At 39.2% G+C, this 1,153,433-nt stretch overlaps 9 protein-coding genes, 2 long non-coding RNA genes, 10 other non-coding genes and 1 pseudogene across 29 annotated transcripts; 8 read left to right on the top strand and 14 right to left on the bottom strand.

The window, feature by feature from the left end:
- Positions 1 to 23,493: 23,493 nt before the first annotated feature.
- On the top strand, positions 23,494 to 158,155 carry ncalda (neurocalcin delta a). The gene is made up of 5 exons (XM_057833852.1): positions 23,494 to 23,766; positions 115,443 to 115,852; positions 149,560 to 149,665; positions 150,820 to 150,939; positions 154,306 to 158,155. Exons 2-4 carry the CDS (start codon positions 115,475 to 115,477, stop codon positions 150,915 to 150,917), a joined length of 582 nt encoding a protein of 193 aa, XP_057689835.1. The 5' UTR covers positions 23,494 to 23,766; positions 115,443 to 115,474; the 3' UTR covers positions 150,918 to 150,939; positions 154,306 to 158,155.
- Positions 61,950 to 62,631, bottom strand: LOC130914562 (uncharacterized). The gene is made up of 3 exons (XR_009062962.1): positions 62,497 to 62,631; positions 62,381 to 62,431; positions 61,950 to 62,003 (listed from the first exon to the last, which is right to left on the bottom strand). It is a non-coding gene; the product is annotated as an uncharacterized LOC130914562 (long non-coding RNA).
- trnap-agg (transfer RNA proline (anticodon AGG)) lies at positions 94,806 to 94,877 on the bottom strand. The gene has a single exon. It is a non-coding gene; the product is annotated as a tRNA-Pro (tRNA).
- trnap-agg (transfer RNA proline (anticodon AGG)) lies at positions 95,210 to 95,281 on the bottom strand. Its single transcript has one exon. It is a non-coding gene; the product is annotated as a tRNA-Pro (tRNA).
- trnap-cgg (transfer RNA proline (anticodon CGG)) lies at positions 95,497 to 95,568 on the bottom strand. Its single transcript has one exon. It is a non-coding gene; the product is annotated as a tRNA-Pro (tRNA).
- On the bottom strand, positions 96,410 to 96,481 carry trnap-cgg (transfer RNA proline (anticodon CGG)). The gene has a single exon. It is a non-coding gene; the product is annotated as a tRNA-Pro (tRNA).
- On the bottom strand, positions 97,714 to 97,785 carry trnap-agg (transfer RNA proline (anticodon AGG)). Its single transcript has one exon. It is a non-coding gene; the product is annotated as a tRNA-Pro (tRNA).
- Positions 98,001 to 98,072, bottom strand: trnap-cgg (transfer RNA proline (anticodon CGG)). The gene has a single exon. It is a non-coding gene; the product is annotated as a tRNA-Pro (tRNA).
- On the bottom strand, positions 99,794 to 99,865 carry trnap-agg (transfer RNA proline (anticodon AGG)). Its single transcript has one exon. It is a non-coding gene; the product is annotated as a tRNA-Pro (tRNA).
- On the bottom strand, positions 100,443 to 100,514 carry trnap-agg (transfer RNA proline (anticodon AGG)). Its single transcript has one exon. It is a non-coding gene; the product is annotated as a tRNA-Pro (tRNA).
- On the bottom strand, positions 100,730 to 100,801 carry trnap-cgg (transfer RNA proline (anticodon CGG)). Its single transcript has one exon. It is a non-coding gene; the product is annotated as a tRNA-Pro (tRNA).
- Positions 102,070 to 102,141, bottom strand: trnap-agg (transfer RNA proline (anticodon AGG)). The gene has a single exon. It is a non-coding gene; the product is annotated as a tRNA-Pro (tRNA).
- A 22,386-nt stretch (positions 158,156 to 180,541) lies between the features above and the next one.
- LOC130914627 (14-3-3 protein zeta-like) lies at positions 180,542 to 225,505 on the top strand. The gene is made up of 6 exons (XM_057833998.1): positions 180,542 to 180,681; positions 195,336 to 195,644; positions 210,407 to 210,530; positions 218,910 to 219,070; positions 221,961 to 222,056; positions 224,553 to 225,505. Exons 2-6 carry the CDS (start codon positions 195,345 to 195,347, stop codon positions 224,586 to 224,588), a joined length of 717 nt encoding a protein of 238 aa, XP_057689981.1. The 5' UTR covers positions 180,542 to 180,681; positions 195,336 to 195,344; the 3' UTR covers positions 224,589 to 225,505.
- Positions 225,506 to 227,497: 1,992 nt separating this feature from the next.
- On the top strand, positions 227,498 to 234,257 carry LOC130914628 (uncharacterized). Its single transcript, XR_009062977.1, has 3 exons — positions 227,498 to 227,896; positions 229,435 to 229,550; positions 229,698 to 234,257. It is a non-coding gene; the product is annotated as an uncharacterized LOC130914628 (long non-coding RNA).
- A 3,821-nt stretch (positions 234,258 to 238,078) lies between these two features.
- LOC130914650 (polyadenylate-binding protein 1A) lies at positions 238,079 to 249,607 on the top strand. Its single transcript, XM_057834048.1, has 15 exons — positions 238,079 to 238,911; positions 239,060 to 239,253; positions 239,425 to 239,540; positions 243,124 to 243,263; positions 246,223 to 246,317; positions 246,409 to 246,546; positions 246,667 to 246,762; positions 246,873 to 247,145; positions 247,395 to 247,485; positions 247,544 to 247,666; positions 247,740 to 247,882; positions 248,039 to 248,123; positions 248,860 to 248,990; positions 249,074 to 249,164; positions 249,248 to 249,607. Exons 1-14 carry the CDS (start codon positions 238,719 to 238,721, stop codon positions 249,161 to 249,163), a joined length of 1,908 nt encoding a protein of 635 aa, XP_057690031.1. The 5' UTR covers positions 238,079 to 238,718; the 3' UTR covers position 249,164; positions 249,248 to 249,607.
- Positions 249,608 to 252,665: 3,058 nt separating this feature from the next.
- Positions 252,666 to 291,875, top strand: rnf19a (ring finger protein 19A, RBR E3 ubiquitin protein ligase). Of its 2 annotated transcripts, XM_057834045.1 has the most exons (10): positions 252,666 to 252,817; positions 267,568 to 268,549; positions 268,727 to 268,935; positions 275,909 to 276,053; positions 279,951 to 280,113; positions 280,360 to 280,474; positions 280,732 to 280,893; positions 286,370 to 286,583; positions 286,666 to 286,809; positions 288,688 to 291,872. In XM_057834045.1, the coding sequence occupies exons 2-10, from the start codon at positions 267,834 to 267,836 to the stop codon at positions 289,415 to 289,417; spliced, it is 2,598 nt and encodes an 865-aa protein (XP_057690028.1). In that variant the 5' UTR covers positions 252,666 to 252,817; positions 267,568 to 267,833; the 3' UTR covers positions 289,418 to 291,872. The 2 variants fall into 2 exon arrangements, with proteins under 2 accessions (XP_057690028.1, XP_057690029.1); XM_057834046.1 differs by lacking the exon at positions 252,666 to 252,817 and having other exon boundaries at positions 267,819 to 268,549; positions 288,688 to 291,875.
- An 8,962-nt stretch (positions 291,876 to 300,837) lies between these two features.
- On the bottom strand, positions 300,838 to 345,274 carry LOC130915304 (sperm-associated antigen 1-like). Of its 3 annotated transcripts, none has more exons than XM_057835251.1 (18): positions 344,956 to 345,274; positions 343,496 to 343,655; positions 338,681 to 338,803; positions 338,534 to 338,589; positions 337,183 to 337,286; positions 336,964 to 337,096; positions 336,750 to 336,880; positions 336,559 to 336,665; positions 335,088 to 335,214; positions 328,652 to 329,110; positions 324,752 to 324,851; positions 322,098 to 322,250; positions 318,458 to 318,615; positions 314,788 to 314,929; positions 310,511 to 310,637; positions 310,262 to 310,420; positions 309,747 to 310,067; positions 300,838 to 301,948 (listed from the first exon to the last, which is right to left on the bottom strand). In XM_057835251.1, the coding sequence occupies exons 1-18, from the start codon at positions 345,096 to 345,098 to the stop codon at positions 301,820 to 301,822; spliced, it is 2,832 nt and encodes a 943-aa protein (XP_057691234.1). In that variant the 5' UTR covers positions 345,099 to 345,274; the 3' UTR covers positions 300,838 to 301,819. The 3 variants fall into 3 exon arrangements, with proteins under 3 accessions (XP_057691234.1, XP_057691236.1, XP_057691237.1); XM_057835253.1 differs by having other exon boundaries at positions 300,841 to 301,948; positions 336,964 to 337,069; XM_057835254.1 differs by lacking the exon at positions 343,496 to 343,655 and having other exon boundaries at positions 300,842 to 301,948.
- Positions 345,275 to 346,149: 875 nt separating this feature from the next.
- fbxo43 (F-box protein 43) lies at positions 346,150 to 357,669 on the top strand. Of its 2 annotated transcripts, XM_057834532.1 has the most exons (7): positions 346,150 to 346,318; positions 351,342 to 351,981; positions 352,048 to 352,159; positions 352,299 to 353,024; positions 354,328 to 354,430; positions 356,323 to 356,508; positions 356,613 to 357,669. In XM_057834532.1, exons 2-7 carry the CDS (start codon positions 351,387 to 351,389, stop codon positions 356,859 to 356,861), a joined length of 1,971 nt encoding a protein of 656 aa, XP_057690515.1. In that variant the 5' UTR covers positions 346,150 to 346,318; positions 351,342 to 351,386; the 3' UTR covers positions 356,862 to 357,669. The 2 variants fall into 2 exon arrangements, with proteins under 2 accessions (XP_057690515.1, XP_057690514.1); XM_057834531.1 differs by having other exon boundaries at positions 351,342 to 352,159.
- A 74-nt stretch (positions 357,670 to 357,743) lies between these two features.
- LOC130914349 (regulator of G-protein signaling 22) lies at positions 357,744 to 406,291 on the top strand. Its single transcript, XM_057833449.1, has 21 exons — positions 357,744 to 357,912; positions 357,998 to 358,180; positions 358,291 to 358,376; positions 358,558 to 358,715; positions 366,071 to 366,635; positions 366,730 to 366,891; positions 366,974 to 367,139; positions 367,674 to 367,799; positions 367,941 to 368,042; positions 371,705 to 371,899; positions 372,064 to 372,156; positions 375,674 to 375,858; positions 377,605 to 377,767; positions 381,517 to 381,681; positions 390,444 to 390,482; positions 390,960 to 391,118; positions 394,421 to 394,600; positions 399,692 to 399,862; positions 399,936 to 400,076; positions 400,453 to 400,552; positions 404,260 to 406,291. The coding sequence occupies exons 1-21, from the start codon at positions 357,886 to 357,888 to the stop codon at positions 404,349 to 404,351; spliced, it is 3,258 nt and encodes a 1,085-aa protein (XP_057689432.1). The 5' UTR covers positions 357,744 to 357,885; the 3' UTR covers positions 404,352 to 406,291.
- On the bottom strand, positions 401,371 to 1,026,791 carry LOC130914348 (intermembrane lipid transfer protein VPS13B-like). 4 transcript variants are annotated; one of them, XM_057833447.1, is made up of 68 exons: positions 1,026,491 to 1,026,791; positions 1,025,914 to 1,026,072; positions 1,023,891 to 1,024,034; positions 1,003,283 to 1,003,400; positions 997,400 to 997,567; positions 995,289 to 995,470; positions 994,250 to 994,424; positions 977,738 to 978,009; positions 967,440 to 967,535; positions 966,562 to 966,684; positions 965,746 to 965,883; positions 959,608 to 959,695; positions 954,237 to 954,422; positions 951,520 to 951,689; positions 946,781 to 946,975; positions 932,648 to 932,772; positions 912,870 to 913,054; positions 890,299 to 890,433; positions 886,339 to 886,518; positions 816,585 to 816,694; positions 811,574 to 811,706; positions 790,775 to 790,908; positions 764,476 to 764,710; positions 761,219 to 761,436; positions 751,023 to 751,226; positions 730,199 to 730,367; positions 727,519 to 727,633; positions 722,200 to 722,266; positions 717,684 to 717,926; positions 717,434 to 717,590; positions 717,260 to 717,371; positions 660,997 to 661,200; positions 649,064 to 649,190; positions 648,397 to 648,540; positions 615,622 to 615,954; positions 613,774 to 614,182; positions 613,544 to 613,681; positions 596,567 to 596,926; positions 564,478 to 564,680; positions 561,060 to 561,276; positions 555,102 to 555,286; positions 530,943 to 531,139; positions 521,741 to 521,922; positions 521,429 to 521,649; positions 521,111 to 521,242; positions 509,451 to 509,612; positions 467,337 to 467,492; positions 462,808 to 463,074; positions 458,891 to 458,974; positions 454,768 to 454,943; positions 446,415 to 446,585; positions 440,304 to 440,511; positions 440,026 to 440,214; positions 439,757 to 439,903; positions 435,703 to 435,977; positions 429,934 to 430,061; positions 429,656 to 429,852; positions 427,224 to 427,342; positions 426,341 to 426,791; positions 426,022 to 426,183; positions 423,625 to 423,853; positions 417,884 to 418,060; positions 416,875 to 417,045; positions 413,292 to 413,468; positions 409,004 to 409,106; positions 407,639 to 407,807; positions 407,480 to 407,560; positions 401,371 to 405,101 (listed from the first exon to the last, which is right to left on the bottom strand). In XM_057833447.1, exons 2-68 carry the CDS (start codon positions 1,026,058 to 1,026,060, stop codon positions 404,853 to 404,855), a joined length of 12,024 nt encoding a protein of 4,007 aa, XP_057689430.1. In that variant the 5' UTR covers positions 1,026,061 to 1,026,072; positions 1,026,491 to 1,026,791; the 3' UTR covers positions 401,371 to 404,852. The 4 variants fall into 4 exon arrangements, 3 of the variants coding, with proteins under 3 accessions (XP_057689430.1, XP_057689429.1, XP_057689431.1); XM_057833446.1 differs by lacking the exon at positions 722,200 to 722,266 and adding an exon at positions 719,270 to 719,405; XR_009062893.1 differs by lacking the exons at positions 401,371 to 405,101; positions 407,480 to 407,560; positions 407,639 to 407,807; ... (34 more) ...; positions 717,260 to 717,371; positions 722,200 to 722,266 and having other exon boundaries at positions 717,444 to 717,590.
- Positions 1,026,792 to 1,030,221: 3,430 nt separating this feature from the next.
- Positions 1,030,222 to 1,033,544, bottom strand: osr2 (odd-skipped related transciption factor 2). 2 transcript variants are annotated; one of them, XM_057834564.1, is made up of 4 exons: positions 1,033,327 to 1,033,544; positions 1,031,186 to 1,031,873; positions 1,030,841 to 1,030,940; positions 1,030,222 to 1,030,631 (listed from the first exon to the last, which is right to left on the bottom strand). In XM_057834564.1, the coding sequence occupies exons 2-4, from the start codon at positions 1,031,833 to 1,031,835 to the stop codon at positions 1,030,449 to 1,030,451; spliced, it is 933 nt and encodes a 310-aa protein (XP_057690547.1). In that variant the 5' UTR covers positions 1,031,836 to 1,031,873; positions 1,033,327 to 1,033,544; the 3' UTR covers positions 1,030,222 to 1,030,448. The 2 variants fall into 2 exon arrangements, with proteins under 2 accessions (XP_057690547.1, XP_057690548.1); XM_057834565.1 differs by having other exon boundaries at positions 1,030,222 to 1,030,549.
- A 41,093-nt stretch (positions 1,033,545 to 1,074,637) lies between these two features.
- LOC130915349 (uncharacterized) lies at positions 1,074,638 to 1,147,731 on the top strand (annotated as a pseudogene).
- The last annotated feature ends 5,702 nt before the right edge of the window (positions 1,147,732 to 1,153,433 follow it).

The raw sequence follows: 1,153,433 nt of genomic DNA, 5'->3' as shown, positions 1-1,153,433 counted from the left end.
CGCCGATCGGTAACCCACCCGGCGGCGAGCAAGTTACAGCTCCTTCCCCTGCTACTACGACAGGAGAACTCACCGGGGAAGCAGCTGGAGAGTACAGCCGGACAAACCGGCCGACATCGGAGGAGCGCGTAGCTGCCACATTGTCAACACAAATATGGCGTAAAATAATGCTTTACTATCCGGCGAAGACGTAAACAGAGACCGGCGTGCAGTTGTTGTGCAGCTAACATGGCACATGTTCTTCCATGATCAAATGTAAGTAAATAGTCCTTTATTAAAAGAAAGTTTGTAGTGTTTACTTTGTAATCACTGTATTCGCAGCCATTCTTAACACAAGGTTGAAATTTCTGATGGGGTTATAAATTTGACAGAACACCGGGCACACGGAGAAGGCAATAAGCCAAGTATAGCGCTCTCCTGGCGGGGGGGTGTGCGACAAGCCGGCGGTCGTCAGCCGAGTGGACTTTTCGGTGGACAATCAGCCACAAAATGCAAGCCACCTCTGTATTAAAACGTGTGCCATGATCCCAGTATTTGACATAATACACAATACGATGTTTACTCACTTCCTCGTAAGTCCAATGGTCCCATAGTAGTAGGGTTTGTTTTGGCCAATATCCGCCGTGAACGGGAACATTTTGAAACCCAAAAAGGCTCACACGCCTCTCCCTGGTGCGGCAACAATCTTCTGCAGCTGTTTGGCTGGCGTGAAGTGAAACATAAACTAATTAATCCGCAAAATCAGCTGAATCCGCAGTCCATCCGCATGCTATAAATCAATGCTGTATTGTGAGATGCTGACCCGGGTGACGTCACATTCGCATTCATCCTAAACCCGAGACTGAAGCCGGAAGTCACTCATTTTTATGGCACGGGATTCAAAAATTGAATATATAAAATGATCGCTTCCATACGCATACACATCCAAGCGGTCCATTTGATTCAGGAGCATAAAACACCGCGTGAAATATGAAATAAAGATGCTTTTTGGTGTCATACGCTCTTTAAGCTATGTTTAGGAGTTTTTTTTTTAGTTTTTTAAGCTTCTGTGTACAGTGCAGTCATTTTTATTGAATGTTTTTTCCCATTCTGCACAGTTTTAAATAAAACTGAGAACACCTTTGCTTAAACCCTTGTAAATTTGAACGCAAGTAATTTGTACTTTTACTTGAATAATTTTTTCTTGGATACTTTCACTCTAAGTAATTTTTGCACCTGTATCTGTACTTTTATTTAAGTTAAAAAAAAAAAAAAAGTGAGTATTTCATCTACTACTGCAAAACAGACTCACTTTGGTGGACATGCTACCCTTTTGCCTGTTACTTCCACATCAATGAAAAATGAAATCTACAAAATACCACATTCAATATTAAACTTGCATAGTCACCTCAGCAGAAATGGGATAATAAATATTAAATAGATTTCTTTAGAGAGAGAAGTGGCAATGGATCATATCAAGTCAAGGTTATTTCTATAGCCTTAAATCATCAACAGATCCAAAAGGGCTTCAAAGACAACTAACAGCAGACAACAAGTAATATAAGCATACATATAATACATAATCTATCTAGTACCTTTGTTTTGTTTTCTCAAAATCCAGTGAAGTGACAAAAATTATAGCTTGTAAATTAAAAACACTACAGAATAAAGTATTTGAGTACATACGTGTGTATATATATATATATATATATATATATATATATATATATATTTATTTTTTTTTTTTTTATGTGATTAAACTCCCCTTCTATTTCGCAGATTTATCCCTTCCCCTAGATCAGGGGTCCCCATCTGCCGGGCTGCGGACCAGTACCGGTCCGTGGCGCATTTGCTACCGGGCCGCACAGAAATAATAATTTAATAATGACCGCATTCTGGCCGAATTAACCCTAAACACACCAATATCCCTGTCTACTCTAGATATAACACTACGGGATAGATTATAATGTCGTCATAGAAATCCATTGATTGGACAGCTAGCAGTACATCTTGTTTGTGTATATAATATATCTATGTGCGCTTGTCCTCGAGAATAACGTATTACTAGGCCGCGAGCGCAGCACGTTTGTTCCGGGAAATAATTAGCCCCCACACGAGCAAAGATGACAGGAAAACAGACGTCTTTGGAGATATTTTTACGGCGAAAAGGGCACCTGACGAGCCTACAACCTCAAAGACCCACGAACTGCGAAGGAGTGGATTCGTGACCCGTTTGTGAATAAACCGAGTGATTCGAGCATGTCTGTGCAACAGGAAGATCAACAGAGATCACAAATGACGGCAACCTTATTAAACGTACATTTGAGACAACAACTCTACCGAGGTTCTGGATAAAAGTCATTCCGGAATATCCTGACATTGCTACGAGAGCACTGAAAACTTTGCTACAATTTCCAACATCGTATCTTTCTGAAGCGGGCTTCTTAATTAATGCTTAACAACAACGCAAAGTCGTTAATGGTGAGAGAGCGCCAGCGTGTGCAGTTGCTGTGTGCAGCTTACATGGCAGGATGTATCTGAGGAGAACTTTTTTACCAGTCCTTCCATGATCAAACATAAGTTAATATTCCTTTCTTTCAAGAAAGTTTGTAGTGTTTACTTTGGAATCGCTGCATTTGCGCATTTTGCGGCTATGTTTAACGTTACGCGCATGCGCAGAACCGCATCGTTGCAATTTTTGATGGGTTGCAAAATTTGTCAACACCGGTCCGTGAAAAAAAAAACCCAAATAACACTGGTCCATGGTGCAAAAAAGGTTGGGGACCCCTGCCCTAGATGGTAGGTACCATGTCTTCCACTGCTTGGTCGTTGCCTAAAATCGGAAATAAGTCAAAATCAGAAATAAATATTCACACATATATTAACTAAAATAGGCATCCATAAGAAGAGTTACGTCCACATAAACTAATTCCTTAATTAACTCAACTATCAAATGAATAATTAATTTAATGTAAATTTCGGAGATGCTCCACAATTTCTTGTACAACTGTACGATGACAATAAAGGGCTATTCTATTCTATTCTATTCTATTCTATTCTATTCTATTCTATTCTATTCTATATGGTGGTGGAAGATGTATCTCCCACATGGGCAGAGGGGCTCGTCAAAAAGCCGTGGTGGGCAGATGTCGGCCCACGAGCCATATTTTGGGAACCCACCCTACAACGTATGATACACATGCCAATGCTAAAAATGCATGTTTCTGCGCTGCATTTTTGTAGACATTGACCGTATAGACATTTGTTCATCTCTGTTATGGAGGCAGATGGCTGGGGACCATGACCCTAATATTGAAGAAACTAATTGGTCTGAAGGAAATCAATATGGTGCTAGCAAACAACCTCTCCTCAATCCTCAGGGTCCATCAGTGTCGCTCTGCAATTACAACATTGATTGGCCAGTACTAAATGCAAGTCTGATTACTACAGGTTTCAACCAGTCATTACTACTCTAGATGAGTTCAGAGGCAATCAGTGAGGCTCTTGTTTATGAATATACAATAAATACAGACAATCTATTACCTGGGAAATAGTTAAATGTTCGTTTTTGTATAACAGTCTTTCATAATTATTTTTGATATCTTAAAATAAAAATCCTATCTAGTGCCCAATGCTGTACAGAAAAGAGAATATTGAGGTCACTTGTAAGTCTCAAAGCCAGCTCGTGTGATGGAATGACTTGTCATGGAATAAACCTAATTTCTTATCTCATTAGCCATATGTGGAATTAAAAATGAATAGAGATACATTGCAAATGCGAATCAGATTATTTCAGTTTTATGCAATGGAAAAAATAGCCATTGCAGTCATTGCATAAATAGAATATTCACTGTATATTGTAAAGTATCCTCTCTATGCATAAAATACCAGCTTTTCCAATTCACTGTCAAATGAGCAGTCACAGTGCATAGTGGAGGTATGATACACCATCTCAACACATCTAGACAGTAAAACTTATGTATTTCTAATTGCTTTTATTAGCACATAAAGTGCATCGAGGTAACGAATGTGTATAACCATGCACACACACACGTGATGCACTTGTCCTGTTTTCTCCCAAGGGTCTCTGTTAAAATTGACCTTCTCTGCCTTTCGTCACAAGAAAATATCACCCTCAAAGAATAATAAGGCCGCCAGACACATTAATTAGAGAGCGTCTATTTAGACAAATGTCTGAGAGAAAGAGCGCAAGAGAGAGAGAGAGAGAGAGAGAGAGAGAGAGAGAGAGAGAGAGAGAGAGAGAGAGAGAGAGAGAGAGAGAGAAATATGAAAAATGAATTTTCATTGCAATACACACATTATATTGAGCAGTATGTGGAAATTAAACAAATATTTGGAGGTTACACAAAAATAATTATATATATATATATATATATATATATATATATATATATATATATATATATATATATATATATATATATATATATTTATTTATTTATACAGTGGGGAGAACAAGTATTTGATACACTGCCAATGAATGGGAAAACCCATTGACAGTGTATCAAATACTTGTTCTCCCCACTGTATATGGTCCATTCCCCTATATATTAAAATCTTGTTCATCAAAATTAATATTTTTCATTTCAAATGGGATTTCAGTATGCAACATTTATATCCATGAACCATCACTTTCAATCCATCTAGCCATCCTTAATTGCGTCTCCTGCAAATCACAGGACGCTAAAAAGCATTCACACTCTAATTGTCACCTACACACATTTCAAAGAATTCCATTCACCTGCCTTGCATGTTTTCAGAATGTGGGAGGAAACCAGAGTACCTGAAAAAAAGCCACGCAGGCATGGTGAGAACAAGCAAACTCCACAAAGGAACGCCAGGACCCTTAACATATGACCTCTGAAGCAGCTGTCCTAAACAGTCATTTACTGTATTCCTTCCTTTAATTCTAAATTTAAACAAATTGTCACATTGTTTCTAGCTGAAGAAAGCACAAAATATTGAAATGAATACATATGTTTTGCGGTAAAAATCTGAATCACATCGAATTTCTACGCAACAATCAGCACACCATCTCGAGAAGTGCTAACAAAATGATCAAAAACCACAGATGCTAGCACAGCTCTCTTTTAGTTCTGACTTACATCTCTACTGTACACGACTTTTTGATGAGTGTGCCGTTTCTTTCCTGTTTCCAAATCTTTCCTTAATATTTCATGTTTGCATGCATGTAGAGAATGCAATAGCTCGGATACCTCAGTACTGTAAACACAGGATTTCTTTGGCAGCTCTTTTATTGGCTGTGCAAGTGATCATATCGTGTGCTTGAGGTGTGTCAAGGATCAGTAAAAATGTCAAGTATACTTAGATTTATGCACAAATGGGAATCACATTTGTGTCACTGCGTTAGCTAGTGGGGCAAGGTAAAGGAAGCCATCCAATTTATAAGAAGCAAGTGAGAAGGGAAGGAATTAAGAAGGGAATAAGAAGAGAAAATAGACAAACACTTTTAAAGGCAAGATTTTGGTATCTCACATAAGCACATTATAATATGGCACAACTGTGATTTTAAGCCATTGCATGACAAAATGTCAATTTGTACTGTAAATGTCAAATCAATTTGACAAAGTGAAAACCTGGATAGTAAATAGCTAATACATTCACTGCTGGCCAAAAGTATTGGCACCCTTGCAATTCTGTCTGATAATGCTCAGTTTCTCACAGAAAATAATTGCAATTACAAATGCATTGGTAGTAACATCTTCGTTTATTTTGCTTGCAATGAAAAAACACAAAAGACAATGAAAAAAAATTAAATCATTATCATTTTACACAAACCTCCAAATATGGGCCAGACAAAAGTATTGCCACCCTTTGAAAAATCATGTGATGCTTCTTTAATTTGTGTAATTAAAAACACCTGTGACTTACCTGTGGCACATAACAGGTGGTGGCAGTAACTAAATCACACTTGCAGCCAGTTAAAATGAATTTAAGTTGACTCAACCTCTGTCCTGTTTCCTTGTGTGTACTACATTGAGCATGGAAAAAAGAAAGAAGACCAAAGAACTGTCTGAGGACTTGAGAAGCAAAACTGTGAGGAGGCATAGGCAATCTCAAGGGTACAAGTCCATCTCCAAAGACCTGAATGTTCCTGTGTCTACTGTTCACAGTGTCATCAATAGGTGTAAAGCCCATGGTACTGTGTCTAATCTTCCTCAATGTGGACGGAAAAGAAAAATTGACGAGAGATTTCAATTAAAGATTGTGCGGATGGTGGATAAAGAACCTCAACTAACATCTAAACAAGTTCAAGCTGTCCTGCAGTACAAGGGTGCAACAGTGTCAACTTGTACTATCCATCGGCGTAAGAATGAAAAGGGACTCTATGGTAGGACACTCAGGAAGACCCCACTTCTTGACCCGGAGACATACAAAAGCCAGGCTGTAGTTTGCCAAAATTTACCTGTGAAAGCCAAAAACGTTTTGGAGGAATGTTCTCTGGTCAGATGAGACAAAAGTAGACCTTTTTTGGGAAAGGCATCAACATAGAGTTTACAGGAGAAAAGAAGCGAGGCCTTCAAAAAAAAGAACACGGTCCCCATAGTCAAACATGGCGGAGGTTCCCTGATGTTTTGGGGTTGCTTTGCTGCCGCTGGCACTTGACTGCTTGACCGTGTGCATGGCATTATTTAGTCTGAAGACTACCGGCAAATTTTGCCGCCAGTGTGAGAAAAGCTGGGTCTCCCTCAGAGGTCATGGGTCTTCCAGCAGGACAATGACCTAAAACACACTTCAAAAAGAACTAGAAAATGGTTTGAGAGAAAGCACTGGAGACTTCTGAACGGGTCAGCAATGAGTCCAGACCTGATTACCATAGAACACATGTGGAGAGATCTGAAAATGGCAGTTTGGAGAAGGCCCCCTTCAAATCTCAGAGACCTGGAGCAGTTTGCCATAGAAGAATGGTCTGAGATTCCAGCAGCGTATTGTAAGAAACTCATTGATGGACACCAGAAGCAGTTTTTCGCAGTTATTTGGTCTAAAGGTTGTGCTACCAAATATTAGGCTGTGGGTGGTGCCAATACTTTGCCCATTTTTGGAGTTTTGTGTAAAATTATAATGATTTTTTTTCCCATTATCTTTTCTGTTTTTTTCATTACAGGAAAAATAAATGAAGATATTACTACCAAAGCATTTATAATTGCAATCATTTTCTGGGAGAAATTGAGCATTATCTGACAGAATTGCAGGGGTGCCAATACTTTTGCCCAGCAGTGTATATGATTAGGTACCTTGGCTAAGGTTTATACGACAGTAATTAGACTGCTAGTTTTCGTGATCCATCAGAAATCTGTTGGTGCTCATAGACATTTTTCTTCCAACAATTGTTTTTTTTTCCTTTTGGGTGTAATTTGGTTGAGTGCAGTTTGTTGCCTTTTAGCTTATTAAGGACAATATAAACAGTAATTACGGTTGATCGCCTAATTAATTCATTTCTAAAAAGCTGCATGCAGTTGAAGCCTCCGGTAAATATTTTCAGCATTCACTGACGTAATTAATTAACATGTCCCAAAATAAATTACAGCTTAAGCAATAAATAGTTTTTGGTTTCTATAATGTATTTATTGTTCCAATTCTATCTCATTTCAATAAGCTTGCACTCTGTTAGTTATTCCTCTCTGATCATGTCATTGTCTGCGGCCTTGATAATTAATCCCCCCTGTGGACACATTCTTTTGTTTTTAGTCCATTCCCATGCTTTGCTTCACTTTGCAATAGAATTGTTTGCTTTTTCCGCTGTGTGTTGCGGAAGAAACTTATTTGGTTCTAAACACATGCATTTTATACATTTATTTATTACATTCTTGGTGATATAATTTTAGTTTTAAGTAATTAAGATGTCTGATAAGAATTAAGATGTTAATAATAATAATAATAATGAACCAAATTTGTGTTCATAACATTGGAGAAAGGATTGAGGTGCGGTTATTGTTATTGTTGTTGCTGAAATGCATGGCATAGATTTCTTCTATTTGTGAATATACACGTCCTGCACAGATTTTTGTTCATACGAGGAAATACATATTTATTATGTGAGTGTGTTTTACAGTACGGTGGTTGAGAGGTCTTCTTATATATGAAAGATTAGCAAAAATTGGATGGTGTCAGAGCACATTAAATCTGACCGTTGTATTCAAAAGCCCAGTTATTTTTTATGCAAAAATTATGTCTTACACCAGTTATTGGTGAAAGCTGGCACATTGACTGGTGCGTCATCTTTGGAATCATACGCTGGCCTTTATCGCCACCTAGTGTATTGTTTTCTTTCAGGTGTCTGCAATTAAACTCCGGCGTGATAGTTATTATTTTATAAGAGCTTGAGCCTACATAAATCTAGCACTAAGACCTTAAAAAAATATGAAAACACTTGCAACATTTTCTAATTACTCCAGCAATTTTATTTACTTACTTATTTATTTAGCTTTTTTTCCTCAAACCTTCAGCACCAACTTCACCTTCGAGTATATTTGACTGAAAAAATGAACTATTGAACTACAGTTCCTTTGTAGAGCCACATATTCTTGTAGGCTTATGTAAAAAATTAACACTGAAACTTTCTGTACTTTAAGCGGATTTAATTCCACAATTTCTTCTCGAATAAAGAGGGGGAGCCCACATGCCAACAACAAATTATTGGGGGGGGGCGGGGGGGGGGGCTGCTCAATTAAATCATTTTCATCAATGATTGAGACAAGTTATACAAAGCCTATGACTAAAAGACTACAGTTGGGCAAATAAGTATTTGCAAGTTCTCCTACTTGAAAATATTAGAGAGGCCTGTAATTGTCAACATGGGTAAACCTCAACCATGAGAGACAGGATGTGGGAAAAAAAAACAGAAAATCATATTGATTTTTAAAGAATTTATTTGGAAATCATGGTGGAAAATAAGTATTTGGTCAATACCAAAAGTTCATCTCAATACTTTGTTATGTACCCTTTGTTGGCAATAACGGAGGCCAAACGTTTTCTGTAACTCTTCACAAACTTTTCACACACTGTTGCTGGTATTTTGGCCCATTCCTCCATGCAGATCTCCTCTAAAGCAGTGATGTTTTGGTGCTGTCGTTGGGGAACACGGACTTTCAACTCCCTCCACAGATTTTCTATGGGGTTGAGATCTGGAGACTGGCTAGGCCACTCTAGGACTTTGAAATGCTTCATACGAAGCCAGTCCTTTGTTGCCCTGGCTGTGTGTTTGGGATCATTGTCATGCTGAAAGACCCGGCCACGTCTCATCTTCAATGCCCTTGCTGATGGAAGGAGATTTTCATTCAAAATCTCTCGATACATGGCCCCATTCATTGTTTCTTTTACACAGATCAGTCGTCCTGGTCCCTTTGCAGAAAAATGGCCCCATAGCATCATGTTTCCACCCCCATGCTTCACAGTGGGTATGGTGTTTTTCGGATGCAATTCAGTATTCTTTCTCCTCCAAACACGAGAACCTGTGTTTCTACCAAAAACTTCTATTTTGGTTTCATCTGACCATAACACATTCTCCCAGCCCTCTTCTGGATCATCCAAATGCTCTCTAACGAACCGCAGACGGGCCTGGACGTGTACTTTCTTCAGCAGGAGGACACGTCTAGCAGTGCAGGATTTGAGTCACTGGCGGCGCATTGTGTTACTGATAGTAGCCTTTCTTACCGTGGTCCCAGATCTCTTTTGGTCATTCACTAGGTCCCCCCCGTGTGGTTCTGGGATTTTTGCCCCCTGTTCTCGTTATCATTTTAACGCCACGGAGTGAGATCTTGCATGGATTCCCAGATCGAGGGAGATTATCAGTGGTCTTGTATGTCTTCCATTTTCTAACAATTGCTCCCACAGTTGATTTCTTTACACCAAGCGTTTCACCTATTCCAAATTCAGTCTTCCCAGCCTGGTGCGGGTCTACAATTTTGTCTCTGGTGTCCTTCGACAGCTCTTTGGCCTTGGCAATAGTGGAGTTTGGAGTGTGACTGACTGAGGTTGTGGACATGTATCTTTTATACCGATAATGAGTTAAAACAGATGCCATTAATACAGGTAACGAGTGGAGCCTCGTTGGACCTCGTTAGAAGAAGTTAGACCTCTTTGACAGCCAGAAATTTTGCTTGTTTGTAGGTGACCAAATACTTATTTTCCACTCTAATTTGGAAATAAATGCTTTAAAAATCAAACAATGTGATTTTCTTTTTTTTTCTTTTTTTCTTTCTCCACATTCTGTCTCTCATGGTTGAGGTTTACCCATGTTGACAATTACAGGCCTCTCTAATCTTTTCAAGTAGGAGAACTTGCACAATTGGTGGTTGACTAAATACTTATTTGCCCCACTGTTTAATAATCAGTTACCACTTAATAGTTACATAAATTGCTGAATTGGACAAGTAACTTGATTACTTTACCTCTCAGTTTCATCAACAAATCATTCATTTAAATCAGTGGTCTCCAAACTATTCCACATTCCAACTATTCCACTATTCCAAACAAGACCACACCTTTTCACCAATCTGGTGTTTTATAAGTGTAATCAGTTGATTGCAGTCAGGTGCTGCTTGTTTTAGTTGATTGATACATTGGTTAAAAGGTCTGTGCTTGATTGGTATAAACCAGGGGTGTCCAAACTTTTTGCAAAGGGGGCCAGATTTGGTGTGGTAAAATTGTGGGGGGCTGACCTTGGCTGACGTCCTGTACGTAGAGCAAAATATTTAAGCACATTTTAGTAAGCCATTCCGTGTGTCACATTTGCTTTATTATTTTTTTAATAATTTCAACAATCTCGCAACTAGCCTTTGTAGCGTACTCTTTTGACTTTCAGGCTCTTGTGAAATACTGCAGCTGTAAAATTAAACTAGCTTCAAGTTTCTTCAATTTCTCGCTGCGTATCTTCCCTGTAATCTTGTCGTACATGTCAGCATGTCTGGTTTGGTAATATCGCCTCATATTGAACTGTTTAAAAACAGCGACTGTCTTTTTGCAAATTAGGCAGACACAGTTGTTGCGTATTTGAGTGAAGAAATAGTTCAATTTCCACCTATCCTTGAAGCGTCGGCCGTCGCAGTCAACTTTCTTTTTTTTGTTGATTGTTACCATTTTAGAAAATTGGGAGCACAGGGTCACATAGGGTAATGTTGCTTAGAGTGCTGCTGCCTTTTAGGGGGTAAATGAGGAGCAGCATTTAGTGTGTAAGCTACTTCATATGCTGGTAGCAGTACAGCTGACCAATTTATTAAGTCTGTGTGCGGGCCAGACGTTATTGATTTTATGACAGAGGCTGGGGGCCGGATGAAATTTGACCAAGGGCCGCATTTGGCCCCTGGGCCGGACTTTGGACATGTCTGGTATAAACAAAAACCAGGACCCACAGCAGCCCTCGAGGACCGGTTTGGAGACCCCTGATTTAAATAAATGTTAACCTGACAATTTCTTTTCAATGTTCAATATGTTTCTGTTTCTTAATTCTAATTCACTTTAAAGCCGCAAATAAAATAGAAATTATATTAAGGAAAATAGCTTCACTCACGAACCAAAGCTGTTTTTTGTTTTTTTGTCTCATGAACATAAAGCTCTAATAGTAATGACTGCTCAGCAACTGTTTGACAGAGATACACAACAATTAAAGACAGTGCCTTGCCAAAAAATTACAAATGAACTATGACTGCCAGACTCGCTCCCTATGTCTCACCACACACAACCAACTATAGTGGTACCTCTTCATACGAATTTAATTTGTTCCAGGACCTGGATTGTAAGTCCAAATGGTTGTATGTCAAGCTGAATTTTCCAATAAAAATACATTATAATTCGATTACTGTAATTCATTTCACAGCCCAAAGCCTATCTAAAATCCTTAAAGGGACCCATAGCAAAGCAAAATTGAAGATGAGATTTTGTTCATGTCTCATTTACATCTCTGAGAAGTGAATCAGCAATAATCGAGACCAGAGTGGTTTTCTCAGTTTTCTCCAATTTGTCTCATGAGAAGTAAGTCTCATAGTGAGCATTACATGAGAAGGTCTTGAGAATAGTTCTACTGGAACAACTTTTCAAGAAAGTCTCACAGTTGTCTCCTTTTAAGATCTCACCAAGAGACAACTATGAGTACTTGTGTTGATCTCAAATGCGTCTCAATTTTATCTCCTTACGCCGGTAACACACTAGAAACGTCAACGTCGCGTCAACGATCCCGCCGCGATAACGCACCAGTGACGCTCGGCGTCAATTCCCATAGGACGCGTTTCACGAGCAGCGCGTCTGTGGAGCGGCTCGATCGGTTCACGCGAGGATTGCAAGATCGCGCGAGAATAGCGGGTATTTAAAGGTAATAAAACAACAACACTTTGCCTTTCAGACCCCGCGTATTGGCCAGCTTTCTTTTTGAAAGAAAGAAGAAAAAAGAAGTCATGTGCTAAAGCAAAAAGCGATCCCAATGACAAAGATTTTAACATGTATTTTACAAATTAAATGCCTCAATCATTTTTTTTTCTTATGAACATTTTTCTAAGCTTTATTGATGTTTTTTCTGAAGTTAAAGCACCACGCAGAAATTAATCAATTTAATTGTGTAGCAGGATTTGTGTATTATTTGTATTAATTAGAGTTTTTTTTTTTTTTTTTAGCTCATTTCAATTAATTTTATTTATATAATAAGTTACGATTGCATATTATTTTGAAAATCGACCGGATCCACCGTATTTTTACACGCGTGACCTCCGGCCTGCCCGATCCTACCTAGTAGTATTGACGCAGGGGGGCCGCGTCATGCGTCAAATAACAAACTCCGCTGTTCTTTTCGCGTGCGACGCGTTGAGAGCTTCTGGGACGCGTCCAACACGCGGCCGCACTGCGACTGGTGTGCATTGGCTGATTGACTTTAACGGCCGCGTTTCACTGCGTTATTGCGGCGGGATCGTTGACACGACGTTGACATTTCTAGTGTGTTACCGGCGTTACATGGAGTTACGGTCTCAGTAATGTCTCGGTAAAAGATATGGATGAGCAACGTTTTTATTTCTTAAACTTGCCTCAAAGCTGCCTCTTTGACTGATCTCGCCAAGCAACCCTATAGTGTGCCAGTCACAAATGTTTCTCAATTTGATCTCCTTCCAGTCTGCAATTGCTCATTTTGGGTTTTCAAGAATCTTTCATTGCAAGATTACTGTCTGCTCTGACATGACCAGTCACATCTGAATTCATCTCATGCCAAAATCTGAGAAAATATTATAATTGGTCAAATAATTAAATAACATCTGGTTCATTTGGTTCATCTTGTTCAATGTAAAAATTAGAGATGTGACCGAAAATTTGGCGCCGAAAACTATCTGCCGCTACAAATGCATTATCGGTTTTTGGTTTCGAAGACCAAAAGATTACCACAAAATAGTGTGAAGAACCTAAGTCCTCTTGTTTGATGACGTAATCAAAACAGGCAACACGCTGGCTGACGATGTCTCGCCAAAACTACTGGCTCACAGGCAAAATGTCTGCGATTTGGAAGTGTTTTTTGAAGTATCAAAGCTATATATAAATTATTAAATGAATCTAAATAAATTTGTTTCATCGCTGCTACACGCTCTTTCTGAAGTTGTTTTCCATTATGTGCCACATCTCAGTGGATACACTGCATCTGTACCCGTGCGTGGCTCAGTTGTATAGAACTTGGTCCCCAACCCAGAGGTTGTGAGTTCAACTCTCCGTCCTGATAAATTCTTCTAAGTATCCTTGAGCAAGACACTGGACCCCACATTGCTGCGTCACCAGCACGTGGATGAGAATATAGTGTCAAAGTGCTTTGAGTGCCTGAAAGGTGCTCTACAAGTATGAATCCATTTTCAATTAAGAGAATTTCTCTTCTCAAATATTGCTCAAATCTGGTTTTCTCAAATCAATCTCCTTTGTCTCAATGATATCTTTGCTCATTTTGACTCATCACTTGCTCCTAAGGGTACTCTTAAGAGCACAAACTCAGAAACAAATTAGCAGAGAATGAGATAAATTTGAGATGATCAAATTCGTCTCACGAGACGGGATTAAGCAATAGATGAGAAGCAAATTTTTGATATGGGGAACCACGGATAGAAAGACTGGTGGTTCTTAAAAGATAAACGTTATTATGAGTTAAAATAGTTTGATATTGTAAACCCTCTGGATGTTACGTTTTCATACAATTTGTAAAATTTGTTTAACTTGTAGCTCGCCATTGTTGGTGACAATGCAGGGCGTTGATGTCACATGGATATGTTGCCAGGCGTCCAGAGTATGACTCTGGCGACATAAACATGTGATATGTTTAGCCCTTTCAATCTGAACCGGAGAGGAACATTAATGAGCATGACAGCACTGTCGATATTTCACAAAACGAGCAGCAAAAGCAAAATGAACAGGAAAGACGGGATGAGACGAGACGAGAGTAGAAAAAAACGGTGTTCTGCCAAAATGTGCGCTTTCAGCTTGTTTTGTTTAGATGCATACAGACAGAACATACTAAAGATGCCTTAAGAAAATACTTAACCATAGTAATATCAAATAAGGGTGGTTTACAGTTTTTCTCAATTGCTTTGGTACGTTTGTCAGATCAGAATTGAAATTCTCAAAACTACTTGTTCAATCCTCACAAAATCATATCACAAGTGCACATCAAGAAAGCAGTTCCTCATTTCTTTGAGCAAGTTGCAGATGTTTTTGTGCATCCAAGCAAATGATTTTGTACAATTCTCTGCTGTTTCCTACATTATAATTTGCATCTGTCATGATGGTCAAAATGGAAGATCATGGGTCTTTTGAATAGTCTCAGCACCCACAATTACTCATTACTTCATTGCAAAAGTCTTTACATGTAAAATGGATGACATGTTGTCAGAATATGTCAACATGCGTGTGCTTATTTCTAATCATTTTCGTTACTTATTTTACGTAACTTATTTTAACCAGCCAAAATTAATGATAGTTTGTGACAATGTGGGTTTCCACCACGCCAACATAGTCAGGGAATGGTTTGCAACCCACAACAGAATGGTAATGGACTTCTTCCCAGCATACTCCCCATTCCTCAATCCCATAGAAGATTTTTTTCTCCACTTGGAGATGGCAAGTGTATCCTCGCCAGCTTCACACTCAGATGACTCTTTTGGATTCCATGAATGCAGCATGCAGTGACATCACAGCAGATACCTGCATAGGCTGGATAAGGCATTCAAGAAGATTCTTCCCACGCTGTTTAGCAAGCGAGGACATCCATTGTGGATGTAAATTTGTGGCCCAACACGAAGGAATGTCAAGATGTGTCGAAAGAATGGGGGGGGGAATCCTGAAATGTAGCACTCAAAGTTTAGTTGCGCAGATTGTCTTATGTTCACATTTCTAATGTTTTTTTCTTTGTGATACTCAGTGCTGTCTTCTGCATTGCAGTGACATGGTCTGTCAAGAAATTGTAAAAACAGTAAAAGTGTCAACTGAGTCTTGTCCAGTCTCTTGCAATCAATCTCTCTCTCACACACAAGGGTGGTACTTGCAATTTTCATCAATACCTACGTACACCATCGTCATCATCAGAGCCTGTTCAATTGAGAGCATGACTAAGAATTTGACTGTCTTGTCTGTACACAATGAATGAAACAAGGAATTATCATTCTGACAGCACTGACATGCTCATTGACACAGAAATTTTAATTTTGAGCGATAGACAGTGGCGGACTTGGCAAGTTTGAGGCCTAAGGCAAACATATGCAGGTGCCCTCTTCTTGGGTCAGGGGTTAAAAAGGTAAGAAGGGTGTGGAAGAAATATGTTCTGGTACACTAGGGCTGTCCTAAACGACAAATTTTCTCCTGATTAGTCAGCCAAAGAGTTTTACGATTAATTGACTAATCTAATAATTTTCTTTTTTTTTTTTACTAATTTAGCAATAAAATCTTTGTTGACGCTTATTAATTCACAAAACTATTTTGGAACACTTAAATTCTTTATTAAAGTTTAAAGTAAAATATACTCAACAGATTATAATATTAATTCTGAACTATGAGGGATTAACTCCAGAAATCATTATCTATATGGCGAACATGACGTGCTTTTGCTGTTAACCAGCTGTTGAGTGTTGTTGTATGACTGATTGGAACTGTACTACATTGTTTTGCTACAGGGTGTGCTGTCGTGGAGTTTATGTTCGGTGTGAAGAAGAAGAAGAAGAAAGTTAAAAGAGGCATTAGAGGCCTGTTTTCAACTTCTCCCTCACTGCACTTTGGCGCTCATGGAGACCACGGTCGCTCATGTGTTCGAAATAAACGATAGCCGACGTGCAAAGTAGCAAGTGAGCTGTAAAAATAGCGAGCTTTGTGGCGTGAAAGCCACGGGAGAGCTAAGTGAAGCTAACGAACATTAAGCGATGCTAAACGGCGCTAAATGAAGCTAAGCGACTGATACTCAGTCCGTCGTCGTGGAACAGTCCATTGTGTGTTGGGGGGAGATAATATAAATGCAGCATTCAAATGGCTTTCTTTTTTGTTTTGTTATTTGTTTGTTTGGTATGCTGACATAATTATACATGACGAATAGTTGGGGGTGCTGCTGGCTCCGGTGGCCCAAGCCGTTGCTCGTTGGGGCAAGGGCAGCTGGTTGGGGGCCCCCTACTGGTTGGGGGCCTTAGGCGATCGTCTACTTCGCCTGAATAGTAGATCCGCCTATGGCGATAGACGAAGTATTTTGCACAAAAAACTGGCTTTTGCAGGTAATCCATAGTGTTTTGCTACTTGTGCGACATGTTGTAAGGATTGAACATGTACTTTTGAAAATTTCAATTCTGATCTGAGAAATGTACCAAAGCAATTGAGAAAAACTGTAAATATACGACGTGACTATTATGGTGAACAGATCAAAAATCTTTAAAGCTACTACAAGAAAACACAATGCTTAAAAGTATGAGAAGGAAACACATGCAAAAAGTATTTTTTTGGCAATAAAAAGGTAACAAAAGAATAAAACACAAATAATAAGTACTCGCCGCTTTTAACCAATTTTTAAATCAATGGCAATATTTTATGTGTTTCTAATACCATAATTTAGTCAAAGAAAATAATTCTGGCTTATTAGAGCCTACAGGTCTTGAAGTCCGATGTTCCTTTTAAGATATCTTCCAGCCATGGCAGCAGCTTAAAAAGCATTCTTGGATACGGCTATTCATGGAATGCGAATCAACCGATGTAAGACTTCAAGTTTTATTTGATTCAATAGACTTTCGCGGTCTTGTGACGTAAAACGCCTTCGAACGCAGAGACCAAGTACGCAGACCCTGAATTAGTTATTGTGTATGGGAATGTCCCAATCTGGCATCCTTTGGAAAACTCTTGTCTGTACCCTGTGTTTGTGTGGTACAAAATGACGGAATTAAATGCTTAAGCAACATTTTTTAAATCCACTGCAGTGCAAATATCAAGCACAGTTCTTCTTATAACACAAAATATTCCTTTAATTTGACAGTCTGAATGGGAAAAGTTGCATAAAAGTGGACAATTTCAAATCCGATCTTGGTCACTTTCGTATGTGGTAAAAATGCGATTTGGGTCACATTTTTCCAGAATGTGGCTGCAGTCTGAGCTGTGAAGTCCCCCAAATCAGAATTCAAGCAGCAATAAAGTCGGCAAAGAGCAAGAGAGACAGGGCGCTACGGTCGCGTTACAGCTGTGCATTAACATTAGCGCCTAGCTTGAACGCAGCTTTTAGGGAAGACGCTGGCTTAAAAAAAAATAAAGTTGGGGGGAGGGAATGAGCAATATTTCAAGATTTTTTTACACGGCCGAGAGTCAGGGCAAACTGTCCGCATGTGTGTGCCTGCGCGTGCATGCTATCAATCCATAGAAACTTTAAATATAAGACTAAACAGTGATTATTTGTGTCCTCTTTTTGAAAATCAACATATAATCACCCTCGAGCCAGCATTTGTTTTGATGCTCCTGCGCATGCCTGTCAGTTTACTCAGCGCATTTCCAACTGCGAGTGCGAATACGTGATACTTGAACAGTCTCAATGGACAATGGCAGTCTGAACGGGCACGCTAAAAAAACAGATATGACAAAAAAATCAGAATTGTGCATTAAGATCTGCAGTATGAACCTACTGTAGCCTTAGTAATGTTTGTTCTGTGTTGAAATAAAAATCAATTTTTAAAAATATGGTTTATGGTTACCAGGCCACCAAAATAATGTTTTGGAAACTTTCATTGGCTATAGCAAGACGCCATACACTGATTTCACATGATTAAAAAAAATATTTCATACTCATGATCCGTCTTGATTTGATACTGCAGGTTTTAGTCTTACATAACATCCTCCCACACAGACACAATAATCGTTTCTTAATTCTCACAAGTTCCTTGTATTTCATGCCTAAGGAAGGTGAAATTAAAGTCAAGGTTTTACGCTTCCTGAACTTTTTTTACCATTAATTTTTTGTTTGTTTTGGGGGGGTTTGCACAGCCGATTTCAGTTGCGTGTGGATAATGTTGTTCCTTAGGCGTGTGTTTCTAAAAAGACACTGTGTGAGACTGCTTCCTTTTTCAAAGGAACTGCTGACTGATTTGCTTTGGAGAGAGTAGTTGTTTTCTCTTCCGCCTGGGCTGTTGCTTCCTGAATCTTCAGCAGGGTGGAATTCCCTCAAGTGCTTTTTGTCCACTTCCCTTCCAAATACTCACACATGCACATAGCCCAGCAGGGAGTAATAAGTTTATACTGTAGGGGCATTGGAGATGAACGATCATCGGAATATCAGCAAAGCTAAAAATAATAATTATTATAATAAATCTGAACTGAAAACTGAAAAATCTTAAGGATTGAGTATTGCTTTCGACAAATTTAAAATTTACCGGTAAAAACACTGTTTCAAAGAATTGCTTCACGTATTGAGTAGAACAACATGTTGCACTCAATGAACAGGAATCTTCTGCATTTCTTGGTTATGTTGTTACCAACAATATATTCAATGGTATGAAAAAGTATCTGAACCTTTTGGAATTTCTTACATTTCTGCATAAAATCACCATCAAATGTGATCTGATCTTTGTCAAAATTACACAGATGAAAATACAGTGTCTGCTTTAACTAAAACCACCCAATCAATAATAGGTTTTCATATTTTAATGAGGATAGAAAAATAAGTAAGTGAACCTTCTGCCTAAGGAGACTTAAAGAGCAATTGAAACCTATTTTTACCAAACATTTTAAGTCAGGAGTGTGCCCAATCACTGATGAGTGGTTGATTGCTCCACTGCCCACTATAAAACACACACCTGGTAGAAAAAATGTCTTCATGAGAAGCATTGTCTGATGTGATTCATGACTCGGTCAAAAGAGCTGTCTGAAGACCTGCGATCAAGGATTATTGATTTGTAAAAAGCTGGGAAAGGATACAAAACTATCTCTGAAAGTCCGAAAGTTCATCAATCGACAGTCAGAGAAGTTGTCTACAAATGGAGAGAGTTTGGCAGTGTTGCTTCTCTCCCAAGGAGTGGCCGTCCACCAAAGGTGACACCAAGAGTTCAGCGCAGAATAGTCAGAGAGGTAACAAAGAACCCTACAGTGTCTGCTAAAGACAGAAATCACTGGCACAGTCCAATAGCTCTGTGCACACATAAACTAGGGTACATGTAAAACTATAGCCAAGAATGGTGTTCATGGGAGGACTCCATGGAGGAAGCCACTTCTGTCTAAAAAAAACATTGTTGCTTGTTTTATGTTCGCAAAGAGGCCATGTGTGGAGGAAAAATGGAACAACTCATTAACATCAACACATCATCCACACCATGAACCACGGTGGAGGGAGCATCATGATTTGGGGCTGTTTTGCTGCCTCTGGGCCTGAACAACTTGCAATCATTAATGAAAGAATGAATTAAAAAGTTTATCAGGATGTTATGCTGGATAACCTGAGGCTGTCTGTCAAACAGTTGAAGCTAAAAAAGAGGATGGATGGTGCAACAAGACAGTGATCCAAAACACAGAAGTAAATCAACTTCAGAATGTATTCAGAAGAACAAAATACACGTTCTGGAGTGGCCAAGACAAAGTCCAGACTTGAACCCCATTGAGATGCTGTGGCATGACCTAAAGACAGCGATTCATGCCAGACATCCCAGGAATCTGACTGAACTACAGCAGTTTTGTAGTGAAGAATGGGCCAAGATTAGTCCTGATCGGTGTGCCAGACTGATCAAACCAAATCAGATTTAGTGTATGTAATGCCCTCAAGTTCTTAGTATGACATTGTTGTGTAAATTACCACTTCGGATGTTGTTACTGTGCATCAGATATCCCGGATTAATTATATGGTATCTTGGAGCGCTGTGTTATCAATTACTGATGCTCTTTCATGAATGATGTTTTCAATTAATCTGTGGAGTTAAAAGACTACCCCATAATTCGATGTAGAAAATGTTTGACAGTACTTGTATTGAATGACAGAAAATACCTTTATAGGGCACTCATGTATCTTTTTGGATGCCGTTGATGGCACTAGACGTCCAGTCCATTTTGACAGGGAGGGGCTGGCAGCGAATAATCACTGTCAACCTCTCCCAGTCAAAATGGATTGGCCGTCTGGCGGCATCATTGGCACTGAAACATGAACATTCACAGCCTTGTGGTCTACATGACCCAAAATGTGATGTCCACGTATGTGGACGTGTGCCTTAACCCCTTCAGACCCGCTTTTTTTTTGCTAGGCAAAAAAAAAAAAATCTGCGCTGATTTTTACTCTACTGAAACACCAGAACAAAGTGGAATTTTTGGGGGCGGGGATATTTCATGCTTTTATTGGTTATTTTTAAATTTAACGTTCATGCGTTTTTAATGAGGAATGAACACTTTACGTTATCCTTTTTTAAGTTGCGTTTGGTCAGCCATTTTCAAAGAGCCAAAAATAGCTAAGAGGGCGTGCCAAACCTCATGACTTGATCATCATGATTTCGATGGGTAAAGTTTCATCCAATCATCTCCCAGAAGTGGCAATAGCAACCAAATTCAGTGTATTTATTGGTTTATAGATATCATGTCCTTCAGCAGCATGCTTAGGTTTGAAGGGGTTAATGAGGTTTTTCTTTTTTCTTCTTCTTTTTTTTTTGCTAAAGGAAAAAAAAGTGTTGATACAGTAAATGAACATCATGTGAAATATGGTTGCTCAAAGAATCTAAATATGCAAATCACAAATTTATTTGAACTTGCCAGCACAGCCTTTGTATGGCAAATGGTACTTTCTGTACCTGTGAAATCTGTCTCTGTCTTTTTCTTTTCTCTGTCTGTTTCAAAGACGAAGCCTGCTTCATTTCCTTGGTCTATTTAGGCTTGTTTCTCCAATACCCGCGCTTGCTACAGTGAGTAGCCAGTACGTGATGCGTAGGCGGGACAATCTAAGGCTACGTTCATACTACAGGTCTTAATGCACGAATCCGATTTTTTGTCATATCCGTTTTTTTGGCGTGCCCGTTCAGACTGCTTTTATCCATTGAGACCGTTCAAGTATTACGCATGCGCACTAATTCGCAGTCCGACACGCGCTAAGCAAGAAGACCCGCATGCGCAGAAGCATCAAAACAAATGACACACGTCATCCGTCATTCCAGGGATATCATGTTTTGCTTTTCAAAAGGAGGACACAAATAACAGACATAAATAATCCCCGTTTAGGCTTATATTCAAAGTTTATATGGATCGATAGCATGCACGCACTGTCCGTGCACGTCACACACATATGGGCAGTTTGCCCTGACTCTCTCTCGGCCGTGTAAGCAATGTTGAAATATTGCTCACTTGTAACAGAGAAAACTGAGCATTCTCAGGCTTATCCTCAACCCATTTTTATTTTTTATGACTGTTGTGAAGCCCAGCCCTTCCCCGAAAGCCGTGTTTTACTGCAAGCTAGGCGCTAATAACGCACAGGTGCATCGCTACGGTAACGACTCTCTCGCTATTTGATGACGTAATTGCTGCATGAAATCCGATTTGCGGGACTGGACAGTACAGACCGCCGCGACAGTCTGGAAAAATGTGGCCCAGATCTGATTTAGACCACATACGAAAGTGACCCAGATCGGATTTGAAATGGTCCCGTTCTATGCGACTTGTCACGTTCAGACCGTCAAGTTAATGCCTCACTCGAGTCGGAAAAACACGAAAAAATCGGATTCGTGCATTAAGACCTGTAGTATGAACGTAGCCTAAGATACTCGCATTTTATTGGCTAAAACAGTACAGGCATTTAAATACTGTCTGAAAACAGCTTTTTGCCTACTTCTGGGAAATATTGGCTATTATATATATATATATATATATATATATATATATATATATATATATATATATATATATATATATATATATATATATATATATATATATATTTGTTTTTTTGTTTTTTTTTTTTTCCCCTCCACTATTACACATCGGGAAAAAGGAAACTCCGTTTTTGACAAATTGTTAAACAATATTATTTTGGCTTTGATGCACTGAAGGTTTTGTCTTTAACACTTTCATGCAAGAATTTTTTTTTTTTTTTTTGTAAATAATTTTTTTAACCTTTTAACCAAGGCACTTACTGGCTGACATTGACGGCATTAGACGTCCAATCCCTTTTGACTGCGAGGGGCGAACGAACGTCAAAATGGATTGGACCTTTAGTGCTGTCAGTGGCACTGCAACATGATCCTTTGCAGCCAGTCTTCCCGGTTTAAATAAATTGGATGACTATTGCCATCAATGGCATGCAATATGCTGTAATATCGTCCCTACCAATGTTGAGACCAAACGTATGCCCTTGCTGCATAGGTATTTTGAGCAATGATCTGCATTTTAAATTGATTTGACTATTTGAGATCTGTTAATATCGTTTTATATTGGCATGCTACGATTGTACCATTGACTCGCGCTAGCTTACCCACTCAGGTGCCCTGAAACTAACAAATATCTGACAAACTGCACAGAATTTGTTGAACTCAACTCCACCGACTAATGAAACCCCCGCTAACTCGAAGATTAAGCCTAATGTCAAAAATTCTGAACTTCCCCTTTAAGTGCCAACTTTTGAATAGCTGTCTACTATCATGGCCACGGTCCCTGTTAAAAAATAGTCACTTGCCCTTATAAAGGGCTAACTCTTCTGTTTGGCTAACTCTTCTGTTTAATATCTTATGAGGTGCATTTCATCATAACCTTGCATTTTGTTTTCCAATCTGAACACAGCAATGCTACTTTTAATACTATTCCTGCCTGATTTTTTCAGCCCTCTTTTTTCTGCACAGGTTCTGTAAAGCAGTCTGTCATTTACCAGTTCCACTTGGGGGTGCATGTGTGTATTGACCTATTGAAATCATTGCAGAGCAGTTTCTCTGTTGCCATGGCAATGCAGGCTTCTGTGTCTCTTTTCTCTCGGTGTTTCCCCTCCCATTGCATTTCCCCCTCCACTCCAGAGTGAGATCATGTGACTCATGACGTCAAGCTGGAGAGGCAAGCAAGGGAGAGAGTTAGCTTGTGTATGTGTGTGTGTGTTTTGAAACAAACCCTCTTGCACAAACGAGGAGTCTCTGGAAGTCTGTTCCTGCATTAGCTAGTCAGTCTTTCTTCCACCATACACATTTAATTCAGATTTTAGGGAGCTATCTTTTTGTTTTCCCGTTACTCTTCGCGCCTGTTGCTTCCTCTCTCTCCCCCCTCCTCAAACTTAGTCCTCTGCCAGAGTGTTGGGTGATGGACTGCTGAACAACTTGTGCGTCGCTACAAAGTGAGGTAAGATTCCTGTGTGTTTGTAGGATGCATTTTTTGCACCTAGGAGCGCAACAGACCACTGAAAGGGTTTCTGCTATTTGTTGCATTGCAAGCGGATTTCTACAATTGTTCAGGAGGATATATATTCCTTCGTATTAGACTGCGGTGAACTGTATTAATCTATAAACTGAAGGTGATGATCGAAGATTTTAGGACAATCCCTGATTAGATTGCTTTCTGTCCCAGCAAACGGAGCCTGATCTTTTTCAAAGCAAAGCCACTGCAGGAAGTGATGGGGGGTGCGGAGGCGAGTGTGATCATGATGGGGGCTGAGTGTCTTATGTGCTTTCTTGCCACGAGTGATGGGATGCACCACATGGCTTTTCCTCACAAAGCATTCTAATGTTAGTGGCAGTCGTGGGCCGGAGTTGCTGCTGCTCCTGCCTGCCTGCCAGAAGACTGGAGGGGGGCCGAGCAGCTGCCACCTGCCCCCCTTGGAGAGAATGGAAATGCATGAGTGGCATGCAGTGCATGTTTCATAGTCTTCATGTCGAGTTTTAATATTTTTTATTTCAAAGCATGCTATACATTTTCCTGATGAGAGTAAAGCCTTACAACCCCTTTTCCATCCTTTCAAGACCGTCATAGATAACCCAGCCCTGAACGCCGGGAAACAAAAGCATGGCATCGACAACAAGTGGTTGTATCAGTGTATCATTCGGTCATTCCATAGATATGTTTTAAAATGTTAAAATCGGAAAACAGATAGCAACTTTTCATTTATTTTTCATTTTCAAATTCATAATCGGAAAACGGCAGGGGTGCTGAAAGTCACTCACAGCAAAGGGTGCTGAGGATCATATTCCGTTTTACCCATCCAAAAACAGCTGTTTTAGTCCAAATTTGTCGTGCTCTGCCTTTTTCTCCACGCAAGGCGTACACAATGGCAGTACACACGCATGCTGAATAGTTTACGTACTACTACTAGGCTACTAAAAAGTAGGGCTGAACGATACTGGAAAAAACTGACATTGCAACTTTTTGGGGTTTTAGGATACCTTGTGATATTATGTATCCCAAACAACTAATTTCCTCCGATTAGTCAACAGGCTTTTGTACGATTAGGCGACTAATCTAATATACATATGGCAGAAAACACTCAGGTGACTTGAAGTTCCGCTCTGAGACCCCCAATTTGGCCAAATTTCTAAATAGTCCGATATGCATGTGTGATACATCATTGCAAAGTTTAAAATCTCAATTTTCTGGGGTAAGAAAAATTTTGAACAGGAGGACATTTTAAAAATATATTATGGCTGTCAAAATTATGCGTTAACGGGCGTTAATTAATTTTTTAAATTTATCACGTTATAATATTTGACGCAATTAACGCATGCAATGAATGACCCGCTCGCATATTGCCTCAAACAGATTACAATGAGGCCGTTTATGGACATTAAGAGTGAAGAGAATGCCACCGGCCGCTTGGGGGCAGCGCCGTTCCATACTCATGTTATTTCTTCTAAACGTGGGAGAATTAGTAGTGCAATGCATGCAAATTGCTATTTGTGCTCCACTCATATTTCGGTAAGTTTTCTTTCTTTTAGTGGCAATTATGTGTCTCTTGTTGTATTTTGGGTAAGATATGTACAGATACGTATATGTTATACAGTAAAGGCGAGTGGACACAGGCGTTCTTTGGACCGCGCTGTTTATTGGCATAAGCTTCGGCAACTCCTTCACAACAAACATATGTACCGTTTAGTGAAAGCACAACCAAAATAATATTCCTATCTCTCCAAAAAAAAATAATGTTCACAAAAAGAAAAGCACTTCAGTCTATAGTAACGAGGCTCTATTCTGACACACAGTTAAACAACAATGCAAAATGAACTGGCATTCCATATCAAAATAGCTATGCAAAATACACGTAAAACTTTTCACTCTATTTTTATTATTGTTATTTTTATTCTTCTTATTATTATATTAACTCTACTTTTGATTGAAAATTTTACAATTTTTTTTTTAAACGAAAACATGAAGAGGGGTTTTAATATAAAATTACTATAACTTTAACTATAACATTTATCGTTTAAGAACTACAAGTCTTTCTATCCGTGGATCACTTTAACAGAAAGAATGTTAATAATGCCATTTGTGGATTTATTGTTACAATAAGCAAATACAGTACTGATGTACAGTATGTTGTATGTATATATCCGTCGTGTGTCTTATCTTTCCATTCCAACAATAATTTACATAAAAATATGGCATATTTTAGAGATGGTTTGAATTGCGATTAATTGCGATTAATTAATTTTTAAGCTGTAATTAACTCGATTAAAATTTTTAATCGTTTGACAGCCCTAAAATAAATATATATATACAGTGGTACCTCTACATACGATCACTTCGACACACGATCTTTTCGACATCCGACGTAAAATTTGAGCCGCCATTTGTTTCTACATCCGACGAGTTGCTCGAAATACGACGACATGACAGCACTGCAAACGAACGCACGGTGGATTTTCTTGTGTGAGAAATCAACACAGTTTTCAAAAAAAGTTGATACAGTTGGAGAAACAAGGAAAAAAGTAATGCTTACCTTTGAAATGAAGATGCAAGTTATAGAAAAATATGAGCTTGGGGTGCACGTCCCTGAACTGGCTCAACAATACAGCTCCATGGTCCTCTTCCGACCACCGTTCGCCACTATTTATAAGTTAAGGTGACAATTATTATTGTGGTAACATTGCCAAGGAAATCGCCAGCTTCGTCACGTTTTTATCATTTATTTAAGAACTTATCCAACACAAAACGCCCATTGTCTTAAGCAGTTGACTGCTCTCAAGGAAACGAAAGTATTATCTCTACCGCACCGACCTATCTCACTATGACGTCACCTTCGCGGTGCGTTCAGGGACAGTAAAAAGTGTCCGCCATATTAGAATCCAATTCGTTACATTATTTACAGGAATAATTATTAATTATTCTTCTTATTATTATATTATTCTGACTTATTTATTTATAACTTATTTGTTTTTCTATGTTTAATTGCCATTTGTAACAGTGCCAGCAGTATTTATTAAGAATTTAGTGTATGTTTTTAGGCTTTGGAACGAATTAATGGAATTATAATGTATTCCTATGGGAAAATCCTGCTCGACATACGACCATTTCGACTTACAAACAAGGTCCTGGAACGAATTAAATTCGTATGTAGAGGTACCACTGTATATATATATATATATATTTTTTTTTTTTTTAAACAGCAAAACCCTATCTGGAGGTGAGAGCACGCGAGAGCAGAATTACAGACGCCATGACTTTAACGAGATATTATCGCATACTTACCTCTTTTCGATCCAAAAACTCCATGTAGCAGGTATCCCCGAGTGTCAAGACACAGCTGTGAATGGCCACAGCTGGATTTTGGGGGGATTTTATGGGTGAAAGGGTAATATAACAAGGGTCGCAATGCAGAAATCGCAGACATCAAGGAGTTGTCGAGATTTTCTTTTTCATATATTTACCCTTTAAAAAATTTTTTTCAATTTTTCTTTGTTTGGATCGATTATTTATCATCTAACATATCGGAGAAAATGCAACAGTAACAAAAAAATTTTTTTTAATTAAGCAATAGTTATGAGGTAGATATCCGTGACATTTTTAGAGACACCATTTTTTTCATTGTGACACCATTTGTTTAAAAGTTTAAAATATGCGAGTGAATCATTTTTATAAAAGTATTTGTTAGTTTTTTTTTAAACGAAATATTAGTATTATCAATTAATGATTCTAAGCTAAAAACGACAGACATTTTGAATAATAAATATAATTACCTTTGTTTTATGGCTGGGTTGAAACACAAGTGGTTGCGCTACGTCTGTAAACGGGGGTTTCCAGGGTAAAACGGACAAATTAAAAATAGTTCGGGGGCTTAATGCACCATGAATCTGCTATGGCCGCATATAGACATATTGTTCTATCAAACACAACAGTTCTTTTGGCTTAAAATACAGCAGTTTATTTTAAAGAGGCGTGCAAGAGCAGAAACTGCTTTTTCTGTCTTGTCTGTGTTTTCTGACATATATATTTGTTTGTTTCTTTCTTTATTTGTTTCATGAACACTTAAATTTCCCCAAGCAGGAACTTCCTTGATCCTAATAAATATAATCTGCATAACGTGCAGACGAGTGCAGTCAAGAGACTCAAGACCTCCAGCTTTCGGGAGCAGCAGCAGAGTAGATAAATACGTGAAGTATTTGGAAAAAAACTTCATGATGCACGGTGATTCGATGCACATAAAGGCAACTTCAATTAAATTTAAAAAAAAGTCGTTAGTTAGTTATATGGATATACGATCTGCCAGCTTGTTGTTTTTTGTCGTCGACACTTGGGATATGTTTTATTTATCGATTCATTTTTAACCATTAAAAAAAAAAAAAAGAATCTACCAAAACACAATTTCTCCCCAACACCAGGGGTGTGTTTCGTGTTTTTGTTTTTAATTTTGAAATTAAAAATAGGATATGAGAGATGGTATTTTTGTATCATTTTCAATGTGTTGTGACACGGACGTTGTTGGTATTTTTTCCAGTCTTTAACCACGCTTTAACCCTAACTGTGACATATTTCCCCACTTGAAAACCTTCCTGAGAAAAAAAAAAATCTCTTCTGGGTCACAACACATCTATGATACAAACTGAACAAAAATACCATGTTAATTGTATTAATTTCAAAACAAAATACAAACTGCAAAAAATAGGCGGTTATTTGTTTTCTGATTTTTTTTATTTGAAAACAAGAAACAAGATAACAAGTCGGTATCTGTTTTTCGATTTTGGATCTAAACTGAGAAATGAAAAACAAGTCGTTATCAGTTTTCTTATTTAGGATTCTAAAACAGATGGAATGAACAAATGATACACTGATATTTTTTATTTGAAAACAAGAAATGAAATAAGATGTTTTCCGATTTTTAATTTTAAAATGAGAAATGAAAAAACTAAATAAAATAAATAACTGAAATAATAATAAGTCGTCATCCGACTCAGATATGGAATGAACAAATGATTTACTGATATGGTTGCAATCTTTTATCTAACCTTTTATACAGTGAGTGACTGACCACAATATTAACATTTGGTGTGGCCTACATGACCCAAAAGTGTGTGCATTTTTATTTATTTTGTATTATTATTAGAGATGTCCGATCCGATATTTGGATCGGATCGGACGCCGATATGGGCAAAAAAATGCGCAGCGGTATCGGATCAGCCAACACGGAAAAATTCCGATCCAGACTTCCGATCCAGTTTTTTACATTTACATAATCCATTCCAGTTTTTGCTTCGGTTTCCCTAAAATCCAGTCTGCATTTTACGGCACACCTTCAACACACTACATTTACCTTACTGTCTCCCAATTTACCGAGAGACTTTTTCGGTAAAAATGTCAGCTGTGTGGGATCATTTCACCTTAAAGGACGAGAAAGACGAAAAGGCACAGTGCAACATATGCCACAATAAAGTCAAGCGTGGTGGTAAAGCTGTAAGAAGTTTTAATACAACCAACCTAATCAAGCATTTGGCGAAATACCACCACAAACAATATAAGAAGTATGTTAAGAAAACCGAAGACAAAAAGAAAGGTCCTACGCAACTAACACTATGCCTGTCGCGATAACAAATTTTAGTGGGCGATAAATTATCTCATAAATTATTGCGATATGCGATATTATTGCGCCCCCCCCCCCCCCCCCCCCAAAAAAAATAAAAAATTTGCGTTTATTTGTTTGTGTTTGTTGTCATCATCATCGATATCATTGACAGTTGCAAGATGTGATATGAGCAACCCGAAAAAAACGAAAATAAGACAAGGGCTGACGAGAGAAGCATATGCTTATCAAGTCACGTCCCCTTTTAACCGATTTACAATAACACAGTGAGAATACAGTATATATTAATAGATCAAGTACACCCATTTAAACGCAATAAATGTTTATTTTTAAATTTAAAAATACCTTTTTAAGAAATCACAACTAAAAACAATAGACCATGCCTCTTTCAAGTAAAAGACAACATTATTAATACCGCACAGAAACACATAATAAATGTCTTTTTTCAAGAAAAAAAAAAAAAAAATGCACTTAATAACTGAAGCATTTAGGCACATAGCCAGGGCCGGCCCAGGCCATTTGGGGGCCCTAAGCAAAATAATGCAAAGGGGTCCATATTTTTGGCCCATCATTTCGTCACAGTGTATTGTGAAACCCATACATGCAATCCAACCCATACATCCTTATTTTGTATATTAATCAGATATTGTTGCACTGCATACTTCAAACTTCAAAGAAGAACTTCAAAGAAGTTAAGGAATAACTTATTTTTTTTAAGCTTGTAATCAAGTATCAAAACTCGCAAAAGTCAAATAAAGCAAACTGTAGAAAACAAAATAGAAAATAAATTAAACAACTGCCAAATTGGGGGCCCCCTAGTGGTCAGGGGCCCTAAGCAGCTGCATAGTCTGCGTATAGGCTGCAACTTTGAAAGTTGCAGTAACAGTAATTGCACTTCAACAACAACAGAGAAAAACAGACTAATTAAGTAGCAGTAATAAAAATTTGGCTCCCAAAGGTATCAAATATCATTTAACAGAGGTAAAACTGTCTCATTTTTTCAGCAATGTAGCGGACTTCACTTTCCGTGAGGGAACGCTATTTTGCGCGGTGTCGTCTGTATTTCTCACATCAAGCGAATACCTCTAATTGTCAATTAACGTGACGAGGAGGCTCCGCTTGTTGCTATGCAGTTTTCTTACTAAGCAGTGAAAACTGGAGAGGTTAATAGTGTTTCAAATGAGCATGTAGATTTATTCTGTTGGCCATCTTTGTTGAAACAACCTCCAAAAACATTTTGCAGACTGGTTCGTCCTCTTCCTCATTCCACTCGCTCATTGCTGTGCGCCGACAGTGCACTCGGCCCTTCCTCAATCCATTAAATGACGGTCACTCAAACTCAAATGTATAAAACGAACATACCCAGAAGTCAATAAAAAAGAGTGGCACAAGGAAGCTGAACTTTAAACAGCGCCGTCAAGCACGTCTGCCACACATCTGCCGCAAGCGCGTGCGTCACGCGCGCACCTGCACGCGAAGCGATAAATCGCCGCAGGAAAATTACCGTCTTCATTTTTATATACCGCGCGATAAATGGAATTATTGCATATTGCGACAGGCTTAACTAACACTGGCAGAAACTTTTGCACCATTGCATTCTCATCCAACACTTAGAACCACGGTACAACATGCCCAGTCGTCATTACATCCTTGAGCGATTCGGCCGTGGAAGATTCAAGAACAATTCACAAACATCCAAATTCCGATTATTGAAATATGTCGAGTAAAGCGGAACTAATACACAGCACGATCTTCGGGACGCAATGAGAAACGGACCGCATTGCGTCCCGAGAGTAAAAATCATGCTTGTCATAGACCCGGGTAATGCCAATGCTCAACTCACGGCTTTAGCTCAACTCATGCCGCTGGATAAAAAACACAAGAATACCTGACTGCTGCTGACAGCCGCTACAAACTACGTCAACATCGTTTTACTGTAGATAATAGATATCATATGTATATAGAACTAGATGCAAGATGACAGACTCGACGGCGTTAGCAACATTGAAGTATTGAAAATTAGTTGCGTTAGTAAACAGCCGCCATCTTAAAGCAGGAGACTTCCTTAGTAGGCTGTTGTGAACCTTCCAAGCGAACCTAATTAACTTTTTATCTAAAATACTCCTAAATCGGCAAAATCATGACTTGAATCTATCTTCAAAACAGTTTTAAAACTTTTACATGTCGAAGGTAGACAGAAGGGAAATTATGGAATAACGGGAGCAATTTTAACAAGTTTAACAGTTGATTCGCAAAATTAAATGAATTGAATGTAGTTTAAAGCTGCTGATACAGAATGGGGACTTGAGTATTTTATTTACTGTTTTAAAATGTTAACTTGATACTGAAATAGTCGTTTATTTAAACCTGAGAGGCTTTTTATACAAAAGGGGGTTTGTGGGATTTTCCACTGAGGTTGTTTTGTGTGTTTTGCTTTTTTAAGACAGTTTACAATATTATTTGCACGTTTTACTGACTGACTATGCCATTTCTGTGTTATTTATAATGTTTTGTGTTTGTCACTGAATAAACAGGTCAGTTTCTTGTTACCAACCGTTGTGTGTTATTCAAACTCACCTAATTCAGCTGGCGAGTTGTTATCAAGAGTACTAAAACCTTTTTCAACATGAGTCTGACAACTAAGTAAGGAGGCTAAATAACTTTAAACTTTAACACATGCTCAGATAGGCCGGTATCGGTATCGGCTAGTATCGGTATCGGATCGGAAGTGCAAAACAATATCGGTATCGGATCGGAAGTGCAAAAACCTGGATCGGGACATCCGTAATTATTATTATTGCTGTCAATATTTATTTAAAAATATTTTTGGAATAAATGAAATTTGAAATGAATACAATTTTAATTAAAAACAAAAATATGTTTGTTTAATGTCTCTTGAAATATTGAGACCATTTAATGATTAATTGAAGTGAAATTCTTACATATGGCCCCTTTAAACGCCACATGCACTCTCACTCTTTGCTTTCCTTGTCTTAATCCTTCAAGCCATCCCCCAGTCTGATAGAGTAAGTTGATCTCGTGCAACAGGTGTCTTACGTGTCTGATTACCGTTTTATGTTTGTATTCTTAATCTCTAATTAGAGGAGATTTGTGTCTTGTAATTTACTGTGTTCCTCCCACAGTAGCCACTGGGTTGCAACTATTTTTAATGCCTCATTCCAGGGAGTAAGTGGTTCAGAAAAACTGATGATTCTTTTCAATTTTTTGACAATGACAGTGAACTGAGCTCATGCTTCCATTTTATATGCCAGTATATACTGCATAGTACTGTATATTGCAAAGTAATTTGCATGAAAAACAACATACAGTTCATTTTATTCAAAAATATTTCAAGATTATTAGTGCTCTTGAAAGAACCGCCATCGAAGACTGATACCATACGACAGTAGTAGTTTTATCAGACATCCTGCAGACTTCTCTGTGTTTATATGCATGTGCATGTGTGTGTGCACATGTGTGTTATTTGTGGTAACTAATGTGAATCCATTTTTTGTTATCACTTACAGTGGGGAGAACAAGTATTTGATACACTCACAATGGGAAAACCCATTCGCAGTGTATCAAATACTTGTTCTCCCCACTGTATGTGACTGCTGCTTTTTGTAGGTCACAAAAGTTTAACATGAGGTAGAAATGTTAAATATACAGTATTCTTCAGGCACATTAGTTTTTCTTGATGAAGATGTGAAATTATTTTCTTGCCTTCAATAATATAATAGAAAAAAAATTGGGGGGGGGGGGGTTGAAAGTATGGTTGAATCATTCATAGCTTTTTTTCTCCAGAATTTATTTTTCAATATACTGTTGATAATTTTTTTGACATTAAGGGTGTAAGTAAGCGAATTAACGATCTGATTATTCAGCCAAAAATCTGACATTAGTCATATATTAACCCTTGCCACAGTTACATTACAGTCATACAGTGGTATGAAAAAGTATCTGAACCTTTTGGAATTTCTCACATTTCTGCATGAAATCACAATCAAATGTGATCTGATCTTTGTCAAAATCACACAGATGTAAAAACAGTGTCTGCTTTAACTAAAACCACCCAAACATTTATAGGTTTTTGTATTTTAATGAGGATAGCATGCAAACAATGACAGAACGGGGATAATAAGTCTGTGAACCCTCTGCCTTAGGAGACTTAATGAGCAATTGAAAGCAATTTTTACCAAACAATATAAGTCAGGTGTGTGCCCAATGACTAATGAGTGGGTTAAAGCTGCCCTGCCTTTAAAACACACACCTGGTAAGAATTGTCTTGATGAGAAGCATTGACTGATGTGCATCATGGCTCGGTCAAAAGAGCTGTCTGAAGACTTGCGATTATGGATTGTTGATTTTTAAAAGCTGACAAAGGATACAAAACAATCTCTTTTGGAGAGAGTTAGGCACTGTTGCTTCTCTCCCAAGGAGTGGCCGTCCACCAAACATGACACCAAGAGTTGAGCGCAGAATATTCAGAGAGGTAAAAAGGAACCCTAGAGTGTCTGGTAAAGACTTACAGAGATCACTGGCACAGTCCAATATCTCGGTGCTCACATCAACTATGTGTAAAACTATAGCCTAAGCCTGTCGCAATATGCAATAATTCCATTTATCGCACGGTAAATAAAAATGAAGGCGGTAATTTTTCCACTGCGATTTATCGCCTCGCGTGCACGTGCGCGCGCGTGCGGCTGACGTGCTGTCAAAAGTTCGGCTTCCTTGTTACCAACTACGCAAAATGCATCTTCGTTCCGGGTCCGGCAAAAAATAGCGCTGGAGCTAATCTGTTCCCATTATATCCTATTGTTCAACGTATACCGGTCGCGTCAGTGCTCCGGATTGACTGCGGACCATCTCCTGCGGGATGGTTTAGGCTATTTTTTATTTTGCCGGAGACGCATCCGTCAAAAGGGGCAGAGCCGGGCCTGGAGTCAACAGCCCAGTTGCTTATTCACTGTTTATCCAGCGAACATGGACGAAGAACGCTCCATCATGAAGGTGGAAAGTCACAAAATGATTTATGATGCAGGAGATCACCATTACAAGGACAACATTAAAAAGGAAGCTTTATGGTGTCCTATTATGTGTGTTTTTCTGGCAATGATATCAAATACACGACGTGCTGACAACTTAAGTTTTTTATTAACACACAGCGCTAACAACACTTCCTCAACCTGTGGTTCTCGGCAGGCTGTGTAGAGACACTGCCTCTCTCGCTGCCGCATCACATGAACACAACAACGTCACCGTTGCGTGCACTTCATGGTGCCTCGGAAAACATCCAGTCACAATATTACACATGAGAGCAGAACTTATGAGGGGGAAAGGGTTCATTTGCCTAGATGCTTAAGTTATTAAGTGCAATTTTATTTTTTTCTTGAAAAAGACATTTATTCTGTGTTTCTGTGCGGTATTAATATTGTTTTTACATAAAAGAGGCATGGTCTAATGTTTTTAGTCGTGATTTCTTAAAAGTATTTTTGAATTCAAGAGTGAACATTTATCGCATTTAAAAGGGTGTACTTGATCTATTAATATATACTGTATTTTCACTGTCTTATTGTAAATTGGTTTAAAAAAAAAAATGGGGGGGGGGAGGTGGGGGCGCAATAATATGCCATATCGCAATAATTTATGAGATAAATTATCGCACACTAAAATTTGTTATCGCGACAGGCCTACTATAGCCAAGAATGGTGTTCATGGGAGGACTCTACGGAGGAAGCCACTGCTGTCTAAAAAAACATTGTTGCTTGTTTAATATTCGCAAAAAGGCACTTAGACACTCCATGGAAGTTTTGGCAAAATATTTTGTGGACTGATGAAACCAAAGTTGAATTGTTTGGGAGTAACACTCAACGTCATGTGTGAAGGTAAAATGGAGCAGCTCACCAACATCAACACCTCATTCCCACCGTGAAGCATGGTGGAGGGAGCATCAGGATTTGGGGCTGTTTTGCTACCTCGGGGCCTGGAAATTTTGCAATCATTAATGGAAGAATGAATTAAAAAGTTTATCAGGATGTTTTTCAGGAAAACCTGAGGCCATCTGTTAGACCAGGGGTGGGCAATTAATTCCACAAAGGGCCGCAGTGGGTGCGGGTTTTTGTTCATACCCATCATGAGGACAGCCTTTCACCAATCTGGTTTCTTACAAGTGCAATCAGTTGATTGCAGTCAGGTGCTCCTTGTTTCCACTGTAACCTCATTGGTTATACTGTGTGTGCTTAATCAGTTGGAACAAAGACCAGGACCCACTGCGGCCCTCGAGGACCGGTTTGCCCACCCCTGTGTTAGACAGTTGAAGCTAAAAAGAAGATGGATGCTGCAACAAGACAATGATCCAAAACACAGAAGTAAATCAACTTCAAAATGGTATCAGTAGAACAAAATACACATTCTGGAGTGGCCAGGTCAAAGTCCAGACTTGAACCCCATTGAGATGCTGTGGCATGACCTAATGACAGCGATTCATGCCAGACATCCCAGGAATTTGACTGAACAACAGCAGTTTTGTAGAGAAGAATGGGCCAAGATTAGTCCTGAAGGACGTGCCAGACTGATCTGCAGCTACAGGAAGGGTCTGGTCGAAGTTATTGCTGCCAAAGGGGGGAGGGGCACAATTTATTATTTGTGATGGTTCACTTACTTATTTTCCCCCTTCTGTCATTGTTTGCATACAATCCTCATTAACATATGAAAACCTATAATGCTTGGGTGGTTTTACTTAAAGCAGTTTTTCATCTGTGTGATTTTGACAAGGCTCAGATCACATTTGATGGTGATTTTATGCAGACATGTGAGAAATTCCAAAAGGTTCAGATACTTTTTCATACCACTGTAGGTTTTGATACCACATTTTCATCCAAAGCAGAAATTTTCAGAAACATATATTTTTAAGTATAGTAGTTCACACATGAAATTCTTATTGCAAATTTCCTTGAAATATCATGATAAAAATTTTAGGCTATATTTCCCCAACCCTTATATGCATGCATAATGCAGAGATGGAATAATTAGTTAAAATACGGGCTGGGTGCTACATTTAAACTCGGGTGGAGAGAGCTAGCTGTGGCGGCTAGCTTCAAATTGGCGTCGAGCACTGCGTTCAAGGTCTGCAAAGCCCTCCAGCCCGATTTGTCTGCCGTGTCCTACAACCAGCCAGTGGGAAGCCATAGCAGATTTCTGGCATCTATGGAACTTCCCAAACTGCGTTGGGAGTAGAGATGTCCCGATCCGATATTTGGATCGGATCAGACGCCGATATGGGCAAAAAAATGCGCATCGGTATCAGATCGGAACACGGGAAAAATTCCGATCCAGACTTCCGATCCAGTTTTTTTATATTGAAAATCCGGTCCGGGTTTTCCAGCGCACCGATATACATAATCCATTCCAGTTTTTGCTTCGGTTTCCCTAAAATCCGGTCCGCATTTTACGGCACTCCTTCAACACATTACATTACCGTCTCCCAATTTACCGAGAGACTTTATCGGTAAAAATGTCAGCTGTGTGGGATCATTTCACCTTAATGGACGACAAAGACGAAGAGGCAGAGTGCAACATATGCCACAATAAAGTCAAGCATGGTGGTAAAGCTGTAAGAAGTTTTAATACAACCAACCTAATCAAGCATTTAGCGACATGCCACCACAAACAATATAAGCAGTATGTTAAGAAAACCGAAGACAAAAAGAAAGGTCCTACGCAACTAACACTGGCAGAAACTTTAGCTATGCGTGACAAACTGGCACTTGACAGTCCCAAAGCCCAGGTAATAACAAGAGTCATTGCCGAAGAATTCATTCTGGATGACGAGCCATTATCTCTCGTGAGTAAAGACGCACCATCCAACACTTTTATGCTGCATTCCAGAGAAGTGGGAAGTCGGATTTATCCCACTCGGATGGTACCAGTTCCAACCTCAAAGCGTTCCAAGCAAATTTAAACAACAAAGATGGCTGATCGCGACGAGGTGTTTTCTTTATTTTGGCCATCCAAAGACATTTTGACCTCCAGCGAACCTGCCTTCCTATAAGCGATCAAATAGTAGAGGAAAAACAACGGCTGCGTTATTGCCCACACTGTAAACTGCCTTTTTTTAGTTACATCTTTTGCTGATCGTCAATATAAAAACATAGCACAACAAAGATATTTCACTGTATGAGAAAAAAATACATGGCGTCTCAAATAAACTTGATTTACTTCATTATTGTGTTATCATTCAATACGTTTTCTTGAGCGCCATTTTGTCCAGTGGCGTCAGATTGAAACAAATTGGAAGTCGGGGTAGTTATTTTTTCTCCAACTTCGCGACTTGGACCTCCCAGTTCGAGTGGCGCTCCAATGATATTTTCCTAGTCGGAGGCCGGAAAAGTCCGACATCATCTTTGTTGTGCTATGATTTTAGTTTGACGATCAGCAAAGGATGTAACTAAAAAAAAGGCAGTTTACAGTGTGGGCTATAACGCAGCCGTCGTTTTTCCTCTACTATTTGATCGCTTATAGGAAGGCAGGTTCACTGGAGGTCAAAATGTCTTTGGCTGGCCAAAATAAAAAAAACACGTCGCGATCAGCCATCATTGTTGTTTACATTTGCTTGGAACGCTTTGAGGTCGGAACTGGTACCATCCGAGTGGGATAAATCCGACTTCCCACTTGTCTGGAATGCAGCATAAATGCTTGTCTAATAGAGATCATATGTATATAGAACTAGATGCAAAATGACAGACTCGACGCCGTTGCCAACACATGCATTGAAAATTACGTGCGTTAGTAAACAGCCGCCATCTTAAAGCAGGAGACTTCCCTTGTAGGCTGTTGTAGTGAACCTTCCAAGCGAACCTAATTAACTTTTTATCTAAAATACTCCTAAATCGGCAAAATCTTGACTTGAATCTATCTTCAAAACAGTTTTAAAACTTTCACATGTCAAAAGTAGACAGAAGGGAAATTATGGAATAACGGGAGAAATTTTAAGAACCTTTACGGTTGATTGGCAAAATTAAATGAATTGAATGTAGTTTAAAGCTGCTGATACAGAATGGGGACTTGAGTATTTTATTTACTGTTTTAAAATGTTAACTTGATACTGAAATAGTCGTTTATTTAAACCTGAGAGGCTTTTTATACAATTTTTGTAACTAATGCACGGAACATTAAAAGAATCTAATAACTTGGGAAGTTTGTGGGATTTTCCACTGACAGTTTACAATATTATTTGCACATTTTACTGACTGACTATGCCATTTCTGTTTGTTATTTAGAATGTTTGTCACTGAATAAACTGGTCAGTTTCTTGTTACCAACCATTGTGTGTTATTCAAACTCACCTAATTCAGCTGGCTAGTTGTTATCAAGAGTACTAAAATCCTTTTCAACATGAGTCTGACAACTAAGTCAGGAGGCTAAATAACTTTAAACTTTAATACATGCTCAGATAGGCCGGTATCGGCCAGTATCGGTATCGGAACGGAAGTGCAAAACAATATCGGTATCGGATCGGAAGTGCAAAAACCTGGATCGGGACATCACCAGTTTGGAGCCTTGATTTTAACGTTATCATAAAAAGCACCGAGGCACTCTCAATCAGTGATGATGTATCGTGTGTGAACTGTCTGTTATTGAAAATTAAAGATCAAAACAACTCTTTTGACACCAAATCTGTGCTTTATTCTTCATATACTTGAAGTGTGACACGTAAATAAGTCACAGACTCACAACAAACATATGTACACAATAAATGATGAAGTGCACCAACCAAAAATACGACATAAAGTGATAAAAAGTTGGCAGTTTTTGGCCGACTGGGTCACCGCTTCGTGTAGCCACTCGATTCCGAACACACACGTCTCGGTGGTTCTTCCATTTTTATTTTTTTTTTTCAATTGCCGACCTTGCCATTTGGCAATCACAATAATGTCTTGACGAGACTTGCTCTTCGATGATACTCCCGTCGGCTTGGTCCATTTTTGCGTGTAGAAAATAATGTTTGATTCTATTCTACAATGGCGGTGATTTCGTGCTGAACCGGACACAACAGTCTGAGCGCACCAATCACAGTCCGTTTCTGCCACGTCATACGCGTCGACGTGATGCGAAGGTTAGAAAATTCGAGAGGAGCGCGTCAGGCTACGACGCAGGGTCACAACTCGGGTCTTCCTTGACGGCGCAGGTCTGACGCGGAAGTATAACTCGGCATTTACTGTTGTTGTATTTCAGATGTATATAACTAAAATACCACAAGTTAGGATGAACTTTGTAAGGTTCCTATAACATCCTGTTTTGCACTTAAGGGGGTTTCATGTAACACTAGTGGAAACTAACTTGAAGGCAGTTTATGTAACCACTAATTTATGACCACAGTCAGAAAGTAAGCAATGGAAAGAAAGTGTGTAAGGAGGAAGAAAGGAACTGAACAGATAAGAGAAAAGGCAAATACTCATGGGAGTGAGTTTTAATCGGATTCTTTTCTAAGACTGAATAACTGGTCAGACCTACATAATGTGTCTGACATGAGGAGGAAAAAAAGGTGGATTTAACAATAGAGTATATTCTTTTTAATGTGGAACTGCTGAGGCTAAACGAAATCCATTTCACGATGCTGCTCAATCTTGAATTTGTCAAGATTATATGAAATACTATTCCCTTTAGGAATTAATGGTAGTAGGAAGTTCATTTTTTCCTTGTCCTGTAAGTTTACAATTAAGTTAAACACTGTTAACATTATTTCAACAATACAATTACTCAAGAGTTTGAAGTTGTAATGTGAAAGTTGATTGAGTTCTTAAAAATAAAAAAAAGAAACGTATGGTATCAGTCATAAACATCCAGTACATTCCAGCATAGAAGTATGTTTATTTAAACAGTAACAAGAGTACATGTGGACTATATAACACAAGGGATTATAAGGCGCACCATAAATGAACAAATGTATTTTCATTAGGGGTGTGACAATATATCAAAATAGTGATATATCGCAATACTTTGCAGTCCAAAAAGTCATATCGATATGCTCTTACCATGTCTCGATACATCATTTTAAAAAGGTGTCACTGTTTAAAAAAAATTTTTTTTAAAAAGGAACCAACAGGTTGCTACCAAAATCTTCTATTAGATTCGTAGGAAGAATTGACGGAGAATAAGTTGTCTTGTAGCCAAAACTTGGCGTGTTTAATTTCCATCGACATGCGGATACATCCTCTCTCATTGCTGTCTTCACAGGCAATCCCAAAAATCAAAGTAATCAAAGTCAAACACAAAGAAGTAATAAAAGTAGCACTTTAGACAATTAAGTCCCATCCTGCCATCTTATGGCGAAAAGATAATATGTCAATAATAACAAGGAATAGGAACATTATTTCAACATCAACTGAGGACACATTTATGATTACAAAACATTTCTCTCAACACCCCCACTTGTTCTCATGTTGATGGCCTTTTTAACAAACAAATGAACTTTTACATTTCGAATTACAAAAATAACACTGTCAAACTTCTTCAATTTTAACTTTGTTACAGGTTTTGTCATGATATCAGCTATCATGTCATCCATTGGACAATACGTCAATGTGACTCTTCCCTGATTCACAGTAGATCTAATAAAATGATATTTTATGTCTACGTGCTTGCATCTCTGTCTGTTAACAGGATTTTTGGCAAGAGCGATTGTCCCTTGGTTGTCATCGTGTACAGTTGTTGGAGTGTACTGATAATGATCAATGCTACCAAGTAGTTGTTCTAAATATAGGCATTCTTGTATGGTTGAAGCCAGTGCCATATATTCAGCTAAACAGGTAGATAGTGCGGCTGTAGGTTGTTTCTTTGTTTTCCAAGAAATTGGAGAACTATTCTTGCTCAAGAAAATACAGTATCCTGAAGTACTGCGCCTGTCGCTAGTATCAGCTGCCCAGTCAGCATCACTATATGCCTGTATACCAAGTTTTGCATTGTCGTCTCTTTTGAAACTAAGGCTCTTTTCGGAAGTACCTTTTAGGTATCGTAAGACAAGTTTCAAAGTAGTCCACTGCTCCTCCGTGGGTTCATTAAAGTACTGCGATAACCTGCTTACCACATAGCTTAAGTCTGGTCTTGTGCAAACAGTTAGATGTATAAGGCTTCCGACTGCTTCCCTATACATCCTCACGTTGCTCATTTTTATTGCATCCTCGGAATAGTCAAGTTTTTGTTCACAGGGTGTTTCTCTGATTTTGCCCGTTCACTGGTTATTTCCTGTTGATTTTGAGTCACTTCCTGTTCATCCGGGGACATTCTTGCAACACTTCCTTTTCATTAACCTAAAATCAACAGGAAGTGACATGTAAATGCCCCAAAATCAACAGGAAGTGACCCGTAACTGCCCCAAAAGAAAAGGGAAGTGACCGAAAATCAACAGGAAATTACGCGAAATACTCCAAAACTCATTGCCTAGCATTAACTGCCTCTGACAGCCAGAGACGTCTCATCCGTTTGAAGTGGGAAGGATGTTCATTCGCTGCCACCCTCCCAGTTCAAATGGATTGGACGTCTACTAGTGATAAACTCATTTCCAATTCAGAGCAGAAGGATGAAAATGTTTTTCTGTTTCTTAGTTGTTTTGCAGAATATCCTAGAATGATTTCCTGACCCGTGCATCGATAATTGCTGTATCGCCGTATTGTGAGATCATCGTTGTCATGAGCCTTGTATCACAAATCGTATTGTGAAGTAACCAGAGGTTCCCACCCCTAATTTTCATACATAAGGTGCTCCTGAATATAAGGTGCATTTGTGCATTCATGTACTGCGGTTGTAATTTGTTCCGTATCTTTTAGCATTGTAATTATTTTTTTGTTCAATAATGTCTTTATTATTTGTTTTATTGTTTGATTTAAGGGTTTGATGAATGATGATTCTTTTTCTTAAACACATTACTGGAACAGAATAATACAGTTTATGCTGTCACAAAAGAGGTTTGAGATCATTAAGCACAACTAGAATTCTTACAGTATATATAAGGCACACTGTCATTTGGGGAAAAATAAAGGATAACTCTGGTTACCCTTTAACTATAGTCCGAAAAATATGGAATGTCAGGAAATTTCTTAAACAGCTGTTCTTCAAAAATTTCCATTATTCTTACTGATCAAATATTGATTAACAGTCTCTCAGAGTGAGGCAATTTTCTGTGTATTCTACAAATGTCAAAACTGGCTCGTCTGTAATTGTGTTAGGTACTTAGCCCTTTGTTAAACATGGATTTCAACACAATTCACTGACCTTTCATAGTTTCCTTCCTTTGTCCCCAAGGTCATCTTTTTTAAGCACTTTAAAGCTCCCTGAAGCTTCTGAGTCTTAAAGGGACCCTCTGACCAAGATTTTGAATTTTTCACTAACAAACTCGCCATGTTTTTTTTTTTTTTTTTCGCTCAGAGAATTGAACATTGCATTTATTTTCATTAACATCAATCAATTTTGGAGGAATCGAAAAATCACAACTTGTCCCAAAAATACCCAGTTTTCCTCAGAAAACTGGACACACCCATACATCTTTTGTCAACCAGTGTGTTGCAAGCATTGCACAATGCAGGGTTTCCCCCAGAAAACTTGCAAAGCCTGGTGTATAGGAAGCCTACCATAATGTTTTTAATATACCGGTAATCAAAAATAAAAATGTTAATACATACCTGTCAACCCGAAGCCGTTGGCAATCTTACAAATAGTGATGTATGCCCTTACAAATTAATGACTAATCTTACAATGTTGTATATAGCGTGCAATATGAAAAAAAAATAAAAGTCAATTTTTAAAATAATATAAATTTATTGGTAATATTGTAACATATAACTTGGTGCAATTAAAAAACAATATCTTCAGCTACATCATGATTACTAAAATTTAACAGTGACTTTTGTTATAATTGTATGTAGCACTTTTGGCAATTTCTGTCATGTCTTGATGGCTGCACATCATGGCCCTTCAGCTCGCAATTCAGTTTGACTTGAAGGTAGTTCATTAGTATGTCCAATTATAAATTAAAAAGGCCAATCGATAAAATTAACTTACCAATGCAATCTTTTAGTCAGGGAATATTTCTTTTGGTCATTTTGAGAACATTTCTTTTGCTCATTTTGAGAAGTGATCAACAATAGTTGCAGACAAATTGTGTTTGGCAACAAATTGGCAGAATAAAATCTCCGCTTTCGTCACTTTTCATTCTGCAGACTTCATCATTATGACCATTGTTGTTAAGCTTACTTTTAAAAAGTAATTAATTACAGTTACAAATTACTTCTCCCAAAAAGTAATGAGTTAGGAACTCAGTTACCTGAATGTAAGAGTAATTAGTTACTAGGCAAAGTAACTAAAAACAAAAAAAAACATAGAGCCTTAGCTATGTATGGAAATCGTTTAATGTTGTGAATCAACTGTTAAAGTTGTTAAAATTGCTACCGTTTTTGCATTAGTTCCCTTCTGTCTACTTTCGACATGTTAGTTTTAAAACTGTTTCATCATTTAAAGATAGATTCACGTCAAGATTTTGCCGATTTAGGAGTATTTTAGATAAAAAGTTACTTAGGTTTGCTAGGAAGGTTCATTACAACAGAGCCTTTCTGAGAAGTCTACTGCTTCAAAATGGTGGCTCTTTATTAACGTCGCCGTCTGTCATTTCGCATGTAGTTCTATAAGCATGTGATATCTAGGCGTAGATTGTTGGCTGTCGGCTACAGTCAGGAAATATTGGAGCCACCTAGCCTAGCATCGCATTTGCTACAGCGTCTCAACAACCACTCTTCTCTCTCAGTGTCTCTGACTTTTCTCGCGTCATTCAACCAACGTAGTAATGGATCGTAACGCACATTGTCTCGTTGCCGAAACGGTGACAAAATCCGGAGAAAAAAAAAAACGTAATGCACGTACGGCGTACACATTTAAAAATCAGTACTCACTTGTACAAATTACGCCGAAACCGTACAACTTGACAGGTATGTTAATACGAATTTAACAAAAAAACAAAAGTGAAATTAAATAATAGAAATTATTTCCCCTTAATTTAGCTTTAAAAAAAAAAGTACAAACATGACCAAGAGGCAAAACTAGGTAACACAGATGTTGTGGTATGTAAATGGTAAATGGTGTTATACTTATATAGCGCTTTTCCACCTTTCAAGGCGCTCAAAGCGCTTTACACTATCCCGCCATTCACCTACTGGTGACGCAGCACTTCAACTTTTTTTTTTTTTTTTTTGAATCAGTGCAGGTAATCTTATCACATAACTGACATTAAATAAATGTGAACCAACTTAAATTGTTAGTAGAATAATGAAAACAAAAACACCCACCCTGTTCACTGGTGAGAAATAAAATTGTTTTAATTATACACCACAAGCTTAAAATTTATGGTTGGTGGTCTAGTGGTGCATTTGCCTGTTTCTTAAACAAACCATTAAGCATCTGTCCCCACTTACTGCTTTAGCCCAGTATAATATTGGGCACTTAGATAAATTCAAGTCTGTCACATCGCATTGTGATGTTCGCAGTGAGACTCCTCAGCATTTGGCGCTCACATTCAGGTTAAGTAGTGATATGATTAATAATTGGTAAAGTAATGAAGATTATGACTATTGAATGGATTGAATGGTACCACCACTTGGCCATTGGTGGTACCACTATGTACGAAGCACTGGCATAGGTGAACCTGGCAGCGCTGAGAACCCGGAAGTGGTTGACTGTCCACAAACACATAGGGAAACACGCCAATATTTGCCTTGTTTTCAGCTTTTTACAAACAAAGGAGTGATAGTCCACATAATTTGCCTTGTTTTTTTAGTTTACAAATTTTCAACCTTAAGTGGCGAGCTGTTTGTTTAAAGCAGTTAATGCTACAACGATTAATCGAATAACTAGAGTAATCCGATTTCAAATAAAACTTCAAATTGTGCTGCTTCGAGGAGTCGTTTAATTAGAGTGCTGTTGTAATGGTTTGTTTTGAAAGTGTGTGCATTTAGTTTTATTGATTTGGCTGGACACAATGCCCTCTAGTGGCAACAGTGAACATGACATAACTCATCCCACATGGCTGGATCCAGCTGCACACTGTTAAGACCAACATAATGTTGTAAGTTTTTGTTTGAGCTAATGTTGTTGTTTATGCATTCGTAATTTAATTTACAAGTTTATTTTGAAGTTTTTTCTTTTTTTCTTCTTAGCAATTAATTCTTCAAAGTTTGAAAAAACACTCAGGAATTTTATTTTGTATTCTCCAAAAATGAGCCAGACAAAAGTATTGGCACCTGCAGCCTCATACTTGGTAGCACAACCTATAGACAAAATAACTGCAAACAACCGCTTCCGGTTGTTGGCTGGCTGAAGTGGCTGGGGAGAGGGAAAAATGAGCCAGACAAAAGTATTGGCACCTGCAGCCTCATACTTGGTAGCACAACCTATAGACAAAATAACTGCAAACAACCGCTTCCGGTTGTTGGCTGGCTGAAGTGGCTGGGGAGAGGGAAGTCTGGGCTTCCCTGCTAAAGCTGCTGCCTGTCAGGAAACGGGCAGGCAGGTGGTGTGTGGACCCAAATGCAGGGAAAGGAGGCGAGGCAGATTGACGGTGCAAAATGATTTACTTATGGCAAGCGAAAAACAAAGTACCAACAAATGATGACGAGATTCCAAAAAAAAACAGCGGCAAACAAAACTCAGGTTACTAACAAAAGGCTAGGTATCAAAACTTACTGAGGGGAACACGAGGGCTTGGAGAGACGCGAGAATGTTGATCAGAGCGTGGACATGGACGTAGACAGACTTTGACAATGACGCAACAAGGAGTGACAAGAAACTGGGTGCCTATATACACACACGCAGACAAGGGGTAACGAAACAACAAGGAACAGGTGAGCACAGGAGGATACACTAGGAGAAGGAACATCAGGTGAAATCAATGGGCAATCACAGGGACAAGTCACACTAGGAGAAAACAAACACAAAACCTAACACTGCCCCCGCGACCGACCCCGGACTAAGCGGAAGATAATGGATGGATGGATGGAACCGCTTCCGGTATCCATCAATAAGTTTCATACAATGCTCTGCTGGAAATTTAGACCATTCTTCTTTGGCGAACTGCTCCAGGTCTCTGAGATTTAAAGGGTGCCTTCTCCAAACTGCCATTTTCAGATTTCTCCACAGGTGTTCTACGGGATTCAGGTCTGGCCACTTTAGAAGTCTCCAGTGCTTTCTCTCAAACCATTTTCTAGTGCTTTTTGAAGTGTGTTTTGGGTCATTGTCCTACTGGAACACCCATGACCTCTGAGGGAGACCCAGCATTCTCACACTGGGCCCTACATTATGCGGCAAACTTTGTTGGTGCTCTTCAGACCTCATAATGCCATGAACATGGTCAAGCAGTCCAGTGCCAGAGGCTGCAAAGCAACCCCAAAACATCAGGGAACCTATGCCATGTTTGACTGTGGAGACCGTGTTCTTTTCTTTGAAGGCCTTGTTTTTTTTCCCTGTAAACTCTTATGTTGATGCCTTTTCCCCAAAAGCTCTACTTTTGTCTCATCTGACCAGAGAACATTCTTCCAAAACGTTTTTGGCTTTCTCAGGTAAGTTTTGGCAAACTCCAGCCTGGCTTTTTTATGTCTCTGGGTCAGAAGTGGGGTCTTCCTGGGTCTTCCTACCATAGAGTCCCTTTTTTCAGACGTCGACGGATAGTACGGGTTGACACTGTTGTACCCTTGGATTGCAGGACAGCATGAACTTGGATGTTAGATGTTAGCCAAGTATGTTTATCCACCATCCGCACAATCTTTCGTTGAAATCTTTCATCAATTTTCCTTTTCCGTCCAGATCTAGGGAGGTTAGCCACAGTGCTATGGGCTTTACACTTATTGACACAGGATCATTCAGGTCTTTGGAGATGGACTTGTAGCCTTGAGTTTGTCCATGTTTCCTCACAATTTTGCTTCTCAAGTCCTCAGACAGTTCTTTGGTCTTATTTCTGTTCTCCATGCTCAATGTGGTACACACAAGGACGTAGGACAGAGGTTGAGTCAACTTTAATCCATCTAAACTGGCTGCTAGTGTGATTTAGTTATTGCAACCACCTGTTATTTGCCACAGGTAAGTAACAGATGCTGCTAATTAAACAGATTAGAGAAGCTTCACGTGATTTTTCAAAAGGTGCCAATACTTTTGTCTGACCCATTTTGGGAGTTTTGTATAAAATGCTAATGATTTTTAGAAATTTTCATTCTCTTTTGTGTTTTTTCATTGCAAGCAAAATAAATGAAATTATTGTACTACCAAAGCATTTGCAATTGCAATCATTTTCTGGGAGAAATTGAGCATTATCTAACAGAATTGTAGGAGTTCCAATACTTTTGGCCAGCAATGTACCTATTCAATGTGGAGTCAGATCGATGTAGACTGCAAAATGGTTTTTAGTTCATGACAGTAATAACGGTAGCCAGGTCAAATGCCAATAGAATGTTTATTATCGTTTTCATACAGTACTATTATGTGGTAATGTTAAGAAATAAAGTAGTGGTGTAAGTCCCCAATATCTCATTGCAGGGCACTAGTTAGACAAGTTTTTTTTTTTTTTTAGCACAGTTACATGTCTTTGCGCTTATATCCTCTCTTTGAAGGCGTATTTTGTAATTAATGTGATTTAAAGTGTAACACGTTTATGGTGGATACAAAGAACAGCTGCCAGACCCTTTGTCATTTTGTAACTGGGTTTCTTTCTAGATGGGGTCACGGGTCACTTCACTGAAATCCTACGTCAAATGGGTGTAGATCACTCAAAAAGGGGTTGCCTGTAGCTGAAAGACTCCATGCAGGGTGTCACATGCTGACATGGTAGTGCATTTCTAAGGCTTAACTCTTTCGTCTCATGCGTTTGCGGGACCTATGGGAAACAGATGTTCTATTTTTATTCACAGAGTGGAATTCCCACACACTGAAATGTCATGCTGCGCTAAAGTTCTTTTCTACTCTGTAGTGCACTTACTAAGCTAATGGTGTTGTTCATATTCGTGGAAAGAATTGTTTATGGCATACGAAGGTGATAATGTCACCCAAAAAAAGTAAAACCTTACTCTTTGGAAAATATTTTGATGTCTTACTGTTACTCCTTTGACGAATATGTTTTATTGTTACTGAGAATTTCAAGCATAAAACGTTCGTTGTCAGATATAAATGTTGTAAAAGTCTTTATCAGTCCAAGAATGATTAATAAGTTTTCAAAATATACCAGTATATATTTTTTGTAGTTACACTGGTATGAAAAAGTATCTGAACCTTTTGGAATTTCTCACATTTCTGCATAAAACACCCTCATATGTGAGCTGATATTTGTCAAAATCACACAGATGAAAATACAGTGTCTGCTTTAAGTAAAACAACCCAAACATTTATAGGTTTTCATATTTTAATGAGGATAGCATGCAAACAGTGACAGAAGGGGGAAAAATAAGTAATTGGACCCTCTGCCTAAGGAGACTTACAGAGCAATCGAAACCATTTTTTACCAAACAATTTAAGTCAGGTGTGTGCCCAATCACTGATGAGTGGTTTAAAGCTCCCCTGCCCACTATAAAACACACACCTGGTAAGAAATGTCTTGATGAGAAGCATAGTCTGATCTGCATCATGGCTCAGTCAAAAGAGCTATCTGAAGACCTGCGATCTAGGAATATTGATTTGTATAAAGCTGGGAAAGGATACAAAACCATCTCTCAAAGTCTGGATGTTCATCAATAGACCGTCAGAGAAGTTGTCTACAAATGGGGAGAGTTTGGCACAGTTGTTTCTCTCCCAAGGAGTGGCTGTCCACTAAAGATGACACCAAGAGTTCAGCGCAGAACACTCAGAGAGAACCCTAGAATGTCTGCCCAAGACTTACACAAATCACTAACACAGTTCAATATCTCTGTGCTCACATCAACTATATGTAAAACTATGGCCAAGAATGGTGTTGATGGGAGGATTCCACGGAGGAAGCCAATGCTGTCCAAAAAAAAAACATTGTTGCTCATTTAATGTTCGCAAAAAGGCACTTGGACACTCCACAGAAGTTTTGGCAAAATATTTTGTGGACTGATGAAACCAAAGTTGAATTGTTTGGGAGTAACAAACAACGTCATGTGTGGAGGAAAAATGGAACAGCTCACCAAGATAAACACCTCATCCCCACTGTGAAGCATGGTGGAGAGAGCATCATGATTTGGGGCTGTTTTGCTGCCTTAGGAAAACCTAAGGCCGTCTGTCAGACAGTTGAAGCTAAAAAGAGGATGGATGCTGCAACACGACAATGATCCAAAACACAGAAGTAAATCAACTTCAGAATGGATTCAGAAGAACAAAATACATGTTCTGGAGTGGCCAAGTCAAAGTCCAGACTTCAACCCTATTGAGATGCTGTGGCATGACCTACTGGCAACGATTCATGACAGACATCCCAGGAATCTGACTGAACTACAGCAGTTTTGTGGAGAACAATGGGCCAAGATTAGTCCCGATCAATGTGCCAGACTGATCTGCAGCTACAGAAAGCGTCTAGTTGACGTTATTGTTACCATTGGGCGGGGGGGCACGAAATATTAAATGTGATGGTTCACTTCCTTATTTTTCCTCCTTCTGTCATTGTTTGCATACTATTATCATTAAAATATGAAAACATATAAATGTTTGGGTGGTTTTAGATAAAGCAGACACTGTCTTTTCATCTGTGTGATTTTGAAAAAGATTAGATCACATTTGATGGTGATATTAAGTAGAAATGTCAGAAATTCCAAAAGGTTCAGATACTTTTTCATACCACAGTAACTGGTTGCTTCCTGTTAGAACTGTGTGTTTCTCAAGGAGCAACAGAGCAGCTCTTGGCTAATACTGGAGATGAATGAGTCACCAAATAGGATTAGACTTTGTTGCCAAAAGAGCTATCAAAAATTAGTGGCTGTGACTTACTGAAATATTTGACAGACATTCAAACCTAAGATGAAAGAGAAAGGCTTTTTTGAGTCAAAAATCCCCTGATTTCTTCATTAGCTGGGGACACTGCTCTCTGACATGCCAAGAAACCCCACATTTTTATATGATAGAGATAGCCCGATAATTGGCGCTGATGTTTGGAAATTTGACGTAAATCGGTATCATCCCTTTTTTTTAATCCGACCGGCCTATATATGAAAATACCAATTTAAAAGTGGGTTATGCTTCCTCACCACAGGCCCCGCCATCTCTGCACCTTTTTTAAATGCACCACAGATCATACTCCACAAGAGAGCTCTGGCAAAGGGCGGTGGGACGGGCGGCTGGGCAGAAGCTCCATGCTGCGGTCCCACTGCCCCAAGCCAAGCTCTCCTATTTTAATGCATACATTGCACTACCCTCCCCTCACACCCCCATCACGGTGCTGGGTGATGGCTGCCAGTCGGGAACCTGGCAGCCACAGTAATAGGGTGGTAGGTGGGTCCCACACTTTTTTATATGGCGTGGCTCCTGGGGTGTGGCCTCCCCTCTGCCTCGGCTGCCGGCCGCGGGAGTAGGTTGGGGGGTCGGGTCTCCGATCTTGCATCGCCCCGTGGCAGTTACTGGGCGTTCTCCTGCCTCCGCCTTCCCCTCTCTTCTCTGGCTGGGCATCCGCCCTGCGCTCCGTCGCGGGTCGCTGACTGGGCGCCGGTGTATCAGCAGGGTGTCGCCTGCACCGGCGGGGGGCCCTGCCTTGCCTGGGGCTTGGTGGGCCGCTGGGGGTCCCGTGGCGTGCCGTGCCGGTTGGGGGGCTGCGGCTGTGGCTCATGGCCCGGGTGGGCGGGCGGGGGTGGGTGTAGGCGTGGGGTTGGTGATGCGTCCCCTCCTGCCATCCCTGAAGGCCGGTTGATGGGTGCGCGGGTGGCCCAGGGGACCACCCTAGGTCCCGGGGGGGGACGATGGCTCCTTTGCTGGGCTGCGGGAGGAGGGATGGGCTGCGCATGGCCCCCCGGCCCCGCGCCCGCCCTCCCTCCCCGGGCTGGCTGGGTGGGGGCCGTGGCCCTGGGTTGGCGCCCGCGCGGCTCCTCCGCCCGTCTGCGTGGCTGTCGCGCGCCCGGTGGGGCCTGCGTGCTGCTGGATGTGGTAGGGCATTCTCGGGTCGGGGGTCCCGGTGCCGGGATTGGCGATGCGGCGGCGTAGGATTGGTCGCCAACGGGCTTACTCATAAGAGATTCACACGATTACTGGGTTCTAGATCACAGAACTGATTTGTGTACACTCTACCCCTTTCAATCACTTAGCTTATAGGCTTATAGACCCCCACCCCCATTCTCCTCTTTCACTGGCCAATAGGCCCCCACATGGTGTAAACCGGAAATACATCTCGCTGACGATAGCACCAGCATATTAGTAACTAGTTTAGATGTTCAATGTATTTCTAGTTGTTGTTTGTGTGTTTCTTTTCCTTCTTCTCTTGTATTTCTTTTCTTCTGTCCCCCCATAATCCCTTCCTGTTTGCTGCTTTGTCATAATAAAAAGGTATTTTGAATGATCACAATGGGAGTATGTCAGACTCTCAATGTGAAACATTAAAACTGTTCAGAATCTGGGCACTTAGACTTCCATTCTCTGTGTCAAACAGCTGAACAGGACAGGTTTAAAAAAATAAATAAATAAATAAAAGTGGGTTATTTCGGCTCAGAGGCAGTTTCTCTCTCCTGCCTGCTGTCTCCTTCGCTATTATTCACCCCGTCCTCTGATTGGTTAAATGGTAATGGTAAATGGAGTTGTATTGTGCCTTTACACCTTTTTAGGGCCCTCAAAGCGCTTCACACTATATTCTCATCTACCTACTGGTGACGCAGCACCAGGAGCAACGTGGGGTAGTATCTTGCTCAAGCAGCACGGTGGTCGAGTGGTTAGTACATCTGCCTCACGTTTCTGAGATCAAGGGTTCAATCCCGGGCGCTGGCCTTCCTGTGTGGAGATTGCATGTTCTCCCCGTGCCTGCATGGGTAGGCTGATTGAACACTCTAAATTGAATGTGTGCGTGAATAGTTGTTCGTCTCCTTATGCCCTGCGATTGACTGGCAACCAGGGTGTACCCCACCTACTGCCCATAGTTTGCTTGGATAGGCTCCAGCATCCTCGTGACTCTCGTGAGGATAAGCGACTTGGAAAATGAATGAATGAATTAGTCCCGAGTAGTCCCGACGTCATCGATGACATAAATCCGTCGACGGACACAACATCCCGTCGACGGTTAATGAAGGGTTAAAAAAATGAATGCGTGGAAAGTTCAGAATGTCGGATGCTCAGTATGCAAGCGGGGAAAGCGGCACAAAGCCAAAAAAGCCCACCAGAGTGTCCAAAACATTGACTTATTTCAAAGAAACAAATCGGGTACACTGTTGTGTCCTGTCTCTTCAATGCCAAGCTTGGCTGCACGTCAGCCGTGAATAAACACCTACTGTACGCTGTCACCCAGTTGTAATTTTCGAATATGACAGGAGTAAGTTCATCTAACTAACTAACGACATGTTTTATTGAAGTTGCTAAGCCTGTCGCGATATGCAATGAGTCCATTTATCGCACGGCAAATAAAAATGAGGGCGGTAATTTTCACAGCTGTGTTTTATTGCTGCGCGCGTGCGTGCATGCATACATTGGTGCATGCGTGCTGATGGCATATGAGACTCCAGTTCCTTTCTCTTATCAACACGCTGTAGAATTAAAGTTCAGACATACAAAATAAGAAAACACATCAATATTAAACACTGTGACGTTAGCACTGCTACACTGAGGTGACTGGGGGGAAAAAAGGCAACCTACTTTAGCCAGCTATAAAACATTGGCAGTCGTCTCGTGAAAGCAAACTTGCGGTTAAAAGGTGACACTTCAAACATGAAAAATCGCTGGTTAACAGCATTTGCAAACGAAAAAATTAAAATAAAAAAAAAAACTATTACTGACACTACATGCAATGACAAAAAGTGCTTTTTTGGAGTGTAAAGCTTAAGTTAGCTGTTTAGCGAACGTACTTCCGGTGAACATTTCAAAATAAAAGCATGCCATGTTCATCATAAAAATAACGATTTCTGGAGTTAATCCCACATACTTCAGAATTTAGACTCTACACTAAGAATACCTTCAAAATGACACCCTTTATGAAAAATCTGATGGGCAATGAATAATTATAATTATTATAATACTATTATATATAGTACTATACTCTAATATTAATGCTAGGTGTTTTTTTTAGAAATGTTTTGAATCATGTTGGAAAGGCGAAGTCAGTGTGCTGAATCTGTTTACATTCCATTCTTTTGCACTAGTAAATATTATCCGCATTTGAACTCAGTTTTTTTTGTGATTTATTATTGTTATTTAGGTGTTCATTTGTACATTAATAAAGAATTTAAGTCAGGCATGTCCAAAGTCCGGCCCGGGGGCCAAATGTGGGGCCAAATTTCATCCGGCCCCCAGCCTCTGTCATAAAATCAATAACGTCTGGCCCGCACAAAGACTTAATAAATTGGTCAGCAGTACTGCTACCAGAATATGAAGTAGCTTACACACTAAATGCTGCTCCTCATTTACCCACTAAAAGGCAGCAGCACTCTAAGCAACATTACCACGTGTGATCCTTTACTTTCAATTTTCTAAAATGGCGATGATCAACAAAAAAAAAAAAGAAAGTTGACTGCGACTGCCGACGCTTCAAGGATAGGTGGAAATTGGACTATTTCTTCAATAAAATACGCAACAACTGTGTCTGCCTCATTTGCAAAGAGACAGTCGCTATTTTTAAAGAGTTCAATGTGAGGCGATATTACCAAACAAGACACGCTGACATGTACGACAAGATTACAGGGAAGATACGCAGCGAGAAATGTAAGCAACTTGAAGCTAGTATAATTTCACAGCAGCAGTATTTCGCAAGAGCCCGAGAGTCGAAAGAGAACGGCACAAAGGCTAGTTGCGAGATTGTTGAAATTATTAATTAAAAATAATAATAAAGCAAATGTGACACACAGAATGGCTTGCTAAAATTTGCTTAAATATATTGTTCTACGTAAAGGATGTCAGCCAAGGTCGGCCCCCCACATTTTTATCACACCAAATCTGGTCCCGTTTGCAAAAAGTTTGGACACCCCTGATTTAAGTGTTCAAAAATGTTTTTGTGAATTGATAAGCGTCAACAAAAATGTCATTGCTAAATTAGTAAAAAAAAATACATATTTTTTTAAATCATTAGATTAGACGACTAATCGTAAAAATAGTCGGCTGACTAATCGGGAGAAAATTTGTCGTTTCGGACAGCCCTAGAATGAAGCTCCAAAAATCGGTTAACTATTAATAATCGGTATCAGTTCTGAAAAACCCATATTGGTTGATCTCTAATATATTTTTCATTGGAATCTGCATGTCTGCATGAAACTGCATGTTGTCATGCAGCAAAAATTCTGAATCTCCTTTGTAGGTTGTTGCATTATTTATATTTGTGCTCAAAAGTTTACCTGTCTGTTCAACCCACAGTGATCACTGATATGTACACAGTCCCTACTGTCAAATATGGAAGAGGCCCGGTTATGCTCTTTGACTGCTTTGCTTCATCTAGCACATATTTTCTTGAAACATTGCACGGTGTAATGACCTTTCAATACTATTAAGAGAAATGTGTTGTCCAGTCTCAGATATCTTGGTGTCAGTTGTAGGTGGTAGGTCTTGCAATAAGACAGTGAACCATAATGCAGGTAAACATACCTAAATTGCTGAGAGCGAAACATTGGACTATTCTGAAATTCTGAAATGGCTTTCTCTGAGCCTGATTGAACATGTGTGGAAGCATTTGAAACTTCCCGTCTGGAGTATTCACGCTTAAAACCTGAGATAACGTCGGCAATGAGCTCATGCAAGGAAACTGTGAAAATCATTTGAGTGCAGTGATTGCTGAAAATGATTGTGTTACTAAATATCAAGGTCAAGGTTAGGGTGCTTTCATTTACTATTTTATCCAGGCCTGTTTCATAATTTTAAAATAAATATATAAATAATTGCTCTTTGGAACTGAAATGCAAGGTTGGTTAATTACTTTTAGTTAGTTAGTCAGTCAGTCAGTCAGTTAGGACTTGCCTGGCACGGCCAGACTGTTCTCCCTGTATTTTTCAAACACTGAGAGAAAAGTCTGGGACCCAGCCCATTAACGGCCTCTCGAGCAGGTACAAAATCAATCACAAATCAGATTCGTTTATTTGCGTGACGTGTTCTTAACGAGCAACGTCACTCTTGCGCGTCGGAAGTCGTCTCCACAACAACACAGATGGTGAACAGGAGAGCCGAGAATATGTTCCAATCCACGGTAAAATCAGTTATTTTACCAAAAACACATCGACACGAGTCATTGACAACAGTCTGTCTCGCGCTAGCCATGTTGAATAAACTCCGCTCTCTTCGTATGTTTCCTTTCGCGCGCAAGTCCCTCGTCCTGCTCTCGTCGTTTTACTAACGTCACGTCTGCCCGTCGCTGATTGGTCCACTCCGCTGTCTGTTTGCTGTGGCTTGCTCTGCCCTGGAAATTGTATCCGCTGAATGGTGGCCAGACTCAATAGCTGGAACAGCGGTGAGTCTGGTGTACCAGGCAAAGTTAGGACACTTTCACATTAGACCAAGAGGGCCAGGGTCCAGTTGGACAGCTACCTCGCAAAAACACTTGCAAATGATTTGTTGAAAATGTTCAGAATTCACACTGCGCTAACTGAACTATCTGCCCCACCAATCCCTGCCGGGTCAAGGGGGGAAAAAACAACCAAAAAATGGAGCCTCTGTCTCAGGCAATTGTTTCCTCAATACTGTAACAACAACAAGGAAGACGCCTGCTTCGTCAGGTGTTTAATCATTTATTTTAGAACTACTATCCGCCGTAGTTAACGCCATCAAAAACACAACATAGAAAGTGAAAATATACTACCCTTTTTCTGCATCTCACACGGTGCATTCAGGAACAGCATGCAAAACACAACCACTTTGGAAGCCAATTCTGTGTATCAAATGCAACCGCTTAGCGCAGCACAACAATATTTGGCCGTGGTTAACCGTCCGTTCTCTTGCCATTGTTGATTTCGAATAGCATGCGTGCTGTACCTCCGTGTCCAAAGATTCACTGTGTGTAGCGTCACAACCTGGAGAATCACAGTTCCTCGCTGTGATGCTGCACGTAAAGTAGCTTAAGTGCGCCCTGTTTCATTTGCATTCGCATGCCAGGGTGCGCTTAAAGCGGACAGAGACCCTCTATTATTGAGCGAACCAAAGTTCGTTTGTTTGGTCTAAACTACAGTTCGGATGAGTGTTCAAATTTGCAAAATGAAGCGCACTATCTGAGAAAAAGAACTGAGGTCCTTTTAAAAAGACCAAACAGTGCTAGTGTGAAAGAGCCCTTAGATAGTATGTATGTGATCTTTTTTTTTGTTTTGACCCAGTAGGTTTTTCTTACATTAAGAAACAACAATTTTGCCCATGTCAATGACTATGACTAGTTCTGTATACGTATATCATGTGTCTCACCTGAAGTTATGGAATATAGACTCCATATGGTGTCAACCGGAAATACAGCTAGCTAATGACAGCACTAACAACATATTCTTAGTTTGTTAGAGTAGGTGTTTAATGTATTTCTTGTTGTTGTTTGTGCTCTCTCTCTCTCTCTCTCTCTCTCTCTCTCTCTCTCTCTCTCTCTCTCTCTCTCTCTCTCTCTCTCTCTCTCTCTCTCTCTCTCTCTTTTCTGTTCCGTCATAACTCCTTCCTGTTCGCTGCTTTCTCTTAATAAACGAGGTATGTTGAATGATGATCACAATGGATGTATGTGTCAAGCAGCTTAACAGGACAGTTTAAAAGAAAACAAAAAAAGAATATAGACTCCAGTACCCCCGCAACCACTAAGAAGAATGCATGGATATATATTGACCACAAAGGCACAGTATTTCCTCCTTCCTCATTTAATTTAATTTATAATGGATTTCGGCAAATAATTTAACTCCTGCCTGCGTAATCATATTTATAAATCCCTGCCCGGGATTTTGGGCGCAATGAAAAGAGTTATGACTGGGACGCTGAATTGCCGACATTATGGCAGGCAAAAATTTTTCGTGTGGTGGACTTGTGTGGCAGTAGAAGATTCCATGTTATGTGAAAAGTAGATGGCACCAAAAAGTAATGGCGGACAATTCACTGGAAACGTACTTGACCAATGATGTTGCAATTTACGCAGGACCTTATGGATGTACGTCACGAAAATAGGGCCCTATACTGTAACTTTATTCTTAATTCGAAAAACCATGTTCACCTATAAGCAATGTTTTAGTTGGATTTTAAGGTTATATCCATCAGGCATGGACAGTGTATATATTAGATAATTACTAGAGATTTTCTTTTTTTCATTAAAAAAAAAAAAAAAAAAAAACATCATTTGATATGTGCTTAACAACAAAACTCAAAAGTCGTTTTTTTCTTGCTTTCTAAAGCTGTCTTGAAATGTTAATCGTGAAGTGGTTAGCACGCTTAAGCTTATGACACAAAGTCAAGCTGTTCAGCCTTTTGTATTTTCAGAAAAAAGAAAAAAAAATTCAAACTGTTCCTAATTCCATAGAGTCATCCAGTCTCTTGACCTCCCCTGATGTGACTTCCGTCCTATTGGTTATTTTCCGTGATGCTATATCCTGTTTCTATTTTTTTCTGCACAGGAAGCAAAGTGAGCTCTGGTCACTCCCTGAGGCATGCTTAATGAGAAACATTGCTAGGCTCTCTCTGACTTTGGCTTCAGATCGTCCTGTCTGTTCTGTGTGTGCACTATTAGTCATGATCAGCCTACACATCATCTCTGTGCAATTGCTTTGGTTTTTTTAGTTCCAAGTTGCACAGTAAAATGGCATATTTTGCACCATTTAATGCCATGGTTTTTAATTTATATGTATAGGCAGGCATTATTAGGGCAGACTCCAATACCAACCACGGTTGACATCGGAAGTTGTGTTCCTTTAACAAATGTGAGCACCTTCCTGTTTCCAACACATTTGGAGATGGCGCGCCCAACTACAGCACGATTTCTAATGCATGCATGAGACACCTAACCCATATGTGTTGTTGAATCAATGCAATAATTACTTCTGTCAATCAATGCTAACTGCATTTCACAATTGAAATAAAGATAAGATCTTAAAATAAGCCACCGCGCTACAGTTCTATCATGAAAATACGGATAATATGCCCACTGAAACATGGTCATAGCCACAATGCACCTGGATTGTTGTATTGTTGATTGGATTGTTGTAAGTGCTCCCTAAATTAGGTTTTAGTTGTCTCATCAAGTTTTCAATTTTATTAATATTTCAGTGAGATTTTTAAATGGCTCAAAATTACTAAAGATAAGGGAAGTTCAAGTAAGGTACATTGGTGGGGTGGTTCATTATCTTGAATTAAGCTCATGAACCACCAATAATTTACATACACTGTAAATTGAGCCTTAATTTACAGTATGTGTAGGTAGCACGGCTGTAGTAGTTCCAACTATGGAAAAGATTGTTATACGTTTATTGTTCTGTAAAACACACTTCTTTGATCACAAAGAGTATGGTTGGGTGACCAGTGTTGTTCAACTGGCTTTTGAAAAGTAAAGAGTTATCGTTACTTCTCTGAAAAAAGAATAGAAGAAAGAAAGCCCGCAAATGGTTTGCTGAAGACATGTCAACAAAGCACATGGATTACTGGAACCAAAATTTGACACGCCGTTTGTTTCTACATCCGATGACATGCTCGAAATACGACGACATGACAGCACCACGGACAGACGCACGGCAAATTTTCTTGTGAGAGAAATCAACTAAGGTTTCAAAAAGGTTTATACAGATGGTCAAACAAGGAAAAAGGTGACACTTGCCATTGAAATGAAGATGCAAATTATCGAAAAATGTGAGCGTGGGGTGCGCATCCGTGAACTGGCTCAACAATATATCTCCACGGTCCTCCTCTGACCACCATTCGCCAGTCTTTATAAGTTAAGATGACAATTATTATTGTGCCAACATCACCAAAGAAATTGCCATCTTTGTCAGGTTTTTATCATTTATTTCAGAACTTATCCAACATAAAATGCCTCCTGACCGCCAAAGTTGATGGTGTTCTCAAGAAAACATTGAAAGCGAAAGTAAACTCTCAGCCGCTCCACTCCCTCTGTGTCATGTCAGCCACGCTGTGCACTCAGGTACAGAAAATAACGTCCGCCACATTAGAACCCGATTCGTTACCCAATTACAGGAATTATTATTATTTTTATTATATTATAATTCCGATTTTTAATTATAATTTATTTGTTTTGCTACGTGTAATTGCCATTTGTAATAGTACCAGCAGTATTTATTAAGGATTTGGTGTAGGTTTTTGGGCTGTGGAACGAATTAATGGGATTATAATGCATTCTTGTGGGAAAATCCTGCTTGACATACGACCATTTCGACTTACAAACAAGGTCCTGGAAGGAATTAACCTCATATGTAGAGGTACCACTGTATATATGTACATATACATGTATATATGTATAATGTTAAGGGAGTTCCAAAAAATCGATTATTAGATGCATCGCGATTCGACACGTGACGATTCGATTACAATTCATAAAGGTTCAAAAACTATGACTTTCCTAATAACTTTATGACAGCCACTCGTAGTGGAACCGAGCCTTTAACGCATGCACGTTATGATGGACACTGCCGGTTACCGATCAAGAGATTTATTCCTTTTCAAAAGACTGGAGAATAAATTTGTGTATGAGACAGGCAGAGTGAGCAAGTTATCTGTGAGCAAGTTATTTTTAGAGCAAGAGGGGAAGAGAGATAGTTCGTTGCTCCTCGTCTTTCAGATGTCCAGCAGTAGTTTCAAGTCATGTCAATTGAAAAATGTCCTGACTGTGTTGCTAAGAACCGTCTGCGTCTATAAGAGGTGAGTACACGAACTCTCTTGTACTGTTTAGCCTTTATTGTTGTTGTTTTTGAGATGTTAACAGTTAGCGCCAAGCGCTATGCTAGTTAGGTAATTTGCTAACGTGTATTTCATATTCAGTGAAAATACGTGTAAAACCATGGTTAAAGGGCAACTGAAGACCTTTCCGGATTTTGGTGTAATTTTATGAATATAAACTTGGGACAAGTTCATCAAAACAACCATGACATTATCAACACGTAATTGTAAGGATAATTTGCGTTTTTTTTAGTTTTTTTGCACTCCGTTAATGGTCCCTTCGCAAACTCGGAAGTGTGACGTAGGCAACAGAAGACTACCCACAGCTAGTATAGCAGCAACAACGATGTCAGTGATATTTCCACCAAAGGTAACCATTCAGGACCGCTCTTTCGTGACGCTACCGATGGCAAAGGCTCCCAGGAAAGATGAACTACAATTAATCCCTACATGTTTGAACCTGAGGCGTCAGATGACGGCGATTTACTTGACACAGCAGATGGCGTCATGACGCCAATTGAAAGCTCGACACTTCACGAACGGGAGAGTGAGTGGTAAGTCCAGCATCGTGATTTTTTTATCAGAATGCGATTACATGGTTGTATATTTTTTCCATGCTCTACACATAGCTAAAACTGGATATTAGGTAATGGGACAGCTCCTACCGATCTAAATATGATAAAGCTAGCCCAAATGTGGCTAAATGAATGCGCTACACATAGCTAAAACTGGATATTAGGTAATGGGACAGCTCCTACCGATCTAAATATGATAAAGCTAGCCCAAATGTGGCTGAATGAATGCTCTACACATAGCTAAAACCGGATATTAGGTAATGGGACAGCTCCTACCGATCTAAATATGATAAAGCTAGCCCAAATGTGGCTAAATGAATGATATGTTATTGATATTTCAAAATAAATGACAAAACCATTTTATTTTGCAGGTGTTGCTGTAAACCGTCAAGTAATTACCCTTCCAAGAGTATGCCTGTGTCATCAGGAGATCCCAGACGTGAGAGCCAAACTTGAGGAGGCTGAAGCACTGACAGGGGCATGAATTACATTAAAAAAATAAAACTATAAATTGTTAACAACATTGACACATTTTGTTGACTGTTTAATGTATTCTATTGGTATATAATATATTGTAATTATATTACATTCTGAAAAAATATTTAATAGGCCACAATAATAAATGATACCAGATTTATGTATTTGAATTTACTCTTTTCTGTAGCATGAAGTGTTCTCTATACAAAGATAATGCATTATCATTAAAATATGAAGGTAACTTGATTTTTCTTTAAAAAAATGTGTACTGTATATATATGACTAGTTTATGATTTCATGTCATCAAAATTTGCTACATTTATTTCTCCTAAATCATCATCATCTGATGTCGCTGACGGAAGAAATTCAGCATCTGGCAGGCCTCATAGGATCTCTTCAGTCGTCATCGCTGGACACCGCATCACTTCGGTCATCATATGACTCGACCCACTCTCTCTTGATTTTGGGAAACTGGGTGGCGACTGACTTGCAACGCTTTTTTCATCGTGTTGAGGGTTTCCGCCACTTAATTTTTTATGTTTGGCTTCCTGGAGAAAAAAAAAATCACAGCAGCATGAAAATATTGGATGAATCCTAATTTTAATTTAATAATAATTTCTTGGTGATCAAATAATAATGCCCCAGTCATAGCAGCATCTATTTGATGCTATTGTTCCCTCTTCAAATAGGCAGACCTTGATGTTAAAGTATAAAAAACGAGCCAAGGACCTATTTGGTGCTGGGGACATTTGAATTTACATAACACCTATTGATATAGTAATAAAATCACACGAGTAGACAACATCAGCCAACCTATCTACTTATGACAGGCCAACAGCAAAAAAAAAAAAAATGTCGCACTTCAACAAACAGGCAGTAGGAGTCCCCCTCGTTTATCAAAAAAAGCCATTAATGTTCTACTTACGTCTTTGCAAAACCAAGGTTGCATTGTTGTAGGTTTTCAAAGCTGTCGTGGCTGAAATGATGAAAACAATGAGCCGATTGGGGACCTGTATGCATGCTAACAAAAACGGTCCACACCTTTGCAGGAGAAGTTTTTTTGGGACCACTCCTAGAGTCTCGAATCTTCCTGTGAGTAATTCATCGCTACACATCGAGATGGCATGACGAATCCCGCGAGTAAAACCCAGAAAATGTATGCAATATATGGCGAGGATAGCGTCGTGCTATATTTCCGCGTTCAGAGTGGTGGCGAGGCTTCCTGGAAGTTACGTCACGAGGTAGGGGTCGGCAGGACGGCGCGTCCCTCGTTGCTATGGTGTTGCTATGGCCATAACTCAAAAACTACGCGGTCAATTATTATGATTTTTTTTTTTTTTATGTGACTTTGAGAGAGCGAATGACGCATTTAATACAATTCAACTGAGTAAAACACTTAAGAGCGAAATCTGAAAAGCTCTTCAGTTGCCCTTTAAGTACAGCAGTAACATTACAAACATGCGAAATAGTACTGAAATCAGTGAAAACAAAATATATTGGTTAAAAGAAGTCTTATTTCTGAAGACTATTGTATTGTTGAGAGAAATAAGTACTGACTTTAAAATGGTTAATGTTTTTGCCCTTATAAATAAAACAAAAAAGCAGCTTTAGGGCAGCTTTTTTTGTATGGGCATGTTTCCATCGTTCCTGTTGAACCATTAGGATATTTTGAATAAATAATGGGCATTCATTTGTTCGGCTACTTTATTCATTAGTAATGTACGATGCAGCGATAATCGTGATTATCGTGATAACCGTGATCATAATCCAATCGTCAAATCATAGTGCCCTGAATCGTAATTGTATGAATCGTGGGGTGCCTAAGATGGCACACCCCTAATATATGTAAATATATAGTGTATGTATACAACGATTTTAAAAAGCGTTTTTGTTGTTCTGTCATACAATAAGGGATAAGACAACTCCCTCCCAACCAGTGTTGTTAATAACGGCGTTTCTAACGGCATTTTTTTTTTTTTTCATCAGTGAGTAATCTAATGAATTACTTTTCCCATCTATGCAAAACCGTTACCGTTACTGAGGATGTGAAGGGGCGCTTTACTACAAATTGGTTGAATGAAGCGCAAGTTGTCGACAGTTGATTATGTCATACATTAGCTGCCTCCTACCAGGAGAGAGCAGAGTGGGAGGGGGGAGGAGGGAAAGGTGTGCTGACAAGGGCTGAATGATATTGGAAAAAACTGATATTGCGACTTTTTGGGGATTTGCGGTATATTGCAGTATAAACTACGGATGTCCCGATCCAGGTTTTTGCACTTCCAATCCGATACCGATATTGTTTTGCACTTTCGATCCGATACCGATACTGGCCGATACCGATACCGGCCTATCTGAGCATGTATTAAAGTTTAAAGTTATTTAGCCTCCTTACTTAGTTGTCAGCCTCATGTTGAAAAGGGTTTTAGTACTCTTGATAACAACTAGCCAGCTGAATTAGGTGAGTTTGAATAACACAGTGGTTGGTAACAAGAAACTGACCTGTTTATTCAGTGACAAACACAAAAGATTATAAATTACAAACAGAAATGGCATAGTCAGTCAGTAAAACGTGCAAATAATATTGTAAACTGTCAGTGGAAAATCCCCCAAATCCCCCAAGCTATTAGATGCTTTTAATGTTTCGAGCATTAGTTACAAAAATTGTATAAAAAGCCTCTCAGGTTTAAATAAACGACTATTTCAGTTTCAAGTTAACATTTTAAAATAGTAAATAAACTACTCAAGTCCCCATTCTGTATCAGCAGCTTTAAACTACATTCAATTAATTTAATTTTGCGAATCAACTGTTAAAGTTGTTAAAATTGCTCCCGTTATTCCATAATTTCCCTTCTGTCTACTTTTGACATGTGAAAGTTTTAAAACTGTTTTGAAGATAGATTCAAGTCAAGATTTTGCCGATTTAGGAGTATTTTAGATAAAAAGTTAATTAGGTTCGCTTGGAAGGTTCACAACAGCCTACTAGGGAAGTCTCCTGCTTTAAGATGGCGGCTGTTTACTACCGCATCTAGTTTTCCATACTTCAATGTTGCTAAGTCTGTCATTTTGCATCTAGTTCTATATACATATGATATCTATTATCCACAGTAAAACGATGTTGATGTAGTTTGTAGCAGCTGTCAGCAGCCGTCAGGTATTCTTGTGTTTTTTATCCAGCGGCATGAGTTGAGCTAAAGCCGTGAGTCGAGCATTGGCATTACCCGGGTCTATGACAAGCATGATGTTTACTCTCGGGACGCAATGCGGTCCGTTTCTCATTGCGTCCCGAAGATCGTGCTGTGGATTAGTTCCGCTTTACTTTACATATTTCAATAATCGGAATTTGGATGTTTGTGAATCGTTCTCGAATCTTCCACAGCCGAATCGCTCAAGGATGTAATGACGGCTGGGCATGTTGTACCGTGGTAAAAGTTTACTTGTTCAAAAAATCAAAGTTTAAAATAAGCAGTCGTACGCCCTGCAATGGAACTGATGCGCATGTGCACATTGTGATGGCGATGTTCAAATGATATATTCTGCAGGCCTAGTGCTGACGCCATTGCAAACGCCATGATGATTGGCTTGGTGGGGAGATCATGGCCTGCTTCACTGCACGCTCTGGCAAACACAACAAGACAACGATGATATCGATGGGCTCAAGGAATTTCAAAGGTCGCATTCTCAAACTTGAATTATAATTCAATGTTTAATATTGTTACGTCACAGAATATTTAAGGATAGTGTTCTGCTTATTGTGCGGTAGGCCTAACATACAGTTTGCACTGTTTAATGGTCAGTTTACATTTCCGTTTTCTTAACAGACTAATATATTTGATCCAAATAAATACCAAATGTTCTAAAATACTGTATATAGCGTTCTTTTTCGTCAATTGGTTAATATAAACATCTTTGATGTGAAAGATGTTATAGAATGTAAAATGTAATAATGTTAGAACATGAAAAGTAACGTCAGTTACTATTCTGAGTAAATAATTACTCTTACACTGAGGTAACTGTGTTACTAACTCAATTACTTTTTGAGAGAGGTAATTTGTAACTCTCACGAATTGCTTTTTTAAAATAAGATTAACAAACTGGTCCAAACCCTATGAAATGTAATGGAACAATAAAGCATGCAGAAATTGTAATAGGCACCTTTATTTTTATAAACTTGACTTAAAAAAAAAGTTGATGTGCATTATGAAATAAATAATATCATAATAACAATAATAATCAACTGAAGTGTCACGTCTCGGAAGTCTTGTTAATGTGTTGTGTTGATTCATGTCAGATTCTTTTATTTTGGTAGTGGCGTGCCTCCTCGAGTTAACTTTACTTCCTGCCCTTGCCAATCAGGCTGATTGCGTCCACCTGTGACCCTCTGTATAAATAGCCTGTTTCTAACCTTGCCCAGTGTCGGTTTGTCTGCTTTCCTGCCACGTCCTACGCAACGTCCTTGTGTAAGCCCCTTTTTGAGAACGATTCATGTTTTTGAACCAATGCTTTTTTTGTTTCTAGTGAGATCTACTCAGTTGAGTGATGTCCAGCATTTGCTGTGAATTTTTGTTAACTTCTGTTTTTTTTAACTTTATGAACTGGAAAATAAATCTTTGTTTGGATTGAACTGTCGAGCATTTGGGTCATTTAGTGCATCCTTGTCACTGAAGATATCGTCAACAATACCCGGCTTACTCTGTCAGACTGTCTCTGATTGACTTACCCTATGTTAGCCAATCAATAACCTCTTCTGGGACGTGCTGTGTTCAAGTTAGAGTGAGAAGAGTCATGTGGACTCCGGGGCTAGTATGTGCATGAGAGCAAAAAGCTGTCAACAGAGAACACCACAGAGAGCAGCAGGGACGTCTGTGAAATGACAGATTGACATGAACGGCGTTAGTTCTAACGCTGGTGACATATTGCGTTCGCTAACCCAAAAAATGCTATTTCTGATTTTGAAGCGGTTTTGTTTACAATATTTTTCCTTTTACTAGGTTTGCGCAACAATTTGCATTGAAAGTGGATAGAATGTCATTTTTCAAGCTTTTCAGTTGGTCCTCTTAGCTTAAATTTTTGCAAAACTTCTGTTTGTATTTATATTAGTGATGCACGATAATACATTTTTCAACCGATACCGATAACCAATAATTTCCTCCTCATTCCAACCGATAACCGATAATGTCAAGCCGATAATTCTATTTAAAGATTTATGTAAAATTTTAAAGTATACACAAAAGAAAATATTACTGTGCAAAAATATAATTTATTGCTCTTTTTTTTCAACATAAAATATGAACAAGTCGTCAATTCCAACATCTAAATAATGACAGATTGTCTGACATTGTGTAATGGTAAACTTTTGGCAACAATTACTTACAGAGTAAATACCTAAATTGCACAAAAATGCCTTTAAAAGTATGCCATTCCTAACATATATAACATTAATACACTGCAAAACACACCTCCTTAAAACTATTCAGTTTTAAGTGTAAATCTATTGGAAATAAGTGAAATTATCTGCCAGCGCTTCAAGTGTATTTCTCTGATTTCTTGGAAGAAAAATAGCTAGCTGAAAAGAATCTTAACTGCCTTATTTTAAGCAATACATTATTATACTTAATCCTAAAAAAAAAAAAAAAAACTTGGAAGAAGAAAAGATTTTGAATAATATTTGTGGCTACAGAATATTATTGTTATTTCATTACAACAGGAATGTGCATATTTAAATTGATAAGTGTTAATAAGTGCCAATAAGTTTTGATTATCTACTGTGACTGCAATTGAGCAGACAAATAAATTAGATTAATTTGAAAAGTGATTACTAATGTTATATGCTTTGTTGCACACTGTGAAAATGATTAACTCAAAAGAGGGAGATGTCATGTACCCATTCTACAGCGCTTTGTTTACATTTGCGGCACTAACGACATGTGCTTTACAGCAGCTAAACTGATACACGGCAGTACTATTTGGATGGAGTTGGAGCTCGCATCTCCGTGCGTGTTGTTTTGTGCCTGAGTTTTGTTAAGCCGAAAATAAAGGCAGCGTTACAAAGTCATCTGACCGCTCGTCATTTTACATACTGAATGCATTATTGGCTGGCTGACTTCATTTTCTCCATGTTTAAATTATCATCTAACCACTGTGCCGTCATGATAAGGTTGCTTACTGGACATCACTTCTCCAAATGTACACGGTGAAAATGTGATTGGCATGTTTTTCATGAAGAATGGTGGTCGTATAAACTGCATTATTTTTTTATCCAGGACTTTGGCTCTCGGGTCATTTCGGTAAAAAAAAAAATCGTATCTCGTCTCGGCGGCTTGGAAGTCAAATCTTCAAAGCGCCGCATGTGTCAATCATCGTTTATCTTGTTGAACATTTGCTGTGGCAACTCATTGTGTGTCAGCGTGAGCGGATTTGAGTGGACTCACTCAGTGAAGCATTAAATAAAGACAAGCATTTTTCTACTTTATTCTTGTTTATTTTATTTTTTTTATTTTTTTTTTTTAACCTGTCCTGTTCAGCTGTTTGACACGGAGAATGGAAGTCTAAGGCTACGTTCATACTACAGGTCTTAACGCACGAATCCAATTTTTTCGTGTTTTTCCGACTCGAGTGAGGCTTTAACTTGACGGTCTGAACGTGACAAGTCGAATAGAACTGGACCATTTCAAATCCGATCTGGGTCACTTTCGTATGTGGTTCAAATCCGATCTGGGCCACATTTTTCCAGACTGTCACAGCGGTCTGTACTGTCCAGTCTCTCAAATCGGAATTCATGCAGCAATTACGTCATCAAAAACCGAGGGAGACGACACAGTAGCGGTGCAGCTGTGCGTTATTAGCGCCTAGCTTGCCTTGAACACGGCTTTTTAGGAAGGGTCGGACTTGACAACAGTCATAAAAAAAATTAAAATGGGTTGAGGATAAGCCTGAGAATGATCGGTTTTCTGTCTGCTCCATATAAGCAATATTTCAACATCACTTACACGGCCGAGAGTCGGGGCAAACTGCGCGTATGTGTGTGTGACATGCACGGGCAGTGCGTGCATGCTATCGATCCATATACTTTGAATATAAGCCTAAACTGAGATTATTTATGTCTGTTATTTGTGTCCTCTTTTTAAAAAGCAAAATATGATATCCCTGGAATGACGGATGACAGCCAGCATGTGTGGACATTTGTTTTGATGCTTCTGCGCATGCGGGTCGTCTTGCTCAGCGCTTGTCGGACTGCGAATTAGTGCGCATACGTAATACTTGAATGGTCTCAATGGACAAAGGCAGTCTGAACGGGCACGCCAAAAAAAACAGATATGACAAAAAATCGGATTTGTGCATAAAGACCTGTAGTATGAACGTAGCCTAAGTGCCCGGATAGTCTGAACAGTTTTAATGTTTCACATTGAGAGTCTGACATACTCCCTTTGTGATCATTCAACATACCTCATTTATTATGACAAAACAGTGAACAGGATGGGGTTATGGGGGAACAAAAGAAAAGAAACACAAGAGAAGAAAGAGGAAACACAACAAGAAATACATTGAACACCTAACTACCAATATGTTGGTGCTATCGTCAGCTAAATGTATTTCCGGTTGACACCATGTGGGGGGCCTGTTGACCAGGGAAAGAGGGGGAAGAAGGTGGAGTCTATAAGCTAAGTGATAGAAAGGGGTAGAGTGTACACAAATCATCTCTGTGATCTAGAACCCAGTAATCATGGGAATCCCTTGTGAGTATAAGCCCGTTGGCGACCAACCCTACGCCGCCCCATCGCCAATCCCGGCACCGGGACCCCCGCCCGAGCGCCCAATAACATCCAGCCGCACGCGAGCCCAGCCGGGCACGCAGCAGCCACGCAGATGAGCGGGGACGCCACGTGGGCGCCGACACAGGGCCACGGCCCCCACCCAGCCAGCCCGGGGGGCAGCACAGCCCATCCCTTCTCCCGCAGTCCAGCAAAGGAGCCAGAACCCCCCCCCCCCCCCAAAAAAAAAAAAAAAACATTTATCATTTCGGGGATGGCGTGGCTCAGTGGTTAGAGTAGTTGTACCCCAACCCAGAGGTTGTGGGTTCAATTCTCTGCCCTGATGAACTCGCCTAAGTATCCTTGAGCAAGGTACTGAACCCCACATTGCTCCTGGTGCTGCGTCACCAGTAGGTAGATGGCGATGTAGTGTAAAGCGCCTTGAAAGGTGGAAAAGCGCTATATAAGTATAACACCATTCACCATCAAAAATAAATATATATACATACAAAGGTTTATTTTTTTTAATTTTTAAAATTATACTTTGGGGAAAAAAAGTTTTAAAAATGTCTTATATGTTTCTCTTTCCAATGCTAAATCTGAATACCAATAGATAAACACACACACCAAAAAAAAAAAAATCTTTTTGAGGCGTTGGGGACAGGGGGGTCGGTGCTACTTCGTGGTTTTTAATTTGTGGTGGTGGGTTCTGGTCTCCATTAAGCGCGAAAAACGAGGGATCACTGTATTCCTTATTTCTGCTAAATTAAAGAATTCACTCACTTGACACCAACACACTCACATGGTGCATCAAAGCTGGGGGTTATCATCGTATTGCAGATGCCCAAAGGTGACGCACAGGAGTGAGGGAAAAAAAAGTCGATCCAGAACAAGGCTAGGAGGCCAACTTCTGGCAGCGAACAAGCCGACTAAAAAAAAATAGTGACAGACAGGAAGTGGTTGTGTGACAAAAGTATTATACTAAGCCACAGCAAATGCACATTTTACATTTAAATAATGCATTATTTTTATTACATGTGCTTGGTGTGGCTCAGTTTAAAACCAGAAAGTGGCCAACTCGACACGAACTTGCCTTCCTACTTAGCACTCCTAATTTCAATGAGCGTGGGGGAAGAAAAAACAAAGAGGGCAGGTGCTTGCACAATAAGGCATGGTGCAATATCGCACCATGACCTATTTCAAATCAAGAGAAATCACCTCCAAAGTGATTGCAATCAAATAAAAACTACATACATAACACACTTAAACCAGGGCACACTCCCAGTTTAATCTATCCTGTGCATTAAGCAGTGACAAATATTGGAAGAATAACTTTAATGCTTCTTTAGGCTAATAATAGTTACTGAATAAAAGATGCTGCTTACTGGCAAGATAACACATTCCGTGACGATTTACAAAAATGATAGTCGTGATTTTGCCTCATTTGATGCGTGTAAGACTGTTGCATAACTAACACTGACACATCTGTTTGTAGATGTTCTGGCTGATTTATTTATTTATTATTATTATCATATTCTGACAGAAATGTGCAGCATTGTTGATTCATAAACTTGTGTAAGAATGGCTTTTGATTTCCTGTCTGCAATTTTCTACAGCTACTGCTAGTGTTAGCCATGACAAGGTAGGAAATTGTAACATTTCAGACCACAATTGTATATAGGATTCTAAACTGATGAAAATTTAAAAAACTATATATAATGCTTTATGAAGGCCTCAAGGTGTAGTTGGTAATTAAGTTTTATTCCCATTTAAGCCTGACGCAATATGTGCAATAAGTCACATTATCACACGGTAAATAAAAATGAGGGCAGTTATTTTCCTGGCTGTGATTTATCGCTGCGCGCGTGCATGTGTTTGTGTCTGCTGCGTGCACTAGGCACACATGCGTGTTGACTGCATATGACACTCCAGTTCCTTTCACAGATGTTTAGTGGGCATCATCACGCGGTAGAATTAAAAGTTCAGACATACAAAATAAGGAAACACATATATATTAAACATTGTAAAATGTTAGCATTGCTACATTGAGGCTAATGGAAAAATACAATGTACAGTGGTGCCTCGACATAAGATCGCTTCGACATGCGATCTTTTTGACATCCGATGTAAAATTTTACTCGCCATTTGTTTCTACATCCGACAAAATGCTCGAAATACAACGATTTATGACAGCGCTGTGGATTTTCTTGAGAGAAATCAACACTGGTTCCAAGAAGCTTAGTGCAGGTGGGGGGAAAAAAAGAAAATGTGACACTTACCATTTAAATGCAGATGTAAATGATAGCAAAATATAAGCATGATGTGTGCATCCGTGAACTGGGTCGACAATACGGCCGTAGAATGTCGATCTCGACGGTCCTCCTCCGACCTCCGTTCGCCAGTCTTTATTAGTTAAGGTGACAATTCTTATCGTGGTAACATCGCCAAAGAAATCGCCAGCTTCGTCAGGTTTCTCATCATTTATTCCATCAACTTGTGCAACACAACACGCCTAATGTCTGCTACAGTTGACGCCAGCATCAAAACATTAAAAGAGAAAGTAAACTAGAACCGCACTCTATCTCACTTTTTATGTCAGCCCCGCGGTGCCTTCAGGTACAACAAAAAACGTCCGCCACATCAGAACCCGATTTGTTACATTATTACAGGTATTATTATTACTATTATTATATTATTATGTCAGATTTTAATTCATAATTTATGTGTTTTGCTCTTTGTAAATGCTATTTGCAATAGTAACAGCAGTAATTATTAAAGTGCGTACGACAGGAGAAAAAAAGTCTTATAGGATTATTATGTGAATTCATATTTCATATTCACATAATCATATTTTGAGACGATTCAACTATATACAACAATTTAGCAAAGCGCAGAGGACGAGAAATTAGTCTTTTAATTTGCCGGTTAGCCACGCCTACCATTATTGGGCTCTAGCGTCCCCAACAGGTGGATGACGTCAGCGGAATCTAGGTTTCAGCTGATTTAGTATGCAGCCCATTGAGGGGGAATTATTCACAATGAGGAAAACGCAACGAAGAGAGCCGCAAAATGTCATTGTTTCAGTTTCTCTACTCCAATATTTTTACAGGATATTCTTTTTATCCAAGTATTTTTTCCCCAATAGCTAAATAAATGGCTTGAGAAGGACCAGTCAGCCCGTTGAGGGGGAATTATTCAGAACCAGGAAAACGTGACGAAGTGAGCCACAAAATGTCATTGTTTCAGTCTCTACTCCAATATTTTTACAGGATATTATTTATATCCAAGTATTTTTCCCCAATAGCTAAATAAATGGCATGGTCATGACATATAACAGTCTTGTGCTAAATGGAATATGAAATAATAAAAATGCATTTATTCAAGACGACATGGCAAATTTACTCCATAATGGTCAAAACTGTCGACTTCACCTTTACTGTCGCACCTCCCGAACGATATTTTATGCCACTTAAATTGGGCTTATGTCATTTCCCTTCCCCGGCTTCGGAGAATGTAAACAAACCAAGAGGCGTGACAGCTAGCCGACATGCTAACCCGAACCGAGTGATGTTTCAAAGTCTTCGAAGCGGAAAATCACACATAACTAGCCTGGATCATTTCACATGACCACTGGTTTGTCAATTGTCTTTGCCGATCGGCAAACCGCCCGGCGGAGAGCAATTTACAGCTCGTTTCCCTGCTACTACAGTCAGGAGAGCTCGCCGGGGAAGCAGCAGGACAATGACCGCTGAACAAATCGGCCAATGTCGGAGGAGCGTGTAGCTGCCAAATGGTCAATACGAATATGGCAAAATAATGTTTTACTACACGGCGAAGTCGTAAACAGCCAGAGAGAGTCATAGGCGAGCGGCTGCAGTTGTTTTGCAGCTAACATGTGCACCTAATATGTAGGAGGAGAGCTTTTTACGTGTCCATCCATGATCAAACGTAAGTAGTCCTTTATTTAAAGAATATTTGTAATGTTTACTTTGTAATCGCTGTATTCGTGGCTATTTTTAATTCAAAGTTTTTGAAAATTTGACAGAACGCTGGGCACATGAAGAGGGGAAAAAGCCGAGTATAGTGCTCTCCCGGCGGGGGGCTGTGCGATAAGCCGCCGGTCATTGGCCGAGGGGGCAAGGAGCATGTCAGCCACAAAATGCAAGCCACCAACATATTAAAATGATCCCAGTATTTGACATAATACAAAACACGATGTTTACACACTTCCTGGTAAGTCCAATGGTCCCACAGTAGTAGGGCTTGTTTTGGCCAATATCCACCGGTGAATGGGAACCTTTTGAAACGCCAAAAAGGCGCACACGCCTGTCCCTCGTAAGGCAAGATTTTTCTGCAGCCGTTTGGCTGTCGTGATGCGAAAAATAAATGTATTAATCCGCAAAATCAGCTGAATCGTTAGTCATCCTTCTCATACAACAGTACGGTTGTATAGTGAAGAGGATTCCTTCCTCCGTACACGTCACAGCGCCCTCCTTCACAACTCGAGGCTGTTGCCGGAAGTCACTCATTTTAATGGCACGTGATTAAAAAAACTAAATAAATATAGCGATCGCTGCCACACACATCCAAGCGGTCCATTTCATTCAGGAGCATAAAATACCACATGTATTATGAGATAAGCATGCTTTTTCGTGTCACAGGCACTTTAAGGATTTAGTGTAGGTTTATGGGCTGGCGAACGAATTAATGGAATTGTAATGCATTCTTATGGGAAATTCCTGCTCCACATACGACCATTTCGACTTACAAACAAGGTCCTGGAACGAATTAACTTTGTATGTAGAGGTACCACTGTACTAACTACTTTAGCCTGCTATAAAACATTCGCAGCCTGCTCCACAATGCAAAATTGCGGTTAAAAGGTGACACTTCAAGCATGAAAACTCGCCGATTTACAGCATTTGGCAACAATGTGAACACAAGAAAATAATCTATTACTGATACAACATGCATGACGAAAACCGAAGTGCACTTTTTTTTTGTTTTGTTTTGTTTTGCTTTGTTTTACTGAGTTTAAAGCTAACGGTTAGTGGCTTAGAAAACGTACTTCCAGTGAACAATTCAAAAATAAAAGCACGTCATGTTCAGATACTTCAGATTCTACACTAAGAATAGATTTAAAATGACACCCATTATGAAAAATCTGATTGGCAATGATAATATGTTGTCCATCCATCCATAATATTATGTAATAAATGATAATAATTTGGCTTCAAATTTGTTAACATGCGCACTTTGCTGGACAGGATGACAGTCATTTTGGAGCAAATGAACACTTGTAATGGCCTCTAATTGGCAGACAACAAAAATGTCATTGGGTTTCTCACCTATTTCGTATTCTGCACTTAACTAGCTTTAAAATGACTCATGCATTGTGTGTGTGTGTGTGTGTGTGTGTGTTTTTTATTATTTATAATTTTTAATATACAGTGGTACCTCTACATACGAATTTAATTCGTTCCAGGACCTTGTTTGTAAGTCGAAATGGTCGTATGTCGAGCAGGATTTTCCCATAGGAATACATTATAATTCCATTAATTCGTTCCAAAGCCTAAAAACATACACTAAATTCTTAATAAATACTGCTGGCACTGTTACAAATGGCAATTAAACATAGAAAAACAAATAAGTTATAAATAAATAATTCAGAATAATATAATAATAAGAAGAATAATTAATAATTATTCCTGTAAATAATGTGACGAATCGGATTCTAATATGGCGGACACTTTTTACTGTCCCTGAACGCACCGCGAAGCTGACGTCTCAGTGAGATAGGTCGGTGCGGTAGAGATAATACTTTCGTTTTCTTGAGAGCAGTCAACTGCTTAAGACAATGGGCGTTTTGTGTTGGATAAGTTCTTAAATAAATGATAAAAACGTGACGAAGCTGGCGATTTCCTTGGCAATGTTACCACAATAATAATTGTCACCTTAACTTATAAATAGTGGCGAACGGTGGTCGGAAGAGGACCATGGAGCTGTATTGTTGAGCCAGTTCAGGGACGCGCACCCGAAGCTCATATTTTTCTATAACTTGCATCTTCATTTCAAAGGTAAGCATCACTTTTTTCCTTGTTTCTCCAACTGTATCAACTTTTTTTGAAAACTGTGTTGATTTCTCACACAAGAAAATCCACCGTGCGTTCGTTTGCAGTGCTGTCATGTCGTCGTATTTCGAGCAACTCGTCGGATGTAGAAACAAATGGCAGCTCAAATTTTACGTCGGATGTCGAAAAGATCGTGTGTCGAAGTGATCGTATGTAGAGGTACCACTGTAGTTATGTGTTTTATTTAAGAATAAAAAAAATACTAATATAGTTATGTGTTTTATTTAAGAATAAAAAAATATTGCAATTGAATAGGTGATTTATTAGGATGTAGCATTAGGATTTATGGTTGAATTGGTTTAAAAAAAAAAAAAAAAGACAAAAATATCGCACATCGGCAATAATTTATGAGATAATATATCGCTTACTAAAATTTGTTATCGAGACACGCCTATTCCCATTACCATAAAGAAAACCATGACACATTTTATGTGAAAAGAAAATGGATGGACGGCTGGCCGGATGAATGGATTGAGAAGCTCATGCTCACCCTCATCTTCACAGCCAATGTAATATACAGGCCAAGTGGTCTTTGCGGGCGGGAGTGTCATGTCACGCTGACCAGAGCCATAAAGACATGGAACTCAAACTCATTACTGTAAATATTGTGAGTCCAAACAAGCAAAGAAGCTGATCTGCTTCCTTTAACTTTCCAAAATAATTGCCTTTAGTCAGCGTGTGAATAAGTTGAGTAGAGCTGTCCCGACTAGTCGACATTGTCGATGTCATCGATGACGTAAATGCGTCGACGGGCAAAACATACCGTCGACGGTCAATGACAGGTTAAAAAAAATTACATGCGGATAAAGTTTAGAATGGCGGGCGCTCGTGATGCAAGTGGTTGTTACTGGCACCTCCAAGGGGGCCGCAGTTATTTCAATGTGACCGGCATTGTCAGATTGAGCAAAGTGGGCGAGCGAGGGAGCGAGATCGGTGAGTTGGAAAAGTTCGCGGGTAGCGTGGAGTTGAGTGGCTGCATCCCCCACGTTTTTGTTTTGGTCAATAAAAGTATCTATAAAGAGCCTTCCGACGCCTCTCGGTGTTTTTATGCACGCCGCCGCCTTCCTGAGGCAAGGCAAGGCAAGGCAAATTTATTTATATAGCACAATTCAACACAAGGCAATTCAAAGTGCTTTACATCACATGAAGACCATAAAAATCACATTTAAATCAACACAACGTAAAAACCAAGACAAAAGATCGCATTTAATCGCAGAATAAAAATAAAACAAAAATAAAAATAAAGCAAAAACTACTACTACTAATAATCATTGAAATCAGCAATGGAGATAAGCACAAGAGGAATAGAAGGCAGGTAGATTGAAATATATAGACAGTTATGGATATGCAGTGCTAAACAAAAGCGTTTTTAGCCCTGATTTAAAGGAGCTAACAGTTTGAGCATACTTCAGACGTTCGGGTAACTTGTTCCAGAGGTGAGGAACATAATAACTAAATGCTTCCTCACCCTGCTTGGTTCTTGTTCTTGGAACATGCAGAAGACCCGTTCCAGACGACCTTAGGGGTCTAGATGTCTCATAGGAATCTAACAAGTCAAGCATGTATTTTGGTCCAAGGCCATTAAGTGTTTTGTAGACGAGCAGTAGTATTTTATAGTCTGAGGAGGAAATCGGACGAACCGACGACAACGAGCCAAGTGTATGGCTGGTTCACCCATCACTACGGCGAGGAGTTGAAAACACCGCGAATTACCAAAAAGGGCAGAATTGGTAACACGTGAAAGTGGCATAAAGCCAAAAAAGCGGACCAGAATAACCAGAGCCTGGAATTATTTCAAGGAAAATATGGAGGGTGCCCCCGTGTGTACTCTTTGCTAAGCTGAGCTCGCATACCACGGTAGCACGTAGGCTATGAACAAACACTTGAAGCGCCGTCACCCAAGTGTAATTTTAAGAAACAACAAGCTAGCGGATTGTAAGTCCATGCAACTTTCTAACGATTTTTTTTAATGGAAGTTGCCTTTATGTGCGTCATATCAACGTGCATTTTTATTTAATAAAATAATTAATATATATATATATATATAATTGTATAATATTTTTTTTTAATTACAGTGATACCTCAGCTCACGAACATAATTGGTTCCCAGAAAGTGTGTGTAAGGCGAAAAGTTCGTCATTTATTTCCCATAAGAAACCATTAAAATGAGAATAATCCGTTCCCAGGTCCCCATAAAACATAATTTTCTACTAAATAAGCCTTAAAACTACACAAAAATATACCTTATTTTCTTTAATGTCTTCTTAGGCTTAACACTAGCCTGTGGTGGGGTCTTTTTCGGTCCCATAATACCAAAAGTACACTCAATATGGTCCAAAATGTCTATCAAACACAAACCACGTCCGCACTCAAAGAAAGGGAGGGGACGAACTGGGACGCCGTGAGCGTGCGTCAGCTTCTCGTGGCGCTGTTCGACCGCTTGGTTTGGTTCGTCCGCCGAAAACTAGTTCGTCAGCAGAGACTATATGCTCGCGAATTTAATGTTCTTGAGGCGAAAAGTTCGTGAGCTTAAGCGTTCATGAGCTGAGGTATCACTGTATTATAAATTTATTAGGATCAAAATATATACATATATCGTGTATATACATAATATAATGAAAATATATATGGAAACAGCACTGGCCTGCTTACTGTAATCCATGACTGCACTAATGTTAGTTACTTTATATTATAAAGTATTATTGTGTATATACATATAGTAGTCTACTATAAAATGAATACCATATATTTAATTTTTGTTACTGTGAGTATGTGTGCCTTTCATTCAAAATAATTGTGGTAATATTTCAGTGTGCCCTCTACTTTATCTATTTTCAGGTTAAAACAAACAAAAGTTTTTCCCCTCCCTTAAAAATGCGAAATGCACACCATAGAAAGCGTCGTAACTCACGCAAAGTATTCTGAAAATGGTTGTCCGGGACATTGCAAATCATTTTAACATTTGGAACAATATAGACAATGACATACCACAAAAACAGTAAGAATTCTTTTAACTCCTGTTAAAGAGGTGAAGTCACAGTGTTCCCGTTTGGTTTTTTTTGCACTAGTTAATGCCAGCAGCATTTGACCTCATTGTTTGTGATTTTTTATTGATATTTATGTTATGTATTTATACGTTAATGTAGGTGTTCCAAAATGTTTTATATGGATTAATAAGTGTCAACAAAAAATTAATTAATAAAGTAGTAAGAAAAAAAAATTATTAGATTAGTCGACTAATCGTAAAAATAGTCGGCTGACTAATCGGGAGGAAATTAAGCCATTTGGGACAGCCCTAAAGTTGAGTTGGTGCCAATCCATTGATACAATACCACTCTTTTTTTATTTTTTTATCTAAAAATTACATCATTTGTGTGAAAATAAATATAATACAGCCATCATAGTGTTGTATAATGTTTTTGTTTTTTGAAATAGCACAGTCCTTTTAGTGATGATGAAATTGAGTGCTTGTGCCAGTTTCCTCTGTTTTCCAAAATCAATGATGCTTGAAGCCTCCTCTTGGTTTTGTGAAGTGTGTTACTAAGGCAACCTAATGGAGGAGGGAGACCATTTAAAGGTATGTTCAACCTCCATTCAGCTTTTGGCTGGTCAACAGATTCTTTTCAAAATGTTTCAAGGAGATTGACCTAAATTGAACCTTTAGTGCACGTGTAATTGAAACGCTGAGACATTATTAGGTATAGGCGTTGTGGTACGGAATTATTAGCAAGAACTGTAGGTTTAAATGTTTTGAGTATGGTGGGCAAAATTTTATTTTCAATATAACCATGAAATATTCACTGTCACAATATGGCTGAATTTTTATTTGGTCCTCTTGTTGGATGCGTATCATCATTCACGAACATTTCTGAGTCCCTACCTTGGCTCGGCATTAACACGAAATTACATACTGTATGTGTATTTTAACAAAGCAAAAATAAATGATAAAATTTATAGTAATAAGACAGAATAGACCATATCGATGGACAGAAATAGTGATCAATTTTCATTGCTGACCTTTGACCTGTGCATTGCACTTGTCCAACCCAATGTGTCACAAAGGTGTGATTGATAGATTGCTTCATTGAATAGGTGTGTGAACCAAAAAAAAAAAAAAAAAAAAAGGACGGGATCTCTTAAAATTGTACAAGGTACTGGAACTCTCTCTGTATTGAAAATTGCCCAACAAATATTCAATCTTTACGCGCCAAAGTCGCAAAATTGCAACAAGCAACATTTGGTACGTTGACATGGAAACTTTAATTTGGATTAAAACTTGACCGGAATAAAAATGCTTCATGTACACCAGAGTTGTTTGTCTGTTGGACGATAATACTTATTAGTCTTAGTCATATTTTAGTCATCTCAAATGTGTTTGTCCTTGTCTTGTTTTTGTTGACGAAAACTCAATACTAATTTTGTCTAGTTTTAGTTGACGTTTACTAAAAATGTCTGTAAAATTAAATAAATGTACTCCAAAAATATACAGTATATATAAATAAATAATTTCTAACTATTTCTAATGAATATTGACAGGCGAGCACATATTGTACCGTCTACACGACGGTACAATATGTAAACATCGCTCTATCTATTTAGACATAAAATGTTAGCATTATTTTTTTCTATTTTTCCACCATCTTACAACAGTTATTTATCTTGTCTTGTACTGTCTAACAATAGTACATTATTTTCAATTAATTATATCCACCTGGACTCCATAAACTGTATGTTAAAAAAAAGTTGTCCGAGAGTTTACGAGGACGCTCGCCGTTAGCATTAGCCTAATGCTAATGCAAACACAAGTGTTATGCTAATGCTACAAGTTACATTTAGTATGTGATGATCACACTTCACAAACCTTTAAAGGCAAAGGTAACATTGCATATTGTCTCTGGCTAAAATAAGAAAACAAATCTTATCATGTATGCTGCCGTATACTGCCATTGTTAGCCGGAATAGCCTCCTGCACCCCACGACCCTTGTGAGGATAAGTGATTCAGAAGATAAATGAATGTTGTAAGACTTGATGGTGGAAAAATATGGGGAAAAAATAATGCTAACGTTTAATGTCTAAATTAGGGCTGTCAAAATTATCGCATTAACGGGCGGTAATTATTTTTTTAATTAATCACGTTAAAATATTTGGCGCATTTAACGCAAATGCCCCGCTCAAACAGATTAAAATGACAGCACAGTGTCATTTCCACTCGTTACTTGTGTTTTTTGGTGTTTTGTCGCCCTCTGCTGGCGCTTGGGTGCGACTGATTTTATTGTTCATTGTTATAATAAACAAATACAGTACTTATGTACAGTATGTTGAATGTATATATCCGTCTTGTGTCTTTCCATTCCAACATAATTTACAGAAAAATATGGCATATTTTATAGATGGTTTGAATTGCGATTAATTACGATTATTTAATTTTTAGGCTGTAATTAACTCAATTAAAAATTTAAATCGTTTGACAGTCCTAGTCTAAATAGATAGAGCGATGTTTTGTTTACACGGAAGTCAGCATGGCTTCGTCGTCTACTACTCTTTCCAATATAATTGTTATTGCTACCTTCACATGCTGTGGGAAAGATGAACCTTACCGCATTGGTAATTACATGTACATCCTGTTTATGTGCTTTTGTTGTTGTAGCAAAAAATGGACTGCTGCGTGGAAGAATCTATTTAAAACCTATGAAATTATTCTACAACAAAAAGAAGAGAATGCATCAAAATGCAACGGTAAATTCTTGTTCGTAATGGAACATTATTATTTAACATTTGGTTAAAAAATACGATTTTTATAAATGTGTTCACAACGTTATTTTAGTGACGTGGAAAAAAAAAACGTGCAAAAGATGAATCTTAGTTAAAAATTAGCTTCAAACCATATTTACAGTAATTGCGACGCCACATGAAGGTAGCATCAATCTGCGCACATCAAAATAATTTTTTTAGTGCCCATTTTAGTGTCCTTGAAAAGATAATTTTGGGGCTATATTTATTTCTTGGATGAGATTTTTGTATTCTAGACCTGTGGCTAAGGTTTTAACTAATAATGTGCTTTCAGAGCCATTTAATTTCTATCGTGGGACACGTCAAGGTTGCCCTTTAAGTGCTCTGCTTTTTGTTTTGGCCATTGAACCTCTTGCAGTAGCTATTAGATCTAACCGATATACAGTATAACAGGAATAAATAGAGGAGGCATAGAACATAAAGTCTCATTGTATGCTGACGACTTACTCCTCTACATATCTAATGCTCAAACTTCGATTCCACCTGTTCTTGACCTGCTACAACGATTTGGCAGATTCTCAGGTTACAAGCTCAATCTCCATAGACTGAATTGATGCCTTTAGATGTTGACAAATTTAAAATTGGTGATGTCAGTTTGCCTTTTAAAGTGAATACTAGTAGCTTTAATTACTTGGGAATATCGGTAACCAAGCAATATAAGGGGCTCCGTGAGCGTAATTTTGACAGGCTTTTTAGGACTTAGACTGACCCGGCTAATTGGTTACTACTGCCTAACTCACGAGCAGCACGCATTAATGCTGTCAAGATGACGGTATAGCCCAGATATTTATACCTGTTTCGATGTTTGCCTATTTTCATTCCTGCTTCATATTTTTTTTTAAAAACTGGATTCAATTATTTCTTCTTATACAGTATATGGATTAATAAACAGCCACATTTACGTAAAGAATTCCTGCAAGGGGCTAAAAGCGAATAGATAGCGGGTACATAATTCATCTATGTGCGCCCATCACGCTCTGATTCAATTTAATGTAGTACATCAGGTAAACTATTCTAGGGTAAGATTGTCCAGAATCTTTCCAGAAATCAGCCCTTTGTGTGATAGGCGTAAACTTGCGGATGCAACACTGATCCATATGTTTTGGTTATGTCCGAGTTTAGAAACATTTTGGAAGGGTATTTTTGAAGCCCTCTCCCTAGTGTTAGGGGTCAGAATAACTCCTGATCCTTTAATATCAAGAGTTTTACCGGAGGGTCTGTGGCTGCATACTTGGGGGTGTAGGGTTATTGTTTTTACCACCCTTTTGGCGCGACATTTGGTTCTTCTGAGGTGGAAGAAGGCTGCCCCACCCACAACTTCGCACTGGATAAGGGATATGCTGATGAACCTTAGGCTCGAGAAAATCAGATATATTCTTCGCGGTTCTGAAAAGAAATTTTATACTACAAAGGGACATTTTCTTTCATTCTTTGACAACACTGCCACACAAGTGCAGGAATGAAATATGTCATATTGTTAATTTAGCTATGGGGGATGGGCAATGGTAAGGTCGCTTTCCATGCTGCTCCTACTTGGTGGGACATCTGACTGTATTGTATTCTATTCTGATACTGTAACCTCTGCGACCCTCGTGAGGAAAAGTGGCATGGTAAATGAATGAATGAATGGATACTGTAACCATTATGTATTGGGAGTGATGGCACTGAAGAACTTTCTATGGCTCTATGGTCGTTTACGATTAGACTTAGACTTCATGGTTGGATGTTTTGGCTAGCTTAGAGTGAAACGTTTTTTTTTAGTTTTGGGAGGGGGGTTGTTCTGTATATTTGTGAAACCAGTAGAAAGAAATTTGAAAGAAAAGATAATTTTGCTCCGAATACTGATCGAATTAAGGAAATTATGAAATTATCCATGTAAATGTAGCCGTTACTGACTTTATCAAGCCAGAGCTGCAAATGCGGTAGTTCATGTAGTAACTACTTTATCCCAAAAGATGGCCCACATCTGCCACTTCAACCTGAGCATCATTTCCACTTAGCAGTAGTTGGAGTAGAATTCTACCGAGAAAACCAAGTAGATTTTTTTACCATTCACAAAGTATTTTGTCAAGTAATGGATGACTCAAATTTTGAAGAAAAAGAATCACCCTCTGACGAAGATGATCAGTCGTCCAGTGAGACAAAGTGACGCCATGTCGGTCCACAGCGGCATCGAGTCCATGCGGCATAACAGTCCACAAGCAGCACATAACAGAGCCAATGCTTGACCGTGTTTGGAGTGACAGGAGTGACACCATTTAAAAAAGTTATATCTAAACTGTTTTTTTTAACTGTGGCACCCAAAAGGTTAATATGTATACAGTATCCTCTGTTAGTCATTGCCGATTTCATTCCAGACCCATGATATGCAAAAATCCAAATCAGTGTAACAGCAAAAACATGCAAAAACTATGCTATGCACGGAGTGTAGGTTCTAGGCATTATGCAAATCCACAAATAATACTGTAATTTTTTTTTTACCCTTTAGAACATGTTTTCCCTTTTCTTTTCCATACAACACTTTGAGAATCACTAATGTAGCGCCTTCTTTCATTTAAGCTTGCACAAGGACTGCCATCAACACAATAGGCTGCCTGCTACTCACCTCACGTACCTTCACCCACACATCACCTACACACCCACACATGTAGACACTCAAGCAGTCGCAGCCTTTTTTTTTTTTATCTGGGAGTAAAGTGCGGACCCATGTATAAGTGGATGAACATGTCAGTGCATTCAGCCAGAAAGCTCATCAATGGTTATGTGATGTGTGTTGCTATGGCTACTGATGTAAAATATGATGGTGTAGGATGAAGGAAAAGGGATATGTATGGAAATAAGGTACAAGAGAAAAGATATTGGGAAATGCATGCTCAAGAGGCTTTATTACTAGTGGGTGCAGCTATCGATTAATGTGGTAGTCGATTAAACTAAGAACTATCTAGTTCGAATTATCGAGTAATCGGATAAGGAACATAAAAAAGTAAAATACCTGAGCTGAGCCTCAAACGGTATACAACAATAAATAAATGAGGATCTAAGTACAAAAAAAGCACAATTGACTGACTTACTTAGCAAAAGTCTGCTTGCTTAAATGCTAACGTTTCTTTTTTTTGTCTTTTTTTTTTTTTTTTTTTTTTTTTTTTTTACAATGCTCTTATCAAATAGTTTAAACACATTCCCTCAAAAATGGCTAGATATACCTATAAACTAAATTATGAATGCATTAAAAAACATGAGGTCAAACAAAAACTTTGCTCATGTTGGTCTTAACAGGGAGCAGCTGGATTCAGCCATGTGAAATGAGCTATGTCATATTCACTGTCGCTACTAGAGGGGAGTGTATCCACCCAAATCAATAAAGCTAAATACAAACACTTTCAAAGCAAACCATTACAACGCCACTTTAATTAAACGAATACTCAAAGCAGCAAAATTTAATCTGAATCTTTTTTCTAATTAAAGTACTCGAGTTAATCGATTAATCATTGCAGCAGTGCTTATTACACTTCTGTTGGTTTTATACTTCTATTTGTTTTCCTTGTTTTGGAAGTTTTATTTTAATCTACATTTTTGCCAATATATTAATTGGAAAAAAAATCAACATAAAAATAAATTTTAATATTTATTCATTTATTTCATCCAGCCCCATACTGTGGAATTACAGTACACCAATGGAGCTGTAAGTGTGTGATTTACGTAGGCCAATTACTGGAATCTTCTTTTGGATGACATTCAACCTTTGAAAAAAGAAAATCAGTGATGATTGTACCCTGAAATTGCAACGTTAGCAATCGACTGTCTGGACTTTAATCAGCCTTTACCAGTCTCGCCAGCATTTTTATATGTATTATTCTAACACTGGACTCTACCTCTGCCTTCGTCATGCATTAATTCTGCCTGAATTAGGCGGGTTGAACTGTTCAACTTCGATAATTCGGTGCATGTTATCTTTATTTGAATCCAGAAATTAAATTTTAAATTTTCAGCAATTTTATTGTAACTTTAATATCCCCAAGCCATTTTTTTCACACTACGAGAACAGCAACTTCCACCAAATTAATTAAAAGATTAATTTAATCTCTGACTGCGGAAATGTGAGCAGTAGATGTGCCATACTGTCGCTAGGGTTGCATGATATCCATTTTTTGAAACCGATGTCGATAACTTCCTGCTCCTCATGGCCGATATGGTTATGATAACTGATAATATATACATCATTTTAAAATGTATATTCACCTGAGTTTTTGAACACCTGCAGGTCAAAAATAGTAGTATTGGATTCAGCATAGATTTGCCTTTGACCTAACCAGATTTTTCATGATGACATGAACATTACGCTTATGAACAAAACAAACACCAGAACAGTTTTGACTTCAAATAAAGTGTCCATATTTATTTTTTCAAATCAATATAATTTGAGTCAATCACAATCAATCAGTTAATATCATTGACGATGAACAATGAGCACGGAACTAAAACAAAGATAAACCCAACACGTATTGTGCTTTGTCAGCAGATAAAACATTTGGTGGAACAGGAGAGGAGACTGTTGTGGTCACTGTAAAATGCAAACATTTGCTAATTGCCATAGTAAGGTTCATCACTCAGTGATGGAAAAATATGGCCTCTAGAACAGTAACAAAACTTAGCATACTGGCAAAACACGAGTGGAAAGAACGCACACATCCCAATCCACCAACACCGTGCCAAAAATATTATATATTATCGGGCCTATTAATAATGTTATCAGATTTATTGGGATGACGTCATAATTAGCGGACTGATAATTATCGGACCGATAATTGTCGTGCACCTGTAACTGTCGCCCATTTTACCATTGTATTTTTGGCATTTGGTTTTTGAAATATCGCTGTAGTTACTCTGCAGTGTTATGATGACATCGGACATTATAGAATATGTCAATCAATGCTAGAAACAAACACATTATATTCAACAATTTTGAAGGGGTGGGAGGAGCACAATGACATTGACTTTGCCATCAAATTAGTATTTATTAGGGATGCACTGAGAATCTTCAGCCAAGCGCTTATGATTGTTTCCAGGCTGCGGAGAATCAGTGTGGACTTGCCAATGACGTACGTGTTAAAAGCGTGGGGGGAAGTTTAGGTTTAAGTAAAAAGTGAAATGTCCGGACATAGTTCATCATCCTCCTCTTAAAGCTTTGCTCATGAAGTGTAAAATTCTTACTCTAAAAATTAAATGGCTAACTCAAATTAGCATGCTAGCTTCCTTTAGCTTGCTGTTTCTTGTGAACACAGGTATGTATACATAGTCACCTTGTTTAACTGGGCTACCAACGCACTAGGTTCCTATCTGAACCGAATGCATTATGCTGTAGACATTGTATAGACATCTATGGTGCCAAATCAAGGCCTAAAGTAATGTTATCTGAAAAAAAGAAAAGATTGGGGAAAAAAAAACAAATTGAAAATTAGAGCTGTCCCAAACGACTAATTTCCTCCCGATTAGTCAGCCGACTATTTTTACGATTAGTCGACTAATCTAATTTTTTTTTTTTTTTTTTTTTTTATACTACTTTGATAATGAAATTTTTGTTGAAGCTTATTATTTCACACAAAAAAAATTGGAACACCTAAATTCTTTATTAACGTATAAATAAATATCAATAATAAATCACAAACAATGAGATCAAATGCTGCTGGCATTAACTAGTGCGAAAAAAATGTAAACGGAAACACTAAGACTTCACCTCTTTAACAGGAGTCAAAACAATTCTTACTCTTTTTGTGGTATGTCATTGTCTATATTGTTCTAAATGTTAAAATGAATTGCAATGTCCAGGACAACCATTTTCAGAATACTTTGTGTGAGTTCAGATGCTTTTTCTGGTGTGCATTCCGCATTTTTAGGGGAGGGGAAAAACTGTTCAACTTTTGTTTGTTTTAACCTGAAAATAGGTAAAGTAGAGGGCACACTGAAATATTACCACAATTATTTTGAATGAGAGGCACACATACTCACAGTAACAAAAATTAAATATGTAGTATTAATTTATTTAAATATAGTATACTACTATATGTAATACAGCTGGGAATCTTTGGGCACCTAACGATTCGATTACGATTCGGAGGCTCTGATTCGATTATAAAACGATTATTGATGCACCCCCCCTCCTTTTTTTTTTTTTTTTTTTTTTTTTTTTTTTTTTTTATGTTTTGTACATTAGTTCCAAAATTGTTCAAAAATACTCTCAGGCTAAACCAAACTACTATTTCAGTATCAAGTTAACATATAGCAGTAAACAAATATACAAAAACAACATTAAATAAAAAAACTCCAGTCCCCATTCTGTATCAGCAGCTTTAAACTACATTCAATTAATTTAATGTTGTGAATCAACCGTTAAAGTTGTTAAAATTGCTCCCGTTATTCCATAATTTCCCTAAAGTTTTACAACTATTTTAAAGATAGATTCAAGTCAATATTTTACCGATTTAGGAGTGTTTTAGATAAAAAGTTAATTAGGTTTGCTTGGAAGGTTCGCTACAACAGCCTTGCAGGGAAGTGTACTGCTTTAAGATGGCGGCCGTTTACTAACGCCCGCATCTAGCTTTTTGTAGATGTGCTCTTAACACTACCGAATCTATAATGCATCTAGTCTTATATAAATGATATCTACCGTAACATTATGTGGCTGTACTTTGTAGCAGCTTTTCGGCAGCAGTCAGGTATGTTGTTGTGTTTTTTTTTATTTAGTTGAGCTAGAGCCGTGAGTTGAGCATTGGCATTACCCGAGGGGCCGGGTAATGAGAAGCATGATGTTTAGTTACTCTCGCTCCGTTCCGTCCTGAAGACCGCGCGGCGCGCTGAGTGTGTTGTACTTCCGCTTTACTTGGCATATTTCAATAATCGGAATTTGGATGTTTGTGAATCGTTCTCGAATCTTCCACAGCTGAATCGCGAATAATCTAAGAATCGGAAATTTTGCACACCTTTAATATGTAATACTTTATAATATTAAGTAACTAACATTAGTGCAGTCATGGATTACAGTAAGCAGGCCAGTGCTGTTTCCATATATATTTTTATTATATTATGTATATACAGGATATATGTATATATTTTCCCCAAGTGGGAGCTTCCATGACCCTAATAAATTTAATAATAATTTTTAAAAACTGATTATATAATTATATAAAATATATATTAATTATTTTATTAAATAAAAATGCACGTTGATACGACGCATATAAAGGTAACTTCCATTTTTAAAAAATCGTTAGAAAGTTGTATGGACTTACAATCCGCTAGCTTGTCGTTTCTTGTTGTCTTCGAAAATTATTCTTGGGTGACGCCGCTTCAAGTGTTCTTTCATAGCCGACGTGCTACTGTGGTATGCGAGCTCAGCTTAGCAAAGAGTACACACAGTGCAGTGTTTCCCCTAGGATTTTTTGAAGCTGTGGTGGTGGGCTGCATCGGAGTCGGACAGCCTCACCATGTCGTGCCACAGCGAATTTTTTTTTCTTCATTTTTTCCCCCAAGAAGAACCATAACAAAGATATATTTGAAATATTTCATTAGCCAGGCTAATGTTGTACCTCTCAGCTACAGTACATGTATGTAAAATGCGTAGCTGATTACAGCTACGTTACCCGATGTACTAATGCGACTTTTTTTCTCGTGGCAATAGTACGACTTACATCTCGTAGTGACTCAGGGTTGGCAACCCAAACTGATGAAAGAGCCATATTTGACCCCCAAAAAAAAAAAAAAAAAAAAAACTGATACAGTATGTCTGGAGCCACAAAAAAATAAAAGCCTTGTACAAGCCTTATAATTATCGATACTAGCTATATTAGCCTACTATAGAAATGACTAAGTTGGCTAGAAATACGTAATTAGCCTTCATGATTAAATGTTTATTTTCCCTGCAGTGGATCCTATAGAGAATGACGCACCACGTGACTACTCTGTTGTACTATGCCACCACAAGTTTAACTTCATTACAATATTAATGAATTGAAAGAATGTTTGTGTCATGTTTGTCCTCCTAGAAATCCTATTAAAACAAAAAAAAATATTTCCCTCCCCCATCTTTTTCCATTTAAAAAAAAAAAAAAAAAAAGCTCCGAAGCATTGCTAAAGAGCTGCATGCGGCCCGAGAGCCGCGGGTTGCAGACCACCGTCGTAGTCCTCCCTTTTCCTTTTATTTGACCCTCATAAGTACTACATTACCACAACAATAACAGTCCTTCTGTCAACTGACCCATTTAGAGCACTGGGGGAATTCTAATAGCCGTGTAAAGAGTTTTATTTGATTCGGTGAGAAGGTGAATAGTTTTTTCCCCGTTGTTCGTAAACTAAATTTCCACACAAAGGCACGTCGAGGTACCATTAACTTAGCAAGGAGAGGTATGAGAGTCATTTTTCGAGTGTCCCAGAGCTCGCGAAATTTGGGTGGGGGGGCGCATTTATCAAAGTTTCGTCAGCCGTAATTGTCTGAAGTTGGCGCGCCGGTGTTGTGCCGAAAAATAGCCACTCCACGTGAAATGTCCCCCCTGACGGGAGCGCCCACACGTCACTCGTACAAACAGCCTTTTCTTACCAATCGATGGAACCAGAAACGACGTTCTTGTACCGTGAATATGTATCATTTTACTCTGCTTGAACTGATAAATCGTTTACTGTGACCAACGCTCTGAAAATAGAGCAAGGCTTTATTTTGGGCCCCGCCTCTCCGCAGTCTCTCAGCGCAAGTTAGTCAAAGTTTGCTTTCCGTCCAAGACGGCCGTCCACCGCTCACTTTCGCCGAAAAGTCCGATCCAAATTATTGTAATGCCCCGGATATGGGCAAGAAGGAGAGAAGTCTGTATTTGCTTACCCACTTTATTGTGGTAACAATAATAAAGAAAAACAATAACAAAATAACAGCGGGCTGCTACGACATGCGACCGCTATCTCTCGCTATCTCGCTCGTTCTCCCATTCTTCCTACTCGTTCCCCTGCGTCTCTTAAGGGGGGGCCTGCATAGTTACGAACATTAGGCTACAATACACAATGAATAGGTGTCCGCTGAACTCCTCCCACTCGGCTGCCGCTAGTTTGAAGCGGCCTTAAAAATTTTTTTAAATTTAAATAAATAAATAAAATACATCTCATTTGCCAGGCGTGGCGGCTTTCATTTCAGTGTGGCGGTGCGCCACAATCTGTTGAATATAGGGGAATCCCTGCAGTGGCACCCTCCATATTTTCCTTGAAATAATTCCAGGCTCTGGCTATTCGGGTCCGCTTTTTTGGCTTTATGCAACTTTCACGTGTCACCAATTCTGCCCTTTTTGGTAATTGGCGGTGTTTTCAACTCCTTGCCGTAGTGAAGAGTGAACCGGCAATTCACTTGGCTCGTTGTCATTGGTTCGTCCGATTTCCTCCTCAGGAAGGCGGCGGCGTGCATAAAAACACCGAGAGGCGTCTGATGGCTCTTTATGGATACTTTTATTGACCAAAACAAAAACGTGGAGGATCCAGCCACTGAACTCCGCAGTACCCGCGCACTTTTCCAACTCGTCGATCTCGCTCCCTCTCTCTCGCTCACTCGCCCACTTTCTTCCTCTTTGCTCAATCTGACAACGCCGGTCACATTGAAATAACAGGGCCCCCCCTGGGGGTGCCAGTAACAACCGCTTGTATCGCGAGCGCCTGCCATTCAAAACTTTATCCGCATGTAATTTTTTTTTCAACCAGTCATTACCCGTCGACGGTATATTTTGCCCGTCGACGCATTTACGTCATCCATGACGTCAACAACATCGACTAGTCGGGACAGCTCTATTGAAAATGAATGTTTAAGTTTATTTTTCTTCTTTCAAAAACGAAAAAAAAAAAACCCCATCTAATTCTTTCAGTTACAAAGTTGATATTTTCAGGTTCAAAAATTGTTTTCACTTTCATACCTTATTTTTTCAGCTTAATTTTTTTTTTTTTACTTTTAGATCTTATTTTTTCCGTTTCAAAACTTAAGGTCGTGTTTTAATGCAGGGGGAGGGGGCTCGACGAGAGGCATGTTGGCTTGTGAGACAGCCTATCAAAGCAACCCCAAATGATGCTGCCTTCAGGAAACGTGGGTACTTAAGCCGCTTTCTGACTGTAGGAACTTGAGTACTTAATTCCTATAACTACCCCGCCCTCCATTAGTTATTGGAACTATCCTTCACTAGGCAGTCGTTTTCGCACATGGGTAGTACGCCCACTACTGTGCTAGTAAGAAACTCAATTAGTTACTTTTTTTCTTTCAAACAAAGCATGAGTACAGCTATGACATGATCCTTCCGGGCGACTAACCGTTGTACAACAGCAGGGATTTTGCATGAAGAGGTTTCTTACCTGATGCGGGTTGGCTGTTGTCATTCAGAGGGGGCATGGAATTTCTTGATAAAGCCATTGTTGTTTCTGGTGGTCAGAGAAATATTTAGGATTAAACGTTAATTCAGATGAATGATACGAATGCTGCACATCGTCTATTTACATTTGGCTAATGTAATTTAAAGAAAACTGATGAAAACAGGTGAACAGAACACAACATGAAAAACTGAAGTGTTACACCCTTAAATTACGTCTTATTCCACACCAACTTTCAAGCAGCTGGGAGGGTGGGTAGTTTTCTTTCTGTATCAACGACCCCAAAAGCTCAGGGGATGAGTCCTTTGCTGTGGCGTTGCCAGAATGCTGGTCTGTGGCCCAATATGAGGTCGAGCGTCTCATACCACTTCCCCAGGGGCGTAGCTGCATATTTCAGCTCTCGATTTCAACGAATCACCAAAGAGCTACGTAAAAGTTCCTGCGGCCCCACGGAAAGTCCCTACTTCAGAGTAGAGGCTAAAATGGTTCTCGGAAATAGAGTTCACCGTCCCTGGTTCCTACAGATCCGAACACGCAAAGTGACGTCATCCACCCCCAAAAGGTTCTATGAACTGTGGCTAGTTCCTACAGTGCGAAAGCACCTTTGATGTATTATCACTTCACTCTCTCTCCATTTTTACGAGAAGGGTTTGACTGCAGCCGGAGCCACGCTACAAACAACGCCGCTAACAAACTACGCCCCCAGTATCGAACAGATACAACAGCAAGAAACACACTACGAGAGTAATGAGCCGCTAACAGAGACATTGAGCCCCTATTCTGTTCTATTCTGTACAATACAGCAGACTCAATACTAGCTGGTTACCAAGGGGCTCGCCCGGGAGTCGGACCCGGGACCTCTCGCACCCTAAGGGAGAATCATACCACTAGACCAACGAGCCATCACCTGGTAAAATAAGCCCCTTATCTGTAGTCATATGTGTCATTATGTGTTATTATATAATGGGCTCAAAACTAACCATTGACTAAGGGGGGTCCTCCAGGAGTTGGACCCGGGACCTCTTGCACCCAAAGTAAAAAGCACACCACTAGACCAACGAGGGATTGGCACGATAATTTTCCCCATTATGTGCAGTCATATGTGAAACGATGTGACAGCACACAAGAGATCCAAAACTAACCCTTTACTGAGAAGCATAGCAAAAGACCACTGAGCCACTAACTGGTGCAATAGGTTCCTTATTTGCAGTAAAATGTGCAAAGTTTTGACAATATCCAATTGACCCCTTACCAACCCTTCTCCAAGGGGTTAGTCTGGGAGTCAGATCTGGGACCTCACATACCCAACACGTGAAACATACCACTAAGTAATGAGCCACTAACAGGGACAATTAGCCTGTTTTCTGCAGTTATATGGGTTATTATGTGTTATTATACAATGGACTCAAAAGTAACCATTTACTAAGGGGCTCATCTGGGAGTCAGACCCGAGACCTCGCGCACCCAAAGTGATAATCATATGACGAGAGCATCAGTTGGCCAAACCAGTCTTCAAGGGCTGCTGTGGGTCATGGTATTTGTTCCTACCAAACAAGCACAGACAGCTTAACCAATTAAGTTTCTGGTAAAACAAGCAGAACCTGACTACACTTGTAAGACACCAGATTGGTGAAAAGGTGTTATCTTATTTTGTTGGAATGAAATCCAGCACCCACTGCGGCACTATGTGGAATAGTTTGGACAGTGCTGCACGAGGGCAACGAGACACTAGCCACGTTTACATGCTGACTTTTTTTCATACCGATTCAAATCATTCCGAATGGAAATTTCACATCAGCTGGTTACTTGTCACTTCATCTATTCCGATCCAGCGTTTACATGTGTCTGCCTTCCGAAAGGACGTTTGACAACTGCCGTCTGACATGCGCAGATTAATCAAAACAAAGCGTCACGTTGCAAAACATGGAGATCGATCGTCAGATCAGCTGCTGTTCTAACTTTTCGAGTGGAAACAAAATTTCAGAATGACACGCCGTTCATTTAAAAAGTTGTGTGGGTGCGCTGTGCGTGTGCTTGGAAGCCATGTTGCATGTGACGTTACTTACGTCACCAAGTGACGTCACCACGTCAGTACGGAGCATGTGCAGAAAGAACGCAGCCAGACACCATTCCGCTTCCCTGTTTACATGATATAATTTTACTTCTAATCGGTTTGGGAAAAGGAATATTCCACCCCTGTGAATCGGAATGAAATTCCATTCGGTTTGGGCCTGTTCATTCCGAATGAGGTGTTTATATGGAACACATTTATTCGGTTTGAACAAATATTCCGATTGAAATTGGAATATTTGGCTCCATGTAAACGTGGCAATTGTTTCGACATTTGGGCCAGTCGCAAATGATCCAAAAGCAAGTCACTTCACATGTGCGACAATACGACAGCATCTAACAGATACACACACTATGAGAGTAATGATCCACTAACAGGGACATTGAGCCCCTATTCTGGAGTTGTATGTGTACAATACAGCGGACTCAATACTAGCTGGTTACCAATGGGCTCATCCGGGAGTCGGACCCGGGACCTCTCGTACCGTAAGCCAGAATCATTTCACTAGACCAACGAGCCACTAACACGTAAGTTGAGCCCCTTATCTGCAGTCATATGTGTTATAATACAATGGACTCAAAACTAAGCCTTTACTACCAAGCTCATCCGGGAGTCAGACCTGGGACCTCTTGCACCTGAAGCAACAATCATACTACTAGACCAACGAGCATCTATTGCAAGGGTTTTCCCCATTATCTACAGTCACGTGTGCGACAATATGACTATGTAACAGATACAACAGCAAGAAACACACTACGAGAGTAATGAGCCACTAACAGGGACTTTGAGCCCCTATTCTGGAGTTGTATGTGTACAATACACTCAATACTAGCTGGTTACCAAGGGGCTCGTCCGGGAGTCGGACCTGGGACCTCTCGCACCCTAAGCAAGAATCATACCGCTAGACCAACGAGCCACTAACATGTAAGTAAAACCCCTTATCTGCAGTCGTATGCGTTATAATACAATGGACTCAAAACTAACACATCACTACCGGGCGTCAGACCTGGGACCTCTCGCACCTGAAGCGAGAATCATACTACTAGACCAACCAGCATCTGTTGCAAGGGTTTTCCCTATTATCTACAGTCACATGTGCGACAATATGACAGTATGTAACAGATAGAAACACACTACGAGAGTAATGAGCCACTAACAGAGACATTGAGCCCCTATTCTGGAGTCGTATGTGTACAATACAGCGGACTCAATACTAGCTGGTTCCCAAGGGGCTCGTCCGGGAGTCGGACCCCGGACCTCTCGCACCCTAAGCGAGAATCATACCACTAGACCAACGAGCCACAAACAAGTAAGTTAAGCCCCTTATCTGCAGTCGTATGTGTTATAATACAATTTACTCTAAACTAAACCTTCACTACCGGGCTCGTCCGGGAGTCGGACCCGGGACCTCTCGCGCACGAAGCGAGAATCGCACTACTAGACCAACAAGCCACGAATGGAAGTGTTTTCCCCATTATCTACAGTCACATGTGCGACAATATGACAGCATCTAACAGATACAACAGCAAGGAACATACTGTGAGAGTAATGAGCCACTAACAGGGACATTGAGCCCCTATTCTGGAGTCGTATGTGTACAATACAGCAGACTCAATACTAGCCGGTTACCAAGGGGCTCGTCCGGGAATCGGACCCGGGACCTCTCGCACCCTAAGCGAGAATCATACCACTAGACCAACGAGCCACTAACAAGAAAGTTAAGCCCTTTATCTGCATTCGTCTAAGTTACAATACAATTTACTCAACACTAAACCTTCACTACCGGGCTCGTCCAGGAGTCGGACCCAGGACCTCTCGCACACGAGAATCATACCATAGACCAACAAGCCACTAGCCAGTGAGTTATCTGCAGTTGTATGTGTTATAATACAAAGGACTCAAAACTAACCCTTCCCTACTGGGCTCGTCCGGGAGTCGGACCCGGGACCTCTCGCACCCGAAGCGAGAATCATACCACTAGACCAACGAGCCACTAAGGCAAGTGTTTTACTCATTATCTACAGTCACATGTCCGACAAGATGAGAGTATCTAACATATACAATGGCAAGAATCACACCACGACAGTAATGAGCCACTTTATTCGAGTCATATGTGTACAATACAGTGGACTCAATTCTAGTTGATTACCAAAGGGCACGTCCGGGAGTGGGACCTGGGACCTCTCGCACCCGAAACAAGAATCATACCACTAGACCCACAAGCCACTAATGGAAGTGTTTTCCCCTTTATCTACAGTCACATGTGCGACAATATGACAGCATGTAACAGACACAACAGCAAGAAACACACTACGAGAGTAATGAGCCACTATCAGAGACAATGAGCCCCTATTCTGGAGTCATATGTGTACAATACAACAGACTCTATACTAGCTAGAGACCAAGGGGCTCGTCTGGGAGTCGGACCCGGTACCGCTCACACCCTAGGCGAGAATCATACCACTAGACCAAAGAGCCACGAACACGCAAGTTAAGCCCCTTATCTGCAGTCGTATGTGTTATAATACAATGGACTCAAAACTAACCCTTCACTAACGAGCTCGTCCGGGAATCAGACCCCGGACCTCTCGCACATGAAGCGAGAATCATACTACTAGACCAACAAGCAAGTTAAGCCCCTTATCTGCATTCGTCTAAGTTATAATACAATTTACTCAACACTAAACCTTCACTAACGGGCTCGTCCAGGAGTCGGACCCAGGACCTCTCGCACACGAGAATCATACCATAGACCAACGAGCCACTAGCCAGTGAGTTATCTGCAGTTGTATGTGTTATAATACAAAGGACTCAAAACTAACACTTCACTACTGGGCTCGTCCGGGAGTCGGACCCGGGACCTCTCGCACCCGAAGCGAGAATCATACCACTAGACCAACGAGCCACTAAGGTAAGTGTTTTACCCATTATCTACAGTCACATGTCCGACAATATGACAGTATCTAACATATACAACGGCAAGAATCACACCACGACAGTAATGAGCCACTGACAAGGACAATGAGCCCCTTTTTTCGAGTCATATGTGTACAATAAAATGGACTCAATTCTAGTTGATTACCAAAGGGCTCGTCTGGGAGTGGGACCCGGGACCTCTCGCACCCTAAGCGAGAATCATACCACTAGACCAACGAGCCACTAACACGTGAGTTAAGCCCCTTATCTGCAGTCGTATGTGTTATAATACAATGGACTCAAAACTAACCCATCACTAACGAGCTCGTACAGGAATCAGACCCAGGAACTCTCGCACCTGAAGCGAGAATCATACTACTAGACCAGGGGTTTTCAACCCAGTCCTCAAGGCACACTGTGGGTCCTGGTTTTTGTTCCAGCCGATCCAGCAGAGACAGTTGAACCAATGAGGCTTCTGCTAAAACAAGCCACACCTGACTGCAATCAACTGATTGCACTTGTAAAACACCAGATTGGGGAAAAAGTGTTGTCATCTTGTTTGGTAAGAATGAAATCCTGCACCCACAGTGTGCCTTAGTGGAATAGGTTGGGAACCCCTGTACTAGACCAACAAGCCACTAACGGAAGTGTTTTCCCCATTATGTACAGTCACATGTGCGACAATATGACAGCATCTAACAGATACAACAGCAAGAAACATACTATGAGAGTAATGAGCCACTAACAGGGACATTGAGCCCCTATTCTGGAGTCGTATGTGTACAATACAGCAGACTCAATACTAGCTGATTACCAAGGGGCTCGTCCGGGAGTCGGACCAAGGACCTCTCGCACCCTAAGCGAGAATCATACCACTAGACCAACGAGCCACGAAAAAGCAAGTTAAGCCCTTTATCTGCAGTCGTATGTGTTATAATACAATTTACTCTAAACTAAACCTTCACTACCGGGCTCGTCCAGGAGTCGGACCCAGGACCTCTCGCACACGAAGGGATAATCACACGACTCGACCAACAAGCCACTAATGGAAGCGGTTTCCCCATTATCTACAGTCACATGTGCGACAATATGACAGCATCTCACAGATACAACAGCAAGAAACATACTGTGAGAGTAATGAGCCACTAACAGGGACATTGAGCCCCTATTTTGGAGTGTATGGGTACCATACAGCAGACTCAATACTAGCTGGTTACCAAGGGGCTCGTCCGGGAGTCGGACCCGGGACCTCTCGCACCCTAAGCGAGAATCATACCACTAGACCAGCGAGCCACTCACAAGTAAGTTAAGCCCCTTATCTGCATTCGTCTAAGTTATAATACAATTTACTCAACACTAAACCTTCACTACCGGGCTCGTCCAGGAGTCGGACCCAGGACCTCTCGCACAAGAGAATCATACCATAGACCAACGAGCCACTAGCCAGTGAGTTATCTGCAGTTGTATGTGTTATAATACAAAGGACTCAAAACTAACCCTTCCCTACTGGGCTCGTCCGGGAGTCGGACCCGGGACGTCTCACACCCGAAGCGAGAATCATACCACTAGACCAACGAGCCACTAAGGCAAGTTTTTTACCCATTATCTACAGTCACATGTCCGACAATATGACAGTATCTAACATATACAACGGAAAGAATCACACCACAACAGTAACGAGCCACTGTCAAGGACAATGAGCCCCTTTTTTCGAGTCATATGTGTACAATACAATGGACTCAATTCTAGTTGATTACCAAAGGGCTCGTCCAGGAGTGGGACCTGGGACCTCTCGTACCCGAAACAAGAATCATACCACTAGACCCACAAGCCACTAATGCGAGTGTTTTCCCCATTATCTAAAGTCACATGTGCGACAATATGACAGCATCTAACAGATACAACAGCAAGAAACACACTACGAGAGTAAAGAGCCCCTATTCTGGAGTCATATGTGTACAATACAACAGACTCTATACTAGCTAGAGACCAAGGGGCTCGTCTGGGAGTCGGACCCGGGACCTCTCGCACCCTAAGCGAGAATCATACCACTAGACCAACAAGCATCTATTGCAAGGGTTTTCCCCATTATCTACAGTCACATGTGCGACAATATGACAGTATCTAACAGATACAACAGCAAGAAACACACTACGAGAGTAATGAGCCACTATCAGAGACAATGAGCCCCTATTTTGGAGTCATATGTGTACAATACAACAGACTCTATACTAGCTAGAGACCAAGGGGCACGTCAGGGAGTCGGACCCGGGACCTCTCGCACCCTAAGCAAGAATCATACCACTAGACCAACGAGCCACTAACACGCGAGTTAAGCCCCTTATCTGCAGTCGTATGTGTTATAATACAATGGACTCAAAACTAACCCTTCACTAACGAGCTCGTCCGGGAATCAGACCCGGGACCTCTCGCACCTGAAGCGAGAATCATACTACTAGACCAACAAGCATCAATTGCAAGGGTTTTCCCCATTATCTACAGTCACATGTGCGACAATATGACAGTATCTAACAGATACAACAGCAAGAAACACACTACGAGAGTAATGAGCCACTATCAGAGACAATGAGCCCCTATTCTGGAGTCATATGTGTACAATACAACAGACTCTATACTAGCTAGAGACCAAGGGACTCGTCGGGGAGTCAGACCCGGGACCTCTCGCACCCTAAGCAAAAATCATATCACTCGACCAACGAGCCACTAACACGCGAGTTAAGCCCCTTATCTGCAGTCGTATGTGTTATAATACAATGGACTCAAAACTAACCCTTCACTAACGAGCTCGTCCGGGAATCAGACCCGGGACCTCTCGCACCTGAAGCGAGAATCATACTACTAGACCAACAAGCATCAATTGCAAGGGTTTTACCCATTATCTACAGTCACATGTCCAACAATATGACAGTATCTAACATATACAATGGCAAGAATCACACCACGACAGTAATGAGCCACTGACAAGGACAATGAGCCCCTTTTTTCGAGTCATATGTGTACAATACAATGGACTCAATTCTAGTTGATTACCAAAGGGCTCGTCCAGGAGTGGGACCTGGGACCTCTCGCACCCGAAACAAGAATCATACCACTAGACCCACTAATGCAAGTGTTTTCCCCATTATCTACAGTCACATGTGCGACAATATGACAGCATCTAACAGATACAACAGCAAGAAACACACTACGAGAGTAATGAGCCACTATCAGAGACAATGAGCCCCTATTCTGGAGTCATATGTGTACAATACAACAGACTCTATGCTAGCTAGAGACCAAGGGGCTCGTCTGGGAGTCGGACCCAGGACCTCTCACACCCTAAGCGAGAATCATACCACTAGACCAACGAGCCACTAACACGCGAGTTAAGCCCCTTATCTGCACTCTTATGTGTTATAATACAATGGACTCAAAACTAACCCTTCACTAACGAGCTCGTCCAGGAATCAGACCCGGGACCTCTCGCACCTGAAGGGAGAATCATACTACTAGACCAACGAGCCACTAAGGCAAGTGTTTTACCCATTATCTACAGTCACATGTCCGACAATATGACAGTATCTAACATATACAATGGCAAGAATCACACCACGACAGTAATGAGCCACTGACAAGGACAATGAGCCCCTTTTTTCGAGTCATATGTGTACAATACAATGGACTCAATTCTAGTTGATTACCAAAGGGCTCGTCCAGGAGTGGGACCTGGGACCTCTCGCACCCGAAACAAGAATCATACCACTAGACCCACTAATGGAAGCGGTTTTCCCATTATCTACAGTCACATGTGCGACAATATGACAGCATCTAACAGATACAACAGCAAGAAACATACTGTGAGAGTAATGAGCCACTATAGGGACATTGAGCCCCTATTTTGGAGTCGTATGTGTACCATACAGCAGACTCAATACTAGCTGGTTACCAAGTGGCTCGTCCGGGAGTCGGACCCGGGACCTCTCGCACCCTAAGCGAGAATCATACCACTAGACCAACGAGCCACTAGCAAGTAAGTTAAGCCCCTTATCTGCATTCGTCTAAGTTATAATACAATTTACTCAACACTAAACCTTCACTACTGGGCTCGTCCAGGAGTCGGACCCAGGACCTCTCGCACACGAGAATCATACCATAGACCAACGAGCCACTAGCCAGTGAGTTATCTGCAGTTGTATGTGTTATAATACAAAGGACTCAAAACTAACCCTTCCCTACCGGGCTCATCCGGGAGTCGGACCCGGGACCTCTCGCACCCGAAGCGAGAATCATACCACTAGACCAACGAGCCACTAAGGCAAGTGTTTTACCCATTATCTACAGTCACATGTCCGACAATATGACAGTATCTAACATATACAACGGCAAGAATCACACCACGACAGTAATGAGCCACTGACAAGGACAATGAGCCCCTTTTTTCGAGTCAAATGTGTACAATACAATGGACTCAATTCTAGTTGATTACCAAAGGGCTCGTCCAGGAGTGGGACCTGGGACCTCTCGCACCCGAAACAAGAATCATACCACTAGACCCACAAGCCACTAATGCAAGTGTTTTCCCCATTATCTAAAGTCACATGTGCGACAATATGACAGCATCTAACAGATACAACAGCAAGAAACACACTACGAGAGTAATGAGCCCCTATTCTGGAGTCATATGTGTACATGACAACAGACTCTATACTAGCTAGAGACCAAGGGGCTCGTCTGGGAGTCAGACCCGGGATCTCTCGCACCCTAAGCGAGAATCATACCACTAGACCAACAAGCATCTATTGCAAGGGTTTTCCCCATTATCTACAGTCACATGTGCGACAATATGACAGTATCTAACAGATACAACAGCAAGAAACACACTACGAGAGTAATGAGCCACTATCAGAGACAATGAGCCCCTATTTTGGAGTCATATGTGTACAATACAACAGACTCTATACTAGCTAGAGACCAAGGGGCTCGTCGGGGAGTCCACTAGACCACTAGACCAACGAGCCACTAACACGCGAGTTAAGCCCCTTATCTGCAGTCGTATGTGTTATAATACAATGGACTCAAAACTAACCCTTCACTAACGAGCTCGTCGGGGAATCAGACCCGGGACCTCTCGCACCTGAAGCGAGAATCATACTACTAGACCAACAAGCATCAATTGCAAGGGTTTTCCCCATTATCTACAGTCACATGTGCGACAACATGACAGTATCTAACAGATACAACAGCAAGAAACACACTTCGAGAGTTAAGCCCCTTATCTGCAGTCGTATGTGTGATAATACAATGGACTCAAAACTAAACCTTTACTACCAGGCTCGTCCGGGAGTCGGCCCTGGGACCTCTCGCACCTGAAGCGAGAATCATCGTACTAGACCAACGAGCCACTAATGCAAGTGTTTTCCCCATTATCTACAGTCACATGTGTGACACTATAAGTTTCTCAGAATAACAGCAAGAAACACACTACCTGAGTAATGAGCCACTAAGAGAGACAATGAGCCCCTACTCTGGAGTCATATGTGTACAATATAATGGACTCAATTCTAGTTGATTACCAAAGGGCTCGTCCGGGAGTCGGACCCAGGACCTCTCGCACCCTAAGCGAGAATCATACCACTAGACCAACAAGCCACTGACAATTAAGTTAAACCCCTTATCTGCAGTCGTCTGTGTTATAATACAATGGACTCAAAGCTAAACCTTCCCTACCGGGCTCGTCCCGGGACCTCTCGCACCCGCAGCGAGAATCATACTACTAGACCAATGAGCCACTAAGGCGAGTGTTTTCCCCATTATCTACAGTCACATGTGCGACACTATGACATTTTCTAACAGATAGAACAGCAAGAATCACGCTACGAGAGTAATGAGCCACTAACAGAGACAATGAGCCCCTATTCTGGAGTCATATGTGTACAATACAACAGACTCAATACTAGCTAGTTAACAAGGGGCTCGTCCGGGAGTCGGACCCGGGACCTCTTGCACCCTAAGCGAGAATCATACTACTAGACCAACGAGCCATTTAAGCCCCTTGTCAGCAGTTGTATGTGTTGTAATACAATGGACTCAATACTGAACCTTCACTAACGGGCTCGTCCGGGAGTCAGACCCGGGACCTCTCGTACCCGAAGCAAGAATCATAACACTAGACCAACGAGCCACTAACCAGTAAGTTAAGCCCCTTTTCTGCTGTCGTATGTGTTACAATACAACTCAAAAGGAACACAAAACTAACCCTTCACGACCAGGAACCTCTCGCACCCGAAGCGAGAATCATACTACTAGACCAACGAGCCACTAATGCAAGTGTTTTCCCCATTATGTACAGTCACATGTGCGACAATATGACAGTATCTAACGGATAGAACCACACTACAAGAGTAATGAGCCACTTTTTTCGAGTCATATGTGTACAATACAATGGACTCAATTCTAGTTGGTTACGAAGGGGCTCGTCCAGGAGTCAGACCCAGGACCTCGCGCACCCGAAGCGAGAATCATATCACTACTGACCAACGCGCAATGACTGCAAGTGTCTTCCCCATTAACTACAGTCACATGTGCGACAATATGACAGAATCTAACAGATACAACAGCAAGAATCACACTGCGAGAGTAATGAGCCACTGACAGGGACAATGAGCCCCAATTTTGGAGTCATATGTGTACAATACAATGGACTCAATACTAGTTGGTTACCAAAGGGCTCGTCCGGGAGTCGGACCTCCTGCACCCAAAGCGAGAATCATACCACTACTGTAGACCAACGAGCCATCATCTGGTGGGATAGAGCCCTTTATCTGAAGTCATATGAGTGATTATGTGTTATCATACAACGGACTCAAAAGTGACCTTTTACCACCGGGCTCGTCTGGGAGTCAGACCCGGGACCACTCGCACCCGAAGCGAGAATCATACTACTAGACCAACGAGCCACTAAAGCAATTACTTTCCCAATTATCTACAGACACATGTGTGAAAATATGACAGTATCTAACAGCTACAACAGCTAGAATCACACTACGAGAGTAATGAACCATTAACAGGAACAAAGAGCCCCTATTCTAGAGTCATATGTGAACAATAATATGGACTCAATACTGATTGGTTACCAAGGGGCTCGTCTGGGAGTCGGACTCAAAGCGAGATTATAAGCCCTTATCTGCAGTCATATGAGTGATTATGTGTTATCATACAACGGACTCCAAAGTAAACCATACCACGAGACCAACGAGCCACTAACCAGTAAGTTAAACCCCTTATCTGCAGTCGAATGCGTTATAATACATTGGACTCAAAACTAACCCTTTACTACCGGGCTCGTCTGGGAGTCAGACCGAGGACCTCTCGCAGCTGAAACAAGAAGCATAGCACTAGACCAACAAGCCACAACCTCTAACAACTAACCCCATTATCTGCAGTCATATGTGCAACAATGTGACAGTATACAACAAATCCAAAACTAAACCTTAACTAAGGGGTTCGTCCAGTGGCCTATACTACGAAGCCAGTTTTCTGGCTTAGCAGGGTAACTTCGAGAGTAACTTCATCATGTGCGACCTAAGTTCGCAGCTAAGCGAGACTACGAAAGGTGGATATGTTGGAACCGAGAAATGTTGCCATGGCAACACACGCCACACGCCAAACCTGGTCTTCTCAGAGTTAGATCTTGCTTAACCTCAGAATTCTAATTAACCACGCTATAATTAAACAGCACTCCTCCGCAGACGTGTCCTCCTGACCATGACAGCGTACCTGGACGACCCATATGACATTGGCGCTCGGATTGTGAGGGGCTCTCTTCGGAGTGCACGGGTTTTTGGAGACTGCCAGAATCCGCTGGCGTACCCGGAAGATGTTCTCCATGAAAGATGTAGATTTTCAGCTGAGGGAATTCTTTACCTGTGCCAACTGATCGAGGCGGACGTCACTATAATGTAACCCGCCGAAGTCAGGCCCTCACAAACGGGCAGATTGTGTGCCTCTCCGTGCGCTCTTTCGCCAGGGACAATATATGCATTCCAATGGTGATGCTGAATATCTGCGTAAGAACACTGTATGCCGTGCGATTTGAAGTGGGGTATGGAAACGCTTCAAATTGATCGTTGAAATTGCTGAATGTAAACGAATGCGGAGCTTTGCTCTCATATACAAGAAATATATTTAACGGACTTTTCCAACGTTATTTTGTTGTGTAAATGAGTTAATAATAATCATAGAAATATGTAGACTATGTAAACATTGAGAAAACTTGCGTTTTTTTCTGCCAACTCGAAGAGATTAAATTAAATGTCAAATCCACTGATAGGACAGACGCACAAATATAAAAGATATAAATGTTTATTGAATACTCATCTTACAGTCTTGTTTAACTGTGAAAATTCATTACAAAAGACTGGCTTTAATTCACGTAACAACGCATGGCATCCCCGCATTTCCTTCTTCTCCTGAGTCCTCACAAAGATAACATAAAATTATGGAGGGGGGGGTCGGGTCGGGCTCGGGCCTGCAAATAAAGTTAATTGATCGGGCTCGGGTCGGGCTTGATTTTTTAGGCCCAAACTAAGGAAAAAAAAAAAAAAGGACATACGTATTCATACAGTCAATGGGACTAAACATACAATTATCCTGCTTCATGTGGTGATGCGCGATAAATTATTTCTTACTGTTAACGTACCAAATCTTATTTTATTGTCCTGACAGCAGGCTTTATTTATTTGCATGGATATAAGTAAACTGGCATATTGACGCATTCACAAATCACACGATCTGTAATTCGCTGTCAACAGACCCATCGCACTCTACTCGCTGAAACGATGTTCGATTTCGCGGTGAGGGTGGATTTTAATTCCTCATAACTCCGCATGATCATCGCGCATTCCTCCTCCGTGAAGTAAGGTGCCCGTGCCATCGTCACAAGTAGTGTTTGACTCTGGTCTCCGCCCCCTTTTATGTGAACGCGCAGTAACTCTGACTGGGTTGACACAGGTTCGACTAATCAACCTCATAATCAGCGTCGTAGCACCGACTGACCACAAACTAGACAACCAGGTTTTGTCAACTCTGGTTACCCGCTGGTAAACTGGATTACTTCTGGGGAGGTTGAACTCAGTTCGTAGTATAGGCCACTGGAGTCGTACCTGTGACCTCTCGTGCTCTCGGCGAAACTCATACCACCGGACTGGGGGTCAGCAAGCCGTGATTTGAGAGCCGCATGCGGCGCTTTTGCACTAACCATGTGGCTCCCTAGAGCATTTTCGAAAATGTTAGAAAATGTAAAGAGATGGTTGAAGGAAATATTTTTGTTTTGATATTGTTTCTGTAGGAGGACAAAAATAACACAAACATTCTTCATGTTTTCCAATGCTGTAAAAATGAGTAGAATAAATATTACATTTCAACATTTCTGTCAACGAAGATTTGGCACTGTTGTCGAGAAACTTCCTAGCAAACCTAAGTAACTTGAAATACTCCTAAATCGGCAAAATTTTGACTTGAATATATATCTTTAAATGATGAAACCATTTTAAAACTTTCACGTGTCGAAAGTAGACAGAACGGAACTCATGCAATAACGGGAGTGATTTTAACAACTTTAACGGTTCATTCACAACATTAAATAACTTCCAAACATAGCAAAGGTTACTATCTAGTTATCGCAATACCTCTGCATCTAGTTATGACTGAAAAATGAAAAACAAAAACAAAAAACATGAAAAGTAACACCAGTTACTTTGCCAAATAACTAATTACTCTTACATTTAGGTAACTGAGCTACTAACTCAATTACTTTTTGGGAGAAGTAATTTGTAACTGTATTTAATTCCTTTTTAAAGTAGGATTAACAACACTTATCAAAACTGATAAAATTGAGAGAGAATGGAGTGATAATACATCAACGTACCCATGTTTCCTGAAGGTAGCATTATTTGGGGTTGCTTTGATAGGCTGTCTCACAACACGTCTCTCGTTGAGACCCCCCCCCCCCCCCATTAAAACACGGCCAAAAGTTTTGAAACTGAAAAAAAAAAAGATCTAAAAGCAAAAAAAAAGATCTGATTGAAAAAAAAAAAAGAAATTGAAAAAAAAATTGAAACTATAAAAATAAGAATTGAAAGTGAAAGAGAAAATCTTTGAACCTGAAAATATCAACTTTGTAACTGAAAAAATAAAGCGTTTTTTTTTTTTTTTTTGCTTTTGAAAGATTCAAGAAAAAACTTCAACATTCAGTTTCAACATTTTTTTTTCAATTGTTTCTTTTTTTCTGAATACTCTTGGTCTTGATGTAGCACCATACACATCTCACTAATCTTTACGGCAGAAAACACAGACAAGCAGTTTCTGCTCTTGTACCCTTCTTTGAAATAAACTCCTGTATTTGAAGCCGAAAGAACTGTTGTGTTTGATAGAACACTATGTCTATATGCTGCCATAGCAGATTCATGGCGCATTAAGTCCTCGAACTATTTTTAATTTGTCCGTTTTACCCTGGAAACCCCCGTTTACAGACGTCGCGCAACCGCTTTTGTTTCAAGCTAGCCATAAAAAGAAGTTAATTATATTTATTATTCGAAATGTCTGTCATTTTTAACTTTGAATCATTAATTGGTGTCTATTATTTAGTTTTTAAAAATGACTTTAAAAAATTATTCACTCATTACACACACATTTTAAACTTTTAAAGGGCAACTGAAGAGGTTTTCGGATTTCGCTCTTAAGTGTTTTACTCAGTTGAATTGTATTAAATGCATCATTCGCTGACTCAAAAAGTCACATTAAAAAAAATAATAATAATTGACCGCGTAGTTTTTGAGTTATGGCCATAGCAACACCATAGCAACGAGGGACGCGCCGTCCTGCCGACCGCTACCTCATGACGTAACTTCCAGTAAGACTCGCCACCACTCTGAACACGGAAATATAGCACCACGCTATCCTCGCCATATATTGCAAACATTTTCTGGGTTTTACTCGCGGGATTCGTCATGCCATCTCGATGTGTAGCGATGAATTGCTCACAGGAAGACTCGAGACTCTAGGAGTGGTCCAAAAAAAACTTCTCCTGCGAAGGTGTGGACCGTTTTTGTGAGCATGCATACAGGTCCCCAATCGGCTCATTGTTTTCATCATTTCAGCCACGACAGCTTTGAAAACCTACAACAATGCAACCTTGGTTTTACAAAGAGTAAGTAGAACATTACTGGCTTTTTTTGATAAACGAGGGGGTCTCCTACTGCCTGTTTGTTGAAGTGCGACATTTTTTTTTGTTGCTGTTGGCCTGCCATAAGTAGATAGGTTGGCTGACATGTCGTCTACTCATGTGATTTTATTACTATATCAATAGGTATTATGTAAATTTAAATGTCCCCAGCACCAAATAGGTCCTTGGCTCGTTGTTTTTTGGCCTGTCACAGGGTAGATATAAAGCCTATAACAACAAAACAATCCACCTGTCAGGCCCTAATGTATCAAATACATGTCAATAAAACAATAACTTGTTATACTTCAACATCAAGGTCTGCCTATTTGAAGAGGGAACAATAGCATCAAATAGATGCAGCTTTGACTGGGGCATTATTATTTGATCACCATGAAATTATTATTAAATCAAAATTAGGATTCATCCAATATTTTAATGCTGCTGTGATTTTTTTTTTTTCTCCAGGAAGCCAAACATAAAAAAATTAAGTGGCGGAAACCCTCAACACGATGAAAAAAGTGTTACAAGTCAGTCGCCACCCAGTTTCCCAAAATCAAGAGAGAGTGGGTCGAGTGATGCGGTGTCCAGCGATGACGACTGAAGAGATCCTATGAGGCCTGCCAGATGCTGAATTTCTTCCGTCTGCGACATCAGATGACGATGACTTAGGAGAAATAAATGTAGCAAATTTTGATGACATGAAATCATAAACTAGTCACATATACAGTACTCATTTTTTTTCAAGAAAAATCTAGTTACCTTCATATATAATACATATTTATCATATAAATACATATTTCCCACTGCCATTATCATTTTTCAATGTTACGCTAGTCCGTTGCTATCCTAACTTTGTTTTGCTTACTAAATTTATGTTCTTTGATGTGTGCCATTGTGTGTTTGGTATAACTTAGCTCATATATTTTGTCACAATCTGACAGCGAAAGCTGATGCTGATTCAACATAAATCTGGTATCATTTATTATTGTGGCCTATTGAATATTTTTTCAGAATTTAATATAATTACAATATATACCAATAGAATACATTAAACAGTCAACAAAATGTGTCAATGTTGTTTACAATTTATGGTTTTATTTTTTAAATGTAATTCATGCCCCTGTCAGTGCTTCAGCCTCCTCAAGTTTGGCTCTCACGTCTGGGATCTCCTGACGACACAGGCAAACTCTTGGAAGGGTAATTACTTGACGGTTTACAGAAACACCTGGAAAATAAAATCGTTTTGTCATTTATTTTGAAAAATCAATAACATATCATTCATTTAGCCACATTTGGGCTAGCTTTACCATATTTAGATCGGTAGGAGTTGTCCCATTACCTAATATCCAGTTTTAGCTATGTGGAGAGCATGGAAAAATATACAACCATGTAATCGCATCTGCAGTGTCAAGTAAATCGCCGTCATCTGACGCCACAGGTTCAGGGATTAATTGTAGTTCATCTTTCCTGGGAGCCTTTGCCATCGGTAGCGTTACGAAAGAGCGATCCTGAATCGTTACCTTTGGTGGAAATATCACTGACATCGTTGTTGCTGCTATGCTAGCTGTGGATAGTCTTCTCTGTTGCATCGGGGAATCTACGTCACACTTCCGGGTTTGCGAAGGGACCATTAACGGAGTGCAAAAAAACTAAAAAAAATGCAAATTATCCTTACAATTACGTGTTGATAATGTCATGGTTGTTTTGACGAACTCGTCCAAAGTTTATATTCGTAAAATTACACCAAAATCCAGAAAGGTCTTCAGTTGCCCTTTAAACAAATTACATCACAACAAAAAAATTAGCATCTGTAAAAAAGTCACGGATATCTACCTCATAACTATCGCTTAATTGTATTTTTTTCGTTACTGTCGCATTTTCCCCATTATTTTAGATGATAAATAATCAATCCAAACAAAGAAAATTTGAAAGAAAAAAAAAACGTTTAAAATGGTAAATATTTGAAAATTAAAATCTCGACCACTCATTAATGTCTACGATTTCTGCATTGCTATATTACCATGTTTCACCCATAAACTCCCAAAAAATCCAGCTGTTGCCATTCACAGTTGTGTGTTGACACTCGGTGATACATGCTACAGAGCTTTTCCGGTAATAATTCTTGTGAATAAATGCTTAAATCCCTGAATTTCTTATAGATATGGACATAAAACAGTCTTGATTCTTGGTTAAAGCAAAAAAAAAAAAAAAAAAAACATGCAGTTAGCGTTTATTTTACGTAAATAAGTCGAAGTACAATGCTAGTCTGTTAGTGAATGTAGCTAGCAGCCACCCGGTGTAAACAGCTTTTCTGATGAAAATTCTTGTGAATAAATGCTTAAATCCACAAATTCTTTATAGATATGAATGCAAAACAGTCTCGATTCTTGGATAAAAGCAAAAAAACAAATCGTGCAGTTAGCGTTTATTTTATATAAATACTGTATGTCGAAGTACAATGCTAGTCTGTCAGTGAATGTATCTAGCAGCCACTTGATGTAAACAGAGTTTTTCCGGTGAAAATTCTTGTGAATAAATGCTTAAATCCCCGAATTCTGTATAGATATGGACGTAAAACAGTCTCGATGCTGCGTGCGTGTGTTTGTGATTAGCTCCTCTTGATGTGGGCGGCCCCCTACTTGAATGCGAGGCGCAGTGCATGACTGATATGAGCCGTCAATACATTATGAAGTCAGTGTTCTACCCCACCTCACAAGGGTTGCAGGTGTGCCAGAGCTATCGAAGCTTGATGATGGTTAGGAGGCGGGATACATCCTGAATTGATTGTCAGCCTGTCGATGAGCACAAATTGATGAAGAACCATGGACACTTAGATTCACATTTACAGACCATTTAGAGTGTTCATTCAACCTACCATGCATGTTTTTCAGGTATGGCAGGAAACCAAAGTACATGGGAGGAGAAAAAAAAACACTTAGGCACCAAGAGAAGAGGAAAGGTTCGAACTGCTGATTTTAAAACTGTGAGGTGGATATGCTTAGCAGTCATCTACTGAGCTGCATTCAAAGCAGTGTGGTTGATTTGGCAGGTTTTAAAAAGTATTTGTCAAAAATGTTGTCTTATTATTGTCTTGAGTGTCTTATTTTGATCTATTACCCATACTTTTTCAGAGATGCAATGACACTACATTTTCCCTTGCAACATTGGAAACTATGCTACCAACAGAAACATTACCATGTTTGGTTGCTTACTATGCACTTTGACAGACAGTAAAATTTTCCTTTTGAAGTTTCTTTCGAGAAGGACTAACAGATGTGTTTGGCGAATATGCAGCTATATTTGGGAACATTTTACGTGCAAGTGTTTCCAAATTAAGAGCACAATGAAGCTACATGCAAGTGTTTCAATGCAACATGTTTTTGTGAAAGCATTAGAGTCGCACTATAAAAGAAATATAACAGTGTTTATAAAAGTGGAAATCATGTATTTCTCAAGTGACGATAGATTTTTGCGATAAATTAAATCTGCAGTATCATATTTTTCTCTGGTTCATATCAAGGACATCTCTGATCCCATCAATGATCAGAAATCGGGCCTGATCCCATCATTTTCAGAGGATCGGAATTAGGTCAAATAGATTAGGTTATGCAAATCTATTTATTTATTTTTATTTTTAAGTATTAACTCATTAGCGTAGCTGCCATTGACCCCAGTCAAAATGGATTGGACATCGCGCGCCGTAAATGGTATTAAAACATCATCACTTTCAATGGCAATGAGTGAGTTAAGGGCTAAAAGCAACAAAACCAGAGGTATATTGTACAAAAAAAAAAATACGGGTAGTCCCCAAGTTACGAACAAGTTCCGTTCCTACGATGCCGACCTATCCCGGATTTCTGCCAGTATTAACCATTTAAGTACCCCTAAATCTCAAAATAACTAGTATCTAAAAACACGTATTATACGTCATTGCACAACGTTGGCGCTAAGTCCTAGCTAGACAGCAAGTTAAGCTGTAATCTTTCCCCTCTCTCTCATTCAGCTGCGCGACTTCTTCGTGGCAGCAAAAGAGTCAACCAAGTCAGCTTAATTTATTATTGATTCATTGAATTACAATGTGTGACCGAGTTTATTTGTTATAAGTTTATTTATGTAAAATAAAATATTTAAACGTAATTTTTGCAACCTAATTTTGTGTTGCACAACTGATTTGACAAAAGCAAGACACTCAGACTCACATGAAAACATACAGTATGTCGTCAGCACATCCCTAGTTCATATCATCCATTGCTGCTACTAAGAGAATCCTGTACATTGTGTTCTTCTGCTTCAAACTGCTGTAAACTTCTACTCAATAAATGGTATAGATATTTGAATGTTATGTGAAACTCTGTTTTGTTTTATTTTAATTCCTAGCATTCACTGTAAAGTTGTTCTGAATATTTGTGTTTTATTTTATTTATCATTATTATGTGTTATGACTAAAGCACTAAAAATTAGTATTTGTTTCAAAATGTTCGCATGCTTCTTGACTAGCCCACTATCCATAGTTACTGTTAATTTCTGCTAAAATGTGTGTGAGCACAAGCATCAAGATTATCCAGCACAGTTCATCACACAATCCAAAGTTCCACATCATAAAATGGGTGTCTATTTCTATGAGTCAACATAATGAAATGACGAGTAAATAGCTCAATTTCCAGGAATCTTCACTTTCCACATTAGTAACCAACGTAGTGGCCGATAATGTTAGTGAACATGTGTGAAACTATGCTACCAGACTGGAACATTCATACTGCTCCATCGTTTCCACAACACATTAACTACTTTGACATTATTTACCGAGGTGGGTAAAGTAGCCAAAAATTATCGTCTCAATTTACTAGAAGCTCAGTTAATATGTAGAACTACACAGTGAACGTAAATATTAGGCTCAGCGAGTGGAGATTATGAATATATACAGTATATTTGGGGGGGGGGGGCACGTTTTTCTGTCTTATCTAGTGGAGAAGTAAATGGCGACTTTTGCGTTCCGTGTAGAAATTACTGCAAATTTTTTTCTAGTCACTCACACCCTTTTGAAACAAATCCTCACCGTGGTCAGTTTAAAAATGGCGACAAGCAAAACAGGAGACGGCATTCTTTTTGACTGAATATTCTAGGCAGGAATATTAATAATAATACGTTGAAAATGAACTTTTTTTGTTTCCCATCTTTTTGGGGGGGGAATTCTTAATCAGGCTGCTTAGGACAGCTATGCTTTTGGCCAAGATCGGTGTCCATTGAATATGGTACGCCCAGTGGTGGTTCTGTTGTACAATTAGTGTCTTTAGTGGGGGGAAACTGAAATGCCTCTCACCATTTTGGCGGTGCTCTCCGGCATTTGATGGTCCACATCTTCAATCCTTGATTCTCACTCAGCAGTTGTTGTCGCTTTTGAAAGTTTAGGTTTCAAAAAATTATGGCATTATCCATCTTGCCTCTTCTGTCCTTAGGTAGTTTTGGCTAAGTAAAGCAAATGACTAGAGGCGTGCGAAATTTCCGATTCTTAGATTATTCGTGATTCGGCCGTGGAAGATTAGAGAACGATTCACAAATATCCAAATTCCGATTATTGAAAAGTAAAACACTGTCAGCGCGGTCTTTGGGACGCAATGAGGAACGGACCGAGAGTAAATATCATGTTCAACTCATGCCGCTAAATAAAAAAACAGTCATACCTGACTGCGGCTGACAGCCGCTACAAACAACGCCCAGTTGCTAGTTGCTACAAACATATGGCTACAGTAGATATCATATATATGTAGAACTAGATGCAAAATGACAGACTTTCCGGCGTAAGTAAACAACCGCCATCTTAAAGCAGTAGACCTCTCTAGAAGGCTCTGTTGTAGCGAACCTAATTAACTTTTTATCTAAAATACTCCTAAATCGGCAGAATCTTGTCTTGAATCTATCTTTAAATGATGAAATAGTTTTAAAACTTTGACAAAAGTAGACAGAAGGGAAATTACGGAATACCGGGAGCAATTTTAACAACTGTAACAGTTGATTCACAACATTAAATTAATTGAATGTAGTTTAAACCTGCTAATACAGAATGGGGACTAGAGTTTTTTATTTACTGTTATTTTTGTATATTTGTTTACTGTTATATGTTAACTTGATACTGAAATAGTAGTTTTGTTTAGCCTGAGAGGATTTTTGAACAATTTTGGAACTAATGTACAAAACGTAAAAAAAAATAATAATAAAATAAAATAAAAAAGGAGGGGGGTGCATCAATAATCGTTTTATAATCGAATCAGAGCCTCTGAATCGGAATCGAATCGTTAGGTGCCCAAAGATTCCCAGCTCTACAAATGACCGTCTCTAAGGTGCTAGTCACATGATCGATTTGAAAAAATATTTTGACCCATTATAATTTTTTTTTGTTCATTTCATTCATTGCTGTTGTTTCTGTTAATGCTTTACAACTTTTGAAGACAAAATTTTATCAGCAAAGTAAATTTTATATTCATACACACTGTAAAGGAAAGTCAATTGCCATATTTCGACCACCAGGGGGGCAATCGGCCTAATTTCCATGATCGGATTGGGGACATCCCGAGGAAAAAGATGCATGTTATTGTTACAGGTCTAGATTTTTCTACAAACGGTGCGCAAGTGAACTGAGCCAAACATGCAAAACCGAAACAGTTCAATGCATCCACGTGAACTGTTACACCCTTAATTTACAGTATATATAAGGATAAGTGGCTTGGAAGATGAATGAATGACTGAATGAATTTGACAAGATTCTCTTCATTCTTTGAGTTGCTAATGAAGCTCATGTTGGGCACATACCATACTTTTCGGACTATAAGGCGCACCTGACTATTAGCCACCACCCACCAAATTGGACACGAAAATGGCATTTGTTCATTGATAAGCGGCACTGGACTATAAGCCTCAGCTGTCCTCACTATTCAATGAGATATTTGCTCCAAAAGATATTAACCGGTAAAACTATTCGACAGCGGCATAGTAACACTGTCTTCGACCAAATGAACCACCATGAAACCAATGAAGCTTTGCAGCCAATTGATTCAAAGCTTCATTGCTTCAAGAAGCTTCATATGGCCTTACTGCTACCTTGGGGGAGATAGTCAACCTCTGCTGCCACCTGCTGTCAAAACTGTTGTCATCCAACATGCCTCCTAGGATGCATTGAAGCACTATAGATGTAAATAACAATCAAAATTCATGTTCTGAGCTAATTATTTCTTCAGTTACTGTTCGGGTTGTTTCATTAATTGCTAATTATCGTATTTGTTAACACTTTGACAGTTGTGCCATAAGACCGTCATTAGACAATCATATTTATGACATGACACTGTCAAGAGCATTAATGAATGCTTACAACAAATGTCATTTATTGTTATCCGGCAAATTCACTCACTTTTGAATGGATGTAAAAGATTCAAGCTGGACATACAGTAAATGGAGTAAGTGACATAATTTACCGAATGACACTTAATGACATCGGTCATAAACATTCAGTAATACCCATGATAGTGTCATGTCATAATTATTACGGTCTTATGACAGTCTTATGCCCTGTCAAATGAATTGCTTGGTATGCAAAAATACTTGTATTGTTGTATTGTTGTTATATGTTGTATTCCCATAAAACTCGTATCAAGGGTGTCAGTTCACTTTTCAAAAGCTATGCGTTGATATTCATTGGATCTGAAAATTAAAGCTCTTCATTTTCTGTGTCCTGTAGCTGTGTGCCTACCAATTTAAGGACTGCCTGACATGGGGAAGCAGAACAGCAAGCTCCGTCCTGAGGTGATGCAGGACCTGCTGGAGAGCACCGACTTCACTGAGCATGAGATTCAGGAGTGGTATAAAGGCTTCTTGCGGGATTGCCCCAGTGGAAATCTCTCCATGGAGGAGTTTAAGAAGATCTATGGCAACTTTTTCCCTTATGGAGATGCTTCAAAGTTTGCAGAGCACGTCTTTCGCACTTTTGATGCGAATGGTGACGGGACAATAGACTTTCGGGAGTTCATTATTGCTCTCAGTGTGACATCACGTGGCAAGCTGGAGCAGAAGCTGAAATGGGCCTTTAGTATGTATGACCTCGATGGAAATGGATACATCAGTAAATCGGAAATGCTGGAGATTGTCCAGGTCAGTAAAATAATTTTGATATTATACCCAGGGGCTAAAAAACAGAATTGATCATTTTTATTTAAGTTTCCAACTCCTATTTCATGATAGTCTCTGTCTAAGCGGTAGTTCACCCGTACACTAAAATCAGCAATATTCATGATTTTATTAATTGGAAACTGCAGTTTTTTTTTTCAATACTGACGATAAAAAAAATATTTCATAGACCAACAATTTTTTCATGTTGATGACGTGACGATGACGAGCTAAAAACGTATCTTGGGAGACTAAAACACAAAGAATCGAAGGTCAGTTTTCGTCTGAGGAGAAGAGAATTAGATGAAAATTTGCCATAGGTTCCGTCATAAGCTCACAATGTGTGACATTTTCTTATCGTATGTGTAGTTAGCACGCATCGTGGCAGTGTCCGGTCGTGTCACTCATGTGACGGGCTCCACCCCCTCCCCCTTACTCACTGGTGTCCTCAGTCTTTTGTGGAACATACTGTATATCAGATGCTGCTTGGGAAGTTTTGTTTTCTTATCTTGGCTAGATATGCCATGTTGCTTTAGGCTTTAAAGCAGCATTAGGTAACTTTTCAGTTTTGGTCAATTTCAACAACGCAGGTGGACACAAGCGCTAGTGTTTTGCCTTCAGGAAAACTGAGTTTCCCATGAGGACCAGCACACAGTGTCGTGAAATCCTAATCTCATGGTCGCCTGCTGGATTAAACAACACTTCTCTTTCCAGCGGCTGTGTGAAGGATGAATAGTAATGAGGTAATGAATCCAGTTGTGTCTACACCAGGGATGTCCAAACTTTTTGCAAAGGGGGCCGGATTCGGTGTGGTAAAAATGTAGGGGGCCGACCTTGGCTGACGTCCTTTACGAAGAACAATATACTTAAGCAAATTTTAGCAAGCCATTCTGTGTGTCACATTTGCTTTATTATTTTTTTAATTACCGGTAATAATTTTAACAATCTCGCAACTAGACTTTGTGGAGTTCTCTTTCGACTCTCGGGCTCTAGCAAAATACAGCTGCTCTGAAATTAAACTAGCTTCAAGTTGCTTCAATTTCTCGCTGCGTTTGTCGTACATGTCAGCGTGTCTTGTTTGGTAATATCACCTCACATAGAACTCTTTAAAAACAGCGACTGCAAATGAGGCAAACACAGTTGTTGCATATTTTAGTAAAAAAATAGTCCAATTTCCGCCTATCCTTGAAGCGTCTGCCATCGCAGTCAACTTTTTTTTGTTGATTGTCGCCATTTTAGAAAATTGCAAGTAAAGGGTCAAATGGAGTAATGTTGTTTAGAGTGCTGCTGCCTTTTAGTGGGTAAATGAGGAGCAGCATTTAGTGTGTAAGCTAAATCATATGCTGGTAGCAGTACTGCTGACCAATTTATTAAGTCTGTGTGCGGGCCAAAAGTTATTGATTTTATGACAGAGGCTGGGGGCCGGATAAAATTTGACCACGGGCCGCATTTGGCCCCTGGGCCGGACATGGACATGTCTGGTCTACACAATAGCATATGACAATGACAATGCCACCGGCCCTCCGTCAGTGCTGACGAGTTTGGTTGTCAGCACATTTGAGGTTTTTTTGTATGGCGTGGTTCCTGCCACCCTCCTCAAAGTTAATTAATGCCGCTAAAGGCGATACAGACCCCTCATGATATAAAGAAGTGTCACTGAAAAATTGTCAGTTGACCTACAGTATCACACCTAGTGATTAGGGTGACCATATTTTGATATCCTAAAATGAGGACACTTGACCCGGCCTCTAGATACTTGAATTTTACTCGAAGTTCACTCAAAGGTGCCTATATCATTTTAATATATTTAAAGTGTGCCTGCTCCGTCTGGATCAAAAAATTTCAGTTTTATAAAAAAATATATACAGTATATATATATATATATATATATATATATATATATATATATATATATATATATATATATATATATATATATACAGTGCCTTGCAAAAGTATTCGGCCCCCTTGAACCTTGCAACCTTTCGCCACATTTCAGGCTTCAAACATAAAGATATTAAATTTTAATTTTTTGTCAAGAATCAACAACAAGTGGGACACAATCGTGGAGTGGAACAAAATTTATTGGATAATTTAAACTTTTTTAACAAATAAAAAACTGAAAAGTGGGGCGTACAATATTATTCGGCCCCCTTGCGTTAATACTTTGTAGCGCCACCTTATGCTCCAATTACAGCTGCAAGTCGCTTGGGGTATGTTTCTATCAGTTTTGCACATTGAGAGACTGACATTCTTGCCCATTCTTGCTTGCATAACAGCTCGAGCTCAGTGAGGTTGGATGGAGAGTGTTTGTGAACAGCAGTCTTCAGCTCTTTCCACAGATTCTCGATTGGATTCAGGTCTGGACTTTGACTTGGGCATTCTAACACCTGGATACGTTTATTTTTGAACCATTCCATTGTAGATTTGGCTTTATGTTTTGGATCATTGTCCTGTTGGAAGATAAATCTCCGTCCCAGTCTCAGGTCTTGTGCAGATACCAACAGGTTTTCTTCTAGAATGTTCCTGTATTTGGCTGCATCCATCTTCCCGTCAATTTTAACCATGTTCCCTGTCCCTGCTGAAGAAAAGCAGGCCCAAACCATGATGCTGCCACCACCATGTTTGACAGTGGGGATGGTGTGTTCAGGGTGATGAGCTGTGTTGCTTTTACGCCAAACATATCGTTTTGCATTGTGGCCAAAAAGTTCAATTTTGGTTTCATCTGACCAGAGCACCTTCTTCCACATGTTTGGTGTGTCTCCCAGGTGGCTTGTGGCAAACTTTAAACGAGACTTTTTATGGATATCTTTGAGAAATGGCTTTCTTCTTGCCACTCTTCCATAAAGGCCAGATTTGTGCAGTGTACGACTGATTGTTGTCCTATGGACAGACTCTCCCACCTCAGCTGTAGATCTCTGCAGTTCATCCAGAGTGATCATGGGCCTCTTGGCTGCATCTCTGATCAGTTTTCTCCTTGTTTGAGAAGAAAGTTTGGAAGGACGGCCGGGTCTTGGTAGATTTGCAGTGGTCTGATGCTCCTTTCATTTCAATATGATGGCTTGCACAGTGCTCCTTGAGATGTTTAAAGCTTGGGAAATCTTGTATCCAAATCCGGCTTTAAACTTCTCCACAACAGTATCTCGGACCTGCCTGGTGTGTTCCTTGGTTTTCATAATGCTCTCTGCACTTTAAACAGAACCCTGAGACTATCACAGAGCAGGTGCATTTATACGGAGACTTCATTACACACAGGTGGATTCTATTTATCATCATCGGTCATTTAGGACAACCTTGGATCATTCAGAGATCCTCACTGTTCAGTTTTTTATTTGTTAAAAAAGTTTAAATTATCCAATAAATGTTGTTCCACTTCACGATTGTGTCCCACTTGTTGTTGATTCTTGACAAAAAAATTAAATTTCATATCTTTATGTTTGAAGCCTGAAATGTGGTGAAAGGTTGCAAGATTCAAGGGGGCCGAATACTTTTGCATGGCACTGTATATATATATATATATATATATATATATATATATATATATATATATATATATATATATATATATATATATATATTAGGGCTGTCAAAATTATCGCGTTAACGGGCGGTAATTAATTTTTAAAATTAATCACGTTAAAATATTTGACGCAATTAACGCACATGTCCCGCTCAGACAGTATTCTGCCTTTTGGTAAGTTTTACAACAAGCTTTTTGTGCTGTCTAACAGCGAACTCTTGTGGTCGCTTTGCGACATGGTTTATTGTTTTCTTGCCAGTTCAATATGGCTGCACGACGTCTCGGGCTGACGCCTACGTTGTAATTTTGTGCTTATATGATCCTTGGACAAGATTTGTCCGTAAGTATGGTTGTTGTAAAGAACGTACATATTATGTTAGTAAGCGAAATGTTATATTTTTTGTATGAGACGCTTTTTGTTTATGTTTAGTGAACCTTTATAGCGTGCTAAGCTAACGTTGTTGCTAATGCAATGCTTGTGTACTTTTTTTTTGTAGTTTTACGACGGTCTGAAGAGGACAATGGTTTCAGGCCATTTTATTAATAAATCAGATGAAAAAGGAAGAAGTCTGATTATTAAGGCGTCGTTCACTAGCTGTCTAGCTTTGGAAAAAGTAGACGCTTCGGAGTGAGGACAGCATAGACAGATTTAAATGACAGTAGAGTGAAATGCCCACTACAGTCCTTATTAGAGGTGTGCAAAATTTCCGATTCTTAGATTATTCGCGATTCGGCCGTGGAAGATTCGAGAACGATTCACAAACATCCAAATTCCGATTATTGAAATATGCCAAGTAAAGCGGAAGTACAACACACTCAGCGCGCCGCGCGGTCAATGAGCAACGGAGCGAGAGTAGCTAAACATCATGCTTCTCATTACCCGGCCCCTCGGGTAATGCCAATGCTCAACTCACGGCTCTAGCTCAACTCATGCCACGAGATAAAAAAACACAACAACATACCTGAAGCTGCTACAAAAGTACGTCATCCACATAATGTTACGGTAGATATCATTTATATAAGACTAGATGCACTACGGTAGCGGTAGCGTTTGCAGCACATCTACAAAAAGCTAGATGCAGATGTAGTAAACGGCCGCCATCTTAAAGCAGTACACTTCTCTGCAAGGCTGTTGTAGCGAACCTTCCAAGCAAACCTAATTAACTTTTTATCTAAAATACTCCTAAATCGGTAAAATATTGACTTGAATCTATCTTTAAAATAGTTTTAAAACTTTCACATGTCGAAAGTTGACAAAAGGGAAATTATGGATTAACGGGAGCAATTTTAACAACTTTAACGGTTGATTCACAACATTAAATTAATTGAATGTAGTTTAAAGCTGCTGATACAGAATGGGGACTGGAGTTTTTTATTTACTGTTATTTTTGTATATTTGTTTACTGCTATATGTTAACTTGATACTGAAATAGTAGTTTGGTTTAGCCTGAGAGTATTTTTGAACAATTTTGGAACAAATGTACAAAATATTTTTTTAAAAAAAAAAAAAAAAAAAGGGGGGGGTGCATCAATAATCGTTTTAGAATCGAATCGGACCATCTGAATCGTAATCGTAATCGAATCGTTAGGTGCCCAAAGATTCCCAGCTCTAGTCCTTATGTACCGTATGTTGAATGTATATATCCATCTTGTGTCTTATCTTTCCATTCCAACAATTTATTTTACAGAATATATATATAATTTACAGAAAAATATGGCATATTTTATAGATGGTTTGAATTGCGATTAATTACGATTAATTAATTTTTAAGCTGTAATTAACTTGATTAAAAATTTTAATCGTTTGACAGCCTTAGTATATATATATATATATATATATATATATATATATATATATATATATACATATATATATACACACACACACACACATATATATATATATATACATATATATATATATATATATACACATACATATATATTCATATATATATTGCCATATAGTATATATTATATGGCAATAATTTTTTACTCAACAGGTTACAGGTTATACAGGTTACTCAACAGGTTTTATTCTTCCTAAAAAAAAGAATCAAACAATAAAAATGCAAAATAAAAAATAAAAAACAATTAAATAATGATAAGAAAATAATAATATAATGGAGACCCATGGAAATGTATGTATGTATACAGTCTGTGACTGCGCACACATGCGCAAATTTTAATCTAAACTAAAATAAAGGTATTTTCAACGTAATTACTCTTTTGGGTACATGAGCATTTGACTATATACGTATTGATTGTAAAAAACTCTTAACAACTGGGCAGGCTCTCTGGGAAGAGATCGACAGGCGGATCGGTGCAGCGTCTGCACTAATGGGGACTCTGCACTGGTTCGTAGTGGTGAAGAAGGAGCTGAGCCGAACCAATCGATCTACGTTCTTACCCTCACCTACGAACACGAGCTGTCGGTCGTGATCGAAAGAACAAGATCCCGTATACAAGCGGCCGAAATGAGTTTCCTCCACAGGTTGTCCGGGCTCTCCCTTAGAGATAGGGTGAGAAGCTCGAAATGAGTTTCCTCCACTGGTTGTCCGGGCTCTCCCTTAGAGATAGGGTGAGAAGCTCGAAATGAGTTTCTTCCACTGGTTGTCCGGGCTCTCCCTTAGAGATAGGGTGAGAAGCTCGGTCATCCTGGAGAGGTGTTCCAGGCATGTCCCACCGGCGGGAGGCCCCGGGGACGACCCAGGACACACTGAAGAGACAATGTCTCTTGGCTGGCCTGACCTTGGGATCCAACAGAGGAGCTGGTTGAAGTGGCTGGGGAGAGGGAAGCCTGGGCTTCCCAGTTAAAGCTGCTGCCCCTGCGACCCGACCCCGGAGCAGGCGGAAGAAGGATGGATGGATGGATGGATGGATGGATGGATGGATGGATGGATGGATGGATGGATGGATGGATGGATGGATGGATGGATGGATGGATGGATGGATGGATGGATGGATGGATGGATGGATGGATGGATGGATGGATGGATGGATGGATGGATGGATGGATGGATGGATGGATGGATGGATGGACATTCAGCCAAATACACAAAACATAGAACAGTTAATAAAAGACTTATACAATATACTGTGTACTATATCTCTGTGTACACATATAACCCAATATACAACAGAAGACACATGATCTACATTAACAGGAGATAAACTTACAGAAAGGTGTATGGAGCATTATGAACACAATACAACAGCATAAACGTCTCTTAGAACTACTCCTTCTCCCCCTACTGGCAGGAGCCATGTCAGCACACACAGGCACCTGCCCCCCCAGCAGCCGGAGGGATTCTCTTCAAATTGGTCAGTAAAAAATCTTGAAAAGACAGGACGTGAAAAGTGGACTTGTCCGGCCAAAAGAGGACGTTACATACACACGCTTCAAATGTCTGTGCTGAGTGATCACACACTCAATGTAACTTGTAGCGTTAACATTTAGCATTGTGAGTGTCGTGTTAAACTCTTAAAAAACTTTTTACATATGACTCATGTTGTCCAGGTGAGTTTAATTAATTGAAAACAATGTACAGTTTTCCTGCTGAGTATGTATTATCATCACGAAGATAGTGATGTCCTTGTAGACAAATATGTGCTAGTCTGTCAGTGTTCATTCGAAATTGTTGAAAACCTTTTATTTATCTATTTTTCATGGCCTAAAACTTTTGAAGTTTACAGGCGAAAACATTTTGAGCAATATTGACTAAAACTAGACGAAGATGAACACATTTTCAAATGACTAAAATATGACTAAGACTGATCAGTATTTTCATCCAAAAGACTAAGACGAAAATTATAAGATCGATTCAAATGGAAAGACGGAGCGGGGGCGGAACTTGCAAGTTAGGGGCGTGGTTGTATTTAGGACAAAGTTCATCTTTAGGTCCATGTCATGTCCCTTTGCGTTATGTCCCCATCTTGCAGCCCGCAAACAAAACATACTCCTTTAGAGCTGCAGCTAACGAATATTTTAGTAATCGAGTAATCCACTGAAAATTCTATCGATAAATCGAGTAATCGGATAAAACATATTTTTATAGGTAAAGAGCAATTAAAAATATACATGAGAAAACAAGACATTTAATTTAATATTGAACCATTTTCAGTCAATCAATTCTTTATTTTTCATGTACATTGTTGATAACAGCCAACAATTGCATCTCAGATGTGAGTAGAATAAAAAAAGACCAATTCCCTGCTTTCACTCAAAAAACGTCTAGATCTTATAAAAAATATTAATATATTACTTACCTAAAAATGTTTTTATTTTACACTCTCATCACTCTACAGCGCTATGTTTTCACAGATTAAATAAAGTCTGTATGTAAGACACGTTAGCCATCAACAGGAGTCATAATTAATAGAAACCTCGCCCTCCGCAGGGCTAACGTTACGAGAGCAAGGGACGGTAATGCTAATCTTATTTATTAGCACTGCGAAGTCTACTGCTTTAAGATGGCGGCTGTTTACCAACGCCGCCGAGTCTATCATTTTGCATGTTGTTCTATATAAATGATATCTAAGAGACGCATCAGTCGCTACCTGCTACCACCATAGCATCAGACGCTACCTGCTACCACCAAAGCATCATGCGGGCGTAGTTTGTAGCAGCTGTCGGCTGCAGTCAGGTATTTATTGCTTCTTCCTCTACGCACGTAACGTCAGAGCGTCCCGCATTAAAAGTAGTCCGGGCAAAACATGATGCTTAGAGCCGGTAAAATTAAACCATTCCTCGAGGTAATAAAATTACCCGGATCAGTTTTTAAACTCGATTTACTCGAGTTGTTTGAGTATTCGTTTCAGCTCTATACCCCTTACTGCAGTAGGTTGTTACGATTTAGCACAGGGGTCGGCAACCTAAAATGTTAAAAGAGCCATATTGGACCTAAAAAACAAATATGTGTGGAGTCGCAAAACATTAAAAGCCTTACATAAGCCTTATATTAAACATATTACAAAATTAATGAATTAGAAGAATGTTTGTGTTATGTTTGTCCTCTTACCGAAACCATATTAAAACAAAAAATATGTTTTCTGCCCACATCTCTTTCCGTTTTCAAACATTTTTGAAAAAGCTCCAGGGAGCCACTCGGGCAGCGCTAAAGAGCCGCGGGTTGCTGACCCCTGGTTTAGCAGGACATATGGCCGGACTTTTGAAATTTTCATTTGAATTCCGGATGAGATTTTACTGGCGGCAACAGGGAGGTGGCAGGGGGTAGCATTAGCCTAATGCAAACGGGAATGCTATGCTAATGCTATGAGTTACATTAAGTGTGTGATCATCATTCAGCACAGACCTTTAAAGGCTAAAGCAACATTGCATATTCTCTCTTCCCAAGATAAGAAAACAAATCTTGCTCTAACAAGCAATGGGGAGATTACACTGGTGAAAAGGGGGGGGGGCGCAGCACGTCACATGAGTGACACAACCAGACACTGCTACGATGCAGGCTAACTACACAGAAAAATATCACACGTTGTGAACATATGACGAAAACTATGGCGCATTTTCATCTCGTTTTCGTCTCGTCAGACAAAAACTGGCATTCGTTTTGTTATGTCTTAATTTCCGAAGACACGTTTTTAGCTAGATATTGTCTCATCATCGTCATGAAAAAATTGTTCATCGACAATAAATTTTAGTTATAGTTATCAATGACGAAAACAACACCATCCGTGAGTGAATGATGGTCTCTAAACTTGGCGTAAAAGTTGAAAAATTGGCAACTATGAAGCGGGTTAAGGAGCAAACCTGCTAGGTCCCTCGGTGCGACCCATTAGAATCTTTTGATGCAAAGGCAACAGTAACTCAGCCACTCGTTACAACTGAAGTTTGCAAAAGAGCATCTCTGGGTAGACAACATGTCAAACCTTGAGGAAGATGGGTTAGAGCAGCACAAGACCACACCAGGGACCACTCCTGTCCTGTAATGGAACCAGCCTGGCCATTCTCCTCTGACCTCTGGCATCATCACTCCATTTTCACTCACAGAACTGCCGCTCACTGGATGTTTTCTATTTCCGGACAATTCCGGACCACCACCTCTGTAAACCCTAGAGATGGTTGTGCGTGAGAAACCCAGTAAATAAGCATTTTCTGAAATACTCTGAGCAGCCGTCTGGACCAACAGTCATGCCACCGTTATAGTCACTTAAATCACCTTTCTTCCACATTCAGCTGCTCACTTTGAACAGCAGCAGTCTTGTCTTGGACATGTCTAAATTTCTAATTGCACTGAGTCTTTTTTCATGTTATTGGTTGACTAACAATTTGTGTTCTAAAGTAGTTGGGCAGGTATGCCTGATAAAGAGGCCGGTGAATGTCAAAAAATATAAGTAATATATATCTGTGATTGGCTGGCAACCAGTTCAGGGTTTATCCCGCTTCCTGGCCATAATTAGTTGGGATAGGTTGTAGCACACCCGTGACCCTCGAGTGAAGAAGTGGTACCAAAAAATAATAATAATAATAATAAAATAAATAAATAAAAATTTAAAAAGTGAATGAATTTGAAACTTCACTGAGTGTACACGACAAAAATAAATGCCACCCTAAATTAATGCTAGTTGTTAAACTCATACCATTTGAGCCATCTGTGAGAAGTGTGAAAGGTTTCTCATCTTCATTACAAGTTCCTTTCTGAAATATGTTACCACTGCTTCATTTATGAGGCACGTAGTTTTAGTAATTGCGCTCGTAAAGCTCTGAGCCATGGGGGAGTCTCCAAAACAGTCTCTGAACACTGCAAATACCTCCTTAAAACTAGTTAAATTACCTTGTACCAGTGTAAATCTACTAGAAACAAGCACTTCAAGTAAATTTTACTCACTTAGACTTCTTAAAGGGATCCTCGATCTCAAAGACATGTAGGCTCTAATAAACCACAATTGTTCTCTTGTACTAAAATATGTTGTTAAAACCACATAAAATGTTAAATCAATGGCAATATTTTATCATTTTTAGCAAATATTTTGACTGATAGTTGACGCCATGTTTTGCTGGCTCGGAGTGATGACGTAAATGGGACGTTTCCAATTGTGTACAACAATTGTGTATTGCTGCCTGAACTCGCGAAGTAAAATGCCACGATGTGCTGCTTTTGGGTGCAATTTCCAGTCAAATGAAAACAAGGGGAGTGATGTGAGTCTCCACAGATTTCCTATTGACAAGAAGAGGAGAAAGGTTCGGGAAAATGCCTGTAGACTGACAAAACTTCCCAAAGACCCATGGCTTTGTTCTCGCCATTTTTTCCTACCGCATTTGAGGCTTTTAGTCGACGACAACTTTTGAAAGATCTCACTGGAGCGGATGGATATAAGCGGAGACTAAAATCAAATGCTGTTCCAACTATTTTCCCTCACAAGAAGCCTCAACGCGCTCAGATAGCGAGTGAAATGCGCGCAATAAAGCGCCAAAGACAAGAAACTCTGGCCGCTCTCTTAAGCAGGCAAGCCGCTCCTGTCACTACAGCAGTAGGCAAACCTTTGGGCGTACAGCTAGTCACAGAGGAAGCTAATAATTCACTTCTACTGTCAGTTCATCAGGCAGTAAGTGTATCTGTTCAGTATTCACCAAATATGAGTGATGCTGCCACTCAAGCTGATTCAGAGCACTTAATTTGGACCACCCTTATCTAGCTAAACGTGAGTTGGATGTATAAGACATGGTGGACTCTCAATCCCTGGATTTGTTCCCGTCAGATCACGAATTTAATGAGGGCAGTCAGCCACGACACAATTTCGATCCTGACTGTCACACGTGTGCATTCATAGTTTTATTACCTTCAGTGAGAGTTTATAATGTCAATAATCATGAAAATAAAAATGCAAAAATGACTAGGTGTGTTCAAACTTTTGGCCTGTACTGTATGTAAATCACATGACAGCACTGGATGCTAACAATCTACATAATTATATCGGAATAAATTGTCCGCAGGTGTGAGTGTGTGCGTGAATGGTTGTGTGTCTCCTTGTGCCCTGCGATTGGCTGGCAACCAATTCAGGGTGTACCCTGCCTACTGCCCGAAGTTAGCTGGGATAGGCTCCAGCACCTCCGCGACCCTCGTGAGGAATAAGCGGCATGGAAAATGAATGAATGAATAAGTATGATCACGCAATAGCTCACCTTGAAGATCTGCTAACAAAAACCGGAGTTCACGACAGCATACACTCTCTCGCTCCATTGTCATTGAGACGCACTTGCTGCAAGTACACCACCAGTTTTGCCCAACTCTTGTCTCATCAGGTATTTCCTGCTCTGCATTTTGCCTTTGATGCTCGTCTTGTGAACGACCGACAGTGCTGTCCTGCTCTTCACTTTTCCGCTCTGGTTTGAATTGGAAGGGCAGAACTGACATGTTGGGGTAGTTAACGAGTGACATGCATGAAGTTCAGCAGCGGGCCATGTGACGTCACCACACTGCGATGTCAACAAGAATGTCGACCTATCAGTTAAAATAATTTTTAAAATTTTATTAAAACTAAAACATTAAGATGGGTTTTAATATCAAATTATTATAACTCACACTAACATTTATCTTTTAAGAATGACATGTCTTTAAGATCGAGGATCCCTTTAATATAAGAAAAATAGCGAGCTCAAAATAAGATTAACAGATTCATTTTAAGCAATTATTATATTTAATCTTAAAAAAAATATATTGTTTGACAGAAATGTTCTGAATTCAAGAATAGATAGTGTTCAAAACATTATCTGAAAGCAAATTTGTCTTGATTTAGGTGAAAAATAAACAACTTTTTGATCTATTGGCTAAACAAATAGTCATATTTACTTAAAGTAAGTGGAATAATCTGACACATTAATCTGTTGACTAGTCTTTAACGCTTTAAAACAAAATAGAGAAAATTATTTGTCTAGATTTAAGAAAAATAATCTGATTAAGACGTTATAAATTTGCAGTGTACAAAGAGCTGAAACAGTCAGCAGCAGAAATTGGAATACTGTCCTAGACCATTCCACCAGCAACCTTCAACTCAGCGCTCTTTGTCAATCATAAAAACAACTGATTGATAACAATAAACATGACATATATTTATGAAAATACATTAATTTGAAGGACACTGCAATTAATCACATATCAGCCATCTGTTTTTCGTACGGTTTGTACCTCTTGGCCACTCATGCTTCCAACAGGTGTCTCAGGTGTGCAGAACTGTTTAACACTGCTGGCTGATTTTAAAGCTTGTTCTTTAGCACAATGGCCTCTACATGCTTACTTACCGTAATTTTCGGACTAAAAGCCGCTACCTTTTTCCTTCATTTTCAATCCTGCGGCTTATGGTCCAGTGCGACTTATTTGTTGATTTATTTGGGTTAACAGGTAACACTTTATCTGACAGCGGCATCATAATCATGACACTATTATGGGCATGACTGAAGGCTTATGACAGATGTCATGAAGTGCCAACCGGCAAATTATTATTATACTAATTCCATTTATGTCCAGCTCGGATCTTTTACATCCATTCAAAAGTGAGATAATTTGCCAGAAAACACTAAATGACATCTGTTATAAGAATACATTAATGCTCATGACAGTGTCATGTCATAATAATAATTGTCAAATGACAGTCTTATTGTGCCACTGTCAAATAAAGTGTTACCAAATACCGTAACTTGCAATTAATGAAACAACTGGAACAGCAACTGAAGAAATAGTTAGCACAGACATAAATTTTGATTGTTATTTATATCTGTAGAGCTGCAATGCATGCTAGGAGGCATGTTGGATGACAACAGTGTTGACAGCAGGTGGCAGCAGAGTTTGACTGTCTCCCCAGTAGGGGTGGGAACCTCTTGGTACCTCACGATACGATACGAGTTGTGATACAAAGCTCACGATAACGAGGATCTCACGATATGGCGAAACAACGATTATTGCTACATTGGTCAGGAAATCATTCTAGGATATTCTACAAAACAACTAATTAACAGAAAAACAAGCTATCTTCACCGTTCTGCTGTGAGTTTATCACTTGTAGATGTCCAGTCCTTTTGAACTGGGAGGGTGACAGTGAATAAACCCCTCCTTCTTCAAATGAGCCCATCCTACTTCTATGGCCGTCAGTGCCAGGCAATGAGGTAATTTTGGGTCATTACAGGTCTGTTGATTTGCAGTCACTTCCTATTGATTTTGTAGCATTTTATGTAAAGATACACGATAATATCGGTCACCGATAATTATCGGCCGATAATGGCAATTATGACGTCACACAGATAATCCAGATAATAAAAAAATTCAACCGATAATGCAATCCGATAATTATATACTTGATTTTTCCTCCAAATGTGCGCAACCAAAGAATTCAGCACACCGCCTCCTCAACCCCTCCCCTCTCTGAAGCCCCTGAGGGAGGAGGGGTTGAGGAGGCGGAGTTACAAGACAAGAAGTAGTTGAATATTATGGCGGCTGTTACTAAAAAAAAGACGCTCTCGCCATCTGCGAAACATGTACCGTATAAGTTCCACGAGGCAGAAAGAACGCGTCCTCATTCAAAACCACTAACCCAGCAGCCATTTAAAAATGCATCATAAAGAATTTTGGAACAAATACGAGGCTGCTGCTAGCAGGAATGCTAAAGCTATTGTAAACACCAAGTTAAACTACAGGGCTTGTGATGATACAGAGTCGGGCTGTTTGGGAATGCAGCCCAAGGCGGGTGGTAAATTCGCATCTAAGGCTAAACACCGGCACTACTGGAGACCGATATTCGGCAAGTAGCCGTCTTCCGACGGAGCCCGCCGCTCTGGCCAGTCCGGCAGGCCGCCGCCGCCTCGCCATAGGCGGGGCGGGCCGAGCCCGGTTCCCCGGCCTCTGGACCTCCGGCGAACACCCCGGTTTCCCCCACGGCGTGCGAGCAGAGCCAGGACCCGAATACGCCGCGGCGAACCGGCCGGGGCGGGCGGATTATCCGGTATGAATGTAGCTGCCGCCGCCGCCGAGACGAGACACGTGTTTTTTGTTTTTTTTTTACCTTAATGACCCGAGAACCAAAGCCCTGGATAAAAGAAATAATGCAGTTTATACGACCACCATTCTTCATGAAAAAGTGATGTCCGGTAAGCAAGCTTATCATGACGGCACAGTGGTTATAAGATCATTTAAACATGGAGAAAACGAAGTCAGCCAGTCAATAATGCATTCAGAATGTGAAATGACGAGCGGTCAGATGACTTTGTAACGCTGCCTTTATTTTCGGCTTAATAAAACTCAGGCACAAAACAACACGCACGCGGATGCGAGCTCCAACTCCGTCCAAATAGTACTGCCGTGTAGCAGTTTAGCTGCTGTAACGCAAATGTCGTGAAAGCCGCAAATGTAAACAAAGTGCTGCAGAATGGGTACATGACATCTCGCTCTTTTGAGGTAATCATTTTCACAGTGTGCAACAAAGCATATAACATTAGCAATCACTTTTCAAATTATTTAACTTATTTGTCTGCTCAATTACAGTCACAGTAGATAATCAAATTGTTAAATCAATATTCTGTAGCCACAAATATTATTCAAAATCTTTCCTTCAAGTTTTTTTTTTTTTTTTTAGGATTAAGTATAATAATGTATTGCTTAAAACAAGGCTGTTAAGATTATTTTCAGCGAGCTATTTTTCTTCCAAGAAATCTGAGAGAAATACACTTGAAGCGATCGTAGACAATTTCACTTATTGCCAATAGATTTACACTTAAAACTGACTAGTTTTAAAGAGGTGTGTTTTGCAGCGGATTGTTATATATGTTAGGAATGGCTTACTTTTAAACGCATTTTTGTGTAACTTAGGTATTTACTCTGTAATTGTTGCCAAAGGTTTACCATTACACAATGTCAGACAATCTGTCATTATTTAGATGTTTGAATTGACGACTTGTTCATACTTTATGTTGAAAAAAAGAGCAATAAATTATATTTTTGCACAGTAATATTTTCTTTTGTGTATACTTTAAAATTTTACATAAATCTTTTAATAGAATTATCGGCTTGACATTATTGGCTATCGGTTGGAATGAGGAGGAAATTATCGGTTATCGGTATCGGTTGAAAAATGCATTATCGTGCATCACTAATTTTATGGGACCTGGGAATGAATAGGCAGCGATTTCAAACGCAACAGGAAGTGACCTGTAAATGCCCTAAAATGAACAGAAAGTGATCTGTAAATGCCCCAAAAATCGGAAAGAGTGACTGTGCGTGCTCTGGTTTTGAATGAATTCATTTGCCCTTCCCAGTCTTAACGAATTGGGCATTGAGCGCTGTCAATGTCAGCCATAGAGTTAACTCAGACGCGGCGGAAGATTTTGGTAGCAACTTGTTGGTTCCTTATTTATTTATTTACTTTTAAAACATTGACACTTTTTTAAAAACAATATCTCGTTTCTTGGCCTTTGTGTATCGATAACCTGTTGGGATGCAAAGCATCACAATATATTACCATTTGGTTATTTTGTCAGACCCCTACTCCCCAGTGGAGCAGGCCTAAATGATAGTGATGGGTCCAGTGATACTAATGCGCCGGCGCGCGTCGAGCTCATGGAGCAACCCCTGCGTCGGTGCGCGTATCACTACAAGAAAATCACGTGACAGATGCATGAACTCATTGAACTGTGTCGACACAGTCATGACGCAGTCAAGTGGTTCAAAAGGAAGCGCGTCTGTCAACGCGATGGAGCTGCTGAAACAGTCCACATCTCACTGGTTACTCCCTCGTTGTCTACATGCTGTGGAAATGTACGTAACACAGGGAAACGCACTTGTCATCTTCCATTCAAAATAAAATTAATTTTAAGGTAGCTCTTTAGTTTATTAGTGTGATTGGTGCACGTGGGTCTGTCATTTGCGGTGCGTGGAAATATCCATTTTGATACCTTCAAGAAAACAGGATAGCCTGCTAGCATAGTGGCCAGAGCACTCGCGTTTCGTCCTCGGCCAGAGCACTCGCGTTTCGTCCTCGACACATCGTGCGCACAAGTATGAGTCCTGTTCTGAACATGTCGAAATGACCGCTTTGCGCGGCTCTAACAGCACTGGATGCTTTATTAACGTTTTTTTTGCAGGTGAAATGTCGCATTTGTACTTTCAACCTGTAATATACAAACAGTAGCCACCTCCTCAATCCTGAACCATTATTGGGCCAAGCATGCGAATGAAGTTTCTGATAATCCCAAGATAAACACAGGTATGGAGCCATTTCTTTACTTTCCCACAGTAGCTTTGGTAATTTATTAGAAATCGGTAATTAAGCTATAATTTATTTATCGTCCACTTCAATTTTTTTTTTTTCTGATGGGCTATGGTAGCACTTAGATGACGAAGTGGGGAGTCAAGGAGGCAATGCAACTGTAGATAAAATTGCAAAAGTGCAACGATGAATGGCTGAGCCGAACATGGCGCACAATGCAGATTTTCTTCAATACTGGAGGAGCCAATGGACATATTATCCAAACCTGTTTCAACTGGCTAAGAAATTCTTGTGCATGCTGGCATCGTTGGTTCCATGCGAGTGTGTTGTCCACAGCAGGTGAAATTGCTTGTTTTAAAAAAATAATGATAAATAAAAAGGAACCAACTAAAATTTAAACATAAAAAAACTTTGAATAAAATTTTATCAGAACAAAAAGTCCATAAACATCCTCATTCACCGATTCATCATTACTTACATTTTCACATTATAATATATGTTCACATAATATAAAGATATGGAATAATGCAATATGAATGCAAAGACTTAAATGATTGGATTTTACTATGTCGTCAATTCACTGTCAGTCTGTCAAGTGGGATGCCTATAGGGATTTTTTATGTCCAGCAGCTGTCAGTATTCAATGACACAGTATCCACACTGTGTCAACACAGTGTGTCACTGTGTGGACACGCTTCATGAGGTCTCACGGACCCATCACTACCAAATGAAGCTTCTTGAAGCAATTAAGCTTTGCAGCCAATAAGTTCAAAGTTTCATGGTGCTTCATTTGGTTTCATCACAGTTGTATGATGTCACTGTCAAATGAAGTGTTAACAGTTAATATCTTTTGGTGTGAATGTCCCATTAAACAGTGAGGACAGCTGCAGCTTATAGTCCAGTGTGGCTTATCTATGAACAAATATCGTTTTCATGTCAAATTTGGTGGGTGGCGTCTTATACTCAGGTGCACCTTATAGTGCGAAAATTACGGTATGTCCTTCACGCCTTGAGGGGCAGAGGAGTTTTCTTGTTTGCAAACTGAGCACCAGTAGATGAAGCTACTGGTTCCCATTTCGATAAATGGCCGACGGGTTTCTCAGAAGATAAACCTATAATTCTCTGTTCTTATTTCAGTGGCATTTCACTGTCTCATCCATGGTGCAGTTTCTTCCACTGACTCATTCTCTGGCACCGTAACTGTCTTCTTTACCGCTTCCTGTCTAGCCTCCTTAACAATGAATTAAATTTATTTATTTATCTTATTTTTTTTAGCAGCGGTGTCAAACTCATTTTGTTCTGAGAGCAACATTCACGGTAATTAGAACTCAAGAAGGACCAGAAAATATTTAGCCTAATAAGTAGAGTTAGGCATTGTTTGAATTTGAATGGTTCAGATTCTACGTTTCGATTCCGGTGCTAAACGATTCTCGATTCCGATTCTTTTAATAGGCAGGGTCAAAAAAATTGTATAGTTTATATTAATTTCTTAACTTCGATTTTTTTTTTTTTTTTATTATATGAACTTTTAATTAACTTTGCCATGAATTTCTCACAGGGCTATTTTTAACTTGGATATACAGTAAATATCAGTCTTTGAACTTGAATATAAAGAAGTTTCCACTTTCACAAAGATGTTTATTTTTCAAAAGCTCACGGAGAAGACATTTACACATTTACATTTACTTTTGCCTATGTTTTAGAGTGTCTTATGTTGAAGGCATTTTTACATGTTATTGAGCTCCCACTAATGGGCTAACCTGGTGCAGAATATAAAACAAACAAAAAAAGAACAGCTTGTAAAACCCAGTCCAGATTAGCAGCGGGTACGGTATAAAACCAGAAACGTTTTTGGTTGAGGAAAACGATCATATCTGCCTTCTCAGGCAGTAAGCGTGAGCGTTCTGGACAGATAGTGTCTCCTGCAGTGGAAAACACACGTTTATTGGGTGTAGCTGAAGCCTGAACGCATAACAGCTGGTAGCTAGTTCTCACAGCTGAGTAGATAAGTAAATGTATCACTAGTGAAGCATGTAAAAAAAAACTAATGATGCACATTGTTACGACAGAGTGTTAATAAATTTGAAAAAAAGGACTAGAAGATTAATCGTACTATTGCTACGAGAAAGCCGCAAATATTACGTAGGGGTAATGTAGCTGTGAGTCGCTACGCACTTTACATACGTACCTTAGCTGGGAGCTACGACGAAGTATTAGTATAAACACCTCTATTGATTATAATTTGATCTTTTAATACTTTTGATTTTATCGGAGGCGGCAACGCGCTACCTGATCATCAAAATACATAGTACAACGTACCGTCATGTAAAACAATTAGGACACCCCATTAAATATACAGTTCTTTACTGAGAAATGTTCACTTATCAATGTCTGAACTTGTTTTTTCTGTTACGGTCCGCGACTGCGGAATGCAAGACTGAACCCAAGAGCAGACAACAATAGAGGGGATGCGTACAAGGGTTTGTTAATACAAACAAAATAAACATGCGATCACGGGAAAAGGGGGAGTAACAAAAAGGGTCCGTGACAAGAGGTCAACGGGGATCGAATAACACTGAACTAAACAGTGGGCAGAGAGCCAGTAAGATAACAAAAGAACACACTCAATACCAGCACAAGGTAGAGGAATTGCAGAACAAAAAACAGCTGACGAACAAGCTAGCAAATAGTACAAATGGGCCTCGAAGGTACAAGTGTCGAATGGGGATCAGCAAGTAAAATATCTCAGCACCCTTGCTTGGGTTGCCTGCGTTTAAATGCGCAGCTGATGAGCATTGGAGCACCTGCATCCAGGGAAACACCGCCCACACTCTGAAATGACAGAATTGACAAGAAGCCAAATGTGACATTTTCATTATCTCTATCTTAATTGCAGGTAAACAACAAACATTAACATTGTTTTACTAATTAAACCAAATATATCAACAAAAAGCCATATTCTAACTGAGGATGTTAGGACACCCGACCACCTAATAGCTAGTGTTACCCCCCTTTTGCTGATATAACTTCAGTGAGAAGCTTTTTGTAGCCATCTACTAGTCTTTGACATCACTTTGAAGAAAGTTTGCCCCACTCCTCAATGCAGAATACTTTCAGCTGTGAGATGTTTAAGGGTTTTCTTGCATGTATAGCCTGTTTCAAGTCACCCCACAGCATCTCAATGGGATTAAGAGCTGGGCTTTGACTCAACCACTCCAGGACTCTCCATTTCTTCCATTTCAGCCAGTCCTTGGTGGATTTACTGGTATGTTTAGGGTCATTATCATGTTGCAGGGTCCAGTTTTGCTTGAGCATTATTTTTTTCACAGATTATCTCACATGTTCCTCAAGCACCCTCTGATACACAATAGACTTCATGGTGGATTCTATGATGGTGAGCTGGCCAGGTCCTGCTTGATCAAAGCTACCCAAACCATGACACGTCCACCTCCATGCTTCACAGTGGGTATGAGGTTCTTTTCCTGGAATGCTGTATTGGGTTTATGCCAAACATGTTCTGGTGTCCAAATCATTCAATTTCAGATTCATCTGTCCTAAGCACATGATTCCAGATGTCCTGGTATTTGTCTACATTCACTCTGGTAAACTGCAGTCTGACCTTCATGTTCTTCTTGGAGAGCAAAGGTTTCCTCCTTGCACACCTCACATGAAGGTTAAACTTGTAAAGTCTCTGATTGTAGAGGCACGCACTTTCAAATCAACAGGAGCAAGAGCCTGCTGTAGGTCCCGTAATGACATTTTAGGGTTTTTGGAGACTTCATTTAGCATCTTTCAGTCTGCTCTCAGGGTGAATTTGCTTGGACGGCCAGACCTGGGCATGTTGGCAGTTGTTTTGAATGTCCTCCACTTGTAGACTATTTGTGAAATGGCTGATTTTAAATTCTTTTGAGATCTTTTGAAATCCCTTAGCAGACTCATAAGTGTCTACAATCTTCTTTCTGAAGGCCTCAGACAGCTCCTTTGATCTCACCATGGTGTTCTCTCTCACTTCAACAGTCAGGGGCACACCAAACTATTTGTGAGTTTTAAATGAGGCAAGCCTCCTTCAAAACACTGGGTTATGATGTTCTAATCATTGGAGGTGGGAATTTTGGGCACCTAATGATTTGATTAAAATTATGATTCAGAGGCTCCGATTCGATTTTTAATCGATTATTGATGACACCCCCCCACCACCACCGCTTATAATGGGTTTGTACATTAGTTCCAAAATTGTTAAAAAAAGAATCCTCTCAGGCTAAACCAAACTACTATTTCAGTATCAAGTTAACAGTTAATTACAGTAAATAAAGGCTCCCCAGGCCTTTCACCCTTCACCTACTTGGACATGAACTGATCCTATATACTAAATTACTGTATGTGAAATCTCCATGGCAATAATGACTTTTGAACAAAATGTGTTAGACTGTCATTGGACTGATCCAGAGCATGTTGAGTGTGCGACCTTGGTGGCTAGGGGATGGGTCCCGATCAGCTTCTGCTTTTTTCCCGTCTCCTTTGTCATGTCTATTCTCGTCTTCTTTGGATAAACAACATACGCGATGATTTCCTTCTTTCTTTTCTCTTTCCTTTCTTGTGACATTGATTTTAATGTTGATGATGATGATGATGATGATGATGACAATGACAATAAATTCAATTCAATTCAAAATACTCAAGTCCCCATTCAGCAGCTTTAAACTACAGTGCCCTCCATAATTATTGGCACCCCTGAAAAAGATTTTTTTTTTTTTTTTTTTTTTTAAATAATAATAAGGGACCTTTGTACAACCCCCTTTTGCCAATAAAACAACGTCTGGGGACTGAGATGGCCATGGGAGGAGCTTGATTTTGTGTCTGGTGAACCAAAAACGAAACAGCCCCACAGCATCACTGACCCACCCCCATACTTCACAGTTGGTATGAGGTCCAAAGCACATGGTCCCAGTTGAAGCCCGGGACCGTGTGCTTTGGTCAGATGAGACCAAGATCCAGCTTTTTGGCAACAAACACTCTTAAGTGGGTCTGCCGTGCCACGAAAGATGCGCATGCTGAAAAGCACCGCATACCCACTGTGAAGTATGGGGGTGGGTCAGTGATGCTGTGGGGCTGTTTCGCTTCCAAAGGCCCTGGGGAACCTTGTTAGGGTGCATGGCATCATGAATGAAAAATACCAGGACATTTTAAATCAAAATCTGTTGTCCTCTGCCCGAAAGCTGAAGATGGGTCGTCACTGGGTCTTTCAGCAAGACAATGACCCTAAACATATGGCCAAATCTACACAGAAATGGTTCACCAGACACAAAATCAAGCTCCTCCCATGGCCATCTCAGTCCCCAGACCTTATTTTGTTGGCAAAAGGGGGTTGTACAAAGTATTAACACCAGAGGTGCTAATAATTGTGACACACATTATTTGATGTCAAATAATTTTTTCTTTATGTGGGATTTTTTCCCCACTGAATGAATGCACTTGTATTGAAGGTTGGAATTTTCTCTTTTTTTCCATTAAGGTCCCATATGATTTGAATTTTTAAAAAATTATTAGAAGCTAAACAAACACATCTTTTTCAGGGGTGCCAATAATTATGGAGGGCACTGTACATTCAATTAATTTAATGTTGTGAATCAACCGTTAAAGTTGTTAAAATTGGTCCTGTTATTTCATAATTTCCCTTCTGTCTACTTTCGACATGTCAAAGTTTTAAAACTGTTTCATCATTTAAAATGTGCACTTGTCGGCGTGCTTTGTAAATGTGTGCATCACAATGCATTAGAACAGTTAGAGGGACATGTAGAGTAGCTCAATATTCCCATTCGCAGAATTGTTTCATCAAGCATGCAACTTCAAATACAAATTTGTAACTATATGTAAAATTGCCTTACAAACAACAATATAATATAATATAATATAATATATACAAACATTGCTTCTGCGGGAGCACACTCACTTTGTTTATGCTAAAATTTTTGAACAATGCAAACGTTTACGCACAGAGGAACATGGAGGATGAACTACTGTTGCCAGACGTTTGTATGACTGCAGACACAAAAGTGACGACACAAGTCCAAACAATTCTGGCTTCACGATGCTCAGCGCATCAATGAGGTGGTCTCAAAAGTCACAACACTTCCATTTTTATGGTTAAACTGTCAGGCTTGTGTCTTCCATTTTCTCAAAAGTTTGTTACCAAAATATAGCCCAATTGTCCACGAGATGTTCACAATATGTAATTTCTTTCTAGGATGACTCAGGAGTTCGAAAGAGGAATGCTTGGTAAAGTACCAGCATTTTTTAATTGTTGGGAGGTGTTTCATGAAAATTAAAAATACATCAGTTAAGTTTAAAACATTTGGAAGCAGTGCTCTGCTCGCCTTTGAACAAGAAACTGAAGGAAAGGAGAGAGCTTGAATGGCATTTCCTGCACTTGAGCTCTAAATGTAAACATCACATGCTATACTCCTCCCCTAAAGCATGTTAAACTCACTGTAACAAAAGCTAAGTGGCCCACTTCGGCTTCACATTAAGTCAAGAGATACAATGTCTCTTCTCTATATGGGAGAAAGGAGAGGAGGAAAGTGAGAACTGCACATTAGGCTGACAAAATAAGTACTGTTTATGCAGAGTACACTTAAATACTGAGGATATTAAATATAGGGCTGCAGCTATCGATAATTTAAGTAATAAATAATCTATCGATTAGTAGATTCGATTAATCGAGTAATCAGATCAGGAACTAGTGCTGCAACGACTAATCGATTAACTCAAGTATTCGATTAGAAAAAAATAATTAAACTAAACTTTGCTGCTTCAAGTATTCGTTTAATTAAAGTGGCGTTGTAGTGGTTTGTTTTGAAAGTGTTTGCATTTAGTTTTATTGATTTGGGTGGATACACTGCCCTCTGGTCTGCCTCATTTCACGTGACTGAACCTGCTCCTTGTTAAGACCAACATAAGCTCATTTTTTATTTGAGGTAATGTTTTTTTTTATGCATTCGTAAAGTAGTTTATAGGTGTATTTAGCCGTTTTTGTTTTTTAATATGTGTCTGAACCATTTTTTAAGAGCATTGTAAAAAAAATAATAATAATAATAATAAGTTGGGATTTATAGCATTTAAGCAAGCGGCCTGTTGCTTTGTAAGTTGGCCGAATGTTCTTTTGTTGTACATAGATCCTCATTTTTTTTTTTTAAATGTATATACTGTTTGAGGTTCAGCTCAGGTATTTCATTTTTGTATGTTCTTTATCCGATTACTCGATTATTCGAACTAACTAGTTCATCGATTATTCGACTACTAAAATAATCGATAGTTGCAGCCCTATCAGGAACATTTAATAAGTTGCAGAATACATTTTAGAAGATGTAAAACAAAGGCTTGCTAAGATTTCAATTTCAAAAGAGCATTAAATGCAAATACAAAATAAAATTCCCGAGTGTTTTTTCAAACTGTGCAGGATTGCGCTTTCATTTCACAAGAGCAATAAATGCATTTAAAAATAAATTAAAATACCTGAGCTTAGCCTCAAACAGTACAAAAAAATGTAATAAATGAGGATCGAAGTACAACATAATAGCAATTGGCTGACTTGCATAGCAAAAGTCCGTTAGCTTAAATGCTGTAAAATGCTAACTTTGTGTACAATGCTCTGAAAAAATATTGTTCAAACATGTATTCCCACAAAAAAAACGCTAAGTATACCTCTAAATGACAAATGCATAAACAATCACATTAGCTCAAATAAAAACTTACAACCTTATGTTGGTCTTTACAGGTAGCTGGATCCAGGATCCATGTCATATTGACTGTTTCCACTAGAGGGCAGTTTATCCAGCCAAATCAATAAAACTAAATGCAAACACTTTGAAAAGAAACATTACATTACATTACAACGCCATTCTAATTAAAAAAATCCTCGAAGCAGCAAAATTTTATTCAAAGTTTTTTTTTTTTTGTTTTTTTTTTTTTTTTTTTTTTTTTTGTTTTGATTACTCGAGTAATTCAATGAATCATCAATAAAAATATCTAATAGGGGGTATCACAAAGTTTAACTATAAAAAACATTTTATATTAAAAACAAACATTCATTCAGTTTAACATACATAATTTCCTTTAAAATAAAAACTAGTGGGATAATCAATTTCCGGTTGAATCTTTTTTTTTTTTTTTTTTTATCGCAACTCTTATTTTTTATTTGTATCTGATTGCAGCCCCTTTCCTGCTGTTCACCAATAGATTAATATCATTGGTTACTAAAACATTCCAATAAACAGAACTAACCATCAGCAAAAATATTAACATTACCATTGATGATGCTCTTTTACTCATCCATCTTTGACTCCATTACCATCTGGTGAATTGCATACTGCCAAGATAAAGGGCACACAACGAATGGATCATTTTGGACAGAAGGGGATTGGCAACCATCCGCCCCTCTACAACACATGTGCGGTTTTGTGCGGCCAAGACTTTGGGTGAACTATCTCAACTTTGCAAACAAAATTTTAAAACTTTCACATGGTACGTTCAGCAACAACATGCAAAACACAATCGTCATAATAGAACCTGCTTCTCTGTATCAAATCCAACTGCTTAGTGCAGCACAACAATATTTGGCCATGACTAATCGTCTGTCATCTTGCCTTTGTTGATTTTGAATAGCGTCCACTCTGTACTTCCGCTTCCAAGGATGCCCTGCGTGTACCATCACAGCCGAGAGCATCACAGCTCCACGTTCTGACGCTGAACATAAAGTAGCAAACACTCACCCTGCTCCGGTTGCATTCACAAGCGAAGCAGGGTGCACTTGAAGCGGACCGAGACGACCTACGATTGTTGAGCGGACCGGAGTTTGTTTGTTTGATCCGAACTAGAGTTCGGATGCGCGTTCACATTTACAAAACAAAGAACCGACCAAACTGTGCTTGTGTGGAAGTGCCCTGAGTGAAATTTTTTCTTTGTTTTTTGTTGATTTTTTGTTTTAGACCTGTCCTGTATAGCTGCTTAGACATGGTGAATGGGAATCTTGAGTGTCCTTATTAGGGTTGTTCCGATCATGTTTTTTTGCTCCCGATCCGATCCCGATCGTTTTAGTTTGAGTATCTGCCAATCCTGATATTTCCCGATCTGATTGCTTTTTTTTTTTTTGCTCCCGATTGAATTCCAATCATTCCCGATCATTTTTCCCGATCATATACATTTTGGCAATGCATTAAGAAAAAAATGAATAAAACTCGGACAAATATATACATTCAACATACAGTACATAAGTACTGTATTTGTTTATTATGACAATAAATCCTCAAGATGGCATTTACATTATTAACATTCTTTCTGTGAGAGGGATCCACGGATAGAAAGACTTGTGACTTTATATATTGTGACTAAATATTGCCATCTAGTCTATTTGTTGAGCTTTCAGTAAATGATACTGCCGAAATGCATGATGGGAAGTGGAACCATCACTGTGCGTAGTGCAACCAATTGATATATCTTCTCTGCATTGGGAAATAACATAAGGTGTTAGGAAAAAGATCAATTGCCTCCTTGCTTCCCCCACATTGCATCCCATGATATTTCTAATCGCAGGGAGAGGGATTGTAAGATTTTAGCCAATTAAAAAAAAAAAGCTCCAAAGGCTGCCAAAATTCACTCTACTCATTTCACGCAGCTTTTTATCTCTCTATATAGGTAAAACAGTGCCATTACAGATTGAGCGTGACAATGCGTGAGTGGGCCGTGCAACACATGCATTAATTGCGTTAAATATTTTAACGTGATACATTTTTTAAAAAATTAATTACCGCCGTTATCGGGATAAATTTGATAACCCTACCTTAAGCCTAAACTAAAGACTCTGGATGAGTGTAACATATTATGTATGTAACGTTAGCTACAATAAGAAAACGATTTAATTAAAATATATATTAAAAATAGGCATGGCCGATATTTTTTTGCCGATTCCGATACTTTGAAAATGACGTGATCGGACCCGATCCTGGTCCGATCGGGATGCCGATCGATCGGGACATCTCTAGTCCTTATTGTCTGAACGGTTTTAATATGAGAGTTGGATATCCTCCCATTGTGGTTGTTCATTAGGTTTTATTTATTAACTCACCCATGACACAACTGGACCTTACCCAGGCCAAAGCAGGGCTTTCAGTTTCAGTTTATTCACACATCGTATCATGGTATACACAAGAACGTGGTCTATATAAAAGCAGTTCATCTGATAAGATGCATGAAAGGCACACTACGAATAAGCTATTTAAAGCTTTTAGTAGGGGCCCAGTCAAACAGTACACACATACACACACCCATACACATACATACAATTAACTATGGAAAATTTCAACATTCAGATTACATCAGATTGGACATGTGATACCTTAGTAATGTTATTCAAAGACTCAGCATATTAAGCATACATTGCAAGGAGGTACGTTTTCAGTTTTTTCTTAAAAATGGAGATGGAGTGTGACATTTTGTCACGGAACGCGGGCAGGCAGGTTGTGTGGACCCAAATGCAGTGAAACAAAAAATGCAGCAAGACAGGTGGCGGTGAACTAAAAAAACGTTTTAATAATAACTAACAAAAACACAAAGTACAACCAAAAGGACTGGGGATCAAAAAGGCAATGTTCAAACAAAACTTAGTTAATCGGAGAGACTGGTACACGAGGGCTTGGACAGGACTTGACATCGACATTGACAATGACGCAACAAGCAGTGAACAGAAACTTTTATAGAGTTTATATACACACAGAGACAAGTGGTAACGAGACAAGGAGGAACAGATGGGTGACACAGGAGGATACACAAGGACCAGGTACAACAGGTGAAAATCAATGGGAAATCATAGGGACACACTAGGAGGGAAGCAACACAAAACCTAACACATTTCAAGTGTTTAGCCCAGTTCATTCAAGATCGGTGGTCCTCTGCACACAATGCCAAAGATTGTAGACTTTAGCCTTCTGTTTTTCCCAGTGATGTGATCTTTTCTTCTGGTGGTATATGTGTGCTGATGAGTACAGGTACACAAGAAAGCCCGCCCGTCTCATCAAACCATAGGACATGGTTCCAGTAATTCATGTGATTTGTTGACATGTCTTCAACAAACTGTTTGCGGGCTTTCTTGTGTACCGTCTTCAGAAGAGGCTTCCTCCTGGGGTGACAGCTATGCACATGTACAGTGCGGCGTATGGTCTGAGCACTAAGAGGCTGACCCCCCACCCACCCACCTCTTCAATCTCTGCAGCAATGCTGACAGCACTCCTGTAACGAGTCACATGACATTTTGGAGGGAAAATGACAAGCAGTACTCAATTTGCACATTTAGGGACGTACATATTTACTAAGGGGTGTACTCACTTTTGTTGCCAGGGGTTTAGATATAAATGGCTATATTTTGAGTTATTTTGAGGGGAAAATAAATTAACTCTATTATATAAGCTGCACACAGATTACTTTTCATTGTGTCAAAGTGTAATTTTGTCAGTGTTGTCCCATGAAAAGATATACTTAAATATCTGCATAAATGCGAGGGGTGTACTCACTTTTGTGATGCACTGAATAACATACTACACATCTCATTAACAACATGATTTTTGTCTTTTTCATTTTAAGTGGGCCAAATAAATTATAAGTAAACAAATGAAATTGCTGCTGTAATCTCATTCTTTTAATAAGCAATGAAACTTGATCCAAGGTTTTGAACAGGCTTGATACTGGTGTTTGGCCACAGCGTACACATCTGATGTTGCTCACAGTGATCCTCAGTGCGGTCAGGGAGCTTGTGTCTGTGCTCAAAACACATGAAAAATTAGAAGATTGGTCACAAGGTTATGTCAAGTCCAGGAGAGTCGAGTCAAGATTCACGAGGTTAACAAATATCAAAGCCTTCCCCTTTTTAACAAGACAAACTGTGGTTGTGGCGTTTCACAGTATAAAATGCCATTTTGCATTTATAATATACACACATATATACACATAAAGAAAAAAACGAGGAAAGAGGACCTTTGGTCAGCCTATTATACACAATGTAACGTGAGCTGTTGGCCAACATGCAGGTTTAACTTAATAACGATGCGTCAAGCGGAAGACAAAGTTCGACGTGGTACCTTTTTTGGTTGCTGATCGTATTGTACGTGCTGCATTTGGCCTTTTTTGCTCTTTTTATCATTTGTAATGAAAGTTTTTAAAGGGAAAATGGATAACACTGGGAACTGCTGAAATCGCCATAATTGTGTATGTGACCCAAATCTGAGGAGCTCATAATGGCGGTCCTCAAGGGGCTGCCGCAGCCGGTGGGGATTACTACGTGCCAGAGTATTACTGTATGTCTGCTTTCGTCCGTGCAAGAATAGTTATCCGAATTGTGAAAACACAAATACCAGCTGTAATCAGTTGTGTTTTAATTGATTTTTAAGGCAATTATGCATTTGCATTATACTTGTGCTGTTACAGTACATGGCATAATCTGTGGGCAATGCAGTGCAAGGCTCTATCACCTTTACCTTTTAATATTATCTGTGGGTGACCACTTAAAAGAAAGTCAGCAAACAACAGTGACCTAACAAGATAATAAAATGACACCAAATCCATTAAGTAAGGACAAATGTGTCCATTCAAGGCTCTCTTAATGCTCTTTATAGGCTTTGCAAGGGCTGTTAAAATTCTGTTCTGAATCCTAAGGTAAACAGGGAGCCAGTGCAAGAATGATAAAATGATTGTGATAATGTTAACCTACGTTATGTTAGCCATATAGACAAAAATCTTAGCAGAGGTATCACCGGAAAGTGTGGTCATTTTATTTTGTTCATCAAAGACCCTCTGATGAACTGGATTTCATACCATTTTCATCATTAAATCATAAGTTTTATCACTTTTCACCATTGAGTCTCAAAACCTTTAACCAAAGGTGTACACGTAAAGTTTAAATCAAATTTATTCAACCTCCTTTACCATATAGTGTTGTAGTTTGGCGTTTATTTATCCTTCTTATTCCTAATCAGGTCAAATTAAAATTAAGTCTACTATTGCATTTTTTATATTACACTTTAGTCCTTATTTGACATGTTTATTCATGAGAGGAAAAAAATCCATACTGCTGTGGGGGTTAAATAATGTTAAAATACAACAATATCAACATTGATCTCTGCGTGTGTGTGTATATATAGTACATTTTGTAATTTGTGTGTGTTAATCAGTTTGTACTTTCCCCTTGTTGTTTTTTTTTTTTTTTTATGTTTGCTTCGTGTTTTGATTTGTTTTTGGGTTGATTTGCTTACTTTTGGTTTTATTTTTTGTGTTTTGGGTTGTGTTTTTGTCACTTTGTTGTGGTATTAATTTGTTATTTGTTTTTCTTTTTGTTTTTGTTTTTTGTTTTTGTTGATTTGCAGTGGTGTGAATTCAATCAGAGAGGGATTTTTACACATATGTTTCCATTTATTCATATAACCACATATTTAACCAGCCATATAAGCTTTTCCGACACTCTCATAGTAATGCTTTGCTCTGACAACAGTATAGTTTATCAACTGGGCGAACATCTGCTCATAGTACTTCTTTGTGCTGCTCAAGGTCGTGCAGGGAGGTTTCACCTTCCCAAGTTAAGCCTGATATGTCTGTTCGGTGTTCACTGTCTTATCTAGGAGGCAGCACTAGGCTGCCCATCTGCCCATTACTGTTTGTTACGCAAATATAAACGATTTGATATTGAAACTCCAGACGGTAGACTCTCCTGGCTAGCCAGCATCTTTCTTCAATAAATGTGCACTCGGTATTTTCTTTCGTACTCCAGAATTGTGTGTCGTCAGTTCTTGTCCATTCAAGAGAATAAAAGGACCTGAGAAACAGAAGTCGTCTTTGGTAGTTCTTCACACCACTCTTTTTCTTCTAATATGTATACTGTAGTTTTTAGACCGCCAATTAAATTTGGTATAGGTAAATTCTATGGATGTATATGCATCCATCCTCTTAGCCCAAGTTTTGATTTTTTTTCTTTTTTTTTTTTAATTTTATGTCCGTCACACAAGATTTCAATAGGGTGATCTACGCATAGTGATGTAACATTTCGCAGATGATGAATGCGGTCAGTTGAGCAGTCATTGTTAGTTCCTTTGAACTTAATTGTACTAATGCATATTGTATGTTATATTTAGCTATATGTAAACTCTATACAAATACTAGCAGTACTATATATAGTGGTAGTAATAGTTGTACAATACTAATCGAAAAAAATGTAGATCATAATTAGCTGAAACCAGTGGAGGTAGTGTTCAGGCAGTGGAAACTTTGTTGCTTTGTTAGCTACTTACACACACCCTCACTATGGCAAAGCTCCCCTCACATTATCATCAACATATGATAACTTGCTTTTGATCAGCTCTTGTGTAACCCTGAAGATGAACTGATGGTAAGCTTTTTAAGAGGACACATAACTATCACCTATTTCAAAGCCGTAATTGCAATGGACAATCACAATCAGCTATCTTCTGTTCACGTTAGCTAACAATCATCTCAAGACTCTACAACCACTTATTAGAGACAGCAAGCGTGGTATATGATTTCAGTGTTTACAACCCAGCAGCCTGAAAGAACTCAGAGAACGGCTGTGTGTGTTGGGGAGGGTACAGGTGTGTGGTTGTGTGTGTCCATGTGTGTGCGCGTCCCTATGCATTATCAGTAATAAGTGCCTCTGACAAAAAAATTACATTTATAAACAAATACTTTAAAATCACATCATTCATTTTACATAAGATATGCTGTTATATCAATTAGGTCTGTCACGATAACAAATTTTAGTGTGCGATAATTTATCTCATAAATTATTGCGATATGCGATATTATTGCACCCCCCCCCCCCCCAATTTTTTTTAAACCAATTTACAATAACACAGAATACAGTATATATTAATAGATCAAGTCCACCCATTTAAGCGCGATAAATATTTACTCTTAAATTCAAAAATACTTTTTAAGAAATCACAACTAAAAAAAATTGACCATGCCTCTTAAGTAAAAGACAACTATGTTAATACTGCACAGGAACACAGAATAAATAAAATGTGTTTTCCAAGAAAAAATAAATAAAATTGCACTTAATAACTTAAGCATTTAGGTAAATGAATGGTGTTCCATAGGGATGCAACGATACTGTTAAGTCACGGTTCGGTACGATTTTCGATACGGGGGACACGATTTTCGATCCGATTCAATACATTTAATGCTCTGAATTTTTTTTTTTTTTTTTTTTTTTTTTTTTTTTGCTAATGAGCAAAAATTAAATTGCCATCATATAAACATGCATTTTAGTGCATAATATTTATGTGCTTACTTCTTACTGATTTGAAAAAAAATTGTATAAAAGTGCTGAGAACAATCTTTACTGTTTGTAAAGTGACGCGGGGCACACTGTTGATTGCTACAGCTCTCTTAGCAGCTAGGTTTACTACATGAGCAAGACATCCTATTTGTGATCCGAATCCATCTGTGTCACGTACTGAATTAACAATATTTGCAACATTATCTATAGTCACTGGTATGGATTGATTTGGTCTTCTTAATTTCCATTCAGTCATGACAATTTAGAATTCATCGACGTCGTATATGGACTACGTGTCCCATAATCATTCTGGGCTCACGTAGCCAATGGCATGGGTCGTAGCACATCTAGTTTGCTATTTCATGATATCCAGTGTGTGCGTGCATTAAAAAAGTTAGCAAACGCCGCTGAAGTCACAACTGCTCATTACTGCACAACACCAGCATATGACAATCGACTTTCATAAACAGGACGAGTTTGAAGCACAGCGCTCTTAATTTGCCACTCAATGTTCATCATTCAGCTGTCCGTTGTCAAAGCAAGGTTGTTCGTAGCAGCCAAGTCGGTAACAATGTTTTGGCGGACTTCATTGTTAATATCCAGCATTGTGCCGAAAAATAGCCGCCCCGCGTGAAATGTCACTCCTGACGGGAGCGCCCACACGTCAACAACACCGGCGCGCCGGAGATGTTCTGCAGTCAATCCGGAGCACTGACGCGGCCGGTAAACGTTGAACAATAGGATATAATGGGAACGATTGGCTCCGGTGCTATTTTTTGCCTTGGAACGAAGATGCATTTTGCGCAGTTGGTAACAAGGAATCCGAACTTTTAAACACACGTGCACGCGAGGCGATAAATCGTAGCGCAAAAATTACCGCCTTCATTTTTATTTATCGTGCGATAAATGGAATTATTGCATATTGCGACAGGCTTAATATAAATGATTATTTGAACAACAAAGAAGACCGACACTTAAAGTATACTGTAGAGGTACAGCTCTAATCTGAATATCATGAAAAAGTTAATTTTTTTCAATAGTTCATTTAAAAGATTGAAGCTTGTGTATCATACAGAATCAAACAGATTAGAAAACACTTACGTGGGCGGCGACCGTGAGGTCAACCCCCCCCCCACAGGCCCTATTTTTCCCACAACCTCGTTGTGTGATGCATTAAAAACCATAGGGGAGCCGGCCCAGGACTGCATGGCCCCGTTCCGACTCTCCCGGGAGGCATGAATGAGTATGTAGGTGCCAGACTGATAGATGGTTTTGAAAATTGAAGGTACCAATTTGAACGTTTTTCACATCATTTTAACCAGAAAAGTCGGTTTCAGTTCAAAATCGATTAATCGAACAACCTTAATCCACACCAGTGCCTCTTTTATCCAGACAGAATGAACTGGCCCGAATGGAGACAGCTGGACAAAACAAATGTAATAATTTTAACGTTAAAGCTGAAGTTACTTATCATTTTGGTATTTTGTACCATGTGTTCCCTAAAGCTGAACCACATCTGAGAAAATATTTATTTCTGTTATGGGTAGATTGCATATTCAAGCTGTTATTTCCACCAAAGCGATTTGGAAAATTTCCTAACCGACCATTTATTTGTTTGCCTTCATTCAGGCTATTTATAAGATGGTGTCCTCTGTGATGAAGATGCCTGAGGATGAGTCAACGCCTGAGAAAAGAACAGAAAAGATCTTCAGGCAAATGGACACCAACAGAGACGGTAGACTCACTGAATCTTTTTTAATTATCATTATCGTGTTGTTTAAGTATGTTAGTATTGTCCATTTCCCACAATTCATTACTGAACATTATCCATATTCAGGCAAAATTTTTCTATTTACTCTTCAATGATTCATAGCTGTCCTGTGCAATAAAGAGAAAAAAAAGAGAATTGTTTCACTTGAGCCATGTAGTGTAAGTTAAAACTTAAGAATTTACATCAATTGAGATGTATTTTGAGATGCATGTGTCAAGACATGTCACTGCCAGCTGGGTTTCTGTCTGTCAGCTGGAGTCTTCTTATAAAGCTGCCTGCCTTTTCGAGCGATACTCCACTTTGAAGCATTGACATTTTAACTGACTCTGACTTAACACTGAACTGACCTATAAACACCTCAGTCTAGCATTTATGCGCTGTACTATTGAGGCCTTTACACTTGTCATCTTCGGTGGGATTTACACTACATGAGTCATGTGACATAATTGTGATTTATGTAAGACTAAAAAGAAATGAGGTATAAAATCCACAATGCTTAAATGGGCATCAGGTCTCTTCTAAATGTGGATAGAAATCAGATATTTATCTGATTTTTAGATTATTATATATCTGACATCTGCAAACAAGACCACACCCCAAAAAAAAATAATACAGACTAGACACACGCCTTCACCAGCGCCCCATATTGGTGATCTATGTCCCAAATTGTATACAGTGGTACCTCTACATACTTCTACATTTAATTCCTTCTAGGACTCTGTAAGTCGTAATGTTCGTATGGTGAGTGGGATTTTCCCATAAGAATACATTTTAATTCGATTAATTCGTTCCACAGCCCAAAAACCTACTTTATATCCTTCATACATACTGCAGGTACAATTACAAATAGCAATCACATATAGCAAAACAAATAGGGATGTCCGGATCCGATCACGTGATTGGAAGTCGGGCCGATCACGCCATTTTTCAGAGGATCGGAATCGGGTAAAAAGGTTTTTAATGGTGTGATCAGCCCCATTTCTGATCACATGATCGGATCGAGACGTTTCAAAACCAAACCATTTGAAAATCTTAAAATTAACATTTTAAAATGCTTTCATTCAAATTCAAGACAACCCTATATTTAAACTGACTGTTCTAACACGACTGTATTTTAGGAAAGCTGTCCTTGGAGGAGTTCATCAAGGGGGCGAAGAGTGACCCGTCCATCGTACGCCTGTTGCAATGTGACCCTAGCAGTGCTGGACAGTTTTAAAGCAAAGCCGTCCACTTGACCTGTAAGGCTCACATTAATAACTAACAAACGACATCGTCCTTTTTCTAGATTCCAGTACATAGTGAAATGCATGTGTCACCTTTTGTGTCTTTTGCTAGAAACCCACACCAAAATAAGAAAAAAATTAACCTTAGCAAAATGTTACAGTAGCATTTTTCATGGACTAAGGCTGCAACAACTAATCGATTACATTGATTCATAAATTATTTGCCAACAAATTTGATAATCGATTTTTGCCACAGCTATAAGCAGTCCCGTTTGGGTCCTTGTTTGTGTGTAATGTGAGGCTGCGCATGTGCCAGTGATTAGCAAGAGATCAGCAAGAGAGAGAGAGTTCACGGCTACACTCCGGTTGGCTACCTGAATCGATATTTTACGAAGTGTCGAGACTTAGATTGTCTTTTGTGTTGTTGGATCCCGTGTGCCTCCATCAGAGATTAGTAAATAAAGCCAATTGTATTGTTTGTATTCTTTGTTGATGAGATGTTACTACTTAGCACGGAGCGCTAAATTAGTGAGCGATTATGCTAATCAGTGTCTTAAGTGTCTATTTGTATTGTGCTTTGGAGAATCATATTAGCACTTGAGTTGTTGTTAGATAGAAAAGTTGTCTCATTTCTTTTTAGAAAGAAACCCCACACATAAACCCATTCATATAATAGCTTAGAGCAGGGGTGGGCAAACCGGTCCTCGAGGGCCGCAGTGGGTCCTGGTCTTTGTTCCAACTGACCACGCAGCGATAGTTGAACCAATGAGGTTTCAGCAGAAATGAGAAGCACCTGACTGCAATTGACTGATTGCACTTGTAAAACAGCAGATTGGTGAAAAGGTGTCCTCTTAATGGGTTGCAACAAAAACCCGCACCCACTGCGGCCCTTTGTGGAATAGTTTGCCCACCCCTGGCTTAGAAGCAGTTTACATGGCGACTCTGCGACACCAAGACGCAATGATTTTGTTGCGGAATGGCCTTGCCTTTATATGGTGTCGGCGAAAACGGAAAGCGCGGACACAAACCTTTGATTCCGGGCTCCAAAGTGGAAAAATTCGATTGTGGAGCTTTCTCCGCAACCATATCAATGGGAAGCTCTCGCACCAATGACGTCAGCACTCGCACACGTCACTTTGGGTGTGTGCAGCGCTGTTACTAATCATTAAAAACAGCCAACATGGCGGAAGATCGACTTTAATGTTTTTTATAATATTTTTAATTTAAATATGTTTATTGTTTCCATTTTTGTGCCTTTTGGAGCAAAACAAAAATGCCATTGCTTGGAGTAGGCAGGTATGTAGTCTTCCGGGCTGAGGAGGTTGTTGGTGTCAAAGTGCATCATTGGCTGTCGCCTTGTAAATCTGCACTGTCCCATAGGGCCTGGTGTGAATACTACATCGTTTTCACGTGGAATTCCGACATTGTTTGAATGGAGACAGAACCACATAAATGCAAATATGAAATTTATCTCATTCCTGGAGCGTCACCATGAAAACTGCTCCTTAGAGTCTCCTTTCAACACAAACTCCCATTCAAACTGAAAATTGTCATACAAAAGAGTGTGCTTTGGAAATTGGATTTGGATCATATTTGTGAAGCACTGTTAGATTTAAAAAAAAAAAACGGTACTCAAAGGCCCGCTGTTGGTCGTGGTTTTTGTTCCAACCGATCCAGCACAGATAGTAGAACCAATAAGGTTTCTGCTACAACAAGCAGCACCTGACTGCAATCAACTGATTGCACTTGAAAAACACCACATTGGTGAAAAAATGTAGTCGAATCCCGCGCCATGAAAATGAGTGATTTCCGGCTTCAGTCTTCGGTTTTGGACGAATGCGAATGTGACGTCACCCGGGACAGCAGCTCACAATGCACCATTGCTTTATAGCATGCAGATGGACTGCATATTCAGCTAATTATGCGGATTAATTTGTTTATTTTTCGCATCACGCCAGCCAAACGGCTGCATTAAATTGTTGCTGCACCAGGGAGAGGTGTGTGAGCCTTTTTGGGTTTCAAAAGATTCCTGTTCACCGCGGATATTGGCTAAACAAGCCGTACTACTGTGGGACCAGTGGACTTACGAGGAAGTGAGTAAACATCGTATTTTGTATTATGTCAAATACTGGGATTGTGGCACACATTTTAATACGGAGGTGGCTTGCATTTTGTGGCTGATTGTCCACTGAAAACGGCACTTGGCCGACGACCGGTGACTTGTCGCACACATCCCCGCCGGAAGAGCGCTGTACTCGGCTTATGGCCCTCTTAGTGTGTCCGGTGCTCTGTCAAATTTTCAACCCCATCAGATATTGCAACTTTGTGTTAAGAATGGCCACGAATACAGTGATTACAGAGTAAACATTACAAACTTTCTTTAAATAAAGGACTTACTTACTTACATTTGTTCATGGACAGACATGTAGAAAAGTTCTCCTCAGACACATCCTGCCATGTTAGCTGCACAACAACTGCACGCCGCCCTCTGTTTACGTCTTTGCCGTGTAGTAAAGCATTATTTTACGCCAATGTCGGCCGGTTTGTCCGGCGGTACTCTCCAGCTGCTTCCCCGTCGAGCTCTCCTGTCCATAGCAGGAGAACAAGCTGTAACTTGTTCGCCGCCGGGCGGGTTGCCGATCGGCGAAGACAATCAACAACCCCACTGCTGTGTGACATGATCCCGGGTATTTCTGAGTGATTTTTCGCTTCGAAAGCCGAGAATAGACTTTGAAACATCACTCGGTTGGGGTTAGCATGTCAGCTAGTTGTCACGCCTCTTGGTTTGTCTACATTCTCCGAAGCCGGGGCAGGGAAATGACAAAATCTGACTAACTATGGTGGCAGAAAATATCGTTCGGGAGGTGTGTCAGTAAAGGTGAAGTTGACAGTTTTGACCATAATGGATTTTGCCATATAATTTTGCCATGTCATACTGAATAAATGCATTTTTTAATTTCATATTCCATTTAGTACAAGACTGTTATTTATCATGACCATAAAATGTATTTAGCAATTGGGGAAAAATACTTCGATAAAATGAATATCCAATTTTCCAAATTGTTGTATATAGTTAAATCGTCTCAAAATATGTTTCTAATTCACATAATAATTCTATTTAAGACTTTTTTTATCCTGTCGTATGCACTTTAAGGCAAAACACTACCACGTTTGTCCACCGGCGTCGCCAAAACCAACCAAAACTGAAAAGCTACCAAATGTTGCTTTAATGTTAAATTGTGAAAGTAATTGAAAAAAGTGACATGTATCCAATCAATCATTTAATTAAATCGTCTGCTTAATCGATTAGTTGCAGCCCTAAAATGCAGGACATTTGTCTTTGACTGTCAATTGCTAAGCAGGTTCTTTTATCTCCTTTAGAATTTCCTTGAGTGAGCCCTTCAACCTCTACTATGGAGAAGACTGATGATGAAGAATGTCAAGCACATGATGAAGAAGACAACGGGCCTTAGGTTTTCACTGAAGACGTCAAAGATGTGCACAATTCCCGACCCACTAGCAGTTTTTCTAAATCCAGGTTTGCTCCAACTGCCGCAACTTCTATCGCTTTTGAAAGCCCAGTGATTGCCCTGAGCAGGTCCAGAGAGAAGATTTCATTTTGGTTATATGCACACTGATATTTGTGCATCAGTGTCTTGGTTTGATCTTTGTGGACCGCACACAGGCACTATTGTACATCATAAATGAGGATGTACAGTAATAAGAACTGGGTTGGCATTCTGACAAAAATGACTTATTGTAAGCAAGAGAATTTAATCTGCAGCGGAGACTTGAGAACAAGTATTATGTTTGGCTTCCTCTTTGCTACATTTGTGTGAGAATGTATATTGATGTATGTTGTGAATGCCAAAGTTTGTGTTTCCTTGCAAAATATAATGATATGCTCCTGTTTGCATTTACAGCACTTGCAAAGTCTCACAAACGTAATGATGGTTTGAATGTTATTATGTACCTTTTTAAGAGGAGTGGCAGCCAATTTCTGCCTTTTCAAATTTTTGAGCCCGTAACGATTTTACTATCATCTTTGTATTCGTTCTTTTGCGGGATTTCCAGCATAGAAAGTAATTTCTTCATCTGCGAGGAAGAAAGACACTTGACGTTTTTAAATGCTGCATGTCAGATGGGATCAATTCTACTCCAAAAACATATGCATGGAGCTTATACTTGTGTGTGTTTACGACTTTTCTGTGTAGACGAGTATGATGTTACAGTTGGGCCACAATTACATTGACGTAATGGGAAATACAAATCACAAGAAATATGGTTTGCACAAAAATTAGATTTTTTGTAAGACGTCACAAGTATATTTTATGTAGGATGTTATTTTCTTAATCATATTTTTTTGTATTAGAGCAGTCTGTTGCATGCATAGGAAAGGCGTAATTGTAAGCAATTGAGTGAGGAGAAGCGAGGACTGAAAATAACATTTTACACAAAATATAAATGAGTTCTGGGGGAAAAAACATGTATTCGTGCACAAAACACATTCTTATGCACATAGAACACATACTTGTGGGCTCTGAAAACGTTTTTGTGCTTGGTATGTCCAGAGGTGGGTAGAGTAGCCAAAAAATGTACACAAGTAAGAGCAGTGTTACTTCAAAATAATTTTACGGAAGTAAAAGTACAGTAGTCATCCAAAAGATGTACTCAAGTATAAGTAAAAAAAAAAAAAAACTATTCAGTGAAAAGCATACTAAAGTCATGAGTAACATTGAGAGTAACTGCTTACAATGTCAGATTTTTTTAAAGCAGTAGTATATTTTCTCAAGCACATCATCAAAATTAAATATTATTATACTGCTCTATAACCTTTTAAATGAATATGCTACTACTTTTACTATGACCACAAAAAAATTGGGGCTGTCCCTATCGCACGTGATTACACCCGAGTCACCTGATTTTGAGTCCCCGATCCAATACCGAGAAAAACATTTTTTTTTCTTTTTTTTTAATTTGAACAAAAGTTCGAAACTACTGTACTGCTTACACTACAATTGTTACTTTTTAGTCCTTAGATTTTTTTTTTTATTAAAATCCCGATCCTTTTCACCCATTTCCGATCCTCTGAAAAATGGACCAGTCAGCCCGATTTCAGATCACTTGATTGGATTGGGGACATCCCTAAAAAAATACACAAAAATCATCGAATTCTCACTAGAAAAATCAACAGAAATGAAATATCACCCATCCAAAGATTATGAGTGCCCTCTAATCGAGAAAACATAGTTCCTACCATGAAATTAAAAGCATCATATCTCCGTTTTTTCGTGGTCTGTCAGTGCCAAATTAAAACAAGAAGAGAGGCTGAAATCTGGGCTTTCGAGTAATGTTAAAATTAGGGCTGTCAAACGATTAAAATTTTTAATTGAGTTAATTACAGCTTAAAAATTAATTGATCGTAATTAATCGCAATTAATCGCAATTCAAACCATCTATAAAATATGCCATATTTTTCTGTAAATTATTGTTGGAATGGAAAGATAAGACACAAGATGGATATATACATTCAACATACGGTACATAAGGACTGTATTTCTTTATTATAACAATAAATCAACAAGATGGCATTAACATTATTAACATTCTGTTAAAGCGATCCATGGATAGAAAGACTTGTAGTTCTGAAAAGAAAAATGTTAGTACAAGTTATAGAAATGTTATATTAAAACCCCTCTTAATGTTTTCATTTGAATAAAATTTGTAAAATTTTCAATCAAAAAGTAAACTAGTAGCCCCCCATTGTTGATGTCAATAATTACTTACACAATGCTCATGGGTGCTGAAGCCTATAAAATCAGTCGCACCCAAGCGCCAGCAGAGGGCGGCAAAACTCCATAAAACACAACAAGTGAGCGTTTCACTGTACTGTCATTTAAAACTGTCTGAGCGGGGCATCTGCGTTAATTGCATCAAATATTTTAACATGAATAATTTTTTAAAAATTAATTACCGCCCGTTAACGTGATAATTTTGACAGCCCTAGTTAAAATATTTTACTCAAGTGAGAGTAGTGTCACTTCTAAATAATATTACTCAAATTAAAAGTAAAAGTAGTCACCCAAAAATGTACTCAAGTACAAGGAAAAGAAAGTATTTGTTGAAAAGAATACTCAAGTAATGAGTGTAACATTGAGACATTTTTTTGAAATAATGGGACATTTTTTTTCTCAACACTTGATCTATTTGACCTGTTGTTATTATACTGTCCTCTGATCTATTACATGCCCATATTACGCCAAAAGGATGACACAAAAATCATCATTTCAGACCAGAAAAACACTTTGAAACATCACCCGTACATCGAGCATGAGTGCCCTCTAGTGGAGAAAAAATATTGTTACGTCAGATTGGTATAATGGAGTAATGTGTTTATTAATATGACGTCTCATTGGTGAAACTAAGACAGCCACTCTCAGCATCTCTGGCAAAAAGTCAATATACAAATATACAAATGTAATGACTCTAATGTAGCCCAAAGTAGGGGAGTAAGAGTACTTTTTGTTCTTCACAAGTCTACTCAAGTAAAAGTAAAAAATATTGTGTGGTAAAACTACTCTAAGAAGTACAATTTTCTCAAAAAGTTCAAGTAAATGTAACAGAGTAAATGTAACGAATTACTACCCGCCTCTGCCCATTATATCCATGAAAATGTGGCACAAACTTGCAGTCACACAGGCAGCTCTGTGCTTGCTTCTCTTCCCAAGTATTGTTTTGTCAGGGTCGCTATTACCAGTAGTCAGTATTATTGAAACCACTGTTGAATTTCTCTTTGAAAATTTTGGACAAATGAGACCCTGAGCGGCGCCTTGCTCTTTCATCATTAAGTAGCTGTTTTATTAAGGCTTGGCTTTGGCTCTTATATTGAAGAACTGCTGTTTTTATGTCATGTCATGCAGCTAAAACATGAACACACAATTACTCCAAAACTACTGCAATGATATCCCAAATGGGTTGCTTTTATTGTGTTGTGGGAATTTACCTTTCAAGGACCTCGTCAAGTGTAACATTTCTGTAAAACACAAAAAAACGCATCTTGTGGTAAAGTGCCAAATAAGCAACAAAAGCAGTGTTGTATAAATGTATACTGTACATTTGTGATTTGTTCAAATGAATGTTTGTAGATGTTGCATTTTTGTAGGTTTTGTATGGTATCCTGTGTTAAATGGCTACAATTTGAGAAATGCAGGGAAAGCCTTAATAGTAAAGGAATAAATTTACAATTTAATGTACCGGTGGTGTCTTGTGTTGTGTGTTTCTACAGTATGTTTTTGTCTTAGTATCTTTCTTCTGGCAGGTTAAAAGAAAGAAAAAGGAATGTGAATGCTGAATCTAAATGTACTTACAATTTTAAGTGATCAATGTGAAATCTGCTGTTGTTTAAACGCAAAATTTTGGCAACTTCTGTAATGAGACATACAGTACATGCCAAATTTTTGGGAAATTTTGAAGTACTAAACAAAATGGGGTGAAAAAACAACTAGGCCTGTGGAGATTGTCATTAATCGACGTCATTCCATTCTCAAAACCTTGAATTAACCATAACCTGACTTTTCTGCTTGTTTCAACTCATTAGAAGGCTAGTGTTGTCCCTTCTACCCATTGTTGGATGAACTGATGAAGCCTGCTCCGATGAAAGTTTCCAAGGGCGCCGGTCTCAACATTGGTATGGTCGATATAACAGCATAACCTGCATGTACACTTTTTGCTGGGGACAGGACATTAATAAGACCAAACAGATTGGATCAAAGGGGGTCAGGGCTATATTTCTCACAAAACGAACCTAATTAATTGATAGGCTAAATCAGGGGTCCCCAAACTTTTTCCTGTGAGGGCCACATAACTTCTCCCTTCTCTAATAATGAGCCAGGGTCAGTTTGTAACAGAAAAAGTGTGACGATTGCAGGAGTGCCTAAATGTAAAAATGTATTGTTTTTCAGAAAGCCACAATAAAATAACCCTTTCTGGATTCTTCACGGAATAAAAGTAAATAAAATAAAAATAATAATATGATATAATATAATTATAATAAATAATAATAACACTATAAATTAAACAGATAATAACCAAATAACCCTCTCTGAGTTCTTCACAGAAAAAGGCCAGGAAATAAATAATACTATTGAGAAAAAAATAATAATAATCAAAATGCTCTCTGGTATTGTTCAGCGGGCCGGACCAAATGTGGAGGCGGGCCGTAGTTTGGGGACCCCTGGGCTGAATGATCAATGCAAAATTAATCTCTACTGACTTACACTAACTTTCATGTGTATTGGTTCAAGTGATACACCGTTCGATTCAAACCTTTGTTTTCAAAAACTGCTAAAGAAAGATTTTGAAAACTTCCAGAATAAATGTCTTGTGGATTTAACTTAACCTATACATATTAGCCTACATTGTCCTTCGCAACAAGACTAATACATTGCTTTATTTGGATGTCTCTTTTATCTTTCTCTTCTTTATTTTCATCTCAAAGTGCATCGGTGGGTTGAGCAATTATGGAAAAAATCTCAATCGGGAACTTTTTAACTAGATTCTGATCAGCGCCGGCTCTACGCAGGGGCAGGAGGGCACAGTGTTTCCTCACATAAATGTCTTGTCCCCTCAATTTAAAAAATAAAAAAATTACAGTGGTATGAAAAAGTATATGAATCTTTTGGAATTTTTCACATTTCTGCATGAAATAACAATCAAATGTGATCTACTTCTTTCTACTTTCTCTAAATCTTTGTCAAAATCACACAGATGAAAAAACTGTCTGCTTTAACTAAAACCACCCAAACATTTATAGGTGTTCATATTTTAATGAGGATAGTCTGCAAACAATGACAGAAGGGGGAAAATAAGTAAGTTAACCATAACATTTAATGTTTTGAGCCCCCCCCCCCGGCAGCAATAACTTCAACCAGACGCTTCCTGTAGCTGCAGATCGGTCTGGCACATCGATCAGGACTATTCTTCCCTACAAAATGGCATGAATCGCTGTCTATAGGTCATTCCACAGCATCTCAATGGAGTCAGGACTTTGACTCGGCCACTCCAGAACTGGTATTTTGTTCTGCTGAAACCATTCTGAAGTTGATTTACTTCTGTGTTTTAGATCATTGTCTTGTTGCAGCATCCATCCTCTTTTTCGCTTCAACTGTCTGACAGACGGCTTCAGGTTGTCCTGCAAAACATCCTGATAAACTTTTGAATTCATTCTTCAATTAACGATTGCAAGTTGTCCAGGCCCTGTGGTAGCAAAACAGGCCCAAATTATGAGGCTCCCTCCACCCTGCTTCTCGGTGGGGATGATGTTAGAGAGCTGTTCCATTTTTCTTCCACGCGACCTGTGTTACTCACAAACAATGAAACCATCATCAGTCCATAAAATATTTTGCCAAAACTTGATCCTTTTTGTAAACATTAAAAGAGCAATGTTTGTTTGTTTGTTTTTTAGACAGCAGTGGCATCCTCCGTGGAGTCCTCCCATGAACATCATTCTTGGCCATAGTTTTACACATAGTTGGTGTGTGCACAGAGATATTGGACTGTCCCAGTGATTTCTGTAAGTCTTTAGCAGACACTCTAGGGTTATTTTTTACCTCTCTGAGTATTATACGCTGAACTCTTGGCGTCATCTTTGGTGGACGGCCACTCCTTGGGAGCGAAGCAACAGTGCCAAACTCTCTCCATTTGTAGACAACTTCTCTGACTGTCGATTGATGAACATCCAGACTTTTAGAGATTGATTTTGTATCCTTTCCCAGCTTTATACAAATCAAGAATCCTTGATCGCAGGTCTTCAGACAGCTCTTTTCACTGAGCCATGATGCACATCAAACAATGAAAGGGTATGTGTGTGTTTTGCAGTGGGCAGCTTTACACCACTCATCAGTGACTGGGCATACACCTGACTTAAAATGTATGTTAAAACTTGTAGTCAATTACTCTTTAAGTCTCCTAGGCAGAGGGTTCACTTACTTATTTTCCCCCCTTTTGTCATTGTGTGCATGCTATCCTCATTAAAATATGAAAACCTATAAATGGTGGTTTTAGTTAAAGCAGACACTGTATTTTCATCGTCGCCAGACAATGTGGTGTCAGGTATCACCGCGGCCACGGAGCGGGAAGACTTGTACAAATGTAATGCCTTGCAATGCATCTGTTTTTCAGAGCTTTTAAAAAGTGTAGTCCTGCCTGTACTAACAGTAGTGGCAATGATGCCTCTGCTAGTACATCAGAAACAGCAGCTAACGTAACCACTGTAGCATCAGTAAGCACTGCTCCCCAGTAAGCTCCCCAGTGAATTAAATGGCAATGCGCCATCTCAGCCAACACCGGGTAGCTCCCCAAAGCCTGCATTTGGTTCAACATTATGATCCTTCAATCCTGCCTGGTACCGCACACGACTATGGGTAGTGGATTCTGTTGTACGAGATACCTGCTTCTGTTTCTCATTCAATAAAGAAAACGCTGTTACTATGAGGGTTGGGGGGGGGGGGGGGGGGGGGGTTGCTGGAGTACTATGTGTACATATGATGCCCCCTACACATTTCTGGCTGCCCCCTCGTACATGCCTGCTTACAACCAGCCTTGATTATGGTTAATGTATAATTATTTGAAAAAATATCTGCATTGGCCAGAAATCAAAATATTTCAAATAAATAATGTAGAAAATAAATCAATGCAATACAATAATTAATACATAAATGCAGTAATAGGTATTTGGTTTCAAATGTGTAAAGTCACAACATGCCTTAGCCTTGTTTCCTTCTAAATCAGGCCACTTTGAAGAAGAAAAGCAGCGGCATCTGTTTTTTTTTACCATCAACACTTTCCTGTGAAACACAGACTGGAACTTTAAGCAGCTTCTTTCTCACGTTTGTCTGGTTCTGTAGATTCCAGCAGAATTTACTATGTTTCTCACAGTTCAATTAACGTTAACAGTAGAAAACACATATTATCCTATTTGAGTTTTATAGGTTATCAGGTTCACACAGTTTGAAGAGCATACGACAGGAGAAAAAAAGTCTTAAATAGCATTATTATGTGAATTTGAATCATATTTTGAGACGATTCGACTATATACAACAATTTAGCAAAGCGCAGATGACGAGAAATTAGTCTTTTAATCTGCCGGTTAGCCACGCGTACCGTTATAGGGCTCGAACGTCCCCAACAGGTGGATGATGTAAGCAGGAGACTGGGCTCATCGGTTTTACTATTCAGCCCATTGAGGGGGAATTATTCAGAACGAGGAAAACGCAACGAAGAGAACCGCAAAATGTCATTGTTTCAGTCTCTCTACTCCAATATTTTTACAGGATGTTCTTTTTATCCAAGTATTTTTCCACAATAGCTAAATAAATGGCTCGAGAAGGACCAGTCAGCCCTTCGAGGGGGAAGTATTCACAACGAGGCAAACGCGACGAAGAGAGCTGCAAAATGTCATTGTTTCTGTGTCTTTACTTCAATATTTTTACAGGATATTCTTTTTATCCAATTATTTTCCCCAATTGCTAAATAAATGGCATGGTTATGACAAATAACAGTCTTGTGCTAAATGGAATATGAAATCATAAAAATGCACTTATTCAGGACGACATGGCAAAATTACTACATAATGGTCAAAACTGTCGACTTCACCTTTACTGTCGCACCTCCCGAACGATATTTTATGACACCTAAATCGGACATGTGTCATTTCCCTTCCCCGGCTTCGGAGAACGTAAACAAACCAAGAGGCGTGACAGCTAGCCGACATGCTAACCCGAACCGAGTGATATTTCAAAGTCTTCGAAATGGAAAATCACACATAACTAGCCCGGATTATTTGACATGACGACTGGGTTGTCGATTGTCTATGTGGACCGGCAAACCGCCCGGCGGAGAGCAATTTACAGCTCGTTCCCCGGAGGAGGGCGGCTGCAGTTGTTGAGCAGCTAACGTGCAGTTAATGTGCATGAGGAGAGCTTTTTACATGCCTATAAATGATCAAACATAAGTAGTCCTTTATTTAAAGAAAGTTTGTAGTGTTTACTTTGTAATCGCTGTATTCGTATTTGACATAATACAAAATAAGATGTTTACTCACTTCCTCGTAAGTCCAATGTTCCCACAGTAGTCGGGCTTGTTTTGGCCAATATCCACGGTGAATGGGAACCTTTTCAAATTCCAAAAAGGCGCACACGCCTCTCCCTCATAAAGCAAGATTTGTCTGCAGCGTTTGGCTGGCGTGATGCGAAAAATAAACGTATTAATCCGCAAAATCAGCTGAATCCTTAGTCCTCATACACAACAGTACGGCTGGAAAATGAAGAGGACGCCTTCAACCGTACACGTCACAGCGCCCTCCTCCTCAATGCAAGACCGAAGCCGGAAGTCACTCATTTTCATGGCGTGGGATTCAAAAAACTAAATAAATATAGCCATCGCTTCCACACACATCCAAGTAGGGATGGGAATTGATACGATTTTTACGATTCCGATTCCATTATCGATATTGCTTAACGATTCGATTCTTTATCGATTCTCTTATCGATTCTAATTTCGGAAAAAAGAAGAACAAACATTTTGATTGGCATCAAGTTTGTTTAATCAGAAGTCACAACCTTACAAACTCACAACGAGGTCAAAAGAGGCCCAAAGCCTCAATGTTAACTGTGGTAAACAGTGGCAAATGCACAAGAATGTGTAACATTTTAGGGAAACATTTTTCTAATAGAAATAAAAAATATTGGTATATTTTGGCATATAGGTCGGTGTTCTGCCTTTGGCAATGTCCCCAAACTTTTTCCTGTGAGGGCCAAATAACTTTTCCCTTCTCTGATGAGAGGCCGGGGTCAGTTTGTAACAGAAAAAGTGTGACGATTGCAGGAGTGTGAAATGTAAAAAAATTATTGTTTTTCAGAAAGCCACAATCAAATAACCCTCTGTGGATTCTTCACGGAACAAAAGTAAATAAAATAAAAATAATAATATAATATAATAATAATAAATAATAATAGCACTATTAATTAAATAGATAATAACCAAATAACCCTCTCTGAGTTATTCACTGAAAAAGGCCAGGAAATAAATAACACTACTGAGGGAGAAAAAAATTTTTAAAAATTCAAAATGCTCTCTGGAATTGTTCAGGGGGCCGGACCAAATATGGAGCTGCGGGCCGTAGTTTGGGGACCCCTGTTTTTATTTACCAGTATATTGAAATGCATGCCTTTTAGTTTTTATGGCGATTTCACGCTCAAGTGGTGGCGCCCTTGCGCTTCCTCACGCGAAGAAGAGCGCGAAGAAGAAGAAATGCCGCATCCAAGCCAGTGAGCGAGTTAGTGAGAAAGGGAAACACTGCCACGAGCCTACGTTCTTTGTTAATGTTTGTAAAATATCCACAGAGCCAACGCCTGTATGTATCATCTTCTGTGTTGTTATTGTGTGTTTCCACTCGCGATCGGACACTTAAATCCAGTTGTGTAGTGGTTTAAACGATGTGCTAATGCTACCGAACGCATGCTAACTGTTTGTTATGACTGTGTTAGCAGATAATCATCGCTGATTTATTTTGATGCGAACCTGTTTGCTATTGGGGACGAATTTGATTTGTTTCATTTCTATTTTTAGTTTCAAGTGATTGAATAAAGTCCGCAAATTATGCCAACGTCTTCTGCATCGTCATTTGGGAGTTTAGCTAGCTGTATAGCCAGGACTAAGCCTTAGCGTCTCGGTGAGGACAGTGCAGTCTATTCCCTCCCGATGCAGTTATTTCCATCTCGCAATGACTGCAAGTCGCTTTGTTGTAATTTTTCCTCGTGTAGTGAAGACACACTTTCGAGCGTTCGAACCTACGTCATTGTTATTTTTACGGCGGCAACGCTCGTGCTAAACTATCGTAACCTTTCATTTTCACCCTTTTCCTGGTGAAATGTAGTCAAACTTTGGAGCGAGTGGTTCTTGGCGCCATGCTAGTTTGATGCGTCTGGACAACAAGACACGTCACGACGCAATATGCGTCTTTAGGGATCGTTAAAGGGATCATTAAGGCTTTTTCATTGTGATGTCGAGGCCTCGAAACACTCGGAACCGGTTCTGAATTGGAATCGGATTTCGATTCCCATCCCTACATCCAAGCGGTCCATATCATTCAGGAGCATAAAATACCGCATGTATTATGAAATAAACATGCTTTTTCGTGTCACATGCACTTTAATGTTATGTTTACTCGCATGCAGGTCGGACTTTCAGTAGCAAAATTAGTGATGTGGTTCCTACCGCTACCGCCACACCATTGACGTCTTTTTACATTAAATAAAGTGGCTGCTGCTGGCAGAAAAAAAAAAAACCTCTTTGAAGGGGGCGGAGGAGGCAGCATGTCCTCAACATGTAATTCTGTCGGGGCTGTGTGAGTGTGTGTGTGTGTGTGTGGGGGGGGGGGGGGGGGGGGTCAAGTCATCATCCAATCAAACATGCGTTACGAGGGATAAAAAATGGACCGGCACACTCAGCAATTTAAAATGGTAAATGTAAGTCTGAACATAATGTAAATTATTCACTTAATATTGGTAGGGTCAATTTTATCCTTACAACATGGGAAGATAATCTAAATCACCTATAAAACTGAACTCCTTTTATAATGGAAATAAGGTTGTTTTAAAGGTGGTGGGGACAATTTGAGCATCCTGAAAAGTTGCTAGTGTTATGTCCCTACCGTCCCTACGCTAACCTATGCCCTTGGGTGAAATGTCTTCCAAGTTCCAAGACTATCAGAAATGTCTAGTTGCGATGTATTCAATGCCCTGAGAAGGAAAAAAAGTAATCAATCAGAGGCACCGTGCGAAATTACTTTATATGGCCTGCCACTGTGGAATGAATAACAATAACAGAAAAATACAGAATCTGCAATGTACACAATTCAAGAAAACACATAAGAGCATTTACAAATAACATGGTAAATCACAGATGTTGATAAATACAAGGATGAACAATTATATTGATGGCAAATAGTGACTAGCAATGGTTGTTTCTTCCATCCTTCCATATCTGCATTTAGCACTCAACTGACTGCCGTTGTCATCCGGTGTGCAAAGAAGGATCTGCCCACCCACACTCATCAAGGGGATTAAGAAAACAAAACAAAACAGCTCTAATGCCGAAAGACAATCCAAACCATGACTGTGTGGGGCGGCATAGCTCATTGCTGGAGTATTCATTCCCAAACCTAGAGGTAATTGGTTTGATTCCCCCAGCCTGGTGGCAATGTTTCCTTGAGCAAGATACTGAACCCCACGTTGTTCCTGATGCTGCGTCATCAGTAGGTAAATGAGGGTCAAAGCGCTATACAAGTGTAAGACCATTTAATACTATTTTTTTTTTTTTCAAAGCCCCTTTCACGACACTCAAGGATACTTTACAACCAAATATACAAGAGAAAAATAATAAAGTAATCAAAAACAAATTAAAAGCAAAGTCAGAGTCGATCAAAATAGCAGGAAAGAAATCGTAACACAAAACAACAGAGGATCAAGATGGATATGACCATTTAAACAGATACGTTTTGAGTCTGGATTTAAAATGTGAAAAAGAGGTTGTATTACGAAAATCAGAGGGTAGAGAGTTCCAGAGTCGGGGGGCAGAATGACTAAACGGTCTTTAACCGAAAGCAGTATTCAGTTTGACTGATATGAAAGCCAATCAATTCTATAATAGAACAGGTGGATACATAGGTTTTTTTGTACATTCTGCCATCCAGCTGAATGACCCAAATAGCAGGATCAATGTGTAGTTAGCTAATGGTGAAAGGTTCATCTGCAACCTAGATCATAATTTGTTGAAGTGGAAAACATAATATAGCTAATCAGATCCTTCATAATTAATATCCGCTATGGCTTTCACTCATCCACCATGCCGCCCTACTAAGATGTATATTTTCCATTTATATTTAGAAACAAAATTTGGTTTCATATTTAACATTTAGATACGTATTTAAACCCTTAGATTTAAAATTTTGATATGAAATTTAAGTGTAACATTTAAAATGTCACTAATTTGACTAATATTGTTAATGTGGGGGGATTGTGAGTCTCAAATATCCACACACTGAACTTTGAGGCTAAATGTGACAAAATGTTGCTGTTATACTGTATTCATCATGAGCCAATTTACAAACGGCACATTGTCTCAGTATGTGTGGTTACGAGAGGGACGATTAACTGTGCCTCCACTAGATGGCAGAAGGTACAAATATACCCACATGTTGCTATTCATACATGAACTCATTGACTGCAAATAATCATCGGTGGTGTATGAAACAATGACACAGGTGCAAAAATTTACCTAAGTGAAAGAGAAAAAATCACTCAAGTCAAAGTACAAAAGTACTTGCTGTAAAATTTACAAGTAAAAGGTAAAATTATTTTCTCCCAATGCGAAAATGTAATATACATACAGTGAAGAAAATAAGTATTTGAACATCTGAGAAGACGAATGTTAATATTTGGTACAGTAGCCTTAGTCGTACATGCTTGTCCACTGTGAGAGATAATCTAAAAAGAAAAATCCAGATATCCCAATGTATGATTTTTTAACGATTTATTTTTGTGACACAGCTGCAAATAAGTATTTGAACATCTGACAAAACGAATGTTAATATTTGGTACAGTAGCCTTTGTTTGCAATTACAGAGGTCAAACCTTTCCTGTAGTTTTCCACAAGGTTTACACATACTGCAGGAGGAATCTTGGCCCACTCCTCCACACAGATCTTCTCTAAATCAGTCAGGTTTCTGAGCTGTTACTGAGAAACAGAGTTTGAGCTCCCTCCAAAGGTTTTCTATTGGGTTTAGGTCTGTAGACTGGCTAGGCCATGTTAGAACCTTGATATGCTTCTTAAACAGCCATTCCTTGGTTTTCCTGGCTGTGTGCTTCGGGTCATTGTCATGTTGGAAAACCCAGCCACAACCCATCTTCAATGCTCTGACTGAGGGAAGGAGGTTGTTCCCCAAAATCTCACAATACAGGGCCCCAGTCATCCTCTCTTTAATACAGTGCACTCGTCTTTTCCTATGCAGAGAAAAACACCTCCAAAGCATGATGCTTCACCCCCATGCTTAACAGTAGGGATGGTGTTTTTGAGATACTACTCGTCATTCTTCTTCCTCCAAGCACGGTTAGTGGAATTACGATCAAAAAGTTCTGTTTTGATCTCATCTGACCACAAAATTGTCTCCCATGACTCTGCTATTTAAGCAGGGGAGTCTTCTGTGTCATGCATGATTTCAAACCATGACGTCTAGTGTATTACCAACAGTAACCTTTGAAACGATGGTTCCAGCTCTTTTCAGGTCATTGAGACCAACACCTGTCATGTAGTTCTGGGCTGATTATTCACCTTTTTTAAGACCCCAGGAGGTGATATCTTACATGGGGCTCCACTCCGATTGAGATTGACCGTCATGTTTAGCTTCTCCCATTTTCTTATGATTGCTAAAACAGTGGACCTTTTTTCACCAAGCTGCTTGGTAATTGCTCCGTAGCCCTTTCCAGCCTTGTGGAGGTGTACAATTTTGTCTCTGGTGTCTTCGGACAGCTCTTTGGTCTTGGCCATGATACAAGTTTGAGTCTTACTGATTGTATGGATGGACAGGTGTCTTTATGCAGATATCGACCTCAAGCAAGTGCATTTGATTCTGGATAATACATGGAGTGGAGGTGGACTTTCAGGTCTTTCAGGGTCTGAATTCTAGCTGGTAAAAGGTGTTCAAATACTTATTTGCAGCTGTGTCACACAAATAAATTGTTAAAAAATCATGCATTGTGATTTCCGATTTTTTCTTTTTGGATTTTCTCTCTCACCTACAATGAAAATTTCAGACTCCTCCATGATTTCTAGGTGGAAGAACTTGCAAAATTGCAGGGTGTTCAAATACTTATTTTCTTCACTGTACATATGATTTGATATATACATATATATATATATGGCGGAAAACACAGACACGACTGAAAAAGCAGTTTCTGCTCTTGCACCCCCCTTAAAAATAAACTGTTGTTCTGTAAGCCAAAAGGACTGTTGTGTTTGATAGAACAATATGTCTATATGCTGCCATAGAAGATTCATGGCGCATTAAGTCCCCGAACTATTTTTAATTTGTCCATTTTACCCTGGAAACCCCTGTTTACAGACATCGCGCAATTGCTTTTGTTTAAACCTAGCCATAAAAAGAAAGTAAGTAATCGTATTTATTGTTCGAAATGTCTGTCATTTTTAGCTTTGAATCATTAATTGATGTCTAATTTTTTTTTTTTTTAAAAACACTTTAAAAAATTATTCACTCGCATAATTTAAACTTTTAAACAAATTACGTCACAATGAAAAAATTGGCGTCCGTAAAAAAGTCACGGATATCTACCTCATAACTATTGCTTAATTGTATTTTTTTCGTCACTGTCGCATTTTCCCCAATATTATATATGATAAATAATAGATCCAAACAAAGAAAAATTGGGGGAAAAAAACGTTTAAAAGGGTAAATATATGAAAAAAACATCTCAACCACTCCTTGATGTCTGTGATTTCTGCATCGCGACCCTTGTTATATTACTATGTTTCACCCATAAAATATCCCCAAAATCCGGCTGTGGCATTCCATCTTTGTCTTGATACTACGTGATACATGCTACATGGAGTTTTTGCATCGAAACAAGCTAAATACGCGATAATATCTCATGGCGATAAAATCGTGGCGTCTTTAATTCTGCTCTCGCGTGCTCTCATCTCTAGTTAGGGTTTTGCTGTTTTACATATATATTTTTTTTAAATGCCCACCTGTTCAAAATTTTTCCTTCCCCCAGAAAATTGAGATTTTAAGCTTTCTAATGATGTATCACACATGCATATTCGGTAATTTTGAAATTTGGCCAAATTGGGGGTCTCAGAGTGGAACTTCAAGTCACCTGAGTGTTTTCCGCCATATACATACAGAAATTTGAGTCAATAATCAAAGAAAGAACCAGAAAATTCATTGACCGGTCAGTTTTATTTAAAACTGTGCAGAATGCAAAAAACAAGCAATAAAATGGATTGCACTGTAAACATATGCTTAACAAGCTCAAAATCTCCAAAACCTATTTTAATAGCGGATTGCAAGCAAGAGTATGGTGGTTTTTATTGGTCAATATCTTGTTTACCTGCCTAATCTTGCTTGTACTTGTGTTTCTGCCTCTAGTGCTCAGTTATTGTATAGTTACAGGGGCTTATCCATCGTGCCGGAGGCATGACAAAGAAGCTATCAATTTACAATGAGCAAAAAAGAAAACAAAGTAACGTGTAACACAGGCAACAATTCGAAAAGTAGTGGAGTAAAAAGTACAAATAACTGCTGAAAAATGGAGTGAAGTAAAAGCAAAAAGTACCACTTAATATTTGTACTCAAGTGAAGATCAAATACACAAAAATGTACGTAAGTACAGTTCGTTACATTCCACCACTGCAAATAAGCGCTGCCACTCAAAAAGGACTGGACATCTGGTGCCGTCAATGGCATTGAAAGATCTCCTCCCTTTTCAAATGAGAAGCCACATTTCAGGCTTCAAACATAAAGATATAAAATTTTAATTTTTTGTCAAGAATCAACAACAAGTGGGACACAATCGTGAAGTGGAACAAAATTTATTGGATAATTTAAACATTTTTAACAAATAAAAAACTGAAAAGTGGGGCGTGCAATATTATTCGGCCCCCTTGCGTTAATACTTTGTAGCGCCACCTTTTGCTCCAATTACAGCTGCAAGTCGCTTGGGGTATGTTTCTATCAGTTTTGCACATCGAGAGACTGACATTCTTGCCCATTCTTCCTTGCAAAACAGCTCGAGCTCAGTGAGGTTGGATGGAGAGTGTTTGTGAACAGCAGTCTTCAGCTCTTTCCACAGATTCTCGATTGGATTCAGGTCTGGACTTTGACTTGGCCATTCTAACACCTGGATACGTTTATTTTTTAACCATTCCATTGTAGATTTGGCTTTATGTTTTGGATCATTGTCCTGTTGGAAGATAAATCTCCGTCCCAGTCTCAGGTCTTGTGCAGATACCAACAGGTTTTCTTCCAGAATGTTCCTGTATTTGGCTGCATCCATCTTCCCGTCAATTTTAACCATCTTCCCTGTCCCTGCTGAAGAAAATCAGGCCCAAACCATGATGCTGCCACCACCATGTTTGACAGTGGGGATGGTGTGTTCAGGGTGATGAGCTGTGTTGCTTTTACGCCAAACATATCGTTTTGCATTGTGGCCAAAAAGTTCAATTTTGGTTTCATCTGACCAGAGCACCTTCTTCCACATGTTTGGCGTGTCTCCCAGGTGGCTTGTGGCAAACTTTAAACGAGACTTTTTATGGATATCTTTGAAAAATGGCTTTCTTCTTGCCACTCTTCCATAAAGGCCAGATTTGTGCAGTGTACGACTGATTGTTGTCCTATGGACAGACTCTCCCACCTCAGCTGTAGATCTCTGCAGTTCATCCAGAGTGATCATGGGCCTCTTGGCTGCATCTCTGATCAGTTTTCTCCTTGTTTGAGAAGAAAGTTTGAAAGGACGGCCGGGTCTTGGTAGATTTGCAGGGGTCTGATGCTCCTTCCATTTCAATATGATGGCTTGCACAGTGCTCCTTGAGATGTTTAAAGCTTGGGAAATCTTTTTGTATCCAAATCCGGCTTTAAACTTCTCCACAACAGTATCTCGGACCTGCCTGGTGTGTTCCTTGGTTTTCATAATGCTCTCTGCACTTTAAACAGAACCCTGAGACTATCACAGAGCAGGTGCATTTATACGGAGACTTCATTACACACAGGTGGATTCTATTTATCATCATCGGTCATTTAGGACAACATTGGATCATTCAGAGATCCTCACTGAACTTCTGGAGTGAGTTTGCTGCACTGAAAGTAAAGGGGCCGAATAATATTGCACGCCCCACTTTTCAGTTTTTCATTTGTTAAAAAAGTTTAAATTATCCAATAAATGTTGTTCCACTTCACGATTGTGTCCCACTTGTTGATTCTTGACAAAAAAATTAAATTTCATATCTTTATGTTTGAAGCTTGAAATGTGGCGAAAGGTTGCAAGATTCAAGTGGGCCGAATACTTTTGCAAGGCACTGTAAATGTACCATTTCCTTTTTTTTTTTTAATTGGTGTCTGTTGTGACAATTTGTAAATATTGTCTTTGCCTCAGTAAAGGTTAAGAAACCGAATAATGCTGTTCTGAATCAGTGACAAGCAGATAGAGACATTTGGTCATTGTGTTAGTCAAACATATTCGTTTACACTGACAGCAATAGACAAGCCAGAGTTGCTTTAACCCAGGGGTGCTAGAAGTCACTCACAGCAGGGGGTGCTGAGGATCCTTTTTAGTTTCCTCATCCAAAAGCAGCCATTTCGGTCCAAATTTGTCATGATCGCACGTTTTCTCCATACACGCGTGCACAATGGCAGTACACACGCAAGCTGAATGGTTTACGTACTACTACTAGGCTGCTACAAAGACAGTGTTCTATTTCACCTACAATGTGTGTTGGAGTTTTTGTATTGTAAATAAAAGCGCCCGTGTGTTATAACGCAAATTAGTGCAGTTAGACGGCTGGATGACACTCGAACACATTTGAAAACTAAAATGTCCAATAAGCCTCAGTTTAACGCCCCCTTTTCCCGACACTAAAATAAATTGCACACAAATATCCAACAGCGTGCTGCACGGTGGCAGCTCAACAGCAACAACAAACAATAATATGGCTACAATGCAATACAATTTTTTTGCGCCATTTTCACGCCTGCTCTGACAACAGTTACAGTGGTGTGAAAAAGTATCTAAACCCTATGGAATTTGTCACATTTCTGCATAAAATCACCACCAAATGTGATCTGATCTTTGTCAAAATCACACGGATGAAAAAACAGTGTCTGCTTTAGCTAAAACCACCCAAACATTTATGTTTTCATATTTTAATGATGATTGTATGCAAACAATGAATAAGGGGAAAATTAAGTAAGTAAACCATCACATTTAATATTTTTTGCCCCACCCTTTGGCAGCAATAACTTACTTAGTAACAACCAGACATTCCTGTAGCTGCAGAGCAGTCTGGCACATCGATCAGGACTAATCTTGGCCCATTCTTCTCTACAAAACTGCTGTAGTTCGGTCAGATTCCCGGGATGTCTGGCATGAATCGCTGTTTTAGGTCAAGCCACAGCATCTCAATGGGGTTCAAGTCTGGACTTTGACTTGGGCACTCTAGAATGTGCATTTTGTTCCGCTGACATCATTCTGAAGTTGATTTACTTCTGTGTTTTAGATCATTGTCCTGTTGCAGCATCCATCCTCTTTTTAGCTTAGACTGTCTGACAGAAGGCATCAGGTTTTCCTGCAAAACATCCTGATAAACTTTTGAATTCCTTCTTCCATTAATGATTGCAAGTTGTCTAGGCCCTGAGGCAGGAAAACAGCTCCAAATCATGATGCTCCCTCCACCATGCTTCATGTTGGGGATGAGGTGTTGATGTTGGTGAGCTGTTCCATTTTTCTTCCACACATGACATTGTGTGTTACTCCCAAACAATTCAACTTTGGTTTCATCAGTCCACAAAATATTTTGCCAAAACGTCTGTGGTGTGTCCAAGTGGCTTTTTGCGAACCTTAAACGGGCAACAATGTCTTTTTTAGACAGCAGTGGCTTCCTCCACTGTGCTGGTGATTTCTGTAAGTCTTTAGATGTTCCAGGGTTCCTTTTTAACCTCTCTGAGTATTCGGCGCTGAACTCTTGGCGACGTCTTTGGTGGACGGCCATTCCTTGGGAGAGAAGCAACAGTGCCAAAGTATTTCCATTTGTAGACTTCTCCGACTGTCAACTGATGAACAACCAGACTTTTAGAGATGGTCCTTTCCCATCCTTTCCCAGCTTTATACAAATCAACAATCCTTGATCGCAGGTTTTCAGACAGCTCTTTTGACCGAGCCATGCTGCACATCAGACAATGCTCCTCATCAAGTCAATTCTTACCAGGTGTGTGTTTTATAATGGGCAGGGCAGCTTTAAACCATTCATAAGTGATTGGGCACACACCTGACTTAAATTGTTTGGTAAAAATTGGTTTCAATTTAAGTCTTTAAGTCTCCTTTGGCAGAGGGTACACTTACTTATTTTCCCTCTTCTGTCAGTGTTTGCATGCTATCCTCATTGAAATATAAAACCCTATAAATGTTTGGGTGGTTTAGTTAAAGCAGACACTGTTTTTACATCTGTGTGATTTTGACAAAGATCAGCCCACATTTGATGGTGATTTTATGCAGAAATGTGAGAAATTCCAAAAAGTTTGGATACTTTTTCATACCACTGTAACTTTTCCGATAGCCTTATTCAACGTGACCCGGTAGCGAGCAAGGTGTCAGGTGGTGAGCATGTTATTAACAACAACAACAAAACTTTTCAGCATATATATTTAATCCCCAAAGTTAAATACTCTCTTGTTTAAATATGTTTTATCTATAATTCCACAAAAAATATATATATACCGCGGCACAGTGACTGAGTGGTTAGCCTCACAGTTCTGAGATCCAGGGTTCAATCCTGAGCTCTGGCATTCCTGTGTGGAATTTGTATGTTCTCCCCGTACCTGCGTGGGTTTTCTCTGGGGACTCTGTTTTCCTCCCACATCACAAAAACATGTGGTAGGCTGATTGAACACTCTAAATTGTCCATAGATATGGGTGTGTGCGTGAATGGTTGTATGTTTCATTGTGCCCTGCGATTGGCGGGCAACCTATTCAGGGTGTAACCTGCCTACTGCCCGTGGTGAGATGGGATAGGCTCCAGCACCTCTGTAACCCTCGTGAGGAAAAGCGGCATGGAAAATGAATGAATGAAAACAATCTACCTAAACACTTTCTTTCTTGCCCAACACTAGGGGGTGCTGCAGCACCCCACTTACCGCCCCACTGCTTTAACCCATTATAGGGCAGTCATTGGCTGCCACTGATGGCGTGAGACGTGCAATCCATTTTGACTCGTAGTCGAAATGTATACAACGTCTAGCTCCGTCAATGGTATCTAGGGAGTTAACTGATAAGAACAATCTTTCTGCTCATCTTGTGACTGTGGTATTGTAATTGCCGAGGTCAGTCTTCTTTGGAAACGTAAAACTGGACAAACGGGTTATGTGAACAAGTGCAATTTTCTGTTTCACCCTGAAGACAAATACCACTAACTCACACCTCTTACCACAGGAAACATACCACAGCTTGAAAAGTGCTGCACTACAAACTCAGTTGCTGTAGCCTGGAAAGTGCTGCATGCAATAATAAAATGGTGCCAGTTATTACATACTACATTACATATTACTGGACGTAATATCAAAATGGCTGTAGTAGAACTCTCTTTCCATCGTTTATGGCCAAAATGAGAAATATGAGGCATTCCATTACTACTTCGTTTCCAACGTATGAAGGATTATGTTACACAAGAGTTTTAACCTTTACCTATTTGTTGCTTGTCATGTCTTTGCTTTCCTGTTGTGACTCTCCAATAAATATGAGATATTAATACACTGCTGCATATCCTAGCATGTGAAGAACATCACACATGCACTTTGACTCTTTGCTCAGTTGAGCTTTTTCAAGATCAAGTCATGAACTGCGTTTAATACTCAAATGCATGAACATCATTGTATCACTATAGTCAAGTGGCGAATATAAATTCTCTGTGTGACTGTATGTGTGAGATGAAAGGAATTGTAACTGGTTTAGCTGGTTAAGCATCTCATTCTCTGACTTTAGCTCTTTTGTCTTTATCTGAAATTCCCTTCCTCTCGTGGAACCACACCTTCACAAGCAACACCTGAGGTTATTTTACCGGCAAAAAGATTTTACAGTATACAGTATGTTGCATTTAAATCTTTGCCCAAGCAGTGTGGGCATGTCTCATATGGCAAATATTTGCTTTTTAATAGTTTTAGAAGTCAAACAAAATGATAAAAATACCCATTTTACTTTCAGTTTTCTCCCGACTGCCATTTTTTCCAAATTTTCCTGAGTAGAGGACAGTTGTGAACACCTGCATGTCGCTCACCCATTGGATACATGTAAATTAACCCATTTTTTTCTACCGAGGACATTTATGGCTTTTTATTGATACCACAACAGGAAGATCTATGCATTTTCTGGAAAATTGGGTGGGGATGCTTTCCTCTCTCTCTGTCTGTGTGTCTCTCTCTCTTGCGTGCGCTCTCTCTCCCCCATGGGTCACTTCATGTAGACTTTTGGTCACTTCACATAAATTTGGAGGCATTTTCGGCTCACTTCCTTGTAAGCTTATCTCCTGCCATTGGCGGGGCTAGACGTCCTATCCATTTTGATTGGGAGGGGCAAATGAACGTTCACATGACGTAAGACTGTAGACTGCTCTTTCTTAACCTTTTCAGGGGTGGTGCTCAATACACTGCAAATGCTGATGTACAACTTAATTAAATATGATAAGTGAACTAAACTCAATTTGTATCAACCTGTTGTGAACACTAATTTACAATAAGTACACTGCTGGCCAAAAGTATTGGCACCCCTGCAATTCTGTCAGATAATGCTCAATTTCTCCCAGAAAAGGACTGCAATTACAAATGCTTTGGTAGTAATATCTTCATTTATTTTGCTTACAATGAAAAAACACAAAAGAGAATGGGGGAGGGAGGGTGCATAATCATCATTTTCACACAAAACTCCTAAATGGGCCGGACAAAAGTATTGGCACCCTCAGGCTAATACTTGGTAGCACAACCTTTAGGCAAAATAACTGTGAACAAGCGCTCCGGAATCCATCAATGAGATTCTTACAATGCTCTCCTGGAATTTTAGACCATTCTTCTTTGGCCAACTCCTCCAGGTCTCTGAGATTTGAAGGGTGCCTTCCCAAAACTGCCATTTTCAGATCTCACCACAGGTGTTCTATGGGATTCAGTTCTGGACTCATTGCTGGCCACTTTAGAGGTCTCCAGTGCTTTCTCTCAAACCATTTTCTAGTGCTTTTTGAAGTGTGTTTTGGGTCATTGTCCTGCTGAAAAACCCATGACCTCTGAGGGAGACCCAGCTTTCTCACACTGGGCCCTACATTATACTGCAAAATTTGTTGGTAGCCTTCAGACTTCATAATGCCATGCACACGGTCAAGCAGTCCACTGCCAGAGGAAGCAAAGCAACCCCAAAACATCAGGGAACCTCCGCCATGTTTGACTGTTGACACTGTGTTCTTTTCTTTGAAAGCCTCATTTTTACCTGTAAATGCTATGTTTATGCCTTTTCCCAAAAAGCTCTACTTTTGTCTCATCTGACCAGAGATTCAAAGAACAGAACATTCTTCCAAAACGTTTTTGGCTTTCTCAGGTAAGTTTTGGCTCCAGCCTGGCTTTTTTATGTCTCTGGGTCAGAAGTGCGGTCGTCCTGGGTATCCTACCATAGAGTCCCTTTTCATTCAGACGCCGACGGATAGTACGGGTTGACACTTTTTAAACCCTCGGACTGAAGGACAGCTTGAACTTGTTTGGATGTTAGTCGAGGTCCTTTTTTTGAATGAATGAATGAATTTATTGTCATTGTCATCATCATCAGTATCACTGACAGTTACAAAGTGTGGGATAGTTTGGCCAAGAAAGAGAAACATTGACACAGAATATGGCGTAGTTTGCCCGAAAAGACGATGACAGAAAAAGGAAGACGGGAAAAAAGCATATGCTTATCAATACCCGTCCCACAACAGCCAGGGACGCACAGTCTAGCATGTTAGTGTTGCATAGCCCATTTTTTTTACTCATATATCTTTCCAAAAGTCATTGATTGCCATGGCATTTCGCAATATTGTCAATTTGAGTAGGTTCATTGGATAGGTTGATTTCCAAGTTGGTGTATGGAGGGATGGCCGGGGGTATCATGGAGGCCCACGTCTGCTGTATCCGCTCCGGAAGATTAGTCATCATCCTCCCTTGCCCGGTTCCCGCGAGCGAGCCTTTCATGATCCCGGATCTCCGTGATGATTTTCGTGACCATTTGAGCGGTGGCATCACTTAACGCTGCTTGTTCCTTCGTCACCTGGGACAATTTGTCGCCGTTGTTACGAGCAGTCTCCATTGCTTCGTTGAGTTGACGCTTCATTCTCATCGAGAATCGGTGTACCCAGAGAGCACCAAGAAGCAGCCTTTATCCAGCAGTCTTTATCCACCATCCGCACAGTCTTTCGTTAAAATCTCTCATCAATTTTTGTTTTCCATTCCACATCTAGGGAGGTTAGCTACAGTGCTGTGGGCTTTACACTTATTGATGACACTGTGCACAGTAGACACAGGAACATTCAGGTCTCGGTAGACGGACTTGTAGCCTTGAGCTTGTCCATGCTTCCTCACAATTTTGCTTCTCAAGTCTTTAGACAGTTCTTTGGTCTTCTTTCTTTTCTGCATGCTCAATGTGGTACACACAAGGACACAGGATAGAGGTTGAGTCAACTTTAATCCAATTTAACTGGCTGCACGTGTGATTAGTTATTGCCACCACCTGTTATGTGCCACAGGTGATTAACAGGTGCTGTTAATTACACAAGGTAGAGAAGCATTAGATGATTTTTCAAAGGGTGCCAATAGTTTTGTCCGGCCCATTTTTGGAGTTTTGTGTAAAATGATAATGATTTTTTTTTTTTTAACTTTTTTTAATCCATTCTCTTTTGTGTTTTTTAATTGCAAGCAAAATAAATGAAGATATTATTACCAAAGCATTTGTAATTGCAATCATTTTCTGGGAGAAATTGAGCATTATCTGACAGAATCGCAGGGGTGCCAATACTTTTGGCCAGCAGTGTAAGTAGTAATTTTGGGCTGGCAAACATGCTTATCCTGATGTATGTCTATTAAGTCAAATGAGAAATAATTTTTTGTACCCAGTGTTCTTTGGGCGTTCTTTCACACATGCGCAGATTTTTTCTGACACCAAAACATTACCGCACACGTCCAAAGTGAACCGCTTCGTCACCCAGAGCTCTCTTCAGCACCTTCACTTACTTCACATCGATTTGTTGAGTAAATATTTTACTCTTGCAACAGTTTATAAAATAGTAAAATATTGTAGCGACTTTTATTTATCTGTTCCGCCGCAATGGATGATGGTTGTGGCAACCACGACTGAGAGTTGTGATTACTGTGTGTTCTGTTCAATAAAGTGTGTTGTTACCTTGAGTCGTGCGGTGTATAGGGCACAAGAACACCAAGTGATAAAAACAAAAGCCAATCTCTGTCATTGTTCTCCATGTCGCTCTCCAAAATGTTTACTTACCAAATCGATGTGAAGGTGTTGAAGAGAGCTCAGAATACACAATTGATTGTTAATTTCACACCAGAGCCAATGTCTCATGTGTCTTAAATGCATTGTTGAGCATTTTAAAATAGTTTACTTCCCCTGAGTTACTCCATTGAGTGTTCTCCCTTCTTTTATTTGGGGGTAGGCCCAATATTGTTTGAAAATGTGTTAATGATTAAACATTCGCATGTGCTGTTTGTATTGTAGAATTATTTCAGGTAAAAAAAAATAAAATAAGAATAAAAAAAACAAGTTCACCTGCACGAATGAATGAGCAGCACTGATGCTAACTAAGGTCACTTCAGTACTTGAATCTCACAACAAATAAGTTACAGTAATCTAATTTATTCAAGTTAATTTAAGTATGACAAACTCAAAATAAACAATTTACCATAATCCAATTACTTAGGTTAATTTGAGTCCATAAAAACCTGAAATAATCAAGTAAATGATATCTAATTAATGTAAGTTAAATAAACTACATTTTCTAAGACAGCAATTTTGCATTTTTTTTTTAAGTAAAGTTAACTTATCATATTTTACAGTGTAGCGTGGACATGGAGTATGTGTCGTGGTAGTTAATAAAAGAGCGAAATTTATACTGAAAAAATATGTACCGACGGCAATAAACGTCCAATCTACTTGAACTAGATGGGACTGGGAAAAAAATTGCTTCACAAAACAGCTTACAATAAAAAAATTGACACATACGGATGCAATCAACACGGATACATTACCCTTGCAAAATAAAAGACAGTAATAAAAACACATATATACAGTTTAACATGTAAAAATAATATAGACATTTTAAATAAAGGCTTCGGGGGGGGGGGGATCATATATTTTAATCTGTTTATTACTTTTTTAAATTACTAATCAGTTTTATTAATTTCAGAGTAGAATCTATTTCTGTTTGGAAAAATGCAAATATAGGTGGTTTCTTTGCAAACTTTAGTTTGTGAATTTAAAAAAACTTAAGCAAAAAGAATTAGAAAATGTATTAAATATTCAAAATTATTATCTCTCTAGTGTAAGTGTAAATAATGCCTTCTAAATTCAAATTATAGGGGCCAGTATGCTCATTAAAAAAAATCCAAAATTCGTGTTTTCACACAATAATAAAAGCATATTGTTTTACTCTCAAAAATGTGGCCCTCAGTTGGACGGTCGTGAATCGTAGTCATTCGGAGGTGTTGCCATCTAAACTACAACTCCCATGATGTCTACCGCGTAGTTGCCATGGTGATGTTTGACGTCATCCACACTTGCACGGGCAGCGCCTTCAAACTGACTACAACCCAGTCGACTGCTCACACCGACAACGCTAGTGGGAGAAACAGCTGGAAGTTGAAAGCCAAAGCCTCTACTATCTACTCTCACACAGGTAGGAAAATGCAGAAACCTATTGCAACTGCTTTAGAGCAGGCGACTGCTCGAATTTAACCGTTAAACAAGTCTTTGTCCTCGCTTTCTGTTATTGACCTTGGGTTTGCTGCCAAAGCGCCGACTAAACTAGGAACAATGACTTGCCTTACTACAGTTGAGACGTGTCTGTTAGCCGCTTTCGACAATTTAAGACCGAAGGAAGGCGTGTCATTTCGAAACTTGAAACTCGTTTTTCCTACATAGTTTGAGCCGATCAACCAGCTATAAACTTGTTGTGCTGCGTTTACTGCACAAAACTAAACCAAGTGGTAATTCACGTTTCTGCTGTTGTTGTGAAAAATGTTGTGCTCCGCCCAAAATTGAGATTATTGGGTTAATTTGATGACTACAACCTTTTAGCAAATATTATGGAGACATCAGCCTTTTGAGATTTTCACTCGTGTAGGGAGAAAAAAAACAGATCATTGACATGACACAAGTCATTTCAAATGGCAACACAAAATAAATGTATTAAATCGGGATGTCCCTAGTCCGAGTCACCTGATTTTGAGGCACATCAAATCCTTAAAATTTATTTATTTATTTTTACCAATTTCAACAAAGCTTTCCCAATATTAGAGCCATATTAAATGGTTATTTTTACAGTGGTTTTAGAGAAGCAAAATAATAATGATTACCCTCACTCATCCCTTTCTTTGGCAAATCAGTGGTGCAACAAAAAATAAGGTTCCAAACAAGTTACGTACATTTAGATATTTTGTTTTACATAAATAAACTTAGTAGGTCATCCAATGTGATACATTCCAGGTTGTGATTTTTCCTTTTTTTCTGTTGCTGGACAGTTTCTCTTTGTTCTGTGAAGTATTATTTCAGCAGTGTAAATATTATTTATATAGTATAAAATGTGCATAATATATACATTGTTTGTCTTTTGTTTTTGCAATGTCCTGATATTTCTGGATCATTATTTTGCCTGTAGACCTTAACTACCATTGACAATTATGGACCGTTATAGAATTCCATTTTGACTGGGAAGGCTAGCATTGAGTGATCATGGTTTACTGCCATTGACAGTCATAGACTTACAATCCATTTTGACTGGTAGGGCTGTCAGCGATGCAGTCAAAATGGATTGAACATGTATCTCCATCAATGGCAGCCAATGACAGAATACATTTTAAAAACCCAATCTTTTTACCCCCTTTTACCTCCCAAAATGACGTGATTGGGCCGGGTTTCCGATCTTGCATGAGATCTGGACACACCTCCGGGTTTCCCCTACATATAAGAGATTGTGGCGCACTGCCACACCAAAATAGAAGCTGCTACGCCTTGCAAATAAGGTGATTTATTTATTTGGTTTTTATTTTTTTAAGGCCATTTCAAACTGGCGGCAGCTGAGTGTGAAGGGTTCAGCAACAAACTATTCATTGTGTATTGCAACGTCTGTAACTCTGTGCGGCCCCCTTACCGCATTCACTTCCAGCCATTTTCACCAGAGCAAGGCCCTTCGCTCCCGGCCGTTATACTGGATTTTGACTGATTTTGCAAGGCCCACAGAAAATTCTGTTCTATTGCTATATAAACATGGAACGCACCAAAAGAAAGATTAGACTCTCTTCTTTCAGCTGGAAAAAAAGTAATTTCCTTTTCCATTCTTTAGAAATCAGCATTAGAAAATAGCTTAGTTTGAGCAATTTTCCAATTTCTGATGAAAAAACAGAGAAAATGAGCTTTTTTTAAATGCATACATTTGAAACATAATTTGACTTTAACACACCTATTTTTTGCTTTAGTTACATCCCAAACATCTGAATAATGTTTTCCTTTTACAAAATATCATAATGAACGAGACAAATAGAGCTTTTGATAGCAAAGTAACAATTTATTTACACTTGACTAACTTAGAGATGACGCTGTTGTTGCCAAGATGATGCTGTTGTCGCCGCGTCAGCCGGGTTAACTTTTCCCTCATCGTTGCCTGTCTCATAAAGATGGATTTTTTTGAGTCTCTGCGGGGTCTGCTCGGCAAGCCCGCTGCACTGGTGGTCCCAGTCGTTCTGCTCGGTCGTCCAGCACCTGGCATCCCGTGCGTCCTCTCGGTTGTTCTCTTCAGTCGTCTAGGATTATTCCGCCAGCGCTCCGACCGTGCTGCCCGGCCGTTTGTTGCTGTTGAATCGGGTTGCGGGTCTTACCAAATGCGCTACTGCCCTCCAGTGGCCAGTTTTATTGCTTTAAAATGTATTTTCAGCTTTGTGCTTTGATGCTCAGTTGAATCAGGACCCAGAGATGTCTTTTATGAAAAAAAAAACCCCGTAAAATACGTACAAATACATCTTTGGGACACTGAAACAATTAAAAATAGAATGTATTCATACGTTTTTTGGAGCAAATGAGTTAAGAGACGATCAGACTGGGGAGCTGTGACGCAGGGAGAACCGAGTAGGAAGAATGGGAGAACGGCCTTGAGATAGTGGTCGCATGTCGCGGCAGCTCGCTGTAATTTTGTTATCGTTTTTCTTGATTATTATTACCACAATAAAGTGGGTAAGCCAGTACCGACTCCTCTACTTCTTCCCCATATCTGGGGCATTACAGTAGTTTGAATCGGACTTTACGTCGAAAGTGAGCGGTGGACGGCCATCTTGGACGGAAGAACAAGTTTGAATGAATTTGCGCCGAGAGGCGCAGCCCAGAGCGCCACAGTGCTACCGTCAACAACTAGGTGCAGGCGTACTTATATCTGTGCTATCAGGCTGTTTCGGCAGACCGAAAACTTTGATAAATGTGCTTTTTTTCAATTTTCGCAAGCTCTGGGACACTCAAAAAATTACTCTAATACCTCTCCTTGCTAAGTTGATGGTACCTCGATGTGCGTTTGTGTGGAAAAGTAGTTCACGAACAACAAAAAACTATTTACCTTCTCACCGAAACTAGTAAAACTCTTTACACGGCTGTTAGAATTTTCCCCCTACTCCATGAAATGGGTCTGTTAGCAGAAGGACTATAGTTGTGGTAATGTTGTATGTATTAGGACCAAATAAAAGGAAAAAGAATGACGACGACGGGGGTCTGCAACCCGCGGCTCTTTAGCGCTGCCCTAATGGCTCCCTGGAGCTTTTTCAAAGGTTTTTGAAAATGGAAGAAGATGGGGGAGGGAAATATATTTTTTGTTTTAATATGGTTTCTGTAGGAGGACAAACATGACCACTACACGACCAAATGAACATTCTTTCAATTCATTAACATTGTAATGAAGTTTAACCTGAGGTGGCATCGTACAACAGAGTAGTCACATGGTGCGTCATTCTCTATAGGATCCACTGCAGGGAAAAAAAAAAATCTTTAAGGCTAATTATGTATTTGTAGCCAACTTAGTCATTTTGATAGTGGGCTACTATAGCTAATATCGTTACACACAGCCGGTGTTGCTTTCATTATAAGGCTTATACAAGGCTTTTAATTTTTTGCGGCTCCAGACATACTGTATCAGTTTGTTTTTTTTGGTCAAATATGGCTGTTTCAACATTCTGGGTTGCCGACCACTGGACTATGAGATGTAAGTCGCACTATTGCTACGAGAAAAAAAGTCGTGTTATTATGAAGGGTAACGTAGCTGTAATCAGCTACGCATTTTACGTACATGTAGCATAGCTGAGAGCTACGATATGAGCCTGGCTAATGAAATATTTAAAATATATCTTTGTTATGGTTCTTCTTGGGGGAAAAAAACGTGGGGAAAAAAAAATTTGCTGTGGCACGACATGGTGAGGCTGTCAGACTCCGATACAGCCCACCACCACAGCTTTAAAAAATCCTAGGGGAAACCCTCTACCTAGTATTAAAACAATCTTGGTTATTTCTAACGGTTGCGTTTTCAGACCAAGCATGGGAAAATGTTATAGAATCACTTAATTCTAAGGGGGAAAAAAGTATGTAATCACCCTGTATATTTAATTCTGAAACCGAATACCTGCATCAGATTTGATCAGCTCATTACACTGCAGTAAAAAATGAGTGATTGCACTTTGGTGAGCTGTTCCACCAAGTTGATTGACCTGAATAATGGCTTCAACACGAGAGATGCCAAGTGAAACAAAGGAGAGGATGATCAAAATTCTTTAAGGAGGTAAATCGTTACACTGTGTTGCAAAGTTTGCAGGGTGTGTGTTCACAGATAGCTGTGACTTAAAATCTGGACCAAGTACAAACTATATGGGAAGATTGTTTAAACCAAGCATACTGGACAGGCATCAAACGGTCAAGACAGAAATGTTAAAGCAATCAGTCTTGAAACCCGTTAACAACAGCACAAAATCAGGAACAAATGGGAGGAAAATGGGTTCAATATGTGACCAAACTGTGAGAAAACGCTTAAAGGAAATCTAATCTAAAATCAGAAAAGCCAAGCCAAAGTCACCATGAACACTGAAACAGAAATAAGAAGGTGCCACTGATTGATTCAATAATTTTCGGTACCACTTCTCACGATGGCCGAGGGGGAAGCCGTTAAAATATCTAAAAATAATGTTGAATCAGGGTTCCTGCGGGTGCTGAACAAGTCTTAAAATACCTTAAATTTAAAATACAGATCATTTGAGTCTTAAATTTTCTTAAATTTAATGGAAAACTGCAATAGTTATTAAATTTCCAGACGATGTGTTTGATGCCGGGGACACGTTAGGACCTGCGGTAAAACCTCTAGTGGTGTGTTAATGTTTTATTAATGGCCAATAAAATACGAGATTTTGGGATTAATATAGTCATGTGAAAAAATAAGGACACCCCATGAAATATTCAGTTCTCTATTAGGAAACGTTCACATATCAACCTCTGATCTTGTTTTTCTTTATCTCTGGAAAAAAGTGATTTTACACAACAAACAACAAAAATTAACATTGTTTTACACATTAAACCAAATATATAAACAAAATTCATATTCTAACTGAGAAAAAACTTAGGACACCCTACTACCTAATAGCTTTGGCTGAAATAACTTCAGTGAGACGCTTTTTGTAACCATCTACCAGTCTTTGACATCGGTCTGACGAAAATTTTCCCCACTCCTCAGCGCAGAATACTTTCAGCTGTGAGATGTTTGAGGGGTTTCTTGCATGTACAGCCCGTTTCAAATCCCTCCACAGCATCACAAAGGGAAGATCTGGGCTTTGACTCGGCCATTCCAGAACTCTCCATTTCTTCCTTTTCAGCCAGTCATTGGTGGATTTACTGGAATGTATTGGGTCATTGTCATGCTGCAGGGTCCAGTTTCGTATCAGCTTTAAATTTTTTCACAAGTGATCTCACATGTTCCTCGAGCACCCTCTGATACACAATAGAATTCATGGTGGATTCTATGACGGTGAGCTGGCCAGGTCCTGCAGCAGGAAAGCATCCCCAAACTCTTCCAACACTTCCACCTCCATGCTTCACAGTTGGTATGAGGTTCTTTTCCTGGAATGCTGTATTGGGTTTACGCCAGACATGTCCTCTCTTCTTGTGTCCAAATGATTCAATTTTAGATTCATCTGTCCAAAGAATATTATTCCAGAATTCCTGGTCTTTGTCTACGTTCACTCTGGCAAACTTTAGTCTGGCCTCCCTATTCTTCTTGGAGAGCAAAGATTTCCTTTTTGCACACCTCCCATTAAACTTGTGATGTCTCTTTCTGATTTTAGAGGCATGCACTCTCACATAGAGCCTGCTCTAGGTCCCGTGATGACATTTTAGGGTTTATGGAGACTTCTTTTAGCATCTCGGGGTGAACTTGCTTGGACAGCCAGACCTGGGCATGTTGGCAGTTGTTTTGAATGTCATCCTCCACTTTTAGACTATTTTCCGGACAGTGGAATGGCTGATTTTATATTCTTTTGAGATCTTTTGAAATCCCTTACCAAACTCTTAAGCGTCTACAATTCTTCTTTCTGAAGGCCTCAGACAGCTCCTTTGATCCCATCATGATGTTTTCTCTCACTTCAACAGTCAGGGGCACACCCAACTAAATGTGAGCTTGGACAGCCAGACCTGGGCATGTTGGCAGTTGTTTTGAATGTCGTCCTCCACTTTTAGACTATTTTCCGGACAGTGGAATGGCTGATTTTATATTCTTTTGAGATCTTTTGAAATCCCTTACCAAACTCATAAGCGTCTACAATTCTTCTTTCTGAAGGCCTCAGACAGCTCCTTTGATCCCATCATGATGTTTTCTCTCACTTCAACAGTCAGGGGCACACCCAACTAAATGTGAGGTTTAAATAAGGCAAGCCTCCTTCAAAACACTGGGTAATGATGGTCTAATCATGTGCACCTGATGTGATACCCCTGTGTGTGATTTTAGCCATTTTAAGTGGGATTGAATTAGGGCTGCAGCTATCGATTATTTTAGTAGTCGATTAATTAGTTAGTTAGTAATTAATTAGTCCGAATAATCACGTAATCGGATAAGGAAGATAAAAAATTTAAATACCTGACCTGAGCCTCAAACGGTATTTAAAAAAAAAAAAAAAAAAAAAAAAAAAAAAGAGGATATACATACAACAAAAAAACAATTGGCTAACTTACATAACAAATGTCCGCTAGCTTAAATGCTGTAAAATGCCAACGCTTTTTTTTTTTACAATGCTCTTAACGACTAGTTCAAACACATATTCCCACAAGACCAGCCAAATATACCTTTAAACAAAATTACGAATGCATAAAAAAAAAAAAAATTTGCTCAAACAAAAATTTTGCTTATGTTGGTCTTAACAGGGAGCAGCTGCATTAAGCCATGTGAAATGAGGCAGACTAGAGGGCAGTGTAGCCACCCAAATTAATAAAACTAAATGTAAACACTTTCAAAACAAACCATTACAACACCACTTTCAATTAAACGAATACTCGAAGCAGCAAAATTTAATTCGAATATTTTTCTTCTAATCGAATACTAGAGTTAATCGATTAATCGTTGCAGCACTAGATTGAATTAGCCTGGTACACCAGACTCACCGCTGTTCCAGCTATTGAGTCTGGCCACCATTCAGCGGATACAATTTCCAGGGCGGAGCAAGCCACAGCAAACAGACAGCGGAGTGGACCAATCAGCGACGGGCGGACGTGACGTTAGTAAAACGACGAGGGCAGGACGAGGGACTTGCGCGCGGAAGTAAACATACGAGGAGAGCCGAGTTTATTCAACATGGCTAGCGCGAGACAGACTGTTGTCAATGGCTTGTGTCGATGTGTTTTTGGTCATTTAAAACTGATTTTACCATGGATTGGAGCATATTCTCGGCTCTCCTGTTCGTCATGTGTGTTGTTGTGGAGACGACTTCAGACGCGGAAGAGTGACGTTACACGTTAAGAACACGTCACGCACATAAACGAATCTGATTGGAGGGTTGTTTGTCCGTGCTCGAGAGGCCGTTAATGGGCTGGGTCCCAGACTATTGTCACAGTGTTTGTAAAATACAGGGATAACAGTCTGGCCGTGCCAGGCAAGGATTGAATGTGGTGGTGTCCTAATTTATTCCTTAACAGAAATTGCATTTATTTATAATTACATTTTACAGAAAGTTAAAAAAAAAAAAAAAAATTTTATTGTTTAGTTCTATTACTTGAATCTCTCAAGACTGTTCAAATTGATATTAAATATCTATATGACGAAATATGTTAGAAAACAGACAGGCTTCCATTGGGTGTCCTAATTTTTTCACATGACTCTTATGTTATACGGACATTGTCCGTAATCTCGGCGTACGTCAGCGACTAGAGTTGTCCCCATTACACCATTTCCTGGTTATTCGCGGTTGTAGAGGTCAGTGGGAATATGTAGATATAGGGAAGTGTGATTTTAATCAAAAATGGTTGGAAGATGGTTTTATTTAACAGGTTGTTGGCCCCTGGTGAAAATAACAGTACTCGCTGCAAAGTAGGGATGTGACAATATATCGAAAAGGTGATGTATCGTGGTACTTTGAAGCCCAAAATGTTATTGATATGCTCGTGGGCATTTACAGGTCCCTTCCTGTTCATTGTAGGGCATTTAAAGGTTACTTCCTGTTGATTTTGAGTCACTTCCTAGTCATTTGGGAGACGTTCTTGAATCACTTCCTTTTCAGGAACCCAAAATCAACAGGAAGTGACTCGTAAATGCCTCAAGGAAAAGGAATTGACCGAAAATCAACAGGAAATGCCCCAAAATTAACTCATTGCCTGGCATTGACTGCCACTAACGGCCATAGAGGTCCAATCCGTTTGAAGTGGGAGGGATGGCCTTCCCACTGCAAATTGATTGGACGTTTACTACTGATAAACTCATTCCAATTCACTACAGAAAGGTGAAAATAGATCATTTATTAGTTGTTATGTAGTTTTTTTCGTCATCCGAAATTGTTGCGACATGTTTTGGTCTTAAATTGTTTTTTTAAGCTCTTAAAAATGTCTTTAAAAGCATTGAATTGGACTTTTAAAAGGCTGCAAGAACCCTGTAAATGGTTTTCTGGAGCTGATATTTCAAGAAATAGTAGGTGCCATGCTGTGATCTGGTCACTGATGTCCTTTTAAGAATTTGCTTTTTAACAGCAGGTAGTTTGGGTATGTGAAGAATCGTCGTTGACGCTTCTTCTTGCTGGTTAAAGCTCTGTTCTAAATGATTTCTCTTTGCAGCTTTCCTACAAATAGACTCCTGGGTGAGACACAGGTATGGGAAGGAATGGGTGTGGTGTAGTTTATATGTGGGAGAAGAATACCAGTGGTTGTGGGTGGTTCTGTGTTTGCAAGGCAGGTTTGTACGGATGGTAGATAAACTATATATTCAGCATCTTACAGTCATATGATACATCCCAGTCATATCCTTGAGTGTAGTTGTTCCCCGGCTAAATAAGGTGAGATGTTTTCAGACTGTTCCTAACTTTAGGTGCAGAGCATATAAAGTTGTTCAAATTATTCAATCGGAAAGCTTAGAAAAATTACTTAATATAGTGACAATGTTGCTGTTGGCAACACTGAATAGGCGTAATACACCACCCACGTTCAGGCGCATTAAAATAGGCGCTTTCAAAACAAAAGAGCCACATATTTTACTTTTCCTGATTACATAAATTCTGTGAGGGCCTGTCAAAAACAGTAGACAAGCCGGGTGCTGGAATACTTTGCCCAGGTCTACCATACACGATACCAAAGTTTTGTGGTATTGACTTAATAGTGAGTGACGTTACAAAACTGCAAGCTGCAACATGTTTGAGAGCAGCAGCATGGTGGCCAATGGTGAAAAATTTAACTGCTGTGTGAATGTGCATTGCTTTCGCTAGTGAGGTTTGGAAGGCAAACACAACTAAATCCTGTCTCTACTGTCATGTTGTGTGAAGCACAAATTTACCAGGAATGAGTAAAGATCTTAAGAAAAACTCGTGTTATGTAGGGTTGGGCGATATGGCCTTAAGTACTTATCAGGGTAAATTGAGCCGATTTACCTCGATAACAATAAATGACAATAAATTAACCCAAGCGGACTGTTATATAATTTGAAAAACTAATTAAATGCATGAAGTACAAATTGATCGTTTCTCGTTTATTTATTTACCAGCTTTCAATTCAACAAATTTTTAAAAATGTACATTCAGAGAAACATTAAATATATATAAAAAAATATATTGTGAACAATAAGCATTCAAGTATAAATATTAAAAACGGCTTGTATGACTTGAAGAATGTACCATGTTGTAATTATTGCTATGGCAACTGTGCAAAAATGTCATTGTAACACAAATGACTTACAGCAAGAGTGGCTCGAACAGTGCACTTCAAACAGAGGACTGCGTATCGGACAACTTATTGTTAATGGCTGTAGTGACATGAGTACTCAACACAAGTACCCCCCTCCCCCACACACACATTAAGCTGTACTGCTCTAATTATGATGCCAATGAAATATTTAACATTTTATAATGGCAGTAATGACTAGGGTTGGGCATCGTTCGAATTTGAACGGTTCCAGTTTCAATTCCGGTTCCAAACGATTCTCAATTCAGATTCTTTTATTAGGCAGGGTAAAAAAATTGCATAGTTCATATTAATTTAATAAGTTCTCGATTATTTTTTAAAGTATATGAACTTTCAGTTAACTATGAATTTCTTAAGGGGCTATTTTTAACTTGCATATACAGTAAATATCAGTCTTTGAACTTGAATATAATGACGCTTCTTTCCACACGAATGCACTTTCACAAAGAGGTTTATTTTTCAAAAGCTCATGAAGAAAACATTGACACATATTCTTTTGCCTATGTTTTAGATTGTCTTATGCTGCAGGCATTTTTACATGTCATTGAGTTCCTACTAATGGGCTAACCTGGTGCAGAATATGAAACAAATAAACAAACAAAAACAACTTGTAAAACCCAGTCTAGAGCAGCAGCGGGAGCAGTATAAAATCAGAAACGTTTTTTGTTGTGGAAAATGATCATATCTGCCTTCTCAGGCAGTAAGTGTCAGCGTTTTGGACAGATAGTGTCTCCTGCAGTGGAGAACACACATTCACTGGGTGTAGATGAAGCTTGAATGCATAAATATGAGAAAGCAAGAAAAAGTCGCAAATATTACGTAGGGGTAAGGTAGCTGTGAGCTGCTACGCACTTTAGATACATGTACCTTAGCTGGGAGCTACAATGAAGCATTAGTTTAATTTTTTTTAATTGATTATAATTTGATGTAGATGATGCAAAATAATAAGGATTTTCTTATTTGTAAAACCGATTCTAAAACAAAAAATCTTTTAATACTGTTGATTTTAACAGAGGCGGCAACACGCTACGTAAAATACGTAGCTGCTTATATAGCTACATTAGTCGATGTAATAATACGACTTATTCTCGTACTATTCCATCCATCCACCCATAATCTACAGTTTATTTTGGAGTCGGGTCGTGCGGGCAGCAGAAAACAGACATAATTTATTGTTTACCTGGTTCCGACTGGTTAGAGGACCGGCGCAGCGTGTCAAATACGTGGCACTCAGCTATGCACTACTCGGCACTTGTATTTCCTAAAGCCGGAGGTATTTAGTTACATTGGTCGTGCAGCCATCTTTGCATGTTATAGTTGTGTTGCAAATGTTGCACTGAGCTGAATGGTCATTTTTCTTTGTGAAGTTGAGCCAAACGTTTGAGCACCACCGCACCGTGTCCATGGTTAAAATGAAGTTGCAATGCACAAACACACGCTTCATGTGGCTTCTTCTTCATGGTGTTTAGCAGCTATTTTTTACCACTCTGCGGTCAGGGCACCGAAACAGGGAATTGAAATTTAAAAATTCGAACGGTTCCTGGAGCATAAGACTGTTAGTCCTGGATCCCATCAATGCTTGATGCCCAACCCTAGCATTGACACAAAATAAAGCAGGCACATACAGAAAAATAGCTGTTGCCATTAAACGGTCATATTATAGTCGCTACACTAGGGCTGAACAATATTGGAAAAAACTTTCATTGCGACTTTTGTTGTTTTGCGATATTTTGCAATATTAAAATTAGTTTTCAATAGATGAATTTTCAACAGATGACTTTAATAGCTCTGTTTGGGAAGACTTTGGTTAACTCACCATGTTTTTTTTTTTTATTGCGTTCAATTTATCCTTGTATTTTTTTTTTTCCTTTTATATTCTTTAAACAATGCATCTCCATTATAAAAAATGTTATTTTGGTTTCCTTATTTTTCTATTGTTGCATTATACCAGTGCTTCTCAATTATTTTCTGTTACGCCCCCCCCCCAAGGAAGAGGTAAATGTTTCGCGCCCCCCCAAACTCTGCCGCCACTGTAAAGAGTATCATTTGTTTATAATATTGCTATTATAAGTACGCCTCTGCCTCACATTGTCATTTTTTTCTATTATAGAAAATAACAGAGATCAACTTATAAAGTATAACTTTATCAACATTGTTTTGTTTGTAACTGAAAAGACTTAACGCGCATCAATTTGCCTGAATTTAAAAAAAAAATAAAAAAATAGTCATGTCCAAACTGTAAAAATACACTCAAGGTACATTTTTAACATTTGATACTGAAAAATAAAATCAGTAAATAATAACAAATTCAAATTTATTAGAAACATTAACTCATGAGGACAATATGCCAAAAAATTTGACCGAAAAAACAAAACTGAATAGAAGGGGTGGGAGGCAGTTTTTATTTTCGGTGCTCACAGTATCACCTCCAGTTTGCAATAGTATTTTCCACTGAGCATGCTAACAGTGCTCACTGGTTTACTTATATAACACTGACAAAGCGGGACGATTATTGGCAATATTCGGCACGTTTTCGCTGAAAAACAACCAAGCGGCTTATCAATGAGATTGGGGTCTAATGTCTTTAAGTGGCGTCTTAATTGATTTGGCTTCCGGCTGTCCGCTATAATCATTTTTAGACACAGTAAACAGTGGTCTTTCCTCACCTACCACTGTATTAAATGTCAAAGCCGAAAGGCAAACGGCCCGAAAAAAGCGCATTCTCGGCGGCCGATGGAGAACCGTAGGTGACGGCGGTCGTCGTGACGATCCCAAGCCGAAAATGGCACGTCTCGGGCGGACACGTGAGAACCGGAGAAGACAGTGGGTCGCTGCGTGAGTCCGGCCGGAAAACGGCTTTCAAAAACGGCGCACAGCTCTTCATATCTCTCGTCTGTGTGCTCTTGCTTACTTCAAAAATACTGCGCGCACTTTGAAAATGAGAGCGCCACTGCCACCCACTGAGTGGATGCGCAAGTACACTTTATTCTAGTATGGCAAAAAAAAGAAAAAAAAAAGCATGTTCCCCGAGGTCACATGCGCCACCCCTGGCATCGCTCTGCGCCCCCCTGGGGGGGCGCGCCCCACTATTTGAGAAGTACTGCATTATACATTTAAGGTGATTCAATTTATTTCAATGTATTTATTTATTTATTTATTTTTCATTTATCCAAGAACTGAAAGTGCAAAAAATTGCAGCACCGCAATATATGATTGTATTCCTATAATACCGTTTAATCTAGGCTAAGAGGGTTTATCTGTAAATGATGACGATTGCTGTATATGAAAGGGATTCAGGAAGTCATGTCTCGGCACACATGCTGCTTTAATGAGGCAAACCAAAAGTTTATGTGCTCAAAAAATATTCATAATTGCTATTAATAATTAATAAACTCTTCGTAGGGGTGTGCCATTTTAGGCACCCCGCGATTCGATTCCGGGTGCTACGATTCGATTATTGAACGATGAACACGGTATTGACGATGATCATGGTGTCACGATTATCACGATTATCGATGCATCGAACATTACTCATTAATAAAGTAGCCAAACATATTTATGTCCATTATTTATTTAAAATATCCTAATGATTGAACAGGAACGATGGAAACATGCCCATACAACAAAAAGCTGCCCTTAAGCTGCTTTTTTATTAATTATTTTTTACAAGAAAAGGCAAAAACTTTAACCATTTTAAAGGGAATACTTATTTCTCGCAACAATACAATAAAATTTACACAGGTGGGATGAATTCCACATTTTCTGGAAACAAAGTGTCTTTAGAAATAAGACTTCTTATAACCAATATACTTTTTCACAGATTTCTGTACTATTTCGCATGTTTGTAGTGTTACCGCTGTACTTAATCATGGTTTTACACCTTCCGCATACGAAATACACGTGAGCGAATTAGCTAATTAGTTTAGCGTTAGGCGCTAACTATTAACATCTCAAAAACGACAACAATAAAGGCTAAACAGTACAAGAGGGTTCATGTACTCACCTCATATAGATGCACACGGGTCTTAGCAACACACTCAGGATATTTTACTTTAAAAAAAAAAAAGTAATTAGTTACAGTTAAAAATCACTTCTCCCAAAAAGTAATTGAGTAACTAACTCAGTTACCTGAATGTAAGAGTAATTAGTTACTTGGAAAAGTAACTGGTGTTACCTTTCATGGTTTTTTATTTTTCATTTAAAAAAAAAACAGTAACCTTTGCTATGTTTGTGTGTCAATTAATGTTGTGAATCAACTGTTTAAGTTATTAAAATTGCTCCTGTTTTTGCATTAGTTCCCTTCTGTCTACTTTCGACATGTGAAAGTTTTAAAACGGTTTCATCATTTAAAGATAGATTCAAGTCAAGATTTTGCCGATTTAGGAATATTTTAGATAAAAAGCCTTGGTCTACTGCTTTAAATGGCGGCAGTTTACAAACGCCGCCGAGTCTGTCATTTCGCATCTATTTCTATATGCATATGATATCTAGTGTAGCATCAAGTGGGCGTAGATTGTAGGCTGTCGGCTACAGTCAGGAAATGTTTGAGCCGCCTAGCATCGCATTTGCTACAGCGTCACAACACTTCCCTCCTTCCCACTCCCGCTCTTCTCTCTCAGTGTCTCTTGACTTTTCTCAGGTCATTCAACCAACATCGTAACGAACATTGTCTAGTTGCCGAAACTGTGACTAAATTTGAACGGAGAAAAAACATGTAATGCACGAAAAACATACACATTTTGAACGTACGGCGTACACATTTAAAAATCATTGCTCACTTGTACAAATTACGCCGAAACCGTACAACTTGACAGGTATGTGCTTGTCCCGTTCAGTATCAACTCAAGTCACGTTTGTCTTCCTCTTTCCTTGTGCATTTGTTTTTTTCAGTGAGCAGGCATGACTGAGGATTCCAAGGAGCAGTTGATCATAAAGGCCAAACTGGCCGAGCAAGCAGAGCGATATGAAGACATGGCTGAACTGATGAAGGAGGTAGTTAACATGGGCACAGAACTGACCTGTGAGGAGCGCAACCTGCTTTCTGTCGCCTACAAAAATGTCGTTGGAGCCTGTCGTTCTTCGTGGCGTGTTCTGGCAAGCATCGAGGGAAAAGCTGAAGAGGGCAGGAAAAAGATAATGGCCAAAGAGTACCAAGAGAAAATTGAGACGCAGCTCAATGGAATCTGTACGGATGTTCTGGTGAGTGTTAATTTGTAAAGCGTTGCACAATAACATTTATGTGACGTTTAACTGAGGCGAAGTTCAAGCCATCTGTCTTAATGCATACATCCGATTTTTTGTTTGTTTGTTTGACCTAAGTGAATTTTTTTTGTCTGGTCGTTTATACCGCTGTTATCCATAGCGGCTCTAAAATGACACGTGTGTAAGATTGCAGTCTGCTTTGCGCTGAGCAAAATTGACTGACGTGCATGCGCAGAAGCATAAAACAAAGTGACGAGCAGCTTAAACATGCTTGCTTTATTGCTTAGCTGATTGGAGCCTTTGACCTCTTTAAATCTGGCTTTACCACTTTTATTTTTCTCTATTTTTTCGATTGCGGTCAGCCCAGCCTCTACTCAGAGTCAAGCCATCTGCTGTGGTTGATTCTCTCAAGTCACCTTTGAATTATTTCATCCCATCCATCCATCCGTTCTCCTGCTATTTCACATTGTTGCTAAGCAATATAAATTGACGTCATCCCCACATGAATTCTGGTTTCGGGTGACTGGACTGTTCAGACTGTAGTCACATTTTAGAAAATCTAACCCATGTCAGATTTAAACCATTTACAAAAGTGGCCTGGATCGGATTTGAAAATATCAGATTCAGTGTGACTTGGCCTGTTCAGATCGTCGTGAAAGAATATCAGTCGAGTCAAATGAAGGCAAAAACAGACGATTTATGGTACTTCAAAATGTGGTGGCCTAATTGTCGCTAATGCTTTTAAAACTAGAAAAAAATGCTATAATCCATTGGGGAAATGTGTTTATATGTAATGGAAGTAATTTTAAATTGTGCTATTCATATTTCTATTCAAGTGAATTTCTTCGACGTTTAGGCAGATTTTGGTCCCCCCGCAAAAAATAAATCTTGCCCCAAGAACTAAAAAAAAAAAAAAAAGTCAGCAATAGACAAAAAAAAAAGTGGACAATTCTATTTTACATTCGGCGTCCTTAGATTCCTTAATTCACAATATTACTAATATTAGGCAGGGGTGAAAGTGGCGAGAATTTCTTGCCGGAACTCCCTGACATAAAGGTCACCACTCAGCCAGATTTTTTTTTTTTTTTTTTTTTTGTGGGAGAAGGGGGGTGTCAAACATCATAAAACCACTGAAATGCAAAGAAAACTGCTTTTGGCGCAGTTATTCCTACAACACATAAAAAACTGATTTTAATTTTTCAAAGATTTGCAAAATAAAAGTTAACAAAAACAGCAGTAACCCCCATCTCCTAATTTTTATTTTCCCTAATTTCCTCAAATCTAAATGCAAAACTTTAATTTTAACTACTTAAGAACATAGGATGTACATTAAAATTAAAGTTAATGGAAACATTTACTTCTTGTTTTATAAATAATATAAGTAACATACATTCACAAAATAAGCACAGATGACTTATATTATGAAGATCGCGCAAGTTTTGACAATGACTTTTCTAAATTATTAGGAAATATATAAGTAGCCATAGACTTCATAATGATATTAACGGGACAAGGGGTGCAGGGCCGATTAATAGGGGGGCCTGCATTGTTGCCATGGCCGTCAAAGCTGACCGAGTGGAATGACAGACAAAGAGCTTTTTTCGTTGAAAATTCTTGTGAATAAATGCTTAAATCCCTGAATACTTTATAGATATGGACGTAAAGCAGTTTCGATTCTTGGGTAAAAGCAAAAAAAACGTGCAGTTAGCTTTTACTTTAAGTAAAAATGTCGAAGTACGATGCTAGTCTGTCAATCAATGTGGCTGCCACCATATGTAAACAGAGCTTTTCCGGTGAAAATTCTTGTGAATGAAGGCTTAAATCTATGAATTCTTTATAGATATGGACGTAAAACGGTCTACATTCTTGGTTAAAAGCAAAAAAAAACGTGCAGGTAGCATTTATTTTACGTAAATATTGCGAACTCTGAGGCTAGTCTGTAAGGAAATTGGCGGCCATCATATGTAAACAAAGAGCTTTTTTCCTTTGAAAATTCTTGTGAATGAATTAGAGCTGAAACGAATACTCGAGTAACTCGAGTTTAAAAACTGATCCAGTAATTTTATTCACCTCGAGGAATCGTTTAATTTTGCCAGCTCTAAGCATCACATTTTGCCCGGGCTACTTTTTATGCGGGACAGCGTGCTCATTTCACGTGCGTAGAGGAAGAAGCAATGGGGGGGGGGGGGGGGGGGGACCTTACTGCAGCCAACAGCCGCTACAAACTACGTCGACGTTGCTAAAAACTAGCCCGCATGATGCTACTGTGGTAGTAGCAGGTAGCGTCTGATGCGTCTCGTAGATATCACATGTATGTTGAACTAGATGCGAAATGAGTCAGCAGTGTTAATAAACAGCCGCCATCTTAAAGCACTCGCTCACGTAATGTTAGCCCTGCGGAGGGCTAGGTTTCACTACATTATGACCACTGTCGAGGCGTTGCTAACGTGTCTTACATACAGGCTTTATTTAATCTGTGAAAACATAGCGCTGTAGAGGGATGAGGGTGTAAAATAAAAACTTAAAAATGCTAACTGTCAATTTTAGCTCAGTCGTCATTGCTGGATAAAACACCAAGTAGCACTGGTCCCTAATGTGCTCCAATACAGCAGGTATCATACTGTAACGTTGACAAAGAGTCACCCACTTCGCTAGGTTTCAATTACCGGTATTTCTTTTTTGGGAACTTGTGGAACAACCAACACACGACTGCTGTCTGCCAAAGCTGAGACACGCACCCGCCAGAACCACAACAACAGGAAGGCACGTCGCTCGCTCTCCCGCACCTCCCTCACCCCCGCACGTCACGCGGTGCATTCAGGAACGCATGCAAATATCCCCGCCATATTATAACTTGATATGTTACAATACATCTATTTTGAACACTGCAAAAACTCAAAATCCTATCAGGACTTACAGTTTAGACTAACTTAAAACTTAACTAGAACTTAAAAATAGCTTGACACAAATGGAAATTTAATTGAAACACGTGGGAAAAAAACCTAACTTTTAAGTGATGTGTGTTATCAAGCGTAATGGCATTTTTAGGTAAGAATATATTTTTTATAAGATCTAAAAGTGTTTTTGAGTGAAAGCAATTAATGTCTTTTTTTTTTTATTCTAGTCACATCTGAGATGCAATTGTTGGCTGTTTTCAGCAATGTACATCGAAAATAAAGACACTGATTGACTGAAAATGGTTCAATATTAGATGAAAGGTCTTGTTTTCTCATGTATATTTATAATTGCTCTTTAGCTAGATAAATATTTGTTTTATCCGATTACTCGATTAATCGATAGAATTTTCAGTCGATTACTCGTTTACTAAAATATTCGATAGCTGCAGCCCTAGAATGAATGCTTAAATCCCTGATTTTTTTTCATAGATATGGACGTAAGAGTCTTGATTCTAGATTAAGAGCATAAAAACCGTGCAGGTAGCATTTATTTTGCGTAAATATTACGAAGTATAATGCCAATGCTGTAGCGGCTAATTTCTCCCATTGATATTTTTTCACGTTTCAAAATGCATGTATGGTACGAAAAATATAATAATTACCTTGAGTCCTCGAACAAATCACTCCTGAGACAATCCTTCAAGTTTGTATGTGGTACAGCTTTCGTACTGTGTCGCTGCGACCGATTGCGAATAACTGAAGCGGATCGTGGGATGGCCCCCTACTTGAAGACGTGGCGCACTGAAGGTCGAACCTGACCCGTCAATATCATTATGAAGTCTATGAACTAGCTTAACATAAATGAACAAAAATAAGTCCAAAATGCACATTGACAGGTAAGATGTTCTGAAGCTCCCCATCAGAGCAATTAAAATATATTAAATAAGCCCCTCATGTCAGTATGTCAGCCAAATGAACGGACAACTGAGTCCAGGGCGGTTTGCTTTGCTGCGTGCATGCGCATTTAAATGACCTGTCATCGTCAGACTCTGATAACTGCAGCAGCTGGGGAAACGTCCATGGAATAAATAAATAATAAATATCGGTGGAAACGAATGACGTAACAGAAGCACTTTATTATGCTTGTTAACACTTGTGTATGTAAATCTGATGTTGGTGGGTTGCTTTCTTCTTGGAGATGAGATGTGTGTGTGGCAGCCTTGCAGTTGTTCTTCCTGTCGTTTTTTTGTTTTTGTTTTTTTGAAAGCACCGTATACCGGAACGGGGGTCCGGCCCCGAATCTTATACAGGAATGGTCTGGCCCAACTACACCACTGATATTAGGGTATCTGCAGGGTCTTAAGAAGTCTAAATATATTTTAAATCCAATAATTTGAATTTAAGGTTACTTTTATTTAGAACACTCATAAACTTTAGCCATGCTTTTAAATGTTTCGATTTTTGAGGATGCACAAACCTAACTACAAAACTACATGTGCTACGCACTTATATTCCAGCAAGTTTTTTTTAACGTTTTTTTTGCCGGTATTGATATGAAATGGGTCTTCAACTTTATTCAATAGTCAAAAGTCTTAAATTTGGCCTGTTGAAACCTGCAGAGACCCTGAATATGCTTACAAACGTCGACCATTCATCACGAATGTTTGCCACATTTGGCAAAATGCACACAGGTCAAACCTTGCGAATCTGTTTTCCAGTAAACGCTATACAATGCCCCCCTGGCGTCGCTTAATTATTATTTTTTTCTCCTTACTGTGTTGCAGCTGTGGCCATTTCCCCGCATGTAATTAAGGACTTGTCACAGTAGAGCAAGCAACAGGCAGCGTGCCACTATGAAACCCATTTATTGTGTACAAGTATATGATGAGGGAGCAGAATTCACACAAAGAAACGTTGTCGGGCATTTTGCGTGGCATGGCGCGGCAAGAGTAAATTTGGGAGAAGAGGAGGGTACTCAAATAAAACATGTTCTGATCGAAACAGGCCAAAAAAATACACAAAAATCATCAAATTCTGACTAGAAAAATCTACAGAAATGAATCTTCACCTATCAATTAAAGAGCATCAGTGCCCTATAGTGGAGAAAACCTTAATTTCCTACCATGAAATTAAAACGATTACATCATGAAAAAGTGGGACAGAGTTTGGTGCTTTCGAGTAATGTTGACGGCATTGCTCTATGTTAAATAGGTTATTTTTCACGTAGCTTTAAAGACACCTCGTGATTGAACAGGCCGACGTGATCATTTGTGTCCATGTGACTGTATTGCTACATTAGATTTTTATAATAAAGTTTGTGATTATTGTTGCGGTATCTCAGTGGTGAAACTGGTAGAGCAACTCTGGGCATCTCTGGCAAAAATAAAGTCAAATCTAATACCTAGAATAAAGAGAAAAAATGTAACGACTCTATTGTAGCCCAAAGTAGCAGAGTAAGAGTAGCGATTCTTCTTCACAAATCTACAGTTTTAAAAAATTACGTGGATATCTATTGTTGTCAATGGCAGGCAATGAGTTCATTTCGGGTCAATTCCTTGTTACTTTAGGGTACTTATAGATCACTTCCTGTTGATTATGGGTGATTTCCTGCACATTTTGGGGCAGTCCAGGGTCACTTAAACATTTTCGATCATTTCCTGCTGATTTTAGTACAAGGACACTCCGTGAATGATTAGCTCATTGTTTCATTCTATTTGGTTTAAAAAAAAAAAAAATAGATTAGGTGGGAAACGTTAAAAAATTATAAGATTTTTGTACCTATTTGTACACTGTGCTATCCATCACTATGCGATATCACTGTTGTTTTATCAGTGCAGGATTTACAGTGTTATAAAACAGTTTGGTCACCCTTGACAATTTCCATTATTTTTGTTTATAAACCATTTGGCGTTTGGATCACCATCTTCATTTTGATTATCAAAAAGCTGATGGACAAACAGTTACATTTGCTCGGGTAACTTAAAAAAAAAAAAAAATGTACTTGTATGAGTAGTTTTATCACACCATACTTTTTTACTAACTTTTTAATGTTACCCACGTAATCTATTTTATTAACCCACATAGAATGAAACAATGAGGTAATCAGTCACGAACTGTCCCTGTACTAAAATCGGCGTGAAATGATTGAAAATGTATAAGTGATCCCGGAATGCCCCAAAATGTGCAGGAAGTCACCCATAATCAACGTGGAAGTGACCTATAGGTACCTTTTCAAGTAACAAGGAATCGACCCAAAATTAACTCATTGCCTGCCATTGACAACTATAAACATCTAATTCATTTAAACTGGGATGACTTGAACTGAATTCTCATGCTTCAGTGCCATTGGCGGTGCTAGATGTCATATCCATTTTCTCCTTCATTCACCCTTCCCAGTCAAAATGGATTGGATGTCAATGGCAGCCAATGAGTTAACAAGAAAGTGATCCGGAAATGCCCTAAAATTAATACGAAGTGATCCATGAGAGACAGAACAAAGCATCTCCATCTTCTAGTTTTACATGATCATTTCTCTGTGGCCACCAAACCCAGGAAACGTGAGGCTCGACGCTGATTGACGAATAACTTTGTAACTCGAGTCACTCAAACGCTAGAGTTGTAAAATTGAGAAATAAACATGTTTTTGCGTTTGATCATCACAGCTGTAAAAACCTCAATGTTATGGCGATGTAGGTTAGTCATTCTACTCTAGTATTTTAATGGAGAACATTGCAATGAGTACACTCCATCAGTGTTATTGTCTTTCAATGTCAACGATGTTTTAGTAGCGATCATGCGAGCAGCTGCCTATTAAAATGCATTTTGCTTGAAAATGGTCATTTAAAGCCGTTTGCTTTCCTAAAGAAATATTTCATGGCTGCTGTCAATTACAGTTATCTTGGTTTTATCTAAAGTCCCATTAGGATAATACACTGCTCAAAAAATTAGAGGAACACTTCGAAAACACATAAGCTCCAAACGGGGGGAAATTGTGTTGAATATTTCTCTTATAATTACTGTAATTTTCTATAAAACGCTACTTTTTTCCCTCATTTTGAATCTTGCAGTTTATAGTCCAGTGCGGCTTATTTGTTGATTTATTTGGGGTCACAGGTAAAGCTTTATTTGACAGTGGTGTCATAAGACCGTCATAATGTGAAAAGACACTATCATGGGCATTACTGAATGTTTATGACAGATGTCATTAAGTTTCATCCAGCAGATTATGTCACTAACTCCATTTATGTCCACCTCGAATCTTTTAATCCATTCAAAAGTGAGATCATTTGCCAGATGACACTTAATGACATCCGTCAAAAGCATTCACTGTCTAATAAAGTGTTACCAAATACCATAACCAGCAATTAATCAAACAACTGGAACAGTAACTGAAGAAATAATTAGCACAGAGCATGAATTTGGATTATTTACATCTGTAGTGCTGCAATGCATGCTAGGAGGCATGTTGGATGACAACATTGTTGGCAGCAGAGGTTGACTGTCTCACCCAAGGAAGCACTGATGGCCAAATGAAGCTTCTTGAAGCAATTCATGGTGGTTCATTTGGTCTTATGATGCCGGTGTCAAATAGTGTTACCGGTTAATATCTTTTGGTGTAAATATCCCATAATACAGTGAGGACAGCTGCGGCTTATAGTCCAGTGCGGCTTATCTATGAACAAATATTGTTTTCGTGTCAAATTTGGTGGATGGCGGCTTATAGTCAGGTGCGCCTTATAGTCCGAAAATTACAGTAGGTGATGTATTAATAACAAAATGATGCCACATAATTTAATCATCAACCTAAAGGGGGGGAATGAGAGACACCCCAAAATGAAAGTGAAAAAATAATGCTGCAGACTGGTCCATTTTAACAAAATGTCCCTGAAACAACTCAGTGATTCTCAGTAGTTTGTGTAGCACACATGTGCTTGTACGCATGCCTGACATAGTCGGGCCATGCTCCTAATGAGACGACGGATGGTGTCCTGGGGGATCTCCTTCTAAATCTGGACCAGGGCACAGTGGCGGTTCTAGGACTTTTCTGAAACGGGGGCCAAGAAGGGGTCACATGTAACCCTCAGCGACCAAGTGTCTCTGCCATCTTTGTTCAGTGTTTTTAGTGGTCAACAAGGCAATACACAGATGATCCTGCATGTGGCGGTAAAAACATCTTTGTTTGACACTGTCAAGCAAAGATAACTCAGTAAAGTTTGTAATAATTCGTATTTAATCATAAGTAAGGATACAATACATGGAAAATCATTTTAATCACTTTTTTGAAAAGCCATTTAACATGAAAAGTAGCATTAATATTTAACATGCTCTGAAAACATTATCTCACTCTCTGTCACTTCAGAAAAGGATTCACTGATTGCCATGCTTTGTACTAAAATGCCTGACAAATTCATTCAAATCCAATGACTTGCCTCGTCAAGATTCTATGTTTAGAACACTCAAGTGACTCAAACGTGCATCACCCATGGTTGTCCTTAAAGTGCGTACGACAGGATAAAAAGTCTTAAATAGCATTATTATGTGAATTAGAATCATATTTTGAGACGATTTGACTATATACAACAATTTTGCAAAGCGCAGATGACGAGAAATTAGTCTTTTAATCTGCCGTTTAGCCACGCATACCATTATTGGGCTCTAGCGTCGCCAATAGGAGGATGACGTCGGCAGGGTCATGGTTTAATCTGATTTAGAATTCGGCCCATTGAGGGGGAATTATTCAGAACAAGGAAAATGCGGCAAAGAGAACCACAGAATGTCATTGTTTCAGTCTCTCTACTCCAATATTTTTACAGGATATTCTTTTTAGCGAAGTATTTTTCCCCAATTGCTAAATAAATGGTATGTTGATGACAAATAAGTCTTGTGCTAAATACGACATGGCAAAATTACTCCATAATTGTCAAAACTGTCCACGTCTTGCACCTCCAAAACTATATTTTATGCCACCACAGTTAGTCCGGCTTTTGTCATTTCCCTGCCCCAGCTTCGGAGAGCGTAAACAAACCAGGAGGCGTGACAGCTAGCCAACATGCTAACCCGAACCGAGTGATGTTTCAAAGTCTTTCTTGGCTTTCGAAGCAAAAAATCACACAAAACTCCCCAGGATCATTTCACACGGCTGCGGGATTGTCGATTGTCTTTGGCGATCGGCAACTCGCCCGGCGGCGAGCAAGTTGCAGCTCGTCTGACTCATTACCCTGCTGCAGGCAGAAGAGCTAGTTTGCCGGGGAAGCAGCTGGACAAACCGGCCGACGTCGGAGGAGCGCGTAGCTGCCACATAGTCAACACGAATATGGGGTAAAATAATGCTTGACTAAACGGCGAAGACGTAAACCGTGAGAGAGTGGCGTGCAGTTGTTGTGCAGCTAACATGGCAGGTTGTGTCTGAGGAGAACTTTTCTACATGTCCGTGCATGATCAAACGTGAGTAAATATTGCTTTATTTAAAGTTTGTAATGTTTACTTTGTCATCGCTGTATTCGCTGCCATTTTTAACACAAAGCAATTTCTAATGGGGTGGAAAATTTAAACAATTTAAACACCGGGCAATAGGCAGGGCAATAAGCACAGTATAGACCCTACCCACGTGACGTCACAACTCCGGCCTCCTGACTGGTGCCGCCCAATTGTCCGTCAACACATCGTGTTTACCTGTTACGGCTACGTACATTCCTCCTATTTACGGCGTGTTTTTCTGCTCGTTAACATTAATAATCAAAATGGTGAAGGCGTGTGTGGCGGTCGGTTGCAATAACAGAGAAGATAGACGGAGAGACTTGTAGTTCTACCGGATTCCGAGAGACCCGGAAGGAGAGCGAGATGGGCTGCTGCAATTCGACGAGAAAACTGGGCTCCAAACGATTACCACAGATTATGTAGTAGTCATTTTATATCTGGTAAGATGCATTTAATATATATTTAGAGAGTTTGGGGCTGACAACCACAATTAAGATCATTGCTAGGCTAATCGCCGACAACATACACGTATGTATGTAGTGAGAATGCTATCGCTAAACCATATAAACATTAAAAGCCCTAGCTCCATTGACAAATGACATGAAATACATTAGACTTGACAGTGGATGTTAGCAAGAACAAAAGATTTTGAATTGAAAATTTCGTAACTCACCCTTCCAAGCACAAGATAGATTCCTGCCGAATTTTCGTGGACGAGGACATGTTTCACCCAACCAGCAACGAAGTAATTATAAGCCTCCAAGCTCTTAAAGTCTTTCAAACTTTCGTGAGAATAGGCTGATTTTGTGTGGACAAGATAGTTGTACATATCAGGGTAGCTAGCAGATGTCAGGCAAATACGGCGGAGACAGCGGGTCGAAAAACATCGATTTAGGCATCAAATATGGATCTGGCGAATGGATAAACTGAAGCTTTTCCACATAACGCCTTTTATGCAACGCATCAAGTGAGTTTACGGCATCGGAAAGCACCGGGTCTTCCATGAAATGCATTATAAATTGCTCGATCAATTGAGACCATTGATAATACAGACACAAAATGACGGACAAGGGGGCGGAACAATACAGCGAGCACGTGATTTTGTGACGTCGGTGGGTAGGGTCTATAGCGCTCTCCTGGCGCCGGGGGTGTGAGCCGCCGGTCGTCGGCCGAGTGGCATTCTCAGTGGCATTGTCAGCCACAAAATGCAAGCCACCTCCGTATTAAAACGTGTGCCATGATCCCAGTATTTGACATAATACAAAATACGATGTTTACTCACTTCCTCGAAGTCCAATGGTCCCACCGTAGTAGGGCTTGTTTTGGCCAATGTCCGCGGTGAAAAAGGCTCACACACCTCTCCCTGGTGCAGCAACAATTTTCTGCAGCACATTTGGCTGGCATGATGCGAAAAATCCGCAAAATCGGCTGAATCCGCAGTCCATCTGAATGCTATAAAACAATGCTGTGTTGTGAGATGCTGGCCCGGGTGACATCACATTTGCATTTGTCCTAAACCCGAGACTAGAGCCGGAAGTTAATTTTCATGGCGCGGGATTCAAAAATTGAATACATAAAACGATCACTTCAACGCAAACCCAAGCGGTCCATTTCATCCAGGAGGATATAACAACGCAAGGAATATGAAATAAACATGCTTTTTGGTTTCATACGCACTTTAAGTGGTTCCTCATAAGTGCTAAGACTGAATCACCTGTTTCACAAGATTCACTACTTATGGGTGTTACTACAGCAATTTTCCCTAGCCTGAAAGCTCTTGGAACACCTCTCTGAAAGGCTATAAAAAAGTAACAAACTCTGTGAGGCTGGTCAATTTTTTCAGTTCCATTCTGTTCTTTTCTATCCAGCACTCTCTTTATCTGATAGACCTCATTGGCCAAGTCCTCGAGATTCAAATCAGAGATCTTGGCAAAAACAAAAAATATCCCTTTTCTAAAAAAGGAAGCACTTTGGGGGTTTAGTGCTCGGATTCTCTGTCTCTATTGGGTAGTACACATGTCTCTTAAAGCTTTCCTTGTCATTTTTATGCACTCTATGCTCACCTGATGGTGCTGTTAAAATGAAATCACACAATCTGGTATCCATCTGTGGCTGTCTCTTCTCTGTTGTTTCCAAATTGAGGTCACATTTTAAAGCGGTTTCCTGAACATCTTTCCACATGTCCTCAAAATAAGCATCCCTCCTGTATTGCTGTAAAGTGCAATGCAGTGATTTCACAAGAGTGACAGCTGCTGCTAGATCCAAGGAGGGAGACTGCAACATGTCTGACAGAAATTTGGACTGTCCTAACACATTATAGAATGTTACCAAAATGCCAATGAAACGCACATCAAGTTGTGCGAATATACCATGAGCATCGGTTGCCCGATCACCCTCCATTTCCTCCCCAATCTGTTGTCTATCCAACATATTACGACAAACTGTGTACCTACAATCTTGCCTAAAATGAACCCATCTCATGGCGCTGGCCACCATACATCTCTTTTTGGACATCATGCTGTTTTTTATGCATGATCCTGATAAGAAATTGTGCGATTTTTGCGTGAGTGAAAAAGAAACAACCTGCCACAGTCACTCATTTTCATTCGTGTCAGATTTTCTTTTCACGAGAAAAAGCTGAATTCTCTGCATCTCTTTTCATGTCGTTTAATCTGCCAAACACGATAGTTAACACACAAAATCTTGAACTATCAATTGTCTATCACTATTTAATCAAAGAAATTTCAATTTCACATTGCAAACAACTGAACAAGCGTACATGTTTATCAGCTAGTTTTAATATAAGTTAAAGTTAAGTTAAAGTATAAAGTTTTAATATAATAACTACGGCTGCGGCTAGCGATTATTTTAGTAGTTGATTAGTCTATCAACTAGTTTAAATAATCGAGTAATCAAATTAGGAACACATTTTAGGACATGTAAAACAAATTCTTGCTTAGATTGCACTTTCATAAGAGCATTAAATGCAAATACAAAACAAAATTCCCAAGTGTTTCTTCAAACTATGCAGAATTGCACTTTCATTTAAAAATACATTTAAAAACCTGAGCTTAGCCTCAAACGAATGAGGTTTCAAGTACACCAAGAGAGCAATTGGCTAACTTGCATAGCAGAAGTCCACTATCTTAATCCACTTAACTTTTTTTTACACAAAGCTCTTCACAGATCGTTCAAACATATATTCCCCCCCAAAATGGTTAATATATCTATAAATTAAATCACGAATTCTTAAAAAAACATAAGCTTAACCAAAAACTTACCTTATGTTGGTCTTAACAGGGAGCAGCTGGGTTCAGCAATTTTGAATGAGGTATGTCATATTCACCGTTGCCACTAGATAGCAGTGTATCCACCAAAATCAATAAAACTAAATGCAAACACTTTCAAAACCATTATACGCCACTTTAATTAAACAAATACTTTAAGCAGAAAATTTGATTTGAAGCTTTTTCTAATCAAATTACTCGGGTTAATCAATTAATCGTTGCAGCACTAATACTAACAGGTTAGTTTAACACAAATGTAAACAGTCAACAAGATGATTTGATTCCTCCAAGAATGAGTTTGCCAAGGGTATGATCATCCCATCTCACCACTGCTCACACACATGAAAACAGAATGGTAAAAGCGCTGTGGTAATGAAATCCAATCCTCTGCCGGTCTGCTTCTTCTACCATTCACTTATTCATGGGACCACTTTGCCACCAACAGTTAAGCGGTAGAATTGCAAAAGTGATCATTTAATCTTCAGGTTGATCCTCTCGCCAGCTGATTGGCGGAACAGGGGCATTTCAGGGGTCATTCAAATTACAGGTGAGTCCAGTGCCCCTGTGGCCCCACACCTAAAACCGCCATTGCCAGAGCATCACTGAGGTCCTGGACAGTCTGAGGTGCAACCTGGCATGCCAACTGGACCTAAACATATTGTCCCAGATGTGTTCTGGTGGGTTTAGGTCAGGTGAACTTTGGGGTCAGTCAATGGTATAAATTTCTTCATCCTCCAGGAATTGAGCCACAGGAGGTCGGGCATTGTCGTGGACCAGGAGGAACCCAGGTCCCACTGCACAAGCTTAGGTTCTGAAAGTGGGTCCAAGGATTTCATCCAAATACCTAATAGCAGTCAGGGTGTCATTATCTAACCTGGTAAGGTCTGTGCGTCCTACCAGGGATATGCCTCCTCAGACCATCACTGACCTACCACGAAACCGGTCATGCTGAATGATTTTGCAGGCAGCATAAAGTTCTCCACGGCATCTCCAGACCCTTTCATGTGTGTCGCATGTACTCAGGTCGAACCTGCTTACATCGGCGAAGAGCGCAAGTGCCTTAGTTGCCAATACTGGTGGTCTATGGCAAATGCTAATCGAGCTCTACGGTTCTGGGTCATGAGCACAGGGTCCACTACAGGACGTCTGCCCCTCAGGCCATGCTCATGGAGCCCGTTTCTTGTTTGTTTGGTCAGAAACATTCACACCAGCATCTGCTGGACGTCATTTTGTAGGGCTCTGCCAATGCTCATCCTGTTTGTCCTTGCACAAAGGAGAAGATACCGATCCTGCTTAGGATTTAAGGACCTTCTGCGTCCCTGTCCAGCTCTCTGGAGGTACTACCTGTACCTATAATATTCTCCATGCTCTTGACACTGCTGGGAGACACAGCAAACCTTCTTGCAACTGCACATATTAACGTGCCATCCTGGGGGAGTTGGACTACTTGTTCAACCTCTGTCACGTCCAGGTACCGCACAATGCTATCAACAGAGATGTTAATACAAGCCAAATGAAAAACTACAGCAGTAGAAAGTCGGTCAGTAAAAAATCAGCCAAAAGATGAGTTGGGGAGAGGGGAGAAGTATCAGTAACCTCAACCTGAGAAACCATTCCTGAATTGGGGGTCGTCTAATTGTTGCCGCTCTGATGCACCTGTTCCTTTCATTAGCAACAAAGATGCTGAAACTGATTAACAACCCCCTCTGCTACTTACTACCACCTTACGAACAAATCAATATCCCAGATGTTTGACAGATATGTTACTATACCCTGATTAAAAAAAAAAGGGGTTCCTCTAACTTTTTTGAATTTTTTGGATGTTATTTTACTCCCACTTTTGCATGTGTATTGCCTGTGTCCGCCTATCCATTCTTATGCTTTCACTTGTTCAGCATATTCACAATATTCACATATATGACATTGAAGAAAGCTGTCTTATTTGGATATATTATTTAGCAATACTTTACCAAATTTGCGGACGATCATTTTGGGTAAAGCACCACAGCTTTCACTTTGTTAACACCTAACATTGAATGTGTACAGACACCTAAATGCCAGTTTAAAAATGTTTTTCTATTTTTTGTTTTCGTCTCAGGAACTCTTGACCACATATCTCATTCCAAAAGCAAGCGCGCCAGAGAGCAAAGTCTTCTATTGGAAAATGAAAGGCGACTACCACCGTTACCAAGCTGAAGTAGCAACGGGAGACAACAAGGACAGTATGTAGAGTTATTATTTTATATATCACCTTGTTTTTCCACTGGTCATATTTCAACATTTGATTCACAATGTGAAAGTTGGGTTGTGTGGAATGTTGCCTTGAATTAAAATGTTTAAGGCACACTCACAAAGAACAGGTCTGTTGTTCTACCTTTTTGAGCCTTGGCCTTAAGTTGAACAGGTAGGGTATGAGGCCCCACATATAAATCGTGCTTTTTTGGGGATAAATTGAGAAAATATTGACAGCTAAATTTGTTTTAATTTGTAATTTATTCAATACGCTGTCTTGACATTGTCGTCGTCGTGTCCAGCACATTAGAAGGCTTGCTTGCTACGGCATCTTTGATTGTGAAATGCATTTGTGTAATAAATCTAGAGTGATTAAACACTCTGGAACCGAAGGTGGTGAGACTGAAAAGTTGGAGGGTAGAAGAAGAGTGAAGTGGACGGTGGGGGAGTGTTAATACAAAGGAGGTTAGATATATAAGATGGGGCCAGGCTGGGAAGATCTTTAAATTGCCTGTGACACGAAAAAGCATGTTTATTTCATAATACACGTGATATTTTATGCCCCTGAATGATCTGGACCGCTTGGATGTGTGTGGAAGCGATCGTTATTTTTATTTAGTTTTTTGAATCCCGCGCCATGAAAATGAGTGACTTCCGGCTTCGGTCTTGCACTGAGGAGGAGGGCGCTGTGACGTGTACGGTAGAAGACGTCCTCTTCACGCTACAGTGTACTGTTGTGTATGAGGACGAAGGATTCAGCTGATTTTGCGGATTAATACATTTATTTTTCGCATCACGCCAGCCAAACGGCTGCAGAAAAATCATTCTGTATGAGGGAGAGGCGTATGCGCCTTTTGGGAGTTTCAAAAGGTTCCCATTCACCGTGGATATTTACTGTGGGACCATTGGACTTACGAGGAAGTGAGTAAACATCTTGTTTTGTATTATGTCAAATACGAATACAGCGATTACAAAGTAAACACTACAAACTTCCTTTGTATAAAGGACTACTTACGTTTGATCATTGATAGGCATGTAAAAAGCTCTCCTAATGCTCATTAGCAGCAGCACGTTAGTTGCACAACAACTCCAGCCACCCTCCTCCGGGAACGAACTGTAAATTGCTCTCCGCCGGGCAGTTCGCCGATCCGCAAAGACAATCGACAACCGGGTCGTCATGTCAAATAATCCAGGCTAGTTATGTGTGATTTTCCGCTTGGAAGACTTTGAAACATCACTCTGTTCGGGTTAGCATGTCGGCTAGCTGTCACGCCCTCTGGTTTGTTTACATTCTCCGAAGCCGGGGAAGGGAAATGACATATTTCCGGTTTAGGTGTCATAAAATATCGTTCGGGAGGTGCGACAGTAAAGGTGAAGTCGACAGTTTTGACCATTATGGAGTAATTTTGCCATGTCGTCCTGAATAAATACATTTTTATTATTTCATATTCCATTCAGCACAAGACTGTTATTTGTCATGACCATGCCATTTATTTAGCAATTGGGGAAAATACTTGGATAAAAAGAATATCCTGTAAAAATATTGAAGTAAAGAGACAGAAACACTGACATTTTGCCGCTCTCTTCGTCGCATTTTCCTCGTTGTGAATAGTTTCCCCTTGACGGGCTGACTGGTCCTTCTCAAGCCATTTATATAGCTATTGGGGAAAAGATACTTGAATAAAAAGAATATCCTGTAAAAATATTGGAGTAGAGAGACTGAAGCAATGACATTTTGCGGCTCTCTTCGTCGCGTTTTCCTCGTTCTGAATAATTCCCCCTCAATGGGCTGAATAGTAAAACCGATGAGTCCAGTCTACCGCTGACGTCTTCCACCTGTTGGGGACGCTAAAACCCTATAATGGTAGGCGTGGCTAACCGGCAGATTAAAAGACTAATTTCTCGTCATCTGCGCTTTGCTAAATTGTTGTATATAGTCGAATCGTCTCAAAATATGATTCTAATTCACATAATAATGCCATTTAAGACTTTTTTTTCTCGTGTCATATGCTCTTTAAAGGTAATGAGGAGGATCTTGTAATTCTGTTTTACCTGAAACCAGTGGAGTTGACGGTGGATGGGGATGATGTGGTGTAGAGGTCGACCAATATGGGATTTTCAAATGCCGATGCTTATACCAATATCTTGAAAAAAATGTTTACCCGATTGCCGATATCCAAAGCCGATTTTGTAAGCTAATATAATTTTTTTTAAACACAGATTTTAAAGGCTTTTTTTTTATTGCTCCAAATTTACATTGATGACCTAAGACTTAAAGTATTATTCGCGTTTCAAACTTCTCGCCCCCAGTCCATCACAGATTTTTTTATACAGATGAGCTGTCCCGAGCCGATCGCGTAGTCTCACTATCGCTCCCTCCCTCCCTCTCCCTGCTCTCTGTTGGTCAGGCAGTGAGTGCACTGGAGTTGCTTATTAAAATTAACGATGATTGACAAACTTTTGAACTTGCCAGTGAAGCGAACTTCAAAGCGCCGCATGCGTCAATCATCGTTTAACCTGTTAAACAGATGCTGTGGCAACTCATTGTGTGTGAGGAGATGAAGCTAATTTGACTGGAGTCACTCAATGAAGCATTTAATAAAGCCAAGCATTTTTCTCATTTATTCTGCTATAAAAATAATTCGGTGGGACATTAACATGTTTAAAACCTATTATAATTATTACATGTGAAGTTTATTAAAACATATATACAGCAGTACCTCAACATACAATCGCTTCGACACACAATCTTTTCGACATAAAATTTGACTCACCATTTGTTTCTACTGTACATCCAATAACATGCTCTAAATACGACGACTTATGAACGCGCCGCAGTTTCTTTGTTTTCTCGCAAGACGGACGCGCGGCGGATTTTGTTGAGAGAAATCAACATAGGTTCCAACAATGTTAGAGCAGGTGGTGGAAAAAGGTGAGGCTTACCATTGAAATGAAGATAGAAGATATGAGCATGCTGTGCGCGTCAGTCAACTGGCTCAACAATACTATGATCTCGGCGGTCCCCCTCCGTTCGCTAGTCTTTATAAGTTAAGGTGACTATTATTATTGTAATATCGCCAAAGAAATCGCCAGCTTCGTCAGGTTTTTAATCATTTATTTCAGAAATTGTGCAACACAACATGGCTACTATCTTCAGCAGCATTACCCGACAACAGAACATGAAAAGTGAAAGTAAAAAGTCCTCCCTCACTCTGACACATCAGCCACGCGGTGTGTTGTGGTACACCACGCAAAAATACATCTGCCACATTAGAACCCGATTCGTTACATTATTACAGTTATTATTGTTCTTATTACAATTAATACATTATTGTTACAATTTTTATCCATGACTTATTTGTTTTGCTCTGTTTAATTGCTATTTGTAATAATACCAGCAGTATTTACTAAGGATTTAGTGTAGGTTTTCGGGCTGTGGAACGAATTAATGGAATTATAATGTATTCTAATGGGAAAATGCTGCTCGACATACGACATACTGCTTGACATTTCGACTTACAAACAAGGTTCTGGAACGAATTAACTTCGTATGTAGAGGTACCACCGTATACATAAAGTCTTTTTTTAAATATTATTTTACTTTGTGGGGAAAAAAAGTGGAAAAAACATGTTGTTTGTATACTGCAGGGGTCGGCAACCTATGACACGCGTGTCAGCACTGGCACGCGAAGGGTTAACCAGTGACACGCGAGCGCATGGCAAAATAATAAAAAAAAAATATGTTATTTTTTTTTTAACCTGAAATTAGGACATTTTTAGTTGCACGCCCTGTTATTTAGGGCTTTACAGGAGCGCCCCTCCCGACCCCTCTGCCTATAGCGTTATTTGCGAACAATTATGGATTTTGAGCACACTTCCAGCTCTTCAATTTCTCGATTCCTGCGCTCGTCGTTTTTTTTTTTTCCTCTGCGCGCTCAATTCAGCACCCGCTACTAACGTGTCACGAAGCCAACCAGTCAGAGAGCTGATGGAAGTACATAGTGTTACCAATCTGCACTTTTTGGTACTGTTACTCCAAGCCCCAGCGTGGAGGCCGGCGGGCCAGTAAGCGAGTAGACAGCCGGCGAATCGCCGGCGTCCGCGCCGGGAGCCCCTTCGCTTTAACTTTGAATTGAGATCCCGATGTCACACCCTCGCCCCGGCGCGGAGGCCGGTCGCTAAAGATAAGGGGCTGTACACCCCTGTCCCGGCGCATCGCAACACTCCGGTTGGACCCCGATTGCCAGCCGTCAGGTCAGGGCAGCGGGTGAAGCGATGCTTGCACTGTAGTATGGAGTGGACCAGCGATTAACGTGGCTCGTTGCCGTCGATTCGTCCGGTGCTTACTTCGGAGAGGTGGCAATGTGTATAAAAACACTGTGACGCGTTGGATGGCGTTTTACTGGAGACTTTTATTAAACAAAACAAAAACCAGCGGGGGACACAGCCTCTTCTCTCCTTTTCACGGCGCTCTCCGCTCTCTCTCAACACCTTCCTTCGCTCCCTCTCTTTTTCTCGCCCAGACGCCCAATTCTTCTTCTACGCTTAACTGGCAAGCCGATCATATTGTAGGGGTCAGCGGCCCCTTGGGGATACCGGTAACAACTGGTTGCCTGGTTACTTCTGGTAGCTCTTTTTGTGCATTATGCCTCGAGAAAGTTGGGTGTCGCACAACAAGTGTCAAACGCCACTACGAGACAAAACATGAAAATTCATAGAAAGCAGGGCCAAGGAACACATTAAAGTAGGTATCTTTTATATTTGTAATATAAGATCTAAAATTGTGCATATAATTCACTGTTTAAGTTGCTAGTGAACAAGACAAAATGTAAGAGTCGGCTGTTCTGACTTTGAAGGCTCTCTGTACTGTGAGAGACCTGCACTGAGAATCACACCTGTTCCCCTTTGCGTGCTGGGGTGTGTGTGTGTGTGTGTGTGTGTGTGTGTGTGTGTGTGTGTGTGTGTGTGTGTGATATGTTTGCATAAAATGGTGCAGCTGTACAGCTGTTATTACTGTTGCACTTATTTTCAAGTTTTGATATTTTCGACAATATGCATTAGTTTTTAGTTAATTGATGAGGACGAATGGTAGTTATACAAATTAAATGTATGTCCATGTTTTTTTTATTTAGAGTAAAATTACAGCTCTGCTGAATATAAAAATTCGGATGTGCGTCATTAATCTTGGGGTGGCACACTGATTGACAAGAAAATTTGAAAGTGGCACTCCACACCAAAAAGGTTGCTGACCCCTGGTATACTGTATGTATACAAATCTTTCCAATGCTAAATCTGAATAAATACATTGAACACACACATTTTTTTTTTTCAAATAATTGAACCCACCAGAACGTCACGACGAAATGTAAACAAGTGAGAGTTTAAGAGGAAACTCGCCATGCTAACGCTACAAGTTACATTTAGAGTGAAGTGTAAGGATCACTCCATAAATACCTTACAGGGTTAAAGCAACATTGCATATTCTTTCATGCAAGATAAAAAATAATAATATTTACAAAACGGGCAAGCCTGAAGCTTCCTGTAGCAGCCTGCTTTGAAGCTGCACGGGGTCCTTCTAGGGTCCTACCGTTAGTCAGCGGTGGCCACAGTTGCCCACACAGATGACTAATCAAAATCCTTTTTTTTAATCATCTTATGTTTGTTAATCGTCCAACTTTTCGGCCAATGTTGGGAAAAAAAGTCTATACAGTGAAGAGCAGAAGTATTTGCACCCCTTGAAAATAGGTACAGATGTGAAATTTCAATCACAGATGCATTTCCACTCATAGACATAATCTTTAAAAAAAAATCTAGAAATCACATTGTATGATTTTTTAAAATAACTTATTTGTAATTTACTGGGGTTCATAATTATTTGTACCCCTGAGAATAAGCAATAATTATGACACTCAAAGAGTTGTCGATCTACCTTAAGAAAGGTCTACCATTACATCATGAGTAACCACCCACCCACCACCCGTTTGAGCTCAATATTGTCACCTGTGCACTCCAAAGTCAGTCATACACCAACTGTTACCATGGGCAAGAATAAGTTGTTGAGCTCTACAAAGCTGGAAAGGCTACGGGACAATTGGAAAGTAGCAGTAATTGTTAGAAAATGGAAAAGGCTAAATATGACTGATATTCTACCTCAGATTGGGGATCCTTATAAAATCTCTCCTCGTGGGGACTCACTCATGATGAAAAAAGTGAGGGCTCAGCCTAGAACTACACGGGAGGAGCTGGTCAATGACCTGAAGAGAGCTGGATGCACAGTTTCAAAGGCTGCTGTCCAAAAAACAGTAAGGTGCAATGATTTAAAATCACGCATTGCTCAGACGTTTAGGGCTGTAGCTATCGATTATTTTAGTGGTCGATTAATCGATGAACAATTTAGTTCGAATAATCGAGTAATCGGATAAGGAACATAAAAATTTTAAATACCTGAGCTGAGCCTCAAACGGTATAAAAAAAGAGCATCTATGTACAACAAAAGAACAATTGGCTAACTTACATTGCAAAATTCTGCTAGCTTAAATGCTATAAAATGCTAACATTTTTTACAATCCTCTTCACAAATGTTTCAGACACATATTCCCACAACAAATGGCTAATTATACCTATAAACTAAATTATGAATGCATTAAAAAACATTAGCTCAAACAAAAACTTACGTTGGTCTTAACAGGGAGCAGTTGGATTCAGCGATGTGAAATAAGGCAGACCAGAGGGCATGTGTATCCACCCTAATCAATAAAACTAAATTCAAACACTTTGAAAATAAACCATTACAACGCCACTTTAATTAAACGAATACTCGAAGCAATAAAATTTAATTTGAATATTTTTTTTCTAATCGAATACTCGAGTTAATCGATTAATCGTTGCAGCACTACAGACGTTGAAGCCAGTACATGTGAAGGCCCATCTGAAGTTTCCCAGGGACCATCTGAATGATGCAGAAGGGTCATGGGAAAGGTCATGGGGTCAGATGAGACCAAAGTAGAACTTTTTGGTTCAAACTTTACTTTTCGTGTGTGGAGGAAAAACAAGGATGAGTACAATCCCAAGAACACCGTCCCCACTGTGAAGTATGGGGGTTGAAAGCTAATGCTATGGGGCTGGTTTTCGTCAAAGGGGATAGGACAACTGTACTGTATAAAAAACAGAGGATGAACGGTGAAATGTATCATCAGATTTTGAGCCACAACCTCCTTCCCTCAGTCAGAGACTTGAAGATGAGTCGTGGCTGGATCTTCCAACATGAAAATGATCCGAAGCACACAGCCAAGCTGGCCTAGGAGTGGCTGTGTAAAAAGCATATCAAGATTCTAGAGTGGCCTAGCTCTCCAGACCTCAGTCCAATAGAAAATGTTTGGATGGGGCTGAAACTCAATGACAGCCCAGAAACCTGACCGAGCTAGAGAAGATTTGTGTTGAGGAATGGGCCAAAATCACGGTTTCCATACTTGAAAACCTGGTAAAAACCTGGTAAAGAAGTACAGAAAGTGTCTGACCTCTGTAATTGCAAACAAAGGCTTCTGCACTAAATACTAGCACTGATTTTCATCAGGGGTACAAATACTTATGAACCCCTGTAAATTACAAATAAATTCTTGAAAAATCCTACAATGCGAGTTCCGGATTTTTTTAAAAAGATTATGTCTCTATGAGTGTAAATGCATCTATGATTGAAATTTCAGACATCTACCTATTTTCTAATTGGGTTAACTTGCAAAATCACAAGGGGTGTAAATACTTCTGCTCCTCACTGTATATCAGCCATCCGATATATCGGTTGACTTCGAATGTGGTGTGTGGTGAGGGTTCGTGTTATGAAGAATGCTGCTGAGTTTTGGAGGAGCTGCAGTTTCTGGAGGGTTTTATTTGGGTGGCCAAAGAGCAGTGGATTACAATAGTTAATCCAGGAGGTGACTAGACTGCAAATGAGTGGCGGTGAGAAGGGCGAAGACAAAAAATATTTAGAAAATTGACATAGGATTATCTGGGGATGTCATTAATTGGGAGCAGAAGGAGAATGACATCCAGACTCTTAACTTGAGTAGAAGGAGAGATGGGAATTCTGACTTTAAGTGAAAATTCTGACTTTTTCATTTTAACTTTCTGACGTTAAAGTTAGAATTCATACTTTGAAGCCAGAATTCTTAAAAAAAAAAAAAAAAAAAAAATTGGATTTTCAGAGTAGTCAGAATTCTGACCAGTCGTTTTTTTGTTGTTTTGTTGTTTTTCTCCTTCAGTTGCCCTAATCGTTTTCCGTATGTTGATAAACATGATAAACTAAATATAGCAGGGAAGAATTTGGGGTCTTCAATGTTTTGTAATGTATGACATCTTTTATGTAACTTCAGAAATCATCAAAGACTCTGAAGAGGCCTACAAAGGGGCTCAGGAAGCCAGCAAAGCGATGAGCCCCACGAACCCAATCCGCCTTGGTCTTGCACTCAATTTCTCTGTTTTTTACTATGAGATCCAGAACTCACCCGAGAAGGCCTGCGAACTGGCAAAAGAGGTAATAAAAAATGTTTTGTTCCTGTTGATAATTCAGTTTTAGATAAATGTATTTTGAGTCACAGTATTTAAACCGACCCATCAATGTTTTAATGAGAGGACCTTGATTTCTGTATATTACTCTGTTTAAAACAACAACAACAAAAAGGTACTGTAGTTCATCAAACATAAAAGACAATTTTTTACTAAAACTATCATTTACCATTGGGAGCCGTCGCACAATTCATCGGTAGAAGCAAAATTAAAAGAATCTGATAATTTTATAGAAGTTTACCAATACAGGGAGTCTTCGAGTACGAATGAGTTCCAGTTCTACGCTGTCAGGGTAACTCGAATTTGCACGTAAGTCGGATCGCATTGTTAAAGTTGACATTTATGTCAGAATACTTTGTATAAAAAAAAAAACTAAATTACATTCAAATAATTTTAAAAAAAAGGAGGCTGTACTTACCATTAGTGCTTCGAGGTGGTTGGAGAAGGAGGAGGAGGAGCCTGTGAGAGCTATGTGCACAGACTTTGGGTGACATAAGGTCTGTGTGTACACAAAACTGCTTTGGCGTAATATTTGGAGATTGAAGTACCGTATTGGCCCAAATATAAAACCGTGTTTTTTTGCATTGAAATACGATTGAAAAAGAGGGGGTCGTCTTATATTCGCGGTTTAGACATTATACTCATTCACGACGCTAGATGGCGCCAGATATCATTGAAGCGATCTTCTGTCATGACAGATCTCAGCTACTCTAAAGTTTTACCAGTTTGCATGATTTTATTGCAATGTTTGTCCTTATTCAGATTTGGTTCAAGACTACAGTTAGTTAGACTTCACTTTCATGGCTAAAGCATTTATTGCAATTTTGTTGTTTTATCACAATAGATCGGTTTATTTACATTTCAAAAACCAGAAGCCATTCATTTATGAATGTGATTGCACTTTAGTTTACATATTTAAATGTTCAGATATTAGGAATGAGGCAAAATAACATGCTTTTTCTCTCAAATTTATTGTTATAATCATTTATTTCAGATATACTGTAATTATTTTCTGTATCAAAATTAATTTGGTGTTCAAATATGTCTTTTTTCAAACTTGAGTCTTGAAAAAGAGGGGGTCATCTTATAATCAGGGCCTTCTTATATTCGGGCCAATACGGTAATATTACGAGAAACAAGTCGTAAAATTACTATGTAGGACCAAATGGGACAGAATGAATTATAGAAATATATCTTCGAATAAATACTTAAATGTGCCATTAAACATGCACTCTTACTCGTGTGTGGAAGTACTACCTGCTCTCTGCTTCCAGCGCCAGAATAAAAGCCTGCATCGCAAAACAAAAGTCAACATTAATTAAAAGAGAAAAAAAAACAACTGTGCCATAAAGTCTAAATAATGTACAGTGGTATGAAAAGTATCTGAACCTTTTGGAATATCTCACATTTCTGCATAAAATCCCCATCAAATGTGATCTGATCTTTGTCAAGATCACATGGATGTGAAAACTGTCTGCTTTAACTAAAACCACCCAAACATTTATAGGTTTTCATATTTTAATGAGGAGAGCATACAAACAATGACCGAAGGGGGAAAAATAAATAAGTGAACCCTCTGCCTGGGGAGACTTAAGGAGCAATTAAAATCAATTTTTACCAAACATTTTAGTCAATTGTGTGCCCAATCACTTATGAATGGTTTAAAGCTGCTCTGCCCACTGTAAAACACACACCTGGTAAGAAATGTCTTGATGAGGGTTAAGGTTAGGGTTTAATGCTCGGTCAAAAGAGCTGTCTGAAGACCTGCGATCAAGGATTGTTGATTGTATAAAGCTGGGAAAGGATACAAAACCATCTCTAAAAGTCTGTATGCTCATCAATCGACAGTCAGAGAAGTTTTCTACAAATGGAGAGTTTGTCACTGTTGCTTCTCTCGCAAGGAGTGGCTTTCCACCAAAGATGACGCCAAGAGTTCAGCGCAGAATACTCAGAGGGGTAAAAAAGAACCCTAGAGTGTCTGCTAAAGACTTACAGAAATCACTGGCACTCCACAGAGGAAGCCACTGCTGTATAAAAAATGTTGCTCGTTTATTGTTGGCATCATGATTTTGGGCTGTTTTGCTACCTCAGGGCCTGGACAACTTGCAATCATTAATGGAATAATGAGTTCAAAAGTTTATCAGGATGTTTTGCAACCCCAGTGAGATGCTGTTGCATGACCTAAAGACAGCGATTCATGCCAGAAATCCCACAAATCTGACTGAACAACAGCAGTTTTGTCGAGAAGAATGGGCCAAGATTAGTCCGGATTGATGTGCCAGACTGATCTGCAGCTACAGGAAGTGTCTTGTTAAAGTTATTGCTACAAAAGGGGGGCACAAAATATTTGATGTGATGGTTCACTTACTTATTTTCCCGCTTCTCTCATTGTTTGCATACTATCCTCATTAAAGTATGAAAACCTATAAATGTGTTTTTTCATCTGTGTGATTTTGACAAAGATCAGATCACATTTGATGGTGATTTTATGCAGAAATGTGAGAAATTCAAAAAGGTTCAGATACTTGGTCATACCACTGTAAGTCGGGTACGTTGTAACCCCGAGAATACTTGTATAATTACATTTTTATTTTTTAATGACTGGTGAGGCTGTGCCCCCCCCCCCCCCCCCCCCCCCCATGCATGTCACTGGTTATGTTGAAATGGTAAAAGCTGTTCTTGTATTAATTGAGATGTTGATTAAAATCTTTCCAAAGAGTGTGTGGTCAATTATGATTTGCAATGTATTTTCATATTTTGCATACGGTGCTATCTTTACTGCCAGTATGTGCAAAAATCTGGCATCAAACTGACAGTGTCAGTTAAAACCATTCAAATTGTTGTTTTTATTCTTGCAGGCTTTTGATGAGGCGATTGCGGAGCTGGATCAGTTGAGTGATGACTCATACAAAGACAGTACACTTATTATGCAGCTACTCAGGGACAACTTGACAGTAAGTTTCTCAATTTCCAATGCAGAACAACAGATGTATTTATTTAAAATACCGAATTTTCCACACTATAATGCGCACCTTCAATGAATAGTTTAAAACTGTTGTCATATAAAGGCTGCACCGCATTATTAAGGGGCAGTAGTAGTAGTAGTGGTTGGGGTTGCATTATGCATCCACTTGATGGTGCTGTGCTAAAGGGAATGTCATGCCATGATTAGCCAATATTGATCTAAATAAAGGAGCGCCTTTTTTGCGGAAAATACGGTACAATGGCACGGACGTGTTACATTCTAATATTTGCTGTGGGCAATAGTGGGTATTGCACTTTAATTTTTTTCATGATATAAGACAATGCTTATGAAAAGGAGGTAACCATCTTTGAGTAGTTTTGAACGGTGTTGGAGGACCATTGCGGTAACTGAGGAGAAATCAAAAAGGTTCTGTTTAAACAAAGACACCTCAAGTGGCCTTTTAAGCCACTCCTGAATGACAGAGCTTCTCTCGCTGCCGCCCCATGGAAGAAACTAATTTCAGGCGCTAGTGATGGTGTGCTTCTTCCCTCGTCAAACTCCTCCCATGCATTAGTTTTACCATTGAAGACCAACTTAAAGGGGTAAAATGGACCGGGCCAAAGGGGTGGGGTGGGGGGGGGGCATGATGTCTACATAAGATGCCTCCTACACATTTCTGACTGCCCCCTCATACATGCCTGCCTACAACCGGCCCTGGTGTGACATCATTTTGTTTGATTTTTTTAGTGGGTGGGGTCAAGGCAACTGAGAAAGGAAGACTAATTAAGATCGAATTTCATTGTTAAACCTTTTCTGTCGCTTTTTTGGATGGATTTCTGTCCAAATATGGTCTGCTATCAATTTATAGTCATTTGCTTTAGTATTTGATAGCACCTGTAGCACATTTAATATGTACTTTGAGGCAGTGCTTAATTTGTAAATCATAAGGTGCCGGAACGCAAAGTACATATGACAGTGCAGGGATATGGTATATATATGGTATATGGCCTTATACTTGTATAGCGCTTTTCCACCTTTCATGGTGCTCAAAGCGCTTTACACTACATTGCCATCTACCTACTGGTGACGCAGCACCAGGAGCAATGTGGGGTTCAGTATCTTGCTCAAGGATACTTAGGCAAGTTCATCAGGGCAGATGACGAGATGGGCACAGGTCCTGGAACAGACGCAGAAAATGGTGCTGAAAAAAACATGCAAATGCCCACTTGCCATGCTACGGGACTTACAAGCCTCAATTTCAGATAATATCCATGGTATAAATGATATGACAACAATTTACAATTATTTAGGCTATACTCTGCACAGCACGGGCAATTGCCCACATAACCACTGGTGTGATTTATAGTACACAGTCAGCAATTAGTTTCTCAACAGGTCTAACTTGTAAAACATTAAAAAAAAAAATCTGAGAGTACAATAAATAACACAAACCCATGCTTTTGCTAGTTTCATCCCCCCGAATTTCCCATAAGGGTACTGGCCTGTTGCTCCGGCTGTTGGTGGTCCACCTGGCTGACTGCTGGCGCTGTAGCTGGCACCCTCTCAGGGTGGTGCTGAACCTAACCAGCTGCTGGCACAGTAGCAGCCTCCTGTCCAGCTTGGCTGGCTGTCCGTGAACCTGGCTAGCTGATGTGGCGCTAGCCTCCTGCTGCACCAGGTCCTTCCCATTAGCATGATCGCTGCCGCTGCCCTCATTGTTGCTTTTCTGACTCATTTTGAACCATCTTCCTTGTTTTTGAAAAAAAATACAGTAAATGCAACTGTCTTTTTGCCATGTTGAAATACAGTTTGATCCTGGCTGCTTGCTCCCCAGATGCCGCAAATTTCCAAAGTGTTTTTTTGTCAGGAGCTGTTGTTGGTCCAGCTTTACAGTGCATCAACAAATCTCCGACTCTTTCCAATGTGTTAAATGTGTTAAACGTTAAATTTTAATAAACAACATGCAATTCTTTGGATTTCTTCTGTAAATGAATTTGTTTATTATCATTTTATTTTATATATATATTTTTTTAAATATGTTTTTATATTATTATTATTTTCTATACACGAGAGGTGCCGGATCTGCCCAAATAAGTCCCGGAACACATGGAGGCCAAAATCAAGAGGTGCCGGATCTTGTTCCGGCAGGATCCGGCACAAATTAACCCCTACTTTGAGTTAATTACATCTGTCTATTTGGATCATCTCTACCTGGCACACCAGCTCTGGCACCTTCCCTGCCGGAGGGGTGACATTCCAGAGCGCTATAGTCAGCTTTTGTAGCTGGGGATAGGATTGCCTTTGCTCACGCCCAGTTTAACGTGAACTTGAACTCCTTGGCCCCTTCCAGTTAACATACCCTTAGAAAGGGGTGCGGCAAAATATGAAAAGAAGATAACTAGAAATGCTTTTGAATTAATGTTGTTTGTTCTCCCCCACCCCCTGCCTTTTTCCTCTCGTTCTTTCTCTGCACCTATTTTCGCAGTTGTGGAAATCTGAAGGCCAAGGTGAAGATGTGTAGAAACTCAGAGAGAGCAAATCCTGTTTGTCCTTTCTGCCTATCTGCAATCATCATGACTCATCTTCATCAAAACCAAGGGTGCTGAGGCCACCGTGTTGTAATAGTTGTCCGGCTCACTCCAAAATGACTTTTTTTGGGGGGTATTCAGCTCTGATTAAAAACTAACCTCACTTTTGAGTTTACTTTTATTATTAGTCTTTTTTTTTTTCTAGATATGGAAAATAGGGGTAGGTGGTACCTTTTTGGAATTTAATGGGTGTGAACTATTATGTAACTGGCTGTGAATCTGACTACTTTTTGCCTAAAGGATGTAACTTATCTGTTTATGGTGGTGGTCAAGTAGCAAGCTTTCAAACCGAAGTAAGAAAGCAGTTACTCTGTGTATCTTTATCATGTTCGTGGTTAGCGTTTGCTTATTGTTTTGTGGTTAAGTTAAATATTACAATTACGTATATCCTCGAAAGATGAGACCTCGTAAATTGATTAGAGGAATGAAAGCACACCATGAAACAATAGCTAGGTTGAAACTCTCAAGTTACATTCCATCGCTGTCAAAGCTTGAACTTTACACTATTTGAAATACTTGTTCCTTTTTGATGATTTACATTTTTATATTTCAATGTACAAGTTACAAAGTTCTGTACTGACACTGTTAAAGGATTTCTTTTTTGTTTTTGTTTTTTGTGTGGGGGGACGCACAGAAAGAAAATTACTTTTTTCTACTTTGCATTGTACTGCTTGTTATATTGTCTATCCAAATTAGATATGTTGTGAAAGACAATTTATGGAGATGAGAGAGCTGTTATTGTCAAGTTGGAAAGCTTTGTTCACTTGATTTGAATTTACACGAGTAATCCTGGTTTTATTTGGAGGGTTAATGAGTATGTTGAATAAAGATCATTTTAAAGTTTTTGTTTGTCCACTATAATGGCAATTTGGTATGCTGATAGGAGCGGAACTGTGTTTTTATTGCAAAGTATTATTTCTACAGGAGTCATTCTATTCGAAACGCAATTCAATCTATTATTTCTAGACTCTAAATAATGGCATGATTTAAATGCCGGGAACCACTGATAACTTGTACTATTGCTAATGTAAAATGTAAAATTTAATGTAAAATGTTGACGACTGTTTCACTGATTAATAGGTGTGGTTACATAAAATGCAGAAGGAACAAAAGGAAAGAATGAAGTTGTATATCAACTACACCTGTCCTGAACAAAGCATATGCCATTAGGTCCAGGGTTACAATGACAAGAATTTACAGTTGAAATATTTAGTGATCCATATAGTGGAATGAAAAAGTATCTGAACCTTTTGGAATTTCTCACATTTCTGCATAAAATCACCATCTCTGATATGATCTTTTTAAAAATCACACAGATGTAAAAACAGTGCTTTCGCTAAAACAACCCAAACATTTATAGGTTTTTATATTTTAATGAGGATTGCATGCAAACAATGACAGAAGAGGGAAAAATAAGTAAGTGAACCCTCTGCCTATAAGGAGACTTAAAGAGCAATGAAACCAATTTTTACCTAACAATTTAAGGCAGGTGTGTGCCCAATCACTGATAAGTGGTTTAAAGCTGCCCTGCCCACTATAAAACACTCAGCTGGTAAGAATTGTCTTGATCAGAAGCATTGTCTGATGTGCATCATGGCTCAGTGAAAAGAGCTGTCTGATGACCTGCGATCAAGGATTGTTGATTTGTATAAAGGTGGGAAAGGATACAAAACCATACCATCTCTAAAAGTCTGGATGTTCATCAATCGACAGTCAGAGAAGTTGTCTACAAATGGAGAGAGTTTGGCACTATTGCTTCTCTCCCATGGAGTGGCCGTCCACCAAAGATGATGCCATGAGTTCAGCGCAGAGTACCCAGAAAGGTAAAAAAGAACCCTAGAGTGCCTGCTAAGGACTAACAGAAATCACTGGCACAGTCCAATATCTCTGCACACATCAACTATATGTATAACTATGGCCAAGAATGGTGTTCATGGGAGGATACGATGGAGGAAGCCACTGCTGTCTGAAAAAAAAAACATTGTTGCTCATTTAATGTTCGCAAAAAGGCACTTGGACACTCAACAGAAGTTTTGACAAAATATTTTGTGGACTGATGATGGTTTCATTGTTCGTAAGTAACACACGTCATGTGTGGAGGAAAAATGGAACAGCTCACTAACATCAACACCTCAACCCCACCGTGAAACATGGTGGAGTACGTCTCAGAATTTGGGCCTGTTTCGCCGCCACAGGGCCTGGACAACTTGCAATCATTAATTGAAGAATGAATTCAAAAGTATTAGGTTGTTTTGCAGGAAACACTGAGGACGTCTGTCAGACAGTTGAAGCTAAAAAGAGGATGGATGCTGCAAAAAGACAATGATACAAAACACGGAAGTAACTTCAGAATGGTTTCAGAAGAACAAAATACAATTTCTGGAATGGCTTAGTCAAAGTCCAGACTTGAACCCCATTGAGATGCTGTGGCACGAACTAAGGACAGCCATTCATGCCAGACATCCCAGGAATCTGACTCAACTACAGCAGTTTTGTAGAGAAGAATGGGCCAAGATTAGTCCTGATCGATGTGCCAGACTGATCTGCGCTTGGTTGAAGTTATTACTGCCAAAGGGAGGGGGGGCACAAAATATTAAATGAGATGGTTCACTTACTTATTTTTCCCCCTTATGTCATTGTTTGCACACTATCTTCATTAAAATATGAAAACCTATAAATGATTGGGTTGTTTTGGTTAAACCAGAAATCATTTTCATCTGTGTGATTTTGTCAAAGGTCAGCTCATATTTGATGGGGATTTTATGCAGAAATGTGAGAGATTCCAAAAGGTTCAGATACTTTTTCATACCACTGTACTTTGTCAGGGTATCCGTTACTGGTGTCAACAATAATCGATGCGGCGATGCATCCCGATGCGGGCCATGGACGATGCGATTCGATGCGGGCAACAAGCCGAATCGATTCAGCACATATTAAAATATATAAGTCCGTTCAAAAATCTTCCAGTGATGCAATGGATTTGGTTTCACCATTTGTATTATTATTCTCATGTTTACCTGTAGAGGGAGCTATTGTACAAGCAATGCAGGGGGGATGAGGAACTAAAATTGGCTTCCTCACGGGAGTAACGTCACAGACATGCGCAATTGCGCAGTGGCACTTAAAGCAGAGATAAGACATAATAACAATGGCTAAAGCGGAGAAAGAGGAAGCGCGAAAGATTATTGACGCACCAAAGACATTGAAAGCAGGCATATGGAGACATTTTGGCTTCTATGAGGTTGGTGGGAAACTTGACCAAACTTATGCGGTGTTTAAAAAATGAAAGGCTGCTAGTGTGTGTAAAAAAAAAAAAGAAAGAAAGAAAAAGAAAGAAAGCCCTGGTCTCATTCAAAGCACTAATTAAATGCTGTGATGTTTTTTTATTATTTTTATATATACTGTATTACTATTTTCATTTGACTACAACCAAGAATGACACAAGAGCCTATAAAAAGGTGTTTAATGTCTGACCGCTTGTGTTGCCTCATGATTCACGAAAAATATGCTTTGTTTAGCATTTTAATGCATCCCAGGCTTTAATGCATCGTGATGCATTGCCGAATCGAACCGAATCGAATCGTGGCCCTCTTAATCGAATCGAATCGAATCGAATCGTGGCCCTCCGAATCGTAATCGAATCGAATCGTGAGGGCAGTGCCGATGCACACCTCTAGTATCCGTGGGGTCAAAAAAAAAAAAAAGTCTTCAATCCAATCATTTGAATTTAAAACCTTAAAATGTTTAACATTCTACTAAAATCTCATAAAAGGTCTTAAATACATCGTTAAAGCATAGGCAGAGATTGGGGGTGAGAATCACCGATAACCCATGCAATCAATAGTGTTGACTAACTTTTCAGGATTAAGTTATTAAAACTTTCCATTGCATGTCTATAATTGTAGTATGAACAGCAACATTTGTCATCCAGCAGCTCTGTACGAACAGGCTGTCTAGGCAAGCAGGGCGGAGTGATAACAAATTGGTTTTTCTCACAGCTGATTTTTTTTTTTTTTTTCTTATGAGAACAAAAGGGACTCTGCAGCAGACTGAGCACTCCTCTCTATTTTGGTCACATTCTGCATCTAAAAAAGTAGTGCTGCAAAATGAAATTAACTACGCAATTTGGTGTCACATTGTTTTGGCCACATGGGTATTTCAAACAATGATCTGCATTTTGATTTTTTTTTTTTTAACGTATGTTAGATCTGTTAATATTGTTTTTTTATTGGCATGCTAAACAGACACCATTGACTCGTGCTAGCTTAGTCACTCCAGAGCCCTAAAACTATCAAAAAACTGACAAACCCTATGGAATTTGCTGAAATTAACTCCACCGACTAATTAACACCTGCTAACTCGAAGATTAAGCCTAATATCAAAAATTCTGAACTTCCTCTTTAAAATAACAATCTAACCGTTGAAATCTTGTCTATAAAAGTCGTAAAGCAATAAAACAAACAACAAAAACGAATAAAAATCCTACGAAGTATTTCATAACGGGCCAAAATTATTTTTCAGACAGATCATGTGACTAGCATCTTCGAGACAGTGCTTTACTTTGCTCAGCCAAAACTGCGCCCTTTGGTCTTAATTCCCCTCACAGTGTTTGGAAGAATGATGATTACCATCTCAAGAACACCATCCCTACTGTGAAGCAAGGGGGGCGGTAGCATCATGCTTTGGGGGATTTTTTTCTGTATATGGGACTAGACGACTGCTCCTTCCTTCAGTTAGAGCATTGAAAATGGGTTGTGACTAGGTCTTTCATCATGACAGTGGCCCAGACCTAAACCCACTAGAAAATCTTTGGAGGAAGCTCAAGATCTGTTTGGAGCAGCGGTGTAAAATCCCTTCTGCAGTCTCTGCAAACCTGATGAAAAGTTACAGGAAAGGTTTGTCCTCTGTAATTGTAATCAGACACTACTGGACCAAATATTAACATTGATTTTCTGAGATGTTCAAATACTTATTTGTAGCAATATAATACATATAAATTGATTTTAAAAATCCTTACCTGTGATTTATTGATTTTTTTTTAGACTGTCTCTCACAGTGGACAAGCACCGACCATGAAGATTTCAAACCTGCACATCATTTCTAAGTGGGAGAACTTGCAAAATCACAAGTTGTTCAAATACATTTTGTCCTCACTTTAAAGCAACACTTGGTAACTTTTCAGTTTTGGTCGATTTTAGCGACAACTTGGGGAAAAAAGGTAGTGTTTTGCCTTAAGGAAGACTTCGTTTCCCATGAGGACCAGCGCTGCGTTTCCCATGAGGACCATCGCACACCCGCACAGTGTTGTAAAATCATAAATCAATCAAAAATCTCCCAGTCGCCTGCAGATGGATTAAACATTTCTGTTTCCAGCGGCTGTGTGAAGGATCAATAGTGTTACCAATTTGCCCTTATTGGTAATTGGCAGTGCTTTCAACTCCTCACCGTAGCGAAGAGTGGACCGGCGATTCACGTTGGCTTGTTATCGTCGGTTGGCTTAGTTCGTCCGATTTCCTCCTATGGATGGTGGCGGCATGCATATAAACACCGAGAGGCGTCGGATTGCTTTTTGTGGGTACTTTTATTAACAAAACGAAAACATGTGGGGGACAGCACTTGAGTCTGCGCTAACTGCGCACTTTCTCTACTCTCGACTCTCTCACTCCCTCTCGCTCAACCACTTTCTTCCTCACTGCTTTATACTGACAATGCCGGTAATAATAATAGTAATAGCGGCCCCTTGGGGGTGCCGGTAACAATAGTAATGAGGTAATGAATCCAGTTGTGGCTATACAATAGCATATGATGGTTAGCAACCGTGTGGCTTAGTGTGGCTAAACACCCCACTCAAATTCGTCAGCACTGACGAGTTCGATTGAGGGGGGAGTTGGGTGTCACACCACCGATTAAAAGCCGGGCCAATGTTTATTCTGCATATATGGTAGCTTCCCTTTTTTCCTCCACAGACAAACTTTTTGTCTCTTTTGTTGTTCTGCCACCTTTGCAGAATTTGCGTGAAAGTGTTCACATCGACTTCCGTCTTTATAATGAATGGGGAAGTGACGTATGCCGCAAAGCTGTCAGCACATTTGTAGTTTTTTTGTGAGGCAGGGTTCCTGCCATCCTCCTCAAAGTTAATTTGTGCCGGTGAAAGCGATACTGACACCCTCAAGATATAAAATAGGTGTCATTCAACAAGTCGTTAGTCGAAATATAATCACAAATGTTATGAAAATATTTTATAAAGGTTGAAAAGTTACCTCATGTTGCTTTAAGTAGTAGTAATGATATATTCCCTGTCAATAATTACGGGTTAGGTTACATATTTAATAATGCAAATAATTTTGGCATTTTTTGTCCTTCAACGTAATCCTGGTTTTCTACAATAGGAGGCGGTATACGCCTGCGCAGTAGGCTTGGCAGTTGTAGTTCATCCACAGAAATCATATAGAGAGTGAGATGCGTAATGCGCGCTATGAGTCAAACAGGGCGCCGTTAAGACTTATCGCCCATTTTTGACCATTCAGTGATAACAAACTAGCGGACCAGAATGATTTTTCCCCCCACTATGAACTTGGTGAAATCTGAAATGCATTTTCAAACGGTTTGGATTCTAACAAACCATATTAACTTTTTCTATGATTCACTCAGGACCTTTTTAAAAAAAAAAAAAAAAAAATTAAGTATGCTGTTAATTTACTGCAAAACTGCCGTTTGAAAATCGGTTGGAAATTGAGCAATTATTAGCTATTTCAAAGTACACGCTCCATTAACTGTAGTGTTGTGTTCGTCGAATGGTACTGACATAAAATGGCCGACAAGTGATAACGGCTGTCCCGATAGGCTCATAGCGCTCTATAACATCTAGCGTTCATGGTATATGATGTCTAAGGTTCAGTGCATTCCATACGCATTCTTTTTAAATTAAAAAAAAAATCCCTTCATGAGCGTTAAATTTGTAGGTCAATTCCAGCCATATTGGACGTGGAAAAGTGGCGCAATAACCCTGAGCAGTGATTTTGAAACTACAGTATTTGCCAATTTGGCCATAAATACCCTTACTGAGCCTCAAAGATTTTGACACTAGTGTGCCTTATCACCCAACCCTTTGCCTGGGACTCAGTCAAAATCTTTAAAAATAAGATAATAATAATAATTTTTTTAAAAAAACAAAAAAAATAGAAATAATACTACTTATATACAGCATTCCCAGATAGCAGACAGACGTTGAAATGATGTTGAATCAACATTCCGCTGTCAATCTCATACCATTGAATCAACGCTGACACCTGACATTGATTTGTCATCACTTTTGCACCCTCGGTTAATGTTGTTCCTCCAATGTTGAAATCCTTACAAAACCTACATTTTATTTCAATTATTAATAATATTGCAACAACGCTGAATCAATGTTATTTTTTCTTTCATTTTCAACCATGATGCTAATAATGCTTTCAAATATGACCAAATTTAGAGGTCATGCTTTATTTACAGACAGAAGAAACAGCTACGCTGACTAATAAAGTATTATGCATGAACGATGAATATGGCCAAATTTAGAGGTCGTGCTTTATTTACAGACAGAAGAAACAGCTACGCTGACTAATAAAGTATTATACATGAACGATTTAAAAAAAAAAAAGCGTTGTTCCAAACTTAAGCCTCCTCCTCAGTCTGATGAGCTTCGCAGCAAACTTTGCCACAGACGCGGGCCGGGGCATAGCATAGCCACTTCAGCACAACAACAGCAAACGCATATTGTGACACGTTCGTCCCTATCTGCCTCTTCAGTGAATCTGAAAAATACAAACAAAACAGCATTCACAGTTAATTCATATCAAGGAATTCAAGCAGGTATCATGGGTTAGTTTAAAAACTTACTTCGGTATTTTGTGGTGAAGCGAGTTTCTCAACCAATCTCAAACCAAATTAGGGCTACATATGGGAAAGGAGCTAGCTAGTTAGCTAGCTACGATGGAAAACTGACCACACTGTCTTGGTGTTCAATAAATTAATTTAGACAAGGCTCGACTGTGTCAAATCCAGTGATTTTGGCGCTTTAATCGGAAAAAGAATTACGTTTGCCTGAACTTGCTACTTAGCTAAGATCTACGCTAAGTAGGTCTTCGCTTGTATGCCAATCACAACAAATGCACCGTTTCTTACAATTTCGGCAACTTTGTCACATTGTGTAAGGCAAACCATTTTATATACAACTTTGATGACAAACGCGGTTTATTCTACCGTAAGATTGCTGATAAAGGCTCTGAAGAAGAGCAACAAGTTTACCTTTAGATATGTAGGGTGACCAAACGTCCTCTTTTGCCCGGACAAGTCCTACTTTCACGTAGTATCCTCGTTGTCCGGGCGGGTTTTATAAATTCATAAAAATGTCCGGTTTTTATGATTTTTCACGGGACCAATTTTAAGAGGATTCCTCCGGCCGCTGGGTGGCAGCGCCTGCATGCGATGACATGGCTCCTAGTAGTAGAGAGGGAAGAAGTAGTTCTTCTTGTTTTTGTTGGCAGTTTACCCCTATCATTAGGCATTACCGCCATCTACTGGGCTGACGATTTGGCCACAACGTCTGCCCAATTGTTCAGTTTTTTACGATAAATACATATATAATGGCAACTGTTGACTTCTGTCGAAGCTTTGACTGTAAAATCCCGTTTGGTGTCGCATCGTTGCGCTGCCGATGATTGTAAACCTTTATAGCAAAGTTTGATTTTTGCCTCAGGTGGCTATCAGTAAGCTAAACCACACTAGGCATTATGGGAAACGTAGTTTTGAACTGCTACATTTGGAAACATGCTGGTTGAATAGTTTGTCAGTTTATTTCGGTTATTGTTTGTGTGCAATCTAGAACATTGAATAAGAATATCAATTGAATGGGAATAAAAATTTGTCAAGGGCAATTGTCGTGATTGTAATTTATAAGCCTACTGTATGTATGTGTATTGACTGGACTACCTTTCCATGGGTCTGCATTATACTATACTATATTTATATATATATATGTATTATTTTTTTTGTCATTATTTTATTTTATTTTTTTCAAACTGCATTTTTCCATCCAGAGTGAGGGGGCACACTTTAAATATATTAAAGTGATATAGGCATCTTTGAGTGAACTTCGAGTAAAATTCAAGTATCTTGAGGCCGGGCTGAGTGTCCTCTTTTTTGGAAATCAAAATATGGTCACCCTAAGATATGGCTTTCCTTAAATGAGAAGTTTCCAGTGGAGTTCACTTGAGGTGATACGCGGTCTTCCCGCTCAACCACAATCACAACTATTTTTTTAACCATAACTCCCGCTCATCCGTAATTCGATGACTTTTCAATTATATTTCCCGGTCAATCAAAAATCAACTATTGTTCAACTTATTTCATCAACTATAAAACAATGTTAACCCAACCATCGCCTGACACACCAGAGAACAATGTTGTTTCAACGTCACTGTCAGGTGTCATCGGGATTTGCAATGTTGATTCAACATTGTTTGTTATCGAATATTTCAATGTCAACCATACTGATGATTTTGATGGAAAATCAACGTTTATTCAATGTCGGTCTGCTATCTGGGTTACTTCCATATATACAGAGGGGTAAATAAGTATTTAGTCAACCACTAATTGTGCAAGTTCTCCCACTTGAAAATATTAGAGAGGCCTGTAATTGTCAATATGGGTAAACCTCAACCATGAGAGACAGAATGTGGGAAAAAAAATCACATTGTTTGATTTTTAAAGAATTTATTTGCAAATCATGGTGGAAAATAAGTATTTGGTCAATACCAAAAGTTAATCTCAATACTTTGTTATGTACCCTTTGTTGGCAATAACGGAGGCCAAACGTTTTCTTTAACTCTTCACAAGCTTTTCACACACTGTTGCTGGTATTTTGGCCCATTCCTCCATGCAGATCTCCTCTAGAACAGTGATGTTTTGGGGCTGTCGTTGGGCAACACGGACTTTCAACTCCCTCCACAGATTTTCTATGGGGTTGAGATCTGGAGACTGGCTAGGCCACTCCAGGACCTTGAAATGCTTCTTACGAAGCCACACCTTTGTTGCCCTGGCTGTGTATTTGGGACCATTGTCATGCTGAAAGACCCAGCCACGTCTCATCTTCAATGCCCTTGCTGATGGAAGAAGATTTTCACTCAAAATCTCTCGATACATGGCCCCATTCATTCTTTCCTTTACACAGATCAGTCGTCCTGGTCCCTTTGTAGAAAAACAGCCCCTAAGCATGATGTTTCCACCCCCATGCTTCACAGTGGGTATGGTGTTCTTCAGATGCAATTCAGTATTCTTTCTCCTCCAAACACGAGAACCTGTGTTTCTACCAAAAAGTTCTATTTTGGTTTCATCTGACCATAACACATTCTCCCAGTCCTCTTCTGGATCATCCAAATGCTCTCTAGCGAACCGCAGACGGGCCTGGAAGTGTACTTTCTTCAGCAGGGGGACACGTCTGGCAGTGCAGGATTTGAGTCCCTGGCACTGCATTGTTACTGATAGTAGCCTTTGTTACTGTGGTCCCAGCTCTCTGTAGGTCATTCACTAGGTCCCCCCGTGTGGTTCTGGGATTTTTGCTCACCGTTCTTGTTATCATTTTGACGCCACGGGGTGAGATCTTGCATGGAGCCCCAGATCGAGGGAGATTATCAGTAGTCTTGTATGTCTTCCATTTTCTAATAATTGCTCCCACAGTTGAATTCTTTACACCAAGTGTTTTACCTATTGCAGATTCAGTCTACCCAGCCTAGTGGAGGTCTACAATTTTGTCTCTGGTGTCCTTCGACAGCTCTTTGGTCTTGGCCATAGTGGAGTTTGGAGTGTGACTGACTGACTGAGGTTGTGGACAGGTGTCTTTTATACCGATAATGAGTTAAAACAGGTGCCATTAATACAGGTAACGAGTGGAGCCTCGTTAGACCTCGTTAGACCTTGTTAGAAGAAGTTAGACCTCTTTGACAGCCAGAAATCTTGCTTGTTTGTAAGTGACCAAATACTTATTTTCAACTCTAATTTGGAAATAAAATTCTTTAAAAATCAAACAATGTGATTTTCTGGGTTTTTTTCCACATTCTGTCTCACATGGTTGAGGTTTACCCATGTTGAAAATTACAGGCCTCTCTAATCTTTTCAAGTAGGAGAACTTGCACAATTGGTGGTTGACTAAAAACTTATTTGCCCCACTGTAATTAATGATAAAACACATTTCATATACATTTCATATACAGTACTTTATTTATTGAAGCCACAAGTTTACTTGCACTGTGCAAAAACACAAATTTCATTTTTTTTCTCTCAATGTCTGAAGTAAAATCAGACTTCTGTTTCAGGTCAGTCAGGATTACCGAAATGTAATTTTGTTAAATGCCACAATAATGACAGAGAGAATTTCTTTGAGAGTTTTATATTATTTTCTTCGAGGTCAAAAGTTACACACATTTCCTTAATTTTGAGTAACATTTCATTTGAACTGCATGACCTGGATCAAAGGTTTTGGTTAACCTTCCACAAGTTTGTGACAGTATTCTGCTGGAGTCCTGGCCCATTCCTTCTGACGGAACTTTTAAGTTTGCAGGTCGCCATTTCAGATCGACTCACAATTTTATGATGATATTCAGATCTTCCACTCTAAGCCACTTTTTTAAAACCATTTTGACAGTATTTTGTGATGCATGTGTTAATTTTGGCCCAGGAAGCGTAGAGCAGGTAGTACTGCAGCATGTGAGTAAGAGCACATGTAAACACAAAGAGGAACGTATTTGCACACACGAAGAAATAATGCAGCCGAGGTAGTGAATGAGAGAGAGAGAGAGAGGGGGGAAAGATTACAGCTGCTAGCCTGCGCTCACATTTGTTGCTTGTGAAGCATCCAAAGAGGCAACACTTGTATAAAACACCTTTTGTACTGTTTATTGTGCATTTTCAATTGTGGTCGAATGCTTGGGGCGAGTTTATTTGATTGTTTTTGATGATGTGCGGACGCTAACTGATACATGCATACAACGTTTTGGAAGAATGTTCTCTGGTCAGATCAGCCAAAACTACAGCTTTTTGGGAAAGTACATCAACAAAGAGTTTGTAGGGGAAAAAATGAGGCCTTGAAAGAAAAGAACACCGTCCCCACAGTCAAACATGGCAGAGGTTCCCTGATGTTTTGGGGTTGTTTTGCTACTTCTGGCACTGGACTGCTTGACCGTGTGGATGGTATTATGAAGTCTGAAGACTACCAACAAATTTTGCAGCATAATCTGGGGCTCAGTGTGAGAAAGCTGGGTCTCCCTCAGAGGTCATGGGTCTTCCAGCAGGACAATGACCCAAAAAACACTTCCAAAAGCACGAGAAAACGGTTTGAGAGAAAGGACTGGAGATTTCTAAAGTGGCCCGCAATAAATCCAGACCTGAATCCCATAGAACACCTGTGGAGAGATCTGAAAATGGCAGTTTGGAGAAAGCACCCTTCAAATCTCAGGGACCTGGAGCAGTTGGCCAAAGAAGAATGGTCTATAATTCCAGCAGAGCAATGTAAGAAACTCATTGATGGATACCGGAAGCGGTTGTTCGCAGTTATTTTGTCTAAAGGTTGTGCTACCACGTATTGTGCTAAGAGTTTTGTGTAAAATGATAATGATTTAATTTTCTTTTTCATTCTCTTTTGTGTTTATTTCATTGCAAGCAAAATAAATGAACATATTACTACCAAAGCATTTGTAATTGTCATCATTTTGTGGGAGAAATGGTGCTCCATTTCTGACAGAATTGCAGGGGTGCCAAGACTTTTGGCCAGCAGCGTATTATTAAGTCTCAACTGTACCTTTGATGACAAGCGGATCTGTTATCTCATGTAAAAGTAATCGGGTGGGGCTCCGTCTAAAGTCAAGCACCAGCCATTGATATCACATACTGTATATTAGAGTTATGTGTCAAAAGGCGGACTCAGCGGCGTAAGTAATTGGCGACTATTTTACGTCAGGGGACCAGCCAATTATCTCCACTAAAATAAAATTAATTAGTTGAATTCTTGACGGATTTAACAAACGGTTGTCTTTAAAACATACTGTATTACAAATGCTATGATTCAGTCAAGATGTTAAAAAGAAAAAAAACATTTTCAGGTTTTATGTAGTTACTTCACTGCATCGCTAATGTCTATATAAATACAAGCCATTTAAAATTAGTTGAAAATTGAGCAGTTCTTTGCCATTTCAAAGTACACGCTTCTTTGACTATAATGTTATATTTATTGAACGGCTCCGTCGCAAAGTGGCCGAAAACTTGACAACGCTCGTCCCCGTTGACTCACAGTACGCACCACTCATCTATTTTTCTACATATGATATCTACGCAACCAGCTGCAAATGATGAAAGACAACATAAGATATCGCGAGGTCTGTGACGTCACACACATCGTTGGACTAGTATTGGGAAACAACCTCGACCGACCTTCCTTTCATTCCCGTAATCCGTCTGCGTCGGGTGTGCTCCGTAGCTAGCCACGGCACACATTTTATTATGAAACAAACCAAAAGCTAGAGCGCACACGCGGACATATTTTTATAAGAAAAAAAAATCGGTGAAGCAGGATTTCATTTGCCAACTAAAGCAACGCGAAGAGGGAGAAGAAGAACCATAGACGTAGTGAGACGGACGCTAAAGCTATAGAACCGCCATTACTGAAAGCGTGGGTGGCAATTCAAACGCTTTTTCGAGCAACGCTTTCAGCTCTACTTGTTCATTGTAACAAATTGCTTCGAAAGGTTACGAACCATTCGGTTGTACGCGTTAACGACGCCGAAGGAAATTAGTTCCACGAGTCTTTACCGGCTAGGCCGCGCTCCGATAGTCAGCTCCGCTAACCAGGCCGGCTAGCCCACGTTGCGCCGTAGGGAGGAAACGTTAAAGGAACAGCAAGTCGGGGCGCTCGGTCGTTTACGACAGGACAAAGAAGATAACAGCTTCACTTTGAAGACTGGCGTTTTTCGACTTACTTTAGAGCGTCTGTAACCATTAAGTGTGCTTGTGTCTGAGTACGCGTCGTCATCATGAACCCCAGCGCGCCTAGCTATCCCATGGCCTCCCTCTATGTGGGGGATCTGCATCCGGACGTGACCGAGGCCATGCTCTACGAGAAATTCAGCCCGGCTGGGCCTATCTTGTCGATCAGGGTCTGCAGAGACATGATCACCCGTCGTTCACTGGGTTACGCCTATGTGAACTTCCAGCAGCCCGCTGATGGTGAGTCTTAAATTTGGCCGGCTTGTCGACTCTTATGTTTAACTGCTGTATGTCGGTGCCGTGGTTGTCTCTTGTTAACCACGGCACAGTAAAACGAACCTGATTGCCTTTAATTTCCGCGTTTGTTGTATACTCACATGGTTTTCAGCTGAGCGAGCCCTGGACACCATGAATTTTGACGTGATCAAAGGCAGGCCACTTCGCATCATGTGGTCTCAGCGGGACCCTTCATTGAGGAAGAGCGGAGTGGGCAACATTTTCATCAAGAACCTAGACAAGTCCATTGATAATAAGGCCCTCTATGATACGTTTTCAGCATTCGGAAATATCCTGTCCTGCAAGGTAGGTGGAGCGCCGGTTGTCTTGACAGCATTTTGCCCTGTGTCTTGATTTTGCATACTCACCACTACTTTGCATGACATCAAATTCACAGCACAATGCAATTGTTGGTCAACTGTCTATTGCACGCTGTTTGTGATTGTTACTGAAGTGCTCAAATGTTCCCTCTCTAAGGTGGTTTGTGATGAAAATGGCTCAAAGGGTTACGGCTTTGTGCACTTTGAGACCCACGAGGCTGCCGAGCGGGCCATTGAGAAAATGAATGGCATGTTGCTCAATGACAGAAAAGTGTAAGTGTGATTACGATTGACACCTTGGATGATGTGCCTACTTATTATTTTTCCTAAAATCTAATGAAATGTATGACTTTGATATTAACAAGATGTGATTGAATGCATTTGATTGGTACGTGTTGTACGTTTTTTAAAGTTGTTCTCTGTATAATAAGTTTCAGCACACCACTTAAAACAGAATTAATAAACTTTTGTGTAAGAAATGCTAAAATAGGAAGTTCTTAATGGGGGTGCACGATATCCATTTTTTGAAACCGATATCTATAACTTCCTGCTCAAGACTGATACGATAACCGATAATAATACGTATATTTCCAAATGTATATTCACCTGAGTTTTTGAACACCTGTAGGTCAAAAATAGTGGTGGATTCAGCATAGATTTGCCTTTGTCCCAACCAAAACAAAGACAAGAGCAGTTTTGACTTAAAATAAAGTGCCCATATTTATTTTTTCAAATAAATATAATTTGAGTCAATCACAATCAGTCAATCTCATTGACGATGTGTCCCCCTGAACAATGAGCACTGAACTAAAACAAGAATAAACCCAACAGGTATTGTGCTTTGTCAGCAGGTAAAACATTTGGTGCTACAGAAGACTTTTGTGTTTTTGAACCATGAAACAACTTTCTTAACCTGGCAATTATATGACAGCAAGCCTATCAATAACCAAAGGCCTTTCAAGAACTTGTAAACATAACACTGCAAAATGCAAACATTTGCTAAAAATACGGCCTCTAGAACTGTAACAAAACTTTGCATACTGGCAATACAGGAGTGGAAACAAATGCACACATCCCAATCCACCGACACAAGCCAAGAATATATATTATCGGGCCTATTAATAATGATCTCGGATTTATTGGGATGGTGTCATAATTCCTATTATCATACCAATAATTAGTTAATTCTTTAACCACATAAAAGTTAAGGAATTTTGCAAATCTGTTGCTGAAAAAGAACACTTTACTAATTTACTATGTCACCTGGTCAAAGGTTTACATGAACTTATAAAGAACATAGCGTCATGGCTCTTAGTTTCCAGGTATTTGTTGAACTCTGCTTTTTCTCTGCTAGTATGATTGGAACACACGAGTCCTTGGCTGTTTTCACCTCAATTAGGTCAGGGGTCGGATACCCGTGGCTCAATTTCATATTACATTATTGAATATTTGATTAAAATTCTGGCACTTGGGAGATTTAAAGAAGTTAACTCCTTTAGTAGGCAGATCAGACTCAATTTTGAGCGATTAACAAAATACTCAGGTCATGAATTCACTTACGATTAGAGGTCGACCAAAATGGGATTTTCAAATGCCAATGCCGATATCTTAAAAAAATCATCCGATTGCAGATATCCTAAGCTGATATTTGAGGCAGATATATTTTCATTATTTTAAAGCACAAAGATAATGAAAGGCAATGTTTAAAAAAATTGAACAGCTTCAAATTTACAATGATGTGAGATTTAAAGGATTAGCTTAGTTCTACAAAACCAAAGGATGCAGCACTTTTTGAGATCATGCACACTCTGCAAGCAAGAACAGTACATTATTTTCAAATGATTAAACCCACCAGGACATCACGACGAGATGTAAACAAGTGAGAGTTTAAGAGGATGCTTGCCGTGCTGATGCTACGAGGTACATTCAGAGTGTACGGACTGTGCAGGAAGCAGCTTAAAAGGCTAAACCAACATTGGATATTCTCTTATGCAAGATAAAAAAAAAATCTTATGTTTACAAAACAGGCGAGCCTGAATCTTCCTGTAGCAGCCTGCCTTCAAGCCAATAATACCTGACTGCGGCCGACAGCCGCTACAAACAACGCCCAGTTGCAACAAACTACACCCACAAGATGCGACGGTAGATATCACGTATATAAAACTACATGCGAAATTGCACTCGCCGACGTTTGTAAACAGCCACCGTCTTAAAGCAGTAGACTTCTCAGAAAGGCTCTGTTGTAGCGACCCTAGCAAACCTAAAAAACATTTTATGTAAAATATTCCTAAATTGGCAAAATGTTGACTTGAAACTATCTTTTTATGATGAAACGGTTTTAAAACTTTCACATGTCGAAAGTAGACAAGGGAAATAATGCAATAACGGGAGCAATTTCAACAACTTTAACGGTTGATTCACAACAATAAATGACTTCCAAACAGCAAAGGTTACAACCTAGTTATCGCAATATCCGCAATACCTCTTTGTCTAGGTAAGGTTAGGGTAAAGAATTGGTTGGGGCCTATTGTCCCAAAAACCCTCTGAACTTCTTAGTACAGTAAATGAATTATTCGTACAACCGTACCAACATGTTTGGAGGGGCGTAGTTTGTAGTGTGGCTGCAGTTCGGCTGCGGCCACAGTTGCCCACACAGATTCCTGATCAAAATCTTTTTTTTTTTTTTTTTTTTTTTTTTTTTTTTTTAAATCGACTTATTTTTTGTGTTAATTGGTCGATTGCCAATTTTGGGAAAAAAAGTCCATATATCGTTCGACCTCTAGTTCGGATTTCCATTTGGAAGGAGAACTCGCAAGTGTGTGCTGGTACAGCTTCAGAGTACCAACCATGACTTTACATAGTTCACTCACGCAGGTCATAAATTCACCAACTATGTAACGTCAAGGTTTCTACTTGGAATGTATACCAACAAGTCTATGCTCCACAGAAGCAAAGGATTTAACTTTGTCCATGTAATCGCCAAACTTTAAGTCGAGATGTCATGTACTTTGTACTCAGTTGTTTGCCCTTGGCACATGCAGCTGCTTTGGCTCCCTAGTTGAGGTGGGTACCTCACGATAGGATACGATTTGCGATACAAGGCTCACGATATGACGACCTCATGATATGGTGATACAACAGTTATCGATACATGGGTCAGGAAATCTAAGATGTTTTACAAAACAACTAATAAACAGATAAGCTATTTTTATTCACCTGCGATGCGTTTATCACTAGTAGACGTCCAATTCGCTTGAACAGGAAATAACCTGTAAATGCCCACACGACATGTTCTGGTTTCAATGGCATTGATGCTAGACGTCCAATCCAGTCAAAATGAATTTGATGTCTAGCGCCGTCAATGGCAGTCTGTGAGCCAACGTAGATGCTACTCTAATGGAAGATATTGGTAGCAACAGTTTTTTTTTTTTTAAACGGTGACACCTCAAACAGTAAATCGATTCTTAGTGGGAGCATATCGATAACCTTTTGGATATGAAGTATCGCAATGTCATCTTTTCGATATATTGTTACACCCCTACTCTTATTTTCAGGTCTGTCCTGAGCTCCTTTGACTCTCCCATTGTGTCTTTTGTATTACATTTATATTTCCTCAGATCACTGGCTGTAGTCACTCATAATCACAAAAAGTAGGGCAGTCATACTATGAAACTCACATTTATTCTAATTTCTATGTTGCCAATTTTTTAAATGTTGCTGTATGTTCTATAGTTCGATCATGCTTTCATTTAACCGATAAAGTAATAAAAGAACCAAAGTTCATGATTTTTTGGGGGGGGTCAACCATGAATTAAATCTATATGATTAGCAAATTTTTTTCCCTTCTGTTCAACAGATTTGTTGGACGATTCAAGTCGCGTAAAGAGAGGGAAGCTGAACTTGGTGCCCGTGCAAGAGAATTCACCAATGTTTATATTAAGAACTTTGGAGAGGATATGGATGATGAAAAGCTCAAAGAATTATTTGGAAAATACGGTAAGTATTGAATTCAGGGTTCTAGGGTTTAAAATTATCCAATTAGCAGGCAGCGGTCTCTTCAGTGCACGTTAACGACTTCGGATGTACGTCTATTAAAAATGGAAATGCACCGATAAATTCCTCTGCATTCCGCCTCTCGTTGACGAAGGAAACACATTTTCTTATTTTTCAGTCAGAGGAACAATTTACAAGGAAAACATCTAGTTATTGTTGTAAAACATATATTTGAACTACAGTATTTTTTGGTCCTATTTTTTGATGGGGTTTGCAAAAACCTGAAAAATGTATTTTTAATAGGTATGTCGCGATCACGTTTTTGCGTCAGTCCAAGTCACCTGATTTTGAGAATCTGCCGATAGTCCCGATCAGACACGAAGAGTGTTGTTCAAAAAAAGTTTTAAAAATGTTACTGTCCCACTATGCAGCCTTTATAATGTGAATTAGGGGCAGTTTACATGGCGACTCTGCGACACACAGACGCAATGACTGAGTTGCGGACTCGCCTCGCGTGCATATGGTGCCGGCGAAGACTGAAGGCGAAAACGAAAAATTCTGAATCCTGCCTCCAAAGTGAAAGTATCTGATTGCGGGTGGTTGAGGGGGGCTTCCTCGTCATGCATATCAAAGGCTCCTGCTGCGCGAGACCGCGCTGTTAACGTCAGCACGACGTTGGGCGTGCGCAGCGCTGCTACTAAACATTAAAAACAGCAATTATGGCGGAATGTCAGCTTTAATTTACTGTTTTAATAATATTTTTAGGGCTGTCAAACGATTAAAGTTTTTAATCGAGTTAATTACAGCTTAAAAATTAATTGTAATTAATCGCAATTCAAACCATCTCTAAAATATGCCATATTTTTATGTAAATTATTGTTGGAATGGAAAGATGAGACACACAGCGGATATATACATACAACATACTGTACATCAGTACTATATTTGTTTATTGTAACAATAAATCCACAAATGGCATTATTAACATTCTTTCTGTTAGTGAACCACGGATAGAAAGACTTGTAGTTCTGAAACGATAAATGTTATAGTTACAAGTTATAGTAATTTTATATTAAAACCCCTCTCCATGTTTTCGTTTTAATAAAATTTGTAATATTTTCAATCAAAAGTAGAGTTAATATATTAAGAATAACAATAACAATAATAAAAATAGAGTGAAAAGTTTTACGTGTATTTTGCATAGCTATTTTGATATGGAATGCCAGTTCATTTTGCATTGTTGTTTAACTGTGAGAATAGGGCCTCGTTACTATAGACTGAAGTGCTTTTCTTTTTGTGAACATTATTTTGAGAGATAAGAATGTTATTTTTGTTGTGCTTTCACTAAACGATACTTATGTTTGTTGTGAAGGAGTTGCCGAAGCTTATGCCAATAAACGGCGCGGTCCAAAGAACGCCTGTGTCGACTCGTCTTTACTGTATAACATATAATGGGAAAACCCATTGGCAGTGTATCAAATACTTGTTCTCCCCACTGTATCTGTACATATCTTACCCAAAATACAACAAGAGACACATAATTGCCACTAAAAGAAAGAAAACTTACCGAAATATGTGTGGAGCACAAATAGCAATTTGCATTGCATTGTGAATACAGCATAAACGTCTCACAACTACTAATTCTCCCACGTTTAGAAGAAATAACATGAGTATGGAACGGCGCTGCCCCCAAGCGGCCGGTGGCATTCTCTTCACTCTTAATGTCCATAAACGGCCTCATTGTAATCTGTTTGAGGCAATATGCCAGCGGGTCATTCAGTGCATGCGTTAATTGCGTCAAATATTTTAACGTGATTAATTCAAAAAATTAATTACCGCCCGTTAACGCAATAATTTTGACAGCCCTAAATATTTTTAAATTAAATACGTTGAACGTTTCAATTTTTTTGCCTTTTTGAATAAAAAATGACATCGCTTCAACTGGACGGGCATATTTTTTTCCGGGCTGAGGGAGCTTGGCGGGGTCAAAGTGCATCATTCTCAGTCGCCCGGTAAATCTGCACTGCCCCCTAGGGCTTGGCATGAATACTACATCGTTTTCATGCGGAATTGCGACATTGTTCAAATGGAGACGCAAATGCAAATTTGAAATTGTTCGTATTCTCAGAGAGTCACCATGTAAACGGCCCCTTAGTTTTAAAGGAGAATGATGTAGAAAAATGCTTCTTTATTAATTTCTCCATTATGCGGGTTCACTCAAATCCCGTCACGCTGATAACAGCCTCTTACTTACACAATGGGTTGCAACAGCACACTACCGCTAGTGTTGAACCAACTAAACGATGATTGACACATTTGGCAATTTGATAGTAGAGCTACCAAGCTTATATCAAACCTTACAATGATCAATAACTTTAAATGGCTAACTCCTGGGCACCGCTGATAAAGAAAAGCAGCACGAGGGAGAGGGGCTGTACAGGTATGAAGCAGAAAAACAAATACATTATTAAAAACCCCATCCTTAGCACCCAATTCTGATCTTCTGAAAAATGGCGCAATCGGCCTGATTTTCCGATCACGTGATCGGATTGGAACAGCGACCTTTTGGTGGTTTGCGATATATATTGAGATATTAAAACTAGAAGAATTCTCACCAGATGACTTTAATAGCTCTGTTTGGGAAGACCTTGGTTGACTCGTCATGGCCACAGTGCATTATTATCATAATCCAGGCTAAGGAGTTCATCTTTGAATAATGAAGATTGTTGTGTATAAAATGGATCCAGGAGGCCATGATGCATATTTTCTGCTTTTATGACGCAAACAAACAAATCGTTGCGATGGGACCATTGCGCATGTGCACCTTGCAATGGTGATTAAACGATATATTTAACATGCCTAGTGTGGGATAGCCATAAGAATGAAACAGTCCAGTTGCGATTGAGACAACTAAATCACCTGGATGAAGGGAAATTATCTTTTTGTTTTTTTTTTTCTTTAGGACCAGCACTCAGTATCCGTGTTATGACTGATGAGAGTGGTAAATCAAAAGGATTTGGCTTTGTCAGCTTTGAGCGACATGAAGATGCACAGAAGGTAGGAACAAAGCACTCTTGTCAGTAGGTTAAATTTGCCACTATTGTAGAATGTGCAGGTGATAATTCTGTTTCCACATTTCTCTTTTTAGGCTGTGGATGATATGAATGGTAAAGAACTGAATGGCAGACAAGTTTATGTGGGCCGTGCACAGAAAAAGGGAGAACGCCAAAATGAGCTAAAGCGCAAATTTGAGCAAATGAAACAAGATCGCATGACCAGATACCAGGTGGGTTTCGAATGTAAATGTAATGGCTTTATTTTTTTCAAACTTGAACTGTCTTTTATTCTTAAATGGTATTTTTTTTATGCTGGTTGTATCTCAAAATTAAATTTTTTGGGGGGGTAGGGTGTCAACTTGTATGTGAAGAACTTGGACGATGGTCTTGATGATGAGCGGCTACGCAAGGAATTCTCTCCATTTGGAACAATAACAAGTGCTAAGGTGTGGTTTAAAGTGTCCATTTAAAAAAAAAAAAAATTTGAACAGCTAGCAGTTTATTGAAAGAGGATGTCCGTCCCCCCCCCCCCCCCACCACCACCACCCCTTCGCAGGTTATGATGGAGGGTGGCCGCAGCAAAGGGTTCGGTTTCGTGTGCTTTTCTTCTCCAGAAGAGGCCACCAAAGCCGTCACAGAAATGAACGGGCGAATCGTTGCAACTAAACCGTTATATGTGGCCCTGGCTCAACGCAAAGAAGAGCGTCAGGCCCATCTAACCAACCAGTACATGCAGAGGATGGCCACTGTCCGGGCTGTACCCAACCCTGTTCTCAACCCTTACCAAGCAGCTCCACCTTCTGGCTACTTTATGGCAGCTATACCTCAGGTGAGCCATGGAGAGAAATGAGTCTTTTTTTGGGGGGGGGGGGGGGGGGGGGGTCAAAACGATATACTCTCAAGATTTGTGCTGACTGAATATGACATCACTGTTGAAAAAAAAAAAATTAAAACCGAATCTGTTGCCTGTTAAGAAAATTGCTGTTAGTTGGCTAATTATGTTATATCCCTGTTTTCATTCTATTATTGTGGCTGACTGCCTCCTACTTGGGAATGACCTGTTACTGTTTACTCCTAGGCCCAAAACCGTGCTGCATATTACTCTGCCAACCAACTGGCTCAGCTGCGGCCCAGCCCTCGATGGGCCACACAGGCAGTTCGCCCGCAGCGTAAGTAAAAACATTGAGCCTTTTTGTTGATTAGCTCTAAAATGTCTTGCTCCTTCAGACTTTCAGAACATGCCCAGCGCCATGCGGCCTTCAGCTCCCAGGCCTCAGACATTTGGCGCCATCCGTCCCACCGCCACCACCAACACCCAGGTCCCACGCATGATGGCCTCTCAACGCATGCGTGAGTAGAACTGAAAGTAAAATGAAGAGGTTTTCTCTTTTCGTCCGTTTAATTTTATTTTTCCATGCAACAGCCACCCAGGCCCTCAGCCAACGCCCTGCCAGCGCTTCGGCCACCGCTGCTCCTGTGCGAGCGATGCCCCACTACAAATACGCCGCCGGTGTCCGCAACCCTCAGCAGCACATGGCCTCCCAGCCACAAGTCACCATGCAGCAGGTTCCTACTGTTTTGAAATTAGCACAAGATTTTTCTTCCCTCTCAGATTTATGTACTTTATCTCTTTCAGAAGTACATTTTTCTCTCAGATTAGTGAATGTACAATAATGTTTTAGAAGTACATGTTCAGAATACTGATGTATACAATTTTTTTAGCCTGCTGTCCACGTCCAAGGACAGGAGCCTCTGACTGCCTCCATGCTGGCTGCCGCTCCTCCCCAGGAACAGAAGCAGATGCTGGGTCAGTATATGCTCGTTTTGAATTAAAACAATGTTAATATGTAGGCATGTCCTGGTATGAGATTTTGACGATATGATAACCTTACGCAAAAAAAACGCGGTTCCATGATATTTCAATTATAGCTCTAAAATGAACTATTTTGAGATCTGGGTTTAAAAAAGATTCCATTGAACAGGATTTTTTTTTTTACTTTTTACAAATTGGCAGATGTTTACAATGGTGGAAGACTTTAGGAAAGTAGGCTAATGGTAGACAGGAAACTAGTTAGCCGTCATGGCATGCTAACTAGCCACGTTGTCTGCCTCATTAGCATGCTAACTTTATAGTATTGTTTTACTATCGCTAAACACGCTATACCAGCTTACCTGCACGCTATACCTGCACGCCGGCTGACCTTCCTCTAAGCTGCGGCAGTCTTTTCGGTAGCCGAAGTACTCCATACTAGCGACTTTTTGTCTATTTTTGTGGGGGGGGGTGGCTCAGGTGTAGTGTCACTGACAGAAACACTGAAAGGCAACAACTGGAAGTGGATGGGTGAGCACTGCCGCTCAAAGCCACCGATTTCTCGCTACATTTTTGGGATCTCAAAAATAGCTAATATCGTAACTACGTTATGACAGAAAATTAGTGGTTTTGAAACCGTGACGTTTTCATACCACGGTAAACCTTGAAACCACAAACTGGCTAATGCCTATTGATATGTCAATCTTGAGGTAACTTGTTGTTGTTCCTTCAGGTGAGCGACTGTTCCCCTTGATTCAAAACATGCACCCCAGCCTGGCAGGCAAGATCACTGGCATGCTGCTGGAGATCGACAATTCTGAGCTCCTACACATGCTTGAATCACCTGAATCCCTCCGCTCAAAGGTAAGTAAATGACTTGAAATGCCGTTGATTACAAAATACTGCGTACGTTTTGTGTGCTGTGGTTAAGCATTGTTTTGGTTTAGGTGGATGAGGCTGTTGCTGTGCTCCAGGCCCACCAGGCCAAAGAGGCTGCTCAGAAATCCACCACTCCTGCTGGTGTTCCCAGTGTATAAGGTGTGTACAAAGTCCTTTCTGATTTGACCACAGTCCCCAAATTCGAATATCAATTTATAACATTCCATTACTCCTCCCTACAGATTGAGCCGTTTGAAACCTGCTTCACCGATGGAAAAAGAGAAAAAAAATTAAACATTGAAAAACCTAAAACACTGAAAACATTGCAAAATGATAAATTTTTTCTTAAAAAAAAAAAAAAGAAAACCATTTACTCTGCCAGGTCTAGGGATGGTTTGACTAGACCTTGTTCATATACTAAAAAAAGTTGAAGAAAAAAAAATAGCAAAATGGTAAAAAGTTAAATTTGAATGCATTCCTCTGTTTTATGTCATTTTATTGTCAATGCTCAGAATATCAGCCATGGTAAGGGGTGGAGATACTGGAGCATTCTTGAAAGTTTATAGTTACTGCCGAATAAATTCTCATTCAAATTGTGTGAATTCTTATTGTCTTAATTTCAAACATTGTTTCGACCGTGTAAACCTCTAGAATGCCACTAATATTGGATACTTTTTTTTTGTACGTTGTCACCTTTTCAATATAGAATTGTGCTTCATAAATGCCGATATTCTCGAATGAATACCATTATACGGACTTGAGTGCCTCTTGGATAATGGTAAATTTATCAGGGTTCCCGCGGGTCCTTAAAAAATCTTAAAATCCGGATAATCAAGGTCTTACTTGAATTTAATGGAAAATTGCAGTAGGTATTAAATTTCCAGTCAATGTGTTCAAATCACTGCAGTCTGCCATAAAACTTGTAATGGTATGTATGTTTTATTCATTGCTGTGCACTAAATACGAGAGTTTGAAATGTTATACGGTACGTCGTCCGCAACCTCAGCCTACGTCGGCGACTCGTAGTCGTAGCCCAAAATATCGATATGTGCCAACCAAGAATCGATATATCATTTTAAAAAGGTGTCACCAAACTCTTCCATTAGAATCATGCCTACATTACCTCAATGGCTGCCATTGAAGGTGCTTGACAGCCAATGCAATGGCTGCCATTGAAGACTCTTCACCGCGAATGGCGTACCGCACGCAACACGTCAGTTTTGCTCATTAATATTCATGACGTTAGCAATTGTTGCTAGGCGGGTCAAGCTCACATTTGTCCCAACGCTAAATGCATGTAAATAGTGTGCGAACGAGATGTTTACTGAGCTAACCCTACCAATTCTGTCCAAAAATAATGTCCCTTGTGCCAAATTCCCTGGTAAAGATATGGAAGAACATACAAATGTTGAAGAGATGGCTTGAGTGTCGAGGGCTGAAAAAGAAAAAACCGCTGACCTTATCCAGAGGTAGCCTTTTTTATTGACACCTTTTTCTTGCCTTACGCCTCTGACAATGACATTTTCCCGTTTCAACAATCTATCGTTTACCACCATATGCCCTGTCTTTTATATTATATCCTCTGGTTTACATTGCTTATTTTAGCGATCGCAAATGCTACTCGGTGACAGCCAATGAACGCTTTGAATTTTTTCATTAATCTTCTATTATTTACATTTGCCCCTAAAGTTTTTTTTTTTTTTCATAATAACAGAAAAGGTAACAGTGGCAGTCGGATACCATTTTTTTTTTTTTTTATCAGAAGCAGCACGGCGAAACGCCATGCTAAATTAAAATATAAAAATGGCTCACCTCTTTATCCTCTGTGGGACCATGGCCCCCAACAAAATGGTTACTGACTGCATATGAATGTGAATGGCTTCACCTTGCTGGCATTAAACTGGTCTTTTGGATCAACTTGCATGGACATCAATTCTTCACATTTTTTTCCTCAGTTTTTGGTTTCAGGAAATGTTTGAAGAAAACATCTTTCAGAACTTGTAATGTCTAGTAGTTTCTACAAGTTCCATAGCCAGTGTTTGATTGGCATGTTCATTTTTTAAAGATTACCGTAGAAAACAAGTATCATGGATTGTATGCGAGGGCGTGTCTATAATGTCCGACTTCGGCGTTACAATGGCGGTTTCATGATGTAAAAATTGCATTCGTGCTGTACGCTATTGTTTTTCTGTTTATTAGCCGTTTTGTACACTATCCTAGAATGATTTCCGGACAAATGATCGATAACTGTTGTATTGCCATATTGTGAGATCGTTGTCGTTAGCCTTGTATCGTAAAACCGTATCGTGAGGTTCCCATCTCTAGTGCAAAGTCTGCAAAAAGACTTGTTCGGGACAATGGGGGTCAAAGCCATTGAGTCGCACATGAGAGGAGAAAAACAGTTAATGTTTTTTCTTCATCAGAATTTGTGACATGTTGGTCATATATTTTTGGGGTCTAAAAATGTATTTAAAAGCATTTGACTTTTAAAAGGGTGCAAGAACCCTGATTTATGAACAGATTTGCATCTTTAAAATCCCCCTCAACATATTATCCACTAATTTTATGGTTTTGAGTAGACCTTGCCAAGTCACTCATCTACCATGAACCATCACGGACGTCGGACTCATAATTGTTGAGGTCCTGCAATCCAATCCTCATAAACTCATCGGGCCCGCGAGGTAGTACACTGCTCCTGCTTTAGATATCGCGAGTTTTTGCGCAGGTTTGCAGGAAATCGCCGTTCTACATAATCGGGTACACATGTGCAAAACACGTGATTGTTCTAACATGTTCAAAAAATGTTTTGTACTTTACTGCTTTACAGTAACAACTGCATTAGACCATGTGCATTTTCTTTAAATCACAAAACTGCTTATCACAGCGCTGAATAGAGTGCGGGCAGAGATGCATGTAAGGATAATACGTACTGGCAGCCATCTTGTGTCGGGGCATTCCCATGGTGCGAACTATGGTAACTGTGTCCTGCCAAAATGTGCTACTTCGGCGAAACGTACGAAATTGACATAACACCTGTTAAGTATTTAGCAACTTATAATAGTACATATCTCAAGTACACGCTCCAGTTATAGTGTAACAATGTTATATTTAGCGAACGGCCCCGACGTGAAATGGCCGACCAATGACAACTCCCATTCTTATATGTTCACAGCGTGCATTATACATCTAGGTTTATACATATAAATGTGATTGATAGCTTTTGTTCGCTGTAGTCGGGGACTGGAGTCATCACTTATCGGCCATTTTGGTTCAGTGCCATTCGCTAACACATTACTTCAAAGGAGCGTATACTTTTAAATAGCTCTATAAATTGCTCAATTTTGGACAGAGTTTCAAACGGCTTGGTTTGTCACAAACATCAGGGACGCAGCAATAGTGATAAAAAATATATATAACATTTTATCAATATGCAGTCAGAATTATAGCCACGCTACTATGTTTTTTTTTTTTTTTTTTTAATCAATCGCACTGTTTGTAAATACTGTAAATACATCAACAATTCATTGAGTTAATACTAATTAAGTCCAGAAATAACTCACTTTATTTGAGCTGCAGTTAAACTCACTACAAAAGTATTCTGACGCAAGATGGCCGCCAGTCATTCACGCCGTTCAATAGCCCAGCAGCAGTGACGTCTGCCGAGACTGGATAACAGCGCAAGTGTAGTAGGAGGTACTTTGCGGTATTGCAACGGGATTACGCCTTCTTGTTTCTTTTCCCTTTTTTATGTTACGAAAACCGATTCCTTCCTTCGTCGTCAGTATCCAGAGGAAAACGAATGGCAGCAGACGGTATGTTCTCTCTTTTCGAAGCTAACCTTGTTAGCTTGATGCTAAGGCTAGTAGTGGTTGGCAACCTTAGCTGGCTCAAACTCGAGCTAATGTCTTTAGTGAGGGCAGAACGGACACACGTACTATTGTATTTAATGACCACAGTTTGGTGTCTTATTTAACGATGCACGCGTACTCTGTGTCGTAAGTCAAAGCAAAATCAAATTGACCAACTCTGAATTGTGCGGCTAGTTATCACACCATAAACATTCAGAAGAATCCAAAGCCCGTACAGTTAAGCACCATTGATGTTTGCTTACTATTGCGTCATAAATCATACCATTTACATTATAATAAGATTCAGTATTACTGTTAGGTAGTTTGCATGTATGAGTTAACATAGGCAAAATTGTATGAATGTGTTAAAACCTGCTCTGCAGTAGCAATGACTTCGCTTTTGTGCGTCAACTACGCCCAGATGAGAGAGACCGTGTAAATCGAGAGAAAACTTTTAGGTTCCTTGTTGTAATGTAGAACTGATATTTGTTCTCCGTGTTGGGATGTAATTCCATATTGTGTCCTTTTTCAACGACAATGATGTTTTTTTAAGACCAGAACAGCTGAAGCATGAATCACCTTAGCTCGACCTCCTCTACCATCTAAATGTGCCTACCGAAGTTAAATATTAAGCATTTAATTGATGAATACGACCCTGAAACGATCCTACAGACTTTGTGCTTAAAACGTTCCTAGAAAGTACATTCTGCACTTTGACAACTTTTCAATTCATTGTTAGGAATGGATGAATGTTGCTTCATGTTGTCCTGGCTGGTGTGTTCTTCCAAAGTTCATGAGCCTACCGTGATGATGTGTTCAATGGTGTGGGTGTCTGTGTTTATGAAGACATATCAATGTTCTCCCATCATCTGGCCCTTTGTAAATACAGCTGCATGGTTAGGCGGTGTTGACTTGGGTCAAAACAACGGTTCGTGATGATAGATGTTACCCTCAATGAATTTTGAAAGATGATTGCATTGACGTTAAGTGTGTTCTTTTGAAATGTTGTTACAAGTTATTTATTGTGTAAGCTAAAATATTTCAAATAAAATAAATAAAAGAATACAGTGGTACCTCATAGAGGTGTCCGAAATTTCGGATTCTTTGATTATTCGCGATTTGGCAGTGGAAGATTCGAGAACGATTCACAAATATCCAAATTCTGATTATTGAAGTATGCCATGTACAGCGGAACTAAAACACAGTCAGCGTGGTCTTCGGGACGGAATGAGGAACAGACCGAGAGTAAACATCATGCTCAACTCATGCCGCTAGATAAAAAAAACAATGATACCTGACTGCGACCGACAGCCGCTACAAACTCCGCCCACTTAATGCCACGGTAGATATCATATGTATATACAGTAGAACTAGATGCGAAATGAAAGACTCGGTGGCGTTATCACATGTATAGAAAACTAGAATGCAAATGACAGACTCGCCGGCGTTAGTAAACAGCCACCAGCTTAAAGCAGTAGACTTCTCTGGAAGGGTGTTGTAGCGAACCTTCCGAGCGAACCCAATTAACTTTATATCTAAAATACTCCTAAACCGGCAAAATCTTGACTTGAATCCATCTTTAAATGATGAAACAGTTTTAAAACTTTCACATGTCAAAAGTAGACAGAAGGGAAATTATGGAATAACGGGAGCAATTTTAACAACTTTGAACAGTTGATTCACAACATGAAATTAATTGAATGTAGTTTAAAGCTGCTGATGCAGAATGGGGACTTGAGTATTTTATTTACTGTTTTGAACTGTTAACTTGATACTGAAATAGTAGTTTATTTAAGCCTGAGAAGATTTTTGTACAATTTTTGCTGGGGGGGCATCAATAATCAATTTATAATCGAATCGTAGCCTCTGAATTGTAATCGAATCGTTAGGTACCCCAAGATTCCCACCTCTAGTACCTCTACTCATGAACGTTTCTACTAGAGATGTCCTGATCCAATCGTATGTCGATATGGGCAAAAAAATGCGCATCGGTATCGGATGGGCTGACACGGAAAAATTCCGATCCAGACTTCCGATCCAGTTTTTTTAAAAGTCCGGTCCGGGTTTTCCAGCGCACCGATTTACATAATCCATTCCAGTTTTTGCTTCGGTTTCCCTAAAATGCGGTCCGCATTTTACAGCACACCTTCAACACACTACATTACCGTCTCCCAATTTACTGAGAGACTTTATCGGTAAAAATGTCAGCTGTGTGGGATCATTTCATCTTAAAGGACGACAAAGACGAAGAGGCAGAGTGCAACATATGCCACAATAAAGTCAAGCGTGGTGGTAAAGCTGTAAGAAGTTTTAATACAACCAACCTAATCAAGCATTTAGTGAAATACCACCACTAACAATATGAGGAGTATGTTAAGAAAACAGAAGACAAAAAGAAAGGACCTACGCAACTAACACTGGCAGAAACTTTTGTTATGCGTGACAAACTGGCACTCGACAGTCCCAAAGCCCAGGGAATAACAAGAGTCATTGCCGAAGAATTAATTCTGGATGACGAGCCATTATCTCTCATGAGTAAAGACGCACCATCCAACACTTAGAACCACGGTACAACATGCCCAGCCGTCATTACATCCTTGAGCAATTGGCCGTGGAAAATTGGAGAAGGATTCACAAACATCCAAATTCCGATTATTGAAATATGTCAAGTAAAGCGGAACTAATACACAGCGCCGTCTTCAGGACGCAACGAGAAACGGACTGCATTGCGTCCCGAGAGTAAACATCATGCTTGTCATAGACCTGGGTAATGCCAATGCTCAACACACGGCTTTAGCTCAACTCATGCCGCTAGATAAAAAACACAACAATACCTGACTGCTGCTGACAGCCGCTACAAACTACGTCAACATCGTTTTACTGTAGATAATAGATATAATATGTATATAGAACTAGATGCAAGAAGACAGACTCAACGGCGTTAGCAACATTGAAAACTAGATGCGTTAGTGAACAGCCGCCATCTTAAAGCAGAAGACTTCCCTAGTAGGCTGTTGTAGTGAACCTTCCAAGCGAACCTAATTAACTTTTTATCTAAAATACTCCTAAATTGGCAAAATCTTGACTTGAATCTATCTTCAAAACAGTTTTAAAACTTTCACATGTCGAAAGTAGAAGGGAAATTATGGAATAACGGGCAATTTTAACAACTTTTAACAGTTGATTCGCAAAATTAAATTAATTGAATGTAGTTTAAAGCTGCTGATACAGAATGGGGACTTGAGGATTTTATTTACGGTTTTAAAATGTTAACTTGATGCTGAAATAGTCGTTTATTTAAACCTGAGAGGGTTTTTAAACATTTTTTGTAACTAATGTACGAAACATTAAAAGCATCTAACAGCTTGGGGGCTTTGTGGGATTTTCCACTGAGGTTGTTTGTGTGTTTTGCTTTTTTTAAGACTGTTTACAATATTATTTGCACGTTTTACTGACTGAGTATGCCATTTTTGTTTGTTATTTATAATGTTGTGTGTTTGTCACTGAATAAACAGGTGAGTTTCTTGTTACCAACTATTTTGTGTTATTCAAACTCACCTAATTCAGCTGGCTAGTTGTTATCAAGAGTACTAAAACCCTTTTCAACATGAGTCTGACAACTAAGTAAGGAAGCTAAATAACTTAAAACTTTAATACATGCTCAGATAGGCCGGTATCAGTATCGGCCAGTATCGGTATCGGATCGGAAGTGCAAAAAAATATCGGTATCGGATCAGAAGTGCAAAAACCTGGATCGGGACATCCCTAGTTTCTACATACAGAATTTTTCAGGTTAAGACATGCCTGAACGGGAAAATATTGCCTCCTGTTACGAAATAAATTTCAGGATATGAAAGGCAAAAATACAGTATGGCTGGTACTCACAGCTCTCAGAGTTTACTTAGCACAACATACTTATAGCTGCTCTGCCATTGTCTACTGACTAGCATCCAATCAGCAAAGAGTGACCGCTACTGTATGTGTGTATCGCAGTGTCCTCTTCATTCACCCCTTGTGTTCTGACAGCTTTACATGAGTGTATTAACTTTTATTCTTTACTGTAGGTTTTTTTGCATTATGCACAACTCTGATTCTATGTTTATTGGGCAATAATCTATTTGTAAAATGTATTCGTTACATTTTTTGATGCATTGTTATGCATTGTAAAAGATTTATGTCAGAATTTTAGTGGGCTGGGAAAGGATTAGGGCATTTACATTGAAAATGTTTACATTAGGGCTGTCAAACGATTAAAATTTTTAATCGAGTTAATTACAGCTTAAAAATTAATTAATCGTAATTAATCGCAATTAATCGCAATTCAAACCATCTATAAAATATGCCATATTTTTCTGTGAATTATATATATATTCTGTAAAATAAATTGTTGGAATGGAAAGATAAGACACAAGATGGATATATACATTCAACATACGGTACATAAGGACTGTAGTGGGCATTTCACTCTACTGTCATTTAATTCTGTCTATGCTGTCCTCACTCCGAAGCGTCTACTTTTTCCAAAGCTAGACAGCTATTGAACGACGCCTTAATAATCAGACTTCTTCCTTTTTCATCTGATTTATTAATAAAATGGCCTCAAACCATTGTCCTCTTTAGACCGTCGTAAAACTAAAAAAAAAAAAAAAGTACACAAGCATTGCATTAGCAACAACGTTAGCTTAGCACGCTATACAGGTTAACTAAACATAAACAAAAAGCGCCTCATACAAAAGATATAACATTTCGCTTATTAACATAATATGTACATTCTTTACAACAACCATACTTACGGACATCTCTTGTCCAAGGATCATATAAGCACAACAGAGACGTCGTGCAGCCATATTGAACTGGCAAGAAAACAAACCATATAAACCATGTCGCAAAGCGACCACAAGAGTTTGCTGTGAGACAGCACAAAAAGCCTTGCTGTAAAACTTACCAAAAGGCAGAATACTGTCTGAGCGGGACATGTGCGTTAATTGCGTCAAATATTTTAACGTGATTAATTAAAAAAATTAATTACCACCCGTTAATTTTGACAGCCCTAGTTTACATAATTGTCAAGTTATGAAACTACTTCCAGAACCAATTAATTTCGGAAGTAGAGGTACCACCGTAATACCAAAGCTAATCCTTTTTTACATCCCCCTTTCACATAACTTTAGCAATACTATGGCTACATCATCAGGGCTGTATATTTGTCTGATGCCTATAGTATTCCCAATTCATTTGTGAGGCTGCGGTTGTTCATCATGTGCTACCTGTTGTTTACTTGACTTTTAAACTCCACCCAAAGCAGTTTTGCCTGTTCTGTCAGATGATTGTATTTACTCAATTAAGTCTGTCAGCTGCCAATATAAGTTATAGTTAGATTAGTTTTGGCAAATTAGTCACTGTCAGCTGTCTGAACAGCTGAAGCAGTGTGACATCTTTGTAAACAAAAGTGTGTACTGCCAGCTTGGTTTGATTCAGTTTGAATTTCAGATCGACTTGTCTAGCACTTCTACATCACATCAAATGGTTATGTGTGTGAGAGAGCACGGTCAGCCTTGAGAAAACAGGGTACTTTTATTAATAATTACTAATTGCCTCTGTGCTTCGTTTGCGCTAGGGCTGCAACCAACGATTATTTTTATAATCGATTAATCAGACGATTAATTAAATGATTAATCAGATAAATGTCCCTTTTTTCAATTACCTTCACAATTTAACTTGAAGTTGTTTTAGGCATGTTGTAAGTAACAATGAAGAAAAATTAGAAGACTATTTCTTTGAAAAATAATATTTTATTACAGCTTCCTGACTTAACTGTAGTCTACTACTGTACTGTTTTAAGTACAGAAAAGTTGTTAAAGTTTTTAATAAAAGGTTTGAGTATAAAACATAGAAAAATGTTCTCATCCACAAATAAGAGAAAAGTCCTGTTACTTCCAATAAAAAAAAGGGCTGCTCATTTCCTTTTTTTATCTTGTGGGCAAAGTGCTGATATAAATTGTGTCAATGGCTCATTTATTTACTTTAAACCAGACATGTCCAAAGTCCGGCCCGGGGGCCGCCCCCCGGCCTCTGTCATATAACGTCTGGCCTGCACACAGACTTAATAATTTGGTCAGCAGTACTGCAACCAGCATATGAAGTAGCTTACACACGAAATGCTGCTCCTCATTTACCCACTAAAAGGCAGCAGCACTTTAACCCTTTATTGCCAAATGTATCATCACATTTGATACACCTAAAATTTATGATTTTGAGACTAATTTAGAATTTTGACATTTCTTTTTGAAAAAAAAAAAAAAAAGATGGATGCAAGTCAACACATGCATCTGTAGGTTCCATGAGAAAAAAACATGATTTAGCATGGGATATAGATATTAGAGCGCTTATTACACATATTCATTTTGACTTTTCTTTTTACAAATTTGAAAAATATGTTTCATTAGGACCTTATTTTTCAAATTTTGGGATTCTCTGATAATTGCTTCATGTTGCAAGAATTGAAGGGCTAAGCAACATTACTCCGTGTGACCCATTACTTCCATTTTCTAAAATGGCGACAATCAACAAAAAAAAGAAAGTTGACTGTGACTGTGCTTCAAGGATAGGTGGAAATTGGACTATTTCTTCACTAAAATACGCAACAACTGTGTCTTGCCTCATTTGTAAAGAGACAGTCGCTGTTTTTAAAGATTTCAATGTGAGGCGATATTACCAAGCAAAACACGCCAACATGTACGACAAGATTACAGGGAAAATACGCAGCGAGAAATTGAAGCAACTTGAAGCCAGTTTAATTTCACAGCAGTAGTATTTCGCAAGAGTCCGAGAGTCAAAAGAGAACGCCGCAAAGGCTAGTTGCGAGATTGTTGAAATTCATTCATTCATTCATTCATTCATTTCCTATGCCGCTTTTCCACACAAGGGTCGCGGAGGTGCTGGAGCCTATCCCAGCTAACGACGGGCTGTAGGCAGGGGACACCCTGAACTGGTTTTTATTTAAAAAAATAATAATAAAGCAAATGTAACACACTGAATGGCTTGCTAAATTTTGCTTAAATATATTAAATATATACGTAAAGGACGTCAGCCAAGGTCGGCCCCCCACATTTTTACCACGCCAAATATGGCCCCCTTTGCAAAAAGTTTGGACACCCCTGTACTAGATGGCAAAGGCTAGTTGCGAGATTGTTGAAATTATTCATAAAAAAAAAAATAATAAAGCAAATTTGACACACTGAATGGCTTGCTAAATTTTGCTTAAATATATTGTTCTACGTGAAGGACGTCAGCCAAGGTCGGCCCCCCACATTTTTACCACGCCAAATCTGACCCCTTTGCAAAAAGTTTGGACACCCCTGCTTTAAACAAACTAAACAACAAAATCGAATAAGTTTTCTTTATCATACAGTTGTTCATAAATAAAGAATATAAATACCCTAATTTTCAGACTATAATCCGCTACTTTTTTCCCTCATTTTGAATCCTGAGGCCTATAGTCAGTGAATTTTATTTATTGATTTATTTGGGTTAACATGTAACACTTTAATAGACAGCAGCATCAAAAGACTGTCAGAAAACAGTCATAATTAAGACATGACACTATCAAGGGCATTACTGAATCCTTATGACAGATGTGATTAAGTGTCATTCGGCAAACTATGTCACTAAATCCATTTATGTCCAGTTTGGATCTTTTACATCCATTCAAAAGTGATATAATTTCCTAGATGACACAAAATTATATCTGTTATAAGCATTCATTAATGCTCATGACAGTGTCATGTCATAATGGTGATTTTTTTGATGACAGTCTTATGGCACTGCTGTCAAATAAAGTGTTACCAAATACCATATATAGATATTAATGAAACAATTTGAACATTAACAAAAGAAATAAATAGCATAGAACATGAATTTTGATTGTTATTTACATCTGTAGCGGTGCAATGCATGCTAGGAGGCATGGTGGACAACAACAGTGTTGACAGCAGGTGCCACCAGAGGTTGACTGTCTCCCGCAAGGGACCAGTGATGGCCAAATGAAGATTCTTGAAGCAATGATGTGGTGGTGGTGGTCATTAGAGGTGGGAATCTTTGGGCACCTAACGATTCGATTACGATTCGATTATAAATCGATTATTGATGACCCCCCCCTCCCGCTATTAGCTGCTTTTAATGTTTGTACATTAGTTACAAAAACTGTAAAAAAAAAAAAAAAAAAAAAAGTAGTAATGTCTCATCAACAAATAATACAAACAATGCAATTGGCTTCATTTACTCACCTCTGACGGAGGCACACTAGATCTAACAACACAAAAGAATCTCACGCTTGACACATCGTAAAGTTATTGATTCAGCAACCCAACCTGAGTTTAGCAGTGAGCTGTCTCTCTCTTGCGCTAATCAATGGCGCGTGCGAACAGCCTCACATTACACAAAGTAAAGATCCAAACGGAACTGCTCATAGCCGGCGGCAAAAATCAATTATCAAATTCGTTGGCAACTAACTAATTAATTGATCAGTTGTTTCAGCCTTAGTGTGCGCCCTCGCGACAGCACAGATTTTTTTGTAATCATCTTTTTTATTGGATTTTAAAGATAACAATTGAAATACAAAAGGCTGTCAGATTAGTCATTGTGTTTAAACATCTCAATGCAGGGTAATCGAGATCAAGAAAAGGTGGAGAATACCACCTATTTGGCTTCGTCATTGTTTCCATAGCGGAGTACTGTATTTCTGAAAGATCCATGGTGCGAGGAACAAATTCTTTATTGGTGGGGGAAAACCATACTTGACATGCTACCTTTACCATTACCATTCTATTTCTCTATTTGACTGTCGGTGCTGTCAGTTCTGTTCGCTAAGAAGAAATACCAGGATGCTTACTTCATTTCCTCTCCTCTTGAGGAAAGTGAGGCAAAGCCTGAGATGGTTGGGGATTGGCTGCTAGTTATTCAGCTGGAGACTGAACAGGCATTGTTGTGTTTGGAAAATTTTCCTCTTCTTATCCCAGATAGTCTCTTGCATCTATTTGTACAGTTCAAAGTGACCTGCCTGTGCTTCCGTGGTTAGACTAATACTGTAAGTTAAAATACACATGTTACACAATAGTTGTGTAACATGCTGAGACTATAAGTTATAAGTGTGCAAGTATAACTGTAGGAAAGCCCAGTTGATGTGTGTGTACTTTATGATCGTGACTGGCCCTTTTAGATGAGAGAATTCAAGCGACCTTTCATCTCTCTGGCCCTGTGACTTTGTTCATTCTTCTCCCGGCATAACAGTGGGCTTGCTGACCACTAGCCACAGTTGTGTCTTACCTCTTACGGAAGCCGTGTGTAAATAAAAAGTGTAAGTAGATTTGCTGAAATGTGCATTACTGATATGCGGGTATGTTCGGAAAATGACCCAATTTTATGTAAATATAGCCCATCGACGTTGTTAGTCTAGATCCGGGGTGGGAAAAGTATTCTAGTGGGTGCGGGTATTCATTCCAACCCATTAAGAAGGTGTCTTACAAGTGTAGTCAGTTGATTGCACTCAGGTAATTCTTGTTTCTGCAGAAACCTCATTGGTTAAACTGTCTGCACTGGATCGATCCATAGTTATTTTTTTTAATTGTAACGTATTTTTCGGACTATAAGTCGCTGTATTTTTCATAGTTTGGCAGAGGGTGCGTCTTATGCTCTGGAGCGACTTATGGTAAATGGTAAATGGTGTTATATTTATATAGCGCTTTTCTTATGTGTGCTTATTTACGGTCGGGTCGGAGCGACTTCTCTCTCGCTAACTTTTTTTAAAAATTTATACTAAAATGATGTATGGATATTAAATAAAATAAATAATTTTGATAAAACAGAGAAGGCGGTGTGTGTGCCTGCGTGCGCACGTGATTGCAGTGGCCCCGATCTCTTGTCAATCTTCCCCTTTGATAGTATCCTGGTATTTCCTTTTTTATATGGGGCAGCTATAGGAGTAAAAAACAAACTAAAGACGGGAATTGAAAAGTAAACAACTGCGGTAGGAGTGGGATATGGAAAGGATTCAAATTGATTGTTAAAAATGCTATACGGAAACCTGTGTCGCTGAATGTAAACAAATAAGGTGCTTTGGCCTCATACGAGAAATATATTTAACAAACATTTCCAGCGTTATTTCGTTGTGTAAATGCATTTATAACGATCATAAAAATATGTAGACTATTTCAACATTGAGAAAACTTGCGTTTTTTTTTCTGCCAACTCGAGGAGATTAAAATAAATGTCAAATCCACTATCCGCCTGTTAGAACAGACACGCAAATATAAAAAATATAAATGTTTATTGAATATCAATCTTACAGTCTTGTTTAACTGGGAGAATTCGTTACAAAAGACAGGCTTTAATTTGTTACCATTATGCATATATACACCGACATCGTCACAAACGTGATCACACAAAACGCAACCACGCATCACATCCCCGCATTTCCTCCTTCTCCTGAGTCCTCACAAATAAAACATGATTTTTTTTTTTCGAGCTCGTGCCTACAAATAAAACATAAAATTTCTTTTTTTTTTTTTTTTTCGGGCTCGGACAAGCAAATCAAGTTAATTGATCGGGCTCGGGCCGCATCGGACTTTAATGCCCGCGGGCCGGTCAGGTCGGGCTGGATTTTTTAGGCCCAATCTAACTTCTAGCGTCATTTAATGTTAGCATACCGTACACCTATTCAGCCTGTTGTACTCTTATTGTATTTTAAATTGCCTTTCAAGATGACATGTCTGTTTTTGGTGCTGGATTCTATCAAATAAACTTCCCCCAAAAATGCGACTTATACTAAGGTGCGACTTATAGTCTGAAAAATACGGTAGTATACATATATATCCTATAAAAATAAAGTTGCTGATCCAAACACCCAATGATTTATAAATGAAAATAACTTTTTCATACCACTATACAGTATTCCTGTTGTCGGGCTGTTAAGTCAAAGAAAAGTCTTTTACCTACCCCCAAATCAAACATTTATTATTAATTAATGAGCCCTTGCTGATGTTTCCACCGTCCCCAGTCCCAAAGAAGCCACAGAATGTGCATGGAGGCAACATTACACAGAAGAAAGGCAGGCCAGGAATGCATCCAGTCATTCTGTCTGGCTAACTACATTGCATCAGCTGTTGTACATTTCACTGTTCATGTGTCTTCAAAGCTGCTGTCACTTTCTAGCCCCCCTGCCAAGTCTCCATACCTTACAGTGGTTATAAAAAAGTGTAAAGGCTTCTGTTTAAATGTTTTGTGCTATGTGAAAAGTGTGGCCTTATACTACAAGTTAATCGGGCTCTCAATGATGACATCCCTGATCTAAAACTGGAATGGAAAAACTAATGAAAAAATAAATAAATAAACCCAACCACAGAAAGAAAAAAAAACCTTGAGAAGGGACCACAAAAGGGAGAAACCCCCTTTCAGAATGACCAGGCCGCAATGGATGCCAACTAGGGCTGCAACTAACGATTATTTTTATAATCAATTAATTAGTTGATTCATTAAACGATTAATCGTCAATTTTTTCAATTACTTTCACAATTTAACTTGAACTTGTTTTAAGCATGTTATAAATAACAATGTAGACAAAATGGATGACTATTTCCATAAAAAATAATATTTTATGTCAGCTTCCTGACTTTACTGTAGTCTACAACTGTACGGTAGGCATGTGCCGGTATGAGATTTTCACGGTACGATAACCGTGAGCAAAAATACCGCGGTTTCACGGTATCACGGTATTGCAATTATAGCTCCAAAATTTTGAGATGTATGGGTTAAAAAAAATTTTTTTTTTTTAAACAATCCATTGAACAGGATTTTTTTCAAAACATATTTGCAAATTGGAACATGAATGTAATGTGAAAATAAATAAATTAACAAAAAATAACAAATATTATATAAAATTAAAATAAATAGAACCTAGACTATACCCACAGCCACAGCTCAAGTTGCTCAATTTTAGAGTAAGAACAAAATAATTGCTATAAAAAGTAAAAGCACTTCTAAATAAAATTAAAAATATATACTGTGTGACTTTTTTTTGAGGGGGGAAGCTCAAGTGAAGTTTCACCATTTTCAGCCACTGTGTCAACTCTAGTCTACATGATGCCATGCCTTTGTGTTAAAAAGAACAAAGAATTCATAAGTTAATAAGTTAGTTAAAAATGTATAAGTTAGTTTTATAAATTAGTTAAAATGTAAATATTGTTGAGGAAAGGTTTCATCTAAAAAAAAAAAAAAAAAAAGTGAGGAGTGAGACCTCCTCTCTCAATTAGCGATCTTTGACGCGTTTCTTTTTCTTCCCCCCTGCATTCAAGCTTTTCTCTCACTCAGCGGCTGTGAGACATAAAAGAAGCTGCTTTCCCAGTTTAGCCTAGGCTAACATTCGTCTTTGTAAGTGTTAGTTAGTTTGTATATTGAATTTGAAAGGAAAATGTGTGTTTTGTTTTTGGCGAACTTTTTAATGGAGCTACTGCTATCCTGTTGAACCTAATCACACGTGGAAAAATACAATTGTACAGCGTTTTAAATGTATTTATTTATGCCTACTGCCCGAAGTTAGCTGGGATAGGCTCCAGCACCTCCGCGACCCTCGTGAGGAATAAGCGGCATGGAAAATGAATGAATGAATGAATGTATATTTCACCACAATTTGAGAGCTCAATAAATTGAAGAAAAGTACGCCTTGTGTTTGGAGGATTTGTTTTTGGGTTTGCTGGCTGTTTAGTGACACTCACGGCAACAAACGGGAAGGGGTGAGCGGTGCTGCACCAAGCCACTTCGGCTGCATTTTGGCACATGAAAAATAGCGAATACCGTACTAAGGTATGACGGAAAATTTTAGTGGTTTTGAAACAGCGACGTTTTCACACCACGGTAAACCGTGAAACCGGTAACCGGCACATGTCTACTGTACGGTTTTAAGTACATAAAACTTGGTAAAAGATTTAAATAAAGGTTCTGAGTACAAAACATAAAAGTAATTTCTCAGTACGCAAATAAGACAAAAGTCTTGTTAATTCAAATAAAAATAAATGCTGTTTATTGACATTTTTTTTTCTTTTGGGCAAAGCGCTTATATAAATTGTGGCAATGGCTGATTTATTTTCTTTAAACAAACTAAACAAAATCGAATAAGGAGGAGGCAGTCTGGAATGAACCAGTTTTCTTTATCAAAAGGTTATTCATAAATACAATCCAAATCCAATTTCAAAGCACACTCTCTTGTAAGACAATTTACAGTTTGAGTTTGTGTTGAAAGGAGACGCTAAGTTGTTATATGAATTAAGTGGGTATGAGGTGCTTTTCAGCATGCGCATCTTTCGTGGCACGCCAGACCCACTTAGAGTGTTTGTTGCCAAAAAGCTCAATCTTGGTCTCATCTGACCAAAGCACACGGTCCCAGTTGAAGCCCCAATACCGCTTGGCGAACTCCAGACGTTTGCGTTTATGATTGTGAGTGAGGAAAGGTTTTCTCCGTGCATGCCTCCCAAACAGCTTGTTGGCGTGTAGACAGCACCTCATACCCACTGTGAAGTATGGGGGTGGGTCAGTGATGCTGTGGGGCTGTTTCGCTTCCAAAGGCCCTGGGAACCTTGTTAGGGTGCATGGCATCATGAAGGCTTTGAAATACCAGGACATTTTAAATCAAAATCTGTTGCCCTCTGCCCGAAAGCTTAAGATGTGTAGTCACTGGGTCTTTCAGCAAGACAATGACCCTAAACATATGGCCAAATCTACACAGAAATGGTTCACCAGACACAAAATCAAGCTCCTCCCATGGCCATCTCAGTCCCCAGACCTCAACCCCATTGAAAACCTGTGGGGTGAGCTGAAGAGGAGAGTACAGAGGAGAGGACCCAGGTCTCTGGATGATTTAGAGAGATTCTGCAAAGAGGAATTGCTGAAGATCCCTCTTTCTGTCTTTTCCCATCTTGTGAAACATTATAGGGGAAGATTAGGTGCTGTTTTGTTGGCAAAAGAGGGTTGTACAAAGTATTAACACCAGGGGTGCTAATAATTGTGACACACATTATTTGATGTCAAATAATTATTTCTTTATGTGGGATTTTTTTCCCCCACTGAATAAACGCATGGATTTTTCTCCTTTTTTTTCCATTAAGGTCCCATATTATTTAGAAAAAAAAAATATTAGACGCTAAAAAACACATAATTGTGTGTGTGTGTGTCGCAGGCTTTGACGCAAATCTTCGTTGACAGAAATGTTGAAATTTAATATTTATTCTACACATTTTTACATCATTGGAAAACGTTAAGAATGTTTGTGTCATTTTTGTCCTTCTACAGAAACCATATCAAAATAAAAAATATATTGGCCTCCCCCATCTTTTTCCATTTTCAAACATTTTTGAAAATTCTCCTTGGAGCCACTAGGGCAGCACTAAAGAGCCGCACGCAGCTCTTAAAACACTGGTTTCCGGCCCCCGTGCCAAGTCATTGTGAAAGGGTGGTGTCTAAAACTTTGTCTTGGCAGGCCAGTATCTCAGTTTTCTAACAAGTAAATAAAGTAACTGGGCCACGAATTGATAACATAAATGTAATAGGTGTCACATTTGCATGAACTATTAAGAAAAATCTGACAAAAATATAATTTGCATGATGATTTCGTTTGTATTTATTTCCACTTTTGTTTTTCATGCCTCTTTTCATTCCTTTCTCGCTAGGTTTTACTGCAGCTGTTTCTGATGAAGTGACGATTTTTCCACAATCATCTGACTTTTGGATGCAACCTTGAGGTTGATCAGGAGAAGCTGTCATGTCTTGACTACAGAAGGGCCCTCTGGAGCCCTTTGCCTCCACCCTGGACCACCTTACCCCTCCCCCATTTATCACCTTAGCGCTTCTCCTGCCCTGCGCTACCCCCTGAACTCCCTGCAAATGTGAGAAACAGGCTTCCCTACCCTGGCTGCTGACTGGCCAACACTGAGAGATGAGCCTACCTAAGCACCATCAGTTTGCCAATAGTAGCGGCAGGGTAATGGGCTCTGACAGGGATCTGCAATCCACTGCCTCCTCCATTTCCCTGTCCTCTGTGAAGAAGGCGCCTAAGAAAAGGCGCTTATCCCTGGCTTCGCTATTTCGATGGAGAGGACGGGAGGCCAAATCAGTGCGGAGAAAGTCTCGAGAGCTCCAAAGCCTCGGTCCAGGTGGGCTTTCAGGCGTGGATGGCATCGCTAGCATTGAGAGCATTCATTCCGAGATGTGCTACGATAAGAACTCTGCCTTCTTCACTGTGGTTGGGAACGGCGCTCCCTCGACTGCTTTTTTTGCTGCCTCCACCTCATCTGCCTCGGGACCTTGTGTATCTGCCTCCACCCCCTCTTCTTCAAAGCTGGGGAGTGGAGTGGGGTTGGAGCTTTTGGAGTGCCCCCTGTGCCTTCTGCACCACTCTAAGGAGAGTTTCCCTGACATCATGACCTGTCAGCACCGGTCTTGCATCGACTGCTTACGTCAGTACCTGCGCATTGAAATATCAGAGTCACGCGTCAACATCAGTTGCCCCGAGTGCTCGGAGCGTTTCAACCCACATGACATCTGCATGATTCTTGGTGACCGGGGTCTGATGGAGAAATATGAAGAGTTCATGCTTAGAAGGTGGTTGGTGGCTGACCCTGACTGCCGTTGGTGTCCGACGCCTGATTGCGGGTAAGATCTTTTTTTTTTTTTTTTTTTACGGATCTTTACTCCAGCACCCGAACACTTTTACAAAATACACATCTGAATTATTTACGCTAAAAAAAACTATAGTTGGAAGCACTCTAGCCAACAAGCTGCTGTATATAATTTAATTTTCATAAGTTCATGTGTTCTGTTTTTTGCTAGGTATGCAGTTATTGCCTTTGGTTGTGCTAGCTGCCCTAAAATCACATGTGGGAGGGAGAGTTGTGGTGCGGAGTTTTGTTATCTTTGTAAGCAGCTGTGGCACCCCAACCAAACCTGTGATGCAGCACGACAACAGAGAGCCCAAAGCCTTCGCCTGAGAACAATACGCTCGTCGTCTCTCAGCTCCAGCCAAGAGAGTGGAGCCACAGGTTGACTGACACAACACACACAAACATCTTTGTGGGCTGTCTGGCATAATGTCAATATAATATATGCTCTTAAAATTTATCCTATTTTCTTACACACTTCTGTCCTGGGTTGCTGGTCAGCCCTTGATTTGCAAAAGTCTTGCCAGATATCACACGTTTTTAGATTTGGACTTTTGAGCTATATTTTTCACTGAAATGTTTGGTACTTGGTAGTATCTTAGTTGACGAGGTAGCACCTTTCAGATACTCTGGTTTCCTCTCACATCGCAAAAACATACTGTACATTACAGATTGTTCAAACATCCAAAGTGTGCCTTAGTGCGCACACAAAGCTGGTTTGTCTATGCTTGGTGTGTTCAGGGTGTACCCCAGCTCCAGCAGACGCGCGATCCTCTTGATTTGTGTGTAATTTAATACATTTATTAATTCATTTTTTAAACTTGTTGTATCCAGCTGCTTAAGCACAGAAAATGGGAATCTGTGTGTCTTTTATAGTTTTATAACAAAGTTTATAATATGAACTGGGCAGAAAAGGGTTTTGGGGGGACAAAGAGAAGGGAAGAACAGAAGGAATAGTGATACAAAATAGGGCTGCAGCTATGGAATATTTGAGTAATCGACTGAAAATTCTATCAAGTAATCGGATAAAACATTTTTTTTTTTAGGTAAAGAGCAATTATGAATATACATGAGAAAACAAGACATTTCATCTAATATTGAACCATTTTCAGTCAATCAATGTCTTTATTTTCAATGTACATTGTTAAAAACAGCAAACAATTGCATCTCAGATGTGACTAGAATAAAAAAAGATTAATTCACTGCTTTCACTCAAAAAACTTCTAGATCTTATAAAAAAATTAGGTCTGTCAAAATTGTCGCGTTAACGGGCATTAATTATTTTTTTAAATTAATCACGTTAAAATATTTGACGCAATTAACGCAGATGTCCCGCTCACAGATTTAAATGACAGTACAGTGAAACGCTTACTTGTTGTTATGGAGTTTTGCCGCCCTCTGTTGGCGCTTGGGTGAATGACCATCTCGCATATTGCCCCAAACAGATTACAATGAGGCCGTTTATGGACATTAAGAGTGAAGAGAATGCCACCGGCCGCTTGGGGGCAGCGCCGTTCCATACTCATGTTATTTCTTCTAAACGTGGGAGAATTAGTAGTTGTGAGACGTTTATGCTGTATTCACAATGCAATGCAGATTGCTATTTGTGCTCCACACATATTTCGGTAAGTTTTCTTTCTTTTAGTGGCAATTATGTGTCTCTTGTTGTATTTTGGGTAAGATATGTACAGATATATGTTATACAGTAAAGGCGAGTGGACACAGGCGTTCTTGGGACCGCGCCGTTTATTGGCAACTCCTTCACAACAAACATACAGTGGGGAGAACAAGTATTTGATACACTGCCAATGGGTTTTCCCATTGGCAGTGTATCAAATACTTGTTCTCCTCACTGTAAGTATCGTTTAGTGAAAGCACAACAAAAATAATATTCCTATCTCTCCCCCAAAAAATAATGTTCACAAAAAGAAAAGCACTTCAGTCTATAGTAATGAGGCCCTATTCTGACATAGTTTAACAACAATGCAAAATGAACTGGCATTCCATATCAAAATAGCTATGCAAAATACACGTAAAACTTAGACTTTGGTCACTCTATTTTTATTATTGTTATTTTTATTCTTCTTATTATTATATTAACTCTACTTTTGATTGAAAATTTTATAAATTTTATTAAAACGAAAACATGAAGAGGGGTTTTAATATAAAATTACCATATGTCCCCCAAAACCAGAGGTTGTGGGTTCGATTCTCCGTCCTGATGAACTCGTCTAAGTGTCCTTGAGCAAGATACTGAATCCCATGTTGCTCCTGGTGCTGCGTCACCAGTAGGTAGATGGCGAGGTAGTGTAAAGCGCTTTGAGCGCCTTGAAAGGTGGAAAAGCGCTATATAAGTATAACACCATTTACCATTTAACTTGTAACTATAACATTTATCGTTTAAGAACTACAAGTCTTTCTATCCGTGGATCACTTTAACAAGAAAGAATGTTAATGCTATTTGTGGATTTATTGTTACAATAAACAAATACAGTACTTATGTACAGTATGTTGTATGTATATATCCGTCGTGTGTCTTATCTTTCCATTCCAACAATAATTTACAGAAAAATATGGCATATTTTAGAGATGGTTTGAATTGCGATTAATTGCGATTAATTACGATTAATTAATTTTTAAGCTGTAATTAACTCGATTAAAAATTTTAATCGTTTGACAGCCCTAAAAAAATATATATATTTCTTACCCAAAGATATCATTACGCTTGATAACACACATCACTTAAAAGTTAGGTGCTTTTCCCACGTGTTTCAATTGAATTTCCATTAATTGTTTCAAGCTATTTTTAAATTCTAGTTAAGTTTTAAGTTAGTCTAAACTGTAAATCCTGACAGGATTTGAAGTTTTGCAGTGTTCAAAATAAATGTATGATACCTGTTGTATTGGAGCACATTAGGGACCAGTGCTGGTGTTATATCCAGCAATTACTACTGAGCTAAAATTGAGAGTTAGCTGTATTAATTTTTCATTTTACACCCTAATCACGCTACAGAGCTATGTTTTCACAGATTAAATAAAGCCTGTATGTAAGACAACGTTAGCCATGCATCGACAGTGGTCATAAATAATAGAAACCCAGCCCTCCGCAGGGCTAACGTTACGTGAGCAAGTGACAGTAACGTTAATCTTTTAGTTTTTTTAAGTAACGTTAATCTTATTTATTAGCGCTGAGAAGTCTACTGCTTTAAGATGGAGGCTGTTTTCTAACGCCGCAGAGTCTGTTATTTCGCATCTAGTTCTGCATACGTGATATCTATGAGACTCATCAGATGCTACCTCCTACCACCGTAGCATTATGCGGACGTAGTTATGTTTTTTATTTATTTATTTTTTTATATATAGCTTCTTCCTCTATGCACGTGGCGTCAGCGCGTTGTCCCGCATTAAAAGTAGTCCGGGAAAAACATGATGCTTAGAGCTGGCAAAATTAAACGATTCCTTGATGTGAATAAAATTACTCTGATTACTTTTTCAACTTGAGTTACTTGAGTTGCTCGAGTATTCGTTTCAGCTCTAATACAAAATAACATTAATGAATATATGTACTACTAGGGATGTCTGGATCCGATCACATGATCGGAAATCGGTTCGATCGCGTCATTTTTCAGAGGATCTGAATCGGGTGAGGATCAGGCTTTTGATCAATAATATACTGGACTGTCTCAGAAAATTAGAATACACAATATTCTAATTTTCTGAGACAGTCCTGTACATTAATCCACCATTTAAAGCAGGGGTGTCCAAACTTTTTGCAAAGGGGACCAGATTTGGCGTGGTAAAAATGTGGGGGGCCGACCTTGGCTGACGTCCTTTACATAGAACAATATACAGGACTGTCTCAGAAAATTAGAATATTGTGTATTCTAATTTTCTGAGACAGTCCAGTATATTTGTTTTTCTGCTTCATGCTCATACAGCCTCTCACCCTGCCTCCTGCTGCTTTTGTTGTTCACCAGTGCAGCTGGAATTGGTACTTAAAGTTAACGATGATTGACAGGTTTGTAGCCTTGATCTTGCGAGTGAAGGCACGGTAGCTCTACGATCAAAGGCACAAATGTGTTAATCGTCGTTTAGTCAATCTTCGTTGTTGAGAGGCTGTTCTCGGTAGCGTGAGCGAATTTGAGTGGAATCACTCATATGAATTATATGAATGTTATTAAGAGTGATTAAAAGGCGTTAAATGTGATGTAATAAAAAATGTGGGTGCGTCTACATTTTGTGCTGGTGCACCTCAAGAAAAAAGTTTGGCGTGCCAGTGCAACCAAAACAAAAGTAAGTGTGGAGCTTTGGAAATATATATCGCATATATTTTTTACTCCACTACTTTTCTAATTGTCGCCTCCGTTAAACATTACTATTGTTTGTTTGTTTTTCTCAAATAGTGAATTAATAGTTTTGTTTTCATGCTCCAGTGCAATCAATAAGCCCCGTGCAACTATACCGTAATTGAGCACTAGAGGGAGCAACATGAGTACAAGCAAGATTAGGCAGGTGAACAAGATATTGACCAATAAAAAACAACTGTGAGAGCAGTGCGCCTTCAAATGGGTGTTGCACACTCTTAATAACAATAATATTTTTTATTTTATTTATAACACACTTTACATTTGAAAAACAAATCTCAAAGTGCACATTACCATGTAAAAAAAAAAAAAAGACTAAGAATAAAAGCGTAAAAGCAAAATAGACAGAAACACAGATAAAATCAGATAGAAATCAGGTAAAATAAAGTAATCAGATAAAATCTGGTACAGTAGGTGGGGGTATACACCTGATAGTTGCTTGCAATCCGCAATTAAGATATGTTTTGGAGTTTTTTGAGCTTGTTAAGCTTCTGTTTACATTGCAGTCAGATTTAGTACTTTTTTCCATTCTGCACGGTTATATATTTATATTTAAAGTACTGTATATACACTACCGTTCAAAAGTTTGGGGTCACTCAGACAATTTTGTGTTTTCCTTCAAAAGTCACACTTGAATCAATCAACAATTGAGTTGCAAAATGAAAATTTTGTCAAGACACTGACAAGGTTAGAAATATGGATTTTTATTTGAAATAACCATCTTTCATCAAAGAATGCTCGTTTAGCAACAATTACAGCTTTGCAGAACTATGGCATCCTAGCTGTTCATTTGTTGAAGGAATCTGGAGAAACTTCACTCCACAGATCCAGAAGCACATCCCTCAAGTTTGATTGGTTTGATCGGCACTTCTTAAGTACAATACGGTCAAGCTGCTCCCACAACAGCTCAATGGGTTTAAGATCTGTTGACTGTGTTGGCCACTCCATTACGGCTAGAATACCAACTGCCTGCTTCTTTCCTAATACAGTAGTTCTTGCATAATTTGAAGGTGTGCTTTGGGTTATTGTCATGTTGTATGATGAAATTGACTCCAATCAAGCATTTTCCACAGGGTATGGCATGGCGTTGCAAAATGGAGTGATAGCCTTCCTTATTTAAAATCCCATTAACCTTGTACAAATCTCCCACTTTACTAGCACCAAACCAACCCCAGATCATCACATTACTTTCAACATGGTTGACAGATGACATCAGGCACTCTTCCAGCATCTTTTCAGTTGTTCTGCATCTGACAAATGTTCTTCTCTTTGATTCAAAGTCCAAACACCTCAAACCATGATTCGTCTGTCCATAACACTTTTTTCCAATCTTCCTCTGTCCAATGTCTGTGTTCTTTTGCCCATATTAATTTTTCCTTTCATTAGACTGTCTCATGACCGTCTTTTCACTGTCGACATTGACACTGGCTTTTTACGGGTGCTCTTTAATGAAGCTGCTAGATGAGATCCTGCGAGGCATCTATTCCTCAAACTAGGGACTCTTATATACTTGTGTTCTTGCTTGGTTGTGCAGCGGGGCCTCCCGCTTCTCTTTCTACTCTGGTTAGATCTTGTTTGTGCTGCTCTCTGAAGGGAGTGGTACACGGTGTTATAGGAAATCTTCAATTTCCTGGCAATTTCTCTAATGGAATTTTTCTAAGAACAGATTGTCAAGTTTCATTTGAAAGTTGTCTTTTTCTGGCCATATTGAGAGTTTAATTAAACCCACAAAGGTGATGCTCCAGATACTCAACTAGCTCCAAGGAAGATCAGTTTTATAGCTTTTCTAACCACTAAAACTGTTTTGAGCTGTGCGAACATAATTGAACAAGGTTTTCTAATCATCTATTATCCTTCTAAGGCAATTAGCAAGCACAATGTGCCATAAGAGCACTGGAGTGATGTTTGCTGTAAATGGGCCTCTTTACAAAACTACGTAGATATTGCATTAAAACCAAAGTTTCCGGCTAGAATAGTCATTTACCACATAATGTATAGAATGTTTTTCTGATTAGTTTAATGTTATTTCCATTGAAAAAAAACTGCTTTTCTTTCAAAAAGGAGGACATTTCTAAGTGACCCCAAATTTTTGAACGGTAGTGTAAACTAGTATATATATCACATTTTTGCATCAGGGAGAAAATACTTTTACTCATAAATTTCAAAGCAAGTACTTTTACTTGAGTAAATTTTTTATTTGATATTTGCACTTAAGTAATTTTTTGCCCCTTTTACTTAAGTAATAACAAAGTGATTACTAAAAAGTAACAAAATAACCCAGAAATACAATGGCATTGCCAAAAGATCCCAAAATGCATACGTTTTATACTCGCAGAACACTCCCCCCAAAAAGCGGAAGAGGAAGTACTGAAAAAAGTACGGTACTTATAATGTTGACATGGAACTTTTGTTTAAAAAAATTAATAAAATAAAATAAAACCTTTTTCTCAAAATCAGGTGGCTCGGACTCAGGTGCAAAAATACACGATCGGGACATCCCTATGTATTACCTAACTTTAGACAAAGTGCTTTGCTGTCTGTTCTTACCAAGGGGACACCATGTTGTGGGGGGGGGGGGGGGGGGGCTATCTAGTACATGAAAGTGAATAAGAGGAAAGATAGGATAGATAGGAATGTGTGAACAAGTGAGTGCGAAAGCAGTGTAGTATGTAGTGGGGAGCCCAGTTTTAGGACAAATCACCTGTGAGTATTAATTGATCGACATCCTGCAAGATGTTCAGGGGTATCTATTGATGCATACGACCACTCTAATGTTTGCGTTAGTCATGTGGAGAATGTAAATACAGCGCGGGATCTTATGGGCAAGTCAGACGCTGCCCCCGCCTTGTGTGGTTAATTGGTATGGATAATGAATGAAAGAATGAATGTTTGGTCTGTTTCCAAAGTGTATAATCTTGATTTTCTCTCCAATTCTAGAAAAGAAAACTGTCTGATTACATCAATTTTCTTTTCCTCTGTGCTGCCCACAGCTGATGATATTAAGCCATGCCCACGCTGTGCTGCTTACATCATCAAAATGAATGATGGGAGCTGTAACCACATGACCTGCGCTGTCTGCGGTTGTGAGTTCTGCTGGCTTTGTATGAAAGAGATCTCAGACTTGCATTACTTGAGGTTAGTAACTGCATGCTAAGGACAACTTAGTATATACTGTATTTAAGAGGTTGTTTCTTTGTCAGTGAACATTATGGATATGTGTGATATTACAATATGTTAGTGCTGGGCAAGTTAACGAGTTACCTCTGAGTTAATTCACTAATTAATCAACACGGTTCATTATTTTAATTGCACATTAAGATCAGAGCCATCAAAGAAGTAGTTAAACGGTCTCCCAAATTCTAAAACCCACTTGTTGTTTTTTGAGTTATTGACAAAATCCGTATCAAATTTATAAATACATTTAAACGTTTTCCTGAGATATTGCTTTTTAAAGATTGCCCTCAGCCCTTAGATCAGTGCTTCTCAATTATTTTCTGTTACGCTCCCCCAAGGAAGACGTAAATGTTTCGCCCCCCCCCCAAACTCTGCCGCCACTGTAAATAGTATCATTTATCTATACTATTACTATTATAAGTACGCCTCTGCCTCACATTGTGTCCTTTTTTTCTATTTCAGAAAATAACAGAGATCAACTTATAAAGTATAACTTTATCAACATTGTTTTGTTTGTAACAGAAAAGACTTAACGCGCATCAATTTGCCTGAATTTAAAAAAAAAAGTCTGCCTGAATTTAAAAAAAAAAGTCACATCCAAACTGTAAAAATATACTCAAGGTACATTTTTGACCATTTGATACTGAAAAATAAAATCAGTAAATACTAACATTCAAATTGATTAGAAAAATTAACTCATGAGGACAATTAGGCTCGAGCGTATGACGTGGCACTCGCGAGGTTTCCGCCCCTATCGCCATGCTGGAAGCAGGAAGTTCGGTGTCAGAAGTCCAGGAAACATAAACAGTGAGGCATTTCGACTCAGGTCGCTCTTTAAAAATGATTGGAAATTATTGTTCGGTAAAGAATTGCAGCAACCGATCGAAGAGAAAGGAGAATGTACAGCTCGACGGAACCCCATTGAGTTTCTTCCGGATCCCTAACTGGAGAAAAGGCGAGGGAAAGCTCATATCTGAACTTACCAAACGTCGAAGAATGGCATGGGTGGCCTCGATCAGAAGGAAGGGCATAACGTTTGATTCTCCAGTTACACACATAGTTTGCTCTATGCACTTCCACTCCGATAAGTTAATTTCGTTTGTCTACGTAAATTTCGGTAACTTTATGCCCTAAGCCGGCCTGTTGTTAGCTATAGCTACAGTTAAACAACTAGCATGCATACATGTGCATTGTCTTCATAAGACATAATTCCCGTCGTTTTTAAATGAAAAAGCTGTAACATGTTGCCGTGAGATAGTGGCAAAGAATTTGTACACAGGCTACATTGTCTGCAACAAATCTGTTTTGTAAAACATAGCATTGATTTGTCATTTAACTATCACAGCTCAGCACATCTCAAATTCAGATGTTCATGACAATGAAAATGTAAACACACATTGCCTACCTTTGCAAGAACAATGGTGTTGCCTTTTGCTACGGTCATAATGTGCAGGTCCTGCACCGATCCGCAGGAAAACTGTTCGTAGCTTTGTAGTAGAGCAGGGCGGTAAACGGAAAATGTACCGTCACCGAAATTCTTCACGATGACCGACGTAATTTTGACCATGTCGGTAAATTCGGTAATTTAATAAAACAAGAAAATAGTCTTTTTATCCCGCTTTGACGCTGTGTTGTTCGGCTATGTTCATTCCCCTTTAAGAAAGCAGAGAGTGTGCTGACGTATGGAGTCACGTGGTTTTCAGGAAGCCAATCAAACAGAAGGCCGGTAGGCTAATGCTAATGCTAACGCTAAAAGTAAACGGGATGGAGTCGGGCTTAAGTTAGCTAAATTAGCTTCGCCAAACTTTCACCCGGCATTAAGTAAACTCTTGGCGGGTTCCAGACAGGCTTTCACCCGCTGTCCTCCCTGGTTCTCACGATATTAGGAGAGGATGCTTTCAGTGCGTTCTTCTGGTAGCCAAGCCACATGCTAACGCTAGTAGCTAACAACGGCTACAAATGAACGTGAAAGAGTCGGACAGCGGCTCTAACCTTGTCAAAACGGCTGAAATTAATGAGTGGACTGGGCACGGACTTCATGTAGAAATCATCATGTCGCGTTATTTGGCATCTCTGTGTGAAGCGTTCATGATGGTAAAGCACTCAGCATAAAGTAGCCTAATCCAACAGTCAAGCCTATATATAATATGACAGTTTAATGGCCACAGCTATTTTTCTGTATGTGTTTGCTTTATTCTGCCATCATAAAACCTTAAATGTTTCATTGGCATCAGAGCAATACAGCTTTAATCTGGTTGTGTATGTGTGGGGGGTGCATGTATTAAAAATGTTTCGGGGAAAACAAAAAAAAACTGAAACCTTGACGTAAACACTTGTGTTGAACAATTATGTCACAGCAGCCATGACCAATAAATTGTCTGAAGTGTACTGTTAAAGCTGCAAGTCATTTGTGTTAGAATGACATGTTTGCACAGTCATCATATTGATTTTTATAATGTTGTACATTTTCCAAGTCATACAAGCTGTTATAAATGTTCACACTAGAATTCTTATTGTTTACAAGATTTTTTTAAATACTTAATGTTTAGACTGCATGTGCAATTGTTAGATTGAAAGCTGGTTAAATAAATTTAATGAGAAATGGTTAATTTGTATTCCATGCATTGATTAAAATATTCAAATTTTATAACAGTGTGCTTGGGCGAATTTATCGTCATTTATCGTTATCGCGGTAAATCTGCTCAATTTATCGTGATACTTACTTAAGGCCATATCGCCCAGCCCTACTTTGTAGCGATTTGTAGTTTCGGAATTGCTGATGAGTGTAGTAACTTACACCAAACACTATCGACATCTTTATTCCATTTGTGTTCGGCTTGCTCGTAAGGGTCAACATTGTTCACATCCTTAGGTTTGCTCACATATCTGTCCTTCGCCGTGGTAACAAGTTTGTCTCTGTATCGAACTGGCAAGTTTTCCTTACTTTTTTCCATCTTTGGCACTCGTAGTTGAATTGTATTTGCCGTTAAGTTTAAATGTCCCGTGATGCAGACGTGCTTCCAATATGGCTGCGTTGTCGCAAATCTCGCATAATCCCGTGTTGCTGTGACGTAAACGCTCGAGCCTAATATGCCAAAAAATTTGACCGAAAAAACAAAACTGAATAGATGAAGAAGAAGAAAAAAAAGAGTCTTTGGACAGAAGGACAGTTTTTAATTTCGCTGCTCACAGTACCACCTCCAGTTTGCAATGGTGTGGGGTTATTTTCCACTGAGCATGCTAACAGTGCTCACTGGTTTACTTATATAACACTGACAAAGCGGGACGATTATTGGCAATATTCGGCACGTTTTTGCTGAATAACAACCAAGCGGCTTATCAATGAGATTGGGGTGTAATGTCTTTAAGTGGCGTCTTAATTGATTTGGCTTCCGGCTGTCCGCTATAATCATTTTTAGACACAGTAAACAGTGGTCTTTCCTCACCTACCACTGTATTTGATGTCAAAGCCAAAAGGCAAACGGCCCGAAAAAAGCGCATTCTCGGCGGCCGAGGGAGAACCGTAAGTGAGGGCGGTCGTCATGACGATCTCAAGCCGAAAATGGCACTTCTCGGGCGGACACGTGAGAACCGGAGAAGACAGTGGGTCGCTGCGTGAGTCCGGCCGGAAAACTGCTTTCGAAAACGGCGCACAGCTCTTCATATTGCTCTTCTGTGTGCTCTTGCTTACGTACTTCAAAAATACTGCGCACACTTTGAAAATGGTTTTTTCAACCTATAAAATTAAAAAGATGCTATTTTCAGTTAATGTTGACATTTCAAAAAAAATTCCTACTCCAAATAAGCTAAAACAAAACTAACTTTTTCCTCCCTCCTCATCTACCTTTTTCTTCGCAGCCCATCAGGCTGTACTTTTTGGGGGAAGAAGCCATGGAGCAGAAAGAAGAAGATTCTCTGGCAATTGGGAACACTTGTTGGTGCCCCTGTTGGCATTGCACTGATTGCTGGCATAGCTATCCCTGCCATGGTTATTGGCATCCCTGTCTATGTGGGAAGAAAAGTGAGATTGTAAACATATACATGAATTAATTTGGAAAATTGTTACTGTTAATTAGGTCAAAAATGATTAAGTCTTAATAAGCTTAAAAGTCGAAGCATCCTCTCAATTGTATACGATGACCCCTGCATACTGTATATATTGTAGTTTTCATGTTGTAACTTATTTGCAGAGCTGAAATTCATTCATGCACACAGCACCTTGCATTCCTTCTAAGAAATTAATGAGTATATTCTTAATTTTCCTCAGATTCACAATCGCTACGAAGGTAAAGATATAGGCAAGCACAAGCGGAATCTCGTGATTGCAGGTGGCGTAACACTTTCTGTCATTGTGTCTCCAGTGGTTGCAGCAGTCACTGTTGGTCAGTATACACTTCTGTTTCTTGCATTATTCTGTCACTCTTCCGTTTTTTGATTTTACTAAGTTGAGTCATTTTAGAGCCAAAATAATTTTGCTAAAAATAACTTTTCAAGCCCAAATGGCTCACTCATGTACTGCTTAAAACATGGAGGAAGATAAAGGAGATGTAAATAACTGATTTTGAAAACCTCTGAGGCCTATCTTTTTCATAAACTTTTAACACTGCATTGTGTGTGTTTTTCCGTTGTTGCATTTTAGGCATTGGAGTTCCCATTATGCTCGCGTATGTTTACGGTGTGGTGCCCATATCGTTGTGCCGGAGTGGGGGCTGTGGTGTATCCACAGGCAAGGGAAAAGGTGTTCGAATTGAATTCGATGATGAGAATGACATGAATGTCGCCACTGGAACAGCAGCCACTGGTAAACCCACAACATGATCACTATTCAGAATCACAACTAACTAGCAAACCAAAAATGGATTTGACATAAATCTGGATTATGTTCAAAAGGGAATCGCAGAAGGGCAATACAAAATATATAACCCATGCTGACATCATAGTAAATGTTGAACATTTTACAATTTTCCTTAAAATATTAACATAATGTCAAAAACAAGCCCTATGCAAAGTAGTTGGAACCTCTTGGTACCTCACGATAAGATACGATTTGCAATACAAAGCTCACGATAACGATGATCTTACGATATGGCAATGCAACGATTATCGATACAACGGTCATGAAATATTTCTCGGATAGTCTGTTACGTGCCGTACAGCACAATAACTACCGCCTTGTGCCGTAAAATCTAATGAACAGAAAAACAACCCATCTTTTCATTCTGCTGTAAATTTATTAATAGTAGATGCCCAATCCATTTGACCTGGAGGGTGGCAGCAAATGACCCCCTCCCACTTGAAATGGGCCACTCCCACTTCTATGGCTGTCAGTGGCAGCCAGTGTCAGGCAACGAGATAACTTCGGGCCATTTCAAGTCATTCATTACTTGTTGATTTTCAATCACCTTCTGTTGAGTTTGGGGCATTTTATGGGTCACATCGTATTGATTTTGTGTTACAGAACAGGAAGTGATCCAGAATCTCCCAAATGTATAGACACTGACTCCAACTCAACAGGAAATGACCTGTAAAGGCCCTAAATTGAACAGAAAGTGACCATTGAATGCTCTGGTTTTGAATGAATGAACGAACGCACATTCGCTCTTCCCAGTCTTAATGGATTGAGTGTCAAGCGCCGTCAATGGCAGCCATAGAGTTAATGGAGACACTATTATGGAGGAAGAGTTTACACCTTTTTTAAACGATATCTCGATTCCTGGCTTGAGCTTATCGATAACTTTTTGGGATGCAAAGTATCATGATATAACACCATTTTGATATTTTGTCAAACCCCTATTGCAAAGTTAAGATACAATAGATTGAAAGCAGAAGCTCTACTATGGGCATTGTTGTGAATATTACGTTTAAAAAAGTTTTTTAAAAAATAGTTACAAATTACTTCTCCCAATAAGTAATTGAGTTACTTAATCAGTTACCTCTATATAAGAGCAATAAGTTACTCAGCAAAGTAACTGATTTTACTTTTCATCTTCTACACGTTATTACCGTATACATTCTATAAGAGGTTTCACATCAGAGATGTTTATATTAACTGATTGAAGAATAAAAACACTATGTACAGTGTTTTAGAATATTCATTCATTCATTCATTCATTTTCCATGCCGCTTATCCTCACAAGGGTCGCAAAGGTGCTGGAGCCTATCCCAGCTAACTACGGGCAGTAGGCAGGGTGTACCCTGAATTGGTTGCCAGCCAGCCGCAGGGCACAATGAGACAAACAACCAAGCACGCGCACACTCATACCTATGGACAATTTAGAGTGTTCGATCAGCCTACAAACGCATGTTTTTGGGATGTGGGGAAAACCGGAGTACCCGAAGGAAACCCACACAGGCACGGGGAGAACATGCAAACTCCACACAGGAAGGCTGGAGCCCTGGGATTGAACCCTTGATTTCAAAACTGTGAGGCGGATGTGCTAACCACTCGGCCACCGTGCCTGTGTTTTAGAATATTTGGTATTTATTTGGATCAACTATATGAGTCTGTTAAGAAAACATAAATGTAAACTGACCATTAAACAGTGCAAATCTCTGAAACTGTATGTTAAGCCTACTGCACAATATGCAGAACACTAACCCCGGTAGTCAACGCAGTGGAACACGCCGTTAAAGTCAATCAGCCAGTGCATAGTGCGGCCGCGTTTTAGACGCGTCCTAGAAGCAGCTCAACGTGCCGCACGCGAAAAGAACAGCAGAGTTTATAGTTTGATGTGAGACGCGACCCTCTCACGTCAATAGGTAGGGTCGGGCAGACCGGAAGTCACTCGTGTAAAAATACAGTGCGTCCGGTCAATTTTCAAAATAATATGCAATCGTAACCCTCACTTTTCGAGTCCATCAGATCTCTTGAGGCTGTGGGTAGATCGGGTCACAGTTTACTTTTTACTGCTCTTTTCTGCTGTAGTAATAACCAACACGGCAGGACAGTATCAACTCTGCTTTTAATCTCAGCACGGTGCGCACCAGTACCCCCGTCTTCAATACAAAACCCTCCTACCGAAACAAAAGTAGTAGTATTCACATAGGAACTAAAATTATGCAACATAAAATATACTGGACTGTCTCAGAAAATTAGAATACACAATATTCTAATTTTCTGAGACAGTCCTGTATATTGTTCTATGTAAAGGACGTCAGCCAAGGTCGGCCCCCCACATTTTTACCACGCCAAATCTGGTCCCCTTTGCAAAAAGTTTGGACACCCCTGCTTTAAATGGTGGATTAATGTACAGGACTGTCTCAGAAAATTAGAATATTGTGTATTCTAATTTTCTGAGACAGTCCAGTAGAATATAAATGAATACTACATCACATTTGTAAAACATAAATAAAGAAAAATCTTTTGTCATTGGGATTGCTTTTCTCTGTAGCACAGGACTTCTTTTTTTCTTCTTTCTTTCAGACAGAAAGCAGACCAATGCGCAGGGACTGAAATGGTTGTTCTATTGTAATCTTTAAAACCCGCTACTCTCGCGTGATCTTGCAATCCTCGCGTGAACTGATCGAGCCGCTCCACAGACGCTCTGCTCATAAAACGCGTCCTATGGAAATTGTGGCGAGCGGGAGCGCCAAGCTATTTAGCGATTATGCTAATCAGTGTCTTTGTATTGTGTTTTGGAGAAGTATGTTCGCACTTGAGTTACTGTTAGATAGTGTCTCATTTCTTTTTATAAAGAAACCACACACATAAACACATTCATACAGTGGGGCAAATAAGTATTTCGTCAACCACTAATTTTGCAAGTTCTCCCAATTTAAAATATTAGAGAGGCCTGTAATTGTCAACATGGGTAAACCTCAACCATGAGAGACAGAATTTGGAAAAAAAGAAAATCACATTTTTTGATTTTTAAAGAATTTATTTGCAAATCATGGTGGAAAATAAGTATTTGGTCAATACCAAAAGTTCATCTCAATACTTGTTATGCACACTTTGTTGGCAATAACGGAGGCCAAACGTTTTCTGTAACTCTTTACAAGCTTTTCACACACTTTTGCTGGTATTTTGGCCCATTCCTCCATGCAGATCTCCTCTAGAGCAGTGATGTTTTGGGGCTGTCGTTGGGCACCACAGACTTTCAACTCTCTCCACAGATTTTCTATGGGGTTGAAATCTGGAGACTGGCTAGGCCACTCCAGGACCTTGAAATGCTTCTTACGAAGCCACTCCTTTGTTGCCCTGGCTGTGTGTTTGGGATCATTGTCATGCTGAAAGACCCTGCCACATTTCATCTTCAATGCGCTTGCTGATGGAAGGAGATTTTCACCAAAATCCCCCCCTTTGGTTCTGGGATTTTTGCACATTGTTCTTGTTATAATTTTGACGCCATGGGGTGAGATCTTGCATGGTGCCCCAGATCGAGGGAGATTATTAGTGGTCTTGTATGTCTTCCATTTTCTAATAATTGCTCCCACAGTTGATTTCATCAGTGGTCTTGTATGTCTTCCATTTTCTAATAATTGCTCCCACAGTTGATTTCTTTACACCAAGCGTTTTACCTATTGCAGATTCAGACTTCCCAGCCTGGTGCAGGTCTACAATTTTGTCTCTGGTGTCCTTCGACAGCTCTTTGGGCTTGGCCATAGTGGAGTTTGGAGTGTGACTGACTGAGGTTGTGGACAGGTGTCTTTCATACCGATAATGAGTTAAAACAGATGCCATTAATATAGGTAATAAGTGGAGCCTCGTTAGACCTCGTTAGAAGAAGTTAGACCTCTTTGACAGCCAGAAATCTTGCTTGTTTGTAGGTGACATAATACTTATTTTCCACTCTTATTTGGAAATAAATTCTTTAAAAATCAAACAATGTGATTTTTGTTTTTTTTTCCCCCACATTCTGTCTCTCATGGTTGAGGTTTACCCATTTTGACAATTACAGGCCTCTTTAATCTTTTCAAGTAGGAGAACTTGCACAATTGGTGGTTGACTAAATACTTATTTGCCCCACTGTATAACTGCTTAGTCTCCTTTCAACACAAACTCAATCTGTAAATATTCATACACGAGATTGTGCTTTGAAATTGGATTTGGATTGTATTTATGAACAACCGTTTCATAAAACATTCATTACACTCTGCCTCCTCCTGATTTGATTTTGTTGTCCAGTCTGTTTAGAGCAAATAAATGTCATTGACACAATTTATATCAGCGCTTTGCCCACAAGAAATAGTCAATCAGCAGTGCTTTTTTTATTCGAATAAACTGGACTTTCGTCTGATTTGTGTACTGAGAAATTCTTTCGAGGTTTTATACTCGGTTGTGCAGTTGAAGACTACAGTTAATTCAGGAAGCTGTAATAAAATCTTATTTTTGAAGGAAACAGTCATCCGTTTCGTCTTCATTGTTACTTACAGCGTGTTCATTTGATTAATCGTCTGATTACCAGAATTTTCAGACTATAAGCCGCTACCTTTTTCCATTTTGAATCCTGCGGCTTAGGGTCCAGTGTGGCTTATTTGTTGATTTATTTAGGTTAATAGGCAACACTTTATTAAGCTTTATTTAAAAGTAAGTTTTGTGTACTTGAAACAGTACAGTTGTATACTACAGTTAAGTCAGGAAGCTTTAATAAAAAAAATTAAATTATTATTTTTGAAAGAAGTAGTCATACATACAAGTCACTGAATAACATGACATTTATCCAATTAATCATTTATTTAATCGTCCGATTAATCGATTTTAAAAATAATCGTTAGATTCAGCCCTACATAAACCTATCCTTAAATATTCCGCAAAGTAACAATATTTAATATAATTCAGGTTTGAGAACTCTACCTTTGAAATTCCCTGGCCCATTGCCCACCTAGCCAATCATCATCGCATTTGCAACGATGTCACCAACCCTTTCCTTCCTCCCCTCTCCCTCTCTGCTCCCTCCAGGCAGGCAGCTAATGTGTGACACAATCGGACAACTCACACTTCATCCAACCAAATTGTAGTAACGCACCCCTTCACATCCTCAGTATTGGTAACGGTGTTGCAAAGATGGAAAAAGTAATTGATTAGATTATTTACTGCTGAAAAAATAACACTATTAATAAGAACATTGACTTTGGGTCCCTCCCGATCTTCTTAATCTAGAGGGAAAGCCTGGACACCCAGTGAAGACCAAATGAAAAGAATACTTATAATAATGATATTACTTATTTTCTTATTAGTATTCAAGGACAAATTTGTGGGCCTTTTTCCAGATCTTAAATTATAATTAGGATGCAATGTGTAGTCAAGTCTGATTGACACTTTCTTGAATCTGTAGATTCAACATCTGTAGCAGACACGAGAAACAATCCAAGTATCAGTGAAGGCAGTGTCGGGGGTCTGACGGGGAGTTTAAGTGCCAGCGGCAGCCAAATGGACAGACTTGGGGCAATCAGGGACAACCTCAGTGAGACAGCATCCACCATGGCCCTTGCTGGAGCCAGCATCACCGGCAGCCTTTCTGGCAGCGCCATGGTCCACTACTTAAGCAGGTACAGAGACATTCACACATGGCGTAGCTTTTCGATGTCACTAATACGGGTTTGTCAAAACGACTCTCCAACACAATGACAGGTTGGAAGTGCAAGCTGATGTGCAAAAGGATCTCTGCAGTCTTAGTGGTGAATCTGGTACTGTCAGCCTCGGAACAATCAGCGACAACGCAAGCACTAAAGCCATGGCTGGATCCATTCTGAATGCTCACATCCCCCTTGACAGGTAAGAAGTAGAGTAGTAGTAAAAAGTAAGAAGTAGTAAAAATATCGATTATTACATGCATCGCGATGCGACACGTGACGATTCGAATACGATTCACAAAGGTTCGAAAACAATGATTTTCCCTCATAACTTTATGGCAGCACTCTTAGCAGAACGAAATTCAAGACACGTCTGCCGCCGGGCACCGTTAACGGGCACACGCACGGTATGATGGATGCTGCCGGTTACTGAGAGAGATTTACTCCTTTTTAAAAGACTGGAAAATAAAGTAGTGGCAGGAACAAAAGCGCAACCGCCGGTGCGCAAGTTATTTTTTTAGAGCAAGATTGGAAGAGAGATAGTTCGTTGCTCCTTGTCTTTCAGATGTCCAGCATTAGTTTTAAGGCATTTCAATTGAAAAATGTCCTGAGTGTGTTGCTAAGACCCGTGTGCGTCTATAAGAGGTGAGTACACAAACCCTCTTGTACTGTATAGCCTTTATTGTTGTTGTTTTTGAAATGATAATAGTTAGCGCCGAGCGCTAAGCTAATTAGCTAATTTGCTAATGTGTATTTCATATCCAGAACGTTTAAAACCAGGATTAAGTACAGCGATAACACTACAAACATGCGAAATAGTACAGAAATCTGTGAAAACAAAGTATATTGGTTAAAAGAAGTCTTTCTAAAGACACTTTGTTTCCAGAAAATGTGGAATTCACTCCACCTGTGTAAATTTTATTGTATTGTTGAGAGAAATAAGTACTCCCTTTAAAATGGTTAATGTTTTTGCTAGGGCTGTCAAACTTATCGCGTTAACGGGCGGTAATTATTTTTTTTTAATTAATCACGTTAAAATATTTGACGCAATTAACGCACAAATGCCCCTCTCAAACAGATTAAAATGACAGGACAGTGCTTGGATCCAACTGATTTCATGGCTTTCAGCATGGTGTAATTATTGACATCAACAGTGGCGAGCTATTAGTTTTTTTTTTGATTGAAAATTTTACAAATTTTATTAAAACGAAAACATTAAGAGGGGTTTTAATATAAAATTTCTATAACTTGTACTAACATTTACCTTTTAAGAACTACAATGTTTTCTATCCATGGATCGCTTTAACAGAATGTTAATAATGGTAATGCCATCTTGTTGATTTATTGTTATAATAAACAAATACAGTACTTATGTACCGTATGTTGAATGTATATATCCATCTTGTGTCTTATCTTTCCATTCCAATATTAATTTACAGAAAAATATGGCATATTTTATAGATGGTTTGAATTGCGATTAATTACTATTAATTAATTTTTAAGCTGTAATTAACTCGATAAAAATTTTTAATCATTTGACACCCCTAGTTTTTGCACTTTCTTTTAAAAAAAATAATAAAATAAAATACATTAAAAAGCAGCTTATTGTTGTATGGGCATGTTTCCATTGTTCCTGTTGAATCATTAGGATATTTTAAATAAATAATGGACTAAATAATTTGTTTGGCTAATTTATTAATTAGTAATGTATGATTAATCGATAACCGCAATCATCGTCAATACCGTGATCATCGTTCAATAATCGGCTCGTAGCACCCTGAATCGTAATCGAATCGAATTGTGTGATGCCTAAAATGGCACACCCCTAAGAAGTACTAATTATATGGGGATTTCCATTCCTAATGTTGATATCTTTTGGTGTAAATATAATACAGTGAGGACAGCTGCGGCTTATAGTCCAGTGCGGCTTATCTATGAACAAATGTTGTTTTCGTGTCAAATTTAGTGGGTGGCAGCTTATAGTCCTTAATTTTCACGAGGTACCTTTTTTGGGAGAAATGGCACCAAATCCGTTGAATGATCGATACATATCTTTCTTGTGCTTCTTATCCGTCCTTAGGGATGGCAATAGTATGGAAGTTCAGGTGGACATTGAATCCAAACCCGCCAAACTACGGACTCACAGCGGAAGCAGCAGCGTGGATGATGGCAGTCACGTGGGTTGGACGTGCCCCTCGAATGATTGCGTGGCCTCGCAGGGTCGAACAACATCAGCCAAGTGTCCGTCCTCCACCAACTCTGGAGGCAAAAAGAGCAAAGGCAAACTGCACAAGAAGGCAGACAGAGGCACGAAAATCAACGACACGAGGGATGACATGGACGCTCAGCTTTTGGAGCAGCGTAGCGACAACTCTTTGGACTTTGACTCCCCTCTTAGCGGCAGCCTGCCATCCGTTTCGGACTCCCACTCCAGCCACGTCTCAGAGTTCAGCGGCTCAGATCTGGAGGGCGTGAAAACGTTGTACGGCTCCAGCGGAGGCGACTATCACTCACGCTTCGCCGCCGTCAGTCCCTTGCCCGAAGTGGAGAATGACCGGCTGGAGACCTGCCCCGCCTCACGGACCCCGTCCCGGGTTCCCCGCTCACCTACCTCCTCCCCAGCTCACGCCGCAGAGCTCTCCCCTCTCCGCTATGTCACAGAGGAGAATATCAACCTGGTCTGCCCCACTGAGCGGGACTGTCAGAGATGCACAGTGCACCTAATAAAAGAGACTAACAACAATCACCAGTCGCCACAACATACCACTCAAACCCAGCACAAGAACCCTTGTATACAGACTGACATATAAAATATCAATACCACAAGTGCTGCATAGATGCTCAGTTTTGTTTCCATCTTTTCATTCGTTCACATAACTGTCACATTGAAAGTGTAGTTCACGAGAAAGCACTTTTGATTTCAAAGAGTCAACTGACTGTATGCAAACTGCTTTGTTATCATTGGTTGAGATCAGTGAACTGCTTCTTTTTGGTCGAGGTTTGAGATGAAACCACTGTGCTAGTTCCGGTCCTATTTGTCTGTTATCCAAATGGATGGAAGCTTAATTTCATTGACAACAAAGGGAGTCAGTTTTTCCTGGATTGCTCATTTGTATGGAAAAACATTTATGAGTGCTTGGTCTTACCTCACGAGGTAAGAAGTGTGTGTGTTTGCTATCTTTTTTGTTCACTCATGGTGCCTTTAAAAGCAGTTCTGTGTCTCTCACTCTTCAGACTCCACCGTGTCTTAAAAACCTCCCCCTCAGACTTTGACACATTCTATACGACAGAATGTTGGGGGAGCAATTACTGAGGCACAGTCAACATGGTAAATCAACACAATTGCTTACCAAAGACAATGCTCAGGCTCTTGTTAATCTTTGACATGTTGCCGGTATACACACTCTGATGCATTTTTTTGTTTTTTTAAACAAAGGACTGTCCAGAAATACGACTATTTCATACACACTTTAATAATCGAGGACACAGCGGCCAAGGCACCTGCACTGTTACCTGGTTTTATATAAATTTGCGATACAAGCTGCATAGACATACTGCATACTGTAAAGAGTTGTCTTCCCAGATTTCCACATTACTGTTGTGTTGCATATCGGTGCTAATACAGATTTGGGGGAAAGAGGTGTTTTTGTACAGGGGAGCCTCTACTGTGGCTGCAATGAAATGGTTAACAGCAGTTTTATTTGTATTTAGACGCAGGATGAAGTATAAACCTATGCTGAAGCTTTTTTTTTTCACTGTTTATCACCAAAACTGGTTACGACTTAACACACTCGTGCCAGATGGAATTGTGGAGGCTATTTGTTTAGTCATTTGCTTTATTACATGCGTGTAAATGCATATCAAAATTTAAAAAATGGTTCTCATCTTTACTTATGAACTGTTTCGTCCAAAATTCTTTAAATTATTGTCATTTAATAATATTATTAATACATTTTATTTAGGGCTGTCAAAATTATCGCGTTAACGGGCGGTAATTTAAAAAAAAAAAAGAATTACGTTAAAATATTTGACGCAATTAACGCACATGCCCCGCTTAAACAGATTAAAATGACAGCAGAGTGTAATGTCCGCTTGTTACTTGTTTTTTGGTGTTCGGCGACTTCTGCTGGCGCTTGGGTCCAACTGATTTTACGGCTTTCAGCATGGTGTAATTATTGACATCAACAGTGGCGAGCTACTAGTTTATTTTTTGATTGAAAATTTTACAAATTTTAATAAAACGAAAACATTAAGAGGGGTTTTAATATAAAATTTCTATAACTTGTACTAACGTTTATCTTTTAAGAACTACAAGTCTTTCTATCCATGGATCGCTTTAAGAGAATGTTAATAATGTTAATGCCATCTTGTTGATTTATTGGTATAATAAACTAATTACAGTTCTTATGTACCGTATGTTGAATGTATATATCTGTCTTGTGTCTTATCTTTCCATTCCAACAATAATTTACAGAAAAATATGGCATATTTTAGAGATGGTTTGAATTGCGATTAATTACGATTAATTAATTTTTAAACTGTAATTAACCTGATTAAAAATTTCAATCGTTTGACAGCCCTAATTTTATTTCTAGAGCGCTTTTCAAGCCACACAAAGATGTTTCACAAGACAGATGGAATCACAATACCAACAAAACGATCATAAAAAGATTAAAAGCATGATAAAGAGTTATATGAATATATAACAGCTAGGGATCATGGTGGGTAACAAAGAGTGAACAGGTGTGTTTTCAGTCTGGATTTGAAGAGTGAAAGGGTAGATATATTGAGAAGATCAGTGGAAGGGAGTTCCAGAGCTGGGGGGCTAAGTGACTAAAAGCTCTAGAACCAAAGGTGGAGATACGGATACGGGGGACGGAAAGGTGGAGGATAATGGAAGAGCAAAGTGGACGGGGTGGATTGTTAAAACAGAGTAGATTACAAAGCAAGGGTGAAGGTCTGCATAGGGATGGTAGGGACATAACACTACCAACTTGTCAGGATGCTCAAATTGTCCCCACCAACTTTTAAGCAACCTTATTTGCAGCATATAAAGAGTTCAGTTATATAGGTAATTTAGATTGTCTTCCCATATATTGTAATGACAGAATAGACCCTTTGCCTGGCACCGCCAGACTATTCTCCCTGTATTTTTCCAAACACTGTGAGAAATAGTCTGGGACCCAGCCCATTAACGGCCTCTCGAACAAGTATAATCAACCGTCCAATCAGATTTGTTTATTTGCGTGACGTATTCTTAACGAGTAACGTCACTCTTGCGCGCCGAAAGTCGTCTCTACAACAACACAGATGGCGAACGGGAGAGCCGAGAATATGCTTGCTTGCTCCGTCCTCGGAATTTGATCCGCCGGACGGTCGCCAGACTCAATCGCTGGAACAGGGGTGAGTCTGGTATACCAGGCTAATAGACCCTACCATTATGAAGTGAATTATTTTCATTTTATTGAGACCTACATTTATCCCTTTTCACTTGTTGAATGTGCCCGTCCATTTTTTCCCCCTCAAACGCACATGTGGTTGGCTGATGAGTTGAAGCCCCCAGTCCCGTCACAAAGACACACAAACATACTCACACCGCACCAACAGATTCATGTCGACAACATACCGGCTCGTCCGCCCCCTTCAGAGAGGAGAGATATTAGAAGTTTTTTTCCAGCCAGCAGCAGCCACTGCAAGTCATGTAAAAAGACGTCAATGTTGGGGAAGAGGGGGAAACCGCACTAATTTTGCTACTGAAAGTCTGACCCGGATCATAGTTAGCATAACATTAAACTTGCTAATCTGCAAAACTACTGCGGTCAGTCCAGCCTCCACAAGATTGTCTTCCCATATGTTGTAATGATAGAATAGACTCTACCATTATTAAGTGAAATATTTTCATTATATTCAGACTTAAATTTGTCCCTTTTCACTTGCTGAATGTGCCGGTCCATTCCCCCAACCCCCCAGCCCCTCATACGAACGGCTGGTTGGCTGATGAGTTGACACCCCCCTCCCCCGCCCCACCACAACGCCACACACACATACTCACACAGCCCCAACAGATTCATTTCGACAACATGCCACCCCCCCTTCAGAGAGGAGAGAGATTAGAAGGGTTTTTTTCGGCCAGCAGCAGCCACTGTAAGTCTTGCAGTTTTGCTACTGTAAGTCCGACCTGTATCAGAATTAGCATAACATTAAACTTGCTAACCTGCAAAACTACTGCGGTCAGGCCAGCCTCCACAAGGAACAATGAAGTCAAGCTAGTCCCGTCCCTTATTTGGATCAATGTTTGCATTATGTGCATTACGGTAATATCGTCCCTACCAATGTAGGAACGAAAACCTCCGCCCTAGTTACAAAGGTGGGGAGGGGCCGAGCCATGGAGTGCTATGAAGGTGATGATGAGGATCTTGCAATTGATTCTTTGTTTGACTGCAAGCCAGTGAAGTTGACGGAGGATGGGGGTGATGTGGTGTGTGGCGGGGGTCTGAGTGTTGAGGCGTGCTGCTGAGTTCTGGAGGAGCTGCAGTTTTTGGAGGGAATTGTTTGGGATACCAAAGAGCAGTAAGTTATAGTAATCGAGCCAGGAGGTTATTAGACAACAGACCAGGGTGGAAGCGGTGTGGCGGGTGAGGGAAGAACTAGGAGGACTTCTAATTTTGAGCCGCTGAGTAGGAGGAAGTTAGAGGAGAACCAAGAGTTAATGCCATCTAAACAGAGGGTGAGGGAGGAAGGTGGAAGGGGAGGAGGTTGGTTTTGAGGAAATGTAGAGCTGGATGTCATCCGTGTAGCAGTGGAAGTGAATGTTGTGTTTGCGGAAGATGGAACCAAGGGGGAGAATGTAAATGATAAAGAGGCGCGGCCCCAGGACAGAACCCTGTGGCACGCCAGCGGAGACAGGGAAGGAATTCGAATAATGGGGGCCATATTTGACAAATTGTGTGCGGTCGGACAGGTAGGAAGTGAACCAGGAAAGGGGTGTGTGGGTGATCCCAAGGGAGGAGAGTCGGGATTGTGTGGGAAATGGTGCTGAAGGCGGCAGTGAGATCGAGGAGGACAAGGACTGATAATAGACCGGAGTCGGATGCTGTAATGAGGGTATTTGTAATTTTAAGTAAGGCTGTTTCAGTGCTATGGAGGGGGTGAAAACTGGATTGAAACTGCTTGTAAATGTCATTGGTAATTAGGTGGTTATGGAGTTGGAATGCAACAGTTTTTTCAAGAATTTTGGAAATGAAAGGTAAGTTGGAGATGGGGAGGAGGTTATTGAAATTGGCGGGATCCAGGTTGGGTTTCTTCATAATGGGTGTGATGGAAGCAGTTTTGAGAGATTACGTACACACGAGTAGGCATGTGCTGATATTCTGACAGTATGATAACCTTCAGCCAAAATATCACGGTATTGGAATTACAGCGCTAAAATTTGTTACTTTGAGGTATCTGGGTTTAAGGAAAAAAAAAAAAAAAAAAATCCATTTAACAGCATTTTTTTTTTCAATAAATATTTGGAAATTGGAACAAAACTAATTTTAAGTTGAAATACATTTTAAAAATTAACAAAATAACTGATATCTTCTAGATGAAATTAAGCCGAAAGTTTAGGTGTGCCTAAACCCACAGCCATAGCTCAACATAATTACCATCAGAACAAAAAGAATTACTTTCCATAAAAAGCACGTGGGTATGACTTGTATCATGTTTACATTATACACGCTCTCTCTCAACACAGACAGTTGCCAGACAGAAAAAAAACACGTTTTACCAATGCTAGACACACTAAACACGCATGAGTTAACTTTTCGTAGCTTGTGGGAAACGTTCCTGACAGCGTTTACTAACCTTTAAAAAGTGCGCATGACACAAAAAAGCATGTTTATTTCATATTTCACGAGGTATTTTATGCTCCTGAATGAAATGGACTGCTTGGATGTGTGCATAAGCGATTGTTTTATTTATTCAATTTTTTAATCACGCGCCATGAAAATGAGTGACTTCTGACTCCAGTCTCGAGTTGAGGACGAATGCGAATGTGACGTCACCCAGGTCAGCATCTCACAATATAGCATTGCTTTATAGCATGCAGATGGACTGCGAATTCAGCTAATTTTGCGGATGAATTCGTTTATTTTTTGCATCACGCCAGCCAAATGTGCTGCAGGGTTTTGTTGTTGCACCAGGGAGAGGCTTGTGAGCCTTTTTGGTTTTCAAAAAGTTCGCGTTCACCCTGAGACTGGCCAAAACAAGTCTAACAACTGTGGGAACATTGGACTTATGAGGAAGTGAGTAAACATCGTTTTTTGTATTATATCAAATACTGGGATCATGGCACACGTTTTAATACAGAGGTGGCTTGCATTTTGTGGCTGGCAATGCTTCTTGTCCACCGAGAATACCACTTGGTCGACGACTGGCAGGTTGTCGCACACCCCCCTCGGTCCTCTTCGCGTCCCCGCTGGGAGAGCGCAATACTTGGCTTATGCTCGTGCGGTTCTCTATATCGTCCAGACTTCCATCCCTATGCCCTCTTCATGTGCCCGGCAATAGATCACTATCCTCGGGTATGGCTCGGGTAGCTACGTGCGCCTCCGGCATTCGGAAGTTTGTCCAGCGGTCATTCTCCAGCTGCTTCCTCGGCAAACAAGCTCTCCAGCCCGCAGCAGGGGAACGAAAAGCTTTAACTTGCTCGCTGCCGGTGGAGTTGCCGATCTGTGTGACATGACCCGGGGTAGTTACCTGGTCTTTCCTTTGGAAAGATCAGGTAGTGAGATTCTACAACTTCCTCTCTATATGTTATTCTGTTTTTTTTTTTTGAATGGGAATCCTTCGGCGCGCTGCGTAGCCCGAACCGCTTGACCGATCGGCACCATTCAAGTATGGACACGTCCGGAATTTTTGCGCGACGATGGGAATTTTTCAAAAGTCCCCGAAAAATTTTCCGTTTGCGCGTAAACGGCAATTTTCCGGAAAAAAAAGCAATTTTCAAAATGTATCTAGTCCTACAATTTTTTACCAAATTACATAATTTAGGTATAAAAAATTCCGGGACGGTGAGGGGCATAAAAGTTGTATACAGAATTTGGACAAAAAATTACGGTTCCCCAGAAATTTGACAAAAACTTGCCCATTCATTTTTAATGAGAAAAAAAAAGTTTCAAAATGTATCTAGTCCTACAATTTTTCACCAAATCACACAATTTGGGCATCAAAAATTCCAGGACGGGGAGGGGAATAAAGGTTATTAACACAATTTGGAAAAAATATACGGTTCCCCGGAAATTTGCCAAAAACCTGCCCATTCATTTTTAATGGGAAAAAAAGACAATTTTCAAAGTGTATCTACTCCTTCAATTTTTGACCAAATCACACAATGTGGGCATCAAAAATTCCGGGACGGCGAGGGGAATAAAAAATACTAGAAATGTTTTTGATAAAATGTACGGTTTACCGGCAATTTGCCAAAAACTGGCCCATTCATTTTTAATGGGAAACAAAAGTTTCAAAATGTATCTAGTCCTTCAATTTTTGACCAAATCACACAATTTGGGCATCAAAAATTCCGTGACGGTGAGGGGCATAAAAGTTGTATACAGAATTTTGATAAAAATTACGGTCCCCCGGAAATTTGCCAAAAACATTCCCATTCATTTCTAATGAGAACATTTCCCATTAACTTACAATGGGATTTCCAATTGAATTTTTTACATTGCATTGATGCCATTGACGGCCATGCATGTCGAATCTATTGATGCCAATGTACTTGGATTCAATTGACTTTATGGATGTCGATGCCATTGACGGCCATGGACGTCCATGGACGTCCAAAATGTTTCCCATTCATTTTCAATGGGGAAAAACTAAATTTCCCCAAATCAACAGTTAATGACCAGATATCAATAGGACCTGTCCCCCAAACATCCCTGACTCCATTGACGCTTATAGGGGGTGCTGCCATTGACGTCCATGGACGTCCAAATTTTTTCCCATTCATTTTCAATGGGAAATGTTTTTTTTTCCCACAATCAACAGAAAATGACCAGATATCAATAGGACGTGTCCCCCAAACTTCTCCAATTCCATTGACGACTATGAAGGGTGCCGCCATTGACGGCCATGGACGTCCAAATTTCCCATTCATTTTCTAATGGCATTTCAGCATGTTTTTACACTTTATTGATGCCAATGTACTTGGATTCCATTGAAGCCTATGTAAGTTGATACCATTGACGTCCATGGACATCCAAATTTTTTCCCATTCATTTTCAATGGGAACCTTTTTTCCCCCCCAAATCAACAGAAAATGACTAGATATCAATAGGACGTGTCCCCCAAATGTCCGCGATTGCATTGCCACTTATGGAGGGTGATGCCATTGACGTCCATGGACGTCCAAACTTCCCATTCATTTCCAATGGCATTTCTTCATGTTTGTTCATTCTATTGATGCTAAAATGAACAGGAAAGGACCTGTGAATGCTCTAGTTTTAGTGACATTGACGGCACTAGATTTCCAATTCAATCAATGACATTAAACACATCTTCTGGAAATTTTATACCTACCGCAATTTTTCATTAAATTCGAGACCATTTAAGAGCTTGATTATATGGATTTTAAATTTAATACTTTCCAAGGACCCGCGGGAACCCTGTAATTGCAATTTCAATTTCCAGAACAAAACACAGCAGGGGAGTGTTCGACTCACTTGCTGCTTATCGTGAAAGATCTGTTAGAACTGTAACAGAATGGAAATAACATTCCATTTTTATGTGGCTTAACCAAGTGATGCAATGTTGTCTTTACAAAGCTACATACATTAAATGTAATTATTGTTTTAACTTTCCTGTATCTTTTTAAATCATCTGTTTAATCTAACCATTCAAATGCTGAAACATTTATGTTAAATCACTCTTCACACTGGGATAACGCTAGTGTGAAAAGGCCTTCATGCATGCATACAGTGGGGTAATAAGTATTTAGTCAACCACTAATTGTGCAAGTTCTCCCACTTGAAAATATTAGAGAGCCCAGTAATTGTCAACATGGGTAAACATTAACCATGAGAGACAGAATGTGGAAAAAAACCCAGAAAATCACATTGTTTGATTTTTAAAGAATTTATTTGCAAATCATGGTGGAAAATAAGTATTTGGTCTATACCAAAAGTTAATCTCAATACTTTGTTATGTACCCTTTGTTGGCAATAACGGAGGCCAAACGTTTTCTGTAACTCTTCACAAGCTTTTCACACACTGTTGCTGGTATTTTGGCCCATTCCTCCATGCAGATCTCCTCTAGAGCAGAGATGTTTTGGGGCTGTCGTTGGGCAACACGGACTTTCAACTCCCTCCTGACCCCGTGGTGTCAAAATGATAACAAGAACGGGGAGCAAAAATCCCAGAACCACACTGGGGGACCTAGTGAATGACCAACAGAGAGCTGGGACCACAGTAACAATGGCTACTATCAGTAAGACAATGCGCCGCCAGGGACTCAAATCCTGCACTGCCAGACGTGTCCCCCTGCTGAAGAAAGTACTCGTCCAGGCCTGTCTGCGGTTCGCTAGAGACCATTTGGATGATCCAGAAGAGGACTGGGAGAATGTGTTATGGTCAGATGAAACCAAAATAGATCTTTTATGTAGAAACACAGGTTCTCTTGTTTGGAGGAAAAAGAATACTGAATTGCACTGTACCCACCAAAACATCATGCTTTGGGGCTGTTTTTCTGCAAAGGGACCAGGACGACTGATCTGTGTAAAGGAAAGAATGAATGGGGCCATGTATCGAGAGATTTTGAGTGAAAATCTCCTTCCATCAGCAAGGGCATTGAAGATGAGACGTGGCTGGGTCTTTCAGCATGACAATGATCCCAAGAAAGGAGAGCCTTCGTAAGAAGCATTTCAAGGTCCTGGAGGGGCCTAGCCAGTCTCCTGGTCTCAACCCCATAGAAAATCTGCGGAGGGAGTTGAAAGTCCGTGTTGCCCAACGACAGTCCCAAAACATCACTGCTGTAGAGGAGATCCGCATGGAAGAATGGGCCAAAATACTAGCAACAGTGTGTAAAAAGCCTGTGAAGAGTTACAGAAAACGTTTGGCCTCCAATATTGCCAACAAAGGGTACATAACAAAGTATTGAGATGAACTTTTGGTATTGATCAAATACTTATTTTCCACCAATATTTGCAAATACATTCTTTAAAAATCAAACAATGTGATTTTCTGTTTTTTTTTTCACATTCTGTCTCTCATGGTTGAGGTTTAACCCTGTTGACAATTACAGGCCTCTTTAATATTTTGAAGTGGGAGAACTTGCACAATTAGTGGTTGACTACTTATTTGCCCCACTGTATGTTACTTTATTGGCATGCTAGCAAATCCCATTGACTTGCACTAGCTTAGCCACTCTGGAGCACTGAAACCAGTGGTGTTACCAGGATGCTAGGTGTTAGCCTGGTACTCCATAGTCACCGCTCTCAGTGTTTGAAAAACACAGCGAGAACAGTCTGGCCGTGCCAGGCAAGCCAGGTGTGGGTGGGCATTAGTCTCACCTGGGGGGGGGGGGGCAAATAAAAAAGCTACAATGCTCAGGTAGGTCGAAATCCAGCGTAGGGCTACTGCACCTTAAAACATGTTTTGCTTTCTCCTTGAGATAACTTGTTGTGATTTGGTCTAAACAAATAAAAGTTGATTTGATTTTATTTGACTTAGCAGATCCATAACTGAACAGTATGGACATGCAGGTGACAATGTTTTTTTAGGTAACCTACTGTGGTTCCTCGGTTTTATTATAATTATTATTTAGTTATTCTTTGTCCTGCAGCCCCTTTGAGCTCAAATTGATTCCCTTAGAATGCTTCAAAATGCACCAAAATCGGCAGGCAAGTCAAGACTGGTGCAATCTTTGATACCGTGTAAAGACAAATTCCAAATACACTATGTAGCGCCCCCTAGCAGTCATTCTTTGTCCCGCCGACGCTTTGAGCCCTACTTTGACCCCCTCAGAATGCTTCAAAACTCACCAAACTCAATAGCCAGATGACGACTGGTGAAAACTTAGATAAAATGTAAAAAAAAAAAAAAAAAAAAAATAGAAATGATAAAAATATGCGTAAATGTGCCAAACCAACATTTCATTTCATTTTTTTTTTTTTTTTTTTTTAAGGTGAAAGAGGTAACCACGCAAAGGTTAAAATTTAGAACACATCAGTACTATATGGATGGGATACCATACGCGGTGCCCAGATTGCCGTTAGAACTACATCTCATCTACATGTCTTTGGGTGGGCCAAGCGTAACCCGCCCCCTCCCCCCCCCTGGTAACGCACCTGACTGAAACTAACAAATAACAAACAAAATGCACAGAAATTGTTGAAACCAACTCCACTGACGAATTAAACCCCCACTAACTTGAAGATTAAGACTGATGTCAAAAATTCTGAACTTCCCCTTTAAATTCATTTATAGGAAAACCAATTACATACAATGACATTTTTCGGCCTCGGGAAGGGTACTGCCCCTTCTCAATCTCCGCCTATGCCTAAATCAAGATAAAATTGCTTTCAAATAATGTTTTGAACAATATTCTTGAATTAAGAGCATTTATGACATTTCAAAGCTTCTTAAAGATTAAATATACTAATGTATTGCTTAAAATAAGTCTGTTAAACTTAATTTCAGCTAGCTGTCTTATTTCAAGAAATCTGAGTAAAATTTGAAGCACTGGCAGGTAATATCACTAGTACCAGATTTACAGACTATAAACCGCCAACCACCTAATTTGACACGAATACGACATTTGTTCATAGATAAGCCGCACTGGACTATAAACCGCAGCTGTCCTCACTGTATTATAAGATATTTACACCAAAAGATATCAACCGTTTTTTTGACAGTGACATCATGAGACTGTCACAAGACCAAATGAACTACCATGAAGCGGTAGACGGAGGCGGAGACAGTCCGGAGGCGGAGACAGTCAACCTCTGCTGTCAACACTGTTGTCATCCAACATGCCTCTTAGCGTGCATTGCGGCGCTACAGATGTAAATACCAATCAAAATTCATGTTGAGTCATTTCTTCATTGACTGTTCCAGTTGTTTCATTAATAGCTATTGATGGTATTTACTTTTGACAGTGGCGCAATAAGACTTTCATAAGACAATCATAATTATGACATGATGATGTCATGAGCATTATTGAATGCTTATAGCAGATGTTATTTAATGTCATCCGGCAAATTATATCACTTTTGAATGGTTGTAAAATATCCGAGCTGGACATAAATGGAGTTAGTGCCATAATTTGCTGGATGACACCTAATGACATCTGTCATAAGTATTCCGTAATGCCCGTGACAGTGTTATGTCATAGTTATGACGCTGCTGTCAAATAAAGTGTTACCTATTAACCCATATAAATCGACAAATAAGCCGCGATGGACCATGAACCGCAGGATTCTGAGGGAAAAAAGTCGAAAATTACGGTAGTTTTAAGGAGGTGTGTCTTTGCAGTGTACTAAATGCCACGTAGGGGGAAAAAAAAAGACCACCAAAGTAAAGGCAATTCTAAGTTTCAAGTTGTATTTTCACCAAGTCAATACGTAGATACTGTTGCCCTTTACTGCGCTAAACAGTTCTAAGATGTCATGCCACTCTATGTCTTCAATAAATTATACAGTTGTTGAACTTTGTGATTATTTCCCCCAAAGCAAGGAAACTTTTAAATAGCTCAAAAATCCCTGAAATGAAAGTCATCATGCACTGAGTTTCAGCAGCTTAAACAGCAGCTCATTCATCAACATTCCGATGTGTAAGGACTGAAAGTGCAAGGACCACAAGTGCTGGGCGGCTGTACTAAAATGAGAACATTTGGCTCATCTTTGGCCAAAATGACCAGTACACTCAAGGTCCATAGTACTGTGCCCTTTCTGCATAAATGATTATACATGGTGATACAAAAGTAATTTTCCATAGCAAAATTGTCTTCAAAGAAAATATATATTCCTTATACACTCACTTTAAACATACTGTACAATTTCATCCCATTCCCAGCACACAACTGTGAATGTGTTTACTTTGTGACACATTCTTCAGCAACCCGCATTTTTTTTTGGAAGTTTTGCATAGATCTGAGAGTTGTGATGATGCAGCAGCAGCAGCAGCAGCAGCAGCTCATGCGGTACGGGCTGGGCAGGGAAGATGCTGACTAGTCAGATGTATTTGTTGGCCAGGTTCTGAACATCATTCTTGGTGAACTCAGTGCTCTCAACAGATGACAGGTGCTCAAACAGTTGGCTCACGTGGCGACGGTCATCTTTCTCTAACAGCATCAGAACCACCTGGCGAAAGAGAAGCACAAAACCTCATTTTGGATGAAAGTAATGATTTTAATAGTAATAATAAATGGGGTATTTGATATTATGACTTCATGGAATCACAAGTATGACAACTTGGCACACTCACCTTTGCCACTATTTTTATAATCGATTAATTAAACAATCTATTAATCGGATAAATGTCACTTTTTTCAATTAACTTCGCAATTTGACTTGTTAAAGTTTTAGGAATGTTGTAAGAAACAATAAAAACGGAATGGATGACTATTTCCTTCAAAAATAAGATTTTATTACAGCTTCCTGTCTTAACTGTAGTCTACAACTGCACTCTTCTAAGTACATAAGACTTGTTAAAGTTCTTAAAAAATGTTCTGAGTATAAAAGATAAAAACAATTTCTCAGTACAAATTTCACAAATTAGACAAAAGTCCTGTTCATTCAAATATAAGAAGTGCTGTTGATTTTGTTCTTATGAGCAAAGCTCTGCTATAAATTGTGTCAATGACACATTTATTTTCTTTAAAAAACAAAACTGAATATGGTGGAGGCAGACTCTAATGAATCAGTTCTCTTTATCAAACAGTTGTTCATGAATGCAGTCCAAATCCAATTTCAAAGCACACTCTCTTGTATGACAATGTACAGAATTGGAGTTTGTGTTGAAATGAGACTCTAAGCTGGGTTTATGTGTGTGGTTTCTCATTATAAAAAGAAATGAGACAAGTTTACTATCTAACAATAACTCATGCGCTAATATGCTCTTCCAAAACACAATACAAATAGACACTTAAGACAGTTATTAGCATAATCGCTAACTAGCTTAGTGCTAAGTAGTAACGTCTCATCAACAAAGAATACAAACATTACAATTGGGTTCATTTACTCACGTCTGATGGAGGCATACTGAATCTAACAGCTCAGGACAATCTAGCTCAAGACAATCTAACTCTCGCGTAAATATTATTGATAGCAGTGTAGCAGTGAACTGTCTCTGTGTTGCTCTAATCAATGCGTGCAGCCTCACATTACGCACAAACAAAGACCCAAACGGGACTGCTCATAGCTGCCTGAAAAAATCATAGTGTACCATATCATAGCAAGTCGCCGCTGTCGCTCTCTCCCCACTCAATGCCGAGCAAACTGGATTTAAAAAATTGCATAGGGGAAAATTAAACCACGAAAGGGACCCCAAGTCACACAGGCGCGATCAATCTCACGTTTGTGACTTTTTGGACTCTCAAATTTTCACCACATCACTCACAAAACACCCGCCCAGAGAGGCTCCGCCCATCTCGGACAGTCACTCTCACACGGTACGTTCAGCAACAGCAGCACGCAAAACACAATCGCTACATTAGAACCCGATTCTGTATATCAAATTCAGCTGCCTAGCGCAGCACAACAACATTTGGCCATAGCGGATCGTCTGTCAGTTTTGCCATTGTTGATTTTGAATGGCGTGCATGCTGTACTTCCGCTTCCAAGGATGCCTTGTGTGTACCGTCACAGCCTAGAGCATCACAGCTTCACCCGGTGAGGCTGCACATAAAGTAGCAAAAGCGCACCAAGCTCCGGTTGCATTCACAAGCGAAGCAGGGTGAGCTTAACGTGGACCGACACCCCACAATTTTTGAGCGGACCAGTGTTCGGTTCAAACTAGAGTTCGGATGCGCATTCAAATTAGCGGACTATCTGAGAAAAAGAACTTACCGAACTTCCTAAATTCCGGCTTGTCCTGCATAATCCGGGACTGTTTGCAACCCTACTCATACCTCACCTTCTAAGCTAAATTGTACCTCGATGTGCATTTTGTGTGAAAATGTAGGTCACGAACAAGTAAAAAAACTATTTACCTTCTCACTGAAACTAGTAAAACTCTTTACGCAACTATTATAATGCCCCCTATTCATTGAAATAGTAAAAGTCACTTTTTTCTAGTGCAACAATAACAAATAAACACCACATTGGTGCTTGGGACTACTATATTAAATTAGGGTGACAAAACGTCCTCTTTTGCGCGGACAAGTCCTACTTTCACGTCGTATCCTCGTCGTCCGGGCGGGTTTAATAAATTCATAAAAATGTCCGGTTTTTATGATTTTTCACGGGACCATTTTGAAGAGAATCCCTCCGGCCACTGGGTGGCAGCGCATGCCTGCGATGACATTTCTCCTAGTAGTATGGAGGGAAGGAGTAGTTCTTCTTGTTTTTGTTGGCAGTTAACCCCTATCATGAAGCATTACCGCCATCTATTGGGTTGACCATTTGGCCACAACCTGCCCAGTTAATTTTTTTTTACGATAAATACCTATATAATGGCAACTGTTGACTTCTGTCGGAGCTTTGACTGTAAAGTTAAACCACGCTAGGCATTATGGGAAACGTAGTTTTGAACTGCTACGTTTGGAAACATTCTGGTTGAATAGTTTGTCAGTTTATTTCGGTTATTGTTTGTGTGCAATCTAGAACATTGAATGAGAATATCAATTGAATGGGAATAACAATTCATCAAGGACAATTGTTGTGATAGTAATTTATAAAAATGTTTTGTTGGCTCATAGCTTACTGTGTGTGTGTGTATGTGTATTGACTGGACTACATTTCCACGGGTCTGCATTTTATATATATATATATATATATGTATATATATATATTTTTTTTTCAAACTGCATTTTTCCATCCAGAGTGAGGGGGCACACTTTAAATATATTAAAGTGATATAGGCATCTTTGAGTGAACTTCGAGTAAAATTCAAGTATCTTGAGGCCGGGCTGAGTGTCCTCTTTTTTGGAAATCAAAATATGGTCACCCTATATTAAATATGCTTGCTGCAGTTTGCTTCCTAACAGCATCTACGTCAGGCTACGTGGCTCCACCCATTTCGCGCTTGCCGTGGACCACTCCTCACACTGGGATGACGCTAGTGTGAAAAGGCCATCATATGTGCATATGTTGTTTTTTATTGGCATGCTAGCGAACCCCATTGACTTGTGTTAGCTTAGCCACTCCAAAGCACTGAAGCTAACAAATAACAAACAAACTGCACAGAATTTGTTGAAACCAACTCCACCGATTAATTAACCCCTCCCCAACCCCCGCTAACTTCTAGATTAAGCCTAATGTAAAAAAAAAAAAATGTCAACTTCCCCTTTAAAATTATAATCTTACTTGTACGGGTGGGAACCCCTAGGTAGCTCAAGATACAATACGATTTACGATACAAGGCTCACGATAACGATAATCTCACGAGATGGCGTACATTGTTTAGGAAATTGTTCTTCAGAAAAATAAGCCATTTTCATCATTCTGCTGTGTATTGGGCAGCTACTAGTTTATCACTATCAATGTTCATTCGCTGCCTCCTTCCCACTTCAAATGGATTGGGCTACAAAGTATCGCGACATATATACATTTTGATATATGGTCACCAGGGGTCGCGTTAACCGAATATTTTCCGTCGTTGACCGATTTTTTAAAACGGTGACGGAAAAAACTGAAGTCCATCCGTCATTTTGACCGGTTGCAATTCACACCCCAGACCACAGGGTGGCGAGTGAGCATATTAATTAGCTATTGTCTCTCTTGATGCATGACGTCGTTGGCCTTACTCTGAAAAATGTCAAGGCAACTGAGTGTCCGAAGTTTCTTCAAAAAGCCCCAAAACGACAATGGTGTTGATAAAAGAGGTGAAAAAACAGGTACTGCACAAGCGGGCACGCAATTCAAGTCCATGCGCACCAGGAGGAAAGTGTGAGACTACGTTCAGGCCACAGCAGGTGAACTGTTAATTTCATTGTTCCATATGCTACATATGGTAGGCTACCTAACTACTGGGGCCACAGTCCGCTGTTTTTGTCCTGCGGAGAAAAAGTTACATATTCATCTGCTTCATGTGTGATGGCACGGTGTGGATTCTGTTAAGCTTGTTCGGACAGAATATTAATTTAAAATGAATGAAAACTAAATACTATTGAATATGTTGAAGCGGTATGCAATGTTAAGAGTCTTGTTATCTGTAGGCGCACTATCCTAGACCCCTCACTATTCACTCGCAGGGGCCTGCGCTTGTCAGTGACGTTCCTTATTCTCGCTATATGATTATACAACTTTAACATTTGTTAATAATACGCTCTGTGTGTAGTATCATCCATCGCTTTTCCTTTTTAAATGGGCACTTATAAGCGAACGCAAGAAGTAACAACGGGAACATTTTTAAACAGGCATTTCACAGGAGAGCATTTCGACATGTCGAGCGAGTGGATAGTGAGGGGACCGCGCGCGGCTCTTAAGTGTCTCTGTCACGTGACTGTCGTAGCCGGTAACGCGCTCAGCCAAATGGACACACAAGTACGGAAGGGGAATTATGCCAAACAAAGGGTCACCACAATGTCATTATCATCATTTTAAAAATTTAAGTGACGGGTAAAAATAGATTATGACCGGATTTTTATGACCCTGTCAGTCAAAATGACAGACAACGAAAAAGTCTAGCGCAACCTCTGATTGTCACACCCATAGTTACATGCTTGCGAAGCCCTTTGGGATCTACAGAGGTATGAAAAAGTATCTGAACCTTTTGGAATTTTTCACATTTCTGCATAAAATCACCAGCAAATGTGATTTGATTTTTGTCAAAATCACACAAATGTAAAAACAGTGTCTGCTTTAGCTAAAACCACTGAAACATTTATAGGTTTTCCTATTTCAATGAGGATAGCATGCAAACAATGACAGCAGGGGCAAAAATAAGTAAGTGAACTCTGCCTAAGGAGACATAAAAAGCAATTGAAACCAATTTTTTACCAAACAATTTAAGTCAGGTGTGTGCCCAATCACTGATGAGTGATTTAAAGCTGCCCTGCCCACTATAGAACACACACCTGGTAAGAATTGTCTTGATGACAAGCATTGTCTGATGTGCATCATGGCTCGGTCAAAAGAGCTGTCTGAAGACCTGCGATCAAGGATTGTTGATTTGTATGAAACTGGGAAAGGATACAAAACCATCTCTAAAAGTCTGGATGTTCTTCAATTGACAGTCAGAAAAGTTAGCCACAAATGGAGAGAGTTTGGCACTGTTGCTTCTCTCCCAAGGAGTGGCCGTCCACCAAAGATGATGCCAAGAGTTCAGCGCAGAATACTTAGGTAAAACAGAACCCTAGAGTGTCTGCTAAAGACTTACGGAAATCACAATATCTCTGTGCATACATCAACTATATGTAAAACTATGGCCAAGCATGGTTTTCATGGGAGGACTCCACAAAGGAAGCCACTGTTGTCTAAAAAAACATTGTTGCTCGTTTAATGTTCGCAAAAAGGCACTTGGACACTCCGAAGTTTTGGCAAAGTATTTTGTGGATTGATGAAACCAAAATTGAATTGTTTGGAGTAACACACAACGTCATGTGTGGAGGAAAAATGGAACAGCTCACTAACATCAACACCTCATCCCCTCTGTGAAGCATGGTGGAGGGAGCATCATGATTTGGGGCTGTTTTGCACCTGGTCAACTTGCAATCATTTATGGAAGAATAAATTCAAAAGTTTATCAGGATGTTTTGCAGGAAAACCTGAGGCCATCTGTCAGACATCTAAAAAGAAGATGGATTCTGCAACAAGACAATGATTCAAAACACATAAGTAAATCAACTTCAGAATGGTTTCAGAAAACCAAAATACAGTGCCTTGCAAAAGTATTCGGCCCCCTTGAACCTTGCAACCTTTCGCCACATTTCAGGCTTCAAACATAAAGATATAAAATTTTAATTTTTTGTCAAGAATCAACAACAAGTGGGACACAATCGTGAAGTGGAATAAAATTCATTGGATAATTTAAGCTTTTTTAACAAATAAAAAACTGAAAAGTGGGGCGTGCAATATTATTCGGCCCCCTTGCGTTAATACTTTGTAGCGCCACCTTTTGCTCCAATTACAGCTGCAGGTCGCTTGGGGTATGTTTCTATCAGTTTTGCACAACGAGAGACTGACATTCTTGCCCATTCTTCCTTGCAAAACAGCTCGACCTCAGTGAGGTTGGATGGAGAGTGTTTGTGAACAGCAGTCTTCAGCTCTTTCCACAGATTCTCGATTGGATTCAGGTCTGGACTTCAACTTGGCCATTCTAACACCTGGATACATTTATTTTTTAACCATTCCATTGTAGATTTGGCTTTATGTTTTGGATCATTGTCCTGTTGGAAGATAAAGCTCCGTCCCAGTCTCAGGTCTTGTGCAGATACCAACAGGTTTTCTTCCAGAATGTTCCTGTATTTGGCTGCATCCATCTTCCCGTCAATTTTAACCATCTTCCCTCTCCCTGCTGAAGAAAAGCAGGCCCAAACCATGATGCTGCCACCACCATGTTTGACAGTGGGGATGGTGTGTTCAGGGTGATGAGCTGTGTTGCTTTTACGCCAAACATATCGTTTTGCATTGTGGCCAAAAAGTTCAATTTTGGTTTCATCTGACCAGAGCACCTTCTTTCACATGTTTGGTGTGTCTCCCAGGTGGCTTGTGGCAAACTTTAAACGAGACTTTTTATGGATATCTTTGAGAAATGGCTTTCTTCTTGCCACTCTTCCATAAAGGCCAGATTTGTGCAGTGTACGACTGATTGTTGTCCTATGGACAGACTCTCCCACCTCAGCTGTAGATCTCTGCAGTTCATCCAGAGTGATCATGGGCCTCTTGGCTGCATCTCTGATCAGTTTTCTCCTTGTTTGAGAAGAAAGTTTGGAAGGACGGCCGGGTCTTGGTAGATTTGCAGTGGTCTGATGCTCCTTCCATTTCAATATGATGGCTTGCACAGTGCTCCTTGAGATGTTTAAAACTTGGGAAATCGTTTTGTATCCAAATCCGGCTTTAAATTTCTCCACAACAGTATCTCGGACCTGCCTGGTGTGTTTCTTGGTTTTCATAATGCTCTCTGCACTTTAAACAGAACCCTGAGACTATCACAGAGCAGGTGCATTTATACGGAGACTTGATTACACACAGTTGGATTCTATTTATCATCATCGGTCATTTAGGACAACATTGGATCATTCAGAGATCCTCACTGAACTTCTGGAGTGAGTTTGCTGCACTGAAAGTAAAGGGGCCGAATAATATTGCACGCCCCACTTTTCAGTTTTTTATTTGTTAAAAAAGTTTAAATTATCCAATAAATGTTGTTCCACTTCACGATTGTGTCCCACTTGTTGTTGATTCTTGACAAAAAAATTAAATTTCCTATCTTTATGTTTGAAGCCTGAAATGTGGCGAAAGGTTGCAAGATTCAAGGGGGCCGAATACTTTTGCAAGGCACTGTACTTTTTGGAGTGGCCAAGTCAAAGTCCAGACCTGAATCCCATTGAGATGCTTTGTTATGACCTAAAGATGCATGACATCCCAGGAATCTGACTGAGCAACAGCAGTTTTGTAGAGAAGAATGGGCCAAGATTAATCCTGATCGATGTGCCAGACTGATCCCTGATGCCGATTTATTGGTGCCAAAGGTTGGGGACACAAAATATTAGATGGTTCACTTACTTATTTTTACCCCTTCTGTCATTGTTTGCATACGATCATTAAAATATGAAAACCTATAAATGTTTGGGTGGTTTTAGTTAAAGCAGACACTGTTTTTTCACTTGTGTGATTTTGACAAAGATCAGATTACATTTGATGGTTATTTTATGCAGAAATGTGAGAAATTCCAAAAGGTTCAGGTACTTTTTCATACCACTGTACTTTCGATTTAGGGCTACACTTGTACATGAATTCTCTTGGCGTGATCACTCATTTTACTCTTTACTCTTACCGAGAACCTGTCAGCATTATGAAGATGACAAAGGTGTTTGTAAACGAGGTTGGGGTCTTTCTCCAGCAGGTGCGTGTCCAGCACTTTCACAATGAAGCTGATAGTCTGCCCGTTGAGTTGAGTGCTCAAAAACTGCGGCAACAGCTCGGGAGCTGTCGACGCCAACATATCGGCGCAAGCCGCCATGTTGCCGCTGCTGCAGGCGTTGTTTAAAGCTTGGCCGAACTCGTATGCATTGTTTGGTTGGAAGTTGTTACCCAACTCCTCTTTCAAACAGCTGTCAGACTTTGCAACCGTTGGTGTTTTCTGATCACCTTCCACCTATGAAGGGAAACGAAGCAAAGATTTGTTAATATTAATCATGGTAATGTTAATATTTATTAGAATTTGATTAATGTTCACTGCTAGCCCCTCCCAATTTGAATGGATTGGATGTCAGTCGTTGTCAACAGGAGCGATGAGTTTATAACTTAATTGATTTATGACAGACCGAAAAATGAAATGCAAAAGTCTACCTCTGTAACGGGGATGATCTTCCTGGATTTAGCAGGTGATTCAGTGGCGAGACTTTGCTTGAGCAGAATTGTGACCTCCTCCAACTCCTTCTCTGCCTCCTGCACATTGGGATCCTGCTGCAGCACCTCCTGGAGGTCTGTGCTGCATGCTAGGTAATCCTGGCGCAAGGAACAATAAACCAAATTGTCGATCACTGACACAAGATTGGATGAAAAAGAAGCCCATCATATTTGACCATCCGACCTCACCTTAAGTCCTTTATTGGCTAAGGCTCGTCTGTAAAAGGCCTTCTTATTGCCAGGCTCCAGTTTGAGTGCTGCGTCACAGTCTTGCTTTGCCTCGGAAAACCTCTCCAGCTTCAAATAGCATAGGGCTCTGTCAATACACACATACACACACTTGTGATGTCTCTCATCAGAATCTAATTTATTAATGTAATCATACAACCATGAACATAACAAAAAAGGAAAAGGCTAGTATTCCTGGATATACAGTACAAACATGTCTTGTGTAATCATGTGTTGTATGTGTATTTGCTCAGGTGTGGCTTCAAAGTCTAAGTTGTTCAACTGCAGAGACCCATTCAAAAACAAACATAATAGGTAGTTATTCCTGTTAGTTGCATCAAAATTTCCCCAATGGCACAAGCTAACAAGTTTTCCCCTTAAGCAAAATCATTGTATGAATAAAAAAAAAGGGAGAAGTGACATTATATCGTGAATGCATACTAAATGTCGAAATTTTAAGTAGCACAGCTATAGCAAAAAGCTATCTCAACATTTTGGGTGAGGAGATATTCCATTTAAAATGCAAGACATCACCTTAATCATTTGCATCTCTGAAGAAAGAATCTCGTTTAATAAAGTAAAAAAAATAATAAAATAAAAAAATTCAATTTTCCGATGTGTAATTGTGGATAAAAATGAAAATAAACGGTGCACCATCAATGCATGAGTTTATTTTAATACATAAGACGGACCTGTTCGGGACGTGTGTGTGTGTGTGTGTGTGTGTGTGGGGGGGGGGGCCTGGAAGTCATTGAAAGACCTGCCCACTTCATGGACGGTGTTAGAAGCCATCCAGCCAGCAACACGGAGAGGTTCACTACTAATATTCACTAACCTTGGTCAGAACTTATTCAGAATTGTGGATTTACAGTACCACAAAACAGAGAACCCTAACCTGTAACCAGATCAAAGTCCACATTTAGGACATTTAATTAAAATGTTCTAAATATTGGTACAATAAAAATGCCTAGTTTTAAGTCTGGGAGTAGTCAGAGGTGCACTTCTAAAATTCACCATCCTTGTCCAGAACTTATTCATAATTGTGGACTTACAGTACCACAAAATTGAGAACGGTAACCTAATGAAAGTATGTATTTAGGACTTTTAATTCATTTTTTCTAAATATTGGTACAGTAAAACTGCAGTTTTGAGTATGGGAGTAGTCAGAGAGGTTTACTACTAATATTCTCCAACCTTGGCCAGAATTTATTCAAAATTGTGGATTTACAGTACCACATAAATGAGAAGTGTAACCTGATGAAGTTCACATGCAGGGCTTTTATTCATTTTTCCATAAATCGGTACAGTAAAAATTAGGGTTGTTCCGATCATGTTTTTTTGCTCCCGATCCGATCCCGATCGTTTTAGTTTGAGTATCTGCCGATCCCGATATTTCACGATACGATTGCTTTTTTTTGCTCCCGATTCAATTCCAATCATTCCTGATAATTTTTCCCGATCATATACATTTTGGCAATGCATTAAGAAAAAAATGAATAAAACTCGGACGAATATATACATTCAACATACAGTACATAAGTACTGTATTTGTTTATTATGACAATAAATCCTCAAGATGGCATTTACATTATTAATATTCTTTCTGTGAGAGGGATCCACGGATAGAAAGACGTGTGACTTTGTATATTGTGACTAAATATTGCCATCTAGTGTATTTGTTGAGCTTTCAGTAAATGATACTGTAGTCATGCCCAAATGCATGATGGAAAGTGGAACCATGACTGTGCGTAGTGCTACCAATTGATATATCTTCTCTGCGTTGGCAAGTAACATAAGGTGTTAAGATAAAGATCAATTGCTACCTTGCTTCCCCACATTGCTTGCCATGATATTTCTAATCGTAGGGAGAGGGATTGTAAGGTTTTAGCCAATTTAAAAATGGCTCCAAAGGCTGCCAAAATTCACTCTACTCATTTTACGCTGCCTTTTATCTCTTTATATAGGTAAAACGGCGCCATTACTGATTGAGCGCGACAATGCGTGAGTGAGTCGTGCAACGCATGCATTAATTGCGTTAAATATTTTAACGTGATACATTTTCTAAAAAATTAATTACCGCCGTTATTAGGATAAATTTGATAACCCTACCTTAAGCCTAAACTAAAGACTCTGGAAGAGTGAAACATATTATGTCTGTAACGTTAAATACAATTAGAGAACGATTTAATTAAAAAAAATAAATAAATAAAAATTTTAAAAAGGCATGGCCGATATTTTTTTGCCGATTCCGATACTTTGAAAATGACGTGATCGGACCCGATCGATCGGCATACTTTTGAGTATGGGAGCAGTCAGAGAGGTTTACTACTAATATTCACCAACCTTGGCCAGAACTTATTCAGAATTCTGCATTTACAGTACTACAAAACTGAGAACCGTAACCTGTAACCAGATCATACTCCACATTTAGGATATTTAATGATAAATTTCTAAATATTGGTACAACAAAAATGCCTAGATTTAAGTCTTTGAGTAGTCCGAGATGTCCACTTCTAAAATTGACCAACCTTAGCCTTGAGCTTTTCAGATTTATGGATTTACAGTACCACAAAACTGAGAACTGTAACCTAATCAAAGAATATATTTAGGACTTTTAATTCATTTTTCTAAATATTTGCACAGCAAAAAGGCCTATTTTTAAGTCTGGGAGTTGTTAGAGACGTCCACTTCCAATATTCACCATCCTTGTCCAGAACTTATTTAGAATTGTGGATTTACAGTACCACAAAAATGAGAACTGTAACCTGGAACCAGATCAAAGTCCACATGTAGGACTTAAAATTCAAATTTGTTATATATTTGTACAGTAAAAATGCATAGTTTTGAATGCGGGAGTAGTCAGAGAGGTCCACTTCTAAAATTTACCATCCTTGTCCAGAACTTATTCAGAATTGTGGATTTACAGTATCACAAAACTGAGAACTGTAAACTGATAAAGTTCACATGCAGGAGTTTTATTCATTTTTCCAAATATTTGTACAGTAACAATGCATACTTTTGAGTATGGGAGTAGTCAGAGAGGTCTACTATTAATATTCATCAACCTTAGCCATTACCTTTTCACATTTGTGGATTTACAGTGCCACAAAAATGAGAACTTTAACCTACCATCTACTAAAACGACCCGTTGCACAGGGAAATCGCATAAAATTGTAATGACGTGACAGCGCACATAATGCACATGTAGATGGAGCGGTTTTAAGATCAGGTGACTTTATTTCATTTTTAAATGATGACAATGGTGGCATTATATATTTTAGAGTGTTGAGACTAAAACTGCTCTTGCCACTTGCTACATTTACCGTAATGCGGGGATTACGCGGGTGCGCTAATTTTACGGCCCGCTCCTTTGACCACGGGCTCACCGGGGAAATTCCTGATATACCTGTATGTCAGTCCGCCCTTGCACCTGATTACAAGGCGCATTCGTGCATCACTGCACTGCATTTGTCATTTGTGCCTTATTTTTTAACATTGTAATTACTGCTTACTTTGATATTTTTTGTTTTATTTATGGGTTTGATGAATGATGAATATGTCTCGAGCACTTTACTGCAGTAGGGTAATACAGGCATGCTACAACCAAATAGGTTCGAGGTCATATAGCACAACCAGAATTCATATATAAGATGCACTGTCAAAAATTGTGTCAAAAGGATTTTAAGTGGGTCTTACAGTCCAAAACATGGTAGACCAAAGAGTCGTTCTTTGTCAGACAATTTCAAATGTCAGTACTATTTCAGCCAATCGAATGTATCTCAGATTGTACAGCTTCTCGTCACGCATTGGTGACCCACTGTAGGATATGTGCCAATGGACGATATACTCTCTAATGGACCTAAGACGTGAAGCGGGCTTTGTCTCTCTCAGATGACAAATGAAGAACCGCGACAGATTAAACAGGTACAGAAACTATGACAAGTATGCCAAAATTCTTAGCTATTTTTTTTAACCTGTTTCAAGTGTCCCAGTCTTGGTGTGACATGAGTGCTATCATTTTTTTGTGTCTTTAAAGATTATTTTCTCCACTGCCAGAGGTCTAAGAAATGCACAATTTGCAAACTTTAAGACTTTGAGCAACCATCTTTCACATGAAGGTCATTTATACTAGGTGATGTCTTGCACTTTAATGATTATTTGCAGGAAACAAATGAAACATCTGGCATTCATTCCAATTTAAAGAAAATACATGTCAAATAAATTGAAGTGTGTCTCACCTGTTAGTGTAGATAGCACATTCATCGGGCTTTATCTTAAGGCAGTCCGAATACTTTCCAAGTGCATCCTGATATTGGCCCTTTTTCACAAACTCGTTTCCATCTTGCTTGAAATCCGCAAAACGAGCTTCTGCTTTCCTTTCTAGACACAAAAAAAAAAACCAAACAAAAAAACCCATTGTACTCAAAACAACCTTGAGAAAAAAATCCACTCAATTTTAAAAAGTAATCTGTCCAAATAATAATAAGACTATATATAGCTAATTGACACTCTACGTCAGTCATGTCCAAAGTGCGGCCCGGGGGCCAAATGCGGCCCATGGTCAAATTTCATTGGCCCCCAGCCTCTGTCATAACATCAATAACGTCTGGCCCACACACAGACTTAATAAATTGGTCAGCAGTACTGCTACCAGCATATGAAATAGCTTACGCATTAAATGCTGCTCCTCATTTACCCACTAAAAGGCAGCAGCACTCTAAGCAATGTTACCCCGTGTGACGCTTGACTTCCAATTTTCTAAAATGGCAACAATCAACAACAACAAAAAAAGTTGACTGCGACAGCAGACGCTTCAAGGATAGGTGGAAATTGGACTATTTCTTCACTAAAATACCCACAACTGTGTCTGCCTCATTTACAAAGAGACAGTCGCTGTTTTTAAAGAGTTCAATGTGAGGCGATATTACCAAACAAGACACGCTGACATGTACGACAAGATTACAGGGAAGATACGCAGCGAGAAATTGAAGCAACTTGAAGCTAGTTTAATTTCACAGCAGCAAGATACCGAGAGTCGAACGCCACAAAGGCTAGTTGCGAGATTGTTGAAATTATTAATTAAAAAAAAAAATAATAAAGCAAATGTGACACACAGAATGGCTTGCTAAAATTTGCATAAATATATTGTTCTACGTGAAGGACGTCAGACAAGGTCGGCCCCCCACATTTTCACCACACCAAATCTGGCCCCCTTTGCAAAAAGTTTGGACACCCCTGCTCTACGTTCATACGCTGTCATCCCTCCCACTTCAAATGGATTGGAGGTCTATGGACGTCAGTACCAGTTATACCAGGCATTAAGTTAATTTTGGGGCATTTCACGTCATTCATTTCCTGTGGATTTTCGGTCACTTCCTTTTCCATTTGGGCAGTGTTGTTTTCGTCAGCGATGACGATAATGAAAATATTTCATTGACCAACAATTTTTTCAGTACCATGACGAGACGATAACGAGCTAAAAACGTGTCTTGAGAGACTAAAACATAACAAGACTCGTCTGACAAGAGAACGAGATGAAAATGTGCCATAGTTTCAGTCACATGTTCACAATGTGTAACATTTTTTGCGTAGTTAGCCTCATCTTAGCAGTGTCTGGTTGTGTCACTCATGTGACGTGCTGCGCCTCCCCAACTCAATGGTACACATGGTAAGGTTTTCTTATCTTGGCAAGAGAGAATATACAATATTGCTTTAAGGCCGAGTTATGCTTCTGCGGCAGACTTGCGGCGTCAAGCAGATCCGATTTAAGACCCTCCCCTGACTGAGCGTCACGTCAGCGCGTGGTGACGTGATGCAAATGGACAGTGATTGGTCTGCTCAGAGTGTTGTTTCTGGTTCAGCGCGAAACCACCGCCATTTTCAAACATTGTTGTGCTACACGCAAAAATGGACCAAGCCGACGAGAGTATCATCGAAGAGGTCCGCAAGTACGACAACCTCTACAATGTCTTATCAAGACATTATAAAGATTGCCAAATACCATTTGGCAAATGGGAATCAATTCACAGAAGGAGATTGCTGAAAATACGGGGCTAAAGGTCAGTGAATGCATAAAAAAAATGGAAGAACCTCCGAGACAAGTATGTGTGTGTTCGGAAGCGAATGGGTTCGTCCACATGTTTGCTGTGAGTCCTTGACTTATTTACATTTTACACTTCAAGTATATGAAGAATAAAGCACAGTTTGGTGGCAAAAGAGTTGTTTTGATGTTTAATTTTCAACAACAGACAGTTTACAAACTTGATACATCATTACTGATTGAGAGTGGCTCGGTTCTTTTATGATAACGTGTTTACCATCAAGGCTTCCAATGCAGTTTGGGAAGTTTCATTGCCGCCAGAAATCTGCTATGGCTTCCCAATGGATTGTTGTAGGACACGGCAAAATGCTGGACAACGCAGCTTGCTGGCTTCCAACCGATGCTAGAATTTGAAACTGCCAGTCTCTGTGGCATCAACAGTCGGACAGAGCACCTCCGCAACAGTCGCCTGTGCCTCAACATTTGTAAGATCAACATTTGTTGTTCAATGTTGATGAGCTGAAGATCCACATCCAAACATTCCATTTCCGTTGGCATTGTTGTGGACCGGAAGAAAACTAGAGGAAGTTGACAAGAGTCCCCCAAAACTGTACAAACACAACGCCACACCCCTCTAGTGGCTTGGTGGTGAACTACAGACGCATTCCCTTGCCCTAGAACTATCGAATGCTCATTGACGCCGTTGTTGCGATGCCGTCACTGCAACACAGAAGCTTAACTCAGGCTTTAGTCTTTGACGGTCTGGGCTGAGTTATCATCACACACGAAATGTAACTCTTAACTCTTAGCTAGCATAGAATTCACTTTTGCATTAGAGTTAGGCTAATGCTAACAGCGAGCGTCCTTTTATTACATATAGATCGTGGCATCCAGGTGGGTATAATTAATTGAAAATAATAGGATTGTTTTCCTGCTGAGTGTGTAATATTAAGGCGTTGTCCTTGTAGACACTACAATATGTGCTCGTCTATCAATGTTCATTCGAAATTGTTGAAAACATAAATTTGTTTATTTTTGCACTAAAACTTTAGAATTGTACACGCGAAAACATTTTGAGTCAAAGTCGATTAAAACTAGACGTAACTAGTCTGACTTTTCATCTACAAAAACTAGACGGAGACGAGCACATTTTGAAATGACTAAAATATGACTAAGACCGAGACAGAGCTGCCAAAAACAACACTGCTTTTGGAGCATTTACGGGTTACTTCCTATTGATTTGGGGGCATTTCCAGGTCACTTCCTGTTCATTTTGGGTTACTGAAAAGTATGTGATACAAAACGTCCCCAGATGAATAGGAAGTGACTCAAAATCAATAGGAAGTAACATGTAAATGCCCTAAATTGAACAGGAAGTGACCTGTAAATGTATCGCGATATATTGTCACAAATCTAGTACTGTCATCATGACTTTCCAGTGACTTGTTTGATCACCTGTTGTTTTAATCTACGTAACTATAAACAATACAGTTATTAATATAGTTCATAAATACCATTAATGTACTGATTTTAAATGTCATACTAACTACTGTAGTAATATTTATAGCAATATAATATACTTTTATAGTAACTTCTCTATTACTGGACTGCTTTATAGATTGCAGTATACTGTATAGAACTGTATAATGTTATAAACAAAGTCCTAAAGCTCATACATGCAAAGACAGTTAGTCAATGAATGAGCCAATCCCCGCTCAGAGATTTCACTTTCAGACCATAGCGACGTAATAGCAAAGAACATTTATAGCCTCCTTTACACTAATGCGTTTAATCCCGCAGCATGTCTGTGGGAATGCTAAGAACAGCAAGAGTACCAGTAAGTCGCCTTTTTCTTAATCACGAGTTACCTGCATCCTTGGCAGCTTTCTCGGCTCGAGCTTGGAGAACCTCGGTGCTGGGTGGCTCCTCTCTACGGTGCTGTTGGGCCGAAAGAGGAACCAAAGGGATATCTGGGAGTTTCTCTCTCCAGTCTGCACCATCCTGCTCAATCAGCAAGCGGGTGATCCTGAATGAGAGTGGGTATTCATTGACAGGCCATCCCCCCACAATTTTTTTTTTTTGGACAAAAAAAGTACTTGAATGTGTACAGTCGTTGGTAAAGTACAAACAAAATACATTACATTTATAATGACTAAAGGTCGACCGATATGGGATTTTCAAAGGCCTGTGTCGAAACCAATTAAAAAAAAAAAAAAAAAATTCACCTCATTGTCGATGTCTAAAGCCAATTTTGTAATCTGATATTTGAGGCCGACATGTTTTTTTTTTTTTAAGCAGGTTGATTATGAAACTAATCACTCTTATAAATGTCTGTACAAGACGTAAAATTTTTCATCCGCTATTTCCTTTTGTAACACTGGCCACATGGTGGTGTAAAATTAACAAAGATCATCACCCAAAAAGGGATCATAACAGCAATACCATTTTATTGGTCATAAATCAGCTGATATCAGCCGATCTTGGAAAAAAGTCCATCTATCGCCCAGATATATCGATCGACCTTTATATGAAAGATCACCACTCAAAGAGTTAACATAACAGTTATCATATTATATCGGTCCATCTTAAAAAAAGTCAATTTATTGGCCCGATATAGTAGCTAGCCAACTAATCGGTCCATCTTTATGAGAAAAATTAGCACCCAAGCAGCTAACAAAAGGTCTTCTATAATATCAGCTATATACTGGCTTATCTTGAAAAATGTCCATTTAAAATTAATTACAGTTGCAAATTACTTCTCCCAAAAAGTAACTGAGTTACTAACTCATTTACCTGAATGAAGTAATTAGTAAATTAAAAGAGTAATTAGTAACTGGTGTTACTTTCCATGTTTTTTTTCCATTAAAAAAAAACAAAGAAAAAAAAAAAAAAACAAGGTCACACTATCGAAGTTTAAAGGGTTTTGGGGACAATTCGCCCTAGCTCAATTCTTTATCCTAAACTTAAATAGACACAGGGATATTGGGTATATTGTGATAACTAGATAGTAACCTTTGCTATGTTTGGAAGTCATTTAAAGCTGTGAATCAACCGTTTAAGTTGTTAAAATTGCTCCTGTTATTGCACTACTTCCCTTCTGTGTACTTTCGACATGTGAAAGTTTTAAAACGGTTTCATCATTCAATGATAGACTCAAGTCAAGATTTTAAAAATTTAGGGGTGTTTTAGATAAAAAGTTACTTAGGTTCTCTACAACAGAGCCTTCCTGAGAAGTCTACTGCTTTAAGATGGCGGCTGTTTACTAACACCGGCGAGTGTATCTTTTGGCATCTAGTTCGCCGCCGAGTCTGTAATTTCGCATCTAGTTCTATATGCATGTGATATCTAGCGTAGCATCAAGTGGGCGTAGATTGTGGGCTGTCGGCTAGTCAGGAAATATTGGAGCCACCTAGGCTAGCATCGCGTTTGCAACGCCCTTCCAGCTCTTCTCTCACTCTGTCTCTGACTTTTCTCGCGTCATTCAACCAAAGTAGTAACGCATGCCTTTACATCCTCAGTCACGGTAACGGCATTGCAAAGATGAGAGAAGTAATTAATTAGATTACTCACTACTGAAAAAAAATAAAGCTGTTATACTTTAATGCCTTTATTAAGAACACTGGTTATTATATCGACCAATATCGTGCGACCTTGAAAAAAGTCCATGTATCGGCCCGATATAGTAGCTAGCCAACATATCAGTCTAGCATTATGAGAAGGATTAGCATCCAAGCAGCTAACATAAGTTCTTCTATTGTATCGGATATATATTTGCCGATGGCTGATCTTTAAAAATTCCATATATTGGACCTTTAATAACAAATGTAAAGTGGGGCAAATAAGTATTTAGTCCACCACCAATTGTGCAAGTTCTCCTACTTGAAAAGATGAAAGTCCTGTAATTTTCAACATGGATAAACCTCAACCATGAGGGACAGAATTTGGAAAAAAAAGCAAAAAATCACATTGTTTGATTTTTAAAGAATTTATTTCCAAATTAGACTGGAAAATAAGTATTTGGTCACCTACAAACAAGCAAGATTTCTGGCTGTCAAAGAGGTCTAACGTCTTCTAACGAAGTCTAACGAGGGTCCACTCGTTACCTTTATTAACGGCACCTGTTTTAACTCATTATCGGTATAAAAGACACCTGTCCACAAACTCAGTCAGTCACACTCCAAACTCCACTATGGCCAAGACCAAAGAGCTGCCGAAGGACACATGAGACAAAATTGTAGACCTGCACCAGGCTGGGAAGACTGAATCTGCAATAGGTAAAACGCTTGGGAGTAAAGAAATCAACTGTGGGAGCAATTAATAGAAAATGGAAGCCATAGAAGACCACTGATAATCTCCCTCGATCTGGGGCTCCATGCAAGATCTCACCCCGTGGCGTCAAAATGATAACAAGAACGGTGAGCAAAAATCCCAGAATCACACGTGGGACCTAGTAAATGACCTACAGAGAGCTGGGACCACAGTATCAAAGGTTACTATCGGTAACACAATGCGCCGCCAGGGACTCAAATCCTGCACTGCCAGACGTGTCCCCCTGCTGAAGAAAATACACGTACAGGCCCGTCTGCAGTTCGCTAGAGAGCATTTGGATGATGCAGATGAGGACTGGGAGAATGTGTTATGGTCAGATGAAACCAAAATAGAACTTTTTGGTAGAAACACAGGTTCTCGTGTTTGGAGGAGAAAGAATACTGAATTGCATCCGAAGAACACCATACCCACTGGGAAGCATGGGGGTGGAAACATCATGCTTAGGGGCTGTTTTTCTGCAAAGGGACCAGGACAACTGATCCGTGTAAAGGAAAGAATGAATGGGGCCATGTATCGAGAGATTTTGAGTGAAAATCTCCTTCCATCAGCAAGGGCATTGAAGATGAGATGTGGCTGGGTCTTTCAGCATGACAATGATCCCAAACACACATCCAGGGCAACACAAGAGTGGCTTCGTAAGAAGCATTTCAAGGTCCTGGAGTGGCCTAGCCAGTCTCCAGATCTCAACCCCATAGAAAATCTGTGGAGGGAGTTGAAAGTCCATGTTGCCCAACGACAGCCCCAAAACATCACTGCTCTAGAGGAGAGCTTCATGAAGGAATGGGCCAAAATACCAGCAACAGTGTGTGAAAAGCTTGTGAAGAGTTACAGAAAACGTTTGGCCTCCGTTATTTCCAACAAAGGGTACACAACAAAGTACTGAGATGAACTTTTGGTATTGACCAAATACTTATTTTCAACCATGATTAGCAAATAAATTCTTTAAAAATCAAACAATGTGATTTTCTGGGTTTTTTTCCACATTCTGTCTCTCATGGTTGAGGTTTACCCATGTTGACAATTACAGGCCTATCTAATATTTTCAAGTGGGAGAACTTGCACAATTAGTGGTTGACTAAATACTTATTTGCCTCACTGTAAATGACAAATGAAGATGAGTGAGAGAATGTTTCTGAGCAGTCAGGAAACAGGCCTCCCAGTGAGAAGGCTAATTAATACCTATTCACACTGTCGTGTGCTGCCTGCACGCTGACATCTATCTGCAGAACAGTCTTGTAATCCACGTAGGCCTTGCGGTAGCGCTCCAGAGACTCATAAGCCATGGCCCGGCGAAGGAGGGGCTTGAGGCAGAACGGCTGTAGCTCCAGGGCTCTGGTGAGTATAAATAGATGAGAGGACACAGGAGCAAAGGATCAAGAATTGCAGCGAATGCTGGTGTGAGAGATTTGTCCAGTGTGATGTACGTGCTTGGAATTAAAACAGTTTGACAAATACAGTGTATATGAAATGTTTCACCTCTTACGTAGGTATAGGGGAATAAAGAGTATTTGAAACACCTCTCAGTAGGAGACAAAACAGTTCCTCATTACAGTAAACTACAACTACAATGATAAACATACATAGTACAGCACTTGCGAACAATTGTGAAAAGGACAATACTTTCTTTCCAACAAACCCGCCGGCACCGTTTCAAAGGAGGACGACGAGGGGAATAAGTTGGACTAAGGGGTTGGACACACGGGAAGCGATGAGCGATGGCAAAATGCAAAAGTAATCACTGTTGCGATGCAACTGCAGCGGCACTCAACAGCGACACCCACTGCCCTCTGCCTTGCTCATCTCTCATTAGCTATAAATTTAGAGGGCATTTAAAATTTTCCGGTCTTTTCTGAGCACCAATGACTTCCCAAACTGCTGCTTTTTTATTTATGTCACGGAAGTCATGCCGAGAGGTATCATAAAGTATGTGCTGGTCGCACACTGCTAATATCATACGCTCCTCCATGTTGACAAATTGTGGCATGGACAGTCATGTGAAAAAATTAGGACACCCCATGAAATATTCAGCTCTTTATTCAGAAATGTTCACATATCAGTGCCTAATCTCTGGAAAAGAAATAAATTTAATTGTGGGTAAACAACAAAAATTAACATCGTTTTACTCATTAAACCTAATATATCAACAAAAATGCATATTCTAACTGGAGAAAAAGTTAGGACACCCTACCACCTAATAGCTAGTGTTACTCCCTTTGGCTGAAATAACTTCAGTGAGACGCTTTTTTTAGCCATCTACCAGTCTTTGACATCGGTCTGAAGAAAGTTAGCCCCACTACTCAATGCAGAATCCTTTCAACAGTGAGATGTTTGAAGGGTTTCTTCCATGTACAGCCCCTTTCAAGTCACCCCACAGCATCTCAATGGGATTAAGATCTGGGCTTTGACTCAGCCATTCCAGGACTCTCCATTTCTTCCTTTTCAGCCAATCCTTGGTGGATTTACTGTTATGTTTTGGGTCATTGTCGTCTTGTAGGGTCCAGTTTTGCTTCAGCTTGAATTTTTTTTACAGATGATTTCACATGTTCCTCTAGCAGCCTTTGAGGCACGATAGAATTCATGGTGGATTCTTTGATGGTGAGCTGGCCAGGTCCTGCTGTAGCAAAGCATCCCCAAACCATGACACTTCCGCTTCCATGCTTCACAGTTGGTATGAGGTCCTTTTCCTGGAATTCTGTATTGGGTTTATGCCAAAGATGTCCTCTGTTGTGGTGTCCAAATAATTCAATTTTAGATTAATCTGTCCAAATAACATTATTCCAGAAGTCCTAGTCTTTGTCTACATTCACTCTGGCAAATTTCAGTCTGGCCTTCATGTTCTTCTTGGAGAGCAAAGGTTTCCTAATCGCACACCTCCCATGAAGGTTAAAGTTGTGAAGTCTCTTTCTGATTGTAGAGACGTGCACTTTCACATAAACAGTGGCAAGAGCCTAATGTAGGACCCGTGATGACATTTTAGGGTTTTGGGAGACTTCTTTTAGCATCTTGCGGTCTGCTCTCGGGGTGAACTTGCTTGGACAGCCAGACCTGTTGGCAGCTGTTTTGAATGTCCTACACTTGAAGACTATTTTCCGGACGGTGGATTGGCTGATTTTATATTCTTTTGGAGACCTTTTGAAATCGCTTACCAGACTCATAAGCGTTTACAATCTTCTTTCTGAAGGCCTCAGACAGCTCCTTTGATCTCACAATGGTGTTTTCTCTCACTTCAACAGTCAAGGGCACACCAAACTAAATGTGAGGTTTAAGTACGGCAAGCCTCCTTCAAAACACTAGGTAATGATGTTCTCATGATGTGCACCTGATGCGATACCCTGTGTATGATTTAAGCCCTTTTAAGTGGGATTGAATGTGGGGTTGTCCTAATTTATTCAACAGAAATTGCATTTATTTAAAATTACATTTTACAGAAAGTTGTAAAAAATCTTTTTTTCAGTTTTAATTGTTTAGTTCTACTACTTGAATCTCTCAAGATTGTTAAAAATGATATTAACTATCCATATGAACAAATATGTTAGAAAACACACAAGCTTCCATAGGGTGTCCTAATTTTTTCATATGACAGTAGATGTCAGTTTCTGGGTTGGCCAGTGTCCTCGCAGGTGAATTGTCAATCAATAAATTCGTTGCTGACTGGTTGTGAGAGACAGCAACAGAAATAGAAGAAAATTCCCATGTTGACCTAATTTCTAAGCAGTATACTGGTTGATGTCAAAACTGATAGAAAATAAAATATACATTCATAAAGTTTGTAGTTTTATGCATTTATTATGAAAGTATTTATCAGCGCACAGACCAATCAAGGTATGACTCACTGTGTGCAGTCCTGTATGCAGTCTTGACTGTTGCCATCTTTCAGGTAGCAAGCTGCTCTGTTAGAGTACAAAATACACAGATCATCTGGACTATCAATACCTGCAAGAAAAACAAAAAACGATAACACATTTTTTTTAGTTAATTTAACAATGTAAATTTTTGTAACAATGTGCAATTGTCCACCTAATAAAGACATGACAAATAGCAAAGCAGTCTGTGTTTCATAAAGGTAAATAATCTTTGAGTGCCATTGAAAATGCTAGACGTCCAGTCATGTGGGTTTTTATCTTTCTGCTGAGAACTGAAATGAGTTTGTCATTAGTAGTTGTGCTAGCGAGCTGGCAGATGTCCACACTTCCATATTTAACCTCACCTTCAGCCAGAGCACTGTGCCCACCTGTCTAAACAAAATAGCATTGTTCCTCACTCCAAGAGGAGCCAACCCAGCTGTCTAAATGATTACAGGCCAGTAGTGCTCATTCCAATCATCACAAAGTGCTTCAAGAGAGTGGCACTGGCTCAGATTCAGAGCATCATTCCAAACAGACTGGACCCCCTGCAGTAAGCACACCAGCCCAACAAATGCACACCAGTATCTTTCCACACTCCATCTTTTCCTCTCACCAGGGAAAAAAAAAAAGACTCTTACAAGGAGAAGAGAGGATTTTGGCCCATTCCTCGACACAAATCTTCTCTAGATGCGTCAGGTTTCAGGGCTGTCGTTGAGAAACACGAAGTTTCAGCTCCATCCAAAGATTTTCTATTGGATTGAGGTCTGGAGACAAGGCCACTCCAGTACCTTGATATGCTTTTTACGCAGCCACTCCTTAGTCAGCTTGGCTTAGTGCCTCGGATCATTGTCATTTTGGAAGATCCAGCCACGACTCATCTTCAATTCTCTAAGGGAAGGAGGTTGTGGCTCAAAATCTGACGATACATTTCACCATTCATCCTCTGCTTTATACAGTACAGTCGTTCTGTCCCCTTTGCTGAAAAGGATGAGGTTAACACCCCCATACCTCACAGTGGGGATGGTGTTCTTGCGATTTTTACTTCTTTTTCCCTCCACACACGACTAGTAAAGTTTGCACCAAAAAGTTCTACTTGGTCTCATCTGACCACATGATTTTCTCACATGACCCCTCTGCATCATTCAGATGGTCCCTGGCAAACTTCAGACGGGCCTTCACATGTGCTGGCTTCAACAGGGGGAACATTCTGAGCAATGCATGGTTTTAAACCATTGCACCCTAGTGTTCTACTGACAGTAGCCTTTGAAACTGTGCATCCAGTTCTCTTCAGGTCATTGACCAGCTCCTGCCGTGTAGTTCTCGGCTGAGCCCTCATTTTCTCATCATGAGTGATACCCCAGGAGGAGAGATTTTACATGGAACCCCAGTCCGAGGTAGATTATTTAGTCTTTTCCATTTTCTAACAATTGCTGCAACTGTTGATTTATTCTCACCAAGCTGCTTTCCTTGTCCCATAGCATTTTCCAGCTTTATGGAGCTAAACAATTTTTTCTCTGGTGTCTTTCGAAAGCTCTCTGGTCTTGCCCTTGGTAGCAGTTGGATTATGACTGAATGTGGGCAATATTGAGCTGAAACGGGTGGTGAGTGGGTGGTTACTCATGGGGTAATGGCGGACTTTATTTAAGGTAGACCGACAACTCTTTTGAGTGTCATAATTATTGCTGATTCTCAGGGGTACAAATACTAACAGTGTATCACAAAAGTGAGTACACCCCTCGCATTTCTGAAGATATTTAAGTATATGTTTTCATGGGACAACACTGACAAAATGACACTTTGACACAATGAAAAGTAGTCTGTGTGCAGCTTATAAAATAGAGTTCTTTTATTTCTCCCTCAAAATAACTCAAATTATAGCCATTAATATCTAAACCCTGGTAACAAAAGTGAGTACACCCCTTAGAAACTATGTACATCCCTAAATGTCCAAATTGAGTACTGCTTGTCATTTTCCGTCCAAAATGTTATGTGACTCGTTACAGGAGTGCTGTCAGCATTACTGCAAGGATTGAAGAGGTGGGGGGGTCGGCCTGTTAGTGCTCAGACCATACGCCGCACTCCACATCAAATTGGTGTGCATGGCTGTCACCCCAGGAGGAAGCCTCTTCTGAAGAGGGTACACAAGAAAGCCCGCCCGTCTCATCAGAGCATAGGACATGGTTCCAGTAATCCATGTGCTTTGTTGACATGTCTTCAGCAAACTGTTTGCGAGCTTTCTTGTGTACCGTCTATATATACATATATTGCGATTTGCGTACCTAAATCTATGTATCTGCCTCATATTGAACAATTCAGTTTTCGCACATCTAATTTTAATGGCTTACTGTACTTTATATTGCTTTTTACCTATACATCGGCCAGTCGATATATCGGGCTGAAATATGGACTTTTTCCCAACATCGGCCATCGGCCAATTAACAAACAAAACAATAAGCCGATAAAAAAATGGATTTTGATCAGGCATCTGTGGCCGCCGCTGACTGACGGTAGGACCCCGCAGTAGGTTGAAGGCAGGATGCCACAGGAAGCTTCAGTCTTGCCTTTTTTGTACATATTGTAAGATTTTTTTAATCTAGCATGAGAGACTATGCAATGTTGCTTTAGCCTTTGAAGGTGTTTACAGAGTGATCCTTTCACTCTAAATGTAACTCGTAGCATTAGCATGGCGAGCATCCTCTTAAAGTCTAACCTGTTTACCTCTCATGGTGATGTCCTGGTGGGTTTAGTTATTTGAAAATAATGTACTGTTCTTGCTGAGTGTGTATAATCATAAAAGAAGTGCTGCGTTCGTTAGTTTGGTAGCACTAAACCTAATTAATGCTTTAAGTTTTATGTCATCATTGTACATCTGAAGCTGTTGAAGCATTTTCTTTTTAAAAAAAAATTACCTTTATAATCAACGCGCTTTAAAAAAAAAATCTGCCTCAAATATCAGCTTACAAAATCGGCTGAAATTTTTTTTTAGAAATCAGTATTGGCATTGGCATTTGAAACTCCCATATCGGTTGACTTCTATTCTTGACTCTTTTCAGAGAGGAGATAATTCTGCATCATCTAAACGTTATTATTCAATTGTCTCTCTAAGTTTGCTGTGTTTGCCTGCATCCATCTCATTAATGTGTGAAAATTCAATAAAAATATTTGGGGGGAAAAAAAACTGCAATGAACTGAGGGGCGCGAAAGTTGAGCCACAAAGTAGCTAAAGATCACTGTATTCTTTCTGTATTGCCAGAGCAGCACATAATGCTTAGGGGAATTTCCTGTCCAGTCAATTTCTGGGGTCAGTCATTACATGGTTAGTCCTGCACAAAAGTGTGAAATGATGAGGAAGCATCAGTTTCCCTTCATCCATCTACCATTCCTCCTTATACATTCTCTTGCTTCCTCTGTGAGATTTATAGCCGCAGTCCCATCCAATTTCACAGAGACTGACCGGCAGTCATGTGACCTGGAGAGACCTGAGCGAAGAGGCTTAGTGGCAGACTCAGGCTAAAACTGAAACACCGTCCATTTCGGGCAACCTCAAAGTGTTGCATCACTCTTGGGTGAGTGTCCCTCCTCGCATCCACTTGTGTGTATCGAGAGATTACTACTATTATTATGCTGAGTCACAAAAGAATTACTTTGCTTGTATTTAAAACAAAATTATAGAAATGTACTTTATGCAAGGTCATGCCCTCTGAAGTACAGCATCGATGATTAAAGCTATATTTATTTAGATGTAGACTAAGCATGAGAAGGTGATGGGACAGAGACCAGCATCTTCACTACACATTCACCAGCTAATCAGTACAGTAGTGATTTGAATGTCAATGTGACACAACTTTGCTAATACGCTATGTAGTGGAGTAAAAGCCTCAGCCTTACCTGCATCACTGTATCCTTGAATGGCTTGGGAGTATTTTTCCAGTGCATCACCAAACTGTCCATTCTTAAACAGCAGGTTTCCTTCATTCTTTAAGCGGGATAGCGACAACGGGAGAGCTCCACACGGTGCATCAAGATTGACAGGTTCTCCAATATTTGTACCTGGTGGAGTCTCCTTGCTGCTGCTACTAACTTGATCAGCCTGAGCTGAAACTGTTGAGCCCCTCTTGGCTATTCCGTTGGCGACCTTTTCCTTGGGTTCTTGCGGGAGTTTGTACTTGTCTGAGGTGCCACCTTTGCCCCTCCAGTGTCCATGATGGGAATTAGAGGACTCGTTGTGCGGGGCTCCGTCCCCTTTACCGTGGGGCCGCTTTTGCGCGTTACCCATGTCTCCCCTGTCCGCAGGAGCTGATGAGTACCAGTCCCCTCCCACAGGCTGGCTGGGTTCTACCGGACAATCTTGAAAGGAGAAAGAGAGAGAGGGAGAAAGAGCGTGTGAAGGGAGGCAGGATAAAAACACACCCACAGGAAGCAGTCAGTGGTTACATCACAGTTGGGGGAGGGTTGGGATTCACATGACACAGAGCCACATAAGAAGAGTTTCAGGAAGCGGCAGGAGGAATTAGAAGAGCACTGGTTGGGGGTAGGGCGGAAAGCACATGCGTGCGTACAGTACTGTCACGTGGCCCTGTGGGAGGGGATTTGTGGTCAAAATGACGGGCAGATATAAGGCCACAACCTAAGGGGAGCTCTAGCAACCCACAACTAAAAGATACATTGTATGTAGGCATGTGCCGGTATGACATTCTGACAGTATGGTAACCTTAAGCCAAAATATCACGATTTCACGGTATCACGGTATTGCAATTACAGCTCTAAAATGTGTTACTTTGGAATACAGTGGTATGAAAAAGTATCGGAACCATTTGGAATTTCTCACATTTCTGCATAAAATCACCATCAAATGTGATCTGACCTTTGTCAAAATCATATACATGAAAATACAGTGTCTGCTTTAACTAAAACCACCCAAACATTTATAGGTTTTCATATTTCAATGAGGATAGCATGCAAATAATGACAGAAGGGGGAAAAATAAGGAAGTGAACCCTCAGCGTAAGGCAGAGGTTGCGCTAGACTTTTTGTTGTCTGTCATTTTGACTGACAGGGTCATAAAAATCCGGTCATAATCTATTTTTACCCGTCACTTAAATTTTTAAAATGATAATAATGACATATTCAATAGTATTTAGTTTTCATTCATTTTTAATTAATATTCTGTCCGAACAAGCTTAACAGAGAAGCCACACCGTGCCATCACACATCAAGCAGATGAATATGTAACTTTTTCTCCGCAATGACAAAAACCGCTGACTGTGGCCCCAGTAGGTAGGCTACATATCGAACAATGAAATTAACAGTTCACCTGCTGTGGCCTGAACGCAGTCTCGCACTTTCCTCCTGGTGCGCATGGACTTGAATTGCGTGCCCGCTTGTGCATAATCAAATGTCTCAAGTGGGATTGCTGCAGAGGCTATTGTCATGAGGTTTTGGACTTTTGCCTCGGACATGGCCGTTTTGATGTTATTCTGGAGGCTGAATCGGACATTCAGTTGCCTTGACATTTTTCCGAGTAAGGCCAACGACGTCATGCATCAAGAGAGACAATAGCTAATTAATATGCTCACTTGCAACCTGTCAAAATGACAGATGTACTTCAGTTTTCTCCGTCACCGTTTTAAAAAACCGGTCAACGACGGAAAATATTCGGTTAACGCGACCCCTGGCGTAAGGAGACTTAAAGGGCAATTGAAACCAATTTTTACCCAAAATTTTAAGTCAGATGTGTGCCCAATCACTGATGAGTGGCTTAAAGCTGCCCTGCCCACTATAAAACACACACCTGGTAAGAAATGTCTTGATGAGAAGCATTGTCTGATGTGCATTATGGCTCAGTCAAAAGAGCTGTCTGAAGACCTGCGATCAAGGATTTTTGACTTGTACAAAGCTGGGAAAGGACACAAAACCACCTCTAAAAGTCTGGATATTAATCAATCGACAGTCAGAGAAGTTCTCTACAAATGGAGAGTTTGGCACTGTTGTTTCTCTCCCAAGGAATGGCCGTCCATCAAGGATTACGCCAAGAGTTCGGCACAGAATACTCAAAGGTCAAAAAGAACCCTAGAGTGTCTGCTAAAGTGTCTGCCTCAGGTCCTGGACAACTTGCAATCATTAATGGACGAATTAATTAAAAAGTTTATCAGGATGTTTTGCAGGAAAACCTGAGGCCGTCTGTCAGACAGTTGAAGCTAAAAAGAGGATTGATGCTGCAACAAAGACAATGATACAAAACACAGAAGTAAAAGTCAGAATGGTTTCAGAAGAACAAAATACCCTTTCTGGAGTGGCTAAGTCAAAATTCCAGACTTGAACCCCATTAAGATGCTGCGGCATGGCCTAAAGACATTGATTCATGCCAGACATCCCAGGAATTTGACTGAACTACAGTAGCTTTGTAGAGAACAATAGGCCAAGATTAGTCCTGATCGATGTGCCAGACTGATCTGCTGCTACAGGAAGCGTTTGGCTGAAGTTATTGCTGCCGGGGGGCGGGGGGGACGGGGGGGGGGGGGGCACAATATATGAAATGTGATGGTTCACGTACTTATTTTTCCCCCTTCTGTCATTGTTTGCACACTATCTGTCACATTCTGCTGCTGGTTGGATTGTGTTTTTGTTGCAGACCTGGTAGTGGTGGGCGTGTCCGACGTCTCACCTGAATCCAATGCAGGCTCATCAACATGGTATTTAAGCGCGGGTGATCTCAGAGAAAGCTGCCGAGATATTTTCCTTGCTGGTCGCCATTCCACATCCTTGTCATTCGAGTAACTTGCTATTTTGGTAATTTCGCCCCTTCTGTGGGTTTTGGTCGCCTGTCGCTTTAGTTTTGTATGCCTCTACCTTGTGGAGGTACGTGAGTGTATTTTAGTTGTTTTATTGGCTCTCTGCCTACCACCTTGGTTCACCTTCGCGTTTCTATATTGATCCCCGTCGACCTCCTGTCACGGACCCGTTTTGTTATTTCCCCTTTTTGCCACGATCGCGTTGTGTTTTTGTTTTGTATTTAATAAACCCTTGTACGCTTCCCTCAGTCGTTTGTGTCTGTTGTGAGGTCCAACCTTGTTTCCGCGTTCGCGGACCCTAACACTATCTTCATTAAAATATGAAAACTTGTAAATGTTTGGGTGGTTTTAGTTAAAGCAAATACTGTTTTTTTCATCTGTGTGATTTTGACAAAGATCAGATCACATTTGATGGTGATTTTATGCAGAAATGTGAGAAATTCCAAACGGTTCAGATACTTTTCATACCACTGTATATGGTTAAAAAAACAACAAAAAAAAACAACCTTTTTTCCATTGAATAAGATTTTTATTTCTCAAAACATATTAGCAAATTGGAACATGTATAATGTTAAGTTAAAATAAATTAAATATATAATTAAAATAAATACACTCCTTTAGGTTAGCCCACAGCCACAGCTCAACATTATTACCATACAAACAAAGTAATTGAATCATTTTCCATAAAAACCACGTGTGTATGACTCGTATCATGTTTACATGATACACACACTGTTTCTCAATACAAACAGTTGCCAGAGAAAAAAAAACCACATGTTTTACCACCGCTAGACACACTAAACATGCTGGAGTTAACTCTCGCAGCTGGTGGGAGACGTGCATGATAGTGTTAACCGGTACTAACTTTTAATTTTGTGTAAATGCGAAATTATATTGAAGGTATTGCCTCCTCGGCAGCCACCCTCCTTAACAATTTTTACATGTAGGTTGGCCCTCCTCCTCTAAGTCGCAGCCGTCTGTAACTTTTCTGTTGCCGAAGTATTCCCATGTCAGCCCATTTAGTTTTATGCTCAGGAGTTTCACCTCCTCCACCCGTCGTGTAGCACAGTTGACTCACTGACACTGAGCAACAACTGGTGGGGGAGGGTTGGGTCTAACAGTTACAAACGAAGGATTTCTCCATGCATTTTTGGGACATAAAAAAATAGCTAATACCTTAGGGACGGTATGACGGAAAATGTTTGCGGTTTTGAAACCTTGACGTTTTTATTCCGCGGTATACCTTGAAATCAGTAATCGGCACATGTCTAATTGTATGGCAATAACATTACAGATGGACAATCTATTTAGGTAATCCATTAATCTATGAATTAGTTCGAATAATAGACTAATCGGATTATCAACATCTAATGCGATGCAGAATACACTTTAAAATATGTAAAACAAATAAATGTGTTTAATCTTGCAATAATATTAATATAACAATAATATATTCAATAAATACAATAAATACCTGTATATACAAAAACTGTGAAATATACTTCTTAACTAAATAACAAATGCATAAACAAATATATTAGCTCAAATGTACCTTACATTGGTCTTAACAGGGAGCAGCAGGTTTCAGCCATATTAGACAAGTTATGGCATATTCACTGTTGCCATTTGAGGGCAGTGTATCCAACCAAATCAATATAACTAAAAGCAACACTTTTCAAAACAAAACATTACAACGTCACTCTAATCCAACGAATCCTTAAAGCAGCCAAATTTGATTTGAAGCTTTTTTGCCCTAATCATATTTCTCACGTATATCGATTAATCGTTGCAGCACTACAATTCACCCAAAGCAATGAAAATACAAAGCAATTTTGACTTTCAGACATTTGAATGAGAACCATTCATTTTAACAAAGCGGTATATCTATAAGATGATGTTGATCAATGTTTTGTTTTCGATCAATTTGATTCACCAATCGATGTATCGATCCTGGTCGATAAATCGTTACACCCCTTGTACTTACAAATGATGATGACATACAGTGGGGTGAAAAAGTATTTAGTCTGCCAACGATAAGTGCAAGCTCTCTTCCATAAAATGGTGGCAGAAGTGTGTATTTTTATCATACATACACGTCAATTGTGACTGACAGAATGTAAAAAAATATTAAGTGTTAAACGTATTATTTGTAAATCATGGTAGAAAATAAATATGTGGTCAATAGGAATTTTTCAGCTGAGTACTTTTGTAACATGAACTCTGTTGGCAAAAACAGACAAACATTTACTGTAGTTCTTTACCAGGGTTGCAAACACCGCAGATATCCTCTCAAGCACTTATATTTTGGGGCTGTTGATGGGCAACACAAACTTTCAACTCGCTCGACAGATTTTCTATGGAGATGAGGTCTGGAGGCTGGCTAAGCCACTACAGGACATTGAACTTTTTCTCCCAGAGTAATTCATTGATGCTGATCATAGCTTCCTCTGTCATCATTTTAAGAGGGAGAACTTGAACAATCAGTGCCTAACTAAATAATTTTCACCCTATTGTAAACAGTTGCAAATAAGCTGTGACGATGTATTCAAATAGTTATGATAAATCTATGGGAAGTACAATTCATATTCAGAAAAACGTTGACATGGGCAAGTTTGTCTCCATTTTAAAAAATTTAAATATCACGGAAAAGCACATTTGTTTCCTAATTCCATTCAAAACGTCAAACTTTAATAGATTAATATAGATTCATGGAGGCCCACATACAAGCAATTTCAATTTTGTTTACTCTCACATATTTTGGGCTTCCAGCTCATAAAACCCAAGAAAATGGGATTTTCAAAAATATACAATACTGTAAAAAAATCAATTCTCAGCGGAAAAAAATACTAAATAAAGACCATATAAAATAATCACAATATTGTAATTTCAAAACAATATGTTGATTGGAAATGCTTTCGCCTTAATAACAGAGTCGATGGACCGTGCCACTAAGGCAATAAGCTCATTGTTGCATTACGGAAATCAATCAACTTTTATTTAATATTCTATTTTTATCTATATAGCTCTGCATCATATTTCACGTATTTAGTAAAAGATATATACTTTATATATTTTAAATGTGCCAGTTTAAAGCTTCGATGACATCTTTGCGCTTAAGCTAATATTTCTCCACTAGCTAAAAATGACAACTTCTTCTGTATACATTGCATGCACACAAAAAATACTGAGAGAATATGCAACAATTAAACATACGCCTACCTCTCTGAAGGTGTCAAACATCAGCATTGGGTCTTATCATCTTAGGCAGAAGTTTTTATACAGGTCTAACAGAAAGTTATCATATGTAGACTGTGCATGTGCTGTACAAAATTTTGGCCACGTTTATAGCTATAGCATAAAATAATTAGCATATTGACACCTTGCAAAACACAGGATAAATAGTTGGTTTCACTAGCATACCCACCGTGCTATGCTCCTTCAAGTTATGAAATGGTCAAGTAGTTTTTACTGTGCGAGTGTAAATCATTGATAACTTTTTTTGGGGTCCTGTTTTTAAATTTAATATATCTCACCAGTTTGATCCGGTGCAGGCTGTTCGAAATTATCCTCCTCCTCCTCATGGATGATGATTTTTCTCCCTTTTTTCGCTTTTCCCTGTCGCGCTTCTGTCATCTTCTTTGTAGTTTCAGACAGAAGTTGCTACATCACAAATAATTCCACACATCAGAATTTGTCATGACTCATGACACATGAAGACAGGCTTTTACGTAATTAAAGAGGGCCTCAACCAATGACCACATTTAATATCTCCGGGTCGTTTAGACATTTTTGTCAACAATTTTTCGTTTGCTACAGGACAAGCAGCGACACATGGTGGACAAACACTGTAACTGTACTATGTAAAAGGAACTCTTTGCCCATGAATCCAAAACGGTACTTATACTATTACCGTACTATTATTTTGCATATGAGTTTTTCCCTTAATTGAAAATATATTTTTTTGAAGCAACTTTTTGGGGATCGAATGATTTAGACACAAATGTGCTACCCATAATATAACCCAAACAAAAAAGGATCATTTCATTTAAATAAAAACATTTTCAATTAAAAATTATGTGTTTATCTGCAAATTTTCCAGTCTCAAATATTTTTTTTGCATTCAACATTTTTTCTATGATTGAAAAAAAAAAACGTTATGATTGATTTTTTTTTAAATATTTTTTTTTGTTTGAGGCAACTTTTTTTAATTGAATTATAACGACACAAATGTCCTACCCAAAATTTGTCCCACACACAAAACAACATCGCTTGAATTAAAAAAGTTGTTTCAATTAAAAAAAAAAAAAAAAACTTAAATACCAAAAAAATGATAACCAAAGAAAAGTACTGTTCAGTACTGTTTTTTGTGACTCAATTTTTACATTCAAACTTTTTTTCTTTGATTTTTTTATGATTGGTGTGACTTTTTTATTGCAAATCTATATTTTGATAGAAGCATTTTTTTCCCGAATAAAAATAAAAGACACAAATCTAACTCAATACTTATGATATGTTTAGCAAAGACAAGTCACTGGCAGATGACTAATTTTGGTCATTTAAAAAAAACTTAAATATTATCAACTTATTAAGACAATTCTAATAAAAAGTAAATTAATAAAATTAAAATGAAAAGCGTTGTTTATTCGGCCCTCCCAGTTAAATTGGTTTGGATGCCTAGCTCAGTCAATGGCAGCCAATGGGTTAAATGAGTGCCCTGTAAGGGTTAAAAAAAAAAAAAAAATCATAATTCGTGTATGAAAGGCTTGAAAATAAATAAATAAAAACAAATAAATCAAAAACAGGACAGAGGTTCATTTTAACATGAAGTATGCAGTTTGATCATTAACACTGCACTTGAATGTGTTTCTAACATGCATTGCCAACTAATATGACTGTGAATCTGAATTACAGTAAAAAAAAAAAATTAAATCGGTTAAACTGAGCATAAATGTTAGCAATCATGCTTATATACATTCTTTAAAACCGTTCTTAAAAATGACTCACAGTGGCTGTAACATTCTGTGGCTCTTGCCTCATCACCAGTGTAAGGTCTTCAACAGCCTTTTCGAAGTCCCCCAATTCACTGTGTACAGAGGCCCGCCGTAGCAAAGCTGCAAAAAACAGTACATTAAAAAATTACTGTTTGTCTGTTGTTAAGGTTACAAATGCATGTTGTATCATTGAGACTCAAATACCTTTTACGTTGCAGGGTTCTAGCTCCAATACGCTGAGGCAGTCATCCATGGCCCTTTGCCATTGCTTGAGCTTGATCTCTGCCTGAGCTCTGTTATTGTATGCAACCACTGTGGGCATTATGGATATGCTCCTGTGATGATAGGATGAACTACATTATAGCTTTAGGCAGGCAGATAGCCAGCATATAGACCACGGAGGATTTTCAAACCTGACCTGGAGTAGTATGCAATTGCCTCCTCATAATCATTTGCTCTGAAAGCATCATTTCCTTTGTCTTTTTCACGCTCTGCTAGACGTTGTCTCACCTCTGTTGTCAGTGCTGGATGTATTGTTAAAATACAGTCATCTTAGAAGCACCAAAAAGGCTAAAATGTTATATATGTTGCAAAACAATGTATTTAGCGCTATGCAAATGGAATAGAATTGAATTACCTGAAGAGTCTAGTTTTGTCTTGAGATTTGAACTTTTAATGGCAGGCTTGTCATTTCTACTAACATCCCCATCAATTTTCTGACATTCTTTCTCCACATCAAACCTAGAGAAAAAAAAGTGTTAAAAGTGCTATGAAATTCTACAGAGTGACATTAAAATGATAGCAAATAAATGATACAGTGCAAAAAACACCTCTTTAAAACTAGTTGTTTTCAGTGTAAATTTACTAAAAATAAGGGAAATTATCTGCCCGAGCTAGATTAAGACGTTATAAATTTGAAGTGCAAAAAATTCTAAAAATGCTGAAAAGGCTTAATAATGAAAGTACATTGCCATTTTATAATGTTTTAATCACATTATTTTTCTTAACTCTAGTGAAATAATTTTCTCCATCTTGTTTTGAGTGTTATAGACGAGTTAACAGATTAATGTGCCAGATAATTCCACTTTCTTTAAGTAAATATTACTATTTGTTCTTATCAAATCAATACATCTAAAATATGGTCATTTTTCACCAAAATCAAGAAAAAATTGCTTTCAAATGATGTTTTGGCCAATATCTGTTCTTTGATTAAGAACATTTCTGACAAACAAAACTTTGTCAAGATTAAATATACTAATTTATTGCTGAAAATAAATCTGTTAAGATCATTTTCAGCTAGCAGTTTTTCTTATTTCAAGAACACAAAGTGAGTAAAATTTACTTCAAGCACTTCACTTATCTCTGATAAATTTACATTGAAAACAACTAGTTTAAAGGAGGTGTAACTAGTTTTAATAAGGTGTGTTTTTGCAGTGTAGATCCTAATTAGTCTTCCTTTTGCTGCTGCCTTTGCCCGCTCACAAAAAAAAATCTCCAAACTGAATTTGATGTCACAAACAGAATGAGTTGCAGATTTTTCAAGTATGTTAGCATGCTATCTATGGGCTTTCTATTCTGTTGCTGTGTCACCGTTCCAGCTAAAGCAGCACTAGAAAGCTAAGCATGATCAGCAATTCTGGTTGTGATGTCACAACCAGAATTGCTGAAAAACATTGTGCTTTCTCTGATGCATTGTTTTGGATGGAATAACTATAAAAGACAGCGGTATTTGAGTGCCAAATTTGTTTTCTACATGTAAAATGACGTTAGTGCGATCTTTTTCATTTTTTGACATTTCTTAGGACCTTTAAGACACTATGGTTTTCAAATTTCAATTCAATTCAATTTTATTTGTATAGCTCTATATCACAACAAGGTTGTCTCAAAGGGCTTTGCAGAGGCAATATGATACACAGTCAGAAACAGCAGATGAAATAAATAAAGTTCAAGTCCTGGGCATCCCCCAATTTGAGGATAGAACCACTCACTTGTCCCATTCTCGATAATCTCTTGGCTGGATACGCTTTTGTTGACGATCTGAATTCTGTGCAGAGAAAGAAAAAAATCCTATCATAATCATAATCATAAAAAAAAAAATATCAGTAAGAATTTTGTAGAACGAACGGCATAGCTACCCAGCTAAGTGGAACAGAGCAGTTGGACCCTCTTACTGGTGGCATGTTTTGATCCACAACATCCTCCATAATGAGCTGTCTTTTTAGGGAAGTCTCTGTCATTTTGGTTTCATTTTGCCAGTTCTAGAAAGTGCATCGTTTATGAATATTTTTTTCATGATAGACCCATATCAATAAGTACATTGCGAATTTAGAAAGTCTTATTAAGATTATTTTTTTCTTAAATCTAGTTAAATGATTTTCTCCATCTTGTTTTAGGTGTTGGACTAGTTCACAGATTAATGCTTCAGATTATTCCCTTTACTTTAAGTAAATATTACTATTTGTTTTTATTAAACCCACACATCGAAAAGTTGGTCAGTTTTCACCTAAATTAAGAAAATTATGCTTTCAAATAATGTTTAAACAGTATCCACTCTTTAATTAAGAACATTTCTGACAAAAAACATTTTTGTAAAGTTTAAATAGAGTCATGTCAAAAAATTAGGACACCCTATGGACGCCTGTGTTTTCTCACATATTTGGTCATATGGATATTTATTATCAATTTTAACAATCTTGAGAGATTCGAGTAATAGAACTAAACAATTAAAACTGAAAAAAAGTTGTTGTTTTTTATAACTTTCTGTAAAATGTAACTTTAAAGAAATGCAATTTCTGTTGAGAAATAAATCCGGACACCCCCACATTCAATCCCACTTTAAATGGCTAAAATCACACACAGATGTATCACATCAAGTGCACATGATTAGAACATCATTACCCAGTGTTCTGAAGGAGGCTTGCTTTATTTAAACCTGACATTTCGTTTGGTGTGCCCCTGACTGTTGAAGTGAAAGAAAACACCATGGTGTGATCAAAAGAGCTGTATGATGCCTTCAGAAACAAGATTGTTGACGCTTATGAGTCTGGTAAGGGATTTCAAAAGATCTCAAAAGAATATAATATCAGCAATTGCACTGTCCGGAAAATAGTCTACATGTAAAGGAGGACATTCAAAAAAAGTGCCAACATGCCCAGGTCTGGCCATCAAAGCAAGTTCACCCCGAGAGCAGACCGCAAGATGCTAAAAGAAGTCTCTAAAAACCCTAAAATGTCATCTCAGAAGGTACAGCAGGCTCTTGCTACTGTTGATGTGAAAGTGCATGCCTCTACAATCAGAAAGAGACTTCACAACTTTAACCTTCATAGGTGGTGTGGAAGGAGGAAACCTTTGCTCCCCAAGATAAACATGAAGGCCAGACTCAAGCTTGCCAGAGTGAATGTAGACAAAGACCAGGACTTCTGGAATAATGTTCTTTGGACAGATGAATCTAAAATTGAATTATCTGGACACCAGAACAGAGAATATGTTTGGTGTAAATCCAATACAGGATTCCAGGAAAAGAACCGCATACCAACTGTGAAACATGGAGGTGGAAGTGTCACGGTTTGGGGATGCTTTGCTACAGCAGGACCTGGCTAGCCCACCATCATAGAATCCACCATGAATCCTATCGTGTATCAGAGGGTGCTTGAGGAACATGTAAGATCATCTGTGAAAAAATAAAGCTGAAGCGAAACTGGACCCCACAACATGCCAAAGACCCAAAACATACCAGTAAATCCACCAAGGATTGGCTGAAAAGGAAGAAATGGAGAGTCCTGGAATGGCCGAGCCAAAGCCCAGATCTTAATCCCGTTGAGATGCTGTGGGGTAACTTGAAACGGGCTGCACATGCAAGAAACCCCTCAAACATCTCACAGTTGAAAGTATTCTGCGTTGAGGGGCAAACATTCTTCAAACCGATGGCAAAGAAAGGCAGATGGCTACAAAAGCATCTCACTGAAGTTATTCCAGCTAAAGAGGGTAACACTAGCTAGTAGGTGGTAGGGTGTCCAAACTTTTTTCTCAGTTAGAATATGCATTTTTAAAAATATATACAGTATTTTGTTTAATGAGTAAAACAATGTTATTTTTTGTTGTTTACCTGCATTTAAATCACTTTCTTTTCCAGAGATAAAGACAAACAAGATCAGACATTGATATGTGAACATTTCTTAAAAAAGAACTGAATATTTAATGGGGTGTCTTGTAAAATTATTAGGGCCCGAGCACTAAGCGTGCGAAGGCCCTATTGTTTTGCAAAGGATTATTATTATTTAAAAATTTTTTTTTTTTTTTTTTTTTCAGGGCAAATGAAAACGGCCAATTTGGAGGCCTGAACATGAACGAAAAGTCACCAAAATTTGCACATACGTGCGGAAAATTGTAAATTTCGATAATTTTGCAACGTTGCAAAAAAATGTAACAAAATGGCTCAGTGGCGCCCCCTTGAAATTTTAAAATTGGCCTATAACATTAGGGTCTGTCAGCGTAGAGCAATGAAATTTGGAGAGTCTATACCTTGTCCAAAACCGCTCCAAAAAAGCATTGGCACCCATATTCCAAACCCAACAGGAAATCGGTTATTTTGGATCGAATATGAAATTTTTATCGATTTACAGGGTGCACATTTGAGACCTTTTCGCCGAGGGAGTTAGTTGGATCATCTTCAAAATTAGTGAGACTGCTCAGGAGACATATGAGATCTTAAGTTTCTAAAATGGTGCGTTTTCATTCACGGGTCTGACCTGGGCGTGGTGCCAAAGTCGGCCATTTTTTCGGCAAAACACCGAATTCAGTAAATGACTAATAATTCCTTGACACAACTTTCAATCTTTTTCATATCTGCCATGTATGTGCGGTATCCCACCCTTAACACGAGTGCATTGAAATATTACCCATTAGGCCTAGCGCCCCCTAGTGAGAACAGGAAATGCCTTTTTTTACGAGACAGGTTCTTCCTCCAAGGGAAAAAAATCTGTTGACCTCAAACCTGCATCAGGGGAGCCTTAAGACCTGTGTTCAGGTGTCTGATGAAAAATATTGAGGTTTCGTTGAAGCGGAGGGGTCCAAACAGGAAAGTGAAAATGACCGTCAACAATTTGTCTCGCAAAAAACTTTGAACAGTCATAACTCAGCAGATATACAACATATCTGCGCCAAACTTCCCGTGCTTGTTGAGAGTCATACCCTGAAGGGTCTTGTAGGGGTCATTTGCATCAACTCTAAAGTGCCAACTAGTGGCGACAGAAAGGAGTTTTAAAAAAGGCCTTTCCTATTGGGTTTTTTCAACGTAGAGCACTGAAATTTGGGGAGTCCATACCTTATGCAAAACTGCTCCAAAAAGTCTCTTGCACCCATTTTCCAAATCCAGCAGAAAATCGGGTATTTTGGATCGAATATGAAATTTTTAGCCATTTGTAATATAGTTTACATTTGGAGGCCTGAACATGCACGAAAACCCACCAAATTTTGCACATACATGCGGCTTTGCGTGGATTTTGATAATCTTGCGACATTACAAAAAATGTAACAAAATGGCTCAGTGGCGCCCCCTTGAATTTTTTAAAAAGGCGTTTCCTATTAGATTTTTTTAACGTAGAGCAATGAAATTTGGGGAGTTGATACCTTGTGCAAAACTGCTCCAAAAAGTCTCTTGAACCCATATTCCAAACCCAACAGGAAATCGGGTATTTTGGATCGAATGTGAAATTTCTTTCAATTAACAGGGTGCACATTTGAGACCTTGTCACAGAAGGAGTTGGTTGGATCATCTTCAAAATTGGTGAGACTATTCAGGAGACGTAGGAGATCTAAAATTTTCAAAATGGTGTGTTTTCATTCATGGGTTTGACCTGGGCGTGGTGCCAAAGTCGGCCATTTTTTCGGCAAAATGACAAATTCAGTAAATGACTAATAGCTCCTTGACACAACTTTCAATCTTTTTCATATCTGGCATGTATGTGCGGGATCCCACCCTTACCACGAGTGCATTGAACTATTACCCATTAGGCCTAAAGCCCCCTAGTGGGAAAAGGAAATGCTTTTTTTTACGAAACAGGCTCCTCCTCCAAGGAAAACAAATCTATTCATCTGAAACCTTCATCGGGGGAGCCATAAGACATGTGTTCAGGTGCCTGATGAAAAATACTGAGGTTTGTTTGAAGCAGAAGGGTCCAACAGGAGAAGTGAACATGACTGAAGCCATTTCGTCTCACCACAAGTTTTGAACAGTCATAACTTGGAAGATCTACAACATATCTGCGCCAAACATCTCGTGCTTGTTGAATCATACTCTAAAGGGTACTGTAGGGGTCATTTGCATCAACCCTACAGCGCCAACTAGTGGCAATAGAAAGTCACTCGTTTTTCCAATACATGTCCAGTTCTTTTCAGGTTGTAGTTTCAAGACCTTTTGAAATACTTATTTACGGCCCATGTCCACGTCTCTGTCTGTTGCCGTGACGACCCTTTGTTCGCCATTAAAAGGAAATATTTTTTTTCAGAGACTCAGGCAGCTTATAGAGCCACAGAATTTGGCACACTTGGTCGAATTGGCCCAGTTAGAAGATTCATTTTGGTTTTGAATAAGGGCTTGGCTGCACAGCTCAGTAGTGGCGCCTTTTTTGTAGTACTCTTAGGTGTGTAAAGAGGCGACTTTCGAGCATGTTAGGTTCTAATGAGATGATTAGAGAGGAGGATCTGCCACCACCCTGACCTGCACACTGTCCGAGTTGCGTGACGTCCGAGTAGCGCTAGATTGCGAGGGCCCGTTCAGTCCTGCTTGCAGGACTAGTTTTCATCTCATTTTCTTATCATTATTGTTATTTTCAAGAAATCTTAAGTAAAATTTACTTGAAGCACTGGCGGATAATTTCACTTATTTCTAGAATCGAATGGAATTTAACTAGTTTTAAGGAAGTGTGTTGATGCAGTGTAAAACCGTATACCCTCAAATCATCTTCAATGTTGCTCCACTCATCTGCTGGAAGGCTAGCAGATGTGGCCACAGGAATTTCCTTCCTTAGAGCTCGGCTGTGAGGGTTCAGTTTCTCCAGTCGATTCTCGCAGAAATTGATCAAATGGGGATAGATTCCTTCCTTGCCAGACCTGTACATGATAACACTTATGATACAGTTTATTAGAGGCTACAGTTGGTTTGATTATATTTTAGAGACAATGAATACATGCACGTTTTATATTACTCTATAGTCTCTTCAGAAACACATGGTTGCTTTTTAAAAATAATATCATTCTGAACACAAATTGACGAAAAAATGTGCTGTATGCATATTCTCGAGAGTTGTATCTATCAGAATAATAATGCACTTTTTGTTTATCAACACTGCCAGACAAGGATTCATTTAGTAATATTTCTTACGATTGCATTCATACCTGCAATTCTGTGACGTATGAATATTAGAATCAGCAATAACGAAGAGCAATTCTACTACTGCAAACTACAACTGCTTTAATTGTACATCATTTCCTCAAAACTGCATCAGTGATAGCAGAATTATTGATGGCAGAATTATTGATAAAGAATACATACACTGCAAAAACACACTTCTTAAAACTACATAAATTCCCTTGTTTTCAGCATAAATCTACTAGAAAATATGCGAAACTATCTGCCAGTGCTTCAAGTAAATTATATTAGGATTTCTTGAAAAAAGAAAAATAGCCTAGCTGAAAATAAGCTGAACAGACTAATTTTAAGCAATAAATTAGTATATTTAACAGACTTATTTTAAGCAGTAAATTAGTATATTTAATCTTTTAAAGAATTTTTGTCATATATGCTCTTAATTCAAGAAAAAATATTGTTCAGAACGTTATTTAAAAACATTTTTTTCTTGATTTAGGTAAAAAAAATTACCAACTTTTAGATGTATGGGTTTAACAAGAACAAATAGTAATGTTAACTTAAAATAAGTGGAATAATCTGATGCATTAATCTGTTGACTAGTGTTTAACACTCAAAAAAAGATGAAGAAAATTATTTGACTAGATTTATGAAAAAGAATCTGATTATGACGTTATAAATTTGCAGTTTATAGGTTGTGCAGGTGCGCCTGAAATGCTCCATTAGCATTGATTGTAAAAGAAAGCACAACCCCAAACCGAAGTGTCAGAACCTGTAGTATTATAAACAAGACGGTTCAGAAATAATTATGTTGAAGTACTGTCATAACCACCTGCTAGGGAAATTCCTGACAGTTTAGCAAACACATGTACTTGAAAAATGTAAGGCACACCTTAATAAATTATTATAAAATAAATACCTTATTCAGTTTAATAAAATATTGTCAATTATCTTAGTAAATGTACAATTTGTACCCAAATCATTGCCTTGAACATGCATTTTCTTTTCTTTCTATTATGATGATGATGATTTTTTTTTTTTTACCTGAGAAGTAACAGGATTTTCTCCAAATACTTGGAATCCTTGCATTTTTCAATGTAATCATAATCCAAGTGCTCCACTGGGATCTTTGTCGACCCACAATCAGAAGAACTGAAATGACTTTGAAAATAGGATGCTGAACTCATTGCTATAAACCACCGGAATAAGCCCAACTTTTGGGGAAAAAAAAAATCTTATTAACCCCTTTATTGTCTAAAGATACGTCTCTCAGAGTAAACACAAAGGACCAACTCTAAAGACTCGTTCTTTCTCTCAGTCCTTGTTGTGAAGCACCAAACTTAGACCCCGAAATGGCGTTACAAAGAAGTGTTTGCGCTGTTGCCCTTGGAGATGGAAATTGGTGCTGACGTCATCAGCGAGCGTCAAAGTGAGACTGATCAAAGCGTGGTCAAATATTTCTTAAAACTGTATTGCGCAAACATTCCGTCATAAATTTAATAATTCAATTACAACTCTATAACTTGATCTTAATGCATTCATTAATGTATTTATAAAACGTCGTTTAATAATAATAATGATTATAAAAAGAAAATGATACAAGAAGTGAAAAATTAAAATACAGGCTAGCCAAACTAAACAAAAACAGCTGTATTCAGTAAAAATAAGACGCGTAAATATCACGTAAATATCGAGTCTTAATTGATCACATTGGTTTTAATAGATAAATAGATATCACATATATAAGGCAAGATGTCTAAAAGCGGGCGGCGTGAATGACTGGCGGCCATCTTTCGTCGGAAGACTTCTATGGCGGGCTAAACTGCAGCAGACGAAAGGTGAGTAAATTTCTTCACTAGAACACTCGCAACTCGCTGAATTCTTGACATATTTACAAACCAATTGGTTTATGACAACCTGTATTAACGTGGCTATGATTCAGGCTAGATTTTTTTTAAGCCTACAATTTTCTTGAATAAGCATAGTAAAATGACTATCTCTGACCTTTATGAGAAACCAAGCCGATTTAAAATCGTTGAAAATCTGGCAATCTATAGCTATTTTGATTTACATGAATGAATGACGCTGCAATGTTATGTTTGCCGAATACCTCCGACGCAAAACGGCCGACAAGTGATGCCGTATTTTTGTTTTGGCTCACAGCGCGCATCGGGTATCTAGTTAGCCTTATATGATATTCATAAATTTAAAGCCCACTTCAATGGCAGCGGTAGATCACCTGACCCTGACCCGGAGGCGGAATTACGTGACGTTAGGTTGGCTCCAAATTTGAAAACGTGGCAAGCTCCAGTTTCGGTCGCAATGTTTGCCAAAATGCAGCAGACTGTAACAAGGTCACACTGAGGTCCAGACGAGCCCGGCCGCGGCACCTCTGAAGTATTTTACAGTGAGTGTCTTTTGAAATTTTTACTGTCATAAATCTCCAGCCAGGTGATTGTTGGAGAACGCAAGTGTCTTTGGCCTAACTTAAATTTTCCTCGATAGGTTTAATTAACACGAAAATAATAGCGAAGTGGACATTTTATGTTGGGGTTGTACTTACTGTAATTGCATCTAACAAAACAGGTGATGTACTGTTTCAGGGACAGTGGTCACTACAGTGGACAGCTATTCAAAGTTGACCTTTAACCCTTTACTTTAACCCTGACTAAAACCAAATATTAACAATTAAATATATATTTGAAAATATATTGATTGCACTTGTATTTTTTTTTTAAATACTATGTTTTATATAATTGTAAAAATAATTATAATTTGATACTATGTTAACAAAAGCTACATTCATTCTATTAAAATGAATACTAGAATGGTTACGACCCCAAGTAACGCAGATTTTTTTCCCGTAGTGTTTAACTCCCTGCATGCCATTGATGGTGATAAATGCTTTGCATTGCCTTATTAGGCTCGTGCGTATGACGTGGCAGTCGCGAGGTTTCCGCCCCTATCGTCATTTTGGAAGCAGGACGTTCGGTGTCAGATCCCCGGAAAACAAACTGTGAAGCATTTCGACACAGGTCGTTCTTTAAAAATGGTTGGAAATTATTGTGCGGTAAAGAATTGCAAAAAACGATCGAACAGAAAAGAGAATGTACAGATCGACGGAACCCCATTGAGCTTCTTCCGGATCCCTACATGGAGAAAAGGCGAGGGAAAGCTCATATCTGAACTTACCAAACGTCGAAGAATGGCATGGGTGGCCTCGATCAGAAGAAAGGACATAACGTTTGATTGTACAGTTACACACAGAGTTTGCTCTATGCACTTCCACTCCGGTAAGTTAATTTAATTTGTCTTCGCTAATTTCGGTAATTTCATGCCCTAAATCGGCCTGTTGTCAACTATAGCTACAGCTAAACAACTAGCTTGCATACATGTGCATTGTGTTCAGAAATGCTTTATAAGACATAATTCCTGTTGTTTCTAAATGAAAAAGCTGTAATATGTTGACGTGAGAGTATGGCAAATAATTTGTACACTGGCTACGTTTTCTGCAACAAAAAAATTGTACATCTGTGGTCACAGACTGATGTTTTCTCTGTGTTGCTTGTTCTTGCATTTTTTACAGGTAAGCCATCTTATGAAATGCTAGAGACCAACCCAGATTGGAAACCGTCATTGCGGTTTTGTCATGTTGCCACACAGACAGACATGTACCAGCCACCCTCTCCTCCTGCAATGCATACAGGCATGGACCAGCCACTTTGCCATGTTGCCACACAGACAGACATGGACTAGCCACCAATCTGTGTGTAAACCAAGGCAAGACATGATAAACAACCTTTTGGAAGAAAACCGGCTGTTGAAAGAACAGTTGGATGATTATCAGTTTAAATAGTAACCGTTTGCTGTGCCTTAATAATATTTGTGAAAGTGTAGTTTGATGTGCACTTAATATTTGCCTTTAATAATGAATAAACACTTGAAAGTACAATCCAAATGACATGGTTTATTTTTATATATTCTGCAACAAAATGCAAGGTTACACAGAAACAAATGGTCCCAAAAACAAAAATAGGTACTTTAGTCAAAATTTTCAAAGTCCTTCAAGTGACGTCAGTGCTTGAACATGCAATATATTTTGTGTACTGTACACCATAGTCATCCCCAACTGTTAATGAGTGACATACGTTGGTAATATTTGAAGAATAATTAAAAACAGTAAAGAGGATAAGATGCACATAAACACACGCTTGTGCTGAGTGTTAACAATGTATAGTGTCAGGGCATGTTTATGTAGTTGTTTACAGTGCAATGTATAAGATCAGACAACGTACCCAAGTACATGGGGCCACAAACACAGTGTCTCTGAGCTGCAAACGATGCTAAAAATGTAAAAATGGTGGCGTATTGGAACATATGCTATATAACCACAGTTTATATTTGTAAATACAATAGTATGTTGCATACAGAAAGCATAATGTCAGTCATTTTTGCATGATGGGCAAAACCATACTGAATCAGCTGGAGGTGCGTCAACAATTATTACACACTGGAAGTGGACCCACTGGCAGAGCAGCTGGTGTCGTATGCAACCATCTCACCATGTTCACGTGCGCAGGACTCAGCCACACCTGCAATGCATGTGCAGTGTGCTGAAAGGACTTGCCCATCTGGGGCCAGGATAACCCATGGAGTTAATGGTGGCTGACTCGGACGCTGTGAGTGAAAAACTTGAGCACAAAAAAAGAGGAAATTTAACATTCAGGGTTAGTAGAGGGTCAAACAATGGACAATGCAAATCAAGACAAGAATGGAGTAACCTAAAGTTTTGCAATAAGTTTTTCTTTTCAAATACGTAAATTGCTTGCAATAGGCCAACTGAGAAACATTGAGCAAGGTAAATCTGTTTTCTAAAACACAGCATTGATTTGTCACCTAACAATCACAGCTCAGCACAGCATAAATTTAGAAGTTCATGACAATGAAAATAGTAAACACGTATAGCCTACCTTTGTAAGAATGATGGAGTTGCCGTTTGATACGGTCGTAATGTGCAGGTCCTGCACCCATCAGCAGCAAAATTGTTTGTAGCTTTGTAACGATTTGTAATTGCGGAATCGCTGATGAGTGTAGTAACTTACACTAAATACAGCAGAATGTCCATTTCGCGTAATGGTGGAAGCCTGTCGGCATCTTTACTCCATTTGTCTTCGGCTTGCTCGTAAGGGTCAACATTGTTCACATCATTAAGTTTCATTACATATGTCCTTCGCCTTAGTAACGAGTTTGTCTCTGTATCGATCTGGCAAGTTAAAGTTTAATGTCCCGCGTGCCAGAACTGCTTCCAATATGGCTGCGTTGTTGTCAAATCTCACGTGATCCCCCATTCTGTGACGTAAACACTCGAGCCTAATTGATGGTGGGAGGTAGATAACCATCATTGATACAAGTGAAAATTGGTTGTGAATGCTCATCGTTCAGTGCCATTGACGGTACTAGACTCTTACCCATTTTGACCTTCCCTCTCAAAATGGGTTGGACGTCTTGCGCCGTAAATGGCAGCCAATGAGTTAAATGAGAAAATCACAATGCAAGAAAGTGTTAAAAGTACTGAAGAAAAACAATGAAACTTCAATGTAGTAGGGTACGTCATAAAATTTTGTGACTCAATCTGCTTCCGAGTTGGTTAAATCCCCATGAAACGGGAATTAAAGTCTCGTTTGGCAGGTTTGGGGACTACATGGAGCCTAGCATCTGCACAATGGTCTAAATGATCGACATGGGTTTTCCTGGCGATATCATTGAAGCACCTGGGGGTGTTTGGCATTGAATCAGCTCAGTTGGTTTCATATTTTCCACTTACAGAAAGTACGATGTCACTATTAGATTGAAATTATTAGATGAACCTTGAATGGCCTTCACTAGTGAACTTATTGGCTGACATTGATGCTGATCTACATCAATCCATTTGAACTTGAAGGGGTGGCGAGCCCTCCCAGTTCAAATGATTGGACGTCAATCGCTGTCAATGGTAAGGGACGAGTTAATGTGACCTTCTCTAAAGTGTTGAATGTTTCAGGACTTTTTGCACAATGACAAGAAGTGAACAACATCCTTCTGGGATGGGTGTTTGACCCTTAAATTAATCAGTAAATTTCCTATTTTAATTAGAACAGCTCTTTAAAATAGTTTTCTTGCTGTTATTTTTTCATCCAGTTTCCAGTTACTTTTTGCACACTTAGCTGTTCTCTATTATGCAGTTAGTTTAAAAAAAAAAAAAAAAAGTAAAATTAGGTTGACCTGACTATATGGATTAAAATACTGTATATAGTGTGTGTGACTCGTTTCAATAGCTCAAACTACTGTGTCAACTATACTGGGCTTTAGAGGTCAAAGTTATTGTGGCACTGACGTCGTATCATTTCAGTGTCCAACAAAACATTGCTTCAGATTCTTCTGAACATAAATCACATTTGAGTTTTAAGAACACCTGACATCATTTCCAAGGATATATATTTTTCTCAGCCGAACAAATATAAGCACACATATTCCAAAGTGAGAAGTCTGAAAACTCTGACCATTTAAAAAAAAAATAATAATAATAAAATAAAGATTAAAAAAAAAAAAAAAAACTACAGTTCAGGACTGATACCTAACACGTAAAACTACACATTTCCCATTTGTTAGTCCACTTATCATATTACAACCTGTTCTGAATGAAAACTGGTGTTAAGATTTGTGTGAAATTTTAAGGTAGCAAGCTAGACTGCCTAAGAAGAGGTTTGTTGTGAGCGTCCCAACTATTGTTTTTATTTTTATTTTATTTTATTTTTTTCAGCTCTAAGCAGCTGTCAATATGAAATTGAGCCATGTTTTTTATATGATGAAACACTGAAGTGGGACCTGTGATGGAAATTTGTCTCAACTGTTTAACCACATCTGCTAATCTTACCATGACAACTTGTGCACTTCTTGTCCTTTAGATGAACTAACAAAAGTTGAAACAAAATGTGAATTACACACTTTAAAGATCACATTTCACACAAATGACTGTAGCAATACCATATTTATTCAACCAATAGCAACAAACACATTTTGATAATGGCCATATAAGGTCACATCTTGGTGTTAGACTCCTCTCACTCTCAGGAACTAGAAAGGTATAAAAGCAAGTACTGCTTCCCATCACGCTGTGTTAGAAATTACAATCTGTCACATTGTTTTCTCCGAAACTGCAGTTTGTAATAAAGAAATCTCATTATTGTAAAAAACCTTTCATTGTCTTGGTTTCCCTGGACAAGAGAGACCTCAATCTGAAATTCTTAAATCCCTTTCCAACACTGTAGAATTCAGCATACGAGTTCAGACCTTTTTGAGTTTAATCTTTCTCTTGATAGTCATGCTACAGTATGTATCATCACCAGGTGGAGTGTTTGGGGGAAAAAAAAAATCCTTTTTGTCATCTGCAGGTCTCTGGGAGCGTTACTGTTTGGGGAAAAAAAAGGAGGCGGAAAATGCAGTGCACACCTGAGTCCCATGACGGCGTCAAACACCAACCGTGTTATGAGTGTTTTGATAGTGGCTACTCTGGTTCATTCCAAAGTCCACAGAAAATCAATGGGTTTGACTTTGGTGGATCTTATCCTTCAGGGGATTGCAAGAACACGCCCAAAAAGAAACTCAGACTTTCTCTCACCCCTAAGGAAAGTAGCGGGGTCAGATTTTTGCACAACGATACCAAAGGGGTTCAGCGATCCTCCACTCTAAGCTGGTGTGAAACTCCCAAAATATGCAAAAGAGATGTCTCACTGCGACATAAACTTATTATGTGCAGTTCCACCAAATATGTCAAAAGTGACAGCACAATGTCCCCGTGTGACGGAAGGTTGGAATCCTCAATTAGGACTGACCACCAGCTCAGTGTGTCCTTTGACTCTGACACTGCGCCACAGACTCCGAGCACTTTAAAATTGGAGAAGGATTTAACGTTATCTGCTTGGAAACATCGCCTGCTCTTCTCTCAGGGAAGGACCTCCACTCTTGAGGATGGTACCTTAAGCTCGGGGGACAGCAACAGTTTGGAGAGACGGATTTCACTCTTAGATTTCAGTGAGCACCATCACGCCTCTGATCATTTACATTCAGAAGTGCTCTGCTTACGCAAATTCCTCCCAGTTTCATCCAAGGAAAACTTACACTCACCAGTGACCAACCTGTCAAGTGACCTGTATGACTCATCCAATGTTTTGTGCACACCATCATCAATACATACACCTAAATGCATCAGGTATGTGTTCTCTTGAACCTATTTACAAACAACAACACATCTTTTTCCATTATAGTAAAAATTCTTATGGCTTTCAGCATTGTTTTTGTGTCGCTTTCTCAGTCCGGTAACCTGAGAACATGTTTGAACCTCGTTGCAGGTTTCTGCGTGAGGACAGTGGCTTCAGCTCCCTCGATAAATCCCAAGACTCTTCTGTCGACCACAATGGTTCCTTCCAGGAGTTATTGCTTTCCGCTTCGAAAAGAAACTCCGAAACCCCCAATCTGACGGATACAAAGCGGCGCTCCCGTTTGCAACGTCAGAAAAGACTTTCCACTCTAGAGGAAGGAGGCTCGTTGTCTGATGAAGACCAGTCGGACAGAAAGCATCAGTACAGCCACACTTGTATCAATGAGGTTTTTAAGGAAACCCCTACCAAGGTTCTGTCTGTAAAATGCATCAAAACAACCTCTGATGGGCTGGAATCAACTAGTCAAAGTTATACAACACCTCTGCGTAAAACTACAGCCACGCCAGATAACCCGCATTCTAGAACCACATCTGTTAAATCCCATACGACCCCCAAGACACGAACAATAACAACCAACCTCTCCCTAACACCTGCTTTACAGCTGATACATAATATGTGTGAACAGAGGACTAAGATGTATCCCTGCAAAAGTCCTAGTCTCAAAGTCCATCTGAGGACCATAGCAGCCCTTGCTGAGGCCCCCACAATGTTTGGGACATCGATGCCGTTGGCGGGGCTGATTGGCCGGAAGATGGGCCTGGGAAAGGTGGACATATTAACAGAGCTGAGGAAGAGGAACCTCGGGCACATACTGGCTGTTGTTTTCGGTCACTTGTCTCCTGAGTGTGTATACAGGTCAGCACTAGATGTTCTTTTTGGTAAACTCTACAATTGGCGTTTGCGTTGTATTGCAGCTATATTTCAGAATTTAACCCTGAACTCTCAAATTCAGTTAAACAGTGCATTAGCGCCCCAATGCATCCATACACTCTTAAACGCAATCTTTTTCAGATGTCAGGGATTTGGATTTTGTGTCCCTGCAAGGATGTTATTAATTTTGAATTGGAAACACTTGGCTTAGAGCAGTTTTTTCTAAATTTTCATTAAAAAAAAAAAATTAAAAAAAACCCGAGGCACACGCCAGCAAAAAATGTAAAAATCAATTTCTGTAGACTATATTAACAATATGAAATCGTGTATTGAATAGGCATCAAACGAACACATACAAAAAAACCCGCCTTTTATAATTATATATTTACTCACTTAGTGTGAAACCTGGGCCCCTGCACTGGAGTATGTATCTCTGCCTCGTGCTGCTTTTCTTGGTCAGCAGTACTCTTGAGCTATTTCAAGTAAACGATGATTGACAGGTGTGTAGCTTTGATCTTGCCAGAGAAGCTTGGTAGCTCTACCATCAAAGGTGCACACGTGTCGGTCATCCTTTAGCTTGTTAAACATTAGTGGTAGTGTGCTGTGGCAACTCATTGTGTAAGTGAGAGGCTGTTCTCAGCAGCGTGAGTGTCAAAGCATGAGTGGACTCACTCAATGAAGCATTTAATAAAGGTAAGCATTTTTCTACGTTGTTCTTGTTTGAAAGTAATTTACATTATGAAGGTGGCACGGTGGGACTGTAACATGATGAAATAATTTTGAACACTTTTTCAATATCTGCAGATTCTCACAATCAGTTCACTCAGACAAAAATATGCGATCGGGACATCCCTTGTCCAGTTTTCAGCATCTGTCCTTTTAAAAACACATTTACCATCGCTGTCACCATTATAGTTTTGCTAGCTAGCCGCTACCGCTATCCCCAATACCACTCTTACCTCTTACACATCACCAAAGTAATTAGCTACCCATTGACACCTAATGATATGGAATACTATTCAATGATTACCGTCCATTTGACAGCACAGACACCAGATTTTGCGTATTTGTAGATTCATTTTCCAAAAACATTTTTACATCAATTAGGTGAAAGGCACACCAGACACTATGCCAAGGCACAGTGGTTGAAAAACACTGTCTTAGAGCAGTAGCTAAGGCGAAATTGGCATTTACAGTATGTTTAGATTTTAAATCGTTCGGTCCTTTGTTCAAAATATTGCCGTTTGGCGGGGGGAAAACTGCCTAATTCATGCATTTGTTTTTGCAGATGTGGTCAGGTCTGTAAAGACTGGAATGAAATAATCCAGCATGACAAGCAAGCTCACTTGAAGAGAGAAATTCACCGCAGTGCAGTAGAAGGTGCTTTGGAGGTATACACTAAAATTAAGTTCATCTCCATCAAGAATGTTATAATTTTTACGTTTTAACATTAAAATTTGTAGGGCAATTCACTATTTTTGGTCATTAAATACTTAAATAGCAATCATTATGATATACAGTGGTACGTCTACTTACGAATGCCTCTACATAAGGAAATCTTAGGTGAAGACGCGCCTAAACGGGAAAATGTTATGAAAAAAATTTCAGGATATGAAAAGCAAAAATACAGTATGGCTGGTACTCGCAGCTCCCAGAGTTTACTGAATGTAATATACTTATAGTCTGCTATTGCCTAGCATTCCTGGCATCTATTGGCTACCTCTGACCTCTATGTGTATGTGTGTATCCCCTTCATTCTCCCCTCGTGTTACGACAGCTTTAGTGTTGAGTGTTTATTCATTATTCTTCTTACATGATGCACAACTCTGATTTTATGTTGTGCAATATAATTGTAACATGTATTTGTTATATGTTTTGATGCATTATAAAAGATGTCTGAATTTTGGGGGTCTTGGAACGGGTTAAGACATTTACATGGAAAACGTGTCTCAGAATTTTCAGGTTACAAAACTACTTCTAAAACCAATTATTTGCGTAAGTAGAGGTACCACTGTATATTTTATTTCCAAATCATTATTTTTCTTTGTATTTTTATATAAGAAATACAGTGCTACCTCTAGTTATGAACGTCTCTGCATACAGAATTTTCAGGTTACGACGCGCCTCATGGGAAAATATTTCCTCTTGTTACAGAAATTTCAGGACACAAAAGGCAAAAATACAGTATGGCTGGTACTTGCAGCTCCCAGAGTTTACTGAAAGTAACATACTTATAGCTGCTCTGCCATTGGCTATTGCCTAGCATTCCTGGCATCCAATCGGCTAAGAGGGACCTTTACTGTATGTGTTTGTGTGTATCCCATTCGTCCCTCGTATTCCGACAGCTCTACATAATTGCATTAACTTCATTCTTGATTTTGTACATTATGCACAATTTAGATTTTATGTTTACTGTTCAATAATATAATTGTAACATGTAATTGTTACAGGTTTTGCTGCATTTTTATGCATTATAAAATATTTGTCTGAATTTTAGAGGGGCTAGGATTTGATTAGGGCATGTACATGGAAAACGTGTCTCTACTTAGAGAATTTTCAAGTTACAAAACTACTTCCAGAACAGATTAATTTTGTAAGTAGAGGTACCACTGTATTTGTTAGTCATTGGCTGTGTAGATCAGCAACCTCATTTTGAATGCTAATGGACAGAGTAGCATGTCAAAAGTGAAACTTGTGGTGTAACGGAAGATGTGCAAAATGCATCAAAACAAGAATTTTCAGGTTACGATACTACTTCCAGGACCAATTTCGTAAGTAGAGGTACCTCGGTACATTATTGAATTAATTCAATATTAGTCAAAGCGACATTAAAATGGATAAAAACAGAAATGCACTGGTTACGGCCCCAAGTAATACTCTTTAAAAAAAAAAAAAATAAATAAAATAAAATAAAAAATCCCTTATAGTGTTTAACTTATTGCATGTCATCGAAGGCAACAGACATAGAGTTAAACTAGGAGGACTGGGCGTGAATGCTCATCTTGTGTGCCAGTGGCAGCAATGAGTTAATAAATAAATAAATCGTGCATGCAAAGGTTAATGAAAAATACTTCACCAATGTGGGCATCTATGATGGTGTCAAAAGCCTATTTTCCCACTTGCTGCAAGTCTGTGCTTTACTACCATTCTTTAGTATATACTGTACATCAAATGAATGTGTATTTAGGACACCTCAATACAAGAATTTGCTGGCAACCTGTTTTTGGTAACTTTTTCCCTTTCATAAAGTCTCAAATTATTTTAAAATCTTTTTCATTTTCAGCTTGGTGGAACTGGTCATGTGACTAATGCTGAGAACAGATTGGCACGGCTTCAAAGGTCAGCCCTTAAGACTGTGCAGGTACAATCGAGTACCCCAACTTACTGCACCCCACAGTCTGGAAGCCGCACTTCACAATCCAGCTCTTTATCTTTGGGCAACAGCACCAAACGGGACAAGTTCATAGAAGTATGTTAATCTTGGTCATCACTGTTGTTATTGCAGGGCTTTTTAGTATTTTCTTCATTCATATAAAAATGTGTATCATGAGTCAAGAAACCTATGCCTTTCAGGTGGCCAAAACCCTCTTCAAGGATGAATGTCTCAAAGAATGTCCGCGATGCCAGCATCCTGCAAAGTGTCACTTGGTGAAAGGTGAAGGTGTGTGCACGAGAGCTGACTGTGCCTTCCAGTTTTGCACAGCGTGCTTGTGTACCTTCCACGGATCCAAAGAATGTAGGAGCCAATCTGCGGGCCGTCGCAGGAAAGATGTATTACTTCCAGGAAGTGCCCAAAGCAAACGAAATATTAGGAGATTATGATAGTCCAACTGAGTGTATCCCATTTCACTGTTTTGAGAGTATTTTCAAAATTTGTTTTTTCTTTTTTTTTTTTCTTTTTTTTTTTGTGGAGACTGGTTAGTGAACACTAGATTTAACCAAGTCCTGTGTGTTGTGCGTGTGTGTATCACTTTTCCCCCTTTCAGTATTTTTGGATTTTTAATCACAAATCTGGTAAAACTTTTTTTTACCTCACATAACATCTTTGAGGAACTTATCAATTTTATTATTGGTATGTTTTGATACTTTTCCAGTGTTATTCCAGATCATTTTAAAAACTTTTTGTTATTTTGGGGAGGGAGCGAACAAACGTCTTGTTTCTCTGTTAAGTATGATTAAACTTTAGTCCTACTTTTCCTGTAGTATGTTATATGTATTAGTTTGGTGACATCTAGTGGTCGTTTTTCACTAGCCTTTCTCTTCCTGTGCTTGTTAATTTTAAAACAATGTATTTTTGGGCAGGTGGGCTCGATTTACAAAAAAAAAAAAAAAAAAAAAATCCTTACAATTTGGCTTGCATAATTTTATAAGATATCCTACTAGAGGAAAACGTGTTATTTGACACTCCTCCATTCTTTCATTAAAACTTTTCTTATCAACCGATCACACTCATTCATGTTGTGGAAAGTGCGTTCACTGCCATAGCAACCTGCAGTGCGCAATTACAAAAAACTTGGTTACCCGTTAAGTATTGCGTAAGGAATTTAGTGTTTGGATACAAGGAGAAATGTATGGTGAAATTTCAACAGGTAAGAACCAAAATTTTATGTTTGAGAATAACGATAATAATACCCCCCCCCCCCCCCCCCTTTAAAAAAAAAAAAAAATTTTTGTATTTGTCTAGCTGAACTTCCCCAAATTACTGTTCACAATTTGGTGAGTACACAATTCCATATTGTCAACTTCCTTTGACTTGCTTCAAACAGTGTGGTTATACAATTTTATTTTAGTTTTTTTTACCTGCATACAGGAGAACTTCTTGATTTCTGATCCCCTGTTTGTTCACATGTTGAACAAATTTTTAAGTCTTCCGGTAATTTCTGATATTTAAATAAAATTAAAGGAAAATAACATTTTTAGACTGCTGCATATTTTAGTAAAGCCTTCATCTCTTACAGTGTTTCCCGCAGGCTTTATTGTACAATTGGGACACAGATCAGTTTGAGGTGCCGAGCAGGGCAGCAGAGTTCACCTTCAACAAAATCAGATCAGCACTAGAACATAGCAAATCACAGCTCCTTTGTAAGGATGTCAGCACACTAGCCAAAAGTGCTTTAGTGGACAACCATTACACTGTCTCTGTGAGTAATGTATGTTTCCTATTTGCATAGCAAACTAGAGTATAATAAACTGTCTTTGTTAATAGAAAAAAAAAAAAAAAAATTTTTTAATAAACTGCCAACATTTGTAGTGTTTGGAGCGACAACAGGGGATTCGGTGGATTGCAAAGGAAAGATTGACATTTTTCCTTCGAAGCAGATTCTTCCACGAGTACAGGTATTAAGATATGAGCCTGTTGCCATGAATGCATGTCTAAATAGTGCATCATATGCTTCACATAATACAAAATAATTTATACTATTGTTTTAAAAAGTAATTTTTACTTCTACATATTTCTTTACAACGTGAAACCTTTATGTGTGCAGTTGATTGTATCCCGTTTCACCATGTTTGGCAGATTATCAAAGCTGTTGTTTCAGTGGGCCGGTCATATAAATATCTCTAGAAAATACAGCTCTCATCTACCGTCGGCCACGTTTGGGGACAAGGAAAATGTCAACGCCTTGGATACACAAACAGGACTGTGTGCTTGCAACTGCAACACATCTAATCAAGGTTTACATTTGTTTGATGTTTGCCAAGAAATATACATTTAAAAATTGAAAAATTACTTCGAAGCTTGGAGAACACAATCATGTGCAGCCCAGGGGAAATTATCTTTAGTAAATTTGGGGAAAAAGAAATTTTCCTGATGTTTTAATCCCAGATTTCCTACTATTCCTTCCTCGCGACGTCATTAAAACTCATCATGTGCACCTGTGCCCAAGTCTATCAGTGGCTGGGTTCCAATCAGAGTTTGAGTTGCCCTCCCTCACTTGCCCTGAGTTCTGGCTATGACGTCACACTGAGGCCACTTGGAGGGTGGAGGGAAAGTGGGCGGAGGGGGAGCGAAAGATGTGAATGGAACACACCTGCCCTCGTTCACTCACAGGCAAGAAAATCATGGAACAACCACAAGGTGTTGGAGTAGCGCTATACTGCCTACTGGACTGTCTCAGGAAATTAGAATACACAATATTCTAATTTTTTGAGACAGTCCTGTGTATATATACAGGACTGTCTCAGGAAATTAGAATACACAATATTCTAATTTCCTGACTGTCTCAGGAAATTAGAATATTGTGTATTCTAATTTCCTGAGACAGTCCTGTATAGACCCCAATCACCAACGTCACACAATCACGTGATCGCTGTATTGTGCCGCCATATTGTCCGTCATTGTGTGTCCGTATTGTCATTGATCGTAGTTTCTAAAGGTGGATTCACTTGCAAATTATGGAAGCCCCGGTGCTTTCAGACGCTGTAAACTCATTGGATGAGTTGCATAAAAGCCGTTATTTGGAAAAGCTTTGGTCGATCCAGTCGCCAGATCCATATTTGATGCCCAAACCGATGTTTCCTCCCGTCCGGTCCCGTCCCATGTGTCAGAGCTCGTCCTGAGACCACAAAATTTCCAATCATACTCCAGTTTATGTCACAATGAGGAGCCGGGTACCCAAAATCTGCACCGGCCCGAATATAAACCGACATTTGGTCAGCTGAGCGTTACTGTTGTCACGATTGTAAAATGAAACTTGATCGACAACGGGCCAGTGTGTGCCGAAAAATAGCTGCCCCGCCTGAAATGTCCCCCCTGACGGGAGCGCTTATTTATAACGCTTTATTGACGTGAAAACATCAAATGTTTAATGGACGCATTACAGTAATGGATTTACGACTGTAAGATCAGTTTTAAATAATTAAATTACACAAAATATTAGTACTGTATTTTAGTAACAAATCGTGGACCGGGCCACATAACCATCTTTGAACAGAAATGTATTAAGTCTACAGGTTTTCACGACCATATCCCAATGACAATCACACAGATATGACATTTATTAGTTCAAGCAGAGTAAAATAATACATATTCACGGTACAAGAAAGTCGTTTCCGTGTGGGCGCTCCCGTCAGGGGGGACATTTCACGAGGGCGGCTATTTTTCGGCACAACACCTGTTGCGCTCACCTTCTTGCTGCGCGACCGTGGCGACGAACTTCATAGGCTCTGTCTGATGATGTCTGCGATCGTGTTGGCATCATATTGATGTTTTCGCCGCTGTCTAACGGCTGTCGAAACAAACGCATCATGGACCGAGATAAACAAACGTGCTGCTTTCTAGATTTGCCCTTTCAACAATGGGCACACAGCAACTACTAAAATGACCGTTTATCTTCCTCTGTTACTGCAACCAACCGCCACACATGCCTTCACCATTTTGATTAATCAATGTTAACGATTGTCAGGAAGGTTTTGGGGTTCGTTTACTATGCGGTGATTCCTTTGACAAGCAGAAAAACACGCAGTAATAGGAGAAATGTACGTAGCGGTAATATGTAAACACGATGAGCTGACGGACAATATGGCGGCACCAGTCAGGGGGGCGGAGTTGTGATGTCACGTGATTGGGGTATATTTCAAATCGGTGGCGCCTCCAGAAATTCTTCATAGTGGTGGCCAATTGGGGCCACTTAAAACCTTGGGGTGGCACACCAAAAAATAAAAGCCATAATTTCAGGTTTTTACTATGTTGTAGTATTAAACAGGCCAGTAGAAAATTGTCAGATTTCAAGACACACCTTCTGATATACTTTTGTTTACTGTGTTATATTGTATATTATATACCATTATATTGTGTTAATGTACATAGTCCAGTCAAAATTTTGAGTTCCGCAGCTACTACAGTCTGACATTATACTGGCGAGTAGGGTAGCCAACAAATTCATTGGGGGAGCCGTGGCCAGGCCTTGCCACCCCTTGGTGGCACCATTATTCCACATCGCACAAAATATACTGCGACTCATGTCAATAAGCCAGAGAAGTATTCCGCGGTTGATGGCAATACGTTGGTACCTGGGAATTATCAGAATTATCAGTTTTGTATCAAATTTTATTTGGGCATTTAATTATTTATTTATTTATTTATTTGTCTATACCTTACAATCTGTAAACAGATTTGATGTTCAAATACATTCAACCTATTTGAAGTTGAGTTTCCGTCCCTCCCAACGCCATTTGATTGACAGACCATTTCTTTCGTTAAAAGCAAAATAGAAAAGGCAAGCAAAATAGAAACATCAATGACAGAAATTGTCAGTTTTTTCTTTTCTTTACTGACAAAAGTGAGTGAATAAAATAACTTTACTATTTATTTATTTATTTATTTATTTATTTATTTCTCTTTATTTATTTTGTTTGGCACTCCTGTGATTCCATACGTCCTGCCATAACTGCCACATCTAGTCTATTTAAAAAAAAAAAAAAAAAATTCTATTAACAACGATAAATTTTACAATTCCAAAGGCAGTTTGGTATCACATTCAAACACCGTGCTGGCTCCTCCATTTTCTTCTTCTCTGGTGGTAAATAGACAGCAGCCAACGGTATTTGAGCTTCATTATCACCACCGCATGGACATAATTTCTGTGTACCAATGCATTGTAGGATACAGGGAGCTCCGGAGTGACCATTGTTCTTCACTCGATCACTGAGCCCTCTGAGGGTCCATCTCACCAAGTTCACTTCGCTGTTTTGGGGATTGGAACGGCCCTTAAGATGGCGGCGGGGATTCCCCCGGGGGGCGGTGACTAGGGCAAGTGAGCGAGGACTCATTTAAACCGCGATTGAAACTCAGCCAAGTGTGTATAGGTATACGGATGTCACAAATTAATGACCTCATTCGTAAGCAGTGTTAAGCAATTTACCTAAAAATTCAATAATTACTTTTTGATGTAATTTGTAATTGTAACTGAGAAACTATTACTCTTATGGAAGTAATTAATTTCTAGAAGTAATTATTTGCATTACAAAACTATATATGTCAAACCGGCATTTTCCTAGAGTAGAACAGCATAGACAGATATTTAACCTTGAATCAGGGGTGTCGCAGACCTCATTTTTGGCAGTTAGATCTCATGTGGGCAGGGCTAGTTTATTTTTGGCCAAATAATAGGCTCCAGCACATCCGCGACCCTCGTGAGGAAAAGCGGCATGGAAAATGAATGAATGAATGACTAACACTCTGGCATTCCTTCGCCCCCTGCCAGCAGTGGCGGTTCTAGGATTTTTCTGAAACTGGGGCAGAGAAGGGGCCTAATGTAACCCTCAGGGGCCCAGTGTCGCTGCCATCTTTGTTCAGTGTTTGTTTTGGTCAACAAGGCAATACGCAGATTATCCTGAATGTGGCGGTAAAAACGTTTGCTTGACACTGTCAACCAGAGATGAACCAGTAAGGTTTGTAAAAATTCGTATTTAATCATACCGTGTGAAAGTAAGAATGCAATACATGAAACAATAATTTTGATCACTTTTTTAAAAAAGCCATTTCAAACACGAAAAGCAGCGTTAATTTTAAAAATGCTCTAGAATAGGCCTGAACAATATTGGGAAAAAAGTATCATTACAATTTTTGTGGGGTTTGCGATACATTGTGATACTATATTGCGATATTAAAACTAGAATAACTTTCACCACATAACTTGAATAGCTCTGTTTGGGATAGGCCTGAAGGATATTGGAAAAAAATTAACATTGTGATAAACTGTATATTGCTAAGGCTCCACACTTTTTGCATTGGTTGCACTGGTGCGCCTAACTTTTTTCTTAAGGTGCACCAGCACAAAATGTGGGCGCACCTACATTTTTCATTGCATCACCTTTAATGTCATACTTTTGATCACTCTCCATAACATTGATGGTTCATTAATTTTCTCAACCGCTTATTCTCACGAGGGTCGCGGGGGTGCTGGAGCCCATCACAGCCAACTCCAGGCAGAAGGGCAGTATACCCTGAACTGGTTGCCAGCCAGTCGCAGGGCACACATAGATACACAATTATTCATGCACACACTCACACTTAAGGACAATTTGGAGTGTTCAATTGGCATACCATGCACATTTTTTGGGATGTGGCAGGAACCCGGAGAAAACCCATGCACGCCGCCTTTTATAATATGAATTACTTTTAAACAAGAATGTAGAAAAATGCTCGTCTTAATCAAATGCTTCATTGAGTGAGTACACTCAAATTCACCCAGGCTTTGATGCTCACGCTGCCGAGAACAGCCTGTCACGTTCACAATGAATGAGTTGCCACAGCACACTTCAGATTGTGCTACAGCTAGTTTGTAACAAGATTAACGATTAACACATTTGTGCCTTTGATCGTAGAGTTACTGAGTCTTCTCTGGCCAGATCAAAGTTACAAACCTGTCAATCACCCTTAACGTTAAGTACCAAACGCCAGCTGTACTGGTCACCCCAAAAAAAAAAACTTTTAGTCACACTCCTTAGCAGGAGGGAGGGTGAGAGGTTTTGGCGCTCTACGAGTATGAAACAAAACACTTACGTGTTCAAAAAAAAAAAAAAAAAATGCATGTCCTTGCGATGTTAGTATTACGCATCCACACAACATGATGATGATGATCAAAGGATATACAGTGCTGGCCAAAAGTGTTAGCACCCCTGCAATTTTGTCAGCTAATGCTCAATTTCTCCCATAAAATGATTGCAATTACAAATGCTTTGGTAGTGATACCTTCATTTATTTTGCTTGCAAAAAAAAAAAAAAAAAAAAACACAGAATGAAAAACATCATTTTATGCAAAACTCTTAAAAATTGGCTGGACAAAAGTACTGGCACCCTCAGCCTAATACTTGGTAGCACAACCTTTAGACAAAATAACTGTGAACAACTGCTTCCGGTATCCATCAATGAGATTCTTCTATGAGATTCAGGTCTGTACTCATTGCTGGCCACTTTAGAAGTCTCCAGTGCTTTCTCTTAAACCATTTTCTAGTGCTTTTTTGAAGTGTGTTTTGGGTCATTGTCCTGCTGGAAGACCCATGACCTGTGAGGGAGACCCAGCTTTCTCACACTGGGCCCTACATTATGCTGCAAAATTTGTTGGTAGTCATAATGCCATGCACATGGTCAAGCAGTCCAGTGCCAGAGGCAGCAAAGCAACCCCAAAACATCAGGGAACCTCTGCCATGTTTGAATGTGGGGACAGTGTTCTTTTTTTTTTTTTTTTTTTTTTTTTTTTTTTTTTTGAAGGCCTCGTTTTTTTCCCTCCCTGTAAACTCTATGTTGATGTCTTTCCCCATAAAGCTCTACTTTTGTCTCATCTGATCAGAGAACATTCTGTCAAAACGTTTTTGCCTTTCTCAGATAAGTTTTGGCAAACTACAGCATGGCTTTTTTTATGTCTTGGGGTCAGAAGTGGGGTCTTCCTGGGTATCCTACCACAGATTCCCTTTTCATTCAGACACCATCGGATAGTACGGGTTGACACTGTTGTACCCTTGGACTGCAGGACAGCTTGAACTTGTGTGGTTGTTAGTCAAGGTTCTTTATCAACCATCCGCACAATCTTTTGTTGAAATCCCTCGTCAATTTTACTTTTCTGTCCACATCTGGGGAGGTTAGCCACAGTGCCATGGGCTTCACACCTATTGATGACACTGCACAAGGTAGGCACAGGTACATTCAGGTTTTTGGAGATGAACACAATTTTGCTTCTCAGGTCCTCTGACAATTCTTTGGTCTTCTTCATGCTCAATTTGGTACACACAAGGACACAGGACAGAGGTTGATTCAACTTTAATCCATTTCAACTGGCTGCAGGTGTGATTGTTATTGCCACCACCTGTTACACCTGGTGCTGTTAATTACACTAATTAGGGAAGGATCACATGATTTTTCAAAGGGCGCCAATACTTTTATCTGGCCCATATTTCGGAGTTTTGTGTAAAATGATAATTATTTAATTTTTATTCCCCATTCTCTTCTGTGTTTTTTCATTGCAAGCAAAATAAATGAAGATAATACTACCAAAGCATTTGTAATTGCAATCATTTTCTGGGAGAAACTGAGCATTATCTGAAAGAGCTGCAAGGATGCCAATAGTTTTGGCCAGCGCTGTATCCATCAGGCCTACTTGTAGAAACGGCATAGTCTCATTTTCTCTCACTTCAGAAAAGAAGGATTGACAGATTGTCATGCTTTGTGCTAATATGGGAACAGGGGCCATTTAAATTAGAGGTGGGGCCAGTGCCCCTGTGGCCCCACCCCTAAAACCGCCCCTGCCTCCCAGTCAAAATGTATTGGACGTCAAGCACCTTGAATGGCACTGGAAGATTCACAACCGGTCCTTCCAATGGAAGTGAATTGGTCGTCTATTGTTGTTAATAGCAGGCAATGAGTCAATTTTGCGCCACTTCTATGTAATTTTAAGATACTTAAGAGTCACTTCCTGTAAATTCTGGATAATTTCCTGTTGATTTTTCAGGCATTCCCGTCCTGTTTCCTGTTTATTTTAGGGCACTTTTGGTCACTTCCTGTTGATTTGGTGTCTCATCCTTCTGTTAGTTTTGGGGTATTTTTTGGTCACTTCCTTGTTACCTCATTGGCTGCCATTGACGGTGCTGAATGTCCATTTTGAATGGGAATGAACGAATGTCACTACAGACATGAAAGTGAGCAGTAGTGCACGCACTTGATCACACAAATCTACAGTTTTACGGCGCCATTGTCAAAAGAGTGTGAATTTTTATGTACAGTATAAATGAGCTTCAACGTGTCTGACAGACAGCTAAACCCTATGGGCTGGCTCGGACCTCCTGGCGGACTGTAGATTTGACATCCCTGCCTTAAAAACCTTTTCCATGAGGGAGACATTAAACTTCAGTAACATGTTTTCAACGACATACCTGCCAATAATTCAGTTCAGTCGGTGTCACAAGTCTTTGTGGGGCAGTAAAATCTAGCTATTGCACTGTATATATTCGATTAGATTTTTCATGGCCAGTAAGTTTATATATATTTTTTTATTCTATGTTAATGATTCTAATTATATTTCATCACTGTAAAGGTTGTGCGAAAATACATGAGCCAACACATACATCACCTGGCTATAAAGGACATACCCACAGATATCTCAGTGAATCATCCAGATGTTTCAAGCCGTCTACCTCTTCCTCCAACCAGAACAGTGCCAATATCAACATAAAAAAGACAGCAGCTGCATCTCAAGTCAAGCAGCTACATGAAGAGGCCTCTGACCTGCATTTGGGCGACCTGGCTGTCCAAGTGGTTCAACAGGTGGTTGAGAATGCTATATTCATGTTGAAAGCACAGAAGCAGGGAAACAAAAGTGACCTTTTCAACATGGACACAAATTGCAAGTATACAGGCTGGCCATGTTCAGTTAATGAGAATACAAAAGCACCCTGTCAAGAATGCCAAAAATGGAGTCAAGCGAGTTGGAGCACAGACTTTGAAATGGAGATTTGCTACCATAATGGCGGTCACCTAGGAAACCAACCAGGCATGGATGATTTTAAGCTGTTTTTGCGTGGCACACAAGGAGGCAAGTTGTTAAATCTCTGGTTGGACATAGAGACACTGAAAGCTATCAACAGCGAGCGGAAAAAAAGGTGCACTACACCACCTCTTACTTTATGTGTGGGAAAACATGCAAGCGTGTCTTTCTTTAAATGTGATACTGTAAAGTATGTTGTGTTATTTCAGCTTTTTGGCTTTAATAAGGAGCCGTTATCTGTTGAGGAGCAGTCAGAACAGTCTGAATATGGACTTGCTGTGTAGATTGGGGCTGGCTACCTCCCCCTGCTGGACAAAAGAAAGATTGTGCTCAATACAGCCCAGCCTTATGGAGTCCATCTCCTCCTACTGGTGATATTTTTGTGATGCGGTCATTTTGGATGCGTCACTTCTGACTATTTAACTCTTATTTCTCCCTCTTCTGCCTCCACAGGATTCCTAGATACTGGACATCCCAGCACATGCAAATAAATCTTTATTATTATAACATCGAGCAGAGGAAAGAGTGCTGCATTAGCCCTCATTTTGCCTTGTTGACCTCTCAATCAATTTTCTCTGAATCCTGGTCGTCCAGATCTCTTCACAAAGGTTATACACAGGTACACTGCAAAAACAAACCTTAAAACTATTTAAATTTCCTTGTTTTCAGTGTAACTCTAAGTGAAATTATCTGCCATTGCATCAAGTAAATTTTACTCAGATTTCTTGAAATAAAGCTGAAAATATGCTTAACAGACTTATTTTAAGCAATAAATTAGCATATTTACTAGTAATCTTTTTTTTTTTTTTTTTTAACTTGTTTGTCAGAAATTTTCTTAATTCAAATAGATATTGTTCAAAACATGATTTGAAAGCCAATTTTTCTTCATTTAGGTAAAAAAAAAATATTCAGATGTACGTGCCTAATAAGAACAAATAGTAATATTTACTTCATATTTACCTAAGTAAGTGGTATAATCTGACACCTTAATCTGTTAACTGGTCTTGAACACTCAAAACAAGATGAGGAAAATTATTTGACTAGATTTAAGAAAAATAATCTGATTATGATGTTATAAATTTGCAGTGTAACAACTGCAATTTGATGTTCTGCAAACAGAAATGTTAACTTTTCATGTACTTACTTTTATAAGCGGTCCCGCCCAAGCAGAACTCAGTCATATGGCTGCACAAGACTGGAAGACATTTTACAGGCACTATTTGTCGACCCTGATGCTGGTTCATACTTCACTCACTTCTGTGAACAGTCTGGAAACCAGGTACCAATCTTCATGTGGATTTTCACCCCATTTAGTTGAACGCTGTACATTTACACATCAACACGCCAAGTGATTTATACATTTAATTCTCATCGAAAAGGTGTTTCTATTAAAATGATCTTCTCATTCTTTCACTCCAAGTTGTGGCAGAATGCAGTTTATTTTTGGAATGACCTCCAGCATTATCATGAGCTCTTCTACCAGGATGGGCTAGATCCCTACCGAGTGCAGAGAGTGGCTCAGGTACACAAACACACGCACAGTAAACACACGCAAGCGCGTCGAAAGGGGGGGAGGGGCAACCGGGAATGTTGTCCCGGGTCTCAGGACCACAGGCGGCCCCTGAATGACCCTTAATTTATTTTACTTCACATATTTCTTATTTCTTCTTATTATATTTATTTATTTAAATCATTGTCTGATTAAATATTATGTTCTACTTGATATATACTTTAAAACCTTATCACAATAAATATTTGAAATATAGCACTCTCACTTTTATTGTAATGTAGCCCACATGAGACAATAGATGGAAATTGTTTGTATTGTGTCACATCACATTACGGTTTGGTAAATTTAACTGTCCATCTCAAATTAAATAATTTGAAAATTTACACTGTCGTTGCTTGCAAAGCATTAAAAGTACTGCGTATGTCATGACAAGCCGGTGGCAGGGGTCGGGGGGCCCTGTAATGGTCTTTTGTCCCCGGGACCCAGCAAGTCTGTTGACAGCCCTGCACACACCTATGCATATGGTTGGAGAGTTGAGCTAAAGCTGGCCCACCAGACTACACGTACTGACAAAGAAATAAAAATGAATTGTGCCCTCTTCTCTCTTTGGACACATAAGGCATTGCTCCCCCCATATAATAACACAATTTATGACTTAATCAAGACCAAATGCTATTAGGTAATTTGGTGAATTTTAACAATGAAATTTTTGTTTATGACTAATGATTGAGTATCATTGAAACAATATGAAAAGTAAATTTTCTGTATATCAAATTGTGTGGTGGTATGGTTTTGGTCACAATGAGAGTCTAGTATTTGTCAAGCGTTGGACTCATTCGTATTATATGTACCGTATTTTCAGCACTATAAGGCGCACCTTAAATGAATGGCTTATTTTAAAACGCTTTTCATATAGAGGGCGCACCGCATAATAAGGCGCAAAAGTAGTAGTAGTAGTGATTGGGGTTGTGTTATACATCCACTAGATCAGGGGTGGGCAATTAATTCCACAAAGGGCCGCAGTGGGTGCGGGTTTTTGTTCATACCCATCATGAGGACAGCCTTTCACCAATCTGGTTTCTTACAAGTGCAATCAGTTGATTGCAGTCAGGTGCTCCTTGTTTCCACTGAAACCTCATTGGTTATACTGTCTGTGTTGAATCAGTTGGAACAAAGACCAGGATCCACTGCGGCCCTCGAGGACCGGTTTGCCCACCCCTGCACTAGATAGTGCTGCGCTAAAGGGGATAAACGCTAAAGAAATTTTTTGCTCGCTCGCCAGTGCCCCGATGTGCCTCATTATTGTAATAGGTCTTGTGACGCCCCTGCATCATTTCAGCATAATTTGTCATAGTAGCATATCCGTTTTAGCGCTTTTTCCACACATTAAATGTTGCTGAAAGTGCTTTATAGTTATTTTTGACGTGTTTGTCATATTGTTTGTTTAAAAACATAGCCTCCCATATTTACTGCACAAAAACAGCTGTTCTGTTGCGTGTATGCTCCTGACGTGTAGCTTGGATTAGGCTATCAAGGAGCTTAAGTTGGAAACCACTGCACCACATAAAATAACATACAGTAGCTTTGGCAGGAATTAATGTTGGACCGAGTCGGTTGTTTCCCAGGAGTTGTAATTGTGTGGGTTACTTATTGTTCTATCATTTGTACATTTGTTGAGGTTACTGTTCTCTTCTGATACAATCCTGTTTGTTTCCACTGTGTGTTAGTAGAAATGGGAAATTGTTTGTACTGAATCACTGAAATTAGATTGCCCATTATTTTCTTTCCCCAGCAATGCTATCTTATATGAACAGCCATAATGCACACGCCAGGAGCCGCCACTGAGTGTTAACCTTCAATTCGATTACTGACTCAATATGTGGGTCAAATGATTATATTCTTGGATGCTTGTAGGTAGTGAAAATTTACAGTTGTAAGAGGCACATCCGTAGATGGCTTCTTGTACTATTCTTTAATCAGATCATTGCCTCAACCTTCAGTGTTTTTGTACTGTTCAGTATTGTGAGACCTGTAGGTTATAGCAGGGGTCTCCTACCTGGTCTTCAAGGCCCGCTGTGATCCTGGTTTTTGTTCCAACCACAGACTGTTGAACCAATGCTAAAACAAGTAGCACCTGAATCAAATGATTGCACTTGTAAAACACATGATTGGTGAAAAGGTCTCATCTTGTTTGTTTGAAATGAAATCCTGCACCTACAATGCGCCTTTGTGGAACAAATTGGAGACCCCTGGGCATAGACTTCATAATGATATTGACGGGTTAGATTCGACCTTCACTGCGCCACGCCTTCAAGTAGGAAGCAATTTCATAATCCGCTTCAGTTATTCACAATCTGTCGCAGCGACACATGCAGCGATCCAATGTTGGATTTAGGTTGAAAAAGTATGAAAGCTGTATCTCATACAAACAAGAAGGATTGTCTCAGGAGTGATTTGTTCGACGATTCCAGGTAATTACTATATTTTTCGTTTATTCACAAGAATTTTCAACGTCAAAAGCTCTGTTATAAGGCTGCCATCACATTGTCTAACAGACTAGCATCATTCTTCGACATATATTTACGTAAAATAAATGCTAACTGCACCCTTTTTTTTTTTTTTTTTTTTTTTGCTTTTAACCAAGAAACGAGACTGCTTTACGTCCATATCTATAAAGAATTCAGGGATTTAAGCATTTATTCACAAAAAATTTCACCGGAAAAGTTCTGTTTACATAAGGCGGCTGCCGCATTGACTAACAGACTAGCATCGTACTTCGACATATTTATGTAAAATAAATGCTAACTGCATATTTTTTTGCTTTAAACCACGAATAGAGACTTGTCTTATGTCCACATCTATGAAGAATTCAGGGATTTAAGCATTTATTCACAAGAATTTTCACAGGAAAAGCTCTGTTTACATATGGCGGGCCGCATTGACTAACAGACTAGCATCGTACTTCGACATAGTTACGTAAAATAAATGCTAACTGCATTTTTTTTTTTTTTTTTGCATTTAACCTGGAATCGAGACTGTTTTATGTCCATATCTATAAAGAATTCAGGGATTTAATCATTTATTCACAAGAATTTTCAACGAAATAAGCTCTTTGTCTGCGATTTCACTCAGTCAGCTTTGACAGCCACACCAACAATGCAGACCCCCTATTAATCGGCCCCGCACCCTGTGTCTCGCCAATATCATTGTGAAGTGGGTTAAAGGACATGTAGTGGCGTGGGTTACAAACCACTGCTGTTGCCATCGCCGAAACCACCAACATGCCAATTGCTGCAACCAGCTCAACCTAAAGAACATGTGTATGCTAGTTGCATGCAGTCCCTCCCCACCTCAAAAAGCTATTTGCACCACTGACCCTAGCTGTAACAACATAATGAATACAACACAAGGACACATGTTAGAGGACCTGCTTGTCTTGGACTGGAATGATTTTTTTTCACTCACCCAATCACTCACTCACTGAAAAATATTGAAAAAAAGAACATTTCATGCAAAATAACATGCCACAAGCTAAATAAATGATAACATTATACATGAAATTCATTATGTAGTACTATTATGAAAGTATGTGCAATTCCCCCCAAGGTATTGCCAGTCCAAAAGCCCTGACAGTAAATTGTGATTTCAATATTTTCCCCTTTGTCAATTTTCAGGTCCTCTACTACACATACATCCACAGTTCTGCCAGCAGGAGCATTAGATTGAAGGAAGCGATCAGGAAGGAGGTTTCTGACCACTTGATACCTGCTTTTGAAGAGCTCTTTGATCAAGTTGAGGATCACATTTTGAGCATCCTCATGGAGGCTTGGACAGTGCTTGTTGGCTTGGACAAAAAGTCCTTCCTGCAGGTTAGCACGCTTTATGCTTTTACTAATTTATTAGTTTTAAATAAAAGTAGAATACAGTATTTCAAAAAGCAAATACGTTAGCTAAATAAAAGCACAGTATGATGCAATTGTAAATACTTTGTGATTATGTATAAGATGTATGTAATATTAGACACTATGTTTAGGTATGTGTATACGAAGATGTACGATATGTCGACACTTGGGAACACAGGGAGCTCCAGCGCTTGTACTCTGAGTCTATGCAAAACATCAACCAGGTCAGTCAAGAAACATGAGGGCCCAAATACACCAGATGCATGATCGTCGCGGTTCTGGTCCGACTCGGGTAAAAAATAGCGCCAGAGCCAATCCGTTCCCATTATATCCTATTGTTCAACGTATACCGGCCGCGTCAGTGCTCCAGATTGACTGCGGACCATCTCCGGCGTGCCGCAGCTCGCCAGATGGTTTGGGCTATTTTCTATTTTTGCCGGACACGCAGCCGACAAAATGGGCGGAGCCGAGCCTGGAGTCAACAGCCCAGTTGCTTATTCACGGTACAAACACCAGCGAACATGGACGAAGAACGTTTCATCATGGAGGTGGAAAGTCACAAAGTGATTTACGATGCAGCAGATCGGTATTATAAGGACAGCATTAAAAAGGAAGCTGCAAGGTGTCCCATTATGTTTGTTTTTCTGGCAATGATATCAAACACACGACGTGCTGACAACTTTGAGCGAGAAAAATGCAGCGTATCTGGAAGTGGTTCCACTGCACAAATTTTCGTGCCCGGCGCACACACAATGTCGGTTTGTACAGAGTCGAGGGGGAAAAGTACGAAAGAGAATAAAGAGACACCCACAAGTTTCGACCTGGTGGTCTATTTGAGACGTTTCTCTTTTTTCTCTCCTACATTTTACTTGACGTTTCATAGAAAAACCAACAGTTTGCGCTGGGCACAGAAATCTGCAGTGTTGAGACACCAATTCTAAGTACGCTGTTTTTTTTTTAAATGTAGTATATAATTCGCAATCCATTTTATAAATATTATAGATTATTTAACAGATGTTTATAACAGCTCTATGAGATGTTATGTGCCATATATTTTAAATGTGCACAAAGGTATTTATAAATATTATAGATTATTTAACAGATGTTTATAACAGCTCTATGAGATGTTATGTGCCATATATTTTAAATTTGCACAAAGGTATAAGGCCACCGACACAACCAGGGGCAAACAAGCCCCCCCCCCCCCCCCCAGCCCCTACACACGGAGCCCTGACCTCAACATGATGCAGTCAATCTGGAATTAAGAGACAGACACAACAAAAATATCTACTGGACTGTCTCAGAAAATTAGAATACACAATATTCTAATTTTCTGAGACAGTCCTGTATATTGTTCTATGTAAAGGACGTCAGCCAAGGTCGGCCCCCCACATTTTTACCACGCCAAATCTGGTCCCCTTTGCAAAAAGTTTGGACACCCCTGCTTTAAATGGTGGATTAATGTACAGGACTGTCTCAGAAAATTAGAATACACAATATTCTAATTTTCTGAGACAGTCCAGTATATGCAAAGAAACAATGTTCTCTCGCTCTGCTTCTCTGATGAGTACAGACTCCGTGTGTTTTTCGGTGTTTTAAATAGCACATTATAGCGCGCGATCACGCGAGAGCTCACGAGGAAATGGAGTTGGCGGACCGCAGCTGTGCGCAGCCGGTATGATTTGCCTGTTTTTGACGTATTGCGTGGCACGCACTCAACACTGAGCCGGACCGAAACCGGAACGATCATGCATCTGGTGTATTTGGGCCCTGAGCCAACAACGATAACGTGCTATGAATGTTTGTGTTTTGCAGCAGGCCAACATATATATGCCTGTTAAAAACTCGTATTACTCCTGTCATGAAGAAGAAGAATGTGAATTTTGCGCACAGTTGACAAAATGCAATGTGGAAAAGTGACATTTTTCTTTTTTCTTTGGCCATTTAGAAACCGTTTACTTAAAGCTCATCTTAGAGTTGCTGCCACTGTTTTAAAATTCAACTAGTAAATTACATATTTTGAGATATGTTTGTAATTACTATCCTTTCTAAATTGCATCAGTGTTTAAAATGAATTATCTTCCATGCGTGAAGGCGCTGACATGCAGTCAATATCAGCATTTAATTCATAAGCAGTGTTGTTAATCTTACTTTGAAAAAGTAAAAAGGCCTGTCACCATTATCGTAGTCTTTTTGTGGTTGCCAGAGCGTGCATAATCCCCCCACCTAGCCAATCATCTTTGTGTTTGCAACGGCGTCACCACCCCCTTACCCCGTCCCACACTGCGCACTCCAGGCAGGAGGCAGCTATGTGTCTCAAAATTAACTTATGAAAACTCGCGCTTCATTCTGACACATTCTGTTGCTAGTCAGATTTTGTATGCTGCAGAGCCAGCTGTGGGAGTGTTGCGACATCGCACCTGCAGCTCATCCTAGCTCATCAATAGTAGTATAATGTATAAACGCAGGCCATGCAAGAGAAGAGCGCCGAGATATTGTCTTGCTGATCGCCATTTGACATCTCGCACTATAGTCTCGTTACATTTGCTTGTTATGCCCCTGCCTTGGGTCTTTTTAATTTGTGTCCTACTCTCGTTTGTGAACCTCTACCTTGTGCAGGTATTTGAGTGTTTTTATTTTCATCTTTTTCTGCTGTCTGCCTATCGTCTTAGTTTGCCCTCCAGTTTGTATTATTAAGCCCCGTTGATCTACTGTCACGGACCCCTTTAGTTGTGTCTACTTTTCCGCGATCACGTGTTGTTTTTTGTTTGTATTTATTAAACCCTTGTACGCATCCCCTGCATGTTGTCTGATTCGAGGTCCAACATTGTTTCCGCATTTGCAGACGCTAGCACATTCAACCAAATTGTAGTTACGCGGCCCTGCACATCCTCAGTAACAGTAACAGCGTTGCAAAGATTGGGAAAGTAATTGACTACGTTACTCAATACTGACAAAAACGCCATTAGAAACGCTGTTATACTCTACTGCCATTATTAACAACACTGTTCATACGTAATTAGTTGAAAATATCTGTTAAATCTAGTAAAAACTCAAGCTGATGCAAAAGTTTGGACATTTAAACGTGAATTAATCTATATAAATCTAAGAAAACATTGTTACATCATTATTGTGCCACGTAATAATAAATAATAATAATTATTATAATAATAACAATGCACTGGATATATTTAGCACTTTTCAGGACACTCAAAAGACTCTTTACATTGCATTATTCTTTCACTCCACTTTAGAGTGTGGTAAGTAAATGGTGTTATACTTATATAGCGCTTTTCCACCTTTCAAGGCGCTCAAAGCACTTTACACTATATTGCCATCTACCTACTGGTGACGCAGCACCAGGAGCAATGTGGGGTACAGTATCTTGCTCAAGGATACTTAGGCAAGTTCATCAGGGCGGAGAATCGAACCTACAACCTCTGGGTTGGGGGACAACTACTCTACCACTGAGCCACACCATCCCCAAGTTAGTATTGTAGCCACAGCTGCCCTCAGGTACTCCGACAGAAGCGAGGCAGCCAATTTGTGCCATCGGCCCTTCTTACCACGATCAACCAATCCTTCTCACACTACTTTCATAACACAGTCTTGGTTTACCAAAATTACATATAATATAATTAGGTGACCCAGTGTCACTGCTCTTCTTAGGCTAAAATACTATTAAATAAATAAAATAATTCATTGTAATATCATAACACATTGTTGTTTGTGTTTTCTAAGTTGGTGCAGAAGAGTATGACATCGCCATCCAATAATTCATCCAGATTCTTTTCTCAAGGCCACCTGGACTTTGAGTCTTGGTCCAATGTGCCTTCACAGTACCAAGGCTATCGCTTAGGCTCCTTGCTTCGCCACCATCAAGAGATCTGGCACTTTATGTCTTTCCTTGAGAATGAAGATGCCAGGTGAGTAACGATATGCAACACACAGCCACACATTTTGGCTATACAGTACTGTACAAAGTTTGTACTACTTGTGTATGCCAGAAAATTATTTGTTAAATGGGTGAATTACACTCATCTACACTTATCAAGAGATATAATCAGGGGTGAAAGTCGGCCGGAACGAGCCGGAACTCTGTACCGAAATGAGTTTTCGAGCCCGAACACTGTTCCGGCAAAACCCTATGCGTGATGGTTTGTTTAAAGTATTGTATTTTGTCAAATGATGCCCTCTGGCAGCGGCGTTAGGTGTGTCTGAACTCTTGCCTTTTATGACTGAGAAACAGATGTGTCTGACATGGGTAAGAGACAGTTACGGTCTGGTTCGGCCCACGTAAGCTGTAAGTTGTTTCTGTTGATGTATGTTAGTGTTGCTGTTTGTGGTTAAGATTGGAAATACTGTTTGCTTGGTTATGTTTAGCTATTTGCTATGAGAGAAGTGTGAATACCTACGTTAGCATTCATAGCATCTAAGCTAGCTAGCTTGGACTGATTTGATTTACTAAATTTACATATTGATTGTATTGGAGGGACGTTTGATTACCAATTGTTTTGTGTAAAATGTTTATTGTTAATATGATTAATGAATAGAAATGTTTATTGTTAATATGCCTGTCATTTTGAACATTAGTGTATGTGTGCGTTGCAGCTTTGAGATTCGTCAAAGCGAAAAAGTAAAAGCTTCAAATTCAAATATCCACTATTGCCTCGTTTTGCTGTCTGTCAACCTAAACAAATTCATGTTTACTGAGGACAGAACACTATGTAAAACAAAAACAAACCAAAAAAAACGCTTAGTGAATGCAGGGAAAATTGATGGAACAGAAAATTGATCAGCTCTTTAAGAGAAAGGAAAGAGTTGAAGAGGCTTATTGATTTTATCTACTGTCCATTTATTTAGACTCGTCAAGTGTCATTGTAAATTCTCACTGAACGTAAGAGAAGAATTAACATGTCTGGAACTGTTTACTTAGCAAAAACAAGTTAAATAACTAAAAACCTGTATAATATTCTTGTATCTTCAAAGTAGCCTCCCTTTGCTATGATTACTTTTTTGTACACTCTTGCCATTCTCTTGATGAGCTTCAAGAGGGAGTCACCTAGAATGGTATTGGACTTCACAGGTATGCCTTTTCAGGGTTTATTAGTGGAATTTATTGCTTTATCAGTGGGGTTGGGACCTTCATTTGTGTTGCATTTAATGAGGCATGTACAAACTTTTAGCCTGTACTGTATGTTAGTTATACCTTTATTATTATTAAAAAAAAAAGTAAACGTTTACATTAGGTTCAATTTTAATGTACATCCAATGTTCTTAAATAGTTAAAATTGAGGATTTGCATTTAGGAAATGAGGAAAAAAATTAGGAGATGGAGGTTGGATTTAGGTGACATCTGTTTTTGTTTTATTTTTCAAATCATTGAAAATATACAATTTTGAATGAAAAACACTTTTTGTTTGTATGTGTTATAGGAATAACTATAGAATAATTATAGGAATAACAAAAGCAGTTTTATCTGCATCTCAGTGGGAGTTCCGGCAAGAAATTCTAACCACTTTCACCCCTGGATATAATGCTATATTTATTACAGTTAACTTACTGTAAATAATTGTTGGACAAATGAGTTGAAAATATATTTGTACAATGTGGCAATGCCCTTGAGTGTGTATCATGTCAAATGAAAGTCGGTTTGAAATGTTTGTTACCAGTATTCACCTGGAATGCTGGCTGGACATGGAGCAGTACAGGAGGATTCCTCAGACGAACAAGGCAGTGAGACAGGCCCGATCTTCTCACATCGCAAGGAAATATCTTAACGGAAACTACTTTTTTGGCTCCCAAAGTCCTGCCACAGAAGAGGAGCAGAATAATGTGTGTTTGAAAACTGAGTTTGAGTTATACAATTATGTGAATTATTAAATTTGAGAAAATGTACTATGGATCGAGGGGTAAGAACACGCTGCCTGTGATATGGCAATCCAGATTTGGCATGTAAGCTCCTGCTGAGACCTCAAATCACATCCAATAAACCGAGACCTTTGCAGCTCTCGCACAGTGTTCTACAGCTTCTCTTTTAGTCTTATGTAGAATGCTGCCGACAGTTCTGACATGGTTTCACTAGAAGATCTGAAGATCAAAGACATGGTTAAAATTAAAATGAGGTGGGTTAGAGGTTTGTGGTTTGGATCCACAAGACAAGAGCAGCCCTAGTAGGAGAAAGTCTCTTGTCTAAAGTTAGTTTTTTAGATTGAAGTATAACTGCAGGGGGGCATACTGTGAGAGGGCATTTGCCGCTTTGATTTTATAGATCAAGGGACGATACAGTATGTTATTATTTTAAGTCACTGGCTGAAACATTGACTGCAGCTTAATGCAATGCAGTACAAAAACTGCCCCAAGCAATAAACTTTAAAGCAGGGGTAACTAGAGGTGGGTAAAGTAGCCAAAATTCTACTTATTTTACTTAATTTTACTTATAAATTTAAGAGTACTGTTACTTCTTAATAAGATTACTGTTCTCAAGTAAAAGTAGCCATCCAAAATTTTACTCAAGTACAAGTAAAAAAGTATTCGTTGAAAAGAATAGTCAATTAATGAGTAACATTTTGAGTCACTGCTTACAATGTCTGATTTTTAAAATGTCATTATTTAAATTTTTTTTTTTTCTAAGCACAACCGTCCAAAGAACATGAGCGCCCTCTGGTGGAGAAAAACATTTTTACCTCTGATTGGTAAAAGTTATTGTTGCGACGTCTCACTGGTGAAAGAGGAGACAGCCACTGTCGGCATCTCCGATAGAAATAAAGTAGGGCTGTCAAAAGATTAAAACTTTTAATCGAGTTAATCACAGCTTAAAAATTATTTGATCGTAATTTAATTGCAATTCAAACCATCTCTAAGATATGCCATATTTTTCTGTAAAATATTGTTGGAATGGAAAGATAAGACACAAGACGGATATATACATTCAACATACTGTACATAAGTACTGTATTTGTTTATTATATCATAAATCCACAAGATGGCATTAACATTATTAAAATTCTGTTAAAGGGATCCACGGATAGAAAGATTTGTAGTTCCTAAAAGATAAATGTTAGTACAAATTAGAGTAATTTCATAATAAAACCCCTCTTAATGTTTTCGTTTTAATAGAATTTGTAAAATTTTCAATCAAAAAATAAATTAGTAGCTTGCCATTGTTGACGTTGCCGAGCGGTGACGTCACACGGGCTCCCTGCTGTTCTTCCACGTAAGGCAGTGATTGAAATACACCACAAGGTGTCAATGGTGAGTTTTAAATTACTTAGAAATCAAGACAATGAGTGTGTTTTGTCCCTCAACTGACGCCGTAGTTCCCCGTTTACTGGTCCATCCACGGTAATTTGAGTGCTGGCTTCACAACGTACGAGACCTCTGATAGTGTTTATATTGTGACTAAATATTGCCATCCAGTGTATTTGTTGAGCTAAACAAAATGTTTGAATAGAGTTTGACCAAAGTCTGAATTAGTTTTATGTGTATTTTACATAGCTATTTTGATTGGGAATGCCAGTTCTCGATGGGTCTTGTCTCCATTCCATGTCAGGTAGTCTAGGCACATTGTTTTGCATCCTGATTAGCGTCTGGCTAATACATGTTAGGTCCAACATAAAATTCCAACCTTTTACTTCACTTTCTATAATTTGTAAAGCTGGACCACACATAACAGTATGTAGACTTATGTTCAAAACGACATGCATTTTAACAATAAAACACTTGAAAAAATTGTTGTTCAAACGTCCATCTAGTCTGATCAATATGTAAATTTAGTAGAATAAATTTGCTTAATTGGCCTAACAAAAGTCTAATAGCTTAAATGCTACAAATGCTAACGTATTTACAATTCTTAACATAGCAACTCTATATTCTTAATATTCTTAATTCTCATAAAAAACATAAATCTACAAACTGTAGCTCTAAACTTAATTACAAATGCATACACAAACATATATTAGCTGAAACAACTTACAGCATGATGTGGGCCAAACCAGAGCGCAGCTATCCTTTATCCATGTCAGATGTCTGAGTCTGCTCCACAGTCATCCAAGGTGACAGTTCAGCCAGGCCCAACGCTGCCAACAGAAGGCAGTGTATCCTCCATCATTAAAAAAAAAATACAATACTTTTGGATTTTTTGGATCGTTATTTTGAGATTTATGGCTACTTAATTGGTTAATTCCAATTTACATGGAAATTCGGTTTATGTTGCCGGCGTAAGGAACGGAAGTCGTTAGTAACTAGAGGATTCCATGTATCAATAATAAGTTGAACTCTTTCAGTGCCAATGAAGAGAAAACAACCCGAATCCAATTGTTGAGTACCAACAATGACATTCTCATCAACTTTATTTAACTCATTTGCTGCCTTCATTTAGGTTGTAACACTGATCATGTCAATTCTCGCAATAATTCGGATATTGATAAATATGAATGTGCATCATTTCAGGGCACCATGATGGGGACCCCTGCTTTGAAGCTTGGCCAAGGGGCCTTTGCAGATGAGTTTGCATCCTGCTGTCTTTTCAGGCTGTGCTTGGCCAGTTGTTATACTGTATGTCTTATAGGCCAGAGCACTAGGCACTTTCCATTGTGGCCCTCCTCCAAGTTTGGCTCCAGAGGGGTCCCCGTTTTTGTGGTGTAATCAGACAGAGTCCTGAGTCATACTTTGATTAAGTTAATCCCTGATTTAGATTGTTTGTCCTGTGTTACTGAATCAGGGGGGCATGGGGCTTGCTAGAACTTTTTTTTTTTTTTTTAAATTATTGTTACTGGTTTTTTTACTCTGTGAAGCACCTTAAGCAGCATTTAGCTGTTTAAAGGTGCTTCGTATATAGAGATGTCTTGATTGATAGACTCATGGATCATTACGACTGACGTGACGACTTACTCAAGGAGTTTTTTGTACAATTTTTATCCATTTATTACTACAGTTTTTAGCATTTTAAATCTTGTTTGTCCATCAGAATGGACTTCCAGCCCAACTGCTTTGGCTCTCCATTAATTTATTTGGTCATACAGTCTCAGAAATGGCCTCCTTTCATCTACTGACTCCCAGTCCAGTTCCGTTCCTGGTTGTCATTACTAATGCTAGAGTTCTAGTCCAGATGCACATGAGTGTGTGTGTGGGTACGGGGTACACTCTGAACTGGTTAACAGCCAATCACAGGGTACATATAGACAAACAAACATTCAATCACAACTAAAAGCACAACATCAATCTGATACTTTTTGATCCTGGATGTTTTGGAGATGTGCTTTGTCTGTTTTTCTTATGACAAAATCTTTGCACCCACCCCCTCCTTTTTTTAAAGTTATGTGGAAATATTTTACAATTTGATAATAAACAGCCACTGACAAATGAGGACCAAAAGCAGACAAAGTGGATGACAAGAATGAGTGGATTTGGGGAATGATGTTGAACAGCATGAGACAGTCATTTTTAGTCTGCGTTCTAATAGTGGGAAATCAGACAAGACCACTCACCTTATGTTAATTCATTGATATACAATCATCCACCTATGATGTGACTTTCCTGTGTCTAACTGTGGCTTTTTTAATCATGTATATTTAACTGTGTAGATACTGCACTTGACTGGTGGACTGGAACTTCTGAAACGTGAGTGTCTCTCAAAGACTGTTACTGTGGAGATCCAGGACATCATTAGAGCTCACATTGAGAAAACATGGCTGCCTCAATTTCTGGCTACAAGGGAGTTCACAGAACGGCAGAAAGGCAAACCAAAGGTAGATAACAGAGCCAATCATAAAATGAGAATGTACTAAGATTTTATACCACTTCAATAGAGAAAACCGAAATACGGTGCTATTTTTGATGTTGTTCTAAATGAGTGTTTTTAGGTGAATTTGGGCTAGGTTCATACCGCATGTCTAAATGCAGAAATTCGAATTGTTTTTTCGTGTTTTTCTGACATGAGCAGGGGTGAAAAGTGGGCCAGAACAGTCAGGAACGCAGCTCCGGTATAAGATTCAGGGCCGGAATGCTGTTCCGGTACACTGTGCTTTGATTCCAAAAATATGACGGCAACTGTCAAAACGCTATGTAAAAGAAATTAATAAATGCTAAGCTGCCACACATGTATTTCATCTCCAAGAAGAAAACAATCTACCAACATCAGCTTTACGTACACAAGTGTTAACAACAAGCATAATAAAGTGTGTAGCGAAATCCGTTTCCACCAATATTTATTATTTATTTTATTCCACGGATGGCATGGAGGTTTCCCCTGCTGCTGCAGTTATCTGAGTCTGACGATGTCACGTCACGTCAATGTGCGAATGCACGCAGCAAAGCAAAACGCCTGGACTCATTTATCCGTTCAATTTGGCTGACGTACTGACATGTGATCAGCAGAGATAGTTAGCTCTGATTGGTTCAAATGTGCATGTTTTCTGGAACAGCAAAAAAAAAAAAAAGTTTGTTGAACCGATGCGACAAAAAAGGGCAATGCAACAGAAAATGGATCAAATCTTTAAGAGCAAGGAAAGAGTTGAGGAGGCTTATTTATTATATTTAGTTTTATTTGCTCTGATGGGAAGGTTCAGAACATCTTAGCTGTCAATGTGCACTTTGGACTTATATTTGTTCATTTATGTTAGGCTACTTATTCATTTCCTTATGATTTAAAAAAAAAAATCAATGTTTGCGCGATCTTCAAAATACAGGCATGCAAATCTCTCACCTTTTGGCGAAATTTGCCGTTTTGAAGTCAAAAAGGATGACCTACGTGAATCGTGTAGATCCGAGCAGAACATTTTTAAGGGGGGGGGGGTGTAGGCATGTGCCGGTTACCTTCACGGTTTACCATGCTATGAAAACGTCGCGGTTACAAAACCACTAACATTTTCCGTCATACAGTAGTACGTATTCGTTATTTTTCATGTGTCAAAAATGCAGCCAGAAGTGGCTTGGCGCGGCAGCGCTTACCCCTTCCCCTGTTTGATGCTGCGTGTGTCAGTCACGCTATTCCAGCAAACCCAAAAACAACACTCCAAACATAAGGCGTATTTTTCTTCAATTTATTGATGTCTCAAATTGTGGTAACTGAAATATACCAAATGAATACAGTTAAAACGTTGTACAATCGTATTTTTCCACGTGTGAGAAGCTTCAACAGTTTAGCTACATGAAAAAGTTCCTTTCAAATTCAATACACAAAGTTACTAAAAACTTACAAAGACGAATGATAGACAAGGCTTAGCTAGGAGAGCAACTTCATTGATGTTAATCACAGCCGCTGAGAGGGAAACAAGTTTAAATGCAGGGGAGGAAAAAAGAGAGCGTCAAAGATCGCTAATTGCGACAGATGATCTTGTCCTAAGCACAAATTCACGCTCGCTGGACGAGGAGAGGTCTCACTCCCAATTTTTTTTTTTTTTTAGATGAATGCATTTGCCAGCATATTGAATTTGGTGAGTAATTGTTTCAATCGTTTTCATATTTTGCGGTATGACAAAGTTACTGCCGTTCGTTGCAGTTTGCGTTGAACACTGCCAGAGCTAGCCAAATCTCCGGTGAAAAAAATAGCTCCCGTTAAGTTACCGTCAAGCTTGGGTATATAACGGTAATATAAAAGCAGTGTTGTCAGTAACGCGTTATGTGAGTAATGCATAACTGTTATCTGATTACTTTCTTTCAGTAAGGAGCAATCTAACGCGTTCATTTTTGTAAATCAGTCATTTGATTAAAGTTAATTTCCTTGATGCCTGTGTGTTACTATTTTGTTATTGCCCCATAATGTATGTAGAATGAAGAATACTGTAGTCATGGGAGTGACATCACATGTCACATTTTCTAATCGGGGATGGAAAAAAAAAACAGGTCACGTGTATTACCATGATGCGTGAGCCGTGAGCGCTGGGAGTTTGCAGCCAAAACAACATAGCCTTGCTACGTCGCCAGGATGCAATGAAATAGGCAGGAGATATACTACAAACGGCTGCATTTGCACACTGGAAACACAGCCATTACGTCACATTTTTGTCCAGTAAAGATGACAAAAATATCTTGCGCTGGCTCAAAAAGACTGTTGACCGCTAAAAGCATCCAATTCAAGCACCACTTGGAATTACAACACAACAGGTAACAAGACAGCCAGGACTGTTTGATACTGCTCGTGCTCAATCCTCGGTTCAAGCTCAGTTGTTTGTGAAGGTTTTGAAAGCTTAGGTTTAAAGAAATTCTAAATATCTATCTTGCCTCCTCAGCTGTAGTTTTGGCTAAGCAAAGCAAACAGCTGTCTCTAAGGTGCTATAGTCACATGATCTGTTCGAAAAATAATTTGGACCCATTATGAAATACTTTGAAGGATTCTTGTTTATTTCATTCATTTTTGTTGTTTGTTTTATTGCTCTAAAACTTTTATAGACAACATTTTAATGGCCATATTCAATGGTCTTTATTTTAAAGGGGAAGTTCAGAATTTTTTGCATTAGGCTTAATCTTTGAGTTAGCCGGGGTTTAATTAGTCGTTGGAGTTGATTTGAACAAATTCTGTGCAGTTTGCCAGTTATTTGTTAGTTTCAGGGCTCCTGAGTGGCTAAGCTAGCGCTGGTCATTGGTAGTTGAAATCAACTCCTTCAACGAATTAAACCCCTGCTAACTCGAATATTAAGCCTTATGTGAAAAATTAAAATTGTCAAATTCGCCTCATGTAGGATGTTTCGCCGACGGAGGACATTTTGGAAGAACACCGGAACATATTTCCTCCACACCCTTCTCACCTTTTTAACCCCTGACCCATTTTCATGCCTGAAAATAAGTCATTATTAAAAAAGTCATTTGGACTTATTTTTCTTAATGTATGTTACTTATATATTTATTATTTAAAAAAAAAAAAGGCAAAAGTAAATGTTTACATTAACTTCAATTTTAATATACATCCTATGTTCTTAAGTAGTTAAAATTGAGATTTGGCATTTAGTATGTGAGGAAATGAGGGAAAATAAAAATCAGTAGATGGAAGTTGGGGTTATTGCTCTTTTTGCTAACTTTTATTTTGCAAATCATTGAAAAAATACAATTTTGTATGTACAGTTTTTGTTTGTGTTATAGAAATAACTGTGCCAAAACAGTTTTCTTTGCATTTCAGTAGTTTTAGGAGGTTTGACCCCGCCTCTTACCCCCGCAAAAAATGAAAATAAATAAACAAAATTTCTGGCTCCGTGGCGACCTTCACGTCGGGGAGTTCTGGCAAGAAATTCTAGCCACTTTCACCCCTGGACATAAGTGAGGCATTAACTTGACAGCCTGAACGGGACAAGTCGCATAGAAGTGGACCATTTCAGACCCGATCTACTGTAGGTCACTTTAGTATGTGGTTTTAAATCTGTTTTGGGCCACATTTTTCAAAATGTGGCGGCGGTCAACTCTCAAGTCTTCCAAATCAAAATTCATGCAGCAATTACATCAGCAAAGAGTGAGAGAGGCAGGGAGGACGGCAGCGATGGAGCTGTGCATTAACTCTGCTTTTCAACAGCAGGCAGGCTTGACCACAATCATGAAAAAAATAAAATGAAGAAAAAAAAAAAGAAAAAAAAAAGGATAAGCCTGAGAATGCTCAGTTTTCTTTCTGTGCGCCAAATGAGCAATATTTCAAAATTGCTTACATGGCTTAGAGTCGAGGCAAACTGACCGTATGTGTGTACGTCTTGCACGTTCTATCCATACATATAAACTTGGAATTTAAGACTAAACTGGCATTTTTTCTGTCTTGTTATGTGTCCTCTTTTTGGAAAGCAAAATATTATTTAATAACATGGAGCCAGCATGTGTAGTCATTCATTTTGATGCTTCTGCGATGCGGGTCAGTTTGCTCAGTTTGTGTGTTGCCCGGTAAGAAAAGTAGCTATTGGCTGTCCTAAAAGTCGCTAGATGACGTTATCACCTAATTTGCATGATTGGCAATTTGCATGTAACGAGGAATAACAGAGTAACACTGTAGGAGAAGCAAAAAAGTGAGTTAAAAAAAACACAAGCAAAGGCTGTTGGATTTTTTAGCAAGTCGCTTTTTTGATCAAAAAAAAAAAGTCGCCAAGAGGCTTTGGAAAGTCCCTAGATCTAGCGAGAAAGTCACCAAGTTGGCAACAATGTGCTCAAAGCGTGTCAGACTGCGAGTTAGTGTGCATGCGTAATACTTGAACATGCTCAATGGAAAAAAGCAGCCTGAACGGGCACGCCAATGAAACGGACATGATGAAAAATTGGAATTGTGCATGAAGACCTGCGGTCTGAACCAAGCCATAGTGACATTATCAAAATAGATTGCACGTGTGGCAGCAGATACTGTACATTCAAACTGACATTTCAAATCCAAACTACACACTAGTTTTTACCAGATTGTAGTGTGCTCATGTTGGCAAGAGATGGATCATGGAGAAGGAAAAATAACGGAAATGCATAAAATCTACTCACTCCCTATGGGGTCCCCCGGTTAATATCTTTATATTAATTACTAACAATTTATGCCTTAAAAGTTCTAAACACAGTATATTCACATGTTACAATGTTTAAATTATTCACATGTTACCGTCTGCGAGTCTGCGACCTCAGCACCCTTTGTGTGTATGGGGGCTTTGTGAACTCCTGGCCCTGAGGCCCAGAATCCCCATAATCTGGCCCTGCTCAGATGCGCTTACCCATTCTATTCATGAAGGTTGTGAACTGAAATGTTGAGAAAAGGCAGCCTTAGTGGAGTCAAATCTTCACTGGAATGAAATTCTACGTGAACCTGAATCAAAACTGACAGTCGTCCGCCAGGGACTGAAGACTCTGGATTATGCGGTCTTGTACCTCATACCCCTTGGACACTACCCATCAGACCTCCCGAAGGAAATGATCTGTGAATCCACAAATGACCAGAGGTGGGTAGAGTAGCCCAAGATTTTACTCATGTAAGAGTATGGTTACTTCAAAATTATATGACTTAAGAGTAAAAGTAGTCATCCAAAAAATGTACTCAAGTACAAGTGAAAAAGTATTTGGTGAAAAGAATACTCAATAATGAGTAACGTTGTGAGTAACTGCTTATGTTGATTTATTTATTCTTAAACAATGGTATTTTTATTCTTAGCACAAAGTTATCTATATGAACTGTTATTATATTCGTCCAAAGAGCATGAGCGCCTCTAGTGGAGGAAATAGTTTCTAGTTTGAATATTTGAATAGTTCTTTTGTAGTTCTTATTATGAAATTAAAGTGCCTGTGACACCATAAAAAAAATCTTAATAGCAATATTATTGAAAGGAAAATCATATTTTGAGACGATTCGACTACTATATACAACGATTTGGCAAAGCACAGATGACGAGAAATGAGTCCTTTAATCTGCCGTTTAACCCCGCCTGTTATTATTGCGCTCTGGCGTCTAATCTGGGTGATGACATCGGAGGAGTAGTGAGTTCAGAATTCAGCCCAATGGAGGAGGAAGCGTTTTTCAGCGATTATGGTTCAAGTGTGGATCTTTCAAGTGATATTGTCGATCCAGAGGAAGCATAAAACCATATATGTTTGAGTCGTTTTTGGAAGTGGAGGAAGATTTAGAATCACAACAAACACTTGGCTGATGACTAGAGCATACTGTAAAATTTCAACAGTTTTTCTCTCTACTCCAATATTTTTACAGGATATTATTTGTATCTAAGTATTTTTCCCGATTGCTAAATAAATTGTATGGTCATGACAAATCACGGTCTTGTGCTAAATGAATATGAAATATTAGAAATGCATTTATTCAGTACGACAGGGCGAAATTACTGCATAATGGTCAAAACTGCAAACTTCTTAAACCTCCTGAACGGTATTTGATGCCACTGGAGTTAGTCTGGCTCTTTTCATTTCCCAGCGGGGACTCTGAGACAAAAAGTGTAAATAAAAGAGGAGTGTGAGCGCTATGCTACATGCTAACCTTCCAAGTCTCTCCCTCACCTTTCGAAAACGAAAAATCACACAAAACTACCCTTACTCATGTCACATACGTGCAGGAGTGATATGGCGTGCAAGTTTCGGCTCGTCATTCCCCTGCTGCGGCCCCGGCAGGAGTGCTCGTCGCCAGGTACGCACCTGGGGAATGAACGCCGAAAACGGCACATTCTCGGTAGACAAACCGGCCGACGTTGCAGCGCGTGGCTGCCCGAGCCCAAGCCGAGGATAGTGCTCTCTCGGCAGGCACACGGAGAGGGCCGAGAGGGCTGGAAGTCTCTACACCAGTGGTGTCAAACCGATTCCATAAAGGGCCGCAGTGGGTCCTGTTCTTTGTTCGAACAGATCCAGCACAGACAGTTCAACCAATGAGGTTTCTACTAAAATAAACAGCACCTGACTGCAATCAACTGATTACACTTGTAAGACACCAGATTGGTGAGAAGGTATTCATCTCGTTTGGTTGGAATGAAATCCAGTACCCACTGCGGCCCTTTGAGGACCGATTTGACATCTGTGCTCTACACAATCGAGAACCGCAGAGGAGAGCGCGTGGCTGGCCGAGCACGGGCGCTCATTAGCCGGCGACCATGGTGTGCGACAAGCCACCGGTCGTCGGCCGAGGGAGGCGGCCACTCCCGCCTTTTCGGTGGACAGGGACCATTGTCACCCACAAAATGCAAGACAACTCCTTATTAAAACGTGTGCCATGATCCCAGTATTTGACATAATATAAAACACGTAGCTTATTCACTTCCTCGTCTGTCCAAGGGTCCCACAGTTGTTGGACGTGTTTTGCCCATTCTTCGCGGTGAACAGGATCTTTTTGAAACCCGAAAAGGCTGACACGCCTCTCCTTGGTGGAGCACAAAAAGCCTAAAGCACATTGGGCTGGCGTAATGCAAAAAATAAACAAATTAATCCACAAAATCAGCAGAATACGCAGTCATTCTGCATACTATAGTAATAGCTGTATAGTGAAGATGATTAGTCTGCTGACGTCACACTCGCCTTCTTCCTCAGTCCAGACTATGGCTGGAAGTCACTTATTTCCGTGGCGTGGGATTAAAAAAATTGAATAAATATATCGATCGTTTCCGCACACATCCAAGTGGTCCATTTCATTCAGGAGCATAAAATACCACGTGAAATGTGAAATAAACATGCTTTTTGCTGTCATAGGCACTTTAAAAGGATCATATCTTCAGTTTTCCGTGGTCAATCGGTGCCAAATAAAAACTGGGAGAGAGGTTAAAATCCATGCTTTCGAGTCATGTTGAGGGCGGCACTCCATGTCAAATACTTAACTCTTGATGGTGCTTTAAAGATGCCACATGATTGAACAAGCCCGCATGTTCATAGAATGGCAAGCTTGCGTCTGATTGGTATAATGAAGTCATGTGATTATTGTTGCGACGTCTCATTGGTGAAACAGGTACAGCTGGTGTTGGCATTGCTGGCAAAAAAAAGTTAATATGTAGAATAAAGAGGAAAAATGTGACTAGCGTAGCCCAAAGAAGTGGGTAAGAGTAGCATTTCTTCTTCAAAAATCTACTCAAGTAAAAATAAAAAGTATGGCTTGGTGACATTTTTCTTAAAAAGGTTACCTGAGTAAATTTAACTCAATACTACCCACCTCTGCAAATTACATGTAGACTGGTGGGGCAAAAACTCACTGACACTTCAGTATCTTGTTAGAGGATATTTCAACCTGATCATTAGAACAGGGGATCGAACCCACAACCTTTGGGTTAGTAGATGATAATGATGTGCTTTTTTTCTCACTTGACAACCAACATTGGAAAATATGAATGTCTTAAATGACCTTTGCAGGATGTCATAAATGAGCGATGAGGGCTGTTAGGACTTTTCATTTCAAACCGGTAGATGAAAATCCAGATATCCCCAAGATGCTGAGATCAGAAGTTCCATATTTCTTTCATTATAATTTGGAAGAAAAATGATTGGCTTGCAAGTGCCAGCTTGTTTATTGGCCATACATATTGTTAATGTCTTTTAACTGACACGCATCTTTTTTTTGAGCAAGTTTGCAGGCATTTGCTGAATGGTTTGCAGTCTTGCCAACCTTAACTTCCTGTACAAAAAGCATGCAGCCTTTTCTTCCTGTTGCCTAATGGCCTTGAGATAAGACGTCAGGTTCACATTAGCAGCTCTGCTACATGTAAGAAACCACTAAATGCCGCCACTACTGTTGTCTCTCTCTCGGGTTACCTCATCAGGTATCACACGGGACACAGATTCTGCTGCTCTCACTCATTATGTTATCAAGTTAAATAGTTCGGCAACATGAATCCTCTCATTAGGTAGAAGGAGAAGTTGTTGTAGTTTAGCATTACGTGCCAGAGAAGAGTTGAGTAGAAGGGTACAAATGATAGCAATGGTGTGAAGGGGAGGTCAATGTTAGATTATCTCTACAAGATCATAGGAACAAAACACCTGACGGTAAAAAGACAATTCTAAAGAATACTGCTTATCTGTGTTTATGTTGATCATTTTTTGCTGTTTGTGTGTCTCTTGCCCTCTTCATTTTTCTTTCTCTGTTATTCAGGACAGCTCTCAAAGACAAAAGACAAGAAAAGGCTGGAAGGTGAGGCGACATCTACAGTGTTAGAATGCAGAGGCATAAAGCATTTCCAAACGTGTGATTTACTTCACTACTTGGCTTTCAGTGCTGGCTCTGTCAAACTCCATTTTGGAGTAGATGTTAATTTTCCCTTGTGGGATCCAGGATAAATAAGATTAAAGCATCAGCATAACTAAGCTTGCGTTGATGGTCTTTGGATTGTTTTCATGCAGCGGCATGTCACAGATAGAAAACATGAACATTTGAAGCAGCTTGATTACAAGACAGTTATCATACATGATTGGGACTTTGATCTTAATGAACATGATGTCATCACAAGACAAACTCAGCTCCATGAAGGGGGAGTATCATTATTTCAATTTTGTGTGAGCTCATAGCCTGCTTAACATTTTTCTATTTGATGTTCTACCACAAGAAGCTACAACACCTTTTCTGGGGACACTTTCAATGTCCTTAAAAGCTGCTCTCGATTCTCCGCAGAGTCAGGACTTGTGGATGAGTTCCTCTACGGAAATCCTTCTTTTTCGACGGTTTCTCCTCAACCCTACTTCCTGCTTGCAGTTCCAGCACTTTGTCTCTTGTAAGGGTGGTTTTCTGGAGAATGACTTGCTCTTTTGGTTGGAGGTGCAGAGGTACAAGGTACATAAATATACTGGGTATACTGAATACAGGCAGCCATGTCACCTTAATTAACTAAATAATTAGTCTAATTAATCAGACAGTAGGCAAAAAGTCTGAGGCCATCCATCGATTTATTTTAAAGGGATCCTCGATCTTAAAGACATGTAATTCTTAAATGTTAGTATGAGTCATAATAATTTGATATTAAAACCCCTCTTAACGTTTATGTTTTAAGAAAATTTGTAAAATGATTTTTACTGATAGGTTGCCATTCTTGTTGACAATGCAGTGCGGTGACGTCACATGGCCCGCTGCCAAACTGCCAGCGTGTTAAACGTTAGCTACCCCAACATGTCGTCGTTTCTGCCCTTCTAATTTGAACCAGGGTGGAAAAGTGAAGAAAAGGACAGCACTGTTGGTCGTTCACAAGACGAGCAGCAAAGGCAAAATGCAGAGCAGGAAATACCTGATGAGACAAGAGATGGGGAAAACTGGTGGTATACTTGCGGCAAGTGCGTCTCAATGACAACGGAGTGAGAGAGTGTATGCTGTCGAGAACTCCGTTTTTTGTTAGCAGATCTTCAAAGTGAGCTATTGCGTGATCAAAGTTATTCCAATATAATTATGTAGATTGTTAGCATCCAGAGCTGTTCTGTGCTTTACATGCAGTACAGGCCAAAGGTTTGAACACACCTTGTCATTCATGCATTTTTATTTTCATGACTATTGACATTATAAACTCTTACCGAAGGTAATAAAACTATGAATGCACAAGTGACATAGTCAGGATCGGATTTGAGCTGACTGTCCTCATTAAATTCGTCATCTGATGGGAACAAATCCTGGGATCGAGTGTCCTCCATGTCTTGTACATCCAACTCACGTTTAACTACATAAGGGTAGTCCATATTAAGTGCTCGGCGCGCATCAGCTGGCCACTGTACCGCTGCATCGGACGTGTCTGGATCAATTTGAGTGGCAGCATCATCAATATTAGGTGAATACTGAACAGACATACTTACTGCCTGATGAATTGACAGTAGAGGTGAATTATTAGCTTCCTCTGTGACTATCGGTACGCCCGAAGGTTTGCCTACCGCTGTAGCGACAGGAGCGGCTTGCCTGCTTAGGAGAGCGGTTTCTTGTCTAGTTTCTTGTCTTTGGCGCTTTATTGCGCGCATTTCACTCGCTATTAGAGTGCGTTGAGGTTTCTTGTGAGGGAAAATAATTGGAACAGTATTTCCGCTTCTATCCAGCCGCTCCGGTGAGCTAATATCATAAATTGTCGTCGACTAAAAGCCTCGAATGCGGTAGGAGAAAAATGGCGAGAACAAAGCCTTGGGTCTTTAGGAAGTTTTGTCAGTATACAGGCATTTTCCCAAACCTTTCTCCCCTTCTTGTCAATAGGAAATCTGTGGAGACTCACATCACTCCCCTTGTTTCCATTTGACTGGAAATTGCATCCAAAAGCAGCACATCGTTTTACTTAGCGAGTTTAAGCAGCAATACACGATTGTTGTACACATTGGAAACGTCCCATTTACGTCATCACTCCGAGCCTGCAAAACATGGCGCCAACTATCGGTCAAAATATGTACTAAATATTATAAATATTGCCATTGATTTAACATTTTATGGGTTTCTAACAACAATATTTTAGTACAAGAGAACAATTGTGGTTTATTAGACTATATGTCTTTAGGATCGAGGATCCCTTTAACGGATAACAGAAGCCATTGAGGCAAACTATAATGTTTAAGTAGTATAAGTCCTGATGGTAGCCAGAAAGGTTCCATCATTTTTTTTCCCTGAGGCACCTTCCTGCAAATTTATATACTATTGTACTGTAGGTACTAGAGGGCACCTCACGATTCGATTCCAATTACGATTCAAAGGCTACGATTTGATTATAAATCGATTATTGATGCCCCTCTTCAGCTATGAGCTGCTTTTAATGTTTCATACATTAATTCCGAAAATTGTACAAAAATCCTATCAGGCTTAAATAAACTACTATTTCAGTATCAAGTTAACGGTTCAAAACAGTAATTAAAATACTCTAGTCCCCATTCTGTATCAGCAGCTTTAAACTACATTCAATTAATTTAATGTTGTGAATTAACCGTTAAAGTTGTTAAAATTGCTCCCTTTATTCCATAATTTCCCTTCTGTCTACTTTCGACATGTGAAAGTTTTAAAACTTTTTCATCATTTAAAGATTCAAGTCAAGATTTTTCCTATTTAAGAGTATTTTAGATGAAAAGTTAATTAGGTTCGCTCGGAAGGTTCGCTACAACAGAGCCTTCCTGAGAAGTCTACTGCTTTAAGATGGCAGCTGTTTACTAATGCCACCGAGTCATTTCGCATCTAGTTCTATATATATGTGACATCTACCGTAGCATTATGTGGGCATAGTTTGTAGCAACGTGGGCGAAGTTTGTAGCAACTGGGTATTGTTTCTAGCGGCTGTCTGCGTTTTTTTTATCTACTGGCATGAGTTGCGGAATGTGGATGTTTACTCTTGGTCCGTTCCTCATTGTGTCTATGTGGCCCGGTAGCAAATACGCCACGGACTGGTGCTGATGGTTGGGGATCCCTACTGAGTTGCTTGTACGTAATAACATGACCATTTTATGCCAAAAAATGACACAAAATCATTAATTTTAGACCATAACACTATGACCCATTACCCGTCCAAAGAGCATGAGTGGAGAAAAAACATTGTTACCTCTGAATGGTATAATGGAGTTATGTGTTTATTGTTGCGGCGTCCTATTGGTGAAACAGGTAGCGCTACTGACGGCATCTCTGGGAAAAATAAAGTCGGTATATAGAATAAAGAGGAAAAATGTAACGGCTAGTGTAGCCCAAAATAGCAGAGTAAGAGTAATGTTTATACTTCAAAAATCTACTGAAATAAAAGTAAAAAGCATTGTTTGGTAAAACTACTGTAAGTCCATTTTTCTAAAAAATGTAACGGAGTAAATGTAATGCATTACTACCCATCTCTGGGTACATTTTTTTTCTTTCAATGTCTTTTTTGTTTGTGTCTGACTGCATTTTGATGAAGATACACAAAATAATTACATGTGCCTATAGTAATGGCCATACCATTGTTGGCGTTCAAAATCTGACTTTTCCACGGTTCATTGGATATTCTTGCCAGGAGACTTCCCCAACGTAGACTCCCTTATTAGTCCTGAAACAGCTCTTGAGGATTATAATCCACATTTATGTTTACACATGAATTAAATCACCAGTATCCATTAAAAAAAGGATCCTCTGGATTTTTGTCATGTTTTTTTTTCCCGTCCTTGTAGGACCTCTGCCATTCTCACAGTGACGAAGCCACTATTCAACAAAAGATCTCCACAATCATCAAGTGTTTCATCAATTCGTCCAGACCTCCAGCCTTGCAGATAGACATCCCTCTGGAGCAGGCACAAAGCATGAGAGAGAAACGGCATAAACTGGGCCCTTACATCTTCAGAGAGGCACAGGTAATGACAGAAAAAAAACAATGATTTGCAAATCCTTTCCAACCGATGTCTATTCATGGTGCTGGGTGACATGGGAATAAAAAATCTTCAATTTTATACCATGAAAACAATATGCAGTGCTTAATTTGTAAATCATAAAGTGCCGGAACAAGCACACAAGTAAATATGATAGCCGAGGGATGTCAGAGATTCAAACACAAGTCCCAGAACACAGGCAGATTGTGCCGAAATTCAACATGTAAAAGCGGGCTTGTCATGCTGAGGGACTTAAAAGCCTTTTTGATAATATTCATGGTAAATGTTGATGACAATAATTTACAGTTATTCAGGCTAATGTATATTTATTGATCACATTACCAAGGGTGGATCTAAAAAAAATGGAGTGGTGAGAGGGGGCCAAGAACCTTTTTGAGGGTGGCAAATATTTCATGATGGTATAATACAATGATCCCCAACTTTTTTGCACAACAGACCGGTCTGATGTAGGCCTTTTTTTCATGGACCCGCAATGTGTGGCAAAAAATTACAGTAAATATAAAATAACACGACTTGGCTAAAAATGAACATTAAGTGCAGGGAAAATGTAACTCATCATATGCTGAATTGACCTTGTTAACAGCGGCCTCTCCTAAAACGGCAAATATCCTTGATCGCAGGCATAATGAAGTCATCCCCAAACACAGTGGTATTTCTAGTCTATATGGTGCCTTGGGCGACAAGACGCTTTGAGAAAAAAATCTCAAAAAAACAATGGTTGACCCACAAAATACAGTGCATGAAATATAATTAGCACAACCCAACCTAAACACAGTACTTGCCAAGAATCTTACATTAACGCTATCAAACCAGTTGAAAGTGCACAGCAATAATTATGTGTAAATGAATATTAATCTAACATCACAAACATTTATATTGTAGAAATAATAAAGAAAATGTGGAAGATTCGACTTGTTACTAGATGGCTCAGATGTGTTGACCACTAACTACACGGGGTCTGGTTAGAGAGCACAGGAGATGAAATCAAATACTTTTTTGGGCTGATGTGCAGGTGTGCATGCATGTATGTAAGCTCATTTAGTATGTGGTGAATAACATACAGATAGAGTGCCTTGCAAAAGTATTCGGCCTCCTTGAATCTTGCAACCTTTCGCCACATTTCAGGCTTCAGACATAAAGATATGAAATTTAATTTTTTTGTCAAGAATCAACAACAAGTGGGACACAATCGTGAAGTGGAACAACATTTATTGGATAATTTAAACTTTTTTAACAAATAAAAAACTGAAAAGTGGGGCGTGCAATATTATTCGGCCCCTTTACTTTCAGTGCAGCAAACTCACTCCAGAAGTTCAGTGAGGATCTCTGAATGATCCAATGTTGTCCTAAATGACCGATGATGATAAATAGAATCCACCTGTGTGTAATCAAGTCTCCGTATAAATGCACCTGCTCTGTGATAGTCTCAGGGTTCTGTTTAAAGTGCAGAGAGCATTATGAAAACCAAGGAACACACCAGGCAGGTCCGAGATACTGTTGTGGAGAAGTTTAAAGCCGGATTTGGATACAAAAAGATTTCCCAAGCTTTAAACATCTCAAGGAGCACTGTGCAAGCCATCATATTGAAATGGAAGGAGCATCAGACCACTGCAAATCTACCAAGACCCGGCCGTCCTTCCAAACTTTCTTCTCAAACAAGGAGAAAACTGATCAGAGATGCAGCCAAGAGGCCCATGATCACTCTGGATGAAGTGCAGAGATCTACAGCTGAGGTGGGAGAGTCTGTCCATAGGACAACAATCAGTCGTACACTGCACAAATCTGGCCTTTATGGAAGAGTGGCAAGAAGAAAGCCATTTCTCAAAGATATCCATAAAAAGTCTCGTTTAAAGTTTGCCACAAGCCACCTGGGAGACACACCAAACATGTGGAAGAAGGTGCTCTGGTCAGATGAAACCAAAATTAAACTTTTTGGCCACAATGCAAAACGATATGTTTGGCGTAAAAGCAACACAGCTCATCACCCTGAACACACCATCCCCACTGTCAAACATGGTGGTGGCAGCATCATGGTTTGGGCCTGCTTTTCTTCAGCAGGGACAGGGAAGATGGTTAAAATTGACGGGAAGATGGATGCAGCCAAATACAGGAACATTCTGGAAGAAAACCTGTTGGTATGTGCATAAGACCTGAGACTGGGACGGAGATTTATCTTCCAACAGGACAATGATCCAAAACATAAAGCCAAATCTACAATGGAATGGTTCAAAAATAAACGTATCCAGGTGTTAGAATGGCCAAGTCAAAGTCCAGACCTGAATCCAATCGAGAATCTATGGAAAGAGCTGAAGACTGCTGTTCACAAACACTCTCCATCCAACCTCACTGAGCTCGAGCTGTTTTGCAAGGAAGAATGGACAAGAATGTCAGTCTCTCGATGTGCAAAACTGATAGAAACATACCCAAAGCGACTTGCAGCAGTAATTGGAGAAAAAGGTGGCGCTACAAAGTATTAACGCAAGGGGGCCAAATAATATTGCACGCCCCACTTTTCGCTTTTTTATTTGTTAAAAAAGTTTAAATTATCCAATAAATTTTTTTTCCACTTCACGATTGTGTCCCACTTGTTGTTGATTCTTGACAAAAAATTAAAATTTCATATCTTTGTTTGAAGCCTGAAATGTGGCGAAAGGTTGCAAGGTTCAAGGGGGCCGAATACTTTTGCAAGGCACTGTATATAGTGAATATTCACAGAACTCTTAATGTGTTTAGCTTATTAAACATTAAATCACATAATTTTAACTATAAACCAACTATAGTGAACATTTGCACGCTAGCTCCCTTCAAAGTACTACATTCACTGCTCCCATTAATTATTTTGATATGATGCTAACAGTCGTAGCCAATAAAAACAAACTACTGACTACGAAATTACGAGTGTGTACGATTAAAAAAAATGGACACAAAAACACATTTAACACAATCCTCCACCTAGCATTGTGAGGAATGTTCACGATCTATGTGCAGCGCCTTTAATTCACATAACAAGGCATACTCACATTATAGAGGGAGCAGACGCATGATTCGGGAAATGCTGAACTGGAAATAAAAGCACGAGCATTTTCCAAAATGAAAGTGCTACATTAAATAGAAAGTAAATTAATCAAAGGTTTAAACCAGTGGTCACCAAACTATTTCACATAGGGCCGCAGTGGGTGCAGGATTTTGTTCCAGCAAAATAACAGGACACCTTTGCACCAATCTGGTGTTTTACAAGTGCAGTCAGTTAATTTCAGCCCAGTGCTGCTTGTTTTAGCAGAAACCTCATTGGTTAAACTGTCTGTGCTCGATCGGTAGGAACAAAAACCAGGACCCTCAGCGGCCCTTGAGGACTTGTTTGGAGACCCCTGGTTTAAACTATTAAACGACCTTAAGAATTCTTAACAAAAAGAATAAATATACATTATACAAGTAGGTCAAATATTTAAGTAAAAAAACCAAATTCTTTGCACATTAACTCATTCACTCCCAGCCATTTTCTCCGGTGCAACCCCCTTCGCTCCCGGCCGTTTTACTGGATTTTGACTGATTTTGCAAGGCCCACTGAAAATTCTGTTCTATTGCTATATAAACATGGAACCCACCCAAAGAAAGATTAGACTCTCTTCTTTCAGCGGAAAAAAAGTTCATATCTTTTTCCATTCTGTAGAAATCAGCATTAGAAAATAGCTTAGTTTGAGCAATTTTCTAATTTCTGATGAAAAAACTGAGAAATTGAGCTTTTTGTAAAAACATACATTTCAAACATAACTTTGACTTTAACACAGCTATTTTTTGCTTTAGTTACATCCCAAACATCTGAATAATATTTTTCTTTTACAAAATAACATAAACAACAAGACCAATAGAGGTTTTGATAGCAAAGTAACAATTTGTTTACACATAACTAACAGAGATGACGCTGTTATGGCCGCGACAGCCGGGGTAAACTTTTCCCTCATCGCCGCCTGTCTCATAAAGATGGATTTTTTTGAGTCTCTTTTGTGGTGGAAGTCGACAAGAGTCCCCCAAAACCGTACAAACACACCACACTACTCTCTAGTGGCTTGGCGGTGAATTACAGAGCAACGTGTTCCCTTGCCGCAGAACTATTGAATGCTCATTGACGCCATAGTCGCTACGCCGTCACCGCAACGCAGAAGCATCACTCAGGCTTAACTGTGGTCTGCAGGGGACATCTTCGCAACGCTAGGGGCGGCAATTATAATAGTAGACAATCACTTGCATGCATGCACCCTTAGCAATTTGCCGCCCCGGGCGATCGCCCAACCCGGCATTGCCAGGAGCTGCCAGTACTGCTAAGTTATCTGGAAAACCTGGTAGAAATTAGGCTTGAGTGTAGCTTGTGGAATTTAGAGCAGCTTTTCAAAAACAGTGGCTAAAACTTGAGTTTTTTAAAGGTGCTATGAAATGGTGACCACGTCAAAAAATAAAAAATAACTGCACTCATGTAATTTTCCATGTAGGAAATGAATTTGGCACTCAAATCTAGCTGTATTATTTTTTTTTTTTACCTTTTTATGCCCCCCCCCTCCCCCATTAAAAAACAAAAACAATACATCTGGGATCAACCACGTTTTTTCAGCAATTCTGGTAGGAACATCGCTAGCTTTCTAGTGCTGCGCTAGCTAGCACATGTTGCCTCTACTAGTATTCTGGGTGTGACGTCATCTTCAGATTAGAGATTTTTTAGTGGGCAGAGCCAAGGCAGCTGAGAAGGGAAAACTAATTAGGATTTAATTGCATTATCAAGCCTTTTCTGTCACTTTTTGGAATGGATTCGTGTCCAAAATATGTCCTGCTATCATTTAATGTCACTTGCTGTAGCATCTCACAGTACCCTTAATAATGGGTAGGAGCAGACAGGTTTACATTACCCCATTCTTAGCAAATAAAAATAATCATTTAATATTGGTGAGGTATCCAAAAGGCTTTTTTAAGTGTGGGGAAAAAAGATAAGTCGGCAATCAAGAAAAGCGCAAATAATTCTTTACATTTTTTACACCATATGCCAGGCATTTCCTCTGTTCGCAGATGTCTGTGTTCAGTGAGCTGCTCAAGTTTTGGCCCGAGTTTCAGGAGCTCAGGAGCAGCGTACATGAAGATCAGCTATTGGAAAGGCTTCTGGACGAAAGACTCAAACACAAAGCCAGAGTGCGGCGACAAAGGAGGAAGGAGGAGGAAGACGAAGCAAGGAGAGCTAAGGTACGCTACACCATGATATATAATGATTGCGTGTCATTTTTATATGAGAGTGTTCTTCTTTCTCTTTTTACAGGAAGATGTGAAAAGTCTAGATTCCAGTTCTGGTGAGGATGCAGATGTCAGAAATGATGATGATGGGGGAGTAGAAAAAAGAAGAGGTGAAAGTAGAGATTCGAAGACACCAAGTGGCTTGATGCCATTTACCCAAGTACCGGTGAGATCATTTTGTCAAAGGATCGATCATTCAAGGGAAAAATTCAAATTCTGTTTGAACCAGAGCAGCGCTGTAGTCCACTAGTATGTCTGATAATATACATATATTTTCCCCCAAACTCTGAACATTAAAAAGTTCTTGATTTTATATGCTAACATTTAAACTATCATATTCATTGCTCATACATTTTTTCAATCAATTACTATTTCCATGGATTTTATGAGCTGATTATTAGCCTAAATTATGTAAAAAGAAATACTTGAAATAGAGGACCTTAATTCTGATCTATGAAAGTTTATTATGGAAAGGAAATTTCCATGATATTCAATGTTTTTCAAAACAGTCATTAATTGGATTGAATCGCATGTTTTCTCAGTTGTCGTGGTCTTACTCAAAATACATGGCAGCTCTTAAAAGGGAGGAAGTGCTACTAAGGCGACAGAGTCAGAAGGAAGCATCATTCTCTACATACTCAGGTACATTATACACAGACTATTTTTAGTAATAATACTAATATATATAATAATACTAATACTAATAGTTAGCATCAGGCCGATTAGATACATAAGACTAGATGCATGGGTTACGATTCAGTGCCAAAACAATATTTCCAAAGACAAAAGTTATTTTATGTTTATGATTTTAGTTTGGAAATGTTCAATTTGAAACAATCTAGAAAAAAAAGTACACCCACCCACCAGCCACATTTTAAGGCTCACCCGTCCAACTGCTGTTAACACAAATTTCTAATGAGCCCATCACATGGTAGCAACGCAATGCATTTAGGCATGGCCAAGACAATGTTCTAATGTTCAAAGCAACATAAAGGGGAAGAAAGGTGATTTAAGTGACTTGGAATATGGCATACTTGTTGGTCCCAGTAGCTCAGCAGCTGGCACAAAGTGCATTGAAAAACAGAGTGGCTATGTTGACAAATGATGTAAATCTAACTTTTGTATTGTTGTTGTATCAAATGATAGAAATGGAGTGCAGATACTTATTGACCTACCGAACGACCACCCAACCTAAATCTTTAATAGGAGTCCCAGGGAATTCAGGAGCATGGGCATTTGTCTCGGGAAAGGCCAAACGGACCTCTCCTGGGCATTCTAGTTGTATTAATGTAGAAATCAATCATAAACAATTACAGTATATAAATTGACATTCTTAGTGTATTTTCAAGCAGATAAAGGCTGTTTATTGTTGAGCATTGTTTAGAAAGAAATAAACTGAGGTAAAGGGATCACGATAAATGGAAAAACACACAGTAAAACTCGTGTTTTATTATGAATCCAATACCTATAACATGCACTTTACGTTGAAAAAAAAAAAGGGCATCTTGTGAATATGTTCTTCAGGCAGAAAAATCAACGTCCTTGACTTGCAATGTTTGTTCCAGGCAATCAGGTTATATAGCAGCAAAGTCCTCATGGACAAGGGTCCTCAGTCTTTGGTTCGTTTTATGTACAATCCAATATTTCCACCGACCATCGTAGCCACTGCATAACGTCACCAAAATGCTCGCCGCTTCAATCTTGGAAACACGTCGTCCAACATCACAATAAAAGCCCAACAAATGATGTATGCATGTCAAAGCAATACTTAGTTTGGCTTTAATTTTGAAGTCGAGCCCCTTTAAAGCAGAAATGTGAAGTAATTTCATAACATGTCAAATAGGGTCACAAGTAAAGTAATTAAACATTGTCCAACAAATAAAGCATGAAAAAAAAATTTATATGTTGTATATTTGACAAAATAATCGCGTTTCCGAAGTTCGAGCCTGAAAGGGGACGAACCCGGAAGTGATACATCACACCGAGAACAGCGATGGCAGCGCTCCATATGGCCGCCATACAAAGCCCTTCAAACAATGATTCAAACAGCGATATAAGCGATAGATCGAGCGCAAGGGAGGAGATCCAAGTTTTTGAAGGGTTGGAGGGAGAAGAGGAGGTTGGAATTTTATGTTGGACCTAAGATGTATTAGCCAGACGCTAATCAAGATGCAAACAATGTGCCTAGACTACCTGACATGGAATGGAGACAAGACCCATCGAGATTACAAGATTGGTAAGATATAGGCTGTTATTATTTTCATGATTTGAAGATGCAGGCATTTGCACATAATTTTATGTTTTTGTCTATCTGATGACATTGTTTAAAAAAATAATAATCAGACTGCATGTTCATTTTGGCAGATCCGGCAGCTCTCGTGCATATAAATTAATAATATAAAAACGTTGGGGGGAAAGAAGGAGATGAGTCCTTGATGGCTTTCTCCACTTTATTGTGGCAACAATAATAAAACAAAATAATAGCGGACTGCCGCCACATTCGTCCGCGAAGTTTTGCTTCTCGCTCATCTCCGCCTCGCCTCGTACTACCAGCTACTATTTCTTCCAGTCCCAGCGTCTCTTAAACGGATTGTGCATAGTGTCTTATTATGAGCTTTTTGTTGACAAATGTATCGAACACACGATGTGCTGACAACTTTGTTTCTTTATTAACACATGGAGCTAACAGTAGCTGGGGCTCTCGGCAGGAAGTGTCGTCTAATGGCGTGAGGAAATGTAGTTTTTTCACACAAGCGAACAGATTACAAAGCACCACTTCAGTGTTGTCCCGAGACTACATTTCCCATGATTCACTGCGTGACTTGAGCCGCTTGCTGATTCGCTGCGAGATTGACTCAATGCCAACACGCAAACAAACCTGCCGCTGTCAACGCTCTGGGAGGTCGCATTTGACAGGATTCTGCCGCGGTCCTCCTCGCCAGCTGTTTGCTCGCCATTCACGCTCATTTGCATTTGATCGCTAGTCTGATACACTCCCGCTTTTTCGATGAGGTCTTTTGTGTTTATTCGTTATTGGATTGTTTTTGTTCACCACTGTAAATAAGAGCACTGAAGCAAGTAGGGGTAAGTCGCCATTTCTGTTCAACCGATTTTCTCCTGTTTTGTTTAGCGTAAGAAGCTAGGTTAGTGGCTGTCTTTTCTTTGTTCTTTTTCATGTAGTGTAGATTCCTTTTGTTTGTTGTTTTGGCCTGGGTTTACCCTGAAGCCACGCTTCATCCACATTTTGTACATATTCATTGCGAGTTCGATTGTTGTGTAAATAAATTTGTGCCACTTGTGAAATTGTGTGGCTCGTTTTATGTTACACCCTTCGCGAGCCGTCCTTGGGACGTAACACTAGCGAACACAACAACAACTATGCCACGACTATTGCCACGAGTTGGCTTTCGGCTAACGTCGCTAGCTTCTACTGTACATTCCACAACAGTTGGCAGCTCTGCTTTGACAAAGTTATCAGTCATCTATCCAAAAATCACACTTTTTGGCAAATCCTTGATCATAAGCAGATTGGTTAAGGAAGCAGGCATCTTCGAAGTGTTTGCAGAAGAGAACACTACTCGATGATCGCGTGAAATTCATTCGCTTCGTGCGAACGAAAGATGTCCATTTACGTGCCCTGCTATCCTTTGGCCACTCATACAACTTTTCGTTTGAGTGAGAACAAAACATCGCCACACACCGCCATGGCATCTTACCAAGAAGCAATGCAACAAATACTGTTCTATGGCGGACTTCCCTCGCACTTCCCGGTGTGACGTAATTTCCGAAGATTGCCGAAGAAAAGCATTTTCGTTGTCAAGGGCGTTGCTATGGGTTAAACAAAGAATCTAGAAGGGTTGCGTAAGAAAAAAAAAAACAAAAACCGAAGATATGCTTATAACTGTTTAGCCATTGATATTATTCAAAAACATGGTTGGCCAACCTTACATCACATTACTGCTTTAAGGGCTGTGGGTGACTCCGATCCGGACTGTTACATTAACGCTTGCGATTCTTTCATCCTGAAAACGATTTGAATCCTTGGGCAACGACTTTTTAGTTTTGGTGCACAGTTTAACAATTGCTGTATATCAGGATTACGGGCAGATTATGTATGATTACTGATTACGAAGGGATATCAGGTCAAATCTGTCAACATATGTAACTCGTCTTTGTAACCGGACAAACAAAAGACACCCATTAAACTTGTAAAAACCAATTTGGTTTCCAAAAATCTTATTTAACCTGGCAGTTAAAGCCCAAGTGGCTCCCAAGCAAGCCTTTCTGCCTCAATGGGATGTCATGGTTTATACAGTAGAACTGGAACCAAAACTACTCTTTCATTTCAGCATCCTCCGACAGCAGTGTGAGGTCAACAGGAAGCAGACACAGCCACCGGTCGACCTCACAGCACTCCTCCCGATCACGACACGGGAAGTAAACACAAAAACGCAAATGAGGTGTTGCAGGGTTACTCAAACGCATTTGAAACCAAAGGAAACAGTTGTCTCTCCTCTTGGTGGGAGGCAAAAACATGTAAAAAGAACATACAAATGACCAAAATACACAAATCTGCCCAGTGATTTGTGATAAATACATTGTTTTTATTAGAAATTGTGTCCAAATATAATTTTAAAGGCATAGTAGCAAAACCTTACACAGAACCCAGGGGTACAATAATGTTTTAAAAGGCAAAAACACGAGGGCTTAGCGTCAGTGTACAGTGACAAACAGTGTTACTGTGAAACATTACATCATTTGGTTGGCAGCTGGTGTTTGTTGCTTAATTTACTCTCGCTTTTATGTCCTACATAGGGCTGCTGAGCACAAAATACAGATGTACAAAGGCATTTTTGAGAGGTGTATTAACACACAAGGTATACACTTATAAAGCATAGTTCTTATTGGGTCAGTTAAAAAGTGCAGAAGTTCTCACAACATATTAATGGAATCCAATCTGTAAGGCTTTATCCTTTACCATGGTGAACTTGCTGACGAAAACCTTGGCAAAAGCAGGTTCGACCAGGTAGCGGTAAGACTTGGCGACGGAGGTCGGCGGCTCAGCGAGCGTCACCGGAGGCTGCAGCTGTAGTGACGAAGCGGAGGGAGGAAAATAGTGGGAGGCTCGCTTGATGTATTCTACCAGACGCTGATACTGCAGCTCTGAAAGACGCTCTCGCACACCTTCGCCCTGAGAGAGGACAAAACAGCACGGCTATGTCAACGTTGGCCTTCTAGTAAAGGTGCAACAACTAATCGATTTTTTTCCCGGCAGCTATGAGCAGTCCCGTTTGGGTCCTTGTTTGTATGTAATGTGAGGCTGCACGCGTGCGCCAGTGATTAGAGCAAGAGAGAGTTCACTGCTACACTCAGGTTGCTGAATCAATAATACAGGTAGTCCCCGGTTACGACGTACCCGACTTACGTGATTTCGACTTTACAACGACAAAGTCTCGCCCGGCATTTTGTCTTCAGTCGGTTTGAAAAAATTCTAATGTAGACTTTTGTTTTGTGATGCATGTTTTTAATTTGGCGCCGATAGTACTTCTGCATGTGAGAAACAGCGCATGTACACACTAAGAAGTGAGAGAGAGGGGATAGTTTACAGCTGCCAGCCTGCGCGCACATTTGTTGCTTGTGAAAATTCCATGGAGGCAACGCCCGTATATAACACCTTTCATACTGTTTATTGTGCGTTTTCAATTGTGGTCGAATATTTGGGGTGAGTTTATGTGGATTGTTATAAAACTCATTTCATTTTGATTTTAGATACATTCTGCAACTGTTGATGCAATGAGCACCTGAATAAAGTCAGCAAACCACGCGGACATCTGACATTGTCATTTCGTAGCCTAGCTCAAACGTCTTGGCGAGGACAATACAATGATGCTGTACTGTATTACAAGGCGTCGAGAGTTAAATTGCCTTTTGTGTTGTTAGATCTAGTGTGCTAGTTAATGAAGCCAAATGTATTGTTTGTATTCTTTGTTGATGATACATTGCTAATCAGTGTCTTAAGTGTCCGTTTGTATTGTGTTTTGGAGAAGCGTAGTAGTAAGAGTTAGATAGTAAAGTTGTCTCATTTCTTTTTATGAAGAAACCACACAAATACTCCCATTAAACTGTAAATTGTCATACAAGAGTGTGCTTTGAAATTGGATTTGAACTGTATTTATGAACAACTGTTTCATTACAGTGTGCCTCCACCATATTCAATTTTGTTTAAGAAAATAAATGAATGAACAGGAATTGTTTTTGTTCTATACTCAGAACTTTTATTGAAAACTAACACGTTTTATGTACTTGAAACAGTACAGTTGTAGGCTACCTTTAAGAAAATGGAATAAAATATTAATTTTGAAGGAAATACTAATCCATTTTGTCTTCATTGTTACTTACTATATGCCGAAAGTAACTTAAAAAAGTGACATTTATTTGATTATTCGATAATAAAAATAATCCATAAACTTCACTATCAGTTGACAGGACAAGGAGCCTATTTTCAAAACCAAAGCCGCTAGCGACCTAAGACCAAAACAGTCACCTTGCTTAGGCATAAATGTGTCTTCATGTGCATGCACAAAAATCACCAAAAGCAGAGATTATCACCTATATTTTCAGGATCAATAGCAATATTTAACATAAGTTTTCAACAGCTAGTAAATCACAACATTTTTTACATCAGAAACTTAATGCTTGAGCAGAGCATGCAGAATCATCTTAATTCTACTGAACAAAAGCAACATTTGCATTTTTTTCTATATACAATCACAACTTATTTATGTTGAATTCTGATGTTACTATTGCCTCAGCACGTCTTCCTGGCTATCTGGCCCTCGTCGTTTTTAGATTGAAATGTTACATAAGACATAATCCCGAAAATCCGAATTTTTTTTTTTTTTTTTTTAAATATGAACGCATATATTACTACTTTTTTGGCCAAATTATCTGACCATTTGAATGTAAAGTTACGCTATTCTGTATGGACAGAACATACAACATGGCAGCCATCACACAAAAAAGGAGCTTTTTAAGTTGAAAATTCTTGTAAATCCCGCAATTTCTATAAATATGAACATAAAACATTTTGGTTAAGGCAAAAAAAAAAAAAAACAAACAAAAAAAAACGGGCAGTTATCATTCATTTTACATAAATATTTCAAGCTAGAGTTACGCAAATTTTTTCCCATTCATTTTTTTCCCGTTTCAAAGTGCATGCGCAGGGCTATTTTATATAATAATTACCTTAAATCCTTGACCAAATCACTCTTAAGACACTCATGTCTGCTTGTATGCAGTAAAACCTTTGTCCCTTTTCCACCTAAATCTGGCGTTTGAACGCAGCTTGTGTTTGAGTTTATCACAATGAAAGCCACCTCAACCCTCTGCCTGGGTCGGCCCCCCAGGGAAGGCGTGGTGCAATGTCTGTAAAGGAGCTGTCTAGTCAACTGATGGTGAAGTCTATGAATAATCGTGAGTTGCAGTTCTGAAATTCCTCAGATACATATGTTCACGAAACACCACTAATGATTAGCATGGTTCTTCTCTAAGATGTTCTGGTGGTCTCACCTCTGTCTCACTGGCTACTGTCTGCTGCTGCAATGTGAGAGTGAGCTGCCCTTGCTGTCCGGCTTCTTGATGACACTCCACCTGCACAGGACACAGCAGCAACATTCACTACACTCATACCAAAGACGGAAGTGTTCCTTCAGTCACGTGGGTCTTTACCTCTGTGATGGGGAAGGCCTGCTGCTGTGTGTCCTCGCTGAGGCTGACCACAAAGAGAACCTCCGAGGTAAGTAGCAGACACCCAGCGTGCTCCTGTCCAGACCCGCTGACAATAGTAACTTCCAGTGCCATGTGCAGCTCCGGTCGCCCTAATGACTGCAGCATTTTCCTGTGGCCACCGAGAACAGGCAACTAGTTAGTATCTGTCACTTCACACTTGATCACGATGTAACAAAAGATACAATTGTACGCACGTACTTCTGTTAAAGACCACACAAAGTGCCCCAATTGACTCCACACACATAAACAAGTGACAACATGTTTGGATACATCCTGTAATTGACATGTCTGCAGAACGTGTGGCTCCTATTACAGACGTGTTCAGCGGGGAAGGACGGCGAGGGAGTGTTTACTTTAGAGGCAGGTGCTCCAATTGCTTAGCAGATGTGAGAAGCAGCAAGGGACACTTTGTTCCTGTTCTGTGTAACTGGGCTCAAAACGCCTGACCCTTCAAGTGTATGGGCTACCTGCAGTAGTAAAAATAATTGATGGACACCTGATTGAAACCAGTTTCGGTGCAAATGCTAAAACAACAACGCCTTCGGGGAGAATTGTCTCAACATTCATGTATTTACTAACGCTACATACCGTAACCCCTCCTAGTGTCGACATCTGAGGCGGAACGTTCCAAAGGAAATGTCAAATGTAAGATTTGCAGTTTCCATCCGCGGCTGAAATTCAAACTACATTTTTCATTACTATGGGAACCAAACTACATTGTGGAAAAGCTCATTATAAAATGCAATCCAGTCTTCCACTCTGGAGACGGGCCTCTAATAATCTTTGTTAATATTATAAGCATTCCTCCGAGAGGAAATGGCGGAGCGAAGGCCAAAATGCGATTCGGCGCCGTGTCTCTGATCACGTTTCAATAACGCAGAAGCTGAAGGTAAGCACGCCTACTCGGTGATGGAGCGCCAACGCATCTGGCCCGAAGAGGAACATGTCCCCCCTCCACGTGAAGGCATCTCTCTGGATCCACTCACAGCTCGCGACTTTGAGCTGCAGGCTTTGGCAGTGCGCTTAAAAAAACCTTTTAACACGGCTTGATGAGAACAAGGAAGGGCAGGCTGGCTACCATGTGTGGAATCAAGGTCAAACAGACTTTTCGGGGAGTGGGGTGGTGTTAATGAACCCTTCAAGACAGCCAAAATGATGAGAGGTAAGTGGGAGAAAAAGAACACGGGATTCTGGAGAGAATCCAAGAAAAACAAAAGCCCACATGGTCTACTTTCAACACTCAGCTTTAAGACCGTCAAAAAGGTGTCTCTGCAAGAAAGAGGGGTGTTGTGGGGAGGATCATACCAAACATATTTAAGGTGACTGTTGGGGGCTTCGGCAGATTTCTCCTCCGTTGGCAGGTAAAGTTGTTTCGGAAGCTGCCACAGTCCTGCTCCATGGAGGATACCTGACAGGAGACAAAGAATGCTCCAAATCATTGAGGCCACTTAGAAGAACACAGCTTCTAATGTGTAGGTGTGTAGCTTAAAATGGCTCTCCAACCTTTTTCAAACTGGTTAATACTGGTTAATAAGAAGGGCTACCAGTTTGACACACACTTCTAAAATAAAACTTGCTCAAATGACTTGCAATTTGATGCAATAACAATATACAGACACTGATCAAGCTAACAATAATTATGGCAGGAACCAAACACAGTTTGAAGCCGCTTATTAATTTGCTAAACCAAAATATTGAACTGAGAAACAGGTAATGAAATGCCGGAATTTCAAAAACAACAATCAAATACAGTGGCAGGGATGGGATTTGATAGGATTTTTACAATTCCGATTCCATTATCGATATTGCTTAACGATTTGAGTCTTTATCGATTCTAATTTGGGGAAAAGGAAGAACAAATATTTTGATTGGCATCTAGTTTGTTTAATCAGAAGTCACAACCTTACAAACTCAAAACGAGGTCAAAAGAGGCCCAAAGCCTTGATGTTAACTGTGGCAATATGTACAGTGGGGCAAATAAGTATTTAGTCAACAACCAATTGTGCAAGTTCTCCTACTTGAAAAGATTAGTTGGTCTTGGCCATAGTGGAGTTTGGAGTGTGACTGACTGAAGTTGTGGACAGGTGTCTTTTATACCGATAATGAGTTGAAACAGGTGCCATTAATACAGGTAACGAGTGGAGCCTCGTTAGACCTCGTTAGAAGTTAGACCTCTTTGACAGCCAGAAATCTTGCTTGTTTGTCGGTGACCAAATACTTATTTTCCACCATGATTTGCAAATAAATTCTTTAAAAATCAAACAATGTGATTTTCTGTTTTTTTTTTCTACATTCTGTCCCTCATGGTTGAGGTTTACCTATGTTGACAATTACAGGCCTCTCTAATATTTTCAAGTGGGAGAACTTGCACAATTTGCCCCACTGTAACTGTGGCATATAGACCAGGACGTGTAACATTTTACTGAAACTTTTTTCTAATAGAAATAAAAAAATCCTCCTTTTTAAAAGGACATATGAGCTGATAGCACCGTCGAAAAGGCCGAAAGTTTAGCACCCAAAAGTGTGAAGGACATTAGCTTGTGATAATATAATCAAAACATGGCGAGCTAACATGACTGTCTCACAGCCAACATGTCTCCGGAGGTATTTTGAGGTATTAAAGAAATATATAAAGAAACTATATAAATAATTAAATGAAGGGAAAAAAATTGCTTCATCGCTTCTACACGCCACATCGAGTACAGTGCATTTGAGCCCGTGCGTGAGTAGTTTGGAGTTTAATCAAGCGAACAGTATACAAATAGAGTAGTATTTAAATGCATACATTTGCATTTGCCAAGGTTTAGTATATTATGTTTATAGCACGACTACTTCTTTTTGTCACTTTTATTCCGCGACATCCACACACCCAGTCGCCGTTTAGTCCGGCCGGGAATTTCTTCGCTCGGCTTCGTCGCTGCTAGAACTCAGCCCACTCGCCTGGCTCTCTGTGAACTACGCTTGTTGCACAAGAAAACGGCATCTTATTTTAAAGTGTAAGGGAGATTGTAATAGCCTTCTAAAGAGCTTTACTAGTTTCGGTGAAAACGGAATAGTTTTTTTGTTGTTGTGTTGAACTACAGTTCCACACAAACGTACGTCGAGATCTCATTTAGCTTAGCAATTGGAGGCGTGAGACCCATTTTTCGAGTGTCCCAAACCTGCCGTGAGTTGAAATTTCTGATGGGGTGCAAAATTTGACAAAACACCAAGAACGCACCCTCCCATGGGGTTTCAGAATCGGCACCTTTTAAACAATTTCTCGAGCTTCTGGGGTTGTAGAACTAATGCCAGAGGCAGAGGGCATTAATCCGAAAATAATGAACTAAATTAAATTTTTAAACAATGAATTATATGCATGTATTTTTCTGTCAAGTGTTTCCAATATTCGGTTTTCAGTTTCGATCGAGTTTTTACGCTTTCAGGAGGTTTTTTCAGACAGTTCAGTCTTAAAATGGATCACAAGAGCGCAACGGAAACACTTTTTTCCCCGAATTTATACGCCACAGGAAGTGAAATTAGGCCTTCTTTATATAGTCATGATCAGTACGTAAAGTATATAACAGTAGCTGACTTATTTTACATTTGTATGACAGTTTAAGATGCTGGCATGTTATTAAAACCTCTGTACAGTTAATAAAGGTTTTATTATGTCGACACTTTGACTCTGGTTCAGATGACTTCTCTTTCCATTACTTTCTAATGGAGAACATACTTGACGGTTCTTCGCTATTCACGTTCTCTTTCCCAGTCTGGTCAATACACAGGTTAGAAAACAAGACATGTTTGGCATGTGTATGTCTGAATGAGTTCATGTGCATGTGGTCGATTTCCCTTCATGCCCTTCTCTCTGTGAGCAAAGTGGCAGCAGTGAGCCAGTGAAGTCATCGAATGAAAAAGAGCTATAAAGAACACAGAGCGCTCCATTAATGATGTCACTGCAATGGTACTCTGCAGAGCCCGTGGGCGTTGATGCAAAGCACTGTTAATACGACATTATGCAGTGACACAAATCAATGGAGATGATCTCCAGCAAACAGCAGCATGGCGAAGGAAACCAAACAGAGGGGCCGTCCCTCTGATTGGGTGTGGTTCGCCACATAGGTCATGTGAAAACCCAATTACCTTTTGGCTATCAGCTTTGTCCTTCGACTAAACACAGCTTTATCAGACGGTCTACATTTCAATCCCTTTATGCAAATTAACACTAGAACTACCAAGGGTGGATCGGTTGATACAAATCACTTTTGTAACCAGAGAAGGATCATCCTACCCTAATCAGCATGTCTTTTGTGGTCCTATGGCCCTCATTAGTCGTTCCCATTCACACTCACAAAACCACAGGGTTGGATTGCTCCAATTAGTATCTTGAGTGTTTGCAGGGCAGGGTTGCCTTGGATGATGGGGGGAGGGTAAACTGGTGTTCTTATAGCTGACCTGTTGTCACTTTCAAGCCCAGAAGACAGACTGTGGTGAAGAAGCCACCATAAAACAGACCAAACTACTGACAGGATGTGACTTTTATTTTTAAGTGTTTACTTGTCCCTTCAACTCTTCCAGTTTTATCCTCTGTGTAAACCAAATGGAACATACCAGTCAGGTTTTTCTTTCTTTTTTTTTTTTTTTTTTAAACTTCATGCATGGAACCATACTGTGGTCAGACTTACAGTATGTTTCACATATACTGCATGCGTGTGTAAACTGTATGAAAGGTGCCACTGGATGGTTGTCTGAGGCAATGAACACCTTAAGAGGTCATTTTCTCTCCCCCTTCCGAATAGGCTTGTCCAGTTGGACAAAACAGTTGTTGCCTGTCGGAGAGTGGACTGCTTAGGCAGGCAATCGGGCGGACAAGCTTTTTAAATTTTCCAAAAGCTCCAGTTTGCTTACACTGCTGGCCAAAAGTATTGGCACCCCTGCAATTCTGTCAGATAATGCACATTTTCTCCCAGAAAATGATTGCCTTACAAATGCATATCTTCATTTATTGGACTTGTCAAGACAAAGTAAAGGTGCTTGATGGGATTTGTCGAGGATGTTCTAACACTCAATTTTCTAAAATGTAGACAGTCTGGTTCAGCTACAGTTCCGGATGCTAGTCGTAGTTTCATGTCACATGGCCCTCTCATCATTTTTACACTAACCCAGGAGTGAACAAGTCTGAATTTGCAAATATTCAAGATGCTAATTGCAGCTACCCAGAGTTAAACCCCCCCTCCCCCTTCATACCTAGGCTGCTTGATTGCTTGTTTGAATGGGCTATTGTTTGAAGAAGCCAAGTAGTCAGTTTGGTATCAGGGTCACTTGACGCCTTTCTGGTATTTCTTTATAGCCCCCCAAAACCCGGTAGTTCCAGTGTTAAGTCTCTTATCGTTTTGAACTAAATGCCGCAAAACAGCCTCAAGAGGTCTGCTTGCATGTATATTAGGCTAATTGTTTAATACTTGTTGAACTAAGTTTTTATACACTGACATTTCTTGTGATATCATCCATGACAAATCATGATGTGATTTGACGGTGGCCTTGACTTGTTAAGCAGCATGACAATAAACTCATTTTCTAAAACAATCAGCGAAATCAACTTTGAACGCACCATATCCAGTTTGGGAGACGAGTTCAGCTGCTCCTCCAATGGGTTTCGTGAAAACTCCCACAATTCCTTTCCCCATGCCAGAGATGACGCCTTTGGCTTTGCTACCAGCTGTGCTTTGCGTCTCCCAGTTCTTTTGGAAATTCTGCATGGGCTGGTCCACGATGCCGGCTATTGCTCCTGGAACGAACACAAACAGGCTTTGGTCTTCACATTCACCCATTTTCTATACAGCTTGTCCTCATTAGCGTGGGCTGGAGCTTAACCCTGCTGACTTTAGGCAAGAAGCGGGGTACACACTGAACTGGTCCCTCGCCAATCCCAGGGCATGTGCTTTTTGAAATATAGCGGCGTAAAAACAGGCCAATACATAATGTATTCATGTGCCTTTCATGAACATGTTATTTCACTCTGTCTTTGGCTGACTATGGTGTAAACATCCATGACTAGCCGATAGGGGGGACCCTTGGTTTGTGATTAAAAAGCTAGGAATTAGTAGCGCTCTTAGAGCTAATAACTATTATCGGTTGTGAGATTTTATGTATGTTTTCAACTTTTCATTAATTTTGCATGCCCGAAAACCGTTAAGTATCGGCATTGCTTACACCAAGTATTGCTCCATAAATCTGGACGGTCCTAAATTGTTTGTAGAGCAGCGCAAAAGAAGATATGATCATAGACTTTATAATGGTATTGATGGGTAAGATCGGTCATGCACTGCGCCTCGCCTTCAAGTAGGGGGCCGCCTACATCAAGAGCTTTTCACAAACACGCACGAAGCGATCTAACGCCGGATTTCTGTTGAAAAAGTACGAAAGCTGTACCGCATACAAACAGGAAGGATTGTCTCAAGAGTGATTTGTTCGAGGAATCAAGATAATTATTATATTTTTCGTACCATGCATTTTGAAACGTGAAAAAAATCAATGGGAGAAATTAGCCGCTACTGCATTGGCATCATAGTTCGCAATATTTACGTAAAATAAATGCCAATTGCACGTTTTTTTTTTTTTTGCTTTTAATCAAGAATCGAGACTGTTTTACCTCCATATCTATACCGAATTCGGGGATTTAAGCATTTATTCACAAGAATTTTCACTGGAAAAGCTCTGTTAACATAAGGAGGCCGCTAGCTACATTTACTAACAGACTAGCATTGTACTTTGACATATTTACGAAAAATAAATGCTAACTGCACGTTTTTTTGCTTTTAACCAAGAATCGAGACTGTTTTACGTCCAGACCTATAAAGAATTCGAGGATTTAAGCATTTACTCACAAAAATTTTCACCGGAAAAGCTCTGTTTACATAAGGCGGCCGCTTGCTACATTTACTAACAGGCCAGCATTGTACTTCGACAAATTTACGAAAAATAAATGCGAACTGCACGTTTTTTTTGCTTTTAACCAAGAATCAAGACTGTTTTACCTCCATATCGATAAAGAATTCAAAAAAGCTCTTTGTGATTCCACTCGGTCAGCTTTGACGGCCTCGCCAACAATGCAGGCCCCCTACTTATCGACCCCGCGCCCCGTCAATACATTATGAAGTCTATGATATGATGTCTGTGTGTAAAACGGCGAGGCAAGGTGGACGTAGGATGACCACCTGTCCGTTTTTAGGACGGACACTCAGCCTTTTCAGTGATGTGTTGTGCCAGATGCTATTTGTCCGGCTTTTAAATAAAATGAGCTGCGTTTCAGTTAATGTGGGGCTTTAGTTAAAAATGTCCTATGTCATCTGCTCAATAAATGTAAACAAAACTTCAGGTTTGGCTATCTGACGACATCACTTCCTCGGCAACGTTTTACAACAGTGCTAGCAAACATGCCAAAACGGCGGACATAACATCAGATTGACAAAAGACCACGATTTCCTCGCCAAAAGCACTTGAGACTCATTCCACGGTTTCTGCACGCTTTGCCAGTGTGACATGGACGTGAGCAGCAGGGCCAGGGCAACCGAACAACATCATGCAGAGAGTGCGCAACATAAAAGAATGAGGCGAGCAGCAGGCGCGTCGACATTGAAAAATTTTTTTTGAAGACCCTCATCCCCTTTTGGATAATAAAATGACTGTAGCTGAACTTTGTAAAGTTGATCCTCTTATAAATAAAGGGTTCACTTCTTTTGAGCAGTTCAATGGTCACATTGTTTTTACAGAAAAAAATATTGTTTTTAAGAATTTTGCTTGTTACAAATATTCCTTGTTAATACCTTTTCAAAATAAGTTATGTTCTGGGACACGTTGCAATTTAAAAACACTACTGTAAAACTAAATAAAATAAAGTGTCAAAAAAATTTACCTTTAATCGGTATTTTTTTGGGACTATTTACTTACATAAATATGACCTATAAACCATGCAAAACTTTATTATTGATGAAAATACACCACAAATCAGATATATTATTAAAAAAAAAAAAAAAAAAAGTCCTCCATTTTGACCTTACGGAAGTACTAGTAGTCTTCTGATTGCTTACTGCAACATTATCTGAAGCCGTTAGCTAGTGCATATCAGGCGAAACCACTACAGCTAATCTAATGGGACCATCAGTGGGTAAAAGGCTGTGTGTGCATGCTATGAAAGTTTAAGAAAGCTGATGGACTCGACGTTGTTGAGCTAAAGTGCTAAGTCGTTGTAGCTTCCTAAGCTAAACAGAGCTCACGCTAACACTATAGTAGTAGCACTTTGACGAGTGACTGCGTGTGTTTTTGGCAACTATTCCAGTCTTTTCAACTGCTCTTTTGTTGCTTGAGAAATACTAGTGACTGTGTTTTAGCTTTGTTGACAAATGGCGTACAGCAAACACTTCTCCTCCAAATATTTGACATATCACTGTTGGCGCGACGCAATAAACATTTGATTGGTTGTTATTAAGGTCAGAAAAAGCTCAAGTGAGCTGTCCTGAACTAACTTGGTGGACAGTAAATATATGCTCTGCCATTTTCTTGGGAAACCTGGCGTCTCTATATGGGGATAAATAGATGATTTGGCGTACCATTAAGGAGTTAGGTGGATTAAGTAGCTGTCGGGTGACGGGTGGACACGTGGTAGGAGAGGTGGGCTATATGCTAAGCTAAAGGCTATAACCCCATGACCATCGCTAATTAGTCTGTTGCTAGACAACTTTTGGTCTCTTGAGAACAAGATGGATGAATTGAGAGACAGAGTAGCAGCATACATTTAGAGCACAGGTGTCAAACAGATTCCAGAAAGGGCCAAGTGGGTGCAGGTTTGCTTCCCAACCAATGAAGAGGACACCTTTTCACCAATCAGATCTTTTACATGTGTAATCAGTTAAACTTTATCAGGTGCTGCTTGTTTCAGTAGGAAGTTTATTGGTTAAACTCGCTGCACGGTATCGGTTGGAACAAAATCCAGCACCTGCTTGGCACTTTCTGGAATCGGTTTGACACCTGTGATTTAGAGACTGCTAAAAATAATGTGAATATGCAAGGTCCCCCTATCCTTTGAGAAAGTGACATTCAGTATGTTACTGCTTAGATAAATGTCCAAACTACAACTTCACATACCTAACAAAGTAACGCCAAGTCCTGTGTGTACAAACTACATCTTCACATACCTAACAAACTAATACCAAGTCGCGAGAGTCCCTGCCTGAGTCCTTCCCCCAGACTCTCTGGAAGCTGCCGTCTCCACTCCTCTTGCCTGGTGTAGTGCTCCTCATCCAGAGAGAGACGGTCCATATTTCGGGCTAGGCTGGTCGCTAAGTTGGTAATGGATGTCAGGGTCCCTGGAAATGGATATATGCATCTCAATTAGGCAGTGGTGGAATGTAAAGAAGGACTTGTTAATGTACTTACGTACATTTTTTTGTGTATCTGTACTTTACTCTTAGTATTATTATTTATTAGCTTTACTCTTACTTTAAAAGTACTTTGTTACTGTACTTGAGTACAAAAATAAAGTGGTACTTTTTACTTTTACTTTACTACATTTTACAGCAAGTATCTTTTCACACCACTACTTTTCAAATTGTTGCCTGCGTTACATGTTACTTTTGTTTAATTTTCCTGATTGTGAATTGATAGTTTCATTTTCATGCTTCTGGCACAATCGATACACCCCGTGCAACTACACCGTTATTGAGCACTAGAGGCAGCAACATGAGTACAAGCAAGATTAAGCAGGTGAACAAGATATTAACCAATAAAAATCAACAATGAGAGCAGCGCACCTTCAGATGAGTGCTGCACACTTTTGTACAGTAGGTGGGGGTATGCACCTGATAGGTGGTTGCAATCCGCCATTAAGCATTTCATTAATCATTTTGCCAGGAGATATTATCCAGTTTAGAGTTTTTTGAGCTTGTTGCGCTTCTGCAGTCAATTTTATTGCTCGTTTTTTCTATTCAAATATTGGTTCAGACCTCATATAACATTTTTGCATCACGAGAAAATACTTTTACTTGTAAAGTAAATTTTAAAGCAACAACTTTTGTACATTTACTTGAGTATTTTTTTTCTCAGATACAGTACTAGTACTTTTAAAAAAGTGAGTACTTCATACACCACTGCAATTCGGAAAATATTCTATAGAGAAAAAGAAAGTCTCCTAAACATTCGTGTTACCTTTTGAGATGTGCTTTACGAAGGAAGTTGTCCCCCGAGAGACGCCACTGACAAAGGCACCAGGTCCACGAGTCAGACCCTCGTACGGCAAGCGGAAGAAATCGGACACGCCGTTACCGATGCTGCGCACCAGGCTAGCAGGACTGCCCAGAATCTCTAAAGACCCAACGACCCAGCCTAAAACACAGGGACAAACACAGAAATTGGGATACTGTGAACCCAGGCTGAGTAATGTGAATTGTGTCACAGGATGACGTAAACATCTTAAGTTTAGATATTATTTTTGATTTACGGGGAAAACAATGACTACGAATTGCATGCACAAACACACACTAAATACAGTAACTTTATTAGTAAGGCTCAAGGCTGAATTTACACTTCAGGTCCCAATTACTCAATTATAGCACGCAATTTAGGGATTGAAAACAAGGGTTCTTAAAAACTGACTGAAGTGAAGATGTTTTTTTCTTTTTTTAACATATTTTTTGATGTGCATTCAAGCACAGAGTGAATGACAAAAAGTAAAATGGTATAATGATCATTTGTCTGTTTAGACCTTGCCTTGTGAGATGTTCGTGAACTGTTAGCATGTTAGCATGGGTCACTATCGCGCACAGTCGCTTATGTGTTTATATATGTCTTCAATACATTCGCAATGTATATTTGATGTTTTAAGATTCTAAATCTTCTGCTAGCGTAAACGCAGTCCCTGAATGTAAACACGGGTCGCATATATGACGTTTGAACATTGTTTGTCGAGATAGAGAGAGAGAGAGAGAGAGAGAGAGAGAGAGAGAGAGAGAGAGAGAGGTGAGAATGAGAATAACGTTACACACATATGGGCAAGCAGGGGTTAATTTGTGCTGCATCATGCCAGAACAAGAACCGGCCTGACTTATTTGAGCAGATCCGGCACCTCTCGTGTATAGAAAATAATAATAATATAAAATGTTTTTAAAAAATGTATAAAATGAAATATTAATATGCATAAATTCATTTACAGAACAAACAAGCATTGCATGTTGTTTATAAAAATTGTACGTCATTTGAAAGAGTCGGAGATTTGTTGAAGCACTGAAAAGCTGGACCAACAAATCACGCCCCTGACATAAAAAAAAAAAAAAAAAGAAAAGAAAAGAAAAACAGGTGATTTGCGGCATCTGGGAGCAAGCTGCTGTGCAGAGTACAGGCTAAATAATTGTAAATTGTTGTCATAAGATTTATTCCATGGATATCTGAAATTGAGGCTTGTAAGTCCCACAGCTTGGCAAGTGGGCATTTGCGTGTTGTTTTCAGCACCATTTTCTGCATATGTTCCGGGACCAGTGCCCATCTTGTCATCCCTGCGCTGTCATATGTACGTTGCGTTCCGGCACCTTATGATTTACTAATTAGGCACTGTGGGCAAGTCATCAGGAATTAACTACCGTACTATAAGCCGCTACTTTTTTCCATCATTTTGAATCCTGCGGCTTATAGTCCAGTGTAGCTTATTTGTGGATTTTTATGGGTTAATATGTTTTTTGTAAATATCATAATACAATGAGGCCATCTGCGGCTTATAGTCTGTTGCTGCTTATCAATGAACAAATACCGTTTTCATGTCAAATTTGGTGGGTGGCGGCTTATAGTCAGGTGCACCTTATAGTCCGAAAATTACGGTATGTTACTTGTTCAATTATCACAACACTGTTTATGCACTAGACAAATCCATTCCATACAAATATAGTGTAGCTGTAATGGTTTAGTGTCCCAAAAATTAGTGTAAACTGATGTTCCATGAAGCCACTATGGTTTTATAATGGAACAAATAAAACCGTTTACCTGTCCACAAACAAGGCAACTGAACAGTTTCTTTGCCAAAAGAAATTCATAGAGTAAGGAGGCTCTTTCTATGAAAAATGGTTGACATTGTACAAATATATCATTACACACACCTGTGTGGAATGCTTAAGTATCCCAGCTGTATGTACTGTCTCGTAATGACTTCCCCAAGTGTTCAAGCAAGGACTTCTTTCCTGTATGTAATAGCTTACTGGCACTCATGCACTGTTTAATGTGTTGTAAAAATGTCTTGCCTGCTTTTATGTTCCTTTCAGGTGATCGTGTTCAGTAAGAGGCCTCAACGACTGTATTGTTTGACATCGTCTCCCACAGTGGTTTTAGTAAAGTCATAAAGTGGATATGAACAGTGTACAAAAACACACTGTTTAAAAGCAAAATAAAAATAAAAATATTTCTTTAAAAATGTCCACAATTATGAATGATAATTTGAACAGCTCAATTAAAAAAGGAGGTAAACATATTCTTAAATGTGATTCAGTTACGCAATGAAGGGTGTAAATCATCTCATTTGTTTATTTTTCCCTTTTAAATTGAGTTTTCAAGTTTAGAGGTCATATTGATGTTGGAAAAGGTTTTTTAATGAAATATCCAGGCCTGCAACCGCACTGCCTATATAGATATCCATATGCTTACATTGTGTGCGTGTTTAAATGTAGTATCATACATCCTGGGGCTAATCAGTACCAGAATGCAATGGTTGCCCAACCTATTGATGACTCAGGAAGTGGAGAACATGGCGAGGTGTTGAAATACAAGCAGAAACGAGGGCTGTGATGAAACACATCGGAAAAGGAAGAACCCAGCCAGAACAACAATTTCTGATGTGGAAATGGTGGGTTAAATCAGACCACATGTGGAGGGTTCGACGAGACAGGACGAGAGAACGGGCCAGAAGCTATATACAGTAAGGCCTGATATCCAGACTTCTCCGTGGTGAACGGACTGCTTAGATGAACCATCGTGTATCACAGTAATCTGTCAAACATTGGGAAGCCTTTGCCAGACATGAAGTGCTTCAGATTTTGTTTTCCTTTTCTTTTCCTCAAGACATGACATGTCAAACTCAAGGCCCACGCGTCACATCCTGCCTGACTTCCAATTACAGTATTTCTGGCCAGCAAGAGCATTTTAGATTTTTATAACAACGAGAAGTGATTTTTTTATGCAATCCCATCCATCTTCTATAATTTCCATACTGTCGAATTCAACAATACTCACAAATACACATTTTGCCTTCAATTAACCCAGTGATTTGCTATTATTTCCTGGCACGCCCCTCTTGGGAAGAGAAAATATTTCAAGTTTTGGTTGCGGCGGACTGTATTGCTGCTCACTGTGTGAAGTTGAAACGACTAACAAAATATGGCTATTTTAGCAAATGGGCTCCTCTGTTGCTCTTGCTCCCATAGCATCATTTTGCCGAACCTCCGTGAATTTGGCCCCCCATTAGACACAAATTTAAATATAAATCATGGCAATCGTTTGTGCTCTAAAAAGTTTTGTTTGCGCTGAGATGTTGAGATATTAATTTCGAATGATGACATCATGCAGCCCCCCCACCTACGGCGGAACGGAACCGCAATGTTGCCATTCGTTTATGCTAGGTTTGTGCAGTGAAATTTTTTGTTTGTGCTGCTATTGTTTGATAGATATTAATTTCGAGGGATGACATCTATCGCAGCCCCTCCGTCGCGGCTAATGGAGTGTACCAATCAATAACAGATGGGTGTCCCAACTACTAGCGCAAACGTGGCACAAATAAAAGGCACCCCTTCGGATCCATTTTGCAGTAAATGGGAGGCTGTGAGTCATATCGTCACTTGAAATTAATATCTCATTTGCTGCAAAATGGACCCAAAGGGGTGACGTTTGTTTGTGTTACGTTTGCGCTAGTTGTTGAAACACCCCTCTGTTATTGAGAAAGTCGGTAGTGAAGGGAATAGTATCTTTTCTAGTATTTACTGTTTGTATTACTCTCGCACACTTAGTATAATCAACCAGGGAATAGTATCTTTTCTCATATTTACTGTTTGACAGTTTCTATTACTGACACTAAAAATTTTAATTGTAGCAGATAAAAATTAACGAACCGTCTCAAATTGTGGGGGGAAATAAGATTAATAAAGGGCAGTAAGGAGTCCTAACTAGGAAACACTCCACTCCAACTCCACGAGGAACACTAGTGCTGAGAGGAGCCCTGAATCTTAAAAGTATATGGCAAACATGCTAACAACTTGGAAACTATGCTGCCACATAGCAAAATGATCAAAGTGTGGAATTTCTTCAGTCCATTCGGGGTGGGATATTGTGTCGAAAGGGTGATATATCGCGATACTTTGTAGCCCAACAGGTTATAGATATGCTCCCAGCAAGAATCGATCTATCGTTTTAAAAAGGTGTCACTGTTTAAGAAAATAAATAAATAAATAAATAAAAAGTGGAAGCAATAGGTTGCCACCAAAATCTTCCATTAGAATACTGTCTACGTTGGGACCATCAATGGCACTGACACCAGAGCATTCACAGCTTTTGTGAGCATTTACAGGTTACCTCCTGTTGATTTTGAGTCGCATATATACCGAACCCCACATTTCTCCTGTTGCTGCATCACCAGTAGGTAGATGGAAAGGTAGTGTAAAGCGCTTTGAGCGCCTTGAAAGGTGGAAATGTGCTATACAAGTATAGACCCTACCCACCGACGTCACAAAATCACGTGCTCGCTGTATGGTTCCGCCCACTTGTCCGTCATTTTGTGTCTGTATTATCAATGGTCTCAATTGATCGAGCAATTTATAATGCATTTCATGGAAGACCCGGTGCTTTCGGATGCCATAAACTCACTTGATGCGTTGCATAAAAGGCGTTATGTGGAAAAGCTTCAGTTTATCCATTCGCCAGATCCATATTTGATGCCTAAATCGATGTTTTTCGACCCGCTGTCTCCGCCGTATTTGCCTGACATCTGCTAGCTACCCTGAACTGTACAACTATCTTGTCCACACAAAATCAGCCTATTCTCACGAAAGTTTGAAAAACTTTAAGAGCTTGGAGGCTTATAAATACTTCGTTGCTGGTTGGGTGAAACAGGTCCTCGTCCACGAAAATTCGGCAGGAATCTATCTTGTGCTTGGAAAGGTGAGTTACGAAATTTTCAATTCAAAATCTTTTGTTATTGCTAACATCCACTGTCAAGTCTAATGTATTTCATGTCGTTTGTCAATGGAGTTAGGGCTTTTAATGTTTATATGGTTTAGCGATAGCACTCTCACTACATACATACGTGTATGTTGTCGGCGATAAGCCTAGCAATGATCTTAATTGTGGTTGTCAGCCCAAAACCCTCTAAATATATATTAAATGCATCTTACCAGATATAAAATGACTACTACATAATCTGTGGTAATCGTTTGGAGCCCAGTTTTCTCGTCGAATTGCAGCAGCCCATCTCGCTCTCTTCTCTCCGGGTCTCTCGGAATCCGGTAGAACTTCAAGTCTCTCCGTCTTCTCCGTCTATCTTCTCTGTTATTGCAACCGACCGCCACACACGCCTTCACCATTTTGATTATTAATGTTAACGAGCAGAAAAACACGTCGTAAATAGGAGGAATGTACGTAGCCGTAACAGGGAAACATGATGTGTTGACGGACAATTGGGCAGTACCAGTCAGGAGGAAGGAGTTGTGACGTCACGTGGGTAGGGTCTATAACACCATTTACCACCATTTACCATCTTATTCATTTGTCATCCTTTTCAGTAATCCAAAATCAACAGGAAGTGACCCCTAAATGCCCGTAGTTAGTCAAAATGGAAATTGTAATACAGCTCTAACGTCACCTTAGTCATCGTGAGTCCAGTTTAAATACTGCGTGCACAACACAAATATACAACAACATACCAGCTCTGAAGAGGGCCCCGGCAGCATAATGCATGGCCAGAGCGTGGACGAGCTGTCTGGCTGTCGTGCAGAGCGGTCCTCTCTCAAACAAGGAGAAGGCGAGGGGAGTGTGGTCGGAAGCAATGTAGAGCTTGAGGGACGCATGGATGCTGACAAGCAGGTTGATTGGCTGAATAGTAAGCCTTTGGAGACGCACGGGATGTACGAGAGCCTGTATTGACTGAAGTACCTGGAACACATTTGCACAGCACAACGTTACCAACCAACTATCGGCTTTACCAGAGGTAGGTAGTAACCCTTTACATTTACTCTGTTACATCTACTTGAGTAACTTTTGAGAAAAAAAATACTTCTAAGAGTAGTTTTAATATGCCATACTTTTTACTTAAGTAGATTTGTGAAGATGAAAGACAACTCTTCCTCTACTACTTTAGGCTAAACTACAGTCTTTACAGTTTTTCCTCTTTATTCTACAGATTAGATTTGACTATTTTTCCCAGATTCCCACAGTGGCTATACCAGTTTCACCAATGAGACGTTGCAACAATAATCACAATTTTCCATTATACCAATCAGACGTAACAACACAGTCATATGGCCACACACAAACTTGCAGTCGGAGGTCCTATGATCACGCCGGCCTGTTCAATCATCTTTAAGCACCGTAAAAAACACATAATTTCATGTAGAGTGCTACTGTCAAACACTACTCGAAAGCGCAGATTTCAGTCTCTCTCCCAGTTTTCATTTGGCACCGATAAATCACAGAATCCTGACTGTTTTAATTTCAAGGTAGGAAATGTGTTTTCTCCCTTAGAGGGCACCCATGCTCTTGGAACGGGTGATGTTTCATTTCTGTAGATTTTTTTCTAGTCGGACTTTTTGTGTATTGTTTTGGCCTAATGTGGTCATGTAATAGCTTATAGTACAGTATTATAACATTTTACATAAAGTGCTGAAAAAAAAAAACATTAAAAAAAAAATCTGAAATTGTCAGCAGTTGCTCATTACTTGAGTATTCTTCTCACCAAATACTTATTTCCGTGTACTAGAATAATATTATTTTGAAATAACGCTATTCATACTTGAGTAAAATGTATAGCTAGTCTACCAATGTTCCCTCTAAGCTGCGTGCGTGTGCAATCGCGCACTGCTTGCACATACTAAGCGCACAAGAAAATCTATGCAACGTACAAATAAAATTCAACAGAAATGTATTGTAGCGTCACTAGGTCTATTGTCGGTGCAGTGATGTGTCAGCACGATACTCCTATTGGTATGTTCGATACAGCAACGCAACGCTCCTATTGGTGCGTTCGATACGGCAACGCGACACTCCCATTGGTAGGTTACTACACCAGGATTGCACAAATATATAGTTGTGATGTGCATGACCTGGGTGGGTACAGAGAAAAATAAAGAGTGAAAAGTGAACGAAACTCCTGTGTTGATTCACTCCGCTTCCAATTTTTGCAAGCGCTACAGTATTAATTGATATCTTATTTTAGAACTGATATAATGTAGTTATCTAGATCAACAAATTTGTTTTCTGTACCATATTGAAACTTAACTCAGTAATCAACAGGTGTCTAGCCAATAATAAGATACAGTTGACTTCACTTACGCTACAGCCAATCATAGCATTGACAGTGTTGTGCATATGTGCCCTGCCTGTACACGGTATGCAAGTTAGCAATCTAACAACAGTGTAGTGGAGTTAAGAGACGCAAATGTTAACCCCTTAATAATAGCAAAAGGAAGCGTAAGTAAAGAAGAAATGCGGTTCTTTTAAGATGAAATGGCTGTCTGAGTATGTGCAAATAGAAGAACAATTGGTAAAACTGAGTTATATTTTTTTAAATTCTTTTTTTTTTTTTTTTTTAATTTTCTTAAACTTTTTTATTAACCTGTCCTGTATAGCTGCTTAGACACTGAGAATAGGAATCTTGAGTGTCCTTATTGTCTGAACAGTTTTAATGTGGGAGTTTTGTTCATCATGTTTTATTTATTAACTCACCCATGCCACAAATGGACCTTACCAAGGCCAAAGCAGGACTCTTCCTATGGTTAAAGCAGGACTCCTACATATAACGTAGTACACATCTCATGAACAACGAGATTTTTGTCTTTCTGAATGGGCCAAATCAATTATATTAAAAGTAGACAAATGAAAATATCTGCTGTAATTTCGTTCTTTTAAGAAGCAATGTAAGTTGCTATGATCCAAAGTTTTGAACAGGAGTGATACTGGTGTGTGCCATTTGATGTTGCTCACAGTGGTCCGCAGTGTGCCTAGGGAACTTATGTGTATGCTCAGACAAATGAAAAAATAGAGGGAACACTGTGCTCTACCCACCTCTGGGCTTAATTCTACATCTACTGTTAATAGTGAAGCACCTGCTCAGGGACAGCGGGGTCCAATCCCGACACTACATTAGGCTTCTGAGGCTTAACTGAGGAAATGGCAGCTTCAGGAATGAAGGTGTGGAACAGGGTTTTGACATAGTAAACAAATGTGTCTTCAAGGTATACTCGAGCAGGCTGGACTTGGAAGTTCACCTGTGGAGGCACAAGTAAAGATGTAGTTAGACTAATATGTAAAGGTGATTTTTACCACTGATGTTTAAAATGTGAGAGACCGAACATGAGAGAAAATTTGCCATGAAAAAACGTAAAAACACGTTTTAAGCAATGAGTGAGTTAAGAGGATTCCAACCTCTTCTAGAGTGCATCTGTCCGCAGCCAGGATCAGCCTCAGCTGGAGGAAACAGGACTTTTTAAACTCCTCCAGGAGTTCCGAAGTCTCCGTGGGAATGTCGTGGTTACGCCACTGATTTCCGAGCTCGGCTCCCCCCTTTTGCTCTTGGCATAGCAGCACGGGGAAGTGGAAACTTGCACGGTTGTACAGCTGGTTGTCCACTTGCAGGCACAAGCAGTAAACCTCGATCAGAGTGGAGTCGGGCATCAGCGGAAAAATGGACGCTGGAGCTGCTCTGGACTCGAGGGTCACTTCACGAGACAGGGTGGTGGTTGCTGGGGCCAGTCTTAGGAAAAGGTTGGTGAGTGTGAGTCTTAACAGCTCTACTGAACCTGAGGGGCTAGTGATGTCATCACTCAACACCACGCTTGCTTCACTCAGAAGGACAGTTAAGGACAGCTTAGTTGAGCTGAAAAAAAAAGAGTGACAAGAAAATTACATTCTCCATCTCCCACACAGATTGATTAAAGCATTCCAATAGTTTATAGAGCATAACATAAGTGAGTTTCCTACCAACAGAGCATAATAACAAACAGTGTGTGAGGTAATTTGCTTACATTAACCTGATATTTAATCACATCGATCTCCTGCGATTTAACATTTAATGATGTTTAGCGTTGATGTAATGGAATAAAGCAGTAAGAACCATGTTCTGAAACACAACGTCATGGTTACACAGCAGGTTTTTACCCCACTCCTTTGGTGGGAGAGACAGCAGTTTGCACGTCACATTATTTAATGATTTTTGCAGAAGAAGTGAAACTCGAGGTCCTCCGGGGTCAGGCAAAAACACGCGTTGCAAAAATCACCACAAAGCAAGTGTTTCTCCCTGTGCACATACCTTCTGTGTTGGTCGATTACAGAATCTACATCGCCCTCTGGTGATAGAGTCAGAACCAAGGTTCCTCTATCGTAGCCCACATCAATGTAGAGACAACCAAAACCTGGCAGGAAGACCACCTGAGTGACAGAAACATAAGACAGAAAAATGGTTAATAGCAAAACTAAGAAAATAAACAGATTTCCTGCAATACTATCAGATTCATTGCAGTCTTTACAGACGCGCTCAAACATGCATGTGTCAGATTTTAACCTCATCACTCCCAGTTCAACATGATCAACTCCTCATGTGACAAAACCAAGCAGAGCTCACTGAACACTTCACTCAGCAGCCATAACAAGCCTGAACTTTGAGCTCTCACCCATACTGCAGAGGTCAGATGAGGACCTCACAGTAACCAGAGATGCACGGCCTCGGCCTCAACCTCAACCTCAACCTGTGGCTTGCTAGACACAACACTAAACATTACACACCCTCTTAGTTACCCTAATTCCTGAGCATCCGATGAGGCCAACATTAAAAAAACATATCCATCTGATCATACTAGCATTAATATATATTCCTATTATAAATGCATCTTGCATTCTCATGTATCCATTTTAAGATTGTGTTTTAAAGTACCTTGTACCAGCCTCAAAGTGCCTATGACAGCAAAAAGCATATTTATTTCATATTTCACGCGGTATTTTATGCTCATGAATGAAATGGACCGCTTGGATGTGTGTGGAAGCGGTGGATATATTTATTCAAATTTTTGAATCCCGCGCCATGAAAATGAGTGACTTCCGGCCAGAGTCTGGATTGAGGAAGAATTCAAATGCGATGTCAGTGGACTAATCAACTTTACTATACAGCCATTACTCTAGTATGCAGAACAACTGTGGATTCAGCTGATTTTGCGGATGAATCCATTTATTTTTCGCATCACGCCAGCCCAATGTGCCGCAGGCTTTTGTTGCTGCACCAGTGAGAGGTGTGTCAGCCTTTTTGGGTTTCAAAAAGATCATGTTCACCGCAAAGAATGGGCAAAAGAAGTGCGACAACTGTGGGACCATTGGACGGACGAGGAAGTGAGTAAGCTACGTGTTTTAGTATCGTCAAATACTGGGATCATGACACATGTTTTAATATGGAGGTGGCTTGCATTTTGTGGGTGTCCACCTAAAAGGTGGGAGTGGCCGCCTCCCTTGGCTGATGACCGATGGCTTGTCGCACACCATGGTCGCCGGAAGATGAGCGCCCATGCTCGGGCAACCACGCGCTCTCGTCTGCGATTCTCGATTGTGTAGAGACTTTCGCCCCTCTCAGCCCTCTTTGTGTGCCCGCCGAGAGAGCACTATCCTCAGCTTGGGCTCAGGCAGCCACGCGCTCTGACGTCGGCCGGTTGTTTCACCAAGAATGCGCCATTTTCGGTGTTTATTCCCTAGCTGCGTCCGCGGCGACAAGCACTCCTGCTGGGGAACGACGAGCAGAAACTTGCTTGCCGCTGGGGACTGGCCAATCGGTGAAGGTTATTCCCCCCGCCACCGTGTGTGACATCAGTAGGGGTAGTTTTGTGTGATTTTTCGTTTTCGAAAGGCGAGGAAGAGACTTGGAAGAGCTGCTCGATTTGGGTTAGCATCTAGCATAGCTCTCACTTCGCACTTTTTCCTTGTCTCCGAGTCCGTGCTGGGAAGAGCCGGACTAACTCCGGTGGCATAAAATACAGTTCGGGAGGTTTAAGAAGTCGGCAGTTTTGACTATTATGCAGTAATTTAGTCCTGTCGTACTGAATAATTGAACTTTTACTATTTTATATACTATTTAGCACAAGACTGTTATATGTCATGACCATACAAAATATTTAGCAATCGGGGAAAAATACTTGGATAAAAAGAATATCCTGTTTTACAGTATGCTCTAGTCATCAGCCGAGTGTTTGTTGTTGTTCTGAATATTCCTCCTCCTCCTTCTCCTCCGAATACGAATACGACTCAAGCATATATGGCTGTATGCCACAGGCTTCCTCTGGATCGACAATATCACTTGAAAGATCCACACTTGAACCAGAATCGCTGAAAAACGCTTCCTCCTCCATTGGTCTGAATTCTGAAATCACTACTTCATCGACGTCATCACCCAGATGGAGGCGCCAGAGTGTGATAATGACAGGCGGGGCTAAACAGCAGATTAAAAGACTCATTTCTCATCATCTGCGCTTTGCCAAATTGTTGTATATAGTCGAATCGTCTCTAGATATGATTTTCCTTCCAATAAACAATGCTATTTTAGATTTTTTTTTTAATGGTGTCACAGGCACTTTAAAGAGTTCGTCAAAGTAAAAGAATTTAAGGAAGACTTATTACAACACAACTCTATAAATCGACCAGAAAATCTAAAGAATTTGTAATTTTGCATGTAATAAAACTTCTACATCCAAATTGACATTTTACCTGAGTACCAGGACTGTTGATATCAATAGGGTCAGTCCAGTCTTTGCTGCCCACATCTGCAGTGGTTTTTAGCAACAAAGTGGGCAGTGGTTCTTTCTGTCTGCAGTCAGGGAAAGTAGAAAAGTGATGGTAGAGCTCATAGTGCACAGAGCTATTTGCAGGAACAGGACAACAAAACACCTCGGTCCTGGGAGTATCTGCAAAATATTTAGTTAAAATGTTTAGTAACCGTTCAGCAATTCGAAGGTTAGGAGGGAAAATGTCAGACATATTCTCACCCTTGACATTCTCCTTAAGCAATATTTGGACAGGACATTTGTTGTGCACCAGCATGGGAGGGCAAGGATCCTCATTTAGAGTAATGTACGTCACGCCGAGGTGTTCCTGGTACGCCAAGACTATGGGTCTGGAAAACACCAATAAAAATACATAAATGTATGATAAATGTAATTGCAGTCTCTTATAGCCACACACAATTGTTCTGAGAAGCATTCCTGACAGAACTAAAACGATTGTGGGTTTGAATGTGACTCACATTTCTGCACCTAGCAAGACACTTCAACCAACATTTTTGTTTAAAAGTAGTGCAAGAATACAGTCATGTGAAAAAAATTAGGACACTCCATTAAATATTCAGTTCTTTATTAAGAAATGTTCACTGCTCATTTTTCTTTATCTCTGGAAAAGAAAGTGATTTAATTCCAGGTAAACAACAAAAATTAACATTGTTTTACTCATTAAACCAAATATATCAATGAACATTCGTTTTTCTAACTCAGGAAAAAGTTAGGAGACCTTACTACCTAATAGCTAGTGTTGGCCCCTTTGGCTGAAATAACTTCAGTGAGACGCTTTTTGTAGCCATCTACCAGTCTTCGACATCGGTCTGAAGAAAATTTGCCCCACTCCTCAATGCAGAATACTTTCAACAGTGACTGACTGTTGAAGTGAGAGAAAACATCATGGTGAGATTAGGGCTGTCAAAATTATCGCGTTAACGGGCGGTAATTAAGTTTTTAAAATTAATCACGTTAAAATATTTGACACAATTAACGCACATGTCCTGCTCAGACAGATTGAAATGACAGTAGAGTGAAATGCCCACTTGTCAATTGTTTTATGGAGTTTTGCCGCCCTCTGCTGGCGCTTGGGTGCGACTGATTTTATAGGCTTCAGCACCCATGAGCATTGTGTAAGTAATTATTGACATCAACAATGGCGGGCTACTAGTTTATTTTTTGATAGAAAATTTTACAAATTTTATTAAAACGAAAACATTAAGAGGGGTTTTAATATAAAATTTCTATAACTTGTACTAACATTTATCTTTTAAGAACTACAAGTCTTTCTATCCATGGACCACTTTAACAGAATGTTAATAATGTTAATGCCATCTTGTTGATTTATTGTTATAATAAACAAATACAGTCCTTATGTACCGTATGTTGAATGTATATATCCATCTTGTGTATTATCTTTCCATTCCAACAATTTATTTTACAGAATATATATATAATTTACAGAAAAATATGGCATATTTTATAGATGGTTTGAATTGCGATTAATTGCGATTAATTACGATGAATTAATTTTTAAGCTGTAATTAACTCGATTAAAAATTTTAATCGTTTGACAGCCCTAGGTGAGATCAAAGGAGCTGCCTGAGGCCTTCAGAAAGAAGATTGTAGATGCTTATGAGTCTGGTAAGGGATTTCAAAAGATCTCAAAAGAATATAAAATCAGCCATTCCACTGTCCGGAAGATAGTCTACAAGTGGAGGACAATAAAAACAACTGCCAACATGCCCAGACCTGGCCTCCACGCAAGTTCACCCCAAGAGCAGACCGAAAGATTTTAAAAGAAGTCTCCAAAAACCCCAAAATGTCATCAGGGGACCTACAGCAGGCTCTTGCTACTGTTGATAGCAAGGTGAATGCCTCTACAATCAGAAAGAGACCTCACAACTTCATGGGAGGTGTGCAAGGAGGAAAACTTTGCTCTCTAAGAGGAACATGAAGTCAGAATGAACGTAGACAAAGGACTTCTTGGGTAATGTTCTTTGGACAAATGAATCTAAAAATTGAATAATTTGGACACCAGAACAGAGGACATGTTTGGCGTAAACCCAATACAGCATTCCAGGAAAATAACCTCATACCAACTGTGACGCATGGAGGTGGAAGTGTCATGGTTTGGGGATGCTTTGCTACAGCGGGACCTGGCCTGTTCACCATCATAGAATCCACCATCAATTCTATCATGTATCAGAGGGTGCTTGAGGGACATGTGAGCTCATCTGTGAAAAAATCGAAACTGGACCCAGCAACATGACAATGACCCAAAACATACCAGTAAATCCACCAAGGACTGGCCCAAAAGGAGGAAATGGAGAGTCCTGGAATGGCCGAGTCAAAGCCCAGATCTGAATCACTTTGAGATGCTGTGGGGTGACTTGAAAGGCGCTGTACAAGCAAGAAACCCCTCACAGCTGAAAGTATTCTGCGTTGAGGAGTGGGGCAAACTTTCTTCAGACCGATGTCAAAGACTGATAGATGGCTACAAAAAGTGTCTCATTGAAGTTATTTCAGCCAAAGGGGTAACACTAGCACATAAGTGGTAGGGTGTCCTAACTTTTTCCTCAGTTAGAATATGCATTTTTGTTAAAATATTTGGTTTGATGAGTAAAACAATGTTAATTCTTGTACCTGCAATTAAATCACTTTTTTTTTCCAGTGATAAAAACAACATTAGACATTGATGTGTGAAAATTTCTTATAAAGAACTGAATATTTCATGGGGTGTCCTAATTTTTTCACATGACTGTAAGTGATTGGTAGTTGTCAGGAGGGGTGATGGCGCAAATTGGATGCCTCGCTTTTTTGAGTCAGCCCCTGTGCTACTGTTGCTCTAATGGTAGCTTATCACCACTAGTTTGAAATAGAATGAACAACGCAATGTAAGGTGTCTTTTGAGTTTCCTAAAAAGCATAATGTACAGTGGTACGAAAATGTTTGGCCACCCCTGACAATTTCCATTGTTTTTACAGTGGTACTACAACATACATAATTTTCAGGTTAAGACACGCCTCAACAGGAAAATATTGCCTTCTGTTACAAAAGATATTTCAGGATACAAAAGGCAAAAAATACAGTATGGCTGGTACTCGCAGCTCCCAGGGTTTACTGAAAATAACATACTTTTTAGCTGCTCTGCCATTGGCTATTGCCTAGCATTTCTGGCATCCAAATGGCTAAGAGGGACCACTACTGTATGTAGATGTGTGTATCCCAGCATCCTCTTCATTCGCCCCTTGAGTTCCGACAGCTTTACATGAGTGTATTAACTTTAATTCTTTACTCTATCCTTGATTTTTTTTACATTATACACAACTCAGATTTTATGTTTATTGTGCAATAATTTAATTGTAACATGTATTTGTTACATGTTTTGATGCTTTTTTTATGCATTATAAAAGATTTATGTCTGTATTTTGGAGGTTTTGGAACATATTAGGGCATTTACATGGAAAAAAACATCCCTACTTACAGAATTTTCAGGTTACAAAACTACTTCCAGAACCAATTAATTTCATAAGTAGAGGTACCACTGTATTTGTAAACCATTCGCTACTTAGATCGGCAACCTCATTTTGAATGCTAATGGACAGAGTAACATGTCAAAAGTGAAACTCACCGTCTAATCGAAGATGTGCAAAATGCAACAAAACAAAATTACAGAGGTGTAAAAAATGTGGTCACACTTGTCATTTCAACGATCGGAATTCTCGCACTGGTTAACCGGAAACCAAAATTGGCATGTGATCGTATCAATTCTTAAATTTTGACAGAAAGATGCATGCAATTATGAAAAAGGTGGCCAACTGCATGTTGTGTTTCTCTTTGAATCTCCAGCGATGATGAACAACATGCTCTCAACCTGAACAAAAGATAGTTCAACACCATGATTTTAAGTAAGGCTTCAAAAACCTATTGCACACACTTTAGCTGTCAGTTTCCACTGTGAGAAACCTAACGCGTAATGGAAGACCACAAACAAAATTCTTATTAAGAGCAGAAGTGACAGGTCAAGAAAAATATCAAAGAAAACCCACAGACCACCACCAAAAAATTACAATAACATTTTGGTGTCACTGTGGATCGTTCAACATTTCAGCACACTTTGCACAAGCAAGAAGCTGGATCGTAGAGGGATGCGTAAGAAGTTATTTCTGCTCACATGCTACAAAAGGACTCATTTGAGCTATGCAAAAACACATTTCGATAAGCCAGCTTCATTTTGGAACAAGGTACCGTAGACTGATGAAACATTAAGTTATTTGGTGATAACAAGGAGTGTTGTGTGTGGTGATGAAAAAACATTGCATTCCAAGAAAAGCTCTTGCTTCCCACAGAAAAACCTTCTCGCAGATCCATCATGTTGTGGGGCTGTGCGGTCAGTACTGGTACTGGAAATCTTATTCAAAATGAGAGTTGCTTGGACTCCATTCAATTTGATTCTTAATACGAAAGTATAGCACCACGCTATATATTGCAAACTTTTTGGGGGTTTTACTCGAGAGATTCATCATGCCATCTCCATGTGTAGCGATGAATTGCTCACACGAAGGCTCGAGACTCTATGAGTGGCCCAAAAAACCTTGTTCTGCAAGGATTTCGACATGTTTTGTTATGTCAAGCGGAAGAACTTCTACCAGGTGGAGGTTCAAACATATAGGGATTAATTGTAGATAATATTTCCTGGGAGCCTTTGCCATGGTTAGCGTCACGAAAGAGCGATCCTGAATGGTTAATTTCGGTGGAAATATCACTGATCTCGTTGCTGCTGCTTTGCTCGCTGTGGGTAGTCTTCTGTTGCGTTCAGGAATGTACGTCACGCTTCCAGATTTGGGAAGGGACTATTAATGGAGTGCAAAAAACTAAAAACAAAAAAGGCAAATTATGCTTGCTGTTACGTGTTAAAAATGACATGGTTGTTTTGATGAACTCATCCATAGTTTATATTTGTAAAATTACACCGAAATTTGAAAAGCTCTTCAGCTGCCCTTTAACTCTGTGGTTCTTAACCTTTCTAAAGGTACACAACCTAAAGAGTTTCACAGGTGCATTCACCGAACCCTTCGGAATTTCATAATAAAGCCATTTTTTTACAAATTTAAAAACTAAGTAAGCTAGCATCTAAGTGAATTCCTGTTAAAAAAATTTATTGATTTCAAATTTACTATAAATAATTTTGCCTTTTGCTGTTGAGTTTTCATGTTGGAAAATGAAATTAAATGCATTTAATTACACACTGTTCCTTTTTTTGTTTTCATGTCTACATTCTCATTTTATTACTTGTATCCTTGCATCACATACTGTTTTCATGGATTAAAGGACGCAAATGTTTTTTATTTTTTAATTACCTATTTAGTTCAAGTTGCGTGTAGGTCTGTTATACTTCCTCATACCCTGTGCCAGTCAACCTTCCACTGAGCAAACCGATATCTCCTCCCATTAGATAGAGGGCTAGCAGTTGAAAGAAATGGAATAAAGCCTGTAAATTCAGGGCAAACCAGTCCAAAACCTAGTCTAAAACACTACTATAGCGTTCTGTGTTTCTTAACTTTTACCTTGAGGATTACTCACCGAACCCCTGTTACGAACCACTGGTTTAACTGACAAAATATTACTCTGTCCAGTTTTGTTTTTTACCTAATAAATTGAAGTTTTTGAACCAAACACCCACTGGTTCATAAATTAAAAAAAAAAGAAGGAAATTGTGTGGGTTGACCAAACTTTTTTTTAAATAGTACTGTAAATCTATTATTAAAATGAAATGGTAGAAGTCATGAGAGACCTGGGACAGACTAAGATAAATCAAGACAAGCTCATGAAGTGAAAGTGGGAATGGTGAGAGATTTTCCTCTGTTTCATGACTGTTGCTTAGCAAGCTACACAGTGCTCAGCACCTCCTTTCTTTTTGTCCTGTGCCAAGCTTGGTCCAGCACCCGGCTTTAAATTGACTGTTGCGGCCACAGAGTCACCAACCTGCTGCAGAGGCCACCCCTGGAGTTTGTTTCACCAGGAACCGCCACACATTGCCTGAGGAAGTCTGGTCGGATGAGTGCGGGGAGGCTCCATGCCGTGGACCCATGTTTGGCATCGGGCCTTGATAATGAGCTGAAAAGTATGCATTTCACTGGCAAGGGGAATTCCACTTTTCCATGGTCGCTGGTTTGAAGAAGATCCCAGCATGGCAAAGAGAAGGGTTTGGTCTGAGACGGAGCCAGAGTGAATGCCGTAGTCTCCGGTACTTCACAAGCCTGTGCAAAGAATACACCAGAGAGTTCAAATCAGTGAAACAAAATTTTGTGAAACATGAAAGCTAAATGAGCACTGGGTGAGAATACTGAACAGAAAATACAGATGATGAAATACATTAGATGTGACCGAAAATGTTCAGCTGAAAATAGCTAAAATTGCCTTTTCGGTTTTTGGTTGAAAGGCAAGGTAAGGCAAGGCAAATTGATTTATATAGCACAATTCAAAACAAGGCAATTCAAAGTGCTTTACACCACATGAAGATCATAAAAATCAAATTAAATCAATAGAACGTAAAAACAAAGACAATCGAAAATTATACATAAAAATCGCATTTAATCACGAATAGAATAATAAAAAATAAAAATAAAAATTAGACTACCAATAATAATAAATGAAATCAGCAATGGAGATAAAGCACAAGAGGAATAGAAAGCAAATAAAAAGGCTGAAAGTTTATCACCGAAAAATGTGAAGAACCATAGTCCTCTAGTGATGACGTCATCAAAACACGGCGATCTAACACGACTGGCTCACAAACAACATGTCCTCAGTTTGGAAGTATTTTGAGATATCAAAGAAATATATAATATATATTTTTCCACGACTTTCACAACCCTTCTGCCAATCGCCTTTTAATCCGGCTGGGAGCGACTTCCCTCGGCTTCGTTGCCGGCAAAACTCTGCCCACTCGCCTGGCTCTCGATCGATTCCACAAGCACAAGAAAATGGCGAGTCTTATTTTAAGTAGAATGAGAGATTGTAATAGCCTTGGAAAGAGCTTTACTAGTTTTGGCGAAAACGAAATAGCTTTTTGTTGTGAACTACAGTTCCACACAAAGTACATCGAGATCTCCTTTAGCTTAGCAATTGCAGGCGTGACAAACATTTTTCGAGTGCTCCAAATTTGCTGTGTGTCTACCAGGGTTTTTAATAACGCCGGCGTTATTTTTGTCAGTACTGAGTAATCTAATTAATCAATTTTTCCCATCTTTACAACGCCATTACCTTTAGAGAGGATATTAAAAGGCGTGCGTTACTAAGCGTTACTAAGTTGATTGAATAACGCGAGAAATGTCTGAGAGACATGGAGAGACCAGAGCAGAAGAGGGTAAGGGGGTTGTGACGCCATTCAAACACGATGCTAGGTGGCTCGCAGCGTTAGCGTTCTCGCTAGCATTAGCATTTAGCGTGGCGAGCGTCATGTTAAACGCTGGGAAAACTTTTTACATATAGTTTGTGGTGTTCAGGTGGGTAAAATTAATTGAAAATAATGGACTGTTTTCCTGTTCAGTATGCATTATCATCACCATGTGGGCGTTGTACTTCGAGATGCTACAATATAATATTAACTTGTTGTTTTTTATTACCAAAAATAGTCACTCGCTCTGAACTTTTCTTGAATGACATATCCATATACCGTGTGTGATTTTTTAAAATAAAAAAAAAAACAAGAGCAAAGATAGATGAGGGAAGAGATTCAAGCCTCACCAAGGTTCCTAGGGCCTTTGGAAGTGAAACAGCCCCACAGCATCACTGACCCACCCCCATACTTCACAGTGGGTATGAGGTGCTTTTCAGCATGCGCATCTTTCGTGGCACGCCAGACCCACTTAGAGTGTTTCTTGCCAAATGCTCAATCTTGGTCTCATCTGACCAAAGCACACGGTCCCAGTTGAAGCCCCAATACCGCTTGGCGAACTCCAGACGTTTGCGCTTATGATTGTGAGTGAGAAAAGATTTTCTCCGTACATGCCTCCCAAACAGCTTGTTGGCGTGTAGACAGCACCTCATACCCACTGTGAAGTATGGGGGTGGGTCAGTGATGCTGTGGGGATGTTTCGCTTCCAAAGGCCCTGGGAACCTTGTTAGGGTGCATGGCATCATGAATGCTTTGAAATACCAGGACATTTTAAATGAAAATCTGTTGCCCTCTGCAACAGATTGGGTCGTCACTGGGTCTTTCAGCAAGACAATGACCCTAAATATATGGCCAAATCTACATAGAAATGGTTCACCAGACACAAAATCAAGCTCCTCCCATGGCCATCTCAGTCCCCAGACCTCAACCCCATTGAAAACCTGTGGGGTGAGCTGCAAAGGAGAGTACAGAGCAGAGGACCCAGGTCTCTGGATGATTTAGAGAGATTCTGCAAAGAGGAATGGCTGAAGATCCCTCTTTCTGTCTTTTCCCATCTTGTGAAACATTATAGGAGAAGATTAGGTGCTGTTTTGTTGGCAAAAGGGGGTTGTACAAAATATTAACACCAGGGGTGCTAATAATTGTGACACACATTATTTGATGTCAAATAATTATTTCTTTATGTGGGATTTTTTCTCCACTGAATAAATGCACTTGTATTGAAGGTTGGATTTTTCTCTTTTTTTTCCATTAAGGTCCCATATTATTTAGAAAAAAATATATATATTAGAAGCTAAAAAACTCACAATTATTATAAATCCAATAATTATGGAGGGCACTGTAGGTGAAAATTTTCAAAAATGTAAAAAAGGTGACCTATGCTTTTTTTTTTTTTTTTTGGAATGAAAAGAGTTCAATTCAATCAGTTACTATAAACATATTTGATGTGAAAGACGTTATAGAATGGATCATGTAATAACGTGTAGAACATGAAACATCTGTGATTGGCTGGCAACCAGTTCAGGGTGTCCCCTGCCTACTGCCCATAGTTCGCTGGGATAGGCTCCAGCACCTCCGCGACCCTCGTGAGGAAGAAGCGGCATGGAAAATGAATGAATGAATGAATGAACATGAAACATAACGTCAGTTACTTTGCCGAATAACTAATTACGTTATAATTGCCAAGGCAAAGGGGCAGTAATCAGAAAATAATGAAATAAAATATCTTAAAAAAAAAAAAATAAATAAATAAATAAATAAAATAAAATAAAATAAAATTAAAAAAAAAGGAAAAAAAGGATGATATGCTTGTGTATTTTTTTGGCCTTTTGATTTTCTTTTTTTTTTTTTCGGCCAAGTGATTACAAGATTCGATTTTTGGTTTTGGGTAAGAATTTTGCTTTCAGCACATCCATAAAATACAAGATTGTATTTGGTGGCTGAGCAGTGCCACTTTGGTTTAAAAGCCACTGAGATAGGGTCTTTAAGAGATAAGTACATAGAATAACAACTTTTTGGTAGCGTTTTTAAAAATTTGCCCACACTTTATTGTTATCTAAGGCATTTGGTTTTAGGATTTCAGTGGCAACTAGAAAGCTTTGATATTTTTTTCTTCATGCACATCTGAAAGCTGATAAAATGACATCACTACATCATTACATTGTTGCTCTCTCTAGGGACAAGCAGTAGATGAAAGCAAGTAGAGAAACCTGTATCCAATTGTGGATCTTTGTCTAATACCCCAACAAAGTGCCATTGACTCATGGCAAGAGCAGTGGAGAGAGAGTGGGGGTGCAAAATGATCTGATGGAAAATGCCTTGCTGTGTCCTTCTAATCCATTTGTGTGGTCGTTACTGGGTGTGGATATGAGTCATGTGCACATTGCATTTACTGTACGTGTGAAGCTGTAGTAGGACAGGACAGACATAATGCAGTGCCACAGACCGGCAAATACATTTTGGCCTTGTAGGAACTTTGCGCTTACATTGTAGTATTGCTGTGTGTGTTGAGTTGTCGGGGGAGTTTATTTTCTGTGTATTATACTGTTTCACAGTCTTCTCATTCAACATTTTCTACATTGGAAATGTAACTTACTGCACTGAGGTAAAGAAATAAACATAATCACTCAAGCTCATTACCTGGTTATCAATTCCCAGCCTGTGATCAGTCAGCAATGGTCTGTAGTATATCGTGTGAGGAGTGCTGTTGACAAGGATTGTTCTGTCCTCTATTTGGAGAATCTGGATGCCATGTTTTATCGTAGATGATACACAGAACTGGCAAAGCTATGGAAGAAATGACAGGCATTTATAGTATTTGCTTGAACTAGTTGCTAATGTATTAAACACAACATCTGAAGATTAAAAGAAAAAAAAAGTGTCAATAACGAGTGAACCATGTCCCTCACCTTCTGTCTACCAGGTAGGGCTCCAAGGGTGATGTTTGCCTCTACATAACCTTCCTCATCCAAGGTCACCAACTCTGAATCTTTGCCCTCCTTCCATCGAGGTGAGGTTAGATCATGAACAAGTTTCATTGCTGTAGACTTGTGGACCGTGTTTGTTTGAGCCCAATAGATGCCAATTTGGAAAGCTTCCTACATCAGAGGTACAAATGACAGTGTGTCGTGAAGAGCAATGATAATTAGTTTAGACTAAAAACTGTTCGCTATAGATGCCTCTATACCTTGAAGTTAGGAGGTACTATGACCTTGCCAGCTGGTATCTGCAGCACGATGGTCTCACCCTCAAAAAGCCACAGATCCCACTGGGAGTGATTAGCTAACAGGGCCCAGGGCAGCAACTCCACAAGCAGGGTGCTGAGGCCCAATTTCCAGCAGGATAACTTTACTTGCATGGGACTGTCCCACTGGGCAAGGTGCTCTGGCACTGACCTAGTAGCAGAAGCAGGAGTCAAAACACAACATTTGAATTCATTCCAGTCACATCCATTTCATTTTACTGCTGCAGCTAATGAGTGGTTATACATATAATTTAATGAGCAGTGATCTGGGAACAAAGGAACAAATGGGCATTAATTTTTTTTATACGTAGTAATAAATAGATATGCCTGGTTTGAGCATTATTGTATTTGAGGTAACCTGTGATCCTGGCAAAGTTAATGGCTTGTTCTGTAAAATGAATTTCGTCAGATGACACAAGCGTGTTTATATATGGGGCGCAGTTTGTAAAGCAGATCATGCTGAAAATTACGACAACATTTTCTCACATTTAGCGCCACATAGTGTTAAAAACGTGGTGTGAAATTTTTACAGTCACTTTTTTTTGCACATTTACAACATTGTTTAGCAACTTCAATATTTATTTTTAAATAATAAGTATTAGACTTGAATGTGTAAGTCCAGAACAAAATATTTATTTAAATCGTAAATGTTAATTGTATTTCCGAAATGTAAATCTGATATGTATATCGTAAATATTTATCTGAAATTTATATACGAAATATTTATTATAAATCTGTATATATCTGATATTTTATATTTATATCCTAAATCTTAAATCTAAATCTAAATACTAAATTTAGATGTTTTATCTGGAAACGGTTGCAACCATATATTTAGCGTAATATGCAAATTCACATGACTGGAGACCGGAAATAACAAAATAAAAGCTGGAGCAGCTCAGACTGTTTGTTTACGTTGCTTGAAAATGAATAAAACCTATTCAATGGTGGAAGTTGGCTCTTGGACATGAATCATTGTGATAATAACAATATCTAGGTAAAATACACATTTAGAAGAAACTATCCAAGGAGTATTTTGTGTTTCTAGTGTCATTTTTTACGCACGAGCCCAGTAAAGTTACTAATAGCCACGAGGGGTCTCTGTTGGACTGGACTGGAGAGCAAGGTTGACTTTTGTAACTTCAACTGCAGAAATCCCGCGTTTCTCACATACTTATACACTGGTGAACTTGGTACAAATAAAAACTATAACACTATTGACTTTTATGACTATAAACCTCTCCTGACAGTCACAAAACCAACAAGCGCATGCACATAGACAAACACACAGCTACCTGCAAAGCAGCTCTGATAAACAACGGTCACTTTGTTTGTTGACTAAACAATGTCACCTTCTGTAATTATCAAAACTGAGGGGAAAAGTTCTCCAGAGCTTTCACAATGTTTTTACACTTTTTAAATAAAGCGGTGGATGACCCAAAGCAGTAACACAGTGGTATCTCTACTTACAAATTCAATTCGTTCCAGGACCTGGTTTGTAAGTCGAAACTGTCGTATATCGAGCGGGATTTTCCTATAAGAATACATTATAATTCGATGTATTCTTTCCACAGCCCATAAAACCTACGCTAAATCCTTAATAAATACTGCTGGTACAATTACAAATAGCAATTACACATAGCAAAGCAAATAAATTATAGATAAAAATCAGGATAATAATAATAATTATAATCTAACGAATCGGGTTCTAATGTTGTGTTTTCCATGCTGTCCCTGAACTGACGACAGAGTGAGAGAGGCGCGGCAGAGTTTTTCGTTCTCTTTTCACGTTGTTGTTGGCATCGGCTAGCGTGGACGGTAGTGGTGTTGTGTTGCACAAGTTCTGAAATAAATTATTAAAAACCCAACGGAACTGGCGACTTCTTTAGCGATGTTACAATAATAATAGGTGTCACCTTAACTTATAAAGACTGGTGAACAGAGGTCGTCAGAGGACTGTCGAGATCGCAGACATAATCCGACCGTATTTTCGAGCTAGATCACTGATGAACACACCAAGCTCATATTTTTCTACCACATTCATTTTAATTTAAATGGCAAGCGTCACCTTTTTCCTTTTTACAAAACCTGAACTAACCTTCTTGGGACCCATGTTGATTTCTTCAACGAAATGGAGACGCTGTCATAAATCGTCATGTTTTGAGCATGTCGTCGTATGTCGAGACAAACAACGAGTCAAACTTTACGTCGGGTGGCGAAAAGATAGCACCACGGTATATCAGTGGTCTCCAACCACCGCGCCGCACAGAAATAATAAATTTATTAACGATCGCATTCTGGTCTGTGCCTCTTGACACAACAATCTGCATGCCTACTCTATTGACTAATCTGAGTAGAGATATGTGGACGTCGCCCTCTAGTGGTGACCGCCATTACTAGGATGTTTACACACCTCAGTAGCAGCCCAGCGTCAGTCAATGCGACAGGCACACCTCAGCAATGGCGGGCAGGGTATTTTCAGTCGTGTTGCTTGGATTAGTCAATAGATATAATATTAAAACTGGATAGTATGTCGTCAAAGAAATCATTTGGAGTTAGCACCTATTTTTTTTTTTTTTTTAATATCAATGTGCACTTGTCCTCAATAATGATGTATGACGTACTGTAGGTGCATCAGCTTTGTTACTGGAAATTATAAACCCACACCCTAGCGAAGATGACTCACAAACAGACGTCTTTGGACAGCTTTTTACAGGGAAAAGGCCACCTGACAAATCAGAAGAGGAGCCTACGCCAAGTCCACCCTACATAATATGTGTCCAAAAGTTAGCAAACGGAGAACTGAAGCCTTCAAAGATGCTTTGGCACATAGAGAATAAGCACTCTGGAATAATGGATAAATCTTTGGAATTTTTTTAATATAAAAAAGTACGAGCACGAAGAACAGAAACAATAAGCGAATACACTAACAGCATCATACCTCGTGCAAAACCGTAATGCTAAACCTAAGAAACTTTTCACAATTGGAGCAGAGCTTATTATGCCTGTGACCTAGGATATTTGCCGTCAAGTTTTAGGAGAGGCTGTTAAAAAAAGGTTTATTCAGCCTCTGTTGAGTTACAATTTCCCTGCACTTAATGTTTGATTTTAGCCCCATCGTGTTGTTTTATATTTATTGTATTTTTCTGCCACACTTTGCTGGTCCGTGAAAAAAGGCCTACATTACACTAGTCCGTGGTGCAAAAAAGGTTAGCACTACCACTATGACACATTGATCAAAATAGAGTTACTGAAGTTCTAAACAGTAAACACAAAGACAACCAGCATCCAGTAAAATACCAGTCTTACAGGAATGTGTGCAGTCATTTCACAGTATTCACAGTCTTGAGTCTTCAGACCAGCAGAAAGCCACCTCCATTCATGCTCAAGTTCAAACCGATTAGATGTGACCTAGTCACGACTCTAAAACCGCTGGTACTCCGCTTGAGCTACCAACTTCCACTGTGGTTAAACTTTATTACATACAGTGTTGGTGTTTTTGTATGCGCACGTTTAATTGCTTTACTGGCCATGTAGTGGGGGGGTCAGCCAAATGTGTGGCTCATGGATCACTTTGTAGGGCTCCATGACAAAAAAGAAAACAAATTTAATTTCCCAGAAACCTTACACCAAATTACTGTATAGCAAAATACAAACATAACCCCGACACTGAGTACTTTACCGACATAGCTAGTTAAAAATTTTGGCATAACGTGAGTGTCACTTTTTTTGCAGCATCAGCGCTGTTGGCGGAGTTTCATTTATGAGTCTGAAGCAGATGTGAACAAATATACCGGTAGTCAAATGAAAAATGCTTTAAATGCTTAGTACAATGGATTAGCTAAGTATAATGCAGCCTTTGTTCAAAGTCATCTTCAAAACAATCTTCATCAATGTTCATCCTGAACAGGAGAAATGCTTAATGAGGGTATGAAGACTGACCCAAAAGAGTTTAAATTTGGTGGGCGGTTGCGGTTAAGAACAACTTGTGTCTTAAGCTAAAACATGAAACTCCACATAACTCAATACGTATCAGATCCACCATAATGTGAGTCAGTGATCAGGTTCTTATTACAAACAAGTAGCTTTCTGCCCAACATCCACACTACCAGAGATTCCATGACTTGTCGAAGACCACCCAGACCACACCGACAACAAGACAAAACCAAGATTTTTGCTAATCAAAACCAAGAGTGAAAGTGGGCCGGAACGGTTCGGTACGCCATTTCCGGAAAAGTTGCTTTGATCCCAAAAATATGATAGCAACTTTCAAACCCCCATGTTAAAAAGAAAAACTGTCATGCTGTCACACACGCATCTCATCTCCAAGAAAAAAACAATGTACTAATGTCAGATTTACATACACAAGTGTTAACAAGCATAATAAAGTGCTTGCGTAGTGTAATCTGTTTCCACTGATATTTATTTCGGTTCTGCGGCCCAGCGTTTCCTTCTGAGTCTGGCGAGTCGTGTCGATGTGTGCATGCACGCAGCAAACCATCCGTGGACTCAGTAGTCCATTAAATTAGCCGACAAATTGACATGTGATCAGCATAGATAGTGATCTCTGATTAGTTCAAATGCACATGCGTTCTGGAACAAAAAAAAAAAAAACCTTTCATGTTGAATTAATGCAATAAAAAGAGGAAATGTAACTAAAAATTGATCAGATCTTTAACTCATTTGCTCCCAGAAAGGTGTAAATACGTTCTATTTTTAAATGCTTCATTGTCCCAAAAACGTATTTAGAGTAGTAAGAGAGTCTAATCTTTCTTTTGGTGGGTTCCATGTTTATATAGCAATAGAACAGAATCTTCCATGTTAATGTGCACTTTGTACTTATTTTTGTTGATCTATGTTAGGCTACTTATTTCCTTATGATTAAAAAAGTCAATGTTTGCATTATGTTCAAAATATATTGATTTCACAATGCATAATGTAAGTCATTTGTACTTGTTTTTGTCAAAGTATGTTATTTTCATCTTTATAATTAAATAAAAGTAAATGTTTACTTTAGCTTCAATTTTACTGTAAAGTGGCTAAAATTGAGGTTTTGTATTTTGCTGTGAGGAAATGAGCGAAAATAAAAACTAGGAGATGAAGGTTGGGGTTGCATGTGTTTTTGTTAATGTTATGTTGTAAATCATAGAAAAACAATCTAAGTATAATAGGTACAGTATAAGTATAATGACGCCAAAAGCAGTTTTCTTTAGGATGTTTGACATCATGCAGGCAAGACATCTACAAGCCCACGCCTTCACCACCAAATCCCGCAATTAGCTCTTCTGAACAGTCCAGAACAAATGGCGGGACATCTTGTCTTGCCACACGGAACATCTGATAATGAGGAACCCGCGACTGAGAGGTTGACAGCACTCACGTGGCGCTGAGGTGGCAAAATCTTCTACTCTTGTTGCCCTGACAACAGTAACGCCCGAAATCCTCCTGCCCAATCCACACAGAGAATAATCCTAAACAATGCCCAAACACACCCTTTTTCGGGACCACAGCCCGCCTAACCAGAGCCTTTAAAAGACTGAATGTTTAACTAATCAATGTCATTTTTCTCAGGAATCTTTTGTTGACTTGTGATATGTTGACCCTTGATCCAGTTTGCCTCCTCGCTTGGGTCTCTCTCTGCTGTATGATTGCTGCCGACTTGGAATAAATTGTGAACTTGTGTTTCGAAGGTTTTTTCTAGCGTTTAAAATGGAGTCAGTACAGGGGGTTAAAACTAAGTTGAATACGTAGAGTTTGGCCTTTTGGCCGGGTTATCGGTTTTCTGCCAGCCCGGGTCGTTGGAATCGCAGTTCGGCTGGCTTGATTCCGGCAATCTGGCTAAAAGGTCAGATTCCTTTAAAGTGCATTTGTGACTACTGCTTCGCTTCTCTTGAGTAGCGGTCCAGTGTATCTGCAGCTTGCTCTATACAAACCTTTTTGTCCGTAAAACAAACATAAGAGGTTGTTCCGAACGTGAAACACAAATTATGCAGCCATACTTTACTTGCTCAAATGGCCAAAAGACACTGAAAAGGACCTACTAAATTGGCATACCCGGTATTGTCTTTGGAGATGTACGGCCATTGTGGCCCAGTTGAGATCTTTTGACCATAGAAATCAGCCAGAATGTGTTCCGAGGGATCCTCAACGCCATTCTTGTCCATTATCTGTTTGATTACGCTTGTGGAGATGGGCACAGCACAGTGGGACGCGTCCTTATCTTCGCTGAAAAAAAAAAAAAAAAACAGGTCTAAATGCAAGCACACAGCCGTCGATTACGTCTGCTTGAAATGGAGCCTTACTTACACAACATTTTGCCCATAGAGTGTATATTTAATTTAGAATAAATTGTAAGCGAAAAAAGTTCAAAATCTTCATAGACAAATCTGAATCATTATGCATGATCAAAAAAGCCGAAAACAGGACACAATCACGGCCGTTAATTAATTGCATCCATTCTGCAAGAAAAAGGGAAGTCAGGGCTTAGAGTTTTCTTGATTCAGTATGAGAAAGATGAGATGGGCAAGGTGTTGACAGGTAGTTTTTCATTTAAAACACATCCTGGGGGGGGGGGGGTGGGGGGTGGGGGGGGGTTCAACTTAAAGAGACCTCTAATTGTAAGCCACGATTTTCTTTTGTGGTTGGCTAGATGACCTGATCAGGACATGGTGGTTGTATTTGAGACCTGTCTAACTTTCTTGTGTTGCACCCGCAGTTCTGTCCATTATAGCCCACAACTATGTGTAATTACAGGAAGGAAAGATGAGCTGTTGACCAGTGAACATTGAAAATTGAATCCATCCTTGAGGTTTACATGCTGTGTGTGTGTGTGTGTGTGTGGATGTACAAGTAAAGGTGCATTCCCACTTGTGGCTAAAGTCGAGTGTATTTGCAAGTATGAGAAGGGATGAGGCATGGATTGACTTGAAGTACCAGCAAATGGTGAATGGAAGTGTGTGGTAAGACATGGTTTATTCAAGGGACACTAAGTAAATACAAGGATCATTGTGGTTGCAACCCAGAAGGACAAGACACTGAAATGTTTGTCTGTTCAATCTTTTTGAATTTGAATGTTTTATCTGAAACATCAGGAGCTACATATGTATTCCAGTCCCTATTACTGTGTTTCTTTTAAGGCAGCTTTAATCTAAACAAACGTTTGAGCAGAAACACTGAACTTCAGTCAATTACACTCAATCAGTAGTCGCTACCAAAAGGACAAATTTCCCTCCGTTCATTCTCATAACACGACAGTTTATTCATGCGCAGATGACAAATACGGTAGGAGTAGCTACCATACACTGTATACATCTGGTTGTAATTTCCCAGGGGGCCACCCACACTGACGCATAAACACCAATGTTACTGAAAGTCAAAGCATCTGACATTTATACATGCGTGACATGACACATGAGGTATCAGGGTGATGTTATCCAGTTATTACACTAGCTTTCCTTCAGATGGATTACAGATGCATGACAATTATTTTAGGGCAAATGTTGACTCAAATGACATGACGGCTCTGAAGTACCTTCAATAATAAACAGTGAATGGTCTCTTACAGGATGTTTTGAGCAAGCGATGACTGCTGCACCATAACTCGCGGATACATAGCTAACCAACACAGAAAATGGATCTTCACTTAAACACGAGCGGATATATTACATGCTATCCTCACCGAACACACGCACAGCCAAGGTAGGAACGAAAACCTGCTCTCTGTTAGAGCCTCTATGTTAATTGGGTGTAATTACGGCTAGACCTGACATATTGGAATTGAGGTTGGGTTTCTCCTGCCAAGCTCACTTCCTGCTCCCCTGAAATGGTGCTTGGATCTCCCTGAATTGTGAGCTAATGTTGGCTAACAGAAACCAAAATGTGGTGGAACAGAATCTTAAATGTCTCTCCCACTTTATTGGATCGAAGAAGAACAAGGCAAAAAACAAATCAAACCATCTTTGTAACAACAGTTAAATCAAGACGAAAGTATTAATGGCATGTCGCAATGAGATTCGTAAAAAAGGAAGATAACAAAAATATTTCGTCAACGAACATTTTTTTTTCAGGAAAATGACGTCACGATGATGACCTAAAAACATGGCTTGGGATGCTAGAGCATAACGGGACGAATGCCATTTTTTGTCTGACGAGACGACAACGAGATGAAAATTTGTTTGTGTTAGAGGAGTTTCAAAAAATCAATTATTACATGCATCGCGATTCGAATACGTGACGATTTGATTACGATTATTAAAGGTTCAAAAACGATGATTTTCCCACAGAACTTTATGGCAGCCGCTCGTAGCAGAACGAAATTCAAGACACATCTGCCGCCCGGGCACCGTCAACGGGAGCACGCACGTTATAATGGATGCTGCCGGTTAATGAGAGAGAGCTTTTGTGCGCAAGTTATTTTTTAGAGCAAGAGGGGAAAATAGATAGTTCGTTGCTCCTTGTCTTTTGAGACAAGGCATTTCAATTGAAAAATGTCTTGAGTGTGTTGTAAGACCCGTGTGTATCTATAAGAAGTGAATACACGAACCCTCTTGTACTGTTTAACCTTTATTGTTGTTGTTTTTGAGATGTTGATAGTTAGCGCCGAGCGGTAAGCTAATTAGCTAATTCGCTAACGTGTATTTCATATGCAGAACATGTAAAACAATGATTAAGTACAGCGGTAACACTACAGACATGCCAAATAGTACAGAAATCTGTGAAAACAAAGTATATTGGTTAAGAGAAGTCTTTCTAAAGACACTTTGTTTCCAGAAAATGTGGAATTCATTCCACCTGTGTAAATTTTATTGTTTTGCTGAGATAAATAAGTACTCCCTTTAAAATGGTCAATGTTTTTGCACTTTCTTTTAAAAAAAAAAAAAAAAAAAAAAAAAAAAAAAAAACAGCTTAAGGGCAGCTTATTGTTGTATGGGCATGTTTCCATCGTTCCTGTTGAATCATTAGGACATTTTAAATAAATAATGGACATAAATTTGTTTGGCTACTGTATTAATTGGTAATGCACAATGCATCGATAATCCTGATAATCGCGATAACCGTGATCATCCTTCAATAATCGAATCGTAGCACCCTGAATCGTGACCGTGACTCGTGGGGTGCCTAAGATGGCACACTCCTAGTTTGTGCCATACGTAATTTTTATTTTGTACGTGGAATAAGTCAACTTGCGTCGTAGCAGTGTTTGAGTCATGTTACTCATGTGAGATGTGTTGCGCCTCTCCCTCACTCTCTTCACCGGAGTTTAGGATGTATCTCAAACTAGGCTGCGCCCAATCTTGCTTGTTTGGAAACACAGTAAGATTTGTTTTCTTACTTCAGCCTTTAAAGGTCTGTGCTGAGTGATCAGCAGATGCTAAATATAACTCTAAACATTAGCGTAGCATTCGGGTTAGCATTAGCTCCAGAATGACGAGCGTCCTCTTAAAACACTGGCCAGTCTAAAGCAGTGCCACTTCACTTTTTTTGTCAGTAAGTCTAGTGCAGGGGTCGGGAACCTATGGCTTGCGAGCCAGATCTGTCTCTTGTGACGGCTGCATTTGGCTTGCAGACAAATCTTTAATTATTTAAAAAACAACAAAAAAAAACCTGTTACTGGCATCCCCAAGGGGCCGCTGTCCCGTTTAAATATGACCGGCATTGCCAATTTAGTGCAGAAGAAGAAATGGGCGAGCGTAAGGGGAGAGAGGGACAGGTGTAGCGAAAGAGTTGCGCTGGAGTGCTGTGTTGAGTGGCTGGGTGTCCCCCAATGGTTTTTGTTTGTGTTAATAAAGTCTCCGATAAAAAGCCATCCGACACGTAGATGTGTTTTTGTCCACTACGCCACCTCCCCGAAGGAAGAACCGGACGTAGGCGTGATGACGAACGCGCCACGGAAATCGCTGGTCCACTCCAGACTACGGTTCAGAGTTGAGAGCATTACCAAACAGTGCAGATGATAACAGCGCATTGCGCGAAACGGCGACGGTCACCGGCGACTAGAAAGCCGGTTCGCAGTAATTTTAGTGGGAAAGTGGCAAAACATACATGTCGTTGTGTCCATCTATTTTAACTATCTATCAATCGCATAGGCAACGCAGATGAGGCAGAGACACTGTTCAAGTGGGGTTGCCGTATTTTGCTGTCGAAAATAACGGCCGATGTGTACATGTGCGTGAGATCAGGAAGTAAACTTATGGCAAAAAGAAAAAAGACTACGGGTATCGTACTTATTAGCAGGACATAAATGCGGCACCGTTTTTTTCTCTTGCTTTGGATGAGTCTAAAGACGTAAGCAACTACAAAGTCATCAGCAAAACCATGCAGCACCAGAAGTCGCATTAATGGTAAGAAATACTCACCAGTGATTAGCAACAGCTTAACAATGTTATCAAAAAGAATTCAGAGACGTATTGTATTTTAAAAGTGTTTTAAACATATTGTATGGCTCTCACGGAATTATATTTAAAAATATGTGGTCTTCATGGCTCTCTCAGCCAAAAAAGTTCCCGACCCCTGGATGTTAAACGCTGGTACAAGTTATTATTATTATTTTTTTAAAACAGAGTTCGTGGCTTCTAGGTAGGTTTAACTGAAAATAATGCACTGCTTTTCCTCCTGAGTGTATTATCATTACAAAGTTGGTGTTGTTCTTGTAGATGTTAAAATATGTGCTCGTCTGTCAATGTTCATTCGAAATTGTTGGAAACCAGTGTTGTTTTTGGCAGCCCTTTTAATTTTCGTCTTAGTCATATTTTAGTCATTTCAAAATGTGGTCGTCTTCGTCTAGTTTTAGTCTACAATTCTCAAAATATTTTCGTCTATAAACTTCAAAAGTTTTAATTCATGAATAAATCAATAAATACAAGGTTTGACATTGTCAGACGAGCGCACAATTGTAGTCTACAAGGACATCACCGTCTTCATGATGATAATACACGCTCAGCAGGAAAACAGCACATTATTTGCAATTATTTAAACTCACCTGGAAGCCATGAACTGTAAGTAAAACGTTTTCCAGGAATTTAAAGTGCCTGTGATACGAAAAAGCATGTTTATTTAATAATACACGCGATATTTCATGCTCCTGAAATGGACCGCTTGGATGTGTGTGGAAGCGATCGCTATATTTATTTAGTTTTTTGGATCCCGCGCCATTAAAATGAGTGACTTCCGGCAACAGTCTCAAGTTGAGAAAGAGGGCGCTGTGACGTGTACGGAGGAAGAAGTCCTCTTCACTATACAGCCATACTGTTGTATGAGAAGGACTAAGGATTCAGCTGATTTTGCGGATTAATACGTTTATTTTTCGCATCACGCCCGCCAAACAGCTGAAGAAAAATCTTGCTGTACGAGGGAGAGGCGTGTGTGCCTTTGTGGGGTTTTAAAAGGTTCCCATTCACCGGTAGATTTAGGCCAAAACAAGCCCTACTACTGTGGGACCATGGGACTTACGAGGAAGTGAGTAAACATCATGTTTTGTATTATGTCAAATACTGGGATCATTTTAATATGTAGGTGGCTTGCATTTTGTCGCTGACATGCTCCTTATCCCCTCGGCCGACGACCCGCGGCTTGTCGCACATACCCCCACCGGGAGAGCACTATATTCTGCTTATTCCCCTCTTTATGTGCCCTGTGTTTTGTCAAATTTTCCGACCGATCAGAAATTGCAACTTTGAGTTAAAAATAGCCACGAATACAGTGATTACAAAGTAAACATTACAAACTTTCTGTAAATAAAGGACTACTTACGTTTGATCATGGATGGGCATGTAAAAACCTCTCCCCATATACATTAGCTGCACAGCAACTGCAGCCGCCCTCCTCCACTGAGTCTCTCGCTGTTTACGACTTCGCCGTGTAGTAAAGCATTATTTTGCCATATTTGTTTTGACCATTTGGCAGCTACACGCTCCTCCGACGTCAACCAGTTTGTTCAGCGGTCAATGTCCAGCTGCTTCCACGGCGAGCTCTCCTATCCGTAGTAGCAGGGGAACGAGCTGTAAATTGCTCTCCGCCTGGCAGTTTGCTGATCGGCGAAGACAATCGACAACCCAGTTGTCATGTGAAATGATCCGGGCTAGTTATGTGTGATTTTCCGCTTCGAAGACTTTTAAATATCGTTCGGTTCGGGTCAGCATGTCAGCTAGCTGTCAGGCCTCTTGGTTTGTTTTCATTCTCCAAAGCCGGGGAAGGGAAATGACTTAAGCCCGATTTAGGTGGCATAAAATATCGTTCGGGAGGGAAGTCGACAGTTTTGACCATTATTGAGTAATTTTGCCATGTCGTCTTGAATAAATGCATTTTTATTATTTCATATTCCATTTAGAACAAGACTGTTATTTGTCATGAACATGCCATTTATTTAGCTATTGGGGAAAAAAAAAATAATAATAAATGTCCTGTAAAAATATTGAGTAGAGACTGAAACCAGGGGTCGCGTTAACCGAATATTTTCCGTCGTTGACCGGTTTTTTAAAATGGTGACGGAAAAAACTGAAGTCCATTTGTCATTTTGACAGGTTGCAATTCACACCCCAGACCACAGGGTGGCGAGTGAGCATATTCATTAGCTATTGTCTCTCTTAATGCATGTTGGCCTTACTCGGAAAAATGTCAAGGCAACTGAGTGTCCGAACTAAGTCGTCTGTCCGAGGCAAAAGTCCAAAACCTCATGACAATAGCCTCTGAAGAAATCCCACTTGAGACATTTGATTATGCACAAGCGGGCACGCAATTCAAGTCCATGCGCACCAGGAGGAAGACTGCGTTCAGGCCACAGCAGGTGAAATGTTAATTTCATTGTTCCAGATGTAGCCTACCTACTGGGGCCACAGTCAGCTGTTTTTGTCACTGCGGAGAAAAAGTTACATATTCATATGCTTGATGGCACGGTGTGGATTCTGTTAAGCTTGTTCGGACAGAATATTGTAGCGTCACCGGGGTCTGGCGGCGGCACCGTGATTGACACATCAACGCGAGGTTCTTATTGGTGTACCCGGTGTAAGGAGAGTAAAAAGAGGGAGAAAAATACCACTTCCGTGTCTAATTTTTCGCCGCCAAGCATGCATTACAATATTAATTAAAAATGAATGAAAACTAAATACTATTGAATATGTCATTATTATCATTTTAAAAATTTAAGTGACGGGTAAAAATAGATTATGACCGGATTTTTATGACCCTGTCAGTCAAAATGACAGACAACGAAAAAGTCTAGCGCAACCTCTGACTGAAACAATGACATTTTGCGGCTCTCTTCGTCACGTTTTCCTCGTTCTGAATAATTCCCCCTCAACGGGCTGACTGGTGCTTCTCAAGCCATTTATTTAGCTATTGGGGAAAAATACTTGGATAAAAAGAATATCCTGTTAAAATATTGGAGGGGAGAGACTGAAACAATGACATTTTGCGGCTCTCTTCATCCAGTTTTCCTTGTTGTGACTAATTCCTCCTCAATGAGCTGCATACCAAATCAGATGAAATTGTGACTCTGCTGATGTCATCCACATGTTGGGGACGCTAAACCCCTATAATGGTAGGCGTGGCTAACCGGCAGATTAAAAGACTAATTTCTCGTCATCTACGCATTGCTAAATTGTTGTATATAGTCGAATCGTCTCAAAATGTGATTCTAATTCACATAATAATCCTATGTAAGACTTTTTTTCCCCTGTCATACGCACTTTAGGAAGACACTCATCGCGCTAAATGCTGATGCGAACGCAAATGCTATGCTAATGCGAACACTATGCTAACGCTACAAGTTAGTTTAGTGTGTGATAATCACTTATCACAGACCTTTAAAGGCTAAAGAAACATGGCAGATCTAGTCAAGATAAGAAAGCAAAACTTACCAAGCAGTACCTGACACGTTTCACAACAGGAACCTGGAATGGGCACACGCTTACTTACCGGTGTGTGGGCTGGGGGACGTAGCACTACTAAAATGCGTGCTAATCACACATACGATACGAAAATGTCACACATTGTGAACTTATGACGGAAACTAAGGTGAATCTCGTTTTCGTCTTGTCAGACGACAACTGGCATCCATCTCGTCATGTTTTAGTCTCCCAAAGACACGTTTTTAGCGCATCATCGTGACGTTGTCGTCACGAAAAAATGTTCATGAAGAAATATTTTTGTTACTGTCATTGTTGACAAAAACAACACTGTTCGAAACCTTTAATTTATTTTTGGACTAAAACTTTTGAATTTTACAGACCAAAACATTTTGAGTAACTGTCGACAGTTACTTTGTATGAGATTTCATCAACAAAAACTAGACTAAATATGACTAAGACTATTAAGTGTTTTCGTTCAAAAGGCTAAGACAAAAATTAAAAGGGCTGTCAAAAACAACACTGGAATGAAGATAACAAATTTTTGGGTTTCAATGATTATTTACCTGGCCTGAAAAGTGAGGTGATGTGTGAGGTCTGCTTCAGTGTTGAATAGGGGCTCCTCATGGCCCTGTCCTGGAACCAGCTGGCTCTCTCTCAGTCCCAGGCTTCTCTTCTCAATGCAGATGATTATTGGGTCTGGCAAATGGCTCCTCATGACAAACAGTGGACTAAAAACAACCTGAATGAGGGAATTGAGATGGGCACAGTATTGCGCATCATTCATTGATTGCTTTTTATTCAACACAACGTCATCCAATCAGTACAAGGCTGACTGAAACAGATATCATGTCAATTCAGAAATTTTGTGATGATTTAAACATACCTGAACATTACTATTAATATTATTTGACTCAGGCAGGGAAGCTAAAACATTAGGTCACTGGTAATGCGTATCTAGCTTTAATCATCTGATTAAGCGCAAGGGAAACTGGATCATGCTTCTAAAAAGGAATTACGTACACCACAGTCTTAAGGGTGTGTCCACACAATATTAGCTAGATTGAAATGAAAAATGTGATTGTTCTAATGAAACGCCACATTTGATTATGTGGAAGGGAACGCTACACAAAATAAACACAGCCAATAAATGCCAGCATTACCCATACTGATACATTTTAGGTTCATGAGAGTTGTAAATCATTCGTTTCGCCCATCTTTCACATCTTTTTAAGCGGCAGAATATATATTTTTTTCCGTAGAGTCTTCCAGCAACGGAAATCCAGCGAGCATATGAAACCTCACAGATAAACAGACTGAATCTATCACAGGCTTTCTACAGGCAAATCTCATTTAATGCTTTTTAATGCCACTTTAAACTAATTTAATGCCCATACCCAACTGCATATAGTTTCACACACACAAATTGTAAGTAGAGTTGTCCGATAATTACTTTTTAAACTATAACCGATATGCCGATATTGTCCAACTCCAAAAATCTGATCCCGATATCAAACCAATACTGATATATGCGGTCATGGACTTCATAGATTATGACTATCTAACCGATTATGACTAATTGTATTGTGATGCCCCACTGGATACTTTAACCCTTTAACACCTAAGCCTATTTTGGCCGAATTTGCATGCATTTGATGTTGCCTTTATATTTCAAAGAAAAATTTGTTTACAATGACCAAGTTGGGTCCCTTTTTTCAGGACCCCTTGAACTTCATGTCCAAACTGTTGTTTTCTTCACTGACCAATTTTAATCCACATTTTGGACCCAAAAAAGACAAAAAAATCCCAAAATCTTTTTTCAAAATTTGTAATGTTGACGTCCCACTGACAACCAAACATGCTCGACCAACCGTTTTGAAGCTTGATAATATTTATTCAACTTGTTAGGATAAACATTCAATAGAAAAAATTAAGATTGAATAGTTTTATGTTTGCCAATTCAACACAAACAGCAGGTATGGTCATAGGCGTTTTTGGCCTTTACACATACTATGGTCAAAACAGGTTATATACAGTGCAAAATAGTGAGAAAAAAAATTATATATATCATCTAACACAAAAAGGGTTTGGAGGATATCTCTTTGTGAAGTTAGGTGTTGTACCCATCACCTTATCAAAGTATATACCTACATGCAATCAAGCTTCTCGAACACACATCTACATAAAAATTGAAAAGATTACAGTAAAGAAAAAATATATATAACATTGAAAAAAATTATTTAAAAAAATATTGACAAGTAGTTCAGTTCAATTCAAAATTTTCAGGCATGCAACCCAATAAAGTTTTTTTTTTTTTTTTTTTTGCGCACTCAATAAAGCTTGAACAGGTCACGGAGCTGCGTCACACACAACGTCACACAGCCTACTCTTTCGCTGTTTACGCGCTGCCGTCACTTCTATTCACCGAGACGCCGACTCATGCAAAGAAAAGGACAACAAATACGGCTCATCTTCTTCCTTGAGTTAATGAAATAATGCATTAGCTTGCTCTAAATGTAGTTTTATATTCATTCTGCACGTTTCAAAGTGGCTCGCTCAAACCAAGCGGCCGTTGCTTGCGTCGCAGGCCTCCCTTTCATTAGTTGGTGCCTCGTTCGGAAATTTATTAAAAATGATCACATTCGGTTCGTCCTTCTTGACATCAGAATGGTTCTTGGGATTTGTAGTCTTTTGTGCTGCTTTCAGTTTTGAAAAAGGACAAGAAATGATGGAAATATGGAGCTAGATACATGGTCCATGCAGCATTTGAATGCATATTTATGAGTGCAATAAAACTATAAAACTCAAATGACATTATCTCCCGTTTTTCTGGGTCGATTGACTTCAAATAAAAACTGGTGTGGACATCAACTTCCGCAATTTCAAATGAGACCAACCAGCGGCACGTGGATGACGTAATTACAGCGTGACGAAGCTTCAAAGACGATATGCGTAAATGCGTCGCTGCCGACACGTTCGGTGTTAAAGGGTTAATAATGATAAATGTAACAACTTCAAGGCTTTCTAATAAACCACATGTGAAAAATGAGAGAACAACTTCAATTGACTTGAACTTGAATTATATTGTACCACTATGTTGTTGAAATCAAAATATTGCAAACATCGGTTTTTGGATCAAGTGCAGGTGCAAAGTTCCAATAAGGCACTGCCATATCACATATGGCTCAGACAGTGATTTTGGCTTAGAATAACAAAGGCACACAGCTTCAGTACACTGAATAAGGTAATCATTTATTGTTCATTTAATTTTTTACCATTCTTGCAAATGGTGTGTTCACAAAACAAATCTTAGTTTGGAGACATCAAATGCTCACTAAGCATAACTGCTGTGCTAGGCTGTGACCAGGCCTGATACAAAGGCAGAAGGCTTCTACATTCACTAAACCCAGTGGTCTGCAACCCAAAATGTTGAAAGAGCCACACTTGACAAAAAAAACTAACTGATACGCCTGTCTGGAGCTGCAAAAAATTAAAAGCCTTATAATGAAAGCAACACCGGCTGTATGTATCGATATTAGCTATATTAGCCTACTATCAAAATGACTAAGAGAATGACGCACCACGAGACTAATCTGTTGTACGATGTCACCTCAAGTTTAACTTCATTCCAATATTAATGAATTGAAAGAATGTTTGGGTCATGTTTGTCCCTCTACAGAAACACTATTAAAACTAGTGCTGTCAAATTTATCGCATTACGGGTGGTGATTAATTTTTTTAATTAATCACGTTAAAATATTTAACGCAATTAACACATGCAGAGAATGACCCGTTCATGTCTTGCCTCAAACAGTTTACAATGACGCCGTTTTAGCACATTGAGAGCGAAAAGGCAGAGAAATGCGAGTGGCATTCATTGGACCGCGCCTTTTATTGGCTTAAACTTTGACAACTGTTTCATAACAAATATACTAGTAAGTACTATTGTGGCGAACGACGTGGGGAAGGATGACAGGAGACAATCTATTTCTTAACACGCTTAATTGAACACAACGCAGATCATACTGTATACCATTTGCAGCCACCACTGACAGTCATGGTTGGCCAACTTCCCATCAAGTATTTGGGCAGAACAGTCAAATCGCTAGAGATTCATTTAGTGAAAGCACAACAAATATTCCCATCTCTCACAGGAGACAATCTTTTACTTAACACGCTTAATTGTACATAACGCAGAACATACTCTATACCATTTGCAGTCACCAGAGACAGTCATGGTTGCCCAACTTCCCATCATGCAGTTGGGCAGAACAGTTAAGTCACTACAGTATCATTTAGTGAAAGCACAACAAAAATAATATTCCTAGTGCTCAAAAAAATTATGTTCACTAAAAGAAAAGCGCTCAGTGCAGAGAACTGGCATTCCCAATCAAAATAGGTTCATAAACTGTGAAATTTACATAATTTTTATTGCCTCTAACATTTAATTAAATGCTTTTAAAGGCATTCATTTCGACAAAATACATTTAATGACTAATTGCTTTTTATTGGCCCACGCAAACCCTGCATGATATCACTGAGTATACCATGGAAAAATAGTGTCCGAAAGTGTCAGAATATAACAACGAACAAACATGGTTCTCATAATCACAATAACAATAAAGTGAGATTGTGTCTCCGTTTTTCCATCATATGTTAAAAAAATCCGTATGAATCCAGGATACTCACCACTCTTTGCTGCATTTGGGACTCAGGCTCAATAGTAATGAGATTACACCACACAAAGAGCAAAGAACCAGCAGAACATGGCACCTGATGGAAGACAAAATTATTTTTAGCGGGTCAAATTTCATACATGACTTGACTGGATGGTGTGGTAGCTGTATTTAGTAAACAACAGCAAATTATATTTGAAAGGGTAAGAATATACATTTTAATTATTTTTTTTGTTCCATTCATTCAAAACATTGTGATGCCAATTCACATTTCAGGTGGTAGTCAATTACTGTAATTTTCAGACTGTAAGCCATTAATTTTTTCCCGCATTTTTAATCCTGCCGCCAAGAGTCCTTATTTGTCGATTTATTTGGGTTAATAGGTAACACATTATTTGACAGCGGTGTTATATAACTGTCATAAGACAGTCATAATTATGACATGACATTGCCATGGGCATTATTGAATGCCTATGACAGATGTCATTAAGTGTCATCCAGCAAATGTTGTCACTAACTCCATTTATGTCCAGATCAGATCTTTTACATGATTATGGTGGGTAGCAGCTTACAGTCAGGTGCGCCTTATAGACCGTAAATTACAGTAGCTGATTAGTCACTCATGTAAATGATTTAGCAAGAGTAACAAAATGCAAAGCAATCTTATTAAATTGAGGGCATTCAACCTCCTGAATGCATACTATCATAAAAACGAGGTAGAGACATGGAAAAAATGTGGTTAAAAGGATGGAAATGCAGGTTGTCGGAAAATAAAGTTAAAATTAAAAAGACTGGGGTAACAACATGATAGCCAAGGTAGCCAATGTGTGAGCAAGAGAGCAAAACAACCAGAAGGAACGAGTTACAGAAGACATCAGATCAAGCATTCATCGACAAAACAACTACACATTTTTAATGAATGAGCTCTGCATCACAAAAGAGATAACAGCAAAGGCTGTAAAAAGCTGTGGTTACCCAATGGAGAGAAGCTCAAAGTATTAAAACTAAAGAGATAGACAAGCTGAAGACAAGTCAACTCCAAAATAAAAGAAGCAACATCAATGAGAAAGATCATCTGGTGCTAATACATATAGTGGTGTGAAAGTGTCTTCAAAGCATCTGCTAGTGCCCACTTATCAGCAAGCATTTCCTTTTTATGCTTTGTGATGTTGCGAGTGAGCATAAACTGTATTCTCTGCTTCTCAACATCTTTGGGGAACAGACTACAAAAGTGAAACACATTTGTTTCGAGATAGTCATGGTTTGTTCTCAAGCGATGTGCCAATGCGGCCACCCGGGAGAAGATGTGATCCGGTTGGTGGTCCAGGCAAGGGATGAGGATGTGATTGCACAATAAGTGTGTTTATCTATTTGCCTGTCTTGCACATTCTACACTCATTGTGATTGGAGCATTAAACTATAAATGCACTCTGATTGTGTATATACTGTATACATGTCAGAAAGAAGGGTACAGTAGGAGTCTGTTTCTGTACCTCATGGTCCAATCAAACCTTGAATTAGTTATACGGGAAGTTGATACCTTCTCCAAGGCCAAAAGCATTTTGGTTTGTCTCCGAGCTATTAAGGCAAGATTTAAAGATATCAAAGCACCTTTGGGCAGACCACCTGCGGGATAAGCTATTTTAAAGTCAAATAAAAATGCCAGTCATGTGTGACTTGATACCTGACAGGCTTGACTTGTGTAAGTGTAAGAAGACAGAATGAGGGAAGGCTGGTTTTAACCTCCGCATTACATTTTTAAAAAACAAAAAACAAACAAACAAACAAAAAAATTACACTCAGTTTAGGCCTTCACATTGCATTTTTGCCCCTGTGGCTTTATTTATGGCATGTATTTATTTAAAAAAAAAAAAAAAAAAAACACTTTTGATAATTTTTAAAGAGAAAAATCATGCAAAAAAGGAGAATATACAGTGATTTACTTTCTAACTATATGGGTAAACGATGGCAACAATTGGACCCAGTCAAGGCCATAGGTTTGGTCTCAACATTAGCAGGGACGATTTAACAGTATAACCTGCATGTACACTTTTTGGTGGGAATGGGACATTACTAAGACCAAACAGATTGGTTGAACAGGGGACAGGGCTCCATTTGAATATGAACCTATTTAATCGGCAGGCTAAATGATCAATACAAAATAAATCTGTATTGACTTATGTATACTAACCTTCATGTGTATTGGTTAATGTGATACACCGTTTGATTTAAACCTTTGCTTTCAAAAACTACGAAAGAAACATTTTCAAAACTTCCAGAATAAATGTCTGGAATTTATTAGCAAGTTTAAATTGCAATATTTGAACTTCAATTGTATTACTATACACAATAAATACAAACTTGTTAATAATCTCTAACGATCCAGGAATGCAAAAACAAAATCACCATTTGTCTTAAGACCACTCAATATTATCTAAAAAAAAAAAAAAAAAAAAAAAAAAAAAAAAAAAAAAAAAATTAAATATATATGAAAATTTAAAAAAAATCACATTAAGGGATATATATGAAAAAAAAAAAAAAAAACATGTTAAGGGAACACATAAAAAATGGGGTAAAACACTACTGCTTTTGTCCACAAGCATTTCTAAAGTGCATCAGTGGGTTGAGCAATTATGGAAAAAAATCTTACCTTATCTTGACCTTATTGGAAAGAAGCTTACTTTGTGTTATCAAAACCTTATCTAGCATCAACTATCATTTATGTGTTTCTACCCTTGTTGTGTTTTGCCTGTACCGATCCCATTAATGTATGAAAATTCAATAAAAAAAGTTTTTAAAAAAGTAAAAAAAAAAAAAAAGAAAAAATCTAAATCGGGATTAATGAAACTTTTAAACCCGATTATGAGTATCGGTAATGCACGATTATCTGAAAAAACATGTCTGCATAGACTGAAAATAAAAATACTTTGAATAAATAATGTAGAAAATAAAAATTAATAAATGAAATGCACTAATTGGTATTTGGTTTCAAACGGGTTAAGTCAGAACATGCTCTAGCCTTCTTTCCTTCTAAACTAGGCTGTTTACGAGCAGAAAAGCATCAGCATATTTTTTTTTTTTTGGACTGTCAACACTTCCTGTGTAACACAGACTAGGACCTCTCTCTCTCTCTCCAAACAGCTTGATCAAGTTTTTTTCCTATAGTTTTCAGCAGAGTTCACTACATTTCTCACAGTTTAATTAGCTTTAACAGTAGAAAACACATGCAGGAGGACACGTCTCTTTAAGCAGCTTCTTACTCGAGTTTTGCAGGTTAGAAAGTTCACTCAGTTTAATGTTATGGTAACTGTGATGCAGGTCGAACTTTCAGTAGCAAAATTAGTGGCGTGTTTCCTACCTCCACAACATGGACGTCTTTTTACATTACTTGGAGTGGCTGCTGCGGGCCGAAAAAAAATTCTAATATCCCTCCTCTTCGAAGGAGGCGGCATGTTGTCCACATGTATTTCTGTCAGGGCTGTGTGAGTGTGAGCGTGCGTGTGAGTGGTGGGGCTGGGTCAAGTCATGAGCCAATCAAACGTGCGTTTGAGGGAAAAAAATGGACCGGCGCATTCAGCAGGTGAAAAGGGGTCAATTTAAGTGTGAACATAATGAAAATAATTCACTTATTAATGGTAGGGTCAATTCTATCATTACAATATATGGGAAGACAACCTAAAATACCTATATAACTGAACCCATTATATAGTGCAAATAACATTACTTAAAAGTTGGCGGGGACAATTTGCGCATCCTGAAAAGTTGGTAGTGTTATGTCCCTACCGTCCCTATGCAAACCTACGCCTTTGGACAAAGGAAATTACACGCTGCACTTTATGTTATTGCTATTTGTTTCAAAATCATAACAAATCAGAGGTGTGACTGGAGAGGTTTCATTCTTCTAAGATTGCAAGATTTTGTTTAGTGTACCTGTACAACCGAGCTGCTGGTGCTCTTGTCCTTCTTCTCCAGCTGCACATCCTTGGACCACTCGTCATCTCCTCTGGCCCTCACACACAACTCTGTCAGCTCGGCATCTTCCAGAATATAAGAAGGCAACTTGGTCCCGGCCACCAGGCAGTCACAGTGTTCTCTGACCACTGTCTGAGCATCGGGGCCAACATAGTGCTGCACCAACCGAAGCTCAATGTCTTCAGTCAGATAGCTGCACATGACCTGGCGCCCACAAATGATCACCTGCAGAGGGGAAAACAGATACAATGTAAATACTGAAAAGGCACTGGAAGACCACAGCCTCTCTCAACACTGAAAAATCCAAATTTGGATTAACACCAAATAGTCCACCTTCATTGAGCAAATACACTTCATTATGAAGATTTATGTATTCTTCACAAATGATGACTTGAAGCACTCTGACAATAAAAGCTATTTGAGTTGAGTTGAGTCGAGTCGAGTCTAGTGGACTAATTTGTGGACAATTTCAAACAGTTCCCTTGATATTATATCATGTTTAGAACATGTTTTTGTCAAAATACAGAGGATTAAGAACTACTGAACAATTTGCATTTTTTAAAAATACATAATTTAGCTTGTTTTAAGGTGGTGGTGCTGTCTAATGAAAATGAGCATCCGTTAACCCTAACATTCTACCTACCAAACAACCTTTTTTACTTTAATATGCAAGTGATTTATACCAGTTAAACATTATAAGTCATAAAAAAAAGTTAAAATGAAGCTCCCGAAATGTAGACTATCATTAGCTCATACACTTGATAGAAACCACATGCCCTCCACTGGCTAACTCAGGGCCTACAGGCAACGAGTCTTACATTGATTAATCAGTCCTAAGACAAAAATTCAAAACCAGGCCTCGAAGATTGATGCTTATAAAATAGTAGCCCTTTTAGTTGGTGTCCTTACCAAGAAGAACAACAAAGTGAGTAAGATCAGGAGCTCTCCCTTTGGGAGGTCTAAAGATATCTAGAGCAGCGATCCCCAACCACCGGGGCGGGTACCGGTACGTGACACATTTGCTACCGGGCCGCAGAGAAACGAATCATTTGTTAACGACCGCAATCTGGCCTGTGCCTCTTGACTAGTCTGAGTAGGGATTTGTGTACATCATTTAGGGGTTAGCCGCCATTACTGGAGTGTTTGTACACCTATAGCAGCCAGGCGTCAGTCAATGGAAATAGTAACATTAGCTGCTGTTGGATATGTAGACGTCTTAGGACAGCTTTTTTTAAAAGTGAAAAGGCCACCTGCTGAGCTAGAAGAGAGCCTACAACCAAGTCCATTCTGCATAATATCTGGCTAAAAGCTAGCAAATGAGGTAACAAAAGTGAATGCACTGACAGCATCATACCTGGTGGTGAACCGTGCTGCTAAATTCACGAAACCTTTCACGATTGGAGAAGAACTCATGCCTGCAACCTAGAATATTTGCTGTCAAGTTTTAAGAGAGGCCGCTGTTAAATAAAGGTTGATTCAGCGAATGGTGAGCTCTTTATATTTACTGTTATTTTCTGCCTCACATCAAAGGCCCACATTACACCAGTCGGTGATGCAAAAATGTTTGGGGACCACTGAACTAGAGTACAGTGTGCATGCATTTAAAATTTTTTTAGCTTGCTGACGGGCTTTCTACACAAAATTCTAACTCATATTAGCTATTCCTCAATGGGCCACCCAAATCTGTATCTGAACAAATACTCCTTTTCGCTCCAAATAACAATATATGAGGACAGTTTTCTCTTTATAGAACTACACTTGTTCACGATCGCTTGTATAACCTACACACATTTTCACATACTGTACATGAACATGTTTAATTTGACGTCTCAAAAAAGAATGTGTACAGGCCGGATGTAGCTTCTTCACTCTACTAATATTCAGCTCTGAACTATAGGTTTGAAAGTGCAGTGGGAATCTTCATTAATAACACTCAAAGTGGTGAGATTTATTGTGAAATAAGAGCTATGACAGCATTGTAATCCAATTTCTCAGCAGCCACCTACTGACCCCCGCTGAGTTGTATCTGTGAATTGGACTAGAGCGACATTCTTAGCCTATCATTTGAGCCAACGGGAAAAAGTTAGAAGCAACATATGGAATATTGGGAAAAGCCATAAAAGACTAAGTCTGTTCAGTATGGAGGAAAAGTGGGAAACATGACTCTTGTCAAGTACTTTATACCGTATGTGTCATCACTGTAATTTGATGGCGTTGTGCCGCTTTCAAAATTCTGTGACTGTTTTGTATTTGTGGATATTACAACATGAATGTTGGTGTAAAAATGCAAAAACAGATGGTTCAGGGTTTGTGACGGCTATGATGTGGACTAAATGTTTAACACTGTTTCATATTGCTTCTAGTGGTAGAAAGCAAAATAAAACATCAACTCAGGAGCACAGACGACAAAAAAAAGTGTTGAAACGCAAATACCATTCTTGACAGTGCTATTAAGAGTGATAAATGAAAATCATAAAACAAAATAAATAAAACTTCAGTCTGCAACAGCAATCCAAAGGTAGTTATGTAAAACAAACAATTCCCTTTTTTTGTTTTGTTCTGAAAACAGTAGTGTAGAATACATGAACAGATTTTGTTTTCAAACACAGATGCTTTTTAACTTTAACATACTTTACTGATTCCTCACTCAGCCGAGGGCATTACAATATATAGTTTAGTCTATTTTTCCTACCGATAATGGTTGTGTGCAGGTCGCCATGTTACATCTATTAATTGATTTATGGTGAGCGGCTAGCCTAGCTTGTTTAACAGGTGGCACCGGGCATTCATCTAATTTAGAAAGTTGCACAGAGACAAAGCCCACTTCACAAGACAAATTGTTGAGCAAGTGAGGTTTAGGAAGACACATCCACATTATTTGTTACCTCTGCGTAGGGGCTGCAAGCAGGGGTGTGTAGAGGAGGTGGATAGAAGCTATTGTACTGTGCTGCGGCGTCTTTCCAAGTTTAAAGGACAGAGGGCATAGTCACAGTAATTATGGCTGTGGCGCTTGGGGAGCACACGCATGGCTACATAATAATGATCTTGTCTTAATAACCTTGATAAAGGCACTTGCTCGGTTGGGAGGGCAAGGGCCTGTGTTTGAGCACCACCTGGCATCCAAGTGTGCACGCCAGTGTACAGCAACATACTGCAAATATTTAGGACATACTGTGGGACCTCTACATATGGGTTTAATTTGTTCCAGGACCTGGTTTGTAAGTCGAAACGGTTGTATGTCGAGCGTGATTTTCCCATAAGAATACATTATAATTCGATTCATTCGTTTCACAGCCAAAAACGTATGCTAAATCCTTAATAAATACTGCTGGTACAATTACAAATAGCAATTACACATAGCAAAACAAATAAATTATAAATACAAATCATAATATTAAAGTAACGAATCGCATTTTAATGTGCCGGTTGTGTTTTGCATGCTGTTCCTGAATACATCGTGTGACTGATGAGAGAGAGAGCGGTGTTAAAAAGACTTTTTGAACACCAAATTAATTTTTATACAGAAAATAAGTACAGTGCATCTGAAACAAATGATTATAACAATATATTTGAGGGGAAAAGCATTTTACTTTGCCTCATTCAAATCTTAATATCTGAACATTTAAATATGTAAACTAAAGTGCAATCACATTCGTAAATTAATGGCTTCTGGTTTTTGAAATGTAAATAAACCAATCTATTGATATAAAACAATAAAATTGCAATAACTGCATTAACCATCAAAGTGAAGTCTAAATGTAACTAGTCTTGAAACAAATCTGAATAAGGAAAAACATTGCAATAAAATAATGTAAACTGGTTAAACTTGAGAGTAGCTGAGATCTATCATGACAGAACATCGCTTCAATGATATCTGGCGCCATCTAGCGTTGTGAATGGGTATAAAGTCTAGACCGCGAATATAAGACGACCCCCACTTTTTCAGTCTTATTTCAAGGCAAAAAACACCGGCTTATATTCGGGCCAATACGGCACTTTTTTTCATGTTGTTGATGGCGTCGGCTACGGCGGACTGTTGTGTTGTACAGGTTCTGCAATAAATGATTAAAAATCTGACAAAGCTGGCGACTTCCTTGCCGATGTTACGATAATAATAATAAAAAAATCGGAAAACTATGAAATCGCGACGCTGTCATAAATCGTTGAATTTCGAGCATGGCGTCATATGTCGAAACAAATGACGTGTCAAATTTTTCGTCGGAAGTCGAAAGGATCGTATGTCGAGGTACCACTGGAAAGACCTGATTAAGTTTTTTAGACTCTTTCCTGAGTCTCTTTTATTTAAAAATACATATACATATGTATATATGTATAAATTATATATCTATATAACTGATTTTCTTCAAGCCAAATTTATCAATGTAGATCTGTTTTGAATACATGCCATCAATCAAGGGAACATTTTGAACAATAAAAAGTTAAAGATTGCTTCTTTTACTTTTTATTGTCACTGACTTGTAGCGTACCTGTTTCTGAACACCGTTAAGCTGCACCACCTTGATGATGAGTGAAGCTGTGCGGCCTTTGTACTCAATGGTCCTGAGCAGGGTCCCCACATTGTCCACACTAAAAGCCTCTGACCAGCGCCAGTTGCCCCAACCTTCGATGCAGATGTGGAGCAGCTGCAGCACAGAACCGAGATGAGAAGACACAAAAAACAAAGACAGAGGCACAGTTAACATCAGAGGGTAGTTGCTTCGCTCTTTATTTATTGCTAGGCAAAAAGCGCATAAACATCAGGATTCTTTGTTTAAACGATTTTGGTAGGGGGGACAAACACAAAGTTCCTGTTTACTGCTCTGCTGCTGTACAAAAATAGAAGGAGGCAAACATAATAAATTGGTTGGTGGAAAACAGCTGATGTGGAAGCTAATTGTGGCTGCTTGTGCGATGGATGTGGACGAATCTGTTCGGCACACATCTAAATAGGAGGCAGATAGTTTGGCCTGTAACCATTTTAGCTTCATATCCATCATTTCAATATGGAGCAAACCCGCCCGCGTGTGCCTGACAGTAAAGACACAGCGCCGGGACGACAATAAACAGATGGTGAACAAATTTACGTTGGATAACATTTTCCAACTGTGTTTTATATAATTCCTTGAACCATGGGTCACAATATGGCTATATTGATGAGGATGACAACTTAATTCTGTGTTTGCAGACTTTGAGTGAACCATTGAAAACCTTGTTGGATGGATGCAGTGCTGTTCTACACCACAACTTACACAGTTACAAAATACAAATATCCATCAATTTAGAGGATGATTTTCTATGTAAAAGCAGATTTTTTTATGCAAGCAAAGTGTTAAAATGTAGTTGTTGGTGATACCATGGGTCATTCCATGATTAAAAGACAATTTGGCTTCAAAATTCAGCTTAGGCTACATCCACTAACATACAGTACACTACATTCGCTAAACATACAGTGGACCCTCATGATACCAGCGCTTCACTTTACGAGTTTTTCACAATACGAGGATCATCATGAGAGAAAATGAGTCTCATTATGGCAGTAAATTTTCACAATATGAGCCGGAAAAGCCTCTCTCCCGCCAGGTCGCATGCAAGCTCTCTTTCGCTTTGACTCCTAAAGTGTCTCGGCGTCCCACTAAGGGGCATACAAGCATCTTGCATCAGCAGAACCCCCCACCCCCAGAATCTGCCCACTTGCCGCTCATCCTTGTTGTCTCCAGTGATAGAATTTTGTATCAAAGTGCATCCGAATCATTTGTGCTTACAAGTGAACATTAACCATGTCCATGTTTACTTACACCCAAAAGTTTTTTTATTACGTTATCGTTTTCTTTAATGTTAAGGTATAGCTGCTCGTTCTCTCTCCTCCTCCTGCTCGGCTGGCTCGCACTTTCATTACCTCGCTAGACTTCAGCCCTCATAGCAAGTGCTTCTATATAAATAACAATGACTTTATTTCTTTAATTTCTTTTCCAGAGTATTTATCCTTAAAAATACACCCTGAATTATTATTTAGAGGTAACATGGGGATCATAGGTGGTGTTGCACGCATTAACTGGAATTCAGTTATATCTTATGGAGAAAATACATTCATGAGCAGATTCACGTTAAAAGCTTGTTCGTGGAACGGATTGTGCTCGAATCATGAGTAGAGGCAGACAGATATATCGGCCGTCCGGTATATCGGGCTGATATATGGACTCTTCTTCAACATCTGCCATCGGCCGATTAACAAAAAGAATAAGCTGATAAAAAGCTTTTTTTAAAATTTAAGGTGAGTTACACTCTAAATGTAACTCGTAGCATTGGCTTAGCATTGGCGTTAGCTTTAGCCTTAGAACGGCAAGCATCCTCTTAAACTCACTTGTTTGCCTCTTGTTGTGACATCCTAGTGGGTTTAATTATTTAAAAATAATGTACTGTTCCTGCTGAGTGCGTATAATCATAAAGAAAGAAGAGCTGTGTTTGGTAGCACTACATCGCATTAATCCTTTAAGGCTCGGGTTATCAATGTAATTTTGAATCTTGAAGCAATTTTTTTTTTTTAATGGTCTTTTATATTCTATGTTCTTTAAAAAAAAGTACATCGGCCTCAAATATCGGTTTACAAAATCGGTTTTGGATGTTGGCAATCGCCTGAATTTTTTTTTTTTTTTAATAATATCGGTATCGTGATTTGAAAATCCCATATCGGTTGACCTCGAATCATGAGGGTCCACTAAAACGATGACATAGTCATAAAAATAATCACTTGCATACCAATGTGCATGCAGGGTAAGTGAATTATTTAATTTTTGAAGGGTGAAGCGTAAAATGACCTCCAATTCCGGAATGAACTGTCACTTTCCCAACAAAACCTTGCATTTTGGTCATTTTCACAGCTGTTAAAAACGTGTTACCTACTACCTTCAAAATGTTCCAAATGTTCCAGTCAAAAATGATCAGCAACTGGAGTGATGTGATTTTCATCAGATACTGATGTTTTGCATAGGCAAATACTGTATTAGCGCACTGACCAGTTCATGCATGCGGAGAGCACATCTGCGCTATAGCATTCAGTGACTGACCACATTTTTATTGTGAGCGTGACATGACGAGAGCTCATGTGTCAAACAATGCAGTGTTGTCACGAAATGATAGCCACAATACAGAAGCTGAACCATAAATACGCAGGCCAGATCAAAAGCCCTCTCCCCTCTGGAGGCAACAAGACTGACATTCCACCTGAGTGAACTCTTTCTGTTAGTGTTGCCGCCAACACAACTTGCGGCTTGCCTCCGTCACAGAACAAGAGGCAGAATGAGAATGTCAGAAAGGTAGAGTGTACGGGACTCAGAGAGCGGCTGGCTTCAATATGCTCCCAGAGGAGAACAAACCAGAATAAAACAGTGAGGAGTGGTTTTGAACTATTTTTAAAGATTTACACATCACTCTAATGTCCTGAACTTTTACGCAATCGTTGTGTGTGTGTTTCTTAAGGAAAACAAATTTCCCCCCGGGTCAGAGAGCATGGGGGAGCCCTGGTCAAGACCTTTTATGTTTCCCTCCACTGCAATCGTTCCTCAGTGTTTGAAGGCAGATTTCTTTACAATAACAATCTTAATCAAAGCCTGAATTCACTTTATTTGAGACGGTCTCTACTTCCTTTTGGTTGAGTTGAAGTGACATAATTTCAAGGATCTCCTTCCCCTGTGGGCTTGATCACAGGGAAAGTGGCAAAGTGGGGTAAACAACCAGGTGGTGGAAGTTATGGTTAAGCTTTGGGGTGAAGAAGTACTATATAATCCCCTAAAGCAGCACTAGCATTATAGTAAAGTACCTTCAAGTTTGAGCTGCTTTGTAAGCTGCCCAGTATGAAATGGAAACCTTTTAAGTTGCAGTCAACTTAAAAGCCTGTTTTTCATTCTTAGTATTAGTTTCAGTCTCAGTGAGTAGTTAAGAAGGACTGGACTGAAGTTAATTACGGCCCAAATCGTTTGGTAGTGAACTTACTGGAAGCCTGTGTTGTGCCTCAGCACCATCTGTGTGGACTGTTTTGCTATTTCAACACTTTTGTCTCCTTTAACCCCACCGTCCCTCCCTCTTCTCTGCACGTTATCGCGCCTGTGGCTCAACTTGACCTTAAAGACAGACGTCATAACAGTGTCTCTCCTCAAACTTCAAACGGCGACTACGTCTAAGTCATTTTGGCTCTGACTCAAGCGATGAAAAACAAGAAAACATCACTAACAAAAATTGAGCACGTAAGACAACAAGAATGAAAAATACAAAGCTGTTTTGCCTCTTTCGGACTTCTGCAACTTTGTGACAGAGGAAAAAAAAGCCACTCTGCCACATGTAGTGGCTTTTATCCCAGGAATTAAGCCAGATCTTGCACTCGCATGCAATAAAGAAAGAACCCTAAATGGAGAAATCCTTATTGTATGGAAGATATTTTTTTCTTTCTCAATTTTCAGAAGAAATACAAATGTCCACCAGTGTTGTTACTAACGGTGTTAAAGTATAACGGTGTTATTTTTTTCAGTAGTGAGTAATCTAATTAATTATTTTTCCCATCTTTGCAATGCCGTTACCGGTACTGAGGTTGTGATGGGTAGTGTTACGACAATTTGGTTGAATGAAGCGCGAGTTGTCGACAGCCTGGATAGAGCAGAGGTAGCGGGGCGTGGAACGAAGGAGGTGGTGACGCAGTTGCGAACGCGGTGATGATTGGCTAGGTGGACGGATCATGCCCGGGCTCTGTTGATTTCTAAATTCCCCATTGTTGACAGCAGCTTAACTCAATGGTGGGGGCTGTCGATGCAAGCTGTCTTATCGAACAAATCTACCTTACGTTTTGACATGTTTATATTAGATACTTCCACTGTTGAAACTCTAATAAATTTATGGGTAGCCATGGGGCAGTTTATCAGGCATATAATGTCTTGTAAATAATATTGCGGTAGCATAGGTGTAGTGTATTTCAACAGGGTTATAACGTCCTTAAAAGCAACAATAGGTAACTTTTCAGTTTTGGTTGATTTCAGCGTCGTCTTAAAGCGGAGGTTCAGGATTTGATAAAAATAAGTGGTGGAGTTGATTTCAACAAATTCATTTGCAAGTTATTTGTTAGTTTCAGGGCTCTGGAGTGGCTTAGTGGTCAAAAGCAGTGTTGTCATAGATTACTTAAAAAAGTAATTTGATTACTGATTACTGATTACACCTCAAAAAAGTAATCTGGTTACTTTACTGATTACTTTATTATCAAAGTAACTAAGTTACTTTAAAAGTAACTTATCAGTTACTTTTTACCAATTTTTCTCTTTTTGCTACCTCAACATAAAAATGACAACAACAAAATATCACATGTAATTTAATTTTTCACATAAGGCTTAATCTTAGCGGGGGTTTAATTAGTCGATGGAGTTGATTTCAACCACCATTGACTCGCGCTAGCTTAGCCACCCCGGAGCCCTGAAACTAACAGATAACTGACAAACTGCACAAAATTTGTTCAAATCAACTCCAATGACTAAATAAACCCCCGCTAACTCCAAGATAAAGACTAATGTCAAAAATTCTGAACTTCTCCTTTAAAATAAAGACCTAGCTGTTAAAATATTGTCTAAAGAAGTTGTAAAGCAATAAAACAAACAACAAAAATTAATGAAATGAAAAAGAATCCTACAACGTATTTCATAATGGGTCAAAATCATTTTTCGAGCAGATCATGTGACTACCACCTAACAGACTATCTTTTGCTTTGCTAAGCCAAAACTACACCTGTGGAGGCAGGATGGATATTTAGAATTTCTGTAAACCTAAGCTTTCAAAAACAACAACAACTGAGCTTGAACAGTTTTATATATGTATATGTACAGTATTGGCCAAAAGTTTGGCGACACCTCAAAGGTGGATACTTTGAAGAATGTAGAATATAAAAACTGTTTTCAGTTATTTCACTTTTTTTTTTGCCATTCCACATGTTCGTTCATAGTTTTGATGTATTCAGAGAGGATTTACAATAGTAGTGAAAATATATAAAACGTAAAAATGTTTAGATGTATCCAAACTTTTGACTTTTGTTTAAGTCATCAACATGCTTTGCCCCCAGCCCCACAAAAGTAAAACTCCGCCTATGGTTACAAACACTGACAATAAAATGCGCATAAAGGCTGGTTACAAACTGTAGAAGTGCAGCCTGTCTTGTTACCTGAAGGTTTCGAGTTTCGTCGCGTTGTGCTGTAATTCTAAGTGCTTCCTTGTTGAGTTGGATGTTTTTAGCGGCTGACAGTCTTTTTCAGCCAGCGTAAAGTTTGCAACGCACAGAGATATTTTTGTCATCTTTACTGGGAAGTAATGGCTGTATTTCCAGTGAGCAAAGGCATCCATTTGCGGTATATATCCTGCCTTTCACTGTTAGCCTCGCTGCCTCGTCAGAATGCTATGTTGTTGACGGCCGTGGGAGACAGCAATCATACAGCATCGTATTACACGTGACCCATTTCCCCCCCCCCCCCCGATGAGAGAAATGCTCTTCGTACATGACTACAGTAGTCTTCATTCTACATACATTATGAGGCAAAAACAAAATAGTAACACACAGGCACTAGGGAAACTAACTTTAATCAGATTACTGGCTTGGAAAAATGAATGCGTTAGATTACTCGTTACTGAAGAAAGTAATCAGATTACAGTAACGCGTAAAGGCACTATAAAATGAAAATACTTTAAAAACATTACTCGCAGCAACAACGTCGTAGTCAAAACGGTGGACTAACTCGATTAAAATTTGACCTGTGATAGCTCTTACGAGGTGTGGTTGCCATGTGCACGCTCAGTAGTGCTTTGGAAATTAATTCAACAGGGGAGACCAAATTGACAAAACACCAGCACTACTTTTCTCTCATTGGAAATTAAGGGCAAGAATCAGTCTTTTTATCCAAGTTTACATCTTTGGGTATTGTTTTCTGTACTTGAATTATTTTCAGTATTTAATATTGTGACTTTACGGAATATTTAAGGATAGTGTTTTGCACATTGTGCAGCAGGCCTAACATGCAGTTTGAGATTTGCACTGGTTAATTGTCAGTTTACATTTGTGTTTTCTTAGCAGATCAATATATTTGATCCACATAAATACCAAATGTTTTGGAATACTGTATATTGCGTTTTTATTCTTCAGCCAGGTAATATGAAATTCTTGTTATAAACTGTATAATATAATAATGGGTAGAACATGAAAAGTAACATTAGTTACTTTGCTGAGTAACTACTCTTACAATAAGGTAACTGAGTAACTAACTCAATTACCTTTTGGGAGAAGTAATTTGTAACTAACTAATTACTTTTTAAAAGCAAGATTAACAACACTGATGTCCACTATGTATGGGATGCTATTGATGAAAAGTTGATGCATTGTTTTATCGGCAACAATACCAAAATTAATGTAAAAGTAATGTTCAAGCCGGTGGGCATTGTGATTGACAGCTAAATGAAAAATCTAGTTAAAATTGCAGTTTTTGATACTCTTGCTAAATTTTAAGTTCCTCGGGAGACTCTCAAGCATGTATTCATGGAGAGATGTCAAGATCATTAGGTGAACAAATGGTGCTGCGTGCATCCATGAGCTGTCTTGAGTGTCTTTGATGCCTTTCTCAAGGACACCTCGACAGTAGTTGGAAAAGAGACAAAAAATTGAAGTTTAACAAGTTGAAGCTCTCATTCCTAACGAATGATCTACTGCCTCATCCAATAAACTCCAACACTTGCGCATAGCTGAGTCAAAATGTTTGCCAAAAACTAATCTTCAATATTAGAGTTTATTAGCGTTTCCAAAGTTGCATATTGAGTGAGAAATGAATGTGAAAATCAAATTTCAAACCATTCTTCTTTTTCGCAAATCCATGGGGAGATATTGTGATTATGGTTAAATAATGGTGGTTAGTTTCCAGCACATGACTGGAACCAACACAATGTATGTGTCACAATGATCTACTGAGGGATTATGAAACTAAATGGTTGGATGTAATCACACAAAGCATTTTCACTCTCTGCGTGCACTCGACTGCATACAGTCTGTCATTTGGACACTGAGTAAGGATGCAGATTGTCTCAAGTTTCCTGGCTTTGTAGCACTTTATTCCAAATTATTTGGTGATTATGAGTACAGCCCCTTTGAAGTACACGATTTTTTATAGATTTCTTAAAAAACAAAACAAAACAACAACAACCCTAATTTCAGGATTTTATAGCAATGATTTGACCCTGTACACACTGTCATCAGTGCACAGAGGAGCATGTCCAGTAACAGGTTGCGCCTTCGCAGGCGCAAAACCAACAGGCTGAGAGACTCCTTTGTCCCACGAGCTATCAAGCTCAACAACTCTCCTCTAGGGGGGAGGGATCATAATGAGTTATAGCACTTTAGCACCTCTGCTGCCATTTGTTACTTGGGTTCTCTTGCTATTATCTGCCTAGTGTGTATTATTTCTTGTATTGTATTTTTAAGCAATATCGTATTGTATTGTATTTTATTCCATTTTTAAAAAGGTTTTATTCTTTTAATTCTTATAAGGCTGTTTCAAACTAGCCACAGCTTAGTGTGAAGGGTTCAGCGGCGACCCATTCATTGTGTAAGTGGGAGGGGACTTCTCGGCAAAAGTGAGTGGCGGCGGCCTTTCTGGACGGAGCGGAAAGTCTTGACTTTCGCCGAGGGGCGGGGGCCAAAATAGAGACATGTTCCATTTTCACTGCATCGCCGCACTGATGTCAACAACGCATCCAATAGCAGAGGGGCAGGTGTACTGATATCTGTGCTATCAGGCTGTGTTGGCAGACGGATATACACAATTCACCGCCGCCGACACCTTTATAAACGCGCTTTTATAAAGTTTTGTGAGCTCTGGGACACTCGAAAAGTGACTCACCTCTTCTTGCTAAGCTAAAGGATACCTCGTGGTGCGTGCAAATGTTGTTCACAAATAACAAGAAAAAAAAAAAAAATCCATATTACCGAAATTAGTGAAATTCTTTACACGGCTAATGCCCCCTACTCCTTGCAAAAGGAAAACTTTCAGTTTTCATGTGCAACAATGAAAAATAAATGTATTGGTAATTGTATTGGGAATATAGTAAATATGCTTGCTGGAGTCCACCCGCTTTTCACTTCCTGAAAGGGTCTATGTCAGCCTATGTGGCTCCTCCTGTTTTGCACTTGCCGTGGGCCGCCTTTCACACTGGCCTGCCACTCGTGTGAAACAGCCTTTACTCAAGCACTTTTTTATTGCACTTTATATCTTTGCTGTTGTGGGCGCTGGAAAGCTAATTTTCATGAGGGAACCATCCCAAGGGATTACTAAAGTGTATTGAATTGAATATATTTGTGTGTACAGAATGACAAATATCAAATGTAGATGATGACCTGCATTTGTGGGAGGTTTTAATGAATTCAAAAGGAATCTCAAGTATTTTAATTTCTATTATATATCATATTGTATTTCTGTTGTACGCTATTGGTTTATATACTGATACCTTGTGTAATCTGTACAGTGTTTATTGCTGACCCAATACTCAACATTTGTTGGTCCAAAGCCCAGAAAAAACAGTACTACATTCTTTGGACTATAAAACTCACCGGAAGAAAAGGCAAATCATCAAATAAGCTTATTTTCATACATGAGGCGCATGCAATTATTAGGCGCACTCGATTATTAGAAGCAATAGTGAATCCATTGACTGGATTTGTCATTTGTTTGCTATGTTTTAAAAGTGTAATCATGTAATTTTTTATTATTTTATTTGTTTTGTTGTTTTATGATTTGATGAATGATGAATTTGAGCACTTTACTGTAGCAGTACAATACCGTTATGCTGCAACAAAATTGGTTCGAGGTCATTTTGCACAACCGGAATTAAATAATAAATCGCACTGGATTATAAGGTGCACCGTCAATTTTGGGGAAAAAATAAAGGATGTCATGTGTGATTTATACTCCGAAAAATACAGTATATTGAGTAAAAAAAAGTCTTTCATGGGACTATCTGTAGTGACCCTGAGGAGACAAGTAAAAAATTGCAGCCACAACCACAAAAAAACAACTCTATCCTTAAAATACCATTCAGTTCTTCTAAAAATGACAACACATCAACAAAAAGATGAGCATGCTTCACTATTATAAAGGTAAACCGTTGAGATTACGATGCTTTGTCATCTTGATGTTGTATTTTAGATCATCAGTGCGACTGATGACTTAGTAATTAATGAAATAAATAATGATCTTGTTCGTTACAAGACTTTTTAACTGGATGTATTTATCTGAACGTACTTGAACAAAAACATCTTACTACTTACATATTTATTTCAAGAATTTTTCTTTCAAATCAAATATGGAACGGTCATAAGGATGACACCAAGTCGAGCCTGATCCAGCGGAGATCACGTATAGCCTCATAAAATTGGTAACAAATGACAGAACTTTGTGGTTTCTAGGAAAATTATGTGTGCAAAAAACATGGGACTGACATATTCAGAAATGCTGCAAACATCTGGGAAGAACCCATCTTATGTCAAATGTAAATAATAACCAATGAATCAATAAAACAAGCAGGCGCTTGTCTAATGTCTACATTGTTTTACCCTGTCAGTGAGAAATTGATTAGTTTGCACTTTCTCACATATTCCGGGATACTGTTGGAGTCAGCACGGAGAGAAGAACATGCAAAACATAAGATAAATAGGACTTCTGTACGCACATTTTATTCCCATCTCCCACTCGGCAATTTAGTCACATTCACTCCCTTCAAAAATTAGAAAAAGAATGGGGTGATTTCCTTTTTTTCTCCTATAGTTCGAAAACTTTTGGTTTGTTATCAAAATATCAATATTCGACATAAGAAAACAATATTAAGCCTCTATTTCAGATGTTCACATCTGAATGTGCAAAGTAGCTGACATTTCAATAAATAGTATGAACCATGATGTTTGGGGTGAATCTCACACATTTAGAATAAATTAAAATGAATAAAATGAACTCATTTTTAACAAGTAACATGCATATTTGAAAGGATTGAAGCCTGGAAATTGCCTTGTACTCTATCGTCAAAATGTCTACTCCAGAGCTAAAACCTGTTAAAACCCTTTTCTTACAGGGAGGACAGTTTCATTTTCATGCTGCATAAAGGAAAATCTCACAATCATAGTTTGGTTGGCGTCTTTTCTTATATTGGCAGAAGAAATGGTCATGTAGGCTTCTGAGTTAGTTTTGCTGCTGCCATCATGTGTTAAATTAATAATGAAGATGAGTGATTCCATCCATGCAAAACCAAGCCAAGAATGACATTATTACTGCTGTGTATCACAGATGAGCTTTCTAGGATTGGGATAATATTTATTTATTTTTCAAAGCCTGTCCGGTTACTGCTTTGACACAAAGAATAGGTGTTGAATGTGTTTCATCCTGGAACCAGTGTTGTTTTCGGCATCCCTTTTAATTTTAGTCCTTTAGACGAAAATACTTATTAGTGTTACTCATATTTTAGTCATTTTAAAATGTGTTTGTCTAATTTTAGTCACCGAAAACAAACAAAAAAATTTGTTTGTAAACTTTAAAAGTTTTATTCCATAAATAGATATATAAATGGTTTCCAACAATTTCGAATGTACAATGACAGACGAGCACATAATTGTAGAGCCTTCAAGAACATCACCATATTCGTGATGATAATACACACTCGGCAGTAAAAAAGTACATTATTTTCAATTAATTTAACTCACTTGAATGCCACGAACAGGATGTAAATTTTTTTCCAAGAGTTTAAGACGACACTCACTATGCTAAATGCTAACGCAAATGCTTTGCTAATGCTACACGTTACATTTAGTGTGTGATCATCACTCAGCACAGACATTTAAAGGCTTAAGCAGCATGGTATATCTAGCCAAGATAAGAAAACCAGCACCCAACATGTGTATCACATAAGGCAAGACTGGAAGGAGGAGGACACTGGTGAGTAAGCATGTGTGTGGAGTGGGGGTTGGGGGAAAGCACGTCACATGAGTGACACAACCGAACACTGCTACGATGCGTGGTTACTACACATACGATAAGAAAATGTCACACATTGTGAACTTATGATGAAAACTCGTGACTTTTCATCTCATACTCGTCTTGTTAAACGAAAACTGGCATTCGTCTCGTTATGTTTTAGTCCCCCAAAACACGTTTTTAGCTCGTCATCGTCATGAAAAAAATTGTTCGGCTACGAAATATTTTAGTTATCATCATCTTTGAGGAAAACGACAGTGCATGGAACAGTGTTATCTCACGGGGAAATTTAAAATCCTTTGTTGTTGCTTGGACAGAAGGAATCGAAAAAGAAAAAGAAGGATAGCAATACAAAACCATGAATCAATATACAGTAGGGAGAACAAGTATTTGATACACTGCCAATGGGTTTTCCCATAGGCAGTGTATCAAATACTTGTTCTCCCCACTGTATGTATGCTACCTGACTACATGCTGTGTTACACAGTAGTCGTAATTGTACATCCATTGTTGCCTGTTCATCCTAGAGGGGATTTCCCCATCTGTGGCTCTTCCCAAGGTTTCCCGTTTTTCCCCTCTGTTGGGGATTTGGGGTTTTTCTCTCCTCCTTTGGGGGTTCAGATCAGTGGATGCTGTAATGATCTGTCAACTGTGAGCCTGTGAAGCCCTTTGAGACATTTATTGTGATTAAGTGCCATATAAATAAATGTGACTTGACTATTTACAGAGGGAACACAGATTGAGGAAGGAATACACCAGCCAATTGAGAGGATAGGAAAATGAAGGAAAATAAAGAACAGAGTAGGGACAGGGTAGAGCTAGCACGCAGGCAGTGATCTGAAGTAGGGAACCCATATTAAGTTTGTCATTTTCATATAGGCTGCTTTTGAGCCGTGGGTTCTTCTAGGTTAAGACTAACACCAATGAGAATTGGTGAGTTGACATCCTAATATTCACTGTCAGTATTACTCTCGACATAAGCAGCTAAATCCCAATATGTATCTATTAACGCCTATTTGTAGGTGTATTCAGTCCGACAAACATGTTAGTCATACAGTGTATGGAAATGCTGCAGAGGCAGCAGAGGAGGGAAAAGGCCCCACACCAGCCTCCCAAAAGCGGAGCTGAACCAGATCGCCCACCTGATGGGGAAACTAGCAAAGTAATAATTCAATTGTTGATGTCAACCCATGAGTTTTTATTCTACTGCGGGGGGAAAAATTAACTAAATTTCACAATATTGTTTGGGAGTGTACTGCATTAATAAATATAATAGATGAAAGCATTTTGGCAAAAAAATATTCTGAAATATTTTTACGTGTACAAAAAAATTCATCAATATTGTTGTAATTTAAAGGGTTATTTATGCAAATTACAAAAGTCATGATATTGTAAACGTGATTCTGTGGACAAAAAATTATTTTAACAGGAATAAAAACAGTGTTTTCAAAATTAGGATTTACGTTTATTATTATATTTCCAGTACACAGCGATCCATCACTACTTCGCGCCTTCAGGCCATCACAGATTTTTTTCAATAAAAAAAAAATTAAGACAGTATTTTTATTTAAAAATGTTAAGATATATGCATGTACACATGTACAAACCAGCATTTTCCTATATTTATCTATCTATATATCTATATATATACTGGACTGTCTCAGGAAATTAGAATACACAATATTCTAATTTTTTGAGACAGTCCTGTGTATATATACAGGACTGTCTCAGGAAATTAGAATACACAATATTCTAATTTCCTGACTGTCTCAGGAAATTAGAATATTGTGTATTCTAATTTCTGACTGTCTCAGGAAATTAGAATATTGTGTATTCTAATTTCCTGAGACAGTCCTGTATATTTACACAGGACTGTCTCAAAAAATTAGAATATTGTGTATTCTAATTTTCTGAGACAGTCCAGTATATATATATATATATATATATATATATATATATATATATATATATATATATATATATATATATATATATATATATATATATTAGGGCTGCAGCTATCGAATATTTTAGTAATCGAGTAATGGACTGAAAGTTCAATCGATTAATCTAGTAATCGGATATAACATTTTTTTTTTTAGGTAAAGAGCAATTATAAATATAGATGACAAAACAATACATTTCATCTAATATTGAACAATTTTCAGTCAATCAATGTCTATTTTCGATGTACATTGTTGAAAACAGACAACATTTGCATCTCAGATGGGACTAGGATAAAAAAAAGACTAATTCACTGCTTTCACTCAAAAAACTTCAAGATCTTATTAAAAAAAACAAACAAACAAACAAACAAAAAACACATATGTATATATTTCTTACCTAAAAATGTAATTACGCTCCATAACACACATCACTTAAAAGTTAGGTGTTTTCCCACGTGTTTCAATTGAATTTCTATTTATGACAAGCTATTTTTAAGTTGTAGTTAAGTTTTGAGTTAATCTAAACTGTCCGGATAAGATTTTGAGTTTTTGCAGTGTTGGAAATAAATGTATGATACCTGTTGTATTGGAGCACTTTAGGGACCAGTGCTACTTGTTTTTTTTATCCAGCAATGACTACTGAGCTAAAATTGACAGTTAGCTTTATTAAGTTTTTATTTTACACCCTCGTCACTCTACAGCGCCATGTTTTCACAGATTAAATAAAGCCTGTGTGTAAGACAAGTTAGCCACGCATCAAGAGTGGTCATAATAATAGAAACCTAGCCCTCCGCAGGTCTAACATTACGTGAACGAGTGACAGTAACGTTAATCTTATTTATAAGTGCTGAGAAGTCTACTACTTTAATATGGCTGCTGTTTACTAACGCCGCCGAGTCTGTCATCTAGTTCTAGGTACATGTGACATCCAAGAGACGCATCAGACGCTACCTGCTACCACCGTAGCATCATGCGGGCGTAGTTTTAAGCAACGTCGGCATAGTTTGTAGCGGCTGTTGGCTGCAGTCAGGTATTTCTATTTGCTTCTTTCTCTACGTACGTGATGTCAGCGCGTTGTCCCGCATTAAAAGTAGTCCAGGCAAAACGTGATGCTTAGAGCTGGCAAAATTAAACGATTCCTCGAGGTAAATAAAATTACTCGGATCAGTTTTAAAATCGAGTTACTCGAGTATTCCTTTCAGCTCTAATGTACATATACTGTATGTATATATATATATATATATATATATATATATATATATATATATATACACACACTAGTATAAATATATGTACATGTCATTTATATCATAATTATTAGATTTGCAGTGATTAAAAACGATTTACCAAAATACACATATACATAAATGGTTTTATTTATTTATTTTTTATTTATACTTTGATGAAAAAAAGGGTAAAACATGTCTTATATGTATCGATTTCCAATGCTGTTAAATCTAAATAAATACATTGAACACGCCAACAAAAATAAAAAAATTACGTAAATAAGCTACGCCTCTACTTTGCGGATTTTCAATTTTTGCGTGGGGAGGAGGGTGTGGAATTGGGGTGCTTCCCCATTAACCGCGAAAAACGAGGGATCACTGTATCACTGTGAGTTGTCCAAAAAGGAATCGAAAATGAAAAGAAGAAAAAGAAACAATACTCAGACCAGATCTGAATCACTAACTTCATCATAGAATACTAATTTGTGTATAACCTATAGTATACTGTATAATGTCAGCACTGGAATTCAAATTTGCCCTAAACACTAACACATTCTCTTCAGGTGCATTAGTATCTACTTCTAATACTTTTAGAGTGGATTCCTTCACAAAGCAGGCAGAAATTCTCTATTTAGAGTAAACCGCAATGTTTTACTATATGATAACAAATCATTTAAGGTAGTACAGATGAAAGCGATATTAACTTTTGGTAATAAATGTACACTTTGACAAATATAAAAAACAAGGATTGAAGCTACACTCACAAACTTGAGCAGACTATTCCTCATTATTATTATTTTTCACATATGTACAGTCTTTAATTTACTACAGTAAAACAAAAAATATGTCAATTCAATTCATATGGATTAATATTCTGTGCTATAAATGCTATATGAACCGTTTATAAAATGGGCATATGGAACAGTGGCATGTGTTTCCTGATGAAATGAATTTGAGACCACTTAGCTGGCCTAGCCACCTAACAAATTAGAAACAGGTTCACACGAACATGAAAGGAGCTGGATGATTGTGCTCTGGAAGAGAAACACAATGTTGAATGGCAGGAGGAGGGGAAAATACAGTAAATGAAAAGAGAGAGCCAGCACCGTCCCTGCCAGGGCAGTCAGAGCTCACCAGTGTAACACAAGGGAACTATCCTAACGTCAACATCTGCCTGCAATACTGCTTCTCTCCATGTCTTCTCTCTCTGACAAAAGAAGTGAGGCCGTGCACCATCAAAGACCAAACTTGCAAGTTTAAGAGGCATTAGTCGTAAGGGGTACAGAGTGGACACTTTGTGACTGGGTTTGACAGGAGCACATTAAGATGTGCGTGCCTAACTAATATGGTTACGTAGTTTTCCCCACTCATTTCAAGTATCACAAACCTCGTCTCACAGCTTCCAGCTTTCCAAGTGATGCAGACACAGAAGACGTTTGCACTGTATAAGGGCAATTTACATAAGTGAGGGACATGTTGGGAAAAATTGGGGGTCATTATATCGATCAAAGTCCAAATATGTGTAAATTCAGAGCTAAGCATTTCACCATCATTCTTAAAGATGTCATTGTACTGACAATGACATCGACAAACAACTTGACAGACCCATCAAACTAGTGAGATAACGACACCGTTAGGTAACACTGCAACCCCTCTAGATCGGTTTTCCAAGCGAAAGCAACAATTGGCTAGCCATAAAAAGAAGTAATCACATTTATTATTCAAAATGTCTGTAATTTTTTAGCTTAGAATCATTCATCTAATATTTAGTATATTATAGTAATTAATATAAATAAATAAATAAATAATTAAAAAACTATTCACTCGCATATTTTAAGCTTTTAAACAAATTACGTCACAATGAAAAAATTGGTGTTGTAAAAAAGTCACGGATATTTACCTCATAACTATCGCTTAACTGTACTTTTTTTTTGTTACTGTCACATTTCCCCCAGTATTTTAGATGATAAATAATCGATCCAAACAAAGAAAGAAAGAAAGAAAGAAAAAAAAGTTTATAAAGGTAAATATATGAAAGTTTGTAAAGGTAAATATATGAAAATGAAAATCTCTTTATCATTCCTTGGTGTCTGCGATTTCTGCATCTCAACCCTTGTTATATTACCATGTTTTACCCATAAAATCCCCCCAAAATCCGGCTGCGGCCATTTACAGCTGTGTCTTGACACTCGGTGATACACCCTACATGTAGTTTTCGGATCAAAACAAGGTAAGTACGCGATAATATCTTGTTAAAATCAATTTAAAAAAAAAAATGCCCTACTGTTCAAAAATTTTCTTCCCCCAGAAAATTGAGATTTTAAGCTTTCCAATGATGTATCAAACATGCATATAGGACAATTTTGTAATTTGGCCAAATTGGGGGTCCCAGAGCGGAACTTCAAGTCACCTGAGTGTTTTCCGCCATATGTATTATATGTGTGTGGATCAATATTGTTTAATAATGGCATTTTAGCCCCTTTTTTAGCCGCCCCTTCAACGCTGCACCATCTAGTGGATGTATAACACAACCCCAACCACTACTACTACTGCACCTTATGATGCCTTGCGCCCTATACAGTGGTACATCTACTTACGAAATTAATTGGTTCTGGAAGTAGTTTCGTAACTTGAAAAATCTTTAAGTAGAGATGCGTTTTCCATGTACATGTACTAATCTTTTCCAAGCCCTCAAAAATTCAGACATTTATCTTTTATAATGCATAAAAATGCATCAAAACTTGTAACAAATACATGTAACAATTAGATTGCACAATAAACAAAAAATCAGAGTTGTGCATAATATAAAAAAAACAAGAAAAGAGTAAAGGATAACAGTTAATACACTCATGTAAAGCTGTCGGAACACGAGGAGCGAATGAAGAGGACGCTGGGATACACACATACACATACAGTAGCGGTTCCACTTAGCCAACTGGATGCCAGGAATGGTAGGCAAGAGCCAATGGCAGAGCAGCTATAAATATGTTATGTTAAGTAAACTCTGCGAGTACCAGCCATATTGTATTTTTTGCCTTTCTTACCCTGAAATTTCTTTTGTAAGGAGAGGCAATATTTTCCCGTTGAGGCGTGTCTTTACCTGAAAATTCTGTATGTAGAGGCGTTCGTAAGTAGAGGTACCACTGTTTTAAAATAGGCCATTCATTAAGGGTGTGTCTTATACTCCGATCGATGCGCCTCATAGTACGGAAAACACGATAAATTTTCGTTGGTAGTAACAAGTTGCTTGAGTCATTTTCTGATCCTGCAACATTGGTGACCCTGTTGTCATCATTTAACGAAAAGGATTCTTATTCAGTTTTGTCGCCCCAACTTGCTCTCGTTGCCATGCTGGCAAGGCTACCAGAGTTCTGGCAGAGCGACCCGGTTTTGTGGTTTCAGCATATCGAGGCGCTGTTCCACCTGTAAGTAATACATGTGGACCAAAATACTATGCGTTCATTTCAGCAATTGCCTAAGGCTAGGTTCAGACCGCAGGTCTTAATGCACTATTCCGATTTTTTTGTCATATCTGATTTTTTTGGCGTGCCCGTTCAGACTACCTTTGTCCATTGAGCCCATTCAAGTCTTACACATGCACAGTAATTTGCAGTCAGGCATGCGCTGAAAAAACTGCCCCGCATGCACAGAAGCATCAAAGGAAATGACTCCACATGCTGGCTCTACGTCAATCTAGGGTTATCATATTTTGATTTTCAAAAAGCGGACACAGACAAAAGACACAAATAATACTCGTTTAGTCTCATATTCCAAGTTAATATGGATTGATAGAACACATGCACTGACCGTAAGTATTTGCGTTATGCATTCACGCACGCACTTTTTGTGCTTGCATGACGCTCACACATACGGTCAGTTTGCCCTGACTCTCGGCCATTTAAGCAATTTTGAAATATTGCTCATTTGGCACACAGAAAGAAAACCGAGCATTCTCAGGCTTATCCTTTTGTTTCATTTTATTCATTTATTATTTTATGACTGTGGTTAAGCCCGCCTACCGCGTGAAAGCTGAGTTCAAGCGAGGCGCTAACGCTAAAGCACAGCTCCATGCTACCCTAGCTCCCTGCCTCTCTTGTTCTTTGCTGACGTAATGGTGTACCGTAAGCAACACATCACTTCCGCTCATTAATATTCATGACGTTAGCTACTGTTGCTAAGGGAGGACACGCCACCGGTTGTTCCCAATAGGAAATCATGTACGAAGGAGATGTTTACAAAGCTAAACCTACCAATTCTCTCCGAAAATGATGTCCCTGGTGTCAAATTAACTTGCAAAGATGTGGAAGTACATGAAAATGTTCAGTTAAAGAGATGGCTTGAGTGTCGAGAGCTGAAAAAGACGAAAAAAACGAGTCGACCTTAGCATAGCCTTAGCTTTTTTAATCGACACCTTTCTTTTTACACTACTGACAATGATATTCTCCTGTTTCAACAAGCTATCCTTTACCACCAGCCCTGTCTTTCCTATATATTATATCCTCTGTTTGTCCTACGTCTCTGACCGTTCTTGGGGGTAATTTACATTGTTAGTTTTTGTAGCGATCACAAATGCTACTCAGTGACAGCCAATGAACGCTTTTAATTTTTTCATTGATAATAAATCTTAATACTATAATTTATTTAGACTTCCCCCTTACTAAAGTTTTTTTTTTTTTTTTTTTTTAACAACAGAAAAGGTAACAGTGGCAGTCAGATACCATTTTAATTCTTCTCAGGTCATTCATTGTCAGACAGAAGCAGCACGGCACAACGTCACGCTAAAAAATAAGGTGAAAATATCAAAATGGCTTACCTCTTTGTCCTCTGTAAGACCATGCCAACCCAACAAAATGTTTACTGCATATGAAATGTGAATGGCTTCACCGAGCTGGTGTTAAAAGTCCGCGCAAGTCGATTCATTCTTCACATTTTTTCCTCCCGAGTTTTTAGTTTCCGGAAACGTAAGAAGAAAACATCCTTCATGTGTCGTAATGTCTAGACTCGTTTTTACAAGTTCCAAAAAAAGCAATGTGTGATCGGCATGTTCGTTTTTGAAAGATTACCGGAGAAAAGTAGCAGAATTAACATGGTTTCTATGTGAGGGCGGGTCTATAATGTCCCACTACTGCTTTACTTTCGCTTTACTATGCGACGTCACGGTCTAAAAATAGCATGCGTGCGGTATGCCATTGCTGCATGAATTCAGATTTGGGAGACTTGAGAGTTCAGACCGCAGCCACATTCTGGAAAAATTCGGCCCAGATTTAATTTGAACCACATTGTGGTTACAAAGTGACCTAGATCGGATCTGAAATGGTCCACTTCTATGCGACTTGTCCCGTTCAGACTGTCAAGTTAATGCCTCACTCGAGTCGGAAAAACACGAAAAAATCCGATTTGTGCATTAAGACCTGCGGTATGAACCTTGCCTACTTGACGACGTGTCGCATTGCCATGCAACTACTGCGTGCGCCTTTTTATAGCAGGAACTATGACATACTCAAACAGTTTCTGCTCAGGGATACAGTCTGTACAACTTGTTAAGGGCGAATAGACTCCTTTCCATGCCCGTTTTGGGTGATGACAGAGTGGAGAAAATGCTGTTGTTGTTGTTTCATTTAAGCTGTGGAATGTAGAAAAAAAGGGATTTTTACAGCATTTTATTAAAAAATCATTAGATTATGATTATATAGAAATAAAATTAACTAAACACAATGGAGATAAAGAAATAGAGACCCAAATATTTTCAATCAAATTTCAAGAATATGCTTCCTTTAAAGAAACACAAGGTAACTTTTTAGTTTTTGTCGATTTTAGTGACGCCAGTGGAGGACCAGCACTCCCATGAGGACGAGCGTACACCCGCAAAGTGTCGTAAAGTCATCCGTAAATCAATCAAAAATCAATCTCCCGCTCGCCTGCGGATGGATTAAAAAACATTTCTGTTTCCAGCAGATGTGTTAAGGATGAATAGTAATAAGGTAATGAATTCATTCGTGGCTAAACAATAGCATATGACAGTTAGCAACCATGTGGTTTAGTGTGGCTAAACCCCCCACCGCACCTGAACTCATTAGCGTGGCTGTTTGCATCGACTTCTGTCTTTATAATGAATAGAGAAAGGGGGAAGTGACGTGTGCTGAAAAGCAGTCAGCACATTTGTAGGTTTTTTTGTGTGGCAGGGTTCCTGCCACCATCCTCAAATTTAATTACTGCTGGTAAAAGCGATACAGACCCCCTCAAGATATGAAAGAAGTGTCATTCAACTAGTTGTCAGTCGACGTATCACAAATGTTATGAGAATATTTTATAAAGGTTGAAAAGTTACATAGTGTTGCTTTAAAAACTAGTATTTATCATCTGATTTGTTGTATGGTCCGTTCATGCCACAATCAAACAGTGAGACCACTTTTTCTCGATAATTTCTCAATTTTACTTGACTTATTCCGTCATACATTTTATTAATAAGTCAGTTTGTTGCTCATAACAGACAGGATTGCTCTCAACTAAACTGAAAGTGTTCAAAATGCAATGACAAGGTTGTCAAAAAAAGATATGAGAAGAGTCAAAACAAAAGACTTCAGTCACAGTAGGAGACATTACTTTGTGGCTGACATCATAGCCCAATTGGATTTGGGGAACTTGTTGGAAGATGGATCTCAATTGCTTAAATCTGGAGTCACAATGCGGCAGAGTCATTAATGGGACTTTTGTCATGTGGAGTTTGACCAGAAATGGTTTTGCTGCCCAAACACAGTTACAGCCCTTTGTTGTAGATTCAAGGCCAGGGACTTGGCAGGGAAGAGCAAATATTTTCATCCTTTCATTTTAAAAATGCTAACAGATTGACATGTTTAAAAAATTACAAAGGCAAAAAGATTCTCAAAGTTCAACTCTCATCAACATGATAATTGAATTAATTCCCCATGTCAGAAAAAGAGCACTTCCTGTGGGACAAACTACACAGGGAGTTGAATTACTTCAATACATAAACATATACACACATCCGAGCGGTCATGACAGAACAATGGATCATCTGATACACACCATGGAGCCATAGCACAATCTCACAAGAAAATCAGAGAGAAAAACAACCCCCTTAAGTAAATACTGGGATGATCGAATTTAGAGTGATGAGAGGGATTTAAGAATACTAAGATAAAACAGTGGTGAAGGAGATTTACAATCCTGAATATTTCTCATGAAGTTTTGGGTGTAGTAGTTGTGGTAATGGAATGGATTGTTTAGTACAAGTTTGGATGGTGAACCAACAATGGGTTGTGAAAATGCAATTAGAATGTGAATCAATGATTACTTTATTTTGTTAGGAATCTTAAAATGACCAAGGCATCCCTCATAAGCTTTCATTAAGCACTGATGGGGAAAAATATTTCATTCCGCCACTGCAGCAAGGGAGTTGCAATGAAGCGAGGGCTATTACCAGCCACGACTGAAACGAAAAAAGAAAGCGCCATTGTATTTTCACTCATGGAGGCATTAACCAAATCACAAAACGTACTTGTCAATTAGAGTGGGAGATCCATGCAAGCGGCACACTGTCCTCACATTAGCCACTTCATTCACATCGGAATACAGTGGTACCTCTACATCCGAATTTAATTCGTTCTAGGACCTGGTTTGTACATAAGTTGAAATGGTCGGGTGTGGAGGGGGATTTTCCCATGAGAACACATTATAATTCGATTAATACATTCCACAGCGCAAAAACCTATGCTAAATCCTTCATAAATACTGCAAGTACAATCACAAATAGCAATTACCAATAGCAAAACAAATAAATTATAAATATAAATCAGTATAATAAAATAACTAACGAATCAGGTTCTAATGTGGCAGTTGTGTTTTGCATGCTGTTCCTGCAAGGGCATAGGTTTGCATAGGGATGGTAGGGACATAACACTACCAACTTTTCAGGATGCTCCCAACCAACTTTTAAGCAACCTTTTTTGCATTGTATAATGACTTCAGATATCTAAGTAATTTAGATAGTCTTCCCCAATGTTGTCAGGATAGAATTAACCCTACCATTATTAAGCAAATTATTTATATTATGTTCAGACTGACATTTACCCCTTGTCACTTACTGAATGTACCAGTCCATTTTTTCCCCCTCTCAAACACACGTTTGTTTGGTTGACGACTTAGCCACCCCACATCCACAAACTCACAGCCCTGACAGAAATACAATATGTCGACATTATGCCGCTTCCTCCGCCCCCTTCAATGACGAGGGATATTAGAAGTTTTTTTTTTTGACCAGCAGCAGCAGCTATGGAAAGTAATGTAAAAAGACGTCAATGTTGTGTGGAGGTGGTGAACACCCCACTAATTTTGCGACTGAAAGTCTGACCTGCATCAGAGTTAGAATAACATTAAACTGTGTGAATTTGCTAACCTGCAAAACTCGAATAGGAAGCTGTTTAGAGAGAAGTGTCTTCCTGTAGGTGTTACCTACTGTTAACGTTAAATAGTGAGAAATGTCGTGAACAGAGGTTTACCCCCTTCTCTCCAATTTTCATTTTTACACCACGATAAATAGTTTTAAATAAACTGGGGGTGTGACAAAATATTGAAATTGTGATACAGTATATCGTGATACTTTGTATCCCAAAAGGTTAACGATATGCTCCTGCCAAGAATTGAGATGTTTTAAAAAGGTGTCAATGTTTGAGAAAAACAAAAAAAACAAAAACAAAAACAAACAAAACAAAACCAACAAATCTTCCACCATAATAGTGTCTCAGTTAACTCTAAGGCTGCCATTGACGGTGCTCAACACCCAATCCATTTTGACTGGGAACATTCGTCCCTTAAAACCAGAGCATTCACAGTCATTCGGTCCGATTTTCGGAGCATTTACAGGTCATTTCCTGTTGAGTTTGAGTCACTGCCTATTCATTTGGGCGATTCCCACGTCACTTCCTGTTCTGTAACTCAAAATAAACCGGAAGGCACCTATAAAATACCCTAAAATCAACAAGAAGTAACTGAAAATCAACAGGTAAATGACCTTAAATGGCCCAAAATTACCTCATTGCCTGGCATTTGCTGTCACTGACTGCCATAGACGTTAAATTAGTTGGAAGTGGGAGGGATGGCAGCGAATGAACATTTGTTCATTCGCTGCCACCCTCCCACTTCAAATGGATTGGACGTCTACTAACTCATTCCAATTCACAGCAGAGGCTTGTTTTTCTGTTTATTAGTTGTTTGTAGAATATCCTCGAATGATTTCCTGATCGCCATATCGTCAGTCCATTGTTATCGTGAGCTATATTTCGCAAATTGTATCGTATCATGAGCCTTAGAACAGTAACAAAAACAGTGTTATTTACAATGTGTGCAAAGTGTGTGTAGTGTACACATAAATGTGGCCCTCTTCCCTACTCATCCTCTAGCCATTCGCTGAGGCAAACCAACTCATTTACATTTTCTGAGAGATGTTCCATCTATATTCTTTTTTAATTTTAATTCCCCACCCCTAGGGCCAACTGGATTTTCTACCATGTTTACACTTAACCGTTACCCACGCTGCTCACTGCACTTCTGAGTGGTGCGACAGCCCTGGCCATTTAATTGTTTTTTTTTTTTTTTAGACTGTCAGTCAGCTGATCGTCGCGTCCGCCAGCTGGCTGCCTCCCCTCCCAACGTGACTTACTCTGATTGACCCCGGACGGGCAGACGACGCCGTCGCCGTCGCTGATGGGCCACCCGAGGAAGGGTGCCAACTTCAAAAACTAGCCGCTGTCTGTCATGTATCTATCGTGCAGCGCTTTGTTTACATTTGCGGCAATAACGACACTTGCTTTACGGCAGCTAAGCCGATACAAGGTAGTTTGAGCTCGCATCCCCGCGTGTGTGTTGTATTGTGCCTGAGTCTTATTAACCAAATAAAGGCAGCCGTTAACTAAATTCATCTGACCGCTCGTCATTTTACAGTCAACACTCTGAGAGTTCGCAACTCCGCATTTGACAGCATACGTGCCGCGTACCTCCTCACCAGCTGTTTGCTTGCCATTCATTCACCTGTGCATTTGATCGCTATTTTGTTACACTCCCGCTTTTTCGGTGAGGTATTTTGTGTTCATTCGTTATTGCATCGTTTTTGTTCACCACTGTAAATAAGAGCACCGCAACAGTAGAGGTAAACTGCCGTTTTCATTCAACCCGTTTTGTTTAGTGTAGAAGCCAGGCTAGTGGCTGTCTTGTTATTTCCTTTTTACGATCAGGGTTTACTTAGCGGGTGGGGTTTAAGTGTAGTTTCATTTTGTATGTTGTTTTAGCCTGGGCTTACGCTGAAGCCAGCTTCCTCCGCATTTTGTATATTTTGTTCATTGCGAGTTCGACTTGAGTGAATAAATTTGTGTCCACTTGCAACTTGTGTGCGTGACTCGTTTTATGTTACGCCCTTAGCGAGCCGTCCGTGGGACGTAACAGTGGGATTATGGGATGCATGAGTGGGCATTCCGCGCTTGCGTTAAATGGGTCAAACATTTTAACATGATTAATTCAAAAAATTAATTACCGCCCGTTAACGCGCTAAATTTGACAGCACTTTACATTACGTCAGAAACTCGTTCGATACGCCTCCGTTCCGAACCGAGGACCACGCACCGAAACGGTTCAATACAAATACATGTACCGTTACACCCTTATTGGTTATGATCTTATTTCTAAAGACACTTTGTTTGTTTCCAGAAAATGTGGAATTCAGTCCACCAGTGTATATTTTATTGTATTGTTGAGAGAAATAAGTACTGCCTTTGAAACAGCTGATGTTTTTGTACCTTCTTGTGAAAAAGAGTATCTCAAGGTCAGCTGTGTGTTGTATGGGCATGTTGAGAACTAAGTACAGTGGTACCTCAACATACGAAGTTAATCCGTTCCAGGACCTTGTTTGTAAGTCGAAATGGTCGTATGTCGAGCAGGATTTTCCCATAGGAATACATTATAATTCCATTAATTCGTTCCACAGCCCAAAAACCTTCACTAAATCCTTAAAAAATACTGCTGGTACTATTACAAATGGCAATTACACATAGCAAAACAAATAAATTATAAATCAAAATCGGAATAATAATAATAATAATAATAATAATAATAATAATAATAATTCCTGTATTAATGTAACGAATCGGGTTCTAATGTGGCGGACGTTTTTTGCTGACTCTGAACGCACCGCGGGGCTGACATGCCAGAGACAGACCGGTGAGCTTGAGTTTCACTTTCACTTTGAATGTTTTCTTGAGAACACCGTCAATTGCGGCAGACAGAAGGTGTTTTTGTTTTGAATAAGTTGTGAAATAAATGATAAAAACGTGGCGAAGTTGGCGATTTCTCTGGAGATGTTACCACAATAAGAATTGTCAGCTTAACTTATAAAGACTGGCGAACGATGGTCGGAGGAGGACCGTGGAGATGTATTGTTGAGCCATTTCACGGATGCCCACCCTACGCTCATATTTTTCTGTCATTTGCATCTTCATTTTGAAGGTAAGCGTAAACTTTTTCCTTGTTTCACCACCTGTACCAACCTTTTCTGAAACCAGTGTTGATTTGTCACACAAGAAAATCCGCCGTGCATTCGTCTGCGGTGCTGCCATTGTCGTCGTATTTCGAGCATGTTGTCGGATGTAGAAACAAATGGCGAGTCAAATTTTACATCGGATGTCGAAAAGTTCGTGTGTCGAAGCGATCGTATGTAGAGGTACCACTGTACTGCCTTTAAAATGGTTAATGTTTTTGCACTTTCTTGTTAAAAAAAAAAAGCAGTTTTAAGGGCAGCTTTTTGTTGAACAGGCATGTTTTGTATCGTTCCTGTTGAATCATTAGAATATTTAAAATAAATAATGGAAATAAATTTGTTTGGCTAATTTATTAATTAGTAATGTACGATGCATCGATAATCGTGATAACCGTGATCATCATCAATACTGTGATCATCGTTCAATAATCGAATCGTAGCACCCTGAATAATAATCGAATCGAATCGTGGGGTCACTAAGATGGCACACCCCTACCCTGAACAGCAGGATTGTGATGTCAAGTTTTCCATAAATGACCAAAATAAGTTTATTTGTATGAAACAGTTGCTTAGGACATTTGAAAGGCAAACATGCCTCATGGCTTCTTCGGTCAATTTCTCATAATTTATGATCCTCAATCTATTCAACTTTGAAGGAGGAAAACTTACTGGTAATTTAATCGGATAGCACTCATCTTTTCAGTTTTAGAAAGCTCATCAAAAACATGGCAACGACAGCAGAATAACCAACTTTTTCAATGTTTAATCCAATACAAGTGTTTGCTTACGGTGGAATGACTCACAAATTTCTTGGTAAGTATAAAAAAATGAGCAGCATTGTCAATGACAATGGCTTGATCATGTTCACAATTAAACCCATCTGGAAGCTGCCCAGTACAACCGCAGTCTGATCTTAAGGCCAAGTAGCAGCTCCACTGAAGCAGTTTGTGATGAAGGACCTTTACCCAAAAAACCCACCAAGTACTCCAGGCCTTTTTCCGCCAGTGGTTTATAATGTCAGTCTGGGGATTGAACCGATGACCACTATTGTGCACACTCTATCTATTAGACGTCTGGGGAACAGCAATCACTACAAAGAGTCAACAATAGAAGCCTGCCGCTGGAGTAAATCACTATTTATTTGAATTCTGATAATTCCTTGTAGGCACTTAAAAGTCCAAAATCCTGGGGGCTTTTTATGCCCCTCTTGCAACTTTAACCACAAGTACCACAAGGATTTCCATCAGCCAGGCTGCTTCCTGTACTGAGTAGCCAGATATTTCAACTATCCACACCACACGCCAGAGTTCTGAAAAACAACAGGGTGGAGTGTGAGAGGAATAGATGTTACATGCTTCTAAATATAAAAGTCTGCGTAGCACGACCGAATGATGAGTTTTTAATGGATGTTGTTAATCACTAGATGGCTTTTAGTCTATGATACAGTATAAATATACATTTTGCTGGTTGGTAAATGCTGGGAGAGTGTGAAGGCATGCAAGGGTTTAACTAGAAAAACTACACTTGGAGCACTGACAATGTCCAGAACGTAGGATACATTTGTGTAGGTAGGTGTGCTTTGAATTCGATTCAGGGTCATGTAGCAGCTGACCTCAAGAACGTGACTGCCTCATTTATCCTTTTTAATGCAAGTTATGGTTATGATTGGCAGAAGAAAGAGGGGGTAAGATATAAAAACACTGGAGCACTGAGAGGAGTGTGACCCAAGTCAAGGTTCACGTTTCACTGAGAAAACACTCTGCTGGAGCGTTCCTTGGGAGAGAAGTGACAGATATCTAGAGGTATGTCAACATCATTGGAAGTGTTGTCTGGTTTGACGGCTCGGACTCATACACATTACACACTTCTCTTTTGAATGTTTACGCTACACACTCAACCTTAAAGGAGTTGTTGCATTTATTTCAAGAATTCCCTGTGCTTTTCACTCCTTATGTCTATTAGCTAACAAGTGAAGTATTAGGATGGTTTCAGATGGTGGTATTTTTTTTTTTTAGTTTCAAAACTGTGCTGCAGGAAAGGTAGTAATATATTAGTTTTATGTACTGGTCAGAATTAGAGGAGAAAGGAAGGGTCACCCATGCCATGCGTGTATTAGGTGTGGGACAAGATAAGGCAGGGCTCAGGACCCTCATTATGGTTCAACTGTACCTCTTTTGGAGCCAGGTTTCGATGGTTAATGCCAGGACGCCCATGGGCCACCTTGGCTGAGTACAAAAAGTATCCCTTTGCATGGGCTTACCACATGTGGGTGGGGCCAAGGAGGTCAGATGCAGAGCTGTGTGGCGACCAGTGTTGTTTTCGTCAACGATGGATGACAGCAGGGGTCGCGTTAACCAGAAATTTTCCGTCGTTGACCGTTTTTTTAAAACGGTGACGGAAAAAACTGAAGTCCGTCAGTCATTTTGACAGGTTGCAATTCACACCCCAGACCACAGGGTGGCACATTAATTAGCTATTGTCTCTCTTAATGCATGACGTCGTTGGCTATTCTGTCAGAATATTGTAGTGTAACCGGGGTCTGGCGGCGGCACCGTGATTGACACATCAACGCGAGGTTCTTATTGGTGCACCCGGTGTGCTAGCGCGTGATCCAATTGGTGGACTAGATTGCCGCCTGTGTATAGACAAGTTTTCGAGGTACCGGTTTACTTCCTTATGTCTTCCTTCCCCTTCCGTTTCCGCCTGTTTACCATTGAAGTCAATGGCGGTGGAATAGAAGTTGGAAGGTCTTTATACAAGATCCCGGGAATGTTATTTTGATGTAGGCGGGTGGAGAACCAAGCCAAGGCCTCCATGCTTTGTACCATGTCGATTTCCAAACCATGGGTGCTCGTACTCGTCATAAGGAGATGGACAAAGCTGACAGCTCCTGCAGTCATGCCCCCGCTGTTATGGAAGGTAATGTGCTCTAAAAATACGAAACCTAAAATCTGGCGCATGAAACGACTTGTTGCCTTTGCTATTGATATTACGATGATGATTGTAATTACGAAGTTTAATCATTTTTACAACAACTAGCTTCTGCTACTGCTGCTAGCCGCCTGTTGCTAATCGTGTTTGAATGCACCGCATATATCCAAGTGTTACAAGTTTTTATTCGTTTGTTTACAGCTGGGAAATGCTGTTATAAAAGAGAAGACAACTTGACTTGTACGTTGATGGACATATATCGAACATATATAGTTTGCGTTCCACAATGATGATGACAGCTCGACTCCCGGGAGAGGCCGAGAGAGGGAGGAATTGTGACAGACGGTGGTTCGCCGAGATCGCCGTGATCCAACTACGAACTTGTGAACGGTAGCATTTTTAAATATATGCTATTGGAGCTGGAATTACCGAAGAGGAGAGCGAGATGGACTGCTGTAATTCGACAAGAAATCGGGGCACCAAACGATCACCACAGACTATGTAGTAGTCATTTTATATCTGGTAAGATGCATTTAATATATATTTAGAAGATTTTGGGCTGACAACCACAATTAAGATCATTGTGTGACGTTGGTGATTGGGGTCTATATGGTTGCCTCTTTTTCTTTGGGAGTGGAGTTGTTTTGTTGGTGTTGTTGGCGGTAAGCAGAGTAAAAAGAGGGAGAAAAATACAACTTCAGTGTCTAATTTTTCGCCGCCAAGCAAGCGTTACAAAATTAAAAATGAATGAAAACTAAATACTATTGAATATGTCATCATTATCATTTTAAAAATTTCAGTGACTGGTAAAAATAGATTATGACCGGATTTTTATGACCCTGTCAGTCAAAATGACAGACAACGAAAATGTCTAGCGCAAGCTCTGGATGACAGTAACAAAAATATTTCATCAACACTTTTTTCTCGACGATGATGAGACGATAACGAGCTAACAACTCAACGAGAGCAATGCCAGTTTTCCTTTGACCGGACGAAAATACGCAATAGTTTCCGTCACATGTTCACAATGTGTGACATTTATGTGTAGTCAGCCTGCATCATATCAGTGTCTGGTTGTGTCACTCGTGACGTGCTGTGCCCCCTGCCCTCACCCTGACTCACCAGTGTCATCTCCAGTCACCCCAGCTTGCACACACGGTAAGATTTCTTTTCTTATCATGGCCAGTGAAAATATGCAATGTTGTTTTAGCCTTTAAAGCTCTGTGCTGAGTGATCATATTCATCACACATAGGCATGTGCCGGTTACCGGTTTTAAGGTTTACCATGGTATGAAAACCTCACGGTTTCAAAACCACTAAAATTTTCCATCATATCGTAGTACAGTATTCCCTATTTTCCATGCCCCAAAAATACAGCCAGAAGTGACTTGTTTACTTGCTTTTTTTTTTACCAAAATGAGTCCTTCCGTAACCATCGAATTTTGTCAAAAGTAGCTCAAATTTTATCAACCCACCCAATGTATTTGTCGACCCACCCTGAGTCTTTCAACACAGCCCAATGGGGCGGGAAACTGTCCAATCTGGGAGCTAAGGCTGCAACAACTAAACTGTCAATCTGGGAACTAAGGCTGCAACAACTAATCGATTAAAATCGATTAATAAATTATTTTCCAACGAATTTGACTATCGATTTTTGCTGGCAGCTTTGAGCAGTCCAGTTTGGTCTTTGTTTGTGTGTAATGTGAGTAGGGTTGGGCATCGATTCAAATTGAACGATTCCGGTTCCGATTACGATTCCACGTTTCAATTCCGGTTCCGAACGATTCTCGATTCCAATTCTTTAAAAAGGCAGGGTCAAAAAAAAGGCAGGGTCAACAAAATTTCATGGTTTATATTAAAGTCTTAACTTCTCGCTGATTTTTTAAAAATTATATGAACTTCTCACAGGGCTAATTTTAACTTGTATATCAATATCAGTCTTTGGACTTGAGCAGTTTTTGGAATCGAAATGGAATCGAAATTTAAAAATTCAAACGATTCGGGGAGCATCGTAGTGATAGAGCAGTTTCCCATCAATGCTCGATGCCCAATCCTAAATGTGAGGCTGCGCGCATGCTAGGCCTGTCGTGATAACAAATTTTAGTGTGCGATAATTTATCTCATAAATTATTGCGATATGCGATATTATTGCGCCCCCCCCCATTTTTTTAAACACCAGTTTATAATAACACAGTGAGAATACAGTATATATTAATAGATCAGGTACGCCCATTTAGACGCGATAAATATTTACTTTTAAATTCAAAAATACTTTTTAAGAAATCACAACTAAAAACAATAGACCATGTCTCTTAATTTAAAAAATTAACTTGTTTATTGTAAATATTTTTGAAAATACTTTTTTCCCCAATGTTATATATATATATTTTTTTCCCACAATCAGTCTTCTCAATTTGTGTATATAAATGTGTGTTCAAGAAGCTTGATTGTGTGTACATAGTTTTCATCAGGTGATGGGCCGCAATACCTAAACTCATAAAGAGATGGCCTCTAAACATTTTTTGTGTTAGATGGTATATATTTTTTCACTGTTCTTCACTGTTTGGTCTGCTGTATATAACCTGTTTTGACTAGAGCATGTATAAAGGCAAAAAACGCCTATGGCTATACCTGTTGTTTATGTTGAATTGTCAAATATAAGACTATTTATTCTAAATTTTTTTGGTTGAATGTTCATCCTAACATGTTGAATAAATATTACAAAGTTTCAAAACGGTTTGTTACGCATGTTTGGTTGTCAATTGGACATCAATATTAAAAATTTTGACAAAACGATTTTGGAATTTTTGGTCTTTTGGGGCCCAAAATAATGATTTATAATTGGTCAGTGAAGGAAACAACAGTTTGGACATGAAGTTCAAGGTGTCACAAAAAAGGGACCAAACCAGGCCATCGTAAACAATTCTTTCTATGAAATATAAAGGCAACTTCAAAGGCATGCAAAATCAGACAAAATAGGCCCAGACCTTAAAGGGTTAATACCGCACAGAAACACAGAATAGATACAATGTGTTTTTCAAGAAAAAAATGCACTTAATAACTTAAGCATTTAGGCAAATGAAAACATTTCCCCTCATAGCTTCTGCTATGGTGTTCCAAAGAGATGCAAAGATACAGTTAAGTCAGAGTTCGGTACGATTTTCGATACGGGGGACACGATTTTCAATCCGATTCAATACATTTAATGCTATATATATATATATATATATATATATATATATATATATATATATTTTTTTTTTTTCTTTTCTTTTTTTTTGCTCATGAGCAAAAATTAAATTGCCATCATATAAACATGCATTTTAGTGCATAATATTTATGTGCTTACTTCTTACTGATCTGAAGAAATTTTGTATAAAAGGGTGATAAAAGTTAATAATAAATTAATAATAAATTAATAAAAGTGATGCGGGGCACACTGTTGATTGCTACAGCTCTCTTAGCAGCTAGGGTTACTGCATGAGCAAGACATCCTATTTGTGGTCCAAACCCATCTGTGTCACGTACTGAATGAACGATATTTGCAGCATTATCTATAGTCACTGGTATGGATTGATTTGGCCTTCTTAACTTCCATTCAGTTTATAATTCATCGATGTAGTATATGGGCTACGTGTCCCATAATCACTCTGGGCTCACGTAGCCAATGGCATGGGACGTAGCACATCTAGCTTGCTATTTCATGATATCTAGTGTGTGCGCACTTATTAAAAAAGTAATCAAACGCCACAGTCATGTCTGCTCATTACTGCACAACACCAGCATATGACAATCGACTTTCCTAAACAGGACTAGTTTGAAGCACAGCGCTCTTAATTTGCCACTCATTGCTCATCATAGCCATTCAGCTGTCCGTTGTCAAAGCGAGGTTGTCCGTAGCAGCAAAATGTCACCCCTGACGGGAGCGCCCACAAATCAACAACACCGGCACGCCGGAGATGGTCCGCAGTCAATCCGGAGCACTGATGCGGCCAGTATATGTTGTCAATAGGATATAATGGGAACGATTGGCTCCGGCGCTATTTTTTGCCGGACCTGGTACGAAGATGCATTTTGCGTAGTTGGTAACAAGGAATCCGAACTTTTAACAGCACGTATGCCACACGCGCGCACGCGAAGCGATAAATCGCAGCAGAAAAATTACCGCCTTCATTTTTATTTATCGTGCGATAAATGGAATTATTGCATATTGCGACAGGCTTAGCGCATGCCAGTGATTACAGCAAGAGAGAGTGAGTTCACTGTTAAACTCAGGTTGGGTTGCAAAATCAATAATACTGTACTGTAGAGTTAGATTGTCTTTGGTGTTGTTTGATCCAGTGTATTCTGTGAGAGGTGTGTAAATGAAGCCAATTGTATTGTTTGTATTCTTTGTTGGTGAGATATTACTACTTAGCATGGAGCGCTAAGCTAGTTAGAAATTATGCTCATCAGTGTCTTAAGTGTCCGTTTGTCTTGTGCTTTGGAGAAGCATATTAACACTTGACTTATTGTTATAAAGTTTTGAAAGTTTTTTTGTAGATTTTTTGGTTGTCTTGTAGACGCTACAATATATGCTCGTCTGTCAATGTCCATTCGAAATAGTTGGAAACCTTTATGTATTTATTGTTGGCGTAAAATGTTTTAATTTTACAAAAAACATTTTTAATACGCTTCAAATAAAACTAGACAAAATTAGCCTTGAGTTTTTGTCAAGGCAAAAACTTGACTTAGATGAACACATTTTGAGATGACTAAAGTATGGCTAAGACTAATAAGTATTACAGTATCTTTCATAAGACTAAGATGAAAATTAAAAGGGCTGCCGAAAACAACACTGGTGGTGACTGAAGGTGGGGGTTTCGATTGGTAAATTCCTAGCTACAGATGCTGTCTATAAGGACGTAGAATGTACTTAAATTCAGACTCTTCTGTGCACGTACAGTAGCTGAGGCTTGTAAAAGCCCTCTTGACAAGGGATGGATTTTATTTCACTCCAAGGTTACCCACAATGAGAGGTGCCGAGCAGGTGTACAGTGGTATGAAAAAGTAACAACCTTTTTGAATTCCTCACATTTCTGATTATACTTTGTCAAAATTACACAGATGAAAAGCGTGTCTGCTTAAACTAAAACCACCCAAACATTTATAGGTTTTCATATTTTAATGAGGAAAGTATGCAAACAACGAAAGAAGGTTCAGATACTTTAACATACCACTGTATGCATACTTACTGGTGGGTTAGTGTTTGCAGCAGTAATTGAAGGGGATCATTTACTTAAACTTAGTCAAATGTGTTAAAACAGAAACTTCATACACATTTGAAACAGATTGTAATACAAACAAATTTCAAATACAGAATGTATGAAAAAACTGAACATGTAATATTAGAGTCTATGTGTACATGCATGCGGTTTATCCAGCTGGCTCCGGTGGGGTGCCGTGTGATGCCAGTGAGTACGCCTCTAGCTGTGATGACAGCAGCTTCTGCGGAAGAGTGCTCAACCACTGTCTTTTTACTGTTCTTAAAGGATTCAATAAACAGCTGAAGTGCATCAGCAACTGTGGTTCTTTTTTTAAACCACATCCAAAGGCATTCCAGTAAGTTCTATTATAAAAAGCCCATAAAAATGATCACTTCAAAAACGACGAACCACACTATACAAGTATGACACCCATATTTAACAAGTTATTGTTCTAATTGTAAGGATGTTTATCCTGAATTTGGCTTCTCTTTCTTCACCACATTCTGTAGAATGGTCAACATTATTTCTCTGCTTGCAATGTAGATCGACAGTATGCCCTCATTTCCCCAAAAACATTGAAATATTGTTTAACTATTATGCTTTTGAATATAACTATTTTAAATCTACATATTTCATACTGTCTTGTTTTTCTCCTGAGATATACAGGGTTTCTACATGTATCTGCAAATCTCATTTAATTATTGTTGACAAGACTTTTGAAAAATTTAATGCCAATGCCCAACTGCTCATAGTTACACACACAGAAATTATAAGTAGAGTTGTCCTATGATGACTTTTTAACCGATGAACAATATCGTCACAACTCTGAAAATCAGATATCAATATTAAACCGATATCGATATATGCGGTCGCGCACTTAACATTTTATGGCTAATTGTAAGGTGATGCCCCAGTGGATACTTTAATGATGATAAATGTAACAACTTCAATGTTTTCAAATAAAAGTTCTGTGGGAAAATAAGGGAACAACTTCAACTTAAGTTATGGGGAAAAGTGCTTATATTTCACAACTACATTTATTGCTGAAATCAAAATAGTGCAAACATCAGCTTTTTGGGGTCAAGTGTAAGTGCAAAGTGCCAACAAGCATTGCTATATCACATATGGCTCACACAGTGCTTCTGGCTCAAAATAACAACAAAGCCTCAGCTTCAGTACAGTGAATGAGTAAAGTACTGAAGTTATCATTTTTACACCATGAATGCAAATGGTATGCTCACATAAATCCCAAGCATCTGAGTTTGGAGACATCAAATGGTCAATAAGGATAACTGCTGTGCTATGCTGTAACCAGCTCTTGAACAAAGGTAGAAGGCTTCTACATTCACTTTGAAGGCAACATGCATATTGGCCCAAAACCAATAATGACAATAAAGGGCTTTTCCATTCTATTCTAATTAGGGCTGCAGCTATCGATTATTTTAATAGTCGAGTAATCGATGAATTAGTTAGTTCGAATAATCCAGTAATCGATTAAGGAACATAAAAAACTAAATTACCTGAGTTGAGCCTCGAAGGGTTTAAAAATATAAATAAATGAGGATCTATTTACAACAAAAGAACAATTGGCTAACTTAGATAGCAAAAGTCCGCTAGCTTAAAAGCTATAAAATGCCAATGTTTTAGGTTTTTTTTTTTTTTTTTTTTTTTTTACAATGCACTTAACATATGGTTCAGACACCTATTCCCACAAAAAAACTGTAAAAATATATCTTTAAATTAATTTAAATTACGACTGCAAAGAAGAAAAAAAAAATTCTCTCAAACATAAACTTAGCTTATGGTGGTCTTAGCAGTGAGCAGCTGGATTGAGTCATGTGAAATGAGGCAGACTAGAGGGCGGTATATCCACCCAAATCAATAAAACTAAATGAAAACATTTTCAAAACAAACCATTACAACGTCACTTTGATTAAACGAATAATCGAAGCAGCAAATTAATTCGAATCTTTGTTTCTAATCGAATACTTGAGTTAATCGATTAATCGTTGCAGCACTAATTCCAATAGTATCGGCTACCCGATAATACTATCGGTTAATCGATAATATCGGACAATTCTAACAAATCATGTAAAAAAAAGTTTCATTAACCATCAAGTTTACATAACTTTTAACGCCACAAATATTTAGTTTAATGCTTTTTAAGGCCTGAATGTTGACAAAATCCATTTAATTACTTTTAATGCTTTATAATGACCCGCGTAAACCCTGATATACAAAGCAAATATAAACCATATTGGGCATTACAGCATGGGTCCCAAAGGAAAAAAACATTTTCTGGCATTCTGATGGTGATAAAAGAAAAATGAGAAGATGAGTATTGGGAGGGAGACATACGAAGGCCATAAGCTATTAAAATGTATACATGAGTAAAAATTAACATTGTACTACACTACACAAGTAACTGCACTCTGATGACTAAGGGTATGTCTAGGGGGATTAATGGCTCATCATGTTTTAGAGACTCTGAATCAGCATGGGATGCAAGCAAAATAGCACAACCAATTAAGACTGTTGGCAAATGATTTGCAAAAGTAACAAAAACAGACCTCCAAGCAGACATTTAGGAAATACAACCCTTTCTTTTATCAGTTTGATTATTTGTATAACCCCGAAAAGTAATTAAGTGTGTGTCCTAAGGCGGACATATGGGCACACATTTATCATCAGGCTTAATAAGATAGCTGATTGTTTTGGCAGAGTTGGGCTTACTTATTTATCTACTTTCACAAATCATGCTCATCCCAAGAACACATATTTAATATGCTGTATCGCAAACACATGATAACATAACATATGACAAAAGCATCTCGGAATCGCATTATTTATCATTCTGAAAATATTTCTTTGGAGACATCTGGAGTTACAGAGGTCATTTTGACTCACTTCACAAGACAGGAGACGCGATACAGTATTTGCCGTGCCAATATGCCAAATAACAAGCTCCCAAGTGGGTGTTGGAACTGATGTAAGAGCACAGCTTAACCGTAGTGAATAATGAATACAACTTGACTTACTGACTTACTGTGAATAATTACAGCGATGTCTTTTCTCAAGGTTGACTTTCTCACACTTGTCGTATAGTACATGTGTTCGACAAGCCCACACATTTCTGCTCTGAACAGCCAAGCCCGCCCTCCACTCAACCTCAAAACCACAAAGGGTTAAATATCATCAATCATCTTTACCAACGCTGTCTGGGCATGGCCAGAAACGCTACGTCTAACACACAGTAAAATTATGCTCTGCATGAAAGAACAACATTTATGTTTTTCAGTTTGCATTATTGTAAGCTACGAGTGCTAAATTATAAGATCTAGATGACTTTTTTTTTTTTTTAAACACCTGGCCCAGTGAATAAAAAAAGCCTGGTCAGAAGTCTCACTTTAAAAGTCAAAATTCTGAAAATAAATTCAGAATTCTGACTTTATTCTCAAAAAGTCGCCCTAATCCTCTTTCGTAGTAACTACATGGATGTAAAAGTTGATCATACTGTCAAACAGTCAGCAGACAACAGTGGCTGTTTTAGGGGTGGGGCCACTGGCCCCACCTCTAATTTGAATGGCCCCTGAAGTGCCCGTTCCTATTTTAGCACAAAAGATGGCAATCAGTGAAGCCTTCGGTAACACTTTACAATAAGGGTCCCTTAATTAACATTAGTTAATGCATTTTTAGACAATAACTAATGTTTAAGTAACATTACAATAATTAATATAATTGCTTATCTAACATTTATAAATATATTCATTAACATGAGTTAATGCATTAGCTAATGCATAACCAGACAGTAACTAATGGTTTGATTTAAAAAAAAAAAATAAAATAAAAAAAAAAAATATATATATATATAGACATATATATATATATACATATATACTGTATATAGGCCTATATAGGATTAGGGTTAGAGTTTAGGGTTAGGGTTTGTTAACTTAGCATTTTTATAATTTCTTAGTTAAGGGACACATGTGCTACACTTTACATTAAGGGTCCAAAAAGCATTCAGTAATGCTTAATAAAGGTTAAAGGGGGGGGGGGGGGGGGGGGGGGGCGTCTTAAGCGTTTATAATTTCTTAGTTAAGGGACATGTGCTACACTTTACAATAAGGTCCAAAAAAACATTCAGTAATGGTTAATCAAAGTTAAGTAATACTTATGAGGTACGTTCACGTGAAATAATACCATACTTGAGGTTAGGTTAGCAGCACCCAAGGACTCACAGAGCAATGTTTCTCATTTTAAAATAACAATCACTTACTAGTATCAGTATACAGTAATAACTATTTATTAATGCTCTAATGTACGTATATGTGAATTATGTTAAGTAATGTATTACATATATTATATATTATAACCTAACCTTAAGTATGGTATTATTTCACGTGAACGTAGCTCAAAAGTATTACTTAACCTTAACTGGAATGTAGTGGTTTTTCATGCCCTTTGTCTAAATTCAACCAACATACATTACGCTCACCCGTGACCAAAATGAAAATAAAAGTCATAGAAAATAGATATAACGCTAGGGCTAGGGCTGGAAAGGAACATACAGTGTTCAATCGCAATGGTATGATTCATACCCCATGGAGGAAACGCAAAGCAGAAATCAGGATCATTCTTAACAAGTTTTCTTTCTTTTTTTTTTTATTTTTTATTTTATTTAAAAAAAAAAAAAAAAAAAAAAAAATTAAAAAAAAAAAAAACAAAAAAAAAACAAGTTTTCTTTCTGAAGATGATAATTGAACATATTTTGTTTCTGGGGAGAGTCCACTACATGTGCCACATGATAAGATTAGCACTCGAATTGTGAGTATTGTGGCAGATTGGGGCCCCAGTCCCATTAATATATTTAATTTTCGGACTATAAGCCACCACCCACCAAATTTGACATGAAAACAGCATTGGTTCATAGGTAAATTGCACCAATGTATAAGCCGCAGCTGTCCTCACTGTATTAGGGAATATTTACACCAAAAGATATGAACCGGTAACACTTTATTTGACAGCGGCATCATAAGACTGTCATAAGACCGTCATAATAGCGTATGGCACGTAACACGTCACCTTCGCTCATTAATATTCATGACGTTAGCAAATGTTGCTGGGGGGGGTCAAACTCGCGTTTGTCCCTCATGCGAGATGCATGTAAATAGTGTGCGAATGAGATGTTTACTGAGCTAAACCTACCAATTCTGTCCGAAAATGTTGCTGGTGCCAAATTCAATGGTAAAGATTTGGAAGAACATACAAATGTTCAGTTAAAGTGATGGCTTGAGTGTCGAGGGCTGAAAAAGATGGGAAAAATAGCCGAGCCAACCTGATCCAGAGGTAGCTTTATTATCGACACCTTTTTCTTGTGTGCATTGCCTTACGCCACTGACGATGTCATTCTCCTGTTTCAACAAGCTATCCTTTCCCACCATCTGCCCTGTCTTTCTTATCATCTGGGAAATTTATATTGGTATTTTTGTGTAGCGATCGCAAATGCTACTCAGTGACAGCCAACGAACACTTTTAATTTTTTGCATTAATAACATAACTTAATTCTATTAATTTATTGACACTTCCCCCTTACTAAGGTTGTTTCTTTACAACCAAAAAGGTAAAGCTGTTAAATCTAGAGCCTAACTGTAGGCATGAACAGGCTTACTACAAAAAGACCAAGGCCAAATATGGCTATTTAAATATCCGTATTTTAGAAAAATAAGCCTACATGACTGTTGTGATATATAAATGAAATGAATTTTTTTCCCAGGTCATTCATTGTCAGACAGAAGCAGCACGGCAAAAACGCCAAGCTAAACAATAAGTAAAAATATCAAAATGGCTTACGTCTTTCGGGCAGGCTATGGAACAAGATTGTCATCTGTAGGACCATGACCCCCAACAAAATATTTACAACATATGAAGGTGAATGGCTTCATTTTGCTGGTGTTAAACTGGTCTTTTGGACGTCCGCACAAGTTGATCCATTGTTCACATTTTTTCCCCCTGAGGTTTTGACTTCGGGAAATGTATGAAAAAAAAAAAAACATCCTTCATATGTGGCCGGTCGTAATGTCTAGAGTCATTTTCACAAGTTCCGTAGCAGCAGTGTTTACACTGCATGTTCTTTTTTGAAAGACTACTGGCAGAAAACAAGCAGTACTCGCATTGGTTGCATTCAAGCGCTCTTCTACAGTATGTTGACCCCCTTCTGGTTTACGATGGTGACGTCACGCAGCCTTGCGGTCTAAAAATAGCATTTGTGCGGTACGCTATTATGACATGACACTGTCATGAGCATTAATGAATGCTTATGACAGATGTCATTTAGTGTCATCTGGCAAATTATCTCACTTTTGAATGGATGTGAAACATCCAAGCTGGACATAAATGGAGTTAGTGACAAAATTTGCCGGATGACACTTAATGACATGTCATAAGCATTAAATAATGCCCATGATAGTGTCATGTCATCATTACGGCGGTCTTATGACGCCGCTGTCAAATAAAGTGTTTCCTATTAACCTAAATAAATAAACAAATAAGCTGCACTGGACTATAAACCGCAGGATTAACACTTGCATCGTTTACATGGAGCCAAATATTCCAATTACAATCGGAATATTTGTTCAAAACGAATAAATGTGTTCCATATAAATACCTCATTCGGGATGAACAGGCCCAAACCGAATGGAATTTCATTCCGATTCACAGGGGTGGAATATTCCTTTTCCCAAACCGATTAGAAGTAAAATTATATCATGTAAACAGGGAAGCGGAATGGTGTCTGGTTGCGTTCTTTCCGCACATGCTCCGTATTGACGTGGTGACGTCACTTTGTGACGTAAGTAACGTCACTTGCAACATGGCTTCCAAGCACAGCGCACCTAATTGGAGTCCGGCGGAAAGATTATATTTAATTCAAACTTTAAAAGAATTGAATATAATTGCTCGCTTAGACGGGCGTAAAACGGGGAACAGTGAACTATTTAAAAAAGTTCACGAGAGGTTACACGAAGCCGGAATAGACCGGAGCGTTGGCCAGATTAGAAACCGGTGGAAAACCGGCTACTACAAGGCAAAAGAGCAAAACAGCAGAAGCGGATACGACCCACAAACACAACAAGTGGGTTAAAGTTAAAACAGCAGCACTCCGACGATCGATCTCCATGTTTTGCAACGTGACGCTTTGTTTTGATTAATCTGCGCATGTCAGACGGCAGTTGTCAAACGTCCTTTCGGAATAAAGGCAGTCACATGTAAACGCTGGATTGGAATAGATGAAGTGACATGTAAACAGCTGATCTGAAATTTCCATTCGGAATGATTTGAATCGGTATGAATAAAAGTCAGCATGTAAACGTTGCTAATGAGGGAAAAAAGTAGCGGCTTGTAGTCCGAAAATTACGGTACATTAAAAATAAAAGAAAAACTGAGTCACAATAGTCAAGTTACTCAAATACCTACCCCCCGTCTGGGTGCATCCTTAATACAACTAAATCATAATGACAGCTTTTGTTTATTACCATATCGTCTCCCTGCTATGCAATGATGTAAGAAACTTTTTTTGTTTTAACGTTCCTTTGTGTGTTGTAAGAGCATACATGAACTGAAATAACAGCAAAACCACAAAGATCTGGGCTGTCAGGTACTTCCCAACCTTTGTATGTTTGCGTTACCTGGGGAGATTTGTGGGATCTCCAGCTGTACTGGTGGCTGTGGAGGCTTGCCAGCAGCACGTTCTCGTCTGTGTCAACCTGGCCAAAGCGCAGAGTCTCATGGGTATCGTTGCAGATGACATAGTGGCTGTAAACTAGTTCCTCAGCCTCTGGGTTTCCATTCTGTCAATGACAAGCACAATGGTAGTTGGACTGAGGAGCTCATAAGATGATAGAAGATAGAAGCTTTTAGGTCTCCAATAATGTATTGTGGCTTGGTTACGAGTGCATTTACAACAACATCAAGATTAAGTTAGGAGGTTATGGATTCTTAAACTTTAAAAATGATGAAAAAAACAAAACAAAAACAAAAATCAGATCTTTCCAGGTCAGCTGTGAGTCAGTAGGAGATTGTGGTGATTCATCTGTGGGAGCAACACAACCTCAACAGGGGAGTACAAATCACACGATGACAGCTAACCAGGATACTGCCTGGAATGAAGATGAGAGGCAAATCTACATCTTGGTTTCTCTGCTTCAGAAACACTTGACTTTCTCACATCCGACTGCTTTTCCCAAAGTAGCAAAAAGAAACAATTGTTAAAACTAATTTAATACATTTCATGTTTATTTGGTAAATTAATGAATGCATTTTTGTTGTATTTTATGATTAAACTACTGCACTAAGCATTCATGTGGTAAGCATACAGCATGTGCACAAGTCTTAGGCTGTCATCTCATTTATTGTTTCAGCAATTCTATAATGACTGTCGTATATAATTATCGCTGAGTTCTTATTAGGACAGAACAAAAAGTTGGGTAATTGCTAACAGCAGTGCTATTATGTGATCATTACTATATTGATTTGAGTATGGGGGAGGGGGGGGGGAGATTAACAAAGAGGGCACTCCGGTTGGAGAGTCATTTGTGATACTGTGTTCCTAGTCTGATCTAAATCCTTAGATCAATGAGAAAACCAATAGGTCTCATGCATGCCTGTCTTCATGTGTAATTTTGACAGAATCAAACAGAATATATGGGGAAAAACAATACACAGTGGTATGAATAAGTATCTGAAGCTTTTGGAATTTCTTACATTCCTGCATAAAATCACCATCAAATGTGATCTGCTCTTGGTCAAAATCACACAGATGAAAATACAGTGTCTGATTTGACTAAAACCGTCCAGACATTTATAGGTTTTCATATTTTAATGAGGATGGCATGCAAACAATGACCTAAGGGGGAAAAATAAGTAAGTGAACCCTCTGCCTAAGGAGACAAAGAGCAATTGAAACCAATTTTTACCAAACATGTTAAGTCAGGTGTGTGCCCAATCACTGAGGAGTGGTTTAAATCTGCCCTGCCCACTATAAAACACACATCTCGTACAAAATGTAATCAAGGATTGTTGATTTGTATAAAGCTAGGAAAGAATACAAAACCATCGATAAAAGTCTGGATGTTCATCAATCGACAGTCAGAGAAGTTGTCTACAAATGGAGAGTTTGGCGCTGTTGCTTCTCTCCCAGGGAGTGGCCGGCCACCAAAGATGATGCTAAGGGAGGTGTTCAAGGGAGGACTCCACGGAGGAAGCCACAGCTGTCTTAAAAAAAAAAACAAAAACAAAAAAAACATTGTTGCTCATTTAATTTTTGCAAAAAGGCTTTTGGACAATCCACAGAGGTTTTGGCAAAATATTTTGTGGACTGATGAAACCAAAGCTGAATTGTTTGGGAGTAACACACAACGTCATGTGTGGAGGAAAAATGGAACAGCTCACTAACATCACCTCATCCCCACCGTGAAAGCATGGTGGAGGGAGCAACATGATTTGGGGCTGTTTGCTGCCTCAGGGCCTCGACAACCTGCAATGATTAATGGAAGAATGAATTCGAAAGTTTATCAGGATGTTTGGCAGGAAAACCTGAGGCCTTCTGTTAGACAGTTGAAGCTAAAAAGAGGATGGATGCTGCAACAAGACAATGATCCAAAACACAGAAGTAAATCCACTTCAGAATGGTTTCAGAAGAATAAATATGTTCTGGAGTGGCCAAGTCAAAGTCCAGACTTGAACCCCATTGAGATGCTGTGGCATGACCTAAAGACAGCGATTCATGCCAGACATCCCAGGAATCTGACTGAACTACAGCAGTTTTGTAGAGAAGAATGGACCAAGATAAGTCCTGATTGATGTGCCAGACTGATCTGCAGCTACAGGAAGCATCTGGTTGAAGTTATTGCTGCCAAAGGGGGGGGGGGGCACAAAATATTAAATGAGATGGTTCACTTACTTATTTTTCACCCTTCTATCATTGATTGCATACTATCTTCATTAAAGTATGAAAACCTATAAATGTTTGGGTAGTTTGTTACAGCAGACACCGTTTCTTCATCTGTGTGATTTTGCCAAAGTTCAGATCACATTTGATGGGGATTTTATGCAGAAATGTGAGAAATTCCAAAGGGTTCAGATACTTTTTCATACCACTGCAGACATTTTATAATTGTGTTTGGGCTTCATTGAAATCGTGTCGACCCTAAGGGAATCCTTCTCTCCAAGAGTATAGTTCAGAAAGCCTATTTATTACAACTACTCCTAAAAATGACAGACTTTCAAATGGCAGAAGGGTTGGTGGTTATAACAGGCTGGCAGTAAAAGCTTACAGTTTGATTGCCAAGCACGTTTAAGGTTGTGAGGTTGCTGAGGCGATTGAAAACGGATGGGAAAGTTTAAATAATTGTAATAGAACTTAATGATGAAAATGACGGCAAGTCATACAGAACACTAAAGTGAGAGTGTGAGAGAGCAAATGAGAGTTGGGAGAGAGACAGAGAGAGAGAAGGAATGATATTGACAGAAGGACTAGTGGAAGGAGGTAAGGGTGAGTAAAATATAAATGTGACAGCTGCACTGGTTTCATAACCACGTCCAGTTATACAGTGGAACATTATCTGCGTTCCCTATCAAATCTGAGACTGCATATTTACAAACTTCCTGGTGCTATCTTGCTAAGCCAGCTCTTTGATGGTATAGTATTTCTACTCCAATCCACAAGCCAGTATGATAGGCATGGCACAAAACATTCCTTCTATGATAGCAATCGCCACTTTTCAATCCATTTTGATTGACAAATATGAAGGAAAACATACATTTTAAAAGAAAACAATTCTTGTTCACTAAAACAGGACGAAATGTCAACTTCTGTCAGCTTCTGCATCAGGATTCAAAGTATAAATTTCATTCATCAAACCAGATACTATTACTTTAGTATTCAGAGTCCAAGCAAGTGACAAATACACAGATGCCCATAAAATGTCTGGAATACAAATGGTAAATAATGATACCCACTCAAAATAAGACCATATAAAATATGAAACTCCAGACTGAAGCCTGTAAAATATTTAGGAGTGGACAACCAGATGAGAATAAAGAGTCAAAGACAGCCACTCTGTTTCAAAGAGCCACTCAAGAATGGGTGACCACTGCCATTTAATAGGAAAACACTGTTTGAAGTATTTTGTAGCATCCACCAAGAGTGACACTCCTTTCAATTTTCATTTTATGGATATCTCAAATAATTCCTTTTGTCTTGTCAAAAAACATTCAAACTAAGTAACTTTTTACTAGTTTTGGTGCAGATGAAATCCATTATCCTTTTGATGGCAAAACTATGTTAAATTGACATCTCACGCTACCGTATCTAAACCTCAATAACCTACCACCATTTCAATGTTTAGGTGAAACCATTCCAGATCCGTTACATATGAATGAGAGCATGACTCAGTGATTTGATGCGTGTTTGTTTGGTTAATAAAAATATTTTTGATCAATCAGATATTTCAATGTAACATCTCCCATATCCAATATTACGATAGGTCGTGTCGGATGTAAATATGGACTTTTCCTTAAATTTTGTGAAATTGGGGCAGTGCGGCTTACAGTCAGGTGGGCTTTCTAGTCATTTTATGGTAATCTGTTCTTGCCTTTAAACTTATTGGTCATGAAGTATATGTGTATAAAATGTTTAGGAATTGAATTTATGGAGGATATTGTCCACTATGTATCATTTCTAGTTTTTCTATTGGTAGTGTTTGTTATGCTGCTGGATGCATTTTACTGTTTATTTACTGTTCTTTCTTCAGTTTGGGTTTTTTTTTCTTTTTCTGGAGGGCGGGCAGTAAAGCTGAAACAACTAATTGATTACATCGAATAATGAATTAGTTGTAAACGAATTTGATAATCACTTTTTGCCAGCAGCCATGAGCAGTTCCGTTTGGGTCCTTGTTTGTGTGTATTGTGAGGCTGTGCGTGCGTGCCAGTGATTACAGCAAGAGAGAGAAAGAGTTCACTGCTACACGTTTAGTTGCTGAATCAATAATATTTACGCGAGAGTTAGATCCAGCGTGCCTCTGTCAGAGGTAAGTAAATGAAGCCAATTGTATGTTTGTATTCTTTGTTGATGAGACGTTAGTACTTAGCATGCAGCGCTAAGCTAGTTAGTGATTATGCTATGTCGTACAAGTCAGCGTGTCTTGTTTGGTATTATTGCCTCACATTGAACTCTTTAAAAACAGCGACTGTCTCTGCAAATGAGGTACAGTTGTTGCATATTTTAGTGAACAAATAGTCCAATTTCCACCTATCCTTGAAGCGTCTGCCGTCGCAATCAACTTTTTTTGTTGTTGATTGTCGCCATTTTAGAAAATTGGAAGTAAAGGGTCACACAGGGTAATGTTTCTTAGAGTGCTGCTGCCTTTTAGTGGGTAAATTTAGTGTGTAAGCTACTTCGTATGCTGGTAGCAGTACTGCTGACCAATTTATTAAGTCTGTGTGCGGGCCAGACATTATTGATTTTATGACAGAGGCTAGGGACCGGATGAAATTTGACCACGGGCTGCATTTGGCCCCCGGGCCGGACTTTGGACATGCCTGGCTTAGAGTCTCCTTCAAACACAAACTTCCATTCGAACTGTAAATTGTCATACAAGATAGTGTGCTTTGAAATTGGATTTGGAATGTATTTTTGAACAACTGTTTGATAAAGAAAACTGATTCCTTGCTGTCTGCCTCTCCTTTATTCGATTTTGTTGTTTAGTCGGTTTAAAGAAAATAAATGAGTCATTGACACAATTTATCACAGCGCTTTGCCCATAAGAAGAATAAAATGTCAATCAGGAGCACTTTTTTTAAAAATTTGAATGAACAGGACTTTTTTTTTATTTGTGTACTGAGAAATTATTTTTATGTTTTAGACTCAAAACCTTTATTAACAACTTTAACTAGTTTTGAGTACTTAAAACAGTACAGTTGTAGACTACAGTGAAGTCAGGAAGCTGTAATAAAATATTTTTGAAGGAAACAGACCTCCAGTTTATCTTCATTTTTACTTACAACATGCCTAAAACAACTAGGTAATTGAAAAAAGTGACATTTATCTAATTAATCACTCAATTAATTGTCCTATTAATCAATTATAAAAAATAATCTTTAGTTGCAGCCCTAGCAGGCGGGCTTTTGTTTTGATGTTTGTAAAATATGGGACCCCCTTGAGTGACGATGATAGATCTCAGGAGTTCTATCCTGATAAAAAAATAAAAAAGTACATCTGTGAGCCGCACCGTGGCAGCCGAGAAGCACCTCTGATCTCAATGTTCTTCGAAAGATGACCCGCATACCCATACATCTGCTACTACCGGGAAAACTATCTTTTAACATATTGTTTCACTTTGCACAAGGAGACAAAATGTGTGAACACAGAATTAGTGTGAGTGCGTGTCTCTGTCTGTGAAGGCATGCGTGTATGGAATTGACAAAGGAGAAGACGTTTGCAGTCTTACTAGAATACTGTATATGAAGGACTGTGAAGATTTTGTGAAAAAACACATCGTGCAAGGCTTTTGTGTGGCTTCTTACCCCAAAGCCACTTTCCTGAGGTTTCGGAGCTGAGAGGCAGCAAAGATGGGGATGGGGAATTGAAAACTGAGGCATGACGTTAAAATGCAAGAGCTGAGGTGAGGCTTGTATGGGACAACGTAATTCAAGGACCTGATATGATTCCAAAAAGATACATCTGATTCATTTAATACTAATATGTTCTTGAAAATAACAGTAAAACAAAAACTCAACCACAATCCTTACTTGTGATGAGATTGGCTTAATAATACATGAGTGTTTAACTGCTGGATCGTGCCAACAGAAAGCCTTGAATAGATGGAAGACACAGGTGAGGATATTTACCATTGAAATGCCATTTGGCTTTTATATTTCTGACAACAGAAAATCTATTGGTGCTATTATGAATAGAACAGCAACTCATGTCACCATGACTACAACAATGTGTATGTCTATAAACACATAAATCATTATGCGCTATGTCCATACATGGACTAATAGCATTAACTTGTGTAGTAGTTGAGAAATATTTTCAATGGGGCAACCCATAAGGCCACGTAACAACAGCCGTGCCTTTCAGTCTTGAAACCAGGAACTGTACTGAACTGAATCACATCATTTTGCAAGTGAAGATACTGTATATCATTCTGTTATGCCAGGACAAAGGCTGGTTTTCAATTTGGATCACATTTCATGAAAGGCACGCGTCCACACTTTAGTCACAAATAAAGTGCCTGTGACACAAAAAAGCATGTTTATTTCATATTACGCCCGATATTTTATGGTCCTGAATGAAATTGACTGCTTGGATGTGTGTGGAAGCGATCAATGTATTTATTCAATTTTTTTGATCCCCGCGCTACGGAAATGAAAGACTTCTGGTCACGGACTCGGACCGAAGAAGAAGGCGAATGTGACGTCAACAGACTAATTATCTCACAATACAGCCATTACTTTCGTATGCAAAAGGACTGCGGATTCAGCTGATTTTGCGGATTAATTAGTTTATTTTTTTGCATCACCCCAGCCCAATGTGCTGTAGGCTTTTGTTGCTACACCAGGGAGAGTGGTGTGAGGATTTTCGGATTTCCAAAAGATCCTTGTTCACCACAAAGAATGGGCAAAACAAGTCCAAGAATCAAAACCATTGGACGGATGACTAAGTGAGTAAGCTACTTGGTTTTATGTTATGTGAAATACTGGGATCATGGCAAACTTAATACAAACTTTAATAAGGTGGCTTGAATTTTGTGGGTGACAATGGTCCCTGTCCACCGAGAAGGCCACTCGGCCGACGACCGGCGGCTTGTCGCACACCATGGTCGCTGGCCGATGAGCGTCCGTGCTCGGGCAGCCACGCGCTCTCGTCTGCGGTTCTCGATTGTGTAGAGACTTCCACCCCAATCTACCCTCTTCGTATGCCCGCCGAGAGAACACTATCCTCGTCTTGTGCTCGGGGAGCGCCCCGCTCTCGTCTCCGGTTCTTCATTGTGGCCAGACTTCCTCCCCCCTCGGTCCTCTTCGCGTGCCCGCCGAGGGAGCACTATTCTCGGCTTGGGCCCGGGCAGCCACAGGCTCCGATGTCGGACGGTTTGTCCAACGCGACCCCTCTGCGTCCCAGCAACAAGCACTGCCTGCCTGCCCTGGCTGCAGCAGAACAGCGAAACTTTCTCGCCGCCGGGGGCTGGCCCATCGGTGAAGACAACCCTGCTGCCGTGTGTGACACGAGTCGGGGGAGTTTTGTGTGATTTTTCGTTTTTGAAAGGCAAGGAAAAGACTTGGAAGAGCCGCCCGGTTCAGGTAAGCATGTTGCTCTCACGCCTCCTGTTTTGTTTACGCTCTTTCCTCCGTCTCCGAAGCCGGGACAGGTGAATGACAAAAGCCGGACTAACTCCGGTGGCTTAAAATACCGTTCGGGAGGTTTAAGAAGTCGGCAGTTTTTACTATTATCCAGTAGTTTAGCCCTGTCGTACTGAATAAATGCATTTTTAATATTTCATATTGCATTTAGAACATGACTGTTATTTGTCATGACCATACAATTTATTTAGCAATTAGGGAAAAATACTTAGATAAAAAGAATATCGTGTAAAAATATTGGAGTAGAGGGATTAAAACAATGATGACATTTTGCTGCTCTCTTTTGCATTATCCTCATTCTGAACCTCCCTTCCTCAATGGGCCGACTACTAAATCAGCTGAAATCGTTACTCTGCCGAAGTCATCAACCAGCTGGAGGCACTAGAGCGCTATAGTGACAGGCGGGGCTAAACAGCAGATTAAAAGACTCATTTCTCGTCATCTGCGCTTTGCCAGAAGGTTGTATATAATCAAATCGTCTGAAAATATGATTTTAATTCACATAATAATGCTATTTAAGATTTTTTTATGGTGTCACAGGCACTTTAAATCACATTCATATCCAGAGCTCAGGTCTTTCACAGTGCAACACAATTTTCAAATAGGTGTGTTTGTTTGACCCCTCTCTACCCCGTCTCCAAAACAACCATACCCACATGCAGCACATTTACCTCATAATTACGACGTGTTTTCCCCTTATTTTGGCAAAGTGGTTGAAGTAGCTGTGTAGAAGTTCCAAGGTTGCTGCTGTTTAGTCCAATCAAAACAATACATAAACTCAACAACTTGACGAACTGAGCCCTAGTGAATATCAGAAAATCCCTATGGGGTATGAAATGACCAAGTCGTAATGGTTGGCAGGTTATATAAAGACATCAACATATCCAAAACACTACTTCATTACAGTGCTCATTCGTACAAGTATTATTTATGGCGAAATTAATGAATGGAAATTGGATATAAGCATTAACTAGCACCAATAAAATAATGAAGCCGATGGTTAAAAAGATCCATCATACAACAGCTCTAATTAAAACTGTCATTATCAAGTAAAAAATATAAATAAATCAGCTGCCTTTTTAATTTAAGACAGAGTTGTATGTATTTGATCTATTTTATTCTCACAAGGTAAAAACCACAGCTGTTTTTTGCTACAAAATATGCAGATATTATTTTTCAAAAGAAAAACCATGAGGATACTTCATGTCTCCAGGGGTCAGTATAATGAGTCAGCACAGTTGAGCAGAGCCATGCAAAGCCTGAATGTCCCTAGTGAGTGCGCATGCATGTGTGTGTGGTAGAGAAGTGGGTGGAGGACTTGGGCTAGATGAGGTCTTAGCAGGTGTCATCACTCAAATATTACAATATTTTCTTGGGCATGACTTCAAACACTATGCGATGCTGGTTACCAGAGGCAGTGGTAAGAGTTGAGAAAGCAGGGATGACAAGGACTGAAGTGCTTAAGTATAACAGAAACACTGCGGCCGTCTTGGTCATGATTTACAACCAACTATAAAAGACGGTCCCTTTCTGCACATTATATGTCTACTGTATATATACACGAGTCGCATAAAATCTAAACTATTCTTGTGAACTGCTCCATTTTGTTATGGTTTTGTTTAGCTGATATACCACCGGGGTAAGGAGATGGGTGACTCGACTGTCTTTGTGCATATTCTATATCAGAGCATAGATAATGTTATCTTGGGATTTCCATGAGAGATTTACTTGGACTGTGCTACGAGCAAGAACAAGATTTCACTTTGTCTCAATCAAGTCAACTGCTTGAATGTCAAGTAATGCAATACTATGTATATAGAACAAATTACTATTCCTCATTGTATGTACAAATTCTAGTATCCATCTCCCATGTTCCGAACTGAGTGAAATTGCGGTTGAGACACACCAGATGATGACTACAAGCCGCACCCACCACATTTGAAAGGAAAACTGTATTTGTTCATACAGTTGTATCAAAATTATTCAACCCCACTGTAGTATAGGGTTGTAGCAAATGGGTGAGTTGGAAGGTCGCAGCAGGTCACATGAGTGACACAACCAGACACTGCTACGATGCAGGTTAACGACACATAAATGTGACATGTGACAAAAACTGTGGCCCATTTTTGTCTTGTTCTCATATCGTCAGATGAAAACTGGCATTTGTTTCATTATGTTTTAGTCTCCCAAGACACGTTTTAGCTCGTTATCATCTCTTCATCATCAAGAAAAATTGTTTGGCGATGAAATATAATCGTTATAGTAATCGTTGACAAAAACAACACTGTTTAAGCCCTTAACAATCTGGATTTTAAATTTGAGACATTTTAAAACTTTTTAAGGACCCGCGGGAACACTGCACTTGCAATAACACTATACTAAAGAGAGGGTGTATATATAAGTCACACTGCACTATAACCAACAGGTGTCCACATTGTATTATGGGATGTTTACTTAAAATATATGCAGCTCATTAGCTTGTCAAAATCCATAAATAAACTGTTTGTAAAAAATATAAACAATTGTATCAACATTTTAGAAATGCCAGGAAAAAAAAACAAACAAACAAACAAAAAAAACGATAATGATATCCATCAACCATATTGCATTGGAACTTGCTGATTGTTCAAAGGGCTGTATTAGAGCCAGCAGTAAGGAGGAGGAGTGATGCCACATCACCTATGACAAAATTCCTTATAACTGTACATTCCCTCACATCTGGCTCATTTAATTTCAGCACCGTTGTGACAATGGTGCTGGCCTCTTTCAGAGCAGTTCATAAGAAGTTCTGTTCCAGATTTTAAGGAACATTTTATGCAGAAGAGGGAGATTCATCTAACTCACACATAAACGCAAAACGTGGCTTTTACCACATAAAAACTTGCCCCAAAATTATCAAAGCATTCCAAAAATTTTCTTCTACTAACCTTTCCAATTACATCACTTCAAAGTTTCATCGTAATAATGATCAGAGCTACTATATCACAGACTATTTTAAAATGTGGCTGTCGCCATCACTTTCACAAATACAGCCGTACCTCAAGATATGAAATTCGATCTGGAGTGGGTTTTGTATCATAATTTTTTTCATATAATGAATTGAGTTTTAAATGTAAATCACCTAATTCATTCCAAGCGCTATTAAAACACTGCAGTAAATTTATAATAAGGGCAAAATCAGAATGAAACAGGAGCCAAATACATTTGAATCATTTCATATACCTAACCTAACCTAACCTAACCTAACCTAACCTAACCTAACCTAACCTAACCTAACCTAACCTAACCTAACCTAACCTAACCTAACCGTTAATGACTGTAATGAACATAATGAAGATAAATAAAACAAAAAAACAAACAAAAAAGAAAAACTACAAAAATGTAGAACCTTACCTTTTGTCATAACAACAATAGGCCAATAGGAGGATCAAGTGACTGAGCATGATGGGAAATATTCTGACCTAAAGGGCAGCAGGATCTTATGGCACATTTATGGTACGTCTTTTCTGCAAGTGGGAATGATCTATTACAGTTTCTATTATCTTTTGTATGTTCAGCAATTTTTCGTTGTATGAAGCGAAAAAAAAAACACTTTGTCACTACCTCCATTTATGTCCAGATCGAATCTTTAACATCCATTTAAAAGTGAGATAATTTGCCGGATGACACTAATGAGATCTGCAATAAGCATTCATTAATGCTCATGACAGTGTCATGTCATAATTATAACGGTCTCATGACAGTCTAATGGCACCGATGTCAAATAAAGTACTACCAATCAATGTCTTTTGGTGTAAACAGCCCATAATACAGTGAGTACAGCTGTGGCTTATAGTCCAAAAACTACCGTATTTCATATTTATTACAGAATTAATCTGGACCGTGAATGTAATTTTAATATACATATATATTGTGTCTGTATTACCTGTTTCCAGCTTTGTAGGACAGTGTCCAACGTATGGATGGCATACTGACTGACTGTGGCAAACATAGGTTCCATAAAGATGTTTGCATCCCACACGATGCTTGAGGGACAACATGTGGCTGTGGCCTGGCCCTGAAATACAGCACACTACTCATCAATGGATTCTAATAAATTTGATACACCTTGTTTCATCACCATAATAGAAGAATACTGATATTCTTTCTTTAACAAAAAAAAAAAAAAAAAAAAAAAAAGAAGAATTCTAATAGAAATCCAGTACTATACCATTTCAGATTCTTTGATTCTAGTTTAATTTACCTGTATTAGACAGGGCTGAAGCACCTGGAGGTGTGTTAGGTTTCGATACTCCAGCAGCTTGCAGTCTAGCTGGGTAGAAAAGTTGAATTCCTGACAACGCCTTGGTCCACTCGTCCACTGACGCAAGATGACCTGTGGTTCCCACGTACCAATAACCATGAACTCTTGTTTCTTAGGTAACTTCCTATCTGATAGGAAGGGTCGAAGCTTCTGAGAAGGAGCTGCAAAAAAAGCAAATATTCAAAATATGTCCCTAAACAGATTCAAACTTTGAACTTTGAAGGATTTTGGTATTGTTTTCCTAATCCTGACCTTTGACCAGTTGTTCTAGATGGTTGCAGAAGTGAACTTGCATGTGTGCTAGCTGCAGGGACACACCCAATGAGGGGACAAACCAAGGTGCAAAGCAGGAGTCCACACGGGTGCACGCTGCAAGGGCCATGGGTGATACCAACTGATCGCAGTGTAGTTGTGAGCCAGACTCACTATCTGAACTGGAGGCAATGAAGAGAAGCAAATTTGATACTTGTTCATATAAAAGTTTGGGTGGAAGTTCAAATGAATACAAGTGGAGACAATGACTAATGCAAAAGATTGCTATTTATTAAGAATGCTATTGACAACAACAGATTTTCCAAAGTCTAAGTTTCAATGGTCAAACTGCTTTTTTACATTCACTGCTGTTCAAAGGTTTTGGGTTGCAATGTATTTTTTGCTTGGGAAAATGAAGCTGGAATTCATTTCCAATTAATTGTATGACATATTGATGGTGCTGAATGTAAGCTAATTGAACATTACTAGAGCTGCAGCTATCGAATATTTTAGTAATCGAGTATTCTACTGAAAATTCCATCCATTAATCGAGTAATCGGATAAAATAAAACAAAAAGAGCAATTATAAATATACATGAGAAAACAAGACATTTCACAGAATACTGAACAATTTTTAGAAAATCAATGTCTTTATTTTTTATGTATGTTGTTGAAAACAGCCAACAATTGCATCTCAGATGTGACTTGAAAAATAAAACAACACATTCACTGCTTTCACTCAAAAAACTTCTTATATCTTATCTCTTATGTAAAGGGGAAAAAAATCTTATTTCCTACCTAAAAATGTTATTTCGCTTGATAACACATATCACTTATAAGTTAGGTGGTTTTTTTCCCCATGTGTTTTAATTGAATTTCCATTTGTGTCAAGTATTTCAAGTTCTATTTAAGTTTGAAGTTTGAAGGGGAAGTTTGGAATTTTTATATTAAGCTTAATCTTGAAACTTGGGGTTTATTTTAGTCGGCGGAGTTGATTTAAAAAAAATTCCATGCAGTTTGTCAGTTATTTGTTAGTTTTAGGGCTCCAGAGTGGCTAAGCTAGCGTAAGTTAATGGTGCCTACTTAGCATGCCAATAAAAAACGGTATTACGAGATGTAACATAGTCAAATAAATTCAAAATGGAAATCATTGTTCGAAATAGTCATGCGGCCAAAACAATGTCACACCAAACTGTCATAATTCATTTCATTCTAAAGCAGGACTATTTTTTTTAGATGAATGAATGCGACTCGGGCTGCAGCTATCGAATATTTTAGTAATCGAGTAATGGACTGAAAATTCTATCGATTAATCGAGTAATCGGATAAAACGAATATATTTTTAGGTGGAGAGCAATTATAAATAAACATGAGAAAAAAAGACATTTCATCTAATCTTGAACCAATTTCAGTCAATCAATGTCTTTATTTTGGATATATATTGTTGAAAACAGCCAACAATTGCATCTCTGATGTAACTAGAATAAAAAAAAAAGACTAATTCACTGCTTTCACTCAAAAAACTTTTAGATCTTATTAAAAAAAGAAAAATCCAGCAAAGACTACTGTGCTAAAATTGACAGTTAGCATTATTAAGTTTTTATTGTACACCCTCATCACTCTCAGTGGTCGTAATTAATAGAAACCTAGCCCTCCGCAGGGCTAACGTTACGTGAGCTAGTAGTGACAGTAACGTTAATCTTATTTATTAGCGCTTAGCGCTCTACTGCTTTAAGATGGCGGTTGTTTACTAATGCTGCCCAGACGCGGCCGATGCTGTCATGGCGCATCTAGTTCAACATACATGTGATCTCTATGAGACGCATCAGACGCTACCTGCTACCAACGTAGCATCAGACGGACTAGTATTTAGCAACGTTGGCGTCGTTTGTAGCGGCTGTCGGCTGAAGTAAGTTTTTTTTTTTTTTCTTGCTCTCCACACGTGACATTAGCGCGTTGTCCCGCATTAAAAGTAGTCCGAGCAAAACGTGATGCTTAGAGCTCTCTAAATAAACGATTACTCGAGGTGAATAAAATTACTCGGATCAGTTTTTAAACTCGAGTTTTTCGAGTTGCTCGAGTATTCGTTTCAGCTCTAAATGCGACCAAAATAGAGTGTTCTGTCTGCGGTGAAAAAAAAAAAAAAGTGATACCACTCAAATGTTGCTTTTCATATTACAATTATTGACATGCAATTGTAAATTCTAATAACTTTATCCTGAAAACAGAGCCAACACCATTGACTGCATGGGTCATCGGTGATTCTCATGCGTGCATGTTGTTTTTTGTTAGTATGCTAAGCAGGGACATTAACTCGCGCTAGCTTAGCCACTCCGGAGCCCTGAAACTAACAAATAACTGACAAACTTCACGGAATTTGTTGAAATCAACTCCACCGACGAATTACCCCCCCGCTAACATGAAGATTAAGCCTGTTGCATTTTTACAGATTAAATAAAGCCTGTATGTAAGACATTTTACCCACGCATCAACAGTAGTCATAATTAATAGAAACCTTGCCCTCCGCAGGGCTAACGTTAATCTTATTAGCGCTGAGAAGTTTACTGCTTTAAAGTGGCGGTTGTTTACTAAGGCCGGCGAGTCTTCTAGCATCTAGTTCTTTATACATATGATATCTATGAGACACATAAGACGCTACCACCGTAGCATTATGTGGGCATAGTTTGTAGCAACGTTGGCGTAGTTTGTAGCGGCTGTCGGCTGCAGTCAGGTATTATTGCTTCTTCCTCAACACACGTGACATCAGCGCGGTATGCCACATTAAAAATAGTCCGAGCAAAACGCCATGCTTAGAGCTGGCAAAATTAAACCATTCCGAAGCGGAGAAAATGCCTCGATTAATTCTTAAAATCAAGCTACTCAAATTATTCGAGTAATCGTTTCAGCTCTAAAACATTACTAATGAACATTTTTTTTGTAATATCCTGCTAAGGTGCTCAATAACGGTTGCAGCAGGAAATGCTGAAGACTTCAGTAACATTGATACACCTTAAAAAAGATAGTCACTTTACATTGATCATTTATAATGTAGCGGTAATTTATATGTTAAGGTTTTCTTGAGTGTTTTTGTTTTTTCTATTGCTGGAAACTAAAGTACATCAGACAAAATTAGAGGGGGAATCAAATTTGATCAAAAAAGACAAATAATCTAAACAAAGGACATGTAATGTTTGGAGTATGATTATAATGAAAGTCAGATGTATATTTAGTTTTACACTCTTCTTGAGTTTTTTTTTTTTTTTTTTAGTTTCTTCTCTTACATGTTTTCTTAGCCCTTCCCTTTCTGCTCATCTAGCCCACTAAGCCACACGAATGTGGGCTTGGCAAATTCTATCCCACTTAAAGTTCCCTAAATCTCACGAGGAAATGGGGGGGAAAGGGAAATAACTGAATTAGGATGAGGAAAAAAAAAATGAAACAAAAATGTGTGAAGCCCATAAGAAGTCAGAAGGTGTTCACTGACATACTGGAGAAGAGAAGCAGTGGTAGTAAGACTGGAAGACCAAACACATTCTTTTTGAGGTGTTACAAGTTGACCCAACCCTTCTGGCAACTTGTGAGCCAAACCAAAGGGGGCTTTTACTCCTCGTGCTTCCCGTGAGCTTTCCCTCGATTAGATACACTCAAGGTAAGCAGGAAGGAATCCGGATGGGGCCTGACAGGCACTTGGTGTGCTGGGAAATCTCATTAGGCTGATCTGAACGCCTTCCAAATCCACTCCCAACTCCTGCTCGCCATATGTGGGACAAGGGACACATTGCTGACTTTTTGCGCTTAGTCGCCTGAATGAGTGCTCTGCGTCTATTCTCATTCGTACCCAATGTGGATATGAATACACACCGTTCAGTGAAAGTAGCACACATTTATCAAAACATGTCAGCATGGGGCCCGGTGCAAAGAAAGGGAAGGCAAAGTAGGTTTATTTACATAGTGTTTTCACACCAGACATAGTTGTACCACAGAACTTTACAAAACGACAATCTTCTAAACCCCAAAAAATAACCCCGTGCAGACCTACATCCTCTTTGATGCTGAAGCAGTTAAAGTTGAAAGAGATCTGAAGTCTTCCTCCAGCTCATGATCAAAGATTCCGTGATCACAGTGTATATGACGTCATCACGTCTTCTAACATTCGTTCATTGATTCATTTTCCATACTGCTTATCCTGACAAGGGTCGTGGAGTGATGGAGGCTATCCCAGATGACAATGGGCAGGAAGCGTCCTGACATGCTAAACTTGAAAGTTAACAAGCAACTCTAGTATCCTTGCAATGAAAATGGGAACACAAAGATACAGAATGCATGGTTCAATTCTCCAGTCCTATCTTGATCTCCTTAACTTCACTCTTCAGAGGCCAATTCTCTTTTCTCGCCACATCCCAAAGTCCAGACTCCATGCTGACGATGTACGTCACATCCGGCCATTGTTCTGGCCAAAGACTCATCCAGGAGTTCACTGAAGAACTCAGGACAGAATTTAAAGAACTGAAAGCCTCCCTTTCCTCAGTTGAGGTCAGTGTACATGGCTCGACAATGAAGAAACAGGGAAGAAACGGCCTACGCAGCAGAGTTCCAAGGTGGAAACGACTCATCCCCGAGCAGAACATACAGGCTCATCTTACTTTTACCCAAAAAACTCCGAATGGTTTCCATGTCTTTGGTGAGAATATTCTATGGGACGACGAAACAACAGTTACAACTTTTTGGGAGTTGAGTGTCTTGATGGCGTGGATATAACACAGGCATAGAAAACAAAACTGTGGCGATAGAAGTATTAGACACTGCAAAAACACCTCCTCAAAACTAGTTAAATTCCCTGGTTTTCAGTGTAAATCTACTAGAAATAAGTGGAATTATCTGCCAGTGCTTCAAGTTATTTTTACTTAGATTTCTTGAATTACTTTATTTAATCTTAAAAAGGTTTTGAAATGTTCTTAATTCAAGAATAGATATTGTTTAAGACATTATTTTGAAAGCAAATTTGTCTTGAAGTAGGCGGAAAAATTACCAACTTGTAGATGGATGGGCTTAACCAGAACAATTAGTAATATTCAGTGTTTCCCCTAGGATTTTTTGAAGCTGTGGTGGTGGGCTGCATCGGAGTCGGACAGCCTCACCATGTCGTGCCACAGCGAATTTTTTTCGCTTCATTTTTTCCCCCAAGAAGAACCATAACAAAGATATATTTGAAATATTTCATTAGCCAGGCTAATGTTGTACCTCTCAGCTACAGTACATGTATGTAAAATGCGTAGCTGATTACAGCTACGTTACCCGATGTACTAATGCGACTTTTTTTCTCGTGGCAATAGTACGACTTACATCTCGTAGTCACTCAGGGTTGGCAACCCAAACTGTTGAAAGAGCCATATTTGACCCCCAAAAAAACACCAAAAAAACTGATACAGTATGTCTGGAGCCACAAAAAATTAAAAGCCTTTTACAAGCCTTATAATTATCGATACTAGCTATATTAGCCTACTATAGAAATACGTAATTAGCCTTCATGATTAAATGTTTGTTTTCCCTGCAGTGGATCTTATAGAGAATGACGCACCACGTGACTACTCTGTTGTACTATGCCACCACAAGTTTAACTTCATTACAATATTAATGAATTGAAAGAATGTTTGTGTCATGTTTGTCCTCCTAGAAATCCTATTAAAACAAAAAAATATATTTCCCTCCCCCATCTTTTTCCATTTAAAAAAAAAAAAAAAAAGCTCCGAAGCATCGCTAAAGAGCCGCATGCGGCCCGAGAGCCGCGGGTTGCAGACCACCGTCGTAGTCCTCCTTTTTCCTTTTATTTGACCCTCATAAGTACTACATTACCACAACAATAACAGTCCTTCTGTCAACTGACCCATTTAGAGCACTGGGGGAATTCTAATAGCCGTGTAAAGAGTTTTACTTGATTCGGTGAGAAGGTGAATAGTTTTTTCCCCGTTGTTCGTAAACTAAATTTTCACACAAAGGCACGTCGAGGTACCATTAACTTAGCAAGGAGAGGTATGAGAGTCATTTTTCGAGTGTCCCAGAGCTCGCGAAATTTGGGTGGGGGGGCGCATTTATCAAAGTTTCGTCAGCCGTAATTGTCTGAAGTTGGCGCGCCGGTGTTGTGCCGAAAAATAGCCACTCCACGTGAAATGTCCCCCCTGACGGGAGCGCCCACACGTCACTCGTACAAACAGCCTTTTCTTACCAATCGATGGACACAGAAACGACGTTCTTGTACCGTGAATATGTATCATTTTACTCTGCTTGAACTGATAAATCGTTTACTGTGACCAACGCTCTGAAAATAGAGCAAGGCTTTATTTTGGGCCCCGCCTCTCCGCAGTCTCTCAGCGCAAGTTAGTCAAAGTTTGCTTTCCGTCCAAGACGGCCGTCCACCGCTCACTTTCGCCGAAAAGTCCGATCCAAATTATTGTAATGCCCCGGATATGGGCAAGAAGGAGAGAAGTCTGTATTTGCTTACCCACTTTATTGTGGTAACAATAATAAAGAAAAACAATAACAAAATAACAGCGGGCTGCTACAACATGCGACCGCTATCTCTCGCTATCTCGCTCGTTCTCCCATTCTTCCTACTCGTTCCCCTTGCGTCTCTTAAGGGGGGGCCTGCATAGTTACGAACATTAGGCTACAATACACAATGAATAGGTGTCCGCTGAACTCCTCCCACTCGGCTGCCGCTAGTTTGAAGCGGCCTTTAAAATTTTTTTTTTATCTAAATAAATAAATAAAATACATCTCATTTGCCAGGCGTGGCGGCTTTCATTTTAGTGTGGCGGTGCGCCACAATCTGTTGAATATAGGGGAATCCCTGATATTTACTTAAAATAAGTCGAATAATCTGACACATTAATATGTTAACTAGTCTTTAACACTCAAAACAAGATTGGGGAAATTATTTCACTAGATTTAAGAAAAATAATCTTATTAAATCATTATAAATTTGCAGTGCAGTCTGGGGCTGCTTTGCTTAATCAGGGCTCGGACGACTTGCTGTAATTGACGAAGCCATGAATTCTGCTTTTCAACAGAAAATGTTGAAGGGGAATGTTTGGCCATTATTTTGTAACTTAAAACTGAAGCACACCTAGTCTTACAAATGGAAACCGCATAAATAAAAACAAAAAATGAAGATTGTGGAATCAGTCAATGGGAATTTCAGTCCATACATCCAGATGCGCAATTGTGAGCTCAGAGGTCACCGACTTTGCATGGAGGGCCTGGCTAACAACCCCTATTTTAATACATCATGTTTGTGATGAAACCAATTGTCAGGTTTGATGGTGTTGAAGTCTCTGTGCACTTTTCATGTTCTTCCACACCACACCCATCCCACTCAGCTCTTACCGTTTATGTTCCTCATTGTGTGTGGTGGCACAGTAAAACAAATAGGTTTCTCCAAATCTTTACAAAACAGGAGGCAGAATTTAGAAAATGTCTGGGGAAAGTGTCCGTCAAATTACCACTGAGCTCTCTGGGTTCGGTTTAGTTCAGTACTGTAAAATTTGGAAGGAGAAATTTTGATGTTTTCAAAATGGCTTTGACTATTTTCTCTATTTTAATAACAGGATGCTTTCAATTTTGTCCAACTATATTTGCATCAAATCTAAGACAACTATCGCATATGTTGATAAGTCTTTGAGTAGCATTATAGACCCTACTCACATGACGTCACAACCACGCCTCCTCGCCATATTGTCCGTCAGCTCGTCGGGTTTAACCATTACTCCTACGTAAATTCCTCCTATTATGGCGTGTTTTCCTGCTCGTTAACATTAATAATCAAAATGGTGAAGGCGTGTGTGGCGGTTGGTTGCAATAACAGAAGATAGACGGAGAGACTTGAAGTTCTACTGTATTCCGAGAGACCCGGAGAGGAGAGCGAGATGGACTGCTGCAATTTGACGAGAAAACTGGGCACCAAACGATCACTACAGATTATGTAGTAGTCATTTTATATCTGGTAAGATGCATTTAATATATATTTAGAGGGTTTTGGGCTGACAACCACAATTAAGACCATTGCGAGGCTAATCACCGACAACATACAGTTTCAAATTCAAGATGCTTATTTCTTCCACCATCATTATTTTTTTGAATAATATTTAGCTGGTACCAAGTGAAAGAAGATAAACAGGTGTGTCCAAACCTTTTGCAAAGGGGGCCAGATTTGGTGTGGTAAAAATGCGTGGGGGCTACCTTGGCTGATTTACATAGAACAATATATTTAAACAAATTTTAGCAAGCCCTTCTGTGTGTCACATTTGCTTTATAATTTTTTTATTTCATAATTTCAACAATCTCGTCTTTGTGGCGTTGTCTTTCGACACTCAGGCTCTTGGGAAATACTGCTGCTGTGAAATTAAAATAGCTTCAAGTTGCTATAATTTCTCGCTGCGTATCTTCCCTGTAATGTTGTCGTCGTACATGTCAGCGTGTCTTGTTTGGTAATATTGCGTCACATCGAACTCTTTGAAAACAGCGACTGTCTCTTTGCAAATGAGGCAGACACAGTTGTTGTGTGTTTTATTGAAGAAACAGTCCAATATTCACCTATCCTTGAAGCGTCGGCCATCGCAGTCAACTTTTTTTTATTGATTGTCGCCATTTTAGAAAATTGGAAGTAAAGGGTCACACGGGGTAATGTTGCTTAGAGTGCTGCTCTTAAAGTTTTTCAAACTTTCGTGAGAATAGGCTGATTTTGTGTGGACAAGATAGTTGTAGATATCAGGGTAGCAGATGTCAGGCAGAGAGGGCGAAGACAGCGGGTCGAAAAATATCGATTTAGGCATCAAATATGGATCTGGCGAATGGATAGACTAAAGCTTTTCCACATAACGCCTTTTATGCAACGCATCCAATGAGTTTACAGCGTCTGAAAGCACCAGGGCTTCCATGAATTGCACTATAAATTGCACGACGAATTGAAACCATTAAGAATACGGATAAACACTGACGGACAATATAGCGGCCGGATACAGCGACACGTCATTCTGTGACGTTGGTGAGTAGGGTCTATAGCCATTGTTGGACTTGACAATATAGTGAAGTAGATGTTTTTTGGTAGAAACTGGCTGGTCTTACGTGGTTTAACCTAGTTCTCATTTGATAAGGTGATGTTTCGCCACCGAGACATACCACAATAATGGGATTAACATTAGTTTACCTTTGCTCATCTCCTGCTTCACTGTTATTATTTAGGACAATCCTCCAAACATCTGAGGCCACTAGCTCCTTCTGCTGATCAGTGAAGCTGAGGCTAGGAAGTTGTAGCTGGCAGGCACGGCTCTCCGACAGGCTGAAATCCCGATACAGAACAAAGGCCTGCTGGAGCTCATCCCAGTACTCTAAGCTGCATGGCACCTGAAAAAAAAAAGTCCCAAAATGGCATTGTGTTTATCAATACAGCCTTTGCAACCAAGAGGTCTGATTTTTTGGGGACACTACTTGCTAGGCCCGCACAATATATATACATTATTTGACTGTTTTGTTTCAAAAATGTTTAATATTTTTGCCGCTGTTGAAGTGTGAAACACAGTGTTAAACAAATCATCTATTTTTTGCAGAAACATGGCCTCTTGGATCCATTTTATACACAACAAACTTCATCATTCCCAGATGAAACCCCTCACCCTGGTTTAAATGGTATGGTATGAATACAATGTGGTCATGGTGACTCAACCAAAGTCTTCCTAAACAGAGCTAATCAAGTCATCTGGTCAAAATTCTTCTAGTTTTATTATCACAATATATCACAAACCCCCAAAAAGTCACAATGTCAGTTCTTTTCCCAATATTGTGCAGCCCAACTACACAAAACCAATACACTGCAGTGCAGCCCCACATGGATTAAGCTCCCCATATTTGTCAAGTAAAGTTTTGAAACATAACTATGCTATTATGCTACTTTGCACAATGTTCACATCTTTTCATTCACTCATTCAAAAAAGCCAAAACAAATTTTAAACTACAGATCACCAACGAGGCACAAAATAATAACTCATATTCATAACAACACTGCAATGACAACAGCATAACTTAACTGTAGGCTACAAAAGACAACCATTTGCATTCACTGGGTAAGTCCTAGAGCATTTTTTTTTCTCACACAGAATAACAATTAAGTTATGTGAGCATTTTCACACTGCAATGGCTGGCAGGGCTCAATTCATTTCTGTTACAGAGCGCCAACATTAGCATGCATGTGCTGGGTGAGTGCTCCTGTGTGAACAAAACCAAGTTCTCAGGTTTCACTGACCACCTGCAGAACCCTGCTACTGATGGATCAGTAGTGGCAGGGAGCTCTCAGCAACCCACCTGATAAATGCCAGACACCACGGCATGAAGGTGCGTGTGGAGTGCAGCGGTCTGTGTAAATCAATTTGTTTACTAAAGCTATGGTGCTCCCAGGACAATTTGGAACTGTCAAGAGGGCCAATGTGCACATGTGCAGTGCTTAAATTTGTATGTGGGGCTCTGAACCTTGATCAGATGAGGTAACCATAGTTTACATTGTGTATGAAATGCCACATAGGGCTTCCTTGAATCAACTTCCCATAATTATAGCCGACAGAGTTGTGCACCCGCAACCTTAGCAATTGCCACTTGAGTAGAAACTTAGAGAGTCATAGAATTCCCAGACCTGATTTCCCCCACCTGTTTTATTCTACACAGACATCAGCCGACATGACAAAATAATGATCATATAACTCAGAAGAAACGAAGACATTTCTCATATGTTCCTCTGATCACTTGTTTTTGCTGGGCGAATTTGAACCATAGTCAATTTTTATTAACACCGGCACATTAGATTTGAAATGAAAAAACAGCGAAAGACATTTCCATTTTTTGCGGCTCAAGTTTTAAAAACATGCCATTGATCAAATATGGTTGGACTAAACTTTAGGTGAAAGTACAGTATATGTCACTTGGTTGGATTCTAGGAAAGACAAATACCTAAATTTATGAAAGAACATATAGATGTACTGCATACTCTATATATGGCGGAAAACACAGAAAAGACTGGAAAAGCAGTTTCTGCTCTTGCACCCCTCTTTAAAATAAACTGCTGTATTTTAAGCCAAAAGAACTGTTGTGTTTGATAGAACAATATGTCTATATGCTGCCATAGCAGATTCATGGCGCATGAAGCCCCTGAGATGTTTTTAAATTGCCCGTTTTACCCTGAAAACCCCCGTTTCCAGACGTCGCACAACAGCTTTTGTTTCAACCCAGCCATAAAACCAAGGTAATTAATTATATTTATTATTCAAAATATCTGTCATTTTTAGCTTAGAATCATTACTTGATGTCTAAAACTTCATTTAAAGAAAAAAACGACTTAAAAAAATTATTCACTCGAATATTTTAAACTTTTAAACATATTACGTCACAATGAAAAAAATTGTGTCTGTAAAAAAGTCACTGACTGACATCTACCTCATAACTATCGCTTAATTGAATTTTTTTTGTTACTGTCGCATGTTGGATGATAAATAATCGATCCAAACAAAGAAAAAATGGGAAAAAAACATTTAAAAAGGTAAATATATGAAAAAGAAAATCTCGACCACTCCTTGATGTCTGCGATTTCTGCATCGGGACCCTTATAATATGACCACGTTTCACTCATAAAATCCCCCCAAAATCCAGCTGTGGCCATTCACAGCTGTGTCTTGACACTCAGTGATACATGCTACATGGAGTTTTTGAATCGAAACAAGGTAAGTACGCGATAATATCTCTTTAAAGTCATGGCAGCTGTAATTCTGCTCTTACGTGCTCTCGCCTCTAGATAGGGTTTTGCTGGTTAAAAAACTTTAGAAAACGCCATCCTGTTCAAAATTTTTCTTCCCCCGGAAAATTGAGATTTTAAGCTTTCCAATGTTGCATCACACATGCATATCGGACAATCTTGAAATTTGGCCAAATTGCGGGTCTCAGAGCGAAACTTCAAGTCACTTGAGTGTTTTCCACCATATATATATATATATATATATATATATATATATATATATATATATATATATATATATATATATATATATATATATATATATATATTAGGGTTGGGAATCTCTGGCATGAAGCCGATTCGATATGTATCTAGATACACAGGTTACGATTCGATTAAAAAACAATACATTTTTAAGGCCGAGCGATTCGATGCGATACAGTGTAAGAACGATAGGTTCGATAGAGTGAAAATGATACGATAGTAAATATTTGTTGTGTGTGTTTGTACAGTATTTTAAACATATAAAAAGACCACATTTCTAATATAGCAAAATTAAACAACAAAATGTCATACCAATGTTATGTTTTATATTTTTTTATTAAAAAAAAAAAGGCTTACTATATGACCGTAATTTTGTTGGATGGGATTGATAATAAAATAAAACTCCAGTGACAGACAACAATAAAGTGCAGTAATTCAGTTACTGTATTTCCTGATGTTTTTAACACAAGAGGTAATTTAAGTGCAAACTTTCAACGTAAACATCTTACAAACAAAAAGATATTAATTATATGCAGCAGCTCTAGAAAAAAAAAAAGAATTAAACCTGCTAGTGTTATCATAAATACATAAATTATGCTTTACAACTGGTATAATTGGGGGAATAAAAACATGGCATTTTAGACAGGTCAATAATCATGACTTTAACCTAATACACAGCAAAGTCATTCACTTATGCCTGTGCTTCCTCAATTTTTATTCCTCATCACTGTCCATATCCTTTTTGAAGGGCAAATTTTTCTTGAGGAAGATCAACTAATCCACATGTTCATGTTTGAGTAGACTGCGTTTCGTCGAAACATTATGCCGGCCTTTCCATCATTGTAGTGGGTTATTTTTCAGGGTCAAAAACTCACGATCTCTGTACCGCTCCACAGTCACACTTCACACAAGCTCTGTCCCATGCGAACAGATCTGGCTGCCTTCATCACTTCAAAGTCAGACTTTTGTTTTCCTGGGTGCGTTAAAAATCAATCGCTGCACATCGCTGGCGTCGGTGATCACACTGTCCATTGTTTTAGCATGTTGCTTCGTGGCCACTACTAGTTTCGTTTTGGGCTGTGAAGAAAATGCTACGGAGCGTGCGTTAGCTCTCGCGTTGTTATGACACGCCTGTGACGATCGGGTAATGACGGCGACTAGTGGCGGTTCTGCCGAAATGCATGGGAAGTTGAGGAAACCACAACTGTGAGTAGTGCTTGTCCATATTATATCATGCGTGCGGTCGCGATCTAAGTGCGCTGTGTGGTGAATGACACAAGCGCAGCATGTGAAGTAAAAGCTAAATTATTATCATATTAAGTAATGCATTGAACTAGGCTTTAGAAGCCGATTCTTGTGCTCGCCATAGCCGAATTCTATCTCTACTATCGGTTCATTGAATATTTAATAGCTAATTACTGTCGAATGGTAACTTTACTATCGATACATCTGTATCTCTCACCTGTAAAACCGGATATCCGGCCGTATCGGTTTATCGTTCTCAAGCTTAATATATTTCCATGAATGGGACACTCTGAAACCATGTTACACCTGGGTCTCCCTAAAAAAAAAAAATTCCATGTTAACCTAATTTCTAAGCTATTGGTTGATGTTAACAGTGATAGAGAATAAAATATAGATTCATAGGTATTTAGTTTTATGCATTCATGATGAAAGTATCGGTGAAAATTAGAGGAAAACTTTGCACGTCGATTTACAGCAGGGGTGCTCAAGTCGGGTCCTCGAGAGCCCCAATCCAGCTTGTTTTCCATGTCCTCCTCCTTGAACAAACCTGAATCAAATGATCAGCTCATCCGCAAGCTCTGCAGGAGCCTGATGACGATCCTGATTATTTGATTCAGTTGTGTTGGACGAAGGAGACATAGAAAACAACATGCTGGATAGGGGCTCTCAAGGACCGGAATTGGGCACCCCTGATTTACAGTAGCTGCCCCTGAATCTTCTGCTTGCACCCCTAAAATTTTAAGTCAGGGGCCATTATGCTCCTCCTAAAAATGTTAGTCTGGAGCCCTGCAGTTTATACATGTGTTCTTGTAAAGTGGATGTAAATACAGTATGTGCAGTGTTAACCTTGATTGTGTGCGTGTCTTTATCTGGGGAACAAGATGCGACTATAAATAGGTCACACACTCTCTGCTGGAAGTCGTTAAGGTCTTGATAATGTGAGGCTACCATGTTACCCATTTTCGTTAAAGTTTAATTTTGGAAGCTGTTCAAATGCCAAGGAAATGTACATATGTTGATGGCAAGTACAGTAAATATTCAAAATTCTTTTTAAATATCTTTACATCTAGTGCGACTGGCTGATCTGACTTCTATCACTGTCAAGCACTTCAGTTTCTGCCAAACCTCAAACTATTATTTTGCATGGCGTTACTTGTCTTGGACTGATTGACACATTACAGTCCCTCTGAAGGATAATTAAAGACAGGCGACCTAAAGCAAACACACAGCATGAAGAAATGATTTCAATTTCCACAATGAACCCAGGTGTGATCTCTGAATCAAAGTTCAAGTATGCCTGTGCAACTGAAGACTCCCCTAGCTTGCGCTGAGGCTCTGACTGCTAACAAACCCTGCCCTGTTTTCCATGACTTTTATTAAAAAGATCAACACTGATTAGGTCCTCAGTTCTGTGACTGGTGTCTCTATATGAGAGAAAAAAAAATCCACAGCTTGCAACATCTTATCTCAGTCGGCAGAAGAATTTAATTGACATCTGCTTGAGCAAATGTTTACTCAGGAGATGCAATGAACTTTTTTTTCCGAAAATGACTCCCGCTATGCTGTCTCAGGTGGGCTAATATATGTTAACTTTAATCAGTGCGGTAAATCAGGGATCAGATGTAATGCCAAAGTTGTAAAGAGGGGTTGAAAAGTGTTTGGTGGATGAGGTGCAAAAACTAAAAATCAAATTAGCCACATGAACAGTATTTTCTTTTTAAGTGCATTAGCTGTGACTAATACAAGTCTACTTGAGTGAAGTCCTGTTGAAACAATAATTATCTTGGCTGAAAATCACTCGTGCTTCTTTTGGTTCGATATCGCACTTAAGGTAAACAGCTCATAGACTTCCTGTAGCAAAGCATGGTTGTCCTTTATCGTGGAAATGCTCGCCATACCAGTTATCCGTTGGATTTTGGTTAATCCAATCCAGCCTCAGAACCAAGTCACATTTCCTGACGTAGATTGCCAGTCAAGACTCCTGGCCCATGGCCAGCATGTTCAGGCGAGGGTTAGCATATCGACATGGGAGCCGCCTGCCGAACTGCCATACCTCATGGACAACCCGGAGGCTGAAAGAGCCGTCTTTTGGCGGCAGTTTTGTTCCAAAAACACTCTGTGCCGTACATGCCCCAGAAGTGACTAATTGGTGCACTGCAGGTCTGCAAACGTAAGAACGAAATTCCCCATGTACTCCTAGAGTAGAGTGTTAACAGATTTTCTGAGGAAATTTAAAAAAAAATTCTCAAAAAAAAAAAAACAAACAAAAAAAAAACATATGCTACATGGTGGTATGTGTCCAGCCCAACTAGTTTCCTAATTGGATGATATATTCAACATTTTTTTACTGTCTTGGAAGCTGAAGAATGTTTACACAGTGTGTAAGAGAAAGCACAACTGAGAGTTGTATGAATTCTGTGACTGTTCAAAAATATTGTGTTGGTAGTACCGCTATTTATTGCTGAACAGAGTGTTCGTGAACTATGGTTCCACTCTACAAATATCATGACAATTAGTGGCAGTGTTATGTTTTGAAGCCAGTGCCAGGTGAGTTTGTATGTGGTGGTGGGTCCAAGGCCCGATTCATGCTTCTGCGTTCCGTTGACGGCGTAGACCCTACGTCGTCATTGAGCATTCGAAGTTCTGCGTCAAGTGAAAGCATTGCTCTGTAATTCACCGCCAGGCCCCTCGAGGGGTGTGAATTTGTATTTGTACGGTTTTGGGGAGTCTTGCAGAATTACTTTAGTTTTCGGCCTTGGCGCAGTTTGTAGCTCCAGTTGTCCTGAGATCGAAGGGTCAGTGGTTCGACTCCCAGCTACGAATGCCCTCTGTCTAAGTGCCCTTAGGCAAGGGACTGAACCCTAATTTGCCCCCGATGGATTGGCAGCGCCTTGCATGGCAGCAGGACCATCGGTGTGTGAATGTAATGGTAAATGGTGTGTGCGTAAAAGGGTAAATGTGTGCGAATGTAAAGCGCTTTGGGCATAGCAACATTGTAGATAAATGCGCTATATAAGTACTTTCTATTTACCATTCCTCTGGTCATAGACAGCAATGGCAATGGAGATGAAAAGCGTGTATTTGGAGCTGCAGTTAATCAATATCGAACAGCAAATGTTGGTAATACAAATGCTGGGGCGTAGGTGACACAGAAGACGTTTGCAGAGGTGTTTGAATGTTTGAAAATGGTGGTGTTGTTGTACTGAACCAGAAACAACGTTCAGAGCGGACCAATCACAGTCCTTTGAGGTTCACGTCACCACGCGCTGACGTGATGCGTAGTCAGGATTTTTGGGAGGCGCACGTCAGGCTACGGCGTAGGTCCGCCGTCACCGCAAAGCAGAAGCATGAATCAGCCTTTATTTGGATGCAATAGCAAACAAATGCTGATTGGCAGAAATAAACCTGGGTGTAGGTGCCTAAAATAACGTTTGGATAATTATTCATGTTAACTGGGAATAATTTATTTGGTTATATAAGACAGGCTTGGTATTTGTTGTCTGGTTTAGTGGGACGGGCTTGTGACATCACGTTGTACGATATAAAGGGGCAGCGATGGCTGTTGTGGTGAGTCAGTTGGAGTGAGGCAGGAAGGAGGAAGCATAGTAAGGATTAGAGCCCAGATAATTTTTTGACCATTCTCTTCATTCTCATTCTACCTCTTTGAATTGTTCTTTGTTTACTCAGACTCTCATTTGCTGTTTTGTTTTTGCCTTGGATTACTTTTGTTGGATTAAAGAATGAAAGCATGACGAGCTGCGTGACAGTTTTTTCTTCACCGCTGTCACGCGGTGTACGAGGGAAAAGGAAGAGGATACCGTTGGGTTAAGGGCCTTTTTGGTTCGTTGTGGATCCTACACTGGGATCGAGTAAACTTGGGATCACTGAAGATACTAAGACTGCATCCAGACTGCAGCCTTAGTATCAAGTAGAAGGTGTCCAAATCAAATCTGGGCCTGTCCAAACTGGGCCACATTATTGACACACCTGAAAGGTTGCTGTGGCAATGAAGGTGTCATCCAGCACAGTGTGACGTCAAAACCTATCTGAGCTGTTCAGACTGAAAAGCACCTTGTCCATATCTGATATGAAACTACCTCCTGCATGTGGTTTCAATCAGCCTCGCAAAAATCTGATTTCTGTGCTTTATGACTGTTCAGACTACAAAAGAGACATTTAGTTTCAGTCTGGATAGGCTAAAAATTTGATATTGGCTGCCAATTTGAACCAGGCCTAAGGCTTGCCAGTATATCGTAGGCTCAGCTACCTACCGGTAGTCACCAGTCTATGGACGAGTTCCATTTCTACGCTAGTAATGTAACCCGGATTTCTGGTTTGAATTAACCCTATAAGTACCTCTAAATAAACCCTAAATTTCAACTATCCAAAAACATGTATTATACGTCATATTAACCCTTTAACACCGAACGTGTCGGCAGCGACGCGTTTACGCATATCGTCTTTGAAGCTTCGCCACACTGTAATTACGTGACCCACGTACCGCTGGTTGGTCTCATTTGAACGTGCGGAAGTTGATGTCCACACCAGTTTTTATTTGAAGTCAATCGACCAAGTAAAACGGGAGATAATGTCATTTGAGTTTTATAATTTTATTGCACTCATAAATATGCATTAAAATGCTGCAAGGACCATGTATCTATCTCCATATATCCATCATTTCTTGTCCTTTTTCAAAACCGAAGCCAGCACAAAAGACTACATATCCCAAGAGCCGTTGTTATGTCAAGAGGGACCAACCGAATGTGAACATTTTTTATAAATTTCCGAGCGAGGCGCCAACTAAGGAAAGGGAGGCATGCGAAGCAAGCAACGGCCAGTTTGTTTTAGCGAGCGCCTTTGAAACGTGCAGAATGAATCTAAAACTAAATTTAGCGCAAGCTAATGCATTATTTTATTATCTCAAGGAACAAGATGAGCCGTAATTGTCGTTTTCTTCGGACGAGTCAGCGTCTCGGCATGTAGAAGAGACAGCAGCGCACAAATGGCGAAAGAGTAGGCTGTGTGACGTTGTGTTTGACGCAGCTCAGTGACCTGTTCAAGAAGAAGCTTTATTGAGGGCGCAAAAAAAAAAAACTTTATTGGGTCGCATGCCTGAAAAATTTTAATTGAACTGAACTACTTGTCAATATTTTTGAAAATACTTTTTTTCAATGTTATATATATATTTTCTTCACTAAAATCTTTTCAATTTTTATATAGATGTGTGTTCGAGAAGCTTGATTGCATGTACATATATATTTTTGATAAGGTGATGGTGATGGTACCATAGTATGTGTAAAGGCCAAAAACGCCTATGACCATACCTGTTGTGTTTGTGTTGAATTGTCAAACATAAAACTATTCAATCTTATTTTTTTTCTATTGCATGTTTTTCCAAACAAGTTGAATAAATATTATCAAGCTTCAAAACAGTTGGTTGAGCATGTTTGGTTGTCAATGGAACATCAACATTACAAATTTTGAAAAAAGATTTTGGGATTTTTTTTGTCTTTTTGGGTCCAAAATGTGGATTATAAATGGTCAGTGAAGAAAACAACAGTTTGGACATAAAGTTCAAGTTGTCCTGAAAAAAGGGACCCAACTTGGCCATTGTAATTTTTTTTTCTTTGAAATATAAAGGCAACATCAAATGCATGCAAATTCGGCTAAAATAGGCTTAGGTGTTAAAGGATTAATAAAATGAAGTAAAAAAAAATATGATACTGTCTGCACCCGTGAGATGGCAGCTTATGTTCTGTTACATGAAATCCATTAACTTTATTATTTAGCTGAAATTTTTTCATCATCATTTGCTTTGTGCAAAACTACTTTGAGCTTTAAAGCATTTTAGCCATGATATTCTTGAGTAGACAATATCAATGCCTATAGAGCATGCCTGTGATTGTATAGACAGTATGTCATTTAGGTTATTGTAATACATAAAGGTTGATTCAAGGCAACTGGATTGTCCTTTTTCATATTCAACAAACAGTACAGTTGCCTTGTTTCTAACTTGTCAAATGCCTGGCAACACGTTGAAACAGCTCTGTTTTGTATCTGCTTTATTTACTTTTCACTTTCTTTTGAGTTATGCAAATCTGTTTGCACTACTACAATGCTGAAGCAGTGATTGTTGTTGTTGTTGACAGACATGATCATTTTTCTATGATGGTAAAAACCTCAAAGTGATTTGCAGCAACGTGAAACCAGTCATCGTCCACTCGGCAAGTAGTTCATCCAGTAGGAGATATTTAGGAGGAAGAGCGCAGCAATAAAGCCACATCAAGTGAGAGAGAGAATTAAATGGGACATGAGATGAACCATTCCTTCTGCACATCTGTTACGAGCCAATGGGCTAACTAATGGCTGTTAGAAACTGCAGGTGTTTATTTATTTTTTTAACATTCAAACTTCAGCTTGCAGGAAGCTTGAATGACATCATGCACGATGTGAGGGCAAGATTAAAATTTGAGCATTCCAATGCACTCAAAGAGGACGGGAGACTGAAAATCGTGTTCTGCACTCTCATCGACTATAAACTTGACACAGCATGGTGGACTGTAAAACAATGAGGAAGCAACTTTGGACCTCCTTGGTGCCATTGTGAAAGGAGCACTTCTTTCGTAAGTAAAATGCAGAAGAACATTTCTGTCAATATTTAATGATTCATGTATTTGTGTATTCAAAATTCTTATTTTTTAAATATTATTATTATTATTATTGTAGCAGTATATCTTATTAAATATTGTTATTCACAATTCAATTGCATATACAGGACTTTGTCACTGCTGTACTATTTGTCAATGTGCTCCATCAATAACAGAGTTAGAGATGTTTATGTCAGAGGTGACCTTTCGTTAATTTTGATAACCTAGCTGCTAGTTTAATAGGTTTGCGAGACAATTTAACCTTTGTCCTTTTTACGTGACTCTGCAAACAGTCGCATTATCTATATGTGGCGGACCGAATTAAATTGGAATATTTAATGCGTACATTTACACTCTTCATTCTGATTGGCAATTGGCAAGTAAATGTGTTGGTGGGCAAGTACTATTAGGAATGTCCCAATCTGACCACGTGTTGCAATCGGGCTGATTGGCTATCTTTCACAGTATCGGGATCGGGTGAAAAGGATTAGGTATTTCATTACAAAAATATTTTGATGTTTTTCTGCTTCATGCTCGTACATCCTCTCACTCTCCCTCCTGCTGCTTTTTTTGGGTCAGCAGTGCAGCTGGAGTTTGCTAGCTAAAGTTCATGATGGTTGACAGGTTTGTACTTTTATCTGGCAAGTGAAGTCTCTGTAGCTCTACAATCAAAGGCCTCGGATGCGTCAATCATCGTTGAGTCAATCTTCATTGTCTAGAGGCTGTTGTCGGCAGCGTGAGCAACAAAGAATGAGTGAATTTGAGTGGACTCACTCATATGAATGATATGAATGTTATGGAGAGTGATTAAAGGTATGGTGTTAAAGGTGATGCAACTGCAATGTGTGGGCCTACATTTTGTGCTGGTGCACCTTATAGGGAACCTGGAACTTAAAGATTTGTAGACTCTAACAGCCACGATTGTTCTCTTTTACTAAAATATGTTATTAGAAATACATAAAATATTGCCATTGATTTAAAAATCTATAATATTTAGTACATGTTTTGACCTACGGAGGGTGCCCTGTTTTATTGACGCTCGGCGTGATGACGTAGAATGTCACTGTCACTTGACAAATACTACCGGGTTACTGCAATTCCTTCTACGCGGCAAGACATCCAACACATGCGCTCATTGGTTAAAAGCGGCGAGTACTTACTATGTGTTTTCATTGTGTCTTTTATGACCTTTTCATTGCCTCAAAATACTTTTTGCATATGATCCCTCTCATACTTTTAAGCAGAGTGTTTTCTTGTGGTAGCTTTAAAGCAGATTGTTGATCTGTTGACCACATTAGTCACATAGCATATTTAAACCACCCTTAATTGATATTACTATGTATGTTCTGTCTGTATGCATCTAAACAAAAAAAAGCTGAAAGCACACGGTAGTACTTTGGGTGTCAAATTCGCCTCTTGTAGGACGTTTTGCTAGTGTAGCACACAACGTTTATTTTATTTTTTTATTCCTACTCTCGTCACGTTTCATCCAGTCTTTCCTGTTCATTTTGCTCTTGCTGCTTGTTTAGTGAAATATTGACAGTGCTGTCATGATCATTAATGTTCTCTCTGGTTCAAATTGAAAGGGTTGAACTGATGACATGTTTATGTTGCTAGAGTCCACTCTGGAAGCCCGGCAGCGTAAGCATATGACGTCACTGCCCTGCGACGTCAACAACAATGGCGACCTACTAGTTAAACTAATTTCACAAATTGTATAAAAAAGAAAACATCAAGAGGAGTTTCAATATTAAATTATTTAAACTCATAGTAATGTTTATCTTTTAAGAACTACAAGTCTTTCTATCCGTGGATCCTTTCAAGAAAAAAGTTAGGCGCACCGGTACAACCAATGCAAAAAGTAAGTGTGGAGCCTTGGCAATATACACTCACCGGCCACTTTATTAGGTACACCATGCTAGTAACGGGTTGGACCCCCTTTTGCCTTCAGAACTGCCTCAATTCTTCGTGGCATAGATTCAACAAGGTGCTGGAAGCATTCCTCAGAGAGTTTGGTCCATATTGACATGATGGCATCACACAGTTGGTGCAGATTTGTCGGCTGCGCATCCATGATGCGAATCTCCCGTTCCACAACATCCCAAAGATGCTCTATCGGATTGAGATCTGGTGACTGTGGAGGCCATTTGAGTACAGTGAACTCATTGTCATGTTCAAGAAACCAGTCTGAGATGATTCCAGCTTTATGACATGGCGCATTATCCTGCTGAAAGTAGTCATCAGAAGTTGGGTACATTGTGGTCATAAAGGGATAGACATGGTCAGCAACAATACTCAGGTAGGCTGTGGCGTTCCAACGAGGCTCAATTGGTACCAAGGGGCCCAAAGAGTGCCAAGAAAATATTCCCCACACCATTACACCACCAACAGCCTGAACCGTTGATACAAGGCAGGATGGATCCATGCTTTCATGTTGTTGACACCAAATTCTGACCCTACCATCCGAATGTCGCAGCAGAAATCGAGACTCATCAGACCAGGCAACGTTTTTCCAATCTACTATCGTCCAATTTCGATGAGCTTGTGCAAATTGTAGCCTCAGTTTCCTGTTCTTAGCTGAAAGGAGTAGCACCCGGCGTGGTCTTCTGCTGCTGTAGCCCATCTGCCTCAAAGTTCGACGTACTGTGTGTTCAGAGATGCTCTTCTGCCTACCTTGGTTGTAACGGGTGGTTATTTGAGTCACTGTTGCCTTTCTATCAGCTCGAACCAGTCTGGCCATTCTCCTCTGACCTCTGGCATCAACAAGGCATTTCCGCCCAGAGAACTGCTGCTCACTGGATATTTTTTCTTTTTCAGACCATTCTCTGTAAACCCTAGAGATGGTTGTGCTTGAAAATCCCAGTAGATCAGCAGTTTCTGAACTACTCAGACCAGCCCTTCTGGCACCAACAACCATGCCACGTTCAAAGTCACTCAAATCACCTTTCTTCCCCATACTGATGCTCGGTTTGAACTGCAGGAGATTGTCTTAAACAATGTCTACATGCCTAAATGCACTGAGTTGCCGCAATGTAATTGGCTGATTAGAAATTAAGTGTTAATGAGCAGTTGGACAGGTGTACCTACTAAAGTGGCCGGTGAGTGTATATTACAATGTTAATTTTTTCCAACATCATTCAGGCCTAAGTCATAATTTTCTTTCTTTTCTTTTTTTTTATAGCTTTTTAAGGGCTACAAAATAGTCCAGAGATACAATGGCATTGCCAAACAATACAAAAATATATACGTTTTATACTCTGCAACACTCCTGGAAAAAGCGGATGAGGAAGTACAGTAAAAAGTACAGTAATGTCACATGTTTGGAACTTTTGTTGAAATAAAAACAAAACAAAACAAAAAAAAAAAATCAACTTTTTTCTGTATCGGATCGGTACTCTGTATTGGCAGATTCTCAAAATCAGGTGACTTGGACTGGGGTGAGAAAATATGCGATCAGGACATCCGTTAGTATTATTGTTAGAACCTTGCACTTCCATCAGCGATCGGATGTGTAGGAAGTACAAAATGGGCAAGTATCAACATAATTAGACATGGTGTGACAGTAGACCGTTAGCGATGTAAAATCTGCTCGTTGCAAAAAATACGATTGCAATCACATCACACACTACAATTGATGACAAAGTTCAATCGGGTCACACTCTCTCATGAATGAAATAGAGGAACAAATTGGAATTCCAGGCAAAGTCATCTTTTAACATGTTGTATTGCTGCCTCTCTCTCTCTCTCTCTCTCTCTCTCTCTCTCTCTCTCTCTCTCTCTCTCACTCTCCTCTCTAAGTTTTAGAACACCGCAGAGCGACATCTGGAAGGGAACCATCAGTTCGGTCCAAAGTGCAAACTTGGAGAGGTTCTATCAAAAATCTGTCAATTTCGATATCCAACTCCCTGGACCTTGCCACTTTCTTTCATCTGTGTGAAAATACACTAAGCAGTAATATGATTGGGAATAGTAGTAGCTTTTAAATCCCACTGGAGGGCACTGGAACAAGATGGGAAACCACAACCATTTAAATGCCGGGGAACTTGATTTCATAAATATGATCTGCTCTGGGGAAGCAGTTCTGAGCCATACCGCTTATGGCTCAGAACTACGACCCCTCATCTCTTACCTTTATCTATTCAGCAAATTAGAGACAGGGAGCACAGCAGCATCAGATGGATTTGCAGGGGTGACAGCATGAGGCTGAGGGTAGGGTGAGTGGAGTGAAAATATGGATTGCATTTTGTCCACTAGCAATCACTTTTAAAGAGCCATTTTCAGTGAAACTTTACATGACAGATAGGAATTATAAGACAGCTCTTTTTGCTCCACTATTTCTTTTTCTTTTCCTACGCCTCTCACTTTACTTTTCTCAAAATCTATCAGCCTCCATCTCTGTGTGGCTCCGTGGTAATTCTAGAGGCCTGAGAAATAATGACTGCCTCGGTTTCCCCGCTCACTCTGTAGTGTCTAGATGCAAAGTGAGTTAAATTCTTTTTGGAACAGAAACGGAATCATTAGTGTTTTTTATGGCTGCATTTCCGTCCTTTGACCATTTTTTCATTTTTTTCTGGTCTTTGGAGGAAGTGAAATAATTAAAACATCTGCACTTTTGCATAAAGTAAGGCTAGCTGCTTGTTGGCCAGAGGCTTGAATCTATTACATCTGGGATCACAATGACTTTTGGCTGATGACTGAGGGGTCCAGTTCAAATAACCCCCTTGAACCTAACCCTTGCGCTCAAACACAACTGACAGACTGATGTGAATATTTGGAGACGAGTGTGTGGCAAGTTCGGGTGTGCAAAACCATAAGCAATGGAGCCCATAAATTTCAGTGACTTCTCAATCACATTTTTCAAATTGAGTAACATGCATTGAGGCCATTTACCCGTGGCCTCCTAAAAGTTGATTGCCCACGATACCTTCAAGTATGTTTAGCTAGAGTGGTATGAAAAAGTATCTGAACCTTTTGGAATTTCTCACAGTTCTGCATAAAATCAACATCAAGTGTGATTTGATCTTTGTCAAAATCACACAGATGTTAAAACAGTGTCTGCTTTAACTAAAACCACCCAAACATTTATGGGTTTTCATATTTTAATGTGGATAGCATGCAAACAATGACAACAGGAGAAAAATAAGTGAACCCTCTGCCTAAGGAGACTACAGAGCAGTAGAGACCATTTTTTACCAAACAATTTAAGTCAGGTGTGTGCCCAATCACTGATGAGTGGTTTAAAGCTGCCCTGCCCACTATATAACACACACCTGGTAAGAATTGTCTTGATGAGAAGCATTGTCTGATGTGCATCTTGGCTCGGTCAAAAGAGCTGTCTAAAGACCTCCGATCAAGGACTGTTGATTTGTATAAAGCTGGGAAAGGATACAAAACCATCTCTAAAAGTCTGGATGTTCATCAATTGACCGTCAGAGAAGTTGTCTACAAATGGAGAGTTTGGCACTGTTGCTTCTCTCCCAAAGAGCAGCCGTCCACCAAAGATGACGCCAGAAGTTCAGCGCAGAATACCCAGAGAGGTAAAAAGGAACCCTGGCGTGTCTACTAAAGACTTACAGAAATCACTGGCACAGTCCAATATCTCTGTGCACACAACAACTATATGTAAAACTGGCCAAGAATGGTGTTCATGGGAGGACTCCAAGCAGAAAGCCACTGCTGTCTTAAAAAAACAAACAAACACACAAAACATTTTTGCCTTTTTAATATTCACAAAAAGGCACTTGGACACTCCACAGAAGTCCTGGCAAAATATTTTGTGCACTGATGAAACAAAAGTTGTTTGGGAGTAACACACAATGAAATGTGTGGAGGAAAAATGGAACAGCTCATCCCCACCGTGAAGCATGGTGGAGGGAGCGTCATGATTTGGGGCTGTTTTGCAGGCGTGGACAACTTGCAGTCATTAATGAAAGAATGAATTCAAATGTTTATCAGGATGTTTTGCAGGAAAACCTGCTGCCTTTGTCAGACACTTAAAGCTAAAAAGAGGATAGATGCTGCAACAAGACAATGATCCAAAAAACAGAATGACATCAACTTCAGAAAGGTTTAAGAAGAACAAAATACACATTCTGGAGTGGCCAAGTCAAAGTCCAGAGTTGAACCCCATTGAGATGCTGTGGCATGACCTATAGACAGGGATTCATGCAAAACATCCCAGGAATCTGACTGAACTACAGCAGTTTTGTAGAGAAGAATGGGCCAAGAGAAGTCCTGATCAATGTGCCAGACTGATCTGCAGGTACAGGAAGTGTCTGGTTGAAGTTTTTGCTGCCAAAGGTGGCGCCACAAAATATTAAATGTGATGGTCCACTTACTTATTTTTCCCCCTTCTGTCATTGTTTGCATACCTTCCTCATTAAAATATGAAAACCTATAAATGTTTGAGTGGTTTTAGTTAAAGCACTTTTTTCATCTTTGTGATTTTGACAGAGATCAGATCACATTTGATGGTGATTTTATGCAGAAATGTAAGAAAATCCAAAAAGTTCAGATACTTTTTCAGACCACTGTAGCTCACTGTCCTTCAGTTCTCAGTAATTATCCTGCCTTATAGCATGGATACATTTATGACTTTCTCATGGATTATTACACGGTGGGCTCCAACATATTCTGTATTCTTTAGAGACAAATTATCTCACCATTTCACATCATCCAAAGGTGGTTTCAGTAATTGATGGGGACTCAAAACCTGCTCCTTTCAACACTTGACAGAAAACACTCATCATTTGTTTAACAGACTTATTTTAGGCAGGAACATGCCAGATGACAGGGGGGATTAGGAGATGTGGAAAACACATGTTCTTCAACCACAGGTTGCATCCTGCATTTCATGGCATGAAACTCATTTTCGCACATAACTCGTAAGTAGTCTCATGCAGGATAATGATTTGATGAATGTGGTATTTGGGGTATTGGCAGTTGATGTAAAAATTACTTTCATAAATATTGGAAGGTTTATCCTCCTTGAATGGTTTGTACGGTTTGATGCAGCAAAATCAAAGATAAACAGTGATGCATTTGTGTATCTTAATAAAAGACAGACAGCAGTGAGTTCAAGATGTTGTCATAGGTTGATGTGTTCAGGCAATAAAAGCGATTGTTCATCAGTCACCTCTACTCACCCAAAAAGAATGGTTTACACAATTTGGAATTGGTAAGTGCACCACATTAAGATTATTTAGAAGTTTTTTTGATTGACGGGGCCAAGGCCTCTGTCTCCCAACTGACTGTTAATGATTCTGCCGATTATGACGAGTCCAATTAGGTCAGTACAGATCAGAAAAAAAAATAACAACCTTGATTTACATAAAACAGTAATGTTTTGCACATGCCAAATACACTTTGAAAGTTTGTTGTCAGGAAAAGACACACAGGCACTGAACCAACCTCCTTAATCACATTAAACAAACTCCATGGAGAAAAGAAAAAGTGTGTAAGAATGTGAATGACCTATTTAATCAGTACCAACAAGTGATGGGAGCTTTTATCTGTGGGACATTTTTTTGTAGATTAGAACAGACACTTTGCTTTTGCGAGAATATTTAAGAAGTAGGACTACAACTGAATTATCCAGTACAACTATTATGTTTTTAACACAAACATACTCTATATCCAAACCAATTACTGCTCAACGGCTCTAAGTACTAATGAATTAATGGTAAATAACGTAGTCAGAAAACAACTGTGATAAAAGTCTTATTTACATTGGGACATTTTATAAAACATTATTTACACTTGGCAAAAAGTACTTGACAAAGATTGACTGCGATCCCTCGCCAATTCGCGCTTCGAAATTTGCAGTTTCAGTTATTTGTGGGGTTTCAAAAAGTAAGGTGGTACCTCTACATACAAATTTAATTTGTTTCAGGGTCTGGGTTGTAAGTCGAACTGGTCTTAAGTCAAGCCGGATTTTCCCATAAGAATACATTATAATTCGAAAATTCGTTCCACAGCTCAAAAAACCTACGCTAAATCAGGGTCCCCCCAGAATTGATAAATCTAAATTCAAGACTTTTAAGACCTTTTTTAATGCCATTTTAACTGAAAAATAATACTTTTCTTGCACCCATTATTTAGATCATATTGAATCATATTAAATAAATAAAGCACTGAACATCAAATTCAACCTCAATTACTAAGTGTGTTTGACAAAAGAATGCACAGATATTGAAGATACAATTAGAACACATTTAAAGTAACATTATAAAGTCCGTCAGAATTTTTTTAAACACACACACGCACACAATAATTATGGACAAAAAGAGGAGGAGGACAGGACTCAGACCAGCCATCTTCTGAAACAGGCTAGCCGCTAGTGCACCTGCCAAGACCCCAGTGAACATGGCTACCTCTTGAGTTAAAACGGCGAAATTCACATTCATTCGAAAGGCAAACCGAAATGTTTAAGCAGGTCAACTGCCTTCGCATGACCCATAAACTGCAACCTAAAGTATCTGGATGTAACTTGAGCCCCTATTACATACTCCAAAACAACGGGAATATCGCGGGACTTAACCGTGCAGCAGTTGTGTGTGAAAACAATTTCCCGTGTCGACTGACACGGGAAGAAGTGTGCGTGAAAGCAGGCGTTAAATTCCCAGGTCACAGCAGATGGCTGATGACTTAAATATCATAGCGGCGGCCGATGTAACTTCCTCCCTCTTCGCAGTAACATGAGAAGTGGTAAACAAACATCGGAATTATAAACATAGCAAGCTGGAAACAGCTAAATTAAACTGAAAACATGACCAAAATTAAAATGTCAATTATTACGTCGGGCCAGGCCAGGGTTCTTTCTCGCTAACTTTTTGAAATAACTATATATTAACGATGTATGAATGATAAACTAAGGAATACTTGTTATAAAATAAATAATCTGGATAAAAAAAGAAGGCGTTGTATGGTCACTGCAGAGCCAGAGCGTGCCTATACGCCCTTTTTAATCTTCCCCTCTGCGAGTCCGCAAAACCGCATCTGTTGATTTACATTTAACCAACTTTTCCAGCGTTATTTCGTTGTGTAAATGAATTTATAATGATCATAAAAATATGCAGTCTATTTAACCATTAAGAAAATTTGCGGGTTTTTTTCCTGCCAACTGAGAATTTGTTACAAAAGACAGGCTTTTATGCAGACATCGTCACAAATGTTATCACACAAAACGCGGGTCGGGCTTTAATACGCGCGGACCAGTTCGGGTCGGGCTGGATTTTTTAGGCCCGATTTCACCTCTATCTTAACGTCTTGATGAGCTTAAATTGGCTGCAGCTACGAAGTCGGGAATGTTCCCTCCGGAAAAAACACGATTTGACCAACATTATGTTTAACAAACTTTTCCAGCATTATTTTATTGTGTAAATGCATTAATAATGATCATAAAAATATGTAGACTATTTAAACTTTAAGAAAATGTGCATTTTTTTTTCTGCCAACTGAAAATTCGTTACAAAAGACAGTTACGACATCGGGAACGCTCCCTCTGGAACAAAATGCAATATGACCAACATTGTGACAGCCGAGTCCGAACAAAAATGACTTAATATCCGAAACAGATCACCAATGGATTCATTTGAAGTATATGAATAGTGGTCCTTTTTGGTGTTCAGAATCCACAATACTTCTGCCTGCAGGGTTTTCGTTCCATCGACAAACGGACGCATTCCCGATGCAGAGGTGAGTGGATTCTCTGTTTTGCCGGTTGTGGTGGTTTGGCACGCACGAGTTGCATTTCAATTTGTAGTGCAGTGCATCGTAAAAATTCTATGCTACATCTTCGTTATGGATTAAAAAAAAAAAAAAAAAAAAAACTTCCTCACGTATATAATTTAGGTTGCACTGAGATGTTCTTGAAAATTAAGACCATGGTGAAAAAATTCCAGACTTACAACAGCTAATTTAATACTTTTAATACCTTTAATAATGGAAAACTAAATTCAATTCTTTTTTAATACTTTTAATAACCTGCGGGTACCATGTCAATCCTTCATAAATACTGCAGGAACAATTACAAATAGCAATGACACATAGCAAAACAAAGAAATTATAAATACAAATCGGAAAAATAATAATAATACAATAATTTTAATTAAACGAATCAGGTTCTAATGTGGCAGTTGTGTTTTGCAAGCTGTTTCTAAACGCACCGTGTGACTGACGAGTGTGAGAGAGGTGAGTTAGAGTTTTTACTTTCACATTTCATGTTGTGTTGTTGGCGTCGGCTACAGCGAACAGCAGCAGTGTTGTGCTGCACAAGTTCTGAAATAAATGATTAAAAACCTGACGACTTCCTTGCCTGTATTACAATGATAATAATTGTCACCTTAACTTATAAAGACTGGCGAACAGAGGTCAGAGGAGGACCGTCGAGATCATAGACATATTCCATCTTAATTTCAATGGAAAGCGTCACTTTTTTTCACCACCTGCACTTTTCCACCTTCTAGGGACCCATGTTGATGTCTCTCGTCTTGCGGCAAAACAATGAAATTGCGACACTTTGCCTAGACAAGACACGAGTCAAATTTTACATTGGATGTCGAAAGGACTGTATGTCGATGTGGTCGCTTTTAGAGCACTCAACAAAACCTCCACCACATCTGTGGGAATTTTAACGTTTTTTTACATTTTTTTTAACCCTAAAATGGGGCACTATATCTTGCCAAACACCTTCAGGACTGTTTTCACCCATTTTTAGAGCACTCAAAGCCCGCTACAAACCTCCCCGGGAACCGCCAAACACCTCCACGACCTCTGAGGGGATATTATGCGGTACTTTTTTTTCCATTTTTACCTGCTTTATTAGCACCCAAACCTCCAACATCACTGGGGAATTTTAACTTTTTTTTAAACCTGCAAATGAAGTATCATATCCCCGCTACATGCTCGCGAGTGGACCGCCACGACATCCAGGAAGTTTGCCACGTTTCCCCCACGCATTTACAGTATAGGTGACATATACAGTACAATGTGTAAATAAATGTAACTAAACACTGTTTACTTCGATCTTTTTAATTTAAATTTTTTTATTTATTATTTTTCTTTTTCGGGGGTAGGGGGCAAAACCAACTTCAGGGTTTATCACTTTCGTGGGGTGTACTGGTCCCCATTAACTGGGAAAAACAATGGTTTACTGTATTTCAAACAAAGGATTTACAACAAAATATTTACTTTTAGGGCAACAAGGTTCATACTTTAACCAGGCTTATTGTCAAAAACAGCAATCAATCATCAAAATGTTTGTGACTATATCCCATATGCATACTTCAACTATTTTGATGGTTGATTTTGAAAAAGTGTACTATGCACGTGAGCATATTAAATTTGAGAAATGATAGTATGCTAGAAAGGGAGTTGGTGCGTTGAAATGCATAAAACAAGCGATAAAAGAAAAGATGGGCTATTTCATTCTTCACCAAACCTCTGTAGACTCAGTAGCTGTAACATCCTGCCAAAAACATAACCTCATCTGGGTTTGAAGACACCTGGTTCTTCACAACAGGGCATTTAAGATGACTTTCACAGCTGTCTTGACACTGTATATTACATGTTTGGAGGGACAGCCGGGCTCTCTGTCATCCAATAACATGTAAGATGGCCGTTTCTCATGACTTGGATCATTAGAATCCTATTGGCACACAGCCCAGTAAGGAGAATTTATTTGTAGTTCGATGTGAGTGATGTTGAGCAATGGGCAGTGAAGAAACTGGGTTATTTTTACCATGTAGGACACTTGCACCTTCGTATTAGCAGTACAACTCCAAAATAACTAATATTACTTATTTGAATGCATTACACATTGTCACTTTATACATAGTCGAGATGTGTCCTTGTTGATAATGTGATATACGTACGTACATGTTTATTTGATATGGTATTCTATGATATGACATTTTGGCATGCCCAAATACAGATGCTCCAGTGAGACTAATTTGGTCAGGAATAGGCAGGTTCAACTGTCAGGTCAGCATAGTTGCAATTATATAGTCAACCACCCAGTTTTATGCCATGTATGGAAACTTTTGGGGCTCCTAGTACTAGTCAGCAATGACACGCAACAATTAAGGTAATACATGTTCAAGATCAGCCGCAATAACAAGACATCACGGAAAACACAGAAAACCCATAATGGTGCAGTTTGGCCTTCAAGAGTACTGTATAATGTTATGAACCTTTACTAGCCTCAAGGCTTGGTTGAGATGCAAGTACTCCAAGTGAGAAGTAAAAGTGATTTATTTTTCATGTGCAGCCCTGACCTATGTTCCCTCTAGGCTGCACGCGTCCGCAACGGCGGGCTGCTCGCACAGTGTCAGCGCATAACAAAATCTATACAGCGCACAAAAGAAATTTCAGCAGAAACGTATTACAGAGTCACGAGGACTACTGTCGGCGCCGCAGTGTCAATTTGTCAGCGTTACACTCTTGTTGGTGCGTTTGATATGCCAACACGACGCTCCTATTTGTACAGTATTAATTAATGTCCAATTTTAGAATTGATATAATCTACTCAATTAGATCAATAATACTGTTTTCTGTAACATTTTGCAACATAACTCAATATGCGATAGGTGTCTAGCCAATAATACGACACAGTTCATTTACAATACGCAGCCAATCATAGCATTGACAGTATTTGTATATGTGCCCTGCCCATACGGGAGTAAAGAGACGAAAATGCTAGCTATCACGGCGAAACGAATGGGCAGCGACACTACACTCATCAAGCTAAAGTAAAAAAGAAATGTAGTTCTTTTCAGATGGAATGTCCGTCGGAGTATGGGCAAATAGAAGTACAAGCGGGGAAACTTTGTGAGATTTTTTTCTGTTTTTTTCTTTTTTAAACCTGTCCTGTATATTATCTTAGACACATAGAATAGGAATCTTGAGTTTCCTTATTGTCTGAACAGTTTTAATGTGGGAGTTTGTTATACTTCAATTGTGGTTGTTCATTATGTTTTATTTATAAACTATTTATGAACTCATCCGTGCCACAACTGGACCCTACCCAGGCCAAAGCAGGACTTACATAGTTCACATCTCATAAACAACGAGATGTACTGTATATCTTTTTCATTTTAAGTGGACCAAATCAATTATATTAAAAGTAAACTAATAAAAATTGATGCTGTAATTTGATTCTTTTAATATGCCATGTAACTTGAACAGGCGTGATACTGGTATGTGGCCTCAGGGTACACATCTGATGTTGCCCACAGTGGTCCTCAGTGTGCTCGGGGTGCTTGTGTCTGCTAAGACACATGAAAAATTAGAGGGAACATTGTCCCTGACTTTATCTGCTGTTGATTCCAAAAGGTTTGCATATCGCTGAATCATTTTCAAACCTAAACCCAATAGCATGGACTTTTAAGTTATAAGTAGTGTTGGAAGTTTACGGATGTAAAGAGCATGGTTCTACCTGTAAGGCATCTCCTAGGTCAGCTGTACTGATTTCTGGGTCCTCTGTGGTATTGAAAGGAACTGGAGTTATCCTGATGAAGGTAAGGACACGAGGTTCAGGATACCGCCACAGCATTAGTCCTGGGCTATCCTCTGTCTCACTGTGGAACACAACCTCATGTGGACCTGGCCATTTTTGGGCAGCTGTCAGAAAGTAAAGCAATAATAATATTAGGTAGACACTACACACACGGATACATATTTGCGAGAAAAGATATGTTTACTTTTGGAATTATCCAAATCACTGCATACAGTACAACTGTGATACAATGTGATCAGATTAGCATTAAACTCTAAACGTCATTTGTCTCATGATCTCTGCCTGTCACTGACTTTCTTTCCAACCCTGTTAAATAATTTTTCATTTTGTCTCTTGAGGGTTTGTTCACCGCACTTCATATCTCCCGCTTTGTGCTGTGTGCGCCAATGCTCGATGTATAAAAATATTCCTACTACTTCCTGTGCAAATGCAGTAACAATAAGAGTGACAGTACCAGCTATGGAAGTACGAAGTACAATTACACATGATGCTACAGCAAAAAAAAAAAAAAAAAAAAAAAAACAAAGAAAAGAAAACATGTTCCCCTTTGTCACTAGCCCCCTAATAATGTATTTGAAAAGGACTGGTATAATGGAATGGGGGTGCATTGACACTTCAGGTCTTGGATGACCGTCTGCTGTCTACCAGGTACAGTACGTATCTGATTACAGTGTCTTTGTCAAGCCATGAGCTGGTGCCCTTAAGAGCTCTTGGGTAATGCAACAGTACAAAAACTCAACATATGCCAGCCTTGTTAGGGTGCATGGCATCATGAATGCTTTGAAATACCAGGACATTTTAAATCAAAATCTGTTGCCCTCTGCCCGAAAGCTGAGGATGGGTCGTCACTGGGACTTTCAGCAAGACAATGACCCTAAACATATGGCCAAATCTACACAGAAATGGTTCACCAGACACAAAATCAAGCTCCTCCCATGGCCATCTCAGTCCCAGACCTTGTTTTGTTGGCAAAAGGGGGTTGTACAAAGTATTAACACCAGGGGTGCTAATAATTGTGACACACATTATTTGGTGTCAAATAATTCTTTATGTGGGATTTTTTCCCCACTGAATAAATGCACTTGTATTGAAGGCTGCATTTTTCTCTTTTTTTCCATTGAGGTCCCATATTATTTGAATGAAAAAAAAAAAATATTGGAAGCTAAAAAACACATCTTAACCAGGGGTGCCAATAATTATGGAGGGCACTGTACACAGTGTATCACAAAAGTGAGTACACCCCTCGCATTTCTGCATATATTTAAGTATATCTTTTCATGGAACAACACTAACAAAATGACACTTTGACACAATGAAAAGTAGTCTGTGTGCAGCTTATATAATAGAGTTCATTTATTTCCACTCAAAATAACTCAAAATACAGCCAATAATATCGAAACCCCTGGCAACAAAAGTGAGTGCACACCTTATTGAAAGTTGCCAATATTAATATACAACATGTCAACTGTCAATATTTTGTGTGGCCACCACTATAATCCAGAACTGTCTCCTGGGCATGGAGTTGACCTGAGCTTCACAGGTTGCCACTTGAATGCTCTTCCACTCCTCCATGACGACGTTGCGGAGCTGCCGGATATTTGAGATTTTACGCACCTCCGCCTTCCACTTGAGGATCCCCCAGAGATGTTCTATTGGGTTCAAGTCTGGAGACATGCTGGCCAGTCCACCACTTTTACCCTCAGCCTCTTCAGTAAAGCAGTGGTCATCTTGGAGGTGTGTTTGAATGCCCTGCGACCCAGTTTCTGAAGGGAGGGGATCCTGCTCTGCTGCAGTATTTCACAGTACATGTTGTAGTTCATGTTTCCCTCAATGGAATGTAACTCTCCAACACCCGCAGCACACATGCAGCCCCAGACCATGACATTCCCACCACCATGCTTGACTGTAGGCATGACACACTTATCTTTGTACTCCTCACCTGGTTGCCGCCACACATGCTTGAGACGATCGGAACCAAACAAATTAGTCTTTGTCTTATTAGACCATAGGACATGGTTCCAGTAAGCTATGTGCTTTGTTGACATGTCTTCAGCAAACTGTTTGCGGGCTTTCTTGTGTACCGTCTTCAGAAGAGGCTTCCTCCTGGGGTGACAGCCATGCACACCAATTTGATGTAGAGAGTGGCGTATGGTCTGAGCACTAACAGGCTGACCCCCCCACCTCTTCAATCTCTGCAGCAATGCTGACAGCACTCCTGCGACGATCTTTCAAAGAAAGCATTTTGATGTGACGCTCAGCATGTGCGATCAGTTTCTTTGGACGACCAACCCGAGGCCTGTTCTGAGCGGACCCTGCTCTTTTAAAACGCTGGATGATCTTAGCCACTGTGCTGCAGCTCAGTTTCCGGGTGTTTGCAATCTTCTTGTAGCCTTGGCCATCTTCATGTAGCGAGACAAACATCTCAGAGAGTTCTTTGCCATGTGGGTCCATGTTGGAACTTTCAGTGACCAGTGTGAGAGAGTATGAGAGCTGCACTACAAATTTGAACACACCTGCTCCCTATGCACACCTGGACCTAGAAACACTAATGAGTCACATGACATTTTGGAGGGAAAATGACAAACAGTACTCAGTTTGGACATTTAGGGATGTAGTTTGTATACTCACTTTTGTCGCCAGGGGTTTGGATATTAATGGCTATATTTTGAGTTATTTTTAAGGGGAAAATAAATTAAACATTATATAAGCTGCACACGGACTACTTTTCAGTGTGTCAAAGTGTCATTTTGTCATTGTTGTCCCATGAAAAGATATACTTAAATATCTGCAGAAATGGGAGGGGTGTACTCACTTTTGTGATACACTGTACGCACAGTAATGAAGTACTTTTACCTCATTACATTCCACCACTGCCATATGAATATGTTAAAACAAGTCTATGAAAAAAGTGGGTCAAAATTAGCCCACAATGGTGAAAAAGACTATCAGTAGCTTCAAATGCTTCATTTCAGTTATTGGGGCCTAAGGTGGCATATTAAATTATGTTACAGCAAATGCTTTTTGACAAAGGGAACCCTCCTCAACAAATAAAATGGAACATTGGAATTTTATTTACACAAACTTAGCTTTATGAGCTGAAATAATTAAGTTTGACCAATAGGGGATGGGAGTGTGTTAATCCATCTCATCTTTTATCAGGGGCAAATCCTGTGCCTTGCTTTATTTCTCATATTGTTTCAATTGCTTTGAGAAAAAGTACTCCATTGGTTTTCGGTCAGTCCGTGTCAGAATACATATATATTTTTTATATATTCAGAATAAATATCTAATCTGGAATTTGACTAGAGATTGTAAAATGTGTGAGTGATACATTTATAGTTGTTTCTATGGAACTCAAAAACACAACATAGATGTTTTCATGCTTTTAGAATTTTTATGAGGATAAGAAGCAATATATAAAGAGTGGGGTCGAGTACATTTTTTCTTTATAGAGTAAATAGTTATTGACTGATTAATGCCAAGCACCTGAAAAAGCTGGATGACACTGATTGAAATTTGTGAGTGGTGTTTGAATCAAGTTGCAGCTGCTGTTTCGGATCCAAGTCCTTTGGAAACAATGTTTATTTGGGGGGGGGAAAAGATGTTTGTCCCCTGGGGGTACAAAACTGAGACTCTTTGTAGAGAACACATTTCAGGGAGTAGCAAAATCTGTCTGTGGGTAAATGTTCTTTTCATGTCAAGAGGCCAACATATTACTCTGCAGCAAACAGAGGATGAAACAAAAGCAAAACCAGACACTTTCATGGTTTTGCTTTCAGTCACATTAGCAAAGACCCTTTTGTTTTTGTTCCCCCTCTATCTTTCACTTCTCTGAGTCCCTTCCATCCCTTAGTAAGGCCCTTGGGGGGCACTTGCACTTCGATGTACTTTAGAGACCGCTTTCTCTGCCTGTTGACAACATGTTGCAAACAGATTGCCCCATGTAACTTTGTTCTAACAATATACATTTTTCATCCAAGACGTAAGAGTAACAGCGGGGGGAAAAAAATACAAGAATCAACCACAGTCGACAGTGTCTGACTGCTCTACAGCCAAGCAGTCGTTTGATCCTTTTTGTTATATGTTCATTTGTGTGTATGTTGAAAGCAACACACAAAGCACATAAAATGGGAATAAACACCATGTTACCTGAAGTAGAATCAGGAAGCCATAGTGTCCGATTGGACTTCTCTTTTATAGAGGCATAGACTTCATAATGACATTGACGGGACACGCGGCCGATTAATACGGGAGGCCTGCATTGTTGGCGTGGCTGTCAAAGCTGACAGAGTGGAATCACAGACAAAGAGCTTTTTTCTTTGAAAATTCTTGTGAATAAATGCATAAATCTCTGAATTCTTCACAGATATTATAGATATGGATGCAAAACCGTCTTGATTCTTGGTTAGAAGCAAACAGAAAAAAACGTACAGTTAGCATTTATTTTACGTAAAATGTCGAAGTACGATGCCAGTCTGTTAGTCAGTGTGGCGATCGCCATATGTAAACAGAGCTTTTCCGGGGGAAATTCTTGTGAATAAATGCTTAAATCCCCAAATTCTTTATAGATATGGACGTAAAACAGTCTCGATTCTTGGTTAAAAGCAAAAAACCCCGTGCAGTTAGCATTTATTTTACGTAACTATGTCAAAGCACGATGCTAGTCCGTCAGTCAATGTGGTAGCCACCATATGTAAACAGAGCTTTTCCGGTGAAAATTCTTGTGAATAAATGCCTGAATCCCCGAATTCTTTATAGATATGGACGTAAAACAGTCTTGATTCTTGGTTAAAAGCAAAAAAAAAAAACCGTGCAGTTAGCATTTATTTTACGTAAATATGTCAAAGCACGATGCTAGTCCGTCAGTCAATGTGGTAGCCACCATATGTAAACAGCTTTTCCGGTGAAAATTCTTGTGAATAAATGCTTAAATCTTTGAATTCTTTATAGATATGGACATAAAACATATCGATTCTTTGTTAAAAGAGCACAAAGCCTGGCAGTTAGCATTTATTTTACGTAAATATGTCGAAGAATGCTGCTAGTCTGTTAGACAATGTGGCGGTAGCTTTACGACAAAGAGCTTTTTACGTTGAAAATTCTTGGGAAAAAACAAAAATTATATAATGAATCCTCGGACATATAATTTGTGAGACAATCCTTCCTGTTTGTATGTGGTGCAGCTTTCGTACTTTTTCCAACCTAAATCCGGCGTTGGATCGCTGCATGTGTCGCTGCGACCGACTGCGAATAACTGAACCGGCTTGCGGGATGGCCCCCTACTTGAAGGCGTGATGCAGTGAAGGTTGAGTCTGACCCGTCAATATCATTATGAAGTCTATGTATGATAAAGGGTTTTGTTGATGTCATCACTGTGTATGTTTCAGGCTACAATATGTACACTCCCTTGACCCTTAAAGTTAGTTTAAAAGTAAAAATGTCAGATTTAAACATGCAAAAGGACTAACTTTTAAAAATAAATTAAAGTGTCTTCGTAAACTAAGTACCATAACTCATTGTACAAATATTCAAACTGAAATGTAAAAATCCATAAAACAGATTTCACAGAAACTCAAATGAAATTTGTAGATGACTACCATCCTGTGAGGCATTGTTAAGTCACAATGTGTATGTCGTCAAAAGTTTAATAATCAGGTTTCAATCATAAGGGATTTCCTCTGCCACGCCACCATTTAATGAAATTCAAACATATATTAGTACTACTGTTCTTTATTAAACTACTGTCGTCTACATTTTAAATTAAGCTTTTAGCTTGCATTGGAATCTTACTGAATTTGTGTTTCAGTTCAACAGTGACCTTAAGATTTGTTTCTTCACACAGTGGAGAAATGGGATTAAAGTAACAATAATATTTACCTGAGTCCTGGATGTACTGAAAGTGACCTGTTCGCAGGTCATCAGAGCTGTGTTCAGAGCGAGAACAAGGAGAAGCTGGAGAGGGTGGTGGCTGGGCCTGGAAGGTCTTTGCTTGAGAGCAGTTTTCTACACAGTCCCCCTTCTGTGTGGCATGATAAGTTTGTAGATGCTCCATCACCAACTTCAGGCAATTTAGATGTTCTTGTCCCCAGAAAACCTGTAAAGCATAGGTAAGGAAGCTTGATTTTAGGTGGTAGAGGAGAGTAAACATTTATTATAGTCAGAATGTTGTTAACTCAATTAATAATGTAGGTCAGAAAAAGTGCTACAAGGACAACGTAAGAATCAGCCTCAAGCAATTCAATATCAACAGCGCTTGCTGGGAAGACTTTGCCCAAAATAGATCTGCAATTAGAGAATTAGAGAAACTATCAGTGCCAGGTTTAGCGATCAGGCAGCATAGACTAGGATGTCAACAGATCCACACTCACAAGTGTTTCACATAATACTGGGTTCTACACCTCACATAGCTTATATATAAGGGTGTAACGTACATGTATTTGTATTGAACCGTTTCGGTACGTGGTCCTCGGTTCGGAACGGAGGCGTACCAAACGAGTTTCTGCTGTAATGTAACCCTTACTTTTCGAGGCTGTGAGTCGATCGGGTAACAGTTTGTGTAGATTATATTTACTCTGTCTTCTCTACTACAATGAGGACCAACACGGTACGACAGTATAACCCAGAAACGTCAACGGCGCGACACCGTGGCCGCTGCAAGAACGCAGTGAAAAAAAAACAGAAAATCTCATTGTTTGATTTTTAAATAATTTATTTGCAAATCATGGTGGAAAATAAGTATTTCGTCAATACCAAAAGTTCATCTCAATACTTTGTTATGTACCCTTTGTTGGCAATAACGGAGGCCAAACGTTTTCTGTAACTCTTCACAAGCTTTTGCTGGTATTTTGGCCCATTCCTCCTTGCAGATCTCCTCTAGAGCAGTGATTTTTTTTGGGGCTGCCGTTGGGCAACACAGACTTTCAACTCCCTCCGCAGATTTTCTATGGGGTTGAGACCTGGAGACTGGCTAGGCCACTCCAGGACCTTCAAATGCTTCTTACGAAGCCACTCCTTTGTTGCCCTGGCTGTGTGTTTGGGATCATTGTCATGCTGAAAGACCCAGCCACGTCTCATCTTCAATGCACATGCTGATGAAAGGAGATTTTCACTCAAACTGTCTTGATACATGGCCCAATTCATTCTTTCCTTTCCACAGATCAGTTGTTCTGGTCCCTTTGCAGAAAAACAGCCCCAAAGCATGATGTTTCCTCCCCCAGGCTTCACAGTGGGTATGGTGCAATTGAGGATTCGTTTTTTTCCAAACAAGAGAACCTGTGTTTCTACCAAAAAGTTCTATTTTGGTTTCGTCTTACCATAACATATTCTCCCAGTCCTCTTCTGGATCATCCAAATGCTCTCCAGTGATCCGCAGACAGGCCTGGACGTGTACTTTCTTCAGCAGGGGGACACGTCTGGCAGTGCAGGATTTGAGTCCCTGGCGGGGCATTGCGTTACTGATAGTAGCCTTTGTTACTGTGGTCCCAGCTCTCTGTAGGTCATTCACTAGGTCCCCTTGTGTGGTTCTGGGATTTTTGCTCCCCGTTCTTGTTATCATTTTGACGCCACGGGGTGAGGAGGGAGTTGAAAGTCCGTGTTGCCCAACGACAGCCCCAAAACATCACTGCTCTAGAAGAGATCTGCTTATTTTCCAACATGATTTGTAAATAAATTCTTTAAAAAATCAAACAATGTGATTTTCTGTTTTTTTTTCCCACATTCTGTCTCTCATGGTTGAGGTTTACCCATGTTGACAATTACAGGCCTGTCTAATATCTTTAAGTGGGAGAACTTCCACAATTAGTGGTTGACTAAATACTTATTTGCCCAACTGTACAGTATATGTGTACACTGCACCCTTCCTAATCACATATCTTTCTGACACCCCCCACCCCTCCTGATTCTCCTAGTCATCAGGCCCCCCACATGGTGTCAACCGGAAATACAACTATATAATGATAGCACCAACATATTCATAGTGCAGGTGTCAATGTATTTCTTGTTGTTGTTTGTTCTTCTCTTCTGTCTCTCTCACTTTCCTCTTTTTCTGTTCCCCCCCAATTCCTTCCTGTTTGCTGCTTTCTCCTAATGAACGAAACACATTGAATAATCACAATAGGAGTATGTCATATTCCCACGTGATGCATTAAAAGTGTTCAGACCAATAGGACACTCAGATTCCCATTCTCCGTGTCAAGCAGCTGAACAGGACAGGTTAAAATAAACAAAAACAAAATTGGTCTGCATGGAGAGTCAGTCTACGTAAGGGAGCCACACTCCACGAACTCGATCTCCGCCGGGCTGCCACAGTCAAGAAACAGCACAGAAAATAGAGGAAAAACTACCACCCATGAGGCCACACCACATTCCACCCCGCATACCCATGCCCAAACTGCACAAAAGTCTGTGGTTCCAGAATTGGACCTTTAAGCCACCTGAGGACTATCATACTTGATTTCGAGTGACCGCCGATGATGATAAAAATCTACGCAGTGTAGGTAATATTTCAACACCATCTTCCAAAACAAAATGGCAAACGGTCACATGCGTCACCACTTCGCAATGCATCATCAATAACTATCCAACACAACCTCCTGACATGGTGTCTCCCTTCTCGCCCACAGGCCAGCAACGTGGGTCTGCTGAGGTTTGGACAAAGGACCTGGAATCTTTGAGTCAAAGCTTTTCATAAGTGGTGCTGTGTACGTGCCTACTACTAAGTAACGTGCAGTATGAGTTTGTGACTTAGCCCAGAAAATTAAAATTCAGGGAGCATTTTGAGCGAGAAAATAAGATGAAGAAATCGGAAGGAATTCCAGTGGTTTTTGTACAGCATTTGATTAAAACGCCACAAAGGCCAATATTTTCAAAGGAAAACATACAATTACATATTGAGGACAACCACTGAAAAAGATAGTAGTAATGTGGAACAAATATTTATGTAATAATGTAATCATTTGGTCACGTTGATGAGGGGATTTTTCAGCTCGGACATTATGTAACGTTGAGTAAAAAGCAACATATAAAATATTGCCCAGCCAATTAATAGCTTAATAATTTTCCAGTATTTAACCAGACCCGAAGCCAAACGCACACGCTAGTCACAAAGGATTTCAAGGATGCCAATGCCTCGTGTACTGTACAATTAAAATATTAATATGAAACCAACAAACCCTCATACTATACTGTAATTGCAATTGCATCTAGCAATAATAAAATACTTATCCGTAAAATCTTGCTGAGGGACTTGACCGACAACAAATCTACTGTAACTATTACATATGGAGAGTATTTAGACCTGGAGCAGGCCTCCTTTCAGGTCCAGAAGCAGCTTAGGGGGACCAGGCTCAGGTCCAGGACTACCACTGTGCCGACACCACCTAGCCTCCAGAGAGCTGCTGCATGAAAAGGGCCCAAGTAGGAGATGGCTTCTGTCCTTCAGCCCTGTTCTCATCAGCACATCTTGTAGCTCCAGCTGCACAGAAGCAGATTGTACAGCATCTGGAAGAACACGGAACGCGACAAGAAATGATGAGGTTACGCAACCATTTAAAAACATTGGACTAAGACAATGGAAAATGTTAGTCCAGTCATTGCGCACAGAATCCACAGACATTATAATTACATTAATTTTGAAACTGATGAAATAAAGGAAAAAGCAATCAAATGGAATTGAGGTTTGTTGATTTAATAACTACCGTGGAACCTACCAATTCAAATGCCTTAAAGGTTGAACAGTGTGTAATTTAACAATTTCTGGAAATAATTGTTTAAAAAGAAACGTGTGTGTTTGAGTGTGACATCACACCACAGAACACCACCACTAACTGAAGAGAGGAGAAACATTAAGAAAAAAATAGAACTGGAAGTTGTGGCACAATGTGGAAAAGTAGTATTCAGTTTTGGGCCTCAGGAATTCGCAGTACATTGACATGTAAACTGCACTATAATCATTGGGGCAACCCCATGTTGTTTTTTTCGTCAACGAACAATTTTCTATTGATGATGACGAGCTAAGAATGGCAAGGTGGGGCCCAAAATAGAGCCTTGCCTTTTCAGAGCGCCGCCACGCTGACATCAACAAAGCATCCAAGAGCAGAGGGGCAGGCGTACTTATATCTGTGCTATCAGGCTGTTTCAGGGGCTAGATATAGACAAATCACGGCCGACAAAACCTTACTAAATGCGCTATTTTTAAGTTTCGCGCGCTTTGAGACACTCCAAAAATAACTTTCATACCTCTCCTTGCTAAGCTAAATTGTACCTTGATGTGCGTTTGTGTTCAAATGCAGTTCACGAAAAACAAAAAAAAACCCTATTCACCTTCTCACCGAAACTAGTAAAACTCTTTACACAGCTGTTATAATGCCCCCTACTCCTTGAAATAGGAAACATTGCTGTTCTCGCTACGATTCCCTAACCCTAAACCCAACCCGATTAACCCTAAACCCTAAAAGGTGAAAAGGCTTTAAAACTAGACAATATTTCTATGAGATTTCTCGACTAAAACTAGACGAGGACGAAAACATTTTGAAATGACTAAAATATGACTAACAAGTGTTTTCGTCCAAAAGAATAAGACAAAAACTTAAAACGGCTGCCAAAACTGCCTCAATATTTTGACAAGATGCGGGGAGGCAAACATTGGTAGTCCAGTAAAAGCAGTAAAATGTTACCTTAAGTTAATAAAGATGAGATTTAACAGACAATTTGACTCTGGCACATATTCTTTCAATTATAACTGATCTGTATGGGAAAAATTACAATAAGAATCAGGCTGCTCCTGTTTTTTCTTTAAAAGTGTGCCGCTAACCAACATGTTTAAACAAAGACCGTGACTGAAAAAAACATGGTGAGATATACACGGAGAAGCCAAACACCCAGTCATCCCGAAAGAAGCAAACATAGCAGGAGCCACCACAATAAGACAGCACTCTCTGTCCTTTCCATTTAATCGCAGATGGGTCATTAACTGTGGTCACAGGCTGTCCAGAAGTTGGCCCTAAGTCCCTATAAATCAGCAGACTCCAACCTCATCTAGTAGTTGTTAACATAGCATGGCTGAGCTGGTCAGTCACAGCAACAGCAGCAGCCCATTTGGAAACCTCAAACCAGAATGACTAATAATGCCCTGTGAAGTGGCCCTTTGACTTTGACGGCAGTAATGGTCCCTCCACTGTGCTTGGCTCCAAGTCCTGGGAAGTAGAAAAGTAGAGCGTGCATACACAGCTAGAGACCCCATTATTTTACACAGATGTGGCTAACATGGGGCATATTTAAAAAATAATGCAATGTATGTATCGCTCTGCCATCCCTTTTAACTAAGAAAAAAAAAAAAAGTGCTGGCTCTAAATTGTGTTTTTCTTGATGTCACAGCAGATTCTCGGTCATTCAAGACGGGTAATATGCAAAGGTTGGATTAGGACAATTTGAAATATGATTTTGACAGTGTTGGATGAAGTACTAACTTTTTTTTCTTTTTAACTTAATTTAATTTTCGCACTTTAAAGTAGTGCTGCAACGATGAATCGATTAACTCGAGTATTCGATTATAAAAAACATATTTGAATTAATTTTTATTGATTCGAGTATTCGTTTAAATAAAGTGGTGTTGTATCGGTTTATTTTGAAAGTGCTTGCATTTAGTTTTATTGATTAGGGTGGATACACTGCCCTCTGATCTGCCTCATTTCAGGAAGCTGAATCCAACCGCTCCCTGTTAAGACCAACGTAAGCTAAGTTTTTGTTTGAGCTAATGTTTTTTTATGCATTCATAATTTAGTTCATAGGCATATTTAGCCGTTTTTTGTGGGAATATGTGTCTGAACCATTTGTTAAGAGCATTGTAAAATAAAAGTTAGCATTTTATAGCATTTAAGGTAGCAGACTTTTGCTATTTAAGTTAGCCAATTGTTCTTTTGTTGTACATAGATCCTCATTTTTTTTAATACAATTTGAGCCTCAGCTCAGGTATTTTAATTTTTCATGTTCCTTATTCGATAACTCGATTAATCGAACTAACTACTTCATCGACTAATCGACAACTACTAGCCCTACTTTAAAGCGCACCTGACTATAAGCCACCATCCACCAAATGTGACACGAAAATGGCATTTGTTCATAGATAAGCCGCACCGGACTATAACCTGCAGCGGTCCTTACGGTATTATGAGATGTTTACACTAGGGGTGTCAAGCGATTAAAATTTTTAATCGAGTTAATTACAGCTTAAAAATTAATCGTAATTAATCGCAATTAATCGCAATTCAAACCATCTATAAAATATGCCATATTTTTCTGTAAATTATTGTTGGAATGGAAAGATAAGACACAAGGCGGATATATACATACAACATACTGTACATAAGTACTGTATTTGTTTATTGTAACAATAAATCCACAAATGGCATTATTAACATTCTTTCTGTTAAAGTGATCCACGGATAAATGTTATAGTTACAAGTTATAGTAATTTTATATTAAAACCCCTCTCCATGTTTTCGTTTTAATAAAATTTGTAAAAATTTCAATCAAAAGTAGGGTTAATATAATAATAATAAGAATAAAAATAACAATAATAAGAATAGAGTGACCAAAGTCTGAGTAAGTTTTACGTGTATTTTGCATAGCTATTTTGATATGGAATGCCAGTTCATTTTGCATTGTTGTTTAACTGTGAGAATAGGGCCTCATTACTACAGACTGAAGTGCTTTTCTTTTTGTGAACATTATTTTTTTTGAGAGAGATAGGAATATTATTTTTGTTGTACTTTCACTAAACGATACTTATGTTTGTTGTGAAGGAGAAGCTTATGCCAATAAATGGCGCGGTCCAAAGAACGCCTGTGTCCACTCACCTTTATAAAATACATATCTCTGTACATATCTTACCCAAAATACAACAAGAGACACATAATTGCCACTAAAAGAAAGAAAACTTACCGAAATATGTGTGGAGCAAAAATAGCAATTTGCCTTGCATTGTGCATACAGCATAAACATCTCACAACTACTAATTCTCCCACGTTTAGAAGAAATAACATTAGTATGGAGCGGCGCTGCCCCCAAGCGGCCGGTGGCATTCTCTTCACTCTTAATGTCCATAAACTGCCTCATTGTAATCTGTTTAAGGCAATGTGCGAGCTGGTCATTCAGTGCATGCGTTAATTGCGTCAAATATTTTAACGTGATTAATTAAAAAAAATAAGGATATGAACCGATAACATTTTATTTGACAGCAGCATCATACGACTGTCATAAGACCAAATGAACCACCATGAAGCTTTGAACCAATTGGTTGAAAGGCTTCATTGCTTCAAGAAGGCTCATTTGGCCATCACTGCTCCCTCTGGGGAGACAGTAAACCTCTTCTGCCACCTGCAGTCAACACTGTTGTTGTCCAACATGCCTACTAGCATGCCTTGCAGTGCTAAAGATGTAAGTAACAATCAAAATTCATGTTCTGTGCCAATTTCTTCAGTTACTGTTCCAGTTGTTTCGTGAATTGCTAGTTATTGTATTTGGTAACACTTTATTTGACAGTGGCACCCTAAGACTGTCATTAGATAATCATAATTATGGCATGCTACTGTCATGAGCATTAATGAATGTTTATAAAGGATGTCATTAAGTGTCATCCGTCAAATTATCTCACTTTTGAACGGATGTAAAAGATCTGAGCTGGACATAAATGGAGTTTGTGACATAATTTGCCAGACGGCACTTAATGACATCTGTCATAAGCATTCAGTAATGCCCATGACAGTGTCATGTCATAATTATAACAGTCTTATCACGCCGCTGTCAAATAAAGTGCTACCAAATACCATAACAAGCAATTAATGAAACAACAGAAACACTATCTGAATAAATAATTAGCACAGAACATGAATTTTGATTGTTATTTACATCTGTAGCGCTGCAATGCATGCTCGGAGGGATGTGTTGCCTATTAACCCAAATAAATCTACAAATAAGCCGCAGGATTCAAAATGAAAGAAAAAAGTAGTGGCTTATAGTCCCCAAATTAAGTAAAAGTACAGATAGATGTGCAAAAAATTACTTACGTATAAGTACAAGTAACTTAGAAAAAAATTACTCAAGTACAAAAGTAATTGCTTTAAAATTTAAAAGTAAAAGTATTTTCTCCTGATACAAAGATGTAATATGAATTTGTTAATTTTTAATTATAGTAATATTCTTTAAAACGGTGCAGAATGGAAAAAAACAAGCAATAAGTGACTGCACTGTAAACGGAGGCTTAACAAGCTCAAAACCTCCAAAACTTAGCTTAAAGCAACACTAAATATATATTTAATAATGTTTGTGATATTATGTCGACTGACAACTAGTTGAATGACACCTCTTATATATCTTGAGGGGGTCCGTATTGCTTTTACCGGCACTAATTACTTTGAGGAGGGTGGCAGGAACCCTGCTACACAACAGAGAAAAACTACAAATGTGCTGACTGCTTTACGGCATACGTTACTTCCTCCTCTCCCCATTCATTATAAAGACCGAAGTCGATGTAAACGCTTTAAAAAAAGAGAGCCTACCAGGATATACAAAATAAACATTTGCCCGGCTTTCACTCGCTGGCGTGACGCCCCCCTTCCTCAACTGAACTCGTCACTGCTGACGAGTTCAGGTGGGTTGGGTTAGCCACACTAAGCCACACAGTTGCTGACTGTCATATGTTATTGTTTAGCCACAACTTGATTCATTACCTTATTACTATTTGTCCTTCACAAGGCCGCCGGAAACTAGGGCTGTCCCAAGCGACTAATTTTCTCCCGATTAGTCAGCCGACTATTTTTACGATTAGTCGACTAATCTAATAATAATTTTTTTTTTTTTTTTTTTTTTTTTTTTTTTTTTTAAACTAATTTAGCAATGAAATTTTTGTTGACGCTTATCAAGTCACAAAAAACATATTGGAACACTCAAATCATTTATTAAAGTACAAATAAACACGTAAATAACAATAATAAATCACAAATAAACAATGAGTTCAAATGCTGATAGAATTAACTAGTGTAGCATCCCGATTCAAAAGATGGTCTCTTAAACTGATGGTTTACAACTTTTATTCCATCCTTGATGTAAACACACCGTAAGAGCTACGGTGCACACAAATAAAGCAACACAATTAGAAATTAACAAAAACTTTTCACCTTTTTCCTTTTAAACCTTATTTATATATCAATGAATCGCCTATATGAATTGCCTTTACCTTATTACCTTATCATTGACAATCTCTCCCTTGAGTGCAATCACTGTATATACTGTATATATTTATGACCTTTTAACCTTATATAATTTTCTATACCATAAAATAAACCATAACATGAAATAAACCTTTCAATTAGCATTAAGATCAATACTAATAGCACTTATAGGCCCATTGTCAATTAAACATTATTATTTAGTAAGGCGACAGCACCCTCTGATGTACAAAAAAAATAAAATAAAATAAAAAAATTACAAACTGCATGAAGGCGCTTGAGGTGTTTATTCACGGCCGACATGCAGCCAAGCTTGGCACTGAAGATACAGGACAGAAGAGTGTACTCTCCTTTGTTTCTTTGAAATAAGTCAATGTTTTGGACACTCTGGTGCGCTTTTTTTGGCTTTGTGCCGCTTTCCCCGCTTGCAAACAGAGCATCCGACATTCTAACTTTCCACGCATATATTTTTTTAACCCTTCATTAAACGTCGACGGGATGTTGTGCTCGTCGACGGATTTACGTCATCGATGACGTCGACCATGTCGACTAGTCGGGACAGCTCTACTGGAAACCGAATTGTTGTTTAATCTGCAGACGACCGGGAGATTGAATTTTAATTCATTGATGATTTTACGACACTGTTCGGGTGTGCGCTGGTCTTTATGGGAAATGCAGTCTTAAGGCAAAAAAACTACCACTTTTGTCCACCGGTGTCGCTGAAATCGACCAAACTGAAAAGTTGCTAAGAGTTGCTTTAATGGTGGATTGCAAGTAACTATCAGGTGCATACCGCCACCTACTGTACAAGAGTACGGTGGTTTTTATTGGTCATTATCTTGTTCACCTGCCTCATCTTGCTTCTACGATTGCGCCGGAGGCATGAAAACAAAACTATGAATTTATAATGAGAAGAAAACAAACAAAATTAACGTGTAACGCAGGCGACAATTTGAAAATTACAATCGTAAAAAGTAAAGATACCTGCTGTAAAATGTGGTGAAGGGAAAAATTAATTTCTTATTCGTACTCAAGCAAAGTACAGATACACATACATGTGCTTATGTACAGCAACGAAGTACTTTTACTTCATTACATTCCACCACTGGGGACTTAAGACAACTAAGCTATTACGCTGATGCCATTTCATTTTTTAACAATGCGCAAAAAAACTTGGTTACACTTACAGTATGTAACTGATATCAATGTCATTACAATTTTTTTACTGACTTGGACAAAGAATAGTGGGGGAATTCTATGCATCAGCCTCCAAAAATAAAATGCAGCTGCATACAGGTAAGGTTGTTGCCAGTGTTCCATTAGGAATATGATATCCAGTGGACTACATACTAAGCACATGATTCATTTACTGATTCCTGTATCCAATCAATAATGATGCAAAACATTTTATATTTAAACCACAGCTGTTCGAAGAAATCCTCCAGTGGGTTCATTTAGCACGATGTAGGATAGGTGCATTTTAAACAGACGTGGTAAGCCATGCAGTGGGACTGATTAACTCAGGAGACGAATGCATATAGACTTAGGGAGAGAGTGAGAAGCGGGGGTGGGATTTTGAATGGCATTAAATGATGCAAGTGACACACATCTTTCCAGACTTGGTAAACTGACTAAGATGTCAGTCTTATTGAATATTCGGGCCCGACACCACAACAGGAGTGTTCCAATGAAAAAGGGTTGTTTTCCCAAATATAAATCATTCTGAAATATTACACTGGAGTGAGTCATTTGTCCAGGACAAATGCTGTTGATACATGTTGGCAGTTTACCTGCTAATGTCTTCTGGTGTTGTGGTGCACAGAGAGTTGTTATTTATCAAACGGGGTTAAATTCATGGTGGGGATTTGACAGTAGAAGGACACTCCCTAATACGGTTGTTTTTGATTCCCGTTTGAGTGGGCAACACAAACACACTCACGCACGAATACACATATGCTACATTATATAAGATCACACACATATGCTTAGATACAATGAGCAATTAACTCCCACCATGTGTCATTTACAGCCAAGTTGACCACAGCATCCTGCATGTCAAACCAGAAGCAGGAGCAGCAGCTCTCAATAATTAGGTTAATTTAGAACAATTTTCACGAGGGGGAATCACAGTCATTCCTCATCCCGTTTTCCATCCAGTCATGTCATTTGTCAACCTCCTCCCATCCATGCCCAAACTCTCAGTGTGACCATATTACCAGTATGCTGGCCTCAAAAGTCAGCAGACAAGGCGTTACGCAGTGCAACACAAACATGTGAGCGGAAGGAATGTATATTGAAAAGACATGGGAATACAAGAAGATGTGCCAGGTGTAGTCAGTATTCTGTAGAACGTATCAAACACACTGTGGTAATCAAACCACAGCCTGAAACTTTCTGGAAACATGTCAATAAAAATAGTTTGACAAATCTAAAACAAAAATTTCTAGTAAACATGGATATTCTGTGCACCGGGCCAAGAGGAGGAGGGTCTTTGCCTTGACATAGAAAAATAATCCAAAAAAAGATGGACTGGAAATTGCGCACAGGAGAATGTTGACCTTTGACTTTAGCTACCTCAGTCATTTTAAGAATGCTTACCTCTGACCTTGACTGCCTCTGCCATTTTGGTTTAGAAATCCTCAAATACATACATATATAAAAAATGTTACAAGGCTTCCATTCTCTAAATAATATATACTTATTTGCAGTGTCTGCACTAGATTGTGGTTTTATTATAGTTTACTTTCCAGCTGCCCTCTTGTCCTTCTCATCCAGTCACAATGCATTACTTTTAAAAATATTCATAGCTTCACAGACAGTTGAAAATGAAACTCTTAACAGAGCAAATAACTACAGAGGCACTCCAGTAAGACTTACGTTCATTCAACGGCACAGCATGCATCTAAAAGTAGGGTTGGGCATCGTTTGGAATTGAACAGTTCTGGTTCCGATTCCACATTTCGATTGCGATTCCAAACCATTCTCGATTCAGATTCTTTTAACACTGGAACTACCAAGGGGGAATCAGTTGATACAAATCACTTTTGTTACCAGAGAAGGGTCATCTGACACTAATCAGCATATCTTCTGTGAGCAGTGAGGTCTTCATTAGTCATTCCCATTCACACTCGCAAAACCACAGGGTTGGATTGCTCCAATTAGCATCTTGAGTGTTTGCAGGGCAGGGCTGCCTTGGCTGTGTCGGACAGTGGACCGCTCAGGCAGGCAATCGGGTGGACAACCTTTTTTACTGTCTGTACTGTATACTGAAGCTTGTGTTTGCTGAGACAAAAGAGCTGTTTGAGCTGCTATGGAAAGTTATTTGCTCATTGTGTGCTTCAACATAATAAACTGTGAACCTTGACAACTGAATGTTGGACTTGTCAAGACAAAATAAAGGTGCTTGTTGGGATTTGTCTCAGATGTTCTAACACTCAATTTTTTAAAAATGTAGACAGTCTGGTTTAGCTACAGTTCTGGATGCTAGTCTTAGTTTCATGCCACATGGCCCTCTCATCATTTTTACACCAACCCAGGAGTTAACAAGTCTGGATTTGCAAATATTCAATATGCTAATTGCAGCCATCCATAGTGAAACCCCCATTCACACCTAGGCTGCTTGATTGACTACTTTGCTTTGTCAAAGAAATGACCACCCAAACAAGCAGTTTTGTATCGGGGTCATTTGACGCCTTTCTGGTATTTCTTTATGTCCCAAAAAAACCTCTGGACTTCCAGAGTTAATAGGTAATAATAATAATAATAATAATAATAGGTAAAAAAAAATGGATAATTTATATTAATTTCTTAACTTCTCGTTTTTTTTTTTTTTTTTTAATTATATGAACTTTCACTTAACTTTGCTATGAATTTCACACAGGGCTACATTTAACTCGTATATAAATATCAGTCTTTGAACTTCTATATGATGAAGTTTCTTTCCACAGGAGTGCCCTTTCACAAAGATGTTTATTTTTCAAAAGCTCACGGAGAAAAAATGTACACATATTCTTTTGACTATGTTTTATAGTGTCTTATGCTGCAGCCATTTAATGTATTGCATCGTTTGTTTTAGGTGGTATTTCTACAAGTTAGTTAAGGGTTGACATCTTGCATATGTCAGGTGGGGAGTGTTCTGCCCTTGATCTTAAGTTGATTACTTATTAAGTTTGATTTCTTTCTAAACTGATATACTGTTCATCCGTCCACAAAATGTCACTATTTTAACTCCGGACTCTACAGTTTTTCTTTGGTTTTGCTATGTGCGCTTGGCTTCCCCTAGTGGTGACTTACTGGAAGCAGCTGGCAAAAATAAGTTATTTAGTTGGCAAAGAATCCTTGAGGTTTATAGACGCTACAGACCTCCTCTGCACTACACATCGTTGGGGACCCTTGATAAAACAGTCTTAAGTTTGCACGATTTCACAGAGGGTCTGATATTATTTGGGTGTGTTTATTCTATTACTTTGTTGTTATTTATGTGATGCGGAGCAACACGTTTTTGTGCTAAGCTAAATTAGCCACTTCATATGATTTGCTCAAAACGGAGCTAGTCTTCATGTGGCTTCTTCTTGGTGTTAGCCAGCTATTTTCTCCCGGTCGGCGGTCAGGGAATTGAAACTTGGAATCGAAATGTTTAAACTGACTATCAAACAATATACAGTGGTATTTCGACATATGATCTTTTCGACATCCAACGTAAAATTTGACTCATCGTCATTTATCTTGACATATGATGACATGTTCGAAACGCGGCAATTTATGACAGCGTCACAAATTGATTGTTCTCCCGCAGGACCGATGCACGGCGGATTTTCTCGTGAGAGAAATCTGCATGGGTCCCAAGAAGGTTAGTGCAGGCAATAAAGAAAGGAAAAGGTGATGTTTACCATTGAAATTAATGAGAAAATGATAGAAAAATATAAGCGTGGTGTGCGTGTGAGTAAACTGCTCGAAAATATGGCCGGTCTCCCCCAACCTCTGTTCTTTCTTTCTTTATTTATTTATTTTTAATCTGTCCTGTTTAGCTGCATGACATGGAGAATGGAGCTCTGAGTGTCCGATTGATCTGAACAGTTTTAATGTATCACATAGCAGTATGACATACATCCATTGTGATCATTCAACATACCTCGTTTATTAGGCAAAAGCAGCGAACAGGAAGGGGTTATAGGGGAACAAAAGAGGGAGAGAGAGACAGAAAAAAAAAAACACAACAACAAGAAATACATTAATCGCCAGCTCTAACTAACTATGAATATGTTGGAGCTATTGTTCGCTAGTTGTATTTCCGGTTGACACCATGTGGGGGGCCTGATAACCAAGGAAAGAGGGGGGTGGGTCTGAGAGATAAGTGATTGGAAGGGGTGAAGTGTACCTAAATCATCCATGTGGTCTAGAACCCAGTATTTGGGTGAATCCCTTGCGAGTGTGAGTATGTTGGCATCCGATTCTATGCTGTCTCTTCGCTAATCCAGACACCGAGGTTTCTTACTTCAGTGTGTCTAATTTTACCTAGTCATGCGTGAGTCTTATCTAACATGTGATAGTCCCGCAGGCGAATGGAGATGCTGCGTGGGTGCCACCCCAGGGCCCAGGGGCCCTCCAACCTCTGTTCGACAGTCACTATAAGTTAAGGTGATGATAAACACACTTTTTTATTTCAGATTAATTATTAATATTACTGTAACATTGGCAAGGAAGTCACCAGCTTCGTCAGGTTTTTAATCAATTTTTTTCAGAACTTGTGCAACACAACACGGCTTAGCTGACGACAACAACAACATGAAAAAAAGTCAAAACTTCCAACTCTACCGCTCTCCTCTCTCTCTCATCAGTCACACGGTGCGTTCAGAAACAGCATGCAAAACACAACCACCCCATAAGAAAAGGATTCGTTACATTATTATTATTATTCTGGTTTGTAGATATAATTTATTTCTTTTGCTAATGTGTAATTGCTCTTTGTACTGGTACCAGTAGTATTTAGCATAGTTTTTGGGCTTTGGAACGAACTCAACGAATTATAATGTATTCTTATGGGAAAATCCCGCTAGACATAATGACCATTTCGACATACAAACCAAGTCCTGGAACGAATTAAATTCGTATGTAGAGGCACCACTGTGCCAATAAAATATACACAATGAGGGGGTGCCCAAACATAGTGTAGAAGTTGCATGCATGCTAAAGGTGTCTGCGTGAAGACGCGCGCGCGCACACACACACATACACCTGTTGGTCTAGTCGCAGTTTAAAACAAAATTTTCACACATGAGTAACTGGAACAATTTTATTGGCTGTGCAAGGACGTATGCACACACAAGCAACACAAAGACATATGGGGGAACACAACAGCTGTCACTTTGGGGGTATTTGATGCTGTGCTTGAGTCTATATTCAAAAGGCTCCTCATAAGGATGTATTGCAAAATGATATTGGCATATAAAACACATGCACTCAGTTATTGAATTCCAAATTATAGGCTTTTAAAAAGTTTTTATATGTTCTCTACTATATTTCATACATATACTTACATACCTTGCCATATATGTAACTGTCTGAAAAGCTCAGTTCCAATCATGGACATCAGTGAATGAGTAAATACAAGCAACCTGAGCTAGGCATATAGACTGTATTGGCCTGTAAATGATCAGATCAGGGGGGTAAAGAGCATATTCCAGGAAGCTCAGTCCATGCATGGCTGACTGATGTAAAGAACTGGAACCATGTCAAAACGCTGAGAACATTCAATCAAAGATGTGCAAATGCTAACCTTCACCTGCATAATACTCTACAGACCTGCCAGTAAGCCAGTACGCACCAACCTCTCTCTACAGTCTAACATATAACTTATGTCACTCCAGCAACTAAGTGGGTGGTGTGGGTGGAAGTTTTCATGAAGTGAAATACATCTCTGGCAAACACTTGGGTAAGATTAGATAGGATCGCGGCTGATTTACTGTCTCGGTTTCTTCTTGGCAGCCCTTATCTGACCACTGCTTGGCTGATTTATACTTCAGGGTGAACTGGTATCAATTAGACAAAACCTAAAGGAGTCATTACCTAAGTAGCAGAACCCTCTCTAGACTTGCTGGGATGCTTAAGAGTAATTGAAATAATATATTGTCACTCACCACAGGAATACACTTTCCACTTACCACAAGACCACTATAGGAAACTGATTCCATAGGGGCGGACATCACATCCCGAGTACAAGTGTTGTATGTCATCTAAGTCATTGGACATCCACGACGTGATAAATGTTGTTCAGTAACATATGTGCTAATTCATTATCCAAAAGTAAAGCAAGTAATTCTTGGGGGAATTTGCAAATATGTTTTCGTTTGTAAGCGTTCTGGAATTGCAAGCAAAACAAATACTGCAGCTTATTTTCTCTTGTGTTACCAAGATCTTCTTGCATCACACACAATAAAAAAAGACTGTAAAACAATCTTTGTAAGGCAACTAACTGCATATAAATCTAAAAAAACAAACAAACAAAAAGATAACAATAAAAGTTAGTCACTTATTTCATAGATAGACTAGATTAGACTACTGTAAGCTAAAAAATCTTTCAATTTACTCAAAAACCAACAGTGTGCCGTATAATCAGATGCGCCTTATACATATATTGGTTTATTCATGGCATGACAGTCCTTTTTTGCGCAGCTCCATCTAGTGGATGCATAACACAACCCAAACCACTACCACTACTACTACTACTACAACTGCACCTTATAATGCTGTGCACCCTATACAGTGGTACATCTACATATGAAATAAATTTGTTCCAAGACCTTGTTTGTAAGTCGAAATGGTCGTATGTCAAGCAGGATTTTCCCGTAAGAATAAATACCAATAAACAAATAAAAACCACCATACTCTTGTACAGTAGGTGGTGGTATGCACCTGTTAGTTGCTTGCAATCCGCCATTAACTTTTGTTTTTGTTTTTTTAGCTTGTTAATCTTCTGTTTACAGTGCACTTTTGTTGCTTTTTTTTCCATTCTGCACAGTTTTAAAGAAGACTTAGCATTCAGTGAATTTTGTGGTTCTTTTTTGAAATATTGACTCAGATCTGTGTACAGTGATACCTCTACATACAAAGTTAATTCGTTACAGGACCATGTTTGTAAGTCGAAATGGTCGTATGTCAAGCAGGATTTCCCCTTAAGAATACATGATAATTCCATTAATTCGTCCCACAGCCCCAAAACTTAATATATTATTAACTATATATTATATTAACTAAATAGTTAATATATACTGCTGGTACTATTACAAATGGAGATTACACATAGCACGACAAATAAATTATAAATAAAAATCGGTATAATAAAATAATAATAACAATAATTCCTGTAATAATGTAACAAATCGGGTTCTAATGTGACGGCCGTGTTTTGCATGCTGTACCTGAACTTACTGCGTGGCTGACGTGACAGAGTAAGAAAGGTGAAGTAGAGATTTTACTTTCTCTTTTAATGTTTTGTTGCTGGCGTCAACTGCGGCAGACAGTAGGCGTGTTGTGTTGCACAAGTTCTAAAATAAATGATTAAAAACCTGATGACGTGGCGATTACTTTGACGATGTTACCACAATGATAATTGTCACCTTAATTTATAGTGGCCGATTGAATGGAATGGAGGTCGGAGGAGGACCGCCGAGTTCGTAGGCATACACTGTTGGCCAAAAGTATTGGCACCCCTGCAATTCTGTCAGATAATGCCCACTTTCTCCTAGAAAATGATTGCAATTACAAATGCTTTGGTAGTAATATCTTTATTTATTTTGCTTGCAACGAAAAACACAAAAGAGAATGACAAAAAAAATTAAATCAATATCATTTTACACAAAACTCCAAAAATGGGCCAGATAAAAGCATCGGCGCCCTTTGAAAAATTATGTAATGCTTCTCTAATTTGTGTAATTAACAGCACCTGTTACTTACCTGTGCAACATAACAAGTGGTGGCAATAACTAAATCACACTTGCAGCCAGTTAAAATAGATTAAAGTTGACTGAACCTCTGTCCTGTGTCTTTGTGTGTACCACATTGAGTATCGAAAAATAAAGAAGACCAAAGAACTGTCTGATGACTTGACAAGCAAAATTTTGAGGAAGCATGGGCAATCTCAAGGCTACAAGTCCATCTCCAAAGACCTGAATGTTCCTGTGTATCAGTGTGAAGCCCATGGCACTGTGGCTAACCTCCCTAGATGTGGACGGAAAAGAAAAATCGATTTTCAACGAAAGATTGTGCGGATGGTGGATAAAGAACCTCGACTAACATCACAACAAGTTCAATCTGTCCTGCAGTCTGAGGGTACAACAGTGTCAACCCGTACTGTCTGTCAGCGTCTGAATGAAAAGGGACTCCATGGTAGGACCCAGGAAGACCCCACTTCTGACCCAGAGACATAAAAAAATAACATTAAAAAAGCCAGGATGGAATTAATCAAAACTTTCCTAAGAAAGCCAAAAACGTTTTTGAAGAATGTTCTCTGGACAGATGAAACAAAAGTAAAGCTTCATGGGGAAAGGCATCAACATACAGTTTACAGGAGAAAAACGAGGCCTTCAAAGAAAAGAACATGGTACCCACAGTCAAACATGGCGGAGGTTCGCTGATGTTTTGGGGTTGCTTTGCTGCCTCTGGCACTGGACTGCTTAACCATGTGCATGGCATTATGAAGTCTGTAGACTACCAACAAATTTTGCAGCATAATGTAAGGCCCTGTGTGAGAAAGCTGGGTCTCCCTCTGAGGTCATGGGTCTTCCATCAGGACAATGACCCAAAACACACATCAAAAAGCACTAGTAAATGGTTTGAGATAAAGCACTGGAGATTTCTAAAGTGGCCAGCAGTAAGTCCAGATCTTAATCCCATTGAACACCTGTGGAGAGATCTGAAAATGGCAGTTTGGAGAAGGCACAGTTCAAATCTCAGAGACTTGGAGCAGTTGGCCTAAGAAGAATGGTCTAAAATTCCAGCAGAGCATTGTAAGAAACTCATTGACGGGTAATGTAAGCAGTTGTTCGCAGTTATTTTGTCTAAGGGTTGTGCTACCAAGTATTAGACTAAGGGTGCCAATACTTTTGTCTGGCCCATTTTTGGAGTTTTGTGTAAAATGATAATGATCCCCCCCATGTTCTTTTGCGTTTTTTTCATTGCAAGCAAAATAAATGAAGATATTGCTACCAAAACATTTGTAATTGCAATCATTTTCTGGAAGAAATTGGGCATTATATGACAGAATTGCAGGGGTGCCAATTGTTTTGGCCAGCAGTGTACAACCATCAAAAAGTCATCTTATATCATTCCGTATGTCCTCTTTAATTATGCCTGTGAAGATGATGAAATCATTGTTTTGGTGAAATGGTTATTCATGTAAAAAACATCATCCGATGTGGGAGAAAATTCATACTATTTAAAGAGTAGACGGAACAGATTTGCTCACTTTGAAGGTTATTCAAGGACATAAGGATAATATCAACAATGACATTTAAATAAATAATTGTTAGTTTTTTTCTAGTTGTTCCAGTGAGCAGACATTTTCCGTCCAAAAGTGTGAGATGGTAAAATCTTTCTAAACAGGTGGGGTGTTAAAATTGGGTGCTGGTGTGTCAAGGGGTTGAAGAGGGTCCAAAGAGGCAATGGACTGAGGTGAAAGCTTTCTATGTCAGACTACATATGTACGTGAAAAAGTAGGAGTGTGTGCACGCGTGTGTGTGTTCGTAGGAAGTCGGGGGCACTCTTTGGGCAGTCTGATGGAGAGCTGAGAGATTAGGGAAGGTCTTGTTTCATGGCCTTTTGGACATCTGTTCTCTCTCTTTTTGCCCACCTCCCTCCTTTCTCTCACTGAACTATGAATGCCCCTCTACCTTAGGGAGTGGTGAGCTGGGGACGGAGGGAGGAATGCGGGGCTTCCACTTGCTTTTCATTAACACAGGATCTGGTAACACACCTCACTGTCAACCTAATCCCCTCTCTCTCCATCTTGTTCCTTGGCAGAGCGTGGCTGCTATGACCAGGTACAGACACCCAGATGTTGGAGCAGCCAGAGTCTCATGAAGACAGGATGGGGTGGGGTGAGTGCAATGACATATTCAGGGAAGACCTGTAGTTTGCCTGCTTTCTATTCTTACTTCATGCCCTATATCATATCTCATTCTTTTCCTTTTTTCCCATTCTTTTATTCATTGACGTCTTTTTCCAGTGTTTCTTGACTCACCTCCACAACATCTGCTCTTTGTGCACTAATTAATTTTGTCTGCATCTTCATTCTGCTGATTTTTCTCAGTATTTGCATCAATCTTTAACCACACTTCTTTCAAAACTATTTTCCTTGCCTCTTTCTTTCCCCTGTCCTACATTTCGCTCCATGAACATTTTTGCTCAGTTCTGCTGTAGTCCATCAATATCAACTATCATCCACTCAGGGCCAGGAGTGCATCAAGAGTAGCAGCAGTAGTGGTCCGTATTGTAGCAGTAGTCTTATTACATTCCCTTGTCTAACATCTCACATGTACAACCATTCCCATGGGGGTCATTCCCACTGGCTGATTGAGGCCGCTCGAACTGGAATACAAACTTTCATCTGAGCAAATTTCCAAGGTATCTTTTTTCAGAGGTAAAGACTGGAAAGGAGAGTGTGGAGTGGTGAGTGATGGAGGTGCAGAGTCTAAGTATAAAAAAAGGGAAGTCAAATTGGGAGATAAATCGATTGTAACCAACAATCAGTCGGCGTAATTGAAGACATATGTCTCATTCTGATGGCAACAAAACTGGAAATGCTGTGAGAATGCTTCTTTGGGAAACACAGACAATTCCTGATATGCCAAGAGCTGCACAAGAGCCCTCAGTTATCAGCAGGGAAAAAAAGGTGAAGCAAACATATCACTCAGCGGCAAAACTTAGGACATCTGCTTTAAAAATACTGTTTCCCACACACAAACATTAACTGACTTTTGGTATTCCATTGGCAACGTCGACAGGTTTCACCCCACATGAACTTTTCAGCATTCTTTCAAAAATGGGGCCAAGAGATGAAATATTAGCAACTTTAATGTGTTAGACATCACAGGTTCTCACCAAGTGCTTAAATAGGGATTACGAGGAAGCAAATAAAAAGTTTTGCAGCGTACGCTGACAGTGTTAGATTTATGGCTTCACTATTCAGAACACACATGTAAAATGTCGACATAATCTTGTTGGGCCGTAATGTCAAACATTTTCCAGCCAAACTGCAGTAATATCACAAAACACCAGGGGTGCAAACTAAATATTTGTAGTAATTCACCAGTATAACTATATGAGGGGAGATAGTTTTAGAATATGCTTGTTCATAGACTTCATTATATACAGTGGGGCAAATAAGTATTTAGTCAACCACTAATTGTGCAAGTTCCCCCACTTGAAAATATTAGAGAGCCCCGTAATTGTCAACATGAAAAAACCTCAACCATGAGAGACAGAATGTGGAGGAAAAAAAACAGAAAATCACATTGTTTGATTTTTAAAGAATTTATTTGCAAATCATGGTGGAAAATAAGTATTTGGTCAATACCAAAAATTCATCTCAATACTTTGTTATGTACCCTTTGTTGGCAATAACGGAGGCCAAACGTTTTCTGTAACTCTTAACACGCTTTTCACACACTGGTCCTGGTATTTTGGCCCATTCCTCCATGCAGATCTCCTCTAGAGCAGTGATGTTTTGGGGCTGTCGTTGGGCAACACGGACTTTCAACTCCCTCCACGGATTTTCTATGGGGTTGAGATCTGGAGACTGGCTAGGCCACTCCAGGATCTTGAAATGCTTCTTACGAAGCCACTCCTTTGTTGCCCTGGCTGTGTGTTTGAGATCATTGTCATGCTGAAAGACCCAGCCACGTCTCATCTTCAATGCCCTTGCTGATGGAAGGAGATTTTCACTCAAAATCTCTCGAACATGGCCCCATTCAGTCTTTCCTTTACACAGATCAGTCGTCCTGGTCCCTTTGCAGAAAAACAGCCCCAAAGCATGATGTTTCCACCCCCATGCTCAACAGTGGGTATGGTGTTCTTCGGATGCAATTCAGCATTCTTTCTCCTCCAAACACGAGAACCTGTGTTTCGACCAAAAAGTTCTATTTTGTTTTCGTCTGACCATAACACATTCTCCCAGTCCTCTTCTGGATCATCCAGATGCTCTCTAGCAAACTGCAGATGGGCCTGGACGTGTACTTTCTTCAGCAGGGGGACACGTTTGGCAGTGCAGGATTTGAGTCCCTGGCGGCGCATTCTGTTACTGATAGTAGCCTTTGTTACTATGGTCCCAGCTCTCTGTAGGTCATTCACTAGGTCCCCCCGTGTGGTTCTGGAATTTTTGCTCACCGTTCTTGTCATCATTTTGATGCCACGGGGTGAGATCTTGCATGGAGCCCCAGATTGAGGGAGATTATCAGTCTTGTGTTCCATTTTCTAATAATTGCTCCCACAGTTGATTTCTTTACACCAAGCGTTTTACCTATTGCAGATTCAGTCTTCCCAGCCTGGTGCAGGTCTACAATTTTGTCTCTGGTGTCCTTCGACAGCTCTTTGGTCTTGGCCATAGTGGAGTATGGAGTGTGATGGACAGGTGTCTTTTATACCGATAATGAGTTAAAAATGGTGCCATTAATACAGGTAACGAGTGGAGCCTCGTTAGAAGTTAGACCTCTTTGGCAGCCAGAAATCTTGCTTGCGTGACCAAATACTTATTTTCCACTCTAATTTGGAAATAAATTCTTTAAAAATCAAACAATGTGATTTTCTGTCCCCCCCCACATTCTGCCTCTCATGGTTGAGGTTTACCCATGTTGACAATTACAGGCCTCTCTAATCTTTTCAAGTACGAGAACTTGCACAATTGGTGGTTGACTAAATACTTATTTGCCCCACTGTATTGACATGACACTTCCGCCAGACCCTGCGCCACGCCTACGGTAGGGGGCCTGCCCACACTCAGCTTCAGTTAAGGCTAAGTAATGCTTAGCAGTCGGTCGCAGTAACTATTAAAACCAACGTAATGCTGGATTTAGGTAAAAAAAGTACGAAAGCTGTATGTGGTATACACACAGGAAGGATTGTCTCAGGAGTGATTTGTTCGAGGATTCAAGGTAATTATAATAGTTTCGTACCATGCATACCATCCATGGATTTAAGGATTTATTCACAAGAATTTTCAACGTAAAAAGCTCTTTGTGGTGATAAGGCGGTGCCACAGTGGCTTAAAGACTAGCAGCACATTCAACATACAGTGCCTTGCAAAAGTATTCGGCCCCCTTGAATCTTGCAACCTTTCGCCACATTTCAGGCTTCAAACATAAAGATATGAAATTTAATTTTTTTGTCAAGAATCAACAACAAGTGGGACACAATCGTGAAGTGGAACAACATTTATTGGATAATTTAAACTTTTTTAACAAATAAAAAACTGAAAAGTGGGGTGTGCAATATTATTCGGCCCCTTTACTTTCAGTGCAGCAAACTCACTCCAGAAGTTCAGTGAGGATCTCTGAATGATCCAATGTTGTCCTCAATGACCGATGATGATAAATAGAATCCACCTGTGTGTAATCAAGTCTCCGTATAAATGCACCTGCTCTGTGATAGTCTCAGGGTTCTGTTTAAAGTGCAGAGAGCATTATGAAAACCAAGGAACACACCAGGCAGGTCCGAGATACTGTTGTGGAGAAGTTTAAAGCCGGATTTGGATACAAAAAGATTTCCCAAGCCTTAAACATCTCAAGGAGCACTGTGCAAGCCATCATATTGAAATGGAAGGAGCATCAGACCACTGCAAATCTACCAAGACCCGGCCGTCCTTCCAAACTTTCTTCTCAAACAAGGAGAAAACTGATCAGAGATGCAGCCAAGAGGCCCATGATCACTCTGGATGAACTGCAGAGATCTACAGCTGAGGTGGGAGAGTCTGTCCATAGGACAACAATCAGTCGTACACTGCACAAATCTGGCCTTTATGGAAGAGTGGCAAGAAGAAAGCCATTTCTCAGAGATATCCATAAAAAGTCTCGTTTAAAGTTTGCCACAAGCCACCTGGGAGACACACCAAACATGTGGAAGAGGGTGCTTTGGTCAGATGAAACCAAAATTGAACTTTTTGGCCACAATGCAAAACGATATGTTTGGCGTAAAAGCAACACAGCTCATCACGCTGAACACACCATCCCCACTGTCAAACATGGTGGTGGCAGCATCATGGTTTGGGCCTGCTTTTCTTCAGCAGGGACAGGGAAGATGGTTAAAATTGACGGGAAGATGGATGCAGCCAAATACAGGAACATTCTGGAAGAAAACCTGTTGGTATCTGCACAAGACCTGAGACTGGGACGGAGATTTATCTTCCAACAGGACAATGATCCAAAACATAAAGCCAAATCTACAATGGAATGGTTAAAAAATAAACGTATCCAGGTGTTAGAATGGCCAAGTCAAAGTCCAGACCTGAATCCAATCGAGAATCTGTGGAAAGAGCTGAAGACTGCTGTTCACAAACACTCTCCATCCAACCTCACTGAGCTTGAGCTGTTTTGCAAGGAAGAATGGGCAAGAATGTCAGTCTTTCGATGTGCAAAACTGATAGAAACATACCCCAAGCGACTTGCAGCTGTAATTGGAGCAAAAGGTGGCGCTACAAAGTATTAACACAAGGGGGCCGAATAATATTGCACGCCCCACTTTTCAGTTTTTTATTTGTTAAAAAAGTTTAAATTATCCAATAAATTTTGTTCCACTTCACGATTGTGTCCCACTTGTTGTTGATTCTTGACAAAAAATTAAAATTTTATATCTTTATGTTTGAAGCCTGAAATGTGGCGAAAGGTTGCAAGGTTCAAGGGGGCCGAATACTTTTGCAAGGCACTGTATTTGCTAGCTGCCCGTTTTTTTTTTTTTTTTTTGCTTTCAACTAATAATCAAGACTGTTTTACATCCATATCTATAAAGAAGTCAGGGATTTGAGCAATTATTCACAAGAATTTTCAACGTAAAAAGCTCTTTGTGGTGATAAGGCGGCGCCACAGTGGCTTAAAGACTAGCAGCACATTCGACATATTTACATAAAATAAATGCTAACAGCCCATTTTTTGTTGTTGTTGTTGCTTTTAACCAAAAATTGAGACTGTTTTACGTTCATATCTATAAAGAATCCAGGGATTTAAGCATTTAGTCACAAGAATTTTCAACGTTAAAAAAATATTTGTGTTTTCACCTGGTCAGCTTTGATGGAGTTAGGCCCCTTATTAATTGGCCCTGCGCCCCGCCAATATATTATGAAGTCTATGGCTCACTGTTATAAGATAAAACACAATCGAACCTATGGTTAAATGTAGGTGTGTGCTTCTGCTCTCAAAAAAAATGTCAAGCCTGATGTCACGAGAAGTCTAGGGCCTTGTTAAGACTGGCAGCCAAAATCTGATTTTTAACCCATCTAGATTCAAACTGGATGGCTCTTTTGTCGTCTGGACAGTTAAAAAGCACATAAATCTGATTTTTGCAAGACTGATTTAAACCACATATGGGAGTTAGTTTCAAATCAGACAAGCAGTATGGCCCAGCATTGCCGGGCATAGTACTTGTGCTGGGTTGTTGGGGCTAAACCGACACATAGAAACCTCAAACTCAGCAGCACCCACCGTTGCTTAGGTGAAAAGGTGAAAATTGGCATTTTTTTTGTCTCAAATTAATTTTCCTCACTAAATTGAGGCCTACAGAGATAAAACCCATCCAAGAACACTCCCAGATACATGAAGTACAACGGTGTAAAATTTCGTCAAAATCTCTCCAGCCGTTTTGGCGTCCATAAAACATGAACATACAGACAGCCACACAGATAAACTCGACTTTATAGAGATTAAGACATCCAGCCGAAATGAACTCCTTATTAATATTCTGGAAAAATGTACATTTAAAAAAAAAAATCCAGCGTCTTCTTGTGGAGTACTCAAAGCCACAACCTATCCAAACAATTTTTGGAGTTTCGAATTAAATTTCCGCATTAAATGGAAGCCTACAAAGATCAAACACATCTAAAAACACTCCCAGACACCTAAAGAAACACTTTATACAATTTCATCCGAATCCACCAAGCTGTTTTGGAGTCTATAAGGAACAAACACACACATACAAAGTTCCATTTATATAAAGTATAGATATGAATATGGACCAGATGCATCGCAGTCTGAACAGGTCGGATGGGATTTCACTGTCCATGACATCACTCCATGTAGGATGATGCCTTTGTTGCCACAGCAAAGTGTGTGTTAATAATGTGGACCAGTCTGAACAGGCCCAGATCTGATTTGGTCATGGAGTGTACTCATATAGCGCTTTATCTACATTATTACAATTCCCAAAGTGCTTTACATTAGCACACATTTACCCTTTCACGCACACATTCACACACCAATGGTGCTGCTGCCATGCAAGGCGCTGCCAACCCATTGGGGGCAAGTTAGGGTTTAGTGCCTTGCCCAAGAGCAGTTTGACAGTGGGCAGTCATAGCCGGGAATCGAACTGCTGACCCTTCGGTCCCAGGACAACTCAAGCTATCAACTGCTCCACGACCGCCCATTTTTATATTTAGACACTTGCTAAAAATAGTGTGAACAGTGAGACCTCCATGAAGTTGGCACTCCAATCAGACGCAAATTTATAGAACAATTATGTCATAGGATTGTGCTAATTTGTGCTCAAAAAGTTTTCATTTGTGCTGCTATTGTTTTTGAGATATTACCAATTCTTTTATAGGTCAATCTGAGGTCAACCAGCACCCCAATTTGATTAAAAACGGCTAAGAATTGTTCAACTGTTTGTGTTACATTTGTGCTGGTTTGTGCTGTAAAAACTTTCGTTTGTGCTGCTATCATTTTCTAAATATTGAGATATTAATTTCGAGTGATGGCGTCACGCAGCCCCTCTTTTATTACAAAATGGACCCGAAATGATGCTATTCGCTAAAGCTATGTTTGTGCTATAACATTTTTTTCGTTTGTGTTGCTAACGTTTTATCAATATTTAGATATTAATTTCGAGTGATGACGTCAATCATTACATCTCCGTCGCAGCTGGCGAAGCGTACAAACACTCTAAATAACAAAGGGGTGTCACAAAAACTAGCGCAAAAGTAGCACAAATGAATAGCTCTCCTTTGGGTCCATTTTGCAGTGTGTGTGTGTGTGTGTGTGTGGGGGGGGGGGGCTGTGAGTAATGTTATCACTTGAAATTAATATCTCAAGCCCAACCCATGTCAGCTTAGGGTCATGTCATCTCAAGCCAATATTGAGAGAGTTGGTACGCTTCGTCAGCCACAACAGAGGTGTTGCGATTCACATCATCACTCAAAATTATTATTTAAATATATATGGCGGAAAACTCAGGTGACTTGAAGTTCCGCTCGGAGACACCTAATTCAAACGCAACAGTTCCTTTGGCTTAAAATACAGCAGTTTATTTTCAGGAGGGGTGCAGGAGCAGAAACTGCTTTTTCAGCCTTGTCTGTGTTTTTTTAATGATAGCAGCAAAAACTGAAATTTTTACGGTACAAATGTAGCATAAACAAATGGCACCATTTTGGGTCCATTTTGCAATTAATGGGGGGGGGCTATGTGACGTCATCACTATTAATAATAGTAATTAATATCTCAAAAACGATATCAGCACAAATGAATTTTTTTACAGCACAAATGATTGCCATCATTTTTAGCCATTTTAAATCAAAACGAGCACAAACGAATGACATAACTTTTCTATAAATTTGCGTCTGATGGGGGGACAACTTCACGGCGTTAACAGTCAGCCCTAAAAATGAGGAAAAATCCCATTGGAATCAGCAATGCCTGCAGTTTGAATGCAGCCTAAGTAAAGTGTTTTGTTCAGTAAGCAGCAAAAGATGTTACATTTTGATTACTTTCTTTGTTAGTTGTTCAATTTTTGCAATACACAAGAGAAAGCTAAGCCACAACACACTGTGACACAAAAAGAAGAAACAAAAACCTAATATGTGTGACAGAGGCTTACAGTATAGTAAAATTCCAGCATCGGCAAGTGTGAGGTTACATAAAGTCGAGGGCGAGAATATATTATCTTAATGTTTTACTAATTGGTTACCTTGATTTACAGTTAAAACAACTACATAAAAATACACAATTTTATTAAGCGAGACTCATTAATCTTTCAGAGCATGAATTCTTCTTCATTGGTCATTAAATTTAAGACTGTGGGAATGTTCTTCTCATTCTCTAATACTTCACAAATACCAGCTCTTAATCTTACTTTATTACATTTTTTTCTTCTATCAATATACTGTATCTAACCAAACTGGAGGCTGACTGACATCCTGTAACAAATTGAGTTCATCCATAAGAGGTTCCAGTATACGTGTTTATCAGAGTCAACACATCCATGATGGAAAAAAGTTGATGAAAATTGGGGCAGCATGTAAGATTGTGTCATTGTGTAGTTAAGTAGACTTAAGTAAACAAAATGCTAGTTGTTTGAGGTTTAAATTAGATGCTTTGACACACACATATCCTAGTATAATGTAACCCTATATCAACATCTGTAAAACAGATGCAGGCACTTACAGTATGTAGCCCTGCTCCAATTTTGTCTTTGTCCCTCAGAAACTGTAGTGAGCACTTCCACAGCAATGTAGCATGTACAAACATGCCACTTGGAATTGAAACCTCTATCTACTACATGGAAAAGATATGGGTCTTTTGTCAAAGCTTTTCATGATTACAAATGTTTTTGCCTATGGAAAATTTGCAAAGCATGCACCACGGTCTTATAACTGGGGATGTGGCTAAAGACAGAACTGACCAATCACATTTAAATATTTTAATGAGTATTAAATAGTTCTTAACACTAAATACAATAAAGTGAAGGCTATCCTTGTCAAGTGAATAACACTTGGCAGTGACATTACCAACCAAAATTATGCAAAGACAAGAAAAAAACTGATCATGGAGGCTGTGAAAAGGCCTTCAACTGCATCATTAAATTAGCTGCTGGAATATACGGCAAGTGTGACTTGTTTCCTACATATGACAACAATTTACTGTATTACTTATGTCTGGGCTATGGGGTAAGGAAGAAAGATGGGTACAACAAGTCAAGAGCCTGGCTAAATTTAGCAAACACATGCTGTCCTCCAAAAGCATGCTGGAGACATTTTTATGGTATGATGAAACCAAGGATGAATTTCTTATTTACCAGCCGTAATTTTTAAGGTACTGTAGTGCAAAATAACACTGCATATCAACAAAAGAACACCACACCACAGTAAAGCATAATGGTGGCTTTGGGGCTGTTTTTCTTCAGATGGTCTTTGGGCTCGGTGCACCCATACATAAGGATTTTCAGATCTTAAAAGATTGTTAATCTGTCACAGACTCTCCACATATAACAGTTTTGGTCTTATTATGTGTGGTGTTTTCTGATAATTTCAACAAAGAACACCACACTTAAGGATTCCGTTCCACCATAGAGTCTAAGACATGTCTTACATGCTTCCCCGCTTCCCGCCAAGTGGCATGCAAGTCTAGTCTCCCTAAGTGTCTCGACGTCTCGCTTGGGGTCGTACGAGCGCCTCGTGTCAACAAAATCCCTCATCTGCTCAGAGTTCCCCTCTTTCTCATCCTTATTGTTTATGGCAGAGGTGGACTGACCATCGGGCACTTCCTGGTGGACTGATTCACATTTTTGGACCGGTGTCGCTTTAATAAAAAAAAAAAAAAAAAAAAAAAAAAGTTTCTCGGCGTTGGCACGCGGCCCATTTGTTAATCCAATTTTTGTTAGTCATATGCAGTGTTTTCGTCAACGATGCCGATTTAGAAAATATTTCCTCAACGAACAATTTTTTCATGACGACGTGCTGAAAAGGTGTCTTTGGAGACTAAAACATAAGGACATTGATGCCAGTTGTCTTCTGACGACATAAGAACGAGATACATTCGCCAGTTTCCGTCATAAATTCACAATGTGTGATATTTTCTTATTGTATGTGTAGTTAGCACGCATTGAGCAGTGTTTGGTCGTGTCACTCATCTGATGTGCTGCACTCCCCCAGCACATACACCCTCTAGGAAACTCTTGGAAAACATTTTACATACAGTTCGTGATGTCCAGGTAAATTGCAAATAATGTGCTGTTTTCCTGCTGAGTGTGTATCATCATGAAAATGGTGATATCCTGGTAGACTCGATGGTTATATGCTCGTTCGTCGTGTTCATTCGAAATTGTTGGAAACCTTTTATTTATTTATTTATTCATGGACTAACACTTTTGAAGTTCATAGAAGAAAACATTTTGAAAATTGTTGACTAAAACTAGACGAAGACGAACACATTTTGAAATGACTAAAATATGACTAAGACAAATAAGTATTTTCGTCCAAAAGACTTAAGACGAAAATTAAAATGGCTCCCAAAACCAACACTGGTCCAATGAAATATATCAGTGCTCCGCTCACCCCGGACAACTGCGACGGAAATGAATGAGAGAGAGGTGCAGAGACGCGGCTGAAAAGCCGGTTGATGCGGCGAAATTTGGAAGAAAAACTGTTATGTTTAGTCACAGAAAAGCCTGTACAGCGTCAGCAAATGCGGGGATGTCACCAGGCGCTGTCGCCATGTTTCATGTGCGTGCGCGCGTGTGTATATGTGTGTGTAAAAACTAAAAAGAGTGATTAACATAAAGAAATTTATGAGTAGATTCTTAATTTACAGCGTTGTTTTAGTTTTCTATGAAGTCAGTTTGCATGTGCTGCAATTTATACCTATTTCCACAATGTTTAAAATCTTTAGCGATATAGTTGTACATTTCCCCAGGGGAGGACTAACAATAGTTTATCACATTTTATCTCATGCTAAACTGTTAAGCATGTTTTTAAAATTTGTAGCAGCAAAACAACACAACACTTATTAATAAATAATAAAATTGATTAAAATCAATAAAATAATATCAATACATACATTATTAAGAAATTAATAAACATTAAGCGCCTCTCTCTCTCTCTCCATTAGTTAAACCAGACAAATGAAGAAGCGGAGAGCCACAGGGAGAACATGCAGATTATAATTATTTCTACTTATTTCAATTTTGTTAATTACAGGATTTGTAATTAATCAACTGACCATAGTCTCAACTTTATTTTCGCCAGCCCTTATTTTGTACTGAATTTTCACAACCTTTTTAATGGATACGGCGTACAGTAAATATACGGGAACACTATACAAGCTACCCTGCAATTGCACCACCCCCGCTCGGATTTTAATTTTTGCGGGGAAAAAAACTATGTTTCACATGGGGCGCCGTTTGTAAAGCAGCACATGCTCAAAATTACGACAACATTTTCTCACAATTAGTGCCACACATTGTAATGTGGTGTGAAATTTTTAGAGTCCCTTTTTTTTTTTTGCACATTTACAACATTAGTTTAGCAACTTAAATATTTATTTTCAAATAAGAAGTTTTGGACCTGACTGTTTAAATCCAGAACTAAATATTTAATATAAATCTTAAATGTATATCTTATATCCTAAATGCTAAATCTGGAAACAGTTGGAATTAAATATGTAGCTTAATATGCAAATTCACATGACCGGAGACCGGAAGTAACAAAATAAAAACTGGTGGAGCAGCTGAGATTGTCTGTTTACGTTGCTTGAAAATGAATAAAACCTAGTCAACGGTGGCAGTCTGCTCTTGGACATGAGTCATTGTGATAATAACAATATACAGTGCCTTGCAAAAGTATTCGGCCCCCTTGAACCTTGCAACCTTCCGCCACATTTCAGGCTTCAAACATAAAGATATAAAATTTTAATTTTTTGTCAAGAATCAACAACAAGTGGGACACAATCGTGAAGTGGAACAAAATTTATTGGATAATTTAAACTTTTTTAACAAATAAAAAACTGAAAAGTGGGGCGTGCAATATTATTCGGCCCCCTTGCGTTAATACTATGTAGCGCCACCTTTTGCTCCAATTACAGCTGCAAGTCGCTGGGGGTAAGTTTCTATCAGTTTTGCACATCGAGAGACTGACATTCTTGCCCATTCTTCCTTGCAAAACAGCTCGAGCTCAGTGAGGTTGGATGGAGAGTGTTTGTGAACAGCAGTCTTCAGCTCTTTCCACAGATTCTCGATTGGATTCAGGTCTGGACTTTGACTTGGCCATTCTAACACCTGGATACGTTTATTTTTGAACCATTCCATTGTAGATTTGGCTTTATGTTTTGGATCATTGTCCTGTTGGAAGATAAATCTCCGTCCCAGTCTCAGGTCTTGTGCAGATACCAACAGGTTTTCTTCCAGAATGTTCCTGTATTTGGCTGCATCCATCTTCCCGTCAATTTTAACCATCTTCCCTGTCCCTGCTGAAGAAAAGCAGGCCCAAACCATGATGCTGCCACCACCATGTTTGACAGTTGGGATGGTGTGTTCAGGGTGATGAGCTGTGTTGCTTTTACGCCAAACATATCGTTTTGCATTGTGGCCAAAAAGTTCAATTTTGGTTTCATCTGACCAGAGCACCTTCTTCCACATGTTTGGTGTGTCTCCCAGGTGGCTTGTGGCAAACTTTAAACGAGACTTTTTATGGATATCTTTGAGAAATGGCTTTCTTCGTGCCACTCTTCCATAAAGGCCAGATTTGTGCAGTGTACGACTGATTGTTGTCCTATGGACAGACTCTCCCACCTCAGCTGTAGATCTCTGCAGTTCATCCAGAGTGATCATGGGCCTCTTGGCTGCATTTCTGATCAGTTTTCTCCTTGTTTGAGAAGAAAGTTTGGAAGGACGGCCGGGTCTTAGTCGATTTGCAGTGGTCTGATGCTCCTTCCATTTCAATATGATGGCTTGCACAGTGCTCCTTGAGATGTTTAAAGCTTGGGAAATCTTTTTGTAACCAAATCCGGCTTTAAACTTCTCCACAACAGTATCTCGGACCTGCCTGGTGTGTTCCTTGGTTTTCATAATGCTCTCTGCACTTTAAACATAACCCTGAGACTATCACAGAGCAGGTGCATTTATATGGAGACTTGATTACACACAGGTGGATTCTATTTATCATCATCGGTCATTTAGGACAACATTGGATCATTCAGAGATCCTCACTGAACTTCTGGAGTGAGTTTGCTGCACTGAAAGTAAAGGGGCCGAATAATATTGCACGCCCCACTTTTCAGTTTTTTATAAGTTAAAAAAGTTTAAATTATCCAATAAATGTTGTTCCACTTCACAATTGTGTCCCACTTGTTGTTGATTCTTGACAAAAAAATTAAATTTCATATCTTTATGTTTGAAGCCTGAAATGTGGCGAAAGGTTGCAAGATTCAAGGGGGCCGAATACTTTTGCAAGGCACTGTATATAGGTATAATACATGTTAAGGAGAAACTATTTAAAGAGTATTTTGTGTGCTCCTGCTTTTATTTTGTTACTTCCGGTCTCCAGTCATGTGAATTTGCATATTAAGCTAAATATTTAGTTCCGACCGTTTCCTGATTTAACATTTAGGATATAGGATATAGGTTTAAGATTTAAATTAAATATTTAGTTCTGGATTTAAACAATCAGGTCAAAAACTTCGTATTTAAAAATGAATATTTAAGTTGCTAAATAATGTAAATGTGAAAAGGACAAAAAAAAAAAAAGACTAAAAGTTTCACACCATTTTAAACACTGTGTGGCACTAAATGTGAGAAAATGAGCATGTGCTACTTTACAAACGGCACCCCATAGTTTCATAAGGGCTATCTTGGCCCAAAGTGGACAGGTATGTGATACATGAGGCTAGAGTTGCTTCAGTTACAAGAAAATGTTTTACAAAAGTACAAATCACCACGCTCTTTCTTATTTTCCCGTAAGTAACACAAGGTGGGCTGCCCAGGACAGAAATGGCAGGGCCATTTTCTAATTCCAGTCCATCCCCTGGTCTCCCGTAGTAGAATTTTGTATTGAAGTGCATCCGAATCATTTGTGCTCACAGGTGAACATGAACCATGTAGCCAAAGAAAATGGCGATCAAAGACGGTGGATAAAAAAAAGAGAAAAAAAATGCTTGGAATGGAAAAAAGCAACAACAAAAAATAAAGAGAAAGCATGACAAGAGTGTGCGTATCAATTGGAATTCAATTATTTCTTATGGAGAAAACATTCATGATACGAGCACTAGAGGCGTGCGAAATTTCCGATTCTTAGATTATTCACGATTTGGCCGTGGAAGATTTGAGAACGATTCACAAATATCCAAATTCCTTTTATTGAATTATACCAGGTAAAGTGGAAGTAAAACACAGTCGTTGGGACGCAATGAGGAACAGACCGAGAGTAAATATCATGTTCAACTCATGCCGCTAGATAAAAAAAAAACAATCATACCTGACTGCGGCTGACAGCCGCTACAAACAACGCCCAGTTGCTAGCTGCTACAAACATACGGCTACAGTAGATATCATATATATGTAGAACTAGATGCAAAATGACAGACGACGTCGGTGTTAGAACTTGTATTATTGAACAGAGATGCGAAATGACACTTTCCTGCGTAAGTAAACAGCCGCCATGTTAAAGCAGTAGACCTCTCTAGAAGGCTCTGTTGTAGTGAACCTAATTAACTTTTTATCTAAAATACTCCTAAATCGGCAGAATCTTGTCTTGAATCTATCTTTAAATGATTAAATAGTTTTAAACTTTGACAAAAGTAGACAGAAGGGAAATTATGTAATAACGAGCAATTTTAACAATTGTGACAGTTGAATCACAACATTAAATTGATTGAATGTAGTTTAAAGCTGCTGATACAGAATTGGGACTGGAGTTTTTTTATTTACTGTTATTTTCGTAAATTTGTTTACTGTTATATGTTAACTTGATACTGAAATAGTAGTTTGGTTTAGCCTGAGAGGATTTTTTAAAAATATTGGAACTAATGTACAAAACAAAAGGTGCCCAAAGATTCCCAGCTCTAACGAGCACATTCACATTACGAGCTTAGTCATGGAATGGACTGTACTGGTATCATAAGGGTCCACAGTATTTTCATTTTAGACATGCATTTGTTTGTTACATTTTAATGCGAGTGATTCACATATTTCTCTTTTACTCACCCTCAATACTTGGGCCTAACTTCAAGTTGAGATTACCCATCAGAGATGACACAGACACAGTCACGCTGGGCTTCATTGGATGGGCTTCCGTCTCCAGGACAACCACAATCTGTGTAGTTTGGACAGAGACCTTGTGGAAGGACAAAGCCAAGGCATCAATGCTGCTGGCTTTACTCAGGCCTGGACTTTGATGGGGTGGGGAAAAGGCCCTGCTTGGCAATTTTACAGGGGATGAATGCGGGGTGGCGGTGTTCCACGTGTGGTTTGGCAAGATTTTCTTCAGGTAGGCTTTGGTCTGCTCCAGTTTGACCAGTGTTGGGGTGATTTTCAAGGGGCGAGAGAACTGTAAATTCAGTTCAGCTGTGGAGGAAAGAACAGCAATGGAATTAGATGACTACAATTAAATACAAGCACATTGTGCTATCAAAATGTTACTACATGTTCACTGGACAGGATTCATGGCTGACAAAACAGGAAAATCTCTTGTGCCTGATTGTAGAATATTTATGAAGTGTTGAGTTAAAAGGAGGATATTAAGAGAGCTAAACGGAGCGATGCTTTCAGGTAGGTAGTGACAAATATATTGTTATCATACTCACACACATTTACTGCTCTTGAGGCTTTGTGGGTGGTTCAAACTGTGGTTTTGCTACAGTGCATGTGAAATCGCAATTTACTCGTCTTTTCGTTTAATGATGGGTAATTTGGTGAAGGGTTACTTGGTACAGTACGTGCAAATGCTAAAACAAGCTTTTATAATGTTAGTAACTGAAGACAAAACCTGAATAAATATAAAGTTGGGTGCGGTCCCTGTTAGTAATTTGAAAATCGACCATAACTAAACAAATTCCATTCGGTTCAATAAAAAAAGGGACACTCTTCATCAGTGTTCCACAGAAGAAAATGTTCTGCTACCAAACCCACAGGACACTGAATTTTATCGTATCTCATAAATCAAACTTCTTCTTTCTTTCTATGATGGTTCAGCTTTGCTTGCAAAAACGTGTTAAAGAACAGATGGTTCCAGTCCCGCTCTCCTGTTCTTATAATCAAACATACATAACATAAATGAATGTGGAAGAGCATAAAAGGGAATCTTTTCTTCATGAAAGACACATAAATTCAAGATGTCTTTTGGTTGTGCCTTTGTGCAGTGCAGTCTTCAAACACTTGACTGGAATTTACAGAGACACATGAATTAACTCCATGCTGTGTTACACCACTTCCATTATCCCATTTTTCCACTTGGTCGTGATGATGGGAGAGGGAAGCAGCTCAAAACAAGTCCAGCTGCTTTTCATGGTATCCTCAAGGCACTCGTGCTTCTAAGGGGGGGGGGGGGGGGGGTTAGGCCTTCCGTATGTACTGTATCATTCCCAGGTACAAGAACGAGATGACATGAACAGGAGCACTGCCAGGAGAGGCAAGCCATACACACACACAGTCCCAGCCACTGAAACCTGGATTCTTTTGTTTAATCCAGTGGAAGTGAGGCAGATGGTAAAAAGGAAGGATGGAACTGGAGGGCAGCGCTAGGTGCAATTTGCTGTGCAATGTAGCTTATCATTTCCACCTGACTTATGCCATGAAATTTTCCGGAGAAGGAATAAAAAGCGTATGCAGTATGCAGCTGTTCACTTTGACTGAGTTACTGTCCACCCCCACTTTTTTTACACCCGTTTATTCTCCTCCTCCGTTTCATGTAGCTCATCTTCTTGTCTTTCGCTTCTTTTAGTCAACCAGATATTTTAATTTTCCACAAGGCCCCATCCTAATCAACCCCACCCGTGCTGTAATCACATAAAGTTTGCTCTCATCACAGTCTGTGCTCTCTGCCTGACTGCCAACATTGTCTCTTTTTAATCCCACCCAGAAGAAAAAAGTACCCTTGCAACTAGTGCTCCAATGATTAATCGATTAACTCGAGTAATTTGATTAGACAAAAGCTTTTAATGAAATTTAGCTGCTTTGAAGATTTGTTTAATTAGAGTGGTGTTGTTATGGTTTGTTTTGAAAGTGGTTGCATTTACTTTTATTGATTTGGAAGGATACATTGCCCTCTAGTGGCATCAGTCAATATGACATAACTCATCTTGCATGGCTAGATCCAGCTGCTCCCTGTTAAGGACAACATAAGGTTGTAAGTTTTTGTTTGAGCTAATAATTGTTTATGCATTCATAATTTAGAGGTATATTTGATAAGATAATTATTAAATGGTGATTAAATATTTGCTTTTACCAATGAAGGCTCACAATAAAGTATTGATTATTGTGATGGAGTACATTTTTGTGATTGAGAACTATAGACATGTACAGTGTATCACAAAAGTGAGTACACCCCTCGCATTTCTGCAGATATTTAATTATATCTTTTCATGGGACAACACTGACAAAATGACACTTTGACACAATGAAAAGTAGTCTATGTGCAGCTTATATATTAGAGTTAATTTATTTTCCCCTCAAAATAACTCAAAATATAGCCATTAATATCTAAACCCCTGGCAACAAAAGTGACTACACCACTTTGAAAAAACATACATCCCTAAATGTCCAAAATAAGTACTGCTTGTCATTTTCCCTCCAAAATGACATGCGACTTGTTACAGGAGTGCTGTCAGCATTGCTGCAAAGATTGAAGAGGTGGGGGGCCAGCCTGTTAGATCTCAGACCATAAGCCGGACTCTACATCAAATTGGTGTGCATGGCTGTTACCCCAGGAAGAAGCCTCTTCTGAAGACAGTACAAAGGACAACTATTATATGAGCTGCACACAGACTACTTTTCATTGTGTCAAAGTGTCATTTTGTCAGTGCTGTCCCATGAAAAGATACTTAAATATGTGCAAAAATGCGAGGGTTGTACTCACTTTTATGATACACTGTATAGCTCTTGTTAGAACTGCCTTGTCATTCTGACTGGTTTAAACCGGCCCAGGTTCCACAGGTCAACTTCAAGGACAAGCCACATACATTGAGAAACTAAACTGTCTTGGACATTTAAGATATTGTTGCATTTTATTACTTTCCAAATGTTATTGCTTCATGGAATGTATTTGATGAGATAATTAATTAATAATTAAGATGTTTATTATATAATTGCCCTAATTAATAGCTGCTCGCAATGAAGAAATGCTTTTGCTCATTTGTTAATGTTTTGTCTTGAAGAAGCCTTGACGAGGCCTCTTGCCTGTTCAAGGACAGACAGAAGAGGCTTTGCTTTGCTGAAATGTGCTGACACACATGTACATAATTCCACCTACATGCACACACATAGCCATACAAATACAAGGGGTGTCTCCAGCTTGCTTCCCCTTTCCCTTTTAGGGCAAGACACCCGTCTGTTGCTAGGGCCATCCCAAATAAAAAGCGAGGTGAAGGAAGGGCTAGGCAGAACGATTGCTGTATAGTTTCCAATCCTTCTCCTTGCAAGCTTTTCAACTCAATTAGGTGCCTTCTCTCCATATTTTGGGTAATATTATAAATGCCTACCTAAAGATTCGTATTTGAACTTGACAATATTTAGCAGTTTTTCATGGGAATATGTGTTTGAACGAAGTGTTAGGAGCATTGTTAAAAAAAAAAAAAATAAAAAAAAATAAAAAAATAAAAATTTGCATTTTATAGCATTTGAGCTAGCGGACGTTAGCCAATTGTTCTTATGTTGTAGTCCTTAAAGACTGTTGTGAGGTATAAATTCACATAATAAACTCGAATTACACTTGAAAAAATAATGATGAGGTTCGACAATCCTTGATCGCAGGTCATCAGACAGCTCTTTTGACCGAACCACGATGCACATCAGACAATGCTTCTCATCAAGACAATTCTTACCAGGTGTGTGTTTTATAGTGGGCAGGGCAGCTTTAACCACTCATCAGTGATTGGGCACACACCTGACTTAAATTGTTTGGAAAAATTGGCTTCAATTGCTCTTTAAGTCTCTCTAGGCAGAGGGTTCTCTTACTTATTTTCCTCCTTTTCTGTCATTGTTTGCACGATATTTTCATTAAAATATGAAAACCTATAAATGTTTGGGTGGTTTTAGTTAAAGCAAACACTTTTTACATCTGTGTGACTCTGACAAAGATCACATTTGATGGTGATTTTTTACAGAAATGTGAGAAATATTAAAGGTTCAGATACTATTTCATACAACTGTATGTACTAGTAATCGTTTATTCAAAATAATAGATTTTCTTCTTTTTGCCTGTACTTATGTCATTAAATGCCTCTACTCCTTGGGTTTGAGATTAAAGAAATTATATATCATCAATGTAGGTCATCTTAAAGAAACTACGGTAGTCGCAGTCAGTGAAAGGCCTTACAGAGGAGCACACGTCACTTCTGTAGGTAGAAAATGAATGATAGTTGTGCCAAAATTTTAGAGACCAGTCTTTAATTTGAACAGGCTGGGGAAATCATATACAGGCCCTCTCTGATGTCATTTTTGATTAGCTTGACAGAAACTGTGAAACATAGTCTAAAAAAGGTGCGTGCACATCTATATTTCTTCAAAACAGCAGTGGTGCATGGATAAAATATGCTTTTTAAGCAGGTTACCATGCATTTTTGGCAAGGTCAAGCGTGACAATGTTTCCCTTTGAACCTGTGCAACAACCGCACAGTTTGTTTTCATCTTTCGCTTCCTTTGATTCACAGTCTGACATTTTACGCTTGACTTTCGACAGCAGAGACGCTGTCAGACACAGGTGGCGATGTGTCCAATTACACACTGCCTGTATGTTAGGAGGGTGTTTGTGCAAGCGTTTGTTTGTGTTAGCAAAAATGGTTCAAGGTTACCTGTAGAACCCCCAAGTCAAAAAAGAGCCTCATACATATTCATGCCTCAAATTCCGTATGAATCATATTAGAATGTCTCCAGTCGAGATGTTTCGGAGGTGTGCAAGCTTGTATACAGTAACTGACAGCAGTTTTTAGAAGCTGTAATTTGACTGAAACCAGGGACATAGGAGAGTCATGGTTCCAATTTGTTCTAGCTAATCTATCACCTCCTGCCTCTCATTGGAAAGAAGGCTGATCGCTCATTTCCAAATGGTAGCAGTTACATCTTTGGACCTGAGACTGACCTGATATGAGACTGGAACTGTTTAGGAAAGATGACACAAGAAAGACAAGACACTGTCTGAGAGTGTACCAACCATCACTGATTGGAACATAAAAGACTGACCTACTTTTTAATAATTGCCAATGAACCTTGAACTTGGGTTGTTAAATATCCAACTGCTGTACGTATCTGCCTTGGTTATATTGAATGGAGAGAGTGATGACTATGCTGAGACACCATCCAGTTTACATTAAGCATGACTTTTTGGCTATGCATCCTTGAGAGGGTAGGTTGGATTGGTCATATGGAATAAATGCTGCTGAAATTGCAAGCATATTGCTGTAAAGACACGGTAGAAAATAGCCTGTATGTGCCCCTTTGACATCTTATTTAAATAAATCAAATATGAAGCCCTGTCAAATCAAGAGTCTCAAAATATGACACACATGCAGTAAACACTCGGACAAACCATTAGGAGGACTTATACAAGAAACCAATTCAATTGTTGATGGCTGAATAAAATTCGCAAGACAATCTCAGCATATATCATTCTATTTGTCTCTTCTGTGTTACACATGTTACAAAATTTTGGCACTAGAGATGTCCCAATTGGATCACGTGATAGGAAATTTTTTAGAAGATTGGAATAGTGTTAAAAGGATCGGGGTTTTTTTTAATTAAAAAAATAAATTAATTAATTAAATGTTTTTCTGCTTCATGCACACTTAGGCCTCTCAATCTCCCTCCTGCTGCTTTTCTTGGTCAGCAGCACAGCTGGAGCTTGATACTTAAACGTAACAATGATTGAGAGGCTTGTAATTTTGATCTGGCGAGTGAAGGCTTTGTAGCTCTATAGTCAAAGGCACAAATGTGTTAATCATCGTTTAGTCAATCTTCATTGTCTAAAAGGATGTTCTCGGCAGCGTGAGCGTCAAACCGTGAGTGAATTTGCGTGGATTCACTAATGTGAACTACATTAATGGAGAGTGATCAAAAGTATAGCATTAAAGGTGACGCAATGAAAAATGTGGGTGCGCCTGCAATTTGTGCTGTTGCACCTTCAGAAAGAGTTAGGCGCACCAGTGCAACCGATGCAAAAAATATGTAAGTATTGCAATGTTAATTTTTTTCCAATATCATTTGGGCCTAATTTATGTTTTTTTTTTCCTTTTTTTTTTTTAATTTTAAACTTTTTAACGGCTAAAAGGTCAAACGATTAAAATTTTTAATCGAGTTAATCACAACTTAAAAAATAATTAATTGGAATTAATTGCAATTCAAACCATCTCTAAAATATGCCATATTTTTCTGTAAATTATTGTTGGAATGGAAAGATAAGACAAGACGGACATATACATTCAACATACTGTACATAAGTACTGTATTTGTTTATTATAATAATAAATCCACAAGATGGCATTAACATTATTAAGATTCTGTCTGTTAAAGGGGTCCTAAGGGAACTAATAGCTCGCTATTGTTGACGTCGCCGAGCGGGACGTCACATGGGCTCCCTGCCGTTCTTTCACAGTGTCTTTAACTATGTAATATAGTGATTGAAATACACCACAAGGTGTCAATGGCGAGTTTTAAATTTAATTAAAGATCTAGCCAAGGCAAAGTCTGAGTAAGTTTTATGTGTATTTTGCATAGCTATTTTGATTGGGAATGCCAGTTCTCTTTGCAATGAGCGCTTTTCTTCTTGTGAAATTTTTTTTTTTTGCGAGATAGGAATATTATTTTTGTTGTGGTTTCACTAAATGATACTGTAGCGACTTAACTGTTCCACCCAAATGCATGATGGGAAGTTGGGCAACCATGACTGTCAGTGGTGGCTGCAAATGGTATATGTTCTGCATGTGTTTAATAAAGCGTGTTAAGAAAAAGATCATGTCTTTCTTCCCCACGTCGCTCGCCACGATAGTTTTGTGTGTTGTGAAAGAGTTGCCAAAGCTTATGCCAATAAAAGATACGGTCCACTCACATTTCACTGCCTTTTAGCTCTCAATGTGCAAAAAATGTGTCATTGTAATCTGTTTGACGCAATGCATGAGCGGGTGATTCCGTGCATGCGTTAAATGCGTCAAATATTTTAACGTGATCAATGAAAAAATTTAATTACCGCCTGTTAACGCGATAAATTTGACAGCACTACTAAAAAGTAACACAATAATCCAGAAATACAATGGCATTGATAAATGATACAAAAATATAGACATTTTATACTCTGCAACACTCCCGGAAAAAGCGGAAGTGGACGTACTCTAAAAATTCCAGTGCTGCAACACGTTTGGAACTGTTGTTCAAATAAAAACAAAACAAACAAACAAAAAAAAACATGGGTGTCGGTATCAGATAGGGACTCGGTATGGCTGATTTTCAAAATCAGGTGACTCTCTTTCGGGTGCAAAAATATGCGATCGGGACATCCCTAGTTGGCACATGTGGTGTCTTTGAATTAGAGAATTAATGAGATAAAATAATAACAATGCAGCCACAAAACACAAATGCACCAGCACAAACAAATTTGGTAATTAACTCCTTCTGTTAATTAAATAAAAGCACACAATGGTCAAAAATGAGATATGGTGTGACTGAAATCTGACAAAATGCATATTGATGAGCCCCAAAACCTTTGGAAGACTGTCCTTTGGAAAGAAAGTTGATTTTTTGGGGAAAGTTACATAAGCACCATGGTCCACAAAACACCCACCCTAAAACTGCTCATCTTGGGGGCTTTGCTCCATCTGGTACAAGACTTCTTGAATGTAGTCTGGAGAAAAATGTGGTACCAAGTGTAAAAAAGCACAGGTCCTTCAAATTGAGAAAGCCCCAAAACACCTCCAGAATCACAGAGAACCATACATGGGATTATTCTGATGTGGAATCCCATTAACCCTTCTCTAATTTACTGTATACTGAACCTCTGTGCTGAAACATGCAATCAAAGGAAGACGGAGCAGTCTACGAAAAAGGCAATGGGTCACGATAACTATCGAGAGGTGCAAAAGTTGTTTGTAAAATTTGTAAGTGATTGCACCAAAATGTTGTTTAACAAAATCCTTTTTTTTATTCCTTATTATTATTATTTTTTCAAACAATTTTTAACACCCCCCCCCCCCCCCCCAAAAAAAATATATATATTAATATAACGTTTATAATGGCTGTACTCGGTCATCGTAATGAAATTGTTCAATCAAATAGTACCAACTTTTATTCATATGAGTTAAATTACTAATGTGAAAACACTTTGTCTGGCATACAGTTTCTGAACATGAGTTCTGAAATGAATGTTGAATGTCTTGTCATGAATATCTTTGATATGTTTCAAATTGCAACTTCCTTTGCTTAACTGCAGATGTACTTTGTGAGTAATGAAAACCTATTTAAAAAAAAAAAAAAAAGTATGCTGTGTGTGTGTGGTGGGCGTGGTGGTGGGGGGTCTGGGTGGCATGCGTAAAGGTAAAGCAGTAGCATGTGTTGTCAATTCCCAGATATTTCCAAAATATGCTGACCTGGGGAGTGTGCAGGTGGCAGCGTCAACCTCACATCGAGCTTGGAACCTGTCTTTATCATTTGCCAGTATGCTATTTGTGCATGTGTGAATACTAAGGGTGTAACGGTACATGTATTTGTATTGAACCGTTTCGGTTCGGGTGCTCAGTTCGGAACGGAGGCGTACCAAACGGGTTTCGGACGTAATGCAAACTGCTGTCAAATTTAGCGCGTTAACGGGCAGTAATTAATTTTTTAATTAATCACGTTAAAATAGTTGACGCATTTAACGCAAGCGCGGAATGCCTGCTCATGCATCCCATAAGCCCACCGTTAATTAGGCCCCACGGACGGCTCGCTAAGGGCGTAACATAAAACGAGACACACAAGTTGCAAGTGGACACAAATTTATTCACATAAGTCAAACTCGCAATGAACAAAATATACAAAATGCGGAAGGAGCTGGCTTCAGCGTAAGCCGAGGCCAAAACAACAAACAAAATGAAACTACACTTAAACCCCACCCGCTAAGTAAACCATGATCGTAAAAAGGAAATAAAAAAAAGGACAGCCACTACCACGGTTTCTACACTAAACAAAACGGGTTAAACGAAAACGGCAGTTAACCTCTACTGCTGCGGTGCTCTTATTTACAGTGGTGAACAAAATAGATCCAATAACGAATGAACACAAAAGACCTCACTGAAAAAGCGGGAGTGTTACAAAAATAGCGATCAAATGCGCAGGTGAATGAATGGCGAGCAAGCAGCTGGCGAGGAGGTACGCGGCACGTATGCTGTACAATGCAAACTCTCAGTGTTGACTGTAAAATGACGAGGGGTCAGATGACTATTGTTAACGCTGCCTTTATTTGGTTAACAAGACTCAGGCACAATACAACACACGCGGGGAAGCGACCTCAAACAACGGCCTAATAGTACTACCTTGTATTGCCTTAGCTGCCGTAAAGCAAGTGTCGTTATTGCCCCAAATGTAAACAAAGGGCTGCACAATAGATACATGACAGACAGCGGCTAGTTTCTGAAGTTGGCACCCTTTCTCGGGTGGCCCATCAGCGGCGGCGACGTCGTCTGCCCGTCCGGTGTTAATCAGAGTACGTCACGTTGGGAGGGGAGGCAGCCAGCTGGCGGACGTGACGATCAGCTGACTGACAGTCTCAAAAAAGATAACAATTAAACGGCCAAGCCGTCGCACCACTCAGAAGTGCAGTGAGCAGCGTGGGTAACGGTTAAATGTAACATGGAAGAAAAGAAAAGCGGTTGGCCCACTGGGTGGGGAATTCAAAATAAAGATGTGATTAACTCAATTAAAAATTTTAATCGTTTGACAGCAATTACCTAACCCTTACTTTTCGAGGCTGTGGTCATAAAGTTAATATGAGAAAATGGAAACTGTATAGTGTTGCAACTGTTCAATTTTGCACATCAGATATTTTTTTAAAGAAAAAGTCTTAGCCAATGTTATTTATTTTCATTTTGTTTTTCAAAATATCTACATTTCAGAATATTGTATTTTCGATTTTGAGCAGAATTCTAGCTTTGTACAGGCTAATGTTCGTATTGTTGAAAGCACAAAAGTGTGTAATAAACAACTAGCACGTTTATATTTTGCATTGTTTTCTTACTGTACCGAAAATGTAACGAACCGTGACCTCAAAACCGAGGTACATACCGAACCAAGATTTTTGTGTACCGTTACACCCCTAGTGAATACTGTACAAAAGTAATTAATCATAAGTGATCTATAAGGGAGACCATACACTGAACAAGAATCGGGCGATTTAGTGACTCTTACAAGAAATGGGGGCACTTGGTCAATGTCAGGGGCAACTGTCGAACACGTTTTTTGTCTAGTGTTAGCAGTCAAAGAGATGCTCGAATGCCTCCTTACTTACTCGTTAAGAAATCTGAGGTGCTTGGAACACCGTCCATCGCATTCAGAAATGATTGATATTTGTTTCTTGGAGCAATGGAAAAGAGTTGGTTGTATGCGTTCCGGCAGGGTGATTCAATGCCGTTGAAAAATAAAAAAAAGAACAAAGTTGTTCCAAGCATTCTTGAAAGATCTTGTAATAATAAATGACTTTTTCCACAGTGTGGTGACTGTGGTGGTAACTGACAATCTACCTGTTGTCAATACGAACGTTTAAAGGGATCCTCGATTTTAAAGACATGTAGGCTCTAATAAACCACAATTGTTCTCTTGTACTAAAATATGCTGTTAGAAACACATAAAATGATAAATCAACTGCAATATTTTATAATATTTACTACATATTTTGAGATATTTAGTGCCCTGTTTTGCAGGCTCGGAGTGATGACGTAATTGGGACATTTCCAATTGTGTACAACAATTGTGTATTGCTGCTTAACCTCGCTAAGTAAAATGCCACCATGTGCTGCTTTTGGATGCAATTTCCAGTCAAATGGAATGGAGAATGGGGGAAATGGGGAAATGGAATGATGTGAGTCTCCACAGGTTTCCTATTGACAAGAAAAGGAGAAAGTTTCGGGAAAATGCCTGTAGACAGACAAAACTTCCCAAAGACCCAAGGCTTTGTTCTCGCCATTTTTCTCCTTCCGCGTTCGAGGCTTTTAGTCGACAACAACTTATGAAACAACTCACCGGAGCGGCTGGATATAAGCGGAGACTAAAATCAAATGCTGTTCTAACTACTCGGATAGCGAGTGAAATGCGCACAATACAGCGCCATTGACAAGGAACTGCTGGCCACTCCCTTAAGCAGGTAAGCCGCTCCTGTCGCTACAGCGGTAGGCGAACCTTCGGGGGTACTGCTAGTCACAGGGGAAGCTAATAATTCAACTCTACTGTCAGTTCATCAGGCAGTAAGTGTGTCTGTTCAGTATTCACTTAATATGAGTGATGCTGCCACTCAAACTGATGCAGACACGTCCGAAGCAGCGGTACAGTAGCCAGCTGATGCACGCCGAGCACTTAATATGGACCACCCTTACGTAGCTAAAACGTGAGTTAGATGTACAAGACACTGAGGACACTCGTGCCCAGGATTTGTTCCCATCACATGACGAATTTAATGAGGAAAATCGGCCACAACGCAATTTCGATCCTGACTGTCACACATGTGCATTCAAAGTTTTATTACCTATAGTGAGAGTTTATGATGTCAATAGTCATGAAAATAAAAATGCACGAATGACAAGGTGTGTTCAAACTTTTGGCCTGTACTGTATGTAAAGCACACGACAGCTTTGGATGCTAACAATCTCCATCATGGCGTACCGCACGCAGGCTATTTTTAGACCGTGATGTCGCATCGTAAAGCGGAAGTAAAGCCGAAGTGGGACATTATAGACCCGCCCTCGCATAGACTCAATGTAATTTGTGCTACTTTTCCCCGGTAATCTTTCAAAAACGAACATGTCGATCACGCATTGCTTTTTTGGAACTTGTAGAAAAGACTCTAGACCAGGGGTGTCCAAACTTTTTGCAAAGGGGGCCAGATTTGGTGTGGTAAAAATGTGGGGGGCCGACCTTGGCTGACGTCCTTTACGTAGAACAATATATTTAAGCAAATTTTATCTCGCAGCTAGCCTTTGTGGTGTTCTCTCTCGACTCTAGGGCTCTTGCAAAATACTGCTGCTGTGAAGTTAAACTAGCTTCAGTTTCTCGCTGCGTATCTTCCCTGTAATCTTGTCGTACATGTCAGAGTGTCTTGTTTGGTAATATTGCCTAACATTGAACTCTTTAAAAACAGTGACTGTCTCTTTGCAAGTCAAGCAGACACAGTTGTTGCGTATTTTAGTGAAGAAATAGTACAATTTCCACCTATCCTTGAAGCGCTGGCCGTCGCAGTCAACTTTCTTTTTTGTTGATTGTCGCCATTTTAGAAAATTGGAAGTAAAGGGTCACACTGGGTAATGTTCCTTAGAGTGCTGCTGCCTTTTAGTGGGTAAATGAGGAGCAGTATTTAGTGTGTAAGCTATTTCATACGTATGCTGGTAGCAGTACTGTTGACCAATTTATTAAGTCTGTGTGTGGGCCAGGCGTTATTGATTTTATGACAGAGGCTGGGGGCCGGATGAAATTTGACCACGCACGGGCCGCACTTTGGACATGTCTGCTCTAGACATCACGACACATGAAGGATGTTTTCTTCTTACGTTTCCAGAAACCAAAAACTCGGGAGGAAAAAATGTGAAGACCGAATCAACTTGCGCGGACTTTAACACCAGCTCGGTGAATCCATTCACATTTCATATGCAGTAAACATTATGTTGGGTTGGCATGGTCTTTCAGACGACAAAGAGGTAAGCCATTTTTATATTTTTAACTTATTCATTTAGCGTAACGTTGTGCTGTACTGCTTCTGTCTGACAATGAATGACCTGAAAAGAATTACAATGGTATCTGATTGCCACTGTTACCGTTTCGGTTATATATATATTATATAAACAACTTTAGTAAGGGGGAAGTGTAAATAAATTATAGAATTAAGATGTGTTATCAATGAAAAATTAAAAGAGTTCGTTGGCTGTCACTGAGTAGCATTTGTGATCGCTACACAAAGCTAACTAAATTACCCCCAAGAACGGTAAGAGACGTACGGCAACCAGAGGATATATAAGAAAGACAGGGCTAATGGTAAAGGATAGCTCGTTGAAACAGGAGAATGTCATTGTCAGTGGCGTCGATAAAAAAGCTAAAGCTATGCTTAGGTCGGCTCGTTTTTTTCGTCTTTTTCAGCCTTCGACACTCAAGCCATCTCTTTAACTGAACATTTTTATGTTCTTCCACATCTTTGCCAGTGAATTTGGCACCAGGCACATCATTTTCGGAGAGAATTTGTAGGTTTAGTTCCGTAAACATCTCCTTCGTACACGATTTCCATTCATTTCCTATTAGGGACAAACGGTGGCCTGTCCCTACTTAGCAACAGTAGCTAATGTCATGAATATTAATGAGCGGAAGTGACGTGTTGCTTGCCGTACGCCATTATATTGGAATAAGTTTGATCACGCAATAGCTCACCTTGAAGATCTTCTTCTTACAAAGAGTTCTCAACAGCATACACTCTCCTGCTCCGATGTCATTGAGACGCACTTGCCGCAAGTACATCACCAGTTTTACCCAGTCTTATCAGGTATTTCCTGCTCTGCATTTTGCCTTTGCTGCTTATCTTGTGAACGGCCAACAGTGCTGTCCTGCCCTCAACTTTTCCTCTCTGGTTAAAATTGGAAGGGCAGAACCGACGACGTGTTGGGGTAGCTAATGAGTGACACGCTGGATGTTTGGCAGTGGGCCGGTGACGTCACCACACTGGGACGTCAACAAAAATGGCGACCTATCAGTTAAAATAATTTTACAGATTTTATTAAAATGAAAATATTAAGAGGGGTTTTAATATCAAATTATCATAACTCATACTAACATTTATCTTTTTAGAATTACTGGTCTTTAAGATCGAGGATCCTTTTAAGAGTTATTTGATGGTGTTTTGATTAGCTTAGAACTCGTGAGACACTGCGCCGTACACCATGTAAGAGCTCATTGGTTTTCGTCCATTGTCTCCCGTGTCCTAGTCGAGTGCTGCTGTGTGTATTTAGTTCCTTCTTGGAATCTGCTTGGCTCGACTTGAGTCATTTATTTTGTTCATGAGTACAACTGTTTCCACCGGCAAGTCTGCATCACCTTCCTGCTTACCTGTGTTGAGGTCAACACAGTTTGCTATAGGATGGTTCTCAGTTGCAAGTGCCCACTATGCTAGCCACTTCATTGGACTTTCATCAAACTTTCTGGGGATTTCATTGACGAAGAGGGCTTCGTCCAATGCTTGATATTACTAAGAAAGAACGATTTAAGGCGAAGCATGGGCGGTAAGTAGGGGTGTAACAGTACACAAAAATCTCGGTTCGGTACGTACCTCGGTTTTGAGGTCACGGTTCGGTTCATTTTCGGTACAGTAAGAAAACAAAATGCAAAATATAAATGTGCTAGTTGTTTACTACACACTTTTGAGCTTTCAACAATAGGAATAGTAGCCTATACAAAGTTAGAATTCTGCTCAAAAAGTAGCGGGTATTTAAAGATAATAATCCAACAACAATTTGCCTTTCAGACCCCGCATATTGGTCAGCTTTCTTTCTGAAAGCAAGAAGAAAAAAGAAGTCCTGTGCGAAAGAGAAAAGCAATCCCAATGACAAAGATTTTAACATGTATTTTACAAATGAAATGCCTTAATGAATTTTTTTTTCTTATGAACAGTTTTCAAAAGCTTAATTGGTGGATTTTCTCAAGTTAAAGCGCCACACAGAAATTAATAAATTTAATTGTGTAAGCAGGATCCGTATATTATTCTTATTATTTAATTACAGGTGTTTTAGCTCATTTCAATTTATTTTATTTAAATGGGCTATTATTTATTTTACTATGTGTTTGTATTTTACAAATGTGATGTATTCATTTATATTGAATATTTTATGTTGTATAACTTTAGTTCCTATGTGAATATTAGTTCCTACTTGTTTTGTTGTGGTAGGAGGGTTTTGTATTGAATATAGGGCCGTGTTGGTTATTATTATAGCAGAGAAGAGAACTGTAAATCAACAAAGACAAGTCAACTGTGCCCCGATCTACCACTCAAGAGATCTGATGGACTCAAAAAGTGGGTTACAATTGCATATTAGTTTGAAAATCGACCGGATCCACTGTATTTTTACACGAGTGACTTCCGGTCTGCTAGCTAGTAGTATTGACGCAGGAGGGACGCGTCTCGCATCAAATAATAAACTCTGCCGTTGTTTTCGCGTGCATCGCGTTGAGCCGCTTCTGGGACGCAACACGCGGCCGCACTGCGACTGGTGTGCATTCGCTGATTAACTTTAACGGCCGCGTTTCACTGCGTTCTCGCGGCGGCCACGTTGTTGCGCCGTTGATGTTTCTTACTGTCCTACCGTGTTGGTCCTCATTGTAGTAGAGAAGATGGAGTAAATATAATCTACACAAAGAAACTGTAACCCGATTGACTCACAGCCTCGAAAACTAAGGGTTACATTATTCAGAACTTACAGAAACTCGTTCGGTACGCCTCCGTTCCGAACCGAACGCCAAGCACCGAAACGCTTCAATACGAATACATGTACCGTTACACCCCTAGTGGTAAGGGAAAAAAAATGTCTGCAGTACGCTCTGGACGAAGTTGCCATGCTTGCACCAACACACTCCTAGGCATTCGGGATTTTATCACCTTAGATGGCTTCGTCCAAAGCTTTGGGTCATTACATAAGAACAACTCAAGGTTAGTTTTGAGTAGTTTGACAGATTTGAAACAAACAGACAAAATGCTATGCTCTGGCTAGTTCCCGCATTATGGAGATTAAAGGATTTGGCCTGTTACAGGATAATATGTCAAGAAAGAGTGGATTTTATTTTTTCTTTGTAATTGTAGAGACCTGGTCTTCAAAGTTAAGTGCTCTTGGGGTTTCATAGTGGGGATGCGGCACTGTTTGGCTGAACTGATTGGTTGCTGCAACTGGGCGTGATGATAATATTAATTTGGTTGATAATAAGATTCTTGAGCAATCAAATCTGTCTGTGTAACATAATTGTTGCTAAATTTCCAACATTAAAATATTGAAACCTGCAGTGCATATTTGTATTTTAACTTGAATTTCATGAAATTTGGGTGATGCAACTTAGAGCCAGGTGCAGTTAACATTTTAACGAGAGTCTCAATCGTGCAAAATTTCATGCATATTTAAATGCCCAATATGCAACATCTTACTGTTGTTTGACAGTTGGTATCATTTGAAAGAAGCAGATGCTAGATGGACATCTATGTGTGGCTGCATTGTGTATTTGCTGTGGTGTACAGAGCAGCATTGTGTCGCGCTGAATGATCCTTAGTGAACAGATATGCTGAGGGCTTTCCGTGGACAGCAGGAAAGGATGTGTGTGGCTGAGGGGGAAAAATTTTTCCTCCAACCATCATCAATAACAACTACAGTCCGGCAGGCCTACTGGGATCAGGGAGCTAAACTGAGAAGGATTTCCTGCGCCTCCACACACTGTTCATGGATTCATCAAATCCTCAAAGGGATGAGGAAGTTCCAGTTACTCATCCACACAAAAGCCCACTCAGACCTCTTCATAGTAGATCAATTTGGATAAAACAAGACAAACCCATTGGTCAAAAAAGTTAGCTTCAGGGTAATCATATGGATATAATATCAGTATAAAAATAGATGGTCAAGCCCTGTGAAAAGCAAATCCACAGGACACACACAATGAAATCCCAGGGAGCTTTGCTCAAACATTACATGTTAAGAAAATGGTTTAAGAATGTGTGGAACAATCATTTTCATCCTAGCTTTCATCTGTGAAGAAGAGTTTGTGTGAAATAGGAATTTATCCTACCAGGTCCATTAAGGAAGTCTTTAATCTGAAGGCATAGCAGAGGTGGAGGGATGCCTGTCTCACTGTCTACGTCACCCGCTGCTGTCTGGAGCCAGCACACATTATAATCCAGAGACTCAGGCAAAATCTTCCCTTGGTCTGAACAGAATCGCGAGCAGAAATAATAAGAAAAAAACAAGAATAACAAACCAAATCATGAAAAGGTGTAAAATTGTCAGCTTCTGTCATACCTAGGCACTTGTAGTCTGAAGCCACTCCTCTTAATGCCACATCAAACACAGAGAACTCCATTTTCTGCTTGCGGTGGTGGCAACTGAGAAGAGCAGAAGGTTGGATCAACTGCAGGTAGAGCAACGGTTCCAGCACTTGGTCAGCAGCCCCTCTTCTTCCAGGCTGCCTAACAATTGTCACCCCCAGCGCCTGGCGTGCTGAGGAGCGGCTGGGGGTTGACTGGGAGTTCAGGGAGAGCCAACTGCCTCTCAGCATCGGGGAGACAGGCTGAGAGACATTGCTGTTGAGGATGTCCTCGGCAGTCAGTTCTGTCAGCGTAATGTGGGCAGTAGGCTCTGGAGATGCTGAGACAGATGCTGGAGCAGACTCGGACAGGATTTCAGGCTGGTTCAGAGCACTCTTTCCTACCTGAAGAAGTGAAAATTGATTAAATGAACGGTGTTATTAACTATTTAATACAGCACTAGATAAAAACTGACTACAAATTTGACCATCTGACGATTGCTCTTTAGTGGTACAAGAACACCTTAACGTGTACAATGCTCAGTTGCCATCTTAGTCAAACTTGCCATCCTACATTAATACAGGGTTTCAACAATTATCGATCTCATTTATTGATTTTGAATGCCACCGTAAACCAACTTAATGCAAACTTCAAAAATCTGATACTGATATCAAACCGATACCGATATATGAGATCATGGACTTAACAATTTATGGTTAATTGTATTGTGATGCCCCACTGGATACTATAATAATAATAAATGTAACAACTTCATGGTTTTCCCCCCCAAAATCTGTGAAAAATAAGAAAACAACTTCAATTGAAGTTATATGAAAAGTGCCTATATTGCACCACAATATTGTTGAAATCAAAATAGTGTAAACATCACCTTTTTGGATCAAAAGTAAGAGCAAGTCCAAAGTATCAATAAGGCACTGCCATATCACATATGGCTCACACAGTGCTTCTGGCTCAAAATAACAACAAAGGTGCACAGCTTCAGTACTGTAGAGTGAATAATGAGTTTATAATTCATTATATTTCAATTGTTTATCCTTCATTTAATTTTTGCACCATGCATTGAAATGGTCTGTTCACAAAACAAATCCAAAGCATCTTAGTTTGGAGACAGCTAATAATAAGTATATCTGCCGTGCTAAGCTGTGACCAGCCCTAGTACAACGGCACAAGGCTTCTGCATTCAAAGTAAATACAACACGCATATTGGACCAAAACAGGTAATGAAAAGCCAAATTTATCCGATATCATATTAAAATGCTTTTATCATATGTACAAACATTTTTTAATCTATGATCACGCCGGCTTGTTCAATCATGTGGCGTCTTTAAAGCACCTTAAAAAATTAAGTATTTGACATATAGCACCACCGTCAACATGACTCGAAAGTGCGGATTTGAATTTCACACCCAGTTTTTATTTGCCAACGAATGAACGCAGATAACCGGAGATATGATCCTTTTAGTTTCATTACACGAAATGTTTTCTCCACTAGAGACCACTGATGCTCTTCGGACAAATAATGCTTCATATCAGTAGATTTTTTTGGGGGCCGGAATTGAATTTTTTGTTGTTGTTGTATTGCTTCGGCTTAATGTGGTTATGTAATATGTTATAGTAAAGTATAATAATAACAGTTAATATAGATAACTTTGTGCTGATGAAAAAAAAAGCAGATTAAGCAGTTACTCACAATGTTACTCATTACTTGAGTATTCTTTTCACCAAATACTTTTTTTCTACTTGAACTTGAGTGCCAGTGGTTTAGTCAACGATGGCGATAACGATAATATTCGGGGCTTTCAATGCACACTTTTTTGTTTACCTTTTCCACGGGCTCTTTCCGATCCTGTGTGCTGTCTAATGAAGTGGGAGCCTGTGGGGAAATGGAGCCTTCATAGGCCATGACAGACAGTCTACTAGCAGTAAGAAAAATGTCAAAGGGGATGAAGTTGAGGTTTTTGATAATGGTAGATTTATGCGAGGGCCTGGCTATGCAGTGGTGACTGGTCCCACTCTGCTGCTCTATCTGGACAATTCGGATGCGAGCACTATCGCTGCCGAAGCCACTGTCCTGCCCGTTTCCGCTGTGACGAGATGAAGCGTCGATGCCTGGAAAGGAGCCTCGTCTGCTCTGCTTCTGCTCATGTTTAAGCATCTGTGTGGAGAACACACAGAACACTTTGATTCTCAAGATGGAAATGCAGCCAATAAAACCCATACATGCAAATGCTTAATCATATATCAATAGATAAGATCAAAAGTGATATGTAAATCCATCAGTACTAATATGTAAAAATTGTTAAAAATTAAAAAAATAAATAAATAATGTTCATTTCTGCTGAGCCTGTATTCAACTATCTAAAACATATTCAAGGAAATGCCAATGATAGAACAGAAAAGTTATTCCTTCAGAAAAATGGCCCGAAGTGAGATGAGTCACTGTGATTAAGGAAAGACAAAACAATAAGTATTAAACATGAGAGCCTTTTTTTCCTTGCAGAGAGTCCTTGTGTCGTGATCTTTTGCAAGCAGACACAGACCAAATAGCTGACTTGATTGAAAACATGGAACAATTGACCAATGAAAGGGAGCATCGTATAGCCACAAAAACATTAAAGGCATGCTGTGGGACCTTTTTTGTGGTCTTGAACATAATTTAGCTATTTGGAAATATTGAAGATATCTTTAAAGAAAGGCTTTACTCTAGTAAAATCCAATAGTTTTTTGCAGTGGCTGTGGTATCACACATAAAGCACCCCAAATTGTGTGCTTGGCTCCAGATGGAGAGTTCAAACTATTGAGGCAAAAGAAAAAAAACATGCCGAGACGATAGGGTATGAGACGATTGCAGGGATCAAAACTGGACAAATGTTTAATATACCAAATTTGGCATCTTTATTACCATGAAACTGCTGCAAGGCTCCCATAGGGAGGAAAAATGACAAACAACGAATGACTTGAGTCGTAATAAACAAAAACTAAACTTGTTTTATTCCCCCCCCCAATAATCCATTGCATGTTTCACCACTAGTCAAAACATAGTATTTACTGCACTCCAAACCAATTTAAGGATCCTTATTGAAATTGTCATCAGTAGCAGACTTTTAGTAATGACGAAGCATGCTATGAGGGATAGTATAACAGCACATTTGAAACTGATCACTAGGAATAAAAACTGCAAATTCAGGCTGTCATCATCAAAGGAAAATGTGGAGATTCATTTTCACCCATTAAACAGCATTTAAAAAGTAGTCTGCCGCCTGTCTGCTCAAACTGGCTGACTGGCCATGCTCAGGTAACTGTTCACCGCTTGTCACAAACTCCGGCAAGGTGGCAACATATAACAGTTTTGGTTAGACTATCAACTTGAATGATGTGAGACCAATTGAGTCTGCAGTCAGTCGAGATTCCACCCAACTGCTAAGAGCGGGGTGTCCAAATTATGGCCCGCGGGCCAACAGCGGCTTGAGGCCCAGTTTTTATTGGCCTGCAGTAAATGATGAAAATATAATTGAATATGGCCTGCAAAAGAAGCTTCAGTGTAGCCTACATTCTGTTGCACTTCTACAGGTTCAACACTTGATGGACTTAGTCACTTAAACAGTGCATATCCACTACCTCAGGGTTCAAAATCTGACAACAATGTAGGAAATTGTTTAAAACTCAAATGAAAAACAACACTAGAAATAGCATAGTCCTCATGAGTCATTTTCATGTAATATATGATAAAAAATTAAAATGCACCAATTTCTTCCCACCGTTTTAATACAAAGACAATGTGGCTTGACATTTCAGGTGAGCTAAAGATAATTCAATTTTCAAAATGTGCCATAATGGTCGAGATTGTAAGAAAAAGAATCTAATCAAAGGTTGAGAGGATTGTTGAAAATACTAACCATCATTTCTTCATTTTTTTTCCAGAATAAAAAGAGACTGCAGCTGAAACTATTCTTAACATGAGAAATGATCGCTACAGTCTCTTAATTACTCCACCCCCCCAAAAAATGAACAAATGACAACTATCCAAATTTGGATATATATATATACAGGGTGACCCCAAATAAAGAGAAACCTACATATATGCCATTTAAGAAACAATGATGGAATTTTTTATGTTCCTTTTTCTCAAAATTATGCCCATTAACTCATTTGCTCCCAAAACGTTCTATCTTTGATTGTTTCAGTGTCCCAAAAACGTATTTATACGTCTTTTACGTTTTTTTTTTTCACAAAAGACATCTCTAGGTTCTGATGCAATTTAGCTCCAAAGCACAATGCTCAAAATCCATTTTATAGCAATAAAACTGGCCATTGGAGGGCAGTAGCACATTTGGTAAGACCAGCAACCCGATGTAACGGAACGAACGGCCGGGCTGCACGGCCAAGGCGTCGGCAGAAGACGACCGAATGGACGACCAGGAGGATGTCCAGGGCGCGGGAAGTCCGAGCAGGACGACCGGGAGGACGTCCGGCACGCCAGGCGACGAACGACCAAGTGCAACGACAAGGAGGACGTCCAGGATGCCAGGCGGCGGACGACGTCCAGGATGCCAGGCGGCGGACGACCGAGCAGAACAAACGGGAGGACGCCCGGGATGCCAGGCGCTGGATGACTGAGCAGAACAACCACGACCACCAGTGCAGCAGACGATGCCAGTGAGTCCGTGCTGCTTGCCGAGCAGAGCCGCTCGCGTCCCCCGCGACCCTCCAGTGTCCAGCGATTCATTCGGAAACGTGCACGGCCAAACCAGTTCCCCCCCAGGAACACAACATGCCCTACACAAGTTCCCCAGGCGAACTCCACCACGAGGCAGTGGTCAACACAAAAGAAAGACTAAAAAAAAAATCCATCTTGATGAGACAGGCAGTGACAAGGGAAAAGCCCACCCCATCTGTCGAGACAGTCGCGGCCGCAACAGCGCCATCTCCCAGGCCAAAAGTCCAGCCATGTGCAAATAGATTGTTACTTTGCCATCAAAAGCTCTATTTGTCATTTTGTAGAAGGAAAACATTATTCAGATGTTCGGGATGTCACAAAAGTGAAAAATAGCTTTTTTAAAGTCAAAGTTATGTTTGAAATGTATGCTTTTACAAAAAGCTCAATTTCTCTGTTTTTTCATCAGAAATAGGAAAATTGCTCAAACTAAGCTATTTTCTAATGCTAATTTCTAAAGAATGGAAAAAGATATGAAATAACTTTTTTTCCTGCTGAAAGAAGAGAATCTAATCTTTCTTTTGGTGGATTCCATGTTTATATGCAATAGGATAGAATTTTCTGTGGGCCTTGCAAAATCAGTCAAAATCCATTAAAACGGCCAGGAGCGAAGGGGGTTGCACCGGTGAAAATGGCTGGGACTGAATGAGTTAAAAAGTGTCCTCCTTTACAAATACATTCATGAAATCAGCTATGGACCACTGTTGGAAAAAAAAAAAAAAACACTTTTTGAAGTATGGACATGACCAACTAGCAGCACTGCAAGACTGTGACCTTGAGCAAGTAAATACAGTGGTAACTCTACTTACTAACGTCTCTACATACAAATTTTTTTAGGTTAAGACAAGCTTCAACGGGAACATACAGTTTTACCTGTTGTTCCGAAAGAAATTTCAGGATACAAGTTTATTGAAGGTAACATACTAATAGCAGCTCTGCCAGTGGCTATTGCCTAGCATTTCTGGCATCAAATTGGCAAAGATGGACCTCTACTGTATGTGGGTATTCCAGCGTCCTCATCATTCGCCACAGTTTTACATAAATGTATCAACTTTAATTCTTGACTCTTTACTTGTTTTTTTACATCATGCACAACTCTGATTTAAGTTTATTGTGCAACGATATAATTGGAACATGTATTTGTTACATGTTTTGATGCATTTTTATGCATGATAAAAGATTTATGTCTGAATTTTGGTGGGCTAGGAACGGATTAGTGCATTTACATGGAAGCCGTGTCTACTTACATAATTTTCTAGTTACGAAACTACTTCCAGAACCAATTCATTTCATATGTAGAGGTATCACTGTACTCTGGAATTTTAGTAACCATACTGAAACCTACAGAAACATATTGAAATTTACAGTATCCCAGCTGAGATGTTGCATCGGTCAATGAGGAATCTCAACAGTAAATTTCAATAATGCATTCGTTGAGGAGGAGACCATTTAAAGAGTGAAGGGAATTTTTTTTTTAAAAAGATAATTCTATAATTGTTTCTTAAATTGCATGTTGTAAAATTTGATTTACAACAAATAAAATATTTTTCTTCCATCACTCTTGGTTTTATTGGATTGTTAATAACTTTAAACCATTTTGGGGGTGGGGGGTCACCCTGTATATATACTGTAATTATCATTATTATTGTATACTTTAGATATATATTAGTGCAGTACAATATGATGATATACATGGTGATTCAAAAAGAATGTGGCAAAATTACGCATTATTTTAAAATCATTGAAATACACTGACTTAGCAGTCATTTGATACAGGAATTATCCTTGTATAATTGGGTGTCAAATTCAATTTGTCTTTATCGTAAAATCACTTGTTCATGCTCAAAATGGCGACTCCTCAGAAGAAGGCATTTTGTGTGCTTGAGTTTGCGTGTATCCTGATGTGCATTTGGGAGGAATTTTCATATCAGCTTGATGTTGTCCGTGCCGCTGGTGGTGGTCACATGGAGCCAAGGGCATAGGTTTAGTCTCAACATTGGTAGGGATGATATAACAGCATAAGCTGAACAATTTTTGCTTGTGATGGGACATTAATAAAACCAGACACATGAAGATTGGGTCAAAGCTACATTTCTCATGAATATGAACCTAATATATTGATAGGCTAAATCAGGGGTGCTCATTACGTCCATTGCAACACTAGTGTGGGTAGCTCCGGCATCCAGAATTTTTTATTTTTTAATGTACATAGTTGATTTTGATTCTGTTGTGTGAATGTTGTGTTGTGTGAGCAACACATGAGTTTATGCAGCAGCACCCCTCTCTCTCTAAGCAGCTTCTTTCCAACAGAGTTGACACATTTCTCACAGTTTAATTAACGTTAACAGTAGAAAACACAAACAGAAGGACACTTCTCGCTAAGCAGCTCCCTACTTGAGTTTTGCAGGTTAGCAAGTTCACACAGTTCAATGTTAATGCTAACTCTGATGCAGGTTGAACTTTCAGTAGCAAAATTTGTGCTTTGTTTGCACCCCCCACAACACTGGCATCTTTTTACATTCCTTATAGTGGCTGCTGCTGGTTGAAAAAAACTTCTAATATCCCTCCTTTTCTAAGTAAGTGGCATGTTGTCAACACGTATTTCTGTCAGGGCTGTGTGAGTGTGAGCGTGAGTGTGTTTGGCAGGAGGTGGGTTAAGTCATCAGCCAATCAAACATGCGTTTGAGGGGATAAAATGGTCTGTCACATCCAGCATGTGAAAAGGGGTAAATGGAAGTCTGAACTAGAGCTGGGCGGTAAACCGAAAATTTACCGTCACCGAAATTCTTCACGATGACCGACATAATTTTGACCATGTCGGTAAATTCTGTAAATTAATAAAACAAGAAAATAGTCTTTTCATCCCGCTTTGACTCTGTGTTGTTCGTCTATGTTCATTCCCCTTTAAGAAAGCAGTCAATGTACTTACGTAGGGAGTCACGTGATCATCAGGAAGCCAATCAAACAGAAGCACGGTAAGCTAACGCTAGCAGCTAGCGCTACAAGCAAAACGTGATGGAGTGTGGCTTAAGGGAGGTTCGCCAAACTTTCAACCGACATTTAGTAGACTCTTGGTGGCATCCAGGCGGGCTTTCACCCGCTGTCCTCCCTTGTTCCCACGATTTCCGGAGATGGTGCTTTCAGTGCTTTCTACTGGTAGCCAGGCCACAGGCTAACGCTAGGGGCTAACGCTACAAATGAATGTGATGGAGTCGGATAGCGGCTCTAACCTTGTCGAAACGGCTGAACTTAATGAGTGAATTAGGCACGGACTGCATCTAGCAATTACTATGTCGCGTTATTTTGTATCTGACTGTGTGTGATTTTTCTGATAGCTTTTGTGATGGTAAAGCATTCAGCATAAAGCACAATCCAACGGTGAAACTTATAATATGACCGAGAAATGGCCCCAATGAAACCATTAAGTAAACACTTGTATTGAATAATTATGTCACAGCAGCCATTAACAATAAATTGTCTTTTTGAAGTGTACTGTTCAAGCTGCAAGTCATTTGTGTTACAATGACATGTTTGCACAGGCATATTGATTTTGACAATGTACATTGTTCAAGCCATACACGCTGTTATAAATGCTCATACTTGAATTCTTATTGTCTACAATACATTTTTATAAACTTAATGTTTAGACTGCATGTACAATTGTTAAATATATCAAACTGAATGCTGGTAACTAAATCAACAAGAAACTGTTCATCTGTATTTCATGCATTGATTCAGATTTTCAAATTATACAACAGTCCGCTTGGGCGACTTTATCGTCATTTATCGTTATCGAGGTAAATCTGCTCAATTTATCGTGATACGTGTTTAAGGCCATATTGCCCACCCCTAGTCTGAACATAATTCACTTAATAATTGTAGGGTCAATTTTATTCTGAAAATTTATGGGAAGACAACCTAAATTACCTTTATAACTGAATTCATTTGCAAAAAAACTTGAAGTTACATATAATACTTGTATCCATCTAGTTATCATATATATTTATATATATATATATATATATATATATATATATATATATATATATATATATTTTTTTTTTTATTATTTCTTAAATATACAGCAATGGTTTTGGCACATTCTTTTTTAATCACCCTGTATATCTTTGATTAACAAATTAGGATTTGAAGTCGGCCTTGCATCTTTTGGCTTTCTGAAAGCTGCAGTTGGAGAAAAAAAGGTTTGGACACCCCTGTTTCAAAGGTTAAAATAAAGCACGTAACAACTGCCTGCAACCTTTTATGTGGTCAGATTTTTGCACTACTATGCATGTGAAAAGATTAAACAAGGCAGCCTTTTTAAAAACAGCAAGTAGAAATGATTCTTGAAATACTTTTTTCCTTCTTCTTAATAAATACATCACATATTTAAATAAACAACAACACATAAGGTATGCAGTATGCCCATTTAAAATATAAAAACGGACTGAGAGTCACACCATGTTGCTTGACCACATTAATGGACCTGTTTACATTCAGTGAGCTACTGCGATTTTCACTGATTACATTGGTCTGGAAAAGAGAGCTTCCAATGCATGTAAGGTAAGGGGCATCCTATTGTACCCCGACCTGATCAACATGCACATGGTTGCTATTAGAGCATGTACGCTCAGCTGCCCCCTTGCACTCTATAGCACTCGCCCCAACCCACTCCATGGGAATTTTAAATGTATATTATTGCTGTGGCAGAGATAGTGTTTCAAGGCCTCTGTGCAAATAGTAAACCCACTGGCAGCACATTAGACAGAATACTTGACTTATTAGATATTTCCTAAACTAAACAGTGTCATCAAAGGGTAAGAACAAGAGCCATATAAAACGCTGCTGCACGCCTGCCTGTTCTGTTCATTTAGACCCGGCTTTCCTAGGATAGGCCCTGCCAGATCCTACTTTTTTTTCCCCTTGGCTGATTGTGGACAGGATGTGTGCACTTGTATTTCTGTAGGGAAGTAAATTTTCCTTAAAAAATGAGAAGGGAAAGAATCTGGGCTGATCTCCACTGGTGCTGTGTTCAGCAGGTGTACGCTACTCTGAAGGAAAGAGGTGTTTGAAAAGTGTATCAGCGAATTCTAAAAGTCCACATAATGAGTGCCTCTTGTTGGAAGGGACACATACTGTAAGTTTCCCAGCAGCTGGGAAAATGCACCAGCCATATAAAACTGCCAAATACTCTTTTTGCTCCCTCTTCATGAGCTTAGGCATTACACATGCATTTACAATTATGGCAAATACCCAATCGTCTATATAACCACCACCACAAACAGAGTGCCCCCTAAGCAAATTCTTGATCTATATTTAGAAGTGCTTACTAGTGGAATATAGGATAATGGGGCCCACAATCGCTGGGTTGAGGGAAAGAAACAATGGGGAAACACAGACGTTTGAACTGCAGTTTGACTGAAAGCCTACAATTAGCACGTTCACAAACGAAGGGATTTAATATAAATCTTAAAGCAGGCAGCTGGACGTTCCTCAACATTTCTGGATTTGATTACACACCTTCATGATTACTCACAGACATGGAGAGCAGGTATTAACAATGTATGGCTCTGAAGTCTGTAGACTTCAACGTTACGCCAATTTATTCACTGACAGAAGGCAATAAATTCCAAATACAAACATGCAGCGCAGCTACAAGCCTGCTCCCAGCTGAAATCCCCTTTCCTACCATTACTTTCTATTACATTATATAATAGCTGCACTGAAACACAGTTTCCACATCCCAATGTAATCTTTCTCTGGACTCGGGAGTTGATTGTGATCGTGAATGCGCGATGACACACTCGCAACCCACAACCTCCATTGGCCAATCATGATGTCATGCTTCTCACAGTCTCTAGGCATAACGTCCTGGAAAATGGAGGATAATCCCCAAAGTGTGAAACCATGAGTCTCCCAGGTGCCAATCATATCAGTGCGCATCTGTGTGACCCCAATTTCTGTCAGTGTAACTCAGAACAGCTTGGCTAGAATAAGGCTAATAAGCGGAAGCAAATGTCACATCATCCAAATGCCACCCGTTTACAGTGTTGGCTCGCCCGTCCAATATGACAACATACGTTTTACATCTGAATAGCACATATGCACTTGAGTGTTTCCAGATGAATCAAAAGTAGGTTGCAATTCAGGTTGAGAGATCACGGAATAAGAAAATCTGGATGTTTTCACATGAAGGAAAGTCCATATGGTCTCAAAAGAATACCGTAAATTTAGCGTAAGTGACATACTGTAGGTGAATGTTATTTCACATGGGTCTATTTAGACACCAAATCTCCACAGTGAAGTCCAACTCCCTTTTATTAAAAGAGAGTGGATTCGTTGCTTAGATGATTGATTCAAGGGGACAGAAATGAATAAAACAAAGCACATGTAAGGGGGGAAAACACAAGTCGCTTAACGGCATAACTACATAAATATAATGTTCTCCCTTTTACTGAATAAAATCATTTATGAATCATACACAAATATGACTGTAATATTAAATTAATGACACAAGTAAAAGTGAGTGGATGTAGACATAGACTGTCGTGCAACCATTCAATATTATAGTTGAATCAATGTTTGACAGTTTTGTCATGTTCAATGGTGACTGGCTGCAGAACAGTGTTTTTTTGGTCAACGATGACGATAACGTAAATACTTGGTCAACGAACAATGACGCGCATAAAATGTGTTTGTGGAGACTAAAATATAATGAGATGGATGGCAGTTGTCATCTGACGATACGAGAACGAGGTGAAAATTCCCCATAGTTCCCGTCATAAATTACAATGTGTGATATTTTCTAATCAGATGTGTAAATAGAACGCATTTAGCAGTGTATGATCGTGTCATTCATGTAACGTGCTGCACCCCCCCCCCCCCAATACACACACACACACACAAATACACAGGCTTAAGCATGTGCCATTCCAGGCTCCTTTGCGCAAGATGTGTCAGGTGCTGCTTGGTAAATATTGTTTTCTTATCTTGGCCATGTCATTATCTTGGCGATGTCCATGTATTGATTACTTGATTGATTTCGAGCCATGATAACGAAATACAACAAGAGGTAATAACATAATTGATGATTATAACGAAATTAATAACAATTACATACATATGTTGCTCAAAAAGGAGTGGGAAGAAGCTGAGCTTTTTTTGGGTCCTACACCCAATTCACTCTTAATAAAGTCCATGAAAATACAGTCAGTTCCCAATATAACAACAGCTATACTAGTCATAATGATTATACCGTTAATAATAATAGTTTCAGTAATCATAATAACATCATACATATATATATATATATATATATATATATATATATATATATACACACACATATATACAATGCTGGCCAAAAGTATTGGCACCCTTGCAATTTTGTCAGATAATGCTCAATTTTTTCCAGAAAATGATTGTAATTACAAATGCTTAAAATAAAAAAACATATAATTAAAATGATAATAATAATAATAAATAAATCATTATCATTTTGCACAAAACTAAGAAAAATGGGCCAGACAAAAGTATTGGCACTCTTTGAAAAATCATGTGATGCTTCTCAATTTGTGTAATTAACAGCAACTGTTATTTACCTGTGGCAATAACTAAATCAGTACTTCTCAAATGGTGGGGCGCGCCCCCCCAGGGGGGCGCAGAGCGATGCCAGGGGTGGCGCGAGTGACTTCGGGGAACATGCTTTTTTTTTTTTTTTTGCCGTACTAGAATAAAGTGTACTTGCACATCCACTCCGTGGGTGGCAGTGGCGCTCTCATTTTCAAAGTGCGTGCAGTATTTTTGAAGTAAGCAAGAGCACACGGAAGAGACTCATGCAGAGCTGGACTCACGCAGCGACCCACTGTCTTCTCCGGTTCTCACGTGTCCGGCCGAGAAGTGCCGTTTTCGGCTTGGGATCGTCACGACCACCGCCCTCACCTACGTTTCTCCCTCGGCCGCCGAGAATGCGCTTTTTTCGGGCCATTTGCCTTTGACTTTTAATATAGTGGGAAATGAGGAAAGACCACTGTTTACTGAGTCTAAAAATGATTATAGCGGAGAAGCCAAATCAGTTAAGACGCCACTTAAAGACATTAGACCTCAATCTCATTGATAAGCCGCTTGATTGTTTTTCAGCCAAAATGTGCCGAATATTGCCAATTGTCACAATCGTCTTGCTTTGTCAGTGTTATATCAGTAAACCAGTGAGCACTGTGGTGAATCAGCGAAAATAAAAACTTTCCTTCTGTCCAAAGACCCCCCCCCCCCCCCCCCCCCCCCCCCCCCTTCTATTCAGTTTTGTTTTTTTCGGTCAAATTTTTTGGCATGTTGTCCTGAAGAGTAAATGTTTCTAATCAATTTGAATTTGTTATTATTTACTGATTTTATTACATTTTATTTTTCAGTATCAAATGGTCAAAAATGTACCTTGAGTGTATTTTTACAGTTTGGATGTGACTTTTTATTTTTATTTTTAACTTCAGGCAAATTGATGCGCGTTAAGTCTTTTCTGTTACAAGCAACACAATGTTAAAAAAGTTTTGGTACTTTATTATAAGTTGATCTATGTTACTTTTTTTCTTTAATAGAAAAAAAGGACAATGTTAGGCTGAGGCGTACTTAGAATAGTAATATTATAGACGAATGATACTATTTACAGTGGCGGCAGAGAGTTGGGGGGGCGCGAAAAATTTACGTCTTCCTTGGGTGGGCGTAACAGAAAATAATTGCGAAGCACTGAACTAAATCATACTTGCAGCTGGTTAAAATGGATTAAAGTTGACTCAACCTCTGTCCTGTGTCCTTGTGTGTGCGCCATATGAAGCATGGAGAAAAGAAAGAAGACCAAAGAACTGTCTGAGGACTTAAGAAGCAAAATTGTGAGGAAGCATGGGCAATCTAAAGGCTACAAGTCCATCTCCAAAGACCTGCATGTTACTGTGTCTACAGTGCCCACTGTCATCAATAAGTGTAAAGCCCATGGCACTGTGGCTAACCTCTCTAGATGTAGACGGAAAAGAAAAATTGAGAGATTCCAACGCAAGATTGGGCGGCGGGTGGATAAAGAACCTCAACTAACATCCAAACAAGTTCAAGCAGTCCTGCAGTCAGAGGGTACAACAGTGTCAACCCATACTATCCATCGCTGTCTGAATGAAAACAGACTCTATGGTAGGATAGGTTGGAAGACCCACTTCTGACCAAGAGGCATAAAAAATCCAGGCTGGAGTTTGCCAAAACTTACCTGAGAAAGCCAAAAACGTTTTGCAAGAATGTTCTCTGGTCAGATGAAACTAAAGAAGTGCATTTTGAGAAAAGGCATCAACATAGAGTTTACAGGAAACGAAACGAGGACTTTAAAGAAAAGAACACAGTCCCCACAGTCAAACATGGCGGAGGTTCCCTGATGTTTTGGGGTTGCTTTGCTCCCTCTGACACTGGACTGCTTGACCATGTGCAAGGCATTATGAAGTCTGAAGACTACCAACAAATTTTGCAGCATAATGTAGGGTCCAGTGTGAGAAAGCTGGGTCTCCCTCAGAGGTCATGGGTCTTCCAGCAGGACAATGATCCAAAACACACTTCAAAAAGCACTACAAAATGGTTAAAGTGACCAGCAATGAGTCAAGACCTGAATCCCATAGAACACCTGTGGAGACATCTGAAAATGGCAGTTTGGAGAAGGCACCCTTCAAATCTCAGAGACCTGGAGCAGTTGCCCAAAGAAGAATGGTCTACAATTCCAAGAGAGCAGTTGTTCGCAGTTATTGTGTCTAAAGTTTGTGATACCAAGTATTTGACTGAGGCTGCCAATACTTTTGTTTGGCCCATTTTTGGAGTTTTGTGTAAAATGATAATGATTAAAAACAAAAAATCATTCTTTGTTGTGTTCATTCATTGCAAGCAAAATGAATGAAGGTTTTATTACCAAAGCATTTGTAATTGCAATCATTTTCTGGGAGAAATTAAGCATTTTCTGACAGAATTGTAGGGGTGCCAATACTTTTGGCCAGCACTGTATATACATCCAAGACATTTAGAGACTTCTTTCTGTGTATCATGACCAGAACTGTTGTTTATAAAACAATTTGAATCTCTGGATACTTTGGCACTGCTTATATTTTAAAAGTCCAGGTTGTTCCAGAGTTTTACCTCACATACAGACACACAGAATCCTTTACAAGTAGTCTTGTAGACTCTACAGTTATGTGCTCGTCCGTCATGTTCATTCGGGACTGTTGGAAACCTTTTATTTATTTCATTTATTTATTCATGGACTAAAACTTTTGAAGTTTATAGACGAAAACATTTTGAGAATTGTCGACAAAAACTAGACGGAATTTGTCTCAGTTTTCCTTGACTAAAACTAGACGAAGACGAACACATTTTTAAATGACTAAAATATGACTAAGACCAATAAGTATTTTCGTCCAAAAGAGTAAGACTGAGACGAAAATTCAAATGGCTGCCAAAAACAACACTACAGCAGAAGAATTCCCATTAAATTCATAGGAAGTCATATTACTAAATCTTCGTGACTGTACAATACAGTTGCGCTACTTGCTTGCATGGGAATTAACTTCTGTATCTTGACTACATCAGAGCTTACAAGTTAACCCCCTGTTGTGTTCGCCGCTATTGTTTACCAGAACCATAAAGCCGATAACAGGCCTCTGTTCTTTTGTGCCTGAGGTAGAAAACACTCAAATAGGGGCCACCTTAATCAAAAAATAATAACAATGCTACTTCACTAAAATGCCAGAGACTTCAATTCAACCTTTCATTTTCTTGAAGAAAACAGTGGGTGGAAGACATTTATAATGTGAAGTCACCTCTCTCTGGATGCATAAACGGCAGCCACCAAGCAAAAGAAAGGCATCAAAGGCAGCAATTTAATACATTTTATGTTGTTTCACTAACAAAGACAACCTTCAATGCACTTAAACTAAACCACAACAAAGTAGCAATGGAAGGTCACGACCTCGGAGCTTGGAAATGGATGCTGAGTGCTTCAGAGTGACTGTCAACTGTACTTTAAACATGGCATACTCCAAAGATCAGGGCGCCAAGAGGGGTCATTTTAACAAGCTCCCTGTGCTCTCTAATGCCGATGGTTTGTTTTATTTCTTCGGGGTTTAACGGCACGTATTTTTCTTCCAGAGTGAGGGACAACGTCACTGATAAGACTTTTCATTCACGTTTCCCAGGCTAAAAGTATATCCTCGGTCTTGGCTTCAGGAAGTTTTGGACAACTAATAATATGAGGGGGGAAAGGGGGGTTGGAAGCACGTGACATACTTAAGGAAAAGAAACATCCTAATGACAGGACAATTTATGCATCTGGACATTCCTAAAGCACTGGGTCAGATGGAACATTTTTCAAGGGGAGGTGAAGCAAAGAGTGTAAAAATAGTTTGATAAAGCTGTTGTACTGTTCTCAATAAAAATGAGAACATAGACACAGTTAGAAAATGAAGCTTTTTCTTTTTCAGTGGAAACCGGAGCCATTTTAAGAATTTTGATGAGATCTAAATATAGTTACCTGCAGCCAAATGGTTTTCAACAAATTTGCTTTGTTTTTCTGACTAGGTAACCAATCAATTTGTAACAATGCAACATTCAATTTAGTGGGTGTGGAAACTACCGTATTTTTGGGACTATACGTCGCAGTCCCCCTGTTAACATTAAAGAAAAAAGGTAATATACAGTGAAGAAAACAAGTATTTCAACACTATTCTGCAAGTTCTTCCACTAAGAAATCATGGTCTGAAATTTTCATTGTTGTTGCAAGTCCACTGTGAGAGATAATTTAAAAAGAAAAATGCGCAGAAATCACTACGTATGATTTTTTTTAAAACAATCCTTTGTGTGATACAGCTGCAAATAAGTATTTGAACACCTGAGAAAATGAATGTTAATATTTGGTCCAGTAGCCTTTGTTGGCAATTACAGAGGTCAAGCATTTCCTGTAGTTTTTCACCAGGTTTGCACACACGGCAAGAGGTATCTTGCCCCACCCATCAGTCAGGTTTCTAGGCTGTCACTGAGAAACATGGAGTTTGAACTCCTTCCAAAGGTTTTCTATTGGGTTTAGGTCTGGAGACAGGCTTGGCCATGTTAGAACCTTGTTATGCTTCTTAGGGAGCCATTCCTTGGTTTTCCTGCCTGTGTGCTTCGGGTCATTGTCATTTTGGAATCTTCAATGCTCTGACTGAAGAAAGGTGGTTGTTCCCCCAAATCTCACAATACAGGGCCCCAGTCATCCTCTCTTTCATACAGTGCACTCGTCCTGTCCCGTGTACAGAAAAACACCCCAAAAGCATGACGCTACCACACCCATGCTTCACAGTAGGGATGGTGTTCTTGAGATAATGGTCGTCATTCTTCTTCCTCCAAACAAAGTTAGTGGAATTATGACCAAAAAGTTCTATTTTACTCTCATATGACTACAAATTGTCCTCCCATGACTGTTTCATCCAAATGGTCAAGCTGGGGAACCTTCCGTGCCATGCATGATTTCAAACCATGCCATTACCAACAGTAACCTTGGAAAAGGCTCTTTTCAGGTCATTGATCAACCCCCGATGTGTAGTTCTGGGATTATTCCTCACCTTTCTTAGGATAATTGATTTCCCCCATTTTCGAATGATTGCTCCAACAGTGGACATTTTTTCACCAAGCTACTTGGCAATTGCTCCGTAGCTCTTCCCAGCCTTGTGGAGGTGAACAATTTTGTCTCTGGTGTGTTTGGACATCTCTTTGGTCTTGACCATGTTACAAGTTTGAGTCTTACTGATTGTATTGGGTGGACAGGTGTCTTTAAGCTGTCATCGACCTCAAAGTACATCTGATTCAGGATAATACATGGAGTGGACGTGGACTTTTAATCGGCGGACGAACAGGTCTTTCAGGGTCAGAATTCGAGCTGATAGGTGTTCAAATACTTATTTGCAGCTGTATCATATGAAAAAAACAAAAAACAAAACATGCATTGTGATTTCTGGATTAATCTTTTAAGATCATCTCTCTCTCACAGTGGACATGCACCTACGATAAAAATTTCAGACCCCTCCATGATTTCTAAGTGGGAGAACTAGCTAAAATAGCAGGGTGTTCAAATATGTACTTACAATAAAGTTTATTAACATTGTTTTTATTTGTAACATAAAAGACTTAATGCACATGAATTTGCCTAATTAAAGAAGAAAAAAAAAAAAGTCACATCCAAACTTTAAACACACACTCACGGTACATTTTTTGACCATTTGATACTGGAAAATAAAATTATACAAAAAAACTATAATACTAAAATCAAATTAAGAGCAACATTAACTCAGAGCACAATATGCCAAAACATTTTACCGGAAAAAAATAAAAATTACAATACTATTGGAACGTAACTTAGTATTGGTTTTTTTTTTTTTTTTTTGCAGCACTTGTATTGTCCAGCATGACGGAGAACATATCTAATGCAGCAGGCAGTATCAGTTCCTTTGCTATGGTCTGTTTTTTTTTGCGCACTGTGCAACTTGGTATGCCACCTTATATAATGCTAACAGTGCTCACTGGTTGATGTATGTAGTGCTCACAAAGCGGGACGATTGTTGGCAATATTCGGCACGTTTTCGCAGGCAAAAATCATGCAGCTCATTAATGTAATTGGGGTGACATTTTAATTGATTTGGCTTCATGCTGTACGATGCAACATTTTTAGTCATAGTAAACATACCGTTTTTTTCCTCGGCTTCCACTGTGTTCAAAGTTAAGCCTTACGCGACATACTTCCTCGTCTGAGCTTTCGGGAGACATCTCCTGTCAAATATTTTTTCATGGTCTCGCTGAAAAGTTCACTGCACTTTATATCTCCTGCTCTTTGCTGTGTGCTCTTGTTTGCTCTAAAAATTTTGCACAAACACTGAAAATGAGAGTGCCACTGCCACCCAGTGATTTATTCTAGTACTGCAAAAAAGTGTTTCCCAAGGTCAAATGTGAAGGAAGGACTGATTTAGGCAGATGTGGCTAGAGTAGCCAAAAATGTTACTCAAGAGGAGCATTACTTCAAAATAATTTTACTAAAGTAAAAGTAATCATCCCAAAAAATGACTCAAGTACAAGTAAAAAAATATATATATTCGGTGAAAGGAATACTCAAGTAATGCGTAACTGCTTACAAAGTCAGATTTTTTTTTTTTTTTTTAATGTAAACAAATCTAAAATATAACCTGTAGAATAAAGAGAAAAATTGTAACGACTGGTGTAGGTGAAAGTAGCGGAGTAGTGTTTCTTTTTCACTAATCTACTAAAGTAAAAAGTATGGCATGGTAAGAACTCTAAGAAGTACATTTTTTCTTTAAAGGCTACTCATGTAATGCTTTGCTAGCCACCTCTTCATTTAGGGATGTCTTTAGGACTCTAGTTGTGTACAAAAAAAATATACAACGGAAAATCAGCAATGATTTTGATCAGTTTTCAAATGCCTCAAGGTTTGGGAAAGCCCTGGCTCAAACACAAAGATACAGTATTATAAAGGCTGAATGATGAAAAGAAAAATTGGCAAAAGAGAAAGTTAATGCAATCCAAATGGGGAACGACAAAAAAACTGCTTCTGGGACACATGGCAGCCAAAGCCTTGGTTTTATAATTGTTTAAACTTCAAAAACTGGTTCTCTCCTGCAACTTTGTGCGGCATTAGTTTACTTACAAATATGCTGCCACAAATAAACCCCAGATTTATGTTGCTCAAGAAAACGGAGCTACATCCAGAGTAATAACATTTAGCAGGTTGAGTGAGTGCGACCCGCAAACTTGCAAACCCACCGTGCCCCACTTTTCATATTTATTCACTGGCGGCCATTGACGGTGTTAGGCGTTAAATCTATCTGACCTCCTCATTTAAATGGATTGGATGTCTACTAGTCACAAATCCTGGATACAAATGATAAAAATGAGTTTCCTCCATAGGGTGTCCGGGCTCTCCAATAGGTTGAGAAGCTTGGACATCCAGGATGGGCTCAGTGGTTTTCTCTAAATCGAGAGGTGCAAGATGAAGTGATTCGGGCACGTCTTGACGCCTCCTATGTGAGGTGGTCTGAGCAAGTCCTATCAGGAAGATCCCCCAGGGATGACCCAGAACATGTTGGAAAGACTATGTTCCCCAGCTGGCCTGGAAACCTCTCAGGATCCCCATGTAAAAACTGTACAAAGTAGCTGCGGAGAGGAAACACTGGGCTTCCCAGCTCAAGTGATTGCCCACACGACCAGACCTTAGATAAGTCTAAAATGGATTCATTCATGGATGGGTGGATAAGTGGACATTTACCATCAGTTGCGTAATGGGAAAATAAGTTTATTTTCAAAGTAAATTGACTAAAAGTATTTTCCCTTCATTAAATTTATGTTAAGGGAAGAAAGCAGAGAGTGGCAATGAAACAGAAAGAACAAATTCTTAGGTTACAACACTGGTTCCTAAGAAGTCAATGAAGATTCAGTAATGCTTTTAACTTTACATCATTCCCTTTGGCATCAAGTTTTTAACAAACAAACAATAAAAGACAGCTCAGCAGTATTGTCTTCAGCAAGGGCTTGTGGTTGACTAAAGCAAAGGCCTTAGAGACTTCAAAAACAGTAGATGTTTTTCATTAGTTCATGAAGGGTTCTTTTGAAAATCCTGTAAGTGCTGCAAAATAGCGACGTTTGCGTCAGCAGGGAAATCAGCAGCCATATGAGGTGGGACAGGGCCGTTATGAGTGGGGCCGTGTGGTTAATGATGTTTGGTTGGATGATGGCTGCGGACACAAACACAGTTGTCTACAATCCCATGTCTGCTAATATAAAAAGTGGTATGAATACAAACAAATATGTACGTTCAGGACTGCGGCTTTTGTAAAGAAGTGAAGAAAAGATCGACGAACAACGACAACTTGATTGCTTCATTGTTGTCTCAATATGTTCACCGTACAGAGGGAGAAAATAAAAAATCAAAAACATTACCAACCACAATACTGAATCAGCAGGTTATCAAGAATGTGGATTATGTTCAGAATGCGACCGGTGACGGTGCGAGTCCAAAGATGCAACTAGTCACATTGAAGTGAAGGCCTTCAGTAATTGCTGCTTGCACTAAAAATATTTAAAATGTTTCTTTGTTAATCCAGGGTGCCTGTGTATGTGCCCAATAGGGTTTGTTGCATATTATTCACAATGATTTACAGCACGACAGTCGATGAACTTGTATTTGAAGTAGGACCCCTGGAATTGACTGTTAAAAGAAGCTGCCTATTTTTGGACGTCCTAGGCTCCTTGTTGTGCTTCTCTCTTTATAGCTGTTTATAGGTTTTTGGTTTTCATTTATCTAGCAGGTACCATGAGATTGAGACATGATGTGATAAGAGGCACAGGCCAATGTTACCATAGAGTAAATCCATCCGTTTGTCAAAATCAAACACATTTTAGACTACCGTATTGGCCCGAATATAAGACGGCCCTGATTATAAGACGACCCCATCTTTTTCAATACTCAAGTTTGAAAAAAGAATTTTTGAACACCAAATTAATTTTTATACAGAAAATAATTACAGTACACCTGAAACAAATGATTATAACAACATATATTTGAGAGAAAAAGCATGTTATTTTGCCTAATTCAAAACTTAATATCTGAACATTTAAATATGTAAACTAAAGTGCAATCACATTCGTAACTGAATGGCTTCTGGTTTTTGAAATGTAAATAAAGCAATCTATTGTGATAAAACAACAAAATTGCAATAACTGCAATAACCATCAAAGTGAGGTCTAACTGCAACTGTAGTCTCGAAACAAATCTGAATAAGGAAAAACATTGCAATAAAATAATGCAAACTGTTTAAACTTGAGAGTAGCTGAGATCTGTCATGACAGAACATCGCTTTAATGATATCTGGCGCCATCTAGCGTCGTGAATGGGTATAATGTCTAGACCGCCAATATAACACGACCCCCACTTTTTCAGTCTTATTTTAATGCAAAAAACACTGTCTTATATACGGGCCAATACGTTAATTATAATTACCAAAGAATTTATATGAATTATTTACTGTTTTTATGCAGCGCAATACCAAACGCCTCACGGAACAATACCGCACCGCATCCCGGTGGTTGGGGACCATTGCTATATATGGTAGCTCAGCCTACCTGTTACTACAGTTGAACTCAATAATAATAATAATTAATGGGGACCCCGCCGTTATAAGCGAAAAACCGTGAAGTAGTGGCTTTACTAAATGCTTCATTGAGTGAGTCGACTCAAATCTGCTCAAGCTGCTCACTTACACACAACTAGTTGCCACAGCAGCTATTTAATAAGTTAAATGATGATTGACACATGTGGTGCTTTGAAGTTCGAGTCTCTGGCAAGATCAAACATTAACCGGCTGTCAGTAATCATTAACTTTCATAAGCAACTCAAGTGCACTGCCTGACCATCAAAGAGCAGGGAGAGAGAGGGTGGGAGGTTAAGTGAGGCTATGCGATCAACTCGGGACCGCTCATCTATGCGATGGACTGAGGTAGTAGCGAAGTAGCGAGGGATCACTGTATATTCATTTTTTTATTTTGTTATGCAACCTGTAAGAATATATTTTCAGAAATCAATGACCCGATCATATATTTTTGCACCTAAGTCAGATTTTGAGAATCTGCCGATACAGAGTACTGATCACATACTGAAAAAAAATATATATATTTTTGAACAAAAATTAGAAACATGTTACTGTCCCACCGTGCCGCCTTCATAATGTGAATTATTTTTAAACAACATAGAAAAATGCGTGTCTTTATTAAATGCTTTATTGAGTAAGTCTACTCAAATCCGCTCACGCTGCTGAGAACAGCCTTTCACTTACACAATGAGTTGCCACTGCACACTTATGCAAGTTTAATGACGATGGACACATTTGTGCCTTTGATCAAAGGCAAGATCAAAGCAAGAAACCTGTCAATCAATCAATTAACTTTAAGGACCAAACTCAGTCTGGACAGTTTGGCCGCACTGCTTAGCAGGAGGGAGGATGTGGCGCTGTACGAGCATGAAGCAGAAAAACAAACATATTGTTTATATTAAAAACCCGATGCTTTTCACTCGATTCCGATCCTCTGAAAACTGGTGCGATCGGCCCAATTTCCAATCACGTTACCGGATCGGGACATCCCTAATGTATAACCATACATATTTGTTTATTACGGTTGTATTACTGTTTTCAAGCTTATCCACTTAAGTGTTTGTCTCCATTTTGTATACAAAATGTACTTTCCCCTCGCTAGGTGACGAGCCATAAAGTAGGAATATATTTTTTAATCTTTTCTGGCAGCTAGTATTGGCTGGCTGTTCATTTGCACAAGAGTGTGAGTGCGACAAGTGCACAATGGACCTTTTCCAGACTTTTATTCATATTTCTTTTTCATTCCAAGTTATAATTATTATTTTCATTTTTGTTTGTTATCTTTCGCCATGTCGTTTTATTACAAAGTGTGCACATTCTTCTGTCATATAGAATAAAAAAATAAATACCTGCTGTAAAGGGTTTCTGCTCTGACTGATCACTTTCTTAAAGCTACAAACTTTATTCATTCATTTTCCGTAATGCTTATCCTCACGAGGGCCGCAGGGGTGCTGAAGCCTCGTTCCATTTCAAGCTATAATACAAATAAGGTTACCACAATTTAGTGACCAGACAGATGCATTGAGCAATGTACACTCAATATGCAAATACTTTCTCGTACACAATATTGCTGACCCTGATCGTTTTTTCATCCCTTCACTGCTTGTTTTTTTTTTTTTTTTTTTTTTTTTTTAGCACTTAACAAAGTCTATCACGATATGTGTACATAAGTGTCTGTGATGGTTGGCCTGGTGTGCCCTGCTTTTACAGCTCCCTTGAGTCTCTGAGTCTCAATTTCCTTTGCAGGCAAAGAGACAGAGGGCACACCTCACTGAGTCGATACCCGATCTCACAGTAGACTGTGGGGGCCTGCCGCCTTGCCTTAAAGACACTCACAGAATTCCTACCTCCATGATTTAATCTGGAATTTTCACGCCAATTTTGCCGAAACCGATTGAAGGGGCAGCAAATTCAGCTGCTACTGATCTCAAATAGATTGAGTTTCCAGGGGGCCAATTTAAGACTGCCACAGTTATGCTTTGAGAAATCGGACGGTTAGGGTGCAGGGACTGGACAGGCAAGGTGAGTTGTTATGACTGGCTGTCAATTAGCAGTTGATTCAAACGGGGGGGTCAGCAAGGGATGGGAAAAGGGTGGAAGAAGCTATAGTTTCATAACAAAAGAAGGGCAATGAGATGTACATTGGCTAAGAAACTGTGTTCAAGATGTGGTGAGACAACAGCGTTTCCTAAGCAGATGCAGGGTTGCCAAAATGCAATAGGAGATGGCTGCACAGGAATGGATATTTATTATTATGCTCAGTGGCAGCAGGGCAAATTAGAACAGAGACAAGCAGGATGGGAACAGGTTGGAGGGGGAAAATGATCTCGCCCTCTGAGAGTGTTAATGGCCAGGTTGACTGGTTTTTAAGAGCACACCTCTGAGGAACGTCAGCTCCCACGTTTACAGACAATACTTTGGAAAGACAGAAATCAAAGTAAACATTAGATTCAGCTCCTCTTATTCTCACTATATTACAGTGTATCACAAACGTGAGTACACCCCTCACATTTCTGCAGATATTTAAGTATATCTTTTCATGGGACACCACTGACAAAATGGCACTTTGACACAATGAAAAGTAGTGTGTGTAGCTTATATAATAGAGTTCATTTATATTCCCCTCAAAATAACTAAAAATATAGCTATTAATATCTAAACCCCTGGTAACAAAAGTGAGTACACCCCTTAAAAACTACATCCTAAATGTCCAAACTGAGTAGTGCTCGTCATTTTCCCTCCAAAATGTCATGTGACTCGTTAGTGTTACTAAGTCCAGGTGTGCATAGGGAGCAACTGTGTTCAAATTTGTAGTGCTAAACCCCTGGCAACAAAAGTGAGAACACCCCTTAGAAACTAGATCCCTAAATGTCCAAATTGAGTACTGCTTGTCATTTTCCCACCAAAATGTCACGTGACTCGTTAGTGTTACTAAGTCCAGGTGTGCATAGGGAGCAGGTGTGCTTAAATTTGTAGCGCAGTTCTCACACTCTCTCATACTGGTCTCTGAAAGTTCCAAACTGGCACCGCATGGCAAAGAACTCTTTGAGGATCTTAAAAGACGTATTGTTGCCCTACATGAAAACGGCCAAGGCTACAAGAAGATTGCCAACACCCTGAAACTGAGCTGCAACACAGTGGCTAAGATCATCCAGCGTTTTAAAAGAGCAGGGTCCACTCAGAACAGGCCTCGGGTTGGTCGCTCAAAGAAGCTGAGCACACATCCTGAGCGTCATATCCTAATGCTTTCTTTGAAAGATCGTCACAGGAGTGATGTCAGCATTGCTGCAGAGATTGAAGAGGTGGGGGGTCAGCCTGTTAGTGCACTGACCATACGCCACACTCTACATCAAATTGGTGTGCATGGCTGTCACCCCAGGAGGAAGCCTCTTCTGAAGACGGTACATAAGAAAGCCCGCAAACAGTTTGATGAAGACATGTCAACAAAGCACACAGCTTACTGGAACCATGTCCTATAGTATGATGAGACGAAGACTAATTTGTTTGGTTCCGATGGTCTCAAGCATGTGTGGCGGCGAATGGTGGTGGGAATGTCATGGTCTGGGGCTGCATGAGTGCTGCAGGTGTTGGAGAGTTCCATTCCATTGAGGGAAACATGAACTCCAACATGTACTGTGAAATACTGCAGCAGAGCATGATCCCCTACCTCCAGAAACTGGGTCGCAGGGCAGTTTTCCAGCATGACAATGACCCCAAACGCATCTCCAAGATGACCACTGCTTTACTGAAGAGGCTGAGGGTAAAGGTGATGGACTGGCCAAGCATGTCTCCAGACTTAAACCCAATGGGGGATCCTCAAGCGGAAGGTGGAGGTGCGCAAAGTCTCATTTATCCGCCAGCTCCACAACGTCGTCATGTAGGAGTGGAAGAGCATTCCAGTGTCAACCTGTGAAGCTCCGGTCAACTTCATGCCCAGGAGAGTAAAGGCAGTTCTGGATAATAGTGGTGGCCACACAAAATACTGACAGTTGACATGTTGGATGTTAATATTGACAACTTTCACTAAGGGTTGTACTTACTTTTGTTGCCAGGGGTTTAGATATCAATGGCTATATGTTGAGTTATTTTGAGGGGAAAATGAATGAACTCTATTATATAAACTGCACACAGGCTACTTTTCATTGCGTCACAGTGTCATTTTCTCAGTGTTGTCCCATGAAAAGATATACTTAAATATATGCAGAAATGTGAGGGGTGTACTCACTTTTGTGATACAATGTATGCAAGTATTTTTTCCTTCGGATGCATTATAAAACCTTCCGTACTCGTGCTTCCTACAATCTGTTTCTGACTGGACTCGTTATTTGTGTTGGCCATAAAAAGCTGCTGTGACACATCACTGTCTTGGAAAGTTTCGAGTGAGACATTTTACCTCTCAGAGACAAGAATGAAACACTCATCACAAGGAGGAGCACTTCTGAAGACAGCTCACTTGAAACATACCGCACAGAAAAACAAAAACAAATGCTGGTCAAAATCTTCCGTGCTTCTGATATTTAGCTGACACTAACAAAAAAGAAGAGCACAAGATCAACTGAGCTTCCAAGAATTGACAGTGTAACGTTTCCTAGCCGTACACTAAAAAAAGATTAGAAAACAATGCAGTATTTAAACAGAATTGACACCTTAGAAGTTAGTCGCTGATATACTGAACAAAGAGTTCTTCAACATGTTTAAACTTTGAAAATACACGATTTATGTACGTTTACATGGCCGATGCACGCTTTAAGAAAGAAAAAAAAAAAAGCATCAGAGAAGTGCTGGCCGCTTCAAACAGCTCTCCTAAGCCACTGACAAACCAAAGCAGCTACCGACCAATGTGTTTCGTGTCTACTGTAAATTCACGTCTCACCGCAGTTCGTGTTGGCTGGTAAAGTACTCTGCTTTATAATTAAGTGCTGTAATAGCCAAGCTTTGCGTGAGCGCAGCCTATGTGCATACTTTTAAACACAGACATGCATAGAGAGATTTAGGGCAACACACAACCTTCTCAGCCACTTAAAACCCTTTCTGACCAGAGACTGTACTAATTTCAAACAATAAAGAAGTTAAGCACGAAAAGATGAAAGGTATGCAAAGACGAGTGTACGCAGACAAAAAAGGCTGAAAGGAGATGACAGAAGAGTCCCCCTCCCGCCCTGGAAAAAAATGTGACATGGGGTAATTACGAGCAAATTATGAGAGCTTGAACATTTTTGTCATTCATGTTAGCTGTAATTTAGGGGTTTCTTTTGATGCAGGGTACCTTGTTCCCCAAAGTTTGTGTACAGGCTTCTATATGCGTGCTTGTGTGAGTGTTGAAGGAAGTATGAAGCCCTGTCTTCCATGCATGTAATCATCCCAGGATGAGGTGGAGGATGAAGCCGTGCGGGACTTCCCCTGCACCAGAGGGTATTTTCCTCTTCAACTATGGTACAGGGACATGGATGACCTCGGCTGCATCCGTGTTTGAGCGAATACTCAAAGGGACACGCGCTACTCTTTACCTTTATTAGTGTTTGAAACAGGAAACTTTCAACAACTGCCAGAAAGTGATGATGGGCATGACAAATTACATTACACGAGCTATGAGCAGTTGCCATACAAGAATGATTTGGCAAGTGTACATTGGTGAAAAGGTGATCTGCTCAAGTTAAAATGATGTGTAGAGCTGTACGCTTAGTGGACACTTCATTTTGGTCACACAATTTAATCCAATCAAAAACAAGATCAATTTTAAATGACCATTCCCACAGACCAACACTATTGTTACAACAACCCCAAGCAAAAAGTATGGAATCACTAGTCTCTGACGAGCACTCACTCGGACATTTTATCATATAGAACAAACTCAGATAAAAAGTTTGACAAAATAATGAATTAGTTCAAAAGTGCAACTCTTTAGCATTCAGAAACACTTAAAGAAATGAATAAAAACATTGTGGTGGTCAGTAAATGTTACTTTTATAGAGCAAGTGCAGGGAAATATATATGGAATCACTCTATTCTGAGGTAAAAAAAAAATGGAATCATAAGAAACAAACAAAGAAATACCAATCAAAACACATCTCAAGTATTTAGTAGCACCACGTCTGGCTTTTATGACAGCTAGCAGTCTCCGAGGCATGGACTTTATGAGTATTCTTCATCAATTTTGTGCCAACTCTCTTTGATTGCTGTTGCCAGATCATCCTTGCGGGTCAATTTCCACCACAGGTTTTCAATAGGGTTGAGATCTGTGCTATTTGCAGGCCATGACTGACTGGATGAGTCTTTCTCCAAGGAATGCTTTAACAGTTTTAGCTCTGTGGCATGATGCATTGTCATCTTGGACAATGACAAACATATTTTCAGTTAAAGGGATAAGAAAGCTGTCTAAAGTTTCAATATAAACTTGTGCATTTATTGAAGATTTAACAGCAGCCATTTCCCCAGTGCCTTTGCCTGACATGCAGCCCCAGATCATCAAGGACTGAGGGAATATTGATATGTTTTCTTAAGGCAGTCATCTTTGTAAATCTTACTGGAACAGCAACAAACCAAAGTTCCAGCATCATCACTCATTCATTATTTCATCAAGCTTTTTATCTGAGTTTGTTCTACATGATAAAATGTCTGAGTGAGTGCTCGTCCGAGACTGGTGATTCCATACATTTTGCTTGGGGTTGTATTGTGGTCTATTAGAAGACACTGGGCATGTGCCGGTGTGAGATTCTGACTGTATGATAACCTTATGCAAAAAGAAACAAAATCACGATTTCACGGTAACATGGTATTGCAATTACAGCTCTAAAACGTATTATTTTGAGATATCTGGGTTTAAAAAAACAACAACCCTTTTTCCTTTGAACAGGATTTCTGTTGTTCAAAACATTAGCAAATTGGAACATAAGTATAATGTCTAGTTAAGCAGATGAAAATACGTGACTTTCTCACACACACAGCTCAATGAATTGAAACAAGTGAAGTCCCACACAAGGCTTCCATGCAAGGCATGTGTGCACACATTGCCCAGATGCCTGCTTCGCCTCACCACTGCCAGGGAACCCAAAAGCCTCTACAAAACAAATTCATTAACCCGGACAATAAAACACAGCTGTGAGGGATGATGGGAACTGTTTGAAATCAGTGCGCGGGATTGCGGGGAATCTGTTCAAGTCAAACAGCATGTCCTCAAAATGAGTGGGAAGGAAAAGAAAGGAAAGAAAGACTTAGAAGTAGGGGACACTGAGGAAGGAGCAGTGTTTAATCTAAACTGCTGACTGAGATGAGAGCAGAGATGCTTTTTAGGCTTTGCTCAAAGACAATAATGAAGTGTTTTTAATAGATTGTTCATAGAATGTTATGAACAGGATGTATAAATGAAGCACAAACAAAACTGTCAAATACAATTAATATCACCTCTAAAATCCACTCGTAACGTACAAACATAAACGTTCCGGGATAAATTTTTCATATCTTTAGAGTTAAAAAAATGAAAATGCATTTGATCTTTATGACTTTGTAAGTACAAGATCGGCAGGTATTGTGTTCTATTCTTAACACATCAAAAGCTTTCACTCTTTCAAATTCCAACAGCAAACAATGTCAGCCTATATACGACTGATATGATTGTTTTGGTGTGGTGGGTCTAATCCATTAGCGGAGGGCAGACAGATTTTTGGCACAGTAAATCGATAGTGAGAGGACTCAGCCTTTGAGATGGGGGGGTGGGGATGCTGATAAAATGCACCACTAGAGGGCCTCGCAGCTTGCACATTGGGCTGAGGCTCAGGCTGGAATGTTAGAGCGGGAAAAAAGAGGCAGTGAACAAAACTGACTCCCCTGACACAAATGAATACACAGATACTTTAAACAAGAGTGGCCATAAATTCACTCAGTACTATATTGATTATGATTGATTTCCATGCATGCAAGATTTTTGTTTGAAAAGATTTACATAGACAACAACTAAAATAGAAGCTAGTATACTCATCTTAACTGTGAACATTTTGCTTTCAGTAACCCTTAGACACATTATGCATTTCCCCCTCAGTTTAAAACGGTGTTAATATGAATATTAGTTCTGCGACATGCTTTCAGTACTTTCAATTAAAAATGTACAATGTAATTAGTCATTTGGCACATTTGATTTGTACACTGGATGTCTGCTGTGGGTCACGTTGCACTGCATCTTACGCAATAATTTATTCCCCTCGGGGATCGGTGGCAAAAAAGTGTTGATTCTGCAGAGAACAGTCCTAATTCTGTGGCTTAAAAGCAGTTTTTGTGGGCGGAATAAAAAACAAAACAAAAACTAAAATGTCAAGTTATAAAGCAAATTCATGCAATAATGATGTAAAAATTCAGTTATGAAATTACTGGTACCGCCAAAACACTGCGAACGATTGTGGTTATAAATTAATTAACATTAACATTGGCTTTATTACTCTTGGGCAGTGAAAAATATTTAGCAAACAATGGTTTTGGTGTTGAAGTTATATTGAAGGAAAAATTGAAACAAAGGGAAAGTGATCCAATTCACTTGGTTGGTTAAGGTATTTACATAGAGTAGTTGAAGCCAGAAGTTTACATACACTGTGCAGAAACATACATTGAATAATTGTCTCAGTGTCTGAAGTCAAATCAGACTAAACCACTCCTATTTCAGGTCAGTCAAGATTGATGAAAATATTTGACTTTGTTAAATGACACAATAATGAGAGAATTAATTTCTTTGACAACTTTATATAATTCTGCACCTCGCCCTGTTTTCCACAAACTGTTTTGATTTCGGCAGAAATCGAGTGTAAATTCTGTGATCGCGAAATCCCAGATTTCTGGGGGATGGAGGGGGTAATTTTATCATCTCCCTTAACCTTTCTGGGAAAGACCCCCCCCACCACTTTTTTTTTTTTTTTTAGTTTATTTGTTAGTGGAGAAGCATCACTTTCAAGTTCACGCCTGCAAGGATGTGTTGCTATCTGGCTATCTGATGCAAAATGTTCCTCTCAAACAATCGTAACTTTTGCCTCGAGAAGTTTTTCCTGCCAGAGGGACGTGTCCACCAGCTATAGCAGAGTAATGTAGAAGTTGCAGGGGCACATCTAAAAGCATCGGATGCAGCGAACCTACTATCGTTATTATTATGATTATTACTAGCGAGATCATCATTAGCTTTAAGTGGCTTGCTAATCATGCCGACTTTTCCTTTTTTTTTTTTAACCTGGCCTGTTCAGCTGCTTAGACAAGGAAAATGGGAACTTTAGTGTCCTGATAAAGGGGTGTCTGCAGGTTTGAACAAGCCAAATTTAAGATTTTTTTAAAAAAGACATTATGAAAACAGTATAGGCCACATTTTATATTGATACCTGCACTAAACGTATAGAAGACTTGAAAGTAAATGACCTTGCAGCACAGGTAGTTCAGCTTTGTATTTACATTATAGCGTTCATAAAAATCTAAACATTTAAAAGTGAGACTGAACCAAGGCCTGTCGCGATAACAAATTTTAGTGTGCGATAATTTATTTCATAAATTATTGCGTTATGCGATATTATTGCAACCCCCAATTAAAAAAAATTTTTTTTTTTAAAAATACAATAACACTGTGAGAATACAGTATATATTATTAGATCATGTACACCCATTTAAACGCAATAAATGTTTACTCTTAAATTCAAAAATACTTTTTAGGAAATCACAACTAAAAACAATAGACCATGCCTCTTTTAAGTAAAAGTCAACAATATTAATACTGCACAGAAACACAGATGAAACAAAATGTTTTTTAAGAAAAATAAAATTCCACTTAATAATTTAAGCATCTAGGCAAATTAAAACGTTTCCCCTCATAGCCTCTGCTATGGCGTTCCATGTGTAATACAGTGGTACCTCTACATACGGAGTTAATACGTTCCAGGAGCTTGTTTGTAAGTCGAAATGGTCGTATGTCGAGCAGGATTTTCCCATAAGAATACATTATAATTCCAATCATTCGTTCCACAGCCCAAAAACCCACACTACATCCTAAATAAATACTGCTTTTACTATTTCAAATAGCAATTACAAAGAGCAAAACAAATATGAATAAAAATCTGAATAACAATATTATAATAATAGCAATAATAACAATAATACAGTACAGTACCTGTAATAATGTAACGAATCTGCTTCTAATGTGGCGGACTTTTTTTGCTGTACCTGATCGATCCTGGCGTCAACAGCAGTGGACACTCGGCGAGTTGATGGAATAAATGATTTGAAACCTAACGAAGCTGGCGATTTCTTAGGCGATGTTACCACAATAAGAACTGTCACCTTAACTTATACAGACTGGCGAACGGAGGGGAACCGCTGGCCGAGATCGGCATTTTACGATCCAGTTCATGGATGCACACACCATCCTTATATTTTGCTATCATTCACATCCTCATTTCAATGGTAGGCGTCACCTTTTCTTTTTTTTCTCCACCTGCACTAAACTTAAACTGCACTAAACTAAAAACAGAACTAAAATGCATTTTGCGTAGTTGGTAACAAGGAAGCCGAACTTTTGACAGCACGTCAGCCGCACGCAGGTGCACGCGAGGCGGTAAATCGCAGCGGAAAAATTATCGCCTTCATTTTCATTTACCGTGCGATAAATGGAATTATTGCATATTGCGACAGGCTTAACTGAACCCTAACCTAACCCTTTCAAAACCTTTCAAAAATTACCTAAGACCTTTTAGGACAATTTTAGATATTCCAAGGCCTCGAATTCACATTTTTGGATTCAAGACTTTTTTTTTTTTTTCAAATTTCAAATTGTTTTGTTTTAACTTAAAAAAAAAAAAAAATCACAAAAAATTTTTGAATAAATAATCGTAAAATGATCGTTAGACTAATTGTAATGATAGTCAGATTAGTCGGGAGAAAAATAATTATTTGGATAACACACCTTGCCAGCAAAGTCACCGACTGCACCTACGTGCACTCTTCGTCAGTCCAATTCTTTCATTCCCCTCCCGTCTTTAGTGATGCAATTGGTGATATAAACGATTCCATGAACACAGCAACATGTGTGCCACAAACTAGGAATTTGGCTCGACTTTGGACTTCAGGATATTAATATTTTGCAGCCCATGGCTTGTTGAAAACATCATCTTCTCGTTCATTTTTTAAATTCCACGTGCAGATGAATACTTGTATCGCTTTTATTTTTGAGGGTCATATGGTGGGCCATGCAGAAACGCGTGTTACATGTCAATGTGAAGGCTGCAGGAAAATGTAAATGGAACGGTTTATTTTTACATTATGACAATGATTTATTGTATATTTTTGGGGGAATGGGAAATGTTTAGGGTGAGAAGCTCGGTAATCTGGGAAGGACTCAGCTACCAGCTGAGGTGGCTCGGGCATCTGGTTCAGGTGCCTCCCTGGAGAGGTGTTCCGGGCATGTCCCACCGGCAGGAGGCCCAGGGACAACCCAGGACACGCTGGAAAGACTATGACTCTCGGCTTGCCTGGGAAGGCATGGGATCCCACCAAAGGAGTTGATTGAAGTGGCTGGGGAGAAGGAAATCTGGGCTTCCCTGTTAAAGCCGTTGCCCCCGCGGCATCATCCCTGATTAAACGATCGATGATGGATGCATGGCATGAGAAATGTAAGGTGTGGCTTAGGGCATGAGATTGGCATGAAATGTGTGAGATACACAGTCAGTATGTAAGAGTGGACAACCCTGCATTACAATGACACCAACTGCAGGCAACAAATTCTGTGTGTTTTAGGTGTTAGGGAACGGATAACTACTATCCAATGTAATGTTTTGGAACCCCCCCTCCAATGTAGTTGTTGATTTTACTCATCCTGCCTTGAACCTAGATGAACCTTCTTCCAGCCATTAGCTGCCCCTAAGCAGAATCAAGCCATGCATCATTCCCAGTCAAAGGTGAGGCTTTCTAGACCAAATCAGGAGCAGATGTAAACCTAGCACTTCTATAGGCCTATCTGTCTAAAGAACAAATGGGATTTGCAAATGGTCGATGATTGTTTTAACTAGATTTTTTTTTTTTTTTTTCTAAATAACTTATTTTCCCCAGAGAGGGCTAATGGCATCTTGGGGAAAATTCACACTGCTGCAAGAATTAGAAAAGAACTCTAGGTGGAGAATGGGAATTACTCCATGTCTGTCAACTCACTTCTTAACATTACTTTGCACCAACACCTCTTTTCTCTACCCGTTGCTCTTTCGTATGACTCTCATCCTCACCACAGCTGGTAAATATTTTTATATTGTGTTCCATTAGCAGGTTTTATTGAGCGGTCAGACTGGGCAAATGGCGCCTGGAAGCTCCCTGTCCTGTAAACAATAGGAAAAGGCTCTGAAAGCTGCAGCTGAGTGCAACGCAGTAAACTAAAGCCACATTAGAGAACCACTGTGTGCTGAGTAAATATTTAAATGCGCTGGATGCACCCCAGCATAGGCGTGAGCTTGGGGAAAATATAGCAAAAAACATTCATGACAGTTTAAACCTTGACAGAGGTCAGTGAAAGTTGAAGTTTATATAACATATTGGGTGTCAAATATGTATGTATTATTTTGCAGCAGCATTTTCATATTAAAAACTATAACGTTAACAGTGTCAACAAAACAAAAGTAAAACATTTTTGCCAACTTAGGATGGGGAAATGCAACAACAGCACTCTACTGGTCTGTACCTCCGTGCCTTGCAGAGGAGTTTCCATGCCGCCCAAGTTGTCTCTGACAAGCTGTTGAAGGAGGTGCACCTGAGCAACACTTAGGTAAAAATCCAGACTGCTGGTCACATTAACTTCAAGGGAATGGCCACACACCACTAAGTCCTACAAAGGAAAGGCAGATTCAAATAGCAAATCATTGTTAAAGCAGAATAGGAGCAAATTCATTAGTTCAAATACAATTTGTTTTTGACATCCGAATGCTTGAAAGATGTGCATGTCATATTTTGCACGTCCTGTATATGTGTGTATACAGTATGTCTGTAGTTGTTACGCATTGTCATGGGGCATGTTAGCGTGGAAAGAGTAGGCATCGAAGTGGCAGGAAGTTGGAGCGAGCCGTGCCAAAAAACATCAGCTGTACAAGCAGAGGATTGAACTCTGTGGGTCAGAAGCCTCCATTACGTGGTTTTCCTGCCAGTGGGATTCCTACTGAGGGATTTACTGCATTTTTAAGAGTTAATACTGTACATCAGACATGTCTGTAAAATCAAGAAACAAGTTTCCAGTCCCCAGAAAGTTAAGGTCAAAGGATAATTAGGTCCCACTAGTGACCAAAAATCTAAATTGCCATGATGTGAACTATAAAGATGCTTGACACTGCACAGGCTGAGTTCGTTGCACTGACCTCTGCTTGGCCAGTATCAAGGGAGAGATTCTTGCTGAAGATGATGGCGGGAGCAGCGGTCACTCGGACAGAGAAGTCAGTCACAATGGGGGTCAGAATGGCCCGACGCTCCTGGTGCCTCCTGATACTATACAATAATAGACAATAGTTAAGTGTAAAATACGTATACACACCAGTAATAAAAGAAAAATCCACATATTCCTTGTAATTGCAACATTTTTAAACTGTTAAACTTTTTGCTCACGCACTTGTTTATTAAGTGGTGAACCTCACTGCACCTTTGCTTGTGAACAACGGAAACTTTTGTGAATTGTCGTTTTATACACTCATTTTTTAACCTGTTTACTTATGGAATTTGCCAAATTTGTGTTTTTTGAGGCATTCTTTAATGTGCCTACTTTTTTGTTTACCTTGTTCCATCTTTTTTGGGACGTGTAGTAGGCATTACAGGGGTTGACAACATAAATGCATGTCCGGTGGCCCGGACATACTTTTAAAGGTATCCACGGATAGAAAGGCTTGTAGTTTTTAAAAGATAAACGTTATCATGAGTTAAAATCATTTGAGATTGAAACCCCTCTTGATGTTTTCGTTTTTATGAAATTTGTAAAATTAGTTAACTAGTAGGTCGCCATTGTTGTTGACGTCGCAGGGCGGTAACATCACATGGTTACGCTGCCGGGCTTCCAGAGTACGACTCTAGCGACATAAACATGTCATCTCTTCAACCCCTTTCAATTTGAACCCGAGAGGAACATGAATAAGCATGACAGCACTCTCGATATTACACTAAACAAGCAGCAAAAGCAAAATGAACAGGAAAGACGGGATAAGACGAGACGAGAGTAAGAAAAACAAAACTGTTCTGCCAAAATGTGCTACACAGGCGAAACGTCCTACAAGAAGTGAATCTGACACCCAAAATACTACCTTGCACTTTCAGCTTGTTTTGTAGAGATGCATGCAGACAAAAAATACTAAAGATGCCTTAAGAAAATACTTGAACGTAGTAATATCAAATGAAATATGCTACGTGACTAATGTGGTCAACAGATCAACAATTTGCTTTAAAGCTACCACAAGAAAACACAATGCTTAAAGTATGATGGTAACACATGCAAAAATTATTTTGAGGCAATGAAAAGGAAATAAAATGACTCAATAAAAACACAATAACACGCCACTTTTAACCAATGTGCGCATGTGTTGGACGTCTCGTCTTGTGACAGTGACAATCTACAGTACGGCATCACCCTGAGCCTCCATTGCGAGCATAAAACACCCTCCTTAGATTAAAACATGCACTAAATATTATAGATTTTTCAATCAATGCCAATATTTTATGCGTTTCTAATAACATATTTTAGTTAGGGCTGTCAAACGATTAAAATTTTTAATCGAGTTAATCACAGCTTAAAAATTAATTAATCGTAATTAATTGCAATTCAAACAATGTCTAAAATATGCCATATTTTTCTGTAAATTATTGTTGGAATGGAAAGATAAGACACAAGACAGATATATACATTCAACATACTGTACATTAGTACAGTATTTGTTTATTACAACAAATAAATCAACAAGAAGGCATTAAAATTATTAACATTTTTTCTGTTAAAGAAAGCCACCGATATAGATCAAATAAAATAAAATATAAATGTTAGTACAAGTTATAGTAATTTTATATTAAAACCCCTCTTCATATTTTCATTTTAATAAAATTTGTCAAATTTTCAATCAAAGAATAAACTAGTAGCTCGCCATTGTTGACGTCGCCCGAGCGGTGACGTCACACGGGCTCCCTGCCGTTCTTCCACAGTGTCTTTAACTACGTACGGTAGTGATTGAAATACACCACAAGGTGTCAATGGCGAATTTTAAATTACATAGAAACCAAGGGAATGAGTGTGTTTTGTCCCTCGACTGACGCCGTAGTTTCCTGTGTACTGGCCCATCCAGTACTTCACGGTCATTTGAGTACTGGCTTCACAACGTCTGAGTTTTATGTGTATTTTGCATAGCTATTTTGATTGGGAATGCCAGTTCTCCTTTGCATTGTTGTTTAACTGTGTGAGAATAAGGCCTCATTCATACAGATTGAAGCGCTTTTCTTTTTGTGAACATTTTTTTTTTGAGCGATAGGAATATTATTTTTGTTGTGCTTTCACTAAATGATACTTATGTTTGTTGCGAAGGAGTTTCCGAAGCTTATGCCAATAAACGGTGCAGTCCAATGAACGCCTGTGTCCACTCGCCTTACTCTGCCTCTTAGCTCTCAATGTGCAAATTACGGCGTCATTATAATCTGTCTGAGGCAATGCATGAGCAGGTCATTGTGCGCGTTCGTTAAAAGCATCAAACATTTTGACGTGATTAATTAAAATAATTAATTACCGCCCGTTAACGCGATAAATTTGACAGCACTAATTTTAGTAAATGAGAACAATTCTGGACTATTTCACGTCAATTTCTAGTCGTTCTGTGTTTTGATGACGCTATGCTATCCCAGTCAAAGACAACCTTCCAGTCTGTGCAGCCAGCCATGGCGAGTAAACACACCTCATCCGCTCACTCGCTCCTGCGTGAATGCACAGAACCTGATCACTGCAGCTGATTGATTGTATCTCAGTACCCACTTAACATTATACTACAAGACGGCATGTTTCTGAAACCACCAGCCCCCTGCCAACCACTGGGGAAAAAAAGACCACTCAAGAAAGAGAAAGTCACCAGAGGAGTTGAGGGAAAGCGACATGCACTATGAAAAGAAAAGCGAAAGAAAGTTCGAACCCAGTGGTGAGACCGCTGGAATTGGCTCGGCTACGATGAGACAAAAAACGAGGTTTAACGTGAGGTGTGCAAATCGATGCCCACACATGCAGACAAGTAAGTTAGAGAAAGGTTAACGAGTATGAAACCTATCAAATGAACATAGCATAATAATTCATCAGCGTGACTACGGAGATAAAAAAAATCGTCATAATGACTGTCTAATTTGAAAATCGTTAGGCATAATTGCCATTGTCATCTCTGACTTTCATTACGCATAAATCTGCCAACTGAGGAGGAGATGGACGGAGACCTGGCTATACTGAAGTATTTATAGAATTGGACAGAGGTGGGTAGAGTAGCCCAAAATTTTACCCAATTAGGAGTAGCGTTACTTCAAAAAAATATTACTTGAATAAAAGTTAAAAGTAGTCGTCCAAAAAATGTACTCAAGCACAAGAAAAAAAAAGTATTTGGTGAAAAGAATACTCAAGAAATGAATAACATTGTGAGTAACTGCTTGCATTTTTGTTGGATTTTTTAAAAACTCTTTATTGCCAAATGTATCACATTTGATGCACTTAGAATTCATTTAGAAATAATTATTTCAATTAGAAATCATTTTGAGACGAATCCAGAATTTTGAAATATCTTTCCTAAAAAAAAATAATGGATGCAAGTCAACTCATGGATATGTAGGTTCCATGAGAGAGAAAAAAACAGGGTTATAAATATTTGAGCAATTGCTTCATATAGCAGGCCTTTAAGGGTTAAACAATGTTTTTTTTCCTGAGCACAAAGTTCACTATATGGACTATTTTTATAATGGTACTGCATGATAACCCATTACATAACCACATTAAGCCAAAGAAATACAAAAGGAAAAAAAAAAAAAAAAAAAAATCATTGAATTCCGATGAGAGAGAAAAAAAAAAAAAAAAACATAAATGAAGCATTATTCGTCCAAAGAGCATTGAGTTTGAATTGTTTCTTCATAACAACTTTTTGGAAATTAAAAGGATCATAGCTTGTTCTTCCGTGGTCAATCGATGCCAAATAAAAACAGAAAGGTTAAAATCCACGCTTTCGAGTCATGTTGAGGGCAGCGCTCTATGTCAAGTACTTCATTTTTTATGGTGCTTTAAAGACACCACATGATTGAACAGGCTGGCGTGAAGATGGAACCCAAAGCTTGCGTCTGATTGGTAATAATAGAGTCATGTGTTTATTGTTGCGGCGTCTCATTGGTGAAATCGCTAGAGCTACCCCGGTAATACACCAGACTACTCTCGGCATCACTGGCAAAAAAAAAATCTAATATGTAGACTAAGAGGAAAAATGTAACAACTCTTGCGTAGCCTTCTCAAATCTACCCAAGTAAAAAGTATAGCTTAGTAAAACTACACTGAGAAGTACATTTTTCTCCAAAAGTTATTCAAATAAATGTAACAGAGTACATGTAACGCGTTACTACTAGAAGTATGCAAAATGTCCGATTCTTAGATTATTCGTGATTCGAGAACGATTCACAAACATCCAAATTCCGATTATAGACATATGTCAAGTAAAGCGGAACTAAAACACAGTCAGCGTCGTCTTGGGGACGCAATGAGGAACGGACCACATTGCGTCCCGAGAGTAAACATCATGCTTGTCATTACCCGGGTAATGACAATGCTAAACTCACGGCTCTGGCTCAACTCATGCCGCTAGATAAAAAAACTATAATACTTGACTGCTGCCGACAGCCGCTCCAAACTACGTCCAAATAATGCTACGGTAGAAAATATATATCATATGTATTAACTAGATGACAGACTCGACAGCATTGGCAGCACATGTACAGAAAACTAGATGCGAAATGACAGACTTGCTGGCGTTACTAAACAGCCGTCATCTTAAAGTAGGAGACTTCCCTAGAAGACTGTTGTAGCGAACCTTCCAAGCGTACCTGATTAACTTTTTGTCTAAAATACTCCTAAATCGGCAAAATCTTAACTTGAATCTATCTTTAAAACAGTTTTAAAACTTTCACATGTCGAAAGTAGACAGAAGGGAAATTATGGAATATCGGGAGCAATTCTAACAACTTTAACGGTTGATTCACAACAGTAAATTAATTGAATGTAATTCAGAGCTGCTGATACAGAATGGGGACTTGAGTATTTTATTTACTGTTTTGAACTTGATACTGAAATAGTCGTTTATTTAAGCCTGAAAGGCTTTTTGTACAATTTTTGTAACTAATATACAAAACATTAAAAGCAGCTAATGGCTTGGGGGGTTGGTGGGTTTCATCAATAATCGATTTATAATCGAATCGTAGCCTCTGAATCTTAATCGTAATTGAATCGTTAGGTGCCCAAAGACTCCCACCTCTAGTTACTACCCATCTATGGAATCTGAATAGGATGATTTGCAATACATTCATGTTACTGCACCGTTTTTCTGCACTTTTCATTAAATCTACCCCCCAAAAAATAAATGTTATTCAAGCAAATTGTTTTTTTTCCATGATTATTGGGATCAATAACTGACTTTCACTTATCGTCTAACCCTGCATTACATCCAAATTACAGAATTAGGAAAAAAAAAGGAATGGAACAATTGCTAACCCCTGCCCAATTAAATCATATGAGAGAGAAATATTAGCGATGATTACTGTCTCATTCTGAACAGTTAAATTTATTTGCAAAGTAAAATGGAATGTCATATGTAATCATCATATTTGTTAAGGCCAAATTTATTGTAATTCAAAAGGACAATAAAATAAATTAAGCTGGTGGTGAGGGTATTCACATTTAAACCATTGTTATCGCGCAAACAATTCCATACATGTGAATTGGTATGTTTTATTAAGATGGACAAAAAGTTAAACTCCAACTATACTGGATTTATTTTTCTTTTTGGTGGATTTAATAGTTGGATGAGTACAATATTTAAACACATTTTAACTGGCAGCAGAAATATGGTTAGAGACATTATTTGACAAGTCCCAACTGGGAACAACGTTTTAATTATATAAATGGGATCAAACAGAGACCTTCTCACATCAACTTTTTTCATTTCACTAATGTGGATTCCGACAATCATGTCATATTTGTGGGAACATTTGTTAGCAGTAAAGCAAATATACAAGCCAGCTTTATAAGTTGGTGTTAATTGCCACATCTGCTGCTATTAAAACAATCGTGATGTATGGCTTACAATATTTATAGTTGGCCTGGATTATAAAAAGCCGTGTTTCTAGGTGGGCTGGAGTACAGCATTAAACCAGAAACACTATCATTTTCACTTCTCCAATACAAATGTGCATTACTACTGCCCTCAAGCTATTATTTTCTGACACATTTCTTTGAATATACAGTAGAGTGCAAGAGGTTTAATTCAGAGGTGAAATGATCTATGAGGGCAATTGGTGTTAGCTAATCTCTTCTCAGACAAAGATTGAAACAATGAGTGTCTTGTTGCATGGGACAGGTGCTATCATTCACCAGAAAAGCAAAGACTCATAGGGCTCAGTTTACCAATGATATATGGGGGCCTCTGACATTGAGCCGTGTGTGTGCGTCCATACACCTTAAGGTGGATGTAGTGGAAACAATACATGGGAAGTGTGGCTTTTATTTTGAGCAAAACTAAACAGCAGCAATATCAGTGGCATGTGCAAAATGAGACAGGTTTGACAAGCTGAGAGATGGAGAGTTCACACAGCTTTGACAAAGGGTCTTTCCTATCCAGCAACTACAGACTGGGATGAGGACAGATCCTGTCAATGGATCCATGGCGCTGGAATTTCCTCACAAAACCTCAGGAAACTGACTGAGGCCACTGCTGATCCAAAACTACTGGAACTCCAGTGAACCCAAAACGTTGTTGAGAGGACATGCGTAGTCTCCAAAACAGGAGGCAGTGTGAGGGTATCATTGTGGAAAACAAGAGGAAAGTGAGAACTTTGGGAAGCCCAGAGGTGTGTAGTAACATTTACTCTGTTACATTTATTTGAGGAAACTTTGGATTAAAAAAATATTTCTAAGAGTAGTTTTGCCACACCATACTTTTTACTTTTATTTGCGTAGATTTGTGAAGAAAAGCTACACTTCCTCGCTAATTTGGGTTACACTAGTGTCGTGACATTTTCCCCCTTTATTTTACATATTAGATCAGAGGCGCTGGAAGTCACTCACAGCAGGGGGTGCTGAGGATCTTATTTGGTTTTTCCCATCCAAAAAAAAGCTGTTTTGGTCCAAATTTGTCATGCTTGTGTTTTCTATTCATCCAGGGCAAGCACAATGGCAGTACAAATGCATGCTGGATAGTTTACGCACTACTACTAGGCTACTACAAAGACAGCGTCCCATTGTTTTTGTATTGGAAATAAAAGTGCTCGTGTATTATAATGTAAGTCCCCGCAGGTAGATGCACAAACACATTTGAAAACTAAGGTCCAATAAGCCTCAGGCCATGTCTACACCTAGCAGGGTTTTTTTAAAAAACCGAGGATCCTGCCATAAGACGTCAGGAAAATATAATTACGTGCAAACAAGCAACTTTGTAGAAAAAAAAAAAAAGATTAAAAAAACTTCCACAGCCAACCGCATTCATTCATTTTTAAGTACATTCAGAACAATACACGAAAAATAATTGTCCATGATACAGCCATCCTACTTGTGTGTTCTTTAATATGAGGCACTGCAAGAGTTTGTAAATAAATGAAAGCAAAAAAAACACCTGTCTAATTTACTCCAAATGTAAACCATGTTTGACGTCGGGACAAAGGGTGTCGTGGTTAGTGACGTTTCCACAGTTAAATCTTCGGTTATCAGTGTCCACATGATTGCACCAGAAATGCAGAATTCGCAAATCTTCACTTCTGAAGGAGGTTTTACGAACCCTCATTTAAATGTGCATGTAGATGATAGGGCAAACCGTAGAAAAAGTTCTTCATTTTGCCAAATACCATGCTATGTATAGACATGGCCTCAGTTTAACACTCACTTTTCATAACACTCAATTAAATTGCACACGAATATCCAACAGCGCTCTGCTTAGCGGCAGTTCAACAGCAACAACAAACAGTAATATGGCTACAAAGCAAGCTATTTGTTCTCCACTGTCTAATTCTGCAGCTAACTTTTTCTTGCTGGGTACATTATAAACTATCAAAACCATCTTTATTTTTTACCTTTAATTGAAGTTTTGTAAAGAAAAAAATTGCTAATTCGTTTTCCTCTGTCAACAGTTAACTTTTCTGTTCCAATAGCACCTGACACAACGTGAAAAGGTAGAATGCAAGGGGTCAGATGGTGACCATGTTATTAAAAAAATTTTTTTTAACAAAAATATTTAATCCCCAAAGATAAATATGCTATTGCTTCAATGTTTTATTTATTGATTTATTTTTAACAACAACAACAACAACAAAAAAACAATCTCCCCTAATGTTTTTTTCTCCCCAACACCAGGGAGTGCTGCAGCACCCTACTTCCAGCGCCATTGCATTAGATTTTACTGGATTTTGGCCAGAGATGCCTACAGTGGCTCTACCAGTTACACAAGTAGTCCCTACAATAATCACATGACTCCATTATACCAATCAAAAACAACAATACAGTCACATGACGACGCTAGCTTGCAGTCAGAAGTCCTATGATCACACTGCCCTAGTCAGTCATGTGGAATCTTTCAAAAATAAACTATTTCACATAAAGCGCTGTCGTCAACATTATTCGAAAGCACATATTTTGACCACTCTCACAGTTTTAATTTCATGGTAGGAAATGTTTTCTCCACTAGAGGGCACTTGTGGACTTTGGATGAGTGATGTTTCATTTCTGTATATTTTTTCTAGTCAGAATCTGTTGGTTTTTGTGTATTTTTCGGGCCTAATATGGTCAGGTAAGAGGTTACTGTCCAGTATAATGTCAGCTCATACAGATAACGTTGTGCTGAGAAAACAAAATATACTATTGTTTTAAGAAAAAGGAAAACAAATTCAGAGATTATAATCAGTTAATCAGTTTTTTTTTTTTTTTTTTTTTTTTTTTTTTTTAATTTGTGCTTTATTTTTTATTTTTTTTATTTGCATGACTACATTTACTTATCTAATATAATTTTGAAGTAATGCTACTCCTGAGCAAAAATTTTGGCTACTCTACCTACCTCTGGTCACACCCATCAAATCTGTATTGCATTCCAAGCGGTGCAATTTTGTGTGTTTATGCAAGACAACTAAAGCTCAAGATTCACCCTTTTTCTTTGATAAGTGGTTGTCCTGGTCAGATTTGGTATGAATGCATGCGAGGGAGTTATCACAGCCTTGTGTAAGAGGAATGAAAATTCAATTGGATTACTTTAGTTCTTATCTCATAGAGAGATAATAGAGGAAATACATAAACACTTTAAGTAATTCATTTGTATGAAGAAACACCTCTACAGAGGAGGTCAAACCAAAGTCATGCATGACATCATGCTCAATGCAGTGAGTATCTATAAATAACAATACACTCTCAGACTGCTTTTCTTTTAATATATATTTTTTTTAGTATTTTTTTAAGAATATAATGTAAATCTGTATAAATTTACCTGTCTTAGAAGTCTCCAAAAGATTAATTTATTTTAATAATTGGCATCGTTTCTTTGTTGTCTGTAAGTTAAAGAGTGAAGAACATTGATGGGTGTCGTCTTCAGGGAAAGTGATTTGGCTTCCAACCATTGAGCTTCCTCTGAATGCTCAATGTTAAAGTTAAAACCAAATATTTCCATTGTTTTAATTGCAGTTGGCCATGTTACTCACATTACTCTTTTCTAACAGTTAAGAATGTACATAGAATACATTTTAGAGCAGTGGTGTCCAAACCTTTTGCAAAGGTGGCCAGATTTGTTGTGGTAAAAATGTGGGGGGCCGACCTTGGCTGACGTCCTTTACGTAGAACAATATATTTAAGCAAATTTTGGCAAGCCATTCTGTGTGTCACATTTGGTTTATTTTTTTCTTTAATTAATAATTTCAACAATCTCGCAACTAGCCTTTGTGGCGTTCTCTTTAGACTCTTGGGCTCTTGCGAAATACTGCTGCTGTGAAATTAAATGAGCTTCAGGTTGCTTCAATTTCTCGCTGAGTATCTTCTCTGTAATCTTGTCGTACATGTCAGCGTGTCTTGTTTGGTAATATCCCCTCACATTGAACTCTTTAAAAATCTCAACTGTCTCTTTGCAAATGAGGCAGACGCAGTTGTTGCGTATTTTAGTGAATAAATTCTCCAATTTCCACCTATCCTTGAAGCGTCAGCCGTCGCAGTCAACTTTTTTATGTTGATTGTCGCGATTTTAGAAAATTGGAAGTAAAGTGTTACACGGGGTAATTTTGCTTAGAGTGCTGCTGCCTTTTGGTGGGTATATGAGGAGCAGAATTTAGTGTGTAAGCTACTTCATATGCTGGTAGCAGTACTGCTGACTGATTTATTAAGTCTGTGTGCGTGCCAGACGTTATTGATTTCTTGACAGGGGCTGGGGGCCAGATGAAATTTGACCACGGGCCGCATTTGGCCCCCGGGCCGGACTTTGGACGTGTCTGTTTTAAAGCATTGCCTGTAAAACAAAGATTTGATGATGTTGACAGTCAAGCCATACACAATATTTTATTACTTTGCATTATTTACAGCACATATGAAAAATATTGATCCTAAAAATAAGGGATGTTACTGATCCGATCACGTGAAGAGACACGCTTACGAAGCCCAGTTCAAACACAAGGCTATCACATACGATTCAGTAAAAACTGTTGGCCAAAATACAAAACCTTCTTAACTCAATGATTGATATCTATTGCAGTTACATGTGAAGAAACGTTTAAGACATTTGCGTTGATCCAAAGTCAGGACAAACATTTTTGTGGTTGCTAAAAGAAAAAGTATTTACAATTACTGTAATTTCCACTGTAAGGCGCACCTGACTATAAGCCACCACCCACCAAATTTGACACAAAAACGACATTTCTTCATAAATAAGCTGCACTGGACTATAAGCCGCCACTGTCCTCACTGTATTATGGGATATTTACACCAAAAGATATTAACCGGAAACACTTTATTTGACAGCGGCATCATATGACTGTCATAAGACCAAATGAACCACCATGAAGGTTTGAACCAATGGGCTGCGAAGCTTCATTGCTTCAAGAACCTTCATTCGAGAAGACACTCAACCTCTGCTGCCACCGGCTGTCAACACTGTTGTTGTCCAGCATGTCACCTAGCATGCATTGCAGCACTACAGATGTAAATAACAATCAAAATTCATGTTCTGAGCTTATATTTCTTCAGTTACTGTTCCAGTTGTTTCATTAATTGCTATTTATGGTATTTGGTAACACTTTATTTGACAGTGGCGCCATAAGACTGTCATTAGACAATGTCATGAGCATTAATGATTGCTTAAACAAAGATGTAATTTACTGTTATCCGGCAAATTATCTCACTTAATGACATCTGTCATAAGCATTCAGTAATGCCCATGATAGTGTTCTGTCATAATTATGACGGTCTTATGATGCCGCTGTCAAATAAAATGTTACCTATAATACAAAATAAATCAACAAATAAGCTGCACTGGACTATAAAATGCAGGATTCAAAACAAAGGAAAAAAATAGCGGCTTATAATCCGAAAAAATACCCCAGTACTAATTAATCTTCGATTTTAACAAAATTATTTAACGAAATATCATGCGGACTACAGTTGCATTTTTCCTAACCCATCAAACCTCTTGAAACCATCAGTTTTTGCCAGTATTTTCGCCAGACCAAATGCCACAACCCCATCAAGTATCTTTCATTTGTCCAAAGCTAGTCAGTGTTGTCCCTCTGAAAAGTAAACCGTAAGCCCCATTGTAAACTTTCTTTTTACCAACAGTTGAGCTGCCAAGTCATAAAAATATCTGGCTCTGTTTGGGGCATTAAATGCTCAACTTCACTTCTCACTCAGTTTTGTTGGCAAACACATTCTGTACATCTTACATATGTGTTTGTGATAGCCGCTATTATGAATGATTTTGCCAGACAGTTTGATGAAAAAGGTGGGGCAAAGTGTGATGACTTCCTTACAAAATAATGATGATGGAGTAAAGCTGTCTGCATACAATAAAGGAATAATAGATCTCCTGACCTGCTGGCCATGTTCCACTCCAGGGCTGGGTTCTGGGAGTTCCTCTCACCGTCTGCAGATACCCCTCCTTTCATTCCTTCCTTCTCTGGCTTGAGTTGCTCCCATTGAGCTGTGCCAATATTGATGGACTGAAGGTCGACTTGGTACTGACGGTCCTCAACCTCCGAGCCCGGGTCACGCAGGATACCGAGGTTTAATGCACGTCTAAAATGAAAAAAAAAAAAACATTACTTTGTTACATTGGTACATCATGGCACATTGTTGTCAAATCAAATCATTTTATATGAATACAATGATCCCTCAATTATCACAGTTAAAGGGCACCAGAACCGACTGGGTAAAGTGAAAAACCATGAAGTAGTGTCACCCCCCAACCCCATGTTAACATACAAATTTTTGTGTGTATTTATTATAGAGCTGAAATGATTACTCAAATAAATTGAGTAACTCAATTTTAAAAATTGATCGAGGAATTTTCTCCGCCTTGAGGAATCATTTAATTTTTCCAGCTCAATCAATCAAATTTATTTTTATAGGTCATTTAAAAAACCTGAAAGGTCCTCAAAGTGCTTTACAACAAAGACAAACATGGTTCATGATAAATAAAAGGCTGGAAAGCATTGTACAATTATATTAAGAAAAAAAAGAAAAGAAAAAAAACAAAAAATGAGCTGTCGAAGGACACCAGAGAAAAAAATTGTAGACCTGCCCCAGGCTGGGAATACTGAATCTGCAATAGGTTAAACGCTTGGTGTAAAGTAATCAACTGTGGGAGCAATTATTAGAAAATGGAAGACATACAAGACCACTGATAATCACCCTCGATCTGGGGCTCCATGCAAGATCTCACCCCGTGGCGTCAAAATGATAACAAGAACGGTGAGCAAAAATCCCAGAACCACGTGGGGGGACCTAGTGAATGACCTACAGAGAGCTGGGACCACAGTAACAAAGGCTACTGTCAGTAACACAATGCGCCGCCAGGGACTCAAATCCTGCACTGCCAGACGTGTCCCCCTGCTGAAGCCAGTACACATCTAGGCCCGTCTGCGGTTCGCTAGAGAGCATTTGGATGATCCAGAAGAGGACTGGGAGAATGTGTTATAGTCAGATGAAACCAAAATAGAACTTTATGGTAGAAACACAGGTTCTCGTGTTTAGAGGAGAAAAAATACTGAATTGCATCCGAAGAACACCATACCCACTGTGAAGCATGGGGGTGGACACATCATGCTTTCGGGCTGTTTTTCTGCAAAGTGACCAGGATGACTGATCTGTGTAAAGGAAAGAATGAATGGGGCCATGTATCGAGAGATTTTCAGTGAAAATCTCCTTCCATCAGCAAGGGCATTGAAGATGAGACGTGGCTGGGTCTTTCAGCATGACAATGATCCCAAACACACAGCCAGGGCAACAAAGGAGTGGCTTCGTAAGAAGAATCTCAAGGTCCTGCAGTGGCCTAGCCAGTCTCCAGATCTCAACCCGATAGATAATCTGTGGAGGGAGTTGAAAGTCCGTGTTGCCCAAAGACAGCCCCAAAACATCACTGCTCTAGAGGAAATCTGCATGGAGGAATGGGCCAAAATACCAGCAACAGTGTGTGAAAAGCTTGTGAAAAGTTACAGAACATGTTTGGCTTCCGTTATTGCCCACAAAGGGTACATAACAAAGAATTGAGATGAACTTTTTGGTATTGACCAAATACTTATTTTCCACCATGATTTGCAAATAAATTATTTAAAAATCAAACAATGTAATTTTCTGTTTTCTTTTTTTCTCCACATTGTGTCTCTCATGGTTGAGCTTTACCAATGTTGACAATTACAGGCCTCTCTAATATTTTCAAGTGGGAGAACTTGCACAATTAGTGGTTGACTAATTACTTATTTGCCCCACTGTCAGAGATGTTTGTAGTCTAGGAAAATCAGGCACTTCTGGAACTATTATTTTCTACTTGTGTGATTCAAAAACATGCTTTATGCATTTCAATGAAGTTCAGTGTTTGCATTATTATTTTTTTACGCCAAATTTTACACTTTTACTGTCAATGAATATCAGCTCCAAACATCGGTTATTAGCCCCTCTAACCAGTGTTGTCAATAACACATGCCTTCAGTAACGAGCAATCTAACGTTCATTTTTCCAAACCAGTAATCTGATTAAAGTTAGTTTCCTTTGTGCCTGTGCGTTACTATTTTGTTGTTGCCTCAATGTACGTAGAATGAAGAATACTGTAGTCATGTATGAAGAGCATTTCGAATAGAAAATGCTGCTCCTGACATCGCATGTCACGTTTTCTCACAATGCTGTGTGAGCGCTGTCTGGTGTCTGCGGCCAACAACATTGCCTGGCTACCTCGTCAGGACACTAATAAGAGGCAGGAGAGATACCACAAACGGCTGCATTTGCTCACTGGAAATACAGCCATTACTTCACATTTCTCTCCAGTAAAGATGACAAAAATATTTCCGTGCGTTGCGAACTTTGCGTTGGTTCAAAAAGACTGTCGACCGCTAAAAATTCCACATCCAATTCATGGAATACCATGGAATTACACCACAATGCGACAAAACTCGAAACAAAGCCAACAGGTAACGACAAAAGCCATCAGTTTTACAGTTTACGTACATTTTATAGGTACAGGTTAACCATAGGCGGAGTTTGACTTTTGTAAGGGTGTGTGTTTGGGGCAATTTGTCATGTATTTGTTTGTTTCAGAGCTCCGGAGTGGCTAAGCTAGCGTGAGTCAATGGTGGTTTAAATCAACTCCATCAACTAATTAACCCCCCCCCCCCCCCCCCAAACTCAAAGATTAAGCTTTATGTAAAAAATTCAATGACATGCGATGATTTTTTTCCTTTTGTCGTTCTTATGTTAAGGCAGCAAAGAGAAAAATTGGTAAAAAGTTACTTATAGATTAAAGTAACTAGATTACTTTTTTGAGGCATAATCAGTAATTAAATTACCTTTTCAAGTAATCTGTGACAACACTGCCTCTAACTACTTATAATTGGTTTCGGTCCTGAAAAACCCATAGCAGTCTCTAACCTGTGCATCCACGCAAATCTGGTAAGAGATGGAGAGAGTCTTTATGAAAGGGTATTGCTGGCTGCGTAGTTCAACTACTACAAATCGCGATTCATCAGTGCCAAGAAAAGATGATGCATTTGAAAGACAATATGCACATGGATTCACAAACTAAAAAGGAACAATCCCAATCGAGCATCTGCTTATGACATCACAACTTTGAGTTGTTATGATATGTTTATTTGTGCCGGTGAATTCAAATGAGTGCTTAAATGGAATAAATAAGAGCTTAAAATGACTACAGATGTAGCGGCAGGCTGAGTAGTTTTATTTAGTTCGGCAATGTCAGTGCTAATTTTCATACAGAGTTTTCCTCCCTGAGCCACACGAGAAAGGCCTACATAAGTGCGTTATGTTATGACATACATATTGAATACAAAAACAACACTGATGGGAGATCACAGATGCATAACCAGTGTTAGCTGGATTTGTTGACACACAAACAAGTGAAACAGATCCTTAATCAACATTTGGAACCACATTTATCAACATAGTTAAATATGAATCAAGACGAGGGCTCGAGTATGATTTGGGTGGGGTATGTCAGTCTACATTCATTAGGTCTTTTTGTAACAATACCGCTATGTCCTGCCCATCCCCAAACTCTAGCTTTCACATTAAACAACCCAAGTTACTTCATATGCTTTCCAAATTATCTCTCCACTTGAGCCCATTTAGCAGAGCCTCTTACTCATAATCAACATAAAATGACAGTCTGCAGCCAGGTTTCTTCATTGTTGAGCTGCAGGGTCACCCCCCCGGTGATATAAATATAAATGATAAACATTTTTCTTGGTCATGTAGTCAATTGGAACCTATGATTTAATATCAAACGATACATAGTACAGCCAATCGTAGGAAACAAGAGAGCTTCATTTCTGACAGATAAGGAGGAGAGGAACTTTGGGAGCTTCCCTTGGGGTGCCATAATAATTGAAGCCAGACCGCTTGCTGTACATGTGTTTATGGGGGGCTGGAGGGGGGCACTAGCAGTTTGACATATTTGATTGGTCATGTGAGGACCACACTGCATGGCCAAAAGACAGAAGGCCTTGGGAGAGTGTAGCACTCCCCCTACCCATGTGCAGATATATGACCTAAAACACAAAAAACAAGGCAGGTGGAACACACCATGCATTCTCATATGCTTTTATCACACATCTGCGAGCCACTATGTTGTGGAAAAAATAATAACAACTAATATTTGACACCCTTTTCCAGATGAGGAATGGAAGAAAGGGCGGGAAAGTACTTGAGGAGTGGTGGTGGTGGAAGGGGGGGCACCTTAGTTTGCCCATGTTCACGAGACAACCTAATTTAGAAGCTGGGAAATACCAGTGATTATTTTTCCTTTTAAGACAAAATGCTGCTATTTATGGACGGACAAAAAAAACAAAACAAAACAAAAAAAAAAAAAACTAAAAGAAAAAGAAAAAGAAAAAAAAGATCAAAAAGCATCATAACTGCTCCTGGAATTGTGGCTACGTGGTGATTACAGTACAGTGGTACCTCTAGATACAAACTTAATTAGTTCCAGGACCTGGGTTGTTAGTTGAAATGGTTGTATGCCGAGTGGGATTTTCCCATAAAAATACATTGCAATTCGATTAATTCATTCCAAAGCCCAAAAACTGACGCTAAATCCTTCATAACTACTGCAGGTACAGTTACAAATAGCAATTACACATAGCAAAACAAATAAATTATATGCATAAATCGGAATAATAATAATATAATAATAATAGAGTGGCACCTCGATATACAATCGCTTCGACACACGATCTTTTCGACATCCGACGTAAAATTTGACTCACTTTGTTTCTTCATCCGACGACATGCTCGAAATATGAAAATTTATGACAGCGCCGCAGTTTCTATGTTTTCCCGCAAGACCAACATACAGCGGATTTTTTTGTGAGAGAAATCAACATGTGTTCCAAGAATGCTATAGTAGGTTTTGAATGTCAATGCGCACTAATGGCAAGTGTGTAGTCAAAAATCATACCCACATACGTTTTTCTGCAATTAAAAATGAATGGAAAATTTGGACGAGCGTAGCTGTCAATGGCATGGACGGCCTGCAAAAATGCTATATATCCCCAAAAAGTGCAACACACCAAAAAAAAAAAAAATATATATATATATATATATATATGCCAAAAAACCAAAATCCATTTTGCCACATACCACAAAAAAATGCCACATGTTAAACTACCACAAGGCAAAAAAAAAAAAAATAATGCCACATGGCAAAATCAATTTCGCCACATAGCAAAAAAAAAAAAAAAAAAAAAAAAAAAAGCCACATGGCAAAATCAATTTTGCCACATGGCTAAATCATTTTGCCACATGGCAAAAAAAATGCCACATGGCAAAATCCATTTATCCACGTCAAAAAAATGCCACATGGCAAAATCCATTTTGCCACATGCATATACCACTTTTCGTTCTCGGTTTCTACATCTGACGACATGGTCGAAATATGAATGAATGAATGAATGAATGAAATATTTATGACGGTGCTGCAGTTTCTTTGTTTTCCGGCAAGACGAACGCACGGCGGATTTTTTTGTGACGGAAATCGGCATGGGTTCCAAGAATGTTAGTGCCGGCGGTGAAAAAGGTGACGCTTACCATTGAAATGAAAATGGAAATGATAGAAAAATATGAGCGTGGTGTGCTCGTCCGTGAACTGGCTCAACAATACGGCCACAGAATCTCTATGATTTCGACAATACCCCTCCGACCTCTGTTTATAAGTTAAGGTGACAATTATTATTGAGGTACCATCACCAGATATCGCCAGCTTTGTCAGGTTTTTAATCATTTATTTCAGAAATTGTGCAACAGAACACGCCTACTGTCCGCCTTCGTTGACGCCAGCAACAACAGAACATTAAAAGAAAAAGTAAAATCTCAGCTGCACCTTTCTTACTCTGGCACATCAGCCACGCGGTGCTATGGTACAGCATGCAAAACACGTCCGCCACATTAGAATCTAATTCATTACAATACAGGAATTATTTTTATATTATTATTCCGATTTTTATTCATAAGATATTTCTTTTGCTATGTGTAATTGCCATTTGTAATAGTACCAGCAGCATTTATTAAGGAATTAGTGTAGGTTTTCCGGCTGTGGAACGAATTAATGGAATTATTATGTATTCTAATGGTAATATCCTGCTCAACATACGACCATTTCGACTTACAAACAAGGTCCTGGAACAAATTAACTTTGTATGTAGAGGTCCCATTGTTTAACTAATCGGGTTCTAATGTGGTTGTGTTTTGCATGCTGTTCCTAAACAGACTGACAAGAGAGAGAGAGGTGAAGAAGAAATTTTACTTACTAATTTTTACTTTATTTTCATGTTCTGTTGTTGTTGGCATTGGCGACGGCCATGTTGTGTTGCACATATTCTGAAATAAATTATTAAAAACCTGACATAGCTGGCGACTTCCTTGTCGAGGGTACAATAGTAATAATTGTCAACTTAAGTTATATTTCTTCACGGCCTGCAATAAACCTTCTTGGGACCCATGTTGATTTCTCTCACAAGAAAATCTCCCCTTACGGGAAAACAATTAAATTGCGACGACGTTATAAACTGTCGTATTTCGAGCACGTCGTCATATGGCGAGACAAGTGACGACTCAAATTTTAGGTCGGATGTTGAAAGGATCGTATGTTAAGGTACCACTGTATTTGGAGAGGATTCTTTCGACACATACTAGAGTTCAGTGCCACAAAGCTTCTGGATTAAGTTCAAATGAGGACGCTTGTTCACAATTATTTTGGCAAAAAAGTGACACACTACGAAATTGAACATAGGTAAAATGTTGAATTTTAAAATAAATTGAAGGTGAGTAATTGCAGGAACAAACTGTACATTACCGATGGCCCAAGTCCCATTTCAACACCAGATATGCAGAATATAAAACCAAAATGATAAATTAAGTACCCTACATTCCAGAAATTGAAATTATTTGTGTCTGTACATGTGTTTCACAGAACATTAATCTTGAATTGTCTAATTACGAAGACTTCTGGGAGTATTGGTAATTGAGGTGTAGCAAATTAGGGACCATGTGGTAATAGAATAAATAGAGGGCCTACTGGACAAAGTAAAGCATTAGCTGATGCCTTGCATGCCAATTAATAACAAACACACACACACAGGCAAGCTCCGCTGCTGCATGCTGTAGCAAATTGAAGTGGAAGCTTAGAATGGTGGGGAACAACAAAATCAAATCCAGACATGGACTATATATTTGCATGACAGCGGAGAAATAATTGCTAGAAAAATAAAGTTGAATACCTTGAGAATATTGCAGCAAATTATATTGTACAGCAAATCATATTGTAAATATAAGTAAAATGGCTTGTTAAAAGTGGAATCCTGGGAAATACTGATTACCATTCTGAGGTTTTGAAGGCTAACTGTGGTTCAAGGTTGTAAAACAAACCACAGCGGGATCTGGTTGAGGCTCATAGCCTGCTGGTTGGAGTGTGGGAGCAGCAAGTTGTGTTAAAACACTCCAACCGGGGTGATCCTAAGGGGCAACGTGCACACACAGTTCTCACACAACTTCCAACCAGATCCCTTTCCCAAACTCCTGCCCCTGGCCAGTGGTACAGGAAGTGCCAGTGTAATACCAAGCCAGTTAGCTTCTGGGTCTTGTCACTCCGTAACCCACAATGTGAAGCCACAACCCCAGACCTGTTTTTCACTCCATTTCTCCCAGCAATCACTTGCAATACATGTCTTCTAGCACTTCCTCACTGACGCAAGACAATGAGCCAATGTGTGTGTATTTAAGGCAGAGAAGGTATTCTGTTTTTAAACTACATTGTAATGTTCAGTTTGTACCTTTCTCAAATTGTCAAAGAAGGCAGCTGCCGGAGTATTATCTTGATGACACTTGTGGGCTCAACCTTATCTGTCTTCTGTACTTACCATGATTGGTTCCATTACACGTGCTTACTAATTGAACTGTATATTTCTTCCCTTTTCCATTATGGTTGTTTTCTAGCATCTTTGGATGAAAATACATATACGGACTGAGTTATGTCTACATTCTCAAGGCAAAAAAAGCGTTGTTACGAATCTCAAAGGTATCAAGACAAAAAGAGAAGCAAAACAAAGATATGCATTCATTTGCCGTGGTTGTTTCTATGTTGTTTAGCATGTGGATCCATTGATCGGTGTTTTGCCGGTGCTACATTATTTTGCATGTGGATCCATTGGCTGGGGCAAAGATAAAGTCGACTTCTGAGCCAAATGAGCACAAGACTCCTCGATCTTTTGTCTCATGAACAGGCTTTTTAAGGCCAAATATGGTTCATTAGATTAGTAGCACATTACAGTATAAGCCTCGTCGTGTTTTGGGTCGTGTTCTTTTCTCTTGCATTTTGTTCTATAATCAACTTCATTATAGGTATTAACAGTTAGGTTGTGTATATGGAATGATTTGAATGTGTTTGGCTGTTGGTTTATTCCGGGTTTACCCTAATTATAAAATTCAATGTGTCAGTAGTGCTTGGAACAGATTAGCGCATTTACATGTAAAACGCCTCTCTATTTACAAAATTTTCGGGTTACGAGACTACTTCCAGAACCAATTAATGTCGTAAGTAGAGGTACCACTGTACCTTCTTCAGAGGACTCGTCGCTTGACTCTAATAGGATCTATTCCTGCAGGTTCTCCTATGTGAAACGGTATTCTGGCAACCTGAAGGTGGGGGGGGGGGGCATTTTGTGCTAGTCAAAATTTTGTTTTAGTTGTAGTACCATTTTTGCCCATCAATCATATATTGTGCACCTTTAAACTAGCCCAAGTTGTGTCAGTTTAGAGGTGGATTGACGAATGCACTCTGGCATTCTAGCTGATATGGTTACGGAAAGGGGGCCCCATTTTGTCTCCCATGTGTGGAAGGTGTTTTGCAGTGACTTGGGGACCTCAGCAAGCTGGTCGCAGAGTTAACATCCGCAATCCAATTGCCAGATGGAACGGGCCAACCAGCACTTAAAGAGTGAAGTTGAAATAGAGATTTGCTGTTTCACGAGTGATCATTGTAAATAGGAACTTGTAAAGTTGAAAGCCTGCTCAAGTAATTCAATTTTAAATTCCCCTGAAATATTCAAGAAAAAAAATGTGGCTTTTTTGATGGGAAGACTATGATTACACTGCTAGATTCATGCAGAGATTGTAGTCCAGGGCTCAGACAATGTGAGGATCTCTGAAGAAAATAAGCCCAAAGTAACAATTTTACATTCCATACACCCTCGCAAGCAGTAACTTTTCTATCCTAATACATCACTATTCTGTTGTCACTTTTTATCAACGTTAAGGTAGACTGTGGCTTTCTATTAAAATGGGTAACTTCTTTTTTCAAATGCCAAACATATAAATCCCAGAATTGATTGCGTCTGACATGAGATGTTGTTCTGTATTTTGCTTTCAGTGATTTAAGGCTCCACTGGTTGAGGTTCTGGTGCTGTTCCATCACAGCTCCAAGTGTAGCCAGCAAGTCCTCATTGACACCCAGCAGCTATGTGAAAGCATTACACTGCACAGTGGCTTCTTAATCAGTTTGTTTTGACTCCCACTTGGCAAGTTTGAACGCTGAAGGGGAATTCATAAGTATTATGATTCATAAAAGTTGCATGTACTGAGGACATTAATCTCCCTCAATGCCTATAGTGGTCGGTATGAAATAGCCAGAAATTCTCCAACTTGTGCACAGCGGATTTACGACCCCAGTCAAATACTCAAATAGTTGTTAATTTGCATCCACCAATTATAGTAATTAAGTGGTTGAAATTACAATGCTGACCAAGCTTCAGAAAGAGGGCGCAAAATTATGTTGTGGAATATACGGTCAGCAAAATGTAAAACCCCGTCAGTCAGTTTCTCCGGAATTAATTTCGATGACCTCACCATGGTTGAAACCCAGAGAAGAAGAAAAACACAAGGAGGCAACAACAAGCTTCTCCAAAATGTGTCACACTTGGCCAAAGATAGGTGACTTAGTTGTTCTTAAAGAGACGGTGCAGCTTGTCTTCTTTACGATGTTAAATTGGTATATTGGCAGGTTTTCATGATAATCTTGCTGAATATTACTCATATTAACTGTTGTCCAAATTCCCGAAAAATCGGGTTCAAATTGTTCAAAGTCAGAGTTTGCAGTTTTATTTTGACATAAGAGATATAAATAAGCTATTATTATTTAGTGGGCTTAGTGGCATGCACCTAGCCGCATTGTTGTTGTGGAACTGCAAATTCCTGCAGCAAGTTTAAGTAATTTTCCCCTCTAATGGTGGTCATGTTACCGCATCGCACAAGAATGTATCCCTACATATGGACCTCTGACATCACACCTTGTGACTTTTTTCTATTGATCAATATCAAAAGCAAGGTGTATGTCACTGAAACCAGTGACCTGTCACAGCTAAGGAAAGAACACACTGCTTGCAGCGAAATGTCCTGAAAACAAATGTTTGTGCTGCTATCGTTTTTGAGATATTAGCAATTCTTTTATCGTTCAATCTGAGGTCAACCAGCCCACCTATTTTGATTAAAAATGGCAAAAAATTGTGTCAATCGTTTGTGTTACATTTGTGCTGTAAATATTTTCGTTTCTGCCGTTATCGTTTTTGAGATATTGTGATATTAATTTCGAGTGATGAAGCCCCTCATTTATAGGTGAGTCACGCCTTCATCCATCAGCTGATAAAGATGCATCACACATCAGTGACACTGTGATGAATGCGGAAGTAGTCGCCAAAACATGTAAGGAAAGTAAAACAACTAAAACCAATTTTCTGGGATAAAAGAAAAAAACAGCTAATCGATAAGTGTAGACAAAATGAATTCAATACAACGAACATGTAGAACTGTATTTTGTTATAAATAGGAAGGAAATTTCCTTCTTCCTTTCCAGTTCCTGGTAGAAAAATGAAGACTACTCGAAAGGAGCATGCAGTAGGGTTTTTAGCAACAGATATTGCCCAAACCTTTGGTACTGACCTCTTATTCTTCCTGGCAGGTTAAGAGTGTCTATTGTGCGTATGTTTGGTGTATTCAAGTGCCTATTCACATGCTCGTTTTCTGACTAGTCTGAATTAGCCTGACACACCTTGTTGAGAAAGAATAGGTATGACAATTCCTGTTTCAACAATGGTGGCCAATGAGTTTTAGACTTCATTTGAAGTTGACTCCTGTTTGCTAAATAAAAGTCGAGCAGTGTTGGATAGACAATTTTCCCGATGTTTAACATGTAGAAAAACATCCTTAATTTTGGGCAAACAAGAACCGAATGTAGTCTTTTGTCATTGTAAGCTAGTTCATTTTGGTGCCATTGATCACAATTTGGATAGCAACTTTTCATTCAGGTTTCAAGGAGAAAATCCACTTATAGAAGCCTAACTTAAACTAGTTTAGTTTTGGAACAATAAACTCAGTATTTAATTTTTTTCCAGTTATTAAATATGATGTGGATTTTGAACTATTTAGCAGACAAAATGAACTTCCTAACAGTGTGTGGGTACATAGTCTGCATATTTGGCTTCAGAATCCAGTGGTGTAGTCAATGCACAAACCCTAATATTCTATACGTTGCTTGCACACTGTATAGTTGTTTTTATAATACGTGTCAGTATACCCTGCTGGCCAAAGGTATTAGCAGCCCTGCAATTCCGCCAGATAATGCTCAATTTTTTCCCCCCCAAAAATGATTGTAATTACAAATGCGTTGGTAGTAATATCTTCATTTATTTTGCTTGCAATGAAAAAAAAAACAAAAGAGAATGGGGAAAAAAATCCTTATCATTTTACACAAAAGTCCACAAATGGGCCGGACAAAATTATCGGCACCCTTTGAAAAAATCATGTGACACTTGTCTAATTTGTGTAATTAACAACACCTGTTACTTACCTGTGGCGCATAACAGGTGGTGGCAATAATTAAATCACACTTGCAGCCAGTTAAAATTGATAAAAATTGACTCAAACTCTGTCCTGTGTCATTGTGTGTACCACATTAAGCATGGAGAAAAGAAATAAGACCAAAGAACTGTCTGAGGACTTAAGCAAAATTGTGAGGAAGCATGAGCAATCTCAAGGCTACAAGTCCATCTCCAAAGACCTAAATGTTCCTGTGTCTACCGTGCTCAGTGTCATCAATAAGTGTAAAGCCGATGGCACTGTGGCTAACCTTCCTACATATGGACGGAAAAGAAAAAAATGACTGAGCAATTTCAATGAAAGATTTTGCAGATGGATAAAGAACCTCGACTAACACCCAAACAACTTCAAGCTGTCCTGCAGTCCGAGGGTACAACAGTGTCAACCCGTACTATTAGTTGGCGTCTGAAAGAAAAGAGAGTCTATGGTGAAATGCCCATAAAAACACCACTTCTGACCCAGAAACATAAAAAAAGCAAGGCTGGAGTTTGCTAAAAACCTACCTGAGAAAGCCAAAACCGTTCTGGAAGAATGTTCTCTGGGACAAAAGTAGAGCTTTTTGGAAAAAGGCATCAAAATAGAGTTTACAGGAAAAAAAAAACAAGGCCTTCAAAGAAAAGAACACCGTCCCCATAGTCAAACATGGCGGAGTTTCCCTGATGTTTTGGGGTTGCTTTGCTACCTCTGGCACTGGACTGCTTGACGTGTGCATGGCATGATGAAGTCTGAACACTACGAACAAATTTTGCCGCATAACGTAGGGCCCAGTGTGAGAAAGCTGGGTCTCCCTCAGAGGTCATGGGCCTTCCTGCAGGACAGTGACCCAAAACACTTTTCAAAAAGCACTAGAAAATGGTTTGAGAGAATGCACTGGAGACTTCTAAAGTGGCCAGCAACGAGTCCAGACCTTAATCCCATAGAATACCTGTGAAGAACTTTGAAAATGATAGTTTGGAGAAGGCACCCTTCACATCGCAGAGACCTGAAACAGTTGGCCAAAGAAGAATGGTCTAAAATTCCAGCAGAGCATCGTAAGAAACTCATTGATGGATACCGGGAGCGGTAGTTCCCAGTGATTTTGTCTAAAGGTTGTGCTTGCAAGTATTAGGCTGAGGGTGCCAATACTTTTGTCCGGTCCATTTTTGGAGTGTTGTGTAAAATGATAATAATTTAAATTTTTTTCATTCTCTTTTGTGTATTTTCATTGTAAGCAAGTCAAATGAAGATATTACTACAAAAGCATTTGTAATATCAATCATTTTCTGGGAGTAAATGAGCATTATCTGACAGAATTGCAGGGGTGCCAATACTTTTGGCTAGCAGTGTAGGCTTGGATCTTCTAGTCATGGGAAGCATGACTTGCCAGAGACCAGTTGAAAATTATGTTTCTTTACTGCCAAGCATTTCAATAATCAATAATCTCACCATTTTATTCTATGTCATTTTATCAATTAAATCCCTCAGCACATGGTCTGTGGTATGGAATCTGGCTGGGGAAATGGAAGGTTCTCATACACAGTCATTTAGTTCTAAATCAGGTAAGTGTATTGTTGTGCTCAAGGCCACACTATCTGAAACTAAGACAACACCAAGACTTTTTGGAGTCATGACTAAGAAAAATCAAGACCATCACTGAGACCAAGAGCACGCCCCCTTATTTCTCTTTCAAAGAAAAACATGAAAAACTCTAAAATCATTATAAATGTTTCAACTTTCAGCTCCAATAAAATGATATAATCATTTTGGAAGTGCACGTTAAATTTACTTGGGATGGCTTTAGGAGATATTTATTTTATGTGAATACCGCTTCACTGTACAGTATATATACGATTGGTTGTGAAAAGGAGAGAGGGGGGAGAGCATGAACGCAACAATGAAACATTGTCCATACAAGCAGCCATAGAAGTCTGCGTAAACATTACACGAAGCTAAGGCAAAACTCTCTAAATACAATTCATTATCACATGAGCTCACAGGGAAAAGCAAAGTATGATTGTTCAATGTGTGATATGAGTCGTGACTCATGCCTTTGGCAGGGAGGTGATTTTGTAGAGTTGTAGAAGTATGTTTGCTTGATAGCTTAAACAACATGAACATTTTTTTCCACTTAATATTGATTTGGTGGTTGTGTATTGCCAGTCTGGTTCACATTACACGCAGGCCTGCAAAGAATATTTCTGAAGATGGTAATTTTTATCTGTCAGAGAGAGGGCCGTTGGCAAAGCACTTTGAAGTAAATTATACAATGTTTACAACAATTATTGAATCCTGACAAATGTTTAAAGCAGGAGTATTAGATATCAAGGCCTGATCCATCTTTGGACAGAGGCATATCCCCCCACCCACAAACAAAAATCAGGGGAATGAATATATATATATTCAATGACCACAATGTATTAGTACCAGACAAACTGAACAAATGGAATTTGATAGCTAAAACAGTAGGTCCTTCCTTGTTACGCCTGCTTTAACTTTATGACATTTTGGTAGTCTTCATATTTAAATCAACAGACAGACTTACCGCGAAAAGTTGTAACAATCAAATGTCAGCTGTTTATACATTGCAACCATAAAGTATTGATAGTGTTTCACTTTTTCCACATTTCGTGATGTTACAGTCTCATGCTAAAATGGAATAAATGAATTTAAGCTGTTGTAACTTCTCAGGAATGATTAGTAGGAATGATACACCTGTGCCTAATTTTTAGCTAAGGGGCAAATGCTGTATACACAAATCAGTGCAGTTAATGACACATTGTGAAAGCAACCAACTTTTATACATCGACCAAGTCAATCACCTGACCCGAATCTGATAGAGCATGCATTTCATTTGCCAAAACTGGAGGGAAAATGCTCCACAACAGGAAAGAACTGAGAACTGCAGGGGTGGGTAATAATGCTCCGTTACATTTACTTGAGTAACGTTTTGAGAAAAATGTACTTCTTAAGAGTAGTTTTACCACACAATACTTTTTACCTTTCCTTGAGTAGATTTCCTTGAGTAGATTTGTAAAGAAAAAACGCTACTCTTACTCCACTACTTTGGGCTACATTAGTGCAGTTACATTTTTCCTCTTTATTCTACATATTGACTTTATTTTTGCCAGAGATGCCGACAGCGGCTGTTTCAGTTTCACCAATGAGATGTCGCAAGAATAACCACATCACTCCATTATACAGATCGGAGGTTTCTCCACAAGAGGGCACTTATGCTCTCTGGACGGGTGATACTGTATTTTGCAGTGTTCTTCTGGTATCAATTAGATTTTTTTTTTTTTTGGTCACCTTTTTGGCATAATACGGTCATATACTAGTATAATATAATATAGTTGTACCTCTACATACGAAGTTAATTCGTTCAAGGACTTTGTAAGTAAATATGGTTGTATGTCCAGCAGGATTTTCCCATAAGAACACATAATAATGCCATTAATTCGTTCCACAGCCTGAAACCTACACTAAATCCTTAATACCGTAATTTTCGGACTATAAGCCGCTACTTTGTCCCCCTCATTTTGAATTCTGCAGCTTATAGTCCAGTGTGGCTTATTTGGATTAATAGGTAACACTTTATTAGCCTGGCTCTGCCAGACTATTCTCCCTGTATTTTTCAAACACTGATAGTATAGTCTGGAAACCATCCCATTAACGGCCTTTTCGAGCAGGTACAAAATCAATCGACAAATCAGATTCGTTTATTTGCGTGACGTGTTCTTCACGAGCAACGTCACTCTTGCGCGTCGAAAGTCGTCTCTTCAGCAGCACAGATGGTGAACGGCAGAGCCGAGAATATGTTCCAATCCACGGTAAAATCAGTTTTAAATGACCAAAAACACATCGACACGAGTCATTGACAACAGTCTGTCTCGCGCTAGCCATGTCGAATAAACTCCGCTCTCTTCGTATGTTTACTTCCGCGCGCAAGTCCATCGTCCTGCGGTCGCCATTTTACTAACGTCACGTCTGCCCGTCGCTGATTGGTCCACTCCGCTGTCTGTTTGCCGTGGCTTGCTCCGCCCTGGAAATTGTTTCCGTGGGAATGGTGGCCAGACTCAATAGCTGGAACAGCGTTGAGTCTGGTGTACCAGGCTAACACTTTATTTCACAGCAGCGTCATAAGACTGCCATAATTATGACATGATATTATCATGGGCATTAATGAATGTTAATCACAGATGTCATGAAGTGTCATCCGACAAATCATGTCACTAACTCCCTTTATGTCCAGCTCGGATCTTTTACATCCATTCAAAAGGGAGATAATTTGCCGGATGACACAAAATGGCATCTGTCCTAAGCATTCATTAATGCTCATGGCAGTGTCATGTCATAATTATAATGGTCTTATGACAGTCTGATGGCTCCACTGTCAAATAGTTTTACCAAATTTCATAACTAGCAATTACTTAAACAACTACAACATTAACTGAAGAAATAATTAGCACAGAACATGAATTTTGATATGTTATTTACATCTGTAGCGCTGCAATGCATGCTTGGAGGCATGTTGGACGACAACAGTGTTGAAAGCAGGTGGCAGCATAAGTTGACTGTCTCCCCCAAGAGAAGAGTGATGGCCAAATGAAGTTTCTTGAAGCAATCATGGTGGTTCATTTGGTCTTATGACAGTCTGATGATGCCGCTGTCAAATAAAGTGTTACCGGTTGATATCTTTCGGTGTAAATATTCTATAATACAGTAAGGACAGCTGTGGCTTATAGTCCAGTGTGGCTCATCTATGAAAAAATCCTGTTTTCGTGTCAATTTTGGTGGGTGGTGGCTTATAGTCAGGTGCGCCTATTAGTGCGAAAATTACAGTAAATTCTGCTGCACTATTGCAAATAGCAACTATACAGAGCAAAACAAATAAATTATGAATAAAAATCATAATAATAATATATTAATAGTAATAACACCTGTAATAATGTAACAAATAGGGTTCTAATGTGGCGTGGAGTCTCTGAACGCACCACGTGGCTGACTTGACAGAGTGAGGGAGGGAGGACTTCTTACATTTACTTTGTTTAGCTGGGGCGGACAATAGGCATGTTGTGTTGCACGAGAGCTGGGGCGGACAATAGGCATGTTGTGTTGCACAAGTTCTGAAATAAATGATTAAATGATCAGAACAGACTGACTGCATTAGGCTTTGTCGTCTGCCATATGGAGCATTTTTTCACAAGGCATTAATAAGGTAAAACGCATAAAATATCAAGAACTTGCTAGGACCGCCCCGTAGACACACGCTAGTTTAGCGACTCCAGAGCCCTGAAACTAATAACTAACTGCACGGAATTTGTTGAAATCAACTCCATCGACTAATTAAAAACCTGACGAAGCTGGCGAGTTTTTGGCAATGTTAGCACAATAATAATTGTCACCTAAACTTATAAAGACTTATCATTTTCATCTTCATTTCAATGGTAAGCCTCACCTTTTTTTGCCACCCGCACTAACATTCTTGGAACCCATGTTGATTTCTCTCACAAGAAAATCCGCTGTTCTTACGGGAAAAAAAGGTAACTGAGGCGCTGTCATTAATCGCCGTACTCCGAGCATGTCGTCTAATGTTGAAACAAATGGAGAGTCAAATTTTACGTCGGATGTCGAAAAGATCATGTGTCGAAGCGATCGGATGTCGAGGTACCACTGTATAATAAATCATAGTATATTTATACATATACATATGTAATAATATATAAAATAGAATAATAGTATAATAACAGTTCATATGGATGAAGTTGTGCTGAGAAAAAAATATTTAAAAAAAAAAAAATTGTAAGCAATTACTCACAATGTTAGTTATTACTAAGCCTGTCGCGATATGCAATAATTCCGATCGCACAGTAAATGAAAATGAAGGCAGTAATTGTCCCACTGCGATTTATCACCTCACGTGTGTGCGCACGTGCGGCAGATGTGCGGCGGACGTGCTGTTAAAAGTTCGGCTTCCTTGTTACCAACAGCGCAATATGCTGTGACGAGGATTCCCTCTGTTTTATTGACTTCTGGGTATGTTCGTTTTATACATTTGAGTTTGCATCATTCAATGGGGGGGAGGCGGGCCCGAGTGCATTGTCGGCGCGAGCGAGCAGAGTGAGGAAGATATTAATGGACGAAAAATGCTGATTTCCAAGCCAAACAACACAGCCCCGGTGTGGGAATATTTTGATTTTAAACCAAATGATGGCGAGGCAACCAAAAAGGATGAACCAGCCTGCAAAATGTGTTTGAACGTTGTTTCAACAAAGATGGCCAACACAGCAAATCTAAATGATCATTTGAAACACTATCACCCTCTTTTATTATTATTATCTTTTAAGTATGTTGACTTTTGCTTTGTGATGCATGCTTTTATATTGGCGCAGGAAACGTAGAGCAGGTAGTACTATTGGCACACGAGTAAGAGCGAATACACACACGAACGTATTTGCGCACATGAAGAAGAGCGCACGCGTGCGCACACACAAGGGAGAGCGCATCTGCTCCCACAAAGTCGTACAGCCGAGTGAGAGAGAGAGGGTAAAGATCACAGCTGAAGCCCACATTTGTGCACATTTGAAGTGCACATTTGTTGCGTATGAAGCATCCACAGAGGCAACACCTGCATACAACACCTTTTGTACTGTTTATTGTGCGTTTTCAACTGTGGTCCAATTAGGGCAGGGCGGTAAACCGAAAATTTACCGTCACCGAAATTCTTAACGATGACCGACGTAATTTTGACCATGTCGGTAAATTCGGTAAATTAATAAAACAAGAAAATATAGTCTTTTTCATCCCGCTTTGATTCTGTGTTGTTCGTCTATGTTCATTCCCCTTTAAGAAAGCAGTCAATGGGCTTACGTAGGGAGTCACGTGATCATCAAGAAGCCAATCAAACAAAAGCCCGGTAAGCTAACGCTAGCAGCTAACGCTACAAGCAAAACGTGATGGAGTGTGGCTTAAGGGAGGTTCACCAAACTTTCAACCGACATTTAGTAGACTCTTGGTGGCATCCAGACGGGCTTTCACCCGCTGTCCTCCCTTGTTCTCACGATTTCCGGAGATGGTGCTTTCAGTGCTTTCTACTGGTAGCCAGGCTAACGCTAGCTAGCGGCTAACGCTACAAATGAACGTGATGGAGTCGGATAGCGGCTCTAACCTTGTCGAAACGGCTGAACTTAATGAGTGGACTGGGCACGGACTGCATCTAACAATTACTATGTGGCGTTATTTTGTATCTGTCTGTGTGTGATTCCTCTGATAGCTTTTGTGATGGTAAAGCATTCAGCATAAAGTACAATCCAACGGCGAAACTTATAATGACCGAGAAATGGCCCCAGCTATTTTTCTGTATGTGCTTATTTCTGTGTCATTATTGCTATCATAAAATCTTAAGCGTTTCAATTGAAGAAGATCAATATAGCTTTAATGTGTGTGTCTCTCTGTTTGTTTGGGGGTTCATTTGTGCGTGCATTTATTAAAAAATGCACTGGGGGGGACCCTGAAACCATAATGTAAACACTTGTATTTAATAATTATGTCACAGCAGCCATTAACAATAAGTTGTCTTTTTGAAGTGTACTGTTCAAGCTGCAAGTCATTTGTGTTACAATGACATGTTTGCACAGGCATATTGATTTTGATAATGTGCATTGTTCAAGTCATACACGCTGTTATAAATGTTCATACTTGAATTCTTATTGCTTACAATACATTTTTATAAACTTAATGTTTAGACTGCATGTACAATTGTTAAATACAGTATATGAAATTGAATGCTGGTAAATAAATCAAGAAACAGTTAATCTGTATTTCATGCATTGATTCAGATTTTCAAATTATATAACAGTACGCTTGGGCGAATTTATCGTCATTTATCGTTATCGAGATAAATCTGCTCAATTTATCGTGATACATGTTTAAGGCCATATCGCCCAGCCCTAGGTCCAATGGTACTTGGTGGGATTGTTTTTGATGATGTGCGGTCGCTAACTGATACATCCTTGTTGTGGTTGTATCAGCAGCTAGTTATTAACACAAATTTGAATTGCTGTTATTGAAGATAAAGTGATTTAGTTTCATTTTTATTTTAGTTTCATTCTGCAAGTGTTGATGTCATGAGCAACTGAATCAACTCGGCAAACCACACGGACGTCTGACATCGTCATTTTGGAGCTTAGCTCGCTGTCTAGGTAGAACTTAGTGCAAACATCTTGGCGAGGACAGTACAATAACTTATAATACATATTTTTGGACAGTTATTTTGAGATTTAGGGGGTATTTAAGGGTACTTAAAAGGTTAAATCGTACTTACCTGGAAATTCGGGTTATGTCGCCAGCGTAGGAACAGAACTCATTTGTAAACCAGGGACTACTTGTATATTAAAAAAAACAATAATAATAAAAAAAAAAAGAATAAGAAAATACCTATTTGCTCTTGCAGTCATTTGCAGGAAGCAGCAGGCTCCAAAACAAGAATAGCTTCTAACAAGTTTGAATAGACCATCAAAAACACAATAGTAAAATTACAGAACACTTGAAAGTGAAAAGTAAGTGCTCCCTAATGGCATTTAAATCCGGCCAACACAAATACTGTTGTTCCCTGTATTGGGAATTTTAATGGACACGATAATTCTATAAAATATTACTCCTGACAAAACAAACTATTCCTTATGTAGACAAAAATGTATAACGCTGCATGTTTGCCAAAAACAAGGCTGAACACTGATTTGATGAAATGAAAACCAACCTCACTCTGACGTTTCATCTTAAATGCCGCTAAACATGAGTGGATACTGCGTAGCAAGAAGCTGCAGCTCGAGCCACAGCAGCTTTGTAGGACGGAATAGTAAAAGAGGATGTAATGTAAGTGCTTCTGTTGAACAGAAAATGCGTGTAGAGCACATTCCAGGTGCAAAGCATTAGAGGAGATGGCACATCAAACAGAGCCATTTTTTGCCTCTTTCCTGCAGACATGGTGGCAGGAAATGCTCTACAGCATCCTGTGATCTGACTAGAAAGTGACAGCATAGAGAAGCTCAAATAAATAGGGAGGTTAAGAACCTGTAAAAATGTTCAAGAGCATCCTGCAGAGAAGTGGGGGTAGGAGGTGGTCACATTAGATACATCATAATGACTACACTGCGTAGAGTAATCCAAAGCAGGCACCCAAAGGTGAACTCGGCTTGTTTTAGTTGGATAGAGAATAAAAGAAATTAATTGAGGAAGAAGAAAAAAAAGATGTATGAATTTTAAAATAACACTTGGACAGGTCTTACACTAAAAAAGTGTTCCCAGATGTTAAAAGCGTATCTGTGTGTCTACATGCAGAATATTATAGACTACAAGTACGCCCACCAGTCTAACAACTTTGTAACTTGGACCATAAAGTACTCCAATACTTGATTTGCATGTAACATTTGTAAATTTGTCGCTCTGATTGACTGATCCACTGTACTGTAGATTTCTCAAGATCCACCCCCCCCCCCCCCCCCCCAAAAAAAAAAAAAAAGCATAATCTTCCTCACTGTGCTTAATGGACCTACCACACTAAAAAGTCAATGGAGCACAAGTGACACACAAATCCGCACAGTGTACAGTGTACAAGCATATTACGTTCTACTCTTGCTACTTAACGATTACTTGTCTTTGTTGTGAAAATGTGTGTAATTTGTTACTGTGTGAGGTGCATGTCTCCACTTTGATGCAATTCGTCAGACGATGTCTGAGCCTTTGCTCCCTCTTACCTCGTCTTTCTCTGACTTCAAAACAGGCATTCGAAACATAATGGCATTTTATGATATGAATGATCTCACTACCAGCCACACATATGGACACCTCACCGGGTGGGGGGAATTGCTCAGTGACGAGATGAAAGTAGTCCACTGAAAAGCATGATTGTTTAAACCTTGCATTTATCATTACCGAGGACAGATGGAAATTGAGCAGTGACAGTGACGTTTACAACATGAATATACCGTTCGTACAAAAGCATTTTGCCTGAGTGAATACTGTAATTTTTCCTATGATTACATGTGTGAAACTGGAGCTGGGCTGTAATAAATTGAGGGGGGTCGGGTGCCGACTGGCGGGCTGCTGCATGTGTGCATGTATGTGTGTGCTGGGTACGCTACGGAGAGAGTAAAGAGGACCACCACAGTAGAGTTGTCCATGTGGTGGCTTCACATTTCCTTCTGTGGTTAATTCAACTCTACAATGGACACACGCGCAAGGACACCCCCACATATGTCGTAGACCAACACACCGTATTATCTCACTTTTGAATAGATGTAAATGGTTGCTGGACATGAATGAAGTTAGTGATATAATTGCCGGATGACACTTATAGACATCTGTCATAAACATTAAGTAATGCCCATGATAGTGTCATGTCATAATTATGACGGTCTTCTGACAGTCTTTTGACGCCGCTGTGAAATAAAGTGTTACCAAATACCAGAACTAGCAATTAATGAAACAACTAGAACAGTAACTGAAGTAATTAGCAAAGAACATGAATTTTGATTTATTTACATCTGTAACGCTGCAATGCATGGTAAGAGGCATGTGTTACCTATCAACCCAAATAAATCAACAAATAAGCCGCACTGAACTATAAGCCACAGGATTCAAAATGAAGGCAAAAAGTAGTGGGTTATAGTCCTAAATTTACGGTAGTTGTTCTGTCCTCCAATCTCCAATTTTATTTCATTTACTGGACTACTACTAGAAATGAACTTTCTAGTTAATCTAGTGCAACCATATTTTTGTCTTCTGATATGAAGTAATTTATGTGTACATTGTCTAAACACACATTTAAAAAAAAAATCTAGATGACTTTTTATGGTTCTGTGTTAAGTTTTTACTGTTTGTAATGTAATTGAATGAAATGGGTTGTATCGGTTTGAAATTATGTCAACAATTTTAATTAAACAACCCTGCGTGCTATGCAGTCATTTCTCCAGCGAGACACCCGCAGTCTGACAAATATACTACTGTAGAAAGGAAGTGAGCCATGGACAGTGTAAATGTCCTGAAGCCCAGCTCAAAAGTTCTAAACGCAGCTCCTGGTTCTTTAGTTTGGTTGGACCTCCTGGGGTTGTAATATGCCTCTCATTACACACACATTAGACAATTACCACTGGATTCTCAATGGTTTCCCAGAGCTACGCTTGCGGCTTCACACATGGGCATTTAAAAGCATCTGCACATTCTTCCTTTCTTGAGGTTTTTTTCCCTCCCTACTTCAGCCCTCCAATTGTCTTTTCTTTGATGCCATGTTCTACTGTGTAGATGTCAGGTAACTACTGACCGCACGCACACTTGCAAGCTTAAACGAGAATGTTTCCATGTGAATACTTCGGAACTGTATATTCAAAGTCCCTGCTTTGTATATTGATGAATTGCTCACTTTCTGATATTTCAAGGTAATCTTCCGAAAAAGAAATTAGTGGCGACACACTGCCGGCCACCTGGTGTGTGATATGCTGTGTGGCTGACCAGTCAGAGGATCCCTGACAGCTTCAAACCGACCACAGGATGCCAGAATATCAACATGTCATGCACAGCGAGAAAAAGAACAAAAACACCATAATGTGCACGGCTGGGGTTTGACAACACACACTGACACACAAGTACACCCCCAAAAAAAAAATTTTTTTTGAAAAAATCCACATACTATTTCCGCTGTGTGTGCATACATCACACACTGACAGGAGAATGTGTGTATCGCATATTGAGGTTACGCTTCCTAGTTTTTGATATGGTATATTCTTAGAGCCTCATATCCTGCTTCAGGATGAAGTCGATAGAGGCGCACACAAAGATGAGTGGGGTCACAGTCCAGTGGCCAAACATTCAACCCCTGGATCATGGCCTTTTATGTAAGCAACAAAACTGAGTGGTCAAAGCATTGACATCTGTTCACATGCACCCTGACCTGACTGACAGCAGCATGCCAAAACACAAAAGCAGTTTCCGGAAAGCTCGCCGATAAGGCAGTTTCACTTAAACAATATGTCCTTAACAAGAATTGTAGAAGACCATGTTTCATACTGTAGAATACTTATGTGTGAAAACCACTGGCAAAATAAAGGCAATATTGGCAATCACACAATCACTATTGAATAGCTGAAAAAAAAAAAATTCAAAGCCATTTCAGAGAAAATGCCAATATTAAACCACTCTAATACCCCTTTCCCACTGGCCAAAAAACCCATGTCAACCCACTAACAATCGGCTTTTGGTGACAGTGGTAAAGGTGCAGCGACCCGCCTCGACCCGTGTCAATCAACCCGCCAAGCGACCTGCGTTAAAATCACCTCGGCCCTGATCGTCATGCAGTGTGAAAGCAAAACCCCGGGTCAACAGTCAACACCCTAATCTACGTGGTGACGTAGGCGCTTACGTGATGCGTCATAACGACGTGCCAGTCGCCTCCCATTTAACACGCCCCACAACCGTAGTTACGTCGATGCTCATAACGAAGCTCGTAGAAGACGAAGAATTCACGTCGCCTATGTTGCCTCAGCACAAGCAGAGTGTTGATCCTTTGCTGCATTTCGATCATTTTGTGGGCAGTAAAAAGCATGAAAACAGAGAACACAAACGGAAAGGAGGCTTCCATGTTGCTCTGCATTGTTTTACTTCCTTGAACTGAATAAATTCGGTCGCACTTACCGACGCGCATTTTAGCGTGGTGACGTCACGTAACCTTACGCACGGCTGAGGAGGGGTGGGGGGTTAGACGGGTGAAAAAAAAAAAGACACAGCTTTATTTGTCAATGGGGAAGGTGCCAAAGCTAATTGCTAGTGGGTTGCATCGGCTTGGAAAAAACGCGCGTTGACCCACTAGTTTCAGTGGGAAAGGAGCATAAGGGGCATCATTTAATTTGGGGGGACCAGTGTTGTTTTTGGCAGTCCTTTTAATTTTTGTCTTAAGTCTTTTGGATGAAAATACCTTTTAGTCTTAGTCATATTTTAGTCATTTCAAAATGTTTTCGTCTTCGTCTCGTTTTAGTTGACGAAATCACATACAAATTCCGTCTAGTTTTAGTCGACAGTTACTCAAAATGTTTTCGTCCGTAAATTTCAAAAGTTTTAGTCCAAAAATAAAGGTTTCCAACAATTTCGAATGAACACAGACAGATGAGCACATATTGTAGGGCCTACAAGGACAAAGCAAACTTGGTGATGATAATACACACTCAGCAGGAAAAGTAGTACATTATTTTCAAGGGATCCTCAACCTTAAATACATGAGGGCTCTAATAAACCACAATTGTTCTCTTGAACTATATTTAGTACTAAATTTAGTACATATTTTGACCGATAGTTGGCGCCATGTTTTGCGGGCTCGCAGTGATGACGTAAATGGGATGTTTCCAAATTGCGTATTGCTGCCTAAACGCGCGAAGTAAAATGCCACGATGTGCTGCTTTTGGATGCAATTTCCAGTCAAATGGTAACAAGTGGAGTGACGTGAGTGGTCAAGGTGGAACTATTTTTTTTTTTGTGTGTGAATAAATGTGCATAAGTAGAAGCTTCTCCCCTTTTTGGTCACTGTATGCACGTATCCTACCTACCACGCGTTACAACTGGCGCCCGGACATTTTTCCTGGTTCCTCAGTCAAGTAAGGCATCGGTCTAATTTCTGGATCTGACGGTCCCACCGCGGCTGCAATATTGGTTTCGGATTTGTCTAGTTTCTGGATTCGTCGGTCCCATAGCGGCTTTTCGGATCAGTCTATTTTGTGGATTCGACGGCCTGATCGCGGTTGCATCATTGCCATGAGATCGGTCTAATTCCTGGATCTTCGAGTGAGTGAAAAAAACGCAGATTTGGATTACTATTGCTATCTTTTTGTTGACTATTCTTCGTGGGAGTTTTCCCCAAAGCATACCAAATAATTAAAGCACTATGGCACGCTACAGTGACAACAGTGACTCTGACATGGACCTTACAACAATGTTGGAGTTCGTCTGGAAACGCATGTGTGCGTACCGCTGAGCTACCGAGGGACGAGTGGTCAAGGTGAAAATATTATTTCTTTTGTGAAAAAATGTGCATAAGTGGAAGCTTCTCCGGTTTTTGGTATTTTTATGCACGTTTCCTACCTACCACGCATTTCAATGTACATGGATTACACTAGATTCCAGGATTTGTTCCCGTCAAACTGTTGGCTTGTACTGTATGTAAAGCATACGACAGCTCTGGATGCTAACAATCTACATAATTATACTGAGGTAAGTTTGAAAACGCAATATCTTACCTTGAAGATCTGCCAACAAAAACCGGAGTTTTCAACAGCATACACTCTCTCGCTCCATTGTCATTGAGAGGCACTTTCAGGGAGTACATCACCAGTTTTGCCCAATTCTTCTCTTATAAGGTACTGTATTTCCTGTTCTCATTTTGCCTTTGCTGCTCATCTTGTGAACGACCGACAGTGCTGTCCTGCTCTTCACTTTTCCGATTTGGTTCAAATTGGAAGGGCAGAACCGACAACATGTTTGTGTAGCTAAGAGTGACACGCTGGAAGTTTGGCCCGGTGACGTCATGCACTGCGATGTAACAAGAATGGCGACCTATCACTTAAAATAATTTTACTAATTTTATTAAAACGAAACCATTAAGAGGGGTTTTAATATCAAATTATTATAACTCACACTAATATTTATCTTTTAAGAATTACATGTCTTAAAGGTCGAGGATCACTTTAAAATTAAACCCAACTAGAAGCCACTAACTAAATGTAAATTAAAAAAAAAAAAAGTTGTCCGAGTGTTTAACTCTGGGAAGTCTGGGATTTTTTTGTCTATACTAAAGAGTCTAGCTAGAGCCATTCCAGAGTGACGACTCTGTTGACTATAATTAGCCACCTATAGGCGACTATAAAGAGCAACTAATAAATGCCATTTCGCCAACTGGCTCTCCTCTAGATCAGTGGTCTCCAACCTGGTCCTCATAGGCCCGCTGTGGGTCATGGTTTTTGTTCCTGCCGATCCAGCACAGATAGATGAACCAATGAGGTTTCTGCTAAAACAAGCAGCACCTGACTGCAATCAACTGATTGCACTTGTAAAATACCAGATTGGTGAAAAAGTGTTGCCATTTGTCTGGTTGGAATGAAATCCGGTACCCACAGAATGCCTTTAAGAACCGCTCATCATCGTCACATCATCATCATGACAAAATCTGTTCGTCTACGAAATATTTGAAGTCTGATGGCTCAGCTGAGGGCTGTAGACCGGTATTAGGGGGACCAGCTGGCCTCTGGAAAGAGATTCTGCAGTGTGCTGTGCAGGACCACCAGGTTCATAAATAGTTTTCTCCTCATGGCAATTAGACTGTTAAACTGCAAATCTACAAGATGGGGCCCACAACAGCAACAATAACTGCGAGTTCAATTTTGAACCCAAATAGTTATTTGTGATATCTATAATTAGCAAATAATATAAAATCTTATAGCCTTAAAGATGCTCGCCAAAAAATATTTTTCCTAATCTCCCCAAATAACTGCAGAGAATCTTGTTCTGTTTAAGTTCTGTTTCTACGCAGGCAATAGAACCCGAATTTCCACGTAAATCGGATTTTACCGTTTAAGTCAAAATTAACATCAAAATACTTCGTATAAAAAACAGAAATACTGCAACAAATTAGGTTGTATGTGTTCTTCAGGCTGCAATGTTGATGATGTATGGAGTGTTGTGTTTTAAATGCTGTCCCTAAACACACCGCGTGACTGACTGGAAAGAGTGAGCCTGGGCTGCGTGAAACCTGTTGTTTGGGTTTTGTTTGCGTCAGTTACAGCTTACATTAGTTGTTTTTTCATGCTTTCGGTTGGAAATAAATCATTGCAAACTTTAAAAAAGTTGGTGTTGTCCTTGTAGATTCTACATACATTAAAATGAAAGAAAAAAAACTTACTATTACTGCTGAGAGGTGATTCGAAAAGCAGGGGAAAGTGAGTGAGCTATTGGTGAGGAGGCACAGAGGCACAGACTCTTGGCAACATATGGTCTGTTTCATCACAAAACTGTTTTTGGCAACGGGCATAGTCCGAGCAAGGTGTTTTTGCGTGACAGTTAACCGTTTGTCTTTTGATGTTAGCAGCGTATGGACATAGAATTTGCTCCACCTACGATTACCTACATATCCACAAACTGGCGATCATCATTTAACGTTGATCCCTTTTACTATTCACTCTCAGGAGGCGCATTACAATGTGTCACGGGATATCAACATGTTTTCGCGGCGCGTGTCATGGACTTTCCCCTATGTACATTATGTCACACCCATTAGGTTAAATACTATTATGTTGGAGGCATTTGAAGGCTTAAGATCATTACTGTTATTGTAAAAGCACACTCTGCTATTTACACAAACTGTAGCTTGCCACAATGTGGTCGGACAAACAAAAGCAAATATGGGGCTCAATAATGTTTATGCTTTTTTGCAGTTCAACCTTGTCGGAGGGCTGCTGTACTGACTGTTATTCTAGTTTTAGATGTTTTAAAACATTTTGAGTCAAATCATTATCTAAAGAAAACTTGTGCGACCTCCCAGTTTGATAACAGAAAAGATCAGCATGTCATCAGAATGACAAGAATCAATCTTTGGTCAATACAAAATTAAAATAAATACTCCGCCTTACAAAGGTAATTAAGAAACCACAGGCAGGGGAAAAACATTAGACCAAGTTCCAAAACCAACAGCTCCTACCAAAAAGAATGAAAACAAATGTACTGGTATAATGTGGTTTATTTTTTTTTATTTGTATGTGGTGAGCTCCAATCTCCCCGCATTCCTTTTTTCTTCACAGAATCCATCACAATCACTCCAACAACATTGCTATTCAATATAAAGTGGGAACCTCCAATGGGAAGTTTTTTCTAAACTCCCTGGATGACAGAAATCCATTGGGAGAATAACAGTGTTACGTTGCAACCATCTCATTGAGTTTAAGAGCCTGAGAACACCATCAGAGAGTCCACAGATATTTAAGGAATGAACCACAAGCTGTACACAGAAGTCAGCAGACACCACAACACAAGACCTATTATACAACTCCTTGCTTGTATACAGACTGCTGGCGGAGCTGCGGGACAACTTTAGGATGAGGGCTAAATGGAATTAGACAAACAGTAAAAATAATCAAGACACCGGATGATACCTAAGTCTGACTTTGTTTGATAGCAATGTATTGACAATTTCAATAGGTTGTATTCCTTTCAGCAAATCACTTCTAGGGCCTCGAGTTAGACAGGAAGAGCGATGACTAGTGGTCAGTCTAGACAGTGTAGAATACGCCCTGAAATGAATAACAGCCTCATTCAAAGTGGTTGTCTTTATTAAATTAAGTGGGAAGGCACTGTAGTTCACAGATCAAAGTTCAAAAGGACTAAAATCTTTCTGGTTTCCTCTATACTTCTCTAACAGAAATAACTCCACAAAGTTCTTTGTAAGTACTTAAAGTGAATGCTATTGTTTCTACGGTTTTGCTGGGTTCCTTTTACGTACTGTATACCACGTACACTATGTCATCTAGGGAAATTAGGATATCCTACAATCAAATAAGGAGAAATGAAATGAAAATATGAATTCCGGAAAGACCAGCATCTTTAGATAGAATTCCTAGACCTCAAGGCCGCATTTGATACAGTCCACCACTCATCACTGTGGAGTATCCTACAAGCCCTTGGCACAACCCCGAAAATCACCACCTTCTTTAGGTTGGTTTACAGCAACGTACAGAGTTGTGTCCACGTCAACGGCCGTGACTCTGAGTGGTTTCCGATCTCCAGTGGTATCCGCCAAGTCTGCATAGCTGCTTCAGACCTGTTTAATTGTATAATCGACCACCTGATGTGCAGGGTCTGTGAGCACGTACCCAGGGTTTACTACCAGCTAACCGACCTGGAGCACGCTGACGATACCATCTTGCTCAGCACCTCCTACAACCAGCTGAAGGACGCTCTGAGTATGTACAGTAAAGAGACAGAAAAGCTAGGTCTCCACGTGAGCTGGACCAAGACCAAATTTATGCATGTCTGTGAGGGACCTGATCCGCCCCCCATCCTGCTTGGTGATGACACCATAGAGCCTTTGAAGAAATTTGTTGATCTGGGGTCCAAGGTGACCGATAACAGGGATCTTAAAGTGTGTACGACAGGATAAAAAAAGTCTTAAATAGCATTATTATGTGAATTAAAATCATATTTTGAGCCGATTCGACTACCGTAAATTCCGGATTACAAGCCGCTACTTTTTTCCCTCATTTTGAATCCTGCGGCGTATGCAATGATGCGGCCAATTTATCAATTTTTCTAACGACCGCCAGGAGCGCTCGAGCATAAAATGCAAGCATAAGACACGTGGAATATGTGTATCGAGGAAGACGCTAGTTGACACTCTTACCCGTATTTTAAGTTTGTGCTTTGTGCACGAAAAAAAGTAGCAGACCCTCATCTTTGTGCATTCGTAGAATTAGCATAGCCTGGTACTCCAGACTCACCGCTGTTCCAGCTATTGAGTCTGGCCACCATTAAGCGGATAAAATTTTCAGAGCGGAGCAAGCCACAGCAAACAGACAGCGGAGTGGACCAATCAGCGACGGGCGGGACGAGCGAATTGCGCGCGGAAGTAAGCATACGAGGAGAGCGGAGTTTATTCAACATGTTTGAAAAACACACGGAGAACAGTCTGGCCGTGCCAGCCAAGAATTAGCATACCCGCATCATGCTAGAAGAAATGGATATGATGTGCCGAGTTGAATTGAAGGCTTGGATGGCCAGCGGCGTCAGATCGTTTACAAAAGTGGTCGTATGCGAAGAGCAACTTTTGCAAAAGTCTGACAGCGTGGAGCAGCGTGAAAAAAAATCCACCATCACCAACGGGTTTCGAAAAGCCAGTCTGCTGCGTGATGAAGAGGACGACACGCTAAGGAGTGAGCTTGAGGAGTCAGCTAAGTGCCGTGTTGCTGGCGCTGTTTGGAAAGAAAAGTTAAGGTATTGTAACGATGACAAATAGTAACCCGTTAAGTTAGGATGCAATTCTTTATTTTGGAAACTCGTCGAACAACACACGACTGCTGCCTCTAGCAGCCGACGCACACACACAGACACACCCGCAACAACAACGACAGCACGTCTCTTGCTCTTCCGCACCTCCCTTACCTGTAAGTCATGCGCTGTATCATAACCCGATTTGTTAAAATATGGTATTTAAACTTGGAAAACTGTGTATTTCTTTATAAATATTTCAGTTTAATATGTGGGCACACGCGGCTTATAGGCAGGAGAGGCTTATGTATGTACAAAATTCTTTTTCCCTTAAAAATGTACTGGGTGAGGCTTGTAATCCGGGGCGCTCAATGGTCCGGAATTTACGGTATATACCACAATTTGGCAAAGCGCAGATGACGAGAAATTAGTCTTTTAATCTGCTATTTAGCCACGCCTACCATTATAGGGCTCTAGCATCTCCAACAGGAGGTTGACGTCTGCAGGGTCATGGTTTCATCTGATTTAGTATTTAGCCCATTGAGGGGGAATTATTCAGAACGAGGAAAATGCGACGAAGAGAGCCGCAAAATGTCATTGTTTCAGTCTCTCTACTCACTAATATTAATACTATTATTTTTAAAGGATATTCTTTTTATCAAGGTATTTTTTTTCCCCAATTGCTAAAAAAATGGTATGGTCATGACAAATAACAGTTTTGTGCTAAAGGGAATATGAAATATTAAAAATGCATTTATTCAGTACGACATGGCAAAATTACTCCATAATGGTCAAAACTGTCCACTTCTTGCAACTCCCCAACAATATTTTATGCCACCTGATTTAGTCTGGCTTTTGCCATTTCCCTGCCCCGGCTTCGGAGAGCGTAAACAAAACAGGAGGCATGACAGCTAGCCGACACGCTAACCCGAACAGAGTGATGTTTCAATGTCTATTCTTGGCTTTCCAAGCAAAAAATCACTCAAAACTACACGGGATCATGTCACACGGCCTCGGCAACCCGCCCAGCGGCGGGCAAGTTACAGCTCGTCCCCTGCTGCGGGCAGGAGAGCATGTTTGCCAGGGAAGCAGCTGGAGAATTACCGCCGGACGAACTGGCCGACGTCAGAGGAGCATGTAGCTACCACATGGTCAACACGAAGATGGCGTAAACTAAGGCTTAACTACACAGCGAAGACACGGCGTGCTGTTGTTGTGCAGCTAACATGGCAAAATGTGTCTGAGGAGAACTTTCTACATGTTCGTCCATGATCAAACATAAGTAAATAGTCCTTTATTTAAAGAAAGTTTGTAGTGTTTACTTTTTAATCACTTTATTCACGGCCATTTTTAACACAAAGTAGTAATTTCTGATCGGGTGGAAAAATTCACAGAACACCGGGCACACGAAGAGGGCAATAAGCCGAGAATAGCACTCTCCCAGCGGGGGTTGTGCGACAAGCCGCCGGTCGAGTGGCATTTTCGGTGGACAATCAGCCACAAAATGTAAGCCACCTCCGTCTTAAAACGTGTGCCATGATCCCAGTATTTGACATAATACAAATACCATGTTTACTCACTTTCTCATAAGTCCAATGCTCCCAACAGTGGTAGGGCTTGTTTTGACCAATATCTGCGGTGAACGGTAACCTTTTAATACCCAAAAAGGCTCACACACCTTTCCCTGGTGAAGCAACAATTTTCTGCAGTCGTTTGGCTGGCGTGATGTGAAAAATAAACGAATTAATGCGCAAAATCAGCTGAATTTGCAGTCCATCTGCACGCTATAAAGCAATGCTGTATTGTGAGATGCTGACCCTGGTGACGTCACATTCACATTCGTCCTAAACCCGAGACTGAAGCCGGAAGTCACTGATTTTAATGGGGCGGGATTAAAAAATTGAATATATAAAACGATCGCTTCCACACACATCCAAGCGGTCCATTTCATTCAGGAGCATAAAACACCGCGTGAAATATGAAATAAACATGCTTTTTGGTGTCATACGCACTTTAAATCTGAGATTCTCTGCCGGAGAGCCCTGGCAGCTTCTGCCCTACAGTCTCTCTGGAAACCACTCTGGTGGCACAAAGCCATCTCATGGAAGACAAAGCTCCGAATTTACAACACCGGCGTACTCTCTATTCTCCTCTATGGCTCTGAAACATTGCCCTTAAACAAGACACTGGCCGCAAGAATAGACTGCTTTGACAGCAGGGCTCTCAGAACCATCGAGAACATCAGGTGGCCCCAGCAAATCTCCAACAAAACCCTGCGAGCCAGGACAAATCAGCCCAGAGCCTTCCACCTGGCTGCACAGGGCCGCATCCGCTGGCTTGGCCATGTTCTCCGTCTTCCTCCTGACCACCCAACAAGAGCCATCCAGAAGTTTGACCCAAAGGCTGCAGGCTGGAGATGACCATGAGGAAAGCCCCGCATTCGATGGCTTGACACCATCGCGGATGACTTCATAAGAAACGGAGTTACCTTGAAGGATGCAAATCTGCTGGCACAAGACAACCAGTACTGGAGGGGCCTAGCTCACCTGGTCACCTCTAAGCAATGGGACGGGAACCCAGCCCCAACGCAAGAGCCGTGATGATGATGATAAAATGAGAAGAATAACAAATAATCATAAAACTAGTAACAGACTTCGAGTCTCTAAATAAATATAACATTTTGATTCTAAACGTCCTCTAGTCTCAAACACTTCCTATCCTGTACACCCGCGGTCATGAGTGATGAGACTTTTCCTTATTCAGTTCAATGAGAAAGAGTCTCAAGACCTTTGTCCAAGTGTGTAGACGCTCTTACCAGTGAGTCCACGCCAAACCAAACAGGAAGTTTTGAATTTAATTGATATTTTTGCTTGCATTTTCTGCCATTTCTAGGGATCACAGTTTAATTCCTCCTTCAGGTTAGAGACAAATTATCTGAATAAGTTAGAGATGAAAGGTTATCAAAATCTTGAGTTTTTGTTAAATGATGAATCGACAGCTTTTGGAACTTAGGTCCAGATAGTCTGCTTTCACACTTGTGGTTTATTTGTTTTGTTCCGATTCAGTGGCTAAATCAATACAGTTATCTCCTTTTCCGTTTGGGGCATTTGTGTTCTCAATGAAACATTCTGTAATGGGTGCGCAACCATATACAGTGGTACCTTTACTTATGAATGTCTCTATATACAGAAATTTCAGGATAAGACATGTCTCAACGGGAAAATATTGCCTCTTGTCATGAAAGAAATTTCAGGATAAAAACTGCAAAAATACAGTAAGACTGGTACTTGCAGCTATCAGAGTTTACTGAACGTAACATACTTATAGCTGCTCTGCCGTTGGTTGTTGCCTAGCATTCCTTGCATCCCTCGTGTTCCGACAGCTTTACATGAGTGCAGTAACTTTTATTCTTTAGTCTATTCTTGGTTTTATCTCTGATTTTATGTGTATTGTATAACAATCTAATTTTAACATGTATTTGTTATATGTTTTGATGCATATTTATGCATTATAAAAGATGTATGTCTCAATTTTGGGGGTCTTGTAATGTATTAGGGCATTTACATGGAAAACGCTTCTCTACAGAATTTTCAGGTTACAAAACTACTTCCAGAACCAATTTCGTAAATCCAGGTACTACTGTACAGTACAAGGCAGATAATTTCGGAAGTAGAGGTACTACTGTACAGTATAAGGTAGATGCACGCTGTTAGTCTGTGGGGACTAAAATTGCGATGTAGTTGAGAATGCAGCTTTGAGGCAGCATGTGTGTGAGTAAACATTGAATGTGAAACACATGTAATATTTGGCCAACTTTTAGTTGGTAATTCAGCAGGAGAATAAACAACAGAGCACAAAAGTGTGTGGCGACATTTTTGTGAGCTTTTTTGTAGTTAGTATATCTTTTGATTTTTCATTTACCAACCGGTTTCATGTGCGCAATAATGTACTGTATTTTTCGGACTATAAGTCACACCTGAGTATAAGTCGCACGAGCCATAAAATGCCCAACAAAGAGGAAAAAAACATGTATAAGTCGCACCGGAGTATAAGTCGCATTTTTGGGGGAAAATTACTTGATTCAATCCATTACATAGAACAGATATGTCATCTTGAAAGGCCATTTAAAATAAAAATACAATAGAGAAAAACATGCTGAATAAGTGTACAGTATGATAATGTTACATGATGCATGAACAATGAAATGCGAACGTGTCCGGTATGTTAACATAACATAGCTACTAAGACTTATTCAGATAGCTATAGCATAAAGAACATGCTAGCAAGTTTACCAAACCATTAGAGTCTCTCCAAAACACAAAAATAACATGTGCAATTATAGTAATAACGTGTTAAAATTTCACACATAAGTCGCTCCAGAGTATAAGTCGCACCCCCAGCCAAACTATGAAAAAAAAAGACTTCTAGTCCGAAAAATACGGTGATGGTAATTTTTGGGGAAACAATCATCCGACTTAAAGGTCAAGATCATTCAATAAATTAATAAAATAATTCTAAATTGAAACCTAAGCTTCCAGGAATCAAAACATTTCTCACCAGATGGGGAATATTAAAACAACTCCAAAATCAATGTATGTAAGTGCATGCCTCGTTGTCACCGTGTGTGGCCTAAAAATTGTTTTTCCACTGCAGCACTGACACACTTTTTGCTGGTGTAAACAAACTGGGAAATTTGGCACTTGGAAGGAGACTAAAGTGATGAAGCAAGTGTGCACTGAAGCTTCTAATGAATCATTTTTTCGGAATTTAGGGTTTTATGAGGAAAATAAAGATGTGTGTAGACATGGGGTGGGTAGCCGAGAGCTTACAAAAAAGACAGGCATTCCATTAAAAACTAAAAGTGCACAATAGTTGCAGGTGTCAAATTGAGACAATTATACAGCCATTTTTTTTACCTCGATGAGTAAACAACAGGTGTTTCAACAGTGAAAAGAGAATGCCTAAATTGATCTGATTTTACATGCAAATTGCAATAGACACCTACAGTAGGCTTTATAGTTGGACATACTTGTAAAGTGAAAGAACACAAGAAACAATCCTCATGAATGGAGTGAACGTTTGCCTGTTTTTGTATGTTTGTTACACATAAACGTTTCTCATCATAAATCAAATTCAAATAGTAGTAGTCTAAGACATCACACGTAAACATAAAACGCAGTTTTTTAAATGAAGGCATTTATTTAAAAGGAATCCAAACTGACATGGCCCTGTTTGAAACAATGATTGCCCGTAAACCTAGCAACTGGTTTCAGGCTATTGCGGCAACAACTGCAATCAAGCATTTGCGATAACTTGTAATGAGGCACTTGCAGCTGTGTGGAGGAATTTTCCTCTCATCTTTGCAGAATTTTTGTAATCCAGCCATATAGGGTTTTTGATCATGAACTACCTTTTTAAGATCATGACATAGCATCACAAAAGGATTCAGATCAGGATTACGATTAGGCCACTCCAAGGTTTTTATATTGTTTTTCTTAAGCCATTTAGAGGTTAAAGTGCTGGTGTGTTTTGTATCACTGCTCTCCTCCAGAACCCAAGTTCGTTTCAGCTTGAGGTCATGAACAGGTGGCCTGACATTCACCTTCAAGACATTTTGGTAGAATGCAGAATTCATTGTTCCATTTGTAATAGCAAGTCTTCTAGGTCCTGTAGACCAACAGACTATCACTACAATAGTTTACTGTTGGTATTGTGTTTTTTTTTTCTCTCTCAATAAAATGTGATGTTACTTTTAAGCCAGATGTTCTGGGACATACATATTCCAAAACATTGACTTTTGTCTTGTCAGTATTTTTCCAAAGGTCTGTGGGATCATATAGACGTCCTCTGGCTTTTTTTTTTTTTTGGTCAGCAGTGATTTTTTTTGTCTTCGACCTCTGGCATCGAGGTCATTTTTACCCAGTCTTTTTCCTATGGTGGAGTCATGAACATTGACCTTAACTGAGGCGAGTGAGGCCTCTGGTTCTTTTGATGTTGTTGTGGGTTTTTTGTGACCTCTTGATGCGTTGTCACTGCACTCTGGGGAAATTTTGGGTAGCCTGCCACTCCTGGGATGGTTCACCACTGTTCCATTTTTCATTTTTTAAATTTCATTTGTAGATAATGGCTTCCTCTGTGATTCACTGGGGTCTTGAAGCTTAAGGAAAGGCTTTTGAACATTTTCACACTGGTAGATCTCAAATATTTAATTTTTCACTTGTTTGTGGATTTTTTTTTTTTTTTTAGATATCGGGTTTACTTCACTTAGGCGGGGCCTATTTCAGTTATCTCTTTACATCGAGAATACACCATTTCAGTATCAGACCTTGGTGTGGCTAACGAAATTGAACTGAAGAACAATTGACTACAGTTAAATTCTGTTTTGGGTGGAGGAAGGGGGCAGCATGTTTCAAAAAGGACCATTTAATCAGACATCTGTCTCAATCTGGGCACTGCATATGAAAATATTTGCACTGTTACATTATAGCATTTTTGCACTGTTACATCATATCTACGTACAGACTGTCATATCAAGTCAGCGATCTTCCTCCTAGTCTGAGTGCTGTAAATTGTCATACAGTGATTCCTTGCTACTTGCGCTTCAAATTTCGCACCCTCTGTTCATCGCAAATGTTTTTTCAATTACAAAAAACAAAAAACAGATGAACTGTCCCGAGCCAATCACGTAGTCCCACTCTCCCTCCTTCCCTCTTCCTGCTCTTTGGTGGTCAGGCAGTGAGCGCACTGAAGTTGCTGATTAAAGTTAGCAATGATTGACAGACGTTGATGTTTGATGTTGCCAGAGAAGCGAGCTTCAAAGTGCCGCATGCATCAATCATCGTTTAACTTGCCAAACAGTTGCTGTGGCAACTCATTATGTGTAAGTGAGCAGCTTGAGAGGATTTGAGTAGACTTACTCAAAGAAGCATTTAAGAAAGCCAGGAGTTTTTCTGCTTGATTCTTGTTTAAAAATAAATTTGTGGGACAGTAACATGTTAAGACTTATCATAATTATTACATTTGAAGTGCTTATAAAAACATTTATTTAAAAAAAATATATATATATGGCGGAAAACAAAGACAAGACTGAAAAAGTAGTTTCTGCTCTTGCACCCCTCTTTAAAATAAACTGCTGTCTTTTAAGCCAAAAGAACAGTTGTGCTTGATAGAACAATATGTCTATATGCTGCCATAGCAGATTCATGCCGCACTAAGCCTCCGAACTATTTTTAATTTGTCCGTTTTACCCTGAAAACCCCCGTATACAGACGTCGCGCAACCACTTTGGTTTCAAAATAGCCATAAAAAGAAGGTAAGTAATTATATTTATTATTCAAAATGTCTGTCATTTTAAGCTTAGAATCATTAAATGTCTAAATTTTAGTTTAAAAAACAAAAAAAAAGACCTAAAAAAATTATTCACTCGCATATTTTAAACTATTAAACGAATTACGTCAGAATGAAAAATTTGGCGTCTGTAAAATAGTCACAGATATCTACCTCATAACTATCGCTTAATTGTATTTTTTTTTTGTAACTGTCGCATTTCCCCCGATATGTTAGATAAATAATCGATCCAAACAAAAAAAATTGAAAAATAATGTTTAAAAGGGTAACTATATGAAAAAGAAAATCTCAACCACTCCTTGTTGTCTGCGAATTCTGCATCGCGACCCTTGTTATATCACCATGTTTCACCCATAAAATTAAAATAAAATCCGGCTGTGGCCATTCACAGCTATGTCTTGACACTCGGTGATACATGCTACATGGAGTTTTTGGATCGAAACATGGTAAGTACGTGATAATATCTCGTTAAAATTGCAGCGTCTTTAATTCTGTTCTCGCGTGTTCTCGCCTCCAATTAGGGTTTTGCTGTTTAAATTATTTTTTTTTTTTTTTAAATGCCTTCCTGTTCAAAGTTTTTGTTCCCCCAGAAATTTGAAATGTTAAGCTTTCCAATGATGTATCATCACACATGCATTTCGGACAATTTTGAAAGTTGGCTAAATTGGGGGTCTCAGAGCACAACTTCATGTCACCTGAGTGTTTTCCGCCATACATATAATATATATCCATATATACTGTATATATATATTTTTATTTGGGTAAAAAAGGAAACAAAATCATGTCTATATCTTTCCAATGCTAAATCTGAAAAGATACATTGAACACACACACACACACACACACAAAATAAAATAAAAAATTGGGATGGGGGGCGCGCTACTTTGCGGTTTTTCACGTATCGCGGCAGGTTCTGGTGCCATTAACCGTGAAAAACGAGGGATCACAGTATACACAGTTATATAACTACCTCACCACCACTGCTAGTCATTTATTCCCTGTGTATTCCTCTGTGTAGCCTGTAACCTGTGTTTTTATCCTAGCTTTGTTGTACTTTTGTTATATGTGGTGCACGTTATGGCGAGGTTTAAATCTCGTTGTACTTTGTATAATGACAATACAGGCTTTCTATTGCATTGTATTCTATTCTATGTAAGTTTGTAGTAATAAAAACTATTTAACAACATTTTATGTTTACTTGTATTGTCGCTAACTAATATTCATATTTTATTTAAATTAGTTTGATGATGTGAACTATTTAATTGTGACAAACATGGAAAAAAGAAAGGAATCAAGACAAAAGGAACTCCACAAGCGTCAACACCAAAAACAAAGAAGTAATTATTCAAATTAAAGGAAACAGCATATTATTTAAGTGGGATGAGATGGATGGAGTAATGAAATGGAGTGAAGAGTTAATCTAATTTAGGCAAAAGGCTACAGAAGGCCCATATTGACAACCAAAAATTACTTGGTGAGAAAAGAAATAATTACAGTACCTAGGCATTTGTACTTTCGGAGGACATTAAAAGCAAATTATTTTCCTGCTTGAGCATTGAATCCCACCTGTTAAATTTTCTAACTCATGATAAATGGGAGTCCGAACCTGCAGCATTTTAGCATCTTAGATTAATACTAAGCAAAGTTCAGCAGTTCTTGTATGCCTTTCTTACAGTAAAAGTCACCGTCTCTAGAGAGATTCTACAACATCTGCGTGGTCTATATTGTTCAGAAAAATTTACGAGGCATTGACGATACCTTGAAAAACACTCATCATTACGTGGAGAAAATATGGCAAAAGAGTGACAATACCTAGAACTGGACATCCCTCTAAAATTGATGAACATATGAGATGAAAACTGCTCAGGGAATCTGCTAAGAGGCCAAACACAACATTGAAGGAGCTGCAGAAACAATCTGACATTTGCTGGATGTTTAGTACATGTAAAAAAAAAAAATGAATGACTTCATACATCTTCTTTATGGGGCAGAGTGGTAAAATGCCTTATCATATAGGTATGTATAAAAACATATCCAATGGACTCTTATGATACTCGCAAAACACCTTTTGAGTTTTTCATGATACGAGCATTGTCATGAGAGAAAATTAGTCAAAATACTAAGGGTGTGCCAAAAAAAAATCTATTATTAGACGCATAGCGATTTGACACGTGACAATTCGATTACAATTCATAAATGTTCAAAAACTTTTTCCTAATAACTTTATGACAGCCGCTAGTAGCGGAACGAAATTCAAAACAAGTCGCCGCCCGGACACCTTTAACGGACGCATGCACAACGTTATGATGGATGCAGCTCGTTACTGAGCGAGGGATTTACTCCTTTTCAAAAGATTTGAAAATAAATTTGTGTATGAGACAGGCAGGGACCCAGCAGTCGCACTTCTGTGCGCAACTTATTTTTTTAGAGCGAGAGCGGAAGAGAGATAGTTCGTTTCTCCTTGTATTTCAGTTGTCCAGCAGTAGGTTCAAGTCGTGGTAATTGCAAAAAGTCCCTAGTGTTTTGCAAAGTCCCGTGTCCGTCTATCAGAGGTGAGTACACGAACCCTCTTGTACTATTTTCCTTTTATTGTTGTTGTCTGTGAGATGTTACTAGTTAGCGCCGAGCGCAATGCTAATTAGCAACTTCCCTAACATGTATTTCCATGTAAAGTTGTGCGTTGTTTGGTGGTGTACAAAAGTTATTCCAGATGCAGAACGTTTAAAATATATTTAAAAAAAAAAAATAATGGACATAAATTTGTTTGGCTACTTTATTAATTAGTAATGTATGATGCATCGATAATCGTGATGATTGTGATCACCGTCAATACTGTGATCATCGTTTAATAATCGGATCCTAATCTAATCGAATCGTGGGGTGCCTTAATTCAATTCAATTCAATTCAATTTTATTTGTATAACCCTCAATCACAACAGAAGTATCAAAGTGCTTTACAGAGGCAATATGATACACAATTAGAAATGAAGCAACAAAGATGAATAGATACAGTTCAAGTCCTGGGTATCCCCTATCCTTAAGACCCTCCATGCTTAAATGGCACACCCCTACAAAATACGAGCAAATTTTAACCATACGAGAACCAGAAAATCCTCTCGCTTGTCTAAGCATTGTTTGCAGCTAAATGTGACAAAATGTTGTCGTAACTTTCAGCATAAGCTGCTTTACAAACAGCGCCCCATAGGTGGCATGCAACCTCTCCTTTGCTCGTAAATGAAACAAAGCAAGAAATAATCAAAAAACATGAAAAGACTGCTCATGTGTATATACATTATGTTTTGAATGAATTTGTCTTGGGGTCATTTTTAATCATACCGAATTTTGCATTGAATAGGTGAGTGCCCTTTTTATATCTACCGTATACTTTATATTGGTTTGACAAGGAAGCTTTTCAGCAGAAAGACAGGACAGGTTCATTGACTACAGTATGCTGGAATGCAGATAATTTATCCAACAAACTGGAATGGTAGGGAAAAAGAAGGGAAACACAAATTCACATGAAGACACAGAAATAAATTATTAGACATGGAAAAATGGATGTGGATTATAACGCGTATTCTATTTTTTAGACATGATGCACAAGAAAGACAAATGTATGAGTGAATATATCAAATACTTAACTGTTAAACTGAGTTTAGATTATATGTCAAGTTTAATGCAGGATGGAGAGCTTGGAGAGGTAAATTAAAAAGAAAAATGAAAGAAGGCAAGAACTGTAAAATAGAGGTAATAAATAACAGTTATTGAACTATCAAAATTGGTTATAGAGTATCATAAATTGCGGGAAACTAATATGGCATAGAAAAACAAAGTGAGGTGAAAAGGGTGCTTAACCTATAAGAAATAGGAAGACTGAAATATGTCCGTAGACAGTATATTATTTTGGCTATACTCTTTTTTTTTTTTTTTTTTTTTTAATAACTGACACAGCAGCAGAATCCTTCCCCTCGGTTACCATAGAAACGCAGACATGTGCACCAATCATAACAAAATAACAAAACACATATTTTGAGGCACTGTGGGATGCTCCCTTGGTCTTTTGCAGACAGACCATGAGGTCACGGGCTATGTGATGGAATCTAGAGCTGTGTCATGTAGGAGTTGTCAGGAAATGTGCAGGACGCTTAAGACATAAATACACAAATCCAGTATTCCAATCTATGAGTACACCCAAAAGATTTGTCCTTTTTTTCATCATATGGTAGACTAAAGTAGAAAATAAACTTTCCATTGTGTCAAACACATTATGACAAATGCGCTTTTTAGGAACAACAACAAAAAAAATTACAAACTCCACTGTCAATTAGAGCTGAAATGATTCCTCTAATAATTCAAGTAACCTGAATTTAAAATTTGATCCAGGAATTTTCCTTACCAAGAGGAACGGTTTAATTTTGCCAGCTCCAAGCATGATATTTTGCCCGGACTACTTTTAATGTGGCATAGCGCGCTGACATAACGCACGTACAGGAAGAAGACAGAGCCAGCGGATACATTTGATTTCCCCCATGCATGAGTATAGCGGTATCGATGATGAAGCCGATATAAGCGAAGAGAAAGGCACCAAGAAAAGGCAGAAAATGTCAAAAGTAGGAGAACACTGTTTCATGTATAGTGATCCCTCGTTTTTAGCAGTTAATGGGGACCAGGACCCGCAGCGATAAGTGAAAAGCACAGAAGTAGCGCCCCCCCGCCCCCATTTTTTTGTGTGTGTTCACTGTATTTATTCAGATTTAACACTGGAAAGAGATACATATAAGTAGAGATGTCCCGATCCGATATTTGGATCGGATCGGACGGCGATATGAGCAAAAAAATGTGCATCGGCATCGGATCGGCCGACACAGAAAAATTCCAATCCAGACTTCCGATCCAGTTTTTTCGAAAGTCCGGACCGGGTTTTCCAGTGCATCGATATACATAATCCATTCCAGTTTTTGCTTCGGTTTCCATAAAATCCGGTCCGCATTTTACAGCACACCTTCAACACACTACATTCCCGTCTCCCAATTTACCGAGAGACTTTATCGGTAAAAATGTCAGCTGTGTGGGATCATTTCACCTTAAAGGATGACAAAGACGAAGAGGCAGAGTGCAACATATGCCACAAAGTCAAGCGTGGTGGTAAACCTGTAAGAGGTTTTAATACAACCAACCTAATAAAGCATTTAGCGACATACTACCACAAACAATATAAGGAGTATGTTAAGAAAACCAAAGACAAAAAGAAAGGTCTTACGCAACTAACACTGGCAGAAACTTTTGCTATGCGTGACAAACTGGCACTCGACAGTCCCAAAGCCCAGGGAATAAAAAGAGTCATTGCAAGAATTCATTGCAAGAAGAAGAATCAAGAATTCATTCTGGATGACGAGCCATTATCTCTCGTGAGTAAAGACGCACCATCCAACACATTATGCTGCATACCAGACAAGTGGGAAGTCGGATTTATCCCACTCGGATGGTACCAGTTCCGACCTCAAAGCGTTCCAAGCAAATGTAAACAACAAAGATGGCTGATCGCGACGAGGTGTTTTTTATTTTGGCCATCCAAAGACATTTTGACCTCCAGCGAACCTGCCTTCCTATTAGCGATCAAATAGTAGAGGAAAAACGACAGCTGCGTTATAGCCCACACTGTAAACTGCATTTTTTTAGTTACATCCTTTGCTGATCGTCAATATAAAAACATAGCACATCAAAGATAATTCACTGTATGAGGATAAAAATACATGGCGTCTCAAATAAACTTGATTTACTTCATTTTACTTCGTGTTCTTGAGTGCCATTTTGTCCAGTGACGTCAGATTGAAACAACTTGGAAGTCGGGGTAGTTATTTTTTCTCCGACTTCGCAACTCGGACCTCCCAGTTCGAGTGGTGTTCCAATGATATTTTCCTAGTCAGAGGTCGGAAAAGTCCGACATCCCCCTTTTCTGGAACGCTGCATTAGAACCACGGTACAACATGCCCAGACGTCATTCCATCCTTGAGCGATTCTGCCGTGGAAGATTCGAGAACGATTCACAAACATCCAAATTCCGATTATTGAAATATGTCAAGTAAAGCGAAACTAATACACAGCGAGGTCTTCGGGACGCAATGAGAAACGGACCGCATTGCGTCCCGAGAGTAAACATGCTTGTCTAAAAGATATCATATGTATGTAGAACTAGATGCACAATGACAGAGTCGACAGCGTGAGCAACACATGCATTGAAAATTAGGTGCGTTAGTAAACAGCCGCCATCTTAAAGCAGGAGACTTCCCTTGTAGGCTGTTGTAGTGAACCTTCCAAGAGAACCAAATTAACTTTTTATCTAATATACTCCTAAATCGGCAAAATCTTGAGTTGAATCTATCTTCAAAACAGTTTTAAAACTTCACATGTCGAAAGTAGACAGAAGGGAAATTATGGAATAACGGGAGCAATTTTAACAACTTTAACAGTTGATTGGCAAAATTAAATGAATTGAATGTAGTTTAAAGCTGCTGATACAGAATGGGGACTTGAGTAGTTTATTTACTGTTTTAAAATGTTAACTTCAAACTGAAATAGTTGTTTATTTAAACCTGAGAGGCTTTTTATACAATTTTTGTAACTAATGCACGAAACATTAAAAGCATCTAATAGCTTGGGGGATTTGTGGGATTTTCCACTGACAGTTTACAATATTATTTGCACGTTTTACTGACTGACTATGCCATTTCTGTTTGTTATTTATAATGTTTTGTGTTTGTCACTGAATAAACAGGTCAGTTTCTTGTTACCAACCATCGTGTGTTATTCAAACTCACCTAATTCAGCTGGCTAGTTGTTATCAAGAGTACTAAAACCCTTTTCAACATTAGTCTGACAACTAAGTAAGGAAGCTAAATAACTTTAAACTTTAATACATGCTCAGATAGGCCGGTATCGGCCAGTATCGGTATCGGATCGGAAGTGCAAAAAAATATCGGTATCGGATCGAAAGTGCAAAAACCTGGATCGGGACATCCCTACATATAAGACACGTTTTTTCACTTTTTAATTTAAAATATTATGTTTATATACAGTAGATATATATACAGTATTTATACATATATAAATATAAAATATATATATATATATCGTCGTCTCGCCCACCCGGGCGGTATGGTCTGTCCTTTCAAGCTCGGGTCCTCTACTAGAGGCCTGGGAGCTTGAGGGTCCTGCGCAGGATCTTAGCTGTCCCTAGGATTGCGCTCTTCTGAATGGAGACGTCGGACGTTGTTCCTGGTATCTGTTGGAGCCATGCACTCAGCTTGGGGGTTACTGCCCCTAGTGTCCCGATCACTACTGGCACCACTCTTGCCTTCACTCCCCACATTTGCTCCAACTCTTCCTTCAACCTTTGATATTTCTCCAGCTTTTCATCTTTTTTCCTGATGTTTCTATCGCTCGGGATTGCTACATCTATCACTACTGCTGTCTTCTGATGTTTATCCACCACCACTATGTCAGGTTGGTTGGCCATCACCAGTTTGTCTGTCTGGATCTAGAAGTCCCATAGGATCTTGGCTCGGTTGTTCTCGACCACCTTCGGAGGTGTCGCCTACCTTGACTCTGGGGTCTCAAGTCTGTACACGGCACAGGTGTTCCTGTACACTATGCCTGCTACCTGGTTATGTCGTTCCATGTATGCCTTGCCTGCTAGCATCTTACACCGTGCTGTGATGTGCTGGACTGTCTCAGGGGCCTCTTTGCATAGCCTGCACCTGGGGTCCTGTCTGGTGTGATAGACCCCAGCCTCTATTGCTCTTGTGCTAAGGGCCTGTTCTTGTGCTGCCACGATCAGTGTTTCCGTGTTGTCTTTCAGTCCGGCCTTTTCCAGCCACTGGTATGTTTTTCCCATGTCAGCTACCTCCTCAATTTGTCGGTGGTACACACCATGCAAGGGCTTGTCCATCCATGATAGCTCCTCAGGGTCCTCCTCCTTATTCGGCTTCAGATGCCTGAGGCATTCACCGAGCAGGTCATCACTGGGGGCCATTTTCATGATGTACTCTTGGAGGGTTGTAGTTTCCTCCTGGATCGTGGCTCTGATGCTCACTATCCCTCGGCCTCCCTCTTTCCGCTTTGTGTAGAGCCTCAGGATGCCGGACTTAGGGTGAAAGCCTCCGTGCATTGTAAGGAGCTTCCTTGTCTTGATGTCGGTAGCCTGCATCTCTTCCAGTGGCCAGGATACGATGCCAGCAGGGTATCTGATTACTGGTAGGGCATAGCTGTTAATGGCCTGGATCTTATTCTTCACATTCAGCTTACTCTTGAGGACCTGCCTCACCCTCTGTAGGTATTTGGTTGTGGCAGACCTTCTAGTTGCTTCCTCATGGTTTCCATTTGCCTGTGGGATCCCCAGGTACTTGTAGCTGTCCTGCACATCTGTTATGTTGCCTTTAGGTAGTTCAGCCCCTTCAGTTGAGATCACCTTCCCTCTCCTGGATACCATTCGCCCACATTTATCTAGTCCAAATGACATACCGATGTCATTGCTGTATATTCTCATGAGGTGGATCAGGGAGTCGATGTCACGCTCGTTATTGGCATACAGCCTGAAGTCATCCATGTAGAGGAGGTGACTAATGGTTGTTCCACTTCGGAACCGGTACCCGAAACCACTCTTGGTGATGATCTGGCTGAGGGGGTTTAGGCCTATGCAGAACAGCAGGGGTGACAGAGCATCTCCTTGGTAGATACCGCATTTGATGCTCACATGTGCAACTGGCTTCGAGTTGGCTTCTAGAGTGGTCTTCCACAGCCCCATCGAGTTCTGGAGGAAGGTCCTTAGTGTCCTGTTGATGTTATACAGCTTCAAGCATTCCAGTATCCATGTGTGTGGCACTGAGTCATAGGCTTTCTTGTAGTCAATCCAGGCAGTGCACAGGTTGGTGCTCCTAGCTTTGCAGTCTCTGGCGACTGCCCTGTCCACCAGTAGTTGGTGCTTGGCTCCCCTGGTGTTATTAAACATTTGTTTAAACATTTGTTAAAATGTTTTTAACATTTTAAACATTTACTGGTACATGTTACCCACCAAATTATTTTTAAACAAGAATACTGGAGTAGAAAATTGCTTGGCTTCATTAAATGCTTCTATTACCTCCCTTGGCTGTGACTCGGAGTGACATGTGGAAATTAGAAACTGCTCAGTATCACTTTTAACATGTGGCGTTTACTGCCGCGAACACAACACGTCCGGAAGCCTCGAACATTGCCAGTCATTCCAGCGCGCGCTTCCTTAACCCCCCGCCTGCGCATGCGCACACGGAGCCGGTCTGTTCCAAGGCAGCACTTTCAACACTTCATTGAGTGAGTCTACTCAAATCCTCTCACTTACACAGAATGAGTTGCCACAGCAACTGTTTAACAAGTTAAACGATGATTGACACATGCAGCGCTTTTCAAGCTCGTGACTCTGGCAAGATCAAACATAAACATCTGTCAACATCGTTAACTTTGATAAGCAACTCCAGTAAAGTGCCGCTGTGCCTGACAAACAAAGAGCAGAGAGCGGGAAGGAAGGAGCAAGAGAGGATAAAACATCAAGTAGCACCAGTGCCTAATGTACTCCAATACAGCAGGTACCGTAATGTATTTTGAACACTGCAAAAACTTGAAACTTTAACAGGACTTCCAACTTACCAACTCAAAACTTAACTACATCTTCAAATTTGCTCGACACAAATAAAAATTCAGTTGAAACACGCGGGAACTTTTAAGCAGAGGTGGGTAGAGTGGCCAAAACTTTTATTCAAGTAAGAGTAGTGTTACTTCAAAATAATATTACACGAGTAAAAGTAGTCATCCAATGAATTTACTCAAGTAAAAAAGTATCCCGTGAAAAGAATACTCGGGTAAAGAGTAACATTTTCAGTAACTGCTTACTTTGTTTGATTTTTTTTTTTTTTAAACAATGGTATTTTTTTCTCTCAGCACAAAGTTATCTATATGAACTGTTATAATGATACTGCACAATAACCCATTACACATCCCAATTAGGCCAAAGAAATAACACAAAATAAAATCATTAAATCAAAAAGAGAAAAAATAACAGTGATGAAGCATTATTCGTCCAAAGAGCATGAGTGCCCTGCCCTCTAGTGGAGAAAAATAGTTTCTAACTTGAGTAGTGAATACTGTAGTTCCTTCATAGTTACTATTATGAAATTAAAAGGATCATATCTCTGGTTTTCCGAGGTCAATCAGTGCCAAATAAAAACTGGGAGAGAGTTTTAAATTTTTGTCATTTCGATTCATGTTGAGGGCAGGGTTCGATGTCAAATACTTCATTTTTTACGGTGCTTTAAAGTCATGTGACTGAACAGGCTTGCGTGATCATAGAATGGCAAGCTTGCGTCTGATTGGTGTAATGGAGTCTCATTGGTGAAATTAGTAGCGCTCACTAGCAAAAAAAAAAAAAAAAAAAAAATCTAATATGTAGAAAAAAGAGGAAAAGTGCAATGACTCTTGTGTAGCCCATAGTAGCCGAGTAAGAGTAGCGTTTTTTCTTTACAAATTTACTCAAGTAAAAGTAAAAAGTATGGCTGCATAAAACTACTCTTAGAAGTACATTTTTCTCAAAAAGTTACTCAAGTAAATATGACAGAGTACATGTAACGCATGACTACCCACCTCTTCTTTTAAGTGATGTGTGTTATCAGTTCTCATGACATTTTTAGGTAAGAAGTTATTTGAGTGAAAGCTGTGAATCTGGTCAGCTGGTGTAAGTTCAGGGGTTTTAAATGCACAGCAATGAACATATTGTATTATATCATTTGGTCTTAGTAATGTCAATTAACAAATTATTATTTCTCTTCTTTTTCCAGTAAATCACGGTCTCGACAAATTCATCTTAAAAGCACAATGTAGCTCGAGCTAGCAGCTCAGCTTACAAATAGTATTGTGTTTTGGTACTTAGAAGATTACACAAAGTTGAAAGTTATTTCATTTGATGTTTGTGTGTTTTGTTTTTTGTTTTTTTATTCCCTAGTCACAGCTGAGATGCGATTGTCAGCTGTTTTTAACAATTTAAGCCTGCATCTAAAACAACGAGATTGTCTAAAAAGGAAACCAAAGTTTCATTATTAGGTAAAATGTCTTATTTTCTAATGTATATTCAAAATTGCTCTTTAACTAAAGAAAATTATGTTTTATCCGATTACTCGATTAATCGATGGAATTTTCAGTAGAATAATCCATTTCTAAAATATTCGATTGCTGCAGCCCTACTGTGAATCATAAAACTATCTGGTCAAAACAGAGAACAAAAATCAGATTTAAGCCAACAAACTACTAATATATAAACAATTCTACATTGTTGCACATATTTTCAGGATACTAGTAATCCCGTCACACAAAATTGTGACACAACTAATATTTTTAAATTGGGTGTTCAAGAAGGGGCAAAAAAAGGAAAGAGAACACACACATATAAGTTGGGGGTAAAAGATATGTGCGATTTTAGAAAGGGCCCAAACCACAAGAAAGTAAGGGTTGAATGCATGCTGGACCTTCCTCGGACCGGCACTCATGCACACAGTTTTTCAGAACAGGAAAATGATTTCAGCTGTGTAAATTGACAGCGGCCTTGTAAGCTCAAGATGGAGAGGGGAGGAAAAAGGGGAAGCCTTGGGGCCTGTGTAATAATTCCTGCTTAGCAGAGAAGCCGCTGGGGACCTCCTCTTTTATGGAAACTCAATTCAACATCACATGATCAAATTAAACTGTAAACTGCTACCAAATGAACCGCGGAGTGGATACCAACTTGGCCCTGCGGTCTCACAGGCGCAAGTTTATTTAGCCTTCTTTGAAGAAGCTGATCTACTCATAGTGATAAACATGCACACAGTACATTTCTAATGTTCAGGCTGAAATGGAAGTTGGAGATAGCGTTAGTGGACCCTCATCTAAATATGGTCTGTCAGAATGTTTACACCAGCTCACTCCTTCGTCTTCGCCGGCGTCTTGTCTACCAGGGTGGCATTAAACTCAAACCCTGTGTTAGACATTCTAACCAATTTCATGTACAGAAGACAATAACACCATAGCTGTAGCTGGGATTAGTCATTCACTTATGTCAACAAATGTAATTAGAGGTGGGCTTTATACAGAGTTACAGCAAATGGCTACTGGCACATATTGTGTTTGCAGCCACATATGGTTATAGTTTGTAAACACATATGTTTACATGATCACAACCTATCGGCTGGGACTTACTCGGCGGATCAAATACAACATGATTCAGCACAGGAAAAGCGCATGCATTCCAGCTTTGTTTTCGACAACCATGACGATGTTGTCGATGAAAATATTTAATCAACGAGCCCTTTTTTTCATGACGAGATGGTAACGACCTAACAACAGGTTTTGGGAGACAAATGGGCTGTTTACATGCTGACGCTTTGACACCAATTGTGTTGCTGAATGGCCTCACCTTTACATGGTGAGAGCAAAACTGAAGGCAAAGACGCAAACTTTTGATTCCAGCCTTTAAAGCGGAACAATTCGATTGCAGGAATTACGCCTCAACCATATGCATGGAGCACTTTCGCTCCAATGACGTAGCACTCGCACACGTCACTTCAGGCTTGCGCAGTCGCTGCTAGTAAACATTCAAATCAGCAAGTGTGGCAGATCGGCGGCTTTAATTTACTGTTTTTATAATATTTCAAATTTACCGAGAGAGACGGAGCTTTCAATCATTTAGCTTATAGACTCCCCCACCCCTGTCCCCCTCGTTCCCTGGTCAACAGGCCCCCCACATGGTGTCAAACGGAAATACATCTAGCTGACGATAGCACCAACATATTAGTAATTGGTCTAGATTTTCAGTGTATTTCTTGTTGTAGTTTGTGTTTTTCTTTCTTCTCTTGTGTTTCTTTTCTTCTGTTCCCCCATAACCCCTTCCTGTTCGCTGCTTTGCTATAATAAACGAGGTATGTTGAGTGATCACAATGGGAGTATGTCAGACTCTCAATGTGAAACATTAAAACTGTTCAGACTATCCAGACACTTAGACTTCCATTCTCCGTGTCAACCAGCTGAACAGGACAGGTTTTAAAAAAAAAAAAATAAATAAATATATACATATATATATATATATACACAGTGGGGAGAACAAGTATTTGATACACTGCCGATTTTGCTGGTTTTCCCACTTGCAAGCCATGTAGAGGTCTGTAATTTGTATCATAAGTTCTCTTCGACTGTGAGGGACGGAATCTAATACAAAAATCCAGAAAATCACATTGCATATTTTTTAAATAATAAATTTGTATTTAACTGCATGAAATAAGTATTTGATACATTACCAACTAGTAAATATTTCGGCTCTTATTTCTTTTTTAAGATCCCCTCCTGTTCTCCACTCATTACCGGAAGTAACTGCACCTGTTTGAACTTGTTACCTGTATAAAAGACACCTGTTCACATGCTCAAACAAACAAACTCAGACCTCTCCACAATGGCCAAGACCAAAGAGCTGTGTAAGGACATCAGGGATAAAATAATAGACCTGCACAAGGCTGGGATGGACTACAGGAAAATAAGCAAGCAGCTTGGTGAGAAGGTAACAACTGTTAAAGTGTATCAAATACTTGTTCTCCCCACTGTGTGTGTATATATATATATATATATATATATATATATATGTATATATATATATATATATATATATATATATTTCAAATTTAATTTTGTGCCTTTTAAAGCGAAAGACAAAAAAACGCATGGACACCATTGCTTCAAGTGGGTGGGTTGTCTTCCAGGCTGAGGAGGTTGCTGTCAAAGAAGTGGCTGTCGCCTTGTAAAACTGCATTGCCCTCTTGGGCCCGGCATGAATACCACCATCGTTTTTACGCGGAACTGCGACATTGTTCGAATGGAGACGGAACCAGTAAATGCAAACTTGAAATTTGTCGTATTCTTGGAGCGTCACCATGTAAACCGCCCCTAAAACGCAACAAGACCGATGGCAGTTTTTGTGTGACAAGATAAGACGGGCAAAAAAAAGTTTCCGTCACATGTTTACCATGTGTGACATTTTATAAGTAGTTTAGCCTGCATCGTAGCAGTGTCTGATTGTCTCACTCGTGATATGCTGCCCCACCAAGACTCACCAGTGTCGTCTCCAGTCATGCCAGCTTGCACACCCGGCAAATTTTTTCTTTTTTTTTTTTAAACAAAGTTTATGGCGTCCAGGTGGGTGTTATTCATTGAAAATAATGTACTGTTTTGCTGCAAGTTGGCGGTGTCCTTGTTGAATCTACAATATGTGCTCGTCGGTCAATGCTCATTCGAAATAGTTGCAAAACATTTATTTATGTATAATAATTATTTTGGGGGGAGTTTTTTCATTAGACAAACACATTTTGAGATAACTAAAATCTGACTAAGACTAAGTATTATCATCCAAAAGACTAAGATCATCAAGAACATTTACAATAGGACGGATAATAGCCTTAAACGTGTAATTAGTTAGACTATACGGCATGTTGGCCACACGAGTATACCACTTGTCCGGATTGGTTGTTACTCGGATAATGTAGGTGGGTAATATTACCCATCGCTTAATATGGACTGATGGCTCCGCACAACTATCGGATACTAAGAAAGTGACATCATGGAGAGTGCCATCGCCATTTTTAGTGCGGCATGACGGCATTGTAAACAATGGAAGCGGACGATAGAGACTTGGCATTTCCTGCTCCTCTTTTCTTTTCCACAGGCGGGCTCGCTCGACTTGAACAAGCTGTGATAAACTGATCATCCATTCACAAATTTTTCTAGAACCTTCAAACGTACGTCGCAATAATATGCTTCAATTCAGTGCCCATTTGTGGTCCTCCCATCGCGGATTAGTTCATCTTTCATCGTCTCCGATCAGCCAGCAGCGGGTTTGGCCCCACCCAACACAATGCCGGCCAAACTGGAGTATATAGAAATGCGTAGAGAAAAATTAAACCCCGAAAAGTGAACCGTGTGGTACCCCAAGTAACATTTCAGTTCAGTTTGTAGTAATTTTGATGACATTTCTGCCTGTCAAAACTGTCCCCATTTCCAGGAACGCACTCCAAGCACTCCTGGCTGCGGTTTCTACTTCCAGGAAATATATGCAGCTCCACACCATATGTTTCTATTTGTTATTTTCCAAGCGGTGAGGGCGCAACTGAGCATTGATTGTAACATCCCAAGTAACAATGTCCGGCTTTCGTTTTTGTTGTTTTTTTTCTAAAGATTTATTTCCATCACAACCCGGCGACTGCTCGTAAAAGCCGAGTGCGGCCTCAGTACCTTCACTCTCACTCCTGTGTGATGCGTTTGATTGCAATCACGAAAAAAACAGTGATCACAAAACAGAGTTCCCGACCCCTGGTCTAGATGGTGTAGTAATTTCGAAATTTCCCGCCAGTGAGTAATGAGTTTCCGGTTCAGAGGTAAACCGTGCGGGCGATGACGTAACACATGTGGCTTCTCCTTTCTACGCATGCGTCGATTGCACAAATGTAGGTGTACCTTGCAGAAGCGAAGCCCTTAAACGTACCTTAAACGAAGTGCGGAGGGGGTATAAAAATAGTCGGCAAAATACTGTGGCGAAAACTATCTGTCCTGGTGTAAGACGAAAATTAAAATGGCTGCCAAAAACAACACTGATGCATTCTTAGTCATGAAAAAGCAACGATCATATTGAATAGATGTTCGGACGTGACCAAGGAAGGCAGTGAGGAAGATAATGCCTGGTTAGGACAAGAAAACTTTTCACACAAAGTAGTTTCACATAATTCCTGGGTTCCACTCAGAAAGGGAAGCGGTGACTCCAAATGTGGTTTGTTTGCACTCATGCATACACACTACAACGAATGCTTACTGGTCGTGGTAAGAGTTACTGCGAAACATGAATCTTCAATATGTTCAGAATGTGGTGCAAGCATTAAATACATGCACAACTTTAGGTGCTTTTCACTGAATCTATTGTGCATTTACCGTAAGTGCATGCAAAAGCCTTCAGTCAATATAATGTGTTTAGGTTTGGGTGGAGCTTTATGTGAGCCCATCATTCTCTTTGAGGAGATGTGGCACCACAACCACAGAACCTCAAACTACCAGAAGCAGACTTTTCAGGCCAATATAGAGTGAAATTGCAAGTCTGTTCTAGGGGAAGGAACTATTTTTTTCCCTTCTTTCAACAGATTACTTCCATGTTTAAAACATCATCAGTCATCTTTGGACAAGATAACAACATGGTCAACACATTTCTGTGGAACCAAAGCATATCCTGAACAAACATTCACAATAAAGAATGTGAAACTGGGTTCAATAAAAAAATGGGGGGACCAGACAAGAGGCAGTAAAACAGTAGCTATGGTAACTGATCAATACCATGCATGCTCCACTCTATATCTGTTTCAGGTTGGCAGGCATACCCCTAAGCATTGACATTCTCTGCCTGCCTGCTGCTTGCATTTTCCCCCCTTTTAAGACATTCCCGCTGGCTGAAGCAAGTGTTGTCATCCATCCTTTTTTTCCTCCACATTACGTCGTGTGTCAGCACACATCTTAGTTGCAGCTGCACAAAGCATTAGGCATCACTTTTATCCCCCATTACATATGTTTGCCAGCAACATATCTGCCCATTCAAACAAATGCTTTCTCACAGACACAATGTGGGGCTGTGGTTTCCAGGCAGCTGTGACACAATCCAGATACTCAGCGCTGCCTATAGCAGGGAAATATGTTTTGTGCTGAGATATTCCCCTTAGAAGTTTAGATTTTCCCGGCCTAGCAGCTTTCAACCATATGTGTCTTTTTGTTTGAGCTGGCAGACCCTGTAGACCCTAAAGATGTCATTCATTGTGCTTTGTCATTGCTGATGCAGCTTAACTGTGGGACAGCCACAAGCGGGATTGTGAAATATATTGCATTGCATTGAGGGGAACCATTCGCGAGAGAAATTTTACCAACGTCAATTATTTGGGGGGAAAAATGGGTACCTGAAACAAAATTTCCCAATAACAAGTTCTGTTCTTTTCACAGTACTTTCCACACACACACAAATACTATTTTTAGACCGTGACGTCGCCATCGTAACGCGGAAGTGGGACATCATACACACGCCCTCGCATACAATCCATTATATTTCTGCTCGTTTTCGCTAGAAATCTTTCAAAAATATACATGCTGATCAAACACTCCTGCTACGGAACTTGTAGAAATGACTCTAGACATTACGACATATGAAGGATTCTTGTTCATTTCGTTAATTTTTGTTGTTTGTTTATTGTTTTAACAGCCAGGTCTTTATTTTAAAGGGGAAGTTCTGAATTTTTGACATTAGGTGTTGGGCCAGCAGAGCAAAAAAAAAAAAAAAAAGGTAAACTGATAAATTACTTTAAATTAACATACTTTGATAATAAAGTAATCAGTAAAGTAACTAGATTACTTTTTTGCGGCATAATCAGTAATTAAATTACTTTTTAAGTAATCTGTGACAGCACTGGTGTCATTCAACTAGTTGTCAGTTGACTTATTATTACAAATTTTCGGAAAATATGTTATAAAGGTTGAAAAGTTCCCTAGTGTTGCTTTAAGACGTGCGACCGGTAACTTCAATATTAAATGTTATCATAATAGCTTGGTCAATAGATTGAAAAGTGTTTGCAAATCATTGCATTGTTTGTATTATATATACTTTTTGACATTCCAAATTAATTGAACTGGGTTTGTAATCATGACGTATAGTATAACTGTTTACGCTGCACAATGTAATAAGAAAATAAGAAGCTATAAAACTTGCCTAAAATAGCTTAGACTCATTAAAAAGGAGGGGGGAAAAACTTACTGGTAAAGGTCCTTGCGAAGCACTGTGCGAGCTAGGGGGTTATCTGCCTGAGGAGCCATGCTAAGGGACCCCAACTTAAGCACCAATGTGTCTTCCTTATTCACGTGGCGATCTGTTGACACAAATAGGTCTGAATGAGCAATCAATCAGGATTGAAATAACGCTGTGTTATACCTGGTGTGGCAGTTTTGTCAGGTGCTCGAGGGCAGAAAACCCTGATCAGATTGGTGTTGATGTAGATAAGAGGCAAACATCGCGATGTCAACGTGTGGTTCCGCATTGGCTGGCCTGCTGACTTTCCACGGTCTTTGTAGCGTCTTGGTACTGTCGTCTTAAAAATCCAGTCAAAATGGAGATGATTCAAAAGAATGTACATAGTTTTGAAGGAACAACAAATCTGTACATCCATATCTTAATTTCTCACCTGAAATATTCCAACAACAGTAGTTAATAAAGGACATGACAGCACAATGTCAAAGGGCTGAGCTGTCAGAAGGATTTCTCGCAGGTACTGTGGTGAACCATCTGCTAGCGGATCAGCGCTGCGCGTTGGCCGCTCTGGCCTAGTGGTGAGTTTATGCCGAACATTTTTAGTGACAGCCTGCGTGTAGGTAATAGACAAGAATCCATGTTGCTGGTGAGAGCCTTCCAGGACCTTGGCTGCCGTCTAGCCAATGGTAGGAGAGGATGGAAAGTAATGTTAATATTCAAATTGGATATATAAATTAATACAACAAGTGCATACTATCGTGTCCATTTACATTAGTAAATAAACGCGGTGGAGAAAAAAAAGTTATTATTCAACTGAACAGAAATGTGTTTCTAACGACACTTTATTACGTTTTTTTTTTTTTTTTTAAATCTAAAATGGATGTTTTAGAATTTAGACTAACCCTCCTGTTACATCAACGGGTGAAACTGACCCATTTTAAATTTTAACATGTCTTTTACAGTGGGATTGTTATTTGTGATGCTTTTTTAATTTGGATATTTACTCACGGAGGTCAAATTGACCCTTTTTTCTCCATTTTAAAATGGCAAATTTCTATTTATAAAACAGTGTTACACATATATAGCTGTGGAATTAATATTGAGGTTATTTTATATTGGGATATTTACTCAGAGATCAAATTGGCCCATTTTTTTTGTTTAAAAAAATTGTATTTTTGTGTATTAAATGTGTTCTGCTTGGGTGAAGGTTAGTGGAACATGTTTACAGTTCGATCAATTCAGTTTCTGACACATTTACCACTCATTGCCTTTGTCGGCGATAGACGTCCGAGCCATTTTGACTGGGAGGGGCAAATGAACGAACGTGCATTCACACCCTCCCAGTCAAAAATGAATCGGACGTCTATCGCCGTCAATAGCAGCCAATGAGTCTGAGCTTAATTGTTTCGATAATTTTTTGACACTTGCACATTCCTTGGGTCGAACTGACCCAACAAAACACGGGTAACAGGAGGGTTAAACGACTATGAAGCTATAACAATTTTCAAATGAATGTCTATCAGGACAGAAACCAGACATAAAATGGTACGTATATGTCTGTTTATGTGATGGCAATGTGAAATTAGACTTATTTGAATTATTTAGGATGATACCATGAATAAGTCTATTAATAATGTAACATGATAGACAACGTGCTTAAGACACCAGAATGGTTTAAAACATTTGCGTCGATTGAATAATGATTGAACTCATCATGAATAATTTATAATTAACACATTTCAAATTATCAATAAAAATAGCATCCCTTTCCAGAAATTGAAGCAAACACACTTATTGTGCATTCCTCAGAGCGTCACATCATCCCTAAAGAATCGTATTGCATGTGACTGATTTGAATTAAGTCAAAGTGCTTGGATGATACTTTATGGCTCGTATGTTTTAAAGTAAAATTCTCAATGCATTAGTTGCCAAAACATCTCTGAGGAACGCAGAGAACCTAAACCACTACATATGAAGCATAGCAGAGAAAGCTACAAAGCAGAAGAGCCATATTCTTACAGGAGGGAAAAAGCCAGAAAATTGGCAGAAAGACTCTTGCTTGCTGACCGGTCGAACCAGCACAGTGCGCCTGTTCAGCTTGTCAGTGCAAGAAAGGACCACTCCTCCACAGCTGTGACGAACACCCTCCTCCGTACTGGAGGTGAGGAGAGAGACAATAGATGCAAAAGAGGACAGTGAGAGCCAGAGAAGGAAATTTAATAGTGCGTGATTGGAAAGAACCACAGCAAAAATAACGGATGTCATTGAATTTCATAGAATTACTGTCTTGAGATAATTGAGGGGGAAAAAAACGTTAATTTGTAAAACCAGGAAAACCATATCATCTTGAACCAGAAGAAATACTGTTCAATGGTCATGTACCAGATAAATATAATGTGATGATCATCACAATACAAATGGAATTGTTTAAGAAAATATTTTTTGGAAGGACAAAATTCTTGGCCGAAAACCGGATATTGGAAACACCTGGCCGAAAACTGAAAGGCCGAATAATACGCATGCATACAATTCATTTTTTATTTCATTTTAAAAATATTTTTCATTATTTCCTGAATCATATCCATTGCCTTTTTTCTGCGATCAGGTAGAAATAAAATGTAGTGCGCAAACATCTTCCAGAATGTTCTACAACCTCCGAGGCTCGAGAAATTTTGTTTGAAAGGTGCAGATTCTAAAAACCCCTTAGGAGGGTGCGTTCCTGGCAGCAGTAAGCATTTTGTGGCAAACTCAATGTTGTAGCATCCTGTCAGTGGACATATCTGCTCATGAAACCTTGACAAATGCGCTTTCTTGGAAGTTTGGGACTCTCGAAAAATATGTTTCACGCCTCCAGTTACTCAGCTAAATGAGATCTCGATGTACGTTTGTGTGGAACTGTAGTTGACAACAACAACAAAACTATTCCGTTCTCGCCGAAACTAGTAAAGCTCTTTACAAGGCTATCACAATCTCCAGTGTAGTGATATGAAAAATTATCTGAACCTTTTGGAATTTCTCACACTGACCACTCCAGAACGTGTATTTTGTTCGTCTGAAACCATTCTTAATTTACTTCTGTGTTTTGTATCATTGTCTTGTTGCAGCAACCATCCTCTTTTTAGCTTCAACTGTCTGACAGACGGCCTCAGGTTTTGCTGCAAAACGTCCTAATAAACTTTTAAATTCATTCTTCCATTAATGGTTGCAAGGTGTCCAGGCCCTGAGGAAGCAAAACAGCCCCAAATCATGATGCTCCCTCCACCATGCTTCACGGTGGTCATGAGGTGTTGATGTTGGTGAGCTGTTCCATTTTTCCTTCACACATAATGTTGTGTGTTACTCCCAAACAATTCAACTTTGGTTTCATCAGTCCATAATCTATTTTGCCAAAACTTCTGTGGAGTGTCAAAGTGCCTTTTTGCTAACATTAAACGAGAAACAATGTTTTTTCATACAGCAGTGACTTCCTCCGTGGAGTCCTCCCATGAACACCATTATAGGCCATAGTTTTACATATACAGTGTATCACAAAAGTGAGTACACCCCTCGCATTTCTGCAGATAATTAAGTATATCTTTTCATGGGACAATACTGACAAAACAACACTTTGACACAATGAAAAAGTCTCTGTGCAGCGTATATAATAGTTATTTTCCCCTCAAAATGACTCAAAATATAGCCATGAATATCTAAACCCTTGGCAATAAAAGTGAGTACACCCCTTTGAAAAAACGTACAAACCAAAATGTCCAAATTGAGTACTGCTTGTCATTTTCCTTCCAAAATGTGACTCATTACAGGAGTGCTGTCTGTCAGCATTGCTGCAGAGATTGAAGAGGTGGGGGGTCAGCCTGTTAGTGCTCAGACCATACGCCGCACTCTACATCAAATTGGTGTGTGTGGCTGTCACTCCAGGAGGAAGCCTCTTCTGAAGACTGTACACAAGACAGCCCCTCCTTCTCATCAAAGCATAGGACATGGTTCCAGTAATCCATGTGCTTTATTGACATGTCTTCAGCAAACTCTTTGCAGGCTTTGCAGCCACCGTCTAAGCCGAGCAACGTTGCTCCCGGCCGGATTCAACGGGGACTGGCAGAGGGGGTGTGGAAGTCGCGGAAAAAACGTGACAAACAGAGGAAGTGGTCTTGCCATAAAATTATTGTACAAATGTACATGTCTGCATTTAAGTACTGGTTTATTTGCATACTGCTCGCTTGATTAAACTCCAAGCTTCTCATGCACAGGCTCAAATGCACTGTACTCGATGTGACGTGGGACATGACTTGGAAAGCAACTTCAAAACGAGCGTGTAGCAGCGATGAAGCAAATGTATTTTCCTTCATTTAATAATATATACTAGCGTAGTGTAGTGTTGCTTCTCGCCGTGTTTTGATTACGTCATCACAAGAGGACTACGGTTCTTCACACTATTTAGCGATAAACTTTCAGCCTTTTACCCGAAAACGAAATTTTAGCTGTTTTCGGCCAAAATTTTCGGCGTCGAATTTTCGGTCACATCTCTATTTTTTTGTAAGGCAGATTAAACCCATGTTTAAAATGATAGAATACTGATTGATTACAATTATTTGTTTTTAGCATGTGTTACTGGTATAAGACCATCTACAGTATTAGCTCAAATCAACAAGAGAATGGAGGCCTATGTCACCAGTTTCCATCCACTTCATTATTATGACAATTAGAACCACTGGAGAGACAGGGGATGTCATTGTATTCATTTCAATGCACACTGTTCTTATATTCTTAGTTTTTAGGGTGTATCTCAATGCAACATGTCTGGACACTCTGAGTCAAAGCCAAAAACATGATGTCTTTTCCTGTCTGTCCAGCATGAGCAGATAGTAAGAACCCTGATTCAGAGCAGCAGAATGGCAGAGACATATTATTAGGGGGCTTAATGCTGGCTGCTGTGAGACAGGCAGAAGCCTCACCACAGCTGTCTCCTTGCACTGCAGAAGGAGTCCTTCATAAAGCCCAGAGTGCCACCCTTGACCTGGCCTGGAGAAACACACATGGCTAAATTTTAATGGGGCATCTGGAATTAATTGGACAACTGTCACGATTCCATAATATCTCTTTAATGGCAGAAGCTACAAGTCATATGAAACCAGGATATTCTTTCTGGCATCCGATTATTGTTGTGGCACGCAGAAATAGCCCTGTAATGAAAAATGCAGAATCAATCCATTAACATTAAGATAAACATAGCGTTCATCGCATTTGTTTCTACTTGGTATAGTAATCACCAGTTCTCTCTTCAAACCGGGTGGCCTGGTTTTGACACTGAGTATGCAAACACTTTTTTTCTGGGGTGGCTAAAAATCAGTGCCCCTTCTGTGGCTCTCTCTTAAGACATTTTAAATAACTTGTGTTTGACTATAAAATAAAAGCCTCATATACTGTAAGGCAATTTGGCTTTGTTTTCCAGAAATAACACGGAAATTTGAGTGGTGATGTCACAGAATGCCATACTGTGAGCTAAATAATACAGTGGTACCTCTACTTACAAACATTTCTACAAATGTTTTCAGGTTATGACATGTTTAAATGGGAAAATATTGCGAGAGGCACATATACCATACAATACTGTAAAAAAGATATGTACTTCCTGCCCCCTACTTTTAAATGTCTTCCAATAAGATCCTGCTGCCCTATTGGTCATAATATCTCCCATTATGCTCTCCTGCTCTCTTATTGTTGATGACGTTTCAATTTGGGAGTCGCAGTATGCGGATGTGTACAGGCACGACGGGTCGTGTTTTTCTTTTTTTTTTGCATTTTGTTCTATTATCTACTAAATTACAGGTATTAATGGTTACGCTAGGTACATAGAATGATTCAAATGTGTTTGTTTTATTTTATTCCAGTTTTACCCCAATTACAAAATGTAATGTGCTTGGAACGGATTATGGCATTTACATGTAAAATGCGTCTCTATTCATGAAATTTTCGGGTTACGAGACAACTTCCAGAACCGATTAACATCTTAAGTAGAGGTACCACTGTAATTAAAACAAGCCATAGACTTCATAATATATTGACGGGACACGGGGTTAATGGGGGGGTTCTATCTCTGTCGAAGCTGACCGAGTGGAAACACAGAAAGAGCTTTTTACATTGAAAATTATGGTGAATAAAAGCTTAAATCCATGAATTCTTTATAGATATGGATGTAAAACAGTCTCGATTCTTTGTTAAAAGCAAAAAAAAAACAAAAAACGGTCAGTTAGCATTTATTTTACGTAAATATGTCGAATGTGCTGCTAGTCTTTAATCCACTGTGGTGCCACCTTATTACCACAAAGAGCTTTTTACGTTGAAAAGTCTTGTGAATAAATGCTTCAATCCCTGAATTCTTTATAGATATGAACGTAAAACAGTCTCGATTCTTGGTTAAAAAAAACAACAACAAAAAACAGTCAGTTAGCATTTATTTTACATAAACATTGCGAATGTGCTGCTAGTCTCTAAGCCACTGTGGCGCCGCCTTATAACCACAAAGAGCTGTTTACGTTGAAAATTCTTGTGAATAAATGCTTAAGTCGCAGAATTCTTGATAGATATGGACGTAAAACAGTCGCGATTCTTGGTTGAAAGCAAAAAAACGGGCAGGTAGCATTTACTTTACGTAAACATTGCGAATTATGACGCCAACGCCGTAGCGGTTAATTTCTCCCTTTGATTTTTTTCACGTTTCAAAATGCATGCATGGTACGAAAAATATAAAAATTACCTTGAGTACTTGAACAAATCACTCGTGAGACTATCCTTCCTGTTTGTATGCGGTACAGCTTTTGTAATTTTTCAACCTAAATCCGGCGTTGTGTTGGTTTTAATAATTACTGCGAAGCATTACTTAGGCTTAACTGAAGCTGAGTGTGGGTAGGCCGCTACCGCAGGCGCGGCGCAAGGTCTGGCGGAAGGGTCATGTCAATATACTGTATAATGAAGTCTATGAACAAGCAACTGCTTGAGGGGAATACGTTTCTGACAAGGGAATCTTTATTTCATTATTTCATGTGAAGACTGAGAAATAATTAGTGAGGGTTTAGGTAACAAACGTTTTCACCTCCTCAGCCGGCAGGATTTTTTGGACAGCCAAAACAGGGTATCTACTGGCAGTAAAAAGGTAGGTTTCTGGCCTGCCCAGCCCACTATTTAACGACTTAGCGCCATCAGTGCAACTGACCCACTGGTGTGGACGTGTAAGCGAGGCTCGCCTCATTCATTGAAGATAAGTCATGTAGGCTTAGGCTTAGGAAACAAGTGACTTGATCGACACTTGGCAAATAACCGGGGAGTAGTTTGAGCACTGTCAGCGGACAAACCTACAGAGCTGGCTTGATTAATTGGAATTTTTCATGCTTTATTACTTAGAGTACAGTTAAAACCCATTTTCCCCCTTCCTGATTTTTGTGGGTTTTTTGGGGGCATATTTGTCACTCGCAAAAGTTTTCAAGCAAACATACATACACCTTGGTGAAGAAATATATCAATTAGAAACTGCATTTTTTATTTCCTTGGGCTGTCTGTGTGATATTAAAACTGGTTTGATGAACTGAAACCTTTGTGATAAATATAAAAAATTAAAATTAAAAAAAACACAGTGGTACCTCTACTTATGAAATTAATTGGTTCTGGAAGTAGTTTCGTAACCTGAAAATTCCACATGTAGAGACGTGTTTTCCATGTAAATGCCCTAATCAGTTCCAAGTCCCCCAAAATTCAGACACAAATCTTTTATAATGGATAAAAATGCATAAAAACATGTGACAAATACATATTCCAATTAGATTATTGCACAATAAACATAACATCATACTTGTGCATGTTATAAAAAAACAAGAAAAAAAAAGACTTAAAGTTAATACACTCAAGTAAAGCTGTCGGAACACGAGAAGCGAATGAAGAGGACACTGGGATATACACATACAGTAGAGGTTACTCTCAAATTGGATGCCAGGAATGCTATGCAATAGATAATGGCAGAGCAGCTATAATTATGTTACATTCAGTAAACTCTGGGAGTTGCGAGTACCAGCCATTCTGTATTTTTGCCTTTCGTAACCTGAAATTTCTTTCTTAACAAGAGGCAATTTTGTTCCAGTTGAGGCGTGTTTTTAACCTGAAAATTCTGTAGGTAGAGACGTTCTTAAGTAGACATACCACTGTGCTGTACTTTTTAACAGCATACTGCATTTTATTAACTCATTAATAATTAATTTCATTTGTTTTGTCATACTGTTTATTGATGTTAAATTCCATTTTTTAGGACCTCTAAACATTGCTATACTGTTTTTCCTAAAGCCACATTCTTGTCTAATATGAAAGTGTCTGCTAACCACCTACGTGCTACTACTATTCCAAGGGACTGCTGACATTCTTCCTCCCGCCTCGTCTTCGCTCTTATTCAAAATGTTTCATCAAAATTAGGCTTCAATGATATATTAACCTCTAATACTAGAGTGACCTAACTCGTTTACTATTTTTCAGCAGTGAGACATCAAGAGCCAGATGAGAAAATTTTCTGTGTCAGGCATAATTTAAACCAACTGACGGCACACAAATATACTGGGCTGGGTGCAGGCATACCAAACAATTATCTGTTCAGATTCAGAATGATGCATCTGGACTTTCCTCCCAGTGGGATTTCTTGTAGAAGCGGCTAATAGAGATTACAGTGGGCCAGGAGCCCATCGAGCCTTCACTGTGTTCGGAACACACATGGATGTTACCTGTCTTGGATTGTGGAGAGCTTCTTCCTTCCAAATATATGTCCAGTTTAGAGTTTGCCTATTAATGTGCTTTAAAATAAATAATTGGAAAATGTGGGAATCGACCCATTATCTTCTTGAGAATGCATGGCTGTCTACAAAGATTAAGCTTGGCCCAGTTCTAGTGGCAATTGGGCAGACACCTGTCGAAAGAGGTAAGATTATATAATCACCCATGACTTCTTAACACAGAGAAATTGCTTCACACCACCGACGTCGTCCTGGCTTTGTGTAGTGGAACAAACTTAATGGCACACATTTTGCCAGGAGGAAACAAACTCGGACGACAACAGCAATAACAAAACAAAAACAAACAAACAAAACATGGATGTCCAATCAAATCTGATGTTTAGCTGTTTCAATCACCCTCTGGGAAGTTTGGAACACAAAAGACTCATACAAAATGAATGAAAACCATCTAAGGTGATTTCAAAATCTGGCAAATCAGAATCCTTTCCTGTTATCATTATAGCAGTTCAATCCCATATGCATTACCAATGACAGCCTTCAACGCACAATCATGAAAAGAAGGTTCTATCCCCACTTCGCTGTCTGGCTCAAAGAGAGATGGAGGCACTTAAAGCCAAGAACATATTTACACAGGCATGTAAGCACGCAGAACTGGGAAAACACACACAAACACATTACACTGAATGGGATCCAAGAAGCTGGGTTTGTTATCTTCTTAGGCTAAGGCAGGGGGAATTACCTCCTGCTAAGTGGACCTCAGGCACGTTTGTACATAGTGGGCACTCTTAGTATAGTACTGTACTGAGTTTAAAAAAAAAAAATGATGTAAATGTGCTGAGGACGAGCATGAAATCTCAGGGAGAAAGACTACAAACATGCATATGTGGAAAGAAAAACAGCAATTCCAAATACACTGTAATTTAGTTCGGGCTTCAGTTTGTTTGGCTTTGTGTGCTTTGATAATTTCTGTGGCGAAGGTAAATCATCGAATTCCAAATGCAACTTGACTTGGGGAAAGATTACTATATATTAGGATGTCATGGAACAACGCCAAGAGGTTTTCCCCCAGTGTGTTAATGTTTCTATGAATCAATTCAGACACCACAGGCGCAAATAAAATGACTGATGGCCTCACTGAACTCATCTGCTCTGTGAGTCAGACTTGGGCCAGCCCAAAACAGAGTAAAATCGTCCATCCAATTTTTTGGTCTCAAACAGTCTGGAAAGACGATGACGATGGGGTGATAATCTGCAAAATCCCCCTCACGAAGGTGGACCAGGAACAGAAAAGTGTTACTGGCATTGGTGGAGAAGTGAGTTCAATGAGTGAATTAGAGTGAAAAACATTATAATTGTGCGTATGCACGTGCATGTGGGTGCCTGTGTGTGAGAGACCTTGTGATATGATGGTATTTTTATTACTTGAGTTTTCCGTGTTGATTTTTACTTTCCCCTTTAAGTAAAGCGTGATGCTGTGTGCATGTGTGTGCCCTAGCAATACTATACCTGCATCTGTAGTGGTCAATGTTGAAACTGCCAACTTTACATTTGATCTTCGTGTATACATCCTGGATATCTACTGAGGCACTCAGGTCTTCTAGTTCACTGACCACACAGACTTCTATAAGGAAACAATAAGAGAAATATTTTATATGACATTTGCAAGTGCTGACATACATGAATTACAAATGCTTGGCTCCACATGAATCCATAAACTAGAAACCTGCTAATGATGGGAGGGGCTCTTATAGTTTTTGTTTCAAAGGCTATAATTTCACGCTGGGAATAAGAATCATATTGAAAAAGGAGAGACTGAGTAAAGCATGAGTTATGCTTCTGCGTTGCCGTCACAGCGTAGCAACTACAGCGTTAATGAGCATTCGATAGTTCTGAGGCAAGGGAACACGATGCTCTGTAATTCACCGCCAAGCCACCAAAGGGGTCTGGCGTTGTGTTTGTATGGTTTGGGGGGACTTTTGCCGACTTCCTCTAGTTTCCTTCCGGTTACACAATGCCACGGAGATGGAACGCTTGAATGTGGATTTTCAGCTCATAAACAAATTTTGATCATACTGTAATGTCCGTAACTAAGCGCGGTTGCTTTAAGAGGCGATCAGACTGGGGAGCGGTGACGTAGCGGGAAGCAAGTGGAAAGAACGGGAGAAAGCGAAAGTTAGCGGTCACATGTTGCGGCAGCCCACTATTATTTTGTTATTTGTTCATTTTATTGTTGCCACAATAAAGTGGGGAAAGTCATCATTAATTCCTCTCCTTCTTCCCCCCATACTTGTCTCGGAGGTTCTTCCATTTTTTTATGCAATCGCTGACCTCCTGCCCCTTATTTGCAGCAATTTTCCTCCATGAATTGCTTGCCATTTGGCAATCTTTATAATGTCTAGACGAGACATTGTAGAGGTTGTCGCACTTGCGGACCTCTTCGATGATATTCTCGTCGGCTTGCTCCATTTTTGCGTGTAGCACAACTATGTTTGAAAATTGCGGTGATTTCAAGCTGAACCGGAAACAACAGTCTGAGCGGACCAATCACAGTCCATTTGCGTGACGTCACCACGCTTTGATGTGACGCCCACTCAAGAATCTGTGGAGGAGCACGTCAGGCTATGGCGAAGGGTCGTACATCGGGTCTGCCATGACGGCGTAGGTCTGACGCAGGAGCATTACTCGGCCTTAAGAAGGCAGAATGACTGAGTACAGTAGTGACATACTGTACATATACTATACGCATTCCTGAAAATACATTGTGTGAACACTAAACTACACACCGCAGGCAAAATGAGCTTCACGATCAAAAAACTGATTAAGATTGTTGTGAAGGAAGCCTGTGAGCTGACCAGATCGTTGTCATTGTTTCCACTGAAAAGACACAGTGACAAAGACTGGCTTGGGAAAATGAACTTGTTGTTACTGTTGCCTTGTGTTGATTTTGAGAAATACAGAAGTTCCGAGTGGATTTTTGCATTGAAAAACATGGCATGTCAGCGACTGTATATTGTGGATTTTGTGTGGAAAGAACGTGCCCAGATTGGTACAAGTAGTCGTCAGAAACTCATAGTCTCCAATCATGATATAATAGAGATGACTAAACTCAGCCCATGCTGTAATCCACCTTTCCAAAAAAGGGAATTTGGACAATTTATTCAGACTTTCAACCCAGGCGTTTGGCTCAATTGTCTGAGCGCCCTTGCTGTCGTTCAGGTGGCAGGGTTTAGATTTCCGCTTGCGAGTTCATTCAGGAAGGGTGTGAAAACTTGTGCGCCAAATCCAATTACAGATTGACTGTTTCACTTTTGGCAACCCTAGAGGGGAGAAGCTGGGAGGGATGGATGGAAGAACGGACGGACTGATTCAGACTTTCGCCTGAGAGGTAAAGATCATGACATAGTGTTTTCCTTTTGGTTATTCTTTATTTTTAATAAATGTACAGTGGACACCCACATATTTGCAGTGTTGCATTTGTGAATTCACCTATTGTGATTCCTACCTCACACAGAGTCATAATAATGTTGGATACATGCTCCTCCAAAGTCATACTGTATACTGTCACATGTGAATTGCAATTTACTTAGGCTCGGTTCATACCGCTGGTCTTAATGCACAAATCCGATTTTTTGTATTTTTCTGACTCGAGTGGGGCATTCACATGACTGTCTGAACAGGACAGGTCGCATAAAAGTGGACCATACCAAATCCGATCTAACTAACTTTTGTATGTGGTTAAAATTCAATCTGGGCCACATTTTTCCAGAAGGTGGCTGCAGTCTGAACTGTCAAGTCTCCTAAATCGGAATTCATGCAGCAATTACGTCAGCAAAGAGTGAGAGGCAGGGAGCTGTGGCAGCTGTGCATCAGCATTAGCGCCTAGCTTGAACTTGGTTTCTAGGAAAGAGGCAGCCTTGACAAGTCATCAAAAAAATAAGATGGGGGTGGGGGGATAAGCTTAAGAATGTTCAGTTTTCTTTCTGTGCGCCAAATGAGCAATATTTCTATATTGCTTACAAGGCCAAGAGTCTGAGCAAACTGCTGGCTCGCCTGACAAAGAGCTGTAACAAGCTGCTCTTGCATTGACACATTAATCTCGGACACTTCAAACGTACTGTACGTCGCAATAATATGCTTTGGGAGACTATAAAGTACAATAATGCACTTTATAACGAGAAACACATACCTGTCTTGATTTTTGGGTCCGGAGCAAACAGTTCAACAAGAACCTTGGGTAACATCCACTGCATCCAGAGGCTGACTTTTCCACTAGTTCCACCGATGTTGCTAGTTTTCTGTTCCAGGGTCACTGTGTCAGCAAATGGGCCATCATCACCTCCTGGTACTGAATCACCCTGAAGAGCAAAAACAAGGTTAATGTAAGAGGGTGCCTCCATGTTTATTTTAAAATGTGCTCTCACTATAGGTAAGCAACAAGACTCAATGATAATTTCTGTTGCATGAAGGAAAAATATTACTGTCGTATAGTATTCATATCCACAATTTATTTTCCATCTCATTTATCAGGATCAGTGTTGTTTTTTGCAGCCCTTTTAATTTTAATCTTAGTCTTTTGGAGGATAATACTGATTAGTCTTAGTCATATTTTAGTCATCTCACAATGTGTTTGTCCTCATCTAGATTTTGTTGACAAAAACTGTTGACTAAAACTAAAGACTAATTTAGTTTAGTTTTAGTTTCCGAAAAATGTTTTCGTCTGTAAAATTAAAAAAAAAAAAAAAAAACATATATATATATATATATACTCCAAAAATAAATAAGTGTTTCCAACCATTTTGAATGAACATTGACAAACAAACACATATTGTGGCGTCTACAAAAACAACACCAACTTGGTTATTACAGACATTCAGCAGGAAAACGGGACATTCTTTTAATTAATTATACCCACCTGGACACCACAAACTGTAAGTAAAAAAAGTTGTCCGAGAGTTTAAGAGGACGCGCGCAATTAGCATTAACCTAATGCTAATGTGAACGCTATGCTAACGCTACGAGTTACATTTAGGGTGTGATGATCACTCAGCACAGACCTTTAAAGGCTAAAGCAATATTGTATATTCTCTCTGGCTCAAAAAAAAAAAGATGACCGCGTGTGCAAGCCTGCATGGAGGTTGAATACGACACACTGATGAGTTGGGAAGGGGGAGATGGAGCAAGCTAACTACATATAAAATGTCACACATTGTGAACATGTGACAGAAGCTTAGGCGCATTTTCGTCTCATTCTTGTCTCGTCAGACAAACTGGCATTTGTCTCGTTATTTCTTAGTCCGCCAAAACACATTTTTAGCTCGTTACCGTCTCATGTTCGTTGACGAAAGATTTTTGTTGTCATCCTTGTTGACGAAAACAACACTGATCAGGATCTAGTTTTATCAAAGCAGGAACTTTTAACATGTCACATTATGATTAATTATTAGAAAAAGAAAAAAAAAAAAAATCTTAGTTTGCAATAGAAGCAAGGAAGCTAGGCAGAACCTGGGACACCCAATATACTGCTGGACAGCTAAACAAGGAGACAAGTTCATCAAAAAAGTCAACCGCAACATTAAACTCACCAGGAAAATTACACATACTGATAATGAAAATACAAAATATTTCGTTTTCCGAACTAGCCTACTAGCTTAATGCTATTATACAATGGAATTCACAATTCGAGCGCAAACGAAATTAAGCATTTTGTCAACTTATTCAACTTTCGAAAGAATAAATATTAAACTATGACCTTATTTATTATAATTTGTTTTTTGGTGTAGGTGGGTGTGGCTCTTAGGGCGGGGGTTGGGTTGGCCTCTTTTCCAGGCTAAAAAGTGCATACATGCATGACTAGGTGCCAATAGAATTATACCGGTACATAAAACTGTTGTAGGATGTTGAATCATTCATTATCACGGGATTTGTTCCAATGTTACGAACATTAATAACCTTGCTTGTACACTGACCTATCTGCCCTCTTCTTATCATTCAGTATCCCCCTCCCCCATGGTGTCACCTTGGTAAGAGTAGTCATTTCACTTAGCAACGCTACTTACAGTACATTAGGTAGCATGTACTTCTGTATATTCAATCATGTTTTGTATCACTTTTCCTGCTGTTCTTTCTCCATCACCTCTTAACCTTTTCCTTCAGTCGTTCACTAAGACCTATTAATTATTTAAAATTATTTTATGAATAATATATACTTATTTTCAAATATTTTTGGGTCAAATAGTTTTGTGTGACTAAAATATCATTCATGAAGATTACTTAATTACAAAGGTGCTAATCGATTTGTTATGTACTTATTTTATTGAGTCCCACTCCAAATTTTTTTTTACCAACTTTGATTTCAGCACTAAGGTTGATGAGGTTCTGAGGATGATGGCACAGGGGGTATTTCTTGTATGCGTCTTTCTTCTACTAAATCTGTTTCCCAAACAAATGTTTGCATGACTGGAAAGTGAAAGACCTGCAAATACACAATGTGGTAATTTGAAGCTCTAGAAATGTGGGATTTTCTCTTTTTCCACAGCTTCTTCCATCGCTGCCTTGTAATGACAGATTATGTCATGGTTATTGAGCCTGGCTGTGGCTGGTGGGGGAGGTTATCAACCATCTCAATTAGAAACACCACAGCTGCTGGGATGATTACAGCGCCTTTAAGGGGATCCAGATGAGGAAACTATGTCCCAATTCCAATGTTTGGGAAGGATAAGAGCACAACACTAATTTGCAAATTGAATTTAATAGCACAGTTTGGAGTGGCTGACAACAAGGTTTCAGTGACAATCGTATTAAAATACAAAATTGGATTGTGCTAATTTACATACATAGATTCGAATGCACACCGAGCACGCACGGATACACATGGAAACTCAAAATTGTTGTGAAGATGGAACATTCATCCAAGTTTTTAAAGACTTTATACGGGCCCAATCTGGCAACGTAATCATGATGCGCGAAATACATATTTTTAAAGAGAAAATATGAAGTTCATTAATCATAAAAACAGCACTATACAAATCAGGCATGAAAATGGGTCAGGGGTTAAAAAGGTGAGAAGGGTGTGGAGGAAATATGTTCCGGCGTTCTACCAAAATGTCCTCCGTCGGCGAAACATGAGGCGAATTTGACAATTTTAATTTTTCACATAAGGCTTAATATTCAAATTAGCAGGGATTTAATTAGTTGAAGGAGTTGATTTCAACCACCATTGACTCGCGCTCTCACTCCGAAGCCCTGAAACTATCAAATAACTGGCAAACTGCACAGAATTTGTTCAAATCAACTCCAGCGACTAATTGAACCCAGGCTAACTCAAAGATTAAGCCTAATGTAAAAAATTCTGAACTTCCCCTTTAAAGTATAGACCATTGAATATGACCATTAAAATGTTGTCTATAAAAGTTTTAGAGCAATAAAACAACAAAAATGAATGAAATGAATAAGAATCCTTCAAAGTATTTCATAATGGGTCCAAATTATTTTTCGAACAGATCCTGTGACTATAGCACATGAGAGACAGCCATTTGCTTTGCTTAGCCAAAACTACAGCTGAGGAGGCAAGATGGATATTTAGAATTTCTTTAAACCTAAGCTTTCAAAACCCTCAACAACAACTGAGCTTGAACAGAGGATTGAGCACGAGCAGTATCAAAAAGTCCTGGCTGTCTTGTTACCTGTTGTGCTGTAATTCCAGGTGGTGCTTGAATTGGATGCTTTAGCGGTCAACAGTCTTTTAGAGCCAGCGCAAGGAGATATTTTTGTCATCTTTACTGGACAAAAATGTGAAGTAATGGTTGTGTTTCCAGTGTGCAAATGCAGCCGTTTGTAGTATATCTTCTGCCTATTTAATTGCATCCTGGCGAGATAGCAAGGCTATGTTGTTTTGACCGCAAATTCCCAGCGCTCACGGCTCACGCATCATGGTAAAACACGTCACCTGTTTTTTTTTCCATCCCCGATTAGAAAATGTGACACGTAATGTCACTCCCATGACTACAGTATTCTTCATTATACATACATTATGGGGCAATAACAAAATAGTAACGCACAGGCATCAAGGAAAGTAACTTTAATCAGATTATGGATTTAGAAAAATGAACGCGTTAGATTGCTCTTTACTGAAAGAAAGTAATCAGATTACTGTTACGCATTACTCACATAACGCGTTACTGACAACACTGCTTTTATATTACCATTAAATACACAAGCTTGACGCTAACTTAACGGGAGCTATTTTTTTCACCAGAGATTTGGCTAGCTCTGGCAGTGTTCAATGCAAGCTGGAACGAACGGCAGTAACTTGTCATAACGCAAAATATGAAGACGATTGAAACCATTACTCACCAATTTCAATATGCTGGCAAATGCATTCATCTTAAAAAAATATTGGGAGTGAGACCTCTCCTCTTCCAGCGAACGTGAATTTGTGCTTAGAACAAGATCATCTGTCGCAATTAACGATCTTTGACGCTCTTTTCTCCCCCCTGCATTCAAACTTGTTTCTGTCTCAGCGGCTGTGATTAACCTCAATGAAGTTGCTCTCCTTGCTAAGCCTTGCCTATCATTCTGCTTTTTAAGTTTTTAGTAACTTTGTGTATTGAATTTGAAAGGAAAATGTGTGGGGTTTTTTTGGCGAACTTTTTCATGAAGCTAAACTGTTGAAGCTACTCACACTTGGAAAAATACGATTGTACAACGTTTTAAATGTATTCATTTGGTATATTTCAGTTGCCACGATGTCAATAAATTGCAGAAAAGTACGAATTGCTGGAATAGCGTCACTGGCACACGCAGCATCAAACAGGGGAAAGGGTAAGCGCTGCCGCGCCAAGCCACTTATGGCTGCATCTTTGACACATGAAAAATAACGATTACGTACTTTTTATGACGGAAAATTTTAGTGGTTTTGTAACCGCGACGTTTTAATAGCATGGTAAACCGTGAAGGTAACCGGCACATGCCTACACCCGACCACCCCCCCACCCCCCCCCCACCCCTTAAAAAATTTCTCCTCGGATCTACACGATTCACGTAGGTCATCCTTTTTTACTTCAAAACGGCGAATTTCGCCGAAAGGTGAGAGATTTTCATGCCTGCAAATGAAAAAAAAGTAGTGCCTTAACATCTGAAAAATAGAGTAAATGTTGTTAAAGAATTACTGCAATTTGCATACAGTATTCACTTATAAGTGTAATTTGTTTCAATAAGTGTCGTTTTCATCAACGGTGACAACGAACACTTTTTTTCATGACGATGACGAGACGATAACGTGCTTGAATCGTGTTTTGGGAGACTGAACATAACGATCCGAATGCCAGTTTTCGTCCGATGAGACGAGACAAAAATGCACAATCATTTCCGTCAAATGTTCACAATGTCTTATTATTTATGTGTACTAGGCCTGCATGGTAACAGTGTCACTCACAGGTTGTGACACTCATGTGACATGCTGCGGTTAAAGTCGGTCGCAGTTATTCAACACACGCAGCTATCCAACGCCGGATTTAGGTTGAAAAAGTACCAAACCTGTACCGCAACAGAAGTCTAAGGAGCGATTTGTTTGAGGATTCAAGGTAATTATTATATTTTTCGTAACATGCGTGCATTTGGAAACTTTGTGGGAAAAAAAAAAATCAATGGGAGAAATTAACCGCTACGTCATTTGCGTCATAATTCGCAATATTTACGTAAAATAAATGCTAACTGCCCGTTTTTTTTTTTTTTTTTTTTTTTTTTGCTTTTAACCAAGAATCAAGACTGCTTTATGTCCATATCTATAAAGAAATCAGGGGTTTTACCATTTATACCCAAAAAATTCAACGTAAAAAGCTCTTTGTTGTGATAAAGCGGCGCCACAGTGGCTTAAAGACTAGCAGCACATTCGACATATTTACGTAAAATAAATGCTAACTGCCTTTTTTTTTTTTTGCTTTTAACCAAGAATCGAGATCGTTTTGCGTCCATATCTATAAAGAATTCAGGGATTTAAGTATTTATTTACAAGAATTTTCAACCCAAAAAGCTCTTTGTGTTTCCACTCGGTAAGCTTTGATGGAGATACGAGCCCTATTAATCGGCCCCGCACCCCGTGTCCCGTCAATATCATTATGAAGTCTATGGTTGACTAAAACTAGATGAAATCAGTCTTGAATTTTCGTCAGCAAAAACTCTTAGAACACCATTAAGATGACTAAAGTATGACTAAGACTAATAAGTTTTAATGTCCAAAACTCGTTTCAATGAACTGTCTAAGCATGGCGATTATACAGTATGTTTCCATGCAAGCAAAAAGGTTGTTGTGTGTCAGTGTGCCTATGTAAAAACAAAGACTGGCAGCGAGTTACATGATCCCACCAGTAATGGCGCTTAGTCCGTCTCATAAGATACAATGTCAACTACCATTTGGGGACTAATTATTGCAGAGCTAGAGTCAAAACATATCCTTCCGTGCGTGCAAGCTTGTGTGTGTGCGCGTGCGTCCGTGCGGTTACAACTGTTTAGTTACAGTTCTAGTCAGTCAGTGGGATTACACTCTGCAATGTCAAGAGTCCAAGTAGAAGCTGGCCGCTGGCACTGTGGGATTGACCACAGTGTACTGAAGAGTTTTTACGCTACATCACTGGACACCTAACCACTGCTACTTCCCAACAAGAAAGGTCTGTGTCCCTTGAAACGGCTTTCACTATCATACAAAAAAAGATCCCAGCATTTTTACAAATCATTCCATTCCTTAAAGTTAGATAAAAAACAATACATTTCTTTCTGTATTTCAAGTCGATCCCTTGGTTTAAAGGTAAATGGTTTACATTTTAAACAGTAGTAAGGAAATATGCAAGCTATAGAAAAAAATCTTATCTTTTGTATAAACATGAAAAAAAGCTGCATTACACACAAAAGAGATTCATTCTCGAACAAACATAAGTATGCACACTTTATTGTAGTAGTAATTTTAAAATTTAAATCCGTGTAACCAGAGCATGAAGTAGTTACACTTCCTGTTCTTTAGCGATTATCTTCCTGCGGATAATTTGAGAATTCATGCACACCACTTTTACAATTGAAAGTGAATAGAGCAGTCAACTGAACAATAAAACAATTGATACAACATTAATGAAGCTCTAAACATTAACAACGCTGATGTTTGAAAACCTTACACATTGACCCAAGGATCACCAATACTGTGCTGCAACATGTCTCATACCACCACACTATAGAACAAGAAAACAATGTTTTGGCACTTTGCCAATCATTTAGTGTGACAAAATCCATCGTCAACCGCATTAACACCCATCCGTATTAGAGGGTGTAAAAGCCTGATGCTACCTGACCATCACCAGACATCAAGTCAGTAGGGAGTGAGCTGTCTTCATCCTGGCAAGGCAGCAGTTCCATACAAAGTGTGGCCAAGAACGGTTAAGGCATGTGTTGCTGAGCTAGGGGAGACCCTTCCAGCATGTTTTCAACATGAGTCTCTGTCCGGGGAACGTTCCAATACTGTGGAAGACATGTCTCTTCTCAGCCCCCAAGACTCCTCATCCAAGTCAGACAGAGGACGTTAGATCTGTTGACCTAATCTCAGATATAATACAGACCCTTGAAAGACTTCTGCTCCAGTACTTACAAGTTCAACACACCTTAGATCACCTGCATTGTGCCTATTGAGAAAATGTGGGAGTCATCCTTATTTCACACCTGACCCTCTTTGCCATTCTCCTGAGCTGGAAAGTCCATTACATTCATTCAGATTCAAGGTAACAGGCTGCCTTGTAGAAGACATAAGATTGTTCACACATGGACTAAACAGGCATGCCAGTAATTCCAGTACTGTAAACCTTTGAGCAACCTCATTGACCAGTTTTCTCTTAAGCATTTCATGTTTTGAAAGGGACGACAAGTACTTGGTAATGTCACGGTTGTGAAAATTGAATGCCTTGAAAATTATTTTGTACTCTCCTCCTGACCGATTCCTTTGACCGATGACGCTTTAATTGCTGACAGGTGTAGGCGGACTCCCATTAAACATGAGGTTGAATGTGATTGGTGATTTTGAACAGTTACAACTTCACTTTTATGGTGGTGCGCACACGTTTGAAACAACAATTATATTATTTGTTTATTATTACTTACCCCCTTGAAAAGATTTCAGTTTTTTCCCCTTTTGAATTGTACAGGTTAAAGCAATGATTCTCAGGTTGTCCTACAAGTACTACTGGCAGTACATGCACACCCTCTAGTTGGTACGTGAATAAATGTTAAAGGGGCTTCAACCTTTCACTAAAGATACACATTTTCTAACATCTTTTTATAATGCTTGATGTCCTTTGATTGTGTTGAAGCTATAATAGTTTGTCTTTTACCACTTGGCTAAGCTGGAGAAAGTGACCGGAAGCGGTTGTACAACAAAAGTATTGTACTACACCACAGACAATACGCATATATAGATTTAAATAATGCTTTATTTATATGCTGCGATACACACACATACTGTACATTAGAGGTTCCGCTTACACAATTGGATACCAGGAATTCTAGGCTGCCAATGGCAGAGCAGCTAATGTAGAAGTATGTTACGTTCAATAAACTCTGGGAGCTGCGAGAACCAGCCATACTTTATTTTTGCCATTTGTATCCTGAAATTTCTTTCGTAACAAGAAGCAGTATATTCCCTGTTGAAGCGAGTCTTAACCTAAAAATTCTGTATGTAGACTTTTGTAAGTAGAAGTACTGCTGTACATTTTATGTCTAATGTGGCACATTTTAGAACCAGTAAGTAAGTAACAATCTCCAAGTGGCTTTGCTCAGTGCTCCCAATAGTGGAGGGCGCAGACAAAAAGGGCAGGTACTTGCCTAAGAAGGTACGGTGTTACGTCACAACATGACCAATTTCAAAACCAACTGCTTGCAGAATAATTATACTTTGGTGTCTCTACAGAGGTGGGTAGAGTAGGCAACATTTTTCTCAAAATAATATTACTCAAGTAGTCATCCAAAAAGTTTACTCAAATACAAGTAAAAAGGGATTTGGTAACTGCTTACAATTTTAAAGAGTTTACTGATTGATTGATTGATTGATTAATTAAAACAACAAAAAATACACACAAATCATCAAATTCCGACTTGAAAAGCTACAGAAATCATACATCACATGTCCAAAGAACATGAGTTGCCCTACAATAAAATTAAAATTATAGTTTAGTTGTTTTTTTTTTTTTTTGTGGTTTATCGTTGCCAAATAAAAACTGGGAGAGATATAGAAACCCACGCTTTTGAGTAATGTTGAAGGCAGTGCTCTATGCTTTAAAGACGCTACGTAGTTGAACAGGCCAGCACGATCATATGAATTGTGGCCGCAAACTTGTATATGGCCATGTGTCCATATTGTGATGTCTGATTAGAATCATGGAGTCACGTGTTTATAGTGCAGTGTCATTGGTGAAAAAGAATCAGTCACTGTTGGCTTCTCTGGAAAAAATTAGGTAAAATCTGATATGTAGAATGAGGAGGAAAAAACTAACAGTGTAGCTCAAAGTAGCAGTGTAAGAATAGTGTTTCTTCTTCACTAAACGTAAAAAGACACTAAAGTTCCTCTTAGAAGTACAATTTTCTTACAAAGTTACTCAAGTAAACGTAATGGAGTATATGTAAAGCATTACTGCCAAACTATGCTCTTCAAAAAAAAAAAGTAAATATTTTGAATGTGTACTCAAATCATGGTTGACTAATTAATATCTACAAGTATCTTAACGTTGCCCAAAGAATCAATAGTGTATCGTCAGGAAACTGTTGGTTGTAATCCCTAATAAAGATACTGTACAATCACTGTGAAAAGTCTTCCCAGAAGGTTTGAAGCAGTTATTGCTGCAGAAAGTGGACAAACACCATATTAAAACCTATGGATTATGAATCAGATGTCATGTAAATTCATAAGTCACAGTTAGACATGTGCCAATTACAGGTTTCAAGGTATACCGTGGTATAAAAACGTCAAGGTTTCAAAACTGCAAAAATTTTCAGTCACAGCATCCCTAATGTAGTTGCTATTTTTTATGTCCCAAAAATCCATGGAGAAATCCCTCACTTGCAGCTGCAAGGCTCAAACCTCCCCCACTGGTTGTTGCTCAGTGTCAGTGAGTCAGCTGTGCCACACGATGCCTGGAGGTGGTGAAACCCCTGAACTTTTTTCCCCCCATCGAAGAAAACAAAATCGCTGGTATGGGAATACTTCCGCTAGATATCTCAAAGCAACACATTTTAGAGCTGTTATTGCCATACCGTAATACTGGTATTTTGGCTTAAGGTTATCATACCGTCAGAATTTCATACCGGCACACACCGCAGAGTCACAGCCACTGAGCCAAAAGATTTGGCAATATCGTGTACATGTGGCTTTGAAATTCTCACAGCCTCGTGAGGTTCAAGCTCTTTGTTGACCATTGTGATTTTTTTTCCCCTTCTTAAATTTACGAGTATTGTTTTGCTGTGGTTTTTGGTTAGTAACTAAGTAGGTGAGACAAATTAAATCATCGAATCAGTCTATAATTCATAAAACAAAAATTAAATCAAATATTCAAAGAAAATGTGAAGATTTTAAAGAGAAAGAGAACAGCACAATCACACATTTTAGTTTATGTTTAATCTTTTCAACTAAAATTACCCCTGTACCAGTCATCAAGGTGATAGCTTAAAGAAGGCATATAGCCATGTTGTTTAGGGTGAGCAGGGTTCTTTCACATTCCTAAGCTGCCAAGTTGGGGCCCCAAATACACACACATAACCTTCTTTTTCCCACACCTTCAAAAGCAGTATACAGTTTAATTTTGGGGCCTCCAGGGCTATGCGTGGACTGAAGATCCAAGTTTATTTTTTCTGCAGAGTTTGTCTTTCCTCATCAGAGAGGCCCAAACACTGGCAGACAACAGCAGGCTGTGAAGTGTCAGAGAATGAAAGCGGGAAGGACAGACAGCCAAGGGGTGAAGTAGAGGGAAAAAAGCTGTTTTTGGGGACTATAACAAAATGCATGCTTGCATCTAAATGCAACTTTATAAGCACACGAGGATACTGTACAATGTAACAGTAAAATACAGGCAAAAACATTAAAAAGCTATGACAAATCAAGTAAATAATTATTTCCAATAGGGTTGGAGTGAGTAAATCCTCTTCTCATTAGAGCTGAAGCAGGGAGGCCAGAATGGGGAAAAATGTGTATAACATTAGACAATAATGGGAGACAAGGTGGCGAAGATATGAATGGCCTTGGAAGTTAGCCGAATTCGTTTGAAATGTATTCCAAATTTAACTAGCTACTAGGGGAGCTGTTTTAAGACTAGCGAGATATGTTTGATTACAATCATCTAAATTCTGAACCAGCTTGAGTTTTATAGAAAGATCTGTGTGTGAGATGAAAATACAAGAAAGTTTAGTCATCGATTCCAGAGGTGATGAAGCTGTTAACAGTTTTGCCGCAGATACTGCAATATGTGGACCACGTGATAATTTCAGGCAGGTAGTCGTCTAATTTTAGAATCTCCTTGCCTGCCATTTAATGTGCAAAGGTTCACTAGCTATAAAGCATTGATTGAAAGGAAGTGACATCATGATGGGCATCATCACTAGTTTTCAGATGTGAACAACAGAGCCTAGGCATACAGACACTTACTTGCTGTACCTTTTATATCTTCAGGCGTTTGTAAAGTTTACACATCGGCAAGCAATGGACATCAACAAAACTGAGTTACCATTAGATGGTATGCTTGGTTTATACTCTACAAATACTCTAAAGAAGAGGCAACTAAATGAAAAGTAAATGTTTGCGGCTGCTAAATTTGACTGAACATTTCGGCCTCCAAACAGTGGTAGTCCAAGAATGGAGAATGAAGGCAACAACAAAAAAAAAGTGAAAATCGTACTGACCGGATTTCTCAAACAGTACATTGATTTTGTTTATTAAGGTCCTTTCCAGTACCTCTCAGGGGGGCGCAGAGCGATGCCGGGGGTGGGGCATGTGACCTCGGCGAACATCATTTATTTGCGTTACTAGAATGAATTGTAATTGCACATCCACTCTGGGTGGCAGTGGCGCTCTCATTTTCAGAGTGCGCGCAGTACTTTTGAACCAAACAAGAGCACACAGCAAGGAGCACTGAAGATATGAAGAGCTAAGATGAGGAAATATGACAAAGTGTATGTAGCGTTTGACTTTTGGCTTTGACTTTTAATACAGTGGGAGACGAGTAAAGCAAAGTCTGTGTCTAAAAATGTTGGCAACGGACAGCAGGAAGTCAAATCAATTAAGACGTCACTTAAAACATTACACCCCAATAACATTGATAAGCCGCTGGATTGTTTTTTTTGTTGTTGGTTTATTTATTTATTTAAAAAAAATATATATTTTTTTTGCAACGACGAGCCGAATATTACCAACAATCTGTTAGCATCATATAAGGTGGCATACCAAGTTGCTCAGTTCAGTAAAGCAAAAATAAAAACTGTCCCTCTGTCCAATGACACTCCTGTTTTTGTTCCGTTAATTTTTATTTTATTTTTGTTTTGTTTTTTTCGGTCAAATGGTGTGGTATATTGTTCTCATGAGTCAATGTTGCTAATAAATTTGAATTTATTATTATTTACTGATTTGATTAAATTTTATCTTTCAGTATTAAATTGTCAAAAATGTACCTTAAGTGTATTTTTACAGTTCGGGTGTGACTTTTTTTTTTTTTTTTTTTTTAATTCATGCAAAGTGATGCACTTTGAGTCTTTTCAAAAAGCCTGTTACAAACAAAACAATGTTACTCAAGTTACACTTTATTGTAAGTTCATCTATATATTTTTTCTTTAATATTAAAAAGGACACAATGTTATGCAGAGGTGTACTTACAATACAAATAATTTTACAGACAAATGATACTAGTTACAGTGGCGGAGTAGCGTTTGGGGGGGGGGGGGGCGCGAAACGTTTACCTCTTCCTGGGGGTTTATACCAACTGTTAACTTGCGTTGACTATTTTCATTAAATATTGTATTTTGTTACAATAGCTCTAAGGTGATTCACTGTGACCACAGACTTTCACCATCTATATGTGTAAATTTACAGTGTTCTTTACTCAATTTAATATCCCACTCTGTTGTCAGACAGACGTTACTGAATTAGATAGATTGGACTTCCCTGAGCCACAATCGGAATTCCATTTGATCATAAAATTTCAAAAACCATAAAATGCCCATTACCAGTGGGCAACGGTGGTACGGATGGTTGATCTTGTCACCCTTTCATTGAAGGATCAGGAGTTTGATTCCAGCTCCCACTTGTGCCCACTGTTGTTGTATCCTTGGGCAAGATATTTAACCCTACTTGCGTATGTGAAAGTAGTGTGAGAATGAGTGGTTGATCGTGGTCAGAAGAGCCGATGGTGCAAATTGGCTGCCTCGTTTCTGTCAGACTGCCCCAGGGCAGCTGTAGCTACAATTGTAACTTCCCACCATCTAGTTGGGAGTGAAAGAATAATGCAATGTAAAGCTGATTTAATGTCCTGAAAGGTGCTATACAGTATACATTCAATGCATTGTTATTATTATTATTATTAAAAAGAGGTGAAGTAAATTTTTGGAGTTGTTTCCATACAATATGCTACCAATACACATTTGGTTTCAACATTGTGGTGATCAGAACTTCATTTGTTTCTAAGCTATTTACTCGTTTTGTACCGAAACAATTGTTTTCCTACATTCACACATTCCTACATTTTTGTAGATGCGTAGTCGGTTGCACACGCTGCTTAACCCTTGTGAGGTGTGGAACCTTAGGTGTGAAATACCCTGTATAACATTATCCGTCTTCATGTGGATTTAGCCTAAATGACCTCGGGATGCAACTTTCCACATCGCCACATTGATTTGCTAACTCGGCAAATGTGGCAACTTTGTCGCTTCGTGGCATGCTAGTATGTTGTGATAGGTGGGCGCTAGGCAGTGCTTTGCTGTTGGCAGGGTGCAATGTTGGGTGGGTGTGGCGGTTTAGGGGTTTTACATCATGAGTGACTTTGTGAATTGGAAGATTACTATTCTGCGGTCAGGAATTATTCAATGTCTGTAGAAGAATGACAAATAAATGGAAAATGTGACTCGTCAGTTGATGACAGAATACTAAAATTAGTAGTTTTGTGTAGTTATTAATCAATAAATCTGCAAAACTAAATGACAAATGCGTGCTTTTGTTGCAAAAATAACATTTTGTTTATAGGACAATATAAAATTAGCATTTATTGAAATACTTGTTTTAGTAGTGGGAATGGTTAACAGTTGGGATGTGTTGTGGTCTGGCTATAGTTAAAATATTGGGAGTAGGAAGAGGTCACGGGGTGTGCTTCTTGGGGAGAGTATGTTGCCACTACTGCTGAGACTTATCAAAACAGCTCCTACATTCTTGCTTAATCATCAAACCTTCCACAGGACTAAACACTTCTACCAATGTTTGTACTTAAGTAAACACTGACAAGTGGGTTGTCAGGGGACTCTAAGGCTGTCATAGACACACACACACACACAAAGCCCTTCCTTTACTAACTAAACTGTTGCCTTGCCACTGGTTCCACAAATGAAGCAAGAATAAACAAATGTTGATGGCTCTTAAATGAACACAGAAAGAGATGCACATGGGCATATGGTATGAAAATAAGATTCAGTTCTGACTCACTTTATTGCCTCTCCAATGTCATAATGTTGTTTCTGTGATCCCAGGGGGGCACACATTTCTGACAGGTTCAATGTGGTCAAATAGTCATTAAATCACTGGCTGGTTGCCACTGCTTAACAACATAAACACTCATCTAGGCCATCATTTTAATGGCGATGGCTTTTCAACACTCTCACAAAAAGCATACAATGCACTAGGGATGAAATAGTTTATCAATAAAGTGTGGGGAGAAAATGTCAGCCATCACACACCATCTAAATCAGGGGTCCCCAACGACCGGGCCGTGGACCGGTACCGGTCCGTGGCGCATTTGGTACCGGGCCGCGCAGAAATAATAAATAATTTATTAACAACCGCATTCTGGCCAATTGACTTTGGCCTGTGCCGCTTAACACACCAATATCCCTGTCCACTCTAGATATACAACTACAGGATAGGAGGTCGTCATAGAAATGCATTGATTGGGCTGTTAGCACTAAATCTCGTTTTGTATATCTATGCGCGCTTGGACTCAATAATAACATGTGACGTAGGTCATCGCCAATCACATTTCTTCCCGGAAATAATTAGCCCGCACACTAGAATGACTGAATAACAGACGTCTTTGGACAGAGTTTTTACGGGGAAAAGGGAACCTGACGAGCCAGAAGATGTGCCTACAACCTCGAAGAAAACAAAATTTATGCTACTTCCCAATCACTAAAGACCCACGAACTGCGAAGGAGTGAATTCGTGAACCGTATGTGAATAAACTGAGTGATTCGAGCATGTCTGTGGAACAGGAATATCAGCTTGTAGAGATCGCAAATCACGGCAACTTAAACTTACATTTGAGACAACAACTCCACCGAAGTTCTGGATTAAAGTCATTTCGGAATATCCTGACATCGCTAGGAGCGCGATGAAAACTGTGCTAAAATTTCCAACATCGTGTATTTGTGATGCTAGCTTCTCTCACTCTCCCATCTCGGGACCATCTCGTCTCAACGAAACAAACTCAGGCCTCCCACTGATTCAGCGGGTGAGTTGTATTTTTTCCCTGCACTTAACACGACGGGGATAAAAACATATGCTATTTTATATTTGCTGTATTTTTCTGCCGCACATTGCCGATGTTCTGACATAGTTGGCATGCGCATAATGTTAAAAAGGACCGCGAATGCAGCGATTCCAAAGTCCACACTCCAAACTTTCTTTAAAGAAAGGAATATTAACTTACGTTTGACATGTTAGGTGCACACAACAACTGCACGAAGCCCTCTCACTTAACGACTTCGCCGTGTCGTTAAGCATTAGTTTACGCCACTTCCGTGTTGCACATGTATGTTTATGATGTAAATAGTTTTTTTTAGCACCATTGGATAACATTGAGAGTCCAACTGAATATAAAAGAGGGTTTTTTTTCACCGCCACAAAAGCTTTGGGAGCAAAATTTTATAAGGGTGCAAAATTTGACAGGACACCGGTCCGTGAAAAAAAGACCCAAATCACACCGATCAGTGGTGCAAAAAAGGTTGGTGACCCCTGATCTAAATGATAACCAACGATAACGGCACCAACGCAACCTAAAAATCTTTATTGTTTTAGTCATTTTAAAGTACATTTCCTGGGAACACATGCACATATTTTCTGTTTACGATGTCAGCATGACAACTGTTCTTATGTACAAAGAGTTGATGAATTTTTTGTAGACAACATAAAGCTTGTCGTATTGCTAAGTAAGCATTGTAAGCAATGTACCGTAATTTTTGCACTGTAAGTCGCACCTGACTACAAGCCACCACCCACCAAATTTGGCACGAAAACGGCATTTGTTCATTGATAGCCGTACTGGACTATAAGCCGCAGCTGTCCTCAGCGTAAGACTGAAAGATATTAACCAGCAAAACTATTTGACAGCGGCATCATACGACTGTCATAAGACCAAATGAACCATCATGAAGCTTTGAAACAATTGCCTGTTAAGCTTAATTGCTTCAAGAAGCTTCATTTGGCAATCACTGCTCCCTTGGGGGACATGTCCAACATGCCTCCTAGCATGCATTGCAGTGCTACAGACGTAAATAACGATCAAAATGCAGGTTCCGTGCCAATTATTTCTTCAGTTACTGTTCCAGTTGTTTCATTAATTGCTAGTTACTGTATTTGATAACAATTTATTTGACAGTGGCGACATAAGACTGTCATTTGACAATTATAATTAGGACATGACACTGTCATGAGCATTAATCAATGCTTATAATGCATAATTTGCCGAATGACATCTGTCATAAACATTCAGTAATGCCCATGATAGTGTCATGTTATAATTATGACAGTGTTATGACAGTCTTATGACGCCGCTGTCAAATAAAGTGTTACCTATTACAAATTATATATTATAAATCAACAAATAAGCTGCACTGGACTATAAGCCGCAGGATTCTAAATGAAGGAAAAAAGTAGCGGCTTAGAGTGGAAAATTACAGTAAGTATTTGTGATTTGTTTGTAGTAATTTTAGCACTTTTTTTATATAACACTGACAATAATTGCTATAAAGATTCACTTCTTCTGTGCACATGCTTTCCTTCGGCCAGGACCACAACAATGGAAATAACACTACAGTGCTCGCTGCTACCCTCATTACTGCCTAAAGGCAGAGGCGTCGTGTCCCATTAGCCAAACCGGGCAATTGTCTAGGGCCCCCAGCCCGCAGGGGCCCCCAGAGGGCCAACAGATTTAGCACACACAGCTTTACTGCACTGTCGCAGCGACAAGTGCGACATTGCCAGTGAAGGCCTTGTGTCTGAGTTCCCTGAATTGGCCCCTTCACTCGCTCTACACTCCCCCCCACCCCCTCCCTTACGTGACTCAGAGTGAGAGTGAGCGGTGATTTGGCTTTTTTTTAATTGGCGTATATCCAAAATGAAGAGAAGTTATCCTTTTGGAAGCGACAAAAGAAAGAAAGAAAAAAGCAGAAGAGGAGAAAATGAAGCAAGACAGCTGTGAGTGTACTATCTTACTGTAGTTTTATGTTCTAATGTAGTAAAAGCCGGGCACTTTGAGTGTCCTAAAAAGCGCTCTATGAGACCGAGGCGTTATTATACTTTTATTAAATATGCTATTGCTCCAAGTCCAACTGTCCCCCTTGAAGGGCCCCATGTTGCTTGTTGCCTGGGGGCCCCGGGGACCCTTGCTACGCCTCTGCCTAAAGGACAGACAACACCTTGATCATGTGCATCCCAGCAAAAAGAGTCTTATTAAAAAATAATAAATAAAATTTAAAAAAAAAAAAAAAAAAACATTTTTTCTCATTAATATTAGTAGAGAAAGACAAATACAAGTTCATATTTCTAGGAAGTGGGCTCCCTTATTGCAGGCAGCAATTTTTTAATAATAATAAAGACTGAAAACAGGAAAAATAATTAAGTATAGAACGTTTAAGTCAAATTGAAAATACTAAAGAGATTAATTTTTTATTTTTTTTAAACACAATAAAAATACTAATAGATAAAAATACTTATCAGAAAACTGAAACACAAAGAAATTAGGGATCATTATGGATAGGTGAATGAATGTTTTGTGTCCGAATCAGTGTTTATGTGCCTGGATATAACTGACGTAAAAAAATGGCTGCACTCGTAAGCAGAGTTATATTTTAGGTTTAAAAACCTATTTCCTCCATTTTAGAGCTGTAAGAAATTTGCCATTCGTATACTAAAATACTTTGAGCTTCTGTTTTTCGCATGAAGATAGCTTTGCCGTTCCGGTGTCTGGATACAGCAATGGAAGATTAACGAGACCTTTTGCACTGAAACTTGTTCAATACCATGCGTTTTTGTCATGGGCTTTCACTAAGTGGCTTTAAAACCTGTAACCACAGTTCCTACAGTATATTTGTCCAAAACATTTAAACTCTTCACAACAGTAAGGCAGTTCAAAAGCATTATTTGTGAGATAAAATTAATACACATTGTATCATACTCACCTGAAAAGCCTAATGTTAAGGGTACGTCATAGTATTCTCTTGGAAGTGTTGAATAAGTGATTCGATTGAAACAAGTCAGCAAGCAATAAGCGTTGTCTGATATATCATCAAATCCTTTTTTTTTTCTTCTCTCGTTAATGTCTAGCTTGGAAATGAATGTTCAATTACATGCGAATGTCATTCTCCTGTGTGCTCGGTAAGCCACAATTGCTCATTGGATTTACTTAGGAATATCTAAATGGAGCGCACTTATTGTATACAGCATTTTATCTAAATGGTAAAATGAGAGCAGTTATATAGCTATTTTACGTATACCATTACAGTGCCCAAATGTTCATATATGGACTTCACAAATGTGGACTGAAAACATAGCAACCATTATGGTGCCAACCTGAATTGTAAGATATGGGGAGTGAATAGAGGCCTTTTACCACTGTAGGTGATGTAAAACAAGGATTTATCCACTTTTTTTTTTTTTAGTATTAGACCACAGTCAATTAAATAACAATTGATGGCATAGATCTCGAAATTACTTTAGATGACACATTCATTTTAGTGCTGCAACAACTGATTGATGAACTCGAGTAATTTGATTAGAAGAAAGCTCAGAATCAAAAGTTTCTGCTTTGAGGATTTGTTTAATTAGAGTGGCGTTGTAATGGTTTGTTTAGAAAGTCTTTGCATTTAAGTTTTAATAATTTGGATGGATACACTGCCCTCTAGTGGCAACAGTGAATTTGAGATAACTCATTTAACATGGCTGAATCCAGCTGCTTCATGTTAAGACCAATATAAGTGTTTGTTTGAGGTAATGTGTTTGTGTGTGTTTTTTAAATGCATTAGTAATTTATAAGGGTGTAACGGTACATGTATTTGTACTGAACCGTTTCGGTACGTGGCGCTCGGTTCGGAACGGAGGCGTACCGAATGAGTTTCTGACGTAATGTAACCCTTACTTTTCGAGGCTGTGAGTCAATCGGGTTACAGTTTCTTTGTGTAGATTATATTTACTCCGTCTTCTCTACTATAATGAGGACCAACATGGTAGGACAGTATAACCCAGAATCGTCAACGGCGCGACAACGTGGCCGCCGCGAGAATGCAGTGAAACGCGGGCGTTAAAAGTCAATCAGCCAATGCACACCAGTCGCAGTGCGGCCGCATGTTAGACGCGTCCCAGAAGCGGCTGAACACGACGCACGCGAAAAGAGCGGGAGAGTTTATGATTTGACGTGAGACGCGACCCTCCTGCGTCAATACTACTACCGGTAGCTAGGATCGGGCAGACCGGAAGTCACTCGTGTAAAAATACAGTGGATCCCACGGTGGATGGTCGATTTTCAAACTAATATGCAATCGTTACCCACTTTTTGAGTCCATCAGATCTCTTGAGTGGTAGATCGGGGCACAGTTGACTTGTCTTTGTTGATTTACTGCTGTCTTCTCTACTATAATAATAACCAACACGGCCCCGTGTTCAATACAAAACCCTCCTACCACAACAAAACAAGTAGGAACTAATATTCACATAGGAACTAAAGTTATACAACATAAAATATACAATATAAATGAATACTAGGCTAATGTTCCTAATGTTGAAAGCACAAAGGTGTGTAATAAACAACTAGCACATTTATATTTTGCAATTTGTTTTCGTACAGTACCGAAAATGAACTGAACCGTGACCTCAAAACCGAGGTACGTACCGAACCGAGATTTTTGTGTACTGTTACACCCCTAGTAATTTAGTTTATAGGTGCAGTATAATTAGCATTTTTAGTAGGAATACATAATAGTAAAAAAAAAAAAAAAACGTCAGCATTTGATAGCATTTAAGCTCGTGGACTTTTGCTATGCAAGTTAGCCAATTGTTCTTTTGTTGTACTTCTTCATTCATTTATGTTTTATACCATTTGAGGCTAAGCTCAGGTATTTTAATTTATTATTAAATGCATTTATTGCTCTTGTGAAATTAAAGTGCAATTCAGCACAGTTTGTAGGAACAGTCGGGAATTGTGACTGCATTTAATGTTTTTTTGAAAGTGCAATCTTAGCTCGCCTTTATTTAAATCTCCTAAAATTTACACTGCAACACATTAAATGTTTCTAATCTGATTACTTGATTATTCAAATTAACAAATTGATAGCTTTCATTACCTAAATAATCGATACCTGCAGCCCTAATTAATTTTTGATGTTCAGCAAGAAACAGTAGTAAAAATTGGTTTTCATCAGAAGAGGACCTTGGTGATAAAATGTGAGAACGACAAAATGTAGAGAAGCGAACAGCTATCGAATGGCTTCAAAAGAGGTATCACTTTATCTGTATTATTAAAACAAACCTCAGTAGGAGATCCAACATCTGCAGAAGGGCTATAGGTGCTTGTGTCAGGCAGAGCTGTACCAGCACTGCTGTGTACTGAAGAGGATGGAGCAGCACCAGCACTGGGCTCGGGTATACTGGCCGACTGACGAAAGATGCCATGCTTCTGGAGACGAGCCCATGTAGACGTCCAGCTGAGATAGAGCTTGCACAACAGCTGCACCTGATGAGTGACCGGAGAAAGTAAGACTAATGTAACAACTTAAAAACAGGTTTTGGAGGACTCTGAAACAAATACTGTAAACCCCTACTACCCTCACGTGATATGGACTGAACTCTGCTGTGAATAGAGGGGCAAACCAAAAATGTTTGTAACTGCCTAAATCATTAAATACAAGGCTAGTTGTTGTATGCTTTTTAATTGTCCTGAGTGCTTAAGCCTCACAGCATCTCCAACCAGAAGTTTACCATGAAAACCAAGCTAGTTGTTCTTCCAATACATGTGGACCGATGCTCTATTTGAGTGGCCAAATCTTACTTCAACAGCTGCTTTAGTGAGTTCTTGTGTAGTTGAAGTCATTACCACTGATTTGGCCTGACAGTTTAGTAGTTGCGTGACACTAAATCATGTTACAGCTTGATGAGACAGAGTTAAGAGACAAGTAGCCAGATATAGACCACAATCCATCTGACTCAAAACTCTGATACTCTTATTTCAAAAATGATTTTCTGAGCGTTCAATGTTTTTCAAGGCACCGCATGCTAATTTTACTATTCCATTTTTTTTTCTTTACGCATAACAACAAAAGTCCCGAAGAACAAGCCACAGAGGAAACTTCTGTTGTCTCATCAATTTCCCAAGAAAAAAAAAAAAACGCACCACAGCGAGGGAAACTCTGAAGGCTTGGCGTCAAAGTGTTCAGAGCAATTTATCATTTGCTCACTTGAGGCCCCAACTTTAAACAACAATAAAGCCAAAGACATGAGTGGAAAACATGACAGGGGAAAGAAGAGGGGTGTGATGCGATGCGCTCAGTTATTCATGCATTCAGTTAAGACCTTTTTAGACAAGATGTAGCTGTTAGAAAAGAAACATTTTGGTTGGGGACTTTTTCACCATGAGCCCAGGTGTATATTTTAAGTTTCGCTACTGAAACTTACCAAACCTCATCATGACTACACCCAATGCTTACTATTTCTGTTGCTGATCCATCGAAATTGGAAGTATATGAGAACACACAAAATAACTTTAAACAACGCCAAACACTTTTTTTCAGCAGCTCATTCGCCCACACAGGCAAGCCAGTAAGCACATACATTAGAGGGAATTCCTTCTATAAATAAATGAAAATCAGTGGAATTCATTACAGCTGGAATATTTCAAACATTTCTAGGAAGACCTGCTAGTCTAGCAGCCATGCAGGGACAGAACCAACAGCTGTCAGCCATACCTAAGCAACTAGACTGTGCCTCAGGCACTTTTTAAAACCTTTCAAATGACCAATCCAAAATGACATCAAATGAAAATCCAATTAAATAAAAAGGACAAGCTGATTTTTCAAAGAGTGGATCTCCATAGTGTGTTGCGACTTGGTTGGGCTGCTCAATCCAACAAAGACGCTGCAGAGTTCATCATCCGCTAGCGTAAGTTTGTAAGTGTTTTTTTTTTCCCTACCTCATAATTGTGCAACCTGTTTGTTAAAATGAAGGGCCTTTATGATTTAAGACTGGCTGCGAACACACCAGTGGGACCTGTGACACTGCTTGAATGCGTGTCTGCAGGGCAGCTGCATATGAATCGAGAGGACACAGCTCTGCTTGGCGATGATGGTGAATAAAGACATTTTTGATAAATCTTTCCGTGAAACATCTTTTTTTGTGGTAATAAAAGTTATAGTTTGGACACCTGCAGATTATAAATGCACCTTAGAGTTCAGAAAATACAGTATACAGTGAATCCTCGAGTTATGAACAAGTTACATTCCTACACTGGTGACATAAAAGTAATTCCCGCTTAAATCGGATTTCACCGTTAAAGTCGAAAGTTACGTCAAAATACTTCGTATTAAAAAAATAAATAAATAAGCTGCTGTACTTACTAGAGATGTGTATTGCCTCATATCTGGTGACACGATTCGTATCACGATTCACAGGCCATGATTGGAACCCGATTTTTAATCCCAATACTACACTTGAAGACGATTATTGCATTATTTGCATATTACCTTAGAAAATATTCATATCACGATTCACAGGTCACGATTCGATTCGATCCCGATTTTCAATCCTAACACTACACTTGAAGACGATTATTGCGTTATTTGCATATTACCTTAGGGGGAAAAAAACTAATCAAAATGGACACAAAAGTACACTTATACGTTATATACAAGAAATAGCTTTTATTGTAACATTTTCTCTTTTTTTAGTGCAAACCTGCTTTAGTCCAAACCTGCTTACATGCAGAATATTAAATACTCCATACCTCTGTTTTTGCAGTCAAAGCCAAAATGAGCCAAAATTTCAGACTTTATAAAATGACTAATCCGAGCAACTACCAGACGGCGACGTACATAAATTTCTACTTGGATTAGTATAATGTTATTGTTATTGTTTATTTCCCCCAAAAACGCAGGTGTAAGTATCGATATAGACGGATTTTGAATCAATACGAGAATTGTGTGACGTAGTATCGTGATATCTCAATCGATTTTTTTTTTTACACCCCAAGTAACATGAGAGCTACAATATGTGCATCACTGCACATGCTGCTTTTGCCGTAATATTAAGAAATGGGAGTAGTATTATGAGAGAAAAGTTGTAAAATTACAAGTTGATACATTACTATAGCGTCTACAAGGACAACATCAACTTTGTTAGGGTTTTCAATGGTTTATTTGCAACCGAAAGCGCGGAACACAACAAAAACCAGCCATCTCACCACCATTGTGTTTACGGACAGACCGGAAAACATAACAATCACGAACAACATTTCTACCTTAACCCTTTAAGGTCCGGGCCTATTTTGTCTGATTTTGCATGCCTTTGAAGTTGCCTTTATATTTCAAAGAAAGAATTGTTTACGATGACCTGGTTTGGTCCCTTTTTTTGTGACACCTTGAACTTCATGTCCAAATTGTTGTTTCCTTCACTGATCAATTATAAATCATCATTTTGGGCCCAAAAAGACCAAAAATTCCAAAATCGTTTTGTCAAAATTTTTAATATTGATGTCCAATTGACAACCAAACATGCGTAACGAACCGTTTTGAAACTTTGTAATATTTATTCAACATGTTAGGATGAACATTCAACCAAAAAAATTTAGAATAAATAGTCTTATATTTGACAATTCAACATAAACAACAGGTATAGCCATAGGCGTTGTTTGCCTTTATACATGCTCCAGTCAAAACAGGTTATATACAGCAGACCTAACAGTGAAGAACAGTGAAAAAATATATACCATCTAACACAAAAAGTGTTTAGAGGCCATCTCTTTATGAGTTTAGGTATTGCGGCCAATCGCCTGATAAAAACTATGTACACACAATCAAGCTTCTTGAACACACATTTATATACACAAATTGAGAAGATTGATGTGGGAAAAAAATATATATATAACATTGGGGGGAAAAAAGCATTTTCAAAAATATTTACAATAAACAAGTTAAATTTTTTTCAGTCATGCCACTCCGAAAAGCAGTTTCGTCCTGGAATTAGACACGGCTACATCACACAGCTCACACTTCCATGGGGTGTCGGTCCTCTTTCCACCCTTCCATTTTCATTTCACTTTGCTTTCATTGTCACTATAAATGTACATGAAAATAATTCAGTATTTATGAAAATAATAAAGTATAAAATAAAAATATATACAGCAATAAATAATAATGGAAATCTATATGTATGACAATAGAAAGAATACCATAGCTGAATATGTGCTACATCCCTAATCTTCATATAGAAAGAAGAACACCACAAATTATAAATTCCTGCCTGGGATACCCACAGTGCACGTACGACTTTGATCTGATATGCACATTTTATTATTATATACACAAACACACACTTATATTGCATCAAAATTAACTTTGTCTTGCAATATCAAAAGAAACTTTCAAAAGAAACGTTTTCAGCATGAAAAAAAAGAGTGAGTTGGTTTACCTCTGCTCGTCGATGGCGTCACCCACGTGTTCAAATCCGTCACTATCTTCACTCGAGGACTCTTCGGAAGAAGACGATGATGACGAATTTGGACCATCCTCTTCCTCAAGTTGATCAGAAGCACAATTGCTTGCGCTAAATTTAGTTTTCCGTTCATTGTCAAAGTCACACAAAGTCGCTGCTCGATCCAGCAGTATCCAACTGGCCGTCGCTCGCCACCTCGCTGCTTCAGAACACTCCTCCTCCCTCTCGTTCGGTTGAACCTCGCACCGCAGTTATATTTATTAAAAAAAAAAAAAAAAAAAAAAAAACGCATTTTGTGCTTCCACTGTGACTTCAAAAGGGTTCGTTTGATTTGTGTTTTTTTCATGGAGCTTCCGTTTTGAAAAAGGACTAGAAATGATGGAAATATAGACATAAACAAATGATCCATGCAGCGTTTTAATGTTTTTTTGAGAGGACAATAAAACTATAAAACTTAAATGACAATATCTCACGTTCTAGTTGGTCGATTGACTTCAAATAATAACGAGAGTAAACCGCAACTTCCGCACTTTAAAACGAGACCAACCAACGGCATGTGGGTGACGTAATTAAAACGTGAGGGCGCTTCAAAGACGACGTGCGCTGAGGACGCGCCGGCGCGTCCTTCGACTCTCAAGGGTTAAGCATACATGCAAGCAATTTGTTATATTTATGTCTATATTTAAATATTTATCTAACCCTAAACGCTAACCCTAACCCTTTTAAGTGAACCAGAAGTTGTTTGCTCGTTCTGCAGACTTTGACTGTTGGCTTTTTAATGTTTGTGTGAACACAAAACTGCATTTGGTAAAGAGCTAGGCGTTTTCACTCAATGGTTTAACTTTGGTCGGAATGAAGAAAATGGCCATAATGTAAGAAAAGGTAAATAATTTCAAACACAGACGAGCACTATGCACCAGCTAAGCAGAAACACTGGTGCTGGGGACTAAATAGCATGGGTGTCGTAAAGTCAAAATGTTGTCGGTTGGGGATATCGTTACCCGAGGAATCCGAGTATATGCCCATAATTTCAATACTTTTGGAGGGACGTCATAGTCAAGAGAAGAAAGTCATTTCTAGGGCTGCAGCTATCGAATATTTTAGTAATTGAGTATTCGACTGAAAATTCTATCGAGTAATCGAGTAATTGGATAAAACTTTATTTATTTATTTATTTATTTTAGGTAAAAAGCAATTATAAATATACATGAGAAAACAAGACATTTAATCTAATATTGAACCATTTTCAGTCAATCAATATCTTTATTTTCTATGTACATAGTTGAAAACAGTCAACAATTGTATCTCAGATGTGACTAGAAGAAAAAAAAAAAAACAAAAAAACAAAAAAAAAAAAAAAAAAAAAAAAAAAAAAGAAGAATTCACTGCTTTCACTCAAAAAACCTTTTAGATCTTAGGGAAAAAAATCTTATTTCTTACCTAAAAATTTAAATGCGCTTGATAACACACATCACTTAAAAGGTAGGTGTTTTCCCGCGTGTTTCAATTCCATTGGTGTCAAGCTAGTTCTAGTTAAGTTTTAAGTTAGTCTAAACTGCAAGTCCTGATAGGATTTCGAGTTTTTGCAGTGTTCAAAATAAATGTATGACACTTGCTGTATTGGAGAATATTAGGGACCAGTGCTATTCAGTGTTTTATCCAGCAATGACTACTGAGCTAAAATTGACAGTTAGCGTTATTAGGTTTTTATTCATCGCCCTCATCACTCTACAGCGCTGTTTTTACAGATTAAATAAAGCCTGTACGTAGACATGTTAGCCACACATCGACAGTAGTCATAATTCATAGAAAACCTAGCCCTCCTGGGGGTAACGTTAGGTGAGCAAGGGACAGTTACGTTAATTTTATTTATTAGCGCTGAGAAGTCTACTGCTTTAAGATGGCCGCTTATTACTAATGCCGCCAAGTCTGTCATTTCTATACACATGTGATATCTATGAGACATATCAGACGCTACCGGCTACCACTGTAGCATCATGCGGGTGTAGTTTTTAGCAACCATAGTTTGTAGCGGCTGTCGGCTGCAATCAGGTATCATTGCTTCTTTCTCTACGCACGTGACATCAGCGCGTTGTGCCACATTAAAAGTAGTCCGGGCAAAACGTGATTCTTAGAGCTGGCAAAATTAAACGATTCGAGGCGTATAAAATTACTTGGATCAGTTTTTAAACTCTAGTTACTCAAGTTGCTCGAGTATTTGTTTCAGCTCTAGTCAGTTCTGTTCTAAAAGTAAAGGTTTACTCTGGCAGCACTTTAAAAAAAGAACACTGAATGGTTTTTCTCATCATTATGAGCAAAGAAAGAAATAGAAAAGAGATTCCGTTGGTCAAAATAATAGAAATGACTCAGCATATAATAAAAATAGCCATACCAGCTCTGCCAGACATAGGCATACCAATTTCAATAGAAGTTACACATTTAAAGGGAAAAATAAACTTTCCCAGAGCAGTGCTTCAAATATCTGGGGAAGTTTTTACCACCAAAATATTACGTCATGTTTGTTCCTGGTACCAATTTCCCCCAATATCACCATGGCTCATCAACTGCGGTCTGAGACATCGGGACTTTAAAAAAGTTGCCCCAATAAAGAGCTCGTGGAAAAGCTAATTTCATACAGCTAAGTCAATTGGTGAGTGTAAATAACCATGAAACAAATAAATATTTGTCCTTCTGATTGAAATCATTCCACTTAATCTCAACTGTTTATACGTGACATGATCTATTCTGATTTGGTGATGCTTTAATTTACCGTATTTTCCACACAAGAAGGCGCAACTAAAAGCTTTTAACTTTCTCAAAATTGTGCACCTTTTAGTCCGACGTGGCTTATATATGGATCAATATTCGTTAATAATAGCATGACATTTCTTTTAACGCAGCTTTCTCTAGTGGATGCATAATGCAACCCCAACAACTATTACTACTGCACCTTATAATGCAGTGCACCTTATATATATATAAACAGTAAGGGTGTAACGGTACATGTAATAGTATTGAACTGTTTCGGTACGTGGTAGTCGGTTCGGAACGGACGCGTACCGAACTAGTTTCTGACGTAATATAGCCCTTACTTTTCGAGGCTGTGGGTCGATCCGGTTACAGTTTCTTTGTGTAGATTATATTTACTCCGTCTTCTCTACTATAATGAGGACCAACACGGTAGGACAGTCCAGAAACGTCAATGGCGCGACAACGTGGCCGCCGCGAGAACGCAGTGAAACGCGGGCGTCAATCAGCCAATGCACACCAGTCGCAGTGCAGCCGCGTGTTAGATGCGTCCCAGAAGCGGCTCAATGCGACGCACGCGAAAAGAACGGCGGAGTTTATTATTTGACACGAGACACGGCCCTCCTGCGTCACTACTACCAGCTAGGATCCGGCCGGAAGTCACTCGTGTAATAATACGGTGGATCCGGTCGATTTTCAAACTAATATGCAATCGTAACCTACTTTTTGAGTCCATCAGATCTCTTGAGTGGTAGATCGGGGCACAGTTGACTTGTCTTTGTTGATTTACGGCTGTCTTCTCTGCTATAATAATAACCAACACGGCCCCGTGTTCAATACAAAGCCCTCCTACCACAACAAAACAAGTAGGAACTAATATTCACATAGGAACTGAAGTTATGCAACATAATCTATACAATATTAATGAATACTACATCATATTTGTAAAATATAAACACATAATAAAAAGGAATAGTAGCCCATTTAAATAAAATAAATTGAAATGAGCTAAAACACCTTTAATTAAATAATCAGAATAATACACAGATCCTGCTTACACAATTAAATTTAATAATTTCTGTGTGGCGCTTAACTTGAGAAAATCCACCAATAAAGCTTTTGAAAACCGTTCATAAGAAAAAAAAAATGTTTCATTGAGGTATTTCATTTGTAAAATACATGTTAAAATCTTTGTCATTGGGATTGCTTTTCTCTTTAGCACAGGACTTCTTTTTTCTTCTTTCTTTCAGAAAGAAAGCTGACCAATGTGCGGGGTCTGAAAGGCAAATTGTTGTTGGATTATCTTTAAATACCCGCTACTTTTTGAGCAGAATTCTAGCTTTGTATAGGCTAATGTTCCTATTGTTGAAAGCACAAAAGTGTGTAATAAACAACGAGCACATTTATATTTTGCATTTTGTTTTTTTACTGTACCGTAAATGAACCGAACCGTGACCTCAAAACCAAGGTACATACCGAACCGAGATTTTTGTGTACCGTTACACCCCTAATAAACAGTCAAATAAAATAGGGTATTCATTGAAGGTGCACCTTATTTTCCGATGCGCCTTATTGTGTGGAAAATATGGTTATATACAGAAAAATAAAAATAAAAATAAAAAAATAGACAAAAATTTCATTGGTGATGATATACTGTTTAAAAAATCAGATAAGTGCTTTTCCATCATCAATAATATTTGTATTTTAATCAAATAAAAATGAATCACTTTGCTATTCAAATAGATTTCCATCACTGAAAATTCATCGATACAACTCATTACAAGTAATTACTTTTGAGTAGTACTCACTAACATCGCTTACTGATACTTGATGATCTAATTACTGTATATTTCACATTTGTGAATGATTTTAAATAAATGTATTATAGGTGGAAATTAGCATTTATGCAATAACCAGGTACCAAGAACCTTTCCTGAATTTGACCTGGTCAATGCATTTCTCTTTGCACCTGCATCTCTCAGTTTTGAATTTTATATATACATATAGCGCATATATATATTTTCCCCCCAAACAGGCCATACATTGAAATACACACTAAAAATATGAGAATAATGATTATTCCAATTTAAAAAAGGTATTTTTATTATCCAACAAACTCTAAAACAATTTCATCCAAAAGTAAGTCTTCACCTACTCTATGTATATAGCGGAAAACAGAGACAAGACTGAAAAAGCAGTTTCAGCTCTTGCACCCCTCTTTAAAATAAACTGCTGTATTTTAAGCCAAAAGAACTGTTGTGTTTGATAGAACAATATGGCGATATGCTGCCATAGCAGATTCATGGCGCATTAAGGCCCGGAACTATTTTTAATTTGTCCGTTTTACCCTGGAAACCCCCGTTTACAGACGTCGCGCAACCGCTTTTGTTTCAACACAGCCATAAAAAGAAGTAATTATATTTCTTATTCAAAATGTCATTTTTAGCTTAGAATCATTATTTGATGTCTAATATTTCATTAAAAAAAAAAAAAAAAAAAAGACTTTAATTATTAATAAAAAATTATTCACACGCATATTTTAAACTTTTAAACAAATGACGTAATGAAAAAAATGGTGTCTGTTAATAAGTCACGGATATTTACCTCATAAGTATCGGTAAATTGTATTTTTTTTGTTACTGTCTCATTTTCCCCGATATGTTAAAGAATCGATCCAAACAAAGAACAATTGAAAAGAAAAAAAAACACGTTTAAAAGGGGAAATTATATTAAAAAGAAAATCTCAACCACTCCTTGATGTCTGCCATTTCTGCATCGTGACCCTTGTTATATTACCATGTTTCACCCATAAAATCCCCCAAAAATCCGGCTGTGGTCATTCACAACTGTGTCTTGACACTCGGTGATACATGCTGAATTTTTGGATCGAAACAAGGTAAGTACGCGACAATATCTCGTTAAAATTATGGTGTCTTTAATTGTGCTCTTTCATGCTCTCACCTCCAGTTACAGTTTTGCTATTTAATTTTTTTTTTTTGTTGAAATGCCCTCCTGTTCAAAATTGTTCTTCCCCCAGAAAATTGAGATTTTAAGCTTTCCAATGATGTATCACACATGCATATCGCACAATTTTGAAATTTGGCCAAATTGGGGGTCTCAGAGTGGGACTTCAAGTCATCTGAGTGTTTCAAGTCACCTGAGTGTTTTCCGCCATATACAGTCGGGAGAACAAGTATTGGATACCCGACTGTATATACACAATATAAACAAATATAGAGATTTAGCTGGTTATTGTTGTTAAAATGTATGACTTACCTGAGGGTTGGAGCACTTGACCCCAACGGGCTGCAGATCAACATGGAGGCAAACGACAAAAGAGTGCCTTCCTTCTGAACAATTTGCCGGCTTGTGTGATGTGACAGCCAGCGTGGAGGTACACCCCATTGGTTTGAGGAGGCTCAGGCTGCGCTGCTGGCCCAGCAAAGTGTACACGCTAAACTGACTTAAGCTAATTGTCCATGGGAATGCATCACCTGGCAGGGATGTAAATCAAAGAAAACAGGAAAACATGAACATTTTTACAAAGTTTTTTTTGTTTGTTTTTACATCCAGTATAATGCTTTTACATGCATGAGCATACAGGGTTGCACTCAATCAGGATATTCTGATCCAAATTGTTGTGCACAGATTATCCAAATTTGCGTAAATGTTTCGATTGGCATGTGAATGTAGCCTGTTTGACACTTTTCCGTACTTCTAAAGACTTATGTTTAAGCTGCACATTATTTTTTTTACAGGAATCCACGCCACTTACTCTAGAGTCAAATTATAATTTTTTTAATGTTCTTTTCCACTATTATTAACTATATATCTAAAAATATCCATATAAATACACTTAAGTATCAAAATGAAATACAGTAACATATACAGTAAAGTAATACAGTAAGGACTTTATGTATTTTCCATGGTTGAAACATAACATTATCCTACCAGGTGAATGACAATGTTAAGGTTTTTCACTATGTGCAAAACTTTAGAACTTTTTTTTTTTCTCTTCTTGAATGCCAAAATGCTGTGCTCCTTCTAAGACTATTTGGCAAACAACACAAAGTACCAGAAGGAATTCATAACACGACTTGGAAAGGTAGACCCACTGGATATGCCCAAAGAAGGAAAATGCTTCGCCATTATGGCATCAGTACCACAATCATGCCCATTAAAAAATGAAATGCCTTTGGCATTGATGTTGAATACCACTTTTTCATCATAAAAGTAGGAGCACAAATCGACCTTTAACCATTTCCCTCAAGCCAGTCGTCAAAATACAGCAGTGCTTTGAGAAATGTGTTTCCCTAAAACACATTCCAGTCTTCCCCAAAAAGAAACAATAACAGTGATGGTAATTTCAACTAGGAAAAATAACACTTCATAATATTGTGCTGCCGTGATTTTTGCACTATAAGGCGCACCTGACTATAAGCAGCCACCCACTAAATTTGACACGGAAACGACATTTGTTCATAGATAAGCCGCACTGGACTATAAACCGCAGCTGTCCTCACTTTATTTTTGGATATTTACACCAAAAGATATTAACCTGTACCACTTTATTTGACAACAACATCTTATTACTGTCATAAGACCAAATGAACCGCCATGAAGCGTTGCAGCCAATTGGTTCAAAGCTTCAAGAAGCTTCATTTGGCCATCACTGCTCCCTTGAGGGAAACAGTCAACCTATGCTGCCACCTGCTGTCAACACAGTTGTTGTCCAACATGCCTCCTAGCATGCAATGCAGTGCAACAGATGTAAATAACAATCAAAATTCATGTTATGTGCTACTTATTTCTTCAGTTACTGTTCCAGTTGTTTCATTACTTGCTAGTTATGGTATTTGGTCATACTTTATTTGACGGTTCCATAAGACTGTCATTAGACAAGCATTAATGAATGCTTATAACAGACATTTAGTGTTATCCGGCAAATTATCTCTTTTCAATGGATGTCAAATATCTGAGCTGGACATAAATGAAGTAAGTGGCATAATTTTCCGGATGACACTTAATGACATCTGTCATAAGCATTCAGTAATGCCCATGATAGTGTCATCTCATAATTACAACGGTCTTATGACGCCACTGTCAAATACAGTCATACCTATTAACCCAAATTAATCAACAAATAGGCCGCACTGGACTATAAACTGCAGGATTCAAAATGAAGGAAAAAAGTTGCTGCTTATAGTCCGAACGTTACGGTACTAACTAGAATTTTAAAAATAGTTAAAAGTTTTTTTGTTTGTTTGTTTGTTTGCTTTTTTCCATGTTCAAATGAATGTTGCCTCTTCTGGCTGTATGGAGACAGTGTAAAACAGTTTATGAATCCAACAAGAGATTTAGGCAGGACACCGGCAGTCCTGTCTGGTTTCAAAATATATCCACAACTTCTCCATCTCACATTAGTATGGCACCAAAATTAGCATTAGTAGTTCTATGCAGATGATTTATCAATTTAAGTATTGTTATGTTGTCAGTGTAGATGATCTTGCTAAAGCATGTTTATGAAACCTATTGCTTAAAGTGTTATAGAAGTGAAACATGTTAATTAGTGTTAGCAATAGGCTAAGAGACAAGAAATGCTAAGCTAGGTTGTTTTAAAAACAACCACAAGGTGTGCTTATTAATGTTTTAAGTGTAGTTTTATAGAAAACTTCAAGTCAATATTGCAATTTAACAGCCAGACGCCACCTTTTTTGATTAGATATTCACTATATGCCCAACTGCCGCTTTTTGTAAGGGGAAAAAAAAAAAAAAAAAAAAAAAAAAAAACAGTCAAAATATAGCTGGGATCTCGAAAAACATGGAATTTTAGTAATTCGTAACCAAGGCAATGTTATTTGTGGTTCCAACAAAGCATCCGAGGAATATGAAGACCTGCAGTATGATTTCTGTGCGGCTGCTATTTTTTGACAGTTATAGGCTCTCATCATCATCTTGACTACATGATTTTAATCTCCTCGTCAACTCTCAACAATACTAATCAGAGAGCTCAATAGTCTACATTTAATGGAGAGGGTGAGTTACTGTTCATGTTGTCGTTTCCCCCTTAGTTTTTTTTTTTATTTTTTATTTTTTATCTTGATGCCCAATTCTAATACCAGAAAAGAAAAGTTTCTTTGTAAGAGAAAAACACTGCTGAACTGTAATGGCTTATGTCAACTTTGCCAGGTGTGCAGGCCACATGTGCAAGGATCTATCGCTATCTCTCAAAGCTTAAGTTTGTTTGTCTTATGTCATGGTAAATGAGTTCTAGTCGGTCAAGGGTTTGCTTTGTGATGAAAAGGCAATAATGATGATGAATCCCCATCCTATGTCTTATTGTCATCATTAACCTCAATGTAAACCTATCTGACCACTGGATGGATTCAGATGCCATGTTCAATTTTCTCTTAAAATTCCTACTGATATTTACACTGGAATCTTAACTATTTCTATGTTATTATTGAAACTAAACATATTTGATTTTGACATACAATATTTTTTCATAGCATGCCATAAATCATTTACTTTACCTTCTTCTAGGATCGGTTTGGAGACCACAAATGGAAGCTCCTGCACCGGTTCCATGTACTTGTGTCCAGCACTGAGAACACTGATCTGAGGCAGGCAAACAACAAGTGTTCCGGGCATAGATGCTTGGTTGTGGTACCAGCTACGAACTGTACCAGGAATGTCACCAAAAATGATGGTGCTTGGGGACGGAAGGCTGTCGCTGGGCAGGAACACACAGCATGATTGCAGCTCCAACTAGAGAGAGAACACAATCAAACAGATGGCTCATGATAATTGTGTCAATCAATTCATAGCCCTGCATGAAATAAAGTCCAAATAATATACGTGTTCACCCTATTTAACCTATACATATGGTATTGTCCGATGAAGGGGAGCATTTCTGAAGCCAGGAAGTTTTTGTTAGATAGAATGTGCATCTTTTATTATAGTAAATAATAAATAAGACTCAGAATGTTATTTAGAATGACAAATGATGAGACAAACCAATGATTTAGGATGTAGTTACCTGGGCTATATTGCAGTCAGTGCTAATTTGTATTGTTCATTGTTGTTACATTTTCTGCACACAGAGGCAAGATTCAGATGTAAAAATTCCATCAGAGACAGAACAAAATGGGTTAAACATGAGAGACAAGGATAAAGATGAGAAAGATGTGGTTAAAGTTAATCTAACACAGTTTCTTATTCAAATGCTTCTTCAAATTTGGGCTGAGAGCCCATGAGGCATCTGCATTTATATCAACTGAAAAGAAAAATAAAAATAGTTATCCTGCCAGGACAACTGAAGATTTTAGCAGGGTGAGGTTCTAATTGCCGGCACACTAAAACTGCAAGCTTTAATGTTCTTGTGTCAGTTGGTGTTGGTCTAACGTGACTACAGTATCCAACCAACATACATACAGTATTTTGCTTATGTTTTAGAGTCACTTTTGTTTCCATTTTGCTTGTATAGGTCATAGCTTTAGTTTATGCTGATGCTCTCATTTTGCAGATGTTAATACAGTGGTACTTCTACTTATGAAAGTCTCTACATACGGAATTTTCAGGTTAAGACACACCTCAAATGGAAAAATTGCCTCATGTTACGAAAGAAATTTCAGGATAAGAAAGGGGGGGAAAAGTGTATCCCAGCATCCTCTTCATTCGCACCTCATGTTCTGACAGCTTTAAATGAGTATTAACTTTTATTCTTCATTCTTGTTTTTATTACATGATGCACAACTCTGATTTCAATGGCAACAATTTAATTGTAACATGTATTTATTACATGTTTTGATGCATTTTTATGCATTATAAGATGTGTGTGTTTTGGGGGGCTCGGAACGGATTAGGCTATTTACGTGAAAAAAGCGTCTTTACTTACAAAATTTTCAGGTTTCGAAACTACTTCCAGAACCAATTAATTTTGCAAGTAGAGGTACCACTGTATTGTTTAAAAAAAAAAGAGAGAGGGAAAATAATCCATCTATTATCAGGATCAGTTGTTCGCATGAGGCTCGTGGGGGTGCTGAAACCAATCTAAGATGATGGAGAGGAGGCTGGTTACACCCTAAACTGGTTGCTAGCCACTCACAGGGCACATACACAGTGAACAAACAACCTTCAACACTCAAGATCACACCTATGAACAATTTTGAGTGTTAGACCGACTTACCTGCATGTCTTTGGGATATGGCAGGAAACCAGAGTACTCAAAGAGAACATATAACTTCAACAAATTGAAAGATATTTATTTTTGGTAAAATAGCTGCTGAAACATACTTTCTATCGCTCCCAAAAACTAAAATATATTAAAAATGCACTTTCATCAACAGTCGCCTTGAAAGACATAAACAGTGTAAATTACAAGTTAATTCGACTGATGCTGAGGTAAGAACAAACTAAGTGACAGAATAAGAATGAGATCATTGAAAAACAAAAATGACAGGCAGCGTCTTGCCAGCACTTCAATTCAAGCTCTGAGACCAACAATACTAAATATAACCCATACCAACTTGATGGTATGATAGTGCAGTTACTGCATGATTTTTACTCAAGACAAATATTGCAAAGAAATATGGTGAAAATAAAAGTACCAAACCAGTTGAGGCCTCTTTCAGGGTCTTTTCCATTTCAATATCATCTTGTGTTAATACATGCACATTAAGATCCCACAATGTAACTGCTCACTGCATTCCAAACCATATCGAATGTAAGGTCGGTATAGACTAAAATGCCAACAGAACAAATTTGAAACTACTGTAATTTTGGAAGCCCTCAAATCTGACCGGCGATCATTCACCCTGTTTTCCGAGCTACTGTTAACAACAGGTCACTGTGGTTTACCTCAAAAAACTCTCCCATGAATCCTCTGTGGTCTCATGTTTGACTTGCGTCTCACTCATAAGCACATGGAGGGAAACATGCACTTTCCGAACAAACCTGAGAGCTGACAGATGAATCAAGCAATAGTCTGAGGTCAGAACGCTGCAGATAAATCATTAATTTGAGCATGGCCAAGCCACTGACAACACCCCTTTTCCTTGACTGACTCCATATCCATGTTATGCCGTCACTCAACCCCAATGTGCATCACTCCTTTGGTCAAGGTCAAAGCTTGGCATTTAGATCTCGCTCCATGACCAGGCATTGATTCCGGATGGAAAGTCCATGTCGTGTTTTGAGCAAGGGTTGAAGCTGAATTCCAAGAGGGGACAGGAGGTTGGAAGAGCTCATGTTTGTGTTAAGGGTAATTATGTATTTGCATGCACAGTGGAAATACAATGAATGTGGGTTGCACTCAGCACCAGAGCAGAGAATGGGTGTGTGGGCTTTGTCTCAAGTGAAGGTAAAACAGTTCATCTGAGGTTCTGTATGGTCAACTATGGTATTCACCACAATTATGTTTAACAGCTCTGTAACAAGCCAATAAACAAAAGAATGGAAGTAGTTAGCCTGTATTACTCTCTGACTATTTAGTATGAGGTGATGGGCATGTCAGGTTTTTCTACGCGTTGTGAGAGAGAAAGCATGCACCATGTCAGAACAGGAAACCAAGGATGCCAAGATCACCGAAGGTTTGTTCCATCAGATGCAAAGGGCGTGAGACCCACAGCTGCCACATGAAACTAGACTCAAGAAACACTCACAAATTTGTGTTTTATCCACAGCAGAATAGTGGAAAATGAATAATGATTTAAGGACAAACCCATGGAAGGGTAGGATTTCCAAGTGATGCTAAGGGAATATTCTAAAATTAGAAATGGGCACAAAAAATAGCTTAAAGCCAAGAGTGTAATTGCTGTATGGAATATCTGTTACACAAGTCTGTCCTCAATGATTCAGGGTTATATGGAAATATAACTGCATACATTACAGATAGTTTGGCTCATGACAATGGCCAAGTGAAATTTAATCAAGAAAAACCAAGCTTCTCCTACTTTCTCCAACTTCTCCTAACTAGTTTGTCAAATGACAGATTGAAACGAAAAAAAACAACAACAAAAAACAAAAGGACAATATGACTCTGCATGCGTGTCCAGCGCTGCCGAAACCATTTCACATTGACAAAACACTTCCATTTTGATCAGGAACTCAATATTAAATAAGCTTTAAACCAATCAACTCCATATGAAGTCACACGTGCCAGAGCTCAACGACAAAAACATTACTTCAGAGGACACTGACTTACTTTAATTTCCTGGAGATTTAAACCCTAAACCTAGTCTTCTAATAAATAATAAATTACATCAAAGTCACTTGCTTTTTGCCCTCAAAGGCGGACAAGTGCCCAGAGAAAAGGTCTCACAAACAAACAAAGCACAATGACTAACGCATGTCTGTTGGCCATTTACCAGGGGTGAAGAGTATCAAATTACATTATTCATATGACTGTAACTGTATGGTAAAGTTTGTTTTTTGTATAAACTTGCATTTTTTCCCTAGCATTTTGTATTCAAATCAATAATTTTACTTTTACTTGGGTAAAGTTACTTGGAATTAATTTACTCAATTAGATTTTAAAACGCGTTTGTTACAAGGAAAAAATAATGAAATGGAGAGATACGGGGGTGGAGGGGATGAAGCTAAATTGAGCATCACCTCACTGTCGCAGATATCGTAAAAATAAAAGTCAAGGTACATCTCAATGTTAATATGACACCGTCTTCAAATCGCGATTCCAACCAGCTGCGAGTTAGTGAGCACTGGTGAAACAAATGCTATGGCAGCTTACTAAGGGCCACAAATTTGCTAATCCGCATAGCCAACATTATTAAAAATCACTTTTTTTTTTAAATAGGTTCATTACCATTTTACTCGTATAAGAATTTGCCCTCATGTCTGATATTTTGTTTGTCCTCCTGATTTGCAAAACAGCTCACAAATTTAACTTTCTACAAAAATGTGTTGTTTTAAACGCACACAATAAGTAACTTTTATTTTGAGTAAAATTTAGATAACTATTTTTTACATCTTCACTTTGAGTAAATTTTTACATAAGTACCTTTATGTTTACTTGGGTGACATTTCATCAGTGTAATTAATCTTACTTTTAAAAATTAGTTACAAATTACTTCTCCCAAAAAGTAATTGAGTTAGTAACTATTACCTGAATGTAAGAGTAACTAGTTACATGGCAATGTAACTGGTGTTACTGTTCATGCTTTTTGTTTTTTTTCCCCTCATTAAAAAAAAACAAACAAAAAACAGTTAGCTTCGCTATGTTTGGAAGTCATTTAATGTTGTGAATTAACCGTTAAGGTTAAAATTGCTCCTGTTATTGCATTAGTTCTCTTCTGTCCACTTTCGACATGTGAAAGTTGTTTCATTATTTAAAGATAGATTCAAGTCAAGATTTTGCCGATTTAGGAGTATTTTAATAAAAAAGTTACTTAGGCTACGTTCATACTACAGGTCTTAATGCACGAATCCGATTTTTTCGTGTTTTTCCAACTCGAGTGAGGCATTAACATGACGGTCTGAACGTGACAAGTCGCATCGAATTGGACCATTTCAAATCCGATCTGGGTCACTTTCGTATGTGGTTCAAATCCGATCTGGGCCACATTTTTCCAGACTGTCGCGGCGGTCTGTACTGTCCAATCTCTCAAATCGGAATTCATGCAGCAATTACGTCATCAAAAAGCGAGAGAGATGCTACGGTAGTGCTGCAGCTGTGCGTTATTAGCGCCTAGCTTGCCTTGAACACGGCTTTTCAGGAAGAGCCGGACTTGACAACAGTCATAAAAAAAAATAAAAATGGGTTGAGGATAAGCCTGTGAATGATCGGTTTTCTGTCTGCTTCATATTAGCAATATTTCAACATTGCTTACACAGCCGAGAGTCGGGGCAAACTGCGCGTATGTGTGTGTGACATGCACGGACAGTATGTGCATGCTATCAATCCATACATTTTGAATATAAACCTAAACTGTGATTATTGATGTCTGTTATTTGTGTCCTCTTTTTAAAAAGCAAAATATGATATCCCTGGAATGAAGGATGACAGCCAGCATGTGTGGTAATTTGTTTTGATGCTTCTGTGCATGCGGGTCGTCTTGCTCAGCGCTTGTCGGACTGCGAATTAGTGCGCATGCGTAATACTTGAATGGTCTCAATGGACAAAGGCAGTCTGAACGGGCACGCCAAAAAAACAGATATGGCAAATAATTGGATTCGTGCATTAAGACCTGTAGTATGAACGTAGCCTTAGGTTCGCTAGGGAGGTTGTCTACAACAGAGCCTTCCAGAGAAGTCTACTGCTTTAAGATGGTGGCTGTTTCACAACGCATCTAGTTCTCTATGCATGTGCTAACGCCGCCGTGATTGCCATTTCGCATCTAGTTCTATATACATGTGATATCTACTGTAGCATCATGTGGGCGTCGTTTGTAGACTATCAGCTACAGTCAGGTATTATTAGAGCCACCTAGCATCGCGTTTGCAAGGGCGTCACAACTCCTTTCCCTCCTCCCCACTCCTGCTCTGCTCTCTCGTCTCCGTTAGTCCATGTCTCTCACAAACTTTTCTCGCGTTATTCAGCCAATGTAATAACGCATAGTAACACACGCCTTTACATCCTCAGTAACGGTAATGGCGTTGCCAAGATGAAAAAAGCAATTAATTAGATTACTCACTACTGAAAAATTTAACGCCGTTAGTAACAGAGTTACAGTGGGGCAAATTAGTATTTAGTCAACCACCAATTGTGCAAGTTCTCCTACTTGAAAAGATCAGAGAGGCATGTAATTGTCAAAATGGATAAACCTCAACCATGAGAGACAGAATGTGGAAAAAAAAAAAAAAAAAACACAAAATCACATTGTTTGATTTTTAAAGAATTTATTTCCAAATTTGGTCACCTACAAACAAGCAAGATTTCTGGCTGTCAAAGAGGTCTAACTTCTTCTAACGAGGTCTAACGAGGCTCCACTTGTTACCTGTATTAATGGCAACTGTTTAAACTCATTATCGGTATAAAAGACATCTGTCCACAACCTCGGTCAGTCACACTCCAAACTCCACTATGGCCAAGACCAAAGAGCTGCCGGAGGACACCAGAGACAAAATTGTAGACCTGCACCAGGCTAGGAAGACTGAATCTGCAATAGGTAAAACGCTTTGCGTAAAGAAATCAACTGTGGGAGCAATTATTAGAAAATGGAAGACACTGATAATCTCCCTCGATCTGGGGCTCCATGCAAGATCTCATCCCGTGGCGTAAAAATGATAACAAGAACAGTGAGCAAAAATCCCAGAACCACACGGGGGGACCTAGTGAATGACCTACAGAGAGCTGGAACCACAGTATCAAAGGCTACTATCGGTAAAACAATGCGCTGCCAGGGACTCAAATCCTTCACTGCCAGACGTGTCCCCCTGCTGAAGAGAGTACACGTCCAGGCCCGTCGGTGGTTCACTAGAGAGCATTTGGATGATCCAGAAGAGGACTGGGAGAATGTGTTATGGTCAGATGAAACAAAAATAGAACTTTTTGGTAGAAACATATGTTCTCGTCTTTGAAGGAGAAAGAATACTGAATTGCATCCGAAGAACACCATACCTACTGTGAAGCATGGGGGTGGAAACATCATGCTTTGGGGCTGTTTTTCTGCAAAGGGACCAGGACGAGTGATCTGTGTAAAGGAAAGAATGAACGGGGCCATGTATCGAGAGATTTTGAGTGAAAATCTCCTTCCATCAGCAAGGACATTGAAGATGAGACGTGGCTGGTTCTTTCAGCATGCTAATGATCCCAAACACACAGCCAGGGCAACAAAGGAGAGGCTTCGTAAGAAGCATTTCAAGCTCCTGGAGTGGCCTAGCCAGTCTCCAGATCTCAACCCCATAGAAAATCTGTCGAGGGAGTTAAAAATCCGTATTGCCCAACGACAGCTGCAAAACATCACTGCTCTAGAGGAGATCTGCATGGAGGAATGGGCCAAAATACCAGCAACAGTGTGTGAAAAGCTTGTGAAGAGTTACAGAAAACGTTTGGCCTCCATTATTGCCAACAAAGGGAACCTAACAAAGTATTGAGATGAACTTTTGGTATTTACCAAATACTTATTTTCCACCATGATTTGCGAATAAATTCTTTAAAAAAAATCAAACAATCCGATTTTCTGTCCCCCCCCCCCCCCCCCCCCCCCACATTCTGTCTCTCATGGTTGAGGTTTACCCATGTTGACAATTACAGGCCTCTCTAATATTTTCAAGTGGGACAACTTGCACAATTAGTGGTTGACTAAATACTTATTTGCCCCCCTGTATATTCTAACGCCGTTATTAACAACACTACATTTCATCAATGTAACAGTATTTTAATACTAGCACTTTTTTCGGTACTTTTTCGACCTCTGCCATTTACATAAACTAGTATAGAATGTGCAGTGATAGATATCACAACACTTAATTTAAGTGTGAGTTATATCTACTGTCAAGTGAAAATTTAAATGAATGAATGCTTATGAACAAGTAACTTGATGGTTGTCTGTGATAGGAGTGCAATGGCAGTCTACTTGAGAGGTGTGATAATGATACTTTATTGACATCATATTGCAAATTTGCAAGTGTAAGCATACGATCACATAAAGTCTTCCTAAACGTAAACAATTTTGAGATCTGCATTCACGTTAGAAAAGGTATCAACAAAAAAAATGTATTATCCGCTGTTATCAACCACAAAGTAAAAAATAATGTGAGCCAGTTAAATTATCATTATGGTCTGCTGGCACTGATATCTGGGATAGGGTCCAGCACCACAGAAACCTCCGTGAGGATCTGCGATACAGACATTTATCTTCCTGCAAGATTTTGAAATCTCTCTCTACACCAATTATGTTAGTCAGTGCAGGCTGTTATCAATCAAAGCATCCATTTGACGGAGATGCAATCTGTGTGTCGCTCAATAACAAATCTGAATACTGCATGTCAGTCAAACGATTTACATTGACAAACACAAAATTCTTTTCAATTTAACTCCTCGAAAGACTTAGAAGTTCATGCCACTTATGAGTGACAGCCTGCAGGCTATTTCAGAGGTGACTATTGCTTATCCGAGGACTTAGGCTCTGATCCCACCATTTCAGGCGTTCCAAGGAAGCAGGGCCTACTTAAACTTTGATCTGTAATCACTTAGGCACTACTAAATCAATCTGGATTCTGGATCAAAGTACCACCATCTACTGATCTGTAATGAATACAGTGAATACTATTGAAAAAGTGTATTATGAGAAACAAACAAGTGGGTTAGGTTCAGAGGTGTACATAAGTCGTACCCAATTAGCCATGCGCACCTAAAATATAAAATATGGCTAGATTTCACTTGTCACAGCTCATTTTTGTACTCCATGAATATTGAAGGTTGTTTGACAAAATGAGAGTGTTAAGTCATTTGTCACAACAGTGACATTGTTTCCTCCTGAATTTTCTTTTTTAAATAAGTTGGTTTTTTTTTGTGAAGAGATGGAACATGTTATATTTAGGCAATTTATATGATACAAAAATTATATTCAGACATAAAATATACTAATAAAGCAGCTTTCACACACAAAAAATGTCTTCAGCCTCCATATTTTAAAGTGTGCAAAGACTAGCCGTTAACACTCCAAAAACACTCTCAGGACAAATTCGTCTCTTTGGTTCACTTTGCAGGAAATACGAATGTTCCCGTCATGAGAACCAGTTAATGTTGGCACTATTTATGAGTTCCTAGAATAATCGGAAAAGTCACTAAATAGGGCGGCAATACATCATCTCTAAGTTTGCACAATGAAGCCACGTTGCTGTTCTTGTTCACTTGCACTGCTGTCACACGTCTACATTAGAATATGAGTAGTGCATACTTTATATTTTATTTGGACTTCATGAAGGCTATGAGGGAGATTAAGAGACTGTGGACAAGAGAGACGTGGCTCGTGGGCCATACATTTCCCAGAGAACCAAAAAACAACAAATGAGTACCAAGCAACAACCTTCGGCACTCATTTCATAACGAAACCAAAAATATGTACTTTCCGAGGTATGTCAATTTCTAAATAAGTCTTTCCCTGTATTAGTACTTCCACCCATTTATCTTTAGCTTGGCGCACACCTTGTTGCTACACGTCCTTCTCATTTGTATTGCTAATTGCTATATTATTTCAAATAGTGTTAGAATTCCAGCCATTTGCGTGGGCTGCTTCGGTTAGCTCCTCTCCCCCTTCTACAACCACTACTACCACCTACAAAACGTCCCTTATTTCCTCTGTCAATATGCAGCGGTGAGAGCATATCCTCTGACTTCTGTATCATTTTCCCCATGAGTTTTTGCGAAGATAGCTATCTCGTTCCAACAGCTTCCGCCAGATAGGAAGCCAAGGCACAAAGACACATACGGTTGTGTTCAAAATTATTCAACCCCCAAAGTGGATAAGTGTTTTTTGCAAGTTCGACACTCATTTTTCATCTTGTTCATAATCACATCAAATAATGACATGTCAAAAAGACAAATACAACTGAAATAAAAATATTTTTGGGAACATTCCAATTATTGGCCTTTCTGTGATTACCTCATTGACAAAATTATTCAACAACGCCCCCCCCCATCAGGTGTTGTCAAACAGCTGATGAAAACATCTGTAGATGTGAACGGAACCCTAATGAAGAGCAATTAAGTAGATTTAAAAGGACTTTGACACATGGCTCTTCTTGGCAGTTAATGACATCTATACAACATGGTAAAGCCCAAGGAATGGTCAAAAAAGTTCAGAGAGGAGGTCATTTCACTTCATAAGCAAGGATCTGAATATAAAAATTGGGAGCATAGTTCACAAGTTTATAGCAAAAGGCACAGTGGAAACGCTACCTGGGCGTGGTGGACAGAGGTTACTTTTTGCAACTGCTGTGCGATACCTGAAGCGAAAGATGGAGAAAAATCCCCTGGTGACGGCTGAGGAACTACAACAGGACGCCATTGGAAAGGATTCAGGTTTTATCCTAGGCAATAAGACGCACACTGCGAAATGATGGCTTTCATGAAAGAACTCCCAGGCGCAAAGGCACAAAGCACAAGTAGTACGCCAAAAACCATGTGGAAAAACCACAAAGGTTTTGGAATACTGTTCTCTGGAGTGATCAGACCAAACCGGAACTTTTTGGGCCAATGGATCAAGGTACATGTGAAGGAGAAATTATGATGCCTATAAAGAAATTGAATTGTTGTGAATATATATGTTGTATATGAGTTTCCAAGAATGAAGATTGCCAGTCCAGTAAGGACAATGAGACATTAAAAAAACTACACTCATAGCTAAAATGATTTACCGGTTGTCACCAGCAGCCTTCTAATGTTTCTGTGTTATGCTTTTGGTTCTTTTCATCACCAAGCCACAGTTATTTAGAGTAAATATATGTTTGTTACCCTCATATCTGTCATAGCCTTCACGAAAAATTGGCATTTACAAGTAATCAGTATGAGGAGAGACTAAAAAAAAAAAAAAAAAAAAAAAAACCTGAGAACAAACAAAGTCACTCATTAACTGACATTTTCTGATACTGTCCACTAACTCTTCCAACACGTATCAATCTCACACACAGAAAGCAATTCACAATCAGAAACACAGGGCTTTACAAAAGGAAATTAGAAACACCCTCTTTGCATCCCCGGTGAAAATATTTTCAACTCAGGAGGAGGAAAAACCTCACTGGGGGATCGGCAGAGGATGGAAAAACACATCCCTTTGTTTTTAAAAACCTGAAACCTCTCCAAATGTAATCTTCCTGTGCCTGCACCAGACGGGACAGTGTTTCCGAAGAGGCTTGTCGGATGAACAGAAGTATCGTAGAGCATCCCCCCAAATATCTCTCTAGGCACTCCGCCCACTTTTCACCTTTTGCCTCCCCTTCTTCAGCATAGCCTGCATTTCCAGCTGCCCATAAACACATTTGGAATACTGGTTGAAATAATGTAAATAGTGTCTTCTAGAAATGTAGAAGATTAATGTGTGTATCTAAAGATGAAACTGTGCAGATGTGAATTGTGGTGTGTGGATGTATACACATTGTATTATTTGCCGCTTCAATCAACTGTTTTTCTACCAAAATACTGTGAGAAAGGCATGTCGGCATGATGCCCCTTGACTACAGATAGGCAAGCACTAAGCCGCATGCCATCACAAGCAATAAGCTTGTGGCCTGGCACAGGAGCACAGAAAGGCAGTCAGCCATCCCTGAAGCCCCAACATTCCTCTCTTCTAACAGTGCTTACAGAAGCTGACAGGCACTGGAGGTCTCCTTGGCTGAGGTGGAAATCTGCAAAAATAAACGCTTTAGGTGACATGAAGGCTTTGTTTGTTTCTGCTGGCCTAGATGTTTGTGTTAGCGCAGTGGGTTAATTGCAACTTTGATCGCTGCGTTTATTGATCCAACAGTGGCCTTAGAGTGTGGCTGGCCTGGCCTGCATCGGCCGATCCCACCCTCTGAGCTCAAACAATCAACTCCCAACCATTTTTGGCATACTGAGCCAGCGCAGATGGGTTCGAAGGGGTGGCCTCGGTCCAAATTAGGCCAGAGGATGTCCATAAAGGCTCTAATTTCCAAGTTAAAGCTGTGACATTGTCCGGTGACCGGGTGATGGGTTAGTAAACCTTACCTAGGAATGAAGTGAAATTGGGGGGAAATCCCAGTGAAAAGCCTGTCCTAAAAATCCAGAATTTCTGGCTTTTAATATTGAGTGCAGTTTGCATATTCTTATGCTTATGGGCTTGCGTGAGTACTGCTCCGAGTTGTTCAGCATGCGTCCACATTCCGGAAAAATGCACAGTGGTACCTCTACATCCAAATTCAATTCGCTCCAGGACCTAGTTTGTAAGTCAAAATGGATGTATGTCGAGCGGGATTTTCCTATAAGAATTAGAATTCGATTAATTTGTTCCACAGCCAAAAACACTACGCTTAATCTTTAATACTGCAAGTGCAATTAGGGTTGTTCCGATCATGTTTTTTTTGCTCCCAATCTGATCCCGATCGTTTTAGTTTGAGTATCTGCCGATCCCGATATTTCCCGATCCGATTGTTTTTTTTTTTGTTTTTTTTTATTTTGTTTTTTTTTTGTTTTTTTTGCTCCCGATTCAATTCCAATCATTCCCGATAATTTTTCCCGATCATATACATTTTGGCAATGCATTAAGAAAAAAATGAATAAAACTCAGACGAATAGATACAGTCAACATACAGTACATAAGTACTGTATTTGTTTATTATGACAATAAATCCTCAAGATGGCATTTACATTATTAACATTCTTTCTGTGAGAGGGATCCACAGATAGAAAGACTTGTAATTCTTAAAGGATAAATGTGACTTTGTATATTGTGACTAAATGTTGCCATCTAGTGTATTTGTTGAGCTTTCAGTAAATGATACTGCAGCCATTTAACTTCTGCCCAAATGCATGATGGGAAGTGCAACCATGACTGTGCGTAGGGGCACCAATTGATATATCTTCTCTGCGTTGGGAAAGAACATAGGGTGTTAAGAAAATGATCAACTACAGTGATACCTCAGCTCACGAACATAATTGGTTCCCAGAAAGTGTGCGTGAGGCGAAAAGTTCGTCTTCCGAACATTTATTTCCCATAAGAAACCATTAAAATGAGAATAATCCGTTCCCAGGTCCCCATAAAACATAATTTTCTACTAAATAAGCCTTAAAACTACACAAAAATATACCTTATTTTATGTATAATAAGTGTGCTATTGTATTATAATTAAAGAAATAAACTGTACTGTATAATAAAGTTGTTTTATTTACCTTTGCGATGGTATGGGAGTGGGAGGAGTGGGAGGAGGAGGGAGGGAGTTACTGTTTGGAAGGAGAGTGTTACCGGCAAAGTGCGCAGTTAGCGTAGACTCCACTGCTGTGCCCCCCGCATGCTTTTGGTTGTTAATAAAAGTGCCCACAAAAAGCCATCCGACACCTCTGGGTGTTTGTATGCAAGCCGCCATCGGGCGCACCGAAGACAACCGACGACAACGAGCCAACGTGACTCGCCGGTCCACTTCTCACGACGGTGGGAAGCTGAAAGCACCGCCAATTACCAGTCGAGGGCGAATTGGTAACACGAGTCACCTTCCATAAGGACTGTATGTAACTCTTTTTCGGTCCCATAATAGCAAAAGTACACTCAATATGGTCCAAAATGTCTATCAAACACAAACCACGTCCGCACTCAACGAAAGGGAGGGGACGAACTGGGACGCCGTGAGCGTGCGTCAGCTTCTCGTGGCGCTGTCCGACCGCGTGGCTTGGTTCGTCCGCCGAAAACTAGTTCGCCAGCAGAGACTATATGCTCGCGAATTTAATGTTCTTGAGGCGAAAAGTTCGTGAGCTTAAGCGTTCGTGAGCCGAGGTATCACTGTACTACCTTTCTTCCCACATTGCCTCCCACGTTATTTTAATTGCTGAGAGAGGTATTGTAAGGCTTTAGTCACATAAAAAATGGCTCCAAAGGCTGTCAAAATTCTCTCTACTCATTATACGCTGCCTTTTAGCGCTATCTATAGGTAAAACGGCTTCTTTACAGATTGAACGTGGCAATGCGTGAGTGGGTCGTGCAGCATTAATTACCACCATTAACGCAATGAATTTGATAGCCCTACTTTAAGCCAAAACTACTCTGGATTGTAAGACATTTTGTCTGTAACGTTAAATACAATTAGAAAACGATTTAAATTAAAAAAAAAAATATATATATATATATATATATATATATATTTAAAAAAGGCATGTCCGATATTTTTTCCGATCGGCATCCTGATCGATCGGGACATCTTTAGCAATTATAAATAGTAATTACACATAAAATACAAATACAAATTGGAATAATAATAATGTAATGAATCTGGTTCTAATATGGCGCTTGTGTTTTGCATGCTGTTGCTGAACATACCGTGTGACTGACGCTACCGAGGGAGGTGCGGAACAATGGGAAGCTTTTACTTTCTCTTTTCAAGTTCTGCTGTTGTTTGCGTCGGCTACATCGAACAGTCATCGTGTTGTGTTGCACAAGTTCTGAAATAAATGATTTAAAAACCTGACGAAGCTGGCGACTTCCTTGCCAATGTTACAAAAATATTAATAATTATGAGAGTCATCCTCGAGATCGTAGACATATTCCACGCTCACATTTTTCCATCATTTCCTTCTTAATTTCAATGGGAAGCATCACATTTTTTTCCTATTTTCACTATACCAACTTTCTTGGGACCCATGTTGATTTCTCTCAAGAAAACCGGCATGCCTTCGTCTTGCAGGAAAACAATGATATTGCGAAGCTGTCATTAATCTACGAATTTCGAGCATGTCATCATATATCGAGACAAATGACGCGCCAAATTTTATTTCGGATGTCGAAACGATCATATTCGAGATACCACTGTACATTTATGTTAAAAAATATGCAACCCCCACTGCAGTACAGTGTTATAGTATGAAATTTATTTTTCACCTTTTCATAATCAGTTAAATTTACGACTTGTAAAACTGGCAATTATTATACTAGAGGCTGATTTATGCTTCTGGGTAGCGGTGACTGCAGACCTACGACGTCAACACAGACCCGATTTATGACCCCACGCCTTAGCCTAATGTGCACCTCCACAAAATCCTGAGTACGCATCACGTCACCACGTTGGACTGTGATTGGTCTGCTCAGACTGTTGTTTCCGGTTCAGCGCAAAATCACCGCCATTTACCAACATTCTTGCGCAACACTCAAAAGTGGACCAAGCCGACAAGAGGATCATCGTAGACGTCTGCAAGTACGACCACCTTTACAATGTTTCGTCAAGGCATTATAGAGACTGCCAAATGGCAAGCAATTAGTGGAAGGAGATAGCTGAAAATATGGGGCTGGAGGTCAGCGAATGCATTAAAAAATGGAAGAACCTCCGAGACAAGTATGTGTGTGTTCGGAAGAGAATGGCCACACGAAGTGGTGCCCCAGCCGGCCAAAACCTGCCAGCTTTACAGTATATCACGTTATGTCGTATTTTTGGTTGGTGCACTCTACCATTTGTTTTGTGCATATGTTTGCTGTGAGTCTGTGACTTATTTACATTTACACTTCAAGTATATCAAGAATGAAGCACAGGTTTGGTGTCAAAAGAGTTGTTTTTATGTTTAATTTTTAATAACATACAGTTTACACACTTGATACATCATCACTGATTGAAAGAGCCTCGGTGCTTTTATGATAGCGTGTTTACCCTCAAGGATTCCAACACAGTATGGGAAGTTCCATAGCTGCCAGAAATCTGCTATGGCTTCCCACTGGCTGGTTGTCGGACACGGCAAAAAAATCGGGCTGGAGGGCTTTCCACAATACTTTGCAGAGCTCGGACAAAACGCTGGACACAGTTCTTGACGCCAGGTTGAAGTTAGCCGCCACAGCTTGCTGGTTTCCACCAGAGGCTAGAATTCGTAATGTGACTGCCAGTCTCTCTGCAGCATCAACAGTCTGACAAACTACCTCCGCAACAGTCTTCTGCGTCGCGTACGCCTCAACATTTCTATGATCAACATTTGTTGTTCAATGTTGATAAGCTGAAGATCCACATTCAAGGGTTCCATCTTCGTTGCCATTGTTGTCTAACCGGAAGAAAACGAAAGGAATTCGACAAGAGTCCCCCAAAACCCTACAAACACAATGCCACACTCCTCTAGTGGCTTCGGGGTTGAATTAGATAGTGACGCGTTCGCCTGACGCAGAACTTCAAATGATGATTGACAACGAAGGGTCTACACCGTCGCTACGCCGTCACCGCAACGCAGCAGAAGCATAAATTAGGCTTTTAACTGAGATTTTTTTTTTTTTAAATGTCAAATTTGCTAAAACACTGTACGGAAGTGGGGCTTGAATAATTTTGAAAACAATGACACTAAATTGTTCATAGGTGAGATTGCGTGTGCAAATGGTTGTTTTCTCTATGATCCTTGCAACTGAATGGCGGGCAGTAAAGGGTGTACCCAGCCTTTTGTCCATTCAGCTGGGAAACGCTCCAACTCAGTTGTGGCCCAAATGAGGACAGGAGGTATTGAAAGTGGATGGATACATGTTGTGAGTTTCAGTGCACATTTCTGATTTATGTAGTGTGATGGAATACAGCAAGCCAAACTGAATCCTCAGTTCATCTCACCAGACCTGTGTTTGGCTCAGCTTTTTCTTCCGACATCCCAAGACGAAGGGTGGATGCATGCCACAAAAATTTCTCCAGACTCACCAACACAAGGATTCCAAATGACGTGCTTCAATTACATTTTTTTTTCCACCACAGAGAGACAAGTGGTCAGTACTGCACTTTTTATGAACAGTTTCCTTCAATTCAAGCAACATCGTTGATCTCTGGAGTGTACGTGTTTCAAAAGGTCGATCAGTCAAATGTTAGCAATTTCTAGCATAGCCCAGAAACAACATACAACATACACATTTACAACAATGGGGACGAAATCATCAGTGTGTCAAGAAGTGCCATTGCTTTGTGCGATCGGATTTGTTTCATCCATCCCGCTATCCACAAGACGGATTATCCTGTTAGGGGTCTAGAGTCCTGGATCCTATCCCAGCTGACTTTGGGCATATATAGTAGTGGAAAAAATATTGTGAGGAATGTATACAGGACTTCCTAACTTGTCAGACAAACAGTAGCAGCAAAATCTTGTTTAACTGAGGACAATATGTACCATTTTTTTATACATCTGTTTGTATAACCTTAATATATAGAAAAGTCAACCTATTTCACTTGCATTTGCAAGTTTTGATAGAAAACATACAGAATTTTGAGTTAATTTCAAATATTTTTCTACCACATGCCTGCTCCACCAATGCCCTGATGAGTACACATAGCCATGACATTTTAAGTGAAACTGCCGTAAAAAGTATTTCTCTTTCCTTGAAGGAAAGAGTGCAGAATGAGAGGAGAGAGAACAGAATGTTTCAGGTCGAACACTCTGGGCGAACACCGGTGGTTGGTAGTAACGCGTTACATTTACTCCGTTACATTTACATGAGTAACTTGAGAAAAAAATGTACTTCTTAGTTTTACCACACACTACTTTTCCTTAAGTAGATTTGTGAAGAAGTAACATTACTCTTACTCCGCTACTTTGGGCTACACCAGAGTCGTTATTTTTTTTTTTAGAAATAATAAATAATTTGTTAACGTCCGCAATCTGGCCTGTGCCTCTTGACTAATCCGAGTAGAAATTTGCGTATGTCACCCTCTTGTGGTTAGCCGCCATTACTGGGGTGTTTGCACACCTATAGCACACCCAGTGTCAGTCAACGTAAACTGTAACATTAGCTGCTGTTGGCGGTGTGCTGCAGGCGGCAAAGTCTTTGAGCAGCTTTTTTATGGGGAAAAGATCACCTGCTGAGCCAGAAGAGGAGCGTACAACCATGTTTATTCTGCGTGTGTGGTTAAAAGCTAACAAACGAGGAAACAAAAGTGAATGCACTCGTGGCAAAACATATTGCTAAAGCCATGAAACCTTTCACGTTTGGAGAAGAACTCATGCCTGCAACCAAAGATATTTGCCGTCAAGTTTTAGGAGATACCGCCGCTAATGAAGGTTGATTCAGCTTATGGTGAATTACATTTCCCCTGCACTTAAGGTTCGTTTTTAGCTCTGTCGTGTTATTTTATATTTACTGTAATTTTCTGCCACACATTGTCGGTCCGTGGTGCAATACAGGTTGGGGACCACAGGGCAAAAAAAATATACCATTATTTTTTTAATCAGACATTGTAAGCAGTTACTCACAATGTTACTCATTACTGGAGTTTTCAACGAATACTTTTTATTTAATTCCTTTTTTGGATGAGTGTTTTTACTTCAGTAATATCATTTAGAGGTAATGTTACTCTTACTCGAGTAAAATATTTGGCAACTCTACCCACCTCTGTCGAACACACACCGGTGGACGTGACCAAAGCCGGGCCAATGTTTATTCTTGAGTGTCCTTATACCCTGGTAGCCTCCCTTCTTTTTCTGTCTCGTCGGTCAAAACCTTTCGTCTCTTTTGTTGCTCTGCCATCTTTGCAGAATTCGTGCGAAAGCCTTCGCATAGACTTATGTCTTTATAACGAATGGGGAACGGGGGAAGTGACGTATGCCGTGAAGCAGTCAGCACATTTTTAGTTTTTTTTTGTGTGGCAGGGTTCCTGCCACCCTCCTCAAAGTTAATTAGTGCCGTTGAAACAGATACAGACCCCCTCAGGCCATAACAGAGGTGTCATTCAACCAGTTGTCAGTCAACATATCACAAATATTAGAAAAATAATTTATAAAGTTTAAAAAGTCCTGTAGTCTTGCTTTAAGTAAGCAGAACACCCCAGTTTAAGTAACCAGAACTTTTACGTAAATAAGCGAAACTTATGGTAAGTTTACGGTGTTAACTAGATGAATTGTGAATATTCAAAATAAGTTACTGACAAAAACTTGAAAATTTGAGTTGTGCTTACTTAAACTTTTATTTTGGCACCAATTTTATGTTTTACAATGTTCAAATTAAAATCTGTATAATGTAGTTTAATGTGATACATTTTCAGTTAATATGCACTGAGTATGTTTTATTGCAACGGTTTTGAAGAATGACATTCATGACAGATAATAGCCAACCTCGTAGTTAATTTGATTCTTGAATTATTGGTATAAGAGGTATACAATGCAAGTTGTGGTTGCAAATCGTTTAGAACATTTTAGAATTCCTAGATTAATAAGATGACTAGTTAAATGCAGAGGTGATAAAATGGAAAGAGGAGGCAGGTGTTGAAATAACGTACCTGCAAAAAAAATTGCTGTAGCCAGGGGTCATATCCTGTTCTTGGAAACCATCTGGCTAGCTCCATTAGAGCAACACCAAACATACAGTCTAATGTGCTCTTCTGTCTCTCCCTCACCTTGTTCTTTAAAAGTCAACTCTATGTTATTGCTTCCTCTTATCCTATCTTCTCATCTCCATCACATTACCTTTGATGCCCCTACTGTTTGCCCGTAAAAAGAATCCTACTCATTAATAAATAGCAGCTGCAGGGAGCAGTGTTACTTCATTTTTCCATGGCAACAGTCTTTCTCTGTTTAAGTGGATCCTATTTTAGTTTTGGTAGCAACGTGTTTCTTTGCCAGCGTTGAACACATTCATGTGTTAAAAACAAGGAATTATTGCAAAATACCTCTGAAAATAAATCACAGTCCTGAGCATAAGCCATTACTATCACAGGTGGGAACGTGGGTGTTCTGTGGGGAAACATGGAAGAGAGGAAGTGATGGCAGGACGACTACCAAGGTAGGAATGGGCTGGTAAGAGATAAACATTTGGGAAATATTATACAGGACAAAAATGACTTATAAAAAGGAAGGATGTTGTAATCTAAAGTCCAAACATTTTCGTTCTGGTACATAGTATCAGAATTCATTCAAAAATCATTTGAATACTCGGATAATGACAGTGAAAAATGAATTCACTAAGAACCCTGTCACTACAGGGTTCTTAGTGATCACACCAGTCACACTCAATGGTTTACGCTTACAACAGCGCCAATATTGCAAAAAACATGTTTTAATGCTGGATAACGCATCAGCATAGCAAAGCTACTTCAAGACAAAATGAAAATACCCCCCTACAGGGAGTGAGTAAGCAGAATTGTGGAAAATGTGGTTAGCAATGCTGACTCACCACAAGTGTTTGGTTGAGACTTAGGTTTACATCATGCGTGGAGTATGTTGTCAGAGTACTTCCGCCACAGTACACAATAATATAATGTGCTCTCTTGGCCTAATAGTAATCTACTTTATGAGTTTATTGGGGTACAAGCTTGGTGGATGTTTTTTATTTTATTTTTTTTTTTAATGGACTACAGTACACTTGTCAGTGTAAGTCAGTGTATCATTGTAAATGCATGCGGGGATAGTTAAAGTAAAACAAGAGAGATTCAAAATGTCTTTGACATAAAAGGTAAAGCTTGAAAGCCCAGTAGCTAAACAAGCGCAGAGTATAATGCACTTTAGTTTTGCGTGGAAACGTGGAAACAGAGACGAAGTGAGAACTCTTATCTAATGGATGTAGACAAAAATTGTGGCAACTCAATGCTTATATATAAATGCATTGTATGTATAGGCTTTGAGAGTACCCTGCTTCAAACCACAAAGACTTTTTATGCTTGTGAAGTTGTCTTTTTCTCAAGTCGCTTTTTTGTGTCATGCCACTAGCATCCCATTTACGCATCCAAATATAGAGCTTTACCATTTCCAAATTCAGTTTGAAAAATACAAATTCAACTTCCAAAAAATCAGATTGAATTTTTTTGTGACATACGGTAGCTACAGTCGTATGAAAAAGTATCTGAACCTTGTGGAATTTCTCAGATTTCTGCAAAAAACCATCAAATGTGATCTGATCGTTGTCAAAATTACCCAGATGAAAAAACTGTCTGCTTTGACTAAAAATCTTTACAGGTTTTCATATTTTAATAAGGATAGTATGCAAACAATGACAGAAGGGGAAAAAATAAGTAAGTGAGCCATCACATTTAATATTTTCTGCATCCCCCCCCCCCCCCCCCCCCCCATCAGACAATGCTTCTCATCAAGACAATTCTTACCAGGTATGTGTTTTATAGTGGGGAGGGCAGCTCTAAACCATTCATCAGTGATTGGGCACCCACCTGACTTAAACTGTTTGATAAAAATTGGCTTCAATTGCTCTTTAAGTCTCCTTAGGCAGAGTGTTCATTTATTTTTACCCCTACCGTCAATGTTTGCATGCTATCCTCATTCAAATATGAAAACCTATCAATGTTTGGGTGGTTTTAGTTAAACTAGACTGTTTTTTTCATCTGTGTGATTTTGACAAAGAACAGATCACATTTGATGGTGATTTTATGTCGAAATGTGAGAAATTCTAAAAGCTTCAGATACTTTTTCATACCACTGTATGCACAGTTTAATAGGGAAAATCAAGCAATCAGGTAGCAAGATATTCTCTTGACCAATCAGCACATTCCTTTTTGATCACGTGACATGCCCTTTGTGAATATGTAAATGGCAAAATATAAAGTTAATAAAACATGCTTTATGCACAATTACACATTTTTATGTCATGTTATAGGGAATAAATGGTAACAGAACTTGGCGGGCGTATAATTAACATTTCGTTGAGTCACATAAGCGCGGCTTGGGGAATGATCTTTTGACCTACAGATTTGACTCTTACATCACAGCTCATTGCCCAACATCGAAAAATGAACAGATTTAAAAAATAATGAAACGCAAAGGTTTTGTTGCTATTTTTCAAAAATATACTGGTTTTTTTCTTTCAAGATATCCATTTCTCGTCAATGCCGTACATGGAACCTAAAACAATTCATTGGTTTAAAATTTTGAGATGTCCATAGTCTTTGGTACCAGCTGCCAGGTTGTCCGTTTGGTTCAGTTCTTACCTCTATGTCAACAGTTGGACTGTTCCCTAATTACTTGATGTACTGCTTGGTGTGGTCCCAGTTGTACAGCCAAAGGGGACACAGGAAAGTGGAGGCAATAACGGGCTCAGCAAACTATTAGAAGGCTGAGTTAACTTTTGAGGAAGTACTGTAAACAGCTTAATGGCCAGACATGAGATCGGGGTTCGTGGACCCCAACCACCCCCATGAATCTGCACACATCATGCTCTCTTTCATGTTTGACATACATCAGTTTGTGTGGTCCAGGCAATGACAATCAAATGGAATTAGTAAAGCCTGTCGGGTTTGTATCACCGGTTGTTTACATGCATTACATTAACATGCAATTACATTGTTTAGACTCACCTAAAAAGCATTAATTGAATTAAAAGTTAATCATACTACATTGAATTTCTGTAAACCTGTTAAGACACCGCTATGGACTGTTTTATGTGTAACACCTACTCACAAATTGTTATTTTGTGTAAATGTACGTGTACATTGTAAATCAGGGGTATTAAACTCTTTAGTCTGTGAACTACACTCACCCAAATTTGATCTAAAGTAGGCCAAACCAGTATTTTAATGGTTCGATGAGCTAAAAATAACTTTTTTATGCAAACAATTTCAAGAAGATTTCTCATCGGGACATTTCTTACCAGGTGTGTGTTTTATAGTTGGCAGGGCAGCTTTAAACCACTCATCAGTGATTGGGCACACACCTGACTTAACATGTTTGGTAAAAATTGATTTCAATTGCTCTTTAAGTCTCCTTAGTCACTTATTTTCCCCCTTCTGTCATTGTTTGCATGCTATCCTACCTATAAATGTTTGGAAGGTTTTAGTTAAAGCAGACACTGTATTTTCATCTGTGTGATTTTGACAAATATCAGATCACAAATTGATGGTGATTTTATGCAGAAATGTGAGAAATTCCAAAAGGTTCAGATACTTTTTCATACCACTGTAGCACAAAAACATCCATTCACTCCTATTGATTTCAAACCCCAAGTTACCTGATATCAACAGGAACTGACCCGATATCTACAGAAAGTCAGAGATGCCTCAAAGCCAACAGGAAGTCACCCGATATACCAACCATCACAGCAAAGCTACCGTCGCAATTTCTCCAGAAATGGCACTTTCTAGTTTAATGTGACTTTTATGTAACATTTTATTTGTGTATTTGGATTCTCATGTAATGTAAAGCACTTTGAATTACCTTGTGTTGAAATGTTGAATTGTGCTAAATAAATATATTTGCCTTGCCTTGCCATCATCAGGTGTGCCTTATGTATGAAAATAAACTCGTTCATTTGTGGTGTGACTTATACCCCTTTCCCACTGGCCAAAAAACCCGTGTCAACCCGCTAACAATCGGCTTTTGGTGGCAGTGGGAAAGGTGCAGCGACCCGCCTCGACGGGAAGCATCGGCTTGGAAAAACGCGCGTTGACCCACTAGTTTCAGTGGGAAAGGGGTATTATATATATGGCTATTGCTAACGCGATCAGAGCCGAGGTGATTTTAACGCGGGTCGCTTGGCGGGTTGATTGACACGGGTCGAGGCGGGTCGCTGCACCTTTCCCACTGCCACCAAAAGCCGATTGTTAGCAGGTTGACATGGGTTTTTTGGCCAGTGGGAAAGGGGTATTAGACTAAATATGGTATGTCTTTTATTTGCTTAAATGTTTACAGAAAGTAAGATAAAGAAACTTAATATGGATGGTTATATATTAGTCGCCTAGTATTTTGTCATGAAACTGGAATCTTTTAGCAAAAACAAAACAAAAAACAAAAAATGGTATTTGTATCGATGAACAATTAGGAACACATTGCCAACATTTACCATGCATCAAATCAGCTTGTGCATAGATCTAAAGAGGTGCCTTTCGCTGTCAGTTACGACAGTAAGTCACACTGATTCGTTTGGCAGTTTTTATGCCAGATGTAGATGTATGTCCTGATGTAAGTCACACATTTTTATCAGGCAGTGACCGGTTATCAGTGTACTGACAGTGCATCTGATCTGCCTCATCTGGCATAAAGGCAGCTACATGTAACATGATACTCAGTCAGGATAACAAATAAACATGTGGCATGTAAGTTGTTTTTACAGCACATATGCACATGATATGATAATGCAGCCGTTGATTCTGCAGGAGTATATACATTTCCTTACTGCACATATTAAAGCAAGCTTTTTTCTTCTGTATTTTTCAATGACGTGCACGTAACCATGTCCCACTCATGATTCCCAGCACTTCTGTTCAATGGTAAGAATATGTACATACTATATATGTGAACTAGGGCTGTCAAAATTATCGCGTTAACGGGTGTTAATTTTTTGAATTAATCACGTTAAAATATTTGACGCAATTAACGCAGATGCCCAGCTCAGACTTGTTAATTGTGTTTTATGGAGTTTTGCCGCCCTCTGCTGGCGCTTGGGTGCGACTGATTTTATAGGCTTCAGCACCCATGAGCATTGTGTGAGTAATTATTGACATCAACAATGGCGGGCTACTAGTTTATTTTTTGATTGAAAATTTTACAAATTTTATTAAAACGAAAACATTAAGAGGGGTTTTAATATAAAATTTCTACAACTTGTACTAACATTTTTCTTTTAAGAACTACAAGTCTTTCTATCCATGGATCGCTTTAATAGAATGTTAATAATGTTAATGCCATCTTGTTGATTTATTGTTATAATAAACAAATACAGTCCTTATGTACCGTATGTTGAATGTATATATCCATCTTGTGTCTTATCTTTCCATTCCAACAATAATTTACAGAAAAATATGGCATATTTCATAGATGGTTTGAATTGCGATTAATTGCGATTAATTACGATTAATTAAATTTTAAGCTGTAATTAATTCGATTAAAATTTTTAATCGTTTGACAGCCCTAATGTGAACTAAAAGAATAAATAAGTGCCCTATGAGTGGATTGTCACCAATCTAAGGTGTATCCTGCCTTTGCCAAAATGTTAGCTAGGATAGGGCTCCAACGTCAACCCTTGCCAGGATAAGTACTGTAACTAATGGGTGGATGGACAGATATACCGCATTTTCTGCACTATAAGGTGCACCTTCATTGAATGGACTATTTTTAAACTTTTTCATATAGAAGGCGCAGTGCATTATAAGGTGCAGCACTAGTAGTAGTAGTAGTAGTTGTGTTATGCATCCACTAGATGGAACTGCGCTAAAAGGAATGTCATGTCATATGAAACAATATTGATCCATATATATGGCTCATCAGATTATAAGGTGCAATGTCTGCTTTTGTGAAAATTGAAGGTTTTTAGGTGTGCCTTATAGTACCGAAAATACTGTATTTAAAATCCCAAGGACAACAATGGAAGCCACGCAACTGGAGAAGATATACTCTTTTGAATAAAGGGACTGACCTGAAACAGGAGAGGTTTGGTCTAAATTGACTTCACACACTTAGACAAAAAAAATGTAATGTGCTTTTGTGCACAGTGTATGTAAACAACTCACTTCAACTTGTCATATGCAGACTGCATTTTGTGAGTAGGAACAGATTACCCAAAACAAAAACTACTAATCTAGCATTATACACACACTACATTTTTTGTGCTGACAATAGTAATATATTTGTTTAAATATCAACCACTAGATTCCAAAGTGTCAAACCGATTCCACAAAGGGCCGCAGTGGGTCCTGGTCTTTGTTCCAACAGATCCAGCACAGACAGTTCAACAAATGAGGTTTCTGCTAAAACAGGCAGCACCTGACTGCAATCAGTTGTAAGACACCAAATTGGTGAAAGGCTGCCCTCATGGTGGGTTTGAACAAAAACCCGCACCCACTGCGGTTCTTTAAGGACCTGTTTTACTCGTGCACAAGAACATTGGAACTTCTGTTTTTTGCCATATAATATGAGGTACTGCAACGGAAGAGTGGTATATCTTGTGTTAGACAGTCCAAGACATGGATGGATGGATGGATGTACATGCTATTTGTATTACCACATGTAATGGGTCATGTAATGACAATCTACAGTTCTTTTAATGATGGGCAGACCAGGTCTGTATAGGTGATCCAGATAATTTCAGACCAAAGGGCCACCTTTTTGTTATTGGTGTTATTCAAGTTTAAAAAATATATATATTTTTTAATAATAATAAAATAAAACCCTCAAGGTGTAGTTTTTGCAAAGTGATGAGCAAAACCACTGTGTGGAGTTCCATCAAACTGATTGAACTGCACGAAAATGTTGTCTAAAGGACCCAAAACGGCTTGGTTATGATTTTGTTCCAAAATTGCTGATAATGGCAACAAAATAAAAGTGAGGGTTGCTACCTGTAGCGTTAGGCGTTTAACAGAATCCCATGCATGAGCAATGAGCTCCTTCATTCGTTCTTCCGATGTCGCCAAAGACTCAGGCGCTGTCGTGTCAGGCATCACCTTCATAGGAATGGAAAGCGGACGGGATTCTGGGGAATAGATGGGAAAGGACAAAATTACACAGAATTACACACATATTCTTAAGTAGGGCTGCAAGTAAGGGTGTAACGGTACATGTATTCGTATTGAACCGTTTCGGCACTTGGTGCTCGGTTTGGAACGGAGGCGTACCAAACGAGTTTCTGATGTAATGTAACCCTTACTTTTCGAGGCTGTGAGTTGATCGGGTTACAGTTTCTTTGTGTAGATTATATTTACTCCATCTTCTCTACTATAATGAGGACCAACACGGTAGGATAGTAAGAAACGTCAACGGCGCGGCAACGTGGCCGCTGCGAGAACGCAGTGAAACGCGGCCATTAAAGTTAATCAGCCAATGAACACCAGTTGCAGTGCGGCCGCGTGTTCGACGCGTCCCACAAGCGGCTCAACGCGATGCACGCTAAAAGGACGGCAGAGTTTATCATTTGACGTGAGACGGGGCCCTCCTGCGTCAATTCTACTAGCTAGCAGACCGGGCAGACCAGAAGACACTGGTGTAAAAATACCGTGGATTCGGTCGATTTTCAAACTAATATGCAACTGTAACCCACTTTTTGAGTCCATCGGATCTCTTGAGTGGTAGATCGGGGCACAGTCGACTTGTCTTTGTTGATTTACTGCTGTCTTCTCTGCTATAATAATAACCAACACGGCCCCGTGTTCTATACAAAACCCTCCTACCACAACAAAACAAGTAGGAAGAACTAGGAGCAAGAGATGTCCCGATCCGATATTTGGATCGGATCGGACGCCGATATGGGCAAAAAAATGCGCATCGGTATTGGATCGGCCAACACTGAAAAATTCCGATCCAGACTTCCGATCCAGTTTTATATATATATACAGTGGTACCTCTACATACGAAGTTAATCCGTTCCAGGACCTTGTTTGTAAGTCGAAATGGTCGTATGTCGAGCAGGATTTTCCCATAGGAATACATTATAATTCCATTAATTCGTTCCACAGCCCAAAAACCTGCACTAAATCCTTAAAAAATACTGCTGGTGCTATTAAAAATGGCAATTACACGTAGCAAAACAAATAAATTATAAATCAAAATTGGAATAATGTAATAAAAAGAATAATAATAATTCCTGTAATAGTGTAACGAATCGGGTTCTAATAAGGCGGACGTTTTTTTGTGTACCTGAACGCACCGCGGGGCTCACGTGCCAGAGACGGACCGGTGAGCTTGAGTTTCACTTTCACTTTGAATGTTCTCTTGAGAACACCATCAATTGCAGCAGACAGCAGGCGTTTTGTGTTGAATAAGTTGTGAAAGAAATGATGAAAACATGGCGAAGCTGGCGATTTCTTTGGAGACAATAAGAATTGTCAGCTTAATTTATAAAGACTGGCGAACGATGGTCGGAGGAGGACCGTGGAGATGTATTGTTGAGCCATTTCACGGATGCCCACCCCACGCTCATATTTTTCTGTCATTTGCATCTTCATTTCGAAGGTAAGCATCAACTTTTTCCTTGTTTCACCACCTGTACTAACCTTTTCTGAAACCTGTGTTGATTTGTCACACAAGAAAATCCTCCGTGCATTCGTCTGCGGTGCTGCCATTGTCGTCGTATTTCGAGCATGTCGTCGGATGTAGAAACAAATGGCGAGTCAAATTTTACGTCTGATGTCGAAAAGTTCGTGTGTCGAAGCGATCGTATGTAGAGGTACCACTGTATATATATATATATATATATATATATATATATATATATATATATATATATATATATATATATATATATATATATATATATATATATATATATTTTTTTTTTTTTTTTTAAAGCCCAGTTCGGGTTTTCCAGCGCACCGATTTACATAATCCATTCCAGTTTTTGCTTCGGTTTCCCTAAAATCCGGTCCGCATTTTACGGCACACCTTCAACACACTACATTTTCATTACCGTCTCACAATTTACTGAGAGATTTTATCGGTAAAAATGTCAGCTGTGTGGGATTATTTCACCTTAAAGGACGACAAAGACGTAGAGGCAGAGTGCAACAAATGCCACAATAAAGTCAAGCGTGGTGGTAAAGCTGTAAGAAGTTTTAATACAACCAAGCAAAATACCACCACAAACAATACGAGGAGTATTTTAAGAAAACCGAAGACAAAAAAAAGGTCCTACGCCACTAACACTAGCAGAAACGTTTGCTATGCGTGACAAACTGGCACTTGACAGTCCCAAAGCCCAGGGAATAACAAGAGTCATTGCCGAAGAATTCATTCTGGATGACGAGCCACTATCTCTCGTGATCAAAGACGCACCATCCAACACTTAGAACCACGGTACAACATGCCCAGCCGTCATTACATCCTTGAGAGATTCGGCCATGGAAGATTCGAGAACGATTCACAAACATCCAAATTCCGATTATTGAAATATGTCAAGTAAAGCGGAACTAATACACAGCGCGGTCTTCGGGACGCAATGAGAAACGGACCGCATTGCGTCCCGAGAGTAAACATCATGCTTGTCTTAGACCCGGGTAATGCCATTGCTCGATTCACGGCTTTAGCTCAACTCATGCCGCTGGATAAAAACACAAGAATACCTGACTGCTGCTGACAGCCGCTACAAACTACGTCAACATCGTTTTACTGTAGATAACAGATATCATACGTATATAGCCCTAGATGCAAGATGACAGACTCGACGGCGTTAACAACATTGAAGTATGGAAAACTAGTTGCGTTAGTAAACAGCCGCCATCTTAAAGCAGGAGACTTCCCTAGTCGGCTGTTGTCAACCTTCCAAGCGAACCTAATTAACTTTTTATCTAAAATACTCCTAAATCGGCAAAATCATGACTTGAATCTATCTTCAAAACTACTTTTTGAGCAGAAAAAGGTGTGTAATAAACAACTAGCACATTTATATTTTGCATTTTGTTTTCTTACTGTACCGAAAATGAACCGAACCGTGACCTCAAAACCGAGGTACGGACCGAACAGAGATTTTTGTGTACCGTTACACCCCTAGTTGCAAGTAACGATTATTTTTTATAATACATTAATTGAACAATTAATCAAATGATTAATCTGATAAATGTCAGCTTTTTCATCTACCTGCACAATTTAACTTGAAGTTGTTTTAGGCAACGTGTAAATAACAATGAAGACAAAATGGATGACTATTTCCTTCAAAAAAAAAATGATTTCAGCTTCCTGATTAAACTGTAGTCTACAACTGTACTGTTTTAAGTATTTAAAACGTGTATTCAATAAGTTTTTAATAAAGGTTATGAGTATAAAAACAAAAAGAATTTCTCAGTACACAAAATCAGACGAAAGTCCTGTTCATTCAAATAAAAAAAGGCTGCTGATTGAAATTCTTTTCTTTTAGGCAAAGTGTTGATATAAATTTAAGTTAATGACTCATTTATTTTCTTGAGACAAACTAAACAACAAAATTGAATACAGAGGAGGAAAACTGTAATGAAGCCATTTATCAAACAGTTGTTCATAAATACAATCCAAATTCAATTTCAAAGCACACGCTCTTGTATGACTTTTTACAGTTTTAATGTGAGTTTGTTTTGAAAGGAGACTAGAAGGCTACGTCTACACAAGGACAGATCATTTTCTCCAGGGTATTTTGCAGAATATTTTTATACCTGTCCGCACTACGTTTAAAGTGCGTTCACGACTCCATTGTTTATGATGCCGTCATGCCGTACAGTATCCGATCTCTGTACGGACACACTAGTCTATATTAAGCGGCAGGTAATATTAGCCGGCTAACTTATTTGTGTAAGTTGTTTCACGGATAAGAGGCAGATTAGTGTAGCCGACATGCCGTATAGTCTAACTAATTACACATTTAAGGCCATTATCCGTCCTTGTGTACACGTAGCCTAAGCTGTTATATGACTGACTTTATGTGTGTGGTTTGTTTATGAAAAAAAATGACGCCACTTTACTCTCTAACAATAACCTAAGTGCTAATAGGCTTCTCCAAAACAATACAAACTTTCATTGTGTTTACAGATGGTAATTGAAGAGGGTCATTTTGAAAATATTTTATTGCAGTGGCCATTGAACGCATCCTTTAAATGTGCTTGCTTGCAATTGAGTCACCCTGAGAAAAGAGCTTTGCAGCACACGGAAATGAGAGCAAAACTTAAGTTTACAAAGCTGGAACAACTACCTGGTAGCCCTGTTTTAAGCACCTCAAACGGGGCAAGAAGAGATAAGATTCAGCTAAAAGGTGGGAAGTGAATGTCGCGGGTGTCTTCCACTGTAAGGGGTAATAGCTGCTCTGAGCCAACACATTCCCCGCTTGAGTGAACCTGAGAAGTGCACGCTAAAGAGTGTTGTGAATTTTTGGAAAGACACCACATTTTTACTCAAATTTTGACTGAAAATGTTCAGTCACAAATTGTTGCGTGCATCTCCAGTAACTATGTCAGATGACAAGTTACCGAGTGCTCAGTGGTGGGACTTTGAGATGCCAATGTTTTTAAAATGAAAGATTTGATGCAATTAACAAGAAAATATATGATCTTCTGGCATAGATCTATTAACCTGGAAATTATGTACTGTACGTTACTTCTTCAACTGAGAATGTGCACATGCATGAATGTGCGCAAAGACCGTCATAGCTAGACATGACACATCCTGGTATGCCTGCTGTGGTCCAGACGAAAGCAGATTGTGCAGACACTCATACTGAACAGCAGTGACAACCCCTCATATTTCACAGATTGAATGAATTTTCGAACACACCATAAGAGTTTGAGACACAGTCACTGTGGGAAAAATGTAAAAGGAGAAAGCGGGGATGAGAAAGGTTAAGTAAAGAGGCAGAAACAGAGCCGATGAGAGGGACAGAATGCCATTTCAACCAGATTAGCCTGACGTCTGTGCATGTTAAAGCCATCAGAGTGTCAGAGATTAACAAGAGTTTTCTCTGAAGACACATTTAGAAATATTCCATGATTTAGGCCCACCTTACTCAGCAGCTCTATCCCACATTTGTCATGAAACAGTGGTGATGTCACAACACCCCAAATCTCATTTTATACTGCTCATCTATATATAAATAAAACAGCCAGATGGGTCAGTAAAATATGTCAATTACTCGAGCGCTGAAAAAAATGTCCCGGAACTTTTCTATGTGCCGTTTTCTGCTTTTTTTGTGATTACTTCTGAGAAACACAATAATTTTTCCACAACATTTTTGTTGTTGTTGCATTTTCGTACATAAAATGCACGCATACAGGACAAAAAATTTAATAAATACACATGTACCTTTTTCGATTATTAATTTGGTGGTGGTGGTGAAGAAGAAAAAAAACAGTCCTAATGTAACCACAGCCTTTGAGTTTCCAGTGAAACATTCATGATTGACGGGTACTGGCAGGTTCTCTGTGACAATATAAAAAGAGGTTGTTTCGACACTATGCATTGGATTGCCAAACGTGGGTAGTCTCAGAAGATCAGTTTGTAACAACAGAACAAGTTTAAGGTGCGTAGCAAAGAATAAACAACGTAATGCCAATGACAGCAATCACTAGTATGTACAAGTGAATTGACTGGGTGACACTCATGTTCCAGGTGTTCAAATATGCACGTTTGATAGGCTGAGTTGTACAGGCATCATGTCACAGTTTAAAACTGCTTCTGCCACTTTTTAAATAGGTACACGTTTCAGACACAAATATTGACTTCTTTGAGCTCATGTTGCAGGAATTCACATCCACGTCAGGCCAAATACTGGATGTCAAACCCGTTTTATCCGCGTCATTCATTTCCACTCCAAAGCAATCAATTTTGAATTAGTGTTATAAAAAAAAATATATATATATGTATATATATATATATATATATATATATATATATATATATATATATATATATATATATAATTAAATAATAATAATAATAATGAATAAATTATACTGTCGATGCATGTTAATACAGTTTGTAAAGAGTTGAACATGGTCATGCGCGGTTTTAAGACATTATAAGTCTAATTGTTGGCACTGTGCATGAAAAGTAAACTTACACCCTGAGTCCCAAAAAAATTTTACAATCCAAATAACAGACGTTTAAAAAAAATACTTTTTGCTGATTAAAAAAAATTTGACAACGGGAAGCCCTTCTGGTGGCCATGTTGAGTATTTAAACAAAGAAAAGTATCTTAACGCTGTCTAACCACTTCCTTTTGATACGGTACTGTTAAATTTCATCATTTCATTGCTCTCAAGTAGACGATCATGAATAGCATAACAACCAGTAATCTAGTCTTTCAGACTACCGTAATTTTCGGACTATAAGGCACACTTGACTATAAGCCGCCACCCACCAAATTTGACACGAAAACAGCATTTGTTCATGGATAAGCCGCTGCCGTCTTCACTGTATTATGGGATATTTACACCACAACATATTAACTGGTAACACTTTATTTGCGGCATCATAAGATTGTCATGAGATCAAATGAACCACCATGAAGCTTTGAACCAATTGGCTGAAAAGCTTCATTGCTTTAAGAAGCTTCATTTGGCCATCACTGTTCCCTTGGGGGAGACAGTCAACCTCTGCTTTTAACACTGTTGTCGTCTAACATGCCTCCTAGCATGCATTGCAGCTCTACAGATTTAAAAAAAAAAATCAAAATTCATGTTTGTTGCTAATTATTTCTTCAGTTAATGTTCCAGTTGTTTCATTAATTGCTAGTTATGGTATTTGGTAACACTTTATTTGACAGTGGCGCCATAAGACTGTCATACGAACTTCATAATTATGACATGACACTGCCATGAGCATTAATGAATGCTTATGACAGATGTCATTTTGTGTCATCTGGCAAATTATCTCACTTTGAATTGATGTAAAAGATCCAAACTGGACATAAATGGAGTTAGTGACATAATTTGCCGGATGACACTTAATTATCACCCAGGAATGCCCATGAAAGTTTCATGTTATAACTATGACAATCTCAGACGCCACTGTCAAATAAAGTGTTACCTATTAACCCGAATAAATCAACAAATAAGCCACAGTGGACTATAAGCCGCAGTATTTAAAAAGTGGGGGAAAAGTAGCGGCTTATAGAGGAGATAATAGACAAGACAATAGAAGGGTTGGCTCAAATTTGCCAAACGGCCAATTTCAAGGCAATTGTCGAGCACATGATATATTGTAAAATTACCATAATTTCCCGAATATAACGCACACTTTTTTCCACAAAATCAACTTGTAAAATCATGGTGCGCATTATTAACGGGTACATGGATGGAGACAGAAATATATATATATATATATATATATATATATATATATATACTATATATATATATATATATAAATAAACCGATTTTTTTATTTTTATTGACACAGCCACGTTGTGTTGAAAAAACATATGCAGCGATCCGTTGCCGACCATTACGGTACGTGACGTCACCATTGTGTTTCGGTAATACTTCACTCTGATCGGCCGAATGATTTTGTCTGTGTTAAATTCTGCTTTTTTCACTCTTCATAAAGCACAGAATTTAGTTTCTTGAACTCATTTGAGTCAACGTTTATTGCAGCTCCGCAACTCGGACCATAACAAACGTAACAACACAGACTTCCAGTGTGTGTCCGTCAACTACATCTGTCCCTCGGGAAACTCAAACCCAAATAACCATAGTGCTTATTGTTACTGTTGTGTCGACAGCAATGAGCTCTCTCGGATTTCCGACTTACATTCTCACTTTCATTTTACCGTATCAATCCATGGAAGGAACATTTATTCATCATGATGAAACGAGCAAGTTATACAGCAGCCTTTAAAAGAAAAGTCACATCTGTTTTGTTTTCTCCTAGATCCTGGTAAGTTGGAGAAGTTGTCAAATCATATTATTACCATAAATATTGTCAGTTTATGGTAATGTTTTGAACTACCAATATGCTATGCTTGTGCTGTGTTTCACCTCAGTAAAATGACATTTCTGTATCTGTACACGAGCTCTGTTTTCTTGTATTCTTCTCTTCATTGGTGCTAAAATTAGGGTGCGCGTTATAAACGGGTACAATAATTTTCCCTAGATTTTATAAGTAAATTTGGGGTGCGCATTATACATTGGTGCGCCTTATATTCGGGAAATTACAGTACTTTTTTTATGCCTCAGCTTTTCTCAATTTTGCCAAAAGTCTTTGGTAAGTTCCCTTTTACAAAATGGCTATAATGACTTCAAGTATTGTATATTCTGAAACAACTGTGTGCAAGAGGAAGCAAAACTGAGTCTTTAACAAACTTGCAAGTCTTTGTTTGGAACCAAGTTACTTTGTACTTATTCAAATATTTATATACCCATTGTTATAGTGTGATCTGAGCTGAAACGAACATATGATTGAAGTCTGGTGGACTGAAGCGTAATGAAATATTCTCAAATGATGGCTTAATGCCAGTGTGCCCCTTGGTACCATGGTCAGTTTTACTCAGTTATTCCATCTGCTAGCTTTCAAATTCAAGAAACGCTCCTCCTTGCCATGAATGTGACCAAGAATGTGTAGATTGTAATATCTTAGAGATGGACATTGGAGTGAAAACGCTAAATGAAGAAATGTGCCCCACAGATATGTGTTGCTAAGACAGCACTGGAATTAAAATCACATGATAATGCCTGAACCATTTATAAAGTCGGTGGAGTGCATGTTAGATCGGGCATATAGCTGCCTGCCTGCCATGCACTCATCAGAGAGCCATGACACATGATGTTAAGAATTACGGTAATAAGACCAACATAAATTAAAATGTCTTTATGAAATTAAATGAATCCAGTTTTGAATCACTGCATGGTCTTCTATTCTCACAAATCCAATGTCCCTTTCTCTTCACTTCAGTTTGACCTGAGAGCATCCAGCCAAGTTCAACAAGAACTAAGACCCTTATCATTCATAAAAGTGCAAAAAGGAAACACAAAGAGAAAATGTATTCCCCCTTGAATCAACGAGAGTTTGAATGGGCTAATCAGTACGCGGCATCCAAATACACTCAAATTTAGCAGTAAGAGTCCCTTTGAGACTATAACCAGTCTTCTCAGGAAAGAGCCTCATATCCCATTATTTATAATTTCGCTTCTGTTCTTTGCCAAGCCAACCATCCTTACCTTGATAAATTATTGGCAGTACCAGAAAAAAAGTTTAACTATATAAACTCCATAATGAAAATATTATCCTATTCTGGAAAGCAAATAAGGCAGCCAATAAAAACCTGCCTGACGTCCATCAGATTACTCGGAGATTATGTACAACTGAACTTCTGCCTGCATATGTCTTACTCAGTTTCCTCTGTCGTTTACTGTACGAGTTCATGAATTCTTTTATATCAGCTCTTTTGTTCATCAAACCATATGCTGAGGTTCTCTTTTACTGGTTTCACACCAAGAATAAACAAAATCAGTCTCCAAAGACAACCATCTCAAACCATTTTACATCTATAGACAAGATATATTAGTCGTAAGTCTCATACTTGAAAGATTTTTAAAAGGCTGAACTGTGCAGGTTCACTAATTACAAGACTGACAGGATTACATCATTGATTGATGATTGATTTTACTCATTATAAGGATGAGCACGTCCGCCTCACAGTTCTGAGACCAGGGGTTCAATCCCGGGTATGCCAGTTTCCGCCAACATGCATGGTCGGCTGATCGAACACTCTACATTGTCCCTAGCTATGAGTGTGTGGGCGAATGGTTGTTGTTTTCCTTGTGCCCTGTGATTGGCTGGAAACTGATTCAGGGAGTACCCCGCCTACTGCCCATAGTTATCGGGGATTGGCTTCAGCACCCCTACGACCCTGGTGAGAATAACGGCTCTGAAAATTGATGAAGAATGATAGAGTGGTATCTCAACATACGATCGCTTCGACACACGATCTTTTCGACATCTGACGTAAAATTTGACTCGTCATTTGTTTCTACATCCAACGACATGCTCGAAATACAAGGATTTATGACAGCGCCGCATTTCTTTCTTTTCCCGTAAGACGGACGCACTGTGGATTTTCTTGTGAGAGAAACCAACATAGGTTCCAAGAATGTTAGTGCAGGTGGTGGAAAAAAAAGGCTCGACAATACGGCCATAGTATGTCTACTATCTCAACTGTCCTCCTCCAACCTCCGTTCGCCAGTCTTTATAAGTTAAGGTGACAATTATTATTGTGGTAACATCGCCACAGAAATCGCCAACTTTGTCAGGTTTTTAAACATTTATTTCAGAACTTGTGCAACTCAACACACCTACTGTTCACCGCAGTTGCCAACACAATGAAACATTAAAAGAGAAAGTAAATTTTCCACCGCACCTTTTTCTCTTTTGTGACGCCAGCGACGCGGTGTGTTCAGGTACAGCACACAAAACACAGCCGTCACATTATAGCCCGATACATTATGTTATTACAGGAATTATTATTATTGTTATAATTATCATTAGGTCCTGGAACAAATTAAGTTCGTATGTAGAGGTACCAATGTATTAGTTATAGGGAGAGATGTCCCCTTATTTGATCACATAATCACAAATCAGACCCGATCACGTCATTCTCAAACGATTGCAATCGGTTGAAACCGAATGGATTTTTATAATGTATTTCTTTTGATTTTTAAAGCAACACTAAGGAACTTTTCAACCTTCATAAAATATTTTCATAACATTTCTGATGATTTGTCGACTGACAACTAGCTGAATGACACCTCTGTTATGACCTGAGGGGTCTGTATCGCTTTTACTGGCATTAATTAACTTTGAGGAGGGTGGCAGGAACCCTGCCACCAAAAAAAAAAAACAAAAAAAACAAAGGACAAAAAAACAAAACAAAAAAAAAACCAAAAAAAAAAAACTACAAATGTGCTTACTGCTTTACGGCATACCTCACTTCCCCTTTTCCAATACGTTATAAAGAAAAGGATAAAGGGACACTCAAGAATAAACATTGGCACGGCTTTCACTCACTGGTGCAAACCCAACATGCCCCCACCCGAACAACTCAGTTTCTGACGAGTTCAGGTGATCGGTGGGGGAATACGGTACAAAATCAAATGTTTCTTATTTTCAACGTCGTCAAATGATATTGTTTTAGCCACAACTGGATTCATTACCTCGTCACTATTCATCCTTCACACAGCCACTGGAAACAGAAATGCCGTTCAATCCAAATGCAGGCGACCAGGATACTGTTACGATACTGTGCACTGGTCCTCATGGGAGATGCAGTCTTCCTTACGGCAAAACACTACCGCTTTTGTCCAACTACGCCGCTAAAATCGACTAAAAACTGAAAGTTCCCTAGTGTTGCTTTAAATGAATTCCTATTTTGTAAGAGTGTATCCATTGGTTTTTGGTTGTGTCACGTCAAGGAAAAATGGAAAAAGTTGCGAGAATATCAAATACGGCTGCAGCTATCGATTATTTGCGTAGTCGATAAATCGATCAACTAGTTAGTTCAAATAATCGTGTAAACGGATTAAGAACATTTAATGTATTGCAGAATAAATTTTAGGAGATGTAAAATAAAGGCTTGCTAAGATTGCACTTTTAAAAGAGCATTACATGAGATTACACAAAAAAATTCAAGAGTGTTTCTTCAAAATACGCAGAATTGCACTTTCATCACATAAAAAAATAAATAAATTCATTAAAAAAAACTGATTTTAGCCTCAAACGGTATTTAAAAAATGAATGAGGATCTAAGTACAACAAAAGAACAAATTACTAACTTGCACAGCAAAAGTCTGCTAGCTTAAATTCTGTAAAACGCGAACATTTTACAATTCTCTTGATAAATTGTTCACATATTTTCACAAAAACGGCTAAATAACCTTATACACTAAATGACGAATGCATTAAAAAAAAAAAAAAAACTTATGTTGGTCTTAACAAGGAGCAGCTGGATTTAGCCATGTTAAATGAGTTATGTCATTCACTGTTGCCACTAGAAGGCAATGTATCCACCCAAATCAATAATACTAAATGCAAACACTTTCTAAACAATCCATTACAACGGTACTCTAATTAAACAAATACTCGAAGCAGCAAAATTTGATCCGAAGGTTTTTTCTAATCAAATTACTAGAGTTAATGGATTAATCGTGGCAGCACTAATATCAAATACTTTTGGTATTTTCTCAAGGCCAAAACAAGGAAAAGACTGACGTCAGACAGAGACTACCATCTCACACTTAATCTCACAGCATTAAAATTAGCTTCCGTTAAAAAAAACTCTGTTCTGATTTCCAGTCGTTATTTAGTCTTAGACTGAAAATATTTAGGTGTGAGCCCAGCATTACTCACAAACTTTCCAGTTTCTAGCATACCATTACTTAACATAAATAGCTGCGATTACCAAAGGTTTTTCTGAGTAGCGGAATTCAGACCACTAAACTATATTTTTTGACAACCTCACAGATTAATGGCACAACAATACAAATGTTTCCATTTTACTGTATCGTTTTCTAGTCCTCCCAGTAAACAGGAAAATTACACATAATCTCATCATCCAGACCACTAGCAGACAGGAACAAAGGCAGTACTTCTTGTTCCAAACTTTGGGAAGTAGAGCCAGATTGGAGGATAGGTTTCTCAGCAAAGCAGAATTCTCTTAGGGCGCCAATGGCTAATTGAAGGATTGAAAAGCAAGGCCAGTGAGATCATTTCTCTGGTAGATGTTAGTGAACAATGAGAAGGTTGGGACTTGGAACATGATGCTGCTTCCAAAAAGAGTATTCATTAGGGAGGAATTGAAAAAAATAGTTTGGTTATTTTTAAATTAACCTATTTAAGCAGTAATTGCGTGTGCACACATATATTGATTTCAAACTGCAGTGCAAATCACATGCACATTAAAGCTGCAAAAAAAACTAAACTTCACTAATGTACAAAAAAAGACTGCTGTGAAGAGGGGACGGTAATGAAATTTATATTTTGCTGACAAAAAAAAATTACTTGAACTGTACACCAACGGGCGGGGGGGGGGGGGGGGGGGGTTGATGATGTAACAAGAAAATAACCTGTTCTATGTACAAAGTATGTGTGACACACTAGAGGGGCCTCAATTCAATTCAGGCTTGCTTATTCTACAAATCAGTGGTATTTTTAACATGTAAATGTATATTTAACATACAACCACTAAAACCCGGGCGGAAAAAAGACAGAGTAACATATTTGCTTGCCAAATGCAGAGATGATTGATTCTGAGATTTGAGCCGGGCAGCAATACCACTACATACAGCATGATATCACCTTGCCCTGAGGAAATGATCTGGAGTGAGCTGGTTATGTGTGTCTATGTACATTTGCTTGCACATTAACAGGCACTCACTAAAAGCCCAAAGGAAAGTCCCCTTGATTATAATGCAGCTATTCTGAAAGTATTAACAAAACAGCAACATGTTGTCTTTACAGCATAAGTTATAAGCATGCCACCGCAAATGGCGACTACAAATTTTGTGAGACACTGAAAGTCATGCACAAAACATTTCTTAAAAGAGCCTGTGACAGCATTAAAAAGCATCTTAAATAGTATTATTATGTAAATTAGAATTATATTTTGAGACAATTCGCCTATAAACAACAATTTGGCAAAGCGCAGATGACGAGAAATTAATCTTTTAATCTGCCATTTAACCTCGCCTGTCATTATGACGTTCTAGCGTCCCCAGCTGGACGATGACGTCGGCAAGGTAACGATTTCAGCTGATTCGGAATTCAGCCCATTGAGGGGGAAGATTCAGAACGAGGAAAATGTGACAGGGAGCAGTAAATTGTCATCATTGTTTCAATCTCTTTACTTCAATGTTTTTACAGGACAATTTTGTATCGAAATATTTTTCCCAATTGCTAAATAAATGGTATGGTTATGACAAATAACAGTCTTGTGCTAAATGGAATATGAGAAGTTAAAAATGCATTTATTCAGAACGACAGGGCAAAATTAATGAATAATGGGCAAACCTGCCAACTTCTTCCTCTCCCGAACGATATTTCATGCCACCAGAGTTAGTCCGGCTTTTATCATTTCCCTGCCCCGGCTTCGTAGATGGAGGAAAGAGCGTAAACACAACAGGATGCGCAACAACTCGGCGATATGCTAACCTGAACCGAGCGGCTTTTCTCGCCTTTTGAAAATGAAAAATCACACAAAACTACCTCGACTCATGTCACACACGGCGGAGGGGTTGATTTTCTTCACCGGCCCCCGGCGGCGAGCAGGTTTCGGCTTGTCGTTCTACTGCGGCCACTGAGGGCAGGCAGTGCTCGTCGCCGGGAATGAATGCCGAAAAGAGCCCATTCTTGGTGGAAAAAAACGGCCAACACCGGAGCGGGGGGGTGCTTGTGACCAAGCGAGGAAAGCACATTATTGGCGGACACAGCCTGCGACCGTGGCGGCAAGCCGTCGGTCGTGTGGCCTTCTAGGTGGACAGGGAGAATTTTCACCCACAAAATGCAAGCCACATCCTTATTAAAACGTGTGCCATGATCCCAGTATTTGACATAATACAAAACACGTAGTTTACTCCAATGGTCCCACAGTTGTCGGATTTATTTTGGCCATCTCCGCGGTTAACGGGAACTTTTTGTAACCCAAAAAGGCTCACGCCTCTCCATGGTGCAGCAACAAAAGTCTGCAGCACATTGGGCTGGCGTGATGTGAAAAATAAGCGAATTAATCCGCAAAATCAGCTGAATTGGCAGACCTTCTGGATGATATATAGTAATGGCTGTATTGTGAGATGGGGACTCCAGGAAGTCACTAATTTTCATGGCGCGGGATTCAAAATATTTAATAAATAAATCGATTGCTTCCACACACATCCAAGCAGTGCATTTAATTCAGAAGCATAAAATACCGCGTGAAATATGAAATAAACATGCTTTTTGCTGTTATAGGCATTATACATTTATTAAAGCGCAAAACAAATCCAAACCAATCTGACCCAATGTGGAAAAAAAATTCAAATAAAAAATGGGATGTGCCACACTTAGCAGCAATATTAAATGATAATTGGTGATAACAAGTCTTTCACATTGCACAATTTTAGCCCCTTCTTTGAAGAATTGTTTCAACTCTGCCGTATTGGAGGGTTTTCTAGCATCAACTGCCCGTTTAAGATCCCACCTGAGCATGTCAATGGATCAGAGGCTCTGTCAAATTCTTTCAGTGACAGTGACTGAGTGAACGAATGATTTATGGATGATGGTGGGAGTTCAAATTTCTCAATATGCACTACCACAGCTGGCGATAGACCTGTTTTCAAAAACTGAAATCTTTCTTGTTTCATTATTTTAAAGAAATTTTGTCTAGAACCAGACAGAGAGAGTTGCTGTATGCAGTGGAGTGGTATGTCTTTGGTATTGAACTACAGAGAGGAGACCATTATTATAATCAAGGCGGAATGCTACCACTCGCAACTTCAAGATGAAAAACACCACAGACCAAATATCTATGTAGCTATAACTTTAGCTAATTAGTAACTTTATGTCAGATTTTTCTTCTGAAGCTTTGTGGCAACGAACAAGCAGTCTTCAATTCAGTTGGATTCTCAATATTATCCAGAAGTACTACATATACAACTTATATCATAAATATACATGTGCAATATGAATATCAGGTAAATAAATGCTCAACGTTGAGAGAGTGGCATGCATTCTAGTTAACCTCAGGCACATGCTAAATGTGTTTGTGTGGGAGAGTAGGCATTTCCTTCGTGTGCGTCGGTGACCAAACGTAAGTACGTCTTCATTTTTTTTTTTTTTTTTTAATAGAAGGTTTGTGGTGTTTACTTTGTACTTTCAGTGCCGGGGTCTTAAAAGCTTAGTTACAGTATATTTTATTTGTGTAGTGACAGGCTAGTAAACAAGTAGGCAGTCAAAGGTTAGCAAACTAACGTTAATAGTGATGTATACGTTTTTGCTATATATATATATATATATATATATATATATATATATACATACCTTTTTTTTTTTTTTTTTTTACAAATTGATCATTAACTTATCTTTGAACAAGCATAAGTGTCCTTGGGTGACCGTCTTGACATTCAGTTGTTTATGTGGTCAACGACAGAGCCTTATACGTAGCTTGCATTTGGCGAGCCTTCTTTTAGGCTTTGAAAAAGGCACACACAAAAAATGTCCTCCCCCTAATCTTTCAGGGTACCTGGTGTAGGAATTACAACCATCGGATTATTGCCATTTTAAAATGAGGAAAAAGACAGTATTCCTTTGCAACTCTACTACTAAGTGTCTGACTTTTGTGATTTGCGGGTGTGATTTTGTGATAGGCCCATTGGATTTAAATCCAGAATTTAGTTGGGCACTCTAAAACCTTACCTGTTAAGTTTTTTTTTTTTAGCTATTCAGATGTGGACTTGCTGGTGTGTTTCGAATCACTGTCCTGGTGCATGATCCAAGAGCGAGTTTGAGGGCACAAACTGATGGCCCGACATTTTCCTTTAGAATTTTCTGGTAGACAACAGAATTTATTGTTCCATCAATGTCCAGGAAGTTGTCCTGGTCCTGAGGCAGCAAAGCAGCCCCAGACCATCACACGGCCACAACCATACTTCATTGCTGGCATAATGCTGTGCCATTCTTATTCAAGATGTAACGGGCTGTAACTTATTACCACTTATTATGTTTCCAAAAGTCACGAGGATTGAGCAAAACGTTTTTGGCAAATATGAGCTGAGCCTTTATTGAGCCATTGATTAGAGGAATCTTCCCTTTAAATTGGAGTGTCAATTTTTAAAATATTTGTGAATCAAGGTTAAACGACGGCATAATGAATTGTGTGATGAGTTAGATGATTAAGTTTAAGTGGTTACTAGCGCATATTACACCGTATTTCCAAAGATGATCAGCGTTCTTGATTTTACTGGCAGGTCGAATTCATGCTGTGAAAATGGCAGGCTTCCCTACTCATTTATACTAGGGCTGCCAAACGATTAAAAATTTTTTAATCGAGTTAATCCCATCTTAAAAATTAATTAATCGTAATTAATTGCAATTCAAACCTCTATAAAATACGCCGTATTTTTCTGCAAAGTATCGTTGGAATGGAAAGATAAGACACAAGACGGATATATAGATTCAACATATTGTACATAAGTACTGTATTAGTTATTAACATTATTAACATTCTTTCTGTTAAAGGGATCCACGGATAGAAAGAGTTAGTTCTTAAAAGATAAATGTTAGTACAAGTTAGGGTAATTTTATATCAAAACCCCTCTTAATGTTTTCGTTTCAATAAAATTTGTAAAATTTTCAATCAAAAAATAAACAAGTACCTAACCATTGTTGAGGTCACCGAGCGGTGACATCACATTGGCTCCCTGACGTTCTTCCAGTGTCTAACTACGTAAGGTAGTGATTGAAATACGCTACAGGGTGTCAATGGTGAATTTTAAATTACTTAGAAGTCAAGCCAATGAGTGTGTTTTGTCCCTCGACTGACGCCGTAGTTCCCTGTTTCCATTGTACTTCACGGTCATTTGAGTGCTGGCTTCACAACGTACGAGACCTCTGATAGTTTGTATATTGTGACTAAATATTGCCATCCAGTGTATTTGTTGAGCTAAACGATTGAAGCGCTTTTCTTTTTGGGAACATTTTGTTTTTTGAGCGATAGGAATATTTGTTTTGTTGTGCTTTCACTAAATGATACTTATGTTTGTTGTGAAGGAGTTGCCAAAGCTTATGCCAATAAACGGCGTGGTCCAATGAACGCCTGTGTCCATTCGCCTTTGTCTGCCTCTTAGCTCTCAATGTGCAAAAAAATTTGAGGCAATGCATGAGCGGGTCATTCTGCGCATTCGTTAAATGCATCAAATATTTGAACGTGATTAATTACTTACAAAAATTAATTACTGCCCGTTAAGGCGATAAATTTGACAGCACTAGTTAATACTGATTTCAAATTATTCTGATCGTGCTAAAGAAGCATCAGTTAAAATGGATGAATAGTCACACCGCCTCCTTCATTTGAAATAGATTGACACCATGGATCAAATGAGCTTTCTTGTAAATGTCAAAACAAAAATCAAAAATACAATTATATAATTGGGCGGGAGGTTCTCAGACTTAAACATATTATTATGGGTTGGTTTACATTTACAAATTTAACCACTGGATATTAAAATATGCAAACAAAACACGACCACCTTGGGGCCTTTTTGGAACTTGGTCTCAATTCCCATTGCTTACCCAAACCTCTCAAGTTTTATATTACCCGTCACTGTTGGTCTTCAAGACATAAGTCCTATTGTCAAGATCAGTCTTTAAAAATTGGTTCTAAATTAGGAAACAACTAAGTTTTAATCAACTGATCAACCTGTTCCCAGCCCCGAATAATCATGTTTCCCCAGAGGGACACACCTTCATGTTATAGCACAGGAATTTCAAGATATGTTTCACTGATCCTTTTGCTGATGGAACTTTTTCTCTATTTGATGGAGTACAAAAGGGCTATGACTTACCTAAGAGCCATTTTTTCAGAAACTTACTGTCACATAGTTTTGCTAAGAAACCTTCCATTTCCCTGCTTTTCACATTGGATAAGATTCAGCATCACCATAACAAAAATTGGGAGTTGATATCTGAATGTGGATCCCATTCATTTAATTTGCTGAGAATAAAGTCCTCTAAATGTAACAGGAATAAACGTGATAATGTAAAAGTCAACAAATGACTTTTAATTTCTTGTACCGTAAGCAAATCATTTTATTGCCTGCCCACCTATCATGTGCAAAGTGCTCAACAAGTACTTTTCTAGTGAGCTGCCGCAGCCCTTTTCTGAGCATGTGTCTTCAAAAAAGATTAGATATTTTATGCACGGGATTAAGTCAATAATCCATAGATACTGCTGAAATTATGATTCCCTAAATCATAACATTAAATCTAGCTCAAGTGAAGAGCTGCCCCCAGAACTATTTACTGACATAACGGAATATACAGGATTCAAAGTTAGCAGTTGTAAGGGCCGATACTAGGTGCTGGCTTGTCTGAGTTAGCACTAAAAATAAAATAAATACATAAATAAATACAAAAACAAATAAATAAAAACAAAGCAACCCAACCTCTGATGTTTCTGCTGTTTGGGTACAATCGGGATATGCTCATTTTTTGCTTCACTCCAGGTACTTATAAGCCTCAGCAAGACAGTATGGATGGCTAAAGAGGAAGGGTAGACATTCACCCTATACTATGGAGCTGAATAAGTTACACTTCTGACAAGTATCAGATGATGAGGTAAGAGAATTGTTATAAATCATATTAATTGCTAATTCACTGAGAAGGTTAAAAACCACTGGGTGCTTGGGTGATACAGTACACTTTACAGAGGCCAGGCAGTTACCACATGACGGCAGAGAGTCATCGACTTTGAACAGAAAAAGTGTAGACAAATTATTACACGCAAAATGACTGTAATTAGTATGTCACCACATGCGTCAATTGATAAGAGCAAATAACGTTAAATGTATATTGATATCGTACGTGAATTATAAATAACACAGCTTATCCTTTAATAATGTTATGATGGAGGGATCTGTGATCATTCATCAGCAACAGTGGATACAGAAAATTAAAAATAGCATAAAAATAAAACAAAATATTAAATGTGATGGTTCACATACTTATTTTTCCCCCCTTCTGTCATTGTTTGCATACTATCCTCATTAAAATATGAAAACCTAGAAATGTTTGGGTGGCTTAAGTTAAAGCATAACTGTTTTTACATCTGTGTGATTTTGACAAAGATCAGATCACATTTGATGATGGTTTTATGCATAAATGTGAGAAATTCCAAAAGGTTAATACTTTTTATACCACTGTAAATAAACTATCTGAACCATCCGTTCACAATTGATAAGCAATGCAATTTGATTAGTCAGGGTTAAATGGAGGCTTGTATTAAGATTGGAATGAAACTGAATCCCAAAACTGATTTGTAATGATTAATATAATCACTTCAGTCAGAATAAACAGACCAATTCTGAATAACCTTCATTTAGACTCATAGGCGAGGTATACTTGCAAATAAAAAAAAAGAAATATTTTTTGGTTAGTTAGCTTCATAAAAATATGAGACGAGGGGCCACACTTCGGCCATTGCTAGGTAAAATGTTACCCAGAACCAGCACGGTCATGTCGCCAGTCTACACAAAGTACACTGAAAAGTATAAAATCAATCAAGAGTCTATTGGCTAAATCAGCATCTCCTCTTGTGAATTCCGACAAATATCTTAAAATTCTTAAAATGCACGTTTGATAAACAAGGATCCAAATTACAAGTGTCAAGTGGCAGACTGTTGTTTTGCATAACTAGTTGTTTATGGTGGGAGGGGGGGTGAAACGAATGATATATGTATGTGGCCGCAGCTTCTAGTATCATAAACAGTACAGTACCTGTACATTAAAGAGAAAAGTTAAATGAATGGTGTCCTTTGAGAAATCTGTTCGTAGAGAGTGAGGGACTTCAGTTTGGTCACAAGTAATATGAAATCATTGGAAGTTTTAAGATGAGCCATATTAAATAGAAAAAGAAAAAATGTCTGAATAGTAATATAATATTATATACTGAAAACAACTAGAAGCAGCAATCAGCAGAACATACAGAAATTGCCGGTTAGCAAACTTACCAGTGAAAGTTTTGGTTTTGATAGGACTGCTTGCATAGTCAGACGCTTGATTGGAGGGCTGCCGGACTAATGGTGTGCTGCCCACCGATACCTCATCCTCTCTTCGTTTTGCCAAAGGCACCGGACCTGGATTCTATAATGATACATTTGAGATCAACCATTATCTAAGATTAGTACATTCAGAATTATTCATTAATTCACTGAGCCTGTTAAAAACACAAAGGACAGGAAAGTAAGTAGTCAATTGTTGCTGATGGTTGAATTAGCAAACAAACACTGCATATACGTACAGCAAATACATTTAGAATAAAAACAAATACTTTTATTTTTGCGGTTTGAAGGAAGATATAACTGTTTTCATTCTGATATAGACCCTACTTACCAACGTCACAGAATGACGTGTCGCTGTATCCGGCCGCCATATTGTCCGTCTCTGTTTAGCCCTATTCTCAATGGTTTCAATCAGTTGTTCAGTTTATAGAGCAATTCATGGAGCCCCGGTGCTTTCAGACGCTGTAAACTCATTGGATGTGTTGCATAAAAGGCGGTATGTGGAAAAGCTTCAGTCTATCCATTCGCCAGATCCATATTTGATGCCTAAATCGATATATTTCGACCCGCTGTCTTCGCCCTATCTGCCTGACATCTGCTACCCTGATATCTACAACTATCTTGTCCACACAAAATCAGCCTATTCTCACGAAAGTTTGAAAAACTTTAAGAGCAGCACTCTAAGCAACATTACCCTGTGTGATTTCTAAAATGGCGACAATCAAAAAATAAATAAATAAAAGTTGACTGCGATGGCCGACGCTTCAAGGATAGGTGGATATTGGACTATTTCTTCAATAAAACATGCAACAACTGTGTCTGCCTCATTTGCAAAGAGACAGTCGCTGTTTTCAAAGAGTTCGATGTGACGCGATAATGATATTACCGAACAAGACACGCTGACATGTACGACAACATTACAGGGAAGATACGCAGCGAGAAATTATAGCAACTTGAAGCTAGTTTATTTTTTCACAGCAGCAGTGTTTCGCAAGAGTCCGAGTGTCGAAAGAGAAAGCCACAAAGACGAGACTGTTGAAATTATGAATTAAAAAAAATAATAAAGCAAATGTGAAACACAGAAGGGCTTGCTAAAATTTGTTTAAATATATTGCTCTATGTAAATCAGCCAAGGTACTTTTTTACCACACCAAATCTGGCCCCCTTTGCAAAAGGTTTGGACACACCTGTTTAACTGATGATCCGTAGACGAGGCCAGCTTCTTTCACTTGGTACCAGCTAAATATTATTCAAAATGTAATGATGGTGGAAGAAATAAGCATCTTGAATTTGAAACTGTATGTTGACGGCGATTAGCCTTGCAATTATCTTAATTGTGGTTGTCAGCCCAAAACCCTCTAAATATATATTAAATGCATCTTACCAGATATAAAATGACTACTACATAATCCGTGGTAATCGTTTGGAGCCCAGTTTTCACGTCGAATTGCAGCAGTCCATCTCGCTCTCCTCTCCGGGTCTCTCGGAATACGGTAGAACTTCAAGTTTCTCCGTCTATCTTCTCTGTTATTGCAACCAATTCACCATTTTGATTATTAATGTTAACGAGCAGAAAAACACGCCATAATAGGAGGAATTTACATAGCGGTAATGTATCAACACGACGAGTAGATGGACAATATGGCGCGGAGGCGTGGTTGTGACGTCATGTGAGTAGGGTCTATAGTGGTACCTCTACTTACGAACGTCTCTAGATACATAATTTTCAGGTCGGGAAAATATTGCTACTTGTTATGAAAGAAATTTCAGGATACGAATAGCAAAAATAAAGTATGGCTGGTACTCGCAGCTCTCAGAGTTTATTGAACATAACATACTTATAACTGCTCAGCCATTGGCTATTGCCTATCATTCCTGGCATCCAATTGGCTTAGAGGGACCTCTGTTGTATGTGTATATCCCAGCATCCTCTTCATTCCCCCCTCGTGTTCTGACAGCTTTACAAGAGTGTATTACTTTTTATTCTCTAGCCTATTCATGTTTTTTTACATTACGCACAACACTGATTTTATGTTTATTGTGCAATAAGCTAATTGTAACATGTTTTGATGCATTTTTCTGCATAATAAAAGATTTGTGTCAGAATTTAGGGGGCTTGGAACGGATTAGGGCATTTACATGAAAAACGCGTCTCTACTTGCTGAAATTTCAAATGTAAGTAATGTGACAATTAAGCATTGTGCCGGTTACCGGTTTCACGGTTTACCATGGTGTGAAAACGTCGCGGTTTCAAAACCACTAAAATTTTCCGTCAGACCGTAGTACGGTATTCGCTATTTTTCATGTGTCAAAAATGCAGCCAGAAGTGGCTTGGCGCGACAGCCCTCACCCCTTCCCGTTTGTTGCTGTGTGTGAAAGTGACGCTCTCGGCTAGACATCCAGTGAACCCAAAAACAAATACTCCAAACATAAGGCGTAGTTTTCTTCAATATATTGAGCTCTCAAATCATGGTAAGTGGAATATACAAAATGAATACATTTAAAAGATTGTACAATTGTATTTTTCCATGTGTGAGTAGCTTCAACAGATTAGCACCATGAAAAGTTCGCCAAAAACAAAACACACATTTTCCTTTCAAATTCAATACACAAACTAAAAGCTTACAAAGACGAATGTTAGCCTAGGCTTAGCTGGGAGAGCAACTTTGTCGAGTGTTACAGCCGCAGAGTGAGAAAACAAGCTTGATTCGCTTGAATGAAGGGGTAAAGGGGATAGCATCAAAGATCGCTAATTGCGAAAGATGCTCTTGCCCTAAGCACAAATCCACGTTCACTGGATCATGGAGAGGTCTCACTCCCAATGTTTTTTGTTTGTTTGTTTGTTTAGATGAAATCTTTCCACAACAATATTTACACTTGAAACTAACTTATACATTTTTAACTTATTAACTTATGAATTCTTTGTTTTTTAACACATAGGCATGACATCATGTAGACTAGAGCTGACACAGTGGCTGAAAATGGCAAAACTTCACTTGAGCTTTTCCACCCTCAAAAAAAAGTCATGCAGTAGAATTTTTTAAAATTTTTATTCAGAAGTGTTTTCACTTTTTTATGGAAATTATTTTGTTCTAGCTCTAATCTTGAGCAACTTGAGCTGTGGCTGTGGGTATAGTCTATAAGTTATATCTATTTTAATTTTATTTCAAATATATATATTTTTTTAATTGATAATTTATTTTAACAATATATTCATGTTCCATTTTGCAACTTGTAACAGTCACCTCCTTGAGTGGTCTTCCTCCCGACATCCACCACGTGGTGGCGCTGCTTTATTTATGTTATATATGTTCTTCTTCTGTTGTTGCTTACTTTTGTGTTGGTGTTCGTCTGGGAACGCGTGTGTGCGTACCACTGAGCTCCGAGTGACGAGTGGTTGAGCTGGATTTATTTTTGTCTATTTAAAGTGCATAAGTGGACGTCTGCTTCCTTTTTTACCTTTTATGCACTCATCCTGCCCTGCCACGCGTTACAAACTATGTTCTGAAAATTTTTTTTAAATCCTGTTCAATGGAAAAAAAATAATAATAATAATTTTAACCCATACATCTCAAAATAACACATTTTGGAGCTATAATTGCAATACCGTGATACCGTGAAACTGCGGTATTTTTGCCCACGGTTATCTTACCGTCAAAATCTCATACCGGCACATGCCTAGTGACAATAAACCTTGCTGCATTTTGATTTCATCATGAGGAACAGAAGTTGATTTTTTTTGTTTGTTTGAATACATCCAACCATAGACTCCACCATCAGTTGACAAGACAGCTCCCACAGACATTGTGCCACGACTTCCCATACGGGGCCAACCCAGGCAGAACATTGATTTGGCTTTCACTGTGAAAAACGCAAACACACGCTGCGTTATAACGCCGGATTTAGGTCGAAACAGGACGAAGGTTTTACTGCATACAAGCACGAAGGAGTGTCTGAAGAGTGATTTGGTCAAGGAGTCAAGGTAATTACGTATATTAAATAGCACCTTGCATGCACTTTGATACGGGAAAAAAAAAAAAAAATCAATGGATAAAATTGTTGTTACTTTGGCTTGAAATATTTACGTAAAACGAATGATAACTGCCCGTTTTTTGCTTTTAACCAAGAATCTACTGTTTTACATTCATATCTATAGAAATTGCGCGATTCTAGCATGTATTTACAAGAATTTTCAACGGAACAAGCTTTTTGTTTTGTGATAGCCGCCACGTTGGATTTTGAAGGAGAAAAAAAAATTGCTAAAAGTTGGTAATCCTGGCAAAAACTTATGTTAAATATTGTTATTGATCCTGAAAATCTCTGCATTTAGTGATTTTTGTGCATCTAGTATAAAATCTGAAAATTTTATAGCCATTTTAAGTTTTGTTATATTAAAAAAATAATAATCAGGATTTTACTATGGAACGACAGAATTTTTTTATGCCGCCGCTCATGGTGACTCATATATGCCTAAAAGAGGTGCCTGTTTGGTTTTGGGTCGCTAGTGGCTTTGGCTTTGAAAATGTTTTTTCAAATAAGCCCCCAACGGATCGGCCCCGAGCCCCGTCAAGTGATAGTGAAGTCTATAATCCAATATGAAAAGGACTATTTTCCTGTACAACTTTGATTTTAAGAGCATGAGGAATTAATAGCAGAATGCTTGTCAAAGGTACTTTTCAGCTCACTTTTCATTTAGATGTCAGTTTGAATAGATTTGTAGTTCTGTCTTTTTGGGAGTTTATTGAAATAATCAAAAACAAAAAACAAAAAAAACAACAACAACAAAAAAAAAAAGGGGGTGGTAAAAGTATTCAATTGCAACAACTCTGACACATTATCTTTTAAACCGGTTTCAAAAGTATCCGCACAAGTGTTTGTTTTCAAAGGGAAAAAAATCAACTACATTAAAGAAATGAAATGCTTTAGTGAAAAAAGTGCAAGTAAAGAAAGTGTCTCACACCTGTTGTGGTTGTCTGTTGCCCCCTCTATGAGGCTGATGCAGAAGCCACGTGCAGAAGATTGGGTCCACGTTGATAGATATACCCTGTACACTGGCCAACAGAACTGCACCTGGGCACAGAGAAAGCAACATAGACAGTAAGAAAGAGTTCCAATGCTGTATTTCACATTAAACTGACAAACAATTTGACTAACATGAAAATAATATCCATATATGTCACTCAAATTAATGACATAATGGGCAGAGCTGGATTACTATTGTTCTACTCTCACAGTTGTGACCTACATATCTTGAGTGGATAAAGCTGTTTTTTGGTGTGCAGCAAAGGACTGTTTTCCCTCCAACTGCACTGTTCAAAGAGGTAGCACCCTAAGCCAATAATAACATTTTCTTCTGATAAATTTCTATGATACTTGAGACTCACACTGTGTTTTGGTTTACTCTTAAATAATAATCTTTACCAACAATACGCAAGCCCTGAGGTAATGCGTTAGGATCCTATCAATAATGATTCCCATGCCGGCAGGATTAGTGGAGGGTCTCTGGCGTGCTGTGGAATGTCCCAGCATGACGACAGGAGGATGTTTTAGCTCTATCGGATGGACTTTCAAGAAGTTTAATGGTACTTTGGACAAGACCCCAATCTGCTGTTTCGGGCCCCAGGGCAAAGGGGAACCAGCGCGAGTGCTTGGATGTGTGTGTGTGACATTGGAAGCCTGAATGCTTGCTGTCTTGCAGATGTGACAATCATGCATGCACAAATACACACAATGCACGCAACAGAAGCATACAGTTTGCTAAAAAAGTTTTCCAGCTCAACAGACATTCCTCTCTCGTCGATCATAATAATGCAAAACAATGTAAATAAAAGGGCTTTAATTTGCTTCTCTTCTACAGGCGTGTTATAGTCGAATTATATAATGTATATGTGACATGTATGTATGCGTGCGTCAAGCGTCTGTGCATACGTCTGTGGGGATGGCGTGGCTCAGTGGTAGAGTAGTTGTCCCCCAACCCAGAGATTGTGGGTTCGATTCCCTGCCCTGATGAACTCGCCTAAGTATCCTTGAGCAAGATACTGAACCCTTGCGTCACCAGTAGGTGGATGGCGATGTAGTGTGAAGCGCTTTGAGAGCCTTGAAAGGTGGAAAAGCGCTATACAAGTATAACACCATTTACCATGTGTGTGTACTCTAAGTGTAGTATAATAATATTTCATAAAATTGTTTATTAGGTGCACTTTAATCCCTGTGATGTGCTATTGATACAAAGTGACAAAGAAAGACAAATGTTTTCCTAGGATCAAGTCAAACTAACAATCCTTCCTCCATTGTTTCATCTATCTTCCAACAGTTTACTTTCCATCAGCTCCGTCGTAATGTCTCCCATTGTACCTCCCAAATGTCCATAACAACAGTTTTTCTGGCATCCACCCCTAATTCAAATCTATTCCATAACTCACCCTTGTGTTCTCCCATTCATCTTCCACCCCTCCTTCCCATGTACCACAAGCTCCACACCACATTACCATTACAATCTCTCACTTTGCCGTCCAGATCGCTGTCATCCTTCATTTTGCACTACTTTTTCCACCTTCAGTCTTCTTTTGTCACCATGCATCCACTCTCGCCTTTTCCTAAATAGGAATCATAATCTCAGCCCTGTGGCTTGAACTCCTATACCACAATGTGGCTGCCTAATAGGACTTGGCTTTCGTTGCAGTGCTGCAAGCCAACTTCTACTATTTTCATCATAGACCAACACAGCATTAGCAAGAATGAACTCAAATGCCAGAGAATGGGCCACGGTGAACCTACATTATATTCAGTAATTGACTTATTGTATAGGATAAAGCGAAATTTTAAGTGCCGCCACTGGTAATCAACCTATTTGATTACTACATGCTAAACAAGCATAGAAAATATGCATTTTGCACAATTGAACAGAATTATTTGTAGCAAAAAAAAAAGCTTACCCCTTCTTAAAACACCAATACAAAACCAGAATACTGCTACAGTTGCAAAAAAAAAAAAAAAAAAAAAAAAAAAAAAAAAAAAAATTTTAGGTGATCATTTCGGAATGACCTAGTTTCCTGTATAAAGTAGTCCTAAAATGCGATCAGATTGTGGTTTAATTAACAATAAGAAAAAAAAATCAGGAGCCGTTTTGAAACATTTCTATTTGCAAAATTGTTCCAGTTCAGAATTTCTCTAGGGATTCAAATTGAAACTCTTATTTTAGGTCGTGCACATTTGACTGAAACACACCAGAAGGTGTAATTTTTTTCTTGAAGGCATTCTGTTGTTGAATTACTGAATACCTCAGTCTTGTTGGTTATAATTTTGCATCATCCGTGAAGAGATCAATGTATTTCAACGATGGTAATGTGAGTTACATGAGCAGGCCTTGTGGTAAAAACGAACACCAAAACCCCTTCCCCCATACTTCAGTTGGAATGAAGTTATAATGGTAGTGTGCTTAGTCTTTTTAGCCCCTGCATACTATATTGATGCAATACGTGATCCTTCTAAAAAAATGAACTTTGGTTTCAGCTGTTCACACAATACAGTGATCCCTCGCTACTTCACGCTTCAAACTTCGCGCCCTCAGTCCAGCGTGAATTATTTTTCAATTAATAATAAATATAGATGAGCTGTCTGAGCCGATCGCGTAGTCCCACTCTCCGTCCCTCCCTCCCTTTCCCTGCTTTTTGTCGGTCAGGCGGTGCACTGGAGTTGCTTATTAAAGTTAACGATGATTTACAGACGGTTAAGGCTTGATCTTGCCAGAGGCGCTTACTTCAAAGTACCGCATGCGTCAATCATCGTTTAACTTGTCAAACAGTTGCTGTGGCAACTCATTGTGTGTAAGTGAGCAGCTTGAGCAGATTTGAGTGGACTCACTCAATGAAGCATTTAACAAAGTTGTTTAAAAATAATTCAGTGTGACAGTAACATGTTTGAAACTTATTATTACATTTGAAGTGCTTAAAAAACATTTATTTAAAGAAAAAAATATATATATATACAAACATACATATATATATATATATATATATAAACACACACAGTGGGGCAAATAAGTATTTAGTCAACCACTAATTGTGCAAGTTCTACCACTTGAAAATATTAGAGAGGCCTGTAATTGTCAACATGGGCAAACCTCAACCATGAGAGACAGAATGTGGGAAAAAAGAAATTCACATTGTTTGACTTTTAAAGAATTTATTTGCAAATCAAGGTGGAAAATTAAGTATTTGGTCAATACCAAAAGTTCATCTCAGTACATTGTTATGTACCCTTTGTTGGCAATAGCGGAGGCCAAACGTTTTCTGTAATTCTTCACAAGCTTTTCACACACCGTTGCTGGTATTTTGGCTCATTCCTCCATGCAGATCTCCTCTAGAGCAGTGATGTTTTGGGGCTGTCATTGGGCAACACGGACTTTCAACTCCCTCCACAGATTTTCTATGGGGTTGGGATCTGGAGACTGGCTCGGCCACTCCAGGACCTTGAAATGCTTCTTACGAAGCCACTCCTTTGTTGCCCTGGCTGTGTGCTTGGTATCATTGTCATGCTGAAAGACCCAGCCACGTCTCATCTTTAATGCCCTTGCTGATGGAAGGAGATTTTCACTCAAAATTTGTCGATACATGGCCCCATTCATTCTTTCCTTTACACAGATAAGTCGTCCTGGTCCCTTTACAGAAAACCAGGCCCAAAGCATGATGTTTCCACCCCCATGCTTCACAGTGAGTATGGTGTTCTTCGGATGCAATTCAGTACAGTGGTACCTCTACATACGAAGTTAATCCGTTCCAGGACCTTGTTTGTAAGTCGAAATGGTCGTATGTCGAGCAGGATTTTCCCATAGGAATACATTATAATTCCATTAATTCGTTCCACAGCCCAAAAACCTGCACTAAATCCTTAAAAAATACTGCTGGTGCTATTACAAATGGCAATTACACGTAGCAAAACAAATAAATTATAAATCAAAATTGGAATAATATAATAAAAAGAATAATAATAATTCCTGTAATAGTGTAACGAATCGGGTTCTAATAAGGCGGACGTTTTTTTGTGTACCTGAACGCACCGCGGGGCTGACGTGCCTGGACCGGTGAGCTTGAGTTTCACTTTCACTTTGAATGTTCTCTTGAGAACACCGTCAATTGCGGCAGACAGCAGGCGTTTTGTGTTGAATAAGTTGTGAAAGAAATGATGAAAACGTGGCGAAGCTGGCGATTTCTTTGGAGATGTTACCACAATAAGAATTGTCAGCTTAATTTATAAAGACTGGCGAACGATGGTCGGAGGAGGACCGTGGAGATGTATTGTTGAGCCATTTCACGGATGCCCACCCCACGCTCATATTTTTCTGTCATTTGCATCTTCATTTAGAAGGTAAGCATCAACTTTTTCCTTGTTTCACCACCTGTACCAACCTTTTCTGAAACCTGTGTTGATTTGTCACACAAGAAAATCCGCCGTGCATTCGTCTGCGGTGCTGCCATTGTCGTCGTATTTCGAGCATGTCGTCGGATGTAGAAACAAATGGCGAGTCAAATTTTACGTCGGATGTCGAAAAGTTCGTGTGTCGAAGCGATCGTATGTAGAGGTACCACTGTATTCTTTCTCCTCCAAACACGAGAACCTGTGTTTCTACCAAAAAGTTCTATTTTGCTTTCATCTGACCATAACACATTCTCCCAGTCCTCTTCTGGATCATCTAAATGCTCTCTACCGAACCGCAGAGGGGCCTGGACGTGTACTGGCTTCAGCAGGGGGACAAGTCTGGCAGTGCAGGATTTGAGTCGCTGACGGCTTATTGTGTTACTAATAGTAGCCTTTGTTACTGTGGTCCCAGCTCTCTGTGGGTCATTCACTAAGTCCCCCCGTGTGGTTCTGGGATTTTTGCTCACCGTTGTTGTTATCATTTTGACGCCACGGGGTGAGATCTTGCATGGAGCCCCAGATCGAGGGAGATTATCAGTGGTCTTGTATGTCTTCCATTTTCTAATAATTGCTCCCACAGTTGATTTCTTCACACCAAGCATTTTACCTATTGCAGATTCTGTGAAGTATGGGGGTGGGTCAGTGATGCTGTGGGGCTGTTTCGCTTCCAAAGGCCCTGGGAACCTTGTTAGGGTGCATGGCATCATGAATGCTTTGAAATACCAGGACATTTTAAATCAAAATCTGGGTCGTCACTGGGTCTTTCAGCAAGACAATGACCCTAAACATATGGCCAAATCTACACAGAAATGGTTCACCAGACACAAAATCAAGCTCCTCCCATTGCCATCTCAGTCCCCAGACCTCAACCCCATTGAAAACCTGTGGGGTGAGCTGAAGAGGAGAGTACAGAGGAGAGGACGCAGGTCTCTGGACGATTTAGAGAGATTCTGCAAAGAGGAATGGCTGAAGATCCCTCTTTCTGTCTTTTCCCATCTTGTGAAACATTATAGGAGAAGATTAGGTGCTGTTTTGTTGGCAAAAGGGGGTTTTACAAAGTATTAACAACAGGGGTGCTAATAATTGTGACACACATTATTTGATGTCAAATAATTATTTCTTTATGTGGGATATTTTCCTCACTGAATAAACGCAATTGTATTGAAGGTTGGATTTTTCTCTTTTTTTCATTGAGGTCCCATATTATTTAGGAGGGAAAAAAATATTAGAAGCTAAAAAACACATAATTATTATAAATCCAATAATTATGGAGGGCACTGTATATATTTTTTAATTATACTTTGGGGGGGAAAAAAAGTGAAAAAACATTTCTTATACGTAAAGTATCTCTTTCCAATGCTAAATTTGAATAAATACATTGAATACCCTATTTCACTTTTTTTTCCACTTATCGCAGCCGGTTGTGGTCCCCATTAATAGCCAAAAATGAGGAATCATTGTAGTATATTGATAGCACTGGGAAAATCCAACAGCTTCTTCCGCAGCACCATACAATAACTCCAATCCTCCAATAGCTTCAATTCGAGGAAAGGAAAAGAAAAAAAAAATTAGGTAGAGCTACTTTAAGCAGAAACGCTTTGCACTCCGCCGTTGTATTCAACCAGATAGTCGTTTCCTGGTGATGTCACGTCTGCAGCTGTCGCCTCTTGACCCGGTTGGCGCGAATCTAGGGGGCCGTTTAAATGGTGACGCTGCGACACCAAGACACAATGATTTGTTTGCAGAATGGCTTTGCCTTTACACGATAACCGCGAAAAAGGAGAAGACGCAAACTTTTGATTCCAGCCTACAAAGCTCGGGCTTGCTACGCTACCGTATGAATGGAAAACTCTCAGTCCAAAGAAATTAGCATTCACACACGTCACTTTGGCCATGCGCTGTCACTGCTATTAAACATTCAAAACAGCAAACATGGAGGAACGTCGGCTTGAATTTTCTGTTTTTATAATATTTTTAATTTAAATATGTTTTATGTTCACCTTTTTGTGCCTACTGAAGCAAAAGAGAAAAACACGTGGACGTCATTGCTTTACTGCACTGCCGCCTAGGGCCTGGCATGAATACTACATCGTTTTCACACCGAATTGCGACATCGTTCAAATGGTGATGGAACCAAGACGGAACCATGTAAATGCAAACTAAGAAGGCTAAGATTGAGAGCTGGATGGACGACTTGATGGTACTGCATGATGAATTAGGAAGAACTGTCTTGCGCTGCAAGACTACGATTTCTTACGGACTAAATAAATCCTAAAAAGTTTTCATTTGTTTGGTTCTGTCACTAAAAAAACAGTTAAGATTGCTGACCACCCTCAAGCAGAAAAATGTGAAAACTTCTGATTTCGAGAACTGTTCTCCAAAATATATCACGGGCCGTTACTTTTCTGCATTTCTAAAATTTTCTTTGAGTGCTGTTTTACCAATTGAAAATGCAAAGTTTTTTTCTTTCTCTCTCTTAAAGAGCAAATAATATCGCTGTAGTTGTGTCCCCAGTATAAATATGTGTTTTGACCTGCCTTTTTGTGCTTTGAAGATCAAGGCTATTAACACAACTGTGTTCTTGTTCCATCATTGTGTTGGCATAACAGGCACAGAATGACAACTCTTTTGAAGCAGGCAGCATCATGAAACAGCCTGACATACATATGGGGCGACCTCAGTAGGACGCTAACTGTTGTTTTCTCTGCTCTAACAGGGTGGCACATGGATAATTACGGAAACTGATGACAATGACAACAGATGTGTTTTCCTAACTTCATAAATTACTCCTTGAGAAAACTCTCGTGAATTGCGCTGTGTATGTGCAGACATATAAGGACACACTTACCTTGACTCACCCACAATGGACCTATTAATGTCAAAGGTGATTTTTTTCTCTCGAAAGGCTTAAGACCAGTAGACTTAAAAGTGAGTGTGTGGCTGCTGGTGTTGTTTTACAGCTCTCTGACATCAGGCTGCTCCCAGGCTAAGGCCATGTTGAATCACAAGACTAGAAGGAGGCAAGGCCTCTAAATGTTATCCCTATGCTGACTATTTTTTTTCTTGACTTCCCAAATACGTGTAAAATGTCAGCCCTCTGAAGGCATATTCACCTTTTATGTATTTATCTTTATATAGCATGATGTTACAATGCTAAGTGTGTACAGCATCATGTTCCCCAGAGGAGATTTAAGTCATGGGTTAAAGAGGGCCTGACCTTAAAAAGGGCACAACCTTCAAACTACAAGGGCCAACACCAAACCATCAGCATTTCAGACAGGCAAAAAAAAAAACATACTCAACCCCCACCCATCGAGAAGAGGGGGAAGTGTACGTGTTTTAGCCAGCTAATCGCCCCCTCAGAATTGGTTCATTATTGGACATGAGGCAGTGCTGGGACTATGTGTCCAGCTTCTCCAACCGAAAATAAATAAATATAGCCCAGCTCACGTCAGCCAGATGACTTCTGACAGGTTTAGTTAATTTCGAAGCCAAGTAGCAAAACAAAACATTACGCAAGCGTGCAAGGCCTATGTTTCCTTTAATTGCTTTTCCGATGAGCTCATAACTTGAAGGTGTCCTGGTGCGAGCCATGCAGTTCGACAGGTGTTCTGCTGGTTTTTGGATCGGGGGTGAGTGTCAGTAACTATAAATGTATACGTATGTGTTTATGTGCATGTACGCACGTGACGGACCACGACCTGCTGGCATTACACAAAAATGACTCAGATCTGGGTGGTTGGGTTGGTGCAAGGAACAGTATGTTCAAAATTCACATAGAATCGTGTACATGCATCGTTGTCAAGCTACGAGGTTGGTTCTTGACTTATGACATCCAAATAAAGTACTCTTCAGTCATATACTCCCTATGTAAACAAACTCTTACTAGCAATCATTGTATCCACGTGGGGCTGCGACCTTAGGACAATGCTTCCAAAGGAACCAGAGGACAGAAGCTAGCTTGACTTGAAACAGACCCTTGGTGTACAGAAAGCCTGACCACTGGTTTTGTGTGCATGCACACTTGATTAGTCGATGAGGGTAGTTGTGACAATGATTAATGATAAGAGAAAATGCTATACGTGCTATACTGTGAGGGTGTCAGTGGGGAAACAAAAAGAAAAAACATACTAAAAAAAGGAGCCAATCTATGCTATAAGGCAGAGAGTTAAAATAAACAGATGGAATAACTAAGAAAGGGAACACAGGAAAGCTAATGGGCCTCTATCTGTATGATTTACGGGATTACGATAATCAGAACATCCTATGTCATGTAAATTGAACAGGGTACATTACATGCAGCTAGAGCAGATAATGCAGTAAACAGTGTGTGTTTTTGTGGGTGTGCATCCATCTGCAAACCATAATAACTCTTTCAAGTGACTAATCAAATGTCGGTGTAGCTATTTTATCTGAACTAACACTTGGGATAGAAAAACTATAAACTCGAAAATCCACAGCAAATTGTGGACAGGACAAGATAGAAAAAAACTTGTGAAATCTGAGTAATACTTTCTTTGTGACAAATCTCATGAGAATACTAAAATAAGAAAAACAGCACAGATAAAAACAGAAAACAAATGACTTTAGTTCAGTGTATTAATGATTAATGAATTTTACGATAATGGTAGAAATCATACAAGACACATGGTCATTCAATATTTAAAATGCATGGGAAAAATACTTTTTGGATTATCTGCGGACCACTAGTGAGGCCAGATGAGGGGTTTGAAGAGGTAGTACAGCAGCTCTGTTGAGTACCAGATGTTGATAAGAAGCTCCATATTTATAGCATATCCCCTTTTATAGCCAACTCCTTGCCTTAATAAATTAACAAAGACTCTCAGAGTTGGAGAAAAAAGCTGAAGTGTACATCGCTTCTGCCTGTCCTGCTGCATATACCAGCTGTGAACTTTCTTTTAGCCTTATGGCTTTTATTTGTGTCTTGGTACAACCACAAAAATACTCTATTTTCTATTCTTTTCATTTCATGTAACACTCAAATAGAATAAAAGACATGGCCTGTGTCTTATCAGCAAGCTAGCTAGTGTTCTTAATGAGAGACTAAACAGACAAGGGCCTGATTGCATTAATGTTTCATTACCATATCCATCATGGATATCAAATGCACTGTGTGAACTTAAAATGAGCTCCAGTGTAATATAAGGGAAATGGAGGAGACACTTCTGAGCTCATTCAAATAAACAGACTCCTGCTTCTGCTGCTGAATTCCGACAGACAGAATTGCTCATAGTTACCTTGAAAAGTCCTTATCGCAGCTATCCTTCAGCTGGCTCATGGGCTTTTACTACTACAGTTCATGCTCAGTTCTTTCATTTTATCAAGGGGGTAGTTTAACTAATGTCTGTCATTATCCTGTACGATGTATTCTGCCTGGATCTGACAATTTAACTCACTCACTGTCAATGACAGCAAAGCTATTTTAATTGAGATAGTTGGCATTAAATCACCGTGTTTCAGTGCCATTGATGGTGATAGACATCTCAACCGTTTGGACAGGGAGGGCAGGTGATCGCCATTGTCAGCCCTCCGGGTCCATTGGACGTCTATCACGATCAATGGCCGCCAATAAGTTAATTGATGAAATAACTTTAAGAACGTTAGAATAGTAGAAAGGTTGTTGATGTGTTTCCTTAGTTTTAGTGTTGTGAGTGTTAATATGCCTTAGTTACTATGCCGCTAATGTGAGAACTCTTCATTTTTCAAGCAACTCTGGTTCATCTAAAAAAGCTGTTAACACAAATTAAGTTTCTCTTGACGATAAAAATACATGGCAAAAAAAGTGGTAGGCTGTACGTCTCACTAGGCGTCCCATAATGCATAATCGGATATCGATAAGCAACAAGACCAGTAGTGCTGCAACGATTAATCGATTAACTTGAGTAATTTGATTAGAAAAATGCTTTGAAGTAAATTTTGCTGCTTCGAGGATTTGTTTAATTAGAGTGGCGTTGTAATTGTTTAGAAAGTTTTTGTTTGAGGTAGTATGTTTGTTCATGCATTCATTATTTTAGAAGTATAAATTATTTAAGTTTTATTTTTGAAATATGTGTTTAAACAATTAAGAGCATTGTTCAAAATAATAAAATAAATAACATTTTTTTTTAAAAAAATACCATTAGCACTTTATAGCATTCAAGCTAACGGACTTTTGCCACACATGTTAGCCAATTGTTCTTTTGTTGTACGAAGATCCTCATTTATTTATTTATTTTTAAATATCATTTGAGGCTAATATCAGGTTTTTAAATGCATTTATTGCTCTTGTGAAATGAAAGTGCAATTCTGCATAGTTTGAAGAAACACTTAGGAATTTTACTTTGTATTTGAATTTAATGTTCTTTTGAAAGTGTCAGTTTAGCAAGCCAAAATAAATATTATTGCAAGCATAAACACTTCTTTGTTTTACATATCCTAAAATATATTTCGCAACACATTAAATATTTGTAATCTGATTACTCAATTATTTGAACTAACTAAATGCTTGCAGTTTGTAGCAATGTACAACTACAGTGTTTCAGGTTTCAAGAGTGATTTATTTGTTTTCCAATTTTCCCTAAAATTATATTTTTCCATAAAAACCAAAAGCGCCACAAGTTGTTGTACAAGTTGTAAACCTGATGAAGATTTCTGTTTGGACCAAAAAAAAAAAAAATCACAAATGTCGTGAGACATAATTGGCATGGGCAAGCATACAGTACACATTACTGTTAATTATCTGTCACATTTTTATAAGGATAGGATCAGTGACAGGTACAGACTTTTTTAATGCAAAGTCAAATGATCTACAAATTTCAATCATGCAATGCAGTTAAACAATTAAAGCAAATACATAATACCATACACAGACCACAATGGTCAACAAGCCTTCTGTTTCAGCAGCATTCGCTTAACCTACAGTCTGAGAAAAGGCCAGACTAAAATGTTCAATTTTCAGACCATGACCTAACAAAAATTGGTTCTGATATCAGAAAACATAATAATCCTCTAACACTAAGGCCCCATTGCACACAGCAATTTAAGCTTGTTTTTAGATAAGTGCAAGAGCATGATAAGCAAATAAATACCTCCCTGGACCTTAGGCTAATTTTTCAGACTCGCATTGAGATAGCTGTGGTTTGGATTTCCAAAGCAATGCCAAGTACTAGTATATCCACTGCCTTCCTTGTATGACATATATTTACACATACTGTACTAACATGCCTCATTTTAGTTATTTCACAAAGATGTGAAAAGGAGACTTTAGGTCAAGCTATACCAATGCATGCAAGCTGTGAGCTGAGCTGGGTATTCTATTATTAGAAACTCCATGAGCATAGTGGCAGGACTCTTAATTATGAGGCAGAGGTTAGAAGAAGGTAATAGTGTCGGTAACCCATCCTTTCATCTTCCAAGCTTGTATATGCTGTGAGCAGAAGAGAGAGGTGCTTGAACTGCCTGTGTTTACTGCATGTTTATCTAAGTGGGCATGTGGGGCCTGGAGGGCCACAGCAGGTCAAACCACACACAGTGAGATGAGTCCAGGCCCCCCGAAGGACTACTCAAAGTGACGAAATTTTACAAGTAGTACTTGGTGTATGACTACTGCTGCTGATGCACATACATGCACACGCGCATGATCACACCGATCCTTGACTCAGTGTTAAGAGTTTAATACTACCATGTTGATACTAGATGCATGGGCAGGAAGAAGAGATGGAAACCACAAGAAAATGAATAAAAAGAAGCCCTAGCAAGGTTCATCAATTTGATATTAACAATGCAAGGCACTTTAGAACCATTTTATAGTGTTGACATGAATTAAAAACATGGATTTTATGAGTGGTCTTTGATATCAGAAGAATTTTTAGAAATCGTTGTTGTACTGTAGTTTTCAGAGTACATGGGGCGGGATGACAGGATAAATGTAATCCAAACGTTTTGCAGTAGAGCTCTGCCACAAAAAGTGAAAATCCACAAGTAACTGACAATCTATGGCAGTCTAGGGCAATATATGAGGCAGCTTTGAATCTCATGACACTTTGTGTAATGACAATAAAGGCATTCTATTCTATTCTATTCTATTCTATTCTATTCGTGGCTTTTCTTCATTTACTTAGAAAAGCCATGCTTCAAAGTGTTAGTACATCACTGTTAAACCCAAAGTGGTCATAAAAATGTACATTGTCCTCCCTGTCATACATGGAGGAGGCTCTTCTATGTACTGGTGGCATTTTGTTGTTGTACATGGTGTCATATCTGTGCAGAATACTATGAATTCTCAAGAACGTCAATGTATTGTTGAGAGAAATGTGCTCCCACTGTCAGAAATGTCGTTCCGAGGTGCAAGTTATGGGTCTTGCAACAGCATTAATGACCCTGAACTAAAAACACCCAAAAATGGCAAAAGCAAAAAAAGAAAAAATACAATCCTTCTGAAGTGGTATTCTAGTCTCTGTATTCTATCCCACGGGCCATGGTTAGGGTTTAGAACTTTGAGAAATGTACTCAATGTTAGCTGGCTGTGCTGAGCTGCAATTACAGTGACTATAAATTAAATACAAAACTGATTCCTAAAAGTACCAGAGCCACCAAACTGCAGCATTCAGAACAGGTGGTCCAGAGCCGCCAACCTGTGACAACTCTTAGTGGTCTACCACTCAGCTCATGTGTCAATGTAAAGCGCACCAAGCTGTGAATCAATTACTGCAAGACATGATCATCAACAAAATGATTACCCAGGCTCCACCCAACATGGTCTGGAGCAGTAAGTTTCTTCGCTTGGTAGAGAGGTCTAGGAAGGTTATTGGTTCGAAACATTGCTGTCCGCTGTCCAGATACAATTGGACAACACACTTAACCCTTAAATCCTCTTGTGGGCCTGACAGCACAACTCGCTGGTGTATGAACGTGGGAACGAATGGGTGAATGTGAACCACTGTAAACCACTTTGGGCACTGTGAAACTGTAGATCAGGTGTCATGAATTAAAAATCCTCTCGGTCCGAAATTAAAAAATTACAACAATCTCGGGTCCGGAAATATTTAATGCTTCTTTTTTTCCAAAAAATACAAACGTATCTTTACGTGGCCATGCTGATAATTACAACATTCAAAAATGTAAATAAAATATAAAAGGTGCATAAAACTAAAAAAGTGCTTTAATTGAATCATTAAATAGCAACATAAGAGCATGTTCAATTTTTTTTTTTTTTTTTTTTAATTGTGGATGCTGACAGGGGGACTTGCTTTATTTTTTGACAGACCTCTTCTTTTTGCTTTCCATGAAGCAAAGTTTCAGCAACTGCACTCATACAATCTTTGACAATCGGTGCATCACTGAAAGACTTTTTGTTTTGACCCAATATCCACACTATTCTGAGGGAGCATTCATTTGCGTGTTGCTGTGCAGTGAATGAATGAACCATGAGCCTTGAGGTGCGATCATATTGAGCCCTTAATTCCGCTATTTTTTGAGAGCGGATGGCAGAGTTCATAGGGAAACTTTCCGAAAAAGCTGCGTGCTTCGTCTCATAGTGCCTTTTCAGATTGCTGCTCTTTACAAGCGCTACAGTCTCTGAACAGATGAGCCATAGCGGTCTTGTGCTGCCGCCAGGTAAAATGAACAAAAATGTGTTGGTCCACTCCTCCTTAAACACTGTTTTCTGCATCAATCTTGCGTAGTTCTGAGCACGCCATTTGCCGTACCTTTTTCGCCTTTTCCTCCAACTTCATTTGGCTCAGTTTTTGGCTGTCACTCCACGGAGTCTGGAAAGCGAGTGTGAGACATGCTGTTCTAAAAATAACTTTCAAATGCTTCACTCCCATTGGCTGGCTCACGCGCGTGACCGCTAAGGTTTTTGTTTGTTGCCCACCTCCGCTCTGCAAACCCGCAGACAAAAATGATTTTTGTTGTTGCAACGTGTATTAGTCGCGACAGCTTGAGATCCGGTCCAGATGGCTTGGGAGTCCGGAACGGGACAGAGGTCCACGGTTCCGTGACCTCTGCTGCAGATGAAGGAATATTTACATACACCATAAGGGCAGTCCATTAAACATTTACTATAACCCACAACTCTATAATTGCTGCCCCTTAAAGAGGTTTAAAATTGCCTACAGATGCCCCAAGACAATGGCAAAGCACGGCATTTGGCTAAATGAAGCTCCTCAACTAACTTTAATCCAGCACATCAGCATGGTGGCAAGTCAATACTTTCATTGCCTTGGCTTTTGAATTTTTCAGTAAACAATGGAGGACAGGTGACCAAGAACAAAATGGCTTAGGTGAATTTGCAAATGCTGAGGCTTAAATACTGTGAGTGTTGACTTTATATGTGATTCATATGCCAGTGAAGAAAGCCTTGCAAACTTCTAAATAGAATAAAATACCGGACTATCTCTGCGCGCATACCCCTACCACCTGTGTGATATTGGTAATGCTATTAAAAATCTGCACAGAGGACCTTGTGCAGACCTAAAAAGAGCGTAGAGCGGAGACTGGCAACCAGCAAATTGAAGGCAAGCAGTTGAGTTTGTTTTCTTGTAGAGGAGGGTTTGAGGGGGGCTGTTGAGCAGGAGAAATAGCTAAATAAAATAAACCTTTAATTTGACTGAAATTGCAGGCAACAGGGGCTGCTGTAAAAAAGGCTGTGAAGTGTGATTTCTTGTGGTTTTTGGGTTAATCTTGATTGAGGAGCCCCTGAGTTGAGATGTCAGCAATATGAGACTATAACAAAAATAATTACGACCCAGGTTAATGAAGACAACCGCCTGAGGCATGGGGCGAGGAGAGGAAGGACTGGTGGGGTGTGTGCGCGTGTGTTTATGTGTGTGAGAGAGAGACAGAGTGAGAGAGCAAGAGAGAGTGAGAGAACAAGAGAGAATGTGAATGAGAGTGCTGTAGTCTGTAATGGTGAATAATAGCTTACAGTGTAAAGCCTAATTTATGCTTCTGCGTTGCAGTGACGGAGTAGCGACGGCGTAGACCCTACGTCGTCAACGAGAATTCGAAGTACAGCGTCAAGGGAACGCGTTGCTCTGTAATGCACCGCAAAGCCACAAAAGGGGTGTTGCATTGTGTTTGTGTGGTTTTGGGGAACTTGTCGAATTCCTTGAGTTTTCTTCCGTTTAGACAACAATGGCAACGGAGATGGAACGCTTGAATGTGGATCTTCAGCTCATCAACATTAAAAAAACAAATGTTGATCCTACAAATGTTGAGGTGCATGTGGCGCAGAAGAAGGATGCAGAGGTGGTCTGTCCGACTGTTGATGCGGCACAGAGACTGGTAGGCGCATTACGAATTCCGGCATCGGGTGGAAGCCAGCAAGCTGTGGCGGCTAGCTACAAACTGGCGTCCAGCAATGTGTCTAGCGTTTGTTCCGATTTCTTTGCCGTGTCCTACAACCAGCCAGTGGGAAGACATAGCAGATTTCTAGTGGTGATGGAACTTCCCAAACTGCGTTGGAAGCCTTGATGATAAAGCACCGAGGCACTCATATTAGTGATGATGTATCAAGTGTCTTCTGCCCTCAGCCGAGCGTATGGCTACTCGACTTTGGCAGCGAGCTAAACCGACAAAGAAACTTGGAGGCCCGAACTCCTTCCTCTCATTTATTTCTTCGCGTGAACGTGTGCGCGTGTGTGTGTGTGGTAAAACTGAAACATACATAAAACACAAATGTTATACACAAAATAAAAGGTTCTATACAATAACATGTTTATGTAAATAACAGAAAACTGGCTCCATTATGAGCAAATGAAATGAAGTGGCTACTTTAGCTTAGCACAAAAACGTGTGGGTTCGCGCCACATAAATAACAACAAAATAACAGAATAGACACACCAAAATTACATCTAACCCACTGTTAAAACGTACAAACTTACAGATTTTGTTTTGTCAAGGGTTCCCAACGATGTATGGTGCAGAGGAGGTGTGTAACGTCTTAACACCTCAAGGCCTCTTTTCCAACTGAAATAAAAAGTTCTTTCTGCCTGCTGCTTACAGCAAGTCGCCACTAGGGGAAGCCGAGCGCAAACAGCAATACCAAAGAAAAACTTAAGATTCTGAGTTAGAATAGCGACATCCTGTGGACGGATGAACAATGTACAATCTTAGAAAGAAATTAAACCCAAGAAGTAGTCAACATAAGACCAGAGGACATAACACTCCCCGCCTGACATCTGCAAGATGTCAGCTCTTAACTAATGAACGATACACAACAATAACTCGTTTTACATGCTACCCTTAGACAGCAAAAGCACAACTTCACGAATTGGGCGAATGTAAAACCTATTCTCGCCGTTTCGGAAAATCTTAACCTCAACTTTTCTGACATTACCGTCCTCACTTGGGAAAGATTTTGTGATCAGTCCGAGTGGCCAATTATTCCTATGTTCCAGAGACTCCCTCATTAAAACAACGTCGCCCATTTGAAGGTTCGGCTTTTTTATTTTCCACTTGCGACGAACCTGCAAGCCTGCGATGTATTCTTTCTGCCAACGACTCCAGAAAACATTAGCTAAGTACTGCACGCGCTTCCATTGGGCTTTGAATAGGTCACTGGTCTGAAACTGCCCTGGTGGAATCGGTGGTGTGCCAACCTTTTGCGTGAGTAGCATCGCAGGAGTAAGAATGACTGGGTTTTCGGGATCTGTAGAAACAGCCGTTAGCGGGCGTGCATTTACAATTGCGGTGACTTCAGCTAACAATGTCACGAGTACTTCATGTGTGAGCTTCCCATATGGATGTTCAAGGAGCATTGCATTGAGGATTTTTCGGGTGACGCCGATCATGCGTTCCCAGGAACCAGCCATATGGGATGCATGTGGAGGATTAAACTGCCATTTGCACGCACTGTCTTTCAAGAATGTGCCTATTTTGTCATTGTGACAGCCTAGTTTGTCTATTTGGAGCTCTTTGCAGGCACTCACAAAATTTGTCCCACAATCAGATCTCAAGAGTTTGGCACCACCTCGGATGGCAAAGAAACGACGCAGTGCATTAATGAATGACGATGTGTCCATTGACTCAATCACTTCAATATGAATTGCACGTGTACTCATGCAGGTGAATATGACTGCCCATCTTTTAGCATCTGCATTAGCACCACGCGTTTTTCTCACTGTAACGGACCAGGGACCGAACACATCAAGGCCTACATTTGTGAAAGGAGGGTCCGTGGACAGCCTGTCTTCAGGTAGCTCAGCCATGATCTGTTCAGGTTGCCTGCCCCTTAATTTGCGGCATGTGATGCACTTGAAAATCACACTGCTTACTGCTCTTTTTCCTCCCACAATCCAAAAGCCCCCTGCTCTGACTGCTCCCTCCGTGAAATGCCTTCCCTGGTGACATAATTTTTCGTGAAAGTGTCTTATTATGAGCTGAGCAAGATGGTGCTTTCCAGGGATTAGTATGGGATTGGTTTCTTCTGCAGACAACTGTGCTTTCTTTAGTCGGCCTCCAACTTTAAGGAGCCCTTGCGTGTCAACAAATGGATTCAGTTTGCTGAGTGGACTTGAGTTTTTTAAAGCTGTGCCTTTTTCAATGCATCCAATATCTTCTGCGAAGACCTCTCTTTGAACGGTGCGAATGATCGTGGTCTTGGCTAGTTGCAGTGACTTTTCAGTTAAATGTTTGTTGCAGTTGTGCCAGCCACGACAGGAAACCTCAGAGTTGTTCTTGAATGATTGAGCTATATGTTGGAGTTTGGCAATAGCCTTTTGCAGCACCTTCCAACTTGAAAACCTTTCAAATCTGGCACTATTAAACTGGCCTTTTGATAGGGTGGTAGTGCAAGTTGTTACCTCAGGACGCAACTCACAGTCAGTCTCTGGGTCTATGAGATCGAAGGTTTGACTTCGAACTTGACTTTGGTCCAACCTGGAGAGGAAAGCTGGGCCTCTGAGCCAGGTGGAGCTGGAGAGCTGCTCAGCGGGCAACGCTCGTGTGGCATGGTCTGCCGGATTTAAGTGTGTGGGCACGTAATGCCACTGGTGAGTTTGTGCAAAGCGCCTGATGCGTTCGACTCTGTTGTGCACATAAACGTGAAAGCGTCTCTTGGTGTTTGAGATGTACCCAAGCACTACCTTTGAGTCTGTGTAAAGATTCACCTGATCGACTGTGACATCCAGCTCCTCTAGAACCAACTCTGCTACTTCCACGGCCAGGACTGCTGCACAGAGTTCAAGTCGGGGTATGGTGATGTCTGGTTTAGGAGCTAAACGTGCTTTGCCGAGGAGGAATCCCACTTCGCTGTGTCCGTCCTCATTTGTGAGTTTGAGGTAGGCTACCGCACCTACGGCTTTTGTGGAAGCATCACAAAAAACGTCAATCTCTATTCTTTGGGCTGCAGACAGCGGTATTGAAGTGTACATTCTGGGAATTTCAAGATGTTGTAGGTGTCCGAGGGAACTTTTCCACTTTTGCCACTGTTCTAATTTGTCTTTTGGCAGTTCAGTGTCCCACTCTGAAACATTTGTGGAAATGTCTCTGAGTATGGTTCTACCCCCTACGATTACTGGAATAGCAAAACCAAGTGGGTCGAACACACTGTTGATAACTGACAGAACTCCCCTTTTTGTGAACGGCCTTTCATTTACTCTTACTTGGAACTTGAATTGGTCAGTCGACAGCTCCCATCCTAAGCCCAAACTGCGCTGCATTGTTGGGGTAGTCTGCCCAATGTCAAGACCTTGCATGCCTACGGCACGATCTTCGGTTGGAAAGGCTCCTGTTATGAGAGGACAATTGGATGAGATTTTGTGCAGGCGTATGTTACACTGAGCCAGCATCTTCTGTGCCCTACTAAGAACATCAATGGCCTGCTCTATGGAAGAGAATGACTTTAGCCCATCATCTACATAGAAGTGCCGTTCAATGAATTCTTTTGCGTCACTGCCAAATTCCATTTCTCCTTCTATGGCTGTTCTTTTCAGTCCAAAGATGGCGACTGATGGGGAAGGACAATTACCAAACACATGGACAGTCATCCTAAATTCTTGCACTTTTCCATCAAGGTCATGATTTTGGAACCACAAGAAACGAAGGTAGTTACGGTGGTCTTCTCGGACTACAAAGTTGTGAAACATATGCTCCACATCTGCCATGACGGCGTATGGGTCGGACCTAAACCGCATCAGAACTCCTACGAGAGTGTTGTTAAGATCTGGTCCCTTGAGGAGCACGTCATTGAGAGAAACATTGTCAAGTTGAGCACTCGAATCAAAGACTACCCTAATTTTTTCTGGCTTTTGCGGGTGGTAAACGCCAAAACTAGGGAGATACCAGCACTCTTGATCTAGCGCCAGTGCGGGCGCTGGTTCGGCATGGCCCTTGCTGAATATTTTCTCCATAAACTCAGCGTAATGCGCTCTCATTTCAGGTTTTCTTCTCAGCGTTTTGCGGAGCGACATTAAACGATTGTAGGCCTGCTCCCGATTGTCAGGTAGGCGCCGCCTAGGTGAGCGGAATGGAAGTGGAGCTACCCAGTTATTCGCCTCATCTTTAGCAAAGTTGTTGTGCATAATGTCTAGGAACAACGCATCTTCTGCCGAAAGTGCAACTTTGTCGTCATTTGTTGTTTGTTGGAAAATATGTTGTCCTAGTTCCGCTTGTGTGTTTAGTGGATCGTTTTTGGTGTATTTCTCTTTGATAACGATTGTGTTTTCGCAAGGACTGAGGAACGTGGGACGTCCACTGTTTAGAACGTTCGTCTTAAATGAGTTCAATGTGGGTTTATGAGCTCCAGAGAGACAGACATCACCTATGACAACCCATCCTAAATCGAGACGCTGGGCATGAGGTGCATTGTTTGGCCCATTTACCTGTCCACGAACTTTATGAGCCTGAATGATGTCCCTTCCCAGGAGCAGAAGAATGTCTGCCGATGGGTCGAGAGGAGGAATCTGTGAAGCGATTGATCGCAAATGAGGGTGAGCTGCTGCTACCTCAGGGCTGGGAATTTCGTCTCTATTATCTGGAATCTGATCACATTCTGTTATTGTAGGCAGCATCATGGAGACCTTACCATCTACATCTTCTACAACAAAGCCATCAGCTTTACGACCTTGTGTCTCTGATAAACCTGCACATGTTCTCATGGTGTATGGGAATATGGTACCTTGCACATTAAACATGTCAAAAAACGCAGATCTGGCTAAGGATGAATTGCTCTGATCATCCAACATGGCATATACCCTCTTTTTCTTTTCTGGAGAAGTTCGGCGATATACATTAACTAAACAGATCTTTGAGCATGATTTTCCTTTTACGCCTTGCCCACATACTTCTGTGCAACTGGCTGTGTTCACAGGATTTGGGCCCTCAGACTCCCCGCCGTGACTCTGGGTTGGGGGATTAAAGTCTTGAGGTGTCCATGGAGGTGGACCGACATGCATGGCAGACACATGAGCATCGCTATCACATTCTGAGCATTGGATAATAGCTTTACAGTCTCGAGCCCTGTGATTTGTGGACGCACAACATTTAAAACAAATGGCGTGCTCTTTGAGAATGTTCTTTCTTTCGTCTAGTGTTTTCATTCTAAACCCCCTGCATTTGACGAGTGAATGTGGTTTTTGGTGGATAGGACATTGTTTGTCTGGATCGGGTGCTGTCAATTTAGCCGGACTGATCTCTATTTTATTCACCGCCAATGGAACTCTGTATTTGTCTCGTCTTACTGATGTCTTATCAACCCTTGGATTTATTACGTTTGAACACTGTAACATAAAGCTAGGGTCTGTTCTCATTTCAGCGTAGTCATTTACGAACCGCACAAAATACGAAAAAGGTGGATAGACTGCACCGTTTTCCCTTTTGTATTTGGTACCTTGTGTAACCCATGACTCCTGGAGTCCATATGGGAGTTTTTCAACTATCGGGTTTATGCCCCTTGGTGTGTCGAGAAAGCTAAGACCCGGCAAATAACTTTCACTTTTGGCATACGATAGCTCTAACAGAAGATCAGCAAGCTCCTGCAGTAAGTGAGTGTCTTTGTTGGAGATTCTTGGAAAAGTCTGCAACCGTTGGAAGAGTGAGGATTCAATTACCTCTGGAGAGCCATAAGTCTTGTCTAGCCGCTGCCACAGACGCTGGAGACCTGCCTGCGGATTACTCACGTGGACCGCCCTGATCCTCTGAGCGTGTTGAAGAGACTCCCCGCCGAGCCACTTGGTGAGAAGGTCGAGCTCTTCGCTGGGCTTGAGATTGAGGCCTTCCGTCGCGTTGCAGAACATGGACTTCCAGGACAGGTAGGACTCTGGCCGGTTGTCGAAAACCTTGAACCCCGATGTCAGCAGATCACGCCGTGCTAGATAGGCTGCTAAATTGGACAGTTCACTTTGTGGGGTTGCTGAAGGTGTAGGCTGGTGTGAGATGTCCGTTCTCGCACGATGAGATTGGAGATGCTCTTCGTCAGCGATGTCGATGTGACGCACATGTGGAAAAGCACCAGCTGATTTTGGGCTATTTTCTGGTTGTTGAGAGTCATTGTGCCTAACCAGGTGCTCATTGTTTGGCGTTTGTGTGCCATCTGCTTGGACACGCTGGTCGTCAAAGTGAGCATGCACATACTCTTGTGCACGCCTGATGGAGGGGGGTGTCTTGGAAAATACCCCTTGCTCGCTGAGGTCGACTTTGGCGCGCTCCTCTTCTTCGAAAGTCGCCTCCCAAACTTTAGCTGCGGCGAGCGCTGCTTCTGCTTCACCTTCCGTCTTCAGAGCGTGTAGTGTTGCCTCGATGCGTGCCTTCTCGACCTCCATGTCGATTTGGCGTTTGGCGTACCGTGCTCTGGCGTAGGCAGCTTCGGCGTCTGCTCGTGCTTGTGCAGCAGCTTGACTCGTTCTGGACCGGCGTGAAGAATGAGAATGACTGGCCTCCGACCTGGTGACCACTTGGCTGATAGGTGGTGAAACTTCTTGCTGAGACATCTTGGGTGCTTGATGTGTTGAAAATCTTTTTACTCTTCTGCCCTCAGCCGAGCGTATGGCTACTCGACTTTGGCAGCGAGCTAAACCGACAAAGAAACTTGGAGGCCCGAACTCCTTCCTCTCATTTATTTCTTCGCGTGAACGTGTGCGCGTGTGTGTGTGTGGTAAAACTGAAACATACATAAAACACAAATGTTATACACAAAATAAAAGGTTCTATACAATAACATGTTTATGTAAATAACAGAAAACTGGCTCCATTATGAGCAAATGAAATGAAGTGGCTACTTTAGCTTAGCACAAAAACGTGTGGGTTCGCGCCACATAAATAACAACAAAATAACAGAATAGACACACCAAAATTACATCTAACCCACTGTTAAAACGTACAAACTTACAGATTTTGTTTTGTCAAGGGTTCCCAACGATGTATGGTGCAGAGGAGGTGTGTAACGTCTTAACACCTCAAGGCCTCTTTTCCAACTGAAATAAAAAGTTCTTTCTGCCTGCTGCTTACAGCAAGTCGCCACTAGGGGAAGCCGAGCGCAAACAGCAATACCAAAGAAAAACTTAAGATTCTGAGTTAGAATAGCGACATCCTGTGGACGGATGAACAATGTACAATCTTAGAAAGAAATTAAACCCAAGAAGTAGTCAACATAAGACCAGAGGACATAACAAAGTGTGTAAACTGTCTGTTGTTGAAAATGAAACATCAAAACAACCCTTTTGACACCAAACCTGTGCTTTATTCTACATATACTTGAAGTGTTGAAGCGTATTTTCAGCTATTTTCTTCCACAAATTGCTTGCCATTTGGCAATCTTTATAACGCCTTGACAAGACATTGTACAAGTGGTCGTACTCGCCGACCTCTTCGATGATCCTCTCGTTGGCTTGGTCCATTTTTTAATGGGAAGCGCAAGGATGCTTGTAAATGGCAGTGATCTCGCGCTGAACCGGAAACAACAGTCTGAGTGGACCAATCGCAGTCCATTTGCGTTATGTCACCACGCGTTGACGTAATTCCTACTCAGGATTTTGTGGAGATGCGTCAGGCTACTGCGCAGGGTCGTAAATTGGGTCTGCCTTCACGCCGTAGGTCCGCCGCAGAAGCATAAACCAGCTTTAAGGCTGGCATTATGAATAAGGGTCATTTAGTTGTCCCTTTACAGAGTGTAGAGTGGTATGCTATTTCTCCTCAAGTCCGATAGCCTGTATAATCTAAGGTTGAAAAATGAAGTGTGGCAACACCATTCCTTCCATTGAACTACTGGTTTGTTGTGTAAGGGCACACCATCTCCCTACAACTACCTTTCATGTTTGCTGTTATGTATACACATGTTATCCCAGTTGTGTAGGGAGCTCCCTATCCCAAGAATGTTGAGAATAGACACCTGCATCTTTAATCGGTGGACTGAGTTCATACAGTATGTATCAGTGATTATTTCACCAATGGAAGAAAAAGAACATTTGCATTGAAACAATATCTCTAATGAAATCCATCCCAAATTAGTCAATACATCACTGTTATTAATTGCAGGGGATTTTAACAATGTAAACAAAGGTTCTTGTAAAAAGTATCACAGGTGGTTGTCATTTGTCTGATTGGTAGCCAAACGTCACAAAGGTGGGTCAAATAAGCCAAGTTGGAAAAAGATGCAAGGAGAGACGGTGGAAGGAAACAAAAATCACAGAGCCAACTGGGAAAGTTGAAACCATTTAGACCTTGATGAATAATGAATTATAACCCTCATCAGTGCTAGTTTTTGTTTCTGTATTTTAGCCAGTATTAACAAAAAAACTTTCATGAGCATAGAAGGCTTGCTGCCTCACACATCTTAGGAGGATTAATAGCAAAGAACCAACACAATCCAGTTTAGGTCAATGAATTTCTCACTTCATGCCTAATAACTGAATGCATACCCAATCAAAAAGAAAAATCCATTCATAATTACATGTCTTCATTATATTACAAGCAAAACACATTTTATTATCCCGTCAGGAGAATTGAAGGACCCAATCATTCAGCGTACATAACATGAAAGAATGCCGAGTACATTTCACCCTCAGTGCTCACTGACTAGTGAACAGCTGCTGTAAGGGATGAGTCCAAGCAGAAAGTCTCAAAGAAACCAAAACATCGCATCAAAGGAGTTCCATTGGTGCAACATGATTATCCACCTTCTTTCTACACGTCCTCCCTCTGCTCACTCGCATGAGGAGGAGAAACAATGATAAGCAAAATGTAAGATGACCATAAATGAATGACTTAATCATCTGTAGCACCTTTTACCTTTGTTTTGTTTTAACACAGTGCATTCTCTTAAAGTGGACATGTGTCCTGTATACAAATATTTGGTTCTCAAGGGTGCCTGCCAACCCATTAACTATCAAATTTAATCACGTTTAAACTAGGGCTGTCAAGCGAATAAAATTTTTAATCCGAGTTAATCACAGCTTAAGAATTAATTAATCGTAATTAATCGCAAATCAAACCGTCTATAAAATATGCCATATTTTTCTGTAAATTACTGTTGGAATGGAAAGACACAAGAGGGATATATACATTCAACATACTGTACATAAGTGCCGTATTTGTTTATTATAACAATAAATCAACAAGATGGCATTAACATTAACATTCTGTTAAAGCGATCCATGGACAGAAAGACTTGTAGTTCTTAAAGATAAATGTTAGTACAAGTTATAGAAATTTTATATTAAAACCCCTCTTAATGTTTTTGTTTTAATAAAATTTGTAAAATTTTCAATCAAAAAATAAACTAGTAGGTCGCCATTGTTGATGTCAATAATTACACAATTCTTATGGTCATAAAATCAGTCGCACCCAAGCGCCAGCAGAGGGTGACAAAACTCCAAAAAAACACAAGTAACAAGTGCACATGAGCTTGTGCTGTCATTTTCATCTGTTTGAGCGGGGCATGTGCGTTAATTGCGTCAATTATTCTAACGTGATTAATTTTAAAAATTAATTATCGCCCATTAACGTGATAATTTTGACAGCCCTAGTTTAAACAACTGTCTAGCTCTAAAAATGTGTAGGTAGGCATACGTCTGCACTTATGCTAACTAACTTAAAAGCCCCAAACAGAGTTTCTGATCCAATGGTACAATTAACTTGGTTAGCTTAGTGCTTCTCAATTATTATCTCTTACCCCCCACAAGGAAGACATAAACATTTCGCCCACCCCCCAACTTTATGCCGCCACTGTAAATAGTATCATTTGTCTATAAAATTATTATTTTTATAAGTACACCTCTGCCTAATATTGTGTATTTTTATATTAAAGAAAAAAAAGCTACATAGATAAACTTACAATAAAGTATAAGTTTAATAACAGTGTTTTGTTTGTAACAGAAAAGACTTAAAGCGCATCATTTGCCTAAATTAAAAATTAAAAATAAATTAAAATCACATCCAAACTGTAAAATACACTTAAGGTAATTTTTTTTGACCATTTGATACTGAAAAATAACTTTAATAAAATCAATAAATAATAATTCAAATTAATTAGCAACATTACGTCATGAGAACAATATGCCTAACAATTTGAACGAAAAAACAAAAATGAATAGAACAAAAACAACGGTGTCATCGGACAGAGGGACAGTTTTTATTTTTGCTGCTCACAGTATCAGCTCTTTTGCAATGGTGTGGTGTTATTTAGCACTGAGCATACTAAACGGTGCTCGCTGGTACTGATATAACACTGAAAAAGTGGGACGATTGTTGGGAGTATTCTGCATGTTATCGCTGAAAAACAATCAAGCGGCTTGTCAATGACACTGGGGTCTAATGTCTAAGTGACGTCTTAACTTATTTGGTTTCCCGCTGTTCGCTACAAGCATTTTTAGACACAGTAAACAGAGTGGTCTTTCCTCATCTCCCACTGTATTAAAAGTCAAAGCCAAAAGCCAAACGGCCTGAAAGCAGCAGATTCTCTGCAGATGTGGGAAAACCAGAGGTGAGGGCGGTCGACGTGAAGGTCCTAAGTTGAACATGGTGCTTCTCGGCCGGAAAGACAGTGGGTTGCTATGTGAGCCCGGCCAAAAAACACGGCGCACAGCCCTTCATACCACTTTGCTGTGTGCTCTTGTTTGGTAAAAAAAAAAAAAAAAATACTGTGCACACTCTCAAAATGAGAGCGCCACTGCCATCCACTGACTGGATGTGCAAGTACACTTCATTCTAGTACTGCCAAAAAAAGTACTGATGTTCCCCGAGGTCACATGTGCCACCCCCGGCAACACTCTGCACCCCCTGGTGAGGGCACGCCCCACTATTTGAGAAGTACTGCGCTAACTTAAGTTCTAAAGTGCAAGAAAAATCTCACCATGTCAAAGACAAATGGTAAACAGAGCTGCAACGTTGGTACAGATTACCATTACAGTGTTGTTCATGAACACGTTCATATTTTTGGATGAACATGAACTGAGCGCAACATATTTCTGTCTCATGAACGTTACTGTAAACACGCTCATTCTAGCGGTTGTAAGCGGCATTCATAACCTTGCTCATTGTCAAGTACTGGTGTTGTGCAGCAATAAACAGACGCGACTACTGTGGTCTATGTGATGTCAACTCTTTTTTTATGCTCCGTAACCAAAGGTGCTAAAAAAAAAAAAAAGTTACATCATAAACATACTTGTGCATGAATACGGAGTAAGTTAATGCTTAATGGCACAGGGAAGACACGGTGAGCAGTCAGGTTGACCACAGCCACATGATATGAGGAGGACTTTCCTTTGTGTGCGTCCATGACCAAACATCGGTACATTTTCCTCTATAGAAAGTTTTTGTTTACTTTGGAATCTCTGCATTCGCAGCTGTTTGTAACGTTACGCACATGTGCACGAACCACAAAGTTGCATTTTCTGATGGGGTACAAAATATGACCGAACACTGGCCGAATACCAACATTTAAATTTTACAAACAGGTCAGTACCGACGCGGATTTGAAATTAGATGTGAAGATGAATCTGTCACAGTTTCAGTGTTTAAGTGGATAAAACTAGAAAAGTTTTTTTAGTTTGTTTGGTTCAAAATTTTGAATTATGAACTATGAGCTGAACAGTTCATTTTAAACTTTATGAACTGCAATTTGAACTGGCTCATGTCGAAAATGAACTTTCCCAACACTGCCATTACATAACATACACTTTTGTCAGGAGAAGATTAGGGTATTTGGGTTTGCAGAGATTATGTGGCATGCTGCGACACTAGGTTCTCATCACAGGACGTGATGGCAGATTTTTTTTTTCCCATCTGATTTTTGTTTGTTTTTGTGTGTGTAGTCGTTCATATTGCAAAAACATAATGCAACTTGCAGTGTGAATGGAATGTGGCCGCCAAGTGACACGCCTGTGCTCTGCAACCCGTGTGACACATCACGTGCCGCAGTGGTTTACGGGAGGAAATATGGTCCCTTTGGGATGTCTCCACTGTCACGCCTGTGTGGCAGCTTTTGAGGATTTTATGCTAGTGGAGCCAATATTTTTTTTAACCTGACGGGTTCATATGTGATGTCAAATAGGAAATGGTATTTTTTTCTGCACCTTTATCCACGTATTTTACTTGTTGATGATGCAAATATGCGCTCATACAGAAGAGTTGTCAGACAGAGATCCGATACATATCCACAAACAAATTAGTCAAGGTCGGATATGGGAAAAAAACATGCACAGTTCACACTGCATGAAAAAAATCAAATATGTACTGCATACTGACAACAAAATCAGAATTGTCCTGCAATGTGAACTTAGCCTAAATGAGAAGTGTCATTCATAATACTGGCTTGGTTACACAAGGCTGAATCAAAATGTCGATCCAATACACATTATGGATGCTAACTTTAAATGTGTGTGATTTGTGAAGTACATAATCACATTTCATCAATTTTCAGTATATTTAAAAATACTTTAACATATCATTCATGCACTATTAACAACCAGTGGGATTTGTCAGCAACAAGCATATATAATAGAAGAAATATTAAAGAAAAATCTTTCCATAAAGGTAAATTCTACTAAAGAGTAGAATTATTTGATGGAATCAATGGTTGCACAAAAGCTTTTGAGTGAATAGATAAAATAAATACACTCAAATTGAAATGACTGGTTAATATTGTGATTGATAATTGTAACTACTGAAGATGTAGAGCTAAATGGATAAAGGATTCCTAGCTTTACTCGTATTTTTCAAGTCAACTCAACTTATCAGAGGTTAAAGTGTAGGATCTTAGTGGCCACTTTTGGGAATAGAAACCCTTGGCTGGGTGTAGCCACTCAAATAGCTCCAGAGGAGCTAAGTAATAAGGACCAGACAACAGCAAAGAATGAACTGATCCCTGATTCTGAGCCCAAGGGATGGTCAACACGGGTCCATAGTGCATTACCTAACTTTGAAGGATTGTGCTCAGCTCATGTTTTGGTTGCAGTGAGGTCAGACCCCAGAAAATGTTGGACAAAGCAGGAGATAGTGTTGCAAAATACAGAGCTTTACTGCAGAAAACTATCCAATACATGAAATGATGTCGCATACAGGTCAATCGTGTCTTCATGACATGAAAAATAAGGAATGCAATAAAACAAAGATCTTAACTGTGCATTTTACATTGTTCATATCCACCTCAAAGAACATACTACACAGCACATGAGATTCATTACTTCATAATGTACTTTTAATGTTACATACCACCCGGTATGGCCAGTCATAAGTTTATGTCCTCGTCCCAACAGGGCAGGATCATCATTCATTTTAATGCCCTTTTTCTTTAACTTATTTTCTGCTCTAGTCCCACACATGCTGCCATCAAAAATCTAATTTCTAGCCCAATTCACTAGAAAACAATTTTAGTGTCTTAGAGAAGAAACATTTGACATCATCACAAGTCTTACTTAATGCAAAAAAGCAGTAGAGAGCAAAAACAATACAAATAGCAGATGGATATTAATGTCACTGCTGTGGATGTGGGGGACTGACGTCAAGCAGACCCATAAACCTAGTTCAGGTGCAGGATTATTTTTCTTGGACCCATCCAATAAGTCATGAAATAAGAATGTCACTGACATACTCACAGCTACACAATAAATCCCTTCTCACACTTTGAAAACGTTAAGTAGAGCTGCTGTTCAAATAAACCTTGGCATGTATGCAGGATATTGTGACATCTGACACATCTCCTAGTCCCACAATTAATGCTTTTGCAAAGGCCTGAGAACCACATAGACCACACGTCCGAACCACGGCTCCTACTGGGGCATTTACAGTAAATGTTGTAAAATTAGTTATAAAGTTGACTACAGCTATAGCACTAGTAAATCTACTTATGTTAAAGGGATCCTCGATCTTAAAGACATGTAGGCTATAATAAACCACAATTGTTCTATTGTACTAAAATATGTTGTTAGAAACACATAAAATGTTAAATCAATGGCAATATTTTATAATATTTTGTACATATTTTGACTGATAGTTGGTGCCATGTTTTGCAAGCTCGGAGTGATGACATAATTGAGACGTTTCCAATTGTGTACAACAATTGTGTATTGCTGCCTTAACTCGCTAAGTAAAATGCCACCATGTGCTGCTTTTGGATGCCATTTCCAGCCAAATGGAAACAAATGGGGTGGTGTGAGTCTCCACAGATTTCACCCTTAAGTAGCTAAAATGTGAGTTTGATGTACAAGACATGGAGGACACTCGATCCCAGGATTTGTTCCCGTCAGATGACGAATTTAATGAGGACAGTCAGCCACGACACGACTCCGATCCTGACTATCACACATGTGCATTCATAGTTTTATAACCTTCAGTGAGAGTTTATAATGTCAATAGTCATGAAAATAAAAATGCACGAATGACAAGGTGTGTCCAAACTTGGCCCGTACTGTATGTAAAGCACATGACAGCTCTGGATGCTAACAATCTACATATTTATTTTGGAATAAGTTAGATCACACAAAAGCTCACCTTGAAGATCTGCTAACAAAAACCGGAGATCTCGACAGCATACACTCTCTCGCTCCATTGTCATTGAGATGCACTTGCCGCAAGTACATCACCAGTTTTGCCCAACTCTTGTATTATCAGGTAGTTCCTGCTCTGCATTTTGCATTTACTGCTCGTCTTGTGAACGACGGACAGTGCTGTCCTGCTCTTCACTTTTCCGCTCTGGTTCAAATTGGAAGGGCAGAACCGACGACATTATGGGGTAGCTAACAAGTGATACGCTGGAAGTTTGGCAGCGAACCCAGTGACGTCACCACACTGCGACGTCAACAAGAATGGCGAACTATCAGTTAAAATAATTTAAAATTTTTATTAAAACGAAACATTAAGAGGGGTTTTAATATCAAATTATTATAACTCATACTAAAATGTATCTTTTAAGAATTACTTGTCTTTGAGCTCGAGGATCCCTGTAAGTCATCAATATGTGGAGCAGTTTGTAGCAGAGCAATATTGTGCCATGAATTACGTGTTTAAAAAAAACTACTGTACAGGCCAAAAGTTTGGACACACACACACACCTTCTCATTCGTTCGCCTTGCTTCAGCTCTCACTGTGCAGAGACCCACTCTCAAAGAGCACTTAAACATACAAATAAACATTATTATAATACAAAGAGTACGGCAGCATAAAGTCTTAGGTGTAGTCAATGAACCTACTCAAATTGACAATATTGCGTGGTGCCATGGCAATCAATGACTTTTGGGAAGATATATAAGTGAAAAAACGGACAAAAGCAAAAAAAACATAATAAATAAATAAAAATAAAAGCTCTTCTAATGTGACTATGCAACTCTACCATGCTAGACTGTGTGTCCCGGGCTGTAGGGGGACGGATATTGATAAGCATATTCTTTTTCCCATCTTCCTTTGTCTGTCATCGGTCTTTTCGGGGAAATTATTCCTTGTTTTGTGACTGTCAATGATTCTCTTTCTTTGGACAAACTATCTTGTAACTGTCAAAGATTGATAACGATGACGATGACAATAAATATTTCATTCATTCATTCTTTATTTTCATGACGATTTGCATTGTAAATTTTCATTGAAGGTAACAAAACTATGAATGAACATGTGTGGAATTATGTACTTGGCAAAAAAAAAAAAAGGTGAAATAACTAAAAACGTGTATATTATTCTAGTATCTTTAAAGTAGCCACACTTTGCTATTTTACTTTTTTGCACACTCTTGCCATTCTCTTGATGAGCTTCAAGAGGGAGTCACCTAAAATAGTTTTTGACTTTACAGGTCTGCGGTTTCAGGGTTGGTTAGTGGAATTTATTGCTTTATAATGGGGTTTGGAACTTCATTTGTTTTGCATTGAATGAAGTGTGTCTAAACTTTTGGCCTGTACTGTATATATACATATCCCCATTATAATTTTGTAATTATTGGGCCGTTTACATGGTGACACTGCATGCGACACCAAGATTGCATCGCCTTTACACAGTGAGGGCGAAAATGGAAGGCGAAGACGCAAACTTTTGATTCCGGCCTCCAAAGTGGAATAATTCGACCGCGGGGTTTGCTCTCCAACCATATGAATAGAACGCTCTCGCTCCGATGACGTCAGCACTCGCACACGTCACTTTAGGCATGCACAGTCGCTGCTAGTAAACACTCAAAACAGCAAATGTGTTGGAATGTCTTTAAATTCAAATATATCTTGTTTTCGCGTTTTTTGTGACTTTTGAAGCCAGATGAAAAAACGCGTGTACGTTAAGGTATTCAGCCCTTATATGGGAATATTTTTATTCTTTTGAAATTTGTAGCTAAGTAGCTAAGTTCTGAATTGATTCTACTTGATCAAGCAACTAACTGAAGAAAATACCAGATTTTTTCATACACCCATTCCCGTGCCTCACTATACCCACGTATGTGACAACAACTCCCCTTGCATGCACTGCCAGTTTGCTGCTCCTAGGTGAAAGCTCCCATCACGCTGCTACAGGGGCGAGAAGCTGATACTTTTATTTTCACATTACATACATAGGCAGACACCATTACACAAAACCAACCGCCGGTACCGCGTGCGTTCACTGTACAGACTGTTTCTTCAGTAACTAACTGTTGTAAAATAACTGTTTTGTATTCTTGTACTGTTTGTTCGTTCGTTGTTCAGTATTCACACTCGGCATACTGAACACGGATCAACAAGGCCAGAATGAGGTCACTAGCATGTGTCATCACAAGCGACACATATGTACACATTTAAAACAAATAGTTGCACATCATTTAAATCAATAAACAATTCAAAGAAAATACCCAAATGTGAAAGGGTTATTGTTTACATGACAGCATAGGCAATGAAGCTACAAAGAGCATTTTCAGAGTGATTTACTGGTTTAACGTTCAATGAATTTGATGCAATCATTGTTTAAATGACCTAGAAGATATTTTTAATTTGAAGTGATTGATTTTGTTCTTTAAATTAATGCTATATATTTATGAAACTTACCTTGTCACGAATCCGACATTTACAACACAAAAACTTAAAATTGATGTTGTCCTGACTCTGACCTCTTTGCTTTGCTGTCATCCCAGCGCACCATAAAGTTTAATGAGTGCGGACAAAGTCTGTAGCGCTTCTGGCTCACCCGGCACTGACCTGCCTCATATGCTTTAGTAGGACTGATTACATCTCTTTCTGTCAACCACAGAAAAGAACTCTGAGAGGTTACCTCCTTGGAGCACAGTGTACCTCAAAAATATTTGCTGAGTATCAGTAATGGCCTACAGAGGTGTGCAAAATTGAAGGAAAAACCTAAAAGTCATTGAAATGTGTTTCTTTAATGCACTCCACATTCAGCACTTCCATGTTGGGTTGACGACCAGATTATCAGAATGTAATTAAGAAACATGCTAAAACACAAAAACAAGTTGAAGCTCAACATAAAGGCGGACCACACTGTTGGCTGCAAGAGCTAGCACATCTTTACAAACTATAGACTTTCAACTTCAAAAAATACAGTACCGTCACGCAACAATTAAATACACACTCAACGGTCACTTTATTAGGTACACCATGCTAGTAACGGGTTGGACCTCCTTTTGCCTTCAGAACTGCCTCAATTCTTCGTGGCATGGATTCAACAAGGTGCTGGAAGCATTCCTCAGAGAGCTTGGTCCATATTGACATGATGGCATCACACAGTTGGTCCAGATTTGTTGGCTGCACATCCATGATGCAAATCTCACGTTCCACCACATCCCAAAAATGCTCTATTGGATTGAGATATGGTGACTGTGGAGGACATTTGAGTACAGTGAACTCAATGTCATGTTCAAGAAACCAGACTGAGATGATTCCAGCTTTATGACATGATGCATTATCCTGCTGAAAGTAGCCATCAGAAGTTGGGTACATTGTGGTCATAAAGGGATGGACATGGTCAGCAACAATACTCAGGTAGGCTGTGGCGTTCCAACGATGCTCAGTTGGTACCAAGGGGTCCAAAGAGTGCCAAGAAAATATTCCCCACACCATTACACCACCACCACCAGCCTGAACCGTTGATACAAGGCAGGATGGATCCATGCTTTCATGTGTTGACGGCAAATTTTGACCCTACCATCCGAATGTCGCAGCAGAAATCGAGACTCATCAGACCAGGCAACGTTTTTCCAATCTTCTATTGTCCAATTTCGATGAGCTTGTGCAAATTGTAGCCTCAGTTTCCTGTTCTTAGCTGAAAGGAGTGGCACCCGGCGTGGTCTTCTGCAGCTGTAGCCCATCTGCCTCAAAGTTCAACGTACTGTGCGTTCAGAGATGCTCGTCTGCCTACCTTGGTTGTAATGGGTGGTTATTTGAGTCACTGTTGCCTTTCTATCAGCTCGAACCAGTCTGGCCATTCTCCTCTGACCTCTGGCATCAACAGGGCATTTCCGCCCACAGAACTGCCGCTCACTGTATATTTTTTCTTTTTTGGACCATTCTCTGTAAACCCTAGAGATGGTTGTGCGTGAAATCCCAGTAGATCAGCAGTTTCTGAAATACTCAGACCAGCCCTTCTGGCACCAACAACCATGCCACGTTCAAAGTCACTCAAATCACCTTTCTTCCCCATACTGATGCTTGGTTTGAACTGCAGGAGATTGTCTTAAACCATGTCTACATGCCTAAATGCACTGAGTTGCCGCCATGTGATTGGCTGATTAGAAATTAAGTGTTAACGAGCAGTTGGACAGGTGTACCTAATAAAGTGGCCGGTGAGTGTATATACTAGTAGTATTTGACTTCAATAGAAATGTTTTACAATTTAGCTTGACAAATGTTTTCCATTTTTAATCAAATGTTTGGTTTATTTAGAAAAAAATAAATGCGTCATTGACAATTTATATCAGCTCTTTAACGACAGGAAAAATGTCCATCAGCAGCACTTTTTTATCTGATTGTACAGGACTTTGCCTGATGTGTGTTCTGAGGAAAAAGTTGTTTTAAACTCAGAAATTTTCAACAAATTGTATTCATACTTAAAAGAGTACAGTTAGGTCAGAAAGTTTTAATAAAATATTTTTGAAGGAAGTAGTAATTTTGTCTTCATTGTTACTTAGAACATGTCTAACAACTTCAAGTTAAATGACGAATGTAATTCAAAAAAAAAGTGACATTTATCAGCTTGATTATTTAATCATCCGATTAATAGATTATTAAAATAATCCCTTAATACAGCCCTAATGATTAGAGCTCTTGCTTTCATACAAAGTGACTTACTCATCAACAATGTGTCTATTAAAGCGTTGTCTTATTAATTTTGATGACCAAAGTTGTTCCTGTAAATACTTTGATAAAAAGAATATTAAATTGCTCCGCCAGACACTTTCCTATTATAGGCACTTTCTGACTTTGGGGAATAAAGTCCTTGAATACAACGTTGTGTATGCTTACTCTGATGCCCCAAACACCCTGCAACTCACCATGCCACAGTATGACTGACTTGAAACAAGCCAATGCCTCAATAAGACAAAAAACAGGATTTTCATGTCATACAATTCTTGTGGTACTTTAAAAAACATTTGACTTTGGGGCTGTTTACACAGTGACGCTGCGACACAAAGCAGCAACAACTGTGTTGCGGAATGGCCACGCAATTGCACAGTGACAGCGAAAACGGAAGGCAAAGACGCAAACTATTGATTCCAGCCTCCAAAGCGGAACGATTCGAGTGTGGCGCTTCTTCCACAACCATAAGAATGGACCGCTCTGCGTCCGATGACGTCAGCACTCACACACGTCGCTTTGGGTATGCGCAGTCGCTGCTACGTACTCAACATTCAAAATCGCAAACATGGCTGAACGTCGGCATTAATTTACTGTTAATTATATTATCTTTAATTTAAAGGGGATGTTTCGGCAAAGGGGGTGTGAGACATCAATAGAACCGTTATGCGCCAAGATAACAAATATTGATAAAGTTAACAAAAAAATCAATCACATTAATGAGCAATTATCGAAAATAGATCGAAAATGACGAACACTACCGAAAGTGTTCCGGAAACAGCCGAATGGGGCGGCGACGTCACGACAAGTGATTGAAAGTCGAGGCGGAGCTAGGTGCCATTGTTTTTTAACGACGAGAGAGTAGCGTTGGGGTTTGTTTGACCAAAACATCACAACAATGGTTCAAAACTGCTGTGCTATGTGGTGTACAAATAGTTGTTTATCGGAATATAGTATCCATGAGTTCCTGAACGCGAAAAAAAAAGCTGGACTACACAGAAAATGGGTAAAGTTCGTCCGTGCAAAGAGGGCTAATTTTCTAGACACAGCCTCCGGCACGCTTTTCTGTGGTGCGCATTTTCCAACTGAAAGCTTCTCGAACTATGGACAAGAGAAATCGGGTTTTGCTAAAAGATTGCTGCTCAAAGGAGATGCGGTGCCGACCATAGATGCACAGCCACCTAAATGTCCCGAGATATCAAGAGAGAGACGATGACTGCTAAAGGAGGCTAAAGCTACGCAAAGAAGGGAGCAGCCAAGCTTGAAATGGCCAGAGTGAGTACTCTTTTATAATTAATAAAAAAAAATGTCACGCCTTTGGATACAGGACTCGACACATGTATAAATGATCGTTCGTAAAATATATAGAACAAATCCTCTGATCCCGTTCATATTTGTGTCTGTTGGCAGAGCGAAAAGCTATGATAGCGCAATAAATTATAATTATTCTATGCATTCCTTTATTTTGCAGTCACGGTGTATCAGCTTCACAAAAAGAAATGCTAAACAAATCATTGGTGTTTCCCACACGATCTGCTGCCGATGTTTCATCAGTGTCATTGCTCCCCTCAATGACCGTTTCATTACGCTGCATTGGCGTTCGTTTGGGCTCAAATTGGTCACCTATAACACCGATTAAAGCTTTGCAACTCTCCTCGTCACCATTAGATGAACATTCGTTACGTCCTTCTACGTCGGATTCGTCGCTGAAACTAGAAACGAAATTGTCTGCCATCATCGCCGCCATTCAGTATTAAAGCACTGAGCCTTTTTCTTGTTGAAGAAACAGCCCTCACTGCCAACTCTGAATTCTCTTTTATTGACAACGAGCGGTGTTTCTTCATGAGGGAACCTGGAATATGTGCAGGACGAACACAATGCATCAGCATAAACAGCTCAAAACACCCCCAATTCTCCCCACACTAGAAGGAATTATATTGATGCAGACAGGCGCTGCCCCCCTAGTGGCCGGTGGCACTCTCTTCACTTGACGTGACGTCACGCACACAATCTGCCAGATCTCGGGCGCCGGTCATTTTAGCTTGACAATCGAGCCAAATTTCTCTCATTTTCTTGTGTGTAATTACACGAAGTGGCATGATATGAATACAAAAGGCATGCGTTTATGGATAAATGATGGAATATCAAAATTTTCCCAGGGCGCTACATCCCCTTTAAATTTAATGTATTTTGTGCCTTTTGAAGGGGAAAAAAAAAAAAAACGGGTGGACGCCATTGCTACGAGTGGGCGGGTATGTTGTCTGATGATCTGAGGAGATTGTTGTCGAGGAAGTGCATCATTGGCTGTCGCCTTGTAAAACTGCACTGCCCCCTAGGGCCTGGCATGAAGACTACATGTTCACACGGAATTGCGACATCGTTCGAATGGAGACAGAACCAAGACAGAACAATGATGTAAAAGCAAACATGAAATGTGTCGTATTCTCGGCGCGTCACCATGTAAACGGCTCCGAAGACACCTAGCATTCGTTTTTAATTGAGGGGAAATCCATCAATTGTCTCATTTCTAAAAAATCCTTCAATTCACATGCAGTACATGATTTGTATGACCTTAAAAATATGTGATTAACTTTAAAGACAATGGGTGTTGTCGACACCTTCAACACGGCGAAAAAAAAACAGAATGTGGAATGGATCATCAGACAAAGTATGAAGGAATTTTTACTTCACTGATCTAATCTGGAACTTCAAAAATGCAGTAAAATTACTAGTATAACAATATTATATCAAATTTCTAGAATGTCCACGCAATAACTGAACAAAAAAAGCATACTTGGAGAATGTTCATTATCAGGAAAAGATCAAGTGAGGACCACACCTTATTAATGTGTTAAACTACTGACATAAATTTAAGAATGATTAATGCAATTGAGACAATGTTTGGAGTTAAGAAGAATATAAAGCTTATAAGACAGCAATCTAATTAAGGTACAGAGTAAAGTAAACAGTGGTCACATTTACTCCATAAATTTTTGGACAACACCCAGCCTAATCATGTCCAATCAAATACTGCATTTATGGGAGGAGTACCATAGGGGAAAGATCTAAATCAACTCAAAATACTCATGTGCTGGAAAAACAGACTGTGAGGTGATCATCTAAGATGTGTTAAATACTGTACTGCACTGGCAAATACACAAACCGGATTCCAAAAATGTTAGAACCCCATACAGATTGTGAATAAAAACTGTATGTAATGATGTGGAAGTGCAAAATTTTCTATTCAAAATAGAAAATAGATGAGGGACAAAAGTTTAAACTGAGAAAATGTACAATTTTATGATGAAAATATGTAGATTTTAAATTACATGGGTTCAATGAATTCAATCAAAGTTGGGACAGGTAGCAATTAGAGGTCAATTGCACATATGACGAAAAGCTGGGGCAGGGAGAAGGGCACAGTACAAACGTCCTTATTTGAAACTGCTTTTCCTCATTTGTTTCGGACATAGTTACAACGGAAAGCCTTCTGTTTGCTTACAGTGGTATGAAAAAGTATCTGAACCTTTTGGAATTTCTCACATTTCTGCATAAAAGCACCATCAAATGTGATCTCATCTTTGTCAAGATCTCATCTTTGTCAAAATCACACAAATAAAAAAAAAAACAGTGTCTGCTTTAACTAAAACCACCCAAACATTTATAGGTTTTTCATATTTTAATGAGAATAGTATGCAAACAATGACAGAAGGGGGAAATATAAGTGAACCATCAATGAATCGCTGTTGTTCGGTCATACCATAGCATCTCAATGGGGTACAAGTCTGGACTTTGACTTGGCCACTCCAGAACGTGTATTTTGTTCTTCTGAAACCATTCTGAAATTGATTTATTCTGTGTTTTGGATGTTTTTAGCTTCAATTGTCCGACAGACAGCCTCAGGTTTCCCTGCAAAACATCCTGATAAACTTTTGAATTCATTCTTCCATTAATGATTGCCAGTTGTCCAGGCCCTGAGGCGCAAACCAACCCCAAATAATGATGCTCCTTCCACCGTGTTTCACGGTGGGGTGAGGTGTTGATGTTGGTGAGCTGTTCCATTTTCCATCCACACATGACATTGTATGTTACTCTCAAGCAATTCAACTTTGATTTCATCAGTCCACAAAATATTTTGCCAAAACTTCTGTGGACTGTCCAAGTGCCTTTTTGCAAACATTGAACGATTAACAATGTTTTTTTCTAGACAGCAATGGCTTCCTCCATGGAGTCCTCCCATGAACACCATTCTTGGCCATAGTTTTACATATAGTTGATGTGTGCCCGGAGATTTTGGACTGTGCCTGTGATTTCTGTAAGTCTTTAGCAGACACTCTAGAGTTCTTTTTGACCTCTCTGAGTATTATGCGTTGAACTTTGGTGGACGGCCACTCCTTGGGACAGAAGCAACACAGCCAAACTCTCTCCATTTGTAGAGACAACTTCTTTGACTGTCGATTGATGAGCATCCAGACTTTTAGAGATAGTTTTGTATCCTTTCCCAGCTTTATACAAATCAACAATCCTTGATCGGAGGTCTTCAGACAGCTCTTTTGACCGAGCCATGTTGCACATCGGACACTGCTTCTCATCAAGACATTTCTTACCAAGTGTGTGTTTTACAGCGGGCAGGGTAGCTTTAAACACTAATAAGTGATTGGGCATACACATGACTTAAAATTTAATCAAAAATTGGTTTCAATTGCTCTTTAAGTGTTCTTGGGAAGAGGGTTCACTAACTTATTCCCCCCCGTTCTGTCACTGCTTTCATGATATCTTCATTAAAATATGAAAACCTATAAATGATTGGCTGGTTTTAGTTAAAGCAGACACTTTATTTTCATCAGTGTGATTTTGACAAAGATCAGATCACATTTGATGGTGACAACAAGGTTCCACAAGGTTCAGATATTTTTTCATACAACTGTACAAAGAAGATGTAATTTGTTACAAGTGAAGCATATTGTGCTATGATTTATTTCATCAGTTAAACCTTTAATTGTTAAAACTGCTTTTAAAAAAAAAAAAAAAAAAAGCACACATTTCTGTTACCTTCAACTGACCTGGTTTATTCGATGCGGAGTAGATATTTGTCATTGAGCTTTTCTTTATGGTTTGTCTTATGTCCCAAAGCTGAGGCCACACACAGAATTTATTATCGTTTCCTCCATTTTCTTTAGCACATACACAATGAATGGGTTGGTCAACAGTGTACTGCACTCTGCGAAGTGCAGTGGATAAAGACTTTTAAGATTTTATGTCACATGCGCCAACCTGTCTAATCTAATCCGATGTTTAACCACAGCTACCCAGAACTTCTATAAGTCAAATATCCTCAAATCTGCATATTGCGGAGACATACAGAGATCCTTGTTGTTGTGACCATGATGTGACTATCTTGACATCAACATCAGCCGCCACCATTCACATAAACACCATAAAATCATCTCTGTGTACCAAAAAAGAATGCAAATGTTAAAGGAGGAGTTATTTCTACTTTTTTTAATCAGCTCAACATCTCTTCCCAATACCAGTCTCAACTCCCGCTGTTGATACAATTGGATTGTGCAACACCATAAAAGAGAATGAAGTTGTTAACAATGACTGTCAATATGTTTAGTTCTTTCTCTGTCTCCACTATTCCTTCCTTCATCTGAGCACAACGGAAATATAGGCACATATGTGCCCCCATCACCAACACCACACTGAGGTTTATTTGAATAGAAAATGACCCGGCTTGTGTTTAACATATCTTCAATACTGTCATCACCAAATATTTATTTGGAGAGGAGAAGACCTCTGAATGGCCACATTCCTTTTGCCTCACAACATTTACACAACTTTGCGCGCAAACACTAGTACACACACGCAAACTGCCGAGACTAGATATGTTTACAAGAATATCTCACACAATCGCTTTGGAGATTCATAAAGAGGCCTGGCTGAACCTGACATTTTGAAGAGACCTGCTCAGTTATTTTACATGAAAAAAATATCAAACCTCTATTCTTTGTATTGTTGACCTCCTTGCACAGACAATAAAGATGATCATTTAACCTTTCTAGTTATATATCAATAGCGAATTTCGGCCACATCAATTGGAAAAAGATAGACGTCAATGTCAGCAACTCAATATATGCTATTTAATATACAAATGAGAGAAAATGTACTGTGTTTGAAAGCTAACCATAATTCCCAAGGTAAAACACTTGATACACAATATTGTATTTACGCTACAGGGGAGATGTGTCAGCAGGTTGTAGGTGAAAGGATATACATTAATTGTAGCAAACCACAAGAGGGCAGTGATGTAATAAAGACCTACCAAAGGTCAAAAACTGCTTCTTACAGACATAGGACAGAGAAGAGAAGAATGGAAGATAAGTTCCAAGAAGGAGGGTGGGATGCTAAAGGAAATTTTGTGGTCTAAAAGGTGACAGCAGTGACGTTTAGAGAGAGGAATGAATATGGAAACACAGTACTATAAGCTGAAGTTAAAATGATAGACACTTCAAAAATAACATTTGAGCACGTAGATTTCTACAACCTTCTAGACAATCGCAACCAAAATTTTGATTATGGATTATACAAATTGTATGCAAGAAGGTAAATAAAATAGTGTTGCTCAGCTAATTTAAAGACAGAAAAATAATACTAATACTATTTTAAAGTAACGCTACTCTTACTTGAGTACAATTTTTGGCTGCTCTACCCACCTCAATCAATGTGTCCTTGTTAAGCCAAAGGTCAAAAAATGGGGCACTTTCATTTGTGATTAAACGCCCAACATCGAAAAATTATTTGACTTTGCCAAAGAAAGGTTGTTGTAAAATGCCTGCCAAATTGGAATGAATAATTGCTTGAAAATGGGGAAAATAAGGCTAGCGCGTCAGGTCAAAAATGTTGCATGTCCCCTGACTGTGCTTCAAACTACGCAGGGGTATTGTAACTTTTAAACATTGCTTGATAGCCACTTGAATAAGGAATAGCCACCGTTGGTGGGGCAGGCTGGAAACCCCAGTTGTCAATGATGTCAGGCTGTTTTAGCCCGCCCCAAAATTCATGCCAGTTGAAGAGGTGAAAAAGAGTTTATTGGTATAACTCAACAATTAAGCACTAAATTGTTCTCGGTGCTTGCACATTTTCAGCACTAGCCTGCAAACATATTTCACGTACTTGGAAACGAATCTTGAAAATGACTTTACAGTACTTAGGGACTGTGCCAATTTTGCCCAGGAAACATGATGATCTAATCTCATGACCAGACCTCAACCACATTTCACTGTGCCAGATCAACAAAGTGAAATTAATCCTCTCCATTTGAGGAATTGGGAATATGTCCATACGCCTCTCTGCAATATGGTCATATCCACTATTCTCGCTAATAGTGATGCTTTGTTGTAAAATTCTCTCACTGTTAATTTGTTAAATTGTCATCCAAGTTAAAAGAGTTAGATAATTGGTTTTTACCCTCATCCACTCACATTAACTTTTCAAACCCTAACATCTTAAATTCAACAACATCAGCAATATACTGGTCCTTCTCCAAAACAATTGCATATTGCGATAAAGTTCATTATTTTCTGTAATGTACTGATAAAATTAGACTTTCATATATTTTAGATTCATTACACACAACTGAATTAAAACCTTTTATTGTTTTAATATTAATGATTTTGGCAAAAAAAAGTCAAGAAAAAACAAAGAAGGACCGATTCCAGACCTTAGGGGACCTGCAGAAACAGTGGACTGAGTCTGGAGTACAAACAACAGGAGCCACTGTGCACAGGTGTGTGCTGGAAATCGGCTACAGGTGCCACATTCCCCAGGTCAAGACACTTTTGAACCTGATACAGCGGCAGAAGCACCTGACCTGGGCCACAGAGAAGCAGCACTGGACTGTTGCTCAGTGGTCTAAAGTACTTTTTTCAGATGAAAGCAAATTTTGCATGTCATTCGGAAATCATGGTGCCAGAGTTTGGACGAGGACACTGGGGAGAAAGAAATGCCAAAATGCCTGAAGTCCAGTGTCAAGTACCCACAGTCAGTGTTGGTCTGGGATGCCATGTCAGCTGCTGGTGTTGGTCTACTGTGTTTTATCAAGGGCTGGGTCAAAGCAGCTAGCTATCAGGAGATTTCTGCTGAAAAGCTTTATGTAGAGGAAGATTTCGTTTTTTCAGCACGACCTGGCACCTGATCACAGTGCCAAAACCACTGGTAAATGGTTTACTGACCATGGCATTACTGTGCTCAATTGGCCTGCCAACTCTCCTGACCTGAACCCCATAGAGAATCTGTGGGATATTGTGAAGAGGAAGTTGAGAGACACCAGACCCAACACTGTGGATGAGCTTAAGGCCGCTATCGAAGCATCCTGGGCCTCCATAACACCTCAGCAGTCTGATTGCCTCCATGCCACGCCGCATTGAAGCAGTCATTTCTGCAAAAGGATTCCCGACCAAGTATTGAGAGCATAGCTGATATAATTAATTGAAAGCTGACTTTTTTTGAATTAAAAAACCCTTTTTTGTATTGGTCGGATGAAATATGCAAATTTTTTTAGATTTTTGGTTATTCTTGACTTTTTTTGCCAAAATCATCAATATTAAAAAAATAAAAGGCTTGAACTGCTTCAGTTGTGTGTAATGAATCTTAAAATATATGACAGTCTAATGTTTATCAGTACATTACAGAAAATAATGAACATTATCACAATATGCTAATTTGTTAAGAAGGACTAGTATGTATCCCGTGTTTGCAACAGTACAGTTCATTTTTATGCTTGCCTTTAAATACTGTATATCATCTGTAAGGCCAAGCAATCACAAACCTAATCTTAAAAAGCGGTTGTGGGTGATCAAGTTCTATAAAATCATTCAGGGCAATTGGGAGGGATAGTGTATGTATGTATGTATGTATGTATGTATGTGTCCAACTGTCACTTGGGATTTGGAAAGAATGGGAGAATTATCTCGGTGTATGAGCGAGTGGAGTCAAAATCCACTCCTGTGTCTGCCTATAGAAAGCACTCATTCTACACTAAAAATTAGCCAAGATATAACTGCCGCAGACAATAGAGGCTTAAAGTCTGCTTCAATTGGGATTTTGTACGGATCAAAACCATGTACAATGTTTATTTTGCCACATATTAGTCTCCAGTTTCGCCATATAGTTTTCTTCTGTAAATTCCCTTCTCGTTCTAGCACTTTAAACATGTTTCACTGTGCATCAACGACAGCAGTGACTGCAAAGCCTTTGTTTACAGTCTCATAGTTCCCAACATGTCAGCCACAACCAAAAATGCAAAAGCAGTTCCCACACCCTATTGAAAATAAACTGTGAATTTGGCCTAATGGGAACTAGTGTTTCTTTCTGTGTTGTTTGATAAACAAGTAGCTACTCACCTCTTCACCATATGCTAGCTCTGACACAGGTAAGCCTGGAAACATATGCCGTACTATGCACTGGCTCCACGATACATGTTAAACTGTGTGAGCAGGGGCTTACTTTCATCTGGGCTGCCCAGCAAAAAACAGGTAATTTTAGACTACAAAAATAGAAGTGTATCTATCTCAATCCTTTGAATATTTTTGACTAAAGCTTGTCACAAAAACCGAGGACTGGTTTTTAATTTTTAAACGTTACTTAATATGTCTCCTTAAAAGTTTTGGGGGACATTTTTGTGGTAGAATGGCTATACTTTCTTGCATACACACAATTTATACTACAAGTAAATAATTGAAACACAGGCTTACAAAAGCAGTTCTGGTGTATTACCATGTTGGCAACCAGTTGGTGTCTGACCACCGTCTCCAGCTCCCTGCTGTTCTGTGCTGTTCTTTCCCTCCCCTGTCACTGGTGACCCCATGTTAACTCATTGATAGCACTAACAACATTCTGAAATGTTCCTCTACATCTGTATCTGGCAGCACTCTTCCAGGCAGTGACATGTCCACACAATCTGCTGCATCCTACTGTGTGGCCACCAACTGAGAGGATCTATTCATTGAAAGTCATGATGTCTTCTCCCTTTGAAAGAGAATTTGGGCATATATTTTGTTAACTTAAAAGAAGTCCTGTATATGATATATCAAATAGCTCGATGCTATTATTTATGGTTATAGCTAGATGTAGAAATAGGATTTTTGAGTTTATTTGTGTAATATGCCGCCAGACATTCGCTTAGACTTCTATGTGAGCAGGAGCATTAACGTTACTAAATTGTCAGTGACTTATCTATGAGGAAGAACAAGTCTCAATTAGTTATCAGAAAACAAAAATCAGTCTTATTCTCATAATCAATGTTCACACTGCCACTCATGTTGCCAATAGAGAATGAAACATGGTGTGGCAATGCGCATATTGTCCTGGAAGTGGAAACCAGGGGGTTATGTGTGTCAAAGTGGCCACCAAAGTTAGAGCCTCTCTGAGCAGCGATGCCCATATTCCTGCTTTCATTTGGCAAATTTGGCAGCTCAAAAAGTCATCGTTGAGGAAAATTCAACTGATGGCACCCGTTCTGGCGCATGTGTGACTTCGATTACCAACATATTCGTGGTTTAGGTTTCCCTTCACTTTTTGAAATACGCCAATTTTGCATCGAGTCAGGAGTTGTCTGCCCTGCCACTGGCTGAAAGGATGCTGAAAGAAAAGACCTTCTCCGTTGCAGACAGCCAAAGAACTCCACGTCTTGGATGGCAGGCCCTAACAACCGTCCTTGCATAATCCACAATGGGTGGGCCACCAATTGGAACCAAATTGAAGCATATTACAATGACATATATTTGAAGGGTTCAAGTGGAATCTCTAAATGCAAGAGCCGCTAGTCACAGCGTGTTCATGTCAAGCAAGACAGCCGGCGGCGGCGGTAACTCAAGTCATTTTAGGGGCCAATAACAACTCTCCTCCACAACCACATTAGCTCAACAATTATACTTTTTAGGTCGATTTTGACAAAACAAAAAGGTAAATGGTGAGTTATTTGCTGCTTATTATACTACACTTAATGATCAAATATTCGTTTAGAATGTAGAGTAATCGAATCTGGTTCAGTTTTATATATTTTATTAAATTGATGAAGATGAATTCATACAGTGGGACAAAAAAGTATTTAGTCAACCACTAATTGTGCAAGTTGTCCCTCTTGAAAATATTAGAGAGGCCTGTAATTGTCAACATGGGTAAATCTCAACCATGAGAGACAGGATGTGGAGAAAAAAAAAACAGAAAATCACATTGTTTGATTTTTAAAGAATTTATTTACAAATCATGGTGGAAAATAAGTATTTGGTCAATACCAAAAGTTCATCTCAATACTTTGTTATGCACCCTTTGTTGGCAATAATGTAGGCCAAACGTTTTCTGTAACTCTTCACACACTGTTGCTGGTATTTTGGCCCATTCCTCCATGCAGATCTCCTCTAGAGCAGTGATGTTTTGGGGCTGTCGTTGGGCAACACGGACTTTCAACTTCCTTCACAAATTTTCTATGGGGTCGAGATCTGGAGACTGGCTAGGCCACTCCAGGACCTTGAAATGCTTCATACGAAGCCAGTCCTTTGTTTCCCTGGCTGTGTGTTTGGGATCATTGTCATGCTGAAAGACCCAGCCACGTCTCATATTAAATGCCATTGCTGATGGAAGGAGATTTTCACTCAAAATCTCTCGATACATGGCCCCGTTCATTCTTTCCTTTACACAGATCAGTCGTCCTGGTCCCTTTGCAGAAAAACAGCCCCAAAGCATGATGTTTCCACCCCCAAGCTTCACAGTGGGTATGGTGTACTTTGGATGCAATTCAGTATTCTTTCTCCTCCAAACACGAGAACCTGTGTTTCTACCCAAAAATTATATTTTGGTTTCATCTGACCATGACACATTCTCCCTCTTCTGGATCATCCAAATGCTCTTTAGCGAACCGCAGACGGGCCTGGACGTGTACTGGCTTCAGCAGGGGGACACGTCTGGCAGTGCAGGATTTATGTCCCTGGCGGCACATTGTGTTACTGATAGTAGCCTTTGTTACTGTGGTCCCAGCTCTCTGTAGGTCATTCACTGTGTCCCCCCGTGTGGTTCTGGGATTTTGCTCACCGTTCTTGTTATCATATTTACGCCACGGGGTGAGATCTTGCATGGAGCCCCAGATCGAGGGAGATTATCAGTGGTCTTGGTTGTCTTCCATTTTCTAATAATTGCTCCCACAGTTTATTTCTTTACACCAAGTGTTTTACCTATTGCAGATTCAGTCTTCCCAGCCTGGTGCAGGTCTACAATTTTGTCTCTGGTGTCCTTCGACAGCTCTTTGGTCTTGGCCATAGTGGAGTTTGGAGTGTGACTGAATGAGGTTGTGGGCAGGTGTCTTTTATACCGATAATGAGTTAAAACAGGTGCCATTAATACAGGTAACGAGTGGAGCCTCGTTAGACCTCGTTAGAAGTTAGACCTCTTTGACAGCCAGAAATCTTGCTTGTTAGTAGGTGACCAAATACTTATTTTCCACTGTTAATTTGGAAATTAATTCTTTAAAACTCAAACAATGTGATTTTCTGTATTTTTTTTTTTTTTCACATTCTGTCTCTCATGTTTGAGGTTTACCCATGCTGACAATTACAGGCCTCTCTAATCTTTTCAAATAGGAGAACTTGTACAATTGGTGGTTGACTAAATACCTATTTGCCCCACTGTATAAAATATCCACACTTGGGGAAAAAAGATATCATTCATCACCAGCACTAATGGAAAGTTTTAACAAAACCTTGTATTGACATCTAATTTTACAATACCGGTCTTGTCATCTATAGATTAGTCTCCTTTGACAAACATGCTGCTCTCTTTCACAGGAAGGAGCTAACTCCAAGTGCTGTGGCCTGGCTAGTTTCCCCTCTGGCATAGAGGAAGCTCCTGTGAAGCTTTGTGATAGCACAGAAACACTGCTGGTTGATAAGCAAGGTGTGAACAGCAGTGTAAACTTGTCACTGCAGGGGGCTACAATGACGGATCAGAGGTTAAAGGGTTACAGGGCTAACAGCATGTCACTAGGTAGAGCTACCAATCATCACATCTTTAATTTATGGGGGGTTTTGACAAAAGATTGACTATATTTGAGTTGCATTTACTTTCAATCAAGATGACATTAATTATGTATGATGTTGGCTGGACTTGCTTGTCTAGAGATATACTTTCACACTTGTAGTTGGCTTTATCTAGCCGAAATCAGTGGATATAAAACCAAACCCTGATTTGGTTCTTGTTTACACAACAAAACTTCCAACAGTACAACTTGAGTCCCAATAAACCACATGTTACTAATTAGTCACAAGAATATATCCAGCTAGTAGATTTGTTATACAGCATTAGCTAATGATGAGATCGATTGGCCAAATAAATACATCAGAGAAAATCAGAGTAGATAATAACTTTAGCAATCATCCCCACAATCCAGCTTCTTAGTACTCTAGAAAATAGCATTTTAAAAGCACGGCAGGCTGGACCACATTATCATTGCTGTTGCACTGAAAAGATCGTCAAACTGCAAACAGCCTAAAACGGGGGGTGCGCGATCCGGCTCGAAATTGTGGTATCGGCAAGTGCCAACGATAAGGGCGCAGATACCATTTACCGTTCCAGTAACACTGAGCGCAGGCTTTTTTCTCCTGACACTCACTACACTCTGTGTTGTGTAATCACACGTGATTATTTTGCATGGCAAGCAGCTATCGCTATTGACCTGCTCCAGACCAATGAGAGCAGGCCAATGGTTGCTCTTAACCAATGCCGGGGCAGCTTTTTCATATGGAGAGGGGAAAAAAACTAGGAGTAGGAGAAGAAAATGTCGACGGTTCCGGAATATTTCAGTGAGTACAATGGCTCGGGATGGACCGGAGCAACAAACCCTGGGCAGTGGGACAAGAAGAGTGTAGCAGCAAGACATATGTCCGAAAAACTCACCGAAATGACTGTTGTCTGTAACCTGCCCCTGCCTTCGTTGAAAGCGTGGGAATCCTGCTTTTATTGGCTCATGCAGTGCCTAAGTATAAAGCCCCAAGTTGCAAATACATTAAGGAGACGACTATACTGCACTAAAAAAAATAAAGTAACGAAATATGTTTTAGAAAAGCTGGAGAAGGCAGGGGCCATAAGCTTTTCAACCGACGTCTGAAGCAGCCAAGTCTCCCAACTTTGCCTGCTTAGCTTGACAGCCGACTGAAAAGCGTAGTACTTCATGCGAATGAAGGATCTCACACACACCGGCCAAGCTATTGCTGCTCAATTGGAGCATCCCAAAGTCAAAGGTACTTTATTTTTCTTGTCTTTTACAGAAAGAAATGCTGCAGTAATTTGAGACCTGTTGCAAAAGTGCTGTAGAAGTAAGCAAAGTAAGCTTTAAGTGGCTATGCTGTGTGTGGGTGTGCGCGCTGTTTGCATTTGTGCGTTGCTATAGATGGAGTTATGTTGCTGCTGGTGCAAAAAGAGGGAGGCTAATAGAGATACAGGATGCTGTGGTCAATTATTATTATTATTACTTATAATTTCATGAGAGTTGCACTGTTTGGCCTTTGAGAGTTTTAAAATAGTTTATTCATTTCATTTAGAATTTATTATTATGAATGTATTTTTACTTTCTTACTCTTGGGCTAGTAATTTCACGAATTGACCACTATTTTGGCCTTTGAGAGCAAAAGGTTTATTCAACTTTTGTCACCTATGCCAGGTATGCAATAAAAAGTTCTACTGGATTCACTTTGTATTAGTCTTTCTCTTGTTTCGCAAAGGTAAGCAGCAGCCCGACAAGCCATGATAGCAATGATTTCACATCTAAGTATATAGCTCTTAAAAAACACACATATACAGTGCCTTGCAAAAGTATTCGGCCCCCTTGTACCTTGCAACCTTTCGCCACATTTCAGGCTTCAAACATAAAGATATAAAATTTTAATTTTTTGTCAAGAATCAACAACAAGTGGGACACAATCGTGAAGTGGAACAACATTTATTGGATAATTTAAACTTTTTTAACAAATAAAAAACTGAAAAGTGGGGCGTGCAATATTATTCGGCCCCCTTGCGTTAATACTTTGTAGCGCCACCTTTTGCTCCAATTACAGCTGCAAGTCACTTGGGGTATGTTTCTATCAGTTTTGCACATCGAGAGACTGACATTCTTGCCCATTCTTCCTTGCAAAACAGCTCGAGCTCAGTGAGGTTGGATGGAGAGTGTTTGTGAACAGCAGTCTTCAGCTCTTTCCACAGATTCTCGATTGGATTCAGGTCTGGACTTTGACTTGGCCATTCTAACACCTGGATACGTTTATTTTTGAACCATTCCATTGTAGATTTGGCTTTATGTTTTGGATCATTGTCCTGTTGGAATATAAATCTCCGTCCCAGTCTCAGGTCTTGTGCAGATACCAACAGGTTTTCTTCCAGAATGTTCCTGTATTTGGCTGCATCCATCTTCCCGTCAATTTTAACCATCTTCCCTGTCCCTGCTGAAGAAAAGCAGGCCCAAACCATGATGCTGCCACCACCATGTTTGACAGTGGGGATGGTGTGTTCAGGGTGATGAGCTGTGTTGCTTTTACGCCAAACATATCGTTTTGCATTGTGGCCAAAAAGTTCAATTTTGGTTTCATCTGACCAGAGCACCTTCTTCCACATGTTTGGCGTGTCTCCCAGGTGGCTTGTGGCAAACTTTAAACGAGATTTTTTATTGATATCTTTGAGAAATGGCTTTCTTCTTGCCACTCTTCCATAAAGGCCAGATTTGTGCAGTGTACGACTGATTGTTGTCCTATGGACAGACTCTCCCACCTCAGCTGTAGATCTCTGCAGTTCATCCAGAGTGATCATGGGCCTCTTGGCTGCATCTCTGATCAGTTTTCTCCTTGTTTGAGAAGAAAGTTTGGAAGGACGGCCGGGTCTTGGTAGATTTGCAGTGGTCTGATGCTCCTTCCATTTCAATATGATGGCTTGCACAGTGCTCCTTGAGATGTTTAAAGCTTGGGAAATCTTTTTGTATCCAAATCCGGGTTTAAACTTCTCCACAACAGTATCTCGGACCTGCCTGGTGTGTTCCTTGGTTTTCATAATGCTCTCTGCACTTTAAACAGAACCCTGAGACTATCACAGAGCAGGTGCATTTATACGGAGACTTGATTACGCACAGGTGGATTCTATTTATCATCATCGGTCATTTAGGACAACATTGGATCATTCAGAGATCCTCACTGAACTTCTGGAGTGAGTTTGCTGCACTGAAAGTAAAGGGGCCGAATAATATTGCACGCCCCACTTTTCAGTTTTTTATTTGTTAAAAAAGTTTAAATTATCCAATAAATGTTGTTCCACTTCACGATTGTGTCCCACTTGTTGTTGATTCTTGACAAAAAAATTAAATTTCATATCTTTATGTTTGAAGCCTGAAATGTGGCGAAAGGTTGCAAGATTCAAGGGGGCTGAATACTTTTGCAAGGCACTGTGTATATATATATATATATATATATATACTGTATATATATGTGTATATAAACGGAGGGGTATTGGCATGGTATCAGTATCGGCTGATACTGCACAGCCAGATATCGGTATCGAGGCCAAAAAAATGGTACCTAATTTTTGCATGCCACATGTAGTTATTTCACTAAGATGATTTCCAAGTGTAATATGAGCAAATCCATCCCAAATTCATTTTTGTCCACACGAATTGGTTTGCCGTGATCAAACCTTATATACTGAACCACACCAAATTGGTAAACGAAATAGTGTTCGAATAAAACTAATTTAAAGGTCCTACAGTCATAAATCTAGCATGTGACTTGGTGATTTAGGTCCCTTGGCTGAGCTTCTCCATCTGCTTCATATCACACCATTGCACACTCCCTCCACTTCACCATCCCACCTTCCGTCCTTCTCCATATTATGGAAAAGCACTACGGTGTGACCTTTGACACCTTAATCAAGTGGCATTAAAGGGCCTCTTAAATGAAACTGACGGACTGGTCAGATTGGACTGACAGGGCGACTGACTGACTAGCCCAGAGGCTAAGACGGATCCAGAAGCAGCGGTGCTGAAATGCTTTTGCCAACACATCGGCGGTGGCAGAGGTGGTGGGAGAGTGTTGGCCATCATAGGGTTTACAGATTAGCCGGGCTTATACTTTACTAAAGGGGCCTTCCAACCTCTTAGGATTGTCACACATCTTTTTACCGCTTAGCCATCTAGAACCCGTCTCTGAAAGCCTAGGTGTCTGTCTGTCAGAGGCAGATGGAGGTTAAAGGTTGAGAGTGATTCCATGATCCAGTAATGTTGTACAACTTCACAAGAGCCACCAAGCTTAAAAATAAGTAGACGATCTACACTAGACATAAACTTTAGCCAAACAGCATATACAAATATTATACGCATTAGGAAACATGTTTTGCAAACTATAAATTCCACATGTTTGACCACAAGCTAAGACCCTACTCATTTTGAATTTCAATGATTTACAATTAGCTGGAAAGTGACGGAATGTGGAAAAAAACGCAAAGTGCAACAAGAGGACAGCGATGCAGTCACAAAGGAAGGCACATTAATCAGCATGAAAATGAAAATTAGATCAATGTGTTGATAGCAGCAAGGATAAAGGACAGAAACGCTATAACTTACTGTGGAGGGTGATAGCTTTTATTTGTCCTCCAGTACGGGTTCAACTAACTATCATCCACATCCACATTTAAACTCACTGGGGTTAAGATTTGTGCAAAAGAGTTATTCAAACTAAATGGTTAAAAAAAACGCTTTGTACAAAATGCCTAAATTAAAAATAAAAAAAAACTCCTCTCAGTAAGTTTGCCCATGTGCATTACTGAGCGCCACCACCACGCTTGTTTCAAATGTACCGAAGTTGGCGACATTTATGGAATTTGAACAGGTCAGTTCACGTTCAGCAGAATATGGCCAACTTCTTATGTTTGTTAACAGTAATTTACAGCAACTTAATATGTTCAGCGGGTAGCGAGTCCAACTAGGATCCATGTAATGGAGCTTTCAAACCACACGTGTTTTGCGCTGCCAGCATTCACCGCAGCGTAAGGCACAGGCATGGTGGCGGCCTATCACAAGCTTGCCAAAGTTTTTGCTGGTTGCTAGGTAACTGAGCAGCCCAGTAGCTTTTCACTCTGGTCTGGGTGAGAAGTGGGCTGTCGGCAGGTCGATTTGTCACTTTTAATGTAAATGTGCTTTACTTTTATTAAACAGTACCGGAGATGATGATTGGTACTCCAAGGTTTTGGGGAGAGCTGAGGAATTAAAAGTATTTGGAGACCCCTATAGGGTGTACTTAAGGCTTCTTCAAGTTGGTCAATGCTTTTCTTATCCTTTCTAGAGGACTGCTCTTTGCCCTCAAATCAACACTAGGTAACGTTTCAGTTTTGGTCAATATTAGCGACGCCAGTGGACAAAAGCGGTAGTGTTTTGCCTTAAGGAAGACTGCGTTTTCCATGAGGACCAGCGCACACCCACACAGAGTTGTAAAATCATGATATCCCGGTCCCCTGAGAACGGATAAAATGACAATTCTGTTTCCAGCGGCTGTGTAAAGGATGAATAGTAATAAGGTAATGAACCTAGTTGTGGCTAAACAATAGCATATGATGGTTAGCAACCGTGTGGCTTAGTGTCAGCGCTGACGAGTTCGGTGGGGGGTTAAAGCCGGAACAATGTTTAATCTTAAGTATCCTTTTATCCCTAGTAGCCTCTCTTTTTTTTCTCCTCAGACAAAATTTTTGTCTCTTTTGTTGCTGTCTATCTTTACAGAATTCGCGCGATAGCGTTCAAATCGACTTACGTTTTTATAATGAAAGGGGGAAGTGACGTATGCCGTAAAGCAGTCTGTACATTTGTAGTTTTTTTGTGTGGCAGGGTTCCTGCCACCCTCCTCAAAGTTAATCAGAGCCAGTGAAAGTTATACAGAGCCCCTCAAGATATAAAAGAGGTGTCATTCAACTAGTTGTCAGTCGACTTATGAAAATATTTGATAAAGGTTGAAGTTACCTAGTTTTACTTTAAGGCATCACACAACAAGAATATTCAAAATGATATCAATACATAAACTATTTTTTATGCTCTCTTTTTCATTAACAATTAATAAATATCTCATAAAACCATATACTATGGGGAAGTTGCTCGAGATCTCAGCAATATAATGGTATATATATTGTAATGTGTTATATCGTGTGTGGTAACCATGATAACAAAATACAAAATGGGGATTGGTTACCACAAAAATGCTATAAACCATGTTACTGTTCGTTCGTATTTCGGAGGTAGATATGCCTCAACGAAGCAAACATGTTTATCGTTTATTTTTTGTATTTCACATAGTCATGGCAACCAGTAATATTCAATAAAGATTCAGCTGTAAAGAACTTACACTAAAGGTCATAATTTCAAAATACTCAGGTATAAAAAGATAGATTTGATGTACTTAGAGGAAGGCTAAGAAAATATTGAAGCATTCTTAACTCATAGCAAAACAAAAGCATATAAAACATATTGTTGGGAAAGGGCAATTTGAAAGAAAACCAAAAACTGATTTGCTGATGAGCGCATGGCAGTTAAAATAAGACAAGAGAACGCACTCAGCACCAACAGACAAGGATCAGATATGGCAGGAGGGAGGTCTGCCCTACTCCCTAACCTTGGTGAATCTAGTGACTTAGTGGTGGAATGTGAGTGACAGTCACCAAACCTTTAAACCAGGTACCACTATGTAGAACCAATTATCCTCAGTTTGTACATTCTCTAGTACTACAGTCATCATTGGTTATTTGATTTTTTCACAGGATATAAACTTGTATCTAAGATGATGCATGTAAAATCCATCAATCAGAGATTGCATCTGTGTTTCAATAAATAATACTTGAAGGAGAAAAAAAAAATCAATTAATCCATTCATTCATTCTCTATACACCTGCGGTCAAATGTTTTGAGACACTTTCTCATCCTACTGAATGTGTCTCAAAACCTTTGACTGTTGTTCTACATCGAGCAGAGGGTCTACTAGAGCTTATCCCAGCTGATTTTCGGCAAAAGGTGGGGAACCCCATAAACGGGTTACCAGCCGATAACAACAAACTCCTGACAGGAAGGCTAGAGTTCGGATTCGAACCTATGACTTCTGAGCAGCGAGGCACATGGGCTTACCAGTAGTTCACCGTTTATTGTTTGTGGGTGAACAATGACACCATTGTATCAAAGTAATGTTTTTTCGGGGAAATTATGTGGATGTCCCAAAGAAATTGTGGCATGGTGTTTATTAAAGGCATGGTGAGTATACACGACATATATAAAATATGCTAATCACTGACCTCATAAACAACAGTACAAAACAATGATTACACCACTTAGAGCAAATTCCTAGAGATCCTAACTCTATAAGTCTTACAGAATGCATAGTAGGGGTATTGACGCTCTAATTTTAGGGAAAACTATATAAAACACAGCCTTGGCGGAGCCGCCAAACAGTGAGCTGATGTGGCTTTGAAGTCCAGGGCTCAAGATCACAGTCTACTCCTAACTGCAGAGCTCACTCACACAGAAGCAATGATGTAGCCTCCAGGGCCAGTGTTAAACTGCCCAGTCCAGACAATGTGTGCAGTCTGGAAGCTGATTATGCTGATGCACACCATGGGCACACGGAAATATTAGCCACAGCTTTCAAAACACCAGATTATATTTCACGTTCAAAAATGTTTTCCTTATTAATTTCTCTAATTAGCTTGTGGTCAGGTCATTCCATGTAATGCATCCAGTTTGTAATTGATTTGACCCAGAAAAGAATGTTCACAAATTCATCAAGTTTTTCCTCCTAATTTATATATGTACTGTACTTTCAGCCAATAGTCCTCTTTACATCAATTGAAAGACATAAAAGAAAACAGTACATAACCAAGACCTTTTAACAGCCGTTCAGAGTTTATGCTTGACAAGAAACCTTTATTTTACAACTCTACCACATCCACTTCGAAGATAAAAACAAACAAAGATGTACACGCAAAGTAAACTTAAACTATGGCCTTCACTAAGTAAGCCGCACCCATGTGATTCAGAGATGGAAAGGGGGGATGAGAAACAGGCACAGGACATATTAATAACAGGTCCTAAAAGTCAGCAGGCCTGAAGATGACCAGTCAAAAGCGTTTGTCTATGACTTGTAAACACTCAGGCTCGGGTATCAGGAAGAGGCTGAAGGGCCAAGGGAGCTCGATGCTCTCCTCACCTAAGAGACCATAACTCTTGCTAGGCCAGAACCTCTTGCAGTTAAGCTTACGCTGAAAAGAGAGCTTATACACCTTCCAGACCTGGTCTCATTGACAGCTGCCATTAACATTCCTGCCTGACCTGGTAGAGTGTATGAAGGTTAAGTGGGGTGACGGAGATGAGGATATAAAAAAAAATTTTTTTTTACATATAAAACACATTATTAGCTCAGCCATTTCACTTTGATTAGGTAAATAACCTTGTCCATTTTAAAAAGTGGTCACTAAAACTGCTCCCAAGGAAGAATTGTATCAGCTGCTATTGAACAAAATAGTACAAATTCATAGTTGGGATTGTTACTCATCAAAAATGTCTCTTTTCGAAATCCTGCTGCTATGTGTAATGGCAGGAAGATATATTGCAAGGCCTTCACCCTTGCAGCGAACACCAAAGAGGTTGACATAAACCAGGATTCTCGGACCCTACTTCATTCAGCGATTCTCACTTGGGCCTGAGCTAATACACTTCTCTTTGTGACACAGGGAAGTGCAAAGGTATTTTGACACAAGGACATAAATTTAGACAGGCACAACAAACAGAAACAAAACCGAATAACTTAATCTTCCCGAATTTACTAAACCCTAAAGCCCCACAAAATGAGACTGTGTGGTATATTTATTATTTAATAGCCAATCTATTGTGCACTTTTTGCACCTTTCATCCAAGGTGTTTATTGTGCCGTTAAGAACTGAACGTACCACTTCTTCAAAGGTGACAAAATAAAGTACTGGAATGTGTTGTTCATTCGACAAGCTCTGTTCTTTGTCCTTAATCTATAACAAAGGTAAAACTAGCAGACTGCGGTCAGAGTCCGGACCCTGACACCATTTTGTCCGGACCTACAAAAATATTGTTAATTAAAAAGGGCAAATATTATAAAGATAAGATTTTTCAATCACGCATGTGGGCAGCTACACCTGTGTCCTTTGAGCGGGAGCCCAGACGAGCAGACCTGCAAGTGGTCAAAACTGTTGTGCTGTTTTATACGTGGTATATGCAGTAAGAAACTTGACAATTATGGCGTTGTCTAAAATTAGAAAAGTGGACTGAGAATTGGAACGAGTGGACTGAGGCTTATGCTTTTATTTTGCCAGTAGCGAGTTGTACAAGGCCACTGTCTTGTATGCACACTCTTTCATGCTTGTTAAAAGTGCCAACATCAATTGAGCAGCCTTACGAAGCACAAAACGTTTGACACAAATTACCCATAAGAATCAGCAAAAAAAAAACAAATAAAGAGAAAGGACAGCGTGAACATTCAATATGTAGCAACTTGAGTAATACCGAAATGCAGTCCCTGACAGCACAAACAGTTGATGAGTACTCACTGCGAACGCATATGATTTTAGGCAAGTACAATAAGCCTTTTGCCGACTCTGGTATGAGCGTATGGAGGCATTGACAGCCTTACACCTAGCCTGTGACACTTTGACTTAGCCGATTCCGTTTTCTGAGTGGAGGTGAAATAAGTTGTTTTTGTCACAGATTACGATCAGGAAAATATTTCGTCATCAAACCATTTTTTCCGTGACATTGACGAGCTTAAAGCATGTCTTGGGAGACTAAAACATGACGAGATAAATGCCAGTTTTCGTCTGATGAGACGAGAACGAGATGAAAATGTGCCATAGTTTCTTCCATAAAATCGCAATGTGTGACATTTTTTAATCATATGTGTAGTTAGTCTGCATTGTAGCAGTGTTTGGTCGTGTCACTCATGTGACGTTCTGCACCCCTCTCCCACCCGCCCAACACACACACGCTCTCCAGTGTCCTCTCCAGACTTACTTGTTTTGAAAACACTTGGTAAGATTTGTTTTCTGATCTTAGCTAGACAGAATATGTCGTGTTGCTTTAGCCCAGTACTCCTCAAATAGTGGGGCGTGCCCCCCCAAGAGGGCGCAGAGCAATGCCAGGGGTGGCATATGTGACCTTGGGGAACATGCTTTTTTTTTTTTTTTGCCGTACTTGAATAAAGTATACTTGCGCATCCACTCAGTGGGTGGCAGTGGCGCCCTCATTTTCGGAGTGTGTGCAGTATTTTTGAAGTAAGCAAGAGCACAGTGCACACAGAAAAGAGATATAAAGCGCTGTGCGCTGTTTTCGAAAGCCATTTTCCGGCCTTTTTTTTCGGCACAACACCGGACTCACGCAGCGACCCACTGTCTTCTTCGGTTCTCACGTGTCCGCCCGAGAAGGGCCATTTACGGCTTGGGATCGTCACGACGACCGCCCTCACCTACTGTTCTCCCTCGGCCGCCGAGAATGCGCTTTTTTTGGGCCGTTCGCCTTTTGGCTTTGAATTTTAATACAGTGGGAGATGACAAAAGACCACTGTTTACTGTGTCTAAAAATGACTATAGCGGACAGCCGGAAGCCAAATCAAATAAGACGCCACTTAAAGACATTAGACACCAATGTCAGTGATAAGCCGCTTGATTATTTTTCATCGAAAACGTGCCGAATATTGCCAACAATCGTCCCGCTTTGTCAGTGTTATATTAGTAAACGAGAGAGCACTGTTAGCATGCGCAGTGCAAAATAACCCCACACCATTGCAAAGGAGGTGATACTGTGAGTGGCGTAAATAAAAACTGTCCTTCTGTCCAAAGACTTTTTTTTTTTCTTCTTCTATTCAGTTTTGTTTTTCGGTCAAATTTTTTGCCATATTGTCGTCATGAGTTAATGTTTCGAATTAAATTGAATTTGTTTTTATTTACTGATTTTATTACATTTTATTTTTCAGTATCAAATGGTCAAAAATGTACCTTGAGTCTGAGTGTATTTTTACAGTTTGGATGTGACTTTTGTTTTAAATTCAGGCAAATTGTTGTGCGTTAAGTCTTTTCTGTTACAAACAAAACAATGTTAATATTAAGTTATACTTTATTATAAGTTGATCTGTTACTTTTTTTTCTGTAATAGAAAAAAAGGACACGCTGTTAGGCTGAAGCGTACTTATAATTGTAATTTTACAGACAAATGATACTATTTACAGTGGCGGCAGAGAGTTTGGGGGGGGCGCGAAACATTTACGTCTTACTTGGGGGTGCGTAGCAGAAAATATTTGAGAAGCACTGCTTTAGCCTTTAAAGGTCTATGTTGAGTGATCATCACACACTTAATATAACTTGTAGTGTTGTTAGCCTAGCGCTTGCATCATGGTGAAGCGTCAACTTTTTTTTTTTTTTTTTAACATAGTTTGTGGCGTCCAGGTGGGTTTAATTAATTAAAAATAATTTATTGTTTTCCTACCAAGTGTGTATTATCATCATGAAAACGGTGATGTCCTTGTAGACTATTATGTGCTCGTCTGACAATGCTCATTCGAAATTGTTGGAAACCTTTATTTATTTCATTTTCGGCTAAAGTAACTGTCGACGAAAACTAGACGAGATTTAAAACTTCAAGTCATTTTTAAATGACTAAAATATAACTAAGACTAGTAATTTTTTCCGTCCAAAAGAATAAGACAAAAATTAAAAGGACTGCCAAAAACAACACTGGGTTAATTATGTGAAATTGATCAAGTGTGCAGTATTTTTTATGATGAAGTTTGGATATTTGCACAAAATGAATGAATACGGTTCATCTATCGATCAATGTTTTCAGTTGAATAAAAACACATAATGCACATATATAAATAATTGTCTGGACCACTGGGCAACAGTTAAGCCTGGGAAAGTCCAGGTAAGGGTAAGACTGAAGCGGAGGTAGGAATTAGTGTGGGAGGAACAGGCTACAAGACACAGAGAAGGCATGGAACATGGGAGGAGGCAAACTGCAATAGCCGAGCTGTGAAGTAGCTAATGGGCTCTCATCCTCTTCCCTTTCCCACGACAACGCTATGTTTTCTACGGCCACTGGAGCAATCAAGCCTATATTGGTTAGGCTACTGGCACAGAACTCCACTCGACATGCTTCAAAAGTGCCAACCTTGCAAGATGCATTCTTTATATGCCTGGACTCTGATTAGCCTTTTGTGAATTACTCCGACAAAGACTGCCTGTATGACAGTTAGCAATTACAGTGTAAGTAACAGGAATACGACACAAAATAATGTCTGCATCTGTCAGGAACGATATTGACAATTTGTAAAAAGAAACATTTCATCCAGGCAAAAAAAATGCAGCTTGTTGCTTGGAAATTTAAAGTAAACCATCTATCTACATGACATTTGGAGAAATGGAAAATATATGCAATTTTTGTGTCTATGTCTTGCAAGAGCAAAATTAAATGAACTCAATAAAAATCTTAATGCTATACGCCTGCCACAGTTAATCTAAATAATACCCATCTATTACCTGAAAATAAAACAGCAATCCCCTAAATTAGGCGATCTGGGGAAGCCAATTGTCTTGACTGTGTTGTGTGATGTTTGATCTGGCTGTGCGGAATGTGGTGACCTTTGATCTGGTGACAACATTCAATTAGATAAGGTTAACTAAATTGACCTCCCTCCACCTCTGGCACAGAGCTGGATAAAATGTAAACGCCTTGTTTGGCACACAGTGAACCATGGATTACCACTGTGCAAATTTTCAAATCAGAATCCCTGTGTATTTGTCAATCTTTTTCAAGTGGTAATTTAAAAAATACTTTCCAAAAAATAAACACATGCACACAAAAATACCTCGTATGGCGGTATCTCTACATACGAAGCTAATTCGTTTCAGCACCTTGTTTCTAAGTAGAAATGGTCGTATGTCGAGCAGGATTTTCCCATAAGAATACATTAATTCCATTAATGCGTTCCACAGCCAGAGAACCTACACTAAATCCTTAATAATGGTGCTTGTACTATTGTATTACTCATTAATTATGAATAAAAATCTGAATAATAATAATAGTAATAATGTTATAATGTAACGAATCGGGTTATAATGTGGCGGTTGTGTTTTGTGTGGTGTACCTGAACGCACCGTGTGGCTGACTTGACAGAGTGAGAAAGGGACTTTTTACTTTCACTTATTTCAGCTGCGGCACACAGCAGGCATTTTGTGTTGCACAAGTTCAGAAATAAATGATTTAAAACCTGACGAAGCTGGCGATTTTTTGGCAATGTTACCACAATAATATTTGTCACTTTAACTTATAAAGACTGGCGAACGGAGGTCGGAGGAGGATCGTGGAGCTTGAAGACATTCTTCGGCCGTATTGCAATACTGTCGAGCCAGTTCACGAACGCGCTCACCATGCGCTATTATGTTTCTATCATTTCCATCTTCATTTTATTGGTAAGCCTCACTTTTTTCCTTTTATCACTACCTGCACCAACATTCTTGGAACCCATGTTGATTTCTCTAAAGAAAATCCACCGCGCATCCGTCATGTGGGAAAACAAAGAAACTGCATCGCTGTCATAAATCGTCGTATGTCATCGGATGTAGAAACAAATGGCGGATCAAATTTTACTCTGGATGTTGAAAAGATCGTGTGTCGTCTATGTCGAGGTACCACTCTATTTTATCTTTTTATTTTAGGTTGAGACAATATAAAATGGTAAATACTGGCCACCTGTGTATGTTATTTTTTGAATATTTAATTGGCCACATTTACATGACCTCATGACCTAGGAAACTGGTATTAAACATTTGGTTATGTTGGCTTGCGTCAGATCACACCACAACCACTGTCTGTCAAATAATCCATCAGCCATGGACAAAAGTGAAACTATGTTCGACATGACCTGTCCATACTCATTCAAATTCATATGCAGCAAATCATGGAAACAACAGTTATTTTCATTTGTTTTCTTTCAGCCATTGTACAGTGGTACCTTCACGTAATTTGCATATGCAGGCTTTTTCACACTAATGGCAGCCTCTGGTCTAATAGTGTGCAGTGCCAATGTCCAATTAGACAGAAAACTGCTTATAAGCATGACACATTTGGAAGTGGTGTCGTTACAGTATTTCAGCAAGTAAACAGTGAGGCTTCTTTTTTTCTACATACTATAGTCCGTCTCGCAAGGGGATCATTGGTTCACAGTAACCACCAATAACTCTAGCCTCAAAAACGTCTACATTGTTGCAAAAGAACAGTTTACAGCCGATCTAATTCAAATAACCTAGATGTTGGCTAGGGAAAAAAAGCTTTGATCAAGATTAAAGTAATCTGGGCCATGCCAATGGCTAGGTTATTGACAGTGCTGTATCGTATGAATAAATTTGGGGTTGTTTTTCTGCAAAACAAGACAACTCTGTTTTTAAAAGAATGAATCGGGTCACTTATTGTGAAATTTTGAGCCAAAACCTCATTCCATCAGTGAGCGAGTTGATGATTAAACATTGCTGGATCTTCCAACATGACAATGATCCCAAACACACCATGCAGGCAACAAAGGATTTGCTCCACAAGAAGCATTTCAAAGTCCTGGGGTGGGCCAGTCTCAAATCCTTAACCCCATAGAAAATCTGTGGAGAGAGTTGAAAGTCCATGTTGCTTGGCGATAGGCCTAAAACATCACTGCCCTAGAGGAGCTCTACTTGACGATGTTAAACTGTGTTCTTGAATCTTCCAAACTGTTTAAGTGACATAGTGTAAATTTTACACCAGTGGAATGGTGCTAGTTGGCCGTATGGCAGTATGTAATGGCAATTTTGACTTGCTTTATTTCTTTTGAATCAAGAGTTTTTGTGTACATGTAACATATATTAGGGCTGCGACGATTAATCGATTAACTCGAGTAATCCAATTAGAAAAAAGCTTCGAATCAAATTTTGCAGCTTCCAGGATTCGTTAAGTGGCATTGTAATGGTTTGTTTTGTAACTGTTTGCATTTAGTTTTATTGATTTTGGTGGATGCACTGCCCTCTAATAGCAACAGTGAATATGACCCAACTCGTTTAAGATGACTGGATCCAGCTGCTCCCTGTTAAGACCAACATAAAGTTTTTAATTGAGCTAATATGACTGTTTATGCATTCGTAATTTAGTTTTGAGGTATAGTTAGCTGTTTTTTTTTTTTTTTTTTTTTTTTTTTTTTTTTTTTTTGGGTGGGAATATGTGTTTGAACGATTTACGAGAATTGTCAACAAAAAAAAAGTTTTTTTTTTTTTTTTTTTTACAGAAGATTTTAGAGAAATATTTTTAAATTTACAGAAAAAAATTTACAGAATTTAAGCTAGCGGATTTTACTGTGCAAGTTAGCCAATTGTTCTGTGACAAGTTTTTATGGCACAAACCCGCACAAACAAAGCACAAATGAAACAGACGATTCCCCACAAATTTTGAGTGATGTGAAGGGCCAACTTCACACAGATTGTTACTTTGTGTTATTTGAATGGGTCCATCTTCAGCAGTTTACATTAACATGTGGCATCATAAAGTGTTTTAAATAATAAAGACAATTTTCCATCGTTTCACTACTGGTAAACTGATCCTTTTGAAACGTCAAATATTTTCTATGAATGTTACCTCTCTTTTAGCAAATTGTAGCACGAAAACTCAGTGCAACGTTGACATTAAACAGGAAATATATTTAATCAGTTACTACAATTTACATCTAAAAACTACATATGACAGAGACATTACAAAATGAAAAAAAAAAAAAACAGTAAATGTAAATGAATGCATGTAAGTCTTTTTTTGGTCACATACACAAGCCGTTTAGGTCTTTTAATGCATTTAGACGTCTTCAAAACTGATGGGTTAACTTTCACACGGCGAATAAGGATCATTACTGCTTTCTTTCCCCCTGACCTTGCCCTTCTTACAAGACAATTTGAGAACCCTTTGACCCATAATGACCTCGCTTTACTCTTCAAGGCCAAATCTTCATTTTTAGCCCAGTCACGATCACATTTTGGTGCTATGGGTACATTCACAGAACACTGAAAATTCAGTAATATTATTTATTTATTCATGTTTTTCATTATGCACAGATCACAACATTGTCAAAACAATTCAAGTTCAGAAAAGCTACTGGGGTGAAAAATGTATATGCTAGCTAAGTGTTAACTTTTGAGTTTTCAGAAATGTTGTTTCTTGAATACCCTCATCTTATATGTGAAATTGTAAAAGGAAAGTTTTTTGTTTGTTCAAAACAATAAACAAACATACTATCAAGCTGAAAATATTTCATTCCAAGGTTTTTCAAATGACTTGTTTGTTTGTATCACCATCTTTTGAATCACCATCTTTTTGACAGTGATTATGTTTGTTTGGTATGGTTTTGTATGACTGCAAAGAAAATGTAGAAATATGTCAGTTGTTTCCTATTCACAATGCTTAGCGTCAATCTGATCTGAACTCCTAGTTAGATGAAATAGCTGTTGTGACTTGGTAAGTGCTAAATAGACACATGGGGGCAGTGATATCATTAGAGAAGGTAGACTGATCCACAGAGCCAGCCACACGCCAGCCCAACTCCAGCACTCTCTTCACTATCAGCTCTTATACATTCTGACACTGTCACAAATCTCTGTGCACCACGTCTCAGCCTCATGCGGCAGTCAAACTTTAAGCACTGTGAGACTAGCCTAAGTACACTTCACAGATGAGCAGCTTTGGTAATGGGCTGTGATTGACCTCAATAGCCAGTTCTGAGTTGGTTCCCTCATGTCTAATCTCCACATTAGCAGTTTTGCTTCCCACATACGTACTGTTGAACATGACGAGACTCCTCAGTCTTGCAGATTTAAAAGACCGAGGTTTACAGTGCATTCTGAAAGTACTCACATTTCCCCCATTGTTCTTACTGCCTTATTGGGAATAAATAAATTCATTTCCCCCCATTGTTCTTACTGCCTTGTTGGGGGGGGGGGGGGGGGGGGGGGGTGAATTATACAAACAAATTTATGTTCAATATCTTGTTTATTAAAGGCGACTTCCCAACTTTTTTTTCCCATAAACTTTCATAAAATTTTTGATGCGCAGAATTGCATTTTCAATGTATTTTAGTCATTGTAATCATTTTTCCTTGCTTCTGCAAACAGTCAGACTCAATGTGTGGTTGCCTGAATTGAAATTTAAACTCTTTGCTCTGATTGGCTTTTGTACGAGAGGGTGCATCGATCACTAGCGGTGTGCCAAAAAAAAAAAAAAAGATTAATTAGATGCATCGAGATTCGACACATGACGATTTGAATACAATTCATAAATGTTCAGAAACTATGATTTTCCCGAATAACTTTGACAGCCGCTAGTAGCGGAACGAAATTCAAGACACATCTGCCGCCCGGACACCTTTAATGGACCCACGCACAGCATTATGATAGATGCAGCTGAAGTTACTGAGCAAGAAATGTACTCCAATTCAAAAGACTCGAAAATAAATTTGTGTATGAGACTGCAATATTAGAGGTACATTTTGGGTGCTGATGTTTTTTCCCAATTTTGTGGATTTTTGCGATTTAATTTTGGAATCAGAATATGTTTGCCTGGTCTAATCCATCATTGACAAAGTCTCAAGACTGTTGTTATACTACTGTATAAAACTTAGCTTTCGTTTAAATTTGTCAGCCAGCCAAAGTTCAAGCCAGCAGCTTAAAACCATCATACTGCTGCCTGAAACAAAGCCAGTGTGTTGATTTACCACACGACGGAGTGCATGAACATATGCACAGGAGTGAAAGGGAGTATGATAGATGGACATATGAAAGTACAGCATGTCTTTGAAATATTGTAAGGGAGGAGACTACCAAGGGATATCCCAAAATTCACACCTCATCTCTGGTGCAACTCATTCAAGAGCTCCAGTTTCAAGAAAAAAAGAACATTTGTGTTTAAATAGATGCAGGCATGACTTTTTTACTTCCATCTCAAAAATGCAAGACTGGTTGGAAACTCCAATATCAATTAGGAAACTACATACACATGTACATATTACAGAGCCAGACACACTGTCCGAGGATATTTTTAATGGGAATTTCTATGTATTGGAATTAAGATTAAAAATCACTTTGTACTTTTACAGCCTCCATTGTTTGGTAAAGAGATCAAAACTGGGGGGTTTTATAGGGAACATCTTTAACATTTGCTGTACTCTCAGTGTGCTTGATTAAATGTAACATTTTCAGAGTGCTAAGAGTTCTAAGAAAAGCATAAATCACTGTCCTGCAGCTGCTGGCGTGCTTAGGGAGAACACATGCTATTCCTCACTCACTCTCTCGTTTTGTCTTCGCTATGATCATAAAGCACACCCGAACCCAACAATCCCTCCTCCTCTGTTGAAAGTCGCTGTGGTGGAGGGTGGCGGGAAACACCTGCAGGCCGCTGCTCGCCCTGAAGTTGAGCATTAAGCCAAGCGCCTCACACGCCCTCTGGCCCTCCGCTCCCTCTGGTCCCTCACATTAGGCCTGTCCAAGGCCCCCAAAGTTTTTCTCATCAATCAATGGTGACAGGCCAAGATCAAGCCAAAGAGGACTGCAAATGTGTGTGAATGATGTGGTCAAGGACATAACAGTAGGCTCAAAAATTAGTAATTAATATGATTTAAAAAATAATAATAAAGACATTTTACAGTCTTTCATAGTCCCTTGATGTCAGGTGCAGAGTTAACCAGAATCACTTCATTAATTGTATGTAACTGAAGAATGATGTTGCTTGTTGCATGTTAAAATAATTACTAGCTGTATTATGTTTGTTAATGGACACTATTTGTTATTATGCACTCACAGCAAGTATAAGTCACGTAAGGATTAAAAAAAATTTTTTTTCCTTTAAAGTATAAATCTGAAGATTGTGCTAAATGGACCATCTGCATTTGAAGCAAAATTAATTATTTATTACCAGTGTTGTTAATAACGGCGTTACAATATAACGGCGTTACTAACGGCGTTATTTTTTTCAGTATTTTTTTTTTTTTTTTTTTTTTTTTACCGGATCCTTTTCACTCAGTTCCGATCCTATAAAATTGCCCGATCGGCCTGAATTCCGATCACGTGAAAAGGATCGGGGACAACCCAACTAAAATTACAGTGGTACCTTTACTTAGGACATCAATTGGTTCTGGAAGTAGTCACGTAATCCGAAAATTTTGTAAATAGAGATGCGTTTTACATGTAAATGCCCTAATCAGTTCCAAGCACTACTCACATCCCAAATTAAATTTTATAATTGGGGTAAAACCAGAATAAAACAATACCCCAACACATTTGAATCACTCAATATACAATACTGAACCTAACCATTAATACCTCTAGTGAAGTTGATAATAGAAAAAAATGCAAAGAAAAAACAAAAAATATATATCTTACCTTTCGAGTGAGGCAATGTCCTCTTTCAGGAGATAGATGGTGCCTATCGCCCATCTCACGCTTTGTGACACAAAAACAAGAGGAGACCTATGCTCTAAAGTGCTACTAATGTAATGAACCATCTGTGGGCTTAAAACTTCGTGAGACAATGAGGAGCCATGTGCTCATTTGGTTCAGACGTCAACCTGCTATATGCACGATAAAACCATCGCGCCAGTGTACGTCATCATACTGCGACATCCAAATTGAAACATCACCAACAATAGGAGAGCAGAATCTGATTACGCAGGCATGATGGGAAATATTATGACCAATAGGGCAGCAGGATCTTTTGGCGCGACATTTAACAGCAGAAAGCAGGAAGTACTGTACATACCCATCTTTTACAGAACTGTATAGTATTTTTGCCTCTTTTAACCTAATATTTCTTTAATAAGAGGCAATATTTTTCCATTATAACGTGTCGTAACCTGAAAATTCCGTTTGTCGAGACGTTCATAAGTACATCTACCAATGTATCTTTTATAATTTAAAAAAATGCATGTTGCAAATACACTGTTACGCGATCATATAACATTCAAAAGACAGCATGTCAATCTTCTACAGTCCTTTCTGTGATTCAAATGAACTGAGATTAACGTTTTCTGGAGGGATTAAAAGCAAAAACTACATTGAAAACAATCAATCAAAATCTACGTATATGCACTCTTAAAGATGATAAAGTTGACTGTTCCAAGTGTTTTAGAGAACTTCCAGGACTGACTTCACAAAAGACACATTTCAAATCAGAGTACGATCTAGTATTTTCCCTTAAAAATAATCCTCTGGAGTAAAGTGCACTTTCCCAGCCATCTCTGCCACACCTGCACTCCTGGAAGGAGTCTTTCGGGATCCTTCGCACCTCTGTCGTTACGGCCATGTTAATGTCATTCAAGTCTTCAACATGGGTTCCCATAATGATCCCCTTGAGTCAAAGTGGGGGATCACAAAAAGCCAAGTTGGCTCAGCTGAGAGGTTTCTCCAGCAGGGTGATGATTTCAACAAGGAATTATTTGATGATCAGGGCATTGTGAGCATGCGTGTTATGTTGTACTTTAAGTATGCCTCTTGTCATTCATGTCCTTTTCTGACAAACGTTGAATTATGATAGTTGCGTGATTGATATAGTTAAACATCTTACCATGGTTTTACTCCACTTTGCTTTTCCTGCACTTTCCTGTGATCACACTATTGGAATTTGTAGATTGCATTCCTGTGAGCCACATGGGATGTATCAAATGTACGCAACAGGCCAAATGAACTAAAATTCTGTAATGTCATGATCGCAAATGTTGGGTCATGAGTCAGCCCTATGGGAGCAAAGGGTCCAGCTCATTTAGACTGGTGCTACTCCTCCTTTCATCTTGGCTAGAATGAAGCAATGCATTCATCATTCCATTAACACTGCTCTAACAGGCTTCCCGTCACCCTCTGGATCATGGCAGAGACATTGAATATATGTTGACTCAAGTCTTTGATGTAAGCCTGACCACCGTGCAAAACACAAGCCTATAATCAGACACCCAAAAAATGTCTGCTGCACACAAACATTAGCACACATGAGGAGATGAACATGGGAACTCACAGATTTCAAAATGATTTCTCAGATGTTGCACATGATACACATACGCAGATAAAGAAACATAGCAATCTGCTCAAATTGTTCCTTGTCAAAACACTAGGGTTCTTTTCAACTCTAACCGTATTAACAGATAAAAGAATTTCTGACAGATATATAGTATATTGCGGGGTCTGTGTGTATGTGCAAGCAGTATGTAGTGTGTGGGTGCCAGCTGTCCCGCTGGGTCTTTTCTTCGGTTAATATTTGAATACATTTTAATGAACATGTGATGTTATACTTTTGAACTTACCGCCAGCTAGAAAGATAAACGCTTGTGACAGGAAGGGTAAGAGTACAAGCACATTCTAAACGTAAAATTTAAATATGCTTTAAAAGATTCAGCCGTCAATGAAAATAAGATGTTGCCTTAGCTACATCTGCTGAATATACTGTAAATTTCAGTCCTAAAGTTTCAATCCTAAAAGTTTAATCCTTACAAGGGGTTTTACCTGAATTCCTGCAGTCATCTTCTTGCTGTGGCACCTGCACAGAAAATGCCAGCAGGTCGGGAGCCAAAAGTGATTCAGGTTTTCGACTCTCATTTAGCCATTTCCTTAAATGCAGTTCCTTAGTATCGGATGGTCCCTGGATGAGAGGAACCAGCTTCTCCTTGACAACTTCCCCTGAGCCTGTTGGCCAAAAGCAAAAGGCCTCCAGGAATTAATCAGTATTTGAAACATACAACTGCAAAACAGCAAATATTCTATACTGTAAACTGAAAGGAAAGACAAATAATGCAAAAGATAGAAATATTCGTAAGGAAAAGATTAAAAAAAACAACAACAACAAAAAACATGACTACACAAGTGGTGTGTTTGCATTGTATTGCGATATGCTATTTTTATTTTATTTTTTTATTTTTTGGGTCCTGTTCAGCTGTTTGACACGGAGAATGGAAATGTAAGTGCCCGGTTGGTCTGAACAGTTTTAATGTTCCACATTGAGAGTATGACATACTTCCATTGTGATCATTCAACATACCTCGTTTATTATGACAAAGCAGCAAACAGAAAGGGGTTATGGGGGAACAGAAGTAAAGGAACACAAGAGAAGAAAAAAAAGAAACAACAACAAGAAATACATTGAACGTCTAACTATTAATATGTTGGTGCTATCGTCAGCTAGATGTATTTCCGGGGTAGAGGGTACACAAATGAGCTCTGTGATCTAGAACCCAGTAATCGTGTGAATCCCTTGTGAGTGTAAGCCCGTTGGTGACCAACCCTACGCCGCCCCATCGCCAATCCCGGCAACGGGACCCCCCCACCCATGTGTGCCCTATCACATCCACGAGCGCACGCAAGCCCAACCAAGCGCGCGACAGCCACGCAGACGAGCGGAGACGCCACGTGGGGGCCAACCCAGGACGATATTAAAACTACAAGAATTTTGCCAGATAACTTAAATAGCTCTGTTTGGGATACGCCTGAACTGGGGCTGAACGATATTGGAAAAAACTGACATTGCAACTTTTGGGTGGTTTGTGATAGATTGTAATATATATTGCGATATCAAAACTAAAAGAATTTGAATAGATATGTTTTAAAAGACTTTAGCTGACTCACCGCATTGTATGAATAAAATGCCATTTATTCCAGCTAAGAGGGTTCATTTGTGAATGATGAAGATTGCCGTATATAGAAAGCAGATGTGGGTAGTAACGCTTTAAATTTGAGTAAATTTTTGAGAAAATTTTACTTCTAAGAGTAGTTTTAGTAAGCCATACTTTTTCTTTTACTTGAGTATATTCGTGAAGAAGAAACACAACTCGTACTCCACTACTTTGGGCTACACTAGAGTCGTTACATTTTTCCATTTATTCTACATATTGACTTTATTTTTGCCAAAGATGCCAACAATAGCTCCACCAGTTTCATCGATAAGATGTCACAACAATAATAACATGACTAGATTATACTAAATAGACTCAAGCTTGCCGTTCTATCGCGGCAGCCTGTTAATCATGTGTCGTCTATAAAGCACTGTAAAAAATTAAGTATTTGCTGTATGTGCTGATGAAAAATACTTAAATTAAAAAAATAAAAAAACATCCAACATCGTGCACAGTCACTCACAATGTAACTCATGACTTGAGTATTCTTTTCATGAAATTCTTTTTTACTTGTACTTGAGTACATTTTGGGGATGACTACTTTTACTAGAGTAATATTATTTTGAAGTAACGCTACTTTTTCTTGAGTACAATTTTTATGAAGCAAAAATTGTACGTCCTGCGCTGGAACAATTGCGCTTGCGCACATTGCAATGTGGATGTTTCGACGATACAGTGCTGGCTAAAAGTACCCCTGCAATTCTGTCAGATAATGCTCAATTTCTCCCAGAAAATGATTGGAATTACAAATGCTTTGGTAGTAATATCTTCATTTATTTTATTTGCAATGCAAAAACACAAAAGAGAATGAAAAAAAAAAAAAAAATCATTATCATTTTACACAAAACTCCAAAAATGGGCCCGACAAAACTATTGGGGCCCGACAAAAGTATTGGCACCCTCAGCCTAATACTTGGTAGCACAACCTTTAGACAAAATAACTGCGAACAACTGCTTCCGGTATCCATCAATTAGTTTCTTACAATGCTCTGCTGGAATTTTAGACCATTCTTCTTTGGCCAATTGCTCCAGGTCTCTGAGATTTGAAGGGTGCCTTCTCCAAACTGCCTTTTTCAGATCTCTCCACAGGTGTTCTATTTGATTCAGGTCTGGACTCATTGCTGGCTACTTTAGAATTCTACAGTGCTTTCTCTCAAACCATTTTGTAGTGCTTTTTAAAGTTTGTTTTGGGTCATTGTCCTGCTGGAAGACCCATGACCTCCGAGAGAGATCCAGCTTTCCCACACTAGGCCCGACAGTATGCTGCAAAATTTGTTGCCAGTCTTCAGACTTCATAACACCATGCACACGGTCAAGCAGTCCAGTACCAGAGGCAACAAGCAACCCCAAAACATCAGGGAACCTCCGCCATGTTTGACTGTGGGGACAGTGTTCTTTTCTTTTAATGCCTCTTTTTTTTTTTTCTGTAAACTATTTTGATGACTTTTCCCAAAAAGCTTTACTTTTGTCTCATCTGACCAGAGGACATTCTTCCAAAACGTTTTTGGCTTTCTCAGGTAAGTTTTGGCAAACTCAGCCTGGCTTTTTTATGTCTCTGGGTCAGAAGTGGGGTCTTCCTGAGTATCCTACCATAGAGTCCCTTTTCATTCAGACGCCAACGGATAGTACGGTTTGACAATGTTGTACCCTCGGACTGCAGGACAGCTTGAACTTGTTTAGATGTTAGTCGAGGTTTTTTACCCATCATCCGCACAATCTTTTGTTGAAATCTCTCGTCAATTTTTTCTTTTCCGTCAAAATCTAGGGAGGTTAGCCATAGTGCCATGGGCTTTACAATTATTGATGACACTACGCACGGTAGACACAGGAACATTAAGGTCTTTGGAGATGGACTTGTAGCCTTGAGATTGCACATGCTTCCTCACAATTTTGCTCAGACAGTTCTTTGGTCTTATTTCTTTTCTCCACGCTCAATATGGTACACACAAGGACACAAAACAGAGGTTGAGTGAACTTTAGTCCATTTTAACTGGCTGCAAGTGTGACTTAGTTATTGCCACCACCTGTTATGTGCCACAGGTAAGTAACGTGCTGTTAATTACACAAATTTCAGACGCATCGGATGATTTTTCAAAGGGTGCCAATACTTTTGTCTGGCCCATTTTTAGAGTTTCGTGTGAAATGATAATGATTTATCTTTTTTTTTAATTCCTTTCTCTTTTGTGTTTTTCATTCCAAGCAAAATAAATGAAGCTATTGCTACCAAAGCATCTGTAATTGCAAACATTTTCTGGGAGAAATTGAGCATTACCTCACAAAAATGCAGGGGTGCAAATACTTTTGGCCAGCAGTGTAGAAACATTCATGAGGAAAAGATATCTACAAAACCATGACTACAGAATGGGTGTGTATTGTAAAAAATAATGATGATAATAATAATAAACACAATAATGTAAAAGTCAAAAATGGCCTTTTTGAGATTGCTCAACCCTCTGTAAAATCATCATACTATGCACTTATATGATTTCTATATAAACCCATGATCTTAAGATCCGTAAAACGAATGCTAGGGTTGACCTGTTGGACTCTTGTCTCCAATAGAATCCTCGCGTCAAAAACATGACCAGAGCCCAGTGACAACCCCACAGGGGAAAACAGCAACTTAATCACACAGCTGGAAGCGAATCAACATAAAGACGGGAAGACAGGAGACAGAGTGAATAGTTTAAAAGTGTAGGTTTAAGAAAGTAAAAGACCGTCCAGTTTAGTCCAGTCAGCCTCACTCTCTCCCTCCTACACAGGCAGTAAAGTTTTAACAGGGCACAGCTGCACACACCTGGGGTCCTGGCACACACTTTTACAGCTCCCACAGTTCCAGAGGCGCATTTCACTGTTGCGCGGCTGCAGAACTTCAGCTCAAGATTTTGGAGCGAACCCTCAAGAGTCGGTGACGAGCCTAGAGATTTCACACCTAATAAAAAATGGGAGGGAGGGAAGAACAAGGAAAAAGCAGAAAACAGTGAACTTATGAAGTGTAATTCAACAGGTTCAAATGCCATTGCTGTGGCTTCATTAAACACTTGATTGCCCTTTAATTGTTCTTGACCCCTTTCTTTTGCAAACTTGTGAACAGCCAGATGCCCAAAACTAGAACTGAAGTGAACCAAAAACCTGAGCTGTGACACGAACCTATTAGTTTGTTTTCTTCTCTTAGAGTTTTATTCATATCAACAGCTCTGTATAATGTTTATTCTGAAACATAAATACATTAATTTCCATCCAAGTGAAACACACTTACCCACACCCAGCAGGTATTTTGGCCAAGCTGTTAATTAACTCTCTCACTCCCAGCCATTTTCACCAGAGCAAGTCCCTTCGCTCCCGGCCGTTTTTTCTGGATTTTGACTGATTTTGCAAGGCCAACAGAAAATTATGTTCTATTGCTATATAAACTTGGAACCCACCAAAAGAAAGATTAGGCTCTCTTCTTTCAGCAGAAAAAAAAGTAAGTTCGTATCTTTTTCCATTCTTTAGAAATCAGCATTAGAAAATAGCTTAGTTTGAGCAATTTTCCAATTTCTGATGAAAAAACGGAGAAAATTAGCTTTTTGTAAACGCATACATTTCAAACATAACTTTGACTTTAGCAAAGCTATTTTTTGCATTAGTTACATTCCAAACATCTGAATAATGTTTTCCTTTTACAAAATACCATGAACAACCAGACAAATAAAGCTTTAGATAGCAAAGTAACAATTTATTCACACACGACTACTGAGAGATGACGGTTTGTCGCCGAGATGACGCCGTTGTCGCCACGTCAGCTGTGTAAACTTTTCCCTCATCGTTGTCTGTCTCACAAAGATGGACTATTTTTGCATTTCTGCGGGGTCTGCTTGGCGAGCCGCTCCACGGGGGGTTTCACTCGTTTTGCACGATCGTCCAGCGCCTGGCGTCCCAGGCGTCCTCTCGTTGATTTGTCCGGTCGGCGCGCCGCCTGGGCTCAAGCCGCCAGCGCTCTGACAATGCTGCCCGGCAGTTCACTGCTGTTGAATCGGGTTGCGTAGTCTTCCAAAATGCGCTACTGCCCTCCAGTGGCCAGTTTTATTGCTTTAAAATTGGTTTGGAGCGTTGTTCTTTGTTTCTCGGATACAGCGGAAGCTATATATGCTTCTTATAAAAAAAAAAAAAAAAAACGCAAAAGACGTATAAATACGTTTGCGGGACAGTTCAGCATTTAAAAATACAACGTATTTATACGTTTCTGGGAGCAAATGAGTTAACCCTTGAGAGTCGAAGGACGCGCCGGCGCGTCCTCAGCGCACGTCGTCTTTGAAGCACCCTCGCGTTTTAATTACGTCACCCACATGCCGTTGGTTGGTCTCGTTTTAAAGTGCGGAAGTTGCGGTTTACTCTCGTTGTTATTTGAAGTCAATCGACCAACTAAAACGTGAGATATTGTCATTTAAGTTTTATAGTTTTATTGTCCTCTCAAAAAAACATTAAAACGCTGCATGGATCATTTGTTTATGTCTATATTTCCATCATTTCTTGTCCTTTTTGAAAACGGAAGCTCCATGAAAAAAACACAAATCAAACGAACCCTTTCGAAGTCACAGTGGAAGCACAAAATGCGTTTTTTTTTTTATAAATATAACTGCCGTGCGAGGTTCCACCGAACGAGAGGCAGGAGTGTTCTGAAGCAGCGAGGGGGCGAGCGACGGCCGTTTGAATCAAGCAAGCGAGCGAGCGACTTTGTGTGACTTTGAGGATGAACGGAAAACAAAATTTAGCGCAAGCAATTGTGCTTTTTGATCAACTTGAGGAAGAGGGTGGTCCAAATTCGTCATCATCGTCTTCTTCGGAAGAGTCCTCGAGTGAAGATAGTGACGGATTTGAACACGTGGGTGACGCCATCGACGAGCAGAGGTAAGCCAACTCGCTTTTTTTTTTTTTTTTAAATGCTGTAAAAGTTTCTTTTGATATTGCAAGACAAAGTTAATTTTGATGCAATATAAGTGCGTGTTTGTGTATGTAATAATAAAATGTGCATATCAGATCAAAGTATAATTTGTGGTCTTCTTTCTATATGAAGATTAGGGATGTAGCACATATTCAGCTACGGTATTCTTTCTATTGTCATACATATAGATTTCCATTATTATTTATTGCTGTATATATTTTTATTTTATACTTTATTATTTTCATAAATACTGACTTTTGTTTCATGTACATTTATAGTGACAATGAAAGTAAAGTGAAATGAAAATGGAAGGGTGGAAAGAGGACCGACACCCCATGGAAGTGTGGGCTGTGATGTAGCCCTGTGCCTAATTCCAGGACGAAACTGCTTTTCGGAGTGGCATGCCTGAAAAAAATTTAACTTGTTTATTGTAAATATTTTTGAAAAGACTTTTTTCCCCAATGTTATATATATATATTTTTTTTCCCCCACAATCGGTCTTCTCAATTTGTGTATATAAATGTGTGTTCAAGAAGCTTGATTGTGTGTACATAGTTTTCATCAGGTGATGGGCCGCAATACCTAAACTCATAAAGAGATGGCCTCTAAACACTTTTTGTGTTAGATGGTATATTTTTTCACTGTTCTTCACTGTTTGGTCTGCTGTATATAACCTGTTTTGACTAGAGCATGTATAAATGCAAAAAACGCCTATGGCTATACCTGTTGTTTATGTTGAATTGTCAAATAAAAGACTATTTATTCTAAATTTTTTTGGTTGAATGTTCATCCTAACATGTTGAATAAATATTACAAAGTTTCAAAACGGTTCGTTACGCATGTTTGGTTGTCAATTGGACATCAATATTAAAAATTTTGACAAAACGATTTTGGAATTTTTGGTCTTTTTGGGCCCAAAATTATGATTTATAATTGGTCAGTGAAGGAAACAACAGTTTGGACATGAAGTTCAAGGTGTCACAAAAAAAGGGACCAAACCAGGCCATCGTAAACAATTCTGTCTTTGAAATATAAAGGCAACTTCAAGGGCATGCAAAATCAGACAAAATAGGCCCAGACCTTAAAGGGTTAAATAAATGTCTATGCCGATCATTCCGACACTTCCGTTCAGTTGTCAAGACAAAATGACTTTTTTTTTCAGTAGCAATGCCAGCGTGAGGTTGAACTAAGGCTGAAACAACTAATCGATTAATAAATTAGTTGATAACAAATTTGATAATCCATTTTTCCCGGCAGCTATGAGCAGTTCCGTTTGGGTCCTTTGTGTGTTTGTGTGTGTGTGTGTGTGCAATGTGAGGCTGTGCGGGCCAATGATTAGAGCAAGAGAGAGCTAATTCACTGCTACACTCGGGTTCCTGAATAAATAGTATTACAAAGTGTCGAGAGTTAGATTGTCTTTTGTATTGTTAGATCCAGTGTGCCTCCATCTAAGGTGAGTAAATGAAGCCGATTGTACAGTATATATTCTTAATTGATGAGGTGTTAGTATTTAGCACGGAGCGCTACGCTAGTTAATGATTATGTTAATCAGTGTCTTAAGTGTCTGTTTGTATTGTGTTTCGGAGAAGCACTGGAGTTATTTTTAGATAGTAAAGTTGTCTCCTTTCTTTTTATAAGGAAACTACACACATTAGCCCATTCATATAACAACTTGGTTTCCTTTCAACACAAACGTCCATTAAAACTGTAAATTGTCATACAAGAGAGTGTGCTTTGAAATTGGATTTGATTGTATTTATGAAAAAATGTGTGATTAAGAAAACTGATTGACTACAGTCTGCCTCCATCCCAATTTGATGTTTTTTTGTTTAGTTTAAAGAAAATAAATGACCCATTGACAATTTATATCAGCACTTTGCCTACAAGAAAAAAAAATGTCAATCAGCGGCACTTTTTTTATTTGGAATGAACAGCACTTTTGTCCGATTTGTGCAGTGACGAATTCATTTTATTATTTTTTTACTCAGAACCTTTAATAAAAACAAGTTTTATGTACTTTAAACAGTACAGTTGTAGGCTACAGTTAAGTCAGGAAGCAAAATAAAATATTTTTGAAAGAAATAGTCATCCATTTTGTCTTCATTGTTACTTATAATATGCCTAAAACTACTTCAAGTTCTATTGTGAAGGTAATTGAAAAAAGTGACATTTATCCCATTAATCGTTTAACTAATCGTCCGATGAATCGATTATAAAAATAATCGTTAGTTGCAGTCCCAGGTTGAACGGTAGGCTCTTTATACGCGCCCTGTGACTGACAGGTGGAATAATCGTTTTGAAAACCCTGAAACGGCTTGAAATGGACATACGGTTAAGATTTTTAAGGTCATTTTATTGTGTCTGTGACTTGTCTTTTCCTCTCTCCTTCTCCGAGATCGTTAATTATGAAATATGAGCGAGCCCCATGACACCAGGCAAAAAGCCACATGTGACTCGAGAGCCACAGCTGGCCACGTATAAACATCCTTGAAACAAGAGACCTTGTCTCTACAATATGGCAGATTTTCTCAATTTTTCTTGTACTCATGTACAGCTCTACACTCTAAAATTTCATTTTTTTTGTAGATACATTCAGGTTGTCATAGAAAAATGACAATATAATTTTGAAAATATTCAAAGTTAAGAATTTTGGCAAAAGGGTGGCAACACACCTATTTTGACGTGACATTGGACATTGGCTTGACATCACTCTTTTTCTGTGACCTATACGAGTAATATTAAAGTGGTATAGCACACAGAAGAACATGCACTCGACAATCTGACCACATGAGGTAAATACAATCTGTTCACATTTTGCCAAATGATTGAAAGCTTATTATAGAGCATGTGAATTACAACATGCATAAACCTGAAGCAATTCTTCATTTGCCCTGTCAGTCACATGACCTCAGAATGTAAGGACTTCCGCCGCATAATGAGTGATGCAGCCAAGAGCGACTGAAGTACAGCATCACCCAAAATATTTGAGACGCTATGTCTCCACCACACATACACACCAAATGATTGAAAAGTACACATCAACTGACACAGGGCAACAGAAAACCTGCTGTCCAACATCGGATGTTTTTTTTTTTTTAAACCACATAAAAACATGCCATTTTTGTCATGGAAGAAGCATATAACCTCAATTTTAGGAAAGAGGTAAGAATATGACTGATATTCCACCCACTTTTCGTTTTAGCCACAGATACATCATACAGTTATAATTATTGAAAACATGTATATACTGTACAACCATATGAGTATGACTTAACAGCGCTGCCGTGGGCACCTGCCAGCTGGGTCTTCATTATGCTAAAAACCTGTTAAAATATTTTTTTTGTGTGAATGCTCTTGTGCAGCTTTGATTGCCTGTTAGTCTGCTAGATAGCAACGCCATGCACAAGTGATTCACATTTTGAATTGCAGCCAAACAAGTAATCTTTCAATACTCTTGAAATCTAGTTGCCAACCCCCACACAAAGCACAACCGTTCTGGCAGTTTTATCAGCGTTGGTCATGCCAGGCCTAACGTGATGTAGTATCCGGAAAAGGTAATATTAGTGTGACATGAAAACAAAAAAATCTTGACTGCTTTGAAAATGAAACCATTAATGCTGGGGAGCAAAACATTAAGAAATATTGATATGATTAAGTTTTACTTCCTTCTAATTGATCATGACAATATGTTGATTGCGCGTTTTCACACACTGAAGCACAGACCCTGCGAACAAAGTCCCTCAAACAAGCAATGAAGGCTCTCGCAGCAAAGACCTGGCAGAGGATATCAAGGGAAGAAATATATTTGATGGGTTCCAGATTTCAAGCAGTCATTAGCCACTTTTACACTGTCGTTTAAGGCCAGGAATGCTACGCTGCTGTTACGCGGAGCTGTTACCTCTCTGCATGGAGAAGGAAGGTAAAACATATTAGCTGGCTACTGAGGGTTTTAAATCAGCTGATTGAAACAAATGTACATTCCAATACAAAATAAAATGTTTTATTGTGTAAATTAAAAAAAAAAAAAAGCTATTTATCTTCTAATTACCAATAGTTTCATAAGATAATTAGAATTAAAATAATGAATGGATGGTTATTATTATTTAGTTAATCTTGTAAACTATAAAAATTAAGAAAATTAAAAAGAATACTTTTCACCCAAATCAATCGGCTTAATGCTGTCATATGATCGGAATTAATTTGGCCGGCTGGCAGCCATAACATATATAGCCTATATTATTTTTATGTTGAATTGCCATTTCAAAGAACTTGTTTGAGAAAGTGAAAAAAAAAAAAACTGGATGGCTACAGCACTTGAGATTACTCAGGGAGTGATGTGCCAGGCCACCTGTTGAGAGAAAAGAGGAGTATTCATTCATCAAATGCACATTCTTCCAAGAAGCTAAAAATGTCAGAGCGCATCATAGTCATTCTTGCATTATCTGTTTTGATAGGACTGACTAGTCAAAATAACCTCCTCTTATTTGATTTTCTGCAAGCTTTCTTTTTCTCCATAATAAGCAAATGCAGGTGAACTAATAATGGGATCTTTGCATGAAAACTCCCACTCGGTCAAACAGCTGTTCGGTGTTTCCATCCTCTTACAGTACATACCTGGAAATTAAAGTATAGCTACAGTGGTATGAAAAATTAGCTGAACCTTTTGGAATTCTCACATTTCTGCAGAAAATCACCATACAATGCGATGTGAGCTTTGTCAAAATCACACAGATGTAAAAACATTGTCTGCTTTAACTAAAACCACCCAAACATTTATTGCTTCTCTCCCAAGGAGTGGCCATCCACCAAAGATGACGCCAAGAGTTCAGCGCAGAATACTCAGAGAGGTTAAAAAGGACCCTACAGTGTCTGCTAAAGACGTACAGAGATCAATGGCAGAGTCCAATATCATCAACTATATGTTAAACTATGGCCACAAATGGTGTTCATGGGAGGACTCCACAGAGGAAGCCACTACTGTTTAAAAAAAACATAGTTGCTCGTTTAATGTTCTCAAAAACCCACCTGGACACTCCACAGACGTTTTTTGAAACCAAAGTTGAATTGTTTGGGAGTAACACACAATGTCATGTGTGGAGGAAAAATGAAACAGCTCACAACGTCAACCTCTCATCACCACTGTGAAGAATGGTGGAGGGAGCATCATGATTTGGGGCTGTTTTGCTGCCTCAGGGCCTGGACAACTTGCAATCATTAATGGAAGAATGAATTCAAAAGTTTATAAGGATGTTTTGCAGGAAAATCTGAGGCCATCTGTCAGAGAGTCGAAGCTAAAAAGAGGAGGGATGCTGCAACAAGACAATGATCCAAAACACAGAAGTAAATCATCTTAAGAATGGTTTCAAAAGAACAAAATACACTTTCTGGAGTGGCCAAGTCAAAGTCCAGATTTGAGCCCCATTGAGAGTCAGTGGCATGACCTAAAGACAGCGATTCATGCCAGACATCCCAGGAATCTGACTGTACTACAGCAGTTTTGTAGAGAAGAATGAGCCAAGATTAGTCCTGATCGATGTGCCAGACTGATCTGCAGCTACAGCAAGCGTCTGGTTGAAGTTACTGCTTCCAAAGGGGGTGGGGTGGGGTGGGGGAGGGGGGGCACAAAATACTATCCTCATTAAAATATGAATATCTGTAAATGTTTGGGTGGTTTTAGTTTAATAAGACCCTGTTTTTTACATCTGTGTTGTTTTGACAAAGCTCAGGTCAAATTTGATGGTGATATTATTCAGAAATGTTATATGCGTTTAAGAAATTCCAAAAGGTTCAGATACTTTTTCATACCACTGTACTTCATTTTTCCTTAAGTTATACATGCACTTGATATAGGTTGTCTATATGTTCATAAGCGATCCTGCTGGGTAATAGACTATTAATTCGGTATTGTAGATATTGTATAAAGATAACATTAACATGAACATGTATGTAATTACATCATATCAGCAATTGTTAAGCATGTTAATTAAAAAAAATATGTGTTTGTATTAGGCATGTGCCGTTATGAGATTTTGACGGTACGATAACCATGAGCAAAAATGCCACGGTATCACAGTATTGCAATTATAGCTCCAAAATGTGTTATTTTGAGAGGTAAAAACTTTTTTCCGTGATTTTTTTTTTTTTTTTTTTTAAATATTTGCAAATTGGAGCATTAATATAATGTTAAAATAAATAAATAAACAAAGAGAAATATTTTAAACCAAATTAATATAAATAGAACTTATAGACGACCCACAGCCACAGCTCAGGTTGCTCAAGATTAGAGCAAGAACAAAATTAATTGCTATAAAAAAGTAAAAACACTTCTAAATAAAATTGAAAAATATCTACTGTACGACTTTTGGCTTTTTTTTTTGTTTGGTTTTTTTTTTTTTTTTTTTTTTTTGAGGGGGCAAAAGCTCAAGTGAAGTTTCGCCATTTTCAGCCACTGTGTCAACTCTAGTCTACATGTCATGCCTTTGTGTTAACAAGATAAATAATTCATAAGTTAATAAGTTAAAATGGATAAGTTAGTTAAAATGTAAATATTGTTGTGTAAAGGTTTCATCTAAAAAACACTGGGAGTGAGACCTCTTCTTGTCCAACGAACGTGCATTTATGCTTAGGGAAAGATCATCTGTCGCAATTAGCAAACTTTGACGCTATCCTTTTGTACTTCATTCAAGCTTGGTTCTTAGTGGCCATGAGATTTATAACCTCGACAAAGTTGCTCTCCCAGCTAATACTAGGCTAACATTCGTCTGTAAGTTTTTAGTTAGTTTGTATTTGAAAGGAAAATGTGTGTTGTTTTTGGTGAACTTTTTCATGGTGTTCATGGATATGATGACTTCCCCACATTCTGTTGTGTTTGTGCTAATGAAGCTACTCACACGTGTAAAATACAAATGTACAACGTTTTAAATGTATTCATTTTGTATATTTCAGTTACCATGATTCGAGACCTCCATAAATTAAAGAAAAGTAGGCCTTTTGTTTGGAGTGTTTTTTTTTTGGTTCGCCGGCTGTCTAGCAGAATAGCGTCACTGACAAACACAGCAACAACCGTAGAGGGAGGGGTGAGCGCTGCCGCTCCAAGACAGTTACGGCTGCATTTCTGAGACATGTAAAATAGAGAATACCGTACTACGGTACGACAGAAAATTTGAGTGGTTTTGAAACCGTGACGTTTTCATACAACGGTAAACCTTGACACCGGTAACCGGCACTTGCCTAGTTTGTATTCATGTCAAAGTCAGACAGACATGCGAAGTGAACAGGCTATCAGCGTTGACTCAATAAAGAAGCACAAAATTAAAAAAAAAACTTTTTACTTCATCATCTCACTATCATCAGCACATAATGCATGCTACATCAACAAATCTCTGAGGTAATGCTAGACTTGAAAATAAAATATTTGCATAAATTTAATATGACAATCTTTTAAAATTACATTTTTTTTTACTTGCTACTTTTTGGTCCAAATTCAACTGTTGTGAATTTTTGGTAAATACTATACGTATATCAAAAGAGAGGAGACTTTTTCCATATACAGTATATTTAATTAGATGTCCTCCAATTTGACATCAATTAGGTTTAAAATACATGAATATGACAACAATGTGGAAACAGTGTGTTATTACAATATCCCCATACCCACGTTGATGTTCTAAAGGGCACAGTGCACCTGCTGGGGTGGTAGTAGTTGTACTGGAGGGCGCTTAATAATGTTTTGTCCAGCTGTTGAGACTATAAAAAGTGGGGGACCCAGGAAGAGAAAACACACGGGTTTGTAGTTTGTTGCCCTGAACTGTGGCATATGTGTGTAATGCATTAGTGTGTGTGTGTATATTATAACCACACGTGTGAGTATTTCTGCGTGTGACCGGGAGAATTGAATGCGTGTGGTGCTGTTATTTGTCAAATGAGGGCAGGTGCAAGGAGTACATAAACACACAGCTTGAGGCCAGAGAACACCAAACACCATGAGGGCAAGTATGGGCAGCTGGATTTACCATCCTAAAACTGGGGAACAACTCCGGAAAAATCAGGAGTGTAATACCACATCACGGCATGTAACAACTAAATATACTAGGATGGTAATGGTGAAGAAATAGATGATGATGGTGTTAGTAGTGGCAGAGACTCTTATTTTCATTGTTTGCATCCTTCTCAGGTGCTGCGTGCTTTTTTTTGCTACTCACTAATGCAGTTACACATGTTCCTGGCTATTCAAATCAGTGTTGTTTTTGGTAGCCCTTTTAATTTTTGATTTAGTCTCAGTCTTTTGGACGAAAATACCTATTAGTCTTATTTTAGTAATTTCAAAATATGTCTTAGTCTAATTTTGGTCGACGAAATCTCACATGAATTTCATCTAGTTTTAGTCGAGAGTTACTCAAAATGTTTTTGTCTGTAAAATTCAAAAGTTTTAGTCCAAAAATAAATAAAGGTTTCCAACAATTTTGAATGAACATAGACAAGCACATATTGTTGCGTCTACAAGGACAACGCCAACTTGGTTATAATAAGACACACTCAGCAGGAAAAGCAGTATACCATTTTCAATTAAACCTACCTGGAAGCCACGCAATGTATGTAATTAAAAATGTTGTCCGAGTTTTAACACTGGGAAGTCTGGGATTTTTTTTTTTTTTTTTTTTGCTATTTTTTTTTTTTTTTTTTTTTTTTTTTTTTTGATATTCTTAAAAGTCTAGCCAAAAGCTGCAAGCAATTAGTATTTCCAAGTAATTGTTCATTTACCAAACAAAGCAGCTGTCATTTTGCCAACTGGCTCTCCTCCAGAAAAACCAAGTAGCTCTGCTTTAGCCTGGCCAGTGTTTTAAGAGGACGCTTGCCCTTCTGAAGCTAATGCTAAGGTGAATGCTATGCTAATGCTAGGAGTTACATTTCGTGTCTGATTATCATTCAGCACAGACCTGAAGCCGCATTGACTATTCTCTCTTGTAAAAATAAGAAAACAAATCTTACCGCGTTTCCAAACAAGCAAGATGGCCCGTAGCCTAGCTTTAGACACATCCTAAACTCTGGTGAGGAGAGTGAGGGAAAGGCGCCGCACATCTCACATGAGTGACACAACCCAAACACTGCTACGATGCAAGCTGACCTACTCCACGTACAATACGAAAATGTCACGCATCGTGAGTAAATGACAGAAACAATGTCGCATTTTCGTCTCGTTATCGTCTCGTCAGACAAAAACGGTGTTGTTTCATTATGTTCTCGTCTCCTAAGCCGCATTTTTAACTCGTCATCGTGACATCTATGTCATGAAAAAAATTGTTCGTCGACGAAATATTTTCGTTATCGTCATTGTTGTTGAAAACAACACTGATTCACACCATGATTCTCTTTGCCACCGAATTGCCTCGATTGAGGCTTCTTGTGGAGGCCAATTGGTCAAAATTAATGGGTCCTGGCACGGAGCTTGAAAGGCAGTGAAAGTAAGGTGATGGGAGGAAGGGATAAAAAAAAGATGCGGTGCTAGGACCACGAAAAGGATGTGTAAGGAGTAGGAAAACATTTGTGGGGTCCTTAAGAAACCCTGCCTTGCCACTCTGTCTACTCCAGATAACGATGGTGGTATACGTAAGTGGCGGTGGTTTATGTTCAATTGGGTCGACTTCCAAAATCAGCTTTCCAACTGAAATATTTATAACAGTGACACACCTACCATTTTCACACAAAAATATTATCAAACTGCAAACTTCTGGGACATTCAAACATTTTATCATTCTTTTCTTTATCGTCATATTTAATTACTCTTGTCGAAGATTGCAGAATCTCAGGACAAAGAACAGATAGTGTGGGACTGAGTGTTTTTGAGTAAGTAACTGTGGTTGCTTGGTGAAAGTTGACCAAAGATGTTGTTTTAAGGATGAACAAATGTGTTTTATTTCGCTTTGATCTCCTAAAAAGTAACAGACCAATCCTTTGAATGATTATTGGAAAATACAGCTCAAAAGCTGCTGCCTTGAATTAATTTCCCTGGTTTCATATACAAACTCTCGACTGAAGTGAATGACATAAAAAAGAACAGAGACGCAGGAGGACAAAAGAAAGACTGAGGCCTGTGTCTGGACTGACTTAAAACATCATCACGATCTGCCAAGGAAAGGAACAAGGCCGTATGTGGCCCATTGAAGTTTGCATTGACAAGATCCGTCTCAAGTTCCATCCAAGATTTATTTATTAGTTCTTCAATGCTGACACAACGTGTTTTTAATGTCAGAAACAAGGTTATGTGTGAATGAAAAGGCCCCTTTCGTCTTCCTCCTGATTTCTTGCTACCATTTAATGCACACTAGGTGACAGGAAAATATTTAACTCAAACCCACTATTTACCTCTTCAAAGAAAAGTGTGTTGAGTGAGTGATCAAGACATAATGAAACAGAATTTTATGATGCTTTAGTTTTTGGTTGAATTTAACCTTTCCATGGCCACCATTCGTTAATTTGCTTTAATAGAGCAATAATTGACACATACACAAACTCCACCCGCCCCCAAACAGCAACTGACCAATCATACGTCTGAGTAACGTCGTTGCACAAGCACGATCCGTCGAACTCTTGGATGCCCAACTGTCTAATTGATTCATTTGGGGGTTTTGAGATCACCAACTGCCATAATAAGGATCAACAAGCTGCGGGCGTCCAAAATGGTGAAACCATGTGCCAATGGAATATCTAAATCGGGCACGAGGTACCCAAAGATATCATCAGTAGGAATGCGGCACTTTCCCTTCCCAAAGCCGAAAAGAACAACTGGATAGAATAAACAGAATACAAATAAATAAAATAAACAGTGTGAACGTACTGCGTCACTCCCAGCTAAATGTTTTCTAAATAAATAAGCACACACAAGTGGTCTCTTAAAGTAAGACTGAGCTAATGCAAGAGGCTAAGTAGCAAACTGTTTTGCCTAACTTGCTTTAGTAGAGGCAAGAACATTCCTAAAACTGGATATCAATGTTGTACTTACTGTTATTGAATATTACATACGACTAGGATGTCATCTTTATAACATCAGGTTTTCATTCGCAGTTGCTTGGGCTCAGTTCTATTAATGCACTACCATTAAAGCGATGCTTCATGTTTTGAAGTAAACATTGTGTCCTATCAATACCTTATTGTTTTTTCATTTTCCATGTAACATTTTGACCTTAGTATCACAACCCTCTGCTTCCTTTAAGTGTAGAACCTGTATACTTTTCCCTTGAAAGCTTGATACCCGTTTTATATTTTCAATATAACCCTCTGCTGCATATAAATAAACCCACTTGCCTAAGTCTGGAGGATGTTGAATGTGTGTGTCCGAAGCCATTATAAATTGTGAAGAGTAGCTTTTTTACGGCATATTTTGAATAATATGTGCGAAACGTTAACAATGAGTAAGACTGAAATCTCATCCAAACTCAGCAGATGAAGATGGTGAAAAAAGAATGAACCCCGAATGTTTATTGTCAGAGCAGGCTATCAGCAGCTGCAATGGAGGTGAAAAGGAGTAACGCTGAGCAAGGTGAAAAGGACGGCGAAAACAACAGACAGCTCATGCTCTGGGGCCAGTCAACATCGGCACAGTACTGATGAAGCATTATGAAGTAGTCTAGAACATTACTTTTGTATCCACTTTCACCCATACCCAAAAATGATGATTACTTAAAATGGTTGCAGTAGCATTATGGTGGTATTGTATAGTATTGATAAGTGATTCATAACCCTTGAGAAAAACACTACATGAAATATACAATAATGGGACACCCTTCACATGTGTTGAAATAACAAATACATGATATGTCATGCTGAACCAGTACTTTGTGGAAAAATATTGAAGATGCAACATTATGCAGTTTTTGACCAAATAATACGGGGGTAGTTTAATAAAGTACGTTATCAGTCTAAGACTTGTTGAATGAATGTTCTTCAAGTTTCTATTTTGCTGCAGTGCAAACACTGAACGTTTACAACTTGCATAATTACTTTTTTTTTTTTTTGAGCGCCTTAAAAGGTGGAAAAGCGCTATATAAGTATAACACCATTTACCATTTACCATTTTTCTCCTGCCGAAAATAGAACTGTAAAATTAAAGGTTAAGACTCAAAGTAGGGGTGGGCGATATGGCCTTAAACACGTATCACGATAAATGGAGCAGATTTACCTCGATAACGATAAATGACGATAAAGTCGCCCAAGCGGACTCTTATATAATTTGAAAATCTGAATCAATGCATGAAATACAGGTTAACAGTTTCTTGTTGATTTAGTTACCAGCATTCAATTTGATATATTTAACAATCCCCCCCCAGTGCATTTTTTTAATAAATGCAGGCATACATGAACCCCCAAACAGACAGACAGACACACATTAAAGCTACATTGATCTTCTGCAAATGAAACACTTAAGATTTTATGATTGCAATAATGACACAGAATTAAGCACATACAGAAAAATAGTTGGGGCCATTTCTCAGTCATATTATAAGTTTCACCGTTGGATTGTGCTTAATGCTGAATGCTTTACCATCACAAAAGCTATCAGAGAAATCACACACAGTCAGATACAAAATAACGCGACATAGCAATTGCTAGATGCAGTCCGTGCCCAATCCACTCATTAAGTTCAGCCGTTTCGACAAGGTTTGAGCCGCTATCCGACTCCATCACGTTCATTTGTAGCGTTAGGCGCTAGCGTTAGCCGCTAGCGGCCGCTAGCGTTAGGCACTAGCGTTAGGCGCTAGCGTTAGCCGCTAGCGTTAGGCACTAGCGGCTGCTGGCGTTAGGCGCTAGCGTTAGCCTGTGGCCTGGCTACCAGTAGAAAGCAATGAAAGCACCATCTCCGGAAGTCGTGAGAACAAGGAAGGACAGCGGGTGAAAGCCCGTCTGGATGCCACCAAGAGTCTATTAAATGTCGGGTGAAAGTTTGGCGAACCTCCCTTAAGCCACATTCCATCACGTTTTGCTTGTAGCATTAGCTGCTAGCGTTAGCTTACCGGGCTTCTGTTTGATTGGCTTCCTGATGATCACGTGACTCCCAACGTGAGTACATTCACTGCTTTCTTAAAGGGGAATGAACATAGGCGAACAACACAGTCAAAGCGGGATGAAAAGACTATTTTCTTGTTTTATTAATTTACCAAATTTACCGACATGGTCAAAATTACGTCGGTCATCGTGAAGAATTTCGGTGACGGTAAATTTTCGGTTTACCGCCCAGCTCTAACTCAAAGAGTGGCAAAAAGTAATATGGGCAGACGGTTCATGTGTATCTTTACTGACAAAATATATAATGACATCCACTCATTTTCTATTTTACTGTACACACACACAAATATAAATGTAGCAAGTAAAAAACATAACTGTTTCTTAATAGAGATAAAATCATTTTTACCTTATTGACTTGGGTGGACAGAACAAGGGGGAAAATATTTATCGGTTTAAATGATATGATAAGCTCAAATTTAAGTAGGGGAGAGTGAATTCAGAAGTACATTTTTAATTCTTGTTACAAATGGTACAATACCAGGAGGCGACGGAAATTGAAAGTATTTTGGGAGGGAAACTCCATGAGGCAGGACGGTTCCCTTCCAAAATAAGTGGGGTGTCACACTCATTAGGTAGCTAAATTGTGCCAGAATAAGAACCAATAATCAGATGACCGGGCAATAGCTCCACATAACACTGTAAAACCTTTTTAGTATCCATCCTTCTGTAACATTTACCCATCAACCCTAATTATTCTACTTTTTCATCAGCGATTTTTCACTCTCTGTGGGTCATTATTTCGCCCCTTCTTCCCTGTATGCTCAGTCTGTCCTTCTAAAGTTATGTCACAGCTCATAAAATACACAGAAGCCGTCTCAAGCCCCTGCATCCCGTATTCCCAGACCTCTGCAGGTACCTGATTTATTAAAAGAGCTTTGGAAGCTGGGAAAGAAATCATTGATGAAAATGATCTCGTAATGTGGATGTGTCAAACATGACATGAAAAATGACTATTAAGCTAAACAAAAATAATGTCGGCCATGTTATGCACCACAGACTGCAAACACCAATAATCGCATCTGCATGAGGTTTGTGATCGACGTGGTAAAAATGTTAGCTTTTTTTCCCCCAATGCAAAATGCCATCTACAGTATAAATAATATACGATAAAATAAAAGCAAAATGGACACTTAATTTTGGAGGAATTACAATAAAGTGGTTAGATAGGAGGTTCTGCCTGCACAAAGTGACTGATCAGGTGTTGTTGGGATGGAGCAGTAACTGCGCAGGAGTTGTAATGAGGGCAACAAACAAAAACAGCATACAAATGTGTAATAACTAACGCATTGCTATTTAAATATAATAAATATTTACTAGGAATACACCATACCCCATTTTTTATGTTAATAGTTCATGTACTTTAAATGTGTGATGAGTCAAGTGTAGGAATGCCAATAAAATGAATGACAATAAGACACAAACTGTTTTCATTAAACTGTCACCCAGATCCGAGACTTTATTAAAAACTGTGCCTAATGTTAAAAATACGGTTGTAGCTATATAATTACGAAAAACCAACAACTATAAATTGTCACTATGCATTAAATGAGCCACTTAATCAGTATAACAGATCAGTCTTCGCAAATGTTACGGCTGCATGGCTAGATGAAAACTGATGCTAAAGAAGGTCGATTGTAATGTATATTGTAAAATGATCACAAATGACTACAAATTCATGTGAATGGAGCTGAAAGGCAATGGGATGGGCTGCTGAGAATTGTGAAAATAAGCCTTAACAAACAGTAAGTGATGAACGGTTGGAAATACCATGCATACAGTGGGGCAAATATGTATTTAGTCAACCACCAATTGTGCAAGTACTACTACTTGAAAAGATTAGAGAGGCCTGTAATTGTCAACATGGGTAAACCTCAACCATGAGAGACAGAATGTGGGGAGGGGGGAGGACACAAAATTACATTGTTTGATTTTTAAAGAATTTATTTCCAAATTGGAGTGAAAAATAAGTATTTGGTCACCTACAAACAAGCAAGATTTCTGGCAGTCAAAGAGGTCTAACTTCTTCTAACGAGGTCTAACGAGGCTCCACTCGTTACCTGTATTAATGGCACCTGTTTTAACCCATTATCGGTATAAAAGGCACCTGTCCACAACCTCAGTCAGTCACACTTCAAACTCCACTATGGCCAAGACCAAAGAGCTGTCGAAGGACACCAGAGACAAAATTGTAGACCTGCACCAGGCTGGGAAGACTGAATCTGCAATAGGTAAAACGCTTGGTGTAAAGAAATCAACTGTGGGAGCAATTATTAGAAAATGGAAGACACACAAGACCACTGATAATCTCCCTCGATCTGGGGCTCCATGCAAGATCTCACCCCGTGGCGTCAAAATGATAACAAGAACGGTGAGCAAAAATCCCAGAACCACACGGGGGGACCTAGTGAATGACCACAGTACCAAAGGCTACTATCAGTAACACAACGCGCCGCCAGGGACTCAAATCCTGTACTGCCAGACGTGTCCCCCTGCTGAAGAAAGTACACGTCCAGGCCCGTCTGCGGTTCGCTATAGAGCATTTGGATGATCCAGAAGATGACTGGGAGAATATGTTACGGTCACATGAAACCAAAATAGAACTTTTTGGTAGAAACACAGGTTCTCGTGTTTGGAGGAGAAAGAATACTGAATTGCATCCGAAGAACACCATACCCACTGTAAAGCATGGGGGTGGAAACATCATGCTTTGGGGCTGTTTTTCCTGCAAAGGGACCAGGACGAATGATCGGTGTAAAGGAAAGAATGAGTGGGGCTATGTCTTGAGAGATTTTGAGTGAAAATCTCCTTTCCTCAGCAAGGGCATTGAAGATGAGACGTGGCTGGGTCTTTCAGCATGACAATGATCCCAAACACACAGCCAGGGCAACGAAGGAGTGGCTTCGTAAGAAGCATTTCAAGGTCCTGGAGTGGCCTAGCCAGTCTCCAGATCTCAACCCCATAGAAAATCTGTGGAGGGAGTTGAAAGTCCGTGTTGCCCAACGACAGCCCCAAAACATCACTGCTCTAGAGGAGATCTGCATGGAGGAATGGGCGAAAATACCAGCAACAGTGTGTGAAAAGCTTGTGAAGAGTTACAGAAAATTTTTGGCCTTCGTTATTGCTAACAAAGGGGACATAACAAAGCATTGAGATGAACTTTTGGTATCGACCAAATACTTATTTTCCACCATTATTTGCAAATAAATTCTTTAAAAATCAAAAAATGTGATTTTCTGTTTTTTTCCCCACATTCCGGCTCTCATGGTTGAGGTTTACCCACGTTGACAATTACAGGCCTCTCTAATATTTTCAAGTGGGAGAACTTGCACAATTAGTGGTTGACTAAATACTTATTTGCCCTACTGTACAGCCTAAATAAATAGAAAATGAATTTTTCTTAACACCTTTTAAGGCACCATGAATGGCAGGCTTACCAGTATTGTTGTCTTTAATAATTTAGCCCTAGAAACTGTTTAATACCAGGGTTCTTGGATATAGTATTAAACACTATGTAAAACACACTGTTAGCTGAAACAAAATGAGACTGCCCCAGTGTGGGGGATGTCAGTGTGGTCAGTGTATCACTAAACCTAAGGTTAAACAGTGGCTGCACACCACAGCGGGCGGGAATTAGAGGCTTCCGACTGCTTCTGCCACCATGACATCTGTTACTATGAAGTGTTTCTCTCCTAACTTTATTCAATCACTTGGTTTTCAAGGCCAAATTTAGGCTACTAACCAACCATGCTGCCTTTCAAATAGAAAACTGATGACACTGCAGTATTTTTTTTTTTTTAATTAAAAATATGTGTGCGTGAATGGTTGTATGTCTCCTTGTGCCCTGCGATTGGCTCGCAACCAGTTCAGGGTGTCCCCTGCCTACTGCCCATAGTTAGCTGGGATAGGCTCCAGCACCTCCGCGACCCTCGTGAGGAAAAGCGGCATGGAAAATGAATGAATGAATAAAAAAAAGATTAAATCTACAAGCTGTTGTGATTACGCACCAGTCATTTTCAGTGATCTAAAATCTCCGACAACTGCTCTAATCCGAGGCCAAAATTATTCTGAGGAAACCCAACCTGCCCATCAGTAACCCAAGATTAAAAGTGAATCTTTTTTTAGTTTGTGCCCCTAATCTTTTATTTCTTTGGAAAAGAAATGAAATCTCATTTCAAAGCAGCTCCCGATTAAGGACACTGACCATATGTGTTATCAACAAGGCTCAATATGAAACACCTCTTACTATTGAGAATCTCTAACATCTAAAAGGGAGGGGGTAGGAATTCTTTCAAAAACATGTTCAAAGTCAGGAGATTTTACTTGTTCAGAGAGCTGCTTCAGCTAGTGTATAATGTTTGAGTATGTGTCAGTCCAGACCATGTGTCTCTTTCTCCCGGTAGGATGTAATTGCATACCATGACGGAAGTGGCCCATAGAGGCATTTGATAGCAAACAAACAAACGTTGACTACTCTTAGCAAAGCCATGCACATATTTCTCTAATGGTCATAAGAAACAGGCGGATCATTATTTGCATTGACATTGTAAGTAAGAGCACCTGGAGTAGTAATAATTGGAACTATTAAGCCATGTCCGTACAAACTAACACATTAAGTAAGCTAGAATGCATGCTAGTGAACACTTTGACTCCAGATTACATAACACATCAAACACATTAAAATATATATTTTTAGAGGCAGGATGTTGCAGCATGTTTATATCTATATTGGTAAAATTCTAAGACTGTTAAAGACATTCAAAAATTATCCACACATTGCTCTATAGTGCACACTTGAGTTTTTTAACACTGATGTGTCACATGATCATGATCAGTTGATCTAACTGTTCGATCAGTTGTAACACTTGTTATTTTCAGTTGATAAAAATGGATGCCCCAATAACACAGTGAACCAGAGAAGAACAACGTGCTGTAGTAAGATTTTTATGGTCAGAAGTTTCACCGGGGGCTGAAATTCACAAACGACTTCGAAAAAAAGACTATCGAAAAGAACGGTATTTGAGTGGATTGAGAAGTTTAAAAGTGGCTGGACAAATGTGAAACATGCAGAAAAAGAAGGACGTCCATCAACCTCCACCAGTGAAGAGAGGACCGTGCAATCTCAACAAATGATATTGGCAAACCGATGCATTACCATTGATAAGTGAGCACAATCTTTGCAGATCAGTCATGATCGAAGATGCATTTCGAGGTCGTAAATTTTCTTCTGACGAAGCAGTGCAAAAAGCGGTGCATACATGGTTGTGTGACCAACTGGCATTCATAAGGTTGTCGGCCGCTCGAAGAAGTGCATCGAAATGGGTGCAGACTGTGTAGAAAAATGTTGGGTTATTTTTTTACTTTGGTGTTTTCACAAATAAATAAAAACAAAAGTGCAGATAATTTAAGTTTTTCTCATATTTTGGAAGTTGGAACAATATTGTATTGTGTCCATTTCAATAAACATTTGTGATAATACACAGTTTAGTTAGTCTTTTTAATAAATCCTTGTACTACAGAAGAGGATTAGGGCCACTGTAGTAAAATATTTTAAAAGATTCTGACTTTATTCTCAGAATTTTGACTTTATTCTTAGAATCTTGGCCACCGTTGCCCCCCCCCCCCTCTAGTGGCCCTAACCCTCCTCTGTTTTGTACCTGATGTATGCTCATAGTTTTGGCCCTCCTGTGCATTGAGTTTGACATCCCAGTAGGCAGTGACATTAGGGCTGGGTTGGTTGGTGAAAAGCACAAACAATTCTAAAACCTGCTTCCAATTCTAGATGTTTTAATCACTGTAAAATATCCACTGCCACTCTGTCAGAAAACCACATTAATGTTATCAATAATGGAACCCACTGTTAGCACTAAAAATGTTTTAAAAAGCATTACACTGGAGATATTTCAAATAGTTATAACAGCTATTTAAGAGTTATTTTGATTCAATTGAAATCACAAAAATATGTCTTGTAAATTTGACATACCACATAGAAGACTATTGTTAACAATAATGCCCAATTTAAATGAATAAAATATCAGCAAATATACAAAAGATGACTTTATTACTCGGACTTAAAGTTTTAACCGGCTGCCCTAGAGGATTGCACTAAATCATCTAATCATGCAGTGTCATACTAAGTCTAATCAACCTGTAAGGTTGGTAGAGCCGGAAAGAAAAAAATGCATACCAAGCTACTACTTCTGAGGCTCCTTTGAGAAACCAAAAACGTTACATACATTCCTTAATATGAACTTTTTCTCGTGAATATTGGCTATTTGTCTTGAGACCTCATCCACAACCCACATAAATAGCAAAGGTTCACTGAAAAACTAAATTAGCACTTGCCACATTCATATGGAGTTTCAAACATTTATTCAACACCTCAACATTTAAACTCCAAACGTATGGAAATCATCAATTCCTCAGCATTTCTTTGCCTCTCAAGTCTTAAATGAAATCTCCCCTACCACCTTTTTTCTAACCTGCAACCGAATGTCCAGATGTTAAAATGTTTCCCCTTGTAACTATTCAAACTGTGTTCCAAGAGAAGGCAGAGTGAGAGGAGAGGAATATTTGACTTCACTCCACGGGAGACCAGTTTCATACATTTTGGCAGCCACACAACAGTAAAAAGGTAGCTTTGCTGGTTTGGCAGCCGGAGACTGACGGCTCACCAAACAACGTAATCCTAATGAGTTGGAAAACCCCGAACCCTCCAGAGGACTGTCCAGATGTGACTATCATTGAGAAACGCTACTGTTTTAATTCGATTCTAACATCAGGCAAAATACTGAAATAGAACATTAATAGACCAGATAATTAAGGATTAATCCTTGTCATTAATTTAACAAGGTCTCTGCAATCACTTCCAACTCTCAGCCTCCTACCAGCAATGCAAATACATTTATGACTGAAATTGCGAATGTTTTTATTTATCCACCTTTCAGTTCTGATGACTATATATAGGAACATTTTTAATGCTTCTGTGGTCATGAATAATGATGGAACGCCAACATATCACCCAACTCTGCTGTTTACTTTGGCTTTACTTAAGCCTTTATGGACAATTTAATTTCTTTTCTGAGCTGTCTGCCTCACAAGTTTACTGCTGTCGGTTCCTGATGTCATAGTGCTCATTTCTGACGCAATAGAAAGTTTTTAGGTTTTTGAAAGTTTAATAAAATAATGACAATTTTTTAAAAAGCACATAATGTAGCAGGTGAACACCACCTTGGATTCTACTTTGGGCCCTGCTTTACCCTTCGCAGTGTTCTGGAAATCATTGAATTACGTAGTTGTACAAACGTTGCACTTTTTGGTGGTAAAACACAATTTACATGGACTTATCGAGCACAAGGCAGTTGATAAAATATGTAATTTTTCTTTACCTGGAGCTTTGTAAACCTCATTAATAAGGCTTTCACTGAGTGGCGAGGGGGTCCCATTCAACATTCCATGCGTCCAACTCTGCCATATTGCTTGGAGAAGATGTGTCTGTGCTCTTGTGGCCTGCAAAGTGAAGTGAGGAAGCTCCAAAATACACTCTGTGGTCAGGACAGAAGACCTTTTACTCCTGCAAGATAATGAAGATATAGAAAGAAGGATTGGTTAAAGATACTGCAACTGAAGGCAAGATACTAGTGCAAGTTTCTGCTTGACTGTAAACATACATTTTTTAAAATAACATTGACTTTATACCACAAGGGGCTAAACATTAAGACTTGGATTTCAACATCTAGTGTCGTGCAAGCCAAGCTTCTTTAGTTATTTGGCAGCTACTAAGTAGCATTGCTCTTTTGCCACCGAACCCTTTCTCACCACCTTAGTCAAAACCATAATGACGATTTACTTTATGTGAAGGGATGTCCCACCTGGAAATTCAGCATGGGAATAAAAGCAATGAGGTAACAGCAGTTGGGTTGGTTTTTTTCAAATTTATGTCCTTTAGAACCTCAGCGGATCATACGCTGACTATTTTCTGACAGACACAGCACGGTACAGTGCACACACGGGCTTTACAAATATCTTTAAAGTTACAGAATGCCTTTCAAATATACACTGTTGAGGTATTCAAACTAGTATTGAGAATGATCCCATTTTATTTTAATAGTGTTCATGCCATGACAATAGTACGGTAGAGCAGTGATCCCCAACCACCAGGCCGGGGACCGGTATCGGTCAGTGGCGCATTTGTTACCAGGCCGCAGAGAAAAAAAATCAATCATTTGTTAACTATCGTAATCTGGCCTCTTGACACTTCAAAATGCCAATCTACTCTATTCACTAATCTGAATAGTGATTTGTGTAAATCGCCCTCTAGTGGTTGGCCGCCATTGCTGGGGTCTTTGTACACTAGTAGAAGCTCAGCGTCAGTCAATGTAAACCAGGGGTGTCCAAATTTTTGCAAAGGGGGCCAGGTTTGGTGTTGTAAAAATGTGGGGGGCCGACCTGGGTTGACGTCCTTTACGCAGAACAAATTATTGAAGCAAATTTTAGCAAGCCATTCTGTGTGTCACTTTTGCTTTATTATTATTTTTTTAATTAATAATTTCAACAATCTCGCAACTAGCTTTGTGGCGTTCTCTTTCGGCTTTCAGGCTATTGTGAAATACTGCAGCTGTAAAATTAAACCAGCTTCAAGTTTCTTGAATTTCTCACGGCGTATCTTCTCTGTAATCTTGTCGTACATGTCAGCGTGTCTTGTTTGGTAATATCACCTCACATTGAACTCTTTAAAAACAGCGACTGTCTCTTTGCAAATGAGGCAGACACAGTTGTTGCGTATTTTAGTGAAGAAATATTCCAATTTCCACCTATCCTTGAAACTTTTTTTGTTGTTGTTGATTGTCGTTATTTTAGAAAATTGGGAATAAAGGGTCACCCGGGGTAATGTTGCTTAGAGTGCTGCTGCCTTTTAGTGGGTAAATGAGGAGCAGCATTCCATGTGTAAGCTACTTCATATGCTGGTAGCAGTACTGCTGACCAATTTATTAAGCCTGTGTGCGGGCCAGACGTTATTGATTTTATGACAGAGGCTGGGGGCCGGATGAAATTTGACAAAGGGCCGCATTTGGCCCCCGGGCCGGACTTTGGTCATGTCTGATGTAAACAGTACTGTTAACTGCTATTGGATGTGTGCTGCGGGCGGCACACCTCAGCTATGGCGGATTTGCTCGGATTAGTCAGTATATATAATAATAAAACTGGATAGGAAGTCTTCATTGAAATCCATTGGAGCTAGCATCTACAGTATTTTTTATATCCATGTGCGCTTGTCCTCATTAATACCGTAAGCGCATCAGATCTGTTCCCGGAAATAATAAGCCCACACATTAGCAAAGATTTTGATAATATTGCTAAAGCCAAGAAACCTTTCACGATTGGAGACGAACTCATTATGCTGCGATCAAGGATATTCGTCAGCAAGTTTTAAGAGAGGCCGCCATTAAAAAAGGTTGATTCAACGTGCACTTTACGTTCGTTTTGAGCCCCGTCGTGTTATTATTTTCTGTAATTTTCTGCCACACATTGCCGGTCCGTGGTGCAAAAAAGGTTAGGGACCACTGCGGTAGAGTATTTAGTCCTAAAGCGAGACTGCGCATTGTTATCTTTTAAGGGTGGAGACGGGCATTAAAATTTCTTTGTGTACCGTACACAGACTATCGATAACATGATTAGAAAGGTGAAAATAAAACACTCATTCACCAATGATGACGGTGATGTGAAAGAACGTCACAGTTAATTTAATCACACATTGGTTTGAATTTGATCCCACTTAAAGTGTGCAGTAAGTCACAAGGTTTCTCCATTGCAGTTCTGTAATCGTTTAACTTCTCTCCTACCATTGCTCTCCTATGTGTGTCTCTACAGCTTTCCCCTTATTCTGCTCCTGGGTGGTGCATTAGTGTGACAAGACCTGTTAGCTGCACATAGACGGTGTGCAGTACTACTGTTGCCTTGGCGGGGTGGGGTGGGGTGGGGGCAACTAAGACACAGACAATTTGAAAAAGAAGATGAAAGCAAAAAGAAAATGTGCCAGGGTCAGTAGGTTTAACTTGATTGCATGCATACTTTTTAATCCACAGCTACATGTGGTTGACAAGCATGCTTCTCAACTATTAAAATCACTACTGTTACATTCTATACAGCTTGACATCAAACAGATTTTCATGTGTCTCTGCATGCCTGTGTGCATGTGTACACAGACTTACATTTTGCTGACGTACAAAAGAAAGTGAAGGGGACCATGCAACAATAATGTCCCCCACATGCAGAGCAAATGTGTCCGCAAAGCCATTTCAAGAGGCGGATTGGCAAAGGATAAAGGTTTGTTGTCTTATTCAAGTGTGATTTCAAGGGAACTATTAAGTGCCTCTAAAACCTCATAATTATGCACCTGCATTTGCTGTATTATACCACACTCATTCAAAAAAGCAACATGGATGGAATTAAATACAATAAAATGCAAAATGTGTCATTCGTGTCAGGATGTTAAACGTCAGGATAGCAAGTTTCCACCACAACCCCTGCCTTCGTCGTAGCTGTCACTACTTACAAGTGTGTCTTAAAAACAGCTGATCAGGTCGATAAAACCTTCAAAATAAAGCTCTCTAACTTGATCAAGTGTAGTGCACATATAAAAAGACTATGAACACTAAAGGTAAGAAAAAACTTTTCTCATAGGGTCTGGAAAGCCTTTAAAAAAATAAATAAATAAATAAACCGTGTTTACCACACAAAACATGTATTGGGTAGCAAAGAATTTGTATGGAACATAGAATTTGTCTTTGCACCTTGGAAAGTAGACCTCATTAAAGCATACTTCAACTATAATATAGAGGCCCACCAGAAGTGGCCCCACAACCCATTTGGGATCCAGACTCATAAATTATTAAGACACATGCTCTGTGAATTTAGTGCCTTATTGAACTGACAGTGTTCTGCCCCACAGTAGTCGCTGAAGTCAATAAATTTGCTGCAGAGAACATATACGCTAATGCTAATATTTGGAAAGGGGAGGTTGAAACTAGGCAGGAGTTTTAAAAACAACTAAACTCAAATCCAGCTAACACCAGGTACATTTCAACAACAGTAAGCCCAATTTCCAGAAAAACTCTGTTATTTCATGTCAATATCATACACCAAATCAAGGTGAGGCCAAATGGAAGTCTAATAATGGATTATTAACAAACAAGCACACCCGTCTTCCGCTCTATTGCCTCGCTTGGAACTCGGCAAGATAAGGCTGGTTGCTGTACAGAAGCAGAGAGTCATAAATTATGGCCACTATGAGAGAAGTACTACTGCCTCGTCTGTTTCCTCTTTGGATTGGTTAAAATGTGAAAATGAAACAGTGACGGCAGGTTGCTTTTAAGCACTAAAAGGAATGTGTTTAATCTAAAAGATGTAAGAAATAACAGCCATGACTCACAAATAACCAATTCCTCTAATTTGGAGTTTATATAGATCCAGTTAAAACTCAGGGCTGGGTTATGATCAATCCTACCATTTCAATCAGAAATCATTTAATATGTCTATCCTTAAATAAAGCAGTTTCACCTAAGAAAATTACATGTACATAAAAGCAAGTGGTTCTCAGGCAGACCAGCTTCTTGTTCAGGTCTCGCGGAGGGTCATGAATTTCAGAAAAATACAGCTCTTTTGAACATGCTGTTACGGTACTTCTGCCAACACAGGGCACACCCCAATGCAAATGGTGACAAACCACCCCAAAACTTCACTTACCTGTAATGAGACAAATTAAGGTTTAAAAATATACACAAGTTCATGCAAAAACTGTTACTGATCCAAAAGGAAACTGACCTGTCACATCTGTGCACACAGTTTGCTCAGACGAAAAAAGAAGAGTGCATATTGCTAAAACCAGAGCTGAACTAGCTGTTTTTGTGGTCCTCAGATGAATATAAATTAATAAAAACTCCTGCCTTATTCTAGAAATATTTGAATATGCGAGGTTGTGGTTGTTGTTGTTTTTTTCCCCCGGCCTTTACAGGTACAATGTGGTAATAAATAAATTAGAATTGTTGATGTACACGTTTATAGGTAATCCGTGTGTGTATGGGGAATGTGAGTGTTCATTAACTGTTTAGTGTCAGTTCAGATGTTCGGCAAAATAATGAGCCCAGTGCCAGTGTTCTGACAGAATCAGTAAGCGAACAGAAAATACAGAATAATCCCTCGACTCCAGAGCCACCTGCGGCTTGCAAAACCCAGGAACATAAAGAATTAAGACTTAATTTACCATGATTGGAAGAATACTGCCAAGAGCAGCAATCCACATGGTTTACACAGTGTCCCAGAATACAAGCTTGGAACAAGCGGACATTTTTCCACAGAGTTCCTTTATGTTATAACTCACATCCTGAAAAGGACGAGAAATCATTTCCCTCCCTCTTTTCAAAATACAGTGGCAAAGACAGCTGTTTGGCTTGGGAGGTCGTCGGGAGACGAGGAGCAAGGTGCTCGTCAATGTACCACCCAAAAAAATAAATTTAAAATAAAAGGGGGGGGGGGGGGGGGGGGTCAAGGGTATCCTATATATTTACACAATGGTTTATAACGTCATCATAACACTCTCTCAGTAATGGAATCTTGATGTGAACGTTCGATTAGAACCAAAACATTTTTTAATCTTTTGAAGATACAGTGTATTATATTTAAAAAGTGTACACATGGCTTAAATGTAAAATCGTGCCGACAAGATAAATTGACAATTTTTTTAGTTAAGATAGGGCTTCACTTTTTCAAATCCTCATTTAGGAGTGTGTGCAACTATAATATCCAAGTTGTATTAACTGTGTGCCTCTTATTATTCTCATTCATCCAAGTATTTTGGTTGACCATTCACCTGTCATAAGAGCAGACCTTATCAGTTCATTCAACAATGCTCAGTTAAGATGGCACTTCATTGATTTAGTGTGGGGAAAAATTGAACTATTTAGGCTTAATGTTGGTTGCCTGAAACTATAGACTCTGGTCTGGCAACCGTTCCGCGGAGCAAATTTCCAGGGCGGAGCAAGCCACAGCAGACAGACAGCGGAGTTGACCAATCAGCGACGGGCAGACGTGACGTTGGTAAAGCGACAAGGAACTCTAGCGTGTCGGGATAAACATACAAGGAGAGCGGAGAACGGAGAAGTTTATTCAACATGGCTAGCGCAAGACAGACTGCTGGTTTTAGCGACTCGATGTATTTGTAGTAATTCAAAACGGAATTGACCGCGGATTGGAACATATTCTCGGCTCTCCCATTCGCCATCTGTGTTTTTGTGGAAACAACTTCCAACGCGCAAGTGTGACGTTGCTCGTTAAGAACAGGTCACGCAAATAAACGAATCTGATTGCACGGATGATTTCGTTCAGGCTCGAGAGGCTTTTAAGGAGCTGAGTCCCAGACTCTTCTCACGGTGTTTGAAAAATACAGGGAGAACAGTCTGGCCGTGCCAAGCAATAATGTTGGAGGCACGCTTCAACAATAAAATGGTATCATTCATTCAGAATGCAATAAGACAGTTGTTAAGATACATTACGGAATTCTCAGTTCGTTAACAACAGTCGTTGAGTGGATCGCCTAGTTTGCTTTCCGTACATTCATAATCTAAACAAAAACAAAGCGCACGGTAGTACTTCGGCTGTCAAATTTGCCTGTAGTCGGGAGTTTCACACGGGTATGACATTTTGGCAGAACACTGTTGTAAATCTTTATGTCTCGCACTGTCCCATTCAAAAGTGTGGACTGTTTGGACTGAATTTGGACTGCTTGGCAACACCATTGCTTCATGACAATTGTATGGGTGTGAATATTTTTCTTAGAGGCGATTGAAAGTGGTAAACGAGCCGCTATGTTTCACTTGAATATGGATATCAACTTTGAACACAGTGGAGCTTCATGAGGAAGTCGCAAAAACGATGGCCCCATCCAACTACCCCATGTATGAGCTTCACCTGCGTTCTGAATAGTGGGAAGCAAGAAGCAAATTGAGGCCGGGGGTGGTATGGTAGATGAGTTATGGAGATGTGTAAAATCAAAAGAAAAGTAAAATCTACGGTGAAACAAGCTATGGTAACAAGTAGACATTTGGCACCAGAGCAGGCTGTGGTTTGGCCTGGCATTACTTTTCCTCTTTTGAAGCCTTATTTAATCGAGCTAGCTTTTTTTTTTTTTTAAATTAATGTTCAAATTTGGCAGAGTTGTTAACAGCACTCTGTTCTTTGACCCAATCAAATAATTCATTAATGCTGACTTTCAGAGGAGTGTGCCTTCAACGGAGGACACCTGATGGTTATCGGTGTCCGGTGGTTTGTGTGTACCAGACCTTTTGAGTTTCTCAGACAGACCTGATACATACGGAACTGTTTTAACTGTCACGCTTTTCTTTCTTCTTCATCTTGCTCTTGTCCGTTCTGGAATTAGTTTTCACAAACGACCGCCTAGGCTAACCATCTCCTTTGCAGGTCTCACTCATATGGCTATGCTGTTTCTCTTTGGTCTGTGGGCTGGTTAGGACATTATCAGGTCTGTCTTGTAGGTTCTGACAAAAGCCAGTTTGTGTTCTAGTCGGTTGTGCGAGTCAAAAGTAAGCATTGGTCAGTGTGGGGTGGGCTTCCTAAAAAAAAAAACAACCTTATCATCTTGAGTGTGAAGATTTGAGCACAAAAAATGCAATGTTATTGTCTCTGACATACTCATATGTGAATATGTTATCGTCCGCAGTTGGTTAACATGCGGGGAAGTCTTTCACGTATTGGCTTTTGATTTTAACTCATGTGTGATCGATATACAGTATCAGTACCAATGACATGGAACTGTAAAGGACTTTGAGGCTTTCCTTTACAGGTCCTCTAAGCACAATGATGGAAGCCATATTTTTGTCTGCAAATCGTCCATGATAATTAAAATTGTGCTGAGATAAAATTGTTAAAAATGCTATGACTTCCAACTGCCAAAAATTTTTAAAAAACAGGGTCCAACCCTCAGAGCTTTTTGAATACCAGTACTATGCCTTCGGCAGAATCTCAAATTTTGATTTCAACATTTGATTGACTCAATATATCGTATACATCAGGAGTCTCAAAACCAGTGGTGAAAAATTGACATTTTAGTGTGTTCCAAAGCCAGGATTTTAGTGTAAATCCGAACCTAAGCCTTCGATATTTACATATACTGTACATGTAGGAAAAAGTATAACTATAACAATCTCACCAACTCAGAAAATTATTGCAGAGAAAGTGAGATCATTCAATGTTTTCTTTTGGGTGCGGGGCCCAGATATGTTTCAAACCAGGAAGGTTCAAATGCAAGCAAAAATATCCCGTATAGTATCTGTAATAAATTGTGCTGATTGCTTTGTAAAATCATTCCAATTAAATAAGTGAGGAAATCATGATATCCAGCCGGCAAACCAAAGAATTTACAACTACTTCAAAATTGAGTGAGTAGGGAATTAAGATGATGTCGTGGCTAGATTTCTGGTCACTTTTTAAAGGTTTTCAATTCCTCGGTGTCAAACTTGTTCCAAGTGTGCATTTCTCAGTCATCGGTCTTGAAATACCAAAACTAAGAAAGAGAGTGAACTCACTCCTCCTTACCCCCCCCCCACAACTCCCTGTGCCTCTCAACACACGGCTGCACACACACACCATCTGGAGCACCCTTGACCTAACACACATGCACGCACACATTCTCAGGAGAGAGCTTCATTACACAGGGATTACTAAAAGAAATGTTTTAATCAAGTTGTGCAGACAGCTGCAGATCGCAAGGCGAGAAAATGGCAATGACGTGGTTCATCAGGCGTTAAAGAACATCATATCAAGAGGCTTGGGTACTGTATGTGATGGGTTGTATAAATCTGTATAACAGCGCATGTAGCTTCCCGACATTATCTAACATGTCGAGCTGAGGAAGACTTGTGGGTCATTAATCTGAGATAACAATTGTTACATTTTTTGTTATAGTTGTCGTTGCAGTTGAAGATCATGTCACAGTGAAATGACAAATAGATCAGAAGGATTTTGTTTAGTATCATTCTGGGACAGGAGATGGAAATATGAACTATGAAGCAGCAAAAAATGGAGCGACTGGTTCATGGGAAGCAGTGGCGCAGCACCGCAGTCTGAGGAATTGTGGGGAGGAGAGGGAAGTGGAATGCACACCACAGTGATAATCCATTCAGAGTTGATAATCCATCTACCCTTCCCCATTTCCCACTGTTTTCCCTCCCTCAAACTTCAGTCCCACAGATGAGTGATTCAGATATTAATCGTGTTCGTGTTTCAGTCAACTGAAAGCATCAACACTTGCTCTTAATTTCACCACAATGTTTGCAATTTGAACAAAACCATCTGTAGTTAAAATTCAATAAACTCTTAGATGGAAGGAAGATTGCATTTTAAAAATATTACATAATAAAAGATAAAAGTTGCTTTTAGTTCAGATTTTGGTTAGTTTCAGTTGGCAAAAACTATCAAAAAACTGCAAAGGCTGAATTGAGCACTGTTCTTGTATTTCCATCCAAAAGGCCTCTTCTCTATGGAAAGAGTCCATCGAGTGCATTCATGCCAGTCCGGTGTTTTTTTGTTGTTACTTGGTGTCTGGTGGAATCACCGTCCTGCATTCCAATCAGTCGCAAATGATACGAAATGACTTTAACCTCCTCCTCCAATGTTATCTTCGAGGGACTTTCCTTTCTTCTCAAAATACTAACGTAATGCTAATTCTTGACTTTAAAAAAAAGCCACCCAGTGATGTGGCGACATACAGTACGTTTGTAAAGTGACTACTTAGTTTCTCCAATGTAGAGGTCACTACATTCCTTGCACTATACTGCATTGTGCTGCATAAACAATACTGCCGAGTTCGCTTCCACAGATTTTGTACTTGGATTGAATCAGCTTTTATCCAAGTGTGTCTGTGGTTTCAAAATGTATGTTATCTTTAGAGAATTCTCTTTTCTTAGGTAAACAAGCCATGTATGGGACAACAACTTTCCTCCTGTTCGGTCTCCAAACTTAGTTGTAGTCGCGCGTTTTCTTGTATCATTAGTTTGGATACCGACAGTTAGGAAGAACCTTCCTGATTTGAGTCTGTGCTCTTCGTTTTCCACCATTGATGGTGGGGATATTCTCTTCTCTATCCTATCTTACTTTATTGTACAACCATAGCATTGATTTATTAATATAATGTAATAAATAATATTATAAACATTTACACCTTTAGATGTTTTCCTCAATAATATTTATCAATTTCCTGTTTTTGGATTCCATGTATTACCGTATTGGCCCGAATATAAGACGGTGTACTTTTGCATTGAAATAAGACTGAAAAAGTGGGGTTTGTCTTATATTCGCGGTCTAGACATTATACCCATTCACGACGCTAGATGGCGCTAGATATCATTGAAGCGATGTTCTGTCATGACAGATCTCAGCTACTCTCAAGTTTAACCAGTTTGCATTATTTTATTGCAATGTTTTTCCTTATTCAGATGTGTTTCAAGACTACAGTTACAGTTAGACTTCAACTTGATGGTTAATGCAGTTATTGCAATTTTGTTGTTTTATCACAATAGATTGGTTTATTTACATTTCAAAAACCAGAAGCCATTCATTTACGAATGTGATTGCACTTTAGTTTACATACTGACATGCTCAGATATTAAGATTTGAATGAGGCAAAATAACATGTTTTTTTTTTTTTTAATCAAATATATTGTTATAATCATTTGTTTCTGATGTACTGTAATTATTTTCTGTATAAAAAAATTAATTTGGTGTTCAAAAAGTCTTTTTTTTAAACTTAAGTCTTGAAAAAAAGGGGGTCGTCTTATAATCAGGGCCGTCTTATATTCGGGCCAATACGGTATATTTTATTCCTAGAAACCTTTTAAAAGCTGTTCACAGCTGGTTACTCTTCCATGTAATGGATGCAATTTCAGTAAGACTTCCGATGACATTTAACGATGGTTCGGCATAGGTTCAACATTGCTGATCCTTTACTAAGAACTATATTACTAAATTACAAGATATGATATATGCAACATCATTGTCAGCCGTAATGGAAGCTAGAGTTTTTCACACTGAGGAAAATCCGATGACAACACCACCACACAAAATTTATGTCTTAAGCCCTGGTGGTTAACAGTGAGGCACTCATCGATCCATTTTCACCGGCTTATCCGAGGTCGGGTCACGGGAGCAGCAGCCTCAAAAGGGAAGACCAGACTTCCCTCTCCCCAGCCACTTCAGCCAGCTCTTCTTGGGGGATCCCAAGGCATTCCCAGGCCAGCCAAGACATAGTCTCTCTCTGTCACGCTGCAGCAAGCTCTCAAAATCTCTCCGTGTCAACTCCACAATGCGTTCCAAATCTTGAATTTCGCTCTCCATAATCATGACCCATTTCTGACGGCTCCAACGCTGCACGACCACAGCGACCTCTGTCTTGTATACAGTTGTACATCTGCAGCGAAAATGCCCAAGCTCTCCCCCCCTAGGCAGCGCTGGTCAGCCAATTTGTCTCTGCTCTCATCAGTGAAGTGATGTTTACCAAATCGTCTCCCTTGCGCCCCCATCAGAGCCTGTCTGTTTCACTGCTCTGCTGGGGCCAAGTCGAGAAGGACTTGTGGAGCATCACCTTCCAAAGGCAGGGCCAGGTGAGTGGCGGCCTCTCCATCCCTCCAACCATTGTGCCAAACTGCCAGTAGAACTTGAGACAGGTGTGGCTCCAGTTGTGTTGTCCCACTGTACTTAGGCAGCTTGCCTGGAGTTCAAAGTGCCGCAGCCCCTCCCATAGTCTCTGATGAGTAGTTCATTGCAGCAGATAGACGCCGTTCCCCTGTTATGTTGCTTTAATTCCATTTCTATCCATCAATCTATCCATCATCCATCTATCTAGCTGTTCATCGAATTATCCATCCGCAGGACATAAATATTTTGTTAATCAAAATATTCTTCAGTGGTATTAAAAAACATATTGGTATTGGATTTTTACAGTATATTTTTCACTTATCTGCTCCTTTAATACAGGCTGTGACAAGTACTGGAAACGCATGTGCAACTACAACAAACTACCAATTCTACGACTAAGCACGACAATAGCGTCATAATAATTGCTGCAAAAACATTTGCGGAATGTAGCCCACGGTTTAGCAATCTTAACATAATTTGGCCTTCATTGAAAACTAATTGGAAAATGAATGTTGCAAATGAATGTTGCTCCGAACAAGACTGGAAAGTACACACGTCATAAATCGGACTGCTATTTTGCCAATATGCTAATTAAGAACATTTCCATGCATGTATTAGTGAATGAGGCTCATTGTATTCTTTGACATTTCAGGTATGTTTGATAAACGTGACTTGAATCAGTGAAGATTTCGTAAAACCTTTTCTTGGTGGTGCTTTTTTGGAGACGTAGACCAGGAGCTGCTTGCCTTGACCAAGTATGAACAGAAGTAATGAGGCATTACAATCACACCCCGGTGCTCATGCCTGAGATGCCTCAAGCAGCCTTCATAAATCACCACCATGAGCTAATCTAGAGTCTAGACCACTGGTCCAGACATGGTAATGGACTTTTCAACTTCACATAAAATAATCCTTTAAGTTGTGTTAAAAACAGAATAAAACTATTGACAATGAGCTGTAACAAGAGTTAGATACCTAAACTGTTCTTAAACATTCCCAGGGTAAATGAGCTTTTAGTGGCAATATACCATGCACCTGTAATGCCACATGGTCTAAGAAATTATCCCCTCTGAAATAGCAGAGCGAGAAATAGGGGCTGTTAAAAGTGCCACATAAAAGCTGACGTGGGTCTGAATTATAGTCTGCAAAGCGACCAGTCACACTAAGCTGCTGTGGGTTTGTTGCTTGGTTGGCTGGTGGGCCCCAGACCTGGACTGCCTCCATATGCTGATGCTTATAGGTGGCCCTTCATATTGCAAGACATAAGTGTGTTGGGGGGTGGGCTCCTGGGTAGATCAATGCAGGTGGCACTTCTAACACACATTCAAAGTGCCACATCCCTCAACAATTCCTACTTTTTATAGCACTGATCTTATCTGGGATTAGGGCCTTAACAGCCAGAACAATTGAAACTGAGCAGGGTGGAGTTGAAAACCTTAGATATTGGAATTGCACAGAACTATATGCCAGTCTAAGTGTGAAATGATTCATAATGCAAACCAGATAGTTGTCATTCTTTGGATCCATTTACACTAAAAGATACTATATCACCTTGTTCCGTGTGAAGCCACATTAAACTAACCTTCACCTCTATTCAGATACAATCAGAGAACATGACCAAGTGGTATACATTTACTGTTTAACAACTGCAAACGCTATCTGTTAGGTATTACCAGACTGGATTCACACAGTGTTGCACCAAGCCAGTCAAATCAAATGTGTTAAAGTTAAAAGCGGCTTTTGAAATATTTCATTAAAATTAGAATATATAACATGCTGAAGGAAAATGCAGTTTTGTTGAAAAGTTTCTAGTCAAGAACCATATGATTTTTAAAAAATGTAATTTTATAGGATTTTTTTTGTCTGTATAATTGACATTTTAGCTCAAATTTTAACATGGTCACTCTACAATCAGTAATCACCATTGCAGTGTAGTTGGTGTAGGATATCTCAGTTGAAGAGATCAAAGGTCTGACATTACAGATCATGCCCAGTTAAGGCCAAGGTTGGCAGAGATGGGATGTCAGACCAATGTACTTTCCCTACTGAAAGTCCCAGGCAGTCAACTGTGTGAGGCAAGAGTTTTGTGGTGAGCAACATGAGTTTAGGAGTCAGACTGTAAGAAAAATACACTGGAGAGTAACTGGATCTTTAAAGATGCCCAGAGGTTATCCAATTTCCATAGTGTTACTTTATAAATCCAAGGAAATTTGGTTGAAGTACATCAAATGTGTGCACTTTCCTTCCTGTTCAAGTGAAAGAGGAAACCGCAATACACTGTTCGACTTTTCATGTTTTAAGATGAACAAAAACATTCCCGACTAATCTAAAGTCCAGAGTTAGACTAATATTATGCTATTTCCAAAATGCTAATCCAATCCCCCCCAAAACATAATTAAAGATAAGTGGTACGGATATGACATGACATTACAATGATATATTAATACATTAAAAAAAAAAAAAAAAAAAAAAAAAAAGACTTCAAAACCTTTGTGTTTTTGCTTTCAAGTTGACACTAAATCAAGTTGAGAAAGTTCATTAAAATACATAATAAAATAATATTATTAAATAAATAAGAATCCATTATAATAATACATACAGGGTGATTGAAAAGTAAGTCCCTATTTCATAATACTTATAATTAAGGCCGTTTCAAATTAGTGGCAGCCTAGTGTGAAGGGTTCAGCGGCATTGTGTATGTGGGAGGGCACTTTTCGGCGAAGGTCAGAAATGGGTGGCCATTTTGTGTACAACAGCAAGTGAGAGGCACAGCCCAAAATAGAGCCTTGCTCTACTTTCAAAGCACCGCCGCGCTTACATCAACAACGGATCCAATAGCAGAGGGGCAGGCGTACTTGTATCTGTGCTGTCGGGCTGTTTCAGCAGAGGGATATACGTACACTTCGGCCGACGAAACCTTGATAAATGCGCCTTTTTAAAGTTTCGCGAGCTCTGGGGCACTCAAAAAATGACTTTCATACCTCTTTTTGCTAAGCTAAATGGCATCGTAATGTGCGTTTGTGTGGCAACGTATGGAAACTAATAAAACTTCACACGGCTATTATAATGCCCCCTACTCATTGAAATAGGAAAAGTCGCTGTTTTTTCTTGTGCAACAATGAAAAACACATTGGTGCTTGGGATTATAGTAAATATGGTTACCGCTTTTCACTTCCTGACAGCGTCTACGTCAGGCTACGTGGCTTCTCCCGTTTTGCTCTTGCAGTGGACAGCTCTTCACACTGTGCTGACGCTAGTGTGAAAAGGCCTTTACTATTCAAACGTAATATGTTTCTCAATTCCTTTTGAGAAAGTTCCTTGATGTATGGCATTCAAATCCGTGTTCTCGTTTTCCTTCCAGATCTGTTAATTTGTTCGAGATTACAGAGCCCTAAAGAAATGGCTGGATGTAGTTTAGAGATCTGTTGTTCAAGTACAAAGATTATGAAGAACCACTAAAAGAAGTCATGCTTAAGTTGAGGCTAAGACAATCAGGTCATGAAAACTCATCACCACAAGATCTGTGGCTGATGTCTGAAGAAATTCCAAGGTACTGCAAGTTGTTAAAGAAATGTTTACCCGTAGTCCGAAAAAGTCATTTTTGTAGGGCTCTGAAATCTCAAACAAATTAAAGACGTGGAAAGAAAATGAGGACATAGATTTAATTGCCATACATCAAGCGACACTAAAAAATGCAAACAATATTACAACATTTGAATAAATTATAAGTATTTTTGGAATGGGGATTTACTTTTCAACCACCCTGTACATATATGTTACTAAATATGGTGCAAATTATCGGTAAAAGACATTAATGGTTAAGAAAAAAAAAACAGGAGGTTCTTTGACCTGAAATGTCCAACTTTTGACAACAGGCAGCTTTGCTCTAATTGGCAGTTGGTGATCCAGTGTGTCTGCGGTCAAGATTTACATTAAGACTTTGCATAGCCACTGGGGACTAGGAGTGTAGAGAGTACAAAGTCAGTAAGTACTTGCATAAGATGCACTGCTGACGTCACAGATTTCAAATTTGCTTGTTTGCAGAGCCATTTGACTTAAAAAAGCAATAGCAATCAAACCCCAAACCACATAGTTGACAGACTTTAACCAAGTCACATATTCATTCTGATCCATGTTATGCAAGAAACAGTGGAAAAATTGGAATTACACGTCGTCACCTTTAAACGTCATAAAGCAAATTCCTTATTATAAAAGAAATTTTAGCCTTTCACAATAATTACTGTCGAGTGTAAGTAGAAGATCTCACTTTGATTGGTGACCCCTAATTTTAAAGTTGAAAAACTCATCAAAATCCTTCACGAGTCACTCATTTGTGAATTATGAAACACAGGACTCTTGCATGTATCCAGCTGGTTAGAAAACATTAAATAAAACAGAACTAATAAGCTGTGTAGGGTATCTGCTATTTTGAACCTATGTTCCTCTAACTGCTAAACATCATTCTTATAGCACACTGTCAATTAAGTATAATTTTTCTGTAGTTTGATAAAGAAAGCAAGGCATACCTCAAAAGACAGAAAAGGTCAAACCTAAGCCAAGGTATACGAGAAAAATCCAAAATATTGCACAAGAGCACCCTGCCTATTAATCTGTTAAGGGAAGTAGACATGCAGGGGGAGCTTGTCAGTGTTATTTCTAAGGGCTGGTCCCAGATCCAAAAAAGAAATCCAGCATGGTACGATCTGTGAGGCTTTCTTAAAAGAGAAACATACAGGGAAAAATAACATCCGTTTCACATCTGAATCCACTATTTGATGTAGGCAGGGCAGAAAAGGCACACTTGGAGATCAAACAAGCAGCTACAAGGTTCATGTTGAGAACATAGATGTAAAACACTTTCAGCATAGACCGACTCATATATGGAAGACTAGATGGAGTATGTCTAGTTTCCTGTGTGACCTGTTCTCAAATGTACATGCACGGAAATTGTCAGAACGTAAAGAGAAACTTAACCCATCTTCACCAGTTTGACAGGTTTAAATTAAAACCAATGAGGATGAATTGATTTTCAAGTTGAACACTTTACTGTAAGTTGCGAGTAAAAGTGCAGAGGCTGCATGTGATCTGGCACAGAATTAGTCGTACTCAATCAAAACGGTTTGTTTAAACCATCATTTCATTTCGAATTGGTTTTGAAAATATAACATTTTTATATTTCAAAGTAAAGTACAATGTTTTACTGACATTATTTGTGTAATAGTTTAATCAAAAAGCACTTCAAACGCAAAAATGATGTTGGTTAGCAATGATTAGCCATAGACTCCACCATGAGCTCCCACAGACATTGCACCACGCCTTCCCGTAGGGGGCTGACCCAGCCAGAGTTTGCTTTCACTGTGATAAACACACGCTGCGTTCCAACGCCGGATACAGGTGGAAACACGATGAAGGTTTTACTGCATACAAGCAGGCGGGAGTGTCTCAAGATTGATTTGGTCGAGGATTTAAGGTAATTATTATATGCAATAACACATCGCATGCACTTTGAAATGTGGGGGGGGAAAAAACATCACTGGATAAAATCAGTGTAACTTTGGCTTGAAATATTTACGTAAAATGAATGATCCTGCCCGTTATTTGCTTTCAACCAAGAGTCTAGACCAGCGGTCTCCAAACCGGTCCTCGAGTGCCGTTGTGGTTCCTGGTTTTTGTTCATACCGATCAAGCACAGGCCTTATAACCAATGTGGTTTGTACTAAAAGAAGCAGCACCTGACTGCAATCAACTGATTACACTTATGAAACACCAGATTGGTGAAAAGGTATGGTCTTGTTTTGTTGGAGTGAAATCCTGCACCCACTGCGGCCCTATGTGGAATAGTTCGGAGACCACTGGTCTAGACTGTTTTGCATTCATATCTATAGAAATTGCGCGAATTAAGCATTTATTTACAAGAATTTTCAAGTTAAAAAGCTCTTTGTTTCGTGACGGCCGACATGTTGGATTACACAATACCGTAACTTTTGCTAGAAATTTACGTAAAATGAACGTTAACTGCCCGTTTTTTGCTTTTAACCAAGAATCTAGACTGTTCTACATTACTATCTATAGATATTGCGCGATTTAAGCATTTATTCAGTAGGATTTTCAACGTGAAAAGCTCTTCTGGCAGAAGCCTTATATATGTTAAATATTGCTATGGATGCTGAAAATATAGGTGATAATCTCTGCATTTGGGGATTTTTGTGCATCTAGCATAAAGTTTGATAATTTTATACCCATTTTAAATTTTGCTATACCTGTGCTTATATAAAAAATAATTAATCACGATTTTATTAGGGAACGACATTGAATTTTTTGATGACGCAGCTCTTGGAGACTCATTTATGGGTGCCTGTTTTGGTTTTAGGTTGCTAGTGGCTTTGGTTTTGAAAATATTTGATGTTTTTTAAATAGGCCCCCTACGGATCGGCCCCGAGCCCCGTCAACTGATAGTGAAGCCTATGCATTGATTTACTAATTTTCAGGACTTGAACTTTATCAAATTCATCTACTGTTTCTGACTGTGTATCATATTGCCTCTGCAAAGCCCTTTGAGACAACCTTGTTGTGATATAGGGCTATACAAATAAAATTGAATTGAATTAATTTTCTTTTGGCAAGTCTTCTGTAAAGCGTAGAGCTGCAGCTGCTAAGTGCTGCTTAGCAGTTAAAAGCAGATCTTCCAACAAACGGAGGTTCAAGTTTGTAAAACGTGCAATTAACTACTTTACTCAGTAGCATTTGAATATGGCGCACTTACTGTTTTCTTGACATTTCATAGTTTTATATTAACGATCTTAGAAGTATTAATGTTTACTGTACTTATTTACTGAATTACATTTAATCTCTCCCTCGCTACTTATTTTTGTAATCTGGCTGAATATATCATAGAATGTTACATTTTGATGACTAAAATTAGGCCTGTCGCGATAACAAATATTAGTGTGCGATAATTATTCTCATAAATTATTGCGATATGCGATATTATTGCGCCCCCCAAATTTTTTTTTTAACCAATTTACAATAACACAGTGAGAATACAGTATACATTAATAGATAAATTCAAAAATACTTTTTAAGAAATCACAGCTAAAAACAATAGACCATGCCTCTTAAGTAAAAAAAAAAAAAAAACTTGATATTGATACCGCACAGCACCACAGAATAAATAAAATGTGTTTAAAAAAAAAAAAGAGAGAAAAAAAAAATTGCACTTAATAACTTAAGCATTTAGGCAAATGAAAACTTTTCCCCGTCATAGCTTCTGCAATGGTGTTCCATAGGGATGCAACGATACAGTTAAGTCACGGTTCGGTACGATTTTTGATACGGGGGTCACGATTTTCGATCCGATTCAATACATTTAATGCTCTGTAAAAAAAAAAAAAAACAATCATATTTTTTGTTTCGGTTTTTTTTTTTTTTTTTGCTGGCGAGCAAAAATTAAATTGCCATCATATAAACATGCATTTTAGTGCATAATATTTACTGTATGTGCTTACTTCTTACTGATCTGAAAAACGTTTGTACAAAAGTGCTGAGAACAATCTTTACTGTTTGTAAAGTGAGGCAAGGCCCACTGTTGATTGCTACAGCTTTCTTAGCAGCTAGGTTTACTACATGAGCAAGACATCCTATTTGTGGTCCGAATCCATCTGTGTCACGTACTGAATTAACAATATTTGCAACATTATCTGTAGTCACTGGTATGGAATGATTTGGCCTTATAACTTCCATTCAGTCATGACAGTTTAGAATTCATCGATGTAGTATATGGACTACGTAACCCATAATCACTCTGTGCTCACGTAGCCAATGGCATGGGACGTAGCACATCTAGTGTGCCATTTCATGATATCTAGTGAGTGCGCGCATTAAAAAAGTTAACAAGCGCCGCTGAAGTCACGTCTGCTCATTATTACACAACACCAGCATATGACACAGCGCTCTTAATTTCATTCAGCTGTTTATTGTCAAAGCGAGGTTGTTCGTAGCAGCCTAGTCGGTAACAATGTTTTGGCGGACTTCGTTGTAAATATCCGGCGTTGTGCCGAAAAACAGCCACCCGCGTGAAATGTCACTCCTGACGGGAGCGCCCACACGTCAACGACACCGGCGCGCTGTAGATGGTCCACAGTCACTCCGGAGCACTGATGCGGCCGGTATACGTTGAACAACAGGATATAATGGGAAAGATTGGCTCTGGCGCTAGTTTTTGCCGGACTTGGAACAAAGATGCATTTTGTGCAGTTGGTAACGAGGAATCCGAACTTTTAACAGCACGTCTGCCGCATGCGCGCACGCACGTGCACGCGAGGCGATAAATCGCAGCGGAAAAATTACCGCCTTCATTTTAATATATTGCGCGATAAATGGAATTATTGCATATTGCGACAGGCTTAACTAAAATATATATATTTAAAGAATAAAAAGTTCTTGATGCATAACAAGTACTTACCAGCATGCAGGTATCTGGATCGTCTTCCCATAAATTGCGGTGCTGAAGGATGGAATAACAGGCAGGAGGGGAGAGAACCCGCCTGCACTGTCTTGGCATGTCAGACCTGCCTGGAACCCAAAAATCTAAAGAAACGGAGAAACTTATTAGTATATGTGCATGAGCTCATTTTCAATTATATGCACTGGCATGAAAAAATTGGGCATACTCAATGTGCCCAAATGTGTGCATGGTCCTATATACTTAACAGGAGACCACTGGGAACATAAAAACAGCATGCAAATGTTTGAGCACCCTCTATATGCCAAAACTTGTTTATGTCCCTATAGACTGTCCATCTGTATGTTTATTATATATTATTTGGTCCGTAAAGTTTTTTAATACACTAATTACGAGTCAGAAACACTCTTGAACATTGCACTGTACTTGCAAACTTAAAGTTGTTAAAATTAGAGCTGTGTTAACAAGGCTTTGTACCCTCAGTTTTTCAATTTTTACGCACAGGAAAATTCTAGATTACATTCAGAATCGCAAGCAACATATTCTCAACAGTTTCTCAATGTTTCTCAATTCCTCAAGTATTGAGTGCAGTTACGAGTGGCTAGTCAGGTATACATCATTTGTACAGCATTTTTTCGCCATAGATAATCAGTCTACCCAATTCCTCATGTTTAATCAGAGTTTAGGCACTTTTACAACAAATGTATATGATATCCAGTAATTTTTTGTTTAATTTATTTTGTAAATGCCACAACTGCCGTTTGCAGTCGGAACAAAAGTAGATAGTTTCCGTTTACCACATAAATTAAATCCAGAAACATAAATAGAAGAGCCCTTTATAGTTATGTTAATGATCACTCTGAGGGCAATCTTGATATGTGCAAATAGAATCATGTTCGTGGTGTACAGCGCTTGCAATGTTTGAATATTTTCAGGGGAGGTACTTAAAATATTTCATTGTTAAAATGGAAAATGAAGATACTTTGAACATCCGGGGATGGACATCCTTTAAAAAATGATTTCAAAGTAATTTCTGACTTTGATCTGTAAGTTGGAAATTGGCACACAGTAAAAGGAACGTGCTGTTTTAAGTCAAGGTTATATTGTGTCAAATATCCTCCAAAGTCAATAGGCTTTCTGCTTTGACAGAAGGAATTCATCCTGACAAGACAAAGAGCTATAAGAGCATTCATGATTCCAACATCCTCAACACAGGTTCATAACTTGTGTTTTAATAAGTAATGGTACCTTTATCTGGGAAAAATGAATTAACTACATTTACATGCACAAAATTAATATTAAATCATAGTCACCATGCAGTCACAGTTTACACGTGCTGAGTGAGTGAAATTCCAAACAGGCACAGAGGTCTGCCTCCACAGTGCAATGCGACAATCGTTTGGCTTGTTTTACGATCAAGTGTCACAAGGGTTAACTGACACCAGACCAACATCTTGGTGGTGGGTTTCCAGCCAACAGTTTATTATCAGTGGCTAGAGATGACACGGCCTCTCAGAGGTATGGCTCAACAGTTAACAGAAAGCTCTTTCTAAACATGGCGAATACTAAACAAAGTCCCACAAGGCAGCAAAGCTATTTACTGAACTACTAGGGAGTTCTATTTCATTCCTTCTGACCGCCAGAGGGCGGTGCTTAGCACCTGGATATCTACGTGTGCGCAGCACAAAGGTCGAGAATAAAATACCAACAAAGTCACGCCATTGGACGTGACCTGGGTGACGTCAGAGGTCGATAAGAGCCCCGCTCACCCAGCACTAGTTCCTTTTCTACATTCTCGCATCGGCGAAGGTCGTATTACCGCGCTCGCCGGAAGCCTCGAAACCGGCTTGGTTGGAGCTACGTGGATTACGTCCTCCAGAGGCTGCGAGCTGCGGCTGGACTATCGATTTCTTCACGTTCTGGATTATCTTCAGTTGCATATTTTCTGTGAGTGTTTTCCGCTCCGGACTCTATTGATTGTATTGTTGTGAGTATATTTCGCTCTGATACGCTAATGTAGCACCGCGGCTATTTCCACCAATCATGCGGGCCCGCACTGGCTAATGTGTCGCCGCGGCGGTTTCTTCCGAACCGGGTTATTGATTAGGCTGTGAGTGTTTCCCGCTCCGCGCCATTTTTGTTTGGTGTGCCGTGAGTGTTTCCTCGCTCTTTGCATTTATACAACGGGAGTGTTTTTGCTCACTCTTTGCATTTCTACAACGGGAGTGTGTGAGTGTATTTTCGCTCCGCGCCTCCTCCAGCTGTAACCGAGTGGCTTGTTTGCTTCGAGCCTCAATACTGTGGACTGGTCCTCGAGTGTTATTCGCTCGGAGAGCCTCGTACTTTGCTGACTCACTCCGGAGTTCGTGAGTAGGGCTCGCACTGTGTGTAGGCATGTCGGGACCGCTCGTGAACGCGTGTGCTCGCTGTTTAGCCCACCTGAGCCCAGTAGACGGACACACTTTATGCCCGTCGTGTTTAGGTGTTGGGCATTTAAGAAAGGCGCTCACCGAGGAAGCGTGTCTTAATTGTGTCTGCATCCCGTTGTCGGAAAGGTCCGCTAGACTGGCTTTGGTGGAAAATGAAATTTCTCACGGCGCGTTGGCGTCGAGCCCAAAAAAGACGACCAAGCGCCATAAGAAGCAGCATGTTGGGGCCACCTCATCAAAGAAGGCTTGTGATACCGACCACATGCTATCTGCTAAGGTTGACACTTTGGCCTCTGAGTTCGCTCAGATTAAATCATTACTCCTGAATTTACAGCCAGGGGGGGATATGTGTGCAAACACAGGTGTCATTGATAGCGTGCCTGAGCAGGAGCACTGCAGTGTAGTTGGCCACCTGGAAGAGGACGTTGTGTCCATAGCAGCAAGTGACTCGCTGTTTAGGACCGGAGATGTTACCTATGGTGGTGACCTTGACATCGGGCCTTCTCCATGCCCCTCGGTAGCGGACTCTGACACTTCCGAGTCCCTACCCCCAGACTCTAGTCCTGGTTTGTCTTTCATAAAGCAAACTGTCCAATTAGCCCTTTCACAACTGGGTATTGAGACATTACCAGCTGAGAATTCGGTTTCTAATGCCTTCTTTAAGACCGCTCAAAAACCACAATTCTGTGTGCCAGCATCACAACCCTATATCAAAGAGCTTCAGCTTTGCTGGACGGATCCTAAGTCGTCCACCCACTTGTCCCAAGACTGTAGGGCACTCAGCTCTATGCATGATGCTGCTCAATATGGGTTAAACAAGATGCCGTCGGTGGACAGCATTGTCGCGAGCCTGATAGTGGACCCAGCAGATGCTGCCCGCGCAGAGGCACGATGCCCGCGCCCACAGTGCCGGGTGACTGATGATCTCCTTACCAAGGCCTATGATGTTGCGGCTCGGATTGGCCGCTTGGGTAATACGTTTTCCCACCTTGCCCTGGCCCTTTCACAGTCATTGAGGGTTGCAGGTGTCAATGAAAGTTTACAGAACCTGAGCGATGCTTCCCTCCAGACATTTGCATATATGTCCAGAGAACTTGGCAGACTCATGTCGACACTTACTGTGACCAGACGCCAAGTATGGTTGGCACAGTCTCCTCTGACTGAGTCGTGTAGGGGTGCGCTTCGCACTCTACCTGTTGTTCCGGGTCAAGTGTTTGGCCCAGCAGCCCAACAAACCCTTGAGAGAGCTGTGGAAGCCAACAGGTCCCGGCAACAGTTTGTTGACCTGCAACGAGCTTCCAGGCCCCCCCACAGACGTGCTCCTACCTATCACTCTGCTACCAGGGCTCCACCTGCGCCGAGAACTGCACGTCCAGTTTCTGCGGATGGACATTCCTCTCTACGGCCTGTTTTTCGGGAGCCGACAGGAAGACCTCCAAGAGCCGACCGATTTCACAGACTTCAACACACTCGCCCCTCCAAGCACTCTACCGCTAGTAGGGGCAGGAACGGTAGAGTTTGACTACCATTGCCAGGGCCTCAGCCATTTTACCGAACTCCATCTCAGACGCTGGGTCGCCCTTGTTCCAGACCCATGGGTCATTTCAACTCTGTTCAGAGGTTACACTATTCAGTTCAAGCGTCGTCCCCCAAAGTTCAATGGGGTGAAGACAACAGTTGTGTCAGATCCAGGGAAACGTATGGCCCTCAGAAAAGAGATCGTAGAACTCTTACAGAAGGATGCTATAGAGTTGGTTCCCAGTTCAAACCTGTTGAAAGGGTTTTATTCAATTTATTTTCTTGTTCCGAAGAAGGACGGCGGATTTCGCCCTATCCTCGACCTGAGATCACTAAATTGTTACCTCAAGCGTCTAAAATTTCACATGCTTCGCACGACGGACGTTCTCCAATCAATCACTCAAGGAGACTGGTTTACAAGTGTGGATTTAAAGGACGCCTATTTTCACGTGCCAGTGGTACCACACCACAGGCCTTTCCTTCGCTTTGCCTTCGAAGGCAAAGCATACCAATACAGAGTGCTGCCATTCGGCCTCTCTCTTGCTCCCCGGACATTTACAAGATGCATGGCTGCGGCGCTGGCCCCCCTGCAGAGCCGCGGCCTCAGGATTCTTCCTTACTTGGACGATTGGCTTGTGTGTTCACAGACTCGGGAACAAGCTCTCAGCCACACCACGCTGCTGTTGGACCATGTGAAGCAACTAGGTCTCAAGGTAAACCTTTCAAAAAGTCATTTGATTCCCAGCCAACATGTGATTTTCATCGGCATGAGCTTAAGCTCCTTAACTATGACCGCCTCTCCGTCGCCACAAAGGGTGGACGACGTTCTCCGAACGGTCACGCGTGTCAGACACAGTGCGAGTCTGTCATACGGGACCGTCCTCCAGTTGTTGGGGAAACTGACTGCACTATCAGTTGTGGTGCCATTGGGGCTTTTGTTTTTGCGCCCGTTACAGATTTGGATGAACGGTTTGGGATTGGATCCCACCCGACATCAACGCAGACTTGTGACTCTCTCAGGGCGTTGTCATCGACTTCTAAGGCCCTGGATGGACAGGCAGTTCATATGCAAAGGGGTCACGTTAGGTTCTCTTCCCTCACGCCGAGAAGTGGTTGTAACGGATGCGTCGCTTTCAGGCTGGGGTGCAGTGTGGAACCACAGGACGATCAGGGGTGTTTGGTCCCCACTGGAGAGACTTTGTCACATAAATGTATTGGAGCTTCGTGCTGTTCGACTTGGTCTCAAGCATTTTCTCCCTGCGCTGAGTGGAAAGCATGTTCTGGTTCGGTCGGACAATACGTCCACTGTCTACCATATAAACCACCAAGGGGGGACCAGATCTCCTCTCTCACTGGTGGAGGCTCAAAAACTTCTCCTGTGGGCTTTTCCACACCTTCTGAGTCTCAGGGCAGTCCATCTTCCGGGGGTGCGGAACTGTGCAGCAGACTTACTCTCCAGGCAGAAACCACCGCCTGGGGAGTGGAGGTTGAACCCTGCTGTGGTTCAGGAGATATGGGGGAGGTTCGGTGTTGCAGAGGTGGACCTCTTCGCTTCAGAAGCAACCACTCATTGTCAACTGTGGTTTTCCCTTGCGGAACCGAACAGTCCACTAGGTCAGGATGCCCTAGCACACTCATGGCCAGACTCTCTCCTGTATGCGTTTCCGCCTCTTCCTCTCTTAATGGTGACTCTGCACAGAATCAGCCAGAGCAATCACAGGGTGTTGTTGGTCGCTCCGTTCTGGCCAGGAAGAATGTGGTTTCCGTTGATTCTCAAACATCTCAATGGGGATCCTTGGCCTCTGCCCCAGAGAATGGACCTGTTGTCCCAGTTGGAGGGGAGCATCTGGCACCCCCACCCGGAGCGTCTTCACCTGTACCTGTGGCCTCTGAAGGGCCGGACTCTCTGTTTGAGTCCTGTACAGAGGCGGTTGTACAAACTGTACTTGATGCTCGTGCTACGTCCACGAGGGCGCTTTACAGTAACAGGCGGAGACTGTTCAATAAATGGTGTAAGGATCACGATGTGGATCCTGTGCGCTGCTCTGTGCCAATATTACTTAGCTATTTACAAGAACTTCTTGATAAGGGACTTTCTGTATCAACCTTAAAAGTGTACGTGGCTGCGATAGCCACCCACCATGTTTTGGTGGATGGCCGATCAGTGGGCTCTCATTCCCTGGTGTGTCGGTTTTTGAAGGGTGCCCTTCGTCGACGGCCTCCAAGATTACCACGCGTCCCCACGTGGGACCTTCCGTTAGTCCTGGAGGGTTTGTGTTCAACCCCTTTTGAGCCTTTGGATGGGGCTGACCTTAAGTGGGTCACAATAAAAACTGCGTTCCTCCTCGCAATTACTTCAGCGAAGCGAGTGAGTGAATTACATGCTTTATCGATTTCTCCGAACTGTTTAAAGTGGAATCCTGACTGTTCTGGGGTTACATTATGGCCCAATCCGAGTTTTCTACCGAAGAGACTTTCAGCCTTTCACATTAACCAGCCAGTTACCCTGGCTGTGTTTAACGATGTGAGTGAACCTGACGGACATTTGCAAAGTTTGCTTTGTCCTGTTCGTATGCTGAAGCACTATATTAGCGTGACTGCAAGCACTCGTAAAACAGATGCTCTTTTTGTATGTTTTGGTGACAAAAATAAAGGCTGCACAGTCTCGAAGCAACGCTTGTCACATTGGGTTGTCGAAGCTATTCTTCAGGCCTATGAATCCAAAGGTCTTCAGCCTCCTAAAGTCACGTGCCATTCCACAAGGAAGATGGCAACTTCCTGGGCGGCACTGAGAGGTGTTCCTCTGAATGACATCTGTTCCGCAGCAACGTGGGCATCGTCTTGTACGTTTGCCCGCTTCTACAGAGTGAATGTGGCAGCTCCTCACCCGGTAGCTTCAGTAGTGCTGTCGGCTTCCTCTCACCGTGACTGATCCTCGGTATGTGTGGTGTCTTCGTGACATTGTTGGTATAAAGTCATCCAGGTGCTAAGCACCGCCCTCTGGCGGTCAGAAGGAATGAAATAGAACGAGAGTTACTTCTGTAACTAAGGTTCTATGAATTCCGGATGACCGCCAGAGCTGCCTGTCACTCAGACTCCCTGCGAGTACATTCCGAAAAGGAACTAGTGCTGGGTGAGCGGGGCTCTTATCGACCTCTGACGTCACCCAGGTCACGTCCAATGGCGTGACTTTGTTGGTATTTTATTCTCGACCTTTGTGCTGCGCACACGTAGATATCCAGGTGCTAAGCACCGCCCTCTGGCGGTCATCCGGAATTCATAGAACCTTAGTTACAGAAGTAACTCTCGTTTCAAACCATCATTCTCATCATGAGAAACAATTGGGGAATATAAGGACTAACACTAATGATTCACAGGTGAAGACATTTGGGTAATCAAGCGAGGGAAGTACAAGATGACGTACACCGCACAAACAAATGAGGAACATGCCAAAATAGGACAGGAAGTGAACCAAAAACGAAGCAACTACACCCAAATGAACACTGGATACTGCGGTATGTGGCATCGTCTTTCAACAAGAATAAGCCATTTGTAAATTAACTCAGTAGCTGACTAAACAGCAGAAGCCAAGCGGTAAAAGGTATTTTTAAATTTTGCCAAGAGATCTGACTTGACTCTTGTGGTTATGTTGACACTCAAAACGTATGTTTCTTACATATCCAACTGAAACAAAATTATTTTTTTAAGACCTTAAAAATATCATTTAAATATGTCAAATCAATTTCTGATGAAGAAATTTTTAAAACACAAATTTTATTTCACTGTAAACACAGAACTGCTGCCATAGAGTTTTTTTTCTCCTCATTATGTACAACTCAACAGCTTTGAACCCCCCCATTGTCCGTAACGAAAGTCTTTTTTTCAAGACTTTGCACCGGACACTGTTGTTATTTTCACCAGGGGCCAACCACCTCTTAAATAAACCATCTTCCATCTATCTTTGATTAAATTTCTCCTTCCTCATTTCTGCATATTCCTGCTTACCTCTACAACTACAAATAACATGGAAATGGCGTTATGGCGACAACTCAAGTCACTGACATACGATGAGGTTGTGGACAACGTACTGTATAACATACTCTATATAAATCCGAAACTCTCGTTTTTTGTGCACATTCATTAAACAAATAGACATAATTAGAAGTTTTACAGCAAGACTACAGTGATTTCCCTGGCATTAAACGCTTCGTCTGAGAATTTCATACCTACTGCCATCATCCACTAAATTTAAGACCTTGATTATCCGAATTTTAAATTGAAGACATTTAAAGGTTTTTTCTAAGGACCTGTGGGTACCCTGTACACTAACAAAAAAGGCCATTATTGTGATGTTTATCGAAAGTGAAGCTAAGCGTAAATTCATTTTATCATTGATGTTCAATGAAAGACACTCCAATGTCTTTATTTACTTAACCAAAACGCAAATATTGTTCGATTTATTTTAAATTTTAAAAAAATTCAGTGGTGTGAAATAGTATCTGAACCTTTAGGAATTTCTCACATTTCTGCATAAAATCACCATCAAATGTGATCTGATTTTAGTTAAAACCACACAGATGTAAAAACAGTGTCTGCTTTAACTAAAACCACCCAAACATTTATAGGTTTTCATATTTTAATGAGGATAGTATGCAAACAATGACACAAGGGGGAAAAATAAGTGAACCATGATGTTTAATATTTTGTGCCTCCCCCCCTTTGGCAGCAATAACTTCAAAAAGACACTTCCTGTAGCTGCAGATCAGTCTGGCACATTGATCAGGACTAATCTTGGCCCATTGTTCTCTACAAAACTGCTGTAGTTCAGTCAGATTCCTGGGATGTCTGGCATGAATCACTGTCTTTAGGTCGTGCCACAGCATCTCAATGGGTTTCAAGTCTGGACTTTGACCTGGCCACTCCAGAACGTGTATTTTGTTCTTCTGAAACCATTCTGAAGTTGATTTACTTCTGTGTTTTGGATCATTGTCTTTTTGCGGCATCCATCCTCTTTTTAGCTTCAAGTGTCTGACAGACGGCCTCAGGTTTTCCTGCAAAATATTCTGATAAACATTTGAATTCATTTTTCCATTAAATATTGCAGGTTGTCCATGACAACAGCGTCATCTCTCACTTAGTTATGTGTAAATAAATTGTTACTTTGCTATCAAAAGCTCTATTTGTCTTGTTCTTTATGATATTTTGTAAAAGGAAAACATTATTCAAATGTTTGGGATGTAACTAAAACATGTTTGAAATGTATGCTTTCACAAAAAGCTCAATTTTTCTTTTTTCATCATAAATTGGAAAACTGCTCAAACTAAGCTATTTTCTAATACTGATTTCTAAAGAATGGAAAATGAACTTACTTTTTTTTCCTGCTGAAAAAAGAAAGTCTTATCTTTCTTGTTTCATGTTTGTATAGCAATAGAACAGAAGTTTCTGTGGGCCTTGCAAAATCAGTCAAATCCAGTAAAACGGCCGGGAGCGAAAGGCCTTCCTCTGATGAAATGGCTGGGAGTGAATGAGTTAAACGAGCAACAATGTTTTTTTTAGACAGCATGGCTTCCTCTGTGGAGTCTTCCCATGAACATCATTCTTGGCCATTATTTTAAATATAGTTGATGTGTGCACAGAGATACCGGTCTATACCAGTTATTTCTTTATGTCTGCTATGATTTCTTTACGTCTTTAGCAGACACTGTAGGGTTCTTTTTTACCTCTCTGAGTATTCTGTGCTGAACTTTTTGTCATATTTGGTGGACGGCCACTCCTTGGGAGAGAAGCAACAGTGCCAAACTCTCTCCATTTGTAGACAACTTCTCTGACTGTCAGTTAACGAACATCCAGACTTTTAGAGAAGGTTTCCCAGCTTTATACAGATCAACAATCATTGATTACAGGTCTTCAGACAGCTCTTTTGACAGAGCCATGATGCACATCAGACAATGCTTCTTATCAAGAAAATTCTAACCAGGTGTGTGTTTTATAGTGGGCAGGGCAGCTTTAAACAACTCATCAGCGATTGGGTACACACCTGACTTACATTGTTTGGTAAAAATTGGTTTCAATTGCTCTTCAAGTCTCCTTAGGTAGATGGTTTTATTCCCCTCCCCCTTCTGTCACTAGCCACGTTTACATGCTGACTTTTATTCATACCGATTCAAATCATTCCGAATGGAAATTTCACATCAGCTGTTTACATGTCACTTCATCTATTCCGATCCAGCGTTTATATGTGACTGCCTTTATTCCGAAAAGACGTTTGACAACTGCCGTCTGACATGCGCAGATTAATCAAAACAAAGCGTCACGTTGCAAAACATGGAGCTCGATCGTCAGATCAGCTGCTGTTTTAACTTTTCGAGTGGAAACAAAACTTCAGAATGATACGCCGTTCATTTAAAAAGTTGTATGGGTGCGCTGTGCGTGTGCTTGGAAGCCATGTTGCAACTGATGTTACTTACGTCACCGAGTGACGTCACCACGTCAGTACGGAGCATGCGCAGAAAGAACGCAACCAGACACCATTCCGCTTCCCTGTTTACATGATATAATTTTACTTCTAATCGGTTTGGGAACAGGAATATTCCACCCCTGTGAATCGGAATGAAATTCCATTCGGTTTGGGCCTGTTCATTCCGAATGAGGTGTTTATATGGAACACATTTATTCGGTTTGAACAAATATTCCGATTGTAATTGGAATATTTGGCTCCATGTAAACGTGGCAATTGTTTGCATGCTATCCTCATTAAAATATTTTTTTAAAAAAAACAATAAATGTTTGGGGGATTTTAGTTTAAGCACTGTTTTTACATCTGTTCGATTTTGACAAAGATCAGATCACATTTGATGATGATTTTATGCAGAAATGTGAGAATTTCCAAAAGTTTCAGTTACTTTTTCATACCACTGTACTCCAAAAAAATTGTACATAAGTGTGTCATTGAACAGCGACGACATAAATACTATGCTGTTTAAAATGCAGGCTTCGACAACAATTTCATTAAGGTGTCTGAATTTACATTCATTGGTGTCCCAAATCACATGTTTGTTCAAAGGAATCGTACATGTGTGAGAAGTTTGTTTCCGGTGGAATTATGGAGCGTTGATTGACTGTCACTCATCTATTTTTTTGTCTTTTTGAGGATTGCTTTATTGCAATATTGTAGAAAATGTATTTCATGTATCATTATAATTTATGTTATTTCTTTTTAACAGAACAACAATTTTCAAATTGCCATTTCTTGGGAAAAATCTTTATCTAGCCGGAGCATATCCTCCCAAGGTGATTTTACTTATTTTCAACAGTGGGGGTGAGATGATGGCTTGCCAACACCATCAAGACAGACACCTTAAAACGGACAACCAATCTCCATAAAACAAAGATTAAGATAAGCCTTAGTTTATATTTATTTGAAGTCACTTCCTGAAATGGTTGAGTTGTGGCTACACTGACCTCCACCAAGTCAGGATCCTACTCTAAAAATACGTACTGAAGTGCAATTCGACTGCCTAAATGCACAATTGGCAGATGTTCATTGGCTGGTTGCTTAGAATGCTCCTTGTCATCTGACCAGTTGGTTGTTAACCCTTGAGTGACCTCTTGATAAGGAGTAACAGCATGACATCTAGCAAACATCCTGCCTTAAAAATGTTTCCAAGCTGTAGGAGAGCATAGATATACCTGCTATCATTCCAAAGAATTTGATTAACCACATTTTCTCAAACAATTGATATACCAGTTTATCAAAGAATAAACATCTATAAATGCGACCAAATAAATTTGAATAATTTAAGAAAGGTTTGCGTTTGGAATGGGTTAAGACCGTGTCTGTCCATGGAGATCAAAATGTGGAAAAACACACTGAATTGTTTTGTGATTTCCAGAAGAGCAGTTTCACCACTTGAGCGATGAAAAAAAACTTGTATTTTCAAATGTTCTGTAAAAACATGTAATTTGTAGTTCTGTATTTTTATTATTTTCAAGTGCATTTTTTCCACACGTTTGTAAAATTTTAATTGAACTTCATCTGCATAGCTACAATCTCATGAGATTGCTGAACACAGCCACATTAACTCCCTCTGGTCGGTGAGAAAGAGAGGGGGAAAAAAAAAACGACAAGATGATGCTACAACTCGCAAGTGGAGATGTGTGACATTTTTCAAAGGATCAGAATCAGGTGAACAAGATCGGGTTTTTAATTAAAAAAAATATATATATGTGTTTTTCTGCTTCATGCTTGTTCAGTCTCCCACCCGCCCTCCTTCTAAGCAGTGCAGCTTGCGTTTGGTAGTTAGTGTTAACGATGACAGGTTTGTAGCTTTGATCTCGCCAGCAAAGCCTCAGTAGCTCTACAATCAAAGGCACAAAAGTGTTAATCATCGTTTAGCTTATCACACGAGTGGTAGCCTAGTCTGTGGCAACTGTGTTAGTGAGAGGCTGTTCTCCGCAGCGTGAACGTCAAACTGTGAGCGAATATGAGTGGACTCACTCATCTGAATGATATGAATGTTATGGTGAGTGATTAAAAGTATGGCGTTGAAGGTGCAGATGAAATGAAAAATGTGGGTTCGCCTACTTGTGCTGGTGCACCTGAAAGAAAAAGTTAGGTGCACCAGTACAATTAATTTAAAAAGTAAGTGTGGAGCCTTGGCAATATATATCGCAAAGTTTTTTTTTCTAACATCATTCGGGCCCACCTAAAACGGAGCTATTCAAGTTATTGGGTGAAAATTGTTCTAGTTTTAATATTGCATTATAATATCGCAATGTAACCCCCAAATCCCCCGAATATTGTAATGATTTTTTTTCCCAATATCGTTCATGCCTAATTTCTCCTTTTTTTTTTTCTTTTTTTTTTTTTAAAGGCTAACAAAATAATCCAGAAATACAATGGCATTGCCAAAAGATACAAACATAGGCAGGATACTCCGTTTCTGCAGATTCTCAAAATCAGGTGACTCTGACTTAGATGCAAAAATATGCGATCGGGACATCCCTAGTAGCTACAGAGTCGAAATTGAACAGAGAATTTGAGAACTGTGCAGGTGCAAATGAAAAAGAAAAAAAAAAAAATCAAACTAGTTGACGTGTTTGTGTGATTTTCTTTCGGTGTTCAAGATCTCAAACTGCTTTCTGTGACATTTCAAAACAAGTTTTGAAGCAAGTTTTGATCATCAGACACTTTTTTTTATCTCCATACCTATGAGTCATGCTGTTGACCTTGTTCAAAAGATAGATTATCTTAGTAACAGATATAAAATTACAATTCTAAAACTGTTCCACCATTAATCAGTATGAGTACATTTAACGAGCCCATAATTAATTTGCTGCTGTGTATAGATGGGTTTATTTGGCATAATGATGAGAGCACAGGACTTTCAGTCTTTGGCCACAGTGCAAATGTGTACAGGAAAATGTGTTCCAATACCCAGGGCTTGAAAAGGATAAAATTGCAGCACGTACTGTACATCCAACATTGAGAGCAAGCCAAGTAAAAGGTCAAGTAAAAAGTCTAATTACTCTAACAAATGGATTCAACAGATTCTGCTTGCCAATGTGTGATTAACCTCTATCATTATTACGATAAATATGGAAAATCTGTGGAATTGAGGTGGAATAATGAATCAATTCTCCGACAACACGTCCCAAATAACAGATGACGTTAAGTAATACATGATAATATAAAATATCAGAAAACGCGTCATGTCATTGAACATAAATTCCAAACCAACTAATTGAACTCTAAAACGGACACCGTAACACCGGAAGGTCATTGTGCCAGCAATAGTGGTCTTAAGCATCCCATTGAACGTCTGAAAGGGACCAGAGCAGGACTGGTACTCATCAGGAAGCTCGCAGTGCTAAGATTTTTATGACCAGGTGGAAAAAGGTCATGAAGGTCAGTAAGAGGTCATTTGCACAATAACAGGCTGGAATTGCAAGTGTTAGGGCTATTTAGTTACCTGACACTGGATGACACTATTATGAAGGTATTCAAGATTTTTAATCTGAACTTTTTCTTTTTTATATATTTGGAATTGTAACAAACCTTTAGTACTTCGATGTCACACTTTTACAACTGTTTAACAAATTCTAATTTTAATCAAAAAGACAGATCTTTCACTACCATGAATTGGTAATCAGAAGTAATAAAACAATTCATACTTGTCCCATTTACCTTGAGGTAAAAATGTGCGTAGCAGTGATGCAGAAGGTTGTCAGGAGGCTGACTGAGAGCACTAACGGCGCTGACCAACTCCTGAGCATACATTGGCACCGAGTGTTCAACATTCACCCGCTCCACTTGGAATTGAACTGATGGTAGCGGGCGTACTGGCTGGAACGCTGAAATGTTGACCAGTCCTGGTTTGGCCTTGAAGAAAATATGTTTAGGATAAGAACAATATTAAAGTGAGTATCCACATTGCAAATATTGATTAATTTTTTTTCAATTGTCTATTTGTGCCTCGAGATATATCTTTGAATAACAAAGAACTGTGGTGGAAGTACAACCATATGGATGGAGTGGAGCAGTTGTCTTGTTTTTAAACATGGCCGAGGTAAAGGAAACTATCAAACCGTAGTTGTGTCATGTGTGGGAGCAGAGATCATTGATGAGGAGGAAACGAGGAGTAAGTCACAACAGAACTTGTATATGAACACAGCATGTTCTCATCTAAATTCCACTGTACCCAGCAGGATTGCAGAGTGCACCGGTACTAAAATAGTGCCACCCCACCTCGCCTTCAAAGACAGCATTTTTTTTTAGTACTTTTTTTTCTCAACAGTATAAAGAGAGTTCAAGACGAAAGGCAGTCATTGACTGCAATGTTCCTTCAAGTATTACAGATGAACTTTTTCATTTCAGCTAATCCCAATTTTCAAAATAGTTTTGACCCCTCGAAATGAAGGGATCATGTTCTTTAAAACTTATTAGTGCCTCAGGTTTTTATGCAACCTTTTGGTCAAACCAACTGCAGTAAGTTAAAGAGTCTGCACTTCAAAATGCTATGTGGAAGTGTATAAAATTCTCTGTTCAAATATTGATAAACATATGTAAAACGTAAAATGAACTACAGCTAGTGCTGTAAGAAGCTATTGAGATTCCTTCCCAGATCATAGCTAAGCAAAAGATTCTTGAACATTGCGTGATGTCTCAAAATTTTACTTGGTCCCAATTATCCCAAAAAATGTGACTCGCCCTACCATATGGAGCTCTTTGATTCATGGAAACCTATTGGGAAATGCTAACAGCAACAGCTAGGTATGTGATAAAATGAAAATCTTTTAAAAACCTTTTATCTGTGACCATTTGAGAAACACATTCTAGTTTGAGATCAAATACAGTAGTATTAAATAGTTTCGGATCCCCTGATCAATTTTAAGAATTTCCTCCATAAATGATTAGTTTTACAGGTCAGCAATTCCATGTACAGTGCCTTGCAAAAGTATTCGGCCCCCTTGAACCTTGCAACCTTTCGCCACATTTCAGGCTTCAAACATAAAGATATAAAATTTTAATTTTTTGTCAAGAATCAACAACAAGTGGGACACAATCGTGAAGTGGAACAACATTTATTGGATAATTTAAACTTTTTTAACAAATAAAAAACTGAAAAGTGGGGCGTGCAATATTATTCGGCCCCCTTGCGTTACTTTGTAGCGCTACCTTTTGCTCCAATTACAGCTGCAAGTCGCTTGGGGTATGTTTCTATCAGTTTTGCACATCGAGAGACTGACATTCTTGCCCATTCTTCCTTGCAAAACAGCTCGAGCTCAGTGAGGTTGGATGGAGAGTGTTTGTGAACAGCAGTCTTCAGCTCGTTCCACAGATTCTCGATTGGATTCAGGTCTGGACTTTGACTTGGCCATTCTAACACTTGGATACGTTTATTTTTTAACCATTCCATTGTAGATTTGGCTTTATGTTTTGGATCATTGTCCTGTTGGAAGATAAATCTCCGTCCCAGTCTCAGGTCTTGTGCAGATACCAACAGGTTTTCTTCCAGAATGTTCCTGTATTTGGCTGCATCCATCTTCCCGTCAATTTTAACCATCTTCCCTGTCCCTGCTGAAGAAAAGCAGGCCCAAACCATGATGCTGCCACCACCATGTTTGACAGTGGGGATGGTGTGTTCAGGGTGATGAGCTGTGTTGCTTTTACACCAAACATATCGTTTTGCATTGTGGCCAGAAAGTTCAATTTTGGTTTCATCTGACCAGAGCACCTTCTTCCACATGTTTGGTGTGTCTCCCAGGTGGCTTGTGGCAAACTTTAAACGAGACTTTTTATGGATATCTTTGAGAAATGGATTTCTTCTTGCCACTCTTCCATAAAGGCCAGATTTGTGCAGTGTACGACTGATTGTTGTCCTATGGACAGACTCTCCCACCTCAGCTGTTGATCTCTGCAGTTCATCCAGAGTGATCATGGGCCTCTTGGCTGCATCTCTGATCAGTTTTCTCCTTGTTTGAGAAGAAAGTTTGGAAGGATGGCCGGGTCTTGGTAGATTTGCAGTGGTCTGATGCTCCTTCCATTTCAATATGATGGCTTGCACAGTGCTCCTTGAGATGTTTAAAGCTTGGGAAATCTTTTTGTATCCAAATCCGGCTTTAAACTTCTCCACAACAGTATCCCGGACCTGCCTGGTGTGTTTCTTGGTTTTCAAAATGCTCTCTGCACTTTAAACAGAACCCTGAGACTATCACAGAGCAGGTGCATTTATACGGAGACTTGATTACACACAGGTGGATTCTATTTATCATCATCGGTCATTTAGGACAACATTGGATCATTCAGAGATCCTCACTGAACTTCTGGAGCGAGTTTGCTGCACTGAAAGTAAAGGGGCCGAATAATATTGCACGCCCCACTTTTCAGTTTTTTATTTGTTAAAAAAGTTTAAATTATCCAATAAATGTTGTTCCACTTCACGATTGTGTCCCACTTGTTGTTGATTCTTGACAAAAAAATTAAATTTCATATCTTTATGTTTGAAGCCTGAAATGTGGCGAAAGGTTGCAAGATTCAAGGGGGCCGAATACTTTTGCAAGGCACTGTAAATATACATGAAATATCAGAAAAGCAGTGATATTTGAGAGGTGAAAATGTTTAATGCTTTCTATTGATTCTAGTTGAAGTCTACATTTCTGTATTGCGTGGCTCCCGGGGCGGAAATACTAGCTAATGATAGCACAACTATATTCATAGGTAGGTGTTTAATTCATTTCTTGTTGTTTGTTCTCCTCTTGTTTTCCTTTCCGTCCCCTCATTATCCCTACCTTCTCGCTGCTTTCTTCTAATAAACAAAATACAATGGATAACCACAATGCAATGTTCCCTCTAATTTTTCATGTGTCTGAGCAGACAAGCAAGCTCCCTGAGCAAACTGAGGACCACTGTGAGCAACATTAGATGTGTACGCTGTGGCCACACACCAGTGTCACGCCTGTTCAAAACCTTGGATCATAGCAAGTTACATTGCTTGTTACAAGAATGAAACTACACCAGCAATTTGTATTAGTTTACTTTTAATATAATTGATTTGGCCCACTTAAAATGAAACAGACAAAAAAAGAGTCTCATTGTTCATGAGATGTGTACAATTTTATATGTGAGAGTCGTGCTATAACCATGGAAAGAGTCCTGCTTTGGCCTGGAAAAGGTCCTATTGTGGCATAGGTGAGGTAATAAATAAAACTTAAATGAACAACCACAATGGGAGTATATCAGACTCTCGCATCAAAACTGTTCAGACAATAAGGAAACTCAAGATTCCTATGCTCCTGTCTAAGCAGCTATACAGGACATTTTGGGGGGGGGGGGGAATTCTCAGTTTCACCGCTTGGTCTTCTATTTGCACATACTGTATGTACTCTGACAGCCATTCCATCTTAAAAGAACTCTGCAAGGCACGTACGTATGGGCTGCGTAGCGTAAGTGAAGTGAATTGTGTCACATTATTGGCTAGACACCTGTTGCTCGTTTAGATACATTGCAAAACGGTACAGAAAACAATTTTTTTGGTCTATTTAACTACATTATATCAGTTCTAAAATTAGATAATACTAAAAAAAATCTTCAGCATTAATCTCCCATAGAACATCTCCTTGTGAGAAGTGTGCTAGTTGAACAATGCACAATGTCAACATGTGCAGCAATCTCATTTTTCACATCTTTGGAGCTGGTCTGTGGATAGGTTTGACCTCCTAATTTATCTGACATTTGTATTTGTCTGTTATTTCAGGCCTAAACTGGGCAGTGCCTATGGTCTCCCATTTGCTCACTATATTCCTCGATGTTTCAGAATTTTTTTTTCAACTGAAATTGCTGATCCATAAAAACAATTGCTTATAATGAAAATTTTTGAAAATTCTGCGCCCAAACTTATTTATACCTCTGTGTGTATTTCTTTATTGGAAAAAGTGGCAAAAGTTTGACCGATGTAGAGTTGAAAATTTTAAAAATACATTTAAAAAAAAAAAAAAAAATCATATCTCACTTCCTGTTCATTTTAAAGTACGGCTTCTGTTGACTTTCTGTTCGTCTCAGGAGGCTACACGCACCTCGCAATATTCGCAGCTCTAGATGAAACGTACCAGGATAGTTTTTTTGTTGTGTTGTTTGTTTAAAGCAATGTCGTTGGGATAGAGAGCTGGTTTTGATTTTTAAATTTGTGTATGGCAACTTGAAAATATCAAAATTATTAGAAGGCCGGATATAGTACAAATATTTAAGGGGTTTTCAAGCATGTTCAGACCTTCAAAATGTGATTAATTAAGAGGGAAAAAAGAACAAGAATGTCTACAGATATAATAGTGACCTCGGACTTCAACTCCTACAAATAAAATAAGTACCTCACAACTGTTGCTATATAGGCCCCAATAACAAAACTCTTGTGTATATTTTGCACTCACCTTGCCTCCAATAATGACAGGCATGAGCATGTGGAGAAGGTTGAATTCAGCCATACAAACTGTGATTGAGGCTTGGAGGAGTGTGAGGCAAGTGAGTCTTGTGGGGATAAATTCCTCTAATCGTGATATCTCTTCTGGAGTGACGGGACCGCAACTCTCCTCCACTATTTCTGCAAGCATAATAAATCATACATAAACACACACGCACACACATGTATTTGAATCTTCTTACATAGTGTTAGGATAAAGTAAGGAATGATTTTACATACATGCAGTATCTCAAAAAGGTAAGTTCCACTTTCACTTTTGGTAAATGACTTATATTTCATACATTCAGTCACCCATTCATCTTCCAGACTGCTTATCTCCACAAAGGTCGCCGGGGTGCTGGAACCTATCCCAGTTAACTACGGGCAATAGGCGAAGCACTCCCTGAATTGGTCGCCAATCAGTCCCAGGGCACAGGGAGATGAACCATACACACACACACACATTCTAGGGACAATTTAGAGTGATCAAGCAGCCTACCATGTATGTTTTTGGAATGTGGGAGAAAACCGGACAACCCAGAGACACCCCACATCAGCACGGGGAGACCATGCAAACACCACACAGGAAGGCCAGAGCCTTGAATTGAAACCTTGATCTCAGAACTGTGAGGTGGTCGTGCTAACCACTCATCCACCGTGCAGACTATTATAATTTTTCATCAGGCTAAATTGAAGAAATGACACTTTGCTACGAAGGTAACCTCACAGTGTATTCATGTTGAAAACTCTGGCAACAAAAGCGATTACACCCCACAGTGAAAATGTTGCAGCTCAGTGCCCAGGAACATACGGGACAGTTTCCACTGAGAGCAGGCCTCGCCATAGTAAGCCAAAGAAATTCAGTGCATGTGCTCAGTGTCATATTCAGAGGTTGACTTTGGAAAATAGTTATCCGAATGCTGCCAGGGTTGCTGAAGGAGTTGAAGCAGTGGGGGGTTCAACCTGTCAGTGATTGGACCATATGCCCCAAACTGCATCAAATCAGTCTGCATGGTTGTCAAACCAGAAGAAAGCCTCTTCTAAGGATGATGTGCAAGAAAAGCCCACTAAGTTTTCAGTGAAGACAAGCAAAATTAACAAGGACATGGATTATTAGGACAGATGTTGTGTGGTCTAGGGAGTTCAAGATGAGCTTTGGAAGAGATGGTGTCAAGCATGTGTGGGGACGGGTGAAGAATATTTATTGCCGCTTTGACAGTCCCAATGAGCACAGTTGTCTTCATCATCTGTAAATAGATGAACTTTAATATAACCAGGGGTCTTCCTAGACCAACCGTTTAAACAGTTAACGGGTGAGAGGGGACTCAGTCAGGGAGGTGACAATGACCTGACCTTAGCTACAGCCGCAGAGTTCCTCTCTGGAAAGAGAACGATCCAGAAAGAAACCATTTTAGATCCTGATGAGAGAATTGATTGAAATCATTTGCGTGAAAGGCAGATGTAATACTAGTATTTGGAGGGATCAAGTCAGGCACCTCTGTTCGCTTAGGGAATATCATGTCCAAAAGTGAATGGCAGAAATTGGAATTGTTAGTCAGGAGTGAGGAGGAAAATTATTAATGCAACAATGTACAGATACATCCTTGGTAGGAAGAAGGGGGGGGGGCTTGTGCCAGAATACATAGGACCTCAGATTTGAGCAACTGTAAATCTTTCATCAGGACAATGGCCCCTAGCTCACATCCAAGATATTGAAAGGAGAGACGTTAGAACAACCCAGAGAATGTCCCTGATTAGTAAAGCCAGATCCTATATTTATATCATATTGAAATTCTCCCTGAGACATCTGGAAAGGGCTGTTCACCAATGCTCCCCCAACCAACCCGATGGAGATTAAAAGGTGCTGTGAAAAGCAACGGATAAAACTTCCCAGTGTGATAAGCTTGTGTCATTATATTAAAAAAAAAAAATTGACACTGTTCCATGGAAGATGTTGAAGGATGATATGAATTGACATTTGAGTGTAAACTTAATCATAAGTAATGTGTGGATTCAACAAAGAAGAAGTGGCTTTACATGGGGGAGGTCAGAGTGACACATAAGGGAAAGAAAAAATGCTGTAAAAAAAAATTAATAATAATAATAAAAAGCGAACTTGACATTTCAGTCAACCTATTTCATGCGTTTGATTGAAAACTTGTAATTGCCAAAAACTCGACATTTTAAGTAACAGAACAGTAACAGAAATTATGGTAAGTAGAACTAATGGTAAGTTAGCACAACTAACCATTTCAAGCTTAGCTTATTCAGAAATTTAAATTTTGCCCCAAAACTCGCCAATTCAAATTAGCACAGGATGAGTAACGAATACTCAAAATAAGTTGGACAAATCTTAATAATTTGAACTGGGTTTATTCATCTTAAATCCGTACAACTTAAGTTTTCTTTAAGATAGTACAAAGATACACATTCCATATCATTTGACAACATGCCAGGGTTGAACTTGACAGAGTTGCAGGGCCTAGACCTGCTTATATTGTCTAAAAGGTCACTACCAAATGAAGGTTTTGCAAATAAGTAACAATATGATGAAGATATTCAATAAATTTGGAAGAAATTGTACTGTATCAAATCAATGCAGGGAGTAGAACGAACCTATTATTATGGGGTGTCAAGGGTTTTATATAATTAGTGAAAGCAAACAATGTGGACAAAGTGAAATCTTACCTTGTTGTGGTTTACAGTAAGGCTCGTATTCATGGTCCATGGCACAAGTGACCATTTTGAGTATACGATGAACAGCGCTACTGTGCAACTTGACGTCCAAAGGTCCAACTACAAGTCTTTTCATGGATGCTTCTTCAACAGCTGGCAGTACCTCTTCAGAATGAACTGCAGAGAAGTCCTGAGAATCTGTCAAGAGAAAATACATCATTTACCCAAAAGAATTTAACATCTAGATACACTCATCGTCAAATTTGGTAAATTTTATGCTTCCGAGTTGTGTCGATAAATAGAAGGTAGAATAGTAGGTATGGGAGCAGAAGGATGATTTGTGTTACTGTTTGCCTGACTGTACCCCAGAGTAAAAACAGAACTTAATTGTGGAGGTATGTCAATTTGACAGACCACTGCTAGTTCTGACGTCAACTCAATTAAACATTGGTGTTAGTCAACACCTTGACCTAGCAGTATCTCATGCTTTAAAAAAAAAAAAAAAAAAAAGGTGACAAACTAGGGTTGCCAACAGTCCCGGATTGAGCGGGACAACCCGGAATACCGCCAGCGGCAGGACCAATCCGAACTTCCTAATTCCGGGTTGTCCCGCCCAATTCGGGACAGTTGGCAACCCTGTGTGAAACCCAAGGTCTACAGAACAGATCCGACCAGTTTTATGTTCTTTTCATTAACTTAATTTCTAGACAACAAAAAATATTGCTTAAATAAAGTTTTGTCAATAATTAAGAGCGAAAAAACAAAATTTGATGCTGTAAAAAAACAGAGGTCAAACCAGACCTATGGATGACATTACTGGAGTTTTTACAATATCATTCAGGCTGTTCCAGCTGTTACTGTTGCTCTTGTTGTCAGTCTTTCATTCCCTTAAAAGTGATTAACGTTGCACTTTCATCAATATATTTTTTTTTAAACCTAAGGATATAGATATTTCATCTCAAGTGTCATTAAATCCGTCCCTGTATGGACAAATACAAATGAGATGACTTATTAAAATGTATATGCAGTAGGCATGAACGATATTGGAAAAAAACTATTGTTGCGATTTTTGGGGGGTTTGCGATATAATACTGCGATATTAATATATATATATATATATATATATATATATATATATATACATATATATATATTTTTTTTATTTTTTTATTTTTTTATTATTTTTTTTTTTTGGTAAGAAATTTTCACTAGATGACTTGAATAGCTGTTTGGAAAGACTTTGGATGGCTCACCATCACCAGAGTGTACAGTGATCCCTCGTTTTTCGCAGTGAATTGGGAACAGAACCCGCCATGATAAGTGAAAAACCGCGAAGTAGCGCACCCCCCCCACCATTTTTTTTTTGGTCTGTTTTTTGTGCTCAATGTATTTATTCAGATTTAGCATTGGAAAGAGATACATATCAGACACGTTTTTTTTCTCACTTTTTTCCCCCAAAATTTATATAAATAAATGGTTTTTAAGCACTTCAAATGTCATAATTATGATCAGTTTTAAACATAACTGTCCAACCAAATCATTTTTGAACAAGAATAAAGTACTGTAGTAGAAAAATGCTTGGCTTTATTAAATGCTTCTGTTTATCTACCTTAGCTGTGACTCTTGGAGTGACATGTAGAAATTTCAAACTCCTCATGATCACTTCTGGCATTTATTTTACATATCTCCCAACGTCTCCACACACACACACACACATTCATTCCAGCGCGGCTTCCTTGCAGAAACTGTTTAACAAGTTAAACGATGATTGACACATTGCTCCGCTTTGAAGTCCGCTTCTTTGGCAAGATCAAAGACAACGAGCATCGTTAATTTTAATAAGCAAGTGCTGCAGTGACTGTGAAGAACAAATATCTGGGAGAGGGAGGGTGTGAGGCTGTGCGCAGAGCAGAAAGCAAGGCGTATGTGGATTAAAAAAAATAAAAACTATCGCACATGCTTGCGATGGGACTATCGCACACGCGCACGTCGCGATGGCGATGTTTAAACGATATATCGTTCAGGCTTAATGTGCAGTATTTTGTTCATTTGCTGTTTACAGAGTAGAGTGCCCCAACTGAAACATGTTTTTGGTGCGAAAAAATGGCATTGCCCTCTAGCTTGTGTTGTAACTCTGAAGACCACATTTTGAGGGTCATAGTCTTGTCTTGGTCTAAGACTGTCTACCTTACAGGACTGTCTCAGGAAATTAGAATAAGAACTTTATTCTAATTATCTGAGACAGTCCTGGACTGTCTCAGATAATTAGAATATTGTGATAAAGTTCTTATTCTAATTTCCTGAGACAGTCCTGTATACGTCATTAATGTGATTTTAAGTTAAAATAAATACATAACTGGTTTAATAAAAAAAAAAAAAAAAAAAAACAATCACATATACATTCAGTTTTTGTTTTTAAAACATTCCACCACCCCTATACATGACTGAAACCTTAACAACAATTAATTTTCGGTCTTGGATGTCATCTTGGGCTGATTTCGATCTTGTTATTACCTTAGGGCACTTTCACATTAGACCAAGAGGACCATGGTCCAGTTGGAGAGCTACCTCGCTACAACACTGGCAAACGACTTACTGAAAAGGTTCAGTTTTCACACTGTGCCAACCTAAGTTTCCGATTAGCATCAGTGGACAAAAGGCACACTCATTGATTGGACAAATTTAGCGATCCCTGCTCCTTTTGCATTCACAAGCGAAGCAGGGTGCGCTTAAAGCGGTCCGAGACCGATGATTTTTGAGTGGACAAGAATCATTTGTGTGGTCCGAACTGGAGTTCAGATGCGTGTTCACATTTACAAAATGACGTGAACTATCTAAGAAAAAGACCTGTGGTCCGTTTCAAAAGGACCAAACAGTGAAAAACAGTCAAAGCGCCCTTAGTCTCGACTACCAAAGTCTTGTATTGTTAAAACTATTTAAACTGATCAATGCAGTCAAACTAATTATTAGTAAATATCACAAAGTCAACAAATGGTTCACTTGTTTTGTGTTTCCTGAAAAATATGAAAAATGACTTGGAGAATTATTTTAAGAAGGCATTGATATGTTAATTACATAGAAACAAATCCTGTCATTGGGCAAAATTAGGCAAAGACATTGGCTTTTTGCAGCACACAAGGATTTGATCCAGCTCGAAGGAATCAGCACACAAAGCATTAAAATCTTGAATGATGAGTATACCAAATGTCCGCTCCCTCTCACACAGCTGCCCCTTCAGTCTCTGCAGGCCTCTGTTCCAGAGGTCCACTTAAAAGGCTGTGCTCCCCAGCAATAAAAGTGGAGAAATTAAAAACAAAAGAAGGAGGTGGATGAATGGAAGACACACAGAGGGAGGACAAAAGGTCAATACTTGCTTTTAATTGTACCACCAAACAAAACATTCTTTTAATTTACAAGTCAAGACAAAGTATAACCCATTTCCTGAAAAGTGTTTTTCTGATGTTAAAGATATTTTTGAGATTAAAAAAGGGCAACTGGTAATGCCACCGACTCTTCCGTTTTCAGTTGGATTTCGCTGGAAAGGATTAGGCCTAACATCAACCATATGGCTACAGTTGAATAAAGTGACATGATGTGAGGTAGACTATAGTAACGATTTAAACAGTTTAAAGAGTGTCTCTGTTTCTCAAGATTAAAGAAAGCTACTCAAATTTAAAGTCAATGGTAAGTGTGAGCTGGGTCTCTTCGCGTTTCAGTTGACACAAAGTTTATGTTAGACCTGTGGCAATAGACTAATTTGTTTGGATGACACTATATCTGGTCTGTGAGCTTAAAGGACGGAAAGACTGACAGATGAGAAGCATTCCATTTGAAAAGGTAAGCACAGCCATTCCACAGGGGTACTTACGCCATTCCTACTGTAAAATACAAGTTTGACAGCTAGATGATATGATATTTTTTTAACCTTTTAGTTGCTTAAAAAAATTTGGCTAAATTAAATTCTTGCTGAAAACCAATCATTCTCTCCAGAAGGTGGATCATTTACTCACCTAGTGTTGAAGTACACACAATGAAACTAAAAACTGCATAATAAATAAAATACAATTTTGCAAGAATTCAACTCCAAATACAGTGGTACCTCTACGTTCGAACAACTCTACATACAGAATTATCAGGTTACGACATGCCTCAAAGGGTCAAATATTGCTTCTTGTTACGGAAGAAAATTCAAGATACGAAAGGCAAAAATACAGTATGGTTGGTACTCGCAGCTCCCAGATTTGATGAAACGTAACATACTTATAGCTGGTCTGATTTGGCTATTGCCTTGCGTTCCTGGCATCTAATTGGCTAAGAGGAACCTCTACTGTATGTGTGTATCCCAGTGTCCTTTTTATTCCCCCCCTTATGCTCAGACGGCTTTACATGATGAGCTTATCAACTTTTATTCTTTCCTCTATTATTGTTTTTTTAACATTATGAACAACTCAGATTTTATGTTTATTATAAAATAATGTAATTGTAACATGTATTTGTTACATGTTTTGATGCATTTTTACACATTTTAAAAGATTTATGTCCGAATTTTGGGGGGCTTGGAACAGATTAGGGCATTTACATGGAAAACGCATCTCTACTTACAGAATTTTGAAGTTACAAAACTACTTCCAGAACCAATTAATTTTGAAAGCAGAGGTTCCACTGTAGATTCCACTTCAGACTGGATTGGCCCATGAATCAACTCAAACCACATTCTCTCTCTGGAGTTCTGAGCAGATATAAATCTTTAACGTCAGTCAGATTTCATCATGTCTGAGAATCCTTCTTATAAGTTTATGTCATACTGTATACAGCCAACACATTTGTAGATCAAATAAAACATTTCAGATACATTTTTTACGCTCAATGGAAACTGCAGATCATTCAGACTTCAACACTGAGGTCTTCGGTTCAAGAATGAGGAAGCTATTGCAACTCTCAGCACTTACCAAAAAGAGTGACACCTAATTAGGCAAGACGGTTCTATTCACTCTCTCAAGAGCTTACAGGTAGAGAGACGGGAGGAACAGTGTTTCAACAAGCAACGGGGTGAATGAAACTCAAATATGTGTCAGCAGACTAAACACTTTGGTGACAGTTGCCCTCCAGGTAAGTTAGAGGTGAGAAAGAGGACAGGAAGGGTCAAGGACCAGGTGGCTGTGACTCAAACAAGTCAATCCCTTTATTTAAGTCTCCAGGGGGCTTGTTTGATGGAGAAGAGGGAAAGGAAGAAAAAGGAGAACGCAGTAGAAAGAACGAGACAGATGGAAAGAAAAGCAAGGCAAGCCGGAGCAAAAGAGAACATGACAGGGATGAAGAAAAAGGGAAGAGGTGGCGAGGTTGGCAAACAATCTCTGTGAGGAAGAATGACTGAAGACAATACCTTTGCTGCTGCTGTTCTCCATTGTGTAGAGGTAATCCAAGTGGAAAGCACCAAAGCGCTGCATGCCTGCTATCTCCGTGTAGGTCCCCTGTCAAACAAAAGAAGGGTTAAATAAACATGGCAGTGAGGGGGAAAATAAGCTGATAGCCTTCAAGAGTGGCAATGACTGGGGTCATCTTGGATAGTGGAAAAAGGTCGTTCAAAATTAGGATGAAAAATCTCATTGAGTGGTTCATCTTTACATTTTTTGATGCAGAAATCTGATGGATTTTGGCACACTATGCTTACAAATCAGCACCTTGATTCTCATTTTCATTTCATCACAAAACTGGGCCTTACAGTCACTTCACAACTTTTTATGCAAGATATAACCCCTAGCAAAAAGTATGGAATCACCAGTCTCGAACGAGCAATCGCTCAGACATTTTATCATGTAGAACATGTTCCAGCATCATCACCTTGTCCAATGCAGATTCTTGACTCTTGATAAGGTGATGATGTTAGAACTTTTGTTTGGTGCTGTTCCAGTGAGATTTACAAAGATGACTGCCTGAATAAAACTCCCTCAGTCCTTGATGATATGGGGCTGCATGTCAGGCAAAGGCACTGGGGAGATGGCTGTGGTTAAATCTTCAATAAATGCACAAGTTTACATTGAAATTTTAGAAAGCTTTCTTATCCCTTCAATTGAAAATATGTTTGTCATTTTCCAAGATGACAATGCATAATGCCACAGAGCTAAAACTGTTAAAGCATTCCTTGGAGAAGTCTCATCCACACTCAGTCAATGTCATGGCCCGCAAACAGCCCAGATCTCAACCCTATTGAAAACCTGTGGTGGAAATTGAAAAAAATTGTCCACAGCAAGGCTCCGACCTGCAAGGATGATCTGGCAACTGCAATCAAAGAGAGTTGGCACCAAATTGATGAAGAATACTCATCAAGTCCACGCCCCAGAGACTGCAAGCTGTCATAAAAGCCAGAGGTGGTGCTACTAAATACGAGAGATGCGTTTTGTTATTTCTTTGTTTGTTTCTCATGATTCCATATTTTTTTCCTCAGAATGAAGTGATTCCATGTATATGTCCCTGCACTTGCTCTATAAAAGTAACATTTACTGACCACCACAATGTTTTTTATTCAATTCTTTTAGTGTTTCTGAATGCTAAAGAGTTGCACTTTTAAACTAATTCATTATTTTTCAAGCTTTTTATCTGAGTTTGTTCTACATGATTAAATGTCTGAGTGAGTGCTCTTCCAAGATTAGTGATTCCATACTTTTTGCTAGGGGTTGTATGTTTAAAAAAATAAAAAAAAGTAGCAATGTAAAAGTAGCAAAAAATCGGAGTTGGGACTTTTTGGGGGGGGGAGAATGTTACTCTGCCTTCTAAAGTGACACTAACAATGTTTTGTGACATTTGAATCATTTGAAATGTTCAAAAATCAAACAATGCATTGTGCCTCATTTCCTTTGCCCCTTTATAAGCAACAATCTATCCATCAACTTTTATTTCTTTGTCATTGAAGATTTACACCTATCAAAGGTGAATTTGGCCAAGATGTTTGTTAACCTGGACAGGTTGAGAGTCTATCTTCAGGCACAAAATACATATCGAAAAATTATATTTATCGTTTAAAAAAAAAAAAAAAAAGGTGCCGTACCATTTATAAAATACTCAATCACACAATCTCAAATTTACTGTACAGTGTACATAAATGGCCACATTGAACCTGAAATCTAAATAACCTAAACTGACTCATCGCACAATACAAGATAATGCTGTTTGCATGATAGAGAGCAACATATACTACTACTACTCCCACCAGTTTCACACTCCTGCTCTAGGTGTACAATAGATTTCTCATATTCATTCAAACAAACACAAAACGAGTGAACGAAACAGTGACATGCACAAGTCATACACATATGGGCGCACATAAACTTAACCTAACCCTGGGCTAAATCTCAAGCTCTCCAAACAAAGATTTCAATGGAGTCTTATCAGAAAAGCAAGTTAATAAGTAATATTTATAAGGGGAACACTAATAGCCCTGCCATGCTTTTGGATCAAAGCCATTGGCTGATTTCAAAACCGCTAATGAATTAACACGAAAACCTTTGACTCTTTGACTTTCGAGCCTGAATAGATGGATGAATGGATATCCAAACAAATGCTTCACTGATGGTCATGAGCATTTGTGAGCAAAGTCAACACTTGAGCTGCGATGGTTGATGAAGAGCCTTGAGTTGTCAGACAATCTCTGATGTGGTAGTTACTAGTTCAATAGGAGGAAAATTACCCTATTGGTACAAGCCAGCTGGGTGGTATAAAATTAGAAGAGCGAATTTTAAAGCAAGATAAAACATTGAATTATTGTTTTGATTTTGAAGACGAGAGACTACACAAATCCACTTAAAAAGTAGTACTTTGCACTTCTGAATATACTAGTTAAAGCCGTATTTGTTCATAAAAATATATATAATTACAATGTATAACTATCGTATGGCTGGCTGGTATATGAAAAGTGCAGTATTTTCATATGGTATACCCGTGTCAGACTGATGTTTCTCGCTATGAACTCAAAATGTATTGTGATAAAACACAACTTTCTACCCACAATGAAATTCAGATGTGGTCACACGAGATGGGCATGGCAGCACGTGTATAGTCATTTGAAGTATTACCTTCACTTGATTGCAATCACAAACGCTTTGGTAGTAATATGTTCATTTATTTTGCTTGCAATGAAAAAACACATAAGAGGATGGGAAAAAAATTAAATCAATCATTTTACACAAAAGTCCAAAAATGGGTCGGAAAAAAATATTGGCTCCCTAAGCCATATACTTGGTAGCACAATCTTTACACAAAATAACTGTGAACAACCGCTTCTGGAATCCATCAGTGAGTTTCTTAAAATACTCTGCTGGATTTTTAGACCATTCTTCTTTGGCCAACTGCTCCAGGTCTCTGAGATTTAAAGGGTGCCTTCTATAAACTGCCATTTTCAGATCTCTCCACAGGTGGTCTGGACTCATTGCTGGCCACTTTAGAAGTCTCCAGTGCTTTCTCTTAAACCATTTTCTAATGCTTTTAGAAGTGTGTTTTGGGTCATTGTCCTGCTGGAAGACCCACGACCTCTATGACCCAGCTTTCTCACACTGGGCCCTACATTATGCTGCAAAATTTGTTGGTAGTCCTCAGACTTCATAATGTCATGCACACGGTCAAGCAGTCCAGTGCCAGAGGCAGCAAAACAACCCCAAAACATCAGGGAACCTCCGCCATGTTTGGTTGTGGGGACTGTGTTCTTTTCTTTGAAGGCCTTGTTTTTTTCCTGTAAACTCTATGTTGAGGCCTTTTCCCATAAAGCTCTACTTTTGTCTCATCTGACCAGAGAACATTCTTCCAAAACGTTTTGGGCTTTCTCAGGTAGGTTTTGGCAAACTCTAGCCTGGCTTTTTTATGTCTCTGGGCAGAAGTGGGGTCGTCCTGTGTATCCTACCATAGAGTCCCTTTTCATTGGGACGACGACAGATACTACGGGTTAACACTGTTGTACCCTCGGACTGCAGGGCAGCTTGAACTTGTTTGGATGTTAGTCGAAGTTCTTTATCCACCATCTGCACAATCTTTCGTTGAAATCTCTATAGTCATTTTTTCTTTTCCGTGCACATCTAGGGAGGTTAGCCACAGTGCCTTGGGCTTTACACTTATTGATGACACTACGCGCGGGAGACACAGAAACATTCACTTTGGTCTTCTTTCTTTTTTCCTTGTGCAATGTGGTACACACAAGGACACAGGACAGAGGTTGAGTCAAATGTAATCCATTTTAACTGGCTGCAATTGTGATTACTGCCACCACCTGTTCAGGTAAGTAACAGGTGCTGTTAATTACACAAATTAGAAAAGCATTACATGATTTTTCAAAGGGTGCCAATACTTTTGTCTGGCCCATTTTTGGAGTTTTGTGTAAAATGATAATGATTTTATTTTTTTTCCCCCATTTTCTTTTTTTTTTTCATTCCAAGCAAAATAAATAAAGATACACTACCAAAACATTTGTAATTGCAATCATTTTCTAGGAGAAATTAAGCATTATCTGACAAAATTGCAGAGGTGCCAATACTTTTGGCCAGCACTGTATGTGTCCGAACACAACCTTAAAAGCAGCATGTAAGGACACAATGTATCACTATAAACACTTAAGACCGGTCTTATGACCACATCTTGAAACTCTTGGTCGTATCTTGGTCTTGACTCCTAATCTGCTATTCTTCAACTTAATCATGTGATAAGGAGAACCACTTCATAAAACAACAAATACTTTCAGTTTATGTTTTCAATTAACACCTAGCACTCCCATAATGATTGCAACCTTCATAGTGTGGTGATGGAAGGTTTTTACTAGAGGGGATATTATTACGAGACTCCACCATGCTTGCTTAGGTCAAAAAAATGATGCATTCACCCTCCTGCTTTCTAAATGCAGTTCTCATTCAAATAATTTTCAAATAAATATTGGATTTCTTATTTAGTAGAAATTCACCATAATTTTCAGGCAACAGGTAGTCCCCGGGTTACGACGTACCCGACTTACGTGATTTCGACTTTACGACACCGGAGTCTCGTCCGCCATTTGGACTCCAGTTGTTGGTTTTTTGTTTGTTTGTTTTTTTTTTTTTTTAATGATGTTTTGTGATGCATGCTTTTATTTTGGCGCAGGAAGCGTAGAGAAGGTAGTAGTTCTGCACGCGTGTAAGAGCGCATGTACACACAAAGAAGAGCGCATTTGCTCCCATGAAGAAGTCGTGCAGCCGAGTGACAGGGGTAAGATTACAGCTGCAAGCCTCCGCACATATTTGTTGCTTGTGCGCTTTCAATTGTGATCAAATGAGTGGGGCAAGTGTGCTGCATTAGCAGCTAGTTATAAACACAAATTTAAATTGCTGTTATTGAAGATGAAACTGATTTAATTACATTTTTATTGTAGTTTCTTTCTGCAAGTGTTGATGTCATGAGCAGCTGAATAAAGTCAGCAAATCAAACGTACGTCTGACATCGTCATTTCGGAGTTTATCTCGCTGTCTAGCTAGAACCTAGCTCCAACGTGTTGACGAGGACAGTACAATGACATATAATACATATTTTTGGATAGTTATTTTGAGTGGTGTATTTAAAGGCTTAATTCCGACTTACGCCGAAATTCGGGTTACGTCACCAGCATAGGAATGGAACTCATAAGCCGCATCCATTAAATTGTATAAAAAACATATTTTTTTCCATATACAAACCACACTGGACTATAAACTCCATGCATTTGCATTGCATTGCGTTGTGGTGGAGCAAGGCAGTTATTTGACAGTATTTAATGTTATGTATTGTTTTAAGAGACTTATATTTATTTTTTTTATATGTGCTCGTCTATACTCTATATGGTTTGACGTAGTCTTAGTTTTTAATCTATTTTAGTTAGTACATATTTGTTTTCATGTTCCAATGCTTCCTTGACGGCAAATATAGTTTTGGAGAAATTCCGGCTGCAAGGATTTCTGCCATGGATGCAGTCTGAACTCCAGTGTTGCAGGGGTGAGGTCTTGGCCTCAATTTTTTGCAAATGATTATTATTCCTCGAAACCGTGGAACATGCCAGTTGTTGTGCTGCTCTGTCTCTGCTGCTTGGAGCTGTTCATGGCAGCTGTAGCCCTCCGTGATGGTACTCCTTCACTCCACTCTGTGCTCAGTCATGTACTACCAGCCAAGTTTACGTCTTGAAAACTTCATTGTTTTGAACCACGGATCTTTTTACATTTCGTGGTGGGTTTACCAGGTGTTCAGAGACTGCAGGCAAGTAAGAAGGACGTATTGGTGTCATTTATCTTTTTTTGTGAAACTGTTGCTTTCAAGGTATGAAAGGTGCTATGCAAGAGAAACAATCACGTCCAACTCAAAGGAACATCAGCAGAGTCTCGAGTACAGATGAACACCAGTAAATGTTATGCACTCTATTTTGTGAAAACTGCTTTGCTTATTAGAAAGTTTCAAATAATCTGGGTAAAATAAGAAGGGGTTAAATGCCATCATGTCTCATGTAAGCAAGAAATTACCATAGTATGTTATTAATTGTAAAGACCTTATGAGTAACAGAATCCAGGATGAACTCAGCCCTGACGCCATTGTTCTCTGGACTGCGGTAGTCAAAGAGGGAGTTTGTAAGGTAGGTCATTCCTTTGCTGCTTAGGCTGTCACCACAGCTGAAGAACACTGCATCCTGAAGCACAACAAAGACAAAATGAACACACATTAAAAAATGTGCAAAATGAAGAACACAAGGGCTAAGTAAGAAATATCAATGAATAACTTGACTGGCCTGTCAGACCCTGTTGGTATAATGTGGTCAAAGCTTGTTTCCCTATATTGAAGATTTTTGTTTTAAAAAGTGTCTCCAATCCGATCACGTGATCGGAATCAGGTGAAAATTTAAGGGCTAAAAAGTAACAACATAATCTAGAAATACAATGGCATTGCCAAAAGAAACAAAAATATTTGTTTTATACAATACTGTAACAGGTTTGCCACTTTTGTTCAAATTTTAAAAATAATAAATAAATAGACTTTCGCTATTGGATCAGTACTATCGGCATATTCTCAAAATCAGGTGACTCGGACGAGGGTGCAAACATATGCGATCGGGACATCCCTACCTATAACTAATATATGTAATTTTACATGAAGAAAAACTAATTTGGCATTTGAAATGTTATTTTCTTGCCCATTTCTTAATGTTATCTCTCAATTGTTATCTAATACTACATCAGCTTCAAATTCCCATTGTTATGGACCTTGGCAAATTAGTACTGGAATCGGTTTGCAGTGTTTGAGAAAGTCTTGAAACAAATCTAATGTGAACAATTCCTTTTCATTTATACTAGCATAAAATGTGCATTACCTCTTCAGGTCGGTTCATATTTTCTTCAAAATCCTGCACTCCCATGATGCCTTTCAAACAGAGAGCTTTGCAGCCCACAAAGCCAATCTGACAGTTAAAGAAAGGCTCGCCTTTCATTAGGACCTAAAATAAATATAAATCATATGGAGAAAAAAAAGTCAACCCAATGTATTCCTTTTTGCAAAACATAGCTCATCAGGCCTAAAAGCTTTGAAAGATTTAAATTAATCTTTATTTGCAAGAGTGAAAATTAAATGCAACAATGCAATTATTATATAATGCAAGTACTTAAAGAACAGTAATGACTAAAAATACCACAAAAAGTCCCTCATGTTAACCTAGCAAAATAGTGACCAGAGCACACACATATCATAACATCCTACTACATCCAATTAGAAGGCCTCACTTTTTGAATCGTTTGAATTTTTGTTTTTGGTCTGAGTTCAGACTCCCCTCTCCACATTCCCGAAAAGGCATAAATTACAAAAATTGTCTTTGGAAATCTTGTGGAATTATTACATCTGGTAGAAAGCTTTAACACAGAAAACACATTTTTATTCCAACCAGGTAATCAGAGAAAAACATATCTACACCAAGGGAGATATGCAGAAATGATCAAACAGGCAGGGATTTCACTGTACTCACAACCGGCCAGAGATAAGTGACTAGGGAGTCCTAATAAACACAGTTAGGGATGGAAGTACAGTGAATATCTATTCCAATGTAAATATGTAGGCAATTTAAAATGAAATATAAGTAATACTACAGGATCAAACAAAAGAAAAGACAGAGGCAAGTAAAAAGGGTAACCAAAAGGATTTATTTTCTTTTTAGGGGGATGTGGAGGTAATTGCAGTATAAATAAAGATGATTCCTACCTCGAGAGTGATTCCCTCTTGTTCCAGGCCCAATACCTCTCTTGATTTCACCTTCTGAGGACTGTAGTAGCTGCTCTCTGCCTGAGATTCTGTCAGCTGACACATTGGAGAGAGAGTCCATAGTCAAAATGTCATCTTTTTACAACTATGCAAGCTTGACTATGCTATTAATAAGTACAAATAAATGCATGTTTTGTTCATTTATTATCTCTACCCATTATCCTCACAAGGGTCGTGCGAGTGCTGAAGACTAGCCAGCTGACTTTAGGTAGGAGCGGGGTACACCTTGAACTGGTTGCCAGACAATCGCAGGGCACACATTAGCCACGTTTACATGCTGACTTTTATTCATACCGATTCAAATCATTCCGAATGGAAATTTCACATCAGCTGTTTACATGTCACTTCATCTATTCCGATCCAGCGTTTACATGTGACTGCCTTTATTCCGAAAGGACGTTTGACAACTGCCGTCTGAAATGCGCAGATTAATCAAAACAAAGCGTCACGTTGCAAAACATGGAGATCGATCGTCAGATCAGCTGCTGTTTTAACTTTTCGAGTGGAAACAAAACTTCAGAATGATACGCCGTTCATTTAAAAAGCTGTGTAGGTGCGCTGTGCGTGTGCTTGGAAGCCATGTTGCAAGTGACGTTACTTACGTCACCAAGTGACGTCACCACGTCAGTACGGAGCATGCGCAGAAAGAACGCAACTAGACACCATTCCGCTTCCCTGTTTACATGATATAATTTTACTTCTAATCGGTTTGGGAAAAGGAATATTCCACCCCTGTGAATCGGAATGAAATTCCATTCGGTTTGGGCCTGTTCATTCCGAATGAGGTGTTTATATGGAACACATTTATTCGGTTTGAACAAATATTCCGATTGTAATTGGAATATTTGGCTCCATGTAAACGTGGCAAATGACAAACAACTTTAGAAACTCACATTTACAAAGAGAGACAATTTGGACTGTTCAATTAACCTACCAGGCTTGAGAGAAAGCCAGAGTACCCAGAGAAAACCCACGCAAGCATGGGGAGTACATACAAACTCAGCACAAGAAGGACGAAGCCCGGCATTAAAACCTCTCAGAAATGTACCTCCTAATATTAGTTTCATAACAGAAAATTCAGTCAGAAAATAATAAACAAATCTTAGTTGCCCGTTTCACTGTTATCAGCTTTTATTAATTAAAGAATCAAAAAGGTTTGACGAATAATCCAAGTTCAGCCCTATCATTTGACAAAAAAAAAGTGCCATCAAAAATTTCAACTCAGTTATTTTAGTGTCAATGACAGCGTGTTTCTCAGAGTAAGAAGGCACAACTGACCAGTGTTGTTAATCTTACTGAAAAAAAGTAATTAATTATAGTTACAAATTACTTCTCCCAAAAAGTAATTGCGTTAGTAACTCAGTTACCTGAATGTAAGAGTAATTAGTTACTTGGCAAAGTAATTGGTGATAATTACTTTTTTTCCCTCAAAAAAAAAAATAAAATAAAATAAAATAAAATAAAAAAACCATTGGCCACACTATGTGAAGTTTTTTTGTGAAGGTTTTTGGTACAATTGGCCCGAGCCCAATTCTTTACCCTAATTTACCCTTTACCCTGAATCAACTGTTAAAAGTTGTTAAAATTGCTCCCATTATTGCATTAGTTCCCTTCTCTCTACTTTCGACATATGAAAGTTTTAAAACTGTTTCATCATTTAAAGATGGATTCAAGTCAAGATTTTGCCGATTTAGAAGTATTTGAGATAAAAAGTTACTTAGGTCCGCTAGGAAGGTTCTCTACAACAGAGCCGTCCTAAAAAGCCTACTGCTTTAAGATGGCGGCTGTCTACTAACGCATTCAGTGCCATGTCTGTCACTTTGCATCTAGTTATATCTATATACAGTACATGTGATATCTACCATGTCTACCATATCTACCATAACATGCGGGCGTAGTTTGACGGCTATCGGCTACAACATGTATTATTGGAGCTACCTAGCATCGCGTTTGCTCGGCGTCACAACTTTCTTGCCTCCTCCCCGCTCCTGCTCTGCTCTGTCGTCTCGGTGAGTCCGTCTCCCTCAGACTTTTCGACCAATATAGTAACGCATAGTAACGCATGCCTTTCCGTCCTCAGTAACGGTAACGGCGTTGCCAAGATGAGAAAAGTAATTAATTAGATTACCCACTACTGAAAAAAATAACGCCGTTAGTAACGCCATTATATTGTAACGCCGTTATTAACAACACTGCAACTGACATCTAAAAATCGTGCATGATTTGAATAAAACAAACTACACCACATAATTATGAAGAACTTTTAAAAAAAAAAAAAAGGTTCATTTATTTATTTTTTTCCCCCAAACTTTGGACCTATGACCAGAGGTGGGTAGAGTATCCAAAAAATGTACTCAAGTATGAGTAGCCTGACTTCAAAATAATATTACTTAAGTACAAGTAAAAGGAGTCATCCAAAAAATTTACTCAAGTACAAGTAAAAAAGTATTCGATGAAAAAAACTACCGTAATTTTCGGATTATATGCTGCTAAATTTGTCCCTCATTTTGAATCCTGTGGCTTATAGTCCAGTCTGGTTTATTTGTTGATTTACTTGGTTTAATAGCTAACACTTTTTTTGACACTAGCATCATAAGACTGTGATCAGACCATCATAATTATGACATGACATTATCATGGGCATTAATGAATGCTTATGACAGATGTCATCAAGTGTCATCTGGCAAATTATGTCACTAACTCCATCTATGTCCTGCTCGGATCTTTTACATCCGTTCAAAAGGGAGATAATTTGCCGGATGACACAAAATGACATCTGTCATAAGCAATCATAAATGCTCATGGCAGTGTCATGTCATAATTATGATGGTCTTAGGACAATCTTATGGCGCCACTGTCAAATTAAGTTTTACCAAATTCCATAACTAGCAATGAATGAAACAACTATAAAAGTAACTGAAGATATAATTAGCACAGAACATGAATTTCTATTTGTTATTTACATCAGCAGCGTTGACAGCAGGTGGCAGCAAAGGTTGACCGTATCCCCCAAGAGAACAGTGATGGCCAAATTGAAGCTTCTTGAAGCAATGAAGCTTTGCAACCAATTAGTTCAAAGCTTCATGGTGGTTCATTTGGTCTTATGATGTCGCTGTCAAATAAAGTGCTACAGGTTGATATCTTTTGGTGTAAATATTCCATAATACAGGACAGCTGCGGCTTTTAGTCCAGTGTGGCTTATCTATGAGCAAATGCTGTTTTCATTTCAAATTTGATGGGTGGCGGCTTATAGTCAGGTGCGCCTTATAGTGCAAAAATTACAGTACTCAAGAAATGAATAATTCCTTAAAACATTATTTATTTGTAAAACTGGCATTTTTTTCTCAGCGAAAGGTCATCTATTTTTATTATTATACTATAACCTATTACATAACCATATTAGGCAAAATATATACCAGAATCATCGAACTTCCAACTGAAAAAATAAAAATGACAATCACCAGTCCAAATGCAGCATGACTGTGCTCTGTAGTGTATAAACACATTTTCCACCTTGAAACTAAAACTCACTCTGCTTTTCGTTGATCTATCACTGTCAAATAAAAACTAAGAGTTTAAAATCTGCACTGATATTTTTGAGAGCAGCTCTTTACCAGAAATGCTGTATTTTTTACGGCGCTTTAAAGACGTCACTTGTTGCTATGTAAGAACACCGACGTGATACTGGTGAGACTGGATGAGCCACTCTGCTGGTGAAAATAAAGAGGAAAAAAAAGCAGCGACTGTAGTGCAGCACAAAGTAGTGGAGCGTAAGGGCCCAAATACACCACATGCATGATCGTTCCGGTTCCGGTCCGGCTTAGTGTTGACTGCGTGCCACGCAGTACGTCAAAAACAGGCAAATCATACCGGCTGCGCACGGCTGCGGTCCGCCAACTCCGTTCCCTCATGAACGCTCGCGTGATCGCGCGCTATAATGTGCCATTTAAAACAACGAAAAACACACGGAGTCTATACTCGTCAGAGAAGCAGAGAGAGAGCACATTTTTTCTTTGCATATTGATATTTTAGTTACGTCTGTCTCTTAATTCCAGATTGACTGCAACATGTTGAGATCAGGGCTCTGTATGTAAGGGGTAGGGGGGGCGAAGCCCTATTTTGCCCTTTGTTGTGTTGGTGGGTTTATATCTTTGCGCACATTTAGAATTTATGGCACATAACATCTGATAGAGCTGTTATAAACAACTGTTAAATAATCTGTAATATTTATAAAATTGATAGCGAATTATATACTACATAAACTAAAAAACAGCGTACTTGAAATTGGTGTCTCAACACTGCAGATTTCTGTGCCCAGCGCAAACTGTTGTTTTTTTATGAAAAGTCAAGTAAAATGTAGGAAAGAAAGAGAAACGTCTTGAATATACCACCAGGTCGAAACTTGTGGGTGTCTCTTTATTCTCTTTCGTACTTTTCCCCCTCGACTCTGTATACAAACCGACATTGTGTGTGCGCGCCGGGCACGAGAATTTCTGCAGTGGAGCCACTTTCAGATATGCAGCTTTTTTTCCCCCGCTCAAAGTTGTCAGCACGTCATGTGTTTGAATTTATTGCCAGAAAAACACACACAATAGGACACCACCAGCTTCCCTTTTAATGCTGTCCTTATAATAACGATCTGTTGCATCGTATAGCACTTTGTGACTTTCCACCTCCATGATGAAACGTTCTTCGTCCATGTTTGCTGGTGTTTAAACCGTGAATAAGCAAGTGGGCTGTTACGTCCAGGCCCAGCTCCGCCCATTTTGTCGGATGCGTGTCCGGCAAAAATAGAAAATAGCCTATACCATCCGGCGGGCTGCAGCACGCCGGAGATAGTCCGCGGGCAATCCGGAGCACTGACGCGGCCGGTATACGTTGAACAATAGGATATAATGGGAACGGATTGGCTCCGGCGCTATTTTTTACCGGAGTCGGACCGGAACCGCAACGATCATGCATCTGGTGTATTTGGGCCCTAAGAGTAGAGTTTCTTTTTCCCCAGGTAAAAGTAAAACGTAAGGTCTGGTGAAACTAGTCTCATAAGTACATTTTTCTCAAAGTTACACAAGTAAATATAACGGAGTAAATGTAACGTGTTACTACCTACCACTGCCTATGTCAAGTACAAACTTTCATCAAATCAAACTGCACCAACTTCTATCTGGTTTTCTGCACCGCCCAGATTTACTCTTTAGGGGAAGATAATCAGAACACTGCTACAGCCCCCTAAAGAATAAGAAAATTCGTATAAAATAGGGATTATTCTGCAAAACATTTACTCTGAGTGAAATCTGAACAGGCAAAGAGTGCAAGAGGTCAAAGCTAGCTACAATGCTTTAGAATTTGGCCTGTGTAACAACTGTGGGTGTAAAGTAGAACTTTGCAGGCCTCAATCCATTCAACTTTAGCACAGGAAGCAGGTGCAAAGCAAGAAGCAGCTGTGCCTTATTATCCCTACTGATGGAGCTGATTCGCTCATACTTACTGCCTTCCTCTCCCACTTTCAATTAATCACGTGTGAGGACTAACCTGCAAATTCCTGGGTGCAAGGTTATGGAAAGAGTTTAAATACCTCAATGAAGACATGTTTTACCGTCTGAAAACAGCGCGCACAGAAGCATTTTAAAAAAAGATATAGAACATAAGTTACTTGCAAAGTGATTCATTAAAACATAAAATCCAATGAGACAAACAGCCCTTTCTACTGCACATTTATGGCATGTTAAGTTCTTTTTCTTCAGTCAGCAAGGTTTTATCTAAGGCCAGATTGTTGAATTGTTCACCCATTAAAAAAAATTGCACAGGTGAAATATTTCAGTAGTTTTTTTTCCTTCCACATATCCCATCTTGCGAACAAAATGCCAAATGAGAACAAGAACAAATGAAAGTTTGGCAGGCGTGCTGAGGTGAAATGGGAAAAGTTGAATCGTGTCTGTAAAAGTAATTTATCTACACAGCCAATTTCTCTGACCAAACAAAACCGGAAAGCTTTCAAAGTAAAAAAAAAACAAAACAAAAAAAAAAACATTTTTTTAGGCTGTCTGTAACTACTGTAGAAAATCCAGTAATTAATTAATTAATTATTATAATAAATAACAGTAAAGGAAAGGACAAACTTAAAACTGCCTCATTCCATCGCTATACTGAAAAAACACACACACCGTATAAGTAGTAATATGATCTGAGAGCTTGAACCTTTGGGTTAACGTAGATGAATTCCAACTATTTTCACTGAACTGGCAGGATTAAAGATTGGGATCTGTTTCTGAACAGTCATCATTCCACATAGAATGTTTAAAACATTAAAGTGACCCGAGACGCTAGTTAACAGTTTCCCTACGCTCGCCTGCACCGCACACAGAGGCAGAGGGCACTTTAACTTCCTGGGGACCAAGCTTTTCTTAAGACTCACACTCAAAACGACTACACAATTTAGGTGTGGGTGCACAGACGGTATGACTAGATAAACAATATGTGCTAAAGGAGAGGGGATGTAACACCGAAATGACTTTAATCATTACATTCCTTATAACAGTGTTATATCATCTTTTATTGTGGTAATTCAAATAATTAAAAAAAAAAAATTTTTTTTTAATCACATTAGTCCATTTCTAGCCAGCTCAGTCTTACAAATCTATATTTTTATGTTTTTTCAATTTTGAACTTGGATTTAAAAAAAAAGATGTCTACACTGCAAATTTATAACGTCTTAATCAGATTATTTTTCTTAAATTTACAGTAGTCAAATAATTTTTCTACATTTTGTATTGAGCGTTAAAGACTACTTAACAGATGTATAATATAATAGTGTATAATGCATGTATAATGTATAATTATTTCACTTACCTTCAGTAAACATAGCCATTTGTTCTAATTAAGCCTATACAAGTAAAAGTTGGTGATTATTCACTTAAATCAAGAAGAAATTGCTTTCAAATGTTTAAACAACATATTCTTGATTTAAGAGCATTACTGTCAAACAAGCTTTTTTTTTTTTAGATTAAATATAATAATTTAGTACTTAACATAACTGTTAAGAAAAATAGCAAATGGAAAATAAGCTTATTTCAAGATATCTGAGAAAAAAAAAATACTTAAAGCACTGGCACATAATTTCACTTATTTCTAACAGATTTACACTGAAAACGGGGATTTGACTCCTCTTAAGGAAGTGTGTTTTTGCAGTGTACAGAATGTATATTTATTGTAATGCCATGTCTGTAAGTGAACTTACTGTTGGCCATAAACAATAGTTGTGCGCTCAACCAATTTTCCACAGCAGAAGGCTGCTTAGTGCAGAAGTGAACTAGTGGAATCTATGAGTAAAACAACAGCTTAACTAAACATTGTTCTGACTACAACCACCAATTTTGATTGTGTGGATCAGGTGTTTTCAGTTCCTGCACTTTACTGTGCAGTCAAATGTTCATTTTACACAACACTACTTCATGAAAGTAAAACTCCATCCTCAGAATTGTTAATGTACACAAGAGATTTACATTATGTACCTGTGTACCAATCTGTAAGCTGTTTAATGTCCTGTATTTGTAAGGATAAAGCAAGATGGTTAAGCGGTTTGTAAGCATTTTGAATGTTATTGAAATGTATTGGGATCATTATTTGTGGTTTAAGGGATCGGCCTCTCATTCTTCTTAAAAGGCTGACAGTGAATGCGCTATAAAACCCCTGCAACCCACTTCTACCGGCAACACAGTGGCCTTCCAGCTATTTTGGGATGCTTCAGCAGCCAGGTGAGAAAATGAAGTTTCCCCCCCCCCCCCACTCATCAGTGTCTTGAAGCCCATCTTCTCATGTTACTGTCAGTTACATGGAAGACCACAGGTCCACGTCTTGCTTGCTACCGCTATTTCAGGGAGAAAGAGGCTTTTTGTCGACATCTATTTTCACTTGAGCGGAGTGTAGGATACCTGCATCATTACAAGTTGGCCTGCTTGTAGGAATTTTTAAATTACCGGTAATCTTTTTTCTGTTGTAAGTGGGGTCTTATTTGTGGTGGTTCGCTTCTGTTCCCTCACTAATTCCAGTTCCCTTCATACTTGGTTATGCGGCCAAGTATAGCGCCCTTGGGTGAGACTTGTTATACACCCTGATAGAACACACTTTACTGATGCCAGTGCATGACACCAAAAAACCTCAGATTTTGGAGGAATGTAGTAAGTCATATGTGGCTCTAACAATGAAACCCTGCCTCACCCCTTCCATCTGCCAGATGTTTTGCCAGTTGAGATTTATTTTTTTCATGGCTCTCCCAGTTGGTCATTTTCCTGGCCATTGAGACCATCTTTGCACGCCTTCTACTTCCTCCAGCCTCCTGATTTCTTATACTAGTAACTAGAGGTAGGAATCTTGGGGCACCCAACGATTTGATTACGATTACGATTCAGAGGCTACGGTTTGATTATAAACCGATTATTGATGCACCCCCCCTCTTATAATGTTTCGTACATTAGTTCCTAAATTGTTCAAAAATCCTTTCCGGCTAAACAAAACTACTATTCTAGTATCAAGTTAACAGTTCAAAACAGTAAATAAAATGCTCAAGTCCCCATTCTGTATCAGCAGCTTTAGACAACATTCAATTAATTTAATGTTGAGAATCAACCGCTAAAGTTGTTAAAATTGCTCCCGTTATTCCATAATTTCCCTTCCGTCTACTTTCAACATGTGAAAGTTTTAAAACTGTTTTATCATTTAAAGATAAATTCAAGTCAAGATTGTGCAGATTTAGGATTATTTTTGATAAAAAGTTAATTAGGCTCGCAACAAAGCCTTCCAGAGAAGTCTACTGCTTTAAGATAGCGGCTGTTAACTAACGCCGGCAAGTCTGTCATTTCACATCTAGTTCTATATATGTGTGATATCTACCATAGCAATATGTGGCCGTATGTTTGTAGCAACTAGCAACTGGGCGTTGTTTGTAGTAACCTTGTCTGCACTGACTAAGCTTTACGTTTTACTGGTATTTCTGAAACTGTCATTAGTTTTACACCAACATATTTGGCCTGTGATTTGGCGTGTTACAATGGAGATGCTTCTGTACTTGGTGTGCTTTAACTTCATTATAGACCGTTTGTCTCCGTCTCAACTCCCATTTTTTATCCTCGTCTTAGTCCCTGACAAATATTGGTCTTGTATGGTGTGTTCTTGAGGACAAAACTAACACACAGTCAATAATGACCACTGCCAACAACTACTGTTAAAAAAGTAAGAAGACCAGTAAAAATATTAAAATGGTTCCAACCCTTTCCCGTGTCATGTGACTGTTTAATGTTACAAGGTCTCAGGTGTGAATTAGGAGTAACTGCAGTAAATTTTACTCCGACACCCTAATTTCGGTCACTGGAAGTTTAATATGGGAAAGTACTCTCTGAGAAGCTTAAAATAAAGGTATAAAAAAAACTGTTCCACTGCATAAAGATGGCCTCGACCAATAAGAAGTTTGCCAACACCCTGAAACTGATCTGAAATACCATGGCCAAAACCATACAGGGGTTTAATAGGACTGTTTCCACATAAGAAGCCTTGGCATCATCGAGCAAAGAAGTTGTGTTAACGTGCTTAGCTACATAACCAGAGGTTAACTGGAAAACGACATGAGTGCTGCCGGAATCGCTGTAAAGGTTGAAGTAGTAGGGGGCGGTGTGTCACTGCTCAAACCAAAGGCTGCAGACTACATAAATTTGATCTGCATGCCTGTCTTATCAGAGGAAAGCTTCATGATGCATAAGAAGACATGGTTTACCCTAGATAAGCAGACAAAAAATATTGAGAATAGACTCACTTGAGTTCCTAGCAGTTGAAACATTAACGACTGTGTTTTGAATTATTTTGAGGGAACACTGATTTACAGTAAAAGCGACTACAAAAAAATGATGCTAAACATTCATCAAACAGTACAACAGACCCAGCAACACTGGTCGCCAAATATTGGGATGGTGCCCAACTGTGCACAGTGAGTATCTGCAAATTAATTGACAATTCCTCCAAAATACATAATCACTAAATAAATTACTGACTTTGTGTTGAAACACAATAAAATTGGATAACTGTGCTTTTCACACTGACATAATTTGGTCGAATTCGTTTCGGGAAGATACGACATCTAAGGGGTAGCATGAGTTTGATCAATATTCACAAAAATACATGTATACCGCCAGGTCTGCAACAGATACAGTACCTTAAATATCAGTATTTACCGGTATTATAATAAGTACCTTAAATGTTACAGAAGCCTTGGTGCAGTAGAAGCCTATTGAAACAATAGGATCTTTGGGTGTGTGATGTTGGGGGTTGTTTGGAACACCCCCAGTCTCCCTTTGCTGGTAGAGACCGTCCTCGTCCTCCTCCGAGCTCACAATGGCTGGAACAAAGGACCAAGCCCAGGAAACCCAGCCCTGGTTACTATCTGAAGGAAGGCCTGAGTCCATGTAGAATTCTTGACTGGAGTACTGGCTTGGTCCTTGGTTCTCTATATCCATATCCATTCCTAGAAAAAAAACATACACTTAAAAAAATATACATACATATAAATTACACTCTTGTGTGGTGTGGATAAGAGTAAAAGGTAGCTTAGTGTTATTTTGTTTTTGTTTTTTTTGGGTGGGGTATAACTACTTCTATTGTGATCTTTCAGCATGCCTCATTAGTGGGTAGTAAACTTTTATTTCATAAAAATAAGTAAATAAGTGCACAGCAAATCCCACAGTGAAGCACTCAGAACTGAAAAGTATAAAAAAAAAAAAAAAAATTTTTTTTAAAGTAAAATAGTAAAATATACAACATATCACACTTTACATCTGCATCTTATGTTAAACTTGCCCTTCCTTTTAAACAAAGAAACAAGCAGCATTATCACATTAGTCCTAATCTTTTCATTGGCTATATGACTGTATTCATGTTTCTTAGCGAGATGGTAAAACATTATGACATAGGGCAGAGGTCGGGAACCTATGTCTCGCGAACCATATCTGGCTCTTTTGATGAGTGAGTCTGGCTCTCCGCCAACCCGTAATTTTAAATGTGGAACCGGCCGGCTCGTTTGACATGAACGAGTTATGATAGCTGATGGTTCATTCACATATTTTTCTTGGATCTTCAAACATACGTCACAAAAATGTGCTTCAATTCAGTCCCCATCGGTGGTCCTTCCATCGCGTATTACACGGAGATGTGCGTTAGTGCAGAGTTAGTCTTGCGCCTTAAATCTCCGCTTAGCCAGCAGCAGGGATGGTCCCTCCCAACTCAATGCAGAGCGATCTGGAGTATATTAAAATGCGTAGGGGAAAATTAAACCACGAAAGTGAACTGTGTGGTACCTAAAGTCATAGAAGTGCACAATGAGTTTGACTTCCATGACATTTTCGCCTGTCAAAATTGTCGCCACTTTCAGGAGAGTGAGACTCACGAAACAGCTGCTCTGAGAGACTCCACCTATGTCGGCCACTGTTATTTACAAGTTCCCTGGTTGCGGTTTCCACTTTCAGGATTTTATCTAGTGCCACCCTATGATTCTATTTTTTATTTTCCAAGTGGTGAGCACGCAACGATTGTAACATACCAAGTAACGATGTCCGGCTTTCATTGTTGTTTTCTTAAGATGTATTTCAATCAACATGAAAAAGCATATGTTGCCAAACAGGTTGGAAACATATTGCTCTTGGAATTGCAGTCAACGTATTAGTTATGCTCTGACATCCATAAAAAAGTCAGAAATGCAGGTCCCAGTGTAGAGCCCATGAGAAGCTATTCCTTTGACTTTTGTCAGGTCACAGGATATGAAGATGCAATGCAAACAGACGAGTGTCACCGACTTGCACTACAATAAAACAATGTAAATACAGTAAATATAGTGCACTTATAGAGCAATTTGCCTACACCATCAAAGTGCCCAAAGACCTTTACGGACACATTTACATTCACACCACTTTCATTCAGCAAGAGGCAAGTTTCTTTCAGACAAGGGCCTGCCAGGCTTACAAATTCAGGTCAGCTTTTTGACCAAGGACACGTTGACAGTCGGAGGCAGTTATAGAAATCAAAATCATCTTGCTTGGCAAAGTACGTAAAAAATAGACATGCAATTTTCACTGGAAATTAGAACAACTCTATTATTACAACCAACAAGCAATTTGAGTATAACAAAAAGTACATTCAGGAAACAACACCTTAGGTACAGAGAAAAATTCAACAATGGAAATATACCAGTATTGCAAATGCACTGAACATTGACAGCTGTGCAAGTGATGAAGAGAGTCATCCAACAATAAAAAGTAAGGAGTACAGTAGTACAGTCACTGTGACATGACGACGGTTGTTAAAATGATGCGGTTGTTACACAATATAAGTGACAAGTAGGGTGATAATGCAGAGAGTCCTTGAGCATTAAAAGTGCCACAGTAGTGTGTGGGTTGTGTCTTCTGTGCATGACACATATGAACACACAAGACAAAAATATCAAACTTGTTTTAAGCACAGAGTTCAGGAGAAAGATGGAACACACAACAGCATTCTCTTCAGGTCAGTTTATTAAAACTCAATTGCAATCAAATAAAGATGCAAACATTTTGACAGTTGTTGCTGCAAAAGCAATTAGTACAGGTAGATGAGGTTCTCAGTGGGTATAGTGCAATGCATAATAATGGATCAAAAACTAACAGCAAATCCCAAACAGAAATGGGAAAAACTGGTTTGGAGACTGGAACAGCAGAAACAACCGGTAAAGAGCCTCTTATCACATGAATAGACTGGTGTGCCACAAAATAATAAAAACAAAGCAATGGGAATATGAAAGACGTGATAGAGTGAAAAAATAAAGTTAACATGTACACAAAACTAAACGGCTACTCACACAAGCAAAAACCAATATGATACAGTAAATCATTTCAGCGAACCTACAAGTATAAAGCAAGCAGATCTGACATATTAAGTTTTTGCTCAATACAATATCCTAGCCACAGGTTTAAACAAACTACACAACACTGGATATGTCTATTTCAATAAAGATGGAGAAGAAGGAAGCTGATGTCAATACACAAGAATGTGTAATCCCATTCCTTGAAGCCTCATGTCCTCTGCGGGAAAACAATACTGTCCACGAGGTCACTACTCAAGAATCCCGGAGGCTAAGGGGGTGAAATTATGACATGTTTTAATTAAGTTTTTCACTGCATGAATTGGCAGTTGAAAAGTCTAATGTCATGGGTTATTATCTCTTTTCTCCAGTGTTCCCATCCAATTTGGTCTATTTCTTCCACTCTGTGGTAGCCTTTGAGGTGTCACATCAACATGTTAAGCTGTTCTGCTTCATGTCACAGACTGACCAAGCCTACGTTTGAATTATGAGACAATCAGAATAAAAGTGCAATTGTAAATGAAATGATCAAAACGCAGCTGCTTAAGAAGACTTTGAAGTATTAATCCAAAGAAGTGAGTGGAAAAATTCCCAGAAAGATGTGAGGCTGATTTACTGCATCTGTAGAAATAAAATGACCAGAATTTCCCACATTAGTTCAGCCTAAACCTTCGTAGCTGAATCTAAAATAACTACAATCATAAGCATATCAATGTCCAAAGTAGGGCTCCTGGGGCAGCATTTAACACCTGTCACATGGATCCTCAGCTTAAATAACAAGTAGCTATGCAAGTGAGAGACCAGCTGATTGACATTGAGACAGACCTAAGAGGACAAATGGGGGAAAAGCTGTGCCCTCTAAGTCCGGCAGATGTCCCTCTATGTTTATGCAAGCGAAAGGTGGACTGATAAGCTGACACCTTATCAAACCTGCACTGCGCCGACTGTCATGTGTTTTATCGTTCATGCATATGCATTATTCGTCATTGACACAGTCCTCCATTTTTATATTAAAAGCATAAACAAATACTAATACACAACCAAGAGAAGAATCCACAACTCGAAATAAAACTAAACGCAAAAAACTTAAGCCAATTATTCATAACCTGGCCGAACTTTTCTTGAGTCTGGAAATGATTTCATAAGAACATTTTGAGGAAGAAATATTTTTACACAATTCTTAAACATCCTGGTAACTTAATATAAAACAATGAAATCATCTACATATATTGAGAACATTCGATAGCCCTACATTGGGAGAGTTTACGAAACATTTGAGACAATGCATACTTTTCATTAATGTACAGTTTTATAAAGTATATATGAAGCATTTTACTGGATATAAATCGACTAGATCATATAGTGCAAAACTATAATAAGGTTATCTCCTTCTTTTTAAGATCCAAATAAATTTACTTTGTAAAATATAAAAGTTCTTCACAAGTCATCACCCTGACATATGTGAGCCATATGACGTTTGAGACTGCTTGATAACCCATGGCCTCCAACCAATATGTGTGATAGTCTGGTCCATTCAAAAGGCTGTGAGAAAAGTGACGGAGAGCTCTCCTTCAAAGCAAATTCTGACATGAAGCACACTGCACAGCACAAAATATGCACGAGACATTGGACAAACTCCAAGTCTCCACACACATAGCATATAGAGACGGCACTACAGTCAGATGCAAAGACATTACATGTACCCAGTCACAGGAAATTTGTTCATGCACGTGCACACGCATGTGGAAACTAGGCACAAACACACGCACGTACACGCCTAAACACATAATAAACAGTCACAGACAACGATGCAAAAAACTTTACAGCTCTGGCTGAACTGAACAGCTTTTTTATAGGTGCATCTAATTTAATTACAATATTGTTTTAAAAAAAAAATATATATATATATATATATTTTTTTTTTTAGCAGACATCAGTAAATGAAACCATGATTTTTACAATGATTTATTCAATTCATAGATTTAATTATTTCAAACTTTTATTGTAATTTCAACAATTTTTGCCTATGTAATGAAAACTTAAAAATCAAATTTTTAAAATGGAGGTATTATGCAAATTCAACTTTTTTTCCAGCTTTAGTTAATGTTATGTGGTCATTCCCTTGTTAAAAACACATCCGGAGTGGTTTTCTGAATCATCCACATATGTTTGAGAAATTGTGACACTCTCCTGTCTGCTGGTCAGAGCTGCTAAAACGCTCCCTCCTGTTTAGCGCCTCCTTTAATGCATAGCACCTCCCCCCTGCTCTGACGTGCGTACTATTCAGCTACTCCCACTGTTGTAGCTCATTAATGCTCATTAAAAAGCGAACTGGAAAGTAGATTGTCGCCTAAAGATAATGCTATCCCAACTCTCGAGAGCACTCCAACAGGAACCACATGGGTAAGCTGAAGTCAACTGTTTGCCTCACTTTGAAAGTATTATATTACATTAACATACGAGTATATGACCAATCCCCCTAGAGCAGGGGTGTCCAAACTTTTTGCAAAGGGGGCCAGATTTGGTGTGGTAAAAATGTGGGGGGCCGACCTTGGTTGACGTCCTTTACGTAGAACAATATATTTAAGCAAATTTTAGCAAGCCATTCTGTGTGTCACATTTGCTTTATTATTTTTTTTTTAATCAATAATTTCCACAAAGTGTTGGAACTTGCCTTTGTGGCATTCTCTTTCATCTCTTCTCGCTGTAAAATTAAACTAGCTTAAAGTTGCTTCAATTTCTCGCTACGTATCTTCCCTGTAATCTTATCGTACATGTCAGCGTGTCTGTTTGGTAATATCGCCTCACATTGAACTAATTAAAAACAGTGACTGTCTCTTCGCAAATGAGGCAGACATGAGTTTTTGCGTATTTTAGTGGCGAAATAGTCCAATTTCCACCTATCCTTGAAGCATCGGCCTTCGCAGTCAACTTTTTTTTTTTATGTTGATTGTCACCATTTTAGAAAATTGGGAATAAAATGTCACGCGGGTAATGTTGCTTAGAGTGCTGCTGCCTTTTAGTGGGTAAATGAGAAGCAGCACTTAGTGTGGAAGCTACTTCATATGCTGGTAGCAGTAATGCTAAGCAATTTTTTATGTCTGTGTGCGGGCCAGACATTATTGATTTCATGACAGAGGCTGGGGGCTGGATGAAATTTGACCACGGGCCGCATTTGGCCCCCGGGCCGGACTTTGGACATGTCTGACCTAGAGGGTGTTGTGGAACTTTAAGGGGGTTTTCATTATTTTTTTTCCTGGTCAGTTTGTCTATGTCAAAATGACAAGGTATTTAGGGGCGCTTTCACATTAGACCAAGAGGACCAGGGTCCCGCTGGAGAGCTACCTCGCAACAACACTTGCGGATGACTTCCTGAAAAGGTTCAGTAGCCAACAGAACATTCCGAGTAACATCACGTGGTTGAAAGGGGCACTCATTGATTGGAAAAATAGAAGAGGAAATACATCCTTCCTGTAAGGGGAGGGAGCGTGGAGCATCACAACGTGATGCTGTGACGCCACACAAAATGAATAATGCATAAATTAAAGTCACCCCTCAGCCAGTGGCGTGGTCGGCCCCTCCCGACTCAACGCCAAGCAAACTGGACTATGTAAAAAATGCATAAGGGAAAATTAAACCACGAAAAGGAACCTCGTAGTCCCCCAAGTTACACAAGCTCTCACTTTCGTGACTTTTTGGACTGTCAAATTGTCGCAACTTCCAGGAGAGTGAGACTCACGAAACGGCCGCCACGAGAGGCTCTGCCTGTCTCGGCCACTGTCACTCTCACACTGTGCGTTCAGGAACAGCATACAAAACACATCTGCTACATTAGAACCCGATTCTGTGTATCAAATGCAAATGCTTAGCACAACACAGCTACATTTGGCCGTGGTTAATCGTCTGTCATCTTGCCACTGTTGATTTTTAGTAGCTTGCGTGCTGTACTTCCAATTCCAAGTATTCCCTGCATGTAGCGTCACAGCCTGGAGCTCAGATGCCCCAGACTATGACTCTGCACATAAAGTAGCAAAAGCACACCCTGCTCCGGTTGCATTCACAAGTGAAGCAAGGTGCGATTAAAGCGGACAGAGACGCACGATTTTTGAGCAGACCAGAGTTCGTTTGTTTGGTCTGAACTAGAGTTCGGATGCGCGTTCACATTTACAAAACGAAGTGGACTATCTCAGAAAAAGAACTGTTGTCTGTTTAAAGCAGGCCAAACTGTGCTAGTGTGAAAGCGCCCTAAAACAACAAAGCTGGAGATGATCTGAAAATTTTGCACAGTGTTATACATGTTGGACATCAGTTACTGGAAAGGTGTCAACAAAATTTAAAGATGGTTGTCCTTAACCCTTGAGAGTCGAAGGACGCGCCGGCGCGTCCTCAGCGCACGTCGTCTTTGAAGCGCCCTCACGTTTTAAATACGTCACCCACATGCCGTTGGTTGGTCTCGTTTTAAAGTGCGGAAGTTGCGGTTTACTCTTGTTATTACTTGAAGTCAATCGACCAACTAAAACGTGAAATATTGTCATTTAAGTTTGATAGTTTTATTGTCATCTCAAAAAAACATTAAAACGCTGCATGGATCATTTGTTTATGTCTATATTTCGATAATTTCTTGTCCTTTTTCAAAACGGAAGCTCCATGAAAAAAACACAAATCAAACGAACCCTTTCGAAGTCACAGTGGAAGCACAAAATGCGTTGTTTTGTTTTGTTTTGTTTTTTTTTATAAATAAAACTGCCGTGCGAGGTTCCACCGAACGAGAGGGAGGAGTGTTCTGAAGCAGCGAGGTGGCGAGCGACGGCCGTTTGGATCAAGCAGCGACTTTGTGTGACTTTGAGAATGAACGGAAAACTAAATTTAGCGCAAGCAGTTGTGCTTTTTGATCAACTTGAGGAAGAGGATGGTCTAAATTCGTCATCGTCTTCTTCGGAAGAGTCCTTGAGTGAAGATAGTGACGGATTGAACACGTGGGTGACGCCATCGACGAGCAGAGGTAAGCCAACTCACTTTTTTTTTTAAATGCTGAAAAAGTTTCTTTTGAAAGTTTCTTTTGACATTGCCAGACAAAGTTAATTTTGATGCAATATAAGTGTGTGTTTGTGTATATAATAATAAAATGTGCATATCAGATCAAAGTCGTACGTGCACTGTGTGTATCCCAGGCAGGAATTTATAATTTGTGTTCTTCTTTCTATATGAAGATTAGGGATGTAGCACATATTCATCAGCTATGGTATTCTTTCTATTGTCATACATATAGATTTCCATTATTATTTATTGCTGTATATATTTTTATTTTATACTTTATTATTTTCATAAATACTGACTTTTTTTTTCATGTACATTTATAGTGACAATGAAAAATCTACATTCACTGCCCGAATGGAAAGAGGACGAATGAGAAGGGGTCATCACGGAAGAGCGATGAGATGTCAGCGGAGGAGAGGCTGGAGAAGTCAGCGCGGCAGAAGCCGATCACCACTGGCTCAGCCTGCACCTGTGCCATGGAGCACAGAGCAAGACCCAGACACTGCCCCACAGTGCAGCCGGTTCACACCCCGGAGACCACCAGGACCTCAGGTGAATCGTGAACATGCATACACCCCAAAAGAACTTTTTGACCTGTTCTTCACCTCATCGACAATGATGAATATGTGCAAACACACAAACCAGTATGGCAGAGTCCGAAAAGAGATTGGGAAAAAGTGTGTGTGGACAGACACTACAGCGGAGGAGCTTGAAAAATTTATTGGACTCCTCTTGTACATGTCAAGATTATTGGAAGGCAAGGAATTCCAGGACGAAACAGCTTTTCGGAGTGGCATGCCTGAAAAAAATTTAACTTGTTTATTGTAAATATTTTTGAAAATACTTTTTTTTCCAATGCTATATTTTTTTTTTTTCCCCACAATCAGTCTTCTCAATTTGTGTATATAAATGTGTGTTCAAGAAGCTTCATTGTGTGTACATAGTTTTCATCAGGTGATGGGCTGCAATACCTAAACTCATAAAGAGATGGCCTCTAAACACTTTTTGTGTTAGATGGTATATATTTTTCACTGTTCTTCACTGTTTGGTCTGCTGTATATAACCTGTTTTGACTAGAGCATGTATAAAAGCAAAAAACGCCTATGGCTATACCTGTTGTTTATGTTGAATTGTCAAATATAAGACTATTTATTCTAAATTTTTTTGGTTGAATGTTCATCCTAACATGTTGAATAAATATTATAAAGTTTCAAAACGGTTCGTTACGCATGTTTGGTTGTCAATTGGACATCAATATTAAACATTTTCACAAAACGATTTTGGAATTTTTGGTCTTTTTGGGCCCAAAATGATGATTTATAATTGGTCAGTGAAGGAAACAACAGTTTGGACATGAAGTTCAAGGTGTCACAAAAAAAGGGACCAAACCAGGCCATCGTAAACAATTCTTTCTTTGAAATATAAAGGCAACTTCAAAGGCATGCAAAATCAGACAAAATAGGCCCAGACCTTAAAGGGTTAAGACCAGTGGTCTCCAACCTGGTCCTCAAAGGCCTGCTGTGGGTCATAGTTTTTGTTCCTACCGATCCAGCACAGATGGTAATGGTAAATGGTGTTATACTTATATAGATAGTTGAACCAATGAGGTTTCTGCTAAAACAAGCAGCCCCTGACTGCAATCAACTGATTGCACGTGTAAAACACAAGATTGGTAAAAAAGTATTGTCATTTGTCTGGTTGGAATGAAATCCTGAACCTACAGCGGGCTTTTGAGTACCGGGTTGGAAACCACTGCTTAAGACCTAATAAGGTAAAGCTGCTCGATAGCCTTTGTGAAGTTTTTTTCTGCATAAACTATTTCCAAACATTGGAAAAAAACTCAAAATGCCATAAAAGAGTGTTGTAATCAATATGAATTTTGAAGACTGGGGGAAAATTCTCAAGTTAATCACAAATTTACTCTATTCTTTGATTTAATATGTTGTATGACTGGCAAAAGGTGGAGAAACTTTTTTTCTATTATCTACAGAGCATATAATTTGCTCTTAATGTCGCTATACCTGATTGTGAAGGATGGGCAAATATGTGTTTGAAATGAGTTAACACTTTTAAGAAAAATTACTTAATAAAATCGGATACATTCATTCAGTACCACATTTAAACTTTCAATAATGCATTATTTGAAGTGCCCTTCTTCTGGTGTAACAGTTGGAGCGTTGGGAGGGGTGTAAGTAAAGACTAATGTTCTTGTACTATACAGAACTACTCCCAATCTTATCTTAGCAAACACCCAGTTTCTTTACTCTGTCGATTACATCCAGCAAAACAATCTCTGGGGATGCTCGGGTTCCAAGAGCTGGTCCCCTCCTGTATATTTTTTGTGATAGGATACTAATTCATTCTGAGAGGTTCCAAATAGCAGTAGCATGACACCGACTTTTACATCTGGCATTGAAACCAAATGACAAGCTGCGCCTTCTAAAAAAGTTAAAGTTCTCGGCCAAAAGACATGGACTAGGTTGGTGGGAGTAACTGAAGGAGCTACAGTAAATTGTTTCGTGTTCACTCACTCTCCGTCCCCATCTGATCATATATTATTTTCGCCTCATGCTACAATAAGGGTGTCGGCCCATTAGTTCCTGGGACTTGATAACTCAATTCTGTTAAGGTAAAGATAAGCATGCATGAAAGAATGCATTTATAAATGGCATAGCCCTCTTTATGTGCTCATTTGTGGTGCAGTCATACAAGCGCTTCCCTCGAAAGCCAAGACAAAAACAATGAGAGGTTGCATCACGAAAGGCATTCAGTGGCAAACCAATCATGCGAGTGACGTGTTGTGGCAATCCCTGATTGGGGTCAGGTTAAGTCAAGTTTTTTGTTCGGCCCTTATTCATGAAAGTGTTTTGAATGGCTTCACTGGTCTAATGTTGACACAGATCAGCACAATCACCTGACTGAACCCCCCAACCCCCAAAAAAACATTTGGGGGGAAAATAAAGAAACCTTGAGAAGGGACCATAGATCATATACAGGTTGTCGTAGGATACTACAGCAAGGCCTCTGGGCGAAAGATTCATCTCAGAGTTTTTAGGTCGTTTCCGACAATCGCAGTGGGAGATTACATGATGTTCATGATGTAGCAGTGTGTCTTGGGACAGACGAGTTGTCACACTACAAGGCTGGAAACTGCATGATCATTGCATACTGCCACAAAGAAAACGGTCTGAAAGATGACCGCCGAGAGGCGGGACAAGCAGCTGCAGGGTCCCCCCAGGATTGATAAATCTAAATTCAAGACTTTTAAGACCTTTTTTGATGCCATTTCAATACTTTAATACTTTTCTTGCACCCATTATTTAGACAATATTTAATCATATTAAAAAAATAAAGCACTGAACATCAAATTTAACCTCAATTACTAAGTGTGTTTGACAAAAGAATGCACATTTATTGAAGATACAATTAAAACAAAAAGTTTTGTGCCACAGACCGGCCCTCTTTATGTCATGACCCACCTTAATAAAATATTGTAATAATAATCGTGCTGTCAAGCGATTAATTTTTTAAAATCGCGACTAATCGCATGCTGTCAATAGTAAACTTGCGATTTTTTAAAACGCATAAATTATATATTTCAATTTCTAAATACACCTATTAGCACAGGAGTTCATCAAATTTAAGCCTCATTAGAAACAAGAAAAGAGTTTTCCTTTACACTTGTAAAGATGAATAAAATATTAATTTTCCCCAGATAACTTGTAAAAAGGGAAGCACAGAGGAAGAGCATGTCTACTGACAGTTCTGAGATCAAGGGCTCAAGCGCAGGTTCTGTGTGAAGTTACCATTTTATTTTTGGGGTACTAGATATAATTTTATCTTATATTAGACTGACTTTTTAAAGAATGAGGAACCTTTTGCTGTGTTTTGAATTACACATGTGGCAAGTGTGTACAAAACTGAAGCTTTTCATCATATTCATTTTTTTGGGGTTTGTGGTACATGCAAATTGACATACTCAATTTTGTTGGTTTAATCTACCAAAATAAAACTTTTACTTGATATTCAAAATTTTGGGGGCGTACTGTATATAGTTTAAATAAATAAAAAATTAATGTAATATATCATTACTTATGAGTGTTTTCATATTATTCATGACATAAAATTACCGCAATTAAATGTGAAAGATTGAATGATTGATTGAAAGAATAATTGAACTCACCAAAACGGCTATCTCCCAATGCACTTATACAGTTCAGACACCTGTGTATTTCAGGGTGGTTCACGCTCATCAGTCCACCTCAGAGTGCAATGTTTTGGGTTAAAATGCCCAACTTATGTTTTGCCTGAGAACGTGGATTTCACCCCAATCCTCTGTCTTTGTGCCCAAAAATAGTGCTTGGAGCCTCCATGGTGGAAGTTTTAGTGGTGCTCTCATGAAAAATATTTCATTCTGCATGTTCATTTACGGTTTATCGCTGTACTTTTATCCAAACATGTTCAAAAACAACGATAATGGGTCGCGCCAACAGCCAGACGGGTTCACACTCGTCATGCTGCCTCAACGTGCCCCATTTCGGCCATTAAAACCCAAAATTAAGTTTTTCCAGAATCAAGTCAACAGGATGATATCATGATACTCTTTCCCAGAGGCAGAGCTGGCGGCATTGGAGAATGAGAGGGAGCCTGTAGCGGGGTATCGAATTTCAAAATACGGAATGCTAGAAGGGCCACAATTTATCGCGCAAAGCGGGATTGCGTGATGCCGTTAGTAAATAGTTTAACTGAAAGCTTCGTTAAAAATGTGTATTACGACCGGCCCAAACGTCAGGCCGGCCCACCGGGAACTGTCCCGTTTCTCCCGATTAGCCACTCCGGGGCTGGTACTGTGCGATTGCCTGCTGTTGTGATGTTGATGTTAACGGCGCGCACGCACGAGGTGCAGTGCATCGTAAAAATTCTACGCGTCATCTTCGTTATGGATTAAAAAAAAAAAAAAAACTTCATCACGGATATAATTTAGGTTGCACTGAGATGTTCTTGAAAATTAAAACCACGGTGAAAAAATTCCAGACTTACGACAGCTAATTTAATACTTTTAATACCTTTAATAATAAATAAAAAACTAAATTCAATGCCTTTTTAATACTTTTAATAACCAACGGGTACCCTGAACTATCAATCAGTAATGGTGACGGAGGCACTTCGTATCATAATAGTGACTGTCTGTCGTCTACTCTGCTCGGATCAGCAAATTTGCTATGACCAAGACAGGAAAATGGGATTCACATTTTATTTAGTCTGCGTGGGGTGCAGGTGTCACATGTAGCCGGCATCAAAATCTCAGGGGGAAAAAAATAAAAACATGAGCGCGAGATGTACACACAACAGAAACCACACACCAGTCACAAATTTACACTATTGTTCAATATTTATCACAAAATGGTAGAAACACATAGGACGTGTCACACAATGCGACAGGTAGAAATTGACATGCCACATTTCCTTCAACATGATCGTGAGGCATCAGAGATGCCAAATCGGCAGTCAATGGATATGTCACTCTACAAGAGATGTCGTGACCCCCAGCCCCACTTCAAAATTTCAGCCACGATGCTCAATGATTTCCCACGAAGTGTCTGTTGGGCTGTTAACACTCATCTGTAGCTCATTTGGTTAATGGCTAATTCCAATATTCCTAAAGACAAGGTATGAGGAACATTCGTTGCAAAAGTAAGTGTATACGCGGTCCTCACTGATTTGAAAAAGTGGCTACATTTACTTGCCTGGCTCTGCCAGACTATTCTCCCTGTATTTTTCAAACACTGAGAGTATAGTCTGGGAACCAGCCCATTAACGGCCTCTCGAGCAGGTACAAAATCAATCGACAAATCAGATTCGTTTATTTGCGTGACGTGTTCTTAACGAGCAACGTCACTCTTGCGCGTCGAAAGTCGTCTCCACATCAACACAGATGGTGAACGGGAGAGCCGAGAATATGTTCCAATCCACGGTAAAATCAGTTTTAAATTACCCAAAACACATCGACACGAGTCATTGACAACAGTCTGTCTCGCGCTAGCCATGTTGAATAAACTCCGCTCTCTTCGTATGTTTACTTCCGCGCGCAAGTCCCTCGTCCTTCCCTCGTCATTTTACTAACGTCACGTCTGCCCGTCGCTGATTGGTCCACTCCGCTGTCTGTTTGCTGTGGCGTGCTCCGCCCTGGAAATTGTATCCGCGTGAATGGTGGCCAGACTCAATAGCTGGAACAGCGGTGAGTCTGGTGTACCAGGCAAACGTTTACAGGATTAAAAGCCTGATCGGAATAAAAATGCTGCAAGTACACACCCCATTCAGAATATTCTAAACGGATCCAGCCCATTCCAATCAAGATTCTAATCCGAAGGATTGAAGCACTTTATTCCAAGATTTCAGAGCAGCTCCTCTTTACCTGTGGTTTCATTATATGTTTCTGTTATTCCTGGAAGCCAGGAGAAGCAGAGGGAGCGAACAACAGAGTAAGCGCAATTTGCGTAAGACTAAACTGGTCTGAGACATTTTGTTTCACTTTTTTTTTTTGTTTTTGTTTTTGTTTTTTTTAATGTATATCTCAAAATTGTTCAAATACTTGAAAACGCTAACGTTTAATGTCGAAAAGATTATTTTGTTAACAGGGAGTACTGCTCATTTTTCTTCTTCGATAACAGCTTTCAGTATATTTGATCATACTGCCATAAAATACTCTGGGAAAGATTAACTTTACCACAACCTTACCTTGGCTTTCCACAATGATAATTACGAGCGCATCCTGTTCATGTGCTTTATGTGTCATAGCAACAAAAAAAAAAAAACAAAACAAAAAAAATACAGATATGGACGTCACTTCGGTTTGTTGTGTGTGCAAAACTGTTTTAGACCTCTTAATTCCTCTACAATAGGAACAGAAGGCATCAAAATGTAAATGGTAAGTTTTTGCCTGCAACTAAACATTTTAGCGAACAATTCATTTAAAAAAAAAAAAAAGTTTTAATAATATGTACACTAGGTTATTATGCTGGTGTCCACGAAAATGTGCAAATTGACCATAAATCTTATTTTTAAAACTTCTTATCATATTTACCATAATTACAACACCACATGAAGGCATCATCATCATCGATTTGCGCACATCAAAACAATTTGTTCTGGCTGAAGGCTTGATGCAAGAAGATGCAAGTCCTGAACAGATAAATATATTTAGTGTCCATGAGAACAGTGCATCGGATCATCATTTTAATCCGAAAACTGATCTGATTGAGGAAATTTTGTCCATCTAAATGAAGCCAATGTTGCACTAGCCACGTTTACATGTTGACTTTTATTCATACCAATTCAAATCATTCCGAATGGAAATTTCACATCAGCTGTTTACATGTCACTTCATCTATTCCGATCCAGCGTTTACATGTGACTGCCTTTATTCCGAAAGGACGTTTGACAACTGCCGTCTGACATGCGCAGATTAATCAAAACAAAGCGTCACGTTGCAAAACATGGAGATCGATCGTCAGATCAGCTGCTGTTTTAACTTTTCGAGTGGAAACAAAACTTCAGAATGATACGCCGTTCATTTAAAAAGTTGTGTGGGTGCGCTGTGCGTGTGCTTGGAAGCCATGTTGCAAGTGACGTTACTTACGTCACCGAGTGACGTCACCACGTCAGTACAGAGCATGCGCAGAAAGAACGCAACCAGACACCATTCCGCTTCCCTGTTTACATGATATAATTTTACTTCTAATCGGTTTGGGAAAAGGAATATTCCACCCCTGTGAATCTGAATGAAATTCCATTCGGTTTGGGCCTGTTCATTCCGAATGAGGTGTTTATATGGAACACATTTAGTCGGTTTGAACAAATATTCCGATTGTAATTGGAATATTTGGCTCCATGTAAACGTGGCAACTGACTCTCCCCCCTCCATGCATGTTCACTAAATGAAATTCATAATTTTCCATGTATGTCTGTCAACCGAAAAAAGGAGGGGGAATGATAATTTGGAGAGAAATTGTTTTTCAATTAAGGAACATTTTTTACAGAACAGATTAAAGCCTGATGGGCAATTCGGCATAGCCAATATGTTCATGTTCACAAGAAGGTGGTAAAGATTTTACAACAAATGTGAGTACGGTTCAAACCACAATGCAAATGTAGTACACATTGATTATGTAATATGTACAGATATTAGGAATGCACCTATTCAGGCACTTGTGTCTGTGTGGATTTTAAATCTTGTCACTCATTATAGAAAGAAAAAATCTGTTATCACGTAGTTTAACATAGTTTGATTCAACTTGACTTGTGGTAGGTTTTTTTTTGTTTTAACCCAAGTACCTCAAATATTTGTCATATTCCTTGCCAGCTGGTCCACGTTCATAAATGCACAGCCCTAAACCCATTGTTCTATGTCACACACTGTTGCGCCAAAATGATTGTTGAGGAACGAATGTTGCACAGCATAAAGGGTATCTTTGGATGATTTTTTTTTTAAACTATTGCCTTATGATTATGAAAGAATTACTACCTAATTTCATTTTATAGGACAGATTCCAACAAGCCTTTTAATAATGTGTTGCAGTACTTGACCACTATAGTCCTGTTTTCGCGTTTTCTGAAAGTTATCAAGTTTTTTTTTTGTTTTTTTTTTTTAAATATATTACAAACCAGGCAGAAAAATAATTTTTAAGAGACTACATGCCTCTGGGCAAAAGTTAGGCAGGAACAATTCATCATTATGTTTGTTTTTACAGCATCAAAAAAGGCCAAACACCAAATATAACATTCAACAAGATTAAGATCAGATTGAGATGAGGTGGATGGTTAACAATATCTTACTCACCAGGCAAATTTGTTAAAGCTTCTCTGACATGTGAGCTGCTCTCTTCTCGCTCTGGTTCTTTGTGCCCTCCGATTTCTCCATAATAGAGTGCAATAATCAGTTGTAAAATTCGGATGAACATGGGAAGTTGCTGATCTGTAATTGACAACTTCAGGCTGTCCACCATGGTTTGGATCTGAGGAGAAAGAAGAATTAATAGATGATGATGATGGTTTTGAATAAATGAATCGGTCAAATTACATGTTTTGGCATGAAACATTCACATCAAGTCATTATGAGGGCCACCCACTTAGGATAAAATCAAGTGCTGCTCGTCATTTATTCACTTTATTCCCAATCTGTGTACATTGTAACTTGTGTTTTTGTTTTTTTTTTAAATTAGGCTTATTGTACTTTTATTCTATGTGGTGCACGTTATGGCAAAGTTTTAAATCTTGTACTTCGTAAAATGACAATAAAGGCTTTCTATTCTATTCTATTCTATTCTAAAAAACATTGTGACATTGACACAATTCCCATGCTTTTGTGTCTGGACGGCACCACTACAATAAAAATCATGAGATTTGGTGTAGTACAGCATACTACAACCATGTGAAAATATTTTAACAAAAATCAGACATGGTAGCACGAACATCTGCAAAATATGCAGCTCTATCTATAAAAAATACACAAGGAATCCAAATGTTGAAAGAGAGAGATGCATAATTTTTTTCTAGCCTAGTTACTATGTTCCATCTTACAACACTATAAGGAACTGGACGATCCAACCGGCTGGCTTGTTACAGTGACACCAGCACAGGGTTCTAACATAACTAAACTCAGGACTGAGAGTAATGGTAAGTGGTATCGTTATCTTTTTTAAATGTGTTTACACGCCAGTCTGTTAAAATATGTATGGCATGAACCCAGAATCATGCCAGCCATATCTGTGATGCAAAAATTGTTGGGGAACACTGCAACACAACGTTCAGCACAATTGGAGGTTAAATTAACTTTTGGCATCGGTGGTGGTTAATGGTGGCGCTGTTTTTCTACTTACTTTGATGACAGAGGGGATCTTAGAATTGATGTTGTCATAAGTGAAATGAAGACGTGTTCGGAAAGAGCATTTATACAGCAGCGGGTCTTGGTAGAACTCAATCTTGCCACTTGCATTCCGTTTGTCCAAGCATACAGTACAATCAGAAAAGTTGATCACTTTACGAAGAACAAGTTCTGGAGCTGTGGAAAGACCAGAGTTACATGTTAAACTCAGACCCCCTCATCAATATACCTTCATTTATGCAAATTTAAAATCCCTGCATGTATCTCATTTAATTAAGCAAGAATTGCCTGTTGGCCACACTCATCAACCTTTATTTTAAGAAAATCAACAAGTGCTCAATAGCGTTAAGGTAGAAGGTTGATGGTAAACGGATCTTGATGTTTTTTTCCCCCAATGTTTTCCCATTTATTAGGCCTACTGCTATAGGTCCCCAACCACCAGGCCAGGGACAGGTCCGTTGCACATTTGCTATCGGGCCGCAGAGAAAAAAATGATTTGTTAACGACCGCAATCTGGCCTCTGTTTCTTGACACATCAATATGCCTTTCTACTCTATTGACTAATCAGAATATAGATTTGTGTACGTCGCACTCTAGTGGTTGGCCGCCATTACTGGAGTGTTTGCACACCTATAGCAGCCCAGCGTGGCAGCGTCAGCAAATGTAAACAGTAACGTTAGCTGCTGTGTGCGGCGACGTCTTTGGTCAGCTTTTTACGGGGATAAGTCCACCCGGTGAGCGAGAAGAGGAGCCGACAACTAAATCCATGCTGCAAAATATGTGGCTAAAAGCTAGCAAATGAGGCAACAAAATCGAATGCACTGAGAGCGTCATACCTCATGGTGAGCCGGATTGCTAAAGCCATGAAACCTTTCACGATTGGAGAAGAATTCATTATGCAAGCAACCAAAGATATTTGCAGTTACATTTAGGAGAGGCCGCTATTAAAAAGGTTGATTCAGCGTATGGTAAGTTATATTTTCCCTGCACTTAACGTTTGTTTTTACCCCCGTTTTCTGCCACACATTGCCAGTCCGTGAAAAAAAGGCCCACATCAAACGAGTCCGTGGTGCAAAAAAGGTTGGGGACCACAGTCTTAGAGGGTATGGTTTGCCGCATGGGATGATGTGTCATCTTACATGCAAACTATTTATGGTGTTGGATTCATGCCACAATTCGATGTACGTAATGTGAAATCCCGCATGCGTAAAAAAGTTCTGTGCAAACAAGACTGTGTTTTATGTGCACAAAAGCTTGTTTTTTGGTATAAATTCACAATCATCTTTTGTTTAAAGCATTATTTTATAAATTTGCCCTTCTCGCTCATTTACAACCAGGTTTTCCGATACGTGTGATACGCACTTCACTCGTGCTTGCAATTCATTTCCTGTTAGAAGTCTGCCACTCTCCTCAACCAATCAGCAGTCCGGATGCAGGGAAAGTTCTGATTAGCTTTCTGGATTCTTTACAGAGGTATTTTAAGCCATTCCTCCTTACAAAACACCACCAATCCTTTTAAGTTTGATGGTTGCCGAGCTTGGACAGCCCACTGAGGATCATTGTAATTTTGTTTTAATTCATATTGCACATCTTATGTTAGTCCAACAAACCTCACTTCAATTCTGAAATATCATTCTATCGTTTGTCTTTTTTTTTTCTTTTTTTTTTTTTTTAATCAAAAAGAAGTTGCTAAGCCAAACACCCACTGATTTATAAATGAAAATTGCTGCCTCCTACTAACTAGGGGCATTTTTCTCATAAAATTTGACATAGAGCAACTGAATTTTTCATCCATTTGGACCTTTGAGACTAGTAAATTAGCTCTTCTCTTTGTTGTTTTCTTTTCATTTTAAATCCTGTATATTGTTTGTTGTTGACAACCCTTGCTCCCACTTCTGCTGTTTACGTATTCATCCATAATATAGTGAAAATGAGCAGAAATGTGAATATCAACTTTGCAAGTCGATTTACTTTGTGCACCACAAGAATTTCTAGCTACACTCTTAATATTTCAGGTCTAATAGTAAATTTAAAAAATTTTGTTTTAAAATTAAAAAAGCTTGTCTGGCATTGTCTGTACAAAGGAAGTTGCATTGCTTTTCTTACCAGTGACGTCCATGAAGGCCCTTTCCCACACATCGTCGACAGTGTAGCACTCTGCTGAAGTAATGTTGACTGACAACACAATGTCATCCTCAACGTACTTCAGTATCAAGTTGTTCACCAAAACATTCACATTGTTCACCACACGTCTTATCAGACTCTGCACGTAACCTGAAATAAAAACAAGCACAGAACTGAGAAAGATGAATTACCAAACACCGGGTACAGATTTGAAAATAAAAAGAGTATAAATTACTATTGTGTTTAAATGATAATACAACCATTTGACTTTTTGGGCTAAGTAAATGTCCATAAGCTCAGGAGGAGAATAAGCAGTCTAATCAGATGGTTCGTTAAGAGTTGAGGAGCCAACAAATCCTAAAAACATTGAAAAGCTTCACTCCAAAACATAAAATACTGCAGACAGAATCAATGTACCAGTGCCGTCATTTATTTCTCCAGTGTACCGTTTGCCACAGTCACAGCACAGTAAAACATAACTGCATAAACATCTTGAGTTTTCCCTTTATTTTTAACAGCAAATGTTTAGCTTCCTGTATTTTTACAAATACTCCAAAGAGTAGGAGAACCAATAATGAAGCACTAATTAAAAAGAGTTAGCTAGGTGTTCTGTTGCACCTAACTAGACATGACAAAATTATTGAGTTTGCTGACTGCCCACTTAAAGGTAGAAGGCGAGGGTGACATAAACTCAGCCACACAACCCACTGTGTGTGCGTCACATAGGTGCCTTGCTTGGCATGCAAGCGCATGCCAAAGTTTGTGTGTGTTCTGGCTTCTGCAGCATGTATGAGTGAGGCTGTGGTTCTGAGGTCAGTCAGAAAGCTGCTGTTGCATCAGCAGCCTGGACATTAAACCAGCAACGTTATTTCCCTTTCTGGATCTAATTTGTCCACTGCTGGGATGTTTTTCACTCATGTTTCACTTGTACTTATTCTTGCCTCACACAAAGTCCCTCTATGAACTAACACACTCGTGTGACCTTCTGTAAACACTTGACATTGCCAGCACCTTTAATAAAGCCAAAAATATACGGTGTTCAGAAATGTTCCCTAAAAGTCACACAAGAGGGAAAAACGTGGCGTACAAGGGCGTCGGAGGCAATACATGTGGGAGACATTGTTTGCACTTTTATGTGTCAACAAGGTAATCTACCAACTTCAACACAAGGTCATACAACCTTATTAAATTTTAGAATTTGCCTAATTAACATTTTGACTGGATCTTGCTGATTTGAAAGGATCTCCACTCCTCTAAAGTTAAACCGTGATCAGTTTATTGTAACAAATTAATCTGGTTTGTATTTCATAGACATATTTCACTCATACGTGTTAATTATTCAGTCTTCTAAGAGCATGGAATAAATTTGTCAAACCCAAAAGTGCTTAGTGTCATACTTGCCTCGTACAGAAGTAAGCTGCACATGCAAAAAGCTCAAGGGTGGGATATTCAGTATCCTTAAGTAGCATTTCCCAGTAATGCCAGAACAGCTGCTGTATTTATTCTCTTTGGAGAGGCCCCAGTACCACGACAGTAGTAGCACTGGACTATGGATTTATCTCAAGAGTGTGTTTACATGGCAGACCAGGCAAATCTCAATCTCCTCCAATCACGCACATAATTACACACTCATGCATGCATAATTCTTGACACACTTAAGAGCAGTATAACAACATGTGAAAACATTTGTGTGTAAGCACGGCAGTCACACTATAGTAAAGAGTACGAAAAGTAGCAATTTATATGAAATGAAAGTCTATAACAAGGTGATTAAATGAAAATAACTTTTTGGTATACTAAACCAGTACTAGACGCATGATCTTATGCCAGTAAAATGTGTTCCACAATAGAAACAAATAAGTTGCAACGGAGACTTTTTTATTTTTTTTTAATTTCCAAAGTTGATGAACATATATTGCAGTTCTTCAATTACGGATGAAATTAACTGCAGATTAATAGTTTTGAAAATGTGTTTAATAGGATGTGATAATTCATCTCTGTGTTCTGAACTGCTGATTGAAAGGCATAGTATTGTGAAGAATAACACATTACAATGCTGAATAAAGAAAACATTCAAAGTTGATGAGGTTGTGCCAGTAAGAAGTTGTTGTTTTTGAGGATCAAATCCCATCTGTTTTATTTGGAATCAACAGTACATCTGCTCTTTGCAGCCAGGAACTGAACTCTATTTGCTCAATTAGTTCAATCAACACAATTAAAATTCAATTAGAGAATAAGAATAGATCATTGTATTGTAACGATACCTATTTGGAACATTAAATCTAAGCTTCCCATGGCTTGCAGAGTTGTACGTGACCACAGAAGATGGAGAGGAAAAAATAATTTCCTTGTTTATGTTCTTTTTAACTAAATTTAATAACTGAAAGAACTGCTGAAGGGCACTTTGTTTTTGTGGTTACCCCAAAAATGGCATGTTTCCATTGCTAAGTGATTGCAGTAATGAAAGCTTCACATCTCGAGGTAAATGCCATTAAAGTCATCCAAGCCGCCAGCACCAATGGACTGTTTGAGAAGTGACCCAACATTTGACCACAGAGACTCGACCGGTAGTAGTTGGTTCATGCCTTGCAGGAAAAGTGTGGTGGGATTTTCTTTCGCTCTCTCACACCTACCTCAGAGCTTAGCTAAATGCAGGCCCAAAGGGAGAACCTGAGGTGAGGCACCTTGCTTTAACAGCTGGGGAGAGATATTATCTCATAACATCAGGCATGGAAATGGATCCTCCCCAGATACAACCAGCTAGGACAGAATGTAAGTTCATATATTCATGCATGCTGAGGTTCAGATAACTTGGGTCATATACCGTGACCTCTAAGCTTAATACCCCATCCTTCCCATTCTTTTCCCTTTCTTCTTTTAAAGCCCTCCTCAAACAAACCATATTTTCCTCATATCACGGTTGTGTTTTAAGGTTGTGTTGCATATTATGTTAATGTAAGTGTGAATTGCTTTACAAAGATGTACATATAATTTTACAATTTACAGTGAGGAGCAGAAGTATTTGCACCCCTTGTGATTTTGCAAGGTCACCCACTTAGAAAATAGGTAGAGGTCTGAAATTTCAATCATAGATGCATTCCACTCATAGAGATATAATCTGAAAAAAAATCCAGAAATCACATTGTATGATTTTGAAAATAATTTATTTTTGTAATTTACTGGGGTTCATTTCTACCCCAGAGAATCAGCAATAATTATGACACTCAAAGAGCTGTCGGTCTATGTTAAAAAAGCCCCCCCTTACGCCATGAGTAACCACCCACCCACCACTGGTTTGAGCCCATTATTGTCACCTGTGCACCCCACAGTCAGTCATAATCCAACTGCTACCATGGGCAAGACCAGAGAGCTTTCAAAGCACACCAGAGAAACACTGTTGAGCTCCACAAAGCTGGAAAAGGCTATGGCACAATTGGAAAGCAGCTTGGTGAGAATAAATCAAGTTGCAGCAATTGTTAGAAAATAGAAAAGGCTAAACATGACTGATAATGACTGGGGGCCATGTAAAATCTCTACTCGTGGTGCATCACTCATGATAAGAGAAGTGAGGGCTCAGCTGAACTACACAGCAGAAGCTGGTGGTGACCTGAAGAGAGCTAGATGCACAGTAGAGCTGTCCTGACTAGTCGACATAGTCGACGTCATCGATGACGCAAATCCGTCGTCGAGCACAACATCCCGTCGACGGTTAATGAAGGGTTAAAAAAATATATGCGTGGAAAGTTCAGAATGTCAGACGCTCCGTATGCAAGCGGGAAAAGCGGCACAAAGCCAAAAAAGCGCACCAGAGTGTCCAAAACATTCACTTATTTCAAAGAAACAAAGGAGGGTACACTCTTGTGTCATGTCTCTTCAATGCCAAGCTTGGCTGCACGTCGGCCGTGAATAAACACCTAAAGCGCCGTCACCCAGTTTGTAAGTCCATCTAACTAACTAACTAACGACATGTTTTATTGAAGTTGCTAAGCCTGTCGCGATATGCAATGAGTCCATTTAACGCACGGCAAATAAAAATGAGGGCGGTAATTTTCACGACTGGGTTTTATCGCTGCGCGCGTGCTGATGGCATATGAGACTCCAGTTCCTTTCTCTTATCAACACGCTGTAGAATTAAAGTTCAAACATACAAAATAGGAAAACGCATCTATATTAAACACTGTAACGTTAGCACTGCTACACTGAGGTGAATAGGGGAAAAAAAGGCAACCTACTTTAGCCTGCAATAAAACATAGGCAGTCGTCTCATGAAAGCAAACTTGCGGTTAAAAGGTGACACCTCAAACATGAAAAATCGCTGGTTAACAGCATTTGCTAAGAAGCTAAACATGTCTCCTCTTTTCAAAGTAAATACACATTTACATGAGATTTTTTTCCAAACCACTTTGTTAATTGTATTTTGATATGAAAATATACTTTGCACTGACAATTATTTGTCATGTCAATGTCATGTCTAGCCATTGCACAACAATGTTTGAATGTGATGCAAAGTGCAGTTTGAGTCATTTTTCTTGTTGAAACACATACTATACAATGATGGATACATCAGTGGTTCTGAGGCGTAAATCCTATCCTCAACAGGTGGTATATGGTATGGGTGATACAAAAACAACAGTCCCTATACCTATTATGGTGTCACGCTCTTTCTGTATTTTTCATCTAAGGCACAAACGAAGGCCGTTTCATTTTTTGGCTTGGTCAAATTGGAAGTGTCATCTTTAAACAAGGGGTATTTTTACCCTCTTCGTTGCGAATCTTTGCTCCAGTTTTTCGTCTGACCTTACCAGTGTATTACTTCTTTAACATCCACAATGAAACAGTTGGGCAGAAAATGTGCTGAACAAACTTTGTAGGCATAAACAGTTAGCAGCCATCTCTTCAACAAGCCCTCTGTAAAGTGAAATGAAGCGTCCTGCAGCAGTGACTATTGTATTTACTCTGCTCTGTTCATACAGCCAAAAGCCGAACATTGTGGCATACTGGCACGGACTTTTCTTTATCGCATTTTGAGTAAAATCTATGTATGAAATGACTATACGCTACACGACTTGGAAAACAGGAGAGTGGCAGACAAGGAGCGCAGCAAGGCGGCAGATACGCCACATAAACCTAAACGACGGTAACACAGACCAACCTACAAAATGAATAGTACAAAATACACAACATTCTCCTTTTCTTTATATTGGTTTTTTTTTTGGGTGCAAAATATGCAAACATATGACAATCGCCATCTCCATCGCAATAGCCTAGGAAATTGAGGATATAACAGACGTCACAAGCCGTGGCGGATTATGTGAAATACTATGTAAAACATTTGATTGGGTAAAATAGTTGTGGAATTTAACAACATCTGCTAACTGCAATTTCATCTACTTATTGAAAATATTGGCTTTCCTTTATATTTTTCTCCGGTACTACACAGCAGAAAGAGCATTTTTTTTTATTTTTTGTTTTTTTACAAATTGTAAAACAAGATTCTTTCTGCTGTGATTCACTTGACCAAAAACTTGTGTTCCACTTTAAATATCATTGACTTGAATATTTTTTTTAATGCATTGCATTTAAATTGCATGGTTTGGTAAGAAGTTGTTATCGAATAAAATCCACTATATGTTCTGCCCACAGTACTCAACATGTCAACCCTTTACAGGCATTATTCCCATAGTAATTTAAATGGCAAAAATATTCTCAACATCCTTGGAGGCCAACTTAAACCCTTGATTGTGTAAACAGGTTTTAATATGCTCTTCAATCTGTGTCCCTGTTCTCCCCCACAGCCTTCATTGGCGGTCATTCCACAAAGAAGGGAGGTAGGTTAGCTTTACTGGCCCCTGGGCCATCATTCACCTGGGGGCAAGTCTGGGTCACTAGGGGCAGCCTGCTGGACTCTGCGGGGCTTGCCGGCAGCCTTGGAACTCTCTGAGACACTGCGACTGGTGGAGCTCGAACCACTCTCGTGGTCGTCCTGTCGGAAAAACAAACAAACAGAAATAGTCTCGTGAGAAGTTGGACACTGGCATCTAATTTTTTAATCACAGACATGCGACAGAATCAGTGTATAGCTCTGTTAGAAATAATTAAAATTCTGTTATGACCTTTGCATTATGTTATTATTTTGTCATTGTGTACACTCGATGGAAAGTGACGTGAAATAAGAGGTGCATTTGGTTTGGCAGCAAGCATGCAGCCTTGTTTTTAAGTGTTTCTTTATGTCTACATTAATTTCAACCAGACACAACTCCCACTATAGGCTCTACAAATAAACGGATGACTCAAGGTTTTTTATTCGCAACACTATACATCACTTCAGAATGAATACAAGTAAGGAATGTAAGTAACTTAAATGCATATATTAAAATTAGAATAATATCTTGATTTATACAGTACCTTTCGTAACACAGATACTATCCATTTACTGCTTAAAAGTATGGAGAGTAGGGTTGAACAATTAATCAAACTCTAATCATGATCACAATTTTGGCAGCCACAATTACATGAACTGGCTCTTGGCGATTAATACATTTAAAATATGAGGTCTCCTGGGCTGCTAATGCTTAGAATGAAAGACATTAAGACAATATATCTTTGCCACTAAATAATATTTTGATTGCATTCAGCACACTGGCATATGTAGGTTATTTGATGTCTTGCTAAAGAGCACCTCCACTTTGTTAAGGAAACATACATTTGAAGTATATTCATTTTTCTTTTCAGGAAAACCAAAACAGGACAGTTTGACTACATTTATAAAAATTTTAACCCAAAACTATGGAAGGATATATTTCTCCGATAGCATCAGAATCATGCAAAACAACAGGAAGAAGAAAATTAACACACATGGGCTTTTATAGAATAAATCCTTCACACGTACACAGTTTAACTGAACAAATACCTCATACTTCGATTCATGTGAACGTGATGAACCGAAGTAGGGACAGGGTAATTTTAACAATCCATCCATCATCTGCCACTTAATCGGGGGTGGGTCCTGGGGGCAGCAGCTTTAGCAGGGAAGCCCAGATTTCCCTCTCCCTAGCCACTTCAACCAGCTTCGCCGGCGGGATCCCAAGGCGTTCCCAGGCCAGCCAAAGAGACATAGTTGCTCCAGCGTGTCTTAAGTCGTCCCAGGGGCCTCCTGTCGGTGGGACATGCCCGGAACACCTCTCCAGGGAGGCGTCAAGGAGGCAACTGAATCAGATGCCCGAGCCACCTCAACTGACTCCTCTCAACGCGGAGGTGTAGAAGCTCGACACAGAGTCCCTCCCGGATGACCAAGCTTCTCACCCTATCTCTAAGGGAAAGCCAGGACACCCTGCGGAGGAAACTCATTTCAGCCACTTGTATCCGGGATCTTGTTCTTTCGGTCACGACCCACAGCTCGTGACCATAGGTGAGGGTAGGAACATAAATCAACTGGTAAATCGAGAGCTTCGCCTTTTGGCTCAGCTCCTTCTTCACCACTACGGACCGATCGTTGCAGACGCTGCACCGATCCGCCTGTTGATCTCCCGCTCCCTCCTACCCTCACTCATGAACAAGACCCCAAGATACTTGAACTCCTCCACTTGGGGCAGGATCGCATCCCCGACCAGGAGAGGGCGAACGATTTCAACTTACTGCCGGCAATGCGGACCAAACTCTGACACCGGTCGTACAGGGACCCAACAGCCCTTACCCTGTACCGAAATTTTTTTACTAAAAGTTCACCTGACTATAAACTAGTGAAGTCCCGATCCGATACTCAGTATCAGTATCGGCACCTGATATGGCTATTTTTGGAGTATCGGACGGTATCGGATTTGGTCACAAGATCGGAGCCGATCCAGTAATTGCGTGTGTTCTCAGTACCAAAGTGCTTTTCAGTTGTTATAAATCAAACCACTAGGCAAACATTCCCGCTGAGTGCACTGCAAAAGCACACTTTTTTAAAACTAGTTAAATTCCCTTGTTTTCAGTATGAATATACCAGAAATAAGTTAAATTATCTGTCAGCGCTTCAAGTAAATTTTACTCAGTTTTCTTGAAATAAGCTTATTTTCAGCTTGCTATTTTTCTTAACAAACTTATTTCAAGCAATAAATTAGTATATTTAATCTTAAAAACTTTGAAAAGTCAGAAACGTTCTTTAATATATTGTTCAAAACATTATTTGAAAGCAATTTTTTCTTGATTCAGGTGAAAAATGACTACTTTTTAGATGTATAAGCTTAATAGGAAATAGTAATATTTACTTAAAGTGGAATAAACTGATGCATTAATCTGTTACGTATTCTTTAACACTTAAAACAAGATGGAGGAAATGATTTTTTATAGATTAAAGAAAATCTGATTAAGACCATATAAATTTGCAGTGTGGGACTACTACTTTTAGAAACTAATGATTGTAACAGAGCATTATGTACCGTATTGGCCCGAATATAAGACTGTTTTTTGCATTGAAATAAGATTGAAAAAGAGGGGGTCGTCTTATAGTCGCGGTCTAGACATTATACCCATTCACGACGCTAGATGACGCCAGATACCATTGAAGCGAAGTTCTGTTATGACAGAGCTCAGCTACTCTCCCCATTCACGACGCTAGATGGCACCAGATATTGAAGTGATGTTCTGTCATGACAGATCTCAGCTACTAGTTTAACCAGTTTGCATTATTTTATTGCAATGTTTTTCCTTATTGAGATTTGTATAAGACTACAGTTACAGTTAGACTTCACTTTGATGGTTAATGCAGTTATTGCAATTTTGTTGTTTTATCACAATAGATTGGTTTATTTACATTTTAAAAACCAGAAGCCGTTCATTTACGAATGTGATTGCACTTCAGTTCATATTTTTAAATGTTCAGATATCAAGATTTGAATGAGGCAAAATAACATGCTTTTTTTCTCTCAAATATATTGTTATAATCATTTGTTTCAGATGTACTGTAATTATTTTCTGTATAAAAATTAACTTGGTGTTCAAAAAGTCTTTTTTCAAACTTGAGTCTTGAAAAAGAGGGGGTCGTCTTATAATCAGGGCCATCTTATATTCGGGCCAATACGGTAATATTTGTTAGCAAAGCATTTCTTGAGGAGGTACCAACAAGGCTCACTACATATACAAAAAATATGGTTTATCATTTACTGGTTACATTACTTTTTCTATTTTATTGGTGTAAAAATACGGGCATCAGATCATCAGCAAAACACATCTGGGGAAAACAAATCTGATCAGAAGTCAACAAATCAGCATCAGGACACCCCTACTACTGCAAAAACCTCAGTGCCGTAAACACCACAATTTAACACGAAAACTGTATTTATAAAGATGCAGTGGACTGTAGGATGCAGGAGTCAGGATTGTACTATGGGAAATTTACACCAAAAGACTACTAATTATCCCAAAAACCCCATTAATAATTTGTACTGCGTAGTTCATCATCCAATCATCAGTGAGATAGACATATGCAGTCAGATTATGGATGGCTAGAAGTATTTGAACTGCACTGTAACTACGCTGGCTTTAACACAAACGTCACTGACTCTCAGAAAATGGTTTCCAGCTGGCATAAAAAAGGGACTGTGATTGTTTCAGTAATGTCGGTAATGTAATGTCAGTATGTGGCCACATTTTCTACACTTCTCTTTGGCCTTATGGGGAGGCTTAACCCATTGACGACAAACCCAATGGAATGTAAGTGGAGTGAAATAGAGCTCATCGTGTTTGAATCAAATTACACTTTTTAAATGTTCCTTGGCTTCAAACCCATCATGAGCTCAACAACAAAAAATCCACTAATGGGTCTTTAATGAAACTGTTACAAAGGCTGATAGTAATCACACAAGGTATATGTTTAATTGTCTCTTAAAACATATTTGGCATATGAAAGTCAACTGTCAGCTAAGGTGATAATGAAACATCCACCAATTTTCCATACCAGTTATCCTGACATTAAGGCAGATAGTTATGAAGCCCTTTGTTCAGGCGAAGGGAGGTGTATTGTAAACCCCAGAGTTAATCGCAGCCTGACAAAAAGGTAATACGCCATTACATTACTTTATTTATCAATATTAATAATAATACAATTTTGAAAAATGCCCTAAAAGACAATAAGATGGTAAATTGCTCTCCGAGGCATTTTCAGGAGTGCTGACGATGGCTCTCCAAACTTCTTCAAACGTTGAGGCCTGTTACTTAACATTACTTTACCAAATTACTGAATTATCATCATTTATTATGTGGTGCAATGCAATCGACAGAAACTTATACCACTGCCTCCAACTCTTTGCACCCTTCAAAACATGGCAACATGACTTGCTTATGCCTTTGGCTTTGACAGTGTTTCAGACAGCGTAGTATGGCAGTGGCACCAAATTTCCAGATCTCCACCAATCAGAGCTGCCAAATCATGGGCCGACAAATTCAGTGTAACTCCACTGTTATATTGCAGTGGGACTCTTTAGCAATAATAGGCAGCAGATAAAAAATATTTAATTGGTTAGTTGTTATAATTTTGTATTTGATGGGGAGACATGGACTGCAGACACCTTACTTTCATATGCAACCAGGTAAATTTTTTTATTTTTGTTCCATTTAAATTCTTAGTATCTCCAATTTCAAATAAATGATTTGGCAATCAGTTACTAGTTGTGATGTTGCTGTGACTTTACAATGTCAGACATGTTTCAACTAACCACGGGCCTTTACTGTGCATGAGAGGCACGCTGCTTGGGCCAGCATCGCCATTTCCTAATTCTGATTACTGCAATGTGTTATTCGACCATATAACAGTCCATACAGACCCTTGACGTATACACAGACACATTCTTTACATCATTGTCAAATCAACCACAACCCACAAAGGGGAATTCCAAATTGTAGGTCAACTTGATTTCTATTCCAAATAACAACAAAGTTCTTTGCCACGTGTAAATCCAAATATATAATTTACCCAATCATAGAAAATTCTAAATATTTATAAATAATGAAGACATATAGAACACCCTCCATCTTCACAACAGTGGTGGTCGCGCTTCAGTCATTATTGTATACACTGCTTTAGGCACATAATAAAAGGCGTAAGCATCCCTTGAACAACGTATCGACCGCCAAGAACAATACAAGAAGTCACCGAGGCTACTTTGACAACTTAATTGCACATGTGAGGTACAGCTGGAAAGCAGGCAAGGCAAAGTCATAAGTGTTCTTGGAGAGTATCAATGTTCTAAATCCAGCAAATTAAACAAAGAAATGGGAGAAGACTTTTCATCCAAGTTGATAAAAATCAATGCCAAATTGCTGGGGGATTTAGCATGAAAGTGGGGTGGATGAGGATTCATGTTTGCATAGCTGTCATACACTAGGTTCTATTGGAAATAAAGGACTCTTAACTGTATCAAACATAAGTTATAAAGTAGAATAGTGTAATACTTGGTAAACAAAACATTTCAATTATGTCCTTCAAACATTTTGGATCTGGCAGCCATCTATGTTCAACATCATAAATACTCTATTTTGAACATAAAATACATACATGCACATATAGTAGAAATGTCCCAATCAAATATTTATGGACCAGAGTCAGAGTCTCCTGATTTTGGGAATCTCTCGATGCCGGATTTTTTTTTTTTTTTTTTCCAAGCTCCAAAAATATGTTACAGTACTTCCTCTTCCGCTTTTTCCGGGGGAGTTGCGGGGCATAAAACTTATATATTTTTTGCTTTTGGCAATGCCAATTTATTTCTTGTAATTGTGTTACTTTTTAGCCTTTAAAAATAAATATATGTGGCGGAAAACACTCAGGTGACTTGAAGTTCTGCTCTGAGACCCCCAATTTCGCCAAATTTCAAAATTGTCCTTTTTGCATGTGTGATACATCTCAAATTTTCTGGGTGAGGAAAAAATATGAACAGGAGGACATTTTTTCAAAAAAAAAAAAAAAAAAAAAAGAAAAACCCGAACTCAAGGTGAAAGCATAATTAGAGACACCATGATTTTGCGAGATATTATCGTGTACTTACTTTGTTTCGATCCAGAAACTCAGTGTAATATGTCTCACCGAGTGTCAAGACACAGCCGTGAATGGCCACAGGCAGACTTTTTGGGGATTTTATGGGTGAAACATGGTAATATAACAAGGGTCACAATGCAGAAATCAACGCAGACATAAAGGAGTGGTCGAGCTTTTTTTAAATATTTACCCTTTTAAACGTTTTTTTTCTATTTTTCTTTGTTTGGATCAATTGTTTGTCATCTAAAATATCGGGGAAAATGCGACAGTAAAAAATAAATAAATAAATACAATCAAGCGATACTTATGCAGTAGATATCCGTGACCTACAGTGCCCTCCATAATTATTGGCACCCCTGAAAAAGATGTGTTTTTTAGCTTCTAATATTTTTTTTTATATTCAAATAATATGGGACCTAATGGGAAAAAAAGAGAAAAATCCAACCTTCAATACATGTGCATTCATTCAGTGGGGGGAAAATCCCACATAAAGAAAAAATTATTTGACATCAAATAATGTGTGTCACAATTATTACCACCCCTGGTGTTAATATTTTGTACAACCCCCTTTTGCCAACAAAACAAGGTCTGGGGACTGAGATGGCCATGGGAGGAGCTTGATTTTGTGTCTGGTGAACCATTTCTGTATAGACTTGGCCATATGTTTAGAGTCATTGTCTTGCTGAAAGACCCAGTGACGACCCATCTTCAGCTTTCGGGCAGAGGGCAACAGATTTTGATTTAAAATGTCCTGGTATTTCAAAGACGTCATGATGCCATGCACCCTAACAAGGTTCCCAGGGCCTTTGGAAGCGAAACAGCCCCACAACATCACTGACCCGCCCCCATACTTCACAGTGGGTATGAGGTGCTTTTCAGCATGCGCATCTTTCGTGGCACGCCAGACCCACTTAGAGTGTTTGTTGCCAAAAAACTCAATCTTGGTCTCACACAAAAATACACACGTTCCCAGGCTTCAACTGGGATTGTGTGCTTTGTCACAATTAGTGGTTGACTAAATACTTATTTGCCCCACTGTACATCTTATCCTGTCATCCTTTGCAAAGCAATCCAAATATGTCATATTGGGTGTAACATATGCTCGACTTCTCTTCTAAACAGTCAATTTCCCATAGAATCCCATTGCTAGTGAAATGGTGCAGCAGCACCAAACTCAACATGGAAAATTTGGAAGCATTTCCTAACTTTCATTTAGGACAAATGTGTGCATAGACGGCACCAAGGACAAATACACAGTCCTTTTGTTTTTAGAAAAGCATTAATACTTCAAACATTACCCATGATTACAACCACGAGATTTCAGTATCAGAAAGAGGATGTGGCAAGCATGTAATAGGCTCCACTAAGGAATTGCTACAGTCCGGAAGGGCTGAAAGCAAGGATTAAGTTGAGCAGTGGCAGCATCCTGTCCAGGGTGTATTGATCACCACTTGACTCAATGGATAGAGGAAGCTTCTGGGCTTAATTTTTCCCTGGCTCCTTTCCTGTGTCTGAGGATGAAAAGTAACATCATCCCACCAGGAACTCTAAACTTCATCAAACCTCAAAGACAAAGCAGAATTACACCAGAATTAGCTGACTCAATTGTTGGTTCAGCACAATGTTTTTGAGTATAATGACACGGTGCTTTGCATTCAGATCTTCACATGCTTTAAATCAGTCCGGAATGCCAACTTGCTCAGAGCGATGGGTCACTTTTGAGTTGTTACAACTTAAATCATGGACACGCTGATAAAGCACAATTGATGATGTTTTATCAATTGTTAAAATCATGCCAGGAAACATTTCTCTGATTTATACGGTTTCCAAATAAAATAATAACTTACTGATCTATGACCATCATAATAACACTAAATCCAAGGTTATGTGTTGGTGATATTATTCTCAAAGGCAATCTTGTAAAAACTCAGAAAGTTCAATTCACGCACGCCAAAACGAAACAAAAATATCACTCTGTCTTTCTGTGTGTATTTTAACACAAAAGGTTGTATTATAGTTATAGGGAAGCTTCAAAGCTCAAATGTTCTCAGCTTCTGACTCTTCTTCCCTGGAGACAAAGTTGAGCTTGAATGATGGTCAAATGGATTTATAGTGCAATCTCTGTGAGCCATTTGTTGCCTGAAAGCAGGAGAATCAAAGACTAAATTTCCGGATGGTAACAGGACAGAGATTAACCAGTTTTTACTCCCTGATTGCAAACTCCCACGGGCTGTGTTCTTCTACTTGTTTCACTTTGTCCTTAGTCTTTTATGCCCCTCGTAAGTGGAGATTTACGAGCATAAATAGAATTGGTCTTGTTCTATCTAGGGAGACTAGTACTATGACAGCTGAGAATAGAGCAATATTTTTTTTTTCTTAGATATGCTGTTCTCCCAAAGGAATTTTGGACCCGATTTCACCACCAAAACAAACAAAAATCAATACACATGTACTCTTTGAAAGATGTCCTAGGAGAAAAGTGCAGCGTGAATGACCGCAAATTGAACAAAAATGCAACTATATGTCATTCCAGTTATAACCCAAACAGAGTAACGTAACGATAGATGCATACATGGAAGACGGTGCAGGAAGCCTGCTGGGTCAGCCATTAGGGGTTCCTGATTTCTTTTGATGATTTTTAGAAAGAAAAGAAAGTTTGTTTGTTTGTTTGTTTGTTTGTTTGTTTGTTTGTTTGTTTGTTTGTTTGTTTGTTTGTTTGTTTTTTTAAGGGAAACAAGGGGATGGAGGATGGCTAATTGGTGACAGCCTCACTATGAGGAGGAAAAAAGTATGGACTCTGGGGGGAGAAAAAACTCAGCACATAAGCAACAGAATAAAACCACATCACCAAATCTCAAAATGTGGTTTTAGGGGAAGGGAATGGGTCAGCGATGGTGAATCTTAAGGGTGTGTCCACGTGAGTCGATTGTGTGTGTGCGCAAGTTAAGTAAGTCAAACACATTCTGTTCTCAAAACCCACCCCTTTCATGTCCCGCCGTCTGATGACAAAAAAAACGGCCGTTAATATGGAAACAGTCTGAAATTTCTGACTCCTACGATGAATTTGAAAGAAGGGGGGTTGCGGAGGGAAGGGTTTGAGCGTGGAGCAGCATACTTTCAGGTGAACATGGCCGCCTACAAAGCCAACTGATAGTGACCGTTTTGGTTAGCAGAGAACTGGAACTGTTCACCTGCCCCAAGACTGTCAAGTAGGGCTGCAGCTATCGAATATTTTAGTAATCGAGTAATCGACTGAAAATTCTATCGATTAATCGAGTAATCAGATAAAACTTTTTTTTTTTTTTTTTTTTTTTAGGTAAAGAGCAATTATACATATAGATGAGAAAACAAGACATTTCATGTCATATTGAACCATTTTCAGTCAATCAATGTCTTTATTTTCGATGTAAATTGTTGAAAACAGCCAACAATTTCATCTCAAATGTCACAAAAAAAAAAAAAAGACTAATTCACTGCTTTCACTCCAAAAACTTTCCGATCTTATGAAAAAAAAAAAAAAATATATATATATATATATATTTCTTACAAATGTCATCACGCTTGATAACACACATGACTTAAAAGTTAGGTGTTTTTTCCAACGTGTTTCACTTGAATTTTCACTTGTGTCAAGCTATTAGTTCTAGTTAAGTTTTAAGTTAGTCTAAACTAAGTCCTGATAGGATTTTGAGTTTTTGCTGTTTTAAAAATAAATGGTGTGCTGTATTGGAGCACATTAGGCACCAGTGCTACTTGGTGTTTTATCCAACAATGACTACTGAGCTAAAATTGACAGTTAGCAATATTGTTTTTATTTTACACCCTAATCACGCTACAGCGCTGTTTTCACAGATTAAATAAAGCCTGTATGTAAGAGTTAGCCACACATTGACAGTGGTCATAATGAATAGAAACCTAGCCCTCCGCAGGGATAACGTTACGTGAGCGAGTGAAAGTAACGTTAATCTTATTTATGAGCGCCGAGAAGTGTACTGCTTTAAGATGGCGGCTGTTTTATTAACGCCACCGAGTCGGTCATTTCGCATCTAGTTCTACGTACATGTGACATCTATGACACGCATCAGACGCTACCTGCTAGGCTGATACCACCGTAGCAACATGCGGACGTAGTTTTTAGCAACGTCGGCGCAGTTTGTAACGGCTGTCGGCTGCAGTAAGGTATTTTTTTATTGCTTCTTCCTCTACGCACATGACGTCAGCGCGTTGTCCCGCATTAAAAGTAGTCTGGGCAAAACGTAATGCTTAGAGCTGGCAAAATTAAACGATTCCTCGAGGTGAATAAAATTACTCGAATCAGTTTTTAAACTCGAGTTATTTGAGTATTTGTTTCAGCTCTACTGTCAAGTCACACTGGTCTTGGAATTAATCCAAATTTGGTGGATATTCCTCGTCACGCCAAAGGCAGGCTATCAACTTTTTCTTGCTGACAACCCTTTTTGCCCCACTGTACATCTTATGAAAAAACTGATGATACATTCCTAGATCAGCAATTTGTCCCAATCAGTAAAATACCTGCGATTAGTATTTGAATTACGCAGACGTTTTCTACATACCCAACGGAATGAATTGACAGACAATCCTCCACTTTAAGCTGAAATAAAATAAAAATATGTATAAGGCAGAAAACACAGACAAGACTGAAAAAGCAGTTTCTGCTTTTGCACTCCTCTTTAAAAGTAACTGCTGTATTTTAAGTCAAAACAACTGTTGTGTTTGATAGAACAATATGTCTATATGCTGCCATTGCAGATTCATGGCATATTAAGCCCCCGAACTATTTTTAATTTGTCCGTTTTACCCTGGAAAACCCCGTTTACAGACATCGCGCAACCGCTTTTGTTTTAACCCAGCCATAAAACAAAGGTAATTACTTATATTTATTATTCAAAATGTCTGTCATTTTAGCCTACAATCATTAATTGATGTGTAATATTTCATTTTAAAAAAAAAAACGACTTTAAACAATTATTCACCCGCATATTTTAAACTTTTAAACAAATTAGGTCACAATGAAAAAAGTGGTGTCTGTAAAAAAGTCACGGATATCTACCTCATAACTATCTCTTAATTGTTTTTGTTGCTGTCCATTTTCTCCGATATGTTAGATGATAGTCGATCTAAACAAAGAAAAATTGAAAAAAAAAAAAAAAGTTTAAAAGGGTAAGTATATGAAAAAGAAAATCTCGACCACTCCTTGATTTCTGCGATTTCTGTATCGCGACCCTTGTTATATTACCATGTTTCACCCATAAAATCCCCCAAAAATCCAGCTGTGGTAATTCACAGCTGTGTGTTGACACTCAGTGATACATGCTACATGGAGTTTTTGGATCGAAACAAGGTAAGTACGCGATAATATCTCGTCAAAGTCAGGGCGTCTGTAATTCTCCTCTTTCATGCCCTCACCTCCAGATAGGGTTTCACAGTTTAATTTTTTTTTTTTTTTTTTAAATGCCCTCCTGTTCAAAATTTTTCTTCCCCGGGAAAATTGAGATTTTAAGCTTTCTAATGATGCATCACACATGCATATCGTACAATTCTGAAAGTTGGCCAAATTGGGGGTCTCAGAGCGGAACTTCAAGTCACCTGAGTGTTTTCCGCCATAAACATACACTATGTGAAGTTCAGTACCTTGGCTAAAGAGAACATCTACAGTATTCAGAAAGCAGACTACCATCCCTCCAGCCCCATAACATTTATCCATTTTTCTCTGTTTTCATTCGAAGGAATTTAAGAGTTGGACACCACTATTAGTAATTACTTTAGATTAACCCTATCTAGTGTTTAAAGAGCTTAGAACCCTTTGGAAGGAATTCAAGTGAAGAAAAGGCTCTATAATACCAAGAGCATGTTTGGAGACACCTCCCCAAATCGTCTTGAAGCAACGCATCAATCAGAGTCTCTACAGCAGTGGCAAATGCACTCAGCAGTGCTTAAACTCCCACATGAGGCAAAAACAGCCAAAACAAGAAAACTTTACTCAGCGAAGCTTTATCTTTGTCTTGTAAAGAAATATAGATTGCTCGGGAGTGTTATCATCCACTGTAGCTGCTGTCAAGCCAGTATCTCTGCTGATAACGCCCCATCCTCCAACATCTGGAGAGGTTTCCCAAGATGTCAAAAAAGACAGGCGTGGAAGGGGAAATGAGCCAGAAAATTTGCCGTGCCTCCATTCAGTATGACCATTCTGACTGAAATGCATCTCTCTCTGCAAACATGTTGAAGTGCAAAGTGTGAAGTGAGCAGGGATGTCCCGATCGCATATTTATGCACCCGAGTCACCTGATTTTGAGAATCTGCCAATACAGAGTCCCGATCCGATACTGGGGGTAAAAAAGTGGGGGCAAGCTTCGATTTACCCTGTCTGACCATCACCAACGTTCCAGTCAGGCCAGGAGGTGGCAACAGGAGATGGCAGAGGGCAAAAGTTCCAAGTGTATCCCTGTCTAGTTAAGGTGAAGAATGGTGATATCATGGCGAAGTACACTGTGTGTTGTAAAAGACTGTTGAGAAAGAAATGTTGTTTAGTTTAATATGCCATCACCTGCCTTTTATTTCTGTAGGTTAAAAGCAATCATAAAATGAAGCAAAACACAGGCTAAACTATTTTTTTTAAATGACCTTTAATTAATTAATAATTAATTTATTATTTAATTTATTAATTATTTATTGAATTCATATTAGTAATTCATTAATAATAAAACGTTGGTGAACTTAAGTGGCTTTTAGTGTAAGTATGGAGCACCATGGGTGTCCATTGTTGGATTGGAGTGGGGGGCAGGGGGGTATTATATTAGTTATACGAGTTTATGGAACTTGGGATACATAATAGTGGTGTCAACAATAATCGATGCGGCGATGCATCCCGATGCGGGGCATGGACGATTCGATTCGATGCGGGCAACAAGCCGAATCGATTCGGCGCATTTTAAAATATATAAGTACGTTCAAAAATCTTCCCTGCGCAATTCCGGTGATGCAATGGATTTGGTTTCCCCATTTGTATTATTATTGTCATGTTTCATTTTTTACACACTGCATAACTCTGGTCAAGTTTCCCACCAACCTCATAGAAGCCAAAATGTCTCCAGATGTCAGCTTTCAATGTCTTAGGTGCATCAAGAATCTTTCTTGCTCCCTCTTTCTCAGCTTCAGCCATTGTTATGTTATGTCCTATCTCTTAGAGGTTAGATCTTGTGGCCGAACCCAAACGGGTCGGGCCCAAAATGTTAAGCATTCACGTTCTGGTCGGGTCGGGCCGCCCCGCGCCGGACTAATAAATTATAGAAAAGAGAAAAAAATGGGATAAAACCAAGAGCAGGCTCTCTGTATTGTGCATTTGCTTGTGCACTCACATGAAGCAGTGGCGCCGCCCGCTTTTTCTTCTTCTCCTCCGCTGTGGCGCTTGCGATTCGTTACGAAAGACACTTTTATTTATGCACACAAAGGCAACACAAATGTGATCCTTTTGAATCCTCTCCTCTGTGTGTCTGCAAACTCGTTTTTTTTTGTTTTGTTTTTTTTTTTTAATTAAACTTTCCCAGCGTTATTTCGTTGAGTAAATGATTTTATAATGATCGCAAAAATATGTAGACTATTTAAAGCTGTAGTGTGAACTAATTTCTTCACATGCCAAATAGGGTCACAAGTAAAGTAATTAAACATTGTCCACCAAATAAAGCATGAAAAAATAATTTATATGTTGTATATTTGACAAAATAATCGCGTTTCCGAAGTTCGAGCCTGAAAGGGGACGAACCCGGAAGTGATACGTCACACCGGGAACAGCGTTGGCAGCTCCATACATATGGCCGCCATACAAAGCCCTTCAAACAATGATTCAAACAGCGATATAAGCGATAGACCGAGCGCAAGGAAGGAGATCCAAGTTTTTGAAGAGTTGGAGGAAGAAGAGGAAGTTGGAATTTTATGTTGGATCTAACATGTGTTAGCTAGACGCTAATCAGAATGCAAACAGTGTGCCTAGACTACCTGACATGGAATGGATACAAGACCCATCGAGATTACAACATTGGTAAGATATACGCTGTTATTATTTTTATGATTTAAAGATGCAGGCATTTGCACATAATGTTATGTTTTTGTCTATCTGATGACATTGTTAAAAAAAAAAATAATCAGACTTCATGTTCATTTTGCCAGATCCGGCAGCTCTCGTGCATATAAAATAATAATATAAAAACGTTGGGGGGAAAGAAGGAGATGAGTCTTCGATGGCTTTCTCCACTTTATTGTGGCAACAATAAGAAAACAAAATAATAGCGGACTGCCGCCACATTCGACCACGAAGTTTTGCTTCTCGCCGATCTCCTCCTCGCCTCCCACTCCAGCGTCTCTTAAACGGATTGTGCATAGTGTCTTGTTATGAGCTTTTTGTTTACAAATGTATCGAACACACGACGCGCTGACAACCTTGTCTCTTTATTAACACATGGAGCAGTTCTTATGGAAAAGTTAGAACACAGCTCGGCACAGCTCTCGGCAGGAATTGGCGTCTAATGGCGTGAGGAAATGTAGTTTTTTCACACAAGCGAACAGATTACAAAGCACCACTTCAGTGTTGTCCCGAGACTACATTTCCCATGATTCACTGCGTGACCTGCGCGCTCGCTGATTCGCTGCGAGATTGACTCAATGGCTACGCTAAACCAACACGCTATTTTTCAGCTGTCACCTGTCAGCGGCTCTCATAGCTTATACTGTTCAATTCCACAACAGTAGGCAGCTATGCTTTGACAAAGTCATCAGTCATCTATCCAAAAATCACACTTACTTTTTGGCAAATCCTTGATCATAAGCAGACCGGTTAAGGAAGCAGGCATCTTCGAAGTGTTTGCAGCAGAGAACACTACTCGATGATGGCGTGAAATTCATTCGCTTCGTGCGAACGAAAGATGTCCATTTACGTGCCCTGCTATCCTTTGGCCACTCATACAACTTTTCGTTTGAGCGAGAACAAAACATCGTCACACACCGCTGTGGCATCTTACCGAGAAGCAATGCAACAAACAATACTGTTCTATGGTGGACTTCCCTCGCACGTCTAGGTGTGACGTAATTTCCGAAGATTGCCGAAGATTACCGAAGATTGCCGAAGAAAAGCATTTTCGTTGTCAAGGGCGTTGCTATGGGTTAAACAAAGAATCTGGAAGGGTTGCGTTAAAAAAAATAATGAAAACATGCTTATAATTGTTTAGCCATTGATATTATTCAAAAACATGGTTGGCCAACCTTACTTCAAAGTTCCCCTTTAAACATTAAGAAAACTTACGTTTTTTTTCTGCCAACTGAGAATTCGTTACGAAAGACACTTTTTTATGCACACAAAGGCAACACAAATGTGATCCTTTTGAATCTTCTCCTCTGTGTATCTGCAAAATCGCATGTTTTTTTTTTAATATTAAACTTTCCTAGCGTTATTTCGTTGTGTAAATGATTTTATAATGATCACAAAAATATGTAGACTATTTAAACATTAAGAAAACTTGTGTTTTTTTTTCTGCCAACTGAGAATTCGTTACGAAAGACACTTTTATTTATGCACACAAAGGCAACACAAATGTGATCCTTTTGAATCCTCTCCTCTGTGTGTCTGCAAACTCGTTTTTTTGTTTTGTTTTGTTTTTTATATTAAACTTTCCCAGCGTTATTTCGTCGAGTAAATGATTTTATAATGATCGCAAAAATATGTAGACTATTTAAACATTAAGAAAACTTGTGTTTTTTTTCTGCCATCTCGAAGAAATGAAAATAAATTGCTGCTGCTGCGTTTTTTTTTTTCGCGTCACTCCAAGCCAGGTCGGGCTTCAATACGTGTCGGGTCGGGCTGGATTTTTTTAGGCCCCATCTAACCTCTACTATCTCTCTGCTCTCTCAATTGCAAAAAAATGATATTTCCTCATGTTGAAACAGATTGTTATGGCTGCTAAAATGCTGCTGCACTTCATTTTAATTCATTATTTTTTTATTGTTATGTGGTAGTTACTGATTGCATTTCTAAGTTGATTGCACATATATAGTGGGCTAGGCCAACATTTTACTTTTGATCTACATTGCAATTTAGTTGGATGTTTTGTTTGCAACTGAACTGATCCCTGGATTGATATTGCGATAAAGATGCTGCTGCACTACAATATTTTCTTTGTCGCTTTCTTTAATATTTACTTGAATATTTTTATCGATGGGTTGTTGTGACTAAAATACAGTGACTGTTATTACTGATTTTGCACAGGAGTTCAGATGTTGCACTGTGTGAAAGGCTGCTACTGCGTGTAAAAAAAAAAGAGAAAGCCCTGGTCTCATTCAAAGCACCAATTAAATGCTGTGATGTTTTTTTTTTTTTTTTTTTTTTTTAAATATATATCTAAAAGTATTTTCATTTGACTTCAACCAGGAGTGACACAAGAGCCAATAAAAAGTTGTTTAATGTCTGACCGCTTGTGTTGCCTCATGATTCACGAAAAATATGCTTTGCTTTAGAATTTTAATGCATCCCAGGCTTTAAGGCATCGCGATGCATTGCCGAATCGAACCGAATCGAATCGTGACCCTCTGAATCGAATGGAATCGAATTGAATCGAATCGTGGCCCTCCGAATCGTAATCGAATCGAATCGTGAGGGCAGTACCGAAGCACACCTCTAATACATAATATTGTTAAATAATTTGTATTGTAAAATTGGCCCCTTTTTCTAAGGTAAATCGAGAATTGGAAAGATTTTGGGGTAAAAGAATGTACATATTCTTAAGATTTCAAATGTGTTAGAAAATTTGCCCAATAAAAAAAGTATTACAGACTTTACCTCTTCCCACAAACTGTCCATGCACTGGCAACTGCCAATTTCCCTTGGCAAAGGTATCAAAATTACCTCTTAATATTTGATATCAATGAAAAAAATGTTTTTTAAAACTGTAGAAAACATAATTTTGTCTTATGCAGTGGATAGGTCAAATTTGAACTACTGGTAGTAGGGATGTAGGAGGATGGAGAAAGCCCCTTAATTATAGCCCTAAAAGAGCTTGAGACGTCAAAGCTGTCACCCAATAATGACAGAGCATAAACTATGAAAAAAATATTTTTGTGGGTAGTAATTATGATCTATATAAATTGTATAAATTATACAAAAAGTATTTAGGTGAGCAAGAACTGTATGAAATTGGTTAATATTAGCTCTCTTTACCTAATTTTCAACAGCAAAAACTTCAACTTGAACAGACAACATAATATCTACCCAAAAATATTAAGTGTGTGCTTAAGGTTGCACAAGCAACAACGCGTCTTCTTTGGAAAGGAGGACCGTTTCATATGGCGGGACACTCCAATTCGGATGGCATCGTATAGTAGCAGATAAGTTTGAACCTACGGTTTCTTTTCACATTGAAAATGCAAAAACATTAACAAGCCTGGTATGCTGCGTGTTAAATTAAGAAGCCCTTATTGTAGAATTATATTTATATTTTAGTCCTGGATTTCGACAGCCATTCCTGATAGCTAACTAATAATGATCTTCAGAGCATAGCAACATGAGTTACTGCTAATAATGCGGCTTAATTTGAACCATTAACCGTATTTTATAATTAACTTTTCAGTTACGGCGTACGGTATTGTCAAATGTTTCACCCTTCAGTATAATTAAGAGGAAAAAAACCCACACATACATGATGAAAACTGATTGTGCGCGTTGCATGTGATGGAAAGCAGAAAGACGGGAGAAACTTTTAAATTGGAATTTATTGACTAATTCGAGCAAAACGACCAAGTACCCCATCCACCATTGCTGAGGTGTCCAGACCACAGCACACTTCTGGCACCAGCTAACGTTACTGTTTACATTGCCTGACTCTGGGCTGCTACTGAGGTGTGTAAACACCCAGTAATGGCGTCATACACCACAACTCAGATTAGTCAATATGTAAATATGTAAAGTGCCTGTGACACAAAAAAAGCATGTTTATTTCATATAACACGGGGTATTTTATGCTCCTGAATGGACTGCTTGGATGTGTGTGGAAGTGATCAATTTATTTATTCATTTTTTTTAATCCTGCGCTACGAAAATGAGACACTTCCGGCCACGGCCTCGGATTGAGGAAGAAGGCGAATGTGAAGTCAGCAAACTGATCATTTTCGCAATACAGCCATTACTTTCGTATACAGAAGGACTGTGGATTCAGCTAATTAATTTGTTTATTTTTTTGAATCACGCCAGCCCAATGTGCTGCAGGCTTTTGTTGCTACACCAGGAAGGGTGGTGTGAGGCTTTTTGGATTTCTAAAAGATCCTGTTCACTGCGAAAAATGGGCAAAACAAGTCCGACAATCAAGAGACCATTGGACGAATGACTAAGTGAGTAAGCTACGTGTTTTATGTTATGTCAAATATTGGGATCACTTGGCCAACGACCGGCGGCTTCTCGCACACTATGGTCGCCGGCCGATAAAGGCATGTACGCCTATAGAGCACCATCCTCGGTTTCGGCCCGGGGAGTCCCCCACTCTCGTCTCCGGTTCTCAATTGTGTAGACTTCCACCCCCCCTTGGTCCTCTTCGTGTGCCCGCCTATAAAGCGCTATCCTCGGCTTGGGCCCGGGGAGCTCCCCGCTCTCGTCTCCGGTTCTCAATTGTTTAGAGACTACCACCACCCTCGGTCCTCTTCGCGTGCCCACCTATGAAGTGCTATAGTCTGCTTTGGCTCTGGAAGCCACGTGCTCCGACGTCGGCCGGTTTGTCCACCGAGAATGCGCTATTTTTGGCGTTCATTCCCCTCTGCGTCCCTAGCGACGAGCACTGCCTGCTCGCCGGGGCCGCAGCAGAACGACGAGCCGAAACTTGCTCTCGGCCGGGGGCCGGCCAATCAGTGAAGACAATCAGCCCTGCCGGTGTGTGACATGAGTCGGAGTAGTTTTGTGTGATTTTTCATTTTCGAAAGGCAGGAGTGAGAGACTTGGAAGAGCTGCTTGGTCCAGGTTAGCATGTCGCCTAGCTGTCACGCATCCTGTTTTGTTTACACTCTTTCCTCCGTCTCCGAAGCCGGGGGAGGGAAATAACAAAAGCCAGACTAACTCCAGTGGCTAAAATTTCGTTTGGGAGGTTTAAGTCGGCAGTTTTCACGCAACAATTTAGCGCTGTCATACTAAATAAATGCTTTTTTAATATTTCATATTCAATTTAGCACAAGCTCATTTCTCGCCATCTGCGCTTCGCCAAATTGCTGCATATAGTCTAATCGTCCCAAAATATGATTTTAATTCACATAATAATGCTGTTTAAGATTTTTTATGGTGTCACAGGCACTCTCAGGATCAACTCATCGGCACGCAATCCAATGGCCGGATAATGATCCTGATTATTTTATTCAGGTGTGTTGGAGGAGGGAGACATGAAAAAAAGACTGCATTGGTGCCCTTCAGGACTGGAGTTGGTCACCCCTGCTCTAGGTCTTTTCTGATTATAATGTATTTCATTTACATTAATTTCTTAAATTTGCACACTAATTTAAACTATTTTGCACTGTTGTTTTAGCATGCTGCAACATATTACTCCTGTGGGGTTCAAACATCTATGATACAGCATTTTTGCCTTATTTGTATCTCACACTGAAAGATGCTTGATGCTCGTGCTGTTTACTGATCAGTTAAAACTGTTCTTAAATTCATGCTGTTTGCATATTATTTCTGGGCTGATGCCCTAGTGTTCTTCACTCATCAGTTAATACTGTACTTGAACTCATACTATGAGGAAAAAGGGCATGCAATTTATAGGGCAGAAAAAAAATTAAATGTTAAATTTAATGTGCAAATTGTCAATGAAAAAAAAAGTTGACAGTCCAATGTTTTTCTTTTGTGCACAATGACTAAGGTAAAACAAACCTTATCTACAATTAAGCTGATATCGTAATTAATATTTATTATAAAACATTCAGTAAAATATACAATACACCACAATAATGAGTAAATAACTCAATTTTAAGTGATATAATCTGTTTCTAAAGGTTAAGTAAACCTTACCCAAAATTATTTGAGTATATTATTTTTAACGCATTTAAGTAGCATTTACTAAGTAAAATTGGTTAAACTTTACACTATCAAACAGTGTAAATTGTTACCTCAATTTTATTGTGTAAATTCTATAGGTTGTTTTTTATAGTACAAATGGACAGACAACTCACATTAAAACATACAAGGCAAGACTTCCATTAAACTTTCACCCATATTACTTTTGGAATGTGGGAGAAGGCCAAAGTACAAAGAGAAACCCCACATAAGGACATGGAACACATGTAAATGCCACACAAGAGTTGAGACCCGAACTCCAAAACGCAGAAGTGTGATGGAGACGCGCAAACCACAAGGCTATTGAGATCACTGAGGAATTAACTAAAGAAAAATTAAAGCAGAAAAGTCTTGCTATATTCTGAACATACCTGATCTCCATCCCTCAGCTTCAGGATGCACTCCATGGTGTTAATTGTGATGACGACAGGTTCAGAGCCCAGCTTAGTCCAGGGAACATGAATACGCAGCTCATGGATATGACCACTCATGAATGTAAAAGGAAGCTTCAATTCCTACAAATGACAAAATACAGAAGAAACAATGGTTTGTAACAACCATAAAATAACACATCTACCTTGATGACATCTTTTGTAAAGAGTAAACAACAGCATTCAGGGGACACTGCATCGTGTCTAAGGCTACGTCTACACAAGGACAGATAATTTTCTCCAGGGTAATTTGGCGACTATTTTTATACCTGTCCACACTTCGTTTAAGGTGCGTTTAAGCTCCCCCCCTTCTGCAAGGTACGCCTGCATTTGCGCAAACTACGCATGCGTAGAAAGGAGCAGCCTCATATGTTACGTCATCGCCTGCACGGTTTACCTCTGAACCGGAAACTCATTATTCGGCGGCGTCAAATTTCAAAATTACGACACTTTCTAGACTGTCATTATTTTGTGATCACTGTTTTTTACGTAAATGCAATTGAACGCATCACACAGGAGTGAGAGTGGAGGGAGAGCTCGCTTGGCTTTTACGAGCAGTCGCCGAGTTGTTATTGAAATAAGCCTGACATCGTTACTTGGGATGTTACAATCGATGCTCAGTTGCACTCTCACCACTTGGAAAATAACAAATAGAAGCATATGGTGTGGCGCTGCGTATATTTCCTGGAAGCCGCAACCAGGAGTGCTTTGGCATAACAGTGGCGATCCTGGAAGTGCCGACAGTTTTGGAAATGTCACGGGAAAAAAACGATTGCAAGCGTCTCTGACTGGGGGTACCTCGCAAATCGCTTTCAGGGTTTATTTTCTCTATGCATTTTTATTTACTCATGTTCGGTCGGCATTGAGTTGGGAGGGGCCAGCCCCACAGCTGGATGGCCGGAGACAATGCGGGAGACGAGCTCTGTGAAAAATGCTCATCTCCGCGTCATCCGCGATCGGAAGACCACAAATCGGCACTGAATTGAAGCAAATTATTGCGACGTAGTTTGAAGGTTCAAGAAAAATGTTTGGAAAAGAAGAGCAGGAATGCCACGTCATGATCGTCCGCCTCCATTGTTTACGATGTTGTCATGCAGCACTAAAAATAGCGACGGCATGACATCCCTTCCTGAATATCCGAATGTCAATATTAGGGGGCTGGTAACATTACCCGCCTACATTATCCGTCTAACAGAGGGATAGCCAACTCCAGTCCTCGAGGGCCCCTATCCAGCTTGTTTTCCATGTCTCCCTCCTCCAACACACCTGACTCAAATAATCAGGATCGTTATCAGGCTCCTGCTGAGCTTACTGGTGAGCTGATCATTTGATTCAGGTGTTTTAAAGGAGGGAGACATTGAAAACAATCTTAATAGGGGCACTCGAGGACCGGAGTTGGCTACCCCTGGTCTAACAACTCATCCAGATAATAGGCATACTAGTGTAGCAGACATGCCGTATAGTCCAACTAATTACACGTTTGATGCCATTATCCGTCCTAGTGTAAACGTAGCCTAAGGCAGGGATGCCCAAGTCCAGTCCTCGAGAGCCCCTATCCAGCTTTTTTTCCATGTCTCCCTCCTCCAACACACCTGAATCAAATAATCAGGATCGTTATCAGGCTCGTGCAGAGCTTACTGATGAGCTGATCATTTGATTCAGGTGTGTTAAAGGAGGGAGACATAGAAAACAAGCTGGATAGGTGCTATTGAGTACTGGATTTGGGCACCCCTCATCTAAGGCAACGACAATGGCTTGATTCTGAAAGCCTCTTTTATGTTCTTGGCAAAATATTTATATAACGTTGTAAATTTTGCTGTGTTTTTAAAAACATTCATTTCTGTGTTGTGTGTAATTTACAAAACATTTACTTTCACTTCATGATAACCAAACATTCAAACTCCTCTAGCCTTTGCATTGCAAAATGCTAAAGACAGCAGAGGTCACATCCTGCAAGAAATACCTGTTCTAGCACATCCAGTTTCAAGTCCAACTTGCTGAGCACTACATCTCCCCCCCAGAGGGAAAGCTGCAAGTCCGATGGCTTCAGATTCTTGATGTACTTGTTCACATAACTCATCAGGAGCGGGGTGACATAGGACTCCAACATCTTGTCCTTTGTCTGTAAACCAGCCAGTATAGAAAGCAAAATACTGTTATTTGAGGCAATATTTCTTCATTTTTTGCGCTTAGACAGGTGATGAGGAACATAATCCCATTGGAACAGTCATGCATTTCAATAACATCCAACCTATCTTGTGACCGCAGGACTATAGTTATATTCTGTAAAGGAAAGCTGAAAACGACGCTCACAATTCAATTACTTAAAAGAGGCGCAAGATGTAGTCTATTAGCATGACGAGGTTTTGAATGGATATAATTGACAAGTATCAGGGCTAACCTGTTTGCTAGCTTTGCTTAACTTTTGTACACACAACTTTAGTCAAATGATTACATGACCATCGCCAACGCGTAACACTTGTGCACCCGTGCGCTAAGACATTTTGTTCTAAAACAGTAAAGTCTGACATAAAACTTACTTGGATGTACTTAGCATTAGCTATGAACTGTCATCATGGGAAGAGTCAAACGCAGCTGCTACGATGCACAGCCGCTAAGCTAACTCCTTCAAAGAAGTCTCCCTACTTTGTTTCCTCGGAACTAAATAAAGAGTGGAACGTTGGAACAAAAACATGCTCTCACGCGACCCTATCTCGAATTCCCTGGTTCTATCATTTGTGTTCCAAGTTCCTAAATCGCAGCTTTATCAACAGCTAGCTACAAATGTCCACGGCTGCCGAAGCGACGTCATCAGTAAACACGATTACGACTTCCGCATGTGTGGGGTTGCCTTTAGGTGTGCTCGTAAAAGTGTGTTCTAATTTGCTCACCCCAAGTACAGGGTTGCGGTAGAATGTTTTGCATTGAATATCAATATATTGCATTTTGTTGTGCGTATATTTACAGGCAATTAGGCATTTAAAAAGAAAAGGCGTCAAATTTACCCAGCAAACGATAGTATAACCTCGAATGCTTTAGCCTACCACTCAAATATATATTACTGTGTCAGCAACCGGGTATGCTGCAAACTCGTGACTGTTAATTTAATTGAATATTCGGCAATGGCATACATTATTTTCCTCGAAAGGTTAACCCTTTATGGGGAAGTAAGTCTTTTTGGTAAAATATATATATATATATATATATATATATATATATATATATATATATATATATATATATATATATATATATATATATATATATATATATATATATATATATATATATATATATATATATATATTAATCTCATATATAAGGACTTGGCGTCCACATAAATTAATCTCATATATAAGGACTTGGCGTCCACATACGTGGACATGATCACATTTTAGGACATTCAAAATAAAAACAATGACATTTGGTATACAAGTAGGACTACATGACCAAAAAGTGATGTGCACATATGGTCTACATTTTGATTATATATGTTGTTGTTTTTTTTTTTTTTATTAATAATCATTCTTTATGTGTTTTAAGAATAGAAAAATACATAAATTAAATGATATGAAAAAAAAATTACCAAAACTAAAAAGAAATTAGAATGTTTTAATTTTATAGTATTTCGCTGCTAACGACAGCAATAGATTCATTTAAACTATGAAATCTAGCTGGGAATTCTCCTATTTAGTGACATTAACAGCGTAAGCGTAACGTCCAATCCATTTTGTCTGGAAGAGTTGGTACCAATCATTCACTCCTAGGCTCTCCTTGTCAAAACGGATTGGACGTCTAGCGTCGTTAATGGCAGCCAGTGAGTTAAATGAGAGTCCTATAAAGGGTTCAGAGGTCTATTTCACGCTCTGCCCATATGAAAAATATACTGTACATTGCCTCAGGGTGGGGGGAAACGACGTCATGCACAGAATATGCGCATGATCTACAGGTATTGTAATAATCATATCTTTACATGCAATTCGCTGTATTTGTACCATCAGTCACTTGGGGAGCAGTTTGTCATAAAAACACATTTGGATTTAATCCCAGTCTTTATATCAATTAAAAAAAAAAAATCACACAATCATAATTCTATCATTTCCGTATGTAAAGTACAAATTAGCGCGCATTTATGTGCGTGATCTAATGAAAGAGTCCATTTTAAATTCTTGCTCGCCTAATTTTCCGGAACTTGAAATGATTAATTTTACACTCACACAACGTTTCTATTTTATATAATCGGAAAATACAATTTGGAAGAGAAACCAATTATTTCAATAAAATTGCGCGTATATGTTGCTCTTTATTTTCTTTTTATCTTATTTTATTATATTGGTGGGGGCTATATTTTTGAAGACTTACACACGTTGGAAGAAAGATTCAATTGTATTTTTATTGTAGCATGTGAGGGGACTTTTTGAGCTCTTTATAACAAAAGGAAAAGGTTGTTCTCCTAAAGAAAAAAAAAAACCTTACCAATGATCTGAATCCAGATAATTTACATGAAATGTCAAATTCACGAAAATATAAGATAAAACGCATATATATGTACATAGATTTTTAAAATATGCATTTTAACAGATTTAGAAAGTTGCTTTCTGACTGTGAACGTTTACAACTCTTGAACAATTTCGCTGTAAATTAACCTCAAACGTTCATGAGCATTTGTCTCCTCTTTAAGTGAACTTAATCAACAGCGTGAGATATTTTTCTCCTTCATATATTGTTTATGAAGTTGTATTATATAAGTGTACGTGTGTGTGCTTTCAGACATTTATCTTGACCCATGCCTGGATTTGAAATCACCTTGAGACCAATGTGTGCAAAACGTTGGCTGTGTGATTCAGTAAATAGCTTCCAGTGAAATAATTACTTGCGACAAATACAGTTTGAATGATTGTTCTAAACATGACAGAGAAATTGTGAGCCCTTGCATATTGTTTGTCCAGCCAGAAGAAAATGTAAAATAAAAATGACTCGTGCTCGCTAAAGGAACTCATCTTGAAAATTTTCTATTTACAAGATGTCTTTCCTGTTTTTAGACACATTGAATATTCACAACAACTGCACTTTTAATATTATTATGTATAAGGATACGCTATTTTTATCAATAGTATTTTGATTGCTCTGGTTGTTGTATGTTTTGTTGCTGTTATTGTTGTTTTAAATTTGCAGTATCTGCATTTCTGAAGATTTTGCACTTTAACAGCGGTGTATTTCCCAATTATCAGCCCATGTTTATGGGGACTATAAAAAATCAGGACGGAACATCGGTTCCTGTGTATGTGTGTTTTTTAAAATCTTGTCTCGAAAGACCAATAGATGTAAATGCAGTAGCATTCGCGAAATTCTTTGTGAAGTGAAAAGCAGATTTATGTGTCTTTTCTGTGGACGTCATGACGCACCAGGCTTCAAGGCCTATTAAAGAAAGATGCGTAACTTGGGACCTTATAAAGATGATCACGAAGTATCATTTTGCCAACCCTGGTCAAGGTTGATATTTAAGATCACGCAAACCAATGGTTAGTTGGATACAATCCCAAGAACTCATTACGCGCACGGTCTAAATATATATAGTTCTTTATCATATTCACGAATGCCGTGCCTGTCTTCTACAAAAAAAAAGGAAAACATAAAGGTCTACATTTTGTGTATTTTAAATTAACATATATAGCTGCAGCAATATACAATCAGTTACAAATTAATTTCTTACCCATAATTCCCGTTCTCGTTGAAACGCTATAACACGAAACTGTATTTTACATTATAGGACTTGCTGTCGTGTTGTTGTGATTGACAGGTGTTTTAATAATTCAAGGTGTTGACCCATGCATGTTTCGTGTCAATGGCAATGTAACATGGCTGATTGGCTGTATTCATCAATTAATTAATTTGTATATTATCAGTCTTGGGATTGGTTTGTAATTTTTAATGTGATTATTATATATTATGTAATTTAAAAAACTGACTTGACGCACTTGTTTTGCCTTGCAAATGATCCAAGGCCTTGAAATCATTACCAAAAAAAGAGTGGGGGGGGGTGTCTTCCGCTGAATGATATCTGCTTCGTTATACAACCCTCCCCCCACTCATATAGCTCTGTCTTTTGCAGTTGTAAAATATAGCGCACATAAACAATAGAATTTATGAATAGGTACTGTATAGGTTCATGTGGATACTGCTATATAAGCTATATAAACCTATATAAAATAAAAGCACACACATTTATATAATGGAAATATTTATTTCTAAAATACAATTTAACACACTTTTTTTATAACAACTTAATCATTTGAATGCCAGAAAATACAGTTTGTTTTTTAATGTACACGGTCTTGATATTTACACGGTGGTGTACAACATGCTGTGCAATCAAGTCATGTGCTTGCAGTGTCCACGTTGGGATAGTGTCCATGCACAAAAAAATGCTGACTCCTCTTCTTGTGTCCTTTCATTGTCATTGTTTCTCCTGTTTATTTTGTTAATTTCTGTCCAGACCTAGAAGTCCCGATGCGGGCTGTGCGTCAAACTGTGCCGTCGCAAGTCACAGTTGCGCCGAAACACCTTTCCGCAGCGGCCACAGCTGTAGGGCTTGATGTCTGTATGGGTGAGAAGGTGAGTTTTCAGGTTACTTCTTTGATTAAAGGTTCTTCCGCATGTGGGGCATTTGTGGGGAGACTCCTGTTTAGATTTAAAGCAAGCAAAGGATTATTCCTTTCAATTATATGATGATTAATATCGTTCCTAAATTATAACTCATGCGGATTTGCCTTTTTTTTTTTTTAATATATTTCTATGCCTGAGTCCCCACGCATGCAGTTGGCCATGATGCAATGCTCGTAAACTGATAAAAGCTGCATGTGAATATTTTTGTGATATTGACAGCTTACCTGCATGTGCAAGGTTTTATGGACTGCAAGCGTTCGAGACTGGCAGAATCCCTTCCCGCATTCTTGACATTTGAATGGCTTTTCCTTGGAGTGAATATATCTATAAAACAGGGGGGGAAATAATTATAGGAGCCATAAGGAAAATATATGTGCCCTGCATGTTACACGAGCAGCATATGCGCAAAAAACAACAACAAGCAATAATAGGGTGGCCATTTGTCATCTCCAATAACCGAGAGTCTGCTAGAAAGTGCTTCTGATAGCTGTCTTGTGCCGCGATCATGACTTCATTTACTTCATGTCAGTGTTATTACAGGATAAGGAAAGTGGAAGGCCGGGCAGTACCTGTGATCTCTGAGGTGGTCCTGTCTTCTGAAGGCCTTGTGGCAAATGTCACACGTGTATGGACGTTCGTCAGTGTGGGTCCTTTCGTGGATGAGGAGGTTGTAGGACTTGGTGAAATGCCTGCCACAGAACTTGCAAATAAACTCCTTTTTAGTCTTGGACGGGAGCCTGCCCCGAGTGGGTTTTCTGTCCGGGGACAGCTTGTTCAACTCGGTGATGGTTCCCCCTAGTCCCGACGCCAGCTTGGCCAAATCCGCAGCCTTCGGCGGGTCCTCCTGTGTTGCGGCCAGGGCCAGATTGGCGAAGTCGAACCTCGGCCTGTCCTTGTGCAGCGAAGGCACGCCGTGCGTGACGGAGGCTTGTTTTGGATGGAAGAGCTGTGCGGCGGTGAAGGGCAACGCCGGGAATGGAATCCTGGGGTCCATCAAACCCTGGGCGGCTGCCATTTCTGTGATAGTCGATCTCAGTCCTTGGATGTGCGGGTAGCCAAGAGTCCAATGGTTCATGTGCATAGTGTGCACTGCGCTCAGGCCGTACAGTCCCTGCAGCTGGTCGGCCGGGAAAGTGTTGACGGCCTGCAGGAAGGAGTAGTTAGTAAGCTGCAAGGGCGGGTGAAGGGGGATCGGAGCGTGCAGGGCTTTGCTCCCCATCGCGGCTCACGCTTGTGCACGGGACACGCCGACAACCCCTTGGAAAAGAGAAAACACAGCATTTATTAGAGTGCGAAAGGCAATTAAAATACTCAATATGTAATTTGTTCATGCTGCGTGGGTAGAAGGCACCGATCACACAATAGAGAAATAAATCTAAAATCTAGTGGGGACGTTTGTTTGGAAACGTGCACACACACGACTGTGGGCAAGCATAATTTATTATTAATAATTATGATTATTATAACATGTCACAATTAATAAAGCATGTTCTCTAAATGTTTTAACTATTTACAGTAACTGTTTTAAGTCAAACGTAAATAAGCATGCAGGATATGTATTCATTTCTGTGAAAAAGCACAACGCTCGACCTAATATGATAAAATGATGACTGCATTTGACAAGTTTCGCGGTGCAATTATCTCGGAGCAATTGTGAAAACTGAATAATAGTCATTAACATACGACGTATGAGTCATTATAAAACACATCCAATGTTTTCTAAAGGTCTTTAGTAATTTTAAGGCCGGTAACTAGTGTATTACATTTGCTGGAAGGGCTATAATTTGAGTTTTTAAAAAAAAATTGTTTAATAGTTTTAGAGAGCAACTGAGTTCTATTGCAGATCGTTTCGGCATTAATATACTGAACTTCCAATAATTTCAAAAGAAAACATGAGAAGGCAATCTACCATGAGTTGTACAAATATTTGAAATTATTATGACGAAACCCCACACAGCAGAGAAATTGTTTAAGAGAATTGTTATTCTTTAATTATTCTTTAGGGTTGAGAGGGAAAATAAGAATTATAATTCTTACTGTTGGCAATGTCATGTTATATATATGTACGTATTAATAAATCCGTGCGAATAAAATACACTTAAATTAAATATCTAAAGCACTGTGCTTACAACGTAATTTCTGTCAGCAGCATGTTTAACAAAAGGCCTGGCCTATTATTCCAATAATGTTTTTGAAATCACTGTCACCGAATTGGTCTTTGAATTTGGCCTCGTCTTGGGTCTCCCCCTCAGACAGGATGGGGTTAAATATAATGTTGCACAGGTGCAACTTGAGTCACCATACAGGCACTTGTTGTTTCTATGCCATAGCCTATTCGCTACCTTTATCAACAAGTTCTCCCTAACCTTTGGACTTCATATATGCTACACTTTGACAGTTTGCATGCACGCCTTTGTCCCTTTTCCGACGCTTGGTTTTACTTTTTTTTAATTGGCTGCAACAGCATGCATACATTGCGCGCATGTTTCGTGCGTTGAATAAAAAGGCATGGATGAGTTCTCATCCGCACACTGCTCAACAAGAAATGCTTATCGTTCTTATGGATAGGTTTGATCTTGCAAAGATGTCAAGTGTTGCTTTTGAAGTCTTGCTTCGTACAGTCAGCACAAGAATTTGGAGTGACAGAAGAGTTATTAAAGAAGTTAAGTTTGAGTGGCGCATGTCAGTGCTCTTCCAAACACACTCTTACCCCAATAAATAGCTGTCAAAATCTTGCGGTATGCCAGTAATCCACAGTAACTATAGAAGCGACTGGCTCCGGTACAGCGCCACTATAAGTTTTCCAAGTTCGAAGTCCATGAAACTTTCACAGCCATGCAGCTGAGCGCGGTGCCTCGGTCTTGTGCACACTCGTCAAGTGTGTATAGTGGGTCTGGAAGAAAGGCAACAGCACTGTGGGAGTCCCGTCCGAAGCTGAGACTGTAAGTGTGCGTAATGCGCACCGATTCTTCACTTTTTAGGGCTCCTGCTAGGGCTCACTCTGCCCGCCTCCAACACGCCCCCTCCTTCTCTATCATTAATTCCAATGTTCCTCCTCTGTTTATTTGTGTTTGGATAGCAACTAGAGCTGCAGATCCCAATGTAGAACCAACGATACCTCATAAGATCTGTCTTAAAATATATCTTATGGACAAGGCTGAGGATTTTAGAGATATGAAGCGCATCCCCAACTTCACGCTCCTTTCATCCATGCTTTTGGATATCGGCCGCCCTTGCAGGATTTTCTTTAAAAAAGATAGAAAGCAAGAGAAAGAATGAAACGTGAACATGGGGAAAGTTGCAGGAGGATCACTATAAATTATTTGTTTAATTCGGATAAGAATTAAATATCTCTTAGTCCTAGACGAATAGTCTCCAATGTCAGCAAGATATACAAATAGACACATCTCTAATAAATGCCTTCTTCACACGTTCGCGTTCATTGACTTATTATTGTCCTGTTGTACATAAAATTCTATTGTTTCGGAGTTATTCTAATATGTGTTTGCGTTATGCACGACGAATACAAACGTCAAAACAAGGCCTATACACAACTGAATCAAAACAATAATCATAATAAAAAATGTTAAAAAATACCACAATTTAAATCTTAAAAATAAATAAATAATAATAATAAAATTAAAACATTATTCAACATGTAATGAATTTCACTTGGTCTAATGGCTAGTGGAAATAGGTAGAATACATTTATGAGTGCGTATCCCATCTCTGGGGTTCATGCACAGAAAGGGACATTATACATGTCTTGGGGTTTAACTATTAAAAATCTTAAACTGAAACGGTTGATTGTCATTATCTTCATTAATAGTTTAAAACATATCTATAAAATATTCAAAATACATAATTTATACATTTTAAACAATACAATTAAATCGTACAACAACAGGCACACATTATTATTGTTATTATTATTATTATTATTATTATAGGTGTAACAATAGCCCTGTAATTTCCTGGGTCGTGTAACACCAGTGAATGTTTTTAATGCATTGCGACTGACTGCAGGCTCGCAGCGGCTGATTGCGGCGCGCTGTTACGTTGGTACAGTACACAAGTCTGCAGCGACACCTATTGATGATTGAGCATACCGACAAGCTCTCATCCACTTGTGTGTCGTTTAGGGAAACTTTACACATTGTAGTGTTACAGAACAGCCCAAAAGAGAAATTCGAATCCGGAATTACTGAATTGAATGACAACATATCAGAGTAATGAATGAATGAATAAATAAAAATATGTATCTATTTCAGATCTCAGTCACAGACAAGACAATAATGGGTCATTGTAATTCCAACTGTTTTTGCAGTTGTACAAAATATAAGTACACGTTTAAAAAAAAATATTGAGAGCACCGTTCAGTGAGAGGGCAAATCACATTTCAAACAGTAGCACAAGCGAGACACTTAAAACTGCTGTTTTTCTGGGCTGCAAAGCAAATGCAACACATTTTTGCATACAACACACTTGTGGTTTCCACTCTAGTTACTCAGACCTCCAGCATCAACTTCAGTTATTTAAATGTACCATATCCCCATTTATTTTATTTACACTATTTGGTTTATTGTCAAGCAAATTAAATTTGTCTGGGATATACTGTATAGCAGCATTTACAATTTATGCTCTCACGTTCACATTTGAATTTGATATTTTGATAACCCAATCTATTACTTGCAGTCTTAGGTGTGGTAATTAGCTTTAAGGTTTTATGTAAAACTCGTAGACAAACTTTCATTTTTCAAGGGACAGTTTTTTGAACATTGTGAATAGGATCACATTTGAAATTCAGTATAAACTTTGCAATTACACTTGCTTCCATTTGAAACAACAGAAGACTATTTCCACTAAAATTGCTAACTTTCTAGATAACTTTGTGTGGTGTCTATTCCTGCTCAATAATGTATTATATCTCAATAATGTACAGAAAATTATGAGTAATTGATTAATGTACATTTTAATGCCTGTTTTGAACGCTCTAATTCAATTAGTTGAGTTATTTGTTCAATGTAATGTCATCAAGTGTTTTTTTTTAAAGGCATAGAGTGCCATCTTTTTACTCAGACTTTTGCCAGAGAGTTCCTGCCATGACTTTTGACCCTGGCTTGAGTCTCAGCAGCCGCCATCATTCTCTGTGATCATCTGACTCCCGAGCCTTAGCGTTGCAGCCCCAAGCAGCTGCCAAGCCTGTAATGGCCGACACTTTTTTCCAACTCTGACCGTCAAAAGAAAAGGGATACACTAGATTACCAGTAAAGGCTTTGAGAACACTCATAGATTTACATTAAGATTTACTGTACATCCAAAATGACATCTTATTACCTTTTTTTTTTTTTTTTTTTTTTTTTTAAAAACACAGACTATCTATCTATCTATCTATCTATCTATCTATCTATCTATCTATCTATCTATCTATCTATCTATCTATCTATCTATCTATCTATCTATCTATCTATCTATCTATCTATCTATCTATCTATCTATCTATCTATCTATCTATCTATCTATCTATCTATCTATCTACCTACCTACCTACCTACCTACCTACCTACCTACCTACCTACCTACCTACCTACCTACCTACCTACCTACCTACCTACCTACCTACCTACCTACCTACCTACGCACGCACGCACGCACGCACGCACACACACACACACATATATGCATGTAGTATACAGTATATAGAAAAAAAAGTATTTTCTGGCTGTTTGTAAATGAGTGCGTGTGTGGTTATTGCGGTTTTTGAGCATGTTGACTGACAGGATGTATGGTCCATGCGGTTTTTGAGCATGTTGACTGACAGGATGTATGGTCCATACTAAGTGCACAGGGAGTCAAAGGTGTCAGTTTTACCTACCTGCTGAGGTTTACAGGTCCCCACATCCCCGCCTACACACTCAGTCATCCTGTACAGCCCTAGTTCAAGCAAACTCATTTCTTCACATTTCTTTATATAAAATTTACATACCATTACACAACTCTGTCTGCATGTCTAACTGCATTTTGTTTATGATGCGACATGTAACTGAAATAAACGAAAAACAATATAATACAGTACACAACATGGAGACACACTTTTGTTACATGCTGTTCCAGATTCTAAAATATAGACACTGTGCATTACCAAAATTTGTACAAATTTCTACATATTACAGTAAGGTCACATTGTGTTAATTAAGGACCCTCTCGTTCAAACGTGCACCTATGTAACCTGTAAAATAACACTCATACATGTGAAATTTAGAGTTTTCTTTTTGTAATTGACGCATTTTGAACCGGATTCCTAAGTGGTTACGTTTTTAATTGAAGCACTTACCATTTTTGGATGCAGTCCATTAGCGCTGTGTTGTTTACTGAATTATACAAGATTGCCTCCTGTTGGTTAACAACCAAACTACAACTCCTCAATTTCACTGCAAGATACAAAGAACACGATGGTCACTTGCAGGATTAAGTGAGAAATGATGCAAGAGCTGTGTCGAAAATTGTACCTTTAAAAATATATTAATGCTCAGTTTTGAATGACACTGACAAAGATTTAACAATATCTGGTTGATGAGTGGAAGCATAGAGTGAGCAGAAAATGTCTTTGGTCTCCTGTTGATCTCTTTCCCATCTGCTGTCCATTGCCACTTTCTTCACTGGTCTCCTGTCATCTGTTAAACAGCACCCACCATCTTTGCGTGACCAAATGCCTTTACTCCATGACATGACATCCATGCGACCAGAGAGGCATAGTGAGGAAACCCATGATATCGTGCTCTTTTAACCAATAAAACCCACCAGTTAATGCCGTTGAAGCTCAGCGCTGAATGCCATTTGTCAGCAAATAGCTTCCTTTGGGCTGTTTGTTCTGGCCAGACGCTTCTGTAAAGCTGCCTGCCATTAATATGACATATTTTTTGTTTGTTTTCTGGTCCATCTGGTGGCAAGAGTATTAAATATGCAGTAAACAGATGAACCAAAGGGAGGATCTGTATGTGATCATCACTGTTGATTGACTGTTGTAGTATAAAAAGTCAGCCATTGGGAAAGTGAGTGGTATGCTGGTGACACTTCTTCCTTTCCATTCACATTATAAGTGCTACCTGCTTTAATTACCGTATTTTCGTCACTAGAAGGTGCACCTTAAAATTTCTCAAACACGACAGTGCGCTTTATAATCCGTTGTGCCTTATATATAGATCCATATTGGTTAATCCAAAGACTTCATAATAATAGTGACGGGTCACACCCGTCATACACTGCACCTCGCCTTCAAGTAGGGGGCCTCCCCACATCAAGAGGAGTTATTCTCAAACACACGCACGCAGCGATCTAAAGCCGGATTTAGGTTGAAAAAGTATGAAAGTTGTACCGCATACAAACAGGAAACATTGTCTCAGGAGTGATTTTTTTCGAGAATTTAAGGTAATTATTATATTTTTCGTACCATGCATGCATTTTGAAACGTTGTGAAAAAAATCAATGGGAGAAATTAGCTGCTACAGTATTGGCATCGTAGTTCGCAATATTTACGTAAAATAAATGCTAACTGCTCGTTCTTTTTTTCTTTTTTTTTCTTTTCACCAAGAAATCGAGACTGTTTTACGTCCATATCTTTTAAGAATTCAGGGATTTACGCATTTATTCACAAGAGTTTTCAACGGAAAAAGCTCTTTGTTTTCATAAGGCGGCCGCAGCACATTCGACATATTTACGTAAAATAAATGTTAACTGCCCGGTTCTTTGCTCTTTTGACAAAAAAATCAAGACTGTTTTACGTCCATATCTATAAATAATTCAGGGATTTAAGCATTTATTCACAAGAATTTCAACGTAAAACGCTCATTTTTGTGGTACGGCGGTGCCACAGTGAAGTAAAGACAAGCAGCACATCCGACATATTTATGTGAAATAAATGCTAACTGTCCGTTTTTTGTTGTTGTTTTTTTTTTTTTTGCTTTTAACCAAGAATCGAGGCTGTTTTACGTCCATATCTATAAGGAATTTAGGGATTTAAGCATTTATTCACAAGAATTTCAACGTAAAAAGCTCTTTGTTGTGGTAAGGCGGCACCACAGTGACTTAAAGACTAGCAGCATATTCGACATATTTCTGGAAAATAAATACTAACAGCCCGTTTTAAGAAAAAAAAATTTAACCAAGAATCGAGACTGTTTGACGTCCATATCTATAGAGAATTTTGAGGGATTTACGCATATATTGACAAGAATTTTCAACGCAAAAAGCTCTTTGTGTGTGTTTCCACTCGGTCAGCTTTAATGGAGATAGGCCCCTTATCAATCAGCTCCGCGCCCCTTGTCCTCTCAATATCATTAAGTCTATGGTTAATCATGGCATGACATTCCTTTAGCACAGCTTCATCTTATGGCTCCATAATGCAACCCCAACTACTACTACTACTACTTATAATGCGGTGTGCCCTATATATATGAAAACAGTTTGAAAATAGGCCATTCATTGAAGGAGTGGCTTATTCTCTGATGCGCCTTATAGTGCGGAAAATGTGTGTGTTTTTTTTTTTTTTTGTATTGTCCCAATATGTCTTGTATCCGGTTGAGCACTGTACACAAAAGTAAATCGCAAAATGTTGCAACAACTCAAATGATGACAGAACGAATTCATTTTCAAATTAATGTCATGTCCTCTATAGTGCCATTGTATTTCAATTGTGACTTTGCTGACCCAATGTATTGAATCCTCAGGAGCAACTTTGCTCCAAGTATTGCCTACTACTCTCACTGGTAACGTGATGGACAGTAAAACTGCTGCACCTGTTTCCTGGCCACGCTGAAGTGTTGTTACAACCATGATGAGAAGACATTAACAAAGTTTCTGCAGCACACTTGCAGGGATAAATCAACAGTGAGCAAGCGTCTCATCCAGTCTGTCAGGAATGACATTTTTAAAAGGTCCCACTGCCCACGGTATTTAATATATACCTGCGGGAATGGAAATACAGCCAGAATGGAGAGATGAAAGCAGGGATGGAAAGCTTGCACAGTACATGGGTGGAGAGGAAAGAGGCTGGATGAAGAACAAGATGAAGACATGGAAGAACTTTAGAATGGAAGGAGGAAAATATGTTTGTGGAAGCAGTGGAACTATGGAGAGATACAGTGGGAACTGGAAATAGGCTAAAGTGAGGAATGGAGACATGAAAGAAGCAGACTACTTGTGTAATCGTTCCCCTTTGAAACCTTTAACACTTTTGTTGATTAAGTTGGACTGAATATTGCAATCACCCTGTTTTCCTGCACCAACAATCTTGTTTGTGTTCATACTATTTCTTCTTCTTCCCTCGCCTTATTTCCTCTTTGTAATTTGCCAGATGTAAGTCTATTACAATGGGAGCCAGGAAATGGTTTTTCATCCCCCAAAAAAGTGCATGCAGATTTTGACGCCAAAGACTGTGAGCAACCTGTGGGCAAACTACTCAGCAGGCATGTAAAACATTTCCATGTTTCCATTCATATAAGCATAGAAAGTGATAATAAAAGTCATCCATGGTTTTTGCTCCATATGTTATTGCTATGCACATCAGACAGTGATAAATTACTGTCATAAAAACTGAAAAAAGCAATTGTTTTTCTAAATGCTAAAAATATCCCTTCAGCATTGTAGAGTTTCTCTTATTATTCTCCATCACTTTGAACAAAAAAACATTTTAATGACATCTGTTACTGATAAATTACTGATCCACTCTTGTTTGAATTATTGGTGTGCATGTCTGTACGGTTGAATTGAAAACAAGCATAAACATAGCGGGGGAAATGCTGCTACACACTAACACACATACTCACACACTAAATAAATGTTAATGTACAGGTGCAGTCTTTAGGGAGGTTGTGTTTCCCTCTCATCAGTCACTCGTAATCACTTCCCCTCCAGCCCACTAAATCACCGTTTTTTACTAATGCATTTATAGAATACATTCTCACTACTTATAACCAGAGGAAAGTTTGGCTACCACCAGGAAAACATTATGGGCTTCTGCATCTATACAGTCACACAGCTAATAGAGTCAACTCGCAGACGGGAAATATTGTTTTATAAAAGTCTACTTGTTTCTGAAATGTATTTGTGCTTTTAATAGAGTTTTAAGCTGTTTACGACTCATAGGTGAAAGTGGAGTTATTGGTCCCTCGGGGACTTCTGGACAGCTGAACATATTGGCAGGTTGCGCGGCTGTACCAAACTGGTCCCGGGGAGGTCCAAATGACCTGTTTTATACCAACACAGGCGCTTTGTCATAAAACTAGAGGGAAGTGGAGTCACAACTTCAGTATTCGTTTGAAGTGGGTGGAAAAGATCCCCCTGTGGCAAAACCATGCAAGTGTTATGGGCTGCTGTGTTTGCGGAGATTTGAAATACACAAAAATACAGGTTACTCTGTATTTCCCTGACATCGTGGGTCGGTTCTTTCAGGTACTTCTTAAACTGTACTCCGTTCTTTTTAAATTGTGAAGACCTTCTTATACCTGTCACCAGAATTTCGGCTTTGAGTTAGCATATTTAGGTGTGATGTCACATACAGTGTTATGAAAAAGTATCTGAACCCTTTGGAATTTCTCACATTTCTGCATAAAGTCACCATCAAATGTGAGCTAATCTTTTTCAAAATCACACAGATGAAAAAACAGTGTCTGCTTTTACTAAAACCACCCATTAAAAGATTTCCATATTTTAATGAGGATAGTGTGCAAACAATGACAGAAGGGGGAAAATACGTAAGTGAACCATCACATTAATATTTTGTGCCCCACCCCTTTGGCAGCAATAACTTCAACCAGACGCTTTCTGTAGCTCAGATCAGTCTGGCACATCGATCAGAACTAACCTTAGCCCATTTTTCTCAAAAAAAAAAAAAAAAAAAAAAAAACTGCTGTAGTTCAGTCAAATTCCTGGGATGTCTGGCATGGATCGCTGTCTTTAGGTCATGCCACAGCATCTCAATGGAGTTCAAGTCTGGACTTTGACTTGGCCACTCCAACATCCTGATGAACTTTTTAATTCATTCTTTCATTAATGACTGCAAGTTGTCCAGGCCCTGAGGCAGTAAAACAGCCTAAAATCACGATGCTCCCTCCACCATGCTTCACGGTGGGGATGAAGTGTTGATGTTGGTGAGCTGTTCCATTTTTCCTCCTCACATGACATTGTGTGTTACTCCCAAACAATTAAACTTTGCTTTCATCAGTCCACAAAATATTTTGCCAAAACCTCTGTGGAGTGTCCAAGTGCCTTTTTGCGAACATTAAACGAGCAACAATGTTTTTTTTTTGGACAGCATTGGCTTCCTCAGTGGAGTCCTCCCATGAACACCATTCTTGGCCATAGTTTTACATATAGTTGATGTGTGCACATACTGTAGATATTGGACTGTGCCAGTGATTTTTGTCAGTCTTTAGCAGACACTCTAGGGTTCTTTTTTACCACTCTGAGTAACCTGCACTGAACTATGATGTCATCTTTGGTGGATAGCCACTCCTTGGGAGAGAAGCAACAGTGCCAAATTCTCTCCATTTGTAGAAAACCTCTCTGACTGTCGATTGATGAACATCCAGACTTTTAAAAATGGTTTTGTATCCTTTCCCAGCTTTATCAACAAATTAACAATCCTTGATCGCAGGTCTTCAAACAGCTCTTTTGACCGAGCCATGATGCACATCAGACAATGCTTCTCATCAAGACAATTCTTACTAGGTGTGTGTTTTATAGTGGGCAGGGCAGCTTTAAACCACTTTTCGGGGATTGGGCGCACACCTGACTTAAATTGCTTGGTAAACAATGGTTTCAATTGCCCTTTAAGTCTCCTTAGGCAGCAGGATCACTTATTTATTTTCCCCCTTCTGTCATTGTTTACATGCCATCCTCATTAGAATATGAAAACCTATAAATGCTTGGATGATTTTAGTTAAAGCAGACACCGTTTTTTCATCTGTGTGATTTTGACAAAGATCAGATCACATTTGATGTTGATTTTATGCAGAAATATGAGAAATTCCAGAGGGTTCAAATACTTTTTCATACCACTTCACTTACTGTGAAAGATGAAATAAAAATAAAAATATAGGCACATTATGCAGAACTGATATTTTAGAAAGCCTTGAACTTTGCCGTCACAGTGACAAACAGCTTTTTCTGCATGAGTAATTTGCGTCACATGGATTGTGTAAGTGTGTTCCATGGTTATGTTCTATGAACATTTAAGAGACCCTGGGGTTGATCTGCAAAGCACATATTCTATGTGAAAGTGTTCTTGCTAGATGAACACTATTACTTTATTATTAAACACCTAAAAGTGGGTCTCCAGTTGGTAGAGGCCCCTGCATATCCGCCCCTGCCATTTGGATATCAAATTATAAAACATGTCATGAATCAATTTACTACTAAGGAGAATGGGAACTACATCTTTCAAAATATTACATCTTGAAAGAGAATTCTTAAGCACCCTTTAAATGTGTAAATGTGTGTCATACCATTCATTTACATCATCTTTCCCAATATTTTTGGTTCTTTCATATACCGTAGTGGATTTTGTTTGTATTATGACAGCATTAAAAAGGATATTTTCTGGCAATCTGCTTTAGATTTGAAAGCACAAGTGAGAATTCAATATAAATGATGTGACATTAAAGTCACACGTGTTGGAAGAATATTGATGTGAAGTGAAAGAAGGGGATTGTGGTCCTTGAATTTTTATACAAGACACTTCAGATTCCTATGGACTCTTTCCACAGCTGTGAGAATGTTGATACAATAAAAGTCCAAATTTTCAGCAGTTATTAATCCTTTTTGGGCTCATAAAATTGTGCAAGCATTCACGATGGTTTTTACCTGCCTTAAACACGGGCAATCATTGTAAGTTACTTGATAATAGTTTACTTTTAAAGTGTAAATAAACCAAAGCAGCATATGGATTCGTTTTTAGGGCAATGTAAATTTACACAAGTGTCATAGTATTATAGCTCTTAAGCCAGTAATATTTAAACACAAATGGTTGCACAACTCTAATAGAAAGATAATATTGTGGTACCTCTAATTACGAACATCTCTATATCCAGAATATTTAGGTTAAGACACGCCTCAACGGGAAAATATTGTCTCCTGTTACGAAATAAATTTCAGGATATGAAAGGCAAAAATACAGTACTTGCTGGTACTTGCAGTTTCAACAGTTTACTTAACGTAACATACTTATAGCTGCTCTGCCATTGGCTATTGCCTAACATTCCTTGCATCAAATTGGCTAAGAGGGACCCCTACTGTATGCTTTTATATACAGTGATATGAAAAAGTATCTGAACCTTTTGGAATTTCCTCACATTTCTACATAAAATCACCATCAAATGGGATTTGTCAAAATCACACAGATGAAAAAACAGTGTCTGCTTTAACTAAACATTTACAGGTTTTCATATTTTGATAAGGATTTAATGAGGAACCATCACATTAAATATTTTGTGCTCCCTTCCCCTTTGGCAGCAATAACTTCAACCTGACGCTTCCTGTAGCTGCAGGTCAATCTGGCACATCGATCAGGACTAATCTTAGCGCATTCTTCTCTACAAAACTGCTGTAGTTCAGTCAGATTCCTGGGATGTCTGGCATGAAGTGCTGTCTTTAGGTCAAGCCATAGCATCTCAATGGGTTCAAGTCTGGACTTTGACTTGGCCACTCCAGAACATGTATTTTGTTCTTATGAAACCATTCTGAAGTGGATGTACTTCATCGTCTTTTTAGCTTCAACTATCTGACAAATGGCCACAGGTATTCCTGCAAAACATTCTGATAATTTTTGTTTTTCATTCTTTCATTAATGACTGCAAGTTGTCCAGGCCCCGAGGCTGTAAAACAGCCTAAAATCATGATGCTCCCTCCACCATGCTTGCTGGTGGGGAAGAAGTGTTGATGTTGGTGAGCTGTTCCATTTTTCCTCCTCACATGACGTTGTGTGTTACTCCCACACTATTCAACTTTGGTTTTCATCAATCCACAAAATATTTTGCCGAAACTTCTGTGGAGTGTCTAGGTGACTTTTTGCAAACATTAAACGAGCAATTTTTTTTTTTTTTTAAGACAGTAGTGGCTTCCTCCTTCCAATCCTCCCATGAACACCATTATTGGCCATAGTTTTACATATAGTTGATGTGTGCACAGATATATTGTACTGTGCCAGTGATTTCTTTGAGTCTTTAGCAGACACTCTAGGGTTCATTTTTACCTCTCTGAGTATCATCTTTGGTGGAAGGCCACTCCTTGGGAGAGAAGCAACATTGCCAAACTCTCTCAATTTGTAGACAACTTCTTTGACTGTCGATTGATGAAAATCGACTTGGAGAGATGGTTTTGTATCATTTCCCAGATCAACAATCCTTGATTGCAGGTCTTCAGACAGCTCTTTTGACCAAGCCATGATGCACATCAGACAATGCTTCTCATTAATACAATTCTTACCAGGGCTGTGTTTTATTGTGGGCAGGGCAGTTTTAAACCACTCATCAGTGTTTGGGCACACACCTAACTTGAATTGTTTGGTAAAAATTGGTTTCAATTGCTCTTTAAGTCTCCTTAGGCAGAGGGTTCACTTACTTATTCTCCCCCTTCTGTCATTGTTTGCATGCTATCATCATTAAAATATGAAAACCTATAAATGTTTGGGTGGTTTTAGTTAAAGCAGACACTGCTTTTAAATCTGTGTGATTTTGACAAAGATCAGATCACATTTGATGGTGTTATCATGCAGAATTGTGAGAGATTTCAAAAGGTTCGGATACTTTTTCCTACCACTGTATGTTTTATATAGAATGATAGAGTATGATTCTTTTATTACGAAACTAATAAATCTGTTGTTGTTGTTGTTGTTTTTTTTTTTTATTTGACATTTTCATTTATTTCATGTGAAATTGAAATTGCTAGTATTCAGAGTACCGTATTTTTTGGACAATAAGTCACAGTTTTTTTCATAGTTTGGCTGGGGGTGCGATTTATACTCTGGAGCGACTTATGTGTGAAATTATTAACACATTATTATATAATTTCACATGTTATTTTGGTGTTTGGGAGTGACACTGATGGTTTGGTAAACTTGTTAGCATGTTCTTTATGCTGTAGTTATCGGAATAACTCTTAATAGCTATGTTACGTTAACATACCGGCCACGTTTGCATTCCGTTGTCCATGCATCATGTACCATTATCATACTGTACACTTATTAAGAATGTTGTTCTCTATTGTATTTTTTAATTTTTTAAAATTTATTTTAAATGAACCTAAAAAATTAGATTTTATCAAGTAAATTTCCCCCAAAAATGCGACTTATACTCCGGTGCGACTTATGTTTTTACCCTCTTCGTTGGGCATTTCATGGCTGGTGTGACTTATAGTCCGAAAAATACAGTAATGAATAAAGCACAGGAACAAATTAAAGAAGGCACCATTGTATAAAGGTATGATTACACAAACTTAGTTTAGATGTACAGTATATTAGCGGTCCTTCAGCTCTGTAAAATGTTTTGGTTTACGGAAATATAGCATTCTTAATGACAAATACTACCTCAGCCCATGCTAGTTGTTGGTAATGTGCGTGGTCTGAGTGGCTGGTTTAACTGATAAGTTGAAACAATGCATCTAAGTTTGGAAATTGTACATAAAAACATGAGAGGCAAGACAGATAATAAAAATTTTAAAAAATCAAATTTATTACAAACAAGCTCGATATTCAGTGGTTCAATTGTCTTCACAGTTTTGTTTTTATTTAGCTGTAATCTTCCTGGGATATTCATTTGATGATGTTTGGATAGCAAGGCGAACATATGCTCTCAAAAAAGTACTGGAAGAAGGAAGCAGATACAAATGCTCCTTATTAGTGCACCAACCGCAGCCTTGCAACCCAAAGAGACCAGCTTTTTATTTATGATTGCAACGCTGGATATCTGTTGATCTTTGTCATTTTCACCATCTGGACTCTTTCATTTCATCTGTGGAACTTAAAAGGCTTACATTGTTGCAAATCTTGTACACAACACAGAAATCAACTTCAAGATGTGATACTGCAAAAGGCCACCAAAATTGCAGCAGTGTTTCGTGCTGACTTGACTAAAGTGATTATTCCTATTATCTGTGAGAAATGATTCTTTTTATTTTTATTACACTGTCGTGCAATAATGTGCTTTGACATTCCAAAGCGGTCTTTGGCCTTGAACGTAGCACCGCATTTGCAGGGTCTAATTTTAATGTTGTTTGGCTACTGTCCAGTGACATTGTTCATGCAAAATATTAAAAAAAGGTTGGAAAGTATCCATTGAGTAAAATCTCATGAGATGTACACCGAGACTCGTGGAAAATGTGGCTAAACTGAAATTCCCTCAAGGCTAAATACATATTAAATAAAAAGATTACTTTTTTAATAGTGGTGTTTCTGTGAATAAGATTACAAATTCATTTACATTTGATTTGATGTTGTATCAACCTAAATCCTGATACATACAAAAACACTTTTTGTCTCAGACTTGTCACTTCCAGTGCACTCTTGTTAAGAAATTCCTACAATTTCATATGGTGGAAACATGGTCTAGAGAGATCAACCATGGTACTCATTGTTTAACGCAGTGTGTTGTTTAACAAGGCCCTCCAAAACTGTAAAGCTGTTATCTTGAAAGATCTCCCTGATTCTCCATGAGTGCTTGAACTAACAATGCAGTCTTGCGTGCAATAGGTAAGTTTAATTGGGTTGTGAACTAATGCAAGTTATTTCTGACCCCAGTGAGAAAGCAGACAGCATGACATGAGTCACAAGGGGTTCCAGTGGAAAGACAGGTAGGAAAACTGTAAACCTGGACAACCAGATGCATATGCTCTGTGTGTTTATCTCACTGGTCCAATAAGTGATGTAATTGCAAAAGATACAGATGCCGTCACATCCTTTCAGTATTATTAGAGCACATAAATAAGGGTCATAGGTGGGTAGAGTAGCCTTAAGCAAGAGTAGTATTACTTCAAAATAATAATACTCGAGTAATAGTTAAAGTAATCATCCCAAAAATTCACTCAAGTAAAAGTAAAAAAATATTCGGTGAAAAGAATACTCAAGTAATGAGTAAGTGCTTTACAATGTCAGGTTTGTTGTTGTTCTTTTTTTTAAACAATCGTATATTTTTTTTCTCAGCACAACATCATCGATATGAACTGTTATTACTGTACTGTACAATAACGTCTTACATAAAATACACAAAAAACATTCAATTCCGATTAGAAAAATCAACAAAATTGAAACCTCACCTATCCAAAAAGCATGTGTGCCCTTTAATGGAGAAAACATTTCCTATCATAAAGAGAAAACAATCATATCTCGGATTTTCCATTGCCTGTTGGTGCCAAATATTTATTTGGAGAGAAGTTGAAATCTGACCTTTTAAGTACCGTATTGGTCCGAATATAAGATGGCTCTGATTATAAGACGACCCCCTCTTTTTCAAGACCCAAGTTTGAAAAAAGACTTTTTGAACATCAAATTAATTTTTATACAGAAAATAATTACAGTACATCTGAAACAAATGATTATAACAATATGTTTGAGAGAAAAAACATGTTATTTTGCCTCATTCAAATCTTAATATCTGAACATTTAAATATGTAAACTAAAGTGCAATCACATTCGTATATGAATGGCTTCTGGTTTTTGAAATGTAAATAAACTAGGGCTGTCAAAATTATCGCGTTAACGGGCGGTAATGAATTTTTAAAATTAATCACGTTAAAACATTTGTCGCAATCAACGCACATGCCCCGCTCAAACAGATTAAAATGACAGAAGCAGTGCAAAGTCCACTTGTTACTCGTGTTTTTTGGAGTTTTGTCACCCTCTGCTGGCACTTGGGTGCGACTGATTTTATGGGCTTCAGCACCCATGAACATTGTGTAATTATTGACATCAACAATGGCGGGCTACTAGTTTATTTTTTGATTGAAAATTTTACAAATTTTATTAAAACGAAAACATTAACAGGGGTTTTACTATAAAATTTCTATAACTTGAACTAACATTTATCTTTTAAGAACTACAAGTCTTTCTATCCATGGATCACTTTGTTTAGAATGTTAATAATGTTAATGCCATCTTGTTGATTTATTGTTATAATAAACAAATATAGTACTTATGTTCCGTATGTTGAATGTATATATCCATCTTGTGTCTTATCTTTCCATTCCAACAATAATTTACAGAAAAATATGGCAAATTTTATAGATGGTTTGAATTGCGAATAATTACGATTAATTAATTTTTAAGCTGTAATTAACTCGATTAAAAATTTTAATCTTTGACAGACCTAAAATAAACCAATCTATTGTGATAAAACAACAAAATTGTAATAACTGCATTAACCATCAAAGTAAGGTCTAACTGTAACTGTAGTCTTGAAACAAATCTGAATAAGGAAAAATATTGCAATAAAATAATGCAAACTGGTTAAACTTCAGAGTAGCTGAGATCTGTCATGACAGAACATTACTGCTCAAGTTTAGCATTCGCTTCAATGGTATCTGGCGCCATCTAGCCTCGTGAATGGGTAATGTCTAGACGCCGAATATAAGACGACTCCCTTTTTTTCAGTCTTATTTCAATGCAAAAACCACCGTCTTATATTCGGGCCAATACGGTAATGTTGATGCAGTAATGCAGCACTCTCTGTGAAATAGTTATTTTTTTATGTTGGCCAGGTTGGCCATCTTTGCTGTTTACTATCGCTTGGAACGCTTTGAGGTCGCAACTGGTACCATCTGAGTGGGATAAGTCCGACTTCCCACCTTCATCGAATGCAGAGAAGTAACTATTTTCTCCACTAAAGGACACTTGTGCTATTCAGACAAATGATGTTTCATTTCTGTATTTTTTTTTTCTCTCGCGGGTATAAATAATTTTTTGGGGGTATTTCTTTGACTCACAATGTTACTCATTACTTGTGTATTCTTTTAACCAAATACCCTTTTTTTACTTGTACTTGAGTACATTTTTTGGATGACTACTTTTACTTGAGTAATATTATTTTGAAGTAACACTACTCTTACTTGAGTAAAATTGTTGGCTACTCTACTCACCTCTGCCCATTATGTGATGGCTAAGGTCACATCTGACTTGAAGAGTGACCAACAGACCAATTGTTTTTTTTATGCACTTTCTCCCCAAATTGGTTATAGGAGGGGCCGTGTTGACATGTTTCGACACATGTTTTGGCACATTTGATCTGGTGGCAAGAAGTTACAAACAATGGCAGGCAGTGACGATGTGCCGTACAGTTAGAGGGGTGAAATCTTCTGATGACGACCAAGGGAGGTTTAGGGAGAAGGTTAAAATATGTTTTGTAGACAAAATTAAAATACCATATTTTTCAGACTCCTGTATATAGTGCGCTAGATTATAATGGGGATCATCAATGAACAAATTCATTGTCTTACATAATGGTGATACACTTGTATAGCCTTTCTACCTTTTAAGGGCCTCAAAGCGCTTTACACTGTCTCCTCATCTACCCACTGGTGATGCGGACTCAGGAGTAACATGGGGTTCAATATCTTGTTCAAGGATACTTAGACGAGTTCATCGGGGGGAGAACCGAACCCACCAAACCTCTGGGTTGGAGAACGACTACACGACCACCGAGCCACGACCACTGAGCCACGTCATCCCCCTAAAACACACCAACCATGTTCCCACACAGTTTCGAGCTGGGGACTTTCTGCATGAGAGGCTAACGTGATAACCGCTACACTATGTAACACACATAAGGCGTCGATTACAAGATGCACTGATGCATCAATGTACTGCATTTGTCATTTGTCCTTTATCCTTTAATATTCTAATTACCGGTATTGTTTAATTTATTAATCAAAATGTATTATTTGCTTTATTGTTTTATTCATGGGTCGATGAATCGTGAATATGTGTTTTGAGCACTTACTTTACTGGTGCAGTTAATACAGTAATGTTCCAACAAACTTGGTTCAAGGTCATTAAACACAACTTGTTACACAGGGTGCACTTTCACTTTTTGGGAAAGTAAAATATCTTAACAGCATATAATAGGTCCAAAAAATTGTGGTAATTTACAGCAAAACGCTTATTTTTGTTTCGAGGAAAGTTGGGCTATTATGTTTTGTGAAGCACAAAGGCTGTGACCCATTGGTGCTGTTCCGACCACCTAGCCCTCGCCATCGTTCTCCACCTCTAGGCCTGGTTACAGAGATGGGACTTGCGCCTGGGCAAGGGTAATTGTTTCCTATACATACAGTGGGGCAAATAAGTATTTAGTCAACCACTAATTGTGCAAGTTCTCCCACTTGAAAATATTAGAGAGGCCTCTAATTGTCAACATGGGTAAACCTCAATCATGAGAGACAGAATGTGGGAAAAAAAACAAAAAAAACCCCACATTGTTCGATTTTTAAAGAATTTATTTGCAAATCATGGTGGAAAATAAGTATTTGGTCAATACCAAAAGTTCTTCTCAATACTTTGTTATGTACCCTTTGTTGGCAATAACGGAGGCCAAACGTTTTCTGTAACTCTTCACAAGCTTTTCACACACTGTTGCTGGTATTTTGGCCCATTCCTCCATGCAGATCTCCTCTAGAGCAGTGATGTTTTGGGGTTGTTGTTGCGCAACACGAACTTTCAACTCCCTCCACAGGTTTTCTATGGGGTTGAGATCTGGAGACTGGCAAGGCCACTCCAGGACATTGAAATGCTTCTTACGAAGCCACTCCTTTGTTGCCCTGGCTGTTTGTTTGGGATCATCGTCATGCTGAAAGATCAAGCCACGTCTCATCTTCAATGCCCTTGCTGATGGAAGGAGATTTTCACTCATAATCTCTCGATACATGGCCCCGTTCATTCTTCCTTTACACAGATCAGTTGTCCTTATCCCTTTGCAGAAAAATAGCCCCAAGCATGATGTTTCCACCCCTTATGCTTCACAGTGGGTATGTTGTTCTTCGGATGCAATTCAGTATTCTTTCTCATCCAAACACGAGAACCTGTGTTTCTACCAAAAAAGTTCTATTTTGGTTTAGTCTGACCATAACACATTCTCCCAGTCCTTTTCTGGATCATCCAAATGCTCTCTAGCGAACCGCAGACGGGCTTGGACGTGTACTTTCTTCAGCAGGGGGACACGTCTGGCAGTGCAGGATTTGAGTCCCTGGCGGCGCATTGTGTTACTGATAGTAGCCTTTGTTGCTGTGGTCCCAGCTCTCTGTAGGTCATTCACTAGGTCGCCCCGTGTGGTTCTGGGATTTTTGCTCACTGTTCTTGTCATCATTTTGACGCCACAGGGGGAGATCTTGCATGGAGCCCCAGATCAAGGGAGATTATCAGTGGTCTTACATGTCTTCCATTTTCTAATAATTGCTCCCACAGTTGATTTCTTTACACCAAGCGTTTTACCTATTGCAGATTCAGTCTTCCCAGCCTGGTGCAGGTCTACAATTTTGTCTATGGTGTCCTTCGACAGCTCTTCAGTTTTGGCCATAGTGGAGTTAGTGTGACTGACTGAGATTGTGGACAGGTGTATTTTATACTGATAATGAGTTATAAATGGTGCCATTAATACAGGTAACGAGTGGAGCCTCGTTAGACCTCGTTAGAAGAAGTTAGACCTCTTTGAGAGCCAGAAATCTTGCTTGTTTGTAGGTGACCAAATACTTATTTTCCTCTCTAATTTGGAAATAAATTCTTTAAACATCAAACTATGTGATTTTCTGTTGTTTTTCCCACATTCTGTCCCTCATGGTTGAGGTTTACCCATGTTGACAATTAAAGGCCTCTCTAATCTTTTCAAGTAGGAGAACTTGCACAATTGGTGGTTGACTAAATACTTATTTGCCCCAATGTATGTAGGAACCATCATAGGGGATCATTTGTGTTGTACTTTTGTCTGGTCCTTTACCTACAGTAGAACTCTGCCCTAGGTGAACCTGCCAGGACGCACAAGCCCCAGACAACTTTGCTCATAGGATCATTGAGACAACAACAACAACAAAAAAAGAGGTAACGACTCAGGGAGGGTGATGACCAGGGATATTTAAATGGCAGCTGAAGAGCTTTTCGGATTTCGGTGCAATTTTACGTACATAAAATTTGGACGTTGATGCTCTACTATGATAGTCATTGTTTTGTTGAGATGTATTTGCTGCATCAGGGCTTGGCAGATGGATTGTTCGCACTGCATTAGCCTTCAGACGGAGCCTAGAAATGAATAACAAAGGAATATAGGGCATCATAGGCTAGTTGGCTTTATATTTACCCTGTGCAGGCCAAAATATAACTAGCCAAGAACCTATTTGATGCTGGGGACATTTTAATGTACATAATACCTACATATCTAGCAATAAATGTATCAAATTCATCAATAAACATCAAATGTATCAATAAACCCTAACCCTAAACCCTAACAAAGAACCGATGGAAGAGCCGGGGATAACTTATTCTAAGTTACTGTCACAAAAGCGGTCTAAATCTTTGCAGAAGAAGTTTTTTTGGGCCACTCATTGAGTCTCGAGCCTTCGTGTGAGCAATTCATCGGTACTCATCAAGATGGCATCACGAATCTCGCGAGTAAAACTATACGGCAATATACGGCGAGGATAGCGTGGTGCTATACTTACGTATTACAGTGCTGTCGTGGTCCTCTAGAATTTATGTCATCGGGTACAGCCGGCAGTGAGGCGCGTCCCTCGTTGCCAAGGTGTTGCTATGGCAGTAACTCAAAAAGTACGCGGTCAATTATTATTATTATAATTTTTTATACGAGTTTTGAGAAAGAAAATGATGTATTTAGTACTATTTGACCGAGTAAAACTCTCAAGAACGAAATCCGAAAAGCTCTTCAGCAGAGGTTGCGCTAGACTTTTTCGTTGTCTGTCATTTTGCCAGACAGTGTCATAAAAATCCGGTCATAATCTATTTTTACCCGTCACTTACATTTTTAAAATGATAATAATGACATATTCAATAGTATTTAGTTTTCATTCATTTTTAATTAATATTCTGTCCGAACAAGCTTAACAAGAGGCAAACAGACAGTGGAGTGCACCAATCAGCGACGGGCAGGATGAGTTAGCAAAGCGACGAGGGCAGGATGAGGGACTTGCGCACGGAAGTAAACATACGAGGAGAACGGAGTTTATTCAACATGGCTAGCGCGAGACAGACTGTTGTCAATGTCTCGTGTCGATGTGTTTTAGCTAATTTAAAACTGAATTTACCGCGGTTGGAACATATTCTCGGCTCTCCCGTTCGCCATCCGTGTTGTTGTAGAGACGACTTTCGGCGCGCAAGAGTGACGTTGCTTGTGAAGAACACGTGACGCAAATAAACAAATCTGATTTGTCAATTGATTTTGTACCTACTCGAGAGGCTGTGTCCCAGACTTTTCTCTCAGTGTTTGAAAAATACAGGGAGAACAGTCTGGCCGTGCCAGGCAAACACTCAGTTGCCTTGACATTTTTCCGAGTAAGGCCAACGACGTCATGCATCAAGAGAGACAATAGCTAATTAATATGCTCGCTCGCCACCCTGTGGTCTAGGGTGTGAATTGCAACCTGTCAAAATGATGGATGGACTTCAGTTTTTTCCGTCACCGTTTTAAAAAACCGGTCAACGACGGAAAATATTCGATTAACGCGACCCCTGCTCTTCAGCTGCCCTTTAATATGTGATTTACATGTATGTCCACTACTTGCTGCTGTATTCCTGAACTAAGTCACGGTCATTATATCATTGATTAATTTCTAACTCTTAAGTTTCATGTTCCCACAAATCTGTGTATATATACTTTATAATACAACTATGGATCTGTGGTTACAACTGTAAGTGCGAGGGATAACTAATAGGATGCCGATACTAAACAGCTTCATCATCTGTCTGGCATTTGTTTGCTAAATAGCTCGGACACTTGCTCTACCAACTCTTAAAGACATTATTTCAGGCTTATAGGCTGCAGCTTTGACGACTTCCTCGTGTACTGCTCTCCTCCTTCTTCTGATTTCACCATGGGAGGGTCAGGGGAGCAAACTAACTTTGTCTGCGAATCGTTCATTTCAGCAGTGTATAATTTGTGTTTTAATTTGGGCTGTCAAACGATTAAAATTTTTAATCGAGTTAATCACAGCTTAAAAATGAATTAATCGTAATTAATTGTAAATCAGATCATCTCTAAAATATGCCATATTTTTCTGTAAATTATTGTTGGAATGGAAAGATAAGACACAAGACGGATGTGTACATTCAACATACTGTACATAAGTACTGTATTTTTTATTATAACAATAAATCGACATGATGGCATTAACATTATTAACATTCTTTCTGTTAAAGGGATCCACGGATAGACAGACTTGTAGTTCTTAAAAGATTAATCTTAGTACAAGTTATAGTAATTTAATATTTTATATTAAAACCCTGCTTAATGTTTTCGTTTGAATAAAATTTGTAAAATTTTCAATCAAAAAATGAACTAGTAGCTTGCCATTGTTGACATTGCTGAGCGGTGACGTCACACGGGCTCCTTGCCGTTCTTCCACAGTGTCTTTAACTACGTAAAGTAGTGATTGAAATACACCACAAGGTGTCAATGGCGAGTTTTAAATTACATAGAAATCAAGCCAATGAGTGTGTTTTGTCCCTCGACTGACGCCAGTAGTTCTCTGTTTACTGGTTCATCCAGTACCTCACAGTCATTTGAGTGCTGGCTTTACAACGTACGAGACCTCTGATAGTTTGTTTATTGTGACTAAATATTGTTATCCAATGTATTTGTGGAGCTAAACGAGAGCTAAAGGAAAGTCTGAGTAAGTTTTATGTGTATTTTGCATAGCTATTTTGATGGGGAATGCCAGTTCTTCTTTGCATTGTTGTTTAACTGTGTGAGAATAGGGCCTCATTAATACAGATTGAAGTGCTTTTCTTTTTGTGAACATTATTTTTTTTTTTGAGAGATAGGAATATCATTTTTGCTGTGCTTTCACTAAATGATACTTATGTTTGTTGTGAAGGACTTGCCGAAGCTTATGTCAATAAACAGCGGCGGTCCAATGAACGCCTGTGTCCACTCGCCTTTCTCTGCCTCTTAGCCCTCAATGTGCAAAAAACGGCGTCATTGTAATCTGTTTGAGGCAATGCATGAGCGGGTCATTCCACGCATGCGTTAAATGCATAAAATATTTTAACGTGATTAATTTAAAAAAATTAATTACCGCCCGTTAACAAGATAAATTTGACAGCACTAGTCTTAATATCAGTGTATTCAAGGATTTTGGTTGTTAATGTCAAAAAGTAATCACCATTTTCCTCTTTCCAACATTTCCTTCAGAAACACAAAATTTGGCCCATGCTGTCACCTCTTCTCATAATTATTTTCTTAGTTTGGGCTTTGTGGTATAACAACTTTAACATTACTTAAGTCACTAAGTTGGTATACTGTATATAGTATGAACTATTTGTATAGGGATTGTTACATGTGCACTCGCCAAGCTGAAACAGCTGGGTGGCTGCTGAAGTTGTGTTGACCTGTTGCCCTTTGGGTCCCACCCTGCCGTGTTGTGGTTTAAGTCAACCAGAGCAGTTCCAGCCCAGCTGCGAAGTCTGGGATCTGGATATTCAGATATTGTGGAGTTAAGAGACTTCTCAGGCTCTGAGGACCTTTTTGTAGAAAATGTATTCTTATGCTAGGAGGCCTTTAAAAACGTTCACCAGCACAGCCCATCCCACCTGCCCCAACCACCCCCCATCCCTAAATTCATACATAAACACACAAAATATATTTGACTTTTATTATGACATATACTGCATAAGCAGAAAAATATGAGTGTTGGAATATTATTTCAGTCTTTAAATATGTACCTCCAGTCATACTTCAGATGAGAGCTCTGTTGTCTCACTCACTCACTGGTGTTAGTTCAAGTGTACTTGCATGGCTCTTGGCTTATTTTTTTATTAGCTGTTCCAGTGCCTCAAAGTACTTGGCTCGATACAGTTCTCCGGCCTTTTCCTCACTAATGAAGTGCACATTCTGATTGACGTACTTGGCTAACTTGATACTTTGCTCATCCTTTAATGGGAATATCCCCTGTCTTCCTCGCGTCACTGTCAACGTCATACGCGGCTATTGTCACTCTGGTGTGTGTGTTTGAGTATGATATGACGAATGTTACGAAATGTCAACCTTTAGCAAAAGTATATTTGGTTCATGAACCGTTACGTACATACTGGTTTGTCACCATAGGACTGGTTGCACATGCAATTTAAAACTTATTGTATTTCACAATGTATCAACAATGAGAAGTGAATTAATGTATTTACAGTAGATAGATGATGAGACAGCCTTCATCCTCAAATTAACCTTGAGGAGCCTGTGCTATCTGCATTTTATGAGGAAAATCGCCAGGGAGATGGAAGCTGGGAATATATTTTGTGACAAGGGAGGTCATGCGAAACTGACTAAATCTGGTCAGGCTGGACATTTGACGGTGAGTTCGATTCCTCTGGGTCTTAGACTATTACAAAGTCAACATAATAAAAAAGGTCGCCCTTGGGGATTATGACAAATGATCATTCTAGTCTTCCATGGATTTACTGTGACTGATTAAACCTTTCAGATACAAAACAAAAGACCCAATTGTACATAATCTAAACTTTATGCATCTAAACAATGAAGTCAAGCCTTAAAGTGCCTATGACAGAAAAAAGCATGTTTATTTCATATTTCACGCTGTATTTTATGCTAATGAATGAAATGGACCGCCTTGATGTGTGTGGATGCAATAATTTTATTTCTTCAATTTTTTAAATCCCGTGCCATGAAAAAGAGTGACTTCCGGCTCCAGTTTCGGATTGAGGACGAATGAGAACGTGAAGTCACCCGGGTCAGCATCTTACTATACAGCATTGCTTTATAGCATGCAGATGGACTGTGGATTCAGCTGATTTTGCGGATTAATTTGTTTATTTTTTTGCATCACACCAGCCAAATGAACTGCAGGGTTTTGTTACTGCACCAGGGTGAGGCGTGTGAGCCTTTTCGGGTTTCAAAAAGTTCCCGTTCACCCTGAGATTGGCCAAAACAAGTCCAAGTCAAACAAGTCCAACAAGAAAGTTCGTAAACATCGTGTTTTGTATTATGCCAAATACTGGGATCATGGCACACGTTTTGATACGGCGGTGACTTGCATTTTGTGGCTTACAATGTTCCTTGTCCACCGAGAATGCCACTCGGCTGACGACCGGCAGCTTGTCGCACAGCCCCCTCTGCCCTCTCCGTGTGCCCGGCAATAGATCACTATCCTGGGATTGGGCTCAAGCAGCTACGCGCTCCTCCAACGTCGGCCGGTTTGTCCGGCAGTCATTCTCCAGCTGCTTCCCCGGCAAACAAGCGCTCATGCCCGCAGCAGGGGAACAACGAGCTATAACTTGCTTGCCGCCGGGGGGGTGCCGTTCGGTGAACACAATCGACAACCCTGCCGCCGTGTGACATAGTTTTGTGTGATTTTTCGCTTCGAAAGGCGAGAATAATACTTGGAAACGGTTTGGGTTAGCATGTCGGCTAGCTTTCACGTCTCCTGTTTGTTTACGCTCCCCGAAGCCAGGGCAGGGAAATGACAAAAGCCGCACTAACTCCGGTGGCATAAAATATCGTTCGTGAGGTGCAAGAAGTCAACAGTTTGACCATTATGGAGTAATTTTGCCATGTCGTACTTGATAAATGCATTTTAATATTTCATATTCTTTTTAGCACAATACTGTTATTTGTCAAGACCATACCATTTATTTGGTAAATGGTAAATGGACAGTACTTATATAGCACATTTATCTACATTGTTGCAATGCTCAAAGCACTTTACACACACGCACCAATGGTGCTGCTGCCATGCAATGCGCTGCCAACCCGTTGCCTTATTAAGCAATTTGGAAAAAGTACTTAGATAAAAAGAATATCCTGTAAAAATATTGGAGTAGAGAGATTGAAACACTAACATTTTGCTGCTCTCTTCGTTGCATTTTCCTCAATCTGAATAATTCCCTCTCAATGGGCTGAATTCTAAATCAAAGATGATATCGTGACCCTGCAGCTGGGTATGCTGGTGCGCTGTAATGACAGGCAGTGGCTAAAGGGCAGATTAAAAGACTAATTTCTCGTCATCTGCGTTTTGCCAAATTGTTGTATATAGTCGAATTGTCTCAAAATACGATTTTAATTCACATAATAATGCTGTTCAATATTTTTTTTTCATGCTGTCACAGGCACTTTAAGCGCACCTTAATGTCAAACTCAAGAGAATACTGCAGAGGTTGCGCTAGACTTTTTCGTTGTCTGTCATTTTGACTGACAGGGTCATAAAAATCCGGTCATAACCTATTTTTACCAGTCACTTAAATTTTTAAAATGACTATATCTTGATGCATAATATAAAGTAACTAACATTAGTGCAGTCATGGATTACAGTAAGCAGGCCAGTGCTGTGTTTCCATATATATTTTTATTATATTATGTATATACAGGATATATATATTTTTTCCCCCCAAGTGGGACCTTCCATGATCCTAATACATTTAATAAAAATAAAATATATAATTCCATTATACATATATATATATATATATATATATGTATTATGATTACTAAATAAAAATGCACGTTGATACGACGCACATACAGGCAACTTCAATTTTTAAAAAAAATCGTTAGAAAGTTGTATGGACTTACAATCCGCTAGCTTGTTGTTTCCTGTTGTCTTCCGAAATACACCTGGGTGACGGCGCGTCAAGTGTTCGTTCATGGCCGACGTGGTACCGTGGTATGCGAGCTCAGCTTAGCAAAAAGAGTACACGCAGTGGTGGCACCCTCCATATTTTTCTTGAAATAAATTCAGGCTCTGGCTAGTCTGGTCCGCTTTTTTGGCTTTATGCCGCTTTCACCGTGTTACCAATTCTGCCCTTCTTAGTAATTGGCTGTGTTTTCAACTGCTCGCCGCAGTGAGGAGTGAACCGGCGATTCACTTGATTCGTTGTCATCCTTCATCCTCCACTGCACCAGTCCCTCTTTTTTCACCTCTTTTATCAACACCATCGTCGTTATGGGGCTTATTGAAGAAACTTCGGACACTCAGTTGCCTTGACATTTTTCCAAGTAAGGCCAACGACGTCATGCATCAAGAGAGACAATAGCTAATTAATATGCTCACTCGCCACCCTGTGGTCTTAGGTGTGAATTGCAACCTGTCAAAATGACAGATGGACTTCAGTTTTTTCCGTCACCGTTTTAAAAAACCGGTCAACGACGGAAAATATTCGGTTAACGCGACCCCTGGAATACTGTGAACAAAAAAAATCAATAAATCAACATCTCCACAGTTACAGCATGTGCCTAATATCTTGATGTTCCTGAGGTTTGTGCGAGGGCAGTTGCAATCCACTGACAACTATTAAATGGTCTCAGCTACTCTTTTAAACTATGACTATATTCCTCGAGGGGAGCAAAAAAGATATTTGCATTCAATATGGGGCTGGAGACTATCCATGAGCTGCAAGAAATTAGTGAAATATGCAATCAGGTGGAAAAATCAGTTCACAAATACACGTCTTTTATATGAACATGCAAAGCGCTTACATTAATGGCAAAGCTTCCCCTGATGTTGAGGTCACAATGACAATGACAGTGTTTAACCACTCTATGGTTGATTTTGACCTTTAACTTCTCCACTGAGAAAGTCACAAGACAAAATACCGTTGGGAGATCACATACTGTAATAGTATCTTTGGTTATATGAGTCCGAGACAGAGGGAGGAAAAAAGCCAATTAAAATGAAAGAGCCAAATAGTTCCATACTTACAGGGCCTGCTGTTCCTATTGCTGACTGGGTGGTCCGTAATCTACAGAGCACAAACGACCCATTACTCACCTGGCCACACCTCTTTTCTTTTTGGACACCTATCAATTTTTGAAAAGAACTTGGTGATTTAAAGAGATCTATAAAAAGTGTGACCCGCCAGAACCCGAGTTGGCTGAGAATGAACTGTAGTGAACCGCTGAGAGCAAGCTCAACCCGTAGAAACGGTTTTCAGCCTTTAATGCAGTGCGTTGGAATGTACTGTACATAGTTCAATAAACCATTCTACCTCTGGGCTTGACACAGTATCGCAGAAATGTTTTGAAAGAAAAATCCCAAGAACTGAGAAATAAATATTTTTCGGTCTGACTTTGGTTATGACATGAAGGATTGCTCATAATCAATCTTTATTTCAAGGCTATAAAGGATGAGAGAAGAGTGATTGGATCTTGTTAGTCTGTAATTTAATTAAATGTGGCTAATTCCATAACATTGAGATAAACGTGCCAAAAAAATAATCTATCATACGGTATGATAGATTCTTATTTTTTGGCACGTATGATTCATACCCAGCAAATACAGCTCTTTTAATAAAAACACCACCATTGCTGAGTTGAAGGAAAGCATACAAAGTGTGGCCTTACACTGAAGTGCATGATTTTCTGGGCATTGGAATGTAACAGCATGAAAGACTACACATGAAACGTCCCAGACTCTTGTTCCATGTAATGCTTCCAGTACATGACTTAGAATATCTGGGGTGCCACACACTACAAGATTCTCTCCCGACTGAGTCCCAACCTTACAATAAATAGTAATAACAGAGGAGCAGAATTACACATGCTCACTGTGTTAAAGGATAAATTCAACATGGAAATTGCAGTATTGACTCTCAACAAGCACGGGAAGTTAGGCGCAGATATGTTTTATATCTTCCAAGTTACGCTGTCTTTTCACTTTCCTGCCGCCGCTTCAACGAAAACTTAATATTTTTCATCAGATACCTGAAAACATGTCTTAAGGCTCCCCTCATGCAGGTTTGAGGTCAATTGATTTTTTTCCCAAGGGAGGAGCCTTTCTCGTAAAAAAGGGCGTTTCCTGTTCCCACTAGGGGGCGCCAGGCCTAATGGGTAATATTTTAATGCTGTTGTGTTCAGGCTTGGTTACCGAACATGCATACCAGATATGAAAAAGATTTGAAAATATGAAGCACCTTGTATCTGGAAGTTAGTAGTCATTTACTGCATTTGGCATGTTGCCCAAAAAAAAAAAAAAACGCCCGACTTTGGTACCCCACCCAGGTCAGTCCCATGAATGAAAACCGTTTTGATAACTTAACATCTCATATGTCTCATGAACGGTCTCACCAATTTTGAGGCGGATCCAACTAACTGCCTAGGTGCAATGGTCTCAAATGTACACGCTGTTTGTCCACTAAAATTGCATATTTTTTAACATTTAATACAAAATAAGCAAAGTTTGCAACACACGGAGATATTTTTTACATCTTTAATGGACAAAAATGTGAAGTAATGGCTGTATTTCCAGTGAGAAAATGCAGCCGTTTGTGGTATCTCTCCTGCCTCTCAGTATTCATGTCCTGACGAGGTAGCTAGGCTATGTTGTTGGCCACCCCCGCAGACAGTGCTCACACAGCATGGTAATACCCGTTTTCCCCCCCTAGATTAGAAGACGTGACATGTGACGTCACTCCCAAACACAAGAGCAACATTTTCTATTTGAAATGCTCTTTGTACATGACTACTATCAGATTACTGGTTTGGAAAAATGAACACGTTAGATTGCTTGTCACCAGTGTTGTTAATAATGGCGTTACAATATAACGGCGTTGCTAACGGCGTTATTTTTTTCAGTAGTGAGTAATCTAATTAATTACTTTTCTCAACCTGGCAACGCCGTTACCGTTACTGAGGATGGAAAGGCGTGCGTTACTATATTAGTTGAATGACGCGAGAAAAGTCTGAGGGAGACGGACTCACCGAGACAACAGAGCAGAGCAGGAGTGGGGAGGAGACAAAAAAGTTGTGACGCCGAGCAAACGCGATGCTAGGTGGCTCCGATAATACTTGACTATAGCTGATAGCCTACAAACTACGCCCACATGATATGGTAGATATGGTAGACATGGTAGATATCACATACTGTATATATAAAACTAGATGCGAAATGACAGAAACGGCGGCGTTAGCAACATGTACAGTTTAGGAACTAGATGCGTTAGTAAACAGCCGCCATCTTAAAGCAATAGACTTCATAGGAAGGCTCTGTTGTAGAGAACCTTCCTTGCGAACCTAAGTAACTTTTTATCTAAAACACTCCTAAATCGGCAAAATCTTGACTTGAATCTATCTTTAAATGATGAAACAGTTTTAAAACTTACACATGTCAAAAGACAGCAGTGGCGACCTTAGGGGGTGGCCAGGGGTGGCCACGCCCCCCCCCTATAAATTTGTTGGCCACCCCACTGGCCACCCTGCTTGCCAGTATATCGTTAGATTGTTGTAGCATCAGTTATGCATTTCATCCCATCATGTGTCCTTAAGTCTTTCTAATAGTTTTCCCCTGACCTTTTTACTGCAATAATATAATGAAAACCTAAATTATGGCTTTTAGTTTTGGTGTGCCACCCCAAGATTTTAAGTGGCCCCATCTGGCCACCCCAATGAAAAATTTCTGGAGGTGCCACTGGTAGACAGAAGGGAAGTAATGCAACAATGGGATCAATTTTAACAACTTTTAACGGTTGATTCAGGGTAAAGGGTAAATTAGGGTAAAGAATTGGGCTACGGCCAATTGTCCCAAAAACCTTTTAAACTTCACATAGTGTGACCTATTTATTTATTAATTTTTTTTTTAATGAAAAAAAAAACAAAACGTGAAAATTATCACCACTTACTTTGCCAAGTAACTAATTACATTCAGTAACTGAGTTACTAACACAATTACTTTCTGGGAGAAGTAATTTGTCACTGTAATTAATTACTTTTTAAAAGTAAAACACTGCTCGTCACTGATTACAGATTACAGTAACGTGTTAGTGACAACACTACTGACGAGAGGGTGAGAGAACTGTGGAAGAGTGAAAAGTCTTTACTTTTTCTTTCCATGTTCTCTTGTTGTTGACATCGGCTACAGCGGACAGTAGCCGTGTAATGTTGCACAAGCTCTGAAATAAATTATTAATAAACCTGAGAAAGCTGGTGACTTCCTAGCCAGTGTTACAATAATAATAATTATTGTCACGTTAACTTGTAAAGACCGGCGAACGGAGGTCGAAGGAGGACCGTCAAGATCGTAGACATACTCTGGCCGTGTTGTCGATCCAGTTCACTGACGCGCACACCACGCTCATATTTTCTATCAATTCCATCTTAATTTCAATGGTAGGCGACACCTTTTTCCTTTTTTTTCACCACCTGCACTAACCTTCTTGGGACCCGTGTTGATTTCTCTTACAAGAAAATCCGCCGTACTGCCGTCTTAGTGGACAACAATGAAATTGCGCTGCTGTTGTAAATTGTCTTATTTCGAGCATGTTGTCATGTGTCGAGACAAATGATGAGTCAAAGGATCGTATGTCGAGGCGTTTGTATGTCATTTTACCACTGCATTTTGCCTTGATCTGAAGAGAATATTCATCACATAGTCAAAGAGGACATGACTTAAAATTTTTATGTGCATCATTACAGTGCCTTGCAAAAGTATTCGGCCCCCTTGAATCTTGCAACCTTTCGCCACATCTCAGGCTTCAAACATAAAGATATGAAATTTAATTTTTTTGTCAAGAATCAACAACAAGTGGGACACAATCGTGAAGTGGAACAACATTTATTGGATAATTTAAACTTTTTTAACAAATAAAAAACTGAAAAGTGGGGCGTGCAATATTATTCGGCCCCTTTACTTTCAGTGCAGCAAACTCACTCCAGAAGTTCAGTGAGGATCTCTGAATGATCCAATGTTGTCCTAAATGACCGATGATGATAAATAGAATCCACCTGTGTGTAGTAATCAAGTCTCCGTATAAATGCACCTGCTCTGTGATAGTCTCAGGGTTCTGTTTAAAGTGCAGAGAGCATTATGAAAACCAAGGAACACATCAGGCAGGTCCGAGATACTGTTGTGGAGAAGTTTAAAGCCGGATTTGGATACAAAAAGATTTCCCAAGCTTTAAACATCTCAAGGAGCACTGTGCAAGCCATCATATTGAAATGGAAGGAGCATCAGACCACTGCAAATCTACCAAGACCCGGCCGTCCTTCCAAACTTTCTTCTCAAACAAGGAGAAAACTGATCAGAGATGCAGCCAAGAGGCCCGTGATCACTCTGGATGAACTGCAGAGATCTACAGCTGAGGTGGGAGAGTCTGTCCATAGGACAACAATCAGTCGTACACTGCACAAATCTGGCCTTTATGGAAGAGTGGCAAGAAGAAAGCCATTTCTCAAAGATATCCATAAAAAGTCTCGTTTAAAGTTTGCCACAAGCCACCTGGGAGACACAACAAACATGTGGTCAGATGAAACCAAAATGGAACCTTTTGGCCACAAAGCAAAACGATATGTTTGGCGTAAAAGCAACACAGCTCATCACCCTGAACACACCATCCCCACTGTCAAACATGGTGGTGGCAGCATCATGGTTTGGGCCCGCTTTTCTTCAGCAGGGACAGGGAAGATGGTTAAAATTGACGGGAAGATGGATGCAGCCAAATACAGGAACATTCTGGAAGAAAACCTGTTGGTATCTGCACAAGACCTGAGACTGAGACGGAGATTTATCTTCCAACAGGACAATGATCCAAAACATAAAGCCGAACCTACAATGGAATGGTTCAAAAATAAACGTATCCAGGTGTTAGAATGGCCAAGTCAAAGTCCAGACCTGAATCCAATGGAGAATCTGTGGAAAGAGCTGAAGACTGCTGTTCACAAACACTTTCCATCCAACCTCACTGAGCTCGAGCTGTTTTGCAAGGAAGAATGGGCAAGAATGTCAGTCTCTCGATGTGCAAAACTGATAGAAACATACCCCAAGCGACTTGCAGCTGTAATTGGAGCAAAAGGTGGCGCTACAAAGTATTGACGCACGGGGGCCGAATAACATTGCACGCCCCACTTTTCAGTTTTTTATTTGTTAAAAAAGTTTAAATTATCCAATAAATTTTGTTACACTTCACGATCGTGTCCCACTTGTTGTTGATTCTTGACAAAAAATTAAAATTTTATATATTTATGTTTGAAGCCTGAAATGTGGCGAAAGGTTGCAAGGTTCAAGGGGGCCGAATACTTTTGCAAGGCACTGTATCTACAAAGAACATAGCAGTGAATAATCGCAATCCAAATTTAGCATACATTGGAAAAAAAACACTCTGTCAAACATATGAGCAATAAGTAATGAACATTACTCTGCTAGAGATCAAATGTATGTATCAAATGCATCCTCTTCATGTGGTTTAGGCACTTGTATTGAGCTTTTTGTGGTCTTTCATCCACATGAACTCACCGAAAAACTCTCAGCATGAGCTTTTTTTTTATTGGATCACCCAAAGTAAACAGCTCCGGTGAGTGTTTTTGATAAAAGCAATTTGCTGCAATGCTCTTTTCCAAGTTGCATCTTGTGTTCAGCCTGTTGTAAGTTAATTTGCCAGATCAACAGAAAAAAACATGGAAATCTAATGAAAAACACTACTCTGGCATTCACACTACATACCAGTGGTTGACTAAAGAATGAGACTCCTTTAATGTGGTGATTGCACAGCTTTGGTTTGAAAGTAAGTTTCCTTAAAAAGGACCAACTCTTCTGTTGTCTTTTGTTCTCATTTGTTACTGAAATTCTCCGTTTTTCAGGATTGTCACTGAGATCTGAACTCTTTGCCAGCTTACTTTTTCATCACATTTTACAGTTGTAAATCTTGTGGCTGCATTTGGCATCATTGCCCTGTCATTATTACATCAGTGCAGCTGAAGTACAAGACATAAACTTCCATGAGTAGTTGGAGGGAATTATGAGATTTTGGGAAAAAGTAAGAAGTATTTGGAAAATCAAAGACCATACGGCACCTGAGGGATGTGTTTCATAACCATAGTTTTTATTTATGGCTAGCCGCAGCTGGTTCGGAACTGGATATGAGGTGAATACGGCAGTGGCCTATGTGTTTTTCTGTCCAGTAAGATTGAGGCAACGGTTTCCTTCCTATAATAAAGCCCATGACCACGTTTTGGGAGAATGAGGGGGAGGTGTGCTGTATTACAATGTCTTGTCAGTCCGTTCAAATACATGGTACTGACTTTTGTAGTGTATCCAGGCTTTGCTCAGGCACTTGGCTGGTTGAGGCACATCTTAAAAGCAAATCTTGCCAAGTATGAGTTCACAAGGGCGACGTCTAAGTGAAAGTGACGTACTTGGGTCAGGTGTCCAGGAAGGGTAGCTTGGTCTAGTGCTGCTAACACTTCAATCTGTAGGACGATGACATATTCCTGTCATGAAAAATAGCTCATATATTTTTAGTTAGGTGGAATACTTCAGAGTAGAAAAACATCTGGATGACATTTTTTTCCAACATGGTACCTACAATTACTAATTTTCTGAATGGGAAAAAAACATTTGTTGGTCACTTGTCAGAGGAGTTTCAGACAGTTAAATTGTGAACGTCCTAAATTTTTAGAAACCTTCCATGTTTGTTTTGACATCTTTTAGATTTTAGGTGGGGGTTGGTGCTGTTAGGTGCTGATGACTTGGGCTGGGTTGATATGATCCTTGGGCTTAGGATCTGGTTTCAAATGAGGGAGCTGCGATGACCCTCAAACTAGGTCTGCTCAATGTTTTCCCTTGTCTGTTTGTGTTCTCTTGTGCGTCCTTGATGAAAGGAGATCATTATAGTCAATGCTATTTTGACATGGAGACTAGTGTGATGTCAACCACTTACAGTAGGTAGCAAATATACAGTGCATGAGATTGAACGCATGAACAAAGGTAAGTCCTTGAGGAGTCCTTGAGTTACGAATTAGCTCTGTTCCTAAAATGATGAGGTAACCCGAATTTATGCGTAAGTCGGATTTCACTGTTAAAGTAAAAAAATAAAAAATACTGCCAGAATCGGATTGCATGTGTTCTTTGGGTTACAATGTTGACGCGTGGAGTGTTGTATTTTAAATGCTTTCCTTAAATTCACCGTGTGACTGACTGGAGAGAGAGAGAGGGAGGGTGAAGGCTGTTGTCTTGCTTCCATTTTTGTTGGCGTCGGCTACGGCTTACAGTAGTCGTGTTCCATGCTTTAAGCTGCAAAGGAACCATTGAAAACTCTAACAAAGTTGGCATTGTTCTTGTAGACCACTGACAACAGACTTGAAGACCTTGTTTGGTCACCTATTCCCATGAATTGTGAATTTAAATGGATCAACTTTACTCTTTACATATCAGGCTGTTAACTGCGGTAAGCCACTATGTTCGCAAATTAAAGTAGCAGAGTAGTTGCCGTCTTATAGCTTACTGGCTATGAATACAATGACAATTAAATGTGATTTGAGTGAAAGGCTCTAACTCAAGAGCTCTGTCTAATATTGTGTTAAAATGATATGTGGTATTTGAACCATATCAATACGGATGCTCTTTATTGCTATTTGTTTATATGATCAAAATGAATCAATCTGTTTGAATTAATTGCCTATCTTTGGGATATAACCTCTATCAATTTTGTATGTGTGCTCATCATGATTTCCAGCTGTTTAACAATCATTTTTTTTTGTTACAGCAGTCCCTGTAATCTGTAACAAGATGTATTATTTTTTTTTATTTCTATTTGACTCAAACGGCATTACAGTGGTACCTCTACATACAAAGTTAATTTGTTCCAGGACCTCGTTTGTAAGTCGAAATTGTTGTATGTCGAGCAGGATTTTCTCATAGGAATATTTTCCATTAGTTCGTTCCACAGCCCAAAAACCAACAGCAAATCCTTAATAAATACTGCTGGTACTATTAAAAATGACAATTAGACATAGCAAAGCAAATAAATTATAAATATAAATCGCAATTATAATATAATAATACTAAGAATTCCTGTAATAATGTAACGAATTGGGTTCTAATGTGGCATACGTTTTTTACTGCACCTGAATGCACCGCGTGGCTGACGTGACAGAGAGAGGGAGCGGTGCAGTTGAGAGTTTACTTTCACTTTCACATGTTTTGTTGAGAACACCGTCAACTGTGGCGAACAGCAGGCGTTTTGTGTTGGACAAGTTCTGAAATAAATGATGAAAACCTGACGAAGCTGGCGATTTCTTTGGTGATGTTACCACAATAATAATTGTCACCTTAACTTATAAAGAGTGGTGAATGGTGGTCGAAGGAGGACTGTGGAGACATTCTACGGCTGTATTGTCGAGCCAGTTCACTGATGTGGACCCCACGCTTATATTTTTCTATCATTTGTATTTTCATTTCAATGGCAAGCGTCACCTTTTTCCTTGTTTCACCACCTTTACCAACCTTGAACCTTTGAAACCTTTGTTGATTTCTCTCACAAGAAAATCCGTCCTGCGCCCGTCAGCGTTTCGAGCAGGTCGTCGGATGTAGAAACAAATGGCGAGTCTAATTTTACGTTGGATGTCGAAAAGGTCATGTGTCAAAGCGATCATATGTCGAGGTACCACTGTACTATCGCAAAAGGATGTTATAAGGTTATTTGCTTGCAGCAAAGATAATCAGCAAGGAGGAATGAGAGAGGTAAGCTAGGTAACCCACCTAGGCAACATAAACCACTTTTAGTTCACAACCTACCAGTTGAGAAACACTGATAAATTGCATAAGAGTTACAGTGATATAGCCCCATTTATGTCCAGACAAAATTAGAGCTGCAGAGTGCAGGAAGAGGTTAAGGAGAGATGGAAGTTGATGAGCATGAGCAGAGGTGAATTGAAAATCAACAAGGGATGTCCCAATTATGATGTTGAATACTGAAAAACAAAAAACAGTCACTTTATTGTTTATTTTTTTATTTATTTTTACGGAAACTTGTATTTTGGTCAAGTGACTTTGGTCAAAAGGAAGGGTGAGAATAAATTAAATTAAAACATGTACCGTATTTTTCGGACTATCAGTCGCACATGAGTATAAGTCGCAACAGTCATAAAATGCCCAACGAAGAGGAAAAAAAACATATAAGTCGCACCGGAGTATAAATCGCATTTTTGGGGGAAATTTACTTGATAAAATCCAACACATAGAACAGATGTCATCTTGAAAGGCAGTTTAATATAAAAATACAATAGAGAACAACATGCTGAATAAGTTTACAGTATGATGTTACATGATGCATGAACAACAAAATGCAAATATACTGTCCTCACCAGGACGCTACGGCTCGGTCCTGGCTATACAGCGAGCTAAATTCCCAAATGACAATGCTGGACGTCCGTATAATTTGCTGAATCAATTTCGTCCCCAATACCAAACAGGTTCGCATCAACATAAATAAATGATAATTTGGTACTATTACAGCAATGACACAAACGGCATGCATTCGCTAGCAATAGCATATCGTTCAAACAACCACACAACTGGCTCTAAATCTCCGATCGCGGGTGGAAAACACACAACAACAACAGAAAAGATGATACACACAGGCCTTGTATCATATCTGTAAAATATGTCTGTATTTTACAAGCATAGACAATGAATGTAGGTTCGCAGCTGTTTTTCTCTCTGTCTCTCTCACCCACTCGCTCAGAGACGCTGCGTAGCTGTCCGTCTTCTTCTGGCGTGTGAGCGCTCTTCTTCGCGTAAACAAGTGCGAGTGCGCCCCCGCGTGGGTGTGAAAGCGCCACAAACTAAAAGCATGCATTTCAATATAAAAAAGTCAATAATACAATTGAACACACATTGCCAAAGGCAGAACGCGAACGTGGCCATAGCTATTAAGAGTTATTCAGATAATTACAGCATAAAGAACATGCTAACAAGTTTACCAAACCATCAGTGTCACTCCAAAACACCAAAATAACATGTGAGATGATATCATAATCTGTTAATAATTTCACACATAAATCGCTCCTGAGTATAAGTCGCACCCCCAGCCAAACTATGAAAAAAACTGCAACTTATAGTCCGAAAAATACGGTAGTTTAAAGCACTATTGCTTACTTTTTGTGCATAAAAATTTTTGCTTGCTTGCCAGTGCCCCACTTTGCCCCAGTATTGTATTAGGTCTAGTGACGCCGCTGTCTTTGTTACATTTGAATGTAGTCAATAAACTCTCATAGAAACAGGAATACAGTGATCCCTTACTATTTCGCGCCCCCCGTCTATCGTGGATTTGTTTTCAATTTAAAAAAAAAATAAAAATACAGATGAGCTGTCCAGAGCCGATCGCTTAGTCTCACTCTCGCTCCCTTCCTCCCTCTCCCTGCTCTTTGTTTGTCCGGCACTGCACCGGAGTTGCTTATTAAAGTTAACGATGTTGACAGATGTTTGTGTGTAATCTTGCCAGAGTCACGAACCTCAACTTCGTCAATCATCGTTTAACTTGTCAAACAGTTGCTGTGGCAACTCATTGTGTGTAAGTGAGCAGCTTGAGAGGATTTGAATAGACTCAATCAACGAAGCATATAATAAATCCAAGCATTTTTCTACTACTATATTCTTGTTTAAATATAATGTGGTGGGACAGTAACATATTTAAAACTTATCATAATTATTAGGGCCGAGCACTAAGCGTGCGAAGGCCCTATTGTTTTGCAAAGGATTATTATTATTTTTTTAATTATTTTTTTTCAGGGCAAATGAAAACGGCCAATTTGGAGGCCTGAACATGCACGAAAAGTCACCAAAATTTGCACATACGTGCGGAAAATTGTAAATTTCGATAATTTTGCAACGTTGCAAAAAAATGTAACAAAATGGCTCAGTGGCGCCCCCTTGAAATTTTAAAATTGGCCTACATAGGGTCTGTCAGCGTAGAGCGATTAAATTTGGGGAGTCTATACCTTGTCCAAAACTGCTCCAAAAAAGCATTTACACCCCTATTCCAAACCCAACAGGAAATCGGTTATTTTGGATCAAATATGAAATTTTTATCGATTTACAGGGTGCACATTTGAGACCTTTTCGCCGACGGAGTTAGTTGGATCATCTTCAAAATTGGTGAGAATGTTCAGGAGACATATGAGAGCTTAAGTTTTCAAAATGGTGTGTTTTCATTCACGGGTCTGACCTGGGCGTGGTGCCAAAGTCGGCCATTTTTTCGGCAAAATGACAAGTTCAGTAAATGACTAATAGTTCCTTGACACAACGTTCAATCTTTTTTATATCTGGTATGTATGTGCAGTATCCCACCCTTAACATGAGTGCATTGAAATATTACCCATTAGGCCTAGCGCCCCCTAGTGAGAACAGGAAATGCCTTTTTTTACGCGACAGGTTCCTCCTCCAAGGGAAAAAAAGCTGTTGACCTCAAACCTGCATCAGGGGAGCCTTAAGACCTGTGTTCAGGTGCCTGATGAAAAATACTGAGGTTTCGTTGAAGCAGAGGGGTCCAAACAGGAAAGTGAAAATGACCGTCAACAATTTGTCTCGCAAAAAACTTTGAACAGTCATAACTCAGCAGATATACAACATATCTGCGCCAAACTTCCCGTGCTTGTTGAGAGTCATACCCTGAAGGGTCTTGTAAGGGTCATTTGCATCAACTCTACAGTGCCAACTAGTGGCGACAGAAAGGAGTTTTAAAAAAGGCCTTTCCTATTGGGTTTTTTCAACGTAGAGCAATGAAATTTGGGGAGTCCATACCTTATGCAAAACTGCTCCAAAAAGTCTCTTGCACCCATTTTCCAAATCCAGCAGAAAATCGGGTATTTTGGATCGAATATGAAATTTTTAGCCATTTGTAATATAGTTTACATTTGGAGGCCTGAACATGCACGAAAACCCACCAAATTTTGCACATACATGCGGCTTTGCGTGGATTTTGATAATCTTGCGACATTACAAAAAAATGTAACAAAATGGCTCAGTGGCGCCCCCTTGAATTTTTCAAAAAGGCGTTTCCTATTAGATTTTTTTAACGTAGAGCAATGAAATTTGGGGAGTTGATACCTTGTGCAAAACTGCTCCAAAAAGTCTCTTGAACCCATATTCCAAACCCAACAGGAAATCGGGTATTTTGGATCGAATGTGAAATTTTTATCAATTAACAGGGTGCACAATTGAGACCTTGTCACAGAGGGAGTTAGTTGGATCATCTTCAAAATTGGTGAGACTATTCAGGAGACATAGGAGATCTAAAATTTTCAAAATGGTGCGTTTTCATTCATGGGTCTGACCTGAGCGTGGTGCCAAAGTCGGCCATTTTTTCGGCAAAATGACAAATTCAGTAAAAGACTAATAGCTCCTTGACACAACGTTCAATCTTTTTCATATCTGACATGTATGTGCGGGATCCCACCCTTAACACGAGTGCATTGAAACATTACCCATTAGGCCTAGCGCCCCCTAGTGGGAACAGGAAATGCCTTTTTTTACTAAACAGCCTCCTCCTCCAAGGAAAAAAAAAAATTCACCTGAAACCTGCATCAGGGGAGCCATAAGACATGTGTTCAGGTGCCTGATGAAAAATACTGAGGTTTGGTTGAAGCAGAAAAGTCCAACAGGAGAAGTGAAAATGACTGAAGCCATTTCGTCTCACCACAAGTTTTGAACAGTCATAACTTCTACAACATATCTGCGCCAAACATCTCGTGCTTGTTGAGTCATACTCTGAAGGGTCCTGTAGGGGTCATTTGCATCAACCCTATAGCGCCAACTAGTGGCAATAGAAAGTCACTCATTTTTCTAACATATGTCCAGTTCTTTTTAGGTTGGTCATTGTAGTTTCAAGACCTTTTGAAATACTTATTTTACGGCCCATATCCACATGTCTCTGTCTGTTGCCGTGACGACCCTTTATTCGCTCCTTTTTTGTAGTACTCTCTCCAATAGGGGTTTTTATCTCTTAGGTGTGTGGATGTAAAGAGGCAACTTTCGAGCATGTTTGGTTCTAATGAGATGACTATAGAGGATGATCTGCCACCACCCTGACCTGCACACTGTCCGAGTTGCGTGACGTCCGAGTTGCGCTAGATTGCGAGGGCCCGTTCAGTCCTGCTTGCAGGCCTAGTTACATTTGAAGTGCTTAAACATGTCGTATATGTATCTCTTTCCAATGCTAAATCTGAATAAATACATTGAACACACACACAGAAATAAAATAAAATAAGAAATAAAATAAAATAATTTGTTTTAGGGAGTGGGGTACGCTACTTTGCGTTTTTTCACTTATCGCGGCGAGTTCTGGTTCCCATTAACCACGAAAAATGAGAGATCACTGTAAGTTAAACGCAAAGTACTGTGTTCTTTATGCTTTTTTCACAGGACAAGGCGTGTCTGGTGTTACATGGTATCTGCACACTAAATTAAAACTTGCGACCGATTAGTCGCCACATATTCAATTTCCTATCAGAATGAACTGGCTTTAATTAATAAGACTGATTTCATTAGTTGACATACTGTGCTGATAACCACTCTGATTTAAGATTGTTGTCTAAAGCATGCCAGATAATGACTGCTACTACCTCTCATATTCTAAGGAAATTTCCATTGATCCAACCCAGAGAACAAGAGATGGCCTCAGCTGTTCTTTGCTTCATTTTGACAAATTTTTTCTGCAGGTGTCAAGTTTTGGCAGAACATTTGTCTTCTCCCTGTCTTGGGGAAAAAAAACATGTCTATCAGCAAGTTTAGCAAATATCGAGATTTAGTACATCCAAGGCCCCAGGCAGAGCTACTCCTGGCATAATAGAGAAGCAGAAACTTGTTCTGAACTTTAAGGTGGCCGATGATTAACTGAAAGTATAAATTTCAATGTCTGTTTTAGAACAAGTTAGATCAGCGTCTTAATGCTTCCCAGATTTAATTGCAACAAATTGCCACGACACCAAAATAACAGGTTACTTTGTGTACTGTTTTCTTTACTTTAATGCACGATTAAAATGCAGACATTGACTGGCGCGCAAAAATAAATGTTACATTTTATCATATTCAAACATGCTTAAATCAAGATGGACGGAGAAAGTAAGCTTCCTTAGTTTCTCTTGGAGTTTGCGGTTTAAAGTTATTGTTATTCGAGAGGACTGCATGTTCTGAATATCGGGTGTATCTATTGCGTTCTGCTACAGGCAGTCTTGGCCAGGCCACAAAACTCCTTCGCTGCGTGCTGCCAGTAGGCCCATTTCTGCTACAATTTCAATAAAGTATTTCATGACTTTACTCTTTCAAGGCTTCAGAGGGAAGGAAATAGCAGATTGAAAGTAAACAAGATTAGTTTCCCTCCCGTGTTGCACGGCCAGCTGCCGCTTCAGTGCGGGGCCGTAAATCTGCTGGACAAGGCGTGCAGCATGAAGATGTTCTGGAAAGTGAGATGTTATTGTCACTTTTGTCACTGTTTGGCAAATGAGTTACAGTCCTTCAGCTAGAAAATGAATGATGAATTTCACCATGTTCGTTCTTTGTATAAATACGGCTTTCTGACTCCAGAGTTGGTGGAACATTGTAATTCATTCACAAGAACATTACTACAAGCATATGGTTTGCATCCCCTCGCATCACCTTTGCAAGCTGTAGCTACTTTGTCCTTCCTTCCTACTGACACCGGCCTTGGTTCCTGCTGCTCCCTCAGCAATCAAAGCCTAAATATAGCTTTTTTTGTTGCTGCTTCAGAATATTTTCCAACTGCCAAAATACACAGGCCCTGCTTTCTTAACCTTGTGCAGTGATCTGTGTATTTGTAGTGGAAATGCACTGAAAAGGGAAGCTGTGGTGTTCAACAAGGCTGTCTTAAAGTGTGGTAATGACACTGTCTGCTTGTGTTTTTGGAAGCTGTGAAACCACAGTAGGGAAATTGCCATAACTACTCCAATGTAACTCCATGTTATAATTCACATCAGAGAGATCAGGATTGCTGTTGGAATTTGTTGCCGCCGTTGAGGCAGCCTTCATACTTCATACTCTTTACATATACTATTCTAGGGAAGCTTATGGTTCCACTCAATGGAAAATACATTATTCATTCATTCATCTTCCGTGACGCTTATTCTCATGTGGGGGTGCTGGTGCCTATCCCAGTTAACTATGGCCAGTAGGCAGGGTACACCCTGAATCGGTTGCAAGGCGATCGCAGGACACAACGACACAAACAACTACCGTAATTTTTTAACTATAAGCCACTACTTTTTTCCTTCATTTTGAATCCTGCGGCTTATAGTACAGTGCGGCTGATTTGTTGATTTTTTTGGGGTTTATAGGTTACACTTTATTTGACAGCGGCGTCATAAGATTGTCATAAGACCATTATAATTATGACATGACACTATCATGGGCATTACTGAATGCTTTTGACCGATGTCATTAAGTGTTGTCTTGCAAATTATGTCACTAACTCCATTTATGTCCAGCTTGGATCTTTTACATCCATTCAAAAGTGAGATAATTTGCTGCATAACACTAAATGACATCTGCTATAAGCATTCATTAATGCTCATGACAGTGTCATGTCATAATTATGATTGTCTAATGACAGTCTTATAACGCCACTGTCAAATAAAGTGTTACCAAATACCATAAATAGCAATTAATTAAACAACTGGAACAGTAACTGAAGAAATAATTAGCTCAGAACATGAATTTTGATTGTTATTTACATCTGTAGCGCTGCAATGCATGCTAGGAGGCATGTTGAAGCTTTGCAGCCATTTGGTTCAAAGCTTCATGGTGGTTCATTTGGTCTTATGACAGTCTTATGATGCCACTGTAAAATATAGTGTTACCGGTTAATATCTTATGGTGTTAATATTCCATAATACAGTGAGGACAGCTGCTGCTTATAGTCGAGTGTGGCCAATGCCGTTTTCGTGCCAAATTTGGTGGGTGGTAGCTTATAGTCAGGTGCGTCTTGCAGTGCGAAAATTATGGTATTCACGCACACTCGCGCAGACTTTAATCAGTGTACCATGCATGTTTTGGGGTTCGGGAAGGAAACCAGAGTACCCAGAAAAAAAAAACCTTTTAGGCCTGGGGAGAACATGCAAACCCCACACAGCAGGGCTGGAAGACCCATGACCTCTGAGGGAGACCCAGCTTTCTCACACTGGGCCCTACATTATGCTGCAAAATTAGTTGGTAATCTTCGGACTTCACAATGCCATGCTCACGGTCAAGCAGTCCAGTGCCAGAGGCAGCAAAGCGACCCCAAAACATCAGGTAACCTCCGCCATGTTTGCCTGCGGGGACCGTGTTCCTTTTCTTTGAGGGCCTCATTTTTTCCCCCTGTAAACCCTATGTTGATGCCTTTACCCAAAAAGCTCTACTTTTGTCTCATGTGACCTGAGAACATTCTTCCAAAACGTTTTTGTTTTTCTCAGGCCAGTTTTGGAAAACTCCAGCCTGGCTTTTTTATGTCTCTGGGTCAGAAGTGGGCTCATCCTGGATATCCTACCATTGAGTCCATTTTCATTCAGACGCCGACGGATAGCACGGCTTGACACTGTTGTACCCTCGGACAGCTTGAACTTGTTTGGATGTTAGTCGAGGTTCTTTATCCACCATGCGCACAATCTTTCGTTGAAATCTCTCGTAAATTTTTCTTTTCAGTCCACATCTAGGGAGGTTAGCCACAGCGCCATGGGCTTTACACTTATTGATGACACTGTGCAAGGTAGACACAGGAACATTCAGGTCTTTGGAGATAGACTTGTAGCCTTGATATTGCCCACGGTTCCTCACAATTTTGCTTCTCAAGTCCTCAGACAGTTCTTTGGTCTTCTTTCTTTTCTCCGTGCTCAAAGTTGTACACACAGGACAGAGGTTGAGTCAAATTTAATCCATTTTAACTGGCTGCAAGTGTGATTTAGTTATTACCGCCACCTGTTATGTGGCAAGTAAGTAACAGATGCAGTTAATTACACAAATTAGTGAAGCATCACATGATTTTTCGAAGGGTGACAATACTTTTGTCTGGGCGATTTTTGGAGTTTTGAGTAAATTGATAATGATTTAATTTTTTTTTTTCATTCTCTTTTGTGTTTTTTCATTGCAAGCAAAATAAATGAAGATATTACTACCAAAGCATTTGTAATTGCAATCATTTTCTGGGAGAAATTGAGCATTATCTGACAGAATTGCAGGGGTGCCAATGCTTTTGGCCAGCAGTGTATGTCCTGCTGAATTCCCGTGTAAAATGACGCAGGATTTACTCGTGTCATGGCTTTCAGACATGGGGAAATGTACCGGGCATTACTGAGAATTTGGCAACAAAATATACCACACATTCTCAAAGATGGACAATGGACTGTCTCTTCCTCAGCTCTTAGATCCACAAGCAGTTCAATTACGTTATGTTTCCAATTTAATTTTGCTATCTTTCCAGTTTGCCATGTTGATAATCGCGATGTTTCTTTATCGCTGTTTGTCTTACTGCGAAGGAAGAGGAAATGACGCTCGGCCCTGCATGATATCTACGTCACCAGCCTTTGTGCTGTGCCGTGTCCCAGATAAATCCCGGATATTATAATAGGATGCGACCCGATTAGGTTCCGTGTCATTTCAGGATGTCAATTGCTTTCAGACATAAGGGGTACCTGTATACATGCCTGGACATGCCAGCGTATGTCTGAAAGTGGCTTCGGACTCGTGTCTACTTGTCTGATCATTCTCCAGAGATATAAACTCTGTAATATAATGGACTCTAATTCCCCTTGAGAAAAATGGGTATAATGGTAGAACAATGCTGTCTGACATTTTGGGAAATTACACGAAAGTTGGACTTACGTAAGAGTTTCCTGTCTATGTTTTATTCAAATATATTAACTTTATTTGAAGACATATCTTTCTTTTTATAATCTTAATTATTTTTGTTTTGTTGATTTCCTCAACAACTACGACTGTACTTCATCACAGTAAAACATCAAATAGCATCTCTCGGTTGGACTATGATTATATAAATATGCCCTGTATGATCTGCTTTATTTAAAAAATGGATAAATAAAGGAATTAAAAAAATTGATGACCGCACGTTCTCTTTTCCAGATGCAGCATATTGTTCTGATGATTATAATCAGCCGTTTCTCTCCTTCTCTTTTTCTCTCACTCTCCTTTTGAAAAAGTTTTTTTCCCCCACAGAGCATTGCATTTGTATCTAATTATTCTTCATTAAACACATTGAATTGATTCATCTACACACCGTTGTGCTCACGTCCGTTTTTATCCATTTGTCAGATAATTACGGAGTTTGAACCACCGTTTGCTTTTGTGTCTGACAAATCATGTCCAGGTTTCCGTCACATACTTGTGCCTCTTTTTGATGATTAGTTCTCTGAGAACTTATTTTGTTTCTATCATCACATTTTATTTCATCTTTGGTATCTTTCTGTTGTTATTATTCGCCACTGTGATCCTTTTCGTCCCCGATGTCCTCTTGCCGCAAGTTACCGTAATTTTCGGACTATAAGGCACATCTGACTATAAGGGGACACCCACCAAACTTGACACGAAACTTGGCCGGATGATACCTAATGACATCTGTCATAATAGGCTTGCCACCTTTTAGAAATAGAAATAAGGAATGCCCCCCTCGCAGCCAAAGCCATACTGTATAGGCTGAAAAAAGGGACATCCCCAAAACTCTTAAAATGCATAGAAATGTATGTATTTATATATATTCCGTATTGGTTCAATATGGAACGAAAATTTTAATTCCCAATTCGGAACGATTCCTTATTTCAAGGGACAGGTGGCAAGTCTAGCCCGTGATAGTGTTGTGTCATGATTATGATGGTCTTATGACAGTCTTATGAAGCCGCCGTTCAATAAAGTGCTACCTAATAACCCAAATAAATCAACAAATAAGCCACACTGGACTATAAGCCGCAGGATTCAAATTGAGGGAAAACCCTAACCCTAACCCTCCGAAAATTACGGTAGTTGGGATGGGCTGCAACTCAATAAGGACTAAAAAAAATGTGGCTGGACTGGTTATAAATAAAGGGGAAAATAACTAATCAAGTCACAGGTTCAAGAGCCATTGGAGACAAATATGAAAATTAGAATGGGTTTACTGCGATAACACTTTCAAATGATGACTGTCTGATAACAAATGAGACTAATTGACCATTTCCCATTTTCTGCCTCATGGCCCCATTCTTGTTCCACTTCATCATTCCCAGGCTCTGAATGTGGGTGTCCCATAGGGAATTCAAGTAGCTCTTTGGGTCAGCTACTCCAAACCCCATATTTAAAGGGATTCATTGCAAGGCTAATTAGGATAACATGGCTGGAAAGGTTGGACTTGGCATTTTCTAAACAAGGTTTCAGTTAACTCGTAATGGTAGGCGGCTATTTGTAACCAGAAGGAGTGAATGTGAAACATGCTTCACTTGATGCTCAGCTTTCTTTGATAGATCTGTCATTGCGCAAGCAGCTATGAATGGGAGAATAAGTAGTTGGATAGCTGCCAAACTAAAAAGTGGAAACACAGGGTGCATTCCATAATAACAAAAAAAAAAAAAAGACATGATCCTCCAACAAGCAGACATTTGTTGTTGCAAATCATTTTTCAAACACTCTTGATAAGACTTCACTTTGCCGTAAACTTGATCACACCCATCGTTTCTTTATTTTTTAAGGTGGTCTCATTTCGCATTTTCAGTTATCGGTTAAAAGATCGAAAGTTTAACACCGAATAGTGTGAAGAAACGTAGTCCTCTTGTGAAGATGTCATCAAAACACGGCGAGAAACAAAACTACTGGCTCACAGCCAACATTCCACAGTTTGGAAGTATTTTGAAGTATCAAAGAAATATATAAATTATTAAATGTAGGAAAATATAATAAATTTGCTTTATCGCTGTTATACATTGGAGTTTAGTCAAGCAAACAGTATACAAATACCGTAATTTTCAGACTATAAGCCGCTACTTTTTCCCGTCATTTTGAATCTTGCAGCTTATGGTCCAGTGCGGCTTATTTGTTGATTAATTTGAAATAATACGAAACACTTTATTTGACAGCGGCGTCATAAAACAGTCATAAGACGATCATGGGCATTACTGAATGCTTATGACAGATGTCATTAAGTGTCATCTGGCAAGTTATGTCACTAACTCCATTTATGTCCAGCTCGGATCTTTTGTATCCATTCAAACGGGAGATAATTTGCCGGATAACACTAAATGACATCTGTTATAAGCATTCATTATTGCTCATGACCGTATCATGTCATAATTATGATTGTTTATTGACAGTCTTATGGCTTCACTGTCAAATAAAGTATTACCAAATACCACAACTAGCAATTAATGAAACAACTGGAACAGTAACTGAAGAAATAATTAGCACGGAACATGAATTTGGATTGTTATTTACATCCCTGGTGATGCAGTGCATGCTAGGAGGCTTGTTGGACAACAACAAGTGTTGACAGCAGATCACAGCAGAGGTTAAGTCTCTCCCCCAATGGAGCAGTGATTGCCAACTGAAGCTTCTTCAATCAATAAAGCTTTGCAGCCAATTGGTTCAAAGCCTCATGGTGATCCATTTGGTCTTATGACGGTTGTATGATGCCCTTGTCAAATAAAGTGTTACTGGTTAATATCCCTTGGAGTAAATGTCCCCGAATACAATGAGGACAGCTGTGGCTTATAGTTCAGTGCGGCTTATCAATGAACAATTGCCGTTTTCTTGCCAAATATGGTGGGTGGTTGCTTATAGTCAGGTGTGTCCTGAAAGTGCGAAAATTACGGTTGTATTTACTGGAAATGCATACAAGTGTATTTGCTGTGGTTTCGTACAGTACATGTATTTTCTATTTTTCAGTGTTTATTCCGACCGGGAGTGACTTCGCTTGGCTTTGCCGCCGCTAGAACTCGGCCCAATCACCTCTAGATCGATTCCACTTGTTGCACAAGAAAGCACCGAATCTTATTTTAAGGTGTAGGAGAGATTGTAATAGCCTTGTAAATAGCTTTATTAATTTCGGCGATAACGGAATCGTTTTTTGTTGTTGTTGTGAACTACAGCTCCACACAAATGTACATCGAGAGCTCATTTAGCTTAGCAGTTGGAGGCCTGAGAGTCATTTTTTGAGTGTCGCAAACTTCCAAGGAAGCGCATTTATCAAGGTTTCATATCAAAGGTTTCATGACGACCCCAACACCTCTCCTATAGGACTCGCTTAAAGTTTACCACAAAGCACTGCCGCCGCGAACACCCCCACCCATAGGGTTTCAAAATCGGCCCATTTCAAACTAAATTTCTAAAGTCTCTGGGATTCTAGAACTAATGCCAAGGCAAATGATGATTGAAATAATTAAAATTAAAAAAAAAACTAAAATATTAATTATATGTACAGTGGGGCAAATAAGTATTTAGTCAACCACTAATTGTGCAAGTTCTCCCACTTGAAAATATTAGAGAGGCCTGTAATTGTCAACATGGTTAAACCTCAACCATGAGAGACAGAATGTGGGGGAAAAAAACAGAAAATCACATTGTTTGATTTTTAAATAATTTATTTGCAAATCATGGTGGAAAATAAATATTTGGTCAATACCAAAAGTTCATCTCAATACTTTGTTATGTACCCTTTGTTGGCAATAACGGAGGCCAAACAGTTTCTGTAACTCTTCACAAGCTTTTCACACACTGTTGCTGGTATTTTGGCCCATTCCTCCATGCAGATCTCCTCTAGAGCACTGATGTTTTGGTGCTGTCGTTGGGCAACACGGACTTTCAACTCCCTCCGCAGATTTTCTATGGGGTTGAGACCTGGAGACTGGCTTGGCCACTCCACGACCATGAAATGCTTCTTACGAAGCCACTCCTTTGTTGCCCTGGCTGTGTGTTTGGGATCATTGTCATGCTGAAAGACCCAGCCACGTCTCATCTTCAATGCCCTTGCTGATGGAAGATTTTCACTCAAAATCTCTCGATACATGGCACCATTCATTCTTTCCTTTACACAGATCAGTCGTCCTGGTCCCTTTGGAGAAAAAACCCCCAAAGCATGATGTTTCCACCCCCATGCTTCACAGTGGCAATGGTGCAATTCAGTATTCTTTTTCCTCCAAACAAGAGAACCTGTGTTTCTACCAAAAAGTTCTATTTTGGTTTCATCTGACCATAACACATTCTCCCAGTCCTCTTCTGGATCATCCAAATGCTCTCTAGCGAACCGAAGACGGGCCTGGGCGTGTTCAGAAGGGGGACACGTCTGGCAGTGCAGGATTTGAGTCCCTGGCGGCGCATTGTGTTACTGATAGTAGCTGGGTCTTTCAGCATGACAATGATCCCAAACACACAGCCAGGGCAACAAAGGAGTGGCTTCGTAAGAAGCATTTCAAGGTCGTGGAGTGGCCAAGCCAGTCTCCAGGTCTCAACCCCATAGAAAATCTGCGGAGGGAGTTGAAAGTCCGTGTTGCCCAACGACAGCCCCAAAACATCACTGCTCTAGAGGAGATCTGCATGGAGGAATGGGCCAAAATACCAGCAACAGCGTGTGAAAAGCTTGTGAAGAGTTACAGAAAACGTTTGGCCTCCGTTATTGCCAACAAAGTGTACATAACAAAGCATTGAGATGAACTTTTGGTATAGACCAAATACTTATTTTCCACCATGATTTACAAATAAATTCTTTAAAAATCAAACAATGTGATTTTCTGTTTTTTCCCCCCACATTCTGTCTCTCATGGTTGAGGTTTAACCATGTTGACAATTACAGGCCTCTCTAATATTTTCAAGTGGGAGAACTTGCACAATTAGTGGTTGACTAAATACTTATTTGCCCCACTGTATGTGTATTTTTCTGCCTTTTGGCCAAGTGTTTCCAATAGTCGGTTTCGGCCAAGAATTTTGCTTTCGGTACATTCTTAGTAAGAACAGAACTGACGCAGCAACACAGGCACACTCATTCATAACTGAGGTTCAATCTCAAAGCCTGAGGGTTAAGAAAATAGCAATAACCTAATGAAGCTTATCTCATGCGCCATAGGTAGTGTCCCGTGATTAGCATGTTGTGACGTGCAGATTGTATACACATCAGGAACAGTTGGATGTTATGTTTCGAGCGTAGTTTGGACTGGCGATAGAATGGCAATTCTATTTTGACTAATCAGGTTTAATAACCATTAAAATAGAAGTCACAAAAAAGTTGCTACTAAATAATTGTTGTTCCTGCTCAGCTGGGTATGCATTATTGTAGCCAATCAAATGCTAATATCACCGATTGGCCGCCATTCCTCGTGACATTAGAAATACACGTTGTCCCATAAACCTGTACTTAAGTCCATCAGTGAGTGTGTTCATATGCACAAATTGACTTTGCGATCTATTCAAATTTTAATAGCCCTTGAATCAGAGAATTATTTCGTTTACAGTACCGTGTTTTCGAATTGCAACGTGCCCCAGAACATAACTTATTCTGAAACGGCATCAACAAGGAACATTTGTAACAAACAAAATTCTTAAAAACAAGATTTTTTTTTTTGTATAAAAACAAAATGAGCATTGAACTGCTCAAAAGAAGTTAACCCTCGAGGAACACCTTTACAAAGTTCAGCTGCAGCAATTTTATTATCCAGAGACGATGAGGTTTCTCAAAAAAATGTTTTCAATGTCAACGCAACTGCTGCATGCCTCATTCTTTTATGTTTCGCGCTCTCTGCGTGACATTCTACGGTTGCTTTGCCCCTGCTGCTCACGTCCACGTTATATTGGCAAAGCATGAAGACACCGTGGAACAAGTCTCGACTGCTTTTGGCAAGAAAATTGTGCTGTTTCGTCCATTCAACGTTAAAATATGTCCGCCATTTGGCATGTTTGCTAGTACTGTTGTAAAACATCGGCGAGGAAGTGGTGTAGTCATATAGCCATATGTGAAGATTTGTTTACATTTACTGAACCAATGATAAAGGACATTTTTAACTGAAGCCACTCTTGGCCAATCACAGACCAGTTGTGACAACCGTGGGGCTGAGTTGCGTCACATAAACTGAACCCATTTTCTTTAAAAGCCGGACAAATAGCGTACGGCTAATGGGTTGTGCCAGACGCCGGACACGGCACTGAAAAGGCTGGATGTCCGTCCTAAAACTGGACAGGTGGTCACCCTACAGGGAAGTGAAAACAACCCCAAAAGCAGGCGACTGCGTGCCGGATCCAGCCTCAGCTTGCAAGATCCGCATAGCAATCGCACCCGCTTAATGTCAGTGCGCCAGATGCAGCATGGATCAGCACTATGACAGTCCATACAATAGGTTACACACTGTGATCACAAAGTGATCTGCCATGTCTGCAAATTTAGTAATTCAAAATGTGTTGCATAACAACACATGGAGGGAGAGGACATTTACTCTATGTTGATGTAAATGTTTCAATGTTTGAATACTATTATTCAAACTGATCCCCTCCTCCTTGTGTTTGTGTATTTGTGTCACTGCCTTGATTGCACAGATGGGTGAGCCTGGGACCAAGTGCCACTGACCATCGTCAGCAGCTTATTTAAACCAGTCCTTGGCCTCATCATCGCCAGATCAACAACTCACCTACGTGTATGTGACTTTCACTAACAAAGAATCTTGGAATCCTGATACTAAGCTCAGTTTTGTGTTTTTCCCCCTAGATCCTGTACTACTTGTCTGGCAAAACACCTGCCTGCCCGTTCACCTGTTCTATCACCAAACTGCCCACCGGATTATTTGGACGCTATCTGTCACTCCCTCTCATCGTCAATGAATTAGGTCCCCCGTTAACCCCCAGCAAATACAATATGCTGTTTACAGTCTAAAAAATGGGTCATCTTTAATGTTGAGTTGCTTGTTCCAATTAAAGTATTTTGTGAAAAAACAATGTTATATTGTTATGTTGTATGTTGCATTAATATGTTAGCATTAATAAATGGCATGAAAAAGAAGTGTTGTCATTATTGCTTTTAAAAGACAAATTTAATTTGCAATATAAACACATTACAGTATGATATGTACATTGAACAAAATGGACTCCAAATTTGATACTGAAGATGTGTAGATTAACAAATCTGGCCCAGATTGGGTAACATGTGTGCCATATCCGGGCCATACATTAATGTCATGTCTGCTATTTAGGATCAGTTCTGGCCCAAAACTGGTTGCTGATCAGGCAAGGGACTTTTTACCGAGTTTGGGCCAGATCAGTTTTACGAAGTTGGGCCGAAATTTGCATTACATCTGGCCCATGGGCGCTCCAGTTATATTTTGCTATCTGGGTGGAGTGAACATGGGCCAGATCATGAAATGCAAATTTCGGCCCAATTTCGTAAAGCGGATCTGCCCCAGTGTCTTTTTGAACAATGGCCCAAACTCAGTATGGAGTCACTTTCCGGATCAGCAACCAGTTTTGGGCCAGACCTGTTTCAAATTAGCAGACACTACATTAATGTATCACCCGAATGTGGCACACATGTGACTCAGTCCGGGCCAGATTTGTATCAAAACCGTTTTCAATATTAAATTTGGGGTCCATTTTGTTCAATGTATCATTGACGATGAGAGGGAGTGGCAGATTGTTTCCAAAGAATCCAGTGGGCAGTTTGGCAATAGAACAGGTGAATGGGCAGGCAGGCGTTCTGGCAGGCAAACAATACAGGATCTAGGGGGAAAAAGAAAACAAAAGTGAGTTCAGTATCAGGATTACAAGATTCTTTGTTAGATGAAAGTCACGTCGGTCAGTTGTTGATCTGGCAATGATGTAAGGCCAAGGACCGGTTTAAGTAAACTGCTGACAATGATCAGCAGCACTTGGTCCCAGGCTCACTCATCTGTGCAATCAAGGCAGTGACACAAATACACAAACACAAGGAGGAGGGGATCAGTTTGAATAATAGTATTCAATCATTGAAACATTTACATCAACATAGAGTAAATGCCTTCTCCCTCCATTGTTGTTATGCAAAAAATGTTTGAATTACTTAACTTGCAGACATGGCAGATTACTTGAATATACCGGCCATTTTATTAACGCTCGGTTGAATAACTTTTTCAACAGCAGTGACTTCAAAACTCGATTATGACTTTGAATAAAGCCCTTACCATAAAAATCGGCCGTCCGCTGGTGTGTCGTGACTCTTGTGTGTTCTTCTGTTTAGTTGCTTTTCAGGTGCACTCTGACAGTGGCGTCACACAGCGACTGTTCAGTTTCAGATTTTGAGCACATCTGGTCTGGACGGTCCGCCCCGGAACAGTACGTAATTTATCCTTTGGACTGTCATAGTGCTGATCCGGGCCGCATCTGGCGGACTGACGCTAAGTGGGGGTGATTGCTATGGGGATCTGGCGAGCTGAGGCCGGATCCGGCACCCAGTCGCCTGCTATTGGGGAACCGCGCAAGTATTCTTCTTTGTTGGTAGATCAGTTGTACGAGTAACCGCCCAACTTTGCAGTAAAAAAAAAACTCAGGACTGAAGTCGGAATACGGAATTTCTCCATCCAAGGTCCTGTTACAATGCTTAGCTAACTTCGTTTTTTTGTTTCTTGTATCCTAGATTGCTGTAGAGTTTACTCCGTCACATCCTTTTACAGTAGACTCCCGGCATGTTCATTCACCATTACTGATACAAGCAGAGAGATACTGTGGTCTGACTTTGGTTTGTAGCCGGTGCTGACAGAGACCAACTGCTTCATTACCAATGCGATACAAATCCACAAAAAAATACGTCCTCGTAGCAGGCAATAAAGTTAACGAAAAGCTCAGGAAACGACTACGATGTGTGCATGTATACGTGGCCAGTGTTGATGTGCTTGGCTATAACTGACGTCACAAAATGGCTGAACTCGTAAGCTGTGTTATTTTTTGTGTTCTACTACTGTTTTCTCCATTATCAGAGATTTAGGAAGTTCTCCATTTACATACTTAATTACTTTGAGCAACTGTCTTTCACATGGCTGTCATTTACTAGTATATGAGGTGTCGTTTTTCTCTTTATAGCACTCTTCTAACATGTTGACCTGAATTAAAATGTTGTGTTTATTTTAGGGCTGTCAAAAACACGCGGTAATTAATTTTTTAAATTAATCACGTTAAAATCTTTGACGCAATTAACGCACATGTCCCGCTCAGACAGTATTCTGCCTTTTGGTAAGTTTTACAGCAAGGTTTTTTTTGCTGTCTAACAGTGAACTCTTGTGGTCGCTTTGCGACATGGTTTATTGTTTTCTTGCCATTTCAATATGGCTGCACGACGTCTCGGGCTGACGCCTACGTTGTAATGTTGTGCTTATATGATCCTTGGACAAGATTTGTCCATAAGTATGGTTGTTGTAAAGAATGTACATATTATGTTAGTAAGCGAAATGTTATATTTTTTGTATGAGACGCTTTTTGTTTATGTTCAGTGAACCTGTATAGCGTGCTAAGCTAACGTTGTTGCTAATGCAATGCTTGTGTACTTTTTTTTTGTAGTTTTACGACGGTCTAAAGAGGACAATGGTTTGAGGCCATTTTATTAATAAATCAGATGAAAAAGGAAGAAGTCTGATTATTAAGGCGTCGTTCACTAGCTGTTTAGCTTTGGAAAAAGTAGACGCTTTGGAGTGAGGACAGGATAGACAGATTTAAATCACAGTAGAGTGAAATGCCCACTACAGTCCTTATGTACCATATGTTGAATGTATATATCCATCTTTTGTCTTATCTTTCCATTCCAACAATTTATTTTACAGAATATATATATATATAATTTACAGAAAAATATGGCATATTTTATAGATGGTTTGAATTGCGATTAATTGCGATTAATTAATTTTTAAGCTGTAATTAACTCGATTGAAAATTTTAATCGTTTGATAGCCCTAGTTTATTTAAAATTCAGAGTTATCACAAGATTCAAACCAACATTGTTTTTTAAAAAAATCTTTTATTCATCTCAATCCTTTTGTCTTTAATTAGAATACAATGAGAGAAAATATAATAAATTGCATGCCGAACAGAACAGCACATATCTGTTTTCAAGTTGGTATGTCCCGATCTGTCATTAATTTCATGACAAAAGCCCCTTTAACCCACATCGCTGGCTCTCACTTTCCTTGGGGAAGTTTATTATTTCGTATTATATTATGCACTGGCCCTCAGATGTTGTTGCCAGTTCCTCTAATCCAACAGGCCTGCGACACACTGCCAGGGGTTTCAGTAAGTGGACTCAGCCACCTGATGAGATACAGAGTGGAGTTCTGGCAGCGGATGGACCTCTTTAGCAGCTAAGTCAGCACGTGTACCTCATGCATTGAGTCATTCTGAGCCACACGACACCAGATACTTAGATGGGTTTATTTTCATTTCAAATGGCAACAGTGTATATATATGTGGGCTTCGTATGGGACAGGAAGAAACCAGAATGATGAGGCGAAAGGATCGACCCTGCAGATTAAAGTCAAATTCAAGTTATGTTATCAGACCGTGGGGCCATTTGCACTGAAGCGTTATCAATTTGAAAACAGAAAAATAAGTTGTGTTTTGTAGCACAAAGTGAACGTTACTGCCAGTGTTGTTAATAAAGGCGTTAGAATATAATGGTGTTACTAACGGCGTTATTTTCTTCAGTAGTGAGTAATGTAATTAATTACTTTTCTCATTTGGCAACGCCGTTACCGTTACTGAGGCGGGAAAGGCGTGCGTTGCTATGTTGGTTGACTGACGCGTGAAAAGTCTGAGAAAGACGGACTCACGGAGACAAGAGAGCAGAGCAGGAGTGGGGAGGAGGCAAGGGAGGGTGACGCCGTTGCAAACGCGATGCTACTATGCTAGGTGTCTCCAATGATACCTGACTGTAGCCGATAGCCTACAAACTACGCCCACATGATGCTTCGGTAGATATCACATATATACAGAACTAGATGCAAATGACAGACACGGCTGCATTAGCAACATGTATAATAAAGAACTAGATGCGTTAGCAAACAGCCGCCATCTTAAAGCGGTAGACCTCTCAGGAAGGCTATGTTTTAGAGAACCTTCCTAGCGAACCTAAGTAACTTTTTATCTAAAATGCTCCAAAATCGGCAAAATCTTAACTTAAATCTATCTTTAAATGATGAAATAGTTATAAAACTTACACATGTCAAAAGTAGACAGAAGGGAACTAATGCAGTAACGGGAACAATTTTAACAACTTTAACGGTTGATTCACAACATTAAGTTTACTATCTAGTTATCGCAATATCCACAATACCCCTGTGTCTAGTTAAATTTAAGGTAAAGAATTGGGCTAGGGCCAATTGTCCCAAAAAACCTTTAAACTTCACATTGTGTGACCTGTTTTTTGTTTTGTTTTGTTTTTTTAAGAAAAAAAAAACATGAAAATTATCACCAGTTACTTTGCCAAGTAACTAATTACTCTTACATTCAGGTAACTGAGTTCCTAACGCAATTACGTTTTGGGAGAATTTGGGGTAATTTGTAACTGTAATTAATTACTTTTTAAAAGTAAGATTAACAACACTGGTTACTGCGCATGTGAAAAGGCAATATTTTCAAGATCACGCTCTTGGCTAAAGCAGGGGTGTCAAATGTATAGCGATGGGCATGCAGGGGGGTCCAATCAGGCCCGCGGGATTGTTTTTCCTGACAGGCATGTTGTTGCTTGTTCATATTGTGCATACAAAATCACATGCTTTTATCTTGACATTGGCGACATAAAACCGTAGATTTGTGATTTGTGTGATTGAAGGCATGCACCAAAGCAATTGGCTCACGCTCGTGTCTGCAGTTGCCTTCGTTCAGACCGATGTCAGAGACTGGTAGATGGCTACAAAATACATCTCACTAAAGTTATTTCAGCCAAAGGGGTAACACTAGCTATTAGGTGGTAGGGTGTCCTAACTTTTTCCTCAGTTACAATATTGATTTTTGTTTATATATTTGGTTTTCTGAGTAAAACAATGTTAATTTTTGTTGTTCACCTGCAATTAAATACTTTCTTTTCCAGTGATAAAGAAAAACAAGATCAGACATTGATATATGAACATTTCATAATAATGAACTGAAAATTTAATGGGGTGTCCGAATTTTTTCGCATGACTGTACATATCCATATCTGCCGTCATTGCTTAAGAGAAAATGGCATCGGTTCGCGCATGCGCAGTAGCAATCCGTCGCGATCCGGTCATGACAAAGCCCTAAAATCAACAGGAAGCAGGCCGGAAATGACCCAAAAAAATCACCAGGAAATGATCCAAACTTTACAGGAAATGACCTGAAAGTATCTACAAATTACATGGAAGTGATGCAAAATTAACCCATTGCATGCTATTGACAACATTAAATTATGGTAACCAGTGAGTTAACTTATTTGGCTAAAAATTAACTAGTCCGGCCCACATGAGATCTAATTGCTATAAATATGGCGCGCGTACCAATATGAGTTTAACACCCCTGGTCTAAAGCCTGATTGTTTGGAGTTTTAGGCTTCTTCTTCTTCTCTGCATTTGTACTCCTCCTCAACTTCCTCCCTAATTCCTCTTTTCCCCCTATTTGAAATGACCATGAATCCAAAGAATTTCTCTCTGCAAGTGTTTAACACGCTGGTCTTTGAAGCACGATCCAAGAGACTGCAATGTCTGTACTTTGTTGTTGTAAAATCACCCCGCCTATGTGTTCTACATTCTCCAAAACTTCATTTCTCAAGGAGGAAGTCGTGTTCTTCACTTCTGGGGCTGTCTAGGGATATTTATACAGGCTTTTAATACAATTCTTAACAGGTTTGTGGCACAGTAATATTGTGTTAATGCTGTAATATATGCACATTTATGTTGCTCTTGGAGATGTTTCCCTCTGAGACAGGAGCTGACTAAATAGAGTGCGGGCTGCCTTTTTGTCACGTCCAATAACTGGTGACTCACTTTCTCTCCTTTGTAGCTATCATTAAAGCCAAAGGACATGTTGCCAAGTTGGAGATTTTGGAAAGGTTCTTGCGAAGACTGAGCAGATGATTTGCTGAAAGATGGTCTCCATTCAAATTAAAGTGTCGGGGGTGACATTAAAGTTATGAAGTCTAGCTTTATTTGAGGTGTTTTATGTTGTAAACGTAGGATTTACGCCCAGACCTCAAGAGAAACCAATGTTTTAGGAGTATTCGTGATAGCCTGCACAGGATAAAACGCTGTCCTACATCATTTTAACAGCACAATTAACACAGTCCAGTAAAGCAGAGTGGCTTGTGTTCGCCTTTAATTCCCAAACACATAGACTTCATAGTGATATTGACGGGACACCGGGCGCGGGGCCGATTAATAGGGGGCCTGCATTATTGGCGTGGCCGTCAAAGCTGACTGGGTGGAATCATCATTTTTTGTTGAAAATTCTTGTGAATAAATGCTTAAATCCCTGAATTCTTTATAGATATGAACGTAAAACTGTCTCGATTATTGGTTAAAAGCAAAAAAAAAAAAACCATGCAGTTAGCATTTATTTTCCGTAAATATGTCGAAGTACGATGCTAGTCTGTCAGTCAATGTGGCAGCCGTGTAAACAGAGCTTTTCCGGTGAAAATTATTGTGAAAAAATGCTTAAACCCCTGAATTCTTTATAGATATGGATGTAAAACAGTCTCGATTATTGGTTAATAGCATTAAAAAACATGCAGTTAGCAGTCGAAGTATGATGCTAGTCCGTCAGACAATGTGGCAGCCGCCATATGCAAACAGAGCTTTTCCGGTGAAAATTCTTGTGAAAAAATGCTTAAATCCCTGAATTCTTTATAGAAATGGACGTAAAACAGTCTCGATTCTTGGTTGAAAGCAAAAAACAAAACAAAACATGCAGACGCTAGTCTGTGAGTCAATGTGGCAGCCGCCATATGTAAACAGAGCTTTTCCGGTGAAAATTCTTGTGAAAAAATGCTTAAATCCCTGAATTCTTTAGAGAAATGCAAGTAAAACATTCTCGATTCTTGGTTGAAAGCAGAAAAAAAAAACCATGCAGTTAGCAGTCGAAGTACGATGCTAGTCTGTCAGTCAATGTGGCAGCCACCATATGTAAACAGAGCTTTTCCGGTGAAAATTATTGTGAAAAAATGCTTAAACCCCTGAATTCTATATAGATATGGATGTAAAACAGTCTCGATTCTTGGTTAATAGCATAAAAAAATATGCAGTTAGCAGTCGAAGTATGATGGTAGTCTGTCAGACAATGTGGCAGCCGCCATATGTAAACAGAGCTTTTCCGGTGAAAATTCTTGTGAAAAAATGCTCAAACCCCTGAATTACTTATAGATATGGACGTAAAACAGTCTTGATTCTTGGTTAATAGCATAAAAATACATGCAGTTAGCAGTCGAAGTACAATGCTAGTCTGTCAGACAATGTGGCAGCCGCCATACGTAAACAGAGTTTTTCCGGTGAAAATTCTTGTGAAAAAATGCTCAAACCCCTGAATTACTTATAGATGTGGACGTAAAACAGTCTTGATTCTTGGTTAATAGCATAAAAATACATGCAGTTAGCAGTCGAAGTACGATGCTAGTCTGTCAGACAATGTGGCAGCCGCCATACGTAAACAGAGTTTTTCCGGTGAAAATTCTTGTGAAAAAAAATGCTTAAACCCCTGAATTCTATATAGATATGGACATAAAACAGTCTCGATTGTTGCTTAAAATAAAAAAAAACAAACAAACAAAAAAACAACAACTTGCAGTTAGCATTTATTTTAAGTAAATATGTCGAAGTACAATGCTAGTCTGTCAGTCAATGTGGCGGCCGCCATATGTAAACAGAGCTTTTCTAGTGTAAATAGTTGTGAATAAATGCTTAAATCCCTGAATTCTTTATAGATATGGACGTAAAACAGTCTCAATTCGTGGTTCAAAGCAAAAAAAAAAGTGCAGTTAGCATTTATTTTACATAGATATGTCTAAGAATGATGCTAGTCTGTTAGACAATGTGGCAGCAGCCTTACAGCAAAGAGCTTTTTTACGTTGAAAATTCTCATCAAAAAAGAAAAATATAATAAATTACCTTGAATCCTCGAACAAATCACTCCTGAGACAATCCTTCCTGTTTGTATGCGGTACAGCTTTAATACTTTTTCAACAGAAATCCGGCGTTAGATCGCTGCATGTGTCGCTGTGACCGACTGCGAATACCTGAAGCGGATTGTGGGATGGCCCCCTACTTGGAGGGGTGGCGCAGTGAAAGTCGAATCTGACCTGTCGATATCATTATGAAGCCTATGCCAAACATTTGCAAGTAATTCTGTGTATCACAGATAGTCCTTGAGAGACCGTGAAATGATGGAAGAATTACAAAGGACCTGCTGTAAACCAGCGAGAGGAAACACACCTTTCTTTTACAGCCACGGAATAAACAGTAGTTTATGGGTGGTGTGTTTTACTGTCATAGTCCCTAAGAAGGGTGGGCCCTATTTTATTTATATATTTTTAAAAATGAACATTCAAAGCAGATGTTCCAATGATGTTTTAAATGATAATGTTTTCTTCCTTCCAAAAACACTATTAAAATGTAAGCTCTTATCTGCATGGATCTTTTAAATTATAGTCCATGTGCTATCAAAGAAAATTTGTTGTACCGGATTAGTTTTCTCCACTTCCCCAAATACCTTCACATTTATTACAGAGCTTTTTTAGTGGTTGTAAAAAATATTATATGACCTGGTGTATGCCTTGAATCTTCTTCTCTCAAAGCTATATTACATTCCCATTGCGTTGACTTCATCACGGATGGAAAATACGTAGTTGTTTGTGATATCCACATCAATTTTAAAAGTGTCAGCAACTGTCATCGGTCCGAAAAAGATGAGCTCCTCTTATCAGCAGCCTCAGTGCATAGCCTTCACCTCTGTCTCGTACAGACCTGTCAAACAGCTATCTGCCTCTAGTCAAATAGCTACCCTAATTTTATGGCTTTACCACCCTTTGTGCGCGTCTCTTCACCTGTGATAGCGTTCAAAGGTGCATCCATCCAAAGATAACAGTTTACAGTAGTTAATTGGTGATTAAACGACAAGATGTCCTTGTAAAACGTCGCTACCTGTGTTGTGGTGTTTTAAAAGAGTGTATTTTAGGTTACAAAAGATTTCATTGGGTTTTAAAAATAAATGTTTGTTTTTGGTAGATTTATTGGCTCATTTGGGATGAAAAAACTTGTGAGTTTATGTGGTGCAATAGTGTGTTCAGCATGTAATCTACTGTAGTACCGAGAGTAAAAACAAAAGGGACGATTACTCAAAATTAGGGCTGTCAAACGATTAAAATTTTTAATCGAGTAAATCACAGCTTAAAAATTAATAAATCATAATTAATTGCAATTCAAACCATCTCTAAAATATGCCTTTTTTTTTTTTTTTTTTTATTGTTGGAATGGAAAGATAAGACACAAGACGGATACTCTATATACATTCAAAATACTGTACATAAGTACTATACAGTGGTACCTCTACATACGATCGCTTCGACACACGAACTTTTCGACATCCGACGTAAAATTTGACTCGCCATTTGTTTCTACATCCGACGACATGCTTGAAATACGACGACAATGGCAGCACCGCAGACGAATGCACGGCGGATTTTCTTGTGTGACAAATCAACACAGGTTTCAGAAAAGGTTGGTACAGGTGGTGAAACAAGGAAAAAGTTGACGCTTACCTTCTAAATAAAGATGCAAATGACAGAAAAATATGAGCGTAGGGTTGGCATCCGTGAAATGGCTCAACAATACATCTCCACGGTCCTCCTCCGACCATCGTTCGCCAGTCTTTATAAGTTAAGCTGACAATTCTTATTGTGGTAACATCTCCAGAGAAATCGCCAGCTTCGCCACGTTTTCAGCATTTCTTTCACAACTTATTCAACACAAAACGCCTGCTGTCTGCCGCAATTGACGATGTTCTCAAGAAAGCATTGAAAGCGAAAGTAAACTTTCACCCGCTCCCCTCCCTCTTTGTCACGTCAGCGCCGCGGTGCCTTCAGGTACAGAAAAAAACGTCCGCCTTATTAGACCCCGTTTCGTTACACTATTAAAGGAATTATTATTATTATTATATTATTAATCCGATTTTTATTTATTATTTATTTGTTTTGCTATATGTAATTTCCATTTGTAATAGTACCAGCAGTATTTTTTAAGGATTTAGTGCAGGTTTTTGGGCTGTGGAACGAATTAATGGAATTATAATGTATTCCTATGGGAAAATCCTGCTCGACATACGACCATTTCGACTTACAAACAAGCTCCTGGAACGGATTAACTTCGTATGTAGAGGTACCACTGTATTTCTTTATTACAACAATAAATCCACAAGATGGCATGAGCATTATTAACATTCTTTCTGTTAAAGGAGCCACAGATAGAAAGTCTTGTAGTTCTTAAAAGATAAATGTTGGTACAAGTTATAGTAATTTTATATTAAAACCCCTCTTAATGTTTTCATTTTAATAAAATTTGTAAAATTTTCAATCAAAAAATAAACTAGTAGCTCGCCATTGTTGATGTCGCCGAGCGGTGACGTCACACGGGCTCCCTGCCGTTCTTCCACAGTGTCTTTAACTACGTAAGGTAGTGATTGAAATACACCACAAGGTGTCAATGGCGAGTTTTAAATTACGTAGAAATCAAGCCAATGAGTGTGTTTTGTCCCTCGACTGACACCTTAGTTTCCTCTTTACTGGTCCATCCACGTCATTTGAGTGCTGGCTTTGCAATGTACGAGACCTCTGATAGTTTGTATTGTGACTAAATATTGCCATGCAGAGTATTTGTTGAGCTAAACGAAATGTTTGAATAGAGTTTGACCAAAGTCTGAGTAATTTTTATGTGTAATTTGCATAGCTATTTTGACTGGGAATGCCAGTTCTCTTTGCATTGAGCGCTTTTCTTTTTGTGAACGTTATTTTCTTTTTTTTGAGAGATAGGAATATTATTTTTGTTGCGCTTTCACTAAATGATACTTATGTTTGTTGTGAAGGAGTTGCCGAAGCTTATGCCAGTAAACAAGGCGGTCCAATGAATACCTGTGTCCACTCGCCTTTCTCAGCCTCTTAGCGCTCAATGTGCAAAAAACGGCGTCATTATAATCTGTTTTAGGCAATGCCTGAGCGAGTCATTCCGCACATGCGTTAAATGCGTCAAACATTTTAACGTGGTTAATTGAAAAAATTAATTAGCGCCTGTTTTGACAGCACAAATTTGAACCCCTCTTAATGTTTTCATTTTAATAAAATTTGTAAAATTTTCAATCAAAAAATAAACTAGTAGCTCGCCATTGTTGACGTCGCCGAGCGGTGACGTCACATAGGCTCCCTGCCGTTCTTCTACAGTGTCTTTAGCTACGTAAGGTAGTGATTGAAATACACCACAATGTGTCAATGGCGAGTTTTAAGTTATTTAGAAATCAAGCAAATGAGTGTGTTTTGTTCCTCGACTGACGCCGTAGTACCCATCCATTGTGCTTCACGGTCATTTGAGTGCTGGTTTCACAACGTACGAGACCGCTGATAGTTTGTACTGTATATTGTGACTAAATACTGCCATCCAGTGTATTTGTTGAGCTAAACGATTGAAGCGCTTTTCTTTTTGTGCACATTATTTTTTTGAGAGATAGGAATATTATTTTTGTTGTGCTTTCACTAAATGATACTTATGTTTGTTGTGAAGGAGTTGCCGAAGCTTATGGCAATAAACGGCACGGTCCAATGAATGCCTGTGTCCACTCGCCTCTCTCTCTCTCTCTCTCTCTCTCACTCAATCTGCAAAAAACGGCGTCATTGTGATATGTTTGAGGCGATGTATGAGCGGGTCATTCCGTGCATGCGTTAAATGCGCCCGTCCCATCAGACAATAGAACATGGTTCCAGTAATCCATGTGCTTTGTTGACATGTCTTCAGCAAACTGTTTGCGGGCTATCTTGTGTACCGTCTTCAGAAGACGCTTCCTCCTGGGGTGACAGCCATGCACACCAATTTGATGTAGAGTGCAACGTATGGTCTGAGCACTAACAGGCTGACCCCCACCTCTACAATCTCTGCAGCAATGCTGACAGCACTCCTGTAACGAGTCACATGACGTTTTGGAGGGAAAATGACAAGCAGTACTCAATTTGGACATTTAGGGATGTACGTAGTTTCTAAGGGGTGTACTCACTTTTGTTGCCAGGGGTTTAAATATTAATGGCTATATTTTGAGTTATTTGGTGAGGAAAATAAATTAACTCTATTGTATAAACTGCGCACAGACTACTTTTCGTTGTGTCAAACTTCGTTTTGTCAGTGTTGTCCCATGAAAAGATATACTTAAATATCTGCAGAAATGTGAGGGGTGTACTCACTTTTGTGATAAACTGTATAATACATGTTTTTGAACACTTATTTTGAGATTCAGAGGGTATTTGGGGGTACTTAAAGGGTTCATTCCGATTTACGCGGAAATTCAGGGAACGTTGCCAGCGTAGGAACGGAACTCGCTCGTAACCTGGGGACGACTTGATTAAGGCTTTTTTATGGTTGTTTTTTTTTTTAAGTATGCTTTGGGAGAATAGGGGGAAAATGTCTTATATGTATCTCTTTCCAATTCTGTTAAATCATAATAAATACATCGAACACACGCCAAAAAAAAAAAAAAATCCATGTAAATAAGCTCCGCCTCTACATTGCGGATTTTTGGATTTTCACGGATTTTCACAAAAAAATTTCCTGCGTACAACATCTGATCTCTGCCTTGCTGTCATCTTCAATCAAAATGTACAGCGGGAACTGGTCAGCCATTGTGAGATTTGCAGTCACCCTGGCCTGAGCCAGTGCTCTAAACCCATGTAATTACATTTTAAGCAGCACTGGCTTGTTGAAATACCTCTACTAATTAGTTTTGTTTTTCCACCCTTCATATAATCTTCTCCTTTTGCGTGGGGCTTGGACCACACGCTGGAAAAAAAGAGGAACAGAACAAGTCAGTAGGTAATGTGGGACAGATTAAAAAAAAATAAAAATCTGACGTAGTTGGATGTAAGAATAGAATAGTATCCCCCGAGCCCCCTCCCCTGTCACCCACCCGCCCACACAAACACATTAACAGAGACCACCTGTAATGTGTTTTGGGGGTTGTTTCCTTTGATTAGGAATGTTATGGGAGTACTGCGCAAATAGAAACGCCGTCCAGACTGTTTTATTTTGTTTATTTGTGGATCCACCTGTGTTTCCAACCAGAAGACGTGATGGTGATGAAAAACATACTGTAGTGTCAAGAAACTCAAATAAGTGAATGGCGATTTTGGACAATGAATTCCAATGAAGTTGTAGTTCATGTCTTGAAGTCCTTTAGATTGGGCATCTGATCCTTCTCCTCATCCCTCTTCCCCTCCTTGTGGTTCTTCCCCTCGTCTCTGTCAAATATTTATAGCTGATGGGAGATAAGATTATTTCAGCTTCGGACCTCTCCGTGCCAGCTGCTGATGACCTTTGCTCACAATAAAGCCGAAGATGTGTTCTGGGTGGGGGGAAGATTGTTTTATTCAAAGCGCGTCGGTTGATAGGGAGGTAGAGGTGGGTATTAACGCGTTACATTTACTCCGTTACATTTACTTGAGTGACATTTTGAGAAAAATGCACTCACTGTAAAAAATTGCTGTAAATTTACGGCCAATTTTGAACTCTAAAATACCGTTTTTGTGTTAAACAGTTTATTACTGTAGCTAGCAATGCATTGTGAGTTACCAGCATTAAAGCAACAAGACAAATGCTGTAAACGGTATGTTAATGTTTCAATTACATGACACTACTGTATTTTTTGGAAACTGAGTTTTGACTGGAAATTTGGAGCATGGGCAGAAATCTGACAACTTTTACATTGTGGCAATATAGACTGTTTTTTGCCAATTTAAATTAAAATAACTAGATACGCAAATAATTTGAAATCAAATCCTGGAGGACGTAATTAGCCATAATTTGGATGTTGGAGACGCTTCAGAGGATGACTTTAGATGATATTTGCTGCTCTTCAGTGCTTGTTCTTCAACTTATATTGGGATTTATGTGTACCAATTTATAAACGGTGAGTTAATTAAGTCTTACTCATATTACCTAAATTATTGTATATTAAACTAAAGTTCTGAGGATTGCTGGATAGCGATATATAATATTGATGTTAATTCCTCTGGAGTGCCAGTAGAGGGCAGTTTTCTATTGTTTTGCAAAAGATGCAGCTGAGTGAATTTTTGGGGGAAATAAATAAAAGGGGTTTGCCAGTGAGCGGTTAAAAAGGCAAAATCCGAGTGTCTCATATGTATCCAACAGTGGAGTTACAATACGATAAAATTTATTTGTAATTATTTCTCTCTATATATTATTATTTATTTAATAAATTTATTATGTTTATGTTTTGATTGGTAGTAGTTTTAAATTTTGATCTTGCAAATGTTAGCTAAATGCATTAGCGTTAGCTGTAGCGGATGATGTATGGGGCCTCAGACTAAAACACAATCACATCGACGCAAACACCAGACTGGATGTTTTGTTGGCCTATAGGCTATATTATTATATTATTTGACGTCACCTCCATTCTATTCTACTCATATGTTATATGTTTCTTGTTGTATCCCCACTCTGATCTAAACTGGCCCTTCTCCAAAAATTGTAGTATTCCATCACCCTGAAGGCTGATTTACAGTATGCTTCTGTGTAGCGGTGACGGCGGACCTACGCCATTAACGCAGACCTGATTATGACCCTACACCATAGCCTGACATGAACCTCCAAAAAGTCCTGACTACACATCACATCAACGCGCTTGATGTGAACGTCGAAGGACTGTGATTGGTCCGCTCAGAACATTGTTTCCGGTTCAGCACAACAACAACACCGTTTTCAAACATTCGCAAACGACTTCTGTGTCGCCTACGCTTCAACATTTGTACTGACAACATTTGTTGTTTAATATTAATCAGCTACAGCTGTAAATGCACACATTTAATCTCCATTGCCATTGCTGTCAAAGACCGGTGGAAAATAAAGGAATTCGACAAGTCCCCCAAAACCACACAAAGACAAAGCCACACCAATCTAGTGGTATGGCGGTGAATCACTGTGGAAACGTCACTGGCTGTGACAAACTTTGTCCCCACATCACACATGAGACCAATGTTTACATTTGGAGTAAATTAGACAGGTGCTTTTTTGCTTCAATTTTTTTTTCTTTTTACAAACTCTTACTTCTTCATATTGAAGAACCCATGCGAAGAATGGGAGTATTATGGACAATGATTTTTCACGCATTGTAAAGTCAAACCCTGATAAACATCAACAAAAAAGCATTGAGCAGACAACCAGGGCGTGAACTGGAAAATCACTGGCATGCAAGCACTATGGAAACGATGCAGAGCTGGAAGAGATTGGCCAATCAACCCATGAGCAACCCAGAGCTATAAAAGCATGAAAGGAAGATGGCAGCCTGGTTTGGCTATTGACACTTGCAGTCCTGTGCAGCTGGAGACGTTGGCAAACGATAACCAGAGAGGCAGCCGGTAATCAGCAGAATTAAAAGATGAAATGTCCCAGCAGCGGCCATTAACACATGGCTTGACTCACTGGTGGAAATGTTTGGACAATTGTAGTATATTGTTTAGGGGTAATTTGGGATTTGTCCTAGACCGATCACCACTTCTGACCCAGCCTGCCTGCCTGACCCGACTACGCCAGAGTTCCAGCCCAATCAACTTGCTCAAACTGTCCTGCTTGACCAGACTACAGTATGTCAGCACTAGATTGAGCTCAACCTGTCCTGCCTGACCCGATTACGGCAGATCTCCAGCCTGCTCAGCCTGACCTACACGACCCGACTGCACCATCTCTCTAGTTCCTGTCCGTTTTCACTGCCTGCCAACACGATGGAACAAAACCTGTTCTGTTTCGCACCTGACATCAGCATTTTTTTCTGTACTAGACTGAAATATATGCATTCATAGACTGTAAAGTCATTTTCCCAAATACCGTTAAAACACAGTATATCATTAAAAACGCCGTGCACTGCAGCTCCTCAGTTGCCTGCTCTTTACTGTGAATTCTGGTAATACAGGAATATACAGTTTTCCTGGATTAGACTACTACTGTAAAATATTTTTACATTACCAAGACTGTAAAATAAGTCTGGTAATGGCAATCCTGCTGACGGACTTTTACTGTATTTTCTATAAATACAGGAATCAACTGTTTTTATGGATTACGGACTATTACTGTGCAACATTTTTACATTACCAAGACTGTAAAATAACAGTCTGGTAATGGCAATCCTTCTGACAGATTTTTACTGTACTTTCTATAAATACAGCAATCAACAGTTTTTCTGGATAACGGACTATTACTGTGAAACATTTTTACATTACTAAGACTGTAAAAAAACAGTATATAAATGGCAACCCTGCTGCCAGCTCTTTACTGTTATTTTACACTGAAATTTTTTACAGTGCCTGTATGAGTAGTGTAACTAAGCCATAATTCTTACTTGAGTAAATTTGTGAAGAAGAAACGCTACTCTTGCTCCGCTATTTTGAGCTACACTAGTCGTTGCATTTTTCCTCTTTATTCTATATACCGTATTGGCCCGAATATAAGAGGGCCCTGATTATAAGACGACCCCCTCTTTTTCAAGACTCAAGTTTAAAAAAAGACTTTTTGAACACCAAATTAATTTATATACAGAAAATAATTACAGTACATCTGAAACAAATGATTATAACAATATGTTTGAGAGAAAAAGCATGTTATTTTGCCTTATTCAAATCTAAATATCTACACATTTAAATATGGAAACTAAAGTGCAATCACATTCGTAAATGAATGGCTTCTGGTTTTTCAAATGTAAATAAACCAATCTATTGTGATAAAACAACAAAATTGCAATAACTGCACTAACCATCAAAGTGAAGTCTAACTGTAACTGTAGTCTTGAAACAAACCTGAATAAGGAAAACATTGCAATAAAATAATGCAAACTGGTTAAACTTGAGAGTAGCTGAGATCTGTCATGACACAACATCGCTTCAATGATATCTGGTGCCATCTAGCGTCGTGAATGGGCATAATGTCTAGACCGCGAATATAAGATGACCCCCACTTTTTCAGTCTTATTTCAATGCAAAAAACACCGTCTTATATTCTGGCCAATACTGTATTGGATTTTACTTTTTGTTTTTTGCCAGAGACGCCAACAGTGGTGCTACCAGTTTCACCAGTGAGACGTCGTAACAATACTCACATGACTGCATTATACCAATCAGACCCTAAGCTTGCCGATGTATGATCACGCCGGCCTGTTCAATCACGTGGCATCTTTAAAGTACCGTAAAAAATAAAGTATTTGACATGGTGCGCTGCAGATTTGAACCTCTCTCCCAATTTTTATTTGCCACTGATTGACCACGGAAAACTGGAGATCTAATCCTTATACGTTTTATAATAGCAAATATCTTCTCTACTAGGAGGCACTCATGCTCTTTGGACGAATGACACTTCTACTCTGGAGGTGGGAATCTTGGGGCACCTAACGAGTCGATTACGATTACGATTCAGAGGCTACGATTCGATTATAAATCGATTATTGATGCACTCCCCGCCCTAGCGATTAGCTGCTTTTAATGTTTCGTATATTTGTCACAAAAATTGTACAAAAATCCTGTCAGGCTTAAATAAACTACTATTTCATTATCAAGTTAACAGTTCAAAACAGTAAAAAAAATACTCAAGTCCCCATTCTGTATCAGCAGCTTTAAATTACATTTAATTAATTTAATGTTGTGAATCAACCGTTAAAGTTTTTTAAATTGTTCCTGTTATTCCATAATTTCCCTTCTGTCTACTTTCAAAATGTGAAATTTTAAAAACTATTTCATCATTTAAAGATAGATTCAAGTCAAGATTTTGCCGATTTAGAAGTATTTTAGATAAAAAGTTAATTACGATCGCTCGGAAGGTTGGCTACAACAGAGCCTTCCTGAGAATTGAATGCTTTCAGATGGCGGCTGTTGATTAACGCCGGCGAGACTGTTGTTTCGCATCTAGTTCCATATAAATGTGATATCTACCGTAACATTCTGTTGACGTAGTTTGTAGCAACGTGGGCGAAGTTTGTAGCAACTGGGCATTGTTTGTAGCAGCTATTGATGTTTTTTTTTATCTAGCGGCATGAGTCTTGGTGGATGTTTACTCTCTGTCCTTTCCTAATTGTGTCCTGAAGACCGTGCTGACTGTGTTTTAGTTTAGTTTTTAGTTTTTGATTTAAATAATCGGAATATGAATGTTTGTGAATCATTCTCGAATCTTCAGCGGCCAAATTGTGAATAAACTAAGAATCGGAAATTTCACACATAACTTTATCAATTTCTGTATGTTTTTTTTTCAATTGTAGGATTCCAATCATGTTTTACTTTCTTTGGCTTAATGTGATTATGTAATTGGACAGAGTCTTCGTCTTCTTCAAAGTATAATAATAACAGTTCATATAGATAAAAAATTCACTGATATTAAAAAAAAATAAATAAATCACACATTATAACCAGTTACTCACAACGTTACCCATTTCTTGAGTATTCTTTTCACCAAATACTTTTTTACTTGAACTTGAGTACATTTTTTAGATGATTGATTTTACTTGAGCATTATTATTTTTGAAGTAACGCTACTCTTACTTGAGTAAGTACTTTTTGGCTACTCTTCCCACCTCTGTAGGGAGGTATAGGGGCTTAAATGTTAACCCTAATGTTGAAAATGTGTGTTTTGTGAACTTCACCATGCAAGGTTTTCAGTTTTCTTTGTTAGGATGGTGCTCTATATTGTCTTGTTTTGTGATGAGTTGACAGTATCAACATACTGTATAAAATCTATTCTGTCAATCTCCAATAAAGAAATGCATTTCTAGGCTTCATACAAAATATGATGGTTTTGTGTCATTTATTCTAACCAAACCAGTCTGAACAGATTACAACCTGTCATTGCTGGACCAAGAATAGCCTCTTTGACATTCATCAACATGAGTGGAAAATCTGGTTTAAAACTTTAAACAGCTAATGACTAATATTGGTATCAAATCTATTCTATTGTGGCCTACATCACCTAAAGTGTGATGTCGACCAATGTGGACGCCAGGTCTTATTTTTCATTACTAATCATGATTGCATTTTAAAAATATTTTAAAAAAATATATATTTTACATGAATAATAAAATTATGAATTAATATAATGTTAAAACAAAATTAATAACATTAAAATGACGTAAAACTGAAATACACTATGACAATGTAAAGCTGATAATTATTTTATTTTTAAATTTCACAGTATTCCCCTGCCATCTACAACAATAGACAATTTCGTACCGTACGAATGGTATTTTTAGACCGCAAGGCTGCGTGACATCACCATCGTAAACTGGAAGAAGGTCAACATAGAAGCGCGCTCGCATACAACCCATGCTAGTACTGCTTGTTTTCTGCCGGTAATCTTTCAAAAAAGAACATGACGAGTAAATACTGCTGCTACGGAACTTGTAGAAACGATTCTACACATTAGGACCGTCCAAATATGAAGGATGTTTTCTTCATACGTTTCCCGAAGACAAAAAATGTGAACAATGGATCAACTGTGCGGACGTCCAAAAGACCACTTTAACGCCAGCAAGGTGAAGCCAGTCATCTTCATATGCAGTAAATATTTTGTTGAGCGCCATGGTCCTACAGATTACCATCCTGATCCATTGCCTTCCACAGCCTGCCCTGAAGAGTTAAGTCATTTTGATATAGGTAGGTTCTAGATATAACAGATTTACCTTTATTATTGTAAAGAAACAACCTTAGTAAGGGGGAAGTGTAAATAAATTAAAAGAATCCAAATTTGTTATTAATGAAAACATTAAATGTTCGTTAGCTGTCACTGAGTAGCATTTGTAGCATGTTTTTGTAAAATTTCGCTTCACAAAAATAGAAATATAAATTATCCCCAAGAACGGTCAGAGACGTAAGACAACCATAGGATATAATATATAAGAAAGATAGGGCATATGGTGGTAAAGGATAGCTTGTTGAAACAGGAAAATGTGATTGTCAGTGACTCTGGATCAGGTCGGCTCTTTTCGCCGTCTTTTTCAGCCCTCGACACTCAAGCCACCTGTTTAACTGAACATTTGTATGTTCTTCCACATCTTTACCAGTGAATTTGGCTCCAGGGACATCATTTTTGGACAGAATTGGTAGGTTTAGCTCAGTAAACATCTCGTTTGTACACTATTTACATGCATCCAGCATGAGGGACAAACGCGGGTTTGACCCCCCTGGCAACAGTTGCCAACGTCATAAATATTAATTAATGAGCAAAGGTGACGTGTTACGTGGGGTACGCTATTAATTTGAAATGGCTCTCATTTAACTCTTTGGCTGTCATTGACAGTGCTAGATGTCCAATCCCTTTTGTCTGGTAGGGTTGGCAGCGACTATTCTGCTCTCTCAGTCAAAATGAATTGGATGTCAAGCACTGTCAATGATAGCCAAAGAGTTAAATGAGAGTCTTATGACGGTTAATAAAAAAGAACACCATCTGAGCTTTTCCGATTGTTGCAAGATGTGCAGATTTGTCTCAAATGATATTTTTGCCATTCTCAAGCAACCCTCGACTTTTTGCGGCTTGCAAAAACACTTTGGGGCACTTTGGAGCAGATGCACGCCGCAAGATAATGATAGCGGCATTTGATCAAGATGTCTTTCAGCTGGGAGCAAATACAATAAAAGTTGAATGCTGTATGACTTCAATGCAGCATAGTCAGCACAGTAGTTTCTAATCATATCTTAAAGTTTTATCATGCATGCTGTCCTTAGCCAGGGTTCAGCCAGATAATGGGAAAGTAAAGTATTTACCTGTGCATGGCAGAAAAATGGGCAAGAAAACTTGTACAAAGCGGTTGAAGCACATCTGTAAAATCAGATAGTGCTGATTCACTCCAAAATGTGCAAAAAACTGCATTCTGCTTTTCAAAAGAGAAGGAATTGGAAGTCTACTGTCATGACTTTAGAGATTTAAAAAGCAGCAGTAGTGCCACCTAATGGCAAATCAACCAAAAAATAGAAAGCAATAAATAGTGCGGCCTTATCCGGGCTACTGTCTATTGATTTCTCAACTAGAGTGACTTTGAACCTTTACGCCAATTCTCTGATCAACAACTCCTGCACTTGACCATATCTGCAATAACAAATCTCTCTTCTCAGTCTGATTTGACACATTAACCTCACAAAACTAGACTACTATTATATATCTTATTTGAGTTTAAAAAAAAAAAGTATTTATTTAACTCATTGGCTGCCATTAATGATAATAATGATAATACATTTTGTTTCGAAGCGTCTTTCAAAACCCTCAAGAAGACTGTACAAGAGATAGATTAACAAACACAGAATAAAAGCAGAATAAAGAAAACAGAAAATTAAGAGATCAAAGAGACAAAACAGAGCTGTGGGGAGTTCCAGAGCTGGGGGGCAGTGCCGTAACTAGTGTGTGGTTGTTTTCATTCATTTTAATTATGTGAACTCTGTTTTTATTAATATGAATGAATGAATATTTATCATTTAAAAAACAGTAAAAATACAATCATAATTAAAAATAACAAATATATAGTTATAATTGATAATATTTTAGTTTTTTTTATGACCAAAAATATTCACTTGGTCATAAAAGGGTTAAATGTCGCAAGAGTTAATTTTTGAATAGTTGTCCAATGTAGTGACCACTGTACCTGAAAAGGTTAAGTACAAGCGCGTAGGTTTGCATAGGGACGGTAGAGACATAACACTACCAACTTCTCAGGATGCTTAAAATTTCCCCACCAACTTTTAAGCAACCTTATTTTAATTATATAATGAGTTCAGTTATTTAGGTAATTTAGATTGTCTTTCCATAGAAATAAGACAAGAAGAATAGAATTGACACTACCCTACCCTAAATGAATTACTTTCATTATGTTCAGACTTACATTTACCCCTTTTCACTTGCTGAATGTGCCAGTCCACCCCCCACCCCCCCCAAACACACGTTTGATTGGCTGATGACAAGATCCCCACATTCACACAATCCTGACAGAACTACATGTCAACATGCCGCCTCCTCCGCTTCCTTTGAAGAGAAGGGATATTAGCCGTTTTTATTTTTCGGCCAGCAGCAGCAGCAGCCACTGTAAAAAATGTAAAAAGACGTCAATGTTGTGGAGGTAGGGAACACTCCACTAATGTTGCTACTGAAAGTCTGACCTGCATTAGAGTTAGCATAATATTAAACTGTGTGAACTTGCTAACCTGTAAAAGTCGAGTAGAAAGCTGCTTAAAGAAGTTTCTTCCTGTATGTTTTCTACTGCTAACGTTAATTCAACTGTGCATTTTGTGCATTTATTCATTAATTAAAATGTATTCATTTTCTACATCATTAAAAAATATATATTTGCAGATTATGCACACTTTTTTAAACCAGAAAGCAGGAATTACATATGTATCTTTTACAGTATTGTATAGTATTTTTGCCTTTAGTAACCTGAAATTTCTTTCTTAACAAGAGGCAATATTTTCCTGTTTAAACGTGTCATAAACTGAAAATAACGTTTGTAGACACGTTCATAAGTAGAGGTACCACTGTAATGCATTCATCATAATTATATAAATAATTAGTGTTATGATCCATTATACTTTTATGAAATGTTATTCAGAGGTATTCACCTTTTACCCTTTCATAAGAAGAGGAACTTCACTTGGCAACCTAAACAAAATGTCACATACAGTACATAAGGTTCCTCCGTATACAACAGTAGTAGTGTGTCGTCTCCCATAGAAACCAAAAGAGGAACTGATAATAACAAAATGCATATTCGAAACTGCAATTGTATTGTACCGCTAATTAATTACAAAGCGTTATCCATAGACTCCACCATCAGTTGACAAGAAAGCTCCCACAGACATTGCGCCACGCCTTCGCGTAGGGGGCCGACCCAGGCAGAATGTTGAGTTTCACTGTGAGAAACTCGAACACACGCTGCGTTCTTTTCACTGCATACAAGCAGGCAGGAGTGTCTCAAGAGCGTTTTGGTCGAGGATTCAATGTAATTATTATATTAAATAGCACCATAAAACACACTTTGAAACGTGAAAAAAATCACTGGATAAAATTAGTGTAACTTTTGCTGGAAATATTTACGTAAAATTAATGATAACTGCCCGTTTTTTGTTTTTAACCAGAATCTAGACAGTTTTACATTCATAATTATAGTTAATATATATATATATATATAGTTAATAATTCATAATTATTTATTTACAATCAATTTCAATTTAAAAACCTTGTTTCATGACGGCCGCCATGTTGGATTACGCACTACCGCAACTTTTGCTTAAAATATTTATGTAAAATGAAAGATAACTCCTCGTTTTTTGCTTTTAACCAAGAATCTAGACTGGTTTACGTTCAGATCCATAGAAATTACGTGATTTAAGCATTTATTTACAACAATTTTCAACTTAAAAAGCTCTTTGTTTCATGACAGCCGCCATATTGGATTTTGCATCGCTACACATTACATTTAAGTTGCTATTTCTGGCAAAAACTTACATATGTTAAATATTGCTATTGATCCTGAAAATATAGGTGCTTATCTCCGCATTTGGTGATTTTTGTGGATCTGGCGTAAAATCTGAAAATTTTATAGCCATTTTAAGTGTTGTTATACTTACAGTATATAAAAAAATAGGGCTGTCAAACGATTAAAATTTTTATTTGAGTTACAGTTTAAAAATTAATTATTTGTAATTAATTTCAATTCAAACCATCTATAAAATATGCCATATTTTTCTGTAAATTATTGTTGGAATGAAAAGATAAGACAAAAGACGGATATATACATTCAACATACTGTACATAAGTACTGTATTTGTTTATTATAACAATAAATCAACAAGATGGCATTAACATTATTAACATTCTATTAACGCGATCCATGGATAGAAAGACTTGTAGTTCTTAAAAGATAAATGTTAGTACAATTTATAGAAATTTTATATTAAAACCCCTCTTAATATTTTCGTTATATTTAAAATTTGTAAAATTTTCAATCAATAAAAAAAAAAAAACTAGTAGCCCGCCATTGTTGATGTCAATAATTACAGAAAATGCTCATGGGTGCTGAAGCCCATAAAATTAGTTGCACCCAAGCACCAGCAGAGGGTGACAAAACTCCAAAAAACACAAGTAACAAGTGGACATTGCACTGTGCTGTCATTTTAATCTGTTTGAGCGGGGCATTTGCGTTAATTGCGTCAAATATTTTAACGCGATTAATTAAAAAAATTAATTAGCGCCCGTTAACGCGGTAATTTTGACAGCCCTAATAAAAAATAATTCATTAGGATTTCATTATGGAACGACTTTGAATTTTTTGATGCCACTGCTCATGGAGACTCATATATGCCTAAGGGAGGTGCCTGTTTTGGTTTTAGGTTGCTAGTGGCTTTGGTTTTGAAAATATTAGAATTTTTAGCTTTTTAAAATAAGCCCCCTACTAATCGGTCCTGAGCCCCGTGTCCCATCAACTGATAGTGAAGTTTATGCGTTATCATTTGTTACATTCAATTATAAAATGCCAACTAACAATTTAAGTCGAATTAAAATTGAATAACGCATATATCCATATGTATACTGTATATATCATAACAATTATTATTTTTATTCGTTTTAAAATTGCACTGCACAAAAATCACCTTTCTATCAACACACAATTCATTAGTATAGTACCAGGATAATTTCATGTCGGAAAAAGTCCCTTTATTTGTGTGCTTTTATGTTGTAAACGACCAACAGTCATATTGTCTGTCTGGAGCCAGTGATTTGCCTTCCGAGTCCACAGTTTGTTGACTCACTCTCACAAGATAATACATATGAGTATGTGCTTGTGCAGCAGCTTGTGCAAAAGCCCACACACATTTTAGTAGATATACGGCGCGTGTCTAAGAGCAAAAGAGTTGAAAAGTTTCATCTGCCAATGGCAGTGTGGCTGCCATTACGACCTTTCAAAGAGCACTGTTTGGGAGCATAAAAATGAGCTGATTGCGAGCATGGCAGGGCACCAGTTCCTCACTGCAAGCAGATGCCAGTGATAAGATAATGATACGACGGTTATCAGGCCTCCGCATCAATGTGTTGACCGTGGGATCACATAGCCGCCAGCACCCTAAGCTGATGACACAGCAGCAGCAAACAGGCCCATCAGAGCAATGAGGCCTGCAGGCAAGTAAAGTGTAGTTTAGAATATAAAGTGCACTTAACTACTCGGTGATGTAGATAAAGCTATATAATATTGATTGTGATATGATAACGATGGGTTGTTTTGTCAATAAACGGTCCCACCCACATCTTTTGCATGTACCGTCAATAATTTTTGCAGGAAAGAGTTTCTTTCTCAAACTGTATATGCCATTAAAAATAATTTACATTTGATTAAATGGAAATAAAATTAAATATATGTTACTTTTTCTTTTAAAAACTCCCATCCTCAGTTTACCAAGAATGTGCCCTCTGTCAATCATCTTTGCTATGGTCATTGATACTCATTTGGATTGCTAGTACAAAGGTGAAATGTTTATTGCTGCTATTCTCCATCATCTAGAAGCTTTGGGTAGCAACTTTAAGAAGGTAATACTTGGTCTATTTTAACGCTCTGATAACCAGCAAATGAATGTGCATGGAAATGTTATATTATCTTTAAAAGATAAGGATTGGTGTCCCTTCAAGCTCAAAGGCTATTTAACGAAAAGCCGAAATCTTCATTTCATTTAACCCCTTCAAGCAGGATTTTTTTTTTTTCATTCTTAAATGTTTTTATTACATCCCTTTAGGACAAACGGCCTTAAACTTGCGGCCCGTAGAAAAAGATTTTGCGGCCTGCATTCGGCATGCAATTGTAGTATTATTGTTGCCACCCACGTATTTTGGTACCAAGTATAAAAAGAATGAAATAATTTAAGGATCTGTTTTCGAAAAATAGCCTTGATTTAAAATAGTAATTAATAAAACAGTAGAAATATGACCGAAAATTCTTTTGTCCGAAAATAGCTAAAATTACATTTTCGGTTTTCCGTGAAAAGACCAAATTTTACCACCGAAAAGTGTGAAGAACCGTAGTCCTCTTGTGATGACGTCATCAAAACACAGTGAGAAGTAACACTACTGGCTCACTGCCAACATGTCCGCAGTTTGGAAGTATTTTGAGGTATCAAAGAAATAAATGATTAAATGAAGGAAAAATAAATAAATTTACTTCATCGCTGCTACACGCTCCTTCTGAAGTTGCTTTTCATTGTTGTCCCAGGTCACATCGAGTATGGTGCATTTGAGACCGTGCATGAATCGTTTGGAGTTCAATCAAGCGAACAGTACAAAATAGTATTTAAAGTGCCTATGACAGCAAAAAGCATGTTTATTTCATATTTCACATGGAATTTTATGCTCCTGAATGGAATGGACCACTTGGATGAGTGGGGAAGCGATCGATTTATACAGTGTGGCAAATAGTTTCAGAATCAGTACCTTTCAAACTAAATTTCTCGAGCCTCTGGGGTTGTAGAACCAATGCCAAGCAAAGAGGATTAATTGAAAAAATAATGAATTAAAATACATTTTTCAAAAAATAAAATAAATTGTACGCTTGTGTATTTTTCGTTCTTTCAGTTTCGGTTTTTTAGCCAGGTGTTTCCAATTCCATTATTCGGTTTTCAGTTTTGGCCAATAATTTTGCTTTCCATACATCCCTAAAAAAGACTTTACAAATGCAAAATTTTAAAAAGCCACAAGTGATAAAAAATAATATATTAATTCAAAATCAAATAAAATTACCGTAATTTATATTTGAAAAAAAAAAAAAAAAAAAAAAAACCTTCAAAAAATAAATAATAAAAATTTGTAAAATATTTTTGGTGTTGTTTTATCAATCTCTTCTGACCTCACATAACTTAACTCTTTGGTTGCCATTGCCACCAATAGATGTCCAATTCATTTTAACTCCCAGTTGAGATGGATTGGACATCTAATGCCGTCACTAGGTGTTTTCAATATCAATTTCCCTCTTTTACCAACTACCACAACACATACTTCATGACCTGTACTGCCAATACATCAGTAATACCTAAGTTAAGCTAATGATAACCTGTTCACTGAAGTAACTACTGTCCCTGAAAGTGTTAAAATGAACTCCATTTCTTAATGCTGATTTAGTTAGTAGTCTGGTTGCTGCAACGATGTTATGTTCTACATCATGGTAAATGACCTCAGTGATGGCTCTGCTTTGAGCTTGATGCCTATTAATAGTTAACATGTTGGTGTCCAGTATGGCATACATCTTATTCTTTTTCTGAGTATTATCACACATCGTCCTAAAATAATAAGACTAAAAAAGGCAACAATGGTATTGCTCTGTTCTACTGTCCAAAGGTTATTCATTTGATTTTATTTTATTACTGGGTTGTAGTTTACAGTAGTGTGTAGTAACTGCAGTCTACTGTATCATTAAGTGATAGGAAGATATCATTGCCTTTATAAAGCTCAACGTGACATCAAACATGAAACACAGATGTCGGTAGTTGTAGTAAAGAGAGCACAGTGGAGCAGTCTTCCCCACAATTCTTAGTGTTTGAATCTTGTTTATATTGTTTTATTGTCTGATTGTTTTTATATCCTAAAATGCATTTTAGATTGATACTCCAACAGTTAGTAGGCGTTAACGTGATTATGTGTGATTGTTCATCTATATGCCTTTCATACACTCTGGTGCACGCACTGTAAATGCTAATATACAACTTAATTAAACACCATAAGTGAACCAAACTCAATTTTTGTCAACCTGTTGTGAAATCTAATTTTTAATAAGTAAGTAGTAATTTGGGGCTGGAAAACATGCCTAACTTGATGTATCTAAGTCAAATAAGAAAAAATACTTTTGTGTACTCAGTGTTCTCTGGGCGTTCGTTCGAACATACACAGATCCGCCTCGTCTAACCCTTCTCTGACACCAAAACATTCCCGCACACATCCACGGTAAACTGCACTGTCAACCAGAGCTCGCTTCCCCACCTTCACTTACTTTACTTACTTCACATCCATTTGGTAAGTAAATATTTTACTTTTTTATAAACTGTCATGTTGCCTTCTACTAGGCAACGCGACCGTTTTCTGAAAGACTAAAATATTGTAGCGACTGTTATTCATCTGTTCCGCCGCAATGGATGATGGGTAGTTGTGGCAACCACGACTGAAAGTAGCTAATCCTGTTGATATGTCATGTGTGTTCTGCTCAATGAACAGTGTTGTTGCACAAGAACAACAAGTGTTTAAAACAAAAGCTAGTCTCTATCATTCTCCATTTCGCGCGCCACAATATTTACTTACCAAATTGATGTGAAGGTGTTGAAGAGATTATACTACCTACTGATTGTTTATTTAACACCAATGATCATACCTGTCAACCCGAGGCCGTTGGCAATCTTACAAATAGTGACGTATGCCCTTACAAATTGGTGAGAAATCTTAAAATATTGTATATAGCATGCAATATGAAACAAAATAAAATTCAATTTTGAAAATAATATGAATTTATTGGTAATATTGTAACATACAGTACAGTGGGGCAAATAAGTATTTAGTCAACCAACAATTGTGCAAGTTCTCCTACTTGAAACGATTAGAGAGGCCTGTAATTGTCAACATGGGTAAACCTCAACCATGAGAGACACAATGTGGGAAAAAAAAAAGAAAATCACATTGTTTGATTTTTAAAGAATTTATTTCCAAATTAGAGTGGAAAATAAGTATTTGGTCACCTACGCACAAGCAAGATTTCTGGTTGTCAAAGAGGTCTAACTTCTTCAAACGAGGTCTAACGAGGCTCCACTCGTTACCTGTATTAAAGGCACCTGTTTAAACTCATTATCAGTATTAAAGGGGAAATGTGAACTAAGGTTGGCCAACCATGTTTTTTAATTATATCAATGGCTAAACAATTGTAAGCATATTTTCATTATTTTTTTTAACGCAACCCTTCCAGATTCTTTGTTTAACCCATAGCAACGCCCTTGACAACGAAAATGCTTTTCTTCGGCAATCTTTGGAAATTACGTCACACCGGGAAGTGCGAGGTAAGTCCGCCATAGAACAGTATTGTTTGTTTCATTGCTTCTCGGTAAGATGCCACGGCGGTGTGTGGCAATGTTTTGTTCTCATTCAAACGAAAAGTTGTATGAGTGGCCAAAGGATAGCAGGGCACGTAAATGGACATCTTTCGTTCGCACAAAGCGAATGAATTTCATGCCATCATCGAGTACGAGTAGTGTTCTCTGCTGCAAACACTTCGAAGATGCCTGCTTCCTTAACCGGTCTGCTTATGATCAAGGATTTGCCAAAAAGTAAGTGTGATTTTTGGATAGATGACTGATGACTTTGTCAAAGCAGAGCTGCCAAGTGTTGTGGAATGAACAGTATAAGCTAGCGACGTTAGCCGAGGCTATCCCCGATCATAGTTGTTGTTGCGTTCGCTAGGTTAAGCGTGTTTAAATTGTGCGTCATCTACTATCTTGTCCGAAAGGGTTAATCCACTGTCAATCGGGTAAGGGGTGTGGATGTGAACATAAGCGGGTCGTCGTCGCGGTAATTCACGGTCACGTTGCAGTAAGACACACACACCGCCGGTGAGTTTGTGCACATTTATTTGTATTTGTATTATGTATTTCCACCTTCATGCTTCAAGCATTGCATTGCATTTGTACGGTTCGCCGTTTCTTTCACGGTGATCGCTTGATAGCCTTCTAGTTTGTGTTTCGCCGCTTCGCGAGAGCCGCTGACAGGTGACAAGTGTTGCTTTTAATGTCTGGCAGCGAATCAGCGAGCGCGCAGGCCACGCAGTGAATCATGGGAAATATAGTCTTGGGACAACACTGAAGTGGTGCTTTGTAATCTGTTCGCTTGTGTGAAAAAACTACTTTTCCTCACGTCATTAGACGCCACTTTGTTTTCTTACTGTTGCCACAATAAAGTGGAGAAAGCCATCGGCGACTGTGATATAGTGGATATTATTTAGTTGTAATACGGGAGTTCACCAGTAGAGTGTACGCGTGTCATTTAGATGTGTTATTGTTTGTGCCTTACTCCTTCACTAAAAGAGAGAAAAGTTGTTCAGAGTCACTTGGCAAGACGTTGAGTAAAGTTGTAAAAGCCAATAAAGGTGTCGTGTGGGTCACTCGGTCAAGATATAACAACGACTCATCTCCTTCTTTCCCCCCAACGTTTTTATATTATTATTTTATATGCACGAGAGCTAGCGGATCTGCCAAAATGAACATGAAGTCTGATTATTACCTTTTTTAACAATGTCATCAGATAGACAAAAACATAAAATTATGTGCAAATTTCTGCATCTTCAAATCATGAAAATAATAACAGCCTATATCTTACCAATCTTGTAATCTCGATGGGTCTTGTATCCATTCCATGTCAGGAAGTCTAGGCACATTGTTTGCATCCTGATTAGCGTCTGGCTAATAACATAAAATTCCAATTTCCTCTTCTTCCTCCAACTCTTCAAAAACTTGGATCTCCTCCCTTGCCCTTGATCTATCGCTTATATCGCTGTTTGAATCATTGTTTGAAGGGCTTTGTATGGCGGCCGTATGTATGGAGGTGCCATCGCGTTCCCGGTGTGACGTATCACTTCTGGGTTCGTCCCCTTTCAGGCTCGAACTTTGGAAACGCGATTATTTTGTCAAATATACAACATATAAATTATTTTTTCATGGTTTATTTGTTGGACAATTTTAATTACTTTACTTGTGACCCTATTTGGCATGTGAAGAAATTACTTCACATTACTGCTTTAAAGACACCTGTCCACAAACTCAGTCAGTCACACTCAAAACTCCACTATGGCCAAGACCAAAGAGCTCTCGAAGGAAACCAGAGACAAAATTGGAGACCTGCACCAGGCTGGGAAGACTGAATCTGCAATAGGTAAAACACTTGGTGTAAAGAAATCAACTATGGGAGCAATTATTAGAAAATGGAAGACATACAAGACCACTGATAATTTCCCTCGATCTGGGGCTCCATGCAAGATCTCACCCCGTGGCGTCAAAATGATAACAAGAACGGTGAGCAAAAATCCCAGAACCACACGGGGGGACCTAGTGAATGACCTACAGAGAGCTGGGACCACAGTAGCAAAGGCTACTATCAGTAACACAATGCGCCGCCAGGGACTCAAATCCTGCACTGCCAGACTTGTCCCCTGAAGCCAGTACACGTCCAGGCCCGTGTGTGGTTTGCTAGAGAGCATTTGGATGATCCAGAAGAGGGCTTGGAGAATGTGTTATGGTCAGATGAAACCAAAATAGAACTTTCTGATAGAAACACAGGTTCTCGTGTTTTGAGGAGAAAGAATACTGAATTGCATCCAAAGAACACCATACCCACTGTGAAGCTTGGGGGTGGAAACATCATGCTTTGGGGCTATTTTTCTGCAAAGGGACCAGGACGACTGATCTGTGTAAAGGAAAGAATGAATGGGGCCATGTATCTAGAGATTTTGAGTGAAAATCTCCTTCCATCAGCAAGGGCATTGAAGATGAGATGTGGTTGGGTCTTTCAGCATGACAATGATCCCAAACACACAGCCAGGGCAACAAAGGAGTGGCTTTGTAAGAAGCATTTCAAGGTCCTGGAGTGGCCTAGCCAGTCTCCAGATCTCAACCCCATAGAAAATCTGCGGAGGGAGTTGAAAGTCCGTGTTGCCCAACGACAGCCCCAAAACATCATTGCTCTAGTGGAGATCTGCATGGATGAATGGGCCAAAATACCAGCAACACTGTGTGAAAAGCTTGTCAAGAGTTACAGAAAACGTTTGGCCTCTGTTATTGCCAACAACATACATAACAAAGAATTGAGATGAACTTTTGGTATTGACCAAATACTTTTTTTCACCCATAATTTGCAAATAAGTTCTTTGAAAATCAAACAATGTGATTTTCTGGTTGTTGTTTTTTTTTTTGTCCACATTCTGTCTCTCATTATTGAGGTTTACCCATGTTGACAATTACAGGCCTCTCTAATATTTTCAAGTGGGAGAACTTGCACAATTAGTGGTTGACTAAATACTCATTTGCCCCACTGTATAACCCGGTTCAATCAAAGAACAATCAATATCTTCAGCTCCATCATGATTACTAAAATTTAACAGTGACTTTTGTTATATTTGTATGTAGCACTTTGGCAATGGTTGACTTGATGGTAGTTCGTTAGTGTGTCAATTATAAATCAAAAAGGTCAATTGATAAAATGAATTTACCGATGCAATGTTTGAGTCAGGGAACATTTCTTTTGCTAATTCTGAGAAGTGATCAGCAATAGTTGCAGGCAAATTGTGTTCGGCAACAAATTGGCAGAATGAAATCTCCGCTTTCGACACTTTTCATTCTGCAGACTTCATCTTTATGACCAGTGTTGTTAATCTTACTTTGAAAAAGTTATTAATAAGTTACAAATTACTTCTCCCAAAAAGTAATTGAGTTAGTAACTCAGTTACCTGAAGGTAAGAGTAACTAGTTACTTGGCAAAGTAACTGGTGTTAAAAAAACAACAACATAGTAACCTTTGTTATGTTTGGAAATCGTTTAATCTTGTGAATCAACTGTTAAAGTTGTTAAAATTGTTACCGCTTTTGCATTAGTTCCCTTCTGTCTACTTTCGACATGTTAAAGTTTTAAAACTGTTTCATCATTTAAAGATAGATTCAAGTCAAGATTTTGCCGATTTAGGAGTATTTTAGATAAAAAATTACTTAAGTTCGCTGGGAAGGTTCACTACAACACAGCCTTTCTGAGAAGTCTACTGCTTTAAAATGGCGGCTGTTTATTAACGCCGCCGTCTGTCCTTTCGCATGTACTGTAGTTCTATAAGCATTTGATATCTAGGCGTGGATTTTAGGCTGTCGGCTACAAACAGGAAATATTGGAGCCACCTAGCCTAGCATCGCGTTTGCTACAGCGTCACAACACTCTTCTCTCTCTGAGTCTCTGACTTTTCTCGCGTCATTCAACCAACGTAGTAACGCATCGTAACACACATTTTCTCGTTGCCGAAACGGTGACACAATCCGAACGGAGAAAAAAAAACGTAATGCACGAAAAACCTACAGATTTTGAACGTACGGCGTACACCTTTAAAAATCAGTGCTCACTTGTACAAATGACGCCGAAACCGTACAACTTGACAGGTATCAATGATTAACAAATCATTCTGGAACGTGTCAAGAGCCAGTGTCTCTTGCAAACTATTAAACTATTTTAAAATGCATTGTTGAGCATTTTAAAATAGTTTAATTCCCCTGAATTAATCCATTGAGTGTTCTCCCTTCATTTTTGGGAGGTAGAGTCATTGCTATTTGAAAATGTGTTATTAATTAAATTAGTATCTGCTGTTTATGTTGTAGAATTTTTTCAGGTAAAAAAAAAAAATGAAGCTCACCTGCATATAATGAATGAGCAGCACTAAAACCAGTGTTGTTAATCTTACTGAAAAAAAGTAATTAATTATAGTTACAAATTACTTCTCCCAAAAAGTAATTGCGTTAGTAACTCAATTACCTGAATGTAAGAGTAATTAGTTACTTGGCAAAGTAATTGGTCATAATTACTTTTTTTTTTTTCCTCAAAAAAAAAAAAAAAAAAAAACATTGGCCACACTATGTGAAGTTTTTTGTGAAGGTTTTTGGTACAATTGCCCCGAGCCCAATTCTTTACCCTAATTTACCCTTTACCCTGAATCAACTGTTAAAAGTTGTTAAAATTGCTCCCATTATTGCATTAGTTCCCTTCTCTCTACTTTCGACATATGAAAGTTTTAAAACGGTTTCATCATTTAAAGATAGATTCAAGTCAAGATTTTGCCGATTTAGAAGTATTTTAGATAAAAAGTTACTTAGGTTCGCTAGGAAGGTTCTCTACAACAGAGCCGTCTTAAAAAGTCTACTGCTTTAAGATGGCGGCTGTCTACTAACGCATTTAGTGCCATGTCTGTCATTCTGCATCTAGTTATATCTATATACAGTACATGTGATATCTACCATGTCTACCATATCTACCATAACATGCGGGCGTAGTTTGTAGGCTATCGGCTACAACATGTATTATTGGAGCTACCTAGCATCGCGTTTGCTCGGCGTCACAACTTTCTTGCCTTCTACCCACTCCTGCTCTGCTCTGTCGTCTCGGTGAGTCCGTCTCCCTCAGACTTTTCGACCAATATAGTAACGCATAGTAACGCATGCCTTTCCGTCCTCAGTAACGGTAACGGCGTTGCCAAGATGAGAAAAGTAATTCATTAGATTACCCACTACTGAAAAAAATAACGCCGTTAGTAACGCCGTTATATTGTGACGCCGTTATTAACAACACTGACTAAAACTAACTAAGGTATCACCTACTGGAAGCTCACAATAGATAAATTACTGTAATTCATTAAAGTCATTTTGAGTACAGCAAAATAAAAATAATTTACTATCATCCAATTATTAAGATTAATTTGACTCCTTAAAACTTGAAATAATTAAGTAAATTCATCATATTTTACAGTGTCATCCATTGCTGGATAGTGGCTCCAATGCCTACTCACTACCATTTCAAAGCCCGGATAAAAAAAAAAAAAAAAGTATGTTGTCTTCTATGTCCTTACATATTTTCCCTTATGCTAAATCTCGAATACTGTACTATAATTAAGATTTTTTTATATAGATTCACCAATGATGTATATCTTTTTTGTGATTCTTTGCTAACAGAAGAGAAACTGCAACATCAAAATTTACCGCTAGATTAAATAATGAGAAAGAGTGCTATCATTTTTCTCATATAGTCAGGTTAATAAATAATGGCCTTTTCACAGTTCTCTAAACATCATCACATTGGATTTGAAGTAAACCAAGATGTTTCCGTTTATGGAATACATTTAGGATAGTGTATGTCCTCCTTCATTGACGGTCTATGTGTATATGCTAAATGCAAATTTAACCATTAAGAGGTTAATTCTAGACTTTTGCGCTTTAATTTGGGGGTATTTACGTCAAAATCAATTAAGTGAGGTGGCGTAGGTACGGTTTATATATACAGAAAAACTCAGAAAAAACTTTATAAATATGGCAATTGAACACATTATTGTCATCATGACTATGTTTTTAAATCTTTCCACCAGGACACACACTGCACATCAAGGCGGTGGATATACTGTAGATACTTTATCACCAGCCAATTTACTACGGGTGACTGCTTACATTGCTGTCCCTGCAAGATGCACCTTTGAAGAGTATGAAACGATTCCCTCTGTTTGTGCCAAATGGAATTGGCATATTCCTGCCCAAACCTGTGCAAACTGCCTTCTTTCAAATGCACTTCCTTACCCGTGTCTATCAAATTACCAACACCCCAACTGTTAGTGTGGCACCACTACGTATCAGTCGAGTTCTACGCTTTACTCAAAAATAAAGAATTGAAAAGTTTGAGTTTAATTTATTGGCAATTTCTTCTGCTCCCTTATAAAGTATACCAAAATTTTCAATTTGAAATCTGCTGTATTTTTGGACTTCATTGCATATACCGGTAGCTGTCCTAAACTTGAATAGTAGGGCTAGTGTACAAATTTCCCCTGATTTTATGGACTTGGGGGGCTGTGGTACAGTATTTTATTTATTTATTTATTTTTGATTGGCTGGAGCAAGGATCCATCTTGGGCCAACAACCTCTGTTACTGAATTGTCATGGTGTCAGTTGACTCCGAGCCTTTGTTAAGCCTCTGTTTGTGTTCTGGCGAGACATCATCTATAATGAGCACTGATTAGTTAACTCGTGTAGAAGCCTGTTACTATTTCTGTCCCCGCCGCTCAGCCATCCATCAAGGCCGGGCCTTGTCATACTCACGCACCCTCCCACACGGGTGGCATTCTTTCGAGGTGTCTGAACCCCAGTAAGAAGCTACCACTCAGTTCAAGTTCATCTGCATGCAACAAGAAGCGTTCACTCTCGCTGTCGTCCCTATTACCGGTGTCAATTGCCATAAACACTCTAGTAGTTGAACAAATATACAGGTAACTGAAAGCAATATAAGGTCACTTTTTCTGTCTCTCCTTCCTGTCTTCTTATTTCCTTCACACTCCCTTTCAATTTTAACATTGCACAGATGTGAGGAGGTGGTGTCAGTGCTTGACAGTCACTACGGGGCTTAGCCCTTTTACATCCACCTACACCAAGCGGACCTCACCCTCAGTCTGTTTTTCTTTCCACTAGGGAGGTGAATAAATGTTAGAAGGTCACAGAGGAGGAGTGGGCCTCTTTAGCCCTTGAGTCTGGTTCTGTGATGTCAGCTTGTGTTTATTTGTCATACTGTCCAACAGTGCAGAATCAAACTTTTTTGCATCAGAGTGGTAAAACGAGTCGGCTTAAGAATCATGTGCCTGGGTGTAACATAAACTCTTTGAAAATAGAGCAATGTGCTTTTTTAAAATTTTTTATTTCCATTCCTGATGTAATTTTACAAACTACTCAGACAGCCAAAATTATTCATGATTTATTGCTGAACTGTACAACTGAAATAGCATCGTCAGGCTGGATCTAGATACATGCAGATGATTTTTGCAAGGCATGATGCGCAATCATTGGTGCCGTAATTCCAATTTATATAAAGTCATACCCTACAATAGTGTTGTCATTTTTTTGCCTCCCGATACCAATTCGATTCTGTGTGGTATCTCCCGAAGCCGATACTGTACTGAGACAATGTTTTTTGAAAGAATATACAGTGGTACTTCCACATACGATCGCATCGACATACGATCATTTTGGCATGCGACGTAAAATTTGACACGTCATTATTCTCGACATATGACAACATGTTCGAAATGCTACGATTTATTTATTTTATTTTATTTTTTTTTAAACCTGTCCTGTTCAGCTGTTTGACACAGAGAATGGAAGTCTAAGTGCCCGGATTCTGAACAGTTTTAATGTTTCACATTGAGAGTCTGACATACTCCCATAGTGATCATTCAAAATACCTTTTTATTATGACAAAGCAGCGAACAGGAAGGGATTATGGGGGGACAGAAGAAAAGAAATACAAGAGAAGAAAGAAAAACACATACACAAACAACAACAAGAAATACATTGAACATCTAAACTAGTTACTAATACTGCTGGTGCTATCGTCAGCGAGATGTATTTCCGGTTTACACCATGTGGGGGCCTATTGGCCAGTGAAAGAGGAGAATGGGGGTGGGGGTGTCTATAAGACTATAAGCTAAGTGATTGAAAGGGGTAGAGTGTACACAAATCAGTTCTGTGATCTAGAACCCAGTAATCGTGTGAATCTCTTATGAGTGTAAGCCCGTTGGCGACCAACCCTACGCCGCCGCATCGCCAATCCCGGCACCGGAACCCCCAACCCGAGCATGCCCTACCACATCCAGCAGCACGCAAGCCCCACCGGGCGCGCGACAGCCACGCAGACGGGCGGAGAAACCGCGCGGGCGCCAACCCAGGGCCACGGCTCCCACCCAGCCAGCCCGGGGAGGGAGGGCGGGCGGGGGGTTGGGGGGGCCATGCGCAGCCCATCCCTCCTCCCGCCGCCCAGCAAAGGAGCCATCGCCCCCCCCCCCCCCCCCCCCCGGGCCACCCATGCGCCCATCAACCGGCCTTCAGGGATGGCAGGAGGGGACGCATCACCAACCCCACGCCTACACCCACCCCCGCCCGCCCACCCGGGCCACGAGCCACAGCCACAGCCACAGCCCCCCAACCGGCACGGCACGCCACGGGACCCCCAGCGGTCCACCAAGCCCCAGGCAAGGCAGGCGACACCCCGCTGATACACCGGTGCCCAGCCAGCGACCCGCGACGGAGCGCAGGGCGGATGCCCAGCCAGAGAAGAGAGGGGAAGGCGGAGGCAGGAGAACGCCTAGGAACTGCCACGGGGCGATGCAAGATCGGAGACCCGACCCCCCAACCCACTCCCGCGGCCGGCAGCCGAGGCAAAGGGGAGGCCACACCCCGGGAGCCACGCCATATAGAAAAAGTGTGGGACCCACCTACCACCCTATTACTGTGGCTGCCAGGTTCCCGACTGGCAGCCATCACCCAGCACCGTGATGGGGGTGTGAGGGGAGGGTAGTGCAATGTATGCATTAAAATAGGAGAGCTTGGCTTGGGGCAGTGGGACCGCAGCATGGAGTTTCTGCCCAGCCGCCCGTCCCACCGCCCTTTGCCGGAGCTCTCCTGTGGAGTATGATGTGTGTGGTGCATTTAAAAAAGGTGCAGGGATGGCGGGGCCTGTGGTGAGGAGGCAGCCGTGAGGCCCCCCCCCCCCAACAGGTCCCAACCATCCCACAACCTTGGTGTGTGGTGCATTAAAAACAGGGGGGAGTCGGGCTGGGACTGTAAAGCCCCGTCCCAACTCTCCCCGGAGGAATGTATGAGCATGTAAGTGCCAGGGTGAAAAATATTTACAGTGCCGAAGTGAGAAGTGCGTGAGTTAAGAGGCAGGCTCCCGCGGGCGTGGCCCCGTCCACCAGAACCACCGGCCCCAGGGCGGAAGAAGCGTCAGGGCCCCGATCAATCCCCGCCCCAGACCACCCACGGCGCCTCCGCGACCGCCCACCCCCCTCCCACCCACCGAGCACCCACCCCGCACCCCGAGCAGGCGCCACACCAAGCGCCGGCGACCAGGGGGCGTCCACCCCACCGGCAAGGGACAGCAAGCCTCACCCTAGGCCCCGCGGCTACGATTTATGAGAGCGTCACAATTTCATTGTTATCCCGCAAGATTTTCTTGTGAGAGAAATCAACACGGGTCCCAAGAAGGTTAGTGCAGGTGGTGAAAAAAAGTGACGCTTACCATTGAAATTAAGAATTATTTCCGATTTGTTATTATTCTTATCATTGTAATATCTGCAAGGACGTCGCCAACTTTGTCAGGTTTTCAGACATTTATTTCAGAATTTGTTCAACACAACACGGCTCCTGTCCGCCGTGCCGACGCCAACAACAACATCAAAAAAAGTAAAAACTGCCCACTCTACCACATCTCAGTCTCTGTCGTCAGTCACATGGTGCGCTCAGGAACAGCATGCGAAACACAACCACCGCATTGGAACCTGATTTGTTGAATTATTACTATTATTATTATTATTCCGATATGGATTTATAATTTATTTTTTTTGCTATGTGTAATTGCTACTTGTAATCGTACCAGCAGTATTCATAAGGATTTAGCGCAGGTTTTTGGGCTGTGGAACGAATTAATTGAATTACAATGTATTCTTATGGGAAAATCCTGCTCGATATACGAACATTTCGACTTACAAATCAGGTCCTGGAATGAATTAAGCGTATGTAGAGGTTCCACACAACAAGTATTTTTCTTTTCATAATGCTCACTTGACTGTTAAGTTTTGCTCATTGTCTGCCATTGGCAGTGCTAGAAGTCCTATCCATTTGAAGTAGGAAGGTTGGCATAAATCACCAGCTTCAAATGGATTGGACGTCTACCAGCGATAAACTCAGTTCACAGAGGAAAGATGACTGGATGGCACACGATTAAACGTCTATCATTATCTTGGGAAGAGTGACAAGTGCTCCTTGAAAAAGTAATTTGTTAGCGACCGCAATCTAGCCTGTACCTTTTGACACATCAATATGCCTGTCTACGCTATTGAATTATCCGAGTAGAGCAGACGTGTCCAAAGTGCGGCCCGGGGGCCAAATGCAGCCCCTGGTCAAATTTCATTCGGCCCCCAGCCTCTGTCATAAGATCAATAACGTCTGGCCCGCACACAGACTTAATAAATTGGTCAGCAGTACTACTACCAGAAAATGAAAATGGCAACAAAAGCAAATGCACCGAGGACATAATATCTGGTGGCGAACTGTATTGCTAAAGCCAAGAAACCTTTCACGATTGGAAAAGAACTCATTATGTCTGCAACTGAGGATATTTGCTGTTAAGTTGTAGGAGAGGCTGCTGTTAAAAAAGGTTTACCTCAGCGTATAGTGAGTTACTTTTCCCCCTGCACTTAACATTTATAGCCACGTTGTGTTATTTTATATTTAGTGTAATTTTCTGCCACACATTGCCGCTCCGTGAAAAAATGTCATAAAGTACATATTGCACATCATCGACATGTTATTTCACAGTACTTTCTGATACTGATGATGTCATTTTCATGCCATATTGGTACCGATATCGGTGGGACACTACCAATTATTCCGACAACGGACAACTGCTTCTTTTTTCTACGTCGGTATATATAGCTGGCGGTCATCTAGAGCAGGGCGACCGGCATTTAGAAACTACATCTCAAAAAGTATACAGCGGAAAACACTCAGGTGACTTGAAGTTCAAAATTGTCCGATATGCACGAGATATTATCGCATACTTACCTTGTTTCGATCCAAAAACTCCATGTGGCATGTATCACTGAGAGTCAAGACACAGCTGGATTTTTGGGGGGATTTTATGGGTGAAACAAAGTGATATAACAAGGGTCGCGATGCAGAAATCGCAGACATCAAGGAGTGGTCGATATTTTCTTTTTCATACAGTATATTTAAGTTTTTAACATTTTAAAAAAAGTTTTCCTTGTTGGGATCGATTATTTGTCATCTAACATATCGGAGAAAAAGTAACAAAAAAATACAATTAAGCGATAGTTATGAGGTAGATGTCCCTGACTTTTTTACAGACACTATTTTTTTTCATTGTGATGTAATTTGTTTAAAAGTTTAAAATACGCGAGTGAAGAATTTTTTTTTTTTTTAAAACAAAATATTAGACATCAATTAATGGCTCGAAGCTAAAAATGACAGACATTTTGAATAATAAATATAATTAATTACCTTCGTTTTATGGCTGGGTTGAAACAAAAGCGGTTGCGCGACGTCTGTAACCAGGGGTTTCCAGGGTAAAACCGACAAATTAAAAATAGCTCAGGGGCTTAATGCGCCATAAAGCTGCTAAAGCAGCATATAGACTTATTGTTCTATCAAACAAAACAGTTCTTTTGGCTTAAAATACAGCAGTTTATTTTAAAGAGGAGTGCAAGAGCAGAAACTGATTTTTCAGTCTTGTCTGTGTTTTCCGCCATATATTCAACAACATCGGTAGGTTATTTCTTCGTACTCCCCGATACTGATGGTATCATTTTAGTGCTGTATCGATGCCGATATTGGTGCAACACTACCTATCACGCTCACTGGGTTTCCGTGTAAAAGGCCTCTAAAAAAAAAGGTGCCTTCCAATAGCACTGAATACGTTATGTTGTTTGTACAATGAATAAAGTGCCTTATCAGATTAAGTGGGGTACATGTCGGCCATTGCAGCCTCCAGAGACTCTTTAAGGAGGTCGAAGATAAAGACTAAGAAGTGATGGGCTCTGTGTGATGCCCTTTTGTGAGAGGAAATTTAATGAAAATTGCTACATTGGTAGCAGATGGAGCAGTTTCCTGGATCTCAGTCATGGTGGAAATATTACACTGCACCACACACACAGTGACATAAACATACACCCATACACATCACACATCCTAGCCCTCTACAGTTAATGTGTTCACCAGATTTACAGCATGATAGCAACTAAGAGATGAAATTAGGAAGTGTTTATTTGCCTAGTACATTAGACACCAATGGTTAATATTTTCCTGCACTTTTTCCGGCCCTATTTCCGTGTCACTGTCTAACTTGCCTCCATTTGTCTTTTTTTTCTCCTTCGTTTTGACACACTCTTTTCAGGATTCCCACAAACCCTCGGAGGATCCTTTACGCCATAGCTTCGGGCTGACAAATTTGGTGACTGGTTGAAGAAAGCCTGCAGTGAAAATAAGATTTCTTGTTGGCTTTTTACATGCTTTGTGCGTGTGTGTAGGTGAGCGGTGTGCAATTACAGATGAGAGTAAGTGAGAGTTGTAATTTGTCTTTTGTACATGCATACGTGAGTAGGGCTTGAGAGTGTGTGGATGATTCCACTGAGGGTTGAGTGGTTGAGTGAGATGACAGTAATAAATGCTTCACTTTAGGGCCTGTTGATTGCATCATTAATCACATTTATTGATAACCTGTTGCCTTGAATACCCCAGAGTAAGTGTTACGCCACAAAACCGCAACTTAAAGAACACTGACTAACAGATTGGTGGATACACGTAATTTGTGATGTATTATGTTACCTATTATATTAAGATAGCAATAGTTTATGTTGGAAGGACAGCCAATATGGAGTATTAGACCTGAAACCACAAAGCGAAAGAAAATAGTTGGACTTTAGTGAGACCTTCTAAAAAATAAGACATAAAACTAGTCAGGAATGACTTTAAAATGGTATTTTGATACGTGCAGCAGTAGCTGGAGCGCTAAACAGGCCCACTCTGGCGCTGCTTTATTCCGGTAACGCAAAACCCATACACTTTGTTTAGTGCAGTAACTCAAGCCTAGTTGGAATTGATATAAATCATTTATTAGATTTGCCTTCATTTTGAAATCTAGTTGGCTTTCATAAAAATACATTGTATTTTTCCTGGAATAGCCACAATGAAAACAAATGAGTGAAGCAGATTTGAAGGAAACAAAAGCAATTTGGCACATTTAAAGCTACAACGTTTTTTTTCCAGCGATATAAACTTGTCATTTCGAACATGTTTATTGTTGTGATATATAGGGCACACTTAGAGAAACGTCTTATCACATTTCTGGGGTGGGCCTCAGTTTTATTGACTGGTGCTTTGAGGCATTTGACCCACAGCCATCAGCACTTCTCTCCCTCTCCTTATCTCTCTTCTTGCTCCTGCTCCCCATTTGTCCTCACTCCCCTCACTACATCCTTCACTACAACTCACTGCTTTCCTGTCACAGGACCACCCCCCTCTCATTTCATCGACTTCTTTACTGTTGGGAATGTGTAAGTCTTTTGATGACCTCGCTGGAGGTCATAAATTTTGTGATGAGTAATAGTACAAGCGACATATACGTAGATTGAGATGACGAGATTGCAACAGGGTCATCCATCAAACTCTGTGCAAATTATAGAACGGGTAAATCCATACAAAAGTTCATATAAATAGTAACTGCTTCTCATAAGACAATTACTCTTAGTTCGCAAACATTTTACAGCTAGTACCGACATCGGGGCTAACATGAACTCACTGGCTGCCATTGACTGTCAATGGCACTGAAACATGAAGCATGAACATGAACACGAACACAGCACGTCTTATAATTTGGAAAAAAAAAAAAAAAAGAAATCTTAATATACTTCAGGATTGACTTAAATGGTATTGCCGTAGTTTTTGGACTATAAGTCTCACCTGAGTATAAATCACATTTTTGGGGGAATTTTATTTGATAACATCCAACACCAAGAACAGACATGTAATCTTCAAAAGCAATTTAAAATAGAAAAAGAATCGAGAACAACAGGCTGAATAAGTGCACGATATGCTAACGTTACACTGTTGCTCCATTATCATTTTCAGCTATATATTTTACGACTTGCAGTTTGTAATCTGCAGAAAATTATTTTCTTTTTGGTGCCAAATTGTTTAGCCCTTCTCAGTTGTTTTTATAAGTTACCACCAATGTTCAAAAATAAGCTCTGAGCGCCCTCTTGTGAAAATAACTAAGAAGTGATATAATAATATGTTAATAATTTCACACATAAATTGCTCCAGAGTATAAATTGCACCCCTGGTCAAACTATGAAAAAAACTGTAACTTAGAGTCCGGAGTGAAAGTGGGCCGGAACAGTCTGGAACGTGGCGGAACGGTGCATTGATCCCTAAAATATGACAGCAATTGTCAAAACCCTATTTTAAAAAAACACTGCCAGGCCGCCACATACCCTCTCATCTCATCTCATCTCATCTCATCTCATCTCATCTCATCTCATCTCATCTCATCTCATCTCATCTCATCTCCAAGAGGACAAAAATCTACCCAAAAAAATCTACCAACATCAGATTTACCCTGTATCACCCTGGACTTAGTTGTCCGTTCAAATGGCTGACATACAGACATTTAATCAGTATAGATAGCGCTGAATGGTTCAAATGCACGTTTTCTGGAACAGCAATAAAAAGAAAAATCTTGTTGAGTTAATGCGATTTTAAAGGGCAATGCAATAGAAAATTAATCAGATCTTTAAGAGAAAGGAAAGAGTTGAAAAGCCTTATTTAATTTGATTTAATTTTATTTGCTCTGATGAGGAGGTTCAGATTATCTTCCATGTCAATGTGCACTTTGGACTTATTTTTGTTCATTTATGTTAGGCCACCAATTTATTTCCTCATAATTTAAAAAAGTATATGTTTGCCTGGTCTTCTAAATGTATTCCATTTCACCGTGCATAATGCAAGTCATTTGCACTTTAAAATTTTTTTTAATGTATGCTACTGATATGTTTGATATAATTTTTTAAAAAGAAAGTAAGCGTTTACATTATCTTCGATTTTACTGTACATCCTACGTTCTTTAGTCCCGTATTGGCCCGAATGTAAGACGGCCCTGATTACAAGACGACCCCCTCTTTTTCAGGACTCAAGTTTGAAAAAAGAATTTTGGAACACCAAATTAATTTTTTATACAGAAAATAATTACAGTACATCCAAAACAAATGATTACAACAATAAATTTGAGAGAAAAAGTATGTTATTTTGCCTCATTCAAATCTTAATATCTGAACATTTAACCCTTTAATGCCAGCAATATGAAGCAATTATCAGAGAATCCAAAAATTTGAAAAATAAGGTCCAAATGAAACCTTTTTTTCAAATTTGTAAAAAGAAAAGTCAAAATATTTATTTGTAATAAGCGCTCAGATATCTATAACCCTTGCTAAATCCTGTTTGTTTTTCTCATGGAACCTGATGATGCATGTGTTGACTTGCATCCATCATTTTTTTCCCCCCAAAAGAAATGTCAAAATTCTGAATTAGTCTCAAAATCATGAAATTTTAGGTGTATCAAATGTGATACATTTGGCAATATAGGGTTAAATATGTAAACTAAATTGCAATCACATTCGTAAATGAATGGCTTCTGGTTTTTGAAATGTAAATAAATCGATCTATTGTGATAAAACAACAAAATTGCAATAACTGTATTAACCATCAAAGTGAAGTCTAACTAACTGTAGTCTCGCAACAAATCTGAATAAGGAAAAACATTGCAATAAAATCATGCAAACTGGTAAAACTTAGTTTTACCAGTAGCTGAGATCTGTCATGACAGAACATCGCTTCAATGATATCTGGCGCCATCTAGCGGTAATTAAAATTGAGGTTTTGCATTTAGATGTGAGGAAATGAGGGAAAATAAAAATTAAGAAATGAAGATTGGGGTTACTGCTGTTTTTGTTAGTTGTTATTTTGCAAATGATTGAAAAATACAATTTTGAATGAAAATCTCATGCATGCCTTGTGACAGTATGTGTAATGCACTAACCTCATGCACGTGTAAAACCGATGTTTGTGTGTATGTATTATAGGTATAACTGTGCCAAAAGCAGTTTTATCTGCATTTCAGTGGTTTTAGGAGGTTTGACATCCCCATTAAAAAAATAAATAAATAAAAATGTGACTCTGTGGTGACCTTTATGTCAGGTCAGGGAGTTCCGGCACACAATTCTAGCCACTTTCACCCCTGCTTAGAATCCCCAAAATACGGTACATTCAGAAGTTGTTCCTAAAAATTTGTCTTAAAAATGTCTTAATCATTAAATGTGAATATTTTGTATTCCAAGTTGAAGACAACTCAGCTGTGCTTGATAATTAATAAACAATTAATTCAATCAGCCTTCTGCATACTACTGTCGGGAGCCCGTGTATTACTGGTAGTACATGTGTCGCACTTTGAGAACCACTGCTTTAAAGAATTTGAAAATGATATAATTTGAATTTGAAAAAAGTATGAAACCACTATGTTCTACTGCATTTTAAATGATTCAACACAATATTCAGAAATAAAAAAAAGCTAACTCTTTATAATAACTATCTGTTATAACTAGTCAATACATCATTAATAAACTATTAATAAACGATATATTGTTGACTTGTTAAGTGTTTTTTAACAGTTTGCTGTGATGTATGGATGTTTAAATTCAGTTTATACTGTGTTTTGCAAAAAACAAAACAAAAAAACAAAAAAAAAAACTCATCGGTTTGTACAGTGCTGTTGTATTTTGTTATCCTGCCACGGGATAGCTCAGTATGAGTTTTTCTATGCATTAAACAAAATGTTCAGCATTTCATATGTGGTGTTTCTTAGGTAAAGTACAGCACACAGAAAGGCCTATGGGTGGAGCAATCTTGAGGTACAAAAATTTTATGTTTTAAATATCACGACAAATTTCTGTATCTTGAACTTGTTCAACCTATTTGCTGTTCTTCAAAGTTTAGTAGATGGTTAGCACACTCTTAAAAACTGATCTTTAAAGTGTTAAAATATTGAATATTAGTTATAAACGTTATTAGGACGTTATTCGTCATAACGTTCGACATTATAGCACCTATTCCTCATTTACTAACAATTGAGAAATGAGGAGTAGTTGCAACTTTAGAATAACATCCCAATAACTAAATAAACTATTAACTGATCCAGTGACGTGCTGTCAGGGGAGGCAGGTGAGGCAGAGCCTCACCTGTCATCATGACAAAAAAATAATTATATAATCAAATTTATATTAATATTTGCGCTTTATGTATGACTCATTTCAAACATTTTTTATAGTCAAAATCGCTGAATTTGCCTATTTCCTGTTCAAATCACCAAATGGAACGAGAGGTGCGGCAGCAACGAGTAAACCCTCACCTCTGAATGCGCAATTCATAACAAACTGGGTTGATACATGGAATTGGAGCGTGCTGGTTGCCGCACATCTGCATGTCGCCATTATAATGTTTCCAGATACGTTTATTTGACCTGATTTTCCACAGTCTGGCTAATGTCTTTAACCCTTAAAGTTTAATGTTTGTTAGCGACATACTTAGTTTTGCTGATGGGAAATAAAACCGCAGTGAAAAGGCACAGGTTGCGGCAGATAGTACTCTGTCGCACTGAAAGGGGGCATACGTGAAACTGGACTTTCCGTCAAAAGTGGATGCGATTAACAACACCGGAGCTAAAAGGTTTGCTTCAAACTACGGGACAGAAGATAACTCACGCTTTTCAAACGGACTGGTACACCCGAAAAGACTGGCTATGTGACTGTCCTTCGAAAAATCGCCTTTGCTGCTTTCCCTGCCTTTTCTTCTCAACTTGTGCCAATGTCTGGACTAACACGAGATATTGTGACATTAAAAAACTACCACGAAGCCTCAGCAAACATGACAGCTCGACCACTCACATTTAAAGCCTGATTGCTTTAAAAACTTTTGGAAGCTCAAGGAACGATTTGGCTTTGACAAACAGCGGAAGCTCAACGGTAGCATTCACAACGCCAAGGTAAAGGAAAAGCGAAAGAGTTTGAAAGACCTCATTAATGCAACCTGCATCCTAGCTAAACAGGAGTTACCATTTCGTGGTAACGATGAGCGTGTAAGCTCTTCTAAACGTGGCAAAAATGTAGAACGATTTCATGGTTTTGCTGAGAAAGATGAAAGGTTAGCTAGACATTTGGACACATCCACTGTGTTTTCTGGCTTGTCAGAAAGAACACAGAACGATCTAATTGAATCAATCCTCTCCATTGGGGCGGAGAGATTTTTTAAAGTAAAGGAAAGTAAGAAGGACTTTTACGAAAAGGGCGTAGGTTTGCGTAGGGACGGTAGGGACATAACACTACCAACTTTTCAGGATGTTAAAATTGTCCCCACCAACTTTTCAGCAACCTTACCTTTTTTGCATGATATAATGTTCAGTTAAATAGAAAATTTAGATCTTTCAATAGTTCCATATGTTATAAGGATAGAATTGACCCTACCATTATTAAGTGAATTATTTTCTTTATGTTTATGTTTGCTAATAAAAACCAGACATTTATTCAGGAAGTTTTCAAAATGTTTCTTCAGTATTTTTTGAAAACAAAGGTTTGAATCGAACAGTGTATCATCCGACCCAATGCACGTAAAAGTTATTATCAGTAGATAAGGATTTATTTTGCATTGATCATTTTTGCCTATTAATTGATTAAGTTCATATACATGAGAAATGGGGCCCTTTGCCCCCTTCATCCAATCTCTTTCGTCTTATTAATGTCCCGTCCCCAGCAAAAAGTGTACCTACATGCAGGTTATGCTGTTATATCGTCCCTACGAATGTTGAGACCAAACCTATGCCCTTCCAAAGTAACGGCGGTTTTCGTGGTGAAGGACAGGCGCAAGACCACAAACAGTTTTATAAATTTTGGACTTAAATAGAATATCCTTTGTTTTTCTTTTCACACTTTTTGTTTAGCAATCTGTAATAAATTGATTAAAGTATCTGAATTAAAAGTTTTAAAAACAACTGAGTATTTCACTAAAGGTCAGAATTGAATTCTGTGGTTTTGTGCACCACTCTTTACTCTCATTTATGTTGCATGAATTATAGAATTTCGACGGCCAACACATTGAGGGTGTAGAGCAAATGCATGTTATTTTCTTACTTTTATGTATCGATGATATGTACCGTGTGTGCGTGTTATGAGAAGAATGCTGATGAGATATGAAATAACCAGTAGCCAATTGAATAAGCTACCCTTTTTGGTTTATATATTTGGAAATCTAACACTAAAAGAGTCAGTGCCTCACCATCCATGAACCTCACTGCACGTCACTGACTGATACTTAAGAACTCATTAGTTAGTCAGTTACTAATTTCTTGTTTATGGTATATTGCTAATTTATAAGGTTTACGTATAAATTTGTGATATACAGCTTAAAGTCATTTATTACTCATTAACCATCAAAAAAAAAAAAAAAAAAAAAACACATGGTGGAAAGTCATTGTCCTAAATGTAGACCACCTTTTTGCCTAGCAGGAGTTTACTCCTGTCTTTTTCTTCTTCAGGGACAAGCTAATTCAAAACAATTAAATGAATGGTGTAAACCCTTGTTAAGTCTACCTTCTTGGCAAAGTGATATTAACTTACTTACAGTAGATATTTTATTTAAATTAATTCTGCAATACTATCTAGACAGCAAATACGGATTTAGCATGCGTCAGTCTCTCATGAAGTAAGAGCAAGGGCACCTTCAATCCTTATTAGATTTTTGCTTTCCGCTTCTGGGGAACAGATGTGTCTATTACTGAACTGAACACATGAACCCACTAGGCCAAGCACATTCTATGAATGACTTGACGGCTTGTTGTATATGAATGTGCGTGACTTCTTTAGCCCGTGTGAGAGTCTGAAAATGCAGACGGGCCTGTACGTAACACGGTGGCGGGCCTGCTGCACGCCACAGTTCAATCTTTCCAGCCCATATACATCACAACTCAGCGCGATCCCTGTTTGCTCCCAGATAATGCTATCAGAGCTGATAACTGCTCCTAACCCCCTCACCGCTGACTTCAGCCCCCCCTACTCCCCGTATACTGAGCCACTGATTTGCAGCCTTTGACTTGGACTCTGAGGGATGGGCCAGGACACCCATTTGTGCTATCGTTGAACCCTTGTGTCCGTCTTCGCAGCTTGATTGCAGCATACAGCACAACATGAATGGATATCACCACCACAATCCAACTAAATCAGCCACTGTTGGGCAGTGAGAATCCCAAAGACATGCTACATTTTCCCTTCCCCCGCTCTCCGGTGTTTTTATAGCTGCGGATGCCGTTCCATACATTTTTTCGCAAATTAGGGGACTGAAATTACGTGCCGTCAGAAGGGAGCTTAATCCTTAATATCAAAGTGTGGCTGATGGCTTGAGTATTATGGGATAGGGCAGCTATTTGCAGGGAGCAGGGGAGGAGAGAGTTTGTTCCAAATCACCGCATGATTGAGGAGAGGTTTGGGAGCGCGAGTTGAGGGCAAAGCAGGGTCAGGCGTGATAGTTCTGGCTGGTGGCTTTTGTTTTGTGGGGAGAAGAGGTATAATGATTGGAGATGATAAGATAAGCACGGGTTGGTGGCTGTGCAAGAATGCTCGGAGGAGGCGTGTGTGGAAGCTCAGGGTACGTAAAGTAATAGGGGTATCCCCTGGGTTGCTTGGAAACTAGTGTCGAGCTGTTGTAAATATAGCCTCACATGCCTGGCTGCAACCTATTTATGTAAACTGCATTCAGTGCTGGAAAGCTGGAGACAAAAGTTTACAGTGGTATGAAAAAGTATCTGAACTTTTTGGAATTTCTCACATTTCTGCATAAAATCCAATCAAATATAATCTGATCTTTGTCAAAATCACACAGATGTAAAAACAATGTCTGCTTTAACTAAAACCAACTAAATATTTATAGGTTTTCATATTTTAAAGAGGATAGTATGAAAACAATGACAGAAGGGGGGAAAATAAGTAAGTGAACCCTCTGCCTAAGGAACTTAAAGAGCAATTGAATACAATTTTTACCAGGTGTGTGCCCAATCACTGATGAGTGGTTTAAAGGTGCCCTGCCCACTATAAAACACACACCTGGCAAGAATTGTCTTGATCAGAAGCATTGTCTGATGTGCATCATGGCTCAGTCAAAAGAGCTGTTTGAAGACCGGCGATCAAAAGTCAATCGACAGTCAGAGAAGTTGGAGAGAGTTTGGCACTGTTGCTTCTCTCCCAAGGAGTGGCCGTCCACCAAAGATGACGCCAAGAGTTTGTCGCACAATACTCACAGGGGTAAAAAAAGAACCCTAGAGCAGGAGGCCCCAATGACCGGGCCGCGGACCGGTACCGGTCCGTGGCGCATTTGCTACCGGGCCGCGCAGAAATAATAAATAATTTATTAATGACTGCATTCTGGCCGATTGACTTTGGCCTGTGCCGCTTAACACGCCAATATCCCTTCTCTACTCTAGATATACAACTACAGGATAGGAGGTCGTCATAGAAATGCATTGATTGGACTGTTAGCAGTACATCTTGTTTTGTATATGTTTAGCTATGTGCGCTTGGCCTCGAGCTACGTATGACGTAGGTCCTCGCCGATCACATTTGTTCCCGGAAATAATTAGCCCCACACTAGAATGACTGAAAAACAGACATCTTTGGACAAATTTTTACGAGGAATAGGGAACCTGACGAGCCAGAAGATGAGTCTACAACCTCGAAAAAAACAAAATCTATGCTACTTCCCAATCACTAAAAACCCACGAACTGCGAAGGAGTGGATTTGTGACCGTATGTGAATAAACCAAGTGAATCGAGAATGTCTGTGCAACAGGAATATCAGCTTGTAGAGATTGCAAATCACGGCGACCTTAAACGTACATTTGAGACAACAACTCTACCGAGGTTCTGGATTAAAGTCATTTCAGAATATCCTGACATCGCTGGGAGAACACTGAAAACTGTGCTACAATTTCCAATATCGTATCTTAGTAACGCGGGCTTCACTCACTCTCCCATCTCGGGAGATTCAGCTACTGATTCAGCGAGTGAGTTGTATTTTACCTGCACTTAACACGACAGAGCTAAAAACAAATGGTGTTTCATATTTGCTGTCTTGTTCTGCCGCACAGGTGTTCTGACAAATTTCATGCGCGTAACGCTAAAATTGACTGCGAATGCAGCGATTCCAAAGTACACACTACAAACTTTCTTTAAAGATAAAGGAATATTTATTTACGTTTGCCATGTTAGCTGCACACAACAACTGCATGCAGCTCTCTCACTTAACGACTTCACCGTGTCATTAAGCATTATTCATTCATTCATTCATTCATTTTCCATGCTGCTTTTCCTCACGAGGGTCGCGGAGGTTCTGGAGCCTATCCCAGCCAACTACGGGCAGTAGGCAGGGGACACCCTGAACTGGTTGCCAGCCAATCGCAGGGCACAAGGAGACATACAACCTTTCACGCACACACTCATACCTACGGACAATTTAGAGTGTTCAATCAGCCTACCATGCATGTTTTTGGGATGTGGGAGGAAACCGGAGTTCCCGGAGGAAACCCACGCAGGCACGGGGAGAACATGCAAACTCCACACAGGAAGGCCGAAGCCCGGGATTGAACCCTTGATCTCAGAACTGTGAGGCAGATGTGCTAACCACTAAGCCACCGTGCCGCCTCATTAAGCATTCATTTAGGCCATTTTCATGTTGCACATGTATGATGTAAATAGTTTTTTAGCACTGTTGGATAACATTGAGAGGCCAACTGAATATAAAAGAGGGCTTTTTCACCGCCACAAAAGCTTTGAGAGCAAAATTTTATGAGGGTACAAAATTTGACAACACCGGTCTGTGAAAAAAAGACCCAAATCACACTGGTCCATGGTGCAAAAAAGGTTGGGGACCCCTACCCTAGAGTGTAAGACTTACAGAAATCCCTGGCACAGTCCAATATCTCTGTGCACACATCAACTATATGTAAAACTATGGCCAAGAATGGTGTTCATGGGAGGACTCCACAGAGGAAGTCACTTCTGTCAACACAATAAAAACATTGTTGCTCATTTAATGTTCACAAAATGGCACATGGACACTGCACAGAAGTTTTGGCAAAATATTTTGTGGACTGGTGAAACCAAAGTTGAATTGTTTTGGAGTAATACACAACGTCATGTGTGGAGGAAAAATGGAACAGCTCAACAACATCAACATTTCATCCCCACCGTGAAGCATGGTGGAGGGGGCATCATGATTTTGGGCTGTTTCGCTGCCTCAGGCCCTGGACAACTTGCAATCATTAATGGAAGAATGAATTCAAAAATTTATCAGGATGTTTTGCAGGAAGACCCGAGGCCGTCTGTCAGACAGTTGAAGCTAAAAAGAAGATGGATGCTGCAACAAGACAATGATGCAAAATACAGAAGTAAGTCCACTTCAGAATGGTTTCAGGAGAACAAAATACGCGTTCTGGAGTGGCTAAGTCAAATCCAGACTTGAACCCCATTGAAATGTTGTGGTCTGACCTAAAGACAGCGATTCATGCCAGACATCCCAGGAATTTGACTGAATTACAGCAGTTTTGTAGAGAAGAATGGGCCAAGATTAGTCCTGATCGATGTGGCAGACTGATCTGCAGCTACAGGAAGCGTCTGGTTGAAGTTATTGCTGCCAAATTGGGGGGCCACAAAATGTTAAATGTTATGGTTCACTTACTTATTTTCCCCCTTTTGTCATTGTTTGCATCCAATGAAAACCTATGAATGTTTCGTTGGTTTTAGTTAAAACTCACACTGTTTTTTTAATCTGTGTGATTTTGACAAAGATCAGATGATGGTGATTTTATGCAGAAATGCGAGAAATTCCAAAAGGTTCAGATACTTTTTCATACCACTGTACATTTTTTTGTATATTTATATATATATATATATTATATATAGAATTGTTAAGAAGCATGATAACAATATTGAATCTATGGAGGCCTACTTTTCCCAGAAAGGCCAACTAACTCCCCCAAGTGTATGTAATTGTGGTCATCCCTGATATTGACTTTGTCATTTTTACAGCTTCTTTAGATGGTTCTCATGCGTGTCCTGCCAAGAAAGCCTCAATGCAGTTAATACTTTCAGACATGTATTCTCTCTGCCCTGTTACAATGTCATTGCCAGAACTGCTTGTATGCTGGAAATGACTTGCTCTGTTATGATCGGGATAATCCTGAAATTGGAGACGGTATTAGACTTGGGCATGTCGTTCAAGGGAGGGATCCCGCCTGTGTATTGACTACCGTCGCTTCCAATTAGACAAAACATTTCCTCAAAGCCTTCCAGATTGAAAGGACTAACACATTCCGTTGGGCATTTTCACTTCTGACAAAAAGGCCGTTACTGGCCTTTTTGCAGATTTCCAAGAATATAACTTTGTCCTCCTCTATAACCTCCCTACTTTTCCCAGATCTACCTCCTCTCTCATCCTCACCTTTGGCCTTGCCGTTGTTTTCCCATGAATCTTTGTGTAATAGGTGTGGATATTAGCCCGGTCGGCCCAGTGTCGGGTGACAGCACGCTCAGCTTTGGGCTCTCAACTGTAGGCATGTCACTGCAGCCCCTCTAGACATTGCTGATGGAGTCATTTGTTTTTGCACATTAATTCAATTCTGTCCCCAGACCAGGGTCGGACACCTGCTTTCCATTGCGGTGGAGAGGACGGGGGGTGGGGGAAGCGAAAGGGCTGGGGTGGGGTGGGCCACCTGCCAATGTTATTACAGTAGTGCAGCACCCAGACAAAAACACTCACACACATATTCATTTTTTTTTGCCACATGTTGCTCATGTCTGATAAATCACACCTTCCATACCTGTAAGGACCTTGTGTGTTCATAATGTATCATTTGGATTTTTTCTAAAGATGCTATTTATGTTTGCGTTGATTTGCTTGACCTTGCTATTCAGTGCAAAGTGGTTTAACTGGATTGATTTTCGTGATCACTCAGCGCTCTGCCAGTCGTAAAAATTCTGTAAGTGATTTCCATGGGTGGAGGTGAGTGGAGTGTTGACCCCAGCACTGTACAACAGTCAGACTATTGTTAGATGTGCTCAACCATGTGGAGGTTGGTGGGGTAGGGTGTGCAGCTCGACAGTACACTGCCCCCCAGTGCTCAACATGTCCTCTTACTGGTAAAAACAGGAAAATTAAACCGTGGACCTACTGCTCACTGATGCACAGAATATTCACAAAGCAACACTTTCAGCTCTCAAAAATCCTTGTGCATTTGAGTAGCTCATGTGCAATGAGAAATTTAACGAAAGTCACACATGCATACTTATTTTCACGCATAAATTACGCTTAAACATCAATTGGAAGAGATATTACAGAAAATGAGGTGTCAAATAAGGTCTGGATTGACCGAGAAGCAGAGGTGAAAGTGGCTAGAATTTCTTGCCGGAACTCCCCGACGTGAAGGTCGCCACGGAGCCAGAAATTTTATTTTTCATGTCTTTCTTTTTTTTGGGGGGGGGGGGGGGGGGCTGGGGGTGTCAAACCTCTTAAACTACTGAAATGCAAAGAAGTTTTGTTTTAGCACGGTTACTTATATAACACATACAAAAACTGATCTTCATTCAAAATGGTATTTTTTCAATGATTTGCAAAATAAAATTTAACAAAAACAGCCAATCTCCATCTCCTAATTTTTATTTTCCCTCATTTCCTCACATACTAAATGCCAAATCTCAATTTTAACTATTTAAGAACATAGGATGTATATTAAAATTGAAGTTAATGTAAACATTTACTTTTTTTAAAATAATAAAGATATAAGTAACATACATTCAGAAAAATAAGTACAAATTACCTTTATTATGCAGAGTGAAATGGAATATATTTTGAAGATGGCGCAAACATGGACTTTTTTTTAAATCATAAGGAATTGAATAAGTAGCCTAAATACATACATGAATAGTAAATAAATACATAAATGAACAAATATAAGTCCAAAGTGCAAATTGACAGCTAAGATGTTCTGAACCTCCCCATCAGAGCAAATAAAAATAAATATGATAAATAAGCCTCCTCAACTCTTTCGTTGCTCTTAAAGATTTGATCCATTTTATGTTGCATTGCCCTTTTTTTGTCGCATCAATTCAACAAGCTTTTTATTTATTTATTTATTTTTTTTTTTTTTGCTGTTCCAGAAAACATGCACATTTGAACCAATCAGAGCTAACTACTGTATCTCTGCTGACCACATGTCAGTATGTCAGCCAATTGAACGGATAAATGAGTCCAGGTGTTTTGCTTTGCTGCGTGCATTCGCAAAGTGATGTGACTCATCATCATCAGACTCAGATAACTGCGGCAGCTGGGGAAACCTCCATGCCGTCCGTGGAATAAAATAAATGATAAATATTGGTGGAATCGGATTACGCTACAGTGACACTTTATTATGCTTGTTGATAACCAGGGGTGCACATAAGTGGTCTGCATGTGTGCATGCGTACTGGACGTAGACAAACGCGCTGGCCCTCAACAGCTTCCATACGCTTTTGCGTACGGATGGCTGACCACTGTATTTGAGGCGGACACGAGAAAATCACTTCTCAAAATGTCAAAGAGGCAGGCCCCACTGAGTAATTATTTCCGTGTTCCCCCACCCCCGTCAAAAGACAGACAGACGACAGAGACGTCACCGGAGCTACTGAAAAAAGGACTTTTGCTGAAAAGTGGCTGCAAGAGGTACCATGGCTAGAAGCAAATGATGCTCGCACGGAAATGTGGTGCAACATTTGCCATGAGAATCCCAATGTCACTAATAAGAGCAGCGCATTTTATGTAGGGTCGAAGAATTTTAGCCATCCAAACTTTGAAAAACACGAAAAAAAACCAGCTTGTGGCAATTAAGCAAACTATCGACTGTCAGACAGGACCCCACTCGCCCTACGGAAAAGTGGCGGAATAAAGTTATTGAAGAACAGCGCCATGGACTGACAAACGTGTTTTTGCTGGCATTTCACAAAGCTAAACATGCACGTTCAATGAGCTCTTACGAGGAGGACATCCCACTTTTACAAAGGCATGGAGTTAATGTGGGAGCCGCATATGAATGCCCTTTATTTTGAATTAGTGCTTTTATGTTTATTTCTTTACATTTCACGTCAAAGTAATGGCAATTTTGTTGTGCCGGTTGATGTTAATCAAGCGTTAATTGTTTATATAATTAATTAAAGGTAATTGGCTCTAAGTAAAGCTTGTCATAATTTTATAGCATCAGGCGGGTCGGCTCTCAAGCTCAATGAGGACCAAGTCACATCTCCAGGTCCTCCTCTGAGAACCTGGGAGAAAAAAAAGTGCACCCATGTTGATAACACTTGTGTATGTAAATCTGATGTTGGTAGATTGTTTTCTGCTTGGAGATGAAATGCATGTGTGGCAATTTAGCATTAAAAAAAAATTTTTTTTTACATTGCGTTTTGACAGTTGCCGTCATATTTTCGGAATCAAAGCACCATGTACCTGAACAGCATTACGGCCCTGAATCTTATACCAGAACTGCGTTCTGGCCCTGAATCTTATACTGGAACTGCGTTCCTGACCGTTCTGGACCACTTTCCCCCCTGCAGAGAAGTATTTTGGAGTACAACACGACATATGAGGACAGAAGATTATGAAGTGTGCTGTAGTTGCAGTAAAATCTGAGGGTGAGGAAAATGCAGAAGTTAGTCTTACACGGAAAAAGATGATGTGCATTGGTGAAGCCTAAAAGCAAAAAAGGAAAAGAAGGTCCACCAGATAAGATTCTGTTAATTAACTGTAATCTGCCTTTATGAACCCAATATCTAAAAGTCTCAATGCATCCAGGTTAACCCTGGGTGCAGTGTGTACACTGTAAAACAAACTTGCTACCTTAGAAAATGTAATTTATATTAATTACTTCCATTAATTATTTAATTATTTCAAGTTTTAAGAACTCAAATTAATCTTACAAAGGGGATTATAGTAAATTGATTATTTTGAGTCAGCAGTACTCAAATTAACATGAATTAATTAGTTTACAGTAATTTATTTATTTTGAGTTTTCAGCACTGAAGTGATCCCTTAGTTAGCTTTAGTGCTGCTCATTCATCATTTGATGGTAAACTTCGTTTTTAAAAATTTTTTTTTTACCTGAAATAAGTCTATAATATAAACAGCACATGCTAATTGTACGGAGCGCCAGACATGACATGAAAAGCAAAAACTTACCTCGTGCGCACACTTAAATAATTAATGCACACAGCCACTACAATGTGTGCACGAGCTACTCCTTTAGTTTATACTTTGTGCGCACGAGTTATTTGCTTGTGCGCACGAAATCGTTGCAGCGAGCTCATAAACTTGATCTGACACCGTATGAGACACAAGGGTGAACACATTGAGTGCACTTTCTTTGTTCTCACCTTAATACAGACTCAAAATATTTCATCCTCCGCAGCCGTCGGGTCCGGCGAACTTGGGAACCGACTGGATCCAGAAGAGAGAGAAGGATTCTCTGATGTCTTCTTTTCTGATAGAAATATTGCGTCATTTACATTTTGTTTACATCCACCGGTAACCGTGGTCCCTTCCACAGCTGTGGAGTTGATAAACAATTAAATCTATGCCAGCATACAAGTCGTACTTCCGCCAATAAAGTAACCTGGCTCTCAGTATTCTATTTAAATGTCTCTCACAAATAATTACTCCTTGCAACACCAGGCTTTTCAATATGTCTTTATAGCTCATCCCTAGCCCAAAATAAAATTCAATAATGTCTTCCCTGTCCATCTTGTGGCTTTAAGAACAAAGAAAGTGCGTTCGATGTGTTTACCCTTTTGTCCTGTGGGGCGTTTTAGAGCTATTTCGTTAGCTGACTGCAAATATTTCGCGCATATTTAGTTAATACTTTGAGTACACGAGCAAATAGTTCATGCGCTCGAAGTATAAACTCGTTTACACGAAGTAGTAGTTTGTTCACAAAGTACTACACAAAGTAGTAGCTCGTGCGGACTAACTATTTGAGCGTGCGCATGAGCAATTTTTTTCTCCATTCATGTCATGTCTGGGGCTCCGTATAATTAAATTAATAACACATTTTCAAACAGTAATGGCCCTATCCCCAAATAAAGTAAGGGAGAGCACTCAATGGATGAACTCAGTGGAATTAAACTTGATTGTAAAATGCTCAACAATGCATTCAAGACACAAGAGACATTGGCTCTTGACATGCAGCTTGATGTTTTGTTGATGCTTGGTGTGCAAAGAACAATCACAGAACACACATGACATATCAACAGCAATCACTACTCCAGTTGTGGGTGCCACAACTACCCATCATCCATTGCAGCGGAACAGATAAATAACAGTTGTGACAATATTTTACTCTCTAATAAACTGTCGTGTTACCTTGTTGTATATGGCAATTTGACTGTTAAAAGAGTAAAATATATACTTACCAAATTGATGTGACGTAAGTATAGTAAGTGAAGGTGTCGAAGAGAGCTCTGGTTGATGGCGTGGTTCACCATAGACGTGTGCGGGAATGTTTTAGTGTGAGAACAGTGCGAAACAGATGAGACAGATCTGCACATGCCTGGACGAACGTCCAAAGGACATTGAGAACAAAAAAAGTCTTTTTTCTAATTTGACTTAACTGAGATACATCAAGTTATGCATGTTTTCCAGCCAAATTTCCAAACTACTACTTACTTAATAAAAAATTAGATTCACAACAGGTTGATAAAAATGGAGTTTGGTTCACTTATCATATTTAATTAAGTTGTAAATTAGCAAATACAGTGGATATGTACAGTATATAGTGCATTATTCATTAACTCATACACCGACCAATCACACCTTATGAGCCACTTAACATAACAAGTGTGACCCCAATTCAAATTCAGTTGTGATAGATTTCATACGCAAAAAAATTCAATGAATGAAATTTCATGAACCAGTTCAAATTTTGGACGAACGTTAACCGAACGTAGTGTATTTGTGTGTTGTGACCATTTTTATGAATTCATTCTTCTGTTGCCAATGCGCATATTATAGACGCCCCACCAACGGCAGAGTTCCAGTTGACAGAGCCGAGTCTGAAGGAGGTTGAAGAGGTCATCAAGGCAGCCCGCTCGGCATCTTCCTCGGGCCCCAGTGGTGTACCTTACCGTGTCTACAAGCGCTGTCCCAAGCTCCTTCGGCTGCTGTGGAGGGCCTTGAAGGTGATCTGGCGAAGGGGGAGAGTGGCTGACCAGTGGAGGTGTGCAGAGGGAGTTTGGATTCCCAAGGAGGAGGGCTCGAAAAACATCAACCAGTTTCGGGTCATCTCACTACTGAGTGTGGAAGGGAAGGTGTTTTTCAGCATCATCTCCCGAAGACTGACCGAGTTTCTCCTCAAGAACAACAACATCAACACTTCAGTGCAGAAGGGTGGGATCCCCGGAGTCCCTGGCTGTCTAGAGCACAACGGTGTAGTGACACAGCTCATCAGAGAAGCCCACGAGAACAGAGGCGACCTTGCTGTGCTATGGTTGGACCTGACCAACGCCTACGGGTCCATCCCACACAAGCTAGTTGAGCTTGCGCTGCACCTCCACCATGTTCCCAGCAAGATCAAGGACTTGATCCTGGATTATTACGGTAATTTCAGGCTCAGGGTCACTTCTGGGTCAGTAACATCAGACTGGCATCGCCTTGAGAAAGGAATAATAACAGGATGTACCATCTCCTTTGTTCTTTTTGCACTGGCGATGAATATGGTGGTAAAGGCTGCTGAAGTGGAATGCAGAGGGCCTCTGTCCAGATCAGGTGTTCGACAGCCCCCCATAAGAGCCTACATGGACGATCTGACCATTACAACAACGTCAGTCCCAGGTAGCAGGTGGATCTTGCAGGGATTGGAGAGACTCATCGGATGGGCCAGGATGAGCTTCAAACCTGCAAAGTCAAGGTCCATGGTTCTGAAAAGGGGGAAGGTGGTCGATAAATTCCGGTTCTCAATCTCAGGAACCGTGATTCCATCGATCACAGAGCAACCAGTCAAGAGCCTGGGAAAGCTCTTTGACTCCAGCCTGAAGGACTCTGCTGCTATCCGGAGGTCTACTGAAGAGCTTGGTGGTTGGCTCGGCAAGGTGGACAAGTCTGGCCTGCCTGGCAGATTCAAAGCCTGGATCTACCAGCACTCCATCCTTCCCAGAATCCTGTGGCCTCTCCTCGTCTATGTAGTCCCAGTAACGACGGTGGAATCCTTTGAAAGGAAGATCAGCAGCTTTCTGCGGAAATGGCTGGGTCTTCCTCGCAGCCTCAACAGCGCTGCCCTGTACGGGACTAGCAACAACCTGCAGCTGCCCTTCAGTGGGCTCACTGAAGAATTCAAGGTGGCACGCACAAGAGAAGCCCTACAGTACAGAGAATCCAGGGACGGCAAGGTGTCATCAGCCGGCATTGAAGTGAGGACAGGAAGGAAGTGGAAGGCAGAAAAGGCAGTGGAGGTGGCTGAGTCACGCCTTAGGCAAAAGGCACTGGTTGGGACTGTGGCAACAGGGAGAGCTGGATTGGGCTACATCCCAAAGACCCAGGTCAGCCAGGCTCGGGGCAAGGAAAGACAACATCTACTCCAGGAGGAGGTCCGTGCAGGCCTGGAGGAAGAGCGACTGGGCAGGGCATTGGGACTCCGGCAACAGGGAGCATGGACAAGATGGGAGGGCACTTTGCAGCGCAAAGTCACCTGGTCGAACATCATGCAGGCAGACCTCCACCGTGTCCGGTTCCTCGTAGCGGCAGTCTACGATTCCCTCCCCAGCCCAGCAAACCTCCATGTGTGGGGGAAGAGCGAGACACCCTCCTGCTCCCTTTGCTCCGGAAGAGGCTCCCTGGAACATCTCCTCAGCAGCTGCCCAAAGTCCCTGGCTGATGGTCGCTACCGCTGGCGCCACGACCAGGTACTGAATGCAGTTGCCGAGAGTATAGCCACCGCCATCAGCTCTAGCAAACACCATCATGCTCCAAAGAAGGCCATCTCCTTCATCAAAGCTGGAGAGAGACCCCGTGCACGTCCAAAGATAACAACAGGACTCCTCCACACAGCCCCTGACTGGAAGCTCCACGTTGACCTGGGAAAACAGCTGAGGCTCCCCCAGCACATAGCAACAACATCGCTTCGGCCAGACATGATCATCCTCTCAGAGGCTTCAAAACACCTGATCATGCTGGAACTTACCGTGCCCTGGGAGGAGCGGATTGAGGAGGCCAACGAGAGGAAACGGGCCAAGTATCAGGAACTAGTGGAGGAGTGCAGGGGAAGGGGCTGGAGGACTTTCTATGAGCCCATAGAAGTCGGCTGTCGAGGCTTCGCAGGACGCTCCCTCTGTAAAGTCCTTGACCGGCTGGGAATCACAGGGGTGGCCAAGAAAAGGGCCATTCAGTCTGCAAGTGAAGCTGCAGAGAAAGCCACAAGGTGGTTGTGGTTGAAGAGGGCAGATCCGTGGGTTGCTACTGGGACACAAACCGGGACTTGATCCACCCCGGCTGGGTCACTAGGACGAGGGTGTCTGATGTTGCGAGACCCGAAACACTCAATGAATCCTAGATACATCACTGATGATGTGTCCCAGTGCATCCAGGAGATGTATCTTTCAAGTGTGTTGTGACCATTTTTATGAATTCATTCTTCTGTTGCCAATGCGCATATTATAGACGGCGATTCATTTTCATGCATAAGTGTCAGGTTTTGTTAGGCTACAAAAAAAAGGAAAAAATAAAAACATTGAAAGCAGCCTTAAATTTATTGGTGCATAAATGCCAGAATTTTGGTCAAATCTGACCACCAAGGGTCGCAAAGCGCAAGCGTCAAAATCCGACACTTACCGAGAGGGAGAAAAAAAGCACAATGATGCACTCTAGTGCAGGGAAGGTATTACTTAGTAATGCTTTACTTGAATGAGTCTGCATTTTTTCAGTAATGAGTATTCTAAAGCGTTGCTATTTTCAAATCGTAATTAGAGTACATGCCCAAGCCATTAAATATATTACTTCATATTTCATTCACCACAAGGACCACCCACGAGCTATACAGTGGTACCTCTACATACGAATTCAATTCGTTCCAGGACCTGATTTGTAAGTCAAAATGGTCGTGGTTCGAGCAGGATTTTCCCATAACAATACATTAATAATTCGATTAATTCCTTCCACAGCCCAAAAACCTATGCTAAATCCTTCATAAATACTGCTGGTACAATTGCAAATAGCAATTACACATAGCAAAACAAATGAATTAGAAATACAAATCGGAATATTTATAATATGAACATAATAATGATGTAATGCATCGGGTTCCGATGTAGCGGTTGTGTCTTGCATGCTGTTGAGAGTGGTGTGGTAGAGTGGGAAGTTTTTACTTTTCAAATGTTGTTGTTGGCGCCGAATGCGGCGGACCGTAGCCGTGTTGTATCACACAAGTTCTGAAATAAATGATTAAAAACCTCACGAAACTGGCAACTTCCTTGCCGATGTTACAGTAATAATAATAATGATAATAATAAGTACAACTATAATAAATTGAAAATAAAAAGCAGAGGAAACTGGTGTTCTGATATGTTAGGACGGAGCCATATTGTTCAGCCAGTTCACTCATACGTACACAACGCTCATATTTTACCATCATTTCTTTCTTAATCTCAATGGTAAGCATCACCCGTTCCTTTTTTCACCACCTGCACTAACCTTCTTAGGACCCATGTTGATTTCTCTCTCAAGAAAATTTGCTGTACGTCCGTTTTGCTGGAAAACAAATTGTGACCGTCATAAATCGTCGTATTTTGAGCATGAATCAAATTTTACCTAGAATGTCCAAAGGATCGTATGTCAATGCGATCGTATGTCGAGGTAATACTGTACGTATGAAACATCGACTGTTTGAAAAAGAAAAAGAGAGAGACAACATATCTACCAGTGACGTGCGGTGAGGTTCATGGTTGGTGAGGCACTGACTCCTTTAGTGTCAGATTTCCAAATATATAAACCAAAAACGGTAGCTTATTCAATTGGCTACTGGTTATTTCATATCTCATCAGCATTCTTCACAAAACACGCACACACGGTACATATTATCGATACGTAAAAGTAAGAAAATAACATGCATTTGCCCCACACCCTCAATGTGTTGGTCGTCGCAATTCTATAATTCATGCAACATAAATGAGAGTAAAGAGTGGTGTACAAAGCCACAGAATTCAATTCTGACCTTTAGTGAAATATTCAGTTGTTTTTAAAACTTTTAATTCTGATACATTAATCAATTTATTACAGATTGCTAAACAAAAAGTGTGAAAAGAAAAACAAAGAATATTTTATTTAAGGCCAAAATTTAGTTTTTAAATATTCTATTGTATTTTTCTTGGTCTAAGCTCTTTTCTTTTTTTTTTTTTTTAATAAGATTGAAATGAAAACTGTTTGTGCTCTTGCGCCTGTCCTTCACCACAAAAACCGGCATTACTTTGGAAGGGCATAGGTTTGGTATCAACATTCGTAGGGACGATATAACAGCATAACCTGCATGTAGGTACACTTTTTGCTGGGGACGGGACATTACTTAGACCAAACAGATTGGATGTAGGGGGCAAAGGGCCACATTTCTCATGTATATGAACCTAATTAATTAATAGGCAAAATGATCAATGCAAAATAAATCCTTATCTTCTGATAATAACTTTTACATGCATTGGTTCAGATGATACACTGTTCGATTCAAATCTTTGTTTTCAAAAAATACTAAAGAAACATTTTGAAAACTTCCTGAATAAATGTCTGGTTTTTATTAACAAACATAAACATAATGAAAATAATTCACTTAATAATGGTAGGGTCAATTCTATCCTTACAACATATTGAACTATTGAAAGATCTAAATTCTCTATATAACTGAACATTATATCATGCAAAAAAGGTAAGGTTGCTTAAAAGTTGGTGGGGACAATTTTAGCATCCTGAAAAGTTGGTAGTGTTATGTCCCTACCGTCCCTATGCAAACCTACGCCCTTTTTGTAAAAGTCCTCCTTATTTTCCTTTACTTTAAAAAAAAAAATCTCTCCGCCTCAATGGAGAGGATTGCTTCAATTAGATCGTTCTGTGTTCTATTTGACAAGCCAGAAAACACAGTGGATGTGTCCAAAAGTCTAGCTAAACTTTCATCTTTCTCAGCAAAACCATGTAATTGTTCTACATATATGCCACGTTTAGAAGAGCTTACCACGAAATGTTAACTCCTGTTTAGCTAGGATGCAGGTTGCATTAATGAGGTCTTTCACACTCTTTTCTTTACCTTAGTTTTGAGGATGCCACCGTTGAGCTTCCGCTGTTTGTCAAAGCCAAATCGATCCTTGAGCTTCCAAAAGTTTTTAAAGCAATCAGGCTTTGAATGTGAGTGGTCGAGCTCTCATGTTTGCTGAGGCTTCGTCGTAGTTTTTTAATGTCACAATATCTCGTGTTAGTCCAGACATTGGCACAAGTTGTGAAGAAAAGGCAGGGAAAGCAGCAAAGGCGATTTTTCGAAGGACAGCCACATAGCCAGTCTTTTCGGGTGTACCAGTCCGTTTGAAAAGCGCGAGTTATCTTCTGTCCCGTAGTTTGAAGCAAACCTTCTAGCTCCGGTGTTGTGTTAACCGCGTCCACATTTAACGGAAAGTCCAGTTTCACGTACGCCCCCTTGCAGTGTGGCAGAGTACTATCTGCCGCAGCATGTGCCTTTTCACTGCGGTTTTATGTCCCATCAGCAAAACTAAATATGTCGCTAACAAACATTAAACTTTAAGGGATAAAGACATTAGCCAGAATGTGGAAAATCAGGTCAAATAAACGTATCTGGAAACATTATAACGGCGACATGCAGATGTACGGCAACCAGCACGCTCCAATTCCATGTATCAACCCAGTTTGTTATGGATTGCGCAATCAGAGGTGAGGCTTTACTCGTTGCTGCCGCACCTCTCGTTTCATTTCTTTATTCGAACAGGAAATAGGCAAATTCAACGATTTTGACTATAAAAAATGTTTGAAATTAGTCATACATTAAGAGCAATGGACAAATATTCATATAAATTTGATGATATAATTATTTTTTTGTCATGATGACAGGTGAGGCTCTGCCTCACCTGCCTCCCCTGACCGAACGTCACTGATATCTACACACACCTAAAGCAGCCGCAACAAAAATATAGACATATAACATAGACAAGAATGGAAGAAGGAGTGTGACGCGCATTTGTAAGCTGGAAATAACACCACTATTTTCACTTCATGTCATGTCAACCAATGATAGCAATACAATAGAGTCTGAATTTTTGAAAAATATTTCTCCAGCTTTTATTAATAACACAGCGTAGCACACGACCATTATGGGCTGTAGCCAATGCCAAAACAACTGAACGAGCTATGTCGCTGAATCATGTGTCGAAAAATGAGTTTAGGAACAACATGGAAAATGCACTCTTCAACAGGTTCACACTGTAACTAGCGGAACGCGTGCAACCCGATCCGTTGCTCTATATTGCGCTAGTCCTTGCCCACAATCCCCTCTATTGGCTTTTATTGTTATGACACTTCCTGTTTTTGATGTATGGAATCACTCCAATCTTGACTCACCTGGGAGCGCACCTGCAGCTCATCAACACTGCTCATAAGGATCGGCCTGGGCAGCAAGCAGGTGCCAGATGATTCTGCCAGTCACCATTGGTACAACGGCCAACTAAGCCTGAAGTTTGTAACACTTGTCTTCGAACTCTTAACTAATTCTGTTTTTTGCCATCAGGACACCCACCCATCAAAGGCCTCGCAGCCACAGCCACAGCCACAGCCATTGACCATTCAACCCACCAGCCGCTCAACACTTTGCCCTTGTACAATAAATATCACTTCACACTTCATCTGTTTCCGGCTCGCATTTTGGTCCACATCAACTTTGCCTACCTTGCCTTAACATATATAGGATTATGCTATAATCCATCAGTATGTGTGTATATAAATATATATATATAATATACAGTGCCTTGCAAAAGTATTCGGCCCGCTTGAATCTTGCAACCTTTCGCCACATTTCAGGCTTCAAACAAAGATATGAAATTTAATTTTTTTGTCAAGAATCAACAACAAGTGGGACACAATCGTGAAGTGGAACAACATTTATTGGATAATTTAAACTTTTTTAACAAATAAACTGAAAAGTGGGGCGTGCAATATTATTCGGCCCCTTTACTTTCAGTGCAGCAAACTCACTCCAGAAGTTCAGTGAGGATCTCTGAATGATCCAATGTTGTCCTAAATGACCGATGGTGATAAATAGAATCCACCTGTGTGTAATCAAGTCTCCGTTTAAATGCACCTGCTCTGTGATAGTCTCAGGGTTCTGTTTAAAGTGCAGAGAGCATTATGAAAACCAAGGAACACACCAGGCAGGTCCGAGATACTGTTGTGGAGAAGTTTAAAGCCGGATTTCGATACAAAAAGATTTCCCAAGCTTTAAACAACTCAAGGAGCACTGTGCAAGCCATCATATTGAAATGGAAGGAGCATCAGACCACTGCAAATCTACCAAGACCCGGCCATCCTTCCAAACTTTCTTCTCAAACAAGGAGAAAACTGATCAGAGATGCAGCCAAGAGGCCCATGATCACTCTGGATGAACTGCAGAGATCTACAGCTGAGGTGGGAGAGTCTGTCCATAGGACAACAATCAGTCGTACACTGCACAAATCTGGCCTTTATGGAAGAGTGGCAAGAAGAAAGCCATTTCTCAAAGATATCCATAAAAAGTCTCGTTTAAAGTTTGCCACAAGCCACCTGGGAGACACACCAAACATGTGGAAGAAGGTGCTCTGGTCAGATGAAACCAAAATTGAACTTTTTGGCCACAATGCAAAACAATATGTTTGGCGTAAAAGCAACACAGCTCATCACCCTGAACACACCATCCCCACTGTCAAACATGGTGGTGGCAGCATCATGGTTTGGGCCTGCTTTTCTTCAGCAGGGACAGGGAAGATGGTTAAAATTGACGGGAAGATGGATGCAGCCAAATACAGGAACATTCTGGAAGAAAACCTGTTGGTATCTGCACAAGACCTGAGACTGGGACGGAGATTTATCTTCCAACAGGACAATGATCCAAAACATAAAGCCAAATCTACAATGGAATGGTTAAAAAAATAAACGTATCCAGGTGTTAGAATGGCCAAGTCAAAGTCCAT

The sequence above is a fragment of the Corythoichthys intestinalis genome, chromosome 4 (genome assembly GCF_030265065.1).
Source record: "Corythoichthys intestinalis isolate RoL2023-P3 chromosome 4, ASM3026506v1, whole genome shotgun sequence".
NCBI classification, from domain to species: domain Eukaryota; kingdom Metazoa; phylum Chordata; class Actinopteri; order Syngnathiformes; family Syngnathidae; genus Corythoichthys; species Corythoichthys intestinalis.
This window is presented reverse-complemented; position numbering and strand designations above follow the sequence as displayed.

Excerpts from the sequence above, each read along its gene's own strand:
- ncalda (XM_057833852.1), top strand. The coding sequence starts at position 115,475 with ATGGGGAAGCAGAACAGCAAGCTCCGTCCTGAGGTGATGCAGGACCTG. Across the intron at positions 115,853-149,559 it reads AAATGCTGGAGATTGTCCAG|GCTATTTATAAGATGGTGTC; the intron begins GTCAGTAAAATA and ends GCCTTCATTCAG. Across the intron at positions 149,666-150,819 it reads AATGGACACCAACAGAGACG|GAAAGCTGTCCTTGGAGGAG; the intron begins GTAGACTCACTG and ends ACTGTATTTTAG.
- LOC130914627 (XM_057833998.1), top strand. The coding sequence starts at position 195,345 with ATGACTGAGGATTCCAAGGAGCAGTTGATCATAAAGGCCAAACTGGCC. Across the intron at positions 195,645-210,406 it reads GAATCTGTACGGATGTTCTG|GAACTCTTGACCACATATCT; the intron begins GTGAGTGTTAAT and ends TTTTCGTCTCAG. Across the intron at positions 222,057-224,552 it reads TACTCAGGGACAACTTGACA|TTGTGGAAATCTGAAGGCCA; the intron begins GTAAGTTTCTCA and ends CTATTTTCGCAG.
- LOC130914650 (XM_057834048.1), top strand. The coding sequence starts at position 238,719 with ATGAACCCCAGCGCGCCTAGCTATCCCATGGCCTCCCTCTATGTGGGG. Across the intron at positions 246,763-246,872 it reads GAACAATAACAAGTGCTAAG|GTTATGATGGAGGGTGGCCG; the intron begins GTGTGGTTTAAA and ends ACCCCTTCGCAG. Across the intron at positions 247,146-247,394 it reads TTATGGCAGCTATACCTCAG|GCCCAAAACCGTGCTGCATA; the intron begins GTGAGCCATGGA and ends GTTTACTCCTAG.
- rnf19a (XM_057834046.1), top strand. The coding sequence starts at position 267,834 with ATGAGCCTACCTAAGCACCATCAGTTTGCCAATAGTAGCGGCAGGGTA. Across the intron at positions 276,054-279,950 it reads TCAGACTTGCATTACTTGAG|CCCATCAGGCTGTACTTTTT; the intron begins GTTAGTAACTGC and ends TTTTCTTCGCAG. Across the intron at positions 280,894-286,369 it reads CACTGGAACAGCAGCCACTG|ATTCAACATCTGTAGCAGAC; the intron begins GTAAACCCACAA and ends TTGAATCTGTAG.
- LOC130915304 (XM_057835251.1), bottom strand. The coding sequence starts at position 345,098 with ATGAGTTCAGCATCCTATTTTCAAAGTCATTTCAGTTCTTCTGATTGT. Across the intron at positions 336,881-336,963 it reads GCAATTGCATACTACTCCAG|GAGCATATCCATAATGCCCA; the intron begins GTCAGGTTTGAA and ends CTATCATCACAG. Across the intron at positions 314,930-318,457 it reads GAAAGCTGCCAAGGATGCAG|AAAGGAAAGCAGAAGCTCGT; the intron begins GTAACTCGTGAT and ends TTTTGTGTCTAG.
- fbxo43 (XM_057834531.1), top strand. The coding sequence starts at position 351,387 with ATGCAGTGCACACCTGAGTCCCATGACGGCGTCAAACACCAACCGTGT. Across the intron at positions 353,025-354,327 it reads TCTCCTGAGTGTGTATACAG|ATGTGGTCAGGTCTGTAAAG; the intron begins GTCAGCACTAGA and ends TTGTTTTTGCAG. Across the intron at positions 356,509-356,612 it reads AACGGGACAAGTTCATAGAA|GTGGCCAAAACCCTCTTCAA; the intron begins GTATGTTAATCT and ends TATGCCTTTCAG.
- LOC130914349 (XM_057833449.1), top strand. The coding sequence starts at position 357,886 with ATGTTGAACAAATTTTTAAGTCTTCCG. Across the intron at positions 357,913-357,997 it reads ACAAATTTTTAAGTCTTCCG|TGTTTCCCGCAGGCTTTATT; the intron begins GTAATTTCTGAT and ends CATCTCTTACAG. Across the intron at positions 381,682-390,443 it reads GGCAGAAAGGCAAACCAAAG|GACAGCTCTCAAAGACAAAA; the intron begins GTAGATAACAGA and ends TCTGTTATTCAG.
- LOC130914348 (XM_057833446.1), bottom strand. The coding sequence starts at position 1,026,060 with ATGTTGGAGTCCTATGTCACCCCGCTCCTGATGAGTTATGTGAACAAG. Across the intron at positions 761,437-764,475 it reads CAAACCGATCCTAGAAGAAG|GTGATGCATTCCCATGGACA; the intron begins GTAAAGTAAATG and ends CATCCCTGCCAG. Across the intron at positions 458,975-462,807 it reads CCAGCAGCTCGGTTGTACAG|GTGCCATGTTCTGCTGGTTC; the intron begins GTACACTAAACA and ends GTCTTCCATCAG.
- osr2 (XM_057834564.1), bottom strand. The coding sequence starts at position 1,031,835 with ATGGGGAGCAAAGCCCTGCACGCTCCGATCCCCCTTCACCCGCCCTTG. Across the intron at positions 1,030,941-1,031,185 it reads GACCACCTCAGAGATCACAG|ATATATTCACTCCAAGGAAA; the intron begins GTACTGCCCGGC and ends CCTGTTTTATAG. Across the intron at positions 1,030,632-1,030,840 it reads ATAAAACCTTGCACATGCAG|GAGTCTCCCCACAAATGCCC; the intron begins GTAAGCTGTCAA and ends AAATCTAAACAG.